Below are 1,065,590 nucleotides of genomic sequence, written 5' to 3'. Positions count from 1 at the left end.
TAACCCTGAGTTGACACAGCACATGTTTCAGAGAGCATGGGGCTGGGGGAAAGGCCATAGATCAACAGCATCCCAAGGCAGAAGAATTTCTCCTAGTCAGAACAAAATGGAGTCTCCCATGCCCACCTCCTTCTACACAGACACAGCAACAATCTGATCTCTCCTTCCTTTCCCCACACTTCCTCCCCTTCTCTTCAACAAAACCGTCATCGTCCTCATGGCCCGCTCCCGATGGTCGCTGTCTCTTCGGAGCTGTTGGGTACACCTCCCAGACAGGGCGGCCGGGCAGAGGCGCTCCTCCCTCCCAGACGGGGCGGCGGGGCAGAGGCACTCCTCACTTCCCCGACGGGGCCGCCCGGGCAGAGGCACTCCTCGCTTCCCAGACAGGGCCGCCCGGGCAGAGGCGCTCCTCACTTCCCAGATGGGGTGGCGGCCGGGCAGAGGCGCTCCTCACTTCCTCCCAGACGGGGTGGCAGCCAGGCAGAGGCGCTCCTCACCTCCCAGACAGGGCGGCCGGGCAGAGGCGCTCCTCACTTCCCAGACTGGGCGGCCGGGCAGAGGCGCTCCTCACCTCTTCCTCCCAGACGGGGTGGCGGCCAGGCAGAGGCGCTCCTCACTTCCCATATGGGGTGGCGGCCGGGCAGAGGCGCTCCTCACTTCCCATAGGGGGCAGCCAGGCAGAGGCGCTCCTCACTTCCTCCCAGACGGGGTGGCGGCCAGGCAGAGGCGCTCCTCACCTCCCAGACGGGGCGGCCGGGCAGAGGCGCTCCTCATCTCCCAGACGGGGCAGCTGGGCAGAGGCGCTCCTCACTTCCTCCCAGATGGGGCAGCTGGGCAGAGGCACTCCTCACCTCCCAGACGGGGCGGCCGGGCAGAGGCGCTCCTCACTTCCCAGAGTGGGCGGCCGGGCAGAGGCGCTCCTCACTTCCCAGATGGGGCAGCCGGGCAGAGGCGCTCCTCACTTCCTCCCAGACGGGGTGGCGGCCAGGCAGAGGCGCTCCTCACCTCCCAGACGGGGCGGCCGGGCAGAGGTGCTCCTCATCTCCCAGACGGGGCAGCCGGGCAGAGGCGCTCCTCACTTCCTCCCAGACGGGGTGGCAGCCGGGCAGAGGCGCTCCTCACATCCCAGACGATGGGCGGCCGGGCAGAGGCACTCCTCACTTCCCAGATAGGGCGGCCGGGCAGAGGGGCTCCTCACATCCCAGACGATGGGCGGCCAGGCAGAGATGCTCCTCACTTCCTAGACGGGGTGGCGGCGGGGCAGAGGCTGTAATCTTAGCACTTTAAGAGGCCAAGGCAGGAGGCTGGTAGGTGGAGGTTGCAGCGAGCCAAGATCACACCACTGCACTCCAGCCTGAGCACCATTGAGCATTGAGTTAGCCAGACTCCGTCTGCAATCCCAGCACCTCGGGAGGCCGAGGCAGGCAGATCACTCGAGGCCAGGAGCTGGAGACCAGCCCGGTCAACAGGGCGAAACCCCGTCTCCACCAAAAATACAAAAACCATTCAGGCGTGGCGGCGCGCGCCTGCAATCCCAGGCACTCGGCAGGCCGAGGCAGGAGAGTCACAGGAGCCCGAGGCAGGGAGGTTGCAGCGAGCCGAGATCATGGCAGCACAGTCCAGCTTCGATAACAGTGGGAGACCGAAAAAAGAAGGAGAGGGAGACCGAAGAAGGCAGAGGGAGAGGGGGAGGGGGAGGGGGGAGGGGGAGGGGGAGAGGAAGTTTCTTACATATTTTGAATATTAACCCCTTATCAGATCTATGGTTTGCAAATATTTTCTCCCATTCCCTAGGTTGCCTTTTTGTTTTGTTGGTTATTTTCTTTCCTGTGCAGAAGCTGTTTAGTTTGATGTTGTCCTACTTGCTTATTTTTGCCTTTGTTGCCCATGCTTTTGGTGTCACATCCAAAAAATCACTGCCCAGGCCAATATCAAGAATGTTTATCCATATGTTTTCTTCTAGTAGTTTAGTTTCAGGTCTTATGTTTAAGTCTTTAATCCATTTGAGTTGATACTTTTATGTGCTGCAAGATAAGGATCCAATTTCATTCTTCCGCATGTGAATATCTGGTTTTCCTAGCACCGTTTATTGAAGAGACTGTCCTTTCTCCATCGTGTGTTCTTGGCACGCTTGTCAAAGATCAGTTGGAAATATATAAGTAGGTTTATTTCAGGACTCTCTATTCTGTTCCAATGGTCTACATGTCTGTTTTTTATGCCAGTATCACACTGCTTTGATTAGTGTAGCTTTAAAATCAGGAAGTATGATGCCACTAGCTTTGTTTTTCTTGCTCAAGATTGCTTTGGCTAACATTCTCTTACTTGCTCTTGTGGATACACAGGATCTAGTCTCACATGACACTCCCTGGGCACTGAGCCTCTACCCAGCAGAGTTCTGTTGGCATCTAAATTGTCCAAGGGGCACTGTCACATGGAAGAGGCATGAGGACCACTTCCCCAGACCTGCACCCTCCTGTTAGGGCATCCTGGGCCATCACTTTTACCTCGGAGACCTCACAGTGCCCTCAGAGCTCTGCAAAGAGGCAGAAATGGCTGCCTTTTCTTTTTAGACAATATTCAGTTAGAGGTGTTCCAAATCAGGGCAGCTTTTACCCCAGAGACTTGTGAGGTTTTTAATGACAGACCTTTTTCTGTTTACTTACAGGCCTCTCTCTCTTTAGGACGCAGACGTGGGCTAAGAGCGGATCAAGTGAGAGAAAAACTACAAGGCTTACTGAAAATGCCACTTTGCTTTTGGAATCCTAGGCCTTGATGTGGGGGTGAAGGAGTTGGCTCCTTCTTCTGGTGGAAGGGCCCCAGGCCCTATTGTACTGAGCTCTTGTAGGCTGCCCTCCCCGTTCTACCCACCAAAGCCACTTGATGTGCACAGTTATATCTGAGTCCAGAATTAAAGCAAGTATTTTTCATGTGTATCTTATTTAATGCATTTAATACATAAACAAGAATATATGTAATGTGTCACACAGAATAATAATGAAATGTCCATTATTAAGCCATGAAATTTAAGCAGCAGAACAGAAGCACTACCATTGCTTCTACCTATGTACTCCTTTTATATCCCAACCTTGTGATCCCACCAGGTATAACCTCTTTCTTGAATGTTAGGTTTTATCATTTCCTTACCTTTTTATATATACAGATATGGAGTCATATACATATATACTTATATATATATAGTTTTATAACATATGTATCACTAAACAATATAGGGTTTCATTTTGCTTATTGAACTTCATAAAAATGTCTCTTTAGGTATGTAGTCTTCTGAAACTAGCTTTTCTCACTCAACATTCTGGTACTAGGATTCGTCCATACTCACTCTTTTTCACTATTTCATGAACAGGGTTGTATTAAACATTCTTTTATGTTTCATGATGCTCATGTACAAGAGTTTCTCTAGAATATATACTAGGAGTCGAACTGCTCTGTCATAGGATATACAAATGTACAGCTTTACAAAATGATGTCAAGTTGCTTTCCAATGTACCAATTTATGTTCTCACTAGTGCTTGTGAATTTCTTTCATTTACATCATTTCCGAAACTCAGATTGGCAAACTTCTTAATTTTTCCAATCTGCTGGGTATAAAATGATTTCTAGTTGAGATCTAGATTTCCCTGATTAGTGATGAGGTTGAGCGTGTTTATTTACCATCTGTGTTTCCTCTGTGTGAAATGTCTGTTCAAGTGTTTTGCCTATGCTTATACTGGGTTGTCTTGTCTTTGCTATAGAGGAGTTCTTGCTAACTCTGGATGTTAATCTTTTATCAGTTATATGTGTTGCAGTTGTATCCCAGATTGGGGCTTGATTCTTCCCTTTCTTTATGATGTCCTTTAATAAACAGAAATTTTTTAACATCAATGTAGTCAAATTTAATATATTCCTTTATGTCTTAGTTAAGAAATCCTTATCTATCCCAAGGTAATAAGGATATTGTCCTCCATTTTCTTCTAAAAATTTTCTTTTCTTTTCTTTCTTTTTTGAGACAGGATCTTGCTCTGTCACCCAAGCTGGAGTGCAGTGACACAATCACAGCTCACTGCAGCCCTGACCTCCTGGGCTCAAGCAATCCTCCCACCCCAGCCTCCCATGTAGCTGTGACTACAGGCGCACACCAGCTGGCTAATTGTTTAATTTTTTTTGTAGAGATGAGTCTCACAATGTTGCCCAGACTGAAAGTTTTTTTTTTTTTGAGACGGAGTCTTGCTCTGTTGCCCAGGCTGGAGTGCAGCAGCGCTATTTCAGCTCACTGCAAGCTCTGCCTCCTGGGTTCACACCATTCTCCTGCCTCAGCCTCCCGAGTAGCTGGGACTACAGGCGCCCGCCACCACGCCCAGCTAATTTTTTGTATTTTTAGTAGAGATGGGGTTTCACCGTGTTAGCCAGGATGGTCTCGATCTCCTGACCTTGTGATCCGCCCGCCTTGGCCTCCCAAAGTGCTGGGATTACAGGCGTGAGCCACTGCACTCGGCCATAACTTTTAAAATATTTATTTTCACACTTAAGCCCTTAATCCATTGGGGATTTATATTGATATATGGTGTGAAACAGAGATACAATTTCATATTTTTCTATGTGGAGAGACAATTGCCCCAGCACCACTCACTAAGCAGTTCCTTCTCCACCACTGATCTGCATCGTCCTCTCCACCATAAATCAAATTTCCAAAGATTGACAGGTCCATTTCTAGGCTCACTAATTTGTTCCATTTGTCAACTTTCTATCCCTGCACTACACCATATTGTCTTAATTAGCAAAGTTTCATCCTAAGTCTTGATAGAGGAACCATTCCCATCTTTTTCTTCTTCTAGATTGTCTTGGTTAACCATTTTTCTTTGTTCTTCTACCTAAATCTTAGAATTGTTTATCAAGTTTCCTGAAAATACAAATGAGATTTGTATTCAAATTGTTTTGAATTTGGGGATAACTGACTTTTTTTTATTATATGATTCTTCCTATCTATTAATATGGCATATTTCTAGTTTACCTTTTAAATGTTTTTAAATGTACCATATTATTTTCTCCATTATTTGGCAATTTTTCTTAGATTTATTGCTTGGTTCCTTAGAATTTCTATTGTATGTATATATATACATACACACATATATATATACACATACACACAAATACATACACAGTATATATACAGCTTCATTGATGTATAATTCATATACCATACAATTCACCTGTTTAGTGTGCAATTCAATGGTTAATTCACTAGTTAATTGCCTTAACTAGAGACTAGATGTCCTTTTGGGAGACTTCTTTGGTGGTGACCACAAATGACAGGAGAGGATGATGAGCTACTCCTGGACAAGAATGCTGATGAATGTGTTCATCCTCCCACTGCACAGCCATTTCTCCTAGGCCTGGGTAGAGCAGGCATTCGTCTTCGTGGAGTTCTTCCTGGAGATTTCTGCCTTCTAGACATGATCTTGATTGGGATCTCTGGCGCCATCTAAGTTGAGGATGAGAAGCTGAGCGAGATGTGTGGGGGATCTTGATTTGGAACGTGACTGAGATCTTGGTGGGGGTATTTTCCTTTTTCTTTTCTTTTTTGGGAATTTTTTTCATTTAATCTTCTAGCTGTGGCTCCATGTTCTTGAGCTCAAAACAGCTCTACTACTCATTGACTGATCTTTAAACACACACATCTGTGAAGGAAGCTCCCTAGTTGAAATCCTTCTGCCAATTATAAACCACTTCTTTTGTTTTTGTTTTTGTTTTTTTTGAGATGGAGTCTCACTCTGTTACCCAGGCTGGAGTGTAGTGGCACAATCTGGGCTCACCAGAACCTCTGCCTCCCTGGTTCAAGCAATTCTCCTGCCTCAGCCTCCCGAGTAGCTGAGATTACAGGCATGCACCACCATGCCCAGCTAATTTTTGTATTTTTAGTAGAGACGGGGTTTCGCCATTTGGCCAGACTGGTCTCGAACTCCTGACCTCAGGTGATCCGCCCACCTTGGCCTCCCAAAGTGCTGGGATTATAGGCGTGAGCCACCCTGCCTGGCCTCAAACCATTTTCTTTTAAATTAATTGCTGTAGAGAGGCAGATGAGGTTACTGAGCCGGAGAGACTTACATTCAGATCTAGCCTTGCCATTTTCTGTGTGGCCCTTTGCAAGATTAACAGAGTGTTAGGTGCAACTATTCCAGTTGTCTCAGAGTTTTGTCTAAAAGTTCACGGCAGAACAAGCATTCTGTGTCCCACGAGCCATATGGAAGATGGAAAGCACCTACCAGGACACGTAAGAGACCTTGAAGCTTGGGTTCACATGCTCAGGCTGGCAGGGAGAGGACACCATGTTCCACTCTCTACAAGTCAAGTGGGGAAAGGAAGGGGAAGAAGGAAGGGAAGGAAGCTCAAGTGGTGTCCAGGAGTTAGAGGCACTGGGGAACCAGGCTATGAAGGTGAGAAGAAGCCTGTCTGTGGTCACCCAGGAAAACCATGGGACCTGTAACATCCCCTGGTGGGAAAGAAGGGAGTGGGTTTGAAGTGACAGGGAAGAGAAAAAAAAAATGTCGCTTTCTCCTTGCTCCCTACTAAACTTGGAACTTGCAATAAACCTATCACATTTATTACTCAAAACCCAATGAGACTCAGTTTCCTCATCTGTAAAGTGGAGATAAGAATAGTAGCCATCCCACAGGGCTTCTGAGGATTTGAGATAATAATAATGAACTGAGCATGCAGAAGACACTCAGTTGTATTTGTATGTAGTTCTATGTAGTTTCTTCCCTTCAAAATTGGAGTATTGTATTGTAGTAACAGTTTTATTACTGGATTAAACCATAAGAAATTGTTAATATTCAGCCATTTTGTCATACGGAAACGGCAATCTCATATGTTTTGACAAAATGTATCAGGTGTCCTTTTCATATTATCAAATCTTTGAAAACGTAATTTTTAATGACTGCATCTTGTTCCATCATATGAATAAACTCCGATTTACTCAGTTCTACTCCCTGTTCTATACATTTAGGTTGTTCTAAATTTTTGTTTTCTACAGGTTTCTAACTAGAACATATGTCATTTAATGAGATCTAAAATAATGTTTTGTGTAGTGTATGCATCATAGAATTTTCCAGAAGTGCTAATGAATATTTTCTTTCTAACCCACATGGCCTCTATTAGTCTGCCCTCGCTGCTCTTGGCCCCCACCCACTACCACACAGAGCACTGGGCTGGCCCCTCCCTCTGCTTCTCTCCAGCTTCATTAAGTCCTTCCTGAGAACCATGGGAAGTGGGGTTGGAGGAGCCCAAGGCTCTGGGTGTAGCCATAAAAGAATCTTGCCAAAGCTCTTGTTACCAGTACATTGATGTGGCATAATTACTGAGGTGCACTCAAAATCCATGTTTCTTCTTCTGTTTTCCACTCTGGCTTATAACCTAGACATTGGGCGGGGGGGTGGGGGGTGGGTATTGCCCTAACCTCGGAAAGAAAGCAAGCCCATGCCCTTTCTCACCGCTACTAGATACACAAAACTCTATGGTTACTTGAAGCCATCCATCTTCAGTTCAAACTTGAAATGTTTGGTCCAATATATTAACAAATACTTCACTCACCTCCCTTCTCTCTGCCCTCCTCTATCAAGCTAAGGCTGGCACGTGGTTGGCCTGCTTTGGGGGGAAGATGTGCTGTTTTTCTCCCTTCCTACCCACGTCCACAATGTCTGAAAGCCATTTCTGAAGGCTACATGGCAAATCCATAGGGTGCAATAAGGAAGGAATAGAGATTGGGGAAAGAAAGCTCCTACTTGTGTCTTGGTGGTGGGCAAGCTCTCTGAGCTGGGCAGATGCTTCTGGCAGATTCTTTCCCTCTTAGGCTTTTTTTCCTCCCCTGCTGAGCCACCTACCCCCCATGCCCCTTCAGAGTGGTTCTCCTTCAGTCAGCCACTCTAGAATTCCCTCTTAATTTTGGAATCCCCCACAATTCTGAGCAGTCCTCACCCTAGAAGGCCACCCTCTTGGACAAAAATCTCTTCAGTGACCCCAGGCCTTCCTCTTACCCAGATTCTACATCCACTGCCCAGGATCCAGGACTATAGACCAGCCAGGCCAGCAGAGGGGAGGGTAGCGCTTCCCAGGCACTGCCCAGACCGGCTGCTCCCCCTCCACCTTCATGCCCACCCCACCCCCACTCCTCTCCCCCGACCCCAGATCTTGCCAGGTAGGCCAGGCAACAGGACACTGAACAAGCCACTCAGCACATTATGGGTGGGGAATGGGGGGCTCACAGCACAGCATTTTTCCAATATGTCCTCTCTCCCTCTCCATACAGTCAGCTACTTTACATCTTCCCTTATATGGAAGATCACTTATATCTTCTCTAACCAGTTCTCAAACCCATTCACACTTTGCCATGCACAATCATAGCCATGTTTGGGTGGCCTGCCTTTCATTTTGTCTTCTGCTGGCTGTGGCTCCATGTCCTTGAGCTCTAAACAGCTCTGCCACTCACTCACTCACGTCTAAACACATACATCTGTGGAGGAAGCCCCTTATTTGAAATAATCCTTCTGCCAACTAAATAAATGTCTTCAAATGCAAACCATTTCCATTTAAGTTCATTACTCTCTGTATTAGAATTCTCCAACTTTAGGTGTTTTTTTTGTTTTTTTGTTTTTTTTTTTGAGCAGGAGTAGGGGAAAGTTGTCTGCCAGTAGACAACTTTACAGGGCAGAGGGATTAATTACTTCTGTTGTACTTTCCTTTTTATTAAATTATTGTAATTGCAAGCAATATTTTTCCTTCCTACGATCTTCGAGTGTATTAAAGTGTCCATGATGCATGAACTGAGGGTAGCAGTGAAGTTCAAGAAAGAAAGCCTGCCACTGGGATGGGACAGGAGCCAAGAGTCAGGGGTCAGAAAGGCCAATATTTCCAAAGGCTACGGACAGCACACAGGACAGAGGGAGTGAGGAATCAGAGGCCAGGCAGGAAAGGAGGGACACGCAGCTGAAGGAGGCAAGCCCATCTATTTCCAGTCACTCACCTGTGGCTGACTGAGTCCTCCAGGGAGCCACACCACTGCCACTGGCACTACTTAGAGAGGTGGAGTCTGTGCTCTCAGGCAAATGACAATCAAGCATGAATGTAGAATAAATTTATTTTCAAACATTCAAGTACTCACAAAATTTACTTCCCATAACCCTTTCTTAAGAACGTACTTGAGGATGAGCTCCAGCAAAACAAGGAAATAATCTAAGAGGAAGACACGAGACGTAGGAAACTAACAGTAGAACCTACCCAAGAGAAGGAAGTTCACAGCATGAGAGCTGTGCATCGGTCCCGGAACAGAAAGACAGAAAGCTCCAAGAGCCAGGTTCAGGGAAAAGCATGGGTGGGGTCGGGATGGGGGTAAGGATTCAAGAATATACTATCCTTGAGAGTTTGGGACATTTCATTACACGTCTTTCCATAATGTTTTATTTTTTTCAATCATGTTTATGTATTACTTTATACAAACTATAATTATCTTAATAAAAAATAAAACACTACTGGTGTCACTTAACAGTCCAGATGCAGCCACTGAGTCAAGAGAGAAATGCTTTGTATGTGGGGGCCTTGTTAATGATACTTGCAATATGGGTTAGGGTTAGACTAATTAGATGATGATGGAATGATCTAAATTGGCTATTAAGATAGAAACAGGCCAGGCACGGACTCACACCTGTAATCCCAGCACTTTGGGAGGCCAAGGCAGGCAGATCACCTGAGGTCAGGAGTTTGACACCAGCCTGACCAACATGGAGAAACCCCGTTTCTATTTTAAAAATACAAAAAATTAGCCAGGCATGGTGGCACATGCCTGTAATCTCAGCTACTCGGGAGGCTGAGGCAGGAGAATCACTTGAACTCGGGAGGCAGAGGTTGTGGTGAGCCGGTATCGCGCCACTGTACTCCAGCATGGGCAACAAGAGCGAAACATCGTTTCAAAGAAAAAAAGAAACCGCTTGCAAGCAGGAGACAAACTTTAAAATTAAAATTAAAATCTGTATTTTCAGCTTTAATTAGCATATATATTGATGTCATTATAGCAAAGAAAATATTTATAGTCTGGTTACGAGGCCAAGAGGCCTCCAAGGTTCTACTTCAAGCTCTGTCACTAACTTATTGTGTAACCTGGAAAAATTCCTAACTGCTGTGTTCTCCAGTTTCAACATTTCTAAAATAGGATTCTTTTATTTGTACTGATATGTATTGACTGCCTTCTAGTAGACAGTGTGCTGGACCCTGGGATTGCAACAGAGAGCAAACCCCACTAAGCCATATTCTAATGGAGGGGCAGACAATAAGCAAAATGGGAACATCTGTTATAGTGTGTACCAGAAGGGGGTGAGTGCCATGCAGAAAAGTAAAGCACAAGAGAGTAGTAAGGAGTGCTGGGGTAGGGGATGACATTTTAAATTAGAAAGTCAGGAAGGCCGTGTTGAGTCAGAAACATCTGAGTAGACTTGATGGAGATGTTCAGAACAAGAATCACCTACACCTGGGTGAATAATATTCCAGGAAGAGGAAATACTACATACGAGCACTATGACAAGGAAGGAAACTTGCCTGGTACGTTAGAGGGGCAGCAAGGAAGCCTGGGGGCTGAAGCACAGCCTGTGAGGGGAGAGTAGGAGGCAATAGAGTCAGAGATGTGACAGGGACCAGGTCATACGGCCTGTGAGACCACTGTAAGGACCTTGGCTTTCACTCCTATGTTGATGCATTGGGGAATTTTAAGCAAAAGAGACATATGACCTGAATTCCATTTTAAAAGGGTAACTCTGGCTGCTGTGTGGAGAAAGGGCTCTGGGAGACAAGAGAAGAAGTAGAGGAACCAGGTAAGAAGCTTCTGCAACAATCCTGATGTTATGGGCTGAATGTGCCCCTCCCCACTCAAATTCATATATTGAAGTTTTAACCCCCACTACCTCAGAATGTGACTTGTTTGGAGTTAGTCTTTACAGAGGTTTTAAGACAAGGTCATTAGGGTGGGCCCTAATCCAATATGACTGGTGTCCTTATAAAATGGGGAAATTTGAACACAGATACATACATAAGATGATATAAACAGACACATGGAGGAGACGGCTATCTACAAGCCAGAGAGAAACCTGGAATAAATCCTGCCCTCAGAAGGAACCAACGCTACCAGCACCTTAATTTTGGTCTCCAGAATTTCCGGCCTCCAGAATTGTGAGACAATAAATTTCTGTTAAGACATCCAGTTTGTAGTAGTTTTTATGGCGGCCCTAGCAAACTGATAAACCAGGTAAGATATAGTAGTGGCTTGGATGGAAGTAGCAGTGGAAGTGGTTAGGTCCTGGATATATTTTGCAAGAAGAGTCAACAGGATTTCGTGACAGATTAGAAAGGATGTGTGAGGTAAATGGAATCGACTTCAGGGTTTGGGCATGAATAACTAAAAGAATGAAATGGCTACAGACGGAGAGGGGGAAAGCTGAGGTTGGACTGGGTTTGGAGGTGGGCACGGGTGGAAAGCCCAGGAATTCAGTTTTGGATATGTTATTAGAGATTGAATCAGGCATGATTATGACACAATTAATTGTGAGAATCAAATGAATTCAGTATATATTTGTTACATGTTTACTATGTACAAAGCACTGTGGCAGTTTTATGTAGTATTTTTTAAATGTTTGAAAGTCTCTGTTTTATAGAAGCATAGGTGACAAGTTGTATGATGTTCCACCTCAAAATGGTAAAATCACTAAAATTAAGAAGTGGCATAGGCTATGCATGGGTTGGCCATAAAGTAATTAGAGTTTCTTTAATGGATTGTTAATTTCCTCTACGGATAATTTCATAGCTGTAAGTAAGCAAGATGATAATGACAAGTCATTACAGTTAATACTCTGTGGTATTCATTTAGAGTCATATGCTCTAGTGTGACTGGTTTTCTCAGTCTTGTTACTATAAAGATATGTATGCTTTGTGGGCTCAAGAATCAGAAAGATCTAAATCCAAATTCTGGCTCTGACCCGAGCCATTTGAACATGGCAAGTTACTCTTCACGTCTTGGTTCCTTTATCCGTAAAATGGTGATAAACATACCTCATAGGATTGTTGTGAGGAGTAATTAAGTGACACATATAAAATGCTTACTCTAAGTGATCAGTTCACAGCAAGTACTCAATTAAACTATTACTATTCGTTTCTCATGATGCTATAGGAATTCTGGTTGAAGCGAACCACTATCACTATATGGTCAGAAAAAAATATAATGGGACAAATAACCCCTAGGCTAGGACTTAAAGCAGAAGGGATATTTGCACAGGCAGCAGAGATGAATGCTTCTCAAGTTTTAAGGTGAATTTCAATTATCCAGGGATCTTATTGAAAAGCAGATTCTCAGGAGGTCTGGGGTGGGCCGTGAGATTCTGCATTCTTAACAAGCTTCCAGGTGATGCCCATCCTGCTGCTTGACCCACACTTTGAATACAAAGGGCCTAGATCACTGACAAGTAGAATGATGAAAGACAGGACTAAGGACGTAGATATACAGTGTGTTGAATGACAGGTACAGTCAGTCTGGCAGAAGTAAAGTTAACAGAAAATACCATGGACAAAGTTTGGAGAGTAGGATGAAGCCATATTCTGGCAGGCTGTGAAAGCCTTGTTGATTTTATACTTCATTGTGTAGTAGACAGCTGTGAGCGGGAGAACAATAGCTTGGTGGAGGTCAGGCAGGGTGGCTCACACCTGTAATCCCAACACTTTGGGAAGCTGAGGAAGGAGGATTGCTTGAGTCCAGGAGTTCGAGAACAGCCTGGGCAACATAGTGAGATCCGGTCTCTACAAAAAATACTGAAAAATTAGCCGGGTGTGGTGGCACACACCTGTAGTCCCAGCTACTTGGGAGATGGAGGTGGAGGTGGGAGGATTACTTGAGCCTGGGAGTGCAAGGCTGCAGTGAGCTGTGATCGCACCTCTGCACTCCAGCCTGGGCGACAGAGCAAGACCTTGTCTCTAAAAAGAGAAAAGAATAAGATGGTAAGACAGCACCTTCATACACTCTGGTATTTATCTGTACAACACATCTGAACAAACGGGCTGGGCTGAAGATGAAGAGGTCCGAGGAAGACTGCTCCAGTCAGGGTCCTTTCATCTGGGAGAAAGTGAAATCCCTTCAAACCAGTTTGAATAACAGGAAGTGGGGAGGTGGTTACTGCAAGGCCACAGGGCTCAGAAGGTGCAGGGGTGGATTCAGATCGAGGCCACCTCTTTCTCACGGAATCTCTAGGGACTTCTCTTCTTCTTTCCACACATCTGCTCACCCACCTTTGTCCTGCAGCAGGCTTTCCCTTAAATTCCTCTCACATATGGCCCAGAGTAGCCCGTGGATTTTTTATTTACTGTCCATGACTAACTGGAAACTGTTGTCTGTGTCTTTTAATTCAAATTCCTACAGGAAAATACAAACAGGTCACACAATACATAGGCCATTGTGAACGGGCTACTCTTCTCTGTGAGGTAGGATCAGAGGGAAGACAAGATCATGCAACTCAGTAGAGGCAATGTGCCAGGGCAGATTAAAAAGGCTGTGGGCAGGTACCCCAATATACGTATGTCTAATGGGAAAACATGTTCAAGTATAGTTTATCCTTAAAAAAAAAAAAAAAGGCATCTCCTTGTTCCTCCTCATCCAGACTTCTCCAAATCAGCCTCCACTATCTCCACTTCCTGAACTCACATTTGCTCACCCCACTGCAGTCTGGCTTCTGCCTTCTTTTCCCCCACCCCAATAGTGCCCTAAGTCTGCTCTATCAAAAGTCACTAAATACCAAAAACAGTAATGTCAGTGTCTCTGTGGCTCCAATTCTGCCTTGTGTCAATAAGTACAGGGAATCTAGTTTCTCCACCAATATGCCCAAACAAATTCAATCACATCAAATATATCATTGTTTGAATGAGGTAGTAATAAGGTGAGATTACACAATGAACATAGTTCCATTTGACAAATTCTTTCCTCCGACATTTGCCTTTACTCAGTTCGTTCCTCTCCATATTCACCAAGGACAGCTCCTAGCCTCTCTGAAAGCTTGAAGCCAGCTGATCCCCAGAATCAAGGCTCAGTATTCTCCAACTTGAATGCTGATCTCACAAGAGGGAGTTCTCATCCCATACTCCTACTAATGGAGAAGTGTCACCTCGCGGTTTCTTCCTGCACCATCTGCCAGATGTGCGTGACTGTCCACTGTCCAGCCATCTGAAGGTTCCTGTAGGCTGGGGGCTATCGTCCCATGAACAAGGTGAACAGGGATCCCCAGGAGTCAGCTTAGGCTCCAGTCCCACTGAGATCTAGGCGCAGGCTGATTCCCACAGAGGTCAGCTATGAGTTAAGTATAGCTCATAACTCCTTGGAGAATTCAGAGTCCAACCGTATTTAGGGAAGACTATTCTCTTATTATGGTTTAGCCTTGTTTTCTGGTAATAACAGGTATCCCTCAGTTAACGGCAACTCCTCTCTCCAGTGCTTGGGCCAGGTGCTTTCTCTCACAGTTCATACCCAACATATCAGCAAATTCTGTAGGCTCTACTTTTAGTATATATCCAGAACCCAACCACTTTTCACTACATCCATTACTACCATCCCATCCATCAAGGCCATTCCAGTCACAGATAACCCAGATTAGCACAACCACTTCCTTAACTAGTCTGCCTCAGCTCTCCCCCCTCACACTAGCCAGAGGATCGTTTTAAAATGGAAGTCAGGGTATATGACTCCTCTCTTCAAAACCTCAGGTGGCTTCCCATCTCACTCAAAAGCCCTATGGCTTTTGCTTATAGTCCTTGTAATAGTCCACAAGGTCCTACATCTGTGCTTCCACGCCCCTGACTTCATATAAAGCTCTTCCATCTGTACTCCATTCTAGCCACACTGGCTATCTTGGAAAATACTAGCAATGGCTAATATTTTTTGAGCACTTACTCTGTGCCATGTACTTCTTTACATTTACTTAATCCTTCAGAACTGAGACTCTGAGAGGTTATACAACTTGCTCAAGGTTACACAATTGGCAAACAGCAAAACTGAGGATGAAACCCAGAGTATGGCTGCAAAGCCAGAGTCTCAGCCATATATATAGTATAGCTATATACTGCCTTTAATACATATTTTTATTAGAGCCACTTTCTAAATGTTTGTCATTTTTTTCCTTGACCTGAGAATATTTTTTAAAATTCCAGGTAATTAGATATTTCATTTTAATTCATTTTCAATTTTGTAATTTAAGATTATTTTGGCTTGATAGCCAATTTCCATACGACTCAGTTTCTTGAAAAGGTGTATTGTTTCAAAATTACAATATTTAACACCTCTATTAGATCTACCTTATTTTGATCCCTTATATACTTTGATATGTAACTTTTTGCACAATCAGTTTTCATCTTTATCTCATCATTAGTTCTTTGAGCTCTTTTTCAGAATTCAAGTTCTCTAATTTATTTGGGAGTATGGAAAATGTCTGAAATCGTTCCTGGGATATTCTTTTGATAGCTGTTTTTTTCTTTTGTAGGGGGACAGAAGTGGGTAGGAGGGCAGAGATGTTGGGTTGTGGTAACTATTCATAGTTTCCCTGCTGATTCCTTTTTGCCACTAGTCAGCTTCTGAGGATGGCAGGTCTATCTAGGCCCTCTGTTTACAAAATCCATGACATTGTAAGAGACTGGCCACCTGAAACAGCTGGTAGCTTCAACTTGAGTTTCATAATACAATCTCACTGAGGAGTAGGGGGCAGATCCCATCCTTAGTTTTTGCCTTGCCTCTAGAGTATGAGGTAGGCATGGCTGACAGTGAAGCCTGTTATGAGTTCTCTAGAGACCCACCTGTTGTTTCTCTCAGCTGAATTCAGTCTCCACCTGCAAGTGGGTTGTGCAGCTGTATTTTCCTTGGTGATTTCTCACTTCAGGATTTATTTGAAGGCTAGAATGCAGAAAGTGCAGTGTTTCAGTGAGATTTCTCATCAATTCCACACCCTTGTCACTTAAGATGAATGAACTGAGTTACTGCAGGGGTGTCCAAAATGTGTCTTGGGCCCAGTGGAAGCCCTTTAATCATCTTTGTCACACCTACCAGAGGATCTTCGAGTGGGTTTTTCAGAGTGGTGACACTTTCAGAGAATTCATTCTCGAGCTTCAGAAGTCTATCCCAATTGATTTTAGTTTTAGTCCAAAAATATTTGGTGGATATTCTTCCTACTTTGTGGTATAAACTTAGGCTTTCTCCCCATTCCCCCTTAACTGAAGTTTCCTAGTTATTTAAATCCTCCTGTTTTCAACAGTTGCAATAGCACGGAAAGTAAAATGTCTTCTGGTTTAAAAACTGAAATAATCAGGACTCCTTGATAGTCTATATCCCAGGTAATTGAAAAAATGATGTATCACAATGATGATCGTGGGTAGAAGGGCTGTGGTGGGAACAGAAAAGGAAGATGAAGTCACAGGAAATACAAATAATCAGTAATTAGTCCAGCCACAGTGGCTCATGTCTGTAATCCCAGCATTTTGGGAGACCGAGGCAGGAGGATGGCTCAAAGCCAGGAGTTTGAGACCTGCCTGGGAAACATAGGGAAACCCTGTGTCTATGAAAAATATTTTTAAAAATTAGTTGGGCATGGTGGTATGTGCCTGAAGTTCTAGTTGCTCGGGAGGGTGAGACAGGAAGATCGCTTGAATCTAGGCGTTCAAGGTTGCAGTGAGGTATGATCACATCACTGCACTCATGTCTCGGTGACAGAACAAGACACTGTCTCTAAAGAATAAAAATAAGTAAAACAAATTATCAGTCACCAGAGATCATAATTAAAGTCCAGAAGTCAGTAAGCGACACAGACTGGGGATTACTCATCAGAGTTGAAGCTGCCAATAATTTGTAGCACAAATAAAAGTTTATTTTTTCTCGGAGTCACAGTATTTAGTCTTATCTACAGTATAATCAAGTTGGGCCATTTAAAATGATAAGCTCTAGTTTAAGAGGTCAAAAGCAGAAAGTAAGGCAAGAAGACACAGAGATTGGTCTCAGAATCAGGTCTGCATGAGATTACAGCGTAAGACACAATAAATAGGAATCAAAACAAAACCAGTTGGCAAGATGAACTGCAGTTTAGGCAATGGGCAAAGGTCCGATATTTGAGAGCCCATGAGAAGTGGATACTGGAAGATGGTAACATGGCTTGGATATTCTCCACCTCTGACTCATATAAATCTCAGTGAGATATATCTATAGCTACATAACTGTATCATATCTCTGCAGTTAATGTTTTCTTTAAATACCAACTATTACCCTCTTATCCACAAGTGGGCAAAGATCCCCATGAACTGAATTCATGACATATGCTTTGATAACTAAAGACTAACAATTTTAACTGTTATTTGTTATATGAGGTAGGCATGGCTGACAGTGAAGCCTGTCATGGGTTCTTTATCCTTTACAAAGATTTTTCGCACACACCATATTTTATTTGATTGATGACACTCGTTTTTAAGAGCTATTTTTTGCCTATTTGATAGATGAGGAAACCACAGTGCAGACAGATAAATGACTTGCCTGTGATCACACATCTATTACATTTACAGAGCCAGTAGAATGAAGGCTCCATCAGCTATTTACACTTTGCTTTACATCTGGAGTTAACACAAGTAATAAACACATCTACACCAAAATAAAGTGTCAAATATCTTCCCCATAAATGTAATATCATTCAAATGTACATGGAGAGGAGTAAAAACTTAGAGAGCATGGCAAATCTAAAGTTACTGCCTAAGTTTAGATATGGTCAGAAGTACCCTTGAGGCCGGGCACAGGGGCTCACGCCTGTAATCCCAGCTGGGAGGCCGAGGTGTGCAGATCACTTGACACCTCATCAGCTCCTGACAACTCCTGACAGCTGGTCAGGAGTTCGAGACCAGCTGGCCAACACGGTGAAACCCCATCTCTACTTAATATACAAAAATTAGCCGGGCATGGTGGTGCACGCCTGTAGTCCCAGCTATTCGGGAGGCTGAGGCACGAGAATCACTTGAACACGAAAGATGGAGGCTGCAGTGCGCAGAGATCATGCCACTGCACTCCAGCAGTGACGCAGCAAGAGTCCATTTCAAAAAAAAAAGTACCCTTCAGAATAGGTAAATTTATAAAATATTACTGCTTCCTTGCAAGATTTACTTCATTTTATCTGCCTTATACTTATCCAATCATACTATATGTTGTTGTGATGATTAAAGAAGATAGTAAAGTGAGATCTTTCAAAGCAAGTGTTTTTAAAATCAGTGTATATTAATGATGTGGCTCTACCAAAGTAATATGTCTGTTATCTATACACATATATATTTTCTCAAGGGATAATAAAAGTACAATTACTATTGTATAAAAGTCAGTACAATTATATTTTACCTTTAAAAAGAGGACAAAAAGCCGATGACTCTTACATTAAGTTGCAATGCCAATTAAGTAATGAGTGAAGAAAAACCACCAGTGAAAATAAGCAGGATAGAGAAAGGTAGGAAGAAAACCCTATTAGAATAGTGTCACAGGGGCCAGTAAAAAGGAAGGGATATACAGAAGTCATGAATAGGACCTACAAAAAAGGACGGGATATAGTCACTGACACTCTCCAATAATAGCTCCAAAAAATGAGCTGCTCTCCATCTGGGGTGGCTAGCAGAAGCCCTGAGGACCTGAAGTGACTCCAACTTATGAGATGAACAATAGTAGCATAATGACATGCTGTAAGATAACAGACTTTTAAGAAGCAGCTCAGGAAGGCTCAAAGATGATAGATTCAATACAGATTTATGAAATTCTTGTGGACCCCAAACAAAACAGGTAAGAATAAAACCTAAGTGCTGGAATCAAGGAGGGACACCACAGGATCAAGACAGAACAATGATTACTGGCAACTACCCTCCCTCATAAAATGATGGGAGATAATATAAAAACACAGAAACATACTAGATAAATCCGCAATGATGCGAAAAAGAAATGTACAAATCTTGACAAATTCTGGGGGAAAAAAGTGTATCTTGAGAAAAAATTATAGCCCAAAGCACATGCTGGAGAAAAGTGTTGCCAGGGTAAAGCTGAGATGTGGAAGACAGCTGGCTCTAAAATCTCAAAAACTCTAAGACTTCCTGAAGAAGAATAGAGAAAATGGAGGAAAAAATAAAAACAGCCAAATGCTGTTTTTGAATCAGATGAAACATAAAATGACACAGGGAAGTTGATAAAAAGGAGTATCATATACTAATAAAAAGCATAGCAAGATTAAGACCATAGAATTCAATCAAAAAGCATTAAAGAGAAAAAAACGTATTTAATACTGCTGACATGATACAATGCATCAAGAATACATTATCAGTCATAGGACTCCTCACATCAAAACTTTGAAATATATAAAGTAAAAACTGATACAAATACAAGGAGAAATATTCATAATCTTTATGGGAGACATTAACAAAGCCATCTCCCCTAAACCAGAAAGTTTGACAGACAATAAAAACAAGATATAAAAATTTAAATAACCTAAATAAACAAGCTCAATCTAAAATACAGATACACACAAACTGTGAATAAACCTTCTTTTCAGCATACATAAAAACACAGAAAAATCTCTCAGTAATACAGACAACCAAGGGACATTCTTGGCCCATAAATTTAGCTACATCAGAATAACAAAAGGATAATAAAATAAAAAATACGCCCCTCCCTTCAAGCCTATCCCCACATTTTTTTTCCTCTTTTGGGAGGAAAAAAAAACACTAGGCTTAATAATCAAAACTAAAATGACAAACTATTTGGAAATGAGCAAAAAGGGGAACACCACCAGACAAGACCTATGTGATATAATCAAGAAGTACTTAGAAGAGGAATGCATATATTAGAAAACAAGAAAGACCAAGATGAATGTGAACTAAGCATTCAACCCAAGAGACTAAAAAAGAACTACTAAGTGCAAGTGAAGCTGAAAAGAGAAATGAAGATCACTGCAAAAATTATAGAAATAAATGCTCAATAAATAAAACCAAAAGCTGCTTCTTGGAAATTTTTAATGATTCCAATGATAAAGGAAAAAATGTTGACAAAAAACTTAGACTCAAGAAAACAAAATATAGAGAGATGCTGCAGAGATTTACAAAATAAAACAGCCTATCTTAAAACTTTTCCTAACAAGTTTTCAAACCTAGAAATGCATGATTTCCAAGGAAAAGATGATTATCAAAATTGAGCCAGGTAGAAGGAACAATCTGGCTTAACCAACCATAAAAGCAGCTAAAAAGACAATAAAAGTTTCAGCTCCTAAAAAAATCTACTAAGCAGCAAAGGAGTCACACAGTTTTTAGTAAGATGGTATGGAGACTAAACTAGTGTTCTTATCCACCAACAACGAACAATTAGAAAGGTACTTTTAAAGAAAGTTACAATGTGTAAGACTGTTATGAAGAAAATTGTAAAACTTTATTGATAGAAAAAGCAAGATCGATACAAAGAGACTGACCAACTAACCAGCCATATTAATAAATGGGAAGATTCAACATCATAAAGATGGCCATTTTCTCCAAATATTCAAAGTAGTTCTAATAAAAATCCTAAAGATTTTTCCCCAGAATCAGGCAACATGATTTAAAAATTCTTGTAGAGTTATAAAAAGACAATAGCCAGGACAATTTTGAAGAGTATTAATAAGGAAATGCCTTACTATAAAACTACAGTAAATATACTACATACATAAGCTAACGCAATAGAAAAGGAAGCCTACAAACAGATCTTAATCTGTAACTGCCTGCATTTAGTATATGGCAGATAGAGCACTGTAAGTGAAGTAGAGAATAAACTATTCAGTAACTAATGATACTGAGGCAAATGGCTATCCATTTGAAAAAGAGAAAATAAGATCCTTAGCTCACAACATAAATACAGTTTCAAACTGATACAAATCTAAAAATGAAAAGCAAACAGGAGCTCTTATACATTGCTGGCGGAAGTATAAAGTAATATAACTACTTAGGAATGCAATTTGACAATACCTAGAAAGCAGAATATCCATATTTACTAAATTCAACATTTTCATTCAGAATAATTGTTTATGAGATAGGAAGAACGTTTACTTTTGAACTGCTTACAAAAGTGAAGTTTAAACAACCTGATTATCTACCAATAAGAAAAACGATTAACTATGATAGAGAAATGGATTAACTTGTATATTCAAACAACAGAATGCTTTACAGCAATTAAGAGGAATTAACTACCGGATGTAATCAAATCTAAGATAACATCGATTATAAGGTACAGCATTATTCTGTCATTAAGAAAATGCTACCAATTTTAAGACACCACTGATTTAGGAAGCATCCCAATTTTAAAAGATGTTATACTGTGAAGAAATGGAGATCAACAAATGTCAACATGGCTATATTTCAAAGACACGGTGTTGGGTGAAAAATAGGTTTCAAAATGGTAACTATGATGTCTTTTTTCCAAAAAATTTTAAAAACACGAAATAGTCCTATGTATTTTAAATACACGTAAGTAAAATGAAGATGAACACATGCATGAGAATGATACACATTATTAGGATAAGACAAAAAAGGGACTGCAGCTTGTGCACAGCTTTTTTATGTTAAAAGTGAGCTTATCTTCTCCACCAAGGGACAGAGACAAATCAATCACTCCACAGTGCCTGTGAAACACACAATTATAGAACATTCTTCAAACCCAAGAAACACAGCTTGCTAAACGTTTCTGAGATCTTATTCCTTACTCACAGGAAGTGGGTAGGGTGTGCATCTGTGTGTGCACGCGCATGTGCACGCATGCGTGTGTGTGTGTGTTGAGGGGGAGAACTTAATGCTAACTGAAACACAGCATCGTTGGTATCTTTTAAATTTGGGAAATGAGATCATGAATATCTATTAATGAGATAATCAATGTCTGCTGTATTATTTCCTGCATGTCTGAAACACTTTTTTACTTAAAATTTTAGAAAGCACCAAATAAAACTTTTTAAAATTCTATTATAATTTCAGGAAGCAAGTAACTCCTACACTACATAAACATTCATAGAAAAATACAAACAACTTTCCAACTCATTCTAGAAGGCTAGCAAAACTCTTTACATCAATACTGGAATAATGCTAGTATGATAAATTATAAAGCAATCTCGGACATGAGAATACTAAGTAAAATGTTAGCAAACTGAATCTAGTAGCATGACCAAGCTGAGTTAGTCCTATCAAAGCAAGAATGATTCTATATATGAAGTTTATTAATATAATTCATTAAATTATTATATATTTTAAAAAACATAAACTTCCAAACATGGAATTCAACATATATTCCAGATTTTATTTTTTAATAACCCTGATTAGAACTAGATACTTTCTTAAATTAGAAAAGGCAGAATGCTTTCTATTTAACAATGCTCTGGAGGAGCCCACCAATGCTAATTAGACCAGAAAGACATTTTGTATATGTTTCAGAACAATATAAAATAATACTGACAAAATCATTTGCAGATCGTATTATCTATCTGACAAATCTAAGAGAATTAACTGAAAAACTATTAGTGTTCAACAAAGCAGCTGAAAACAAAATAGCAGCTGGGCTCAGTGGCTCACATCTGTAAATAACAGCACTTTGGGAGGCCAAGGTGGGTGGATCAACTTGAGGCCATGAGTTCGAGACCAGCCTAGCTAAATGGTGAAACCCCATCTCTACTAAAAGTATAAAAAATTGGCCAGGTGTGGTGGCACACACCTGTAGTCCCAGTTACTCGGGAGGCTGAGGCACAAGAATTGCTTGAGCCTAGGAGGCAGAGGTTGCAGTGAGCTGAGATTGCTATACTGCACAGAGCAAGACTGTCTCAAACATTTTAAAAGGTGCAAAGCCTATTCTTATGAAGAAAATAAAAAGTATTGAAAGGAAGGCCTTAAAAAAATCTATCTCAGTGGGAAGACTCAATACTGAATAAGCGAAAATAACAAGAAGAGCCAAGGAATGACCAAGACATTTTTAAAACTAAGACTTGGAGAATTTTTGGACCAAATATAAAAACTTATCAATATAGTGAATTAGATATTGGTACAGGCAAAAGATAAAAATTAGAAAAAGAAATCAATGAAATAAAACACAAAATATGAAGGAAGAATTAGCTAAACAAGAGTGACCCATGATGCAGAGCTTCGTGGGGCACATTATCCTAAAATCGATGGTAAATTATTGAAGAGATATAAGGTTTATATTATTTGCTACTGTTGCTGCTGCTGCTGCTGCTGCTGCTGCTGGGGGGGAGTAGATGAAATCATGGTACTTCACAATCTGGCTACATTATGAAAATGAATTTGAGGTGGGGCAAGAATAAATGTGAGACCAACAAAGAGGCAAAGAAATGATGAGAACTTAAGGGAGATTGGTGGAAAAAAAGTAGAAAAACTCAAGGGATAATCAGGAGGTAAACTCAACAGGACTTGATGACAGACTGGATACAGGTGTAAGGGACAGGAGTCAAAGCAAATTTCTAGATTTGCGTTACTAGGTGGGTACTAATTCCATTTTCAGACATACGAAGATGATCAGATTTGGGAAGGAAAGGTTATTCATTTAGTTTCAGAAATGCCGAATTGGAGGTATTATAATAAATTTCTTAATAGTTACATGCTTTCAGATTTTAGAAATGCCAGATGATGTAAAATGCCTTTTTTTTTTTTAGAAGCTGTTTCCCCCTTCAAACAGAAATTCACATAAAGGACTGGAATCCAAACATCCAAAGCACCCAAAGACTATGTAAATATTAATAAATCACACGCTGAAACTGATGAACCCTGACACCAAATATTTTATCCTGAAGAATATGTCCCACCCAGCTTCCTTCATATCAGTAAATGACACCACTCACTCAGTTTCTCTGGCTCAAAGTTTAGAAGTCATCTTTGATTCGTCTCCCTCACACTTCCATAATCATCAGCAAAGGGCTACTAACTGTAACTTCAAAATATATCATGAATCCAAGTATTTCTCACAATTTCTATCACTCTTATTGTGAAATGAATGAACAAATTGTCTAGACTACTAATATAACTTAATAAAACTGGGGGGCTTCTATTCTTACACTCTATTAGCCATTCTCATCAATAGCCAGAGTAGTATTTTTAAAAATTAAAACAAAGAAATCTTGCCACTCTCCTACTCAAAGCCTACAACGGATTCCCATCAACTTTTGAACAAAATTACCAAGAGACATCATAGGTGTGATCTGGCTCTTTCTTATCTCCTTTCTATCCTACGCCTTCCTTCAGCTTTTGCTCAATTCAACTCCAGAAACATCAGCCTTCTTGAAATCCTTGATGCACAAAGTTCATTCTTGCCTAAGGACTTTCATACTTATTCCTCCCTCTGCCTGGAATACTCTTCTCCCAGATATTCATAAGGCTTGATGCCTCACTTAATTGAAGTCCATGCTCAGATGTCACCTTCTCAAAGAAGCCGCCTTTGACTACTCTGTGTCAAATAGCGTTCCTGCTGGGGAGCTGGGCGGAATAGCCTGAATGAAATCTCCTGCAGGCTTGCTGTGCTAGTCTGTCATATAATGCATGTTTTACCATTAAGACATTTGAAACAACGAGATTGAGTCTAACTAAAGTTGCAACCCAGGCTCAACTCTTGAAGTGATCAATCTCTACAATGCCTAAAAGAAAAAAGGGCAAATCTGCTCTTGGGAGAAAAATCACATCAATTTCAATCCCTTAGTACTTTTAATTCAATGTTCTCAAATAAGAAAACAGTTACAAGATCCACACAAGGAAGGAAAAAATGTGGCCAGGAAAAGTTTGATGGATGTTCAATAGAAAAAAGAGTTAAAAGAATCAGATCGACAAATGACTGAGAAGTTGTAGCTAATTGGTAAAGTTTTAGACTATATAATTAAGAGAAGGGGGGAAAAGATGAGTAAAAAGAGACTTTCAACAGAGAACTGAAATCTATAAAATATTATTAACTGGACATTCTAGAACTGAAAAATACAGTTTTCTTGTTTGTTTGTTTGTTTTAAAGACAGAGTCTCACTCTGTTCCCCAGGCTGGAGTGCAGTGGTGCGATGATCTCAGCTCACTGCAACCTCTGCCTCCCAGGTTCAAGCGATTCTCCCACCTCAGCCTCCAGAGTATCTGGGATTACAGGCGCCCGGCTAATGTTTTTATTTTTAGTAGAGACAGGATTTCGCCATATTGGCCAGGCTTGTCTTGAACTCCTGACCTCAAGTGGTCCGCCCATCTCAGCCTCCCAAAGTGCTGAGATGACAGGTGTTAGCCACCACACTGGCCTGAAAAATACAATATTTGAAATTAATAACTAATTGAAAAGTTAATGGGAAAAACAGACATAGCAAAAGAAATCTGAAGATGGATCAACAGAAATATCCAAAATGAAGCACAGAGAGAAAAACAGAGTGGAAAGAACAGAAAATACACTTAAAGGCAGATGGGATACAAGCAATCTAATAGATTTATAATTGGAATGTCAGAAAGAGAAAATAGTGTAGAATATGTGAAGACATAACAGCCAAAAATGTTTCAAAACTGATGAAAGACATCAACTGGTCAGTAAACTCCAAGCAAATTAAATAAAATGAAAATCATACCTAGGCATACCACAGTCAAAGTGCTGAAAACAAGAAATTAAAAAAAAAGAAGAAGAAAAATGAACTAAGATGATAGCACATAATGATTCTTAAAAAAAGAACAGAGCAAAACCAGAAAATCTATGGGTAAATATGAAAACATGGACTATTCAACAAGGATATTGTAGCTTTTTTATACTGAAAACAGACAACAACTTTAGCACAAAGGATAGAGAGGCAGATACAGTTGAATTGTTTTAAACTTTTTGCATTGTTCTGACGGTGGCAGAAGTATTAATCACAGACTATAATAAGCCAAACATAAATACTGTAATTCTAAAAGAATAACACAATCAGGTTTAACTAAAAAGCTAATGGAAGAGACAGAATAATAAAAAGCACTTTAACTGAGCCAGAAGGAGGCAGGAAAGGAGAAAATAAAGGAAAGATTGGCATAAAAGAAAATAAATAGCAAAATGGTACATTTCAAATCAACTATATAAGTAACTACACTAGAGCTTAAACACTATTAAAGAACAAAGATTCTCAGATGAAAGAACAAAATCCAAGTATAAAATGTTTACATGATACACATGTTAACCATGAGAACATAAATATGTTGAAAATAAAAGGAAAAGTTTTATCATGCAAACAATAGCTGAAACAAAACTGATATGGCTACATTAATATCAAGCAAAGTAGATTAAAAATATTCATAAAGATACCAAGTGACATTTCAAATTATAAACCATATCACTTCATCATGAAGATATAACAATCCTAAACTGCATGTTTCGAAGTATATAAAATAACTTCTCCACCTATCATTAGTACTTTCTATCCTGCTTTTCCTTTTTTTCACTGCATTTTTCACAATCTGACATATTAATTTTTTTTCTTATTCACCCACCTCTAACATAATGAAAGTACCACAAAAGCAGGGACTTACACTATCTTGATCACATTTTATCCTCTGCAAAACTGAGTAAAATTTTTGAGTGCCTGGCACATAGAAGGCACTCAATAAATGTTTGCTGAATGAATTAATAAAACTGCTACTGGCAACTTATTTATTTAGTGCTTATTTTTAAAGTTTATATTATACATTTATTTTGTTCAGTTATGCAATTATTTAACTTAAATAATACTTAGAATTCTCTGTCCACCAACATTTTGCATGAGAAGTTTAAACAAAAGGTTTGGAAAAAGTTACTGAGACGTGTTTCCACTTCATGAAACAAAAGCTCCAAAATTAAAAATCATCAAATGTGCCTTTCTCCATTTAGTATTTAAATATATATGTTGATTTACATAAACAAAATAATACAATTATATTAGCTTTTATGTTTATTCAACTTCACAGAAATCCAAAAATGTGTCTGAAAATGTGTCTATTTAAATAGCAGTTGTTCATTATGGTGACATAATACTACGTGGTGGCAGAGATATGCCTAATTTAAACAAATTCTTAAATTCCTGACATTCTTACAAGTGGACAAAAGGAAATCTTAAAAATCAAACTTACAAGTTATAAGAAGATATAGAAAGTAATTTAGCCTTTAATACCTGGAATAAGTTTTACAGCCACATTTTAAATTTACATATACAGTGGAGATCACTGAAAAAGCTTCCTGTTGCACTGCAGCAAGAAATTTTATTATAATGTAGATTAAACAAATTTGCTACAGAGTGCAGCAAGATAACCTCACTGAGGAATAAGATTTTCATAATGGAACTTGTTACAGGGAGTTAAATATTTTCTTAATGTTATACAGTATATATTTTCAAAATGAACATTATCACTGAAATAGTTTGCTAACAATTGTTAGCAATTAATGTTTTATACACACTTAATTTTACTGTAAAGTATGTGGCTCTCCAAATGTTACTACATGAAATGTTAAGTTTAAACGTAAGATAATCCCCTAAGATGGAGATTCAAGACATCAAAACTTTGATCATTATTGCACCTATTTTTCTACAAAAAAAAAAAAAGAAAGAAAGAAAGAAAAGAAAAGAAAAATTTACATCGTAATCCACCCAAAAAAAAGAACAGACAGGTCGTAAAATTACAGACTCATTGGCATTGAACGTTAACAAAATCTACAATGAACATTTTTTTGTGAACTGCTGTACAGCATTACAAAAATGTGCAATGAAATTTGGTTAACTATGATCATGCAAATAAAAATCCTTCACAATCATTTTTTCGTTATGTTTTATAAAATGTTCTTAATATTTCCATAAACATTTCCGGTGCAATTTAATCAATGACAAAAATACAAAGCTATTCCTTATTCTTTATGTTATAGATTTTAAAACATGCCTTTGTACTGTTGAAATAGAAATTATGTGTTTGGGAGAACCGAGCTAAGGAAACATTTCAAAACCAATGCATCTTGATCCAACCTGAGCTGCTTTGATATATGACAGCCTCTCATAATTACTGGTGTCAGTATTGTTGTAAATGAAGAATAGTTAAATATGGAGAGATTAAGACACAATTCAAAACACTTTTTAAAAAATAAATGACTGTTTCATAAACACGAACAAATCTTTAAAAGAAAAATAATCACATCAATTGCAATATACATTGGCAAATAGTAAAATGTCATTTTCCAAAATAGTAGCTTCTTTATTATATGCCCCATCTGTTATAACCAATCTTGGAAATATACCTTAAACATAATGGTGTATCATATGAAAATGTTCCACTATTCAATGAGATAAACTTAATAAGTTAGAATATGATTTTTTCCCCTCTGGTGTTAACCATGAAAAAACATAACAGCACCTAAAATACTAAAATGAAATTAGGTAAGCATTAAGTAGTAACCTATATGTTTTGGTTCAAAATACAGTTTATACAACTGTATAAAGGATACTGCCTTAAGTAATTTATTTCTATATTTTGCAGATTACAATGAAGAAAAAAAAAGACCTGCTCTAAATCCAAATAAATTTCCACTTCTCCCAATCTGGACAAAGTGGAATTTCATTCAAAGTTCACAAGACTGTGACAACTACAGTAGCTGATATACTTGGATATACCACTTCTACCCTGCCCCCAACCCCCAGAATCAATTTTTTGGCTCCAAAATAAAGTACAATAATAAACTCTTGATGAAAAACTATGTTATGGGGCAATCTATCATATACTATGGCTAAATATGAATTTACAGAAAACAGCACATCCCATTTTCAGCACTTTTTTTTCATAAACATGCAACTCACTATAAAATACAAAACACTTGGCTTTCAAGAACAGCTTTATAAAGACACACTGCATCAATAAAATTTTTTCTTTCTGATTAATTTTACACTGTTATGGAGAACTGGAATATTTCTAACGTGTATATATCAGGTTTTATATTATAGTGTAATTTGCATTTTCTGAACATAATGTTCAAGAAGAAATATCTATACACAATAACATTCTAGACTATTAAAAACTCAAATTACAGAATTTTATTGATACAGTAGATTAATAAAAACTGAAAGGATGATAAAATGGGATAAAGAATTCAGTACATTATTTTATAACACACTCTTTAAAATTAAAATACTTTAAATCTTTCTTCTTAAAATTTTCATTGCCATGAAAGGCCAGAAAATTCTGGGACAAATCAATACTGAGGTGTAAAGTAATCCAAGAACTTCAGGACTATTTCACAATTTGCATGGTTGTCCTCCTATCAGAGGCATCATTCTGGTATAATGGCAGACAATTTAGCACCTCTGAAGATTAAGGGTGCCCAGGAGTAAACACTAGGTAAGATACACAAAGGGAAGAGACCATTTAACTCTCCAACAAATAGTGACGTCAAGAAAATGACACCAATTGTTGAAAACAAATTTTTTTCACAGTAAAATTGCAAAGAATACAAATACAAACACTGACAGATTACTGCTTAAGATCTATCCTAACAAATTCTTTTCAAATCAATAGATCCAATAAACAGTTGGGTACTGTCAGTTTAAAGCCGCAGATAAAAGCTATACAAGCACTTCAGAAGTCAGAAACATTAAAAAAAGAAAAAAGATATTTACAAGTTTCTTCTTTATGTCTACATAGCCATCGCACATTACACTTTCACAAGACCCCACAGTCAATGTTATCATGCGTATGGCTAAAGCATGTGACCACAAATGTATGGGGTCACCAAAGTAAGGTCCAACTGTCCACTCTTCAGCAGTCCCATTTTGTGCATCAAAGGTTTTATTCAGCCTCAAGCTTGACCAAAAAAAAAAAAAAAGATTTTTCCAAAGCTTTCACAGAGAAAGTTATTAATTACATTTGTTCATCGCCGTTCCCTTTTAGCACTTCGCCGCCGTACCTTAAAAGGAAAGTCACCAGATGCTTAATTAAAATGGGTATATGTGCATAAGATATGCAGTAATCATTTTTAACTAATCTTTATTCTCATTTGTTCCTGATTTTCTTTGCTTTCCTTTCCCTGAAACTTTTTATCCTTACTTTCTGCCCTGGCATCACATATTTAGACCTCTATAACATTTGAACCCTTACAGGCTCACAGACTTCCCCAGAACAGTGAAAGAAAAAAATTATTTTACTTTTCTATCTAATAATTTTAAAGAGAAATGAACAGAAATCAATGTCTACAGCAAGAAAAATAACTCAAACAGATTAATCATCTTTCTACTTACGTTTCCTGTGGTAAATGAAAACATCTCATATTTATGAACTTACATTATCTTTCTGGGAAAGTAATTACTGAGTTTGGATCTTAATAATTATCAATACAGTAAAATAACCTAAAATTCAAACATATTATCATTTACTGGCAAGCACTAATGAAAGCATAAAACTTTAGTTCAAAAAATGTCAATATTAACAATAGGAATATAAAAGAGGGTTTTAATTTACTATGTAGTTTTTCTCTGATGAAGACATCAATCGTTATTGACTCTTCAGACTTACTTTGATGTCCTCCCCCAAAACCCTTTAAGAAACAAGCCAAACTAATTTGAGGCCACAATTAAGCACATTTTCCTGTGTACTTAACTCACTTATTCACAAAAATGAATCCTGGTACAGATAGGAGTTCTGATTCCATTAAATAGGACAGAACAGCAGAGACCAATTCTGAGACTTGATTATAGAGCTTGGGTTTCTCAAACAAAGATGGGAGAAGGGCTTCTACTTAAATGTATTATATTTTTTCCTAAGAGAAATATCTGAGTTGTATTAACTGGTGAAGTTATTTATTTATTACTTTAAAAGTCAAGAAGGGCCGGGTGCAGTGGCTGATGCCTGTAATCCCAGCACTTTGGAGGCCGAGGCAGGCAGATCACTTGAGGTCAAGAGTTCAAGACCAGCCAGACCAACATGGTAAAACCCTGTCTGCACTAAAAATACAAAAACTAGTCGGGCATAGTTGGCATTGGCCTGTAATCTCAGCTACTTGGGAAGCTCAGGCAGGAGAATTGCTTGAATCTGGGAGGCGGAGGTTGCACTGAGCCCAGATTGTGCGCCACTATACTCCAGCCTGGGCGACAGAGTGAGACTCTGTCTCAAAAACAAAAAAGTCAGGAAGTAACGCATACCTACTTTTGCAAAATAAGTATGTATTACCAATTTTATGAATTCTCATTCAGCTCAAGCTTCAATTCCAAAGGCTGATTTTATTCTGTGTAACTAACTTGTAATTTCTATTATGAAACCCAAATAGAAATACCAAACAGAGAGTTGTAAAATATAAACAACAGTATACTTAATGGGTATCAGTGCCCTAAAATCAAGGTACAACTTAAATGCTTAAAGTGTCAATATTAGAATGCTGTACATTCAGTTCAGACTTGACATTTACATTCTCACTAAGCTACACCTATTTGCTTAGTTTCGGGTTTCCATAAAAGATGTTCTCCATTATCCAACCTGGTAGATAAAATGATGCTATAAACTAATGAAGTAAAATATATAAATACTAAACAAGTACTAAATGATCTAACCAAACATTTACTAACTCTGTTTTTTATATCCCACACCGCTCACAGAAACTTTGAACACATACATTTACTGTAGAAACTTCCTCCTCCTCTGTTTCTTCCTGCGGAATATCATCGACAGGAGAGCTACCCTGAAACACATCTACTTCTTCACTTGAATCATTTTCCTTAGTAGCTGCTTGTTTGGAGCGTCCTACACGGCTAGAGTAAAACACATGTAAAACACAATGAACGTTCCAATCTTTCAGTAGATTACCTCGTTAGAAGAAATGCTTCAAGTATTTCATCAATTGTCATATCATGTTTACCCTCAGTTACTTTATGAGACAAGAACATTTCTTTAATATTCTGAATCCTAAACCAGCATTTAATCATAGAATGTTACACATTATCTACCAAGTAACAACAAAAAAATGTGACTGAGAACATACCATAACCTAAAGTCTGCTTTTCCTTTCATCTTTCCTAACACAGTAAAAGGCATCTATGTCTACTGAGCTGCTCAAAGCAGAAAGGAATTTGAATACAGTGTACCTGTCTTTGTCTGGCCTTACAGATTCTTACAGAGATCTCAAATCCATTCACTTCTCTCCACATCTCCATTGCTACCACCTAATTCAAACCATTCCCATCTCTTGCCTCTTCTCTTTACAAAGTTATCTTTTAAAAGTACAAGAACAGATGATGTTACTGCCACTACAGAGCTCCCTACTGAGCTGAGAATAATTTTGTAAACCTCCTTAACACAGTATACAAGGAACAGTAGATGGTCCTTGCCTACCCGTCCATTCTCATCTCTTTCTTCTCCCCAACTCCCCACAACTACAATCCAACAAACCCTTGCCTTCCTTTAGCTTTCTGATTTTGCCAAGATTTTTTTTCACTTCAGAAACTTCAAATATAGTGTTCATGCCACCTGTTCTCTGCCTGTCTAGCCCCTACTATTCTCAAGATATCAATTCATTGTTACTTTTAAAGAAAAAACTTCCTCACTCCATTAGATGGTGGAAAACAAGAACCATGAGCCCATGAAAACAAGAACCACGTCTGTTTTGTGTCCCTAGCACCTAGTACTCTCTGAAACACAGGAGGCATCAAAAAATATGTAATAGAACCATCTAATCAAATGGATCCCTCTTGATAAATATTTATTTTTAAAATTAGAAACATAACATCGCTTCTATAAGCAATCCAAAATATGTACTTTTTAAACTCATGCTCAAACCAAACAATTTTTTTACTTGGTTTGGTTTTTCGAGATTAATGAAACTATAGAAATTACATGAAACATAATGACAATCTTTTTCAATTTCACTGAGGTCAGAACAAGAAAAAGAAACAAATCCTAACATATGTTAATATACTAGCTCTAGAAAGAGCTTCCCAGTGAAAGGAAGATAGGCTTCCAAGACTGACTACAGAATCTTCTTCCATATCAATTTTTTTTTTTTTTTTAAGAAATACTTGTTTGGTTTAGAACATTCATAGGACTTGTGTAATTTTAGGAGAGCACAATAATCATTTAAACCCTGAATTTTATGATGTCCAAATATAAACAAACTAAAATACAAACAAACAAACTAAAATTATTTCCTTGTTACATCATTCATGTGTATTTTATTAAATAAAGGATTCCTTAAGAATCCTTTGTTTAGAAATAGTGATTTGGTTGAATCCAAACACATTTATAAAGCTGCCACAAAAATGTACTTACCTTTACTTTTAACCTGATAGAAAAATTACATGGAAGATGGCATGAAGTACTGGCTAGACACCCAGGCAACTTTTCCTCTTCCTGTGGAATACACAGGAATAGGAAAATCTCTAAGATAATTGAGTATTTAACGACAGTACGTTGGCAACTCTGAAAAGTCAAGCCACTGATGTAATTATGTACGAGTGGGATTACTCTCAGAAAAAGTGTGCTAAATTTCCGACTAATAGAAGACAGGCTACTCTATTTCCACTCACATAACTGAGGAGAAAAAATACTGTCAAATCTGCAAATTACAGCACTGATACTCTGGTGACACTAAAATTTGGGGTACAGATTGTTACTGTACCTCTCTTATAAATGTGTTTGTGTGAACATCTAAAACTATATACATGTTGATGTAGATAAACAAACTGGGTTAGAAAACAAACAAAACCAAGATATCAAACACTTGAGACCAACATGTGATAATTTCTATGGATATAATTTTTAAAAAATGGTACCTGTTACTTTCCTACTACAAGTTCAAAGAATAAAAGCAGAAGCATAAGACCTGTTTTTCTTTTTTTAAAGGAAAAGGTGCTAATGAGAAACATTTAAAAAAAAAATTGTAGTGTGGAATGACAAGGCAACCTGGTCAATGTGTGGTGATTATTTAAAAATACCTTATCACTTCTTTAGATATCATAAAGTCTGTATAGGAAATAATATACTATTTGGTATTCAGTTATAAAGATTTGCCTACACCTTTAAAAATGTACAAAATAGTTTATTGAGATATCAATCACTAAGGTAAGTTTATAAAAATTTTATCTTACCTAGTGTAATGGGGCTAAATATATGGAATTTAAATACAGCAATATGTATGTTTATGAATTTGGAACTTTTGCAAAATAATTTGAAATTGGTTTGAAATGTAATATTTACAACTTACACATTTTTTTTTGGTTGTGATGGTGATGGCGTTTTTGATGGTCTTCCTCGTCCTTTCTGTGGTGTGGACTGTGTGGATTCAATTGCACTAGATTCAGGAGATTCTGCTCTGCTTTGGGGAAGACCCAAATGTGGATAGCATCAAATTATGATTTATAATATAGTAATGAAACAGATGCAATTTAGAGTTACACATGCTTACCTCTGCTGTGCTCTCCTTGACACTCGGTGCTGTTTGCTTTTGGACTTCTGTTCTGTATTTCCACTTTGTCTTTCTTCTTCTTCCTCCTCTTCTGGTGCTGGAGGTCCAGATTTTTTTTTGCTTCCTTTTTTAGAAGTTTTCATTGTTGGCTCTTCTTTTGGTGTACCTCCACCAAGAGGTTTTGGTGGTCGGCCTCTCTTACCCTTTTTTGGTGGACTATTCTGTTCATCTTCATTTTCTAATATATCTTCTTTGAGCCTCTTTTCCTCAGGCCACTGCTGTTCATCAGATTCTGAAGCCGTATGGCCTCTTTTCCGACTTCGCTGACTGCCTTTAGGTTTCTGTTCCTGTACCAACTTAGTCAAGTCATCCATACCTAATTTCTCCTCCTGTTCTGTGACGGGTGTTTTTTTCCTGCCTCTAGGCTTCTCCAATTCAGACTAGGGAAAAAAAAAAATCACAATTTATGGTTATGAAATTGTGAGTATACATATTTTGAGGAATGAAACAAAAAAATCTGTTATCTATTGTTGTCCTAAACATGTACCTAAAATATACAGCTCTTAAATACACCAGAACTGTATTTATTTGCTTTTATTATAGTTTTTAATTTTAAAAACTTATCTGGGGTAAAAGGGTACATTTGCACTCTTACTTTTCAGCTAGAGTGTCTTAAAGGGAAACCTCTCAAGATCAGTATCTTACTAAATTATAAATTTTAGTGAAGAGCTATCTCATTAAAAAGAGCATTATAAATTCAGTGCTTGGTCCTAAATGACAACTATACTAAAGTATCTGTTTGGATAGTCAATTTAAGTAATTCTAATTTTACCACATAGTGAGTAAGACACAAAATATTAACTATATGACATGCTTACAACATCATAAAAAAATTATTATTTTACAAATGGAGGTTGCAAGATACAAAAGGTAAACATATTCATCATTTATTATAAATGTTGGAAACACTTCTGAATTAGAAATACTGCTTCTTTCTAGGTATAACTAACTGATTAACAACAGAAACAACAAAAAACCAGTGGCTTTCACATTTAAAATAAAATCCTAGTCTATATTCAGAGAATCTATACGTGAACCAGCATGAAGGCTGAAGAAATTCTCCAAAGACCCAAGAATAAATTGTACGTATGAACACTTATAATACAAAGTTAATTTCCAAAAGTCTGCAGCAATTTATATTTTCAAAAATCACTGAAAATAAAACAACAAAAACTATCAAATTATCTGTAACTTTTTCTAACTTTAAATTGAGTTTCCTGTGTGTGAACTGCCTAATTACATCCTTCGTATTGTGTCCTGTGTCAACTTTGATTACTGGGGTGTTAGTGGGTTTTCTCTATATTCCTCTATGCTTTTGTGTATGCCTCTATGCTTATTTTTAAGTGTTATTTCTTTATTATTATTATCTTTTATTATTTTTGAGATGGAGTCTCGCTCTGTCACCCAGGCTGGAGTGCAGTGGCACCATCTCTGCTCACTGCAAACTCTGCCTCCCAGGTTCACGCCATTCTCCTGTCTCAGCCTTCTCCTGAGTAGCTGGGAATACAGGTGTCTGCAACCACGCCTGGCTATTTTTTTTGTATTTTTTTTAGTAGAGATGGGGTTTCACCGTGTTAGCCAGGATGGTCTCAATCTCCTGACTTGTGATCCGCTCGCCTCGGCCTCCCAAAGTGCTGGGATTACAGGCGCGAGCCACTGTACCCAGCTTTTTTTTTTTTTTTTTTTTTTTTTTTTTTTGAGACAGAGTCTCGCTCTGTCACCCAGGTTGGAGTGCAGTGGGGCAATCTCGGCTCCCTGCAACCTCTGCCTCCCAGGTTCAAGTGATTCTCCTGCCTCAGCCTCCCAAGTAGCTGGGACTAGAGGCATGTGCCACCATGCGTGGCTAATTTTTGTATTTTTAGCAGAGATGGGGTTTCGCCGTGTTGGCCAGGCTGGTTTCAAACTCCTAACCTCAGGTGATCCACCTGCCTTGGCCTCCCAAAGTGCTGGGATTACAGGTGTCACTGCACCGGGCCTTTAAGTGTTATTTCTTACTTGCTTTGGACTGAATTGTGGCCCCCACCACCAAAGAAAAAAAATTGTATGTTGAAGCTCTAATCCCAATGTGACAGTATTCGGAGATGGGGCCTTTGGGAGGTATTTCGTTGAGATGAGGTCATGAGGTGGGACCCTCATGATGAGATTAGTGTCCTTATAAGAGGAAACATCAGTGAGCTTGGGTGCCTTTCTTCTTCCTCCCACCCCACACCTCTCATGTGAGGACAGAGGAGAAGGTGGCATCTGTAACCCAGGAAGACAACCCTCATCAGGAACCAAATCTGCTGGCACCTTGATCTTGTACTTCCAGCCTCCAGAACTGTAAGAAAATACATCTCTGTTGTTTAAGCTACCCAGTCTGTGGTATTTTATAATGGCAGCCTGAGCTGACTAAGACATTATTGTATATTGTTTTAGAATAGAATGTGAGATGAGATTCTAAACTAGATTTTCCACTCCCAAAGACACATCCAACCATTTCAGAATCAATGATTTGTAGTGCTTCCTTTTATATGTTTTGAACAAGAAGAATATTTATGGGCTATCATAACAGAAGCACAATATTTTACTAAGTATAATTATGTATCTGGTAGGGCTGAACCTACCTTTATTTCTCCTCCTTTTATATTTATTTATTCCTCCACATAGACTTGAAACAAAGCCATGCTGGAATTTCGCAATTATATATTCAGTTGGAAAAAACTGTCATCCTTTTTTATTCCTTTTTCCTATACAAGAACATGGCCTGTCTTCTCTCTCTTCAAGTCTTCCAGTTTTGAGATTTTCTACATATAGGTCCTCCCTATCTCAGTTTTGAGATTTTCTACATATAGGTACTCCCTATTTCTTTTTAAGGTTATATTTAAATCTAAGAATCTGTCAATCAATCAATCTGTTTGTTGTTGCAGTGGTTCTTGTGATGAAGAAAATAATCCCTTTTCCCCTAAATGTACATCTGATACAAAGCAAAATTATCAGAGTAATGTTAGTTACAAACATAAATATATACATAAGTAGGGATAGATTTTCAATTGCTTCTTTTATTTTTCTACTATTACAAAAATAACAATTGGTCAAACATTCTAGAGCAATTTTTAAAAACAGTGGTGACAGCAGGTTGCTTGCTTTGTTCCTGATTTTTAAAAAGAATGCTACAAGTATTTTGACTTTAGGAAGAATGGCATTGACTACTGATTTAAAATAGACAAAACTTTTAGCACATTAAAGATGTATCCTTCTGGTACTAGTTTACTAAAAGTTCCTATTTGTCAAGAATGGATTTTAAGTTTTATTTACGTCCTCTTGGCATGATCTGAAATTATTTTGTTTTCGGTTTTCCCTTTGGTTTACTTAATATACTATTATAGTAAAAGATTTGGTAACATTAAGCTATCCTTACATTCTAAGGAGAGGGGAAGATCTATACATGACTGGATTTAGTTTGTTTTATTTATTTAGAGTTTTGTGCGCAAATTAAAAATTAACTGTTGTTACTCAAAGATGAGACGGTAAAAGAAATGTTAAATTAGAACGAAATTTAAAATGTCACTTCTTATTTTAATTACTACAATTCTTTTTGATGTCCAAAGATCTAAAAAGGTAGATGATTTCCTTTATGCTTTGGAAAAGGTTGGTGGTAAAAAGAAAACCCAGTGTCTACTTTCTTGAGAATACTAATCTAGTTTCCTAAAGCACCACTACTTCTCATTTCTTTTTCATTTTGCATTGCACTGTTTTAAGAACACAGGGAGTATAAAATTGCGGTTAGAAGCAAAAGATAGTGAAAATATTTTATTTATAAAGCTAAATATTTAAATACAAACGTATATGGAAAATAATTCCTTTGCTGTGAAATTTCAATGAGAAGCTGGTAACAAGCAAATGAGACTGTGCTCTTTCATTATAATCTACTGGTCTTTAAATTCAACTTGTGTCTCATAATGCTCATCTCTCTGAGGGCACTTCAGTCAAAACTAGCTTATTAATAAGATTCTTCTAGCATCTCTAAAACTGGACCTAACGTTACACATTATCCATGCCACAACAAATAGCAAAAGGCCTCCATTACAATCATACTAATAGATCTCAAGAGCTCAAAAATTCAAAACACTTCTATGAAAAATAGAGTAGACTTTGTTCTGTACTATCCCAAAAGGTAAAAGCAGATGCAAAATTTATAGGATAACAGAATATTAAGAATTAGTAAAAACCATGTTTCCCAACTTTTGGGGGATGGGAACACCAAGGTATAAGCGTAGTACACTATAGGTGTGGGTATGAGTGACCTAGTTGACTTTTCCAACAAATGAAATACATCATGAGCTCTCTGCTTAGAAGCATTTTCAATGTGGTGACCAGCTCTCATTAATAATAAAGGAATTTCTGCAGTAAGTGAGAACTAAGAAGACATAATACTTTTTCCAATTCAAGGATTTTCTTCTTTAAAACCAGATAACAAAATTGTTTTCAAGCTAAGTGATCAATTCTTAACTTTGCTCATGTGAAAATTTTAAACAGCCAATAAACATCATAACTTACAGTATACATAGTTATAATTCAGTAAAATTTTAGAATAATTCTTTCACAGCCGGGCAGTATGGCTCAAGCCTGTAATCCCAGCACTTTGGGAGGCCAAGGCAGGCAGATCACCTGACATCAGGCGTTTGAGACCAGCCTGGCCAACATGGTGAAAACCCGCCTTTAAAAAATACAAAAATTGGCCACACATGCTGGCACATGCCTGTGGTCCCAGTTACCCAAGGAGGGTGATGCAAGAGAATCACCTGAACCCGGGAAGCGGAGGTTGCAGTGAGCCCAGATCGCGCCACTGCACTCCAACCTGGGCGACAAAGTGAGACTGTGTCTCAAAAAACAAAACAAAACAAAACAAAACAAAAAAGAATAATTCTTTCTAAATGGAAACAAACACTCTGCCAAAATAAGTTATTGGAGAAACATGAAAATAAACTTCTTGGCATGTGTAATGTTGGACTCGTGAAAGACAAGATGGGCAGTAATATTTTAGAGAAAGTAAAAGTAATTATTTCTTGGTTAACTTCTCACCTCTCTTAATCACGTAGATTCAAACATTTTAACTTTTATTATTATGATAACCATAATCAAAAGTCGTAACAATGAAACAGCAGCAACAATTCATTTTGGCTAAGTCATTTACTCTGATAAAGCTTACCAGCTAAGTATCCATAATTTACATACAGACAAGAAAATTGATTCTGATAGCCTAATTAGTTATTAAGGAAATGATCTGAAGCTGAACTGTAAACTCAAAACGAACCCAGTTAAGTCCACTGAGTTGTGTTAGAAGACATAACTGTATTTTGTGTCTATGCTAAAACTTTAGCAAATTTGTCTTAAAACAACACAAACTGTCTATCATACAAATTATCATTTTATCATTTCTATTAAGATTTAAAAACTGAACAAGGACTTGACAAGAACTATAGCATTTTCTACCTTTAACAGCAGCTTATTTAGTAAAAGGCTCAAGAAATAAATTAAATGAAAGAAGCTTTAAGGGTCCTTGTTCCATTCCCCTTCTCTAAGGCTAAGTCTAAATATCCTATGTTAACAAAAACAACAACAACAAAACCACAAGTAAATGAGGAAAACAAAACAATACAAAAACCAAGCAGTTGAGTATGCAACTGGCAAGTCTAATACCAAAAATCTGAACAATTGAGATTACTTATCACATTGATAAGCACAGATTCTATATACTTAAATTACATAGAGGATAATTATAAACTCAGGTTTGTGGTTAAAACCACTAAAATAAAATACAATGTAAATTTGATAGTCATGTTAACTGGTTTCAGTGTAAACATTACTAAGTAAAATTATCATTAATATTATTATAAAATCAATGCAAATATCTCACCCTTACAAGATCAGAGTCGTCTCTCTTGTCACTTTTTTTCCCCGGCAAAGGTGAAGACATTGTGTAATCTTCATTTTCACTGTGATCCATTTCAGAACTATCAAGCCTTTTAATACAGACATTTGTAATTGTTATTACAATCAAATAACCTTACAAGCTTTTTCTGTTCCTAGTGTAGCTTTACAGATTTATGGAAAAAATTTCATTCTTTTCAAAAATGAATCAGTTTCATTCTACCATATTTGGTACTAACTCAACAAGCAATGAAGCTCATTTAATTTAATATAGTGAGAAAATTTTAAAAATAAAAAATTTAAATCTAGTATTTTTCTAAGTCTTTTTAAAACCCTAAATTCTATTTTGGGGTCAGATCATAGAACCAATTAAAACTTTTCTCGTTGGCAGGTTAGCTTGGTCTACACTGCAACCTGCCCTGGTTCCTTACCCTGTTCTATTTTTTCTTCTCTCTGTAGCATTTAACACCATCTAACACACTATAATTATTACATTTATTACTTACTGACTGCCTTCCCCTGTTAGAATATAAGCATGAATCTTGTGTCAATCAATTTTACTTACCAATGTATGCCAAGCACTTAAATCAGTGCCAGGCATAGAGTAGGCATTCATATAAAGGTCCAGGCTTCTGTCCTGGGTGGTCTCATCTTTATCTAGTTTTTATAACTATTTATACGTTGTTGAACTCTAAATCTCAATCTCTGGTCCAGCTACGCTGAGTTCTAAACTCACATATCCAATTGTCTACTCAACACTTCAGTTGAAATTCTAATAGGGACCTGATCTTTAATATAGCCAAAACAGTTATTTGAATACTCTTCTTATTCCCACTTCCCCAAAACACACACATACTAACAGAGCCTGTTCTTCCTCAAGGCTTCTGTATCTCAGTAAATGGTACCACCATCTCTCCAGTTATTCAGGTAAAAAGCCCAGGATATACCCTTAAATCGTCCCTTTCCCTAACTGTTCACATCTAATCCATCAGAAAGATCATCCGCATCTATCTAACATCAAAATAAATCTGAGGGTGGTCTAAAGGTAGTGAGTTATTTTCAACTGATTGCTCATAGTTAGTTACACATCAAACTCCTTGTTTTAACTCACTCCTCCCTTCTCACTACTGCATTTCACTACTCTTAAAAAAAAAAAAATCTGAAATTTGACTATTTACCATCTTCTTCCCTCTTCATCCCTGCCATAGATTATGATTCGCTGACTCCTAACTGGTTTTTCTACCTCAATTCTAGCTCCTCTATAGTACATTCTGCACAAATCATCAGGGCAATTTTTTTTTTAAACCACAAATGAGATTGCTAGACTCCCTGGCAAATCTTTCAGTTGCACTTAAAATCAAATCCAAACTCCCTACCATGGTTCACAAAGTCCAAACATAATCAGGCTACCTCTCAACTTTCTCTCATAATTTTTCCCTCATTCCTACTCTCCAACCAAACAGGTTTCTCAAATATACCTACTTCATTCCCCTGGAAACAGTCCCACTAAACAGATGGAATTTGGAAGAAAAAAATAACAGATTGGTCAAACATTGAAAGAAAGTTTAAAGAAAACTATATTGAAAAAGTATAAATTAGGATACTTTTGTGTTGAATAACAAATGGATGATAAGGAAGAGTGAAATTATACTTGTCTTGAAAGCAAACAAGGGAAGCCAATTAAGATCTCTGAGCAATGAAATAACATCACAACAGTAGTATTTTTAAAGGATTATCTAGCAGTGATACAATATACACAGTTGAGAGGAATAAGGAAGTAAACTAGTCAAATACAACAATAATTAAAGAAAGAAAATGAACTAAATGATGACAGTAAAAAGAGAAGTACAAAACATTGCATAGAAAAAAGTAGCAAAACTTAGCAACTGAACAAACATAGAGGGGGGAAGAGTCAAACACAATTTCGAGGCTTTCTGCCTAGGTGAATTAGATCATCTCTGATTATAATGAGGAATTCAAGGAGAAAAACCAGTAATTTAGAAAATGAGTTGATGGAAATGTTTCTGGTCATGTTAAATATGAGACCACTTGACAGAAAATGTCCAACTGATATAACTAAAGGGTCACTTAGGTATTAGCCACTATCATGCATTAATACAGGAATCTAGAACAAACAAAAGCTATAAATGCAATTTCTTTTATTTCTATCATACTATATATCATTCAACAATTTATTCATTATAAGAAATTTGGTAAGATTTCATAGAATGTCACCTACCTTCTTTACTGATTGGTTATCAACAATGAAAAAGACAGTACAGTCTTTCAATAATAACTTGGCAAAAATCAATAAATAGTGGCAGTTTAGCCCTATACAATGCTCTGTGCTAACAAATCGTGCCCTAAGCACTTATGCTAAAACCAGTGAAAGGATGAATTAATTTTCCTTTTATTTTTCTCAAAGAATCATTTTAAAAACTCTTCTTTAATGAGCAAAGGACATGAACAGACACTTCTCAAAAGAAGACAAATGGCCAACCATTAAAAAATGCTCATCATTGCTAATCATCAGAGAAATGCAAATCAAAACTACAACGAGATACCACCTCACATCAGTCAGAATGGCTATTACTAAAAAGTCAAAAAACAACAGATGCTGGTGAGGCTGCAGAGAAAACAGAAGGCTTATATGTTGTTGGTGGGAATGTGAATTAGTTCAGCCACTGCGGAAAACAGTTTGGAGATTTCTCAAAGAACCTGAAACAGAACTACCATTTGATCCAGCAATCCCATTACTGGTTATACACCCAAATGCAAATAGATCATTACACCAAAAAGGTACACGCACTCATCTGTTTAATGCAGCACTATTCACAATATCAAAGATATGGAATCAACCTAGGTACCCATCAATAATGGACTGGATTAAAAAAATGAAGTTCATATATACCATGGAATACTACGCAGCCATAAAAAAGGATGAAATCATGTACTTCACAGCAAGGAGGCCATAGTCCTGAGCAAATTAACACAGGAACAGCAAACCAAATACTGCATGTTCTCACTTATAAATGGGAGGGAACATCGAACACACATGGGCATACACATGGAAACAACAGACAGTGCGGACTACTGGGGGAGCTGGAGAAAGGAGGATGTGGGCTGAAAAACTACCTATTGAGTACTATACTCACTACCTGGATGCAATATACCCATGTAACAAACCTGCACATGTACTCTCTGTATCTAAAATACAAGTTGAATTTTAAAAAACTGAAAAAGCAAAAACACACTTTTAAAAAAACAAAGTTTATACATGTACGTGGTACTATACAAATAAATTCAAATGATACCGAAAAGTATAAAATAACCTCCCTTTCTATACTAGGTTAACATAAACACTGTTAAGATTTTGCATATTCTTCAAAAAAACTTTCCATGCATATAAAAACAAATGTGAACATTAATCTGTTTTTAAAACTTAAAGATTCCATAATGCTTTTTATATACTTTGCCTTTTTCCCTCAATAATGTATTGTGGAAACTCTTCCATACTAACTCAGACCTCATCATGTTTAATGACTATGTATTCCATTGTATCATACACCATAATACAACAGTTTTACAATTGCTACACACTGAGGTTGGAAACTAGTTTATGTGTACTAACACAGATTACCCCCAACAAGCTAAAGAATGAAAGACTAAGACGGAGCACCCATCCAAAATGAGCAAGCAAATAAGTATGAACTTGTGACTACCAATGTTAAATGGAAAAATTAAGTAATACATTACTTTCCACTTACTGACACGAAACACTTTGGATTATATTATTTCAGATCTCATAGCCTTGCTGGAATCCTTAAATGTAAATTGTGCCATTTCTTTTGCACTTACCTCCCCTTTATTCTTCCAGGAGAGCTTGGATTTGAGCTGCTGCTTGCATTGCTTACAGTTTCCATTCGTGATGATTTGGTCTGAGATTGTTTGCCTGCTGATGAAAGTGGCTTGTTAACAGCTCCTAGAACATTGGTTGTTTTAGGCTGAAATGAGAAATGCACATCTCTTTTTATTTGGTTAAAGCCAAAAGAAAGTTACATGTAAAGAACCATAAATAACATCTCTCTCAAAGTATTTACTTACAAATCATGAAAAATGTGTCTATCCTTAAGCAAAATAATAAGTACAAACTAAGTATCACTTGAACAAATTAAAAACTATACAGACAGCATAACAGTTGAATTTCTTAAGTTATTTGGAGAAAACGGCTTACATAAAAAGTGAGAACAAATGAAATGAATAATCAACAATGAAAATAGATAATTAGACTCTTGCCATGGAAAGATATAAGCATATGCTTTTTTGGCCGGGTGCGGTGGCTCACGCCTGTAATCCCAGCACTTTGGGAGGCCGAGGCGGGTGGATCACGAGGTCAGGAGATCGAGACCATCCTAGCTAACACGGTGAAACCCCGTCTCTACTAAAAATACAAAAAATTAGCCAGGCGTGGTGGCAGGCACCTGTAGTCCCAGCTACTCGGGAGGCTGAGGCAGGAGAATGACTTGAACCCAGGAGGCAGAGCTTGCAGTGAGCCAAGATGCACCACTGCATTCCAGCCTGGGCGACAGAGACTCCGTCTCAAAAAAAAAAATGCTTTTTAAGATTTTTTTATCTTGATATTAACCTAAGATGTCTAAGAATCAGGTCTCCTAGGACTTTATTACAAGCTAAAAAGTAAGTTTGTGTATTTCAGCTTGTGTATATCTAGTAAATATTTCTTACTAGTAAATGGAAGATCATTAATACTTGTATTTTCTAGCTTGAAAATATAAATTTTTGAAGAAATACAAAATAACACAATTTTGCCAATAATCATGCTAAAATAAGCTACCATATAAAAATTAAAATGATCTCAAAACATACTTTTCCAGGAGTGAAAAATGATTTCATTTCAGGAGGCAGATAATTTTTGGTGTTACTGAAATTCTACAACCAAGAGAAAAAGAAGTTGTCAATGAATATTAAAACACTATCTACGAGGTGGTTCAAAAGCCAACAAAGCAAACAGCAGTTTTTTTATTTAAACTAAATTATCATATGAAACACAAAATTTCAGTCACTGATTTTAATTACTGTAATAAGGTTAAACCAACCTCATGCCAACTCTAATATTAACAAAACATATTTGAGCTCTAACATGTTAGAGCTCTAAGAGTCCATCAGAAAACACATGCTTCTTTAATAACACCCTTCAGGGGAAAGACCACATATACATACTCCTATTACTCTGCTCACACCAATGTGACAGCCCTTTTAGCTACTGAGCAATCCTACAGGGCTGTTCCAAATCTCTATACACTGGTAAGGTCTTAACTGGCATTTTGCTTTAAAAGCAAAAAGAGGACAGTGGTTATTTCCAGACTCTGTTACTCAATATGTTCAGCTAAATTATGAGGAATTAAATAAATAAATTATAAGGGAGTAAGAGGGACTGTGGGAAACACTTTTTACATCTCATATCACACTCGAGTTTTTGGAGCATGGTTTGGTAACACTCTTGCAGTATTCCCAGGGTCTTAGGCATGTTCCAGTGTCTGTTCTCTGCTTGTTTCCTCATACCAATTATAAATCCCAATAAAGGGCTTTTAACTTCAGACTGTATCTCTATCAGCACTCTCCTTCCTATTTTGAACAATGGCCATTAATTCACAGATTCACATGCTTTGATCACATTTCTACCTGTGCTCTAAGACTGTCTTAAAACTGAACATAAACACCAGATCATCCTAATATCTGAACCTTATGTGTGTCCTCCAGTTTGACTCATATTCTGGTTCTGATCTTAAATCACATTCTTAAGACTCACAGCAATTTTTCCATGACCCTTCCTGATCTTCCTACAACCCAGTGCTGAGAACACATTTTATTTCAACTTACACAAACAAATTGTGAAGTAACTACCTTGTCAGGTTGAGTGAAGAAACGAGCTGGTAGTACCGGGTCTTTAGGAGATTCCAAACTGTATGTAGTACTCTTTGACATGATGATATTCATGGCAACATCACACACGGTGTACAGTTTCTGCAATAGTATATTTTTAAAAAACAGATACTTAAGCTGGCAATCTAGACTCTGTAAACCAGGAATAATTTCAGAACATGAATCCAGTCTGAATAGGAAACTAATGAAAGCAATAGTCTGTGTAAGCATTTTAGCTTACACTACTGGTTTTGTTCATTTACTTGTAATAAAATTACCGCTAACTCTACGTTAGTAATACTAATTACTAATAGAAAAAATTATTTGATGCTATCTATAAATACTACAGAAGTTTCATACCTTACACCTAAATTTTTATATCAATATGGAACCATAATTATTTACAAAGAATTACATACTTCATTCATTTTTGCATCATCTGGTCCTTGGGCATCTTTTGTTTGTTTAATATTTTCTACCATCTTTCTGATAAATGCATGACTGTTATTTTCATTTTTAGCCATTAATATTTCCAGAACAAACCAAAGACATCTAAAAAAAAGGAAAAAAGAAATATAGAAGAAAATCATGCTTTGTTAAATATAGATACAATAATTCTAAATATAAATATAACGAACCTAGATAATATAACTCCAGGAAGAAAAAAGAAAAACAAACAGTTACAAACCAGCAGGGAAAAAGAATATGTCACACAAACATATAAAAACAGGTCAACAATGCAGACATGAGCTTATAAGATCCCTTCTTAAAATCTCACTAGATTTCCAAGGAGGCAGGTTAAAGGGGAAACATAAACGGTAGAAAGGATGAAATTATCTTAACCCTCAGCTTTGACAGGGAGTTAAAGACGGTCAAAGGAATAGTGGGGCCACGGAACAAGTGAGGCCTCAGATACTCAAGACTGACTACAGTCCTGATGGGAACTCTTCAAGAGAATATAACTGCCTTATTAAATATAAACAGTTAAGAATATTCATTAATAGAGAGAAAAAGTCACGATTGATAACTGTAAGCAGTCTTTGCTTAAAAAGGGAAAAATTAAAAGAAAGCTTCAGTAACTCAGTTTTAAAGTTAATTACGTAAAACTCTATTCAATAAAAAATGAAAAGTGTTTTGCCTATGTATTATACAGACAGAAAGGAACAAAGTTATAGTTGATACATAGAGGAGAAAAGTAATGGGAGAAGGAGGAGAGAAATGTGAAGCAAGGTATTATTCTAGAACAGAAAAGAAATAACCTTTAGGAACTTAGGTATAGGATAAGTTCTTCTGAAGTGGCTCCCTGATAGAATGGAGATTACGCATGGCTACACTGGGGCGACTTAGAAATACAACCGTAAGTGTCTAGTAAATTCCAAAGGACGTTTTATTTATTTTTAAAAACCCAACGTTCTCAGAAAGAAGTGGCTAGAAGTTTTCAACAGTTTTAATCACTCTAACACAAAACTAATTTTGATAGAACTAATTTTTTTTTTTTTTAATAGAGACAGAGTCTCACTCTGTTGTCCAGGCTGGAGTGCAGTGGCACGATCTTGGCTTACTGCCAACCTCCACCACCCAGGTTCAAGCAATTCTCCTGCCTCAGCCTCCCAAGTAGCTGGGACTACAAGCACGCACCATCACATCTGGCTAATTTTGTTGTATTTTTAGTAGAGACAGGGTTTTGCCATGTTGCCCAGGCTGTTCTGGAACTCCTGACCTCAGGTGATCCACCCGCCTCAGCCTCCCAAAGTGCTGAGATTACAGGCATGAGCCACCAGGCCTTGCCGAACTAATTTCTTATTTTTTAAAAAAGGAAACTGCAGTGGGAGAAAAAGGGCATTTTTTCCTTTGCCATGAGAATTCATCATTAATTTGATTTTATTCTCCTGAGGCTTCTCAAATTATTTAACTATAAAATACTTCTATAAATTAAGACATTAAGAAATATTTTAATATAATAATTAATAGGAATATATTAATATAATAGGAAACTAAAGGCATCATGTATTAGTTGATGAAAAATCCCAATGGTAATCTTTTATTGTAACTGAACGAGGACCAGGGTCTCAAGCTTATTTAAAGAATTATGCTGGTCTTAAAAAGATTTCTCTAAATATCACTATATTCCTATTCACCATCCAGGCATGTACAGTGTTTTCAGTCTTTAAGCAATAATCTTTGAAAGAATTACAAATATTTTAAACTCTAGTTAGAGAATCACCAATTAAGTAATAAGTAGGAGTAGTTCCCCAGTTACGAATTTGGCCCATTGTTAAATTAAACCATTCTCTTTCTACAGAGGAAGATAGTTATTGCAAAGAAAAATGTGCTTACATAAGTAAAAGTGAGATTATTAATTGACCTCACATGAAAATCTACACAGTTTCAGAAGGAAGAAGGAAAAGATAAGAAATGGAATGGAAATTTTAATGAATTACTTCAATAGAAAAGGAACACCAGACTAGTAAAGAAACATAACTATAATAATTATGATTAAGTTTTGCGAAACTACATTCAAAATGTAATATAAAGAGATGGTATGAAAAAAGAAAGACAAGAGAGCAAATAAAGAACCTTAAACACCTAAGAAATGAAATACATCAATAAACTAATTATAATTGAGATCCAATTATCAGCATTAAGGAGAAAAAATAACTTTCAGAAAATATGAAAATGGGATGGAAAAAGTCTTACTCTTTAACATCTTTAAGTTGTTCAATATCCTGTACTTTGACATAATCTGGGTCATGTGCCAAAAGGTGAATTGTATATGGAACAACATACTCTGGTAGAAGAGACAATAATTTTTCTGAAAAAGAAAAAAAAAAAACAAAAACAAAAACAAAAGAAAAAGAAAAAAACAAAACAAAACAAAAATATCCAGGTTAGAAAACCAAATCTTACACACTCTTTCTTTCGTACTATATTTTCTGCATCCCAACAGTTCACCACAATGACTTGAAGAAAAATATATTGAAATACCCTGTGTTGAGGTACATGATAAACAGTCTATTCATTCATCTACCATGTTCAATATTGAAATGGCCTACTAAATACACCATGGGCTGAGGCTACAAAAACAAATATTTCAGTTTTAAAATGCGTAAGGAAAAAGTGACCCAAACAAACTATATTCAAGAGTGAGAGAAAAAACATCTATTTTTCCTATTGGAAGTGACCCTATGTTTAACACTCTCTTGTAAGCTGCTGAGCAAAATGAGTAACATCTAGTATTTTTCAGAGTCAATATGGAACAACAAGAGGTTGATACTACTTGTAACAGAAGAACAGAATAAAGGAACAGACTTAAGAGTTTCTAGGGCATTTTAAATAAAGCAACAGCTATTTAGTTTAAATGCAATTATTTTTGTATGTTGGCTGAGATAAGCATATTCTGTTAGAGAGGTCAGAATGGTAATCCTAATTGGTTTAATAAAGGGTACACATAGACTGGGACTCATATTCTGGACAATTTCCATTTATATTTCCTATTTTCCAAATAAAAATATAAATTGGATGTTTTAACCTCACGTATATGTGTCAATAAAGCATCAAATTTTCTTTATTTCTATTGCTAAATCTACAGAGAACAGTTTGTGTGTAACATCATTCATTTCAAGGCCGACGTGGAAAGAAAAAGTAACACAGTTCAAAATCTGGTGAAATTAAAATTAAATTCTATCAAATATTTATTGAGTGTTTACTATGTTCCAGGCCTATATTAGAATCTAAAAATATAAAGATGAGTAAGACTAGGTAAAGAGCTCACACTAAAGCATAATCAGAGACAGAAGCTACACTTCAATGTGAAAGGTGCACCAAAATAAGAATGGCTAACACATACTGAGCAGTTCTTTGGGCCATACATTATGCCAGGCACTGTATGTAATTTTTTAAATTCTCACAACAACCACAAGCAATCAGTATAATTATACCAATTTTGCAAATAAGGAAACTAGGGCACAAATGATTAAGTAATCTGCCAAAATACGACCGGTAAATGGCAGAGGTGGGATGTGACTGCAGAACCCTCACATTTTCCAGTGTAAGGAAGGAAGAAAAAGAAAGAGGGTCACAGTGATGTGGTAACCCCAAAACTGTATTTTAAAGCATTCAAAAGGTGTCAACCATGTTCCTTGGTTTCGTTCATTGTTTGTTTGTCTGGAAACGGGAGGCAATTTCCAGATAGAGTTGACAACAGAGAAAAAAGACTGTTACACAAATTTCAAGTAATCAAAAGTAAATGAAACACAGATTTCATAATAGGGAGCAGAAAGCAAGCTTGAAATTCAGGCTGACAGCAAACTATAAAGGGCTATAAGGTGTTTCAACTTTATCCCACAAGCAACAGAGAATCAATAGAAATTTCAAGCAAGGGACTGATGTGATCTAATCTGTTTTAGAAGGATAATTTTGACAGCAATGTGATACAGCAGGCAGTGGGTCAGAGGCACGGGAACAATTACAACAGGGAGGCAATGTATACAACAATCCAAGTGAAAATATAGCAAGGTAGGAGAGTAGAAGATAAATGTTCAAGACATTTGGAGAAAGAATTAACAGAATTTGGTGACGGATGAGAGGAGGGAAAAAAGGTATGAATAATGCCTCTGATTTCTGAGGTAACTGGATGGATTTTAATGCTGTTTGTTAAATCACAGAAGTCAAGAGGCACACCAACTAACCTCAATGGGGTAAAGTGAGCAGATGAAAAGTAGGCACGCAAACACCTGATATTAATGTCAGCTACAGGTGAGAACAAACAACAAAGATCAAAGACTTGTACTTTATTTCAACTAAAATAAGATAATGCTCAGACAATCTATATAAACGTACAAATTTTACTATTCTGTTAAAAGTACCTCCAATGTCATTGTTTATTTTCCTTGGCCATTTAGTCCTTTACATAAAGAGATACAGGTTGATATTTAAGTACCATGCATTTTTTAAATGACCTTTATATCAAATGAAAAGCAGTTATTGAAAAATGGTAATAATGAGTGTCAATTACAAATAATAAATAACAATAATATCATATATCATGTTGTATTCTATAAAACTGAAACTAGCAGGCTGAAAAAGTATCCTTTTCATTTTCTTATATGCTTACCACTAACAGCTGCATGCTGCTTCAGATACTCCCGCCTTACATTTATATTTTTCACCAAACATTGCCTAGCATGAGCTCTTCTCTCCTTTACAGGATCTTTTGCACAAAGGGCACAGATTGCCATATACTCAAGTGGAAGCCGTAAACGGGAAAGGCCTTTGTGAAGTTTCTGGGCAAACACTTGTCTTACTTGATAGCATTCATCCTGTAAAGACACAATTATTCCAGATATTATTCAAATGGCAGCAAAGAGTAACAACTTCAGACATAAAATTTGCTATTTTAAGTAAAGAAAAGAGTACACAGTAGCAAGTTTATCTACAATAATTGCTTCACTGCTCACAAGAGTGAGATGTTGTGACTAAAGTTCATTTCAAAGCTGCAATATTCATCTGGACCCTAATAAGTACCAGTTAGATGTGTTAGAAAACAAACATACTTTTAAAACAGAAAAAAACTAGTAAATATAAATCTGCCCTAACATAAATGATACAAAAATTAAGGCTTAAACACCATCTCATATATCTTTTTCATTTACTGGGCAAGATAAAACTGTCCAATTGATATATTTTAGTTCTGTCACTGAAAAAAACTATTCATATTAAAATGTACAACTCTAGCTGGGCATGGTGGTACACACCTGTAGTCCCAACTACTCAGGAGGCTAAGGCAGACATAGCAAGACCCTGTCTCTTAATAAAGAAATAAAAAGCACAACTCTGAAGGTAAGGATTACTAATCCATTTCAGAAACACCAAATTATTTTGACTTCTATACTTAAACCAGGCTGATTATTACCCGTGTGCCTGCTTAACTCATACTACTCCCCTCTCCTAAACTACCCACCCCTAGTCTCCTAGCTAACTCCTACTTATCCTTAAAGACAGCTTATATATTAAACAGAAAGCAGTGTGTAATCTGTATTCAGCACCCAACTCTGTGCTCTTAGCATTCTGTACTTATCTCCAGCATAGCATTTAGTATAAAGTATTAAAATGATTGGTTTAAATGTCTGTCTTACCCATCAGTACTTGTTCCTTGAAGAAAAGAATTATATTTTTATCTCTCTAAGCCTAACAAAAAACCTGGCACACAGATGATCAGAAGTTTTTCTAAATGACACTAGTTCCCCCTTATCAGTGGAAGTAGAGGATACATTCCAAGACCCACAGTGGATGCCTGAAACTGAGGATAGTACCAAATCCTATATATATTATGTGTTTTTCTATATACAGATACCTATGATAAAGTTTAATTTATAAATTAGGCACAGCAAGAAATTAACAATAACTAATAATAATAAGATAGAACAAGTATAACAATATACTATAATAAATGCTATGTGAATGTGGTCTCCCTTGTTCTTAAAATATCTTACTGTGGAAAAGCAAAACCAAAGATAGGGGAGACTACTGCACAGGGAAAAGTTCAAACTTTTCTACATGACCTACAAAGACCTTCATGATTACACCTTACACTCCACCAACTAAATAAGGTATGGTGTGTTTCTTACTATTGTAACAATTTCTTCATCTAGAATGATCATTTAGTTTATCTTCCCCCAAAATCTTGGTCATAACATCTCATCCTTATCTTTAAATCCTTATTTTATAATCTTCTTTCATTTCATTTAAATTTCAGTTTATCAAAATACCAAACATCTACTTTTAGAGAAGTTGTCTAAACTAAAGAGCTTCTGCACAGCAAAAGAAACAAACCATCAACAGAGTAAACAGACAAACTACAGAATGGGAGAAAATTTTTGCAAACTATGCATCCAACAAAAGTCTAATATCCAGAATCTCTAAGAAACTTAAAAAAATTAACAAACAAAAACCAAACCACTCCATTAAAAAGTGGACAAAGGACATAAACAGACACTTTTCAAAAGAAGATATACACACAGACAACAAGCATATGAAAAAATGTTCAACATCGTTAACCATTAGTGAAATGCAAACCAAAACCACGAGATACCATCTCATACCAGTCAGAATGGCCATTATTAGAAAGCCAAAAAACAATAGATGCTGGTGAGACTGTGGAGAAAGGGGAGCACTAATACAATGCTGGTGAGAATGTAAATTAGTTTGGTCATTGAGGAAAGCAGGTTGGTGATTTCTCAAAGAACTGAAAACAGGACTACCATTTGACATAGCAATCCCATTACTGGGTATATACCCAAAGGATTATAAATCATGTCTACCATGAAGGCACATGTATGTATGTATATGTTCACTGCAGCACTATTCACAACAGCAAAGACACAGAATCAATCTAAATGTCCATCAACAGTACACTGGATAAAGAAAATGTGATACAGATACACCATGGAATACTACATGTGCTTTTTGCAGCAATATGGATGGAGCTGGAGGCCATTATCTTTAGTGAATAAAGGAACAGAAAACCAAATACTGCTGTTCTCACTTGTAAGTGGGAGCTAAACATTGAGTACACGTGAACACAAAGAAGAGAACAGACACCAAAGCCTTCTTGAGGGTGGAGGGTAGGAGGAGGGTGAAGATGGAAAAACTACCTTTTGGGTACTATGCTTATCACCTGGGTGATGAAATAATCTGTACACCAAACCCGTGTGACAAACAATTTACCTACATAACAAACCTGTACATGTACCCCTGAACCTAAAGTTTAAAACACACACACACACACACACAGAGGGAGGCCGGGCACAGTGGCTCACGCCTGAAATTCCAACACTTTGGGAGGCCAAGGCAAGTGGATCACCTGAGGTCAGGAGTTCGAGACCAGCCTGGCCAACATGGTGAAGCCCTGTCTCTACTGAAAATACAATAATTAGCCAGGTGTGGTGGCGGGCACCTGTAATCCCAGCTACTTGGGAGGCTGAGGCAGGAGAATCACTCGAACCCGGGAGGCGGAGGTTACAGTGAGCCGAGATCGCACCACTGCACTCCAGCCGGGGTGACAGAGCAAGACTCCATCTTGGGGGGAAAAAATTAGCTGTGGGGAGGGAAGGGGAAGAAGCAGTCTAGTTTTCACAGAAACAGTTATCTATCCTCATATTCCACGAAACAAAGTTAACATTAACTCACCCCGCCCTCAGTATCAGTCCCACAGAGGAGAGGAGTCTCTGTTATAGAATTATTTACTATGAAAATACCCAATTACAAACTGGGTAAGTAAAAATCCACATATCACAAGCGTATTCACAAATGAACAGGCCATTCATTAAAATCCCAATCAAGTTCAGGTTTTTGTCCCTCTCTGACTAGTAATTCAGGATGCAACAATACAAGACAAATTAATTGCAATGTCAATCCTTGAATCATCACACAAGTAGCAGGTTTTCAAAAAGTCATCAAAGTGATGTTAGAGAACTGGGAAATCATAGGCAACTCCACTAACATAAATAACAACTGAAGAAGAGAAAATTGACAGGAATGATGACACACACATAGGTACTTCAAGAGAATCATGTGAATAAATAAGTATAAAAAGCGCTACTGGGAACTAAGGAAGTCTTCAAATATTTTTCTGCAAAGATGATTATCCTTTTGACTGGTATTACAAAAGTTAAATGTGAAGTAAAGAATAGAGTAATACAATTTTATCTGAAAAAAATGTACCCTCAAAAAAGCAAACACTGGATATAACTGGTTAAACATAAGAAAAAAACAGATGGTGTCTAATACTATAAAGGTCCCCGCCCCACCAGATAAAGTTCCAATCAAAGCTTTCATTCACTACTGACTATGAAATTAATTTTAGTCTGCAGCTTAAGTAAATTTACTTTTAGTAGCCTTTTCTAGTACAAAGTATCTCAAAACTACCATTAATACCCTGTAAATAGTTCAGTTAGTTTGTGTATCTCATTGTATTATTGATACATCTCTATTTTCTGTTCTCCTAAGAGATTGTTAGCTTCTTTGGGCTACAACCATGATTTACTCATCTTTGTATTTCCAGAACTTAGAACAATGTACAGCACACAGAAGTACAGAGTAAATCTTTCATGAACTGAATTCCAAGTTCTAAAATATCTAAGTAATTATTAAATTATGTTAAAATTCATAGTTTTATTAAATTTCTCCAAATGTACTTTCTGTTCAAATACATAACAGCAGTCTCCCAGATACAATACTGCATTTAAAGAGCCTCAACTCAAGAAATAAAGTACATGTAGTAAAGCGCAAAGCATAGTCTTGTATGTATCAGAGGACTGCAGATAAAATCCATAGGAAATCAAAGACTTCTTCCAGCTAAAAGAATCAGAGCGAGTTTTGTAAAGGTTATGTCTGAGCACTGACTTGCAGAAAGGGTTAGGTTGGATGTGTGGAAATGGGAGAGTAAAGAGAAAATTAAAGGCAGCAAAGTACAAGGCACGAAAAAGAAAAAAAGCTGTTCAGCTACGTGAAATAAGGTTAAGTAAAGGAGAGTGTGCTCAACAAGATTTTTAAGCATCTATTCGGGTTAAAATATTAGAGGGGCTCAAACACCAGGTTGTAAAATATGTGCAGCTGTTTTTACAAGCATAAACCCCCTAAATATTTTTGGAACAGAGGAATGACATGATCATAACTGTAATTAGGAAATTTACCAACAATAAAAAAGATTCCCAACAGTCTTGGTGAGAGCTAATGATGATTACAGCAATAAGAATGGTCAAGAAAGTATGAATAAAAATTATATAACGGATATCAAAGGACAGAATTATCTGTACTTTGCAACAAGGTGCAAGGACAAGCCAAGAGTCAAATATGAACCATGCTTTGAGATATAAGAAATGCCATTCAGATTTATTTAACACTTATATAGGCTCTACATGTCAAGAAAGAATAGATCTGGGAAATATTATAACTCTCAGTATTATATTCACAGAACATAAAAGTATAAAATTTCTGTTTAGCATTTGAAGTAGGACCTGAGTCTTGAAAAAAACTTAACGTTGCTGATGTAATAGTCACTTACATAGATGATGAGACGGCCAAAGAAGACTGTGTAAGTGAAGCAGTTGATCCTAGACAGATCCTCATAAAAAACATACGTTTAAAAAAAAAAAAAAGAGGAAGAGCCAGAAAATGTAATCAGATAAATAAAGCAACAATCAAGAGACAGAAACCAAATAAGACAGTTTTAAGAATAAAGGAGCAATGAGTTGTGTCAAATATAATGAAGCCCGGTATCACTGGACTTGAGGACTTCAACAGGACATTTTTGGAAAAAAACAAACGCAAATGACAAAATATGAGTAGAGAAGACAGGATAAGAGAGCAGGAGAGACAAAGATAGATTATTCTTTCTTAAGGTTTGGAGGTTTAAAAAGAGGAGATGGGCATGTGATTTAAAGGAAGAACAGAATTACAGAAAAGCTTTGCTTAAAATAGGGTAATTTGATATGTTTCTCAGTTGTGAGAAGATGCTAGTAACTGATTTTTAACCACTGACACATGTTCCATAGTCAAGATAATTCCAAAGCAATCTTAAAGTTTAGGCCATTTGAACTTTCACCTTGGGAATTTGGTGCTTGAGGTGGCAATGTATAACAAATATTTGCTAGAAAAGGAAGTCCTTAGAAGTCAGTAACTGTGGATGCTTTTTACTTATAGTGGACATTTACCTAATGGCTGGCACTTACTTCTTATATACTGTAAGTTTCAAATAAAGTCCATTACTTGTATTTCCATACTTTGTGTTTTTTAAATATTTCCACTTCAATAATGATAGCAGCAAATGCTCTAAGAACTACCATACCAAGAACCTGATAAACAGACTGCAAGTCTTACCAATTTAATAAAATAATTACATATGTTGGTTTCTTCTAAGAAATGTAATAGATGCTTTTTAAACAATTTTCAGTTTCTTTTAAGATTATCTCCAAAAATTAAGTGGGGAAACTAAACCAAGGAAGTTATGGGCTCCTCAAATTTTTTTTTTTTTTTTTTGAGATGGAGTCTCTCTCTGTTGCCCAGGCTGGAGTGCAATGGCACGACCTCGGCTCACTGCAACCTCTGCCTCCTGAGTTCAAGCGATTCTCTGGCATGAGCCACCGCGCCCGGCCAAAATAGCTGTTTTTAAAAGACTGAAGTACCAGTCTTGACAAATCATTTGACAAAAATGATTACAATTTTAAAATAGATGACTGTTTGTGTCTAGAGAGTTATACATAAGTGGCAATTTAAAAATATGTACTAGAATAAAGGGCGGGGAGGAAGAATTGCAATGATCACTGAAGTAAATTCTTAAGACTACTTGGAAAAGAACAGAAAAACTAAGTGTAAAATAATGAAATTATTAATGAAAAACTCATACTGAAACTATTTTATTTACTAATGTGAAAGTCCTTTTTACTTTTCTCAATGATGCTAAAGACTTCTAAAGTGGTACAGTCCAAATATAAAGTTATTCTAACAAGAAATCCATAAAACTGGAATAGGAATCTGAAAGTTTCACTGCTTATAATCTGAAAACTTAACTCACTGAGTAATAAGGAATGCTTCTAACCTGAAATTAGTTCTATGTCATGTCTTTATAAAAGTATAAATTTCGATACTGTTGTTTTTCTTTCAGGAACTGAATACATACAGTCTTCCTTATTTGTGGACTCTATATTTAGGAATTTGCATACTCATTAAAATTTATTTGTAACACCAAAATTAATACTTGAAGCAATTTTGGGGTCATTTGCAAAGTAAATACACAAAGCAGCAAAAAATGTTAAGTAGCCAGATGTGCACATTCCCAGCTAATGTCAAAGAAGGCAACACTGTGCCTTCTTGTTTCAGGTTTCATACGTAAACAGTGTCCTTTTTGAGGTCTATTCAGTGCCACATTTTTCACAGTTTTGTGGCTGATGTTTTTGTTATTTCATGATGAAGTACTGTCTGGTGTTTCAAAGCACAAGCATAGCGATGAACTGCTGTCTGGCGTTCCAAAGCACAAGAAGGCTCTGATATTCCTTACAGAGAAAATGTGTGTGCTAGATAAGCTTTGTTCAGGTATGAGTTACAGTGCTGTTGGCTGTGAGTTCAGTGTTGAGACAACTATATATAATAAATAGTCTTTAAACAGAAACATACATAAAACAAGGTTGTATATTAACTGGATGATGAAAATGTTGTGGCCAGGGGCTTGAAGGAATCTATTCCGTGAGTTCTCCTAAGAGCAACTGTTCAGTATCTGCTAACTGAATGCCTGTGATAACATTATAGAACAAAACTATTACAAATAAGAAGATCAACTGTACTATGTTAGCAACCCAAAACTCAAATGACAGTTTCAGAACTCTGAAATGTTTCTCATGCATAAATTTTTCAGAAACAAACAAACCACACACATTCAAGATTTTAATCTATGTATCACAGTGGATGTTTTTCCTTCCTAAAAGTCAAAGACCTTCAAAAAGTAGTTGTACACAGCCATTTCCTTACGTTGATAGCTAATGCACATAGCTGATATTGTTCTAATGTGATGATTTCATGGTAACAGGGTTCTTGTGCCAGCTTCACAATAGCACTCCCAGCAGCAAGTCTCAGACGTGACATATCTGGTTTACTGAAAAATGAGTAGAATGAACATAGATTAGCATTTAAAATGTTTGTACAAAATCTTCTGTACATCTAATTTTATTAAAAATTCTGGCACAAAAAAGTTAAAAAAAAATGCTGTGATCTGAATGTTTGTGTCCCCCAAAATTCCTATGTTGAAATGCAAGTACCTAGGAGATAGTATTAGGAGGTGGAGCCTTTGGGGAGGTGATTAGGTCATTGTGGGAAACCCTCATGAATGGGATTAGTGCCTTTAAAAAGTGGCCTGAGAGGGCTTGTTTACCACTTCTGCCATTTGAGGACACAGCAAGAAGTCAGCAGTCTGCAACCCTGGAAAGGGCCCTCACCAGAACCCAACCATGCTGGCACCCTGATCTTGGATTTCCCAGCCTCCAGAACTGTGAGATATAAATTTCTGTTGTTTATAAGCCTGGTATTTTATTACAGCAGTCTGAGCAGGCTAAGACAGAAAATAATTTAGTGATACTGAACACCATATTATGCTCATTTAACTTTGGAAGATGTTGTCTAATACTACAAAATTCTTCTTTTAAACATAAGTCAATGCTAGTGTCACTCAAGTCATGTAATTCCCTCATTCTAAATAAAACAGGTCTTAGTCAAGCGTAGAAGAAATTTGTCTGTATGTTTAGTTGTTAGGTTTTATGTATTCCACTATGTATTTTGTTGGAGAAATGTTTATGTATAGATGAGGCACCAAATATGTTCTAGCTTGCTAATAAATCAAACACAACTACTGTGCTAAGCACAAAAGAAGAAGAATGAAAGCAGGTGTGGTGAGGAAAACATTACTATTCTTAGCTAGAATTCAACTTTTCAAATATTACCCAGAGGCTCTTTTTAAGTTCGAGGAAAGAAAACTGCTAAAATGAAGCACAATTCATAGAATTCCAGACTAGTAAATACATCTAAACAATCCTTCCTAATATAGTGGTATATTCGCTGAAATAAAGGGGATCTTGAACAAATATAAGGAGGGAGAAGTTGTAACTTCTTAAATAGAACTCCCTTTGTAGCTCTACAGTAAAAGATTGTTATTCAACATCCATGCAACAAATCTATGTCTATTGTGTACATATAGCACTGCGGGGTATTTAAAATAAAAGACACAGTCTTAGTTTTCCAAGACTTAATAATCTAGTTGGCCATGTAAAAATATTGACTGGATGCTAGCCAACATTAGTAAGTTTCTAAAGTTGTAGGACCTTGTCTCAAAGGTGTGTCTCATCTCATCAACAACAATATTCCAAGTAGTTATTAATCAGTAAATCATAGTTCTTAGTGCAAAAAGTATAAACCACCTGTTGGATGTTTTCCTCACAGATATGGATAACAGATGCTTCCTGTGTATCTGTCCTTAAAATTTCCCATCTAGACCAGAGGTTTCTATTTAACCTCGTAAACTTTTTTTGTTTTGTTGTTTTTAGCTTTATTAAGCAGAGGAAACTTTTCTTGAAACCAAATCTTACATAAAAGTTTAAGGTGTAAACACAAAAAATCACTTTTGCTTAAATAGGAATGCAAGCCTCCTACTTAAGGAAAGGACAGAGACCCCCACCTACCAACTCCCAAGACTCCACCTGTTATGTCTCTACAAGAAAAAATTCTTATTCCAACTCTAGGCTGCCCCTAAATATTCCTGAATGTCATATGGGTTCCACAAAACACAGCATAAGTGACATTATATACTGGGTATTATTCCAATTACATTACAAATTTTAATACATATAATCCTTACATAAACTCTATAAGGAGATACTATTGTTATCCTCATTTTACAGATGAAGAATCTAAGACACGTAGAAGTTAAATAACTTGCTGATAAATAAAAGCAGCTGATAAATGGTGGAACCTCAATTTGAACCTGTGTAGTGTGTCTTCAATCTGCCTGAATGTTGTAAACCACCAAAGTACTTTGCCTCTCTGATAAAAGTTTATATAGCTGAATATAACTGGCCAAATAAGAAGTATAAAATAATATAATTAATAAATTGATTTATAAGGCCAAATGTATTAACACTGAGGAAAATTTCTTTACCAGGCTGAGCTGATCAATACAAAATTATTTCAAATTCAGTAAAAATTTTAAATCAAAACATACTTATTATTTGTAACTCCTAAACATTGGCATATATAAATTATGGGAATAGAGACATGAAAACAGAATAGAATAATTAATTAGAATAAAAGAAAGTAAACAGATACAGAATGGTTTACCAAGTTTTTTTTACATGTTGTGTTTGAGAAGGATGTGCTTCTGTTAACATTCTATGCAAAGAATACAGTATAAGCAAAACATACAAGGAGAATACAGTATAAGCAAAACATACAAGATGGAAAGGCAGAAGGCAGCTGGCAGTCGTCTTTGTATGTTTTCTTATTAAAGTCTTTAGATATGTTAAGGAGCACAGAGCTATTCTCCTATTTTGTATTACCAAGGAGGGACACCAAATGGCACTTGGTTTACACAGCGGACAAACCTTAAATTTTAACTAACACTGACATAATAACCACCATTATCATCAATGCTTCTAATTATTATGTGCTAAGTAGTGTTTTAAATGTCTTAGGTATACTAACTTATTTAGTTATATCATAACAGCTAGATGAGCCAGGTACACATAATTATTACCTCTACTTTGTGGGTAAGGAAACTGAGGGAACAAGAAGTTAAAGCAACTTACTGAAGTTCACCTGACTAGTAAGTGGTGGAACCAGAATTTGAATCCAGGCTCCAGAGTCCAGTAGTTTTCAATCACTACACTCTACTTACTACATCTTTCAAAGAAAATAAAATAACAAAAACCAAAAAAGTGTGCTCATTTTCAATAATTTACTTCAAGTACATTTTTAAAGTATGCATTTATTTATACTTCTGGAAATAGATTCAATAAGTTGCCTTTCACCCAATCTGTTGTTTCCCGTTATATAATTAACAAGAATGTAAAACACCAGTTATTGACTGGTATAATCACACTTTCATACGAAATATTCTAAAATGTAAGAATCTATTGTTTAAAATATTTACAATGTATAACAGTACCCTGCACCAGACATGTGACCACCACTGTAAAATAACCACTGTACAAAAGCACATTCCAGTAAAAATATATGCACATGTACAAAGCAATTCTAGTTTTTTTTTTTTAAAAAGAAACAGCACCATTCAACAGTTACACCAAGAGCTGAAATATTATGCAATCCAAAGAACTGTGAAATAGTAATTGCATACCTAATTTTCCCCTGTTCTGTCAAGTCTCCATCACTATGCAATATTGTTGTTAGCAATCTTAAGGTAGAAGTTCCTGATTTACTGTGATTATTTTTCATTCCAAGTAGCCATCGAACCATCATTTTAATAGCCTGAATCTATTTAAGAGACAAGTCGACAAATAAAACACTGGTACATTTTTTAAGAATTTCTGTATCAACTTTTTTTAAAAATAAAATGTATTTAATGGATGCTTTTTAAGAAAAGAAAAAAATTCCTTCTGTATATACGAAGATAATCTTGAATGTTTTAAATTAAAGATGTTTCAAACCTCCAAGAAAATGGCAAAAGAATGATTTGACTAAGGACTAGTTTGTTCTTTGCTGTTTTAAAATGTTTCCCCAACATGTATTTGATTCTGTAGAACATACAGTAAAATCATGCTTAACCTCTCTAATCAGAAAAGTTAAGTTCCCAACTACAAATTACATCTAATCTTTTCTGCCTAAAAAAGATACCACTTGTATTTGTTCTACATTTTATGATTATGAAGTATTTAAAGTATTTTCACACCCATTACTTCCTTTAATGTTTCCAAGAATTCTTTTGAAGAAGTACATATTACCTCTTTTTAAAATGATGTACAAATTATCTTTCACATATTAGCTCAGCTTTTTACAGAGCTAAGGCTCAGATGCTAAGGGGGTCTTCGATAGTGTCTGGCTCATGGCAAAGACTGAAGATCTCTTTCCTGGCCAGTTGGTAAGTATGCCTACCAACTGGTAAGTTGGTAAGTGGCCTACCTTCTAATCCAGTGCTGCTTTCAAGTATACAAAAACTACAGCTTGAGACCAATGCCGAGAAAAACAGGTTTATACTGAGACTCAAAGTATCAAGCATCATTCACTGATGTAAAGGTGGGGCTATTGTACAAGTCTGCAAAACTAGTATCATAACCTCAAGCTAGAACAATGTGAAAAGGTAGTCTGTAATACAAGCTATAAACAAATACACACACACACACACACACACACACACACACACACAGACTGAAAGGGTTTATAAGAAATTACAGCTAGAAAATAACAATATTTAATGTATTTATTCTCGGCCTTCACATCTTGGTAGTGGATTGACATGAGGTCTACACTACAGGCCATAGATGGTTTTAATAAATCAAGAGTCTATACCAATGATGAGCAATCTTATAAAACTCCTAATTCAATAAATTATAGGCTGAATTTTTTAAAAATAAAAAGTTTTATTAAATCCCATGGAAAAGATGAACAGGCTTAAAATCTGAATTATCATCTTTACAGAACAGAGGAAAGTCCATAAAAACTAGCACTGCCTTTTGCCATCAGGGAAGCAGCTTTCAAATCTTTTTTTCTCCTCAAATTAGATTATGTGCAGCTGTCTACAAAATCCCAGCTTTCTCATTATTACCTTACAGTCTCACAGCACATGAGACATCATACAATAAATATAAATACTTGAGTGATTTTAATATCTTTCCAATAGAAATAGAAATTTTAATACCTCAAACATTACAATGTGGTGATTACATTAAAATCAATAGATCTATGCATATTACTCACTTTGACCATTGTCTCAGGAGATACTTCTTCATCTGGAACCCAAAGTTTAGTTGTCTTTTTCCCTGGAAGCTAAAAATAAACGGAAAAAAAAAAAAAAGGACTTTAAAATATAAATATGAATTCTCCTTTTCAATTAGCACTTAGAAAATGAATGAAATCTGTACCTTCTGCAGTGACATTTGTTATATATGACTAAAGTACTTCATCTAACCCTATTTACTTTGAAAAAAAAAAAAGGTTGAAAGGCATACCTTCACTAGCGCCTATGTACAGCACTTACAGATCCATCACGACTGGTTCTTTCTAGGTCTGTGATGGGACTAACTCTAACTTCTTACACATCACTCCCTTATTTAGCCCCTTTTGAGATTCAATTATTTAATGCAAGAACTAGGATTTAACAAAAATGGAGCCAAAAGGTGTAGCTCTTAAACAAGAGGAAAGGTATTAAAAAAAAAAAAAAATCTTGAGCTGGAGGGGTTTTGTTTCTGTTTTCAGCACAACCCCAAACTAATCCTGAGGTGATCATGTGCAAGTACTAGCAGGTAGGTGTTTACAGTAGTAACCAGGAAATTAAAATAAGATGGCAAAAGAGCTGAACCAATCTTGGAACACTTGAGATCCCATTTTTACCCTCAGGTCAAAGAACAGGAATTGAATATCACCTCAGGTAACCCTCTGGCAACAAAACAGGTAGCCCAAACATCTAAAAAGGCAAACTCCCTCAAACACAAAGAGCTACAGATTTACACACAGTTTAGGACTCATTTCTTCCATTGAGAAGTGCCTTCAAAGTATGAAGTAAAAATAATGAAAAAGGAATCACATTAGGCACCTTGTGATGAAATTTCTAACTAAGGATGTCAAGATCCCAAAAGCTTCCATAGAGAAACTACCAAAAAGGAATAAAAGATTAACTTCAGATTTCTCAGCTGCAAGACCAGATGCCAAAAAAACAATGCTCTGAATTTTCAAGTGACTTGAAACACAGAATTCTAATATCCAAAAAACAGTATTGAAGAATGAACACTAGAATTCAAGACAGAAAGCTTCCAAATTACAATCCATGTTGAAAGAATTACTCAAAGATAACACTAAAATATTTAATTCACAAGAAAAAACTAAATTAGTATGAACTATTACAAATACAAAGAAAAATGAAAACAAAAACCTTACATAAATAAGAAACTACCAGATACTACCAGAAACAACAGAGACTATCAGGTAGATTTATAAATAATAAAGCCACAAAAGATACAACAAAAACAAACGACATACGAAATCTGAAAATTATGTGATGGAAAAATATACCAGTCAAGATGAAAAGCACTGAAGAGGATATGGACTTAAATGGGATACTGATATATTTTATCTTACAACACCAAATAAAATATAAAATTCATGAACATTTACGCAACTAGCAGAATAACATCAAAATAAACCAGAACAAACATGATTAAAATCAGAAGATTGAAAACTTCATCACGCAGAAGATGTGAATATATCTCTTTCAAAAACTGGTAAGTTAAGATGAAAAAGGATAAATACCTAAATGGAAGTAAATATACAGAAATAAAATATGCAAGCATTAGAAAATAATCAAAGCTGGCATTCTTTATAATTGACATAATTAGAATTTAGCAAGAAAGATGGATATAAAATCAGAACTACCAAATAATTCACCTTATCAATCATAAACATAAAACGTAATCTTAAAAACTTTATTTAGTGCCTAACATAAGTTGTGTGAGAGAAATTTAAAATTTTTCTTTTTAGAGAAAACTATAAAACATTAAGGAAAGACATCTTGTGGATGGGCAAACACATCAGTGGAAAAGAACAGAGGCTCTATAGGAGACATGAGTGGTAGCACTGCAGATTACCAGGAGATGGTAAGATATTTAATAAACAGTGCTGGGAAATTTGGTAACCCTAACATGCAGCAAAAATGAAATCCTTATATCACAGCATACAAAAAAAAAAAGTAAATCAATTCCAGATGGATTGATTTTTGTGTGTGTAAAAAAAGAAAACCTTCAAACTTTTAGAAGAACATATGGGAGGCTATTTTCATGACATTAGAGTAGGAAAAGATTTCTTAAATAAGATGTAAAAAGTATTAACTACAAAAGAATAATGATAAATACAGCTACATTAAAAGTAATAACTTTTGTTCAGGCCGGGCGCGCAGTGGCTCACGCCTGTAATCCCAGCACTTTGGGAGGCTGAACTGGGTGGATCACGTGAGTTCAGGAGTTGGAGACCAGCCTGGCTAACATGGTGAAACCCCATCTCTACTAAAAATACAAAAACTAGGCGGACATGGTGGTGGGCGCCTGTAGTCCCAGCTACTCGGGAGGCTGAGGCAGGCGAATGGCTTGAATGTGGGAAGTAGAGGTTGCAGGGAGCCAAGATGGCGCCACTGCACTCCAGCGTGGGTGACAGAGTGAGACTCCATCTCAAAAAGAAAAAAAGAGGAATAACTTTTGTTCAAAGGATCAAAGGACAGAATAAAGGAGTGAAATGACACACATAAATAAGGTTTTACACACTTCATGATGATACTATAACATGTACCACATAAAAGATTAATGTAGGTAAAGATTACCTATGTGAAAAAAACACCAAGGGGAATAAAAGGTAAAATACATCAAAACGGAATTTCAGAAAGTAGGCAACATGAATGGTGACTAGACACACAAACTTAATTAGTAACCACAGAAATGCATATTGGGACTATAATGAGCTACAATGAGATACTGTATCTATTAGGTATTTTCTCCCAACAGTGTATAACATTATTGTCAGATTTCTTAATAGAAAAATAAGTTTTAATAAACATTATAAAAAAGACTTTAAAAAGTGAAAAGTTATATATGTCTATATACTGTGATTCATCAACTTCACTCATAGGAATAAAACCTAGAGAAATTCTTGCTGATATGTAGCAGGGGGCTTCAATAGAAACATTCATAGCAGCACTGTCCAAAAGAGTAAAGAAATGGAAATATTCCGCAATCTACCAGAAGAATAAATAAATTATGAGATATTTTCCACAGTGAAATTATAGAGTAACAAATGAATGAACCACAGTTAGATTTAGTAACGAAGATTATTCTTAGAAACAAATGTGGAGTGATAAAAGCAAATCCTCCAAGACTATACAGGGTATGATATAATTCTTAGAAACCTCAAGAACAAGCAAAACTAAACAAGTATGTGGTAAATTTTGTTGCTGTTACAGATTAACCCAAGATTCAAGAGAGTAGATATTAGGGACAAGGAGGAAGTAGAAAGGATTGAAGAGTAATAAAATCCTAAGAACTCTAAGGAACTAAGAGTTCATAGTATTATGAAACATGTTATATAAATGTTACATATATTCCTTTGTACATATCAAATACATAATAAAACAAGACAAATCAATGGATTAAAAAATGGTAAGCAGTTCTGTTTCTGACAAGATGTGACTAGGTTGTTTTGAACCAATTTTCAAACTGAAACAAACGGAAAGGCTAAACAAAATATTTTTTAAAAATCAGTTTGAAGGGAAAAGACAGATACCAAAGCAGTGAGAATTTGCAGGGCAAAGTTTCAGATGAGGAGGGAAAGCAAAGATTTGAGTCTGGCACTGAGATTAGTTTTTTCACATAGACGATTAATGATTCTGAAAGTGAAAGAAAGGGGGATGAGAAGTTGAGCAAAGCTTTCCTGTCACAGAGCTAGAAGAACAAGATTAAGAATCCTGAGCCCATTAAAAAGTAAAGGCCTTGTTAAACAACCTGGACTTCTGGGTGGATTCCAGACAAATATATTCTAGACATAAGGTGACCAGAAAAAAATAATAAGCTTGTCAAAAACTGAAGCCAAACTTCCATTTTCGTTGGATGGAAGTGATCTGACGATAGCTTAACTGCCTGATAGAAACAAAAGTAAAACTCTGGAAGAATATAAACTCATCTGAAGCCTCACATTATCTCAACAACTTTTCATACAAAAAGTCTATCACTCAATCAAAAGCAATATATGTACAAGATAAGATTTGACCAAAAATTTGAGAAAAAAATAGACAAAAGTTACAAGAGATCAAGATGATAAGCCTAACAGATACAAACTTCACATAATTAAGATTTTTCAAGGATTTAATGACAAGCAAATTCTGCAGCAAAACAAAGAGCTATGTTTAAAAACTATACAATTACAGAATTGAAGTGTGTATATATGTGAAATTAAGAATTCAAAGCATGAGCTTTACATACGATTAGACAAAACTGAAGAGAGTGAACTCAAAGATAGGTCAGAAAAAAAACAAAAACTGAAGCATGAGGAGGCTGGCAGAAAAGTACAGAAAAAGTGTGTCACGCAGCTAGGTCACAGCAAAAAAAAAAAAAATGTACGTTTAAAGTGTGTTAATAGAATTGCAGTAAGAAAGGAAAGAGAATATGAACAGAAATCGTATATGTAAAGATAATGCCTAAAAATTATTTAAAATTTGTAAAAGACTTTAAGCTATATATACAAGAAGAGCTATAAGCCCCAAGTACGATAACTATAAAGGAAAGCATACCCACACACATCATAGTAAAACTGGAAACCAATGGAAAATAGAAAAGACAAAAACATTCACAGCAAAAAGACAGAAAACCTTCAGAGGAACAAGACTGTCAATAAACTTCAAGAAAAAAGAAAATGGAAAATAGAATAATATATTGAAATCATTGATGGGGGAAAATACACCAGTCTAGAATTCTTAACCCAAAGAAAGCATCCTTTAAAAAATTAAGGTAAAATAAAGATGTTTCCAGACAAACAAAAAGTGAGAAAATTCATTAGTGGAAATCCAAACTAAAAAAAGACAGTACTAAAGTAGTTCTTTAGATAGAAAGAAAATTATTACATAGAAAGGAATGAAAAACAAAAGGAGAAACTATGTTGGCAAATCTAAATAAACATTAACTGCATAAAATAGTAGTAATAGAACTGGGTGAACAAGAGCACAAAAAAGCACCAAGGAATAAAAGGGATTAAAGTATTTTGAGGTTCCTTGTGCTATACTGAAAGTTCAAAGCAGACCAATTGACACTGGCCTTTAATAAGTCAAAAGTCCATGTTGTAATTTCTAGGAAAACTACTAAAATAATAGCAAAATGTAAAACAGACTGGTAAAATGAAATAAAAATATTTAATCAAAAATAAGAAAAGAGAAAAATACACAACTGACAGGACAAACTGAAAATAAAAAATCAGGTGGCAGATTAACGCAGATATCACTACTTACATTATGTTTACTTTTTGGAGGAAAAACTTTATCTCATGTTTCTTTTAATTCTCCAGAGAACCTAGTACAGTGCTGTCACAGCAGATACAAAATAACTGGAGACTAACAAAATCATTATTTCCTCTCCCAATGTTTTTTTGTTCTCTCCCAATGTAGGGAAAAGAACAAGTTTATATAGAAAAAGGTAAAACTATAATCATGACAACCATACTATGAGCTGGTTTACCAATCTGCATATTTTTTAAAATAGATGTCCTGTCAAAAATTAAACCCCTGTAAATCTGAAATAGATAGCATCAGGTTATATTTTATATTTATCAAGGAATATATTTGAGGTCATATGCCTATTCTCAACTGAAAAGATGTTTCAAGGTGCTTTTGCTTATAATGGAGACAAGGCTTATTTTTTTTAAATAGGAAAACCTAAAATCAAGGCAGTCGAATGGAAGTATTATTGATACAATTTCACTTCTTTCCTTGTTGGATAAAATTTCAAAAGTTAACATTACAAAGAACATGAATCTAAAAAATATAAATTACCCGATCATTCATGAGAAGATCTTTCACAATGAAAGTAGCTACCAAAGATTTCAAAGGAGCAGCAAATTGATCAGGTGCAAGGAGAGCAATATGACCAATAGTAACCAATGGTGTTATGAGATGTTCCAGGTTGCTTGGATCTAGGCTCTTATGCAGAGGCTGCAAATGAGGGGAGGAAAATATATTTCAACTCTACACATATGCAAATAAACTGTTTACATATTTCATTTTCAAATTACAAAATTTATTTTGTAATTCAAATTATAAAAACTACAAAAATTTCAATAAATATACATAGTATAAGTAGTAACTCAAGATTACATTTAGACTTCTATAGGTTATCTACGTCCAGAAGGCATCAGGTTCAAACATTTTCAGTTTTGCCCAATTCAGTTTAGAGGTAGGGTAAAGAAACATTTCGACACAGACTTCATAGCATATAGTTTATGACCATATACATGAATGTGTTAGAGACTGCTAGGGCTCACCAATATCCACTTCAACTTCCTGGACATAAGGATGACTCCACTTGCAGCTTCCTGTGCAGTTAAGTGAGGATATATGAATGAGTTCTGGTCAAGAGAGTGGGAGTAAAATGAAGTATGCCACATATGCACTGAGATAGGTATGAGCAGTATGTCTTCTCCACAGGCTCTACTCACTGGCTGGCTTGAGGCCAAGGATCCAGTAGGATTTAAAGAGAAGTCACTAATCAGAATGAGACTGTGTCCCTAAGCCACTAATTAGAGAGTCATTCAAACACCCACTAGACTTTTCAGAAGCAAGAAATAAGCTTTTACTACATCTAGTCACTTGAATTTGGGGATCTTCATTATAGCATCAAATATTAAATACCATAACAAATAAAATGATTTTTGTTATTCTGATAGGAAATCCAACCATTAATATGCATTTTACCATGATAAAAGAATGAACAAGCTCTTCAAATGCTCATATAAAATGGTATCAGAAATAAATTGTTAAGGCCGGGCATTAACAATTACAGATTACATCTGTAATCCCAGCACTTTGGGAGGCCAAGGCAGGCAGACTACCTAAGGTCAGGAGTTCGAGACCAGCCAGGCCAACATGGTGGAACCCCCATCTCCACTAAAAATACAAAAATTAGCCAGGCTTGGGACATACGCCTGTAGTCCCAGCTACTCAGGAAGCTAAGCCAGGAAAATCGCTTGAACAAGAAAGGTGGAGGTTGTAGTGAGCAGAGATCACGCCACTGCACTCCAGCCTGGATGACAGAGCAAGACTCTATCTCAGAAAAAAAAAAGAAAACAAAATTGTGTGTGTGTGTGTGTTTTAATTTTTGAAATCAGAAGGGTGACTAAAATATGCCATTGGCATAAGGAGAGGAGAGGGAAACAAAATATGTGTGTGTGTGTGCATGGATGTGTGCATGTCCATATTTATATGCCCTTACTTGTATATGAATGAAATATCTCTGGAAAAGTACGTTTAGAAACTAGTAACAATGGCTCTGCCTCTGGGAAAGGAAACTAAGTGGCTGGGAATACACGGGTGGGGGAACGTTTCACTGTATATTCTTTTTTGCATCCTTCTGATGTTGAAACAAGTGAATATATTTTCTATTAGATATTTCAATGCCACATTTTAATGAAAAACTGGTGCTCTACTCTCCCACACTGAACACCAAGAATTGTAGGCTTGAAAGGCCAATACAAAACTGTTCTTTCCCAACAAATTAGGGCAATATGAGGCTTCATTTAGTCAAAAATATATTTAAATGAGTTTACTTCTTGCTATTCTTGAAGACTTCCCTCAGTACTTCCATTGCACATCTTGCCAGCCTATTGTTCATATTATAAACAAAAATATGGTAGTGTAGTTTTTTCAATTAGATTATAAGTTTGATAATTTTCCATAACAAAATCATTTCTAAAAAGCAAAATTAATGGCCAGGCCCTAGATTAGTGGAACCTCAAAAATGCCAGATATTTCTAAGAAACCTTTTCTCAGGAAGCCAGCCAACCAAATGCTACATAGAAGGAGGACTACAGAGGTTCTTGTAAAGATAAAACAGCAGATACAACATCAAAATGAAAACAAAACTACTCTGAAATTCAACTTATATCAGTGTTTCTCTCATCACCATTGAGGGGAAAAGGAGAGCAACCAAAAAAAAAAAACTTTCCTATAAATTAACATCAATTTATTGAAGCCATTCTCATATACAAACACAGACTACAGAAAATACTGCCATCCCCAAATACACAAAAATTAAATTATCTGCTATCTACAGGAAAGATGGTGTTTGGAGGATAAACTACTTTTCTTTCTCCTTCAGGTCTTTAACATAATACATGAAAATATGACAAAAGTACCAAGTTTCTAAAACAAAGATATTAAGTCCAAGTACTTATGTCAAGGAGCATCAGAATAATTTCTAAATTGTTTTGACTTTACTCAAGGCTCTTGAACTAAAATTACAAAATAGGATTTTATGAATTTTCTGCTTAGCTTTTATTTGCACTAATAGTGTTAGTGTTAGGTTCTAATTACAATAGGCAGCAATAAAATTGCAATGCCTGGGTAAAAGTTATTTAGAATGTGGATAAAATAATATAAAATATATATTGAAAAGACACTTTATATCTGACACAAAATTAGGTCAGTCATAAAACTATAAACTTACTTTATATCAACAATTAGTACTGATTTACAAAACCTTACACTTCAATAGTTTCTCAAACAGAATTCAAATTTTTTGATCCTATAAATGAAAGAATAATCATCTGTTACCTACTATCTGTAACTATGATTTTATATGTAGTTACCTGTTAACAAAAAATAGTCTCCAAATACAAATATATAAACCAATGTACAAAAATATACAATGCTTGATTTCTGAATCTGTTATTAAACATTTGAATACTCAGATATTTTCATATTTTAACACTTATCAATGTTGATTTTACTGACTCAAATTCTGAAAATATATTACAAAATGATGCATCACCAAATGTGAACATTCCATAAAATCATCAATATTTGTTTTGTAACTATGACATATGAAATAAACAAGAAAATTTTTTTCTCATTACCTCAAATATCTGTGCAAACTGGGTCTCTTTACTAGAAAATATCGCATGGATACAATGAATGGCATATTTGGCTTGACGGGGGGGTCCTTTTTTAGATTTGTGATGTAAAACAGGAAGCAAGGCTCTATTAAAAAAAAAATCAAAGAAAAACAATAAACCAGAAAAATCAACAAGACTTCTGATAGATACTTTAATATTTGTATTTTTAAGTAATGATTTACAAGGATAGAAAAAGTCACCAAGATTTACTCAAACTCACTTTCAAAGGCCTATGATTTTGCTTTATAAATATTTATATTAAAAATGTAATCCAAATACAAATGTGGTGTTTTTTACTTTTTATTCACCAATAGCAAACACTAACAAGGCTGGTGACTCACACTCTCCTGTTAATGTCGCTCCCAACAGGCCTTTCTCTTTTTATTCTTTCTGCTATCATTCCAGCTAAACTTCTGCTTTAGTTTGAAACTGACACTGTCTCTTCTTTCTCAAGTCTCTGGCTCTTCCAATTCACCTTTCATTTTGTGCCAGAGCAAACCACAAAAAGGAAAATCTGATTAAACAATGCTTATTAAGCAATATTACATGCCAGGGACTATTAAAAGGCTCTAATATTTAACTTAATGCTACTAGCATTTTAGGGACAAGATAAATTAACAAAATAAATGTTATGTTAAACTGTGAGAACTGCTACAGAGAAAAAATTTTTTAAAGATGGAGGACAGAAATAGGAAACAGAGAGGGAGGTATAAGAGAATTACAGTTTTAAACAGAAGATATCACTGATAAAGAAACACGTGAGCAGAGTTCTGAGGAAGGTAGTGAGTAAGTCATATAGCCACCTGGAAGAACATTCATGCATCGTATTATTTCATAACTCAAACATTTAAAATGAATACCATATAAAGGAGCTCTTTAACTATTATACAAACATCTCAAAGCAAAAGAAACTTCCATATCTTCCTCATTGCCTGATACCAACCCAGTGCTTATCACACTAAGAGTAGAGTCTCACAAAAGATACCAAAGGTGAAGTATAATTAAAAGAAATATATTCCTAACATGTAAAGGCCTAAAAATGGAGAATGAAGAGACCAACAAAAACACAAAAAAACAGGCAAGACAGAAAAAGGTAAAACATTCTTTAATATTATACTGAATGGGCAAAAGCTGGAAGCATTCCCTTTGAAAACCAGCACAAGACAAGGATGCCCTCTCTCACCACTCCTATTCAACATAGTATTGGAAGTTCTGCCCAGGGCAATCAGGCAAGAGAAAGAAATAAAGGGTATTCAAAAGTAGGAAGAGAGGAAGTCAAATAGTCACTGTTTGCAGATAACACGATTGTATATTTAGAAAACCTTGTCATCTCGGCCAAAAGACTCCTTAAGCTGAGAAACAATTTCAACAAAGTCTCAGGATACAAAATCAATGTGCAAAAATCACAAGCATTCCTATACACCAATAAAAGACAAACAGAGAGCCGAATCATGAGTGAGCTCCCATTCACAATTGCTACAAAGAAAATAAAATACCTAGGAATACAACTTACAAGGGATGAGAAGGACCTCTTCAAGGAGAACTACAAACCACTGCTTAACGAAATAAGAGAGGACACAAACAAATGGAACAACATTCCATGCTCATGGATAGGAAGAACCAATGTCGTGAAAATGGCCATACTGCCCAAAATAATTTATAGATTCAATGCTATTCCCATCAAGTCACCACTGACTTTCTTCACAAAACTAGAAAAAACTACTTTAAATTTCATATGGAACCAAAAAAGAGCCCATATAGCCAAGACAATCCTAAGCAAAAAGAACAAAGCTGGAGACATCATGCTACACTTCAAACTATACTACAAGGCTACAGTAACCAAAAAAGCATGGTACTGGCACCAAAACAGATATACAGACCAATGGAACAGAACAGAGGCCACAGAAATAACATTACACATCTACAACCATCTGATCTTTGACAAACCTGACAAAAACAAGCAATGGGGAAAGGATTCTGTATTTAATAAAGGTTGCTGGGAAAACTGGCTAGCTGTATGCAGAAAACTGAACTTGACCCCTTCCTTACACCTTATACAAAAATTAACTCAAGATGGATTAAAGACTTAAATGGAAAACCTAAAACCATAAAAACCTTAGACGAAAACCTAGGTAAAACCACTCAGGACATAGGCACGGGCAAAGATTTCATAACTAAAACACCAAAAGCAATGGCAACAAAAGCCAAAATTGACAAATGGGATCTAATTAAACTAAAGAGCTTCTGCACAGCAAAAGAAACTTATCATCAGAGTGAACAGTAACCTACAGAACAGGAGAAAGTTTCTGCACTCTATTCATCTGACAAAGGGCTAATATCCAGAATCTACGAGAAACTTAAACGAATTTACAAGAAAAAAACAAACAACTCCATCAAAAACTGGGTGAAGATGAACAGACACTTCTCAAAAGAAGACATTTATATGGCCAACAAACATGAAAAAAAGCCCATCATCACTGGTCATTAGAGAAATGCAAATCAAAACCACAAGGAGATACCATCTCACATCAGTTAGAATTGCGATCATTAAAAAGTCAGGAAACAACAGATGCTGGAGAGGATGTGGAGAAATAGGAACGTTTTTACACTGTTGGTGGGAGCATAAATTAATTCAACCATTGTGGAAGACAATGTGGTGATTCCTCAAGGATCTGGAACTAGAAATACCACTTGACCCAGCAATCCCATTACTAGGTATATACCCAAAGGATTATAAATCATTCTACTATAAAGACATATGCACACATATGTTTATTGCAGCACTATTCACAATAGCAAAGACTTGGAACCAATCCAAATGCCCATCATTGATAGACTGGATAAAGAAAATGTGGCACATATACACCATGGAATACTATGCAACCATAAAAAAGAATGAGTTTATGTCCTTTCTAGGGACATGGATGAAGCTGGAAACCATCATTCTCAGCAAACTAACACAGGAACAGAAAACCAAACAACACATGTTCTCACTCATAAGTGGAAGTTGAACAATGAGAACACATGGACACAGGGAGGGGAACATCACACACCAGGGCCTGTTGTGGGGTTGGGGGCAAGGGGAGGGAGAGCATTAGGACAAATACCTAATGCATGTGGGGCTTAAAACCTAGATGACAGGTTGATGGGTGCAGCAAACCATCATGGCACATGTATACCTATGTAACAAACCTCCACGTTCTGCACATGTATCTCAGAACTCAAAGTTTAATTTTTTTTAAAAAGAAGACATATAAATTACCCTAAAATGCATGAAAAACTGTTTACCTTCACACTTTTTTTTAAAAAAAACTGTAACAAGAGGACTTCTGCTTCAGATTACAATGGTGTAACTAAGACTATTTACTCTCCTGCCTTAAATGCCCAGAAGAGATAAATACGCTAAAGATTTCAGACACTAGGGAACAGGTAGCAGAGAAATGTGATCCCTGATAAATAAGAAACAAACTAGAAGAGCTTTACTGCCCAGCTTACTGCATGGAAGTATTAAATAGTTTCTAGGCTGTAGTACAAATGACCCAAATAGAGCCTGGGTTGAGGGAGATAAAGATGAGAGTTCAGGGAGGCCAAGGAAGCTCTGATTTCTAGAGCACAATACTGAAAGGAAGGAGTTACAAAGGGAAAGGCAGCATGAGCTCTGCTAATCTGCAGAGGCTATCCCTGAGTCTTTGGCTGGATAATGATCCTCACTCGTGTTAGGAGGAAAAACTACCTGAGACCAGGAAAAGGACCGTGGAAAGCAGTAGGACAAAAAATTTCCTCAACACAAACAGGGCAGTTAATTACTCATTCCTACTAGACATAGTAGAAAGCCCTTATAATATACAACCTGGGGAAAAATTACTCAATAGAAATAGACCCAAAAATGACATAAGTGATGGAATTAGGGTAGACATTAAAATAGCTGTTACAAAAAACACTATGCTACATAGACTCAAGAAGGTAGAATCAATCAGGAACACAGTGCTAGAAATGAAAAATATAAAATATAAAAATATAAATAGATATAAAAATATAAAAAGAACACAAATAGAATTACTAAATATAAGAAATACAATAGAAATGGAAAATAAACTGATGGGATTAAAAGCAGATTATACACTGCAAGAGAAAAGTATCAGTGAACTTGAAGACACAGCAATAGAAACTATCAAAATAAAATGAGAGAGAAAAAAGGGCAAGAAAAAAATAGTAAGAGAGCAGCTGTGATCTATAAGACAGTATCAAGTAGTCAAAAATATTTGTAATTGGAGCCCCAGAAAACAAGAAGGCAGATGGAGAGAATAGAAAAAAAAAGTATTCAAAATAATAATGGCCAATATTTTTCCAAATCTGATTAAAATAAACTTAGAGATCCAAGAATCTCAATAAACCTCAAGCAGAAAAAAGATAAACCATTTCAAGGCATACTATTATTCATTTGGTTAAAAATTAGTGAAAAATAGAAAAATCTTAAAAGCAGTGCAAGAAACAGAGGAACAAGGATTGATAGAACACTTTTCATCAGAATCTGCAATCCAGAAGATAATGGAGTGACATCTTTTAAACACTAAATGAAAATCACTGTCAATCTAAAATTCTATTCCAAGCAAAATTATCTTTTAAAAATGAGAGAAAAATAAAGACTTTTTCAGACCAAAAAATTCACTATAAAATTCACTATAAAGAGAACTATACAACAAGAAATATTAAAAAGAGTTCTTCCAGAAGAAAAATGATACCAGACGAAAATATGGATAGATATCCAACAAATGAAAAGTGACAGAAATGGTTATTATGTGTGTAAAAGAAATTTGTCATTATTAATTCGAGACACACTAGAGTAAAAATATCAAGAACATATTATGGAGTTTATAACATAGAAAAACAAAACATAAGACAACAAAACTGAAAAGACAGGAGGAAATGGGCATGGAAGTATAGTGCTGTAAAGTTTTTACACATTAGTATAATTTTATTGGATGTAGATAAACCAATAGTCAAGATAAAATCATAATACTTGATTAATCTCAAGGAAAGCAGACATAAAGAAGAAAATAGAAGAGGAAAACTATCAAGATGGTAGCTTTAAACCCCACCATATCAATAATTACAGTAAGTGTAAATGCTCTAAGCACTCCCATTGAAACAGTTTGTCAAATTGGATTCAAAACAACCAATATAAAAGCAAACAAGGAAACAAAAAACAACAACAGGAAGACAACTAGGACATTTATTTAAAAATAAATAAATAAACAAACTTTTTTTTTTTAAGGGTCTTGCTCTACTGCCCAGGCTGGAATGCAGTGGTACAATCATAGCTCACTGCAGCCTGAAACTCCTGGGCTCAAGTGATCCTCCCTCCCGCCTCATATTCTCAAAGCACGGAGATTTACAAGTGTGAGCCACCACGGCCGGCCAAGAAACTCACTACCATAAAACCTAAAGTATAATAATAATAATAATAATAATAATAACAATAAAAGAAAAAATAAATAAATAAATAAAATAAACAAAAATAAATAAATAAATAAATAAATAAATATGAAGTCCCAGGAAGACTAAAAATGGAAAGAAAAAAAAGGAAAAATATATGCCTTACAAACACTAGGACCAAAGAAAAGTACAAATGGCTACACTATTCTCAGACACAAAAGCCTGCAGAACAAGGAAGATGACCAGAGTTAGGAAGAGACATATTTCGTAACAACATTGTCTATTGGCAAGGCTGTGGGGAAGCAGACACTCTTACCTACTGCTAGTGAGAATGCAAAGTGGTGTAACCATTATGGATGGGAACACAGTAATACCTAGCAAAATTGTACATGCATTTACTCTTCTATTTCTAAGAACTGCTCCCAAAGATAACTGTCAAAAAACACAAAAGGCGCAAACACAAAGCTATTCACTGAAAGACTGTAATACTGAAAACAACCCAATGTCCACAAATAATGAACTGGCTAAATAAATTATGATACAGCCACACAATAAATGGGGATCTCTGTATATTTAAATGAGATAATTGCTAGTGCATGCCATTAAAGAGAAAAAAGGTGAAGAAAAGTGTATATAGTTTATCTTATTCATTTATCAAATGTGCATACATATGCAGACAGATATGGGCACGTAAGGGGGCTCTTTCTTTTTTAAGTTTATCTATGGGGAAGAAAGGAATAGGTTAGAGGATTGAGGAATAGATGCTGGACTTCCTGAAATTTATCTTGCTTCCTTTAGATATATTTAAAGCCATTTAACATTTCATATAATTAAAAAACAAAATTAAATTTTAAAAGAGTGACCTCTCAAAAAGAATGAAACAAATGAACAAGGGTACGTATCCATGTGCTAGCATAACCACCCAAAGAATTATTATTCCAAATAACTTTAAAATGGGAATTTGACTGCAGATCTCTAATATGATACATGCTAAATAAAAAAGAGACCTAGCTAAAAAAGTAAATGACTACTTTTAGGAATCATATTGGTGTTGCTACTGCTATCATGAGACTGCTATGGATGTATTATGGGATAGAGCAATTGAGTTATTATGTAATATTATAGTGTTGTTATCCTGTGCCATGAGGGAAAAAAGAGATATAGATGTAAAATTGAAGTTCAGTAAAAACCATGTAATCCTGAATTTGAACTGGAAATATCTGTATAAACAAACATGAATTTCATCTTTCAAAAAAGCTATGTCTACTGAATTATCATAGAATCATGACTTATACATTAGCAATTAGTACCCACAGGACTCATGTTGTGATTTCTTAATACCATTCCCATTAAAAGGAATGAGAGCCCCTCGGAGAACTGGCCAATTCCAGGTCGGGGCAGCACAAGTACAAGATGGTCCTGGGATATCCTGTCATACAAGATAGCAAAGAAATTACAGAGATTATTGGGATTGTTCCAAAGGACTCAGGGACTAACTTGAAGAGGCTTCCAAGATTATACACAGGATAATCTGGGCATCAATGCATGCGATCACTATAACTGACTGAAACACAAATATGTGTAAATCCACTATGATTTTTTTAAAAACAACACTCAACTGGTCACCTTTGGAGGACACTAGTCCTCTTTATTTTGAATACTACTAAATAACATTCAAAAAATCAAGCATTTATTCTGCCTTTCCTAAACAAATATAACACTGGGAAACCAAAGAATCGATAAGAATTTGCTTTTTACAAAAGTATTCAGCTAGGAAATGAAGGAGAATGACAATAAGAATATCAAGACTGACTACTAATATCAACAGCTGCAAACATCATAAATAGAGAGATGGCCAGCTATTATGAGCCTCCTGACATGAAAGCATACCAATCTTATAAAATAGTCCTGTAAAAATTAAAAAGTTGAACCAGAATCCAATGAGGTCTCTGGATTCAATCATCATTTTAGAGAAAATAAAGAAATATGGCCAGGCACAGTGGCTCACACCTGTAATCCCAGAACTGTGGGAGGCTGACGTGGACAGATTGCTGGAGCCCAAGAATTCGAGACCAGACTGGGCAACAAGGTGAAACTCCGTCTCTACAAAACAACATAAAAATTAGCCAGGCATGGTGACATGTGCCTGTGGTCCCAGTTACTTGGGAGGCTGGGTAGGAGGACTGCTTGAACCAGGAGGTCGAGGCTGCAGTGAGCTGTGATCACACCACTGCACTCTAGCCTGGGCAACAGAGCAAGACCCTGTCACAAAAAATCAAAACAAACAACAACAAAGAAGAACCTATCAAATTATGTTTAAGGGGTAAAATTAGCAAAAATCAGTCTATGGGAAACTCTTCAAGAGAAACAACCTGATTCCTACTGCAAGCAGAGTGAGAGCTAGAGAGAAAGCCCACAAGAAACAAGATACTTAAAAGACACAGCAGCCAATCACAATGTATAAATCTTACTTGCATCCTGAATCAAACAAACAATTTTTGAGGAGGAAGGGTGGCTTGAGCCCAGGAATTTGAGACCAGTCTGGGCAACATAATGAGAGACTCCATCTCTACAAAAAGTTTAAAAAAAAAATTAGCTGGATGTGGTGTCTGTGGTTCCAACTACTGAGAGGCTGAGGTGGGACGGTCGCTTGAGCCCAGAAGTTCAAGGCCGCAGTGAGCTACAATCTGACTACTGCACTCCAGCCCGGGCAACAGACCAAGACCCTGACACAAACAACAACAACAACAAAAACACATTTTTTGAGAAAACCAATTGGACATTAAGTTATTAGCGTTAACTGTGTTTGGGATAAAGATATATAGATGAAATGACAGTATCTGGGATTTGCCTTCAAATATAAGAGGAATAAGGGAGTGTGTGGAGGCACAGAAAAAATAAAGCTGGTTGTAAGTTTATTCATTGTTAAAGCTGGTTGATGAATACCTGGGGATTTGTATTCTCCCTACTTCTGTATATGTTTGAAATTTTCAATAATAAAACGTGGAAAAAAATTAGTATAACTAAAACACTAATCTTTTAGTCTATGGTTTGTGGTTTCTTTGTGAAATAAAAGATTATTATTCTGTGGTTACTTCAGTAACTAAACTTCATAGATAAGACCTATCTTCTCATAAATCAGATTTGACAATACAAACACCTATAATCTCTTTCCCCAATAATCAAGAGAAAAATTATTGTTCACACTAGCAGCAACTTTAGCTGAGATTTTTAAAGATAGTTATGTGAAACTTTTAGCTCATCCAATGTTTTACATACTCAGTTATTTTAAAAGAAAACAAACTGAAACAATGAACATAAAGAAAAAACAATTTTAAGAATTCTGCAGTACTAAGTCAACGAAAATAACCACCTATGCTGACTGCTTTTCCTATTAAAAAGAATTTCTTATTCCCTCATTAAATTGACTTTCTACCTTCAAGTTCAAGTTTTTTCCTTGATAACAATCATACCAATATAGAAAATGAAAAATACATTCAAACTGAAAAATACATGAAAACCCTAAAGAAAAAATGCTGAGTTTTTCAACATTTTGGTGAACACTCCTAAAATTTCTCTAGACATATTATTATACAGACATTAATAAGTAAGGATATAAAATACACAGTATTTGGAAACATTTTTTCCAACTAACAATGTGTGTAGAACCTCATTTGTCAAATATTGCTAAGCACTATTCTTTTTAACAGTCACATAGCTCTTGGTGTACGTATAGTGTATGGCTATACGAAAACTAATCTCATACTGATAAGCATTTTAGATTTAAAAATTTTTAAAAACACCTTAACAACAATACCATGAATATCCCTGTGCTGGCTGTTTACATACTGTCTCCGAGCTTTAAACCTATCCTTTCATAATCTGCTCAGAGATCCTGAAGCTGTAAATCTGCAAAGAGCTGGTTTCCTATTAATTTCTTCCACTACAAGGCACTAGAGCTTCTTAAGGCGTTCTGAGCAGTAGTTTCACTGTTCCCCAGCAACAGCCAGGCCACGCCATACTTTGGCAGTCTGTTGGGTGATACTGACAGGGCTCCTCCACCTCTTAACATTACTTCTTCCCAATTATCCCACCAGCTCTAGAGGTAGTAGCTGCTTCCACCAATTTGTATCTCTGAATTACCAATGCAACATTTTTCTCTTTTGTCCTTTAAACATCTGTATTAATTTGTTTAAAATACAGTCATACATCACTTAACAATAGGGATACACTCTGAGAAATGCATCACTGGATGATTTCATTGTTGTGAGAACATCATAGAGTATACTTACATAAACCTAGATAGTATAGCCTACTCACACCTATATGGTATGACCTATTGCTCCTAGACTACAAATTTGTACTACGTGTTACTGTACTGAATACTATATGCAATTATAACACAGTGGTAAACATTTGTATATCTAAACATAGAAAAGGTACTGAAAAAATATGGTATAAAAGATAAAAGTTGTACCCCTGTGCAGTGCAGCTCCATCATAATCTTACAAGACCACCATATACATCTGGTCTATCGTTAACCAACGCACCATTATGCAGTACATGACTTTATACCTAGTATAGTTTGTTTCTCTGACTGAATCCTGAACTATATGACAGATTATGGGCACATCTTTTCTAATTATCTCTGGGATAAGTTCCTGAAAGTGCAGAGTCAAAAACTATACACATTTTAAGTTTGCATATATTACCACATTACCAACCTAGAAGCATAGCATCATTTTATACTCCCACCAAGACAGCATTGTTGGAATGCTAACTAATACTGGTGGCATCACATAATTGCTTTTATTTGTATTTCCTTGATTACATAAGCATCTTTTCATGATTTGGAAGGCTGACAGGACTTCCTGCTTATAAATTTCCTGTTCATTCTCTTTGCTAGTATTCTACTATGAGATTTATATTTGTTATTCCTTCATTAAGAATCTTTAATACATTGCAGCCAGGCACAGTGGCTCACACCTGTAATTCCAACACTTTGGGAGGCCAAGGCAGACAGATCACTTAAGGCCAGGAGATAGAGACCAGCCCGGCCCACATGGCGAAATCCGGTCTCTACTAAAAACACAAACAAAAAAAAATTGCCAGGGGTGGTGGCACATGCCTGTAATCCCAGCTATTTGGGTAGCTGAGGCACAAAAATTGCTAGAACCTGCGAAGCAGAGGTTGCAGTGAGCCAAGAGATCAAACCACTACACTACAGCTGGGAGACAGAGTGAAACCCTGTCTCAAAAAGAAAAAAAAAAGGGGGGGGGGGGTCTTTATACATTGCAGGTATTAACCTTTTCTAACTAATATATACTGAAAACAGTTTTCCAGCATATCATTTGTGTTTCCAACTTATTTCATGATTTTGGCTTTTATCTAAATAGTGGTTCCTCACCCCCACTAAAATAAAAGGGCAGAGACTTAGCCTGTCCTCTTTATTACAATGTCCTTGACACCTAGAACTGTACTGTACACCTAGAACCATACCATACACGGTGGGGCAGGGAGTGGGGTATACTCATAGATATTTTTTGCAACAAATGAATTTTTTAAAAATAATACAATCCAGGCCAGGCATGGTGGCTCATGCCTGTAATCCCAACACTTTGGGAGGCCAAGCTAGGCAGATCACCTGAGCCCAGGAGATCAAGACCAGCGTGGGCAACATGGCAAAAACCTGTCTCTACAAAAAATACAAAATTTAGACAAGCATGGTGGCATAGACACCTGTAGACTGTAGACACAACAACTTGGGAGGCTGAGGTCGGGGGACTGATTGAGCCCAGGAAGTTGAGGCTGCAGTGAGCCATGATTGAGCCACTGCACTCCAGTCTGGGTAACAGAGCAAGACCCTATCTCAACAAAATAATAATAGTAATAATAACGATAATCCAACCCATCAATATTTCATTCATGACTTGGTATAAGTGTCCCTTCCTCTACAAACAAGGAAGTTATAAAAATATACTGGTTACTAGTGCTTTGATTAATCCATGTTATATACTTAAAGCAAATCCATGTTATACATTTAATGCAATAATTTGTCTTTGATTCTTCTGGAATATATGTAAAATCAAAGTAAGCAGTCTATTTTCCTTTCAAAACTGCTTGCTAATTATTTACTAGGTAACCTACCTTTTCCTGACCAATGTATTTGTTAAGTATTATATCCCCCCATCCACCATTATTACAGCATTGCAAATTTCTTGAATACTTTACTTCTAGGTCTTCTGATGTTTACTCCCATAACAATGTAAATGATTGTTGGTTATATACAGAAAACTTTGGATTTTTACATACCCATTTTGGCTACCCCATTTTGAGTAGTTTTTCGGTTGATTCTCCTGGATTTTCCAAGAAAAATGAAAGCTTCTTCCTTTCCCACACTTGTATTTCTTATTTTATATTCTTACATAATTACACTAGCTAATGCTTCCAAAACAATGTTAAACAATAGCAGAGATAGTGTGGTATCTCATCTTGTTCCTGCTTTTATTGGGAATGCTACTGGTGTTTTACATGACGCTGTCTATTGGTTTGAGAGAGATTAATTATGTTATGAAGGTACGGATTCCTATCTTATTAGATTTAATTAGAAACAGACTGATATTTTGGCCAGGCGTGATGGCTCACACCCCTAATTCCAGTACTTTGGGAGGCCGAGGCGGGCGGATCACGAGGTCACGAGATCGAGAGCATCCTGGCTAACATAGTGAAACCCCGTCTCTATTAAAAATACAAAAAATTAGCCGGGCATGGTGGTGGGCGCCTGTAGTCCCAGCTACTCGGGCGGCTGAGGCGGGAGAATGGTGTGAACCCGGGAGGCGGAGCTTGCAGTGAGCCGAGATCGTGCCACTGCCCTCCAGCCTGGGCGACAGAGCGAGACTCTGTCTCAAAAAAAAAAAAAAGAAGAAGCCCTTTCGGCATCTATCAAAAATGATCTATTGTATATCCTTTTCCCTAGTTATATAATAAATTGTAAACATAAGTAGTAGGCTTACTAATATTATACCAACCCTCTCTGTATACTCCTAAAATTAACCATGTTTGGCCACAATATATTCTCGCTTTATTATTTAAATTCTCTTTTTGCTAGTATCTTGCTTATACAAAAATCACATATTAGTAAGATTTGTCTTGGGGTTTTTTTGGGGGCGGTGGGGAGGATATCTTTTACTAGGTTTTAGTATTCATGTTAGTTATCCTGGCTGTAAAGAAAATGAGTGCTTTCTTTTCTATACTCTGAACAATTAAAAGAATTAGAATTCCTGGTTTCTTATAGATTTGAAATATCTCCCTCAAGACACAACTTACACTGGTGCTTTTATTAGCGAATAATGTTTCAATTTTTTTTATAACTAGAGTCTGTTAGGTTTTTGTCTTTCCTCGTCTTGAACTTATTTACATCATTCTTAAAAATCCAGGTTTTCAAATACATTTACATAGCCATATCTAAAAGTTAAATAATTAGAGTAAAATGATAGGCAAAGACAAATCAGAGATATACAAACAAAAAGAAAACAAAATCTAGATTTAGAGGGCATAAGCAAAACTGAATTCCAGACGGAAAAGCATAAAACTATGTAGACAGGGTAATCTCATGATAAAAAAGGGGTGGTACATTTACTGAGTCCTGTATACTTAAGAATATCCTTCATTTGCCCCTACTTAAAAATAGCTAGGGCTGCCTAGGAAATTCTTTAGTTATACTGTTTTTTCCATCAGAACTCTCCAGCTGTTGAACCATTAACTTCAGAAATTGTATGTGGTTTGAAAAGAAGTCAGCCAGCTTCATTATTTTCCACTGCACTGACCTAACTATGTTGCAGGAAGTCAGGGACCCCAAACAGAGGGACCAGCTGAAGCCATGGCAGAAGAACGTGGATTGTAAAGATTTCATGGACATTTATTAGTTCCCCAAATTAATACTCTTGTAATTTCTTATGCCTGTCTTTACTGCAATCTCTAAACATAAATTGTAAAGATTTCATGGACACTTATCACTTCCCCAATCAATACCCTTGTGATTTCCTATGCCTGTCTTTACTTTAATCTCTTAATCCTGTCAGAAGAGGAGGATGTGTATCACCTCAGGACCATGTGATAATTGCGTTAACTACACAAATTGTGTAGTTTGAGCATGTGTGTTTGAGCAATATGAAATGTGGGCACCTTGAAAAAAGAGCAGGATAACAGCAATTGCTCAGGGAATAAGAGAGATAACCTTAAACTCTGACCGTCGGTGAGCCAGGCATAACAGAGCCGTATTTCTCTTCTTTCAAAAGCAAATGGGAGAAATATCGCTGAATTCTTTTTCTCAGCATGGAACATCCCTGAGAAAGAGAATACGCGCCTGGAGGTATAGGCTTATAAACAGCCCCCCAAGGTGCGCCTGTCTCTTATGGTTGAGGCTGTAGAGATGAAATAGACTCCAGTCTCCCATAGCACTCCTAGGCTTATTAGGAAGAGGAAATTCCCGCCTAATAAATTTTGGTCAGACCAGTTGATCTCAAAACTCTGTCTCCTGATAAGATGTTATCAATGACAATGGTGCCCGAAACTTCATTAGCAATTTTAATTTCACCTCGGTCCTGTGGTCCTGTGATCTCACCCTGCCTCCACTTGCCTTGTGATATTCTGTTACCCTGTTAAGTACTTGATGTCTGTCACCCACACCTATTCACACACTCCCTCCCCTTTTGAAAATCTCTAATAAAAACCTGCTGGTTTTTGTGGCTTGTGGGGCATCACGGATCCTACCAACGTGTGATGTCTCCCCTGGACGCCCAGCTTTAAAATTTCTCTCTTTTGTACTCTGTCCCTTTATTTCTCAAGCCAGCCGAAGCTTAGGAAAAATAGAAAAGAACCTACGTGATTATTGGGGCAGGTTCCCCAATATAACTAGTTTTTCTTGATATTTGTGAAATCACTTTTGCAATCCCTGAAAATTTAGCAAACTGCACCAGTATATTTTCCAAAAATGAGTCTTCATCTCCAGATTGATATTTTAAATCATTCAAAACAAATTTATTATTATTCTCTTGAATATTTTCCATTTCACATTATTCTACTGTCTTCTCCAAAGATGTCAATTATGGTTTTTCACTATCTGCAATTCATTCCCTTTAACTCCATTTTTTCTCTCCAATTTCTTCATATTCTATGCAGATTTCCTCAAGCCAAATCTCTAGCTTACTGATTCCATCTTCCACATTGTTTATTCTGCTCCTTGCTACTTATATTAAATTACATTCTATAGTCAATATCCTTAGCTCTTTTTCATGTATTACTTCATTTTTGTTATCTTTTTTCTCTCATGTCATTTGCTGTTTACCTTTCTTGGCAGCTTAAATAACTGTCTAAGACAGTTATTTAAATATTGCTTATCAGTTACTTTGGAATGCTAAGATATTTACATAGGTTTTGTGTTTGTTAACTTGCTTATCTGTATTCTGTTAATTCACCTTTGAGTAAGAAAAATTCTCTCTGGCTTTGCTCTTTAAACAAAAGTATAGTTAGCATCTCCTGGATGACTGAACACTTCTTTAAAAAATTAACATCAAAGCTCCCAGCTCAGGCTACAGTTGCTTCATTACCTGGCTAAGTGGCACAGGAATGAAAGTTAGGACTAAAGGTAGTAAGTCCTTTTTCTCTGTGTAATTTATCTCCAAATTTGTTAAAACTCTTACAAGGATAAGAACCAGTCACTTGAGCTATGCGTACATCACATGCTATGACAGGATCCTCAGTTTTGGCACATCTAACTACTTTTAGGAGAGTCAGACTCCTGAGAGACAAGCTGAGACACAACGGAACTCATATAACTCATCGTTATGGAACCCCATAACTCATCATCATTTTTTGTTTAATGGGTTAAGCGTATAATTTTCTTCTGTTCCCGTAAAGTCGGTAAAAAGATATTTCCTTCATGATTTTCCTTAGTCTTACCTCATCACTAAACTTTGCTCTTCCTGGTAAACAGGTTGACCTAAAGAAAAATACTATGACCACAAAGCCTCTCCTTTAGTCCTAGTACAGCTAAAATCAGGTTTTCTTTCTTTGTCTTAAAAGTGTGTCCATATAGCAATATCCTCCCTCTAAATTAGCAAATAATAGGACACTTACAGTACACTGCCAATACATATCCCTTGTCAGTGTTCTCACTTTCAATACGGTCTTAATGGCACATCTGGTGCCAATTCTGTCCAGTTTGCGGTACCTTTACTTAGATACATTTTTCTTTAGGTTCTTTCTAATTATTTTGATGAATTCAAGGGAAGACAGTTTAATCAACATTCTCTTAACTATATTATTTTTCCTCAAAATCAACTCACCCAATTTAATAATTTAAAACATTAAATCTACATACATAGTTTATCTCCTGGAAGAAATTATTATGAGTTATTTCATCAAGAACAGTGTGTGCACACTGCAGGAATTCAGTATCAGCTGAGTTAATTCTCCTCATGAGAAGTATCTGAAATATATTCAGTATATAAATCAAATATTTTAAATACTTCAGTTCCATATTAAAGCAATACATTTTAAAATGCTCCATGTACATTTTAAAATGTCCACCTTTTGACCCTGTTCTTGTGGTTCTACAAATATATCAAACCATGTTTCTTTAAAATATAAAAGTTACTAGGGAAAAACAATCTAGAATGAAAATAATAAAACCTCCAGGGAATAAGCCAAATTTGAACTTTGTTGATGCTCTAATTAGAAAAGAAACTGCTGTAATGGATATCGCACCATAGGCACTGGAGCCAAACAGGCCTAAATTCAAATCCTGGCTCTGTCACTTGCTAGCTGTATGACCTGGGTCCATTTACCACTTGAACATTAGATTCCTCATCTGGAAAACTAGGATAATAACCACACTTCACTGAATTGTTACAATGTTTAAATGAGACAGCATAATAAGTGGGCATTCAGCAAATGGTATATTGTTATATGCAGTTTATACATAATGTGTGCGTATGTATACATACTACATATGTGTGTGCGACAATACACACATACACATACACATACATACAACCAAACTCTCATCTCTGATCTGACTAGGAGAGCCATAGCACCATCCAAAGGGATGCTTATGCTCTGGGATTACTTAAAAATTAGAAGTCAAGGCCAGGCGCAGTGGTTCATGCCTGTAATCCCAGCACTTTGGGAGGCGGAAGCGGGCAGATCACTTGAGGCCAGGAGTTGGAGCCCAGCCTGGTCAACATGGTGAAGCCCCGTCTCTATTAAAAATACAAAAATTAGCCAGGTGTGGTGGTGCAGGCCTGTAATTCCAGCTACTCAGGAGGCTGAGGCAGGAGAATTGCTTGAACCTGGGAGGCAGAAGCTGCAGTGAGCCAAGATTGCACCACAGCACTCTAACCTGGGTGACAGAGTAAGACTTCAAGTCAGTTCCAAACAATAAGGTTTCTTACTCTTGCCAGAGAGACTACTGTTATAAAATTTTAGTAGGTTTCTATTGCCATTTAAATAATTGCCGGCCAGGCACGGTGGCTCACATCTGTAATCCCAGCACTTTGGGAGGCTGAGGCAGGCAGGTGATATCACCTGAGGTCAGGAGTTCAAGACCAACCTGGCCAACATGGCAAAACCCCGTCTCTACTTTACAAAAAATTAGCCGGGCATGGTGGCGGGTGCCTGTAATCCCAGCTACTAAGGAAGCTGAGGCAGGAGAATCACTTGAACCTGGGAGGTGAAGGTTGCAGTGAGCTGAGATCACACCACACTACACTCCAGCATGGGCAACAGAGTGAGGCTCCATCTCAAAAAAAAAAAAAAAAAAAAAAAAAAAGAAAGAAAGAAAGAAAATAATAATAATGCCTTTGTTCTATTTATCAGCAGTTTCTAGAATTAAGTACACATGAACAGAAAGGAATAACAAAAATTATACCTGAAACTCTAATTGCGAGCTAGCTTTACTCCCAGTCTCTTTCTAAGGAAAAGACCCATAGGCAATTCTTCTCCATATAAAAGCATGGTACCCCAATCACAACTAACCAGACTAATGGGTAAGCCAGAAGTGATGAGGTAGAGGTGAAAGCAACCACCTATGACTACGCCAGTATCAGAACCACCTATTACATCTTCTCTCCAAGAACTAGAAGAAGAGATATACATAGAGAAGTAAGCAGTGCCATGTAAGAAATGAAGATTTATTCTTCTGATTATAAAATCTTGAACTATGATTATCCCAGGATAACAGCTCAATTTGCAATTATGGGAAATACTGGAACATGGAAAAAATTGCACTGCTGTTAAGGTAAGTATTCCATACTTCTCTACTTCCCTGTGTCAATTAAAGCACTGCTTCTGAATTTTTTTTGTTTCAGCCCTAAATCACAGAGGAAACTAAAGAATATTATGGATAGCCCTGATTAAATTCCTTTGAAATTTCCCATCATACCTTAAATTCATATGAATTGTTTATTCTATGCCATAATATACCAGGGACTATCTAACTGATGCATCAGAAAGATATGCCATGTTCATCCCCCACATTCATGCATCTTCTAAAATACCAATCAATGCTTTCTCCTAGGAAAGGAGAATCTAAACTGAACATTACAGACTTAAGATAACCTAGACAGTTTTTCCTCAAAACTTGAAAGATTCCAATTATTGCATAAATCAATAAATAATTATGTTTCTGATGTCCAGAATATTTTTGAAAATAAACTCAACTCACGATCTGATGTGTGGAAAATCCTCTTCAATTTTGCTTCCTGTGTTTTTGAAAATTTGTAGTGCAGCTTCTGCTACTTTTTCATCATCCATTTTCAGACAAGCCAGTAATGATTCAAATGTTTCAGCAGAATGAAATGAGATGGGATGCGTAAATGAGAGTACCTATAAAATGAATCATAAAAATGATTTGTAAAACTTTTTCATCTTTATAATATAAATCCAAAATATTACATATTAGAAATATTATAAATCAAAGTCAATTAAAAAAATTATGTTAACCAAAATCTGAGAGCACTATAAATAAAATTTAAAACATACTCAACTATGTAACAGAAATGTTCCTCTGTAGGAAGATTGTATGATATAATGAAATAATTTCTTCCAAAATTAAATTACATGTTAATATAATTTTAATCAAAATAATTTAGATTTTGATTATTGTTCAGGTTTTTTGGTGGGGAATGAGAGAAAAGGGGACATGAAGAGAGAATTTAACAAAACATCTCTCATCTTCTCAATAAACATCATTAGCAGAGACTGAATAAGAAGAGAATAAACTAGACTGACCAGATACTAAAGAAGTCTATAAAGTTTCAATGTCCTAATCACAATGGTATGAACATTAGAATAATCATGAAACAGAAAATGTAAGGCAGTTAAGTAGACTCTAGAATATATAAAAAATTAGATTATATGAATTGTAAGAGATTACAAAGAAGTCAACAGAAAATAAATAGTCCTGGGAAAACTGAATAGCTATTGGGAGAAAATCAAATTAGACCCCTTGCCCCAACACACTTTCAAAATAAATTTCAGATGGGTTGTGTTTAAGATTTTAAAAAACAAAAACAACAAAAACCCTCTGTACAAGATAGGGTTTTTTAAAGCACAAAATAAACAAAAGGAATCAAACGTGGAATGTAAAAAAAACAGCACACAGCAGAAAAATATACTAAGTATAATGCCACGTTTGTAAGTTTCTAAAATAATCAAAATAAATAACATGTTATTTAGAGATACATACATAGATGATAAAACTATAAAGAATATTGAAAGAATAATAAATCCAAAATTCAGGACAATGATACCTGGTAAGGGGATGTAAGCAGGCAAGAAAAAAGACTACTCAAGGAACTTGAACAGTATTTTTAATATTCAATTTAATTTGACACTTTATTTACTTTTCACTTGTATTCACTTGGTTACTACACTTCATCATTTACATATAAGAGAATACATGTTTATACATATATCAAATATGTCCCAGCAAAAAGCAAAGGAAATAAAAAGCTTATTTAAATCAGTTAAAAAAAAAAACAAAAGATAGAGATGTCAGTAGATGTATGAACAAAGGATAAAAATGATGAATTTACCATAGGGAAAACACAAATGATTAACATATGGACCTCACTAGTATTAAATATGCAAATTAAAACATTATTTTTGCTTATCAGATTTGCAAATCTTTTAAAAATGTATTATATTCCATATTTTGAAGGTTAAAAAGACAGGTACCTTCACATACTACTGATGGGATTATATATCGGTAAAATTTCCCTGTACAGCAATTTAAATATATATTGCTCCAAGAATTTTGAAAGTGGTCACTCTCTTTAACTCAGTAATGCTCTCCCAGTTTTCTAAAAAATAAGATATTACCAAGAGATCTTACATAAAAACATTCAGCTTAGTGTTGTTTGTAAGAATAAAAGTACAAAAATCAAAATATTCAACAATAGGAAAACACTAGTGATACAGAGAAAGGAGAGTCTCAAAGTGAGGATTAGCCCGCAAGGATTCTTGGCTTTGCCAAGGAAAGAATTCAAGGGCAAGCCAGTGATAGGGTAGAAGAAAATAGCTTTATTGAAGCAGCAGTCTTACAGCTCCAGAGGTGTTACATACACGTCTATGACTGCTTCTGCAGAACAGCACTACCCCATAGGTAGGGTGCAGAGAGTTGTAGCTCAGGGCAGTTTTACAGTAATATTTATACCTACTTTTAATTATATACAGACTAAGGGGCAGTTTATGCAGAAATTCCTAGGGAAGGGGGAGTAGCTTTTGGGTCATCAGGTCATTGCCAAGGAAAGGGACAGTAACTCCCAGGTATTGCCACAGCAATGGTAAACTGACAAGGCACATTGGTGGGCGTGTCTTGTGGAAAGCTGCTTCTATCTCGCCCTTGTTTTAGCTAGTCCTCAATTTGGTCCTGTGTCTGAGCTCTGCCTCTGGAGTCCAGTCCTGCCTTCTACCTTGGTAGAATAGTATGATACCCCAAATACGGGCTAATCACCATTTCAAAAATGTTTATTATTACTTTTACTATGAGCTAGGCGTGGTGCTAAGAAATTCATGTACAAGCTTTAATGTCCTTTGCGAGACAAGTACTTTATTATTATCTCGATTTCATATGAGGAAATGAGGCAAGTAACGTGATCAAAGGCAGACAGCTACTAAATGACAGCCAAAAACCAGATCTGCTTTAGGCACTCTTAAAAAAAAAACTCTTGAAAAACACCGAGAAAAATGCTTATACTTTAATAAGGGAAAATAGTTAAGGATACAAGATTATATATTCAGTTTGATCTCAATGATCCCAACTATGCATTTGTTGAAGATTAAAAGGAAACAAAAGAAACTAATGTTTATGTATGATCAACCTATGTTTTTTATAATTTTATATATTCCAAAGTTGTCAATAATGAACTAATATTTTTACAATCAGTAAAAGACAGAATATTTTATGAAACAGAAAAAATAGAGTTGTAGAAAGAATTTGGCTCATTCTACAGTAGAGTTGTACCTTCTTTGCTCACTAATGACACCCTGAATTATACTCCACTATTTTAATATAATTAGTACTAGGCTAGATTACAGCATTTAAACCCCAAAATAATCAGATTACATGTAAGAATAAATATACAACTTCTAAATCACCTAAAACAACTGAGAAAATTTTACTTTGGATTATACAAACTTAAGAAAACATCAAGAACAAATAATATAAACTGTATATGTTAAACAGATACCTAATTAGGTACTTAATTTTAAATAGATACTTACCTTAAGCAGTTCAAGACCTGCTCTGATGGCTTGATCAGTTGGAACACCCTCATCTTCATCATCTGCTGTTCCATCTATTGATTTGTTCACTTGTTTAATAAGAGCACTAAAATATGACCAAAAAAGTCATTTTTTCAAATGTTACTAGCAATGTCTAAGAAAAATAATCCTGTGTTACATATTTGTGCACATACATATATACATATCCGAACCAAATACAAATTTGATATAGCTGGTTTTTAACACTACTGCAAAACAACTATAGTATTTTCAGATGCTTCTTTTCAAAAACAATTCTTTTCCCTTGCCCATTCAAATGAGGTCAAAATGTTATTCAATTTGCTCTTTATTAATGCTATCAATATCTTTATCATCTTTTCCATGGCAGGTCTGAGCCCAAACACATAAACGACAAATTATTTTTAATTATCTAAAACTGATTACTAGTCCAGCAAGTAGAACAATATACACAGAAATAAAAAAGGATAAAGGAAACATTAAGCACTTCCAAACCATTTACCAAATATTACTGTGTGTCAGGTACAGCTGTCAAAGTCAGAAATATACCTAGGCCTCCTCCTAAAAGGTGTAAGAATACCTAGGTAACAGACATACAATAAAACCTCATTAGAACATCAGAAAAGGAACTACAATAGATCAAAAGGAAACATGATGTTTTCAAGCTTTCTTCTAATAAAAACAAGCTGACGTTATTTTATTTATTTATTTATTTATTTATTTATTTATTTATGAGACGAAGTTTCACTTTGTCGCACAGGCTGGAGTGCAGTGGCATGATCTCGGTTCACTGCAACCTCCGCCTCCTGGGTTCAAACAATTCTCCTGCCTCAGCCTCCCAAGTAGCTGGGATTACAGGTGCGCGCCAACAAACCCAGCTAATTTTTGTATTTTTAGTAGAGACGGGGTTTCACCATGTTGTCAGGCTGGTCTCAAACTCCTGACCTGAAGTGCCTGCCCGCCTTCGCCTCTCAAAGCGCTGGGATTACAGATGTGAGCCACCACGCCCAGCCAAGCTTGTTATTTTAAAATAAACATCTGTATCCAGGCACAGTGGCTCACTCCTGTAAACCCAGCCACTTAGGAAGCTGAAACAGGAGGGTCACTTGAGGCCAGGAGTTCAAGACCAGCCTGAGCAACATAATGAGACCCTGTCTCTACATAAAATTTAAAAAATTAGCCTGGCATGGTGGTGTGTGCCTGTAATCCCAGCTATCTGGGAGGATCACTTAAGCACAGTAGTTTGAGGTTACAGTGAGCTATGATGCACCACTGCACTCCAGCCTGGGTGACAGAGTGAGACCCTATCTCTAAAAATATAAATAAACATTTGTAATGCATTGACAATTATCTAAAATAATCATTTATACTGATGGGTATGTATTTGTCCTTTTTATAAAAACCACCACCAGAGACAGAAAACATACCAAAATACAAGAAAATTCAATTAGTCAATGTTCCTTAAAATGTTTAGTAAATATGTTTCTACAAAAATACTATATATTCAAATTTAAGGTCAAGTTAGGAGTTAAATATATCTGTCCCCATTATAGGGTCTCCTTAAATTGATCATCTCTTTAACAGTTGGTATTTCTGAGGGTGTTTTCTCTTTTTCTGCTCATTTTCCCTAATCAGCTTATTCTCTTATCTCCAGCTATTCCAAATACAAATCTTCAATCTGAATCCTTTCCATATTTTCAGTAGCCCCAAGATTTTTTAACCTAGATATACGCAGGAATGAAAACTATCACGTTTCCAAAAGTAAACTCATTTTCTTCCACGACTGAGAATATGAAGCTCTCAGTCAAGTGAAGCAAGTAAAAAATAAGCTAACAAACACATTAAAAAGATCATCAGAGAACAAGAGGGACTACAAAAAAAGGCCACAACAAGAAGAAAATTTCCATAGCCAGGGTAATTAGGAAAGGAATTTCTGAGGAAGGACAACTGAACTACTAACAGCCAGGCATATGAAAATCTATGGGAAAGCACCTACCTGAAAGATCAAAGAAAATCAACTGAAAAACTATTTTAAAATACTAAGAATTCAGTGGGGTAAAACAAAACACTCAAAAATCAATAGCACTTTTCTGTATCAGCAAAAACTACCTAAAAAAACAGAGAGGGGAAATCTATTCACAATAACAAGTCAAAATATAAAAAATAACTAAAAAGTTGTAATGTACAGAATCTCTATGTCATTTGGTATGGGACAAGATTCCACAGGTACATACTAAGTCTCATATGGAAGAATTAATTAGTGCTTAGGAACAGCCAATAAATTTTACGGAAGGAGGGATGAAAGAACTTCCTCTAGTGTATCACAACCTCAGAAGACTAAAGAACCAAAGGGAAACCAGCAAGGATCCAAACCATGTAAGAATTTATGCTATAATAAAGGAACACCTCAAATCAAATGAGAATCAATTTTTCTGTAAATGGAGTTCATACAACTATCTACCATGTGCCTTTGAAAAAGACTGGGTCATCCCTTCTCAGCCTTTTGGCTAGGATCAAGTGTAAAAAGGACTGGGTCAAGGCCGGGGCACAGTGGCTCATGCCTGTAATCCCAGCACTTTGGGAGGCCAAGGCGGGCAGATCAGTTGAGGCCAGGAGTTCAAGACAAGCCTGGGCAACACGGTGAAACCCCACTTCTACTAAAAATACAAAAATTAGCTGGATGTGCTGGCACATGCCTGTAATCCCAGTTACTCGTAAGGCTGAGGCCGGACAATCGCTTGATTCCAGCAGGCGGAAGCTGCAGTGAGCTGAGATCAAGCCGCTGCACTCTAGCCTGGGCAACAGAGTGAGACTTACTCAAAAAAAAAAAAAAAAAAAAAAAGACAGTCTCTAAGTCCACCTTACACTAAATTCCAGACTAATCACAGATTTAAATGTTAAAAAGCAGAGCTATTAATATGATACCAAAGGCTGAAATAAACCACAAAGGAAATGACTGACATTTAATTATACCATGTAATATTTATTAATTGCAAAGAGATTTAAAAGGTGATTCAACTGGGTCAACAGCCTTATTTTATAAAGCATTCTTATAATCAATAAGAAAAAGACAATTTCACTGAGTCCCTATGGAAAAATAAAAGGCATTCTCCAAAGGGATAAAATTAGCCAAGACATAAATGAAAAAAAAAGTTCAACCTTATTAATAATTGCTCAACTTTTCTATTTGAAACACAAAAAAAATTTTTAAAGGGCACATCTCTTCATTCACCTATAAAATGACAAATATTGAAAAGATTAACAGCCACTGCTGGGAAGAGTCAGATGAAATGGACATTCACTGACTACTACAGGGGACTAAAAGTAGAATCTTTCTGTACAGTGTAGTGGTTAACCAAGTGGGCTCTAGAGACAGACTTCCTAGGTTTAAATGCTGTTTTCCACACTCCAACAGTGGGAAGGTTACTCACCCTATGTGCAATTTACTGCTCTTTATCTGTAAAATGGGAATAATAATAGTTCCTATCCATGAAGAAAAAAGTTAGTTAAAACATAAATTCTTAGAATAACACCAGGCACATTATAAAGCACTAACTGCTACTTGTTCTTATTGTTTACGTTTTGACATATCTTCTAGATCACTATGACCTTCTGATTCCTAAAGCCAAGATCTATTCCTGGTTTTCAGTCTCTTTGTCCACAATATACTTTACTTCTGAAAACCTCCTCCATCTTAACTCAAAACATTACAATAACCTGGTCTTCTTACATTTCTACAATTTCTGTACTGTAAAAAAAATTTCCAAAGTTCTGTCCATGATCTTTTTACTTCTTTCTATATAATCTGAGCAGATTAATCCATTCTCATAGTTTCACATTAAACTTCATAGGCCTTGATTTTTTTTTAATTGTTTGTCATGTACAAGTAGGAAGCACATCCTCTCTCACCTCCTTCAAAAACAGCTCCTTTCATTCTTTTCAAGGTACTACTATTCTCCACATCATTTGGACTTGAATCCTAATATTTCTGGTTCTTCCTTGCCTTTATTCCCCATATCCAGTAAGCTGGCAATTTTTTAGGTTGTTGTTTTAAAATTTCCCTCAAATATGTTGTCTCCTTTCCATTCCACTACCAGCTATAGACAATTAAAACACCTTGGCAATCTATCTCTTCTACTTCCCTCCTCCTAGCTATCATCTCAATCATCCATAGTTCTCAACAGATAAAGTAAAAGGAAGCTCAATGTTAAAGGCTTTCACAATCTGCTCCCAATCTGGCTTTTTAAGGATCATCTCATAACAGTTTTATACGATGCCACATTACACTATAAATAGATGGCAATCATTTTCTAAATATCCCTCTTCTTTACTATCAAATTAGCTTAATTTATGTTAACCTCAATGGCAAGAATGGCACTTCTATAAAAACAGAATCTTACCCTTTCTCCCCTCTTAGGTGAAATATTACCCCTTAGAGATATCCTCTTTCAACACTGTGAACTCTATTTGCAATAATCTTACTGAACTACAATATAATCTCCTGATTTGAAATCTTTATTCCATTACTGACAGAAGGTATAACAGCAGACTATGCTTTGCCAGTACCTAAAGAGTACTGCCTTGAATAGAGAAGGCATGGGATTACTTACTTAATAAATTTGTCTGATTCAGAGTCTTCCTCTTACAAATACAGAGGCTTCTACTTCTTGTCTTGCTTTTTAAACCTCAGAACTACCTCTTCAAATGAAAACTGATACAAGAGGAGTCCAAAGTGACTGACAGGTAACCAAAGTAGGGTCTCTCTATTTGTAAGGGGTCAATGACCAAAAGCTACGCCCAATGCCTTCCCCAACAAAACATCTCCAAAAGGGTTTGAGCATAAGATGAAAAAATCATTAGTATTATTTATTTTAGATAATAATATATACCCCTCAAAGAACACTACTGATGACTAACTAGTAAGTCAGTATGCCCTATATATATTGTATAAGTACTTTATTTTTTCAACCAGAGGAAAACATTTTAGGGAAAGTTTAAAAATAAAAAAACACCTCTTCCCACATTTCACAAAAGGGAATGCAGAGATAAAAAGAAATAAGTTTCCAACTTCTCACAGGTAGTACCAAAGCTGAAACTTTAAATGAGAGTTGTTTTAAAAAAACAACATTTTCAGTTCTCAAATTATCTGTGAAAATGTATCATTTGTTCCTTTGCAACAGATTCACCTAGTTTCCCAAGGGTATAAATAAAATTTATTTATATTACCTAAACTATACAAGTTAACAAAAACAAAGAGTGTCTGGTATACTGTTAACAGATAAAATTAGGCTTAGACTGACAATTTCTCACACAATTTGAACCAATCCTTAAAATTAAGATAAATAACAACAACAAATATACAGGTACAGATGAGTGTATATATATGTGTGTGTGTGTGTGTGTGTGTGCATATACAAATACAGATATATGCAGAGGAGTATATACAGAGGAGTACACAATACACACAGATGTGTAGCTAGATATAGCAGGCACTCAACAATGACTGATTCCTGAATGTACAAATTAATGAACAGCAATGAGAACTTAGTATTTTATATACAAATACCTGATAGATTCGGTATCTATGTGTACAGGTGCTATCCTCTCCAAGAGAAACTTGATCATTTCCAGGAAAGGATTTGTAGGCTGTTTGGGGTTGCCCAACTTCTTAGTTATTTCACGCTGTAATACAGATTATTTCAATATTACAAAAGTACATTTAAACAAATCATTATGTTAAAATATTAAGAACCAACAATAATTAAAACCATGTAGTACTGATACTGGAATAAACAAAACAGTAAGAATTGAACAAGTCCAGAAAAAAAGACTGAATTAAGGATTTAGCATATGAAAAAGGTAATATTTCAAGTAATCAGGGAAAAGGTAGACTAGTCAATACACTGTATTGAAATAATTGGATAGACATTTGGAATAAAAACAAAGTAAGGTCCCTGTCTCATATATTACATCAAAAATATTCCAAAAGAATAAAAATACAAATGAATAAAACCAAGAGTCACTGGATGCACAAACTTGAGGAAGTAAAATTATCAGAAGAGCTTGTTAAAACTATAGATTCCTGTATTTAACTCTGAAGATTCTCATTTAGTTGATCTGGGGTGAAGTCAAGAATCATCTTTCTCTAAAAAGCATTTCAGAAGGTATACAGGTAACAGATTAAGAATCACTGACAACAATAAATATTTTCATTGACTTAGAATAGGATTTCATAAGCAAGACAGCAAAGCCGAACACCATGAGGAAAATACTGACTTACCTAAAGATAGAAACTATGGTATGTAAAGAACATAATAAACAAAAAGAAAGGGTAAACTAAAACTGATAGAAAATTATCTGCAACTTAACAAATGCCAAATGACAAACTCACAAATCAGTAAGATAAATACCATTCTATAAAAATAGGCAAATATTATAAATACAACTTACAAAAGAAATATGAATGGCCAATAATCCCAAGGAGAAAAAATGGTCAGATGACTAGCGACTAACAAATATAAATACTATCAAAATAATTGTGTTTTTGTTTGTTTTCACTTGGGTTTTGTTTCCAGCAATGATACTGACCAATATTGTTGTGTGTGAGAAAATGGTCACTCTCATTACTGGTGATTAGCATAAAATTAATTCAGTTCTGGAGAACAATTTGCCAAAGCATATTAAAGGCTTTAAAAATGAGCTGTTAGCCCATGCAATTGTAGTTCTTAGAATTTATCCTAAAGAAAGAATCAAGACTGTGTAAAAATATTAATTATATCCTTCTTCATAGTAATCAAAAACTAGGAAAAAATCTAAATGTGTAACATAGTGGACTACTCAACAAATTATAGTACATGTATTCAGTGGTATGCTATGGAGCTATTAAATACTATAAAAGACTAATTAATGAAAAAGTAAAATGTACAAAACTGTATGTATAATATCTCATTTTAGAAGGACATATACCACAATATTAACAGCAATTGTCTCTACAGAGAAATTATAGTTTATCTGCATTGTTATTTATGTGACATTTTTCAAATTTAATATAATGAATATAAATTACTTTTATAAAAGAGAGAGATAATAAAGAAGATTTGGGGGCTTTTTCAAACATCAGCTCTTTTCTCTCCTTACCACACAACCTTCAGCCTGCTTGCAGGAGCATGTTGGACTAACAAGTACTTCTAACTGCTTTCTTATTTTCTCATCATCTTCTAACACCTGTGTGAATTTCTTCATGAAATCCTGAGCCTTACCAGGATCGGGTAAATTTCCTTAAAATAAATTAAAGTTCAATTAAAATCAATTTTTTTTAATTCTTAAAATAATAATAGGTCAATATTTTTCATTTTTTTAATTCTTAAAATAATAATAGGTCAATATTTTTCATTCCTTTTATTACCTTAAAATCCTTACATAAAAATTCAGTTTAGTTTAACAAAATAAATTGTGAAACACCTTCAACAGTCAATTTTCACAAATAAAAATATATTTTCTAGAAATATAAAACAGGATCATTGTGAAGGGACATATATGCAAGGAAAAGTCTAAAATGGCTACTTCTAAATAATACCTTGTAATATTTAAAGGCATCACATGTCAACCTGAATAATGCCAATTTTATTACTGTCCCCTTGAGCTTGTTGCATACATTGCTCTCTTATAATTTTAGAGATTAATCACTAAGTTTAAAGAACTATTTCCCTGTATTTCCCTGTTTATTGTTAAACCAACCCAGAGAGTTTACATATACATGCATGCTATCTAGCAGTGATATATACCGAGCAACCTATCCAGGTGTTACTGCTGGGTAAGTCATTACTGCATGGGAAAGAATGAGTCTTTGTAGAATCAAAAATGATTTTTATACTATTCTGCTAATGTGTCTTTGTATCAAAATATTTATGAAAGCTAATAAAATGTTGACTGTGGTATCTTTTTTTCCTGGCTTCTTAACTGTTGTAGAGAGCCAGACTAGAATATAGCATCTCCAATAACAGAAATTGTAAAATGGAACTTTGGCATTTTGTGAGGCCGAGGCAGGAGGATCACAAGGTCAGGAGTTCAAGACCACCCTGGCCAAGATGGTGAAACCCTGTCTCTACTAAAAGAATACAAAAATTAGCCTGGTGTGGTGGCAGGTGACTGTAATCCCAGCTACTCAGGAGGCTGAGGCAGAGAACTGCTTGAACCCGGGAGGCGGAGGTTGCAGTGAGCTGAGATCTCGCCACTGCACTCCAGCCTAGGCGACAGAGCGAGACTCTGTCTCAAAAAAAAAAAAAAAAAAAAGAGAGAGAGAGAGAGAACTCTGTGGACTATCAAAATAGTAGTAGAAATTCGAGCGAATCCCAAAATATGAATATAGTAAATGTAGTCTTCAAGTTCACATATAATTCTGAAATCCCATTTTATGTCTTGGTGAGATATTTAAATGACTTAATGTAGTTAAGAATCTAAAAATATATTAATCCTCCTAAATACTTCTGTATGACCTTTTCCTGTTTCTGTAATAGAAAAAAATCTGCAAGGAAAGAGAACCACATTGTAGTACAACAGATAAACATGATCACTTATAGAAGATCAATGGAATGTTTTTATAAGTTTACATAATAAGCACCTGAGGGCAAGCTGGAAAACTGCTAGTGTAGCACTTCGCAATCTGTGTTCCAAAGACCACTAGTAGTTCAGTGGAGTTTAACAGTGTTCAGGAAAAGGTATTTTTTCAAATAATTTTGGAAAGTGTTATTTTACAGCCCCTTCATAATGGATGGGCATCATAATAAAGGCTACAATAAGGCCTATTATTTCAGAAAAAAAAGCAAAAGGGGGGAGGGAAAAGAAGGGATAAAGAAAACTCTTTCAATTTAGCATTCTATAAACATATATGACAATGAAACCCCTTTTTCTCACAATACTACTAACACCTGCAGGATACCAGCATTCCTTGAAAACAGAATCTGGGAAATACTGAATTCACTGGAAGAAAACTGATAGGAAAAAAAAAAAAAAGAACTTAGGGAATGATCTCTTTTAGGAGACAGAATCCATAGCCAGACTATAAAAAGGTGATAGGCCAGGCATCGTGGCTCACACCTGTAATCCCAGCACTTGAGGCCAGCAGTTCAGCACTAGCCTAGGCAACATAGGAAGACCTAGTCTCTTAAAAAATATATTTTTTAAATTAGCTGGGTGTGTTAATACATGCATGGAGTCCCAACTACTCAGGAGGCTGAGGTAGGAGGATGGCTTGAGCCCAGGAGGTCAAGATAGCTTTGAGCTATGATTGTGCCACTGCACTCCAGCCCTGGGCAAAAGAGCAAGATCTCATCCCTAAACACCAAATTAATTTTTTTTTAAAGGAATAGCACAAAACAACTTGCTTTAGCAAGTTATCCAGGGGACTGGAAAGTAGTTTTCCCAGGACAGAAGAACATTTTGGTCTTAAAGTTCTACTCATTCTAATATTCCCATTACTTAATCCAAAAACCAGTGAGTTAGGTTTACTGTTATCTTCAGTGTCTTAACATTACTTTCATACACATCTTGGAATATTTAGCGTCTCAGATCCATCTTAAGATCTCTTCATTAGCACCAAGTGGAAGCTCAGCAGAAGTATTCCTCCAGGTGTTTCTGATTATCCCTCTATCCATTTGCTATACACAGTGACCTCTGAGGTGGGAGGAAAAGCAAATGATCTGCAAAAACAGCAACTTTTCCCCACTTTTCCACTGAACAAAGGAGATGTTCCACATAATCCTTTTGTATTTACTGTCAAATGAAATACCATTTTACTTAACATCACCTAAAGCAAAAAAGCAAATTAATATTTTTTCAAAGAAGCTGTTATGTATGTAGTTATTAGGTATATCCTTTATATTCTGGCTTGGAGTGAATTAGCTTCAGTTAGTCACATTAGAGCAAGCAATACCAAACACAGATTCAGTTTTTACAAGTTTACATGATGATTTCAATAAATTCTTAAAAATAAATTTATGTACTAAATCCTTTCTCCAGCTCTAGCTCATGTAAGACACTAAAGAAAATTTAAAATTCCTATATTATCATAGCCTATAACAAAACTGCATGAAACACTTAAAATTACAAAAAATGTTCCAATTAAAATTACATTTTATACAGATTTTAAAATAACTTACTTGTAATAACCATCACTTTTGAAAATATGGCCTTGACACTGGCATCTGTCTGTAAATCACACAAAAAAATGCAAAATTAAAATTCCCTGACAAGAAAACTTCATCACATTCTGCAAAAAATTAGACAAGCATAACCCACTAAATGCTGCAGACCCATGCTCTTACCACTACTGTCACCTTCTTCATCTATTTTTATTAAACTCTAGATAAACTGGACAGGAGGTAGAAGTAAACTCCTCCTCTACTTTCATCACATCTTACCTCACCCTGTTGTGTTAGCCTCCAAACAGAAATCAGACAGCTGCACTACATTTTGTAACAGGTACACATTTTGGGGTTTTTGTTTTTTTTTTTAAGAGCTGAAAGAACAGGGAAAACTCCTACAATGTTTAGACCTGAGAATTATAAGGCATAGTCATGAAGCTTATGGGGAAGACACTGGAGAAAGACAATTAAGATGTGACTGACATGTAAAAAAGATGTTTCTAAGAGTGTTAGTTATGGGTTGCATCAGGGAAGTGTTATTTCAGTGAATTAATTCACTACATTATACCGTATGTAATACATTCATGTACTACTGCATGTAAAGTCACATGTATAAAAGACGTTTCTTAGAGTGCTAATTATTCACTGCATCAGAGTAGTGCTATTTTAAAAAACAGAAACAAAAAAAGTCATTGAGCAAGTGTATTTAAAGTACTGAGCTAAATAAACATTGAACTGAAAGCAATAAATCAAATAAATACACAAAAAGACCATCCCTATTGAGAATGAGCTTGCTAAGAGGAACTGAGAGTTAAAGCGCAATAAAGTTCAAGAATTAATTCCCTACTATTTGGAATTTAAAGCATCTAACAGCTGTCTAGAAACATGTAAGATTTCTATTGTTGCTGTTTTATTTGGGGGGAATGAAGCGGTGCTGGGCTATCCTCCTCCATTCTGTTACTTTTTCAAACCCATCACACATGAATGAGAACTCCATCTTTAATGTGGATAACTGGGTAATTATTTTAAGACAAGCAAAAAGAAAATTCCACACTGTAGAAGAGAACTAAAACATTCTAGCTGAATTGAGACTGTATTTAGTGATTTCATGTATGACTCAGCAGGAACGTCTAAGACCCTCCCAATTTTTAACAACAGGCAAAATGAAGAAGCTCCAACTAAATACATAAATTTTAGAGGAACAGTGAGAATCAAAAACAAAGTTATATTTGATTACAATCTCACACATCATGCTATTCAACATATGATTTATACACTTAACATACTGCCTGGATGCTATTATGATTTCGATAATGCCTAAACACAAATAATTTTATATACATGTAAGTAAGAACATCTTAAAATTTTAATAAACACTCTTACATCTTTGGCCAGAAGGAGGTAAATATACAGAGCTCCAAGTAGCAAAGAGAGGCACTTTATCCAGAGATTATTAACAAAAACACACTAACTTACCACATTATGACACTAATTGAAACAGGCTTATTGGCTAACATATACTAATTTAACAGGGTTTAAGAAAAAGGACAGCAAAATCACTAAATTAGTTTTAAGTCATTTATTTTCAAGGAAAACGTATTTTAACAGGTTCGATATACTCAATAATCACAGAAAAAAGGTTATGTTCAATAAAACACAGAGGTCATTGTTAACCTATAAAACAAAAATACTACTCAAATGTAAGCTTCAATTAGGCAAAAAAGGTGGTACAAAATGTCTTATTACTAGTGATCTGAAGGTTTAAAAAAATAGTGAGGGTCACTATAAACTACTCAGACAAATGGTGTGAGTTTTTTGATCTGTAGAGCAATTGCTGAATTTATGCCTAGAGAAAAGGTGAAAGTTTTCACCCCTTAGATGAAAACAACACTGCTCCATTGACCTCTGTCCTATGAAGTGTATGTGTGGAAGAGAGATTGAGAAAGAGCACTCTAAACTGAAAAAGAAAAAAGAATACTCTTGTCTTCCCTGAAGGCAATTTAAAATGACCAGGCACACTGCTTTTTAGATGAATTATGCCTTTTACAATGTCTACATACAGCATTTCAATGAAAAAAAAAACTCTAGAATCATTCTAAATGATTGATAAAAGATAAAATACGATACATCCAATGGATGAATACCATCATTACATTATAAATACTAGGTAGTACATTAAAATCTCCATAAATATTAATTTTAAGTAAAAACATCAAGACACCTAACTATAATTACATAATTATTGAAACTTTCTGAAACCACAAGAATATACAAAAAAGTAGGGAAGATCTTAGAATGGCAACATAAAGTGTAATTTCTTTCAATTTTCTTTGCTTTCAATAATGCTGAGTTATTGTTACGTCTTTATTTTAAAGCTACCAAAAAACTTTGAGTACATAGACCCACACTCTCTGTAATGCTGGATATTACCTTTTGCAGATATAAACATTTATCACTTTCTATCTAATAAGGTTCTTAAAATTAAGAGTTTTCTAAGCAAGGAATCCTAACTTCTACAATCAGAACTTTTGCAAACAGAAAGAATTGTTTAACACATAGCAGCAATGGTAAATAGTAATTAAAATACATGTGTTTTAAAAAACATTGAAGGAAAAAATTCTTTCTTACTTTGGGTTGCTTAATCAAGTCAAGCAAATCCTTTACTTGATGTCGGAGCAGATTTTGACATTTCCACATTTCATTCAATGCTCTGAAAAACACAAACATACACATTTAAATAACAAAACAGAATAAAAATCTTTCTAGAATATTACTACCATATAATTTAAGGTTCAAATTATAAAAGGAGATGACAGAGATGAGATGAAATTCACAGGACTAAGCAACTGATAATGTGTAGAGGGAAAGAATGGAATCAAATATAACACAGCAGGATCAAAAGAAATAATTAGTGGTCGAATTAGGGTAGGAATTAACTGGAGACATTATAAATTTGAGAAATAAAGGAATAACTGACAGCGTAAGGTGTTGTAGCAGGCAGGATGAAATGGAATCAAAAACATAAAAAGAAGAATTAGTTACGAGAGAATGGGGATACTTTTTCTTAAGACAAATCTTATTTAAATTGTAAAGAGTCTGGAATTATTTATAAGTGAATATTTTTATATGTCAAAAACTCTGATGTTCTCTTAATAGTTGTATTGTTCTCAGGCAGAAATTTAAATCTAAAAAAAATCATACAGGTACTCAATATATAAGCAACAATACTGTATTATAATATTGTTTAATATATTATAGTATATAAATAATATTATATTAACATATAGAGAATAATTAACGAAATACTTGGTTACAGACTAGAGCCACACAATTAAAAATTTTTAAAGAAATCTCCAAAAACAAGGAAAACTTTTCATCAGTTTTCAATTATTCTACATTTCTATTAACCTCTATTACCATACATATGAAGCACTGCCAAAAGGCAGTAACACAGAGGCATATAAGAAACTCTTTTTCTTTTAATAGACAACATCGTTTAATATTTTAATTCTCCCCTTTAACAATATGTTTGAAAAATGCCTTTGGATTTTTTAAAGGAGATAAACCAGTTCAAATTTGGGACACTTGAATTCCTTTATAGTAGTCACGTCAAAATGGTACTGGCAAAGCAACATTATTAGGACATTTTCATCTTAGAAGTTATATTTTAAATAGCTATACTTTACTAATTTCAAGTTACTAAGTTGTATAAATCTTCATAAGCACAGTTTAAGAACATAAACATTGAAAGCAAAATGTTCATACTCCAGAGGACTAAAAATCTAACAGGAGTTGTATGATTAAAATAATTTTCAAAGAAACGGGGTAGTGATTTGTAAAATTACTTCTGAACTCCAAAGTCAATGTATTCTCTCTTTCCTATACACTTAATCATTCTAACTTCTGAAAGGCCTAGATTTTGAAGCTTGCTTTCACTTAAAATAAAAGGGAAATTACTTTACTCATTAAAGATGAAATGTCAAGCTATTTTAAAGCCCATTATAAACTGTTATGGCTATAGCTTAAATCAAAAAGTGACCATCTCTAAGAACTTGTATTATAACATGTTTATAGGAACTATCCTTTCAAGTATTTTAATAGAATTGTATTAACCAGCAAGGCAATCTGTGCCTGTTTATTGCCTTTATAAATAATTCTCTAAAAAAGGGAAAAAAGTTATACTAGGAGAAGCGGTATTACAATAGGAAAAATCTCTATTTAATATTAGTCTGAATTGCAGTTCTGTTGCTAAGCCAATGTAAAAACTCCAGTAAGAGCCTGGATATTCTTATATTTGTTAGCTGACATCTTAAATAGACAATCAGTTCCCACAGATCTCCTTGTTACCAAACCACAAGTTTGCAGCAACTCAAAGAAAAAGACAGCTACCATCAGGTTTCAGTCAGTGGCCTGTCCAAATGTTGAAGAGGACCTGTCCTCCAGCCTTTAGCTCCCAACTGACAAATCACCCATCGGACTCTATCTCAAAAAAAAAAAAAAAAAAAAAAAAAACTATCTAGACGCAAACTTGTTTAATAAAAGAGAAGAACATAACAAAGACTCCAATACCATCTTCTACTACTGTCACTAATAGGAGTTCTGGGGAACTTGTGAGAGGTGGAAGTACACACTGTTCTCTTTTTCAATAATCAAGGTATTTAGTTTACTTAGGAGCTTATTCAAAAACTGATTCACATAAAAAGTCTGAAATCTAAGAAATACTTTGTCTTCCCCAAAGAAAAGTAGTCAGAGAATAAAATATATGGCTCTTTCAACAAATAAAAGGAATCCTAACCAAACAAGTTCTTACCAGGAACATGCCTGACAAGCAGCTATTTTTAAGTCCCTTTCAAACTAAGTCGAAGTCATATATTCAAATGACTTCAGAACTAGAATGTAATATAAATGAATAAAGAGGAACAGGTGTTGCAATACATAGTAGTAGGGAGTGTGTTGAAATCAGAACATTAATGGACCATAAAACTATAAAAGATCAATATTATCTGCATTCAGGAAAATTAAAGATAAGAAAATTTGATATTCAAAAGATTAGGAAAAATTTAAATGTCTGATAATCCACAGGAGGATGTAGAAATCCGTAAACCACTGGTAGGAGTATAAACTAGTATAATCATGTTGGAAAACAATTTGACACTAGTTTACAATGATGAAAAGGCACATAGAAACTCCACTCCTAGCTATATACTAGTGATTATGAACCTTGGTTGCCCATTAAAATCTCCTGGAAGGCTTTTCTAAAAATCAAAATGCCCAGACTACACTCCAGACAAGTTAAGTAAGTATCTCTGAAGGAGGGACTTAGTTGTCAATTGTTTAAACCTCCCAGGGTGATTTCAATAAGTAGCTAAATTTCAGAATAACTCATATTCATACCTTAGAGAAACTCTTGCATGTGTATATTAAATTGAAAAGTATTTACAGTAGCACTATTTGAAATAGTAAAAAAAATAAAAAAAGGAAGTAATACAGACATCCATTTTCTGCATTGACTCAAATTTCGGATATCAAAATAATGGAATAAAATTATGGACTAATGACATAGTGCAATTCTATAGCACAGTGAAATGAATGAGGTACAGCTATGTATAATATTATGACTGAATCTTGGAAATAGAATAGAAAAAAAGACACACAACACTGTATACACAATTGTTTCTTTCATAAAGTTCAAAAACAAGCAAAAATATATTACTGAGGGATACACATATATACACATACATATACATATATATGTTAAAAAAATTTTTTACAGGAAACAAGAAACAAGGGTAGAGGTTACCTCTGGGAGGAAGATGGATGGGAGAAAAGTTTACAAGTTGGGTAATAGATTCATAGGTATTTTTACTTTATTACTATGCTTCATAACATATATACATGATTTCTTTATTATTACATAATAAAAAAGGTAATGGATTTTGGAGAAAACAACCACAGATAAACATAAAGTACTAAAATACTGGTAAGTATAATAGTTGGTCAGCTAATTACAAAAAGCTGGTTAAAGTGAAAATCATCTAAAAAATGATATATATGTACCCTAAATATTTTATCTTAAAACAGATAAATATCCATTCATTCACCAATCATTTCTGTAGAATCAAAGCCTTTCCTTTTGAGTATTGGTCCAGATTGGAATTTACTTTCAACTTTTCAATGGCATCATTTTTCAATATATCTCTTGTGAATGGCACTGTTTCACTTTTGAATTCAATCAAATATACTTATCATTTAAGTGATGAGTGATATCTGACATGTTTAGTTTTATAACAACTATACTTTGTGTATTTATTGTTATTTTTCTTGTTTTCTATTTTGTTTCTGGTATTAAAGTTTTCATTAATTATTTTTTGTTCCTCTGTGTTTGGAAGCTATACATTTTAACTGCTTTCAGAGGTGACTGTTAAATGCCCACTTATAACATAGTTAGTCAACATGTCTGCCCTCACTAACATGATAAAAGAACCTTGGAACACCTTCATACTCATTACTTACCTATTACCTTACATGCTGTTATCTGATAGGACCCACCTGCAGTCAAAATTTTTCACAAAGGCATCAGGCATCAATCAGTCAGAATCATGGGCAGTGCAAGAAGGTCCTGGAGACATTCCAGCCCTGCCCAGGCATGGCAGGACCATAGGAAGGAGGATTCCAGGGACATTCAGGAAATCTCACATAGTACTGCAGTGCTGTATGGTACTGGCTAAATATTAGCCTACATGCTACCTACTTTTTAATCCACACTCCCACCTCTTGCAAATAAAACTGTATTATTACTGTTTTTACAGTCCTTTATTATTTATATTTACAGAAGTGTTTCAAATTCTTGAATCTTATTACTTCTTTATAGATTTAATTTCCTTTCTTACCAAAACAAGGTTATTCTTTAATAACCTTTTCAAGTAGGACTGGCAAATTCTTCATTTTTGCTTATAAGTGACATTTCATTTTTACTCTTGAATGATAGTTGGGCTGAGTAGAGAAGTCTAGATTTACTATGATTTCCAATAGGTAGTTTCAAATATGATACAAATACCATATTTCATCCAATTTAAGAGGCCATCAATTAATTTTGCCATAAGAAAAAGAGCCACCAATTAGGCTATGACAAACCAACAATTTTAGGATGTATTTCAATTCCAGAGAAAAGTTTACAAGTAATAAAAAGTAAATGTGAGAGTAATGTATTTTACTACGTGTAGTGGAAAAAGAACAAGCTTTGGAACCAAGCAGGACTGAGTGCAAATCCTGGCTCCCTCTTACTCCTTGTGTGATTCTGTGGAACTTAACATTTGTGTGATTCATTTCATCACATGTAAAACAGGAAAAATATCACTTAAACCAGGGTTGCCAAGCTTTTTCTGTAAAAGGCCGGACAGTAAATATTTTAAGCTTTGTGGGCAATCAGATCTCTTTGCAACCTACTTTTCCACTGTAGCACAAAAGCAGTTATACATAATACAAATTCCAGTGCCTGAAATATAGCAGGTAGGAAAAAAAAATGTGTATTTCTCCCCCTACAACCTTTTCCTCACTATTTCTGTACAAAACATAAACAGAAAATATAATTATTTCCATGGAAGAAATGAAGTCAAAAGTCTCATTAAACAGTGGTACAAATGAAAATTACATACAGCCCCTTAGATCTCTCAAATTTCTCAACATTTAACCCTTAATATTTGTAAACTACATTTGCTGGAATACTAAGGGTCTACATTTCCTAAAACCTAAAGCAAATCTCTAAGACTTCGATTTCTTAACCCTTAGTATGATTCAATTAGACTAGCAATGTCTTTCCCATGTCTAACACACCAATGCCACCTTACCTAAACACCCAAAAGTACTTTCTGAATGACATGCGGTAATAAAAATATATTTGTGCTTACTCATGTCAAACTATAACACGGTGCTGCTCAGGCTATGCAGCACAAAATTTGCAGCCTACTGCTCTCCACCGTAATGCAAATCAGTACACCAAGTGAGAATAAAAAGGTAGTATTTTCATAATATGAATGTTTCTAATGCCTTAAGGAAAACAAACAAAAAAGAATAGGTACATCAACGTTTCTTGAGACACCAACAATACGAATAGAAAACTCAAATCCTAAAAGATTTCATGTCAATCAGCTCTATTTTTCAATTGCTTGTAATGGCTTAATCTCATGTTTAAAGTGGTACTTTCTGAAAAAATAGCCAAGTACTATGACATAACCCTTTAAACAATGTTTACACTACATAGATTACATTTTAAAATACAGGTGTTTGTAGTTTCTTTTCCATAAAATCCAATATATTGCAAAAGATGAAAAGAACAGAGTTTGATATTTGAAACATACTTCACAGCATTTAAATCCAGTGTGGCATACAAGTAATATAAGCATTTCATCCGTTCTGTAGTTTCTAAATTGTGAGGAACCATGTATTGAGCAAAGATCCGTTCAACAAGTAGTCTACAAAAAAGCAGAGAAGGCATTGTATTGATTTTTTTGTAATGTTCTAAAGTTGTATATCAAATTCCAAAACTATGTAAAGAACATATATTAAAGAAGTTCCTGCCACTCAGAGTGGAAATGAGATTTCCAAATCAAAACCTTCTATCTGTAGATAGAAGGGAACCAAAACAGGATTTAGCTGGATGTACTGAAAACAGCCCTACACCCAGTTAAGACAACTACCAGCTTCAGGATGTTGGGCACATTATGTACCAGGGATTTTTTCTTTATCTGTATAATACAGAGTTTTAAAATATGCCAGGTCCTTTCAAATGCCAAGTTCTAAATTTCTAAGTCAAAACTAAAGAAACTCTTAAGATTCTTTTGCATTTTCGTAGGCATCATCATGAAAACAGACCTGGTTAAAAGTACTAAAAAAAAGTCCTACAAAATCATAATGTAATTCTTTGTGCACTGATGCCATACCCTCAAAAAGCACAACAACTTCAATTTTATAAAAACAACTACAAAGTTTCATAGATAATCCAGTTTTTAGTATCTATGCCTCTTAAAATTTTAGTGTGACCTGCTTCTTAATTTTCTCATTCTGATCTGCTACAGGCAAAATCATTTGGTCTCCACTAATAACCTATCAAATCATTTCAGACTATAAGCAGGATTTAGAGCTCTATTAACTAATAAATGACTGCAGTCCATACAAGAGCTAATCCTAGCCTGGAATGCAAAAAATATTAAGATTATATTCAGATAATGTGTTTTTTATATAAATTTATAAACTGTTTTTTGGCCTTCAGTAGAAATTGTTTTTAAATGTTAAAATTCAAGAGGTTTTTAAAGTTTTATTTGAAAAAAACTAATGAAGATCCTTGTAACACAATTACCTATGAACTAAAATTGTAACTATACACATACCTATTTTTAGATATTACTGTTCAAATACAGTATACGAAAATGGAACATAAAACTTGTACCCATCCCTAAAGTTATATGTACATTCCTGCTTCATTTATGGCTTGGGTGGGAATGAGCCCAGTCACTCACTACCATTACCTTGTACTAAAAACTGAGGAAAGAGTGTAAGGTCATAAAGAAAATAGTTTGCATAAAACAATAAATCAAGTTATATAACATTCAAAGTCATCAAATATTTATAGTGTCCTTAACTTACCGATCATCAATACTATTTTGATAATATATATGTAGCAATTTGTCTTTGATCCATGCTATCTGTTTTGCAGCATCTTTTCCAGCTGCTGATTGTAAAGCATATTTCTTATAAATTTGGGCAAGTCCCATCATGGCTTCTTTGCGTACTCTCCACTTAAAAACAAAAAGTTTTATTTATAATGTAAAAAGGCTTCCATTATATAAATTAAGGAAAGTCTAGTTTCCTAGTTTTGTGTTTTCCTTCCCTTTATACATTTTCTTAAGTCTCAGATACTAAATATCAATTTATAATTACTACATTTATTAAAAAAAAAACACACAACTATCACATAAATATTTCTACCATGTAAAGTATGGGAGAAAAATCAACATGTTTAAAGAACTTTAATGCTTTAATGTCTTAAACCTGTCACCTATGCCTGAAAACAAAAGCTAATCATACTCTACATATTGTGACTTAAAACTAGTGAGGAAAAACAAGCTACGAAAATTTTTCTTCATGCATTTTTAGAGACAGGATCTCTGTTGCCCAAGTTGGAGTGAAGTGGTGCAATCACAGCTCACCAAAGCCTCGAACAACTGGGCTCAAGCAATCCTCCCACCTCAGCCTCCAGAGTAGCTGGGACTACAGGCATACAATGGCACACCTAGCTAATTTTTTATTTTTGTTTTTTGTAGAAACAGGGTCTATGTTGCCCAGGCTGGTCTCGAACTCCTGGCCTCAAGCAATCTTCCCACCTCAGCCTCCTAAAGTGCTGGGATTACAGGCGTGAGCCACTGCAGCCAGCTCAAGAAACCAAACATTAAAAGACAAAGACAGAATTAAATGGATAAACTGTGACCCATCCCTCATAATTTTTTCTAAATTGTGGTCTATATTGAGCATACTTACACTAGTACAAATAATAGTAATTAAGATGTATTAAAGGCATATATGATACTGGCTTTATCAAATGCTGAATGTAAAAATACTTACCAGTGGTCCATTCTGTACATCTGGGACTGAGTTGAAGTATAAGAGAAATGTATTCAACTTTTTTTTTAAACAAGTGTATATTTGTTACAGTGCATCTGGCATTAATTATCTTAGAATAAGTTCATTCTTTAATTTTACATAAACACAGCACTGTAATCAAAAGGAAGCTGGTAATGTTGAAAACATCATGAATCTGCAGAGATTATTAATTTTTTCCTTTGTGGTCCTTTTTCTTTTGCTATGGTCTGTCATTCATAGCAACAAATTATTCCCTTGGTTTTTCTTTCACTTAATTACAGTATATTAAGAATAGTTCTTATCTCATTCATCCACCAACTACATATTGAAATAAAAGACTTCTACAAGTCTTATAAGATTTCAGGCCAGTCATGGTGGCTCATGTCTGTAATCCTAACACTTTGGGAGGCCGAGGTGGGAGGATGGCTTGAGACCAGGAATTCGAGACCAGCCTAGGCAACATAGTGAGACCCTGTCTCTAATTAAAAAAAAAAAAAATCGGCCAGGCATAGTGGGATGTGCCTGTAGCCCCACCTACTCAGGAGGCTGAGGTGGGAGGACTGTTGGAACCCAGGTCAAGGCTGCAATGAGCCATGATGGCACCACTGCACTCCAGCCTGGGTGACAAAGGGAGACTTTGTCTCAAAAAATAAATAAGACTTCAATTTGTTTATAAAAACTTTGTATCTCTAACTCCCTATGTTGTATCTCTTAATTCCCTCTTCTTCAAAGAGAATTTAAAGATACATCATATTCTAATATTACCAAGAACATGTATATAGTCAATTATTTTTCAGTGCTCAATTCTTATATGAATGAACCAAGCAACCATACAACATAGCATGATGATCAAAAATATACATTATGATCCCAATACACAAAAACAGCTCAAATTCTAAGTCTAGCTGAGAAAAAAGGTATTTAGAAGGCTATTATCCTATGAACAATGCACATATCCTTTCCCTCTTCATGGCTTTTGGCCCTTTTCACTAATTAATACCACAACGAAATATTCAATAAAGATAAGTCTAAATTTATCAGTTAAAATAAATTGTTCTGGATACCTATAGATTTGAAGGGAAAACCATGTGCTTCTTGCCCATTTATCCTCCAGGCACAACCAGCATTATCAAGGAGAGTATTAAACAAGGGAGATGGCACGATCAACCTGTTACAATGTTTTTTTTTTTTGAGACAGCGTCTCACTCTGTCACCCAGGCTGGAGTGCAGTGGCACAATCTCAGCTCACTGGAAGCTCCGCCTCCCGGGTTCACACCATTATCCTGCCTCAGCCTCCCGAGTAGCTGGGACTATAGGCGCCTGCCACCACAGCTGGCTAAATTTTTGTATTTTTAGTAGAGACAGGATTTCACCGTGTTAGCCAGGATGGTCTTGATCTCCTGACCTCATGATCCACCCGCCTCAGCCTCCCAAAGTGCTGGGATTACAGACGTGAGCTACCGCACCTGGCCTACAATGTTTTAAAGAATTTACCTAGTCAAAGATATTCCATCAACCAATAGGCAGGCCTCCCACTTTCTTTGATAATTAGCACTTAAATAAGTCAAAAAGTCTCATCCTTCACCAAAATTACTCTTATGCCTAAATGAGGCTTAGATGCCATTATGGCAATCAGGAGGGGAACAGAATGAACATTCATTGAAGTATTTCCTGAGTGCCTAATATATTCCATGCAGTATGAAACACAAACATAACAAGATACAGTCCTCTCAAGTTCACTGATTAATGAGTGGAGCTAGTGGGTACTCATTCAAAAAAGCTGGCTTGAGGACACAGAAAATAGGCTAGAAGCATGGTGCTCTATCGGGTTTAGCTTTGCTAAGTTGAAAACATCTTTCATTTTCTATTCCATGTCGATTATAATACAACCAGCTAGACAACTACCAATTCATACCCATATAACAACAGCCCTGAAAGGAGAAAGAAAAAGAAGAGTCAACAACATAAGAGAAGTTGTATCAAGCCTTTACAAAAGTCCCTTATCATTAACACTGGTATACAGGATAAACATTGACTACCATTAAGAGCTGTCTTATCTTTAGGATTAGAACAAATATCTTTAATGAAGAAAAACTGATACAATTTAATGTAACAGAAAGTAAAACCTCATAAAGGTAATTTTAAATATTAAAATGCCTCCACACCCCTAAAAAAAGCTAATTATATTTAAATATATATATTTAAATATATTTTCAAATACTGTTAAACTTCAAGTATTAAAAATGAAAACTTAGTAATAATTATTTATTCATACTTACTCGTTTGTCTAATGTTCTCTCTCTCACAAAATTAAGTAAGTGATCATTGACCAGAAGAATATCCTTTTTAGCAGCTGTAACTATTGACACAATAACATCATGTCTAATAGCTTCCTCAGGGTCATGTGACCTCACTTTAAGATACTCTGAAAGATAACATTTTATTACAGTGAAAATTTTAATAACTAAAATATTTTTAAAACACTGCATGATACCCTTGAAAATAAGCCCTAGCAAAACAATACCTACATAGAAGTTTCAAGAAAACTAAGAGCCCAGAAAGAAAGGGAAGGAAGAAAGAAGGAAGATTAGTTCTTCAGTCAAAAAAGAGCCATGACATCCAATTGAGTAGTAAGAGCCTCCTCTCCATCTGGTAGATTGGGAACTTGATTAAGAATTCACTAACCTGGCCGGGTGTGGTGGCTCACGCCTGTAATCCCAGCACTTTGGGAGGCTGAGGCGGGCAGATCACTTGAGGTCATGAGTTCAAGACCAGCCTGACCAACACAGAGAAGCCCCTTCTCTATTAAAAATACAAAATTATCCGGGGGTGGTGGCACATGCCTGTGATCCCAGCTACTTGGGAGGCTGAGACAGGAGAATCACTTGAACCCGGGAGGGAGAGGCTGCGGTGAGCGGAGATCGCGCCACTGCACTCCAGCCTGGGCAACAAGGGCAGAGCTCCGTCTCAACAAAAAAAAAAAAAAAAAAATTTTTAAAGGCCAGGCGTGGTTGCTTACACCTGTAATCCCAGCACTTTGGAAGGATAAGGTAGGTGGATCACTTGAGGCCAGGAGACCAGCCTGGCCAACGTGGTGAAACCTCGTCTCTACTAAAAATACAAAAAAATTAGCCAAGCATGGTGGCACACAGCTGTAGTCCCAGCTACTCGGGAGGCTGAGGCAGGAGAATCGCTTGAACCCAGGAGGTGGGGTTGCTGTGAGCTGAGATCGTGCCACTGTACTCCAGTCTGGGTGACAGGGTGAGACTCTGTCTCAAAAAAAAAGTTTTTTAAAAGGGACAAATAACAAGAGAAGAGATCCCAACAAGAGATCACAGCAAAAGATGTGTCAACAAAATTTTGACAGATGGACAACAAGTAAATGTCACAGGACAAAGGAAAAGGATGAAACTCAAATGGGAAAGAAACAATAAACAAGCTTATTTCCAGAAAGAACACTGAAAACATTTAAAATAGTTTAAGAACCTATAAGAATGGTTAAAAACAAAAAGACTGAAAACACAAAATGTTGTCAAGGATGGTAAATGACTGGACCTCTCATTCATTGCTGGTACAAATGTAAAACAGTATAACTAATATGGAGACTGTTTTCACTGTCTCTTATAAAGTTAAACATGTATCTACACTATGACCAGCAATTTAATTACTGTTTTCAAAAAGAAATAAGAACATAAGCCCACAGAAATACCTGTATAAGACTATTCACAGTAATCACTATTAATAGCCCCAAATCAGAAACAACCCAGATAACCATCAAAAGAAGAAGTGGGTAAACAAATTATGGTATATTCATACAATGGAATAATAATAAAAAATAAATTAACAAAACAGGATAAATTTCAAAAACATGTTATGTGGAAGCAGCCAGATCTCTCTCCACTCCCCACCCTCAAAAAGAATAGTACACACTGTATGATTCAACATATACGAAATTCAAAAACATGCAAAACTAACCTACAGAAATAGAAACCAGAAAATGGTGAGAGAACTAACTGGAAGGGGATATAGGGGGACTTTTTGGCATCATGGAAATTCACTCTCTTCAAACATCAAACTGAACGCTCAGGATCTGTACATTTTAAGTTAATTACACTTCTTCTTTTAAGTTAAAAAAAAAGAAACTGTAGAACAGACTCTGATATTTTCTCTAAAATATAGATAAATCTGAGTTAGCTGTTCAGGTAGTCATCCAAATACCTTATCAATTAGGATTCACAGAGCTTTCCATATCCCCCTGTGGCAGAGAATAATTAAGCGAGAAACTTGTGGAGGCATCTGTTATCTCTGTATGTCATATCCAAACATTTAAATATTACAATATATACTACTTTATTATAAACTACTTCCCTTTTGTTTCTCCTGTATATTACAAATAGGGCAATTAATTTTTTAACTTTTTAAGTGGATTGTTTTATCTATTCATTTTATTTAAGGATCTCAAAGGGAGAATTACAAATTATTTGCTTAACAAAGGAGGTACTGGGTCTGATAAGGTTGAGAAGCACTACAGTATAAGGTTCACACAGATAAAGTGAAATGATCCTGCTAGTCAGGAATGAAGCTGGAGAAATGTAAAATGGAACAGGGTATATGGGGTTTAAAAGAAAATAACTGAAGATCTGATTGAAACTACTAAAAAAAAAAAAAAATCAAAGCCTCACTTTTTTTTTTTGAGACTGAGTCTTGCTCTATCGCCCAGGCTGGAGTGCAGTGGTGCGATCTCTTGGCTCACTGCAACCTCTGCCTCCCAGGTTCAAGCAATTCTCCTGTCTCAGCCTCCCGGGTAGCTGCGATTACAGGCGTGCACCACCACACTCGGCTAATTTTTGTATTTTTTAGTAGAGGTGGGGTTTCACCATGTTGGCTGAGCTGGTCTCAAACTCCTAACCTCAAGCCATCTGCCCGCCTCAGCCTCCAAAAGTGCAGGGATTACAGGCGTGAGCCACCATGCCCAGCCTCAAGCCTCACTCTTTCAAACAAAAGCAAGGATTGCTTTATTACTCTTATACTTTTATCACTTTATCTAGCAGTGAAAACCTCTGAAACCTGCCATCATATTTCAGGTAGGGGAGAAAGAAAGAATCTTCTATAGAATGAGATACCTCAAGCCCTCATCTGTAGCAACAGTGAGTAGAAGTTAAAAAGCAAGAAATGACTGACTCTCTAAGGCTACTGGGAAAGAGGAGATGGGAAGCCAATATGAGCCTAAGAAGGAAAGGTATACATTGGCAGGATATTTCCAGCACTGCCTCTCTCCTACTCAGTCAGTATAAATCGTTTGTGGCCTATATAACCTAACATGACAGCAAATTCAATGAAAGAGAAATTCTATTTAGCCATGTACAAATCAAACTGGTGCACACTGCTACACATTATCAACAGCAAAAAAGCAAGGGTCTGGTTTTACTTAATAACTGAAAAACATGATATAAACATTTCAATAAAAAAAATTCAAAATCAGCCTGGGCAACAGAGTAAGACCCTGTCTCTTAAAAAACAATTTAAAAATCACAACTAAGCAACCAACTCAATATACACTACACTCTTCAAAAGGCATAGGAACTAGCAACAAGTACTTCTGGATCTTAAAACAAGGAAGAGAAGGAAGGACTGGGTGAAGGCTGTTTGAGAAATCCATCAAGGAGATTGCCCCTATTCCACACCAAAAGAAGTCTGGAGATAAATACTATAATAAAAATATAAAACAGTAGCTCTAAACTGGGGGACACCAAACAGTTGAGGGCATGGATACCATACCCCAAAAGGGGATTATGTGACAACTAATCTGAAATGTGAATGCAGAAATCCATCATTCTTTTCCCAAACACATTAGTAACTCACCTTTAACTTCTAGATAAGATACTCTTCTATTAGAAATTTGACAGGATGAAGAGGAAGTATCTAAACTAAGGGCTCCCCAACAAACAACTCACTCTGATCACCCAAAAGTGAAGTTCAGCGTTGACAGACCCAACCATGTACTCAGAGTGTTCCAAATAGTTTACAGCTTTTTATTCAGCCCCCCACTCTTAATCATGAGCAGATAGCCACAGATTGCCAATCATTTGAGGAACACATATACTCAGGGCTTTCCAAACAGCTTTTGATTTAGCCCCCCCACTCTTAATCATGAGCAGATGGCCTCGGATTGCCAATCATTTGAGGAAAGCCTTTAACATGGAAAACAAAGACAAAAGCAAATATAAGGTGAAAAAAACAAATAGCAGAAACAGACATTTTGGAAGAAAAAGAAAAATTCCCCAAAAAACTACCACTGATACTCTCAGAGAAAATACTGTATTAGCAACACAAGAAAAGGATGCTAAAGAAAAAGGAACATCCAGAGAAAAAGGGAAGGAGAAAGGGGAGGTGTAGAAACAGACACACACACACACACACAGACGAAGAGGAAAGGAGGGAAAAAGAAGGGAGGAGGATGGAAGGGGAGAGCAAAGATGGGAGGAAGAATGGATGACCCTAAGGTCAATGCTGTATAGTAGAAGCTCAGAGCAAGCAGTCTAAGCACTGCGGATGTGAGTAGGAAATCAGAAAGCTCTAAGTGGGATGTCTCCCAAAAAGGATGAAACTGGTAAAATATCTGCTGTTTTATTTATTTATTTTTTTATTTTTTTTTTTTTTGAGATAAGAGTTTCGCTCTTGTTGCCCAGGCTGGAGTGCAATGGCACAATCTCAGCTCACTGCAACCTCTGCCTCCCAGGTTCAAGCGATTCTCCTGCCTCAGCCTCCCGAGTAGCTGGGATTATAGGCGCATGCCACCACACCCAGCTAATTTTTGTATTTTTAGTAGAGATGGGGTTTCATCATATTGGTCAGGATGGTCTTGATCTCCTGACCTCAGGTGATCCGCCCACCTTGGCCTGTGCTGGGCCTGAAGCTAGAATTTCTACAGCATAGTTCCTACGTAGACTGGAAGCATCTACGAAAATGTCTGTTTCCAGGAACAATTACTAGTTTCTTAGTTTAAGGACAATTCTAAACTTATTTTAGACATTTGGATGTGAACAGGTCTTGACTTTGACTAGACTATAAGACTAATGTTCTTCAATATTTTAAGAACTTAGGTGAGTCATGGTAAACTAATTTAACCAAGGCAGAAGGAAGGACAGCTTGAGTTCAGGAGTTCTAGGCAAGCTTGGGCAACATGGCGAGACCTTGTCTCTATTTTAAAAAAAAAAAAAAAAAAAAAAATCTAGCTTCAGAGAACAACTTCCATGACCTTAAACTAAAACAAGACTTCACCTACCACCCCCCAAAAAAGGGATTTTTTTTTCCCCCATGAAGCTTATTTTTTTCCACTGAAGAGCATGTAAGAATATTTGCTGTTACATATATATAGTACCTGTTAAGTCCTTTGCTAAATCAGGATGGTTCATGAGACAATGGCTAGCAAATTTCACACATTCCAGGCGGATTGGTACATGGATATCATTAAACCTGATAAAATATAAAAGCACAGAGTGATCTTTAAAATAAGAGAAACAGACGTGTTAAATCTGTACCCAATTTACATTTATCTAATTAAAGAAAAAACAGTTTATGAAGGAAAATGCAAAGTAGAACCAAACCATTTTACAAAGTTTCTGATATACATGTATGTCTGAATGCTCTGGAAACTCTATATAAACTAGGGCAATTCTCCTGTGAGAACTATGTGATTTTAAGGAATCTGAATAAACCATATACATTTGGCTCAAATATAAGAATGACAAAAAAATTCCTATCAACATTATACTCTCAAATACATCTATTTATGCAAGTGTGCATATATAGTTCATAGAAACATCATAAATCCCAAACTATGTTTGAAAGAAAACTTTCCCTAAAGTATTCCCTTTTAAATATAGGGCATTCACTAATGTATGGCAGATCTCACACTAAACCCTATAGTATATTACATGACTCTAAAAGTGTACCCAAATTACTACTATCCAATTAATCATCACCATTACTAGATTGCCACTAACGGCAAGGCCACTTTTTACATTACATCTGTAAATATGTATGTATCCCTAAAAAGTTAAAATTCTTTGGTTGATATGTCACTTATGCGTCAAATCTTTTGTTTTCCCTCCAACTCTTTTTTTCCTGTAATTTGCTAGAGCAACTGCTGTGTATGTGTATGGTTTTATTCCATAATTTAGATTTTGCTAATTGTATCATTCTGATGTGAATTAACAGGCTCCTCTCTCTTCTAAATCCTGTAAACTGGTAGTTAGATCTAAAGACTTGATCATATTTGGGTCAATTTTTTTTTTGCCAGACTACCAAAATACCATAGATGGCACTGTGTTCTTCCATCAGGAAGCACATGATGTTTAGCTGTCTCTCAACCACTGATGTTCAGTTTGTATACATTACTTTATCACAGAATGTAAAATAGTAATTAAAAAAAATTAAGTATCAAGAACATTAAAGTGAAGCCAAGATTTTTCCATTCGATATTTCCATATGTCTTAATTCTATGAAATCAAAAGGCTTCCAAATCTTACATCATTCAACACCTAAGAAACTAAAGTTAGCATTATACAGGAGGGGGAAAAAGTCTTCAAAACCAGCACCAAATTACTTATAAAAATTAGAAAAAAAAGCATATGCTCTATGAAGTATACCTCCCCTCCCAAAAGTTATAAAATCTAGCCTCTGGTCCCATACAGCTTCCTGAGTGTTTTGAATTCAGGTACTCAATCCTATATACGTTACCATTTCTCAGGTAAACATGCACCTTACAACAATTAAAAATAAATATACTAAGATGTCTTTTAAAAGACTAACTCCTTAAACTTGGTATTATTTAATACTGTGTAAGTTTTATGTTATTAATATTAAAAGGAAAAATTACAACATAATAGAAAGGTGACATATACATTTACATTAGGATTTCTCCAGCTAAAAACCAATAACATACATCCCGGCTAATCCAAGTCTTAATTTAAAGATATAATAAATACATACACAGTAAAAGTATTTTTGTTTTAAAATATTAAATAAACTTTAAATTGAGTTGCATAATTTAAACTGATATTCTTCCCTACTGTCTAAAAACTTTCCATTGTATTTAAAAGAAAAAAGTTGGCTTAACTTGACTCACTGAATATAATTATTGAGCTAAATCAGAATCAAGAAATCAGACTGGAGAAAAGCTTAACAAACACGTATCACAACTTATATCCTCTTTTAACAAATCAGAAAAATGAGACCAAAATATTAAATTTACAGAAATCACCGACAGTTTTCATTAAAATGTAAAGAAAGTGGTCATACTATTGCAAATATTTCAACACAAAGAAAATAAAATCAGGGCCTTTAAATATTCTTTTTTTTTTTTTTTGGAGACAAGAGTCTCGCTCTGTCGCCCAGGCTGGAATGCAGGGGCGCCATCTCAGCTCACTGCAAGCTCCGCCTCCCGGGTTCAGGCCATCCTCCTGCCTCAGCCTCCCAAGTAGCTGGGACTACAGGTGCCTGCCACCACGCCCGGCTAATTTTTTATATTTTTAATAGAGACTGGGTTTCACCGTGTTAGCCAGGATGGTCTCGATCTCCTGACCTCGTGATCCACCCGCCTCGGCCTCCCAAAGTGCTGGGATTACAGGCATGAGCCACCGCGCCCAGCCAGATCTTACTTGTTTGTTTATGACTTAACTGCATTATTTGTTATGAGAATAATTTGAGGGAAAAATTTCTCTTTTTTTCTGAGTCAAAGCAGGTTTCAGCCAAGGCACTTGTCGGGCTTTTAGTATTTCAAGGTCAGGGATGAACACCTCTCACAGAAAAGCGACATACACAAACACACTCAAAATTTTGCAACCATTTCAGGGATTTTGTGCATCACTCAAACCATGCAAGGAATCCAGTCCATCATTTCCTTTAACTGAGAAATACAGAAGGAAGTCAGGAAGAGAAATATAAATAGTCATTTCTTTATTCACTCTGTGAATACTCTTATCCTGTCAATATCTCCAAACAACCTAATTAATTGTAATTAATTTGTAGAGGGGCTATATCTCCCAAAGAGGTATTTTCAGTTGGAATTAATCACTGCCTTAAAGTAATAATATTAACTTCATGGTCATAATACCATAAGAGATAGCTTTAAAATGTATTATCTTTTAAAAATTACTGAGGATAAAGACTAAAAAGAGTAAATATAAATATAGCCAGTCATTAACAACTTTCAAAACTTTCAACATAAAAAATCCTTCATTTTTATGATTCCAGAGAACACAGTTTAAATGTGGATAATGTTTCTTAAAAAAACGGTCAGTAGAATCATGTATTACTTTTAAATGGGAAACCAAAATCATATACCTGCCCAAGTAGCACTGCCAAAGTGGCTTGTTTTGAGAAGCCAATTCTGAATCCTTTGCCCCAAACATTTTTGCCAGTAGTTTAACAACTTGTAGGCGCTCCTCATTATCATTGCTCTAAAATAAAACACAATCACAGCTTTAAAACCATGCAGTAGATATTCAGAATAAGGCTGCCCATTCTTTGCCATGATTTCCCTGATGCTCCAATTCCACAGAAAATCTTTCATGAACTCTAAATGAAAAATTACACAAAAATGCTCACTATACTTTTCACAAAATTAAATGTCATCATAAATGCTCTAATTATCTCAAATTCCATTAAAGAAGTACCTTTCACGAAAATACATCTTTAAAGTTTGTTCCAATGTTAGAGGCCCCTCTTACAATTAAAGTTTATTTCTATTCAGAGTCAAAATAAAAAATGAACTCTTATAAAACCTACCCAGGACCCTTGAAAAACTACGTGTGGTTTTTCAGAACAGACACTGACAGGGGCCAGGCCTACAGAAAACAGAAAACTCTGTGTGAATAAACTTTTTAGCTCTATTAGTATGTGCTACAGTCTCCCAGTAAGACACTTCATCTACACAGACCAGATTTCTAAAAGGAGCTCAACAGTAAAAAGAGGCCTTACGCCTGTGAAAACTCAAATTTGTTTTATATATTATATTGGGGGCACCCTAGGGATGTGATCTCAATTTTACTACTGATTTTGGCACTGCCAACAAATGACTCAATGGATAAGTGAATGAGCCAGTCACAATACTAGACCTGAACATAAAGTGTGGGAATCGGGTATATCAAAAGGCACTGATATTCAAGGTGCTATGGAAATGTCACTACACAAATTGTTTTTAAATTTTAAACCAATGCCACAACCTGCCACGCCAAGAGCCCCGACAATATGACCTAACTCATCTCTATTATTTCTTTCTTTATTCGTCTAAGTAATTATATCTCAAGCCTGGCTGTACATTAGAATCATCTCAAAACTTTAAAAAAATTAAAACAAGAAGAACAAAAAAAAAAAACCTCTATTCCCCAAAACTCGGAATCAGCTAGTCTGGTTTAGTGCCTGGACAGCTATTTCTTTAAGGCTTAACAAGCAAAGATTCTAATATGCAGCCAGGAGTGATTTAAACTTACTTTATGCTATCTTCCAATTATAATTCTTTGTGTTCCACAAATTCACCCGGAACCTTCCTACCTCTATATGCTTCTGCATGCTGTTTCCTTTGCTTCAATTGTACGCTGTTTGTATCTCTTATGACACTTATAATATCTGGCCTCATATTAGATCTGGATTTTTTTCCTCTTCCTCTCATACTAGATGTTAAGTTTGCTGAAAGCAGGGATGATAATTTCCTTATTTTTATATTTCTCATAGTGTGTAGGAACATGCATAGCATTTACTCAATATTTTTACTTGAGAAAATCATATAAACCAACAAATAATTAGAGGTGTGGCTACCTGCTGCCTCACCCAAATCACTAACCACATTAAAAAGGGGACAGGAAGGCCAGTTAATTGAATGGCTCATTTGAGAAATATACCAAAAACTACTCCAGAATATAAGAAGAATACTTATTTACTGGCTACTTGGGATGTTCACATTACCAATGTGGACTGTTTTGTTTTTGAAAGAAAATCAAAATTTTTAGACACAGACATCATTTAAGAACTTTTCTGGGTCCACAAAGATTAATAATTATAACCAGCTTTACTTAATCTTATTGTAATGATTTGAAAAATAAAACTATATTCTCCAATTCTGCTCAATTTTACAGCATAATTTAATGTCAAAGCAGTTAGGAACATGCTACCAAAAAATTTCACTCGGTCGGGGGTGGTGGTTTATGCCTGTAATGCCAACACTTTGGGAGGCCGAGGCAGGTGGATTACTTGAGGTCAGGAGTTTGAGACCAGCCTGGCCAACATGGTGAAACCCTGTCTCTACCAAAAAATACAAAAATTAGCCGGGGTGGTGGCACACGCCTGTAGTTCCAGCTACTTGGGAGGCTGAGGTGGAAGAATAGCTTGATCCCGAGAGGCACAGGTTGCAGTGAGCCAAGATCACACTACTGCACTCCAGCCTGGGCAACAAAACAAAAAAAAAAAATCCTGTCTTAAAAAAATAAAAAATTCACAGAACTATATAAAAAGCAAACAAACTTTCAACATAGGCAACATGAGATAATATGCATAAAGGGAAAGCATTTCACACTATGTGGATAACAAACTCTAAGCTATTTTTATGGCCTCAGTGGTCAAAGGAACTACTATAAACTGTGCCTTGAAAACATAAGCTTGATGTATAGCTAAGACTTCAAGAGTTAGTCAAATCCTAGAATTTATCTGGAAAATGTCTGGAGGAAAATATCATCTTGCTAATCATTTATTAAACAGTTACTATCTGCTAGGCACCTGCCAGGCACTAAAGATTCACAGACAGACACAGCACAAATACATGAAGAAATAATAGTAATACTTCCCCCTCGTCTCTTACATTCAGTTAAAACTACTGTAAAAATTAAAAAGCTATAAATAATGCTCTTTGCTAATAACTTGCTTGGTAGAATCGTATTATTTTTACAAGTTACCTTTAATTTAAATTCAAGCTGGGGTAAAACAGAGAGCAGCAAATGACTATCAATATTGTAGAGCTCCAAAATTAAGTCAAAGACATGCTCTGACAAATCGCTGATAGATGTTTTCCCAAGCATCAGAACCTGATTAAAAAACTTTTGAGGAGAAAGAAAGCCAATCATTAGTAGAAAAACCAGAGACAAGATGAATGTTTTAAAATCTTATTTGACCAAATTCATCATTATTTTATACAAAGTCAAACTAGACATATCAAAATATTTTCTAACATTATATGGGAAACCAATATAGGCTACATGAAAGATAAAACATGGAATCCATCTTGTATACAATAAAACAGACCGAAACATTTCAATAAACATTCTACTTTTCAAATATACTCTGCTCCCCATTATAATACTGATTATATTCTATCCTATATTATTTATGCATATTTCTGGATGTTTAATTTTATGTGTCGACTTGACTGCATTAAGGGATACCTAGATAGCTGGTAAAGCATTGTGTCTTGGGTGTGTCTGCAATGATGTTTGCAGAGGAGATTGGCTTGTAGACTGAGTGGGAAAGATCTGCCCTCAGTATGGGCAGGCATCATCCAAATAGGCTGGAAGGCCCAATAGAACAAAAAGGCAAAAGAAAGTGAATTCATTCTCCTCTGGATTGGGACATTCATCTCCTATCCTTGGACAGCAGAACTCCAGGTTTCCCTGCCTTTGGACTCCAGAAATTGCACCAGCAGCCCAGTCCCCTGCTAGGTTCTCAAGCCTTGCCTTCTGCCTCTGAGAGTAACACCACAGGCTTCCCTGGTTCTCCAGCTTGCAGACAGCCTACTCACAGACTTCTCAGACTCTGTAATCTCATAAGTCAATTCCCCTAATAAATTCCCTCTCATACATATACATGTGTCTGTGTGTGTGTGTGTATACATACACTATGTGTGAATATATACACACATATATGTATATGTGTGTCTGTATATACATACACTCACTCACTATTGGCTGTTTCTCTAGAAAACCCTAATACAATGCCTTAATCTCCCCAAGGGTGAGGGATAATAGCTTGTTCACCTTAGTACATATGGAAGAAAACATCATCCCATAGATACAGCCTTCTCACATTTTCATTGAAGGCAATTCTATGTTTGAAATACGTAATTTTTTATTTTTGATGAAAAACTACCTCTTCCTAATCCTTTGTCTTCTTTTACATTCTGATGTGTACATATCTACACGGTTTACAACACTAATCAAAATCCAATTAAAAGCACACGCAAACACAAGGAAAATCCAAATTTAAACAATTTTTCCCTACCACATAGCTAGCTCTAACTAGTTTCCACACTCAGATCATTTATCATATTACTACTGAAATCGGCAAAGATGCATGGCATAACTGTCAAGTTCCTTTCTATTTAAAATCTTCCAAAAACATAAAAAATTAACCAAAAGCATACCCTGCCATGTATCCTCAATGGTTTCCTGAGTCTCAGCGGAGAAGGAGTCAAGGATTCTTTATACCATACAAGCTGCCCTAATCTCTTCTGTGACAGTTAACACACAACTGGCTTAATTAGGCTTTAGTTTTCTATACTGAAAGTACAGAGTGGAGGAATTCATATTTCTATGTCTTTTCTGCTTACTTTTACTTCTTGGGTTGTTTTTATGTGACTTTTTTAGGTCTATGAATCAGACCACACTACCTAGCCATGAAGAAAGAAGAACAAATTCTATTTTGCTATTCTTTCTTTATTGGTTTTAAAAAGAACTTGTTTGTCCTTCCTATTTATCAATTTTATGGGAAGAGAATTTCATGACATCAAAGGTTAATTTCTTATTCAGGCTGAAAATAAAGTGGCTTTTTTGCTTCCATTCACAAATTTTCTCCTGCTTAAAAAATAGTAAAACAAGTACTATTTACTTAATAAATAGTATTTTCCTTAATAAAGAACAATAATCCTTCCCAATCTCACCACCAAAGTGGTCAAACCATCATCATCTTCTTCTAACAGTCTGGGAAAAACTTATTTGAAAAATTAAGGAAAACAAAATCATTCCCTGGTTTAATTTCTCACAAATTCCATAAAACAAAACATGTATTGAACACTTTTATAATCTCCAAAAAGGCAATGACCAAGTTGGTCTTCTCCAATGTGTAAAAGCCTACCTAGCACAGTGCCTGACACAGAGGCGGCACAGAATATATGTTTGGTAAATGAATAAAAAATATGCAAAAGACAGTATGATACAAATATGGGTAAAACAATCCAAGCCCTTCCTAAGAGCTGAAAATTTAGTGGAGGTAGATTTAGATTTGATTAAAATATTTCCTTCCAAAAATTCTTTCATTGACAAAAGGGTAGCTAATTACATACTACAAATTAATTTTTTTGTACAGCAAATGCCTCCTAATGAAAGATGTCACCAGTCAGTAATAAATTCTACCTTAAATTTACATGGCTAATTTTAATTACAAAGTGCTTTTACATTAAATAACACATTCTCCACCACCACCCAAGCATTACAGGTGCAAAAACAGAGGCTCAGTGGAATTAAGCAATTTAACCAAATTTTACCTATTCCAACAAGGATTGGATGTACTTTTTTCAGTCCAACAAAATAATTTTTTGCCATATCCTAAAATTTGCTATAAAAAAAGAACTGGTGAAAAGTAACATCATTAACAAGTGATGCGTGTAGGAAATTTTTAGAATTATCACCATGTACTTTTTGTTCTTGATATTCCATTTTACCTTTTAAACAAATATATGTGTACTGTTTAGCTTCCCGGATTGTTGTGTTACAACAAATTCTATTTTAAAAAAATAACCTAGGCTGGGCATGGTGGCTCACGCCTATAATCTTAGCACTTTGAGAGGCCAAGGCAGGCGGACTGCTTGAGCTCAGCAATTCAAGAACAGCCTGGGCAACATGGTGAAACCCTGTATCTACAAAAAATTTTTTAAAAAAGGAAAAATTCACCAGACATTGTGTTTCATGCCTGTAGTCCCAGCTACTCAGGGGACTGAAGTGAGAGGATCACTTGAGCCTCAGAGGCAGAGGTTGCAGTGTAACAAGGTCACACCACTGAACTCCAGCCTGGGTGATAGAGCAAGACTCTGTCTCAAACAACAACAACAAAAAATTTTAATAAATAAATAACCTATACCACCACAGTGATTTCTTAAGTCTTGATATGTAAGGAATACTATCGATAAAAAAAAAAAGAATGTGTCTGTATGTGTGAATGAAAAAGAAATAAAAAAAAAAGAATGTGTCTGTATGTGTGAATGAAAAAGAAAAACAGAAAAGAGAGAGAAGTGTGGTTATTATCTCAGTATCTTACTCCTATTTTTACTTGCTAATTCTCAACTAGGAGGATGAGTAAATAATAGCTGTTTTAACTGTAAGTCCAAAAGGGCTAAGAATGATTTCTAACACTGAACTAATTTTACCCTACTACAAGACAATTAAGTCCACTAGAAAGTGATTTTACATGTAATTATAAAGGTTTGAAATGGAAACATAAGTAGACATAAAGGAACTAAAGGGAGGGAAAAAGCAATTCTTATTTCCTAGCTAACCTTCAAATAAGGCAAGGAACAAGAAAACAGGGAGAAATAAGAAAATAGTGGACAACGTACTGGGAGAAAGTATATAATTCAACATGTACTCAGAACACTCTGGCCCCTGCTCCCCAGCTTTTGATAAAGACATAATATGAAAGTTTGGGGAGTTCAGGGGGGAAGGATTCTATTTCTGCAAGCAAGAATAACAGGAAATTAACACAAGTGATAAAGAAATGTTTTTACCTTGATGTATTCTGGGATTGTTAAAAGTATTTCCTCAGCCTTTTCTTCATTTAACTTTCATTATAAACATTTTCAAACATACAAAGTTTGAGAGAACAGTATAACGAACCTAATCACCTAACTCTAACAAGTATCATCATTTATTGTGGGTTTTTTCCTTTAATTGCCCCAATCAAATATTGATTTTCCCCAATAATAGTAGAGATATCAATACGGTATAGTGTTCTTTTCTTATTTTTATGCCAGAAAAAGAAATCAAAATAAGATGTGTCTCCCCACCCCAAAAAAAAGAAAAAAAAAAAACTGGCTTGGCAATATGAGTTTAAATAAATGGCCACCAGGAGGAGCTCACCTAGTGTGCTCTAATGGCCCATGGAAATAGTCATTTAGAAGTACTTGAAGCAAGGGAAAAGGATAATTACAGAACGTTTTAAGTCTAGGTCTACACACTTCAAGTGCCACTAAGCCAAGGATGAAAAAACTCAATCCAACCAATTTATCTCAGCCAGTACCCGTAGCTTACAAAACTGCAGAAACCAGTATTTGAAGTTCCCTGAAAATCTTGGAGCAATTAAGATAGATTACAGATTTGATTCCACAGCTTCTGAAAGTTTACCCTTTAAAACAATTTCCATACAAATTAAATTAATTTTTCCAAATCATCGTATGTTTTGGATTCTCTAAGGCTATAAGCCAGAAACGAAAGCTGGAATTTATTAAGTTACTGTTTTATGAAGTAGTTAGTTTTCAAAGTACATCTTTCCATGATATATTTCATACACTGACTTTAAATTTGTGTATACTACAAGAAAACTCTCCCTCAATAAATTTTAGGAGAATGCATAAGTAATTATTAAAGGCTATCTTTCTTACTTTACTCAGGAATGCAAATTTATATGCTTTACTTGTCTGGAGGTGAGTGAAACTGAAAAGCACGTGGAGGGACTGAGCTGTTACACAATTCCAAGGGCCACCATTAACACTGTACTCTACATTTGTATTCCAGGAGGCACCATTCACACAGAATATAATATGAATACTGCCACCTAAATCTGTAGAACTCAAAAGAACTGTGGAGAGAAAATAAAACTTACCATAAACTTCTGTCAGTGAACCTAGCAGCTAAAAAATATTTCTTCTAAAAATAAATACAAGATAGTCAATCATAAGTAAGTAGATTTGGGGTGATACTGAAAGGGCTCATTTTATTACAATTGTTCCTTTTTTTTCAGAAAAGATAGATTTATATGGAATCTACCCCAGGAATAGCAATAGATCCGCAACTTTTACTAAATCACTACTGCCATTCATACTTGCCTTCAATTTCTAGGTCTTAATATTAGTTCATATCTTCTTCTTGTACAAATCAATTTAAGCTCCAAAAACCTGTAAGCAACGTCTCTGAATAATGAAAAGTTCCATATGTTTTATCTAATTACATTTAACTCTATTTCTATCAGTAGAAACAAACAGAATATCTTGCTAACCAAAATAAAACTGTTTAAGTTCTCAGGCAATTTGAAAGAAGATAAAGAACAAATAGGATGAGAGCAAGCCTTCCAAAAAATATTAAGCAAGAATAATTTTAAGGAGAAAGAAAATATATTACTTAAGGGTTAAAACAACACAAATTTGTTGTTTTTAAAACTATATACTATCTGACAAAATTTTGCTTCTAGCAAGTCTTTAAATTTTCAGTTTAATCCTTCTGACAACCAATTACAAGTAAGACTTACATTGGTAATATATGGCTCAATAGCTTGAGCTGTCCTCTTCAGTAAAGCCTTTGCCAAATCATATGCTTGCTTGTTTAAATTCTGAAAAACATAAACAATATCTATATTATATATCTCTAACTATGAAAAGCAAAATATTACCTGTATTCAAAATGCTAATCGAGTAAATGAATGAAAAAACTAAGACTCAATTGGAATAAAAGAGAGAAGGCAAAACCACTTTTCTTTTTTTAGGACTAACTGGCCCACTGGATCTAAGATTCCATCCACGTAAGGATAATTATATTCTCTTCCTATTTTATTCATAACATAATGTAAATCACACAGAAATGGTCAATAAATGCTTATTAGATAGAGTCATTCTAGATCTAGTCCCAAAATCAAATCAGTTAAGTAGAAATACAGGCTGTTCCACTTCAGGTCCAAAAAACACAAAATATCCTAAGAGAATGAACTATGTTCTAGTGTGGGCAGCGATGGGGATCCCATAGGCGGGGAAGGACAAAGGAGTTTTGGGCAGCTGTAAAAAAGCAGATTACTCAAACACATCTCAGAGCACAGGTAAGTCGAAGGATGTAACAGGAAATACAACAAATAGTAAAGTACGGGCAGAAGATAACAAGAAAAAACATCATAAGAAGCTGTGTTTCTAAGAGACTTTGATAATGATACAAGGAAGTAAAGATAAAAAATGGAGTCACTACCCCAGTTTAAACATATTCCAGAGAACAGGAACACTGTATATATCCTTAAACTCACATTCTTTACTCAGCATATTTTCAGATTTACCTGCCTTAATGCTTGTATTTTATTATTTCATTCATACTAACTGCTGTTTAGATATACTAGATTCTTTACTGATTCTCCTATTCATTGACATTAAATTATATGTCTTGTACAAGTCTCCTTGTGTAAATGAGAAGTAATTTTCTATAAATTCTATCTTTGCCATTTTTCAATTAGGCTGTTTAGTCTTGCTTTTAGATTTTCTCCATAGATTCTATGGACTAAACTTTCATCAATTATAGATGTTTCTTGACTTATGATGAAGTTACATCTCAATAAACCCACAGTAAGTCAAAATGCATTTAATACCCCAATAAACCCATTATAAAGTAAGTCAAACCATTAAGTCAGGAACTGTACATGTATAACACACCTTAGTCTATACTTGTCTTTTCACAATATTTATGGTGTCAAAGTATGGAGACGTTTTTTCATTTTTTTTTAATTGATATGTAACAACTGTGCTTATTCTGGGGGTACATGTGCTATTTTGATACATGTATACACTGAATAATAATCGAATCAAGGTACCTGACATATCCATCACCTCAAATATTTGTTTTCTTTGTCCTGGGAACATTACAAATCTTCTCTTTTAGCTATTTTGAAGTATAAATTATTGTTAACTATAATTTCCCTACTGTACTATCAAATACTAGAAAGAGGATGGGCACTGTGGCTCACACTTGTAATCCCAGCACTTTGGGAGGCAGAGGCAGGTGGATCACCTGAGGCCAGGAGTGCGAGACCAAGCCTGGTCAACATGGTGAAACCTCGCCTCCAATAAAAATAAAATCAGCCGGGCGTGGTGGCAGATGCCTATACTCCCAGCTACTTGGGAGGCTGAGGCAGAAGAATTGCTTGAACCTGGGAGGCAGAGGTTGCAGTGAGCTGAGATCGCGCCACTGCATTCCAGCCTGGGCGACAGAGCGAGACTACATCTCAAAAAACAAACAAACAAATACTAGAAAGAACTATGCCTTCTATCTAACTGTATTTTTGTAGTACTCCTTAACTTCACTTCACTCCTCCCCTCCCCAGTTCCTTTCCCAGCCTCTGATAACCACCATTCTATTCTCTACTTCCATGAGACCTTTCTTTTCACATGAGTGAAAACGTATTTGTCTTCCTGTTCTCATTTTATATCACTTTACAAAATAACCTCCAGTTCCATCCATGTTGCCGCAAATGACAGAATTTCATTTTTTTATGGCTGGAATAATATTCTGTTGTATACATATACCACAATTTCTTTATTCACTCATCCATTGATAGACACAGTTCAATTCCATATATTGGTTACCACAAATAGCTTTTATTTTTAATGTAATCAAATTTATCAGTCTGTTCTCATATGGCTTTGCTCTCTGTATCTTTCTTAAGAAATTCATTCCTATCTTGAGGTTGTAAAGATGTTTATTTTCTTTTTTTTTTTTTTTTTGAGTCGGAGTCTCGCTCTGTCGCCCAGGCTGGAGTGCAGTGGCACAATCTCGACTCACTGTAAGGTCTGCCTCCCGGGTTCACACCATTCTCCTGCCTCAGCCTCCCAAGTAGCTGGGACTACAGGCGCCCGCCACCACACCCAGCTAATAATGTTTTGTATTTTTAGTAGAGACAGGGTTTCACTGTGTTAGCCAGGATGGTCTTGATCTCCTGACCTCATGATCCGCCCGCCTCGGCCTCCCAAAGTGCTGGGATTACAGACGTGAGCCACCGCACCCAGTCCCCAAAGATGTTTATTTTCAAACAAAATTTTAAAAACTTACTTTTCACATTTAGACCTTTATTCCACCTATAATTTATTCTTATGTATGGTCTGAGATAAGTATCTAATTTTTATTATTTTCCATATAAGTGCTAAACCGTCCTAAAACCATTCATTAAATAATTTCTTATTCCCCCTTTGATAACTTGTAATACCCACTCTCTCTCAGCTTCTACATAAGGATGCTTTCATTCAGAAATTCTCCATTATTTCCATATGTCCCTTTGTCTATCACTGACTGATTATAGCCAAAGGGACACATGAAAATAATGTCAAGATTAGGTCCCTGTTTTCTTATTCTTCTTCAAAACTGTTTGGCTATTATTGGTCATTTGCTCTTTCATGTCAGTTTTAGATTCATCTTGTCAAATTACACACAAGTGCACATGCTATCACTTTCTTTTTTTTTTTTTTTTTTCTTTTTCTTTTTCCGTTTTGAGACAGAGTCTCACTTGGTCGCCCAGGCTGGAGTGCAGTGGTGTGATCACGGCTCACCGCAGCCTTGACCTCCCTGCAAGCGATCCTCCCACCTCAGCCTCCTAAGTAACTGGGACTACAGACATGCGTCACTTGCCCAGCTAATATTTGTAGAGACAGGGTTTTGCCATGTTGTTCAGGCTGGTCTCAAACTCCTGAGCTCAAGTGATTCCCCCGCCTTGGCTTCCCAAAGTGCTGGGATAATGAGAGAGAGCCACTGTGCCTGGCCTCAGTTTCTATTTTTGATTGAATTATTGATCAGTATGCAGAAGATTGACATCATAATGATACTGAGTCTCCCCTTCCATAAACAGTAAATCTCTCAACATATGTAAGTCTTCTATTATGCTTTTCAGTCAATTATAACAATTTTCAACATAAAGGTGATACACATTACGGTTAGATTTCTAAGTACCTTACATCTTTGTTAAAGCTACAAATGAAAAATTTTTGAAATTATGCTAGCAGGTTTTTGTATCTTCTTATGTCTCACAACCTTCTAGAATGTTCTTATATTTTCTATAAATTTGTCTGTACACCATTTTGTGTTTTCTGCACAATCATATTTCAGTTCAGTTTCTTCCAGTCCTCTTATATTGTATTTGTCTTGTCTTATTCCACTAATATAACACACCTACTATAATGAGGATTAAAAATAGCATGCTTAAGATATGGAACCAATCTAACTGTCCACTGACTGATGAGTGGATAAAGAAAATGTGGTATATATACACCATGGAATACTACTCAGCGATAAAAAGAATGAAATAATGTCTTTTGCAGCAACTTGGATGGAGCTGGAGGCCATTATTCTAAGTGAAATAACTCAGGAATGGGAAACCAAATACTGTATGTTCTCACTTATAAGTGGGAACTAAGCTACAGGTACACAAAGGCACACAGAGCGATATAATGGACTACAGGGAATCAGAAGGCGGAGAGGGGACAAGAAACAAAAAACACATTGTGTACACACTGGGTACAATGTACACTTGTCAGGTGACAGGGGCACTAAAAGCTCAGACTTCACCACTATACAATTCATCCATGTAACCAAAAACCCCCTGTACCCCAAAAGCTACTGAAATTTCAAAATATATAAATAAATACAAAATTTTTTTAAAGCATGTTTGCCTTTTTGCCTGCACAGAAGCAGTATTTTTACAATGTTCCTCACATCAAAGAGAATGCTTCAACATTCCACCATTAAATACTGTATCATACATATCTCCTTATCAATTTAAGTTCTATTCCCAATTTGCTAAGTTATAAATTACAATGAATTGTATCCATCTTTTTCTATATCTATTAAAATTTGTCTTTCTCTTTGATCTATTAAACAAGTATCTTAGTCTATCACTAACATAATGTTAATCCATCCTTGTATTCCTAAAATAAAGCCAATTTGGTGATTATCAATAGTATTTTAAATCATTCTGGAAATTACTATTTTATATTGGGAATCAATTAGCCTTTTTTTTTTTTTTTCTTGCTTGGTTTGCACCTGGTTTCCCTAGGAAGATTATTCTCTGCTCATAAAATGAGTTATGGAGTAGTCCTTTCTATAATCTGGAAGTGTGCTGAAAGTTAGGAATATTTGCCACTTAAATAATCAACAGAAATCCCTGGTAACGGGTTTACAGGTTCTTTTGTTGTTGGTTTGAGTTCTGCTGCTGTTATTATTTTTGCTGCTGTTATCATTGCTATTGCTGTTTGAAAAGAAGAGTTTTGTTTTATAGGTAGAGTTTTTAAAACCAACTAAATGTATTGGTTATAGGCTATTTGTCTTGATTTTCTCTCAAGACAAATTTGCCAGGTTATATTTTCTAGGAATTTATTCTAATTTCAAATATGTTAGCATAAAATATTCCTCATGGAATTGTCTTTTGATCTTTTTCATGTCCACTGTTCCTCATCTCATTCTAAAACTGTACATAGACATCATTTCTTTTGGTGATCTAGCTTTCCAAGCATTTGCTTATTTAATACATTTTTCAAATTACTAACTTAGGGTTTTGATGGAACGTCACTGTGTTTTCTATTTCACTAATTTCATTTCTTCACTACTTTCTTCCTTGTATAATTTGTTTATTCTCATGTTTTTATTACTCCTTGAAATGGACATTTAGCCATGAAGTTACACTTAAAACTGTATCCTGCAAGTTTTAATATGTATCACTTAATTATTATTTCTAAATATTTTAACTGCCATTATGACTTAATGTTTTGTCAGATTATATGCTTGCTATTAGTGGTTTTGTGTTTCAAATCCTCGATATTTTTATAAACTCAGTTTACCTGATTTATAATCACTAAAATACATGTTAAAATGGAACACAAATAGTGAATTTGCTTCTTTCTGTTAATTATGCTTGTTATTAAATTAGTAGTTTTGTGTTTCAAATCCTCAATATTTTTTATAAACTCAGTTTACCTGATTTATAGTCACTAAAACACATGTTAAAATGGAACACAAATAGTGAATTTGCTTCTTTCTGTCCATAATTCTTTCAATTTGTGTTTTATATATTTTGAGCCTGTGTTCATATAAGTTTAGATATCTTCCTGAGTACTGAATCTTTTCTCATTATATAAAGCTCTTCTTTATCCATTAAAGACCACTATGTCTAATATAAGCTATCTTGGTTTTCTTTTGGTTTATATTTGCCTGGCAAGTACTTTTTCCATCCTTTTATATTCGACCTTTTCTGAATGTGTTTTATTTGTATTTCTTAGTAAAAATAATCACCCAGATTATGTTCAATCCAATCTGAGAACCTGTCTTACATGGTAAATACAGGCCATTTACATTTACTGTAACTCTTCCTTTTATTATAATCCTTAAAATTTTAACATAAATGGTTCCTTTAAAGTTCAAACTTAATAGCTCCAAATACTCCTGATCATCCCAGGATTATATCACTTATTAATTCCATTAATCCACTCTATTTTACATAAGATTCATTTATTCTCTAACACTGCAAATGAGAAGCCAGTAATCAGTTCAGCATTCATTCCTTGGTAAGGGCCATGCCTTTACATTCTGGGTGCTTTATATATGATTTCTCTTTCAGTATTCCACAATTTCAGGATGGACCTGGACAGGGATTTCCTCTCTTTATTTTTTTTTTTTACTCTAGTCATGGTACATTTTCTCACTAGTCCATAAATTAATGGCTTTAACCAATTCTGGAATATTTCAAGCTAACTTCTACTTGAATATCATCTCTTCTCAATTCTCCATTTGTTATTCTGAAATCACTATTCAATATGTCAGACCTTATCTTTCATGTTTCAGCTCACTGTGCCTGTATAATTTCCTCACATCTATCCCAGTTCTCTAAATATCTTTTATATATAATTCAATCAAGGTTTATATTTTGGTGGCCATTTTTCCTTTTTTTTTTTGAGACAGAGTCTCACTCTGTCACCCAGGTTTGAGTGTGCAGTTGTGCAATCTCAGCTCACTGTAACCTCCACCTCTCAGGTTCAAGCAATTCTCCTGCCTCAGCCTCCTGAGTAGCTGGGATTATAGGTGCATGCTGCCACGCCTGGCTAATTTTTGTAATTTTAGTAGACAGGGTTTCACCATGTTGGCCAGGCTGGTCTTGAACTCCTGGCCTCAGGTGATCCACCCGCCTTGGTCTCCCAAAGTGCTGGGATTACACGTATAAGTTACTGCACCCAGCCATTTTTCATTGCTAATGAGTTTTTCTCCTAATTTTCTCCTTTAATATGTCTAGTTATTACGTTTTTTACCTCTTAAACATTTTATCATTAATCCTTTCAAGAGTATTTATAATTTTTTAAAAAATTTTGTCAGAATGTTTTATTCAGTGTCATTCACTAAACTACAAGGAGCTACGCAAGTTACGCAAAGGGCTGCAAAACAGTAATTGTCTTGAGAAATGTCCACCCTAAGCTAAATGGACTAAGCAGAAGATTGAATCTACAAGTACTTGGTGGAAAGATTCCAGCTCCTGTACTTAGAGACAGGAAGTCTGGAAGATCCTATGATTCTAGTTTCTGGAAGTACCTACAGGTCCTCTCCCTAAAACAAGGCCAAGGAGAACATGTCTAATCAGGAAGGGTGGGTTTATTTTCCCCAACAAAGTCTTCTCCATGACAATGGATGGATGGAGGCCTCAGATGCCTCTGGTAGTCAGCTGCCCAGTGCAGAAAGCCAGGCTAGATACTCAATTTGTGTCTAGGAGGGTTTGTCTTGGCACAGTTGACAAGTGGATGAGGGTTCCAGAGAGCTAGGCTGAGAGTCCAGTCAGGCACAGCCCATTTGAAAGGCTTAGCAGGTCTCCCCCTGGGAATTCAGCCCTCCTCCCTAGGGCATTCTGTGGCTGATTCATGACCTCTGCCTTCTCACCTGAGCACACAGGCAGTAGAGCTTGTGGCATCAGGCCAGGTGTTCATTTGCCCAGCAGAAGTCACTAGCTGGGCCCCAGGCTGATTTTTACAGCTCATTTAATAAAATGGATTAACGGGGATTATAACTAGATGTGGGCACCAAGGTGAAGGAGACAATGGGATGAGCCTCTGCAGGTCTACTTGCCAGCTTCCCCCTTCTCTCTTGTGGTCACCAGAGGCAGAAGTGAGGCTGGTCTGGGTAGAGTCAGGACATGGTGGGCTGCATTCAGAAGGTGCAGCAGGAAGGAGTGAGGGGTGGGAAGAGAAGCAAGATGGCAGCTGACTAGGAACCCACAGCACACCAGGACCTGTAGATTTTATTTAATAGATATATTATCTGAATTTTTGAACTCTAATCTTGCTATTTGTAGTGTCTGCTAAGTTTCAGGATTCAGAGACTGTTTTAAGAGTTTGGAATTTTTGAATTATGAGATCATTTTCACTGAACCATTATTCGTGTCAATCTCTACACTGAGATTATATTTTGCCAGAGAGGTCTTATATTTGCACAGATAACTACAACACTGGTGATTCCTGTCCTCCTCTCCTTAACCCAAACCCCTTCTAAATTATAGAACCGTTATTTCTAACTGGAGATTCAGTCATTTTCTAAAATCAAAACACAAACACACACACACAAAAACACACAAACATAACATCTTAATTAACATCACGCAGGCAAGAAACACTGTCACCAACATATCACTCCTCTCCCATTTAGTAGAGACTTCCCTTTAAATTTCACCAGTCCTCTCTATCTACATTATCACTATCTTTTAGTTATGGCCCTACTTGGTTCCATCTTCTGACAAGTAAGTTATGTAACAGCATCTAAGTAGCTACTACTAACTCACTCCCTGAAATACACTCTATATGCAACTGAATTATAACAAATGTTATTACATGAAATCTACAATTTCTTATTAGTTATTAAGTGTATCTTTTTATTACACATTAATCACAATAAATATGTATTAATATAACTAAACCAACAGATTCTCTAAAAGATTAAAGCAGGATAAACCATATTTAGAACCTAAGCACAAATTTTAAGCCTTAATATTAACGGGCATTAGACACATTACAGTATACATTGTTACTCACCTTATGAGCAGGTACCAGATTTACTAAAACTGTATCTAAAAGCTCCTGAGACACTGTATCACCTTCACAAATAATAGAGCTCATAAGGTCTACCATGTGCATATGGACTTTCTGATTGTGGCCATTGCTGCAATTCAAAACAGATTTTGTTTCAATTACAACTGAGATATACAGGATTTACTCTTAAGATGATACTGACAAGCATTATGCTTTACCAAAATAATACTAAAATATTAAATAAAATTCTATGTATATTCCTTTAAAGCTTCCCTCTCTCCCACATCATACAAAAGTATACAAATTATATTTTTACACTACATTTCTTAGATTTTTCCCTAATTTTAACCAGTCTCACAATCAAAAGTAATTACATCAAAAGCAACTTCAGTTCTGCCTTAAATTCAGAAAATCGAATTGCTCTGAAGTTAATTCTAGTAAATAATTTTAAAGAATACACAAAAAGCTCAAATAGCCACATGCATTAAGAAGTCAGTATGTATGTTTTATAGACAAATAATGCAATCCAAAAAAATTTTACACTGGCCTTATGCCACTCCTCTAACCAATAATTACATATAATACAAAATTAAGCTCTATTCATTTTTGAAACATGTATAAAAATAAATTTAAGTGTGTTAAAAGTTACATCTCTTAGCCTTCTAATATTCATTGTAACAGTTTATGCAGATTCACCTACAAGTTCAAAATTTGTTACCTTTTTTTAATGTTACATACTTAATAAAATAAACTTACTTTATAACTGAAAATAAGGTTCTGTATAGCTGGGTGAAAATTTCATTGCTATCTTCTAACTCAAAGCATATGTTATATGACTTGACCCAAGCAATGTTCTAAAAATAAGACGTAAAAAAGTGAAAGTTAAGCATTTTGATTATTAAAAATATACAAACAAAAAAATCAGTTTAAAATGTCATCTCAAGATACAAGATATTGCTTACCTCAAGTAAATAAAAATACCTATTGAATTGTGGGCTCTTTGTATCCTCTAGCCCCTTCAACTGTCTTGTTATAAACATAAATATATCCTTAAATAAAAAAAGACAAAATGCCATTTAGATTATGAACACTAAATGAAAATAACCATGAAACTCCTAGAGTTTATTCAGCACTCATGTGTACATATCATAATAAACTATAAAGAACCAGAAAAAAATTTTATTTGGCTAAAATGTTTTAAAAGTACACCTTTATATGAACAACATTAAATATGTTACATTAAATATCTTACTATCCTTCATAGGAAAACAGTAAATCATTTGCCATAATCTTAAAGTCAAAAAATTTCATCTTATAGCAAAAGTTAAACAAATAAACCTGAAAACTGAGACAGCTAAAATTTATGCTATTTTTAGAATAAAAAATGTTGCAATGACTGAGAGCTGATCAGGTTTCCTGGAACAGCAAAATATATGGTAATTAAATAGCAAGAGCAGTTTAGGAAACAATTTTTTTTAATTGCCAAATGACAATACAATAGATACCACAGAGAAGCTTAGACTCTTAGAAGTCAACCTGTCAAGCTTCCTACCAATCATTGTAATTACCTGCTTTTCCCCATCTTTCTAAATCTATTCCCATCTCATATTTTTGACTTATTACTATATCTGCATTTGCATCTACGTTTGTATAAAGCAACCACACAATCAAGTCTGCATAATAACCAGCTAACAACATGATGACAGGACCAAACCAGCACATACCAACATTAACCTTGAATGTAAACACACTGAATGCCTCAATTAAAAGGTGCAGTGTGGTCAGCTGGTTAAAGAAGCAAGGCCCAACTGTATGCTGTCTACAAGAGACTCGTTTCATATGCAACGACACTGATAGGGTCAAAGTAAAGGGATGGAGAAAAATCTACCAAGCAAACAGAAAACAGAAAAAAGCAGGGGTTGCTATTCTAATTTCAGACAAAACAGGCTTTAAACCAACAATGACAAAGAAGAGCATTACATACTGATAAACGGTTCAATTCAACAAGAAAACCTAACTATCCTAAAAATATATGCATCCAACAAAGGAACACACAGATTCATAAAGCAAGTTCTTAGAGACTTATGAAGAGACATGGATAATGATACAATAATAGTGGGGCAGAATTAGATTATTGGGGCTCCACTGACAGAATTAGATTATTGGGGCAGACAACTAACAAAGATAATCAGACCTAAACTCAGCATTTGACCAAATGGGCCTAACAGATAAATACAGAACTCTCCATTCAAAACAACAGAATATACATTCTTCTCATCTGCACATGGCACATACTCTAAAACTGACCACATAATAAGCCATAAAACAATCTTCAGCAAATTTTTAAAATGTGATTCACCACATAATGATGACCACATATGTTGAAGTTGACAGCCAAATCAAGAACAGAATACCAGCCAGGCACAGTGGCTCAGCCTGTAATCCCAGCACTTTGGAAAGCCAAGGCGGGTGGATGGCTTGAGCCCAGGAGTTCAAGACCAGCCTGGCCAACATGGCAAACCCCCATCTCTATTAAAAATACAAAAATTAGCCAGGCATGGTGGCATGTGCTTGCAGTCCCAGCTACTCAGGAGGCTGAGACAGGAGAATTGTTTGTACCCAGGAGGCAAAGATTGCAGTGAGCCAAGATTGTGCTACTGCACTCCAGCCTGGGTGACAGAGCCAGACTCTGTCTTTTTTTTTAAAAAAAAAAAAAAAAAACAGCCACAAAAAGAATAAAATACCTAGGAATAGAGCTACCCAGGGTGGTAAAAGACCTCCACAACAAGAATTACAAAACATTGCTCAAAGAAACCACAGATGACACAAACAAATGGAAAATCATTCCATGTTCATGGATAGGAAGAATCAATGTTACTAAAAAGGCCATGCTGTCCAAAGCAATTTACTGAATTAAATGCTATTCCTATCAAACTACCAAGGACATTCTTTACAAAATTAGAAAAAACTACCTTAAAATGTCTATGGAACCAAAAGGGACGCCAAACAGCCAAGGCAATCCTAAGCAAAAAAAAAACAAAGCTGGAGACATCACATTATCCAACTTTAAAGTATACTACAAGGCTACAGTAACCAAAACAGCATGATAGTAGTACAAAAACACATAGAACAATGGAACATAATAGAAAGTCCAGAAATAATGCTGCACACCTACACCATCTGATCTTCAACAAAAGCACAAAAACAAGCAATGAGGAAAAGACTCCATATTCTATAAATGGTGCTGGGATAACTAGCTAGTCATATGCAGAAGACTGAAACTGGACCCTTTCCTGAAACCATATACAAAAATCAACTCATGATGGATTAAAGACTTAAATGTAAAGCCTAAAACTATAAAATCCCTGGAAGATAACCTAGGAAATACCATTCTGGACATAGGACCTGGCAAAGACTTCATGATGAAGATGCCAAAACCAACTGTAACAAAAACAAAAATTGACAAATGCGACCTAATTAAACTAAAAAGCTTCTGTATAGCAAAACAGAGTTAAGAGACAACCTACAAAATGGGAGAAAATATTTGCAAACCATACATTGAACAAAGGTCTAATATCAAGAAGGTATAAGGAACTTAATTAACAAGCAAAAAACGATCCCATTAAAAAGAGGGCAGGCCGGGTGCGATGGCTCATGCCTGTAATCCCAGTACTTTAGGAGGCCAAGGCGGGCAGATCACAAGGTCAGGAGTTCAAGACCAGCCCAGTCAACGTGGTAAAACCACTCTACTAATACAAAAATTAGCCGGGCGTGGTGATGGGCACCTGTAATCCCAGCTACTGGGGAGGCTGAGGGAGGAGAAGCACTTGAACCTGAGAGATGGAGGTTGCAGTGAGCCAAGATCGCACCACTGCACTCCAGCCTGAGCAACAGTGCGAAACTCCATCTAAAAAAAAAAAATATATATATATATAGGGCAAAGAACATGAAGAGATACTTTTCAAAAGAAGATATACGTATGGCCAACACGCGTATGAAAAAATGCTCAACATCACTGATTAGAGAAATGCAAATCAAAACCACAACGAGATATCATCTCGTACCAGTCAGAATGGCTATTGTTAAAAAGTCAAAAAAAAAAATGACAGATGCTGGCAAGGTTGCAGAGAAAAGGAAGTGCTGATACATCACTGGTGGGAATATAAATTAGTTCAGCCATTGTGGAAAACAGTTTGGCAATTTCTCAAAGGACTGAAAACAGGACTACCATTTGACCCAGCAATCCCATCATTGGGTATATACCCAAAGGAATACAAATCATTCTACCATAAAGACACATGTATGCATATGTTCGTAGCAGCACTATTCACAATAGCAAAGACATAGAATCAACCTAAATGCCAATCAACAGTAAAATGGATAAAGAAAATATTCCATATACACCATGGACTATTATACAGCCATAAAAAATGAGATCATGTCCTGTGCAGCAACATGGATGCCACTGGAAGCCATTATCCTAAGCAAACAAACGCAGGAAGAGAAAACCAAATACCATATGTTCTCACTTATCACCAGGAGCTAAACACTGAGTACATATGAACACAAAGAAGAGAACAGACACCAGCATCTTCTTGACGGTGGAGGGTGGGAGGAGGGTGAGGATCGGAAAACTACCTATTGGGAATCATGCTTTTACCTGGGTGACAAAATAATCTGCACACCAAACCCTCAGGACATGCAATTTACCTACATAACAAACCTGCAAATGTACCCCTGAACCTAAAATACAAGTTTTTTTAAAAAAAGATTACCTAAAACAAAAAAAGTTACTTTGATAGTAGTACTGTGGAAAATATGTTCTCTATGAATGAACCCTTCCTGGATTGCTGAAAGAGTACACATGCTCTATTGACCCTATCTGGCGATGGAAAGACAAGTCACTTATAACCTCACCAATTACTGCCTAAACATGAAGCCAACTGTATAAAAGGGGTTTGCTGATGACAATAACAAACTGAAAGTGGAAAGGTAAGGCTCAAATATCACAATTTTCTAATATGTATACAACACTACTGTAGACAAAATATATAGACATACAGATACACGAATTTGATGCTAATCAAGACGAAGTGAAATCTCTTAAATATTTAGAAAGCACCCTCAAAGTCAATAATTTTTAAGTATTATCCCCCAAAAAGAAAAAAGAGGCATTTAGAATAAGACTCAAAAAAAAATTCATCAGAAAAACCAAATACTTAACATTTTTCAGCTAGGGAATAATGCACAAAGACCCTAATTTCAGCTCTTTTACAGTTTTCTCATAAATTGTCCTGTTAGAAACAGAACAGATATGTAGCTATTCTTTAGGGAGAATTTCTCGTTACCCCCAAAGCCCTGAAATAGGTCCTTGATTATGCAAACTGAAAGATCCCCAAGAGAGGTAAACAAATTGTACAGTAGCAGTCTTAAGTTAGACTTCCTCGTCATGAGAATGCCAACAAGACATCTAGTATGGGAGAGCCACAGCCACCGTCAAACAAATGGAATCATTCCTTAAACCGATTAAGTATCTCCAAATGAGAAATTCACATTTAGAAATCAAGCTAGTACCTGGGTATACAACTACATGGACCAGCTCATGTTATCTACTTTAAGTCTCCGTCCATTCTCAAATCTTACAATTCCACCTTTAAATGACAAATATTGCCCTCTACCTCCCTCAACCTAAGATTCTTTCACCAATCAAAATTTAAAACAAGCATGCCCAAAACAGGTTGCACATCCTCTACTCGAATTTTGGTAGACTTGATCAAATAAGCACCTTCCTCACTTCAGTTATCAAGAACTCCATGAGTCCAAGAACCATGCCTGGGTTTTTTTCACCACTGTAAATCCAGTTCCTGACACATAAGTAACAGCAAGACTTATTAAGTGAAATAAACATAAATTGTCTGCCATTTTTTCACACTGTGGATTAATAATCTTTCTATGGACTCATTCTCTAACCCACAGTTTCCACAATTATCTTTTTTTTGTTTTGTTTTCTGAGACTCTCACTGTGTTGGCCAGGCTGGAGCACAGTGGAGCAATCTCACTCCATCCTCCACCTCCCAGGTTCAAGTGATTCCCCTGTCTCAGCCTCCACAGTAGCTGGGGTTACAGTCATGTGCCACCACAGCCGGCTAATTTTTGTATTTTGAGTAGAGACGAGGTTTCACCATGTTGGCCAGGATGGTTTCGAACTCCTGACCTCAGGTGATCCACCCACCTCGGCCTCCCAAAGTGCACAGGTGTAAGCCACCACACCCGGCCTCCACAATTATCTTTTATTGTTGCTGTTTTTAATTCCTACCTGATCTGCCTTATAAACATTCAGTATTTTTTGCACAACTCTAGTTACTTCATGCTTTCTACCAGCATTTTCCTAAAAAGATTACTCGTGCTATTCCCCTTCTCATCCTTTAAAGATTTTTGCATTTATATAGTTTTACTTACAATTACTGTAACCAAGTACCACATGTCTTTTGTACCTTTCCATTAAAATTTTGTTCACTGAATCTTTTTTTTTTTTTTTTTTTTTTTTTAATAGAGAGAGTCTCACTCAGCCCAGGCTGGAATGCAGTGGTGCCATTTTGGCTCACTGCAACCTCCGCCCCCCGGGGGCTCAAGCACTCCTCTCACCTCAGCCTCCCAAGTAGTTATGGAATTACAGGTGCACAGCACCACACAAGGCTAATTTCTTTTTTTTTTTTTTTTTTTTTAAAGTAGAGACAACGCCTTGCTATGTTGCCCAAGCTGGTCTCCAACTCATGAACTCAAGTAATCATCCTGCCTCGGCCTCCCAAAGTGCTGGGATTACAGGCGTGAGCCACTGCACCTGGCCTGTATTTTCTTCATAAAAATTTATATCACACCTTTCATTAAATAAATTAGGATTATATAAACTCATGTTTATACTAGATATTGTGTTTTAAATAATGGCCATGGTCTTCAATAAGGATTTTCAAAAGTGAAAAGGAATTGTCCCCAAAATTATAATGAAAGAAACAGAGCTAATGATGACATAATACAAAAAAAATTATACACTGTATTAATCTACTTCTTAACCTCAAGACCAGAAAGTTTTTCAAAAATAAGTTCTACAAAAAAAAAAAAAACATCAAGTTTAGCAAAAGATGACTATAGCTAATGTCAAAGAATCCAAGGAAATCATCTAAATACCTTAACTCCTATTTTAGTTAGAAAGATAAATCAAAGTATCGGTCAATCTTGGAGTTATTTAAATCAGTACTTGCCTTCAGTTTATCAGGGGATGTGTAAGGAGCTTCAGGAGCATAAATCCTGAAAATATCAGCAAGGCAGCAGGCTACCAGTAAGCGAACATCTTTATCAGGATGCTTGAGAAAAAAATCTGAAGCAAGATGTAAAGCTAGGTTTAAGTAAAGCTCCTTTTCTTCTTCAGAGTCCTGGTCCATATCCATAAAAGTTTTCACAACCATCTATACAAAAATAAAAAATCAAATAATGAAATGCTCCATGTAAAACTACAGTCATGTGAAATAAAGGTCATGTTAATTGCTAAGGTTAACTTCAAATGAATATACTTTCATTTTTCTGCAGAAAGTCTCTACTTGAGAGAACACAATCCTCCTAAAACTACAAAGTAAACTTTTATTTAAAAGACTTACTAAAATATTTTTTCATTTACCCAAAATATCTGCTAACCAGATTTTTAAAAATTAAATTGCCCTTATGTAGTAGTCATTATTGGAAGAATTCCAGTAGAATATTTGTGGAAACTTCTGGTCTCACTTGTACAACTGGACTAAAAGGAGTATGTCCTTAAGAATACCATCTTTTTAAAAAATAATATTTCTAATCCTTTCATGAGAAGAAAAAGTATATGCCTAAAGAAAACCCTAAGATGATAATTTAATTTTCCATTTAAGCCATTAAACCACTCCAGTCACATGGTTTTATTTAAGAAAGGATGTCAAAGATGCATCCCTCAACACTGAAAAGCTACTATGAAGTATCCACCACAGCATCCAACAAAATATTTCTCGTGTGGCAGTAAAAGAGAATATGATGTGGATAATTCATTAATTCAGTTGCACATGTGAGTTAAGCCAAAGGTTCTTTTTTCAAAAATATTTCTATAAAAGGTGAATAGAAAATAGAATGGTATACCATGAATTCTGAGAAGAGCTTTCTCTGATTTCAATATTAGTAATTACAATGATGATCTCAGTCTGCACTATTCCTACTTCAGATGAAACAAAATTGCCTAACTTGACAGGAACTGACATTTAAATACAACTCCAATGGAAAGGTGACCATCCAGCATCCACTAGGTGGTGCTGCAAATACTAGGCAACAAGTGGGGCTGGCCACAAAGTATCAATGTTAAATGTCTTGGTCCTTTATGCTGCAACGATTTCCACTTGCCATCCAGCTAGACTTCTGAGTAACAAATGGTTCGATTTCTACTGAATTCTCAGAGCAGCTGTGGAAAACACTGTTCCTCACAGAGCAACCTCTCAGTTCTATTATGCCAGATACCAGAACCAACAGTAAACTAATCCTTCCAACCTGGCACTACATTTAGATTAAGGGTATGATGTCTGGGTCTTAACTTTTTTATTTTATTACTTTTAAGATTTATGCTTTGATTGCCTATATGTTTAGGAAAAACCACAAAGGGTAAAAAAGAACTGCATGCATGTATGTAACTATTTATTTCTGTAGATCTCTTAACAAAAGATAAGAGATTAAGCATATTTTGAATAAAATGTTACAGGAAAAAAAACAAATTTTATAAACAGTGTCACCTTACATGTTAACAAATTGTTATAATGTATAAAACTTACATGGGTATTTATACATATCATCCTACATAATTTTTTCATATTTTTCTAAGAAGGAGGATGCTAAAAATAGGAAGTATAAATTAGGAAAATAAATGAGAAAAAAGTATAACTGGATTACTGCTAGACATAAATGTCTACAAAATAATGAAAGCATATTACAAACATTAAATATGAGTACTGAGGCAATCATTCCACCAACAATAACCACAAAGTTTGTTCAAGGTCCAGAAAATGGGAATTCCTCACTACTGTCTACAACTCAAATGCTGTTATAAAACTCATTAATAACTCATGAGTTCTCCAAATTAGAAAAGAAATCTGAGAAAATAACATCTCTAAAAGACACTAATGCTAACCAGTTTTAAGTGTAGGCTCTGAGTTCAAGATTAGTTTCTCAACAAACAACAGGAATGCTCACTTATTCTTAGTATAAACAAATATAAGGTAATAAATGTATTAGTTTCTCTAAAAATGCAATAGGTCAAGAGAAGGTAAATACATAGAAAATGAAGCATGTCACATATAGAAAGGATTTATAGCTTGACTATTCTTAATAAAATACACACCAGTTCCCAACTAGATAAAATATCCACCTATTAGTAAATTTAATCTGCTCAAAGATGATTTTCCTTTGAATAAACATCTGATATCTGACATTCTGATACTTTAAGTATTAACATATATATGTACAATATTAAGACTTTATGTGAAATTTATGATAGTATTAAGCATCTTTTTCTCTTTATAAAAATTCTATACACCATGTAGCAATAAAGAAGAGTATTTGTTTTTAAGCCCTTGGATCTTCAATGATTAATTCGGGAACATTTTTCAGCCCTGACATCCAGGTAAATAATAATATATCAAGCAACATAAATATCTAGGTAGATACAACCTCGATCGGAAATGCTCAAAAATAAAGACCATCTAAACTAACTGATAGACCAGCTTAACATTCTCCTTAGACACTATGCTTCTTTATCCATTTTAACAATTACAGAGATCATCACCACCCTAAAGGAAAAGGTGAAAATATTATTCAAACACATATGAAGAGGCCCTAGCCTCATCCATAGAAGTTCACCAGCAATCTTGATTCATTACTACATGTCAGAAGCAGAGGGAGAAGCTTAAAGTGAAGACCTTTGACCTACTTTGAAAAGAACTTACAAGAAAGTAGTACACAGCCTAATGACTCAGTATAAAGACTTAAAACTCCCTTAAAGTGGTTGTCTTTAGAAACTATATAGGAGAAAGGAGACAACTTTGTATAGACAATAAGGAATACGAGTATTGTAGACTCGTTCTTTATACCCAAGTACAGGAGAACCTAGAAAATCTAAGCTTCACCTTTCTAATTGCTGTCCCATTAATCATAGCCAAATAATCCCCACTGTTTCTTATATACTCTACTCCCTTAGATCTTTTCTATGCCATTTGCTGCTTTGCTTTGCTTTTTTAAGTTACCCTAACAAGATACATTATAGCCCCATGTGATTTCCACAGGGGACCTCTGCCCTACACAGATGTCCAAAAGAACACAATTTTACTCACCTTTAATCGTCTCACCATCTCCTCTTTAGATATTTTATCTGATATTTCCTTGACCCCAGGCGGATATGTAATTTTTCCATCATTGGTCCTAGTCTTTGAATGAGCCATGACAGAAATATTCCTACCCCTAAAACAAGAAAACTATTAGATGCAAACCAAAAAATAGATATAAACATTCTTAACAAACATAAATGGTAACCTTCCCCACCAACCAAAATTTGTAACTACCTAATTTACAGTAATTTATTTTACCATTTAATGAAAATCACTCTATTGAACATTTCCCAAAATTATTTTTAGAAAAAACATATTTTTACTTTCATTTCCTCAGTGGCAAGCTTTGTTATTTGTCCTAACCCTCCAACTAAAAATAATAATAATAGTAGTAAGCTAAAGAAAAAAAATAAATACTTTTTAAAAGCACCACAAAGTACTCAAACTAAAACCTAAGAGAAAATAGGAATCCAGGGAAGTAAGTGGGAACACTGGGACATTATAGCTACTTATACTCTGAAAGCATTTTTCATTTCTGACAAATGTGGGATTCAGTTTTGATGGTCTTATAGGGCAAGGGGAACAGAAGTAAATCTGAACATATCAAGGCAGACAGTCAAATAGGAAACTCTCCTGACATTAATGTAGGCCACCACCCTACCCAAAGAAGATATACCTGCAAAGGAGAGGGTAAACTAGAAATGAACACCTCTTTTCCCCAGCCCCACCCCCTAGAGGGAACCGCTGAGAAGGCTGCCTCGGTGGTAAACAGAGAAAGGCAACACGAATACAGGGAAGGAACAGGTAATTAGTTTTGGCCATGGGCCTGCACACTTGCTGGGGTTGACATGACCTAAGTGGCCCAGAGAATCTCAAAACATGAACTCAGAGACCCCCGGTTAGTAATAGCCCCAAGCACCTAACATAAGTAAATCCAAGTCTTGCCTACAGAAGGGTGCCTTCATCCTAAGTATCAAAGAATCCCCACTATGATGTTTCTAGAACAATGAGCAAGTATCAAGTCAAAAATAACCAAGCAACTATGAGGAAGAACCAGCAGAAATACCAAACAAAAATAGACAAAATTTTTGTGTCTATCAAAGACTGTAAAACTACTATAATCTTAAAGAAATAAAAGACAATTCCAAAAATATCTACAGGAAACAAAAAAATTATAAAGACTAAACTAAAAGATTTTTTTTAGATAGAACTTCTAAAAATGAAAAAATACAATTACTGAAATTGAAAACTCAACAGGTCAATGTATTCGCAGATATGAAAAACCATTAAAGGCCAGGTGGGATTGCTCACGCCTGTAATCCCAGCACTTTTGGGAGGCCGAGGCAGGCAGATCACTTGAGCTCCGAAGTTTAAGAACAGCCTGGGCAACATAGCAAAACCCCATCTCCACAAAAAATACAAAAATCAGCCAGGTGTGGTGGCACACCCCTGTAGTCCCAGATACTCAGGAGGCTGCAGTAGAGGAGTTGCTTGAACCCAGGAGGTGGAGGTTGCAGTGAGCTGAGATTGCGCCACTGCATTCCACTTGTCTCAAAAAAGAAAGAATGAAGTGAAAGAAAGGTCAGAAGAAATTATCCGGAGTGCAATACAGTGAAACATACAACTGAAATACATAAGGATAGAAAGGCCTAAATGTAGCCTACAATTCATGGAAGTTATAGAGGGAGAAGAATGAGAGATTCATTCATGGGATTCATGAGAGTACCAGAAGGACTAGATTGAAGCAGAGGCCAAATACCTACAGAGAATATCATAAAATACCAACCTACAAATTTAGTAAGCCAAACAGGATTAAATTTAAAATAATGATAATTCCAGAAAACAAACAAAATTTAGAGCACACACAGTACCTTGAAAGGAATAGCATTTAAACTAACAGGTGACTTCTCAACCAGAAGACAGCAAAATGTTATCTTCAAAGTGGAGAAAGAATATAATTGCAAATCTAAAGTTTACAACCAAGGAGTATAATTTTTAAGTGCAGAGTAAAATAAGGGCAAATTAGCCAAATGAAAACTAAGAGGTGTGAGTATTTATATATAAAGTACATATAACATTGCTTAGCACATACTAAGTACTATATGTGTATGTAATATACACAATCAGGTTAAAAGAAAAGATTTTTAAATTTCAACATAAACACCTTAAAAGACAATGAAAAATGTGGATACATGCTGAAAATAAAAGGATGGAAAATTATGTCATGCAAACACTAAAATCAGTTAAGCTAAATATCAAGTTAAAAAAAAAAAAGATAAATAGGCCCCAGATTCACTCTGTGGTATTTACTCAATAGAAACGTATAGTTTGTCCACCGTGAGACATAAAAAAAATGTTCACAGCAATACCATTCAGTTGCCAAAACAGAAAACACAAATGATCATCAACACTAGAATGAATAGCAATTTGTAGTATAGTCACACAATGGGGGCAAAAAAAAAAAAAAAAAAAAACAGCCATGAGAGTGAATAAATCATTGGCTCACACAATAATATGGATTAACATTACAAACATCTGGATGGGCATGATGGTTCACATCTGTAATCCCAGCATCTGGGAAGGCTAAGGCAGGTGGATCACCTGAGCCCAGGAGTTCAAGACCAGCCTGGGCAATACAGTGAGACCTCCTATCTACAAAAAATAAAAATAAATTAGCCAAGCATAGTGGTGTGCACCTGTGGTCCCAGCTACCCGGGAAGTTGAGGTGGAAGTCCTGCTTAAGCCCACGAAGTCAAAGCCACAGCAAGCCATGATCACACCACTGCACTCAAGCCTGAGTGACACAGCGGACCCTGTCTCAACACACACCACACACCCACACACCCACACACATACCCACACACACACATCAAAGTGAAAGAAGCCAGACACAAAACACTACATAAGAGTATGATTACATTTATATGCTCAAAAACAGAGAAACCTAATCTATGATGGTAAAAGTCAGGACAGTCATGTTTTGGGAGACAAATGTTAACGGAAAAAGGGGTGAAAAGATACTTCTAAGATGCTAGTTACACAAGTATTTTCACTTTGTGTGAAGTCATATAGAGCTAAAGACAAAAGTTTTGCACTTTTCTGAATGTATGTTATACTTCAACAAAAAGTTTAACAAAAAAGATAACAAGAAAAGCTCCAGACATTTAAATTTTTTAAAGCACTTCTTAATAATCAATGAATCAAAAGAAAACAAGCGTAGGATCAACAAAGTCAAAAATCACAGGCCAATCTTATAAATTTGATAATATGACATTTGAAAATGTAGATAAAGCTGAGAAACTACATCTTATTACCAAAACTAACTCAAGAAAGAAAAAAAAAACGATTAAGAAACAAAATCAATCATTAACAGATCTTTCCACAAGGAAAAATATCCAAGTCTAGATGGCTTTACTAGTGAGTCCTGTCAAATAAAGGAAGAAATATTTCCCATGTCATACAAATAGTTCCAAGAAATGAAAAACAAGGGAATCCTTCCCAACTAGTTTTAAGCAACTAATTACCATAACTCTGACAACAAAACCCAATGAGAATAATCAGAGGCCAGGCACAATGGCTCCTGTCTGTGATCCCAGCACTTTGGGAGGCTGAGGCAATAAGACTGCTTAAAGCCAGGAGTTCAAGACCAGCCAGGGCAACAAAGCAAGACCTTGCCTCTACAAAAAAATTAAAATGAATAAAAAATTAGCCAAGTTGAGGTGACAAGATCACTTGAGCCCAGAAGTTCAAGGATGCAGTGAGCTATGATTGTGCCACTGCACTCCAGCCTAGGCAACAGACAGTCTGTATCTGAAAAAGGAAAAGAAAAAAGAAAAGAACAATCAGAGAAAATAAATCACAGACAAATCTTAATCATAAATGCAAAACTCCTAAACAAAACATTAGGAAACCAAATGCAGCAATATATTCGTAAGTGTTTATCCCGGGAAGGCAAGGTTAAATTCATCACATCAACATGCTTAAAAAGAAAATCATATTTAAATTATATACTAAACAGATTTTTTCAAATCTCAATAAATTAAGAAAAATTTGGTAAATTCAACAACTCATGACTGTAAAAGTAAAACAAAAACGAAACAAGAAACAAGTTTAGTAAACTAAGAATTGGGTGAAAGTTTCCTTTATCTGAGAAAAGTAGGATGCTATAAACACCCTACAGCATAAATAATGTTTATTGACAATCCATTGAAAGCTTTGTGTTCAGGAACTACAGGAACATACCTATTATCGTCACTTTTTTTTTAATTTGACACTGCAATAAAAATGATAATCAACAAAGGAAGGAAAGAAAAAGAAATAAAGGGTATAAGGATTTAAAATGACCAGTCGTTATTCACAGATGATGTTTACGTACATACAAACTTCAAAAGGATTTACAGATAAAACATGTGAATTATTAAGACTGAGTTTAGCAAAGATGAAAAGTAACAAACATCAACATAGAGATGTTCCTCAACTTACAATAAGGTTACGTCCCAATAAACCCATTGTAAATTTAAAATATCGTTAAGCCAAAAGTGCATTTCTATCATATGTCAAGAAACATACCAAATGTGTATTGCCTTCACGCCATCATGAAGTCAAAAAATTGTCCTAAGTCGAACCACCATAAGTCAGGGACATCCATAACAAGCATAAGTCACCAACAGGTAACAACAGGTAATGAGTGACAGAGCGGACCCTGTCTCAACACACACCACACACCCACACACAAATACTTAATGGTAAAAGATTAAATGCTTCCCCTTTAAGATCAGAAACAAAGAAAGGATGTCTACTCCCAGCACTTTTATTCAACATAATGCTAGAAGCCCTAGGCAGCACACAAAGAAACAGAAAATAAAAAGCATACATATTGGAAAAGAAACTGTCCCTACATCCAGACAACATGATTATCTACACAGAAGATGCCAAAGGAATCTACAAAAAATAAACCACTAGTTCATCAAGGTTGCAGGATACAAGATTAACATCCAAAAATCTGTGTTCCTCCTGTGCATAGTCATACATCACTTAATGATGGGACACATTCTAATAAATACGTTATTGGGGAATTTTATTGTTGTGCAAACATCATACAGTGTACTTACACAAACCTAAATGGAACAGACTACTACATACCTAGGCTATATGGTATAGCCTATTGCTTCTAGGCTACAAACCTGTACAGCATGTTACTGTACTGAATACTGTAAGCAACCGTAACACAATGGTATTTGTGTATCTGAATGTATCTAAACATAGAAAAGGTACAGTACAAATACAGTATTATAAGCTTATGGAACCACCATCATATATGCAGTCCGTCACTGACAGAAAAGTTGTGTGGTACGCAACTGTATATGAAAAAAAGTGGTAGCGATAACAGGAAAGAACAGAGAGAATACAATAAAAAGTTCTGAAGACACTTTCATATCTATGTTTTTTTAAAAGGACACTGTACCTATATTTCACATCATATACAAAATGAATTCGAGGTACAGTAACAACCTAAATATGGAGGCAAAGTGTTAAAAGCTTTTAGAATATGATACAAGAGAAAAGCTGCATGACTTCAGGTTAGGAAAAACACTAGCAAGAACCAAGTTCATAGTTACATTCCTTCAACCAAAGAAGATACTCAGCCAATGCCTAGGACAAAGCACTCGAGGGAAAGATTGATAAATGTGATAGGCTTCTCTTCCACTGAGTCGGGAGTGGAAGAAAGTCTCTCTGCCTTATTTCGGAGACAAAAGCTGTTCATGATTCATAAAAACAAATACATGAATATGGCCACAGACCACAGCTATACAATGTAGACAGAGTGACCTTGTAAAATATACTCCATCCATGTAATCAAAAATTTATCAAGCGCCTCATATGCAGAACACAACAGCAGAAACTACAGAGCAAAACACATAAAATGGGTCTCAAAATCCATGAAGAGAAACAGACATTCCCCTAAATAAGTGAATCACAGTTGATTCTGAAATTATCCTAACAGAAATAAACAACAAGCTTGGAAAAAATACGGCTGAAAGAAAAACCACTTCTGTAAGTGGACAGGGGTAAAGTGGTAATAACACAGAGAATAAAAAGACAGAAAAAAAACATTCTGAATAAATCTCAGAGGGCAAATTACAGTTACTGGACCAGAAGTACGACTGAAGGAAAAAGTGGAAGGAAGTAAAAGGAGCTAAGACGGAAAAAATAAGAGACAACAAAGAGGGAGGTTACTCAATTTGCACTTCAGTCTTATAAACAGCATTGTAAGGAGAGGTTTGAAACACCTCTGTGAATATACACAGGTTGTTTTTCCTCCGAGTAAAACATACTGGCCCTTGTCTACTAAGCAAACTCTATAGACCTTAAAGTCTCATTTTAACTTTTTCTGACCTCAACCAGGCAGAGCTAGGCTCCTCCCCCTACAGCTAGTCACACTTCGAACCTACTACAATTAGCATTTATCACATTGTATCTATTGTACTTATTTCTATCCTTGTCTCTCCCACTAGACTGTAAGCTCCTTAAGAAAAGTAGCGTATAACATTTATGCTAGCATCTATCTGCTAGCATCTATCGCATATAATAGCTACTATCAGTAGTAGGCACTCAGGAAATAATGAATGAATGAACGACCAGAACTATTCGAAGAAATTATGGTTACAGCAAAAAGCAGAGCTAGACATGGAAGAAATTAAAACAAGTTACAAAACTACTGCAAAATTCCAAGAAAGAAGTAATGAGGAACTGACTGTAGGCAATGACTACAAAACAAGAAAACTGATTCAAAGACTTATGAATGATTATACCAGAGAAGCAGAACATGATTATAAGATTCAAAACCTTTGTTCCTAGAAGGCCATTTATTTAAATATTTATTGAGAATTTGCTTGGTGCAATATACTAAGTACTAGGAATGCAATGATGAGCAAATGTACAAGAAATGGAGATGGGGGAAAACTCAGAGAGATTAAGTCTTGGGAAAAATAAAGTTTGCTCTAGAAGGCAACTGTAGATTATACATCTAAAGTTCTAGAAAAAAAAATGTAAAATGAGAAAATACTTTTAGAACAATTTATTGTTCATGCTTTATGGGTTTACAAGATGAGTAAAGAAAATGAGTAGGGTGAGCTGAGATATCAACACTAAACCTTAATGAAATACCTATAGTGATTGGGGTGGTGGGAGCCCACAGGGGAGATAAAGAAGGAAAACAGAAGAAAGTCAAGAAAACAGCTTTAGAAAAATGAGAGTAATTGTTACAAAAATCTAGGGAAAAATGTTTGAAGATGAAGGGGTGATATATAGTGATATTACAAAAACCTAGGCAACAAAGTTTGAAGATGGAGGGGTGATACATAGTGATGATTACCCTCAGTGAAAACATACAAAATCACCTCAGCAAATACTCCCTTGAACTTGACAGGATATTTGAGAAAAAAAGTGTCCAGAAAATGATGGGAATGAATACCAAACTACGAGATAAGAAAAAGGTGAAAAGAAAAAAGAGGAAGCAGAAAAGGAGCAACGCAGAAGAAGAGGGTATCATTAAGTCAATAAAAAACAGGTATTGATACAGAGCTGCTCCTTAAACAGAATGTCAAATAAATGATTTGACATATAATAGTTCCTTTCATCTTTGGGGAATCTCAACTATTCACCATTAAGGTAGAGCAAACAAAAAATGAAAAATAACCGCACTTAGAAAATAGTCATATAAAACTGGCCTGTATCAGACTCTATTTTATGAACTATAGTATATTACAGAAAAATGTGATTTTTTTTTTTTTTTTTTTGAGACGGAGTCTCGCTTTGTCACCCAGGCTGGAGTGCGGTGGCGCGATCTCGGCTCACTGCGAGCTCCGCCTCCCGGGTTCACGCCACTCTCCTGCCTCAGCCTCCCGAGTAGCTGGGACTACAGGAGCTCGCCACCACGCCTGGCTAATTTTTTGTATTTTTTTAGTAGAGATGGGGTTTCACTGTGTTAGCCAGGATGGTCTTGATCTCCTGACCTCATGATCTGCCTGCCTCAGCCTCCCAAAGTGCTGGGATTACAGGCGTGAGCCACCACGCCTGGCCAACGATGTGCTGATTTATCAGTTTCTCCATTTAAAAAATATAAACTTTAAATTTACCACCAATTTATAGTAAAACTATAACCTAGAATTTCCCTTCTTTCAAAGGGTTATTTGAAACAAGCATTTTCAGAAAGCAATTCAGTTCAAAAATTATCATACGCATATTATTATATTTACATTTTTATGTTCAGTATGAACAGTAAGCATAAGAAAATATTCTAATACTAGGCCATGCACAGTGGCTCACGCCTGTAATCCCAGCACTTTGGGAGCCCAAAGTGGGCAGATCACCTGCGGTCAGGAGTTTGAGACCAGCCAGGACAACATGGCGAAACCCCGTCTCTACTAAATATACAAATATTAGCTGGGCATGGTGGCGCATGCCTGTAGTCTCAACTACTCGGGAGGCTGAGGCCGGAGAATCACTTGAACCTGGGAGGTGGAAGTTGCAGTGAGCTGAGATCGTGCCATTGCACTCCAGCCTGGGTGAGACAGTGAGATTCCGTCTCAAAAAAAAAAAGAAAAGAAAATATTCTAATACTAAAGATTTTTTTAAAGTTCAAATAAAATGATCATTAATTTAAGAAAATATATGAGAATCTTTTAATCAAACTGAGTACAAGAAAAATCAATGAAATAGTCATACTTTAATATTATCAGACATAAACAAATGTTCATAGATGTAACTAAACAAGAGACTGTAGTAAAAAATATGTAAGATATTTTCACTGAATAGAAAAGGAAAACAAAGTACTGACTAAAGAGCAAGAGCAGTCATAACAATAAGCAATCCTATTTTTTAGTTGATTTAGGCATCCAAATCAACAAATAAAGACCGGCATCTGCCAGTTTCATGTTGATTTTTCTTAAAAATTCACAGTCACAGAAATCAAATCAAACCACTACTAGAATCCGTACTGGACCATGTTAATTTAAAGCTGTTTTTCCTTCTGGGATTTCACTCCAGGTTTGAGGTGGAATTCAAAGGAAAACAAGATTTTGTGAAGAGTCTCATAAAACTGCAGAAGGCAGTCTTCGCCACAACTGCTACCTCTTACAACCAGCAGATGGTGCCCTCCATAAAGACAACTCTTTAGTACACAATAAACAGTGTAAGAAGTTTAGCTTATTCTTGTTGAGGGACAACCAAAAATCTAATGGGAGTTTTTCCTAAGAGAAAAAAGGCTAAGTAAATTATGCTATTCTCCCCTAAGCATATAACTTGAAAGCCCTGTTAACATATTTTCCAACTGTTTAAACAAAAAGCTGCTTTTTTCAACATACAATTTTTTGACTAATCTACCATGCAGCTTGAATTAATCTTTATTAATTCAAAATGAGTGTATTTATGTTATTCCTTATTTGTTCTGGTAAAACAGTGACGGTGAATACTTTAGGAAGTTCTTTTAGAAACTGGATCCTTTCTTTGAATACATATTTTTGTTAATGTTTATTTGTAAAAGGGCAAACATGGTCACTTGCCTACATCATTTTTTAAGGACCATCAATGTTATGGAAGATAGTAAAGTTTAACTGGCTCAAACAGAAAAGGAGCCCCAGGCCCTGGAATATCTCAACCCGCATCAGTTTCTAACCGCACAGAAAGTGTTCTGTTAAACCTCTTTAAAGTAATTCTTGTATATTAATAGTGATAATATCTCTCATTTATTGAATGATTAGTATTTCTCTGGTCAGTAGTCAACTCGATATCCCATTGTGGGGGGTGGGGGGGGCAGATAAAATTATGAATTTTTCTATTCACGTCAAATCTCCAACACACATTCTTGTACAACGCCGCCCCCCGCCCCCATGTAGACTGCTGCTGCTTCATTGAGAAAACAGAAGCGCCATCAAACGGAAACCCTCAGCCTCTTATTACCCAATTTACATGCCTATGTACATTTGCACCCATTCCCTCCCTTCCCTCCTTACCCATTCCTTCCTTCCCTCCCTCTTCCCTAATACCAGAAAGGAAATAGCCCTCCTCACATCAAAACACTAACCCCTTCATAAGCACACAAAATCCCATCCTCTACTCAAAGACTTTTACTTGATTAGTTATCTCCTCTTTCCCCCGTACCAGCATCCTCTGCGTCTACTAGATACTTTCTCTCAGCATTCAAATATATTCTGTTATCGGATGGATGGAAGGCATTCAGGCAGGAAGGGAAAGAAAATACAACATACCTGCTTAGACTACAAATATCTCCCCTGCCTCAGCTATTGTCCTCTCTCCCAAATTACCTTCACAGACAAGCTTCTCAAAGAGTAATCTATTACTATCTACTTTCAATTCCCATTCACTATTCATATTAATCCAACCTGGCTTCCAAACAGTTCCCCACCCGCACACTCCGTCTCATAAGCAAAATGCTTTAGCCGCAGTCACTAGCAGATTGCAAAAAATGACAACAAATTTTTCCATTCGTTGTATCTACACCCTTACAATGTGACTTTGCTGGTCCTCCCATCAAGAAATAATAGTGTTTTTTCAGACCTAGAATCTGAGATGGCGTTATGACTCTTTTAGGCAACGGGACATTGAGAAGTTTAGTAAGTGTTTGTGCTCTGGGTTAGCTTACCTACTGCTCTTGGAATTCTGCTATGGAGATGTCAGCAAGTCCAAGCTATTCCAATGGAAAATTAGAATGTATATGCACAGAGGCACATTGTCCCAGCCATGGTCATCATGAACAAGCCAGCCCTAGCCAAATCACCAGGTGACCACAGAGGCATATCTGCAGATGCATAAACAACCCCAGCTAAAATCAGCTAAGCCTGGCCCAGTTCAGTAGAACCACCCAGATAAGCCAAACCCAAATTGCCAATGTACACAACTGGGAACAGTTGTTTTCAGTAATTAAGTCTTCGGGTGATTTGTTATGCAGTAAAATCTAACTAAAAGTCATCAGTCGACCTCTATGTTGCCAAATCAAGTGAACACTTTTCTAATCCTTATTTTATTCATCTCAGCAGTATGATACACAGTTGACCACAGCCTCCTCCTTGAAACATTTTCCTTTTGTTTCTTCTAGTAACACATTGCCTTTTCCTGATTTTTTTCCTACCTTACTGGTCATTCCTGTCTCCTTTGTTGATTTTTCTAGTCAACCTCCAAATATCAGTTAACTCATCAGAGCTCAATTCTCTTTTTACTGTTTATGTTCTTCTCTCAAGGCTTTTGCCCTAAGCTTTCTTTTAATACATACTCCATAAAGATCTCTCTTTTCAACTCCAGTCCGCACATACAATTGTCTACTTAACATTTCCACTTGGGTATTCTCAAAGATATCGCGAACTCAAGATACTCAAAACTAAACAAAATGTCTCCCAATTTTTTTCTCCCTCCAAAAAAATCCTCATTCTTCATTCCTCTCCCTCTTCAGTGTGTGTTGCTTTCATGTACCCATTTCTTCCTCACAGTTTTCTGGGAATGAAGCTTGGCAATTCCCTTTCAATATTTACAATCAACAATCAAGTCCTATAAATGCTACCTTGCAAAATGTAAATGAAATCAACCCTTATTTAGCCATTACTTCACCACAACATAAATCTATGCCACATCCAACTCATTCTTCAGAGAGCAACCAGAATGATCTTAATAAGCTAATCTCTTCATATCACTGCCTTACTTAGAATTCTTAAATAGGTTCCCACTGCCCTTCGAATAAGTTCCAAATATACTAATCTGACCATTTGCTCATTACACTCCAGTCACATCTCTATTCCTTGAAGACACTAAACCAAGATCCTTCTGTCTCAGGGTGTGCTATTCCTTCTGCTTCAATAAACTTTTTCTCTTCTCTAGCCCTCATGCCTGGCTAACACTGCTCTTTCAAGTCTCACCTGTCAATAAGGGAAGCTGTCCCAAATCTATTCAGTCTAAATAAAATCTCGATTGCATGCTCTCACACCACCCCTGCACTTTTCCTTCAAAGAATTTATCATAAATGTAAATACAAATTCTCTAATGTGTTTCCCCTTCTGAACTGCAAACTATATGAGAAAAGTTTAGGGATCCTAATTCGTTCACTGCTACATACCTAATGCATAACACAATGCAGGTTAAAAAGCAAAAGCTGAATAAATGTTCTTACTAAGATGAACTATATAATTATGCCCATTTATAAACGAGAAAACTGAGGTTCAAAGAGGTTAAATAACTATGCTAAAGTTATCAACAACTGAACTTAAATTGAGCCATATCTGATTCCAAAGCCTATGCCCTTAACCTAATGGTTTTCCATCTCTGGTGCACTGCTGAATCCTCTAATAATTAGACCCAAACACTTCCATATGAAAAAAGCTCCATGAGGAAATTTACATGCCAAGTTTAGTAACAAATGCCTTAACATTACAATATAGTGCTAATTCTGCCTACTATCTCTGTAAGCATTTCTGATACTTTATATACGTAAGCATGGCAGCTTTAATTTTTTAAAAACAGATCATGGTTTTCAAAGCTCTTTCATGCACACATTTTCCTTCAAAATTCTATAAAAGTAGGAATCATCCCTATTTTACAGATGAAGAAAATGAAGTTCAGAAAGCTGACGAACTCGCATACAGTCACCCTGTAGTAAACGGCAGAGCAATGACAAGAGGTCAAGTTTTCTCGTTTTTACTTCTGGCTCTTTAGAGAACGCTGAATTAGATATTAAGAATCAGAATACTAGGCCGGGCGCGGTGGCTCACGCCTGTAATCCCAGCACTTTGGGAGGCCGAGGCAGGCAGATCACGAGGTCAGGCGATCGAGACCATCTTGGCTAACACGATGAAACCCCATCTCTACTAAAAATACAAAAAAATTAGCCAGGCGTGGTGGCGGGTGCTTGCAGTCCCAGCTACTCAGGAGGCTGAGGTAGGAGAATGGCGTGAACCCGGAGAATTGCAGTGAGCCAAGACAGCGCCACTGCACTTCCAGCCTGGGCGACAGAGCGAGACTCTGTCTCAAAAAAAAAAGAATCAGAATACTAAAAAATCAGAGCAAACTGAACAGAAACAAAAACGTTAGCCCAGCCAGAAACTCAAGGCACAAAGATATTTTAGCTTAATTAGACGAGTACAATGGCACTAATTAAAAAGGCCAGGCCGGGCACAGCAGCTCACGACTGTAATCCCAGCACTTTGGGAGGTTGAGGCGGCCAGATCACGAGGTCAAGAGATCAAGACCAACCTGGCCAACATGGTGAAACCTCGTCTCTACTAAAAATACAAAAATTAGCTGGGCGTGGTGGTACGCACCTGTAATCCCAGCTACCTCGGAGGCTGAGGCAGGAGAATCACTTGAACCCGGGAGGCGGAGGCTGCAGTGAGCGGAGATCACGCCACTGCACTCCAGCCTGGCACCAGAGCAAGACTCCGTCTTTTTAAAAAAAAAAAAAAAAAAAAAAAAAAGGCCAGGCATAGTGGCTCACACCTGTAATCCCAGCACTTTGGGAGGCCAAGGCAGGAGGGTCACTTGAGGGCAGGAATTCTAGACCAACCTGGGCAATACAGTGAGACCCCTCCATCTCCACAAAAAAAAAAAAAAAAAAAAAAAAAACATGTAATTGGCTGGACATGGTGGTGCATGTCTGTAGTCCTAGCTTCTCAGGAGGCTGAGGCAGGAGGATGGCTTGAGCCCAGGAGTTCAAGGCTATCATCAAGTTACTGCACTCCAGCCTAGGTGACAAAGTAAGGCCCTGCCTCTTTTAAAAAAAAAAAAAAAAAAAAAGGCAGTAAGAAATATTGCTGAGGTTGTGAAGAAATTGGAACCCTCACATTTTATGGGAATGTAAAATGCTGCAGCCATTTTTGAAAAACATTTCACAGTATCTTAAAAGGTTAAATGTTGGCTGGGCGCGGTGGCTCATGCCTGTAATCCCAGCACTTTGGGAGGCCGAGGCGGGTGGATCACAAGGTCAGGAGTTAGAGACCAGCCTGACCAAGACGGTGAAACTCCATCTCTACTAAAAATACAAAAATTAGCCAGGCGCAGTGGCGGGCGCCTGTAATCCCCGCTACTCGGGAGGCTGAAGCAGGAGAATCACTTGAACCCTGGAGGTGGAGGTTGCAATAAGCTGAGATCGCACCACTGCACTCTAGGCTGGGTGACAGAGTAAGACTCTGTCCTCAAAAAAAAAAAAAAAAAAAAGTTAAATGTAAATTTACCATATGACCTAGCAATTCCCCTTCTAGGTGTCCATCCAAGAGAAAACCTATATCCACACAAAGACTTTTACCAGAATATTCATGGCAGTATTATTCATAATGCCCAAAAAGTATAAACAATCCAAATGTCTATTAACTGGTGAATGGATAAACAAAATGATACTAATTGGAATAGAAAGGAAAAAAGTACTGAAACAAAAGTGAATCAACTAGATTCTGTGCATGTACATATACATGTGCACATATTGGTGAAGGTGTTATAAAAGAAATTGGGACCAGTTAATCTAAGGCTTTAAGTCTCTGATAAGGAGTCCGGTCATTACCATATAAGGTAGTTGTCACTTTTTTTCTTTCTTTTCTAAGAAATTTAAAGAGAAATGATATTTGTATTTTAGAGAATTTCCAAAGACAAAGACATACCAGCTAGAACACAGGAAGACTGCGGGAATCTATGAGGGACTGCAAGAGGCTCACTGAAGCAGTAACAGGAAGCTCTGAACAATTGGAAGATAACATAAAAGTATTTGAAGAGAGGATATAACAGAAAACAGGAGAGAAGTATAGTTTAGTAGGAGAAAAGAGATTGAGACAGAAGTAAAATCCAGGAGGCATTGCATAACACTACAATGTATCTCTTTAAGATGACAATAAAATGGGCATAAAAGTACCATTCGTATTGATATGTAAGGACCCAATGTACCATACTGTATACAGGACAAATGAGAATACAACTGTTAATTCTACCTCATTAAAAGTAACACAGTATCCATAATGATAAACAAATATTCAACAAATCTGCTTACAAAGTTATGTACCTTGTAAACAAAATATTAATAATGAGTAAACTGGGGGAGGGGTTATAAGAAAAATTAGGACGTCAAGTCCACCAAAAAGTTTAATTTGATAAGTTTCTCAATAAATTTCCCTATAATGGGGAAAACTTAACAAAATCATTATAGTACACAAACACTTGATATATTTCTGAAAGACATTAGTTTTGAGGGACTGCATACAGATTAATATTACTACATCTAATCTAAATCTAGTCTCACTGATTACATCTACCTTATATGCCTCCTGGCTAAAATCAACAACTTTGTTTTGTGACAGTGTTGTCCAAACACGGATAGCTGGTTTTGTTTTTGTTTTCTTAGTTTTATTAAGATATAATTCACATATCAAATAATTCATCTTTTAGAGTGTACAATTCAATAGTTTTAGATGTAATACATTTATTTTTGTGTAAAATATATGTAACATAAAATCTACCATTTATAAATGTACAATTAAGTGACATTAATTATTAATTATATTTACAATATTGTGCAACCACCACCATTTCCAAAACTTTTTCATCACCCAAAACAGAAAGAAACTTGTAACCATTAAGCAATAACATCCCATGCCCTCTTTTCCCCAGTCCCTGGTAACTTCTACTATCTGTCTCTATGAATTTCCCTATCCCTAAGTGCCTCATGTAAGTAGAATCACAGCATTTGTCCTTTTCTGTCAAATTTCACTGACTATATTTTCAGGTTCATCCTGTTACAGCACTTATCAGAGCTTAAATTCTTTTGAGTAGCTGGGACTACAGGCGCACGCCATCACGCCTGGCTAGTTTTTTGTATTTTAGTACAGACGGGGTTTCACCATGTTGTGCAGGATGGTCTCGATCTCCTGACCTCAAGATCCACCCGCCTCAGCCTCCCAAAGGGCTGGGATTGCAGATGTGAGCCACCACATCTGGCCCAGAGCTTCAATTATTTGTATGACTGAATATTATATGTATATACCACATTTTGTTTATCCAGTCTTCTGCTGGTGGACACTTGGTTTCCATTCTTGGCTACTGTGAACAATGCTGCAATAAACACTGCTGTACAAATACCCATTAGAGTCCCTGTTCAAATCTTTTCAGTATACAGCTAGCAGTGGAATTACTAAGTTTATGGTAACTTTATGATTAGCTTTTTGAAGAACCACCAAACTGTTTCTCACAGCAGCAGCTAGCTACATCAGCAAATGAGGGCTCCAATTTTTCCACATCCTCTCCAACAGTTATTTTCTGGTTTTGTTTTTTTATAGCCATCCTAGTAGGTATGCAGTGTAACCTCATTATGGTTTTGATTTTCATTTTCCTAATGATTAATGGTGTTGAGTATCTTATGTGCTTACAGGTCATTTGTGTATATTTGGAAAAATGTCTATTCAAGATCATTGCTCACTTTTAAATTAGGTTGTCTTTTTGTCATTGACTTGTAGTTCTTTATATATTCTGGACATTAAATCCTTGCTAAAGATATGACTTGCAAATATTTTCTTCTGTAGGTTGTGTTTTCATTTTCTTGATAATGTCCTTTGATGCAGAAAATTTTTTCATTTTTATAAAGTCCAATATATATTTTTTATTGTTTGTGCTAATAAATTCAGGGTCATAAAATTCTACTCCCATATTTTCTTCTAAAAGTATACAGGCTTAAATCTTATATTTACATCATTGATCATTTTGAGCTCATTTTTATCTACTATGTGAAGGAGAGGTTCAACTTAATTCTTTTGCATGTGGAAATCCAGTTGTCCCAGTGTCATCTGTTGAAGATATTCTTTCCCTCTTTGTTTTTAATAAGGATATCCTGGTCCTCTAGAAATTTTGATTCAGCAGGTGTGGGGAGAAGCTTCAGATTCTGCCGTTTTTAAGGAATGTCTCAGACAATTCCTATGGTCAGACAAGTTTAGAAAATAGTTTAGAACACAACTTCAGGTGCTCAATTCGTGTTGTAAAGAAGCCAAAGAACTTTTTTTTCCCTTAAATCCTGGCTTTGCCTTCAGATACATATTCCTGGCCTATACTATATCCAACTGACAACTTAGGTAAGAACTCCTAATTTTCACAAAAAACTGTCAACTTTACTGCACCTTTGATCTCTAAAACATTGGGCTCTGCCAAAACAATACAATCAAACTTGCCACAATACAGCCTCAGATCATTCATTCTTTCAACAACAAATATTTATTGAGCACCTATTATATCCCAGGTACGGTTGACTGGGGAATATAACCGCAGGAGAAAGCCAAAGATTATTGTTCTCGTGGCATAGCTTATATTAAAGTTGAAGGAAAACAGACAACAAATGTCAATGTATGTGTTAGATAACGTGAAATGTTAAGAAAAATAGGGGCCGAGCACCACGGCTCACGCCTGTAATCCTAACACTTTGTGAGGTCAAGGCGGGTGGACTGCTTGAGCCCAGGAGTTTGAGACCAGCCTGGGCAACACGGTGAAACCCCACCACTACAAAAAATACAAAAAAATTAGTCCCAACTAATTGGGAGGCTGAGGTGAGAGGATCACCTAAGCCTAGGGATGTCGAGGCTACAGTGAGCCACGATCCCACCACTGCACCCCGGCCCAAGCAACAGAGTGAGACCCCATCTCAAAAAAAAAAAAAAAAGAGTCAATAGAGATGGCCAGGTGTGGTGGCTCACGCCTGTAATCCCAACACTTTGGAAGGCCGAGGCAGGTGGATCACTTGAGACAGGAGTTCGAGACCAGCCTGGCCAACATGGTGAAACCCTGTCTCCACCAAAAAAAAAAAATACAAAAATTAGCCGGCCATGGTGGTGCATGCCTGTAATCTCAGCTACTCGGGAGGCTGAGGCAGGAGAATGACTTGAATCCGGGAGGCGGAGGTTACAGTGAGCCTAGATGGTGCCACTGCACTCCAGCCTGGACAAAAGTGAGACTCCGTCTGAAAAAAAAAAAAAAGTAGGGGAGAGAGCTGTTTTAGCTTGCAAAGACTGGAAAGAACTCTATGACAAGGTGACATTTGAGTGGAAACCTGAAGAAGAATGATGATAAACCATGCAAATACCTAAGGGAAGAATACTCAAGACAGAGCGAGGCTCAGAGATTTTAACCTTGCACTATCTACTACCCAACTACTATCAAAGAAGGCCAGAGAACAATTATATTTCTGAAGGATTTTTTTAAAGAAATCCCACTCATCACTTCCTCTAGATCAGGGCTTCTCAACCTCAGCACTCTCAGGTTTTTCGCCAAAAATTCTTTATTACAAGTGGAGGTCAGGGTGCACCTGTGCACTGTAGAATGTTCAGCAGCATCCCTGGGCTCTGCCCACTAGACATGAGTAGCGCACGCACACCATCACCATCCCCAGTTGTGACAACCAAAAATGTCTCCAGACATTGCCAAGTGTCCCCTGCAGGGCAAAATCACCCCACACTGAGAACTACTGCTCTAGGTCTGTTCTTACACTCAGATTCCACATAGGAAACCCATAAATGGTCTTCAGGAGGTCTATGAACCATCTATAGTCATCTAAAAGAGTATACAGAGTTTGCATGCATGTGATAATGTACACTCTTCTGGGGAGATGGATCAGAGCTTGTGGTGTATTCTCTAACATCTATAGTCAAAAAAGAAAGTTAAGGAACACTGCTTCTAATATCTCAAGGATGTTGAAGAACAACACCTGGAAACTCCAAATTTGAGCTATATTTGTCTTGGCCCCTACATTCACTTTCAGTTAGTTGAATGCAATTGGGTATCTTCTTTTTCTTTTTGGCTTTCATTAAGTAACCCATTAAAAGCCTATAAACTAGTCACTGAATTTGCTGAAAGATGTTTTTGGAAAATCATCAACTCTGATTTTATTATCATCCATATTTTTTAACAAATGAAGAAAACTGGGACAAGAGAAATTCGCTGATTTTGCCCAAGATCAGAAAGTTCCCAAATGGCAGAATTAGAACTACATCATACCTGCTTACATGGTTATATGGCTGGAAATGGCCACAGAGGCACAGTCAACTTCTTGGTTTATTTCAAAAATAAACTATAAGAGCCCTGTAAGTAAGGTACAAAACCAATAAATCAAAGGGCATAAGATGAGTAAGAAATATCAACCGTAAGATGAACACTGTCTAAGAGCTACTGAGAAGTGAAGCTTTATGTGACATCTGCATCCTCGCTGAAACCTAATGGGTCAGTGAGTAATGTAATGGATAACTCTATCAAGGATAAACACAGAAGTGAGTTTTAGTCACCCCTTTTTATCCCTCAATGCAAGCCAAAGTACAATTCAAAGTACTTAAAGTATGATTCAGTAGAAAACATTCTACAAGAATTGTAGCCAACACAAGGTATCCAATGTAGCCAACACCTGGTAACCAAATATACAAGAAATGCAGCCAACACAAAGTATCCAAAAAGCCAGTGATCTCAATGTCTGGTTTGACCTAGAAAAAAAAGGAAGAGGTTAAAAAAAAAAAAAAATCGAACAACTCGGAGCAATGATTCTTCAAACTTATTTTAATCATGAAACAAACTCTTCTAACCAAAACATTATAACAACAATGTGCAATATATCAAATAGGTTAAAAGAGAGCTGCTCTGGCTGAATTGAGTGATGGGTATTCCAATACCCCCAACTTCTCTTGTCAAGAAAGTTCGCAGAGAAAAATTTGAAAACCGGTGATCTGTCAGATGTTATTGGAAATGTGAATTATGACAGCCTTTCTGAAAAGAATTGTGTTAATATCTATTAAATTTTAATGACACATTCCCTTCAACCCAGCAATAATTCTCTTCCAATTCTCACAGGAATAAAAATGTCAATATAAATGTACTAGAATATTTATCTTTGCACTGTTTAAAACAAGTGGAAAAAAAAAATCTGACATTGAAAAGGGAACAACAGCTACATGAAGTGTGGTAAATCTTTACCATGGAATATTATGCAGTCATTACGAAGAAAAAATATAACAGTGTTAGCCAATAATACTAATGTACTAACGAGTGGGAAAGGCATTATACTCAAGTGTGTATGTGTGTGCACATGTGTGGTTTAATAGTATTTTTGGTAAAATAAACACTACTATAACATACACCAAAAAAGTACCTATTGGGCAATAAAAAAAACACCAAAAAAAGTAGATAATTAAATTAATGGGAAGTATAGAGCATATTTTTTTTTTTTTCCTGAGATGGGAGTCTTGCTGTGTCGCCCAGGCTGGAGTGCAGTGGCACGATCTCGGCTCACTCCAACCTCCACCTCCCAGGTTCAAGCAATTCTCCTTCCTCAGCCTCCCAAGTAGCTGGGATTACAGGCACCTGCCACCACATCCGGCTTGTATTTTTTGTAGAGACTGGGTTTCACCTTGGCCAGGGTGGTGCTGACCTCAAGTGATCCACCCACCACAGCCTCCCAAAGTGCTAGGATTACAGGCATGAGCCACCACACCTAGCCCAAAATTATTTGTATTATTATTGCAAATATGTAAAAATGGAATATAGAACTTATTTGAGCTTGGGATGGAAGAAAGGATACATCTCTTGTAGATATGTTATTTCAAAGTATTTGTAATAAAGTATTTTTTAAAAGCAATCCTTAAAGAAAGAAAACTAATAATCTATAGGTATTATGGATTGCCTATCCTTCAAGGCTGTTCTCTATTAACATTTTTTTCCCTAAAACTGAACCTTAAATGAAGATTGGGCAACAGATCTATTCTAGATTATATACTCTGGCAGGAGCCAAAAGAGTAAATATTCTGAAATGTCAAAAGTGCTTCTGCTTTTAACAAGAATACGATCATACAGTATCACCCTTTTTCCTCCTCCTTCTCCCCACTAACTTCTCTTTCTCTCCCTTCTTACTTTCTCCTCCACCTCCCACTGTAAGATCTCAAACGGTATGCAAGAATTCAATTAGATGACCCAACTCTCATCTCCATCCTCATCCCACCTTCCAGATCTAAAACTCTACAATTCTATTATCTTACTATATCATGTACTTGCAGTTTTTGGCAATCCTTAATACTTATCACTCCAACAATATTAAATATAATCTGTTCTTTACAGATTCATTAATGCAATTACTAATTTGCAAATTAATTTTTCTTTTTTCCTTCATTTTCCCAGGAAAACAAATCACAATGGAAAGAACTGCAATACAGAAAATGGTTCTGCTAGAAAAAAGATATTTCTTTTCAACCCCCTTGCAAACATAAAAAAATTTTAAAACTTTCTTCCTAAAAAAAGAGTAAAAAAATCCCAGGAAATGAACTACATATTTTTAAAGTACCATTCAGAAATAAATTATAAAGTATATACTGTCTTGTGAGATGCAAATAACTCAACAGAGCAGCTTTGTACAAATATCTATAGCTAATTCTACAAAGTTGACTCCATTTTCTCTTCCATAAAATGTAGATAGCATCCATCTGCTTAATTACCATACAGACTGTAAAGCACTGCACCTGCAGTTACCAAACTGTAAAACAAGACATCTCAGAGCCCCCTAGATAGGACAGCAAATTCACAGGCATTGGGGGATATTTTAAGTTCTCAAGGAAAATACAGCTATTCTCAAGATCTGTCAGACACCAGGTAAGCTTACCAGCTCAAGGTAGTTCCATTTGAACATGAGATCACTGTTCTACCTTCTTTTTGAAGGTAATATATCTTTGAGAAGCTACGTTTTGGGGCAGCTGATGTGATAAAAAAGTACTAGATAGAAATCAATGGAAAACAGGAAACAAAGGTGGCAGTGTTCAGTCTGATTCCAAGACTTAAGAACTTTGCATATGCCCAACAGGCACACACATCAGATCAGTAAGCATACGTCACTATTTAAGCATAAAAAGGGAATGTTTTTATTTGATTGAACATATAATTCTTAAACCATAAATACTTATTAGGCTACTTGTATCTAACTAAAACAGAACTGTTATGTATTCTATTTTGGCTCCATGAAAAAATGATAAGACACTAAGGACACCATGAACAGAACATTTGGGAATGTCTCACTGTACATTTATAAGGGATTCTCATAGATGTAAGTTGCACAATTGTACAACATCTTTACTCTTTCTTCACTGCAGACGAGGCAAAGAAAATAAAAAAACCATCAAGACTGAAAACATGTCAAAAATGAGTAGGATGGTGACAGGAGGCTCATCATCACATTTTGTTCTAGAAAAGCAGGAGGCAAAACTAAAGACTGACTACAATAATTAAAGAAGAAAAAATTCCCAAATGTTGCCTATTTAATGGTTTATTTAAAGACAAGGTCGAATTCAGCCTTAAAACCTTGATTATCTAACAATGGTTTTCCAATACACTTTAGCAGATGAGCCCTCTTTTCAAGCCAAATTCCCCCTAAATTCTAAGTTACAAAATACAGAAAAAGCAAAGTTCTGTTTGTAGTTGAGGAGGAACATAGGACCACGGTCTGGCTTATCTCCCTCCACACCTGTAACTGCATTCACAGGGGCCTCTAGCACTTCAACAACTCAGTAGGGAAGGGATTATGGGTGCCCCAGACCTTCAATTAGAGCAGCTCAGCTTTACAAAACATCTCACTTGAATACTGGTCTGGGGCTGGGTGCAGTGGATCACGCCTGTAATCCCAACACTTTGGGAGGCCGAGGCAGATAGATCACTTGGGGTCAGGAGTTCAAGACTAGACTGGCCAACATGGCAAAACCCCATCCCTACTAAAAACACAAAAATTAGCCAGGCATTGGTAGTGCATGCCTGTGATCCCAGCTACTCTGGAGGCTGAGGCACAAGAATCGCTTAAATCCAGGAGGCAGAGGCTGCAGTGAGCCAAGATCTTCCCCACTGCACTCCAGCCTGGGCAACAGAGCGAGACCCTGTCTCAAAAAAAAAAAAAAAAGAATACTGGTCTGGACTGCTTCACAGACTAAAAGCTAGGACAATGCATTTCAAACTTTTTTTTTTTTTAATTGCAACACAACCCAGTACATAAATATGCTCCGGAAAAAAAAATGTCTCATTAAACAATATCCTTCTTGTGTGTACTTCATTCTGAGGTTTTCTACTTTAATTAAAACCTGATTTACAAACTCCAGCCTAAGAAATTATTTCAATGACTTCTCAAAATACCTGAAATTAATTAAAATAAAATGAAATTCCACTTATACATAAAACCCCATCAGGATAAATCAAGTACATCAGGAGACTCAAATAGTCCAAAAGAGGTGCACAAACTGAGAATCCCAACAGGTTACGTAAAATTAAACATTAATACAGAAAAACACAAAAGAATTTTTTTTTTAATTTTTAGTGCTGTCACAATGAAATGTGCAGAGATTTGTATATGTAAAACTAAAATAGGTTAGCCAGGCATGGTGGAGTACACCTGTAGTCCCAACTACTCGGGAGGCTGAGACGGGAGGATCATTTGAGCCCAGGAGTTCAAGGCTGCAGAGAGTTAGGATCTCGCCACCTCACACCCTGTAGTCCCAGCTACTCAGAAGGCTCAGGTGGGAGGATCGCTTGAGCCCAGATGGTCAAGGCTGCAGTGAGCTGTGATCACGCCACTGTACTCCAGCCTGGGCTACAGAGTGAGATCTTGTCTCAAAATGAATGAATAAATGAATGGGCGAATGAATGAAAAGATAAAGCTTAAAAACTGAACATCTTTTTCCAATAATATATATATTAATACTGTATATCCTGAAAGGCCCAATAAATCCAGCAGAAAACTGTTATCACATTGCTGAGCTCAAAAAAGTAAGGAAAATCTACAAGAACCTACTCACACCCAACCTTCATTTCCACACTCACCATCTGTCTCTTATCTGCACAAAAGGGTAAATTGAAACCTGAACAGTAAGTAGTATGCACTTGGAGATGCAAAAGGGCAAATGTGCATATCAGCATTTGCCCTTTTGCCAATTGAGCTTGGACTCTAGAAAGTTCCCAGGTAGATGACAAATCCTATTTCTCAGTAGAAGCAAACAGAAATCTTCTGTGGAGTTAAAAAATTCCTCAATTTAGGCACCCAAATTTTCCACATACCAAGCTCAACAAAACATGAGTCCTTCCCAAGGACCAACAACCACATAAGAAAACCAAACACCAAGAGTGATTCACGCCCCAATGAATTCAGATATTGAAATTTCATTGCCAAAATATAAAATATGAATGTTTAAACTTTTAAAAATGAAATCACAAAATCAGCAAGCAACAAGAGGCTGCTGAAAATAACAAGAGACTGAACAGTAATAAATACTTTAATGAAAAGTAATTGTTGACTTCAAAACCTCAATGGACAGGTTAAGCAGATTAAACACGACTAGAGTTTTATAAAAACCAGTAACTGAAGAAACTACCCAAAATGCAGGGCCAAGAGACAAACAGATGAAAAATTTTAAATGAAATTAGGAGATGCTAGAGGATAAAAAGACAACTTTGAAATCTTAGTAAAAAAATAAAGAAAAAGAAACTCTAAACATGAAAGCCAAATATAAATACATAATAGCATGTATAATTTGGGGGATAAAAGGGAGAATAAAATGCTAGGCAACATCAACATGGAAGTTGGAAGGGGAGTGTTGACCAGATTGGTAAAAGGGCCTTTGTGTCAATTTTGCAAAGGTCTAAGGAATTAAGTATACAAGGCAAAGTTTCAAGTGTAACAATTTTTTTTTTGTAAAAAGGAATAGCCTGGCCAACATGGTGAAACCCCATCTACTAAAAATAAAAAAATTAGCTGGGCGTGGTGGCACACGCCTGTCTTCCCAGCTACTCAGGAGGCTGAGGCAGGAGAATCACTTAAACCCAGGAGGCGGAGGTCGCAGTGAGCCAAGATCACGCCACTGCACTCCAGCCTGGCGAGAGAGCCAGACTCTGTCTCAACAACAACAACAACAAAGAAAAAAAAAGGAAGATTTTTTTTTTTTTAATTTCCCTAACAGAAAGAAAAAAGAAATGGAACATGGAAAAATGAAAGTAACTAAACTTTTTTTAAAAGTAAAAAAAAATGCAAGCAAAGAAAAGGGAAAAATAGGGCAAAAAGAAAATGAAATTTATAACAACCAGAAAGGTGGGTATGAAACCTGCCTTGAGAAATTATAACAGTGAGAGAAATCTAACATAACTGACTCCATCTTGCTTCTAACCTCACAAGCTAATTGCCTTTGCTTATTCCTATACATAGGTCAGGCTAACGATGTTACTATGTTTATAGTTTAACTTTAAAGCAAGGAGGATAACAGTCCCTTCCCAAGACTAATCCACCCCTCCTTGTTGAGGGACTAAAACCGACTTTGTATAATGAACACAAGGCCACAAGCTTAGAATTATGGTAGGGGCCTCAATTCTACTAAGATATAAGCATAAACAGTAACCAGTCATTGTTCCCTAACCCCCTTTTTAATAATTACTTGCTGATCAGGAATCATGTAGCCAGTGGTCACAAGATGTGTAACTTCTCCAATTGCTCTTATAGATAACATCACTACTATGAAACCTAAAATAGTGTTTGAGATATTTCTCAGACTTTGAATTCTGTTCTACCAACTGATGCCACGCAGGGCTGGTGACCCATACCAAGAAAATGACTCAACTGGTCCTGTAACCCTCACCCAGGAACTGATTCAGCACATGACAACAGTCGACATCCCTGTGATTTCATTTCCAACCAAACCAATCAGCAGAACTCATTCCCTAGACCCCTGCCTGCCTGTCAAACCACCCTTAAAAACCCTAGTCTCCAAATTCTTGGCAAGGCAGATTTAAGAACTACCTCCCATTCTCCTCACTCAGCTGCCTTGTGACTAAACTCTTTCTCTGCTGCAAGACCTGTTGTCTCAGTGTACTGGTTTTTTCTGTGCAGCAGGCAAGAACCTGAATGGGCTGTAACAAGCACCTACATTCTCATCAGACCAAACAAATTTTTAAAAACAAAGAATTATAACACATACAGAAGCCATCACAAAATGATTAAAAGATTCAAATTACCAGAAAAAATTAATTTATATCAGCTATTAAACAATATGAAAATAATAAAAGCTGATAGACCTGGAGGGACAAACCAACATGTCCACCGGCACAGTACAAGTTTTAACACATCTTTTCCACTACTGATAGATTATATACTAGAAAAACTAGTAAAGACATAAGAAGACTTAAGGTAATTAACAAGTACGTTTTGTTGGTCATTTATAGAGCTTTGTACCCTTACACAGTCTTTTCAAGCACACATATAACATTTACAAAAACTAATGACAATCTGGTACTTAACCCATGTCTCAACAAATTCAAAATAATCCAAATCTCACCCACCACATATTCCTGACTAAAATGCAATAAAGTCAGTAAAAAAAAAAAAAAAAAAAAGGAAAGTCATTTCCATATGTTAGGAAATATAAAAACACGCAAATAATTATAATTGAATTATAATTGAATTATAATTGAATTATAATTTACACGCAAATGTAAAGAAAATAATACATACAAAACTTGTAGGAATTAGGAAAAGTGGTATAGAAAGGGAAATTTATAGCCTTAAATGTTTATACTGAAAAGAAGAAAGTTTAATACAAATAAGCTAAGCATCCAACTTAAGCCAGGAAAAGAAATGAAGAATAAAATGAGAATGAAATCAAAGAACAGAGAAAGAAGATAAAAAAGAGCGGAAATTAGTTAATTAAATAAGAGAATGCATCTAAATAGCCCAAAATTAGCAAGTCTCTGGTGACGCTGATCAAGAATAGAAAAAAAAAATTAACATTAGGGAAAAAAAATGAGATGTTAAATACAGAGATTAAAAGAAATATTGAAAGAATGATAGATAAAGAATAGTTAAAACCAGAGACTGGCAAACTTTTTCTTAAAAGACCAGACAGTAAATGTTTTTGGCTTGGGGCTCATACCTTCTGTCATAACTACTCATCTCTGCATTTATAGCACTAAAGCAACCAGACAATATGATTAGGTGTGGCTATATTCCAGCAAGATTTTATTTAGAAAAAGAGGCAGGCAGCCTGTGACAGGCCATAGTTTGCTGAGTCCTGCTTTATGTCAATAAATTTGCTATTTTAGATGATATTTCCTAGAAAAAAAATGTAATTAACAAAAAAATTATTCAAGAAGAAATTTAAAACCTGAATAGAGCAGTAATCATTAAAGAAACTAAGTTAAAATCTTCCCAAAAAGAAAACATCAGGCTTGATGAGCTGTTCCAAATTTTGGAAGAACAGAACTGTCTCCATCTTACACAAACGATTCCAGAACACAGAAACAAAGAGAATACTTTCCACCTTCTCTTTTTTTTTTTTTTGAGACAGGGTCCTGCTCTGTCACCCAGGCTGGGGCGCAGTGGCAAAATATTGGCTCACTGCAACCTCTGCCTCCCAGGCTCAAGCAATCATCCCACCTCAGCCTCCAGAGTAGCTGGGATTGCTACAGGAACACACCACCACGCCCAGCCCATTTTTTTATTTTTTGTAGGGACAAAATTTTGCCATATTGCCCAGGCTGCTCTCGAACTCCTGAGCTCAAGTGATCTGCCTGCCTTGGCCTCCCAGAGTGCTGGGATTACAGGCATAAGCCACCACACCCAGCATTCCATCTCTTTCAATGAAACAAGTATAAGTTTGACATGAAAACTCATAAACATACATACACAGATTAGCCAGATAACTTCAGCAATGTATTTAAAAAGACAACTGTACCACAGCGCTAACAGAATTTTCCACAATAATGGAAATGTTCTGTAATTTCTGTTTTTCCAATATTATAGCCATAACCACAATTAGCACTTGAAATGTGGCTAGCGGTTACTATGTTGGCCAGTGTAGCTATATCCCAACCAAGCGTGGTTTATTCTAATAATGCAAGGTTGGTTTATTATCAGAAAAATTTATTATTCACCACATCACCAGATAGAAAGAAGAAAACTATGTCAACAAATGTAGAAATCAGTACCCATTTGTTAAAAATAATAATAAAAAGAAAAGCTTTACCTGACAAAGGTTATCTACCCAAAACTAACAACACCATTCTTCATGGTGAAACACATCAAGCGTTTCCTCTAAAACTAGAAACAATCAGAATCTCGTTATCACTACCACTTTTTTTTTTTTTTTTGGAGATGGAGTCTCGCTCTGTCGCCCAGGCTGGAGTGCAGTGGCACGATCTCGGCTCACTGCAAGCTCCGCCTCCTGGGTTCACACCATTCTCCCGCCTCAGCCTCCCAAGTAGCTGGGACTACAGGCACCTGCCACCACACCCAGCTAATTTTTTGTATTTTTAGTAGAGATGGGGTTTCACCAGTTACAGGATGGTCTCGATCTCCTGACCTCGTGATCCGCCCACCTCGGCCTCCCAAAGTGCTGGGATTACAGGCATGAGCCACCGTGCTATCACTACCACTTTTTAACAGTTACCAAAGGACCCTGGCCAGCACACTAAGAAAAGAAAAAGAAATCAACAACATAAGGATGGGAAAGAAACCACAGTCTCATTACTTGCAGGTGACAGTACTGTCTATACAGAAACTCAAAAAATTAGTATTGTGAACATTAAAACTTAGCAAGGTGGACCAAAAAAATCTGTTTCATTTCCATATACTGGCCAAAGCAGCTGAAAATGTAATTTTAAACCAAAAAGTTTATTACAAGATACATTTTAAAAATCTAACCAGGGCCGGGCGCATTGGCTCATGACTGTAATCCTAGCACTTTGGGAGCCCGAGGCGGGTGGATCACCTGAGGTCAGAAGTTCAAAACCAGCCTGGCCAACATAGTGAAACCCTGTCTCTACTAAAAATACAAAAATTAGCTGGGCGTGGTTGCGGGCCCCTGTAATCCCAGCTACTAGGGAGGCTGAGGCAGGAGAATCACTTGAACCCAGGAGGCAAATGTTGTAGTGAGCCAAGACCGCACCATTGCACTCCAGCCTAGACGACAAGAGCAAAACTCCATCTCAAATAAAATAAAATAAAATAAAATAAAATGTTTAACCAAAGATATCTCAGACCTATGTGGAGAAAATTATTACATTTTGGGGGCCACGTAATGCTTCAGTCAACAACAAACCATATATAATGGTGGTCTCATAAGATTATAATAGAGCTGGAAAATTCCTATCATCTTGTGACATCATAAACCATCATGATATCATACTTTATTTTTTGAAATAAATTTAACATAGCCTAATTGTACAGTGTTTATAAAATCTACGGTAGTGTACAGTAATGTCCTAGGCCTTCACATTCGCTCACCACTCACTCACTGAATCACCCAGAGAAATTTCTAGTCCTGCAAGTTCCATTCATGGTAAGTGCTCTATATTTTTTATCCATCATATTTTTACTGTACCTTTTGTATGTTTAGATATGCAAGTATCATTGTGTTACAATTGCCTATGATATTCAGAACAGTAACATGCTGTACAGATTTGTGACCTAGGAGCAACAGGCTACACCGTATAGCCTATGTACACCCTACCATGTTCACAGTGAAGAAACTGCCTAACAAAGCATTTCTCAGAATATACCCCTGTTGTTAAGTGACATGTAACTCTACTATGTCTATATCATAAAGATGCTCAATATCATAAAAATGTCAACTCTCCCCCAACAGGGTACCTCAAAGACCTTAGCACCAAATTTTTAAATCATTTGGACATGCAAACAGCCAAACAACTTCTGAAATACAGGGTAGGGGGATTTGCCCTGCCAGACAGTGAGACTTGTGTAAAGCTATAATAATTAAGGAAGTGTGGTATGATGGTGAAGACAGACAATTAGGCTGCAAAACAGAATTGAGTCCAGAAACAGACTCACATGTATACGGAAACTTGATTATGAGAGTTCGTTCTGCACGTTTTGCAAAAATGAGGTTGTGACAACTATCCATATGGCAAAAATTAAGTATCAATCCCTGTTCCACTACTGGTGGGGAAAAAAGAAAAAAAGCAACCCCAGTGGACTGAGATGAAAGACAAAGCTTTAAAGCAGGAGACTATCTTAATTACCCAAGTCTGAAGAGATGACTTCTTAAACAAAAGTAAATATAAATAAATACATGAATGCCCATATAAACCATAAAAGATCTTACTACATTAAGACTATCTGTTTTTCACAAGACACCAAAAAAAGTAAAATTATTAACTTCAACAACGGAGAAACGAGGGAGAAGATACGTGAGGGATATGCTCCAAGACCACCAGTGGATGCCCAAAACATATAGTACTGAACCCTATATACACATTTTTTTTTCTACACAGTAATGGGCCAGTAGTATTACACTGGACGGGTAACTGGACAAAGGAATAATTCACATCCTGGACAGGATGGAGCAGAATAGCACATGATTTCATCATACCACTCAGAACAGTGGGCACCTTAAAACAATAATTGTTTAATTATAACAATTTTCCACTTAGTATTTTCAGACCATGGTTGACCACTGGTAACTGAAATCACTGAAAGCAAAACCTCGGGTAGGACTATTGTATCTGCAACTCACAAAACTGATTTTTTTTAAAGTTAGTGAATTCAAGTTAGTAGAATGTGTCCCCTCCAAAATTCTGGTGTTGAAACTTAACAACCAATGTTTTAGTAGTATTGAGAGGCTGGGGCCTGAGTGCTTAGGCCACGAGGGCTCCTCCCTTATGAACAGGATTAGGCCCTTAAAAAAAGCATCCCCTGGCAGCCAGCGTTTGGCTATCTGGCCCTTCCGCCTTCCTTCCACCATATGAGAACACAGCATTATTCACCTCTGGAGGATGCAGCCCTTACCAGACTACACAACCTGCTAGTGCCTTCATCTTGGACTTCCCAGCCTCCAGAACTGTGAGAAATAAATTTCTGCTCCTTATAAAAAATTACCTGGCCTTAGGTATTTTGTTATAGCAGCACCAAGGGACTAAGTTAGTAATCAGAATATATAAAGAACATACATAATGATGAAAAACACAACCGAACAGTAAGAATAACAGCACACTGCAAAAGAAGAAATATCCAATAAACACTTGACATGTTGTACCCCTCTCATTTGTAATGAGAGGAATACAAATTAGGACCACATTGAGGATTTTACACCCACTGAATTAGCCAAAACTGAAACAAGTAATGCCATTATTAAGCCTGATAACAGCAAGGGAAACAGAAATGCCACAGCTGGTTTAAACTACTCTTCTTTAACCCTTAGGGTTCACAGGGACCAGCCTCCTCTGAACCAAATGGGCCCTGAATACCTGTAAAAAATCTTGAGTTATATGTGCAAGAAACAAGTGGGAGAATAGCTACTGAATAAAAACAGCATTTGCCACAGTGGTCTCTTCCTTTCCAATATTTACATATCTTATTTATGTCATATTGTTCTGTTCCCAAGATACCCAAAACAATATGTCTATGTTGTAGATATGTATGTGGCTGCCTCTCCCACAATCATTACACCTCTCTCTCTGATAATGTAACTACAATAAAATTTAGGGAAGTACTAACAAGCAACTCTGTAAGTAGGTGCTAACTGGTGGCCAAGACAGGATAATTTCATCGCCCTACATTATATTAAATAAATGGCTTAGGATAAAACAGATTTAAGCTGATTGGGATATGGCAATTCTTCTAGCCAGAGGTTATTTATTCAGAGGTGGTCTGACTGTAGCTCAGAAATTTGTTTTGGATGACACACATAACATGGACACGATTTCACTGTCTCACTACTGGGAGAGCTCTCTTTTGCATATGAGTTCTCTATGCAAAGACTGTCAACGTCAGAGAAACTATTAATAGATGAATTACATTAATAGGTAAAAGAAGAAAATGCACAGGACCATCTAAATTAAAGTGTTTATTATTCCTGACTTTAATCCCTTAGAGAAAATCAGGAAGAGAAGGAAAATTCTTTACTATGATAAATACTACTTTTCAGAAATAAACAGTAAACTTACAAACACTAGGGCATTTCCACTAGGACAACTGAAAGATGAGAGTGCTCACAATATGTTAGGATTCTTGAATTGTTAAGGAACAAAATTTTGCAGTTCAACTACCTTAAACAAATTTTTTTTTAAAAGGCTATATTGTCTCAGGTAAATAAATAATCCCAAGGTAGAGAAGGCTTCAGCATGGTTCCAACAATGTTCTTGGCCCCATTTCTGTCCAATTCCCTTGGATTAGAAATCAGACAATGGCAACTCAGGCTACATTTTCTTGTATTTATATGCAGACGCAGGCATAATAGCAAAATACTGAAAATACCTACATGTCCTTCAATAGAAAAGTTACATATTTCTTGGTAACATCATAAAATGATGAAACATTTTATGTGCTGGCTCAAAATCCAAAATGCATCACTAAATTGAAAAGGCAAAATAGTATCCATAGTATGATCCCATTTGTGTTTTTAAAGTATAAAAAAATTTTAAAGAGACGGGAGGGGCCAGGCGCAGTGGCTCACTCCTGTAATCCCAGCATTCTGGGAGGCCAAGGCGGGTGGATCACCTGAGGTCAGGAGGTCGAGACCAGCCTGGCCAACATAGTGAAACCCTGTCTCTACTAAAAATACAAAAAATTAGCTGGGTGTGGTGGCGGGCACCTGTAATCCCAGCTACTAGGGAGGCTGGGCAGGAGAATCACTCGAACCCAGGAGGCAGAGTTTGCAGTGAGCCAAGATCGCGCCATTGCACTCCAGCCTGGGCACCAAGAGCAAAATTCCATCTCAAAAAAAAAAAAGAGAGAGAGAGAGGAGGAAAAATATAACTTCTAGCTTAGCATCTTGATGTATTTCCAGAACCCAACATATAGCTATATTTCATAGTATCAAGGAAGTCTTTGACTTTAGGCAAGAATTTAGACACTATAAAAAAATTTCAATATTCTGAAAACAAAAGTCTACTCTGGATTGATGAATTATTGCACTAATCACATAATAAAGATTAAAACTAAAATTCACAGAGCACCTATTGCCAGGGACTATATAAGTTACTTATATGTACTTTCTATGATTTATATTTCCAGCAACCATGAGATATTTTATATCCGTGCTTATTAAGAGAAGCAACATGTCCAGAGTTCACATGGTCAAAACACTTGTATTTGATACACTTGTATTTGATACAATTCCAGATGTAATTCCAAAATTCACACACTCTTCATTACACCATGATGACTAGAAGTTCAATAAGTGTCTTTAAAGGGTACAGACTTTCTCTCCACACTCACTATAAAAACGTCACAACTAAAAATTATAGAAAAGGCAAAATATAATAAAGTGCAATCAATCCCAGTAGGAGTCATCTATTCTTGATGATTCAATACACATGCTTTATATAATAAATTATGATAGCACATTTCACTTTTGTATACCCGGAATCTTCCTAATCACTCTATCAAAATTCTGATTCCCAAAAATCTCAATTCAGCTTTGGATAATATAATTTTGCAATTGATGAAAAACTATCTGATGAGTAACTGAAAATAATGTATAGGAATTTAATGACAAAAGTACCAGGAGTATCCCTGCTTATTCTACTACACAACAAGATAGACAAACCTCATAAAAATGATGTTGAACAAAGTAAGTCAGATACAACAAACTATATATAGATATGAGTCCATTTATATCAAGTTATAAAATAGACAAAACATGCTATCACAAAATCAGGATAGTGGCTACCCTTGGGGTAATCATAATTGAAAGGGGGCACAACGGAGGTGGTTCTGTGGTGTCGGTGATGTTCTGTCTCTTGATCTGAATGCTGGTTACATAAGCATGTAAAAATCCATAAACCTGTCCACTTATAAACTTGTGTTTACTTTGTACACATATCAAGAAAAAGTTACAAAAGGGACAAACTCAACTAAGCTCAATCCATCTTTACTGGAGAACTTTAAATAATAATAGTCTCAGAGAAATATTCACAAGACTTCCAACAGGATTAAGAGGAAGATACAAGAAAATCAGTCACATGAGTAGGTATAGTGGAAAGAACCTGACATTTGGAGTCAACAGCCAAAACATTTTGACTTGAGCCACTGTCACCTTAGACAGCTCACTCAACCATTTTGAATGTTTTTACGTTTGTAAAATAAACCTGGCAATAAGTAATATCTACTTTGCCTGGTTCATAGATTATAAGAAATTAATTATTAGATAAATATTTGAGACAGATCAGTAAACTATTAAAAATCCAATGTGGACCAGGCCCAGTGGCTCACACCTGTAATCCCAGCACTTTGGGAAGCCAAGGCGGGCAGATCACTTGAGGTCAGGAGTTCAAGGCCAGCCTGGTCAACATGGTGAAACCCCTTCTCTACTAAAAATACAAAAATTAGCCAGGCGTGGTTGCAGGTGCCTATAATTCCAGCTGCTCTAGAGGCTGAGGTATGAGAATCGCCTGAACCCGGGAGGTGGAGGTTGCAGTGAGCTGAGATCACACTACTGCACTCCAGCCTGGGTGACAGAGTGAGACTCCGTCTCAAAAAAAAACAAAAAATCCAATGTGAATAATGTGAATCCCAGCTGATTTTCTTGCCGAAACGGATAAGCTCATCCTAAAATTCATATGGAAATTCAAGGAACCCAAAATAGGCAAATGAAACTTGAGAAAAAATTGAAAGTTGGAGGGCTCACAATTCCCAATTTCATAACTTACCCCAAAGCTACATTAACTAAGACAGTACAGCACTGGCACAATGAGATATACACCAATGGAAAAGAACAGACAGCCTAGAAATAAACTCTCATATTTACAATCAGTTGATTTTCCAAGGATGCCAAGCCAATTTAATGGGAAAAGAACAGTCTTTTCAACAAATGGTGACAGAACAGGTTATCGACATGTAAAAGAATGAATGTGCATACCTACTTCATACCATATACAAAAATTAACTCAAAACAGACCAAAGACCTAAATATAAGAGCTAAAACTATAAAATTCTTAGAGGCAAAAACAGAGATTTAAATCCTTACAACCCTAGATTAGACAGCATTGTCTTAGATATGACACCAAAAGCATAAATAACATAGCAAAAATAGGTTAAACAGACATGATTAAAACTTACATCTTTTGTGCTTCAGAAGCTATCAACAACAAAGCAAAAAGTCAATTCACAGAATGGGAGAACATTCATACACATCATATATATAAGGCACTTGTATCTAGAATATATAAAGCATTATTACAACTGAATAGTAAAAAGATGACCCAATTTAAAAATGGGCAAAGGATCTGAATAGACAGTTTTCCAAAGAAGATATACAAATAGCCAATATACAAATAAAAAGATGCTCAACATCATTAATCATCAGGAAATGTAAATCAAAACCACAATGTGCTACCAGTTTACACCCACTGCAATGACTATAATCAAAATGACAGACGATAAGAAGTATGGGCAAAAACATGGAAAAACGGAAACACTCATACACTGCTGGAGGGAATGTAAGATGATGCAGTAGCTCTGGAAAACAGTCTGGCTTTTCCTCAAATGGTTAAACGTGGAACTACCATGTGATCCAGCAATTCTACTCCTACGTTTATACCCAAGAGAAAGAACATATGCCCAAACATAAACTTGTACACAAATCTTCAAACAGCATTATTTATAATAGCTGAAAAATGGAAATAACCCAAATGCCCATCAAACTGATTAATAGATAAGCAAAATGTAATACAGCCATAAAATGAAATATTTGGTAATAAGAAAAAATGAAGTACTGATACATGCTAAAACATCAGTGAACTTTGGAAAACTGCACTAAATGAATGCCACTAGTTACAAAACACCAAATGATTTCATTAATATGCAATGTTCAGAATAGGCAAAACTATAGACAAAAAGTCAGTCAGTGGATGCCTAAGGTTGAGGGGTGTTTTAGTCGATTTTGTCCTGTTGTAACAGAATACCACAGTCTGGGTAATTTATAATGAATGAAAATTTATTTGGCTGACAATTATGGAGACTGGAAAGTCCAACATTGAGGGGCCAGCGTCTAATGAGGGTCTTCTTACTACCACATAATATGGTGGAAGGCATCACATGGGCAAAAGAAAGAGAAAAGGGCCTCCCCTTTTATAATGAATCCACTCCTGTGATAACTAACCCATTTCCGCAATAGCAGCATTAATCCATTCACTCAACCCTCAGGATCTAATCATCTCAAATTAGGCCCCACCTCCCAACACTGCTGAATGAGGATCACGTTCCCAACACACGAACTTTGGGGAACCATTCAAACCACAGCAGAGGGCATTGGCTAAGAGGTGCAGGGTTTCTTTTGAGGGTAATGAAAACATTCTAAAATTGACTGTGGTGATGCATGTACAACTCTGTCAATATACTAAACCACCAAGCCGTACAGCTTTTAAATTAGTTAACTGTACGATATGTAAATTATACCTAAATAAAATTGTTCTTAAAAAAACAATGTGGGCCGGGCACAATGGCTCACGTCTGTAATCCCAGCACTTTGGGAGGCTGAGGCGAGTGGATCACCTGAGGTCAGGAGTTCGAGACCAGCCTGACCAACATGGTGAAATCCCGTTCTACTAAAAATACAAAAAAATTAGCTAGGCTTGGGTGATAAATGCTATAATAAAGGCATATACCAATACAGGTAAAGATTCCAGGTGTCTGAATACGTGTGCACTGAGGTAAGGAAAACTCCCTGAAAAATCACACCAGTTAAATCTTTAAAAAGATGCACAGTCTCCTGAGGGATGGCCTAGGTGAAGAAAAAAAAAGATGCACAGTCTGAAAGTCTGCCAACAGAACAAACCCAGGCAGATTTCATATGAAATTAAAAGTACTGAATATGAGAGTATTCAATAGTTTCATATAGCCAGAACTCAGAAATTCTGTTGAAAAGTAAAGATTCTGCTGGAGAGAGAAGCAGAGACAGATGTATCAGGAACCTTGAATGATCAAACTTATTTTTTCTTGCAGACAATGGGAAGTTAACAAAAAGGGGGGCAGCAGCAGTGAGAACCAGGCACAGTGGCTCATGCTTGTAATCCCAGCACTTTGGGAGGCCGAGATGGAAGGATCGCTTGAGCCCAGGAGTTCAAGACCAGCCTGGGCAACAAGGTAAAACCCCGTATCTACAAAAAATACAAAAAATTAGCAGGGAGTGGTGGCACGCACCTGTAGTCCCAGCTACTCAGGAGGCTGAGGCAGGAAGATCACTAGAGCCCAGGAGGCAGAGGCTGCAGTGAGCCAAGATCATGCCACTGGACTCCAGTCTGGGCAACAGAACAAGACCCTGTCTCCAAAAAAAAAAAAAAAAAAAAGTTTTAACCGAAATAATAAAATGATCAAATGTCTTTCACAGAAACTGTTTTAACAATTACTGAAGGATGGAGTAGAAAAAGACAAGACTGGAATTGGGAGACCAGTTAGGAGGCTACTACACTAATGAATGAAAAAATAACAATAAGGACCTCAACTAAACCGAAAGCAACAGGCATAGAGAAGAGAAGGGTTTGGGATAATACAAGAAGTAAATTTAGTGACTAATTGAAGAAAGAAGAAAAGAAATCAGTGAATGAAAATGAGAAATGAGGTAAAACATCAGATGCTGATTTGGGAGTAACATATAACGGAAGCCATGGAAATGAATGACTATGCAGAAAACGCTTAGAAAGGAGGTGGAAAAACAAAAAAGACAAAATCCTGTGGGACAGTTTTTCTCCAAACTGAAATGCCCCTATTTGTGATCAATTCACATAAGTAAAATTCATAATTATTATATTTGGGAACTTAAACCATAAAGATTAATACTACTTTATGAAAAAAAATAGATGGCTCTAAAAAGGAAAGAGTAATAATTTCAGCCTCACTTAAACTTTTCAATAAGAAAGGTTTTAAAAGATTTGAACTAAAGGCAGCATGGTATAATACTAAGAGGAGAGGAATAACACTGAGTACCTACCCAGTGCTCAAAATTCTAACCACTTAATACGTATTAATTCATTTCATCCTCACCAACAACTCTGAGGTAAGCAATCTCTTTCCTAGAGAGTGAGGCACAAAGAGGTTAAATCATTCACTCAAGGATGAACAACTAGTAAGGGGAGAGCCAGGACTCAAATACAGTGAGGTTCCAGAGTCCACATTTTTAACCACTACATATCTCTCAAAGGAAAAAATTAGATTTTTAAAGCAAAAAAAAAAATTTTTTTGGTTCAAATGTTGGATCTACTACCAACATTAGCACACTGGTAACTTTTAAGCAACTCTATCCATCTCAAGTGTAAGAAGGAAAAGATCACAGTATTACAGGATTATTATGAACATTTGGTTAGGAATGCAAAATGCCAGAGTAACTGTTAGTGTTACTAACAATCATACTTAACATTTATTGAGTACTTATTGGAATACATCAAGACATTACACCTTAAGCACTTCACATAGGGTATTTTATCTAATCCTCAAAATTGTCTTTCAGAGAATATTATTAGAATTAGAATTAGAACTCAATCGCTAACAGCAACCTGTCCCTTAACTTATTATGCACTTTCTTATTTATACTTCTTTAACATTTTTGTATTGGGCTCCCTTAACTTCCCAAGTATTACCTATATGTACCTACACTGATTTGTATTAACTCACCGTCACTTTCAACTGATGATCTAATCCACTGATACATAAGACACACCACATCATCTGCCAGCCTATATGCATCTATGCCCATATACTCTACCATCTCTTCATGTTACAAGAAATTCTCAGTGCTCTTAAATAAGCCAACTCTTACACTAGTCAATCTTTTCCTACTGCAGGACATTGCTCCAGCAATTCTATCATCTCTTTCCTGCCTCCATCAACTTTTTTCCTCTACTAAATTTTATTGCCATTAGCATAAAAAGGTGTTCTCATTTCTTTTGTGTTTTTTTTTTCTTTTTTTCTTCCCATCCCCACAATTTTAGCCTCTGCTGGAGATCTCAGTTCCCAAGGAAGGAATGTTTCCACCAACGGATGCAGTAATGGTTCCATCACTGTAAGCTGAGACTGCCACCCAGCCACTTTGGACTCTTCATGACCAACAAAAGATGAAGATTACAGAACTGACTAGGGTGACTGATCTCACTATCAAGGGGAAACTGGGCTGCTACTACACAAGGGGGCTAAGAAAAAGTATGTCTGGAATGTAGGAGTTCCTCTGGGACACCACTTACTATTTCCATGGACTATGGTTAAAGTCAGTGGAAACAATCCAGGCAAGACTGCTAATGGTCCACAATTACAGAATAAATAAATGAAAGCAAGCAAGCAAGCTTGGTTCACCCCACCAGGCAAGAAATCACAACTGAGTTGTTAGCCAAAGACAGAGGGAACACGGAATGGCAGTGGAAGAAGGTAATTACAGATAACAACTACAAGCACATAACTTGATGCATAAGTAATAACTCTAATAAGTATTTTCCTCTTACTTTAATGTAAAAAAAATCTGTGTATATAATTAACCAATTTATTCTTTTCTCACCTTTTCTACTACAGTCTAATAGTAGCTAGCCTCATATCTCAGTATTTAAATTAAATACAAAATGTGACTTAGGTAAGAGAAAAATTAATCCAACAATGGATAAAGGGATTTGGAGCCTCTCTTAAGGAGAGGATTTATGTGTTATTTGAACTAAGGACAGTTGCATTATGCACAGCAAAAGTACAATTTTCCAACCATCTTTATTTGCAAATTAAATATGATTAAAAGAGGTGTGCATGACAAGGGGGTGAACTGTGATGGCTTTGTATTGTATCAACTTAGCTAGGTTGCAACTACCCTTCTCTAAATTCTTTTCCATGAATGGGTGTGAGTTAGGGTTTGCCTCAAAAGAAATTTCCATGAAATTTAGAAGACAAAAGTGAAGCAGTAGCCACGTTTGTGTTCAGTAGGTCAACATAAGATAAGCACTGCCACTTTCTCACGTTGTCATGGATCTTTTGGTTCACCTTCGGTGGCATAGGGTAGCAACTGGGCTCACAGCTCCTCCAGTGCCTATCAAATCTCGTTCTCCAACTTCTCCAAATAATCCTGGGACCAGTTTGTGTGCAGTTCCATGGTAAAGTGTGCCATATCTACTGCCCACATCATCAAAGTTGCAGGTTCAGAAGCAGTGAGACAAGCAATGCAGGTTCAAGTTTGAGCTTATGGGTCAGCTCACTTCCATGACTTCCAAATCTCTGTAGGTTCCAGTTCAACCATGATCTCCCCCACTTCATGTCTATCGCCCCTTCCCAACTGCCAGCCCTACCAACTTCAAGTATAGCAACAGACTCAGAAGCATACAAACGCTTCCTACAATTGGTTAAATATATATAATATATCAATCACTGTAATAAATCTTTTAAACACTATAATTTTGCTTCTTTAATCAAACCCTAGCTGATAGAGATGGAAATGTAATTTAGGGTTAGACTACTGTAGAAAGGGGTGAATATGTCCACCTGTCTCTTCTCTACCTCATATAACCCCAACTAAATGTTTGCAACTTTTAAAAATCAGTTGGGGTTATATGAGGTACAGAAGAGGCAGGTGAACATATTCAGCCCTTTTGTGGTAATCATGCACTGGCTTTCCTTCCATCGGCAAAAATACTTCAGAATTTAACTGAAGATCTCTCTTCAAGATGGCCAAATAGGAACAGCTCCAGTCTACAGCTCCCAGCGTGAGCGACGCAGAAGATGGGTGATTTCTGCATTTCCAACTGAGGTACCGGGTTCATCTCACGGGGGCTTGTCGGACAGTGGGTGCAGCCCACAGAGCAGGGCGGGGCATCGCCTCACCCGGGAAGCGCAAGGCGTTGGGGAATTCCCTCTCCTAGCCAAGGGAAGCCGTGACAGACAGTACCTGGAAATTCAGGATACTCCCACCCTACTACTGTGTTTTTCCAAAGGTCTTAGCAAACGGCACACCAGGAGATTATATCCCACACCTGGCTCAGCGGGCCCCACACCCACGGAGCCTCACTCACTGCTAGCACAGCAGTCTAGAGATGGAACTGCAAGGCGGCAGCGAGGCTGGGAGAGGGGCATCCGCCATTGCTGAGGCTTGAGTAGGTAAACAAGTCGGCCGGGAAGCTCGAACTGGGTGGAGCCCACCCAGCTAAAGGAGGCCTGCCTCTGTAGACTCCACCTCTGGGGGCAGGGCATAGCTGAACAAAAGGCAGCAGAAACTTCTGCAGACTTAAACGTCCCTGTCTGACAGCTTTGAAGAGAGTAGTGGTTCTCCTAGCACAGAGTTTGAGTTCTGAGAATGGACACACTGCCTCCTCAAGTGGGTCCCTGACCCCCGAGTAGCCTAACTGGAGACACCTCCCAGTAGGGGCAGACTGACACCTCATACAGCCAGGTGCCCCTCTGAGACAAAGCTTCCAGAGGAAGGATCAGGCAGCAACATTTGCCGTTCTGCAATATTTGCTGTTCTGCAGCCTCCACTGGTGATACCCAGGCAAACAGGGTCTAGAGTGGACCTCCAGCAAACTCCAACAGACCTGCAGCTGAGGGTCCTGACTGTTAGAAGGAAAACTAACAAACAGAAAGGACATCCACACCAAAACCCATCTGTACGTCACCATCATCAAAGACCAAAGGTAGATAAAACCACAAAGATGGGGAGAAACCAGAGCAGAAAAGCTGAAAAATTCTAAAAATCAGAGTGCCTCTTCTCCTCCAAAGGAGCGCAGCTCTTCCCCGGCAATAGAACAAAGCTGGACGGAGAATGACTGTGACAAGTTGAGAGAAGAAGGCTTTAGATGATCAGTAATAACAAACTTCTCCAAGCTAAAGGAGGATGTTCGAACCCATCGCAAATAAGTTAAAAACCTTGAAAAAAGATTAGACGAATGGCTAACTAGAATAAACAGTGTAGAGAAGACCTTAAATGACCTGATGGACTGAAAACCATGGCACAAGAACTACGTGATGAATGCACAGGCTTCAGTAGCCGATCTGATCAAGCAGAAGAAAGGGTATGAGTGATTGAAGATCAAATGAACGAAATGAAGCAACAAGAGAAGTTTAGAGGAAAAACAGTAAAAAGAAACGAACAAAGCCTCCATGAAATATGGGACTATGTGAAAAGACCAAATCTACGTCTGATTCGTGTACCTGAAAGTTGCAGGGAGCATGGAACCAAGTTGGAAAACACTCTGCAGGATATTATCCAGGAGAACTTCCCCAACCTAGCAAGGCAGGCCAACATTCAAATTCAGGAAATACAGAGAACGCCACAAAGATACTCCTCGAGAAGGGCAACTCCAAGACACACAATTGTCAGATTCACCAAAGCTGAAACAAAGGAAAAAATGTTAAGGGCAGCCAGAGAGAAAGGTCGGGTTACCCACAAAGGGAAGTCCATCAGACTAACAGCAGATCTCTCAGCAGAAACTCTACAAGCCAGAAGAGAGTGGGGGCCAATATTCAACATTCTTAAAGAAAAGAATTTTCAACCCAGAATTTCATATCCAGCCAAACTAAGCTTCGTAAGTGAAGGAGAAATAAAATCCTTTACAGACAAGCAAATGCTGAGAGATTTTGTCACCACCAGGCCTGCTGTACAAGAGCTCCTGAAAGAAACACTAAATCTGGAAAGGAACAACCGGTACCAGCCACTGCAAAAACATGCCAAATTGCAAAGACTATAGATGCTAGGAAGAAACTGCATCAACTAATAAGCAAAATAACCAGCTAACATCATAATGACAGGATCAAATTCACACATAACAATATTAACCTTAAATGTAAATGGGCTAAATCCTCCAATTAAAAGACACAGACTGGCAAATTGGATAAAGAGTCAAGACCCATCAGTATGCTGTATTCAGGAGACCCATCTCACATGCAGAGACACACACAGGCTCAAAATAAAGGGATGGAGGAAGATCTACCAAGCAAATGGAAAATAAAAAAAAGCAGGGGTTGCAATCCTAGTCTCTGATAACACAAACTTTAAACCAACAAAGATCAAAAGAGACAAAAAAGGCCATTACATAATGGTAAAGGGATCAATTCAACAAGAAGAGCTAACTATCCTAAATATATATGCACCCAATACAGGAGCACCCAGATTCATAAAGCAAGTCCTTAGAGACCTACAAAGAGACTTAGACTCCCACACAATAATAATGGGCAACTTTAACACCCCACTATCGATATCAGACAGATCAACAAGACAGAAAGTTAACAAGGATATCCAGGACTTGAACTAAGCTCTGCACCAAGCAGACCCACAGAACTCTCCACCCCAAATCAACAGAATATATATTATTCTCAGCACCACATCGCATTTATTCCAAAATTGACTACATAGTTGGAAGTAAAGCACTCCTCAGCAAATGTAAAAGAATAGAAATTATAACAAACTGTCTCTCAGACCACAGTGCAATCAAGCTAGAACTCAGGATTAAGAAACTCACTCAAAACCGCTCAACTACGTATGGAAACTGAACAACCTGCTCCTGAATGACTACTGGGTACATTAACGAAATGAAGGCAGAAATAAAGATATTCTTTGAAACCAATGAGAACAAAGACACAACATACCAGAATCTCTGGGACACATTTAAAGCAGGGTGTAGAGGGAAATTTATAGCACTAAATGTTATAAAAGAGAAAGCAGGAAAGATCTAAAATTGACACCCTAACATCACAATTAAAAGAACTAGAGAAGCAAACATATTCAAAAGCTAGCAGAAGGCAAGAAATAACTAAGATTAGAGCAGAACTGAAGGAGATAGAGACACAAAAAACCCTTCAAAAAATCAATGAATCCAGGAGCTGGTGTTTTGAAAAGATCAACAAAATTCACAGACTGCTAACAAGACTAACAAAGAAAAAAAGAGAGAAGAATCAAATAGATGCAATAAAAAATGATAAATGGGATATCACCGCCAATCCCACAGAAATACAAACTACCATCAGAGAATACTATAAACACCTCTATGCAAATAAACTAGAAAATCTAGAAGAAATGGATAAATTCCTCGACACACACACCCTCCCAAGACTAAACCAGGAAGAAATTGAATCCCTGAATAGACCAGTAACAGGCTCTGAAATTGAGGCAATAATTAATAGCCTACCAACCAAAAAAACTCCAGGACCAGACGGATTCACAGCCAAATTCTACCAGAGGTACAAAGAGGAGCTGGTACCACTCCTTCTGAAACCATTCCAATCAACAGAAAAAGAGAGAATCCTCCCTAACTCATTTTATGAGGCCAGCATCATCCTGACACCAAAGCCTGGCAGAGACACAACAAAAAAAGAGAATTTTAGACCAATATCCCTGATGAACATCAATGCAAAAATCCTCTAAAATATTGGCCAACAAAATCCAGCAGCACATCAAAAAGCTTATTCACCATGATCCAGTTGGCTTCATCCCTGGGATACAAGGCTGGTTCAACATACACAAATCAATAAACGTAATCCAGCATATAAACAGAACCAGAGACAAAAACCACATGATTATCTCAATAGATGCAGAAAAGGCCTTTGACAAAATTCAACAACCCTTCATGCTAAAAACTCTCAATAAACTAGGTATTGATGGGACATATCTCAAAATAAGAAGAGCTATTTATGACAAATCCACAGCCAATATCATACTGAATGGGCAAAAACTGGAAGCATTCCCTTTGAAAACTGGCACAAGACAGGGATGCCCTCTCTCACCACTCCTATTCAACATAGTGTTGGAAGTTCTGGCCAGGGCAATCAGGCAAGAGAAAGAAATAAAGTGTATTCAATTAGGAAAAGAGGAAGTCAAATTGTCCCTGTTTGCAGATTACATGATTGTATATTTAGAAAACCCCATCGTCTCAGCCCAAAATCTCCTTAAGCTGATAAGCAACTTCAGCAAAGTCTCAGGATACAAAATCAATGTACAAAAATCACAAGCATTCCTATACACCAGTAAAAGACAAAAAGAGAGCCAAATCATGAGTGAACTCCCATTCACAATTGCTTCAAAGAGAATAAAATACCTAGGAATCCAACTTACAAGGGATGGGAAGGACCTCTTCAAGGAGAACTACAAACCACTGCTCAACGAAATAAAAGAGGACACAAACAAATGGAAGAACATTCCAAGCTCATGGATAGAAAGAATCAATATTGTGAAAATGGCCATACCGCCCAAGGTAATTTATAGATTCAATGCCATCCCCATCAAGCGACCAATGACTTTCTTCACAGAATTGGGAAAAACTACTTTAAAATTCATATGGAACCACAAAACAGCCCACATTGCCAAGACAATCCTAAGCCAAAAGAACATAGCTGGAGGTATCACACTACCTGGCTTCAAACTATACTACAAGGCTACAGTAACCAAAACAGCATGGTACTGGTACCAAAACAGAGATATAGACCAATGGAACAGAACAGACCCTTCAGAAATAATACCACACATCTACAATCATCTGATCTTTGACAAACCTGACAAAAACAAGAAATGGGGAAAGAAATCCCTATTTAATAAATGGTATTGGGAAAACTGACTAGTCATATGTAGAAAGCTGAAACTGGATCCCTTCCTTACACCTTATACAAAAATTAATTCCAGATGGATTAAAGACTTAAATGTTAGACCTAAAACCATAAAAACTCTAGAAGAAAACCTAGGTAATACCATTCAGGACACAGGCATGGGCAAGGACTTCATGACTAAAACACCAAAAGCAATGGCAACAAATGCCAAAATTAACAAATGGGATCTAATTAAACTAAAGAGCTTCTGCACAGCAAAAGAAACTACCATCAGAGTGAACAGGCAACCTACAGAATGGGAGAAAGTTTTTACAATCTACCCATCTGACAAAGGGCTAATAACCAGAATCTACACAGAACTTAAACAAATTTACAAGAAAAAAATCAAACAACCCCATCAAAACGTAGGCAAAGGATATGAACAGACACTTCTCAAAAGAAGACATTTATGCAGCCAAAAGACACAGGAAAAAATGCTCATCACTGGCCATCAGAGAAATGCAAATCAAAACCACAATGAGATACCATCTCACACCAGTTAGAATGGCAATCATTAAAAAGTCAGGAAACAACAGGTGCTGAAGAGGATGTGGAGAAAAAGGAACACTTTTACATTGTTGGTGGGACTGTAAACTAGTTCCACCATTGTGGAAGACAGTGTAGCGATTCCTCAAGGATCTAGAACTAGAAATACCATTTGACCCAGTCATCCCATTACTGGGTATATACCCAAAGGATTATAAATCATGCTGCTATAAAGACACATGCACACGTATGTTTCTTGCAGCACTATTCACAATACAAACACTTAGAATCAACCCAAATGTCCATCAAAGATAGACTGGATTAAGAAAATGTGGCACATATACACCATGGAATACTATGCAGCTACAAAAAAGGATGAGTTCATATCCTTTGTAGGGACATGGATGAAGCTGGAAACCATCATTCTGAGCAAACTATCGCAAGGCCAGAAAACCAAACACCGCGTGTTCTCACTCATAGGTGGGAATTGAACAACGAGAACACTTGGACACAGGGTGGGGAACATCATACGCCAGGGCCTGTAGTGGGGTGAGGCGAAGGGAGGGGAGAGGGATAGCATTAGGAGAAATACCTAATGTAAATGACGAGTTAACAGGTGCAGCACACCAACATGGTACATGTATACTTACGTAACAAACCTGCACGCTGTGCACATGTACCCTAGAACTTAAAGTATAATTATAAAAAAAAAGACAAGGATTAAAAAAAAAAATTTAACTGAAAAACATTGTTTTGAATGCATTCACTTCCTAAAGGAGCAAGATCAAATATTAAAACCTAACTTCTTACAGTTACATTTACATTAAAACAAAACGGGCAATGTTCAAATTCAAAAGAAAAATCAACTTTAATAAATGCATTTAAACTGCACTGTCCCTTATACTTGTGCTGGCAATACAAAAGAACCAACTTATTAAAAGATGTATGTGCCATCTCTAAAACCAATTCAATCTAGTTCCCTCTTGAACACACCTTTTCTTTAATCTGCTTAGCTAAAGTCAGAGCCATAAACAAATATCTGTAAAATGATCCTAAAGGGTCTTTTGGACTTGAGCTGGTCCTGCCTAACCATTTAAAGATAAATGTCCAACAGCCCTATCTATTTTTAGACAGAAGCAGTTGAGACAATTACATTTTAGTATTTTTTCCTCAGAGTAGAAATATCAAGAGGGGTAAAGGTCAAAGACAGCTGAAAAATAGTATTTTCTTCCAGTATCATCTGGTACCATGTGTCCCACTGCTGTCAATCAGGTTGCTGCTAATAAAGAGGAAAAGAGACAACAGTAGAAATATGGCTATCCCTTTCACCAGCCTTCATAAACATTCATTAGCTCTTAGCTTTCCATCAAATAACCTATTCTTACCAAGTGTGTGTGACTGAAACAATACTGAGTTTCTATCTTATTCTAAAACAAGGTGTGTATTAAGTTAGCAACTGTGTTTAATGCCCAGTTTAAAATGAATGAAAATGAATGTGAACAGTTCTGGATGTGGTGGAATAGAATTCAGCAAACTCACTGAAATAACCTTTCCACAAATAGCAATTATAAACCCTGGGAAAAAAATACTTTTAAAGAATGACTTGAAAACAGAGGAAAGCAATCAAGAGCAAGTAAAAACTGGAGATCTGACCATGAAAGAAGGGGAAGTACACTGGAGGAGATTCAAATTTGTACAGCATTACTCCTGAGGACACTCCCAGTCTGCAGCAGCATAGGGCAGATAGAGCTCAAGCAGAAAGCTGTTTTATTCAAGACTACAAAGTGGCTAGAAAATCAAAGGGAAAATTCAAAGGAGAGAGCTACAGTAGGAAGCCTCAAATACTAATATAAAAATATAAACTCCTTCAAATTATTTGCTGATCCCTGAACTTCATATGCTCAGGGAAGATTCCAAGGATCCTAAAAGAAAACAACAACTAAAAAGCTCAAAGAACTCAGCAGCAATTTTAGCTGCTGTCCACTGCGGAGGACACACGAGCTTTAAGTTTGGACAAGTGAGAAGGGCTTGGTAAACACCTCAAACTTTTTTGTTTTGTTTTGAAGACGAAGTCTCACTCTGTTGCCCAGGCTGGAGTGCAGTGGCATGATCTTGGCTCACTGCAACCTCCGCCTCCCAGGTTCAAGTGATTCTCCTGCCTCAGCCACCCAAGTGGCTGGGATTACAGGTGCCTGCCATCACACCTGGCTAATCTTTGTATTTTTGTAGAGACAGGGTTTTGCCATGTTGGCCAGGCTGGTCTCAAACTCTTGACACCTCAAGTGATCCACTCACTTCGGCCACCCAAAGTGCTGGGATTACAAGCATGAGCCACTGGGCCTGGCCAACACCTCAGACTTCCTATAGCCCCATCTTAAAACAGAAGACCAAGGTTCCAAAAATCCAATATAATCAGCCACTAATTTTAACATTCATCAAGGGAAGATAAAAAGAGTTTAGAGATATGAAGTATCATATCCTCTCTACAACAAAAATTTTCTATTTATGAAATGAAACAGGAAAATGTGACCTACTATCAAGGGGGAAAAAAGAGTCAAAAGCCCATTAATACAGACAAAGGAATAAACAAGGACTTCAAAACAGCTATTATGAATACATTCAAAGACTTAAAGAAAAATATGGTCACAATGGGGAATCTTGGCAGATAAATGGAATTTTTTATACAAAACACTGTAACTGAAGGGTGCATTCGTTGAAAACAGGCTTCACTGCACATTAGAAAGAACATTTAAAAGAGTCTCTGAAAAACAGAGAAAAAAATTAATACATACTCATGGACCAATTTTAAACAGAACAATGTGTAAGCAGAATCTCAAGAGGAAAAACAGAGGAATGGGGCAGAAAAGGTTTTTTGTTTTTGTTTTTTTTTTTTGAGACAGAGTCTCGTTCTGTCACCCAGGCTGGAGCACAGTGGCACCATCTCGGCTCACTGCAAGCTCCGCCTCCCGGTTTCACACCATTCTCCTGCCTCAGCCTCCTAAGTAGCTGGGACTACAGGCGCCCGCCACCATGCCTGACTAATTTCTTTTTGTATTTTTAGTAGATGGGGTTTCACCATGTTAGCCATGACGGTCTAGATCTCCTGACCTCATGATCCATCCGCCTTGGCCTCCCAAAGTGCTGGGATTACAGGCGTGAGCCACTGCGCCCGGACACTATTTTTTAAGTAAGGTCTAAAATATACCAAATTTTGGGAAAAAGTATCAACTTACAAATCAAATAGGCCAGGTGTGGTAATCCCACGCCTGTAATCCCAGCACTTTGGGAGGCCAAGGCGGGCAGATCACAAGGTCAGGAGTTCAAGACCAGCCTGACCAACCTGGTGAAACCCCATCTCTACTAAAAATACAAAAAATTAGCTGGGCATGGTGGCGTGCACCTGTAATCCCAGCTTACTTGGGAGGCTGAGGCAGGAGAATTGCTTGAATCCAGGAGGCGGAGGTTGCAGTGAGCTGAGATCACGCCACTGCATTCCAGCCTGGGTGACAAAACAAGACCCAATCTCGCAAAAAATAAATAAATAAATAAACTCAGCAAACTCCAAACAGAATACAAAAACAATTCACAAATTCAATATAACTTTATCCTACTCAATATGAATGTTATATTTATATGACAATAACTTTCAACATCAAATTGTTGAAAGTTAAATAAACAATGGAGACCACAGAAGAATAAAATGACATCTTTAAAGTGATTAAAGAAAAAAAACTGAGGCTGGGTGCGGTGGCTCACGCCTGTAATCCCAGCACTTTGGGAGGCCGAGGCAGACGGATCATGAGGTCAGGAGATCGAGACCATCCTGGCTAACACAGTGAAACCCCGTCTCTACTAAAAATACAAAAAATTAGTTGGGCGCCATGTCAGGTGCCTGTAGTCCCAGCTACTCGGGAGGCTGAGGCAGGAGAATGGCGTGAACCCGGGAGGCGGAGCCTGCAATGAGCCGAGATAGTGCCACTGCACTCCTGCCTGGGCGACAGAGCGAGACTCTGTCTCAAAACAAAAAGAAAAAGAAAAAGAAAAAAAAACATCAACTGAGAATTCTATATCCAGCAAAAATATCCTTGAAAAATGACAGTAAAATATAGATATATTAAAGTAATGAAAACTGATGCTATTACTAGACCTATGCATTATGCAACATTAAAGGAAGTTCTTGGTGGCATGTGCCTGTAGTCCTAGCTACTCAGGAGGCTAAGGCAGGAGGACTGCTTGAGCCCAGGAATTTGAGGTTACAGTGAACTGGGTACACCACTGCACTTCAGCCTGAGCAATACAGTGAGACCCTGTCTCTAAATAAGTTAATAAAATGGAATATTTTAAAACTACAATAATCTCAATAAATACCAAAAAGGGGAGAGGGTATCTGACAAAATTCAGCACCCATTCATAATTTAAAAATAAAAATCCTGGCCAGGCACAGTGGCTCACGCCTGTAATCCCAGCACTTTGGGAGGCCAAGGCAGGTGGATCACAAGGTCAGGAGTTCAAGACCAGCCTGGCCAACATAGTGAAACCCCATCTCTACTAAAAATACAAAAAAATTTGCTGGGCGTGGTGGCGGGCGCCTATAGTCCCAGATACTTGACAGGCTGAGGCAGGAGAATTGCTTGAACCCAGGAGGTGGAGGCTGCAGTGAGCCAAGATCGCACCACTGCACCCCAGCCTAGGTGACAGAGTGAGACTCCATCTCAGAAAGTAAATTAATTAATTAATTTAATTTAATTAAAATCCCAGTGAACTGGAAGGAAACATCTTGTCTGATTTTCTTTTTTTTAATCTACAGAATATCCACTGCTGACATACTACTTACTGAGGAAAGACTAAATGCCTTCCCCTGTAAGATCAGAACAAGAAAAGGATGTTCACTCTCATTTAAAAAAAAATTCATCATTTTAAAACATATTTTATGTTAACACTGAAATTAATTTTCTTTCTTTTTTTTTTTTTGAGACGGAGTCTCGCTCTGTCACCAGGCTGGAGTGCAGTGGCGCGACCTCCGCTCACCGCAATCTCTGCCTCCCAGGTTCAAGCAATTCTCCTGCCTCAGCCTCCTGAGTAGCTGGTACTACAGATGCACACCCCCATGCCCAGCTAATTTTTGTATTTTTTAGTAGAGACAGGTTTTCACCATGTTAGCCAAGATGGTCTCTATCTCTTGACCTTGCAACCCCCGCCCCCCCTGCCGCCCCACCCCCAACCCCATCCCCAAACCCCCCCAACCCCATCCCCAAACCCCCCCAACCCCATCCCCAAACCCCCCCAACCCCATCCCCAAACCCCCCCCAACCCCATCCCCAAACCCCCCCCAACCCCATCCCCAAACCCCCCCCAACCCCATCCCCAAACCCCCCCCAACCCCATCCCCAAACCCCCCCCAACCCCCCAGCCTCAGCCTCCCAAAGTGCTGGGATTACAGGCATGGGCCACTGCGCCCGGCCTCTTTCTTTTTTTTAAAGACACAGGGTCTATGTTACCCAGGCTGGACTCGAACTCCTGGGCTCAAGCAATCCTCTTGCTTCCCAAGTAGTTGGGACTACAGGACCATACCACTGCACCCAGCCATTCTCACCATTTCTCTTCAATGTTGTATTGAAGATCCTAGATGCTGCAATAATATGTGAAAAAGAAATTAAAGGGCCAGGCACGCTGGCTCATGCCTGTAATCCCAGCACTTTGGGAGGCTGAGGCAGGAGGATCACTTGAGCCTAGGAGTTCAACACCAGCCTGGGCAACATGGTGAACCCCATCTCTACAAAAAATACCAAAAAAAAAAAAAATGAGCCAGCCATGGTGGCACATATCTGTAGACACAGCTACTCAGGAGGCTGAGATAGGAGGGTGGCTTGAGCCCAAAAGTTCCAGGCTGCAGTGAGCTATGATGGCGCCACTAAACTCTAGCCTGGGAGAGTGAGACGCTGTCTCAAAAAAATAAAAAATAAAAAGAACTCAAAGCACAATCCATAAAACAAAAAGTTGACTGACTGGACTTCATCAAAATTTAAAATTTCCACTCATCAAAATACACTGTTAAAGAAAAGGTAAGGCAAGCTACAAAACAGGAGAAAATACTCTTAATACTCTCATCTGACACAGAATTTGTATCATGAGTACATTAAGAATTCCTGCATATCAACAGTAAAAAGATAATCCATTTTTTAATGGGCAGAAAGCTTGAAGAGGCATCCTACGAAAAAAATATACTGTTAATAACCATGCAAAAAGGTGCTCAACATCACTAGATATCAAGGAAATCCAAAATAAAACCACAATGAGATGCCCTTCCACACCCACTAGAATAGCTAAAATTAAAAAGATTGACTAACCAAGTGTTGGTGAGGATGTAAAACAACTAGAACATTCATATATTCAGGTGAGAATATAAAAAGGAAAACCACTTTGAAAAACTAGTTTCCTGTAGTTAAACATACACATGCCTATGAACCAGCAATTCCATTCCTAGGTATTTACTCAAGAGAAATGAAAACACACACTTGCAAAAAGACCTGTATAGGCCTTATTCATAATAGTCAAAAACTGGATTCTACCCAAATGTCCATCAACAGAAGATAAACTGTGAAATATTCCCCCAATGAAATATTACTCAGCAATAAAAACTGATACATTCAACCCCATGGATGAATCTCAAAATATGTTAAGCAAAAGAAGCCAGATACACAAGAGCACACACTGTATGAAGATAGAACAAAACTCATCTACATTTAGAAATCAAAGAGTGTTTGGAGGCAAAAGACATTGAATGGAGAGAGCAACAAGGAAACATTGTGGGGTAATAAAAATGCTCTACATCTTGTGGTTATTGGTTACATGTGTATAACCGTCACACCTCACCAAAGTGAACAGCTAAGATCTGCACATTTTACTGTATTTTAATTACACCTCAATAAAAATAAAATTTTAAATTTCTAAATAAATCTGTGAGCTTAATATTGTATTAATTTTCCTTTTCTTCAGTTGTCACATATATGTTTAGTATATATACATTCTTACACATATTCAATAAATATTCATCATCTACAATGTGCTGAAATCTTTGCTAGATCCCAAAGTAACTGCAAGTCTATGGCCTCAAGAAGCTCTCCTCGGCCTCCTAAAGTGTTGGAATTACAGATGTAAGCCACTGTGTGTGGCTGCCAGCATTTTCTTTTATTTCCTTATAGGTCCTTTGAACCCCCCAAACAGTGAAATGTTCTAGCATCCTATTGTTAGACCCTTTGTCTCTGTGTCTAATTGATATTTCTCTGCTTATTAACAGCTCAGTTTGGTTTATTCACGTGTCCAAAGTTCTCCTTTTCATCTTCTATTCAGGACCTAATAGGAAGGTTTTTCCAATACCTAACTCTTCTTTTAGGGAATGCATGGTGGTTCTTTCTCCTTCTCACAGACTCTGTGTATACCTCTATTGTGGAAATTCCATGCTGTGTGTTATTATTTGTTTAAGTATGTGGTTCCTTCTATATGGTTGTGTTTTTAAACACCCAGAAGGATATAACATTAACATATAGAAACTTCTGTAGGAGTCTAGGAATGAGGCAAATGGGGAAGAAATGAGAGTTTTTTTATTGTATATCTTTTTTCTTTTTGCCGTCTTACTTTTGGAGTATATATGTGCATATAATTTAAAATAATAATAACCTTTAAAAATACTACATCAGAATCAACAGGATTTGGTAACTTATTTAATGTGAAAGGTAGGGGAGATGGAGAAGTCGAGATGACTCCCAGGTTTCTAACATGATGACAAACCTAGTCATGTCATCCCCTACAACTTTTTTTTTTTTTAAAGAAAGAAATCTGTTATTAATCAAGGTACAAGTTAGAAAGATGTTAAAGAGTAAGAGAAGGTAGATCAGTTTGAGATATATTGTACTGGAGGTGTTGTGTCCAACAGTGCACTAGAAAAAGAAGATGGGAAATTCAGGAGAACGGTCAGGGGACATAGTTGTTACTAGAAGCCTTGGAGAAGAAGACATGTATATGAGGCTAATTTATCTAGGAATTACTTATTTTGTAAGACCAACTAACAGGGATGAAACCAAGACCCACAGAATAAACTAAAAAAGCAACTATATCAAAACGACAGCGTAAGACCATATACTGGTATCCTTTTCATACAGACATCACGCTCTCACTAAAAGATTATTTACTAATTTAGTCCCCCAGGTTCACAACAAATTAGAAACATCAAAAAATGGTGTAGGAATAGCTTCCAGAGGCAATCATCTGGCAGCAGCATGAGGGTACAAAAACAAAAACAAATAATTTAAGACTTCAAAAAGCATTGCATTCTTTACTCTTCATTAAAGCCAGAAATCCCATCTTTCCATCATCTAAGACTTGGTCAAAATGGTCGCTCCTTCAAGAATTTTTTCGTAGTTCCTATACTCTCAAGAGTAACATGACTAATCTCCATTTGTCAAGTTTCCAATTCCAAATATTGTATTGAGACCTTCCTGAAGGCACTAACTATACTCTGGCTTGTTTTATAAGTATTTTTATACCAGCCTCTTTCCTCCCACTTGAATATACATCTCTTGATTGAAAATCTTTCATCTTTGTATCTCTAGCCAGCACTGTGAACCACATCCTTGCACAGTATGCAAGTATGCAAACATCCATTCAGTAATTATCCCATTTTTGCATTCTCTAAAACTATGTAAATGGACTTTGCCACACAGTCTCCCTGCAAAAAGTTATAACTGCTTTTTTACTGTGTACTTACATTTTGGCACCAACCTAAGCATTTGACCTGGCTTATCCCAAACACTAAAGAAATAAGGAGTGATGGGAAGTGACAGCTAGTAGGTTCAGGGGTTTTATTTTTATGCTTTTTAACCAGCATATAATTGTACATGTTTGTAGGTTATGTGGTGATACTTCAACACATACAATGTGTAATGATCAAATCGGGGTAATTAACATATCCATCACTTCAAACATTTATCATTTATTTGTGTTGGGAACATTCAAAAGCCTCTCTTCTAGCTAGTTGAAAATATGTAACAACAACACAGGTTTGAACTGTGCAGGTTCACTTATACATGGATTTTTTTCAGTAAAAGTTACAGTGTGCCTCCCTCTCCTGCCTCCTCTTCCACCTCCTCTATCTCTTCCACCTTGCCACCTTTGAGACAACAAGACTAATCCTTCCTTTCCCTCCTTCTCCTCAACCTACTCAACAGGAAGACAAGAAGGCTGAAGACCTTTACGATGATCCACTTCCACTTAGTGAATAGCAAATATATTTTCCTTCCTTATAATTTTCTTAATAACATTGTCTTCTCTCTAGCTTGCTTTAAGAATACAGTATGGAGGCCAGGCATAGTGGCTCACACCTGTAATCCCAGCATTTTGGGAGGCCAAGGCGGGCGGATCACCTGAGATCAGTAGTTCAAGACCAGTCTGGCCAACATGGCGAAACCCCGTCTCCACCAAAAATACAAAAATTAGCGGGTGCCTGTAATCCCAGCTACTCCGGAGGCTGAGGCATGAGAGTCGCTTGAACCCACGAGGCGGAGGTTGCAGTGAGCCGAGATCACACCACTGCACTCCATGTGTTAACTGACTGTTTATCAGTAAGGCTTTCAATCAACAGTAGGCTATTACTAGAAAAATTTAGAGAAATAAAAGTTATATGTGGAGTTTCAACTGCACAGGGGTTGGTGCCCCTAACCCCTTTGCTGTTCAAGGGTCAGCTGTAGTCACCCAGTACAACACTAGAACTTATTCCTCCTATCTAGCTAAATTTTGTAGCCTTTAGCCAACCTCTCTCTATCCTTTCTCACCTCTTGAGGAGCCCCCGTAATATTCTCCGTAATGGCTCTACTATTTTACATTTGGTTTGGCGTTTTTCACAGGAAACAAAAATGTTCCAAAATCAGACTGTGATGATGGTTGCACAAACCTATGAGTATCCTAAAAAACAATGAATTGTGTATTTTCAATGGATTATGGTATGTGAGTTATATCTCAATAAAGCTGCTTTTAAAAATGAGGTTTCTGCTATTAGTCCCACTGTTCAGATTAAGAAGTTGAGATTTAGTAACATTAGGTAATTGCTCATTTAGCTAGAGGAGATAAAAACCCAAGCTGTCTTGACTCTTAAGTCTATATGCTTAAATTAACCACCATGCTCTTCTGCATTCCTTAGAAAGGGATCCCACTTATCAAGCATCACATCCTGATATATCATAGGAGCATGTATCACAATATATGCTCCTAGGGACGTTCAAGTCTTAAATGCCAGTGACCTTCCAAATTCCAACTACAGCTATAAAGACTTGACCTATTTATGTTACCCCAGAAGGCTAGGAGAGTCGAAAGCTGAAAGCAATAGTACCAAAGAGACAGAGGGGGAAAAAGTGCTCAAGAGTTTCTACTTAGGCCAGGCGCAGTGGCTCACGCCTGTAATTCCAGCACTTTGAGAGGCCAAGGTGGGCAGATCACCTGAGGCCAGAAGTTCGAGACCAGCCTGGCCAACATGGTGAAACCCTGTCTCTACTAAAAATGCAAAAAATTAGCCGGACGTGGTGGCGTGCACCTGTAGTCCCAGCTACTAAGGAGGCTGAGGCAGGACAATCGCTTGAACCCGCCAAGGCCGAGGCTGCAGTGAGCCGAGCTCGCACCACTGCACTCTAGCCTGTGCGACAAGTGCGAAACTCCGTCTCAAAAAAAAGAAAACCAAAAACTAAGCACCCCTCATCTCTGGGGCAATTGAAATACCCAGGTCCAGGCTGCCATGCCTGACAGGAAAAGAGGAGAAAACCAAATGACAGTATGAATAAAAATGAAATGATAGTTGAAGGTGGGAGGGAGAAATGATGAGACAGGATAAGCAGATGGTACAAGGTGGGGCTGACTCTATACAAAATTTATTTGCCCTGACTCTCCAATCTCCCTTCCTGTGTGTCGCTTCAGCTTCTCTTCTACCTTATGTTTACACCAAGTCAAGGGCTTTCAATACTCTCATACTGACCCAGAGTTGTTCAAAGCTGGGTGCTGTAGCCTCTCCATTCAGAGCATTGCTCCCTATCAAGGTGCCATGAGCCCCAAAATATTTTTTCCTCTTCTAAAAGTCCCACTTCTCTCAGACCATCTTAGCTCTTAGGTAAGGGTGAAGGTAGGTGGTGGGGGCAGCAAGTAAATTAAACTAGCATTAAACCACCTGATTAAAGAATATGTTGCAAATGACCTCCCCCTAATAAGCATACAAACAAATGTTTACCTTCACTCACAAAGAAATACAAACCCAAAACAAGACAAATTTCATATATCAAATTGGCAATATAGTTTTTCACTGTTGGCAAATACATGTCACAGGAGTTCTCATACACTGCTGGTTAATGTAAACTATTACAACATAGTACTACTCAACAGGAGTCAGAAAAAATAAATTATGTTATAATAAAATATTCTAATCATTTCTTAATTATGTTGATCTGTATGTGCCACTATGAAAAGAGCTTGTGACTTAACTAAGGAAAAAAGTAAATCACAGTTAAAAAATAAAATAGTAGGCCGGACATGGTGGCTCATGCCCGTAATCCCAGCACTTTGGGAGGCCAAAGCGGGCGGATCACGAGGTCAAGAGTTTGAGACCAGCCTGGCCAACAGAGTCTCTACTAAAAATACAAAAATTATCTAGGCATGGTGGCACACGCCTGTAGTCCCAGTTCTGAGGAGGCTGAGGCAGGAGAATCACTTGAACCCAGGAGGTGGAGGTTGTGGTGAGCCAAGATCGCCCCACTGCACTCCAGTCTGGGCAACAGAGCGAGACTCCATCTCAAAAAATAATAATAATAATAAAATAAACAAATAAAATAGTAAATTACAGTACAACAGTATAACAATACTCTTGGTACAATTTTTTTCAAAGTAAACTTTTAAGAAACTGTTAACTGTGGGTTACCTGTGGGGGGAGGAGAAAAGTAACATTTTTGACTCTCTGTACCATTAAATTTTTTTTTTTTTTTTTTTACCATATACCTGTATAACTTTTAACTTAAAATACACAATTCTTTAGGTACTCTATTCCCCTAATAGAGTACTTAAGGCCTGCAACTCTCACCCCTGCAATTTGCCCTGCATCTTGCCCCTGCAACTTACCCCTGCAACTCTCACCCCCACACCCAACCCAAAGCATCCCATATCTGAAAGCTAACTGAAATTACCTGGTAGAACTTCAGCTACTAAATAATATTTTGGAGATATGGAGCTTTCCTTTAAAATCTCTTCAATTACTTCCCTAAAATCACCTCTGAGGAGAAAGAATCCTATCCTACCTAAGGAAACACAAAATCCCATTTCTTTTCAGGTCCCTAACCATCCTCTTCTAGAGAAAGACAATGGTCTTGGTTATAAGAGCCCCTCCTTCTCCTTATGGGATCTAATCTTGGCTAACTTCACTCTCCCACATAAAAAAAGCAACCTCAACTGTCACTGAAAAGGAAGGAGGGCCTGCTCCTTCAGAACTAAGTAACAGCAAAGATCCTACTCTCTGGTCTGTCTCAGCTCTCATCACCTTGCTGTGGATGGCCAACCACTACTCTACACTTCTATAGGACAGGGTGTCTTCAGTCCTGTTTAGTGCATCATCCCTGGTACTGTATGTATATGGAAGTTTTGTACCTGTTCATTTTAATTGAATCAGGTAATTATCTGTCAAAAAAGAGAGTGGCAGGCTAGTGGAATACCTTTAGTCCTTAAAAAGATGCCTCAAAATAGTTTCTTACTTTAATCAGTCTTTCCCCCAAACCTGTTAGCTTTTAAGTTTTACATAGCTAAACCAAGTATTTTTAATTACTACTTTTTAATGTCTAATTATTAGAACACAATGATTATAGATACTTTTTAAACCTCAAAGGCTTTAGGATTTAACAACTAAATTTTATTCATCTAAGTTTTATTATCATGATTTTTTCACTGTGCATGATCACTCATGCCAGCTAAAACAATTACAGTCTCAACACAGCAGATTTATTCTTAATTCTGAACTAATTAATGAGAAAGGATTCTAAAACCTTTTTCAAGTAATGGGGGGAAATGGTTAGAATCAGGTGGTTTTAATAGAACAGTGTGAGGAAAGGGCTTACCTCTACTCTCCAAGGAGTCAGAATTGCGAACCATTTGGCAGCTTCTTAACTAAGCTTAAAAAGTAAATACACTCTCAGAGAAATTACTGGGCTTGTTTTTAAACTAAGTATTTTTGGAATCTTTAACATTCCCGAACAGGAATACGAAAACCAAATAAAACGCCTATTGTAACTAGAAGTGACAGATGACTTGTGTAGCAAACTGAGCTTAAAAATGAAAAAATACACGCACACTCATGCATGCACTATATCTTGTAACAAAACAAAGGTCAATACTAACTTTCCCAAATTACTCTCAGAAGTTTCACAAAGAATAAATAAATGTCATGTCAAGTAATGCTACATAATGAAAGACGGCTCCCGGAGACAGAGACCTACAAGAGGTTATCTTCTGAGACAACCTAAATGGACTGAACCCTAAACAGAAATTATTAAAAACCAGACGCTGAAACAGATGGCTAACCACAAAACTTTATTCTTGGTTAAATGAATAAAAAGGTGAGAAGGGGATGGAGGGTAATGTGCTACCCTGAATTTTTATTAATAAATATTGCTAAATCCTGAATAGAACAAAAAAAGACAATGGGGAAACTTCTAAGCTTCCAGGATATCTAAGGGCTGCCCCAATTCCACCACATGAATATTACTGTGACCTCAGATAAATCAATGAAATTAAAGTCTGAACCTAATTTCTCATGTATAAGTGAGTTGGAGATCATCCTTAAGTTTTTCTTGTTGCTCTCTAACAGAGGAAACACAAATGTATTCTTTTCCAATATACGTTATATACAGTCCATGTCATTCAAGAGTCCATATGCCAAATCATACTGAGCACTCCTGTTAGTTCTAAGGCAGTCTCTAAATTTCCCAAGAGGAATAAGCAGAAAGAATACAACCTCCCGAAATATTCCTTCCCCACAAAGTTTTGGGTATTTTCTACCATTGCACTCCTCTCCAGGGCAAGCCCTGCCTAATACAGAGCACCACTTTATCTTAGGCCTAACAAATTATTGATAAAGCCTACTGCTTAAAATGTTACTTTGTTAAACAAAGCTGCAGAACAATTTAAACAACTTTCATCCAACAGCCAACTCGGTAGAATCTTATTACAAATAAGCTTAATACAAACATCTCATGACAAGAATCACCATCATCACCACATCTCTCTCTAATATGGGGGTAAAAATGAGAGGGGAGAGACATAACACGAGAGAACAAAGGTGACAAGAGTAACAGAAGCTGCTGTAAAAGAAAAGTTAATATAGGGAAAATCAGCCTTAACCAAAACAAGGAGAAAAGAAAAAAAGAAAAAAGGCCAAGACAAACACTGCCTTCCCATTTAAAATACACCTTTAAGTAAACGCCAGCTGAGAAGAGAACAATTTTTAAAACCATAGAAAAAGGAGGAAAAAGTCACTATTTTGGTGATTTTTATAAAGTCTGAAGTGCATCTTGTTATACATATTTGTAAATGTATATTAAGTACAAATTTTATTTCTAAGGAATAATGTTCTTAAGATGTGTTTTTACAGTTAAGTTTCTGAGACTAAATCTATCTTCACATAAAAGATCCCATGTAACTTTCACCTACATATTCAGCACTACAAATTTTAATTAGGTTTTCTGCTATCACCATGATACAAGATTAATTGTTCCACGAACTGACCTGCATACACCATTGAATACTCATTTTATTGTCCCTAAAGATGCGAACATCTCAGACATGTGTATTGCATAAAGAGCTGTCTTTCAAGTCCATATTTGTGGCTTTTAACTGCTTTACCTGACCACTACATGAGTTAATATAAAAAACGTTCCGTCTGGGAACTCGGGATGTGTTAACTGAGAACAATGACTATACTGCCGTTCAAGCATTGGGTAATTACGATTTATTTACAGCTCGCCTCCTGTATGTAAACACAACTTGAGTTTTTGAAGTTTATTAGGAAGACAGTATAGGATTACCCAACTCTCTCCACACCGCAGACCAACCCTCTAAATTAAGGCTATACCCAAAGTTTTCGAAACTATTTCATCAACAGGGTAGGATCAGTCGGGGCACCACTGCCCATCCATCACCTCTTATTAAAAGTACGAGAAGCACTTTCTTCGACATAAAAAAGGGTTAACCCTCACTGGGGGAGAGTGGCTGTTGAAGACGCGCGTGGAGTGGGTGGGTAGCTGCTCTATCAACCCTTCCCGGAGCTCGCCCCGTCCGCGGCAAGGAACGCAGCAGCTTGCAGTTCCGAAGGCGAGGGGCGGCGTTTCTGGTTTCAGTCATTCGTCCAAAATAACTGTCGAGCTACTTAAGAGTTAGCTTTCACGTCTCTACCAAAAACCAACAGCAGTAGCAGCAACAACAACAAACAAGGTTTTTCTCTGGACCGAAAACTTTTAAAGTAACATTAAAATAACAGTGCAAAAACAATAACGAGTCACAATTGCACACCATTTTCCCCGCCGTTCCTTCTGAAAGGAAAGCTAGAACCCAGTTGTCGCCTGGGAGGAGTCCCTCCACGCCAGCGCTGGGCTCTTCCTCAACTGGGTCCTCAGGTTCCCCGAGCACCCACTCGGGGTGGCGCGGTGAGCGCGATTTCCCTCCGGCGAGCGGCGAGGGACAGTGCAAAAATGTCACGCTCAGCCCGTCCCCCGGCCCGAAGCGGAGGCCAGGCGGCGCGCGGGGACCGGGCGGCGGGGGCGAGAGCGCCCGCGGCCCCGACCCGCGGTCCCCGCCCGCCCCTCGCCCGGAAGGGGGAGAAGCCCGCCCGCGGGAGGATTCAACAGGAGCACCGCGCCGCCCGCCTGCCGCCCGGGAAACAGCCGCCGGCCGGCCGGGGCGCGGGGGGAGGGGCGCGGCGGCGGCGACGGCGGCGGCGGGAGGGCGCGGGCGGCCGGGCGGCCCCGGGACCCCGGCCCGCGCACAAGGTCACCGCCCGCCGCCGCCACCGCCCCGGCCGGGATCAGAGCGGCAAGTTTAATTTCCAGAGGCTGCGGCAGAGCCCGCGGCGTGGAGGCGCGCGCCGGCCGCGGGGCCCTCCCCACCCCCACCGCGCAGCCGGCCCGCGCCCCGCGACCCCCGCCCCGGGCCACCGCCAGGCAGCCACCCGCTGCAGCCCCCGATGCCGGGAGGCGAGTCGCGCCTGGCACCCAGGCGGGCGGCGCTTCAGCCCTGCCACACACACAGACACACACACGCACACAGCGGCAGTGGCGGCCGCTGAGAAATGGAGCGCCGCAGCCAGAGAAGAGAGACATTTTCTTTCCGTTAACTGAATTGTTTCCTACCTCCGGGTTGCCGACTCGCTACTCCTCTCACTCCGGGGCTCTCCGGGATCCGCCGCCGCCGCCGCATCCAATCGCCTTCTCCCCCCCCTCCCCTTCCGCAGCCAGCCCGGCCGTTCCTCCTCCTCTCCGCTTCAAAATGGCGCCAAGCGCTCTTCGGCGGCTGCTCCAATCGAACCGCCGCGGACAGCACCCGGGGGCAGGCAGAGCGCGGCATGGGTGCGCAGCGCCCCCTGCCGACCAGACGGCCCTGCGCGCGCCCGCCCTCCGAGCTCCGCCCCGCCCCGTCCGCGCGCGCGCACGTCCCCCTCAGCCCCGCCCCGTCCGCGCGCACGCAGCCACACGGGCACACCGCCGCGGGGGCCGCGAGACGGGCAGCTGTCAAGGCGTCCACTGCCCTTGCGGCTTCCTAGACCTCTGCCGACAAAAACCACACCGATTGTTACATAGCCCTATCTTTTTAGATAAAGATTGGGAGATTTTTTTAAACACTGACATTCAGCACAGGTGTTGTGATGGGTAAACAGAATTGGTATTATTAACTACTTTGCTCCTTGTTAACTCTGACCTAGTCGTCTCGGAATGCCATACAAATAGTTTTCCTACACTTTACATGTTATGTCTTTATTAAATCTCCCCGCTTTCCTAATTTGAGGAATTGTTTATAGGTGGTAGGCTGGCGGAGACACAGAGTAATTGAGCCTGTGACGAAGCATTCCATTCCTTTGGCAGAATTGTCCTTATTAGAGGAAGAAATCATCTGGAGACCACAGGGACACATTCCAGGAGGTGGGTCTCCTCCCCTCTTCACCTCTAAGGGATGCCAGTCCCTCCTGCAGCTGTGGAGTGGGTTCAGCCTGGTCACCACAGCAGATCACCTCCCTTGCGGGAAGGTTTCCTCCCCAGCCAGGTCCCTGCCAGAGCTGAAGAAGGGACTTCCTCCTCTTTTTACTTTAATACCATCCCTGCTGTAAGGAAGTTTCTCCGATATGATGTATTTGGTTACTAGAATTTTGTTCCAGGGAGAATTTGTTTCAACAATGAACAAGCAAAGGGTGAATGAATGGATTACAGTAGGATACTTATTAACTGAAACAAAAGAGAGGTAATGCTAATATATAAACTAATGTTATTGTGTTAGAAAAGGTATGTACATCGGTATTCCATCGGACCAGAGCACCTAGAGATACTGAGACCTCTTCATTTCCATTTTTGTGGGATTCCCTGGACAATTCTGCCTCAGTCTCCTCCAGTGCTTGCTAGACCAATATGTTGTGTTACTGTATTCCTATGTCCAAGATTTTGCCACTGCATACTCCAGGTTCTACCCATTTTATACATTGCTTGATGAAGTCTACTATGAGTTTTTTCTGCCCTCTTTTTAAAATTATCTCAGGAATTTTCTTATTTTACATTGTTTTTCCATCAACATAAATCTTGTATGGGAGAGTAGGATGTGTAGATCCAGAAAAAGCTTTCCTCTTTGGTTGTTTTTATTATCTTTTTTACTTTATTTTCTTCAATTCCCAAACCTCCAAAGTCAGGAAGCCAGAAAGTTTCAGAAGAAAGCCAGGATGAAAGCAAGAATTTTTATTTTTCTTTTTTCTTTTTTTTTTTTTTTTTTTTTTTTTTGAGATAGAGTCTTGATCTGTCACCAAGCTGGAGTGCAGTGGCGTGATCTTGGCTCACTGCAACCTCCCCCTCTCGGGTTCACGCAATTCCCCTGCCTCAGCCTCCCAAGCAGCTGGGACTACAGGCACGCACCAACACTCTCAGCTAATTTTTTGTAATTTTTAGTAGAGACGGGGTTTCACCATGTTGGCCAGGATGGTCTCGATCTCCTGACCTCGTGATCCGCCTGCCTCAGCCTCCCAAAGTGCTGGGATTACAAGCGTGAGCCACCACATCTGGCCAAGAGTTTTTGTATAAATTATTCAGTGCTCTTATTCCCATCATTTGACACCTAGAAGCCTCAGTAAATATTTTGTTGTATGTATGAATTGTTTGAGAATGTCACTCTACATCTTGTATATGGTAGTGAGTCCTGAAAAGCCTGAAGGTGTCACGTCAAGTTTGTGAGCAGTTTTGCCAGTTTCACCATTAACCCTCTCTCTTATAAAATGATGCCTTGAATTTCAATGAGGCCCAGAATACATATTGCCCACGTTAGGCTGCTAACACCACAGAATTAAGCCCAAGAAAAGAGTGGGCAGAAAGGAGATAGCCTTCAAAATAGCTACATGGTAAGGGTCAATGGGGCAATTACTATTAGGACAGACAGAGGAAAAACTCTAAAGCTTTAATGAGGCATAGTTTCTAACGAAAAGGCATACTTTTATATGACTGCAGGTGGCTTTACAGAAATTAGTAATATAAACCTTCATTTAAAACAATACTGTTTGGGAAAACTAAAATCTAAAATTTATATTTGAACAAAAATAATCTTCTGTGTTTGGGATTTTTAAAAATAGCCAAGTTGCAGTTCAATAGGAGCAACATAACACAACATTATTTAACACAGTTAAGAGTGTGAACCATTCAAAACTCAGTTGTGAATGCTTTCTACTCCAAGAAAGATAAATTATGTGGGAATTATGTCCAAATGCTGGTTTTATACAGAAATGGTTAGGAGAATTGTCTTTGATTATGAATAACCACAAATGTAGTTCCCACCTCTACTAATTTTACATTGCCACTATAACAAATTATCAGAAAGTTGGTGGCTTAAAAGAGCACAAACTTATTGTCTTACTGGAGTGCAGAAGTTTGACAGGTATCTCGCTGGGCTAAAATCAAGGTGTTGTCAGGGCTGTGTGTCTTTCTGGAGGCTCCAAAAGAGAATCCATTTTCTTACTATTTCCTTCTTCTAGAGGCTGCCCAGATCCCTTGGCTCACGTCCCCCTTCCTCCATCTGCAAAGCCAGCTCCATGGCGTCTCTCTGACCTGCTTTTGTCACCACAGCTCTTCCTCTGACTCCCTCATCCACTTTTAATACCCTTGTGATTATATTGGGCCCATTTGGATAATCTCTAATTTAAGGTCCATTGATTAGTGACCTTTATTCCCCTTTGCCATGTAACATAACATATTCAAAGGTTTGGGGATTATGACATGGATATTGTAGGGGGACCATTATTCAGCCTGCCATGTCACTCATATTTGGGTTACCTGGGCTTTTTTTAATAGAGTCCAAATCTGAGGTTAAAGAGGTTAGGAAGTTGAAAGACATCAGGAATGCACACAATTAACCTGGACAGTCCTAAATATACCCCCATGGCCCCTACTGCATTTTGAGTACAGCCTTGCTACACTACAGCATGGTTTCCAAAATGTGGTGAAATGTTTATCATATTAAACATAGTAGAGCACACTGGGCAGCTAATTAGTAAATGATGAGACTAGGCCCTACCTAGACAAACATCACCTGTTCAGCATAATTCAAGGTATGTCCCAAAGGCTAGTCAAGACAAAAATATGATCCCTATTAGCCTGCAACAGTGCTGAAATTCCCACTAGTCTAATTTATTGGGTTAAGGCATTGGATTCTCAGAAAACATGTTGGAATGTGGTTGTGTTACTTGAAAAAGTTAGGCAGGGCTCGGTGGCTTACGCCTATAATCCAGCACTTTGGGAGGCCGAGGCAGGTGGATCACAAGGTCAGAAGTTCAGGACCAGCCTGGCCAAGATGGTGAAACCCCATCTCTACTAAAAATACAAAAATTAGCCAGGTGTGGTGGCAAGTGCCTGTAATCCCAGTTACTTGGGAGCCTGAGGCAGAGAATTGCTTGAACCCGGTAGGGGGAGGTTGCAGTGAGCGGAGATCGCACCACTGCACTCCAGCCTGGACAACCGAGCAAGACTCCATCTCAAAAAAAGAAAAAAGAAAAAGATAACACACTAACCCATTCGTATCCATTAGGACAAACTAAGCCCAACAGAAATTAGCTTTGTGATATTTTAGGCATTAGGCAAACAGGTGAGGCATTATGATAAACTCCAAGCCCCTGAAGTTGATCCTTCATTCATGACATCGCTACTGCTGAAAGATGGCATATGGGCTCTTTTCCTTCACCCTCATCCAAGACTCAGCCCCTGGTGCCTCAGATTCTCCCTCCACAATTAATCCCCTGCACGAGGCACTGTGCCCCTCTTGTGATCCTCTTTACAAAGCAAATATTCCTGAAAGGATGCCACATTAATCTATAGTCCCAGGGCAGTGGTTCTTAACTGGAGTGGAGTGGAAGAATACCAAAATCATCTGGGACATTTCTGTAAACTAGATCTTCAGAAACTATATGTTTGGAATATAGTTTGATACATCTAACTTTTTTAAAGAGTTCCAAAGATAGATGTCAGAAATTTTTACACAAAATATCGTAGCTTGCATTATCATCCAAAGAGAGATTTGGGTTTAAGAAAGCATTTATCATCAGTTCAACTTCTGGAAATAATAAAGAGATATGGAACCAAGAGCAATTTCACTTGAAAAGTAAGGAGAATGACAAAGGAGAATCTAGACTGCTGCTTTGAATATTTGTGCAAAGGCGTATACATTCCTTCAATATAATATGTTTCACATATATTCACATGCAATCACTAATCAATGTTATTTAGTTTTGCACTATTTGAAAAATCTGCAGGCCGGGCATGGTGACTCATTCCTGCAATCCCAGCACTTTGGGAGGCTGAGGTGGACAGATAGCTTGAGCCCAGGAGTTTGAGACCAGCCTGGGCAACATAGCAAGACCTCCCTCTATAAAAAATAAATAGTTAGCTGGGCATGGTGGCACGCACCTCTAGTCCCAGCTACTCGGGAGGCTGAGGAGAGAGGATCACTTGAGCCCCATGAGGAGAGGTTCCAGTGAGCAGTGATTGCACCATGGCACTCCAGCCTGGGCAACAGAACAAGATTCTGTCTCCAAAAAAATTTTTTTTTAATTTAAAAATCAGCATTCCAGTGTAAGACGGCCAAAAACTCCAAAACAATTTTTCAGTTTCACATTTCTGTTCTAGGCAAGCAGCCTGTTTTTGAGCATAGGGTAGTAGCTCACTCTATATGGAACCAAGTTTGTGTCACTTCTTATTCCAAGTAAATAGACTCCTAATGCTTACTCTTCATGGATATGTAGGAAGCATACTTTGTTCTAACACAGGAATTATATTTCTTCTCCTGGCTGTCTCATTTAGTTAAAACTTGATATTTAAAATTAGCTTTATTCAGCGGCCAGCAGATGGAGCTATTGAAAAATGTTGACATCTCCATTCTTTTTTATGAAATAAAACCGGTTTAGAGATACACTTTAATTTTTGGCTGTGTAAATAATCTGCCCATTATAGAGAAATCTGGAACTGCAGTTAAGATTAAAAAGAATAAAAGATCATTCATAACTATGCCACCAGAAAAAAAATTACTTATAATGCTTTGTTATATATCAGTCCAGAACATATTATATTCATATATTTAGATTTAGATTTGTTTTACAAAGCATAATGTTTTATAATATAAAATTTTCTCCTAAAGGCATAGAAATCTCCAAGGATAATATTAAAATACTTGCAACTGTACAGGACAGGCAAGGACCAATGAGAACAGATACTGGCTGTAGCTTGAATAGGACCGCATATGCTGCCTGCTGTGTGAAACATTAACTCTTCAATTGATGGATGATGGGCAAGGTCTTGGGGGCAGCAGGGAAGGGTTTGGGTGCCCAAGGAGGAAGGGGTAGGTTCAGGGAACCGACTGTATAACAACCTTATAGAAGTGTTTCATTATTTTTAACAACCAATACAGCCACAATAATAAATACCAGGTGAACTATCAGCTCTAGAAATCTCTGGAAGAATATACAAGGTTACACAAAAGTAGAGGACTTCTAGATGGGAATCCAGGTGACTTGGGAACAAAGGTGAGAGAGAAATCTGTCACTGTAATACCTTTGGTACTATGAGCATGCATTTAATATTTTAAAAATAAGTTTTAAATAAAATATCATAAATAACTTTCTGGTAAATAAATACACATTGATATTATTATTTTAGTGGCTATGTAATACTATTTTATTGTGTAGTTATGCTATGACTTATTTAATGAACCCCTATTGTTGAGTAGTTCAATAATGAATTATAACACACCAAATATATTTAAATCCATGACTCATAATATAGCTTAAAAATGAAAACATTCGGCCAGGCACGGTAGCTCATGCCTGTAATCCCAGCAGTTTGGGAGGCCAAGGCGGGCGGATCATGAGGTCAGGAGATCCAGACCATCCTGGCCAACATGGTGAAACCCGATCTCTACTAAAAAAATACAAAAATTAGTTGGGCATGGTGGCACATGACTGTAGTCCCAGCTACTCGGGAAGCTGAGGTAGGAGAATCGCTTGAACCTGGGAGGTGGAGGATGCAGTGAGCCAAGATCACGCCACTGCACTCCAGCCTGGAGACAGAGCGAGACTTCATCTCAATAAATAAATAAATAAATAAAATAAAAAGAAAAACAATCACTGTCGGAGGTTGCTAATGAACCATTTCATTATTTTTTAAACTGACAAATAAGGGAAATAATCAATTATTTATCCTGCCTGCTCTGTACAGACTGTACCAGTGGAAAATCAAATAGTAATCTGTGAACAGAAGTAGTCCAGCTAACAAATGAAGAAGGAATGTAAAAAGTAGAATATTATTATTTTTAAAACCCTAATGAAAATAACTGATCCAGACATTGAACGTAAGTACCTGCTGGCATCACAAAGAGAGAGAATAAAGCATTAGATATTCACTGACAAAGGAATACACCAGCACCTATATAGTCATCTTGCCATAAAAATCTAACCTGAATACGAAAGAGCCTCTAGATACAAGTATCAATTTACAAGAAATACATAGGAACATGTTTTGGTTTTTCACACAAATAAATTCCAAGGAAGAAATAAATGAGGGATGGAGGAGAAACCTAAATATTAAAAGAGATTAACCAATCAGTCATTTGCAATATGTGTACCTATTTGGACCCTGAGTCAAAAAAATAAACTGTAAAAAAATAAATTGTGACATTTATAAGACATTTGGAAATTTGAACACTGGATATTTAATGATATTAAAGAATTATTGTTTGTTTTTTGCAATAGTAGTACAATAGCTATGTTGAAAAATTTACTGAATACAAAGTCTTTTGTTTCTTGATCTAGCTATTAGTTACCCAGTGTGTTCAGTTTGTGAAAGTTTAGGGAGCACCACATTTTCTGTATGAACATTATAGTTCAGTATAAATTTGAAAATATAAATGCAAATGATAAACATGGCATATATAATTTTTTTAGAAAAAAAGGAATGATGTGATATAGTATCTAGGATTTACTTCAACATAATACAGAAAGGGAAAAAAAGGTATATATGAAAGAGTATATATAAAAAAAGGGTACATATGAAACAAGATTTACCATCAGTTGATAATTGTTGAAGCTGGGTGATTGTAGTAGTTCATTCTCATGCTGCTAATAAAGACATACCTGAGACTGGTTAACTTACAAAGGAAAGAGTTTTAATTGACTAACAGTTCGGTATGGCTGGGGAGGCCTCAGGAAACTTACAATCATTATGGAAGGGGAAATAAACACATCCTTCTTCACATGGCGGCAGCAAGGAGAAGTGCCAGACAAAAGGGGGAAAAGCCCCTTATAAAAACATCAAATCTCATGAGAACTCACTCACCATCAAAAGAACAGCAGCAAAGGGGTAACTGCCCCCATGATTGAATTATCACTCACCAGTTCCCTCCCACAACACATGGGGATTATGGGAACTACAATTCAAGATGAGATTTGGGTGGGGACATAGCCAAACCATATCATTCCATCCCTGGCCCTTCCTAAATCTCGTCCTCACATTTCAAAACACAATCATGCCTTCCCAACAGTCCACCAAAGTCTTAACTCATTCTGGCATTAACCCAAAAGTCCAAGTCCAAAGACTCGTCTGAGACAAGGGAAGTCCCTTCTGCCTATGAGCCTGTAAAATCAAAAACAAGTTAGTTACTTTCTAGATACAATGGGGGTACAGGCACTGGGTAAATATGCCTGCTCCAAATGGAAGAAACTGGCCAAAACAAAGAGGCTACAGGCCCGATGCAAGTCCAAAATTCAATAGGGAGTCATTAAATTTTAAAGTTTTAAAATGATCACCTTTGACTCCATGTCTCACATCAAGGTCACAGTGATGGAAGAAGTGGGCTCCCACGGCCTTGGGCAGCTCTGCCCCTGTGGATTTTCAGGGTACTGCCCCCCTCCAGGCTGCTTTCACAGGCTGGTGGTGAGTGTCTGTGGCTTTTCCAGGCACAAGGTGCAAGCTGTCAGTGGATCTACCATTCTGGGGTCTGGAGGATGGTAGCCCTCTTCTCACAGCTCTACTAGGCAGTTCTCCAGTGGGGACTCTGTGTGGGGGCTCCAACCCCACATTTCCCTTCCACACTACCCTAGCAGAGGTTTTCCACGAGGGCCCCACCCCTGCAGCAGATTTCTGCCGGGACACCCACGTGCTTCCATGCATCCTCTGAAATCTAGGCAGAGGTTCCCAAACCTCAATTCTGGTCTTCTGCATACCTGCAGGCCCAACACCATGTGGAAGCTGACAAGGCTCGGGGCTTGCACCTCCTGAAGCAATGGCCTAAGCTGTACCTGGGCCTCTTTTAGCCATGGCTCGAGCTGCAGCAACTGGGACACAGGCTGCACAGAGCAGTGGGGCCCTGGACCCAGCCCAGGAAACCATTTTTCCCTCATTGGCCTCCAGGCCTGTGATGGGAGGGGCTGCTATGAAGTTCTCTGACATGCCCTGGAGACATTTTCCCCAATATCTTAGTGATTAACATTTGGCTCCTTATTACTTATGCAAATTTCTGCAACAGACTTCAATTTCTCCCCAGAAAATGGGTTTTTCTTTTCTATTGCATTGTCAGACTGCAAATTTTCCAAACTTTTGTGCTCTGCTTCCTTTTGAATGCTTTGCCACTTAGAAATTCCTTCCACCAGATACCCTAAATCATCTCTCCCAAGTTCAAAGTTCCACAGATCTCTAGGGCAGGGGCAAAATGCCAACAGTCTCTTTGCTAAAGCATAACAAGAGTCACCTTTGTTCCAGGTCCCAACAAATTCGTCATCTCCATCTGAGACCACCTCAACCTGGACTTTATTCTCTATATCACTATCAGCATTTTGGTCAAAGCCCTTTAACAAGTCTCTAGGAAGTTCCAAAGTTTCCCACATCTTCCCTGTCTTCCAAGCCCTCCAAATCTCTAGGAAGTTCCAAGCTTTCCCACATTTTCCTGGCTTCTTCTGAGCCCTCTAAACTGTTCCAACCTCTGCCTGTTATCCGGTTCCAAAGTCACTTCCACATTTTTGGGTACCTTTACAGCAGTGCCCCACTCCTGGTACAAATTTACTGTATTAGTCCATTCTCACACTGCTAATAAAGGCATACCTAAGACTGGGTAATTTGTAAAGGAAAGAGGTTTAATTGACTCACTGCTCAGCATAGCTGTGGCGGTCTCAGGAAACTTACAATCACGGTAGAAAGAGAAGCAAACACGTCTTTCTTCACGTGGTGGCAGCAAGGAGAAGTCCCGAGCAAAAGTAGGGAAAGCCCCTTATAAAACCATCAGGTCTCATGAGAACTCACTCACTAGCATGAGAACAGCAACACAGGGGTAACTACCCCTGTGATTCAATGACCTCCCTCTGGGTCCCTCCAATGACACGTGGGGATTACAAGAACTACAATTCAAGATGAGATTTGGGTGGGAACACAGCCAAAACATATCAGTGATAGACACAGGAGGGTTTATTATAGTATTCTGTCTACTTTTATATATGTTTGAAATAGTCTGGAGTAACTAGGTTTTTTTTACAAGTATACAGATTTTAGTTTTGGCACATCTTCCCAAACTGTTCTCCAGAAAATTTATCCCAAGTTTTACCATACGGGCAGTGTAAATCAACAACCACACACAACCAGTACTTTTTTTTTTTTTTTTTGCTTTTTTTTATTATTATTATTATACTTTAAGTTCTAGGGTACATGTGCACAGCGTGCAGGTTTGTTACATATGTATACATATGCCATGTTGGTGTGCTGCACCCGTTAACTCATCATTTACATTAAGTATATCTCCTAATGCTATCCCTCTCCCCTCCCCCCACTCCACAACAGGCCCCGGTGTGTAATGTTCCCCTTCCTGTGTCCATGTGTTCTCATTGTTCAATTCCCACCTATGAGTGAGAACATGCAGTGTTTGGTTTTCTGGCCTTGCGATAGTTTGCTCAGAATGATGGCTTCCAGCTTCATCTATGTCCCTACAAAGGACATGAACTCATCCTTTTTTTATGGCTGCATAGTATTCCATGGTGTATATGTGCCACATTTTCTTAATCCAGTCTATCTTTGATGGACATTTGGGTTGGTTCCAAGTCTTTGCTATTGTGAATAGTGCCGCAAGAAACATACGTGTGCATGTGTCTTTATAGCAGCATGATTTATAATCCTTTGGGTATATACCCAGTAATGGGATGACTGGGTCAAATGGTATTTCTAGTTCTAGATCCTTGAGGAATCGCCACACTGACTTCCACAATGGTTTAACTAGTTTACAGTCCCACCAACAGTGTAAAAGTGTTCCTATTTCTCCACATCCTCTCTAGCACCTGTTGTTTCCTGACTTTTTAAAGATCGCCATTCTAACTGGTGTGACATGGTATCTCATTGTGGTTTTGATCTGCATTTCTCTGATGACCAGTGATGATGAGCATTTTTTCCTGTGTCTATTGGCTGCATAAATGTCTTCTTCTGAGAAGCGTCTGTTCATATCCTTTGCCCACTTGATGGGGTTGTTTGATTTTTTCTTGTAAATTTGTTTAAGTTCTTTGTAGATTCTGGATATTAGCCCTTTGCCAGAAGGGTAGATTGTAAAAGCTTTCTCCCATTCTGTAGGTTGCCTGTTCACTCTGATGGTAGTTTCTTTTGCTGTGCAGAAGCTCTTTAGTTTAATTAGATCCCATTTGTTAATTTTGGCTTTTGTTGCCATTGCTTTTGGTGTTTTAGTCATGAAGTCCTTGCCCATGCCTATGTCCTGAATGGTATTACCTAGGTTTTCTTCTAGAGTTTTTATGGTTTTAGGTCTAACATTTAAGTCTTTAATCCATCTGGAATTAATTTTTGTATAAGGTGTAAGGAAGGGATCCAGTTTCAGCTTTCTACATATGACTAGTCAGTTTTCCCAATACCATTTATTAAATAGGGAATCCTTTCCCCATTTCTTCTTTTTGTCAGGTTCACACACAACCAGTATTAATGCAATTTTATAGAAACATAATTTGAGATAATGTCATCACCAAGAATTTTAATTTAAAAACCAATTAGTTTGAGCTTTTGCATAGTACAATATTATAAAGCAAAATGTAAAGATTAAAAATTATCATATGATGCCTTCATTAAAGAATACTGAGTGAGACTGGATGCGGGAGTGCAAGCCTGTAATCCCAGCACTTTGGGAGGCCGAGGTAGGCAGATCACAAGGTCAAGAGATCGAGACCATCCTGGCCAATATGGCGAAACCCCATCTCTACTAAAAATACAAAAATGAGTTGGGCATGGTGGTGCACACCTGTAATCCTAGCTACTCGGGAGGCTGAGGCAGGAGAATAGCTTGAACCTGGGTGGCGGAGGTTGCGGTGAGCTGAAATTGCACCACTGCACTCCAGCCTGATGACAGAGTGAAACTCCATCTCAAAAAAAAAAAAAAAAATCATGCTTAGTGAAATAAATCTAATTCTAATGTCTAGGGACAACCAGAAATAAATTAGAAAGAAGTATAATTACAAATATGAGTCAGCACCTCAAAGAGAACAGACCTGCCCAACATATGAGAATACAAACAGCATATCTACACACAAAGACACTGTAGGGTTGTGTAAAGAGAGTGGATTTTGATATAATACGACCTTATTGCAAATGCTACTCTATGAAACTTTCAACTACTCAGTTTAATCATCTATACAATCTAAATGATAATATTAACCACTTTTCAAAGATGTTGTGATAATTGAAATATTATATGTAAAGTTCCACATACAATTCTTGACACATTATAGTCACTTAATAAATGGAAATTAATATGAAGTTTTATAAGTGAGTAATTGTATCTTCTATAAGAAACCTCTTAAAAATAAATCAAAGGCCAGACGCAGTGGCCCATGCCTGTAATCCCAGCACTTTGGGAGGCCGAGGCAGGAGGATCTCTTAAGGTCAGGATTTCAGAACCAGCCTGGGCATAATAGCAAGACCCCATTTCTACAAAAAATTTTTTTAATTAGTCAGACATAGTGGCATGCACCTGTAGTCTCAGCTACTCAGGAGGCAGAGGCAGGAGGATCCCTTGAGCCCAGGAGTTTCAGGCTGCAGTGAATTATGATTGCAAGACTCTGTCTCTAAGGAAAATAAAAATAACAATAAACTAAGACTGGCCAGGTGCGGCAGCTAATACATTGCAGGAATGAATGAACGTGAATGACTATGGCATATTAAGGACAACTGTGATGGCATTTGTGTACTAGAAGATGATAGGAAGAACAACCATAGGCTGGACAGAGCTAGGTTAGAAATGGGACTCCAGACTTAGTAGGGATATAATCTTAGAAGATTTACTTAACCCTTTTAACCTCACATTCCTCATTTATAAAATATTTTTAACATTCTACTACAGAACTCTCTCATTTCTCTACATTGAGTAAATTCCTAAATGAAAACCTGACCAAGTGATTTCCTGGCTTTAATGGCATCCAACTTCCCTGGGGATAAAGTAGTCTCACTTAGAAACATTACAAGACCTGCTAATGATCAGGCCCTTGCTAACCAGCACAGCCTCAAATTTAATTTTCCTTCTTTTCACATGACATTCTTTCCCCCAATCCCTGATGTGGCTTCAAGTCCTTTGAAAGACCAGAGCACTAGACAGCCACTACCGAGTAATTCCAGTGGTACATGAGATGAAATGTATTCATGAACATGGTTTGAGGTGTTGCCTTCTCTGACCCCACAAGTCTGGGTCATGTGCCGTTGGTACATACTCTGATGACACCCTGTACTTCCTCCATCATAGGGCATTTGTATTAGTCAGGTTTTTCCAGAGAGACAGAATCAATAGGACGTATATACAGTCACCCCTCCACCAAATGCATATCAAAAATATTCGGAAAAAGAAAAAATACAATAACAATAATACAAATTTTTAAAATACAGTAGAACTATTTACACAACACTTACGTTGTATTAGGTATTATAAGTAATCTAGATATGATTTAAAGTATATGAATTATGTGTGTAGGTTATATGCAAATACCATATGATTTTATATAAGCGACTGAGCACCCTTGGATTTTGATATCCGCAGGGGTCCTGAAACCAATTCCCCATGGACATCAAGGGATGAAAGAAATTTATTTTAAGGAATTGGCTTACCTGATAATAAAGGAGGGCAAGTCCAAAATCTGCAAGGTAGGTGAACAGGAGGGACATCCGGGGAAGGGCTTGTGTTGTTGCAGCCCTTTGGAGGCCACCCACTGGCAGAATTTTTCTTGCTGGGAGTGAGGCGTGGGATTTGGGAGCGGTCTATCTTTTGTTCTATTCAGGTCTTGATTTCACGAGGCTCACTTATATTATGGTGGGCAATCTGCTTTACTCAAAATCCACAGATTTGAATGTTAATCTCATCCAAAAACACTCTCATAGCAACATCCAGAATAATGTTTGACCAAATATCTGGGTACTGTGGCCCAGCAAAGTTGACACCTAAAAGTAACCATCACAGCATATCACACTCCATTTTTATTGCCTATGTATTTTCCTAAGCCACTCTCTAGATTGCAGTTCTCTGAGAGCAGACTCTGTGTCTATTTTACAACATTATATATACTATAGTTTTTGCAGTGCCAGGAACATAGTAAGCACTAGATAAATATATATTAAATACATTTATGGTCAGATTTTAAGAAAATAACTTAAGTCACCTTGTGAAGAATGGGCTACAAAATAAAAGAATGGCAGCAGATCATCGATTTAGGAAGCTATTCTAATAATCCAGAACAGAAATGATGAGGGCCTGTGTCCATGTTTCATCCTGACTGAACACATAGCTGGAGTCACCCCAAAAACCACAGCAGGGGAGTACCCACAGGTGAGTGCCCAAAACCATCCTGAGATGGGTCTGGTTGGAATTCTAAAGCAAGGAGCAGCTGGGTGAAGTGGCTCACGCCTGTAATCCCAGCACTTTGGGAGGCCCAGGCAGGTGAATCACCTGAAGTCGGGAGTTCGAGACCGGCCTGACCAACGTGGAGAAACCCGCGTCTCTACTAAAATTACAAAATTAGCCAGGCATGGTGGGGCATACCTGTAATCCCAGCTGCTCAGGAGGCTGAGGCAGGAGAATCTCTTGAACCCAGGAGGTGGAGGTTGCAGTGAGCCGAGATCACGCCATTACACTCCAGCCTGAGCAACAAGAGCGAAACTCTGTCTCAAAAAAAAAAAAAAAAAAAAAGCAAAAAGCACTAGATGCCAAGGTGATCGATCCAAAGCATTTATTAGGGGAACTTAGAAACAGAAGGAGTTGCAAGCTGTCCTCGTTGGGACAGGGAGATAACGGATGTTCTCCCGAGATATGTCTGCAACTAGGGCGTTGGGCTATGGAGTTTATGTGAGAGTTTAAGGAATGTAGCTCAGGGCTAGAGCTAGTTTCTTTCAGTGTTTTGGGCAAGAACTTAGATACCTTTCTCAGTGCCTGCAAATGTTCAAGGCCCCAGCTCGGGTTCAAGCCTACAGGGGAAAACATGCAGCTGTCCAGGTCACTTTATATTTCTCAGTCAGCACAGAAAAAGAAGTGAGGGAAACTGGGGGACCATGCACCATAATAGCAGAGAAGAAAGAACAGAATTAGAAGTGATAGATTAGATGTAAGGAGTGAGCAAAAGTCTAGATGTTAAGTTTGGGGGTTGGGGAATTAGAGAGATGGTGATTGCTATGGTTTGGATATGGTTTGTTTATCCCCCACCAAATCTCATGTTGAAATTTGATCCCCAGTGTGACAGAGATAGGCAATGAGGCCTAGTGGGAGGTATTTGGATTATGGGGTGGATCCTTTACGAAGTGCTTGGTGCCTTTCTAGTGGTAGTGAGTTCTAGCTCTCACAAGACTAGATTGGTTCTCTGGGGAATGGATTAATTCCCAGAAAGTAGGTGATTATAAAGCCAATACGGGCTGGGCACGTTGTTTCATGTCTATAATCCCAACATGTTGGGAGGCCAAGGCAGGAGAATTGCTTGAACCTGGGAGGTGGAGGTTGCAGTGAGCCAAGATCACATCATTGGGCTCTAGCCTAAGCAACAAGGGCAAAACTCTGTCTCAAAAAAAAAAAAAAAAAAAAAGTTAGCCATATGTGGTGGCATGCTCTTGTAGTCCCAGCTACTTGAAAGGCTGAGGTGGGAGGATGGCTTGAGTCCAGGAGGTGAAGGTTGCAATGAGCCGACATCATGTCACTGCACTCCAGCCTGGCTGACAGAACCAGACCCTGTCTCAAATAAATAAATAAAACAAAATTAGTTGGGTGTGGTGGTGTGTGCCTATAGTCCCAGCTACTTGGGGGGCTGAGGTGGGAGGATGGCTTCAGCCCAGGAGGTTGGAAGCTGCAGTGAGCTGAGATTGCAACACTGCACTCCAGCCTGATGACAGTGAGACCTGTCTCAATCAATCAGTCAATCAATCAATTAATCAATGGTGTTGGGAAAACTGGATATCTATATACAGGATGAAATTAGACCTTCATCTCACACGATATTAAAAAATCAACTCAAAATGGATTAAGAACTTAAACATAAGACCTTAAATGGTAAAACTACTAGAAGAAAACATACGCTTAGCCAGACATGGTAGTGCACACCTGTAATCCCAGCTAATCAGGAAGCTGAGGCAGGAGGTTAACGTGAACCTGGGAGGTGGAGGTGGCAGTGAGTTGAGACTGGCCACTGCACTCCAGTCTGGGCAACAGAGCAAGATAAAAAAAGAAGAAAGAAAGAAAAGAAAGAAGGAAGGAAGGAAGGAAGGAAGGAAAGAAGGAAGGAAGGAAGGAAATGCAGGCAGCCAAGCAAAACATAAGACAAGCTCTTTGACATTCGATATAGTTTGGATGTTTGTCCCCTCCAAATCTCATATGAAATGTAATCCCCAATGCTGCAGTGGGGCCTGGAATATGGGGGTGGATCCCTCATGAATGGCTTAGCACCATACTCTTGCTGATGTGTGAGTTATTGCTCTGAGTTCATGGGAGAACCGGTTGTTTAGAAGAGCGTGGCACCACCCCCTCTCTCTCCTGCTCCATTTTTCACCATGTGATATGTTTCTCCCCTTCACCTTCACCATGATTGTAAGCTCCCTGAGGCCTTCACCAGAAGCAGATGCTAGCACCATGCTTCCGGTAGAGCCTGCAGAACCATGAGCCAAAATAAGCATCTTTTCTTTATAAATTACCCAGCCTCAGGTATTTCTTTATAACAACACAAGAACAGGCTAACACAAAATTGGTCTGTGCAATTATTTTCCTGGATATGACTCGAAAACAGACAACAAGAGCAAAAATAAACAAATGAGATTACATCAAACTAAAAAGCTTTTGCACATAAATGGAAATAACTGGGTGAAGAAACAGCCTACAGAATGAGAGAAAATATTTGCAAACCATATATCTGATAAGGGGTTATTTCTGAAATATATAAATAACTCAAACAACACCATTATGAGCAAACAATCTAACTAAAAAATGGGCAAAGATATTTCATATAAATAGACTTTCTTAGAGGATGACATACAAATGGCCAACAGGTGTATGAAACAATGCTCAGCATCACTAATGATCAGGAAAATGCAAATCAAAACAGCGATGAGATATCACCTAACACCTGTTGTAATGGCTATCATCAAAAAGACAAAAGATACAAGCAGCAAGGATGTGGAGTAAACAAAACCCTTGTACGCTGTCGGTAGGAATATAAATTAGTACAGCCATTATGGAAAACAGTATGGAGTTTTCTCAAAAAGTTAAAAATAAAGCTAACATATAAACCAGCAATTCCACTTCTGAGTATACACCCGAAGGATGTGAAATCAGTATGTCGAAGAGATATCTGCACTCTCATGTTCATTGCAGCATCATTCACAATAGCCAAGACATGAAGCCAACTTAAGTGTCCATTAGCAGATAAATGACTAAAGAAAACATGGTATATGTACACAGTGTAATAGTATTCAGCCTTTCCAAAGAAGGAAATCCAGGCTGGGCACGGTAGCTCACGCCTGCAATCCCAGAACTTTGGGAGGCCAATGCGGGTGGATCACCTGAGGTCAGGAGTTTGAGAGCAGCCTGACCAACATGGTGAAACTCCATCTCTAATAAAAATACAAAAATTAGCCTATAGAAAATGATCCTATCAATTTTGAGTGTGTAACCACTAAGGATAGAATGGCTAAAGATAAGAACTGTATATATGACATAAAGAAAAGATAGCTTCAAAATATTGGTAAACTTTAAAAAGTAATTTTAATTTCGCAAACATGAATCATTCCAAGGAGGAAAGAAAGCAGGAGGTCCCTAAAGAAACCATATGTAGGCCCAGCACAGTGGCTTATGCCTGTGATCCCAGCACTTTGGGAGGCTGAGGCGAATGCATCACAAGGTCAAGAGATCAAGACCATCCTGGCCAACATGGTGAAACCCTGTCTGTACTAAAAATAAAAAAAATTAGCTGGGAGTGATGGCGTGCACCTGTAATCTCAGCTACTCGGGAGGCTGAGGCAGGAGAATTGCTTGAACCCAGGAGGCAGAGGTTGCAGTGAGCCGAGATTGCGCCATTGCACTCCAGCTCTGGGCGACAGAGCAAGACTCTGTCTTGGAAAAAAAACAAAGACAAGGTCTTGCTCCATCACCCAAGCTACAGTGCAGCAGTGGAATCATGGCTCACTGCAGTCTCTACCCTCCCAGGCTCAAGCTATTCTCTTGCCTCAGCCTCCTAAGTAGCTGGGTCTACAGGTGCACACCAGTATGCTTGGCTAAGTTTTGTAAATTTTTTTAGAGGTGGGGTTTCACCACGTTGCACAGGCTGGTCTTGAACTCCTGGGCCCAAGTGATTCTCCCACTTTGGCCTCCCAAAGTGCTGGGATTACAGGCATGAGCCACCGTGCCCGGCCCACATAGTTTCTTAAAAAAAAAAAACAACATACATTTGGTCTCTAAAAAAAATACATATGGTTTCTTTTCTTTTTCTTTTTTTTTTTTTTTTTTTTTTTGAGTTGGAGTCTTGCTCTGTCGCCAGGTTGGAGCGCAGTGGCACAATCTCGGCTCACTGCAACCTCTGCCTCCTGGGTTCAAGCGATTCTTCTGCCTCAGCCTCCTGAGTAGCTGGGATTGCAGGTGAGCGCCACCATACCCAGCTAATTTTTGTATTTTTAGTAGAGATGGGGTTTCACTATGTTGGCCAGGATGGTCTGGATCTCTTGACATTGTGATCCGCCCACCTCGGCCTCCCAAAGTGCTGAGATTACAGGTGTGAGCCACCGCACCTGACCTACATATGGCTTCTTTAGGGACCTCCTGCTTTCTTCCTCCTTGGAATGATTCATGTTTGCAAAATTAAAATTACACTTTTTAAAGTTTAACAATACTGGGCCAGGTGTCATGACTCACTCCTGTAATCCCAGCACTTTGGGAGGCTGAGGCGGATGGATCACCTGAGGTCAGGAGTTCAAGACCAGCTGACCAACATGGAGAAACCCTGTCTCTACTAAACATACAAAGTTAGCCAGGCGTGGTGGCACATGCCTGTAATTCCAGCTACACAGGAGACGGAGGCAAGGGAATCTCTTGAACATGAGAGGTGGAGGTTGCAGTGAGCTGAGATTGAGCCATTGTACTCCAGCCTGGGCAACAAGAGAGAAACTCCATCTCAAAATAAATAAATAAATAAATAAAAGTTTACCAATACTTTGAAACCATCTTTTCTTTATATCATATATATAGTTCTTATCTTTAGCCATTCTACCCCTAGTGGTTACACACTCAAAATTGATAAGATCATTTTCTCCTGGGTTGTCATCACTTTCTGGTAATCATTTCCTCTTATTGATGACTTGGTTGTACCTTTGAAGCAAGGCCCATGGTTAAAGTTCATGTCGTTTCTTCTAGCCCTTGTTCCATTCTGATAGATAGGTGTTAAGAATGGATCCAAGCAAGGCTGGGCACTGTGGCTCACGCCTGTAATCCCAGCACTTTCAGAGGCCAAGACAGGCGGATCACGAGGTCAGGAGTTCAAGACCAGCCTGACCAACATGGTGAAACTCCGTCTCTACTGAAAATATAAAAATTAGCTGGGTGTGGTGGCAGGTGCCTGTAATCCCAGCTACTCAGGAGGCTGAGGCAGGAGAATCACTTGAACCCAGGAGGCGGAGGTTGCAGTCAGTTGCGCCACTGCACCCCGGCCTGGGCGACAGAGCAAGACTCTGTTTAAAAAAATAAAATAAAATAATGAACTCAACTCAATTTGGCCATTTGCAATTACTGTGTTTTTGTTTTTGTTTTTTCTTCCATAAGTAACCACATATATTTAGGGGTATAGGAGGGATGTAAGGATCTTAGCCACAACTTTGCTAACGGATTTATAAAGAGAGCAAATCTCAGACTAAATTCTACTACATATGCAGACATTTGTTAGCAAACTTGCATGAAACAGAGAAACAAAAATTACAAACTTGTTTTGTAAGCTCAATGAAGGCCCAGGTTTGTCCTTCAAATGTGCTAATTACAACTTGCATGAAAATTTCATTGTAACCAACACAACAGAGATGAATTCAGTTACTTTATAGATGACAGGCAATAGGAATTCTCCAAAGTAGTGGCTGATATGGTTTGGATTTGTGTCCCTGCCCAAATCCCATGTTGAATTGTCATCCCCAATGTTGAAGGAGAAGCTTAGTGGGAGGTGACTGGATCATGGGGTTGGATTTCCCCTTATTTTCTTCTGATAGTGAGTGAGTTCTCATGAGATCTGGTTGTTTAAACGTGTGTAGCACCTACCCCTTCTCCCTTTTCCTCCTTCTCCAGCCATGTAAGACATGCCTGCTTCCCCTTCTCCTTCTGCCATGATTGTAAATTTCCTGAGGCCTCCCAGCCATGCTTCCTATACAGCCTGCAGAATGTGAGTCAATTAAACCTCTTTTCTTTATGGGGGTTGTGTGAGAAAATTAACTTATGCCTTAAAACTTTTTATAATTTTATTTCATGGAATAGAATTAAATTACCCAGTCTAAGGTAGTTCTGTATAGCAATGTGAGAATGGACTAATATAGGGGCAGAATACAAACTTTATCAGAATAAAACTTCATACCACTCCAAAGATTACCCTTTTAATGCAAAGGTGAGGATTGTTTCTGTATTTCGGCATATTGACACAACTTTCTGTATATATCTACACATACATCTTGAACACCACTAATTTCATCAACAAAACCTATTTCTAGCATCCCAAATGCTAATTGCAAAACTCTTGTGTTGATCAGAGCTAAAGTGGATGTTGTAGTCACCTTTGGAATGTGGCCTTTTTTTTTTTTTTTTTTTTTGAGACAGGAATGTGGCCTTTCATTAAATGTTAGCTAACTATTGCTGAAACACATATTCCTAATTAGGGCACAAACCAGTCTTAGAGTGTAGATTTAAACAAACACACACACTGATATCACATTGTTTATGCTAGAAACTAGCATTTGGAAAAAAAAAAAAAAAAAAAAAACTACAGTCAACTTAGAATGGGTCATAAGCAAAGCCCCAGTTCATTCGTCTGCCTGCATGACTTGCATTGCGTTGTTCCCAAGATGACACCAGGTGGCATTTTGTAAATAATAAAATGATACTTTTATTTCCTTATTGTGCTTAGTGTACTTGTTTCTGAAAGTGACAGTGTGAGAAAATCCTAAGCAGAGAAGTAAGAGAGAAGTGAGGGGGAATCCTAACCAGTGGTGACAGCAAAAAAGGTGATCATGTCAGAGATGGATTGGGGCCCCCAAGGCAGAAGTCGGTTTTTCAACTTGGTCCAGGCATTGGTCAGTCCAGGAATAGATGTCCTCACAAGTACACTTTCTGGTAATAGGCATCATTTCCCCCACTCACCTTTCAGTCCCTCTTCACAGGAAAATCAAAACTTTACAATGGACACGGAGTACCATAGTTCACACAAATAAAACTATGCTAAAAATATGTGGAAGAAGAAGGCTGGGCGCGGTGGCTCATGCCTGTAATCCTAGCACTTTCAGAGGCCAAGGTAGGCAGATCACCTGAGGTCAGGAGTTTGAAACCAGACTGGCCAAACCCCATCTCTACTAAAAATACAAAAATTAGCTGAGTGAGGTGGCACGTGCCTATGATTCCAGCTACTCGGGAGGCTGAGGCAGGAGAATTGCTTGAACATGAGAGGCGGAGGTCGCAGTGAGCCAAGATCATGCCACTGCACTCCAGCCTGGGCAACAGAATGAGACTCCATCTCAAAAAATAAATATATATATATATATATATATATATATATATATATGCAATTATTTTCAGCGAACCCTAAGGGAGCTCTTTTTAAAACAAAACTATCTTGATAACAAAGCCACACAAATTTTTATCTTATTAATAAAGAAAGTCTGCTTCTGGTAACTTTTGTACCTTGAACAGGAAACTGGGTGGGGGGATTAGAAAATTAACTTATGCCATAAAACATTTTATAATTTTATTTCACGGAATGGAATTAATTCCCACAAGTTTTTATTGATTCTGTGCATGAAGCCATTTATGCTTCTAATCAGTAATTGGAGAAATAGCATATTTTTTGGCTGTTTAGCATCAAGGTCATTTGAAATTACATTTTGCAAGCAATTTTTCAGAAGAACTAGTCAATATACTTGCTTTAAAAATGTAAGTATATGGCTTTAATAAAAACTCACGTATGATTTTAATGGTTTCATTAATTTTCCATCAGTGATGCGATCTATTGATTTTTCCATTATAAAGATTTGTGCTTACTATGCTCTAAAATCTATTTTTAAAAATAATGTTTCGTTACATAAAGATGACATTTATTTTTTACAGCCTAGAAATGTGAAGCTGATTTTATCTTTTAACTAAATCATTGTCTAAAACTGCTGAGCAAAAAGTGATATGGGGATGATTTAGCAGTGTTTTTCCTATTTAAAAACTTCTATTTGGTCGAGCACAGTGGCTAACGCCTGTAATCCCAACACTTTGGGAGGCCAAGGCAGGTGGATCACTTGAGGTTAGGAGTTCAAGACCGGTCTGGCCATCATGGTGAAACCCCATCTCCACTAATAATACAAAAATTAGCCAGCATGGTGGCAGGCGCCTGTAATCTCAGCTACTAGGGAGGCTGAGGCAGGAGAATCACTTGAACCCATGAGGCAGAGGCCGCATTGAGCCGAGATGGTGCCACTGCACTCCAGACTGGGCAACAGAGTGAAACTCTGTCTCAATTAAAAAATATATATATATATATATTTAATCAAAGTGACATGCTTTCATCAGAGAAAATGTGGAAATACGGAAAAAATAAATAAGTTATACTACTTGGAGTTAGCAATGAACACCAAATCTGAGTAGATTAAGCAGAAGGGATATTACAGGAAGGATATTAGAGGACATAGAACCCAGGATCTGCTAGGGACCCAGGGTGAGAGTGAACTGATGCCAGTGTTGTGTGGGAATGGCTGGCTACAAGAACCACAGCAACAGAAACTACATCGTCAGAAAAACCCATCAGCAGTGCAATGAAGATTGCTTGCAGTAAATATCTTTGACCATACTCGTAGCCTTGGGATGTTAGATCAAGATTCAAAATACTAGGAAAATACTTAATTATCCAAATCATAGGTCATGTGCTCATACACTGGCTGTACCAGGGAGAGGAAATGGTGAATCTGACCCCTTCAGCTTTTGTTGTGGCACTGCTCCCACCAACACTGCCTACAATGGGTATTCTCTACCAGGAAAATGGTTATTCTCCACCAGGAAGATGGGTATACTGACAAGAAAGCTGGCATTGGATTGGATACTAGAAATTATCCAATTCCCGCCCCAAAAAGACAAAATCCCCTAGACAGATGTTAAAAAGTGTCATACCTAAGCTTACCACTCAAAGAAAACTTAATTATTTGGTATCTTTCTTTTTAGGACTTTTCTATGAATTTTTCTTCTACATACATAGCTTAGATCATGGAATCCAAATACAATTTCTAAAAGTCCTACTTCCTTCAAACACCAATGTAGCATAAGCATTTATTTTTCATGGGATTAAAATGTTGATAGTGATTGTTAATGGTCAAATAATTATCCATAACACATATAATAGTAAACTTAAAGCATTTACCTACTGTTGGAAATTTAGATTGTTTCTTTTTTTCTTTTTTTTGTTTGTTGAGACGGAGTCTCATTCTGTCGCCCAGGCTAGAGTGCAGTGGCGCGATCTTGGCTCACTGAAATCTCTGCTTCCTGGGTTCAAGCAATTCTTCTGCCTCAGCCTCCTGAGTATCTGAGATTACAGGCACCTGCCACAATGCCTGACTGATTTTTGTGTTTTTAGTAGAGACGGGGTTTCACCATGTTGGCCAGGCTGGTCTTGAACTCCTAACCTCAAGTGATTTGCCCACCTTGGCCTCCCAAAGTGTTGGGATTACAGGCGTTAGCCACTGGGCCCGGCAGGGAATTTAGATTGTTTCTAAGGAAAAATACCTCTGTAGTTATTGGCACAGGAGTTGCAGATCAATTTTTTTCAATTGACTATTCATTGTCTAGTGAATCAGATTCAGGCCCAGCTTCACGGCTGTGTGTCTCAGTTCAGGCTGCCATGACAAACATACCACAGACTTGGTGGACTAAACAGCAAATATTTCTCACAGTGCTAGAAGCTGGAAGTCCAAGATCAGGGTGCCTGCAGACCTTTGTCTGGTGAGGACTCACTTGCTGGTTGGCAGATGGTAGTCTTCTCACTGTATCCTCACAGGGCAGGAGACAGAAATCACCTCTCTCATATTTCTTCTTATGAGGGCACTAATTCCATTCATGAGGGCTGCACTGTCATGACCTAATTACCTCCCAAAGACCCCACCTCTTACTACCATCAACTCGAGGATTAGGATTTCAACATATTAATTTGGGGGAACAAAAACATTCTGCTCACAACAGCATGCAACCAAAGCAGTTGCACAGGGCCTGGGATCAGAAGGGTGCCACACTTGGGGCTTGTTAAATTAAATTTAGCCTAAAGCTGCCTCTTTACATATTTGAAAGGTTTCCCCCTACATAGCAGACTGTAACCTAACTGGATGTATAAACAGACTGTAACATATTCTTCTTCCAACCACTGAGTTTTGGCCAATCAAAGGTGGCCAACTGTTCAAACTGGGTTCACATAAGGCAAAGGCAAAGCTGTAATCAGTCTGGCTATTTCTGTACCTCTCTTCCATTATCTGTATATCACTTCTTTTCCTGTCCACAAATCTTCTTTGACTATGCAGTAGCACTGGAGTCTCTTTAAATCTGCTGTCATTCTGGAGGCTACCTGATTAATGAATCAATCTGCTCAATTAAACTTTGACAAATTAAATTTGCCTACGATTTTTCTTTTAACAGTTGGTGTCAGAAGTGGGATTCAAAGTAGAGCTTCTCTCAACCCCCAGGAGCACTGAGTGACCAAACAAGGTACCTGCCAGACTCATTCTGTCCTCCCTCTAGAAACACCTGGGTAAGTTCTCAGATTCTGAACCTCCATGAATTTGTGTTTTGAGCTATCCAAGTTTGAGCCAAAATTTTTTCTTATCTGAACTGGGTTCAGAAGTCACAACAAAAATTGGGCCATGTCCAGGTGTTACCAGAAAGCAGTCCTGATCCAGACCCCAAGAGAGGGTTCTTGGATCTCACACAAGAAATAATTCAGGGTGAGTCTATAGAGTAAAGTGAAAGCAAGTTTATTAGGAAAGTAAAGGAATAAAGAATGGCTCCTCCATAGACAGAGCAGTGGCATGGGCTGCTTGACTGAGTATACTTATAGTTATTTCTTGACTACGTGCTAAACAAGGGGTGGATTATTCATGATTTTTCTAGGAAAGAGGTAGGCAATCCCAGGAACTGAGGGTTCCTCCCCTTTTAGACCATATAGGGTAACTTCCAGACGTTGCCATGGCATTCATAAACTGTCATGGTGCTGGTGGGAGTGTCTTTTAGCATGCTAATGTATTATAATCAGCATATAATGAGTAGTGAGGATGACCAGAAGTCACTTTCATCACTATCTTGGTTTTGCTGGGTTTTGGCCAGCTTCTTTACCACAACCTGTTTTATCAGCAATATGTTTTGCACCTAGGACGGTATGTACAAAGGCCCCAGAGTGACAGAAGTGAGGTCAATTCCATTAAATGAAGGAAGGTGAGTGTGAAGTTGAAGCACCAGGGTGGGAAGAGAGGCAGGAATTGAGCATGGAGAGGTTACACCATGTAAACATTTTTTTTTTAGGATATGGCATTTGGCAGTGCATTTTTTTTTTTTTTTTTTTGACAGAATCCAGGCTGGAGTGCAGTGGCGTGATCTCATCTTGGCTCACTGCAAGCTCCGCCTCCCGGGTTCATGCCATTCTCCTGCCTCAGCCTCCCGAGTAGCTGGGACTACAGGCGCCCGCCACCACGCCCGGCTAATTTTTTTGTATTTTTAGTAGAGATGGGGTTTCACCATGTTAGCCAGGATGGTCTCGATCTCCTGACCTCATGATCTGCCTTCCTCGGCCTCCCAAAGTGCTGGGATTACAGGTGTGAGCCACCATGCCCGGCCGGCAGTGCATCTTTTAAGCATTACATCTGTGAACATGTTTCCTGAAAGAAAAAAAAAACAAAAACAGAAAAGAATAGAAAAGAAACAAAGTCTCAAATCAAAGACCCCAGCCTCCACCTCAAAAAAACTAGAAAAAAAGAGGGCAAATAAAACTTATACAGAAGAATGGAAATAATAAAGATCAGAGTAAATATTAATGAAAACAAAACAAAAGAAAATTAAAAATCAACGTAATAATAGCTAGTTCAGTAAAAGAGTTCAATGCAATTGATAAAACTCTAGCAAGAAGTCCATTGGAGGTTCTGGTTAGTGCAATAAAGCAAGAGAAAGAAATTAAAAGGTCTCTAGCTGTAAAGAAAAAATTAAAACTATCTTTATTCATAGAGAACATGATTCTCTATATGCAAAATCCTATGGAATCTACAAAATGGAGCTAATAGCACTAATAAGTAAGCTTAGCAGGGTTGCAAGATAAAATAGAAACAGAAAAATCATTTTTTTTTCTAAAAGGAATCTGACTGTGTGGCCCAGGCTGGAGTGCAGTGGTGTGATCTCAGATCACTGCAAGCTCCCTTTCCTGAGTTCAAGCAATTCTCCTGCCTCAGCCTCCCAAATAGCTGGGATTACAGGTGCATACCACCACGCTGAGCTAATTTTTTTGTATTTTTAGTAGAGACAGAGTTTCACAACGTTGGCCAGGCTGGTCTTGAACTCCTGACCTCAAATGATCCTCCCGCCTCAGCCTCCCAAAGGGCTGGGATTACAGGGGTGAGCCACTGTGCCCAGCCTCAAGTGTATTTCTATATAGTAGCAACATTCAGTTAGGAATTGAAATTTAGGCTGGGTGCGGTGGCTCACGCCTGTAATCCCAGCACTTTGGGAGGCCGAGGTGGGCAGATCACGAAGTCAGGAGATCGAGACCATTTTGGCCAATATGGTGAAACCCCGTCTCTACTAAAATACAAACAATTAGCTGGGTGTGGTGGTGCATGCTTGTAATTCCAGCTACTTGGGAGGCTGAGGCAGGGGAATCACTTGAACCTGGGAGGTGGAGGTTGCAGTGAGCTGAGATCGTGCCACTGTACTCCAGCCTGGTGACAGAGCAAGATTCCATCTTAAAAAAAAAAAAGAATTGAAATTTAAAAACCAAACCATTTATAATTACACAAAAATATAAAATAATTAGGAATAAATTGGATAAACAATATGTAAAGTCTGAGCGTCTGAAGACTATAGAATATTGTTGAGAGATTTAAAAGGCCTTAAAACTCAAAGATATATACCATGTTAATAGATGAAAAGACTTGATATTTTTAAGATGTTACTTCTCCCCAAATTGATTTACAGATTTAATGCAGTCTGAACCCAAATCCCAGTGGATTTTTTTTTATAGAAATTGACAAATTGATTTTAAAATTCATATGGAAATGCAAAGGACCTAGAATAGCCTAAATGACTTGGAAAATAATGATATAAAAGGATTCATATTACTTGACTTCCAGAGTTTATTATAAAGCTACAGTAGTCAAGAAAATGAGAAATTGCATACGATGGATAAATCAATAAAACAGATAGAGATTCCATAAAAAGGCCCATGCATATATGGTCAATTGGTTTTGATGATTTCAAGGGCTATTTAATGGAAAATAAATAATCTTTTCAACAAGTGGTACTGAAACAGTTGGATATCCATATGCAAAGAAAGTAAAATCCATAATTTGCAACATATACCAAAAAAGCTCAAAATAGATTATAGACAAAATATAAGCCCTCCAAATACAAAACTTCTAAAAGAAAATATAGGAGAAATTTTTATTTTATTTTGGTATAGGCAAAACTTTTATAGATTCAACAGCAAAAACATGATTCTAAAATAAAACAATTGATACGTTAGATTTCATCAAAATTAAGAGATTGGTTTTTTAAAAATGGATACATAATAGATGTGCACATTTTCAGGGTACACATGATAATTTAATACATTCACATAAAGTGTAAAGATCAAATCAGTGTATTTAGGACATCTATCACTTTAAATATCTGCCATTTATTTATTAGAGGCAGGGTCTCACTACGCTGCCCAGGCTGGACTCAAACCCTTGGGCTCAAATGATCCTCCCACCTCAGCTTCCCAAGTAGCTGGGGAATACAGGTGTGCACACTGTGACCAATTCTGTCTTTTCTTTGTGTTAGAAATATTTGAGTTATTTCTTGTTTTCTTTTTGTAGTCTATGCTGGGAGGAAATTTTTGACTTATTTTGTTTTAGCTATTTTGAAATGTGCAATAGATTATTGTAAACTATAGTCACTCTACTGATCTATCGAACACTAGGTCATATTTTTTCTGTGTGTTTGTACCCATTAATCAACCTCTCTTCATCTCCCCTTTCCCCCTACAAGAAATTCTGTTCTTTGAATTTCTTGACACTGTTAACAGAATGAAAAGGCAAGCTACAGCCTGGCATAAAATATTTGTAAATCACATATTTGATCTAGAATGTGTATCCAGAATATATAAAGAACTCTCTGAACCCAATAATAAAAGAATAACCAATGTTTTTCCAATAGGCAAAAAATTTTAATGGACACTTCACCAAAGAAGTTATATGGATGGCAAATAAATACCTGAAAAGATGCTTGACATCATTGGTCATGAGAAAAGTGAAAATTAAAGTCACAATGAGTTATACTGCTACACATCTGTTAAAACATCTAAACTTTAAAACAAGTGCTGGCAAGGATGTGGAGCCTCTGGAATTCTAATATATTGCTGGTAGAAAGGTATATAATAATATGGTAAGAGTTTGATAGTTTATGAATATTTTAAATATGCAACACCATATGACCCAGCCATTTCACTCTTAGGTATATGCCAAGAATAAATGAAAACATATTAATATATACAAACAAATATTTGTATAGAAATAAAAAAGATCATAATGACTTTATTTGTAATAGCCTCAAATTATAAGCAACCAAAATATCTATCAATAGGTGGATATATAAGTAAATTGGCATAGCCATACAATGGAAGACTATTCACCAATAAAAAGACTATTGATACATACAAAACATAGATGAGTCTCAAAATAATACTTATTTTAAAATTTTTCTTTCTCCCTCTTTCCAAAGGCATTGACAAAATAATTTTGTGGAATGAAAGTCTGCCAAAAAGAGTACATACATTGTGATTTCATTCCTCTTAGATTCTAGAAATTTTTGTTTGTTTGTTTTTGTTTTGGTTTTGAGGTGGAGTCTTGCTCTGTCGCCCAGGCTGGAGTACAGTAATGTGATCTTGGCTCACTGCAACGTCCACCTCCCAGGTTCAAGTGATTCTCCTGCTTCAGCCTTTCGAGTAACTGGGATTACAGGCACCCACCACCATGCCTGGCTAAGTTTTGTATTTTTAATAGAGACAGGGTTTCACCATGTTGGCCAGGCTGGTCTGCCAGCCTTGGCCTCCCAAGCTGTTGGGATTAAAGGCATGAGCCACCATGCCTGGCCTAGAAAACGTTAACTAATATATAGTGACACAAGGAAATCAAGCCAGTTGTGGTAGCGCACACCTGTAATTCCAACAGTTTGGGAGGCCAAGGAGGGATGATCCCTTAAGCCCAGGAGTTTGAGATCAGCCTGGGCAATATAGCAAGATAGTGAGACCTGGTTTCTAAAAAAAAAAAAGGCCGGGTGCAATGGCTTACGCCTGTAATCCCAGAACTCTGGGAGGCCGAGGCGAGTGGACCACTTGAGGCCAGGAGTTCGAGACCAGCCTGGGCAACATGATGAAACCTTGTCTCCACCAAAAACTACAAAAATTAGCCAGGCATGGTGGCATGTGCCTGTAGTCCCCAGCTACTGGTGATGCTGAGGCAGGAGAATCTCTTGAACCTGGGAGGCAGAGGTTGCAGTGAGCCAAGATGGTGCCACTGCACTCCAGTCTGGGCAACAAAGCAAGACTCCATCTCAAACCACCCCCCCCACAAACTAATAATAATAATAATAATCAGGTGTGGTGGTGTGCGCCTGTAGTTGCAGCTACTCAGGAGTCGAAGGTGGGAAGATCACTTGAGCCCAGGAGTTTAAGGGTTCAGTGAGCTATTATTGCACCACTGCACTCCAGCCTGGGTGACAGAGTGAGACCTTGTCTCTAAAATAAATTAAATAAAATAAATCATAGACTTTAAAATACATGAGTTTATTGTACAGTTTTATTAACTCTATGAAGTAAAGTTTGGTCCATCTTATCAGCTTCATACCTTCCAAAAAATTCCTCAAAGTGTCTGGTCCATCCATGGCACCTGATATTGGTTAGGCTTTGTGTCCTATGCTGTTCTCCTGATAGTGAGTGAGTTCTCTCAAGTTCTAATAGTTTTATAAGGGGCTCTTTCCCCTTCACTCGGCATTTCTCTCTCCTACCACCTTGTGAAGAAGGTGACTTGCTTCCCCTTCACCTTTCACCATGATTATAAGTTTCCTGAGGTCTCCCCAGCCATGCTGAACTGTGAGTCAATTAAGCCTCTTTCGTTTCTAAATTACCCAGTCTCGGGCAGTTCTTTATAGCAGCGTGAGAACAGTCTAATACAGCATCATTCTTGTTTTCCATTTCAAACTGGAAGCCAGATGCTAGATTTTACATTCACCTGAGCTAGAGATCCCTGTACAGGATTCTCCAGAAACTAAATTCTTCATGTAATATGTTTATATTGAGTTGTGGAAGATGTAAAGTTAGACAACCATATGTGTGTTTGTGTATATATATAATATAATATATATTTATTTATTTATTTATTTTAAGTTCGGGGTGCAGGTGCAGATTTGTTATATAGGAAAACTTGTGTCGTGTGGGTTTGTTGCACAGATTATTTCATCACCCAGGTATTAAGCCTAGTACCCATTAGTTGTTTTTCCTGATCCTCTCTCTCCTCCCACTCTCTATCCTCCAGCAGGCCCCAGTGTGTGTTGTTCCCCTCTATGTATCCATGTGTTCTCATTATTTAGCTCCCACTTATAAGTGAGAACATGCGTATTTGGTTTTCTGTTCCTGCAATAGTTTGCTAAGGATAATGGCTCTAGCTTCATCATGGTCCCTGCAAAGGACATGATCTCATTCTTTTTTATGGCTGCATTAGTATTCCATGGTGTATATGTACCACATTTTCTTTATCATTGGTGGGCATTTAGGTTGATTCCATATCTTTGCTATTGCAAATAGTGCTGCAATGAACATACACATGCATGTGTCTTTATAGCAGAACAACTTGTATTCCCTCAGGTATATACCCAGTAATAGAATTGCTGGGTCAAACAGTATTTTTGTTTTTAGGCCTTTGAGGAATTGCCACATTGTTTTCCACAATGACAACCATATGTAAGATATATAAGCTCTAGAGCTTAAAAACCTAGGGCTAAGGTTTCTAGCTCTAGGTGTCCAGCACTGGGTCCTTCTACTTTCATGTGTGTTTTATGAAAAGGCTCTATATGCAAATCGACCTCCAAACATAGAAGGAGCCAGTAAACCAAAGAAGGAGGCAGACAAATCCCACTTGTTGTAAGGTGATTTTATCTGGGAACTTAGGGACAGAAGCATAGTCTTAGGAAGCTTTGAAACAGGTAGATCTCCACACCATTATCCCCCAGAACAAGGGATTATACACCATGAAGAAAGGCAGGTGTATAATTTGATCAAAAGGCAGGATTTATGGTAGGCATATGTTCTTACACAAAGAACAATAGATAAAATGGAAATTTGAGAGGCATTCCAGGGACCAGGGTTAATCAGAAGTCAACATGGTGGATTAGCTTCCAAGATGGAGTCACTTTAGCCTCCACACTATGACTCCACCATCTATATTTCCCTCCCTGTTTATTTTGGGAAATGTCTCTCTGCTGACTTAATGTGTCCCCTCAGGAGTGTGCTGCAGATGCTTGAGCAGTGAGCAGTACCCTCCCTGTCCTAGGGTTATTGTTCTCATTTACTTTGCTGTAACATTCTACTGCAGTGAACACGTCCATTGTCTCTTGAACAAACTTTCTATTTCAGAGGACTATAAGGAAGAGAAAAATGCTGCATCACTACATGCCACAGGTGTTAGGCCTTGTACCTGAAGACTCATGGCCTTATACCTGAAGACCACCTATGGAGGTGGTCTTACCCCACATTAACAGGATGTTTCAGTTTGAGAAACCTCACCCTTGTTATCAGTTGATTTTGATTTATTCCCTTAGCTTGGCTAGGTCTCTAAAACTGAAGGAAATGAAAGATGAGTGAATCTGTATGAAACATGCAAGAACACTTTTTGAAGGTTCTCAATGATGAGATGGGCGTGAGGTGCTCAAATGGCATTTCAAGATGGGTGCTCATGCATGCAATCTGATGAGCTCTTGGTTATCTCCATGCATAACCATACAACTCTAGTTTCTTGTTTCTGGGATGGTAGATGGTTGTGGACTGTATATGGGGACATTGAAAACATGGCAACAGCAGCAGCATGAGTGAGTACGAATAAGTGAGGGGAATTGTGAATAAGTGCTATGCACCCCAGATAAAATTAGCACAAGCAGGACAGAGTGGGAGGGGAGGATTATTTTTTACTTTGGATATGTTTAGTCTTAGGGAGTGGATTCTTCCTCTATAGGCAGTTGGGAATGTGGGACTTGAGCTTATAAAAGAGAACAGAGCAGGAGATAAATTGGTTGTCAGTTGTCTAGTGCCTGGTGATGAGTAAAGCCATAATTGAATGAGATGTTTGGTCGGTGAGGAAAGTGGGAAGGGAGATATGGAATGAGAAAAACGGGAACCTCAGAACTATATTTTGACATATTTGTAAGAACAAAAGATTAGAAACAACTTAAATGATCATCAATAGAGGACTTACTAAAAACAATTATGATACATTCACACAATGGAATACTGTGCAGTAGTAAAAAAGAATGAAGAAGTTCTTTCTGCATGTATATAGGATGATCTTAGAGTTACATTGTTATTTAAGAAAAGCAAGATGCTTAACAGGATATACTGATGCTACTATGTGAAAAAAAGAGGAAAATAGCACATGCATATTATATATATGAATGTGTATATATACAGACATACAATATGTAGGCATATGCATATACATATATAAAATGTCTCTGGAAGGAGCACAGTTGCTTTCAGGAGAGGCTGGGGTAAAAAGGGACTTTTCACAGAATACCTTTTTGTATCTGAGTTTTAAATGATGTGAATGTGTGTATATATATTTAAATATTAAATAAATAAAACATTTTAAAAAGATTAAGCTTGTGTGTGCCTCTTGTCTTAGTCTGTTTGGGCTGCTATGACAAAATACTTTACACTGGGTGTTTATAAATAATAGAAATTTACTTCCCATGGTTCCAGAGGCTAGGAAGTTCAAGATCAAGGTACCAGCAGATTCAGTGTCTATCAAGAGCCTGTTTCCTGGTTCATGTATGGTGCCATTTAGCTGTGTCCTCACCTGGTGGAAGAGGTAAGCAGCTCCCTTGCACGTCTTTTATAAGGGCACTAATACCATTCATGAGGACTCTGCCCTCATGACTTAATCGCTCCCTAAATGCCCCACTTCTTAATATGATCACATTGATGATTAAGTTCCAACTTATAAGTTTGGGAGGGGATATATTCAGTCCATAGCACCTCTGTTCAAAGATGAGGGAATCCAGAGATCCACTGCACGGAGTAAGAAATAGGAAGATAAGTGCAGTGAAGTGCCTTAGAAGGGAGTGTCAGGGAGAGGAAGCAGTGGCAGTTGACCCTGTTGTTTGGAGTGATAAACGCTGTAGAGAGATCAAGCATGGGGATGATGAAGGAAAGGTCATGGTGAAGAGGTGAGGGTGAAGAAGAGAAAAGTGGCTGGGCGCGGTGGCTCACGCCTGTAATCCCAACACTTTGGGAGGCAGAGGTGGGTGGATCACTTGAGGTCAGGAGGTCGAGACCAGTCTGTTTAACATGGTAAAACCCCATCTCTACTAAAAAAAAAAAAAAAAAAAAAAATTAGCCAGACACGGTGGCAGGCGCCTGTAGTCCCAGCTACTCAGGAGGCTAAGACAGGAGAATCACATAAACCTGGGAGCCAGAGGTTGCTGTGAGCCGAGATCGCACCACTGCACTCCAGCCTGAGCGACAGAGCAAGATTCTGTTTCAAAAAAAAAAAAGAAAAGAGAGAGAGAGACAGAGAGAGAAAAGCCATGTTCCCAAGGACATTATCTAAAAGGGAAAGACCAACAAACAAACAAACAAAATAAATAATTAAAAATTAAAACAAAAAACCCACAAAAATTAAATATTTTAATAAATAATTAAAAATTAAAACAAAAAAACCCAAAAAATTTCCCCCCCGAAAAAAGTCGGAGGGGGAAGACCTGTTTACTTCATGGAGGAAAGAAAAGTCTATGAGCAATGTCTTTTGCCTGGTTGTATTAAATGCCTGTTTCCACCCTTATACTTGTGGAGAAGAATGTGGTGAAGTGTTCTAGAAGGTAGCACCAAACCTACCCACTATCACCTCCTCAGCACATCCACATCTCTGTACCCACCAGGTTACCCTATGGCTCATCCCACAGTAGCCAGAAAAGTTCTGGACACATTTATAATCCTTAAGCACCCATTGGTGTTTTCTTGTGACGGATTTTTGTTTTGTTTAATTTTTTTTTTTTTTTTTTTTGAGATGGAGTCTCACTGCAACGCCCAGGCTGGAGTGGAGCACAATGGTGCGATCTTGGCTCACTGCAACCTCCGCCTCCCAGGTTCAAGAGATTCTCCTGCCTCCGCCTCCTGAGTAGCTGGGATTGCAAGCGCCTGCCACCAAACCCAGCTAATTTTTTTGTATTTTTAGTAGAGACGGGGTTTCACCATATTGGCCAGGCTGGTCTTGAACTCCTGACCTCAAGTGATCTGCCAGCTTCAGCCTCCCAAAGTGCTTGGATTACAGGCATGAGCCACCGTGCCTGGCCTGTTTTATTTTTGAAGTAGGGTCTTGCTCTATTGCCCAGGCTGGAGTGCACTGGTGCAATCACAGCTCACTGCAGAGTCCCTCTTGGGCTCAAGTGATCTCCCAACAAGCCTCCCAAGTAGCTGGGACTACAGGTCCATGCCACTATGCCTGGCGAGTTTTTAAATTTTTTGTAGAGACAGGGTCTCACTCTATTGCCCAGGCTGGTCTTGAACTCCTGGGCTCAAAGGATCCCCCGACTTTGCCCTCCCAAAGTGTTGGGATGACAGACATGCGCCATCACACCCAGCCCTTGTGACAGCTTTGATTTTCATGTAAAGGTGTACTTGCTGTCTTCCTTTCTCCATATTTATTATACATGCACTATATGCACTATAATCTGAAAATCTTATTTTATTATAATTTAAACATCCTAGTAAATATGCAAGATTTTAAAATAATTGTTACTTAAAATTCATAGTACATAGCATTTTATGTGCATTTTGCACAAGTATATTACTACGGAGATTTTTAGCCCTGTGGCAATAAAAAATATTGCAAAAACCTCAGCTTCTATAATCTACATTCATAAATGATGGGTTCGCCACACAGAAAACTTAAAAATCACTAACATATAGTTTGCCAGACACTATTGTAAATGCACTACATATTTGATTCATTAAATCTCCTGAGCAGTCCTGTGAAGTAGAACTATTATCATTTCCATTATACAAGCTAAAAAACCAAGGCTCAGAAGGGTTTTGTACTTTGCTGAAGGTCATATACCCAGTAGGAGGGAGAGCCTGAATTTGAATCCAGGCAATCTGTCTTTGGAATCCACACTTGTAGCCATACATGATACTGATTCTAAACTTAAAGCAGAAGTGTGTCTTGCAGAGAATAAGTGAATAAATTTAATTTTAGGAGGATTTGCATGTGTTCACGTTAAAAATAGTATAATAATTTTCATCTGATCACTATAAAACAATGCTATAGAATAGAATTGAACTTGTAAAAATGCATTTAATATATTCTTGTAACAAGTCAAAAATACAGAGATACATACAGAAAAAGTTAATCACCTCCCTGCCAGTCCTCATTGCACTAAACGCCTCTCGAGGCAAGCACTATTTGCGTCATGGAATGTCTACTTCCACATCACTGTTCAAGTTTCTACAAATATATACACACATATATGATGTTTCTTCTTTGCTTCTTGCTTTCCTTTTCCTCCTTCCTTTCACAAAATGAGATTACACCATACATTTGCCATTCCAGTCCTTTGGTGCTGGGAAGTACATTTCACCATGATTTGATGACCAACTTCTTTGTAGAAATTCCCTCTTCTGATACCTGTGTTGGGCAGAAGTCAAGGACAAATGAGGCCTACCTACCTGACAACCTGGGCCTTCCAGGGGAAACTGACAGGGCTGAGATAATCCTGTGGCCATTGCTGTGGGGGCACTGTAACTGCACAGGAGAAGGGACATTGCTGTGACACTGTCAAAATGTGAGACCTCTGGAATTGTCCTCTTGGTACATTTTGTTTCCCCTATAATTGTTAACGGGAAAATCCATAAAGCAAAGACACTTGTGTATTTACCCTTTGGAGCACGGGTATCTGAGCTGAAAATGGGGTGCACGTTCAGGAAGCCAGCCCAATTTGTGGTGTCCAAGAATGGGCTGGAAGAAAACCGTCAAAAGCTTAACTTTTGATCAAATGAAAATACTTTTCATGTTTACTGATGATTGATAATTTTTCCTGCTTTTAAGTTTCTCATTCTCATGACATTTAAAGAGAAGTGTGAAATTCGATTCTTAAGAGTAACTTATAACACATGCCTCAAGGCAAAGCCTCCTTGAACAGCGTTTATCTTCTTTACTGCTAGGAGTTGGAGGCGGCTACACTCTGTGAACCATCCTGTGAAGTAAAATATCAGAAGAGACACCAACATCACTGCCTTAAAGACAGTGGAACCCCAAGATTTCCTGGACTGGGCAGCCTCCTTATCCCCTTATCCAGGAAAGTTAACAGAAGAGACACGTTAGGAGCAGAAAATATTCTCTAATAATCTCTGCAGCAATTTTTTCCCCAATGTTTTCAGCTAAAAAAAATTGTTAAATGTAATCCTTTTTTTTTTTTCATTTAGTTTCCTTCAAAGACTTTTCTTTCTATTCAAGTACTTGAAAATATCTATTTTTCTATTACTGGATCTCCCTGTCACTATGACTTTGTAAAAAAAATGGGTAAAACATACATAAAAATGTTAACATCTTGATCATTTTTAAGTATGCAGTTCAGTAGTGTTAAATACATTTCATATTGTTGTGCAACCAATCTCCAGAATTTTTATCTTGCGAAGTTGAAATTCTGTACGTATTAGGTAACAACTTCCCATTTCCTCCTTCCCTCAGTCCCTGGCAACCATCATTCTACTTTCTGTTTCTATAAGTTTGGCTATTTTAGGCACCATTTGTCTTTTTGTGACTGGCTTATTTTACTACAATGTCTTCAAGGTTCATCCATATTGTGGCATGTGATCAGATTTCTTTCCTTTCAATTTAATTTTTGATACAAGGTCTCGCTCCATTCCCCAGCCTGGTCTCCAACTCCTGGGCTCAAGTGATCCTTCTGCCACAACCTCCCACAGTGCTAAGATTTCAGCATGAGCCACAGCATCTGGCCTCCTTCCTTTTTAAGGCTGAGTAATATTCCATTGCATGTTAATAGCACGTTAGGTTTACACATTCATCTGCCAATGTGTCCTAGGGTTATTTCTACCTTTTGTCTATTGAGAATAATACTGCTATAAACATGGGTGTTCAGATATCTCTCTGAGACCCTGCTTTCTACTCTTTTGGGTATATACCCAGAAGCAGAATTGGATCACATAGTAACTCTATGTTTCATTTTTTTGATGATGCACTATGCTATTTCCCACAGTAACTGCACCATTTCATATTCCTACCAATAATACACAAGGGTTCCAATTTCTCTACATCCTCACCAACACTTGCTATTTTCTGGGTTTTTAAAAAATTTTATTTTGATAGCAGCCATCCTAATGGGTGAGGTGATATCTCATTATAGTTGTGATGTCTGCTGAGCATCTTTCCATGTTCTTATTGGCCATTTGTATGCCTTATTTGGAGAAATGTCTACTCAAGACCTTGCCCATATAAAGACATACAAAGACCATGGGCAAGTATGAAGACATAGTCAAGACCTTGCACATTTGGAGACATTTCTCCAAAGAAACTATACAAAATTATATATATATATATATATTTTTTTTTTTTCTTCCCTGTCATCCAGGCTGCAATTCAGTGGCATGATCTCAGCTCACTGTAGCCTCTACCACCCAGGCTCAAGCAAATCCTCCCACCTCCCACCTCAGCCTCCCAGGTAGCTGGGACTACAGGCATGCACCACTACACCCTGCTAATTTTATTTTACTTTTTTTGTAGAGACAAAGTGTCTAAGTTTCACTATGTTGCCCAGGCTGGTCTCAAACTCCTGGGCTCAAGAGATCCTCCTGCCTTCCCTCTGAAAGTGCTGGGATTACAGGTGTGAACCACCATGCCCAGCGTTGTCCATATCTTAATCAAATTGTTTGTGTTGTTGTTTTGTTGCTATTGTTGAGTTGTAGCAGTTCTTTATACATTCTAAATATTAACCCTTTATCAGATATGATTTGCAAATATTTCTTCCCAAATTTCCATGGGTTGCCCTTTCACTCCGTTGATTGTCCTTCAATACACAGAAGTTTTAAATTTTGATGTAGCCTAAGTTACCTATTTTTTCTTTTTCTTTTTGAGACAGGTCTCACTCTGTCACCCAATCAGGAGTGCAAAACAGGGTCTCATTCTGTCGCCCAGGCAGGAGTGCAGTGGCACGATCTCAGCTCACTGCAAACTCTGCCTCCCAGGTTCAAGCGATTCTTGTGTGTCAGCCTCTCAAGTAGCTGGGACTATAGGCACCCGCCTATAGCACCTGGCTAATTTTTGTATTTTTAGTAGAGATGGAGTTTCACCATGTTACCCAGGCTGGTCTCGAGCTCCTGAACTCAGGTGATCCACCCACCTTGGCCTCCCAAAGTGCTAGGATTACAGGTGTGAGCCACTGTGACCGTCCTCTGTTTTTTTCTTTTGTTGACTGCTTTTAGTGTCGTATCTATGAAATCATTGGCAAAGCCAACATTATGAAGCTTTTCACCCATATTTTCTAAGATTTTTGTAATTTTAGGTCTGATACTTAGGTCTTTGATCTATCACTTTTTTATTGTGGTGAAATAAACATAACATCATGTTTATCATTTTAACCAGCTGTAAAAGTGTAATTCAGCTGTTGCTATCACTTTTTAACTCTTGGGATCTCATCCTTGGGGGAATAAATCATAAAGTTTTGGTTGTCTGTCATCTAAGCAATGATAAAATCAGTCATCTATCAAATGTGAACAGGTTATGCCTTTTAGGATGGTAAGGCCATGACACCTCAGATAAAGCAAAGCAGCCAAGAGCACAGATAGCCCTAAAATCTTCTGCCAAAGCCCCATCTCTCTTCGTTATTTTTATTGTGAGCTGACCATGCACATTTATTAACCCAACTCTTATGATTATTTTTTGATAGACAACAGTTGCCTTCAGTTGTTAGAATCAAGTAAAAAAACCTTCTCCCGGCAACCTTGAGAGCAGGTTTCTGTCTCACTTACAGATATATCAAACATTTTTGTTTAGCAAGCAGGCACAGAATAGCTTATAGAGCCCACTTAGTAAGCCTGATGAACGTTCTTTGTCCTTTTAGTACTCTGACTACTATGCTGCATGAAAGGTTCTTTTTAGGCAGATGTTATAGTTTCCATAGTTGACATCAGACAACCAGAATTCCTACTGACTTATGGTTGAATGTCATCTCAACAGGTGTGGGCTACAGTCTTCATTCTGTTCTTATCATTTGTTCAGTAAAGGGAGGGAGTGTCTCCAAAATATTTTAACTTGAACACTTTTAATTTCACCAGTGAGAATCCATTTCTTATGTCCTTCATGATATTTACAAGCCATTAGTTTTGAAAAGTCATTTATGACATTAATGAGCAAAGTAGTGTTGATGGAGGTATAAATAGCTAAAGGGGTGGTTGTACTCCCTCTGGAACAGTCTTTTTGATATAAGGCTAGCTGACTCTCTCCTGCTCCCCATATAAATGACTAATTAGAATGCTAGCTGCATCTACCATGTGGCTTTAACACACATTTACATACAACATTGTCTATACAAAAAATTATGTATCTGTTATATTACAGACGTCATAACAATCTCATAACCATGCTATAAAAAAACCCACTTCTTACTCACAGTTAAACCTTACTTTAATGAGGCTTCCAACTCCAACCATGCCGTGGAAACTGCCCTCACTCATGCCTGCTGTGAGCTCCTCACCTCCAGTTCCTTGGATTCCTAGTTGTCCCCCTCTCCCTGGGGCATTTAACGCTCTTGGTCATCACCTTCTTTTTGATACTTTCACCTCCCACCTCTCTGTTCTTTTTTGCAGGCTCCTCTTCTTTCCTGCTTGTTCAATATTGGTGATCTTGAGAATTTTTATCTCAGTCTTCTAGTTTTCTTAGGTAATCTTCATGTTTTCCTTGAATCAGTCTGCCTAAGCCCAAGGCTTCAACTAGTTCTTCCACACTAAAAACTCCCAACACCTTCATCTCCAACCCCTCTCTTAAATCCAGACAAATCCCCAACACTACCATTTGGTGATCTTCCAGGCAAATAACATGTACCATGCACAAAATTGAGTTCATCAATACTTATCCCCCTTTACCCACTACACGGCCCATTTCTCTTGCTAGCTTTTCTTTTCCTACTTAATGACACTATGGACTTAGTCCATTTTGTGTTGCTATAAGGGAATATCTGAGGCTGAGGCTGGGTAATTTATAGAGAAAGGAAGCTAATTTAGCTCACGTTTCTGCAGTCTGTACAAGAAGCATCTGCACAACTTCTGGTGAGAGCTTTTGTACTGCATCAAAATATAGCAGAGAAAGTCAAAGGAGGAAGTGGGCACATGCAAAGACAGACCAAACCTCAGGGGGCGTCCTGGCTTCCTTCCTTCCTTTCTTCCTTTCTTCCTTTCTTCCTTTCTTTCTTTCCTTCATGGAGGATCGCTTTGTTGCCCTGGCTGGAGTACAGTGGCTTGATCTGGGCTCACTGCAGCCTCTGCCTCCCCAAGTTCAAGTGATTCTCCTGCCTTTGCCTCCTGAGTAGCTGGGGTTACAGACGCCTGCCACAATGCCCGGCTAATTTTTGTATTCTTAGTAGAGATGGGGTTTCACTATGTTGGCCAGGCTGGTCTTGAACTCCTGACCTCAGGTGATCTGCCTGCCTTGGCCTCCCAAAGTGCTGGGATTACAGGCATAAGCCACCGTGCCTGGCGCCACCTCAGCCTCTTAAAGTGCTGGGATTACAGATGTGAGCCATCACATCAGGCCTCCCAACACCATTGATTGAAGAGACTGTCTTTTTCCCTATTAAGTGTTGGCTATTTGTATGTCTTCTTTTAAGAAATGTCTGGTGGGGCTCGGTGGCTCACACCTGTAATCCCAGCACTTTGGGAGGCCGAGGCAGGCAGATCACGAGGTCAAGAGATTGAGAGCATCCTGGCCAACATGGTGAAACCCTGTCTCTACTAAAGACACAAAAATTAGCTGGTCATGGTGGCACGTCCCTGTAATCTCAGCTACTCAGGAGGCTGAGGCAGGAGGATCACTTGAATCCAGGAGGCAGAGGTTGCAGTGAGCCAAGATCGTGCCACTGAACTGCGGCCTGGGTGATAGAGCAAGACTGTCGGAAAAAAAAGGAAAAGAAACGTCTAATTAGATCCTTTACCCATTTTTTTAAATGGGATTGATAATTTTTTTTGTTTTGTTTGTTTTTGCTGCTGTTTGCATTCCTTGTATATTCTGGATATTAGTTTAATTAAGTCCCACTTGCCTTTTTTTAGTTTGTCCCCTGTGTTTTGAGGGTTTAGCCATAAAATCTGTGCTTAGGCCAATGTCCTGTGGTGTTTTCCCTACACTTTCTTCTAGCAGTTTTATAGTTTAAGGTCTTATGTGTAGGTTTTCAATCCACTTTGAGTTGGCTTTTGTATATAGTGAGACATAGGGGTGTAGTTTCATTCTTCTGCATATGGATATTTGGTTTTCCCAGCATCATTTATCAAAGAGGAAGATGGCTTGAGCTCAATGTATGCTCTTGGTACCTTTGTCAAAAACCATTTGGCTGGCCAGGCACAGTGGCTTTTGCCTGTAATCCCAGCACTTTGGGGAGGTCGTGGCGGGTGGATCACTTGAAGCCAGGAGTTTGAGACCATCCTGGCCAACATGGCGAAATCTTGTCTCTACTAAAAATACAAATATTAACCGGGCATGGGGGCATGTGCCTGTAGTCCCAGTGACTTGGGAGGTGGAGGCAGGAGAATCACTTGAACCTGTGAGGTGGAGGTTGCAGTGAGCTGAGATCACGCCACTGCACTCCAGCCTGGGTGACAGAGCAAGACTCTGTCTCAAAAAAAAAAAGAAAAAAAAATCATGGCTGGCCATGGTGGCTCATGCCTGTAATCCCAGAACTTTGGGAGGCCAAGGCAAACGGATCACGAGGTCAGGATTTGAGACCAGACTGGCCAGCATGGAGAAACCCCGTCTCTACTAAAAATACAAAAATTAGCCAGGTGTGGTGGCACACACCTGTTATCCCAGCTACTTGAGAGGCTGAGGAGGAAAATCGCTTGACCCCAGGAGGCAGAGGTTGCAGTGAGCCAAGATCGTGCCACTGCACTCCAGCCTGGGCCACAGAATGAGACTCTGTCATTCTGTTTGGCTATGAATACATAGATTTATTTCTGGGTCTTCTATTCTGTTCCATTGGTCAATGTGTCTTTTTTTTTTTTTTTGCCAGAGTCTCATTCTGTCACCCAGGCTGGAGTACAGTGGCAGGATCTCAGCTCACCACAACCTCCACCTCCCAGGTTCAAGTGATTCTCCTGCCTCAGCCTCTTGAGTAGCTGGGACTACAGGTATGCACCACAATGCCTGGCTAATTTTTGTATTTTTAGTAGAGACGAGGTTTTGCCATGTTGTCCAGCCTGGTCTTGAACTCCTGACCTCAAGTGATCCTCCCACCTTGGCCTCCCAAAGTGCTGGGATTACATGCGTGAGCCACCGTGCAGGCCAATTTGTCTCTTTTTATACCAATACCATATTGCTTGGGTTATTATAGCCATGTAATATATTTTGAAGTCAGGTAGTGTGATGCAAAATGTTGTTCTTTGTTTTTGTTGCTCAGGATTGCTTTGGCTCTCAGGCTTTTTTTTGTGATTTCATGAGTTTCTGTATTTTTTTTCTATTTCTGTGAAAAAAATATCATTGCAATTTTGATAGAGATTGCATTGAATCTGTAGATTTCTTTGGGTAGTATGTTCATTTTAAAAATATTAATTCTTCTAATCCGTAAGCATTTATTTGTGTCATCTTCAATTTCTTTCATCAATATTTTATAGTTTTCAGTGTACAAATCTTTCACCTCCGTTATTTAATTTATTCCTAAGTATTGTATTGTAAAGATCAATGCATAGGTGTAGAGTAAGGTGAGTAGACACCCCGTTTTAGGTCATTGTAGCTATTGTGAATGAGATTTTATTTTTCTTCAAATATTTCATTGTTAGCTTATACAAACGCTACTGATTTTTGTATGTTAACTTTGTACCTTGCAACTTCAGTTAATTTGTTTCTTAAGTTATGGCTCAATTTTGACATATCAAATATTTTCAGCTGAAGTATCTGAGAAATGGCAGGTACAAGAAGGGCTCTTTGACCTTCTCCTGAGGCAAGTCATAAGACTCTCATGTGAGAGGTGCCCTTCCTCTTTGTGGAGAAAAGGAACAACCTTACTTTTGAAAATAGAGGGACACCAACAGGAATCTAAACAAGCCTGGCTAATTTCCCCCAGTTTACTACACTTAGCTCATATCTCCTTTGTCCTATCACATCTTTCCATGACTCCCCTCTTCATCAAACCTTGTATAAAACACCAGGTTTAACTATTTTTTCAGGTCTTCATAAACTTATGAAGGTTTCCATGTCATCTAAAACGTATGTTAAATAAATCTGTATACTTTTCTTTAGTTACAGAGTTTCAGCTGAGAACCAAAGGGTAGAAGCAAATTATTTTTCCCTCCCCTACAATATTCCACCCTAAAGGAGGAGGAGCAGAACACCCTATCTTAGTTTCTCTGTGCTCCTATAAAAAGTAGCACATTCTGCTGGGCTTGGCGGCTCATGCCTGTAATCCCAGCACTTTGAGAAGCCAAGGCAGGAATATTACTTGAGGCCAGGAATTCAAGACCAGCCTGGGCAACATAGTGAGACCCTGTCTTTACGAAAAATACAAAAATTGTCTGGGCATGGTGGTACATACCTGTAGTCCCAGCTACTACTTGGGAGGCTGAGTGGGGAAAGGTCATTTGAGCCCGTGAGGTTGAGACTGCAGTGAGCTGTAATGGCACCACTGTACTCCAGCCTGGGTGACAGAGTGAGATCCTGCCTCAAAACAAACAAACACCCTAGCAGAAGTGGCAAAAAAAAAAAAAAAAAAAAAAAAGAAAGAAAGAAAGAAAGAAAGAAAAGAAAAGAAATAGCAGAGACTGGGTAATTTACAAGGAAGAAAAATTTAACCTGGGCAACATGGTGAAACCCCATCCCTACAAAAAACACAAAGATTAGCAGGGCATGGTGATGCATGGCGATGGTCCTAGCTACTCAGGAGGCCGAGGTGAGAAGATCACCTGAGACTAGGAGGTTGAGGCTGCAGTGAGCCGTGATTATGCCACTACATTATAGCCCGGGTGACAGAGCAAGATGTTGTCTCAATAAATAAATAAAAATAATAACAAATAACAAACTTATTTCTCACAGTTCTGGAGGCTGTGAAAAACATCAGAGAAATCCCAATATAAGAGCATGCTACAAGATACCTGATCAGTTTTCCTCAAAATTGTCAAGGACGGCCAGGCGCTGTGGCCCACACCTGTAATCCCACACTTTGGGAAGTAGGGGCGGGTGGATCACTTGAGCGCAGGAGTTTAAGACCAGCCTGACCAATACGGTGAAACCCCGTCTCTACTAAAAATACAAAAATTAGCCAGGCATGTTGGTGGGCGCCTGTAGTCCCAGCTACTCGGGAGGCTAAGGCAGGAGAATCTCTTGAACCTGGGAAGCAGAGGTTGCAGTCAGCCGAGATGGTGCCACTGCACTTCAGCCTGGGCGACAGTGAGACTCTGTCTCAAAAAAAAAAAAAAGTCAAGGTCATCAAAAATAAGCTTAAGATATTAAAAAATAAATTTAAGAAATTGTCGCAGCCAAAAGGAGCCTAAGGAAACATGATAACTAAATGTAAGGTGGTATCCTGGATAGAACCCTTGAACAGAGAGGGCATTTAGATAAAAATGAAGGAAATTTGAATAATGAATAAGTTATATAACTAATATATAACTGATATGTAACTTAATGTTACATATTATATGTTATAACTAATAAGTTATAACAAGTTAATGTTAAAGTATCAATGTTAGGTCATTAGTTGTAACAATGTAAGAGGTTAGTAATAAGGGAAACTGTGTGTGTGTGGGGGGGGGTACATGAGAACTCTACCATTTGCTCGATTTTTATGTGCATTTAAAACCATCCTAAAATAGTCTATTAATAGCAAATAAGTAAGGAGAGCAATGGAGTATAACCCCCTGAACAAAAGGAATCCATAAATTCATACTGACAATGAATAAATAAATAAGTAGGGTTCTGCTCTATAGCAGCATCTGGATTGACAAACGTGGAAGGCTTGAAGGAGGTGGGAAAAAAAAAACCTGACATTTATGGAATCTGAACCATAAGGTAAAGTTTGATTAGGTGCAGGATATTTGCTTGGTCTCAAAGTATAACCTCACAGATTGCTTATTAGTTTTTTTTTGTTGTTGTTTTTTGTTTTTTGTTTTTTTTTTGAGATGGAGTCTGGCTCTTGTCACCCAGGCTGGAGTGCAATGGCCTGATCTCGACTCACTGCAACCTCCACCTCCCGGGTTCAAGCGATTCTCCTGCCTCAGCCTCCCAAGTAGCTGGGATTACAGGTGCCCACCACCATGCTCAGCTAATTTTTGTATTTTTAGTAGAGATGGGGTTTCATCATGTTTGCCAGGCTAGTCTCGAACTCCTGACCTCAGGTGATCCGCCCACCTCAGCCTCCCAAAGTGCTGAGATTACAGGTGTGAGCCACCGCGCCCGGCTGCTTATTAGTTTTAAGGGGGAAAATATGCCATGAAGAAACAGGACAATACCTTGATGGGGTGACAAAGATTAATATTATTTTATAATGAGCATAGTGTGCCTGTGGATGTAACACACTGAGAACGCCACAACCTCACGTAAATGTGGTTGTTTCAAAGTAGGATGCATGACTTTATGAGGAGACAAAGGTCGTAGTAGAAATCTGTATTTGAGATAGATTTCTTTCTTTGTAAGGAGATGGGTTGCTTTGGTGAACACTCTTGATCACAAGGCTGTTAGTTAAATAATCATATGTATATATTCCAGACTGTAACTTTAACAACAAATGAAATTGTTATCACGTTGGGGCTGGAAAAGGGTACATATCCATAGAAAGAATTATTTAAATATGAAGAGATGATAAGTTTTCCTTGCAAGGACCTGAAATTACGGGGTATGGGGAACCAATGGAGGGAGGAGGGGTTGGAGAGATGGTGGGAAGAGAAAAGGAGCCCTCAGTTGAGGACTGCCAGTTGTTTGGTTTGTATTTATTTTTAATGCAACAAACACTTACATAGCGCTTATTCTTACCAGGAGCTCGCTGTTCTACGTGCTTTGCACATATTGACTCTTTTAATGGGAAAGCTCAGTGATTGGTCTGTATTTCCAAAAACAAAACAAAACAGCGACATGACACTAAACGATTTTGTTCATAAGTATTTTTATCTGTTATTGGGGACCTGCGCCGCAGTAATTCTTTCCTTCCACAGAAAAGCATGAGCCTAAAATTACGTCAGGTGGTCTTTCGTAGAAACGACCGGAATCCAAATTTGTGGTACCAACTGTGGAGTTCCGTTGGAAAAGTCAGCTGGTTGTCTTCTAGAAAGCTCTAAAAAGCATGCACTGAGAGCCGATTATACATCTATTTGGGGGCGCCAGGTTCTCAAATTCCTTTTTCCTTTGGGGGTGAACGCCAGAGGAGGTCGCTGCTTTCTTTTAACGCAAGTTGGTGTTTTTAGATAACTTCCCTGCTCCAGATCTAGGAACTAATTCCGGTCTACTTTTGTTACCAAATTAGTGCGTTTGTCACGCCATGAATTCTGGGAGACCTAGTCTCCGTGCCGTGAGGTTTACGGAGCCGGTGTGAACGTCGGACTTCAATTCCCACAATGCCTGGCGCAAACGCCTAGTTTTGGTCTGGGTAACCGAGAGGTGACCGCCATCTTGCGTACGGAGGTGAGGTTTGTTACCGCGATTCTGAGAGGTGGGCTTTTAGTCCCTCCAGACCTCGGCTTTAGTGCTGTGTCTCCACTTTCCTTTCACCTTCACAGAGGTTCGTGTCTTCCTAAAAGAAGGTTTTATTGGGAGGTAAAGGTCAATGCGTAGGGGTAGAGTAAGGTGAGTAGACACCCCGTTTTAGGTGAGGGTGGGGCGGTGGTGGTGGTTTTCGCTTTCACTTCTTGACTGGAACCTTTAGATTAGCTGTAAACGTAGAAGTAAGCTCTGTGTGAACTTTTGCGCCTCAGAGACCTCCCGAATTCCTGGACAGGACCTGAGCATGTCTCCATTGGGACAAAAAGGCTGGGTGACGCACTTTTGCCCGGGTCCCTCACTCTGGAAGTCTGGAGGTATGGGACTCGGATAGTGTATAGATCACGCGGTTTATTAACGCAACCCGGTTGCTTTTCTTCGGGACTTTTCTGACACATTTCGAATGAGGAAACGAGAAACCGAGAGGAGGCCTTTTGGCGTTCTCCGCAGTTGTCTGCCTCCACCTCTGTGGCCTGCTTGCATCATTCTGTAGTTCGCCTTTTTGTCCATTTCTTTTTCTCTCGTGTTAGGAACACCAGAGAGTGGCACAATGAAGAATTGGGTGGAATAGGCCTCTGGGCTGTACTTTGAAGTCCCTAAGGTATTTCAGGGGAAGCAATTCCCCCGCCCCAAGACGGGGTTCTCCCTCTGTCGCCCAGGCTGGAGTGCAGTGGCGCCATCTCGGCTCACCACAACCTCCGCCCCCCCCGGGTTCAAGCGATCCTCCTACCGCAGCCTCCCGAGTAGCTGGGACCACAGGTGCGCGCCCCCATGCCCGGCTAATTTATTGTATTTTTGTTAAGAGACGGAGTTAGGCCATGTTGCCAGGCTGGTCTCGAACTCCTAAGCAGCAATCCGCCCGCCTCAGCCTCCCAAGTGCTGGAATTACAGGCTTGAGCCACTCTGCCAGGCCTAAAGGGAAGCAAATTTTATCTTCATGATAGACTATTCGGAAAAGATGAACGCTTTGAACTTTGGGAGTTGCCAGATTTCTTTATTAAACAAATTTCCGTTATCATCATTGCAACTTAAGTTATCTCTCCCCCCCTTTTAAATGAACACACTACACCCATTTAGGAACCTCTTTTACACTAACTACTCACAGTAAAGGGTCTCCAAAGACTGGCACTTCAGTTAATCTAACATTTGGATGCTAAGGAGATTGGTTGTCTGAGGTTTGGGAGAGAATTGGAGCTATTTACTCTCAAAAACAGTGGTTTTAAGTAAGGAAATGCTTAGGATGCAGTGTATCACTGCCAGTTTGAGTATGTGTTAATTTGGTGTTGGCGGTTTCACTCTCCTTTTAAATACACAATTGTGTATCTATATCATAAAAATATATATTACTGATTCAACTTTACAGACATACTTAAATCTTTTAGGTCTTCCAAATTCAGAAATGGATCGTTTAAAGTTGAGATATATATATATATATATATTTTTTTTTTAAAAGGGTATTCAACGAGATCCCTCCCATAAACCACCATGTTATGACTGTACTTAAATAATAAGTGGTTATAAAAGTGACTGGTATTTTGGGAAATTGTTACCATTAAATATATCACAAATTTAAATGTCTTTGTCTAATTTCTTGTTTTTGAAGAAACTTTTATTTAGATTTTTAATATATTAGCTAGTAATTGTATGATTTATTTATTTCTCAGATGTCTTATGGTGAAATTGAAGGTAAATTCTTGGGACCTAGAGAAGAAGTAACGAGTGAACCACGCTGTAAAAAATTGAAGTCAACTACAGAGGCGTCTGTTTTTCACAATCATAGTAATGCTGATTTTCACAGAATCCAAGAGAAAACTGGAAATGATTGGGTCCCTGTGACCATCATTGATGTCAGAGCACATAGTTATTTGCAGGAGAACAAAACCACAACTACAGATTTGCATAGACCTTTGCATGATGAGATGCCTGGTAATAGACCAGATGTTATTGAATCCATTGATTCACAGGTTTTGCAGGAAGCACGTCCTCCATTAGTATCCACAGACGATGAGATATATAGCACAAGTAAAGCATTTATAGGACCCATTTACAAACCCCCTGAGAAAAAGAAACGTAATGAAGGGAGGAATGAGGCAGATGCTCTAAATGGTATAAATGACAGAGGAGGACAAAAAGAGAAACAGAAATTTAACTCTGAAAAGTCAGAGATTGACAATGAATTATTCCAGTTTTACAAAGAAATTGAAGAGCTTGAAAAGGAAAAAGATGATTTTGAGAACAGTTGTAAAGAATCTGAACCTTCTCAGGAACAATTTATTCCATTTTATCAGGGTCATAATAATGGTCTCTTAAAACCTGATGAAGAAAAGAAAGATCTTAGTAACAAAGCTATTCCATCACATTGTGATTATCAACAGAACTTGGGGAATGAGCCAGACAAATATCCCTGTAATGGACAAGTAATACCTACATTTTGTGACACTTCATTTACTTCTTTCAGGCCTGAATGGCAGTCAGTACATCCTTTTATAGTGCCCTATGGTCCCCCTCTTCCTAGTTTGAACTATCATTTAAACATTCAAAGATTCAGTGGTCCACCAAATCCACCATCAAATATTTTCCAAGCCCAAGATGACTCTCAGATACAAAATGGATATTATGTAAATAATTGTCATGTTAACTGGAATTACATGACTTTTGATCAGAACAATGAATATACTGACTGTAGTGAGAATAGGAGTAGTGTTCATCCCTCTGGAAATGGCTGCAGTATGCAAGATCGATATGTGAGTAATGGTTTCTGTGAAGTCAGAGAAAGATGCTGGAAAGATCATTGTATGGACAAGCATAATGGAACAGACAGGTTTGTGAACCAGCAGTTTCAAGAGGAAAAGTTAAATAAATTGCAGAAGTTACTTATTCTTTTAAGAGGTCTGCCTGGTTCTGGGAAAACAACATTGTCTCGGTAAGTAAAGAATACCAACTGAATACTTGGTAATTATTTAAAAATTATAAATGATATTTGTCGCCGGCTGCAGTGACTCATGCATGTAATCCCAACACTTTGGGAGGCCAAGGTGGACCAGTCACTTGAGCTCAGGAGTTTGAGACCAGCCTGGGCAACATAGTGAGACCCTGTCTCTAAAAAATGAAATAAAAATGTTAGAACTATAATGATACTTGTAATCACTGACAAGTGCTTTTATGTTTCTAGTAGAAGAAAATCTTTAATTTGCTATACTTGAGAATAGCATCTGACAGTGTAACTATTTAAAAATCTTTTCTGATAGAAGAAAGGAGAATTGGCATATATGTTTATATTTAGATTCTGCTAAGGGCTTTAAAAATAGATAACACTGTATAATTATGGCAGTGATGAAAGCAAATGCTACTTGAGAACTGTCCTGGCCTACCCTTTTGAGTCAGCTATTCAAGAAAAGTTGGACTCAGTGTTAGAAAATTTGAGTTTTTCAAGTTCAGTTGAAGGTGAGAAAAAGAGAAAATTTGGGTATTGACTCAGTTATTTCACTTTTTCACCTTGGGCAAGTTTTGCTCTCTGTTAATGGAATAAATGATACTTTTTCTGGAATTAGGAATCAAATGAGATAACCCAAGGAAAGGAATTTTGAATGTGTTGAGCACTGTGCCATGTTCATACCATTGATTGGCAGAAGGAACCCTTTTTTGATTTCTTAAAATTCAGGAGTTTGAAGTGAGTAATATCTGAATTGGTGTTAGAGCTGGTGGTGGTTTATTGTATTACAAGATATTTCAAATTCCTTTTTTTGTTTACATTTTTAAACTATTGATGCACTTGAATATGTTTATGCAGTTGTGAAAAAATAGTGTAAAGAAAGCAGTACAAATTATCTTGAGTTTATATAAGATGATTCAAGATTTGTGCCGGACAAGGAGAAAAAGAAAATTTTTTGATATATTTGGGTGAGGATGGAGAGGTCCAAGAAACCATTTTGCAAATGTTTTATATTTACTAACAAGACAATCTAAACCTAAATAAACATTTTTTTCAGAGAAAAGACACTAGAGAAAGATTTAATTTGTGATATTTCAAGCTAGATTATAAACTGTGATCTTTGTCAATGAATTAATTCATTCTAGAATTAAATTTTGGTCTTTGTATTTTGATTCCTTTTACTTTAGTGAGGATTTTGTAGAGAAGACGAAATTTCACCTCTATAGTAATAGAAGTTAGGAGTGAGGTCTCACAAACATGGGCTGTCTTCTAGATTTAGGATATACCATCAGAGACAATAAATAATTGAAATTTGGAAACTGGATAAAAGAGTCTGCTAGTTAGGACCACTTGACTAAGAGTGGGTATAGAAGAAACCTAAGGAAGAAAAGTTAGATTTGAGACAACATATTGGAGTATGTTGAAATTAAAGGTGAATAAAGTAGTGGAAATTCGATAGAATTTAAAGGAGACATTGTAGTGGGAGATGGTAGAGGTGGTTAGATATAATATGTATATTTATTTGAAGAATAGATATATAAGAATGAAAGTTGTATGTAGTACCAACAAGTACCGTTCATATTATGATTCACAATTTACAGAGTATTTTCATATATAAAAATCTTGTGCAGTGGGTTGTTTTTGCATTTTATAGAAGGAACAGAGGCTAGAGGAAGTTGAGGTTAAGTGATTTGGAAGTTACAAAAACTAGTAAGAGCTCAAACTAGCAATAAAATTATAGTATGTTTTTCCCTTGCATTCACTGTAATGCTTAATGGTTGTGTAGTCTTATACATGACTCCTGACTTCAAGGAGCCTGGTCTGTACCTCTTTAGGTCAACACTTTTTGAGTGAACTGGTGTTGGTTATTTGGAATTAGATATAAAGTCATATATTCTTTGGTGAGGAATGGCTTCATATAGGAGTTCACATTCAAAACAAGCTTTGACAAAATAATAGAGTGAAAATTGGTAGATCAGAGTTGAGCTGATTTGGAGGACCAAATTAAAAGACTGGCTGGGCATGATGGCTCATGCCTGAAAACCCAGCACTTTGGGAGGCCAAGGCAGGCAGATTACTTGAGCCCAGGAGTTCAAGACCAGCCTGGGTAACCTGGGTATCCCAGCTACTTGGGAGGCTGAGCCGCTGAGGCTACAGTGAGCCATGATCGTGCCATTGCATTCCAGCCTGAGTGACAGATTGAGACCCTGTCTCAAAAAAAAAATAAATAAATTAGTAATGCTTATGTTTGGTACGTGGTAATGAGTGTAGGCAGTTGGATAGAATTCATATTCTTTGGAGGTAGTGTTCAAGTCCTCTTCTTACTTTAGTCTTTGCCCACATCTTAATCAGCATGTCTCTAACATTGTAAGTATTCAAGATGTCTGATGATATTCTGAGAGAGAGAGACAGTAAGCCATAATAGCCTTGGCCATAGTTTTGGCCCATAGGGTGTTTATGGGTAGGATAGCCCAATAAAGATGTCACTTTTCCCCCTAATTGATTTATAAATTCAGTGAAACTTTAACCAAAATCCCAAAGGAATTTTTTGTGTGAATTTGAGAAGCCTATAAAGTTTGTTTGGTATGTAACTATAACAAGGACAGTTTAAAAAAACAAGACTTATCCCACGAGCTATTAAAATTTAGAAACTACTATAGTTAAAACTTTGCAATTATTAGCAAAAGAACAAATAGGTAAAATTAGAGAACCCAGAAACAGGCTAGGTGTGGTGGCTTACACCTGTAATCCCAGCACTTTGGAAGGCTGAGGTGGGGAGCATCACTTGAGGCCAGAAGTTTGAGATCAGTTTGGGCAACATAAACCCTGTCTCTTTTTTTTTTTTTTTTTTTTTAAAAAAAGGCCGGTTGCCGGTGGCCCATCCCTGTGATCCCAGCACTTTGGGTGGCTGAGGCAGGTGGATCATGAGGTCAAGGGATCGAGACCATCCTGGCCAACATTGTGAAACCTCATCTCTACTAAAAATACAAAAATGAGCTGGGCGTGGTGGCATGTGCCTGTAGTCCCAGCTACTCGGGAGGCTGAGGCAGGAGAATCGCTTGAACCCGGGAGGCAGAGGTTGCAGTGAGCCGAGATCACTCCACTGCACTCCAGCCCGGGTGACAGTGCAAGACTCTGTCTTTAAAAAAAAAAAAAAAAAAGAGAATCCAGAAACATACCTACATATAAAATAATTTAATATTTGATGAAATGACATTTTATATTAGTAGGGCAAAATATTCACTACATGGTAATAGGACATTTGATTGTCAGTCTGGAAAAATATTTAAAGCCCCTATCTTAAATCATTCACAAAAATAACTTCTAGATGGGTAAAGGACTAAGAGTAAAAACAAAACCAACAAGGAAACTGGAAGAAAATAGAGGTTTTTAAAAGTAATTTGAGAGAATGAGTAAAACAGTGGGATCTTTCTTACCCCCTAATAAATAAAAAGTGAGGGAATTTAAGAAATTAGTTTTTTGTTGTTGTCATCTGTTTTACAGATTATTGTGGATATTTGCAATGGTAGGCTGAATAATGTCCCCCTCCAAGGATACTCATGTTTTAATCCCTAAAACCTGTGCATATGTTGCCTTAGATGGTAAATTGGATTTTGCAAATTTGATTAAGGATCTTGCAACGGGGAGGCTTTCCTGGATAACTGGATTGGCCCAGTGTGATCACAAAGGTTCTTAATAAGAGGGAGGCAGGAGGAATTAGTCAGAGAAGGGTTAAGACCAAAAGCAAAGGTCAAGAGAGAAGATGCTGCACTGCTGGTTTTGAAGATGATGGGACATCCCATAAGCCCAGGTGTGCAGCTAACCTTTAGAAGCTGGAAAAGGCAAGGAAACATATTCTGTAGAGCCTCCAGAAGGAACACAGGTCTGCACACACTTTGTTTTTAGCTCAGTGAAACTGATTTTGGACTACTGGCCTTCAGAACTGTAAGATAAATTCCTGTTGTTTTTAAGTTTGTGGTGTTATAGAAGTTACAGAAATGAATATACTTACCATAGTTTAGAGAGAGATGGGAGGAGACTTTTTTTTCTCCCTTCTTTTGAAGGAGGTAAGTCTCCTTAACTCCAGAGGAAAGACTTATCTTTCTTCATGTAGGTCCCTTTATTCTTAATTCAGGGAGTGTTTAGAGATTGAAGTACCCCAGTAAAGTAGTCTCAGGATAGGAAGTATATAAAGGCACTCAGTAGATAAGGAGGAAAAGGGTTCATGATGTGTCAGTTTTACTTAGATTTTGTATTTTTTTTGAAAATCACTTGTAAATGCACATGAAAGTATTAAAATAATGCTCAGTTCTTAGAAATTTAAAAACCAAACCATGAAAATGGACTCTCTTGTAGGCCTTGTTTTGGGAACAGGTTTTACTTGTTTCTTACGTGAGAAATTATAAGTATAGAGTACATTGATTACTCAAGGCCGTATGACAGATTACCCTAAAACTTAGTTGTTTAAAGCAGCAAACATATATTGCCTCGTAGTTTCTGTAGGTCTGGATTCTGGTTATAGTTACCTGGGTGCCTTTGGTTCAGTGTCTCTAAGAATGCTGTGATCAAGATGTTGGCTAAGGACTGTTTCTGGTCTGAAGGCTTGATTTGGGAAGGATCTGGTTCTAAGAGCTCTCTTAAGATTGTTGACAGGACTGAGTTCCTTGTGAGCTATGTTGGATTGAAGACTTCAGTTCCTTGCTGGCTGGAGACTGGAGGCTTCTCTCATTTCTTTGCTACTTGGCCTCTGTCCATTCACAAGACAGCTGATTTCTTTCAAAGTGAGAGAGAAAGCATGCAAGCTCAAGTCTAAGACAGAAGCTACTTTTTTTTTTTTTAGTAATCTCCGAAGTGACATCCCATCACCTGTATCATATTCTGTTCCTTAGAAGCTAGGGACTAAATCCAAGCATACTGCAGGATAAGAGGATGCAAGGTTGTGAGTACCAGGAGGCAGAGATCATTGGAGGCCATTGGTTTTGGGGTCAAAGAGGTGCTTTATCTTAGCTCTCCCACTACCATCTAACTTGCCAAAATTATTTCTTAACTTGCCAAAATTATTTCTTCTCCTGGATTAGTTTATTATCAAATTGGCAGGCTTTTGTGAGGATTAAATGAGGTCATAGATTTATGTAAAATGTTTGACATAAAATAGGCTCTCAAAAAGATAGCTATTGTTTTGAAAAAATAGAAATCAAGTGGCCACTGAGCCCAGATTTGATTTTTTAAAATTAGATATTTGACTTACTCACATTTCTAAATTTTGACATTCTGGGAATCCATTTTAGTACCTGACTTGAGAGTTCTGACAGAGTTTAAGAATTTTGAAAATACTGATGTTCTTAAATAATTTATTTTTGCTTTAGAGGCTTGATATGACATTCAGATATTCCTAGATTCATATAGGTGTTTTTTTAAGTCCATAAAATAAAGCTTCATGGTTTGAAGTAATTCAGGAAATTTGAAAAAGATGCATGAACAGTCTATGCTGCCTGGGAGGAAAAGTCTTTTCAAGTTAAACTTATTTACTATAGTTATGATTTATATATTTAAGAAAATGTTCTTTATAGAGATTTGCTCATATGTAATGTTGACTTGTTTTAATGATATAAATTGGTTTATTGCTCCCCCACCTTTTATTTTGAGAAAATTTAAACCGTTTTTTAGATACAAAAAATATGATTGTCATGTAGAATAATATTATTAACATCTTAAAAATCACCTGTGCCGGGCACGGTGGCTCACGCCTGTAATCCCAGCACTTTGGGAGGCCAAGGTGGGAGGATCACCTGAGGTCAGGAGTTCAAGACTAGCCTGGCCAACATGGTGAAACCCCATCTCTAATAAAAATACAAAAATTAGCCGGGCGTGATGGCATGTGCCTGTAGTCACAGCTACTCAGGAGGCTGAGGCAGGAGAACCGCTTGAACTTGGGAGGCGGAGGTTGCAGTGAGCTGAGATCACGTCGCTGCACTCCAGCCTGGGCAATAGAGTGGGACTCTTGTCTTAAAAGAAAAAAAAAAAAGAAAAAAAAATGACCTGCTAATAAAGTAATAGAATGGAAAAAACAAAACAAAACAAAAAAAAAGGAAGCATAGAGTATCTAGAAAAGGTGTTATCTGGATTTCTGGTACTGTTGAACATAATTAGATATCACATGATCAGTTACAATCAAAATCTCTTTTTGGGTGATTGAGTTTTGCTTTAGAATGCTAATATCATGGCATTTTCATATTCTAGGTTATCTGTATAAGTAGTGAGATGCCAAATATGTCAGATAGACATGTTTTGGATAAATCATGGCTGCTTGAAAAAGAAATGCAATTCCACTCCCCCAAAAAGCAAACACACAACCCAACCCATTAATTTTCAGTTGGTTTGTCTGAAGTGATTTGAACTGTAATTCTGTAAGTGGAAATAGAGGTTTGTGCAAAAGTAATCGCAGTTTTTAATTGGCATTTTAATGGCAAAAACTGCAATTACTTTCACACCAACCTATACATACTTAAATTGTTTTATTTTGATACAAGTGATTTTATTTTTATAAAATACACCACTGGCCCTCCATATTTGTTGATTCCACGTCAGTGAATTCAACGAACTTTGGACTGTGAAAGTATTTGAGAAAAAATATTGCATCTGTATTGAAATGTACAGACTTTTTTCCTTGTTATGTCCTAAACAATACAGTATAACAACTATTTACATAGTATTCACATTGTAGAGTATTAGGTATTATAAGTAATCCAGAGATGAGTTAAAGTGTATGGGAGGATGTGCATAGTTTATATGCAAACAGCCATTTTTATATCAAGGGCTTGAGCAGCAAGTGTGGTCCTGGAACCAACCTCCCATGGATATTGAGGGAGAACTGTGTATGATACCATTATAAGCTGAGGGATGGAGAGATGACACTTGTCATCTTAATAGTTGAAACCCTTCCTACTACTTTTTTAGTGAGAAGTAAGTAAGCTTGAATCATTCCAGGCCAATATTCTTTTACTCTCAATTCCTTCTATTAATACCACCTTCCATCCCACCAATCCCCTCAAAATTATACAGTGATATCCAAATGCCTAATGGTTCAAGGAGAGGAGAGAAACAACAAAATACTCTCGTTGTTGCTCTTGGATCCAAATCATTATCTTGCTGCATTTTCCCTATCATAGCACACTCCCAATTTCTTTCATGAGTCATTGGTAATGAGAGTTCTGAGTACTTGTTAATCTTGCTGTGCTTGTCAATTTAAGGCAGTATCGTTTTCAAAACAAAGCTTGATTATCATTGACCTGAACTGAGAGTTTATTTTTTATTTAGTGTTTAATAATTTCATTTAACGACTTAAGTTCTTAAAAATTTAAAGTTTGATTATACTTTGGAGGATCACAGATTGTTCCATAACCTTAAGCCTCCAACTATTTCTGACTTTCACTAGAGGATCATATATGCTTCATGGAAATGAGTTTATTAAAGCTGTCTAGAGTCACATATGGTTTTTTCTAAATGAATTGCTTGCTTAGGCTTACTTGCTTTTTAGGTTACCTGTTGCACTAGATTGAGGCAAATAAAAATATACTAAAGTGAAAACATGGATAATAGTTGATATAATTTTGAGATTTGGTAAATAATGTTTTAAAAAGTTGCAATACAAATGCTGCTTCAAAAAGTTTTTGTTATGGCCAGGCATGGTGGCTCATGCCTGTAATCCCAGCACTTTGGGAGGCCAAGGCAGGTGGATCAAGAGGTCAGGAGTTCAACACTAGCCTGACCAACATGGTGAAACCCTGTCTGTACTAAAAATGCAAAAATTAGCCGGGCATGGTGGCACATGCTTGTAATCCCAGCTACTCAGGGAGGCTGAGGCAGGAGAATCACTTGAATCCGGGAGGCGGAGGTTGCAGTGAGCCAAGATCGTGCCACTGTACTCCAGCCTGGGCGACAGAGTGAGACTCTATCTAAAAAAAAAAAAAAAAAAAAAAAGTTTTTGTTAGCATCTGTAATTGTGTAGATATAAGTGTAAAGTGATTTGAAATCTGAAATCTTTGTAAGATTATTCAGCTCTTGTGCTGGTCCGTTCATAATATACTTTCAGGTAAGTATCAGAAATCCATTTAATAACCTTTCCTGTGTGATTTATTTCGGTTGGTTATATTTATTTCTGATGGTTTATTTCTGATGGTTATAGATTTTGTAAATGGCACCTTTATGATTTCTTTTATTAACAGAATTCTGCTTGGTCAGAATCGTGATGGCATTGTGTTCAGCACTGATGACTATTTTCACCATCAAGATGGGTACAGGTATAATGTTAATCAACTTGGTGATGCCCATGACTGGAACCAGAACAGAGGTTTGTTTTGGGCTAAGTGTCCCGGGATAGAATATTTGGCTAGGAGTCAAAAGACCTAGATTTTATTCTCAACTTAGGTTTTTACCAACTGAATGACTTTAGGCAAGCCGTTTAAATAGCTTTGAGACCTAATTTCTTCATCTGTTAGAGGTGGTGATAATTATACTTGCCCTACCTGATCGGGTTTTTGTGAAAAGCAGAGAATTTAGGTAAAACGCTTTGTAAACTGTGAATAGTTTATCAGTATAAGCTGGTAAAATAATAGCAGCATGGGATATTTTAAGAGGCTTTATTTTATACTTGATGAGTAAATTCAGAGAACTTTGAATCTGTACCATTGTTATGTAGTCCCAAAGTTATTTCCCTGAGAATAGTGCTAATGTTTTCCAAGGCTTAATATACTGGTTGTGAATATTAAAAGTTTTTCTCATTGATATTGCTCTACAAGAAACCTACTTAATACATTTTTTAGCGGACATGGGTCAATTTCTGTTTATCATTAATAGGGGTTCTTAACCTTGGCTCCACTTCTGAATTTCTTGGGGACTTCAAAAAAAAAACCAGACCAAAAAAAAGTGTGCCTGGCCTCAGCCTTAGATATTTTGGTTTAATTGATCTGGGGTGGGGCCTAAACATTGATACTTTTTGTTTTGAAATTTCTCCAGATGATTCTTATGTATAGTCAGAATTGAAAACTGTTGATCTGAACTATAAGTAAATACATATACTATGTTATTTTAAAAGAATGGATTGATGATTAAACAAATAGCTTTTATTATGAAAAATTTTAAACAGATTAAAGAGACTGTAATGAACCTCATAGACCCATCACCCAGAATTATCAGGTATTAAGATTTTGGTATACGGGCTTTTATCTTTTTGTTAGTACCCCTTTCTCTTTTTAAAGCAAATTCTAGACATCATACTTTATACATTTCAAATTAACTTTTTTACTTAATCACATCTTTCACTTCAGTGCCGTTATCACACATTTAAAAAAATGCCAGTTCCTTCAGATCATGTAACCCAGTGTGTAATTGAATTTCCTCTGTTGTTCTAAAAAATCTCTTCACAGTTGTTTTGTTTGAATTGGGATCCAAAGTCCTCAAAATGCATTTTGTTTTATTTAATTAAGTTAATCCATAGCATGTTCCCTCTTTTAACCCTCATACCATTAACTTGTTGCAGACACTATGTTGTTTGTCCTATAGAATGTTCCACATGCTGTAGTTGTCTATTTGCTTCTTGGTGTTAACCATTTAACTTGCTCTTCTTCTTTGTTTTCTGTGAATGGAAATTAGCTCTAGATTAGAGGCTTGATTAGGTTCAACATTTTTTTTTTTTTTTTGGCAAGCAGATATTTGGTTGTCCTATTCTTAGTAATGGTGAGCTTAATCAGTAGCTGCACAGGGACAACCTCTTCCCTCCGTCTGCTATCAAGTTCCCTATTAACCTTACATCTGATGGTTTTATCCAATAATAAATTATTTCCTGAGTCAGTTATTTCATTCAGAATTGCAAAGTGGTGATTTTTAGTTTAGTTATTCCTTCCATGTTTAATGGAATTCTTCTGTAATGAAGAACTTCTCTCAAAGCTGCCAACTAGGGTTGCCCTAAAGTATAATATATATAAGAAAAATAGTAATGCTTTTCTTTTTAATTGTCAAATACAGTAAGGAATTTCAGTGAGGATGTTTGTGTGTGTTTTAGAGATGGGGTCTTGCTTTGTTGCCCAGGCTAGAGTGTAGTGACACAATCATAGCTCAGTGCAGCCTCGAATTTCTGGGCTCAAGGGATCCTCCTGCCTCAGCCTCCTGAGTAACTAGAACTACAGGCAAGTAGCTGGGACTACATACGTGTACCAGCACACCCAGCTATTTTTTAAAAAAACTTCGTAGAATTTTGAATGAGCCACAGTGCCTGGCTGAGGATGGTTTCGAGTTAAAAGTTTTCACGCTGTTACAATTTATAGTTTCACAAGAATGTTTAAACATCAGATAAGTTTGATCTGTTTCCTAGTATTTATTTTATAACTCTCTAGAATTTCTCCAAATATATTAGAGGGTGGCATAGCAGTCTAAAAAAATACTAATTTTTTTTTTTTTTAATGCCATAGAACATTTTTGCTCAAATCAAATAATGATGGTATTGCAATTCTGAAAATGTTTGGAGTTACTGGCCTAAAGGTAAGGGGAGCAAGATTAGTTGATAAGTTGAATGAATAGACAGGGCAGAGCCAGTATACCTTTGGTGAACTAGTAAGTTTATTTGCGTGGGACATTTTTTTCTCTTTGCAGTACTAGCATAGCTGGGTGCAGTGGCTCATGCCTATAATCCCAGCACTTTGGGAGGCCGAGGCGGGCAGATCACTTGAGTCCAGGAGTTAGAGACCAGCCTGGGCAACATGATGAAACCCCATCTCTACAAAAAGTAGAAAAATTAGCCAGGCGTGGTGGTGCACACCTGTAGTCTAAGCTACTTGGGAGGCTGAGATAGGAGGATTGCTTGAGGCAGGGAGGTCAAGGCTGCAGTGAGCTGAGATCATGCTACTGTACTCCAGCCTGGGTGACAGGGCAAGATTCTGTCTCAACAAACAAACAAACAAACAAACTAGTACAGAATATTTCATTAAAATGTTTATGTCATTTGAATTATGTTAATTATACTTGCTAAATGGAATAATGGTATCTTATTATTAAACCAGAATAATAAATATGGACTTGAATATCTTTAAATGCTAGGCACCATTCTATGAAAATCTGTCTGCTTCATGTTTATTATTGAAATAATCTAAATTAATTTTAGAACACTTAAAAATCGAAAACATCTCCAAAGTGTAGTTCTTCTCTTTCTTATAGTATGATAGTTCATTTGTTTAAGAAAATTATTCCCATTGTTTGGGTATTCAAACATGTTTTTACTTAGGAGCTCTTTTTGCATGGAATGTGCTAGACTGTGGTATTGGATGATAATGGAAAGAAGATAATCTCCCCGTTCCTAAAATCAGAAATTTATTTGGTCAATAAAAGCTTCTTTTCTGGAACACAACTCGTTGGATATGTGAGCCTATCAGACATTAGGAGAATAATTTTAATAAGGTTTTGAATGGGAGATTTGATCACTATGATTAGAGACGGAGCAGTGGGAGATGATAGTGTCTTGGTGCTAGCACCAAGCTAGCACTAATAGATGATGGCACCTATTTATGACCCAAATTCTAAATTTCTTTTGGTATTTAGAGACATCTCCCAAATATGTATTTCCCCATAGTGATTATTCTAACTGACCTTTAGCATTCTGTCTGTCCTAGATATCTGTATAAATGTTTTCATTCTGTTGAACTTAGTGGTTTGAATTCTAACTCCTGAGAAAATTTCCACATCTTTGCATTTTGCTTCAGCCTTTTTTTCCCCATAGTGTATTGGGGAACAAGAGGTGTTTGGTTACATGAGTAGGTTCTTTAGTGGTTATTTGTGAGATTTTGGTGCACCCATCACCCAAGCAGTATACTTGCACCCTATTTGTAGTCTTTTATCCCTCACTCCCTTCCCACCTTTTCCCCCTGAGTCTCCAGAGTTGCGTCATTCTTACGCCTTTGGATCCTCATAGCTTAGCTCCCACTTATGAGTGAGAACATATGATGTTTGGTTTTGCGTCAGCCTTTTAATTTTTTTTCTTTTTTTTTTGAGACGGAGTCTTGCTCTGTCACCCAGGCTGGAGTGCAGTGGTGCGATCTTGGCTCACTGCAACCTCCGCCTCCTGGGTTTAAGCAGTTCTCTTGCTCAGCCTCCCGAGTAGCTGGGATTACAGGCGCCTGCCACCATGCCCAGCTAATTTTTGTATTTTGAGTAGAGATGTGTTTTCACCATCTTGGCCATGGTGGTCTTGAACTGCTGACCTTGTGATCCACCTGCCTCAGCCTCCCTAAGTACTAGGATTACAGGTGTGAGCCACCATGCCCAGCCTTTTTTTTTTTTTTCTTTTTTTTCTTTTTTTTTTTTTGAGACGGAGTCTCACTCTTTGCCCAGGCTGGAGTGCTGCGGCGTGATCTTGGCTCACAGCAACCTCCACTTTATAAGGTTCAAGCGATTCTCATGCCTCAGGCTCCCAAGTAGCTGGGACTACAGGCGCATACCACCATGCCTGGCTAATTTTTTTATTTTTAGTAGAGATGAGGTTTTGCCATTTTGGCCAGGGTGGTCTTGAATTCCTGACCTCTGGTGATCCACCTGCTTTGGCCTCCCAAAGTGCTGGGATTATAGGTGTGAGCTACCACACCCAGCCTTGTGACAGTGATTCTTATCTCATGGTGCAAAAGATGGCATTTAGATGGGAGATAATAGTTCAGAAAAATTCCATTCTACTGCAACTCCCAATTTGAGGACCATAGTTCTAAGAAATATCCACAAAGTCAGTTGAACTATGATTTTTAGCTACTTGGTATATAAAGTTTTGCTGGTAAGTAATGACTTAAATCCATAACTTTTCAAAAACATAAGCCTTACCTCAAAAGCATTATTTGTGCATTGTAGAAAATTAGAAAATACAGATAATCATCTGCGGTAACTTTCCCAAAAAAGAGAAAATACAGATAAAATATTAAATGAAAATATTCTTACCACCTACAGGCAACCAATTTTAATATCTCCATAAGTCTTCCCCAGCTCTATCTTTTGATCTAAATAGGATGATGTTTAACTATTGTCTTGTAACTTGCCATTTTCATTTAATAACCTCCATCCTTCCGTGTCAAAATAATTTTTCACCTCTTCTCTTAGTCTATATTCAGATGTAAATTGTTCATCTCTTATATTTCCCATAAGTGAAAGTTAGTCCTAGACTTGAAGGCTTTATTAGCTGTAAGTTCAGCAAAATGCCTTTCAGAGCCAGTTTGTCAAAGCCAGCATCCAGTCTGGAGAATACACCTGGCATATGGTTGTGTCCTTTAATTCCCTTTCAATCTAGTGGAGTTCTTTTTTTCATGACACTGACTGAAGAGATTGCACAGTTTTGGTTTTAAGTACAGAGATGTAGTACATTTCTCAATAATAAATGTTTAACTTTTGTGTATTTTAACCTAATTTGTTTTTTTATTTTTAAATTTATATTTTATTTCAGCAAAACAAGCTATCGATCAGGGAAGATCTCCAGTTATAATAGATAACACTAATATACAAGCTTGGGAAATGAAGCCATATGTGGAAGTGGTAAATATGAAATATGAGAAAGTTTTTATTTTTTATTCTTGTCAATTTTTTCACATTCTAAAATTTTGGCTAGTTGGATCTTGATTATTAAAACATTTGTCCTTTGTTTTCTAAAAAGGTTTGTTGGTTTGCTTAGTTTTTTAAAAAATTGTGAATGATGTTTTTTAAGGAACATGTTCATCTTCTTAATTTTTGTTTGTTTTTTTGAGATGGAGTCTCGCTCTGTCACCCAGGCTGGAGTGCAGTGGCATCATCTTGGCTCACTGCAAGCTCCGCCTCCCCAATTCAAGCGATTCTCCTGCCTCAGCCCCCTGAGTAGCTGAGATTATAGGTGCCTGCCCCCATGCCCAGCTAATTTTTGTATTTTTAGTAGAGACAGGGTTTCACCATGTTGGCCAGGCTGGTCTCGAACTCCTGAGCTCAGGCAATCTGCCCTCCTCAGCCTCCCAAAGTGCTGGGATTACAGGCATGAGCCACCGTGCCCAGCCTTATATTGTTTTGACTTTCCTTAAGGATAGTAATCTTAAGGAATTACTATTCCTTGAGAATGGTAATCAAAATTTATCCAGTTAAGTAGTCTTAACTGTTATAAACCATATTATTTTATAAAGCATCATTTTTCTTGATCGAGCAAGTTTATAGTATTGTCGAAATGAAATTTATCTGTCTGCCTTCTTTTTACTTTAAGAAGTACTTCTCTGGGTTTTTGTTTTCTTCCTTTCCTTTGTGTAGGCCATAGGAAAAGGATACAGAGTAGAGTTTCATGAACCTGAAACTTGGTGGAAATTTGATCCTGAAGAATTAGAAAAGTAAGACACTCGAATTTTTATTGAATCGTTATCTTTTCTTCTTTCTTTTGTGAATTCTGACATCCTTTCACAGTTTATTGAATACAAATGTAGGTTCAGGAAACTGAGGGTAAAACGTGAGGACCTTTTTTCTCTGGTTTTTGGCTAGGCCACTTCTCTGCATTGTCCTTCCACCTTCATCTCCTTCCCATTTTAGGTCCCATCAACTTTTTACTTTGTGCTTTCATGTTGCTCCCACTTTTCTATCTTTTCAACTACAGGACCATAATACTATACCAAGATCCTTGGAATCAATGTGTTTTGGAATTTAGGTTTTAGCAATTTTTGAAAGGTAATATAGTGCATACACATCTAATCTTAACTCCCTTTTCAGAGTTTGGGGGAGCATGTTATAATCAAACATCTTAATATTTCTGCAGCAAATCATGACTAGTCAATTCAAGTAAATAACAAAGAATCTGCACAATGTAAAGTCAATTCTGAGTAAGTTGTTCTGCCAAATGAGTACAGATCTGGGTAGAGTTTGCTGCCAAATGAGTCAGGGAGAACTGAGTTTTCGCAGCTTAACCAGATTTCAGTAATTGTGGTGAGAGATTGTGAACTTCTGTTTTCAGTCCTAACTCGTCCATTTGTACCTATCTTTACCTTTTCCCTTCATATCACTGTGTTTCCTGTTATTCTTTTTTTTTCTTTACTTTTTTTTTTGAGATGGAGTCTCGCTCTGTCGCCCAGGCTGGAGTGCAGTGGCGCAATCTCAGCTCACTGCAAGCTCCGCCTCCCAGGTTCATGCCATTATCCTGCCTCAGCCTCTCGAATAGGTGGGACTATAGGTGCTGGCCACCACGCCTGGCTAATTTTTTTGTATTTTTAGTAGAGACGGGGTTTCACCGTGTTAGCCAGGATGGTCTTGATTTCCTGACCTCATGATCTGCCCGCCTCAGCCTCCCAGAGTGATGGGATTACAGGCGTGAGCCACCACGCCTGGCCTTTTTTTTTTTTTTAACTTTTATTCTCTTCCTCGTCCCCTCCTTCCCACCCCTGTTTTTAGGTAACAGATTTATTGTGATAAAATTCACGTACCCTTACAATTCACCTATTTAATTGCATACAATTCAGTGTTTTTCTGTATATTCACGGAGTTGTGCAACCTTCACTCCTCTTTTTTTAAACCAGTTTTTCCCCTTCTACCTCAGTTTGCTTCAAGCTGTTACTCTGTGTATGGGGTCCAACTAATTTACTTCCCTCTTGCCTTTCATTCCTTTGGCTACTTTCTCTTTCTGATTTGTATGCTGTGTGTTCATGTATAGACAGACAAACAGATTAGTATTAATATCTGATATTTTTTGCCTGCCTAGCTGTGTGTATGTATCATACCTGAGGTGGAAGAGACAGAAGCTTAAAAATTAAAAATATTTGAGTAATGCTGAATAAATGAATGATAAAATGCTATGCAGTTATGGCTTCATTACATTTTTGAGGAATTGTTAAAATTTATTATTTTCATAATATAAATTTACCTTTATATAACAAAGCCAGTTTAACTGATACCTGGTGCAGTTTGATTTTTGAAAAGGATTGATTGAATCATAAATATTGGCATCTTGTGGATTTAGTCTTTTTTTTTAAATTAAAAAACATATTTTTTGAGACAGGGTCTACTGCTGTCACCCAGGCTGGAGTGCAGTAGTGATCTTTTTTTATTTTTATTTTTTTCAGACAGAGTCTTATTTTGTTGCCCAGGCTGGAGTTCAGTGGGGCGATCTCAGCTTACTTCTGCCTCCCAGGTTCAAGCGATTCTCCTGCTTCAGCCTCCTGAGTAGCTGGGTATACAGGCACCTGCCACTACGCCTGGCTATTTTTTGTATTTTTAGTAGAAACGGAGTTTCACCATGTTGGTTAGGCTGGTCTCGAGCTCCTGACCTCAAGCAATCCACCCGTCTTGGCCTCCGAAAAGTGCTGGGATTACAGGTGTGAGCCCCTGCACCCGGCTTGCAGTGACGATCTTGGCTCACTGCAACCTCTTCCTTCTGGACTCAAGCGATCTACCCACCTTGGGAGTAACTGGGACTACAAGTGTGCACCACCATACCCAGCTAATTTTTTTTTTTTTTTTTTGGTAGAGACGGTTTCGCCATATTGCCTGCACTGGGCTCTTGAACTCTTGGGCCCAAGCAATCCGCTGGCCTCAGCCTCCCAAAGTGCTGGGATTACAGCTGTGAGTCACTGCACCCAGCCAGATTTAGTCATATCTTGCCAATTTTCAACTTCATCTCATTTTTTCTTCTATCTTTTTTGCTTTCTTTTCTTATCTAGAATGTAAATGTCAGCTTTGAAAAGTAAACATTTCTGGCCTTTTTCCAAGATAAATAAATTGGCATTTGTACATCTAGAATGATAAATGTAAAAATATGTTTCCTGTATGTTTTGTCATGTCCAGGTCAAGTTACAGAAAACTATGAGGGTAAAATAAGTTGTCAGGAGTTCTTTCAGGGTCCAGAATAAATTTTAAACCACTTTTTAGCGTCATATAACTGACATACAGAAAAGTACATAAATATAAATATATAACTTAACAAAGTTCTTACAAGATCAACACACGTTTAGCTGTCACCCATGTCATGGGAGCATTGCCAGCATCTCAGAAGCTCTTTGCATTCCCCTTCCCAGTCACAGTTACCTTTTATTCTCTAAAGGTAGCCATTGTTTTGCCTGGGTAATCATAATCTCTTTCTTTAAAGTTTTGCCATAATATCTTTGGCCTTAATATCATAGTTTGGGGGCAGGGGCAAGGTTAAAAAAAAATACCATAGTTTAGTTTTGCCTTTTATCAAAGCTTTATATTATCTATAATACATATATATGGAATCCTACAGTTTATATTCGTTGTGTCTAATTTATTTCACTCAACATTATGTTTGTAAGAGATGTTCAAATTGTGTCTGTAATAATAATTTGTTGTTGCCCATTTTAAAATGTGATAGGAACTGTCATAAATAACTTCTAAAAAGCGATATTTTACTTCAATTTTTGCAAGTCCTAGAAGTCCACTCAATCTTTCTGTAATTCTTAAAACAGTATCTCATAATCTTTAATTTTGTTATTAACAAGGGGATATAGTCAGCAGGCTCAGTGAATAGGTAGTTCTATGTGAAGAGGATGTAATTAACATTTTTCTGTGATATATGGAATCTTTATACCTTTTTAAAATATAAAAACATTTGAGTTTTTAATAAGTCTTTTTACATAAAATGTGGACAGATGAAGTATATATTGTTTATTTGCAAAATATTATTTAGCATTTGTGTACTTTTTCTCTAAAACAGTTAATCTCTAAGCCTGTACATTCTGCAACAAAGATTTACAATCCTTTTCTTTTTTGTTAGGAGGAATAAACATGGTGTGTCTCGAAAGAAGATTGCTCAGATGTTGGATCGTTATGAATATCAAATGTCCATTTCTATTGTAATGAATTCAGTGGAACCATCACACAAAAGCACACAAAGACCTCCTCCTCCACAGGGGAGACAGAGGTGGGGAGGCTCTCTTGGCTCACATAATCATGTCTGTGTCACAAGTAATCATTAAATTAGCTATTTTCAGCTAACACATTTGTTGTCGCACTTGAAAAAGAGTTAGTGAGCCTGTCTTGGAGTTTAAATAGTTTCAAATAAAAAAAGGCTACATTGCCTCACAAAGATGTTCCCAGCAAGTTGTTTAAATTCCCAGCAAGTTGTTAAAGTGTAAATAAAAATATATGAAATTGTATTTTAAATGTTTTTATATTCTCTTATTGTAATACTCTTGGCTGTTATGGAAACACCTGAGTAGTAGAGTGGTGGGTAGGAGCTAGGATGTTTTTCTACAATCAAATTTTAAACTAATTTATCTATTTTATAGATACTATTGAACAGTTTTTTAATAGTTCATATCTAAATCTAACTTTTCATAAAACTTTAGTGTTTTTCCTTCACTACCTTAAATATGCAAGAAATGCTGACTTGGTATAGGGTACCTTAGTTTTCTCTATTCATTAGACAGGTAAAATTGTATTTCAGCTGATTGATCTGTGTGACAAAATTATTAGCTATAATCAGCACATCACTTAGTTCAAACAAAATTCCCCAGCAAATGTTAGATAGTAGGTATATCAATCACCTGGGGAGTTTTCTTCATAATATGCATATTCATCTTGTAATACATACATAGTTATCATGCTCCTTCTCAACCCATCTCCTTAACCCCACATGCTTGCCAGTTCTTGAAGGGATAAAGTGATTCTAATAATGTTTTACTTCTCTCTGTTCAATTTAATGTGATACAATTCTAGTATGAAAATATTTTGGACAGTTGCTTACCATGGTCATAAGAGGATTTGTACTATAGAATATCTTCTAGTACTAATTTTTCTGTAGAGCAAATTATATTTCTCTCACTGGATAGTTTTTAGATGTGTTTCTTTATATAAGATTAAAAACTGAGATGGAATTCATTTCAGAGGTCTTGTCATTCATCCCCTGCCTTCAAACCAAGCTTTACCTAGACTAACCTAGATAATGAAGCGTTTCTCTTTGCAACATGAGGAAAAAAACACTACTACTTCTCTTAATACACATTGTTACCAATGTCTTCTGAAGAATATTTCTTCAACAGTTTTGATTTACTTTTTTGATTTACTCTTTTTAGGGGGAAAAAAAACCCAGCTAATTACAATGCTATTTTAAAAATTAAGCATTATGATTCTTTATATGTTTTACCGAATATTTTGTGGCCTTTAAGCTTTCTCCTAAACCAGCACATCTTGAATCCCATAGTATTTCTTTGTTTTAAAACCTTTTGCTATTCCTTTCAACTTTAAATATTCTCTCACATCTTTATATTACTTTTTAAGTTGTGAGGCCAAAAACTAGATTCACTGCTATCAACAAAGCCTTTGTTACATTGCCTTTAGTGAAGTAAGAATATGATTTTATTTGTACTATTCAGTGCTGTTAACATTTGAATGAATATTACCTTTATCTTGTTTAATACGTGTGTTTGTATATATTTGTTCATCTTAACTACAATGTAAGAATATGCTAATTCATGTTTTGTGTGTAAATGTATATTGTATACATATACACATCTTCATCTATGTTTTCATATATTCTTTTACTTCAGAGTAATACTTGTTGGTGTTTGGACTTGTGTTTCTAAGTATTTTATTCTGTAGATTAGCGCAGTTTAAAAATTGTACAAAAGGATTTCATTTTGGGACAGGTGAAACAACTCTTAGGTAGACTATTATGTCCCTTTCTTTCCCTCTGTCTTCATAAACTTAGGAGTAATAGTACTATAAATTTAGCTTTTTGGCTTGGCACGGTGGCTAACACCTGTAATCCCAGCACTTTGGGAGGCCGAGGTGGGCAGATCACCTGAGGTCAGGAGTTTGAGACCATCCTGTCTGACACAGTGAAACCACATCTCTACTAAAAATACAAAAATTAGCTGGGTGTGGTGGTGTGTTGCCTGTAATCCCAGCTACTTGGGAGGCTGAGGGGGGAGAATCGCTTGAACCTGGGAGGCAGAGTTTGCAGTAAGCAGAGATTGCGCCACTTGCACTCCAGCCTGTGAGACAGAGTGAGACTCCATCTCAAAAAAAAAAAAAAATTAGTTTTTTTAAAACAACTTTTACATTTATTTTTGGAAAGTAGAGTATTGCCTTTGGGAGAAACAGATTATTAGGAAATATGTTCATATTAAGTTTATTTTAATTTCCAGATTTTATTATAGACTTGTCTTCGTCTCCTAGTTCTGACTACTAAATAATAATCAGAGATCATTCGTCATTACCAATTAATTTTTTTACATTATAATGTTAGTGAGCCAACTACTGTTGCATCACGGAGTCCAAATAAATAAACAAATCTTACTGAGGCAGGAAAGCTAACATTCTTACTCAGAATTAAACAAACAAGGTCTTGTCCTGCTACGTGGGCTGGATGGAGTGTGGTGGTGTGATCATAGCTCGCCGAAACCTTGAACTCCTAGGCTCAAGGGGTCCTCCTTTCTCAGCATCCCAAGTAGCTGGGACTTCAAGCATGTACCGCCACACCTGGCTTATTTTGCATTAAAAAATTTTTTTTGTAGAGATGGGATCTTGCGTTGTTTCCCAAACTGGTCTTGTGCTCCTGGCCTCAAGTGATCCTCCCAAAGTGCTGAGATTACAGGCATGAGCCACTGCACCAGCTTTAGTGATTTTTTTTTTTTTTTTTTTGAGACAGAGTCTTTCTCTGTAGCCCAGGCTGGAGTACAGTGGCATGATGTCAGCTTACTGCATCCTCCACCTCCCAGGTTCAAGCGATTCTCCTGCCTCAGCCTCCTGAGTAGCTGGGATTAGAGGCGCACGCCACCATACCTGGATAATTTTTGTATTTTTAGTAGAGACAGTGTTTCACCATGTTGGCCAGGCTGGTCTCGAACTCCTGACCCCAGGTGATCCGCCTGCCTTGGCCTCTCAAAGTGCTGGGTGGGATTACAGGCATGAGCCACCACACCAGGCCTAGTTGGTTTTTTTAAGGTGGAAAAACAGTTGTTTTCCTAAACATTGTGGCTAATTTTAATTAAAAACAGAATGGAGGAATGAATATGCAGTGGAAATACTAAAATCACTATTTAAAGTCATTGCTTGGTGTTTAAAAATCTATAAAAATGTGAAATTTACAATTTTTCATCAAAATTCTATTCAGACAGTCTTTTTTGGGGTTTGGGGTTAAGAGAGGAGGTCTCTTTCTGTTGTATAGACTGGACTTGAACTGGTCTCAAGTGATCCTCCTGCCTCAGCCTACCTGGTAGCTGGGATTACAGGCACCCAGCCAGATATAGTGTTAGTGGAATAGACCCCTGCTGCTATACCCCATTCTAACCATCTCCATCACAAATAATTAAAGTGGATATTAATCATATTTAACTAAGATGGAGTACATCTTAGTTAAGTAGAATACAACTTCTAGTTTGGTTCAGTAAGATTAAATTGTATTTTTTTGTTTGTTCCATAGGTTTAGTGCAGAAGTTACTTTTTTATGGTAAATGAATTTATGATTTTTTATGTTTCATAATTTTAGTGAAAATTCTTGTGTGGTAATTAATTCGAACTTTTGGTACTGCTTTTTACCCAGGTAATCTTTATTTTCAGTATTTATCTTTGTAAAAGATAATGTTAGCTTTTTTATATTTTTGTCTGTTTTAAAAGTAAGATTATTTACAAAAGATTGAATTTTTTTAATTGTTGGAGTGGGTGATTTAAGTATTTGAACTTTGCTTATCTCTTGTCTAATTAATACAGATTCTGGAATTTTCCAGTTTTACGTATAGATAAGTTTTGAAAGTATGATTTAAGAGGATATGAAATGTTTGTATTGGCTATACTTGAATTTTTTTATTGCAAAAATGTCTGATTTTCTGAGACTGGTTTTCTAACTATTTATAAAGAAAATTGGTTGTGGTCTCTTTCGAAAATGTAGAAGAATTGTAGTTGTGTGTTCTAGTACCTTGGCCAGATAGGCTTGCTAGTCTTTATTGAAGTTTAATGTATTCTGACATGAATACGATAACTAATAAGGGCTAAAAGCTTTTTTTTTCCTTAACGTTTGCAATCCATATTGAACAATGTCTTATAACAAAATCTTAGCTTATGATTCAGAATAAATAATTCAGAACATTCAGAATAAATTTGGTGGCAGCAGCAGGAGTAAGTTAAGTTAGTGATTTTTTAGAGTTAAGTTTTAGGAACTACAATTTATAAATTAAAAATTTTCCTATTGAAGTTACCAGCTGTATCTTCATAAATTTTCTGAGAAGGAGAGATTGTATTAAGGGATTAATGAATGTTTGGTGATAAGACTGGCAACAAATATTTATTTATAAAAGGTATCATTAAAACAGTTGGCTTCCCTGTATGTATACTGTATTTTCTTCTTATGCAGTCCTTAGGATGGTAAGAAGTAGTAGTAAATTTCTTGAAATAGACCCTAAAAATATAGGGATTAGTGATTGTCTTATGTGTCATTTTGATTCCTTTTTTACTTTGCAAAGCAGTATTTAGATTGATTCAATTTAGTTGATTTAAGTTGCCAAATATGTTAAGCCTAAGTTTTCACTTTTGCATGGTTTGTAAGTTTCAGAGCAAACCTTGAAAAGCTAATGATTGTGATTATCTGCAACTAAGTTCAGAAAACATGTAAAAGAATGGCTACAATTTATTCTCAATAATTTAGACTACATTGAGTGGTGTAATTTTTGTAATAGAATGTACATGTATGTAAGCAATAATTTGGAAGATCTACAGAAATTTTTTTTTTTTTTTTTTTTTGAGACAGAGTCTCACTCTGTCGCCCAGGCTAGAGTCCAGTGGCGCGATCTCGGCTCACTGCAAGCTCTGCCTCCCGGGTTCACGCCATTCTTCTGCCTTGGCCTCCTGAGTAGCTGGGACTACAGGCACCTGCCACCACGCCCAGCTAATTTTTTTGTGTTTTTAATAGAGATGGGGTTTCACCGTGTTAGCCAGGATGGTGTCGATCTCCTGACCTTGTGATCCGCCCGCCTCAGCCTCCCAAAGTGCTGGGATTACTGGCATGAGCCACTGCACCTGGCCAGAAATTCTTAATGTATTATCACTCTATGCACAAGAACAAGAAGAAGGAGTAGCATAAATAACTTTGGAAAGAGAGTCTCAACAGTAAATAGTTATTAATTCTAGAAGCTAAGCTGTATGTGTTGAAAAGTTTTGACTTTTTGTATATCCAATAGAAATTTATTTAATCATTCATAATCTCTTTTTCTTCCTTCTCCTTCTGACAAATTTTGTTCTCTGAAAAATAACCCTGTTACATTCCAGTTGTGGTAACTGTAATAATTACACATTATAATTCACTTCCCAGAATGGAATATGTTAACTTTAGTAAGTTCTCTTAAATTTCAGTGTGGAAAAAAATAGATGATTTTTCTGTAGCATGGACACAGGCACAGTCTGATCCCTAATCTCAAAACTAGACACAATTGCGTTAGCAATTGGTGAGTAATTGAAGACTTCACATCGAAGTCTTGGTTTGGTTTGTAATATTTCCATTTCCTTTTTTTTTTTGTAATTGAACTACTTTTTGTAAATTGATGGGAAGACTGAAATACTTTGAGAGGAGCTATTGGGTTTGCCTCTCAGTTTTGCTAGTAACTAAGGGAAAAAGAATAATGTGGTTTTTCATGGTTGAATTTGTGTTTTAGTAGAGTCCATTGAAATATACTCTATTATTTGGATTATTTTCTTATTTTGCAGTTTTAACTGTTTTCAGATGGTACGTGTAAAGTTAAAGTTTTGTTCTTGGTGTTAATTTTCAGATGGTAATTATAATAATTATACAGCTTTCAGAATATCTCTTCATTCTGAAAGAAATTCTGAAGAGTAATTCTGAACTCTTCAGTTATTTAGTGTAACAAAAGGAAAGAAAATTTACTCAGGAAGGGATTGTGGGTTCTTTGTTTTCCTTTTTTTTTTTTCCGTTTTTCTTAATCTTGGAAATCATATTTCTTTTTCTTTCATAGTCTTTTCTTGTGTACATGTTTCATTCTGTTCATTTTTTGCTCAGCTGTCCTGTAACCTCATAACATTCTTAATGAAGATGATGGGATGGTAAGTGACTGGCGAAGCGGGAGATAATATCTTTTTCCCTCCTGTATTCTACTGAACTCATTGTTCCTTCTTAGCCTTACTTAACCAAGTTAAACTTATACACCACAGCTCTGCATTTAGTTTCCTGACCCTGTGGGTTAGGTAGAATTTAGTTATGAAAATGGCTGGAAAGATTTATAAAAATCTATTAATCATTGGTGGGGAATCCATAACATGGCATAGAACTTGAATGTATAGATTTGAGAAAAAATATTTACATTAACTTAATTATATGATGATGGATGCTAATTGATAAGCAGTAGGTTGAAATTCACTGTTACGTAATTCAGTATTATGTCATGGTTGCTGGTTGCCCTTAACTGAATGATTTTGAAGGAAAGCTGATAACTATTTTGAGTTAAATTTTTACAAGTGGTTTCTTATATGGTGCAATGCTGCTGCAACAAACAATAGGAATTTTGTAGCAAAAAATCTTAATAATATCCATTTAAATAACTGCTGCTTATTTAATGCCCATCAGTGCTAGGCCCCCATCTAAATGTGATTGTTACAGTCATTAATTTTCACAAGTCTACAATGGCTTTAGAAAGAGGAAACAAAAATTTAGGTTAAACAACTTACCTAACATGATTTCTCTAGTAAGAGATAAAACTGTGATTCAAATCTATGTTAGACATGTATCTACTGTAACCCTGTATTATTTTTAAACCACATAGTTATCTTTTTTAAAAAATTTGGTGTTTTTCCAAGATTAAAAAGAAATTCCAGTGAAGAGTTGATTCCATCTTTATGGTATCTTTATTTTTTAAGGTTATAAGGTATGTTGATTTATCAGGAAAGTTAAATGAAGAAATCTTTAAGAGGCCATTTAGAATTCTGTTTTTAAAAGCCAAAATTGAAAAGAGTTGGGCCAGGTGCAGTGGCTTATGCCTGTAGTCCCAGCATTTTCGGAGGCCGGGCAGATAGATCACCTGAGGTGAGGAGTTCGAGACGAGCCTGGCCAACATGGTGAAACCGTGTCTCTACTAAAGATACAAAAATTAGCTGGGCGTGGTGACGTGTGCCTGTAATCCTAGCTACTGGGGAGGCTGAGGTAGGAGAATTGCTTGAACCTGGGTGGCGGAGGTTGCAGTGAGCCAAGATGGCGCCATGCACTCCAGCCTGAGCAACAGAGTGAGACTCCATCTCAAAAAAAAAAAAAAAAAAATTGATAGAGTTTATACTATTTAAATGTTTTCTGTAAATTAAACATCAATACACTTGATAATCATATTTCAGGAGCATTTTTTTCCATTGAATTATTTACATATACTGTTGTACTTTAAGGCTTTAAATTAATTTTAATATTTTATTATTTTAATTCGCATTTGAAATGTATAGTGTTCAATAAATGGATTGTTAAATTATGTTAAGTTGGGTTTTTTTAACCGTAATTAATTTTCAGGCAGTATTTCCTAAAATAAGTCAATACTACTTGTAAGTGGTTTTACTTACTTTTCTTTTATGTCCACTTATTACATAAGTATGTTAGTAGTAGACATCATGGAAATTCCATAAATTTTCTGAATATTTGAAGAATTAAAGGAGCTTTTTCTCTATAATAGGAACTTTTTATTCTTTTATGGAATTTTGAATTAATTTTCTAAAAGAACACTAAAAGAGACAGTTACTTAAGTTTGCTTTGTAAGTAATTTAAATTTTACAAGGAAAATCTTGAAGTACAGAATTCTTACTGTTGGGTATTTGCTTTATTTTGTTTTAGTCAACTTAAAAAAATTGAAGAACTGGGTCTTGTTTGGTTTCTCTTAATTCCTTAAGAGTGGTTTGTGTTTTTTGTTCTAAATGTTAGAGTTGGAGTTTTTGTTTAGAATAGAAAAGAAAAGTTGGAGGTTTTGTTTAGAATAGAAAAGAAGAAATGTCATTGGTTTTATGAATAGATTAAGATAGTTTTCAATTCAGGAAACTGGTAAGCAGTACATAAGGGTATTGAGATTATAGGAATATAGTTCAATGTAACCCTTGGCAGAGATGCAGTTAAGATATTTATCTAGAATATAAGTAAATTGAAGTATTTATAGAAAATATGATAAGAGTAATGGGCTAGACATTTTGAAAATTAAAACCAGGGATCTTGTTATCTTTGGATCACTACTGTGTCCTAGGAGCTTTATTTTTTACTAAGAATCAGTAACTGTTTTATTCGATATTAGGCACAGTCTTCTCCCTAAAACAGTCAACAAACTTGATACAAAGGAAGCAGTAATCAAAGAGCAACGTTACAGGGCAGTTTGTAATAAAAATTGAGTATCCCTATCTGAAATGCTCGAGACCAGAAGTGTTTTGGAGTTCAGATTTTCTTTTGGATTTTGGAATATTTGCGGAATACCTACTGATTGAGCATATCTAACCTGGAAATCCAAAGTGCTCCGGTGAACATTTTGTTTGAGCATCATGTCAATCAGTGTTCAAAAAGTTCAGGATTTTGGAGCTTCTTGGATTATGGGTGCTCAACCTGTATTAGGAAATGTGGAGATGGAGCATGAATCAGTTGTATTTGATACTTGCTGGGGAAAGGATTTCCAGACCACCAGAGAAGAAGGATCACCCATTTAACTTGGTGTATCCAGTGCCATATCAGAGCCTTTTATTCCATTTTAACCTCACCAGTAGTCTTTAGATTTGTGGTTTATGATCAAGAAATTAAATCCTAGAATACAGATTAGTAGAGCAAAGTTGAGGCTTTTGATTATCTATTTCTTTTAAGGTTTTTTGCTTTAACACTTTACAGAAGAATTTCTAGACTGAGAAGAATACTCCAGGTATTTGTCCCAGTCTTAAAGTGGTTCAACAAAAAGTTCATAATCACTTTTTAGAACCCTTTTCCCAAAGAACTGTGATCCTATGTGTAACTTAAAGAAAACACACAAATGCTTGCATCTGTTTTCACATATTTATCTGTATTCAGCAATCAAGAATAGCTGGTACTGATGCATATCTTTACATGATTTTTCATTATTTATCTGAAAATAATACATATTGGGTCATTATTTGGCTTTTCAACCTCAGTAATTCAGTAACTTTCTTTCAGTTAATTTTGTTGGCCTGTTTTGGACACTTTTCAAAATATTCGTAGCATGATTTTACTGGGAAGAACATATTATTACAAGAGTTAGGCAGTCTGAGTTCCTCCATTTGTGTCCATCCTCTCTCGTTTGTTTATTGAATGCCTTCACCTGTGCTCTGAATTGCATCTCTTTCCTTCTCAGGAAGTTTTATACATTGTCAGTTATTCCTTCTCTCTGTAACTTCAACCTTGCCTTCTTTGCTGAGTCTGACCCCATCAACAGTTAAACATGATCAAGTCTTCTGATTTAAAAGTCCCTCTTTCTTGACACAGCTCATTTATAGCCAAACTTCTTTCTAAAGAGTAGTCTACATTCATTTTCTTTTTCTCCCTCACTTCTGATACTATTGAACCCACTCCATTTTAGCTTCTGTCCCTATCATTCCTCTAAATTGATTTTTAAGGTTTCCAGAATATTCCTCTGTATTTACGGGCATTATTCACTGCTCTTATTTGACTACTCAGCAAGCATTTAACTTTTGATCAGTTTTTCCTTAAAATACTTTACTTGGCTTCATTGACATCATGGTTTTTGTTCAGATCTATGTGGCTATTTCTGTCTCCTTTGCTGCCTTCTCCTCTTGGTCCTTGAATTTTAGAATTCTTCAAATTTCAGTTCTAGACAATCTTCTATTCTTACTCTTAGCTCTCCCCATGTGGTCTCATCATTTCTCATGTGGACATAGTAGTCTCCCCACTTTTATTTTTGCCACCTTACAATTTTATCCACAGAGCAGCTAGAGTAGTCTATAAATTCTTTTTAAAATATGTAAAATCAGTCACTGCTTAAACACTACATAATCTAGTCCTTGGCTGCTTCTCTGCCCCTGTCTTATACCAGTCTGCATTTACTACAGTCCATCTATACTGGCCTCTTTGAACTGTTCTTCAGACATGATAAGCTTGTCCTTGCTAAAAGCTCTAGCTGTTATTTCTTGTTGGAATGCTCTTCTCATCTACTCTTCCTATGCCTAGCATTTTCTTAACTTTTAGGTCTCACCTGAGATGTCACTTTCACTGTAGTACTAGTAGTTGATGTTACTACTGATTCGTTGGCAGTATTCCTGAAATAGAATATAGGATAAATGAGGACATGTTTATTTTATTCACAGCTGTGTCCACAAAATCTAAACAGTGCCTATAGTACTGTAGGAGCTCATTAAGTAGTCGGCTGATTGATTTTTGTACCTACTGGTTCTATTAACAATATTGACCCCCAAATGTATTTTCTTTATAACCTTCTCTTCTGAACTCCAGTCTGTATATTTAACTGTCTACCTGACATTTCCACTTCTAAGCTTAAAAGGCTCCTCCAGTTGAACCTGTGATCTCTCTAAATCTGGGACTCCAGGATTTCCTGCCACAGTGAATGGATTTACCTTTCATCTATTTCTGTAAGCTAGAAAGTCGAGAGTCTTCTTCAATGCCTTCTTTCCCCCTCATATTCAATCCATCAAATGGATTCTATGGACTTTGCCACCTGAATATCTCTTGGATCTGTTTCTACATTTTAAACTACCATCATTTGATGGATTTTCACACAGTGAGCGTATCTATACAATTAATACCCAGGTCAGGAAATATGATATTACTAGCACCTTAGAAGCTCCTTGTGCCCTCTTTCTGTCAGAGTGATCTTTTTAAAGGGAAAATGTGATCATGCTTAATGCCTTTCAGTTGCTTCCCATTACTCTTAGAATAAAGACCAGAAATCATAATGTGATATTTAAGACCCTGGATGATGTTACTGTTTTTCCTATGCAACTTCATGTTTTTTTAATTACTCTTCTCACTTTCTGTATTCCAGCCCTGATAGCCACCTCTCAATTCCTTGAATGTGGTATGCTGTTCCCTCTTGCTAAAAAATTCTATGTGCGCATACCCCTTCCATTCTTGCCCTTCAGATTTGAGCTCTTCAAAGTTTTCTTGGACATAGCAAGCTTGATGAGGTCCCAGCTACATCCTGTGTGCTCTCATGTACTTTATTCATTTGTATATTATTATTTCCCTTCATTATTTTTAAGCTAATGAGTCAGGTATTATACCTGTTTTGCTCACTGTTGCTTGGTCATCAGCTAGCATGGTGGCTGGGAAAGATTGGTATTCAATATTCATACAATAAGTGAATATGAATAGTTCAGGTTTGTTATGGGATGAATTATCCATCCCCACCCCCCACTCCCACACACAGACACCCAACTGATACACTGAAGATTAAAATTCTAACTGTAGAACCTAGAATGTAACTGTATTTGGAGATGGGGCCTTTAAAAAGGTAATGAAGATAAAATGAAGTCATATGGGTGGACTCCAATCCCATATGAGTGGTTTCCTTTAAGAAGAGAAGATTAGGACACAGACACACAGAAAGGTAAGACCATGTGAAGACACTGGAGGAAGATGGCCATCTACAAGCCAAAGAGATCTACAGGCTTTAGAAGAAACCAACGCTGCTGACACCTTGATCTTGGACTTCTAGAAGTGTGAGAAAATAAATTTCTGTTCTTTAAACTACCCAATCTGTGATACTTTGCTATGGAAGCACTAGTAAACTTATATGGATTTTGGTATTGGGAAAGTGGGGTGCTGGTGTAATTAATACCTAAAAATGTGGAATTGGCTTTAGAACTAGATAATGGGTAGAGGCCAGAAGAAGTATTTGTTAGAAAAAGCGTAGACTGCCTTGAAGAGATTGTTGGTAGGAATATGGATGTTGAAGGTGATTCTGGTGAAGCTTAGAAAATAGGAGAGCTGTTGAGAAAGCTTCTGTCATCTTAGAGGTATACATATGTCACCTTGAATAAATATTGGTAGAAATATGAATGTTAAAAGGTGTTTCTGGTAGGAACTCAAACAAATGAGGAATATATTGTTGGAAACTGAGGGAAAGGCAATGCTTATTATAATGTGGCAAATAGCCAAATTGTGTTTTGTGGAAAGTGGATGAACTTACAAAGTGATGAATGTTTAGCTGAGATTTCTAAGCAATGCATTAAAGATATGGCCTTGTTTCTCCTTGCTGCTTGAAGTAAAATGCAAGAGGAGAGAGAGAAATTTAAGAAGGAATTATTAAGCCGAAAGCAACCAGAACCTGAAGATTCGGAAAATTCTCAGTCTATCCGTATTGCAAAAATTTAGCATGTTCTGGAGAGAACATCAAAGTTGTTGCAAGACAGCCATTTCCTAAAGCAATTAGGGGTATGTGACTTGTGGATCCAATCAGCCATCTTGGCAGCAACTAGCAGAAACCAGGACAGAGATGGGGTTATACCAGTGGAAATGCTGCTGGCTGGTACCGAAGGGAACAGGGATAAAAATGAAGGAAGTCTGTTGGATTTCTGGGATTCTATAAAATGGGTCAGTAGAGCTATCTGGCTGTGAACATGTGTTCTTCAAGAAGAGGGAAGAATGACCCTGAAGATGATTGAGAAGGCAAAGGGGCTACTATTGCTACCACAGGACCAGAGGGCTCAGGCCTGAGGAGTCAAGGTAGGCTACTTCTTAGGGCTGAGGGAGGTGGGCTACCACACTGGTGGGCTCAGAAGACAGGGCTGCCACCCCTGTCAGCTGGGAAGATGGAGAATGAAGCTGAAGAAGATTATTCTTGAGCCTTAAAATCTAATGGGATTTGCCTTTAATACGTTTCAGACCTGCTTGGGATCCATCACCCCTTCTTTCTGATTTTTTTGGAATAGGAATGTTTATCCTATGCCTGTCTCACCAGTGGTGTATTTTGGAAGCAAATAACTTGTCTAGTTTCACAGGTTCATGCTGGAGAAGAATTTTGCCTCAGGGTGAAACCTTGAGTATGCCTGTACCTGATCTAAATGATATTTAGATGAGATCTGGGGCTTAGAGTTGATACTGAAATGGGTCAAGACTTTGGGGCTGTTGGGATGGAGTGGATGTGTTTTGTGTCTGAGAAGGACATGAATTTTGAGGGGCCAGATGGCAGAATTTTAGGGGTTGAATTGTATGCTCTCCAAATGTATATAAGTTAAAGTCCCAACTCCTAGTACCTAGAAGGTGACCATATTTGGAGATGGGGCCTTTAAAAAGGTAATTAAGATAAAATGATGTTATACATATGAGCCCTAATCCAATATGAATGGTGTCTTTGTAAGAAGAGGTTAGGACAAGCACAAAGGGAAGATCATGTGATGACACTGGAGAAAGAAGGCCATCTACAAACTGAGGAGGGAGGCCTGAGAAGAGATAAACCCTGTGGACATCTTAATCTTGGACATCTAGCCTTCAGAAGTGTGGGAAAATAAATTTCTATTGTTTAAGCCACCTAGTCTTTGGTACTTTGTTGTGGGAACCCTAGCAAATAAATACGCAGCTCTTAACACTGGTTAGTTGAGAAGCACTTTGGAGACATTTCCTTCTTTTCTGCAGTTCCTTTGTGTGTAAAGTTAGGGCATTTGCCTTAATCAGTGGTTCTTTTAAGTTTTAGGTCCTAATTCATCTGTTATATGTTCTTTCCAAAAATTTTTGGAGTTTTACATCCATCGGGGACCCCAGGTTCAGAATTCTTAGACAAGACTCTTTTTTATTTATTTATTTTTTTTAACAGAGTCTTTTTCTTTCACCCAGGCTGCCAGGCTAGAGTGCAGTGGTGCAATCATAGTTCACTGTAACCTTGAACTCCTGGGCTCAAGCAATCCTCCCAGCTAATTTTTAAGTTTTTTTAGAGCTGCGATCTCACTGTGTTTCCCAGGCTGGTCTCAAACTCCTGGGCTCAAGTGATCCTCCTGCCTTGGTCTCCCAAAGTGCTGGAATTACAGGTATGAGCCACTGTACGTGGCCATGACTAAGTTCTAAGGAAGTTTTACCTTGGTTTTGTAGCTTACGATCTATTAATGTAATTTGACTATTTGAAGTGAAAAAGTTGATTGTGTGAATTAATGATGGAAATAACTTGTATGTCCTTTATACTGCCTACAAATTTAGCTTTTTAAATTTTAAGGAATTGTTACCTAGACTTGCATTGAACATTTATTGCACCACTTTTACATGCTAGTGGTGGAAATATAAAAGTAAATAAAGTAAGCCTCCTACTCTTGAATATATAGCTTTACCAAGGGAAGATGGTAGGAACCCGATGGCTCTTATGTAGAATATGGATTAGTACTAGTCTTGCTTTGTGGGATTAACACTTTTGAATGCAGGGACTGTGTTTTTATATCCTTAGGGTCTAGCTCAGTATTAAGCACCTAAAAAAAGCTTGATTTGTGTTTGAAGAGTGAATACCCCCAGAAATTATTTCTGCTGGCAGCTTTAAGAAGCTGTCTGAGAAGCAACACTGAGATTTATAGTATTACACTTCAAATTTAATTAAGTCGTACTGTGTTCCGTAAGTGTTTTGAGGCAGTAATTAGTGCAATATAAATTTTTTTTTTCTTTGCGACAGAGTCTTGCTCTGTCACCTAGGCTGTACTGCAGTGGCATGATCTCAGCTCACTGCAGCCTCCACCTCCTGGATTCAAGTGATTCTCCTGCCTCAGCCTCCCGAGCCGCTGGGATTACAGGTGCCCACCACCACGCCCAACTAATTTTTGCATTTTTAGTAGAGATGGGGTTTCTCCATGTTGGCTAGGCTGGTATCGAACTTATGACCTCAGGTGATCTGCCCACCTTGGCCTCCCAAAGTGCTTGGATTACAGGTGTGAGCCACCATGTCTGTCCAAATATAAATGCTTTTAATGACTTCTAGTATTCAAAGCTTTTTGAAAATGGAATGTGTTTCATCAAGAAGTATATAGTGAGTTGCTTGATACTGGTGTTCACAGAGCAATGGAGTTCTGTGGTTTCAGACTGCCCCTTAGAAGTATCAGGGATTGTTGTAAAGGGCAGAGGGAGACAGAGACCACTAATTTAGTACAACACAGAGTTTGAAATTGCAGAATTCAAAGTTAAGTTGCAGTTTTGACTGCACTTGATCAAGTCACTTAATTTTCTGAAACTTTTCCTCATAATTAAATGATTATGCCTTTTTAATCTACAATGTATGGTTATTGGATGGATTAAGCAAGATGAATATTTTAGAGTTTCAGCTGAAATAGTTCTTATTTTAGTCTTATTTTATAAAGCCGTGGAATTCTGTGATTTTTGTTTGCCTTTTGATGATTTTACCTCTTTTGATAATACAGTGAAGATGAGCAGAGATGGAAACAACCCAGTTTTATAGTAGTTAGCAATGCTGTAATAGGCTGGGCTCACACCTGTAATCCCAGCACTTTGGGAGGTTGAGGAGGGCGGATCACTTGAGGCCAGGTGTTCGAGACCAGCCTGGCCAGCATGGTGAAACCCCGTCTCTACCAAAAATACAAATAAAAAAATAAAAAATTAGCTGGATGTGGTGGTGCATGCTTGTAATCCCAGCTACTTGAAGGCTAAGGTAGGAGAATTCCTTGAACCCAGGAGGGCAGAGGTTGCAGTGAGCCGAGATCGTGCCACTGCATTCCAGCCTGGGCGACAGAGCAAGATTCCGTCTCAAAACAAAAAAATGCTGTAGTAGGTCTAGAAGGACAAAGTTTGATTTTTTTCATTATCGAATTTATCAAAGACATATTCCTCATTAGCATAGATGGATTAGTCTGGAATTGCTCAAAACAATTTGTGATGATGCATATGCCTTTTTATCATGAATACTGGCAAGATTTTCTCACCTATGTTGCATAGACTGTTGGTATGATCTGATTACATTGATATTTCCTCTTTTTTTGAGACAGAGTCTCCCTGTCTCTGACAGAGACGGAGTCTCACTCTGTCTCCCAGGGTGGAGTGCAGTGGCGCGATCTCGGCTCATTGCAAGCTCCGCCTCCGGGGTTCATGCCATTCTTCTGCCTCAGCCTCCCGAGTAGCTGAGACTACAGGTGCCCACCACCACTCCCGGCTAATTTTTTTGTATTTTTAGTAGAGACGGGGTTTCACCATATTAGCCAGGATGGTCTCGATCTCCTGACCTCATGATCCGCCTGCCTCGGCCTCCCAAAGTGCTGGGATTACAGGCGTGAGCCGCCGCACCTGGCCGATATTTTCATTTTTTTACTGGCAAATTTGGTATGATTAATTTCACACAGCAGTGTATTGGGCAGCCCACACAAACCCATTTCTTTAAAAGAAAAAAAAAGGTTTTTATTTTGTTTTAATGTCAAGCTTAATGTGGCAAGTCATTTTCTCCTATCTCTTGGTTTTCATGGAGACATTTTCCCCTTGTTTTTCATATGTAACATTATGTGTAATGTTCATGTGACAGTGTGATATCAGCCTATCTGTAGTTATGTGAAACCATTAGTTAACTGCATCCTGGGCTCTTGTGAAATGACTCATTCAGAATGGGAGCATCATTTTGAGTGGATGTCAGTTTTCTGTTTTCACAATACTTAGAAAAGTGGGCCAGGTGCAGTGGCTCACACCTGTAAGCCCAGCACTTTAGGAGACCGATGGTGGGCAGATCACTTGAGGTCAGGAGTTCAAGACCAGCCTGGGTAAAATGGTGAAACCTCATCTCTACTAAAAATAGAAAATTAGCTGGGCGTCGTGATGCATGCCTGTAATCCCAGCTACTGGGGAGGCTGAGGCAGAAGAACCGCTAGCACCCAGGAGTTGGAGGTTGCAGTGAGCCAAGATCATGCCATTGAACTCTAGCCTGGGCAACAGAGGGAGTGAGACTCCATCTCAAAAAAAAAAAAAAGAAAAGACAAAAGTGACAGAGTTGTCATAAGACTCAGCAGACAGAGGGGAAGAGGGCACATGTTGGAAGGCACAAGAGGACATTTATAATATTTTAAGATACTGTTACATTTTTTATTTTTAAGAATAATAGTTTTTTTTTTTTTTTTTTTTTTTTTTTTTTTGAGACATGGTCTCCGTCTGTCACCACCCAGGCTAGAGTTCAGTGGCGTGATCATAGCTCACTGCAGCCTTGGACTCCTGAGTTCAAGCAGTCCTCCTATTACAACCTCTTGAGTGGTTAGGACTACAGGCATGTGCCACCATGCCTGGCTATATATATATATATATATTTTTTTTTTTTTTTTTTTGTAGAGACAGGATCTCTACAGGCTAATCTTGAACTCCTGGCTTCAAGTGATCCTCCCTAAGTGCTGGGATTATGGGCATGAGCCACTGCACCTGGTGACATATTCTGAATTTTTAATTATATTGTTCTTCCTGGCTTACTTTTTATTTTCTACTTTTAAACTGAAGTAGAAGTTATTTAGAAACAATTTACTTATAGAGAAATAATTTTATTTGTAGACAGGATAGATAGCATTCAGTAGAGAAAGGAAATGAAAAGCAGTTCATCAATGGTTAAATAATTGTTCAAGCAAGATGTGGATAAGTTGCTATGGTACGACACTGATGTGGAACTTCCAAGAAATGTGTTTGGTCATATGAATTCTTTTGGGAGCAACGTAGACCTGCTAAAGGCACCGAGCCTATGGTAGATCTCCAGAGCTGAAGCTCAGGTGGGCATCATACCCAAGGCAGCAAGCAGTGAAAAGAGCCACAGTAGAACCCAACTAAAATTCTCAGAAAACACCAAAGGTTATGCTTGGGAAAAAAGTTCAGTCAGCAAATATTAGACAAGGGCATGGTAAACTGGTAGAGTCAGGAGCCAAGAACTAAAATGGAACTGAGTAAGGTTAGGTGTGTAGAAGAATGATTCTAGAGCATTGCCATGAATGGTGTTGGGATGTGTGAGGCTTGTTTTAGCGGCTGTTAGCTGTATGGTTTCTTGGTGAGAGATGGACTGATTTAAAGGTACAGCATTGGACTATAAGCTTCCTGCCTGCCTTCCCAGCCCTGAACAAAGGCTTTATCTGGATTGTCCTTGGTCAGATAGAGGGTGGGACAGGAAGAAGTAAGCTTGGGTAAATTTCCATAGTTTACTCTGACTCTTTATGCCCAGGTTGTGTGTGCTTAGCCAAGGTATAGAGCAGAGATTGGAGTCCATGCAAGAACAGTGTGAAGAACATGATAGATGTAAATTGGAAATGAGAGTTCATGAGATTGACTCTGAATAGGCCCAGAAGAAGACTTCTAGCTTTTGGCAGTCATGAGAACATCGTATAGAAAACAAATGAGGCTTCCTTGCTGCATTGACTTTACCAGTGTATATAGGAATGCTTTTTTTTTCCCTTAAGTTTTTAAGATGTATCTTGACCCTTGGGACAACCTATGCAGTTAATGTAAAGAAGTGCTTAGTGTAGTAGGGAAGTAACAGGTGGAAGCCATAGTTACTAGGGATGGAATGATGTTTTCTGGTTGCAGAAATATGAACCAGTAGTGAGAAGAAGTAGTAAAATTCTGTTGTCTGCATGAATGCATAGCTGTGGGTTACTTTTCACTGTTCAATTAATGGATTGGTAGTCAGTGAGTGAAAAGTAGAGGGCCAGGTTCAAGGAAGGCTTCCTATAGGAGTTGGTGCCTAAGCCTAGTTTAAGTCAGACTTAGCAAGAAGGAAGGAATATGGGAAAAGGCCTGTAGGCAGTGGCAGCTGAATAATCAAACACTTAGAGGCAAGAAACAGTAATGTATTTATTCATGCAACAATATTTCTTTTTTAAATTTTAATTTTTTTTTTCTTTTTTTTTTTTTAGACAGTCTTGCTCTGTCACTCAGTCTGGAGTGCAATGGCACAATCTCTGCTCAGTGCAACCTCCACCTCCCAGGTTCAAACGATTCTCAGCCTCCTGAGTAGCTGGGACTACAGGTGTGTGCCACCCTGCCCAGCCAGTTTTTTTGTAGAGTTGGAGTTTCACCATGTTGCCCAGGCTGATCTTGAACTCCTGGGCTCAAGTGATCCACCTGCCTCAGCCTCCCAAAGTGCTGAGATTACAGGGGTGAGCCACCACGCCCTGCCAAAGATAAATTTTTAAAAAAATTCCAGTCCATCGCAGTCTGATACTTTAGTAATGTGTAATAAAGAAGTGATTACTAGGTCCGGGTGTGGTGGCTCACACCTGTAATCCCAGCACTTTGGGAGGCCAAGGCAGGTGGATCACTTGAGATCAGGAGTTCGAGACCAGCCTGGCCAACACGGCAAAACCCCATCTCTACTAAAAATACAGAAATTAGCTGGGCATGTGATGCATACCTGTAATCCCAGCTACTCGACTGAGGCACGAGAATCATTTGAACCCAGGACGCAGAGATTGCAGTGAGCCAAGATCACACCACTGCACTCCAGCCTGGGCAACAGAACGAGATTCTGTCTTAAATGAATGAATGAATGAATGAAGTGAATTACAAAAAATTTTAAAATACAAACCAAATATTTTGTTAAATTCAACAGACATAATTATGTGTCAGCTGCATGCAGTGGCTCATGCCTGTAATCCCAACACTTTGGGAGGAATTACAGGGACCAGGAGTTTGAGACTAGCTTGGCCAACATAGTGAAACCCCATCTCTACCAAAAAATATAAAAATTGGCCAAGTATGGTGGCGCATGCCTATATCCTAGCTACTCAGGAGGCTGAGATGGGAGAGTCGCTTAAACCCAGGAGGTGGAGGTTGAAATGAGCTGAGATCATGCCACTGCACTCCAGCCCAGGCGGCAGAGGGAGACTGTCTCAAAGAAAAAGAAAAAAAAATTACTGTGTCTAATTTCTATAAAATTTTTTTTAATTTATTCTCAATTTCTGTACTTGTGGATCAGTAGCAAACTTCATGGACTGGCATCAGTATGAATGACATTTGAGTAGCACTGTTTGGTGTGCAGCATACTAGAGTAGTGAGAGAAGGAAACATCTGTGGACATTGTATCAACTGGGAGGCCACCGAATATTTTGTCATGTTTGGTGAATAACTTATGCAGTCTGAGGCAGCCTGTCAGGGCAGTGGTGTGGCAAAGCCATAATATTTGTATGGGGCTCATTCTACTGAGAGGCACATCTGCTGTTCTGATAGTGTAGTCTCCTCCATTTTTCCTCCAGCACTCTGCTCTTTGGGAGGCACTGCAGGGTGGCCGTGACTTTGGTCAGGTGTAGCTTATGTTTGGCCATTTCTTGATTGATCCAGTTTATTTGTCTTAGTTTCAGTGATGGCCAGAGGGTTACAAAGGATTTGGAGTGGAGCAGGGTGGTGTGACCTCTGTTGTTGCCTGGATTTCCAGATCATGTGACAGAGAATCAGCTGGATCATTTCAGCTGTCCAGGTTATCGGTTAGAATAAAGTTTTTAAAAACTAAAATCTTGGGAGCAAGGAGGCCTCTCTGATGTAAAGAAAGACGAGTAGACTGGTTTATCCCTTCTATGCAGTTAGTACATGAGAGTACCCTGGTCCTTTAAGAGCCAGAGTTCTTTGGGGTTTTTGTTTGTTTTCCCCCATTAAAAAGCACTAGCATTTATTAGGGGAAAATGAGGTTCTCCTCAACTCATGTTTTCCCTGTCTCTATTGTGGAAAATCTGAACCTCACTCTGAAAGTGAATACATCCATTTGAAAGGGATGGCAGGTTACCAAGAGTGTCATTTAGTGAAACCCCTCTTTTTCTTGACCAAAAGAGACCTTGTTTTCTTTGAGAAGCAGGAGTTCACTTTAATTTTTATGAACACCTTACACCACTCCCACCTAACCCTACCTACCCTAATATGGGCTGGCCTGTCAAGTCTTGGGCAAGAATAGTGATAAGATGCTATCAGGTCAGAACCCATATTGTTAGAGTAGCTGAAAGATTCAAGAGTTCTTATTTTGAACTCTTGCATGTAGAATCATTACAAGATGTCTCTTAAGTGCAGTTAGAGTGAGAGGAAAGCTGGAGCTGTGGGTGGGGAACATGTGAGAGGTGGAGCTCAGCAGGAAGTGGGACCAGTGCCTGCTGGATGTGGTAGATAAGTACCGGTTTTGGATTAGGGATTGTTTTCTCACTTACCTTCTTTAAAAAAAGAATGTGGCCATTAGCCTTTGGTTCTGGCATGGGATTAGGAATGGCTTATTCCAACTGTCAGCATGATTTCCAGGTTCCATATCTTCTACATGGAAAACATGTCAAAGGACAGGAGCAGTGACCACCTGACAACATCGCAGTGGGAGGAAAAGAGAAATCATGTTTATTCCTCAGGAATACTGAAGTCATTCTTATTGTAACAGTGTTATTAGTAATGCTTTAAACTCCAGGACACTTGTTATATATTTGGAACCAAGTCTGTTTCTTGTTTTGTATTTTCTCTCTGGAAATTGTAAGGAGGTGGTCTTAAATACATTAAACAAAAATAGGAAAAAAAGCAGTTAAAATTTGATGGCATATCAGCCAGCTGACGCAATTCTTGGCACAGTCAACAAGTATCTTTGATTTTTTTTCACCAGGGCTAAGTCATCAGATATGTCAGAAGGGGTTAAAAAAAAAAAAAATAGGTAGCTTGGTTGCATATGCCTTTTTTCAGAAGTAATATTTAAATTATGTAATAGTTGGTGTGGTGGCCCAGTCTGCCAGCTAGCACATTGCCCTTCCTGGCTGCCTCATTCAAAATTCTGGGCAGGCTGCAGTTCCCACAGGTAACCAACCACATGAAGGCAACTCTGGGGAATCAGTGGTGAGTAGTCACAGCCTCGGAGTCAAAAGGCACCGGCGGCGTGGGGTGGTTCATGCCTGTAATCCTAGCACTTTGGGAGGCTGAGGCAGGCGGATCACTTGAAGTCAGGAGTTAAGACCAGCCCTACCAATATGAAGAAACCCCGTCTCTACTGAAAATACAAAAATTACCTGGGCATGGTAGCAGACACCTGTAATCCCAGCTACTCAGGAGACTGAGGCAGGAGAATCGCTTGAACCCAGGAGGCAGAGGTTGCAATGAGCCGGGATCGCACCACTGCACTCAAGCCTGGGAAACAGAGTGAGACTCCATTAAAAAAAAAAAAAAAAAGAGGCAGCGGGCATTTGTCTGATGAGGTGCCACTGCCACTGGTATCTCCTGCTGGGTACCAGGCCAGCTCTGGCAGAGGACACATGAAAGAACAGGAACTGGATTGAGTAATCTGGACTGGCTAGTGCTATATCTGTTACTTTCCAGACCCATTTGAGTTGCCCCACGTCTGGGTGGGAAAGGTAAGAAATGCACAGCCTAGTCCTTGGGAGTATCTAGAAGAATCCAAAGGCGTTGTCCTGAAGGTACAACTTTGGGGGCTGGGGGTAGGGATTGACTGCATGGGTACTAAACAGAATAGAGGCTGGTTACTATGCTAGAGAAGGAACCTATGGGCCCTTTAGGGTGCCAGTCCTTAACCTGTTGATGGGTTACTAAGGATCCTAGAGAATATGCTGGGCTACAGGATTAGGCAGTGGCTCAGGACACTATTTGCCAAATGGTAAGAAGAATTTCAGTATTTTAACAAACTTTGAGGCCGTAAGAGTATACTGGCTGAATGTTAGCCCTTTGAAGTCTGAGACTCATGGATTCTTGAGTATCCATGGCAGTTTGTGCATAAGAAAGCTGTGCAGTTTATTCTAATTTTTTTCTGGGATAGTTAGAGTCCCAGAGAGACTGTGAGACAAGAATGCCTAATGTGAGGTGGTATTCGCTGGAACTAATTGGAAACTAGAATTTACACCCTCCATCTTTCCTGGGTACAGGGAATAGAGTGTGACCTCTCACTTGTACATGTTGAATTAACAACAGATGTGTTTCTATGTCTGCCAGTTTTAGGGAGAAGTCTGAAGACTTGTGCAGAGGAGGTGGGAGCAAAGGGACTTTGTTGAGGTTTTGGCCAGCCAGATTATTGATAGAACATAGGTCTTGAAGAACACAGCTAGGGCAGGATATTCTGCTTGGGAAAGTTATGGAAAAATGCAGAAGTGTTCAAGCCAACATCTTTAGAGAACCTGGGAAACCAATTTCATTCATAGATTTCAAGGACTAGGAGCCTGGGAGTCCTGAAAGAGCATAAGAGAACAATCACGGAGGGAGGAAGTTCCAAAACCATTGTAGCAAATAGTACAAAGAATCTCTGGTGTCTTTTTCAGCCACTTGATGCTTAGGTATATTGGATCTGTTTAAAGGTACAGGCCTTAAGCAGATATTGATTAATGTAGAGATAGTAGTGACAGAGTCTTTATGTGGTTAAAATTTATGTAGAAAGTTAATTATATAGAAAATGAGACAAATACTGTACCTGGAACCCCAATTTGTATCCTTAGGAAACATGAGAAGGTATCATTGGTAATTATTCTAATGCTAGAACTGAAGTGGAAAGAGAATGTTTTGGACACCAAGCAGTAAAAAATTGAGCAGGGTAAGTTTGAGTCCATTAGAGAGCAAATTGGCTAATTAGGAGTGAGAGAGGTTACGCACATTGCTAAGTATGGCCAAACAGCAACAAAGATAGTATAGTGAATAGAATACTGCAATCACAATCAAGATACTAGGATCAGCCTGGTGCAGTGGCTCGCACCTATAATCCCAGTACTTTGGGAGGCTGAGGCATAAAGATCACCTGAGCCCAGGAGTTTGAGACCAGCCTGAGCAACATAGTGAGACCTCGTCTCTACTAAAAAATTAGCTGGGCATGGTAGCACATGCCTTTAGTGCCAGCTACTTGGAAGGCTTAGGAAGGAGAATCACTTGAGCCTGGGAGGTTGAGGCTGCAGTGAGCTGTGATCATGCCTGGGCGACAGAGTGAGACCCTGTCTCTAAAAAAAGGAAAACAAAGTAAAAAATTAGTATAATTGTTCTCAGGATGCTGCAGTTTTGTGACCCTTTACAAGTTGTTGTCCCAGTTCATGGCTCATACTGCATATAAAGATAGTACCTTTTTTTTTTCTTTTTTTTTTTTTTTGAGACGGAGTTGCTCTGTCACCCAGGCTGGAGTGCAGTGGCGCGATCTCGGCTCACTGCAAGCTCCGACTCCCAGGTTCACGCCATTCTCCTGCCTCAGCTTCCCGAGTAGCTGGGACTACAGGCGCCCACCACCATGCCCAGCTAATTTTTTGTGTTTTTTTAGTAGAGATGGGGTTTCACCGTGTTAGCCAGGATGGTCTCGATCTCCTGACTTCGTGATCTGCACGCTTCGGCCTCCCAAAGTGCTAGGATTACAGGCTTGAGCCACCGCACCCGGCCTAAAGATAGCACTTTTTTGTTTTCTCCTGTGAATACTGTGAATGCGGTGCTATTTATGGATATTCTGGATTCTGTCAAAAATAGTAAACATCTTATTGGTTTCTATTTGATGGTATTTAACATGCTAAGAAAAAAATGGAGTATTAGGGCTAAAAGGGATTTACAGGATATCTCCTTCAAATCTCACATTTTATTTTTATTTTTTAATTTTTTAGACCGAGTCTCACTCTGTTGCCCAGGTTAGAGTGGAGTGACGCGATCTCGGCTCACTGCAACCTCCGCCGCCCAGGTTCAAGAGATTCTCATGCCTCAGCCACCTGAGTAGCTGGGATTACAGGCGTACACCACCACTCCCAGATAATTTTTTTTTTTTTTTTTTTGATTTTTAGTAGACATGGTGTTTCCCCATGTTAGCAGGCTGTTCTCAAACTCCCGGCCTCAAGTGATCCACCCACCTCAGCCTCCCAAAGTGCTGGGATTAAAGGCGTGAGCCACCACTCCTGGCCAAATCTCACATTTTATAGATGAGGAAAGCGAAATCCAAAGAGATAAAATAACTTACTGCTTACAGTCAGTCAGTAGAAGGACTAGGACTAGCATCCAGGACACCTGTCTTTTAGTCATTTCCTTGCTGTCCCAAAAATCTAAGTATTATAGTGAATAACATTAGCTTGCAGGTTTTAATAGTTCATCAATAAATCTGAATCCTTGTCAGTTGCCATGCTGGCTACCCAGAAAATTTCAGGCAGTTATATACCTCAGGCAGTTATATGAAGGTTTATTTCCTTCTTACACATTAAGAATAGTGTGAAACATGATTGAAAATACACTGTTTTAGTCTCTTGATTTTGTGTCCACTTTCAACATTTTAATATGAAACCTTGACAGAGACTTTCCTGTAATTTTGGTCTTGAGGGGCGGGGGAACTCATCCAACTCACAGTACCCAGCAGTCTTGAGTTCTTCAGATAGGAATAAAGAAATGAGAAGTTATATAATTTTTGTTGAATGGGTATGGTGATGTTGGCAAATGATTAAGCCTAAGAAAAACTGTTTGTGTACCAGTTTAAACCATGAATGTACTGTAAATAGGTTTTGTTGTTGTTGTTGTTGTTATTTTTACACCACTGAGAGTCAACACTTAATTCTTGGACATGTGCAACATAATGATGCACAAATAGATAGAGGCATGAGAACTGCATCAAAGAAGTCAGGCCTGAAGGACAGCCAGAAAATGGATGTGAGCTATCTCTTAAAAAAAGGAAAAAGAGACTGGGCACAGTGGCTCAAACCTGTAATCCCAGCACTTTGGGAGGCTGAGGCGGGTGGATCACCTGAGGTCAGGAGTTCGAGAGCAGCCTGGCCAACATGGTGAAACCCCATCTCTACTAAAAATACAAAAAAATAGCTGGGCGTGGTGGCAGGCACCTGTAATCCCAGCTACCCAGGAGGGTGAGGCAGGAGAATCACTTGAACTCAGGAGGCGGAGGCTACGGTGAGCTGAGATTGTACCACAGAACTGCAGCCTGGGCGATAGAGTGAGTGAGACTCTGTCTCAAAAAAAAAAAAACAAAAAGAAAAGCTACAAAACATTCACACATTTTGTTGTTTTCTATGTCTCTGTATAAATGATGAGCTTTAAAGTTAATCCTCAATTTTAAATATACGAAATTTTTAATTTGTACTTTTGATACCATGCACTTTTGGAAATTTTTTATTTTTTGAGAGCATGATACTTATTTCTTATGCTCATGTTTGAAAAGGTTTAGAAATGTGGTTGCTAAATTTGTTTTAAAATAACTGTGACTGTTTTACCTGTGTCCAACATGTTGAGAATTCAAAAAGTAGTAAATTGGGCTCTCTTAATAGTGCGCCTGTTACTAATGGAATTTACTTAAAAAGTAAGTTTGCCATATGAAAGAGAATATCCTTTTCAAGCATAACATACAAATGAATTTTCATCTTAAATATATTAACTTCTGATAAGAAAACAGATGCTAGGCCTAAAGATATTTGCTACATAGGAAAAATGATTTTTAAAAAATTTGTCTGGGGTGCCTGTAGTCCCAGCTACTCGGGAGGCTGAGGCAGGGGAATGGCTTGAACCTGGGAGGCGGAGCTTGCAGTGAGCGGAGATTGCGCCACCGCACTCCCGCCTGAGCAACAAAGCGAGACTCCGTCTCAAAAAAAAAAAAAAAAAAAAAAAAATTGGTGTTTTGGGATGTGTAAAAAATAATATCTTTTAAAAGTGCTAAATCCTAAGTTCATAAGAGTGATGCACATATGAAATTATGCACAGATGTCATCTATCTCATTTCAGGCTTAGGACAAGAAGCAAAATTAAACAAGTTACGTAATATAACGTTTTTCTTTTCTGATAGTTTTCAGAAAGTCATTTGTTGCTTTTCAAGTTGTCAGAGTTAGGCCTTTGTGGGGAATATATGAAAAGACTTTTCTTACAAAGTAAATCTTTTTTCTATGTATGCAAATTCCATAATAACTCACCAGTTCAATTAGGAAGAGCTTCTGGTGAATAAATATACTTTTTTCGGCCAGGTGCGGTGGCTCATGCCTGTAATCCCAGCACTTTGGGATGCCGAAGCGGGTGGATCACGAAGTCAGGAGATCGAGACCATCCTGGCCAACATGGTGAAATCCTGTCTGTACTAAAATACAAAAAATTACCTGGGCGTGGTGGCACGTGCCTATAGTCCCAGCTACTTGGGAGGCTGAGGCAGGGGAATCGCTTGAACCCGGGAGGCGGAGGTTGCAGTGAGCCGAGATTCCGCCACTGCACTCCAGCCTGGGCGACATAGTGAGACTCCGTCTCAAAAAAAAAAAAAAAATATATATATATATATATATAGTTTATATATAGTATATATAGTTTATATAGTTTTTTCAGTTTTTATTATTATAAAAACTGTTGATTATTGACATAACTGCTTTATAGCCTAGAGTTCTTTTGGTGTGACCAGCCCATCAAAAGGCATTATTTATAATTTCAATTACTAGAATTTTTCTACATCCACAGAAATTATTTTCCCTTTTTGTGTTTCATCTACTTAGTATAACAGGAGCAGGATAAGTCAAAGTAATAATGGTAATGCTGAGATCTGTGAACGTTTGTAATTTATCATGAGCATGTAATAGTTTTATAATATATGTAAAATATGCATGGTAAGCATGATGAAAAATATTGCAATAAACATGCAGGAAGAGTCATTTGAGACCTCCTCCCAGATAGCAAAAAATTACCACCCTGCCCCTTTTCCCTTCAAAATCTCAGAACTATGGATTTTCTCTGGGTTCTATTTCAGTTTTTTCTTTTCAGGTTGAGAGCCACTGTATAAGTCTGTCTTAAACCTTGGAGGCATTAGTAGGTCTCAAGGCTCCTGAAAAAAGTATTTTTTTGCTTTAATCTGGGTGAAAAATGAGGATTTACTCTAATTACAAAACTAAACATTGTATTTCCAGCCATTTGTGTAAGTCAGGGATCCCTAACCCCTGGAACTTGGACCTGGCCTGTTAGGAACTGGGCTGCACAGCAGGAGGTGAACGGTGGGCAAATGAGCATTACTGCCTGAGCTCTGCCTCCTGTCAGATCAGCGGTGGCATTAGATTCTCATAGGAGCACAAACTCTATTGTGAACTGTGCATGTCAGGGATCTAGGTTGCTGCACTCCTTATGGGAATCTAACTAATACCTGATCATCTGAGGTGGAACAGTTTCATCTCCGAAACCACCCCCAAAAAGGCTGGGGACTGCTTGTGTAAGTCACCAAATACTCAGATAAAAACAATAGCTTCGGCCAGGCGCAGTGGCTCACGCCTGTAATGCCAGCACTTTGGGAGGCTGGGGCGGGTGGATCACCTAAGGTCAGGAGTTGAAGACGAGCCTGGTCAACATAGTGAAACCTAGTCTCTACTAAAAATACAAAAATTAGCCAGGCATGGTGACAGGTGCCTGTAATCCCAGCTACTCGGGAGGCTGAGGCAGGAGAATTGTTTGAACCTGGGAGACAGAGGTTGCAGTGAGCCCAGATCGCGCCACTGCACTCCAGCCTGGGTGACGAGAGCAAAACTCCATCTCCAAAACAAACAAACAAACAAAACAGTAGCTTCCACTGCCCACCTAGTGGGTAAAATTATTCATTCAACGGCACCTACTATGTCACAGGCGCTGTCCTATGTAATAGTAGGCAGACAAAACTTCACAAGTCGAAGACGACAAGTAAATTATATGGATGTTAGAAGGTGATAAGTATTAAGGAGGAAAAGGAGGAGGAGGAGGAGAAAGAGTGCTTTGCCCAGGGTAAGATTATGTGTGTAGGGGAGGGGGATGGAGGGGAACTGGTTGCAGTGTTAAACAAGGTGGGGGTCAATATGGGCTTTACCTGAGAAGGTGACATTTGAGCATCTTAGTTGTCCTAATTTTGGTTTAAACAATTATTAAGAGAATTATTGCACAGCATAAAATCTAAGCCTGATTTTTTTTAGTGTTTATTATATGATAACAAAATTATATTTAGCTGTACATTTTTCTTAGTGAGCAGCAGGTATCTGTGAAGCAATGTTGTCAATGTATTGTGTTATTTCTTAGCATTGGAAATGAACTGCAAGTATTTTTTTTTTTTAATCAGGAGGGAAATTGACCAAATCTTGGTGATTAAACTAGATTTGTAATATTACAGGATGAACCTTTTGATAGAATTGGAGTTAATGTTAGAATATTGAACCAATTTACCTTGTTAATCATAGTTTATATGCACACAGCAGTGTGATCTTGTCAAGGGGAAATAAAAACTCTTTTCCGTATTTGAAGCAATCACATTGAAGTAATGAGAAGGTGTTAGAAGATTTGAAAATTATCTAGTTCCTTTGAGGAATTTAAGTTTCAGGAAAATGATGTTTTTATAATCTGTATTCTTAAAATATATGCTGCTTGATCTCCATACATTTTTTAAAAATTTGGCTAAGGATAAATATAATGAAGTTAGTTTATTTAAGGATAAGGTAGATGTTAACTTAGGACTTAGCAGTTATTGTTATTACTGGCAATAATAAACTTTAAAGCACTATTATCTCAAAGTAAAAACAGCGTACATGACAGAAACGGAAAAATTCAACACATCACACTATAGTTCAAATTGGAATTATTCTAATTCATAGCTGATGAGAATGTAGTGAAGTCATCAAATCAGAAAGTCACCAAATAAACTTTTTTAGAATCTGGGAGTTAATAATTATTGTTAAGCCTTGTTAGCTAGGACTGAATTTGCACACAGGGTATTTCTGTTACAGAATATGTTTGTTTGTTTGTTTGTTTTGAGACAGAGTCTTGCTCTGTCACCCAGGCTGGAGTGCAGTGGTGCAATCTCAGCTCACTGCAACCTCCACCTCCCAGGTTCAAGAGATTCTCCTGTGTCCATCTCCTGAATAGCTGAGATTGCAGGTGTGTGCCACCATGAGTTTATGTTTGTTAATCAAAGTTTATACTCAATATATAGGTGGATTTATTCTAAAGTGGAGCTTAAATATTGAGAAAACTTTAAACACATTGATTTGTATATTTTCTTTTTTTGCCTAATTTCTTTACTGAAGAAAATATTTGTAGTGCATTTCTTTATTTTTTCTATTACAAAAGTAGCACATTCACCACACGGATAATCACAAAGAAACCAACCCCTAAAATTTACCACCATTAACATTGTGTATATTCCTGTCTTTCTAAACATGTATATGCATATATGTTTAAATATATAAATATACAAACGCATATACACACCTTTATTAAAATTGTGGGATGATAATTTATAATTTAAATGTATAATTTTATTTTATTTTCATTTCAACTTGTATTTTAGTTACAAGGAGTACATGTGCAGATTGAGTACATGGGAATATTGTGTGATGCTGAGGTTAGGAGTATGGATTCCGTCACCTAGGTCGTAAGCATTGTACTCACTACCCATCCTCATCCCTCCACCCTCTAGTAGTCCACAGTGTCTCTTGTTTCCATATTTATATCTATGTGTGCCCAGTGTTTAGCTCCAATTTATAAGTGAGAACATGCAGTATTTGGTTTTCTCTTCCTGCACTAGTTTGTTTAGGATTATGGCCTCCAGCTCCATCCATGTTACTTCAAAGGACATAATCTCATTCTTTTTATGGCTGCCCAGTATTCCATGTTGTATATATACCACATTTTCTGAATCCAACCTAACGTAGCTGTATAGTATAATGGTACAGAACATAAAATTTGCAATCAGAGAAACTTGGGTTTAAGCCTAGTTCCATGTATTTATTAATTATGCAAACTAGGCCTCTATTTCTTTATCTGTTAAATGGGGATGATGATAGTACACCTCTTATTAGTCTGGCGTGGTGGCACACACCTGTAATCCCAGCTACTTGGGAGGCTGAGGCAGAAGAACCACTTGAACCCGGGAGGTGGAGGTTTCAATGAGCCAAGATTGCACTGTTGCACTCCAGCCTGGGCAACAAGAGCGAAAACTCCGTTAAAAAAAATAATAATAAATTTTAGTTAATATAGTAAGCATTATTCAGAAAAATAGCTTGTAAAAATGCTCACAACGTAGTGAAATAAAAATAAATGATTCATATTTCCTATATGCCTGCTATGGGGAAGATATTTGTTATATATAAAATCTCACCTAATCCTACGATAACCTCTTTCTTTTTTCCTTTTTTTTTTTGAGACGGAGTCGCGCTCTGTTGCCCAGGCTGGAGTGCGGTGGCGCGATCTTGGCTCACTGCAACCTCTTCTTCCTGGGTTCAAGTGATTCTCCTGCCTCAGCCTCCCGAGTAGCTGGGATTACAGGCGCATGCCACCACGCCTGGCCTGAATATTTTATCTTCTACTTTTTTTTTTTTTAAAGACAGGGTCTCACTCTGACTGGAGTGCAGTGGTGCGATCACGGCTCATTGCAGCCTCAACCTCCCTGGGCTCAGGTGATCCTTCTACCTCTGCCTCCCAAATAGCTGAGACCACAGGTACATGCCACCATGCCCAGATAATTTTTATACTTTTTTGGTAGAGATGGGATTTCACCATTTTGCCCAGGCTGGTCTTAAACTTCTGGGCTCAAGCAATCCTCTTGCCTCAGCATCCTGAGTAGCTGGAACTACAGGCATATATCACCAAACTGGCTGTAGTCTCTGGCGATTTTTAAAATTGTTCTAGTGATGGGGTCTCACCATGTTACCTAGGCTGGTCTGGAAATCCTGGCCTCATGTGATCCTTCTTCCTCAGCCTGCTGAGTAGCTGGGATTACAGGTGTGGGCCACTGTGCCTGGCTTCTTTAATTTCTTGCTTGCTTTCTTTTTATTTATTTGTTTTTGAGATGGAGTCTCGTTCTGTAGCCCAGGCTGGAGTGCAATGGCGAGATCTCGGCTCACTGTAACCTCCATCTTCCGAGTTCAAACATTCTCCTCCCTCAGCCTTCCGAGTAGCTGGGACTACAGGTGCATGCCACCACACCTGGCTAATTTTTTGTATTTTTAGTAGAGACATGGTTTCACCGTGTTATCCAGGATGGTCTCGATCTGCTGACCTCGTGATCTGCCTGCCTCTGCCTCCCAAAGTGCTGGGATTACAGGTGGGAGCCACCACACTTAGCCAGTTTATTTTTATTATTATTATTATTTACTTTTTTTTTTTTTGAGACGAGGTCTTGCTCTGTCACCCAGGTTGGAGTGCAGTGGCGCAATTTCAGCTCACTGCAACCTTTGCCTCCCGGGTTCAAGCGATTCTCTTGCCTCAGCCTCCTGAGCAGCTGGGACCACAGGTGCAAGCCTCCACACCCAGATAATTTTTGTATTTTTAGTAGAGATGGGGTTTCACCATGTTGGCCAAGCTGGTCTTGAACTCCCAACCTCAGGTGATCCACCCGCCTCATCCCCCTAAAGTGCTGGGATTACAGGCGTGAGCCACCACACCCGGCCCAGTTTATTATTTTTAATAGTTTTTAATTACATTCCTATGAATTTTCTATGTATAAGATCCTATTATCTGCAAATAGACATGTTTTACTTCTTTCTTTCCAATTTGTATTTTAGAATTTTTTTTCTTGCCTAATCACCTCTGGTGTAATGTTGAATAGAAATGGTGAGAGTATACATTCTTGTAGTCTTTTCTCTGATCTTCAGGGTGAAATATTTAGCCTTTCACCATTAAGTATGATGAATGTGGAGTTTTCATACATGTTTTATATCAGATTGGGGAGCTTCGTTTCTGTTCCTAGTTTATTTTGATTTAGGTGTTTGTTTGTTTGTTTGAGATGACATCTCTGTTCCCCAGGCTGGAGTGCAGTGGCATAATCTTGGTTCACCGCAACCTCTGCCTCCCAGGCTCAAGCAACACTTCCACCTCAGCCTCCTGAGTGGCTCAGACTACAGGCCCACATCACCACACTCAGCTAACTTTTTAATATTTTTGTAGAGACAAGGTCTCACTGTATTGCCCAGATTGGTCTTGAACTCCTAGGCTCAACTGATCCTCCCACCTTGGCCTCCCAAAGTGCTGGGATTACAGGTGTGAGCCACCATGCCCAGCTCTTAGTTTTCTTCCTGTTTCTAGTTTGTTAAGGGTTTCTGTCATGACAGAATGTTAGATTTTGCCCATGTTTTTTCTGCATCTTTTGAGATGATGATGTGGTTTTTATCCTTTGTTCTACTGATATGGTTTATTACATTAATTGAATTTTGGATGTTAAACTAACTTTGCTTTCCTGAGATAACATCACATTTGGTCACAGAGTGTAATCATTTTTTTTTATGTAGCTAGATTTAGTCTGCTATTTTTTTGAGGTTCTGCATCCATATTCATAGGAAATATTGGTTTGTATATTTCTGTTTTTGTGTGATGTTTTTGGTTTTGATATCAAGGTGATACTGGCCTCATAGGCTAAATTGGGAAGTATTCCTTCCTCTTCTATTTTTAGAAGAGTTTCTTAAGAATTGATATTCTTCACTAAATGTTTGATAGCGTTCACCAATGAAGCCATCTGGGCCTGGGCTTTTTTGTGTGTGAAGTTCTTAACATCTTTTAAAATCTAGTTTACCTGCTTTTCCAGCTGTTCTTCATTTACTTCAGGAACTCTTCTGATTTCCTTTATGTGTGGGTAAAAAGTAAATGACTTTAATCTTATTTGACAAGAATAATAATCATGTTATACCATTTTCAATAACAAAATAACAAGGAAGGTGAGAATAAAGGAAGGAAAGAAAACAAATGACATATTTCTAGTGAAATTTTTTGAGGTTAGCCTGTGACTATAATAAAATTATTTTGTAGCAGCGTACCAAGATGTCAGTTTGCACAGCTCTGTAGAAAACAACTATTTTGTAAGTTGAAAATTTTCTGCATTCTAAGTATTCTTTATAAATGTGTTCTTATGCTTTTAATTTTATGGCTAAAGGCTATTCATATTGTGGCAATAATTTAGTTATGAGGTTATCTAAGTAGAAATAATTCAACATATTCTAACAGTATTTCATATACTTAAGATGAAGGCAAGATTGTATTTTCTAGCTATTTTTTAAAAAGAATTACAGCCGGGCATGGTGGCTCACACCTGTTTTCCCAGCACTTTGGGAGACTGAGGCTCGCAGATCACTTGAGGTCAGGAGTTCGAGAACAGCCTGGCCAACATGGTGAAAACCCATCTCTACCAAAAATACAAAAATTAGCTGGGTGTGGTGGTGCTGTGCCAGTAATCCCAGCTACTTGGGAGGCTGAGGCAGGAGGATCCTTTGAACCTGGGAGGTGGAGGTTGCAGTGAGCCGAGATGGCGTCATTGCACTCCAGTCTGGGCAACAAGAGTGGAACTCTGTCTCAAAAAAAAAAAAAAAAAAAACTACCCTAGATCCATTTTTAAGAAGAAAATGACTTTATTAAAGATGAAAAGTCTTTAGCTATATTTTTTCAAGTTATATGTTTGCAGTTAAATGCAACTAATAGCACATGAGACTGTTTTTCTTAGTTTTAATTTATTTTTTATATATTTATTTTTTGAGTCAGGGTCTTGCTCTGTCGCCCAGCCTGCAGTGCAGTAGCATGATCTCGGCTCGCTGCAGCCTTGACCTCCTAGGCTCAAGCAATCCTCCCACCTCAGTTCACCCTCTAGTAACTAGGACTACAGACGTGCGCCACCACACCTGGCTAATATTTGTATTTTTTGTAGAGATGGGGTTTTGCCATAATGCCCAGGCTGGTCTCAAACTCTTGGACTCAAACTCTTGGACTCAAACTCTTGGCAGAAGCACTCCTTTTGCCTTGGCCTCCTGAAGTGCTTGGATTATGTAAGTTGTAAACCACTGGGCCTGGCCCCGAATGGTTTTTCTTTTCTTTCTTTTTTTTTTTTTCCTTTTTTAGATGGAGTTTCGCTCTTGTTGCCCAGGCTGGAGTGCGATGGCGTGATCCTGACTCACTGCAATCTCTGCCTCCTGGGTTCAAGCGATTCTCCTGCCTTAGCCTCCCGAGTAGCTGGAATTAACGGGCGCGCACCACCACACCTGGCTAATTTTGTATTGGTTGTCTTAGACAAAGACTTACACAACTCCTAAAAGTGAGCCTGGTAGTATCATTCCCATATTGTAAATGTATTATGTAATAGTGAGGGGTGTTAGCAAAAAAAACAAAACAAAACAGAAAACTGTAGCACAAAATTACTAAATTATTATTTTAGAAATTAATTTTTTAAAAGTAAAAAGTAATCATGCAATGCTATTATCCATTCCTGCTGTACCCCCATACAGTAAGTATAAATAAAGATCATCTGCCATGTTCCTGTCTTTCACCATGTGTTAGTCTGGATGCCAAGATGTGCTGAAATTTAGTGATGTACAACCTACAAAAATCAATTGTATTTTTATACACTAACTAGTTTTACTAAGTAGTTATAGCAGGAAATATTCTGAAGCTTACCTTAATAGCTTTAACAAGGAAATTTTAGATAAGAATATAGGGGTTAAAATAGGTTGAAGAGAAATATTCTGTTCATCAAAGGCCACCTGCATTTTTTTTCTTTTTTGAAAGTGAGATGGCACTTCTCTGTCCTTATTTGTAGCATGTGAACTTGACTTAGTTTTCCAGTTGCCCTGATAGATTTGCTTTGCCCATCTACATTTTCCCACAGTACTTGTCTTCAGTTGAACCCATTTGTGAAAATACTAGTTGTGAATTATAGCCTCTGGCTGAGTGTAAGAAGAGGGTTTCCCAAGTTAAGATTTCGTTTGACTAATAAACATTAGCGCTGGGCTGTAAGTAAACTAATGGACCAAATATAATGGCTACTGCTTCAGACATCAATGTTTAAGTTTACCACATTAGTGAAATAATTGGATGAAAATTCATAGACATTTAAAAGTAATTGAATTTGGAACACACTAGAATTTAAAAAGTCTGAATAAGTATGTCTTAGTTTGAAATACAAACAAACTAGTAGTAGATAGAATCAAAACCAACCCAAAAGGTAATATTGTCATATGAAATTAGTGTAAGAGAAATTTAAATTTTGTAGCCAAAACAAAACACCTAAACATTCTTAACAGATGAAATAACATGAAAACTTTTACAAAATTATGTCTTAGTTTTGTAATCTTTCCTGTTATTCTCTGGGATTCAGAGTAGAAGCAGTCTTTTTCTCTTTCACCTACTGATAGGAAAACTATATGAAATATGACTGTAAAGAGTCTAAGACCAGGCACAGTGGCTCACGCCTGTAATCACAGCACTTTGGGAGGCTGAGGTGGGAGGATCACTTGAGGTTAGGAGTTTGAGACCAGCCTGGCCAACATGGTGAAACTCTGTCTCTACTAAAAATACAAAAATACAAAAAAAAAAAAAAAAAATTAGCTGGGCATGTAGTCCCAGCTCCTTAGGAGGCTGAAGTGGGAGGATCACTTGAACCCAGGAGGCAGAGATTGAGGTGAGCCGAGGTGGCACTACTGTACTCCAGCCTGGGCGACAAAGTGAGACTCTGTCTCAAACAAGTCTAATTACAAGTAATCAATTTAATTATAATCACACTAGGTATGTAAACCCCACTATAACAATTCATTGTATACAGTCAGCTAAAATAAAATAACCTGGTAAAACAACTAAACCTAGTATGAATAAAAATTTATTTAACAGATAACTATTTATCACCCATTATGAATCAGGCATTGGCTAGCATCCTGGAGGGTATTGCTTAAGTTTTGTATGTCTTTTATTGACATTTTACATGCAATATTTAAGACATACAAAAAAGATAAGCATAAGCCAATGGTGTTCATTTATTCGTAGGCCAGCTACAAATATAGTTGAAAGCCCCCATGTACCATATACCCTGGAAGATATAGCAACAGAGCTCTGAAGGTTTAAATTATATATATTTACATGAATATATATTTAAATTTTGAACTGTAGAACACTGTAAAATTCATTACACAAAACAAAGACAGTGTAGGCAATATTTGCGTCTAGTTCCCAAGGCTAGAATATGACAGGGTCACCATCTGCATTCAGATAATAAGTTCCAGAAACTGGACTAGACTGAGTCAGGTATTTACAGAATAAGAGTTTGAATAATAGTCAATAAGGAAAGCTAAACAAAAACCAGGAAAACTGGCCCTGAAAATAAGATTTGTGGTGTGAATTAAAGCCATGATCTTGTAAGCCAGAACCAGAGGCTTACCCCTTTTTTGAATCATGGACTACTTTCAAAACCCAATGAAATAGTTCCTCTGCCTATAAACAGTCCTTGTAATAGTCCCTCTTCCATTAAAATTACATACATGTACATACATATACTATTCAATTTGGGGGAGTTCAAAGATCCTCTGAAGTCTTGAATATCTGTAAGTGAATACTGGTAGTCAGCTTGGGGTGGAGAGAAAGTGATTTGAATTAGAGACTAAGTAATGTGAATGAGTCTGAGACTACTTTATAAGGTGAAAGTAGGATGACAGTGTCAATCAGTGACCTTCAAACTAGTCCACAGAAGAGTTTAGGAGCCATTGCAGGCAGATAGTGGGAGGCTGTGTAAGTGGAGCTTTGACTATGCCCTCTCTTCAACCAGAACACTTCCCTCCACTTTCACTTGTTTATATATGTGGATTTCATTTAAAATTTTGATTAATAGATGTGTTTTAATCCTAAAGATATTTAGGGGACTTTTAAAGGCAGAACACAATCTAAAAAGTGCAATCTTTCTTTTTTTTTTTCTTTTTGAGACAGAGTCTCACTCTTGCTGAGGCTGGAGTGCAGTGGTGTGATCTTGGCTCGCTGCAACCTTTGCCTCCTGGGTTCAGGCGATTCTCCGGCCTCAGCCTCCCGAGTAGCTGGGGTTAAAGGCATGCACCACCATTCCTGGCTAATTTTTGTATTTTTAGTAGAGAAGGAGTTTCACCATATTGGCCAGGCTGGTCTTGAACTCCTGACCTCAAGTGATCTGCCCTCCTCAGCCTCCCAAAGTGCTGGGATTATGGGTGTGAGTCACCGTGCCTGGCCTAAAAATTCCAATCTTTAGGTTCAGAAAACCTTTCTGAGCTCTATTAACTATACAGTCTTGGAGAAATCACACTCTATGAGTTCTTCAGTCTATAAAATGAAAATAATAGTAGCACAGTTGTGGATTTGAACAAGATGATGTTTATGAAAGCACTTTAAAAGTTGTGAAGCACAATCTAAATGTTATTTCCATTTTCAGGTGTGACTGAAGAAATATCAAATGTTTCCTAGTAAGACAGCAACTCAGGTGAGATGGAAACTCCAAGTAATGATATAATGGATCTAGCGTCTGATTTTCAAAGATTAAAATTATGTATAAAAAAGTCTCTTCATTGTTGAAGAGACTTTAAATATGATGCCATCCAACTAACTAGTAAGTGCTTGAGTTCTCACTAAAATTCCCTGTCAAGTGGACTTTTAATCTGGACTCTTTATCTGATATTACTTTCCTTCTGCCTGGATTTCACTCTTTACAATTGCATTAAATGAGGTTCTCCAGGTCAAATCTCTGTTGTTTCTTTGAAAATAAATATATTTATTTTGCTCCCCTCCATGAACAATATTGTCAATAGATATAGAATAGTAGGTTGACAGTTCTTTTCTCTCATTACACTGAAATTATTCCACTGTCTTCTTCCTCAGTTGTTTCTGATAAGAAGTCAGCTAGAAGTCTAATTGTTGTTCCTGTGAAGATAGCCTGTCATTTTCTGGCTGATTTTAAGGCCTTCCCTTTGACTTTAATGTTTTGAAGTTTCATTATAATGTGTCTAGGTGAGGATTTTTTGTGTCTTTATCCTATTTTGGATTTGCTGCATTTTTTTTTTTTTGAATCTGTGGAATGGTGTATCTCATCAGTTTTGGAAATTTATCAGTGATAAATCTCTTCAAACATTGACTCTGTCTTATTTTCTCCTCTCTCTCTCTCTCTCAGTCTGTGTCTCTGTCTCTCTCTCCGTCTCTCCCTGCACTTCCCTTCTACTGAGGCTCCGGTTATATGTATGTTGATCTTCTCATTCTCCCTTCTGTCTCTTAATCTTCATATTTTTATCATTTTATTCTTATTGCTGCTTTCTGGATATTTTCTGCAGATGTCTTTTTCCATTTACTAATTCTTCCGTTACCTGTCCTTAACTCACGACATTGTTTGTTGACAAGGTTTTTTTCAGTAATTAATATTTTTTCATATTTATACATTTTGGGGATCCTTTTACTTTTTCTTTTTTTTTTTTTTTTTACTTCTGAAGAAAAAACAAAATTTCATTGTTTTAATAATTACTGGCGGGGCGCAGTGGCTCACGCCTATAATCCCAGCGCTTTGGGAGGTCAAGGCGGGCAGATCACGAGGTCAGGAGATCAAGACCATCCTGGCTAACACAGTGAAACCCCATCTCTACTAAAAATACAAAAACAAAAAAAAACAAAATTAGCTGGGTGTGGTGGCGGGCACCTGTAGTCCCAGCTACTCAGGAGGCTGAGGTGGGAGAATGGCATGAACCCAGGAGGTGGAGCTTGCAGTGAGCTGAGATCACGCCACTGCACTCCAGCCTGGGTGACAGAGTCAGACTGCATCTCAAAAAATAAATAATAAATAAATAATAAATAATTACTTCAAGATATGAAAACATTGATAACTAGATTTCCTTCACATATTTATCTTGGCATGTAGAGTACATATGGCCTATGTTACCTTTTCAATAATATCATAACGTTCTTTTTTATTTTTTTTTTTTGAGACAAAGTTTTGCTCTTGTTGTCCAGGCTGAAGTGCAGTGGCGTGATCTTGGCTCACTGCAACCTCTGCCTTCTGAGTTCAAGTGATTCTCCTGCCTCAGCCTCCTGAGTAGCTGGGATTATAGGCACCCACCATCACTCCCAACTAATTTCTTTTTTGTATTGTTAGTAGAGATAGCATTTCACCATGTTGGCCAGGCTGGTCTCAAACTCCTGACCTCAGGTGATCCATCCACCTCGGCCTCCCAAAGTGCTGAGATTACAGGTGTAAGCTACTGTGCCTGGCCAATAATATCATACCATTTTTCTACCCTTTGAATTTTGTCTTGTACAGTTGTACTCGCTTTTTTGTACTTCCGAAATCACCCATTATATTCTTTCTCAGTTAAATCTCTATATACAACACAGAGAATTCTCAGACCTTCTGTGGCAAAATATTCCAGATGGGTTAATGTCTCCTGAACAAATAGAGAATCTTCTGAAAGTCTCTCATAAATCACTGTATCAGCCCCTTTGCAGTAGAGCCAGAGCCATCCCATAGGGGTCCAGACAATTACAGACATTCTTTTTCTATTACTAGAGAACTCCAGGACATTAAGAATTTCAAAAGCATTTTTCTCCCATAGCTTCTATGGTGACAGAGTATGGTGTTCTTGTACAAGAACAAGCCATATTCTTTTGCTCCTTTCACTAAAGCTGCTTTGGCTGGGGAGGAAGCCTGGTAGATTAGATTATTTCCATCTCTCGGGAATAACAGTGTGGCACACAGATAACAGGGTAAGAAATTGCGTTATATAGTCTTTTGTGGGATGGCCATTCTCAAAGTTCTCCAATAATTTGGGGTCATTAAATTCACAGGACTCTAGGATGGAAGTAGGTGTCTGACCGTAAATTACACCTGCAATGGTACACTTCTTAAATGTCATAATATTCCTGTTTTATTAGAAAATAGATGTTTTACCTGCCCAAGTTCTTCATTGAGATTGAATGTTCTGGCCATGGCATAGATGTTATTTACTTTATAATGCATATCTTCATCCCAGTGTATAAGCTGGGCCTGAATATATTTCACAATTTTCCCACAGCGACCAGCAGACTAATGGGGATGAGGTTCTGGTACAAGATGATGAACACCAGTATGTCAAACAATGACTTGGGAGCTGGAATCAGGGACATGACCAAGAGCAGCAGGAACAAAAGGGAGACTGGCACATTGATCATTTTCTCAACCTTTGATCTCTTGAGAGGTGATTTGACAGAATTCTGCATGAATTTTGTTTCAAATCCAGTGTAAATAACTATGCCAATAATCTGCTGATTATTTCTCAGCTGTATACCTCTTAAAAAGACCTGGTCAGGCCCAATTGGAACAGAGCTTTTACCACTTAGGCTAAAGGTTCCATCTAAGCTATGAAATGACGATTAGGTCTATTTTTCCAGATAGGCTGAACAATCAGTTTTCTGATTGCATTCAACCTGTTTCTGGCAAAGCCTGCTGTAACTTTAGATCTGTCTCTCCATCCAGATTAGGCGTTGCTATATAACAATCAACTGAGGTTCACTGGAAGACATCAGGACTATGTCTGTAGGAAGGAACTCCCAGTTCTTTGTATTAACTATTTTGTCTGCCATATGTCATTTAAAATCTTCTATAACCTCTTGGATCCCTGAAATCAGAGGCAAGAGAGTTGTATATTTTCCTGTTGGAGACACATCTGGAATTTGCTGCAATACATTAATGAGCAAGAAAGCATTGGCAGGTTTGGTAAATTGCAGATACAAAAACTCAGGGAGAAATGACCACATGCTGTACTTGGCTGCGCTGATGAAGTTTTTGCAGAAAATGGTTCTTAAGGGGGTCATTGATGTGAATGGCACAGCCTTTTGGCCCTTCTAAGCCTTGCATAGTTCATAGCCAGGGCATCTTTTCCTCCACCTTCTGACTGCCCAAGGAGAAATGAGTAGATCTCAGACTGCTCAGCTGGTGTATGATAGTGGCAAGAGTACTATTGATTACACATTCAAGTTCACTGGTAATCCCCTCAGGCAGAGCTCCCTGGCACAAGTGCTGGGGCTCGGTGTTCCTCTTCACTAAAGGCATGGCTCACAATCATATGATAGTTGACTGCGGGTTGCAGAAATTTCCTTCAAGTAGCATCACTACTTTGGTTCAGTTATCAGTAGTAGTAACAGCAGTCAAAACTAAAATGGTCTGTGTTCCCGTCAGGGCTGCACTCGAGCCCCATGGTCCTGCCACACCCACCTTGCACCACACTGCCAGGGGTACTTTTTCCACTTTATTTAGTTATTATTTAGAGTTTCTTATTCCCTACAGTCGGTTTAGATGTATCTTTATAAATAGTGAATGTGGTTATTTTACATGCTGTATATCCACAGTACTTCAGGTCTGTTTTTGCTGTTCCTTGTTCATGGTTATATGTTTCCGATGTATTCTGTTATTTTTTGCTATAAGCTACTGATTTTTCTTGGAATTTTATTTGTATCAGTATTTTTGAGCCCTTGGATAAAAATAGATTTCTCCAGCAAGGATTATATTTACTTCTGCCAGGTGCCTGGCAGCAGTACCAGCCTGAGATCATTCTAAATTACTGGTCTGCAGTTTTCTAGACTAGAGAGAGAGCAGCTTGTGAGGGCTGGGTTGTGGTTCCAGATCCTTAGATGTGATGTTCCCTACCCTAATCCACTCAGCATCAGAATTCCACATAATTTATTTTTCCTTGCAGTTTTGGTTGGAGGGTAGAGATAAGTTTCTGTTCACTTTTAGACAAAAGCAAAGAAGCCGTTTGAGGTCTCAGCTTTATTAGAGAGGGAATTGTTATTGGCCTGCTCCCTTACCCTGTTAACTTGTGCCCACAAAAAGCCCTAAGTTTACAAAAACCCTGAAGATGCAGTTCATCTGGTTTATCAAATGTTTTCAAAGGCGGCTGAGGTCAGCTGACCCTTCTGGGTTCTGCCTTCAGGAATCCTGGGAATTCTGTAATTTTTCAGAAGCTCATCAGTGCATTTAGAAAATATTTTGAAAAAATGTTTAATCCAGGATTTAGTTGTTTGATCCTGTTACCTACTTACTACATTCCTGGAAATGTAATTCTCCTCAATACCATTTTAAGGTATCCGGATAGACAGAATTGCATGAAATATTTCACCTCTAACAAGATATATCATGCCTTTTGTGTGAAAGGTTCTTGTTCTGTCTTTCCTGCCCTTCTCCCTTTGCCGTATTTTTCTTATCTGTCTTCAACTTATTTTCGTCATAGTGTATGTGCTTTCATAATGATATAGGAGTTAAGAAAGTACTTAGGCAGATCGTAGGGTTATGGGAATCCTCAGTAAGGCTTTTCTTTTTAATGAAAAGCAGCCCCAAATTATTTTCCTTTCTAACGAAGAGCTGCAGACATAGATACTGGCAGTCATGCCAATCATGTTCAAGATGGAGGCTCCATCTTCCCTTCTCTTTGTCAGCCGTGTGTACAGAAAGAAGCAGACAACGTGGCACTGATCAACTGGAATGTCCATTTGCATAATAAGATTAGGGTGGGATAACCAGCCTTCCCTGTGCATTATGTAGACGTCATACCTGATTAAACCAATCTATGAGCCCTGTGTAAATCAGACACCGCCTCCTCAAACTGGACTATAAAACTTGGCACATTCGTGCTAGCCAATCCTTTTTCTGTTTGGAGACCCTCTCTTGGATGACCTGCTTTCTCTGCATGAGGAAGCTTTCTCTCTCTTTTTCTATTTAACTTTCTGCTCCTAAACCCACTCCTCGTGTGTGCCCATGTCCTGAATTCTTTCTCAACCTTGACCAAAAATCAGGGTATATAGCCCAGACAACGGAGCTGTTTCAGTAAGCCACCATAAATCATTTCTTGATTAAGTGAGTGTGCAGATAAATAATTTCGTTTTAATCTACATTTGCTCTGACCTGGGCAAGAACAGACTGAGGGCATTTATCTATAGTGCTGATTCTCAGCACTTGTGAATATGAGAATGCTTTGAAATGACAAATTTTAACAGTTTCTGCATGGTGACAGTATAATTTTAGTGTCCAGTGATGAAAAATATAGAATGCTAAGCGACACTTTTTAATTAATCATAACGTCATCTATATAGTTATGTATAATATTAACACAGGTATATGTGACAGGTATTCAGTCTTTAGACATTTTTTATGCACATATGGATGCATGGATCATGTACAGTACTCCACTGTCAGTGACTCACAGGAAGAAGATACTCTTTCAGATAATCCTTTAAATGCTGCTACTTAAGTTTATTTAACTTTTTGTTAGCCATGTGACTTTTTAAAATCAAAGTAAATATAACACCACTAGCTCTTTTATCACATGGTCTATGGCTAGATCACATTTTTATTTTAGTGCGGTGGCTGGGGTGGAGTCTCACTCTGTTGCCCAGGCTGGAGTGCAGTGGCACGATCTTGGCTCACTGCAACCTCTGCCCCCCCGGGCTCAAGTGATTCTCCTGCCTCAGCCTTCCGAGTACCTGAGATTACAAGCACATGCCACCATGCCCGGCTAATTTTTTTTTTTTTTTTTTTTTAGTAGAGACAGGGTTTCACTGTGTCGGCCAGATTGATCTCAAACTCCTGACCTTAGGTGATTCGCCCACCCCACCTCGGCCTCCCAAGGTGCTGGGATTACAGGCATGAGCCATTGTGATAGGCCGCTAAGTACATTTCTATCATATGTATTTGTATAATTGACCATGACATTTTGTGGATTTGTTTGAATTTTTCTAACTTTTTATTAAGGAAAATTTGATATGTAAAGAAAAGTTAATATATATAATAGTAATAATAAACTGTATATACCTTCTACCTACATTCAAAATCATTAACATTTTGCCATATTTGCTTTATAGATATATGTATATATGAACATGTATATAAGTTTACACATTTATTTACTTGCAGAACTATTTGAAAATAAGTTTTAGATAAGACCTTTCACTCCTAAGTGAAGGCATTCCTAAGAAAAAGGCATTTTCTTTCATAACCATGATACCCTTATTATATGCAAGCAAATTAACAAAAATTCTATAATAATTCAAATTTCTGCCATTGTCACAAAACTATTTGTAGTAAGCAGAATAATGCTTCCCCTGTACCCAAAGGTATCCATGTCCTAATCCTCTGAACCTCTGACTATGTTATCTTACATGGCAAAGGGGAATTAAGGTTGCTCATCAACTGATCTTAAAATAGTGAGATTATACTAGATTATCTGGTGGGCCCAATGTTATCACAAGGGTCCTTAAAAGTGGATGATAGAGGCAGAAAAACAGAGTTAGAGGGAAACGTGACTATGGGAGAAAGGCACAGAGAGAGACAGTGTTGCTGGATTTGAAAATGGAAGAATACAAGCCAAGGAATGTCAGTGGCCTCTGGAAAAGAGACTGGAAAGGACAAGGAAATGGATTCTCTCATATACCTTTCAGAAAGGAACCTATCCCTGCTGAAACCTCGATTTTAATCCAGTAAGACCAGTTTTGGACTTCTGACCTATAGAATTTTAAGATAATAAGCTTGTATGATTTTAAGCCACCAAATTTGTGGTGACTTGTTACACAGTCACTTATTATAGCAGCAATAGAAAATGAATACACTGTTTTTTATAGCTTTATTTTTTTTCTCCCCAACCTAGGATCCAGTCAATGTTCACACCTTGTGTTTAGTTGCTTGTTATCTTTGCTTGTTTTTAAAAATAAATTTGATAATGGATTTGATTTAACCTATCAAAATATTATTTCAACATATAATAAATATTTAATTTTTTTTTTTTTTTTGAGACGGAGTCTCCTTCTGTTGCCCAGGCTGGAGTGCAGTGGTGCGATCTTGGCTCACTGCAATCTCCGCCTCTTGGGTTCAAGTGATTCTCCTGCCTCAGCCTTCTGAGTAGCTGGGATTACAGGTGCCCACTACCTTGCCCAGCTAATTTTTTTGTATTTTTAGTAGAGATGGAGTTTCACTATGTTGGCCAAGCTGGTCTTGAACTCCTGACCTCAGGTGATCTGCCCACCTCAGCCTCCCAAAGTGCTGGGATTACAGGCGTGAGCCACCGTGCCTGACCAATATTTTAAAAATTATTAATAAGTTATTTTACTTTTTAAAAATCATACTCTTTGAAATCCAGTTTAGACTTACAACACATCCCAATTCAGACTAGCCACATTTCAAGTGCTTAGTAGCTACATATTAATTAATGGCTATTGTATTTGATAGTGCTCTATATATTTGGGAATTGCTTTACTGTCTAAAAGACAGTTCCAGCAGGAGGGATGTCTGCCAGGCTATTTTCACTCTCATTGAAAGTGTCGGGTAAGAGTGGCAGACTAGGAGTCAGGAGATGGGTTCCTCGCCTAGGCTCAGCTAGCTTCATCTCACAGGTGTGACCTTTCTGGAGCTTGATTTCTTCATCTTCAGAATACAGAACTTTGAATAGGCCATATTTGAGGCAGAGCTCTAGGCCAGGTGGCATATCTGTTACTCTAGGGAGGAGCTTTTCAGGTGTTTTGGATACCTTTGCTTTGATCAGTGGCAGCAGGTGATGAACGTGCCTTCCTTGGTCAGCTGTTTAGACTTCCCTTGAGTGTGAGGGGAAAAAAAAAAGAAACTGTTCTTCATGCTTACCAGTGGCATTATATATGAAGAAAAATAACCAGCACAGCAAAAAGGAAGTGTTGCACTTTCAGCCACTGATGCTGCAGTACCAAATGAGTAAGAACCAGAAAGTGGAATCTTCTTAGTATTGACGTTTCTCTCTGAGTGACTGACTCAGCATTTCTCTATTTTTTTAGACTATATTTTTAGGACAGTTTTAGGTTTATAAAAAACTTGAGCAGAGTACAGAGAGTTCCCATATGACCTCCTCTTGGTCACTTGTGATGTGAACAGTCCTCCACCTTTTCTTATTAATCTACTCATTACGATGTTGTCTTTGTTAAGAGTTCAGGCCAGTTGTCTTATAGACCATCCTATTTTTCTGGATTTATCTGATTGTTTTCCTCATGGTGTCATGTAACATCTTCTAGCCTTTGCATTTCTTGTAAATTGGAAGTTAGGCCTAGAGAGAGGCTTGATTAAATTCAGGTTAAATATTTTGGGCAAGAATTGTTCATAGGCGATGTATTTTTATTCTTCTTAGATATCCTTTTGTGAGGGTGTGCTGTCACACCCAGTGTCAGGTTCCGGCCTATGCTGAGGTCCGAAGGGAGCGGGTGGATGGGCAACAAATATCTGAAAGAACACTCAAGGGGCTGTAGGCAGGTGAATATGGTTTTATTCAGCAGCTCTTTCATCAGCAGCTCACTCGCACTAGCTCTCTCATCAGCAGCTCTCTCGCAGCAGCTCTCTCACACTGCTTTTATCTTGGCTGTCAGCTCCAGCTCTGCAGCTCCTGCTGCTCCCACACGCAGCTGCATTCCCTGGCCTACAAGGCAGGCTTTCCCTTACAGGGTTAGCAGCTTAACTCTTTCTCTGGGTGCAAGACGAGCCAAGCCTTGGCTCCCCATTTGCTGCCTACAAGATGGACAACTCTGGCTGTCTCTCTCTTTCTCTGGGTGCGCCCACACAAGCCCTGTGCATGGTGTCAGCAGGGCAGTTATACCTTTCTCAAACAATAGTGGCTCCGAGCCCAGTATGAGCTTACACAAACAGGTTATATAACAAGTGGAGTATGCGCCTGTGCCCTAAACTCACGAGTCATTCTGGTCCAGATGTCCACCTTGGCCTATTCCTTTACCAAAGCACATCCATATACCTTACATTTCACCCTCTAGGCCAAGAGAGAGAGGTTTTGGGCACAGAGGCCCAATAAACACACATAGGCTTCATACATAAGCCTGACACATAAGCTTTGGGCATGCAGGCCTGATACACAGGTTTGGCACATAGGCCCCAGGTCCAACACATACATAAGCTTCTGGACACACAGGCCCGTTACATACATAAGCTTCGAAAAACTGCCTAGCTATTAGTGCGGATTACCGTAGGTGTCACCTCCTTGGTGATCATCATTCACATTGCACTGAGTTCAGCCCATTGGCTACTTTGCCTGCACCTGGTTTCAAACCATATGGTGTCAGTACTAGGCTAGACTGTGACAGCAATCCAGGCAGCAGTAGCACCCCAGCTAGACCTATCTGTGTACCCTGCCCTATTAAGAATGGGAGGTTGTTCTTCCTAACAGTGAAGGCTTAGGGTCTAGGGGTGCTTCAGGCCCCATGGCCTTATCTTGCATTAGGACTACAGGTCCCAAGACCTCTTGTAACACTGCAGCTAAGGGACTTGTACTCAGCATACTCCGCTGTTCTAAGTAGGTGCTACACTTTGCTAAAGTGGGTATCTGCGCCATCCCAGTCTGGGGGCTTGTTACCTATGAATGCACGCATCCCGCTATTGGGTAAGTTGTCTATCCTGCCACACTCTAATTAGCCTGAAGGGAAGTATATATAGCTGCTAACTGCTTCCCTATCAGAGTATGAGAGCTCAGCTCCCTTCCATAGTTGGGACTAAAAGCCTACTGTCACTCCCAAGTGCCTCATGCATTGATATAGGCCCTAGCCAAAACTATCTGTGGTCACATGCACATCCAGCTTAAATGAGCACCCCTGGTCAACTACCCATAGGGCTTGTGTCTACTGAATAGCCTGCTTGGCTATTGGAAGAGGCTGCCTCAGTTTCATTATCCCAATCCCAGGCAAGAGGGGCATTGCTGCTTTTAAACCTGTAAAAGAATCAGAAGTTAGCATAACATCATTAATAAGACTATGACACCACTGCAACACTGTGGACGTCCACTGTCACCCTCCCATGAAGGCAAACTGTTCCTGGCTGTCTGGGAAAGAAGTCCCAGTTCCATTGTCAAGTAGTCCATCAAGTCTGTGACAGACAGCACAGCTGCCAAGCTGTGCAAAACATCCACCCCCAGAATGCATTCAGGCATTGGGGAGAGATACACAATGCATAAGCAGAGAGCCAAGCGGCTGATGCCAAGGTGCAAAGATACAGGTCTCACTTTCACTTACTGGCTTTCATAGCCATTAATTGATGCAGCCCTACCCAGAAACTTATACGTGTTCAGGGACCAGTGGGTTGCCAAGTCCACATGTGGCTGCCGTGGTCCAGTGTCCCTCCGAGCCAGGCACCTCAGCCAGTTCCCTCATCAAACAGAAAAGTTTTTACACTTCCACTTGACTGCAGCAGGTACTCCCTGAACTGGAACACTTAGGCAGGACCGGGCTGTACAGTAACATCCTTCTCCCGATTGAGTTGCACCAAGTCTATACTTGACTTTCGTCGTCTGACAGTCTCTGGTATTTCTCTGGACCAGCATCAGTCCACACTTTAATTAAAGAAGCCAGCCTCTCCATCTTGGAGGCAGAGCAGGAAATGTGTCAGCTCCTTCGTCTCAGAGATGGAATATTCAGGCAGGGAGGGGACCCCCCAGACGCTGCCGACATTACTTGCCTAACTCCCACAACTCAATGGGGGTGGGTGTCCCTAGGCCCACCTTTGGGGCCCAACAGCTGCTTGTGCTCTATTTTCTGGCAGACCACTGGGTGAGCCTGCAACCAAGGTTCTTCCTCCTCCCTGTGCTGCATCCCACAAGGACTGGGCATGCATGTCCCGCAGCACAGTCATAAACACCCATCTGACTCTGCTGACAAAGGCATGTACCTTCTTGGTGCTGTGCTCTTCCAGGTGCTTCAGTTCCATCTCCACACTCACAGGGGACCTGTCCACTGCCACCCATATCTCCACTGGAGCCCATCCACGCAGCACAGCTGCCACCAGGTACCACAGCCCATGCTGCAGCCACATTGCCGACCCGGGAGTCTTGTGGGCTGAAGACCCATTCATCTCATTCTGCCGAGGACTACACCAAATGTCAGGTTCAGGGTCAGGTTCCAGCCCATGCTGAGGTCCAAAAGGAAGGGGTGGATGGGTGAGGAATAGCTGAAAGAACACTTGGGGGACCGTAGCAGTTGAATATGGTTTTATTCAGCAGCTCTTTCATCAGCAGCTCACTCACACTAGCTCCTCATCAGCAGTTCTCTCACAGCAGCTCTCTTACACTGTCTGCCTTTATCTCAGCTATCTGCTCCAGCTCTGCAGCTCCTGCCACTCCCACACACAGCTGCGTTCCCTGGGCTACAAGGTTGGCTCTCCCTTACAGGGTTAGTAGCTTAACTTTTTCTCTCTCTGGGCACAAGCCGAGCTGGCTCTCCCCTGTCTGTCTATAAGACGAACAACTCTGGCTCTCTCTCTTTTCTCTGGGTGTGCAGGGCATCAGCAGGGCAGTTATACCTTTCTCAAAGAATAGTGGCTTCGAGCCCAGTATGAGCTTACACAAACAGGTTATGTAACAAGCAGAGTATGCACCTGCGCCCTAAACTCACCGAGTCACTCTGTCCCAGATGTCCAACTTGGCCTGTTCCTTGACCAAAGCACATCCATGTGCCTTACATGTGCCCATCACTTCCAGTATATTGGAATACATTTGGATCCTGATTCTGTCATATCAGCGGCTACTCCTTTCTCTCATTTGAAAATATGATAAAGTACTTCTTTACTTTTGTTCTTCACTTTACCAATGAAAATATTGACAGAACAAAGGAAAGAGAGTATCAGCTCTTTGGCTGCCTTACAATGTCTGGGACACAGTAGCACTCAAATATTTGTTAAAATAAATTTTCACTGCTTTTTTCTTGAAATTACCTCTTCCTTCAACTTATAAAATATTCCTCTTTTCATATCCTCTCCTTATTTTAGTTTCTTTTTTTTTGGTCTCTTTTTGCACTGATGACCTCTTCAATGTTGTTTCCAATGTTCTATTCCACGCTCTCATCTTCTTTCTTCCTTAACCCTGAGGCCATCTCAAATGTGACTTCAATCCCACTTCTTTGCTGTCTCCTATAACTTTAGCCAATACTTCCTACCTGGGATCTGAATGCATATCTCTCACTGCCTGTTTGACATTTCCACTTGTGAGTATAAGGGCCTCCTGAAACTGAGCATATCTAAAAGCAAATGCATTACTTCCCTTTTTTAATTTTTTTGAGACAGTCTTGCTCTGTTGCCCATGCAACAGAGCAGTGGTGCAATCCTGCCTCACTGCGACCTCTGCCTCCCAAGTTCAAGCGATTCTCCCACCTCAGCCTTCTGAGTGGCTGGGATTACAGGCACCCGCCACCATGCCCAGATAATTTTTGTATTTTTATTAGAGATAGGGTTTCACTATGTTGGTCAGGCTGGTCTCAAACTCCTGACCTCAGGTGATTCCACCAGCCTCGACCTCCCAAAGTGCTCGGATTACAAGCGTGAGACACCATGCCTGGCCTGTGTTATTTTTCAATTCACTATAGCCCTCAAACAATTTTTTTTTCATTATTACCTACATTAATGTTATAACTAACCTAGTGGTTGTCTGGATCTTGATTCTTCTGTCTCTAGAATAATGCCCTCTCTCGGCCAGGCACAATGGCTCACGCCTGTAATCCCAGCACTTTGGGAGGCCGAGGCAGGCAGATCACTTGAGGTCAGGAGTTTGAGACCAGCCTGGCCAAAATAGCGAAACCCTAAAAGTACTCTACTAAATACATCTCTACTAAAAATACAAAAATTAGCTGGGCGTGGTGGCGCTTGCCTGTAGTCCCACTTATTCAGGAAGCTGAGGCAGGAGAATCACTTGAACCCAGAAGACGGAGGTTGCAGGGAGCTTAGATTGTGCCACAGCACTCCAGCCCGGGTAACAGAGGGAGACTCTGTCTCAAAAAAACAAACAATCAAATAAAAAAATGCCCCTCTCTCACAATAACAACCAATTTCCAAGACTATGTATTCTACTTCCAGTGTCTTTCAAATCAGCTAGTATTTCTTCATCTTCACGTTATCTCTAGCAGATATATTATTAATAGGTTAAATCATATGAAATTGTTAATTCTTAACTTTTTGATTATGAGAATGGCCATTTTATATCAACCTAATAATTTATCTAATTTTACTACATCAAGTTTGTGTTATTTTATCTACAAGGATATTGATAGAGGTTATTTAAAATGCCTTACTAAAATCTCTTATCTGTCAATATTCAGGACTTTATCAAAGAAGGAAATGAAGTAACTTTCAGGTCTTAGTGTGAATCTATGTGAGTTCTTAGGGAAGACTCCCTTTTCTACTTAAAAATATATTTATTACAACATGCGTCATATAAAAGAACATGTAAGATGCAGCTATTTGGTTAAAGACTAATAATAAAATGGATATCTATGTTACCACTACCCAGGTTAAAAAATAGAATATTATATATAATTAAGAAGACCCTTGCTAGTCACAGGCCCTTCCTTTTTTCCTAAAGGAAGTCACTATCTTGAGTTTTGTATTTGTTGATCCCTTCCTTTTCTTTATAGTATAAACCCAAACAATACAGGGTTTAGGCTTGCCAGTTTTGAACTTACTATAAACTCAATCATGGTGTGGGTATTCTGTTACTAGGTTCTTTTTTTTCTGTTTTTTTGAGATGGAGTCTCTGATCTCGGCTGACTGCAACCTACACCTCCTGGGTTCAAGGGATTCTTGTGCCTCAGCCTCTGGAGTAGCTGAGATTACAGATGCCCACTACCATGCCCAACTAATTTTTGTATTTTTAGTAGAGACGGATTTTCACCATATTAGCTAGGCTGATCTTGAACTCCTGACCTCAAGTGATCTGCCTGCCTCGGCCTCCCAAAGTCCTGGGATTATAGGGGTGAGCCACCACGCCTGGCCTCTGTGACTAGCTTCTTTTGCTCAATATTGTTTTTTAGCCATATTAATGCAGATATTAGTAGTTCATTTATTTTCACTACAATATCATATTCCATTTTATGAACATAGTATAATTTGCTTATTCGATCTATTGATGGATAGATGGGTTGTTTTCAGATTTTTGCTACTCTGAAGAATGCCCGGTAGCCATGTGCTGGAATTTCTTTAGGGTAGTAGTTTTTAAATTGTAGGATGTGACCAATTAGAGGGCCATAAAATCAATTCGGTAGATTGCAACCAGCATATTAAAAAATATAACAGTCTCACATCATCTAGCAGTTAAGAAACAAAACTAGGCCGGGCATGGTGGCTCACACCTGTAATCCCAGCACTTTGGGAGGCCGAGGCGGGTGGATCATGAGGTCAGGAGTTCGAGACCAGCTGGACCAACATGGTGAAACCCCGTCTCCACTAAAAATACAAAAATTAGCCAGGAGTGGTGGTGCGCGTCTGTAATCCCAGCTGCTCAGGAGGCTGAGGATGGAGAATGGCTTGAACCCAGGAGACAGAGGTTGTGGTGAGCCGAGATCATGCCATTGCACTCCAGCCTGGGTGGCAGAGGGAGACTCTGTCTCAAAAAGAAACAAAACTAAAATAAATAAGAAAATACACGTTTTCCATTTTATATATGCATTATAGTTTTACATACGCTTTTACAGTGTGGATTACATATACAGTATATTATGGGAAAATATTGTTTTGTGAAACTTTTTTTGTGGCCGTGTGTATGACTGTGTGTATTGAGAAGGACTATAAAATAAATTTCTTATTTTGAGTAACAGTCAAAAAAGTTTTAAAGTTGCTATGTTCTCATTGTGGGTCCATCAATATGGATTTATAACTCATATTGGGGTTACCTAAGAGTAGGATTGCTGAGTTTTAGGGTGGTGACCTGTTTGGTTATTTTACATAATAATCATAATGTTTTCCACAGTGATTGTGCTTTTTTATACCCCCACCAACTGTGAAGAAGAATTTTTTCTAGATTCGGGCTGGGTGCAGTGGCTCACATCTGTAATTACCCAGCACTTTGGGAGGCTGAGGCCAGTGGATCACAAGGTCAGGAGTTTGAGACCAGCTTGGCCAACATGGTGAAACCCCGTCTCTACTAAAAATACAAAAATTAGCTGGGCGTGGTGGTGGGCACCTGTAATCCCAGCTACTCTGGAGGCTGAGGCAAGATAATCGCTTGAAACCGGAAGGTGGAGGTTGCAGTGAGCCGAGATTGAGCCCCTGCACTCCATCCCCAGTGAAAAAACAAAACTCTGTCTAAAGAAAAAAAAAGCAAGAATTTAGATTCTTGTTAACACTTGGTATTGGATGATTTAACAATTTTGTTAATCTGGCAGACATGAAATTTTATCTTATTGTGGTTTTAATTTGTATTAGTTTTATTACTAATGAGGTTGGTTTTTATTTCATGTATTTTGGACCATTTGTATGCCTTTTCATGATTTTTGCTTATTTTGCTATTTAGTTATTTTATCTCTTTTACTGATTTGTAGGATTTCTTGATGTACTTTTGTCAGTCAGTAGTTTATATCTAGTAAGGAAGACAGAATACACTCTAGATATTTCAAATAGGGGTATTTAATATAAGGAATTGGTTACAAAGTTGTTGGAATGGTTGGAGAAGCAAAAAGTGGATGTTAAGTTTCCAAAACCTTGATATATGCAAGAAGCTGCAGTTATTCCTAGTGCTAGAAGAGTGAAATAGAAAATGAGGTTACCCAGAACCCATGATTATTGTGCTGTTGAGGCTTCTCCTGTTGGACATGAGCTTTCTCAACAGCAACTCAGGAGCCTTCACTTGTGTGTTGCAACAACTCTGTTGGAATTGCCATCAGAAGCCAAAAAAAAACACAAACATATTTTTCCCCCTCTCACCTCCAGTGTCCTACCAATAATTTCTATTGGTAGAACCTAGGAAATGAGCTGGCAAGAGAACCTGCAGCAGGGATTATAATTAACATCTTCATTTGTAACAATTCAGTTAGAATTTACCAACTTAGTTTCAATTACATACAACTTTTCTCATATATCTCTGTTCCCTCCATTATATTGTTGCTGTTGTCACAAATTACATCTTTATGCATTGTGGTCCATCAGTATGGATTTATAAATAATTGTTTTATGTAGTTGTCTTTTACATTATGTGGAAAAAAGACTTACAAAGCATATATTGACTTTTATATTTACCCATGTAGTTTCCTTTGCTGTTAGTCTTTTTTGTTGTTGTTGTTATTTTTTATTTCTTCCCATGGATTTGAGTTACTATGCAATGTTCTTTTATTTCAGCCTGAAAAATTCCCTTTACCTTTTTTTTTGGTCACGGGCAGGTAGGGCCATTCTACTAGTAGTGAACTCTCTTGGTTTTTGTTTATCTGGGAATATCTTAATTTTTCCTTCATTTTTGAAGGATAGTTTTACTGGATATACAGTTCATGGTTCACAGTATTTTTCTCTCAGCACATTGAAAATGTCAACCCACTGCCTTCTGACCTTGGTAGTTTATGGTGAGAATTCAGCTCTTAATCCTAATGCTGATCTCTTATAGGTGCCCTTTTTTTTTTTTGAGACAAAGTCTTACTCTGTCGCCCAGGCTGGAGTGCAATGGCGGGATCTCTGCTCACCGCAACCTCCGCCTCCCAGGTTCAAGCGATTCTCCTGCCTCAGCCTCCCAAGTAGCTGGAATTACAGGCGCCTGCCACCATGCCTGGCTAATTTTTGTATTTTTAGTAGAGATGGGGTTTCACCATGTTGGCCAGGCTGGTCTTGAACTCCTGACCTCAAGTGATCTGCCTGCCTTGGCCTCCCAAAGTGCTGGGATTACAGCCGTGAGCCACCCCACCTGGCCTATGTGCCTTCTAATCCTCTAAGACTCCCATTATGCTTAGGTTGGTGTACTTGATGGTGTCCCATAGTCTCTTCAGCTCTTCTCCACTTTTCTTCATTCCTTTTTGTTTGTGACAGACTGCATAATGTCAGTTGCCCTGTCTTCAAATTCACTGTTCTGCCTGCTCAAACCTGCTGTAGAACCCCTTCTACTGGATTTTTTATTTCAATTGTTATACTCTTCAACTCTAGAATTTCCATTTGGGTCTCTTTTGTATTTCCATCTCTTTTTGTTTGTTTTTGAAATTTTTTTATTAATGTATAATATTTGTACATTTTATTTATTTATTTTTGAGGCAGACTCTTGCTCTGTCACCCGGGTTGGAGTGCAGTGGTGCAATCTCAGCTCACTGCAGCCTTCACCTCCTGGGTTCAAGCAATTCTCCTGCCTCAGCCTCCCGTGTAGCTGGGACTACAGGCATGCGCTGCCACACCCAGCTAATTTTTGTATTTTTTTTTTTTTTAGTAGAGATGGGGTTTCACCATGTTGGCCAGGATGGTCTTGATCTCCTGACCTTGTGATCCGCCCGCCTTGACCTCCCAAATGGCTGGGATTACAGGTGTAAGCCACTGCACCAGCCAATATTTGTACATTTTAGTGGGGGTATAGGTAGTATTTTGTTACATGCATAGAATGTCTAATAATCAGCCAGGGTATTTAGTGTATCCATCACCTTAAGTATTTATTTATATGTGTTGGGAACATTTCAAGACCTCTCTTCTAGCTATTTGGAAATATAAATACATTGTTTTTAACTATATAGTCACCCTACGCTGCTATTAAACATTGAAACTTATTCCTTCTATCTAACAGTATGTTTGTGCTCATTAACCAGCCTCTCTTCATCCATTCCACACCCCACCCACTCACCCACACACACACCCTCCTCAGCCTCTGGTAACTATCATTCACTTTCAACCTCCATGAGATCAGCTCTTTTAGTTTCCATGTATGAATGAGAACATGTGATACTTGTCTTTCTGTGCCTGATTATTTCACTTAACATGACCTCCAGTTCCATTCATCTTAACTGGAAATGACAGGATTTCATTATTTTTTCTATGTCCAAGTAGTATTTTATTGTGTATATATACCACATTTTCTGTATCCATCCATCCATTTGTGTACACTTAGGTTGATTCCATGTTTTTGCTGTTGTGAATAGTGCTGCAATAAACACGGGGGTGCACGTATCCCTTTGATATAATGATTTCCTTTCCTTTGGATAAATATCCCGAGGTGGAATTGCTAGATCATATGGCAGTCCTGTTTTTAGTTTTGTGAGAAATATTTATACGGTTTTCAATAATGGCCATGCTAAATTACATTCCCAACAACAGTGTATGAGAGTTCCTTTTTCTCCATATCTTCCCCAGCATCTGTTATTATTATTTTTTTGTCTTTTTAATAACAGTCATTCTGTGGCCAGGTGTAGTGGCTCACACATACCATGGTAGCATGTTGGGAGGCCAAGGTGGGAGGATTGCTTGAGCCCAGGAGTTCAAGACCAACCTGGCAACATAGTGAGACTCTGCCTCTACTACAACAACAAAAATTAGCCAGGCATGACGGTGCACACCTGTAGTCCTAGCTTCTCAGGAGCTGAGATAGGAGGATCACTTGAGCCCAGGAGTTCAAGGCTGCAGTGAACTATAATCACACCACTGCCACTCCAGCCTGGGCAACAGAGTGAGACCCTGTCTCTAAATAATAATAATAGCCATTCTAACTGGGGTAGCATGATATCTCATTGTGGTTTTGATATTCATTTCCCTGATGGTTAGTGATATCAACCATTTTTTCATAGACCTGTTGGCCATTTGTATATCTTCTTTTGAGAAATGTCTATTTAGATCCTTTGCCCACTTTTTAATGGGATTGTTGTTTTTTGTTTATTTGTTTTGCGTTTGGGTTGCTGTTTGAGTTCTTTGTATATTCTGGATATTAGTCCCTTGTCATATGATTAGTTTGCAAATATTTTCTTCCATTCATCAGGTTGTCTCTTCACTATGTTGATTGTTTCCTTTGCTGTGCAGAAGCTTTTAAATTTAATTAAGTCCCATTTATCTACTATTTTATTTTGTTGCCTCTGCTTTTGAGGTCTTAGCCATAAATTCTTTGCTTAGACCAATATCCTGTGGTGTTTTCTTCTGGTAGTTTTATAGTTTTGGATCTTATGCTTAGGCCTTTAATCCATTTTGAGTTGATTTTTTGTATATGGTGAGATTTGACTTTTCTATAGGGGTCTAGTTTCATTCTTCTGCATATGGATATTCAGTTTTCCCAGCACCATTTTTCAAAGAAGGTGTCCATTCCCCAATGTATGTTCTTGGTGCCTTTGTCAAAAATCATTTGGCTGTAAATACATGGATTTATTTCTGGGATCTCTATTATGTTCTATTGGTTGATATGTCTATTTTTATACCAATATCATGCTGTTTTGGTTACTATAGCCTTATAAGTCAGGTAGTGTGATGCTACCAGCTTTGTTTTTTATTTTTATTTTTTGTTCATTTGTTTGTTGTTGTCATTTTGCTCAGGATTGCTTTGGCTATTCAGACTTTCTTTTTGGTTCCGTGCAAATTTTAGGATTGATTTTTTCTATTTCTTTGAAAAATGACATTGGTATTTTGATAGGGATTACATTGAATCTGTAGGTTGCTTTGGGTAGTATGTTCATTTTAACAGTATTAAGTTTTATAATCCATGAGCATGGTATGCCTTTCCATTTTGTGTGTGTGTGTTGTCTTCCATTTTTTTGTGTGTAGGTATTATAAATGGAATTGCCTTTTTCATTTCTACTTCAGATATTTCACTGTTGGTATATAGCAATACTACTGATTTTTATATGTTGATTTTATGTCTTGCAACTTTACTGAATTTGTTTATCAAATTAAGAATTTTGTGGTAGAGTCTTTAGGTTTTTCTAAATACAAGATCATGCCCTGTGCAAACAAAGACAATTTGACCTCCTCTTTGTCAATTTGGATGCTTTTTATTTCTTTCTCATGACTGATTGCTCTGGCTAGGACTCTCAGTACTGTATTGAATAGGAGTGATGAAGGTGAGCATCCTTGTCTTGTTTCAGTTCTTAGAGGAAAGGCTTTCAGCTTTTCCCCGTTCAGTATGATGTTAGTTAAGAATTTGTCATGTTTGGCCTTTATTATGTTGAAGTATGTTCCTTCTATGCCCAGTTTTTTGAGAGTTTTTATCATGAAGCGATGTTGGATTTTATCAAATACTTTTTCTGCATCTGTTGAGATGATCATATGGTTTTGTCCTTCATTCTGTCAATGTGATGTGTCATGTTTATTGATTTGTGTATGTTGAACCATGTTTGCATCCCTGAGATAAATCCTGCTTGCTTATAGTGTATTATCCTTTTGATGTACTGTTAGAATCAATTTGTTCATATTCTGCTGAGGATTTTTGCATCTGTGTCCATCAGGGACACTGACCTGTAGTTTTCTTTTTTTGCTGTGTCCTTGTCTGATTTTGGTATCAGGGTAATCCTGGCCTTATAGAAAGAGTTAAGGACAATTCCCTCCTCTTCATTTTTTTTGGAATAGTTTTAGGAGAATTGCTTTGGGTAGTATGTTCTGATCAATGAGCATGGGATGTTCATTATAAGTTTGGTAGAATTTAGCAGTAAAGTTATCCAGTCCTGGGCTTTTATTTGTTGGGAGAGTTTTTATTACTTATCCAATCTCATAACTCATTATTGGTCTGTTCAGGTTTTTTATGTCTTTTTGATTCAATCTTGTAAGATGTATATATGTCCAAGAATTTATCCATTTCTTATGGAATTTCTACTTTGTTACCATATAGTTTTTCATAACAGTCTATGATGATCTTTTGTATTTCTGGTGGTATCATTGTTATGTCTCATTTTTCATTTCTGATTTTGTTTATTTGGATATTCTCTCTTTTTCCTTGGTTAGTTTACTAGTGTTTAATTTTGTTTATCATCTCAAAAAAAAACACTTTTTGTTTCATTAATCTGTTTTGTCTTTTTTTGATCTCTGTTTTTTTACTTCTCTGATTTTTAATATTTCTTTTTTTCTTGTGTATAGGCCACAGTTACTTCTTTGTATGTCTCATAGGTTTTGTGAAAATGAGACATTTTTTGTATTTTAGTAGAGACAGGGTTTCTCCTTGTTGGTCAGGCTGGTCTCGAACTCCCAACCTCAGGTGATCCACCTGCCTCAGCCTCCCAAAGTGCTGGGATTACAGATGTGAGCCACTGCGCCTGGCCAAGAATAAGAAATTTTTTCTTCCTTTACAGTCCTTATATCTCTTCATTATTTTCCTTTTCTATTTTGTCTGACATGTGTTTCATGAATACAGATGGACTATACAATGTTGAATGGAACTGGTGATAATAGGCATTCTTGTCTTGTTTCTGATTTAAAGAAATGTTTTTAATATTTCTCATATTAGAAATTATGTTTATGATAGGATTATAGTACTCATTGTTAATTAAGGAAGTTCTCATCTATTCCTGGTTTACTAAGAGTTATGTGTGTTATTTTTAAATAGTAATGGATTTTGAGTGTTTTAAGTACATAGATAGAAAATAAATAAAACAATTTCTATCACTATGAAAAAGCTTTTAGATGTGTTTTATCCTTTAACCTGCTGATGTGGTTAATTATATTAATGGATAGTCTAGTATAAATGAGTCTTGCAATCTTGAGATAAACCAGTTAAATCATAATGTTTTATCTATTTTACACATTACTGGAGGTAGTTTGGTGATATTTTATTTAGGGTTTTTGTATTTAACTGAGACTGGCCTGAAAGTTCTCATTTTTGTGTAACTTCCTGGCTCTATCAATCTATGTTAGCATTTTGAAAAAAGCTGGAGGTGCTGGCTGGGCGCAGTGGCTCACACCTGTAATCCCAGCACTTTGGGAGGCCGAGGCGGGCAGATCACCTGAGGTCGGGAGTTTGAGACCAGCCTGACCAACATAGAGAAACCCTGTCTCTACTGAAAACACAAAATTAGCCAGGCGTGGTGGCACCGGCCTGTAATCCCAGCTACTCGGGAGGCTGAGGCAGGAGAATCACTTGAACCTGGGAGGCGGAGTTTGCGGCAAGCCAAGATTGCACCATTGCACTCCAGCCTGGGCAAGGAGAGTGAAACTCCATCCCAAAAGAAAAAAAAAAAAAAGAAAAAGAAAAAAAACTGGAGGTATTCTTTTTCTTGTCTCTGGAAAATTATGCATATGATTGCAGTGAACAATTCCTTGAATATTTGGTAGAACTTTTCTGAAAAGTCACCTGAACTTGGAATTCCCTTGCTTGGGGGGGAAAAACTTAACCTTTATTGTTTTACCATTCTAGGATTACCCAGGCTTTCTGTTTCTTTTTAGTCAGTTTTAATAACTTGTGTTTTTGGCTGCGTGTGCTGGGCCTGTAATCCCAGCAGGAGGATTGCTTGAGCCCAGGAGTTCAAGACCACCCTGGGGAACATAGTGAGACCCTGTCTCTTAAAAAAAAAAAAAGTAGCTGGGCAGCTGGGCATGGTGGCACATAGCTGTGGTCCCAGCTACTTGGGAAGCTGAGGTGAGGGGGATCACTTGAGCTTGGGAGCTCAAGGTTGCAGTGAGCGGTGATTACACCACTGCACTCCAGCCTGGGCAACAGAGTGAGACCCTGTCTCAAAAAATAAATTAATTAAATAACTTATATTTTCTAGCTAAATATATAAATGAATGTATAAATTACATTTTATTTAAATTTTCAAATTTGTTATAAAGTTATTCATATAATTAATCTTTTATCTTTTAAAATTTCTCTGGATCTGTAATTGTGCCTCTTTTCTATTTCTACTACTCATTTCCTTTTTTTTCTTCCTTAATCTCACCTGGGGTTGTGTTTTTTATTATTCGCTTTCTTCTACTTAAAAGAATATGTGTGTGTATATATATATATTTTTTTTTTCTTTTTTTAAATATGGATAGAATCTTCCTATGTTGCCCAGGCTGGTCTTAAAACTTCTGGCCTCAAGCAATCCTCCCACCTCAGCTTTCCAAATTGCTAGGATTACAGGCGTGAGCCATCATGGCTAGCATCTTCTACTTTTTTGAAGTTTATTCTGCTCTTTTTTTCTGTAACTTCTCCAGTTGTGTGGTTGACTCATTAATTTTGTGTCTTTCCCTTTTAATGTGAATGTTTATGCAAATATCCCTTTAAGTATCACTTTTTAGGCCAGGTGTGGTGGCTCACACCTGTATTCCCAACACTTTGGGAGGCTGAGGCAGGCAGATCATTTGAGTCCAGGAGTTTGAGACCAGCCTGGACAACATGGAGAACACATCAGAAAGAAAGAAAGAGAGAGAGAGAGAAGGGGGGATGGGTGGGAGGGAGGGAGGGAAGGAAGGGAAAGAAGGGAAGAAGGGAAAGAAGGGAAAGAAGGGAAGGAAAGAAAAAGAGCCAGGCATGGTGGCGCTGCTGTAGTCCCAGCTACTCTGGAGTCTGAGACACGAGAACCACTTGAACCCTCGAGGTAGAGGCTGCAGTGAGCCGTGATCACATCACTGCACTCCAGCCTGGGTAACAGAGCAAGATTCTGTCTTAAAAAAAAAAAAAAAAAAAAAAAAAAGCTGGGTGCGGTGGCTCATGCCTGTAATCCCAGCACTTTGGGAGGCCAAGGCGGGTGGATCACGAGGTCAGGAGATCGAGACCATCCTGGTTAACACGGTGAAACCCCGTCTCTACCAAAAATACAAAAAATTAGCCAGGCATGGTTGCAGGCACCTGTAGTCCCATCTACTTGGGAGGCTGAGGCAGGAGAATGGCCTGAACCTGGGAGGCAGAGCTTGCAGTGAGCCGAGATCACGCCACTGCACTGCAGCCTGGGTGACAGAGCGAGACTCCAACTCAAAAAAAAAATATCACTTTTTATATATAATTTTTTTACTGTTATTCAGTTCTAAGTATTTCCATTATAATTTTTCTACCTACACATTTTTCCATGTTTACAGTTTTTTTTTCAAAAAATTCATTGTTACTAATTTCAAAGTTAACTATATTATGGTCCGTACATTAGTAATTCTTTGAAATCTGTGGGGGTCTAGCTTTATGGCCTAGTTAATTTCTATAGATATTATATGTGAGCATGAAAAGAATGTGTTTTCACCAATTGTTGAATGTGGTGTTCCATATTAGTGCACTGAATCATTATTATGCTAGTTAAACTTCTGTGTCTTTGTCTCATTGTTCTATCAATTACTGAGAAAGGTGTTTTAATCTCTGAGAAAGAAGGTGGATTTGTCAGTTTGTCTATATGTGGTCACTTAGTTTAAAAAAATTTTTTCCACTTCCAATCATTTGCAATTACATTAAGTAAATTACATTTTTGGAGAATTTTCCTGTTCTTCTAACTCAGCTGTTTTAAGTAAATCACAAGTATCACATTGCCACATTCTACTCTTGAATTGCATCGTGGGAGTCTCAGTGAAATTTATAAGATTGCTTTTGTTGTTGTTAATACATAATAAAAATAAGAGCTGCCATTTTATGAAGTACCCACTATGTGTCAAGCATTGTGCTATTCAGCAATTTTTATGTATAATTTTGTTCAGTGCAGTTTAACTTTTTTCATGCATAAACCACATCTGTAATGTGTAGTCAAGAATTTCTAGTTTCTGTTGATGTAAATTGGAAGTAGAACCCAAAGAAATATTCAAAGCAATGTGAGTGCATAATCATAGGTCTTTATTATTTTTAACCAAATTTTATAGTTATCCTGCCTATTTAGCAGCTGTTTAGCACTTCATGTTTAGTGAGACAAACTACATAATTATAGTAAAAATTATTATTGGCATAAACAGACTTGGGAATAAACCTATCTGACTCCTTATAAATATACAGTTCTAAACAGTGACAGCAAAAGGGTGCAGTTACACTGGAGAGCAGCCATCTAGCTGGCAGCATTTAGTGTGAATCATTAATATCCGTCATTATTGTACAGAGGCAATGGAGATAATCAATTGATCTGCTCTATCAGTTGAGTAGAGGTTATTTAAGAGCATCTGTATTAGTAGTCCTTACAACAACTTTGCAAGGAGGGGTATTTTCCTCATTTTAGAAAGACATGATTTGCCAAAGATCCCACTGCTAGCTGAGGGATCCCACTGCTAGCTAAGGCCTGGACTTGGCTATTACTGAGCCAGGACCAGAACCTGGGCCTCAGTTATTTCAACTGGTCATTTCACAAAGCCATGAGACCTTTTATAATCTGCATGTGTTTTAATCTCAGATTTACTTCATTTATTGCCCATTATCATAAATTAGTATATAGGACTCTGCATTAGGAAATGTTTTCTTCTGGCCTCCCCTTAATTATATTTTTTCATGAGGGTTATTACTTACCATGCTTTCCACCCTCCCTTCCTGCTTTCTTCAGCTTTATCTGGATGCTCTCTCACCTTTGTCATCAGGTCACAGTTCACTTGGTCAGGTTAGCTTGTATCTGAACAAACACTTTCTAATTCTTGAGAGGTACACTCCATTGCTCCCTAGGAGCTTGGATTCTAAGCCATCATCTAGAAAGCAAAATCTTACTCATCATAGATGTGTTACCATTTGTTCATTTCTTATTTTCTTCTTTCTTTTAAAAGCTACATCCTGTGCTTCTAACTCTTTTGATTTCCTCTCCATGACTAACTTTTGTTTAGTGATTTTTTTTCTTCTAATGGTGCCATTCATTCCTAAATGAATCAGCACCAGTGAGATCACATTTAACGATCCTTGACACAGCTTTGATGAGATTCTTAGACTTTCTAGATAGATGTTTCTAAAGAAAATGCATCTACTGATTAGCCACATTCAAGCAGAAGTTATCACCACCACCATCACTACCAAGTCTCTTATTTCCCAGGGGCTTCACGAGTCACTGTTACTGGTGTGTGTTTCCTTTCCAGAAGGCCGTGTCCACTGTTTCTGAAATGAGGACGGTAGCTATATAGAGCTCCAGTAGTGCAGAACTGGTACATGTCTCTGGTACTTCATTGTAGAGTCAGTCTTAGGATTTTCATACCTCTTGGCATTGTGTTGTATTTTCAGCTGGAATTCTAATCCTTAGAGATTCCTTTGATTAACTCTTAGCAAACTGCCTTAATAAATTGCCTGATCTCCCAGACTCTGATAGTTTACTTTTTAAGCCACCTTATTCTTTCATGGTCCAGTGTTTACTTCTCTGCAGGCATAGTGGGTTGTTAGAATTAGCAGGTCCTTCCCTAGAAAGCAGACTTAGGAGAAAACAACAACAACAACAAAAAGACATTAGCAGGGTCCTTATTATCCTTTTCTGAAGCAGCCGATTGTAATCTGTGTAGAAAACAAAGGAACTCTTGGGGAGTATTAGAGAAGCCCTCTTTTTTTTTCACTTTCTGACCTCTTTTTTAAGGACAGATTAGCCTATTCTGAGCTGGACTTTGAGGGAACTGATTTACCAACCCTCTCTCCAAACCCATATCTTGCAGACTTTTATGTTGCAGTAAGTAACCACTTCATCCCTCTAATGAGGCCAATATCCTTGTACTCATACCTGATTCTTATCTTTTTCCTCATACCCTATATCTGATTTATTTTCAAATCTTGCTTATTTTTCCTTCAAAACAGTATCCAGAATGTGATCCCTTCTCACTGCCTCCACCCCATGAGTGAATTAACTCCAGGAGGAGTCACTTGTGCCTGTCTGTTGATCTCAGTTGTGGGCCATCTAGTCTGGCTTTCCCATTGCTCATATGGAGCCTTGACATGAGGGCAGATTAGGGAGAGAGGCTCCTGCTCCACAGTATCTCCTCTCACTTCCTCTTGTTGTTTCTTTTTTTATTTGATCCAGAGAAAGGAGAGGCAACAGGAGAAAAGTCTCAAGATACTATTAAGTTAGTGATAATAGGAGTCAGGGCCCAAGAACTGCTCTCATGAAAAGGACTCAACCCTTGCCAGCTGAGTATCTTCTGTTTATGCACATGTGAGGGTTTGAAAATGAGAGGAGGAAGAAAAAGAGAGAAGGAAATGTTTTGTACAATTTTCTCTTTAAATCGAGAGGCAGTGTTGCATAATGGTTAAAGAGTGTGGACTTTAGAGCGAATCAAACTAGGTCTGAACCTGCCACTAGCCATGTGACCCTAAGCACATTCTTCAACTTCTCTGTATATCAGTTGTCTTTGTAAGATGGGGTTAAAACTAGCCTTTGCCCTTACTTGATACGGTTTTGAAGATTAGGTGAGTTAGTACATGTAAAGCAATTAAACAGTCCCAATACGTAATAAGTGTAACATCTTTTTTTAAAAGCCAATTTTCCAAGTACAATTGTAGACCTTAGTCTTTCTGATGGTATATGGAACTATAAACATTTTGGTGATGAAGTATATTTCAGTAACTGCATTTCCCTAGATTAGGGCTCTCTTTCTTTGTACAGTAGAGAGCTGTTCTGAGGGACAGTGACTACACATTAAGTGCATTAAACTCCACAGAATCACCAGTGCTGCAGTGAGTCTCTTACGTCCTTAGTATTTTACCATTTAATCAAATGAATAACACAACAACAAACTCTATTTGTTCTTTTTCTCCTTGCCCTGCAACAGGATGGTTCACATTTGAGTAAAGACAGGGGAGTTTGTTTTCAGAATGACATACTAGTCTGCAGGATGAATTTCATAACTGACATTGCACCTTGGACTGCAACTAGGACTTTCACTGGAATCAGGTAGAACTGGCCATGAAGGAGAGTTACAACGACAGATAGCACTCTTTACTCAATATCCTTTTTATAGAGGCCCCATCACAACTATTTCTAGGTACATTAGTGTTCCTTAGAGTATTTTCTAAACCAACATCTAGGAATGTGTAAACAAGGGCAGCAGCAATTAGTGACAAAGAACAAGATTTTCATGTGTCCTACCTATTGAAAATTGCCCAGCATATGGAATAAACCAGGCTAGCGGCTGGGGGTAGGTTTAATCTCATTTGTCCGATGCCCAGCCAATCAACTGACTATTCTCTTTTCCTCATCATCTCTTTCTTCTTCCAGGTTTGTTTGCTTGCTTTTCTATTCCTCTATCCTGGATTTTTCCCTCAGCGGTGTCAGTTGTCCTTCCCCTACTACATTTTACTGAGTCTTCATTGTCACCTTGACGCTGACTCTGATTATCCAGGATGAAAGACAGGATAACTAGATCTTTATATTCTAAATTAGAAAATTTCCTAAATCCTCCTTTCTCTCTTAGGATAAAATATTGTCTTCAGTTAAAGGGAGCTATGAACTTTCAGTGTGCTGGATGAAGCACCATTGTTCTTTTGGGTGGGATAATTTTTCCCTGGGCATTGCAGGATGGTTAGCTTCCCTGGCCTCAGGCCAAAATGCCTGATATTAGTAATGTGTGATAACACATTACCAGTCATTCTGACCACCCAAAATGCCTTTACACATTTCCAAGTACCCCACAGAGTAGTAGTATAGTCTCTGGTTAGAACCACTACAATCTGGGCAATTAGCAGCATGCCACTCAAATACTGGACTCGACAGCTCATTATCAACCGTTCTTCATGTCTAGAGGAAACCTAGCTATTAAAGCCACTAAATTTGTCCCATTCTGAGACTGTAACAGCCACTTTTTAATTTTCAAAATCTAAGATGTTAGGAGGTCCAAAATATTTACTGGTAAGTTTTATGTATACAGTCATGCACCATATAACAAAATTTCAGTCAACAACAGAACATATATATGACAGTGGTCCCATGAGATTATAATACCATATTTTTATGTACCTTTTCTAAGTTTACATATGTATGTATGTATGTATGTATGTATGTATGTATGTATGTATGTATTTATTTATTCAGATGGAGTCTTGCCCTGTCGCCCAGGCTGGAGTGCAATGGCACAATCTTGGCTCACTGCATCCTGTGCCTCCCGGGTTCAAGTGATTGTCCTGTCTCTGGCTCCCGAGTAGCTAGGATTATAGGAGTGAACCACCATGCCCTGCTAATTTTTTTGTATTTTTAGTAGAGACAGTGTTTCGCCACACTGGCCAGGTTGGTCTCGAACTCCTGACCTCAGGTGATCCACCCACCTCAGCTTCCCGAAGTCGTGGGATTACAGGCGTTAGCCACCATGCCTGGCCTCTGGATATGTTTATATACACAAATACTTACTAATGTTTTATAATTGCCTACAGTATGCAGTGTAGTAACATGCTGTACAATTTCTCAGCCTAGGAGCAATAGGCTATATTATATAGCCTAGGTGTGGTATAGACTACATCACGTAGATTTGTGTAAGTACACTCTATGATGTTAACACAGTGATGAAATTGCCTAATGACACATCTCTCAGAACATATCCTTGTTAATACATGCTTATATATGAAATATTTTCTTTAAGGAAAGTATTAGGTTTTTATAAAGTTATTGATTTATGAAATGATTATATGAACATTAGCTTTAACTTTCTCAAAGTGTACTCATTTTTAATGTGTAGGATTAAAGTATCTCTTTTTAAAAGTGATTTTAAATATAGTACAAAGTATGGCCAGTGCGGTGGCTCACGCCTGTAATCCCAGCACTTTGGGAGGCTGAGGCAGGCAGATCACCTGAGATCAGGAGTTCAGGACTAGCCTGGCCAACATGGTGAAACCCCGTCTCTACTAAAAATAAAAAAAAATTAGACAAGCGTGGTGGTGGGCACCCGTAATACCAGCTACTTGTGAGGATGAGGCAGGAGAATTGCTTGAACCTGGGAGGCGGAGGTTGCAGTGAACCAAGATCACACCACTGCACTCCAGCCTAGGCGATGAAGCGAGACTCCATCTCAAAACAAACAAACAAACAAAAAGTATGTGCACACTTGAGAGTCTCTTGTACTAAAGGTTTTTAAACCTGCACATGAAGAGTATGATGTTATAGTTTGCTTTTGTTATACATGTAATTAAGTCATACATTTTCTTAATTCTTTGATATTTCAGAGAAAGAGTTTTGAAGAAAACTGGGCATAGGCTCAGAAAAACCAAACAGAAGAGGAACAGAAAAAGAAACAAAAAGCAGAACAGTCAGAATAAAATCATGGAGGAAAACTCATTAGAATTCTTAAGTGATCTTACACCAGGAGATCAGGACCCATCTCAGAGTGAAGAGGAAGACATTGAAAAGACCAGAAGAGAATCAGAATATCCCTTCATTGGTGGTCTACAAAATCAAGTCGGAGATTTTGTGACTGGGTATAAAGAAAAAAGATGGAAAAATAAAGATCCTAAAGACAGTTTCCAAAACGTTATGTCTATAGTTGAATTGGACAACACACCAAAGAATTACCTCTCTAAGGAAGTTGATAACTTGTTTGTAAGTTTGTTACTGAGGCCAGATGAAATCTCCGTTACTTGTCCAATACTGACTCAAAACCTTTCCTATGTAACAACTGATGACTGCTCTGGCATGAAGGTAGAAAAGCATATTAGAGATAGGCGTACCATAGCATTAGACACCCAGGACCTTTCTGCGGAAACTTCATGCTTATTTATGAAGAAGAGAGAAATAGTAAATAAAAGTCTCCCACATGAACCCATTCTGTGCCATCAACATGGAATCAGAATGTCAGATAAAGTTTTAAGAGAGGAACAAGTGTATGCAACTAAAATCAATCATTGGGCTTTTTTCACAACCAATTTATCTGATGAAGATTTACACCTGGGCTCTGACAGACAGCCCTATTTTGGTAGCTGGCCTGCAGGACCTCATAAGTTTATATGTGAACAGAGACCAAAAAAAGATAGAGCACGTAAGTTGGCTGGTCCTGACAGCAGGGGGCAATGGATTCAATTGATCTTCACTTTGGTGGCAGCATCAGAACCAGGAAACAATCCAGAAATATTGACAGACAAACTACTGATAGGAAATGAAGATTTTTCACCTCCACCTGAAACTATGGATTCATTCATTGAAACAAACCTCTTCAGAAGCTGCTTACCTCAACCAGATATATCAGAGAATGCCTTAGAATCAACACAAAATAAGAAAAGGAGGAAGAAAAGGATCTTCAATTTGGTACCAAATTTTAACTTATTAGGACAGAGTCATATCGGTGTAAAAGAAAGGGAGAAATGCGACCTGTTAACAAAAAAACATGGACTAAAAATTACTTTGGGAGAAGAAAAAGATAGAATTTCAGAAAGGAACAGTGAAGAGGAGAATAAGCAAAAACTTATGACCTTTGATCATCATCCATTGTGGTTTTACCTTGATATTATCAAAGCTACCCCTTTAAATATTGGTGGACAGTGTTATTCTCATTGTCTGTCATTTAACAGACTAAGGTGCTCTGCATCTTTATACAAAAATTATATTCCTTCTTTTGTGCTACATAATATATCTAGTATTTGGAAGCCATCTTTTACAAAGAAGAAACTGTTTTTGACTTTCGAATCTCAGACAAGAGTAGGTAATAAACTAAATGATGCAGGGTTTATTTCTCCAGAAATTTTACATAGTCATCTTGATACTTCGTGCTCTTTGGGAGTCACTTCTGATTTTCACTTTTTAAATGAAAGGTTTGATGGAAAGCTGAAAAGATGGGAAGAACCTAAGCAATTATCAGCTGAGGACAGCCAAGACTTAACAAGCACTGACTATAGTTCCCTTGAGCTACCATTATCACAAGGGTTTGCCTTTCAATTAGTAAAGCTTTTTGGATCTCCAGGCGTTCCAATGGGTAAGTTGTTTTCTTTTGCTAAAAGTAAAAGATCCAGTTTAACATATGTAAGTAATTTTGGAGGTGTTTCTACCTGGTGGTTAGTGATCTCATGCAGCTTATTAATCTCGTGATGCTTTTCAGCAGTGAGTGAGGATCCATAGCAAACAGTGCTTGATCTTCAAAGTCCCCACCCTTTGCTGTTGGTAGTCTTCATGTCTCCTTCAATGTCTTTGAGAACTTAGAATACTTGGGCTCTCAATTTCAATAGATACTGGGAAGAATGGAGGATGAAGCAGGCAAAAAGGGATTATGTAACCAGTAGAGATAGGCTGCTTTATTTATCGCTGTGTCTCCCAGGCTGTAGCGCAGTGGCATGATCTCGGCTCACTGCAAGCTCCGCCTCCCGGGTTCACGCCATTCTCCTGCCTCAGCCTCCCAAGTAACTGGGACTACAGGCGCCCACCACCACGCCCGGCTATTTTTTTATTTATCTTTTTTTTTTTTTGTATTTTTAGTAGAGACAAGGTTTCACCGTGTTAGCCAGGATAGTCTTGATCTCCTGACCTCGTGATCCACCCACCTCGGCCTCCCAAAGTGCTGGGATTACAGGCATGAGCCACCGCGCCCGGCCAAACCTTTCTACTTTCTTTATTTTTATTTATTTATTTATTTATTTTTTGAGATGGAGTTTCGCCCTTGTCGCCCAGGTTGGAGTGCAATGTTGCAATCTCAGCTCACTGCAACCTCCACCTCCTGGGTTCAAGTAATTCTCCTGCCTCAGCCTCCTGAGTAGCTGGGATTACAGGCGCCCGCCACCATGCCCAGCTAATTTTTGTATTATTAGTAGAGACGGGGTTTCACCATGTTGGCCAGGTTGGTCTCCAACTCCTGACCTCAGGTGATCTACCCGCCTCAGCCTCCCAAAGTGCTGGGATTACAGGCCTGAACCACCACGCCACCAGAAAGGAAACTCTACTTTCTGCCTTTATTTTGTTTGACACGTGGCTCTTTCGTTTCTCATTCACTATTATGGCTCCCAAATACAACATTAGTAAATGGCAGATTGCAAAGATTACATGAAGGAAAGATATCTGAAATAGTTGAATTTACTTTTTAAAGGCAGTCTGAAAAGGATACTGAAGGGATGAGGTGGAAGCCTGACTAGTTGACTTAAAAGGTTCCTTCAGGCTCTTAAGGTTGTTATTTTGGGGTTGGATGTGGTGGCTCACACCTGTAATCGTAGCACTTTGGGATGCTGAGGTGGGATGATTGCTCGAGGTCAGGAGTTTGAGACCAGCCTGGCTAACATGGCGAAAACATGCCTCTACTAAAAATACAAAAATTAGCCGGGTGTGGTGGCGTGTGCCTGTAATCCTAGCTACTTAGGAGGCTGAGGCAGGAGAACCACTTGAACCTGGGAGGCAGAGGTTGCAGTGAGCTGAGATCACACCACTGCACTCCAGCCTGGGCGACCGAGCGAGTCTCCCTGTCAAAAAAAAAAAAAAAAAAAAAAAAAAAAAAAAAAAAAAAAAAAAGATTGTTATTTTTGGAAACGAAAAAATCTACATGTGAATAAAACAAGCAAAAATGATTTTTTAATATTCCAACTAAATTTCTTTTTGGGCCAGCCACAGTGGCTCATGCCTGTAATCCCAGGACTTTGGGAGGCTGAGGCGGGTGGATCACCTGAGGTCAGGAGTTCGAGACCAGCCTGGCCAACATGGTGAAACTCTATCTCTACTAAAAATACAAAAATTAGCCAGGAATTGTGGCACATGCCTGTAAACCTAGTTAGGAGGCTGAGGCAGGATAATTGCTTGAACCTGGGGGGCGGAGGTTGCAGTGAGCTGAGATCGCACCACTGCACTCCAGCCTGGGCGATAGAGTAAGACTCTTTCAAAAAAAAAAAATTGTCTTCAATCATAAGCGTATATAAGATAATGTCTTTATGATATTTATCCCAGCTTTTCCTTATCTGTAACTCAATAGCTGATATTTTCTAGTGCTGTTCCTTGGGGACAGAAGCTGTAAGACTCAAGAGGCCAAAGCTCCAATTTTTGCAGTTCTCCTGTATCTTCTGTTGTTCTATACGTCTCAGGGTTCCTTAGGGACCCATTCCGTCTCAAAGCTTGTCATCCTGAGTTTTTTAGCTTGGCTCCTAAGCTTCTGATGTTCCAGATAAATTTGGTCCCACAGCTGAGACCAAAGATTGACTAAGTCCTAGGGCCAAGGAGTCATAATTATCAACCTGCTCTTGGGGCTCTGGCATCATATTTATCGTATTTGTAAACTTTGTGAATAACTACATCTTGACTATTTGCTGTAATTTTTCTTTTTCTTTTTCTTTTTTTTTTTTTTGAGACAGAGTCTCGCTGTGCCACCCAGGCTAGAGTGCAGTGGTGAGATCTTGGCTCACTGCAACATCTGCCTCCCGGGTTCAAGCAAGTCTCCTGCCTCAGCCTCCCAAGTAGGTGGGATTACAGGCACCCGCCACTGTGCCTGGCTAATTTTTTTTTTTTTTTTTTTGTATTCTTAATAGAGATGGGGTTTCACCATCTTGGCCACGCTGGTCTCCAACTCCTGACCTCGTGATCCACCCACCTCGGCCTCCCAAAGTGCTGGGATTACGGGCGTGAGCCACCACGCCCAGCCTATTTGTTGTAATTTTTCTACCCGCCTACTTACACCAAAGAAACATACCAATTTTTTTCAAAGTAAATGCATTTGCTTTCGGGAGCTTTAAGTGATAACTGAAGACATTTTAGATCTGGGATCTTAGTCCAAGGTCCATATTCTGAAATTGTATGTAAAATTTTGGGGGTTATTTTGTGCTATTTTTGGGGGGGGAATGTCCGTAGATTTTATCAGCTCCTCAGAGGGGTCTATGATGCAAAAAGATTAGCAATCACTGCCTTAGAGGGGCACCAGAATGCATCAAGACACTATTGTGAAAAGATTCTATGCCTCCTCTTACCTTGAGTGTGCGATGTCATCATAATCAACAATGATCAAGCATCCATTAATTAAACTTCAGAAAGCTTTTTAAAGGAAATAGACCTCATTCATCAAATAGCTTACCTTCTAAATTGGGAGACAAGACTAACATAAAATAAAATTAGTGCATATAGAAAATATAACTGATAAGCTTATGAATATTTTATGAGTGACATTAATAGTGCTAAAAGGATTGTAGAAGAGAATTTGAGGTTATAGTTTTCTCTGGAATGCCTTCCATGTGGAAGTGCATTATAAGCCCTGTTTGTACAAGGGAGAAAGAATGTAGCTTGAAAGAAAAACAGAGGGAAAGAATTTCATATTTGGAAATGGCATGTACTTGAAAGAGATAAAGAGAAAACCATAAGTAGAGGCTATGAAGTGATTTGTTTGGCTAGATTGGACGAGCCAAGCTCATGGTCAGTGGCCTTGCAAATAAGGCAAGAACTCAAATGAATCCTAGTATTGGAGTCTGGATAGTGTTTACTAATTGAGATCTGAGACGAACTCCAGCTTTAGACATCACCGAAATATCTTTAAAACCAGACTTTTAATGGTATAGTGAGTTAGAGATCAGGTTTGCATATCTTCACAGTTAGGGTAAAAATCTGTGTGACATTAGAGATGATATTAGTTCTTTCTTTTTTTCACAGAATCCTTGTTGCCTGATGACTATGTGGTTCCCCTTGACTGGAAGACACTAAAGATGATCTACTTGCAGTGGAAGATGTCAGTGGAGGTATATATGTGTGTGTGTGTGTGTGTATGTATGTATATTTTTGTTGTTGTTGTTGTTGTTTGAGACGGAGTTTCACTCCTGTTGCCCAGGCTGGAGTACATTGGCATGATCTTGGCTCACCACAACCTCCACCTCCTGGGTTCAAGTAATTCTCCTGCCTCAGCCTCCCTAGTAGCTGGGATTACAGGCATGTGCCACCACACCCAGCTAAGTTTTTGTATTTTTAGTACACACAGGTTTTCTCCATGTTGGTCAGGCTGGTCTCGAACTCCTGACCTGAGGTGATTTGCCTGGCTTGGCTTCCCAAAGTACTGGGATTACAGGCATGAGCCACCACACCTGGCCAGTGGAGGTATATTTTTATGGCTTTCAAATAGAAACCACTGTTCTATTCTCTACTTCTGTGAGATTAACTTTTTAGATTTCATATATGAGTGAAATCATGCAGTATGTATTTTTCTGTGTCTGGCTTATTTCAATTAACATAATTTCTTCCAGGTTCATCCACGTTGTTGCAAATGACAGGATTTCATTCTTTTTTATGGCTGAATATTATTCCATTGTACAAGCTATGGTGTTCATTGCACAGCAGGGTGACTATAGTTAACTATAGTTAACCATAACGGATTATATATTTCAAAATAGCTAGAGGAGAGGATTTTGAATGTTCTGACTACAAAGAAATAATAAATGTTTGAAGTCATATATATGCTGATTACCATGATTTGATCATTACACAATGTACACATGTATCAAAATACATTGTGCTCATAAATATGTACAATTATTATGTCAATAAGATTTTTAAAATTATGGAATAAAAAAAATTTATCAAACTTGAGAGAAGTGCTACATACCTTAAATTAGAAAAAGGATATATATGGATGGGGATGAGTGGATAATATAGGCATGTTTTCTTTCAATTAGTCCCAAACAGAAGGTTGCATTTAATTCCCTAACTTTGTGGAGGAATATACAGGTATAAGGACTCACTGGGGATGACTAAGGCGCCCACTGTAGGTGAGTCCTTTATTCGTCATTACATCTTTTCTCCTGTCCAGCCCTCAGTCTTATCCATTATGATAGAGTAACAGCTACAAATTAGATTTGTAGTTACTTGACTTGGAAGCACCTTCCTATTGTTGTGATCTGTGGTCCACAGTGATAGACGTAACTATTCTGAGGGCTGTTCATTTTCCAGGTAGCTGGAGGAGGACTGGCTTGGAAGGTTAGAAGGATGATAGAAAATCTGGAAAAGCCAGTACTTCACCTAACCTAGCGGGGGTGGCTGGGGTTCTGTTCACATTAGTTGGTTATTATTTAAATGTGTCCAGAGGCAATGCTAATGGGTGCATTTTGAAATGAATAGTAAAATCAAAATTTAGTAAATCATTCTAGAACTAATAGTTCAAGACAGTAGGTATTTCTTAACTGTTCTCATAAACACCTCTATGGACAAAGTAGACTCATTTTGTCTGTCCATTTAATAAAACCAAATACATTTTTCCTCAACTTCTTGTTTCTCCTTATTCCCCATGGAGACATTATTGCCACTTAAAACACACATACACACACACAGAGCAATATTTTAAATGTTTAAATTGACATTTGTGGCCAGGCGTGGTGGCTCATGCCTATAATCCCAGCATTTTGGGAGGCCAAGTTGGGTGGATCACTTGAGGTCAGGAGTTCGAGACCAGCCTGGCCAACATAGTGAAACCCTGTCTCTACTAAAAACACAAAAAAATTAGCCGTGTGTGGTGGCACTTGCCTGTAATCACAACTACCTGGGAGGCTGAGGCAGGAGAATCACTTGAGCCCAGGAGGCGAAGCTTGCAGTGAGCCAACATTGTGCCACTGCACTCCATCCTGGGCGACAGAGCAAAACTCTGTCTCTAAATAAATAAATAAATAGATAGATATTAGATATTTATAGGTGTTTTCTTTCTTTCTTTCTTCCTTTCTTCCTTTCTTTTTTTTTTTTCTTTGACAGTCACACTCTCTCACCCAGGCTGGAGTGCAGTGGCGCGATCTCAGCTCGCTACAACTTCTGACTCCCAGGTTCAGGCGATTCTCCTGCCTCAGCCTCCCAAGTAGCTGGGACTACAGGCATGCACCACCACCCCCAGCTAATTTTTGTATTTTTAGTAGAGACAGGGTTTTGCCATGTTGGCCAGGCTGTTCTCAAACTCCTGAGCTCAGGTGATCCACCCACCTCGGCCTCCCAAAGTGCTGGGATTACAGGCGTGAGCCACTGTTATATTTCTTTTGTCATTTTAGGAGTGTCCCTACATGAGTAAAATGACAGTGCAAACTTAACTCCAATGCCAAATATTAATATTTTATGTATTTTAATTATAATTTCTAGAAAAGACAGAAGAAGATTGGTTGAAAAATGAAAATTCCTTGAACTGTAAGTATGACTTATTCTAGAGACCTCTGTTTGATCATAAAGTAGTTAATCTTGACATTATTTGTTTGTAATAGCTCATATGTATTATAGCACGACTGGAGAGTAAAATACAAAAAATGAAGTTTGTTACCATAGCAACCTTGTGTGCTATTATACATGTGATGTTTTTATTTCCTTTAAGTGTAGATCTTTTTTGAAATACAGCAAAGCTTAGATTGTTGCTCCCAAATTTATTTTCCCACTTTATTGGTTAGAACATATTTTACAACATTCTATCAACACACAATTTATGAGACATTTCCCCTCTTGGGTTGGCATGTGATGAGGGCTGGGAATTAGGGATGTAGGTTCTATTTAAATATTAGATTCTCTAGGAAAAGAGGTAAAACTTATAGACAAACTCATGTTATATTTTAAACTTATCAAGCTGACATTAAAATAAACACATTGCATTTTTTTCAAATGCCTAAATTATGAAATAAACACAACTGCTACGATTTCAGTGCATATATGTCTGCATTTGATAAGAATTGAATGCACTATGCATTTACCATATGTTTTTTCATTTTAACTTATTTCTAAGAATATTCTAGTTTCCATTTCTCAACTAGAAATACATGTATACCCTGTAAAAATGTTTTTTGTTTGTTTTAATCCTGCTTCCCCTGAAAGAAGAGGAAGAACTGAAGATTTGGGAGAGGAGTTTAGAGATTTGCAGGGGCCACTAGAAAAATGTGGGATAAATATGGTACAGGAGGAGATAAGAGACAATGAGGAATTCCAGCGGAAGGAAGCGAAGACATTCATTCAATTATTCAGCAAATGTGGCCAGGTTTGGTGGCTCGTGCCTATACTCCCAGCACTTTGGGAGGCCGAGGCAGGCAGTTCACCTGAAGTCAGGAGTTCGAGACCAGCCTAGCCAACATGGCAAAACCCCGTTTCTACTAAAAATACAAAAATTAGCCAGGTGTGGTAGCAGGTGCCTGTAATCCCAGCTACTTGGGAGGCTGAGGCAATAGAAACGCTTGAACCCGGGAGGCAGAAGTTGTGGTGAGCTGAGATCGCCCCACTGCACTCCAGCCGGGGTGACAGAGCAAGACCCCGCCTCAAAAAAAAATTATTCAGCAAATGTTTATTGAGGTGCCTCATGTCAGACACTGAAGATATAGCAGTAAAAACACCCGTGCCCTCATGGAATTTATGTTGTAGAGATTTGATTTAACGCCATAGCATGTTGGGCAAGGACTTGGCTGAATGAGCCTGTAGCCTACCTCTGACTAAAGTTAGATTATAGTGAGTGAAGTTCCCCTAGATGGCCCCAACATGAGGAGACACCAGTACAAGCAGCATGCAGCAAGCATGGATATATTTTCCTGTGGCCAATTTCAGGAGTCTTTTCTGTCTGCTAAAATTAGTAGATTTCTATCAAGGACATTTTGCAACCATAATTTTGATTTTCATGATGATCTCCCACATGTATCCTAAACTGTCGGGTCTTCTCACAGAGCATTCTACCCTTAATTATTATTTTTTTGTTTTTAGGGAATTTTATGAGTGCTACAGCTATGTGCAGATTTTTTTACTATTTTATTGAGAAAGGGCATCCTGTTTTATGTTTGGCATTAAGTACTGACCAGTCTGTCTCAAGGGGTAAACAGAAATTTAGAAAGAGGGAAATAGGAGAATCTGGTTGGCTCTGGGAGCCACAAGTCGGTGCCCATTTACAAATATTCTCCCTGCTGGTTGCCAGGGTGTTTAATGTCATGGCACTCCTTTATGGCAGTGGGGCAGGGTGATAGGAAGAGGATGGGTCCCCATCTTCAGGCTCCTCCTGACTAGCTGTGTGTGACCCTAAACAGAGGACCCTTCTCAGAGTCTCAGTTTCTTAATCTGTAAAATTTTTATCTTTTAAATGAGGATTAAATGAAATAACTTTGCAAAGTTATTAAACGAAAAAACTGGCCGGGCATGGTGGCTCATGCCTGTAATCCTAGCACTTTGGGAGGCTGAGGTGGGCGGATTTCCTGAGCTCAGGAGTTCGAGACCAGCCTGGGCAACACGGTGAAACCCTGTCTCTACTAAAATACAAAAAAAAAAAAAAGAAAGAAATTAGCTGGATGTGGTGGCACACACCTGTAATCCAAGCTACTTGGGAGGCTGAGGCAGGAGAATTGCTTGAACCCGGGAGGTGGAGGTTGCAGTGAGCCGAGATCGCACCACTGCACTCCAGCCTGGACGACAGAGCAAGACTCCATCTCTACAAACAAAACAAAACACAAAAAACTGTGCAAAGTATGGAGCCTAGTGCCTGAAAAATAACAGACTCATAATAAGAGTGAATTCCCTTCCCCTAAATACTGCCTTGGATTAAAGCATTGATTTTCTTTTTTTCTTTTCTTTTTTTTTTTTGAGACGGGGTCTTGCTCTTGTTGCCCAGGCTGGAGTGCAGTGGTGCGATCTCAGCTCACTGCAATCTCTGCCTTCCTGGGTTCAAGCGATTCTCCACCTCAGCCTCCCAAGTAGCTGGGATTACAGGCGCCCACCACCATGCCCAGCTAATTTTTTTTTTTTGTATTTTTAGTAGAGACAGGGTTTCACCATGTTGGCTAGGCTGGTCTGAAACTCCTGACCTCGTGATTCACCTGCCTTGGCCTCCCAAAGTGCTGGGATTACAGGCATGAGCCACTGTGCCCAGCCTTTTTTATTATTATTATTTTTTTGAGATGGAATCTTGCTCTGTTGCTCAGGCTGGAGTACAGTGGCTCACTGCAACCTCCACCTCCCAGGTTCAAGCGATTCTCCTACCTCAGCCTCCTAAGTAGCTGGGATTACAGCCCGCCACAACACCCAGCTAATTTTTGTATTTATTATTTTAGAGACAGGGTTTTGCCATGTTGGCCAGGCTGGTCTTGAACTCCTGACCTCAGGTGATCTGCCCAACTCGGCCTCCCAAAATGCTGGGATTACAGGGGTGAGCCATTGTGCCCGGCCAAAACATTGCCTTTGAAATGCTCTCTGGCAAAATAGAAATTGTGTTGTTTAGGAGAGGAACATATTGGCCCAGTAAACATGTTAACACATTTGCATGAATTAGTGCATTTATTTTTAATTTTTTGTAATGTACATAGCTGGATCCTCAGGAAATGGGATCTAGAACAAGTTTCAGCTGAAGGACAGGGAGTTGGGAAATGTCAGGGAACAGGCTCTTGAATGAGGCAGGACTAAGCAGTGTGGACTGTGGGGACAGCTGTGAAGTCCTGGATGCCAGGGGAGTGGCATAATTCAGGAAGTAAAGGCTGGGAACCTGAAAACAAACTGTTCATGTCACATGTTTTCTGGTCTTGTCTGGGCTTGTGTTTGCTTGTAGTTGAGTTCTGCTGTCTTCATGGTACTGCTGAAGATGATGATCACGGAGAAAAGTCAGAGTGCTCAGTGCCAACCCAAGGGATTCTTTCCAGAGACATACCCATTGGATACCAAAATTAGTTTGGATAATCTGTTCAACCATTCTTGATAAGTTATCTGAATAATAAAAAAACTCAACAGAGGAGGTAACAATTTGAACATTTTATTGTCTAATTTGAAGATGTATGCCATACTTTAATTTGTTTGACAGAAGGAAGTAAGGCACAGAAAACTTGAGTACCTTATTTTTAAAACTGCATTAGGATTAAAAGGTTAGCCCCTATATCCCAGTATTGGTCTGAGATCCCATTTCTAGAATTCTGAAATCCAAAAAACTCTGAAAATCAATAGTTATTTTTCCAAATGTATTCATTGTGGTAAAATACACCAATATAAAATTTACCATCTTAACCACTTTTAAGTGTGTTATAAATACATTCATGCTACCATCACTAGCATCCATCTCTGGAACTCTTCTCATCTTGCAAAACTGCAATTCTATACCCATTAAACAATGACCCATTCCCCTTTCCCCCTTCCCCCTTCCCCCTTCCTCCTTTCCCCTTCCCCCTTCCCCCTTCCCCCTTCCTCCTTTCCCCTTCCCCCTTACCCCTTCCCCCTTCCCCTCAGCCCCTGGCAACCACTGTGTCTGTTTTTTAAATAAGTTTGACATTAAAACTAAGTTTGCAGCCAAACCTGACCCAAATACAAGCTGGGCACTGTGGCTCACGCCTGTAATCCCAGCGCTTTGGGAGGCTGAGGCAGGAGGATCACTTGAGCCCAGGAGTTTGAGACCAGTCTGGGCAGCATGGTGAAACCCCATCTTTACAAAAAATACAAAAATTAGCCAGGTGTGGTGGCACGCACCTGTAGTCCCAGCTACTCAGGAGGCTGAGGTGGGGATGATCGCTTGAGCATGGGAGGCAGAGATTGCAGCGAGCCAAGAAAAAAAAAAACCTGACCCCAAAAGGTAGGCAATTAATTTTACTCCTTATTTATCCCACTTGGAATGTATAAAGTATATTCATATATTTCATTGCAAACATATTAATGTGTTGAACTACAGAGGTCTGCGCCACACCCCACTGGGAATATAGGATAATATACAGTACTATTACCTTTAAACAACAAACACTTTCTGAATTCTGAAGTATATCTGACCTCTACAATTTTGGTTAGGGATTGTGGGACTTGTACTATACTAGAAGTTACTAATACTATTTTTTATTCAGTTTTAGTTTAGTTGTACTTAATAAACTTAAAATGTGAAAATTCATATTTACAAAATATAAATTAAGGAGTGACTACACACTATTCAACATGTAGACATTAACTTAATCCCCATTTGCAGAAAGAGAGCCCCAGGTCTTATCTTACCCTACTTCTCCCAGATCTTCTGTCTAATCTTCTCGAAGGAGCAAACCTCTAGGCCTGGGGACGGGCAGGCAGCTGCTTAGGGTATGGACATTTGTTTGTTAAACAGACTTGCAACTGCCCTTCTGGTGTAGAGCCCCACCTCCAAACCTTCCAGTTTCTGAGATTTAGGGTTTATGCTGCGTAATTTGTGTTGTTTCTTGGCTGTCTATAAATCAGAGGATTTTTTTTTTGGCCGAATCAATTAACACTTGGCCTTTTGCTCTCCAGTTTCCAAAATTTTGTTGCTGTGATCTCTCCCTCTTCTTGATGCTTAAAGCAAAAATAGTCACAAAACAACCCCTCCCGCTAAACAAGAAAATAGCAGAAGCCAAACCAGCCCTTTACATTCTAGCAGGGTTTCAGAGAGGAAGTAGAAATCGAATACTTGTGTTTAATCTGTCATCTTTATTGGGAATTTAGTGCTGCATTTAAGTTATCTCAATGTTTTCCTTATGTCCATTTTGTACAGTTTTATGTTTCTTTCTCCACTAAACTGTGGGTCTCTTCTGGACAGACACAGTGATCTTCAGTGTTTGTTGAATTCTGCAGGCTCCTAGAGGCTTTATCAAATTAGACTTGCCTCTGGCCCAGGATGGGATGGTTTCAAGGCAGATCTGACTAGTTTAGGGTTTGAAGCATAGAGAGCTGGGGAAGGATCTTGGCATCTGGCAAATTCTTGCTTTCTTAGGGGCCTTCCACAGCAAAGCATTTGTGGCTTTCTAGTGAATATATTAGAATCCACACCATCATGATGATACCCAAGAGTGGTATTCAAAACATTTGACAATGGGTGGTGTGGGCAGGACTGGTTGTGGAGCACTTTTATGCTGTACTGATGCATACCAGCTGAACAGCCACCCAGGCTTGTACTTGGGTTCCAGAAAGCCCCCAGCTCTCTCCAGCCCCTGCCTTCATGACCTTACCCTAATTTCCAGAATGGAGCAGTAGAGAAATGGGTTTGGGCTCCTCTCCTCCCTCCCAGACTCCCTCCCTGAAGCTCATACCGAGTGTCCCTGTACACTGTGGCAAATATAGGTACTGTGGAAATAGGAGACCCGGTCTTCCCCTTTGGGGAGGAGTCCGACACCAAAAAGAGGGATGGAATGCAGAAAGCAGTGTGGGGCAGAGTAATCAAAATCAGCCTTATCTAGGGAATATTTCTGTGTTGGAAATATCCAGACTTATCTAAGGCCATTAGAGCCCTGGACGTTTCCCTCTGCCAATTTGGCTAAGCTGACATCTTTCCCATTGCTTTTCTTCCCTTGTGCCCCTTCCCCTAGCCTCTTCCTGCTTCCCAAAGCCTCCATCAGGCTTCAAGGGGAAGGATGATGGAAGAGCCAGGAAAGAGGCAGTGTTGGGGGAGGGGGAGACAAAGTCCCCCTCTGACTGGCTGGATCCTACATTTCCATCTGAATCTGGCAGAAGGTCCTAAACAGATCAGAAGCCCATCATAGAAATGGCTAAGCGGGCAAAGGTAGATTTCTTTCCTGTCCTCTCAATTCATACATCGCTTATATATATGTAACAAGATGAATAAGTATGTATATAAAACTAATTTACATTTTTGAGTGAATTTTTAAAAATCAGAAAAAAAGTTTTTCTGGACATAGTACTAGAGAGACTTGGGAAAGCTCCTACTATAATATTTATCAAGATTCTATTATGTTAAAAGGTCTTTGGTTACACTATGTTGGAAGCTTCATCTTGGTTTCAGACTTTCTGCTATTTTGGCATCCCTGGGCAGGAGAACCTGAGGCTGATAGTTTTTGTTTGTTTGTTTGTTTGTTTGTTTATACAGTGTCTTGCCCTGTTGTCCAGGCTGGAGTGCAGTGGTGCAGTCATAGCTCACTGCAGCCTGGAACTCCTGAGCTCAAGTGATCCTCCCATCTCAGCCTCCCCAGTCTGGGATCACAGATGTGTGCCACAATGCCTAATTTTTAACTTTTAAAAATAGAGATGGGGTTGTGATGGTTAATACTGAGTGTCAACTTGATTGGATTGAAGGATGCAAAGAATTGATCCTGGAGATTAACATCTGAGTCAGTGGGCTGGGAAAGGCAGACTCACCCTTAATCTGGGTAAGCACCATCTAATCAGCTACCAACATGGCCAGTATATAAAGCAGGCAGAAAAATGTGAAAAGGCTAGACTGGCTTAGCCTCCCAGCCTACATCTTTCTCCCACACTGGATGCTTCCCATCCTCGAACATCAGACCCAAGTTCTTCAGCTTTGGGACTCAGACTGGCTTCCTTGCTCCTCAGCTTACAGATGGCCTATTGTGGGACCTTGTGATTGTGTGACTTAATACTACCTAATAAACTCCATATATATCTCCTATCTATCTATCTATCTATCCATCCATCCTATCAGTTCTGTCCCTCTAGAGAACCCTGACTAATACAGTAGTCTTGCTGTGTTGCCCAGGCTGGTCTCAAACTCCTGACCTCAAGTGATCCTCCTGCCATAGCCTTCCAAGGTTCTGGGATTACAGACCTGAGCCACCATGCCCGGCCACTGATGGATTGCTAAGCATTCCAAGTCCAGGGTTATTTGGAGCTCTAGGTTTGAGGGTTACATTCCTGGTTTCCACTAGCTCTTCCTTCACACCTTCTTACTTTTCCACATCTTGTTAAACAGTGATAGTTACAGAAAAGTTTCAATGTTTCTTCATTTGCCAAAAATGGTGTTTATAAGGTTATTTTCTTTATGTCCATGATAGTAATGGTTTCTAGTGCAGCAAAGTGAGATCGTGCTGACTCTGTTTATGTTACTCCCTTACATTAGCACGATCTTGTTCAGCCTTATTTTTATCTATTTATTTGTTTATTTATTTATTTATTTTTGAGACGGAGTTTCACTCTTGTTACCCAGGCTGGAGTGCAATAGCGCGATCTCGGTTCACCGCAACCTCTGCCTCCCGAGTTCAAGCAATTCTCCTGCCTCAGCCTTCTGAGTAGCTGGGATTACAGGAATATGCCACCACGCCTGGCTAATTTTGTATTTTCAGTAGAGACAGGGTTTCTCCATGTTGGTCAGGCTGGTCTCGAACTCTCGACCTCAGGTGATCTGCCTGCCTTGGTCTCCCAAAGTGCTGGGATTACAGGCGTGAGCCACCGCACCTGGCCTGTTCAGTCTTAAGTTTTAATAAATCCCAAACTCAGGATTATCTTTTAAGAAAATAGTTGAGGTTCATATACAATTATCAAGCACCTTCTGAATATCAGGCTGATACTGTGTTACAGCCTGGGCTGACAAGGATAAATAAGACACTACCCCTGCCCTCTCACTTCCTCTAGTGAGAGGAAACAGATACCCAAAGTTTACTTTAAACTGTGGTTTTGAGGAATACATTGGGGAAAATAGAACTTGTTGACTAGTTAAATGTCAACTAAAGAAAAGTGAAAGGAAAGTGTGTAGGACCGTCTCCAGGTACTGCTGACCATGTGATCCTCCTTGAAACTCCCTCCCTGGGCTTCCCTGCATCTTTCAGTGTTCTGTTTAATTGTTGGTCATTCAATTGTCCTCTCCTCTGCTAGATCCACTTGAGGTCACAGTCCTTAAATGCCGGTGTCCTCAGGACCCCTTCCTCAGCTGTCTTCTCTCTTCTTTATCTCCTCATAGGGGAAAGGATTTCCAAAGCTCTGAGCTCAGCCCCCTCTCCTAAGGAGCACACTCATGTTTCCTGGCATCTGTTAGATAGCTCTACTTGCCACAAGCCCTGTGCTGAAACCCCTACCCAGAAAGCTGCGTTGTCTTCCTGCAGCTGCTGCCTGGGACCTCTTAACAGAGGGAATGGAAGTGGACGGATGCTTATGCAGCCCTGTCCAGTAGGAATATAATGCCGGCTACGTATGTAACTTAAACTCTCTAGGAGCCACAATGGAAGATAAAAATAAATGAAATTAATTCTAATAATATATTAACCCAATATACCCAGCACACCATTTCAACATATAACCAATATAAAAAAAATTTTAATATTTCTTTTTTCATACTGAGTCTTCAAAATTCAGTGTGTATTTTTTAAATTTTACTTTGTGTTTTTTAGGAGACAGGGTCTTGCTCTGTTATCCAGGCTCGAGTACAGTGTTACCATCATAGCTCACTGCAGTCTCAAACTCCCTGGCTCAAGTGATCCTCCCACTTCAGCCCCCCAAGGAGCTAGGACTACAGGCACACACCACCACAACCTGGCTAATTTTTGAATTTTTGGTAGATACAGGGTCTCACTATGTTGCCCAGGCTGGTCTCAAACTCCTAGCCTCAAGTGATCCTCCTGCCTTGGCCTCCCAAAGTGCTGGGACTACAGGTGTGAGCCACTGCACCGGGCCCAGGCACAGCGTGTTTGCAGTAGCCACATTCCAAGTGCTCACTAGCCACATGTGACCAGTGGCCCCCATATTAGCCAGTGCAGGTTAAAATGAAAAAGGTAGCATGTGAGGCTGGGCAAATTATGATAGGATACAGAGATTGTGTCACTGTTTTTACGATTCATGTATATTTTCTGTTCCTTATGGGTTCCCTCCTAATATTTAGAGGTCTTTGAAATTTCATTGTTTCTTAGCAGTGCTGAGAAGAATGAAGAAAGTATTCTTCCTCCACACTGGGAATGGATTTTCAAGGGAGAGCAGCTCATCTCCCACTCCGCCCTAACCCATCCCTAGAGGGAAATCCCAAGGGGAAGGGGAAGTTCTCAGCACAGAGCCCCTCCCCACTTGGATAGTCCCTTCCTAAAAGCTAACTGTGAAATCTCTGGATTTTGTTTTAGAAGGAAATCACACTTTTTTCATAGTTCCTTTTCACAATTTTAGTATCTTAGCTGCCAGAAATAGAATTTATTACTTTACAATAATTATTATAGCCAAAGCCACCATATATTCTGCATTTCCCAGGATGGTGTCAATTTTGAATGTTGTTTCTTTCAGGCAGGCATGGTGAATTTTGGTTCAGAAAACAGGATCACTCTGTCACGCTCTTGAGGGTGAACTGTTGGAGAGTCACTGTGGTGATCAACCAATGGGTGCTCCCTAGTTCCTGGAACTGAGAACTTCAGTCTGGATACTTCTCTATAAATGGTTTCGGTAGACTCTGCCACTTTCCCCGGGGATCTGAAAGAGTTCTCCAAGAAGCCCCCACTTCTCAGGCGGCAACAGGGCAGGTACCTGGGCGGTAGCCCTTATGCTACTGTTCATAAATCAATCTGAGTTTTATGGGTGCTTTTTCTGAGGAAGGAGAGATTTAAAGTTATGTAGCGGCAACAAAGCTTTCTAATAATATTTTTGGCAGGCTGCTAAAGAAAGATGAAACAAGAAAAGATACAAGCCCTGGGAGAGTGGTGATAGCCCTTGGGACGCCAGCCAGATGTTGGTGCTCACAAATCGGGGGAGACAATGGCCTTTACTGTTGCCATTTACAATGCCGGGCAGCTCATTAATCATCAGCTAAAATGATTTCACTTTCAGGGTCTAGGCAGGTCGGGGCTGGGGTTGGGGAGGGCTGTGGCAGGAGGCCTGGAAGCCAGGCCGGGGAAGTGTCCCAGAGACCCACTAGACGGGGCCCCTCCCCTCCGCTGCCTCAGGGCAAAGGGCACCAGGAGGCGGAGCAGGGGTCGAGGTGGGAGTGGGTGCATCACCCTTGTTTTCCGGGCTGTGAGGCTCCCAGCGTCCCCAGCTTTCCAGGTAGGGACGCCCCCTCCCACGCAGCACGGTTCCGGCGGGTGGAAAGGAGGGGCTGGGCTCCCAGCGCCCGCCCCTCTATCCATCACATGGCCGGAGAGTCACAAAAACAACAGCTTTGGCCAAGACCGTGACTTCAGGAAAGGGAACCTGGGGCTCTCGCAGCCAGCCCTCCTGCCCATGGAGGACAGTTTCCTTCAATCTTTTGGGAGGCTGAGCCTCCAGCAGCAGCAGCAGCAGCAGCGGCAGCGGCCGCCCCGGCCGCCCCCGCGGGGGACACCTCCGCGCCGCCACAGCTTTAGGAAACACCTCTACCTCCTGCGAGGCCTCCCGGGCTCCGGGAAAACTACACTGGCCAGGTAATGACAGCGGTCTGGGCGCCGGTGCACGGGCCCGGGGCCACCAAGCGCCCCGGCCGAGCGCGCCCCTGCCCCGAGCCGCTCCCGGGCGCCACTTGCGCCCCCGCCGCGGGTGCCTGCCGCGGCCCCGGCCCCAGCCCCAGCCCAAGCCTGAGCCTGGCAGCGCGGGGAGCCCGAGCCGCCTCCCTCGACCCCTGAGGCCGCTGCCACCCCTGGCGCCTGGGGGTGCGGGCGCGGAGAGGAGGGAGCTCGTCCTGTTTGTTTCCCGCCGCGCTGTCCCGGGGGGGACAGATTCCCGTACTGCGCCTCGCGCAAGCCCCAGCGGCCCCGGCCCCTTCCCCGCCGCCGTGCCCCGCCTGGGGCCAGCCGGGCCGAAGCAGCCTTCACCGCCCCCAGCCTCCCCAGCCCCAGGTCGGGAGGGACTCTTCTTCGGGAAAACCTGGTGGCGACTGCAGAGAAAACCGCCGGGCCCCGCTGGCGCGCAGGCGGCCGCCACAGTGCGTCAACAGGCGCTGTAACCCGAGCGCATAAACGAGGGGTCCGGGGGCGGGGGCCCGGGGCGGCCGTGGCCGTGGCAGTGGCCCGGGGCTCGCAGCCCGCTTTGAAAATCTGGCGAAGTCGGGGAGCCTGCGTTTGCTTTGGCAGCTGCGAAGGCGCACAGGTGCACGGGGGCGGGGGGCTGGCGGCGCCACCACCGACCGTCATTGACAGAGCCTCGCCATGGGCGCCCAAATTCGTTCACTTGCGAATTGCGTAAGCGGCCCTCCCTGTACCCAGCCGCTGGGAATTACGCGGGCTCGTGCCTGTGGCCACCTTGCTAGGCCCTACCGCTCCAGCCTGAACTCCCACCGCTCCCTGCCTTGCGCTTGATGTTCCAGCAACTTCGAACTGTTTTTATCTCCTGTAAACCAAGCGCTTCTCTCCTTGACGCTGGCCTTCCTGCCTGGCTTGCCCTCCCGCCTTCTTTTGCCTTTTAAGACCGGGCAGCTACCCCACCCCGCCAGTAGATGCCCCTCTTCTGGGCTCCTTGGCTTCCTGTTTACACCTACGTGACTGCGCTTACTTTTTTGCACATGGTTTTGCTTATCCTTCTGTAAGTTTCTTGAAGGTAGGAGCCATGTCTTACCCTGCCAAGCGCATTGTCTGGCACGTAGTAGCTGTTCAATAGGGGAAGTGGTCCCTTTCCCTCAAAGGGCTTCCCGTCTCACTGGAGAGATAAGGCTAGCCACGGGACCAAGGAACTGCCGAAGAATCAAGGTGATGGACAGTCACGTGCGGATTTCGATGGTGCCAAGATAGTGACCTTAGGAGGAGGGACAGCCTGGGGAGGTTCTCCTGGTTGACTCGCGGAGTAGAAGCTTTTGGCCAGAGTATTGCTACATTTTCACAAATTGTAGGGCCATGTGACTTCTGGAGGACCGTGGGCACCCTTTCCTAAACCAGGGACACATTTCAATAGACCTTCTCTGGCTCGCTGGGGAGGGGAGGTGAAGGACAGAGGCAGAGTCTGGGAGCCTCCTTGGAACTCAGCGGAAGTTGGTTATTTTGTGATACAGTCATGGTGGGTAAATCTGTTACCAACCAGGTATCTTCTGAATGTCAAATCCTGTTTAATTTCACTTTCACTTTGCTGATCTGTGGCCTGCCTCATACTGAGTGTCAAAGAGACACTGAGTGTCAAAGAAGGAAGTAAACGTCTTTGGCCAGATTTAATTTCTGACTCTGTTGGGAAGCGAAGTAACATGATGGGTGCAAGATACACAGAATGGAACATCAGGGGCTTGGATTCACATTCCTCATCTGTGAAGCCAGGGCCTTGCCTGAGTGGTCCTTAAGGTCTTTTCTGGCTCTAACGTTCTACACTTTTAGGATTTTAATTCCTGATTGACATTTGGCTAAGCAGAAGACACCGGATGAGAGACCACCTATTACAGACCATCTCTCTCTCTCTAGGGACGACCGGAGTGAGCACTGGCCTGGGAGTCTGAAGATTGTGCCTTCAGACCTACTTCGTCACTTACTAGCTGGCGACTTTGGTCAGTCATCTAGTTTTTCCGGGCCTTATGTTCCTTACATGTGACTACTAAAAGGCTACTAGATTAGAGGATTTATTAAAGATCCTTCTGACTCTTGATTTCCAGTGGTCAGATTAAAAATAGTTTGCTAATAATGGCTATGTTAAAGAGCTCTGAACTTGGAGTCAATTTATGGGTCCACAGCCAAGCTCTACCATTCACTAGTTTGGCTTTTCACCCAACCCCTCTGTGCCTCGGTTTCCTTTTCTGTTAAATGGGAATATCTGTGCTGTTTGCCTCTGAGGGTTTTGTGAAGATTAAATGTGTGTGGGAGGACTTTTTAAACTTTAAAATGCTATATACATTTTAAGAGGTATTAGTTACTGCTCCGTTGTTGGTCAGCTGAGATAAATCTTCAGTGTTCCCTGGAGCCTGGCTCTGGAGTGAAGAAGGTAGCTTGGCAGTTGACTTTGAGTCCTCCTGTTTCGCTGGGCATTGGCAATTGTGGGAGCAGAGCAGCCTTGGCATGCCATGGGGTGGATTGTGTGTTTATAGAAAAGTCTGGGACGTAAGCGAGGAAACGGGCCGTAGCTCAGAGGAAGGGAGGCCGGTGGTGAGGATGGAATGGTGGAGAGGCAGGCTCAGGTGTGGCCCACCAGGAGCTGCCTTCCCCACTTTTTTGGGAGGTAGGGTGGGGAAGAAGAAAAGAGCAAATTGTTTAAAAACACACATGTATATAGAAAATAGTAAAACTGTAAGGTTATCTGTGTATTGTTGGATTCTGGGAAATTCACATTTTCTCTATTCTCTGTATTTTCCAAATTTTCTATAATGAATATGTATTTCTTAGAATAAAATTTTTTTTCTTCAAAATTTGGAGGAAATCGCTTTTTACAAATGTGGGTTCATCTTTTTCTGCTTAACCTTTTTTCTCATTTGATTAAAGAACTAATAAAAATTTTTTTGAAATTAGGATATGTCTTGTCTCCCAAATCAATGTTAGATTTCTGTGCTTTTTACATGTTTTCATAGTTTGAAGTGGATGGAATGTGGAAAAACATCTATTTAAATTCTTTGAATTTATTTTTAAAAAGTTGGAGTTTTAACTGGTTAAAATTTTTTTGAGCACATCGAAGTACTGAAAAATTAGCATGTACCCTAAATCTGTTTTATCATCCGTATTTCATTTAAAAAGCATATTACAAACAGGTTCTTACCATTGACCTATAAGCTCTACTTCCAGGAATTCATCCTAAGAAATAATTGGAGGGTGGAGTGGTGGCTCATGCCTGTAATCCCAGCACTTTGGGAGGCCGAGGTGGGTGTCCACTGAGTACTTATAAGACCTTTAGCACTTGTTTAGGGAAGCATATGCCAAATAAGCATATGAGAAGGCGTCTGCCTGGGATTAACCAATGGAAAGCCATAACCGGCCCACTGCTGTGGGTAAGGGCTAGTGGGGAGTGGCATCTCAAATGCTGTTGGTGGTGAAGGCTGGGGAGGCAGTGAGGAGGATGAAGGCTAATTAGGGAGAAAGGATCTTCTCCACATAGAGACGGTTCTTGAGCTGGCCTTGAAGATGGGAAGGAGGTGGCTGAACCAAGGAAAAGGAACAACAGCCCGACTAAGGAGATGGAGGTGGCAGAGAGCTGGGTGTGCTCCCAGGCTTGATTGATGTGAAGGCTTCATTGTAGTGAGTGTATTGGTGAAGTAAGCCCAGGACCAGATCATGGAGAACATTAAAGGCTGAACAAAGAAGTAGAGAGCTGTTGTCAGAAGAAATAAGATTCTAATGCCAAGACCCTTTCATTCTCAGCAGATGAGCCAGAACTCTCTCTTTCACAGCTCAGCTGACAAACTCACCTGGAACTGCACCTGTCTTTTCCGCTACCTCAATGAAAGCATCCGTGGGTGAACCTCTGTGCTTTTGACTGTGTGTGTTAAAATGCCTTCCGGTTTTGACCATTTAAACCATTTTTAATATACAATCCACTGGCATTGTATTATGTGGAGCTACACTCACAATGTTGTACAACCATTACCACTATCTATTTCAAAAATTTCTTATCACTCCAAACACACTCTGTGCCCATTAAGCAATAACTCCCTATTCCCCACTCCCCCGACCCCAGGTAACCTCTCAGCTACTTCCAGTCTCTATGCATTTGCCTCCTTTACATGCTTCATGTAAGTGGATCATATGGTATTTGTCCTTTTGTGTCTGGCTAAATTTCATGTAGCTTAATGTTTTCAAGGTTCATCCATGTTGTAGCATGTGTCAGAACTTTACTATTTTTATATCTCAATAAAATATTACCTTGTATGGGCATACCACTAAAACATCCTTTTTAAATGAAATTGCCATAATAGAGGGTAGCCTTTGTTTTTTAATGGTCTTATTTGAAAAATTAAAAGTTGTCAATCTTATTTCAGTTCCCCAGAATTTTTTTGAATCTTCACATTTCAATCAAAGCAAAGTCGGGGGAACCACACTGTATTACATGTTGCATCCTTTGCAATGTTCTGGTTCCTTTTGGCACCATCACAAATGGTTTGTAACATGGATTCAGTTAGGCTCAAAGGATGCTCGCTGACAGCTGTCTTTTCTCCTTATTCATATCTCTGGATAACATGGAATTTTCCATCATGAGAAGTACCTTTTCATTATTTCTTTTCATTATAGAACCTTGCACAGAAGTGAAAGGATGCTTTTCTAATGTGATGCAATGGTAAGGCGGAGATGGGGAGAAAAGTATACTTTACAACCAGATGAGCAGTGGAATGTGAGAAACAGTGAGAACAGGGGGCCAGTTAGGTTGGCTAAGTAGTGAGTAGTTGGAGCCCAAAGAATACTCTGCTCCACAGTGCTCCTAGCCAGCAGGCCTGGACTGTGGTGTGTTTCTTTATGAGGCCAGGGCTCTCATTAATAAAAGCGCAAAATAGAAAATTTACAGCATTCCAACTCTGTGCATATAAAAATGGAGGGTCAGACAGGTGATATATCAAATCTTTAGTCATCTAGGTCTACTTGGAAAATGACTACCAGCTTTTTGTATTTTTCACAATTTTCCTAAGGTGGGTCCTAAATCTCCTCTCGCACTACTGAGAGTCCTTGTCCTTACCCTCTCTCTGGAGGCTGGGATGAATGAGGACTTAAAAGCTGTATCTGTTTAACAAAGAGTGCAAATATACAGTGTGGTATGTGCTTGTCCTTGCTCATTGGAGAGGCTGTATGAGGAAAGATTGCCCAGCTATACAGGAGATTCACCACAAACACATTCCTGGAGCTGTTGGAACAATGGAAGAAGACCCTGCTGAACTGGGGCAATCCGATATTGCAGGTGTGGATTATGACCCGAGAGGAAGTAGAAATGGATGAAGGAAGGAAGAATAGGGGAAGAATACTTTCATAGGAAAAGTTCAGGAGATGTATAGGAACTCCCTTGGAGTTCATCTGGCCTGAGCCCAAGACACTGAGAAGCTAAACATCTTGATCAGGGTCAAAGGGATGTGTTCTCCTATTCTAACAGAGAGCTTTTTTTGTGTACACCAAAAGAAGAGGCCGGAAAGGGGATGATCTGGTGAAAGGGTAATGAGTTTGGTTTTGATCTGTCGTATAATGAAAAAACAAGAGCCTTATAAGGGGGCTAAGTTAACCTGGATTTCAACTGTCAGGGTAAGGAAGCTACATTTTTTTTGTTGTCAATATTAATGTTTCTCATAACATAAAAAATATTACTCACCAGGGAATTTATTTTCTTTATTAATATGGTACCATTGAGGGCAATGGGAGGAAATGAGATTTAGATTTTTAAATAAGTTTCCATATTTATCCTGGTTATGATGTGTTGGAGAGAGATGTGGTAGTCAACTTCCAACTCCCAAGCAGGTCTAAAGTCTCTTTCTCATCTGCTCACATGTTAGGATATTTATAAGTCAATGCCTTCATTCCTTCATGCCAGTTTCATGAACCTTCCTCTACATAATAGCACCTGCCTAAGGCCACTCAGACTCTAGATGAACCCAGTAAGAATTTTTTTTTAGTCACGCCAAGTTATCTGAAGATACTGAGGCTCTCTGGGATTAAGGAAATTTTATAATAAAGAAAAATTAGTCTGCCTTCTAACTGTTCCTTCATAAGGCAGATCATGTGTATGGCTTGGGGAAAAGGCTGTTTTTATCAAGGTAAGAGTCCGGGAAAGGGGAAGGGAGAAATGGGGAAAGAAAAGCCAGCACATGGTTACTGCTTACTGTCTGCCTGGCCCTTTTTAGACACTGGCTTATTGAATCTTCACAATAACCCTGGGATGTAGTCATTTTTATTTTATAGATGAGGATTTTAGGATTGGAGAGTCACACATTTGAGAGACTCAGAGGATTTCATAATACACCGAGTGGTCTTATATTACTAGGGAAGTTCATGGACAAACATACCTACATCCCTTTCACAATTATTGGGGAGTCCTGCTGAAGTATGATTGTGTAGCCAGGATTGTCCAGCACTCTTTCCCCACAGATTTTAAGGATATGCTGAAGAAGAAAGAGGGCCTGAAAGGGAATTTCATGCTACCATTTGTTGCCTTGTACCCTGGCTTTCTTTTCTTCTTGGCATTGGTACCACTGACGTATATTTATTTATTATCTATTTCTTTTACTAGAACGTAAGCTTCATGAGATATGATGTAAATTCCATGAGATCAGGAACTTTATTCTGTCCAGCTCCTAAAAGAAGGCCAGGCACATTACAGGCCTTTACTCAACATTTGATGAATGGATTAGTTCATGAAACGCAATATGAGATGCCTCCTAAGATGTGGAAGCTTGGATGTCAGCATGGCTCTTGAGTAAAGAACGAAACCAAAGGGCAGATTATTCACATAAAGAGAAATGTAAAAGAATGAGGCTGGGCGCGGTGGCTCATGCCTGTAATCCCAGCACTTTGGGAGGCTGAGGCGGGTGGAATCACCTGAGGTCAGGAGTTCGAGACCAGCATGGCCAACATGGTGAAACCCCATCTCTACTAAAAATGCAAAAAATTAGCTGGGCATGGTGGCAGGTGCCTGTAATCCCAGCTACTTGGGGGCCTGAGGCAGGAGAATCACTTGAACCTGGGAGGTGGAAGTTGCAGTGAGCCGAGATTGCCATTGCACTCCAGCCTGGGCAACAAGAGCAAAACTCGGTCTCAAAAAAAATAAAATAAATAAAAAAGAATGAATGGGATGTGGAGAACAGACAAGGGGGAGAAAAAAGAAAAAATAGAGCCACTCATTCCAAAGTTCTCAATTCGGTGCGTAAGAAAACGATTCCTATTTGTTGCAGGTGAAAATGTTTGATGTGCCAGCTCCTTTACCTCATAGTTACAGTAAGAAGAAATTTAAAAATTGGGATCAAAGATGCAGCTGCCTTCCCATTTAAGCAGCACAGACAGCCCAAAGTGACAGTTTTCCTGTACAGTTACTCTTCTGTTATCTATAACTGATCTATGACATTTTGGGAAAAGACAGCCAAAAAAAATTAGTACTGAGGTAGGTGTGCCTGATTCCTTCCCCAATTCTGCTCATGACTGAACCAACAGAACACAAACACAGGTGAAGCCTGCACAGCTGTGAGAGTCTACAAAAGGGGGCTGTTCACATGCAAGATACTGAAAGGAATTTCTGCTCAATAAGTTTGTGGGACCACACTGACAAACGAGAATGAGGGCTCTCTGGGAGTCTGGCTTTGGATCTCATGAACGTGGTCTACTTTGGAGGTATGAGGGGTAAAGGTAAGAGAAGTAGGGCAGACTGGGAACTGTTCCCTGAGTCCCCCTAGTCACTGTGGCTTGGGGACACTTGAGGCTAGCAGTGATTGAGGCTTGGCTCTCCAAGGACAGGACTTGGCCCTGGTGGGGTGGGTGGCAGCACTGCCCAGGTTCGGCCACACCTGGCCTCAGGGGAGGCTGCCCACATCATCTATAGCTTGGCTCCCTCCCTGCTTTCAGGCTGCTGAGCCATGGAATCTGTTTTCTATCTCCCAGTTTAAAGTCCTCAAGGAGAATGTCAGTAGCATTCAGAGGAAGTGCTGGGATCCAAGAAGAATCCTCTCCGTCAGTCTCCTTTAAGGGTTGTGTTAGTCTGTTCTCATTCTACTAATAAAGATATGCCCAAAACTGGATAATTTATAAAGGAAAGAGGTTTAATTGACTCACAGTTCAGCATGGCTGGGGAGGCCTCAGGAAACTTACAATCATGGTGGAAGGGGAAGCAAACATGTCCTTCTTCACATGGCAGCATCAAGGAGAAGTGCTGAGCAAAAGGGGGAAAAGCCTTATGAAACCATCAGATCAGCCGGGCGCAGTGGCTCATGCCTATAATCCCAGCACTTTGGGAGGCCAAGGCAGGCAGATCACCTGAGGTCAGGAGTTCAAGACCAGCCTAGCCAACATAGTGAAACCCCGTCTGTAAAATACAAAAAAAAAAAAAAAAATTAGCCAAGCATGGTGGCAAGCACCTGTAATCCCGGCTACTCAAGAGGCTGAGGCAGGAGAATCACTGGAACCCGAGGGATGGAGGTTGCAGTGAGCTTAGATCATGCCACTGCACTCCAGCCTGGGCGACCGAGCAAGACTCTGTCTCAAAAAAAAAAAAAAAAAAAAAAAATCAGATCTTGTGAGAACTCACTATCATGAGAACAGCATGAGGGTAACTGCTCCCATGATTCAATGACCTCCCATCGGAGGTAATTCCCGTGACATGTGGGGATTATGGGAACTATAATTCAAGATGAGATTTGGGTGGGGACTGCCCCTGGCTCCTCCAAAATCTCACGTCCTCACATTTCAAAACACAATCATGTCTTCCTAACAGTCCCCCAAAGTCTTAACTCATTCCAGCATTAACTCAAAAGTCCAAGTCCAAAGTCTCATCTGAGACAAGGCAAGTCCCTTCTGCTTATGAACCTGTAATATCAAAAGCAAGTTGGTTACTTCCTAGATACAATGGGGGTACAGGCATTGGGTAAATACACCTATTCCAAATGGAAGAAATTGGCCAAAACAAAGAGGCTATAGGCCCCATGCAAGCCCAAAATCTAGCAGGGTAGCCAAATCTTAAAGCTCCAAAATGATCTCCTTTGACTCCATGTCTCATATCCAGGTCATGCTGATGCAAGAGGTGGGCTCCCACGGCCTTGGGCAGCTCCACTCCTGTGGCTTTGCAAGGTACAGCTCCACTCCTGGCTGCTTTCACAAGCTGGCATTGAGTGTCTATGGCTTTTCCAGGCACAAGGTGCAAGCTGTCGGTGGATCTACCATTCTGGGGTCTGGTGGGCAGTGGCCCTCTTCTCACAGCTCCACTAGGCAGTGCCCCAGTGGGGCCTCTGTGTGAGCACTAGCAGAGAGCCTCCATGAGGGCTCCACCCCTGCAGCACACCTCTGCCTGGAAATCCAGGCATTTCCATACATCTTCTGAAATCTAGGTGGAGGTTCCCAAACCTCAGTTATTGACTTCTGTGCACTCACAGGCCCAACACCATGTGGCAACTGCCCAGGCTTGGGGCTCGTACCCCCTGAAGCAATGGTCTGAGCTGTACATTGACCCCTTTTAGCCATGGCCAGCCAGAGCTGCTGGGAAGCAGGGCACAAAGTTTCAAGGCTGCACACAGCAGGGGGGCCCAAGACCCATCTCATGAAACCATTTTTCCCTCCTAGGTCTCCAGGCCTGTGATGGGAGAGGCTGCCATGCCCTGGAGACATCTTCTCCGTTGTCTTGGTGATTAACATTTGGCTCCTCGTTACTTATGCAAATCTCTGCAGCTGGCTTGAATTTCTCACCTGAAAATGGGGCTTTCTTTTCTATCACATCATCAGGCTGCAAATTTTCCAAACTTTTGTGCTCTGCTTCCTCTTGAATGCTTTGCTGCTTAGAAATTTCTTCAACCAGATACCCTAAATTGTTTCTCTCAAATTCAAAGTTCCAAAGATCTCTAGGGCAGGGGCAAAATGCCACCAGTCTTTTTGCATAGCAAAAGTGACCTTTACTCCAGTTCCCAGTAAGATCCTCATCTCCAAGACTACCTCAGCCTGGACTTCATCGTCCATAGCACTATCAGCATTTTGGTCAAAGTCATTCAACAAGTCTCTAGGAGGTTCCAAACTTACCCACATTTTCCTGTCTTCTGAGCCCTTCCATTAGTTCCAGTCTCTGCCTGTTACCCAGTTCCAAAGTTGCTTTCACATTTTCGGGTATCTTTACAGCAGCGCCCCATTCTCTGTGGTACCAATTTGCCATTCTCACACTGCTAATAAAGACATACCCGAAACTGGGTAATTTATAAAGGAAAGAGGTTTAATTGACTCACAGTTCAGCATGGCTGGGGAGGCCTCAGGAAACTTATAATCATGGTGGAAGGGGAAGCAAACACATCCTCACATGGTGACAGCAAGGAGAAGTGCTGAGCAAAAGGGGAAAAAGCCCCTTATAAAACCATCAGATCTTGTGAGAACCCACTATCACGAGAACAGCATGAGGGTAACCATTGTCATGATTCAATTACCTCCGACTGGGTCCCTCCCATGACACATGGGGATTATGGGAACTACAATTAAAGATGAGATTTGAGTGGGGACACAGCCAAACCATATTGGGGATGAACTGAATCTAAGGTTTGGGTAAAATTCTCATTGTACAAAAATGAGTAAATAGAAATTCTCACACAGCTTGGGGCTCTATAAAAAAGTTTGCCAGCTGGGCGTGGTGGCTCAAGTCTGTAATCCCAGTACTTTGGGAGGCCGAGGTGGGCGGATCACGAGGTCAGGAGTTCGAGACCAGCCTGGCCAAGATGGGGAAACCTCGTCTCTACTAAAAATACAAAAATTAGCCGGGTGTGGTGGCACGCGCCTGTAATCCCAGCTACTCGGGAGGCTGGGGCAGGAGAATTGCTTGAACCCAGGAGACAGAGATTGCAGTGAGCCGAGATCACGCCATTGCACTTCAGCCTGGGCGACAGAGCAAGACTCCGTCTGGAGGGGGGGTGGGGCGGGGAACAAAAAAAAAAAAGAGTTTGCATAATTAGGCCAAAAGAGCATTGTATTCAAGAGCCATTAATACATTCACAGATATTTACTGAGCATCTCCCATGTGCCTGGCATTCTTTTAGATGCTCAGAATGGAGCAGTGGACAAAGGAGGCAAAAATCCCTGCCTTCATGGAACATGTATTCTATCAGAGAAAAAAAAATTCTCAAGGAAAAAAGGCAATTTTAGCATCTGCTGTGCTCTGTTCTCTCAAAAAATAAGCAAAGGATTTCACAGGTATGCCACCGGAGGTATATATCCCCAGGAAATGTCCACATACACACAAGAGGTAGGCATAAGGAAGTTCACTGAAATTTGTTCATGATATGGAAAATTGCAAACAAGTATCACTAGAGAAAATACATAAATAAATGTGGTTATTTTATAGCGCTCAAGCACAGCAGTTTAGTGTGCGGCTCTGGGGCCAGAAGCCTAGGTTTTAATCCAGCTGTACCACTCGTTGGCCCTAATTTCTTTGTCTGTAACACGGGGATTGGGGATTCATAGCAGTGCTTATATCCCAGGTCTATTTGAGCAATACGTAAAAAATGTAAAGCCTCTAGAATAGTGGTTAGCACACAATAAGCACTTAATAAACATTGGCTATATTTATTATTTTGCTGATAATGGAGTACTATGTAGCAGTCAAAGAAAATGGACTAAGTCTATATATCAACATTAATAAATCTAAAAAATGTAATGCTCCTTCGTTTTTTAATTCAACAAATATTTATTGAGTGTTTATATGTTCCACACAGTGTTCTAGGTACTTGGGAATCATCAGTGAACAAAACAAAGCTCCTGCCCTTGTGGACCTTATGTGCCAGAGGTAGGGAAATGGATGTAACCTCTAAGGAAACTGTATGTTAATTTAGGCGGTGATAAGTGCTGTTGAATAGGGAAGAGAGAAGCACGGTAAAGGTTTCTGGGAGTGCCAGAGTTAAAGTGGGGGTTGGTTGAATTTTAAGCCAACAAAACAAGTATGAGAAAATGTTCATGATTATGAGCTCTAGGTGGTGTGTATGCAGGTATTTTATTATTTTTTTTGTCTTTCTCTATATTTACGTTTTTTTCTAAAAAATTCCTCTCTATGATATAAAAGATTAAAGAAAAACTCCTGATTAGGAGTCTGAAATACGAAGGAAGTTGGTTAAGAAGCAGAGAATTAAAAAGGAGTTAAATGATATATAAAAGAATCTAAAGTAAGTGTTAGAATTTTAAAGTATATTAGAGATAAGCAGAGTCACAATGCAGAAAATCAAACAATAATGTAGAAGACAAATGTGAAAATAAATATAGCCAAAAATAACCAGAGTAAATACAACCAAAGCAACAAATAAAGATATCATAGAACATATTTGACTTGAAGGCTCAGAAGTGATTAAAAAAAATAAATTCAATATCTAGATATATCCTGGAAAGACTGTTGCAAAAGCTGTTAGTTAACTACCCTTTCTTCTTTAGCAAGCACACTTTGTTGGGTGTGGCAGTGTGCCCAACTATAAAACTAGTTTTCAAGGCCCCGTTGCCTCTTTGGCTGTGTGGAACATGGAGGTGCAGCCTGGCCCTGCAGTGGCCACTAGGAGGCCCTCTGAAGAATGGAAGCCTCTTGCTAAAAAAGATGCTAGACTCCTGGGTCCATGTTGATCATGGAGTTGTGATACCAGCTCTGGATTCTACCTGTGGATTTTTACACACAAGATATAGACATTTTAATTTTATTGAAGCCACCACTGTTAGAAATCCACTAACTGGGGTTTCTGTTCAATGCATGTGAACCCACTTTGAACTCAAACCTAAATTTAAAATATTAATGCCTGTGGGGAAAAGATTGTATGTAGTTCAGTAATTCTCATCTAGCCTGTTGTCTTTCATACGAAGACAACAGAAAGGCTTTCTCAGATCCGCAAGAGCTCACAAAGTCTATAACACCCATGTGCCCTGACTGAATAGACCTGAGGTAAGGTTCTGGCAGCCCCACATGCAAACGGTAGAAACCCAAGCCAGTTTTTAAGCTCTTGAAGCCCTAGTTTCTTTATTTGTAAACCAAGTAAAAGTAAATGATTTACTTCATAAAATTGTTATAAAGGTTAAAGGGACAGAATATATGCCAAGCTCTTTGTTCACTGCTTAATACTCTTTTAAAAAAATAATAGAATTTATTGGAACAACCAATCTTAGCCAACCATGAGAGGAGTCACAAACAAGAAGAAAAGAAAAGAAAGCCACTGCACCCAGCTAAAATTTAGACTTTTAGAGATTATTACAAACAAAATTAAAAAGCAATTGCTGTACATAATAAAAAATTGACATTCAATAAGAAAGATAAACCTCCTAATAAGGAGGCTTTATTCACCAAAGGACGTGAAAGTGCAGTTCACAAAAGAATATCTCTAAATGATCAACACACACACACAAACTAATATTGCTGATAATTAAAGAAGTAGGGACAAACTAAATGCCTAACCATAGACCGTTGGTTAAGCATTAAATTATTGGTTAAGCATTACATTATGGCACATCCGTAGGAATAAGTATGCCATATCATTAAAAATCATGTCATAGAAGAATATTTTATAAGGTGGGAAATAATTTGCTATGAAAAAAAGCTTGGTTAGGCCGGGCACAGTGGCTCACACCTGTAATCCCAGCACTTTGGGAGGCCTAGGCAGGTGGATCACCCGAGGTCAGGAGTTCGAGACCAGCCTGGCCAACATGGTGAAACCTCGTTGCTACTAAAAATACAAAAATTAGCTGGGCATCGTAGCACATGCCTGTAATCCCAACTACTCAGGAGGCTGAGGCAGGAGAATCGCTTGAACCCGGGAGGTAGAGGCTGCAGTGAGCTGAGATCACGCCACTGCACTCCAGCCTGGGTGACAGAGTGAGACCCTGTCTCAAAAAAAAAAAAAAAAATGCCTGGTGCAAACTTGGTCTACTCTACATTGATGTTCCTCTTCATGTAACAAGAGATAAAATGAAAAGAAATTTTATATATATATATATATATATATATATATATATATATTTCCAGTCCTGGAAAGAAGACCAAAATGTTAATAATTATTTGTAGATGGGGGAATATAGGAACCTCCCTCCTTTTTTGCACTTTTTTTGTTTTGTGATCAGAGAAATAGATGTAAAGATTGCTGAGGGAAATGTTGGAGAATTGGATCGGTACATGGGCTCACAGTTTTGTCCCACATATTAGTTAATATTACAAAGGAAGCAAGGTACCTTTCCAGTGGAGAGGTCTGGCTAACACCAAGTGATCGAACTTAGCATTGAACTTAGCATGGTGGGACAGACTGTCATTATGTGCAATCAGAAGTACACAAACATCACCTCTGTACTTTGCTTTTAAAAAACATTTAATCTGGGTTTAATCACTAGGAAACAACCACACAAACCCAGAATGCAGAACATTCTCATACCAACTAGAGAAACCAAAAGAGCATGAGGACAGTTCTAGATTCAAAGACATTAACCGGACATAATAACCAAGTACAGTACTTGAAGCTTATGAAAAATATTCTTGAGACCACTGGGGAATTTTTAAAAATTTAAATTTAAAAACCTAACATTAGGCCAGGAGCAGTGGCTCGCGCCTGTAATCCCAGCACTTTGGGAGGCCGAGGCAGGTGGCTCACCTGAGGTCAGGAATTGGAGACCAGCCTGACCAATGTGGCAAAACCCCGGCTCTACTAAAAATACAAAAAAATTAGCTGGGCATGGTGGTGGGCGCCTATAATCCCAGCTTCTCGGGAGGCTGAGGCAAGAGAATTGATTGAACCCGGGAGGTGGAGGTTGCAGTGAGCCGAGATCGTGCCACTGCACTCCAGCCTGGGCGACAGAGTGGGACTCCATCTCTAAATAAACACATAAGTACATAAATGCATAAAAATAAACTAAAATAAAAACCTAACATTAGCTCTTATGAATTAATCACTCTTTCAGGCTCTTTCAGGCTCTTTCAGGATGACAGGCCCTGCGGAGTGAGAGCCAGCCCCACCAGACGTGTGAAGGACCTTGCTTAGGGCACTCTGCCTTAATTTTTTAGATGCAATAATGGTATTGTGGTTATGCAGGGAAGTGTTCTTATTCTTAAGAGATACTTGACAAAGAATTTAGGAATAAAGTATCACGATGTATGGAGTTTATCTTTTTTTTTTTGAGACAGTTGAGACAGAGTTTTGCTCTGTCACCCGGGCTGGAGCTGGAGTGTAGTGGCACAGTCTTGGCTCACTGCAATTTCTGCCTCCTGGGTTCAAGTGATTCTTATGCCTCAGCCCCCCGAGTAGCTGGGATTAAAGGTGTGCGCCACCAGTCTGGCTAATGTTTGTATTTTTAGTAGAGACGGGATTTCGCCATGTTGGCCAGGCTGGTCTCAAACTCCTGACCTCAAGTGATCCACCCGTCTTGGCCTCCCAAAGTGCTGGGATTACAAACGTGAGCCACTGCGCCCGGCCTGCAATTTACTTTCATATTGTTCTCCAAAAATATATATAGGAGAGACATAAACTAAGGCAAAATGTGAACATCTGGAGACCACAGATGAAGGGTAAGCAGTGTTCACTATACTGTTTTTCAACTCATTTCCATAGGTTTGCATATTTTCTAATTAAAAGGTTGTGGTATATTTTCTAATTAAAAGGGAGAAGTTCAGGTGGAAATAAAAAGGAGAGGGCAAACTATAGGATAAATGAGACTTAAGGGACATGGCAACCAAATACAATGTGGGGATCTTGTTTGGTCCCTGATGCACGCACACCAACTGGAGGAAAACACTGATGAGACAAGCAGGGAGACTAAACACTGATGGAGTGACTGATGCAATGAAATAGGAAGGACATGAGAGAAGACTGGCCATATGTTGATAACTGGTCATGCGTATATGAGGATTGAGTATATTATTCCATCTAACTTTTGCATGCTTGAAAATTTCCCTAGTAAAAAGCTGGGCGTCAAGTTAAAATTACCTGCAATGTCTGACTTTCTCAGTGAGTGACTGACTGGCTGAAGAGATATCTAAATATATCTCTATGGTTCTCTATTATTACACAAAAGAATTACACAAAAGAATAAGTTGTGAAATCAAGATTAGCCCCGAGTTTCTCTTATAATAGTGATTTTAAATGAATTTGAGGGGGGTTTGTGGGAGGTGAAGGTTATACGGAATTAATTGTCTTTCTATTTTTTCCCTTTTATTTTCATTCTCTCAATTTCCCTAATGCATGAGGCTCCTGACCACCATAAAGATAGAACTGGGGCTTAACCCTCATCACTTCTGAAGCTGATGGAATGGTATTTATTGCTTCCACTTAAGTTTGAGAATCTCAAGATTGTCTATTTAATCGGTTCTTTATTTAGCTAGTAGAGTTTTTATTGTCCTGCCTATTCAACATGCTACTATGGCTGCTAGTGCTAATTTAACATTTAGGTGAAGATAAAACAAGTTTTGAAGTCATTCAGGAAGATCATACGGGCCAAAAAAAAAAAAAAAAAAAAAAAATCCTTGAGAGCCTTAAATGTGAAAAACAGCCTTAGTTTTGTCTGCCTGTTTGTTAGGACGAGTACGGAGGCCACAGTCGGATGTGTCTCAGGAAATGATGGATGGTGTTCTTGCCCCATAGTGATCCAGAACCATTTAGCTTTTACTCTAAGGTAAAATTTTGTGATTAAAAGGGCAGTAGTGTTATGTGCTTTTTTTGTTTTCTAGAAGGAAATAGGATTCAAATAAAACAAGCAGTGAATTGGATACTCATGCCTTAAAGTCTTTTTAAAGGAAATATTATAAAGTATTAACTTCCAATCGATAATATAAACCACAAAGAGGAAAACAAGAGCAGATAAGGGTATGTACATGAAAAGAAAAATTCAAGTCTGAAAATGTTCAAAAACCAAAACAAAACTTATAAGTAGCAGACTTAATAGGAGAAGAAATGAAACCAGATTTAGAGGGGATATCAAATCTGGGACCCGAAAGAAAAAAAAAATCTTGGATTCAGTTACCATGGTTGCTTAACTTAGTGTACAGAGGATAAGGGAAATACATTATACACTATTATTTAATCTCTGAACACAACTTTCATTATTTAAATAATATTGATGAAAATAACTTTAAAACTGTACAGTGTTCACAAATATAAAATATACATACCTGAAAATGCATCAGTGCTACCCTTAGATTTTTGTTCTGTCTGTATAATTGTTTGCATCGGAGGTTAAGGTTTGGACTTTCGATGTGCGTATCTTTAAATTCGAATAACAGACATTCATACGGAAACTATGAGCATTGGTTCATCAAGTATTCTTTATACCTATCCCTTCCTTCGTGTCACTGGCTTTATCTGTACTAGATTTAAAGTGGCCACATTTTCTTTGCTCTTCCTTCCATCAAGAAGTCTACTTTCCTCGCCCTTCAATGTGGGCCAGCAAAGTGACTCGCTTTGACCAAAAGAATGTGCTGGAGCGCTGGCGAGCAGCTTCTTGTCTTGTTCTCTTGAAATACCGCGGTCTGTGAAGAGACCTGGGTGAGGCTCTTTCAGAAGGATGACAGGCCCTGCGGAGTGACAGCCAGCACCACCAGACGTGTGAAGGACCCTGCTTAGGGCACTCTGTCCAGCCTCACGTCAGGTGACACAGCTGCCGCAGGGACCCCGGGCAAGGCCCGCAGATCGGCCCACCTGAGCCCAGCCCAAATTGCCAACACAAAAGAAGTTCATTCCCGCGCCCACTCAATAAACTTCCCAGCGTCTGAGAACTATCACCTTATCCCTTTTATTATCTGTTCTGCCTGAAACACTCCACATGTCTCCGATGATCTTTGCTCCTCTGACAGGGTTTCTGGACCTTGTATTTACTTGATCACTCTTCTCTGGACACGTTCAAGCTGGCCAAATTTCTCTCTAAATTGTGTGGCAGTCAGAATTGAAAACAGTGTTTCAAAGATGATTTGCCTCTTTTAACCCTTAGAGTCTTTCTGCTTTTCCCTACAGCCCCTTCTCCCCTAACAAGCCCTGCAGCACTGGCTTCCTCCTCTCTTTCCTGCCCATGTTCTCAGCCCCTACCGCAAGAGGCAACAGTTTTCTCATCCCTCAGGGACCAAGTCAAACTTGCATCACTCCTTTGCATCACTTTCCCCGGCTCCTGACCCTTTCTCTCAGCGCTTTGCTGGGCCAGCTTTTTCCTCTGTGCGCTGCGCTGGCTGTGCCAGGTCTGACTCCTTTGGCTGGGCCATGAATTCCTTGAAAGCAGCTACTTTCTTTCTGTACCTTAACGCTTCACCTGGCATTTGGCACATGTTAAGTGCTCAATAAATGTTTAATGGGTTGGATAATTAACTAATATTCTTTTGGCATTAAAGTGTATTATCTACTGGCCCGCATTTCCCCGCAAGGCTATCAAGGGAGACTCAGATTCCTGTTTAAACAAAGATAGTATGCCCACTGAATTTCCTTGTTTGCCACTGTTTAGTTCATTAAAAAAGAAAATGCATTTGGTTTGGAATTACTTTTTCAGTGATCTATACTGCCTTCTTTTTAAATGCTATCAAGCTTCTGAAGAATTTTGACAGATATTTAGTTACCATTTCTGGAATGCATATTCACTCATTTTTGAAAATGGAAGCATTTTACTTTAGTTTTGTCTTTCATCTCCGTCTTAATTCACCGCAGTACCTCAAGGACTACTTGACATGCGCGCTCCGATGTGTTTATTACTGTGGCATAGAAACAGTCTGGGTTGGTCAATTTGGCCTCATTGTTATTATAACACCACTTTACTTTTGTAAAGTGCCTTACTGGGTACAAAATGTTTTCTCATACTGGCCTCATTTCAGTCTGATTAGAAGCTCTGTTTAATAGGTAGGGATAATTATCTGTGTTTTACAACTGAGGAAACAAAAGTTCCCAAGCCTGTCGGGGCACCTGAAGTGCTTACTCATCTGTGGCCCCAAGGCCTCATGTTTGTTCTGTTCTTCCTGGATTAAAGATATTTCTGCTCCATGGAGAAGACCAACAACAAAAAAGACATTGAATAGCTTTGCTTTCTCTTTGCATTTCCTGCCCTTGTCATTCTCCAACCTTTTTTCCTCCGATTTTTAAATATCTTCTTATTCTGAGCATGGCCACGTGACCATATTTTCTGTTTGTTGGCTGGGTTTGTTTGTCCTCAGTTTTTACAGATAAGGAAAGGAAGCTCAGAGATGTCTCCAGTTCTTCTGGAGCATGACATCTACCTTCTGCCAAAAGATAGTACGAGCAAGGATTTCAAGTGGAAACATCTCTTTGAAGTTCTTTTGTACAGAACTGAATAAGCGTATTCATTTTGTTTTGATTTTGCTTTAAAGGGGAGCTCCATGGTGGTGTTTCTTTTTGCTGTGATATTTCCTACTTAGAGTGGTGGAGGGTAGGAAGGTAGGGGACAGTGGCTCTGTCGCTTTCCTTCTCCTGTTGTGCTTTTCTCCCATTTGGCTTGGGTCATCATTAAAACATAAATATATTACCTGATAAAGTAGAGCAAATGCATCACTTCCCCACATTTCTCACTAGAGCTAGTTTCTCAGATGGGTCCTTATAGAGAACAGAGCTCCAAGGAAATGGGCCAGCTCAGAGTTTAGGGGGCCGAGAGAAGGGCTGCAGCGTGGGGGTCTGGCACCCATGGGCAGGTCTTGGGCAGGGGCACTGGTGCCTCGGAGAGGAATGGGCACCGGGATTGGTGCCCAGGAGGAAAGACAGTCACCGGGCCCGCAACTTAGCTTCAGTTTCTTCTTGAGTCAGTTTTTGCCGCTGCAGAAGGCAGCGGCAGTGACTGTGCCTCTTAGTTTCAAGGACGGCAACACACACTGCCGCCTCTCAGCCCTCTCCCATCTCCTGCTAAGGAGTGATGCCTTCTAGACATAATAAACATCTCTCTTTTGAAACTGCATTTTAACCACTCCAAACCTGGTGGTCTCAGAATTATAAACTGCTAAATGTTACAGATGGAAGGAAATTATTTCTACTGAGACTACACATATATTTAAAACATCTCTCTCTCTCATTTCTCCACTTTCCAGACAATTGCAGCATGACTTTCCCAGGGCCCTGATTTTCAGCACGGATGATTTTTTCTTCAGGGAAGATGGTGCCTATGAGTTCAATCCTGACTTCCTGGAGGAAGCTCATGAATGGAACCAAAAAAGAGGTGACAAATTCCTTCCCAAACTCCTGGGAAACCCTGATGTGCGCATAGATTGTAGCTGCTGCAGAATGAATACATTTTATGGAAGGAGTTTAACCTAAAGTTCTGCCAATTTTTCCCCCATAACAGAACATGAGAGCATAACCTCCTTAGATTCCAGAGAAAGAAAATTATTGATAGTGGGCTCTGAAGTTGTGTGATGAGGAGATGAGGGCATCCTGTAATAAAAATGACAAATAGAGATTACGCTCACCCTCTGATTGTTGCATGTTGTTCACTGTTATGTAACATTGTGTTGCAGCAAGAAAAGCAATGAGGAATGGCATATCCCCCATTATTATTGATAATACCAACCTCCACGCCTGGGAAATGAAGCCCTATGCAGTCATGGTAGGAAGAAGTATCATTCTGAATTTTCAGTTATGGACATTTTGTGAGAAAGTTGAAGCATCTGTTCTTTCCTCTTTTTCTGATGTTCCATGATTTCATATTTGCTAACAGTAGTTCTCCCAGGGAGAAGGTAACGAGGTTTTATTTTAGTGTTTCTCTGCTGTTCAATGGCTGAAGTTTGCTGAGATGCTAATCTCACTTGAGGATACAATTTAAAAATAGTCCTTGGCAAATGGTCCTTGGTGTGAATTCTTGATAACTTTTCTGTCTTAATTACTTTCCTAAGGCAAGGCATACAGAGGAGCACCCACTGAAATGTTCAGATCAATACTAATACTGAACTAGATGGCGCTCCTAGTGGAGCTACAGGTCACAACAGGACGGTTCTGCCTCTGGTGAGCCGGGGATTTCCACACTGTGTACTGTTGCTCCCTGGGAGTTCCAGGGCAACAGAATATTTCAGTCTAAAAACAGATTTAGGGCCAGGCGTGGTGGCTCATACCTGTAATCCCAGCACTTTGGGGGGCCGAGACGGGCGGATCACTTGAGTCCAGGAGTTCGAGACCAGCCTGGCCAACAAGGTGAAACCCCATCTCTACTAAAAATACAAAAATAGCCGGGCGTGGTGGCGGGCGCCTGTAATCCCAGCTACTTGGGAGGCTGAGGCAGGAGAATCGCTTGAACTGGGAGGCGGAGGTTGCAGTGACCTGAGATCGTGCCACTGCTCTCCAGCCTGGGTGACAAGAGTGAAACTCCGTCTCAAAAAAAAAAAAATTAAATTAAAAAATAAAAACAGATTTAGGATTAACACTGTAACCTTATTGAGATGGTAGAATGCAAATATAAATAAAAACAACTCAGCTCTCCATTGTCAGAATAGCAAAGAACAGTACGATGCCTTTAACAGTGTGCACGTTATCCTTTAATTGTGAAGTCTATTTGGTCTTTTTTCATACATATTCCATCTCTTGTGATAATGTTTTCATGCCCTATTGGGTCTACAAAGGAGGAAGGATCCAGAACCATAAAAATGGGGCAAGAAGGCCAGGCGCAGTGGCTCACGCCTGTAATCCCAGCACTTTGGGAGGCCGAGGCGGGTGGATCACGAGGTCAGGAGATCGAGACCATCCTGACTAACACGGTGAAACCCCGTCTCTACTAAAAAAAAATACAAAAATTAGCCAGGCGTGGTGGTGGGCGCCTGTAGTCCCAGCTACTGGGGAGGCTGAGGCAGGAGAATGGCGTGAACCTGGGAGGCGGAGCTTGCAGTGAGCCGAGATCGTGCCACTGCACTCCAGCCTGGGCGGAAGAGCGAGACTCTGTCTCAAAAAAAAAAAATGAGGCAGGAAGCAGACAGTGGAGTAGCCTCCTCGCATCATGCAGAATCCTTACCTGGTTAATTGTGAAGTGAATAGGTCCAGACTGGGCTCACGATTTTAGGCTTCTTTTTACATCTGGGGCTAACTGGCATACTTACAGGTGTGCTTTTCTCTAATGATCATCATCAGTTCCACTTATGCCCAGATTGTGGGGCTTTGGTGAATGTAAGGAAGAATGAGCCCCAAACTTGTGGTTACTTCAGTTCATGTCTAGTCTACTTGGGCGAGAAATGAACAGGCACGTGAAGAGTCAATTGAATGAAGGCCATCACTTAAAACCAAGACTTAAGGACTAACTAACAAGTAGCCTAAGGGAAGTCATTTTACTTTTGTTTTTGTTTTGTTTTGTTTTGAGACAGAGTCTCGCTCTGTCTCCCAGGCTGGAGTGCAGTGGCACGATCTCAGCTCACTGCAGCCTCTGCCTCCCAGATTCAAGCAATTCTCGTGTGTCAGCCACCCCAGCAGCTGGGATTACAGGCATGTGCCACCACGCCCGGCTAGTATTTGTATTTTTAGTAGAGACGGAGATTTGCCATGGTGGCCAGGCTGGTCTCGAACTCCTGAGCTCAAGTGATTCACCCGCCTCAGCCTCCCAAACTGCTGGGATTACAGGTGTGAGCCACCGCACCCGGCCTCATTTTACTTTTTATCTTCTGGATATGTATAATCTTTTTCAGCCATCCTCAGCTATTAATTTGACTTAGAAATGAGAGGTTTCCGGTTGTGTTATTTAAATCCTTCCCAATTGAGAAGTGCCCATCTAAAGAATGAAAAGGAAACCTTTTTGCTTAGCTCTTTCCACTCTATGTTTTATAAACACAATAAATTATAGTGATAATAGAAAATTCAGTTTGAGATAAGGTAGTAGTCAATTTATGAATGCAAAGAATATTTGGATGTTTATAAGGAAATTATAATAGTTTTCAAAACTCAAGGAAATGGGGCCCAGAGCATTGACCCAAATTGTATTGCATAATGGGGAGAGCTACTTTTGGAAGGAAGATGATGTAAAGTATGTGACTATCACTTTTATTTCACCAGTTATGTTCCTATGGTACTCCCACTTTCTAAAGGAAGGCATGAGGAATAGGACAAGGCATCTGACAAATAAGTCTACAAAAATCCCGTAAGTGACTTTGAGAAGTCACTGAGTTCATTCATACTGGTGTTCAGGACGTTTTAAACTAGCTCAGTCATCTATTTTTAAAGATGTCCAAAACAACCTTTACAAATTTCCTACATACTAGATAAAATTGAGCAAAATTTATCATGGAGAATTATGAGAGTGGCTAAGTATGGGAATGAAACAACTGCATTTATTGTGATAAATTAAGGCATTGGATTACTGGTAAAACAAAAGGAATTCTAGAAAAGATTTGTAGTAAATGTTAAATGGCAGCATAAACAGTCCCAAACATACATACTATGTCTTCAATGTTTTATGTACTTTTGAAAAATCAGGCACTTGAAAATAACTATGAAGTTATATTCCGAGAACCTGACACTCGCTGGAAATTCAACGTTCAAGAGTTAGCAAGGTACTTCTTTGTTTTTCTAGTTCCTCATTATGTATCCTGCTATTTTCAGGTATTTCAGACCGAACAAAAGAATCTTTTCAGGCTGGAAATGGACATGGTAGTTTTCAGGCCAGAAATGGTAATTCTTGGAAATTGATAACTTTGGAATTATTAATGTGAAGACTTTAGTTTTGGGTCAGTTTTCTAATATAATGCTAAATGCTAAATCTTGGCTTGGACGTGGTCCTTTAAAAGGATGCATTTAACATTCTGCTAAAATGCTTCTTCATCAAGGAACATTTAAAAGCACTTTATCTGCATGGGACTGCACATGTCAATGGTGTTTTTGCATTAGGCTAAATAAAGATCTTTAGATGTTGAGCAGTCTGCGATTCATTTATGATCTAGATGCTGCTTCTAATTTATAAAGCAATAAATGTTCAAATAATACTAACTTGTTGAATGCATGGGTTCGGATATTCTCTATCTGTATTATTTGCTAATGTCATTGACTTAAAATAGCCAGTGAGATAAGAATTTACTTCTTAGGAGTAAGGCTGGTTCCTCTTATGGTAATAGGCAGATAGTGTCTTCAAAGTGGATCTGTGGACTACTCCATCAGAATTGCCTCAGGTGGCTATTAAAATCCGAGTTCATGGACCCCATTCAGTAGTTGGAATCTCTGGTAATTATATTTCTAACTATATCCCCAGTTGATTCTTCTGCCCACTAGAATTTAAGATTGTTTTAATAAGTATCTCCTAGAAATATATATCAGGGACTGATTAACATAGATAGATACATGCATGACATTAACAGGCAAATGTATGATTTTTTAAAAATCTCATGGTGTTCTTTTATGTCTTGAAGCACGTAACTGAGAGGACCAGAAACAAAGCATTTCTGAAGCTTTAGCTCCTTGCTAGCCTCAGGGTGGTTTGGGGGTGTGCAGGGCAGCATGAAAAACATGAGTGGAGGCTGAAAGAGAACTGCTGAACAAAATGTTATGCTTTTGCCAGAGCTAAGTCCTGAGAACAGGGACTGCAATATCTGCAATACTAGAGGACTTGTAAAATATAAGTAACTCATTGTGGTATCCTGCCTTAACTAAATGCATTTTTTTTTTCCATGTAGAAGAAACATTCATGGTGTCTCAAGAGAAAAAATCCACCGAATGAAAGAACGGTATGAACACGATGTTACTTTTCACAGTGTGCTTCATGCAGAAAAACCAAGCAGAATGAACAGAAACCAGGACAGGAATAATGCATTGCCTTCCAACAATGCCAGATACTGGAATTCCTACACAGAGTTTCCAAACCGGAGGGCGCACGGCGGATTTACAAATGAGAGCTCCTATCACAGAAGGGGCGGTTGTCACCATGGATATTAGAGGCCTATCTTACAGCCATGCAGAATTTTCCTAAGTCAGTTTCTACTTCAATTTTTGTTATTCTTTGTTGCATTTTAGTCAGAGCTCCAATTCCAGTGTAAATAGCTGAACTCAAAAGTTTCTGAGCAAAGTCATTATATTCATTATCTTCACCAAAATCTGTTAAAGTGCTTCTATATGCATGGTCTGACGCTGGGAATTCTGCAGATTTGAGTAAACAGTCCCTTTCTCTAGGGTAAGAATTCGAAACCAAAACTTGAGCACACACCCAAGAATATATTTACATAGGTTCATAGATGAAATAAAGTGTTTATATTATATATAAGCTTCAGTACCATTTTCTCTGAAGTGATCTATTTATTTTTTCAGGAAATTCATCTCCATCAGGAAAGTTGGGAAGGTGGAGAGAAGTGGTGGGGGCAGGAAAAGTTTTGGTGCCATTGCTATTTTGCTAATCTATGTATCTAAAAATGTGAGATGTGCGACTCTATGATACTGATTTTCCTTTAATGTTAATATGCCAGAAAGCATACATCTAAGGGAACATTGTCCTTCAAAGTAGACACTTTGGGAAGTTATTCCTTTATTTTAATGATGTATCATTGTTAAAAATACTGTCAAATCCTTAATAGCTATAGGAGCTACTGAGGGAAATCAGTGTCATTATTTAAAGTCACACCTTGTGTTTTTACTATTCAGCAGGATTAAACCTGAATAACTTTTGGCTGTTGTGCTAACAGTGTAAATAAAATAAGCCTGCCTTCATAAAACACTAACTTTTAAAAGGAATAAACGACTTCTAAAATTATGCCTATTAACATGTGTAATTAGTTGGCAGCTCAAATGTTTGGGAGTGCAAGAAATTAGGCACCCCAGGATATAGGTCATACAGGGATATATAAAAGCCATGCTCATTACAAAATGAGCAGTTGATGTTTTATGTGGCATTAAGACAATCAAGTCCTCACAACTCTGGAATGTCTTCTTATACTGATGCTGAATTTATGAATCCAAATTAATTTCCGACAGGTTGGAATCAGATTTAGTGTGAGATCACGATAGATAAGACCACAGAGGACGTATGCTCTATTTCTTGTTGGCCAACAGCTTCTTTCTAATGTTCTGTGAAAAATTATTTTAAGTGTCTTATATAATGGTGCTTTTATGGTTATTAAAAATTGTAAATGGTATCACATTTATATGGATTTGTCATTGGATCTTTTTTTGGTTCAACCATAAAAAAATTTAATTACCTAAATGCCAAGAAACTCAACAATATACCAGTTTTTCTGTATCACAGGCTTATTTACCAGTCTTTTTTTAATAAATAGGAATGGTAAAGGTAATGACAAAAGCAGCCTTATAATTTAGTTGCTTATATATTTGATCTGTGTACATGAGACTGTTTTAGCATTATCTGACGCTACTGAAACCTGCCCAACATCTCCATGACCACCAACACCACGTGTGTGATGTTTTCTTCATTCACATTTTACAAACTGGTATCTCCTTTGAGTAAGTTTGGCTGACAACAGTAAATCCCAATGAATCTAAGGTGTTATCAGCTTTGCTAAATTCTGTATCTCCAAGCACAACATATAATAATCTCCTAATGATCCATTTAATAATGCTCCCATTTTCCAGGCCCAGGTAGTCCTGGGTATCTTGGTTGATAGGGTGGTGGCATAACCAGCTCAATATGGATGGCTTGACTCGTTTGGGCTAGTAGAGGGGAGAAATGTCAGAGAGCCCAAAGTGGAAATTACCCTCCTTTGATTTCACAGGAGCGGTTCAAAGGACCAGATTCAAGCCCTCCTGACTTGGCTGGCTCCCTGCTTTAGGGTTTTTGGCTCACTTGGGTTAAGTGAGTGACCACTATGGAGAAGTGGCTCTGGGTTATATAACTTTTATAGAGCTCTAAAGAATAGTTTCCTGGCCTATTTAATGTCTCTTCTTTCCCTAGCTGACCCCTGAAATATTTGGTTTGTAAACCATAAAAATTGATTAAATGCCATCAACTTTATCCCCTGTAGAAGTGGTCTGTTTTTCAACTCCCATGGTTTCTGATTTGTATAATTCTTTGACACCCAATATTGACTTGTATTGTGTTCACTGTTTGCATCATTCACAGAACTGGCAAATGCTCTTTATGTGCAATAGGGTCTCATTAAATGATTGCTGAATAAATAACACAAATTTTTACCATTATCCCTTATGATGCAGTATGTTGACTTTGTAATCATTAAATTGTCACTTTTGAGGGGATAATATACACATATACTCACGCTTCATATTTTGTTCATGTAGCCTGGATATTTATAATTTATAAAACAGAGGGTGTGCATTACATATCTATCAACATAATGGGTGTTTTACATGAGAACAGACAATAGCAGTTTTACCAAGGACTCAAAAAAGAAAAGGTTAAATTCTTGTAATGTTTTCTGTTCTCCTGAAACCCAAGTTTTATTCCTTGTTCTAGAGTGGATCACTGCAAAATGAGGATGTGAAAACCAAACTGTTTTAGAAACAAAACAAGTCTCATTAATAAGACTTGCAGAATACTTAAGTTACAAGGAGTAGCAAAATAGACAATTTTGCTAATGCTTTTTACAGAAGAGAAAAATCATGGAACACAGTTATGGAAGGAAGGAAGTCAATTTTTTAAAAGATTTATTCTTGGCTTTAAACGTATTTATAATTAGATTTGAAAACATGATATTATATATACATTTAAGGCATTAAAACATCTGATTTAAGAATTTCTCCATGCTATTAACTCCCAGTTAGAAATGTTTTATCCCTTTTCTCTATTAAACATAAGAAAGTAACAAATATTGGCTGGGCACGGTGGCTCACGCCTATAATCCCAGCACTTTGGGAGGCTGAGGTGGATGGATCACCTGAGGTCAGGAGTTTGAGACCAGCTTGGCCAACATGGTAAAACCCAGTCTCTACTAAAAATGCAAAAATTAGCTGGGCATGGTGGTGCATCCCTGTAATCCCAGCTACGCGGGAGGCTTGAGGTGAGAGAATTACTTGAACCCGGGAAGTGGAGGCTGCAGTGAGCCAAGATCATGCCACTGCACTCCAGCATGGGCGACAAAGCGAGACTCCATCTCCAAAAAAAAAAAAAAAAAGGAAGTAACAAATGAGAGTATCATCTTAAATTGAACTAATCTGCTTTTGTGGTAAGTTTAAAAGGGCATAGGCTCTGGGTCCTGTGATAGTGCTAAAAATAAAGCAGGCAGAATCAGTGCCAATTTGAAAGCAAGATATTTTTTCAAGTTTGAGTTTGGATGACCACTTTGTTGAAAAAAAAATTGACTATGAAATCTTCTGATTTAAAGTATTTGAAATTTTAGTTGAAGTAATTTAATTTCAGAGATCACATTGGAATAGTAAAAAGGAATTAGAGTTACATTGAGGGTTCTATTTTTCTTATAATCATGCTGACTTAAGGATGAAGAATTGCTCAAAAGGAAACACCACTCTATCATATTCATCCTGACTTTTGAACAGGATGGAACTATAGCAGAACCAACATATTTGCATTAAGGAGAACCATTTCATAGTGAGTTACCTCTAAAAAAAAAAAAAAATCCCCTAAAATAGTAGCTAAACTAAAAGGAATTATCTGCATCAAAATAACTGTACTAAGAGACCTCATTTCATTTAATGACACAATCTAAAAGAAAATGGTATGTTTATTTCACTTGTAAAATAACACTTGTAGTGATCAAATCCAAAGATTTAAAAGATTTTCTTTTCCCCATTCTTTTTTTTTTCTTTGTAAAGATGGGGGTCTCCCTATGTTGCCCAGGCTGGTCTTGAACTCCTGGCCTCAAGCACTCCTCCCACCTCAGCTTCTCAAAGTGTTGGGATTACAGGCATGAGCCACTGAGCTCAGCCAAAGATGTTTTTCTTGACTTGTTAATAAATTACATTTAGTTTTAAGATATGCAACTGAAGCAAAAGTATACCAATACAGAATCGGGCAAAGAACATCTGATATACAAACGCTGAGGTAAATTTGAAACTAATTTCTTTTCTCATTGTGCAACATAAGTACTAATGTGTGATTTGAAATTATATTCCAGTCTTACAAACGGTTGGAAAAGTTAAGCGTCAATAATTTATTGTCGCCTTTGCAAATGCTTAGATATATTTTTTAGTTGTAACTGTGTCCTGCTTATTTTTCTCACATTCTTCTGTACCGGCCTGGGAACTCTCCTGTTCTTTGATTAGAGATGTAGTACAACGTCGTTTCAGTCTGAGATAATCTTTTGAACTGGTGGGAGCAGTCCTAGTGGATTCACTGACAGATATAAATTGTTTTTCTCCTGTTGAACCAGACAAAAGAGCTTGGGTATTTATCAATGCAAGTTCTTCGTCAGCTATTGAATTACTTTCCAAAAGAGAAATTTCATTGAATTTTTTAAATGGAGTCATCTGAGGAGAATTCAGTTCTTTTTTCTTTATGGGTGTTTCGTATTTGGTGCCACAACTCCTTGGTGGCTGAAATGCCTTCTGTGCAGCCGGAGAAACAAATGTACAAATGGGACTAACAGGTGGAGGTAAAGGCAGTCTACTCAAGAAATCCAAGGCTCTTCTCTTTTTGCAGTTTTTTTGGTCATCAATCTCTTTCTCCCCTTTACAAGACTTTGAAGTCATCTGGGCTGAGACAGGTGTGGAAACAGACTTCCTTTTGGCCATACAAAATGATAAAGGACTTTGATAATATATCTCACAATTAGGAGAAGACATCTGATAAAAAAATTAAAACGTAGCCTATCATAATTATGTACTAACATAAAAAACTAAAAGTAACTTTTCATTGAAAATATTTAAGCACGCAAACATTACACACAGTCTCCCTCCCCTAACTGCTAATAGGTTAGGTGATTTCAATTCACATTATTCCTATTCTAGATGGAAGTAATTTTACATAAGAGCATATAAAATGACATGAAAAGGAAGGAAGATGAAGAATAATCACAGTAAAAGATAAAAAAGGAGGTAGGGGACATCACTTATGCTTTAATCTTTTCTTTTTTATTATTAACAGATTAAACAAAGATAAATATTTTAAAGCCACCTTGAGAACACACACTATCTGGGTTCTAATACCTACTGTTCTAGCTTTGTGAACTTATTAGGCAATTGCTTAACCTCTCTCTATGCCACAGTCTCCTCATCTATAAAATAAGGATAATAAAGTCCTCACTTAATGTCATTGATAGGTTCTTGGAAACTGTGACTTTAAGTCAAACAATGTATAGCAGGTCTTTGAGCAATGTCATTTCCTTCAACATCGTTTTGTTAGAACAGTGATGAGAAAAAAAAATGGTTTTGTTATACATCACTTCCCTTAAAATCAGTTTCCAAAAACCTATTGACAATGTTAAGTGAGGACTTAGGTTTTATCTCATAGGGTTGTTATGAGGATTAAATGAGTTAATATAGATACCCTTAGCAAGTATTAGCTATTTAAGAACCAGCCATTAGCCAATATTAAAGACTTTAGCTTGATTTGCATCTACTGTGATTTAACCACTTAAATAGCTTAGAAACAGCTTACAAACAGCTTAGAAACAACCCTAATTGTATGGAACAGTGAAATAAATGGCAAAAACCACTTCAATCACATGTAAATGAAAGCACCTGTTTGGAAAGTGTGCACCCAGAGTTTCGTATCTTGCTTCAATAAATAAAATTTCTAAATAACCTATACTTACAGGAGCCACATAACAACCACACTTTCTAATTAAGTTTAATTACATTTTACCATGTTTACTAGGTATACAACAGAATATACGATGGCCTCCATATATAATACTTATAATATTCCTTGAGTTTACATTAACTTACCAGAAGCTTATTTCCTGTACCAGGAATGATTTGAGCAGTGTACGGCCCTGAAGTACAGTCTTTACTTGGGGTGGACCACTTGGGATCATTTGCATGCAGTATATGCATAAGCTTGTTTTCTGCTTCATTGCAAAGTATGTCAACATTCTAAGAAAATAAGTGGAAAAGCTGCTTTATAAATTGCAAACCCACATATTTATGTTGCCAAAAGTATTTCTTTTAAAAGCAGAAATGAAAAGTTCAGACCAAAAAAGAATGAAAAACCTTAAATGTGATATCAATTGTCAAACATGCTAATGCAAAATTACAAAACCAGTATCAGTGATTTAGGGGAATCCAGCTGATAGGGAGAGGGGAACAGAGAAAAAGTATGTGTATCTGAAGGAAAGAGACCTTCTCTGTCATCTAGTTTAATCAGCAAACTGTCATATGATCTGGATTGAAGCTGGAAGATTGGGGCTCAAGTCCTAGCTCTATTTACTACTTAATAGCTGGGAATCATCTCACATCTATACAGGTACTTCTTTGGTTAGTGAAAAGAGAGAATTGCCTCACCTACCTCATGTCTGTTCCAAGAATTAATTGAAATGATTTATAGGTTAAAATACATGAAACTGTTGTTTGAGAAGTCACAACTGGTCAAATATCAGGAATTTCATATGGTTTAACCTAATTCATGACAGTATTTTGTAAAACTTTAAAATGCTATGTAAATGACAGTTGTCTCTTCAGCAGGATTAGTAAACTGCCTTTGAAGACATCTCAGAGAAAATGTGGGGTGTAGGCCAGGCTCGGTGGCTCATGCCTGTAAATGCAATACTTGGGGAGGCCGAGGCAGGCAGATCACTTGAGGCCAGGAGTTCGAGACCAGACTGCCCAACATGGTGAAACCATGTCTCTACTAAAAATACAAAAATTAGCTGGGCGTGGTGGCACGCACCTGTAGTCCCAGCTACTTGGGAGGCTAAGGCACGAGAATCACTTGAGCCCAGGAGGCAGACACTGCAGTGATCCGAGATTGTGCTACTGCACTCCAGCCTGGGGGTGACAAAGCAAGACTCTGTCTCTTGAAAAAAAAAAGAAAAAAAGAAAGAAAAAAAGAAAATCTGGGGTGTAAACAGTAGATACACTGTATGGGAACTAAATAATGAATACAACTCCCATCCCTAATTTAGAAACTAGATGTAGCAGAGTGTCATTCATTATGCATAGAGTCTTTAGGTAAAATGTCAACACGGCTTTCTTTATACAGCTACTCTAATGCTTTTAAAATATATTTTTATATAAATTCTGAATAACACACATTTCAAATATTAAACTACAGAATTAAGAGGCTTATTTTTGGTGTATTCTTCACTAGTTACCAATTCATGAAATCTCAAATTTTACTGGGAAGCAGCATTGCATCGCAGTTCCTAGTCTGGGTTCTGCACTCGATGGCCTAAGTATGAATCCTAGTTTTACTAACTTGGCATTTGACCTAAGGCAAGCCATTTAACCTGTTTCTCACTGATAAAATAGAAAAACTGTTCCCTACCTCATAAGGTTGTGGGAGAATTAAATGAGAAGCTTAGAACAAGGTCTGACACATAGTAAACACTCAATAAACACCAGCTAATATTATATAATGTATATATAGATTTAAGCAGAAAATGCATACATGATCTAGGGAAAATAATATCAGTGTCTCTTATCTGGGATTAAATCAAGTCAAAGAGACATAATCTGTATAAAACACTAGATATGGAGTTTAAATGTAAACCTGTAGTCTCCATATTATTAACTAATCACACTGCTAACTGCTGCAAACCACAGATAACTCATATTATTCTTGTAACCAATTTCCAGTTTGCTTACAAAGTCTGCATTTCTGAACATCCTTCTCCCAATTTCTCCTAACTCATTTCAAGTCATTCTTCTCTTTCTAGTTGCTGTCATTTCCACATTCCTCCATCTCCTGAGGTTCATGGGCAATTAATATATGATTAAACTTTACCTCACATACTACCTCAACTATCCAATTTGTATAAAAGCTATTTCCTTGATACTGGACTGTAAAAATAGAAAAATACCAAAATGTGTGGTGATGCTGAAAAGTAACCTTACCTCAACAGTATTTTTCATTTTGTTGAATGTCTCTTGAAAGTGGCCCTCTTTTGGACTAGCAGAAAACACAGAAAAATCTCCAGCAAATAAAGTAGGAAGGCCTGATTTGGATTCTGGTCGCCACTGAAGGTTGCTTGCAGCAATTAACATATGAGGCTTAATAATGTCTTCATTAAGGTCTATCCAAAACTTTATTGCCAGTAAATTGTAACATTCGTCTGACAGATAGACGAAAGGAGCAAGTCCTAGAATGAAAAAAAAAAAAAGAATGTTATTATAGGTGTGTTAGATGAATTTTAAGATGCAAGAAAGGAAACTCTAATATGCCTATTTATTTTGGTATATGCTAATAGTAAAAGCAAATCAAAATAGCTGAATTTGGTGAAAGCTCAGGTTTTCCAAAATGACCTGTTGCTTACAGTGCTAAAATTTCAATACCAATATGACAACACATTCTTTTACTGAGGTCATGTAGAAGTAGGTATACGCATACATTGCTAACAGGAGCACAGATTTGTGCAAGCTTTCTGGAGATAAATTTGGCAATACCTAGCAAAGCCACCTATGCATTTACCCTTGCACCCAGTAATCACATTTCTTGTACTCCACTCTGAAGACAGACCTCTAATAATAGTAAAATACACATGACATAAAGTTCATGAAAACACCTGTGAACAAGGTTACTCACTGAAACATTATAATTATAAAATACTGGAAGCAGTTTTTATTAGCTCATATACAGGACAGAGTTGGATAAACTATGGTACATCCAAACAATGGTGTACCACGTAGCTGTAAAAAAGAGTGAGGACGATTTCTATGAACTGATTTCCAGGACACAGTGTTGAGTTAAAAAAGAAAAGCATAAAAGAAAGGCTAGAGTATGTTCCCCTTCTTATAAGGAAGAAGGGGATATAAGAAAATATACATGTATCTGTTCATTTGAGCAAAAGAAATCAGGAAGGATAAACCAGAAACTACAGGAACAGGGTGTGAGTGGGGGAAAAAGGAGGATTAGGATTGGGACTGCAAGGATAAGGAGGAAGTGACATTAAGTATATCTTTTTGTACAGGTCTGACTCCCTAGAACCACAGTGATATTTCACATACCCAACAAACCAACCAACAAACAAATCCAACTAGATATGAGGGAATCCAAAATGGAAGATGAACATTTCCCACCTCTGTCTGCTGAGAGGGCCTGGCAGTACTGATGCCTCCACAGTAAAGTAATGAGCCTATCTAGCAACCAGATCTTGGATCTAAACACCATTTTCTACTAAAAAAAGGAGCCAAGAGAAATGGCTGATTCCAAGACTACGGCAGGGAACATACAAGATGAACTTGGAACACCTTGTGATGTCAAAAAATAAGGAAGTGTTCAAAAAGTGAAGAAAGCTTGTTGAAAGAACACAGGAGTCCATATGAAAAAGCTCCTAATGGTCAAAGCTAAAAAAAAAAGTTAAACAATAAAATAATGAAGGTACCAAATTTTAACCTGCAGAATAAAATAAATGTTCTTGAGTCCACACTGATATAAATAACCAAATAAATACACTGGTGGAAAGGGCACAGCTTTTCCTTATAGAATTCCAATTAATGTAGAAGGAAAGAAAGGGGGAAAATCATAATTAGGCAAATACCACAGTAATCATTGTTGCAAACAAAATCAACTGATGAATGCTACAGTTTGATGTGAAATAGGATTCAGTCTCAAAGAATCTACCCCAAGATATTTATTAACTACAAAGAAAAAGGAAGTTATCGTACAGAGGAGAAACCCAGCAGATATCACCTTAATCAAGTGATTAAGATCAGTATCATTAACCCCTTGATATGATGTACTGAGAAAGACACATCATCACTTCAGTGGTAGTCTTGCCAGAAATGCATAACTTCATCCTAGTCATGAGAAAACATCAGACGAACTCAAATTGAGGGGAATGCTACAAAATAATTGATCAGTCTATTCAAAAACATAATCATCATGATCAGTCTATTCAAAAGCATAATGATCATGAAAAAGAAGACAGGAAGTGTTAAAGATTGGTAGAAAATACAGGGGAAAAAATGACTAAATGCAATTTGGGATCCCAGAACAAAAAAGGGGAAACAGGGTAAAATACCTTAAACTCAAACAATTTTTCAAATACATCTACAGTATGGGTAGTAATTTACCACTATTAACTTTCTGATTCTAATTGTACTATGGTTATGCAAGATGTTAACATTAGGGGAAGCTAGGTGAGGAATATTTGGAAATTCCATGATTTTTGCAACTTGTTTAAAGGTCTGAAATTAGTTCAAAATAAAGAATTATAATTTTTTTTTTTTTTTTTTTTTTTTTTTTTTTGAGACGCAGTCTCGCTCTGTGGCTTAGGCTAGGGTGCAGTGGTGCAATCTTGAGTCACCGCAGCCTCCACCTCCCGGGTTCAAGCCATGTTGGCCAGGCTGGTCTTGAACTCCTGGCCTCAAGTGATCTGCCTGCCTTGGCCTCCCAAAGTGCTGGGATTACAGGCATAAGCCACTGTGCCTGGCCAAGAGTTATAAAATTCTAAAGTGAAAGATGGGTAGGTGCTATCCATTCTATCCTGGGATAAACCAGGATAGAACTGAGGCTAGGAAAGCTGGAGTTGGAAGAGGCACTAAGCATTTAATTCTACTCTTTATACTTTCTTGTTTTTGTTACTCTGAGAATTATGTATCCGTTGTAAATAACAGGGAATGGAAATGTCATTCTCAGATAAGGATTTGTTTATCCTATTGCAAATGATGGTTCATCTTTTCTTTCTTTTCATTTCAAATTTATTTAATGGATCTTAATTTTAAACACTGTTTTTAAAGAAATTATAAGTTTCTTAAACATGTTTCATTTTCTAATTTGGGAATTTGCCTCTAATTATATTCAAAACTTGATGATAGTACTGTCCTTCTCCCAAATGCCCTTTTAAAATATATCTTGTTTTCCCCAATTATAAAATACATGTTTATTGAAAAACATTTAGAATACAGAAAAATAAAAAGTAAACAGTGTAGTTTCCTCATTTCACTTTTACGTAAGTGGAGGTTTCCATGTCTGGATCAAATTCCATCAAAAGAAATGGAAGCCTTATTTATTTATTTAATTATCATACATCTTGTACAACTGATAACAACTGGAAGAATTTTTAGTGTAACACTTTTAGAATCTTACACTAGATAAATCTTCACAAGACAAAAGGAAAAGAAGAAACTTATTTTGCAGCTTTGTGGTCTGGCCTACTGTGAACTTGCATAGAATTCTTCAAACCTTTTAATTCCTTTTAGAAAATGTCATTGAAACAATAAAGGACTTAGCAATTTATAAAACCATTGTCACCGATTCCACCTGGAGTGGATGCCATGGTGTGGGTGCAGATCCCCTTCAGGACCAAGGCACGTGATCCTCCAGCTTCTGGGGAGGGCTAGCTATTGACAACTCACCTCTGAGTTCCCTCCTGGACTTGCCCTCTGTCGAAAGGCATTGTCTTGCTTAAGGCTATGCGCCTCCCTGGAGGAGCCAGTATGCAATGACTGGCTCCTGCCTCAGGCTAGCAAGACTCTGAAGGGCCACCCAGATCCAGAAGTCCCTGTGGGACTAACTGAACCTTTCTTCTCCTTCTGCCCAATCCTGCTGCATTTGCTTCCTCACAAGTGCTGTTCCTAAGGGCATTTTCTAATCTCCTACATGAAATCTGTAAGTCTGTTTCCCAGGGAAACAGGCTTTCCCCAAAACAAATCTTTCCCAACCTAAGAAAGGTTCTCATTTAATTAACTCATTATATATCACAGTGTTTCTGTAATACAGTAACAAAGCATTAGATTAAAAATACAGATGTCCCTGTTTTAAGCCCAACTCTCAAATGTTGAGTTTGCTTTTGTTTTGTCAGCATGAAGTATAAGAAAGAACGTAAGAGCTTTAGGGCCTGAAAGTATGAGTTCAAATCAATTTATAGCATTGTGACCCTGAGCAGGCTACTTAACCTCTCTGAGCTCCAGTTTCCCCATCTGTAAAATGGGATGATAACAGCAAATGAACAGTGTGACTATGAGGACTGTATGAGATGCTGTATACCTGGAGTTTTCAACAACTGACCCCTGCTTCAACCCATTATGTCAGAAGTGGAAGTAGAAATCCAAACAGAGTCCCTGTCCTTGAAGAGATCATTGTATTACTGGGGCTAGTAGGTGACTTATTCAGAAATGTACAGGTAGGATCATGGACCATGTGACAAGTGCTGAAACAGCCAAGCAAACAAAATGCTTCAAAAGCTGGAGGAAGGAGGATCTAACCCAGACTATAAGCATCTGACTAGGGAAGTAATATTTGAGCTGAATAATGAATAGGACAAATTCATCCAGAGGGGGAGAACAAAAGAGCATCTAAGCAAAACAAAGAACATTTTTAAAGGTAGGAAGCATTAAATGTTATCATGCATCAGGAATATGAACTTGTACAGATTGTTTTATTATTATGTTTTAAAGCAGTTTTTTTTTTATTTAGTTTTTATGTTTATAGAGACAGAATCTCACTGTTGCCCAGACTTGTCTCAAACACCTAGCCTTGTGAGCCTCCCGCCTCAGCCTCCCAAAGTCCTGGGATTACAAGCATTAGCTACTGCGCCCAGCCTAAAATTAGAGTTTAGCTGACGTGCGTATGGTGGTGGTTTAAGGCAGGAAGTTGAATGGTTTTGGGGGTATACGAAAGAGTCTGGGTTTCATTTTCTAAGGGACAGGGGACCACTGAAGATTTTAAGCTGGGAGGCATCATGACTAGATCTGGGTGTTAGATAAAGACTTCTGGTTTAAGGTGGCTCCCTGAAACTTTCTAATAGAACTTTAACACTTAAAAACAAATTAAATTTTAAAAAGGAAACATTCACCCAAAATCTACAAACATGGAATATCATGATATAAAATTTAAAATGTGGTGATTAAGAAAGAGAAGATTATGGATAGAACTAAGCACAGGAAGGCTCAGAGTCTAATCTCCTTCCCCAACTAAACTGGTAAAATGACATTTTTGAGAATTCTATTATTCCTAAATCTGAAGAAAACAACAGAAGAGGTATCTTTACCTTTTTCTTCTTCTGAACAGAAATGAGAAAAAACTGCCGGGGTCCAAACAGGTGACCAGGACTGACTGACATAAGGAAAGGTTCCAGGATGTTACAGGATGCATTGTGACTAATTCCCAGTACCTGTGAATGTAGCCTTATCTGGAAACACAGTCGAGGACAACTTATGATGGGGTTATGTCACAGTAAACCCGTTGTTAGTTGAAAATGCATTTAAATAGGGACACACCAATTGGAATGATGATGGATTTCTCATCTAAAACCAGAGGCCAGAAGGAAGTGGCACAATATTTTTCAAGTACTGAAAGAAAAAATTATCAACTACAAATTCTATATCCTGAAACAATTCTCAAGGAATAAAGGAGAAATAAAATATTCTGAGATGAGAGAAAACCAAAAGAATTTTCTCTAACTCAAAGATGGCCTAAAAGAAATTGTTTAAACAGAAAAGAGAAGATTAAAGGAGGACTCTCAGAGCATCAGGACTGAGGACAATAGGATGGAGGAAGAAACAACGGAAAGAGTTTGAGAAATGGACATATACGATAAGCTATCATTTCCTCATGCAGTTTATAAATTATGTTTGATGATTAAAACAAAAATACTACTACTATGATATCCAAGAAAATAGTATTTAAAAGTAGGGAAGATAAAGGTCTGTATACGGTCACTATCCAATCCCTTTCCCTCCAAAATCAAAATGAAAGCAAAATTCTCACACTTCACTTAGAGTGGTAGAATACTGACACAACAGTCTACAGTAGTAGACTGTTGTAAGTCATACATGTACGTTGTAACACCTAGAGAAACAACTACAAAAATAATACAAAAATGCCCGAAAACACTAAAAATAAATCAAGATGGAATCCTAAAATATATTTAAGTAACCTTCAGGAAGGCAAGAAAAGAGAAATGGAGGAATGAAAAGCAGGAGAAACAAATAGAAAACAAATAATAAAATGACAGAGTTGAATGCTGGCATATCAACAATTACCTTCATTGTAAATGATGTGAATATCCAATCAATGGACAGACATTGAAAGAGTGGATAAAAAATTATAACCCGACTATTTGTTCCTTATAGGAAACTCACTTTAAATTCGACAAAAGTAGATTAAAAACAAAAGGATCAAAACAGATATACTCTGCAACATTAATCAATGTGACTTAATTGGCTTTCCTTCATGTGGCAATAAATGTGACTTTCAATCTCAAAAAAAGAAAATGCATTAATACATTTAACCTACTGAGCATAGAGGTTAGCCTAGCCTATCTTAAATGTGTTAAGAACACTTATATTACCCTACAGTTGAGCAAAATCATCTAACACAAGGCCCTTTTTTTTTTTAAAAGAAGTGTTGAATATCTCATGTAATTTACTGCATACTGTACTGGAAGTGAAAAAGAATAGTTGTAAGGTACTCATGTTTTGTTTTCAGACCATTATAAAGTTGAAAAATCCTAAGACACGCTGGGCACAGTGGCTCAAGCCTATAATCCCAGCACTCTGTGATGCTGAGCCAAGTGGATTCCCTGAGCTCAGAAGTTCAAGACCACCCTGGGCAACATGGTGAAACCCCATTTCTACTAAAATACAAAAAATTAGCCGTGTGTGGTGGCACGTGCCTGTCGTCCCAGCTACTCGGGAGGCTAAGGCACAAGAATTGCTTGAGCTGGGGAAGCGGAGGTTGCAGTGGGCTGAGATCGCACCACTGCACTCCAGCCTGGGCAACAGAGTGAGACCCTACCTCAAAAAAGATGAGGTCATATGTGTAGGGTCCAGCCCTATGGGGCTTAGGGGGTGTTCTCCCCGTGTGAGGAGACAAGAGATTGTAAGAAATAAAGACACAAGACAAAGAGATAAAGAGAAAACAGCTGGGCCCAGGGGACCACCACCATCAAGACGCGGGAGACCGGTAGCGGCCCCGAACAGCTGGGCTCGCTGATATTTATTGCATACAAGACAAGGGGGCAGGGTAAGGAGGGTGAATCTTCTAAGTGATTGAAAAGGTGAAGCAATTCACGTGATTATAGGCTAGGGGACCCTTCCCTTTTAGGTAGGCGAAACAGAGAGGGAAGGCAGCATACGTCAGCGTTTTCTTCTCTGCACTTATAAGAAAGATCAAAGACTTCAAGACTTTCACTATTCCTTCTACCGCTATCTACTACGAACTTCAAAGAGGAACCAGGAGTACGGGAGAAGCATAAAAGTGGACAAGGAGCGTCGTGACCACTGAAGCACAGCACCACAGGGAGGGGTTTAGGCCTCCGGATGACTGCGGGCAGGCCTGGATAATATCCAGGCTTCCACAAGAATCTGGTGGAGCAGAGTGTTCCCTGACTCCTCCAAGGAAAGGAGACTCCCTTTGGCGGTCTGCTAAGTAACGGGTGGCTTCCCAGACACTGCTGTTACCGTTTCACCAAGGAGCCCTCAAGTGGCCCTTATGTGGGCGTGACAGAGGGCTCACCTCTTGCCTTCTAGGTCACTTCTCACAATGTCCCTTCAGCACCTCACCCTATACCCGCCAGTTATTCCTAGGTTATATTAGTAATGCAGCAAAGAATAATACTAAAAGCTAATGATTAAGGTTCATAATGATTGCTAATTGTCCATGATCATCTCTATATCTAATTTGTATTATGACTATCCTTAATCTAACTATTTTCTTTATTATACTGAAACAGTTTGTGCCTTCAGTCTCTTGCCTCGGCACCTGGGTAATCCTCCACCCACACATATGGGTAGGCTCTAATATAATGAGTGGTGTCCTAATATATGGGGAAATTTAGACAGAGACATGTACATTGGGAGACCACCACCTTACAATGAAGGCAAAGGTGGAGGTGAGACATCTACAAGCCAAAGAATGCCAAAAAATGCCAGCAAATCACCAGAAGCAAAGAGAGAGGCAATGAACAGATTCTCACAGCCTCAGAAGGAATTAACCCTGCCAACACTTTGATCTTGGATTTCCAGCCTCCAGAACTGTGAGAAAACAAATTTCTGTTGTTTAAGCCCCCAGTCTATGGTTCTTTGTTACAGCAAATAAATACACAGCGTTACTCACTGAACTGGGAAAAATGATCTAGAACCAGAGACATCTTCCAGGGATATATACTGTATCATGAATAGAAACTCAAATATCCAGCCCTCACACTATAACTAAGAGGGGGGGGAAAATTAATCTTGGATAAGTAGAGAGTCAAGAATTACACTGGGTCATGGCACCAACCTTCTCACTTTATTTTAGTGTAAGTCCAGTGTTTTGTTTCCTACAAATCTACCTAACATTTTTTTTCTGCTTCATATAAATGGTTTCTCTTACATGCACACACACATTGATTCACTAATTGCTGAATGCAACTAATATTTTATCAGATTTGAGTAACTGTTCAATAATTACATCATTACAGTGAACTACATAATATGTTTCTGAAAACAGCAAGCAGAAAAGATGATTATCACTTTTTCTATATTTTGAGATGCAGTCTCGTTCTGTGGCCCAGGCTGGAGTGCAGTGGTGTGATCTCAGTTCACTGCAACCTCCGCTTCCCAGCTTCAAGCAATTCTCCTGCCTCAGCCTCCTGAGTAGCTGGGATTACAGGTGTGTGCCACCACACCTAGCTAATTTTTGTATTTTTAGTAGAGAAGGGGTTTCGCCACGTTGGCCAAGCTGGTTTTGAACTCCTGATCTCAGGTGATCCACTCACCTCAGCCTTGATTAGTACATGTTAACAAAAAATCAAATGAAATATGAAAGTGGTCAATATTTGAGTGCCTAAGGACCCTGTCCCACAGAGTTCTAAAACTCAGCAGCCAGTCTCAGGGCCCACTCACAGTACTCTAGAGCTTCATTCATGTTTCCTTTCAATTTGTACAGAAACCTAACGAGGCTTAAGCTTTCCAGGTCTAATGCATTTCTCTGAAGTTTCCTTAAAACCAGTTTCTCCAAAGAATTGACAATTTTATCCCTTGAAAATTACGCCTTTTCTATTTTTATTGCTTTTAAATAACGGATAATTGCACTGACATCAGATTTCTTTTGAAATTCCTGAAATCTACCATAGTGCAAATACATGTCTTGCATTATTTCTTCTACCACTGGTTTCATGCACAACACTTTTTGAAAAGTGTCTTCAGCTTTTCTGTGATTGCCTGCTTCTATATACATTCCTGCCAGGTCTATATAGGCAACCTCAAATGTGGGCTTTTGTTCCACAGCAGATTCAAGATGAAATACAGCTGATCTTATCATTTTGTCTACCTTTTCTCTGTTCTGCCCTCTAGGCTGCCTGTTGGTAGCTTCCTTCATTTGGATCTTTTGTGTCCTGTCACAAAGCCCTATATGGTGATGCAGAAAGGCAGAAGTGGGAGTTGCCTGCAAGGAGGTTTTTAAGAGCTCAAGAGCTTCATCCACAAAGCCTTCTCTTCAGTCAGAAGAGAAGACATATCCAAAGACAAAGGTCTGTGTGGACATATTGGCCAGAGCTCCTTCAAAGTACTTTTCTCCTTCAGCTTCCTGTCCTTCATCCCAAAGCTTCAGGGCAAGGAGAAGCTTACTATATCCATCATCTACATTTAGCCTGACAGCCTGCCTTAGGGTAGGCAAAGAAAATGACTTGTGATCCCCTGTTGCTAATTTAAAGCCATCCAGACGACAGGCGGTGATTGCATACCCAGTGTTGAGTTCAGGGTTTTCAGCATCCACTGCCAGATCCTTTTCAAAGCAGGCCTTGGCCCGTTCATAATTCTTTCCTCCACATTTCAGCAAGGCCCGTTCTTCCTCACAGTCCATCTCTGGACATTCCATTCTATAACAGAAAGGATTTGAAAACTTCTTGCAAATGTTCTCTACCTTGTCCAGGTAAGTCTGGGTTTCTGCCAGTCTTCCCATGTGGTAATACACCCAGGCAAAGTTGCCCCAGGTTACCAGGCTTCTCACATCTAACTGATTGGCATGTTCTTTCTGGATTAAGTTTTCAGCTTCTTTCAAGTTCTCCAGCACTTCCTCATTCTGGCCTTTCGGGTGTTTCACATAGGCTAGTAGGTTGTGTATTGTGTATTCCCACACTGTATTTAGAGTCTAGAAACCCAATCTGGTCCAAGACTCTGTTTTCCAAATCAGGCATTTCATCATCTTTAATTGATACCTCCCATGTAAAGTGACATCTTAACTGCTCCAGACTATCCTTGACCTGATGATCATCAGCATTTTTACTCATGGTTGCTGTGAATTAGGCAGCAGTTCTGCAGTGGTTTAGCCGGACTCCTCTGACATCTAGGCCTCCTCACTTTTTCTTCTCCCACACACCTTGCCTTGGGGCCAAGAGCTAATCTCGTGTCAGTCCCCATAACAAGCACAGGCTCCCCCATAAATATATACACCTTCTATATACACACAAAAATTAAACATTTAAAAAAGGCAGCTCAGGCTCTCAGTCATCCCAAATTCCCTGGATTCCATTTCCAGGCTTTGGATGTGGCCTTTCTGGGCACCATCTCCTCCTACCTCTTCATCTCCTCAAATCCTTTCAGTGGGGCCTCTGGAACTCAGTAAGATCTCCACTACCCTCACCCTTTCCTGCAGGTGCTCTCATTGCCATCTTGTTGCAACAAACCTGGTTCTTGTCTGCCTGCACAGTTGCCCCTGCAGACCTTGTGCTACTGGAGGCTGAGATGAGGCAGATGTCTTCCTCATGCTTCACTGCTGCTCCTCCCACTCTAAAAACACTCAGTTTTGAACCTCGTGTTATCAGACTCTGTCATTCATTACTGTTCCTTCCTACAGGCATCCACTGACCCCGGCTCACTCATTGCCTTTCATTGCTTGAAGATTTTAACTCATAACTCACTGTCATTCTGTCATCACGATGGTCTTGTTTCCTCGAAATTTCAGTATCCTCACAGGCAATCCTTCCAATACTCTGTTGCTCCCAAGTTCCTTGTTTTCTTCCTAAATGATCATGTCCTCTATTTTCCATTGGTAACTCACTCCAATGGACATACCCAAGACTTTTATTTCCAATAACTCCATTTCCCCCAGAATCTCAATTTAAAGTACCTCCTTTTTCAACCACCTACCTTTGATCTGCCCAGTTCACTCCCTCTCAAACCCTAACTCAAACCCACCGGGACCTACAATCAGCTTTTCTTATCTCCTGTTCATTGATCCATATTCTCCTAATATCTCTTCTTTGCTCGGCATTGTGTCCAAGGTCAATTATTTAAATCCTCCTTTTGCATACACCCCCAAATTCTTTGCCTGTCTTGCTTTGCATTACTTACCCAGCTAAACCACAGACCTGGTTAAATTCTACTTTCCAACTACTTCATGCCCACACCATCAGAGCTGAACACGGTTGAAAAAATATCACACAACAACAATATATTCATGAACATTAAACCTCCAGTGGGCCCTGGCAGTCATGATGTGTTTACTTAGTCCATTTACTCTACCACTTTCTTTGATATGATTTAATGCCTTTCCTCTTCTCTCAAACCTTCAACACCCTTTTCTTTTTCTTTTTCTTTTTTGAGACGGAGTCTCCCCGTCTGGAGTGCGGTGGCGTGATCTCGGCTCACTGCGAGCTCCACCTCCCAGGTTCACGCCATTCTCCTTCTTCTACCTCCCGAGTAGCTGAGACTACAGACGCCCGCCACCATGCCTGGCTAATTTTTTGTATTTTTAGTAGAGACGGGGTTTCACCGTGTTAGCCAGGATTGTCTCCATCTCCTGACCTCGTGATCCACCCACCTTGGCCTCCCAAAGTGCTGGGATTACAGGCGTTAGCCACCGCGCCTGGCCCTCTTTTCTTCATTCTGACTCTCAGCTGATGATTTTGTGCCCTATTTCAGCGAGGAAATAGAGCAATCAAAAGAGGTCTGCCACAAGTTTCCTCTTGTATATCAACTCTTCCACTGGTATCTATACCTACATACTTTACTTTTTTCCTGTGATTACAGATGAACAGTCTCTCCTGCTAGCTAAGGCCAATCTCAACAGAGCCTCTAGATACCATACCACACAGTATCTGAGAACAGTGCCCCACAGCTGTTCCTGTTTTGCTTCCATCTTGCATTTTACCTTCTTTATTGGATCTTTCTCATCAGCATACAGTATCTCATCAGTATGCTATTAGCACTTTCATCTGAAAAAGCAAATATTCTCTTGATCCTGATTCCTCTTCTGGCTACTGATTGATTTCTTTTCTTCTCTTAAAGCAAAAATCCTTGAAATGCCTATGTTCACTATCATTCCTCCTTTCCCTCCATTTCCTTTGCCCCACTTCAGTCCACTGAAAGTGCTCCTCCACAGTGTTAAAGCCAATGATCAATTCTTGGTCCTCACTTCATTATCAATTCTATGAAATAGCATTTGGCAACCTTAATCACTCTCACTACTCGACAATTCTTTTTTTTCTCTTGGCTTTCAGCATACCTCACTCTCTCCAGTATTCCTCCAACCTCTCTGGCCATTCCTCTGTTTCTTTTACTGATTCCTATATTTACATTTATATTTCCCTGCTTCTAAGTATAAAAGGCTTCAATAAAGAGGTCTTGGATCTCTTCCCTTCTCTATCTACTCCCATGCCCACAGTGACCTCATCCAGTCTCACGGCTTTAAATGTCCCCTGCATGACTGGCTGGGCGTAGTGGCTCATGCCTGTAATCCCGGCACTTTGGGAGGCCAAGGCGGGTGGATCACGAGGTCAAGAGATCGAGACCATTCTGGCTAACACGGTGAAACCCCGTCTCTACTAAAAATACAAAAAAATTTGTAGTAAAGACTCGCAAATTCATATCCAGCCATTCCTCTGAACAGATTCCTATGTAATCATCAAGTAGACGTTTCTACTTAGATGCCTAATAAGCATCTAAAACTTAACTGTCTGAAACTGAGCTCCTGAACTTCCCCACATACTTGCTTTTCTTGCAGTCTTCTCCTTCTAAGTGGCAATTCCATTCTTCCCAATGCTCAGACCATCCTGCACTGTCCCCCTACCTTCAGAATACAACAAGAATCTGACTGCTTCTCACCACTTCCATTGCTTTTGTTTGGTTCATCGTCATCTTTTGCCTAAGTGCTTGAAGAGCCTCCAAATGGCTTGTTTGTACTCTTGCGCCCCCTACAGCCTATTCTCAACACAGCGGCCTGAATGATCCTGTGAAAATCTGTCAGACTGCGTCCCTCTACCTGGAATTTTCCTGTGACTTCCTGTCATCACAGGAAGTTACAGTCCACACAAGGACCCCCACACGACCTGGCTCTTCACTGCCTCTGTCCCTGGCTGTTACTTCTCACTCTCTGGTCTCTGCCAATGCTTAACGGCACACTAGGCATGATCCTGCTGCACTGCGGCCTTTGTAATTGCCTGGAAAGCTCTTCCCCAGATGGCCACATGCCTCACCTCACTCCCTCAATTCCTTCAAGTTTCACTCAAATGTCAGCTTTCCAGGGAGGTCTCTCTCCTCACCTCTCAATCTAAAATTACATCCCTCTCTCTTCTCTGACATTACCCCCCTACCCACTTAATTTTTTTTCTGAGCACTAAAAAAACTATACACATGTATGTTACTTATTTGTTTGTAATCTCCCTCCCCCAACCTCATAATGTAAGCTCTATGAGGGTAGGGATTCTTATCTGTTTTGTTAATTGCTATGTACCCAGCACTTAAAACCCTGTCTAGCACATAATAGTCATTAAATAAATATTGATGAATTAAATGAACAAAAGTTATCCACCTTCTATAATAACAATAAAATGTGTGAAAAGAGTCACCCAAATATGACCAAGATGAAATAAAATGGCATGGGAACAATGTGGCTTACTAATATAATATAGTCAATTATTTTAATATAATATAGTCAATCTTTCCTTCTGTTAACAGAGAATATAAATCTGATGATGGACGCCAAATACTCAGTATAACTGTTTGGAGAAAGATGAGAAAGATGCAATGGAAGAAGTGATTATCGTATGTTTATACGAAGCACTAAAACATAACTCACCAAACACAAACACATTTAAAAAATAAAGAGAAAAGAACACAGCAAAAGAGCAAAACTCCTAAGAAAACAAAACTCAACAAATAGAAAAAAATTCTTGAATTCTTCACAACAGATTCATGCTATTGAACTTAGTAAGACCATATATTCAATAAAATAAAAGCTTGACTCTGGCCGGGCACGGTGGCTCACGCCTGTAATCCCAGCACTTTGGGAGGCTGAGGCGGGCGGATCACGAGGTCAGGAGATCGAGACCATCCTGGCTAACATGGTGAAACCCCGTCTCTACTAAAAATACAAAAAAATTGGCTGGGCTCAGTGGCAGGTATCTGTAGTCCCAGCTACTTGGGAGGCTGAGACAGGAGAATGGTGTGAACCTGGGAGGCGGAACTTGCAGTGGGCCAAGATTGTGCCACTGCACTCCAGCCTGGGCAACACAGTGAGAGTCCGTCTCAAAAAAAAAAAAGCTTGACTCTGAGATAATAAATAGCCCTGTACAATGAAAAGTAGAGTGTATGGCCAAAGAAATAAATTGAGGACACCAATATAACATCACAATGGGATAAACACATACACTAGAAATAGTAAGAAAACATAAATTGCAGAAAATAAAATTAAGGACAATTTCTATAAAATTAAGTACACAGACTAGGATGTAAATTGTTACCCCTGAAATAATATAGAATTGCTTTTCATTAAAAATCAGAGGTTCAAAGAGGCTTACTTTCAGATCACTAGCTAGCTAGCAAATTTGCCAACTGGTAGCTCCAACTATTCATAAGAGATTTTAAAAGACAATGTTTTTCAAAAGAATCAATAAAAAAATTAAATATATTGTGCATTACCTGTTTTTTTCACAACAGAAACGACAAATCCTATTAGGTCCACCTCAGAACAAGATGGCTGAAAGTCTGGATCTAAAAATTTGCTGAAGTGAAGGGGCTCCCGTGGCTGGTAAACCTGAAATAAAATTTCATCTGAAACCTACAGAAAACAAAACAAACATTCAATATATGGAGATTCCATAAACTAACAAGCACTTATCAAAACTGAAAAATTACAATGAAAGGTTTGTACCGGTAGTTGTTGATACTGAGTTTTTTTTGTCGCTGCTAACTGTATGTTAGCTCTTTCAGATTTACTTTTAGATTTTGAAGTTGCAAGATGATAAATTCTGTATCTCTTTCCTTCTGTTAACAGAGAATATAAATCTGATGATGGACGCCAAATACTCAGTATAACTGTTTGGAGAAAGATGAGAAAGATGCAATGGAAGAAGTGATTATCATTTAAATTTTTGTTTCAAAATAAATACAGATCCTCTTTTATATTATCTCTTTGTGGGCGTTAGTAGTGGCTTTTGCTTCTCTGATATAAACTAACTTTATATTTCATCTGGATTTATAATCATTTTGTTAGTAAGGTCATTTTTTAAGTTAATAAAACTGATAAAAACAAAGCATTTACATACTCACCTGAATCTTTTTCTTTTTTTGAATAGCTTACAATACGCAACTTCCACACGGTTGTGACATCCCTTGATAAACCTTGTTCCTTTTGTTCAGCAGATTCCATGGCCTTCCTGATTTCCAACTGGATCTGAGCTTGTTTCTTATCATTCAACATTTGCCTGTGATTATTCAAGGCTCTTAACTGTTCTTCACTGAAATAACCCTGTGACCATATAAGATATTGGAGTAAAAAGCAATTAAAACAAAAAAGTCTCATCTATTGTAACTGGATGGCTTTAAATGGGACAAATACAACAAAATTAGAGCTCATCTTAAGGGTATGGTTAATGTAATCAGTTTCTCACATAATATTCTCAGGTGCCTCATACTATTAATAATTCTATTTCCCTATGGCAAAAATGATCCTCCAATTATAAATGTACTTTAATAATCATAATCATCACCAACTACATTACAGATGGCTAACATTTGAATGCTCATTATTTTGAGAAATAGATCTACGTGTAGTAAATGTACTAATTCATTTAATCTTCACAACAATCCATGAGGTAGGTAATATCATTGTTTTTGTGTTGTAGGTAAAACTGAGGCACAAAGAACAACTAATTTGCACAAGCCACATAGGTAGCGGTTGGCCCTAGAACCCTCATTCTTAGCCCTGGGAGTATAATTCCATTAACTTTGAAATAGTAGATACAATTTAAAACAGATATGTACTAAACATACTTTTATGTTTGCCTCTACACTTCTGTCCTACTCACTTTAGCAAATTTCTGCTTGTACCTCTTGGGAATCTTACCCAGCGTAACAAAAATAAACAGATAAATCAATAAACAAAATAGGAAATGGAATTTAGACATGTAACATACCAGACTGCTGCTACACTTTAGGATATTATACATCTTAATATCCTAATCTATACCGGGAAGGGAGACTATCTATACTGAAAAGGGAGGCTATCCAATCTGTATCTTATAGAGGTATAGAGATTCTAAATATGCAGGCAGTGTTTAAACAATTTTGTTGTAAAACCTGATTTCAAAAGGCCAACATTCAACATTGTTACTGAAAACAAATTCTAACAGGACTGTTTTAAAAATGGATGCCTATGTTCTCCTCAAAGAATTACAAAGATAACTTTAATAAAGTCAAATCTCATAGACTCATAGGCACTTAGAACCCTAAAGATAACCTACTCTTAGGTTTTCCCTTGATAGAAGGTGGAAATGAGGTCCTAAGAAATAAATATATCACTTATCCAGTTACAGAGTGGCTGGGCAAGGCCCTACTCCAACTCTTATTCTGCCCCCTTATGTCCAGACAAAAAAATATTGTTAAATTTTGTGGATGAAATTAAAGCTATCTTCATGATGATTCATAGAATGCACAAGCTTCAACAAATAATATTATAAAACATAGAGGCAAATCATTTTTCAAGAAAGAATCATAAAGCCTTCATTTTTAGACCTGCATCAAGTATACTCCCAGGTTTTGAAACTGGACTCACTTCTCACAGGGAGAACCCAAATTGTAACATTTCAGAACAGGAGGGAATTTTACTCAGTACAGCACTGCTTACATTACTGATGAAATATTGTTTATTTTGTAGTCTCACTATTTAAGAAATTTAAGGCTATATTCACAAGATTTATTAAGTCATCAAGTAAATGAAATTAATCAACTAAAAACCAGTAGTTTTGGTAAAATATTTGCTCCTTCCTCCCTAACAAACTAATCTTAGAATTTGAATTTTTTTTTAGATATCTACCTGTCTAAAAATTTAGGAGGTAGCTTAATATATAAAATTAGGTTCTTTTTTTTTTTTTTTTTTGGTTATTGGTATCATTTTATTATTGTCTTCACTGTGGATACATCTCTGCCCCTTCCTACTTCATAATAAGGATAATGAAGCTTAGATGCTTTCTTTTTTTTTTTAAGTTTGATCTTTAAAAAATTTCTTTAATTTTTTTTTTCTGTTTTTTTTTTATTATTATACTTTAAGTTTTAGGGTACATGTGCACAGTGTGCAGGTTAGTTACATATGTATACATGTGCCATGCTGGTGTGCTGCACCCATTAACTCCTCATTTAGCATTAGATATATCTCCTAATGCTATCCCTCCCTGCTCCCCTCACCCCACAACAGTCCCCAGAGTGTGATGTTCCCCTTCCTGTGTCCATCTGTTCTCATTGTTCAATTCCCATCTATGAGTGAGAACATGCGGTGTTTGGTTTTTTGTCCTTGCGATAGTTTACTGAGAATGATGATTTCCAATTTCATCCATGTCCCTACAAAGGACATGAACTCATCATTTTTTATGGCTGCATAGTATTCCATGGTGTATATGTGCCACATTTTCTTAATCCAGTCTATCATTGTTGGACATTTGGGTTGGTTCCAAGTCTTTGCTATTGTGAATAGTGCTGCAATAAACATTTGTGTGCATGTGTCTTTATAGCAGCATGATTTATAGTCCTTTGGGTATATACCCAGTAATGGGATGGCTGGGTCAAATCGTATTTCTAGTTCTAGATCCTTGAGGAATCGCCACACTGACTTCCACAATGGTTGAACTAGTTTACAGTCCCACCAACAGTGTAAAAGTGTTCCTATTTCTCCACATCCTCTCCAGCACCTGTTGTTTCCTGACTTTTTAATGATTGCCATTCTAACTGGTGTGAGATGGTATCTCATTGTGGTTTTGATTTGCATTTCTCTGATGGCCAGTGATGATGAGCATGTTTTCATGTGTCTTTTAGCTGCATAAATGTCTTCTTTTGAGAAGTGTCTGTTCATATCCTTTGCCCACTTTTTGATGGCGTTGTTTTTTTCTTGTAAATTTGTTGGAGTTCATTGTAGATTCTAGTATTAGCCCTTTGTCAGATGAGTAGGTTGCGAAAATTTTCTCCCATTTTGTAGGTTGCCTGTTCACTCTGATGGTAGTTTCTTTTGCTGTGCAGAAGCTCTTGAGTTTAATTAGATCCTATTTGTCAATTTTGGCTTATGTTGCCATTGCTTTTGGTGTTTTAGACATGAAGTCCTTGCCCATGCCTATGTCCTGAATGGTAATGCCTAGGTTTTCTTCTAGGGTTTTTATGGTTTTAGGTCTAATGTTTAAGTCTTTAATCCATCTTGAATTAATTTTTGTATACGGTGTAAGGAAGGGATCCAGTTTCAGCTTTCTACATATGGCTAGCCAGTCTTCTCAGCACCATTTATTAAATAGGGAATCCTTTCCCCATTGCTTGTTTTTCTCAGGTTTGTCAAAGATCAGATAGTTGTAGATATGCGGCATTATTTCTGAGGGCTCTGTTCTGTTCCATTGATCTATATCTCTGTATTGGTACCAGTACCATGCTGTTTTGGTTACTGTAGCCTTGTAGTATAGCTTGAAGTTAGGTAGTGTGATGCCTCCAGCTTTGTTCTTTTGGCTTAGGATTGACTTGGCGATGTGGGCTCTTTTTTGGTTCCATATGAACTTTAAAGTAGTTTTTTCCAATTCTGTGAAGAAAGTCATCGGTAGCTTGATGGGGATGGCATTGAATCTATAAATTACCTTGGGCAGTATGGCCATTTTCACAATATTGATTCTTCCTACCCATGAGCATGGAATGTTCTTCCATTTGTTTGTATCCTCTTTTATTTCATTGAGCAGTGGTTTGTAGTTCTCCTTGAAGAGGTCCTTCACGTCCCTTGTAAATTGGATTCCTAAGTATTTTATTCTCTTTGAAGCAATTGTGAATGGGAGTTCACTCATGATTTGGCTCTCTGTTTGTCTGTTATTGGTGTATAAGAATGCTTGTGATTTCTATACATTGATTTTGTATCCTGAGACTTTGCTGAAGTTGCTTATCAGCTTAAGGAGATTTTGGGCTAAGACAATGGGGTTTTCTAGATATACAATCATGTCGTCTGCAAACAGGGACAATTTGACTTCCTCTTTTCCTAATTGAATACCCTTTATTTCCTTCTCCTGCCTGATTGCCCTGGCCAGAACTTCCAACACTATGTTGAATAGGAGTGGTGAGAGAGGGCATCCCTGTCTTGTGCCAGTTTTCAAAGGGAATGCTTCCAGTTTTTGCCCATTCAGTATGATATTGGCTGTGGGTTTGTCATAGATAGCTCTTACCATTTTGAGATACGTCCCATCAATACCTAATTTATTGAGAGTTTTTAGCATGAAGGGTTGTTGAATTTTGTCAAAGGCCTTTTCTGCATCTATTGAGATAATCATGTGGTTTTTGTCTTTGGTTCTATTTATACGCTGGATTACATTTATTGACTTGCGTATATTGAACCAGCCTTGCATCCCAGGGATGAAGCCCACTTGATCATGGTGGATAAGCTTTTTGATGTGCTGCTGGATTCGGTTTGCCAGTATTTTATTGAGGATTTTTGCATCAATGTTCATCAAGGATATTGGTCTAAAATTCTCTTTTTTGGTTGTGTCTCTGCCCAGCTCTGGTATCAGGATGATGCTGGCCTCATAAAATGAGTTAGGGAGGATTCTCTGTTTTTCTATTGATTGGAATAGTTTCAGAAGGAATGGTACCAGTTCCTCCTTGTACCTCTGGTAGAATTCGGCTGTGAATCCTTCTGGTCCTGGACTCTTTTTGGTTGGTAAGCTATTGATTATTGCCACAATTTCAGAGCCTGCTATTGGTCTATTGAGAGATTCAACTTTTTCCTGGTTTAGTCTTGGGAGAGTGTATATGTCCAGGAATTTATCCATTTCTTCTAGATTTTCTAGTTTATTTGCGTAGAGGTGTTTGTAGTATTCTCTGATGGCAGTTTGTATTTCTGTGGGATCGGTGGTGATATCCCCTTTATCATTTTTTATTGCATCTATTTGATTCTTCTTTTTCTTTATTAGTCTTGCTAGCAGTCTATCAATTTTGTTGATCCTTTCAAAAAACCAGCTCCTGGATTCATTAATTTTTTGAAGGGTTTTTTGTGTCTCTATTTCCTTCAGTTCTGCTCTGATTTTAGTTATTTCTTGCCTTCTGCTAGCTTTTGAATATGTTTGCTCTTGCTTTTCTAGTTCTTTGAATTGTGATGTTAGGGTGTCAATTTTGGATCTTTCCTGCTTTCTCTTGTGGGCATTTAGTGCTATAAATTTCCCTCTACACACTGCTTTGAATGTGTCCCAGAGATTCTGGTATGTTGTGTCTTTGTTCTCGCTGGTTTCAAAGAACATCTTTATTTCTGCCTTCATTTCGTTATGTACCCAGTAGTCATTCAGGAGCAGGTTGTTCAGTTTCCATGTAGTTGAGCGGTTCTGAGTGAGTTTCTTAATCCTGAGTTCTAGTTTGATTGCACTGTGGTCTGAGAGACAGTTTGTTATAATTTCTGTTCTTTTACATTTGCTGAGGAGAGCTTTACTTCCAACTATGTGGTCAATTTTGGAATAGGTGTGGTGTGGTGCTGAAAAAAATGTATATTCTGTTGATTTGTGGTGGAGAGTTCTGTAGATGTCTATTAGGTCCGCTTGGTGCAGAGCTGAGTTCAATTCCTGGGTATCCTTGTTAACTTTCTGTCTCGTTGATTTGTCTAATGTTGACAGTGGGGTGTTAAAGTCTCCCATTATTATTGTGTGGGAGTCTAAGTCTCTTTGTAGGTCACTCAGGACTTGCTTTATGAATCTGGGTGCTCCTGTATTGGGTGCATATATATTTAGGATAGTTAGCTCTTCTTGTTGAATTGATCCCTTTACCATTACGTAACGGCCTTCTTTGTCTCTTTTGATCTTTGTTGGTTTAAAGTCTGTTTTATTAGAGACTAGGATTGCAACCCCTGCCTTTTTTTGTTTTCCATTTGCTTGGTAGATCTTCCTCCATCCTTTTATTTTGAGCCTATGTGTGTCTCTGCATGTGAGATGGGTTTCCTGAATACAGCACACATTGACTCTTTATCCAATTTGCCAGTCTGTGTCTTTTAATTGGAGCATTTAGTCCATTTACATTTAAAGTTAATATTGTTATGTGTGAATCTGATCCTGTCATTATGATGTTAGCTGGTTATTTTGCTCATTAGTTGATGCAGTTTCTTCCTAGTCTCGATGGTCTTTACATTTTGGCATGATTTTGCAGCGGCTGGTACCGGTTGTGCCTTTCCATGTTTAGTGCTTCCTTCAGGAGCTCTTTTAGGGTAGGCCTGGTGGTGACAAAATCTCTCAGCATTTGCTTGTCTGTAAAGTATTTTATTTCTCCTTCACTTATGAAGCTTAGTTTGGCTGGATATGAAATTCTGGCTTGAAAATTCTTTTCTTTAAGAATGTTGAATATTGGCCCCCACTCTCTTCTGGCTTGTAGAGTTTCTGCCGAGAGATCCGCTGTTAGTCTGATGGGCTTCCCTTTGTGGGTAACCTGACCTTTCTCTCTGGCTGCCCTTAATATTTTTTCCTTCATTTCAACTTTGGTGAATCTAACAATTATGTGTCTTGGAATTGCTCTTCTTGAGGAGTATCTTTGTGGTGTTCTCTGTATTTCCTGAATCTGAATGTTGGCCTGCCTTGCTAGATTGGGGAAGTTCTCCTGGATAATATCCTGCAGAGTGTTTTCCAACTTGGTTCCATTCTCCCCGTCACTTTCAGGTACACCAATCAGATGCAGATTTGGTCTTTTCACATAGTCCCATATTTCTTGGAGGCTTTGTTCGTTTCTTTTTATTCTTTTTTCTCTAAACTTCCCTTCTCGCTTCATTTCATTCATTTCATCTCCCATCACTGATACCCTTTCTTCCAGTTGATCGCATCAGCTCCTGAGGCTTCTGCATTCTTCACGTAGTTCTCGAGCCTTGGCTTTCAGCTCCATCAGCTCCTTTAAGCACTTCTCTGTAGTAACTAACATTTATATGGAACATTTATATAGATTATTTATTTGATCCTAAAACATTTTATGCCCATTTAATAGCTTTTTTTTTTTTTTTTTTGAGACGGAGTTTTGCTCTTGTTGTCCAGGCTGGAGTGCAATGGCATGACCTTGGCTCACTGCAACCTCCACCTCCTGGATTCAAGCGATTCTCCTGCCTTAGCCTCCCGAGCAGCTGGGATTACAGGCATGTCTACCACGCCTGGCTAATTTTGTATTTTTAGTAGAGACGGGATTTCACCATGTTGGCCAGGCTGGTCATGAACTCCCGACCTCAGGTGATCCTTCCGCCTCAGTCTCCCAAAGTGCTGGGATTACAGGCGTAAGCCACCGCGCCTGGCTAGCTATTTTATTCTCATTTACTTTGCTAATAAAATGAGAGTGCTATGATTCTAAAGCCTACGCTACTTCTAACAGTTTAGTGCTTCTGAAACGTTTCTACCCAAGTACCCTTAGGGTAGAGAATTATCAGGTACACTCCAGGTAGGACTTGAGAAACAGCTAAGAACATGGAAACTAAGCCATTACTTTGAAGATATTTGTTTTATCTTAAAAATAAAAAAGTTTTTTTGCTTCAGAGTACAGGAGGGACAAAAATAAAACAAGTTTTGCCTGCATTTTAAACCAAATTTAATTAATATATAAAATTCTAGAACCCTCCCATCCTCTACTTGGTATATAGTTGAAAAGATACCACCACACTTGTCTGGCACATCACTGAAAATCCCAGAAATGTACACATCCCTTTTGAGAAACGCAGCATTTCAACATACTCCTTCCTGTGATGGCCAGAGAGTCTAAAACAGCTTCTCACCTTGAATAATCATCAAGCCTCATTATATGTCCACTTACTCTCTCACCTCAAGGTAAGCTGGGTCTGCTGCATTCTTCACTGCTTCGTAAAGCTCTGCACCATCTTGCAGAGCACGAACTTGCTGTCTTGTTAGTGCACGTGATGGTAAATATGGTTTTGTTGTGTTTTCTAAGGAAAAAAAGGATTATTAATTCACTAAACTGTAAATTTAAAAGCAACTAAAACTAAATAACCAAGCATGAAACACCCAAAGAAGGGAGATTTAAAAATAAGAAACTATATATCTGCTAAAAGTTTTTCTTTTTCTTTTTTTTTTTTTGAGACAGGGTCTCACTCTGTCACCCAAGCTGGGAGTGCAGTGGTGTGATCTCGGCTCATTGCAACCTCTGTCTCCTGGGTTCAAGTGGTTCTCCTGCCTCAGCCTCCCGAGTAGCTGGGATTAGAGGCATATCCAACATGCCCGGCTAATTTTTGCATTTTTGGTAGAGACGGAGTTTCACCATATTGGTCAGGCTGGTCTCAAACTCCTGACCTCAAGTGATCCACCACCTTGGACTCCCAAACTGTTGGGATTATAGATGTGATCCATGACACCTGGCCTAAGTTTTCCAGGAAATTTTGAAAGTAGTGTACTCATGGTTAAAAAAAAAAAAAAGTCATACAGAGTTTAATTACAGTAATATGTGAGTTAAGCATAGGTATATTTGTTTTAATGTATTTTACTTCACTGAGTTTCATAGATACTGCATTTTTTTAAAAACACAAATTGAAGGTTTGTGGAAACTATGTTGAGCAAGCCTACCGGTGACATTTTCACAACAGTATGTGCTCACTTCATGTCTCTGTCACAGAGCTCTGACAGAGATGTATAGATTGATTAATGTTATTTTCATGACTCCTAACACAATATCCATTTTGTGGCCCATGGATCATGGAGTCATTTCAACTTTCAAGTCTTATTATTTAAGAAACATGTCTTGCTGGGCGCGGTGGCTTACACCTATAATCCCAGCACTTTGGGAGGCCGAGGTGGGTGGATCACCTGAGGTCCGGAGTTCGTGACCAGCCTGACCAACATGGTGAAACCCCATCTCTACTAAAAATACAAAATTAGCCGGGCATGGTGGCGCATGCTTGTAAGCCTAGCTACTCCGGAGGCTGAGGCAGAATTGCTTGAACCTGGGAGGCAGAGGTTGCTGTGAGCCGAGATCGCGCCATTGCACTCCAGCCTGGGCAACAAGAGCGAAACTCCATCTCAAAAAAAAAAAAGAAACATGTCTTATAAAGAATAGCTGCCATAGTGATTTCTCTGATAGATATGGGTAAAGTGAATTGAAAACCTCCCAGAAAGGATTCACCATTCTAAATACCATTAAGAACATTAGTGTTTCATGGGAAGTCAAAATATCAACATTAACAAGTTTACCAGAAGTTGATTCCAACCCTCATGGATGACTTTGGGGGATTCAAGACTTCAGTGGAGGAAGTAACTGCATATGTGGTGGAAATAGCAAGAGAACTAGAATTAGAAGTAAAGCCTGAAGATGTGACTGAATTACTGCAATGTCACAATAAAACTTAAATGATGAGGAGCTTCATACAATTTGGCTCTGTGTGCTCACCCAAATCTCATCTTGAACGGTAATCCTCACATGTCGAGGGACGGACCTGGTGGGAGGTGACTGGATCATGGGGGAAGTTTCTCCCATGCTGTTTCATGATAATGAGGGAGTTCTCATGAGATCTGATGGCTTAAAAGTGAGAGTTCTCCCTGTACTCTCTTTCCTGCCACCTTGTGAAGAAAGGTATTTGCTTCTCCTTCATCTTCCACTATGATTGTAAGTTTCCTGAGGCCTCCCCAGCCATGTGGAACTGTAAATCAATTAAACCTTTTTCTTTTACAAATTAATTACTCAGTCTCACGTATTTTTTATAGCAGTATGAGGATGAACTAATACAGAGAATTGTTACCAGGAGTGGGGGACTGCTATAACGATGACCTGAAAATGTGGAAGTGACTTTGGAACTAGATAACAGGCAGAGATTGGAAAAGTTTGGAGGGCTCAGAAGAAGACAGGAAGATGTGGGAAAGTCTAGAACTCCCTAGAGACCTGTTGAATGGTTTTAACCAAAATTCTGACAGTGATATGGACAATGAAGTCCAGCCTGAGGTGGTCTCAGATGGAGATGAGGATCTTATTGGGAACTGGAGCAAAGGTCACTTTTGCTATGCTTTAGAGCAAAGAGACTAGTGGCATTTTGCCCCTGCGCTAGAGATCTGTGGAATGTTGAACTTCAGAGAGATGATTTAGGGTATCCTGTGGAAGAAATTTCTAAGCAGCAAAGTGTTCAAGGTGTGATGTTGCTTTTTCTAGAAACACACAGTCATACATGTTCACAGAGATGGTTTAAAATTGGAACTTATAATTAAAAGAGAAGCAGAGCATAAAAGTTTGGAAAATCTGCAGCCTAACCATGAAGTAGAAAAGAAAAATCCATTTCCCGGGAAAGAATTCAAGCCAGCTGCAGAAGTTTGCGTAAGTAACAAGGAGACAAACGTTAATAGCCAAAGCAATGGAGACAGTGTCTCCAAGGCATGTCAGAGATCTCCGCAGCAGACCCTTCTATCACAGGCCTTGAGGCCTAGGAGGGAAAAATGGTTTTGTGGGCTGTGCCCAAGGCCCCACTGCTCTGTGCAGCCATGGGACATGGCAACTTGTGTTCCACTTGCTCCAGCTCCAGCCATTGATAAAAAGGGCCAAGGTACAGATCAGGCCATTGCTTGAGAGGGTGCAAGCCCTAAGCCTTGGTGGCCTCCATGTGATGTTGGGCCTGTGGGTATGCAGAAGATAAGAGTTGAGCTGTGGGAGCCTCTGCCTAGATTTCAGAGGATGTATGGAAGTGCCAGGATGTCCACACAGAAGTCTGCTGCGGGGGCAGAGCCCTCATAGAGAACCTCTGTTAGTGCAGTATGGGAGGAAAACCAGGAGGGAAACTGGGAGGGAAATACGGGGTTGGAGCCACCTCCCACAGTCCTCAGTGGGGAATTGCCTAGTGGAGCTGTAAGAAGAGGGCCATCATCCCCCACTGACAGCCCGCACTGTGCAGCTGTCACTCAATGGCAACCCATGAAAGCAGCTGCAGGGGCTGTAGCTTGAAGAGCCAAAGGGGCAGAGCTGCCCAAGGCCGTGGGAGCCCACCCCTTATATCAGCATGCCCTGGATGTGAGACATGGAGTCAAAGGAGATTTTAGAGCTTTAATGACTGGCCTGGGTGCGGTGGCTCACTTGAGGCTAGGAATTATTTTTATTATTATTTTTTATTTTTTTTTTTGAGACAGAGTCTTGCTTTGTTGCCCAGGCTAGAGTGCAGTGGTGTGATTTTGGCTCACTGCAATCTCTGCTTCCCGGGTTCAAGCAATTCTCCTGCCTCAGCCTCTGGGGTAGCTGGGATTACAGATGCATGCCACCATGCCCAGCTAATTTTTGTATTTTTCATAGAAACAGGGTTTCACCATGTTGGCCATGTTGGCCAGGCTGGTCTTGAACTCCTGACCTTGTGATCTGCCCACTTCAGCCTCCCAAAGTGCTGGGATTACAGGCATGAGATACCACACCCAGCGAGGCTAGAAGTTTTAAGACCAGCCTGGCCAACATGGCGAAACCCCATCTCTACTAAAAATACAAAAATTAGCTGGATATGGTGGTGCACACCTGTAATCCCAGCTACTTGGGAGGCTGAGGCATGAGAATTGCTTGAAACAGGAGGTGGAGGTTGCAGTGAGCCAGTATCTCTCCACTGCACTCTAGCCTGGACAACAGAGCAAGACCCTGTCTCAAAAAAAAAAAAAAGATTCAATGATTGCCTGGCTAGGTTTCGGACTTGCATGGGGACTGTGGCCCCTTTGTTTTGGCCAATTTCTCCCACTTGAGATGGGAACATTTACCCAATGCCTGTACCCCCATTGCATCTTGGAAGTAACGAATTTGCTTTTGATTTTACAGGCTCATAGGTGGAAGAGATTTGTCTTGTCTCAGATGAAGACTTTGGATTTGAACTTTTGAGTTAATGCTGGAATTAGTTAAGACTTTCGGGGACTGTTAGGAAGGCATGATTGGTTTTGAAATGTGAAAAGGACACGAGATTTGGGAGGGTCCAGGGCAGAATGATATGGTTTGGCTCTGTGTCCCTACCCAAATCTCATCTCAAATTGTAATCCCCATGTGTTGAGGGAAAGACCTGGTGCGAGGTGATTGGATCATGGGGGTGGTTTCCCCAATGCTATTCTTGTGCTAGTGAGGGAGTTCTTATGAGATCTGATGGCTTACAAGTGGCAGTTTCCCCTGCACTCTCTCTTCTGCCACCTTATGAAAAAGGTACTTGCTTCTCCTTTGCCTTCTGCCATGATTGTAAGTTTCCTGAGGCCTCCTCAGCCATGTGGAACTGTGAGTCAATTAAGCTTCTTTCTTTTAGAAATTACCCAGTCTCAGGTATTCTTTATAGCAGTGTGAGAACAGATTAATACAGAGCTGCTTCTTATGGATGAGCAAAGAAAGTAGTTTCTTGAGAAGGAATCTAGTCCTGGTGAAGGTGCTGTGAATATTGTTGAAATGACAACAAAGGATTTAGAATATTACATAATATTCTGATAAAGCAGAGTTTGATAGAATTGACTCCAATTATGAAAGCAGTTCTACTATGGATAAAATGCTATCAAACAGCATTGCATGCTACAGAGAAATCTTTCATGAAAGGAAAAGCCAATCAATGTTGCAAATGCCATTGTCTTATTTTAAGAAATTGCCACAACTGCCCCAACCTTCAGCAACTACCACTCTGATCATTCAGCAGGCATCAACATCGAGGAAAGATCCTCCACCAGCAAAAATATTACAACTCACTGAAGGCTCAGATGATCATTAGCATTTTTTAGCAATAAAGTGTATTAAGGTATGTGCATTGTTTTTTTTAGATACAATGCTACTACACATTTAAGAGATTATGCTGTAGTGTAAACATTACTTTTGTATGCTCTGGGAAACCAAAATATTCATGTGATTTGCTCTACTGTAATATTTGCTTTATTGCGGTGGTCTAGAATCAAATCCACAGTATCTCTGAGGTATGCCTGTGAATGATTTCATATTCACTTACTGATGAAAATAGTATGATCTAGTGATAATTTTAAGCAAATAAAATATAAGGAGCAATATTTCTGCAGATAACTATAGAACTATAAGTTCTATAGGACATGTAACTTATAGTTCTATAGGACATGTAAATTACATGTCCTATGGAACATGTTACATCTATATAAATCATCAGGAAATGCAGAAAAACATAAAATCTCCAGCAACAACAAAAGGGAGATATGAAAAAATAAAATTTATGTCATATAAACATAAAAACACCATGATTTTTAATATTAAAATTGACACCACAATAGGTCCTAGTTCCAGGCATAATAACACATGAAAGCTAATAACTACAATAACAAAAATGCAAAAGTCACATAATATAGGTAAGAATTCAGGAAAAATATTACAAATGGCTTAGGGAAAAATAATCTGATATTTCTGTCCCTTGTTGCTATTCTTTGTCTAATACCAAAAAAGAATACCCTAGATACTAAAAAATAAAGTCAATTTACTACTCAAAATAAAAACAATTTACTCATTAAAAATGTTAAATTGAAAGTCTCTAAAACTTTGTTCTCATATTAGAAATAAAAATGTGTACCATATAACTCATTTTACCTTCATGTTCTTCAAATTCCTCCTGAAATTTAGTGAATAAGGCTTCTAGTCTCTTTTGTTGGGCCTCCACATATTTTGCTGCTTCCTTTTCTTCCTCCCTTTCATTGCGAAATATGTATAATCCAGATGATGTCTTCTCCATCCACTGTAATAATGTGTTACACACACCAAAAAAGTCATATATATAACATTCAAGTTAATTGTATCAGGCCAGGCACAGTGGCTCACACCTGTAATCCCAGAACTTTGGGAGGCTGAGGTTAGTGGATCACCTGAGGTCAGGAGTTTGAGATCAGCCTGACCAACGTGATGAAACCCCTTCTCTACCAAAAATACAAAATTAGCCGGGTGTGGTGGCGCATGCCTGTAATCTCAGCTACTTGAGAGGCTGAGGCAGGAGAATCACTTGAACCTGGGAGGTGGAGGTTGCAGTGAACCAAGATCACGCCATTGCACTCCAGCCTGGGCAAGAGACTGAAACTCCATCTCAAACAAACAAACAAACAAATTAATTGTATCAAAAGAAAGAAATATATGGTAAGTTTCAAGAATATATCATACCTGTATAGGGTATGCTCTTTGAATAATTACATCAACACAACCAACATTTCCTCCATCACTGAAAAGTGATGATAAGGGCAGAGGAAAAGGTCTAGGGTCAGGAAAGAATCCAAGTTTGGTATACCAGCAAGCAGGCCGAGTACTGTTAGCAGAAATCTGGACAAATTAATAAATATATTGATTTAGTAGTTAAATATGTATTCAATTCTATTACAGATATCATAAGAGTTTTCATTTTTCTAGAACTGCCTTAAAAATATTCACTTTAAAAAGTCTTAGGAAGATTAGTAAGACAGTAAATAAGTAAAAAACTGTATAAAAGTGAAAATATTTTCAAAATATAGTACTTCTCAAATGTATTGTTTATACTGCTACAAGTTCTTAATGCTATTTAAATGTTTCTGTTAGAAAACAGATAAAAGGAACTTCAATTTAAACATAATAGTTTAAAATACACTTATTTACCCAAGCTTCCTCAAAAAACCTACATGGACAAAGGCAACTAGAGAGAATAGGAAATGAGGTATCACCAAAATTTTGGAAGCTAAGAATTTGTGGAACAAGTAAATGACAAAGCAGCCTGAGAATGATTATGGCTAATACAAAGAGCAAATATTCATCGAACACTTACTAAGGTATCTGGCATGGTGTTAAGCACTTTATGTATATTAACAATTAATCTTTGGCCAGGCAAGGTGGCTCATGCCTATAATCCCAACACTTTGGGAGGCCGAGGCAGGCATATCACCTGAGGTCAGGAGTTCGAGACCACCCTGGCCAACATGGTGAAAACCCGTCTCTACTAAAAATAAAAAAAGTAGCCAGGTGAGGTGGTGGGCGCCTGTAATCCCAGCTACTCGGGAGGCTGAGGCAGGAGAACTGCTTGAACCCGGGAGGCAGAGGGTGCAGTGAGCCGAGATTGTGCCACTGCACTCCAGCCTGGGGGACAGAGCGTGCCTCCGTCTACAAAAAACAAACAAACAAATTATCTTCACAATAATCTGAAGACTCATCTCCATTTTACAGATGATGATAAAACTAAAGTATATGAGAAACTACACAACTTGCCCAAGGTTATTCAGCCACCAAACTTGTTGTAAGGAGTTAATGTGAAACAAAATAATTAAAGGAAAACATTCAGAAATTGGAGGCAACAGGTACCTGTGAAGGCAGGAGCATATGGTGGGGCTGAAAATAGGAAGAAATGGTTGACATTTTGTACAAACGTAGTTGAAACACCAGATTTTCTTTCCTATCCCAAGTAGCCAGGTGGCTGTCCCTCCCTCATACTAAAAAAGAACCCAGGACCCTATTCTTGCTGCAGCATTAAAAAAAAAAAATGCAGGAGACTTTATTTTCTGGAGGGCTGAACCATACATATCGTGGGCTCTGGAATACTGAGCAGATGCAGCCAGGGTGGGGGTGAGATGCTATTATTGAAAACAAAACTGGGCCGGGCGCTGTGGCTCACACCTGTAATCCCAACACTTTGGGAGGCCGAGGCGGGTGGATCACAAGGTCAGGAGTTCGAGACCAGCCTGGCCAAGATGGTGAAACCCCGTCTCTACTAAAAATAAAAAATTAGCTTGGCGTGGTGGCAGGCACCTGTAGTCCCAGCTACTCGCGAGGCTGAGGCAGAAGAATTCCTTGAACCTGGGAGGCGGAGGTTGCAGTGAGCCGAGATCGCACCACTGCACTCTAGCCTGGGTGACAGAGTGAGACTCCATCTCAAAAAAAAAACAAAAAACAAAAAACAAAAAAAAAACTGAAATAAAATTCTTACATTGACAATGAGTCTCCCTATTAATTTCCTTACTCTGCTCAGCTCTCAGAACAGTCACTGATATTTGAGGGTCTCCTAATTAAAAACTAAATCACTACATTACTACCCTATGAGCTGACAAGCCTCACCTCACATACAACTTCTGAATCAGTCAATGATCACCATTGAGGAAAGCCTCCAACCTGAGAGACTCAAATAGACAAAGGTTTTCATTAAAAAAAAAAAAAAAATGCAGGGAGCAGAAAAAACGAAAATGAAAATAAAACATTAATCATTAGCTTTAGAAAGATGAGAAGATACTGTATCTATGAAATAAGAACTGAATGTCACAAAAAAAAGAAAAACATTTAGGGAATAATAAAGGTCTCTTGAAAGTTATGTTGGTAGACACAAATTCACTTTAAGAACTAGAAGAAAAGGGCTGGGTGCAGTGGCTCAAGCCTGTAATCCCAGCACTTTGGGAGGCCAAGGCGGGCGGATCACGAGGCCAGGAGTTCAACACCAGCGTACCCAACATAGTGAAACCCTGTCTCTACTAAAAATACAAAAAAATTAGTCAGGTGTGGTGGTGGGTGCCTACAATCCCAGCTACTTAGGAGGCTGAGGCAGGAGAATCGCTTGAATCCAGGAGGTGGAGGTTGCAGTGAGCCAAGATCGTGCCACTGCACTCCGGCCTGGGCGACAGCACGAGACTCCGTCTCAAAAAAAAAAAAAAAAGAATGAGAAGAAAAGACAACCCTAATTTGAGGGTTGCGAAATGGTTATATTTTAATTCCATTATTCCTTATTTGTTGAAACATTTTTACGAACAGAAACTTCCCCTCATCTACTTGAGGGTCCCAAAATATAGATCATATAAGAGAAAAAAGATAAATGCTTGATTTTTTTCTTTTACCTAGTTTTTGTTGTTTTTCTGAGGCTGGGTCTGGCTCTGTCACCCAGGCTGAAGTGCAGTAGCACGATCTCAACTCACTGCAACCTCTGCCTCCTGGGCTCAGGTCATCCTCCCACCACGGCCTCTCAAGTAGCTGGGACTACAGGCACACGCCACCACACCTGGTTAATTTTTGTATTTTTTGTAGAGATGGGGTTTTGTCATGTTGCCCAGGCTGGTCTCATACTCCTGAGTACAAGCCGTCTGCCCACCTCAGCCTCCCAAAGTACTGCAATTACACGAATGAGCCACTGTGCCTGGGCTTTAGTTTTTAAAACAATCAGAGTAGAAGTATCATTTGTTATGAATTTCAATTTTTTGCTGTTATTATCCCTTTTTTTTTTTTTTTTTTGAGATGGAGTCTCGCTCTGTCACCCAGGCTAGAGTGCAGTGGCGCAATCTCGGCTCACTGCAACCTCCGCTTCCTGGGTGCAAGCAATTCTCCCTGCCTCAGCCTCCCAAGTAGCTGGGATTACAGACCCCCGCCCCCAGGCCTACCTAATTTTTGTATTTTTTAGTAGAGATGGGGTTTCACCATGTTGGCCAGGCTGGTCTCGAACTCCTGACCCCAAGTGATCTGCCCGCCTCGGCCTCCCAAAATCTTGGGATTACAGGTGTGGGCCACCGTGCCCAGCCTGTTATTATCCTTTCTGATGCTCAAATTATTTTATCTCTGATCAGTAAGAATCTATTCTATTATACTCCTAAGTCCTTTTGACATGACACTAGTACTGTTTGAAGTTTAGTTTTTTTCTGGTATGTCAAGACTTTCCAGATTCATATATTTCCTCCCCTGAATCTGGAATAAGCCATTTCTTCAAGACACCTTGCATCCTTTTAAGAGAAAATGGTACTTAGAAAACAGTCTGAGAGCTAGGGATACTCACTACTACTGGATTGTTCCTTTTTTTTTTTTTTGTTCTTTTTGATAGATGAAACCAATAAGCATGTTTTTTTTTTTTTTTTCTTTGAGACAGAGTCTCACTTTGTCGCCCAGGCTGGAGTGCAGTGGTGCGACCTTGGCTCACTGCAACCTCTATGTCCCAGGTTCAAGTGATTCTCCCACCTCAGCCTCCACAGTAGCTGGGACTATAGGAGCACGCCATCATGCCTGGCTAAGTTTTATATTTTTAGTAGAGATGGGGTTTCACCATGTTGGCCAGGCTGGTCTTGAACTCCTGACCTCAAGTGATCCATTCACCTTGGCCTCTCAAAGTGCTGGGATTATAGGTGTGAGCCATTGTGCCCAGCCAGCATGTATTTTTTAAAGATAATATAGATCTTGAGTTCATAATGATATTTCCAATACAAATGCAGAACCACAAGTTTTCTTTTACTTCAATCTCACATCTGCACCTTTCTCTGATAAAAAGATCCCTGTTCTCTATAATCATATAATTACATACAACAAATATACATAAAAGAGTATACACATACAACACACTTCACATCCACTGTAACTTCAGAATAGAAATACCAACACTACCACCAACAATATGATTACTAACAATAGCTTAAGATTTTGTTTCATTTTATACTTGTTGTTGCTATTGTTGTTCTTGGGGTATATACCACTAGGGACATAAAACATTTTTTAAGTTACTTGAAATACTTTCTTGGTATGATTATGCTCTAATTGAAAATACATTTAAGTTCTTTGCTTTCATTTGACTTTCTAAATTTTTAGGAACTGCTTTTTTTGTATTTTGTTACAAAATTATGTAAAAATATTTAAAGACAAATCTATAAAACATGGCATATTAATAAAAAGAATTAGAAGAAAAAATTAAAAACCATCCCAGAAGTTAGAATAAAAAAAGACAATTAAATAGAAAGTAGGAGAAAAGACAAGAAAATTAGAGGAACAATATAGGAGGCCTAGTGTCCAAACATCAGGAGTTCCAGAAAAAACTAGAGAAAAAAATGGAGGGAAATTATAAAAGAACCACTTAAAGAAAATTTTCCAGAACTCAATGAAGGACTATGTGTTTCTAGAGTAAGTGCCAGTAAGCATCCGGGCCAAGAATTAAAGGAAAAAAAAAGTTAAAAAAAAAAAAAAAGACACCAAAGTACATTACTGTGAAATTTAAATAATGACAAAACAGGCTGGGCGTGGTGGCTCACGCCCGTAATCCCAACACTTTGGGAGGCTGAGGCAGGTGGATCGCCTGAGGTCAGGATGAGACCAGCCTGGCCAATATGGTGAAACCCCGTCTCTACTAAAAACACAAAATTTGGCTGGGTGTGGTGGCAGGCACCTGTAATCCCAGCTACTCAGGAGGCTGAGACAGCAGAATCACTTGAACCTGAGAGGCGGAGGTTGCAGTGAGCAGAAATCACGCCATTGGCACTCTAGCCTGGGCAACAAGAGCGAGACTTTGTCTCAAAAATAAATAAATAAATAAATAAAAATAAAGACAAAACTATCTTAACTTCTTAAAACCAGAGCACATAATGAATGACTGAAGATAAAAACAGCACCGCAGGCCAGGTGCAGTGGTTCATCCCTGTAATCCCAGCACTCTGGGAGGCTGAAGCGTGAGGACCGTTTGAGCCTAGAAGTTCAAGACCAGCCTAGGCAACATAGGGAGACCTCCTCTGTACAAAATAAAACACTCCAAGCCTAGGTAACAGAGTGAGACATTGTCTCAAAAAAAAAAAAAAAAGAATGCACTGAAATTAGCAGGAGCTATGCTAAAGAAGATAAAAGAAATGTTTTAAAAATTCTGAAGAAATTATTTCAACCTAGAATTCTATATCCAGCCAACCTTACCCTAAGATATCAAAAAGCTTGCATGCTCCTTTTCATAACAAGCCCTGAGAGTTGTGGGCCCTTAAAATTGGGGGAAAAATTCTAGAAAGATGATATGGAAACCAGGAAATGGGGTTTCTAACACAGAAAAGAGGTAAGACTAATTTACAGAATGAGAGCTGTATGGCACACATAGAAAATGAGCACTTCAGAATGGAGTAAGAATATGAAGAGGTCCAGGGGTTCTCCAAGAAACAGAAATGGAACCAACGGAGAAATTTTAACATATTGGGCAGGATTTTTATAGCTCCCGTGTAAGGACACAGAAAATTAAGAGAAATGAAAAGGACAGTTAATAATTTCATGGAAAGCAGTAAGCTGTAAAGAAAGGAAATGTGATCATAGTATATTAGGTATTAAATTGCAAAAAATATTTTTCAGTCATTATAATGTATACACTGAATACAGATTTCACTAAAAATCATGCCGTATTAGTAGAGGGAAGATAGGGAAGAGGGTAGAGAGTAAGAGAATGAAATCCTCATTTTCTGTAGCAGGAAGTTAATGGTTGCTGTCTAAACTGAAAAGAGAAAGAAGACGGCAGTACAAGCTAAAAAATAGTCAAATGGACTGGAAACGATTGCCACTTGGGACCATGAATGAGGATGGCGAGGGTTGTGCTAGCAACTGGTTTGGGTCATATGTCTTATATTACTTGAGTTTCCAAATTATGCACATGCATTGATTTGATAAAAAAAAAAAAAAAACAACAAGAAAATGAAAGCCACTGCAAGCTTGATATTCTAAGCAACATAAAACAAAAGACTGTTTCAGCTTGATGGAATGCTTTCAGTAAAAAGCAATCAATCCAACATGGAACTAATGCCAAACAAAATATATCTTTACCTTAAAAATGTTTAATTTATAAAACGTTCTCTTTAGAGTGATCCAGAATACCACAGAAGTAAATTCTCTGCAAGGTTACCTCTTCAGTGAATCTGAATGTACAATATTATTGGTAATTTCAGATAGCAATACTGCAGACCATTCAATATGACAAAGTCCTGTTATGTAGTTTAAAATCTACATAGAGATGAAAAGTGTATCTATTACATATTTGAAAAGTACTAAAATATAATTCTCTAATCCAGAGTGGAATAGGGATCTGATCAAAGCAAAGCTATGAGAACAAGAGGGCAGCAAGCTACAGATACCAAAATCAAATGGTGCAAATTTATTTTGCTTTTTAATTGGAAATGCATTATTTAAGCTCAGGAAAGATCTCTGGCCCTCCCAAAAACTGCACAAAAACTTTAACTGTCTGAAGAATATGCTTTTTATACTAAAATTATCAGTACATTTAAGAAATTGAGAGGAGGGAGGAGCCAAGATGGCCGAATAGGAACAGCTCCAGTCTACAGCTCCCAGCGCGAGCGATGCAGAAGACGGGTGATTTCTGCATTTCCATCTGAGGTACCGTGTTCATCTCACTAGGGAGTGCCAGACAGTGGGCGCAGGTCAGTGGGTGAGCGCACCGTGCGCCAGCCGAAGCAGGGGCGAGGCATTGCCTCACTCGGGAAGCGCAAGGGGTCAGGGAGTTCCCTTTCCAGGGGTGACAAACGGCACCTGGAAAATCGGGCCACTCCCACCCGAATACTGTGCTTTTCCGACGGGCTTAGGAAACGGTGCCCCAGGAGAGTATAGCCCGCACCTGGCTCAGAGGGTCCTACGCCCACGGAGTCTCGCTGATTGCTAGCACAGCAGTCAGAGACCAAACAGCAAGTCGGCAGCGAGGCTGGGGGAGGGGCGCCCGCCATTGCCCAGGCTCGCTTAGGTAAACAAAGCAGCCTGGAAGCTTGAACTGGGTGGAGCCCACCACAGCTCAAGGAGGCCTGCCTGCCTCTGTAGGCTCCACCTCTGGGGGCAGGGCACAGACAAACAAAAAGACAGCAGTAACCTCTGCAGACTTAAATGTCCCTGTCTGACAGCTTTGAGGAGAGCAGTGGTTCTCCCAGCACGCAGCTGGAGATCTGAGAACGGGCTGACTGCCTCCTCAAGTGGGTCCCTGACCCCTGACCCCCGAGCAGCCTAACTGGGAGGCACCCCCCAGCAGGGGCAGACTGACACCTCACACGGCCGGCCAGGTACTCCAACAGACCTGCAGCTGAGGGTCCTGTCTGTTAGAAGGAAAACTGGCAGAAAGGACACCCACACCAAAAACCCATCTGTACATCACCATCATCAAAGACCAAAAGTAGATAAAACCACAAAGATGGGGAAAAAACAGAGCAGAAAAACTGGAAACTCTAAAATGCAGAGCACCTCTCCTCCTCCAAAGGAACGCAGTTCCTCACCAGCAACGGAACAAAGCTGGACGGAGAATGACTTTGACGAGCTGAGAGAAGAAGGCTTCAGACGATCAAATTACTCCGAGCTACGGGAGGATATTCAAACCAAAGGCAAAGAAGTTGAAAACTTTGAAAAAAATTTAGAAGAATGTATAACTAGAATAACCAATACAGAGAAGTGCTTAAAGGAGCTGATGGAGCTGAAAACCAAGGCTCGAGAACTACGTGAAGAATGCAGAAGCCTCAGGAGCCGATGCGATCAAATGGAAGAAAGGGTATCAGCCCTGGAAGATGAAATGAATGAAATGAAGCGAGAAGGGAAGTTTAAAGAAAAAAGAATAAAAAGAAATGAGCAAAGCCTCCAAGAAATGTGGGACTATGTGAAAAGACCAAATCTACGTCTGATTGGTGTACCTGAAAGTGACGGGGAGAATGGAAACAAGTTGGAAAACATTCTGCAGGATATTATCCAGGAGAACTTCCCCAATCTAGCAAGGCAGGCCAACATTCAGATTCAGGAAATACAGAGAACGCCACAGAGATACTCCTCGAGAAGAGCAACTCCAAGACACATAATTGTCAGATTCACCAAATGAAGGAAAATGAAATGAAGGAAAAAATGTTAAGGGCAGCCAGAGAGAAAGGTCGGGTTACCATCAAAGGGAAGCCCATCAGACTAACAGCGGATCTCTCGGCAGAAACCCTACAAGCCAGAAGAGAGTGGGGGCCAATATTCAACATTCTTAAAGAAAAGAATTTTCAACCCAGAATTTCATATCCTGCCAAACTAAGCTTCATAAGTGAAGGAGAAATAAAATACTTTACAGACAAGCAAATGCTAAGAGATTTTGTCACCACCAGGCCTGCCCTAAAAGAGCTCCTGAAGGAATCGCTAAACATGGAAAGGCACAACCGGTACCAGCCACTGCAAAATCATACCGAATTGTAAAGACCATCGAGACTAGGAAGGGACTGCATCAACTAACGAGCAAAACAACCAGCTAACGTCATAATGACAGGATCAGATTCACACATAACAATATTAACTTTAAATGTAAATGGACTAAATGCTCCAATTAAAAGACACAGACTGGCAAATTGGATAAAGACTCAAGACCCATCAGTGTGCTGTATTCAGGAAACCCATCTCACGTGCAGAGACACACATAGGCTCAAAATAAAAGGATGGAGGAAGATCTACCAAGCAAATGGAAAACAAAAAAAGGCAGGGGTTGCAATCCTAGTCTCTGATAAAACAGACTTTAAACCAACAAAGATCAAAAGAGACAAAGAAGGCCATTACATAATGGTAAAGGGATTAATTCAACAAGAAGAGCTAACTATCCTAAATATATATGCACCCAATACAGAAGCACCCAGATTCATAAAGCAAGTCCTGAGTGACCTACAAAGAGACTTAGACTCCCAAACATTAATAATGGGAGACTTTAACACCCCACTGTCAACATTAGACAGATCAACGAGACAGAAAATCAACAAGGATACCCAGGAATTGAACTCAGCTCTGCACCAAGCAGACCTAATAGACATCTACAGAACTCTCCACCCCAAATCAACAGAATATACATTTTTTTCAGCACCACACCACACCTATTCCAAAATTGACCATATACTTGGAAGTAAAGCTCTCCTCAATAAATGTAAAAGAACAGAAATTATAACAAACTATCTCTCAGATCACAGTGCAATCAAGCTAGAACTCAGGATTAAGAATCTCACTCAAAACCGCTCAACTACATGGAAACTGAACAACCTGCTCCTGAATGACTACTGGGTACATAACGAAATGAAGGCAGAAATAAAGATGTTCTTTGAAACCAACGAGAACCAAGACACAACATACCAGAATCTCTGGGATGCATTCAAAGCAGTGTGTAGAGGGAAATTTATAGCACTAAATGCCCACAAGAGAAAGCAGGAAAGATCCAAAATTGACACCCTAACATCACAATTAAAAGAACTAGAAAAGCAAGAGCAAACACATTCAAAAGCTAGCAGAAGGCAAGAAATAACTAAAATCAGAGCAGAACTGAAGGAAATAGAGACACAAAAAACCCTTCAAAAAATAAATGAATCCAGGAGCTGGTTTTTTGAGAGGATCAACAAAATTGATAGACCACTAGCAAGATTAATAAAGAAAAAAAGAGAGAAGAATCAAATAGATGCAATAAAAAATGATAAAGGGGATATCACCACTGATCCCACAGAAATACAAACTACCATCAGAGAATATTACAAACACCTCTACGCAAATAAACTAGAAAATCTAGAAGAAATGGATAAATTCCTCAACACATACACCCTCCCAAGACTAAACCAGGAAGAAGTTGAATCTCTGAATAGACCAATAACAGGATCTGAAATTGTGGCAATAATCAATAGCTTACCAACCAAAAAAAGTCCAGGACCAGATGGGTTCACAGCCGAATTCTACCAGAGGTACAAGGAGGAACTGGTACCATTCCTTCTGAAACTATTCCAATCAATAGAAAAAGAGGGAATCCTCCCTAACTCATTTTATGAGGCCAGCATCATCCTGATACCAAAGCCTGGCAGAGACACAACAAAAAAAGAGAATTTTAGACCAATATCCTTGATGAACATTGATGCAAAAATCCTCAATAAAATACTGGCAAACAGAATCCAGCAGCACATCAAAAAGCTTATCCACCATGATCAAGTGGGCTTCATCCCTGGGATGCAAGGCTGGTTCAATATACGCAAATCAATAAATGTAATCCAGCATATAAACAGAACCAAAGTCAAAAACCACATGATTATCTCAATAGATGCAGAAAAGGCCTTTGACAAAATTCAACAACCCTTCATGCTAAAAACTCTCAATAAATTAGGTATTGATGGGACGTATCTCAAAATAATAAGAGCTATTTATGACAAACCCACAGCCAATATCATACTGAATGGGCAAAAACTGGAAGCATTCCCTTTGAAAACTGGCACAAGACAGGGATGCCCTCTCTCACCACTTCTATTCAACATAGTGTTGGAAGTTCTGGCCAGGGCAATTAGGCAAGAGAAGGAAATCAAGGGTATTCAATTAGGAAAAGAGGAAGTCAAATTGTCCCTGTTTGCAGATGACATGATAGTATATCTAGAAAACCCCATTGTCTCAGCCCAAAATCTCCTTAAGCTGATAAGCAACTTCAGCAAAGTCTCAGGATACAAAATCAATGTACAAAAATCACAAGCATTCTTATACATCAATAACAGACAAACAGAGAGCCAAATCATGAGTGAACTCCCATTCACAATTGCTTCAAAGAGAATAAAATACCTAGGAATCCAACTTACAAGGGATGTGAAGGACCTCTTCAAGGAGAACTACAAACCACTGCTCAAGGAAATAAAAGAGGATACAAACAAATGGAAGAACATTCCATGCTCATGGGTAGGAAGAATCAATATCATGAAAATGGCCATCCTTCCCAAGGTAATTTACAGATTCAATGCCATCCCCATCAAGTTACCAATGACTTTCTTCACAGAATTGGAAAAAACTACTTTAAAGTTCATATGGAACCAAAAAAGAGCCCGCATCGCCAAGTCAATCCTAAGCCAAAAGAACAAAGCTGGAGGCATCACGCTACCTGACTTCAAACTATACTACAAGGCTACAGTAACCAAAACAGCATGGTACTGGTACCAAAACAGAGATATAGATCAATGGAACAGAACAGAGCCCTCAGAAATAACGCCACATATCTACAACTATCTGATCTTTGACAAACCTGAGAAAAACAAGCAATGGGGAAAGGATTCCCTATTTAATAAATGGTGCTGGGAAAACTGGCTAGCCATATGTAGAAAGCTGAAACTGGATCCCTTCCTTACACCTTATACAAAAATTAATTCAAGATGGATTAAAGACTTAAATGTTAGACCTAAAACCATAAAAACCCTAGAAGAAAACCTAGGCAATACCATTCAGGACATAGGCATGGGCAAGGACTTCATGTCTAAAACTCCAAAAGCAATGGCAACAAAAGCCAAAATTGACAAATGGGATCTAATTAAACTAAAGAGCTTCTGCACAGCAAAGGAAACTACCATCAGAGTGAACAGGCAACCTACAAAATGGGAGAAAATTTTCGCAACCTACTCATCTGACAAAGGGCTAGTATCCAGAATCTACAATGAACTCCAACAAATTTACAAGAAAAAAACAAACAACCCCATCAAAAAGTGGGCAAAGGACATGAACAGACACTTCTCAAAAGAAGACATTTATGCAGCCAAAAAACACATGAAAAAATGCTCACCATCACTGGCCATCAGAGAAATGCAAATCAAAACCACAATGAGATACCATCTCACACCAGTTAGAATGGCAATCATTAAAAAGTCAGGAAACAACAGGTGCTGGAGAGGATGTGGAGAAATAGGAACACTTTTACACTGTTGGTGGGACTGTAAACTAGTTCAACCCTTGTGGAAATCAGTGTGGCGATTCCTCAGGGATCTAGAACTAGAAATTCCATTTGACCCAGCCATCCCATTACTGGGTATATACCCAAAGGACTATAAATCATGCTGCTATAAAGACACATGCACACGTATGTTTATTGCGGCATTATTCACAATAGCAAAGACTTGGAAGCAACCCAAATGTCCAACAATGATAGACTGGATTAAGAAAATGTGGCACATATACACCATGGAATACTATGCAGCCATAAAAAATGATGAGTTCACGTCCTTTGTAGGGACATGGATGAAATTGGAAATCATCATTCTCAGTAAACTATCGCAAGAACAAAAAACCAAACACCACATATTCTCACTCATAGGTGAGAATTGAACAATGAGAACACATGGACACAGGAAGCGGAACATCACACTTCGGGGACTGTTGTGGGGTGGGGGGAGGGGGGAGGGATAGCATTGGGAGATATACCTAATGCTAGATGACGAGTTGGTGGGTGCAGCGCCCCAGCATGGCACATGTATACATATGTAACTTACCTGCACGTTGTGCACATGTACCATAGAGCCTAAAGTATAATAATAATAATAATAATAATAATAAAAAAAAAAAAAAAAAAAAAAAAAAGAAATTGAGCATCCTTAGTAAGCATTTAAAATTTAAATGTAAAACTTCTAGAATTTAACTGAATCAGTGATTGATTTTTTACCAAGAGTGCAAATTAATTTACCTTTAACATAAGAGATTCTGGGGCTTCAAGAGGTGTACAGGCATCAGGAGAGCCCACCAGTTCTGCTCCATGAAGAATAATCTTCTGACCAACTGTCAGTCTGCCATTCTTTAAGACAGCTAAGAGGGGAGGATCTAACTGGGCCTTAACAGCATACCACCCATCTGTAAGTTCAATAATGGCCACTTTTTGGGTATCTGCGCTACTAGTTTTATTGCTAGAAGTTTCAGATATATTTGCGCTCAATGAAATTATGTCAGAAACACAGAGAACAAGTGTTTTTGCAGCTGTGTCATCCCTTTCCATTATCTTTTTTATAGCCGATCTTCTGCTTCTATCAATTTCCATATCATATCTAAAAGTGAAAACAAAAATGCATATTTTAGGAAGTGTGACTCTAGAATTCCACTGTTTAAACAAGTCACTGAATAACTGAGAATAAAAACTGAATTTATCTAAGAAATACTGAGAATTTAAAATTTTGTAGCTAGCAATATAGTTTCATATTGTTAAAATATGAATTCTTTTTAAAAAGCCAAAAATAAAATGCAAAAATACTTTATTAGCAATCCCCAAATAGTGGATCAAATTAGTAACTCATATTCTTCTCATACATCAAGAGGTTAAGGAGGGGGTGGGGAAAGACGGAAGCAAGCAATGCATGAATATGTGATCTCTTAAATGGGGGCTAGGGATGACAGGAGAACAGCAGTGTGGGATGGCAACTGTCACTGACAACTGGCTTGTGCAACATTTTGACATGGAAGTCACAGACTACACAGAAACCTTAACCATACTGTAGTATATGATTACGTAATGTAATGCTTTAAACTTGCCTGTATTTTAGTTGAAGAAGCACCCTTTCTGGGCTTAGGCATCTATTAGCAAATTCCTTAGGAAAGGCACATTCCATAGCTGCCAGTTTCCATATGATCCATCTATAGTGATTATAAACCCAAATTCTAGAAATAAGCTTTGGATCCACACCTGGAGTGTCACACAGAGCCCTGAACAAATAAAGGTAGAATATTATCATAAAAACCACATAGGATGATACTGAATTCAACAACTACGACTATTCTCTGTACAAAAACTACACTGTTCAAGAACGTTGTTTTTATGAGTTCATATGATGTACAATATAATTTCAGAAAATTATTTGACATGTATCAAAGTATCATATTGATAAAAACTTCACTTGCTGAGCATGGTGGCTCATGCCTATACTCCCAGCATTTTGGGAAGCTGAGGCAGGAGGATTGCTTGAGGCCAGGAGTTTGAGACCAGCCTAGGCAACATAGTGAGACCCTCACATCTCTACAAAAAATAATAAAAAAAATCAGCCAAGAGTGGTAGCTCACATCTGTGGTCCCAGCTACTTGGGAAGCTGTGGTGGGAGGACTGCTTGAGCCCAGGAGGTTAAGGCTGCAGTGAGCCATGATAGTGCCGCTGCACTCCAGCCTGGACAACAGAGTGAGACCCTATCTCAAAATAAAAAAACAAAACAAAAAATTCCACTTAACAGTCAACAGAATGATTTCAACTCATATTTGTTCCTGAAAAATGAGATCCTTGATTCTAAATAATTATATTTTAGATTATTTTTCTTATGAAAGAGATTGTTTTTAGAAATCACACCTGAGAACTGCCGTTCTTAGTCTTGGTGCTCTCCTTGATCCTGTCCCCTCTGTTCTCAAATCTCTAACTCCTCCTTTCTCATTCATACTCTTAGCACTAAGACAACAGAAGTAATCAAAAGAGAACTTCGATAAGCTCCCGCCCTCATATCTATCCACTCACAGCATCTGTATCCCTACACTTTGCCCTCTTCCAAGCATCTGCATCCTTACACTTTGCCCTCTTCTACCATTTGTGCACTAGCTCCTACCCCTTGCTGCCTACAAGGCCAACGATCAGGAAATGCCTCCTCTCTCTCCTGCATCATCTATTTTTTTCCTCTCTACTGAACGATGTGAATCAGCATAAGAAGTGGTTTTTTCTACCTTAAAACAAGCCAAAACTAAGACTCTTTGATCCTACTTCCTCTCCAAGCAATGTCCCTCTCTCTGCTTCTTTTTGGCAACTCCCAAAAGAATCGACTGTATTCTGTGTCTCCAATTCCTCCTCTTCAACTGCTCTTTAATTGCATTCTAATCAGGATATCACTCCACCAATCTATTGAGCTATTTTTAATATCGTTAGTAATGTCTTCTGCAGTGCTAAATCCAGCGGCCAATCTCAGTCCTCATCTTACTTTACCTATTAGAAGCAGCTTCCACAGCTGGTTATTTTCTATTCCCTAAAATTCCATCTTCACTTGGAATGCAACACCCCATTCTGCATTTATTCCTAACTTTCTGGCTGCTCTTTCTCAGTCTCTTTTTCATGGCCTTCAAGTCCATCTATATGCCGATGACTTGTGAATTGATTTCTTTGGCCTATATTTTACCTGTGTATAGACTTCCATATCCAACTGCCTACCTAACATCTCCACTTGGCTGTCTACTATTACATCTCAAGCTTCAAATGTCCAAAACCAAACTCTCCATTTCCCTCCATCTTTGGTCTTCTCAATTCTGGTAGTTACACATAACTCTATCCTTCCAGCTGCTAAGGCCAAAATCTTTACAGCCATTCTTATTCTCCTCCTCTCTCATGTTTTATATCTAATTCTTGAGCAACTCCTAATGGTGCCACTTTCAAAATACCCCAGAGTCCAACTACTTTCCACCAATTCCACTGCCACTTCCCTGGTCCAAGCAACCACCTCTCACATGTATTTCTGCAATAGCTTAAGTGGTCTCTGTGCGTCCATCCTTGCCCCTCTCCTCAACAAACAGCCAGAATTATTTTTTTCAAAAATAAGTCACATCAGGCTGGACACAGTGGCTCACACCTGTAATTCCAGCACTTTGGGAGGCCGAGGAGGGTGGATCCTGAGGTCAGGAGTTTGAGACCAACCTGGCCAACATGGTGAAACCCTGTCTCTACTAAAAATACAAAAATCAGCCGGGCGTGGTGGTGCACGCCTGTAGTCCCAGCTACTCGGGAGGCTGAGGCAGGAGAATTGCTTGAACCTGGGAGGTGGAAGCTGCAGTGAGCTAGATTGCGCCACTGTACTCCAGCCTGAGCAACAGAGTGAGACTGTCTCAAAGAAAAGTCAGATCATGTTACCCTTTAAGCCTTCCAGTGGTTTATTCAGTAAAAATCGTGCAGAGTAAAAGGTAAGGGTCTTATGAAGGTCTATGAGGTCTTCCCTTTGTATCTCATCTACTACTACTCTTCTCCTGCCCACTCTACTCCAGTTGCACTAACTTCCTGTCCCTCAAATACTTCCAGCATGCTCCCCTCTTAGAGGCTGGGGGTCTTTTGCTAGGATAGTCCTATGCTCCCTCCTTTTACTTTAGGTCATTTATCAAATGTAGCTGACTCAGTGAAGCCTTCCTAACTACTTATTAGATTAAAAATCGCATCTCCTTGCCCAACTTTCTCTGCCACCTTTCCAGTTTTATCTATCTTTATAGTATGTATCTTCTTCTAACATACTATACAATTCACTTATATTTCAATATTTTCTATGCATTCCACACCCACTAGAATGTATGACTCATCAGGGCAGGGACTTTTTTGTTTTCCTTTATTATCCCTAGTACCCAGAATAGTACCTGGCACACAGCAAGTGCTCAATAGAGATTTGCTGAATTATCAGAAAAAACTAACGAGAACTTCCACATTCCCACTTAGACTACAGGGCAATCGTTCTTAACTTCTACCTTATGCAGTCTATTTAGTACGAGAAAATAATACAACCGTTTAACCAACTTTTCTTACTGGAATCTATAAGCAGATGTTTGTTATGTAAGATACGCAAGACGCAAACAATATTTCTGTTTTTAAAAGTTAAAACAAAATTCAGGAAAAAAAGTTTTATCACTTTTCCAAAGCTATAAATTTTGGAAAGATGTACAGAAATTTAAAGATAAGGATGCTGAGGAAATAAATCCCATCTTTTGCCACTGGCATAATCTAATATATCTCTGATAACAAAAAGCTTTAAATTATGTTTCTGTAAAAACTACAATAAAAAGAGGTTATGTAGTTTCTAAACTGTTGCTGTTTTAGGGCTCTGAGATTTTCTAGTTATTAGGCATTATTGATATTCAAATATTTCCGTTTAACTTTTAGTGTTTATTTACATTTTGTATCCATTAAAATATATAATGAAAGAAAACATGAAGTAAGTGTGTGTCAGGGCAGGAATCTACCATAAGACCATTTCAAATTTAACTTCCCTTTTTTTTTTTTCTTGAGACGGAGTCTCACTCTGTCGCCTAGGCTGCAGTGCAGTGGTGCGATTTCGGCTCACTGCAACCTCCGCCTCTGGGTTCAAACGATTCTCCTGCCTCGGCCTCCCAAGTAAGGGGGATTGCAGGCGCGTGCTACCACGCCCAGCTAATTTTCGTATTTTTAGTAGAGATAGGGTCTCGCCATGTTGGCCAGGCTGGTTTCAAATTCCTGACCTCAGGTGATCTGCCCACCTCAACCTCCCAAAGTGCTGGGATTATTAGGTGTGAGCCACCGCACCTGGCCTTTTTGAAACAGGGTCTTGCTCTGTCGCCCAGGCTGGAGTGCAGTGGCGTGATCTTGGCTCACTGCAACCTCCACCTACTGGGCTCAAATGATTCTCCTGCCTCAGCCTCCCGAGTAGCTGGGATTACTGGTGTGCATCACCACACCTGGCTAATTTTTGTACTTTTAGTAGAGCTGCGGTTTCACCATGTTGGCCAGGCTGGTCTCGAACTCCTGGCCCTCAGGTAATTGGCCCACCTTGGCCTCCCGAAGTGTTGGGACTACAGGCGTGAGCCACCGCGCCTGGCTGGGCTAATTTTTTAATTTGTTTGTAGAGATGGGTTTTCACCGTGTTGCCCAGGCTGGTCTCAAACTCCTGTGCTCAAGAGATCTGCCCACCTCAGCCTCCCAAAGTGCTGGGATTACAGGCATGAGCTACCATGCCTGGCCCTCAAATTTAACTTTTTTTTTTGAGATGGAGTCTCACTCTTATCGCCCAGGCTGGAGTGCAGTGGCTCGATCTCGGCTCACTGCAACCTCTGCCTCCCAGGTTCAAGCGATTCTCCTGCCTCAGCCTCCTGAGTAGCCGGGATTACAGGTGCCTGCCACCACGCCCAGATAGTTCTTATACTTTTAATAGAGATGGGGTTTCGCCACGTTGGCCAGGCTGGTCTCGAACTCCTGACCTCAGGTGATCTACCCGCCTCAGCCTCCCAAAGTGCTGGGATTACAGGCGTGAGCCACTGTACCCGGCCAAATTTAACTTCATAAATTGGCCTTTATTTATAAATGCCTAAGAAAAATGTCCCAAATCTAGAAAATCCAGTTCATTAAACCCCAGGACAAACAGCACTTTTCAAAAGACTTCTACAGAATGCTTAACCATAATGCACTTAAAACGATTAAACGCATAAAAATTTGATTTCTCGCCAACTTTTTAGTTCGAGAGACAGTTAAGAGAAGAAAGAGGGATGAGGGAATACATAAAAGTTAACACATCATCTTTTTGCATACAGTACCTATAAAATTCTTCTTTTCCAGCCTTTCCATCATTGGAGGGTATGAGCCATCCACCATCAGCCAACTGTACTCCTTTTCCAGTCCATAAATTTTCCTTACCAAAATAATCTTCAGTGTGAAACTGAAAAGACTCTGCATTTTTGCTGTTAATTTTTATGCAATGTTTAGAAACGCCATACGTATACAGCTACACAAAATAAACACACAAAAAAAGAAAAACAATTTAAAGTAAACATGTATCACACAATAAAAACAATTATAACAAACCAAAACTGAATTTACCAAAAATTTTCATTAATTACTAGAATCTTCACTACAAAAACATTTAAGTTATTTACTAGAAACTAAAAATTTTAATGTAATATAAATGATCCATACATTCCACAGTCTGCTGTAACTTTTCCACCTCGTTTATATACCTCCTGCTAAATCTGCCATAGGAAGGTACTGTGAGGATAAAAAAAATGTGATGTTTTACAAAATCTCTTAAGTTCAAAAACTTAGATGGGAAACAAAAGGGAAAAGTGTAAGTATTTTAGGGAATGTGACCTCAGGTGGTCAGATCTGTACACAGGCTTGGCTTACTTTCAAAGTGCTTGCTTTCACCCCAGGATATCTAACTCAAAGTGTCTTTTTGTTTGTTCAGAGTTTGACTCTGGAGTCAGACTCTTTGCTTTGGAATCATAGCACTTCCACTTACTAGTTAAGTGACCTTGGGGCAGTTACTTAACCCTCTCTATGCTTCAGTTCTCTCATTTGCAAAATGGAAACAAAATAACAGTGCCTTTCTCTCAAGGTGACTGTGAGGATTAAGCAAGATATACCTAATGCATGTGAAGTGCTTAGAATAGCACCTCACACCTAGAAAATGCTCAAAGTTAGCTATTAATGTCATCAATATTATTTTCACCTCTCCATTGCCTAAAATTCTACCTAGATAATATTGGCTTAAGGAGAATCCTCTTTTGAAAATATAAATAGCTCATAGAAGGTTCAGGGCTATCAGTTATTCACATTTGAATATCAGTAAGACCACTTTAACACCTAGCTGAGAGCATTTACAATGACAAAATAAGAAAGATTTGAAGGGGGAAAAGAAACAGTAATTTGGAAGCACAGATCACTTTAGTAGGATGAGGCAGGCCTAACAAGGAGCCAGAGGCTACCACGGTAGGCTAATTAGAAAATATGATTTCATTCATCCATTCCTGCACTAATGTGTTCATTCTTTAAACAAAGCCATTTGTAGATACTAGTTAATGAAATAAAATTACACTCTGTCATAAAAGCCATCAGTATTGTAGACAAACACATACCTGTTTATGAGAACACGCAGAGGGAACTTGGCCTCCTACTGCTGCTTTCAGAGAGATTCGAGGCAGAGTGGATGTTTTTGCAAGATACAGACTGCCTGGTTGTGGAAAGATGCGTTGCCTTTGTTTCTTCTTAATTCGCATATCCTGTATATCTCTGGCATTCTGAAGACTTGTAATTAAATCTATCAAAGAATAAATACTTAGCAAAAATAAAATTGAAATTTAAAAAGCACAACCCCTGGCCGGGCACAGTGGCTCACACCTGTAATCCCAGCACTTTGGGAGACTGAGGCGGGCAGATCACCTGAGGTCGGGAGTTCAAGACCAGCCTGACCAACATGGAGAAACCCCGTCTCTACTAAAAAAAAAAAAAAATACAAAAGTAGCCAGGTGTGGTGGCACATGCCTGTAATCCCAGCTACTCAGCAGGCTGAGGCAGGAGAATCACTTGAACTCGGGAGGAGGAGGCTGCAGTGAGCCGAGGTTGCACCATTGCACTCCAGCCTGGGCAACAAGAGCAAAACTCTGTCTCAAAAAAAAAAAAAAAAAAAAAAAGCGCAAGCTCTGTTTTATAAAATCATACATATCAATTTCCTCGAAGTTTACATGCTCTCCTTTTCTCTAAAATGGGTACCCCTTTTAATTCTTCATAAATGAAAGGATGTTTCAACTTGTAAAGCTGTATAAATATAAATATCTTTACTATTTTTATCTCTTTTTGAGACAGAGTTTTTCGCTCTTGTTGCCCAGGCTGGAGTGCAATGGTGTGATCTCGGCTCAGTGGAACCTCTGCCTCCCGGGTTCAAACGATTCTCCTGCCTCAGCCTCCCAAGTAGCTGGGATTACAGGTGCCTGCCACCATGCCCAGCTATTTATTTATTTATTTATTTTGTATTTTTAGTAGAGACAGGGTTTCACCATGTTGGCCAGGCTGGTCTTGAACTCCTGACCTCAGGTGATCCGCCCGCCTTGGTCTCCCAAAGTGCTGGGATTACAGGCATGAGCCATCGTGCCCGGCCCTATTTTTATCATATTTTTAAAAGAAAATTAGTAGCATGATAGAAAATACATTCCAGTAACAGCAGTCCTAGATTGTGTGTCTAATTTTTTTTAACAAGTCCATAAGAAGTTATCTTTGAAAGAAACATTAGAATAATCTAAACCTAATCTTTGGATTTAGAAAATCTAAAGCATTAAAAAGGGTTTTAAAATTACCATCACCAAAGGGGGAAAACCATCAGAACATTATTTAACAAGGGAAATATCTAACTGAAAGGCAAAAATTCATCACACAAATTGTCATACAATACCTAAAGGTTCTTCTTCACACTTTGTGAAAATTACAGCTGCTGCTTGATTGGAGTTGTTTTTGATAAACTGATGAATCTCAGTGTCATTAATCTTATTTTTACTATCACCAGAGCCATGTCCATCAATGTTTTGCTTTTGTTTGTTTTCCTCCAAGTTAATATTCCTAACACACTGTTCATCTCTGTGAAAATGTGATTTAGTTTTAAAAGGTGGAACAAAGACTTTGGTTGGTTTGCCTGTAGTAATCAAGTGTTTCATTTTTTCATTTCTTGTAGCAGAAACTTGGTAAAATGGATGTCCTGAAACTGCTAAATTGCTTGAAGATTTTTCCAAAGTCAGATGTTCATACAAACGAGATTTAGACAGAAATTCTTGACCAGGTGCGGTAAAATTTGGATTCTGTATCTCTTGACGTTCCTTAGTTGTGCTGCAATGGGGAGAAAATATTTAAATTTATTGACTAGTACACATATAAATATTTAGGAATATGCCTTTTTTGCAGACCTTCATTTGCTACATGGTGATCCTATTCTGGTAACTGTTTTGCATTCATCGTGGTTGCCATTCCAAAACAATATCACATTTTTCAAGGCTAGCCTTTGACTTTACAATCTACCTCACATAACACATAATAGAAGAGAGTCTGTGAATTGTGGACCCTCTCAGTGTGTCCCCTCTAATTCCATCATAGTACTCCTTACGTCCTTCACCAGGGAAATGTCTACCCATCCTCTTCTCTCACCTTCACATCTTCACCTGAACTCTCTACTCCGCCTAATACCTCAGTCTCCACAGGAGATCCCCTCTTTCAATTATCCTGCCTCGCTCCCTTTTCTCTCTTCTACCTATTTATACCTTTTTTAAAGTGCCCTTTTTATTTTGCCCAAAAGTCTTGCCTACCTTTGAAACTCTTATTTTCTCACTCACCTTTATCTCTGCCTCAAGCTAATACTCACTGTTACCTATACTCCACAGTCAACCTTCTTCAATAGGTAATGTAGCTACTTTCACTTCCTCAATTTCTACTCAATAAACTCTCATTTCTCCCACTACTCTACAGAAACTGTTCTCAATAAAATTGTTAATGACCTCCCAGATGCATGTGGGATGCGCACAAACTCATTCTACTCAACTTTCCTAACAGCTATGACAGTTTACATTTTCCTTCTTTTAAAATTCTCACCATCACTGTACCTCTTTCATCTTTTACTGGTTTTACCTCTTCCTGATTCCTAAAAAGAAAGTCTCCAAAATTGGATGTCTTCCTTAGACACTTTCCCTTGCTAATGTGAGTCATTTCCATTGCTTAAATTATCACCTAACAATGAAAATATCCTTTATCCTCATGCCCGACTTTTCTCCTAGGGTTGTTCCTACATTTTACACTACATATAGTATCAGACATCTGTACCTTGATGTTTCACACTCATTTCAAACTCAACATGTCCAAAAGTAATCACCTTTCTCAGCATACATGACCTTCCTAATACTTGACATCTTGTTGAAAACCCCAGATTTCCTTTTACCAAACCCTGAATACCTGGAACTTGAAGTTATTCCTTTAGTTATCCATTTGCCTATCCATCAACTATTTAATGAATTCCTACCAGGTGCCAGACATTGTTTTGCTGGGGAACACGGTAACAAAATTTTGTTTTTGCATGTACATTTCAGTGGAAGGAAAAAGACAAACAAATATGTCGATTGGCCTAGACACAAGTGTGCCTGGATCAAAGAGAGCAAGAGGAACAGTAGAAGGTGAGACTGGAAAAACAGCAAAGCAGCCAGATCATGAAGAATCTGTACACCATGACAAGGGCTTTTAGTCTCTACTCTGAGATGGCACACCACAGAATAGTTCTGATTAAAGAAATGACATAATCTGTCTTATGTTTAAAAGGATCCCCTGGCTTCTTTGTTGAGAATTCACTGTGTATTCAGGAGTAGGGAGGTAAGCAGGGGGACCAGTTCTACTGAAAGGACTGACTAGAGTGGGTTCAGGAGAGTACTCAAAGAGATAAGTGAAAAGAGGAGGGACAATTCTAATGAGCTGGGCTTTAAGAGAAGTAAGAAAATGGACTGGTGAGATTAGTTAAGAAAGGCTGTTCTTTTTAAGATGAGAGATGTACAACGACTGCTTACGGAGATGAGAACAATTTGTTAGAGAGGAAAAAAATCCATGCAGGAGAGAGAGAAGATAATTGCTGGACTGATGTCTTCAAACAGGTGATCTAGATGAGATCTAATGCACAACAATGAATAAACCTTCTGTCTCCAAACTTCTATTGATTGATCTTTTAATCCTTTCTTTTTAAATATTCAGAATATTTTTAGTATAAGGAGTTTGCCTTGTAGGTTATGCTCAAGATGTCTATTTAAATCTAAGTGGAAATAATTTGCCAGTCTCAACTTATCACTATCTGGCCAAATCTACTGAATTTCTATCTTAATCATTCTCTACCCTCTACTCTACCTCCTTTGCTAGGTTAAGACCTGTACTTACTAATCTCCTTGCAACAGTTTTGCTTTGGTCTACTTCTAAAACACCAATCTTATTTTGCTCCTCTTGTTACAAACTTCCAAAGACAGCCTATCACCTACCTAGGTTTCAACTTATCAGAAATGACATACAGGAAGCTTCCTATTTGGTCCTAACCTCCCCATTTCTTTTTGTTTCCCTCTGTCCCCCAACCAAATTCCAAGATTTGGAATGCCGTCTTTAACCAAGCATTCTTTACATTCTGTCTGAAGTACTTTTCCCATTGAGCTGTCACGTGATTAGCTGATAATTTTTTCTATGTTCTTACATCACTTTTTTACATCTATTTTAGAATTTATATTACATTATAATTCTTGTTTTCATGTCTGGTTCCCAGGCTAGCAATCTGAGTTAGACTTATTTATCTTTATATCTATCACTATAGTATATATTAAGTAGTTTCAGCAGGTACTTTAACAAATATTTGTTTGTTAAATACATTAAACTATTCTCCCATTTTACACATAAATTAAGGTAATACACAGGTAAATAAGAAAGGTATTTCCTTTCTTATTTAATACAACTGTTTTTGATAAAAAAGAAATGAAAAAAAAAATCACCTGGCTTTCTACATATGTATGTGCAGCCTACTAAAAAACACATTCCAGAAATACAACTCAGTGACTTCAACAATTCCATAAGCAGGTGTTTTTGAAAAGGTAACATTAGGCCTGGTACAGTGGCTCACGTCTGTAATCCCAGCACTTTGGGAGGCCAAGGTGGGCGGATCACGAGGTCAGGAGATCCAGACCATCCTGGCTAACATGGTGAAACCCCGTCTCTACTAAAAATACAAAAAATTAGCCGGGCATGGTGGCACACACCTGTAATCCCGGCTACTTGGGAGGCTGAGGCGGGAGAGTTGCTTGAACCTAGGAGGCAGAGGTTGCAGTGAGCCAAGATCATGCCACTGTACTCCAGCCTGGGCGACAGAGTGAGACTCTGTATCAAAAAAATAATAATAATAAATAGAATAAAATAAAATAAAATGTAACATTAAAATAATTTCAATGATATTTTTAGGCTTAAAAATTTATCAGCCAGAAAAAATTTTGCAACTACTTTAAACAATTTTAGATGATTTTATCATATTTATATGTCTAAGTGACATGTTTCTTCTTGACTTTTTGTCTTGAAGTACCCCTACAGAAAATGAAGATTCAGCTCTGTCAACACAACTTCTACCTTACTACACACACACTCTTGCCTTTCATCTTCCTAAATTACGTATTTGATTCCACTGTGTCCGGAACTGGTTCCTTCTGGTGGGTTCTTGGTCTTGCTGACTTCAAGAATGAAGCCAAGGACCCTCACGGTGAGTGTTACAGTTCTTAAAGATGGTGTGTTCCGAGTTTCTTCTTTCTGATGTTCAGATGTGTCCAGAGTTTCTTCTTTCTGGTGGGTTTGTGGTCTTGCTGACTTCAGGAGTGAAGCTGCAGAGCTTCCCAGTGAGTGTTACAGCTCTTAAAGATGGTGCACACAGGGTTGTTTCTTCTTCCTGGTGGGTTCATGGTCTCGCTAACTTCAGGAGTGAAGCCGCAGACCTTCATGGTGAGTGATACAGCTTATAAACATAGTGCAGACCTAAAGAGTGAGCAGCAGCAAGATTTATTGTGAAGAGTGAAAGAACAAAGCTTCCACAGCACAGAAGGGGAGCCAAACAGCTGCTGGGGCTGGCTCGGGTGGCCAGCTTTTATTCCCTTATTTGGCCCCGCCCACGTCCTGCTGATTGGTCTATTTTACAGAGTGCTGATTGGTGCATTTACAAACCTTTAGCTAGACACAGAGCACTGATTGGTGCGTTTTTACAGAGTGCTGATTGGTGTGTTTACAAACCTTTAGCTAGACACAGAGCGCTGATTGGTGTGTTTACAATCCTTTAGCTGGACAGAAAAGTTCTCCAAGTCCCCACTCGACCCAGAAGCCCAGCCAGCTTCACCTCTCACTGTCAATGTACAACATTTACATTATGGCTAAGTCAGTATAAAGTATATGTAGTATTAATAGGCAGTATATCTTATTTTATTGTTTTTTTTTTTTTTTTTTTTTTGAGATGGAGTCTCGCTCTGTCGCCCAGGCTGGAGTGCAGTGGTGCAATCTCGGCTCACTGCAAGCTCCGCCTTCTGGGTTCACACCATTCTCCTGCCTCAGCCTCCCGAGTAGCTGGGACTACAGGCGTCCGCCACCAAGCCCGGCTAATTTTGTTTTGTATTTTTAGTAGAGATGGGGTTTCACCATGTTAGCCAGGATGGTCTCGATCTCCTGACCTTGTGATCCGCCCACCTCGGCCTCCCAAAGTGCTGGGATTACAGGTGTGAGCCACCACACCTGGCCATTAATGGGTAGTATATAAATAGTGTATTTCCTTTACAACTTTTGCTTTCTCTTGAGGTAATTTTTAAAATCTGCTTATTTTCTATGTACTTACTGTTTATTCACATTTAAACTCTTAGCTATATATATAAACCTCTTTTCATTCTGTTCACAAATTATAGTTTTTAAAAAAACATTTTTTCTTCTCCTTGAATAATGTTTCTTCTAAGTTGTTTTCATTAATGTGTTTTTTGGTTATTTTATTTTTGCTTTTTCTGATGTCTCATAATCTTTGGATGTCTGTTTATAGTTAAGAGTGAGGGATCAAAAGGCTGTTTTGAAGCACTTGGTACAAAGATAGAACTTGCCTGACTGCAAGCTACACAGTAGCTTGATTAAATGGAAACTTCCAATAGTGAAAACTTAGCTGTCTATATTCTGGAAGCTCAGTGGTGGAAAAGGGCTTGGTGAGGGGAGATCCCAACATTCAATATGCATATATTAACTTCTTCTTGTTTTCAAGTAGTTGCTCCTGCCTTCAACTGTGCCTAGTGTGTTCACCCTCTACTGTATCCTCTCTGGAGAATAAGCCTCTGGTTCTTTTCATAGAGTGGGCAGGAGACAGTTGCCCACCTTCATGAGTATTGCTGCTGGTTTTTTTTTTTTTTTAATGATATGGGGTCTTGCTCTGTCGTCCAGTGGCGCAATCTTGGCTCACTGCAGCCTCCACCTCCTGGATTCAAGCAGTTCTCCCACCTCAGCCTCCTGAGTAGCTGGGATTACAGGGGCATGCTACCATGCCCAGCTAATTTTTGCATTTTCAACAGGATGGGGTTTCACCATGTTGGCCAGGCTGGTCTCGAATTCCTGACCTCAGGTGATTCACCCACCTCAGCCTCCACGTGAGCCACCATACCCAGCGAGTATTGCCTCTTAAACATAATTTCAACTTACCCCATTTTGGCTCCCTCCTTCTGCAGCACCCAATCCTAAAGATAAGAAATGAAGCCACCAATTCCTAGGCTTTTGAGACCTGAGTGTAAAATTGTTGGTTCTCTGCTGTCCCCGCCACCAGCTTTCATTCAGTTTCCTTCTGCATGCTTTGAGAAATTTAGTTACTTTGTTATTTCCTATTTTCCTTGTTTTTTTTGTGTGTAAGTTTCTTCAATGATGTTTTGGTAAAAGTTTGGAAGGCAAAGAAAGGAGATGAGTATGTTCAATTCACCATCTTTTTTTTTTTTTGAGACAGAGTCTCACTCTGTCACCCAGGCTGAAGTGCAGTGGTGCAATCTTACTGCAACCTCCACCTCAAAGGTTCAAGCGGTTCTTGTGCCTCAGCCTCCGGAGTAGCTGGGATTACAGGCATGTGCCACCACGCCTAGCTAATTTTTGTATTTTCAGTAGAGACGGGATTTTACTATGTTGGCCAGGCTAGTCTTGAACTCCTGGCCTCAAGTGATCTACCCACCTCAGCCTCCCAATGTGCTGGATTACAGGCGTAAGCCCCTGTGCCTGGCCTCAATTCACCATCTTTACTAAGAAGTTTCCTAATACATTAAAACATGCAGGTACTGCTTTATTTTTATCTTGAAGGCAAACTCTTCCAAAGTCTCTTATCTTCTTCAGTTCCAAAGCAGTCTAGCTGCCTTTCTAGACTTAGCAACACAGCTACTCTGGGATCTCCCTTCAATATCATCCTGAGAGCTCCCTTTGCCTCTCTTCTATGTTGAATTCTTGTTTCTTAAGTCCTATACCTTCCTCCTTCTTGGTGTACGCATTTGTTTTGGTTAGTTTCCTGAGAAAAGCACACAAGAGATCTTTTAGTACTTCACATCTGAAAAATGTCTACCCTCACACTTAATTCAGATTCTACGTTGGAAATCATTTTCTCTCAGTATTTTGAAGGCACTGCTCTGTATTATATAAGATCTACAGTCTTCTAGATTCCATTGTTGATAATAAGAGAATTCATACTATTATGGCTTGAAACAATTTGAAACCTAACTTCTTGGTCCTCTAATGAATTTAAGGTTCCTGTCTGCCTCTATTATTCTAAAAATTCACAACGATGTGCCTTACTGTGGGTCATTTTTACTTGTGTGCTCACTCGGTGGGCCCTTTTAATTAAGGAAACTCATGTCCTTCAGTACTAGTAAAACTTTTAAAATTATGTATTTATTTTAAAATTTCTTTCTTCATTTCTCTTCTGTGCCTTCCTTCTCAAACTCTGTATTTTCAGATGATAGATCCACAGAATTGACTTTTCATATCTTTTTTCATTTTATTCTGTATTTGGGAACTTTCATGATTTTTATCTTCCATTATCTCTACTGAGTTAATTTACTTGTGCTATCATATTTTTAATTCCTAAGAGCTTTTTATAGCAACTTGTTCTTATTTTACAGCTATTTTTTCTTTTCTTACCTGAGAATATTAGTAGGTTTTTATGAAGTTTTCATAGTCTATTTCCTCTAGGTTCCTTTCTGCTATGGATTTTGTACTTTGGTGACTATGTTTCATAGTAGCTTTCTTCCAATGACTAGTCATCTTTGACTATCTTTTCTTATTTAAAAGTGAAGCACTAAGTAGCTTCCTGGAAGCTCTGTGCATGTCAACAGTTAACTTCCTGGTCTGGCGACTGGCTATACTGTTTCATCTGAGTATCCTCAACTGTCAGTATTTTTTGGTCTTTTCTATTGGGTCAGGCATATTCCCTAGAAAAAAAAAAATCTTCCAGTCTCATGCCTAGAGGGCCTGCATTTGGGAACCAAGTGTGGGAAGGAGCTAGGTCTCACTGCTTGACATACAGATTTGTATCTGATCTTTCATTTTAGTATCTTTCCCTCAGTTGTGCCTGGTGTCCCCTCCCTCCAGCCCACCCTCAATTCAGAATCCTCTCAATTTATCTTTTTCAAGAACAAACTTCTGATTTCCTGGCAGAAGAAGGATAACCGCCTATTTGCAGTGGGAGAGTAAATATAGATGTTTCTTAAAAAGAATTTCAACTAATCTTCCTATTTTCTACTTCACCTTCAGAAGTACCTGTTGCTACCAATTTGAATCTTTTTCAGGTTTTTTAGGGGAAAGCGTCTCTGTTTGCTCTAGTGTCAGGTTTTAGCTTTCTCATGCTTACTAAATCCTTCATGTTTTTGGCTTCCAAACTTTTGTTGTTTCTTCTGATCATTGTCCTTGGGAATTACACATTAAAAAAACTATCTTAGTACTTTTTGAAAGGTTTAGAGAGGAGAGATAAAAGGATATTTTTAATATTTGCAATCTTTTTGTTAACTGATTTTGAGCAATTTCCTTAACTCCTCTCAACCTTAGTACTTCATCCATAAAATTAGAATAAAATCTGTCTACTTTCAAAGCTGTCATAAAATTAAAAAATAAAATAATGACATGAACAGCACTATAAAATACTACCAAACTATTTTATAAATTTTATAAAATGGGAAGTGTTAACTTCTTAATATTAGTGTCATTATTTTTAGAAATGTTCATTTATAAAAACGAGACTTTTCTCATACTGTATTAGAATTTAGAAAAATTTAAACATGTCTTACCAAAAGGGTACACAGGTAATCGGCTCTAAAGAAACGTGATGCATAAACAATCTTCGATCTTTTATTGTGCCTAGGAAACAATTATTTTATATTACATATTAGTTAAAATCTAAGAGAATATCCATGTTACCGTAAATACACAAAAAATTTGAGACGATTATAGGCTTTAAAATTTTCAGTGAATGTAATGGATGCTCAATAAATGATAACTATGAAAATAAATTATTGATTCACAAATTGATAATGCACCAAATAACTCACAGTACAAGCATACAACAGAAATCAGTATAAATTTAGTCAGTTGATGTTAACCATCATAACTCAAAGATGTTAGCTAATTTCTGATGCAAATATCAAATTTAAAATTTAGTCTTATGAAGGTTTAAAAGCTAAGCTTTAGATATTGTTCATTCTCAGTATGTAACTGGTACCTAATTAAATCTTCAATAAGTCCACTAGTTGGAAATTGGTTAAATAAACTAGGAAACACTGATATAGCCAGACGATCAACTACTATGCAACCATAAAAAAGAATGAGGAAGATCTCTATATACTCATTAAGGAGTCATCTCCAAATAATTCTTAAGTAAACAACAACCAATAAACAAAATGGTGCATATACTGTGTTTTTTGAGTAAGAAAGGGTAATGAGTATATACATGTATTTGCTTATTTTTATTAAAAAGAATCCTGAAAAAAAAAAACACTAAAAAAGATTACCTACAGTAAGCAAGAGGTGGGTGAATAAAAACTCTAAGTATACCTCTTTGTAGCTCTGATGAATGAACTATGTAATGTTTTATTTATTCAAATGTAAAAGTAAACAAATAAAGACAAATCGTAAAATTGAAAACAAATGGAAAAAAAGGAATGTAACCTAATTATCAAATTGGTAACCACATCCAGGAGAATTATTTTGAGTGACATTTGAACACAGTATTTTGACTACACATTCTAATATATGGGTTGAGTATCCCTAATCTGAAAATCCAAAATGGTCACAAATCTGAAACTTTTTGAGTGCCAACATGAGGCCAGTAGAAAATTCCACATCTGACCTCATGTGACGGGTCACAGTTTAAATTGTCTTATGCAAAAATTATTTAAAATATTGCATAAAATTACATTTAAGTTATATGTATAAGGTGTTTATGAAACTTAAATAAATTTCGTGTTTAGACTTGAGTCCTATCCCCAGATATCTCATTATGTATGTATTGTATATGCAAGCATTTCAAAATCTGAAAAAATCTGAAATCTGAAATAGTCCTGGTCCCAAGCATTTCAGATAGGGATACTCAATCTATATACTCTAAGGACAAAAACTGCAAACAATTCTTACATTTTCCTTAGTAGTTTTATTGTCAGTAGTTAATACTGATATTGTAAATTTAGATTATTATGTATATACTATAGGACAATGATTCTCAAGAAATGATTGGTGGAATCCTGACTGTGAGGTACCTACAACCATTTTAGGGAATCCAAGCTGTCAAAACTGTCTTATTAGTAAGATGTTATGTATGTCCTTTTCACTGTTGATATTTGTACTGTTGGTGTATTATGCTTGCATACTTCAGTGCGTTTCTCAAGAAAAACACTTAAATGATTGAGTTGCGAGCTGTACTAGCTATTTTTTCATGAAATACCTTTTACTTGAAAGAATAACCAACAAACTATAGTTATTCAGACCTGGGTATTCGGCAGACATCTTTTCAAAAATGAATGAAAATAAGCTTGTCAACTACAAGAAAAATAAGTGACAATACTTATTGCTGGGGAAAAATTCAAGCTTTTAGATGAAAATCAGAATTTTTGGGAAGCTTGTATCTGGCTCCATAAGCTTGACAGCTTTCTACTACTTAAACTTTTCTGATCGGTAATGGCATCAATGAAAGTGATTGTTTAATACCGCATAATAAAATTGTCAACTTTCGGAAGATCCACCTAACTCAGTGAACTCATATCTTCCAAATGACCAATGCATAATATTACAAATTTTAACATTAATCAATTTACATTTCTTATATGGTAAATATCAATAGATATATTCCACATAAACAAATGCTCTTTTAGGTCCTCAGTAATTTTTAAGAGTATAAAGAGGTCCTTGATTAGGCACGGTGGCTCATGTCTGTAATACCAGCACTTTGAGAGGCTGAGGCAGGTGGATCACCTGAGGTCAGAATATTCTTTACCATACCTATAGAGGAAGAAAAGATATAAATAAAAAGCAAATTTTACCATCTGGAGTGCTTTTTGAAGCCTTTAAGGATTTTTCTTGATTTGCAATTATCCTGTCAAATTCATTTAACAAGTTTCTTTTGATTGGGGGTTCTCCTAAAAAGAAATATTTCACATATGTTTTTAAGGCAAATAATATCAGTTTTATTTCTCAAAAGCCATTGAGAAAAAAAAGTCCATTTTTTTAAAGCTAAAGTATTGACTCTTTAAATGTTAAACCAAAATACATACAACAAATAGTGACCTAATCTTTGAAAGAGAAAAGTCAGTTTTCAATGTCAATTACATTTTTGTTCTGTTTTGATCACTTTAAAACACCACTATTTAATAGGGTCTAGGGATAAACAGATGCTACCAGATACCACAGATAAGCTACTTTTTGAAAAACTGACACTGAATATAACTCTAGGTTTACTGGCAATAAGGCCTAACAAAATTTCTTCAAATAAACTTTTTCTCTTTTTCTTTTTTTTTTTTTCCGGCACGGGGGCAGCCATTAACTGAAGGAGTAATTTATTATGTAGGTCCTTGAATTAGAGTTAAGAGGCTTTTTAAAATTACCAAATTACATTAAAGTACTAGTAATAGAAACAATTCTTATTTTAAAATTCTACAGAGGCTAAGAGGGTAAGATTAAACCATAATTCAAGGTAGGCATTTCCATGTCATGCTGAGATAATATATAACAGGTACTTTGCTTTTTGATGCTTTATTACAGGGAATAAATTTGTATAATTTAATAAGTAAAAATGTCCATGCAAGGCTTTAGGAGGTGTTAGGTTATTATAAAAGTGGTTTAATTGTTTAACAGTGACCTGTACTGTTCCAGTAACCAGAAGCTGACTAAGCTATATACTTATATGTTACAGAAATGAGGGAAATTAAACAGTAACACCGTTGAAAGCATTTACAAGTCTGAGTTATTGTTTTTTTTCCCCAGGTGGAAAGTCAATACACTTCAGTATGCACAAGAACAGAATGGGTTGCTATAAATAAAGCCATTATTTTTCACAAAAGAATTACAAATATCTTTAAGCATATACACCTCAGAATTTCACACTAAAGGACAGCAAATAGTTTAAGTATTATAAACTTACTACTTTGTCCATAAGGTAAATCCTATACTGAATGTGACCTGGACAACACTTGATTAAGTAAATCTGTATCCACCAGAATGACTTAGAGGCAAAAGGCACTTTTTGAATGAGGAGACTAACTTCGGTGTCTCTCTGTAATATGTGGGGTCTAGACATGAAGAGTTCTAATAACTAAAATACTTTTATAAGTTTATAGGTTTTTTAAAAAGGAACTAGTTATTTAAGATTATCCACTGAAATGTTGGAGTTTTGGCGTTTGCTTTAATTGTAACTAACCAACAGATTCAATTATTTAAGATTATTACCAGTCAGATACACTAATAGAAAAAAAACACACACTAATAGAAAAAAACACACACAAAAAAACAAAACCAAATACATACCTAATATAGGTATGTATAAGGTTAACCTAATGCAGTCATTTGCCACATAATGACATTTTGGTCAACAATAGACCACATATGCAATGGTCATCCTGTAAGACTAATTTAATAGTGTCACATAAGATTTTTTTTTTTTTTTTTTTTTTTTTTTGAGATGGAGTCTTGCTCTGTCACCCGGGCAGCAGTGCAGTGGTGCGATCTTGGCTCACTGAAACCTCTGCCTCCAGGGTTCAAGTGATTCTCCTGCCTCAACTTCCCTAGTAGCTGGGATTACAGGAGTGTGCCACCATGCCCAGCTAATTTTTATATTTTTAGTAGAGACAAGGTTTCACCATGTTGGCCAGGCTGGTCTCAAACTCCTGACCTCAGGTGATCCGCCTGCCTCAGCCTCCCAAAGTGCTGGGATTACAGGCATGAGCCACTGCACCCAGCCCCATAAGATTTTAATACCGTATTTTTACTGTACCTTTTCTATGTTCACATACACAAATGCCTGCCATTGTGTTAAAACTGCCTACAGTATTCAGGACAGTAACATTCTGTATAGGTTTGCAGCCTAGGAGCAATAAGCTATACCATATAGCCTAGGTGTATAGTAGGCTATACCACCTAGGTTTGTGTAAGTATACTCTATGATGTTCCCACAATGATGAAATCTAACAATCTATTTCTCAGAACATATATTCCTGTCAAATGACACATGACTGTAGTTGAACTAAGTTGTTTTATATATATACATTTAAAAGGGAAGTTAGAATAGTCCACGTAACATTAAGATCAGGATACTATTTACTAACAACACTGTTTTTAGATCACTTCCTAAATGAAAAAAAGGGAGGAAGCCAACACTTACTGAATGCTCTCTGCCTACTATATGTCAAGTTCACTGCTAAGTGCTTTTAATACACTTTTTTTTTTTTTTTGAGACAGCCTCGCTCTGTTGCCCAGGCTGGAGAGCAGTGGTGTGATGTCAGCTCACTGCACCCTCCACCTCCCAGGTTCAGGTGATTCTCCTGCCTCAGCTTCTGCAGTAGTTGGGATTATAGGTGTGCGCCACCACGCTTGGCTAATTTTTTGTATTTTTAGTAAAGACGGGGTTTCACCATGTTGGTCAGGCTGGTCTCAAACTCCTGACCTCAGGTGATCCACCCACCTCGGCCTCCCAAAGTGCTGGGATTACAGGCGTGAGCACCGCGCCCGGCCCTCATGGGAGGTGTTATTTGCATTTTATAGATAAGGAAACCGAAGCTATGTAAGTAGTGTAACTAAGTAGTACATATTACCCAGTAAATGGTATCACCAGAAACCAACTTTTAAAGTTCATATAAGTCAGAGTCTGAACTTGCTATGTATATGAAAACAGTTAAGTTAGTATTATGTAGGTTTTGTTAAAAGAGTTTCAAATTTTCTAGAGAAACTCAAACTTTTTAACAGTAATTTCTCAAGTATTATACTAATAATCTTTTTGAAAATATATTGAGACCCTTAAAACATGATTTCTTGGTATACAGATTCAGAGATATAGAATCTGTATACCAAGATATCAAATCTGTATACAGATACTGAATCTGTGTATCTGTATATCAAACCATACTCCCCCAAACTGACTACACAAAAATGGCTGAAAAGACATAGTTTATAACACTCTTGTTAGCATACCAAGTCTACTGAATAAACCCTTTAAAAATAGTGATTGGCAACACAAAAGGTAAAAATGAACACTTACCCACTGAGATAAGGGGCTCTCCTCTTCTTTTTCCAATTCTTGAATTTGACAAAAACATTTCCTCATTTTTGGGACATGTAAAAAGAGAATGTGTGGCATGACTTGGCAGTTCAGAATCTGTCAGTTCATCATCTTCCATAAACGCTTTAGCAATTTCTACTGCTTCTGTTTCAAAGTAGTTTTCTGAATCTTTGGAGTAAGTAGAACAAACTTCTATATTTGTTTTCACAGGAACATCAGAAAAAGTTTCAGTTTTACCCATTTCCATTTTTACGTTTTCAGGTGAAGTCTGTTCTTTTCCCAAAACATGAATGTTCTCAACAAGTGAGACTTTGGTTCCTAATACCAACTGTTGTTTATCTTGTTGAAATTGAGAGAAATATGGAGAAACTTTAATAGAGTGATTATTTTCTGAAGAACCACCTTCAACATTAAAGTTATTTGATAATTTAAATTCTTTACTGCAGGTTTTTTCCATTTCTGAGTTTACACAGTGCTCTGGGTTTCTCTTATCAACACAAGGAAGTATTTTTGATACATTTTGTCTAGACGTAGGTGAATAGTGAAGACTATGCTCAGTTCTGATTAAATCAAATTCCTCTAACACTCCCTTAACTTCGTGTAAGGAACTTTCTAAAATGGAAACTTGCTTTCCACTTGCTGTACTAAATCCAGAGAAAGCAGATGAATTTACCACATTATATGAAAAGCCTTTTTGGGATGTTAAATTTTCTGGAGTATGTATAGCAGTATTTTCTTGTCTTGTGAGCTGGTCTGAATGTTCGTTACTCTTAAACAATACTTTGGAAAAGACTTGCTTGGTACTATCTTCTATTTCAGAAAACACTTGTCTTGCCTTTTGTAATGAAGCATCTGATATCTGGACAGATTTTCCACTTGCTGTGCTAAAAATCCCACAAGTATTTGTAGATGAGACTGACTTAGGAAGCTTCCCTATACTACATTTACATATATCTGAAGTTTCCAAACTAACATCACAAGCTGATATTTTAGAAACTTTCTCCAATCCAGACATATTTTGGTTATGTTGTAAAACTTCTTCACTTTGAATGTCAGCAAAAACCTTATGTGAATGCATGCTACATTCATCATTATCTAGAGAGTTATGAAGAATATCCTCAGAATCATCCAATGCCTCGTAACAACCTGCCACAATTTTCTTTTGGCAAATTTTTGATTTATTCTCATTGTTTTCCTTAATTACTTTACTGAAACTGTCTGTAAATATGTCTTTCACTTTTTTAATTGTTTCATGTGAAACACAAATGATTTTACCACTGGCTATCCTAAATGCAGGTGGCCCTACCGCAAAATTATTACTATTAGATATGGACAATTTAATGGCTGCATTTTTATTTTCGCAGGGTGAAGAGCTAGTCACAAGTTCCTCAACACAAATATCTTCATTTACAGTTTGCGGGTATGCATTTGCATCTTTTACATTGGATATTACTTTGGAAAAACTAGTGTTTTTTTGATCTTCAACATCCTTCAATACTGGCTCAATACCAGAATCAAGTTTATTTTTTGAGAGATATCCTGAATCATTATGTACCTCATCAGAATGGTAGGAATAGCTGTTAGACATGCTACTGTTACTTAAATAAGTATCTTGTTTTTCAGAGAGATGATTTTTGTCATTTTCAGCTATAGTATTTGAATTACTTTCATACAAAGAATTTCCTACATAATCTGCAGTATTTACTCTTTCTGGTTGACCATCAAATATTCCTTCTCTAAGCCATTTTTTTGCTTCAGTTAATGAAGTCTGACTCACAGAAGTTTTTCTACTACAACTTGTGTAAAAAGCTAAGGCTGAATTTTCAATGACTGAATAAGGGGACTGATTTGTGTAACAAGTTGCAGGACTTTTTGCTGTTTCTTTTTCTACATTTTCATGTACTTTAACTTTCAAAAAGATACTTTTTGATGTTTTGAGATTTTCAGTTTGTCTACATAAATTATCACTTAAGAGCTTAGGTGGCACCACAGTCTCAATAGAAACAAGGTTTTTATCATTATTGCGAGAATTCTGCATTTCTTTACACTTTGGGGCAGTTGTGATCTCAATTGTCTCACGTGCTAATTCAAGGTCTTTACGGGCATCTCTGTACTTTAGGGTCTTTGCCCATTGATGGCTAAAACTGGTGATTTCACAAGTACCTTGCTCTTTTTCATCAAAAAGATTTTTCACTTTGTCCAAAGATTCCTTTGCAATTTTAACTTTTTTCCCACTAGCTGTATGAAAACCCAACAGAGTAGGTTCTTTGATCTTTTCATCACGTTCAGGTTGTTCCTGGAAGGTCACTAGTTGATTTCCAGTACCAACTGGGACACTTTCTTTCAGTATTTTGTTTTTAACTATGTCTGTTTCCTCATGACTTAGAATGTCCATTTTGTTCTTTCTTATGTCAGAATGTAATTCAGAATTTAAGGAAAAGTTATGCAATTCTTCTGGTTTCTGATCAAAGAAATTTACAATTTTATTAAATGACTCTTTGGCGACACTAATATTTTTCCCACTTGCCGTCTGAAAAGATGTATCAAAAGTCTCAAAACCTTTTATATTTTGCTCCGTTTTAGTAGCAGTTAACTGTTCTTTATTTGAAGTATTACCATGACATGTTTCTTGAGCTTTCACAACTTCCAAAAAAGTTAAATCTGACAAATCTTCTTTAATCTGAGTGTTTCCCTCCTTCATAAACTGGCCAGATAATTTAAGACATATGTTGTGCTGATCAGTAAATAGCAAGTCCGTTTCATCTTTATGAATACAAACAGTATCATTTTTACTTGAATCACTGCCATCAAATTCTAAGTTATGAGAATTTCTACTGGCAGCAGTATATTTGTTATCTTCATTTTCAGTATTTCTCTTGTAATTTTCAGTAATTTCTTCAATAAAAGTGCCACTAGTCATTTCAATATTATTTTGTAGTATCAGTTGGCATATATTATTTTTTTCACTTACAGTTTTATCATGATTTTCTATCTTAAACATTGAAACAACAGAATCATGACATTTACTTGAAGATAAACTTATTGGATCTACTTCTGCAGAAGTTTCCTCACCAATATTCTCAATATCACTAAACAGTTTCACAGCTTTTTGCAGAGCTTCAGTAGAAACATTCAGTTTTGCGCCATGAGCAGAATAAAAGCCCCTAAACCCCACTTCATTTTCATCTGTTAAATAACCAGAAGCACTTTTGTTACAGTCATTTTTCAACAGGCCAGCAAACTTCTGTTTAATTCCAACTGTACCTTCAAATTGCTTGCTGCTGTCTACCTGACCAATTGATGGGGCATTCATTATGACATGAAGATCAGCATCTCTGCATTCCTCAGAAGTGGTATTTAAGATAGTCATCTGGTTTTCAGGCACTTCAAATGTATTCTTCTGCAATATGTAGCTTGGTTTTCTAAACTGAGTAAATTCAAACTGACTTCCTGATTCTTCTAATATAGTAGAAAGTTCTGTAATTTCTGCCTTTTGGCTAGGTGTTAAATTATGGTTTGAATTAAAATCCTGCTTTGAAAATAACATCTGAGGGGTTATATGACTATTTTTACAATCAGAAACAACTACACTACTCGGTAAATGTGCAGATACAGTATTAATTGACTGAGGCTTGCTCAGTTTCTTTTGATTATCTAATGCCAAGGTATTTACAATTTCAACACAAGCTAAACTAGTAGGATATTGTTCTTCAATATCTCTGAAGAACATTTTGCTCTTCTTAATGTTATGTTCAGAGAGCTTGATTTCCTTATTTGAAGCTGTTCTGAAGCCACCTCCAAAACTGTGATTTGAAATTGGACCTAAGAGTCCTGCCGATTTGTCCATGTAATCATTATTTTTGTCTGGTATTTTATCTATATTCAAGACGTCCGATTTTAAATCTTGACCTAGAGTCATTTTTATATGCTGCTTTACACTATTTTTGTTCTCCTCTGCAAGAACATAAACCAAATCTTTTTTAATTGACACTTGGGTTGCTTGTTTATCACCTATGTCTCCATATAAAACCATGGTAGAGTTCTTGAAAATGGGTTCGTTTACACAAGTCAAGTCTGTTTCATGAAGTTCCTTAGTATTTCCTAAAGCAAGATTATTCCTTTCATTAGCTACTTGGAAGACAAAATCATTCTCAATGTCTAAGAAAAGTTCTTCAGAGTCTGGATTGACAGTTATTTTTGAAATTGAAGTAGTTTCTTCTTGATTTTTTTGGATTACTCTTAGATTTGTGTTTTGGTTGAACTGGACCTTTCTTGAAGGTGATGCTACTCTTATGTATTTTTCAGGTGGCAACAGCTCAACGTTTTTATCATTTTCATTTGAAGCACATATATCTTGATTCTTTTCCATGGGAATATTTTTGGTTAATTCAACATCAGATTCATAATTGTTACCTTTGAGCTTGTCTGACATTTTGTATGATTCTTTGCCTCTAGAAATCATGACTAGGTTTGACAGAACATCCTTGGAAGTAGGAGTTAAAATAAGAGTGCTGGCATTTTCATGGTCATATAAAAGACTTTTCTGGGATTGAAAGTCAGTATCACTGTATTCCACTTTTGAATCTTGTACTGGGTGACATGCTGCAGCCAAGACCTCTTCTTTTATATCCGAAACTTTTTTGCTTTTTGGATCATTTTCACACTGTCCTTCCTGCAGGCATGACAGAGAATCAGCTTCTGGGGTAATAAATAACTGTAGTTTTTCCTCATTACATTTTGCTTCTTTATAATCAAGATCCTGAGAGATTACTGTATTATTAGAACATGTTTCATTTCTAGAACATTTCCTCAGAATTGTCCCAAAAGAGCTAGTTAAGGACAAAGTTGGTTCTTCAGAATCATTCTGTGAACAGCTTCTTTTGACAGAAGAATGCAATAAACCTAAACATAAAAACACAAAGTGACAAAATTAAAGTACCATCAATCATATTCAGTAAATATTTTTCACTAAGTTAAAAAAGTAGTGTTTGGGCACAGTGGCTCATGCCTGTAATCTCAGCACTTTTGGGAGGCTGAGGCAGGAAGACTGCTTCAGCCCAGGAGTTGGAGAATAGCCTGGGCAACATAGTGAGACCATGACTCTACGAAAAATAAAAATTAGCTGGGTGTGGTGGTGTATGCCCGCGGTGCCAGCTACTCAGGAGGGTGAGGTGCAAGGACTGCTTGAGCCCAGGAGGGTGAGGCTACGGTGAGCTGAGATCATACTAGTGCACTCCAGACTAGGTAACAGAATGAGACAGTCTCTAAAAAATAAAAATAAATAAATTAATTAAAAGGTAGTGCTCAAAACACAAATTACATGAAAATAACTGAATGTCAAATTTAAAGCAGAAAGAATCCTAAATATGCTCTATTTTTCAGTTATTACATTTTTCAGCTCAAGATAAATTAGACCTAAGTTGTTTTTTTAATAATAGTTACCAACTCAACCAAAATTAGTATCTAGGTCAAGGAAGTAGCTAGCTACCATAAAAAAAACTCAAAGTAATTTTTATTGGAAAATAAAATTGAAAAAATTTCATTGCTATTAATACTGGTGTGAACAGAAAAGCAAGGCATAGAAAAGGAATTAGAAAAGTAACAGTTTTCTTAATTCTTTCACATTGAAAAAAACAAAACCACAATTTTTAAAAACAGGGTCCATATACTAACAGCCTGAAAGATGATCTAATCTCAATGATAAAGGCAAATGAATTCAACCGCTCTGTTAAATTTCTTGACCCTCTGAATTTTCTACTAACCAGTTCTTAATTGCATTTCATCAGTGATCACATGTATTAGCTTTTTTTTTTTTTTTTTTTGAGATGGAGTCTCATTCTGTCACCCAGGCTGGGGTGCAGTGGCGTGATCTCAGCTCATTGCAACCTCCATCTCCCAGGTTCAAGTGATTCTCCTGCCTTAGTGTCCCGAGTAGCTGGGATTATAGGCACATGCCACCACATCTGGATAATTTTTGTTTTTTTTCATAGAGATGGGGTTTTACCATGTTGGCCAGGCTGGTCTTGAACTCTTGACCTTAAGTGATCTGCCTGCCTTGGCCTCCCAAAGTGCTGGGACTACAGGCGTGAGCCACTGCGCCTGGCCTATATCAGCTTTTTCATTGGCCTTAACTATGATATGCATAGTATCAAACATTTTCCTCTAAAAATTTAACCCAAACTTCAAACAGCTCTGTCCTCTGGTCTCACCAACTCTACTATTCACTGAGCTATTCACTAAAGTTTTCTCATAGGGAGATAAAATCACTTTGTAAACATACAGTTTCGTTGCTAAGTGAACTGTTGCAACAACAGAGAGGACAGAGTTACACCATGGAGATGCAGAAATAGAGCAGTAACAGTATGCAATCTTTAAAATATTTAAGAAAATTATGTAACAACAACAGCAACAAATCATTATTTTAGAACTGGCCTACATTAAACTTAGCTAGTATTTCCTCTATTTTTTTTTTTTTTTTTAGGGACAAGGTCTTATTTTGTGGCCCAGGCTGGAGGGCACTGGTACAATTTTGGTTCACTGCAGCCTCAGTCACTTGGGCTCAAGTGATCCTCCTGTCTGAGCATCCTGAGTAGCTACAACATCAGAAGCATGCCACCATGCCTGGGTATTTTAAATTTTTTGTAGAGATGGGGTCTCACTATGTTGCCCAGGGTGTTCTTAAACTCCTGACCACAAGTGATCCTCCTGCCTTAGCCTCCCAAAGTGCTAAGATTACAGGCATGAGCCACTATATCTAGCCTATTTTTTTTAACATGCTTTAGAGAAAATACATAGTAAGTAGCACCACATATTTATATGAGTTGTACAATTTGCATATAATAAACACTTTTTAAATTAAAGCAGGAATTAGCTAGCCAAGCTCTGAATGTTTATGAGTCAAAAACTGTCTCAAGTTGTTGGCTGGAATGTAAATTAGTTCAACCATTGTGGAAGACAGTGTGGCAATTCCTCAAAGACCTAGAACCAAAAATACCATCTGACTCAGCAATCCCATTACTGGGTATATACCCAAAGGAATATAAATCATCGTATTATAAAGATACATCCACCTGTACGTTCACTGCAGCACTATTCACAATAGCACAGACACGGAATCAACCCAAATGCCCATCAATGATAGACTGGATAAATAAAATGTGGAACTATACACCATGGAATACCATGCAGCCATAAAAAGGAACAAGATCATGTCCTTTGCAGGGACACAGATGGAGCTGGAAGCCATTATCCTAAGTAAACTAATGCAGGAACAGAAAACAAAACATCACATGTTCTCACTCATAAGTGGGAGCTGAACAATGAGAACACATGGACACAGGGAGGAGAACACACACTAGGGTCTGTCAGGAGGTGGGGGTGTGTTGGGGGAAGGAGAGCATCAGGAAAAATAGCTAATGCATGCTGGGCTTAATACTTAGGTGAAGGGTTGATAGGTGCAGCAAACCAGCATGGCACAGGTTTACTTATGTAACAAATCTGCACGTCCTGCACATGTACCCCGGAACTTAAAATAAAACTGTCTCAAGAGTGATGGCTATACACAAACTATGCAAACTTATCTACCATGTTTGAGTGACCTGATTCTAAACATTGGTAATTAAAGACCTAAACAATAATGTATACAGATGATGCCTAAGATTAAATATATGAAGATTTTAAAAAGCACAAAAAAACACATAAGGAATCATCATCTATAAAACTATATGTACTATTTACAAAAAAAAAAAAAAAAAGAGAGAGGTACCTGAATCAGCATTTGCAAATGTAAGTGGTGCTTCAAAAGCATTTGCTTCAAATTGGGCTGAACAGTTAATTAGTTCTGATTTTTGGTCTTTCGGCATTTTTTTTCCTTTATAAGATGTTTCATCATGTATAGCATAAATAAACTTATTTGTTTTCTTTTTCAAAGTGGATATTAAACCTGCATTCTTCGAAGCTACAGAAGTCTGTGTGGTGGTGGCTGGCCAGCTTCCATTATCAATTGAATTTGGACATAAGGAGTCCTCCTTCTGTGAGCAAACAGTATGTATTTCCAGTCCACTTTCAGAGGCTTCAGTTTCTTTTTTAAAGTTTGGATCAGTCATATGACCTGAAAAACTTGCATTGAAAGTCTCTTTAGGTGATTCTCTTATTCTGAATATAGACTTTTTGATACCCTGAAATGAAGAAGCCACTGGAGAAGTTCCAGATATTGCCTGCTTTACTGCAAGAATGCAGTCTCTATGAGATTCAAGATGCTGCTCTTCATCTCTCTTATTTACCACTGTTTCCTCATTTAATGGCTTCTCTGATTTTGGTAGGCTAGAAATATGTGGCAAAGAATTCTCTGAAGTAAGAAAATCTTTCTTTCTTTTGTTCTCTGTGTCTAATAGGTCTTTTTCTGAAATATTTTGGTCACAAGAAGAAATATGCAATAGGGGTATTTTCTCCATCTGGGTTCCATTTAGACCTGAAAGGGTCAGTTGAGACCATTCACAGGCCAAAGATGGTACAACTTCCTTGGAGATTTTGTCACTTCCACTCTCAAAGGGCTTCTGATTTGCTACATTTGAATCTAATGGATCAGTATCATTTGGTTCCACTTCAGATACAAATGAGTATTTTTCTTTCACTTGGTTTTTAGATTTTTCACATTCATCAGCATTTGCTTCATGGAAAATTTTTTTCCTAGTCTTGCTAGTTCTTACTTTTTGTAGATTTCTTGTTCTATATTTAGAAAAACATAATGAAAAACTAACTTCTTCAGAGGTATCTGCAACTGTTTCATATACTTCATCTTCTAGGACATTTGGCATTGACTTTCCAATGTGGTCTTTGCAGCTATTTACTTTAAATGAATTCCCTAATGTTTTATCAAATCCTGTTAAAGTATAAAACAGAAGCACATTAATATTTTATAAGCCATATAATTTATATTATTCTCACAACCCTTCTCATATAAACAGTTTATGTAGAATATGCTAAATATTACATATCAGTATTTAAAGGGTTATTCTGAGTACTTGGCATTTTATTTTTTGGTCAGTCACCCCTTCTCCTGTTCTTCTAGTAAAGCCTGATTCCCCTGATTCCAATGAACCTAAAGCCTTTTATTCATATAACAATCCCTAAAAATCCTTCTTTAGCAGTTCTACACAATTAAAACTCACCTAATCTTACTATATATACAATTAAAAATTCTAAGACCTATCAAAACAGATGTTCCAAAATCAATTTTGTGGCCCTATAACAAGGGTAAATCTGATTTTACATATGCATATACACACATACATGATACCACACAGACAAAAACAGATATCAAATCCTACACAGTTATACAGACATACACACATACTAAGAAAAATGCTATATTCCATGATCTCATTAGGTAACTATGGTATATCTAAACCACATTTACTTTGTAATTAGAAAAAAAAAAAAAAGCTCAGATTTTGTTAATTACATATCTTATTGTCTCTGAAAATTTTCAATAGGCTTTGTTTTTGTGTCACAACCACATACTGAATAGTACTGTCTTACACAGTATTTAAATACTGTCATCAAAATCAAATTAGTTTCTCTTTTTTCCCATTGAGACACGGTCTCACTCTGTCGCCCAGGTGGGAGTGCAGTGGCACACACACAGCTCACTGCAACCTTGACCTCCTGGGCTTAAGCGATCCTCCCACCTCAGCCTCCTGAGTAGCTGGGATCACAGGCACATCAAGTTAGTTTCTACTCTCAATACTTTGAGATAAAATACTACTTCAGTAGTCAAGAAAGGAAAAGTAATGTATTTTCTCTTTAAGAAAAGAGGAGCAATCCTTCAATGGTGCCAATTAAAAATAGTAGTTCAGGCTGGGCACAGTGGCTCACGCCCATTTGAGACCAGACTGGCCAACATGGTGAAATGCCATCTCTACTAAAAATACAATAGTTGGGCATGGTGGTGCATGCTTGTAATCTCAGCTACTTGGGAAGCTGAGGCAGGATCGCTTGAGCATGGGAGGCAGAGGTTGCAGTAAACTGAGATCACGGGTGACAGAGCAAGACTCCATCTCAAAAAAAAAAAAACCAAAACAACAACAAAAAAACCTGTAGTTCAACTAAACAGAGGACTCACCATGACTTGTAGCTTCTCTTTGATCTGTGTTTTCACTGTCTGTCACAGAAGGGATAAATCTATCATTTTTCTTCAGATTTTCATCATGGTTAGAAAAATAGCTTTTCACATTCTGCAAAAATTATAGTTTAAAATCACTAGTATAAAAACTCTCAATGCACATACAGCAGTAGTCCCCCCTTATCCATGGTTTCACTTTTGGTGATTTCAGTTACCTGCAATCAACCTAGGTCCAAAAATTTTTAATGGAAAATTCCAGAAGTAAGCAATTAATAAGTTTTAAATTGTGTGTCATCCTGAGTAGTGTGATAAAATCTTGCACCACTAGGATGTGGAAATCTTAGGAAAGGAAAATGGAAATGGAGAAAAAAAAACTTGCACCATCTTGCTCCATCCCACTTGGGACATGAATCATCCCTTTGTCCAGCGTATCCAGGCTGTATATGGTACTCACCTATTAGTCACTTAGTAGTTGTCTTGGTTATCAGATCGGCTATTGTGGTACCACAGTGCTTGTGTTCAAGTCACCCTTATTTTACTTAACAATGGCCCCAAAGCACAAGTATAATGATGCTGGCAATTCAAATATGCCAAAAAGAAGCCATAAAGTGCTTCCTTTAATTGACACAGTGGAAGTTCTCGACTTAAGGAAAAAAATTGTACTGCGAAATCTATGGTAAGAACAAATCTATCTGTGAGATTGTGAAGGAGAAAGGCATATGAGCTGGTTTTGCTGTCACACCTCAAACTGCAAATGTTACGGCCACACAGTGCACCATAGAAGTAGAAAAGGTTTACATTTGTGGGTAGAAAACATGAACAGATTGTTTTGATTGACAGCTACACATTATGCCAGAAAGCATAGAGCCTAAACGAAAACTTCAGCAAGGGATCCCCTGAAATGAATGACACCAAGCCATTTACTGCAAGTAAGGGATGGCTGGTTACACAGATTCAAGAATAGGTTTGGACTGAAAAATATAAAAATTACTGGAGAGGCCACATCTGCTGATGAAGCTGCTGCCACATGAGTACAGAACAATAAGATATTTTGAGACAGAGAGACAACATTCACATAACTTTTATTACAGTATTTTGTTATAATTGTTCTATTTTATTATTAGTTCTTGTTAATCTCTTACTGTGCCTAATTTATGAATTAAACTTTATCACAGGGTATGTGCTTATAGAAAAAATATTATAAGTATATATATATAAATACTATACATTTTTAATATATATATAGGGTTCGGTACTATCTAAGGTTTCAAGCATTCACTGGGGGATATCGGAATGTACACCCCATCAATAGGGGACTACTGTATATATGCAACTTAAACAGAGAGACAGCAGAGTTTCACAGGAAGTTAAAAATCACATATATGACCAGGTTTAGAGACTTTCTCAAAGGCTTAGATAAATTACAGATTAGGAAATTAAAAATGTAAGATAAATAATTTAACAAGGCATTCCAAAATTGTTAGCAATTTCAACAGTCTAATCAATTTGTCATATTTACTTACAGCAGTAGTATCGTGAGGAAATACAGTTTCAGATGCTTCTTCATTTCTGACTGTAAGATAAAAATTTATGTGTATTATATATTATCACTAGAACGCAAAAACTTATTTTTTGTCATACATCAAAAAGCACATCTACTATTTGATTACATGACACATTTGAAACAAAATGAACTGATTCAAGTACTCAAGTATAGTAATTAGAAAGGTCAATCAACACAGTGAATAAACTATACTTACTTCCTTAGTACTACTCACTAGGTGGTAAGATACGGCTTGGTGATCATTACTTTATGGTAATACTGTCCACAATGAGTTGGAAAATCAGATGATGCTGTGAGGTTATGACTTAAAAGCTAAAGCTTGGAGACTTTAGCATTCATTTAGACAATACTACAGCCTAAAGGCATACTGTATATTAAATACATCTTTTCAAAATGATTTTATCCATATTATTTCATCTAAGCAACAGAATAGGGTTAACTTACTCCCAGCTAAAGAGGAATCAAAATAGAATGCTATTTTGCTAGAATAAACAAAATCTAATACTGCTTTGGGAATAAATTTAGCTCGGGCTTTGAGTACAACCTAGTTTTTTAAATACACACACACACACATACACACACATACACTTTATGACTGCACACACACATGGGCACACAAAGGTTAAGTAAAAAAGTTTTACAAAACAAACTTTACTATGTGTAGGACTTCTGGATAAAATACAGGACACCCCATTAAATTTGAATTTCAGATACACAATGAATAATTTTTTAGTGTTAAGTGTGTCTCAAAATTATTCGCTGTTTACCTGAAGTCCAAATTTAACTAGATATACTGTATTTTTTATTTTCTAAACCCTAACTACATGTGATGTACTCAGAATTTTCATTTCATTTAAAAAGAGCACATACGACTCATAAAATAAGTTTCACAACTATTAATAGGTCATAATCTGCAATTTGAGAAACAATGACCTGGCCCAGTATCTTCTTAGAAAAAAAAATGTGGCTGAGACGAACGGATCACTTGAGGTCAGGAGTTCAAGACCACCCTGGCCAACTCGGTGAAACCACCTCGCCAATAAAATACAAAAATTAGTCAGGCGTGGTGGTAGGTGCCTGTAATCCCAGCCATTAGGGAGTCTAAGGCAGGAGAATCGCTTGAACCCAGAAGGCAGAGGTTGCTGTGAGCCGAGATGGTGCCACTGCACTCCAGCCTGGGCAACAGAGCGAGACTCTGCCTCAAAAAAAAAGAAAAAGAAAAAAGAGAAAGAATGTTGGTGAATATTTACTTTTTTTCCCATTATTATCCAATCTTTCATGCTTTGCCTATAAACTGTGATGCATTTGTTTAGATGAACTTCCAAATACTTGTTTGTACTATAATCACAGTTATTTACAGACATTTCTTTAAACTTGTATGTTTATTATCTCATAAAAATAAAAAAGAATGGTCACAGGTGGGTGTGGTGGCTGCTTGAGCCCAGGAATTTGAGACAAGTGTGGGCAACATGGCGGGACCCATCTCTACAAAAAATACAAAAAAAATTAGCCAGGACTGGTAGTACGCTGGTGGCATGGTACCTGTAGTCCCAGATACTTGGAAGGCTAAGAGGTAGAAAGATAAATTGAGCCTGGGAGGTTGAGGCTGCAGTGAACTGCGACTGTGCCACTGCACTCCAGCCTGGGCAACAAAGAAGAACCTTGTCTCAATTAAAAAAAAAAAAAAAAAAAAAAGTCACAACTTTTCAAATACTAAGTCATGATTAGCCAAATCTCAGCTACTCAGAGATTTTTAAGTAGTTTTATAACAGGATTTTTTTTTTTTTTTTGAGACAGAGTCTCGCTTTGTCGCCCAGGCTGGAGTGCAGCGGCGGTGATCTCAGATCACTGCAAGATCTGCCTCCTGGGTTCACACCATTCTCCTGCCTCAGCCTCCTGAGTAGCTGGGACTACAGGTATCCGCCACCACGCCCAACTAATTTTTTCTATTTTAGCAGAGACAGGGTTTTACCATGTTAGCCAGGATGGTCTCAATCTCCTGACCTCATGATCCTCCCACCTCAACCTCCCTGTCACCCAGGCTGGAGTGAAGTGGCACAATCTTGGCTCACTGCACCCTCTGCCTCCCAGGTTCAAGCAATTCCCATGCCTCAGCCCCCAGGTAGCTGGGATTACAGGTGTGTGCTACCACACCTGGCTAAGTTTTGTATTTTTAGTAGAGACAGGGTTTCACCACGTTGTACAGGCTGCTCTCAAACTCCTGGCCTCATGTGATCCACCCTTCTCGGCCTCCCAAAGTGTTGGGATTACAGGCGTGAGCCACCGCAACCAGCCTACAATAGGAAATATTTCTAGATCCTAGTAACAGAAACTGTGGTGAGACTGCAAAGAGTTTACAGTTTAATGAATGGATAAATTAAATATTGCAGTTTATCACATAGTTGTGTAATTACACTTGTGGAATTTAAGACCTCAATTCAGTACTACTGGCAATACAGACCTTAGAACACATTTAAGTAGAGAAAACGAAAGCTTATTTAATGCTGCTTTAATGCCCCGATTACCACAATCATTTGCAAAAAAAATTCAGTCACACCAAATACTGCCTCTTAAACGCTTATATGGGCCAGTAAAGGAATATTTGTAAGCTATTCTATGTTAATCACATCATACTAAAATATAATGCTTGACACCGCTGGACAGACTACCACTTAATGTATTTGTATTTATTCCAATCTACACTTAATAGAATAAAATTATTGTCAGTTACTAACATACTTATCAAAGACATTATCTAATATTTTCTTTTCATATTTTCTTTTTAACAGAAGTATTAGAGATGACAATTATCAACCTCATCTGCTCTTTCTTGTAAATACACATTTGCTATTATTACCTATGAGCACAGTAGAACTAAGGGTGGGTGGTGTAGCTAAAGAACTTGACCAAGACATATCAGGATCCACCTCAGCTCCTAGACTTTCAGAAATATGTTTTGGTGTCTGACGACCCTGGGAGGAAAGAAAATAGTTTTTTTTGTTTGTTTGTTTGTTTTTGTTTTTTTCTTTTATTATTATTATTATTATTATTATTATTATTATTATTATACTTTAGGTTTTACGGTACATGTGCCCAATGTGCAAGTAAGTTACATATGTATACATGTGCCATGCTGGTGCGCTGCACCCACCAACTCGTCATCTAGCATTAGGTATATCTCCCAATGCTATCCCTCCCCCCAATAGTTTATTTTTTATAGAAATGCCCTGATCATTAAGGATATTATTTTTTCATTCACTCTTTATTTCACTTATCGTTTACTGAATGCCTGTATGAGGCAGAATGCTAGGTACAGATTGGTAAATCTCAGGGCAAAGGTATAACACTATTGTCAAATTCTCAATTACTAAGTCATAAAAATAAACCAGGTAGAATATTTACCTTCACATACTTTGGTGTATGAAACAAACTGCCACATACCACTGGGGGTAAAAAAAGGGGAAAATTGTTAAGTTTTATTTTTATTAACATTTCTAGTATTCTAAGAATAAAAAGCATTCTTTTTAATCATACCTGACTTATCTCTTTGTGGTGTTACATGTGTACATTGTAGAACAACAGGACTAAAATAAAACAAAGCAAATCCCTTAGGTTATTTTAAAAAACTGGCAAAAACTAGTTTATCTTATTTTTAAAAGAAGATTCTCATTCATATAAATTGTTGGTTTTAGATATTTTATATTACATTTTAAAAAGTAAATCTCTCATGAAGCATTAAGTAATCACCAAGTGATGTTTAAAATGCCAACACATATGTACTCACAAATTTCAGCTGCCGGAAACCGTGTATTTTAAACTCAAAAATTTTGTAAAGTAGGCCGGGCACAGTGGTTCACGCCTGTAATCCCAGCAGTCTGGGAGGCTGAGGTGGGCGGATCACGAGGTCAGGAGATCGAGACCATCCTAGCTAACACAGTGAAACCCCGTCTCTACTAAAAATACAAAAAATTAGCCGGGCATGGTGGCGGGCGACTGTAGTCCCAGCTACTTGGGAGGCTGAGGCAGGAGAATGGCGTGAACCCGGGAGGTGGAGCTTGCAGTGAGCAGAGATCGAGCCACTGCACTCCAGCCTGGGTGACAGAGAGAGACTCCGTCTCAAAAAAAAATTTGTAAAGTAAATCATGTTCTCTCCAAAGATGAAAAGTACACAATTTATTTTAAATTGATAATTCAAGGACTTACTGCTTCTCACCACTGTTATTTTTGTTACTTAAAAAATCACAGGATATACAGAAAACCAGCCAATTCAACATCACAAGAACAACAACTTACATGTTTCTAATGTAAAAACTATTCTATTAAAGGACTCAACCTAAAAGATTATTTAAAAATGTAAGATCTTCCACTAGGCTCTTAGCCAAAATATTAGCATAAAAATCAGATTCATCTTTATAAAACAAATATATGTAGGAAAATGTTTCATTTAAATATTTTAATATAATAGCTTCATCATACCTTTCACTAAGACAAGAACTTAGAAGTGGACAGGAAACATCATCTGCTTGATCCATTTTAGTTTTCACTGTGCGAAGACTTTTATGTCTACTATTGGGAACATTCCTTCCTGAAACAGTACAATAATTCAGTGAGAATGTATATACTCTGGATTATAAATTTTCATTCTTTGGAAGTGTTTAAAAACAAAAAGTCTCCTTTATACTGGGAATGAGAATGTATAGGGAGTTGTAAGAAGAGGTTTTTCAGTTTGCTGATTACCCCCCAGAAAGGATGTTCCGAGCACAGTGGCTTATAATCCGAGGGCTCTGGGAGGCTGAGGTGGGAGGATTGCTTGAGGCAGGAGTTCAACACCTGCCTAAGCAACAGAGTGAGACTCTGCCTCTACAAAGAAAAAGCTGGTGTGGTGATATGCCTGTAGTCCTAGCTACTTGAGAGGCTGAGGTGGGAGGATCACTTGAGCCCAGGAGCTTGAGCTATGATCATGCCACTGTACTCCAGCCTGGGAAAAGAGCAACATCTTGTCGCTTTAAACAAAAAAGGAAAGAAAGAGAAAAAAGGAGTAAGGGAAGACATTTACTGAAAGCCTACCAATGTACCAGATCTGACAATATCACTTCTGCTAAAAACCTTTCAAGATCTTACTTTTCAAGATCAAGTCAAACTCCATAGTATGAAGGCCTTTCACAATTTACTTAATTTCTTCATTTTTAATTTTTGTGGGTACATAAGAAATACATATATTTATGTGACAATTTACTTAATTTTTATGATGCCATTCTTTTACAGTCTACTTTTTATCCATACCCAACCATTTGCATATCCTGAAAGAATGTTTTCTTTAATCTCTAGGACTTTGTACAAGCTGTTTCCCCTTCTTTGCTTCTCTTGACCTGGAACAACTCTTTCAGGCTTCCATTTAGAAACTACCTTCTCCAGAAAACTTTAGTGATCCCTAAGGTAAGATTAAGTGTTTGCCCCGCTATGTGTTCCCTGAAGAGTTTGATCATACACTGTTCTTTTTCCCCCTACGAGGCTGTGAGCAATCTGAGGTAGAGATTTTGTCTTATTTGTCACTGTATCCCTAGCAACTACAAAAATGTCTGGTATATTAGTCACTCCTGAAATATTGACTGGATGAATAAATTGGATATAATTAGACAAAGTGAGTTGCAGACAGTAATAACAATTTCTATTCTTATTGAACACATCCATTTTCTAAGAAAATAATGTTCAGAGTTTCTAAAGCTATAGGTGGCTTTAACAATATGAAATCCAATTTACAGTTTTTCAGTATTTCTATTTTCTGTATTAGAGTAGATTATATTTGACTCTCCAGGGCATTAAGTACTCATATGGTTCCAATAGTTGATGGTAACTACAAATTTGGCACCTGAGGCACTTACTATTACTCTTAGAAAATAGTTGCTTTGGTTGGTCCTATAATCTGTAACTTAGCTTTTGGGAAAAATAAGCTCTATCAATGTTACTAAAATAAAGTGAAGACCAAATTTAAAACTGTTTGTAGCAGCCTAAATAAAATGTCTCATTATATTCTCATTTTTCAAGTTAACATCAACTAGACATAATCATTAATAAAGCAAATGTATGTGTAACTTAAAAACCCCACTTCAACAAAATATCCAATCTCCTTCTCTAATGAGATTTTTAATTAAAGATACTAAAAAGTAGCTAATTCTTGAAAGAAAATTGACTTTAAAAAATAAAACAGGCTGGGCATGATGGCTCACGCCTGTAATCCCCACACTTTGGGAGTCCGAGGCGAGCGGATCACGAGGCCAGGAGATCAAGACCATCCTGGCTAACACAGTGAAACCCCGTCTCTACTAAAAATACAAAAAAATCAGCCAGGCGTGGTGGCGGGCGCCTGTAGTCCCAGCTACTCAGGAGGCTGAGGCAGGAGAATGGTGTGAACCCGGGAGGCGGAGCTTGCAGTGAGCCGAGATCGCGCCACTGCACTCTGGCCTGGGCAACAAAGCAAGATTCCGTCTCAAAAAAAAAAAAAAAAAAAATTAAATAAAACAATGAGGTACCACTACACACTTATTAGAATGGCTAGAATTCAAAACACTGACACACCAAATGCTGGTGAGGATGTGAGCAACAAGAACTCTCATTCACTGCTGGTGGGAATACAAAATCCAACAGCTACTTTGGAAGAAAGCTTGTAGTTTCTCATAAAACTAAACATACTCTATGATCCCACAATCGTGCTCTTTGGTGTGAACCAAAATGAGTTGAAAATACGTTCACACAAAAACCTGTATGTGAATATTTATACCAGCTTTATTCATAATTGCCAAAATTTGGAAGCAACCAAGATGTCCTTCAATAGATGAATGGATAAACAAGCTGTGGTACATCAATACGATGGAATATTATTCAGCATGAAATCATTAAAAGACATGGAAGAACCTTAAACACATATTGCTGTTGGGAACTGGCCCCAAAACTGGCCATAAACAAAATCTCTGCAGCACTGTGACATGTTCGTGGTGGCCATGATACCCACGCTGGAAGGTTGTGGGTTTACCGGAATGAGGGCAAGGAACACCTGGCCCACCCAGGGCGGAAAACCGCTTAAAGGCGTTCTTAAGCCACAAACGTTATCATGAGCGATCTGTGCCTTAAGCACATGCTCCTGCTGCAGATAACTAGCCAGACCCATCCCTTTACTTCGGCCCAGCCCTGTATTTCCCCTAAGGAATACTTTCAGTTAATCTATCATCTATAGAAACAATGCTTATCACTGGCTTGCTGTCAAAAGGCTGTGAGACCCCTGATTTCCCACTCCACACTGCTATATTTCTGTGTGCCTTTAATTCCTCTAGTGCCTCTGGGTTAGGGTCTCTACAATCGAGCTGGTCTCGGCATATTGCTAAGTGAAAGAAGCCAGTCTGAAAATGCTATATTCTGTATGATTCCAACTACATGACATTCTGGAAAAGGCAAAACTATACAGACAGTAAAAAGATCAGTGGCTGCCAGGGGCTCAGGAGGAGGGATGGGTGAGCAGGTGGAACTCAGGAGATTTTTAGGGCAGCAAAACTATTCTGTATAATGCCATAATGGTAGATATATGACATTATACAACTTGTCAAAATCCATAGAACCATACAAAGGGTGAACTCTAAAGTAAACTGAGGAGTTCAGTTAATAGTAACACATCCATTTTAGTTCAACAATGAAAAGAAACCCTGTTTAAAAAAAAAAAGTTAAAAAAATGAACTAGGTGAAAAAAAGTTCATTACCAAATAAACATTTCCCAAATAACCTGAGGATCTCATTAATAAGCTGAAGAATGGTAAGATAAATGCATATGATTTAATGCAAAAGGAAGGACTGCTGAGAGGCAGAAACAGCACAATTCCTCATAGAACTTTGGGAATAATTTTTTAAAAAATAATATATTACATGTTAGAACTGAACAAAGCAGGTTGAAAAACACAGCTTAAGTCTATTACTCTTACTTTTCAATACTGAATCTAAAGTAAACGTAAAAGCAAAAGGTCTCAAGAGACTAGTCAGCAGCTGTATTATAGCCTTCAAAAAGTTAACTCCTTTGCAGTGAGTTGAGAGTGGCCTTATTAATTCCTTACTATCCTTCCTTGGTTATAGATCAATTCTAGCAGGTTACGATTAAAGAATTAACCATTTGACCTTAGGTATATCTTTCAAGATTCAGCAAAAACTGCTTTATGGAGCTTTTTCTGACCAACTAGAGAGATGGCTGCTCACTCTTCATGCACTTAGTACACGCTCTTATAATGTATCACACTAGTATATTTATTTTTATGGAAGCAACCAAGATGTGCTTACAAGACGTGCTTACAAGACTGAGTACTTAGAGGTCAAAGGACATCTTATTCACATTTGGATCCTTAATGCCGAGCAGGTTGCCAGACACAAGTAAGCAGTAAGTATTTGCAGAATGGATGACTCCCTTATCCATTTCTATGACTGTTTCTACTGTGTTCTACATATGCTTTGCCCTGTCACTTGTTCCTTTTTTTGAATCCTCCATATCTAGACTACTGCAGGGTCCTATAGTTTTATGTTCCATATTTACTTTCACTGTTATTACTGTAATTCAGGCACTTGTCTCTATCACCTAGACCATTACACATCCCCTAACTGATCTTCCTACCTCCAGTTTTCTCTTTCTATAGGGATCATTCAGGTAGTTTAAAATGTAGACTCATGGGCATCATTTCCAAAAATTATAAATTAAGAGATTCAGAGTGGGGCCTGGAATCTGTCCTTTCAATGAGCAGTCTAGAAGATTCTAATGGCACAGACATGACATTTTGAAAAACGTTATCTCTAAAGACTGCTGTTTGATCATTAGGCTTTCTAAAGCAAATAATACTAATACTCACTCTACAAATATTTACTGAATCCTATGTATACCATTTGGTATCCAATAACATACATGAAAATATTTGCCCATTACCTATATTCCCTTTGTATATGCACTCCCTATAGCCATGAATTTCTTTCAAAGCATGTGTCACACTATAATTGCTTATGTATGTCTCCTTCACTAGAAGCTCAACGAGGGCAGACAGGAAGTATTTCTCAGAAGCAGAAATAAGCCAAGATCTGAAAGATGAGCACGCAAATTAGCTAGACAAAAAGTAGAGAAGAAGTTGTGGGTAGAGGTAACAGTATGTTTAATAAAGAGCCATAGAGCATGGTGGTTTTGGTAATGAAAAGAAATTCAGTAGGAATGAATGGCAAATGAAGACAGGTGAGAGGATGAATATGGCAAGCTGAGCCAAGAGTGTAAATCAGGGGCCTGATCACACAGGAACTTGAAAGCCATATCAAGTTTAGATTTTGCTATAAGGACAAAGGGAGGTGATCAAAGGTTTGACACAGTAAGTAGCATGATCAAATTAATGTGATTTCTCTGCTCAACAACCAACCAAATAAATTCAATTTCTTTAGCTTGGCATTCAATGCCTGCCTTTAGTCTGCCTTTTTGCCTTGTCTATTGGTCCCTTTCAGACACAAAACAACCAAAGCCAACCTGAATTACTTGCTATTTCCTGAACAAACTACATATTCTTCCTCATGTTGTTCCCTCTGCCTAGAACATTATCACTCTACCACATCTTCGTATTTCTTAATCTCTCACCTATCCTTCAAGGTTCAGCTCAAAGGAATAATTGCCTAACTTTGTCCAATACTATTTGCTCTTTCTTCTCAACTCTCATTATACTTTTTTATATTTTTCTCTTGGCACATACTACATTCAACCTTACACTATACTTTATCTGTGTACTCTTTATTCCCCTTACTAGAGATTAACACTCTGAAGAAAAGGGAAAGTTCATTACTTATGTCAAGTAGGTAATTATTATTTGAATGACTGAATATATAATCTTATTACATAATTGCTTAGAAACATGTGGCACCTACGCCAGGGAAACTCCTTCCAAATCATGATACTTATAGTATATCGGTAAAATAATCTCTGTCCTCTATGATAGCCTGCAGAAATATAGTTTAGTTTAATTAACATCAAAACAAGTCCTAGGTTTTTCTGGCATAAGAAAGACGTAATTCAGCAAATCTCAGTTGGCAAATTTATCAAAGGAAGGATGAAAGAGAACATTTACTAAGTACCTACATTATTTAATTTAATCCAAACCTATGAGACATTATTTTCATCGTCTCCATTTTTCGAGTGAGGAAAAAGAGGCCAGAGAGACTGATTTGCCCAGCATGACACAATTAATGAATGAGCTAAGATTTTAACACAGGTTTGCCTGAATTCCTAGTTTGTAGTTCTCCCCAGTCTACCATATTGCATTACTTACCTAAGTCTAATCTGAATTTATCTAATTCTTTTACAGGAGATTGGTACAGCGGCAGAGTCAGCCCTTGCTCTTTGAATATGATTGGAGTTGAAGCCAGCTGATTATAAGAGGGTTTCCTTTGTGGAGTTTTAAATAGGTTTGGTTCATAATTGTTGTTTTTATGTTCAGATTCTTCTGCAGGTTCAGAATTATAGGGTGGAGCTTCTGAAGAAAGTTCTTCAAACCAATGAAGACTTATTGGTCCTAAATCTATTAAAAAAAAAAAATCCCACCTTAGTTTTAACCAGTGACACATAAATTTGTGACCCAGAACAGTTAAAGATCATAAGGAAAAAAATGCTTAAGATCTTGACTATGGATTACTTTCGTTAAGGCACATTAATTAAACAAGATCATTAATCCATTCTCTTGTGAATCTATAGAAAGGTGTAACAAGAGTTCACAAAAGTTACAAGATGGCATTTAACTATATTATTAAAAGCTGTACATATTAGCTTTTACTTTCATTTAATTAAATTTTATTTCTTTTCTTATTATTCATGGTTCGGAATCAAAAACTATTCACATTAAGAATACATTCCACAGATAAAATTCGGCCAGGTGTGGTGGCTCACGCCTGTAATCCCAACACTTTGGGAGGCCGAGGCGGGCGGATCACGAGGTCAGATCGAGACCAACCTTGCTAACACGTTGAAACCCCACCTTTACTAAAAATACAAAAAATTAGCCGAGTGTGGTGGCACGCGCCTGTAGTCCCAGCTACTCCGGAGGCTGCCACAGGAGAATCACTTGAACACAGGAGGTGGAGGTTGCAGTGAGCCGAGATCATGCCACTGCATTCCAGTCTGGGCAACAGAGCAAGACTCCGTCTCAAAAAAGAAAAAAAAAAAAAAAACATTCCACAGATAAAATTCAAAAACTTCAAATAATTCTGAAGAGTACACAAGATGTGGCAAATCTATGGGTATGAGGAACATGTGGACTCTCACATAAAATGAGAATTCTCTCTTAAAGGGAAATGACAAATTTGTATTGTGAGCTATTCATCCTCTACCATTACAGTTCAAAACTACTTTCATAATAACACTATGGAATCATTTCCCCTTTTCATGATGTTGACATTTGTATCAACAGTGCAAAGATGATGCTGGGTAAAACTGCTGGCACATTTGCATGAGTTATGGCAGTGGCACCAAACTAATACTAGTAGCCATTATATTCCTTACCACTGAGTGTCCTTGTTAAAAAAAAAAAAATAATAATAATAATAATAATAATGCCAGTTTAATGTAAGAATGTCCTAATGAAGCGGTAAAAATTAATTTTAAAGCTCAATGCTTTAGCACTTCTTTTAATAATCTGACAAAATAGGAAGCATACATAAAGCACTTCTGCATACTGAAGTACAATACTGCCTAGAAAAGCACTCATGTGTTGAGCTGTGATCTGAACAAGCAATTTTTTCAATGAAAAGTCATTTTTACTTGAAAGAATGGCTGACAAAGTTGTTTCAACTTAAATAATTTGGTAGACATTTTCTCACAAATCAATGAAGTGATCTTGTTGCTGCAAGGAAAACAGAGTTTGTTGCCAATGACAAAATGTGAACTTTCAAATGAAAATTACAATTTCCAGTGGCTCATTTCTACCCAATCTTAAAAGACTTTTCTGACATCCATGGTGATATTAATGAATGTTATTTTTAAAATACTGTTTAATGCAATGTATCAATATTTGGAAACTTTGTATAATTCAGAACACCACTATCTTCCAAATAATCACTGCACGATGTTGCGACATGGGAAAGACCTATGGTATATCTATTTGATCTTTGAAAAATCTATGCAAAGTACAAGCAAAAATACCAAAAAGTAACTGAAGACTATTAAAATACTCCTTTTTTCAACTGTGAGGTTAATTTTTTTCATATACTTCTACCAAAATAACAGATTAGACACAGATAAGTGAATCCAGCTATCTCTATTTAGCCAGACATTAAAGAGAACTGCAAAAATGTAAACTATTCCACTCACTTGTTTTCAAAAAGTTATTTTTCCTAAGAATGTTGTGATAATATGCAATGGGTTAGCTTTCATTATTTTTAAGTAAATTAATAACTTTAAATTCTTAGTTTTTTTGTTTGTTTGTTTTGAGACAGAGTCACGCTATGTGGCCCAGGCTGGAGGGCAGTGGCATGATCTTGGTTCACTGCAACCTCCGCCTCCGGGGTTCAAGCGATTCTCCTGCCTCCGCCTCCCGAGTAGCTGGGATTACAGGCACGCGCCACCACACCCAGCACATTTTTTGTATTTTTAGTAGATCTAGGGTTTCACCATGTTAGCCAGGCTGGTCTCGAACTCCTGGCCTCAAGTGATCCGCCCACCTCGGCCTCCCAAAGTGCTGGGATTACAGGCATGAGCCACCGCACCCAGCCTTAAATGCTTAGTTTTAAATTTCTAATATGGTAAGCTACATAAACAAAAGCACTCCGGGGGTCCTAGATCATTTTTAAGAGTATAAGGAGTACTGAGACCAAAAAGTTGGAAAACTTCTGCCATAAAGTAACATTAATGCTTCTGTTTTGTTAGTAATTCTTCCTACTGCTAGTCAAGGGGCCAGTTTCCTCTTTATCCACTAGAGGTTCTATATTTATCATGTGGTTAACCTGCAAACGATGATTTTGTTAACTGGATTTATGCACACATAAGGAACAGTTTATGGTTCTAAGCAACACTGTGACGTACTGGGTTTTTAGCAAGCATTTTTTAGAAAACACTTTCTCGGTATAATTTATAAAGTTATATAAAATTTGTCAATACCTGCTTTGTTGCAGCGTGTCTTAAAAATTTCAAAAAATGTTGGCCTCTCTTTGGATCCAACAGGCATTTTTACCTACAATATTCCTCCAAAGCTTGGTAAATAAGTCTGCAAAACAGAAGACCAAAATGCACTTACACAGGGATGCATTCCTTATTATGTGACTAAGGTAAAAATCAGAAGCGCTGGAAAATTTGTTTGAATTCTAATTCAGTCCCAACTCCTGGAACGATAACAGCTTACTGTGAGGATGGGAACATTTTACAGTTGTGCTGTCCAAACCGGTGCCACTAGCCACATTAAGCACTCGAAACGTGGCTAGTGCGACTAGAGAAGAGGATTTTCACACGATTTAGTTTCAATCACGCTAACCAGTGACGCGTGGCTAGCGGGGACAGAGGGCTCCAGTTAGAGACCAACGCCGCCTGGTAATTCCCATCAGCATGTCTTCGGAATACAGCAATTACCAGGGGCTTAAGTAAGGCAAATACAGCGTGCCCAGCAGCTGTAAAACACTTCCCCAAAACAGCAATATTCCGTTAAAGTGATCGTGTTTCCAAGAAATTTCAGATGGCGACATCGGGGACAGCTGGGAGGGAGGTTAAGTCTTGAGCTGAAGGCGGAGCCCAAAGGCCAGGCCGGAGGCGGGAAATGGAGACCCAGGGAAGGGGCGGGGTTCGAATTTGCTTGGCGAAAATTTGCCTTCGGGCCAAGGACCTTTCTCTCAGGCATGGGTGGGGGTTGGCAGAGACAAAAGGGCAAGAGGCCGCGGCTGCGACCCGGGGCGTGAGGCGCTCCCCCGCCACGCTGGAGTGGGACTGCGGAAGACGCGCCCGTCCGCCCCCCCCCCACCACTAACCCGCTCCAGAGGTGCAGTTCTTTTTTGGCCGGAGTAAGCTGACAAAAACCGCGTCGCTCACAAATCTGTCCCCTCAGGCTTCTCCCGGCGGCGACCACCGCCGCAAAAGAGACCCGAGGCGCAGCACAGGTGCAGCACAGCCACAGCGGCTCCGCCTCTGCCGCCTAGTTTCAGAAGCTCGCGCCACAAGCCCGCGCTGGCCACGTGACGCCGTGACGCGGCACGCAGCACACGCACCACCCGGAAGTCAGGCCTGGGTGGGCCGCTGCAGATATTTCTCAGCGTGGCGAAAGGAAATTCCTTATCAGGCATCCCAACCGTCAGTATCTGACCGAATAAAGCGGGAACTGGAGTGTGTGTTCTCTTCTCGCTGACCCTTAAGAGTCCCAGGCCACCCTGCTTGGAGGGGCCGCCCCTATGCCTACTCCAAGTCTCCCATCCCTTTATTTTTGCTCCACCTCATGTTTGGGTGGGCGCCCTCGGGACACGACCTGGGACCTATGAAAGACCTTTGTTCTGACCTTAAAAGGGATGTTCTCTAAAGACCTGTTCCCCAAAGCGAGCCGATCTTACAAAAGCTTAGAGTGGTCGGTGCGTGGTTGTGGATGACTTCACTTCGTGGTAGTGGGCGGGGCTGTTATTTGAAATCAGAGGATTTTAGTTCCAGTAGCTGTGCTGCTATTGGGTAGCAGGTTGTTCAAGACCTCCGAGCCCGTTTCCTTGCTTGAAAAATTGTGAAACCCATCTTAACTCGCTAATGAAGTGTTAGGTACCTCGCTCAGCAGGCCTTGGTAGTATCTTTTGCATTTTTTTTTTTTTTTTTTTGAGACGGAGTTTCGCTCTTGTTGCCCAGGCTGGTGTGCAATGGCGCGATCTCGGCTCACCGCAACTTCCGCCTCCCGGGGTCAAGTGATTCTCTTGTCTCAGCCTCCCGAGTAGCTGGGAATACAGGCATGCGCCACCACGCACGGCTAATTTTGTATTTTTAAGTAGAGACGGGGTTTCTCCGTTGTTGGTCAGGCTGGTCTCAAACTCCCAACCTCAGGTGATCCGTCTGCCTCGGCCTCCCAAAGCGCTGGGATTACAGGCGTGAGCCACCACGCCCGGCCCATCTTTTGCATTCTTAGGATTCGGATCACCTGTCTTCCTCGCAGGCTGAACTGGAAGACCTGACTTCATCTCCAAATTCGTTGGTTCTGTAACATGCCTAATACAAGGCTGAGTAGGGTTTGTTGTAAGACCTACAAAGCCTTCAAATGGATTCAGTGAGAGTTGCTCCCATGGGGACCTTGCTGCTTCCAGAAGGTGCTTGAGCAATAAACAGAAGCAACCTCGGATTAGAAAAAGGGTGGGCTCCACTTGGTTCCTTAGGGACCATTTTAGTTTGATAATCAGTAATCCTTAGTTGTAGCAGGAGGCCTTACTAATGCAGATAGATTCTAAAGCTTTTGCTCTAAGTCTAATTCGCAAAGAAATACGTCTGTGATCCTTACTAATAACAGCTACCACTTACCAAACATTTTATGAGTTAGGCATTCTGCTTTGGGGTTTCAAGCAATATCATGTTTAATCTTACAGTAATCCTATAAATTGGTCAGTATTGTCAGATGAGGATACTGAATCAAGTAGTTAAGTAATGTGCCTGGTAGTAAGGCCCAGGTTTGAATTCTAGTCCATTCGACTTCATACAGTTAACTAACCTGTGATTTATTTATCCTATAAATCAGAACAATTTGCTTTGTCCCCTTTTTTGGGGGGAGGGGTGTCTCACTAGGAGTGGACTAATGAGAACCTGTGGCATGTCACACAAGTCTCAGAAATAACATTTTCTATCATTATATACAGACCCCCATACCTTTATGTTTCTTGTTCTCTTTGTACCAGGGACTTGCCACTTATTAGCTCTACCGTAATAGACTTTCTTATTCTCTTCTAGTGCAGCTGCTCAATTTACTATTTGTATTCAATTTACAATATGCTTTAATTTTTATAAAAAACATTATTTCCAGCTGGGCATGGTGGCTCACGCCTGTAATCACAGCACTTTGGGAGGCCGAGGTGGGCAGATCACCTGAGGTCAGGAGTTCGAGACCAACCTGGCTAACATAGCGAAACTCTGTCTCTACTAAAAATACAAAAATTAACTGGGTGTGGTGGCATGTGCCTGTAATCCCAGCTACTCGGGAGGCTAAGGTGGGAGAATCACTTGAACCCCGGAGGCGGAAGTTGCAGTGAGCCGAGATCATGCCACTGTACTCCTGCCTGGGAGACAGAGCGAGAAAACTCCATTTCAAACAAGCAAACAAACAAAAACCCAAAAAAACATTATTTCCTAAAAGTTGTATATATTTAATGTGCACAACATGTATATGTACACAGTGAGATAATTACTACAGTCAAGCAATTAACACATCCATCTCTTCACATAATTACCTTTCTTTTGTGTGCGGTGAGAGCACCTGAAATCTCTCTTTGAAACTTTCCAGTATAAAATACAGTATTGTTAACTGTAGTCGTTATGCTGTAAATTAGATCTCTAGACTCATTCATTCTACCTAACTGTAACATTTTAGGCTCTGACCAGTCTCTCTCCATTCCCCCCAACTTCCTGTCCCTGGTAACCACCATTCTACTTTCTGCTTCTATGTATTTGACTTTTTCAGATTCCACATATCAGTGAGTTTATGCAGTATTTTTCTATCTGGCTTATTTCACTTAGCATAATGTCCCCCAGTTTCACCCATGTTGTTGCAAATGGCAGGATCTCCTGTTTTTTGTTTGTTTGTTTGAGATGGAGTCTTGCTCTCTCTGTTGCCCAAACTGGAGTGCAGTGGTGTGATCTCAGCTCACTGCAACCTTCGCCTCCCAGGTTCAGGTCATTCTCCAGCCTCAGCCTCCCGAGTAGCTGGGATTACAGGAGTGTGCCACCACACCCGGCTGATTTTTGTATTTTTATTAGAGGCAGGGTTTCACCATGTTGGCCAGGTTGGTCTCGAACTCCTGACCTTAGGTCATCCGCCTGCCTCGGCCTCCCAAACTGCTGGGATTACAGGTGTGAGCCATCGCACCCGACCAGGATCTCCTGTTTTAAGGCTGAATAATATTCCATTGTATAAATACATGCCACAATTTCTCTATCCATTTTTCTGTTAACAGACACTTAGATTGTTTCCATAACTTGGCTATTGTGCATAATGCTACAACGAACAAGGAAGTGAAGGTATCTCTTCAGGATATTGATTTCATTTCCTTTGGGTAAATACCCAGTGGTGGGATTACTGGATTATCTGGTACTTCTATTAACTTTTTTAAGGAACCTCCATACTGTTGTCCATAATGGCTGTACCTTACAACATTATCTAACATTACCACATTACCTTACAAAGGATCTTTAGAATGGTCACTACAGTAATATATGAATTAATCACTAATTAAAGCATATGTGTGAATAAGCTGGAAATGAAAAACAGCTTTGAAAAAAAGATTCCCGAACAGTGAATTGAAGAGGTAGGGAAAAGCAATTAGGTAGGAATCAGGTGGCAATTAGACATCTGTAGATAGAGCTTCTCTCCCTCAATCAGGGTAATAAGCAGCAGCTCCCATTAGAATCTGAAATAAATGGAGAAGCCAGGAATGAATCTGAACCAACCTGATGAAGAGAAAGAAGGGGCGGATGAAGGCAAAATAAGGACACAAACTGGGTAGGATATTAGGCTGCGCCTGAGCACCTGCTGAGCGGATGGAGCGCTTTGTCCGTGTTCCCTATGGCTTGTACCAGGGTTATGGGAACACAGTGCCTTTGGGCCAGCCTGGACTCTCAGGGCACAAACAGCCCGACTGGCGGCAAAATATGGGTCCTCCCACTTTTCTGGCCAGGCCAGGGCTGCTGGTGCCCGCGAACGCCCCTGACTACTGCATTGACCCTTACAAAAGGGCGCAGCTTAAGGCCATTCTTTCCCAGATGAACCCCAGCCTGAGCCCGCGGCTGTGCAAGCCCAACACCAAGGAGGTGGGCGTGCAGGTGAGCCCGCGGGTGGACAAGGCTGTGCAGTGCTCTCTGGGGCCTCGCACCCTCAGCAGCTGCTCCCCCTGGGACGGCAGAGACCCCCGGGAGCCGCTGCCAGCCTGCGGGGTCACTTCGCCCGCCACCGGCCGCAGGGGCTTGATCCGCCTGCGGAGAGATGGGGACGACGCGGAGAGCAAGGCGCTCCCGGGCCCTGCGGAGGCCGGCCAGCCGCAGCCACCACCACGGAGGTCAGAAGCTGACAGGCAGGAGGAGCCCGGGCAGCTGGAGGAATCGGGGGAGAAAAACGCCCCGTGCCCTCAAGAAACGAAGAGCAAGCAGGTGCTTGGAGACGCCGCCTCCGAGCCGCTGCGGAGGCCCAACTTCCAGGTAGATCCTTTCTTCCGTCTTCTTAGTCCTCGAACAGCCCCATCCCCTCCCTCCTTTTCCATCTATGGGGGCAATAATAGCAAAATCTTCTCTCTCTTCTTCCATGTACTTGGTGAAGGAGAGGGAGCTCTGAAAATATGTATATCACGTGGCCTGTATGTTTGGTAAGTTTTGGGTAAAATAGGTGCCAACCCAACTAAGCCTGTGAAAACCAACAGTCTGGCAACCACTGCTATTGGGGAATTTGGAGACGAAGAAGGGCTTCGAGTCTGTGATACATGAAATCAGACTTTCGTTTTGGGAAGATTATGCCTGTAGCATAGTGGAAAATAGATTGGAAAAGTACAAAAGACGGCAGCAAGAAGAATCCGAGTAATCTTTAAGAGAGATGAGAAACTGAATCAATGCAGTAGTCTTGAGAATAGATATAAGTGAGGTTAAAGAAGTCATTTTTTTTCCTTATACAAAGTCATAAAGAAGGATCTGGCTTTTTTCCCCTTGCATGATGGTAAAGTACTTTTCTTCTTTATTTTCAGTTTTTGGAACCAAAATATGGCTATTTCCACTGTAAAGATTGCAAGACCAGGTGGGAGAGTGCTTACGTGTGGTGCATTTCTGGAACGAACAAGGTAAGTAAAAAGAGTAGGAGGTGAGAGGAGGATGGGGTGGACACAGATGTTAAGCAGGGAAGAATCTGATTCCTGAGGGAGCATGGCTGTCGTAGTCCTGTCTTGATCTTGGTGGCATCCCCAGTGCCAGGTGTACAGGAAGTGCTCAGTGAATGAATGGAACTGAATCGGACTGTCCACCTGGGTTTCCGAACCATACTCTGGCGTTATATATGACAAAATGTCAGGTTACTTAGATGAACTTTTGTTCTTGTCTACATTGGAAGTTTTTGTAACCGTTTTTTATTTGGTATGCTTGGAACAGGTCTGGGCCTTAGCGCTAGGAAATTTCCACTGTTTGTCCACAAGGTGGGGCAATAAGTGAAAAAACTTACTGTAAAGATTTGCCTGTAAGAGACTTAGGCTACGCCTAAGGTTTCTTTTGCCCCCTTCCTAATTTAATTGCCAACATATTAGGATTGGAAAAGACTTCACATTAAATTCTGCATTTCTGCATTTTCGTGAATCCTGTAGGCTCTGTCATTAGAGACCCTCGTTTGAGAATGAGAACAGCAGGCTGCCCCTAAGGCTTCCTCTTCTTTTCCTTGCCCTGTGCACCTCGTTTTGCAACAGTCTACGTGGCCCGATGTTATTAACCTCCATAAGCATTTGAGTGTGAACACCCTGTGCTGTCACATGTTTAGAAATTGCCTTACTGGCCAAAGGACTGTGGAGAGAGAGGGCAAAGAGGCATTGAGTTCCGGATGAAAACTTGACTTCTCACACTAGCCATTTACTAGAGACCTAGAGAGTGAATAGATTTTTAAAGTTGAAGTTGAATTTACTTCCTTCTCTTGCCAGAAGAGAAATGAGTTTAATTCAAACATTCCAAGGCACTAGGATACAAAGAACAAAACATAGGACTTGTTCTCAAGGAATTTATTTTGATACGAGTGATGGAAACAAAATGTAATTTGGCAATACATGCAGTAGCATCCTTCATATGGAAGCAGTGCAGAGATAGCACAGGAAGGAGGGGATTAGCCCTGTCTGAGGGAAGACAGCTTGATGTCCAAGCAGGATTTGAAAGAATAAATAGGAGGAAGAGTTCACCAAGCAAGGCAGAGAGAAAATGTGCACAGGAAATTGCACAAAGCCTAGAAAGCAGGTGGTATTGATGGGTAACCACAAGTAATTTAAAGTGTAAGCTGGGAAATACTGAAAAATGAAACATGTAAGAGCTAAAAGATAAGGACAAAAAGTATGGCAGCCACTTCCCACTGAGTATCTACCGTGGTACTTGGTGTACATTATTAGGGAGTTTTCAGAACTACGGAAAAAGTAAGTATTAATCGTATTATTCTGGCTGGGCACGGTGGCTCAGGCTTGTAATCCCAGCACTTTGGGAGGCCGAGGTGGGTGGATCATTTAAGGCCAGGAGTTTGAGACGAGCCTGGTCAACATGGCAAAACCCAGTCTCTACTAAAAATACAAAAAATTAGCCGGGTGTGGTGGCAGGCACCTGTAATCCCAGCTACTCAGGAGGCTGAGGCAGGAGAATTGCTTGAATCTGGGAGGTGGAGGTTGCAGTGAGCCAATTTCCCGCCATTGCACTCCAGACTGGGTAACAAGAGCAAAACTCCATCTCAAAAAAAAAAAAAAAAAAAAAAAGTATTCCAATTTTATGGGTAAGGAAAATTAGATTCAAAGAAAAAGTGATTAATAAGAACTAGTACACCTTGAAACCTCAAGGGTAGAGTTTGGTAAAAGCAAGATAAAAGGCAAGGCAAGGGTAGAGGTTGGTAAAAGCAAGATACAATGGATTACTTAAATTAAGAACCGGGAGCCTTTGCAGGGTGTGGGTGTGTATAAAAGCTTGTATTTAAAAAAAAACATATTTCTCTTTAGGTTTATTTCAAACAACTCTGTTGTAAATGCCAAAAGAGTTTTAACCCTTATCGAGTAGAAGCAATCCAATGTCAGGTGAGCATATGGAACACTTCCATTGTGTCTATAATGTTTCATTACTAAAATGAAGCCTCTGTGACAAAATGTTAGGATTTGATAGAGTTGGATATTGGTATGTAAGTGTTCTGTATGTTTGAAATATTATATTTTAGAACAATGAAAGCATAAATTCTAGTTTTCATCTTTTTTAAAGGGAAAGAAGGGAAGATTCACTATTTCAAGTTGCCTTATGGGGTGTGTTTGTTTTTCCTCTGACACCCTGGGCATAGTTAGAATGTAGTAATGTAAGAGGTGACTGCTATTAATTTTTTACTACATGCCAAATTTTGAGATAGTGCTTTACATGCCTTATCTCCTGTCATCTAATCTTTGTGGGAGATGTTATTCCTATTTTATAGATCTGAAAGCTAAGTTCAAAATAACTTTCCCAAGGTTAGATGGATAGTATTAGAGCTCTGACTGGATTCTCTGATGTCTCCAATGTTTAGAAATTCACAGAACTAGGTGAGATCCTTAACTTGCTTTTTGTAATCAATACGTTTTTTAGCCTAAGTCCTTAGTTAAAAACACTTCTTCTTTTTCTATAATTAGTAAAAATAAATGGGCCAGACATGGTGGATCACGCCTGTAATCCCAGCACTTTGGGAAGCTGAGGTGGGCGGATCACGAGGTCAGGAGTTCGAGACCAGCCTGGCCAATATAGTGAAACCCCATCTCTACTAAAAATACAAAAATTAGGCGGGCATGGTGGCGGGCGCCTGTAGTCCCAGCTACTCGGGGGGCTGAGGCAGAAGAATTGCTTGAACCCGGGAGGAGGAGGTTGCAGAGAGCCGAGATGGCACCACTGCACTCCAGCCTGGGCAACAGAGCAAGACTCCATCTCAAAAATAAATTAATTGACATTTTGAAAACTAGCTTATAAAGGATTCATCCTCTGATTTTCTGGTCTGACATTCTTAGTCTGATGATGATGTTCAATATAACTACTTATTAAACTGGGTTTAAATGTATTTTGTTTTTTCTCCACACCTTTTTCTTTTCTCTGCACCCCTTTCTTTTCTCGTGTTCACTTGAATTTTTTTTAATATTCAATTTTCCTTTCTATCATTTTTTAATGTCCTTTTGATGGTTACCATAGAAATAACATGAGTGTCTGACTTGTCGAAGTCTAAATTGTTAATCTTGCCTTTTTTTTTTTTTTTTTTTTGAGACAGACTCTTGCTGTGTCACCCAGGCTGGAGTACAGTGGTGCAATCTTGGTTCACTACAAGCTCTGCCTCCTGGGTTCAAGTGATTCTCCTGCCCCAGCCTCCCAAGTAGCTGGGACTACAGGCGCCCGCCACCATGCCTGGCTAATTTTTGTGTTTTTTGTAGAGACAGGGTTTCACTATGTTGGCCAGGCTGGTCTCAAACTCCTGACATGATCCACGTGCTTCAGCCTCCCAAAGTGCTGTGATTACAGGCGTAAGCCACTGTGCTCAGCCTAATCTTGCCTTTCACAGATAATGCAATGACTTGAGAACACTCTAACTACATCCCAACTTACATGCTATTATTGTATACTTATTTTGCCTATATTTAAAATTTTATAAGATTATTGTGTATAATCAGTATTCATTTAGTTTTAGCTATACATTCTTTCTGTTTTTCTTTGTATCTTGTTTCTAGGGCCACTTTCCTTTGACTTGAACTTTAATATTTTCCATGGTATTGGTCTGGAGGTGACAAATTCTATTTTGTCCGGATATCTTTTTTTTTTTTTTTCAGATAGAGTCTTGCTCCATCGCCCAGGCTGGAGTGCAGTGGCATGATCTCGGCTCACTGCAACCTCCACCTCCTGGATTCAAGTGATTCTCCTGCCTCAGCCTCCCCAGTAGCTGGGATTACAGGCACATGCCATCACACCCGGCTAATTTTTGTATTTTTAGTATAGACAGGGTTTCTCCATGTTGGCCAGGCTTGTCTCGAACTCCTGACCTCAGGTTATCCACCTGCCTTGGCCTCCCAAAGTGCTGGGATTATAGGCGTGAGCCATCACGCCCAGCCTTGGATATCTTTTTAAGAGATATTTTCGCTGGGTATATATAGAATTTCTAGGTTGGAAATAGTTCTTTCTGCCCTTTAAGGATCTGAATTTCATTATTTCTATGAAACAATATAGCTCTTATTGCATCTCTTTTGAAGTAATCTCCTTTTCTCTTTCCCCTTCTTAAATCTGCTTACTTCTCTCTGCCTTGGTTTTTCAGCAGTTTTACAATGATGTGCCTAGTTGTAGTTTCTTTGTAATTATCCTGCTTGAGTTTCATAGTGTTTCTTGAAACTGCAGCTTAAAGATTTTCATTACTTTTGGGAAATTATCAACTGTTATCTTTTCAAATGTTACTTCTGCTCCTATTCCTTCTTTCTTCCAATTACTCATGCTAGACCTTGGCACCATATTTCTTTCTGTCTCTTATGTGCTTATCTATATTTTCCATGCTTTTAGCTCTTCTTGCTTTAGGCTGAATATTATCTACTAAACCATCTTCCATTTGTATTTCTCATCTCAGCTCTTTTTAATCTGTGATTAAAACATCCATTGAAGTATTGATTTTATTTGTTGTATTTTTCTGTTCTAGAATTTTTATTACTTCAGAAGAAAACTTAATTTTTTGCTGGAAATATTAGTTTTATTTCCTTGAACATATTAGCACTTAGTGATTTTAAAATCTGTGTCAGAGAACTCCATTAACTCAATACCCTGTGAGTCTATTGCTGTCCTCTTGGCTTTCAAGTATGTTGTTCTGTCTCTTCATATACAGTACCTGGTTATTTTTGATTGAGTGCTAGCTATCACATGTGAAAAACTATAGTGAGAGTAAACAGTCCCGGATGTCAAGCTCACACCTATTTCTGGGTTTTCATCTCTGATGCTCTGATAATTTCTCAGTGATCCAAACAGTTATTTTTAGCTCAGCTTTTCTAGTCATCCAGGAGGCTTGGTTAGAATTACCTAATCCACCATTTCCAGAAGCAGAAATCAACCTTTAGGGTAAATCCTTATTTTATTGAGCCTTTCTTTGTAAGGATGTTGTGAGAATTAAATGAATTCATGTATATAAAGTGCTTAAGAGAGTGCTAGGCACATAGTAAACACCATGTGAGTATTACTTGTTAGAATTTTCTTATAGGGGCCAGGTGCGGTGGCTCACGCCTGTAATCCCAGCACTTTGGGAGGCCGAGGCGGGCGGATCACGAGGTTAGGAGATCGAGACCACCCTGGCTAGCGCGGTGAAACCCCATCTCTACTAAAAATACAAAAAAATTAGCCGGGTACGGTGGCAGGTGCCTGTAGTCCCAGCTACTCGGGAGGCTGAGGCAGGAGAATGGCGTGAACCCAGGAGGTGGAGCTTGCAGTGAGCCAAGATAGCACCACTGCATCCAGCCTGGGCAAAAGAGCGAGACTCTGTCTCAAAAAACAAAAAAAGGAATTTTCTTATAAGGAGGCATATTCTTCAACAGAACAGTTTGATTAAATCATGTTTAAGACTGCATTTAGAAGAATAAAAATGTCTATTTTCACAATATAAAAAGGTACATCTTGGCCAGGCATGGTGGCTCACGCCTGTAATCCCAGTGCTTTGGGAGGCCAAGGCGGACGGATCACCTCAGGTCAGGAGTTCAAGACCAGTGTGGCCAACATGGTAAAACCCCATCTCTACTAAAAAATACAAAAATTAGGTGGGCATAGTGGCGATTGCCTGTAATTCCAGCTACTCAGGAAGCTGAGGCAGGGACAATTGCTTGAACCTAGGAGATGGAGGTTGTAGTGAGCCAAGATCTCACCACTGCACTCCAGACTGGGCGACAGAGCGAGACTCCATTTAAAAAAAAAAAAAAGGTAAATCTTGACTTATTCCATGTGGCTATGGGACATGTAGAAAATAGAATGGCAGGGTTGGGGGGATGGAACCGGGGTACTGTACCAGTTTCCATAGGATATTAGTTTTAATTATTGAAAGACAGAAATGAGATAATGGTTGAAAGGCACTATTTTAGATCCTAGTAAAGATTGGGCACATCTGGAAAGAAACATTTAGTTTCCTCCAGAATACCCCTCTCTCCCAGTTTTAACAACCCAGAATATATTCAGACATTGCCACATGTCCACTGGGATTGGAGATGGGGGAATAAAATCACCCCTGGTTGAGAACCTCTGCTCTAGTCTTTTTTAAATGTTCATTTAATTCCTGTCCACTGCCACTCACCCTGACCTGCCTACAAATCTAAAAATCTGCAGAGTGAAGAAACTCTATAAAACTCTTGACTTATTTTTTTCTCTCACATTATGTTGCCTTGACTGGTTCAGCTACAAATGCAAAAATCTACATAGGGGAGAAATTCTACAAAACTCTTAAATTCCTTTTACATTACGTTGTCTTGATTGGCTCTGCAGTATTCTCTTGAATATCTTCTGTGATCATTCATCTTGAAAAAATATCTGACATTTAATGTGACAGAAGTAATTTTGTACAACTTGGTCTTGACCTTCTCGTAGGACTCAGAGGATGAAGGTTTCAGGGATAGGGTAATAGGGAGAAGTACTGTGATTTGAGGATTACATTTGAAACACTAAACTGATCATTTAGCGTCCAAACTCTTCTTTGCTTCCTAAAGACCTGCTCAAAGTCTCATTGTTCCTGTCCTCAAAAGAAGAGACACATTGATCTAAGGAGGCCTCATCGACAGGAACTGTGTGGTCGCTGCAAAGACAAGAGATTCTCCTGTGGCAATATTTACAGCTTTAAATATGTGATGTGACTTGTACAGTGTGACTTGTAACGGACCCCTGAGCTCTTCTTGTAACTTACTGTGCTGTCTTCCTTTTTTGCAACTTGGCTCTGACCTGGCATTGGAAAATGGCTAGGCTTTTGTACTTTTTGTAGATTGTGTAACAATTGTACAATGTGAATAGAATAAAATAAATGCATGTGAACTAGACCATGAAGCCACATTAATTGGTGATCCTAGGGTAAAAACATCAGTATATGGCATTGGGAAATGGTAGATACTGTCACTTAGGTGAAGGGGAACAATGAAGAAAAATAGCCATTCTTTTGACAAATTTTTGTAAGTCAGATGTTCTAAGCACTGGTTCTAAATGTTATATATAGAGATGATGAAGGGGCAAGGTCCTTCCTTCAAGTATACACAACTATAGCAAATGCAGAAGCAGCCTTTAGCATGTGCCTTGCATTGCTATTACTCGCCACAGCACCCATATGAAGTAGGAGCTATTATACCTTTTCATAGTTGAGGAGATAGAGGCACACAGAGGCCAGAGCAGAGTGCCAGGATTTAAACCAGGTAGAGTAGGACTTGCTCCATGCTTTCACAATTACATTTATACTTCTCAAGTTCAGATTGTGATAAATGCCATGAAGGAAACAGGGTGTTATGACAGAGTGACCTTTTAGACAGGGTGGCTGGGAAGAGGTGACATGAGATTGAGACCTGCAGGATGAAGGGAGTGGGGAGAAGATGGTTTTGATCCAAGGGAACAGCAGGAGCAAAGGCCTTGAGGGGCTGAGGAATAGGAGCCCCCTGGGGCTGACGTGGGACAAGAGGCTGCGGAAGACAGGGCTCTGATCACAAAGGATTCTCAAGGCCATGTTTAAGCAAATGACATCCCATGAGGGGCTTTCAACAGTGCAGATACATTCTCACTTCAAAAAGCTCACTTTAGAGGGAGACCGGTTGGGAGGTTAATGAACACATGAGCAAATTGATGGCTTGGACAAGGGTGGTGGCCAGGGAGAGGAAGAGAAATCCATGGGTTTAAGATAATGTTTGAAAATGTGCAGGGCTGGCAGTGGAAGGTGGAGGAAATAAACAATGACTCAATATTGTGCTTTGAGCTGTAGGGTGAATGGAATTGAGAGCTATACCAGGTAGGAGGCATGTTCTGGAGTCAGATTACCTAATTGCAAATCCTGGGTGCCGTACTTAAGAGATAATTTTGGGCAAGTTACTCTCTACCTCTCAGTTTACCTGTCTGTAAAATGGGGATAGTGATAGTCCTCACACCACCAAGAGATAGGAACTAAAGGAGTTGAGGCATGTTCATCATTTAGAATAATTAGTGCTTGTCACTTTGAGGGCTCAATACATTTACCTCTTATTTTAGTGGACCTATTTAGTGATGTGGGGATGGGCATCTGTTTTCAACATAAGTTTGAAGTGCTGGAGACATCCAAATGGTAGATGTCATGTAGCCTATTGGTTATATGTGTCTGGAATTTAGGAGATAAGACAGGGCTAGGGATAGATTTGGAGATAACAAGTAGTTTTTAAAGCCATGGGCCTGGATGGAATCACCTGCACCAAAATCTCACAAATCACCACTAATTAACTCACTCATGTAACAAAATACCACCCGTTCCCCAATAACCTATGGAAATAAAAAAAATTAAAAAATTAAAAAATATAGTTTCATAGAAGCAGGGAAAAAAGAGAGTACAACACAGGGCTCTGGGGCATACCAACACTTAGAGCAATGATTCTAAAACCTTAACATCCCAGGAGTCATTGGGTGAGCTTGTTAAATGACGATTCTGATTCAGTAGGTCTGGGGTCTGAGACTGCAAATCTAGGAAGCTCCCAGATGCCATCAATGCTGCTGGTTCCCCAGACTATACTTGGAGCAGCAGGAACTTAGTGGTTAGATGAAAGATGAGGTCAAGAGGGATAAGGAAGAGGATGATGAGATGAAAATGAAACAGTATTTCCAGAAGGTAGGAAAGTCGACTGAGTCAAATCCTGCTAGGAGGTCAAGAAAGGTGACGACAGCTCCATTTGATTTGGCAGCATGGAGGTGATGGGTGAGGTTGAAGAGAGAAGTTTCCATAGAGTGGTGTGGACGGAAGCAGTGTTAAAGTCCAAATAGTGAACAGAAGTAGTACTTCTTAGATGTTTTGCTGTAAGAAAGCAGAGAAACTGGTGATAGCTAGAATGGCATTTGGGGAAAGCGGAGGCGCGGAGTATGTTGGCATATTAAAGGGAATCATTTAGAGAAGCTGATGGCAGAGCAGAGAGGGGAATGTCTGTGGGAGCAAAGCCCTTGAATAGGCAGCAGAGATGGGGTCCAGAGTGCCAGTGGAGCAATTGGCCCCTGAAGGGAGCAGTGATATCCCTTTGATTATAAAAGGATGAAGCACCTAGAATATAGGGCTAGTTAAAGATAACTTTATACTTTTGGTGGGGAAGGTGAGACTCATTTGTTTATTCAATGAATTATGAAGCAAAGCCATCAGCTGAGACAGGATGCTGAGGAGAGAGGAAACAGGATGCTGAGGAGAGAGGAAAATATGAGAAATAACTCTCTCAGGCATTAGGAAATTGAAATGATCAGGAAGGCATAAGTGTATTACAAGATTGTCTCATAGTGTTGAGATTTGAGATTTTCTTGGTTGCACTTGCATACTAGTAATGTCACACTTCTAGTAATGAAGACACTTGTAGTAGTGAAGATATTACTAGAAATATAACATTACCAGTGTCATTGTTAGTGTGACACTACATGTGTGACTTGCATTCTAGTAGTATCTTCATCCTAGTAATGTCACACTTCTGGTGCAGGTGTGGGAAGAATCAGTTTTAGGTTCAACCAGGCTTGGGGTTTAACCAGCTGAGTAAGACAGGGGTAGGGCATCCCTTGTGAATGTCAGCAAGGGAGGGATTATAATGACCCATGGGATTTAAATATGCTCCAAAGGACAGTAAAGACCTGTGAGGGCCACAGACTGATATTCATGATGGGAGAATTGTTAGAGGGGTGGGGGCTGGAATAAAGGGGAACTGGGAAAATTCCTGAGTAGGGGGCCTGAAGGTGGGATTCTGGAGCTGGTTCACTTACTGCTATGGATCAGGTTTTAGTATAGCCAGGAAAGTGGGTGGCTAAGGTAGAAAAGAGTGAAAATGCCTGGAGGTAAGAATGTTAACAGGATGAGAGAGAAAAGATTTCGTACAGATTATACACAAGACTCCTGAAGTCCTGGAAATGACATCGGAAGCTGGGGTAAGCAAGAAGCTCTAGTCTCTCCGATGAATAAGGGGCAGGAAGCAGGAGGGCTTTAGGTCACCAGTTCCCAAGTGCAGTTGCAATTCAAAATCATCAGAGGAGCGTTAGAAAGGATTTAAGGGATCCGGAGGGGGGCCCAAGCCTCAGAATTTTTAAAAAGCTTTCCCAATGCTTCTAATGCAGCTGAGGGTCACAGCCAGTGCTGTGGATGACAGTGATGGGGTTGGGGAAGGAGGTGGCTAGTACAGCCAGGTGGCAAGAATTTCAAAGTCTCTGGGCTTTTCGAAATAGAGATGAGGAGAGAAGGGTTGGACATAGTAAAGGGGACCAGGAGGAATCTCTTTGTTCTCCTGGCCGAGGAGCTCCTGGAAGTTCGCACCAGGTGGCCCAAGTTCTTGGAATCTGAAATTCGCATACAATATCCATTCAAGTTTGCTGTTAAAAGAAGGATCTGGATTACAGAAGATGGCAACAGAGAAGGAGGCATCTGCCAGGAAACTGATCTGTAAGTGGATGCAGTAAATTCTAGTCACTCACTCACTGTGACCTCAAATAGGAAACAAAGTTACAAAAAGATCAATGACAGATTTGGGTAGAATCACTACACCAACAGCCTACGTGGAAAAACAACTGGGGGTGTGCTTTAGAAGAAAGCATTTCGCTATATAGGAAGTTTCTCCTAGTTCAGTGTCTTTCAAAGTGGAGTGGCTGTTACAATGCTGATTTGAGGGATCCTGCGCTGGATTTACCAAACTGGTCTCTAGAGGGGTCAACCTGAGGGATTCTGCATTTTTGACAAATACCCTGGGGTGATTCTTAGGTCTAGAAAGGAGAAAGCAATGTTCCAATCTTGGCAGTGGATTAGAATCATCTGGGGAATCTTAAACAGTGCTGGAGTTTGAGCACAGCTTCAGACCAACTAAATCAATTAAGAGGAAGGCTGAGTGTTGGGGTTTTAAGTCCCTGACATGATTTAATATTCATCTGAAATTTTGAGCCCATTACCTACACTCTAATTTTTATGAGAGATCCCAGTCCCGGCTGGACAAGACGGGAGTATCCTATTTTTTTCTCGGGGGCTTTAAATGCCATATGTATGTCTTTAGCCCAGACTTTGCTCCTCAACAACAGACTCACACATCCACCTGTTTACTCACCATCTTGTCTTGGATATCAGACATCTCAAAGTTAACATGTCTGAAGAATAAATCTTGGTTTCTACCTCCCGAACATGCATTCCCTCATCTCAGTTAGTGGCAACTCCATTCCTCCAGCTGTTTGGGCTAAACTCTCTCCCATTCCACGTGTCATTGGTAAGCCCTGTCAGCTCTAGCTCTGAACTATTTCCAGAATATGCCCACAACTAATCACATCCGTTGCTAGTACCCTAGCCCAAGCCAGCATTGCCTGGTGACTGCACTATTGCCACAGCCGTCTCTCTAGTCTTCCTGCTTCTACCTTTGCCCATCTGCAGTCTATTCTGCACATAGCAGCCAGAATGATCCTTTAAAAAAAATATTTTTATTGTGGTAAAACATATATAACAAAATTTACCATTTTAAAGTACACAATTAATTGGCATTAAGTACATTCACAATGCTGTATAACCACCACAATGGAACTTTTGTTATAGAACTTTTCTTCATCTCTATGAAGGAGTAATCCTTTTAAACATAAGTCACAGCATGTCACTACACTGCCTGCAAACATTCGGTGGCTTCCCATCTTGCTCAGCAAGGGACAAAGTCCTGCTGTGGCCCACAGAGCTTTTGGCTGTCCTCTCTGAACGCTCTCTTCACTCATTTCACCTGGTCATTGGCTTCCTTGCTGTCCCTTTGACAAAGTGACCCTGCTTCTCCTTCAGGGTCTCTGCATGTGTTTTTTCCTTTGCTGGAATGCTCTTTTCCTTGGATATCCATTGTATCCTTACTTCATTCAGATCTCTCCTCAGATATCACCTTATTAGAGTGATAGCTAAGATAGCCCCGTCCGCATTACTCACTGTATCCCTGTTTTGTTCTTCATGGCACTAATCATCACCCAACGTAGACAAGTACATCTTCCTCCACTCAAATGTAGGAGCCTCATGGGAACAGGGACCACATCTGCTTTGATAGCTGTGGTGTCCTCTAAAACAGTGCCTAGCCCAGAGTGGGCATGCAATAAATATTTGCTGAACAAAGAAATATCCTGGGTCATGATAGGTATTCAAATATTAATTGATCTCAAACAAATGCATTGAAAACTTTAAAAACAAGTTTCATTGAGATACAATGAACACACCCTAAAACTCACCCATGGACACTAATTTTTTGTTGTTAAGGCAGGCATCAGGAAGCACGTGTAAGCTATTGATGTAAGCAGCCTGGAGGTACCCTTATGCTTTCCAGAATTCTACAGTTCACTGAAAAGATCATTGTTTGTTAGGACTTAGAACCAGAAGAGCCTTGAGACCTAATTCTGGATGTTCATGCATGTGTGTGATGCCTACAATTACAGGCATCTTTATTTCACAGCAACATCGGCACATTTTCTTAACATCTCACCAGTGTTAGATGGGTTAGAGGTGGGAATGACATTCACGTGCCTCTAAAAATGTGCAGTGCCTTTTCTAAAACACTATATTTGGAGACTATAATTTTAATCAAGTGATGTCTAAGTTACAGAGCACCTGTCTGGATTGCTTTATTCTGCAGGTGGATACAAAGTGTATCATGTTTCAGTGTTAGAAAACAGTGAGACACAAGGAGGCATCTTTCTTATCACTGAGGCATCTGTTAAATATCTACCCTTTCCTTTGGTACTTCTACTTCTTTGTATCCCTGCGGAAGGCAATTAACATTAATGCTTCTGTAACAGAGGCACAGAGCAATAGCCGACAAGACTTGACTGGTAGATCTAAAGTTATTGCTGGGCTCTGCTGGCGTGGGGCTGCATCCTACACAATTTTTCCCATCTCCACTTAAAGTAGAGGAGGTGAAGAGATAGAGGAAAAGTAGAAGAAATCTTTCACATTAATACTTCTCCTTTTAAAAATAAAATTGAGAAAAACACAAACCACTGCTTCCTATGTTAATATCTTGGATTGCAATGTACTGTTGAAATCCTTTTTTTTCTTCCCTTTTTAAGAGTAAACCATCACGGTGGTTCTCTGCTGGGTAAGAAGGCATGGTAGAAAACTCAGTTCATGACGGATCTGTTCTCTCCACTGTGGCTCCCAACAAAACTCTCTGAAAGTTGTCTACTGTGGTGACCCACAGAAACCTTTATTTTATGATATTTTTCAGAGAGACCATGATTCAATTGTTTCTACAAATCGTAGCAAATCATCTTTCAGGCAAGTTGAAAAAAATAAATCATCAGAAAAATATGTTTTCAGCAGTCCAGAAAATTATTAAAATCTAGTAGTTGCATCTGTGGCAACATTAAAAAAAAATCCTAGGTTAGGCTCTCTTCTGTAGAATACTCCTAGAATATTACTGCCGATGATTCAGTAGCCATATGCTAGTAAAGCAAGTTATATTTGTTGGTCCATGTAAAATATGAGTAGGAAGACAGCATAAATGAGATTGTTACATGTTTCTCCCTGTGTTCCTGTTTTCCTAGTGGGGTAGATAGGGGATAGGTGTTGGTGACAGAATTACAACTCTGCTACTTTTTCCTGCTCACTATAGAATGAATTTCCAAATTTGAAGGATGACAACCTAATTATAGGTTATGGAGAATTAGAGCTCTCACTTTTTTGATTTTTCTTTTTGGTTGATTACAGAGAATTGGTTGAAGCTCACAGTTTTGATGCCAACTTCCAAAGAGATAATACTTACCTCCAGCTTCACAGGGCCATGCATGGCATGACCCCCATGGGTGCCATTCAGAGCATACATGTGAGGGGTGCCCCTTGGGGTTATTACTTTGGCAACCCACATGCAAAACTTCATGTGTGCCCAGGACAAACATTTTCATTAACCAGAAATAAAGTCCATGGCCAACGTGTATTTTGTCTTTTTTTTTTTTTAGTCTAAAGAAAGTTCTGAACAGATTATCAATTAAGCTTACATCACAAAAACTTTAAATGTATTTACAGAGTGAATAAGTTACATAGATAAACTCTGAATATGTTTCTGCTGTGCAACAAGTTCACATGCACACATCTAACACTTGACAGCATTAAGTTTAAGGAGAGAACTTAAGAATGGCCCTTTACATATATATTACACATAAAATATGACATCGAAGAAACAAAGTAACAACTCATATTTTACCTTTATGATTCTACTTCTGACTATCCAAACGGATATTAAAATATGCATGCCTGACGGGTGAAAAGACTTGGAATTTATATTGTGAATAGTTTTCTCTACAAAATGGCAAAGTTAATTAAAATTAACTCTCATCCTTCAGCAGTATAAATATGCTCATAAAAGCAACCTTCTAGTAAAAAGCAGCCAAGATCCTTAAAAAGAGTTTATCTGGACCATTTTTGGTGCAAAGAGATCCAGGGCTTTCAGAAACAGTAGCCTAGCAACATAAGAAAGGTACTTCATAGCAGCTCCTTTTAGATACAGTAATTGTATTCAAATTACAGTGTACATTACATTGCCGTCCATTTACAATTCCCTTTTCACATACACAGGCTGTCAGCTTTTGACCATCTTACAGTTTTCAGTGGCCAGCTTCATTTTGCCTGCCCCTTTCTCAGCCCACGAAAGAAAGGAAAAAGAAAAAAGAAAAGAAAATGGAACAAGACAGGGAAAGAACGTACATGTTTGAGAATATAAAATTTTTTGAGTGAAGAAAACATTGCACTTTTGCCAATCTAAAATTGTTTCTAGAAAGGAAGGTACTGTTCAGTGTAGTCGGCTTTGGTATGCAACGGAAGTCACCTCTTCAGTAGTAAGTTGCATATGCTCGGTCAAATGTAACACATTTGTGCCACACAGCATGACGAGTGGAGTCTGTCCAGGACGTTCTAAGCTACCTTGGTTCTTATAGTATTGCTACACGTTGGAAGTTCTGCCATCCTCTTTAGAAAAAGCCCTACAGGTAACAAGAGGGAGAACAGTCTGTCCAAGCCTTTTGAAGGCTGAGAAGACACTGAATGACGTTGCCCCAGCATGGCAGCACTGCCAGTTTGGAACCCAGTGGGGACAGGAGGCTCCTGTCAGAGACTAGTGCCAGAAACACTGGAGTCTGGAAGAAAAGTAGTGAGGACTCGGTAACTCTGAGCCCTGCGGATCATGTCTCGGATCTCCATGTTCAGCTCCATCAGCTTGGTGCAGATCTCGGTCAGGCTCTGGTTAGACCCCACCAGGGCATAAGTACCCGTCTGTCCCAGAGTTTGGTGACGGAAATAAATATTCAGTAGTGTCTGGACCTCATCATCAGAACTGCTTCCAAAGATGTCATTGGGCCACAGACTTCTGCAGTCAAAAAGAACAGCACAGATTAGAGGCACTATTAGTCACAAAGTTGGGAGCTTATGAGTCTTCATTAATATGAGAATATTACTTTTTAAAAAGGCTTTATTGAGATGGAATTCCCATATCAGGTAATTCACTCATCTAAGGTAAACAATTCAGTGGGTTTTAGTATATTCAGAGTTGTGCAAACATCACCATAATCAATTTTAAAATATTATTTTGATAAAATATCAAAAGTATAAAAATATCAGAATGGAATCTGATACTCCTAAAACATTTACCTTATTTGCTATAGCCTTCTGGTTTCAATGAATGTGAATACAATATCAGAATGTAGGGGCAAACCCAAAAAGGATATATTCAAATGTTAGTTAAAAATTATATGAAGGTATATTTTGAAGTGCTTCAGCATTTTGTCATTTTAGGGATGACAAATGGCCAGAACCAACACCAACACTTTCAACACGTAGTGTTCTGAAAGCTGAGTGTTTCTGGTTTGGCAGCAGTAAAGATCTGAGAAGAGATCTGTAAAGTATCTAGCCTTCTGTAGTGGCCCACCATGACAGACTAACAACCAGGTGTGCATTTCCTGCAACCACCTCTAAAAGAAATAACAGAGTCACCTGCACTCCCTGATCTGCCGCAAAGCTTTGCCGAGTTCGTTGTTCTTCAGGCACTCCAGCATGGACTGGATGGCCGCTTCGGTGGACGTGAAGGTCGGCTCGGACCACGCACCGTCTGAATAGAGAGGATCAGCTGCAATGACTGCGCTGGCTTCCTTCAGGTGTTTCTTTAGGTCACTCAGTTCCCTGGACATATTCAGCAGCTATTTAAAAAAAATGTTTTTTAAACTATATTTAGGTGCTGGGGGAATTTTACATCCCAAAAGGAAAAAAAAATGGATCTTATGGGTGTGGTTAAGCATAAGCTTAATACCTTGGTAAATTCAAATAGGATAGATGACGTTGTACTCCATGGTATGTGTAGGGGATTGTGGAGTTGGATGCATTGAGTATGTGTCAACTGCTGAGATGCTCTCCTTACAGAAAAGGTTAAGACTTCATTTAAAATGTGTTCTATTTAAGTTCGACTTAAATAGGGAATAAATACAGAAGGAAAGAGTACAAGAGATCAGGCTCAAGAGTGAGCAGATCTGGGTTCAAATGCCAGCTCTGCAGTGTACTGTAGGAACATGGACAAGTTAACTGACTTTTATGTGCCTCAGTTTTCTCATCTGTGAGACTGAAGATAATAGCCATCCTAAAGGTTTATTTTAAAGATTAAGTGGAAATAATATATACAAAATGCTTAGTACAGTCCAGCACTTAAGTGCTCAATTAATGTAATCGTGACCATGGACTCTGTCCTAATAATAAGTTTTTCTCACTCTTGGTTCCACACCGTGGGAAAAAGCTGAAGACACAATTTTGAGGAGATAGAATAATCTTAAACTAATGTTTGTATTAATGCTACAGCAGTAAAAGATATTTTCCCTCGAAGTTACTGGAACCAAAGGATCCAGAGTGTTAAAAAGTAAAGCATAAGAAAACCTGTGTCACTTCTAAGTGTCTCAAAATATACTACGGAAGATGGTTGTTTTGCAATTTGATCTCAAGAGCATTAAAAAAATTGGCATAAAATTAAAGGTTTTTTTCTCTTTGTAATGCAAGTTGATGATGTCTGTTTACTTTGGAAAGTTATTTATTCAACATCTTTGCTTTTCCTCTTCATTCCCAACTCACTCATGGTACAAACAATAAAAAACTGAAGCCTTGAAGGATTATTTTTTCTTGGCACACATGCCTGTTAAATACAACTACCTACTATAGAAGTAGGTTTAAAATTTACTGAAATAATCTTTAAAAACAAGATATTAGAGTATCTTAATTTTGTATGTAGTTTTAAATTTGAAAGCAAATTTCTCCTTATTTTAAGCCTAGATAAGTTTTAAACATTATGTGTGTATACATACATTATTTAAAACATATAGTATTTAAACACTGTGTGTGTACGTACCCATATAAATACACACACCAGGTATACCTTGGAAATATTCAGTTCTAGACATCTGCAATAAAGTGAGTCATGTCAATTTTTTGATTTCCCCATGCCTATAAAAATTATGTTTACACAATATTGTAGTCTAAGTACACTAAATCTAAAAATGTACATACCTTAATTAACAAACACTTTAGTGCTAAAAAATGCTAACAATCATCTGTGCCTTCAGTGAGTAATTATCTTTTTGCTGGTAGAGGATCTTGCCTTAATGTTAATGGCTGCTGACTGATCAGGGTGGTAGTGGCTGAAGGTTGGGGTGGTTGGGGCAATTTCTTAAAATCAGACAATAATGAAGTTTACTTATTTATTTGTTTATTTATTTATTGAGATGGAGTCTTGCTCTGTCACCAGGCTGGTGTGCAGTGACACGATCTCAGCTCACTGCAACCTCCTCCTCCCGCGTTCAAGTGATTCCCTTACCTCAGCCTCTCAAGTAGCTGGGATTACGGGCACGGGCCACCATGCCTACCTAATTTTTTGTATTTTAGTAGAGGTGGGGTTTCACCATGTTGGCCAAGATGGTCTCAATCTCTTGACCTCGTGATCTGCCCACCTTGGCCTCCCAAAGTGCTGGGATTACAGGCGTGAGCCACTGCACCCTGCCAAAGTTTGCTTTATTGATTGACTCTTCCTTTCATGAAATATTTCTCTGTAGCATGTGACAGCATTTTATACACCTTGGAACTTCTTTCAAATCTGCAGTCAATCACCTTAAACTCTGCCACTGCTCTATAAACTAAGTTTATGTAATATTGTAAAACTTTTGTTGTCATTTTGACAATGTTCTCAGCATCTTCACCAGGAGTAAATTTCACCTAAAGAAACTTTCTTTGGGCCGGGTGTGGTGGTTCATGCCTGTAATCCCAGCACTTTGGGAGGCCTCACTTGAGGTCAGGAGTTCGAGACCAGCCTGACTAACAAGGTGAAACCCCGTCTCCACTAAAAATACAAAAATTAGCTGGGCATGGTGGTGCGGGCCTGTAATATCAGCTATTTGGGAGGCTGAGGCAGGAGAATCGCTTGAACCTGGGAGGTGGAGGTTGCAGTGAGCCGAGATCGTGCCATTGCACTCCAGCCTGGGCAACAGAGTGCAACTACATCTCAAAAACAAACAAACAAACAACAACAAAATTTTATTTGTTCATGCATAAGAAGCAACTCCTCATCCATTCAGGTTTTATCATAAGACTGCAGCAATTCAGTCACATCTTCAGGTTCTACTTCTAATTCTAGTTCTCTTGCTATTTTTACCACATCTGCAGTTACTTCCCCTACTTAAGTCTTGAGCCTCCCAAAGTCGTCCATTGGAATCACCTTCTTCTACACTCCTGCTAGTGTAGATATTTTGACTTCCTTTCATGAATCATGAACGTTCCTAATGGCATCAAGAATGGTGAATCCTGGCGGGGCGCAGTGGCTCACAGTTCACTTTGTGGGGGTCGAGGCAGGTGGATCGCCTGAGCTCAGGAGTTTCAGACCAGCCTGACCAACATGGTGAAACCCCATCTCTACTAAAAATACAAAATTAGCCAGGTGTGGTGGTACATGCCTGTAATCCTAGCTACTCAGGAGACTGAGGCAGGAGAATCGTTTGAACCTGGGAAGCGGAGGTTGCGGTAAGCTGAGATTGTGCCATTGCACTCCAGCCTGGGCAACAAGAGTGAAGCTCCATCTCAAAAAAAGAAAAAAAAAGAAAAAGAAAAAGTAAAGTTTATCTTGACCATGTGGCAAATAAAAAAGAAAAGAGTTGATTCCTATTATCTGACAACTTACAATTGAATAGAGGAAAACTGGTTGTGAAGGCCTACTTTCTTGAAATAAGCATTTGAAAGCATAAAGTTGTATAGTTTTTTCCTTTTTTCAAACTGAGTAATAAAAAAATGGTAAAATGGTTGTAATTTGTCTCTTGTGGCTCTTCCTCCTCTGCTCTTAGCCGGTGAGGTTTCCCAGGCTTCATCCTCACTTCTCTGCTGTCACTGGCATGGTTTAATCGACTTCTGCTTGTTCACAATCACATCTGTGCCTTTTGTTCAGCTCTCTCCCCTGACCTCACATGTAACCACCTGTAAGAGGTCAGTCACTGTGTAAGCCAGGTCTGGGTCCAGTATGCAGCCATTGACTAGCCGGCAGAAGGCTTGACTGTCTGGACACAGCATCGCCTCAGTCCTTCTTTTTATATTCCTGTCTCAGCTTTGGTGCTACTGGTCACCTGGTTTATATAAGATGGAACCTGAGTGTCACCCTCTCCTTAACTCTTCTTTTTCCTTCATCCCCCCATCAGTTTCATTGATTTTTTGTCCTGTGTCTCACATTTCCTTCCTCCTCTCCATACCTAGCACTTCTGTCCCAGTTCAAACTCTCTCCTTCTGTTTGAACTATTTCAGCAGCCTCATCACTGGTCTCCATGTCTTTGGTCTAGTTGTCATCAGACCCACCCTCCGCATAGCTGCCACAGAGATCTACCTGAAATACTCCTAGGTGCAGCATGTCTTATGATCTCGCCTTTACCCCTCTCTCTTCTGCCTTATCTCATAGCTCTTTTTTGGTGCACCTTCTATTCTAGCAATACTAAGTAGCTTGTAGCTCCTTTCTCTTTCTTCCCATCAGGCTTATGGCCATGCTGTTTGTTCTTATTGGAATGCTCCTCCCTCACTCCAACTCACCCTCTGAGAGTCTACTCAGGTGTGGTTTCCTCCAGCAAGCTCTTCAGTTTCAACTTTTCTTACCTCTAGGCAAATGAGGCGTTAGTCCTCTTTGCTTCTATAGTATCCAGTACACACCACCATTATTCCACTGACTACATTACTGTAGTATTTCTTCATTTGTAGAAAAATTTTGGCTCACTCAGCAGTAATATATTTAAGTTATTTTATTTTAAAGATTTTAAAATATTAAAATATCATGGTGCTAAGCAGGGCAGGGAAACTGAAGAGAACCAAACACATCATACAGACATTTCCTTCTTACCTCAAGGCAAGGGCAAGTATGAAAAACTAATGTAAAGAAGAAAACCCACACACATGGAAAATTTTCAAATAAGGATGCCCAGCCCCAGGGCCAGGATCAGGGAGATGCAAGCAAGGCACCTAGGCCATAACCCACAGGAAGGTTCCCTCCTACACGCGTTCTTAAATTTTTAGGCACCTCACTTTCCATACCTACTTCTGACCTTGCTTTTAAAAATGAGAATAGAAATACATACAAGACATGTTTATTTCAGACTTGTGCTTGAGCAAAATAAGTATGCGGGAATAAAATCACTTGGGCAGTTATAAATGGGGTGGAGTGAGGAAGAACAAAAGAAATGATTTTCGTGGTGAGACGTGGGGTTGGGAAGCATGTGGACTCACCTCTGGCATGGAGCTAACTTCGTGCACCTGGCCGATGAGCTTACAGTAGGACTGAAAAAGCAATAGCAGCTGGAAGTGTAGCTTATATAATCTCTGACACAGTTCCAATTGCTAAAGAGAGAAATTGCATGGGAAGAAATAGTTATTATTAAGGATCATTCACATATAACTAGTGAAATCTCAATGGAGACAAACTTTTTTTTTTTAAATTAAGAAAACATAACCAGCTGTTATTCCAAATAAAACAGAAAAACAAAATACAGTCATTAAATACCAGTGAGAAATCCATGGTATAATTTCCATTATAGTTTGTGTAATGGATGACTAATTAGAGAGTAGCAGCTATAAAGGGACTGAGTGAACAACCAAATTTCCATTATATTTGCCAATTAAATACCTACCAATTATAGCTGAGTGGTTGTCTTCATTTTTATAAGCTATAAATTATTTTTAAAAAGAAAAATTTCCTTTTATTAAAAGTATATTTGAAAGGCAAAACATTAAGTAGTTCTAGGTGTTAAACTTATAAATTCTGTAGATGCCTGGGCCTGTGTAAACATAACAGTCAGGCTTACTGATGATCCGTCTACTCTGTGCTCAGTAAATACTTGTTGAATTAAAGAGAGATAAAAAGGGACCAAAAATGCTTAGAAAAAAAGAAATTATTAACACATTCGAAAATTTCTGTGGAAAGGACATCAAAAAGTAATCATACACAATGGCCCTTGAGCCACATAAATACCTCTGGAATTTAAAATGTTTCAGGGGCACATTTATGTCTCTGTACCCTATAATTTGTTCATTACACAGCTTATGTATAGTATGAGGGAAAAATAACAATTCCAATGCCAGTGACAAGACTAGTCTTTGAGCTGTACCCGCTACACTTTGCCTATTTTATTCCAAGAATGAGTTTGCTCCCAGGTAGTGAGTGGATGGGATTCTGTGAAAGGAAAGGAACAGCCTTTGCTCAATAGAATTTCATGGCCAGCAGTCACCAGTGAAAGTGGATTAAATATGTGGTTTAAACTAAATGCTTCACTGTTCAGTTTTCAAATGGGGTAGGATAAATAGGGCCTTTCTTTTACCAAGGACTACAAAGAATGCAGCTCAGAATCGAGAGCTTCTAAGGTGACTTAAAACTGTTTCCTCCAATCTGTTTAAGGAAAGAAATCACAAGAATTTAGGTTTTAGGAAGAATATTCTATTGGTATTATTAACAGACTTTTGATCCTAAATCTTAAAAGTTGCTAAAATTCACGCTAAGACTATGCTGAATGGTTTCCTTTCTCTTCCCAGCCCTTCCCTGCTCTTTAGGGGAAAACCAATTCTGCCTAGATTCTTTGATCTCTCAATACTGGCAACCAGCCTAAGATTAAAGAAGCAGCTACACTGACTAATTAACTCAAACTGGATGTTTGGTTGTTTTAGTAAAACATTGTATTTTGTGGTTTTTAAACTTCTCTTTAGGGAAACCTTTAAAACTCTGGTATAAAAGATAACTGCCAGAAACTTGCAAATAAATAAAAAAGTATTGTTTAAAAACAATATTACCTTCACAATTTGGGTGAAACCTAGCTATGAAAACTCTGCCTTTCCTAAGTGCCAAATCATGGTAATTATTACACAAAATATTCCACTGATAATATGATAATTCATAGCAATGTAGGTTTCTACTTTGGGGCGAAAGCAGCCCAGAATGCTACTAATAAACTGCCATGTCTTAATCTACCAAATAAAATAAATTAAAATGAGAAAGGGAAAACATGCTAAGAGATGTAACAGTAACAGTAAAAATAGGGTTTGTTATGGGTCCATGCCTAAATGGACAAAGAGTATGAAAGAAAGTTAACTTACTGCAAGAGATTCCATTTGCTACACAGCAAGCATGGCACAGGAAACAAAGGAAAGGAAAGAAAGTACAGGGTCAGTGTCTGCATGCAACAGAAAGCACGGCCCTTTTCCAAGAGCAGAACCGCCAGCAGTATTAGCATTGCTCACCCAAACTTGATAAATGTTGCAAATGTCGTACCCATTCAACATGCATAGCGTTCCAGTTAAAAACAAGCTCTAATGGGAAACATATCACTGAAAAAACATAATGTTTAAGTTTTTAGGTTCTCTGATTAATCAGTTTAGATTTTGTCAGTTTTAGAGACCAAAAATCAAAACTTTTATGGCTTGAAGATTTTAGCATATAAGTGTGCATAATATGTGAACACAGTAAAACTGAGAGGAAGCCAGCTTAGTTATCTGAAGAATTATAGCCCCAAACAAATTAGACTATTGCTTTGTATTAAGGCAGAGTCTTTAATATGTTCAGTTTCATATCTACTAAACTATGACCTTCCAATTAACATTGAATATAATGAACAATCTACATGGTATTTTCTTTAGTTGGATTGCCTTGCACACTGAGAATATTTTATAGGACTGCTATAATTTTTAATTTCAAAGGACTAAACATTGCATACCCTCAAGCAAGTGTGAGATATGACAGGTAATTTTCTTGCATTTTACTTTTTATAACAATTTTTTCTCCAATAGACAATTTCTTTTTTTTTGTTTTTTTTTTTTTGAGATGGAGTCTCGCTCTGTCGCCCAGGCTGGAGTACAATGGCACGATTTTGGCTCATTGCAACCTCTGCCTCCCGGGTTCAAGCGATTCTCCTGCCTCAGCCTCCTGAGTAGCTGGGATTACAAGCACGTGCCATCACGCCCAGCTAGTTTTTGATTTTTTTTTTTTTAGTAGAGATGGGGTTTCACCATGTTGGTCAGGCTGGTCTCGAACTTCTGACCTCGTGATCTGCCCGCCTTGGCCTCCCAAAGTTCTGGGATTACAGGCATGAGCCACCATGCCTGGACTCAATAGACAGTTTCTAAAAGTAATCTACAACTAATGGTTAGTCTAAAATAATGTAAATTTGTAACTGGGCCATGTTGAACAGCAGCTACCATTTTTTTTTTTTTTTTTTTTTTTTTTGAGACGGAGTCTTGCTCTGTCTCCCCAGGCTGGAGTGCAGTGGCGCGATCTTGGCTCACTGCAAGCTCCACCTCCCGGGTTCACACCATTCTCATGCCTCAGCCTCCCAATGTAGCTGGGACTACAGGTACCCACTACCACGCCCAGCTAATGTTTTTGTATTTTTAGTAGAGACAGGGTTTCACCTTGTTAGCCCGGATGGTCTCGATCTCCTGACCTTGTGATCCGCCCGCCTCGGACTCCCAAAGTGCTGGGATGACAGGCCTGAGCCACCGCGCCCGGCCAGCAGCTACCATTTTTTGATGTCACCATATCATAGAATTGGTTTATGGAAAGTTTGGGTATGTAGAAAGAGATAAGTAAAACTTGACAGAATGTATTTTTCTTTTTTAAATCAAATTGACCATTCCTAATTATGCATCAACATATCTGGTTCTGAATTTTCAAAATATTTAAGGACCTAACAGTTTCTAATCCAATAAACCCCCTTTATTTTAAAGCTCTTTCAAAAAGTATCTGAGTTATCATCAGTTTAATGTATTGTACTTGAAAATAAGGTACAGTAAATAAGAACAAATGAAACTATCAACTTATTAATTAGTGTCGACAAATGTAATTAAAGGATTGCCACCAACAAGCCCTACCCTATCCTCCAAGGGTCTATTATTCCCTTACTTATCACTTGCTTATCATGTGGGGTTGGCACATTGATGCATATTATATTATGTTTACTAAGTAGTTTTTGGGACCCTGGCCATAAATTTCTTTCAAAGTTTGGAAGACAAACACCTGTAAGCCTCTGATGTGGAGACTACACAGCTTCAGGTATTTACTATTCTCAAGAAAACTTTACATCTAAAGGTTTCTAAAACCAAACTTTCTGTTCTGAAATATAATGTCATATAAGATAGTCACACAGGGAGAGTCTTAAGTCTATATAGCCGCAGAATTTCCAGTGCGAAGACTTTTTGGACAACATCAAATATGACTGAAACGTTTAGTATGCAGTTTAGGAAGTAAACATTTGCTACTATGGGATTTACTTTTCAGAAGTGTGAAATGAAGCAAGTGCTGAGTAAATTACAAGGTCTTGTGTGAAGAAAACGGCTTTTTATTGCTTTCCAAAACAAGGTTATAATCCAAGGAGGTCATCAAATCAGTTCAAGTAAAATCTTTTCTGTTCAATAAAGGCAGAGGAAACTTTTCGACTCCAGCTTGGTCTAAGGAATTTCATTGTCAATGAATTCCTCCCACTCAGCTCTCAGGGCACAAAACAGTGTTTTTCTTGGGAGATGGCCAACTGTGATGAATGCCAGTTCTCAGGATTCTTCCTAAACGTTCCCTTTTAGGTAGGCTAGTTCAGGCTTCCTTGATATTTATTATCTCAGAATCTTTTTGTAGGCCACAGGCTGGGACCTAGTTTGCATTTAGAGTTCCAAAAAGAGTGAAAAAAGCCTTTCTGGGGGGCCATTTTATGGAAATTATTTAAATTCCCCTTGTCCCACCGTCCCGTTCTAATGTTTTTCTGTATCCACATTCTAAAAATAAGCCCTTGAGAAGTCTTTATAAACTTATCTGTGTTTTGGCGGCTTTAGGTTCTTTTGAACATGTTGTGGGAATGTCCTTGTTTTGTTAGTCACAAGGATTTTCTTCAAGCCCCCTTCCTGCTCTCCTGATATGGCTTGATTTATAAAATTGGATTTAGAGGTATGTTTTCTCAAAATGAGGAAGAAAAAGATCAAGAAGCCAAGATGTTAAGAATTTATCATAAACAATTGAGGAATGCATAGCTTTTAAAAGCCCAGAATAATTGAATTCCTGCTGATCAACAGTAGCATAGCCATATCTGGGTTCTGTCTTCTGTTCTCAGGTGGATTCTATGCTTATGACGTAACCAGTCAGTAAAAATCTAAGAAACTTTTGATATGATAGAAGATGAACCAAGTGTACTATAGTAGCTATTATTTTCATCACATTTAATCTCTGAAAGTCCTGGGTTTAAATTAATGAGATAAAATTTAAATAACCTAGCCTAATGATGAAATCTCCTAAAAGTTGGGAATAGTATGTACCCACTTGTTGCTAATAATGCTTGGGCCTGGCACATTGATGGCTATGGCATTATCTTTGTGAAGTAGTTTTTTGGACCTTGGTCATAAATATCCCTCAAAGCTTTGAAAGATAAATACACCTATGATACAGATTACACATCCTGAGATATTCACTTTTTTCAAGACATCTGTAAGCTGTCTTCAATAGACATTTCTTTCGCCAATATGAGAAAGAATATGGCTTACAGAGGAAAGACTGATTGACTATATCTGAAGGATGATGTTTAATAGATTATAACTTAATTGGAGAAAAGTCTTGTCTTGTTCAACACTTAACTTGTTCAATTTGTATAAGAACAGAGGTTGTAGGCTTCTCATTCATAGATTATGTAGATAGAAAATACATAACTAAGAAGGTTAGTGTCCAAAAAGACCCTAACAGAATGATGATTTGAATATAAGAAGATGAAATGTAGTAGGGCTAAAATGTAAATTGTTGTCCTTGAGTTCAAAGAGTCAAATGTTCAAGTAGTGCTCAGAAATATCTGTTGAATTATGAATGCATTAACTAAAATCAACAATACATGATGTGGAAACGTCTCCAGCTTTTCTGGGGCCACCTCTGCAGAATTGGATGATAAATTATGTTAGTTAGCTATAAGGAGACTAAAGCCACTGCCTGCAGAACCCAGAGTCGAGAGGTCTGCAGACTTTATTCCCTGACCTCCATTTGTGTTCACTTAAACCTTGACTAGTGGCCACTCCAGAATGAATTCCACAAGAGATGGAGAGGCTGGTGGAAACCAAAATTGTTAGTTGGAAATGCTGATTTTAAGTCATGAAGAGATTTTTCTCCTTTTGATGTGTGCAGGCTGAGAAAACACTACTAAAGCAGTGTCCGCAAATGAGTGAAAGTGATCTTATGACACAAGCAAATCACATGCCTTGATTTATGTCCTATTTAGTGTATGCTGCACAGAGAACTGGTATTACTGTCACCAAGAACCCCAAATCGTTGACTAATAATGGCTGTCTTTAAAAAAGAGCCTTCCCCGAAATACACTTCCCAAATATTGGAAATAAATTGCTTAGAAACATGGTTTGTTTTGAACATGCACTGAGAATGTTCCTCCAACATATCCCTCAGAAAGTGAGTTCAGCAGACAGGTGCTTGCATATGCAGAGATGCTTCTCGCATATGCAAAGAATAATACTCTTTCCTGTTTTCTTTTTGGAAACTCAAGCCCTTTCTATCTAGCTTTATTCTTCATTTTGAGGACTTAGGTACAGAGAAATATTTTTGTTATAAGAAAAGCAATAGGCCAAACATCATGATGACTGGTGCCTGGCTCTTGCCTTCAGTGTTAGGAACTCACTGGGCAGCAGGGATGGTGGAGAGTCCATACAGGGCAGTCTATACTTAGTGCTAGATCATTATTGTCACTGAGGAAGGCAGGCCCAGTGTTGCTAGATCTTCTTATTCAGAGACACCAGGAATTCTGCTTTGAGTGTGTGTGTATGTGTGAAAGTTTTTGTTGTTGTTGTTGTTTTGTTTTTTTTTGAGATGGAGTCTTGCTCTGTCACCCAGGCTGGAGTGCAATGGTGCGATCTCAGTTCACTGCAACCTCCGCCTCCCAGGTTCAAGAGATTCTCCTGCCTCAGCCTTCTGAGTAGCTGGGATTACAGGCACCCACCACTGAGCCCGGCTCATTTTTGTATTTTTAGTAGAGATGGTATTTCACCATGTTGTCCAGGAAGGTCTCAAACTCCTGATCTCGTGATCCACCCGCCTCACGCTCCCAAAGTGCTGGGATTACAGGCGTGAGCCACCGCGCTCGGCCGCATGTGTGAAAGTTTTAAATTTTTAAATGCAGGGTCAGTTAATATTGTGCAAGCTTAACACAACATGTCTGTGAATTGGTTATAGTTCACAAGCCACCAGTGCATAAACTTTCTTCTTTATTCTTAGGTCTACAACTTTATGTTAAGAATAGAAGAAAAACTGGAAAAATAAATATTCAGCACCCAACAAAGAGATATATTGTCTTTCACAAAAATTCTATAGCGATCCTCACTTAAATCACCTGTTAAGAATGATTAGGAATTTTCTACTGGCAAAGACCGGACCAGACTGGGTAGGGCTTGGGGGTTGAGAAGCTTTCATATGCCTGTCTGTACACTGTCACCATCTCTGACAGACTGATATCTTTATTCAAGAATTTACTTTGCTAGGTTTAGTCGGGTAAGCACTAATCCTTTCATGAAGTGCACACTTCTTTGAAATAGAACAGATATGAGTAATAATTATTGGTATATTCATATTGCTATTTATATCCAGACATAGATTCTGCAAGTTATAAGTTCACTTATCCCCATTCTACCTGTCCCCAGGCAAGGGAGTGCTCAGAGTAACTGGCAACATCAAATCATTCCAGAAGACAGAGAACCTGATTACACAGGAGCGTTGGAGAGAATCACTTAGAGGTAAGCTAAGCAGAGGTAAGCTAAGCAGAGGTAAGCTCTGAGGCCAGACATTTGTTGGGTTTTGTTTTGGGTTGGAGGCCAAATGGTAGCTCTAGTCAGCAAAATTATATCTCCACATCTCTAGACATAAGATCTTAATATTTAAGTGGAATGACACCATCATTCCTCCTCAAGGCCTACCTTTTGTGTGTAAGGACTCAGTTTTCTCTCACAGCCCATTTCCAGCCTTGTTGAGTGTTACCTATGATGGGAGCCGAGGCTGCCTGATTTGTGTACTCTGCATGGTGCCTAGCCATGCCTCAAGGCTGGTGGAATTAGAAAGTGTGAGGTTTGAGCTGCATGCACAGTGGCCAGACTACTTCCAGGATCTACTAACCAATTAAAACAGAGAATAACTGTAACCAAGTATCCAGATGACTTAAACAAATCTCCCCGCCTTGCCTGACTTACTAGGATTGCCAACCTCTTTTGTTAGGTGGCATATAATTTGCCTTCTAGATCAACCACAGACTCCAGAATTGTTACACATGTAGGCCTGCAAGCATCTTCCTCAGGACATCTGGTCACTGCTTGAGTTCTCTGGTCACCAGTGTGTCCATGAGCCATTTGGAAATATTCTGAAACACTGAACTAATACTGACAATGGGGCCAAAGCTTGGTTGGTTTTTGCAAAAACATTGGAAACACCAGACTCAGAATTTGCCCTTCCATCATTCCTTTCCTAGTAAATCCCACTCTCATCCCTCTTGGGTGTTTTATGCATCTTCCCTCCTTATTCATGCAGATTCCTAAAGCCATATTAGACATTTAGACATATGCTGGAAATTATTCTCGAGTGTTTTCCCATGTGTATGTTTTGCCTCCAAAATTAAGCTAGAGAAAGTGTGGACAAATGGAAAGAATATGGCCTTTAGACTTTGCCTCTCAGCTTCAGTTTTCTTAGCTGCAAAATGGAAAAACCCTTATTTCAAAGGACTGTTGTAAAGGATCAAATGAGATTACATGTGTACAGTATTTGAAAACATTAGTTTCTTCTTTCTACTTTTGTACTCTCAAGCCTTTATAGTAATGCTAACAGAGTTGTCACATCTAAACAAATGAATAAATAGGTGAACTCTACATTTTGAGTCCTTGGGTTTAGTAAAAACACAAGAAAAGAGAGGGAGAGGAATAAGTACTACAAAATAGAAGCAAAGAAAGAGGTGCATGAATAGGAAATGAGTAAAAACAATAAGCAAAAATCAGATAAATATTTGTTTGAGGAAGGTAAAGAAGAACCAGGAAAAAAGGAGGGAGCAACTAATACCAAGTAAAACAACTTAATAGAAATAAACCACAAGCACAACAGAAATACATATTTTAAAGTTGGAATGTTTGGGAAATCGGATAAGTTAACTGGAATTTCTGGTTATCCTTAAGGTTAACCCGGAAGCTATAAAGAAACAAAGAAATAAATGATAGATTTGGTTTCAACCCTTGTTCATAAAAATCTGCAATGTATTAATGTGCTTTCCTGTCTGAGGTTCTGTTACAGAGAATATAACAGAATTTGATGATTGAGGACAAGTTTTCAGATAACAAGTTGTTTTTTACATACTACTATACAAACTATACTATGAGCTGGATTCGATTTGTGCTCAATGTAAATTCTAACCTGGTAACTGTTCTCTGGACTGCATTTGTCTTAACAGCAGATTATAGTGAAGGGAGGGCTGGGCTGGAAAGACAAGCCATGAGTACTACTGGGTGGCCATAAAATCTGAAACCTAGGTAATACTTTATTTTTTTTTAAATATATTACTTCTGGGATATGCTAATGGCACAGGTTATTCAGTGAAAATCTAAGTCACAAATCATCTGAGACAGGACATCACAGATGCATATATAGGGATTGAGGGAAATGCTGGAGTTTATTGTGATTTTTGAACTGTATATTCAATTCTGTTTGCTTATGGGAGACATTATGTAAGTCATTAAACACTTATTTTAAAAATATATGCAAACTAGTTATTATTTGCCTATGTTGACAGACTTTGTGTCCAAGCTGCATCTCTGCCTCTCACTTCTCAACCATGGAGCCTTGGATAAGTCAAGCTGTGGTGTCTTCAGCTATAGAATGGGCAAATGCTACCGCCCTGCTTCCCATCCAGACAGAGCAAATGACTTAAGGGTGTGAAAGTGCTCTGTAAACCATATATCTGTGAAAGTGAGATATAAACGTGCGTCTTCAACAAGGGCAGCAATGCGGAAATGCAACCTCTACTTCAATGCCCTCTTTAGATATTTCTCAGCTTTATAGTTTGCTTTTCAATGTCTGATCTCTTCACTAAAACTTATCAAGGGGCTCACCAAGGGACTCAATCAATGCTGGCATGGACAGTGTTACTCTCAGGACTGCAAACTTGCTCAATAAGAAATACCAAATTGGAATGGAACCACTGGTGTTTGGTTGAAAATGTTCACTCCAAACCTCTGACCAGAAACCAGACTTTACTGGATTCTTTTTACATAATAAAGTACTGTTTCTAACACAGGAAGATGTTTTCAGATCCTCCAGAGGGTGTGCCATGTAAAACACTTTTCCAGTAATAATGACATAATTCCGAGGTAACACCTTCTCTCCCTAGATGGGGCAGCAGCCTCCTAAGTTCCCTGAACCACTCTTGCCGCTTTGAGCTGTTTCCACAGTAGACGGAGTGGGAGAGCCTTGATCTAGTCATCCCCACTGTTAATCCTTTTCAGTTGCTTATTATTGCTGTTAAACACCAAAGCCCTGCATGGGCTTCTTCTGCCAACTTCTCCAGACTCTTCTCAACCTTTTCTCCACGGGGCTTTCGGTGCTCTCAGCCACATGGGCTCTCCTTGGTTCTTGGAAAGGCCTGGTTCCCCTGCCTCCAGGCCTTTATGCAGACTACAGGCCCACTCCTCTTCATCTCATATTCTAGATCTCTGCCAAGATGCTACTTCCATGGAGAACCCTTCCCAGAGCCGCCCTCCCCATCGGATCAGGCAGCCTTGCTCTGTGATCTCTCAGCTTTCTGTTCTTTCCTGTCCTTGATGGTCCTTGTTGCAGTTAATAGCTGCATGACTGTTTCATTAATGTCTGTCTCGCTGACAAGATCAGAAGCTCCACAAGGGCAGAGGCCTTGTCTGTTGCTCATGATTGTGTCCTCCATGGGGCCATACAGGAGGCACTCAATATGTAACTGCAGAATGAATGATTTTCATCCATTCTTACTCTGTCCTTTAATTTCCTTTATAGTACGGCACACTGGTCTGAGGTGTGTAGCAGTTCTAAATGAGAAAATCTGTTTTAGAGTGACTGCTGAAAGGTTGAGAGAAACTTCCTTCATTAAAGAAACTAAGTGGTTCAGTGAAGAATTAATGAAATTTGGCCTTATAATCTGAATTAAGAATAAATTTATTAGGAAATTATTAGTATAGTTAGACAGTATCCAGCAAAAAAGGTTATTTTATACCTCTACTTTTCCAAAACGAAGAAACCTCCCCACAAATCCCATCAACACACAGTCATGCTGGAATGGCATTCTGTCTTACTCGGTTGGTTTCATGTAAATGTTTGGGGTGACTCATTCTGCCTCTTCTTTTCTCAAGTTCCAGGCTTCTTGGGTAGACCAAAACTAATACACAATGTTAGAGCACACAAGAGACCCATTCTAACAGGCTTTTATTACCTTTTCTTCGGAGTCCCCTGGTTGACAGGTAATTACTCCATCTCTTGATCCTCCTGCAAATGTTGCCTTACAATTTGCAAGCCACTGTCACAAAGAGAGGGACAGACATAGGTAAATTCAGCAATGTTCTGAGAACATTTTTAGTATCAATTCCATTAGGAAAAAATTCATTAAAGTTCTAATAATAGTAAAATGAAATTGTGCTGTAATGACTTTTTGAAAAGGGTCATATTTGGGGATTAAAGATGAACTGTTGGAAATTAAAAGTATCTGTTTATATGGGTTCAGTAATGGTCATCTAAAAATACAATTTCAATATTATACTGTGTTGCCCTAGGGAATGCTTTCACCACACTGTTTCTAATTTATGTATAAATGAATATATATGGCTAGAAATCTTCCATACAATTGGGGTTAGAAGACAGGACCAATACTTCCTCACAGGCTGGGTGATTCTGGTCAACATGACCTGACTTGGACACACCTACTTCTGTCATGCTGCGGTGGCTGCATCTGCTATGGGGCAGATCTCCTTCACTATAAGAAAGGCTGTTATGGTAATAGCTCAGCTACTGAGAGATCCTGCCAGTCTTAAGCATCTGGGATAGTAACTAACACAGGTGTGAAAGGGAACCTTTCAGCAGAAAACAATGAGCACTGAGGAACTGAAGTTCACACTTGACATTAAAGGCTAGATTAGTTCACCAACCAGAATAAAAAGATTACTTTTACTGGGTGATGACTGAGAAGCTGAAAAGAGTGGCAGGTAAAAGGCCACAGAAACAGAAGACAAAGATAATTGTTACGGTGGAAAGTTAGAACTCTTGCCCTTGGGCAGGTCAAGATAACATCAATAACAGCAATAGCAATAAACAAACCCCAAACCAGTAACTTTACAATGAACATTTTCTTTCTATGTGGCATTGTGCTGGTCAGTTTACAGATATTATTTCTGTTTTCAAGGCAATATCATGATGTGGTTAAGAGCATGGGCCTTTGAATCCCACAGCTCTGGGTTTCAATCCCACTCTTCCAGTTCCTAGCTAGCTAATGAGGGTAACAATAGCAACTCTCAGGGTAGTTGTGAGCATTAAACGATATAATTTAAGAGATTTAACTCTTAGCAGATTGTTGGACACATAAAAAGGACTCAGGAAATGATAGCTGCCATGACTATTATAATTGTTATATCTTCACAACAATCCTGCAAATTAGTTATTATTACCAAGGGCTTACAGATGATGCATCTGAGATGAGAGATGGCAAGTCACTTATTCAAGGTCACTAACCGTTAAATAACTGAGCTGTGATTTAAACTGAAGTCAATCTGACTTCAAAACCCTTGCTTTTTCTATAGTACCTGGCATACTATAGGAAGGGCTTAATACATACTACATACAATTATTCTTATTATTGAACCACTGACTTCTCTGGGCCTCCACCTGTGCATCTGTCAGAAAACAGGTGGCTTGCTTGGAAGGTTTCTAGATCACTTCTGTCTCTAACATTTTGTGATTTAGATCTATGAAGAAAGAAAAAAGTAAAGAGCAAGAGCTGAGGCCAAGAGAAGCCCTGGGGACTGGCAGACGCAGCCTCCAAGAGTGGCTAAGAGAACAGAGAGGAGATCTGCCACAACTAGTTTTGGGTGAGGCTAACACTGGAAGGAAATAATCACCAATTTCAAATATCTGAGAAAAGTTGTAACTTTGGTAAGTAACGTATCAAGTACATACTCATTTTTTTTTTCCAATTTCTTGGTAGGGCTAAAAGTGAATGCTGAAAAATTTCTCTTTTGTAGATACCATTTGTAATATAATTAATATTGTATACAGTTCTACCACCATTAAATTGGAATTGTAATCCTTAACAAAGGAAAAGATGAAGTCTGCATGTCTTAGCTTAATCACAACCCCGCCCAAGAACTCAGAGTGGTTGGGTTCATTTGGTTTTAACTGACTGCATATGCATAGAAACACAAAAGCTTACAGAGAGTGTGGCCTCTTTCCTGTTGTTGTAGGTATCCAAATATTCTTGCAGTTCTAACACACTGAACTTGAGCTTGTCCAGAAGTCCACATGAAAGGAGCTAAAGACAGGAAAATAATTGGTATTAAAACTAGAGAGATACCAACACAAAGGCATGGCTACACAGAAAACAGAAGTATATTCAGAAGTGCTGTTAAAGGGGTACAAGTGCCATCCATTTTAATAAGTTGTGAAATTTGGAATTTTGCTCAACTATCAGCTGCAATTGCAATTGAATCCTAGCTTGACGATGCACGCCTCCTATGAAAATATCCATTCTTTCCCATATTCGTATAGGCAGATAAGACATACCAAGTATTCCATAAAGGCCCACACTAAGATATGTTTTCCATTTTATACATGACTTCTACTGTCATCACCCAATAACACTCCAAGCAGTGTGAAGACAAACCTCCAAAAAGACTTTCAAACTGATTTTGTATTTAGTCTATACCTTAAGTCATTTAAGACAGAATGACTTTTCATATTATATTCTTTGCTACAAGACAGCCACCAAACAGGTTCTTGGAAGGACTTGACTCTTCAGAGACTTTTAAAATCAAAGCACATCCTCACTGGTTCTAAACCTCAGTAATTACTGAGCATGTGATGATTCTGTCATATCATGAGGGCTAAAAAAAAAAGGTATCACACAACTCCCACCCTCCAGGAGCTCGTCAGTCTCGCACGGTTAGAGTTCCACGCGTAAAGCCATGAATTACCGTCAGCCAGAGACTGTTTTGATTATCCCTTAAACTCATCATTTGCAGTTTGAGCTGGGCAAATCCAGAGGGCAATAACTCTCTGTTAGAGACTTGGGGGTGGGGAACTGATTGACATGTTGCCTCTGAAGACCCATCTGACTGGGCAACCTGGCATCATGGGCACCGGCTAGGTCAGCTCCAGGAGGTTATCTGACCATATATGCACAGCTGTCAAAGTCAGAGTCATCAGAGAGCAGTGCCAAGGATGCAGACAGAGCAGAGGTGGATTTTTCTCCTTATTCTGTGAAATAGCCCTGCCTTGGCCTGGACTGGCCATATGCAGTATTTATACTGCAGACCTTTGAGAGTCATATCACAATACAGTGCTGCTCACAACACTGAAGGTATCTTTATTTTTTTATGTTTTTGAGACGGAGTCTCGCCCTGTCGCCCAGGCTGGAGTGCAGTGGCGCGGTCTCGGCTCACTGCAAGCTCCGCCCCTCGGGTTCATGCCATTCTCCTGCCTCAGCCTCCCGAGTAGCTCGGATTACAGGCACCTGCCATTACGCCCGGCTAATTTTTTTTTTTTGGTATTTTTAGTAGAGACGGGGTTTCACTGTGTTAGTCAGGATGGTCTCGATCTCCTGACCTTGTGATCCGCCCACCTCGGCCTCCCAAAGTGCTGGGATTACAGGCTTGAGCCACCGCGCCCGGCCAGAAGGTATCTTTAAAACAAACCACAGCACAAACATACTACCCTGAAGTTCTGCACTGTAGGTTGTGTAGGCTCTTCACTGTCAGAGCAGGACTGGGATACTCACAGTCTCGGCATCCACAAAAAGTGTAGGACATTCAGAGCAGGAGGTGAGCATCTGGGAAGAGCTGACAAATTTGGATCCGATTCCCCGGAGGTTATCTCCAAGGTAACTGGCTGCATCACAGGTTAGGAAGCAGAACCTTTTCTGAATATTCTGCAAGGCAAAATAGTGACCATTTGTAAAGGTCAAGTTAAACTTATATATGATAAAAAAATATTTTGGGGGAGGGTAGCTTCTTTTTTTATATTCCAATTACATTAACTGATTTTTTTTTTTTTGAGACAGAGTGTCTCTCTGTCGCCCAGGCTGGAGTGCAGTGGAGCGATCTCGGCTCACTGCAAGCTCCGCCTTCCAGGTTCACGCCATTCTCCTGCCTCAGCCTCCCAAGTAGCTGGGACTACAGGTGCCCGCCACCACGCCTGGCTAATTTTTTGTATTTTTAGTAGAGATGGGGTTTCACTGTGTTAGCCAGGATGGTCTTGATCTGACCTCGTGATCCGCCCACCTCGGTCTCCCAAAGTGCTGGGATTACAGGCATGAGCCACAGCGTCTGGCCCTGATTTTTTTACTTAATAAAAATTGTATATGTTTACTGTGTACAACATGTTGTTTTAAAATATGTGTATGCTGTGAAATGGCTAAATTGGGCTAATTAACATGCATTGCCTCATTTTTTTTTTGGTGGTAAGAATACTTAAAATCTACTCTCAGCAATTTTCAAGAATATAATACACGATTATTAATGGAAAAAAACCCTACTTGTAAATCTTTATAGAAATATCGCATGAGAATGGGTCCTTAGGGTAATGGGGGAGGGGAGCAGAATGAATGTTTATGTTAAATCAACTAAGTAATCATTCAGTGTGGACATTTCTTCCTGAAATGCCATTTCCCAATGCGTGGATGCTTGTGCAGGTTGAGTATCCGTTATCTGAAATGCTTGGGCCCAGAAGGGTTTCGGGTTTTGGATTTTTTCAGACATGAAATATTTGCAGATACATAACCACTTGAGTTGTTCCAGTGAGCATTTCCTTTGAGTGTCACACTGGCACTCAAAAAGTTTCAGATTTTAGAGCATTTTGGATTTTTGGATTTGGGATGCTCAGCCTGTATAATCTTTTTGATCAACACTGTTTTCGTTTTTGCTGTGGTTAGTGCCAGTCAGAGTCTGAGTCTTCCTTGCGTGTTTGTCAGACTGGTGAAAAGGGATGGCTTCAATGTGGACAAGATGAAAAAGATCAAGAGGCGTAACTCTTTTCTGCTTTCCAAGATCAGAGCTCCTTGAGACAGGGCATGGAAACTGTGCATTTGAGCCTCTGAAGAGTAAAGTAGTAAATGCTGAATGGGACCTCTCTTCCTCTGAGGGGACGTCTGGTCAGGTGTCTCAACTGAGCCTAATTCTGTCTTAGAGCTTAATATACATCACTCATTAATCCTCATCATCGGATGAACAACCTGAGGTTAAGAACTGTTAAATGACTTGCTTAAGGTCATGCAACTAGTAAGTGAATGAGTAAGGATGGGTCTGACTCCAAAGTTTACAATCTTTCCATAATCTAGATTGCTTCCTAAGGTTACTGCTCCTCCTATACTACCTGAGGGGAAAAACAAACAAAAAACATAATTAAGAAGAATCTGATTCACTGTGCCTGTGTCAGTGCCAAAATAATAACACTTTTTTGGGAGGCCGAGGCAGGAGGATCACAAAGTCAGGAGTTCAAAACCTGCCTGGCCAACATGGTGAAACCCAATCTCTACTAAAAAAAAAAAAATACAAAAAAATTAGCTGGGCATGGTGGTGTGCGCCTGTAATCCCAGCTACTTGGGAGGCTGAGGCAGGAGAATTGCTTGAACCCGGGAGGTGGAGGTTGCAGTGAGCTGAGACCGCACCACTGCACTCCAGGCTGAGCAACAGAGAAAGACTCCGTCTCAAAAAAAAAACCAACAAAAACCCAAACAAACAAACAAACAAAAAAACACTTTTACCCCCCTGAACTTCTAGCGCACAATGTTTTTTGTTTTGTTTTGTTTTTGAGACGGGGGTCTTGCTCTGTCGCTCAGGCTGGAGCACAGTGGCACAAACATGGCTCACTGTAGCCTTAAACTCCTGGGCTCAAGCAACCCGCCCACCTCAGCCTCTCAAGTAGCTGCTATCACAGGCGTGTGCCACCATACCCAGTGACATTTAGGGGATATAAATTCAGTTTTGTTTTCTTGTGAAAACATTATATAATTTGGTGACATTATGTGACACATGATGATGATATTCTCACATACGAGCAACAAGAAGAAAATACAATGACTGAGACACTTGGAAAAATGTCCATACTGTACCGACAGAAACCATTTCTTTGTTTTTAAAACCAAATTATTTTCACAATTACCTCCCTCCTACCTCTTCCAAAATCCAACCAAATACGGAAACATTGTATTCACACTTACAGGGAAATGTTGGAAAACAGTAAACAGACATTGTGAGGAAATGACAAATGATTCATAACAGGCAGAAAGCAGGTCTGAAATGTATTTCATTTCCAGCATATTTTAGTAATGCCTATTTCGCTTCAAGTATTACTTTCATATCGCATCTGATCAGGGTTGAGAAAGTTCTTAAGTATAAATGTAATATTAAAAAGCAAAATAGGAGGTATGCATTTTAAAAAATTATTATATTATTATTATTATTGCAGAGAAGCTCCATAGGGTGATTGATTTAATACACTGATGAAAAAGAAATTCAAATCCAAATGAGTCCCCCCAGGGCCCACGCCTGGCCCCACCTTCCGGCTCATTTGCGTTTTAATTTTTAGTACTTTCTTCTCCCTCTCTCCACAACCGCTTCGCTGTCTGGACAGTGGATGCTGTGAAACCTGAACCCACTGCCTTGCTGCTGGAGTGGCAAAAGATCCTAGAGAGTTAACTGTTACCAGACAACAAATGGCACATCAGCCCCTCTCAGGGGAAGGGCTCATCTTCTGCGAGGGCATTGGATGGGATATCTGAGGCCTTTCACTCCTATAGCCACTTTGTTCTCTTTAGGTCTCTCCTGCAATCTGAGTATTCTCTTAGAAGTGGCTAGAGAGTCCCCAGTGGAGGTGGCTCATGGTGTGCAGGCAGGGCTGCAGAACTCTCTGTGGTGGGCAGTCAGTCACTTCTGGACTCTCACCAGAGGATCCAGACTCTGTGGCGGGGCCAGGGCCACAAAGAACATGCCAATGACCATAGGGAAGAGCAGCCAAATGGGAGCAGCCAGCCTGTGCTGACGGCTTGCTAGATGCACCGCTTGAGCTGTTTCTCCATGTGAGCTCTTATAAGTAGTCTTTGAAAGCTAAAACTCTTAGACACTGTTTTCACTTCCATTGTATGATGGAGGACACTGAGGCTTGGAGAAGTTAAGGACTGTCTGCAGGCCTAGCAGGCTAGTAAGTGGCCAGAACTGGGATTTGAACGTAGGTAGGTTCAAAGGCTAGTCTGACTTCACTGTACTCTTTTTCCACCTGGAAATCACCATCCCATACAACTCTTTTCTCTTTATGCCTCACCAGCATCTCAACTGGTGGGTTGCCAGGTGCCAGGCAGGTAGAGGGTGGAGACAGGGCCTCCCTTCTTCCTTTCTCATGCTACATGCATATCTGGGTAGGTGGGAAAGGAAGTCAGGCTGAATGGTGGCCGCAGCTGTGGGCCATGACTGACCTGTCAGTCTTTGTAATGAACCCGCTGGTCTACTGACATGAAGTTAGAAGCTGTGTGTTTTAAGGTTTCCATTTATTCTTCCTACATTTACTGAGCACCTAGTGTATGTTACAAACTGTCAGAAATCAAGGTGAGCAAGGCACTGTTTACCTGCCCTCTTCATGGAAGACAGACACCAAAACAAGTTATTATCATATAGAGTCACAAGTGTAACGGATGCAAGTACAAAATCCTGAGATGCCAGGGGAAGGGAGAAAGATGTAACGGAAGGCTTTACTAACTGAAGTGACACTCAATCAGGGCTTTGAATGTAACTGGGAGTGTAGCCCAGGGACAACGGGAGATGACCGTTCTATGCAGAAAGTATTGTGCAGGACTGTCAAATTAAGCATGAATAATCCAATAACTCTAATAAAAATGACCATAACAGCCAAACTTAAATATATATTATTAATCATTCTTTAAAAATAGCTTTTAGAGGCCAGGCGCGGTGGCGCATGCCTGTAATCCCAGCACTTTGGGAAGCCAAGGCAGGTGGATCACCTGAGGTCAGGAGTTTGAGACCAGCCTGATCAACATGGTGAAACCTTGTCTTTACTAAAAATACAAAATTAGCTGGGCATCGTGGTGCATGCCTATAATCCCAGCTACTCGGGAGGCTGAGGCAGGAGAATCGCTTGAACCTGGGACGTGGAAGTTGCAGTGAGCTGAGATCGTGCCATTGCACTCTAGCCTGGGCAACAAGAGTGAAACTCCATCTCAAAAAAAAAAAAAAAAAGCTTTTAGAAAAATATAACTAATAAGTTGCTTTGCCTCTCAATCCTTAACATTAAATTTACCTCAAATAGTAGCTTTCTGGTAGTTTGCTTTAAAATTTCAATCTGGCTTAATGTTTAAAGTATTTCTAGAATTCTTATCTTTTAGCAGCCAATTGTTTTCTGTCTTAAGCCTAACATCTCCTCCAGCCCCAAGTTAATCTCAGACATGACATTAATTTGCCCATTCAAGTTTCTACTAGGTTTTCACTTAGAGTAAATTGAAGAAGTTGAAAGAGCACTACAAGTAAGACTCCAAGTGAGCTAGTCCAAGTAGCTATCTGCACTACTGGTACATAATTCTCCAAAAATGGATTATAAGAAGGGCCTCCAGGCTCAAAAGCAGAGTTCATTTTTATGTTAACTAAACATATGTCATCCTGAATTTGAAATTATTTAATGTAGATTATTTCAGTTTTGCCTAACCTTCTGCTCACTAGAATAACCGATTAATAAGTTATCTTTTTTTTTTTTTTTTAATGGAGATGGAGTCTCTCACTTTGTTGCCCAGGCTGGAATGCAGTGGCGCGATCTTGGCTCACTGCAACCTCTGCCTCCCAGGTTCAAGTGATTCTCCAGCCTCAGCCTCCCGAGTAGCTGGGATTACAGGCATGTGCCACCACGCCTGGCTAATTTTGTATTTTTAGTAGAGATGGGTTTTCACCATGTTGGCCAGGCTGGTCTTGAATTCCTGACCTCAGGTGGTCCTCCCACCTCGGCCTCCCAAAGTGTTGGGATTACAGGCGTGAGCCACTGTGCCTGGCTGATTGGCCTGATTCTTAAGGGTTACTAAGTAGGAGGCACCTTCCCATACCATAAAAAGAAATCGCAATGTACAGCAACCTGCTGCAGTGCCATTGACCTCAGAGCTGAACCGAGGTCAAGTGACACTGGCTACTGAAATGCTGAAATGATATTTTTAGGCAGATTTACCTATGGAGTCTCCTACTCCCCAAGACTTCTTAACAACCCATTTAAGAGGGATGTAATTTTAGTTTTGCACTTTTGATATATCATTCCCTATTTTCCTGCCTTTCACTTCAGCCATGGCTCTTCCTGAAGGTGATTAGAGGGCTCCTTCCCTCAGTCCAACGAAATTATTGTCCCTCTTCCATGATCTACTCAACAGAACTCAACAGCTACACAAGTTTAACTAGATTCTAACTGTTCTGTCTGGTCATTCATCCAAAATTCAGGTCTATTCAAACTTGGAACTAGATAGTTCCTTTCCATTTTTTTCCTTTGCATTATCCGTGGGAGTTCTGTCTAATGAGTTATTAAAAATATGCTTAAGAAAATGCTGAAAGAAAAGCATTTTTTATTGTAGAAAAACAGGAAATTGGCCAGGCATGGTGGCTCATGCCTGTAATCCCAGCTACTCGGGAGGCTGAGGCAGGAGAACCGCTTGAACCTGGGAGGCAGAGTGAGCTGAGATCATGCTATTGCACTCCAGCATGGGCGACAGAACAAGATTCTGTCTCCCCACCCCCTAAAAAAATAGGAAATAGAAAAAAAGTAAAAAGAAGGAAATAAAAAACACCCCAAATATCATTACCCTGAAAAGATACAATGATATTCTGGTGTATAATTTTCATTACTTTCTAGGCATTTTAAAAAAAGGAATACTAATCTAGATATATATATATATATACACTTTTTAAACTAGCTTTCTTTTTAACTATAATATGGTAACCATATTTCCACATCAACAAATCTTCCCCTACAACCTCATCTTCGTAGCTTCCAGGCATCATTATTCCCAGCACTGCCATTTTCACAGTCAATATCTGCTTCAAGCTCAGGCATAGGTCTAGTTAACTGCAATGGCCTTCAAAGAGCTCTGATGTTTCTTCACAGTAAGGCATGTTTCTCTCTTTTGCCACCTCCTGCCCCTGCCAATTATTTGAGGAAATTTGGAGCATAAAAGTTTACAGAAAGATGCACAGAGGAGTTAATGGGAAGCAGTCATTGTAAGTATGTTATGAGGTAACAAGTGAGATTTAAGCATGTCCACACGAGACTGCCACAGAGAGCTGTGTACAAGATGCTAGGGTGTCTGGCTGAGGGATTGGAAGTGGGGTTGGAATCCCACCTGCACTCTGCTGGCCAAGTGTGGTACTGCACTCCTCTGGAGGCAGGGACATTCATTACAGTTTACACAAAGACACTATGGACAGTGGGGCTGTGGTTCACACGGGAGAGGCAGTAGTTAGACTGGCCTGATTCTTAAGGGCTACCAAGTAGGCGGCATTTTCCCATTTCATAAAACGAAATCTGCAGTGCACAGCAACCTGCTACAACAGCAAGAATGACTTTTCATCTGTTCAAAAGCAACTCAAGGGAGTAAGCAAGTGTTCACAGCTATGGGTGGCATGCTAAGGAATTCATAGAGTGGGAAATGAGAAAAGACAAGGAAAGGAAAGATAAAAATAATAAAAACAAAAGAGAGGTAAAGGGGGGTGGGATGGAGGATAGGCCTGGCAGAAGATTCCCTTAATGGTCCTGATGTCATGGCTGCTGAGGACTGGTGATGTCAGTAACACCAAGAAAGGCAGGAATGAAAGGTACTTCATGTCAGCCTAAATCATCAATACCATGTTGAGAAGGATGACTAGATTAAGGGTAAATAGAAGAAATTTTAAAGTCAGAGGAAATTTAGGGGTGTCTGGAGGAGAAAATACAGTAGTATAACCCCAGAACAGAAGAACCTCTCCTTAAATTCAAAGTTACCCAGCTCCCCTTAGAAACTAAGTCCTCTGCACCTTCAGTGAGCACACATACCTTAAACAAGGAGGAGAACACATGAAATGTATACACAGCACAGGAGCCGTCTGAGTCGCACATAAGCTGGTTGATGTGGCTGCGCCAGGCCTCCTCGGCATCGTCACAGGCTGCGGGCTGAAAGGCGGCAAGGATGGCTGAGAAGAAGGGCGAGGGAGGGGGAGAGACTCCCCTGTCACCTTCTCCAAAGCTGGAAAAAATGAAAACGACTAAGTCAAGAAGTGATGTCCTTCTCATCCTATACCGGGTTTTATAAATTCTCACGCTGAGAGTCAGCAAAATGAGGTAGCTATTCTACCCACTGTTCCTTTTGAAGTTGCTTTGGGGATTTGGCTTTCATTCGACAGTCACTGTGATTGTTTTTGGTTTGTTTGTTTGTTTTGAGTCTCACTCTGTCGCCCAGGCTGGAGTGCAGTGACGTGATCTCGGCTCACTGCAACCTCTGCCTCGTGGGTTCAAGCAATTCTCGTGCCTCAGTCACCGGAGTAGCTGGGACTACAGGCATGTGCTACCATGCCCAGCAAATATTTGCATTTTTAGTAGAGACAGTATTTCACCATGTTGGCCAGGCTGGTCTTGAATTCCTGGCCTCAAGTGATCCACCCAGCTTGGCCTCCCAAAGTGGTAGGATTACAGGTGTGAGCCACCGCGCCTCGCAAGAGGTCACAGATTCTTTCACGATTCGAGGAAAGAGAATTTGCGCCTCTAGAATTTCTGTGATTCCTCCATTTCTGATTCCCTTTCTATAGACTTGGTACCTCTTTTAGCCTTCAGCAATGCCTCTCACTTTCACAGAGGCTATGCCCCAAAGTAAACCACAGTCCTATGCTTTGGCAGTTTCATTCTTCATTTTTCATTATGAAAAATTATATAAATTTTGAATCTTCTAATTTTTCCTTTCTGGAGGGAGAGTATTAATAAATGCATATGCACAAATGCCTGGAAGACAAAGGTGGAGGGAGACAAGGAAACCAGAGATACGCAGGGAAAGAGAGACAGAGAGGCAGGAAGAAAGAAGAGATAATGAATAAAAAATGAAAGGTCAAATTCTTCTCTAGGTGTTACCTTAACCTTTTCCTTTGATGGACAGACATTGCTCACTGTAACAGAAGGCCTTTGTCTAGCATATCAGAAACTTTTACTTAGTTCTTATTTTCAACTTTCAGAAGAGTAATTTTAGGAACTTGACTTTCTTTTCCTGAAGTAGATCTGTAGCATTATTATTTGTGATTTATTCTAGATGCTGGATTAGTCTAACCTCTGGTGTTTATCTATTTCTCTTCACATTTTTTTTTTCTGTTTCTATATCTCACTAGTCTCAGAAATATCAGCCACCAGGCCAAAAGACACCCACTTAAAGAGTAGGTATTTACTATATAAAGAGCCTCTTGTTCCAGTGTTTTAACCCCAAATGGAAAGAGCTTATTTCCAAGGCTTGCCAAGTCTTGCTTATCTTCAAAGCTTACAAGGTCTGGACCATGTTTCCAGGCTCTTCCTTTGCTTTTTACGTTGCTTTCTGGCATTACGAATTCACATGTAAGTGTCCTTTCTTTGTTCCACACTAGGCCCTATAATGGGATTGGATGACTCTAACTCAGCTGAGAGCCTGCCATGATACATGTTACTTTGGAGTCCTTCATTAGGATGTCCCAGCAGTGCAACTGTGACATTTAACTTGAATGTGAATGCCATATAATGTACCATGCACATTCACACCACTCACATCAGCCAAGGGCTCCATTACCTCGCCAGGGTAAACTGGTCCAGTGCCCGATTGCCTTTTTCTTCCCCCTCAGTCATGTCCAGGCTAAAGCTGTCGCTGCATTCAAAAGCTGCTGGGAGTTCATTGATGGAACTAGAAAGATCATCCTCATGCACGGTGGTGTCCTCCTCCTCACGAACAGCTTCAGCCTGGAAGAATAAAAAGACAAAAGAATCCCCCAATGTGTAAGAAAACATACAGGACAACCTGTTCAACTAAGGAACAAATAAGAGAGACTGAAATGCTGATGGTGATAGAAATGGGGACATTTGTTTTCTAGCTACAGTATAGTCCGTTTCTAGGCTGGACTCAGGAATTCTCTGAAGTACTGTTCATTCTTTATCTTCTTTTCAATCTCTTCCATAATAGTCCCCAAAGGGGCTCTCAGTAGATTTTCATACTTGGGCCATGCTTATAGGGTATGAACGCTAAACTTGGAAACGACCATCAAGACCTCCAATCCAACCTCCACATTTTGCAGATAAGGAAACAATGCTCTAGGTGGGAAAGGGACTTGAAACACTGCTTTTGGATTCAGAACTCCTTCCATTGTCCAAACCCAGCCTTCTAAAGCAAGCCTATCCAGAGTTAATTCTCTAACATAGAACCCCTTTACCAAGGAAATGTAGAATCATCAGGGCCTGGCACAGTAGATGCCCAGGATACCTGTGGTGTGCAAGAGTGATCCAGAGTCCTTTCCTGAGCCTGCTGGGTTGCTCGGTCTTTCCATATAGGGGATCCTCTAAGATCCATTTGCATGTATGCTTTACCCTTGAGAATACCCTCCACAGATAACAGATATGAGTATCTGCTCTTACCTGACTACAAAATGTGGAATGAGCAGGACAATGAAAAGGCTCTAGGGCAGACAGAACCAGGATCAGTGAGAGGCAGGAAAGAGACACAGCAAGTAAAATGGAAAAAGAGGCTGGGTTTGGGCCTGGGCCAGGGGGAAAAGGAGGACTGATTGTTCTTTAGGAGAGGAAGGAAGGCAACTGGATTACAGATCAGAAGGGAGAGGAAGAAAGATGTACATGTTACAGTGAGTCATTTTCTTAAAACAAAAACAAAAGCAAGGCAAAATAGAAGTGTATATGAATTAGAGTTTTATCTCAAGTTAACATCTGTCCACTCATTCAGTGTGTAAATATATACATAAAATATATATATTATACTTTAATTCTAGAATTAATAGGGAAAATTACCAGGAATGGTAAAAATATATTAGGGAAATAAGATATCTCATGTCTTTGGAGGAATTGCTGGTAAATACTGAGTTTGAGAGGTTTATCCATATCTGCTTTTTGAAACTACAGTGCTGCCAATGAGGCTGGCCACTGGTGCCTGGTCTAGATTATTAGTGTACATACACTTAATCCATTAGAGAAGGGATGAGTTCTTATTAAAATACATTTTATTTTCTCTAATATCATAGCTATATCAAACATTGCAGAAATGCAACTTATGTGAAAAACAGGGATAGCTCTTCAGGAATGGGACTCGACTTTTCCTTGGTAGGATGAGATCTATTATGTAGGTATTACTTTCTTTTTCTTTTCTTTTTTCTTTTTTCTTTTTTCGAGATGGAGTCTTGCTCTGCTGCCCAGGCTGGAGTGCAGTGGTGCGATCTCAGCTACCTGTAACCTCTGCCTCCCGGGTTCAAGCAATTCTCTGCCTCAGCCTCCTGAGTAGCTGGGATTACAGGCACCGCCACCATGACAGGTTAATTTTTTTGTGTTTTTAGTAGAGACAGGTTTTCACCATCTTGGCCAGGCTGGTCTTGAACTCCTGACCTTGTGATCCACCCGCCTCGGCCTCCCAAAGTGCTGGCTGGGATTACAGGTGTGAGCCAAAGTGCCTGGCCTTAGGTAGTACTTTCTATGAGAAATCTATATGTTTTTAGCATTCAAAATAGAAAAATGGAGAAAATGACCATATTGACATTGAGAAATATCAAATGCACATATATTTTGTGATGTTTTTTCTATGAAATTTAATTTCATAATCTTAGAATTTTAACTTAGACAACTTTTCTTTCTGGGCTTTTTGTTTTTTTTTTTTTTTTCTTTTGGCTAAAAAAGAACTCTGCTAATTCCAAGAATCCTGATTGTAGTACCTTTGCAATGAGGCAATCTTAGAAATAATTACTATTTAAGCTTCAATATTTTTAGGTAATTGTAACTTGGTGATTGCCGTTGGTTTAAAGTGCATAGATTTTCCTAGATTTCTGATCTATTTTTTACTATGCTATCAGAGAATATAGAATAGCCAATATTATATTTTTCCATTAGAAGTGTCAGAAGGAATATACTTTTATGAAAATTTTTTTGATTTTATTTTTTCTTTTGAACTTGCACAACCATAACCAAACTCATGATAAAGAGTGCTTGACTCTGTCTTAACAGCAATAGATTATTTTGGTATTTCTACTATAAGGAAATACAATTCTATACTGATGGGCATAGATGTGGGCATAGCATGCAAGTGGATGGTTTTCAGGACATTTTAATAAAATAAACTTTAAATGAAATATATACTGTTAGATTTTTTCTAATTAAGAAAATTACATCCATTAGTTACTTTTCTCCTCGCAGACTCTGGGGAGAAGAGTTTTGTGCGAATCTGGCATAAGACTGTGATTGACATTAAAAATTCTGATAGTATGCCAAAAGGCAAGCACTGAATCAATATACAAATTGTATAATTGTTTCCTACATAGGAAAAAATTCCCCCAAATATGTGCATACACCCACACCTCACTTAGCATATTGTTTTATAAAATTCATGACAAAGATCAGCAGTTTCCCAGTCACAGCCATCTCAGACATACACCACTGGTTTTGCCATCTACCAGCAGTGTTCATGCAAAACGGCTCATTTTAAAAAGACCTCAAATCAAGTCTTTCAGCCAAGAAGAAGATGGCTGCTCAAGTTTGTGGGGGTAAAACAACTTCAAAACATAGGCTCAGGTGCACAAACTTCTATTATTTTAAAAAAAAGAGAAAGAAAAAGATAAAGATAGTCTTTCTACTTGAGACCTCTTAAGAATTCTCAGAAAATTGGAAGTGTTTTTTTTTTTAAGAGTTTTAAGGGAAGTACAAATCATCATTGTTAAAATCTCTTCACCTTTGAACCCTCAGAAATCTGCAGATTATTCATATCAGGCAAGGAAGCATCAAAGCTGGACATTCTGGTATTAAAGGAATGAGGTTCTGCAGCGGTCGAGTCACAGGCTGCGGTGAGCAGCTCCATGGGATTCGTCTCTTCAGAGGGGGAGAGAGTCATGATCTGTTTAAAAAGCAAAGGAAATTAAACATAGTATGAAGTTCCCATTCTTTAAAAGCTCCAATTATTCTCTAGTTGTTGGTTAATACGTCTTTATTTTTTAACTTCCACATTTCACCATTATTGGGCCTTAAACATAGCAGCTAGTAATCCAGGTATTTTCAGATAATTACATCAAAACATCTGTCATGTCTCCGCACTTTAGAGATCTGGGGAATTTTTAAAAAGATTCCAGAATCATAAAAGGTATTTGGGAAAAATCTAGGCCTTAACAGATCTGGTGGCTTTCAGGGTGAATCACATGGACCCCAGTCTTTGTTTCCATCTGCAACCTACAGAGAAGACTCTGCCAGCTAGAACCCATATGACACCACCTGACAATTCTGATTTTAGTTCAGCAGCTGTGGAAAGTTTCCTTAGCTGCAACTGGAAACTATCCTCCTGCATTAGTTAGAAAAAATAAGCCTCCCAATTCTTAGAGTGGGAGAGCCGCTACTTACTAGGTCTGAGTGCTCCAGGATCTGGCTGGCTGTGAGGTCCTCCTCCTCAGATGATTCATCGGAGTCCTCATGGTGCATTTTATTCAGGCTGGGAGTGCTTCCTGACAGTTGGCGCTCCTCCAGAATCTGCATATCACACTTATCCAGGCTGTCCAGAGAACGTCTGCGCACTCCCCAGTTGAAATTGTCCATACTCTCACCCTGAAATCACACCATCAGCTGGTTTTTTTATGCCAAAATCCTCTTGCACTCACATGTTCACACATTCAATTAGTCATAGCTTGGGAACAAATATTGTCATTATTAACTCTTAGGCCCTCATCGACTTTGGTATCAAAACTTTTGTTTACCCGATAGGAAAAGTAGTAAAAGCACACCATTTTCATGTAAACTCATGTGAAGTCGTAGGTAGAAGTGATTACATACTTTTCCTTGGCATGGTGGGTATAATTACATTTTTTAAAAAGTTGATTTTGGTAAACCCTACCGATGATCTGTGTTTTCAAAAATCTGTAAGAAAGAGACCATTAGTATGAAAACTTCAAAAGAGGTGTCACCCACTCCCACCACCCTGAGGTCGGCCCCTGTTTAGTACTGTTTTCAGAAGGAGAAAAAAGTAGGAGCTATGCTGCTTGTAGCACATTCCAGAATCCTTTGGGTATTTAGTGGAAGAGCATTAGGTAAACATTCCAGCCTATTTCTGCCACAGCGATTTTCACAGATACAATGCAGAGTTAAAGACTATCAGAGCAGCTGGGCAAAGTCTGATAGATCATGCACTATGCAGAGGTCAGAGTGGCACCACCTTAAATTTGCTTTAGGCTCATCTTTAAATAATTGTCCCAGTGTAGAAAATTGTTACTTTCCTGGACTCAGTACTAAATATTATTATTATTATTTTTTGAGATGGAGTCTCACACTGTCGCCCTGGCTGGAGTGCAACAGCGGCTCACTGCAACCTCCACCTCCCAGGTTCACGCCATTCTCCTGCCTCAGCCTTCCGATTAGTTGAGATTACAGGCACGTGCCACCACACCCAGCTAATTTTCTGTATTTTTAGTAGAGACAGAGTTTCACTATGTTGGCCAGACTGGTCTCGATCACCTGACCTCGTGATCCACCTGCCTTTGCCTCCCAAAGTGCTGGGATTACAGGCGTGAGCCACCACACCCGGCCTATTACTGTTTTTTTTTTTTTTTCTTTTGAGACAGAGTCTTGCTGTTGCCCAGGCTGGAGTGGTGCAGTGGCGCGATCTCAGCTCGCTGCAACCTCCACCTTCCGGGTTCCATGTCAGGCTAATTTTTGGTATTTTTAGTAGAGACGGGATTTTGCCATGTTGCCAGGCTGGTCTTGAACTCCTGACCTCAAGTGATCCACCCGCCTCGACCTCCCAAAATGCTGAGATTACAGGCATGAGCCACTGCACCCGGCCCCAAATATTATAGTTGATTTGTATATTTTGAATTACTGAGAACTAGCTTAAGTGGCTATGTAAGTGTTAAAGAAAGCTTTTAGTTGCATTCAGACTTTCTCTACAAACCATCAGTTAATAAATAAGTGTATTTGACTAACATAACTTTTTTTTCTAGAAATGGATTTGGGTTTTATTTTTCTCTCTGTTAAGATAGGAATAAAGGAAGAAAAATATTAGTCAGCTGACTGATACGCAAATTTTAACCTAAACAAATGATCTGACAAAATCTAGTACAGAATCTTTTCATTTACTGGTAATTTGAAACACTGCCTGATGGTTCATTGGAATAAAATAAAACAACTTTTTCTGATGAGAGCTCAGTGAACAACATAATATGAGAGATGTGAGTTACTGTTAAACTTATGAGCATTATCATTTATTAATTTCCCTCTGTTTTAAAGCAGAGGGTCATGTCTGTCTCCTAGTGAAACAAGCTTGCCATTCTCACAGATCTGTCATATAACAGAGGCATAGCTTTTTCAAAGTCTGCTTGGGCTATTCATGGTAGAAGGCAACAAGCACAAATCCTAAGCACAGTCTGGATAAGATATAGAAATTATCATTATTCATCCTCACATATGATATTTATGATTGCTCTTAGGGCTGTTTGATTATAAAAAAGAATGAAGACTCAGAATATTGTTTCTAACATCCAGTATCTGCTATGATAAATTACCACAATATTTTTTTTCTTTTTTTCTGGTGGAAAATGGCTAACTGTTGTATTGGGATTTTAAAAATAGCCACTGCAGTGAGAAAATAAAAAAAATACCTGAAAGAGGCAAAAGTTCTGGGAAGAAAAGAAAACCCAACGTGTAAAGAAAGGAAGAAAATACAGAAAAATCAGAATACTAACTATACAGAGTAAAAAGAGAAGAATGTGAAAATTATAGGGACAAATATACAAACACAAATTCACAAAACTGACTCTCTTCTGCCAAATGACTGGAAGGGTTGGATGAACTATCTTAGGCAGCGATTCTGGAGGTCTCCCATGCTGCACCTGAGACAGAACCATGAGCTTGCAGAGGAATACAGACATCCAGGTGGGAGAAGGCTACACCAGGCACAGGTCACTGCTAGTGCTGATTTGGTGGCAGCTCTGGTGAAGACCTGAATCAATCAGGTATGAAAATAGGGAGGCAGGGAAAGCTGTTCTTGCAGGAATAAGGTTTGGCTGTCTTGCTGGAAGGTGTAATATCTCCATTAGAAGCAAGAGTGTTGAAATGGTTCCCCTGGTGGTGGCTGAGAGGTTGAGATGATGGAACAACGTTGCAGTCCGGCCCAGGTAAAGTCCATGGTGATTAAAACTCAACCAGGCTTTCTCAGCATGGCCCTAGTAGGAGACCCACCCTCCATCCTTCCTCTCCCCCAAATGTCAGATTTGTATTTTACGTTACATACAAAGTGAAAAGTCAAAACAGTTTCCTATATGTGAGAAAATGCAGAGGATGGCTAGTCCAGATGAACACTCTGTATATGTCAGTTATCAAACTTAAAAACCACTCAGGATTTACACTGAGATGGGAAAGTATGAATGATTAAACATTCTAGAAATGTTAGAAATACTATTTTTTGACACATATTTTTTCATATCGGAATTCTGTCAAACAAGAATTATTGTTGAAGAAATTTGGGTGCATTGTGGTCAAAATATACTCCCCCAAATGTTCTACTTAGAGTAAGTCTGATATACGTAGATAGAGACTGATCGTAGGTCACTTTGCCCAGGATGATCCTGGTTTTAATGCCTGTGGTTTGGGCATAAATATTATTAGTATCCCCTTTTACTTTTAAAAGGGCCCTGGTTTGGATGAAAAGTTACCTAGTCACTACGCAGAGATAGAGATAGCCTTTAATTCCTGGGGGAAAAAAAGATTCAATTGAAAGTATATATGGTATATAGTTAGATGCAAATTGTTAATTTCACTTTTTTTTTTTTTTTTGAGACAGAGTCTTGCTCTGTTGCCCAGGCTGGAGTGCAGTGGCATGATCTTGGCTCACTGCAACTTCTGCCTCTTGGGTTCAAGGGATTCTTCTGCCTCAGCCTCCCAGGTAGCTGGGATTACAGGCGTGCACCTCCAGGCATGGCTAATTTTTATATTTTTAGTAGAGACAGGGTTTCGCCATGTTGGCTAGGCTGGTCTTGAACTCCTGGCCTCAGGTGATCTGGCACCTCAGCCTCCCAAAATGCTGGGATTACAGGTGGGAGCCATCTTACCCGGTGATTTCAGTTTTAATACAAGAATTTAACAATAAAACTCATCCAGTTGTGCAACCACTTAATGAGAAATGATAGGATTGCCATAGATCAGATTTGAAAACTCCACTTCTCTGAGATATAATCATGCAACTTTCAGAACTAGGCATATAAAGTTTTAAAAAATGTATTTACATTTCAGAAAAGATTTCCATACTAGAGCAGCCAAGAAAAATACCTCTTATATCACACACCTAAATGGAAATATGCACGCAAAGAAGCATATATATTCTGGAAGGGAGGAAAAAAGCAATTATGTTGTTATAAATCTGCAAAGATGCAAAACATCTACTAGCATATTTGAATTAAAAACAGCATCATCTTACCTGAAGTTCCTGGGTAGCAGATTGAATGAGCAGAAAAACAAACAAAAGGTCTATTTACAATGATTATATTAAAGATACTCAAGAACATTTCTCTTAGTGTTAACACAACATTAACTAACAGTGCTAACAATACACACTTCAGTAGGTGCACCTTAAAAGAAAAAGTAAATATACACTAACTCCAAAGAGAAAAATCAACATTAAACATCAGAAATTCCAAATCCTTTGGCTGTGGATGATAGAGCTGGGATAACAAATCATTACTACAATTTCTGAAATAGCTTTCTACCTCTGTGACAACTTTGGTCTCCTCAACACTTTTTTTTTTTTTGGAATGCCTAAATATGTATTCGTGAGAAAACTGTTAAATGTTATGGGAACATGAATGAAGGTTATCAACTGGAAACAAAGGTAGCATCACCTGAGCCTGTTCACAAAGCTGAAAGTGTTTGTGATCATGATGCTTACTGTTCATATGCAATTAATAGCAAAGACCCAACACCTTTTAAAGATTCTAAAAAGTTCAAGGGCAAACTCTTGTAGATATCACTCAGTAAATTCTGAGACCAATGAAAAGGAATAGATATGACAAAATGACTTGTCTTTCTTTTTTTGACAACTGTGTTTTGATCTAAACACCAAGTATGCCTAACTTTATCAGATGAAGATATACTAAAATTATTCACCAATGACAGTACGAGGAGACTAACATTTACAATGACAACTATATGCCTGACACTTTGCTAGACACTATACATAGGTTATTTTATTTAATCCTCATGTCAGCTCTACAGGCAGGTAGAGGTTGAGTATGCCTTATTCAAAATGCTTGGGACCAGAGGTGTTTCGGATTTCAGATTTTTAAAAATTTTTGAAATATTTGCATATACATAATGAGATATCTTGGGGATGGGACCTAAGTCTAAACATGAAATTTGTTTATGTTTCACATACACCTTAAATACACAGCTTGAAGATAATTTTATACAATTTTAAATAATTTTGTGCATGAAACAAAGTTTTGACTGCATTTTGACTATGACCTGTAACATGAGGTCAGGTGTAGAATCTTTCAGTTGTGATGTCGTGTTAGTGTTCAAAAAGTTTAGAATTTTGGAGCATTTCAGATTTTGAATTTTCAGATGAGGAATGCTCAACCTGTATTCTTATACCCACTTAATAGACAAAGAAGTGGAAAGCAAGAGGAATTGCATGCTTAAGGTCATATAGCTAAGGTCAGTGGCAGAGGTGAAATTCAAACCTGGAGCTGTTGGACTCTGAAGTCCAGGCATCTTCACTCTTCTACTCCAAGAATGCTAGAATCCCTTATTGTGATTTTATTGGGAAGTAGCAAAACATTCTCAAATGCCTTATTTTATTTGGATAAAATGTACACTCTCAGCCTCGTGAGTTTCTTCTTCTAAATTTTTTTTTTTTTTTGGACACAGGGTCTCACTCTGTCATCCAGTCTGAGTGCAGTGGTGCAATCACGGCTCACTGCAGCCTTGACCTCCTGGTCTCAAGCGGTACTCCCACCTCAGCCTCCCGAGAAGCTGGGACCACAGGCATGTGCTATCACACCTGGCTAATTTTAATTTTTGTAGAGACAGGGTCTTGCTATGTTGCCCAGGCTGGTCTTAAACCCCTGGACACAAGTGATCCTCTAGGATGCCTCAGGCTCCAAGAGTGCTGGGATTACAGGTGTGAGCCACTGTGCCCTGCCAGTTTCTTATAAAATCCTAGCAATGAAAGATAAAATAATCACTGTGATTTTTTAGTTATTGCTGGCTAGGACAATAAAGAGAATACCAGAAAAAAAGATGTAGTATTCCTTATTTCTTGTCCCTGAAAAACATTAGTATAATATTTATTTTTAAGTAATGGGCACCCCAGATTTTTCCTTCCTTTATTTTGATAGAAATTAAATTTGTGAGCTGTTCTGAAATTGTGTTGGATTACTTCGCTTTACATCATTCCTGCTAGGTAGTTTCACATAATATTTCTCTCTGGCCGAGACAGGAAATGATGCCTCTCTTGCTTCATCCGTTTTTTCCTTCCCTTGTATAACTTCCAGAGGGAAACAGGTGTCCAAGCTTGAATTTTAACCGAAGAGCAAACATTAGGTCAGTTGTCAGATCAGGGAGCTGGTCCTTTGACACTAGCTGAACTCTGAGCTCTGTCTCAGAGACATTTTTGAAAGTATTCAAAACAGTTGTATTTTGCTTTAGACTTAAAACAATCCTCACTGCATTCAGTGAATGCTTTCTCTAGCATTTATTATGGATCATAGAAACCTGCAATACTTTTTATTGGTTCTTAAGCAATTCAAGGTGAAAATTAAGCTGGCAGTTATTTTAAGGATACATTATAGTAGTGCCTTTATACTGCTTAAGGACTGGGTCTGCTAAACTTGTTTTACAGGGAAAGAATTGGTGAAAAACACCTTCTTTATTCCAAGGACATGATTCTCTCCTGCTGGGGCAGACATCCAGGGTCATCAGTGGTCCAGGAAGGACGAAAGCAAAGGGCTCTTTGGCTTCAATTAGACATAAGTGGGTTGGTCAGTAATAAAATCCTTTTAGGGAAGGTAAGCAGCTACTTGAAGCATCATTTCCCACAAGCCTGTAGTTAAGTAAGGAGGTGCTTACCTACTGCAGGAAATCCTAAACTTGGGATCTGGGTCTGCCTCCTCAATTGTAAGACTAGCAGAGAGTCGTTTGGGAAATCTGGTGCAGTTAAACATGAGCTTGACAACACCATGAGCCAAGTTCCTAATCAGGCACCTTTATATCATCCAATCTCACTTAAGTGAACTGTTTTGATCCCATGAGGCAAAAGACTGCCTCTCAGGTGGAACATGCCTCTAAGCTACTGAAATGAAGGTGACTGACAGGTGATGCTCCTCCTCTCAATACCTGTTTTCGCAAACATGATTCATAGCTGAAAGTATCTTATTACCATGATTATCATCCAAAATAAACGAATCTGCATTTGCCCACTGAGACTTGAATTTGGCTGCCCCAGTGTCTAGAACACCAGCCACCGAGCTAAGCAGAGCAAAGAGCTCTCTTGTGTGCGTTGTATTTTGTTTCCAGTTCTAACGATTTCATCAAGCACAAAAATGTTTGATCCCTCAGGCTCTGGTCTCATGTTGTAGCAGGCAAGCTTTGAAGGAATTGAATTAGAGAAACTTCACATTAGAAATGATTAAATGCTTAGCATATTTTACCCAGGTACCAGTGAACAGGCTAAGAACTGAAATGTTTTCTGTGATTTTTTTTTAAGTCCAGCTTGGGACTACACACACACATACAGTCTTTGTGTGGTCATTAAAACTCAGGTCTTTGCCATTTAGAAATAACTTGGCAGCTTTTGCCGTGGGCTCAGACAGGAAGGGCGTGGTAACTTTTGCCAAAGTTTAGCTGCTGTACTTTGAATAAGTTGATTCAAAATAAAGTTTACAACTTTCCAATTAAAGATCTTGTTACAAAAACTCATTATTTAGCAGGTAAAAAGAACAGTTTCATTAGTCAAGGAAAAGGGTGCGGGGATTATTTTTACAGAGAATACACCGTACCTCTCCATCCTCCAGCTCCACATCTAGGAAGTCGAAGTCTCTGAAGACTCTAAACTGCTGCTCGCTGTTTGTGTCATCCATGTTCTCCTGCTCTCGGGCGCCGTCCTCAGAAGATACCAAGCTTGTCTGGTGCTCAAGCAGATCCAGATCCCCACACGATGAAAAAATCACCTGCGAATCAAGAGTCCACTCCTGAGAAACTGTTCTCCCTTTGGTTGTTTGTGCTATGAAAAATTGTAATTGGCTCTTCATAGCACTGTATTTCCAGTACACACCTAATTCCTTCAGTGGGTATTTTTAGAATGTTCTTTTATTATTTATGTTGGACAGGTGCCTTCAGATTAAACTCGTGGCAAAGACGCAAGTTCATGCACCAGGAAAATGTTCAAGAATCATGTCGCTGCTTCTTAATGGATGAAGACTGTATACTACCTGTGTGTGTGTATGTGTGTGTGTGTGTGTGTTTGTAAACTGGAGCAGTCAGGAAAATGTCCCACTGTTTCTGAACTGATTAGAGTTAGAAATTGTACACGTTTACACACATATATCAAATACATATAAATAATATTTTAAGGACTGATACCAAGATATGTTATTGTAGAATGAATGTGGGAACAAAGGATTTAACCCTTTTAGAGATAAACCAGCAATTGATAAGAAATAAAAAAACAGAAGCCAAAAATTACAATACTTGTCCATAGAAGAGTAGGTGAGTAACCAGGCCCATAACTTATACTTAAATTCCTCTCCTGTAGATTTAAACAAAATAAAACATTTTTTACTATTAAAATCTTTAGTATGTTAATGTTTTAAAATTAACTTCTATGTTTAGGTTCTTTTCACTGACCCATTTTGGTAGAACTTGGTATATAATAAACTGTAAATGAGAGTAAATGTTTTGCTATCCAGCCTCTACTGAACATAGATTGATATTAAAGAAAATTAATAGTATTCTTCGTATAACCATTATAATGTCTTAGTTGTCCTTGAAAAGTAGGCAAAATTATTTATAAGAATTTAAATACAATAAACATCTCTCAAAAGTAGAAAGAGTGAATGGATTTCAAGTGTACTTTTTTCCCCTAGTGTTTAAGAATAGTATATGATGCATGTGATAGCCTCTCATTATAGCACCTGATACACAGTTTTACACAGGGATTGCAAATGGGTATGTGAGATAAAGAGCCCTGAGCATTAGTCAACTCGTCAGTGAGAGATGAGACATGAGATTTCTGATTTCCTCAGCTGAAGGCTGTCTTTCCTAGTTAGTGCTGCTTCTCTTATTTGTAATGTACTCCAGGTAAATATTTTAGCTGAAAAGGCCTTAGCACAGGGCAGACAGCATGAGTCTGAAGGAGAAAGTGCCAACCACAATGGCGGTAAGAAGTAGGCCTTGTTGGCAGTGCTGCATTGCAAAGGAAAAACATACTTGTGTCTCTTCGCTGTGGGCTAGGAGTCTCTATCTGCCTCTGCCACTGTCCCCTCTGTCCTAAATACTGTCACAGGAGCCGCAGAAAACCCACTGATCAATAACACCAAAAAAGTGACTTAAATGGAGGCCCAGCTTAGCTGATGGCTGGCTGGGGTGCTTTCCCAGACTATAAGAAATATCACTTTGTACTTTTGCAAGTATTTATGAGCCTCTAATATTTCACCTGCTCATGAACTATGTGTTAGTGGATCCATTTTGAAATTTAAAAATAGCTCCACCGAGAAATGTGTTTGTTAATTCTTACTTCAGTTGAGAAATTATTTAGTTTGTGATTTCTTTTTCATAAATAATAAATATTCTGTGATACAGGTGAAACAAAAATACCTGGTGAAACCAGCAGACACTTCTATTGTTTTTGTTATACTCCCATACACAATTCAAATTTTTCTAAATTTTACAAAAGCTTCCGAAGTTTACTTATAATTCTTCAATCGTCCATTCATTCAAAAGCGTGATGGTATGATGTTTGTTTTATTCTTAGTTTTTTATTGTAACATCAGTGGAAGTTTATATGCAAAGAAACATATTATTTTCATCTTTATTGTATGTGGGTAAGATAAGGACATGAGAGTAAGAAGCATGTGTACAGAGAGTAAAATTATATCCAAGAGATATGAGCATATATGTCATACATGGTGGTGAGTAGAGATTATCATTTATGTTGTAAGAAAGTCTGGGCATATTTATAAAAAAAATCCAAGAAATTAAGAAAATGAAAAGAAACAGTATTCACAGACAAACGAGCGAACAGCCAGCAAGATCTTTCATTGTTTCTGAACTCAGTGTGATTAAAAATCATGGTGTGGGGAGAAATAGTCCAGGGGTTTGCTCAAGACAGTGGCTATCATACTTGTCATTCACAGTTGAATCCTCTAAATTATATGACCAAAGGCAAAAACAGACCAGTGAAAAAGGAGATACGACACCAAAATAACTATGACACATGACAGAACTTACTGATGGGTTTTTGCTCAATCCTACTTCTTGGCCACACAGAGAAAGGACATGCACCAACTTCTCTTTTGTTCTCTTCTGGAAAAGAAACACAAGGCAGGTTTCGTTATGCGGTCCTGTGAGCAAATCTGCTCTAATTTTCTAGCCACTAGCCATACAGGGCAATAGCACTTGACATATAGACAGAACTGAGATGTAAAATACACAAAGGTATGAAAAAAGAACACAAATAGCAATTAAAAATTGTAAAATACTGAAAACATGTTGAAATAATATTTTAAATATAGTAGGTTAGGTAACATGTATTATTAAAATTAATTTTGCTTGCTTTTCCTTTTTTTTTTTAAAGGTAACTATTAGACAATGTAAAATGAAGCTCATATTATGTTTCTGCTGGACAGTGGTGATCTAAGTTATCCCAAGGGGTGTATATGTGTGTGTATGTGAAAATCAATCCCTAGGTTCTTCAAGGAGATCTATCACTTTCTTTGATAATCTTTTCTTATATGTTAAACTTTCAGTATTAGCAAGGCTTTCCTTACACTTTAACTCTATTAAGCCACAGCATGAGTCTCTTTTTCTCAAATAAAAGAATACTTTCTGTAGAATGAAAAAATTCATTCATTTTAAGCCATATTAAATCTTTCTTAGTTTCTTCTTCCTAAAGTTAAACAGATTCAGTTCCTTTCCTTCATAAACCTATTTTCCAGCCCCTTAACCATAGGGATTCTTCTATAAACCATTACATTTTTCCAGTGGCAGATGACCCAGGTCTCAGAATGATTGGTGAGTTGAGAATTTTTAAAGCAATCTTCCTAATCTCTTTAAAATGATTCTTCCTCCTTTAATCTGATTTAAAGTTTGTTATGTGGAAACTGCTAGGAGGCCAATGCCACTCTTAGATTTTTCTTCTTAACGGAACTCAATTCACTGCATCCTTCTTTCCAAATTATAGAGGGGACAGACACTCAATATGGTGTCTGCTCAAGGTCAGAGACAGGAGGACTTTGAGGTTGAGGGATGGCAGAAGACTCGCTAAACGATTTTCCTAAGTCTTAGTGGTCATTTTACAATTCTGGGAAGGAATCAATGTAGAGGGACACATTGGGCTGTATATTTTTCTTCTCTCTTCCAATGAAGTTTTCACCTGAACACTCACTGAGAACCTGCTGTGTTGCAGCCAGCACTATGCTACATGTTCCATTCCCCTAACCTTTGAGATAGAAGGTGAGTCTTCCTGGTCACCCACTTTGTCCTTCCCAGCACCCACTTCACCTTCTTCTGGTAACACTGTCCCTCTTTTTGTCTCGGAAAGGCTCCATTCCCACTAGGTGAGGCATAGCCTCACCTATGGACAGCAGACAGGATGGTCTTTGGGTATGCAGCCCTATCAACCCTTTGGGAATCCAAGTGCTATAGAATTGGTTGGGAGAACTAAGGATGTGTTGTTTGGACTCATTTCGGAGAGTGGCAGTGGGGCAGAATTTCTTTAAATGTCTGAAGGGCTGCCATGTGAAAGAGAGACCAGATTTTATTTTCTAAGCCTTGAGAGAACTGGAACCAATGGATAGAAGCAGCAAAGAGTCAGACTTCAACTCAAGGTGATGAACTGTTCAAAGAGCAAATGGGTTCCTTGGAATGCCACAAGACCCCATCCCTGGAAGTGCTGAGACCTATATGGGCAACCTTGGGATGGTGAAAGAGGGAATTCCTTATGACCCAGCCATATGGACTCAACAGGTCCCTAAACTCCCTCCCAGGGCTGTGGGTCTAGGATTGCATACCTGAGAATACTGGGGCCTTTTCCAGCTCACAGGAACAAGGACGTTGGAGTTGGAGCCTGAGGAAGTGGAAGATGTGCTCCGGGTGACGGCCATGGCCCTGGGCTTCCCATCACGCCCAGAAGAATTCTGCAGCTCATCATACCGCCTCCCGATGATTGGAGTCTTGAGAAGAAGACAAAAGCACATTCTTCTGTCTCAATAGTTTTGTGATATATGAAACCCTTCTCCCCAGAAGCAACCAAGGGCTGCTTATTTGATTAAAAATCAGATTAGAGAAGTTCAGTGTTACAAGTGGGCTCATTTTCTCAACATGCAAGTACACATTATGAGTCGTTTTGCATCTTCAACATTTCCTCCCCTCTTTAGCGGCAGAAAAATGCAACTGCTTGTTCTTTAATATGCTTTAGAAACCACTGATAAAGAGAAGCAAAATATGCAGGAAACCGAATAGTCAGTTTTTGATTGTTTAAACTTGAAAAAATTTCTTATAGTTAGAAGAAGAGACCAAAATTCCTTTCCCTCTCCCAACTTTTAATCATTAATCTTTATATACTCTCAATTATTTAAAAATGTATTTAACTTATTTATATCTTTTCAATTATTCAAATGACTGAGGTCAGGGCCAGGTACTTGGGCAGCACTTGAGAAATTTCACTTCCTGAGAGCTCCAGAGTGTGGTGGCTGCATAGGCATCAATTCACAAACTTGAGCTCCGAGCAGGTCTCCTCTGCAGACACCAGCTCATGGGCCTGACCTCGGCAGTGGCAGAAACTGTCAATTTTACACCTGGCTCCTGAGACCCATCATTCTGGGGCAGTTCTGGGTCTCTGGGGCATGCTGCTAACTGGCTACATGTTTTTTTTGTACCTCTTTGGAACACAACAAACTCAAATTGCACAGTAAAAATAGCTTTTCCCCCTAGCCGGGTTAAAAAAAATGTGAAAATGGACCAAGATTAAATGGAAACTTTAATACTATTTACATATTAAATATAGATGCAGGTGTCACAATGGCAGCAAATAGTATCTCATCCTGAATACTGAAATGATGAAAGGTCAGTGAGGACCATTGTATAAAAAACCCAACTTGGATATGACCTACATAATAGTGCAAGTAAGTTCCGTATAAGACACCAGGTTTATTTATTTCTTTTTTTTTAAATATACTTTAAGTTCTAGGGTACATGTGCAGAATGTGCAGGTTTGTTACATAGGTATACATGTGCCATGGTGGTTTGCTGCACCCATCAACCTGTCATCTACATTAGGTATTTCTCCTAATGCTATCCCTCCCCTTGTTCCCCACCCCCCGATAGGCCTCAGTGTGTGATGTTCCCCTCCCTGTGTCCATGTATTCTCATTGTTCAACTCCTGCTTATGAGTGAGAACATGCAGTGTTTGACACCAGGTTTGTTTCTTAGTGAATTTATTCATTCAGCAGAGTTTGGAAAGATTGACTAGTGATCTACTATGCACCAGATGTTGTACTGGGCCCTGGTTATAAACAGGAACAGAGTACAGTTTCTGCTTTGGGGGTTTATGAGTCATGGGGTAAGAGATGTGAAAGCAAAGTTATTTTATACCTTAGACTTCAATGTAAGCCTCCCAAATGTTTGTTCACGGACTACCAGGTAAACATGACCACTTCCTGTCCTTTCTTTTCTTCCTGACTCCTTAGCTTGGGTCCCTAGTCTCTTGCTCCCCCCTCTCCCTCCCCTACCCCCTTCAAGGCAAGAATTTAGTTTTACTTGTTTAAAAAATAGTGTGGACTGGGGAAGCAACTATAAAAGTGGAGTCTATATTCCTGTAAATTTCGGTCATCTGCTGAACTGGCTGTCGTTCAGGGAGAAGCATTGTGGATATAAAGACATGACCATTGTCAGATAAAGAATGAGTGAAGGTCATGGTTTAAAATGCTTATGAACATTCCATTTTTAAATACCTCTTTTGAAAATCATTTTTTACATAACTGAGGCTAGTTTCTATTTTTAAAAGCTGCCAACTGAGAGTCCCAGTGAATATGACACTCAATGGGTTCTTTAAAAAGCAAAACCTAATTTAGTCCTTAGAAATCTTCATTGGAAATAACTGTCAAATAAGTCTTCTTTTTTCCAGGCAACTACTTTTGACCTTTGATACTACAAATTCATGCTAAAGTTCACAGAAATAGTTAACATAGCTAAGTACCTCCGAAATATCGAAGTGGAAGTCCAGGGTTTTCCCAGGTAATTCCTTGGAAGCACTAGTCCACACTCGATGTATTTCTATTTTTGAGAGGTCACTGTGCTGGTATGAAGGTAAAACAAGGCTGGCTGACCGAGAAACTACCAGCTTCAAGATATTCAGAGCTTCTCTCCAGTGAACACTCTGCAGGAAATAAAACATTCAAGGGTTAAAAATAATTTAATTTGTTTAAAGCTAATGTATGTCAGAATGACCAGTGAGAAGCTAGTGACCAGTCAGAATTCACTGACTTAAAACAGTGCAGGAGGTTCCATGATAAGTAAAAGGCAAATGACATAAAAAGACAATGTATATATAAAAGGAGCTACGTTTAGGAGACAAACAAATAAAAAAAGACCAGTTTTGTCCATTTCAGCTAAATTAAATTCTTATTAATGAGGTACCATTATTGGTAATGAGGCACCTCCTTAATTTGAGAAAAAAAAAAAAAGCTCCCAATGCATTTTATGACATTGACTGTTCAATTCATTCTTTCTGAAAGTTCTCCCCACCTCCGGTTTCCAGTCTTCTTGGTCCTCCTCCTAGTTCTCTGGCTCCTCCTGCTCCATTTGCTTCCTGGGTACCTTGATCTCTGTCTTCAGCCCTCTTTTCTTCTCACTTCTTTTCTTCCTCATTACTTAACTCAGGAATCTGGAAGCCCTTCTTAACCCTTTCTTTCCCTCCCTCCTGGTAATCTGTTCCCTCCACTGCATTCCTGCTGGCACTGGCTCAGCGGCACCCTCTTGGGCCTTGCCTGGACTATCTCAATGGCCCCTTACTGGTGTCCTGGCTTGCAGCCCTTAAGTGCATCAGCTCCAGCTAGAGTGATCTTCCTAGAACTCTTCAGACCAAGCAACTTCCCTGATTAAACTCCTTCACAGGCTCCCTCTGGTGGACAGGGTGGAGTCCACACTCTTTGAGCATGGCCTGCAAGGGTTGTCTCCCCCAAGCTGCCGCTGGAGTTCCCCAAACTTGGCAAGCCTTCTCAGCCTCTGTGCCTTTACTCATGCTATGCCCTCATCCTTGAATACCTTTCCCCTCCTTATTGGCATGTCAAATTCCTACTCTTCATTTAAGACTCAGTTTTACCATCTTTGTTTCTCTGACAACCTCCAATCAGACTGTGTGCTGCTCCCATAAAAATATTAGAACACAGGTAAACGAATTTGATAAAAGTTTTTATTATTATTTTTTGCCTGGACTTTGCAGTCAAAGCACATGAAATAAAACATCTATTAAATTATGCACAAGGGAAGCCATGGTTTAAATGTGAAATAAGCTAGTATTTGAGGTAAGATAAAAAGTATCAGATGTGGCCTGCAGGCCTAAGACAAAATGGACAGCCTCATTAAACAACAAAATGGGGCACACATTCGTAGAAAGGTGTGAACTGACCACCTGTCTCCTGTGAGTGAAGTGAGAAACTGTTGACTGACTGCCTACCCTATGTGGTGTAAGTATTATGGAGCAATGCCACTTGAAAAATGCTTGGAAGTCACTTTCAGCATTAAATAATTTCTGTAAGTAATTTGGTGAAGTAAAGATGGAAAGGAATGTCTCAAATTTGTACTGTATATCTTCGTCAATGAGCTTCCAGAGAGAACCTAGCATTTGCCCTTGAATGCTACAAGTTACCAAGTACATTCCAGAGAAGAAATAGAGAGACAAATACAATGTAGAGAAAAGGATGTCTGTGCTCTTGAGCTAGGCGCTCTCTACTTAACCCCATGGTGGCCCTGCACTACTCCCACGGCCTGGAGCCTCCCTGCTTTAGTCTGTGGTCATGTGTTTTAGATGAACTTCCAGGCTCTAGAAACTCGTCCTGGTGTGTTTGAGCTATCTTCCCATCTATCTATATGCCTATCTTCCTATTTATCACTTTGTTGGCCAGGTTGGAGTGCAGTGGTGTGATCACAGTTCACGGTAACCTCAACCTCCTGGGCTCAAGGGAAACTCTCTCCCCAGCCTCCTAAGTAGCTGGGACTATAGGTGTGTACCACCACACCTTGCTGATTTTTTTTATTGTTTTATTTTTGTAGAGATGGGGTGTCACTTTGTTGCCCAGGCTGGTCTTGAACTCCTGGCCTCAAGCGATCCTCTTGCCTCAAACAATCCTCTTGCCTCAGCCTCCCAAAGTGCTGGGATTACAGGATAAGCCACTGTGCCTGGCCTTGATATTTATTTTTATTTTCATTAAAATAAATTGTGTTTCTGGTCTTCTCAGAGTACGGCTTTAAAGAATCAATCTGGGCTGGACGTGGTGGCTCATGCCTGTAATCCCAGCACTTTGGGAGGCTGAGGCAGTGGATCACGAGGTCAGGAGTTCGAGACCAGCCTGGCCAATATGGTGAAACTCTGTCTCTACTAAAAATACAAAAATTAGCCAGGCGTGGTGGCACAGGCCTGTAGTCCCAGCTACTTGGGAGGTTGAGGCAGAAGGATCGCTTGAACCCGGGAGGCGGAGGTTGCAGTGAGCCGAGATTGTGCCACTGCACTCCAGCCTGGACAGAGCGAGACTCAGTTTTGAAAAAAAAAAATCAATCTGTAGCTGTTTGGAGATGTCCAAGTATCCTGCCAGGAAGGCTGCCTGGTACAATAAAACAAAGACACTGGCTTTGGATCCAAATACCAGCTCCAGCCTTTACTAACTGAAATCTTGGGGCCAGTCTCTTGGTTTTAAAAACATACATAAAGACTGTTTATTATGGAAATATTAAAATATACACAGAAACCGAGAGACTAGTCTGATGAATCCCTTTGTACTATTCATCAACTATTCACATTTTGTCATCTTGTTTTATTCATCCCCTCAAACAAATGTTTTTTGTTTGTTTGTCGCAGTATTTTCAAGTATATTTATGCAAGTTTCTTAACCACTCTTCAACTCTAAAGTGACAATTTTAGCCTTTGAATAACCCTTCACATGTTGAGACACCGGTCCTAGAACCTGGCACATGTGAAAGTTCCTACAGTTCCTTGTCCCCTCTCCTTCTCTGAAACGGGATATAAAAACCAAGACTCTGCCTCTGCCCTCCAAGTCAGGCGTGTGCTTTCAATACTCAGCCTGTGGCCCCAAGAGGCGGAAATGTGCCTTTTGAAGGCACTGGAGTGTGCCGGGGTCTTGTGCTCTCATTCTCTTCAGAATACTACTCAGGGTGTGGCTAACTCCCACTCTTAACTGCCCTGGCTGTGTCATGGATGTCAAGGAATGAATGAGTGGCCTGGCACCTGGATGGTTTTGTAGCCAAGCTACAGGAAAAGCCTCCGTCTTTTTGGAACGACTGGTTGCTTAGTGAAGTTATCCAAGTACTCACTTGCACATATTTTTCAATTGTCTTCAGAACTTCCACATTGAACTGTTTGACAGGAACGACAGAAAGGTCCATGTAGCTGAGCAGACTGTAGATCACCTGGAGCAGGGGCTGCTGCACACTAGGGAGGCCCTTCTCCAGCAGCTGTGGGGGCAAAGTGCGGCTGGAGTCAGTCACACACCAGATCTCCGTATGGAAGGACCCGTGTTTTCCAACACATTTAGGATTGCACATTTCCTTTTTAATTTTTATTCTTTAGGGGACGGGGTCTTGCTATGTTGCCCAGGCTAGTCTCGAACTCCTGGCCTCAAGAAATCCTCCTGCCTCAGCTCCCAAGTATCTGAGATTATAGGCAAGAGCCACCATGCCTGGCTTGATTGCACATTTCCTTAGGAGGGGAAATAAAATCCTAACTATGAAGAACTGAAGATATTATTAAAATAGACTATATCATGTGTAGAGGTGTAAATACGTAAGTATAAAATTCACATGATGAAATACTTAAAAACACCTAAAAGGAAAGCATCAGACACCAATTATCAAAAATTACAAATTCAAACAAAAGATAAAATCTGTCAGTTATCTAACTGGCAAAGATTAGAAATTGATAATACTCAGTACTGATGGGGAGATAAAGAAATGGGTATTCTTACATATCAGTGGAAATGTAAATTGGATAGTTTGGCAAACGAGATCAAGAGCAATGAAGAGGTCCATAATCTTTTGACACAGTAATTATACTTTTAGGAATGTTTCTCAAACCAGAGATAGACGTTAAGATTTATGTATAAGATTTTACCATAGCATTACTTATAATGGCAAAAAACATACACAAAATGAGAAAGCTTTGTAAGCAATTCAAGTATTGAACACTAGGGAAATGGATATATAAGTTAACAGCAAACTGTATAATGAAACATCATGCAGTTAATAGAATGACATTTTTAAAGACAGTGGAGGATATCAGATAATATTAAGTGGGAAATGAAGGATACACAATTGCCTTTTAAATAGATGATGCCAATATTGACATGAATGTATGTGCTATATAGAAATAACATTGGAAATAAATTTTAAAATGTTAGTATTGTTTCTCTATAATTTTCGGTAATTTTTCTTTTCTTTTTAAAAACTTTCCTGCATCTTCCAAATTTTGTTATGAATATATACTGCTTTTATAATCATAAAAAAATCAATGATATTGTCCAAAAGGAAAGCAAAATAAGGAAAACATATATGTGACAGACATCATGATAAAAGTTTACTGTTTAAGATAAAAAGTTGATAGAGATGATCCAACTAAATGTTGAAATTACACAATATTTACGGAGTGGTTAAAACATGAGGAAAGAGCTGGGCATGGTGGCTCACGCCTGTAATCCCAGCACTTTGGGAGGCTGAGGTGGGTGGATCACCTGAGGTCAGGAGTTCAAGACCAGCCTGACCAACATGGTGAAACCCAGTCTCTACTAAAAATACAAAAATTAGCTGGGCGTAGTGGTGGGTGCCTGTAATCCCAGCTACTCGGGAGGGTGAGGCAGGAGAATAGTGTGAACCCAGGAAGTGGAAGTTGCAGTGAGACAACGTCACGTCGCTGCACTCCAGCCTAGGTGACAAGAGCAAGACTCTGTCTCAAAAGAAAACAAAACAAAACAAAAAACATGAGGAAATAATTATGTAAATCTATAATGTGGAAAAATGAATATCTTTTCTAGAAAGAAAATACATAAAATAGTTCAAAATTATTAATAAAAAGTATTAAAAAATACATACATGGAATGACAAAATTTAGTGGGGATACAGGAAAACAAGAATATTTATACATTGTTTATAGTATTACAAATGGGTGGATCTTTATGAAGACCAACTTCTCGAATATGTTGAAGAACTAAATAACATACACGCAATCCATGCCACAGGACTGAATAATTTGACTTCAGGAAATGTAGAGTCATTTGATATTATGTGATAAAAGGATTTTGATAAAATCTATTATTATTTGATCAAATTTCAAGTATCATTTGATAAAGATCTACATAACAAGACCATTATGCTATGGTAAATGCTATGGTAAATGCTATGGTAAATGCTATGGTAAAATCTTATACATAATGGAAAAAAATATGAACATTAGCAACAAAAGGAGATTGGTTAAGCAAACTGTGTTACCTTAACCTGATAGACTTCCAGAGTTATTTAAAACAGCACTCTGTGAGCTACCTCAACACATAGAAATATACACACACAGTTAATAATAAGTGAGCAGAGAAGGTTCCAGGGAATACCACAGTGACACAAAATTATATGTATGTGCATGGCCAAGACCTGAAAGAATGTGTAATTGAAACAGAAGTTAATATATATTATATACAGTGGGACCTTGGTTAAGTTCATAATAAATTTTTTGGTGATAATTTTGTGATAGGCTGAATAGAACAAATTAGATAACCAATTTTTTTATGGGTAGTAAAAACACATAACATAAAATTGACCTTTTTAACCATTTTTTAAAAAGTGTATCAATCTACTTTCCAGACTGCCAGAGTACACTGATAACACTTTTTGGTTGTTACAGAAGTACTTAGCTTGGCTAATAAAATCAGAAATTCTTCCCACCTGTTTTCTCAAGTACATTCATGTTATTATGCAACTATCACCACTATCTACCTCCAGAACTTGCTCATCATCCCAAACTGAAATTCTGTACCCACAAAATAATAATTCTCCATTACTAACTGCCCTCAGTTCCTGGTAACTGCTATTCTACATTTTCTCTATAAATGTGCTTAATCTCTGTACCTCATATAAGCAGAATCTTGTCATATTTGTCCTTTTGTCCTCTGGCCTATTTCACTTAGCATAATGTCTTCAAGGTTCACCCATGTGGAAGCACGCATCAGAATTTCTTCCTGAATAACATTCCCTTGTATATATATGCTACATACAATTTGCATTTTTGAAACTTCTTATGGTTACTGAGCCAAACAAATGTTACCTCCTTGCTATCTACACCTTCACCTTATTTTAAAGGAGGCAAGGTCTGCCTTTGCAAGCAGAACAAATCAGTTCTCTCAGTACTACTTCTGTGCTGAGGTGTGTGTGTGCTTGCTTAGTTAACTCTTGCAGGGACAGGTATGACCAGATGACTATTAAAACCAGCAGGGTGGTACTTATGAGAGGTTCCTTAAAATGTCAGAGATGTGGGTGTGGAAAGAGCAAGTGAATCCTGGGCTGCTGACAGTCTGAACACAGTTCACACATTACTGATCTGTATTGCAAGTCAAAATCCTGCACGATCAACTATAAATGTTGATGGATGGGGCATCTCTCCTCTGCTAGGTAGATGCTTTCAGGCTTGTGGAGCCTTTGAGAAAATGGCTAATTTTTAACCTATCTGGCATCTGGATTGATGATATAAATAAAAGAAAAACTAGGATAGATTGTCCTCATCTCTTCTGAAAGGTGCCAGTGATAGCTATGAATGCTTATCACAAAAGAAAAAGCAACACTGAAAATGCTAAAACAAGGTAGCTATTACCAGTCATTTGCCTTATAGATTTCATGACCTTGTGTAATAAACTTGTTGGAGACTGAAGATGCTAAACGGAATACATTTCATCTCTTGCCCAACAATATCCTATGTATTTCTAGCACCAACGTACACAGAAGTCAGTGTAGGGTTTGTAATGAATATACTAGAAACACGTTGGTATGATGACAAAGTACCACTCCAGTTTTAAAAACAAACATAAAAGGCGAGAATAAAGTTTATTTCAGAATGTATGCTTTGATAATTAGATCAAACGACCATTAAACCTATCAAGCCACAAGGTAACTCCTTAAATAAGATTTGAACCCCCAGAGTAATTAGGATAAAAATTTCTGATCTCTGCCGTGTACCGACAGGTGTTACCATAATAAACAGAAGGAGTTTAAGCTTTGGAGGCAGCTATATCTAGGTTTAAAGGCTGACTCTGCTGCTTTAAACTTGTGAAAAATTATTTAACCTGGCTGAGCCTCAGATCTGTATGATATTATCTACATCACTGTGCTGTTGTGAGAGTTTAAAATGATTCCATTAGCATGTATTATAATATTTAATAGGCACACATTATATGGAAGTTAAGAGTATACTGAGTGTATTATCAATTTTATGCAAATAATTTACCCTTGGAAGCTATAATAGATTTTATCCTTCATTTCAAAGCTTACCTCTGGCAGGGAATGGTGGCCCACACCTGTAATCCTAGCACTCTGGGAGGCGAAGGCAGGAGGACTGCTTGAGCCCAAGAGTTGAGATCGGCCTGAGCAACATAATGAGACCCTGTCTCAAAAAAACAAACAAAAAAAGCTTACCTCTGCCAGGTAGGTAACCATATTCAAGGTAATGTCAGCATATGCTTCATGAAGGTATCGACAGACCACATTGACCCACGTGGCGCAGTCCCTCGTGTAGCTGTGCGTTTTATAAAGAGTCATGACATGTGCAAGATTTGAAAGTTTGGGGTTCTTCTCTTCTAAACAAACCTTTTAAAATAAGAAAATCAATTAGGAATAAAATAGCCCAATGAATAGGAAGAAATGTTAGCAATTTTACTATAAGCTCTGGCCGTCTGGAAAGTAGATTGATACACTTTTTGGTAATTACAGGAAGTACTTAGCTTGGCTAATATAATTTTCACAAATTCTTCCCACCTGCATTCTCAAGAATGAAAGCAAGCAGGAAAATTTGCATCAGCCACCTCTATATGTCCATTATTGTGATATTAGTTATTATTTCCAGTTTTTGAGAAAATCACTGCCTTCTCTGGGCCTTGTAATTTGCCTGACATTGGGGCTTCCTGAAGGCCTCTATGGATCTGCCTGAGTGTGGAACTGTAACTCATACCTGAGCAATCCTTTCGGCTATATCCTTACAGAACTGATTGGGATTTTCAAAATGCTGAATCAGCTGGGGCAGGAGACACAAGACATTCAATGGAAACCCTGGATTAGAGAAGATACAATGGAGATAGCTGAATATGGTATACTTTAGCTGTTAACAGTGGGAAGGCATGTTACAGATTTTTATACTGAGGTGATGCAAAAGCAGTTTTTTGAATCAGCTTAAACATGATCTAACACAAAATCTGTGAAAAATGCACAACCACAATGGCACTAGTTACAAAGAAGACACTAAAGTAGATCTGTGATTTTAAGATGCAGTGATTATCTTGCACTGGACTATTGTGAATAAGGATGGCTGGCCCAGATTTTTTTGGCACAGATTGAACTGAGCTGAAGTACTAGTTTGAAATTTTTATCAAAAAAACATATTTTAAGAAAAACTGGTATGAGAGGACACAGGCCAACCAATTTAAGTCTTAGTCATGTAATTGAAAAGACTCTTTAAAATAAGGAATGGCTTAGTCCCTCTCTGTTAAGCGATAGCTTCGTGAAATGAATTCTGGGTCACATGCCATGGCATTAAAAATCTGGTTTGTTGGCTGGGCATGGTGGCTCACGCCCGTAATCCAAGAACTTTGGGAGGCCGAGGTGGGTGGATCACAAGGTCAAGATATCCTGGCCGACATGGTGAAACCCCGTCTCTACTAAAAATACAAAACTTAGCTGGGCGTGGTGGCGTACACCTGTAATCCCAGCTACTCGGGAGGCTGAGGCAGGAGAATTGCTTGAACCTGGGAGGAGAGGTTGCAGTGAGCCGAGATCACGCCACTGAACTCCAGCCTGGCGACAGAGCAAGGCTCCGTCTCAAAAAACAAAAACAAAACAAAACAAAACAAAAAAACATAAATAAAAAATCTGGTTTGTTGATTTGGGTTAATTCAAAACGAGGAAACCAAGGGAATTTCCAAGAAGAACAGAAAAGCAGAAAAGCAAAGAAAAAAATAAAATATTTAGGAGTTAAGAAAAAATTTTTTTTTTTCTGTACAAGAGCAATGGAATAAACTAACAGCACCTGCAGTTTGATCTGGAAAGCTAAAAAGAAATCGCTAATATCTTAAAAATAATTTTGGCCCCTTTTATACTATTGCCTTAAAAATATTTTCTATAATATAGATCATTGAGATTTACATTACATAGAATTTTATGAGAAAAAATAAACTACTCCCAAGGAACCATTTTTAAGCAGAATTGTTAAAAGCAGTAAGTTCATATTATCTTATTGTACCAAATGACAAACACAACCACCATCAGAATTGAGAGAGGGTGAACGAGGCTGGCTTTACCAATAGCGTGGGATGCATCCACCATGGATATTTTGGACACTGGTGTCAGCAGACTGAAGAGCTGCAGGGTCAGGTCTGTGGTGGTGAGGGATGTGAATCCTTTCAGCAGCAGCTGCTGCAGCCCGGAGAAGTCGGCCCACTTGAGCTGTGCCTGGAGTTTCTCAAGCTTTTCTCGGTTCTCAGCCTTATCGAGTGGCATATGTGCCAGTAGTCTGCTCAACAGCCTTAAGGCCATTAAGTATTCAAACTCAAAATCAGACTCCATCAAGGCCACTGTGACCCAGAAGATGGTGGCCAGCAGGTTGGTGGGATGGTTTATGTGGGATGGGTCCGTGAGACTGTCCTTCAAGGAGGATGAGCTTCTGGTTTTTGAGGAGAGGCCTTGTTGGGTACAAGCCTGAATTCTGTCCAGTGTGGCACTTCGAGGTGGGTCAGAGGATCGGTCGATTACACCAAACTTCTTGGGCACAGAGAAGCTTCGTTGATGCCGGCTCCGTTCTGCAGTCGCGGTGTTGCCGCTGGTGGTTCCAGGGTTCACATTTAGTTGTCCTGTGCTCTTTCTGCTTGCTGTTAGTTTACTGCTGGAGCTTAAATCTGGTGAGGAAGAGCTGGGTATAAAAATAAATAAGTTTAATAGGATGCCAACACGTGTCATCAAAAGCCAGTCCTTTCAAGTCCACTGAGAAACACTGCAGAAGGGAAATCATTCTTTAGAAATGCCACTTTCTATTCATTTATTTTTCCTTATCCTTAAAGCAATAAAAAACAAAACAAGAGAAACTCTTATCAACAAAACAAAAAGCCCAATACTGACTGCTACTTATTGAAAATGTAGAGAAATCAATAATTGGCCTTAAAGTTTACTGATATTTCATTTATGTTTTGCTTGAATTTGGGTAGGAGTAATTATGACGTAAAATGTACCTGATAGGTATAAGCTTCAATATTCTGTTAACTGACTGATAAGGATAACAGTAATGGGAATTATGCTATCCAGAAAGAAGCTGGTAAATGTTCATGTCAAAGGAAATTTTTTGGTACTTACCAAAATTTAAGAAAAATTATTTCTAAGTCTATGCTGAAACGGTAAAACTCTTTGTCAACATTCTTGCTATATTTTTACTGATTTAGATAAATCTTTATGTTTATATAGATAAATATGTGTGATGTTTGTAATCATACCAAAATTATCCATAAAAAATGCTCAACTTAAAAATAAAACAAGGCCCAATCAGGTACACGATAACATTACCAACTCAATTTCAAGCAAGATGAGCTCAATAACACAAACGGAATATAGAGTCGTGAATAATTTGAAATGAGTTATTAAACATTGGCAGGAGCAAAAAAAAGATACTAAGGTAGGAGTTTCTTTGAATGAAGTTGACATTTATTCCACCTGTTTCTATGGCAACAGTTCAGCAGCTTTGTATATATTCATTTAAAAATAATATTTAGTTTTTGCTTCTCTTTACCAATGTAATAAATAGGATAATTATTACATAAAATTTGGAAAAATACTCAAGACAAAAAAGAAATGAAAAATTATTAATATTTTATCATTCAGAGATAACACTTAGTATCTATCTTCCTGATGTTTTAAAATACTTATATAATGCGTGTGTGTGTGTGTGTGTGTGTGTGTATTATGACTTCTTTTTTAACTTAAGAAAGTATTACACATACTTTTTCAGGTCATAAATATACTTCAAAAACTAGATTTTTTTCTTTGTACTTTGCCTAAAGTCCAGCATCTCCCAAATACTCCTGTACAGTATACTTGATGTCAAAATATCATTAAGCTGATTCTCACCGGGACAATGCAGTTAGGAGGTCACTGTTCTTCAAGCAGTCAGACAAGTTATCCACAGCCGCCTCCAAGGTTAGGAGCGCTTCCATTACATAACCCTGCCAAACATGCAAAGATAGCATTTTGTATTGCTTGTAATCATTGTTAATTTCCTGAAGATAAATTTAATTAACATAAACTTTATTCCAATAATGTTATTGCTGCTTTAATTTATGAAGTCTGAAATAAGCTTTAAGGGCCACTTAGGAAATTCAGATGGCTTAGGAGTTAGCAGATAATCATAAAAATTTATTTCCCTATGTCTAAGAGCCTCAACAGATGACTTTTATTTGAAATCCAACAGCGAGGGGGCAAGCATGACCCTCTGCTGAGGGGAGGGTGGGCATCTGAAATACAGAGTGGCAATGTCTGAAAGCCACAGATCAAGAGGAGAGGTACAGGAAGAGCTGCCTCCATGGTGTCTTAAACAGCACCTCTGATGGCTGAAAGAAGGAAGCAGGTAGTGTCTGCAGGTGTGCATGCTTCCTCAGATGCAGGAACATTTCTTTTTTTCTGAGATGGAGTCTCACTTCCGTTGCCCAGGCTGGAGTACCATGGCACGATTTGGGTCATTGCAACCTCTGCCTCCTGGGTTCAAGTGATTCTCCTGCCTCAGCCTCCTGAGTAGCTCGGATTATAGGCGTGTGCTACCACGCCTAGCTAATTTTTGTATTTTTAGTGGAGAAGGGGTTTCACCGTGTTGGCCAGTCTGACCTTGAACTCCTGGCCTCAAGTGATCTGCCCGCCTTGGCCTCCCAAAGTGCTGGGATTATAGGAGTGAGCCACTGCCCAGCCAGGAACATTTCTGAAGGGAAAGAAGGACTTGGCTGGAGCCAGAGAGCTTGTAATGCCAGCAGCTCTCAACCTGTTCAGCTTCCCAATCTCTGGGCTCTATCTCGAGGGCTTCCTTGTGGCAGTCACTCTCCATTCCTTCTTCAGCTCTTCTCAGTCTACTGGAGACTAACCATACAGACAGAGGTAGTGCTTTGCACAGACACAGTGGAGGTCCCTGCTCTGGGTAGGGAGACTGTATAACTGCATTCTAGGTTGGCAGCCAGAAACTTGAAACTATACAAAATAATCCCTTGGCTGCCTGCCAAATAAAACCAACCACAAAAACAACAAAGAAGAAGCCACCAGAGGATTTCCAGTTGTTGGCTTATATAAAAGAGATAATATCCACTGAATTTCTAGAACAAGGCTGCTTGGAATAATTTTTGTAAATATAAAAGTCAACCTCTAAAATTGAAAAAATATGTTGTACATGTCCAGATGGCTGGAATAATTGTTGACAGAAGAAAGGCTCAAAAATAGTTTACACCTCATTGAGATGAGAAAGCTCATCCTTCATGAGCTCAGTGGTCTTCCCTTCCATACCTGAATCTCATCTCCATGTTCTCCTATCACCTCCACCAATCTTGAGAGAAGGTCAGATAAGGCATGTGCTGACAGAGGTTGCTTGAGGGCCCGGAATATCTGGAAGGACCGACCAGCATAGTGCCTTGAAGAGCTTGCGAGGGCTGTCTGCAATGCAACTTCACTCAACTGGTGCTCCAGATGGAAGCCTACGGTAACAAGAGCCACAGCATAGGTTGGTCTCTACTCTACATTCTCTGGGGCATCAAAGTTACTTTGAAACAGGCTAACGGCACAGGGCTACCTTGTAGTGGTACTTATTTACAAGTCAACCATATTTTTTTTTCTCTTTTTCAGACAGGGTCTCACTCTGCTGCCCAGGCTGGAGTGCAGTGGCATGATCACGGCTCACTGCAGCCTCTACCTCCTGGGCTCAAGTGAGCCTCCCACCTCAGTCTCCCAAGTAGCTGGGACTACAGGCATGTGCCACCATGCCTGGATAGTTTTTTGTATTTTTTGTAGAGATGGGGTCTCACTATGTTGCCAAGGCTGGTCTTGAACACCTGGGCTCAAGTGATCTGCCTGCTTTGCCTTCCTAAAGTGCTCGGATTACAGGCATGAGCCACCATGTCGAGCTTTTTTTTTTTTTTTTTTTTTTTTTTTTTTTTTTTTTTTTTTTTTTTGGTAACAGGGTCTTTCTTTGTTGCCCAGGCTGGTCTTCAACTCCTGGGCCCAAGGAATCCTCCTGCCTCAGCCTACTGAGTTGCTGGGATTACAGGAGTGTGCCACTGCACCCACCTCATTTTAAAATAAAAACAAAACAAATTCTGAATAAATCTTAGGGAGGTATAGTGTAGTAGAAAAAGGCTTTGGAACAAGATGGTCCTGATATTGAATTAGAGGCTTTCTAACTCTGGGAAAGGAATTTGTTCTCCATGAGCCTGTTTTCTTATCTTTAACTTGTCTCATACAGTTGTTGTGAAAATTAAACAACTTACAAAGTGCCTAGTACAATGTCTGAAGCATAACATAGGTTCACAAATGTATTCTTATTTATTACTCTGCTATTTTCATATATTATTCTTCTGTACTACTTTTTTTTACATAGAATACTCTCTTTTTTTTGTAAGTTTGTTAGAGTAGAGGAAATTTCAGAATAGAGGAAAGCTGTTAGTGGATCTATTCAACTCAAAACACAACTAAGGCCTGTGCCAAAGTCTTTGCTTTATTGATATGCAGATATTGAAGTGTAGATACTGTGACGAAGGCAGCCATAATTTAAACTTTTGCCTGAATATTTGTTTTTCCAACTGTACAAAGGTAATCTCAGTAATCAGAAAACCATTTGATCAGATGGGAATGAAAATGTAAGATAAAGCTCATGACCGAATTCTAGGTCATTAAATTATATACTTGCTGTGCCTCTCTGAAGGGAGAAAAGCAGACTACAAGGGTAGGAGGACTGAATGAAAACATAGGCTGTCTCTATGACACAGAGGCTCTGCAGCACATTTGGCTGCTACATGAAAGTGGGCCAGAAGGGATAATTCAATGTCATTGCTCTTAGCTGCAGCTTGGCTACTTGACCCTAGGGACAAATAGATTATACAAGAAAATGTTCCTGCAGAGAAAACAGAGGGCCCTGGAAAATTGACTTCAGACACATTCAGGGTAGAAAACATAGGATTAAACCCATGTAGGCTGTTCGTATCTTATGAATGATGCTTCAAAAAAGCTTTTTATGTCTTTATTTTGTTTATCAAAATAAAGGTTTGTTTACTTAACCTATTTTATATGTGGAGGTTAGGTACCCTGGCAAATGATTTTGTGATTTTATGTGTGGAGATTAGGTACCCTGGCAAATGATAAATGTGATTCAAATGAGCAAATGCTCATTTAAATCACAATGAACCTGAAGGCTAGAACTGTACTAGTAGGACCTCAGACTCCACCATCACAACAGTGTCCTTTGAGAAAAGGAAAGGATTTCTTTTTCTTTCCAGCCACACAGTGAATCTATACTTCCCAGTCTTCCTTGCAGTTAGGTGTGCCCAGGTGCCCAAGTTCTGGCCCATGGAATATGGAAAAAAACCCACTGGATACCCCATTTAAGCCTGGGGTGTCAACTCATCCTGAGGAATCCTCTTCTCACTCTCTCTTCTTCCACCTGCTGGCTGGATGCAGCAGGCCCAGCAGAGGCCTCAGCCTAGGGGGTGGCACAGCCTCAGGCTGGAGGGTCCTGAAGCACCTAGTGGAAGGCCACCTGCCAAACACCTGCATTGAACTGTTACAGGACCCAGGAATAACCTCCTGTTGTGTTAAGCCTCTGAGCTCTGGGGGCTGTTTGTTACAGCAGCTATGCCACCCTGACTAACACTTGTTTCCAGGAATACATTGTGTATGTATAGAGAAAACAGGCCAAAAGCAGGGATGTACAAGGAAATCAGAATCAGTAAAAATTGATCAAGGTGCAAAAAGACTTAGACTTTATGCAGCCTGAAGTACCCTCCAAGAATTCAGTATAAGGCATTTATATATTTTCTCATGTTTATTATTTTCATTCAATCCAAGATTTTAGATTAATTAATAGTTTACATACAAATAGTAAACTTCTTCCTTTGGGCTGCGTTCAATTATTAATTGGCTTTTGAGGTCTTCATATTTTAAACAAATTCCAAAGGGGAAACTGAAAACTAGAAACGGAAGTCTATTCCTAGAAATGACTCTCCCATTTTGGTCTGTCAGTATCTTTTGTTTTTTAGTAAGTGTCCTCTGATAATGAAAAGATATGTGGCTAATCCAAAATGTTTCAAACTGGGAAATGTGCTAATTATCAGAGCAGCTGGAAAAGCCAGGGAGCTGGATTTAATATTGCCAGCCTGGTGTGAGGAAAAAAAGGTAGAGATGGTTTTACAACATGTTGAGAAACCACATTTAAGTTTCACACACAAATCAGCCCAGGCCAACTTGGACCTGAAGGAATTCAGCAGAAGGCAAACACTTAAGTATCATGATGCTAAAGGACTCACACTGTATTTAGAATATTGAATAGTCATCTGCACAGGAATTGTTAGCAAAAACTTTTAAAGCCAAAAACATTTTATCACAATAAAAAAAAAATAGTTTGACCATTCAACCAGCCATTTAACCAGACTACTTTTCATCGTTGAGACCGATGAGAGTCAATTAATGAGATTTATTCCTCATAGCCTTCTTTAAAGAAAATGTTATAGGCACAGTTTAATTCTAGTAAGGCAAATGAAGAAGTAGAACAAATATGTTGGGAAAATTATTTGATACAGCATAACGCAAATATACACGGCATTAAATACCATGCAGTTAGGCAGCATCCGAACAAGCTTCAGAACTCCCCTGTGAATATGCTTGTGCTACGGACGTGGAGTGCAGGACCATTCTAAGGCGCTGTAATCATCATATAGAGACAGTGTCCATTACAGAACAATGCTGAAAGAGGGATCTGTGCAAATAAGATGAAGTACCTGATTTGGAATCTTTAAATACAGATACAACGTGACGTAGAAAATTAGTGAGCTGTTCAGCACTCTTTGAATTTTGATTTTTAGGTGTGATGTCTTCATGGCACCAAAGTGGACCAAATGCCCTTAAACAAAACACACAAAATGTCAAAAATATAAATGTCATTTTGCATTTTTAAAACTATACATACAGTCCTGACTCCAAACATATAACATATTTAAATTTTTTGCAATCCATGCATCTGACAAAGGTCTAATCCCAGCATCTATAAGGAACTTAAACAAATTTACAAGAAAAAAAAACCCATTAAAAAGTGGGCAAAGGACATGAACAGACACTTCTCAAAAGAAGACACACATGTAGCCAACAATTATATAAAAAAAGCTCAACATCACTGATCATTAGAGAAATGCAAATCAAAACCACAGTGAGATACCATCTCACACCAGTCAGAATGGTGATTATTAAAAAGTCAAAAAATAATAGATGCTGGCAAGGTTGTGGAGAAAAAGGAAGGCTTTTACACTGTTGGTGTGAGTATAAATTAGTTCAACCATTGTAGAAGACAGTGTGGCGATTCCTCAAAGACCCAGAGACAGAAATACCATTCCACCCAGCAATTCCATTACTGGGTATATACCCAAAGGAATATACATTGTTCTATTATAAAGACACACGCATGCATATGTTCACTGTAACACTATTCTGAATAGCAAAGACATGGAATCAACCCAAATGCCCATCAATGACAGATTGGATAAAGAAAATGTGGTACATACACACCACGGAATATTGTGCCACCATAAAAAGGTACAAGATTATATACTTTGCAGGGACATGGATGGAGCTGGAGGCTATCATCCTTAGCAAACTAATGCAGGAACAGACAACCAAATACCACATGTTCTCACTTATAAGTGGGAGCTGAATGATGAGAGCACATGGACACATTGGGGAGAATAACACACACTGGGGCCTACTGGAGGGCGGAGGGTAGAAGAGAGAGAGGATCAGGAAAAACAACTAATGGATTCTGGGCTTAATACCTGGCTGTGAAATAGCCTGTACAACAAACCCCCTTGACACACGTTTACCTATGTAACAAACCTGCATACCCTGCACATGCACCCTTGAACTTAAAATGTGAGTTAAAAAAATATTTTAAACAATTTTATGAATTATTTTGGAAGTACATTTCAGTCTTATAAACCTTATCAGCATACTCAAAACATATCTAATTTATAGAGTCATTTTAAAATGTTTTAAATTAAATTCATTTACAAAATTAAAACCTCCCAATTCACCAGAACAGTGCTTGGCATATCTTAAGTGTTACATGTTTGTTTGTTAAGTAAAATGATATCAAATGTTAAGTGAAATAAAGATTTAGACATGGTCTCAATTTTCACATTTTAGCATTTGCAGAGGTAAGGCTTTTATCAGGATCACATCAAGTTGCAAATAACATACAATCAAACTGAAGACATGCCCTCTGTCATCTACCTGGTTTTCAACAGTAAGAATGGAATGGAGCCAGGTAGGAGAACTTCAGAGAAGAGTTATTCCAAACACGTGGTACTGACAGATGGTGAGTGGTGACAATACTTTTCCTTTCCACAAATCATGCGGGTCTCTGAAGTACCCTGTATGTGCAGGCATACTGTATGTAGGCACCATCAGCTCCTGTCCTAAGCTTCCTGCACATTAAATCCCACATTAAGCTGAGAGCTGCACAAAATAACCTGAATCATGAATTGTGGAAAGAAAATACTCTTTTTTTATTGTTTGCATTAATTGATGCATTAGCTGAAGAACGCAAGATCACATGAGATATTAGATAACACATACACAGACTAGATTTCCAGGACTTAATTCACTGAGAAAGGGGAGCATGCCACCCAGTCACAGGTAAGCATGCTTTACACAACTACCAGACTGCAGGGTGTTAGAAATCCTGAAGCCTTACAAGCTAAATGGTTAATGAGAAGAACCAGAAGCCCTAACCAGTACCACTTGCAGTTTTTCTTGGTTTTGATTCATTAGTTTGATTCCTTTCCTATTATGCTTCCTATTGTTTCTGGTGTCTGACTGCCTTTTACAAATGACTCTTTGGACCAGATGAACAGACAATGGTCCCCTTGGCAGCTGCTTCTGGGTTGACCATGGCTAATATCCTTGATTTCCAGAGTGATGTTCTTTGCCAAATCTCAGAAATGCTAACCCCTGGCAGCTCTGATAGATGGCTAAAGGCATGCTCACTGTGGGGCATTACCATCTCCTGCCTCCATCTGCTGCATCATCATTATCCACAAAATCCCCTTGCCCATCAACTGTCACATCAGTGGGATCCTAGAAACTGCTACCGATGTCTGCCTTTCACAAATTGTAATTCTCTGTATCTCAGTGTCTGTTCACAGAGACTCCAGCAGTTGCAATTGAGAAGAGAAACAGGACTTTGTTAGAATCCCAGGATCACTTTTCCATCTGTGTGGTTTAAAGCGTTGGCAATTTTCCAAAAGACCAACCTGCAAACAGCAGCGGACTCCTAACCCCTTATTACCTGGTCGTCAGAAACTCAATGAGCTTGTTTGCCTTCTCATCTGTTTCAGCAGCTGTGTCCACATCTTCTACCTCCTGGGTCATCTGTGGGAGGTTTCCACTGCTGCCTCCCAGACTGATGCTGGAGGAGGTGGAGCTTGAGCTAAGCCCTGAGTCGGGCACCGGGGACGACTGGTCCTCTCTCAGGAAGTCAAAGCCACCTGGCGAGAGAAGAAGGTCAAGGAGGGATGTACTAGGCAGTGTGCTTGTCAGCATGCTTAATGAGGTCCACAGAGGAGCACAGAGAAGTGTGGAGTTATTTAAATTCTGGGGAGAAAATGGTTGCTTTTGGCTGTGGCTATGATTAAATGAGACTGACACTTTTTCTTTGTTTGGGAAGTCAGTTGCACTGCTGTGTAAATGAGTGTCTATTTGGGAATAGGAGGTGATCTGCTGCTTTCTACTCTGCTATTTTAGTTGATACTTTCTATAAAAGAAAGGTATGTATGTGTGTTTGTATGCACGCGTGGACCAGGCAAACAACCATTTCAACTGTAATAGTTCATCTACTAACTGTGCTCTTAATAAATTATGCCTGGGTATTAGTCTTCTTAAACATGTGAAATGGGCTGGGCACGGCGGCTCACGCCTGTAATCCCAGCACTTTGGGAGGCTGAGGCGGGCGGATCACGAGGTCAGGAGATCAAGACCATCCTGGTTAGCACGGTGAAACCCTGTCTCTACCAAAAATACAAAAATTAGCCGGGTGTGGTGGCTGGCACCTGTAGTCCCAGCTACTCGGGAGGCTGAGGCAGGAGAAAGGTGTGAACCCGGCGAGTGGAGTTTGCAGTGAGCCGAGATCACGCCACTGCGCTCCAGCCTGGGAGACAGAGCGAGACTCTGTCTCAAAAAAACAACAACAACAACAACAAAAAAACCATGTGAAATGATACCCTGTTTGAGGATACCAGTCACTTAATGGCTGGTTACTTATACATAATATTTTTGAGTAAATATGCCCAGAAGCTTTAGTATTATGTGTATATTGATATATTTTAATAGAATATGTTTTATGGTATTCAAAGAAATATGGCATAAGCAAATACTGTTTCTTCATTATATACTTGGTTGACATTCTATACCTCTGGGTAGGCTGTGGGTTTGAAAATGTATATATACAACTATCCCTTTTCCCCTATTTAATAATCATAAAAAGTATGTAGTGCTGGTGTGTATCTGATAGATATACTGAATTAGAAGTGAGGAGAAATGTTGAATAACATTTCTGCCACTTATAGTGTAGTCTCAGGGAATTTATGTAATACTCTGTATCTCAGTGTCCTATTATAATAAAGTCAAGACAATAATTTCTGTCACACACATTTTTAGTGTGTATTTGAAAGCAACTATAGTTGAAACTAGGTGCTTAATAAATGTTTATAAAAAAAAGAACATTTCCCATAATCTTTGTACACCTATTCCCTGTGTCCTGTAGAGCCAGTCACTTTAGCTATCTACTGTTTGTCTTGCCTATGAATATTGTATGCGTTTTTGGTAAATCTTCACTTTTAATCATTTATACCACATCAGTGGTGTAATAAATGCAAAACTGATTACACAGAGATACACAACTTATCAGATATTACAATTTTCTCTGCCTAACATTTAAAAAAATACATTCTTATCCTCAGGACTTAGAGCAGCTAGAACTCTTCAGTTTAATTAAATATCTACAGCAAAGGGAGTTTTGTGTTTCTAAGAGGCTATTGATAGGTTATTTTCAATTAAGTGTAGCTTTGTTCAAAGTGAAGTGCTTAAATTGAGGTCAGTAGGCCTTAGGTCTCAGAGATGTTGATGATTTCATATTTGTTTTCCAAACAACTATGTTAACATCTGTTAGAAGCCAATACAGTGGTGGGTACAAGTGATAAATAAAAGGTGCACCCTTTTCATACTAATGCAGAAAGCACACAGTGACGTGAAATGTCGCACCATAGCTAGCTCCAATGCAATGTGTAAAATAAACAGGTAAAAAAGAAATTGGTCCCTGAACTCTGTTAGTTGGTAATCTTCCTCATCATTTTAAGATATTTTAAATGTTCTGGTTCTAAATGAAAACCACTATTACCCGTTTTCATGAATGGCGCGACATGGCAGAGTAATTTCTTTGACTCAGTTAATGCCATTTGTTCCTATTTCCAAGAATTTTTTTTTGTTTCAAAACAGCAATGGTTTTTAACAGGCTCCCACTAATGGTGTCTTCAAGGAGAAGGTCAGTCATTCAAAAGTGAAAATTCCTTCATGGGCACTAGAAGGCACACAAGTGATACATCCGGCACCTTGGCTGTGACCTGCTCTCAAGCAGTAGCAAGGGTCACTATTTTGTGCGTTCTCATCCTTCGGTGTTCTAGACTGCTGCTCCTGGCCAATGGGCACTTACATTTCCAATGCATCAGGAGGAACATATTCAATGGGGGCAGCAATCATATATATAACCAGGAAAAATATATTTCAAATATTCAATAATAAAGAAAGCTTTTGAGAGGCAAGTTCACATCAAGTGAAATGGTGTGTATTTATTGTACTGTTGATTAAACATGTGGAAAGTTGGAGGTCATAGCATGAGAGAAGTTAACTTGGGCTCCACTGGCACCCACAGTTAGTTATCTCTGCATTTGTAACTGTCCTAGGCTCTCTACCAGTCCTTCTCTGTTACCTGTATAGAGATATTCAGGTTGGTAGGCTGGCTGCACAGTTAGAGTCTTAGCTTCACCCATCTCTCGGGTCTGCAGGAGTACGGAAGCAATGGAATGGAAATTGCTGTTGCAAGAGAGGGCAATCAAGAGGTGAAGAAGCAGTTTTTTGCTGTGTTCAAAGACTTCAGGCCGGTAGTGGTCTAAACCTGGAACAAAACAGTAGAATCTAAGTATAAACAAACGTTAAGCTCGTTTAGATTCCAGGGATAGTAAAGATTCCAGGATACTCAGGAGGAACATGTTAAAAGAATGTTTAGTTTTCTTTGTTATTGTTTGGGTTACCAACATACAGAAGTTGGGCTTAGGAAAAATAAAATGCTTTATTTCTTAAGTAAAATGTTCTCATAAAATGCTGATAGATGAACTTTTCTTGACCTCTCTGTAGCATTTGATGTGGTTAGAATTCCTTCTTCTTGAGATGTTCTCTTCCTTGGATATCCCTGTTACTGAAAGATTCTAATTTTATTAGTCTCTTTCTAACTGAATTTCTGAGTTTCCCTGGCTGGTTCCTCTTCCCATTTTTGCTCTACAAAGCTCAGGGCTTGGCCCACTCTTTCCTACATCCTTTCTTTTTATATGCCGACTATGCCTCATAGCTTAAAATTTACCACTTCAGCCGAAGACTCTCAAAAAGGCCCAACTTATTTTGGATATCTTTGTAGATGTGGCACTAATGAGAAACCACTGTATTTACATGGTAGAAATAGAGCAATTTCAAACAGTGACCAAGTAGCTGACATTTCAGAGCAGATGTCACAAAAGGGCAATGAAAAATGGAGATCAAATATTCCCAAAATGAGTCAAACAGGATGTCAATGTGAAAGGAAATCTCTGTGGATTACTTCTGTATATTTTTAACCCGATTGGCTAGAATGCCTTTTAGATCCAGTCTTACCTAAGAAGACAGCATGAAGTAATAATGGTAGATGAAGCGCCCAATCTTCTCGTACACTGTGATCCACCACCATTTCAGTCATAAAAATTACAGCAATATTACACCTAATCAATGAAATAATGAGATTAACGCAACTTCTGAAGGGGATGGAAATACTAGTAGATCATTAAGTTACAGTACAATATAACTCTTAAGTGTTTTTAAAACATTATATAAGGCTCTTATTCAAGGGAAATAGAATTTAACTTGTAACACAGCATAGAGCTCCACAACAAGAAGAAACACTGGTTGAGCTAATCACATAAAGGAGAGACTACTAGCCACTAGACAATAAGAGCTAAGGGATGAAGAGAAATCAAAGACAAGGTCCCTCTCATCAAGTTGCTTACAGTCTAAAAAGCATCACAGAATGCATGCCCATATCCAGATTACATCAAGGAGAAATTCAAAGGTCACAGGCAGCTTTGAATGTTGATTAACATTTGACCAAACTCTGCTAATATGCTGGAAGTTGGCAGTCAAATCAGGCAGGATCCCACTGATTGACAAGATAATTTCATGTGGTGGGACCTGGACTAGGTTTTTCTCTTGTCATAGGTAGAAAAGTCCAGTCAAAGCTAAGGTTTCCTTCTCCCCACACACGCTGCTCACCTGTGGAGTGGCCCCCGGGGAGTGATGGTCTCCGGGAGATAGTCAACCAGTGGGGCCCAGCATCCTCCAGTACAAGGCATCGGTAAGGGCTGCGGCTGCTTGGTCTCTGTAATAGTCAGCAACCAGCCCGTGTAGGGAGAAATTGGATCATCTGGAGGGTGAGAAAGACAACTGTGCTTTATTTTCAGGGAGAGGAGACTTGTTTTCTCTACTTGATGTTTTCAGAATAAATTTTAAAAATCTATGCTTGTAAAAATAATTTTATTTTTCATTTTAAAATTATTTTTTAGGGACAGGGTCTCGCTGGCACCCAGGCTGGAGTGCATTGGATCAATCAAAACTCACTGCAGGGCTGGTTACAGTGGCTCATGCCTGTAATCCCAGCACTTTGGGAGGCTGAGGTGGGTGGATCACCTGAGGTCAGGAGTTCAAAACCAGCCTGGCCAACATGGCAAAACCCCACCTCTACTAAAAATACACACACACACACACAAAATAGCCGGGCATGATGGCACGTGCCTGTAATCCCAGCTACTTGGGAGGATGAGGCAGGAGAATCGCTTGAACCTGGGAGGTGGAGGCTGCAGTGGACCGAGATCATGCCACTGCACTCCAGTCTGGGAGACAGAGTGAGACTCTGAAAAACAAAAACAAGTCACTGCAGCTTCAAATTCTGGGGCTCAAGAGATCCTCCTGTCTTAGCCTCCCAAGTAGCTAGGACTACAGGCATGTGCCACCACATCTGGCTAATTAAAAAATTATTATTATTATTTTAAATAGATGGGGTCTCATGCTGGTCTCGAACTCCTGGACTCAAGTGATCCTCCCACCTTGGCCTCCCAAAGTTTTGAGATTACAGGTGTGAGTGCCTGGCCAGAAATAACTTTCTAATGATTTTATTTGGTGAGTATGAATTACATGATCATATGGGTTAGAATTATTTGTTTGGGTAACTACTTGAATAGTTATTACTTGGTAACTAATTTATAATTATTCATTATAAAGCAAAGCAGAATACAGATATACAAAAATAAAAACATTAAATCGTGTTGAATTTCCATCTCTATGAAAATTTGCTCTTCCTCCAGTCTTCCTCATCTCAATAAAGCACAGTTTGGCCTGGTCGCGGTAGCTCACCCCTGTAATCCTAGCACTTTGGGAGGCCAAGGCGGGTAGATCACTTGAGATCAGGAGTTTGAGACCAGCCTGGCCAATATGGTGAAACCCCATCTCTACTAAAAATACAAAAAATTAGCCGGGGGTGGTGGTACACGCCTGTAATAATCCCAGCTACACAGGAGGCTGAGGCAGGAGAATCGTTTGAACCCAGGAGGTGGAGGTTGCAGTGAGCCGAGATCATGCCACTGCACTCCAGCCTGGGTGACAGAGCAAGACTCTGTCTCAAAAAAAAGCACAATTTCCTATTTCCAGTTTGCTCAGGACAAGAGACTTAAAGTCAACCCTGACTTTCCCCTCATATCCCATACCCAAATAATAATCACAGTGATGATGATGATGATAACAATAATAATAAAAATCATAACATTAGGAACTAGCACAGAGGGCTTACTTGGTGCCAGGCACTGGCCTATGCATTTCAAATATTAATGGCCCAATAATAGGTATCTATTTTATCCCCATTTTGTAGAGAAGAAAGTGAGGTTCAGTAACTCGTCATCCACATATTCAGAGAGCTGTGCCCTCAAAACATCTCCAGAATCTGAGCACTGTTCTCCATCTTCACCACTACTTCTAGACTAAGCCACCATCCTCTCTTGCATGGACCACTGCAATGGCCTCCTTAACTGTCTCACTGCTTCCATCCTTGTCCTGCAGTCTTCCTCATCTCAATAAAGCACAATTTTAGCTGGTCGCGGTAGCTCACCCCTGTAATCCCAGCACTTTGGGAGGCCGTGGCAGGTAGATCACTTGAGGTCTATGTTCCACAGAGCAGACAGACCAATTCTTTTAAAACAAGTTCAGCAGTGTCTCTTTCTCTGCTCAACACCCTCCAGGGGCTCTCCACAAATCCACACCCGTGGCTTTTAAGGCCTTACAAGGTCTTCCCTCTCCATGTTCCTCTCCTGGCTTATCTCCTACCAGTGCACCCTTGCTCACCCCACTCCACTCATCCTAGCTTCCTTGCTGCTCTGTGATCAGGCTGTGCCCCATACAGCCTCAGGGCCCTTGTATCTGCTGCTCCCTATGGCTGGGATGCTCATCTGCAGACAGTTGTATGGCTCACTTCTTTGCTTCATTCAAGTCTCTGCCCTAATATCACCTTATTACAGCAGCTTTCCTTGACTACTCTATTTAAATTGACCCCCAACCCAAATCACTTTCTACCCTGCTCGCCCTGCTTTAGTCCCTTTCCCTCCACCCATGGATCACCAATTCACCAGCACCACCTCCCTCCCCAACTCTAATGTAAGCTCCAGGAGAGAGGGGACTTCTTCTGTTCTGTTCATTGTTTTTTCCCTACTACCTACAATGGTGCCTGGCACGTGGTAAAGGATCAATAAATATTTGTTGAATGAATGAACTTCACAATATTATTTTTAAAGTAAGTACAGGCCAGGGGCGGTGGCTCATGCCTGTAATCCCAGCACTTTGGACGGCCCAGGCGGGTGGATCACTTGAGGTCAGGAGTTCAAGACCAGCATGGCCAACATGGTGAAACCCTGTCTCCACTAAAAATACAAAAATTAGCTAGGTGTGGTGGCGCACACCTGTAGTCCCAGCTACTAGGGTGGCTGACGCAGCAGAATTGCTTGCACCCTGGAGGTAGAGGCTGCAGTGGGCCAAGATCGTGACATTGCACTATAGCCTGGGCTACGGGTGAGACCCTGTCTCAAAAACAATAATAAAAATAAAATAAAATAAGTACAGCAACACTTTTCACGTTTATTTCTTATCATGCTCCCAAAGCAGGCCAGCAGCATTTAAGAAGAGCAATACAGGTGGGCACAGGATTTAACCCAGGTATTTGGCTGCAGACCAGCTGGTTTATTCTTGGGATCAGTTTATGTATTAAGAGGAAGAACATACTACGTCGTCTTTAGGCAATTTTACAACAACATAATTTTCTTTCCTTCACTTCTGCAAGGTAGTGCGAAGCTGTTGATTTGATGCTGCTGGCCCAGTGTAGAATGCTGGCCTTAACATTTACAGAGCTGGTGGAGGCGTGTCTTCCTGTTGTGACGACTGAGGCTCTGAACGAGGACAGGCATCAGAAAACCAGAACCAAGAACACCCCACTTTTCATGGGATGTGACTAAGAGGGTTTCAGTGGAAAAGGTCAGGACTTCCCTCAGGAAGAGTGACTACTGGCTTTTTCTAATACACTGACAAGTGAGCAACCAGAACCCTATAATTCCAGAACCCATATAATTCCAGAACCCTATAAAACCAGAACCCATGAAGCTTGGCCACAACAATTTTAGCCTGGAAAAAATTTAAAGCAGGTGCACTAGTAACTCATCTCGGTTCTAACTCTCAGCAAATTACCTACAAGTAACTTACTTGCAGCAAATTAACTTCTCAGATAATCATCCAGGATAAGTCAGTTGCCAAATGTACTGCTAGGTAACTAGCTACTCTTCAATAAAACTTGAAAGGGAAACAAAAAGGGAGAATATTGAAGAATTAAAAAGTAAATTGTGAGATTTCTGTTAGGAAAGGATATGTTATTCTTTGTTTCAATGATGTTTTCAGATATATATCCAATCAACCAAAATGTGCTGAGAGGAATTGAGGTGGCCTAAACTTAAATTTTTCTGTCCTCAAACTTTGGGTTACCAGATATTGCCACAGTAACCAGACTTTTCTTGAACCAGCTCTCCATTTCTCAAGTACTACTTTCCTCATCTCTAAAATCTGGTGCCTTCTAGAAGTAACGGCCTATGGTACTGAGATTTGGCTATTCAGTGTTTGGATGGTACAATCCCCTGAGGGGACACACAAAGGAAGGAAAACACAAACAGCTTTATTTTACTTCCTATTGACAGCTCTCGTGAAGGTTTTATAGGGACATAGCTGAAACTTAACCTATATTAGAGCATGATAATTACATATGGATTTTAGACACACCTTCCATTAGTATTTTAATGGTAGAGAACTGCCTGTCTGTGCATTCAGAAGTAGAACAAGGGTAGCTGAAATGTGGCCTTATTGGAACTACCTAATTCTTACCTGACAGTGCACATTTCTGTAAAAACAAAACAATTTAAAACAACAATTCAAAGCACCAACTTACGAAATGAACTTAACTCATGAAATGTCAGTATATTTACAATTTCTAACAAAAAAGAATAAATCCCACAAGATACTGATTTCCTTAGCAAATCTAAAATGTCACTGGAAGCGTTCTTTGGTTTCAGAATTTCTGTAACTTGTGACCAACTAATACTCTGTATCTGCTCAATATCTACAGAAGCTGTCCAGGGCTTAAACAAAATCAGTAAATGCACTGACCTTTTTGGTTTTCCCAACTACCAGAAGAAATTCCCGTCACAAAGCGAACTCCCAGGTTAGCAAGGTTTTCATTAGGCTATGGAGACTATGCCATTGAGAAATTCAACATAGGAACAGATCGTATCCTGAGTGAGCAGACTTTCAAAGCTTCAAGGTTAAACCCACTCGCAAGATAGGTGGAAAAACTGAACCGCAACATTTGTTTTCGCCCAGGATACAGTGCAGTGGCGCAATCTCGGCTCACTGCAAGCTCTGCCTCCCGGGTTCACGCCATTCTCCCGCCTCAGCCTCCCGAGTAGCTGGGACTACAGGCGCCCGCCACCGTGCCCGGCTAATTTTTTGTATTTCTTAGTAGAGACGGGGTTTCACCGTGTTAGCTAGGATGGTCTCTATCTCCTGACCTCGTGATCCGCCCGCCTCGGCCTCCCAAAGTGCTGGGATTACAGGCATGAGCCACCGCGCCCGGCCAACAACATTTGTTTTCTAATGGGACTATGACTTAGTGTATTTTCCCCAGATGCATCACCAAGAAAAAATGTCAAGAATATAAAAACACGGCTGGGCGCGGTGGCTCACGCCTGTAATCCCAGCACTTTGGGAGGCCGAGGCGGGCGGATCACGAGGTCAGGAGATCGAGACCATCCTGGTTAACACGGTGAAACCCCATCTCCACCAAAAATACAAAAAATTAGCCGGGCACGGTTGCAGGCGCCTGTAGTCCCATCTACTTGGGAGGCTGAGGCAGGAGAATGGCCTGAACCTGGGAGGCAGAGCTTGCAGTGAGCCGAGATGGTGCCACTGCACTCCAGCCTGGGCAACAAAGCGAGACTCTGTCTCAAAAAAAAAAAAAAAAAAAAAAAATATATATATATATATATATATATAAACACAGGAGTGGATGGTAGTTTGAATTTTTATAATTTTGATTTGTCCACGGTTTTTTTTTTTTTAACTTTTGAGGATGCTGACTCTATGCTCATCTGCATAGGTGGATTATATGGTTACTTAATATCTATAGGCCCTTTTAGTAATCAGACCAAGAACAATCAGAACACTCATTTTCCATCCTCTGACCACTTGCGTTCCATCTGAAAGCCCACAGCCTGTTGGTACTTACTTTTATCTTCATCATAGGATCCTCCAGAGCTATTGCTGTATCTTGACTCGAGGCGAGTGTGGGCTCTGATGACATTACTAAACCTTCAAATACAAGAATAACCGGAATGAAATATTAATGTGTGCATATGCGCTTTTTTTTTTTTTTTGAGTTAGAGTCTCACTCTGTCAACAGGCTGCACTACAGTGGTGCGATCTTGGCTCACTGCAATCTCTGCCTTCCAGGTTCAAGCGATTCTCCTGCCTCGGCCTCCCAAGTAGCTGGGATTACAGGTGCGCACCACCACACCCAGCTAATTTTTGTATTTTTAGTAGAGACAGGGTTTCACCATGTTAGCCAGGTTGGTCTCGATCTCCTGACCTCATGATCCACCCGCTTCAGCCTCCCAAAGTGCTGGGATTACAGACGTGAGCCACTGCGCCCGGCCTATGCTCTTACTCATAAACTGACACTATGATTTAGTGGTTGGTTTTTCAGCTGCTAGTTGCCAATGGTGCTTTTCTTAAAGGAATGCTGTAAAAATTGTACCCCAAACATTTCTTGTTTCCTTGAGAGGGTCAGTGGTCACTCTTGCTCATAAGCACAAGTCCAAACCTTGAAAAGATAAAAATTTTAAGCCTAATATATCAATTGAACTAGAAAATCGTAACATTTGCTTTGGAAAGAAAATGGGCATGATACTGAATAACATGATTCCCTTATTTGCATAGCCTGACACACAGTAGGTGATCAATAAATATTTCCTGAATGATTAAACAACTGAAAGTACATAGAATGGGAAATACACAAAAATAGTTTTATAATAAATCTTGGACTTTACCCAGCATTAAAGTTTCTCTTAAAAATAGTTTGAGAGTGTTCAGGGAAAGGTCCTAGTTGGGGAGTAACGTCACCAGAAGGACTCTTTGGTCTGGTCTCTCTTGTGACTTGTTAAGAAGTAACCCCCACCAAAAACAAACAAAACAAAAACAAAAACAAAACAACAACAACAAAGAAAATAAAAATGTTGAAGTATAGTAATTCATAGACATCATCTTATTTAATCTTGCTCACTCATCTTTGAGATAAGCATTATTTATTCTATAATGAGGAAACTGAGGGGAGCTGAAGTTATACACCTTGTCTAGTGTTGACCACAGGGAGGTGGCAATGCAGGAGGCCTTCAGTGCCATGCCAACTCCCCGCGTGGAACACGGAGCTTTAAGGCTGAGCTCTCTCTCACTAGCTCTGTAACCATGGCCAAGGCCTCTACCTCCCTGGGGAACTTGTTTCCACAACTGCAAAAAGGGCATCATAATAATACTCTGTCTTTTATTTAATTAGGGTTGTTTGGGGGATCAGAAGAAAGGATGTTTGAGAGTGTTTCCAAAACTGCAAGACACTGTCTGACTATAAGGTATTAGTTATTATGCTTCTACCTAGGATTTCTAGAAAGAAATCAATAGCATATTTCTCAAACAGAGGCCTACAAGGTAGGGCAAGGGTGTGGTTCAGGGGCAGTGTGCGCAAAATGTTATGTCTATATTTATTTTATATAAAATGATACACAGCAGGTTTTATCAACTTAATATGTATGTAGCCAAAACAAAGAACTAAGGCTATCTAGAAATACCTGGAAAACTCAAGCCAAAATAGGTGTGTCCCTCTACATTACTCACCGGGTATTCTGACTTAACTCATAACAGATCAATACTCTATTTCTTTTGGGGACACTGGAAGGTGCAGGGCTATTGCTGTCCTCACTAATGTGTGGAGAAAGAGTAACGTTTCAGCAAAAAGTCCTGGATGTGCCATTAAGATGCCCATCTTGTCCCAGGTGTACAACCTCAGGGCACTGCATCAGTGATTTGGATTTGCTGAATTACAGAAATGTACTGTAATGAGCTTGGTTTCATTCACTTCTTAGATATTTGCAACAGCATTTCCTCCATCCTGACAGCTATCTTTTCCCCAGTAACTTCATACCTCAAACCTTCTTCACCGTTACATCTTTTGGGCATTTGTGAATCTATAAGAACAGAGTATCTAAGACATTGGCTTAGTTTCATACAAATTGGCCAACTAAATCAGACTGGTATTTATGAAAATAAATTGGAAAAAGGACAAACTTATTACCTTCTGAAGTTCTTTAATCATATTTATGCTGATAAATGCAAAGTGATAAACAGCATCTGCTAAGCCCAGACATCATTCAGAAAGGAACAAAAGCAAGGTGATGAAAAAATGGCACATCTGCAGGTTTCCGTCCGGTGGAGAGTGCCACAGCACTTCCAGCTACCGTGAACTGTGCTCTATGTAGGGTTTTAAATTGTGCCCTGGAGGGCCCGGACCCGGAAGAACTACAGGACGGATGACAACTCATCTCTTTTCCCTTTTGAGTTGGATTTAAAGGGGTGCTGGGTGGAGTTTATTTATGAGGCTGGAATAAAGGGGAGGAGCAAGTCCCTTTCAGACTGTTCTCCTTGTTCTGGAGAAGACGGAAGCCACAGTGTAGCAAAGTGTATGTCTGGCAAGGAAAATGTAAAAAACTGACTCCCAAGTGTAAAATCTGTTATTTTCCTTTGCTTTTCTGGGTTGAAGAAGCTTATTTTCGATCTGGTCCCTCGAAGAATTTCAAGGATTAAGTAGAATCTTTGATGTCTTTTAACATCAAAGGTACATACCTTAAGAAATACATCATGAAAATAGCTCTGATAAGAGAAAAATTAGAAGGATGAAAAGTTCCCCTCAGTTTTACCTTGTTGATTTAGCTCAAATTAATAATACTTAGATAACTGATAGTTAATATATATTAATGTATATCAACACTATCAATTTAGATAGAAATTATCTCTGTTTCAATATAGATCGTTCAAAATTTATACAGGTGAGGTTTACTACTTTAGCTTTCTATGAAAAATCCCTTTGTGGGCATATAAATTTATAAAAATTTTTTATTAAGATTGATATATTGAAAATACTTATGGCTGGATGCAGTCACTCATGCCTGTAATCCCAGCATTTTGGGAGGCTGAGGTGGGAGGATCAGTTGAGCCCAGGAGTTTGAGACCAGCCTGGGCAACATAGTGGAACTCTGTCTCTACAAGAAATAAAAAAATGAGTTAGGTGTGGTGGCACATGTCTGTACTCCCAGCTACCTGGGAGGCTGAGGCAGGAAGACTGCTTGAGCCTGGGAGGCCGAGCCCGCAGTAAGCTGTGATTTCATGCACTTCAGCCTAGGTGACAGAATGAGACCCTGTCTCTAAAACAAAAACAAAAACTTATGAAGATTGTTTCCACATACTTTAAAAATTGCTATAAACTAGTCTTTTAATAAATATATGTTCATTTTGATGCCTAGTAAAATAAACTACATGAAAAATCTTAGACTATAGGTGTACTTTCTGTTACAATTTCTGATAGTTTTTAAAAATTTTTATTAATACACAATAGATGTACATTTTTCAGGGTAGATGTGATCATTTGATACAGGCATTTAATGTGTAAATATCAAATCAGGGTAATTGGGATATCCTTCATCTTAAATATTTATTTTTTCTTTATGCTAGGAACATTTGAATTATTCTCTTCTAGCTATTTTGAAATGTTTCATAGATTACTGTTAACTTGAATAGCTTTTTTTTAAAAAAATTGAATGTTATAAAATTTGCTTTATTTTTCTTCTCTTACTTTGACTACTGGGGCCTCAAGTTTAGGTTAATGTTAAGTTGTAGTTTTCCTTAGTCAGGAGTTAAGACACCAACTGTCTTACCCTCCCCTTAGCTTGGCACATATTCTTTTACTCTTGTTTTAATATTCTTCCACATAAGCTATAAGGTTTGTTTGTGCTTTTGTCAGTAGGAACAGCATTATTAAATATTACTGAGTCACATCAAAGAACCATTAATCTAGTTGTAAAGAACACGGTCCCAAGGCGGTCATTTTGTCCAACTCCATGGTGCTTCCTTCAGCCCAACAATGGGTATGGTGGAAGAGATGCCCCACTCCTGAGGTGTGTTAACACAGCAGCCTGGGGTGGTGTTTCTGAACAACACTGTCTCTGTAGGCTCTTTGCCTATAAGGACTGTAAAGAAAGGAGTAAATCGCTGTCCTCCGAGATGGGTTACTGAGAGGATAAGGGAAAGGGGACTGGTGGTGTTTGGACAGCTTATCCACCTCTGGGGCTATGACATTTCTCTTATTTTCATTCACTTACCAAATAAACACTTTAAAATGCCTACTATGTACAGCACAGTAGACTAATCACTGAGGATGGAAATATGTGTAAGACAGGGTGTCCAATCTTTTGGCTTCCCTGGGCCACACTGGAAGAAGAACTGTCTACGCTAACACAATAGCTGATGAGCTAAAAAAAATAAAATCACACACACTCAAAATCTCATAATCTTTTAAGAAAGTTTATGAATTTGTGTTGGGCCACATTCAAAGCTGTCCTGGGCCGCATGTGGCCTGTGGGCTGCAGGTTGGACAAGCTTGGTGTAAGAGATACACAGTCTCTCTGTGTTCTCTAGGAATTAAAATCTGGTGGTTGAGATAAGTGTGTCTGTAAGCACCCATACATCAACATGACAGGGATTACAAGGAAGGAAGGGTGATAAGTAGATTGAGGAGAAAAAAGGATTTTAGGCTGAGGGCACAGCCTACTTTCATAGAAAAAAAAGAATACAGTAGACAAATAGTGTAGGTGCTATATGGGATCAATGGAATAGTGGTATCCATTGGGAGAGCATATTCATAGACATGTTTGCACATATATATGAATATGACCAATCAATGTTATAGGGAGATGAACAGTCAGTATAAAAGAATCTGACATGTATGAATATGTGTGATATATATGGGTAGATAATTCCATCAGGCTTTCTAATGACCAGCAGAGATATGGTGACAGAGCAGGAGTAAGAGCTAAACAAGAAAATCTCTTTTGAAGATGTTCTGTGGTCTTGATATTAGAGAGATTACTGGCTTCTTAAGTTCAAAGGCACCACTAAAAACTCTAGGCAGGACACTCAGAACTCTGGCCCTAAACAGGACTTTGTAATGAGATGGTAATACATGGAGATCTATCATCTTTCTACCTCAAATAAAATTCAGACGGGAAACTCAGACAAAACAATAAATGATCAAGAATGTTATACTCTAGTGAGAAAGTAAAAATATCTTTAGAGAAATACTGTGACTTTTATCATGAGGTAGTTTTCCAAAGAAGGTAATATTAATAGCAAATATAGATTTTAAAAAATAACATGCTAATTAATAATCTTGTACCTTCACTAATATGTGGAGTATAAAAACCTTTATTCATTCCTGAGAAAGAAATAAAAGCCTTTATTAGAGAACTACAAAGGACAAGGTCTATAATTCATGATCTGCTGGGTTTGGGCTTTTAGTCTGAAGGGAAGCTCGTATGGATGAGCATCTGCCTAAAGGTAACACAGCTGCCCAGTGATGCAGTGAGGAGTCTGGCTGGTGCCTGAATTAGGGAAGGAGCCTTCAGAGCCCCAAGGGCAGGCAGCCCTGTGTCAGGTCATCTCCACGCCAGCCCCTGCTGTGCCCCAATACACATGATGAAATCCTCAGGATGCTCAGGAAGCACTGTGGGCTTGCTGGGGCATTTTGGGCTAAGTGAGTTATTTTTACCACTTGATCCCCTAAATTGCCTTTAATATGAATTAATGTGCATCTCATCCTTATTACTCATTTCTTAAGTAAAAGGGCTCCCTCATCACCTTTTACTATAAAATGCTCAGCTGAAGGCGTTTTCAACACCGTGAGGACCATCCTAATTTTCATTTTTTTTAAATTGAGTTTTGTTTTTCTCTCCTGGTTTGTCTCCCTGCTCTTCACAATCAGCTGCAGGAAAGAGTGACTCTGATTTGACTACTGATGAGTAGTTCATAGGCAAGGCACTAAGAAGGCTGAGATAGGGGGGAAATATTATTATTAAAGAGCTAATGTGGAGGGAATGGAGACTTTGTTTAGCAGGAAAAGATAGTGTTTTGGTTAACCAAGACAGGACAAAGCAAAAGTAAAATAAGAATAATCATGTTTCATAGAACTCATCTCAAGATGACTACTCTATCCCTAAGAAATTATTCAACAATTAGATTTGAAAATTTCACACAGCAGTTCTAATTCCAGATGGTCTGTGTCCATTAGCAGAACAACTCATGGTTTTTACTAAGCCCTGGGGTAAGTGGAATTCCACCACCACCAGAACAACACCCTTCTTAATCTTTCTCTTCTCTGACTTTGCACAGAAATAACTGTTATCTTTAGGGATATACTGAGTAGAGTTGGAAAGTAAGTCTGAGTTTCTAAAAACAAAGAAGGATTTTTATGTATGTGCAAAATTTATGAAACTCCACAAACCTGTATTGATGTCTTTGTATAGATTATTGCAGAACATTACACTGGATGTTAAGTCAAATTTGTGTACCAACCTTTCATCAGATTCTTTCAATATCTTGTTCTCCTCAGCATCTGGGAAATTGTCCTGGCCAGCAACCACTGTATTGCTGCTAGAGGTGGTTCCTGTAGATGGGATTGGAAGAAAAACACTTATAAAAAGATGCAAGCTGAGGGGTCAAGCTCAAGTCTCAAGTAATTCCAGGGAAAGATTTCCTGTAAAATCTTATGTTTGGAAGATTTTTTACATCTTCTGCACAATCTCAGACATTCTAAACAATCTTCCAAGCCCACACCACTGAAATGAGAGAATCGTAGACATCTGTTATGGTCAAACCAAATTCCTTAACTCTCGTAAAGCAAGCCTACATTCTTGAAACCTCTTCTTCCTGGCCACTTAGGTAATGAGCTTATTTATAGTGGCTGGCCCTGCTGTTGGCTGCTTTAGTATTTCTGGGTCCAGGAGTTACTAAACTAATGCTAGCGAAGTAAGGCCAAGTGCCTAGCACTTCTGATTACTGTGCTACTGCTTCCCTGTAAGAACACTGCTCTGGTGGCAGGGTATAGGGCAAACAGATGGCACAGTAGACTCGGGGAGGAGAGGAATTGGAAGGCAGTTACTGCATGAGGTCAGCAGAAGGGAGGCAGGCTTCAAGGAATTTGAGGAGGATGGCATATATTTCATGAAAGGTTGCTGAGACACCAATTAACCAAAAGTGATAATACTTTTGGGGGGTATTTTAATCAACGCTGAAGGAATATTAGCCAAGGGAGGGTCCAGATACAAGAAGGAGGATCCAGAAATGAGATTCCTGAGTGGCTGCAGTGTCCTGGCTGGGATCGGCTGAAATACAAAGTTCTGTGATGGAGGATGCTTGAGCCACAGATTCTCAGTCATCTTTACAAGATCATTTCATTAACCCTATGATCTCTAAGAGACTCAGTTATTCTCTTTTTTTTGAGACACAGTCTTGCTCTGTCGCCCAAGCTGGAGAGTAGTGGTGCAATCTTGGCTCACTGCCACCTCTGCCTCATGGGTTCAAGCGATTCTCCTCCTGCAGCCTCCTGAGGAGCTGGGAGTACTGGTGTGTGCCACCACATCTGGCTAAGTTTTTGTATTTTTAGTAGAGACGGGGTTTTGTCATGTTGGCCAGGCAGGTCTTGAACTCCTGACTTCAGCCTCAGCCTCCCAAAGTGCTGGGATTACAGGCATTAAGTCAAAACGCCCAGCCCATGTTTCAGTTATTCTTAAGCTATCTCTTAATTGAATGCACACACAGGAATAAGAAAAAAGTAACAAACACATTCTCATACCCTTTCAGGAATCTACATGAAAGAAACCCCAGGGATCTGTGACCAGGCGTCTGCCCGGTTGCTCTTCTTACCTGAGGCTGCTGCGGAGGCCTTGCTGCTGGCCGTGAAGCGGTAGAAGGGCGGGTTGTCGCAATGCTGGACGATGGGGTTCACGGGCTCTGTCTGCTGCAGCTCAAAGAGAAGCTCTTCCATGGTTTGAATGGTGTTGTTACGGCACAAGTATATTGCCACTTTTTTAATCTGAGAAGGAAAAAGAAAACAAGGGATGTTTCACAGAGCCTAGTCCACAGGAACACTAGGCCAGTAAACCTCTCATTTAGATAAGTGTGTCATCATGCAGGAGCTGTCACCGTGATAGCTAATCTTTGTGCTATCCTAGGATGAACCAAGGACTTGGATTAAAATTCACCTCTCTTCATCAGCACGTCTGACAACAGTGTATTCTTAAAGCCCTTACCTTTTCTAATGGCTAAGTTTTTAAAAGTTACTTTTGAGGTACGTGAATTCTATCTAAACTGAAAACTCGCCATCAAAGGTCTCATCTTCAGAAAGAATTTTATTTATACAAACCCTGGGAAAAAACTGCTAGCTATTTTTGTTTAAAAAGGAATCCAGTCCCCTGCTATTCTCTTCTCCCCAAGAAACAGATGAGTTTTAGCTGTTTTTATGGTTTTAAATTTTAAAAATAACTTTGGATTAAAGCTCCACATTATTGCAGGCCTCATAGTCCAACCTGAGCCCTGCAAGCTGCAGTGAGGCTTATGTGGACCCAAGGCATCAGGAAGGCATAAACCTGTCACAAAAACAACCAGCACAGAAATGCCAATTGAGTTTGGGTTTTAAAAATGCTGTCATTCTGTTGATCCTATCACTTTTAAATACCAACTGTAAATATCAGACATTTCAGAAGGATTTCTCCGTGCTTACTTCTCTCTTCTACCACTTGAATTTGAAGAGAAAAACCTGGATACTCTGCTTTCTTATTCTGTTTCAAGAGCATCAAGATGTAAACATGAAACATTCTTATTAGTAATAATACAACACTTTACTTAGTGTCTCTTACATAGTAGGTCCAATGTTTATAGAAGGCAGCTTTCGGTAACTGCTAGAAAAATATCCACCTGCTATATCAATAGGTTTCTGTGTCCCAAGGCTCAGAGCAAGGAGATGACAGAGGCATCAATAGCACACATAGCCTGTGTCTAGGGGGCAGAAGGGAACCTTTATGTAATATCTGGATGAGCTCACAGGAGATTCATGTGACTAACTGGACATTTCTATTTTAGTTGGAGCAAAGAGCACATTCTGACTTGCAAATTGCACATGGGAGTCCCTGCAGGAATAATCACTCTTGAAGGGCTGGGAGACACTTACATAGGGTAGGAGAACTGTGTCACTGCTGACCCCACAGAGGCTAATCAGGAACTGCAAGGTGATCCTCAGGTTGTTGCTCCATTTCTCATTGTTGGCTAAAGCATTCCAAGCATTTTCCATTTCTGGCCCAGGAACTTCATCTCCATACTATAACAAAATAAAAACCGGCCCAAGAGATGTGTGAAAACTGTAAGGATGCAAAAGGTTTGACTGAAAGTAGTTTTGAGGGTCATGACCATCTCAAAATCATAAGAAGGGGGAAACATGACCATTTATCAGAAAGATGCCATCTTTCAGTAAACAGTAATTAATAATGCACAAATCAGTCATGCACAATACCTATTCATGTGAGTTTTTTAAATATTAGGCTTATTTTTATTTTTATTATCATTCTTAAAATTGCTGTAAAATACGCATAACATAAAGTTTACCATCACCACCATTTGTAAGTGTACAGCCTGTCGCATTAAGTCCATTCATATTTCTGTGCAACCATCACCACTATTTATCCCCATTCATGTGATTTTTAAAGGAATCCCATTTTCCCTGGGGTTTGACTAACCCAGGGTTTTTTTCTGATGATGGAGCCATGCTATTTGAAGCACATTTCCTCTGAGTTTACCTTGGCTGTCATGTACATGAGGTTGTTCAGGACCAGTGACGTGGCTTCTGGAGAGCCCCAGCCATTTCCTCTCAGCCCGTGAGAAGCAGTCACGTCACCTTCCCGGTCCTTGACTTCATCCTCTGGGCTGCTGGGGCTCGACCCCGGGAGGAGGAGCCTGCTGTCCACCAGCTCAATGTTGTGCAGCCAGGGCAGCAGGTAGGTAAGCATGATCTGGCGCCCGTTGGGGTGTGTTGTGGGGAATCGCTGGCTTACCTCTAAAGAGAATTGCAGTGACAGAGAGTCATCCACACCTTATTCCACGAAAATAAATTGAAATTCAAATGCCAACTTGTAGACTGAACAGTGTCCTACATTTACAAAACATTTTCATTTACAGGAGCTCCCCAAGGCCACAGAATCATAAAACCAAGGCTTGTCTGCAAGCTTGTTGCTCCACATCTGGTGCCCTGTGCAGGAAAGTGTATACCACTGTGGGGCAAGCACAGGCTTGGTAAAAGTGGAGTGAGTTCAAATCTACTGCTAGTGGAAGATGTATATCAGAGGGTGGACAAAATAAGGGACTCGGAGTTAGAAGGGCATGTGTTCAGATTCCAGATCCACCACATACTAGTGGCATGTGACTCTGGGCTAGTTACTTAACATCTTTGCTCCTCAGTTCCCTTGTCGGTAAAATGGGACTGATAGGGCCCCACATCAGGCTACTGTAATGACTAAAAGATATAATCATAATGAATGCAATGTGCTCAGCACAGGGCCTATCATCCATCAGGCTCTTATAAATTGTGGTTAGGATCAGTCTAACACCAATGATTATCTTTCCACTGACCTAGTGTCTTACAAAGTGTCTTCCATGAAACATTGGCTGTTAAAAAGTGACATGTGGATCTCTAGGAAGAATAAATCCACTTTGCAGAGTCGTCTTGAAAACTGCTAAGCATGTGGAAGGTGCCTGCCAAGGGCTGCATGTCCCCTGTGAGACACGTGAGTCCAAACAGTGAAGCCCTAGGTCTGGTCCAGTCATTTCACCATTACTTTCTCTCAGAGCATTTTGGCATTGTTTCACTGCCAGCAGCATTTAATTTTATAATCCAAATAAACTTTCTATTTTATATACAGAAGCACAGCATTATGTATATGCAGTAGGCTCCGATGTAATCTATCTCTCATATCTAGAGAAGAAGGTATTTTATCCTCAGGGAAATTAGAAAGCTTGGTCTCATACAGGTGTTATGATCCAGTGTGGCAATGCAGTCTCGCTTAGAGGGCTCATGGCTGCTAAATAATAGAACAACACAGATGCCAGGAATTATACCAAGATAATTCACTGGATCTTCTGAAACAGCAGCTTTAATCGATTTGGCCCTTTTCATAAAATTAAAGTTATAATTTTTTATTTTGGAGACCATAATGTTATATCACAATAATCAGACAGTGCTAAGTTATTATGTTTTATATAGGTCAAAATTTCAAAATTTACTTGATTTCTACATTTATGGATGTGACTGATGTATGTGACTGTTATGTCACATCCTCAAATCCTTATAAAATCAGAAAATTCATTTGTCCCAAGGTACGGGGCATTTTCTAGGTGCAAGCCACTGTGCTAGACACGACAAAGACAGCAAAGACTGACAAATGATGCAGTTCCTGTCCCTAAGAAAGAGACTCAGACAAATTATGTTGACAAATCACTCTGGGGCAAGGGAAACAGTGACAAATGAAATCAGAAAGGCACAAACAGAGCGCTTTGGGGGTTCGGTGGTGGAAAATGACTTCTGGGTGCAAAGACTCAGAATAGTTTTATGGTGGAAGAACTATTTAAACTCCACTAGAAGGATCTGGACTTTAAGAGGGGGAAAAAAATCCCAAAAATGAATAAAAGAGTAGTTATTCAAAAGACCTATCTTTTAACAATGGTATAAAAATCTATAGACTTTTTGGAACAAAGACTTATGCATTCCATAATTTGCTTGTTTATTATGTTAAATGCATTTTGTCTGACAGACATCAGCACCAAGAGGGCAGGGATGTCTGTCTGAGGTATCCCAAGCACCCAGGTAGCTCCTGGACAGTCAAGGGTAGTTCCCTTTTTAAAAGGGAACAAAAAAAGAAAAATGCCCTAGACATGCAAATAGCCCTCTATTCACTGCTCCACAAATACTTTAAATAAAATGTGAGACCACATCAGTGGGATGCTCTTGTTCAGTGGACCTGAACAATTTGTCTGGCCGTTTACAATAATTAGATCACTTGAAATTACAGGCAATAAAAATTTCACCACAGGGTTTATATTAAAAACAAGTGTTTGGAATCTATTATAACCTCCTAATTTTTCTGTGTTATTTTTAAAAAGTAATTTCCCCTAAGCCAAAACAGCCAAAAGGTAATTCTTCAAGGAAATGTAGGTTGAACCTGCTTGCAACTCATAGGAGCCTCTGATCTGGTTAAACTTGCTGGACTGTTTCTCTCCTCTCTCCTGAATTGTGAACCACTCCCGCTTTACTAGCATCTCCCTCTCAGCTAATAAACATGCTCCAATATCGCTCATCCTTAAAACTCCTCCTCTGACTCTGCACCCTGCTGGAGGGCCAGCCTCTCCTTCTACATTCTTTCTCAGCCAGGCCACTGTGATCTGGCTTCTGCCACTACCTCCCTGCAGAAACTACTGACAGTTACCAATGAATCTCGAAACTCAGAGAGTCATGTTCAGGTCTTCTCTTCTGGGATCTCTCTACTGCATTGGAGGCTGTGCACTGCTCACTCTCTCCTTCTAAATCTCTTTTTCCTCTACGTTTCCATGAAAACCTTCTCCTGAGTGTTCTCCCTCCATGCCTTCTCACCCTTCTGCTCTTCCTCGGACCAGTCTGCAAAAGTGGGGGTGTCCAGGCCCTTTCTTCCACTCTGTGCTCTCTCCATTCCTGATCTTATCCATGCCCATGGCTCTAATCCCTTCCATCCTTCTGTGAGTTGCTAGCGCTGACCTCCCTCAGTTCAGGCTCATCCATACAGGAGGAAGTCCAGCAGAGGCATACACTCAACATCCTGGGCTGGGCTCCTGATCTCTGCCTTGCCCCAAACCTTCTCCTCTCCCTGTACTGGGTTTCTAGGAGGGTTATCACCACTGACCTCCCTGATGTCACAGCAGGCATTCTCTTCTGTGCCTTTGCTTGGCAGCTTTTCACTCTGGTTTCTCCTCTCCAGTCTCATTGGGCTGTCTTTGTTCAGGCCCTTATCATTTATTATTTCCTCCTTGGACTATTGCCATCGTTTCTTAACCATCCTCCTCTCTCCAGACTGGATGTTCACTAATCCACCCTCCACACTGCAACCAGGCTTTCAAAAATGCATTCTAATCTTGATACTCCCTCTTCTCGTTTGCAACTCATCAGTGGCTTTCAAAACCCCAGCAGCTTGCTGGGATGCTGTCTCTGTTTACAGAGCTCTGAAGGGGGATTCAAAAAGCACATATGGAAGATTGCTGGCCTACAAACCTTTTAGTGTACACAAAGCCTTCCAAGATATGATTTTGGCCTCTGCATCTGCCCACAACCATCTCTAGCTTTTCCTGTTCCTGCACGTTATGTTACCTAAACTGACTTCTATATAAACCCCCAATTACATCATGCTAGTTTATAACTCTAAGCCGATGCATATGCAATGGTCTCTTGGTCTGTAACGTCTATCAACTACTTGTCTGCTATGCAAATTTCTACTCCTTTCAAACTACAGCTTAGACATCAACTTCTCTCTGGGAAGTCTTTTCTGATATTCCTGGCCCAATAATTGATTAGTCCTTCAGCTACTGTCTAATACATTGAGCATTTTTCTTTTTTAAAAAGTTGCATTTGCTATACTGTATCAAAATCATTTGATTGCACATCTATATATTCTTTTTTTTTTTGAGACAGAGTCTCGCTCTGTCGCCCAGGCTGGAGTGCAGTAGCACAATCTTGGCTCACTGCAACCTCTGCTTCTTGGGTTCAAGCAATTTTCGTGCCTCAGCCTCCTGAGTAGCTGGGACTACAGGCATGTGCCACCATGCCCAACTAATTTTTGTATTTTTAGTAGAGACAGGGTTTCGCCATGTTGGCCAGGCTGGTCTCAAACTCCTGGCCTCAAGTGGTCCACCTGCCTCAGCCTCCCAAGGTGCTGGGATACAGGCATAAGCCACTGTGCTTGGCTTGATTGCATATCTATCTTTTCTGCTAGACTATGAACCTTTGATGGGAGAGACTTTTATTTCCCTCTGTATTTCTGAAACCCAAGCACAGTGCCTAGCACGTAGGCAGCACTCAAATCTTGGGTGAAGTGCATAAAAATAAATTTTAGTTTTGCAAGAAGAGAATTAATTTACTAAAAAGGCTTTTATTGGGTCTCTCCATTGTTTCTGGTATTACACAAAGAAGTGACTAACTCTGCCTCAGGTAGATGGAGAGGTCTGCACAGTAGAGGTGGATGTTAAGTTAGATCTTATGGAAAGTTGAAGTTAGGAAGAAGGGGTGAGGGCCATTCAACAGCATGTACAGAAGCAAAGATTTACAAGAGGACCTGGAATGTTGGTCAAAGATTCAGTAGGATTGGAGTAGAGGATTCTTGAATGAAAAGGTAGAAAGCAAGTTTAGAAAAGTAGCTTTTTTTTGCCTGCCCCTTGGCTGAGTTCTAATTTTACAGCAATGGCTTTGGAGGAAGACAGATCTAGATTTAATTCTGACTTGGTTGCTTCCTAGCTATATGGTCTTGAGCAAATTATTTAACATGTCTAAACCTTAGTTTCTCATCTGTAGAACAATGATGATGGTGGTGGTGGTAGTTGTGATAATTCCATGCCAGGACTGGGCCAGCTGCTTGGTTTTCATTAGATCACTTTAATCTTCACATCCTATGGGGTAGTCATTACTATTACAGATAAGGAATGTAATTTAGAGGTTCTGTGACTTGTCCACAGTCAAACAACTAGTGAAAGGTTGCCTGACTCCAAAGCCTCTGTTCTAACCACTGTACTATACCAGGGTTTATAAATATTAAGTGATGAATGCAATGCACATAAAGTGCCTAGCATGGAGCCTGGTACCTACTATCCACTCACTAAATGTAGGCTGTTATCAGCTATTTTTAGGACAATTGGGCAGAGAAGTTTGAGTTAAGAAGTGCTGTACATATTTGGCTTTGCATAGTGGATGGACTGCCACATGGAAGATAAACTGTAGTTAGGTAATGCAGAGGCAGGGAAGGACTGAGGAAGATCTGGACAAAGCAGTGGTGAGGTGGTGATAGAGATGGAAAAACAGGATGAATTCAAGAGGCCAAAGTCTGTCTCTTGGCAAAGTGCTACATAAGCTTAGGCAAGAAGTTAGGTGACAAATGAATTTTTATCCTACAGGTGGCAATCCATCCACTATGCAAAGCCAAATTCACAAAAACTATTTATGAAGATTGTAAAGAATATGCAAAAATTCAAACTTTCAACAACTTATATATGTAGCAAAATACAAGCTACAAAACACCACCACTATCACAACCACCAAACAACTTGCAGCAATTATATGTATTATAAATTATACTGTTCATATTTAGCTTTTGTGGGATATTAGTTTCTTTGGGAAATTTATATATATAATGTATGCAGAAGTTAGTATTATTAATCTAAGCACCTTGCATTTGTCATATGTATGTTTATGCCTATACTGCTTTAGATAAAGAACTTTTTTCATTTATCAATTATAGAATTTACTTTCATATGTAACTGGATCTAGCCCACAGTAATTCTGACCTACAAACTTAGCATCACTAATTATCACTCTAAGATTTTTTTTTTTTTTGAGACAGAGTCTCACTTTGTTGCCCAGGTCGGGGTACGGTGGTGCAATCTCGGCTCACTGCAACCTCTGCCTCCTGGGTTCAAGTGATTCTCCTGCCTCAGCCTCCTAAGTAGTTGGGATTACAGGCACGTGCCACCACACCTGGCTAATTTTTGTATTTTTAGTAGTGACAGGGTTTCACCATGTTGGCCAGGCTGGTCTCGAACTCCTGATTCAAGTGATCTGCCTGCCTTGGCCTCCCAAAGTGCTGGGATTACAGGAATGAGTGGCATCATGCCTGGTCATAACTCTAAAATTAAACTAGAATTTAAAAAGAAAAATTACTTAGAGCAAAGAAATGATCACATATGTCATTATTAGAAATGATCACATATGTCATTATTGACTATTGCCTGGTACCTGAGAAGAGCGGGAGTGTGAGCTCAGGGTACATCCTGGCCAGCTCACATGACAAGAGGGCGAGTGACATGCTGTAGAGGGGTGGCAGCGGGCCGTGTGTTCCATAGAGAATACTTCCTGGTCTTTGCTCAGCGACTTTCTTTGAGTATACAAAAAGCTTTGCTTCAAGGATCTATAAAGATGTAGGAAAGTAAAAAGTAGTATGAAAAATATTAGCTGGATATCTCATGAGCATTTGTATTTAACAAAGGTTAGAAGTAACAAAATTAATTAATTCCCATTTAAAAATAGTATTAAAGGTAAAACATCAGTTTAATTAGTACGTTTACAAAAGATTATATAATTGCTTTCTCACTCTTCATAGCCACAAACCATATGCAGAAATAAACAAAGGCCTATCAATAAACAGCAATTAGGTAATCAACTACCATTTCTATTTTCTGTACTCAAGGATGGATATTTTCTATGCCAGTAAATGATACGTGCCTGCATGAGCTGCATGGAGATTTCATAAATCTCTCTGTTGGTGTCAGAGGCCTTGAATAGAACAAGGTTTAACAATGTCACTATGTCGAAGGGATAGTTCCTAAAAACACAACAGAACAAAACAAAAAAAAAGCATGGTTTATAAGACAGCGTGGCTACATTGTCACCTCTTAAAATTCTAGCTGGCGTGCTGAACTCCGTCACTTATAGTGGCATTCCTACCCCCATCTGGCCATTTTTTGCTTCCTTCTTTTGCTATTTATCAGTAGATAAAGGAAAATGACTTTATTTTGGTTTGAAATTAAATACTGGGACACCAGGATAAAAGAACACAAAAGTCTATCTGATGCAAACGGACTTTAATGCAAACCAACAAGTGAAAAAGACAGAAAAGGATACATGTACTAAATTTCTCAATAGCTCACCAAATTAATATTTTCATTTGATTCTTCTAAATTTATTAAGTGCCAAACAACTATCAGGAACACCATGCAAAGTACCAATGATACAAAGATAGCAAGGCTGGTCCCAGTCCTTAAGGAGGGCTTACAGTTTAGTCATGGAGACAGTCTGTACAGTCTAGTTCTGATGAGTGTTGTTGGAACATCCACAGCATGCTACAAGAATCTTGATGAGGGACACCTACATTAGATGGGGGGGAGGGAAGTCTTTTCTGAAGAGGAAACAAGTAAAATGGGTCTTGAAGCACCAGGTGACATTAGCCAGGTCACGGAAGGCGTTGTACCGGAATGTTCCAGATAGAGAGGACAGCATTTTGAAAGATTACAAGAATGAAACAGCAGATACCTATTGTAAAAGGGAAGAATCTTTGTGTAGTAGACTGAATAAAATAAGTAGAGGAACAGAAGGAAGTGAGGCTAGGCCAGTAGGTGGGTTCAGAAGATGACCAGCCTATGGACTTCACCCTAAGGGAGAAGCACTACAGGATTTGCCCTGGGGAGGGAGGCAATGGCATTCACTTTTTGAAGAATCACTCTGGCTGCTGTGTGGAGAATGGATTGTATGGGGCCAAGAGTGGAAGCTATTACAAGAATGCAAATGGGAACTGATGAGGGCTTGAATTAGAGCAGAAACAGTAGAGACAGAAGGAAGGGAGAGATCTGAGGAACACTAAGGAGATAAAATCAGCAGGATTTGGTAACTGATAGCATGTGTGGGATGGGGGGAGAGGAACACAGAACAGATTATGTGGCAATTGGCAGTATAACCATATAGAATAGAGAGATTAGATCCATTTTTTTCTTGCTATGTAATCCTATTTAAAGATGTTATCTTTTCACCATATGTATTTTCTTAGATTATAGTGGAAAAGAAGCTATAAGTAGAAAACTCCTGGTGAGTTGGACTTTTTCTTTTCTTCTCTCTCTTTTTTATTTTTGAGACAAGGTCTCACTGTTGCCCAGGCTGGAGTGCAGTGGCGTGATCATGGCTCACTGCTGTCTTCACCTCCTGGGTTCAGGTGATCCTCCCGACTTGGCCTCCCAAAGTGTTGGGATTACAGGTGTAAACAACTGCACCTGGCTGAGTTGAACAATTGAACGGTTTATATGTAGAAGGTGGGTTACTACTATTTATTTTCAAACAAACTTCAGGAAGAAAAAGATAGTTTGAAGATGAAAAAACATATTAGTTGTTTTTCCTTGGGAATCTTTTTTTTGATTCTACATAATTGCATTGTCTAAGAAGTTCTGTTTTAGAACAATCACTGCTTTGGTTTGAATGTTTGCCCCACCAAAACTCATGCTGAAATTTAATCCCCATTGTGGCAGTATTGAGAACTGGGGCCTTTAAGTGGTGACTGGGTCACGAGACTGCCCTCATGAATGGATTAATCTATTCATGGATTAATGGATTGACACATATCATAGGAGTGGGACCAGTAGCTTTATAAGAGGAGGAAGAGAAGCTAGCATGTTCAACTCTCCTGCCATGTGAAGCCTTGAGCCATCTCAGGACTCTGCAGAGAGTCCACATCAGCAAGAAGGCCCTCATCAGATGAGGCCCCTTGACCGTGGACATAGTCTCTATAACTGTAAGAAATAAATTGCTTTCTCTATAAATTATCCAGTTCCAGGTATTCTGTTATAGGCAACAGAAAACAGAATGAGACAATCACCCTTCCAGAAAGGCATGTCCTACTATGAATACATCCCATTTTACATTAAGTTCAGTGAGAAATTATAGTAAGAATTGGTTAAACACATGAAAAAGTTTTTCTACTTTTAACATTACTTGAATATTAATTTTTATGACATGAATATATTTTTCTTCTAAAAGATTCAAGCAACACATAGGGCTAGAGGGTCTGCCCTGAAGACGGTTCACTCACAGGGCTGCAAGTTGGTGTTGCTTGCAGGTAGGGGAGTAGAATAAAATGTAGAAGTATCTCATGTCCTTTCATTCTCCCAATTGTTAATCTTATCCAAGAGGCAATTACTGTCAACATTTTGATATTTCAGCTGTCTTCCAAGACTATATATGAACATTTGCATCAAAATACCTCTCCTTCAATGCACAGGGTTTTAAACATAAATGTGATTACACCACCTGTCTGTACTGTTTGATGATATGCATTTTCACCGAGCTATAAGGCTCACTTCAGTCTTCCTAATAGCTGTCACATATTCCATTCTAGGAACATATCATAAACAACTACTCTTGTAATGCGTACTGTGGTGTGCCACCTAGATCCTTCTTTCAGGATGGAGGCACTCAATCCTCCAGCTAAACTGATGGCAGCTGAATCCTTGATCTGAAGCCTTCTCTGGGAACTGCCTTCAACCAGAGGTTTGCCTAGGTCAAGGTCATATCTGTTCCCCAGCAGCAGCTCTAGTGGGAATGACTGAGGTTTCTTTTCTCTTCCCAGTCCTAATTCCTTCATTTCCCCATAGATGTTGACCCCAAGGGCCCACCCTAATAAATGTCCTGCATTCATATATCCATCTCAGTCTATTTCCTGGGAAGTCCAACTTTTGACATGCATTGGTAGACATTTTAGACTGTTTTCACTTTTTCATTATTATAGTGCCACAAACACCAAATGTGCTGGCCTTTCTTTAGAAAAAATTCATAGAGCGGTCATGCAGGGTCAAAGGGCACATTTAAAATTTTGGTAGATACTGATATATTGGCGTCCAAAATAGATTTATTAATTTTTAACTCCAAAATGATTATTTTTCTGTAACTTGTATTTTTAAATAAACACAAGTTTATTTAAACTTGTGGTGGGTCTGATGAAAAATTGGGGAACTACCCCCAGATGATGGTGGTGATGATGACGAGTGCAAGAATGATGTTGAATGATGGGTGACGTTGATGTTATTATGTGCTTACTTTGTGCCAGGTACTGTGCCAAGACCTTTACTTAGATTTGTTATTTAATCTTCACAACAAGCATGCAAGGCCTAGAGAAAAGTACTTGCTTCAGGTCATGTAGAAGTGGTGGAGCCCAGACTCCTAGATAAGTCTGACTTCAAAGAATTCAAGCTCTTATCCACAATGCTCTCAGTCTCCTAGACAGCCCACAATAGTGCATTTCATAGCCAGTGTAGTTTGGAATTGTTACAAATTGCCGTATCTCGGAACAGACCTTTCTGCCTATAAAAGTAGAAAGGAAACTCCCTTCTGAGCCTTATAGTAGCAAAGATGCTTTACCTATGTCTCTGTCTTCTGACATTGGAATTTAACACTAATACATTTATATATATACAAATATACATATATATGAGCCAAATATATTGCTGGATCACTGCAGATTTAAAGGCAGGAAAGGGGCAGACAAAGCCTCCCTCTTACTAGGCAGGGCCATGCACTTGACCTTGTCATCAGAGCATTTATTTTGTTGTTGAAGAATGAGCTATTAAATTCATAAGCAACAACACTGAAAGGAATAACAGATTCAGAAAATGAAAGAAACCCAGAGGAGGAAACAATGAAAGAGATTTCAAATAAGCAAAAGAGTACAAATAAAGTATCTGTACTTAGATGTTGAAAACAGGCTGAGAAATGGAATCTTATACCTTTCAATATTTAATTATTCAGCATAGGCAGAGCAAGGATAAAAGATAAAGACAGCTGTGATCATATCAAATAAAAATCAAATGATAAATTAAATATGGGAGGTAGATATGACTTAAAAAGTAAACAAGAAATAAAACTATTTAGAAGAGAGGAGATGTTGAAGCATTTGGGAAATGTCCGCTACTCTGGCTTACCTAGTACTATGTGACAAAGCTTAAGATGGCTCTGAGGTATTCTGAAGAGAAAGATTTTACTGGCTAATTGAGGGGATTACTTCACAGCTGTTCTCCTGCAACAACTATTGAATGACATTATTTATGGGGTATTTACCATTTGTTAGGCCTTAGGCCAAGAGGTTGTTTTTGTTTAATCATTATTCTAACCCTATCCTCAGCCATATTTTACTAGTGGGTAGGCATCTGCAGTAACTTGTTCAAGAACACACAGCTGCTTCATTAGAGGTGGAGTGAGGATTTGAACCCAAGATGGTATGTTTCTGGAGCCCAGATTCCCAACTCTGCTCTCCTGAAATACTCCAGATGGCTGACACAACCAAATAGGGCTATTTATCACCAGTTAGGGAGTTTGACTGGGATTTATGAATCATAAGCTTTGCCTGTCTTCCATGTTGATAGATGGATAATATTCCCTGAAGAAATACGGATTTACTTTTAAGAATTCAAGTTTGCTAGGCCTGACTTAAATTAGGAAGATTTATAGAAAGTTAACTTAAAGAAAAACAAACATACAAACAATGCCAACAAAAACCACCACCGAAAACAAATCCAACAAAGTTATTTAAAAATCAACACTTTGCACTTTGTTCTTACACACAATTCTAAAACATCTATTAAACACATTTTAAAAGTGTGTTGGAAGGTAAAAGTAAAAATAATGAAATTCTTAAGTATTTAATTAAAATGTGAAGAGAATTCTGGTGCGTTAAGCTAGTGATTGGAAATAGCCTATACTCTTAATACACAATTTACCTTGATTTATAACCTTGGAAAGTAATTTAGTTTCTTTCTCAATTTCCTTATCTCTCTTATTCTAATCTCATTTGGAGCGAGGGAAAAATTAATTAGGACACACACAGAAGCCAAATAGTTATTTGAACTAAAGCTGCCTAACAAGTAAGCATTTTTTTTGTACTAAATTATAGTAGTGAGCTGTATCTAATAGCTTTTAATCAAATATATTAACATGTTTTATGAAAAATTTTGCAAAATTAATACTGCTAGTTCTACCATCACTTTCTATCTTTATCCTCATTTCCTTTGGTCCTATTCAAGTTCTGTTCTGACTTTCTATCTCCTAATATTACCAGAGTCATAGCATGGCATAGCTGTAGAGTTTTGACTAGAGAACAGTAAGTTCACAGCACATGCGTGCGTGCGCGCGTGCGTGCGCACACACACACACTCACACTCACACACAGTCCTTTACTGCTGGAAAAGTAACCAAAAAGAAGGATGTAGAGAACCATTTTTCCCCATTGCCACAGCTAATGAACACTGATATATTAATTATGCAAAAATGGCAAATCCTCTTTTCTAAAGCTAAAGTAGAAAATTTAAATCAACAAGAACATTTAAAAAAATTTAATCTTTTAGGTATTTTAAAGTCAATTATGAGTGGTTTCTTAATAAATAAATGTACTTATAAGCTGTCATATTCCTCTACAAATAAATCCAGGATATAATCATTCCTATTTGAAAAGGAGGAGATCATTATTTATCTTATAAGAATTCTTTGATTAGAAAATGACTTGTAGGAGTTACTGTGTAGATAACTTGCTTGAGAAACCTAAAATAAAATTCAGTTTGCATATGACTTTTCAGAAACATATTTCATAAGGTCTTCAGTTGCTTTTTAGAAGCAAACTTACAGAAGACAAATCAAGCAAGAGCTGAAAATACCACAATTGGTTTTGGAAAAAAGTACTGCAAACACAAGCACAATGACTGCTCAAGCCTCTCTGGAGGCCTGTCTAGACTACACAGGATGAGAATTTATGTGGAAAGAGCAAATTTAGGCAACAGCTGAAATTTTAAATTCTGAACATTCCCTGTGTTGAGAAATGGCAGAAACGCTGGTCACTATCTGGACAGCTGGGTTCAAGCCATTGCATTCTCCTGCCCTCTGCCCTTCCTTCAGAATAGATGAGTGTCATGAATGCAAATAGATATGCAGTATTTGTCTAAGAAACCAAGATAGTGTACAATGATACCTTAAAAAATACGTGGAACATAGCAGGTTTTATGGCCTAATATTTTTGGGACTAGAGATATTATTGAAATTGAGACTATGTTGTTAAATTTATTAAGCACTTATTTGTGCTCCCTAACGAAAAATACCTAGATTTATTCAGAGAAATGCAGTGTAATATTTTGTGAGATGGCCATGCAATGCAATAAATTTGATTAGGATAGTTCAAGCCAAGTTCACTGGGAGAAGGGCAGCGAAGAGGTGAAACTTATTTTTGTCAAAGAAAGAAGTCCAAGCCATAGATTCTAAATATATTTTTTAAAATCAAAGGGTCATGTGAACAAAACTTTATTTTTAGAATGTTGAAATATCTGAAAATTAAAAAAAAGCACTCTTGACAAAGAGATTTTTGGAACAATGTTCTTTTGGTAATGTCATAAAGTATATTTTTTAGTAATGCTTATAACAGGAAATAAAACTTGATGGAAAATCAGGCAGTTTAGGTTATATTTATTTGCTCTAACTTTTATGGATATTAAAATCTACAATAAAAACTCTACTGCTGGAAGCTTTAGATATGAAATGTTATCTACTATCTTTATAAAAGAAAGATAAAAATTTTAAGGAGAAACTTGTCTCTCTAAATAGCATGTTCATTTTAGGTTTATTGAAAGTAGACGTCTTCCAAAATACCGCTCTTATTAACTTAGACCTATAAGAGATTGGAATTTAAAACTAATTCACTTTTATTCTCTTGATCTGGTAGCTCAAGATAGCTATTTAAAGTGCAACATTTAATTAAAAAGGAAAATTGACAGTCTATATGAATATTTTCAAAAATAAATGAGCTGGTTTCCCTCAATTTTTCTGATACATAAGCTCTTTCTTGGGAATAGCTTATGCAACTTGGAGAACCTTTATTAACCCTTTCATGGTAGCTATGAACTTATTTCAGCACATAAATCATGCTGAATGGCTACACTGAATAACTAATTTATATAACAAAGGCAATGGTTTTAAAAGCGTAATCTATAGAACCTTTGGTGCCACATTTCCTTTTCTTTTTTTCCTTTCTGAAGTTTTGGATAAACTGAGTTTAAAAATTTGAGGCCACTTCCTGGGTTTGGTTTTTTGTAAAGATGGCTGATGGGCTATAGTTCACCTTCATTATAAACATTTCTAGACATTCCTTTAATTCCTATAATGTTTCTTCTTTGTCATTTTCAAATCCTGCTGTAATACCTGACTGTGAATTTCCAGGCAATTAAAAAGAAAGGTACTATAACAACATATCATTTCCTGATAAAATGAGAAAAACCAATGGAACTGCAACCTAACAGGGAGTAGTTTACCTGCTGGGGACATACAGAACATTTTATATTCTCATCGAACTTACTTTGCTCATATAGTTGCAAAACAGCTCTCCGTCATTCATATCACAAAAAGTAACCCTAAATGTATTTGCCACTCATCACTGCTTATAAAGATTCATACCTGCTTCCACACACAGTTGCTATGGCTTTGAAGCAGCCAGACGCAAGTTGGTAGGAACCTGTGTAGCATCGGTCAATTGCCCAATTAAAAAGATTTATTTGGTCAGGATTAAGTTCCAGTAGCAAGACAACAACTTCGCAGCCAAGTTGATGAACCTGAGTACATGGAGCAAATCAATATTATTCGTATTTGATGAAACAATGTTCTAGAGAAAGATACAGATAAAGCTTAGTCAACATAAACTGAGTAAAATGAAAGGGAAGACTGAGCTTTCATTTTGGTTAATTTTTATGTCACATATTCTTCAAGAGAGTATGATGTCGCAACTGAAAACTGAAATGTATACATTAAATTTGATCATGTAAGTCTGTTACATAGGGTCCACCTATTCTCAATTTTTACCTCTGAAAAGAAGCGGCCGGGCGCAGTGGCTCACGCCTGGAATCCCAGCACTTTGGGAAGCTGAGGTGTCTGGATTACCTGAGGTCAGGAGTTCAAGACCAGCCTGGCCAACATGGTGTAACCCTATCTCTACTGAAAATAGAAAAAATTAGCTGGGCGTGGTGGTGGGTGCCTGTAGTCCCAGCTACTCAGGAGGCTGAGGCAGGAGAATCACTTAAACCTGTGAGGTGGAGGTTGCAGTGAGCTGAGATCATGCCATTGCACTCCAGCCTGGGTGACAGAGTGAGACTAGGTCTCAAAAAAAAAAAAAAAAAAAAAGGACGAAGACTTTATTGGCAATTTTTTTGCATTTAAAATATTTCTGAAAAATATATGTATTTGGTTTAAAAAATCCAATATACAAAAGGATATCCTCTATGTATTAGCTCAGAGTATTGTGGGGGATCATTTGATGTTACCACCGTGCATGCAGAGTGGTCACTCACCTAAAGATTTTGATGCCAGTAGGAATAGTGATAAGTATAGTAGCAGATGTGAAGTATGCTTGTGTATCAATGTCTATTCCTACTACAAAGTCTCTTAAGGAAAAAATCAGAGGAAATATGATTATGAGGATTGGTTACTAAATATACTGTGTGAAGCTTAGCGGCCTATCTTTCAAAAAGAATTACAGTCTCAATAGACTCTTCTTAATCAAAGTTTTTTAATTAAAAAATCATACTAGATAGAATTAATAGGATGCTGAATTGATGATGCCTAAAGCTACTCTCAAATACTAGATGGTCAGTGATATGCACATTTGTCCAGGAGAAGCCTGGTGCCTAGAGGCTACGTATGTTACTTTCTTCTCAGAAAGTAACATTCTGGCCCGGAGTGGTGGCTCACACCTGTAATCCCAGCACTCTGAGAGGCCCAGGCAGGCGCATCACTTGAGGTCAGGAGTTTGAGACCAGCCTGGCCAATGTGGTGAAACCATATCTCCATCAAAAATACAAAATTAGCTGGACATGGTGGTGTGCGCCTGTAATCCCAGCTACTGGGGAGGCTGAGGCACGAGAATCACTTGAACCTGGGAGGCAGAGGTTGCAGTGAGCTGAGATGGCGCTACTGCACTCCAGCTGGGGCAATGGAGTGAGGCTCTGTCTCAAAAAAAAAAAAAAAAAAGTAACATTCTGGTGCCTCCTCTTAAAGTTGTTCACTCTTCTTGCCAATTGAAACCAGGTGGAAAAGGCAAGATTCTGGCTTCTTTATGTTTTTTTACTTACAAGGTTTGGGCCTAGGTGGGAGTGATATTCTAACTGGATGGTCAAACATCTTCAACCTAGTTTCCCCCAACTGGCTTTAAGTAATTAGCAGCAGATAAAAGCTGATGATATTATTGCAAATGACTTAAAATAACATGTCTCTACTAAAAATACAAAAAATTAGCCAGGCGTGGTGGCAGGCACCTGTAGTCCCAGCTACTCGGGAGGCTGAGGCAGGAGAATGGCATGAACCTGGGAGGCGGAGGTTGCAGTGAGCCGAGATCGCGCCACCGCACTCCAGCCGGGGGGACAGAGCGAGACTCCGTCTCAAAAACAAAACAAAACAAAACAAAAAAAACATGTCATTAAAAAGACTTGAGAGAAGAATCAAGGTTTTATTGTACTTTAGAAACTTATATTGAGGTATAAAATACACAGAAATAATATATAATTCCTATGTATATCATGAGTCATTTTAGCACCCTCCTATGATCACCACCAGGTCAAAAACCAGAATATTACCAGCACCACTGAACCCTCCCCTGGGCACTCTCTTAAACACCAGCCTGTCTTTCCTACCCAGGAGAAACCACTATCTTGACTTCTAGCACTACTTGTTAGTATGGGCAGTTTTTGAGGTCTATATAAATGGAATTATACGGTATATAATTTTGTCTCCTGTGGCTTTTATTTGCATTTCCCTCATGATATAGACTGACAGTTTGTATCCCCTCAACCCCCAATTCATATTTAAATCTTAACCCCCAAGGTGGTGGTATTTGGAGGTGGGGCCTTTAGGAGGTGACTAGGTCATGAGGTGGGGAGCCCCTGTGAATGAGATTAGTGCTCTCATAAGAAAGACCCCAGAGAGTTCCCTTGTCTCTTATGTCAAGTGAGGACACAGCAAAAAGACTGCTGCCTATGAACCAGGAAGAAGGCCCTCACCAGACATAAATCTGCTAGCACCTTAACCTTGGACTTCTTGGCCTCCAAAGCTGTGAGAAATAAATTTCTGTTGTTGATAAGCCACTAGTCTATGATATTTTGTTATAGCTGCCTGAATGGACTAAGATACATGATTATTAATGAGCTTGAGAACCTTTTCTTATGTTTACTGGTCAGTTAGATAACCTCTTTGGTGAACTGCTTAAGTTTCTTTCTCATTTTTCTACTGAGTCTGTATTTATCTTATTTATTTGTAGGGGTCCTTTATATATTCTAGGTAAGAACCCTCTGCTGACTGTGTGTTATAGACATCTCTCACTTTATGGCTAGCCTGTTCACACTCTTAATGGTGTCTTTTGGTGAATAAAAGTTAATAGCTCTTCCTTAGGGTTAGTAATTTTTGCATTCTGCTCAAGAAATCTTACTGTAACCCCAGGGATGAAGATATTCTTCTGGATTATTTTCTAGAGACTATTATTTTAGCTGTTACATTTAGATCTACAATCCACCTGCAATGAATTTTTGTAAAGTGTGAGGAAAGGGTCAAATTTCTTTTTCTTTCTTTCCTTTAGTAAGGCTATCCAATTGACCCCAAATTACTTATTGGAAAAAAACCATTTTTCTCATAGCTCTGCAGTGCCATCTTTGAAATAAACCATGTGTGCATACACATAATACATGGGTAATTTTCTGGCCTCCCTATTTTACTCCATTGGTATATATACTTATTCTTGGTCAATAGTTCAGTGTTTTAATGACCATACGTTTATAGTAAGTATTGGTTTCTGCTAAAGTGAATCCTCTCACTTTGATTATAGTGTTCAAAGTTATCTTAGCTATTTCTGGTCCTGAAAGGAACTTTCAGTTGTCACAAATATCCTGCTCGGATTTTGGCTGGAATTGCATTGTCTCCATGAATCATTCTGGAGAACTGACTTCTTTACAATAGTGAATCTTCCAATTCAATAGCATGGTATATTCTTCCATGTATTAGATGTTTAATTTTTCTCATTAATGCCTTATATATTTCTGTGTATGAGGCCTTGCACATTTTTGTTAGGTTTATTCCTAAGTATTTAATGTTAATTCCTAATTTTAAAATGCCATTATAAGTGGCATAATTAAAAATTTATTTTTCCAGCTCCCCATCATTGCTGTACTGAAATATAACTGATTTTTAATTTTGACCTTTCTATGGCAACCAGGCTAAATTCACTGATTAATTCCAACACTTTATCTAAAGACTTGTTGGAATTTCCTACACACACAATTGTGTCACCTGTGAACAATGAGTTTTATTTATGTTTTATTATTCTTTATAATCTCTTCTTTCCTACTGCATTGGCTAGGATCTCCAGTATGATGTCGATAGAGGTGGTGACAGTAAGCTTCCTTGCCCATTTTAATCTCAGAGAGAACACTTTCAAATTAACTATTAAATATGATGTTTACATATTTTATATTAAATGTGGTGCTCATAGGGTGTTTTTTTTTCAAGGTGCCTTTTGTCAAACTAAGGATGTTCTTTTCTATTTGTAGTTTTGCCAGGAGTTTTTCTCATGAATAAATGTAGAACTTTATCAAATGCTCTTCCTACATCTGAGATCATGTTTTTGAGATTCTGTGAATATAGTTAATATATGAATGAACTGACAGACATTTGAATATTAACCAACCTTACAGTTCTTGAATAAACCTAATTTGACCATGGTAAATTATCTTTTTTCTATATCACTAAATTCAATTTTCTAATATTTTATTTAAAGTTTTGTATCTATGTATTAGAGACAATCTCATGAATGAGACTGCCTTTTAATTTTCTTTCTTGCTACAACCTTTTCTTGTTTTATTATCAAGGTTATTCTGGTTTCACAAAATGTACTGGGATGTATTTCCTCTTCATCTGTTTTCTCTTTAAGAATTTGCATTGAATCCATGCAATTTTTTATTTAAATGTTCAGTAGAATTCATCAGCAAAGCCATCTGGTTTTATAGTCTTCTTTTTTTAACACTTTAAAGAAAGTCACTCTCTCTTTCTTGATTGAACTTGCCATGGATTTATGATTTTTTTAAGTATTGTAACAAATTCAACTTTTGGTTTAATGATCACTACCATTAATTTGTTTCCCTTTCATTAATTTCTACTCTTATTTCTATTATTTCCTTCATGGTACTGTTTTTGAGTTTGATATTCTATTCTTTTTCTAACTTCTTGTGATGGATGTTTAGGTCATTGATTATCCACCTTTTCTCTCTTTAATATGAGAGTCTTCAGAAAGCTCATGGAAAATGTATATTATGAAAAAATTATGCATGGATTAAAATTTGTTTGCACCAAAATAAACTTGTGCTAACTTGTTATAACATGTCTGAACAGAATTTCGTTTGAGGCACTAAGAAGGAGAAGACATCAGTTTGAAAAGAGCCCCTGTCACCGTAACATGAATCCTGCTGAAATTGAAGCAAGTACAAACATCAAATTTATAGTGAAGCTTGGGTGGAAGAATAGTGAAATCATTGCTGCTTTACAAAAAATGTATAGGGGCAATTCTCCCAAAGAAATTAGCAGTTTACAAATAGAAAACCTGTTTTAAGATGATGTTGAAGATGAAGCCCACAGTGGTAGACCATCCATACCAATTTGTGAGGGAAAAATTCATTTAGTTTGTGCCCTAATTAAAGAGGACTGACGATTAACAGCAGACACAATAACCAACACCACAGACATCTCAACTGGTTCAGCTTATACAATTCTGACTGAAAAATTAAACTTTAGCAAATGTTCCATGTGACGGGCACCAAAACTCATCAGCAGTAGACAAGCAGAGCTTTCAATGAAAATTTTCAACAAATGGAATTAAGATTCTATAGATCTTCAAAGAATTGTAACAGGAGATGGAACATGGCTTTACCAGTGCTATCCTAAAAGCAAAGCACAATAAAAACAATGGCTACCAAGAGATGGAAGTGGTCCAGTCAAAGCAAAAGTGGACTATTCAAGAGCAAAGGTCATGGCAATAGATTTTTGGGGTGCTCAAGGAATTTCGCTTGTTGACTTTCCGGAAGGCTAAAGAACAATGACATCTGCTATTATAAGAGTGTTTTGAGAAAGTTAGCCAAAGCATTAGCAGAAAAATACCTGGGAGAACTTTACCAGAAAGTCCTTTTTCACCATGACAATGCTCCTGCTAATTCTTCTCATCAAATGAGGGCAATTTTGCAAGAGTTTTGATGGGAAATCATTAGGCATCCATCTTACAGTTCTGATTTGGCTCCTTCTGACTTCTTTTGGTTTCCTAATCTTAAAAAAATCTCTAAAAATCACCGAATTTTCTTCAGGTAATAATGTAGAGAACGTGGCATTGACATGGTTAAGTTTCCAGGACTTAGTTCTGGGATGGATTCTTTAGGCATGGATTAAGCAAAGACTTCGAAAAATGTCTTGACCTTGATGGAGATTATGTTAAGAAATAAAGTTTATATTTTTAAAATTTTTATCTTTTAATTCTATTCTTCCACAAAACTTTTTCAAGTCCCCTTGTATATGCGTTTAAGGCTATGCATTTCATTCTAAGAAAGGCTTTACTTACAGCCCAGAAGTTTAGTATACAGTACTTTCATTATTCTTCAGTTAAAAATATTTTCCAGTTTCCATAGTAATTTATTCTTCAACTCACTGGTTATCAGGAAGTATTTTTTAAAATTATCTTTTTGTTATTGAATTGAATACCAACTTAATGCTACTCTGATTAGAGAACATAGTCTCTATCATTTCACTAATGTGACCTTTGTTGAGATTTGCTTTATGACCCAGCTTATGGTCAGTTTTGATAAATGTTACTATCTTTTTTATCTTGATGTATCATAGCGTAAAGCGAACAAGACATAAATCTATACTTGTATGGCTGATGTGTGAAGAGGTATTGTGAACAATGCTTATACATCTCAGTAACTCAACTGAGGCAGAATACAGAAGACATTTAAAAACAATGTATTTTTGCCTATACTTACTCGTAAATCTTGACAAGCCAGAATGTTGTCAAGCCATTTATATAGGTAGCCATCTGGGGAAAGGCCCACATTGTCGAAGACAGGGCCACAGCACAGTACTGCTGACATTGCCTGATGATAAAAACACAAGACATGGAAATGAAACTTGGAATGATCTAATGGTATCCAACTGACTTTATAAAACATAATTGTCAGAATTATAAATGATAATGGCCCTCTAAAGACACTTATTTCCCCAAGATTTTTAAAGCATTCTTTAGTAGCTTTAATAAAAAATACCAGATCCCAAATTTGGCTCTTTTCATAAGAATTAAAAACCCATAAGTTTACCTTTGTGGACATTTGATTTTATAATTACAACAACTCTTTATGATCAGAGTAAGTATTCAAAACCAAAAAACCATTTTGCAATATTTAAAATAAGCTTTCCTTCAATGTTTCAAGTGAATTCTGCTTATAAGATAAATATAGCTTTTCAAATTTTGCTTTTATAACAAATATTGGACTAATGTATTGAACTGAGACAGTATAAAATATATGAAAAATATGAAAGTAAAGAATTATAATCCTTAATCAAAGGTAAATAAAATGAAAAATATAAACTTTAGTTCCTCTAAAGGGGTGGGTGGAGGGATAAATCAAGGGAAAGTAGGAGAAGAGGAGATCTTGAATAACTTTGTAATTGCCAGGTCCAACTGACTATCAGGGCCATAGTTTAAATTAGCTCTACCGAGGCAAAGGTAACCTGAGAGTCAGCAACTTATGTTCTGTATGACAGAACTGATATACAGTTAGTTTTCTGAAGGAAATTGGGCTGTAAAGGAGTCATGCTTCTGAAGACTTTGAATAGTCCTAGTTGGGGGGGAATTTATTTCTGGAAGTCTTCTAGGATAGAAGGAGATTAAAAAGGGAATGTTGCTCTGGGTAGATTTTGAACTTGAGGTGATTTCTATTTTTTTCTTTTTTAGGTTGAAAGTTAATTGACAAGACAGCTATATAATGGGTAAATGAGCAAAAATATGTGGTTCCCATACAGGAGAAATATGAGAAGAAAATGGGAGCTTAGAAAAGCTATGTATGTGTGTGTCCATGTGATTTTTTTGTATGTGCACTTAGATTTTATTCTATTATATTGTATTATTTATTTTAAGCTTATTTTTAAGGCATGGTTATTAGTTTAATGAGAGAGACCATCCATCTGACAAAAGTCATTCGTGAGTACAATGTCACCTACTTTTAATGCACAATACTGATATCTTGTAATCTGATGATTTCTGTCACTGTAACGATCCAGAGGAGTGAACATAATGCTGAAGGGTCCTGCCCACTGGCTGAATAAGATGAAAAGATGGTGCCTCAGGCTTTGCTGGGGGAACAGAAATCTTCGGTGGTGAACTAGGGAGAAAAACACACTTAGAGGTTACAAGACTGGACATACTCTTTATTGCTATTACATATATTTCTTACATTTTGAGGAAAGGAACCACTTCATTTTTTAACCACAGTTTTCTTTAGGCAATGAAACATGCACTTAAAAAGTCAAGCCACATTTTCTTTTCTAAGTGTGCACTCTTCCTGTCCTCATGTTGCAGCCAGCAGCACCTTGACTCAGAGTGGGAAAGAAAGATCAAAAATAGGACCTGCAGAGATTTTTTTCTAATCAATACCTGGGAAAACTGCAACACTTCCCACTCAGCTGCTGCTTACATATTAAATGTTTTTTGACTGCTGCCCATCTTTAAGAGAACTCGGAAATAGCATAGACTGTCTATTTCAAACTCACATAGGGACTTCACTGTAACTGAAGAGGTAAACTCAAATCTTAATTTAGGGTCGCTGAAGATGAGAAGGATTGGTAAGAAGGTTATTAACATCAAAATAGTGAAAAGCAGAAATATTAGTTGACAAGGGGCATTTTGTAATAATACCAAAAAATTTAATTAGAATAATTTTTTACAGCAAACTAACCAGCTATTTTATTTTTTGTGTTCTATTAGAATGAAGATGTTTCATACCCATTTGCTCTGTGAAAGATAATTTTCTCCATAATGTAATATTTAATCAAATGTAAAATATATTAAGCTTTATAGAATTACATTTAATGTGTTGGTAGGGTAGAGTCAGAGAGAAGAAATATTGCTGAAATTACCTGTTCACAGATTAGTACAGAGACAATGTGAAAACAATGAAGCCTGTGTGAATGTTCCTTCTGAATTACTTCCTTCCTATGGAAATCACATCAGTTCATTTTCAGATGGAAACAAAAACAAAGAATAGAAATGGCACACACAAAGCCAAATTTAATACTTATCATTCCCTGTGCAACTCTGTGCTGAGTAATGACAATCTGTTCTCATGTATATGTCCTAGTATCTCGAAGTAAATATACAATCCCATCCCAGACCTGCATAAAGGCCAGTAGGGTTAAAGACGAAAGCACCGTAAGAAAGAACACGAATGGGCTTCCAAGCATGAATGGTAATTTCTTGTAACGGATCACTGTACCTGGAACACACTGAATCAAGTTGGCCACCATTGCACTAAAATGTGCCCGGATATCTTTAAGAATTTCAACTTCTTTGTCATTTTCAGCTTCTAGGAGCATGCGGGTCAAGTCCACATATTCTAAGAACAAAGCTCCCAGGGCTAAAGTATCCCGCTCTAAGGCTCCATTTGTGCTGGAATAAAGGAAAATTAAATTTTTAGATGATCAGTCTTTACGTCAAAGTAATACAGGCTTCATGAAAACTAAGATTAACTGTCACAACTCACACACTAAAGTTGTTCCAAACCTATATGCAGTGTAAAGAAAATATGAAAAAAGAAAAAGCGAGCTTTTTTGGATTTCTCTAAGTTAAGGGTATTATATTTAAAAACAAAGAAAAGACAAAAGAGAGAGACAGAAAGAAAACAAAAAGATCCGTTTGGTGAGAAGAGAGCAACTCGGTAGAATTCTGACCCTACCTGTCACTTATTACACCAGCATCAGCCAAAAGTTCGAAAATTCGAAGTAGTTGTAGCCTTAACAAGTCTCGCCGTTCTCGGCGTTTCTTGTTCTGTGTAGAAAAAGGTAGTATCACTTACAGACACAGGCAAAACAATATTAACTTTGCTTTAGAAAATGGTATTAACAAAAGGCATAATCTAGTCATTTTCAATTTTCTAAGCATAAAAGTCAGCATATATTTTTCTTTCTTCCTAATCCTGAGGAAATGCTTGCTATCTACAGGCTGTAAGAGAAACACATCATAAGTGAGTCAGTAAATGTTAGGTGGAAATGTTGAGAACCAACAAGCCTCATTTCCCAGATGTTCCCAGTGTCTGCTGAAAGGCAGAAGCATCTGAAACCAGTGAAAGAGGCAGGGGACATGAAATAATCCCAGATCTGGTCATGGAAGTAACACTGTTTTGTTCTTATTCACACTGTTGAATTTCTGTTATTTCTTTATTTTTACATTTTATTTATTTATTTTTGAGATAGGATCTCACCATGTCACCCAGGCTGGAGTGCAGTGGTGTGATCTTGGCTTACTGTAACCTCGAACTCCTGGGCTCAAGTGATCCTTCTGCCTCAGCCTCTCGAGTAGCTGGGACTACAGGCGTGCACCACCACACCCAGCTACTCTACAGGCATGCACCACCACACCCGGCTAATTTAAAAAATTTTTGTAGACCTAGGTCTTGCTATGTGCCCAGCCTGGTCTCGAACTCTTAGCCTCAAGTAATCCTTCTACATTGGCCTCCCAAAGTGCTGGGATTACAGGCATGAGCTACTGCACCTGACCTAATTTCTGCTATTTCTTGTATCATTGCTACTATATGAGAAGCCTTCTTTTCTAGTTTTTTTTTTTTTTTTTTGAGACAGTCTTGCTCTGTCACCCAGGCTGGAGTGCAGTGGCATGATCTCGGCTCACTGCAACCTCCACCTCCCAGGTTCAAGAGATTCTCCAGCCTCAGCCTCCTGAGTAGCTGGGACCATAGGCACGCGCCACCACGCCCAGCTAATTTTTGTGTTTTTAGTAGAGATGGGGTTTCACCATATTGGCCACGATGGTCTCGATCTCTTGACCTCATGATCCGCCCGCTTTGGCCTACCAAAATGCTGGGATTACAGGCGTGAGCCACTGCACCTGGCCCTTTTCTAGTCTTATTATTATTTTTATCCTGGTACATTGTAAGTTCATCCTTTTCAGAATTCACTTCAAGGAAGGTGATGCTAGGGAAAATGCCTCATATGCCAGATGAAACAAATTACATTCTTGGCCATTCAACTTCTTGTAAAAAAACAAGCAAACACACAAAAACCCAAAATTCAATTTTAACTCAAACCTCCTGCAAAAGAATGTAATAGTTGACATACATGAGTATTTCAAGTTGTTTTGCATTTGTATGTTTAGGACATAAAATCTATAGAACCATTTTATACTAAATACTTAATGAAAACTGAAAAATAATAAAAACAACAAAAGTTAAAATATAAAGATTCATTTGTTAAAAGCTGTTAGATGTTTGTATTCTTTAGGGGAAATCACTGGGTTTGATTTAAATTCAGATGATTGTCCAAAAAACCAAGCCTTAATTTTTTAAATTCAAATTCTTACCTCTGGTCTTCTTTCCAGAGCTTCTTTCATTAATGGATGAAGTTCTTCTACCAATTCTCTATGGAGGAAAAAGATCAAATTTGAAATTCATTGTTTTTGACACCAAACTTGTCACTAAATATATCCATTCAATCCCAAATCACTTGCTTTTTGCACTTTGCTTCTAACATCACAATCTCCCTGACCTCTCCATTTCCCAATCACGTGCTAAGCTGGAAACAGGTATTGGCCTATACTTTGTATTATTGGTCTTAATTCCAGTGCTATGCATATAATTTTGGCTCAATATCTATTTGTTGACTTGATTTTGATTTAATGTTCTGGAGATCTCTATGGCAAAAAAAACAAACAAAAAACCAAAACCCTATGTGAACAATTAAACAAACAATATTTTCCAAGTATTTGCTAAATTCAAGTACTTTACTGCACGCTATGGGCTGAAGACAAATAAAATTGAGCCCCTGTACACAAGAAAATTTCAGTCTAATTAGTGGAAAAGAGATGGGTGCAATTACCACAGTGGTGCATTTGGGATCTGTGCTCTGCAAACTGCCTTATAGTTGACTTTAAAACAAAGCCTTTTTTGTATTTCAGAACTAAATTCCTTTATTTCCACTATATAATAAATAAAAAATTCCATATGGCAAGTACTAAAATTGTGAGATTCCCATCAAAACCTTTTCTTTTATGTAGTAAAAATATAAGTCTTGATCACAATGTATATCTTTGTTCTGATTATCTCCAGTTCTCAACATCATACTTTCTAATCTAATTAGTTCTCTTCTTCAAGAAATAACTTCTGGATTGCTAGGTCAAAAAACAGACAAAAAGATAAGATGTAGCTTGTTGTCAGACTAGTATGTAGGTATTTTGTCTGTAGTATGCCCAAGTTTGAAAACCTTGTACTTTCTGGTAGGATATTTTGTTCTATTAAACATCACCAGCTAGGAAAATCCAAAGACGGGAAGATAAACTCTATGACATTCCATACCGAGAGACAGAAAGCCTGTGTTCTATTCCCGATTTCTCCAATGCAGACATTAGAATTTCTTCATCGAAGAAATGGGAATAACATTGATAGTTTCCTCCACTTTACAGCTACCATTTAACAAATATTTACACTGCGAATATTTACATTTAATATGCCTTCTCAATAAATTTATGAGATGGATTCTCTAATTATACTAACATTTAAAAAATTAGACAGATACACTTATTTATTTTTATTTATTATGCCAATTTTACAGTTGAGAAAACTGAGGCCCAGAGACATTAAGTTTTCTAGACTCATGAGGCTAGTTGGTTGCATAATCTTACCTGCCTCTAGGAATATTTAGAGGTCTATATATGCAAAACAATCTTAGATTCTTCAGGTAAGAATGTTGGGTAATTTCAGGGATTTTTATCGTTATCTCCTTATATTTCTTTGCTTTTTTTTTTTTTTTGGTGACGGAGTATCACTCAGTCACCCAGGCTGGAGTGCACTGCAACCTCTGCCTCCCGGGTTCAAGCTATTCTCCTGCCTCAGCCTCCCGAGTAGCTGGGACTACAAGCGCACACCACCACGCCTGGCTAATTTTTGTACTTTTAGCAGAGACGGGGTTTCACCATGTTGCCCAGGCTGGTCTTGAACTCCTGACCTCAGGTGATCCACCCACCTCAGCCTCCCAAAGTGCTGGGATTACAGGCATGAGCCACTGCACCTGGCCATCTCCTTGTATTTCTATATGATATTTTGTCTTAATTAATTAACCAATAACTAGTAAAAGTCTGGTTAACTGGTAACCTATGCAGTCAGAACCCACAATTATTTCTTTTAAGAATAAAATCTGGGCTGGGCGTGGTGACTCACACCTGTAATCCTAGCACTTTGGGAGGCCGAGGTGGGCGGATCACGAGGTCAGGAGTTCAAGACCATCCTGGCCAATATAGTGAAACCCTGTCTCTACTAAAAATACAAAATATTAGCCAGGAGTGGTGGTGCGTGCCTGTAATCCCAGCTACTCAGGAGGCTGAGGCAGGAGAATTGCTTGAACCTGGAAGGCGGAGGTTGCAGTGAGCCAAGATCATAACACTGCACTCCAGCCTGGGTGACAGAGCGAGACTCTGTCTCAAAAAATAAAAATAAAATCTGACTCTAACCATAAGTAACTTAGATCTTTTTCAATAGCCTCTAAAACATCTTATTAATCTTTATTTTTCAAGTAGGGTTTCTCATAAATGCTTGGAGGTTTCTCATTTCTATCTACATGGAAAATTTTGTTTGTGATTTTATTTGTCTTTATAGGGTTTTGTTGCTTATCTTAAGTCATCAGAGGCAACCCAAACTAACATTTTACAATGTCTCTTTCAAAGGCTTTCACAGTACTTCAGATGGAATGATTATTTGATTGCAAATGTGAATAAATAAGGAATCCAGAAAGCAGGTATATGGTTATATTAAGGCAAAGAAAATGCCCTATAGAAAGATCAACCAAGCTGGGCATGGTGGCTCATGCCTGTAATCCCAGCACTTTGAGGGGATGAGGCGGGTGGATCACTTGAGGTCAGAAGTTCGAGAACAGCTTGGTCAACGTGGTGAAACCCCGTCTCTACTATAAATACAAACATCAGCTGGACGTGGTGGCGTGCATCTGTAGCCCCAGCTACTCGGGAGGCTGAGGCAGGAGAATCGCTTGAATCCAGGAGGCAGAGGTTGCAGTGAGCTGAGATTGCGCCACTGAACTCCAGCCTGCATGACAGAGCGAGACTCTGTCTCAAGAAAAAAAAAGAAAAAAAAAAAAAAAAAGAAAGATCAACCAATGGAACTGAACACATTGGGAAGGGTTTTATCAATGCTTAACCTTTGAGAATCTGTTGGGTAAATGGCTGATAAGCAGACTGTTATCATTTTGACGTGATAACCTCTGAACAGTCTGGCTAACTGGGATTGATACTGAACTATCTTCATTTTTAGTTGTCTAAAACAAAGCTTGCCAGTGAAATAAAATCTGAGAGGTAAAATCAAAGTTGCAATGACTAAAAGTGACAGGTGAGGCAGTTGCAAGGAATGCTTGTTACATGCACATCAACCAAGACGATGTAGTCACACAAAGCCTATAAACTCTCCAGGCACACGCCAACACACAGACTCAAATTTGAGTTAATAAAGGAACTACAATAGCAGCAGCATGTATGAATTTAGAACAATTCATTAAGACTACTGTACCTGAAAACAAGGGAATTTGTTCTTCCAAATCCTAAAACTAAGGACTCTGTGATCTCAATGCTCTCTAGTCTCATCAAAGGCACCAACTGCTTTAACAGAACTCCCACCGATGGGGTGCCTATGGCCTGAAATAAGTTGAATACAAGTGAAAAAGAGGTAACATGGTAAATGATGGTTCCTTTAATCAAAGGATGATCCCATTATAACAGTTTCAAAGTACTGAACCACATCCCAAGGCACTGCCATCATTTCAGGAAACACACACACACACACACACACACACACACACACACACACAAATTTAATACAGCAAAATGAATGCAATTCTCACCTGGAACACAAATTCTAAAGAAATTTTTTTTATAACCGTCTTCTTCTTTTTAAAACCATTTAAGTCTATAAAGCTATCTTTAACAAGACAATTTATTTAATCAAGGCATGATTTAAAGGTGAATACTCGGTGAGGAGTGAGAGAAATGTAGTGTGGTGTTGTAGGACACAAACCAAACCTCAGGGCACGAATAAATACAAGTCACTCTATGGTCTTAAGCAAGTTTCTCAACCTTTCTTTATCTTTGGTTCCCTACTTGTCAGGGAGGAGTAATACATTATTCATATAAACACTCAATGGAATTTAGAAATGTGTAGGATGAAAATCTGATCCCATAATACTCCAGATGGCAGGCACAGTGCAATTTGCACTGTGAACTCTAGACAAACAAGCTAAAAAAAAACCTTACAGAATAATTCTTCTGAAGCATGTCATGTCACCTTGTTATCGTAGCTCACTGTACCATCAGGTGTGGTCGCCATTATTTCTGGAGTGGAAGCTCTTAAGTGTCCTGGGCTCATAATACTGGGTTTTGCAACTCCAAAACAAAGAATTAGGTAATTTCTCCACAAAGTAACATAGTTGTCTCCACTGCCGGCAGTGCTGGTTTTCTTGGCATTAATTGGGCTACTAGAAATACGGAGTCAAAAACAAAAGTGAAACTAAGTTCTGGATTTTAAATATCACTTATTAAATAAAGATCATAGGAAGTACTCAAATAGAGTTGAACAACTGTCGATTAAGAATGTTATTCAAAGAGTATCTGCATTAGATGAAAAGTCAAACAGAAGAACTTTAAAGTATCTTTTACCATTAAAAGTCTGAAATTATAGACTTAGACAATCATACTGATAATTAAGGCAAAAAAACACCGCTAGCTTTAGACAAAATTTTTTAAATGTTTTTACTCAGTGTTAAGAATTCTGTAGTAGGAAGTTCAGAAATTGGGATAACATCCCAATCTCTTGCACAAAATGAAAATTTAAGAGGGCAAAGGGAAAAACAAGAGGGCAGAGGAAAACACAAGAACCCCTTACTTTGGGTCCACCAGAGGCATCACCGACTGGAGCCGAGTGAAGGCATAAGGCCAGGCATAGCTGAGCGCTGTGGGGCAGTGCTTGGGTAAGTTCTCCTGCCGGAGGAAGCTGAAGAGGCAGAGGACCCAGGGGTCTTTGACAGACTGTGCGAATATCCAGACATGGGAAGGGCTTTTCACATCATAATGGCTATTGACCAGGACTGCGTTCCATTCCACCAACCACTGCAGATCCACATTGTGGGTGAGTGGTAATGTTGCCTGTAGGTATAAGAGGTAGGTTGTAAGTTAAACCTGAACTGAAGTTATCCATCCTCATCAGGGCTCAGCCTGACTACTCATTCTTGCACAGTGCTTTTCCTGAGTGCACTGGGCTGGCTTTGAATCTGAAACACCAATCCTGCACCTACCACATTTGACCTTGGTGTGTGGTCATCAGTCTTCCTATGCTAGATGATAAGCAGCTTAAGTGCAAAATTTAAGAACTTGGGTCAGATTTTGACAGGTTTATTGCCACAGAGCACTGTGCATCAGTACACAGAAGCTGTTCACTAATTATTTGTTGAATGAATATGACAGTAAATTTAAACTGAACCATGGATTCACTATTTTAAAATTCTGAAAAGTTATTCATCTCTGAGATTCACAAATGTGTTTTTATCATTGTAATTAACACATTCTTAAAGCTATGATCTCTATCTTTCTTTACACTGAAATATCTTCCCTTTGATTTACGGAGATGACTAAGCACAATCCCTTTTATGAAGGACATTCTACGGACAGTTTTTGAGGTAAAATATCTACATATTTTTATTTATTTATTTATTTATTGAGACAGTGTCTTGCTCTGTCACACAGACTGGAGTGCAGTGGTGTGATCTTAGCTCACTGCCACCTCCGCCTCCCAGGTTCAAGCGATTCTTGTACCTCAGCCTCCCCAGTAGCTGGGATTACAGGCAATCGCCACCACGCCTGGCTGATTTTTGTGTTATTTTTTAGAAGAAATAGGGTTTCACCATGTTGGCCAGGCTGGTCTCGAATTCCTGACCTCAAGTGATCTGCCTGCTTCGGCCTCCGAAAGTGCTGGGATTATAGTCATGAACCACCACACTCGGCCAAGATACCTACATATTCTTGCCCTATGATAGCAAGCAAAAATAAAAATCTCTTGAAATCTCTTGAAAGATAAATATCTATATTAGTAAGTTCTTATATTCCATTTTGTTCTCTTTTAAGTCTAGATACCAAAGTTCAGGGCACATCAATTTTCAAATAGTCTAGCTATTGTGCCAAGAGAGGACACTGCCTTTATGTTTGTTAGGCATGTAAAATGAGGAATTTATCTGTTGGGTTTATGAGTTCCCATGGGTAAGAGTGTTATAATTGTGACCTCAATGGTCAATAGGCTGTAAGGGGCAGAGTTGGAGCTACAGAGCCTGAGAGATGAGATGGCCGCATAGGCTCTGCCCAAAGCCTGTGACCCGAGAAAAGTACTGAATATCCCAGAATCTCTGTGTATTGAATTTATGACTTGGGAATTATAATGCTGATCTCACCACATCTTTCAGTGAATTACATGAGATAACAGCTGTAAAAACACCTGGCACAAAGTAGGCACTGCTTCTCCCATTACTCTCTCCCCGTTTCTGTACATCTTCCTAAGTGCAGTATTGCTGAGCTAGTTACCCAGTTTAAGATTTTGATTTTGGTACACAAAGAACAAAAGCACATGAACAAAATATAAAGTGTTATCTGTAGGCAAGTAGGATACGTACATTAAACAAAGCTTAGTATTCCGTTCCATGTCAAAACAATTTGAAATTCTAAAAGAAGTAGGACTATTTCACTATTACTGTTAAGGTCTTCACTACCTGGCTTATAGTTTTAGTGTATTATTATTATGACCATAAGCAAGAACAGGGCTACTAAAAATAGGAATCTGTTTTCAATCAAGTTAGAAAAGGCCATGAAGAGCTCCCAAATGTCTTCAGGTTTTGTATACATTTATAATTATCTGACAAGTATCTGCACATCAGGCATCGGCAACATCAGTAACATGGATTCTGCAAGGAGTCTCAGCTCTGCCCTGCCTCCCTTCGGCTATTTAGCCCAAATTAATCCAGGTCCTGTTAATATACTTTTATTTTTTAAAAGTCAGATAACTAAAATCAGTTTAAATTTCCCTTCTGCACTTGTTCAGGAAATTGAAAGTTGCCAATGTGCTTTCAAAAAGGAAGAATGTATTTGTGTAGTAGATAAAGCTCTCCTAGGTTCAGAGTCCAAACCTGGGAAGGAGAGTTCGAGAGCCTAGACTTCACCCTGGGCTCTAAAACTCTCCTGTTGCGTGACTGTGGACTCACCCCTTAACATTTTTGAGTTTCAGTAACTGTGAGAATCAAATCAAGTAATAAATGTGAAAGCACTTTGTAAACTATAAAGTACCACATAAATAGAAGTTACCTATTAAGTACAATATTAAGTGTTAAGTATAATATTAAGTGATAAGTACAATGAAGAAGGCAAAGTAATTTTCCTTAAGAATCCTGAGCAATTCTTCTTAAAATTGTAGTTTAAAAATATTATCTATATTCCTAAGACCCAGATTTTGTGTGAAATTTATCTGAATGTCTCTTAAACTAACATCTGAAAAACTAGTCTTATCTTCTTAAGTACCTTTGGATCAGTTTATTAATCCGACATAAACACCCAAATTATTCACTGACTCTCATTTTAGATAGGTCCAGAGCTTTTAAGAGCCATTAATTGGAATCAAATGTGTACTTACTGAATCCGAAACTGCTACATGAATAAAACTTTCTAGAATGGAAGAACTTAGCTGATCCATGACATCAATCATCGGCCTGTCGTCATCCTGCACAAAGGGGAGGCGATTACTCTCTATGGGAAAATGAATCCTCCCCACCCACCCCACCACCTTCGTCTGATACATGAAGCAGAACAGCTTGCAAGATAGTGATAAGGATTTTCTCACAGAAAAGTGAGTGCCCAGAGGGTGGAAGGCAGTGAGTAAAACTCCTGTGTTTCTGAGCTTCATCTTTCAAGTTTTAGCGGAAGATAATTACAGCTCCAATTTCACATTGTACTGAAAAGACATATACCTGAATTTCAGACTCATACATGCACATGAAAATCTACCAGCGCCATACATTATTCACGGCAGTGTTCATGTTATTAATTTTGAGGAGTAGAAATTCAGCAAGAATATGCTTTGTTAGACTACTAACTAAAATGCTACTTATTTTAAGTCATTGATCTGTTAAAACAACTGATAAATTGTTTACTGTGACTGAATTTTAGTCCCAAAGAAACTAGACTGACCACACACTCTTTGTAGTATCTACACAGTATGTAACTATTTGATATAAGATGCAAATTGGAAAGGGCACAAGAGAGAGTATCTTAGTGAAAATTCTATGTGAATAATACATAAATGAATGGATTCATTTATATATCATAAATTTATAAATTAATTCATCCATTCATTTATATATTATATATTTTATATATATAATGGTGATGGTGAATGGGATGGTGAATGAATATATAATATATAAATAAATGAATATTCATTTATATAATATAATATAATATATAATATAATATAATATTATATAATAATATATTATTATATCTAATATATATTATATAATAATATATATTATATATTATATAATATATATTATATTATATAATATATAATATATAATATAATATATAATATATATTATATAATATATTATATAATATATTATATATTCATTTATATATTATATAAATGAATATTCATTTATTTATATATTATATATTCATTCACCATCCGTTATTATGGAGAAATTTGAAAATATAAAATTATTTACTCAAAAGCCTTACAGAAAAGCCTTGGGATGTCTCTATTTGTGTGTGAATGACAATGGTTTAAAAAACATTATGGCTGGTCAAAGAAAGCAACATATGAGGAACATCTTTGATGCAATCTAGTGGATTAGCACTTAAGAAGAGGGGCATTAGAGGCATGTATATATATCTGTTGTTGAATTTTGGCTCTGTTACATTCTAGCTGTTGATTTTGGGGAAGGCAGTTAACCTCTCTAAGCCTCAGTCTCAGTATCTGTACAATGGGATAATAACCAAACCAATCCTTAGGTTATTATGAGGGTCAAATGAGATATTATTTAGAAAGCACTTAGCACACTACCTGACAATACATGGTAATTATTATTATCATTACTTTCATAATTATAAACTTGATGAAGGTTTGCTAAAATATAATATGTCTTAGAGAGTCATTTACCAGATGCCGGAGATGTGGCCCTGAAATACATCAGAAAGCTATCTGAAGAAATGTGAACAGAAAAGACTGTGAAGCTGAAAATATTTTATAAAGACAGTGACTATGTCAAGTGTTATAAAACCAAATTAGTTATTTTTAAAAGAAGAAAATAGAAAGTGGTAATTTTCTAAAGAAATATATGACATGAAAAGCTGGTCCTTCTTTCATCAAATTATGCATTTGGTTTGGCCACCCATGCCAGCTTGCAAGATAGCAATAAGTGTTTTCTCTGAACAAGGTGTACGGCGTTTAGCCAGATGTGGGGTGTTAGCAGGCATTGATCATGCTTAATAACTGGCTTCCTTCTCCCATTTCAAGAGGACATGTTTTTTGTGATGCCATTTTCTACCATCATCAAGATTAAACATCTTTCAATTTGCCAAACTCTTTGGTACCTTGATCATTTCAAATGAGATATATGATTTTTTCAAGTTTATTCTCTAATATAAAGCAATATCTTCTTAATTAGATGTGTGCTGAACACTATGAAGGAAATGATTCATAGCCTAAATTAATCTTAAAATTCTTCACTTCTTAGCAAAGTAATGTCCCTGGAGAACTGGGATTGGTCTTTTCTATTGCTTTTTAGAAAATATGACTTACATCTAGTAGATCAAGAATGCTATTACAATCGTTTAAAACTTAACAATGAATGAAAAATGTGACATCACATGTAACATAAACGTACATGAAATAGTAATGCATCATTTGTAGTTTTTAATCTAAATTTCAGAACAGCTGAAAGTAAGAAATGGAAAAATTCATAAGACTAATCCATACCTCAGGCTGCCCCAGGGCAACAAATAATGCTCGAATTTCCTTGAGGATTAAAACGGACAGTTTGCGTGTGGCCACCTGGAAACTGCAGAGTAAAACCAGAGCAAAACCTTCTACAGCGTGGAGTACACTGCAGTGGGGACCTCGTTCCGACTGAATTCTGTGACTGGAGCCATTTGCAATGAGCTGTTATGCAATAAGAACAACATTCTGTATTCAGCAAAATAACAATGGAAGAAGAATACACTCATATTTTATATATCTTTTGCACATTTAACCTTGTAAATATTAAAATAAATGACCAAGGTTTAGAACCAGACATGTCTATGAATTTATTATGATTCATGAAATATCCTAGATCCCCTTCTGTCTTTCAGATCAATTGTTGCTGCGGAATACCATCAACCATCTGTTACTTCTGATGAAAAATAACTCTTCAAAGGCTATTAATGTTAATAAAAACACAACTCCTTTCATCTATGCCACTTGGTATTACATTGTATATACAATCAAAGTGGCCAAAGTTGTTATTTAAATTCTCCATAGACTTTTGGATACTATTAAATCGAATTTTCAAACATTTACTTTCTATTTCTCCTTGCTTACTTGTTTGTTAGATTCTAATCTAGGTTTTGCACAGGTCTGTGATGGATTCTGAAAGTTCCCAATCCCCAACCAAGTGAATCTAAAGTAAAAGTAAGCCAGTCAACCGGGAAGTTTCCACCTTGATTTTTGTTTTCCCGTTACAAGCATATATAACCCTTGCTTTCTACCTATCATGTGTTGGCATGTCTACAACACAGGGAAGGGAGAAGGAGCTGAATGTCATCTCTGGGGTTAGCCTCTCAGGAATCCCAGCTGTTCCCCAGATGCTACTATACTGCTGTGAGCCTCCACAGTCTTTAGACTCTCAGTTACTCTTCTCCAGCCAGACCCCTTTCTCCATCTGCTCATTGCCAATGCCAAGTTCTCACCGCCCTGGTTCTCCTCTGACAACACTCCTCCTCAATGTGCTCTGCAAAATGTTATCACTACCTTAACCATTTAGGATGGAGACATGAAAGGATAAGGCAACCACAAGACTGCACTGTCTTCTCCGTGGATATTGAACAAAGCAGCCCATATGTTGCTGGCTAAAAATAACTAGTGGACAGCTGACTTTGATATACCTATATCCACATCCATATCCATATCAATATGTACATCCATATCTACATCCACACCTACACCTACACCTACATCCACATCCACATCAATATCCACATCCATATCCACATCTACATCCACATCAATATCCACATCTACATCCACAACCCTATCCACATCCCTATCACATCCACATTTACATCCATATCCATATCTACATCCACACCCACACCTACATTCACATCCATGTCCATATCAATATCCACATCCACATCTATATCCACATCTACATCCACATCCACATCCACATCACATCCATTTACATCCACATCCATATCCTATCTACATCCACACCCACACCTACATCCACATCCATATCCACATTCACATCCTTATCTATATCCACATCCATATCACATCCACATGTATATCCACATCCACATCCTATCTACAACCACATCCACACCCACACCTACATCCACATCCATATCCACATCCACATCCTTATCTATATCCATATCACATCCACATGTATATCCACATCCACATCCTATCTACATCCACATCCACACCCACATCCACGTCCACATCTACATCTGCATCTACATCCACACCTACATCTACATCCACACCTACATCCACATCCACATCCACATCCACATCCACATCCACATCCACACCCACATCCAGCTCTAAGTCCCTGGCCTGTAGTCATTTGTTCTTACAAATAGATTTGCAATCATACTTCTCTGAAAAAACCAATTTCTATTCCCTAAATAGCCTTGTGAATGTTAACAAGTCTAACCTGATGTGGAATATCACGCTCTGAGTTTCTTGGTCACAGTTTATGCCAGTGGAAGAACTAAGGCCCACCACCAGGGAGGAAGTTCCTAGGTGGCTGGAAGTAAGAATTCTAAAGGTTCTAGACTGCCACTCATTCACATATATGAATAAAAGAATATAAATTCGGTCGGGCATGGTGGCTCACACCTGTAATCCCACTACTCTGGGAGGCTGAGACGGGAGGATCACTTGAGGTTGGGAGTTCGAGACCAGCCTGGCCAAGACGGCAAAACCCCAATCTCTGCTAAAACTACAAAAATTATCTGGGTGTGATGGCGTGCACCTGTAATCCCAGCTACCCGGGAGGCTGAGGCATGAAAATCACTTGAACCAGGAGGTGGAGGTTGCAGCGAGCCAAGATTGTGCCACTGCACTCCAGCCTGGGCAACAGAGTAAGACTGTCTCAAAAAAAAAAAAGAATATAAATTCATGGGTAAGGTGTGAAAATCACCTCTGAATTTCTGATTTTGTTGGCTTGTTCATAGACTTTTCCTTGTGTCTGGATGACTAGTTTCCACTGGGTGAGCAGCTGCAGCAGCAACTTCAGGGATGAATCAAGGAGTGTGTGATGCATATCATTTACTTCCCGGAGCAGGAAGTTGGTAAAGCCAAATAGTACATCTTCTCTCCAATCTGAGAAGTCAACAAGTAAACCCTGAAGAGAATTTTGTGCAATATGTCGCAATTCATCATCCATATGAATAGAGAGCCTGTGAAATGAATAAAGGAAAATAAAATCATTTACTTTATTAACTGGTCTTCTAGAGCTAACAAGGAACATCTATTAATATATATCTTTTCTACTTGAGTCTGAAAATGGGTCTCCCTTATTTTTCACTTAGTAAATGACTTACATAAATACCTTTAACAAACTTCTAATTTGGCCAGGCACAGTGGCTCATGCCTGTAATCCCAGCACTTTGGGAGGCTGAGGCAGGTGGATTGCCTGAGTTCAGGAGTTCAAGGCCAGCTTGGCTATCATGGTGAAACCCCGTCTCTACTAAAAATACAAAAATTAGCCAGGTGTGGTGGCACATGCCTGTAGTCCCAGGTACTTGGGAGGCTGAGGCAGGAGAATGGCATGAACCCGGGAGGCTGAGGTTGCAGTGAGCCAAGACTGTGCCACTGCACTCCAGCCTGGGCAACAGAGTTAAACTCCATCTCAAAAAAACAAAACAAAACAAAATAAACTTCTAATTTTAGAATTACTGAAGTGCTGCAAAGATAATACAGAGTTTTCCGATATAGCGTTCTTCCGGCCTCCCCTAATGTTAACATCTTATATAACTATGGTACATTTATCAAAACTAAGAACTTAATATTGAGATGAAGCTATTAACTACTTTACTCAGATTTCACCAGTTTTCCAATGATGTCCTTTTTCTGTTTCAGGATGCAATCCAAGATACCACACTGCATTTAGCTGTACTGTATATGAACACTTTTTAATACATCACTGGCTACAGAATAAATTAGTATCGAATCCTATTCTTAAGGATGAGGAACCTGAGTACTGGAGAAGCTAAAGGACTCATCCGGAAGCTCAGCATAAATGAGCAATCAGAGTCAGGCCTGTGGTCCTAAATCGGTTTTGGTTCTTGGGATATTTGGCAATGTCTGGACACATTTCTGGCTGTACATTGGGGTGTGGTACAGGCATTTCTCTAGTGGGTAGAAGCTAGGGATGCTGCTAAACACCCTACAATCCTAAAACACCCTACAGGACAGGTCCCTGTGACAAAGAATTTTCTGGCCCAAAATGTCAATAGTGCCAAGGTTGAGACATTTTGAGTGAGTTAACAGAATTCTAGTGTTATCTGTGGTTTAATCTAGAACAACACAATAATATTAAATCTTGACATTGGTAGGGTGGATTATTGCTAACATACTGCTTTACATATTCATTCATTTAATAAACAAAGGCTTTTAAGAGAGATCCTCCTAAGATTCAGTCACCATATGCCCTATGTACAGCACTTAGGATATGGAGTTCGGTGTGGCTGTGTCTATCAGGTGAGGTGCCTGCAAGAGCGAGGTGTGAGACAGTGCTGGAGAGGAAGCAGAGGCAGCTCACTGAAGGGTCTTTGGGCCACCCAGGGAGACAACACAGCAGGGGAGGGGTTCAGAGTGTGTGCTCTGGAGTCAGAATGCCTGGATCAGGGTCTTGCCTCTGTCACTTATTAGCTATGTGACTTCAGGCTAGTCACTTAATCTCTAAGCCTCAGATTGGTAAAATGGGGATACTAACTGTAACTGCATTCCATAAACCTGTCGTGAGGGTCACTGAATGATCCATGTGCAATGTTTAGCACTGCACAGAGCACAGAGTAAGCACTCAGTAATGTTAGCTATTATTAGAAGAAAATGAATGGTATCCTGAAAGTTATAGGGAAAGAAACATGATTAGATTCGCTCTTGAGAAAAGAGAGTCAGGCAGGAATAGGGAGAATGTCTTGGAGAAGAAACAAGGCACAGACCATCTAAGAGGTCACCACAATGACTTAAGCAACAAGTGGTGAGGGCCTGACCCAAAGCAGAGAAGTGTGGTGGGGCAAGCGCAGACGGAGGCCAAGATATTTAGAACTCAGTAGCCTGGAGGTGTTCAGTGTCAGAGAAGAACGTGGCAGAGTCAATGGGGGCTCCCATACCCAGGACAGATATTATCACCAACAAATACAAGACAACATTGTCGCTCTTAACCATAAGGAATTTGCTCAAAGTTAACAAAGGGAAGAGCCAGGAATTCAATTTAGGACTTCTAATCTTTAATCCAAAATACTTCCCACAAAACAAGCCTGGCACAAGTCACCCCAGTTATCACTCTCAAATAGATAGTATTTCAAAAGTTTGATAATATAAGCAAACTCTTGTCTTATTTTCTAAAGCATAAAGTACACCAATTGGTCCAGTTTGACAATACAAATCAGGTAAAAAGCTCTTTAGTTCACAGATTTACACTGAGCCAGGGAACATATTTTCTGTCTCAAAAGCATGTAAAGTCCTACACAGACACTGAGAAGGAAAATCTAAGCTAATTTTTCAGGGACGTCTTATGCAATTAAATCTACAGTTCTTCAGTAGTTGCTGAAAGAAGAATGAGAAGGCTTTCACATGGGCTTCCAATCTAGAATTGTCTAAAACAGAAGTTTTCAAACTTTCTTTATATTTCATTCAGATCTATCTTTTTTTCCAACAAAAGTTTATATAGAGCTCTGTGGTGGTGAATTTTATATGTCAGCTTGGCTGGGCCTCAGTGCCCAGATATTTGACTGACATTATTCTGGATGTTTGTGGATGAGATTAACATTTAAATTAGTGGACTATGAGGAAAGCAGTTTTCCCTCCCTCATGTGGGTGGGCCTCATTTGACCAGCTGCAGGCCTGACTAGAACAAAAGATTGGACTCCCCTGAGCAAGAGAGAATTCTACAGCCTTTAGACTTCATCTGCAACATTGGTTCTTCCTGGTTCTACAGCAGACTGTGTTTGGATTCAAACTGGAAACTTGGCTCTTCTGAATCTCCAGCCTGCCGGCCTTCAGACAAGAATGGCAGCACTGGCTCTCCTGCATCTTCAGCTTGCTGGCCCCCCATGAAGATTTTGGACCTGCCAGTCTCCATAACTACATGAGCCAATTCCTTACAATAAATCTCTTTCTCTCTCTATACATCTTATTGTTTCTGTTTCTCTCTGCAGAACTCTAATACAAACTTCAATATATAGATACATAAAACCTGAGCCACTCTGGTTAAAGCTGGCGGTAAAAGGCCTGAAGCCCACCCATTTGGGGAGAAAACACTCCTTCACTCGCCAAGCAGCTGAGTCACCTCTGCAGTCCATGGTTTGAAAACACTAGTTTATGAAAAGCACTTGAAGTCATTTCCCCATCTTATGTTTATTATTCTAATTTACTATATTTATACCTGTCTATGGTCCTGAAGGTCTTAGAAAATAAGCTTCCACAGATAACAAGCCACCGTTTTTAGGACAGGTAATAGTTTAGTAACCAGGAATTGCAGACACTACATAAATGTTAACTGAGAGTAATGACAGTGTTCACAATTCTGTGTCTCCCACGAAATTCATATGTTTAAGTCCTAACTCCCAGTACCTCAGAATGTGACCTTATTTGGAAATGAGGTCATTGCAGATGTAATTAGCTAAATTAAGAAGAGGTTGTGGGCCCCTAATCCAATATGACTGGTGTCCTTATAAGAAGGGCAATTTTGTAGACAGACAAACACATGTGGATAATGCCATATGAAGATAAAGGCAGACATCAGGGTGATGCTTCTACAAGCCAAGGGATGCCAAAGAGTGCCAGCAAACTACCAGAAGCCAGGTGAGAGGCTTGGAGCAGATTCCCTCTCATAGTCTTGAGCAGGACACAACCCTGTTGACACCTTGATCTTGGACCTCTAACCTCCAGAACTGTGAGAATAAATTTTTGGTGTTTAGGCCACCCATTTTGTGACACTTTGTTACGGCAGCCCTAGCAAACCAGTATAATCATGAAACCATGCAAGCACCAAGGACGAAAGCCATGTCACAGTCTATTTTCATGAAGCCTTTAAGTAAGGGCCAATACTTTCAGCTTTCCAAATAAGATTGATTCTACTCGTCATCTAACTTTGCTCTCACGCACAATTTGCAATCTAGAATCTGTTTTAACTTCAAACCCACAATGCAGGATCATTTTCAGGACTCTTGGAGCCCCAGGGCAGTGTAGTCCTTGCTATTCTTGGTGGCCATGTCTCTTAAAATGACAGTGTTTACATGCTCCACCAGTGAAAGGCTCAAAAATATTCCTGGAGGATGAAGACCAGGGAGGGGAAAGGGCTTCTGGGATAGAAGGCTCAGCTGGCTATAAAAGTGGAATGTTTGTAGAAGAAAAAGGCCCAGCTGCCACAGAACTGAGACTGAATGGAAATCACCTATCAAGACGAGTCTGTGGGTAGCAGGTGAGGGGTAAGGGGAAGAAGCTGTGAAAAGGACAAAGCTCCCTCCCTGTGTCTGTCCCTCGAAGCATATAAGCAGAGAGCTGCCTGTCAGATACAGTTGCCATCTCTTCCACTCAGTTCTTCCTCATTTTTACTTTTGTTAGATTTTGACCAGATAATCAAGATCTTGTGAAACACATGGGATTTTACATTATAAAGCGGGGAAAAAATAGCTATCTAAAAGGGAAAGGAAGCCTTGGAGTTACATGAGAAAGATGTCCAGCTATTCTGACTACTCAGGAAAGTAGCGTGGAGCTGGCCTATAGATTTACAAATCCTATTAGATCTCCTTCTTTAGCAAGGATGAGGGTGAGGGACAGCAGTTCCCCCAACTGGGCCATCTTCATAGAGAAACTAGACCAGGAAAGAAAGAACAGGTCTCAGCTGCAAATTAAACAGATGCAGTTATAATTTTAAAAACTGTCCTTTGAGAGAGTTTGGTGGCAACAATTAAGAGAGAACAGAAAGACTTTAAGAGAAAGCAACTTGTGAAGATGTCTGGCTAGCTTGGGGAACTAAGGCTAAATTTCTGAAAAGCTGATTTGGTTCTCAGAAGCCTAAAATAAAAGAAACCAGTGTTGCCAATACCAATTGCAGCTGCCCCTTCCAGGCAGCTGGGTTCAGGAGCACTAAGCAGGCCTGGCATGATTCTCACTGCTCACGGCAGAAAGCGAATGCATAGCTGTATTCTGCACAGGCCACCTGTGCCACTGCCAATGGTCCTGGGCCCTGTCTGCAGTGATAGAGAACAAGTGAGTGGTGTGATCACAAGGGCACGTGCTGCTCAGACAAGGGTGCTACTGAACAAGTCAGGACATGTCATAAAATGAGGAAAAAATAGAACTTGGGCAAAGCTGCTTTCTTGGTTGGTCAGATCAGAAATATGACTTTTAATGGAAAACACTTGTGTAAGGTGAGCTTCAGATTCTGATGGAATCAGCTTAGTAGCTTTTAATAATGTTCTTGTACAGAGATGCATGATAGAAAAGGGATGATTTCAAATTCACAAACCATATCCAGAAGAAAAGATAAATTAGGAGAAACATCCTCCTTTGAAGTAGGCAAGATAAGCAAAAGCTTATTAGGAAGAAGTGCCCCACAACGTCACCAAGGGCTGTGGAGGAAGAAACACTGAAAGTGAAGCCCAGCAGACAAGGATTTCCAAAAGAAGGAGCTTGAGAGAGGTGGACTGTTCACTACCAGGGTAGTTCACCAGAAGGGGTGGAAATTTCTTCTTGGAGGCTATTAAAGAATGAACCCCCACCTGTTTACAGTGGTTCGAACTATATCTCAATTAAAATACAGAAATATGACTAAGTGAATTATTGAGGCAATATATACAATTGAGACGAGTTCTCTTTCAGCTACTCCAAACAACTAACCACTTTTCACAACACAGGCATATGTGGAAAAGGGAAAGCAGAATAAATGTTTAATAATTTTTAGATACCCTAGAAGACTGTGGAATCTGTGTATGCATTATCTTAGAAGTTTCTACAAATAATAAGGAAACACCATATAAAATGTGTTTATTATTTTGCATAAAACCAATGACATTTGGAAAATTCTATAAATTTGGGCAATCAGATTTACCCTTCTGAAATTCAATGTCCTTATCTAAAAATAAGAATGAACATGTGCCCAGCTTACCTAACATAATGTGTATGAAATGCATTGTATAGCACGGTGTATGTTCTTTGAATGTGAAGATATCTAAAAATAATAAACTACCATTTGCTGAGAGCTTTGAAAGAGGAGGGTGAATACTCAACAGCAAGCCCTTGGTGCATGCAAAGCACTGCAGGAAGTGACAAGGACAGGAGCCTGTGGACTGCTAGCAAAAGCTCCCTCTTGTGGTCAAATGACAGCGCAGGAAACATATAGGAGAGGAGAGGGAGAGAAAAAGATGGCGGCTGCCAAGGGGCGACAGTTGCCCTTTCTATCTGGAGAATCCTCAGGGATCCAGAGAGCTGAGCAGGCCAGGCTCTGCAGAGGATGGGAAGGAAGCACCCCCATGGATCTCACCACGATGTCAGGAGGGCCTGTGAAGCTCCCATGGAGCCACATGGAAAGGTTCTCACACTTGGCTACATTATGAGCTGGCTGAACAATACATGTAAAGTCAGAAATCTAGTAGCTTGAAGAAGGCAGTTTTCCAGCTTCGTTGTATACACTGTTGTCATGTGCAACATACTAATATGTGTCTGAGGTGTAAGTGTCTGTGGTATTCAGCCATTACTCAAAGTGCAGGAAGGGCCCGGGAGCCGTTGTATGGGACACACAGTTGAAACTCCTTACAGGGAACTGAGCTGGGAGGGATGGACAACCTGCATGACCACTGCCCTTATTTTACCAATTATGAAAAAAAAACCAAGTTTTTAAGTAAAAAACGTACCACGGATGTGACTGTGAAGTGTCAGAAATAACAGGTCTCACCCCTCTCTGACTAGACCATATATTATCTCAGGTCAATTGAATCCGAAGGCAACTGGACTGTGGGGGTATAAAGTGACTGAAGACTTCTTGTGTGGCACTTGAAACCCACATTTATTGCTCTTGAATTACTTCACTTTTGTCCTCTGACCCTCTCGAGGAGATCTGAAGAGGGTCATTTTCTCACAGGTTAACAGGACTCTATGTGCAGGTCGCTTACTCTAGTTATCCTTCCCCCTGAGGAGAACAGCCTCTGGCTTCTTTTGATGCTTACTAAAAAGGTCCCTTCATGGGTTTCCCATATAAGTCCAGTCATTTTCTTGATTTCTCCCTAAGACTTAAACTCTCAGGAATATTTATTTGTTCTGTTCCCTCAGAAAAAAAAGAAAAACAAAAAAAAACCCCACAAAAAACAGCACCCATTGCTTTGGGCTTGGTAAGAATGTAACTTACAATAAGCAGGATGCACTATAAATAGCACTAGCATTCCAACCACATCTGACAGAATTCCCTCCCAACACGCCTGCACCATGGTCTGGGGGTTTGGGCGTCGCTGGATTGGGCTGTCAAGGTGATTCCAGAGGTAGGAGCCTCCCACTCAGACTTATGGCAAAACAGCATTAGAGACTTTACCAGAAAGAGAACACTGCATGCCATTCAAAAAACTCGGTACTTCAAAGGCCTCAATGTATATAATCACCAATTAGACTTCTATTGAATAAAGTGAACTTACCTTCTACTTCAATTTAACTGAAAACTTTTTCCCGCAGACGCCTCCTCTGTCTAACCACACGTCTTGTCATCTAGCCCTCGCAACAGTCCTAAGAGGTAGGCAGTCTCATTCCAATTTCACCAAAATTTTTACCAAGGGAAAAGGATAGGCTTGAGGGTTAAATAATTTGTCTGGATCGTGCAGGTAGTAAAATGGCAAAGGAATGTAGGGAAATTAAGTTCAGGCTTTTAGAGAATTGTTTTCTTCCCATTCTTGTGTCCTGCTTCCTCCATGTCTGTTAGATGGTGGCCATCTTTGTCCAGATGGTCAAGAGGCCTTGGAGAGGGGCTTTTCGCTCAGCCACCTGTGCTCTGGGGAAATACACGTCTCCTGGTCATGCTGCCCCCTCCAGTGCTGTCCACAGCAAACTGACAGGCTCTCCTTTATGTTTTTGGTAGCTCTAGCCCTTGTCTCACAGCTTTTCTTTATTCTCAGTCTCTGCCCTCATCCTGGGTGACTCAATATTAGCATGGATGACCCTTACAGTCTTAGTCTCTCTTTCCCTCAGCTTCCCCCAGCCCCTAAATCACTGTGTTCATTATTCTTTGGAAACCCACTCTTTGTTCCTCCACAGGTCTTCCCCTTGCCCTGAACTGGAAAGCCCTTTTTGATCCAGGCTTATTTTTTCCCATTTCTCTCTGCTTTCCTGCTTCCAGGGAATGTACTCTTCGCTCCTTTGTGGTTGCTAGGTCTCAAAAGTTACACCCTAAGTGTGGACTGGAAGGAAGAAAGATCCACGGCTGGAAGGCTGCTGATGACAGCAGAAAGAGGCTACAGGGGTGGGTGACATTGGCAGCCAGAAGGTGGAAGGCTGTGGTCAGAGAGCACAACGGCTTGAGATCATGGTTTTGAAGGTAACAGATCTTCAGGAAACCTTCACATTCAGCACTGTTCTTGTGCTAGTGGTGTCAGGAAGGAGGAAGGGAGTGGCTGTGTCCAAACGCGAATTAGAGAATGGGAAAGGGCAGTAGGTTCTAAAAGCTATTACTAGATAGCAAGAGGTAATCAACAGAGGGACCCAAGCTGGCTGCCCACGTAAGAGAGGACCATGACCACAATAACCAGGAGACGCGGGGCTCCACGGGGACACTCAGAGCCTCAGGAGGCACCAGATTATGTGCAGCCATGTGGGGTGGAAGTTTGGGTTATTTATTTGAATATTGATGGGAACGGTGCTCTCAGAAGGTGAGAGAATGTGAATAAACTAGGCTATGCATAATGCATCATTCATTCAGTCAGCATGACTATTTGTTATCCTTCTCCAGGCTTTTTTTAAATTACACCATAATCAGATTATAGAGCCTAAACTGACATTTTTTGTCATCTTATTCCCCAGCTTAAAATTTCATCAGTCCAAATGCCTCAACAAGTACTTAAGATTAGCTGAAAATCTACCTCTTCTGTCTTATTTCAATTTCCTTTCATCATTGGGTTTGTAAACTATTTTCTCTTTTTTTCCCCCAAACCAATGACTTTTGTTCTTCCTCATTCCACCCATCCCATGTGTCTAATAATTTTGCTTTCCAAATTGCACTTAGGTTATGTCACTTGATTTTTAAATTAAAGACACACATAACTGTCAACTGGAGCTCCAGATCAACATGAGATAACTAAGCTCACTAAACTATAATAAGATAATTCCACTCAAAGAATATAAATTTTAGGTTTTCATTGGATTGTGCATTGGGAAGGTGATAAATATGATTTTGGGCAGCTTTCTGAAGCACTATACTAAAACTAGTTTAGGATATCCATGACCTGCATTCTTGTCCCCATGGGGGTCTGTGGGCCTCAGACTGGGTATCAGACTCCGAATGAACTCTTTTTTGGCCAGACCCATCTCATTTCCTGGTTCTACCTCTGTGCCTTTGCTCATGTCTCTGCCTTTACCTTTCTGAACTCTACCTTCCCTTCGAGGGGAAGTTCAAGTTCCACCTTCTCTCAGGAGTTATTTGTTGCCTTCCCCAGTCCATAGTAATCTCTTACCCACGAATCATGTATTGTACATTTTTGTGTCATTAGTTTGCACAACACAGGCTTTGGGTTGTTAGCGACCTTACGTGCTTATGTATTTGCTTCTAAGTTAGATTTTAAACCCCTTGAACATGGGAAAAATAATTTTTAAAAATTTGTTTTTTCCTGCCCATACCCAGTACCTCATTTGGTAAATATTTGTTAATTGTAAACTACCATTCTATTTTTTTTTCAGGAGTCACAACAAAGGATCGAAATTAATTTTGATCAAATAATATTCTCACCTACCTAGCCAGCAAGTCAATAAGTTCAAGTTTTGACATCCCATCAGGAAGCAGTCGAGGAATAGCAGCAACACAGGTCCTGAAAAGATCTATTTTTGGCTTTCTCTCACCCCTAGAATTAGAAGACAAAATTTTAAAATAGGTCAAAAGGCTGTGAAAATAAAAACAAAATGAATTAAGTGCATGAACAAAGACTAGAATCCATGCCTTCTGAGTCACAGCCTGGTGTTACCTCCATATTATTCTCAAATGTTTATGCCCTTTGTAGCTTGACCAGTTCTAGTAAAACTTTAAGTAATTTAAATGTAAGATAAAGGTATATATCTGAAAAGAAAAATGCTGATATCAATAGTATTTTACCTTGAGTTTGCCCTTTAGTTGGGTCTAGTCCAGTTGCATTTAAAATACCAGAATCACAGAAATGGCTAAGTACATCCACATGAAGAAATGTATTTCATTCAGCATTTAAAAATGTATTTCATTCAGCATTTAAAAATGGAGTGTATATATATATATATATAGAGAGAGAGAGAGAGAGAGAGAGAGAGAGAGAATGGTGCCTTTTGTAATTGTGATATCTAGCAGCTTCTCTCCCTGATGAGTTATGCTTCTCCCCTAGAGCCCCTTGTCCTGTTTTTAAAAAATTAAGTGCTTCCAAAATAAATCTTTCAAAATAAGTAAAATTCTGAAATGTATATAGTTGTGCACCCATTTCTGACTTTTAAAGTGATACTGATGGGCCTCACATCTATGGAGATTTTTAATTAATTTCTTGAGAATATGAATGTTTAATGATAATTAATGCCTTCTGCATTCTGTTGGAAAATGTGAAGGAGAAATATATATTTTGTGTTATTTCAATTTTTAGTTGTTTTAATAGGTAACTGTTAGATTTTTAACCACTTATTTTATCTGTAACCTTTATGGAATAAACTACCGACCAAAATCTTTCAAATGACCCAAGTGACAATATATAACAGCATATCTAAAGTCTGATGACTTCGTCTTCTGAGCATAAATATAGAATCAGTACCAAATTAATGTGATCCCAGGACACAAGCACAATAGTGAAAATGCAAAGTAGCATAAAAATAATTCCTTTTGGGAACAGTAACTGTAGTCAGAATAGAAATGCAACTAGCAGAATCAATCCTCTGTAATCTAAAGATCATAATCAAACAGCAATTTTGCTCTGTGACATTACCTTTTAGTGTGCTTTTACAAGTTTGTTAAGAATTAATACAAAATTGTTTATATGAAAAATAAAACACATAATATGTTGTCTTCCAAAATAATCTGCTTTTGTGGGCAGTCATAAGATTATTTTCTTAATAATCTTATGACTTTTATCATCCATAGAGCTTTTGCATGAGCTGTTGAGGACCCTGGAGAAGAGGAAGCAGTTGCACAGGGCTTTCCAATCAGCCAAGGAAAGAAATGTTTTCAGATGATATCCTCAATAGCTGTACAGTGTTAGAGCCTAGAGATCTCTTCTAATTGTTCATTTGTAACACAGTGAGTAATTTAAACAGTTCTACTAGTTTGCTCACCAGATGTCTTTAACAGCTGGGATTATTTTTATATCTGTCGGAAAATGGATGACCTTGCCTGGCCTGAAGTGTAAGGGCAAACTCTGCCGGACTTCCAAGATGATAAAACAAGCCTAGATTAGAAACTAATTGCTGCATGATTTCCTCTTACTACTGCAGTCTTTGCTGTCTGGCCTTTTATGGGAAGCATATAAATCCCCAAAATTACATAATTAAGAAAATATATTAACAGATGTTAAAATTATTATTTATTATTTCTTTACTTGTTATTTTCTTTCTTTCTTTCTATCTTTGTACTAGCATGAACCACAAAAGGGATGAGGAATAAAGACTGAGCAACACAGAATGTTCAGTGTTCAAGTTGTTACCCTACGTAGGGCCTGGGAAAGTGGTGGACCAGCTTCCGATGTCAACTCCAATGACTGTTTCATTAGTGTTGTGTGGGCCTCCACCCTCTTCTCCTAAATGCTTATGGGATTCCCTAACATTTCTCTTCTTCCTTTTTTTTTTTTTTTTTTAAAGAAATGAAGCAATGAGTTATTCAGGAATCTGCCTTGAATTCTAGCACGAAAAATATTTCTAGCCCTATCTGGAGGTCTTAAGATGTTTGAATAGGAAAAAGTAAAGAAGAACCTTAGAAAAAGTTTGAAACATTGATTAAAACATAAATAAAATGTTCACATTTAAACATGTACCTTTTATGATTTTGAATATATTGTTTTTGTCCTGAACCTGTCTTATGATGCCTATTGATTACAAATATGGTTGTCCTTTAAAGCTCTTTTTTTTGAGGAAACAGCTATATGCATTTCTTTTTGTTTGTTTTTGAAACAGTTTCACTGTCGCCCAGGCTGGAATGCAGTGGCGCAATCTTGGCTCACTGCAATCTCCGCCTCCCGGGTTCAAGCAATTCTCCTGCCTCAGCCTCCTGAGTAGCTGGGATTACAGGTGTGCGCCACCATGCCTGGCTAATTTTTGTATTACTAGTAAAGATGGGGTTTCGCCATGTTGGCCAGGCTGGTCTTGAACTCTTGACCTCAAGTGGTCTGCCCGCCTTGGCCTCCCAAAGTGCTGGGATTACAGGTGTGAGCCACTGTGCCTGGCATAATGCATTTTTTGTATCTTCTACATTATAAATTGAAAATGGCTTTAATATATGCAAGAAGTATGGAAAAATGAGGTTGAAAGTTTATTGATAATCTGGCAATTTGTGAAGTAAGAACTAGAACGGTAGATAATATTTTTAATGTTATTAATCTTGGTCAATATAAGCTCTGCTATTATTTCGGTTGAAAAGTCTAAAGCAACATCATCTCATACTATTTAAATCGAGTAATTGGTGAGCTGCAGGATAATATGCATTGTATAATCCCACTTTTGTGGAAAAAAAGAGGTATGTATACACATACATTTATATTGACATAAGGAAAGGTCTGGAAGGAATCACATTGATCCAAGAAACGGCTGCAGATTTCATGTGAGGCTCTGAGGAGGCTTTTATTTTAACTTTAGATTCTACTAAATACATATTTTAAATAATTCTGCATTTTTGCCTTTGCTTTAATCATGAGTACATGTTACTATCACAAAAAAAAAATGCACACCACAACATGAACCTCTTTATGTAGGTAACAATCTTCAGATTAATTCTTATATTTGCAGTTGAAAATGATGGATGACAGAAGAAATTTACCTAATCATATTTTTGGAAATTATGCCACAGCTATCAAATGTAATTTAATTCATAGCCCAACAACACAGTCCAAACTTTCTTAAAATATAGAATTATAACTTAATCCTAGTTCCTGCCATAGTTAAACAAAAACAGCAAATCCAAGTTCTAATTGTAAATCTAGATCTTCAGATTTTGAATAAGAATACTTGATTTGAATACATTTGAAGCTACGCATGCTTTCTTAAAATGCTTTCTGTGATGCAGTCTGTGATACAGTCGCACAGAAACTATGAAGTAGGAACTGTCATGAGATGTATAAAGATGGAATGTCTGTAAATTTGGGATGTCACTATGTCACATGAGTTGTGATGGTGCCTGGGAACAAAATGCCATTTCTGAAAAACATGGACCAGTGAGTCATGGGCCTCATTTTCTAACTTACTGACCTAGTGATACTTGAGATATAAATAAAATAGATCAATCACAGATATGACCTTATTTTTATAGTTAGTCAAATACTGTGAAGGGTTTTTTTTTTAACTATCTGTACTACTTTTTAGAACTCTAAGAAGATGAAAACAAAATACAGAATAAATAAGAATACTCTCTACTTGTGTCTTCTGGTTCATCTTTCATTGATAACTTAGTCTTTACTGTACTCACGTGATCATGTCTTCCGGTTCTTTGTTTAACATTTGTACATTAGTCAGCATCATACACCTTCCTACTTCTTTATCAAGGTGCCTTAAAATGTTGTCTACAGCTTTTCGTACTTGAGAGTAATATAAGGACATGCCTGAAAAACATGCATTATAGTTATACCTTCAACTGAATCCATCAAAGGATATCCTGATTTATTCATCCTCTATAATATTTTTTACTGAAGATCTTATGAGTCAATGACTTCCTTGAGCAAAAGGGCTGTCTGATTCAATCTCATCTGCACAGCTTTTAGCATAGTGCCTTGCACTTAGTAGGTGTTCACCAGATAATCATTTAAATTCAATTTATAGGAATTCTAATACTCAATTGGAAGTATTTTCCAGAAGAGTTAAAATAATAAGAAAATACAAAATTCAAATTAAAGCAATTTGAATTTTAAAGTTTCTAGTTAGCATAAGAAAATTCACCATCATTAGTGATTATGTGAATAAAGAATAATTCTCATTGGGGGTTAGGACTTTAATAACTCCATATGACCCTCTGAAATATATATGTGAATTTTTTTAGTAAAATAAAATAACTTCACATTATAAATTTAAAAATGAAGAAAAACATATTTTAGCTATATTATTTTTATTGTTCTCATTAACTACAGTGTCGATGTCCTACACTGGAAGACAAATGTGTATACGAATTATACAAATGAAAAGTAAATACCTTTGTATTTAAAATTTGTACTTTAGTGAAATAATTATTCATGATTATTTCTCATGCATTACATCTGTTTTTTTTTGTTTGTTTTTTTTGAGATGGAGTTTCACTCTTGTTGCCCAGGCTGGAGTGGAATGGTGCGATCTTGGCTGACTGCAACCTCCGTCTCCTGGGTTCAAGCAATTCTCCTGCCTTAGCCTCCCAGGTTGCTGGGATTACAAGCATGCACCACCATGCCCAGCTAATTTTGTATTTTTAGTACAGACAGGGTTTCTCCATGTTGGTCAGGTCTCGAACTCCCAACCTCAGGTGGAGTTTTGGCCTCTCAAAATGCTGGGATTACAGGCGTGAGCCACTGCGCCCAACCTATTACACCTTTTAAAAGTCATTTAAACATTGCATAACCAAAGAGAAATATTTCAAAGCAAAAAATTTCCTTGTGTGTCTCTCTCAGGTCTGTAGAATCCAGTAATTATCTTAATAAAGTTTGTAGTAGGTGTCTACATTTGGGTAATTGGTAAGAAATGAACAAATGCCAAGAACATCTCTTTAGATAAGATAGTTAAATTAGAAAATCATCTCATGTAGTCTAAATCCACAATATAACCTGATGTGTGTTGTGAGATTGGCATATTTAAAACACGTTAAACTAATTTAACTAAAGAAAAAAAGAAGGAGATCAATGAATGAATTGATAAACAGGATTATTTAGCAAAGCACACAGATGTCTTGGAGACTTACTGAAAAATGTAGTAATCATTATTAGAGGCTTTAAAAAGACCATAGATAAAAATCTAACATTTAAATGCCAAAATATTTACCAGGAAGTTCTAAAAAGTTTAAAGAGCGTAAAACAAAACACAGCATGAATCAATCAAAACAATTAATGCTGGAATGTCTTATCATCTACTTCTATAAAGGTTTTTAAAAAGTGCATCTCACTAAATATAAATATCTACTGGTCATTTTAAGGGCTTAATAAGGCTTAGTTCTTATGCACTTCTGAAACTCACCTATCATTTTGGCTTCCTCTTCAGTTAGCGTTTTACTCAAATATGTTTTCTTTACTCTCAACGTGTTTCCTGAAGGAAGAACGGCTCCTGTAACCGGCATGGGAGGTTCCCCGTCTTTCTGCTGCAAGCTATCAGCTATGACCAAGAATGCCCGTAAACCAATGTTCATTCTCTGTAAGAGACAATATTGTCATGACAAAAGGAAAGGCCCAATTATTGTAGTGGAATACATCCATAAGTCTCTCAGATAGTTAAGATTGAATTGCATGTAGATGAGTATGAGAAAATAATTTAAAAGGCACAAGAGTGTAGAGCAATCTTAATAAAATTTAAGTTTCTGTCACTGTTTTTTCTTGTCGGTGAAGTCGGGAGATTTCACCGACTGTGGAGAGCATGTTTGAGATGGTCATGTACTATATTCTGTTGAGGGGAATGCTGAGTGTATCTCTAAAAGATATGCCTCATCCTCTGGAGCAGGTGCAACTAAGGTAAACTGAGGTAAACAAGGGCTCATATGTCTCCTGGAAGAAGGGAGGCACCACATGTGTTAGCTCACAAAGATTGAATGGAAACACCCAGGGTTCCAAATGGAAACCATAAAATGAACATCACCTGCTCTCAACTGCAGGTCCTGACTTCTGATTTACAAAGGCCAAGTTTGAGAAGACATTTTAAAAATTCAATGCCACAGAACCTGTTACTGATGAAAACATATGGGTGTGTAAGAAGAAATGTGATTGTGGGCCAGATTGATCTTCCTTAGGCTCAGGTATGGCACAACTTTGGCCCTGAAAAACGGCTTAGTAAGACAGGTGTTCTCCCTAGTGCTCATCTTCAAAGGTCAGAAGGTACCTAAACATCTGTACTCCATTAAACAGCCATGTGTGAAACATTTACACCAATATTTTTAAACCTCATGAAGTAGTAAGTTCCCCAAGTATACTACTACCTACGGAAGAAAATAATGACGATTACTAGGACCGATGAAAATAATTTAGTTACAATGTATTGAGTCCCTAAAATACATCCAGAACTGCTCATTAACTTTCATCCTTAACACAGTCATATAAGGAAGGCATTCCCACTTTACAGGGTAAAGTATTCTCATTTTTTCAGGTGAGGAAACTGAGGTATAGTGGGAAGCTTTGCATCTAAATCTGGTTTGCCTGAATCACCTATTTAGTAGAACACGATTACATTTTATAACATAAAGTAACATAGACTTCTATTCATTTTAAAATTATTTATTCAAGCTTTAAGGAGTTATCATAATTCAACCAGGATTTGGTAAATATTTCTCTGGCTCATTTATAAGCAATTCAATGTGTACTTTATGCTTTTTTGGCATTAAATTATATGCCAAAAAATTATATGCCAAAAAGAATATTACTTTAAAAAATAATCTGTGTATCAAAGCTCATTAGTTCCCTCTTTGGATAGTTCTTTTATGAGATATTTCTAGGCTTGTGTGTGTCTCTCAAGACACAGCAATGTTGTGGATAAGAAAATAAAGTGGTCAATTCAGCAGATGCAGTACTAATATAATAACTGTGGGATGACATATGTGGTCAAGCCTCAATTATCTGCCAGTGGATTATCCAATTTAGCAATCATCCTTGTCAGTTCTCTAAGTTTTCCCTTTCCCTGGACAACACTAAGGGCAGAAATAAGATGGGATAGTTTGGTACACACATTTTGAAGTTAACTTCAAAAATAATTTATTTTTTTTAAATTTCATATAGTTCTGCATCACAACTCTCCCTTTTATTTGTCTGGCCTTGGAAAATTACTTAACTTTTCCAAGTCCAGGTATATTCTTCCCTTCTGTAAAATGAGGATAGTAATACCTATCAATCATATAGCGCTATTGTGAGAATCAAAGAAAATGTCTGAAAAGCTGCTGCTGGCAAATATCTCTTGTAAGCCAGAATCCCCACTCTATTTTTTAAAAATCAGGTTTGAGATATAAATTACATGTACTAAAAGTTGCTCCTTTTAGTTGTACAGTTGCTTGAGTTTAGAGAAACATACATAGTCAGGTAACCATCAACAGAATCAAGATCCAAAATATTTCCACCATGTCCAGAAAGTCCCCCGTGCGTTTTTGCAGTTAGTCTTCTCTCCTAACTCTAGCACCTGACAAACATTGTCTAATTTCCACATTTCACCTTTTCCAGAATGTGATATAAATTGAATCAAATAGTACATAGACTTTACATCTTGCTGTTTTCACTGAGCACAATGCTTTTGAGATGTTACTGCAAGTATCAGCAGTTTGTTCATTTTTATTGCTAAATAGTATCCATTGTATTGATGATTCACAATTTGTTTAGCCATTTACCGGGTTTGGACATGAGTTGCTTTTTTATTTTTGGTGACTATGAATGAGGCTGCTATAAATATTTGCACAAACCTTTGTGAGCATGTGTTTTGATTTCTCTAGGAAAAATACCTTGGGATGGAATTGCTGAGTCATATGGTTAAGTATACATTTAATCTTAAAAGAAATCGCCAAATTTTTCTAAAGTGGTTGTACCTTTTTGTAATCTCACTAGAATAGTATGAGGTTCTAGTTGCTCTTCATCTTCCCCAGTACATCTCGTTTTGGTTCTAAATTGAATTTCCTTAATGACTAATGAGGTTGAATGTCTTTTCATGAGATTATTAGCCATTTGTGTCTCTTCTTTGGTGAAGATGCTGATCCTTCTGCCCATTTAAAAAATTGGGTTATTTTCTTATTATTGAAATGTGGGAATTCTCTATATATTCAGATGGAAGTCATTTGTCAGATATAAGTTTTGTAAATATTTTCTCCCAGTCTGTGGCTCTCCACTTTAACTGTTTTTTGAAGTACAGACATTTTTAATTTTGATGATGTTCAATTTATCAACTTTTTTCTTGTATGGTTTATGATTTTTATGTCCTAGAAATTTTTTCCCACCTGAAGGTCATGAAAATCTTCTTTTCTTCTGGAAGATTTATAGTATCAGATTTTACTTTTAGGTTTATGATCCATTTTGAGTTAATTTTTGTTTATAGTGCAAATTATAGGCTGAGGTTCAATATTTTTCAGGTGGATATCCAATTGTTCAGCACCATTTACTGGAAACATTATCTTCTATCCATTGAATTAACTTAGAATCATTGCTGAAAATCAGTTGACCCTATATGTGTTAGTCTATTTCTCTAGATTCTCTATTTTGTTCAACTGGTTTTTATATTCATCCTTCTGCCAATACTACACTGCCTTGATCACTATACAACTTTATAGTAAGTCCTGAAATCAGGCCATGCTAGTCTTCTAATTTTATTCTTCTTTTACAAAATTATGTTGGTTATTCTAGTTCCTTTGATTTTCCATATAAATTTTAGAATCAGCTTGTTGATTTCTACAGAAAAGGTACAGAGATTTTAATTGGGTTTATTATTATTGAGATTACAGTTTAATCTACATAGATCAATTTGGGGACAACTGACCTCTTGTTGTTAACAGCGAGTCATTCAATTTACAGTTATTTCTCTTCACTATTTGGGTCTTCTTTGATTTATCTCAGGATTTAGTAATTTTCAGTACTAAAATATTGCACATATTTTGTCAGCTTTAATGCTAAGTATTTTGTTTTTCAGTGTTACTGTAAATTGTTCAATTTCTAATTGTTCATAACTAGAATATATTGATTTTATTTCTCTTGTATCCTACAGACTTCCTAAAATCATTTATTAGTCCCAGTAGGTTTTCTTTAGGTTCTTTGTACATAAATAATCATGTTCTCTGTGAATTAATTTTATTTCTTCCTTTCCAATCTATACACTTTTATTTCTTCTTGCCGCTAGCACTACATAAGACCTCTGACTTGACGTTATTTTAGGTCAAGGAAAAACAGAGAAATTGATGACCAAGAAACTCTTCTCACAGACCAGCAAGTCTTCACGACGATGAGGATGGATATAGAAGGTCATTCAGGTGTGCACTAAAACAGGACAATTACCTGGAAATTTTGAAGAGCTGAGTGGTGGTGCAGCATAAAGTTTACAGTAAGATAATCCTTTAGATCTCCAGGCCTTGTTCCACAAGCTACTTCCAAAATATTATTTAAGACCCAATCTGAACTTGTTTCCTGAGAAACAATGCCCTACAGCATGTTTCATCAAGTGTATGACATCTGCTTTGCAGACTATGCTGTCCTCCTGTCTGCTTTTGAGTGGGGTTATGGGTATGCCTTTGGGCTTATAATTACCAACTACTGATAAATGAATTATTCCATAAATCTACAAGATCATGAGAAACGGAAGAAGATAACCAAATATTTACTCCTATTGGTATTTTTTTTTAAATCACAGTTCCAACTGCTCTACACAGAGAGGTTAACTAATTACACACTGACTGAATGAGGAGTTTGAGAAAAGAACCAAGAATACATTTTATAGACAGTGATAATGACGGTAGTAGCTTTTAACATGTCCTTTTTAGACAAGTAATCCAGTAATTCTGAGAAATGATTGCTAAAGACAGTAAAGCCATGACTGCTAAGAAATAAATAATGTCTTGAGAACCTTCCCAGCAAGAGAAGGCTCTTCACTGTACAGCTCTGGGCCTCCTTCCAGCCCAAAGCCTCTGGTTTGGCAGTGGCCCTGCCCCCTCCCATTGGCCCAGAGACCCTGGCTGCAGCCATTCCAGAAGCCTGTGAGGTCACTGGACACCAGACAGAAACTCCCATTTTTGGACTTTTTGTGCTGTTTCTAGATATGTGGCAACCTTAGTATCAAGAAGAGAATATGGGGTGTGGTGGTAAGGAGCACGGGACTAACAGGGACCTGGGTCCCCTCTGCTACTAACAAGCTGCCAGTCTCCAGCCTCCAGGCCCCCTTCCTCACTGGCAGAATGAAGGAGCCAGATGATAATACAGAGATGATAGGAACTCTCTATGTATTTGATTTTTATGGTGTGCAGTCTCCTCTCTCTCTCTCCCTTTCTTCCTTCCCTTTTTTTTTTTCTTAAGAGTTTGTAATGTACTCTTCCTAATATCACAATTCTTCTGCGAGTTGAGGTAGAAAGGCATTTTGTCCTTTTTACTGGTGAAAAAGCTGGAGTTCATAGAGGTAAATGTCAGACAGCTAGGAAAAGCAGCAGAGCCTGTGGCAAGTGGCAAATTCGGCTCTGCTGACTTCTGGTCCAGTGTTGTTTCTACAACCTCATAGAAAAAGAGGCAGTGTGCCAGGCATACTTCTGTTGGCTGACAGTGTTTTTAAAAGTTTAAAATTATATGTGCTGTTCATGTGCACAGCCTCCACTGCTCCACGTTGTGTATGATACCCACTGTATACTCATCTCCACAATCTGCCTGCCCTGGAGTTGGAATGCTGTCACAGAAACAGATGTGCATACATTATTTATTTAATTTCATTGTTTTACTATTTTTATTATTACATATATTTGTTCTTCTCTGTTTCATCACTTCCCGATGCTAAATTTGTTAAACAGTTATAAGTAAAAGCACTGAATTTCTAAAATAAAACAACCTAACTTTTAGTGATGAACTATCTTTTTGGGCAAGAATTACTTTCTTATACAAGAACAGAATATGGTAGCACATCAACCTTTCATCTAACCGTTTCATTCTAAACCTATTCATCCAAAATTTTACTTCTGAAATTCCACCATCATCTGAATTTGGACATTGACAGAAACAAATAGAAGACTTTGTGAGAAGACATCCCTCACCCCATTCTCCAAAGCCGCAAAGCAAAGGTATGGCTCCGTGAAGACATGCTCTGTTAGAAGTACATAAAAGGATCATTCATACCTCTGGGTTGAGACTGAATGCTTTTGCTGGTTTTCCCACACAAAGAAAATCGAAAATGATTTCTTTCATTGCAAAATCTAAACGTTCCTGTAGTAAAAACAAGAACACAAAATGAAAGTGTTAAAATATAAACTCAACATAAAATGGCTATTTTCATCAATATGCACCAAGCAAACAGGTGGTGGCTAAAAGAGGAGAGGCACTGCTCAGTTTTGTGGCTTGCAGAGAACCTGGAGGAAGACCATGCCCATCTGAACCAAGGGTAGGGCTGCTTCTGTTTTGTGTGGTGTGCAAGGAGGCCTTCATTATACAAAACATGTAATTGGCCCCTAAACCACAGTATGACTAATGACAAAAGACCCCCCCCACAAATCAAATAACCAAACACTTGGGGTATCTGGGCTTATAAAGAGTGTGAACTCTTCCTACTTGTACTGTACCTCTTTAAAATGTATTTTTAAAGAGATCACTGCAAAATGATCATTTTCTTCTATTCTCTAACATTAAAAATCCTTTGGCTCATATTATAACAAACAATTCTGCATGTGAGACATGTAATCAACACATAAGATATATTAAGGTTACTTAATATATCAGGGGTGTATATATATATATAACAGGTATAATATGCCAGGTATATATATAACGATAGTTAATATGTATAATTAATATATGCAAAATATATCAGGAATATATAACAGGAATATATATATCAGGTATATATGAATAATTAATATATATAATTTATATATATAAATATATCAGGTATCTGTGTGTATATATATGTGTGTATATGTACATATTTATTTATATATATAAATAAAACAGGTTCATTTTATACAACATATTCCAGAATAAACAAAGCACATTCTCAGTCACATGATAACTACATGCAGAAAAATTACATTAATTCTTTCACCTGCAGAGCAAGTAATGTCCTTTCGCTAAGTACAAATATTATAGAGCTAAGTACAAATATTTCATTGCACCAAACTCAAAGAGAGATATTACTGTCAAATCATCTGTGAAGTAGCAATTGAACCTTACACTTTATATCAGTATCAATTGTACTTCAACAGTACTTTCATGCCTATTATTTCCTTTTAAGCACACGATATTCTGAGGCAAGCATTTTCACCCCCTTTTACAGATAAAGAAACAGAAAAAAGATGTTCTCTGACTTGTTTAAGGTTATAGAGCTGGCTCATGGCAGAGGCTGGACTGGAAAAATAATCTTTTCCTGTTCCTCTGCACAAGGAGGTCAAAGTTGGGGTAAACCCATTTACTCACAAAGTGTTTTGAAAAGTAAAACTCCTGAGTTCAAATAGTAAATTACGTATTAAAAACTATGTTTAATATTACTGGACCTGTTTTTAAGTCATTAATATACATAAAGCACTTAGAACACTTCTTGGCAAAAGAGTGCTTGATAAATGCTAATATTCCTATTAAATTCTTTTTCATAGGTTGAAAGAACATTATTATTTATTCCTCAAATTTTGCTAAATTGTTCTCTTTTGGTTTTCTCTGAACACCAGACCCTTTGTTTCCTCTTTACTTGTAGAATCCAGAGCAGAGAAACAGGAAAAAAACAGAGGTGAAGAGTCAAGACAATCTTACTAATTCACAGACTTTGTGACTCAGATGAGCCACTTAAACTCTGTCTCTGTTTCTTCATTTATCAGATGCTGAAAACACTTGACGTACTCAACTCACAACTTGTTTTGAAGCAAAAGAATAGGCTGTGGGTGAAAACACTTTAAATCTTTCACAGAAGTCTAAACACGTAAGATACTAATTTAGACTTTCCATCTTTTAGTACTTCATAAGAAGGAGGCTGGCTGCTTAAAAACCATTAGAAAATTCCCACCACCAGAATCTTCTCCATTACCTGGGCAATGAACTGGATGATTTTCACAAAGATGTTCAGAGGCATGTCCCTTGGCACCACACCACGGGACCCTTTGGGGAAAAGTGTTGTGATGATGGTTATAAGTCGGCTGAAAGACAAGGGGGAAAAGAGAAAACAAGCAAGATTGTCTGAGCTCCAGTTCTTTAAGGGAAAATGGCAGATGTTTCATCTTATCTAAGAATCAGAGAGAATTCAGAAAAAGAAAACAAACCACCTCACCTATTTCCATTAGCATAATTACTCTATGAAAAGTTTTTCTGGAAAACTAAGAGCAGTTGGAAAATTATAGCTGTTTTTTTGTTAAAGTGGCAAATACAACTCTGGAAGTGGAACCTGTTGATCCTGGTAGAGGCTGGAGCTTTTGTAATGGGTGTTGAGCCAATGACTATGGAAAGCCTGAAAATGTTCCTTAGGACTTAGATCTTTTAGAAACTGTCAGCTTTGAATAGCTTCTAGTTGAGTGAGCATATGTAGTAATAAAAGAAACACCCTCTGCAGTGGCTGAGTGATGTGGTTACCATTGACACAAGCCAAATCTTACCTCTGAGTAGCTGTGTTGCTTTCACATTTAATTCGAATCATGTAAACCCAAAGTAATCTGTAGAGAGATTCCAGTGCAACTCGAGCCATCTTGGGGTCTTTGTTCTATAACAGAAACCAAGATGTAAGACTGCAGATGTAAATAGTGAGGTCTGAGGTTCTAGAGATGGCTCTTCTCTGAAGGCCTGGAAAAGGCAAGCTCCAGGTGGATGGCTGGGTACTTATGAGGCACATTGCATACCTGGGACTTCCAGGGTATTGGTCTGTCAATGCTCATAGGATAAATCATCCATGAGGAGGCATATAAATGTTAGGACAGAGTAATTCTGGGGGAAGCCATGTCATTTTCTCCTTTGCCAAGATGAGTACTCAAGAGATCATCTTCTCCCTCCCACCCTAGGGAACCCAAATTCTTTAGCACCAATAGGAGAATCAGTCTGTTCTTTTTATTGTTGATTATGTCCTTTTAAACCCTTACTGTTTTGATTCTCCAACGCCTCCACCCCATCCCCATCCCATCTGATTACCCTCCAATATTTATTGAGACTAATGTGTACTAGGTACTGTGCTAGAACCTGAGATGTAGAGATAAAAGATAATCCTTTCCCTTAAGATGTTCACAACCTATGGGGGATGGGAGTCAACTCCACAACAGTGTGAAAAACTGGTAGGGACAGAAGCAAGAGGATAGAAAGAAGGGCAACATATGGCAAACTCAAGGAATGGGGTCAGGAAAGGATTCCAGGAGCACATAAAATCTCAGATGACTCATGCCTGTAATCCCAGCACTTTGGGAGGCAGAGGCAGGTGGATTACCAGGTCAGGAGTTCAATACCAGCCTGGCCAAGATGGTGAAATCCCGTCTCTACTAAAAATACAAAAATTAGCTAGGCGTGGTGGTGGGTGCCTGCAATCCCAGCTACTTGGGAGGCTGAGGCAGAGAACTGCTTGAACCTGGGAAGCAGAGGTTGCAGTGAGCCGAGATGGCGCCACTGCACTCCAGCCTGGGTGACAGAGCGAGACTCTGTCTCAAAAAAAAACAAAAACAAAAACAAAAAACAAACAACAACAAAAAAACTCAGATGAACCTTAAATCCATTTTTGTTGTACTCATTCATAATGCACACACATTTGAGTTACTATGCTGAGCCTGCCACAGTTTGTGGCCTTAGATACTTCGAAAGGTGTAAAAAAAAAAGGTGGGAGGGGGAGGTTTGTAGGCAGAGGCAAGAGCACATGGAACCTGAGAGAAATGGAGGAGCAGAGGGCTCCTGTTTTGGAGCCTGGGAATCCTTTGTATGCTGGTGAAGGGCCAGTGCAAGGCCAGGTGAAGGAGCAGTAGGTGGTGAGGCTTGAGAGGAAAGCAGGGGCTACATGAGGTGCCTTTCATGAGGAGAATAGGCTTCTCATGATGGTGACAGGCAGCCAATGAGATCAGAGAGACCACAGAGGAAGTCCAATGTCTGCAGCATGGGGAATGGAGCAGAGGCAGGGAGACCAGCTGTGGGCACCCAGGCATTAACAAATCAGAGAGGAGAGTGTGGGTTTCATCATCCGTGGACACTTCATTCCTCCATTCCTTACTTCTGACTCTCACTCCATCCTTTCTAACAATTTTATAGATTTTATCCACAAAATTTCTCTTGAATTTGATATCTTATCCATTCTCACTTCCTTTGCTATAGCTCAGGCTCCCAGCACTGTCATCTGGACTGCTGCAGTACCCTCCTAACAGTCTCCCTAAGTCAATCCCTGCTCCGATGTCTATCTTACACCGATTATAATCCTTTCTATATAGAAATCACAGAATCAGTAGTTTCCCTGGTGCCTGTGGGATCAAACTAACATTTCGTGGCCTGGCATACCAGACTAGTCAATAGCTGACTCTAACCTATCTCTTCTGCCTCCCAACCTGTTACTCTCCTGCAAGCTTTGTAAACCCTAGCTAGGCCACGTTCATTCTATTTCCATGATAGAAGTGTCCTTCCACCCCCATTCCTGAATCTTTCTTTTCTCCCAAGTGAACCCTGTTCATTCTTTATAGTGGGCTTGGATATCCTCTCCTTTGTGAAGCCTTCTCTGTTCCTCCCTGATGCCTTAAATCCCAGCCCATTAAAACTAATTATTTCCTCCTGAGTGTCCCCTGACTCTCATACATACCTCTAGCATAGCCCTTCAACTCCTTACCTATGGGGAGATCTTGTTTAAACATCAGCTCCCACATAAATAACAGGTTCTCTGAAAAAAGGGGACATTATTTACCCCTAAGATCTATTAAAATTTCTGCTGTTCTGCATGGGGTCAATGAATGTTTGCTAACCAGCCTTTCAGTGTCTTAACTTTCTGATAGGTCTTTTGCCTTTATGTTATTTGTCTGTCTCCATTTATTTAGTCATACGATTCTCTTTTCTTCTTAGTGCAGACAATTTAGGTACTGATTTTTATAGAATTCATAATTGTTTAGAAATGATCTGGGATAAAGTTTATCTTTAAACTGTTACTGAATAAAGATGATCCACATAAATACATTCTATAGGAAAGACTATAGTGAGAAATTTTTAGATTTAGGAAAGATAGACTTCATAGTCTTTGTAGTCTAACAACTTTTTAGTGTGATCATTATTCTAAAAGTCTAAATTTCCATATACATTTAGGTCTGTTCTACATTTATTTTTGTTCTACTAGTCTGTCTATTCAAGTACTAATACAACATCATTTTAATTATTCAGGTTTTATAACGTGTTAATATCTAGTATGGCCTACTTTATATAGTCCATTGCTTCTTTTTTTAATTTTTAGCGGTTTCCAAGATGTTCTTGCATGTTTATTCTTCTAGATGAACTTTGTAGCTATTTGTTTAGCTTCATGGAGAAAAAAAAACCTGGCTTTTTAGAAGCACACATTCATGCAGAAGTTTTTTTTTTTTTTTTTTTTTTTTTTTTGCCTGTTAATATAACAGGTAAAATTTGTCAAATGTTTTAGTTACTTAAAGGGGACTTGAAACTAGTAAAGCTGCATTTAAAACATTCGATCATTTAAAAATTTCAGAAATTCGGACTACTCGTCTTCCAATTGGTCCAAATCAGCAAATGCCTATGGTGTACTTACACGGTGGTTAAAAGCAGACTCCACACACAGACTGCCTGGGTTTGAATCCATCCTTGCCTTATAATTTATTAGCTGTGTGGCCACCTAGAGAAAGCATTTTAATCTTTCTGGGTCTGATTTTCCCTGTCTGTGAAATGCAGATGATAATCCTACCTCCATCACAGGAGTGTATGAGAGTTAAATGAGTTAATGCACATAGGGTACTTAACACTGTACCTGCCTGTAGTATTATTATGTGGAAGACACCTGCCATCAAGCAGCAAACAAGGGAAATGTAGCCCCTGCCTTTAAGGAGCTTCTCTTCTAGTAGAAACATCTTTTCCTTTGTGCATTTCCTTTTTTAAAATATATATAACAGTTTATATTTGCATAGCATATCATTTGAAATTCTTTCATATTCATAATCTCTCATTGTGAATCATGATGAGGAAGGCAAGTATCATCTCAATTTCACTGTAGACCATAGCCGAGATCTCTAGTTTAACTGATTGACATTAGTGTCTTCTGTTTCAACTTCAACTTCTTTAAAATATTTGTCCTGTCCCTCCTGTCTACCATTTTTCTAGCATCTTATTGTGACTAATATTCTTTCACTCTTAAGAACATTTTTGAGATTATTTTTGCTTCCATATGCACTGAAAAGCAAAGTAGCGAACTTAGGTTTTAGTTTGTTTTGTCTGTGGATTATGTACGGTTAATTGGTTTTTAGCATTTCAAGATGATATCAGATCATTGCAACTGCCTCCTAAATGGATTTTCTGGCCTCTCTTCCATTCTTGCACAAATGATATTCTTGAAAATACAAACTTTTTTTTACTTTCCTGCATTTAAAGTCCTTAAGAGGCTTCTAGTCACCTACTGGACAATGTCCAAATTTCATAACATGGCACATGAGGGGCCTTTTGTGACCTGGCTCCCTTGTACCACTTCCTGCTTCTGCCGTGTGGTAGGTGAACCTTGCACTGCAACATCCCTTTTGCAATTCCCTGCATGCCTGGAATGCCTTCCTACCCTTGTCTACTTGGATAACTTCAATTAGGTGACACCTCCTCTTACTACATTCCCCTGCCCCTCTACTCCTGTCCCAATCCTCTGGAGAGGCTACCAAGCACCCCTGCTCTCTGTTTTCTAGGAAACAGACATCCTTTACTTGAATGTTTCCTACCAGATAGTGAGTTCCAGGCATTCTGATTTGTTCATTTTTGGGTCCTCATTGACTACCATACAGCAGGTTATACATTAAAAACAAAACCAGAAAGTATTCAAAATCAAAAACGATCTGAGTAGTAGCTGAACAACTTGCTGCATAAACTAGATTCATTTGTACAGGACCTGTATGAAAGACAAACTTTGCCATGTAGGTGAAGCTAATTTTCATATTATAATGACAGTAATAAATATCTTGCACTTGTATGGAATTTTGGTATTTCAGATGTGCTTTCACATAACAAGATGTCAATTGAAGGATTTTATAAATGAGAGAAGGCCCAATAAATTGCTCAAAGTAAACGACAGTAAACCAGGTTAGTAAACGACAGCTGGGATAGGAATTGACTTAGGCTCTAATAAGTATTGTTTTCTCAGAAATTGGAATGTATGTATTACATGGTGCTTGCTATAGCAGGTATTTTATTTTAATCAGTGCTGCACTTATATTAACTCATTTTAATTTTCACAGCAATGTATGGAGTAGATTCTAGGCACAGAGAGGTCAAATAACTTACCCAAGGTCACACAGCTAATAAATGACAGTGCTAGAATCTGAACCTAGACAATCTGGCCCCAGTGGCTTTAAAGCATTAAATTTTCCACTTCACTTTAATATTATGTGGAGGCTGCACACATATGCTATTGGTACCTACTCTACTTGAAGACAGCACTTCTTCTTCATTTGTCTTTGTATTTCCTTAGCAGCTAACAGAATAGGTGCTTGATGTATATTTTCAGGATGCAGACATTTCAGCATATGTCTCAAACCACTGATTTCTGTGTCAAAGATACTTGCTTCAAGATCAAAAAACCATTCTTCTGTTGGAATCTGCATCTCCCTTAATTAATTAACCAATAGTATTCATTTGTTATGGCTCTGAGGTTCATTGATATAATTGTTCAAGAAACTAGTGGGCTTCAGAGTAGATCTTCCCTGGACCCTCTGCATCTCACCTCACTGCCAGTCACTGACTTCATGGAATGTGTCAGCCTATCTAATAACATGCCTACCTCCTTTAAATTTTGCTTTTAATTAATTTAGTTAAAACAATTCAGAGTTAATGGTAACAAATGGGGACAAGTGAATTCACTGATAACTTGGCTGGTGATGCAGTCAGTGGTATAGACCAATGTTATTCAAGGTCCAACAGCTGACTATTTGCACCAAGTCACCTGTGCTGCTTATAAATATGCAGATTCCTGGGCTGCACCTTAGATATTCTGAACCAGAACCTTGGAAAGTGGGCTTCAAGCAGTTGCATTTATAACAGGCTTCTATAGGGATTCTTATGTATGTTAAGGTAAAGACCTAGTGAGATAGATAATTAGATAATTTTAGTCACCTACTAATTTTGTTGTACTGAAAATACCTTCTAGTTTTCTCTTCCATTTCAAAGAGAAAGCCATCTAAGTAAATCTATTTCTTTGTTATATTTTGCATATCACAGCAACACTTTCCATCTTTTTGACATTTCTTTTTGATACTTGAATCAATTTACTTTGATTATGATTCACCGGGTTTGATGACTGTATATTATCCAAATAACCTATTGCTACAGTTTAGGATAATCTCTAAAATTATCATAACAACATTTTTATGGCAATTATTTTTCTACTGAATGGTTGGATAAATAAGGCATTCATGGAAAATAACGTGCTTGTCATCTTATTACTAATTTTTAGGTCCAGTTTATGTGCATTATTGGAATCTTTGAAATGTGCCTTTATTTTTGTAGATCTGAAACAGATTTTCTCAAGATTATAGAAATGAGATTAATAGTAAAGCAGAATAACTACATCTTGAAAATTAGCAATTAAAATAGCTATACTATACCATTTAAATTTGGTATTTAAAAGAGAAAAGTAGTCATTTTAAAATAAATGCCATATATTTTAATTAATTCAGGCAATGATTGTGGAATCTTTAATATATTACTCAATGTCTCCACTTACAAGATAAACATAACATTAATAAAATTACTATTATGTGAAAAGTTGAAAAAAGCATTCCAACTTCATTGCAATTACTACATACAAATATTGAAGTGCTATACACAAGCTTCATCAAATACATTTATGGCAACCACACTTGTTTTGAGATTTTTACTGGAAATCAAATACCCTGCTTGTACCTCCCTTGCCTGCCTTCCCTGAATGCATCATTCTCAATCCTAATATCTATTAGGTTTTCTTTAGAGCAGTTACCATTATCTGCTTTTTTTTCTTCTCATGTATTTATTTATTTGCTTGTTGGTCTATCTCCTCCACTAAATTACAAGGTCTAAGAGACCAGGGAGTGCTACTGTCTTACTCATCACTTATTCCCAGTACCTAGAACTGTGCCTGGTAGACTACTTATAAAGAATTGTTGGCAACTGACGGAATGGATTTAAGTCCTAGCATAAGTGTTCCCTGAGAAAAAAGGGGTATTCTTTCTCATTCTGTAATTTGGTTTCTCCAACTTTGAAACTAAACTGAATCATGTCTAACCTTCAGATGCAGTATTGCTATCTGAGCAAATATTTGGAAATGCATAAACAACATTCATGAAACCATAAGGAAACTCAGTGTAGCCTGTGGCATTGCCATGATACCCACAACAATGTATATGAAGCCTCTACCACTCGCCTGCTCATAATGTATCTCCAGTGAATGAGAGCTATTATTATTATTAATCAAATAATTCATGCGTTTCTTAACCTTTGAGGTTTCTTTTCTGTTTTTTTTTTTTTTTAAATAATCTGGCCTCACTGGTATATTATATTCATTTTTATAAAATATAAGAAATTTTGAAATTCTCCCAATTTGTTTTATTTTGAAGGATAAGAAACTAGCACATAGTATTACGAACATAATTTCATTTTATTTAATTTTTAAAGTTTTAATTTTTTTCTCATCTGCAAATAGTGACTCAACATTTTAAAAGTACTATTAAATCAAGTTCACAAAGCATATTTCCTTTTGTCAGAATTAGGTGTTGTATGGCAGATGTGAAGGGAATGCATTTTTTTATAGCACAATATGTTCATATTCTGACATAAAATATATAGAAGAAAAAAGTATTGGTCACCATGGACCAAGAGTTCCTGAAAGATGTGAATGTCTCAGTGAAAAGGTGCTAACATTTCTCATCAATTTATAATGGAATATTACTAATAGATGCTTAAGTTAATTAAGTAGAAATATTAAAGATTTCAAGTCTGTGCTCCCAAAGCAACCTGCTTCTGACTGACTAATCCTGGGAATAAACCAGGGCACTGACATTAAGTGAGTGTTGACCCTGAGAGCTTGTTTACATTGAAAGCGGGCAGGTTTTCATGCTCACGCACACTTCTGCTCTGCTCTGCCACGCTGCCCCTTGAGGGCTCACCTCTACAGAATACATCAAAGGTGGCTGCCAAAGGTCAGCATGTGGGATTCAGGAGCGAAGTTCACTATCCTGAAGCATCTGTGGCTGTGAGGGGTAAGGAAGGCAGGGAAGGGTGCAGGAAGGTGCGTGGGGGAAGGGTTGGTTTGGTGGTCACTTATGAAACGGCAGAATTGGCTCTAAATCCCATAAAATACTGCAACAATTCAAGACAAAGTATATCTCTGAAGCTGTGTTAGTTTTTTCTCAGGTATTTCCTCCTTACTAAGGACTCAAGAGGTTTGGAAGGTTTTCTGAATATTAATAACATTTTTTAAACGGTCCCATTCAAATCCCTACTAGGTTTAGTTCTAAATATATGTGACACAATTTTATTTCATTTTTATCTTATCAAGGATATTTTTATATCTTTTAGCCTTGAGGTAGTGAATTCAAATAGATTATTACCCATAAAATAAGATATCATTGCCTTTCTGCCTTACTTTGCCTAATAACTATTTCTTTCGTGATTCGTGGGGTATGTGACCTTTATAACTCTCACAGGTATCTCCCTACTCCTATCTTTTACATCCTTCACTGTCTGCATTACACATTTTGAAACTTCATTACATATCCTCCAATGAAATTCTAAGCTTGTCAAGGACAGGGACTCTAGAATAATCTAGTTTTTATAGAATTGCCTTCCCCACTCCTTCCCACTTTCAGCACCTTCCCTAGCACCTCACACAGTGGACACTACATAAGTCCCTGCTGAACTGAATTCTGGAATGTGGTTCAGTCTCTATAGCACTCACTCTACATGCTCTTTCTGGCCTTACTGCCTCTTAGAAATCTTAGTGCTTGAAAAGTTTGCACAGGGATATACTGTCAGTGCCCAGGCCTCTTCCTCTCTGGGGTTGTATATAACCCTCATATTAAATCTTTCTGGTGGGGTTTGACTAGAGCTGTAAGCAATATTCTAACTTTGAAGTAATTAAGTTCCAAAGTAAGATGATCTGCTATGTTTCAAAAACAAGTTCAGACAAAAAATTTGGGTCTCTGTGGCCACAGCAATAGATTGTCATGAAAAATATTATTTTAATTCCAAGCAAAAACCCAGACACATTAAACACAGAATATACAGAAAACTGCACTATAAGCACTCTCAGTAATTCCCTTCTCTGTTTTCAATAAAGTGACCATTTCCTATCTGTGTAAAATGTAATAGAAAAAAAAAATTAATGAACTAACAGCTGGATAACTTAAAAGTGGACCAATTAACAAATGACACTAGGCTACATGTTAAGAGTTATATGGCAGATCCTCAAAAAAAAAAAAAAAAAAACACAAAAAACAAAAAACAAACCTGAAAGTGGCCTTTATGTAACACTTGATAACCCTGAAAAGCATTTCATTTTTTCAGAGTACTTAAAAGCTTAATTCTCTATCCACTGCTATTATATTTCACTGCCAATTTGAAGAAAATGAATGATTCTAATCTTGTATTTCACAATCAGCTTTTAGAGCCAGCTCATAGTTGGTGCTTAAAACAGCTCTAATGCAGATTATTGTGTAATTATGGTAAATGCCAAAATAATATAATTAATCTTAACTACTTCACCAAATTAAAGCATCATAGAAAAAAAAGGCAACATGTATAAGCACATACAAAATTTTGTAACTAACTATATTCTTAAAATTCGAAAGCAGCTAATATCAAACTGGTAAAAGAAATTTAATCACATCTTTGGACACAACCAAGAACAACTGTCAAAAATACATCCTATTTGCACTTATGTTAGGGATAGTTTTCACTTCACTGTCTCTTATTATCAATAGGTTACTAAAACTTAAAACATGTTCACCACTTTTAAGTTATAAAGTCCATTTTAAAGACCCAGCACCTGTGTAGCAGGCATATTGCTGGAAACAGTGAATGCTTAGGACTGACTGCCATGCGGCTTCAACAGGATACCTTCAAGAATCACAAATGACAATGACAAGAAAGAAGTGCTCTCTGTTGCTAGGTCAGTCCTTCCACAGACTGGGGCTATCTGAGCAAAATATTTAGAATTTTGCTCAGATTTTGCCCCAGAGACATTCTTCTAGACTGGAGGGGATAGAGGAAGGATGGGAAGGTGTAAGTGAGCTTCTGAGATCAATTCGCGTGCTTCTATTAGCTGAATGTGGCCCTTATTCTATTTTTAAATCATTTAGATAAAATGTGACAATGGATGCATATAAAGGAACATTTAATTCTACTTTTAAAGTGATCCTTGTTAGAACAGATTTATTTTTCCCAAATCTGAAGTGATTTATCTTATTCCTAGTCACTTTCTAAAATTGACTATATTTAATAAGAACTCTTATTAATATTTTTTCATTATTCCACCAGTATAGGACAATTCCCCTGGCAAACATCAGGAGTCATTTCCAGAAGCACATCAGCCAGCCTAAAAACTACTATAAGTTTTTTAAAAAGATCGTTTTTGAGCTGACAAATACTAACTTTAAGGTTGGACAAGCAGTTGTTGAGGAAAATGTGCCACCTGTTCAGGAACAGCTGCTTCTGACTGACACAGAGCAAACAGGTCACCAGGGGGTACAAGGCCTGAGGAGAAAGGAGAGGAGGTCACAGGATAATTTATATTTCAACAAACCACGTAACATACATTCTCTGTACCCACTACCTTGCCATCTCCCTCTGGGGCCCTGTGGGCAAGAAACAGGACACTGTGTAGCACAACAGTGCCCAGTGGATGCAGGGCACTGGTGCGCATTTCACAAATGCTTTCTGATAATGCTGGGGATGGAATAACCAAGAATTATGGATAGCGTATAATAAAATGAAAGAAGTTTCATGTATAATAATGCAGAAATCTGATTCAATGATTTAGACTTTACTTAGAAAATTTAAAAACAAACTTACCATCTTAGATCACTCTCTTAATCTCCAGAAAAAAAAGCAGGAAGGCACACAAATTTTGAAAATGTTATTGGCTTTTTTGCTCATAGACATCTAATAATTTGTCCCTATCTTAGAGGTAGTTGTCTATATTTTCTTTTGCATGCAACCTTCTGGTAATTAAGGAAGATTCCTAAAAGAAATGTTATTGCATTGGTAAACTCTACCAAGACAAATTTAACCACAGGAGGAATTTGCTTATGACCGAATAAACAGAGGTGCTACTGTGCTTTTCCTGTCTAACTGGGCCAGCTTCCTGCAGCAGCTTGAGAAGACAGCAAAGGTAATGAACAGCCACCGAAAAAAATCATACATGCAGAACCCATCACCATTTTGCTAAGCCAGATGTAATAGACCTTTCTGATTCCCTCTAAATCAAGGGTCGTGAAATAAAAATGTAACTGGCTCATCTGTTAACTTGAATTAACAAGAAACAACTGCCCACAATGCTTAACAGTTCATTAGTTGTTTTTCTTTTAAATTAACTTAGTTTTAAAGGGACTTGGAACTACTGCTACCATTGAGTGCAGCTCTAATGCTAGTCAGTAATCTAAAAAATATGCATGCAGTTAGTCACAATGACCACAGCATGTAGACGAATGAGCAAATTTGTCACCACTACCAGCAAAGCAACCCTAAGTACCTGCTTAAATCATGGTAGGGATGTTCATCCTCTGGAGACTAGCATAAACCATGCCAGTAACCAGATCCCTAAACAACTTACTTCCTCCTGACTTTCACGTTACAGCTGTTACACCACTTGCCGATTCATAAACCAAAGCTTTATTCACCATAGCGGGTAAAAGGTGGTGGTAACCTAAAAGACTTTTCTATACTGCTCTTCAGTACCAAAACCTTCCCAAGAATTATTTTCCCAGCCTTCAGAGAATCCTTCCTATGGGCAACTGTCTATTTCCCAACTCCTTTTCCTGCCTGTTTCCATTTTGATCCTAGTATCCAGATAGAAATTTGCCAGGGCAGGCTCCTGGGGATTGAGAAGAGAAACTGTTATTATAAACTTTAGCCTTCAGATTGGAAAAAAGTTCTCAGAAATTAAAATAAAAATCAAGTTAAGCCAATCTTGAAAGTGAACAACAGACTCTTTAGGACCAGAGGGTCATCTGAGGTGACATGGTCTAATCCCCCTACATGAGTATCATTCAATCATGGTCAATACAAAAAGCCAGCTTCAGTTTCAAATGCTGCCTCTTTTTGAGGGAGCTTTACGTACTTTTCCTATCTGTGGAGTCCTTAGGATCCCCAAACAGATTTCTGCCTAGGAATTTTAGTCTGTGCAGTGTTGTTTGTGTTTTCGATTTTCTCATAGTTACTAACCAAGGAATGCTTCTTTCGAGAGGAGAGTTCCAGCGTGGTGTCATACAGGCTTTCCACAAAATTTCTAAGGCAGGGAACATTTACTTCATTTTTAACAGCCTGAAATAGAGATGCATGTGAATATTATATTAATAAAATTGTTGATTTTGTGATACAATTTGAAGGAGTATTTAGAAATGAAAATGTAACTCACAGCAGCGACTGGAACAAGGATTTCAACAAAAAGCCCAGCCAAGGCGTGCTTGATATCTTTGTCTTTGACCTCAAGGAAGTAATGTGCACATTCCTGGGAAGCAGAAAAAGGGTATAGGGAGGGAGAGTAGGTTGAAATGTGCACATAGAATGTATTTAAACAAGTTTCAGTAAGTAGCTCTCAATTCAATCACATATCAACAGAGCATATTCCATAGTCTACTAAAAATCACTGGATTCAAACATTTGTATTCACATTTTTATGTTTGCAATGGCCTCAATGACATTCTGCAAGGCTGGTTTTTTCACTCTTTCAAATCACTATTCTAAAAGGACAAAGCATCGCTAACCAGCAAGCACACGTGTATCCACTGAGTCACTGGTTGATTCATTCAGTCATTCACTTCCAATACATTTCTATTTATTACTTAGTGTGTGTGAGGCCCTGGGCTCCTGGTTAGCCCACAAACACAGATCCCCAGGGAAGGTAAACATGGGAAGAGAGGCAGAAGACATCAAACTTATTTTAGGCCCTATGCCTGACAGCCTCGGGCACAGAGCAGTTTACTTGTACGCTCTGACATTTTAGGTGTGTTTATTATTCACATAGTTTCATAAGCAAGTCAGGAACATTTCCCTTTCCCACCTCAACGAGGAAACCTTTAGAAGGGTTCCTTAAGAAAGGACACTACTGCCTGTGGACTGTTGTCATATGTAAGGGTGTTCTTGGTTGCTCAATGACTCATTCTGTAGGAAAGTTGGCCTGCCAACCTTTTCTTTTTTTAAACAAAATGTCAACTTTTTTAAAAGGAAAGTTGGCAGAATTCTGCCCACCTCGCTCTCCTTCCTGGCCTTATTGGTAGTAACTTATTGTCTATATCAGGTATTGTTTTCATTCAAGAGTCCAGGGCAGCCAGATGCCATGGCTCATGCCTGTAATCCTGACACTTTGGGAGGTCAAGGCAGGCAGATTGCTTGAGCCCAGAATTCCAGACCAGCCTGGGTGACATGGCCAAACCCTGTCTCTACAAAAAAATACAAAAATTAGTTGGGTATGATGGCGGCACCTGTAGTCCCAGCTACTTGGGAGGCTGAGGTGGGAGGATCACTTGTGCCTGGGAGGCAGAGGTTGCAGTGAATCAAGATCATGCCACTGCACTCCAGCCCGGGTGACAGAGTGAGACCCTGTCTCAAATTTAAAAAAAAAAAAAAAAAAAGAAAGAAAGAAAAGAAAGAGTCCAAGGCTAAATGTAATAACATGTTAATATATACACTGGCTATTTCCCTTTATTTTCTGTTGCCATTGGGAAGATTGCCAAAAACAATCCCTAAAGTCCTCATTCTATCAATATCATATTAAGACCTTAGCTCAAGAGCTCAAGATAGGCAACACCAGTATGGGAAGTCACTGAACCAGCTTTCCTATACAAATGAGCTCTATAGTTCCCAGAATAGTCATCCTTTTGCTACATTACTTTGCATAAGTATGTAATACTCTCTCAAGTCTTAATTCATGTATATAGATACAGGAATTATTAATATGAGAGTGGCATAAAAATAATAAAATATTTAACAGTTACTGAGTGTTTATCATGTGCTAAGAATCCTCAGAACCACTCTCTAAGGCTAGTGTCATTATCATCACCTTGCAGATAAGGGAAGTGAGGATGGGAGGGGTTAAGTGTGACTGGTCAGGTCACAGAGCTGGTAAGTGCCAGAGCTTGACTTCAAACCCGAGAAGTTTGACACATAGCACCCCCCCCAACATATATAGTAGTTTTATTGTGACATAATTTATGTAGTATGCAATTCACCCATTTAACATATAAAATTCATTGACTTTTAGTATAATCACAGTTGTGCATCCATCACTACTGTCAAATTTAGAACTTTTTAATGACACCCAAAGGAAACTCCGTACCCCTCAGCAGCCATCTGCAACCTCCCTATCCACTCCCCATCCCCAGCCCTACATAACTGTTAGTCTACTTTCTGTCTCTATGGATTTGCCTATTCTGGACATTCCATATAAACAGAATAATATAATACATGGCCTTTTGTGTATGGTTTCATTCACTTAGTGTAACATTTTCAAAGTTCACCCATGTTGTGGCATGTATCAGCTTCACTACTTTTTATGGCCAAATAATATTCCATTATAGGGATATATCACATTTTGTCTATCCATTCATCATTTTATAGACATTTAGGTTGTTTCCACTTTTTGGCAACTATGAATAATGCTGCTGTGAACATTTGTGTTCAAGTTTTTGTGTGGACATATATTTTCATTTCTGTTGTGCATATACCTAGGAGTGGAATTGCTGGATCATATGGTAATTCTAGGTTTTGCTATTTGAGGAACTGCCAGGGCCAAGCTGTGCCATTTGTGGCACAGGCTGTGCCAAAGTGGCTGTGCCATTTTGCATTCATACCAGCAGTGTGTGAGGTTCTAATTTTTCCACATCTTCACCCAGAATTGTTATATTTTTGACTACAGCCGTCCTTGTGGGTGTAAAATGGTACAGCCTATATTCATAATCCATACATCTAAACCCTCTAGTAAGGTCATCACCAAATTTAATTCACAGCAGCATTTTAAAAATTCCTTCAAATACCAAAGTTTTGTAAACTCTAAGAGCTGAGTATTCTGTTAAATTCTCCTTAGCAGCAATTCTTTTGTTATGTACCATGATGGGCACTGGGCAATAAATATCAAACCTGTATTGTTTAGCTGAGTTTTTAAAAATTAAGATTCCTTTTTATAGTAAGAATAAAACAGATTTCTTTATTATTTCAAGTCCTCATGCCTGTGAATGTCAATGTAGCCAACCCAATGCTATCAATTTTAAAAAGTGAAAAAAATCAGTTATATTTTATTCATAGAACAATATGTACCAGTGGATGAAAGAGAAAAAAGTCAGCAAACAAGCAATCCCACCATATACTCTCCTCCAAAGATGATATGAAAGTTGAAAAATGAAATTATGTGCCCGCAACTGTACTATTTGGTTACAAAGGACTTCACGGATTATTTAGACAGTAGAATGTTTCTCCGTATTGACAAGTAATTGGCTTTTCATGTTCCAGGTTCATCATTTTGAGGAAGGGAAGTGCTCAAGTTGAGAGCACCTTAGCTCTCCTGCCTAAGACATTACCTGCATAAACTGAAGAGAGGCCTCAAAATCCTCCACTGGATACATCTTAATTCGAAAGAATTTCATCCCCATTATTAAGCTGATAATGCTTTGAACCACATATGGGTTCTGCTCTTTGTGCCGTAATTCTTTTAGCTCCGCCATAAATTTCTTCTTTACAGCAGGGAATCTAAGAAGACAACATAAGCAGTTTATCAAATAATGGATAGGAAAGTCCCTGTAATGAGGGCCTCCAGCATCTGGGAGTGATTGAGCAGAGCAATGGAATCCTTTAAATCAGTTGAAGTACAACAGCCATGATTTTGTAAGGATTTGATGTTTGGGATTTGGCAATGGATCCAATTTTCTTCTCCTTTACCTTTCTTATACTGTAAGATGCTCAACATCTTCACCAGGCGAGGGGGCAGATCCCGGTTTATTTAGACCCTCTCAAAATGGTCTAGCTCTTAAATTGAGCATCACAAAAAAACCCATTTCCTCAGGCTTGGCCATTTTCAACATAGTTGCAGATCCCAGAGCCTGAAGTATCAAATAGTGAGTCTATGAGCAATAACATACTAGGTTAGTGATTTCTGACAGTGACAGCAAATGATATAAGGATTTGTATTCCAAATAATGCCAAGTATTCCTGTATCTATTTCTAAAGTTTTCTGTTATCATTTCCTTTATAGTTTTAGGATAATGATTATTGAAAAATATATTTTTGGGTTAAAAAATCTAGTAATGGGAGGCCGGGTGCAGTGGCTCTCACCTGTAATCCCAGCACTTTGGGAGGCCGATGCGGGCAGATCACCTGAGGTCAGGAGTTCAAGACCAGCCTGACCAATATGATGAAACCCCATCTACAAAAAATACAAAAATTAGCCAGGTGTGGTGGCACGCACCTGTAATCCCAGCTACTCGGGAGGCTGAGACAGGAGAATCACTTGAATCCGGGAGGCAGAGGTTGCAATAAGCCAAGATCACACCATTGCACTCCAGCCTGGGCAACAAGAGTGAAACTCCGTCTCAAAAAAAAAAAAAAAAAAAATCTAGTAATGGGAAAAGTTAAATTATATCTAAAAGGTAAAGATGAATGGGCTGTCTATTACATGCATGGAATTTTACAATTTTATTTGATAAATGCAAAACAAACAAAAAGACACAGTCCAGTCCCTGTCCTCAAAGTATTTGTATTCGAAAGTAATACTAATTACAACAATATTATCACCCATGTTTGTAAAAAGAACAGATCTTCCATTTTATAGGTTGCCTGTTCACTCTGATGGTAGTTTCTTTTCCCAAATGTCCAACAATGATAGACTGGATTAAGAAAATGTGGCACATATACACCATGGAATACTATGCAGCCATAAAAAATGATGAGTTCATGTCCTTTGTAGGGACATGGATGAAATTGGAAATCATCATTCTCAGTAAACTATCACAAGAACAAAAAACCAAACACCGCATATTCTCACTCATAGGTGGGAACTGAACAATGAGAACACATGGACACAGGAAGGGGAACATCACATTCTGGGGACTGTTGTGGGGTGGGGGGATGGGGGAGGGATAGCTTTAGGAGATATACCTAATGCTAAATGACGAGTTAATGGGTGCAGCACACCAACATGGCACATGTATACATATGTAACTAACCTGCACATTGTGCACATGTACCCTAAAACTTAAAGTATAATAATAATAAATTTAAAAAAAAAAGAAAACTACCACAAAGCTCTAAAAATGTATGGAACTTGCTACTGTCAGAATTGTTAAATTTTGCCAAGTTCATGAGTCTGACATGGTTTTAATTTGCAGTTCCTTATTACTACTGAAGTTATGTATGTCTTTAAATATTTATTGGCTATGCAGGTTTCCTCTTCAGTGAGCTGCCATTAAATAACCTTTACCCATGAAAAAAAAGAAAAACAAAAACAGATCTTAAAGCTAAGAGAAAGCAGAAACAGATCTTCAAGTACCTAAGAGTAGAGAAATGTACAAATAAAAATTGTCCAGACCACTAAGTCTGACACAGCTGGTTTGTCTATTCACCAAAAATACACACACACACACACACACACACAAACACTTTCCAAAGAAAACAGTCTAAGATTTATTGTATTTTGTCTTCTGAGACTATTAGCCTGAGGTTCCATGAAAAATTAGAAGCAAGCCATGATTAAAAAGGGTAATTGTGGCTGGGCGCGGTTGCTCAAGCCTGTAATCCCAGCACTTTGGGAGGCCGAAGTGGGTGGATTACCTGAGGTCAGGAGTTCGAGACCAGCCTGACCAACATGGGGAAACCCCGTCTCTACCAAAAACACAAAAATTAGCCGGGCGTGGTGGTGTGCATGAGGCTGAGGCTGGAAAATCGCTTGAACCTGGGAGGCAGAGCTTGCAGTGAGCCAAGATCATGCCACTGCACTCTACCCTGGGTGACAGAGTAAGACTTTGTCTCACCAACAAAGAAAAAAAAAAAAAAAAAAAGGCTGGGGGGAGGTAATTGTGATTATAGAAATGAAAGGTGAACTAATAGAGTCCCGGAAGTTTGGAACAATTCTTGAGACCTTAAAGTAGAAATTTCAGGACAAATAAAGTAGGCAGTAAACATAGAGACATTGTTTAACCAAAGGCAGTACAGGGGCTGGTGGTTGGCAAGTGGGGCGTGAGGGGATTCTCAAGTGCTGGCAATTTTCTAGTTCTTGGCTTAGGTGGGGAGGTAACATGGTGTCCATTTTATAATAATTTGTTTAACTGCCTTATGGATTTTCCTCTATGTTTGCTACATGTATTTCTTAATAAAAAAGATTTTTAAAAGGCAATAGAGCAGAAAATATAAACAGCTTCAAGAAGATTTAGACAACTTATGAATGAGATATTCCCTAATAGGTTATTAGCATCGCTAAGAATATTTCAGGGTATTTTCCTAATCTTCGGTGGCATTTTGTGGACTTCTACAGAATACTCAATTTCAAGACAGCACCCCAAACTGGCCCCTTCTGACATTTAAATAATACTATCAGAATATGGTAGAAGATAATAGTTGTGTTTACTTTATAAGTAAAATTTCATGGAGATTAACTGCAAAATGGTATATTAATTTTTCAGATTAGGAAATTAGCAAAAATTAAAATAGAAACTTTATTAAATTTACAAAAATCTATTTGGTATCAGCACATTCTCTGGTCCTACCACAGACCTACTGTTAGGGCTGAATTGTGTGCCCCTCAAATTCATATGTTGAAGCCTGAACCTTCTGAGATCGAAATGTGACTGTATTTGGGCATATGGCTTATAAAAAGGTAATTAACTTAAAACAAAGTTATTACCTTAAAATGGACACCATGTAACCTCTCCAGCTAAGTTATTAAGTTAAAATGAAGTTATATCTCTGTGTGTGTCTCTGTACTCGTCTCCCCTTCTTATAAGGACGCCAACATGACTGGGAGATGAGTACAGAGACACACACACAGAGAAGACCATATGAAGACACAGGGAGAAAATGGCCACATACAAGCCAAGGAGAGAGGCCTCAGAAGGAATCAACCCTGCTAACACCTTGAGCTTGGACTTCAGCTCCAGAACTGTGGGAAATAAATTTCCGTTGTTTAAGCCAATTAGTCTGCAGTACTTTGTTATGGCAGCTTGAGCAGAATAATATACCTACTGAATCCGTAATTCCGGGGACGAATAATAATTTGTGTTTAATGAGCTCTACAGGTGTTTCTGATGTGAAAAAGTTTGAGAAACACTGGTGCAGACTAAGAATAGCAATAACAAGATATATCTGTAAGTGGTTTTACATTTTAAGTGATTATACCATTTCACATTTTGATCCTTAACAATCCAGTGAATTAGGCAGTGAATGCATTTCCAATTAACAAATAAAGAAACAGACGAAGACCACAGTGGCAAAGAAGAGACTGAAACCCAGAGCTTCTGATACAAATTCCAGGAATTTCCATTACACTGCAGCTGTCTTAGACAGTGATAATGGTGACATGTAGTCTCTGCCCTCTCTAGAATAGTTTATAGTTTAATTAGGAAGATAAAACAAGGTAGCACTGACCATACGCCATGTGAATCACAATACTAATAATTTACCGGGGGCCTACTATGTGTTAGCACTTGCTGGACACTGTCCAGACCTTTCTGATCTTCAGGGAGGTCAGATGCACCAGGTTCCATCACTTTCTCATATTTCACACTGACTATCTGGTGAAGAGTCAATCACTATTCACTATTAAATAGTGGCTTCAGGGCATCAGAGAACGAAGGGGCTTTTCTCATCTGCGTAATTAATTAGAGAGGATTTCAGAGGAGATTTGAGTTGGGGTAAAGGTGAGCAGAGGACATTCGGTAGAGATGGATAAAAGGTAGGAAGCAGAAATGACCATACTTTAAATCAAGATTATAAAAATGCAATAACCCCAAACTGAATTTTAAAAAATTGTATTTCTTTTCAAATTATTTCCAGATACCAAAATAACTATGGTTTTAATTTTTAAACGTATGAGTTTAGAGAGAAAAATATTAGAGTTACATAGTTTTAAAGATGACATGATACTAAGGAAAGTTTGTTTTCCAGTTTGAATCCATGACTAAAACAAGGAGAGACAGAAAAAGCTAAGTTATTTGCATAATTCACTATTTCAATATTCTCATGAGTTAGTGGCTAAAAGTTTATTTATTTCTCATTTAAAAATAAATAAGTCTATCTTTTACTTTTTTTTTTTTTTTTTTTGAGATGGATTCTTGCTGTGTCACCCAGGCTGGAGTGTAGTGGCACGATCTCGGCTCACTACAACCTCTGCCTCCCGGGTTCAAGCGATTCTCCTGCCTCAGTCTCCCAAGTAGCTGGGACTACAGGTGCATGCCACCATTCCCAGCTACTATATTTTTTGTATTTTTAGTAGAGATGGGGTTTCAACGTGTTAGCCAGGATGGTCTCGATCTCCTGACCTTGTGATCCGCCCACCTTGGCCTCCCAAAGTGCTGGAATTACAGGTATGAGCCACCGCACCCAGACTTTTATTTTTAAAAGTCCCAAATGATATAAGCATGTTACTTAGCACAAAAGCAATCCAAAAATCTATTTGCATATAAAATCTGTTTTCTCTTAAAATGACTTTAAGAAAAAAAATATTTCAATGACCTTTCCTTTAGTGTTTCCTGTTTAGTATTTTATTTAGTAAATACTGTAACTCAATGATTACTTAGTCTTTGGTATACTATAAAATTCACGTGAATATAAACTTCTGCTTTAAAATGTATAGTACATATTACAAAAATGAGTAAATGAACATATAAAGATAATATCGCATAAAGAGAAAGTAGTTTAAAAATCTATGATTCTTAAATGAAGTATTATTACTATTTAAATGAATCTAACCGATTTTGGCCAAAGTACTTAAATTTGTTTTAACTGACTTTCAAAAAGTCAATATTATATGTGAATAACACTTATTATCAAAATTTTTTCCCTAAATGACAAGAACTAAACAGCATCATCACTAGTAAGACTAAAAATAGTGATTCTACTAAAACTCAAATTCCAAAGTAAGTACTAATAGCTAAAGTCATAATCAGGAAAATATTTAATAAGCATTATCATTGGGAATGAGATATATAATCTAAAATTAGAATTATTACATTACTCAACATTTTTAGAAAAGATAATCACACTATACCAGATAAGCATACATTCTTTCTCCCACCCTGAGAATGAAGGAAACAGTACTTTTCTAAGGTAACAATAAAGTAACGGTCCTGGTGTACTTATAAGAAAGAAGTAATGTCATAATTCATGGTATGATACTAGTTTAAGTTTATACCATCTATCCATCAAGGTTAACTACATATTGACTAGTTGAGAACACATCAAGGGCTATTGGAGTCTGCGTTTACTACAAGAGCAGACTGGCCAAATGGTTCACTAGAGACTGGAAAGTACTGGAGCACTGTCCAAATGGAGGCATTTCTTACACCCTACTACCGCAGAATAGGGACAAATACTGACATCACGAAAATAAAAAAAGCCACCATTGGCAAGCAAACACTGACTTGGTGGACCATAAATCTTACCTAAAAAGGAAATTCCTACAAGCTTAGAATATTGCTTAGTTATGACAGTGTTTCTCAACTTACTCACAACCAACTCAGAATCACAGAGCTAAGGAAGGTCATTTGACAGTAACCAGTATTATTGTTATGCATAATTCACGAAAACTAAGGAAAACACAAAGTCATTTTTGGCATACCGAAGTTTCCAAATGATAGCTGAAAATTTATGTTGAGATTTTCAGGGTTTGACAAATCAGCAAATATACATGTTAATACCTCATTTTTCCCAATCTTTTCTAGAAATGAGGTAGATACACATAATTTGCCGGATAACTACAGTTGTCCATTTAAAATGCTAATGCTTTCATTACTTAATTGCAATGGAAATATCTCCAAAATGCATTACACTTTTTTTTCTTAATGATTCATGAACCACAATTATTTTAATAGGCTATGAAACTACAATATAGCCTCATGCAAAATGTCCCAGATAACTCTATTGTTTAATTCTTATGTATGCTTTGGCTAGTTTGTTTCCTTTCTGTTGCCGCCAGCCGTTGAGCTTTATTTCTCAATGGCATCAGTGTATCATCCTCTGGAAGTTCCCGTTCCTCCTTCGAACACTGATGTGTTATATATTAAAAAAAATATAGTCAGGATGAATAGATAAACTGGATTAGATTAAATAAATTATGCCAAGGAGTTAAGGGGGTCTATTTCCTGCGTTCTTGTCTATGTTTTGGCTAGGTAAGATTGCTAAGTGCTTTTTAAAATTTTTGTTTTTTTGATAAATTGTGTAATTTCCATGCTACTATGTTACGAAATTCAATCCCTTGAAGATAAAAATCTCTTTCTGAGGAAGGACTGCATTTCACAAGGATTGGAGCATCATTGTTGCTTTAAGCTGGCCTCCTGGCATGAATTCACATTATGTCTCTGGTTCATTTTGCCTAACTTAGGCATTCGGGAGCTTGCCTGATTTGCCTCAGGGTTGGACAAAATGAAGCCGGGTAAGTAGGGTGTGACATCACTTTTGGAAGAGGTATATTGTTGCTAATAGTCTAACGCAATTTTGTTCTTGCCTGCTAAGTAATGCTATGGGGCCAGATATATTTAGCAATGAGAATTTCCCCCCTGACTTGTTTCCATGACAGAGTCTGGGACATTTTTAGCTCAGCTGAATTAAGTAAGGTCTATAGTAAAGGGGACATTCTAGAATGGAATTTTCCCACTGATAGATGATATATTGTAACCACCCACTCATGGGCTAGAGAAAACAGAACTTTCAAAAGTGATAAACTTCCTTGGAATATTTAGGCAGAGAGAAACGTAATCTGGTCACCCCATTTCTTTAATGCAACAGTCTGAAACCCATGGATTCTGGGTAGGATCTGGCCCAAGTGCTAAGTAAAAAAGATAATTGATACCTGTCTTGGAAGAGCTTTCTATTCAGTTTCAGAGATGGGGCACACATGGCAAAGAGCCCTACCTAGTTCCTTGTAAGCTCAACCCCAGCTTCCCTAAATTAGGGCTGGGAGGACAGTGAAAGCACTCACGTTCTCATGGTAAGGGGTTCTGGCATTCACTTACTTGGCTTGTGCCAACACTCCAATGACTTCTGCATACAGGTCTGCCACAATATGCATATTGCCAGTGTTGGGACCAAGGTACCTAAGTAGGGTATAATTAAACAAGTTAGGGATCCCTGGTTATCAGAAAAAAGCAAACCACTGATTTAGTTTTAAACACCAACTTCAACATTCTAAAGCGAGAAATCATCTTACCCTTCTTTGTATTTAAAGTGCTTGAAAGCCAAGTTAATAACATCATGTATTAAACTGTCTATTACAGGATGAAGTGGAATCTGAAAAAAAAAGGTGGTTCTTAACTCAGAAGAGAATATTAAAGAACAAATCGGTACAGTACTTCCGATAACTATATATGACAATCAATAGCAATCAATAAACATAATTCATATAACCCAGTATTTAGAATTCAGAAATAATTTTAAAAACTTAGACTTTACAACCTAAGTAGTTTTTAGATCAATAAATATTATCTAAAAGTAACAATAAATTAATCACCTACCTGTTTCAAAACTTCTATTAATACTAAAGAAAAAATAAAATCAATGGCGAGGTCCCGTCTTTCCATTAAATAATCTCGCTGTTGTTCATCGCTGTAAAATTTAAAATATTTACATTAAAGCACACTGAAGGTATTTTCAGAGTAATACAATTCATCAAAAATCTAGGACTCCTCCCTAATAGACTGCAAAACCCGTTTTTTAAATTATATAATTGCACTGGTAGATAGATGCTAACGTCGGCCGGGTGGAGTGGCTCACGCCTGTAATCCCAGCACTTTGGGAGGCCGAGGCGGGCAGATTACCTGAGGTCAGGAGTTTGAGAACAGCTTGGCCCACATGGTGAAACCCCGTCCCTACTAAAAATACAAAAATTAGCCAGGTGGCATGGTACCCCATGCCTGTAATCCCAGCTACTTGAGAGGCTGAAGCAGGAGAATCGTCTGAACCCGGGAGGCAGAGGTTGCAGTAAGCTGAGATCATGCCACTGCACTCCAGCCTGGGAGACAGAGCGAGACTCCATCTCAAAACAACAACAACAACAAAAAACATGCTAATGCTCTTTCTATTCTCTGTGTGCTTCAGTGGACAAACATTAGATTTGAAGTCGGAATATTTGACTTCAAATTTAAAATTTTCAATGATGCTAACTTAAGTAGCTATTTGTGAGTCTATCACCTCACCTTGTGGTCTTTTCTAATGTAGCTTTCAACTCCGCAATTCTGCCATCTGTAAAATGTGATAACAACTTGAGATAGGCTACCATACCAAAGGTGGACATTGAAAGATCTCGTGAAAGGAGCTGAACAATGTAAGGAAACAAGAAGGAAATAATATGATCACCAATTTGAGCAGGACCGCAGGGGTGAAGAGGATCGGCATTACTTTTCTTTTCTTTCCCTGTCCCTTTTCTCTTACATTTTTTGCCACTTGAGACTTAGTGAAAGGAGGCATGAAGAAGTGAAGGGGTGGTGAGAAAGAAGAGTAAAAGGCAGAAGGAAGAAGAGGTAGGAGAAGCAAAGCGGTCATTTGTGCTCATTGAAAAGTTAGAAGCACGCTGTTGTGGTGACTATGGCCTTATAGTATAATTTGAAATCAGGTAGTGTGATGCCTCCAGATTTGTTCTTTTTGCTTAGTCTTGCTTTGGCTATGGGGGCTCTTTTTTGGTTCCATATGAATTTTAGAATTGTTTTTTCTAATTCTGTGAAGAATGATGGTGGTATTTTGATGGGGATTGCATTGAATTTGTAGATTGCTTTTGGCAGTATGGTAATTTTCACAATATTGATTCTACCTGTCCTTGAGCATGGGATACGTTTCCATTTGTTTGTGTTGTCTATGATTTCTTTCCGCAGTGTTTTGTAGTTTTCCTTGTAGAGGTCTTTTGACTCCTTGGTTAGGTATATTCCTAAGTATTTTATTTTATTTTTTGCAGCTATTGTAAAAGGGGTTGAGTTCTTGATTTGATTCTCCACTTAGTCATTGTTAGTGTATAGAAGAGCTACTGATTTGTGTACATTAATCTTGTATCTGGAAACTTTGCTGAATTCTTTTATCAGTTCTAGGAGCTTTCTGGAGGAGTCCTTAGGGTTTTCAAGGGAAATGATCATATTGTCAGCAAACAGTGACAGTTTGACTTCCTCTTTACTTATATGGATGCCCTATATTTCTTTCTCTTGTCTGATTGCTTTGGCTAGGCCTTCTAGTACTATGTTAAAGAAGAGTGCTGAGAGTGGGTATCCTTATCTTGTTCCAGTTCTCAGAGGGAATGCTTTCAACTTTTCCCCGTTCAGTATTATGTTGGCTGTGGGTTTGTCGTAGATGGCTTTTATTACATTAAGGTATGTCCCTTGCATGCCGATTTTGCTGAGAGTTTTAATCATAAAGGGATGCTGGATTTTGTCTAATGCTTTTTTTTTTTCTGAGGCGGAGTCTCACTCTGTCACCCAGGCTGGAGTCCAGTGGCGCCATCCTGGCTCACTGCAAGCTCCGCCTCCCGGGTTCACGCCATTCTCCCGCCTCAGCCTCCCGAGTAGCTGGGACTATAGGCGCCCGCCACCACGCCTGGCTAATTTTTTGTATTTTTAGTAGAGACAGGGTTTCACTGTGTTAGCCAGGATGGTCTCAATCTTCTGACCTCGTGATCCGCCCGCCTCAGCCTCCCAAAGTGCTGGGATTACAGGCGTGAGCCACTGCACCCGGCCTATCTAATGCTTTTTCTGCATCTATTGAGATGATCATGTGATTTTTGTTTTTAATTCTGTTTATGTGGTGTTTACAGCTAACTGATCTTTGACAAAACATACAAAAACATAAAGTAGGGAGAGGGCACCCTTTTCAACAAATAGTGCTGGGATAATTGGCTAGCCACATGTAGGAGAATGAAACTAGATCTTCATCTCTCACCTTATACAAAAATCAACACAGGATGGATTAAGGACTTAAACCTAAGACCTGAAACTATAAAAATTCTAGAAGATAACACTGGAGAAACCCTTCTAGACATTGACTTAGGCAAGAATTTCATGACCCAAAACCCAAAAGCAAATGCAATAAAAACAAAGATAAATAGCTGGGACCTAATTAAACTAAAGAGCTTTTGCACGGCAAAAGGAACAGTCAGCAGAGTAAACAGACAACCCACAGAGTGGGAGAAAATCTTCACAATCTATAAATCTGACAAAGGACTAATATCTAGAATCTAAAATGAATGCCAACAAATCGGTAAGAAAAAAACCACCCCACCAAAAAGTGGGCTAAGGTCATGAGTAGACAATTCTCAGAAGAAGACATACAAATGGCCAACAAACATATGAAAAAATGCTCAACATGACTAATGATCAGGGAAATGCAAATCAAAACCACAATGTGATACCAACTTACTCCTGCAAGAACGGCCATAAAAACAAAACAAAACAAAACAAAAAAACAGTAGATGTTGGTGTGGATGCAGTGAACAGGGAACACTTCTGCAGTGCTGGTGGGAATATAAACTAGTATAGCTGCTATGGAAAACAGTGTGGAGATTCCATAAAGAACTAAAAGTAGAACTACCATTTGATCCAGCAATCCCAGTACTGGGTATCTACCCAGAGGAAAAGAAGTCATTATTCGAAAAAGATACTTGCACATGCATGTTTATAGTGGCACAAATCATGATAGCAAAATCATAAACCAACCTAAATGCCCATCAATCAATGAGTGGATAAAGAAACTGTGGTATATATAAATGATCGAATACTATGCAGCCATAAAAAGGAATGAACTAACAGCATTTGGAGTGACCTGGATGAGATTGGAGACTATTATTCTAAGTTAAGTAACTCAGGAATGGAAAACCAAACATTCTATTGATATGTGGGAGCTAAGCTATGAGTATGCAAAGGCATCAGAATGATACAATGGGGGCTGGGCATGGTGGCTCACGCCTGTAATCCCAGCACTTTGGGAGGCCAAGGTGGGTGGATCATGAGGTCATGAGTTCAAGACCAGCTTGGCCAACATAGTGAAACCCCATCTCTATTAAAAATACAAAAATTAGCCGGGCACAGTGTCACATGCCTGCAGTCCCAGCTACTTGGGAGGCTGAGGCAGGAGAATCACTTGAACCTGGGAGGTGGAGGTTGCAATGAGCTGAGATCATGCCATTGCACTCCAGCCTGGGTGAGAGAGTGAGACTCCATCTCAAACAAACAAACAAAAAAGAATGATACAATGGATTTCGGGGACGTGGGGGGAAGAGTGGGAGTGGGGCGAGGGATAAAAGACTACAAATATGGTACAGTGTATACTGCTTGGGTGATGGGTGCACCAAAATCTCACAAATAACCACTAAAGAACCTACTCATGTAATCAAATACCACCTGTACCCCAATAACATATAGAAAAATAAATGTTTAAAAAAGTTAGAAGCAGAATTAGCACTGTCAGAAGAACAGCAAGGCAGTCCCTCTATCCCATTTTCTGCTTGACTAACACACTGATTGAGGGCTCACTTGGAATTGAACAAAGACAGATGAAATTACTGCTGGGCTCCTTGGCACAAGAAGTGGCCTAGAGCACTGACTCTGGTATGGAACAGTCTGGCATAAAATTATGCCTCTTCTATTTATCGGCAATTTCTCCATCCACAAAATGTGAATAATAGTACTTACATAATAGTTTGAGAAGATAAAACATGTAAAGTATTTAGCATAATTTCCCAAACACATAAATGCTCAATAGTATATATTAAATAAAACCAATGAGGAGGGATGACAGGATTTAGACTTGCCAGGAAGATCTTTTCAAAATAAATCAAGACTATTTTAAATCTGGAATGTTTTTCTCTTTAGTCAAAAGAGAATAAGAAGAAAAGAATGTGATATTTAAAATATAAAGAAGACCTTCTGGAGTGCTCTGTAACTTTCAGCAAGTCAAATTAAGGCTGGTGGATGATAGAACGGGTTAAAAAGGAACTTGCAAGTTTATCTTTCAAGGAGTAAATGTATCAACAGAGTAGGAACTCGTTCTTTCAGGATCATTTATGAACAGCCTTGCCAGGATAAAGAGCTGTGAACAAAACCATCTATCTAAAGTCCTTCAAGACCCACTGGAACTAGAAAGCGGCACTGCGAGCTGCGGGAAAGGAAAACCTATGCAGCTGCATTAAAAAGGATGGCACTCAGAAATCAGACTTTATATCCATTATATTATAGAATAAGGAGACAGGAAGTTGGAAAGACCAAAAGGAAGGAGAACTCCCAAAGATGGCCAGCAGCAGTAGAGAGAGTATTTTTGTGCTGGATGCTAAGGGTCTTTACAAGTGGCCAGAGGAACCTGTGAGAAAGTAGCAGTTCTTGGCAGAAAAAAAAATGTAGACCTTTGATTCTATTGTATTTAATAAGCCAAACTATGTTTTCAAATAAAAGTAAGACATATACATTTCTAATATTGAATTCGACTTTATTGCTGGTTTGCAGTCTAACTGCCAGGAGCCAGAGGCATTTGACAAATTTATTTGGCAGTCCAAATGCTGATACTGTACTAATCTCAGAAATCACAACCCAGTGTGCATCCCTGACATCTGACTATTTTCAGTAGTTTATGCTCCTCCTTAAAGTCCCCCCAACCTTTTTTTCCTAGTAGCAGAAACTCACATTTAGCTACATCATACCCTAGAGAGCGTCATTCATTTGGCTGTTTTCTAAGCACATTTTCTCTCATTTTAAAAATTCAAGCATTAACTAAAATGCTACTAAGTCAAATTTTACTGTCCCGATTCTTTATCTGATCTCAGTACTTACTCTGATCTCCTGAAAATAATCAGTAACACAATTTTAAAAACTATAATTGTTAATCCATAAAGAAATCAATTCATGAAAAATCTAATTTCAGCAACTAAATTCTGACAAAACAGAGGAACAAAACTAAAACTCAATTCAACTCACTAAAAACTGTCCCACTCCCTGCCCCTGGGAAGGTTTAATATCTGTTCATAAAACAACGTGTAATATGGAAAAAATAATAAAATGATCCCTTTAATTTCTTCATCACATGGTCTGAACCATTTTTCAGATAAACAATTTAAATTCTATTTTTAAAACCTGATAAATTAAAAAAATATTCATGAGGAGAGGCTGCTAATGGGTACAGGATTTGGGGGTGATAAAAATGTTCTGAAATTAGAGTGGTAATGGTTGTACAACCCTGTAAATATACTAAAAACATTGAATTATATACTTTAAAAGGGTGAATTTTATGGCATCTGAGTTATATCTAAAAATTCTAAAAATTTCCTTCTTCACTAAAAAAAAATTCAATATGAAAAAGTTATTAATCTCTCTCCCAAACAAAATTATATGATTAAATCTTGCATAAATTCAAGCACATTATAAAAGCAGATTACAAATTTGGTTGAAGTGTAACATGGTAATATTACAATTCTTCAATTTCAAAAGAAGTCTTTTGAAACAGTATTAGGACTTTCAAGAAAAATGAGAGAAATAAATCATTCACAAAAAGTAGTTAATGTCTGATTTTCTGATTGACTAATTTTAGTTTACAGACTTTAAAAGTATTTTTTTAATTGGAATAATCCATTCATGTGGAGAAATCTAACTACTTTTAAAAATAGTCTTTTTTTTTTTAAAAAGTAAGTGTATTAATCTTTCTTATATTCACTGCCTTGTTATAGGTTGACTAAACATATGAAATTATATGTGCTTACCTAAAATTTGGGGAGGACACACATTAATGAGAATCTTAAGTTTTACAGATGCTGATATGCTCCTGGAGCAGCAAGTTCCATTTTTCAAACCCACAAGAAGAAGGGAACAGAGAATAAATAAACAAAATACTCAGCTGGAAGGAGGAGTTGGAGATGGTGTCACCTAACTTCCTTGTTTTGCTCACAAGGAGGCTGAGGTACAGAGAAGCGGGGAGCTGCCCAAAGTCACATGGCTAAATAGTGACAGCGCCAGGACTACCACTAACGTCCAGTCCAGCGTCCTTCCCACTACAGTACACTGAGCACTCAAGGTTACTGGAACGAGGACTAAAATATCTTGGCATGTCACGCAGGGCCTGCAGTCAGCATTCTGCTTTGGGTGTAGACTCAGTGGGAGAGGGCAGAGGAAAGAAGCTGGCAAGAAAGTGACCTGCAGCCCTTCACACCTGTCTCCACCAAAGTTGAAATAAGGCTGTGTATGAATTTTCAACCTGTGACGGCTGGCAGTGACTCGGTGCTCCAAATGGATTACCTGCTACGGACACAGGGCCCCCGCAGCACCTGCTAAGCATCCTTGTGAAGAGTCAGGAAGACCCAATTGCCTTGTAACTCTAATTTTGATTTATGTTTCTTGAAAACAAAACAAAATAAAATCATGATCCTTACACAAAAGAAATGTACCTTTTTGATTTATTGCTTGTTCTTGGTCTGTATTCATGTGATTCATCCTCAATGCCATTTTGCCTTTTATACCAGTCAAATAATGTACGTAGAATGGAAGGCAGGCAGTACTCAGAAAGGGAGCTCATTGAGCTGATGACCTATGGAGGAAAATGCAGGTGATTAGAACACTGGTAGCACTGCCAATTACTGAGAAACTCTTTATTTCACAAGTAACCCCAAGCACTACTCACTAAAATATTTTCTTCCGTATCACAGTCCTTTCTTTCATAATCTTTATTAGTACATTCCCAAGAGCCTGTCTCTTAATGGTGACAAATGTTCCCCATATAAGAATAATTTTGTAGTTCAAGAAAGTTAATTACTTTGACTCCCTTTCATTCTAGAAATCAGATGTTAATTGCATACAGGTTATTCATGGAACTGCAAAGATATTATGTTCCCATGTTCATCTGCCTAAAGTAGATGAATGCTTCTTCCGTCCTAAAAATGTTTGTTGTATAAATATATGAATACAATTACATTAATAATTTACATGATATAAACAAATCTACCCCCATCACCAAATAACCTAACTGGTAATAATAATGTATGGTTTTGGACAATAATTATTCATTCATTAATTTGAAGTATGCCCCAAATTAGACTCAAAATATAAATGGGCAGCAATAATTTACCCCCTATTACATTAAAGGCAAACTTCTCCCTTTTTCTTTAAAGAACAAATGTGCCTTTGGTAGAACTGTTATTCTAATTTCCTTATCTGGAAAGAATCCTGATTTTTTAACTGATTACTATAAAAAAAAAAACTTCAATCCATATCTCATTACCCTATGCAAAAGTTTCCACAAAATGCCTCATAAATTTAAGTATAAAACCTAAAAATATAAAACTCCAAGAAAACATAGGATAAAACCTTTGTGACTTTGGATTAGGCAAGGATTTCTTAGGTACGGCCCCATAAGCAAAGTCCATGATAAAACTTGATATAATGAAACTCATCAAAACCAAAAACTTCTGCTTTTAGAAGAATACAGTTAAGAACGTGATAAGGGACAAACCACAGAGTGGGAGAAAATATTTGCGAAACACACATCTGACTAAGGCCTTGTCTCCAGAATATGTAAAACTACAATGAAATGTTTTAACTAGCTAATTAACAAACTGTATAAGCAAATTATAACACGCAGAGTTGATGAGCAGTGATAAACTGGATATGTTCATATACTGCTGATAGAAAAAAACAGGCATAACATCTCTGGAAGGTAATCTGGAAATACATATCAAGAACCTAATAAAAATCATTCTCAAGAAGGCCACTCTTAGAATTTGTCTCAAATCCATAATTAAAGATAAGCAAGAAGATGCAGGACAGCATTATTTATTATAGCAAAAGGATGGAAACAACATAAATGTCCAGCTACATGTAAATGCTTAATAAGACGCGGAATTTGGTGTGGACTATTTATGAAACCATTAATATCATATTTTAATATAAATATAAAATATGACATGAAAATGTTCATGATATAGTAAATGAAAAAAATGAAGAACCATTTAACTGGTATGATTCCAATTTGGTAGAGATACTATGTAAGTATACATATGCAGAAAACAGGACCAGAAGGAAACATACTAACATATAGAGTGCATGTGAAAACCAGGGGTTCTTAGGCCAGATCACTAGAGGGAGAGGGAGGCTGGGAATTTAAGAGAAATAAAGGTGAGAGTTTACCTGGGACTGTTTTAGAAAGGGTAGAAATTTGAGATGAGACTCAAGAAAAAAAAAAGCAAAGACTCAAGGTAGAAAAAGCCTTTAGTAATGAAGGTACAAAGTAACTGTTGATGATTATCACAATTGATGTGATGAAGGTTTTGAGTGAAATGAAAGAAGAAATATCTGACTGGTATGAGGACTTTATTTTGCCAGAGTGAAGGAACATAATGCTGAAAATTTTTCTTCTCTAGAAAATGAGAAGACTCTAAAGATTTTTGAATAGGGACATAAGCCCATACGAATTGTGTATGGGGAGGCTGAATCCCCCAAACAGTGGGGTGATGTGGAGGCAAATTCACACACATGCTTGAATTGCATGGGGTGACGGCAGTGATTCCAGGCATTCTGTGACCTCCGCCTGAGAGGCAGAGATGGCAGAAGAAATGGAAATCCTTAGTTAACTCACAATATTTCTGCAGTTAAGCAGGCCAGGCTTCACTTCCTTTTATAAAGCAGGAAATGAGAGCAAAGGGAGCTAAAGTGCTTTGTGTCAATAGGATTTTCCACTGTCACCTTTAAAAGAAACCTTAAGATTGAACAAAATATTTATTGCTTTCTTTCTCACATTCTACCTCTTCATAGCCTACTTCATGCTCTCTCTCCTATAATGATGGTTATATGTACACATACAAAATTGTACATTATCTTTAGTTATGAGTTAATATAAGGTAAAAATAAATAGGCTATTGCATTCAGCCTGCCCTGTTAACCTAGTCAGCATAAACTTTTTAAAACTGAAGAGCAATCTAATTATTTAAAGAGTCACCCTTCCCCCGACTCTAGTGAAATCCACAGCCAAGACATATTTTTCCTGCTGCGGTCATGAATGTAACAGCAGTAACTTTTCAGAAGAAAGCTAATCATGATGTGGCAAGGTAGTAATTCACTAATTCTTTCTAAAGTTATCCCAACATGAGAAAGGATATTTACTTTCCTAAGTCACCATCATCTAAAATGTTTTGAATTGAGAAATGAAGGACATTCCTGCCATAGAAGAAAAAGGGATCAGAATTCAGAGTTTCTGACTACAGGATGACTATCTTAATTATTACATAGGTAATGAAATTTCAAAGCATTACAGTTATATTTCAATAATTTAAAAATACTTGTGTAAATCTGCCAAATCTAAGGAGACATGATGACTAAATGTTCATGTGGTATGCTGAATGGTATCTTGGAACAGAAAAGATATCAGAGAAAAAAGATATCAGAAAACAGAAAAAAGATATCAGAGAAAAAGAAAGGAAATACAAATAAGGCACAGTACAGAGATTAGTTAACAATAATGTGCATGGAAACTGCATCCCTTCCCCAATAGCTTGCCCTACACGTCTCTTCATCTATATCCTTTGCAATGTCCTTTATAGTAAACCACTAAAAAAGCCCAACACGTAAAACAATAATGTACCTATGCTGGTTTCTTAGTTGTGACAAAAGTACCATGGCAGTGTAAGATGCTATAGCAGTAGGGGAAACTGGCAACTGCCTGAATTATCTTTGCAACTTTTCTGCAAATCCAAAACTATTTCAAAATAAAAAGTTTATTCAAAAAATACTTGTGTGGGATATTTATAAGTTCCAATATTCACTACAGACCCATAAAAGAGATTGAAACTTATGTTTGACTCCTAAACATCTCTGGGCAATGCATGCAATGTTCCGCTACTTCACGTATGTGGAACCCCCATTCTCCATAGAGAACTTCCACAGTGTTCATCAGACCTCATCTATAGTAATTTCTTAAAATATTTTTCTCCCCATTAAAAAGTCACCCTGAATCCATTCTTGGTATTAGATCTACTGGGCATACTTTCCATGGCAAAACACTGAAATCATCTTAGAAGGGATGAAAGGTCAGCATGGGGTGGATGTGTGTGTTTTTCCATCTTTCTGTTACTGCCCTTCTGAGCCCAGGCTTTCAGGAAGGAAGGGTGGAATTTGCAAAGACCTGGCCCTCAAAGCTCAGGAAGGGAGGAAGGTCTAGCTGGCTTCTTGGTTACTCAACTCCTTCATGTACGGGAAGCAGAGCCAATGGTAAGATGAATTCTAGCTCTGTGCTCCTGATGAAAGAGGGCAGGCCCATTTACAAAGATGTTCTTGTTGCATTTAAATGATCACATTCTTCCACCATAGATGAGCTAGTGAGCTAGGTACTGGGCAGCATGAAGAGATCAAGTGCACAGAATCACAGAACTATTTCATACTTGTGTTTTCTTTTTTGGGGGGATAGAGAAGAAAACTAAATGTACTTTGTAAATGTTTTAATGTTTACTTTGGCAGTTTATGTATAAATAGGCCAAAAGAGACTGTTATGCTGCAGCTAAAACATTGATTTTTCATAAGCATTTTATTATACTTGTTAAATGCAAAGAAGGAAACTTTACATATAAGTGTTTGAATAATTACTCAGTGGGGTCATTTCATATTTTACAGTAATAAGACTGGCTTCTCATAAATGGAACATTTAATGAATAATTTTAAAGTAACTGCACTGATGGACTAATTCCTCAAACAAATTCAAGTAGTCAAGCAACTCTGAGGGCCACGATACTCACTGTGTAATACCATAAAATGCTGATATCTTAATTTCAAACGCAATTTATTTATACTTGATCACATATCATACTATTGCTAGATTATAGTATTTGATGAGTAATGACAAAGATTTAAGAATAGTTTCATAGAAAAACAAGTTAATAACAGAATAAGTAACAGAATTTGCTGTCAGGATTTTATTCACCAGAGCTGAAGAAATGTCACTTTCTAAGTATTTTGTGGGAACCAGAAAAGCTCCACCTATCCCGTGTCCAAGCACTAACTCCCAGGGTCTTCATTAGAACCCTTGCAACTTAGCTTGTGTTCCCTTCTTTTCTGACTCCAGCAGATGTAAATACAAAGCTTTTTGCCTGGCACCTTGCAAATGCTTGCATTAGAGGTCACTGAGCAACGTCTGTCCTGCATTAGACCCTTGAGAGAAAGGTAGCAAACATCTGGCTCCCTGAGTTTGCTGCAGGCAACAGCTCACTTCACTTCAAAGCCAATGAGAAAGGACACTGAGGATAGTAACTCATGACTATTCTGGAATCAGAATCAATCAATTGAATAAAACCAATTATTAACTCAGGATTTTCAACCACTCTGAGAAAAGTGTTGAGTCCAAATATAAGTGGGTTGTGACAAATGGACACAACCCTCTGCAAGAAGGCACAGTGTGAAGCTCCTGTACTTCATTTGGTATAAGAGCGTTCTGTAAAACACATGTAGCCCTCATATGATCCTGCTCTCCCCTTTCTCATCTAATTCTCAATTATCTGTCCTTCTTCCTGACAGATTCTCAATCACCCATGCGATGCTGATGCTTCCTCTTCCTGCTTCACTGCCAACTCTCTTCTCCTTCTCTTTCTCCTTCTCCTTCTTCTTTTTTTGAGATGGAGTCTCAGTCTGTTGCCCAGGCTGGAGTGCAGTGGCACAGTCTCGGCTCACTGCAACCTCCGCCTCCCAGGTTCAAATGATTCTCCTGCCTCAGCCTCCTGAGTAGGTGGGACTACAGGCACACACCACCACGTCCAGCTAATTTTTTTTTTTTTTTTGGTATTTTTAGTAGAGATGGGGTTTCACCATGTTGGTCAGGCTGGTCTCAAACTTCTGACCTCAAATGAGCCACCTGCCTCAGCCTCCCAAAGTGCTGGGATTATAGGAGTGAACCACTGCATCTGCCCCCAACTCTCTTCTTGATCCCTGCAATCTGATTTCTGTTCTTGCCACATTATTGGCACCTTTATTTGAAAAATCAGCAGGGACAATTCAATGGCCAGCCAACGGCCTTTTTTGCAATAATTTCCCTTGAAGTCTCCTGAGCAAATGACAGTATTCACCAGGTTCTCCTGGAAAGGATTTCTTCCCCAGAATTCTATGATGTTGCCCTGTCTTAATTAGCTTCCTGTACTTTCTCTTATCTTCTATGCTGTTCCTCATGAAATGCCAAAGCATAGTAGGACAATTCATCTGTGACAATAAAGATCTGAATTCTGATTGCTCTGACACATGCTCCTTTGCAGAGTAATCAGACTTTATTATGCAAAGAGAAAATAATTTCCACTTACTGTATGAGACTGTTTTAAAAGTTGAAATAATACTTCAAACAGAAAAACATTGTACAGCATAGAATTTTTGGTATTATTTAACACATTGTATGTTTATATCATCATTAAATACTACATAAACAAAGGTCTAAAAGCCAAGGGCAGAGCAAATCAACAAGCAAGCATTTGCATGTAGCTGGAAGGTATGTGAAAGAATATTCGTTTCTGACTTCATTCATCAGCCAGAATTTTCATTTCTGAGAGTAACTGTATCTAGTGGCTGTCATTAATACAATCTCCAACAGGTAAGGGTCACAAACTTCCTCAGGTAAGAGTTATTTTGGAGTGTTGCTTTTTCACTTTTAAAAATGGGCTAATTTGATCATCACCCACCCGGGTCCACGCTCATCATGGTTGGATGAGTAGTTCTTTGTTGTTGGCTATTGTTTCTTTGTAGAATCTGAAATAAAATGCTGTGGACTTTTATTGTAAAAAGATGTCTGTACAACGAAGAAAACCACTTGAAGGTAAAATGGTGAGCTCACATGCCTTTCATTCATAGATGCTCTCCACAGATGCCAGATAAGGAACTCATCACTGGTACCATGATTATGTTCTAGCAAGCTGCTTTGTTATTTAGGTGCTACCAATCATAATCAGCCACTATAACTTAGCTTGTGAAAGCAAGCTTCAAAGTATTTAACATTAGTCCATCGACTATGAAAATGCACTCTACACGTCCATGAATAGCCATTGCAGCAAAAGCCTTCCTCAAAGCCACTTCCAGTGAGCTCCTAGCTGCTAACCTCCAGTTCTTCCTGGTCTGCATCTTCTGTGATGTCCCTGCATCAGCTGCTGTGATGGGCCATCCCTGCCATAGAGAGCACTATCTCCTAGGCTTCTCCCACTTTTCAAACTACCCTTTTTCTGGCCATTCTTTTGTAGATCCCACCTCCTGATACTAAACTCTTTATGACATTCTTTACTCATGTGCTTTAGTCTCTATCAGTGTTTGTTGAGTGACCACATAATAAACTGAACCCGTTATTTTTCTTGAGATATTCCACCTTCCCTGAAAACTCAGTATGCATAACGGATTTACAGCCTTCTCTTGTCTTCTGCCCCCAAGCATAGTTTCCTCTGCTTGAAGAGCTCATAGCCCGTAGAAAATAATCTAGACCCCTCAGCATGGCTCCTACTACCCACTGCAATGGGCTCAGTCCACCTTTCCACCCTCATCCCCAGCACTCTGCTCTTTTCACCTTCAACTTCTCCTTTGTCTGTGAGACCCCTGCTGCCTGGCATACCCTGGCGCGATTTGTTCATCTGGATAAAAGGCTTATTTTAAATGTCACTGCTCCTTGGTTGCTTCTTGTAACACACACTTGTGTACCTTCCTAGTATCATTAACTGCTCCTTTATCTGAGTTCCTAGAGCACTTGATACAACCTCTATTATAGCCTTTACATTGCCACTTTATTTGTGTAAATAACTGTCTTCCTTCTGGGATTGAGAATTCCTGGAAGACAGGGCTCTGTCTTATTCATTTTTGTAACTTCAGCACCTTGCACAGATCCTAGTATGTGTCAGGCACTCATTGTTTGTTTAACTGAATGGAAATCACTCCAAATCATGCTTAAAACTACAGTTATCCTTTGTTTCTCCTTCTCTCAACCAGTGTTTATTCTTCTTATATAATTTTGCTTATAATCATCCTTTCTTATAGTCTCACTGCCTCCATTTTAGTTTAGGCCCCTTTAACTTACAATCTTTATCAACGCCATGCTCCCCAAATGCCTTAGGTCTCTTCATTACAGCCTTCATGCCCATTGTCTCCTTAAGGCTAACATCAAGTTGACACCTTGATACTGGTATGCATACAGCCCCATCCCACTGGCATTAAGATCTTCCACAATCTGATCCCTTCCTACCTATGCTGCCTGATCTCTTTTTTAACTTCTCCCAGACTGTAGGAAATGTTTGTTTATAATGGGAAACTAGAGCATACCTCTCAAAGGGTTATCTGATTCTGAGTCTATGGGGGCTCTACACCTGTCAATGCCTTTGAGCTATTTTAAAACTGTATAAATGGTAGATACCTGATAGCAATGTAAAATAATTCTTGTCTATAGACATGAAAAACTGTCCAGTGAAGGTTCAGTGGACTTCCCTCCCCCACATGAAGGAAGCCAGTTTTGCCTCTGATTGCATTCATTTCAATGATGATTTATAAATATGTCTGTTTTTTGGAATTTAACTGGTTGTAACATCCTGCACTAATAACGAGTTAAATAAAATGTTTAATACAGGTTCATTTTATACCTCTATGTGAGTCATATTTTTGCCTGTTTTTGAAGATTATCCTTTAACCATACATGCCTTCTGCATCAACTAAATTGATCAATTTCTAGGTGCCTCAAAGATAACTGATAGTGTCATTTTTCTGTTCAGGACCTTTGCATAAAATGTTCCTTTCTTCTGAAATTTCCTATCTTCCTCACCATCAACACTCGGCAAATCCTATCGATTCTACTGCTTTAGGCACCTGATAAACCTTGTTCTCATCTAGAAGGCATTTTCTAGCTAGGCACCCGGTCCTGAGGCATGTGTCTTCTGTCCCTGAAGTCTCACCACGTTTACTGTCCACACCATTCATGCGGCACCTCTTACACATGCAGGCCTCTGTCAAGGCTGGTTGTGCACTGCCTGACCCTCTTCCGGATCTGGAGCTCCCGGAATGTGAAACACATTCCTGGGGACCATATTCTTACATCTCTTTGTCTCATATAAAACTTTGTGTGTATGTATATACATATACACATGCACAGTGTTTGCTAAATTACTTTATTACCAGAACGATTTTTAGTTCCTTTTACTTGCTAAGCCCTGACAAGTTACTACAGCAATTTAAAATAAATAGTGATCTTCAAATCAAAGCATCTTCAAATGCTGTGGGAATTCTCTTCTGCCTTTATTGATTCTTGTTACTGGTATGACTTTATCACTAGCATGGACCGGAAGTGATAGCCCATACTGCTCTGAACCTCTGCTGCCTGCTCCACGAAGGCCTCCCTGGCTCCTCAGGGCAGGGCAAAGTTTGCTCTCCTGAGGCTCACACCAGCTTTAGCTCACTTACTAGTCTGCGGTTATCATTTATCTGATTGTAGTTTTATTTATCTCTCCAACAAGACTCCAGTGGTAGGGCCTCTAGGGCAGGCACTATGCTTCCTTCCTGTTTGTTTCCATGAGTTGGCATAATGCTTGGCACATGGTTGCCGGGAGGTAGGTGCTGTATAACAATGGAAAAAAACTCGTATTCCTGAAGTTTGTGAAAAGTGAAATTCTGGAAATGAGGGCACAAATTCCTAATTCTCCAATGTGTAAAGCATTCACTAGTATATTTCTCCTACTAACACTGAGCTTTAAAAATCCTGTTTAGACATCTTGTCATTTATAAAATCTTTTTTCCAGGTTTCTTCTTTTTTTTTTTTTTTGAGACAGAGTCCTACTCTGTTGCCCGGGCTGGAGTGCAGTGGTGCAATCTCAGCTCACTGCAACCTCTGCCTCCCAGGTTCAAGCGATTCTCCTGCCTCAGCCTCCCAAGTAGCTGGGATTACAGGCACGTGCCATCACGTCTGGCTAATTTTTGTATTTTTAGTAGAGATGGGGTTTTGCCATGTTGGCCAGGCTGGTCTCCAACTCTTGAGCTCAGGTGATCCACCCGCCTCAGCCTCCCAAAGTGCTGGGATTACAGGCATGAGCCATTACGCCAGGCCCTTCCAGGTTTATTCTTACAGAGTTGGAGTGTAATTAGGTTAAATTTAGAAATACTAAACCAATAAAATTATGAGTATAAAAATATAAAATATAAAAGAAAACATGAAGTTTTAGCTTCTAAATATATACGTATATTTAAGTTCAAACTGGAAAACTGGCAAATTTGAGGAGAAACCCACAGTGGGAAAGAAAGAGGTACAGAACTGTAAATAGTTCTACTTTGGGCATTTTGGCTAAATATCTAGTGGATACATCTAGCTGTTACCCAATAACAGCTTTTCTTCTTTTTCTTCTTCCTTAGGTATAAAATACCCCATTTTTAGACGGACACATAGTTGACCAAAGTAAAATTTTTTCACCTTTCTTATAGCTAGATGTGGCCATGTGATTGACATCTGGCTAATTGGATATAAGTAGAAATGGTATATGCTATGTTGGAAAGTTTTGTTTTTTGTTTTTCTATAATTCTTTTTCCATTTCTCCTTCTGGCTGCCTGGAATACAGATGCAATGGCCAAGCTCTAGCAGCCATACTGGACCTTGAGAATGTAAGCCACACATAAGAAAGAAAAAATAATCTTGCTCAAGAAGATTTTACTTTATTTGCCATTTGTAGCCAAAGCTAATCATAACTGATAAAAGATTTTAGATCCTTTTCCTGCTGAAAACGTCCCTCTGAACTCTCATCAACCTAGTTTTTAGAAACAAAGATTATGGAGTAAAAAGCACAGGCTGTATTGTCAGAAACAATAAATTACAGTCTTGACTCCTTCAGGTTTTAGTCATATAATATTGGGAAACTTCTGAGACTCATCATTATTATCATCTCTATATTAAATATAATATCATAGTAAATATAATGTTATATATCCTATAGATATATTTAATATTAACATAATAGTATATTAATATTAATACAATAGTATAATGTTAATATAATTTAACTTAACATAATATTAATATTAATATATTTAATGTTGATATAATTTAATATTATATTTAATATTAATATATTATATTTAATATAGAGATAATACCTTCTTGGAGTTGCTGGAAGGACTGAGTGATGTCAGGTGAGATAATATGAGAAGGGGCTGGGTAAACTATAAGGTATTACATGAATTTTTTTTGCTTCTATTTCTAGCAAGAAGAAAATGAATCATGGGCTGGTTAGGTAGAGGAGTAAAAGGGGCCATTCAGGATTAGGCAGTGAAACAGTAGATACCCAGCTCTATATACCCTGTTGTTCATGCCAGTGACATTTAGAAGAAAGAACTTGATACAAATATCTTTTAAACAGGAACCAACTGTACGTTGTTCAAAGGATGCACTTAGCATAGTACCTATCATATAAGTACTAAATAAATGCTATCTCTACTATTACAACTACTCCTACAATTATAGCAATGGAGTCTGAACCACTCAAGGTGGCATCTCCAGCATAATCTTTTCCCATAGACAGACCTCTGTGGGAACCCAGATTAAAATCCTACTGTTTGGAATAAAATTATATAATTTGAATGTTTAATGCCAAAGGACTAAGAGACCTTGCTATATTCATGGCCTTACCAATGGAACTGAAATTCTTACAGTTTGTTGGTTGAAACAGCAGATAAGCACTGTTTTAGTGCTGCTGAGATTGGTAATTGATAAAGAACAAAAATGTATTCATCACAGTTCTGGAGGCTGGGAAGTCCAAGATCAAGTCACCAGCAGGTTCACTGTCTGGTGAAGGTTCGGTCTCTACTTCCAAGATGGCTCCTTGAACACTGTGTCCTCACATGGAGAAAGGACCAAAAGAGAGGAGCTCCCTCTGCCAAGACCTTTTATAAGAGCACCTAATCCCATCCACAAGGGAGGGGCCCTCATGGGAAAATTACCACTTAAAGGCCCCACCTCTTGATACTATCACATTAACAGAAGTTGAATTTTGGAGGGTACACATTTGAACCACAGTAAGCACTTTCAAAAGCTATTACGCTTTGCCAACTTTTTCCCCATTGAATCTACAGGTGGACCAACTTTAGTCAAGTTTCTCTATGGCCTTATATTAGTCTGTTCTCATGCTGCTAATAAAGACATACCAGAAACTGGGTAATTTATAAAGGAAAGAAGTTTAATTGGCTCACGATTCTGCATGGCTGGGAGGCCGCACAATCATGGCAGAGGGTGAATGAGGAGCAAAGTCATGTCTTACAATGGCAGCAGGCAAGAGAGAGCATATGCAGGGGAACTCTTCTTTATAAAACCATCAAATCTCATGAGATTTATTCACTATCATGAGAACAGCATGGGGAAGACTGGCCCCCCATGATTTGATTACCTCTCACTGGGTGCCTCCCATGACACGTGGGAATTATGGGAGCTACAATTCAAGGAGAGATTTGGGTGGGGACACAGCCAAACCATATCAGGCCTGAAAGTCTTGCTATCACTTTAAAACGGGACTAGATTTTGTGGCTTGTCCTCTCTCATGGTTCATTTGTGAGTTTATGATGTAATGATCAGAGGACAATCCTATGTGTCCTATTTGAAAGTTCTTAGTGACCATCTTACTATTGGTTCGCACTTAAAGTGTCTTTAATACATAGAGATATGTTACAGGGCAGGGCTTCTCAAGCGTTAATGTGCATGTGAGTCACCTGGGAGTTTTGTTAGGTGGCGGATGCAGCAGTTCTGGGGCCAGGCTGACAGTCGGCATTTCTAGCAAGCTCCCAGGTGATGCTGATGACACAGATCCATGGACAACACTTGGAGATGCAAAGTTAAAAGTAATATAGCTAATTAAGTGACAAAGGGGATTTAAACCCAGGTTTGTCTAATTCCAAAGGTCATGTCTTTTCCACAATACTGAGATTCAGAAATAGAAAGCTGAGTAACAAATGAGAAATTGTGTTTAAGCCTAGTTATTTGGGATTACTATTATCTGCAAAGTTAAAATTTAGAACCATTTTCTCAGAGGATAAAGAGAGGTACATTAAGCTGGAGAAAAATCTTTTTGAAGAAAGGACAGTGATAATTTAATAGGATAAAGAGACAAAGAATATAAAATAGAGTGGAAAGATAATAAAAGACAGATGATAAGTATTTACATTTTTTTTTCGAGATGGGGTCTCACTGTTACCCAGGTTTTAGTGCAGTGGCGTGAACTCGGCTCAACTGCAACCTCCACCTCCTCAAGTGATCCTCCCACCTCAGCATCCTGAATAGCTGGGACCACAGGCATGTGCCACTATGCCTGGCTAATTTTTTTGTATTTTTGATAGCGGCAAGGTTTTGCCATGTTTCCCAGTCTGGTCTCGAACTCTTGGGCTTAGGAGATCCACCTGCATCGGCCTCTCAAAGTGCTACAATTACAGATGTGAGCCACTGCGCCCAGCACTATTTATTCTTTTTTTTTCTTATTATACTTTAAGTTTTAGGGTACATCTGCACAATGTGCAGGTTAGTTACATATATACACGTGTGCCATGTTGGTGTGCTGCACCCATTAACTCGCCATTTAACATTAGGTATATCTCCTAATGCTATCCCTCCCCCATCCTCTCACCCCACAACAGGCCCTGGTGTGTGATGTTCCCCGTCCTGTGTCCATGTGTTCTCACTGTTCAATTCCCACCTATGAGTGAGAACACGCGGTGTTTGGTTTTTTGTCCTTGTGATAGTTTGCTGAGAATGATATTTATTCTTAAAAAGCCAGAACTTGCCACATTTCCAAAATGGTAACCCCAAAAATCATATACCTGATTCACCAAGGGTCTCTGACCACCTCGGCACCTGCCAGGTGACGACAACAACAATGGACAATGTGACTAGAGAAGACAGTGTCATGGCACAAAGAGATGAGGCCCATCTTCCATTTCACCAGCATTCTGGAAAATGGCTAGCTCGGCTGGCAACAGAGAAAGCCCAGAGCCACGCCACCCTTGCAGGGCTGGCTGTGAGCATAAACCTGTGAGGTTTCCTTCACAGAACAGCTCATAAAATAGACAACAAAGGATTTTGTCTGTACAATCATGATGTTTCTGGATCACACAAGTCTAAATTTGTACAGCCAGGGAGACTTCCTCTGGATTTCATATTAAAGGCAATTTCAAAGCCCTACAGAAAATGTACACCCTGTGTGTTTTTCATTAGACCATAAAAACACTGTACTAGCACAAGCTAGGGAATATCTAGCAGTATTTTGTTTCTGACGTTGGCACCAACTGAGGTTTTTGAAGAACATAATGTCCTTTTTGTCATTAACTGCAAAAGTTTAGGAAACTTCACAAACATACCTCCAGCCTCCTCGGATGTCCTGTTATCCATCATTTTTAAACGTGCCTAGGGCCTTCCTGAAGTTACTGAACCAGAATCTATCAGATCCTGATTTCATATGTTTATTACCTACTGTTTAGAGTTGAATGTTCTTTACTAGTCCTAACCTATTTTCAAAGGACTTACCTTGTATTTATTCTGTCTTAAATCATTTTGTTCATGTATTATTTTCTCTATTAGAATCTAGATCCTATACTGTTTTATGCTTATTTTTGAGGTAGTATCTTTCTCACAAGACTCTGAATTCTTGAAGGCCTAAAACTTATATTAGATTTTATATCACTGGTACCTAGCAGCGTCAAGCAAATAGTAGGCCTTCAAAAAAATGTTGCATGAAAACAAGAATAAGCTGTAGTGCAGAGATCTGATCATCACATAGTATCATTTATTTAGAAGAATCTCAAGTTTTTAAAGGAATGGAATTTCCTTTAAACTCTCTTTTCTTGGTTTCTTTAATTCTAATATGTAAAGATTTAGGAAATAATCAATTGAAGACCTACTCATATTATCCCAATACTTTCCAGTTCTTTTTGATTCTAACCAATAGACATTTACTGAACAGCTATAAACCACAACCATGAAAACTGCAGGGTACAGTTCTTAAGACCACATACCCATATCCTCTTTGAGGATGTTCATCCATACAACAATAGTGAGCATGCAGGCCTTGCCTTGCGTGAATGCTGAAATAAAGGAAAACTAGTATATAACATATATATCTCATACCTGATCAAACTGGGGGTCCTCTCCACGTTGCAGAGATTTTGTCAATGGCTTTTCCTAGAAAGAAAAAGAATATATGCAAGAATAATTATTAGAGTCTCTTAAATAGTATAAAAGAAATGCCATTATTGTTCCATTTTTTCTCACTCATTTCTCTCATTATGGAATGAGGAGGGGCCAATGTTTAAATAAGTGAGGAATTCTCCCTTAGGTATTGTAACCATAGTAGTTATGTTTGATCATTACTGCCACGACTCTTGCTATTCATCTTAATACATGTCTCTTTGACTAAAACATTAAGAATCTGATACTTAGGGAAACTCAAATTAAAACTACAATGAGATATCACCTCATACCTATCATAAGGACTTTTATTAAAAAGACAAAAGATAATAAATGTTGGCAAACATGCAGAGAAAAGAGAACTCTTGTATATTGTTAGTGGGAATGTAAATTGGTAGAGGCACTGTGGAAAAAAGTATGGAAGATTTTCAAAAAATTAAAAATAGAACTACCATATGATCCAGCAATTCAGCTTCTGGGTATGTATCCAAAGAAAATGGAATCAGTATCTTGAAAGATATCTGCATGCTCATGTTAACTGCAGCATTATTCACAATAACCAAAATATAGAGTCAGTCTAAGTATCCATCAGTGGATGAATGGATAAAGAAAATGTGCTATATATATAAAATGGAAGATGATTTAGCCTTAAAAAAGGAGGAAATCCTGTTATTTTTGACAACATGGATGAACCTGGAGTATTATTATGCTGAGTGTATAAGCCAGGCACAGAAAGACAAATACTGTACAATCTCACATAAACCTGAAATCAAAAAAAGTCAAATTCACGGAAGCAGAGACTAGAGTGGTAATTACCAGGGGCTGGTGAGAGAGGGATGAGAGGAAATGGAAGATGTTGATCAAAGAGTACAGAGTTTCATTTAGACAGGAAGAATAAGTTCTGGAGAGCTACTGTATAGCATGGTGACTGCAGTTAATAATGTATTGTGCTATGGCCTCAATGTATCCCCCAAAAATTCATACGCTGAAACCTTCAAGGTGATGGTGTTAAGAGGTGGGGCCTTTGGGAGGAGATTAAATCGTGAGGGCAGAACCCTCCTGAGTGGGATCAGTAAGAGGCCCTAGGGAGCTTGTTCTCCCCTTCTGCCATGTGAAGATGCAGCGGGAAGGCACCATCTATAAAGGAAAGGGGACCTCACCAGACACCAAATATCCCCATGCTTTGATCTTGGACTTCTGGGTATCCAAAACTCTGAGCAATAGATGTGTATTGTTGATAAGCCATCGACCTTATGGTAATTTGTTATAGCAGCCTGAATGGACTAAGACACATTGTATACTTAAAAACTGCTGAGAAAGTAGATTTTTAAATGTTCTCATCACAAAAAAATTTATGTAACGTGATAGAAATGTTAATTAGCTTGATTTACTCATTATACATATATCAAAATATCATGTTGTAACACCATAAATAAACTTTTTTATTTGCCAATTTTATAAAAAGAATCTGATGCTATAAGTGGTCCTATGTCTTCAATGGCAACAACAAAATAAAAACCGTAAAATTTATTTGAAAAATTTAATATTTATCTTGGGACTTGACAGATAATAAAAAGTTGAGGCCAGGCGCATTGGCTCACATCTGTAATCCCAGCACTTTGGGAGGCTGAGGCGGGCAGATCACGAGGTCAAGAGATGGAGACCATCCTGGCCAACACGGTGAAATCCTGTCTCTACTAAAAATACAAAAATTAGCTGGGCGTGGTGGTGCATGCCTGTAACCCAGCTACTTGGGAGGCTGAGGCAGGAGAATTACTTGAACCCAAGATTGCGCCATGGCCTAGTGACAGAGCAAGACTCCATCTCAAAAAAATAAAAATAAATAAAATAAAATAAAAATAAAAGTTGAAAGCAATTCACTATTCCAAGTCCCTAGATTTAGAAGCAAAGTAAGGTTTATTTATTAGACTGGTACTGAGGGAGAACCTACCAATCATACATTTACTAGGTGTAACTGGTGAATTTGGGGCATGCGATTTGTCTTGCACCACATCTAGTTCTCTGCAAAAATAATATCAGTAGTAACAACAGTCTACTACAGAAACAATTCTCCTTAATTATTACATCTTTGTTTACATTAGGAAGCCTTAACTGATCTTCCAGCAGAGCATTTTTTTCAATTCAAAGAGTTTAATTTAGACATTATTGACATTTTGAGAACTCCAGAAAATGTAACTCAAAGCAAGACCTCAGTTTTCCAGACCGAAATTTCTGAGGAAAATATTCATCATGAATAGTTTTCTGTTTTCAATCCATTTCAGAAAGAAATTTTTACATATCTGGTAGAAGGATTCGAAGTATCTATTGTAAGTAAATTAATTACATGGCAAATGTTCATTCACATAAAGGAAATAGAGGTTTTATGCTGACTGTATTATATGTTTTCAAAATCATATTTCTTTGTGCTCTTTCAGAGAGCTTTTTAAAACTTGGACAACTTGAATTTTTAATTATAGAATAATATATATTGCTAATTCACCCTTTCCAAAATGACTCAACTCACGCAGCATTGCTTTTTAAGCCTCCAGCAGAGCATTTTATGTTACTTATCCTTATTTGTGTGTGTGTGTGTGTTAGTGTATGTGTGTGTATGTATGTATGTGTGTGTGTATATATATATATATGTCTTTGCTATGGAAGTTCATTCTGATCCAAAATTTGGTTTAGGATTAGAAACAATGCAAAAGTTATATATCAAAAAATATTAAATTTTACTTTGGCCAATGCAGGTTCCCTAACAAGACTCCATTTATATGTATGTGCTCACATAGACCCTCTCACTGTGGGTCTAATCATTTCTCCAATCCTCTCCTCCACTCACAAAGATGATCTATACCTAAGGCATATACAAGCCCCACCCCTGCCCCATACTGTCTTTGTTCTTGAAGAAATGCACATGGTGGTCTTATCCTGCAAGTCTGAGCTTTCACCAAGAACCTTACAAATCAACTACTCTGTCTCCATTGCAAAATATACAGGTTCAAAATGTGTATTCATGTAAAATACAGAGAATACTGTGTTCTTATGGGTAACATTTTCTGTTCAAAGTATACTATCTAGATATAATGAATAGATACTACATGTTTATTCATCACTCAACAGTGACTGAGGGTTCACAATGCATCAAATGCTACATGCCGGGGTGGAATACTGAAGAACACATGATACCCGCTACTGGGGAGAAGAGTCGAGTCTGAGAGGGGAAATGTGGTTAATTTCCTCTTATGAGTGTTGTCTCTACTTGTTCATTATTCAAACCTCAGCTGAACTATCACTTCTTCAGGAAGCCCTTCTCTGAGCCATCCCCCAACACCTGGTGTCTCTCCCTGTACATGCCTGCAAAGCCTCATGTATTTGTCCTTTCACTGACCTTACAATAGAGTAAAGTCACATCATAGTCATCATCTTGTGCAATTACGCATTCATGAGTGAGGCACTGAGCACCATCCCTGCTAGGTGGCAGGCCCCAGAAATGCAGCGACCTCTGTTTCTCTCAATACTTAAAGTCACAGGACAGAGCACGGCTTGCCTGACATGCAGCATTCCACCCGACATGTAGCATGTGACACACTGTGAACCTTCAGACACTGTTGAGTGATGAATACATATAGTATTTATTCATTATATCTAAATAGTGTACTTTGAACAGAAAATGTTTGTTTACCCATAAGAACACAGTATTCTCTGTGTTTTAGATGAATACACATTTTGAACCTGTATATTTTGCAATGGAGACAGAGTAGCTGATTTGTAAGGTTCTTGATGAAACCTCAGACTTGTAGCGTGAGACCGCTATGTGCATTTCGCTTGGTGCTGGCTATGCATTTGCCAAATTAATAAAAGTTCTAGGACAGTGGTGTCCAGTTTCTTCAAATATGAAAATCCCTTTATATTCTGTGTATATGTCTTGTTTTAAGTTTTAAATTTTTTTAAAAATACTTTTTATTGTGGTAAAATATACATAGCAGAATATTTAACACTTTAAAGTGTAGAATCAGTGGCATTAAGTACATTCAAATGTTGTTCAAACATCATCATTATCTATTTTATGAAGATTCCTTTTAGTTCCAGAAATGTTCAAAAACTTCTTAACCAAAAAACACACACACACACTCCAAACATACAAGATAGTAATTTTATTTTAGTATCTATTGTTTAAAACTATACACAATGACAGAGAGCTAATACTACAGTTCCAATGATGCTTTTAAATGGCTCTGGGCCGGGCACGGTGGCTTATGGCTATAATCCCAGCACTTTGGGAGGCCGAGGTGGGTGGATCACCTGATGTTCGGAGTTCGAGACCAGCCTGGCCAACATGGTGAAACCCTGTCTCTACTAAAAACACAAAAATTAGCTGGGTGTGGTGGTGGGTACCTGTAATCCCAGCTACTAGGGAGGCTGAGGTGGGAGAATCGCTTGAACCAGGAGGTGGAGGTTGCAGTGAGCCAAGATCACGCCACTGCACTCCAGCCTGGGGCCACAGAGCAAGACTCCATCTCAAAAAAAAAAAAAAAAAAAAAGGAAAAAAAGATTCTGTACTAGAGTAGCAACAATACTTCTTTTATACATAACTAGAAGCATGGGAATACATCTGTATGGGCGACCTTGAAACTCAGACAAATGATAACTCAGCACACCTGTGAGTCAGTAGACCCTTACAACAACTCAGGAGTTCACATAGTGGGAGCACGGAAGGCAATCCTCTTTCACTACTACCTAAAAGAAGATCCTGCCACAGCGGGGAAAGAAAGGCGACTGTGTCCACCCACATCCCAAAGCTCCCCATACCTAAAAGTTATTTTTGTCCCACTACAAATTAGATGGGAAGCTGATAAACATGATATTTTACACTTACACATTTTTGCATACATATGAAGGAAACAACACATTGTCAGGCTCACTTTCTCCAATAAGCAAAGTTGATATATATATATAAGTTGTTGCTATACATAAAAGTCAAGTCCGTTAGCTAAGAACTTCGGGTCAATGCCTCAATAAAATAACATACTAAGTTTTCCTTAACTATTTTTACACAAATATACTGTCTTTTTTTTTTTTTGAGACAGAGTCTCGCTCTGTCACCCAGGCTGGAGGGCAGTGGCATGATCTCGGCTCACTGCCGCCTCTGCCTCCTGCATTCAAGAGATTCTCCTGCCTCAGCCTCAGCCTCCGGAGTAGGTGGATTACAGGCGCATGCCACCATGCCTGGCTAATTTTTGTATTTTTAGTAGAGACGGGGTTTTGCCATGTTGGCCTGGCTGGTCTCGAACCCCTGACCTCAGGTGATCCGCCCACCTCGGCCTCCCAAACTGCTAGGATTACAGGAGTGCCACTGCACCTGCATACAAATATACTGTCTTAATCATATTCTTTGAAGACTCAGCTTAAATGTCATTTTCCAGATGAAGCCCCTCCCCAGTTCTCCCTAGCAGAGTCACCTGTTAGTTGTCACACAGTACTTTATTTGCACCTATTCTTGTTAGCATTCCCACCATGTTGTAACTTGTCTGTCTCCTCCATACCCCTAGTACACAGTTGGAAGTTATCAGGGTGTGTTAAATGGCTGACTATATCTGTATGCATTTGGAAAGATAGCTTTGGGCACAGAGAATCAGGTTCACATTTTAACATTACCAAGATTATCTTTGCATCAACATAGATTTTATCAGTGAGATGAGGCTTAAGAGTACACCTAGGGGAGAGAATACCATAGTGGCTAAAAAATAAAGAGAACAAAAGATGAAAGGAAGAAAGGGAGAAAGGGAAAGAATATAAGAAAGAGGGAAGAAAGAAAGGATGAGTGAAGAAATGAAGACAGGAAGGAGGGAAGGGAGGAAAAAAGGAAGGAAGAAAGATGGAAGGAAGGAAAGAGGGAATAAAAGAAAGGGAAGAAAGGAAGGATGGAGGAAGAAAGAAAAGAGGAGAGGAAGGATAGAGAGATAAAAAGAGAGGAAAGGATAGAGGCAAACTTGCTCCAGCTCAGAAGAGAGCCATCTAAATACAAGGGAAAGATCTGTAAGTCTCAGGCCTGCTTCAGAAAAGAGACCTGTAAATCTAAGACCTCATAATATGAAATTACTACAAGAAAACATTGGGGAAAATCTCCAGGACATTGGTCTGGGCAAATTTTCTTGAGTAGTACCCCACAAGCACAGGCAACCCAAGCAAAAATTAACAAATGGGATCACATCAAGTTAAAAAGCTTCCACACAGCGGCCAGGCAGGGTGGCTCACGCCTGTAATCTCAGCACTTTGGGAGGCCAAGGTGGGCAGATCACGAGGTCAGGAGTTCGAGACCAGCCTGACCAACACGGTGAAATCCCGTCTCTACCAAAAATACAAAATTAGCTGGGCTGGGGCGCACACCTGTAATCCCAGCTACTAGGGAGGCTGAGGCAGAGAATTGCTGGAACCTGGGAGGCAGAGGTTGCAGTGAGCCAAGACTGCGCCACTGCACTCCAGCCTGGGCGACAGAGCCAGACTCCGTCGCAAAAAAAAAAAAAAAAAAAAACTTACACACAGCAAAGGAAACAATCAAAGTGAAGAGACAATCCACAGAACAGGAGAAAATATTTGCAAACTATGCATCTGACATGGATTAAGAACCAAAATATACACGGAGTTCAAACGACCCTATGGGAAAAAAATCTAATAATCCAATCAAAAAACGGGCAAAAGGCTTGACTAGACATTTCCTAAAAGAATACAAACGGCAAACATGAATATGAAAGGTGCTCAACATCACTGATCATCAGAGAAATGCAAGTTAAAACTACAGTGAGAAACCATCACACCCCAGTTAAAATGGCTTATATCCAAAAGACAGGCAACAACAAATGCTGGCAAGGATATGGAGAAAAGGGAACCTTCATACACTGGTTGGTGGGAATGTAAATTAGTACGACCACTGTGGAGAACAGTTTGGAGGTTTCTCAAAAAACTAGAAATAGAGCTACCATATGATCCAACAATCTTTTCCAAATACTGAGAGGAAATCAGTATTTGGAAAAAATATCTGCACTCCCACATTTGTTGCAGCTCTGTGCACAATAGCCAAGATTTAGAAGAAACCTAAGTGTCCATCAACAGATGAATGGATAAAGAAAATGTGGCACATATACACGATGGAGTACTATTCAGCCATAAAAAAGAAATGAGATCCTGTGATTTGCAACAACATGGATGGAACTGGAGGTCATTAAGTGAAGTAAGCCAAGCACAGAAAGACAAACATTGTATGTTCTCACTTACTGTGGGATCTAAAGATTAAAACAATTGAACTCATAGACATAGAGTAGAAGGATGTTTATTAGAGGCTGGGAAGGATAGTGGGGGGTTAGTGGGGAGGTGGGGATGGTTAATGGGTAAAAAAAAGAAAGAATCAATAAGACCTAGCATTTGATAACACAACAGGGTGATGATAGCCAATAATAATTTAATTGTGCACTTTAAAATAACTAAAAGAACGTAACTGAACTGTTTGTAACACAAAGGATAAATGCTTCAGGGGATGGACACCCATTTTCCATTATGTGATTATTATGCATTGCATGCCTGTATCAAAACATCTCATGTACCCCATAAATATATACACCTACTATGTACCCACAAAAAATAAAAATAAAAAATAGAGAAAAGAAAAGAGAACTGTAGAGGTATGCTACTGCTTGCAGTTCTACTGCAGGACACCAGTTGCATGAAATCCAAGATCTACACATTCAGATATCCTGGTTTTTAAAGAGCATTAAATAAGTAGTAAAGCAAAATTAGCACAGAATACACAATAGGTATTTAACAACAAGTGGAAACAGATTATGGCAAAGGAAGCTCAAAATAATGATGCCATTCATCAAGTAAGAACAGTATACTTCAAGTAAGGATAGAAAGACTTTGTATACTTTAAAAATTTGTCTTTGTTCTATATTTTGGTATAATTTTATTTATGTACTGAAGTTTCATGAATTGAATTGAATATGTTTATTTTCACAAAATCATTCTGAAAAAGCATAACTTTGGGGTGATGGGTCCCTGAAAGTTCTTAGCTGGCTAAAACTGAAGACCTTAGGTCTGACCAGATGCCCCAGCTCACTGAGTGACAGTGAACAAACGAGGACCTGGGGCCCTGGGAAAACCCAAAATACTGAGACTTGGCGCTGAACATCAGTGGCTGCTCACAGCACAAAAAAAGTGAAACCCAGACATTACGTCCCTTCTGATGGAAGAAAGCAGTATGAAACAGTCTTGACTAAACAAACAAACAACAAGCTCAAACCTGAATCTAACCAGGCCTTTCTATCTAATTTCCAATTTTTAGGAAATACAGGGGTTAGAGGAATATATTACATTACGCCAAAAAGATGTCATCAGCCATATCCAGGAAAGAGCGGGAAAGAAAGACGTTTCCTCAATAAATAAGTTTTGAGAGGGTAAAAAAAAAAAGAGAAATGGAGGGGGAGTCTGTTGATTTCTTTAAAAGTCTTCTGCAATGTGTGGACCTTATTTGGATCCTGACTCAAATATTTTGTTAAAAGAAAATATGACATTCATGATACAATTGGCAGTTTGAACACATGGGAGATTTGATGATGTTAAGGGATTGTTGTTAGTTTTTTAGATGTAGTAATAGTATTGCAGTTTTGTTTAGAGAAGAATTTTTTTAGAGATACATATGGAAATGCTTAGAGGAGATGATTTTGTTTCTAGTATTCACTTCAAGTAATATCAGGGGAAGGTTCAGGGAGTGTGTAACGAATTGGCTATGAGTTGATAATTGTTGAAGATGACCATTAGGTTCACTGTGCTATTCTGTTTGCATATGTTTATGTTTTAAATTCTTTAGAAAAAAAAACAAACAAAAACTAAAAACAGGAGGTGGTGATGCATCACTTATCATCACTGTTAAAATCTTACAATGTCTCGTTTTTAAAGATGACATAAGATACTCTCAAAACTTATTCTAATAGCAATTCTCCAATTTTTTTGATCTTTTCCTGGTGGAGCTATAAAACAGACCGCTGTCCATTTCTCCCCATTTGCAGACTGGATTTGGGTGGCCAAATCTCAGAGATACCTCACCTGCCGCGTGAGAAGTAAGATGTAGTCCTCAGTCCGCACTCTGGGATTCTCTTTGAGTTTTCTCCCTCTGAATCAGAGACTACTGCTATCCCAACCCACGCAAGGGGAATTTTCTCCTGCGCTTAAGAATTCTGCAGGAGTTTCAGTATTTCCATAGGAATACAGCTGTTTGTGCTTCTCACACCCTGAGGAGTTCCAATCTTCCCTACTCCCAGCTTAAAAAAATACAGACTTTAAACACTCCTTGTGTCCACATCTAACTAAGAAGGGCAGAGGAAAGCCATCGCCCTCTACCTTAATTTTCAAACAATTTCGGTGTACACTAATTACATTTTCACTTCACAATCTTTTCATAACATACATCTCTGTAATCTTTAGGAGGAAAGAAAGATGGCCAGACAAACAGGCCACAGTCACTTAGAAGTCTAGAGGGAGTCTGATATATCAAGAGGTGTTTTATTTGAGGTATACAAGGGGCTCATTTAATACAAATAACTTTCTACTTCTAACTTTTTAGTGACCTTCCAAAATTTCAAGTGTGCTCCACACAGGTAAGATTTCACTAATCTATAAAGAGCCAAAGTATTACTGCCCTCAGAGATATTTCTTTTTAAAAAATGTGTATACATTTAAGGGGTAGAAGTGCAGTTTTGTTACATGGATATACTACGTTGTGGTGACATCCGGGCATTTAGAGAGATTTCAATGAATGTGTTTAACCCAGAAACGCTATTGGAGTTAATATGAGATTATTCAATTAGTCAAATATATCACTAACCTTGCTTAAGATGCTATTTTAAAGTCTTTTAATTATTATAACAGTGGATGTAGCAGTTAAGGGTGTGGGCTTTAAAATCTGAGAGACCTGAGTTTGAATCCTAGGTCCTCACAACTTACGGCCCTTTCTTAACTTCTCTAAGCTTCAGTTATCTTTTAGAAAAAATTAGGATACACATAATCAGTTGAGGGTTTTGATATCATCAGCAGTGAAATTTTATAATATAAATGTCTGGTCTTAGTGGTTAATAAAGAATTTCAGAATGGAACTACCACCATTAGGATCTCTCTTCTTCACTGGAACATGGGAAGATGCCTAGTGGTGAGGTTCCTCACCCCATGTGGTGGCACCCTTCACAGTAGAGAGCTGTGGACCCAACTGTGAAAATGCACCAAAGCATTTTGTTCAGAACTATCTGCACCCAGCAGCAGGCACTCTACTTCAGTATGAACCAAAGAATAATGGGGTCCCAAATGTTTTCATGTCTGACATCTTTTTCTCATCAGATCTCATTTGTGCCAACTTTGACTCAAGTTTGGAAAAACATCTAAAGAGTGAGCCTGAGGACTCACAGTTCTGAATACTGACCATTACTCCCCAAATGACTTCCCCATCATGAGGGGTAATCGGCACCCCAGTGGTGTGATTAATCTTGAAGATGTACTCTGGTCATGTCAATTGACTGCCCGCATGGATCACTGGACTTCTGTGGAAGACTTAGCCCGCTTGATAACCTGCCTCAGTTTGTAAAAATGGACATCACCCTATGACATCCTGAGTAGGTTTCTAATAACTAATGAGAAATAGTTAGAGCCCTCGGAGGTATGTGGAAGAAGGGTACTTGTGGAAACAGACAAAACTTCTCCCCTTTTATTCCATTTAGTTATTAAAATGAATTTTCTTAAGGGAAATAATAAATGCTGCCTTTCGCTTAAAATATTGGGGGAAAAGAAACAAAAGAGAATGATACAGAAGACACAGCTCAAATAAATCCAAGGTACTATCAGGTAAGATGCTGCCCAGTACCCTATGCTATGAAAACTGAAGGCAGATGTAAATCTGGAAGAATATGTTGGCACTTTTTTTAAGCAAAATCTCTTGAGATAATCTGTCCTATTTGCAGTGGTTTTGCTCATTTCAGTGGAGCCTATTTCTCTGCCACATTTAACAATCCTAAGTACAAATCCATTATTTGAATAGTGGAAGAGAAACTTCAATTAAATTCAGCTACAAAGTTAATCTTCATTTTAATTGAACAAAAGAGCAGCTCTCATAGGCATTCTTCAAAAAGAAAAAAAAGAACTACAGCAGCTACTAAGAAATGTAAGATACAACCTTCATTTGTTTGTTTCTGGGTAACTTTCTATTTTGTTGGTCTTTTCAATTTTATTTGTCTCAATATACCCCTCTAACTGTGCATGTTATGCTCACTCAGTAGACTTTCAGTGTCTACTACAGTGTGTGTGGATGGATCTTTTCCTGTCTCCTTCAGGACATCGCTCCATCAGCCAGCTCCTCAGTGACCCCCGTCTTCCACCCTTCCCTTCTCTTCGGTCTTTCTCTCAGCTACCAACATGCTTAAACCTTTTCATCGTAGTGCCTTCCTTGACCACACATCCACCTCTGGCTGTGGTTTCCTTTTTTTTTTTTTTTTGAGATGGAGTCTCGCTCTGTCGCCCAGGCTAGAGTGCAATGGCGCCATCTCGGCTCACTACAACCTCCGACTTCTGGGTTCAGGCCATTCTCCTGCCTCAGCCTCCCGAGTAGCTGGGACTACAGGCGCCCACCACCACGCCCGGCTAATTTTTTATATTTTTAGTAGAGACGGGGTTTCACCATGTTAGCCAGGATGGTCTCGATTTCCGGATCTCGTGATCCGCCCGCCTCAGCCTCCCAAAGTGCTGGGATTATAGGCGTGAGCCACCGCGCCCGGCTGTGGTTTCCTTTTTAACCCTCTTCTCATATTCAGTTCTTCAATGGGTGGTCTACACTTCCTGTCTTTCTTTCCTCTCCTATTCAAAATGTCTTCAACTACTTGCAATCTGGCCTTTCTTTCACCGCTAAAATTAGTCTCCCTAGGGACCCCAGTAATTTTCCAAATGGCAAATCTGGTGGCCATTTTTCATGCTGGATCTTTTAGCAGCAATGTTCACTCCCTTCTCTCCACTTGAATTGCCCCCCACCTCCCATCTGTTCTCCTCCTACTTCTTAGACATTCCTTCTTCTTTTTTTCTTTTTTTGGAGACAAGGTCTGACTCTGTCACTTAGGCTGGAGTGGAGAGCAGTGGTGTTAACACGGCTCACTGCAGCCTCATTCAAATGGTCCTCCCACCTCAGCCTCTGGAAGCACAGGCATGTGCCACCACGCCTGGCTAATTTTTTTGTTTTTATTTTTTGTAGATAGAGATGGGGGTTCTCACCACGTTGCACAGGCTGGTCTGAAACTCCTGGACTCAAACAATTTTCCCACCTCAGCCTCCCAAGGTGCTGGGATTACAGGTGTGAGCCACTGTACCCACCAGACATTCCTTCTCTGTGGCCTGCATAGTCTTTTTCCTTGAATGTTTGTATTCTTCATGGGTGAATCACCTTGGGAAAGCCTACAGGAACATTCCAACCCCCCTGCCTTCAACCTATGTGATTACAACTTAGGAATTGAGTAGAAATTCCCAAAAGCATCAGGAAATATTATCCAATAGAATATTGTGTTTTAAGAAATTTTAAAAGTCAGAATATACTAGATATGTATGTAAGCAACAGTTAAAATACCTAATAAAACAAGTCTTATTGTTAGCATGACCTGTAGAAGTCAAAATTTGTGCTGGTTAAAATTGCTACAATGCTATAGCAAAATTTGCTATTGCTGAAAACTGTACTGATGATTCTCAGGAATGTCAAAATGCAAAGTGTTGTGTGGAAACACAGCAATATTACATCACAGTGACCTTAAGGAATGAGCCATTGTTACTTGGTATTATGCCATTATTATTGAATGTATTTTTATTGGTATTTTCTGTCACTCTAAAACATATACTTCCAGATGATCTTTTGTTTGTATTAAAAAGGATGTCTTTGTAAATAGTACAAAGAACATATCATCAGAAAAACTAGACTGAAAATGAGGAATTACCTTTGTCTGGTTTTGTATTCTCAAAAAAAGGAAACTTCGATAATCTCTTCATAAAGTCACCAGAAATAAAAATAAAAATAAAAATTCATTCAATGAATGAATTGAATTGGATACTATTAAATTGAAGTAAAAAGCCCTCTGATATTTTTTATTACCTGTTGATACTTTTCACATCATTTATTTGCTATAAGGTTCAATCAAACTTTTACTATGGTGGTGTATTAAATTTCATTTCACAGCTGAAAAAGTTCCATTTAGGAGCCACAGAAGAAATGTGTTTCATCTACATGTCTCCAAGCATACTCATAATAAAGAAAACAAACTTATGAGCTCATCCGAAAGATCACCTCATTCAGCAGTTAAATTAAATCTTTTTAGCCACTAACAATGCTATGTTTCTGGGTTAGGGTGAATTTTCAAGTTTTTGGTGAATATCTTTATAGATTATTTAAGGGACGTTCCAGGCTAAGCTGTTTTGCTAAGAAACAGCTATTTTAAAAGTTATTTATCTATAATTTGAAAACTAGCCAGTATGTTGTCAAGTGTGATATAAATATTCCCTATCTGACCAGCAATGTTTTAGTCTCTTTTCAGGACAGCATTACTTTGATTCTATCACTACACTCAACAGGGAGCTAAATGAAATGACTTTTACTCTGTATTTCCCTTATTTGGTCTGTTGAAGCAACAGCAGCCTCTATTTAAAGAGGAGTTTGACCAACAAGACTAGCTGATTATCCTTCTGGGAAGCTGACTGGAATCCACAGTGCAGAAAGACATTAAGGCTGGCATTTCTGCTATTTACACATCCTTAGTCAACAGACATGTAACCTTTGCTTAGTACAGGAAGATTGGCATGTAGAGCAGTGCAGAAAAACCACCAACTTGCAAATGGGCATGATAAAATATTATGAAATATCATATGGCTGAGGTTAGTAAATGGTGATAAGCCTATGAAGATGATTAATTACAATCAGTTTTATGAAGATCTGCCATATAAAGACCCAAACTTAATTAGAGGTAGTCATTCTGTCCTTTAGCACAGCAGAATTTCCCAATTCACAAATTACTAAAATACTAAAAAGGGTTCCGGATGAAAGGATCTGATATTTTCTGATATCTAGAAGTCTGCACACATGTCAGTCACGTGAATGAGTGAAATACAAGACTATGGATGAATATTCAATCTCTAGAAGGCCCAGAGGTGAAAAAAACTCTTTTACACCTAAAAATAGGGTGTATCCTAATTTCAGTCTCTTACTTCTCATCAGACATGGTCTAAAATCACAAGAGGAAGCTGGGACGAGTATGTATGTCACTTGCCAAAGGACTTGCTTACTTAGACCCACAGTCCCATTCACCAAAATGACTAGAACCACTCATATACCGTCTGTTGGTGGTGGGCCACCAGTGTCCTTATTACAGCACAGCGTCCTACTTAACTTTAGGGGTAACAGGAGAGTTGACCTGATGCCAGCTTTGTAACATCAGCACACAGGAGGAGTTGGAAGCCTCAGACTCTGGGCCAAGGAACAAAGGTATGTCAACAACGTTACTGCCTGAACCTGGAACAACATTAGCATGCAGTAATGCTGTCATTAGCTAATTGCTTGGCCTTCCAGTGTTTGTGCCAGCTGGCCATGACTGATGTTCCTACAGGTTTGTTCTTAAGCATGACATATTTCATTACAGATTCATGACGTGTGATGCAATAGAGTTTGGCATCCTGGATTCTTCAGACTGTGTACCCCAAGAAAATAGTTTGTGTTACTTTGAGTTTGCTTCTTTCATGTTAGCAAACCAGCTAGATCATGTTCTAATATTTTTAAGCCTCCATTCCAGCATGACACAGTTAGCACCTTTATGAATTATCACTCTGTTTGTCAGCCCACACCTGTGCTCCTAACTCAGCACAGGGGCAATGTCTAAAATAACCTGCCTGCATCTTGTCCGTTAACTATTTTGTGAACAAAGCTACTAAGGCTCAAGCAATCTCAATAATGAAAATCCCCATTTTCACTCATCTTTCATCATAAAAAGTGTTTTTGAATTCCAGGGTGTTGGACGAAGATAAGCACAGCTCTCATTCTTAGTCTCTGCTGAAGGACAAGATGAAAGTTAGATTTTTTTTTTTAAGTCAAGTAGACTTAAAAAAAAAACTTTTCGTTTTTCCAGGTTTCAAAATCAAAACACAGTAAATTGCTTTCTTTCTGAGTAATTCTTTGTCAGGCGAGTTAGAATTTCTTTTTCTCCCCGTTGACATTTTATGCTGATAGACTAGATCCAGATGGAATTCCTGGCCCGATCCCCAATTTAGCCTCCACTGCAGCTCCTGGAAGGGACAATGGGAGATTAAACCTGGGTAGACTCACTAATAAGTGAGTTTAAACCCAGGGATTTAAACCCAGGGAATTTAAGAGTTTAAACCCAGGGGTTTGAGAATGAATGCTGCTTTTATTTCATTTGTTTTATACACTAGAGTGAAAACGGCCTGGCTGCTATCCTTTCATAGATGAGAAAACAATGATAGATCACACGTAAGTGACTTTGCCAGAAGCACAGGTTAGTGGCAGGGCTATAATAAAAAACCAATTTTCTTGTGTATTGGTCAAGTTATAGGGAGGGGCGTGGACAAAAGCCTAAGAAGTATGATTGAAAATCCTTGAAATTTTCTAAACTTGGTTTACTTAGCTGAGTAATCTAGCCTTTCATATTTTGGGCTGCCTGGCATTATGCGGTTCTTATTTTTTGACCCCTACTCTCAAGAACCAATGAAATTTCCTCTTTGAAAGCCTTTGAAAACCCTCAGAGGTGGACTTACCTCAAATCCCTGGTTTTACTGCCTAGGTCTTCACAATTCACACCTGGGTAGGCCTCCAGTATTTTGCTGGAAATACAGTGAGATCGTTGGGGGTGTTGTCTTCTCTCAAGTACTTTGTTTGCCTCTGTCATCTCCCAAAGCATGAGCACCTGGAGGGCCAAGACCAGGTCTGCTGAAAGGAGCTGTGGTTGTGCCTCTGTCAATGCCATGGCAGAGCTCAGGACAGGCACCTGACAGTATTGATAAATGGCAACAGCAGACAGTCAAGTCCCCTGCTCAAGCCTCCATTATGTTTGCGTGAACACAAAGAGAGGAAGCACCAGGCTGACTTCTGAGGAAATATACCAGAAATTCATCTCAGCCCTCCAATGAGGATAATGAGGAGGGTGGTGATGAGGACAAATGAGCATCTCCTACGTGCTCAGGAGTATATCAGGGGCTCCACACACTCCCTCTAATCCTCTCAGCCACCCTGTGAGCTGGGTACTGGTACTCCCATTTTGCAAATGAGAAAAAAAGGAGGTTGACTGGCTGGTCCAAGGTCACACAACACTAAAGAGGTGGAAGCAGGAGTCAAATCCGGATCAGTCAGAATGAAAAGCTGTTTTGTCTTTAACTTTATCTCTTTTGTCCATTCGATCTACAAAGTCAAAATTGATAGCAGCACTTGAATTCAGAAAAACTGGAGAGTCTTGTTTTTGGAAAGAGCTTACTGAGAAGGTAATTGCCTGTGACTACAGTAATAAATGCTATATAGACAGACTCATAGAGAATGAGAGCATATATTCTGATACTGTGTCTGATCACTAAGAGTCACCTATTGCTGGAGTCGGGGTGAGGAGAAGGTGACCATATCAATGAATAAAGAGGTATCCTTAGATGCCTGAAAGCAGGAGGCTGAGAATCAATGCCTCTTGTACTCAGCACATTGTAGGGCATTCATCTGTCGAGTGCAAAGAACAAAACAAAATCTATTATTATTAGTTTATTAGTTTAGAGTTGGCAAGATGACCTTTGGAAACACACAGGTTCCAATAAAGACATTCTTTTCAAGCTACTATATTAATGTTTCATTCATTCATTCAAAAAACATTTACTGTCTATGATACGCAAACACTGTCCTAAACATGGGGACATGGGATATGTGTGTGTGTGTGTGTGTGTGTGTGTGTGTTTGCATGTGTGTGTGTGTCAAGATGCATCCCACACAGATATTGCAACCCACACAGATATTGCCTCCAAGGAACTTACAGGCTAACACATTGCTTCTTCAACTTAAGAGAAAATCTCTGCCCCTACCCCACCACCATAAAAAATACACTATGGTCTGGTATGCACATGCACAACTGAAAGTATCATAAAATGTTTACCCTTAAAACTTGCAATATACTCTGGTATTTGCTAGTTTAGTCTATACTAATTACTTTAATTCAATGAGGACAGAATAGTTTGCAAGACAGAATGATACAGTAGCTCAGATAAAGTAGAGAATTGCAGATACGTGTAAGTGTGTTTTATCATAAGCATGATTGTGTGGAGATAGCAGGGAAGAAATCAAACCAAGCTTTTCAGATGATGAGATTTTGGATTGGGCCTTAAAGGGTAGGCAGGATGAGGAGCTGAGTGGCATTCCAGGAAGAGGGGTCAGCATGCATAAACGCATGGTGGCAGACAAGAAACCTGGGTTCATAAAGGTATGTGGTGGGAGTAAGATCAGTTTGGGCCAAATCAAGGAGTGAAAAAAAATGAAATGAAAGTTTTGTGCAAGAAATGTTATAGACAGGGTTGTGTTTAGAGAAGATTCACAGATGAGATCAGAGGAGGAAAAATTGGTGACAGATCCCTTATTCTTCCTTTTATTCACCTTGAGGACACCGCACCTCACCATGAGATTCAAGGAGCAAAGGCCAACTCTGGCTCTATCTGCATGGGAAGCAAACTGAGAATTCTGCAGAGGACACAGGCAGGACGATGGGCTCAGATAACCCAAAAGCTCACATGGAGTAAGTGCTTGGAAATACTGAATGAAATATAACATTTTTTTTTTTAAAAAAGGTATAGAAATGAGTTCACAAGAAAGGCAAAGGGAAAGGAAAAACAGGAGGGAGTGAGGTAGCATAGTGGCTATCCAGGGAGAGGAATGTTTGTTTCATTATCCTAGAGGCTTTCTTTATTGTCCACTGGGGGATAGGAAACAGTGACGTGGGCCCTGAGAGGTGGGACATAGAAAATAAGATGCTTTACATAACGTCTGGTCCTAAACAATGGACTAGGGAAAAATCTATGCACCGTTAAAAGAAGATGAAAAGATGTTCCCAGTGGTCTCTGGTTGAGTTCTATGTAAAATAACAAGAAAAAAAAATTCACATCCAAGAATTTGAAACCACAGGCCAAAGTCTTACAAGTTTGGGATATATAGTTGTGTCACCTTCTAGGTGCAGAAAGTAACCAGATATTTGGCCCCAGACAGCAATAACTCTGGGCAACAGAAGGGGCAAAAGCAAAACCGTGCTGGAGAAACACTCCCACAACTGTGGATGCAAGGAAAACTCACAGAAAAAGAGGATCAATGAAATAATTCACAACAAAAAATTTCGAAGTACATAAAAAGAAATCTATCATGGGCAAGAATTAGCAGGCACAACAAACAGAAGAGTTAGCAGACACAACAAGTAGTGTTATAACAGAACAATAATCTAAAGACACATTCAAGGTGATTGAAGACATAAAAGCAAAGTTGTAATCTTAAAAAAGAAACAAAATACGATGAAAATAAGAAGCCTAAGTAGACTTTCAAAGAAAACTAAATAGCATTTTCAGGAATAAAAAATACAGTCATCAAAATTAAAATTCTCAATAGGTAGGTAAAACAGATTATATAGCCTAAGAGAACATTAATGAATTGGAAGACAGATCTGAAAAAATTACTCAGAATGCAGAAGAGACAAAGAGGTAGAATAATAAAAGATGGGTAAAAAGATATGCAATGTAGCGTAAGAAAGTCCAATTTACGTGAAAGAGAAGTACCAGAAAAAGAGAAGTACCAGAAAGAGAGAAGAGGGAAAATGGGAAAATGACGACATTCATATAATTAATAGTTAAGAAATTTCCAGAATTGATAAAAAGATATAAATCCTCAATTTAAGAAGCACAAGAGTCTCAAACAAGAAAATAAAAATAAATGCACATCCAAACACAGTGTAGTGAAACTTCAGAATACCAAAGACAAAGAAAAAAACTATAAAAGTAAACAGGGAAAAAAGTAAAGAATCCACAAAGAAATAACAAATTCACTACAGACTTTTCAACAGCAATGATAAGGCAACACAGTGAAATAAAGATTCAAATGTCAGAGGGAGAATGAATTTCAACTTAGAATTCTATTCCCAGCTGAACCATCACTGATAAATGAGGGAGAAATAAAGACATTCAGATGAACAAGACTGAGTAATTTACCACCCACTGATTCTTACTTAAAGAACTGAAAAATATTCACTTTGGGAAGAAGAAAACTGAGTTCAGAGGGAAGGAGGAGGATGCAAGAAGGAATTGTATCCATTATTTATTTTCTGCAGTTTTTAATCTTTTGAAATAAAAATATAAAAGAGACACAGATGACCCCATTAGCTTGTTCAGAACACTTTGCTTGGGAAAGGTGAAATAATGATAAGACTGGACAAGAACAAATGCTATTAAATGTCCCCATGAAGCAATAAAAATAGAATAGAATTATTGACTTATCCATAAATATTCATGAATATGACCTGAGCATCTTTTGGGTACAAAGAGCCATTCTGCAGAACAAGAGAAAGATATTTACAAAGAAACAAATCTAAAATTTGTTTTGTGGAACATTTTTATTTCCTGTTTTTTTTTTTAAAGTTGGCTATCTGGATATTGCAAAGTCATAAATAAAACATTACACTTTAATTTAAAGTTGTACATAATCTGCTCCACACAAGCTAATGGGTGTGAAATTCCGAGTTAGTCTTTTAAAAATAAAACTGAAAAATACAGATTTCTGAGTAGTCCCCCAAATAGTAAATCTATACTTCCAAGTTTTTGAAAATTACCTTTGCCATCCCCCTACAAGTTGTATTTAGTTAAGAATAATAGAATACAATTTTGTGATTTGATACAAAACCACATAAATTCAGGGTTTTAAAGCATTCAATGTCTTTGTAAAAGAAGCTAACTCAACAAGAGAAATAGTAGAGGACATTTAATAGAATTCACCTTAAGTGTACTCTACATACATCAAAAATAACACCTCTTGTTGCAGCTACAGGACAAAATGCCAAATGCACATTCACACTTCTAGAATCAGCTGACAAGCCTCTGAATCCATTCACATTTGCTGGCCTACAAGTAGGCAAAAATAAGGACAGAAAATTACTAAGCATTTTTCAGCAGACAAGAAAAGAATATGGCACAGAAGCTTACATTTCTGCCAAAAAATCAAAGGGGAATAAAAAGGCCAGAGGTAGTGGCTCATGCCTGTAATCCCAGCACTTCGGGGGGCCAAGGCGGGAGGATCACCTGAGGTCATGAGTTCGAGACCAGGCTGGCCAACATGGTGAAACTCGTCTCTACTAAAAATATAAAAATTAGCTGGGTGTGGTGGCACACGCTTATAGTCCTAGCTACTAGGGAAGCTGAAGCACAAGAATTAATTGAACCCGGGAAGCCGAGGTTGTGGTGAGCCAAAATTGCGCCATTGCACTGTAGTCTGGGTGGTAGAGCAAAAAGGTCTCTTTTTATAAAAAACAATAATACTAAAAACTGATTAGATTCATCTCTTCAGCTAAAAACATCAAGTGTGTGTTCTCGGCCATCAACACCCAGCAGAATCCTCACTCTAAGCACATAAGGAAGATTTCCTTATGACAAGAACTTATACTTTAAAATTTTTTTCTTGTTTGGGGACATTTTAGTTGTTTCATAGAGAGGAACAAAAATGTCTACTTCTATTAAAAGAATGCTATGGCACATGTACATTTTTTCAGATCTAATCCTTATTCCAAGAAGAAAAAAACTCCACGCAAACAAATTACAACCTGAGTTAAGAGGGAAAATGTTAAATCCAAACTATTTTACTTCATAAATTCTTAAAAAAACAGTAAACTATTATTTTGGAAACATGGATGGTTGAAAAGGTGTCAGGACCTAGCTGTGTAAGCATCTCTTTGAACTTTTGTACAACTTCACAGCTCCTCAGGAAAATGCATTAGGATACACAATTTCAAAGAGACTAGACCTGTCATTTTTGCACTTTTCTAGGGCTACAGGGTGAAATGAATCTTTATTGTGCCTCACCACTCTCTCTTTAAACTGACCCACATCCTCTGAAACGGAGGTAGCTTCCCTCCCTCCACCAGGGGAGGAGTCTGGGCTGCCTCAGTGTCTCTCAAGAGGTTGGAGGCTCCAAGGGTCAGCCCTGTTCTGGGCAATGGGACTTTGGATACTTGAGGTGGCTGACTCAAGTTACAGGAGAGTCCTGTGTTGGTTTAAGAAGTTAGCAACAGTATCTGCAACAGTGCCTCTACATGAAGAGGACCATGCAAAGACTGATAATAAAGTGTAGAGGGGTTCAGATGTGGGTTCTGAAGCCACCTAGTTTGAGTTTAAATCAACACTGTGTGACCTTGAGTATTTACTTAACCTTCTCTGTGCCAACTTTCCCCATCTGTAAGCAGGAAATAAACGCTATCTACCTAAGGTCATTGTGAAGATTAAAGGAGGTAATAAGTTGTGCACAATGCCTAGCACATAGTAAGTACACCACAGATATCAGCTATTATTGGTAGTAGAGGAGCAGAAACATAAAAACATGAGTGAATGGAAATAAAGGTCCTGTAGTAAGGATGAATTTAGATGATTTAAACTATAAAAGCAAGAAACATTTCCCATAATTATGGAAATTCAATAAATGAAGAGAACTTTATGAACAGAATGGATAAATATAACATCCACTGATATAATAAAAATTTTAATGTGCAAAGTTTGTAACTTTCAGGTAAACACACTTAACAAACATTCTTGAATTCTGATTCCCAAACCTTATGTTGTAATTCTTGTAAGGGTCATTTTTAACAGATGTTGTGCATCATCTATTACATATTTTCAGAGATGTGTATTGCAGGCTTAAGAATATTGTATTTAATTATTTTAAGTTATTATTCTGCAAAGCAAACCTCTGATTATCTTCTTATTGCCCCAGTAACCTCACAGGAGGTACAAAGTCACACTTCACAGAAACAGCTGCGTCACTCTGAATTCCTTTCCTTTTCTTTTATTGTGTGTGGCCCTGCCAAGGTTAGAAAACAAGTAATCTGAATCTACCAATTGCGCTTCCTTCCTTCCTGACTGTCCTTTGGAGAGATTCAGTGCTCTTTAGAGTCCTATTAGAGCAATTAACGTAAGGCAGACTCATGCCTGCCTTATTTTCTAGCAGAAGCATCTGCAACCAAAGACACTCACATCCAAGGGCATCATGTGTCTAATGAGGGAACTAAAGGTACGTAAGTCAAGAATTTATTGTCTTCCAAGTTTTAGAAATGGAAGTGGTGTTTCTGAACGACTCATCAGAACACTTTCTCTGACAATATGGTACCAAGGCCTTAACTTCTCAAACTCGAAGTCCACACGGCCACCTGAACAAAATGATTTTTCTTGTCATCTACTTTAAAAACTGGACAAAAGATTTTGCCATATATATATGGGAGATATATATATATATATCACAGACACTCTGAACACAATTTTTCTGTGATTGATACTTCTTTGATACTTCTTCTTGTTAAATTATGCTTATTAGTCCCAAATGCAGCAGTGAAGCAAGCTACTGAATAGTATTTGCTGAAGATTGTTTTAAAATCCTCGACATTCAAATTGTTTCTTTCAGATCAGGGAACCTAACTATTATCTTTAAAACATTAACTATGATATTAAAGAACCTTTACAAACTAGAGGAAAAGCAATCCATCTGTTGTTATAGTGTTTAAATCTAGTATATTCAGCATACAGATGAATTTTCAAAGAGGCAGGTTCCACGGCATGTACTCACCAGGGGCTCTGCCATAATGATACGAATCTTGCGTTCGGCCTGAGTGGTGAAGTTGACAAATAAACTTTTGAGGACATATTCTCCTGGTTTACTGTCTGGGTCCACATTGATGGGTAACATGGTTGGCGGCCCTTTCTCCCTGTGTGTGCCAGAAGCAGGTGGAACCGGAGGCTTGATGTAACCGTTGCCAACGGGAGAAGCTGAAAAACAGAATGGGCATTCTTACTGGCTGATAATAATGTCATAAATATTCAGATGGACTGTGTTAAACCATAAATATCAGGATATGAATCATATCAAGAAAGTCACACTTAATATCATAACCTGGCCTTATTCTTTGGAAATGGTGTCAGAATTTTATGATTTTCATTACACTACGTTTGTGTTATACCATATTTGATCATCTCAAGATTCTAGTCACTACATTGCTTTAGGTAAATTATATTGGAAGCTCATAATATAGCTGATCAATCTTACAATACTTAAGATGTTTTTGGCTTATTTTTTTGGTTCTACGGAAACAGCAGTCCCATTTAGAAAATGGGTAGAAAACATATATGGGAAAAAAAGTGATTTCTTGTCCAGGTTTTCCTCATGGTCAAGAGCTCTCTTTTGTGCTTCATTCTAATAATGGAAAAGACTCTGGGCTCATTCATTCCAGAAGTCTCCAAGAATCAATTTTCAGAAGCCAAGCTGGCTCTTGCTCCAGAAAGGGACGCACCTCTTGAAAGATACGAAGCTCAGGCAGTGCTCTGTTTGCCGTCCAAGGTTTGGGTTTAACTTTTCACTTTCACCGCCCTTTGGCTCAAGTTGGGACACCTCTGTGCTTCCTTTATAAAATATGTTGATTCCCCACTAGTACTATATCTTCAACAGAGGCAGCTATTAAAGCTCCTGATGAGTGGCCTCTGTTCAGAATGCAACAGAGTCAGGAGTCAGACACTGTTTTAATTAGATAGTTGCTAAACTTTTTTTAAATTCATAAATGCAGTTTCAAGTCTCTACTTCTTACAGTACTTTGATATTTTAAATTATACCACCCCCCCCCACAAGCTGTTGTAAGATGGTCAGTTATTAATATCCAATGAAAGAAACGTAAGAGCAAGTGGGCTTAGGATAGAGGCATTGGGAATGCTGAGAACAGGAAGTATATAGTGAAACATAAGTATTTAGTTTTGGGTAACTGGATATGGAGATTAAGGGAAAGAGTCAAGTAAAAAGTGGGTTTCCAGTTTGGACACTGGATTGGATATCAAGAGAATGGTAGTGTCATCAATATTAAAGGCAGAACAAAGTTCTTTCTCCATGAAAGTTGGATACTCCTTTCATAACTACAAATAAATGTAAGGCTTCTCTTGCCTTCTTTCTGTCTCAAGCCAAGTTCTGGGGAAGCAATATAACGTTTTGTTTATTTTATTAAATTACAAACATGTCCCCATTGTTACATAGATGACTCTCCCTCACATTTCCTACCCTTCCTCTGTAATTCATTTAACCTGACATAACAGTTGAGGAGCCCCTTACATCTGAACGGTCTTTCCAGATCTCAGCTACCACTAAACTGTAAGACTATGGCCTCGCAAGTTACAAAAATATAATAAAGTGCCTTGCATATTATCTCGTTTCCTCTCCATTCCCCCTGGTCACATCCTATCCAGGCCCTTGGAGATCTATGGTTAGATTATTTTAATAACTTCTTTGCGGACATTATTTCATCTGTTTTCCATATCAAACTAATCTTTCTTTTGCATGGCTTTAATAATAACACTTTTCTGCTCAAAACTTTCAATAGCTCTCGATTACCATCATCCAGCCTCAGCACCCTGGCCTGGTTTTGAGGGCCTTTAGTAGTTTGCCTCCACACCCTCACCCAAGTCCTGCTGATGCCCTCACTGGCCTGTGAGCACACTGGCTTCACTTATTCTTCCTTCTTTCTTTTCTGCAGCTCCTTTCCATTCTTTTCTGCCCATCTCTTCCTCCTCTTCTTTCAGAGCCACTTCTAGTCTCATCTCCATAATACCTACCTCCACTAGGCCAGTCCTCACTGATTAGTTTGCTTTACAAGAGTTGAACATTTAATCCAAACTGTTTGGTGTTTTGCTTTGTCGTGTATATCCTACATTACCTATGAAAGGCTCAATAGACTGCTGCTAAGTAAAGTAATTATTGATTGGAGACAAAGTTTTTGTCTAGGGTCAGCCCTGTAATTAAACCATCTACTCTTCTAGCTATATCTCCTAAAAGTTCCCTAATAAGACTGTAGACTCCCAGATGTCATACAAAGTTCTTTGCACAGCTAATACTCAATAAATCTCTTTAAATAACTAACTGAAAATGTCCCCTGACTTTATTTCTGCAGGTCTTAAAGGGATTCCTGGGAATAGGAACTACATGAGGAGATGCAATATGTCAGAGTCTTTTAAGAAAGGATGCAGTAGTTGTGATAGAAGAGTCATTAATTAAATGGTACTGCAAGCAGTGCACTAAAAGCCACTATTTATTCCAAAGGGGCATATTGAAAATCAAGTGATGAAAATGAGGTCCTGGCCACTCCTCTGCTTCACCTCCTACTTCCCCAGTGCAGGCACCTTGTGGAAGTAGGACACCTCCCCAACACCAGCTTAGAGAAGGACATAATGTCTCAAGATATCTTCCTCAGGTATCAAAGGCATCATGCCACAGAACCAGAGACTGGGATATAAACCTAAAATGTCTATTTGGAGTATGACTTTTTATTATCTTTGGGTTTCCACAGGATTTGATCCATTTCTAGATGACAGCAATAATTGGGTTGATATATACAGTTATTGCAAGACAAGATCCATAATTGCATGACTCTGGGGCCTAAAAGTCTTAACTACAGTGAAAACATTTTCATGAGAGTGACCTCTGACAGTCCTCCTGCAAGGCTGCATTTTGAACTAGAGAGCTGAAATTTAGATACCAGAAAACCTCTCAGACAAATCCTCCATTTAAACAGCTAAAGAGCCAATTCACTGCTATCATAAAAAATATTATTCACCTGTACTTCAAAGCCAGACATCTTTGTGAATATAAATGTGATATTGAAAAAGATAAAACTATATGAACAGCCTTATTGAGCTGGAACTATCCTAGCCCAGCAGAGCCCTGTACCAGAGCAGAAAATGATTCAAGGGGGGGTGTCACTCATCATTCTGAGTTTCAAACACAGATCAGCCTAGGCATCTGGAGATGCATGAAAGTTAATGGGGTAAGTATACTTGAAGTAGGTCCTCTTCCAAGTTTCAGTAACCCCTCTTCATCCTACCCTAATTAATTCATGGCAAATCCTAGCCTCAGGATAATTTCAAAAGTAAACATTAGGACATGGCACCTTTCAATACTTGAGTTATTTGGTGACAATATAGTGCAGACCAGGAAACTCATGTTCCCTGGTAGTCAAATTTGAGTCACAAAGTCCACACTAGTGTAAATATTACAGCATTATCATTAGAAAGAAAATCATCAGACCCTCACAGCATTTGCTTGCCCTTAATCTATACATAAGTAAGATCATTTGTACAGTTTCTAAATTCACAGTAGTCTGGAAACAGAAAATTATAAGGGAGGGGTGTAATTTCTATGGGTAGAAATGCTAGTAGCAAAAGAAGAAACAAAATTGCATAATTTAGAAAGCCGCCAGAACTTAAAAATGCGGTTGGCTGAATATGACAGTCTCACAGGCTTGAGGGCTTTGACTGCTGTCACAATTTATGTTCATTATGATGACCTTAAGTCTCACAGAAAGGTAAAAAAGGTGGGAAAAAGACTAATATAAATTTCCAAAGGCTTCCATTTCAAAAAGATAAAACTAAAAAAACTTTTGATGTATAAACGGGAAAAATTCGCTGCCTCTAAGAATTTAGCTCTCAAGAATTAAATCTATTCCTTCATAGGTCTGATTTTTAACTGAAATTTATTTTTGATTGAAAAAACAAAATAAAACATGGATTCAGTACTAGCCACACTGAGGTCCCATTTTCCAGGTTTGCAAATGCAATGACTGAATCAACTTCTCTCTACCTGGGGTGCTTTCCTTGCTTTTTACCCAGTCCTGCAAGCAAATCCTCCTACCTTTCAGGGTCCAGGTCAGTATGGTCTCCTCCACCTGGCTTGGTCTGGGCTCTGCCTGCCAGTGCCATCCAGCTGCCCCAAGGGTCAGCCTTCTCTTCATGCCAGGTCTCTGGAAATAGGGATCTCTCCCAGTGAAAGGATCCTGACAGAATCTTTATCACATCTTCCCCATCCAAATACTTGTTGAAGAAACAATTGTTCCTGTGGCTTAATTTGTTGTATTAAAAACCCCCACTAAAATTTTTTGCATATGATGAATTTTTAAAAATCTACTTTTATTTATTTTTAATTGTGGTAAAGTAGACAAAATTTACCACTTAGTCGTTTTTAAGTGTATGGTTCAGTGGCATCCATGTGATGAATTTTTTAGCTCCAACTCCATCTGCCTTTATTCTCCTTTCCTTCATCCTTTCTATCTTCATATAACAGCTCAATTTCTCTAAAAAGTCATTCAAACCAGTGCTCCTGTGGTGGGGGCTGGTGTGGAGTGGAGAAGAAGAGCATTACTTTTACATATTAATTAGGTTTCTAATTATTGAATCCGTTTGAAATTTGTCTTCTCTTTATATTTTCTCATTTACATTTTAATCTTGGTTTTAACACATTCTAATTTTTTTCTCCATTGCCTTCTTTTGTCATAAATGGGTTTTGTTAATGTTCTTTTATTATTTTTATTCCAAATTCTGTTCCTAATTGATTTTGTTGGATGACTTCAGGGAGTGTTTTCTCGTGTTCACTGGGTCTCTATCTTTTATATTAAGCAGGGCCCATTCCTTAAATTATGAGAAGTCTATTTTATACTTTTGGGGCCCATTCATTTTCTGTTTATTAAATCTATTTTGGACTGCACATGATAATCTTTTTGAACACGACTATTTTTCCCCCAACTTCACTGACTTATAGCTTAATTTTTACGCTGGCTGCTCTTAGCTGGTTTAAATCTTCAGTACAATTTCCCTAAGTTACCAACATTTCCAGGACAGACTACCCTCCTAACTGTAGCACCAATATAAACACCTCCACAGCTCATAGTTCAGCTACATTTTTATTATAACACTGAAATGAAATGAGCATCCTCATATAAGAGCCCCAGAGGCTAACGGTGGCATAGATGTTACAGGAAAGCAACTGGTTTTCTCAATCAGATTTTTAGAGAAGTAATACCATCTTTCATTAGAAGCTATTGTTCATTGACTTACTCATTCATTTTTCAACCAATACTTATTTAATGAGTGACTAGGCTTCAGGCGCTGTTCCAGGCACTAGGAAGATACTGGTGAACAAAGTGATAGTTCCTACTCTAATGAAGCTTACGTTGTACTGAGGTGGGGTAACATAAACAGCATTTCATGTGTATATACACACACACACATACACCTGCCCACATACACACAAATACCACCTGTCAGACTACAATAAATTCTAAAAGGACAAAGAAAAATTAAACAGAGTAAGTGGCTAGAGGGACCTGCTCTTCTCTATCTGCCTACAGGCATTCAGGTGCTACAGTCTGGGGCTGCTGCAGGAAGGAATGAACGCTGTGTGTATTCTTGGTGTCTAAGAAAATCCAGGCACACATGGCTTGGGCAGGATCTGTTTTCCTGATCCATGCATTTGGCCTGCCCCATATCTGTGTACCAGTTCCGGTGGAGATGAGAATTTTAACCAGCCTGTGAAGGGCATGAACTAAAATGCCCAGTGAGCACACTGCTTTCCCATCTTCCTGCACAAAGTACTCCATTCCTCAGGAAGCAGAGATGTTGGCCTGCTTTTTCACCAACATGCAAAGACAGACAAGCACAGAGCTAATTTTTCAAAACACTCATTGCTTTTATTGATGCTCCCATTACTGGAATTTTACCCAGAGTATTTGAAATAAAAAATGGCTTCCTTTTTCTTTTAAGTGCTCCTGGGATTATATGTGGTAACCAAATATTCAAAGTAGTACTCTTCCTAGAAAGGTGATCTGATTAAACAACTTAACTTTATAGAGATCAATGTAATCTTATCGTTCTACAAAGGAGTAAATTATGAGATTTCTTTGTTCATGGCTGTACATAAATTATTCTTTCTGCCAGTTCTCAATACTTCATTCATTTTTCAGGTTCTGAAGGCAAACCCTGTTAGTAACCAAGAGCTGGGATCTTTCTTTAGAATCACACTTTCCTTCTCAAATGCCTTTTGTCCTAAGACTTAATTTGTTTACTGGCAGTACAGGAACATTTCATAAAACATAAACGAAGGGTGATGCAGCTTCTTTGCGAACATGTCACTCTGTGTACAGAGCAATAACAAATTGTCCATTAAAGCAAGTATGAGGGAACTTAAGAAACTGCATGTAAAAAGGTACTGCAAATACTCAAATGACCAGAAACCCTGGAAGTCATGTAAAGTAAATTAGGATAAAAAGAAAAAGAAAACAACCAAACAAGACAGAAAGAATTATTTTCTTCTGAAGAATATTAAGAAATCAAAAATGCTGGGACAAGAAAAATCAATAGTTTCAGCAACACAAAAAGATTGCTTAACAAAGTGATAGACGATTCTTAAATAATTACTTACTTTAAAGTGGGCCAAGAAAAGAATATCATGTAAAAAAAATACCGAAAAACAATTTTTGCATTGGAAGAAAAGTATATCCAAAGGCAGGCTTAATTAATTTCTGATTAATTTCCATAAAATTCTGATAATGTGAAATATTCCTCCCATTTTTATGGATTACATACATTCCTCCTTTTACTTACAATTTAATTCTCCTACAGTTCTCACGTTGTATTCCTTCAAGTTTCAGAATCTACATGATATCTCCAGACGAATTAGTATCTTTAATTCTTAAAATAATCCTAGAAGGCTAATCTCCCTTTTACAGATAAGACCATGCAGAGTCAGACAGGTTAAGGGACTTGTCCAAGGTTACAGAGTGGTCAACTCAGGATCTGACCCATGAATGTGATGACGTTATCTTGTGAGCTTCCCATATCGTCCTTTTATTTTTTAAATATATTTTTGTGTTTTTAAAAAATAATTTTTATTTTATTTTGTTAACAGAAGATCTGCTCTCTTACCAAATTTTTAAGTGTATAATATATTATTGTTAGGCTATACATACAATTGTATAGCAGATCACTAGAGCTTATTCATTTTGCTTAACTAAAACTTTATATCCATTGATTAGGAACTCCCAATTTCCCTGTCCCCCTGCCCCAGGTAACCACCATTCTATGTTTGGGTTACATGAATCTACCCATTTTAGATACCACATATACGTGGAATCATGCTTGTATATTTAGAAAACCCCATCGTCTCAGCCCAAAATCTCCTTAAGATGATAAGCAACTTCAGCAAAGTCTCAGGATACAAAATCAGTGTGCAAAAATCACAAGCATTCCTATATACCAATAACAGACAAACAGAGAGCCAAATCATGAGTGAACTCCCAGTCACAATTGCTACAAAGAGAATAAAATACCTAGGAATCCAACTTACAAGGGATGTGAAGGACCTCTTCAAGAAGAACTACAAATCACTGCTCAACAAAGTAAAAGAGGACACAAACAAATGGAAGAACATTCAATGCGCACGGATAGGAAGAATCAATATTGTGAAAATGGCCATACTGCACAAGGTAATTTATAGATTCAATGCCATCCCCATCAAGCTACCAATGACTTTCTTCACAGAATTGGAAAAAACTACTTTAAAGTTCATATGGAACCAAAAAAGAGCCCATATAGCCGAGACAATCCTAAGCAAAAAGAACGAAGCTGGAGGCATCATGTTACCTAACTTCAAACTATACTACAAGGCTACAGTAACCAAAACAGCATGGTACTGGTACCAAAACAGATATATGTACCAAAACAGATATATAGACCAATGGAACAGAACAGAGGACTCAGGAATAACACCACACATCTACAACTATCTGATCTTTGACAAACCTGACAAAAACAAGAAATGGGGAAAGGATTCCCTATTTAATAAATGGTGCTGGGAAAACTGGCTAGCCATATGTAGAAAGCTGAAACTGGATCCCTTCCTTACACCTTATACAAAAATTAATTCAAGATGGATTAAAGACTTAAATGTAAGACCTAACACCATAAAAACCCTAGAAGAAAACCTAGGCAATACCATTCAGGACATAGGCATGGGTAAAGACTTCATGACTAAAACACCAAAAGCAATGGCAACAAAAGCCAAAATAGACAAATGGGATCTAATTAAACTAAAGAGCTTCTGCAAAAGAAACTATCAGAGTAAACAAGTAACCTACAGAATAGGAGAAAATTTTGCAATCTACCCATCTGACAAAGGGCTAATATCCAGAATCTACAAAGAACTTAAACAAATTTACAAGAGAAAAACAACCCCATCAAAAAGTGGGCAAAGGATATGAACAGACACATCTCAAAAGAAGACATTTATGCGGCCAACAGACATGGGAAAAAATGCTCATCATCACTGGTCATCGGAGAAATGCAATACCATCCCACGCCAGTTAGAATGGCAATCATTAAAAAGTCAGGAAACAACAGATGCTGGAGAGGACATGGAGAAATAGGAACACTTTTACACTGTTGGGTGGGAGTGTAAATTAGTTCAACCATTTGGAAGAAAGACAGTGTGGCGATTCCTCAAGGATCTAGAACTAGAAATACCATTTGACGCAGCAATCCCATGACTGGGTATATACCCAAAGGATTATAAATCACGCTAGTGTAAGGACACATGCACACGTATGTTTATTGTGGCACTATTCACAATAGCAAAGACTTGGAACCAACCCAAGTGTCCATCAATGATAGACTGGATTAAAAAAATGTGGCACATATACACCATGGAATACCATATAGCCACAAAAAAGGATGAGTTCATGTCCTTTGCAGGGACATGGATGAAGGTGGAAACCATCATTCTAAGCAAACTATCACAAGGACAGAAAACCAAACACTGCATGTTCTCACTCATAGGTGGGAATTGAACAATGAGAACACATGGACACAGGGCGGGGAACATCACACACCGGGGCCTGTCGGGGGGTGGGGGGCTGGGGGAGGGATAGCATTAGGAGAAATACCTAATGTAAATGACGAGTTGATGGGTGCAGCAAACCAACATGGCGCATGTATACCTATGTAACAAACCTGCACGTTGTGCACATGTACTCTAGAACTTAAAGTATAATTTAAAAAATAAGTGGAATCATCCAATATTTGTCCTTGTGTGACTGGTTTACTTCACTTAGCATAATGTCTTCAAAGTTCATCTGTGTTGTTGCATATGACAGGATTTCCTTCCTTGATAAAGCTGAATAATATTCCATTGTATGTATATACCACAGTTTCTGTATCCATTCCTCATTCGCTGGTATAGTGGTATCACACCATTCCCAGATTGTCTTTTAAAACAAATCAGCTGCCTATGTTGAAGACTGTCCGCTTACCCGTAGGTTTTGCTCTGGCATAAGCTAGTTTTGGGACTTCAGGGGATGACAAAATACAACATAAACGTTGTAATTTGGAGAATGGGGTTTCCTATGATTAGAATAGTTGTATACTTTCTGGAAAGACTAAGGCCATGAAGGTCTCTCCCTCTGTGTTCTCTGCCCTCGTGAATGAAAATGCACTTTTTAGCCATTAGAGGGACTTTGGGAAAGGCTAGGAGTACAAAAAAGAATTGAACATATGCACCAGGCGTGGTGGCTCATGCATGTAATCCCAGCATTTTGGGAGGCGGAGGCGGGCAGATCACGAGGTCAGGAGACGGAGACCATCCTGGCTAACACAGTGAAACCCCGTCTCTACTAAAAATACAAAAAAATAGCCCGGTGTGGTGGTTGGGTGCTTGTAGTCCCAGCTACTTAGGTGGCTGAGGCAGGAGAATGGGCGTGAACCCGGGAGGCGGAGCTTGCAGTGAGCCGAGATCGCGCCACTGCACTCCAGCCTGGGCGACAGAGCGAGACTCCGTCTCAAAAAAAAAAAAAAAAAGAATTGAACATGGAGGATCCATAAAAATAATGAGATCTGATTAATGACACACATACCTTAGAAAGACCTAGAGACTATTCTTTCCTAGATACGTTGATGATATAAATTTTAACTGCCTGTTATCCTAACAATGAGCAAGTCTACTTGAAGGCACAGTTCTCTGCTTACTTTAATCTATGTTCTCTCAAAACCATTTTTGTCTCTGGTCTCCCCAGACTGAATACCTTCGAGAGAGTGAAGCAGTTCAATAAAGAGAAAGTTAGCATCAAGTGTCTGCCCTGTTTTCTTTTCTGTCTTCCTCTGCCTTCCAGTATTTTATCTGAGAGAAATGACAGTAACGCTTCAGTGATCTCCTTTATAAATGTCTGTCATCTGCTAAGATGCGATTACATGGACGTTCCCCTGATTTTCAAAGTAGGTACTGTCATCAGAGCCTGAAAGAATGTCTGCCAAGATCCGTGCGCAAAGGAAGATGAGGTTACATTGACATTTCAAGGTCCTTTCTCACCAAAAGGAGATCGAATAACCTGCTAGAGGCAGGATAATCCTGAATTTCAACTTCCTTTTTCTCCCTAAGAGAAGTGACCAACTGCTGTCATTCACGTGTCCTTTGCTGGCTCTCCTCCCTTTTTTCATTTTCTTCTCTTTTCTAATTTCTTCTTCTGCTTGCTCATTTTATGCCACAAAATATCATTAATGTGAACTCTACAAATTCAAAATGTGTAGATTATTTGGACAAGACCTCGAATTTTTAAATCTTAACTTCAGAAAAACATCTGCTGACTTACAAATTGAATTACTGGTGCTCAGTCTTTAGCACCTCACAGTCACCTGAAAGGCTGGACACCTCTTACCCCAATTCAGTGTCAGAGTCTGGGGTGAGACTGGAGAGTCTGCATTTCTAACCATTCCCCAGGTGATGCTGGTGCTGCTGCCCTGGGACCACACACGGACACCACTGATGGAAATAAATAGGAAGGAAAAGGAGGGCAATTTAATCAGTCAATAAAATTGTTTCTAATCTTATCTGCCTATAGAAAAACTGATATGCTTCATTAACTCCAACAAAGTTAACATTTTGTAGGTAAAATATAGTGGAAAGAACACTGAACTCAGAGTCCAAGGTCTAAGCTCTAATGTGGCTCTCAGTGACCTTGGGGAAGGAACTTGGACCAACTGGGCTTCAGCGTCCTTACCTGTTATTCTTAAAGAGGCTAGGTTAGATTGTCCTTTCAACCTCTACTATTCTATGAAATATAAAAGTATGCACTGAAAATGTATGAAAACATCATTTGTTCAAAATCTCTGCAGTTCAAACACTTAATAATTAACACTTGCCTTCCCTTAAATTAATATGAATTAGGGAGATTCTATCATCTATCCTCTCTACAGAGTAAAGCTTGACAAATAATCCTGACCTTTCCAGTTGTATCTTCACTTGTCTGGTTTCATTAAATTTTAAGCCTGGAAACTCTCTAAACTGCAGGCAGACAGTGGGGAAGCCTGTCTTCATTCCTACCTCTAAACTCAAGACTTTTGTTAACATTAAGAAAAAAAAACGTACTGAAAGTCTGTCTTGTGTCTAACCTAACCCCGCATTAGGCCTAGTCTCTGTTCTGGGCCACGGAGTAGGTGGGCACTGTGGAATAGGTGGCATTTGACCCAGGTCTTAAAGGATAGGTAGGATTCTGATAGGTAGGGAAGAGAAAGGGGTAACTCGGGCAAATGGAATGGCATGGCAGGTACAGAGAGCCATCTGCCAAGTGTCTCTTCTTACCCCCTCCTCCTGTCACCCTCCTACCACACATCCCTGGTCTTAGTATATCTGTTCAAATTTGTCTTCACCAAGGAACTGTAGAGTCCTCAAAAACAAGACTATCTCTTGTCTTTATCACCAGCACTTAGCATCGTGCATGGCACAATTAAGTAAATAACTGTGCTCACTTCATATTTGTGGACCTAAACCCAACCAATTCTATAATACAGTATTTGCTAGATGAAATAAAGAAGAGCATATATGAAAAACTTAATAAACTCTTAAATCCTGTAAAAATGTAGGTTTTAAAATACTTATTAGCATTAGAACTAAGGTCTTAAATGGCAAACCAATGAATGTGAACTTTATTTTGAGGGCCACTGGGAGCCAGTGTGTTTCTGGAAAGAATGCTGATCTCATGTTGCTGTGTAAATTGGGAGAAAAAGCGGCTGCTTGGAAGGACAACACAAACTAAAAGATGACGGCACCTACCATGAGAAGACTAATGAAGGCAGGAACCTATCTGGTGCCTGTTAAAACAGAAAAAAAGATCCTACATCTTACACACAGACCTGCACTTGTTATGATGATTAAGGTGCTGAAGAAGTGGTTTTAGAACACTGACTCTAGAAGCTTTCTCAAAATCCCCAACCTGTGGCAATATATTGGTCAGAGTTCTTGTACCCACACACTGGAAACTGTTAGGGATGTATACCTGGGAGTGACACAGTTCTATTCTATCATAGTAATGGAACAGAAATGACTTTGGAGTATAGCCTATGACCAGGGGGAACCACATATTGCCCTGTGACCACATTCATCATGTTTTCAAAACATTAGAGCTAATGTGCATTCACAAGAGACAATGCAGATACAGAAGAAGTTAATGTTACCACCATAAGGAAGCAAAATAGCTAATCCAGAAGTAGGTTCGTTCTATAGGAAAACTGTACCAGTTTCTACAGGTCAAGGGAAGAGATAAAACAACCAAATGTAATACACGGACCTTGTTTGAATCCCGATTTAAGCAAACCAATTGTTAAAAGACTTCTCAGGATTATAATAAAAAACTTGAGTATGGACTGGATATTAGGTGATAGCAAAGAATTACAGTCAATTTTGTTAAATGTGATAATAGTATTGTGGGTAGATGAGAAAATATCTGTATTTCCTAGAATGCATACTGATTATATGGGGTTCAATGAAATGATGTCTATATTTGATTCATAATACTTTAACAAAGAGAAACAAGGGCTGGGCACGGTATCTTATGCCTCTAACCCCAGCACTTTGGGAGGCCTAGACAGGACAATCACTTGAGGCCAAGAGTTTGTAAACAGCCTGGGCAACACAGTGAGACCCCATCTCTACCAAAAAAAAATTTAAAGGTTAGCTGAGCACGGTAGCACACATCTGCAGACTTAGCTACTGGGAGGCTGAGACGGGAGGGTCGCTTGAGCCCAGGAATTCAAGACTGCAGTAGCTATGATTGCACCACTGCACTTCAGCCTGGGCAACAGAGTGAGACTCTCTCTAAAAAAATTTTTTTGGTCGGGCGCAGTGGCTCATGCTTGTAATCCTAGCACTTTGAGAGGCCAAGACAGGAGGATTGCTTGAGCTTAGGAGTTCAAGACCAGCCTGGGGAACATGGCGAAACCCCATCTCTACTAAAATACAAAAAATCAGCCAGGTGTGGTGGCGGGCACCTGTAATCCCAGCTACTCAGGAGGCTAAGGCATGAGAACTGCTTGAACCCGGGAGGTGGAGGTCTCAGTGAGCTGAGATTGTGCCACTGCACTCCAGCCTGGGCAATGGAGTAAAACTCTGTCTCAAAAAAAATTTTTTTTTTAATTAGAATGAAAGAATAAAGGTACAAATAAACCAAACATGACTAAATCTTGATAACTGTAGAATCTGAGTGATGGCAATATGTTACATATTATCCTAATTTTTTCTCCTTTTGGGTTTAACACTTCATAATAAATATTTTTTTACAAGATAAGACTCATTTATAAAAAGTTTCCTGTATCTTACAATGGCAATAATAAAGGAATGCCATCTTAGAACCTCAATTTGAAAAATAAATTACTATATTAAAAAATTGAACACCATCTGTAATTCAGGTTCGATCACATAGGTTTGAGTAACTGAACTGTCTGCATAACTGAATGTTGGCCTGAGTATTTACAGGCATCACACACAGCAAGGATGAGTGAAGGTGTCATTTACATAGGCATCTTTTATCATATGACATGATTACGGCCCTTTCAGAACTATTTTCGCTTCAAAAGACTATGAGTGTGATCAATTAATCAAATCATTAAATAAAGAATTTTCATTAAGACCTTAGTATAAGGCATTCTGCAAAGTTCTGTGGAGAGTATGAAGATAGGTTCAAAAAGACAGCTTGGAAGATTTTTAAAGTTTAATCTATTCAGTCACAGTATGCCACTAGGTTGAACAGCCAAAGGTTGAACAGCCAGGTTGAACAGCCAATGATGAGCACACGAATTTAGGAGAGTATTCATTCACTAATTTGTTCATTTATTCACATATTGACTATTTACTGAAGGCCCAGTGTAATTGGGGTATTGGGCTATCTGCTGGGGGAACAAAATAGGCATGGCTCGTAGCTTCACACAGCTGACAGTGTGCAGGGAGACAGGCATGACAGAATAAAAACACACAGGACTATAATTGCAAAGTGAGAAGTGCTACAATGGCTGCTGCAGGAGAGATGCAGGGGGGACATATCTGTGATTGTGGGGGTTGGGGCAGGACTTTGGGATAGTGACACTTAAACTGAGAACTAGAAATAACTGATGATAGAGACAGTCAGGGAAACCTTCAAAGTGGAAGGGAACTGGGGCAGAGGGGTTGTAGGAATTTATGAATGGTGGGGGGAATGTCATGATGGCTCACATGCTCACTTCCTTCTAGGATTATGACAGTCTGTTCTGGCCAGCCACTCCTTGGTACTCCCCTCTGCTAACAGTTTGTATCATCTTTACTGTCATCCAGGGTTCTGGCTGCCTCTTGACATACTATGACATGTTACATACGCATTTCCTATCTGTCTCCCCCACTACACTTAACTGCAACAAGGGCAAGGAATTTGCTTTATTCGTCCTGTAGCATCACCTTTTAGCACAGTGCTAGGCTTAATATCAAGTACTCAACAAATACTTAACTGCTTTGAGAAGTAAGGAAGTGTTAAGATGTACAAGGTCATGCATTGTCTCCAGCTTAGAAATCTTACATTCAACCCAAGACTCGCATCAGAACTACCAGAAGAGCTCTTTCTGCAACAAAGCAATACTCTGACAAATAAAGCACCAATATGCTCAGGAGTAGAATAGTATGTCAAGGATGACAGTATGCCATTTCTGCTGAGAACGTGACTAAGGGTATATTGTGAATGCCTAGCTGTTGGAATCTTTAAAGCAGAGTTTGTTAAAGTGCAGGTTCTGGCCCATTACTGGATCATGAAAATAATTCAGTGGGTGCTGACCAGCCTGATTTTGATGAAATAGAGCAGAAAACAGGAGAAGAGAAAAATAGCAGATTGGTGGCATCCTGCACAGTGAGGAGGGAAGCACTGTTTCACAAAGCTGTTGTGTCCAGACTCTGTCTGTGTCTACAGATATGTATGTGTGTGAGTTCTGGGTCACAATGCAAAGTGTGTTTCTTACTGTGGGTCATGGTCAAAAGGCTCTGGAGGCTAAGGAGCTAGTAGTATTTCCCATACTGTTATCTGGCCATTAGACTGAGCCCTGCCAGAAACGACAAACCAGCTTCTTGAGCTATTTTATTAGAATCATATTTAAGTCAAACACCAAGGGCAAGAGAAGAACACCATGGTGATGTTTTCTGCAGCTGAATTGGCAAGTGCATTACACGGGGACCCAACATAAAGGGACACTGAAGACTACGCAAACTGGACGTGGTGGGGGGTCTGCCAAAGACAGTGCCAGCAACTGCCATCTTTTGACAAATAAACATCGCAAATTAAAGTTATAGCTGTTCCCCTCCAGGGTCCCCTTGGGGATTACATGATGCAGAGGGTGACTTGAAGGACAGTCTAATCTTACAGGTGTCTTTGTTAATATAATATGCATTATACTATAATATTATATACCTATACACAAGTACAATATACATTATAGTATGCATTCTATTATAAAATATATACACATACATATGTATATACTAATATACATATGCATATATATATGCATTATAAAATATATGTGATGATATATATTTCCATTATAAAATATATATGGTAACTATATACAGTTCCAAGATCTATATATAGCAAGCAAAGGGCTTCTAGTACAGTGTTTACAACAGAAGCTCAATAAACATTTATTCAATGAGTTAAGTGAATAAGTGAAATCTTTTTCAGTCTTGTTGGTGTTTGATTTTATCAACATGTAAATATTTATTAAATTCTTGGTTCATATGGGCTTATTCATTTAGATACTGGCTCATTTAAAAAATATTTTAGGTTTTATTAAATTCTTAAATAGTTATGGAAATGTAAAAAGACATAAAATTCACTTAATACATGCTCACCAGAAATTTATAATCTAAGATGGTAATAAATCTACCAATTCACAGAAGCAGATTAGTTGTCTCTGATGCCTTTATAGTAAAGTTTAATACCTAAAACTTTACTAACTGTACTATAAAATTAACTTCACTATAAACTTTATTATGAGCAAGAAAGGCAATGAGTGAAAAAGCAGTCAACATGTTCATGAGACTGTGGGAGTGGTCTGTTCAGCCAAAATACACTAATGGTCAGTAACATCCTCAAGGGATACCATACAATAGAAATATTAAGCATTTCATGAGTCCTACAATGATGCAACCTTTCCCAAATACCTGAAACCATAAATTTAATCATTTATCTTGTATGCCTGTTATACACTAAAAAAAATTCCTTGGGAGGAAAAAAAAAGTTCCCTAATGCACGCTTTATAAACCACAAAAGTAAGGGGTAAAATAATGACTAACAGGATTTTTTTTCCCTAGAAACAGAAGGCTATCATATGTAAACTTCTAGTAATTTCATTAGAGATAGTGCAGTGAAATAATTAGCAAGCAACTCAATCTCCCAAATCTTTAGTAAACAAAATCTTTCTCCTTGATTAGAGCAATATGTTGTGCCTTTACCACTTACAAGTTAACTTCTCCTACCTTCACTAAATAAAATTAAAGAGCCGATATCCAAAACGCATGTAATTAACTCTGTGTCATGGATGTTTCCTCTCATTAGTTTTTTGGAAATGTTGTACAATATTGCTTAAAATGTTATGTTAGAACTAATGTAACTGTGTTATTGTCTGATAAAGGAAAAGCAGTGGCATGCAATTTGGACCCATTTAATGTCGGTTAACATACAGTGTCCTGTTTTTAAATTTATAAACAAAAAGGAAAAATATTTTATCTTTTACATGTTGAACAAGGCTAAGCCAAAAATGAAGGAAAAAACTGCTTTTAGGCCTACTGCAATGTTTAAAACAAAACAAGTAAGGGCATTAACATTAATATTTAGAAGAAATCAAGCATAAATCCTACTTCTACTATAATATTAAATATGATGCTATTAATTATTTTCCAAATATATACTAGCTGTTTTCACAGAGCAGCAATTTTACTGCAGTGTCATACCAAATCTTTTAGTGAAAGTTAAATGCACAGAAAAATTCCATTGTATCCTGGCTGCCTGTTCCACAGGCTTGTATACAAAAAGGACATCTTGCCTCCAAAATATAACAATCTCAAATGTAACACCTCAAGCATTACTCCTGTCTCTGAACAATGGCATTGTAAGTAAATCCCTGCATGCAGATGCAACTGCTACCTCCACCCCCATCCGCTGAAACCTTTAGAAGAGTCCTCCCATAATCAGCATTTAACAACCAATTAGCCACGCCACACGTATTAACAGCCTTTCATACCTACCCAGCCCTTTTATGAAGCTGATCACACAGGATCGTCTCCAACAAGCAGTTGTAATCTCCATGAGCCTGAAAAGAAACCCAAACTAACAGTCTGGAACAGCTACACAGACTATGTTCCAAAGCCAAAACACATAATGATGGGCTCCATGGTCCTGTCGCTCACTGCCACCATAAGTGTCTCAGCCACAATGCAGGGCCCTTATATTTTTGGCCCCAGGTGTATTTTTAGTCAGGTGCTAAAGACCTACAGTAGAAGACAAACTAAAACAGGCCTTCCGTCCAGGGCAGACTGTTCATACCAATGGGACAATTTTTAGCTGCACAGTAAGACAGTGACCTACAACTCGCAGAGTGCCCGTATGTCTATATTTATCCACAAGAACATACTATGCTGACAGATTAGTAAAGCTGCTCAAAGCACTCCAGGAACATGAGCCCGACCCACACAGTTTGCCATAAACAGTCCATGCATAGCAAATACACACGCTGCCCCCCGGATCTCACAGGCTGGGGTTGTGTTCCTGTGACTCAAGAAATGTAGGAGCAAAGATAACACAGGGTGAGTGATAAACTGTTGCTCTGGGAACTAGGGGCTCTTGGCCATGAATACAAACAGCTTTCAACAGCTTATATGCTTACAGGCAAAACCAACAGCAGAGAATCTGTATTTGAAGCCAAGAGTCAGCGAGAAACCATACACCCTTAAGGAAAACGAAACACTGAACATCTGTTGACATAACTTGCAAAGAAAAGTGATTGGATTCAAATCTATAGTTACATGATTTTAAAAGACACAGCCTAAACTGACTTGTTAAAAACTTAATTTATAAAACCAAGATGGAGCCAATATTGGAGAATGTTAAGTGTTCTGCCTTCAAAAGAAAACAGGTTTAGGTTAATGAGGTTGAGAAGGAAAATGCAAAGTTACTTAAAAACAAAAGTGTAACGAATTGATCTTTCTATGGGCATTATTTCTGAGAGAAGAATTCTATGAGGGTCAGTGAAAATTTATTTCAGCTGTGAAGAGACCGAAACCCAAGTAATTTTCTATTCTTGATTTACTCAGGGTAAATTGAAGGTTTTCTTTAGCAATATAGGTTGTAATTACAAAACAGCATGGAAGGAGAATTGACTGATGAACTGAAACATTTCACAGGAAGAAAGAAAATGCCCAATTTACCAAAATGAACACTTAAAGTGATTCTGCTGAGCTAAACACCAGCAAAGATGCCCCACGCTACTCCTGCATTTTACACATTCAGGGTTTAGAATGCCTTTGTAGAGTTGACAGAGGTGAATACGTGGCATTTGGTTTACATTTTACTAGAGGAAGTCAAAACCATTAAAAGACAGTAGTGTGCCTATGGATGTATCTGTGTACAGACAGAAGAGGGTAAAGTCCTTCTCATTCCGTATATAACTAGGAATCCAATACAGAGTGGAATAATAGACATGGGAGATTCCAAAAGGTGGGAGGGGTGTAAGGGATGAAATACCACCTATTGGGTACAAGGTACACTATTTGGGGGATGGGTACACTGGAAGCCCACACCATTACTACACAATATCACCATGTAACACAACGGCACGTGCACCCCTAAATCTATAACAAAAAAAGATGAAAGAAAAAGAAAATGGAATTCTGCTTTACTATCTCATTAGCGTAATACTACTTTCTCTATAGTTTTTTTTTTTTGCTTCCTAAGTTTCTGAGACAGTAGTGCACAAATCTGTGAATGTAATTGTAGAAGTCTACAATTTCTCCTTTTAATTCTGTCAAAAGTGGTCAGGTTCAAATAAATCCATGTTGATTATAAACAAATAAATAAATACATTGGAGTCCAGACCCAACTGAAAATTTGCACTTTGTCATCCTCAAGTCTCCAGTGCTATTATTAGACTAACCTCTCAAATGATGTGACTGTCATTCAACTAAAAGAACATTACTTAAAACAGGCTTGTAGGAATATGAAAAAAAAAAAGTATCCTCTTCTTTCCTACTTTTTATAGATGCTAAGGGAAGTGAAGAGAAGAAAAGGTAGAAAAGGGAGCTAACATTTGAGGGAAGGAGGACTGACCTTGATTCTGATCCTAAGTTAGGCACTTTCCATGTATTATTTCACTAAATCCTCACAGTAACCTTATAAGGTAAGCATTACCATCTACATTTTAGAGTCAATGAAAAAGAACAAAAATAAGGTTGCTCAGGGTCATTCAAATACAGGTTTATCAGACTCCAGTGTCACTACATTTATTAATTTTTATTCTAGTGCTTTCCTTAATGTGATTGAGACTTCTAAACAATGGCAACCTTAGAGTATTTGTCTTTGTATACATTTAAGAGATGCCTCAAATAATGTATACATATATATATTTTTTTTACCCAGATATCCTGCATATCCAAAACATAGCTGAATTCCAGAGTGCAGTCACCTTTGGTGCCCTCCACCTCACCTGACTATCCCCACTTGAAGCCCATGTTCTCCTATATTAGACATAATCTTGTCCCTCCGTCGAATGTATGTTAAATTAAAAGCAAAAAATCATGGACAGGTGAAGGATCCTAAGGTCAGGCATACTGACAGTGTAAGTGACAGCTGTCAGATGATGGCTGATATTAATAGAAAAATCAGAGAACAAAAACACAAAGCAGACATAAAACTTAGAAAGTAAAGCAGCCTACAGATATTTTAGTATAGAAAGAGAATGCCTTTCACATTTCAAAAGCCCTGAAGGTATCCATATATGATAAAATCTCTAATAATTAATATTCACTGATGATCTGAATTCATTTAGATGTGGTTAAATTATGATAGCATTTTATGCAACAGATACAGAGACAGTAAAATACTTTTTAGAAAAAAGCTGTATTCAAAATTATTAAAATGATTTGCTATTTCCAGGGCTAAACTTCATGATTAGGGGAAGTTTACTTATAGATTGTTGGCTCCCTGATGATTCCAAAAAAAGTCATATATTTTAAACTATATTAATGTAAACTAAATTTAATAAATAAAATAAACTGGATTGTTGACTTAATTGATGGTTTCATAACAACCCTCAAATATTAATTGAATGAATGACTTTGAAGTTGATGCTTCCTTTTTCTTTAACAGTTAAATCTAATATTCATAAAAGTTTCCTTTCTGCTTCTGTGTGGCCTGATGGCAAGATGGCAAATATATTTTTTTTTTTTTGAGATGGAGTCTCGCTCTGTCGCCCAGGCTGGACTGCAGTGGCGCGATCTCCGCTCACTGCAAGCTCCGCCTCCCGGGTTCACGCCATTCTCCTGCCTCAGCCTCCGGAGTAGCTGGGACTACAGGTGCCCGCCACCACAGTCGGCTAATTTTTTGTATTTTTTAGTAGAGACAGAGTTTCACCGTGTTAGTCAGGATGGTCTCCATCTCCTGACCTCGTGATCCGCCCGCCTCGGCCTCCCAAAGTGCTGGCATTACAGGCGTGAGCCACCATGCCCGGCCGACTGAGAATATTTTTAAGTGCAAACGAAAGTTGAACCCAATGCTTCTACCTTCACGGGCTTAGAATCTGCAAGGAAGGAAGTTCCTGAGTCTGTTTAGTTTACCTTGTTGCTTCTGGGAGGACTGTTCTTAGGCTACCGGCCAATAGCTACTTATTAGCATAAAGGTTAGATCATACGACTACTCTCATTAAATGTAGCCTACTAGGCCAGGCGTGGTGGCTCATGCCTGTAATCCCAGCCCTTTGGAAGGCCGAGGTGGGTGGATCACCTGAGGTCAGGAGTTTGAGACCAGCCTGGCTAACATGGTGAAACCCTGTCTCTACTAAAAATACAAAATTTAGCTAGGCCTGGTGGCACGTGCCTGTAATCCCAGCTACTGAGGAGGCTGAGGCAGGAGAATCACTTGAAACTGGGAGGTGGAAGGTTGCAGTGAGCCAAGATCCTGCCACTGCACTCTAGCCTGGGTGACAGAGTGACAGTCTGTCTTAAAAAAAATAAAATAAAATAAAATAAAGTAAAAATAAATGTAACCTACTGGACTCTATCCACCTACTTCATTGGATAGTCTCCCCGCTCTGTTTTACTATGGGAAGCAAGAAATAACTTTTGCACATCAACTCAAGAATTTTTTTCCAACTTAAAGGAAAAGTCACCATTTAAAACGATCATATTGTAACCTTTCCTATTTCATTCAAAACTCTGAAGTGAAAGGATACACTTGCTGCTGATGATTCTTATTTTTTTCATCATTGGTCTTATAAACCCAACATTTCTCTAAACTGAGGTTTTAGAACCAGTTTGTGATAAATTCAGTGAAATATTTCAGTAATAAAATGGTTACATTTTATTTGTATGAGATACATACATGTTAGTCTTCCTAGAAATTCGGTAAATATAAGAGTTAAAATATTTTCACAGGAATATGGCAATTAACAATAGATGCCAGTGCCAAAAGGATTATGTATTTTCACTATTTTTCAGTGATATAACATAGTACAGAATATATTCATTCACTTGTATTAACAAAACTTTCAGTGACAAGGAGCCTCTGAGGCTGTGTTAAGGGAGGAACCAAATGGAGCACAACATAAGCAAACATCACCTGCAGCCTGGCCTCTTCCCTGTGGAAACCATAATAAGGGCAGGGAACCCATAAAAGATAATGTGTCATTGTGTTGGGAAGTACTGGCTATTAAATAGGCTTACAGTTGTAGGTAGCATTTGCCAAGCATGTCATTACCTAAAGACATATCCAGCAAACAAATGCAACCTGAAAATGTGTATTAGGAGGGCCACTAGGAAAATACTGGTTTGTTTTGGCACAGGATACCTCTGACAGCAAGCTACTGGTGAAGCAGCATTCTACTAACCAGGTGTATGATACTTACTGGGCACAGACTGTGTGAACCTATACAGAGGCTCACTTTAAATCTCCAAAGATCACCCATTCTCTGATAAATTACCAGGTATATTCCTTTTTTTTTTTTTTTTTTTTTTTTTTTAGATGGAGTCTTGCTCTGTTGCCAGGCTGGTGTGCAGTGATGCGACCTCAGCTCACTGCAACCTCCGCCTCCCGGGTTCAAGTGATTCTCCTGCCTCAGCCTCCCAAGTAGTTGGGACTACAGACGCATGCCACCACACCCAGCTAATTTTTGTATTTTTAGTAGAGACAGGGTTTCACCATATTGGCCAGGCTGGTCTCAATCTCCTGACTTCGTGATCTGCCCACCTCGGCCTCCCAAAGTGCTGGGATTACAGGTATGAGCCACTGTGCCCAGCCTACTAGGTGTATTCTTAAACCCAACCTTGGAAAGAAAAATCAGAAGGGAGTCTATGATAATGAGAAATATTCTGGAAGGTATACTAACTTAAATGTATTAGAAGTACACTAAATGTTCTTTTTCCAATAAGTTTTCCTGATTTCCATTACTCAGCTTTTAGGTACCCCCGAGTTCTATATGTGTAATTCCTCAGTTGATCTTTCTGTTGCCCTCAGTCTTTTAATTACACTGTTTTGAAGGATTATTGCACAGGTTCTGTTTCTTGAGTTGAACTCACTTATGTTTTGGATAGGGGTCTGACAAAATCCCAAAGTTTACCCAAAGATGGAGAGAGCTTTATAAAATGTACAGACTCAATGGCCTCATGAAGACCTACAGAATTTGAACCCCTGGCAAGGCTAGAATTTGTCTTTTTAAAAGTTCCATAAGTGATTCCAGTGTGTACCCAGGTTTGGAAGCTACTGATGGCCCTTGGGAATATTTAATAATACATGAGAACAGAGTATTTAGTAAACCATCCTCCCAGGCAGAGGAATGCATAGGAGGGTTTAAAATAGTTTCCATCTTAGGCCAGGCATGGTGGCTCATTCCTGCAATCCCACCACTTTGGGAGGTCGAGGTGGGAGACTCCTGAGCCCAGGAGTTTGAGGCCAGCCTGGGCAACATGGCAAAACCCTGTCTCTACAAAAAACACAAACATTAGCTGGACATGGTAGTATGCACCTGTGGGCCCAGGTACTAAGGAGACTGAGGTGGGAGGATGGCTTAAACCCAGGAGGGAGGCTTCAGTGATCTGTGATCACGCCACTGCACTCCAGCCTGGGCGACACAAGACCCTGTCTCTAAATAAAGAAGTAAATAATAAAATAAAGAAATAAATAGTAAAACAGAGCTCTCTAGCTGGTAACCGTGTATCTATAACTCAAAACATAATGAAGAATCAGGAAGTTAACCAAAAGAACCTGGGGTTTGCTTTTGCTGTCCTTCATTGGTTTCTTACCTTTTACTTTATTTTATTTATTTATGTATTTTTGAGACGAAGTCTCGCTCCGTCGCCCAGGCTGGAGTGCAGTGGCGCGATCTCAGCTCACTGCAAGCTCCGCCACTTGGGTTCACGTCATTCTCCTGCCTCAGCCTCCCGAGTAGCTGGGATTACAGGCGCCCGCCACCACACCTGGCTAATTTCTTTTGCATTTTTAGTAGAGACGGGGTTTCACTGTGTTTGCCAGGATGGTCTTGATCTCCTGACCTTGTGATCCGCCCACCTCAGCCTCCCAAAGTGCTGGGATTACAGGCGTGAGCCACTGCGCCCGGCCTGTTTCTTACCTTTAAACAGCCTCAGGGGTTTCTCTGAGGAAACTAACACATTTCTCTGCCCCAAATAGGTGTCAGAAATCTACATACTTGATATACATAGACTAATGCAAGGTCTCACTTCAAGCCTAACTCTTATTTACAACCCAAGCAAGGTTTATTTTTTTTTGGTCTAGTTTTTAAGCTCCTAGCAAATTGAATGCAGAAAATCAAAAGACAAGATGTAAAAAAATGATCACTTGATAAATGCATAAATTCTAAAAAGCATTTATACAATTAATAACAACAAAGCAAGTGGTGCCATTTAGTTAGTACACCTCCCAGAATTCCTTCACAGTCCCTGTGAACATTTCCTGAATAGTCATACAGAACAACAAAAAAAAAAGGGTGTGTTCAAGATGACATCCTGTTAATAGTAAAGGATAAACACTTCTGCAGGGTTTTCATATTTTCATTCAAAACATCTAAAAACTTAAAAAAATTAACCTGACAATGGGAGCTCAGTTCTGAGTGACTTGTTCACTAGAGGCACAGTTAGAATGAAAGTAAACAACTATTTTCATTTAACAAAGCATCTTTTATTGTTTTATTTTTATTTTTTTTGAGACAGAGTCTTGCTCTGTTGCCCAGGCTGGAGTGCAATGGTGTGATCTTGGCTCATTGCAACCTCTGCATCCTGGGTTCAAGCGATTCTCCTTGTGCAGTGAAGGAGCACAGAGAAGGCACAGAGCCACACAACCTTTTACTACTAAGGCCTCTTTGCCTAACATCCTCATCCCCACAACCCTGTTCTACCCAAGAAGGATTCTTTGAGACAACCTAGTCTACCTCATGTATTTTTCCAAGTTTCACCTTGTATTTTGAGTTGATGATATTTTTGAGAATTAAAAAATATAGCCCAAGAAAGGATCCTCCTTCAGGGAAGACTCTAAGTGTCCAAAGTGCATCAGGGACACACCTGCACTTAAATGAGGCCAAGTATGGACTCAGTGGCATTATGGACCTGTAAGTCCATGTTCATAGGCTGATGTTGCCATTAACAAGCCGTGGGACCTTGGAAAACTAACACCGACTGAGACCCAGACAGTTTGTCTGCAAAGACGATGAAGTCAGGTGCATACATGAAGAAACAGCAATTGACCTGCAGCATTTTAATAATATCTATACATTCTTTAGGCCAAGTAACCTAGAGAGCTTAATTCAAAGGATATGTCATAAACCTAGCAGGCCAAATGATAAGCTGAGGCGTGTCAGAAGTCATTACTAAGCATAGTCGGTAAGAGACAACTCCCAAAATAAAATCCAGTCTTAGGATGTCATTATTTTATATTATAAAATAACTCTTCTGTCTAAGTCTGGGACTTTCTGAGAATACAATTTGAAATAATTCTACCTTTGTGTTCTAATACAGTAGCTATTAGCCACATATGGCTGCTTAGCCCTTGAAAAGTGGTCAGTGTTACTAAGGAACTTAATTTTTTTTTTTTTTTTTGAGATGGAGTCTCGCTCTGTAGCCCATGCTGGAGTGCAGTGGTGTGATCTCAGCTCATTGCAACCTCCGCCTCCCGGGTTCAAGCGATTCTCCTGCCTCAGCCTCCCGAGTAGATGGGACTCCAGGCCCACACCACCACACCGGCTAATTTTTGTACTTTTAGTAGAGACGGGGTTTCACCATGTTGGCCAGGCTGGTCTTGAACTCCTGACCTCAGGTGATCTGCCTGCCTCGGTCTCCCAAAGCACTGGGATTACAGGCATTAGCCATCGTGCCCAGCCAGTAACTTAATTTTTATTTTTATTGTAATTAATTTAAATTCAAACTTAAAAACTGACACTTGGTTCAGTTATTGGAAATGTTTTAAGTATGTTTGGATAAATCTGCATATATGAAGGTACTTTTTCAACTGTAAATTTATAAATCCAAATACAGATCAAGTGTTTTGGATCAATTTGGTGTTCAAATTTAAATATGTTGATGGTGTAAAATACACACTGAATTCTGAATTCCTCAAAAAAAGAAGGTAAAATATTTTATTAATAGTTATGCTGATTACATGTTGAAATAACATTTTAGATATATTGAATTAGATAAAATAAGTTATGAAAATTTCAATGCTTTTAAGCTCTTTTTAATTTTGCTACTACAAAACTTAGAATTACATGCGTGCCTGATATTGCGCTGGGCACACTGCTTTAGACCAATTAATGCTTTTTATAAAACTTAGACACACAGGGAATAATTTTGCAGATAAACATGGAAAACTATTCAGAAAAAGCTACAGTGTTGTGTCTTTATGCATTAGTAAATGCATGTAGTCATATATATTCACAAATAAGTTATTAGAAATACTGGTTTATTGATTCAATAACATTTATTGATCACTTCAAGAAGTATCAGGCCAGGTGAGACTAGGAGGTGGTCACCTTTATGTCCACTCTATAGAAGAGAACACTGAAGTAATTTGTCAAAGACAGCACACTCAATAAATGCCAGGAAAAAGGACTAGAATATAGCTTTTCCATCTCTGGAGTTTGTACTCTTCCTGCTATACCAGATTGCCTCCTAGAAGTTGAGGAGCAAAAGATCATAAAAGAGATTTCTGATATTAAATACTTCTATATGGCACCCAAATCTATTACAAAACCAAAAATATAAAACTGACTAGGGAAAAAATTTTTAAACATCTTAATCTTCCTCTAGCTCTAACCATATCATCCACGTTATGATTGATCACACATTGTCTTGTGCTAGCTCCTATACTGACATCTTCATTCTTTCTGAATATCACATGGATTTCCACCTTGCCTGCTTCTTTGTAGAAAGCACCTCATACTTTGCAAATTATCATCGCTTCTGCCGCAGTGTTTTGTACACAGTGGGTCCTCAATGAATATTGGTTGATTTGTTGAAATCTTTAATTTTTTAAAACCACATCCATGTGAGAAGAAAAGCTGGTAAAATTGAATTGAAAAATTGTGATTTCCTGATACAAACTTGCATTAGCAAAACCACTATTTTGACATAGAGTACTCCTATAGCAGAATCATTTACATCTTGTAAATAGAGTATACTGGTCTCACAGAGTTAGCATCCATCTGAAAACTCAGGAGTAATTCGGGCGCTGGGGAAAACAAGCTCAATATTTAAGCAGAAAGCTAAACTGGCAAATGTCTGTAGGGTTTTTTGTTGGGCTTCTTTTTCATTCCGGTAGGTAGCTCTTTAATTCCCTTCCATCTGCTCTTGCCAGTCTTCTCACCACTCCCTTCCTCTGCTTCTTCCTCTTCCAACTACACACTTTTTGCTTGACATATCTTTTCCCTCAATCCTGCCAACCCATCTTCTCCTTCAAAGACCTTGTAAAAGTCCCACTTATACCACAAAACCTCCCTTAACCAAATAAAAGGGAAATGGTCATTTTCCTCACCCAACTACATCCTGGGATAAAATAATTTTGAGCTCCCAAATCAGAAGGAAATGGAAATAATTAAGTATGTATCTACATGAATGGAGTTTTATGGCTGTATAACCTCTCAGATTAAGTTATTACCTCTGTTCTCAACCATACTGGTATAGATTTGTTTCCCTGAATAATCCTCATTGTTGCTTTTCAGAGTCTGTTGACATGTTATGTTGTAAGGGTCTTCCTAAAATGCTGTATGTGGTGGATATAATTAAAACTTAATTTTAGGTCTCTTTATTTTGCAATATTCATTCAGAGAACTGAGAGTGCACAAGATAGTACAGGTGTAAGGCTTACAACCTGTTGTTTCATTATGAAGAGTTAGGTGCACCTCTGTCTTACTTTCTTATGTGATGACTGATGTGATGCCATTATGTAATAATTGTCACCAGAGTACTCTGTGGCATTCTGAAGTAGTCAGTGTCATGCCCTGTCAGCCCATAATGTTAACATGACTGCTAAAACTTCCTCACATAAGGGTGGGGAGGAGGCACTGGGAGAATCTGATTCAACTAGCCTAAAGGGATGGAGTTTGAAGTGGCATAAGAACAGCAAAATACGCTTTCAAAAATTCCCCTAAGATTAGGAGACATTTTCTCCTAGAAGGGTTTATTATGCAACTATACATGGCCCAGGAAAGCACACTGCTCTTCCTGAAGGATAGAAAGAAAGGTGAAACAACTGCTAATGCCTGTGTGTCACTGCAGGACCAAGCCGTATATAATTCTGAATATAATAAAAGCACCTGACACAGATCATCTTGAAGTTGTTTCTTAAGAGGTGCTATCTTTGGGAGCTTTCATGATGCCTTTGTTTTCTATGAAAATTACACTATATTTTTTCGAGAGATTGTCATATGTAAAAAGTGGTTAGACAACTTAGATGAATTGATACTCTAAAACTATCCCAAAATAATCCAACAAGCTATGCAGTATCCATTAGGTATTTGACATTTAAATGGTTTAAGGTCATGTGGCCTCTAAAATGTGTATTTCCTTGAAAAACAAAACCAAAGAAAATCTCCGCCAATCTATAACCTGGGAATAACTATAAAATGAATGTAACAGGGGCTTTACATAGCAGCTATACAACACCACTGTGTTAATTTGGTATATTAAATCAATTGAGTAATGTCAGGAGAGAACCCCGCCATCACCTTTTACCCTCAATGCAAATATTCTATTTAAAGAGCATATTTTCTAGCTGAGTATAATTTTAAAACACTGTTCATCAAATAATTGCTTCTGCCTATTTTTTTTAAAGCGGCTTGCTTGAGCTACATAATCATGCATGTTGTTTATCATACATTAAAATGAAACACACGTTGGACCCAGGGAAGACACCAAACTCTGACAATTCTACCCCAGACAACCGGCTTGAATCTGTTCCCTTCTATCTAACTCCTCTGCTACTACTTTATTTTGAGTCCTTGTTGTCTCTTTCCTGGGTCATTCTCGCAGTGATTGTCCCTACCTCCATTCTCAGTCCAGAGTCCCTGAATTTGCTGGGATGTGATCATGCCGTTCCCTGCTTAAAAACCTATGGGGTTTGGCGTGGTGGCAGGTGCCTGTAGTCCCAGCTACAGAGTCCCTGAATTTGCTGGGATGTGATCATGCCGTTCCCTGCTTAAAAACCTATGGGGTTTGGCGTGCTGGCAGGTGCCTGTAGTCCCAGCTACAGAGTCCCTGAATTTGCTGGGATGTGATCATGCCGTTCCCTGCTTAAAAACCTATGGGGTTTGGCGTGGTGGCAGGTGCCTGTAGTCCCAGCTACAGAGTCCCTGAATTTGCTGGGATGTGATCATGCCGTTCCCTGCTTAAAAACCTATGGGGTTTGGCGTGGTGGCAGGTGCCTGTAGTCCCAGCTACAGAGTTCCTGAATTTGCTGGGATGTGATCATGCCGTTCCCTGCTTAAAAACCTATGGGGTTTGGCGTGGTGGCAGGTGCCTGTAGTCCCAGCTACAGAGTCCCTGAATTTGCTGGGATGTGATCATGCCGTTCCCTGCTTAAAAACCTATGGGGTTTGGCGTGGTGGCGGGCGCCTGTAGTCCCAGCTACTTGGAGGCCGAGGCAGGAGAACGGCGTGAACCCGGGAGGCGGAGCTTGCAGTGAGCTGAGATCGTGCCATTGCACTCCAGCCGACAGAGCAAGACTCTGTCTCAAAAAACAAAAAACAAAAAACAAAAAAACCTATGGGGTTGCCCAGTGTTTTCAGAATAAGCCCAGACCTTTCGGCAGATCCTTCCATGCTCCCTGTCATCTGACCCAACTTGCCTTTGTATACACCATCTCTCACTCCTTCAGGGACCTTGGGATCCAGTTGTCATTCCCTCAGGCACCTCCCCAACTCCCTGCAATTGCTCAGGTTCTTCCCTCTGCCTTTCCCCCTCTTCTCTGTAACATTCTTCATGTTCAAATGTCACAGTCTCCATGGAACTATCCCTCAGCCTCTTCCCTCCCTCTTAAAATGATGAATCACTTCCTTCTCTAAATGATTATTTAGGTCAGTGTCCCCAGGTCCCAGCACAATGCCTGGCATGGGCAGAGCACCTATTTCTGTTCTCTTGCAACTTCCTTACACCTTCCCTTTCATCAAAGTAGGCTGTCTTTGATTGTGAAGCCCAGAGAAGGCAGGAGCTGGGCCTGCTGAATCACTGTGTACTCTATGTACCACAGTACCCTACACATGTAAGCATTTAATAATTGATAAGAAGGGAAAGGGAGGACTGTTGATTCACTCTCAGGCACTTCCTGAAGCTTATTCAGCCATGTCCAATTTGGGCAGCTATTTGAGTATATGCACCTTAATCAAGAAGATAAAATCTTTATATTCAGATTTTTTTTTCTAGTAAAGCCATCAGTGTCTCCAAATAAATATAAAACAGCAGCATTCCCCACATGGAAAAAGACCTTGTGAGTAAAGAATTAAATTAGCTCAGTAGACTTCATTGAGCATGGTTTCCTTCCAATTTGGCAAAAGTGGCTAGAAGGTTTAAAAGTAAGTTAAATCCTTGTAACATAAATGACATTTAGGTAAATGTAGGAAAAAGTTAGTATTTTTACAGAGAGCAATCCTTGACAGTGCTGAATGATTTAAAAATAAACAAACAATTTCTCTCTGAAATGTTTCCTCAAGTTGGCTGATCATTATCCAAATAAAACATCATTTCATTCTACACTTTTCATTTCATGGACACATCTGCCCAGAGTTCTGTGAACACAATGGTACAATTGAGCTTGTTGAACTCACTCAAACAAAACAACAGGTGAGGGTTACAGAGGAAAGAGACTTTATAGCTAAGATTAGATGCTGAGTTCCTGCTTGGAATAAAAGATAGAAAGATCCCAAAAGACAAAACACTGTTACTGCTTGCTAGGTGCTCATCCACTGATGGGAGACATGCTAGCAAAGTATAGGCACAGACCTCCCACACCCACTCAAGTGATTTTATTCACTCATTCAATATTTAACAGATTATTCACAAGAGCCAATATGCCCTAAGATGTGCTAGAGGGTAGAAAAATGAAAAGACGGTTGATTCTTAGCCACAGAGGGACCCAGACAGGTAAAGCAGTTACACAATGCCACTGTTGCTACAATGGAAGTATGTAGAAAGGGTAGGGGAAGGGGAAGTGGAAGTGGGTCAGTCAGAGTGAAACTCGTACACACAGGATAAGAGTTTGGTCCAAATCCAAAAAGCTCACGCTTCAGGTTTAATTCACGTAAATGCTCACAGAAAATGCTGTAACTGGGCCGGGTGCGGTGGCTCACACCTGTAATCCCAGCAATTTCGGAGGCCGAAGCAGGCAGATCACCTGAGGTCAGGAGCTCTAGACCAGCCTGGCTAACATGGTGAAATCCTGTTTCTACTAAAAATACAAAAAACTAGCCAGGAGTGGTGGTGCGTGCCTATAATCCCAGCTACTTGGGAGGCTGAGGCAGGAGAATCACTTGAACCCAGGAGGTGGAGGTTGCAGTGAGCCGAGATCACGCCGTTGCACTCCAGCCTGGGCAACAAGAGCGAAACTCTGTCTCAAAAAAAAAAAAAAAAAAAAGAAAAGAAAAGAAAAAAAGAAAAACAAAAAGGAAAAAGAAAACGCTGCAACTGTAGCATACGCTAATGCCTTGTTATATTTTCAGCCATCATACGTAGCTCTGAATTTAGAAGGAACACATTCTATCTTGGATATCTTTAGATGGTTAATTTTCTGAAGTTCCAGAAATGTACTTTGCTACCAAAATATCCTCTCTAGGGAGTGGTAAAGTTCAGATCCTCAAGTTAAGAAGATGTCACAAAAAAGCTCGAAGACTCTTTGGTTCCTGGTCATACTGTCTTGGCAATGAGCCAACATGACAAAACCATTAACTTGCAGAGGGATTTAGACAAGCATTAATTAGGCAAATTACTAATAACAATGGCTAGCGTTTATTTGAGCAAGTACAATAGTGAATATGCTAAACACTTCATAAATGTCAACTCCTTTAATTGTTATGGCTCTAGGAGTAGGTATATATAGATAAACATACTTATTTATAGAGATATACATGATTATGTAGCTATATATATATATACATATATATACATATATGTCTCATACATATCAGGTAGAGTCTCTTTTTTAGGAATCAGAATTTAAGTAACTTGCTCAAGGTTACATAGCAAGTATATGGCTGAGGCAAAGCACATGATCGTAACAGTCCCAAATCGCACAGAAAAAAACTCTTGTTTAGTCAAAAGTAAATCAAATGAGCCTATATAATTTCTTTCTATATTTTGTATTACATAAAAATTAATGAATCTTGTGGTCAAAAAGGCAGAAAAATTTAAAAAGAGACAAAAACAAAGTAAAACATCATGGCTTCTCCGTGTAGAGAAAGATCCAAGATTAAGAACAACAATTTTGTGTTGCTTTGTAGTGTGGGTATTGAACCTCTCCTTACATGAAAACACAATGAAGAACTAGGTTTGCATAAAGGGCCTTTTATCTTTGTGTCATGTGACCAGTGTTGCATCATTTTCCTCTGCAGCAGGATTCAGTGAAGAGTGTAATTCACTTCTGTTTTCAGCAAGAAAAAATAAAAGCAAGTTAACACAAATGGGCTGATACTCCTGGCTGACTCTTCCAGACCGTGTTAACTTTCCACTTAAAGTAGAGGAGATGGAGGCTTGGTCTCAACTTCTGAGCTCACATAACTTTGCCAGCCCCAGGAGCATCAGGCTAGGGTAGATCTTTTGGCATTAACTTAGCACTGTCCACAAAGAAGATAGATTCTAACCTTCCGTCTCTTGTGTGGGTCAATAGCAAGAACTTCAGGAAAACACAGAACTGAATAAATCAGCTGAGTTGTCATCTTTCAGTATAAAACATAGGCCAGTCAGACATAGACTGAAATGGGGAGGGATGTCCTAGGAACAGTATCAACAATTTATCTCTATCCTTTTCCCAGAGCCTGAAGAGCATTTTCATTCTCCTGGCCCAAGAAGTGACAGTCTCTTAGTCACTCCCCAAAACAAGGGCCTTGTCTGGCAGAACAATATGATATTTAATGAGCTCATTGGGCCAGTTTGATGGCTGTTGTTTTGTGTACGAGGGACACTTGAGAATTGTTGAGTGGGTCTTCCATCACTGGAGTGTGTACACTTCATGAGTAGTTGTATCCTCTGCCTGAGCTCATTTAATATATTAACCAGAGCATTATACTTAGCTTTTGGTCTTAACTTTCAGCAAGCCTTTCCTCAATTTCTACATTATGCCTTGTCAAATCTAGCCTGTTTAAATCTTGCTAGCATGAAATTATAGAGTAGCAGATGTTATTCCTTTTAACTTAAATTGTGTTTGTAGTACCACAGTAATACTCCTACCTCATCTCTGGCCAATGACTATGACTAATACTCCAAGGATATCACTGGTATTTAGATTACAGGCTACAGGTCAAAGATTCAGTCCATTTCTGCATCCCACAGAACTCTTGAATCTACCAAAACAAATGGTTTGCATATACATCATCAATGAAATTAATTTAGATGATCATTCCCAGTTCACGATGATATTTTAATTATTCATTGTGCTTGCAACCATTGACACCAAAAGCATTTGTCATGCAATCCCTGTCTACGGAAGTTGATGCACAATTACAAGAGTAAAAAGGTGAAGATCAATGTTCAAAGCTATGGGAAGGACTTCTAGGAAAGACTGTCCTGGAAAGGCAGTAGCAGCAGATAGCCAGTGAGAAGGAACTGTGAGTACTCCAGATGGGAGGTGATGCAGACCTGGAACCAGGCCTTGGCAGAGGTGATGGTGACGAAGATCCAGATGTGGGAGATGTCATTCGAGGAAGAAAACAAGACAAGTTTTAGCAGCAATTTGGATGAACAACAATGAAGGGTTGAAAAAAAGTCTAGTTTCTTGCCTAAGACTGACTAATAGCGAAATTCAGCATTACTGATGAGGAACTAAGCCCTATAAGGGTCCTGGAGGAGAGAGATGAAGTCACAGGTTCAGCAGGTTGATAAGAAAATATCCTATTTTGGAGATATATATCAGCAATATGGGGAAAAAATAGTGAAAATTGGCCTTAGGGGCCAGCGGGTATAATAATGTACAAATAACAGTCACTCTTACTCACATATACACAATTAACATTTCATGGGATTGATTACTGGTCATATCTTACTGCAATTATTGATTTATATAGATCTTTTTCACTTGACACTCTTCTTTTAAGGGCAGGAACTTGGCTCAAGTTCAGCTTAAAATCATCTCAGATGATTATTCTGATTTTGTTTTTCAGCCACCTACACAAACTATGTCCAAAGGCTGGAAGCAGCAAGTCTATCAGGGTGGCAAAAGATGCATTTCTCATATTTCCAGGAAGAAAATCCTTTCCAGAAGTTCCCCCAGCAACTGGGACAGCAGTCAGAAGCTTGCACTGAAGGCCAAGCAAGCAAGCATCTGGCTCTTTCAGATGTTTTGGTGGGAAATGAGCAGAGGAAAAGTGGGGCGGGAGTGGCTCTAACTGGGCTGCCAACGAGAAGAGAGGCTCTAGAGACAGAAGCAGATTGGAATCTGGGCACCATCACTTACTGATTGTGAATGTCTCTTATTTCTTTATTAGCATTTGGTTTTTATTCTACAAAATGGTATTTGCCTCAATAGGATGTAAGGAAGTTTAAATGAGAGAGTGCTTAGCACTGTGGCTGAAACATGGCAGTCCTTCATGAATGCTAGCTATTCTTATTTAACCATTGCGATACCTAGCTTAGGGAGGCTGTGAATAGGGAAAGTGAGTCAGTGATAAAGCCCTTTCAAATTAATAGCTAAATCTGAACAATAAGATTAAAATATAAACCTTACTGGAGAATACTGATATTTCCACATGAAATGGAAATATCTGAAAACAGAAAAACATTTTTTCCTTTTGGTATCTAAGGGAAATATTAAGGGCATTTCATCTACTATTGTTGGATAGCATTAAACAAATAAATACTGAACTTGTTAATTTTAACCTAACAGCATAATTCAATAGACCTACATATTCCTTTTTTTCTTTTCTTTTTTTTGTCTTATTTTAAAATTTAAATTTATTTAAAAACAAAAGAGATAGGGTTTCACTGTGTTGACCAGGCTGGTCTCAAACTCCTGGCCTCAAGCACTTCTCCTCCCATTTCAGGCTCCTGAAGAGCTAGGATTACAGGTGTGAGCCACTGTGCCTGGCCTGGGTATAATCTTAAGGGGCTCAAGTGTCTGATCTAAAAATATTCTTTCTTATAATTTGCTTTTTTTTTTTAAAGCAATAGAAAGACTCCATTTCTTTTTGAGTGAGTATAATAAAGAAAACATTAGGAAATGTTCCTTTTTTGAAACTGAAGGCAAAGCAATACAGAATTTTTTGGTGGGGGCTACTTTCAAGACTTTGCCACTGCTTTTTGACAAATATCACTGTGGTAACTTACTAGGAAGTACACATCAATATAATTCTACTCCCACTAGAGGTTCATCAATTTCACCTGCTGTTAGCCAATATCTTTATCTTGCCAGTGATGATGAGAGGCCACATAGTGTAGTGTTTATCCTAGAGTCTAGGTTGGAACCCTAGCTCCATCACTTACAAATGGTTCTTTCATCTTTCCACATGTGTAAAACAGTGTCATGGTGAAGACCAGAGGAAATGATACATATACAGCACTTAATACGGCTCTTGACACTTCGTAAGTGCTTATAAAGATCACCTATTATTATTGCCCTTAATGCAATGTTATACAACAACAGATGTTGAGTTTCTAATAATAGTCATCTACTGTGATATGGTTTGGCTGTGTCCCCACCCAAATCTCATCTTGAATTGTACTTCCATAATTCCCACATGTTGTGGGAGGGACCTGGTGGGAGATAAGTGAATCATGGGGGCAATTTCTCCCACACTATTCTTGTGGTAGTGAATACATTTCACAAGAACTGATGGTTTGATAACCCATTTCACTTGGCTCTCATTGTCTCTCTTGCCGCTGCCATGTGAGATGTGCCTTTCACCTTCCGCCATGATTGTGAGGCCTCCCCAGCCACATGGAAATGTAAGTCCAATAAACGTCTTTCTTTTGTAAATTGCCCAGTCTCGGGTTTGTCTTTATCAGCAGTGTGAAAACGGACTAATCCATACCGTTGTAGTTTTTACTTAATGGCACTATTAGTTGCCTATCATTCTTCCTTGGTACAAGAATCTCTGTTTTGTTCAGGTGGCAGGTAGAAGTCCCTTGTCTCACAAAAGGTGTACCCAGCCCAGTGCCAGGGCCTGAACCATGATTCATCTAAGTCAACTTGGCTATTCCATTCAACTTTGCCAGTGACTGGTCTAAGGGTAGGCATATGACCCAGTTCCTATCAGAGAGAAGCAAGAGGAAGTTTGCTGAGACCTTTATCAAAATAATCTTCTTGTTACAAGAAAGCCCTAACCTGGGCCTCCTTCCTTCCTGACTTAAGTGAAGCAAAGATATTTGGAACTGAGGTGGCCATCCTGTGATCATGTAGTGTGACCAGTCCAAAGATTGGATGGTCTAGGTCTTTGAGCTTCTAAACCCACCTGGAACCTCCCATCTCCAGGCTGTGGGTTGGGCAAGCTAATTAAAAGTCTTTATTCTTTCAGCCCTTATGAGGTTATTCTATCATTTATAGCAAAAGTATACTAAAATGGCACCCATTTCGAATTACTAAATGGCAAAAATATGTTCTGTGTAATAACCATAACACTAAACCTGAGTAGCATGTTACTGAATTCTGATTAGTAACATGGGATTTAGAAATGAAAGTCACTGATTTCAAAATCCTACAGTAATCGTTCCCAATTTGTATTTTTTTCTCTCTTCTCCCTCTGATACTTTTCCTTTCTTCCCTCCTTCCCTCCCTTCCTCCCTTCCTCCCTTCTTCCCTTCTTCCTTCCTTCTTTTCATAAAGTGGTTGACTAATTGTAGGCAATATAATTTAAATGTCCACTCCTCTTCCTCTCTAGAAAGTGGTGCTAAGGATTGACATGGTTAACAAAACAGATAACAAAATAAAGGAAAAGAAGCTAAGATAAAATGGATTTTTTGATATTTAAAATGTGCTAGAATCTTCATTCTCACTTATAATTTTGATCTTTCTTAAAGTTCAAGCATTTTAAATTGTTAGTTGAGAACAAAGTAGTTTACTCTGCCAGATGAAAATGGGCCAGGCTTTCAAACACCTTCAAAAATTGATCTCTCAATTGGCATGAACTAGGATTAGCTTTCCTATAATGATAAGCACTGGGGATTTCTTATAAATGAAACATAAAATCAGCAGGCAAGACACAAAAACATCTCTGATTTTCCTATTCTCTTGCAGCTGTATTCAATCAAGTAAAACAGAAGGAGACAGGTTGTCTTGCACCCTCAACCTGGAAGAAAAGCTGACAACAGGCCTCAGGGCCACCACCAAATCATGAGGAAACTGAAACAAAACACTCAGTGTGTGACCCTCAAAACTCCCTAAGGAAGCTGAATTTCTCATTAAGAAAGTTGAAGACTGGCTGGGTGCAGTGGCTCATGCCTGTAATCCCTTGAGGTCAGAAGTTTAAGACCAGCCTGGCCAACATGGTGAAACCCCGTCTCCACTAAAAATACAAAAATTAGCTGGGCATGGTGGCGGGCACCTGTAATCCCAGCTACTCGGGAGGCTAAGGCAGAAGAATTGCTTGAACCCAGGATGCAGAGGTTGCTGTGAGCCGAGATTGCACCACTGCACTCCAGCCTGGGCAACAAAGCTAGACTTTGTCTCAAAAAAAAAAAAAAAAAAAAGTAGAAGATTAATTTTAGGGGTGTTAGAACAAGTGATACTATAGCTAAGTCCATGTTGTCATTCAATTGCAAGCCCTCATTTTTAGGGGAGATTTGTTAAACATGTAGTGTTCATAAACTAAAAGTTGAAAAGCAGACTTTTTTAAAAAGAAAAACTTCAATTTGTCTTTTAATTGGTGCTCTTACTTGTAAACACTGAGTTGTAAACTCACTGGTTACAGTCTGCTATGTTCATAGGCAATCTGTTCACCTAGAGCAACTTTTTCATTTTAAAATTCTTTAATGCTGTCACAGAGCTTTCTACCTAAGCTACAGGCATTAAGTAAAGGTGAACCAAAGATGTTTCAGACAGATTTTCTAACAGCCTCTTGCATTCTTATGACCTTTTGTATTTCTACATGGGTTAACTGAAACATGATATCTACTGAAACGTAGGAGAGTATCCTTTAGCTGTATCATCATATATTTAAAAACCTTCAGAATGCCAGCAATTTCCATAAACACCATATCTCACTTTATAGAAAAAAAACATGCCTGTGTCCAGACCAAGAATACTGGCACTTCATATTGGAGACAATCCTGTTCAGATTTACTGAGTTAGATATACAGTGACTTAACTGCAAAAAGTAACAACAGAAAGAACCTGATAGGCTGTGTAGTGTGACAACTTCTTCTTATTCAGAATACTGAAAAGCAAGCTAGTCCAAGAAGCTGACCAACCTTAGAAAGTTAGGCTTGAGATCCAGCCTCCAGTTATCAGTCAAGTTCAATAATGTACAACTCAATCTCCTTCAGTCTGGCTTTAATGGTGCAGGAGAAATAACTGATGAATATCATGATGTTTACCGAAACCTCATTTTTCAGTGGAAGTATTCAAAACCCTTCGCATTAATCAGTGACAGACAAGTGTCAGGTTTGTTCCTTTCATATAAGAAAATGAGAGAATGAGAAAGCCAAGGTCACACACAGAAAAATAACAGAAAAACAGAGAAGAAAAACCCAATCTTGTATTTATACAGTTCAAACATTTTATTGATTTGACTTACAAAATAAACCATCTTATTGATTGGCCAAATCTCTCCTGCATAAACATAACATTCCAATGGAATTTTACCAAAGTATTGCCCTAGTTAATCTAATACCCTATTCTTTTCATGGCTGCCAAAATACATATTTACCTGTTTAAGGCTAAACTCAAAGAAGTTGGCCTGGTGTTTCTTAAGCATAGGAAAAATTTTTAATGTAAATTTAATTGTATATTTCCATAATGTTGTGCTTGTGGCATTAGCTGAGAAATCCTGGAATTTCAAAGCTGTCTTCCACTGCTAAACTACTTTGCACTTTGCAATTGATTAAGAACAGCAGAAGCAGTCAGAGTTGTATATCAAATTAGAGTTGATAAAAGCACTTAATGCAGATTTGAATGCCTTCTCAAAAAAGATTTCAACTCCCTTAAATTGACATGACAACAAATTCTTACAGCAGCATAAAAAGTATTAGCTGAAATGTTATGGCTTTGGCTTAAATTTCCATCTGCAGCTCATCAAATGACTAAACAGTAGAAAGGAATTAAACCAAATCAGACTCATTACAGAGTCTGATATGCTGGCAGAATATAAACTTTCACTGCTTAGCATCTGGAGTTTTGGGTGACTAACATTTAAATGCCTGTGCTTGTATATTCTGTGAAAAATAGAAAAGTGTAAGAATATAGGTGAGATATCTGATCATTAAATTTAACTTATGGAAATATATAATTTATTTTCTCTCTCTCACACACACACGGGTGGGGGGAGGTGGGGGAGAGACAGCGAGAGAGAGAAAGAAAGAGAGAGAGAGACAGACAGACATAGCCCTTCTCTTTAATCACCCAAGTATTTTGAAGAGTGAGAGAACCACTCAGGATGAAAGACAACTGGCTTTAAATTTGTCCCATGTGCAAAATTCTGATAAACATGGCAACTCCTCTTCACATTTTTCTAATGTAAGGAATCCCTGTCTGAAATGCTTGCTGCCCCATATTCTGAAATCTGGTCAAGTGTTCCAGGGTAAATAGCTTACATTTCCTCTTCTCCTTCAGCCATCTACTAGAAGAAATATTTGAAAGTGTTCTTATAGACCATTGCCTGTACTTCTGATGGTTTTCTGATGTAGTGAAAGTACAAATCCATAAAGTTAGAGTCAACAGAATCCATCAAACACATTCTTCCACAATAAAATTTTCTAGGGCCTACTCTGTCTCTGAAACATCATTGGACACCTCTCCCTAGGATCCCTGAAGTCCTGGAAACTTCTGCATTAATGTAACTGAATTCTGAATCTAACAAGCAAGGAAAGAAAGCTCTGAGAGCCTGGATGAAGGATCCAGATGGGATGCATTTATGAAGCTCCCAAAACAAAGTGTGTGTTGTGCTTAGTTGATTCTCAGTAAACAGGTATTAAATAGTGCTTGCCTTGCTTCTCTGACACTGTTGCATGTTGGAGCAATAACCAAGAAAAATTAACGCTTAGGTAGTAAGATTTGCAGTATAATCCAGCACTGAAAGGTAAGTAAAGATGGTCTTATGGAAAAGCCCATTCCCACTGTTTCTCCAAGCCTAGAAGAGGCAACCTTTTCAGCTCAAAGAAAGAGAAAGCATTCTCTTATTTACATAGCTGGCAGTTCTGTGATGGAGCAATGTTAAAAGGAATATGATGAATGGCATCTATCAAATGAAAGACATTAGTATGAAAAAAAATGAGGTTAAGTTGCGTATTATCTTGTTCCACAAATGCCATTCACGTTTTCAGGAAGTGGTTACTTGCTAAATCTTCTGCACTGGGGTAGTGTGCAAATGGTGGATGGTTTCCAGAAGGCACGACATTAAGAAAAATTATGAATGTTTAAATGTTTAAAAAAGAGGACTAAGAGAAATTCTAGGGTACAAATAAATTTGGAAAATCGTAATACATATGTTTTTGGACAGACTTACTTCTGTATTTCTTAAGTGATAAATACCAAGCTATATTGCATTTTTTAAAAGTTCTATTTGAAGGTAAATACCATGGACGAAGATCATTATTTGTTCATTTAAATCTGATCTGAAACTTCTCAAAATATACCTACATGATGCCATGTGGGTATCTCATGCCACACAAACTGAACTTATGAAGAATTAAGTCTTATTCTAAACCAGGAGCATTTAAGAAGAAACTAGCTAATTAATAATCAGTGCATCTCACTCATCAAATGAGGTAATGTGTTTGAAGGTGCTGGGCAAACTACAAAGCACTAAATAAATGTAAGGTTTAGTACCAGTAACAGAACCTGCATAAAAAGCTTATATCTGCATCTATTAGTCTACAGAACAGCCCCTAACATAGTAAAATGTCATTTCTCATTAGCCCAAACTCACATCTGACACCAGTTTAGTGTTAATATCACATAAGACTCAGAAATATGGAAGTTACTAATAAGATGATTAGGATATATGTAACCTATTTGACTCCTTAAACTGTACCCAAAAGTAAACTACTGAGTCATGGGTATTAAAATGTTTTGAAACAGCTGTCTGTTTAGGGTAGGATAGAAGAATCTTTGCATGTTATATCAGTTGAAACCTCTAAATATTGGCAACTTTCTCAAATGTCTGAGCTGTTCTCAGATTGTAAAATTATCCAGGTCATCTCTTCTTGCCTACTGCTGTTTGCCTTTCTATTTCAATTCTTGTTGGGACTTCATCAAGCAGCATTCAAGAGCAGGCAAATAAGTCAAAATTTATCTTGGTGCTGCCAGTCCTGTACATGATTTTATGATGGAGCAGGCCAGAACTATCAAGTAAATGAGATACCTGAATTATAGATAGACTTCCATTATCCCTGGAAATATTCTCCCTGATCTCACTGCTAAAGACAATTAGTGAATTTGCTACTGTTTCCTAAACAGAAAAACAATATATCAGAGAACCCTCAGCAAGGCAAGCAAACTACCATTCTAAAGTAAACATCATTCATGCTTTTTTATTTACTTTTGAAACTAGGGAAAATATACATAAAATACTCCTAACAGAAGAAATGTGCCTTATTACTACAATCCTATTTTGTGAATGGCTATATACATTTAATCAAATGATCATAGGGCACAGAACTGTCTATGTATTGTTTGCAATAATGACGGAAAAGACTTGTGAACACTTAAGGTCTTTCAAATAGGTCTATGCTGAGGGGATGGTGCTCTCCAGCACGTGTGTGTGTGTGTGTGTGTGTGTGTGTGTGTGTGTGTGTGTATGTAAAACAGAGAGAGAGAGAAACAGAGAGACAAAGAGCAGGGAGGGAAGGAGAGAGGGTGAAGAAGGCTAAGAACTGGCAGGGACATCAGCCAACAAAAATAAAAATGAAAGTACCTATAAAGCACTAAGTTCCTCACAGTGTTCTTTATCCTTTGGTCCTTTGAGTGATTAAAACAAACAATGCAATTATCAGCTGGACTGGGGGAGGGGTTTATGGAGCTTACTACCATCCTAGCTTTGAGCAAATCTCTATCTCAAGTCCTGTTTTTTTTTTTGTTTTGTTTTTTTTCCATCGAAAATGTGCATGACACTTAAACTCACAGGGTTATTGGAAAGAGTGAAGATAATAAACAGAGAGGTCATATGGCGTCCTTTGCTGAGGGCAGTCCCAGTTTGCACCCAGTGTCTCAGCATAATTATTAACTTTCACTCTCAAAAGTGTCACAGTTGGGAAAAACAATTTTGTGGTTGCCCTCTATATAAATCATGGAGCATAGTATTTTATACAGAGTGGCAGTTATTGTTATTCAAGAACTGTTCATGTATTTGAATGGGAAAAAAAAAACAACCCCTCTGATTTGTCTTAATCATAAGCCCAGGGATAGATCCTTTCTATTTAGAGAACATGGATGTTGATTTGGGGTTTTATTTCTCCTTAGAGCCGTAAACTACTTTAGCAGAAGTGACCCCGTGGCCTTAGAGAGGGTGTGGATGGGACACTGGAGTAAGTCTCCTTCTAATTGCCTGGAGCAGTGCTGGGTACTTCCTCTATTTAAAGAACCCAATTAAATATGCTTGCACTTGATCTGTACCCCTTTGCTGGATTTAGGCAACTCAGTTAACCTTCTTAGTTTTCCACTTCTTTCAACCAGGTCTATATAGAAGTTAAAACTAAAATTAATTTTGAGATTTTCTTAAGCTTTTCTCATAGTGTCCTTCAGGTACACTTGCAACATAAATAGGCATCAATAAACACTGCTCTGCAAAGAATCTAAGATGTTTTCCATCCTCACTTGCCCATGACTCTTCTCTTTGGCCCCAGAGCTGACCTCATACTAACCAGCATTTCTATGTTGAACAGATCCTGGGCTTATCACTACAACTTAACTCACTACAACATACCTGAAAAATGCTGAATCTGATGCTCCTAAGTGATGCAAGACTTTTCTAGAGCAACATTAGACATTTCACAATGCACACCAACACCTTCCTACTGCAAAGAGATTGTTCAGTTCCCCAGAGCAGTTCATTTGTCAATGAAATTCTAAATATGTGAAAGAGTTAATGGGCATTCAAAAGTTTCCCTCAATGGTGTAGCAAGATTTGCCATATGTTATAGGAAGGATTCACACTGCCCTGGAAAGAGCAAGGCGTTGAACAGATTCTGAATGTACCTTCATTCATTGGGCCCTGTGTGTTCATCAGGCATCCTGGGGTGGACAGAGACATAAGGAAGCCCTTTAGAGCTTTCAGATTAGTGTGGGGGCTCACACACCAGCTCTATGAAGTGGTATACAGCAAGCCCTTCTCTCCTGGAAAATAGCTTCAACTATCCACTTTAAACTTGTTCTCTAGCAAACCTAAGAGGCCAAGGTGACTTTCTGCCACTAAGAAAATTCCCAGACCAACTCCCAAGCTGCTAGAAAGTATGCACTTAGGGTAAGTAGGGATATTTTAATAGTAAGTGAGGTGGAAAGTTAAAGTAGTCAAGGGGTAAAGTTAAAAAAGTAAATCTGGGAGAAGAAAAACCAGCCCAAAATAAGCAACTAATTTTGACATTTATTTATGTAGCTCTCTTCTCTAGAGTGTAGCAAGTGTTGCTTACTCATAAAATAACCCACTTTGGATGTCAAGGCTAAGGGAAGACATGGTCTACATCCGATTTGAAGTGGATTTAGAAGGGAGGAGGGCATTAGAATACATGAATATTATTTTAATGTTTATTGGGCATTTACAATGTGCTAGGTATTGTGCTAAGTGCTTTACATCTTAATACCTCATTTACTGCTACGAGGTACCCATTATTTTTGCGTACATTTTACAGATGGGGAAACTGAGAGACTGATTACTTAACTGTCCGAAGCCATGCAAGTGCAGGAGCAAGAGATCTGAACCAAGCCCATTTGGCCCTGCCATTTTTACATTCTAGGTAAGCGTGGCCTTATTAGGAGACTGATGGGTGTACAGGCATGAATTTCGGAGCATGTTAGTTAAATACGGAGGAGAGTGAATAGATTAAGCTTGGTTGGTTGGAGCAGAAAAACATGAGAGAGGATGAATGAGGAGCTCAAAGAGGGTCCTGAGTGGCTACCATTGACACTCAGAGGCAAAAGGGAGCTGGGGAGCAGCCTTTGACTGTGAGGACACCACTGGAGCATTCCAGGTTAAACTGAGAAGGGCATGTGGAGGCTGTGGCCATGATCAACAAGGGGCCGCAGCCGTGAGAACCACTAGACAGCTGGGGAAGGGCTGGATAAGAGCAGGGAAGAGCAACAGGACAGGCATCCAAGGGGACAGGAAAGCCTCCATATTCAGGTCTACATAGGACATTTTATTTCCAGACATCAAGGCCATTTTAATTCCCACCTCCACTCAAATCAAAGGGCAGCATGACAGAGTAGACGTGCCGATAAAGAGGAGAACACCAAAATGAACATCGAATGAAAGCTAGTACATCTCACTAGCCAGTGACTGATCTATTTATTGGCTTGTGAATTCTTTGGAGGGGACTAATATATATATAATTACATTTTCCCCACCATGTGCCATTTAAAAAAATATGGAAAGCTTTACCTGGAAACGCTTATGGAATTACCTTTCTTCTAACACCTTGCAAAACAGCCAGTCATAGTTATAGAGTTTGTTTTATTGCTTTTTAATTGCTGCACTTTTGTAAATAAGCACCACCATATAATTAAGAGGCTGAGTCTCCATTCAGGTATGTGGGCGGACATCCTCACCTCTCAGACTTGTGAGGCCAGGCAGGCGCGTGCAGGTGCATGCAGGTGCAATTAGCCGCTTGCCTCATGGTGCAGCCTCTCAGCCAAGGTTACACTGAGTATGTTGAGCCTTAGGGCTTCTGTTTCTACTTTGTCTTCTACACAGACAAATTCCTTTCTCTCTTTGCTGCTCAAAATATGTAAAACTTAGCAATGAGAACTATGCTGGGTTGTAAGCAAGTTAGTGTTGTAACAAGCTTAAAGAAGATAAACAAAGTATATTTCCTCTTCCTCTTTCAAGACAGGACTGAAAAACATTCTCCCCCTCAAAAGAATGCTGGAAAGCCACCAACTTCACTACTCTGAAATAAAAAAATTAATATAGCGGGCAGGGACTGTGTCTTATTCACCTTGTGTAGTCCCACAGCCTGGCACATAGTAGGTATTCAATAAATATTTGCTGAATGAATTGGAAGAATTCAAAATTGTACCACAGATATTCTCAAAGTAGAAATGAACAGTCATTTTGAATCATTTCCTGATGTATGTATGTGGGGAGAGGAGTTTAGGAAGGGTGAAGAGAATATATACTTTATCTAGAGTGATTTGAAAATAGACAAGGGGAGAGAGATTTTTAAAAGAAATCCCATTGGCCTCAGTATTGTCACAACATAATTTTCTATTTAATGAGGCAATGACAAAAATTGATGGAAGAAAACAGTCTGGCCTTGGAATAATCAAATATGTTTAAAAACCACATACTGATGTCAAACTCAAAAGTGAGTTTTTCCAGTTATTGGAAAACTGCTCCATAAAGAACACTGTATGTCAAATTCTTTTCATTAATCAAAGAGCAGATAGACAAAGGAAGATTCATCCTTGAGTGTAAAGTATTACACAAATAACGAATCCAAGTTAAATGATTTATAGCTATGACAAGTAAAGAATGCTGTTTGGGCAACAGTATTACTCCCAAATGGCTTCCCACTTGTAGAAAAACAGCTTCAGACAAGCCCCATAGTGTATACAGTGGTGCAAAATGACCTGGAAAAAATGGTTTCTATGGATATCATTTAGAGATGCACATCCCTGAATACCTTAAGGCTGAAGGTACTTTAGCTCTTTTCCTCAAAGCCATTACAGCACAGGTTCTCTTGCCCAGGTTTTGTTTACATAAGAACAATCTTGGCCACAGGTCATTTGTGTAGGAGACAATTAATCACTAGCTCTTTGAGCACAGGTAGGTTAATCAGTATGCACATAATACAATATTAAAATTTTCACGGAGAAAAATTTTTTATTTAAAACAATAAAGCATCAGTAATACCTGCTGATCTTTTATCCAAAGCAAGTACAAAGGCTGTTAGTGAAATAGAGAAGACTTTGTTTTTAAACTGTTCGGAAAATACAAGGCATCATTGATCACCTGAACGCCTCATTTTAATTTGATTCCAGATCCACGACGGCTTAGAGGTTGTCTTTTTGAAATAGCGTATTGCTAAAATCCTTATGTAGGTCAGGAATGAAACTTCAGAAGCCATCATATTCTGCTATCCTAATAAATAATTAGGGTCAGAACCTCACTTGTTTATGTTTCAAAAAAGCACATTATTTGGACTATAGCAAACATCAGAATTTTTAAAAATTCAAATATTAAATGGCATTCAGAACATCATCCACATGGAAGAGGGAGAGATGAAATAAATCTGCAGATGCCTCTATATACAAAAAGGATGTCCTAGGTTTTGGACTATTAAGTACTTTTCTTTCTTCAGACAATACCCTAAAAAAACAATTACAAAGTACTCTGAAACCCTGCCACACCCCTTTGATTAAATCACACTTCACAAAATATTTAGAGAAAGCCTGAACAAATCAAATAAACATCAAGGCAGGAAATGCAGCCAGGAATGCCTGATCCTGAGCTCCCCCAGAGTCTGAAGGGCTGCCTCACTTGAAAATTTAATCAAACACAATCTACTGTAATTCCATTGCAGCCTTTGCACTTAAGGAAAGCTAGTTCAGTCTCTGACATTTTGATTTTCACAGCAGATGGAAGCAAAAAAAGAAAGAAAGAAAGAAAGAAGGAAAGAAAGAAAGAAAGAAAAGAAAAAAAGAAAAACTTCCGCGGCTCACAAACATACGTGTCCAGTTGAGATTTTCTGTCTCCAGCCTTATGCAACATCCAGCAAACAAACAAACAAAAAGGTTATTTTCTATTACTCACTATTACTCCAGGATTTCAGTAAATATTTGATACTGATCTCAAAGAAGCCCGAATCCTGCTGGCTGGCCATGTCTGCGGCATACAAAGAGGCTGGGAGGACGGGCAGCGGCCGGGAGCAGGTACCGGGCGTGATGCGCCTGTCACAGGTTGTGATGTCAGCGCGGGGTCAGGCGCCCAGAGGCAGCTCTGCGGATCCACCTCCGGCTCCGGCAGGGAGTCCTCATCTAAAGGACACCGCGGAGCAGACAGAGATGCTCGGCCGCTCCTCCTCCTCTGGGTCCAGGACTTGCTTCTTATTTGCTGGGCGCTGATCTCCCTGCAGCCCTCGGAGGCGGCGGCCGCGCTGCTTTCATTTCGGGGCTGTCATCACCAGAAACGCCGGCTGCCGGCCGCCCACCAGCTCGGCTCCAGCCAGGTACGCAACCGAGGAAGACCCCACCTGAACTGGGATCGGCTTTCTTCTGGGAGGGAGGGTTTCTGGGCCGGCCTCCCTGACGCGGTGCAGGCAGCCTCCGGCCCACACGGCCGCCGCGGGGCTAAGGGATGGGCCGGGAGCGCCGCCCCCTGCCCCTGCCCACTGTCTCAACCTGAGCCGCGGCTCAGTCTCCGCCTAGGCTGCGGGAGGAATTTCGCAGCTTCTGCGGATCCTCTCTCTTCGGCAAGGCTTCCCGTGAGCGGCCCGGGTGTGCTCTGGCTGCTGCTTCCCCTTGTGTCTGTCCCTGAAATAAACACAACTGCAGCACGCTGCGGTAAGCAAAGCTGCAGCCCTGCATCTGGTTGCAGCGACGTTTTGAAAAACCCCATCCGTCAGCCTCGTTGCAGTAAAGAGACTCAACAAGAGGACGCATGTCTGGGCTTTTTCTTCCCTGCCTTCCACACGCACGGTGGAATCTGCATTTTTACTTTTCCCTCCCAGAAATGCAGTCTTTTCAAGGGGCATCGGAGCCCGAACGTGTGCACTCTAAGGGGACAGTACACACTGTTTAGTTGGCTTGTTTTTGTAATGTCACACACTCCACAATGGATCTTATTCTCAAACCTCTCATTTCTAAGACTCACCAAGCCCAGTGAAGCTTATTTTATTTGTATGAAAAGGATAAGAAGCCAAAGCATTAGATTCCGTGCTCTACAATGGCTTTTGATTTCATGAATTCTTGATATCAGGTGTCCTGATTTTGGTTAGCTTTGTTTCACATTATCATTTAGCTTGACCAGGGGATTAAATAAGAGTATTATATTTTAATAATGACAGGTTATGTTGGAGGAGGTGGGATTTGGCCAACTATCTCATAAACCACAGTATCCTTCCCAAGTCCCAGAACATTCATGAGTAATGTTTTCTAAAAAACAAAAAAAAAGTAATAAACCATGTTAATACGTATTTAACATAGCAAATGTTGGGCAAACTCCCCAAATCAACACACAAACAGGACTTCCTAGATTAACAGTTCATTTTAAAAATGGAAGGTAAAGACTACAATGTACTTTTATTTTTAAGACAAATAATTATAAAAATTCAACACTAAATAAAACTTTTAGAACTATGTTCTGAAAGGCCCTAAGATACTTTATCAATATAATTAGTTTTTCAAATTCATTACACTTACCCAAATGGCAAGCACTCAATCACTCAGATTTCCAACTCCACTTATACACTTTATTCTGATGAAATCTCTCATCAGATTGACTTCTTTTTAATTCACGTGCGTACTAGTGTTGCTGAGCTGATTTTATCACTTGTACTTTGAATGTATGGATTCTAGGTAAAATAAGACCCAAAGGTTTTACCTTGAAACAATTATTATATCTGAAAATAAATTTCATACCTACACCCATCTGATGCTTGCCCAAGACTCAGATGGCAGTGAATGAACAGGTAGGCTGCACAGTGCCCTGAGATTAACGATGGCACGGGCTCTCAAGGCAGGGCCCCATGTTCGCTTCTGGCACCAGCCCTTACTAGCTTTGAGCCCCAAAGTAAGCTATTAACTTTGCTAAGCCTTCATTACCTCATCTGTAAAATGGGGTTGTACCTTCTTCCTACAGTTTTTGGAAACAATAAATAACACTGTGTATGAAAGGGGCTCAGCATAGTATCTTGCCCATAGTTAACACATCATTAAATTTTAGCTACATTGATTTTTTTTTTTTTTTTTTTTTTTGAGACAGTCTCACTCTGTCACCTGGGCTGGAATGCAGTGGTGCAATCTTGGCTCACTGCAACCTCTGCCTCCCCGTTTCAAGCGATTCTCCTGCCTCAGCCTTCCGAGTAGCTGGGGTGACAGGCATGCGCCACCATGCCCAGCTAATTTTTGTATTTTTAGTAGAAATGCGGTTTCACAGTGTTGGCTGGGGTGATCTTGAACTCCTGACCTCAGGTGATCCGCCTGCCTTGGTCTCCCAAAGTACAGACATGAGCCACTGCACCTGGCCCATTCATTCTTATTATGAATCCTTAGTGACTCTAGAATAGAACTTTTGTTAAAAAAGCTAAATACTTTTTTTCTTTACTCTTTATGTGGTTTAAAAGACATATTACTTTTGAACACCAGTGGTAACTATTTGGGGAGAGCAAGTTGGAGACATTTAAAATCAGTTGCAATAAGCAAACAGGCTATTGTATATTGTTATTCAAATATATAGAGATTCTCTCTGTTGATTTTATTTTAACAAATTTTTAACTGGCTTTTTAAAGTTTTCAATACTTAAATACATAAATTTTCAGTATTTAACTACTATAAACATACTAACTTGCTGGGAATGCCATTCATATATATTTCAAGGGAAACGATCATAAAAATGTAAATGCTACTTAGAAAATAATGTTTTCAATGCCATCTAGCTTTCACTGTGAAGAGTGAATCAGCAACTAAGAGCCCAGTTTCTGTCTCTTAGAACCTGAAATCTTGTCCAGTGTATGCTTTTTTTCATTCGAGTACCTTTAAAGAGGACATATATTGTAAAAGAACAGAAAAGGGCTTTTGTTTTGTTGAAAGGCCTGCAAATCAAATAGAATGACACCTGCTGCAAGCTGAGTTGAAACATTTATCCTTTTGTCTCCTCTCTCTCTGGGGGCCTTAAAAAAAGTAGTCAGAAGAGGCACCTGGACAGAGGTACTTTAAAATGCAACAGTAAAATCTGAATGTGTTCCTGGCTTGCTAGTGACTTCAGTTATGATTTAAGAGGACCTAAAGCTATCTCAGCTTTTATACCTGTAAAAATGAGGGATCCTTCCTTAAAAATATTAGGAGAACATACAATGAATCGTCAAGCATGGAATTAGGCATAGATGTTGGAGACTGAGTGAAAGATAACAGGAAAAGTGGAAGGCCTTAGAAAATGGTATCAAAGAGTGGGGAAAAAGTCGGAAAGTGGCCCGACACAAGTGATGACACTAAATGACACCATCTACATTTGTTGAATATAAATATTGTACTTAAAAATATATATATTTTATATTTAATCCTCACCTCAAACCTATGAAGTAAGTACTATTATTAGTCCCATTTTACAGATGAGAAAATTGAGGCTTAAGGAGGCATAAAATAAGGTCAAACTCATATAGCTAGTAAAATTTAGGTCTATTTTAGACCCTGAGTCACTTATCATAACCTTGTTATTTATTTATTATTTTTTTAAAATCACAAGCAAGGTGAGAATCATGGTTACCAAGTTCTTTACAGAAAGTTCAGGAAGAGGCTGGGCATAGTGGCTCACGCCTGTAATCCCAGCACTTTGGAAGGCCAAGGCAGGTGGATCACTTGAGGTCAGGAGTTCAGGACCAGCCTGGCCAACATAGCGAAATGCCGTCTCTACTAAAAATACAAAAATTAGCCGGGTGTGGTGGCACCAGCCTGTAATCCCAGCTACTTGGGAGGCTGAGGCAGGAGAATCATTTGAACCCGGGAGACGGAAGTTGCAGTGAGCCTAGATTGCGCCAGTGCACTCCAGCCTGGGCAACAGAGCAAGACTCCATCTCAAAAAAAAAAAAAAAAAAAAAATTCAGGAAGAGATGCTAAGGTACTCCTTAACACAGCAGAGGCACTTCAGGTCCCACTGACTCTCCCAGCCTATTCACTGCCTTCCTGCCTGGCTTTGGCCTGGGTGACGTATTCCCTGGGGGCTGTATCCAATTCCGAGAAACCGAGAGAAGAATGCCTTTATTTTTCACATTAATTTGATTCATTATACAGGCTGTGGTCTCTACAAGAATGTCTGACCTAGAGTGGAGATGGGGTGACTGAGGATGGAAATCTAGTCTGAACTCCACTCTCCAATTTGGCAGGTACAGAGGTGGCAGTGGGCTGCTTCTACCCTGGCATGGGTCTGCATCAGCCCAGGACTCAATCCAGAGGAAGGGGTGCCTATTTTTTTATCAAGATACCACATGGGCTGGTGGTAGCTCTGGGTGGTCAGTGGGAAGGAGGTGGTCAGAAGGAGTGACCTATTGGTCACCTATGTACCTATGTCCTAGCAAGCCATGTAGCAGAGTGGGATGAGGGTGGTAAAGGATACAGGGACTATATCTCATAATCTATGGCATTTACTCTCCTCCCGTCTTGATCCCGATTATAACCGTCTGTCCTGTCTCTCCCTCCAGAAGACCTGTGTCTTACTCAGCTTTGTGTTTCCTACATCTCTGTAGCACACAGTAAGTCCTCATGCAATAAACGTATGTTGAGTGAATAAGTGAATGAGCAAGCTTGTCATGTCTGCCTGTTATCTGCTGCCTGTGGGAAAAAAATGTGTAAGAAATGCAAATTTTGTTTTAATTCATACTTAATTTACATTTTTTAAAAGCATTTTGGACAATTTTTGAGGCTAAATTGTGTGGCATTAAAAAAAAAGTGGAAACAAAGCCTTGCAAACAGTCTGGATGCATGCCAACATCAAGAGCCATTACCTAATGATTTTAAAGCATCTGATTGAGTTGATTGGGTTATGATTGGAATCCACCCCCTTTTCTTGTAGACGGATGCACGTGGGTACATGTGTGTAATTACTGTCACAGAGTGACATGTACATTCATGAACAGAATGTGTTAGGCAGAAATGTTTCACTAGCATCCTGAAGAAACAAAGGAAAATCACTAAATGCAAGAAAATAATTGCTTTATCAATTTTTGATCAGCAGTCTCAACTTCCAAAAAAAGCATGAACTATATTATATTCCCACTATTATACATTGTATCTTAAGAACAGCTCCAAATCAAATTAAGCATCCCCTGAATTGAGATAGAAAGACAGCAGTTACAATCAATGGTGACAAGTATGGAAAAAGGGTTTTGTTTTTCTTTAAACAGTAGAATTAGAGGCTTTTTAGAGATAACCTAAAGGACAAAGTGTTGAGATAAATAACAAACTTCTCTTTTGACCTATTTTTGATGCATGATTTGGACAGATCTACCCCATCCTAAGAAATATTAGAGAAAAAATATGAAATGATGCCACACAATGTCCATGTGGTAAGCATCAAACACAATAATCATTCCCTTAAAAAATCCAACCCACATATATAAATCTTCACAAAAATAGATTCAGCAAGTTTTGAAAAACATTTACTCCATTACTATCCACTGCAAATATTTTTTTTCAATGAATTGAAATACATTTAAATTTTTTGAATGCAACACAACTTCATTATAGCAAAGCTTGTTGTTGTCCAGATTCAAACATAAACAAGAAAAATCATGTCTTCTAAAATTGTTATCATTGACACATAGCAGCAGAACTCATTTTGTCTTTCCTACTCAGCTCCCCTGCGAAGGGGTTTTATAAGGAACCCAGAGCCAAGACAAAGGAATCAGGAGGAAGTGTAGCACAATGGGAAGCCCCTGAAGGGTTTAAGCAGAAGACAATAAAAGACTCCAAGAAGTGACAGCAGGGAGTGGAGGAAAGAAAGCCTGGAATTTACCCTGCTTTCTGCTCTGCACATGGAAGGCCCCCTCCATGTGTCCATTGTCATCCGAGGTGTTTTGATAGGTCTAGAGTGGGGTAAAAGAATGGTATTTATTCAGGCCTAATATTGAGGCCTGGGGCTGGGCTGTATATCAGAGGGCATGCATAGACAAAGCTGAACAAAGGGGCACACCTACTGGGCACCTGCTAGGCACGTCTCTAAAACTGGCACCGAGACATCATTAGAATGAATTAGAACTAGGGCACCAGTTAACCTGGGCCTGCACACTAGTGAAAGGAAAATTGCCTCTCCCCTGATCCTGCTCCAGAAAACTGAATGGTGACTTTAAGAACAAATATTCAGGCCGGGTGCGGTGGCTCACACCTGTAATCCCAACACTTTTGGAGGCTGAGGTGAGCAGATCACTTGAGGTCAGGAGTTCGAGACTAGCCTGGCCAACATGGTGAAATGCTGTTTCTACTAAAAATATGAAAATTAGCTGGGCGTGGTGGCGGGCACCCGTAATCCCAGCTAGGAGGCTGAGGCAGGAGAATCGCTTGAACCCGGGAGGCAGAGGTTGTTGAAATGGTGCCATTGCACTTCAGCCTGGACAACAAGAGCATAACTCTGTCTCAAAAAAAAAAAAAAAAAGAACAAATATTCAAAGGATATTAATTAGAAGGGGAGTGACATTGTAGACCAGACCATGCTCTATCATATAAAAGCTGTATTGTTGGCAAAGTTGTTGAACATCTCATGGCCTCATTTTCCTCGTCTGTAAACTAGTGCCTTGTCAGACAAATCTGTTATGAGGATTACGTGAGTGCCTAGGCAGATGACAACTGTTATGTAGCAAATCTGTAGTGAGAAATGAACCCAGAATATGCAGCACAAAATGCCTCCTTAACTCCATAGTCAGGTTCGGAAAAGAGAAGAGAAGGAAAGAGGAGAGAGAGAGAACCTGTCCATCATAGAGAGATCCCCACCCCCATCCACCTCTGCTGGCTACCAAGGTAAGGTAGATCTACCCACAAGGCTGGAAGTTTTGGAAAGATGAAGAAAGTCTAAACACATGCACATACAAACACTATTACTTAACATTTTAGTAATATTAAGTCATATAACATTTCGTGCCCAGGGTAAACTTCCATTTGAGTAGAGGTTCCGGTTAGGTTAGTATCATCTCAAAATTTACCTAATTTAGTCTTCTCATCAACCTCTCAAAGTAGGGCCTGCATATTTGGATATCATTAACCTGTAGTCAAAACCAGGAGATGTTGTGGCTCATACATATTTTGTACACATAAAGATTCGACCTCAATTTCTGCAGAAAAAGGTCATAGCACACTTAGTATTTAATGTATTTAAAGACATGTATGCAAAGAGAAAACATGGCAGCATTTACCTCATGCCTCTTAGCATGAAAGCATACAACACTAATGATAACTTTATTATCCTATTTTTGAATACCACCAGCAACCTGAGAAATTATTTACGTTCAGATACAAACAGGTCGAATATAAATGGCCACAATAGGAGCCAACTATTAATACGTAATTATAAAATATTAAGTCCCTTCTGAAGAAGCAAAAAATAGCATTTGCGGCTGGGCACGGTGGCTCATGCCTGTAATCCCAGCACTTTGGGAGGCCGAGGTGGGTGGATCACCTGAGGTCAGGAGTTCAAGACCAGCCTGACCAACATGGTGAAACCCCATCTCTACTAAAAATACAAAATTTAGCTGGGTGTGGCGGCGGGCACCTGTAATCCCAGCTACTCGGAAGGCTGAGGCATGAAAATTGCTTGAACCCAGAAGGTGGAGGTTGCAGTAGGCTGAGATCGTGCCACTGCACTCCAGCCTGGGTGACACAGCAAGACTCCGTCTCAAAAAAAAAAAAAAAAAAAGCATTAACTTTGTATATTACTATTTACCAAAAATGCAGATACATAATGCTTAATAGTATAAAAAACAATTATATTTATATCAGTCATCATCACCCTTTAGATTTGCCATCTACAGGAGAACTAAGAAAATGTTGGTTCTTCCCTGTATGAATGATAATCTAGCAAAACAAAAAAATAGAGCATTCTCATAGTTGTATTAAAGTTATTGGGTGATACTCCTATTATTTGGTGATAAAAATTAAATATCTTTTATGGCTAGAGTGAATATTCCCACTAATGTTACCAATTTGATACACAAAAATAAATAGTAGGGTTTAAGTAATAAGGGAAAGATCAACTTTTCCTCAAGATACCATTTAATGTACATACTTATTAAAACCTGTAATTTTCAAATCAATGAAATTGAGGAAAATTAGAAATTTTGGATAGTTTTTTAGTGCATGCTACTTAAATTTTACATTTTTTTCCTTCTAGGTGCTAAAATGTTTTTCTTTCTAGGTACGACCATGTTTATAGTTACCTATTAGCAAAGGTTGAAGGGCTGGGAATTAGGAAACTCGTGATTCTGCTTTTTATTTTGATCCCGATCCTATAACCTTGGACATGTTATTTATCTACTAAAAGAAGAATACTATTTCCCATCCCCAAACTGCCTCATCTCTTAGGGCAAGCCAATCTTTGGTTTTTTATACCACTGGGAGGAACCATTGCATAGGAAAAGCAGAACACTGGGTAATAAATTATTCTGTATAACTCTTTGGCAAACATTATTTAATTTTTTGGCAATAGATTCACCTTCTTGGTTACATTCTAATAAAGCTCATGTCAAGAGTATCCATGAAAACATACACTGTCCGATGGCAGGAGAAGCTGACATAGGACCAAAAAATAATTGGGGATTAGAAAGCGATAAATCAATATAAAAACGATCAAGCTGTCTACTGTGAAATTAATGAAGTAGTATCAAAGTGCTTTGTTCAGCTTAGAGGAAAACCAACAGAAACTATATAACTAGACAATTCTTGTAAACCAGGAATAAACAATAGTCACACGCCAGGTTATTATAACTGAGCTTAAGGACAGTGATCTAAGGAATTAACGGTATGTTACAGCATCACTTCATTTGGAACTACCACTTTAAAAAGAAGTGTATACCTCACTGAGCATCACAGATTTCACCTTCAAAGACTTCAAAATGACCATCTGTTCATGGAGCTGTCTGGTACAGACCCCAGGTTTCTGCCTTTTAGAAGATGGTGGTCTAAGCCCAACAACAGTGGAGCAGAAAAACCCATACATCACCTTCCCTCCCACAGACGATGTTTAACTGTACAGTAGTAGAAAATGTGACTGTGAAGGAGCAAGTATATTTTAGACGACAGAGAAAGTATTACAAGGCGTGTTTTTAGAAAGGGTGGGAAATCACCACCCTCCTTTGACCAGACAGGCAGGGCTTTGTGTAGGAGGGTGGGGCTGTCAGAAACTGTCTGAATGATGGAAGGCAGCAGCTTAGCAGGCTAGTGGGAAGAGCGACTCCAACTGCACAGCTCAGCTTAGGAGGCAGAAGTGAGGTCAAGAGTAATGATCTTTGCAGATCGTCTGTAGGGGTGAGATCACTCTGAGAAGCCCAAGGAAACAGAAGTGGAGGGTCATGATTCTGACCCTCAGTGTTAGCTGTGGAGAAACTCAAGCTCATGGTCAGATAAACCCTCCTCCACCCAGTAATGGCCTCAGTGATCCACTGACGTGTTTGACCTATTTCTTTCTCGTTTATAAGGTACACATGATACTGCCCTTTACATAAGGTTGTTTCATGATCTTAAAGGAGATTATGTAGATGAAAGGGCTTTGTATTTCCTGGGTGCTAATATTAGATTCTCAGGGCTCCCATCGGTGTAAGAATCAGACAAATAAGAGGGTGAGTGGTCCCTGCTCAGCCCATTGCCCTTAAAGACACACGCTGGCACTTTCCCTCATTGTAATAGCCTGCTGGACTTTTAGTTTTGGGTTTAGGGACATGCCAGGGGTGTCCTGCTCTTTAAGTGGCCATTCATCAACTCCAGGAATGTGCTGGTGGTTTGCCTGAGTCTTATCCAAATGCCACTCTGGACTTTGGATAAATACAGGATGGGTGGCAACTGTGGTCAAATTACTACTCCACCCTACCACAAGCCTTATTTTCCACCTTCTTTGCTCCTCAAGGGAGTTTCCCCGTTTTCTTATCCTTTAAAGTTATTTTTAAATATTTATTTGTCTATGAATTCTTATATCCTTACCTTGGTATATGATTTTCCCATATATAATTTATATTTTGTGTTCATTACAACAAGGGGTAGCAGAAGCATAAGAGAAGGGACATGGACGTGGGCCTTCACCAGACTTCTGGATGAAAGATGAGATGACTAGACAATTCCAATAGTGAGAAATGTATTAGCAAAAAGGCTGAATACAGAATAAGCACAGCAATATGCTCTCCTTTGGCTTTATACCTACTCTTCCAGAGGAGGAAACTGAAATTTATCAGGGTAGGTCCCACAGCAGAGTAATGATAGTAACAGTAACAGTGATTATTGCTGGTCCTGTGATAAAACCAAGATTGGAACTCTGATCTGGTGCTAAGCCAGTGATGTCCAACAGAAATGCAATGCGAACCACACATGCAGTGTTAAATTTTTAAGTAGCTACATTAAAATAACCAACAAGCAGGTGAAATTAATTTTAATAATCTATTTTGTTTAACCCAATATGCCAAAAATAATTTCAATAATTAATGAATATAAAAAAATTAGTAAGACATTTAATATTTTTTGTACCAAATAGTTGGAATCCAGTGGGTATTTTACAGCACGTCTACATTTGGACTAGCCACATCCATCTTGCAGCTATTGTATACAATAGCTACAAGTGGCTAATGGCTCCCTTATTGGACAGTGTAGCTCTAGAAGGTTCCTAAGTATTTTTGTGCCATGAGCCCTTTTGGCAGTCTGGCAAAGCCCATGAGTTCCTTCTCAGAATAATGTGATTACGTGAATAAAATGTGGAAGACACAGGGTGACAAAGAAAGCAATTATTTTGAAACATAGTTATTCAACTATTTAAAAAAACACAAAATTGTGGTATTGTATATACCTGCTTCTTTAAATAGTGCTTTAAATAACATTATCCAGAGGCGCAATAATTATAAGAAATTTTAAATAAAATAATGATCATAAATAATATTTCAATATGCCTAAAGCAACTGTAATGATGATGAAAATACCTGCGACTTCAACTGATAGCAAATTAACTTTGAGTTGTGGAGTTAATTTGGTGGGTCAAACCAAGACACTTTTCTAATGACATAGAATAGGAGGGAATACATTAGAGGGCATCATTCACAGTCAGGTTGAGTACTGTTTCATGAAACCTCTGTTATATATATATGTATACATACACACGGTTAAATACTGGCTTGCAATGTAAAATGTACTTTATATTGTGAGTCGTGGTTTTAAAAAGTTTGAAATCTTCATACTCTGCTAGTGAGAATGCCAAATGGTTTAACTACTATGGAAAGAATTTGATGGTTCCTCAAAGAGTTAAACATAGAATTAGCATATGACCCTGTAATTTCACTGTGTACACATGCCCCAAAGAAATGAAAACAAGTTATCAAACAAGTATATGTACATGCATGTTCATAGCAGCACTATGCATAGTAGCCCAAAGTCTTCAATGTCCATCAGTGGATCAATGAAAGGTGGCATATATATGTAATGGAATATTATTAATCCGTAAAAAGGAATGAAGTTTGAGAACATGCTACAATATGGATGAACCCCCAAAATGTTATGCTAATTGAAGAAGGCCGGATACAAAAAGGTCACATATGGTACGATTCTATTTATAAGAAATATCCAGAATAGGTAAATCCATAGAGACAGAATGCAGATCAGCTGTTGCCAGGGGCTACGGGAAGTGAAGAACTGGGAGAATCTGCTTAATGGTGAAGGGGTTTTTACTTTGGAGTGATGGAAATGTGTTGGAACTAGATAGAAGTGGTGATTGTGTAACACCGCGAATGTACAAAATGTCACAGAAGAGTCACCTTAAAATGGTTAATTATATGTTGTTTCACTGCAATAAATTATTCTTATTTTTTAAGTTTGAACACCTTTGTTCTAGAGGGTCTTTCCATTTGTAGTGTACTCATTTGTGGTGCTGCTACATCCCCACCTAGTGGTAGAGGCACCTTCTGTCTGGACTCCAGGACCGAAGATGCCTGACTGCTAGGAGACCACTTTCATATCACAGCGTGAGTTCAAGATCTGAGGTCACACCTAGGCCCATGCCTAACTGGGATGAATATTTCGTGTCTAGACATTGACAATGATAACCGTCAGTCACCCTGAGCTTCAGGCAGGAAACAAGGACAGTTTTAGTCCTGGCCCTGATATATTTCTCAAGTTATGGAATCTTTCTGGGATTGATTTATCTGTCTATAAAATCAAAACAACACTCCCTACCACAAGGTTATGGTAAAGGTTAATATAAGGTGGCATAAGAAATGCATCTAATACCAGTAGATGCTCATAAAATGTTAGTTCTGTTCCTCATCCTTCCTGATTTCTAAAGATACTTGGTATGAACTTAGGAACCTCAAACAAGATGTGTCCAAGAGGGCTCCCCCAACTTCTGACTGTCACTGGAAGAAAGAAAAAGACTCTGGGTGTCCAGAAAAAAAGTGGCAGGAACCTGGAGTGATTATGAAAAGGAGAAGACAGAGTACAAGCAGAGAACCCGGGGCAGAAACTCAATATGATACAAAGTCAAGCGACAAAACAGCAGCAGGGACCTGGTGAGCACCAGGTGTATAGAGGGGAGGGAAGAGAGAGGTAAAGGGTCCAGCAGACATTCTTGTTATTGCCACGAATGCTACCTGAAGGTGACAGAGACAGACACACACACACACACACACACACACACACACACACACACACACACACACAGAATACCAAGAAATACAGAGAGAGAGAGAGAAAGAGAGAATACCAAGAAATACATAAGGCAAAAATATTTGGATATTTTTGTAAGTGGGCTTGCATGAAAGATTCCAACTTTATAACATGTTCCATAAAATGAAATGGAAGGCTCTAAACTGTGAGATGTGGTTGCAAAAAACAATCAGAAAAGACAGACACCAAATCATGGGTTTTTCAAATGATGAGGCCAAAGGGAATAAGCAACTCAAAGGGTAAACATGGGAGGAAACAAATCATGAAATTAATTTGAAATCAAATAGCGTAAAATTACCAGAGCAGAATGCACTTGCTCCCATGTCAGAATATTCAGGATCTGTAGGAAATTGTATAATGTGGTATAATTTGGCTTTGGAAAAACACAGGAACAAAATCAAAACAACATTCTTACACCCTTCTAAGAGAACACTGGCAGGGTCAATGGGGAGGTGGTGACTAGAAAACCCCACAGGCAGGTCAGGAGAGCAGACCTCCCCACCAGGCCTTCCTGGGCCCAGCAAGCATCCCTCACTGCAACAGTCATTTCTGCCCTGTGCACTCCACAGCCTTCCTGCTTCCCTCCTCCCATCTCGTTCTCACGGATGACCCTGCCTCCTACATGGCCATTTTTCTGCCATCAAATCCACAAAGCCACCTTTGTCCCCTCTCCTGACCCTGTTTCTGCCTCCTGCCCAAGACTGTCACTCCTATGGGTCTCTGGCATCTTAACCCTTCCCTTTCTATAAAATCTTTCTTGCCTTTATGAAAACATAGCCAATACCTCTTGTCTTACAAGCAAACAGAAACAAAACAAAAACCCTTATCTTATCCCACGTTTCCTTCCAATTCTGATACGGTTTGGATTTGTGTCCCCATCAAATCTCACGTTGAATTGTAATCCCCATTGTTGAAGGTGGAGCCTGGTGGCAGGTGATTGGATCATGGGGCAGATATCTCATGAATGGCTTAGCATCATCTCTCTTGGTACTGTCCTCATGATGGTGAGTTCTCATGAGATCTGGTGGTTTAAAAGTGTGCAACACCTCCCCCCTCACTCTGTCTTGCTCCTGCCATGTTAAGGTGCCTACTCTGCTTTTCCTTCTGGCATGACTGGAAGCTTCCTGAGAGGTCCCCGAAAGCAGAAGCCACTATGCTTCCTGTATAGCCCACAGAACCATGAGTCAAACTTCTTTTCTCTATGAATTACCCGTCTCAGATATTTCTTTGCAGCAATGAGAGAACAGACTAATACAAATTCCTAGCCTACCTTCCTGACTTCCCAATCATCACTTAACATCTCAACACAGCTGCCTTTATACGCAGCCTTCAGTTCCTCTCTCCACTCCCCTTCCCCCTTCAGCCCACTTCAGGCTGACTCCTTGGCCACACTTCCACTAAGGTGACCAACAGCTTCCACTTAGCCAGTGGGCACTTCTCAGCCCTTAACTGAAACGGTATCTCTGTAGCATTTGATATAGCTCCACACCCTTCTTCTTGCAACTCTCTTTTTCTTGCTTCCATGACCTTACACTTTCCTGGTTTTCCAGGGGTGGCATGGTTGGCCCCTTCCTAACTCTTCAGTCTCATCTTGCACCTTCCCTGCTACCCAGGACTCCTGCATCTCAGGGCTCAGCATTGCTGTTCCACCTTCCTAGAGGCCCTCCTCTCTTCCCTTGGCTAAATTCTATTTGCCCTTCATCCATCTAAGTATTGCTTCCTCAGAGAAGCCTTCCCTTAACTCCCTGGTCTAAATCTAGAGCCACAGTTGACATTTCTTATTGACACAAATACTTTATCACAAATTATGCATTTATTGTGTAGCTAGTTTTCAATATGCTTTCTCCCTGTTTGAACTATCAATTTCGCTAGGTACATTCTATGTTTATTTTGGTCACCATCTTACTCCTATGTTCTAGGACACAAGGGGGACACAATCAACATAGCACATGGTAGACACTTAGTAAGTAATTACTGAATGAACAGCCATGGTGTTAAATGAATGAATGAACAGATCTTCTCACCAATGACAGGGAGTCAGAGCAGGTCAGTGACTTTACCCTGGCTGCTTCACGCAAAAGCTGTTCATATTTTTTTAGGCCCTTAGGTATCTGTTTGAACGAAGTCCCATTTGGACTAAGAGAAGCATGATGGAGAATGAGCTGGCAGCAACGGGTGAAGAAAAGCCAAGGAAAGTAAGCTGCTGGAGAAAAATAGTCTCAATTTTCTCGGTGTTTGAGTTCTTACTTCCCTGACACAACCTCTGACCATGTCAGTTGTAGATGGGGCTCTTTCCCTAGCAGTGTAATGTAGACTTGGATGCTGCAGAAGCTCTATGTGTGGGAGGAAAGGAAATGCATGGGAGGTATGGTGAAAGGGAAAACAAATGGAAGCTCTGAAGACAGGATCAAAATCCAGCATATCTGGGAGGGGTGGATCTTATAAGTCATTGAATCAAATCCACTCATGATATAGATGACAACCTCAAGGCCAAGCTGTAAACAATGTATCCAAGGTCCTCACTGGTGGGAGAACTGGATGGACTAAAATCCACTGCCCTTTTGTGTACCCTCAAATGCCTGTTAAGATAGAGAGCTGAGACATCGATCCTGTTACTTCTTGCGTGTTAAAGGAGAGATTTCTCATTGGAGCTATTTCACATCCATGCTATTCAAAGCAAGGTTTTATGTCTACTAAAGACTGCTTACATCAAAGCTATAACATCTCCAGTAAGTCTGAAACTCTTTTTCTACTTCAGAATAACTGGAGGTACTACAAAGCCCCAGGACAGATGTCTAACTAGGATTGGCCACCCTTATCCTTTAAAACACTGTTAGTAAGATCCTGTTGATTTGAATGCTGATGGGGGGCGGGGGGGGGGGGGCAGGGCATTCCTTGCTGCTCTTGTTCACTCAGGTTGGGAGAAATCAGCTTGACAGATTCAGCGGCAACCAGCAGCAGACAGCTCTTTCCTCATGTTTAGTTATTTCACTTTTACTTCTCACAGCCAAATTTCTTAGAAACTTCTCTGTCTCTCCCTCCTAATCCCCTTCATTCCAACTTACTGCCATTCCAGCACATTGGGAATGAGTGTGTCATGACTACCAATGCCTAAGCCCTATGGAACTTTCCAGTCCTCACCCTACTTGGCCTCTTGACAGCATTTGGCATTACTGATCAAGTCTTCTTTTTTGAGACGTTCACTTTACTTGGCTACTGTGACATTTGTCTCCTCTGTCCTCCTACCTCTGTGACTATTTGGTCTCTTTGCATTAGGGGCTCCTTCTCTATCCCTCCCTGCAATGGCAAGAATAACTCAGAACTCCATATTCAGCCCCTTTCCTTCTTATATATAAATATTGCCTAGGATGTTTCATTTGAACCCACAGCTTCACCTACTGTCTGATGTTTCCCAAATTACTTTTACACCTCAGACGTCTCCATGGAAGTTCACGTCCATATGTTACCTCTTTACATCTTATTGTCCACCTCAATCCGGATACTCCTCAGGTACCTGAAATTCAACATGGCTACATCTGAGCTAACCACTTTCCTTCCCCAGTTCTTACTTTCTCCTTTATTGCCTGAATGACATCATCATTTTCTAAGTCACTCAAGTTAGAAATTCAAGACTTTTCTTCCTTCTCATCCCCCAGATTCAAAGACTCAGCAAGCCCTGTTGAATCTACCTCTTAATAATTGCTTGTATCTGTTTTCTCATCCTCATTACTACCATCATTCTGTTAATTAGTACTTGTAATACTTCACCTGGATCAATGCAATAGCCTTCCTATTGGCTCAGTCCTCATAAGTGCTGCCAGATTGTTCAATGTTTCTCAATCCCTTTTGAGATAAAGCCCAACCCTTGGTTGCCATACAAGACCCCTTCCCACCTCTCTAACTTCATGCAACCCTGTGCTTCAGCTATAGGGAACTGTCTGCAAGTCTGCCAAAACACCAGGCTGTGAACTACTGTTAGGCCCTGCACTATACATTCTGCTTTTCCTTCCTCTTAATTCCAGCTCTAACCCTTACCCATTCTTCTGAGAAGCTCTGACTGATTTCCCCAGGCAAAGTGAAATACCCTTGCTTTGGGCCCCAGTAGTACTTGTTACCTGATCTTGTGTTTGTAGTTTACTTCTCTGTCTCCCCACTAAACTGTAAGCCCCTTGATGGAAGTGGAAGGCTGTGTCCCTCATTTCTGAATTACCAGCATCTAGCATAGTGCCTGGTACATAACAGATTCTAAAAAATGCTAGTTGAATAAATAAATTTAAGTATAAACATGAGGTTTATTTTTGTGGGTGAGCTCAGAAACATTGGGTATGACAGCATCCCTTTCACTACATTAAATATATAAAACACAATATTCTTTTGGTATGTATCTGCCAAGTGATTTTTTTGTAGAAATCTACAGAAAGAGTGAAACAATTGTTTCATACAAACCAAAGGCTAGCAATCACATGACAGTATGGAATATTGTGTTTTTATTAAAATATCCAATCTAAGAGATATAAATTCTAGAGATTAATTTTGAAATCTTCTGTTACTAACCACAAAATTTCCTTAAATGCCATACGTTCAACCCTTAGAAAACAACAAGGCAGACGCAGGATGTATCCATGGATCCTACAATGCCCTCCAAACACTTGTCAATGGTGAGGCTTAATTTTACTGGAACATGCTTACCTACCTAATCATTCATGAAAGAGCAGCTCCAGCCAAGAAAGACCTCTATGTCTTACTCTGAGGTTTTCTTTTCCAAAAAGGAGCTAGATAGCTCATTAATACACCTTCACATCACGCAAAGGTCCACAATGTCTTTGAATTTCCCACATGGAGAAACTGTGGCATTTAAATTTGGTGGTTATGGCCAAGGAATAAGTTCAGACATTGTTTTTGTTTTTGCAAACTTTCTTCTGAGGACCAACTGAGGTTATGTCAGAGGCATTTCTTCAGAGAGTCTAGCCATGAAGCAGTTACAGTTTTATTCATTTGCTTTGGGTGGTTGCTCTTCTTGAACCCTGAGTCTACTATGTTATCTGCTGTGGTAACCAGCAGGTTGGTGGACAGGCACAGCCCCGCTGGGATACTGGAACCATTGGAACCACACAGACAGCACAGGCTGAGCCATGCCCACCCTGCACAGCATCGCCTGCACACTCTGCTCGTGATAGGGCCACCACTTAGGGCCTGATACATGTAAACACTTGGAAGCACGAGAAGTGTTTGCTTTGTAACAGAAAAAAAATCCCAATATTTCTCAGGATGCATAATGCCCAGAAATAGGCCAAGAAGAGCTCAGGGCAAGCCAACTATGTCTAAAAACTGAACTGACCTCAGGAGGTAAACTCACCCCAGGTTTTGCTTATTAAATCATTCACAACTAATGGGATAGCTCCTGCAGAAGTTAGATGTAGGTGTGAGGGAAGTCAGTAAAGAACTTGAGTTCTTATCCAAATTTCAAACTACTCTGACCCTTACCCAACTCCTATGCTTTACTCGGAGGATGAAAATAACAGCACTTTTAGGATTGATTGCTAATAACAGGCTGCATAATAGATTACAAAGGGGTTTTGTATCAGGTAAACTACTAACTCTCACAGGCTCACATTGAAGCACAAAAAGGTATGTCTCAACTTCTCTCCCATTTCATTAAACAAACGTGTGTGTGTATAGGTATGTATATATTTCACACACACACACACACACACACACACACACACACACCCTGGGGTTAACTCCTTAGGCAATTAAGAATGCAGCCTTAGCAGTATAAAAAACACCCTTTCCTCATATATTTTTAGTTAACAACCACAACAAAATAGGGCAAGTCTAGCAAAGAGCAATCTGGTTCTTTGTTACACTTTCTGAAATGCAGCAGTGTAGAATAAGCACTGGCTCCACACCAGCCACAGTGGCCTCCTTGCTTTTCCTCGAAAAGACCCAGCCCAGGGCCTTTGCATTTGCTCTTCCTTCTGCCCAAACTTCCTCTCTCCAGGTATCCATATGGTTTGCTCTTTCTCTTTCTTCAGGCTCTGCCTATCAACAAGATGCTCCTTGACCATCCAATATAAGGTGAAATTTCCTTCCCCTGTCACTGTAACTTTCTCCCGTTTCTATATTTTATTCAAAGCATATTTCACTCTCTGAATACTACATATTTACATGGTCTTAGTCTCCCACTCTCCCCCACCAGAATATAAGATCTGCGAGGGAAGGAGCTGTGTCTATTTTATTCACCGCTGTAATTTTAGCACCCAGAACAATGCATAGCATGTGATAGGTGTTTAAGGAATATTAAATAAATAAATAAATAAATAAATAAATTTTGTTGCAATTTAACTTATTCTGTGTTATACAAAAATGTGTCAAATTAGCAAGTAAATTAATGTCAAATAATATCTACATTAGCAAATGCTTACAACAGTACCGCTCTGCTGATGAACCTTGACAAGCTATGGTCCATGCTAAATTAAAGGTCAACTTTGACTGCCTCCGAAAACATTTCATTTTCTCCACTGCTCTGGATGGGTAACCCTGTGATGACCAAGGGTGATGTGCCTGCTGGATGATTCCAATCCCCAGTTCTCTAAATTTGATTAAACTCTCCCTCCTCCAACTAAAAAGAGAATCAGCTCAGTGGACTGGCAGCTGAGAGATCTGGAGTGCCTCATACCCAAACACTGCGTTCAATGGCCAAACACAAACGTGGGAACTGTCTATGTGGGAGACCAGGTAGAGCCAGGGCAGCAAGTGCAGAATTGGCCATCAAAGCCAAGGATGCCCAAGGTAAGGAGAAGAGGGCATCACAGAACTGGCCTGGGTAGGTTCTGGCCTTGGACTCACACTTTCCAGGTGACTGGAGTGGGCCTACATGGGCAGGTTAGATCCATGTGAAAGGAGCTGATGAACATCACCTTGGAGCCTTGGCCCTGCAAAACGTAGGTATTCTGGTTTGTAAGTGACGTTCTTTCTGGTTAGATTGAAAACAACTTCTATTTCCCCACATTATGAGTGAAATACTTTAAATCAATTTGACCTTTTAAAAATCATCAGGCAGACAACTTGAAAGGCCTTTTGTGATCAATGTGGTACAGCCAGAGGAACATTTAAGACTCGGCTGGTGAAATAGAAAACTTAGCAGTGGGCAGCATTAATCTTGCTAATATTTCCAATAAGAGTCTCACTTTATATATGCTGGCTAGATCTTTATCTATGTGTAGCCAATGGATATTACTGTTAGCTCTAGGACAACAATGGTACTGTTCTGTCCCGTTAGATATTTTTATTAATGATTGGGATAAAGCCAGAGGTGTCATACTTACCACATTTAGGAATAAAGTGAAGGATGAGGGCACTAAATATAACAAATAACAGCCAGGATCTCTTCTATAAATGGTTGGGGTAGGGTGGAATAATAGGCCAGATATATTAAAAATAATGTTTTATTTCAGAGTAAATGCCAAAATGCATACCCCACCAAAAAAAAAAAAAAACCAAAAAAACTATCAAGAGTAGGATGTCTCTTCTACTATTTATCTGTTCATTCACTTTATAGTACATCTTACAATTTATGATTATATATTTGTTTGCTCACTTGTTCACTGACAGCCTTCACCAATGTATGTTAAGTTCCAAGAGACAGGGACAACGTCTACTTGGTTCCCTGCTGTATCCCCAGTGTGACTAGACAAAAGAATAAATTATGCGAAGGATAGGAGAAGACAAGACTAAAAAAATAAGCTGTGTAGAGACTTGGGATTTCTCACAGACTGCAAGCTCAATATCAGTCAACCATGCGGGGACTATCAAAGGTAAATTAGATGTCTAGAACATGGGATGGGACCATCTTGCCTGGTTATATTCATGGAATTATCCTCCCACTTCTGTGGGTTCCAAAAGACTAGGGATATATGTTAGGGGCTGACTTGTGCCCCCCAAATCCATATGTTGAAGTCCTGACCCTCTGTACTCAGAATTGACTGTATTTGGAGACAGGGCTTTTAAAGCAACAACTAAGATAAAACAAGGTCATTAGGGTGGACCCAATCCAATATGACTAGTGTCCTTTTAAGATGATTAGTGGCCAGGCGTGGTGTCTCACTCCTGTAAATCCCAGCACTTTGGGAGGCTGAAGCAAGCAGATCAACTGAGGCCAGGAGTTCAAGACCAGCCTGGCCAACATGGTGAAACTCAAGGGTGCCTGTGATCCCAGCTATTCGGGAGGCTGAGGCAGGAGAATGGCTTGAACCTAGGAGGAGGAGGTTGTAGTGAGCCAAGATTGCACCACTCCACTCCAGCCTGGGTGACAGCGCAAGACTCAGTCTCAAAAAAACAAAAACAAAAACAAAGGAAAGAAGATGATCACACAGACACATACGAAGAGCACAGGAAGACACAGGGAGACGACGGCAATCTATAAGGCAAGGAGAGAGGCCTCAGAAAGAACCAACCCTGTGAGAAAACAAATGTGTGTTGTTTAGCCAAACAGCCTGCGGTACCTTGTTATGGCGGCCCTAGCAAACTAATACATAGGAACAACTGTTTCACCAACCAAGAGCATACAGTTTGAAAACCAGGTGACTCGAGAGGGCAACAAATACTTTCTTCAAACACCTAAACAATCATTATGTGGAAGGAAATACAAGGAAAAGCTTTCTGACAAAATAACACATCTGAAAATGGAATGAACTTGATATATAATTTACTTATTTATTGAATGTATTGTTTACTGTCTGACTCTTCTGGGTAGGTGTAAGCTCTACCAGATCAGACACAGTAAACAGGTGCTCGGTAAATATGTTGAGTGGATCAATTTCCTCTGGAAGTACTGATTTTCCTGTCATGGGAGGTATTTAAGCAGAAGCTGAACACATCTGCCATGAGGATGTTATTGAGAAGCTTCATGCACAGGGCACATGGTTAGGCTACTTCAAGGTCCTTTTCCAATGTTGAAATTTTCTTAACCTGGTTTTACTTCTACTAATGAATCAAATATAGGTATTCCTCATAGAAAAGGTCTACATGTTGATAGAACATGTTCACAGACCTAGAGAAAAGGTCTACATTTGTTCTCATCTAAAGATTCTATCAAAGTTTTCAGGGCCATACACTTATATTTTGCATTTTCCCAACCTTAATGTGTTATCCATCCATTGTACCTTCTAACACCTGAGAAAAAATAAATTTTAAGTAAAATTTACTATATATATTGTTTTCTTAAAGCCAGCTCGTTTCAGTTTATTTATTTATTTATTTTTAAAGGAGATAGATGTTTCTTCTAGTTTCATTTCTGTTTCTTAGGTCTGTTTAATTTACAGCATGAGCTCCAAGAGCTAAAGACTGTGGAGTCTTAATAAATGTCTAAGATGAATAATTAATAATGTTAAAAATTATAATCATCTTCCTATACTCCCGAGAGTAGTGGCAGATGGTGAATTCTGGCTGTGCCTAATTCTAGCTGTGCCTGTGGCTGCCCATATATCTTTCAATAAGCCAGCATTCAAAGAACAGAATGAAACTCACAGGAATCTCATGAATTCTGCTGTTGTTATTCCAAAGGTTCTTTTGGCAGAGACCCTGAGCCAGCAGATGAGCTGTATACTTTCTCACCGCAATTCAGTTAAAAAAAAAAAAAAAATCACCAGACGACCTCACAGCAGTTTAAAAAAAAAATAGGCCTGTCCTTGAATACGAAAGAGTAAGAAAGACAGGACACCCTCCAACTTCCACTCCAATGAAGAATATGAGTTCCAATGTTAATGTCAAGATTTTAGGTTTTTCACATAGCTCTGAAATACTGAGGATTATAATGTTCAGGTAATTAAAAAGCACAAACGTTTTTGGTAAATACAATTTCTGTTTCATAATTCACTTTGGCAGATGTTTAACATTTGCCTGCTCCTGCAAACTTTATTTTCAACTTGCTAAAATTCTGCCATGTGCCAAGAGTGATACTACATATGGGTCTATTATGGCAACTTCTGCAACCCAACATATGTCTAGGTTTGCAGTACTTTTGTTCATATTAGTTGTGCCTCCAAAATATTTATTGTCACTCTAAATAGAATCAAAGAAACTATGAACATTGGTTGACAACTAGATTTGGAAACTTGGCTATGAAATAGATGGTAACAAATCAAACATGTTTATAATTCCAGAAAGCAGTGATCAATAGTAAAAGGCAAACTGTGTTGAATAAATCCTAATAGTCAAATTTCCCACCCAACTTCCACAGCCTGCACTGTGAGCATGAAGGCATTGGAAAAATGCATTGTAAACAAAGTGGAGTTGCTAGGAACAGGGTTATCTGTTTCATCTTTACCTTCGTCATTGGGCAGTCAGCTCTAGGCAGGGCTGGTACTACACAAAATGTTACTTGAGGCTCTGGGTCTCAAGCAACGTTCATTATTCTGTCCAGTGATTTCCGAACTGTTATATATATCATTTTCATTTTTATTTATTTATTTATTTATTTATTTATTTATTTTTGAGACAGAGTCTCGCTCTTTCACCCAGGCTGGAGTGCAGAGGCATGATCATAGCTCACTGCAGTCTCAACCTCCTGGGCTCAAGCAATCCTCCCATCTCAGTCTCCCAAGTAGCTGGGACTACAGGCATGTGCCACCATCCTGGCTAATTTTTTTCCAAAAATTTTTTGTAGCAACCGGGTCTCGCTATGTTGACCAGGCTGGTCTCAAACTTCTGGCCTTGAGTGATTGTCCCGCCTCAGCCTCCCGAAATGCTGGAATTACAGGCATGAGTCACTGCACCCAGCCATAAATCATTTTTAAAGGGGGATTTCAAGGAATGGGTTATCCTGCACATTGCAAAGGATTGAAGCAACACTAGCATGGCGAAACCACACCTGATTCGGATTCAGAGGATCTGTGGTCAAGTCCAGTCTCACTGATGAACCAGTTGGAAACTCTGAGCACGTCACTTAAGTTCCCTATACTTCAGTTCTTGCTCATATAAACATAAGAACATTAATAATACATACCACTTAGGACTGTAGTAAAGATAGAGACAGTATAAATGTGTAGCATGTAGGCATCATAATTATAACATCCTTATACTAATGATAGTGTTTATTGCATGATTGCTAGGTATCAGCAGTCACTGTGCTGAGTACTTTTCATGCATTATCTCACTTAATCCTCATAACTTTATGAGTATTTTATCTCTATTTTATAGATTAAGAAACTGAAGTTTAGAGAATCCAAGGTCACTAATAATAAATACTTGCCTGATATGATGTAATTTTTACGAGCTTTAATGGTTCTATGACTCAACACAAATTGTACCTACTCTTAAAGGCGTTAAATATCTTACTTTAATCCAATAAGGGACCTAATATCCATTAAGTGCCTTCTTTGTGCCACACAATAGGCTGTTATGACACTTAATCCACAAACCTGTAGTGTGTTTATGGATAAGGTATTACCTCCATTTTAAAGATGGGAAAACTGAAGTGAATTGTAGTAAAGTTATTGCCCTAGGTGGCACAGCTGTAAGTGACTCCTGATTCCAATTCAAGCTTAGCTCTCCATGTGGCCTTCCTTTAACTCCATATTCTCATCTATTCTAACTTTAGTTAACTGAATGAAGGCAATAAAAAATCATAAAATATAATAGTAAAATGATACAGTAAAAAAAGATAACATTTTCTCTTATCTAAATCTTGCTTTTTGATACTTGCATGACTACTAAGCATTCAATCCAAAATCTGGCCGTGAACATTTTATTTTTACTGACACAACTAAGTAAAATAAAAAACAAATCTCTGAAGAGAATAGTTTTTTAAAAAGGTATAACATAAGATTAACATCAGATCTTTTAAAGTTAATTTTGGCCAAAACAAAATAATCTTTGAGTTTGGCCCTCACTCTGCCAACCAACTTTCCTTACATTTTTCCCCAATAGTCATACTCTTCCTCCTCCAACCCACCATCATCCCTGGCCACTGCCCTGCTGCCTGCCTTCCACACCTATCATGTTAATTGCCACCTCTAAACCTTTGTTACATTTTTCTCCCTTTGCTGAGGATGTGGTCCTCTTCACCAGTTCAAATTCCACCCATCACTTAAGATGAGCTCAAGTCCTATCATTCCATGAGCCTTCTGACTATCCTGATTACTTATTATAATCCCTTCCTTGGACTCTTACTGTATCTATCAACATCATTATTCCACCTGGCACTTAGTCATTAGCTTTAATGGTTCTAGATGTTAGTCCATCACTCCAAATGGATGACAACACCCCAGGGGATGGAGATTGTCTTTATTGTTTTTCTCTGCCCTATTGTACCAAGAAGCTCTCAATAGTTTTGTAACAATGGAAAAGAATAATTTTCTTTAAAGGAGAAAAAAACACACAGTCTGTAAATGCTGCTAGCATCTCTTTTCTTACATGTTATTTTTAAATGATATCAATACAAATTTCAACACACAAAGAAAGATAACCTGCTTCAACTAGGCACAGATCACTAGCTATTTTCTAGGTTTGTACAATCCAGCATTTAATAGCTTCACAGTAATATTTTAACAATGATGTCTGATAACAGTGGTATGTATTACTAATTAAAATATCAGTTCCTTTGAAAATAGAGGAGATTGTTCACGAGCTTTTATTTATTCAACAGACTAATCACCAATATATTGCCTGACACTGTGTTAGATCCCCTTGACACAGTAAGATACACCTTAGCCCTTGATAGGCTTATGATCTAGTAGCAAGACAAATGATGATCATTCAATATGAAGGTGGCTATAACATAGATTTCTACAATAATTATACTCTTTAATAAAGCAAAATCATACTCATTACAAAGCATCCTCAATGTTCTATAATAGTGTTTCTCACTGTGTAGCCTTTTTCAAAATTTGTGGGGCGGTTTTGTCATCCTAGTGATGGGGGAGGGTGCTACTGACATTCCATAAGCAGAAGGCAGAACCTGCTTGATGTCCTGCAAAGTGTGGCGCTCTCCTGCACAATGAAAAATTGTCCCACATCTCACCTGACTTTCAAATGCTCCTCCTTGTCATCCTTGGAGATAAAAAACTTACAATGACCTAAGTCTGGAAGCTATCTGTTTTACATATAAAGAAAATATTTTTGCCCAAGTTTAATATCTTTAATATTTTCAAGGCATGCATTAGCATATAAGTTGAGGAAAAACTGTACTTGGTTGTGTTTGAAGCTTTAACAGCAATTGACCATCAATTTGGGAAATTATAACACTGGGAAATTATACAGGGGAAATTATACTTTGGGAAATTACATAGGGCCTCACCTGGCCCACACCTGGCCCATACCTGTGACAGTCCACCTGGGGCTGAGGGGGCGGTGCATCCATGGTGGCTGTGCAAGAGGTTCACACACCCTACTATTTCAGCATGCCTCCCAAGTAATGGTGCCAGAGTACTGATGGGTTGAAATTCAGAGTAGTTTACCTTGGATTACTGTTCTTACCTTTCTCTTGTATCCTAAAGATAGGGATTTAAATATATATATATATTTTAAAAAGTTATATGTATAGGTGAGTTGCATTATCTTTGAATTCCACTTCAAGACAGTAAATGGGGCATGACTAAATGTTACAGAAAAAGGAGGTAGGTCTAATAGGTTGAAAATATTTAGCTCTAGGTTCTTAAAAGAAATCTAAAGACAAAATTCCTAAAGAAGCCATTACAGTCAGCTTGAGAGGGATGAAAAAATTCAATCAGGAGAGGAGTCAGGGAATAAGAAGATATGACAATTTATACTATTAAGACATATTTATTAAACAATGGGAACCCAAACAGGCTTAAAATATATATTTGCCTTCAAGAGTTTGCAACACAACTCTTGAAGGCAAATATAGAACTGAATATGCAAATACTATATGTAGTTTCCTGCAAACTAAAAGTAATCTGACACTAAAAACCTGAATTTAATAGAAAAGGTATTCCCATTTCATTTAATTCTCAGGGGACAACTCTGATGGGCCACCAGGCAGATTGCAAGAACAAGGCAGTAACATTTAAGAAACAGATTAACTGAGGCAGAAAGGTGCTAAGGGGATAATTGAATTGATTCATCATATCAATATCAAAATTAAAATCATATTAATATATACTCAGTAAATAACTATAATGTAGATTCATTTTGGGTGTTTCCACAATTCTATTTTTAAACAATTTTATGATAAGAATACATAAAAATCCCAAGAATTTGACAGGGAAACTGTTTATTTTAAATAAAGGCTCTGCACATTTGTTATTTTGAGGTACATCACCTTGGACTTCAGGATCAATATATGATGTTAGCATAGGGAAGTTTAAGCAAGAATTGAGCCACATTGAAACTCATGGCACTTTAGTAAGACTAAATAAAAACACACTGGCTAGGCTATAAAATCTGACAAATTAATAATCTGAACAAAAACTACAGCTCAAAAAATTATTTTATTGGGAAGGAAAACACTAACCCACAAAAATGGTTCTTTTGATGTATCACCAGCTAAAAGAGACTTTTGTTCACAAATATTATTTCGTACACAATATTAACCCTATTTGTAGAATATAAGATGTCTGTTTCTTGAGAGACTAATACAATTTTGATTCCTTCCTTGGGGAAAAAAAGATGTGACTGAGTTAGAGAGGTGATCCATCCTAACTGGTTGTCATTTTTTATCTCTTTACTGCATAGGTTTGGGCTGCTTCAGGACTGGGTGCATCCTGGCCTGAAGTGACACTGGATTCTTCTTGTCGCTGCTGAGTGGAGCCACTCAGCAACCTCAATCTATGCAACTAGGCCACTCTGTCCTGGACCTGCCATGACACTCACGGACTTTTAGGCAATGCAATTTGATTTACTGTGTTCTTAAAGTGTTATTATAACCGAACCATGTAACCTACATTCTTGAACATTCTGGAAGAAAAAGTGGCCTACAAGGGAGAGCTTATTATTATGCCCAGATAAGGTAATCATAAAAGCCAGGAAGCATGTTTCCTCCTGACTTCTGCTCTTAAAAGAATCTCTTCTACATGATCAAGAATTTATCTCAAAACGTTCCCATATACTAGGCTGAATAAGGATGTCAGCGCAGCCCTAGTAGAGATTCCCAACTAAATTCTATCTTAGTGCCAAGCAAGAAAGCTCTCTAGGATTGTATTTAATGGTGTACTTCCCCCCTCCTCCACAGGAAACACAAAACTGGGAAAATACCTGTCAAGAAGAAAAACAGAATCTAGATATTTTTAAAAGAATCTAAAAGTAATTCTTTTTTTGAAAGCCCCAACCATGGCAAGGACATGAGTAATTATTTTTCAGAACAGGACAATGTAATTTCAAGGAAAAATATAATTTAGGTCTCATTTTTTATTAAAGTGGAATTATAAGGTATAATTACACTAACAATAACATCTGGTATGAGGTAATGCATTATAGTTTAACAAGCACATGACTATATATTGTCTCATTTAAGATTCGTAATACCCCATTGGAGTTCTAAGCAGCGAAAAAATTAGACCCATTCTACCAATTAAGAAACTGAGGGTTTGAGAAACCAGTTCTGTCACCGAAATGGGCAGGAGAAGGCAGACATCCAGGTGAAGGTTCATCTCATGCAAGTGAAGGGTCAATGACTACCCTTTCAGAGTGCTAGCCTGTGACATGCTCCCATCACACCATCAAAGGCACATGGGGGCTCCAGGCACAGACTCAGGTGAGCACACGCTTCCTGAGAGGTATAGTAGTGAGAGGCACCAGAGTACAGGGCCTGGAGCCTGGACCCCAGGTGGGAATCCTGCTAGGCTACAGCCTTACCATGTGACTGGGAAGGTTACTGCACCCTCTGAGCCTCAACTTTCTCCGTTTTTTTACTTTTATTTTAGGTTCGGGGGTACACGTGGAGGTTTGTTATACAGGTAAACTCATGTCACCAGGGTTTGTTGTACGGATTATTTCACCACCCAGGAATTAAGCCCAGTACCCAGTAGTTATATTTTCTGCTCGTCTCCCTCCTCCCACCTGCTGCCGTCAAGTAGACACCACTGTCTGTAGTTTCCTTCTTTGTGTTCATAAATTCTCATCATTAGCTCCTGCTTATAAGTGAGAAAATGCAGTATTTGGTTTTCTGTTCCTGCGTTAGTTAGCTGAGAATAAGAGCCTCCGGCTCCATCCATGTTCCCTGAAAGACATGATCTCAGTTTTTTTATGGCTGCACAGTATTCCATGGTGTATATGAAATACTATGCATTTTCTTTTATCTTTATCATTTTCTTGTCTTTTTATCTTTATCATTCTCTTTATCCCATCTGTCATTGATGGGCATTTAGGTTGATTCCATGTCTTTGCTATGTGAATAGTGCTGCAATGAACATGTGTGTGCATGTGTCCTTATGGCAGAATGATTTATATTCCTCTGGGTATATACCCAGTCATGGGATTGTTGGGTTGAATGGTAGTTCTGCTTTTAGCTCTTTGAGGATTGCCATACTGCTTTCCAGGGGCTCACCTTTCTATAAAGTGGGGTATAGCAATAATATCTATGTCAGTGGGTCAATGTCGTGGTTATAAAGCACACAGTAAAAACTCAAAAATGCCAAAGATTACTGTTATACCTTTGCAAGTACTAGAAAGCTCTCTCATTACCAAATTTATTTCTAATATAAAAAATAAAACGACTCAGGCCTGTCACGGCTGAGCAGAAACAAGGATTTCTGGGGAAATGGTCTGATTATAAATTAGATTAAGAAGGGACAGGTGTATGCACAGATGATGGGATTTTACACTACTTTATGCATTTATGTTCTGGACACAGGCCGAGAGTTACTGGCAAAGGGAAATCAGTGATTGCTCAAGGAACAGGTCTCTACCATAGAGCAAGCCAGGAGAGGGAAAGGTCTGGGTTCTGAGGGGTAGTCACAGATCCTGGCTTCCCTTGCATCACTGAGGCATGCCTGCAACGGACTTTACACCTTCCTCAGCCCTTGACAAATTGATTTAGTGAATGCATTAGATAGTTGGGCAGATTTAAACAAACAAAAAAAATTTTCTGCTATTTCTTCATATTCTAATGCCCTTTTTGAGATCCCAGCTTCTGAGAATAACTCTCAAGACCAACTTTCTCATAAACCGTGGTTAAAAAAATCATTTCACTTATAATTTACCTTTTGCATTTTTTGTGTGTTCTTAAAAAAAATCTGAAACATCCCATCTAACATTACATTGTTGAAACTTTGGTGATTTCTGTATAGAGATTATATGAGTTAAAAAATAAACTTTTAAAGTTTAAAAAAGTTTAAATAAAAATAAACTTTTAAACTTGTGTAGTCCATATTTTCTTCAGTGGCATTGGTTATAAGGCTATTGGCAGTTACTTCTACAGAATTTAGGTAATTAGAGTCTAGTGCTAAAAAAGTACACATGTGGCCGGGCCCAGTGGCTCACACCTGTAATCCCAGCATTTTGGGAGATCGAGGTGGGCAGATCACTTGAGGTCAGGAGTTCAAGACCAGCCTGACCAACATGGTGAAACCCCATCTCTACTAAAAATACAAAAATGAGCCAAGTGTGGTGGTGGGCACCTGTAATCCCAGCTACTTGGGAGGCTGAGGCATGAGAATCACTCGAACCTGGGAGGTGGAGGTTGCAGTGAGCCTAGATTGCGCCATTGCACTCCAGCCTGGGCGACAGAGTAAGACTCTGTCTCAAAAAAGAAAAAAAAAAAAAAGCACACATGAACATGTATTCCCTCACATTGGAGCTCACTTCACCCCCACAGATAATAAGCATAAATTTAGAGCTGTCTCTTTTAAGTCTGTGTCCTACATCCTGCAGGAGAGCTCTCTATGGCAAGGGTTGTCTTTTGCAAGTCATTTATATTCTAGTAGCACCAGTGGTAGTTCTGGACTCAAACCTCCTGCAGTGGCTCTTCCCCGTCATGTCAAGTTCCTGACTGTATCTAGAGTTCATGTGTTTGCCCCAGTGAGGAACAACACTAGCCATGGTCCAGGTCCTGAGAGCCAAGCCTCACAGAATCCTTGGCAACAAAGAATTCCATCACTACCCCTTGGACCCTAAAAGTGGCTGTGATGTCAATGCCAGCATTTTGGTTTTCTCTTTGGCTCATGTCATCTACCCCAGTTCTCGAGGGCACCAAAACACACTGCTGAGGCTGGCAGGGCAAGCAAACACTTCACTTCCCAGCCAGAACAACCAGGCCATGGCAGGTGACAAAACCATCACAAGCCCCTGTCACCACCACCTGCCTACACTGATGATAAGCCCCTTCCAAAGCTAATCATTTGCTCACTCTTTTGGAAGAGTTGAATTCCTGCAGATTGCTCCAGGCTTCCAAATCTCCCAGGGGTTGTTCAATGCACAGGTCTCAGTCCCAAGCAGCCCCCAGCCTCAGGGAGCTTTATCTTCTCTCTAGCTGGGTAGGTGACACCTAGTGGTAGCAATTAATAAAACTCCCCAAAGGAGAGGGATGTTTGAGGTCACTGACCAGTGGTGGAGGTGAATTTCAAACTCCATTTCTATGAATCTGTGCTCATTCCAGTCCTTCACTCTGTCTATAAGAGATATGATCCCTAAAGAGCTTTATATTTGCAATGCATTTTCTTATACATGATATTCTAGGCATCTAACAATAATCCTAGGAGGTGACAGTTATTACACAATAACATATTATGAAAAAATCTCCTTGATTCTTTCACTTTCTCTTTATAAGAAATGATGCAGTAGGCAGAAATTATAAAGCTGCTCCCTGAACATGTCCTGCTCTAATCCCTGGAATATGATGAAATATCATCTCAGGATCATTTTAGACAGCAGAAATGATCTTAAAATACGGAGAGTATCCAGGTGGGTGTGATCTAATCACACAAGCCCTTAAAGGTAGAGAGCTTCCTCTGGTTGGTGGAAGAAGAAGGAAACAGAGAGACCTGAAGCATTAGGGTCACTGCTGGCTTAAAGGTGGAGGGGCCACATGGAAGAAAGGCAGGCAGCCCCAGGAGCTGTCCTATGACTGAATATTTGTGTCCCTCCTCTCCTAATTTATATGTTGAAACCCTAACCTCCAACGTGATGATATTGTCAGACGGAGCCTTTGGGAGGCAATTAGGGTAGGATGAGGTCATGAGGTTGGGATCCTGGTTTGGTGGGATTAGTTCCCTTAGAAGAGATACCAGACAGCTTTCTTGCTCCCCCAACCCCTCCAATATGAGGACACAGCCAGAAGGCATCTATAAGCCAGAAGAGCATCCTCATGAAAATGTGACCATGCAGGCACCTTGATCATAGACTTCCAGTCTCCAGAACTGTGAAAAAACAAATGCCTGCTGTTTAAACCAGCCTGTGGTATTTTGTTATGGCACTTGAGCACACTAAGACAAGCTGACAGCCAACAAAGAAAGAGGGACCTCGGTCCCACAACTGTAAGGATATGGATTCCTCCAATACCCTGAAAGAGTCTGGAAATGGATTCTTCCCCGTAGCCTCCAGGTAAGAGCCCATCTGGATCAAAACCTTCATTTTGGCCTTGTGGGACATTGAGCAGAGGATCAAGTTTTAACCCATGCCTGGGTTCCTGACCCAAAGAAAACTGAGATAACAAGTGGATGTTGTTTTCAGTGGCTAAATTAGTGGTGATTTGCCACCAATAATAGAAAACGAAAGCCCCAGAATCAGGACTCCATCCTTTCAAACACACGTGCATGCGCGCACGCACACACACACACGCACACACCCCATCCTATCCTGGTACTAAAGGGCTACTCTGAGCTAGTTATCACATTTCCCTCCTTTCTGGTTATTCCAATGGCCACTCACCTACTTCCTGCTCTCACTATCTTTATCTGCATTCTTATCTGGCTTCCCTCCTCCAGTCTCTCCACCCTTTTCTCTAATCCTAGGCAATGCTGCCAGATTCCATTTCTTAACATAGTTTCAAACACCATTCTCTGGAATAGTGCTGCTAAGAATAAAGTTTTCACCCAGTCCAGGGTATTATGAAAAATAAAATCAAATAAGGAAAATGCTATGAGTTTATATAAATATTATATTTATATATAAATATAATATATATAAATATATACGTGTAAAGCTAAATATTTTACATTTGAAGAACTTTTTTTCTAACTTTCCATGGTAAGATGATCTTTTTCTATGAAATGACGATTATGGTTGTAGTAGGCTGCAGCACAAATGGTCACAAATTTGTTCCTGTTTGTGCGTCCCTTTGCAATGTGACATAGTAGCTCCTTTTGTCAAGAGGAGGAATCTATTTATTTACCTCTTGAATCTAGGCTAGCCTGTGTTACTTGCTTTGACAATGCAACATTAGCAAAGGTGAGGTAAGGACTTGAAAAGGGCTTGTGCCCTGAAATTTTCTCTCTTGCCGCTGGGAACCCTTGACCATTATGTGAACAAGCCCTGCTGGCCTCTTGAGATCAGAGACCTCTGAAGAGAGGCCCCAGCCAACCTGGCTGCCCAAACTGAGGATCCAAATGTGTGAGTGAGAGTATCTGAACTGTCAGGCTTCAGGTGAGCAGGCCCAGAAAGAAGGGCCCACAGGAGGTGGTGCTGCTTTAGGGGTGGTCCCTTACGTAGCAAACTGATACAACATTAGAAGTTGATATGCAGTAAGGTTTTTTTTTTTTTTTAATGTTCTTACTTAGAAAACTAAAAAGTGAATACATTCTTTGTCTGTCCTTATACTTTTCTAAACATTTAACTGGTCCAGGATTTTTTTCTCTTTCTTTTTTTTTTTTTTGAGACAGAGTCTCACTCTGTCGCCCAGGCTGGAGTGCAGTGGCACGATCTCGGCTCACTGCAACCTCTGTCTCCTGGGGTCAAGTGATTCTCCTGCCTCAGCCTCCTGAGTAGCTGCGATTACAGGTACGCGCCACCATGCCCGCCTAATTTTTTTATTTTTAGTAGAGATGGGGTTTCACCAAGTTGGTCAGGCTGGTCTCGACCTCCTGACCTCATGATCTGCCCACCTCAGCCTTCCAAAGTGCTGGGATTACAGGCATGAGCCACCATACCCGGCCTTTTTTTTTTTTTAAATCCTGGAACTATTGCCTCATGTCTGTCTCACTCCAAAGGCTCTGAAAACTGCTCCACAGAGGAAGATCTGCAGGCCTACTTATAAAGAGAGACTTTTCTGTTTGATAAACAATAGCTGACCAGGGAAGGAAAGCAGAGAAGGATCAGAGCGGATAAAGCTGAGTCTAGGTAGGGGGAAGTCATGGTTGAGGGCAGGAGGGTCCAGGTGAAAAGATCTGTCAAGAACAGCCAGGAATGGTAGGGAAGATTAATTCAGCAAGATTTATCTTTCTTGCTATTTTCTAGTGAGGACACCTGCTGGCCCTTTGCTTCTGGAACTTCTTTTCTGGGATAATGTTTCAGTTTGTCTCAAAGATTCTACTTACAGCCCCACAATCACCAGGTCTCCCATCCCTATCCACTTTCCATCTGCTCTTCTAGTGTGAGCATCCCTCAATCCAACATTTAGCAGTTTTGGACACTGCCAAGCCAGAGGTCCAGGGTCCTAAACACTTTATTGAGTGACAGTGGCTTGAACAGTATGAATATGTATGAAATCAGCCTGAAGCTACCCTCTGAGAGAGGGCAGTGAGGTCACCCTGTTATTGTACAGTGATTATAGAGCTAGCTCAGGTGCACAGGAAGCATATGTTTTAAAAGGAATAACTAAGTTGTTTGCTTAAACACATTTTCCTGATTTTTATTGGATCAAATTTTTCCCCTACTCATTGCCAATTCTACCAAACTTCACCAAATTGGAACCAAAAGATGGAATTGGTAAAAATATGGGGAGGGACTTTGCTTCTGGTAATATGGAGAACAGGTATACAAACTGACCCTCCCATTGGAAAGAATTTAGCATTCTGGATAAAATATTTAAAGTATCTTAAATGCACTGATGAATTTTAAGAGAGTAAATAGTTATTAGGCCTAATACCTGAATGAAAGAACTCAGAGTGAAGTGGAGCACTGCAGCTGGCTTTCTCTCTGGGGCATTTGCTCAACTGCAGGAACGTTAGCTTTGATTGTCATGACCACAGAGTGTGCAGGTAAAAAACCTAGAGATTACCTCCAGGTGGAGAGTCATCTAATAAAATTTCCTCTCTAGCATAAAGTTAAGACTGCAAAGGGCTACAACCTCAGTGTAAGTAAATAGAAAATGACACCCACCCCCACACTTACAGCAGATTTAAAAAAAAAAAAAAGAGTTTCAAATCTAGTTAATGAGCAGAGAGAGAAAGAATCATTGCTGATAACTTGGACTCATAAGCCAGTCCTCATGTTAGTTTGGAGCTCAAATTCACGCTACTTAGGTAGTCCAAAGTATCTGAGGTCCCAAATTTGATTTTGAGTGATTCTTGACTGGTAGTGCTTTCAGGCAGTCCTGCTAGTACAAACAAAGGCAAAATGGCTCTGGAGTAATACATCTTTGTCCTAGGCTTAAATAATTCACATAAAGTTCCCCCACTCCCCCCAAAAAGAGATATATATATATATATATATGTAGTTCACACTAAAAAACTAACTAGTTAAACACACATGGAAACAAGGCACCATAAGGAACAATTAGCAGAAACAATAGACTGCAGAAATAGAACCCTCAAGGATTCTGGATAATGGAATTACTACATACAGACTCTAAAATAACTGTACTTACTATGTTTAAAGGAATTAAAAATGGCCAGGTGCGGTGGCTCACGCCTGCAATTCCAGCACTTTTGGGAGGCCAAGGTGAGCGGATCACCTGAGGTCAGGAGCTTGAGACCAACCTGGCTAATATGGTGAAACCCCGTCTCTACTAAAAATACAAAAATTAGTTGGGAGTGGTGGCACATGCCTGTAATCACAGCTATTTAGGAGGCTGAGGCAGGAGAATTGCTTGAACTCAGGAGGCACAGGTTGCAGTGAGCTGAGATCGCACCACTGCATTCCAGCCTGAGTGACAGAGTGAGACTCCGTGTCAAAAAGTAAAAAAAGAAATTAAAAACAAGTTTGAAAATATGTGCAAGGAACCAGAAATGTTATAAAATATCCAAATATGTTAGGAAAGAAACAAACTTCTAGAAATAAACAAAATTTAACAATTGAAACTAGAAATTAAGTGGACAAATTTAAAAACAAATGCAACACAGCTGAAAGAATGAATAGGCAAACTGAAAGCCTATCTGAAGAAACTTTCCAAAATGAACCACAGAGAGAAGAAAAATACGAATGAGATTAACAGACAAGGAAGATAGGGTGAGAAATTCTTAATTATCGTTCTGGAAAACTAAAATTGACATTTGACTTATTGAGAGGTGAAGCCAGCTGGACTTCTGGGTTGGGCGGGGACTTGGAGAACCTTTCTGTCTTACAAAAGGATTGTAAAATGCGCTAATCAGCACTCTGTAGCTAGGATTGTAAAACGCACCAATCAGTGCTCTGTGGCTAGCTAGAGGTTTGTAAAATGCAACCATCAGTGCTCTGTAAAATGCACCAATCAGCACTCTGTGGCTAGCTAGAGGTTTGTAAAATGCACCAATCAGCACTCTGTAGATAGAATTGTAAAATGCACCAATCAGCAGTCTGTGGCTAGCTAGAGGTCTGTAAAATGGACCAATCAGCGCTCTGTAAAATGGACCAATCAGCACTCTGTAAAATGGACCAATCAGCAGGACATGGGCGGGGACAAATAAGGGAATAAAAGCTGGCCACTCCAACCAGCAACTCGCTCAGGTCCCCTTCCAAGCTGTGGAATTTTTGTTCTTTCGTTCTTCACAATAAATCTTGCTGCTGCTCCCTCTTTGCGTCTGTCCCACCTTTCAGAGCTGTAACACGGACCGCGAAGGTCCGTGGTTTCATTCTTGAAGTCAGTGAGACCAGTAACCCACTGGAAGGAACCAACTCTGGACACATTATTACTTGAAAATTCCCCTAGCTATGCCTGTCAATTAAATTGAACTATAAGCAGAAAATATTTATTCTGTGAAAGAAATGGAAAAAGAGAAAGATTGACCCTCAGTGTATAAATGGATACAAAATTTGCTCTGAGAAGGACCAAACAGAAATACCATGCCTTGAAGCCTCACCATGGTTACAGGATATTTTTTGCTAGAGTACTAGTGGTGGGAATAACAAGAAAAGTGGCTGGGCACAGCGGCTCATGCCTGAAATCCCAGCACTTTGGGAGGCCGAGGCAGGCAGATCACCTGAAGTCAGTCATTTGAGACCAGCCTGGCCAACATGGTAAAACCCTGTCTCTACTAAAAATGCAAAAATTAGCTGGACGTGGTGGCATGCCCCTGTAATCCCAGCTACTCGGGAGGCTGAAGTGGGAGAACTGCTTGAACCTGGGAGGTGGAGGCTGCAGTGAGATGAGATGGCACCACTGCACTCCAGCCTGGGTGACAGAGCGAGGCTCTGTCTCAAAACAAACAAACAAACAAAAACACACACACACACACAAGAAAAGAGGTTGAAGAATTAGGTCAGATAGACCATCTTAGGCTTGAGGGTTAAAAGAGTGGAAATTACATATGTCAATTCTTAAAGTATCTCCTTAATCACATCTCTTAGTACATTGTTTTTAATGTACTCTCCTAGGTACATTAAAAACAATGGTACATTAGGATGGGTTAGGATGGGTACATTATTAGGATGGGTACATTAAAAACAAACAAACAAACAAAAACACATAGAAAAAAAAGAAGAGGATGGAGAGAAATGTGGACTCTTATGCATGGTTGGTGGGAATGTAAAATGGTGCAGCCACTATGGAAAACAACATGGCAGTAAATATTAAAAACAGAATGACTTACATGATTCAGTAATTCCACTTCTGGGTATGTATCCCCAAAGAATTAAGTCGGGTCTTGGAGAGATATTTAGACACCCATGTTCATAGAAACATTATTCAAAATAGCCAATAGGTAGAAAAAACCCAAATGTTCATGAATAAACAAGATGTGGTATTATCCTTAAAAGGGAAGTAAATTCTGACACATGCTACAACATGAATAAAGAATAAACCTTGAGGACATTATGCTAAATGAATAGGCCAGTCACAAAAAGACAAATCTTGTATGATTCCACTTATATGTGGTATCCAGAATAGGTAAATTTGTAGATGCAGAAAGCAGAAACCATGGTTGCCATGGACTAGGAGGCAGGAGGCAATGGATGGCTTAAATGGGTAAAAAGTTTCAGTTTTGCAAGACAAAGAGTTGTGAAGACTGTTTGCATAACAATGTGAATATACTTAACACTACTGAACTGTACACTTAAAAATGGTTGGCCTGGCGTGGTGGCTCACACCTGTAATCCCAGCACTTTGGGAGGCCGAGGTGGACGGATCATCTGAGGTCAGGAGTTCGGGACCAGCCTGGCCAACATGGTGAAACCTTGTCTCTACTGAAAAAACAAAAATTAGCTGGGTGTGGTGGTGCGCCTGTAATCCCAGCTACTCGGGGGGCTGAGGTGGGAGAATTGCTTGAACCTGGAAGGTGAAGGCTGCGGTGAGCCGAGATTGCGCCACTGCACTAAAGCCTAGGCAACAGAGAGAGACCCCGTCTCAAAAAAAAAAAAAAAAAAAAAGGTCAAGATGAGGCCAGGCACGGTGGCTCATGCCTGTAATCCCAGCACTTTAGGAGGCTGAAGCAGGCGGATCACTTGAGCCTAGGAGTTCCAGACCAGTCTAAGTAACATGGTGAAACCCCATCTCTTAAAAAAATACAAAAAAATAGCTGGGCATGGTGGTGCATGTCTGTAGTCCCACCTATTTGGGAGGCTAAGGAGGGAGGATGGATTAACCCCAGGAGGTCGAGGTTAGAGTGAGTCGAGATCATGCCACTGTACTCCAGCCTCGGTGAAAAATTATGTATATTTTACCACAATTAAAAAACATGTCTCCTTAAGAATTGTTCTGAGAATAATAATAAAAATAACTAAAATTTATTGAGTGGTAACTGCATGCTTGAATATAACCTGATTTGGACTTCACAACATCTTAAAAGGTAAAGTTTAGTCCATCATCACGTGGACATTATGGCCTCAGAACAGTGAGGCTTTGAGAGCTCAAACACCTTTTTCAAGCCATGTGTCTAGTAGTTGGAGGAACTAAGATTCAAATCCAGTTTTCTAGATTGCAAAAACGCTAGACTGCCTCAGGGAAATACAAAAAGTAATAATTTTTGAGGAAAAAAATGTAATCATTGCTGGATTTGAAGTCAAAATCCAGCATTGGTATGAACCCAACTCTGCCACTTATAAACATGTTTCATAGTAAATTACATAATCTGAGAGTCTCAGGTTTTTTTATTTGCAAATTGGAAATAGTAGTACTATCTGACTCATATGCTTAGTTTGATAAGTAAGACAATGCATATGAATGTCTAGTGTGCTATACAAATAGAAAACAACATTCTTACTATTATCTTCTGTAACTCTAGCATGTTCCAGGATACTGGTTGACCTATTTATTGTAACCAACGATATTCCAAATATTCTAAAAACAACGGAGGAACTATAAGTACATAAAAGATAACCTAAATGTAGAAAACTCAAGGTAAAAACATTTGGCCAACCAATACAGTAGATGAAAATTTTTTTTTTTGTCCAAGCTAAGTCTGAGATTACAACATTATTCCCCATTAACTCTAGGGTCTGGTAAAATCAGCATACACAAGCAATAGTTAAGTTGAAAACAGAATGCCATGGAGAAAGAGTAGTTTACATCCCAGAATGTACTTTACTGTGTCAGGTAAGTTTCCACATCCTCTAATTACCATTGTCCAAGTACTGAACCTAAAAGAAAGTATTACCCTCTCATGACAAGTACGTTAAACATCACTAAAGAAAAGAGCAAAACTGCAGGAAATGAATTGAAATTACATCACAGAAATAATAGAATTTAAATTAAGATATACCATTATGCTTCTATTTTTCAAAATAAATTATCTATTAATCCACTGTAGTCAACAGAAGAATATTTATATGCAACTAGAGATTAATTTGAGAGATATTCAGCATTTCCCTAGGTGATATCTTTGTCTGTTAGCAAACACAGTCACCTTTGCTCATCCAGGCTTTATCTCTTTGAGAAATGGAAGTTCTGGCCTTTGTTTTTCTCATATTGTTCTGAATCCAGTCTTGTGTATTTTCTTCCCTTCTTTGGTACCTATGTTGTAAGAGGACAAAATATGTTCACACGCCTATATCTAGGCTTTCTGAAGTTTTGACCCATATGCTGCTTGTTCTCCTGTTTTGGCTGAATCCCCTCTCCCATGACATTCTGTTTTGGGCACTGTATGCTTCATAGTTAGAGATGCAATGAACTGGAAAAAAGAATTTGAATGATCCCACTTCAGACTGTATAGTCTTTTAGCCACTGTGTCTGTGAAAAAGGCACATGGCACCATAATGGCTGATTAGAAATTACTTTGAATTATTCAATAGTTGAAGCAAACAATATTGTATTGATGAGTTTTGAATAGGTCTTAAAAACATCCTGAAGTCACTTATATTCTTTTTTTTTTTTTTTTTTTGAGACAGAGTCTTGCACTGTCACCCAGGCTGGAGTGCAGTGGCATCCGATCTCGGCTCACTGCAAGCTCTGCCTCCTGGGTTCAGGCCATTCTTCTGCCTCAGCCTCCCAAGTAGCTGGGACTACAGGTGCCCACCACCATTCCCAGCTAATTTTTTGTATTTTTAGTAGAGACAGGGTTTCACCTTGTTAGCCAGGATGGTCTCGATCTCCTGACCTTGTGATCCGCCTGCCTTGGCCTCCCAAAGTGCTGGGATTACAGGCGTGAGGTGCCGTGCCCCGCCATCACTTATATTCTTACTTTTTCTATTTTAGTCCATTCAGGCTACTATAACAAAGTACCACATATCAGGTATCTTATAAGCAACAGAAATTTATTTCTCCAGTTCTGGAGGCTGGGAAGTCCAACACCACAGCAGTGGCAGATTCAGTCTGCTGAGGGCTGCTGTCTGATTCACAGACAGCGATCTTTTTGCTGTATCCTCAAATGGCAGGATGAGTGAGGGATCTCTCTGGGGCCTCTTTTCTAAGGGCACTAAATCCAGTCACGAGGGCTCCACCCTCATGATTTAATCACCTCCCAAAGACCCTACTTCCTAATACCTTCACATTGAAGATTAAGTTTCAACATATGAATTTTGAGGGGACACAGTCAGTCCATAGCACCTTCCAAACAGATGTAAATAAGAAACCGTAATGTCGGCCGGGCATGGTAGCTCACGCCTGTAATCCCAGCACTTTGGGAGGCCAAAGCAGGCAGCCATGAGGTCAGGAGTTTGAGACCAGCCTGGCCAACATAGTGAAACTCTGTCTCTACTAAAAATACAAAAAATTAGCTGGGTATGGTGGTGGGTGCCTGTAATCCCAGCTACTTGGGAGGCTGAGACAGAAGAATTGTTTGAACCTGGGAGGTGGAGGTTGCAGTGAGCCGAGATTGTGCCACTGCACTCCAGCCCAGGTGACAGTGTGAGACTCCATCTCAAACAACAAAAACAACAACAAAAAACCATAATGTCAAATATCTTTCACAACTGAAGGTAAGCGTTCCTTCTTGGGGAACTGGTTTTCCAAGAAACTGGTTTCTTTCCAAGCTGGAGAACTTTTTTGGGTCCACAACCTCATCTTTGTATTCCTAGAACTAAGCACAGTGCCTGATGTATTTGTTGAATATTTGTTGGGAAATGAATGAATATATCAGGCCAAGAAATGACAGTGATAACTGTTTGATAACATGCAAAATAAGTTTTTTCTCACTGAGATATAAAATATTTATGTGGTGCAGAAAGACATAATGTCCCCTGGATAGGGGAGAAATGAGAGGTTGAGAGAGATATACAATAAGTCTGTTGTTCAAAAGCTCTTCTTCTTCACACAGGGGACCCATTAAAAATTGGAAAACAGTGGGGAGGTTCCTCAAAAAGCTAAAAAGCAGAACTGTCACATGATCCAGCAATCCCACTGCTGGATATACAAAAAGGAAATCAGTATATTGAAATGTGTGTTCCCATGTTTATTGTTTCACTATTCACAACAGCTGAGATATGGAATCAATAGATATCCATCAACAGATTAATGGATACAGACAATGTATATATACACAATGGAATATTATTCAGCCATAAAAAGAATGAAATCCTGTTATTTGCAGCAACTTGGATAAAACTGGAGGTCATTGTGTTAAGTGAAATAAATCAAGCACAGAAAGACAAATATCTCATGTTTTCACTCATATGTGGGAGCTAAAAAAATGGATCTCTTGGAGGTAGAGTAGAATGATGGTTACCAGAGGCTGGGATGGGATAGGGTAGGAAGAACTGACAAGTTGGTTAAGGGGTATAAAAATACAGTTAGAAAGAAGGAATAACTTCTAGTATTTGACAGTATAGCAGGGAAATTATAGTTAACAATAATTTTATATTTCAAAATAGCTAGAAGAGAAGATTTATAATGTTCCCAGCACAAAGAAAAATGTTTGAGGTGATGGGTAGCCCAAATACCCTAAATTGATCATTATACACTGTATACATATATCAAAATATCACATGTACCCCCCAAATATGCACAACTATTACATATCAATAAAAAATTTTAGGCTGGGTGCAGTGGCTCATGCCTATAACTCCAGCACTTTGGGAGGCCGAGGTGGGCGGATCACCTGAGGTCAGGAGTTTGAGACAGGCCTGGCTAACATGGTGAAACCCTGCCTCTACTAAAAATACAAAAAACAGCTGGGCAGGGTAGCATGCACCTGTAGTTTCAGCTACTCACGAGGCTGAGGCAGGAGAATTGCTTGAACCTGGGAGGCAGAGGTTGCAGTGAGCCAAGATCATGCCACTGCACTCCAGCCTGGGCCACAAGAGCGAGACCCCGTCTCAAAGAAAGAAAAAAAAAATTAAGAAATTCCGGACTAGCATCTTTCTACTGTTTCTAGGGAGCAGATAAGGAAACTGCAATGACACCAGGTGGCTGGAAGATGGCAGGGAGCTTCATGTAGAGGGGCTGGAATGCCACTGAAACTTTGTATTTCTGTAGGCTTTGTATTTGTGGGAAGCGGAGGGCCATCTATGTTGTTTATGGGACTATGAATATGCACTGGAACAATACTTGAGGGTCAAGTAAATATTACACTTTATTTTTTCCAATTAAACCTGAATCAGAACTAGCTCTTGCTCCCACTGTTAGTTCTTGGTCTCTGGTGTTCCCTCCTCTTCCCTTGGGTAATTTGAGGACCAGTGGCTTTCTTTGACAGTTCCAACCAGATGTTTGCCAGGCTTCTAGCTCCTGAACAGGGTTGAGCCCTCACCGCTAAGATTTTTGTTTTGTTCTGTTTTGTTTCCTCCAGTGAGGAGAAATTCACATACATAAAATTAACCATTTTAAATTAAACACTTCCCACTAAGTCCTCTGGCCCCATGGCGGCCCCACATTGCTGCTGTTAATCACTTTGCTGTCTGATATTGTTCCTCACTGTGAAAGTCAATCTTACTTGCTCCTCTTTCTGCCTAGAATGGTGGGACATTTTGAAGTAAAGTTCCTCACATTAATGCCACCTCCTTTACCTGAAGCTGGCCTCAGAGGTATTCCCTTTGCTCAACCTCCCAAGGTTGAAGCTGCAGTGCCTGCCCTTCAGAGAGCCTAAGCCCTGTTCCCCTTGAGGTCCTGCCTCATAGCTGGATCCAACAACACTTGGAATCCAGAACCTGCATCTCTGTTCCCTAAGCCCATGGGGATCAACAGAGTAAGGTTCACCACTTTTCGTTTCTTTTCACCTCACCCTCTACCCAAACCATAACCTTCATTCTATTCCTTTTTGACAGCTCATCAGGAAGAATGCCAAGCCTTTAGGACCCTCCTCCCCTCCATAAAAGAAACCACTCTTTTTTGAGTGTTTGAACAGCCCATTGTTCTCAGTAACTCACAATCTTTCCTCCTGAGTTAATCCATCCTCTTCATCCCATGAAAAGGACAGACATGAACACTTTTCATCATGTTAGAAACAAACACAGGCACATACAGCACAGAAGTCTCAACTGTTAATTCACTAGCCAAGCCTTCAACAAGATAATTTGCTTTACTAGATTTATGTAAAGGTTTCAGGTCATTTCTTGAGAGCATTTTGATAGGGACAGTAAATTGAGAATACAGGTGTTAAAGTGGGATAATGGAAGCTTCATTAGGGGAAAGGGTACACAGTGGGTGACTTCGGCTTGCCAAGTAGCAGATACTGAGTGAGTGCAGGTCCACGCACATGGAAAGCTGGAATTCTGTTAAATGCCTGAGGCAAAAAATGCAGAATGCAGCACTCAGCATCTTATCTACGTTCCATAAACACAAAAAGAATAAGATCACATGGAAAGGCAAAAGGAGCCACAGTATTATTCCAGAATGCTATGCCAAGCCTCTCTTTTACATTTCTGATTAGAAGGCTACAAGAAACCAAGAATTTAAATAACGTGTTCCATTTCTTATTTCACAGATGGTATCTCACATTACATCTTCTAATTCACCTTGAATTTGCATTCTCCCACAGGAACCATCAGCTTGAATCTAGAGACTGACACCAATTTTTTAGTTGTAGGTACACTGAAACGTCTGTGAAGTGTTTCCTTTATGCGGGACCATTTGGACAGTTTCAAGGAACCCTGGATTCATTCCACCATCAAAAATTACTTGTTTAATATAATGAGTCAAACTTAGTACTGTGCCAATTAATCATGTAGAAAAAAAATAAGATTTGGAGCTTTCAAGAGGCGCTTCATACAGCCATGAAGAAAATGTTCCCTTTGGAGAGGGTAGATTAGGAGGTACCTGGCAGGGCAGGTAACTTCTGAGTCTGTCTTGGGAACGTAGCCCAGCACAGACTCGTAGGCATTTTCTAAATTCAATGCTTGTTTGTTCAGGTGCCCTCTTTTACTGTATGCATCCCACCTGGCCTTAATTATCTTTTCTAGTAGGTAAAAGAGCAACAAACCAGCCCTTTGTCTTCTCTCAGGAACCTCTGAATCCTATTCTTCTTCCATAGCATTCTTGTATGTTTATCCTTTGACAACATTTTTTTTAGTGTTAGAACATTCTGAATGAGGTTGAAGGTGGAGAAAGAATCTGCATGTTAAAGAATCTCTTGTGTACTTGGGTAAAAACCTAGAATATAATTAATGTACTCTAACACTTTTAATTTTTTAAGGATGTTTTTGTTCTTCATAACACAACATCTTTTATCTAAGCACTACATGATCAGGTGATAAGGTCTCAGTTTCATTTAAATCATTTGACCACCTTGAATAGCGTATTTCTTTTGAACAGTTTCATTTATTATATGCTATATGATATATAACTGCATATATAGTTATATATATATTTTATACTTATTAGTCCATTTTCACACTGCTGATAAAGACATACCTGAGACTGGGAAGAAAAAGAGGTTTAATTGGACTTACATTTCCACGTGGCTGGGGAGGCCTCAGAATCATGGCAGGAGGCAAAAGGCACTTCTTACATGGCAGCAGCAAGAGAAAATGAGGAAGATGCAAAAGTGGAAACCCCTGATAAAACCATCAGATCTCGTGAGACTTACTCACTACCATGAGAACAGTATGGGGGAAACTGCCCCCATGATTCAAATTATCTCCAACCAGGTCCCTCCCACAACACGTGGGAATTATGGGAGTACAATTAAAGATGAGATTTGGGTGGGTACACAGAGCCAAACCATATCATTTTGCCCCTGGCCCCTCCAAATCTCATGTCCTCACATTTCAAAACCAATCATGCCTTCCCAACAGTCCCCCAAAGTCTTAACTCATTTCAGCATTAACCCAAAAGTCCACAGTCCAAAGTCTCATCTGAGACAAGGCAAGTCCCTTCCACCTATGAGCCTGTAAAATCAAAAGCAAGCTATTTACTTTCTAGATACAATGGGGGTACAGGCATTGGGTAAATACAGCTGTTCCAAGCAGGAGAAATTGGCCAAAACAAAGGGGTTACAAGGCCCATGCAAGTCTGAAATCCAGTGGGGCAGTCAAAATCTAAAGCTCCAAAATGATCTCCTTTGACTCCATGTCTCACATCCAGGTCATGCTGATGCAAGAGGTAGGTTCTCATAGTCTTGGGCAGCTCTGCCCCTGTGGCTTTCCAGTGTATAGCCCCCCTCTTGGCTGCTTTCATAGGCTGGCACTGAGTGTCTGTGGCTTTTCCAGGTGCACGGGGCAAGCTGTCAGTGGATCTACCATGCTGGGGTCTGGCCCTGTTCTCATAGCTCCACTAGGCGGTGCCACAGTCGGGACTCTGTGTGGGGGCTCCAACCCCACATTTCCCTTCTGCACTGTCCTAGCACAGGTTCTCCAGGAGGGCCCCACTCCAGCAGCAAACTTTTGCCTGGGCATCCAGATGTTTCCATACATCTTCTGAAATCTAGGTGGAGGTTCCCAAACCTCAATTCTTGACCTCTGTGCACCCGGAGGTTCAACACCACATGGAAGCTGGGGCTTGCATCCTCTGAAACCATGGGCCGAGCTGTACCTTGGCACCTTTTAGCAATGGCAGGAGCTGCTGGGACACAAGGCACCCAGTCCCTAGGCTGCACACAGCATGGAGACCCTGGGTCCAGCCCACGAAACCATTTTTTCCTCCTAGGCTTCCAGGTCAGTGATTGGAGGGGCTGCTGTGAAGACCTCTGGCATGCCCTGCAGACATTTTCCCTGTTGTCTTGGGGATTAACATGGCTCCTTGTTACTTATGCAAATTCCTGCAGCCAGCTTGAATTTCTCCTCAAAAAATAGGTATTTCTTTTCTTTTCTTTCTTTGAGACAGAGTTTGGCTCTGTTGCTCAGGCTGCACTGCAGTGGCACAATCTGGGCTCACTGTAACCTCCCGCCTCCCAGGTTCAAGCGACTCTCCGGCCTCAGCCTCCCGAGTAGCTGGGACTATAGGCACCCGCCAGCACGCCAGGCTAATTTTTGTATTTTTCATAGAGACGGGGTTTCACCATGTTGCCCAGGCTGGTCTAGAACTCCTGGCCTCAGCTGATCCACCCACCTCGGCCTCTGAAAGTGTTGGGATTCCGGGCGTGAGCCACCGCACCAGCTGGGTTTTTCTTTTCTACTGCATCATCAGGCTGCAAATTTTCTGAATTTTTGTGCTCTGTTTCCCTTTTAAAATAGAATGCTTTTAACAGCATCCAAGTCACCTCTTAAATGCTTTGCTGCCTAGAAATTTCTTCCACCAGTACCCTAAATCATCTCTCTGAAGTTCAAAGTTATACAAATCTCTAGGGCAGAGGCAAAATGCCACTAGTCTTTTGGCTAAAATGTAACAGGAGTCACCTTTGCTCCAATTCACAACAAGTTTCTCATTTCCATCTGAGACCAACTCAGCCTGGACCTTATTGTTCATATCACTATCAGCATTTTTGTCAAAGCCGTTCAACAAGTTTTTAGGAGGTTGCAAACTTTCCCACATTTTCCTGTCTTCTTCTGAGCCCTCCAAACTGTTGCAACCTGTGCCTGATATCCAGTTCCAAAGTTGTTTGCACATTTTTGGGTATATTTTCAGCAATGCCCTACTTTATTGGTACCAATTTACTGTATTAGTTCGTTTTCATGCTGCTGATAAAGACAGACCCAAGACTGGGAAGAGAAAGAGGTGTAATTGGACTTACATTTCCACATGGCTGGGGAGGCCTCAGAATCATGGTGGGAGCGAAAGGCACTTCCTACGTGGTGGCGGCAAGAGAAAATGAGGAAGATGCAAAAGCAGAAACCCCTGATAAAACCATCAGATCTCATGAGACTTATTCACTACAATGAGAACAGTATGGGGGAAACCACCCCTATGATTCAAATTATCTCCTATTGGGTCCCTCCCACAACACGTGGGAATTATGGGAGTACAATTCAAGATGAGATTTGGGTGGGGACACAGAGCCAAACCATATCAATATATATATTATATTATATATATAGTAACTATATATTATACACATAGTTATGTATACTACCACAAAATTTCTTTTTATTTTCACTGGGGACAGGTGAAAGGACTTTCTTGTACATATTGAATAGTATGAATAAATGTTAGTATACCTGCTAATCTATAAGGTCTAAATTTTGATATATCTATGGGAGCTTTAAAAATCCAGAAAAAAATCTTTTCTTTCTTAAAAACAAAGGCTAGCTTTGGATATCAGGAAACTAAATATGAACTCCTTTTTATACTTTGTATTTCTGTTCCAATAAACCTAACTGTCTAGAAACAAAAGCGCCCCTTGCAGAACAGGGAGAGATTGATCATAAGGAAATGCAAAAGAGAAAAGTACCTTAATAAAGACTGTTCTTACTTTTTATACAGGATGCAGATGGCTCCATTCTATTCTTCTACTTCCACATTAATGGAGTATCTGCTAAATGCCAGGCACTGGGCTTTGTGCCAGGGATACAAGATGTGGTTTTTGTCCTCAATGAGTCATAGTCTAGACCTGTACTATCCAGTATGGTAGCCACTACGTCCCATGTGGCTATCGAGCATGTGAGATGTACTGTGTAAAACACACATCAGATTTCAAAGACTAAGTATAAACAAAGAATGTAAACCATCTCATTAATCATTTTTTATATTGATAACGTGAAAATAATAGCATACTGGACATATTGGGTTAAATATATTAAAATTAATATTTTCCAGTTTATTGTGGCTATTAGAAAATTTAAAATTATATGTATGGTTCACATTATGTTCCTAATGGACAACGCTAGTCTGGGGATGAAAGACACATAAATAATGTGGTAAGGACAGTGACAGAGGTAGCTGCAGGATATCATGGGAGCAGGAAGGGATTCTCATCTCAAACTATATAGGGAAGGGATGCGGGTGGGTGGTTGCTGGTATTAATTAACACTTCCTGGAAGGGTGACCATGAACTTAGTCTGGAAGAATAACTAGGAGCTAGGTGAAGGGACTGGGACAAGGAAGGCATTGCAGATAGAGCAACATGTGTTATATCTGTCACTCAGTATTTGGCATGTAACAAGTATGCAATATATGGAAGCTTTTACAGACACTGACAGGAGACACAGCATAGAGGATGAAGGGAACTTAAGCAGCTCTGGACCAGCAATGGGGGATTTGCGGGTGTTATCCTGTAGGTGGTAGACAGATGAAAGTTTTAAGAAGGGGAGTAAGATTTTCGCATCAGAGAACTCTGCCTGGCAAATGATGGAGCAAGGGGGACAAGGCTGGAGGCAGGTAGATGAGTTAAGTGGCTGTTGCAAAAGATCAGGTGAGAAATGATGAGGGCCTGAACCAGGTCAGTAGCAGTGGGGATCCAAGGAGGGAGGAGCGAAGGAATATTAAGGTCTGTGCAAAGCCCAGCATGTGGAACAAAGCTTGCACTTATAAATATCCACTGAATGGAGGAGGGAAGGATTCAGAACTGAGGTCGGAGTACTAAATTCCTCACAATATTTTGTGTCTTTCTTCTCCATCACTGAGTCTTATTTTTAAATTACAACAAACATGAGTTAGAGGGAATAAAAGCCTAGTATAAATAAGAGACAGTAAAGGAATACCCTGGGACTCTGAGTTCAAGTCCTCATGACCCCTACAAAATCACAAATGAGCACCCTAAAAAAACTACAAATGTGATCACAAAAATGCTGCTATTAGTCTTGGAGGAATTATAACAAAGGGAAGAAGTGGTAAATTCCAAAGAAAGGTAAAAGGCGTATTGTACAAACTGTAAAACTATAACATGAATTTTATTCTTTGTTCACACTCCAGGGCAAATTATAAAACAAGTAGTTTTTAAGAACTTTGAAAGGAAATCAACAATCATTAGCAACAAATAGTTATTCTTTATATCAACCTCCTTTCATATCCTGGTAGAATTACCAAATTAAAAGACAAAAGGAAAATGTAGTAAGGAATTTTATAAAAACCTTTTATTAAACTCCCATAATCTAGAAAAATATAGACTTCTTACTGAGAGGGATTCATACTCACATAAATGAGTGTCTATTATGTACCTTACACATAGACAGTTCTTGGCAAATATTTATCAAATGATTGAGTGAATGATTAACCATTACCAGTTTCCCCAGGCAGTTTCCTCCACATCCTATGTTCTAATAGCACTAAAGTTTATATATATATCACACATCACATTGTAATTATTTTTATGTGTCTGTCACTCCCACTAGAACATCATAAAAATTCTCCTGCCAGAGTCTTATTCATCATTTGTCCCCAGGGCCTAGCACTGTGTCTAAAATAGCATGGTGCTCAATTAGCATTTGTGAACTAAATAGAAAGAAATAAACAGAACGGATATATTCAAAGCTAAGAAAGGTTGAGAATAAAGTACTAAACTCTCTTTATAAACATTAATATGGAAGAACTAACCCTCCAAAGGAAATATAAGCTTGAGCTGGATGAACATAATAAAGAGTTCACTAGTCATTTTGGCAGTGCTCAGACCACATCTGGAGTGATCAGTGCCATATTTTAAGAGGGACCTTGAAAAATTGAGGCCCAAGATACTGAAAAGTATAAAAACAAGCTCCTAGAAAGAATGATTTTAAAACTGAGACATATATCGTTGAGAAATCTAGAAGAACCAATATGCGAAGGGCTGTTATCATGAAGAATACTCAACTTCATGTGCCTTCAGAGCAAATAACTTGGTAGATGGTATGGGTAGGTTAATTTGATTGTGGTATGAGAAAAAAGTTCCAACAATCACAGTTGCTCACTTATAGAATAAACTGTTTGCAAAGAAGGGATCTCCTTCAAAAATTTCCAGAAGAGGTCAAAGAAGCATTTAACAATTCACCAGAAGTATTGGGGCATCACAGCGGGCTTTCTTGAGATGGAAGAAAGAAGAGCTGAGGCCACCACCCAGTGTTCCTTCAAATGCACGGCTTCCCCAACATTATTCCTTCTAATGCATGATTCTGTTATTGCCTTCGGTTTATATACTTCAAGTTCCCACAAAATTTCCATTACATGCACTGTGTACTCTATCTTAAAATTCTTTCTTACTTTTACTTTGATCAAGCTGTTTGGATCTACTTCATTCTATGCAGCGTTTAACTATCAATAGGAATGTTAGCTTTCAATTACTCCTTTCACCAGTAGATGTTGGTTTGTTCAAATTTAAGTGCTCCCCTAGTTTTACAGTTAAATTATTGATATAAAAAAGTTGTCCTCTTTTCAGAAAAATATGGCATTTAATTGCCATCCTTCATTATACCTCCATCTAAATTTCTTTTCCTGCTTTTCCTCTTCATGTCTAGCTACACTCTAAATAAATGTCACATCTTCAGAATTATCTTCATCAATTAAGCATTTAAATGCCCTTAGTGTAGGCTTTTAAGAACAGAAATATATATATGAGTAAACTAACTCCAAATATGATTGGCTAGATATTATATTTTTATCTGTAATTTTTGTTACAAACTGACTACTGAGTACAATGTCTTAAACAGCAATTTTTTGTGTGGAATGATTTCCAAACATAGCTGACTTCCTCACATTTTCCTTATGATATCCATTTGAGCAAAGAGAAATAAATATAAATACCATTTCTGAAGAAACTAGACAGAGAACAGAAAAGTAAGCAACCATACTGCAGTGACTAATTGGAATACGAGGCAGAATCCAATTCAATAATACAGAAATAAATAAAGAGTTATAATGGGCATGTGGTTTATTGGATAACAGTGGATTTAAAGGTCTGAAGGTTTGAGATATTCTGTTTCAGAAACATAATAGAGCAAATAACTGCCTCCTGTATAGTTCCATGACACCTTGCTGATCTCCACCAGAGCAGTGCTCAGACGTATATATTCCTAGGAACTGTGTTCTTGTCCACTTTGCAGCCCCAAAGTGGACAAGAGCCCCGCCTCATGTAGGGCTTGGAACATTGGAGGTGCTTAATGATTGTTGAATGAATATATGAATAAATAAATGGACCTAGAAGCAGGTCAATGGTATGGTGCATGGTGGTAAGGTCGAAACATGAGCAATAGATGCCTTGATAATTAAACCAGAACAGATATGTTAAAAAGTTAATGTCAGCATTGAACTACCGCAAAGACCTGAAGAAAGGAATCTAGAGGAAATCAAATGGCTTTCAGGGAATAAGGAGAAGGTTACTCAATCCCTAGCCTAAGTCCATGAGGTGAAAGCAGTCTGTCTATAAAAAACAAGGAGGCGCTGCTATGTACCAGGCTTCCATAGCGTTTGGGCCAGTACTAAAGGAAACAAACTTAAAATTGGCTGTATTTGGAGAAGAATTTGATGAGTACATGCTCTTTAGAGATGGACAAGGACTTACGGTGTCATCTCATCTCACCTCCACAAACCTCCAGATGAGGAAAACTGGACCACAGGGTCTGCGATTTGCCCTACGTCATAATGACATTTTGAGGCAGAACCATGATTAGAATCCAGATTTCCTGTAGCTTGGTTTGGATGCCCCTTCAATTCCTTACCCATCCTCCAAAAGAGAACCCCGATTACATCTCCTGCTTGACGAGGACCTTAGAGGCTCATCTTTCCCAAGGATCTCAGGATACACTTATACATCAAGGTTTCCTTAAATTTTCCAGAATTACCTGCCAGAATTATCTCACCAAACAGTCCTTTTAACAGACCCTTTGTTTTCCATCACACTCAGTTTTCCTAAGCCTATGTTTATCCCCAAAGCAATATAAAATGTATTTAAAAGTATTTTCTAATGGAGAAATAGAACTGCTCAGTACTATTTTTAGAATAAAATAGGTGTCTCAGTCATGGTTTGAAACTAAGTGCAAACCTCTGGGCTAGGAACTGGGAGCCAGCAGAGGCTCTGCTGGTGATTCTGGAGCTCTGTATGGGTAAATCCCACATCATGCAACTCCCAGGGGGAAGCTGCAAGGACAACCTTGTGACTGTGTATCTGTGTGCGGCTACAGGTGGTGGAGCTCAAGGAATGTGTTATCTCCCCAAATCTTGTAACAACATATTTAATCAGGAAGAATTTGAAATTACTCAATTGTATTCCTCATTTTGGCTAAAAGCCACTGAATACTTCAAGTTTACTGGCCTTAAAGCAAATATGTGGACTGCAGCAAAGCATGAGGGACATTGGAAAACACAGGTGGAACACGGTCCAGGGGATGGAGTTCCACCCCAGAGTTTCTAAAAGATAAAATGACTCTGTGGGAATAGAATGTTTTGGGTGAAACTTAAGTGGGATTTCTAGTTTCACTCTTCCAGTAATCAGTCAGGATTCAACTACCTTAACCTACAAAGTAAATTACTTATAATTAAAAACTTAGAACTAATCTTGATTAAGGAGTGGATAAGGGCAAAAGAAGCATTGTCAAGAAAGAAACACAAAATGCCCACTACTAAGAAAAAAAAAATGCAAACTTTTGAGGTAATTTGCTAAAGCTTGCATGTTCACTTATTAAGCAAATAGTTTTACTTCATGATCATATGGGTCTTTTAAAGAAAATATCTACCATCACTTTGGAGAACTATTTTTTTTTCAAAGAAGGAAATGAAAGGTTTTTTGTTGTTGTTTGCTTTTGTTTGTTTGTTTATTTATTTGTTTGAGACAGTCTCACTCTGCCACCCAGGCTGGGGTGCAGTGGTGTGATCTGGGCTCACTGCAACCTCCGTCTCCCAGGTTCAAGCGATTCTCCTGCCTCAGCCTCCCAAGTAGCTGGGATGACAGAAGCGTGCCACCACGCCTTGCTAATTTTTTTATTTTTAGTAGAGATGGAGTTTCAATATGTTGGCCAGGCCGGTCTCAAACTCCTGACCTCAGGTGATCTGCCTGCCTCGGCCTCCCAAAGTGCTGGGATTACAGACGTGAGCCACTGCGCATGGCTGAAAGGTGTTTTTATAATAAAATTGCTAAAAATTTTATGCAGTATTATGCTAACATTTAGTTAATGCTATTGTAAAAACTTCTGTCAAGTACTAAACACTTGTCTCATGTTACTACAGTTCATCACAATCACTGAATCTTACAGTTAGAAGACAACTGAGGAAACTGAGGCCTGGGGGACTCATTATTCTAGATAGAGGCCCTGATGCACACTGACACAAGGCACAGTCTTACCAAAACATTAAAACCAGACTTTAAAATACATGAGGTAGTGGATATGTTAATTAGCTTGACTCAGTCATTTCACTATGTGTATGTGTGTGTGTGTATATATATATATATTTATATATAAACGTACTGTTATACTCCATAAACATATGAAAGAAGTTTTATTTGTCAATTTAAAAATTAATTGAAAAAACCCCAAAGTATAAAAGGATTATTATATGCAAATGTTTGGTTTATGAAAATGAAGTTAGAACCTCTGGTTTCTGCAGTGTTGTGGAATACGTAACATGAAAATCTTTCTGTTAAAATCACCCAGATACATGGGCTGAAATATGGGACACCATGTTTAACATGCATAGCTAAGTTTTTAGAAAAGGAGAAATTATAGGGTTCCAGAAACGCCCCAAGAATTGAATACCAGTGAGCACAGGAGGTGACACCATGGTGGCCCTGGAAGGAGAGGCTGGGCACAGTGGCTAGTCTTGGGAACCTGGGAGCTTCAGTTCCAGGCTGACTGGAGACAGGAAATAAGGCCTTGGGCTCATGGCAAGATATATTTTTGTCAATAAATATGTATGTGGTGGCCAGGCGCGGTGGCTCACGCCTATAATCATAGCACTTTGGGAGGCCAAGGCGGGTGGATCACGGGGTCAGGAGATCAAGACCATCCTGGCTAACATGGTGAAACCCTATCTCTACTAAAAATACAAAAAAATTTGCCGGGCGTGGTGGTGGGCACCTGTAGTCCCAGCTACTTGGAAGGCTGAAGCAGGAGAATGGCGTGAACCCGGGAGGCGGAGCTTGCAGTGAGCCGAGATGGTGCCACTGCACTCCAGCCTGGGCAACAGAGGCGAGGCTCCATCTAAAAATATATGTGTGTATATATATATACATATATATATATATATAATAAAATAAAAATAAAAATAAAAATTGAATAAATATATATGTGGTAAAAATATGAAGGGACATCAAAAAGTTCATGGAAAACTGGGATTAAAAGATGAAAATTTTAAAAATGCCAACTTTATTTCTCAATATAAGCTCTATTAAGGTCAAGACACTTTTGCAAGTGATGATTTCAGCCATTTAGTCAATCCCTAAAGAACTGGGGGTCCTGGGAATTTGACCATGTTAATGCAGTCTTCTTTATATTAGTAACTGAAGAAAAATGGGTGGTCTTTACAGATTTTTTTAAGATTAGGAAAGAAAGAAACAAGCAAAAAAATCAGAAGGAGCCAAACCTGGACTGTAAGGTAAATGCCTAATGATTTTCTATAAAAACTCAAAAAATTGCCCTTGTTTGACGAGTGGAATGAGCAGGAGCATTGTCATGGTAGGAAAGGGCTCTCTAGTGAAGCTTTCCCAGGCACTTTTCTGCTAAAGTTTTGGCTAATGTTGTCAAAACACTTTCATAACTGACAGGTATTATTGTTCTTTGGCCCTCCAGAAAGTCAACAAGCGAAATGGCCTGAACATCCCAAAAAACTGTTGCCATGACCTCTGCTGTTGACTGGTCTGCTTTTGCTTACACTGGACCACTTCCACCTTTTGGTAGCCATTTTTTTTTTTTTTTTTTTTTTTTTTTTTGAGACAGAGTCTCACTCTGTTGGCCAAGCTGGAGTACAGTGGCACAATCTCGGCTCACTGCAACCTCCGCCTCCCGAATTCAAGTGATTTTCGTGCCTTGGTCTCCCGAGTAGCTGGGATTACTGGCGTGAGCCAACATGCCCAGCTAATTTTTGTATTTTTAGTAGAGACAGGGTTTCACCATGTTGGCCAGGCTGGTCTGAAACTCCTGACCTCAAGTGATGGACCCGCCTCAGCCTCCCAAAGTGTTGGGATTACAGGCGTGAGCCACCGCACCTGTCCGGTAGCCACTACTTTGTGTTTTGTGTTTCGAATCAACTGATACAATTCATCCTCTTAAAATTCTTTGAAGAAATGCTTGAAGATCTTGATGCCACTTGTTTAAAATTTCCATTGAAAGCTCTACTCTTGTCTGCAGCAGATCTGGGTGCAATGGTTTTGGCACCATCAAGTGGAAAGTTTGCTCAACTTTAATATTTCAGTCAGAATTGTGTAAGCTGTGTAAGAGGAATCAGTTGAAATGTCTATGGTGTTGGCTATTGTTTGCGCTGTTAATCATTGGTCCTATCCAGTTAGGGCATGAATATGATTAATTGTTTTTCTTCACAAATTGATGTGGATGGTCTGCTGTTGTAGGCTTTATCTTTGACTTTGTCTTGTCTCTTCTTAAAACAAATTACCCATTTGTAAACTGTTGATTGTTTGGAGGCATTATCCTCATAAACTTTTCATAAAGCATCAATGATTAAACCTTTCTTCCACTCAAGTTTCAGTATATATTTGATGTTTGTTCTTGCTTCATTTTAGCAGAATTCATGTTGCTCTGACAGGGGCTCTTTTCAAACTGATGCCTTATCCTTCTCAGTGTGTCAAAATTTGAAATCCATGCATAGTTTTTTTCATAATACGCATTTTCCATGTACTTTTTAAAGTCCTCTTGTATAAAAAACACTTCATAGGAATAAAGTATACCAATGTCAGGAGACAATGGTTATTTCTTGGGAGGAGTAATGGGGAAAGGATGGGGATAGAAATTTAGCTGTATATGTGAGGTGAGGTTTACTTTCTTAAATATTAGCATTTTTCATTTTGAGGGATGGTGTACAGCTATCTATTGTAATATTTTTTATTTTTGGAGTGCTTTATAATTTTTTTTAATTTAAAGAAAAAAACTAAAGCTAAAAAAATCACAAATAAAACAAGAGAAATTTATTTTATACATTAAAAGGAAAGACATATCCATTCTTGGGAGAATCAAGGAAGTTGGTACCCTGACCCAGTGATAAAGATCTTGGAGGTCTATGAGGGAGTTGACAGGTTTTTTAATTTTTTTTTTCTTTTTGAGATGGAGTCTCACTCTGTCACCAGGCTGGAGTGCAGTGGCACAATCTCAGCTCACTGCAACCTCCACCTCCCGTGTTCAAGCAATTCCCCTGCCTCAGCCTCCCAAGTAGCTGGGAGTACAGGCACGCGCCACCAAGCCCGGCTAATTTTTTGTATTTTTATAAAGATGGGGTTTCACCATGTTGGCCAGGATGGTCTCGATTTCCTGACCTTGTGATCTGCCCACCTTGGCCTCCCAAAGTGCTGGGATTACAGGTGTGAACCACCATGCCCGGCCAACAGGTTTTTTCTAATCAATGTTCAGGCTTTATAAAATCGAAGGTGCAGTTCAAATAACGGAAGAGTGGAAGATCAAAAAGAAATGCTCTACAGGAAGCTCAGCATTGAGGGAAATCCTTGAATATGAAATGACAATAGAGTAAAGAGGTGTCTTGAGCAGATCAGCATATTGTGAGCTGGGAGTGTTGTTGTTATTGTTGTTTTTTAGTCTTGGCTTTTCAAGAGTTCTCATCCAGCATATGCAGTATGTAACAGCATTTTACTGAGCCACACACACGCATGTGCATGCACACGCACAGACACACATGAACACACAGAGCCTAACTGGAGTACACCAGCTCTAAAGCAAGGGACAAATTAGGGTTCTAGGATTCCTATCAAGCTGTAATTTCTATTTTATTCCAAGTTAGTCTCCTAAAAAGATTTCTAGGCAGTCCTTTGGAAGCCAAGTGAGAGTTTCAAAATAAATTTCACATGTTTTAAAAAATGGCAGGATCTACTAAAAGACAATACTTCAAAATCCTCATGTCATAAAATCTGTGTCTATTTATGTGTTCTATAATGATAATCTACCTAGGGGTACAAAAGAAACCAGTATGAAAAAAATGAAACTGCCCAAAGAAGGAACTAAGGTGTCAACAAGTGGGAAATAACTCATCAGGTAGGTAAGGAATTCCAGAAAGCAATCAGAAATACTGGTTCTTTCCCTTTCTACTGTATTTCTAATGAGTTCCTGCCACACCTTATTCCTATTTTTCCTGCTGCTCTTTCGCTTTTGGGTAAGGTTATGCTTCCTGTGTACTTCTCTCCCATCTTCTTACCTATTTTATATCTCTTACTCAAGACACTGTTTGGCCATAGGTGATCTCTGGATTTTCCCCCATGTGAGTACTTCTTACTGATCACCTTACACCTGAGCAATTATGTATAAAGCACCAGGCAAGGTAAATCACTCTGTCCTCATTTTACATGAGAAACTGAAGCTATGAGAGGTTAAGCCACTTGTCTAAGGCCAGACAGTATGCAAATGATAGATACAAGCCCAAATATTTCTGATTCTAAAGCGTGTGCTCTCTACTATACTTATGCCTTCATTTAACAAATATTTAGTCAACACCTACCATGTGCCAAGTACTGTGCTAAGTGCTTGACACACAGTGTTGAACATGAAAACAAAAATAGAAATGATCCCTACCCTCATCCAGGCAGCAGTCTGCTCTCTGAAATGTTTCAGAAAGCCTCAGTGTAAAATGGCTCTGGAGCTGCCTATGCCAGAAAGCAGACGTCAGTGACACTAGCTGACATTTCAATTCCTGAGATTTCCAGCATAAAGTCCTCCAGAACCACCAAAACAATGTAGGCAAGGTTTTCATACTGGGGCTCCTCCCTCTCTTCCACACAAACCTTTCATGATATCATGGTCCCTTTTTGACGATATCTGACTTTCATTTGTGACTATGATGGACACTAGTTTTCTCCAGATTTTTTTCTGTATTATAATGTGAAATAAACTATGGGTTCTTCCTCAGACTGTACTCCGGGTTGTTGGATCTGGGGCATTTCCCCAAGGCAGATTACCCAGCTAATGACGGTCAACTCAAGGACTCATCACAATCAGTCTTTATTTCTTCATACAGCACCCCTAGAAATTACAGAAATAGTGTTGAATGTCTGGGCTCTGGATTCTTTTATGGTTCAATAATTCCCTTATGAAAAGTGAAGGAAAAGTCACAAAAATTCCCCATACACACAAATATTTTCATCATAATATTGTTAGAGAGAAACAAATGTCCAATAGCAGGTACTTGGCTACAGATATCAACTGACATGGAATATTATCACACCATTAACTATTATGGTTATGGAGACAATGCAGTAATGCAAGTATGAATACAATATAGTGTTAATATAAATATTATATATACATATACAGGAAATAAGAATATACTTTAAATGTGAAAAAAATAATTGAAAATGAACCAAAATATTTACAGAGTTGTATTAAGAATTATGTGGTTTTTTTCTCTACTAGCACTAAGAGTATAGTAAAAGACAGATTTGTAGCTATTCCTTCAGCCTTCACGATTTCAACACATTTTTATAATAAGCAGCCATATAACTTCAAGTATAGCCTGACTGTAAAGGGCCCAACAAATTGAAGGTTGAAATCTGCCTGCATAGTGCTGTCTTGGTCATTTTAACTCTGCCTCCATTTTCTTATCCACAGAACATAGAAAATAAAGATATCTATCTCAAAGGTTTGTTTGAAGGATTAGATGAGTGAATATTACTAAGAAGCCAACCACCGTGCCTGGCACACGGAAAGAAGTTGGTGAGAGTTAGCTGTTACTTGTGTATACACATGGCAGTATGCCATTTACAGATCAGGATGCAATCATTCATTCATCTGTCCATGTATTCATTTAACACATGCTCACTGAGTCCTGCCTAGGTGCCAGACAATATTCTAGGTGTTCTTAATAACAAGGCAAATTAGGTGGTACTTATCCTCAAGGACCTCACAGTCTAATGAGGGACACAGGCAAATGACTAGAACGAAGGTTAGAATGAACCTTAGAACCAAGGTTGGCAGAGGATGCTAGGGAGTACTTTGAAAGAGACTTAGCTTGGATCCCAAGGCATCTTCCCAGAAGGGCTCACACCTAAGCCATGTTTGGGAAGAGTCTTGGAGTTAATTAGGACAAGGAAGGCATTGGTGGAACAGGGAAGGAGGAAGGACTGCACCAAGTGGGGAAAGGCACCCGAAGGTGGTGAAGTGCATGAGTCTGGGAAGTCAGTGATCACCTAGATGGCACCTGTGTCAATTATATCAGCACTTCATGAGGAATCTTATCATCCGAGCCAGGCCTTTTATGAGATGAGGCTTTACAAGGCAAAATTATTATCTGTTTCTGTGCATGTCCATGTGTCATCTCTTAGAAATGCAGTCCTATGCTGTTCTTGAGTCAAATCTCTGAATAATATAATATCACATGTTAAAATAGATTGAGGCATCACCCAGTGAACAGCTGTGTCTTCTAGCTATCAGGACTTTGCCGAACAAAAATATCTCCATGTGAGTAAGAATGAATTATAATAAGAATTCCATTCGTATTTTGTCATTTTTATTGTACCAAAAAATATGTGTTTGTTACTTTCTCTATAGGAGGTGACATTTTGCTGACATATTTGGCTAGTTCACAAGATAAGAAATAAGACTCAGGATATGTATCACAGCAAAAGGATGAGGAGAAAAAAACTAGATGATTCTACTTGAAATTTTTATAGCTTCTGTTCTTCTTGAAAATAATTCAAAACATAACAAATCAAATACACCACTGTGGAAAATTCCATTTCTTGGTAGTATGGGAGGGTGGGGTGTGACATAGAGGAAAGAGCCCAGGGTATGCTTGTACTAACTGCTCACATCACTCCCCGGCTGGAGGCCTGAATTATCCCAAATTCTGAGCTTTCACATTTTATAAACCAATCGATTTTTATCCTATCAGAATGGAATATCTGCATACATAATTACCATCTTTTAAAATTTGATGCATATATCATAACTGTTGTATTATTTATTAAGAGTTAAATTATCCTGATTATTCTAAAAATAATGTTACTAGAATAGGTTTTAAAATTGCTCGTTTCATTCTTTAAAAGCTATATTATGATTTGTTAAGTTAGATATACAGTCCATATGAAACAGCAGTTGCACGAAAACTTACATTCCCTAGTATTGATAGCAGTGTGAACCTTAGCCTATGCAAGCATAATTTTATAAAATGGTCAGTGCCTTAATGGGGAAAAGGGGGCTATTTGAAACTCCTTTTTCAATTTTCCTTTCATAAACTCTATATATAACATTTAAACTGTCATCATGAATGCACATATATATTTACATGGCTGTAAATCTGTCAAATTAGAGCCATTTGGAGAAGATTCTCACAGAATTCTTAAAAGGTCTCAGAGTTGATACAAAACATTGGCTCGAGAGCTAGGAGACTGAAATTTATTTTTATCACTTTACCCCAAATTTATTGAATAGCCTGGAGCCAACCAGTGTGCAAAAAGTGACCTTGCACACTGCCCAATTTAAGGGGAATGTTCTGGGAATCAGATAATAATTTTAAGATGCTTGGGACAGCTGGTTTGAGAGAGATAAACAAAAATGCAAACAGCTCCTTACATAGAACCTGTCTAATGTGTATTATTACTGAAGCACAGGAGTTAAAAAAGAACCCAAAGATTTAAAAGATTGTTTTGTGCTTTCCCTATTCTTCATTTCAGTGAGTAGCATGATCATCCAATAAACTACATAATCTAGATACGTTGGTCAGAGGTAGATATATTTAAAAAAAGAAATTAGCATTTATTAGTTACCTACTATCTGCTAGGCACTTAAATGTGTTATCCTTTTAGCCTTCACAACCATCCTATTTTATAGATGATGAAACTGAAGTTCACAAAGGCTAAGTAACTTATCTAAAATCACAGAGTTAATGGAACCTATTCGTCTATTTCTTTATTCCATATCTCTTCCATCTTCACATCCCTGGCCAATGCTTCCAATAGACTACGGAATCTTTGAATTGCACCTTCTGAGTATTTCTTGAGTATGTACCACTGTCCTAGTTTAAGCCTTTACCATTTCTTGCCTAATCTAATACGTGAGGAGTTTCTAATGGTTTCTTTGGTTCTGAAGTTTATTATTCTTTTTGTATAAGAGCATTTAGTCTTAAAAGTTATTTTATTCTAAACACAAAACTGTTTATGTCATTCTTATTATATATCTTTCTTTATCCCTGGTTTATGAGTTACTTATGAGCAAGGGTAATATCAGCAAGATAGCAGACTAGAAGCTATAGGCCCTCATTTCCCTATAGAAACACTATATAAAGAGAAACCCAGGGACCAATGTAGCCTTGTAGGAACTCTAGAAACCAGTTAAGAAGCTGCAGCAACCGAGTGAGTACCTAATTCAAAACAAAAAACCAAAGAACACCAAACTTTTGAGTCCCATTGTTTTGACAACAAGACGTTTTGTCACCTTACTTCCCAACATAGCACAATATACCACCCAGTCCCGCTTCCTCTCTTAGGGGAGAAGAAAAAGAGTGGAACTTGCTTGCAATCTTATGGCTTGCGTGGCAGCTGTCCAAGGGACTGGTTTCTGTTTGACCTGACTAGGAGCACTGAAGTGAAGAGTAGCATAACTTGAATATCAATTAAAGGCTGCTGAAAGTAGTGGCAGGAGTACTGGGTTTTGAGCTGCAAGGAGATTGCACCTGTGGGCAAAATATTATGGGCAGAGGAATACAATCTAACATCTAAGGCCCTGAGAAGAAGCAGAGTGAGACTCTTAGAGAAATTAAGACATTTAAAGCATCTGTGTATAGAGGGAAATTGCGGGGGAAAGCACATGTGCCAGCCCTGGTAAGAGACATTTCCAGAAAAAATCTGAAAGGACCTTGAGATATCATGAGAGGCTGATTATTGGAGGTCTTCCCTTGCATAGAGCCGGTCTGCAAAGACTGGGAGAGGAGGCTGTTCTTTCAAATGCCCAATTTTCAACAAAAGGTCACAAGGCATACAAAAAAGAGGGAAACATGGTCCACTCAAAGGAACAAACTAAATCTCAAGAAACTGACTCTAAAGGAAACACAGGCCTTGGATTTAACAAAAACTTTAAAACAACTGTCTTAAATATGCTCAATGAGCTAAAGAAGAACACAGACAAGCAACTAAATAAAATCAAAAAAACGATGCATGAACAAAATGAGACCGTCAACAAACTTTTTAAAAGAACCAAACAAAAATTGTAGAGTTGAAAAACACAATAACTGAGATGAAAAACTTGGTAGAGGCTGGGTGCAGTGGCTCATGCCTGTAATCCCAGCACTTTGGGAGGCCAAGGTGGGTGGATCACAAGGTCATGAGTTCAAGACCAGTGTGGCCAACATGGTGAAACCCCATCTCTACTAAAGATACAAAAAAAAAATTAGCCAGGTGTGGTGGCACATGCCTGTAATCCCAGCTACTTGGGAGGCTGAGGCAGGAGAATCACTTGAACCTGGGAGGTGGAGGTTGCAGTGAGCCAAGATCACGCCATAGGACTCTAGCCTGGGTGACAGGGAAAGACTCCGTCTCAAAAAAAAAAAAAAAAAAGGAAAAATTATTGCTAGAGGGGTTCAACAGCAGGTTTGAACATGCAGAAGAATGAGTAAACCTGATGATAGGTTATTTGAAATTATTATCTGATTAAGAAAAGAAAAAGGAGTGAAGAAAAATAAACAGAAACAAAGGAATTTATGGGACACCATGAAGTGGACTAATACATGCATTATGAGAGTTCCAGAAGGAGAACAGAAAGAGAAAAAGACAGAGAAAAAGAACAGAAAGAGAAAAAGACTTATGGGACACCATGAAGTGGACTAATACATGCATTATGAGAGTTCCAGAAGGAGAACAGAAAGAGAAAAAGACAGAGAGCTTATTTGATGAAATAACTGTAATCCCTGTGGTGACCACTAGGAAAATAGAATATACAATAAGAAAATGAGAAGGCAATCAAAACATGTCACTACAAAAAAATCAAGTAAACACAAAAGAAGAAAGGCAAAAGGAAATGAGGGGCAAATAGCTATAAGGCTTATAAAACACAAATAACAAAATGGCAATAGCAAGTCTTTATCAGCAATTGCTTTGATTTTAAATTAAACTCCCTAATTAAGAGACATAGATTAGCATAACGGATTTATAAAAAACTGAATCCAACTATATGCTGAGACTCATCTTAGATCTAGGAAGGACACACAGGTTGAATGTGAAAGAATGAGAATAGCTACTCTCTGCAAATAGCTGCAAAAAGAGAGCAGTGGTGGCTATATTAATACTAGACAAAAAAAGACATTAAATCAAAAAGTGTTATGAGACAAAAAAGGACATCCCAAAATATAAAAGAATCAATCCACACCACCCCCCCAAAAAATATAAACATATATGTACCAAACAACGGAGCTCCAAAAAATATGAAGCAAACACTGATGGAACTGAAGGAAAAAATAGATAGCTCTATAACAGTAGTAGGAGACTTCAATACTTATGAGCCAGATCTAGACCAGTGCTTGGCAGGTAATAGGTACTCAAAAAGTGTTTGCAGAATGAATGAATGATTTATTGCATGATTCTATGAATTACAGTCATGAGGAGAAAAATGTGGAGCAAAGATCAGAACAATAAAAATTACAAGTATTACTAATACAAAAATGAAGATTAGATAAGGAAAGATGATCTTAGTCAATAATGGAAAGGTCAAAATTAGTATTCAGGGACTCCTTGGAAGAAGTATTCATTTTTAAAGATATTTAGAGAGATAAATAAAACATCACATTTAAAAATAGCATCCATGGGCTGGGCATAGTGGTTTATGCCTATAATTCTAGCACTTTGTGGAACCAAGGTGGGAGGATCACCTGAAGCCAGGAGTCAAGACCAGCCCAGGCAACATAGTGAGACCCCATCTCTACAAAACAAAACAAAACAAAACAAAACAAAAAAACCAGCGTGGCAGTGCACAGCTGTAGTCCCAGCTACTCAGGAGGCTGAGGTGGGTGGATCACTTGAGCCCAAGAGCTTGTGGCTGCAGTAAGCTACAATTGTGCCACTGTACCCTAGCCTAGGTGACAGAGCGAGATCCTGTCTCTAAAAAAAAGAAAAAGAAAAATTGTGCACATGGCTTATATGTTTCTGGGTATTATACCTATTGTATCTACACATTGATATATAATACTAATAATTTAAATGTGAAAGTAACATAGGCATAAATAATTGTAATGGGAAGCACAGTAGTTGCTGTTAGGTGTTGAAGGCTACCTAACTCCGAAGATTTAGTGTAAGCAGAGCATTCAGGTGTTCCTGCAGAAAAAACCTAACTGGGCTTCACTTCTTTGAATGACTGTTTAACCTCATATAAGTGAAAGTGGCTTCAGATAGAACTTTTCCAGTTCACTGCAGTCACCCTTGGAAACTGCAGCATATGCATAAACAAAACTTCGGAGACTGGGAGTTCCCCGATAAGAAAGGAAGTCAAAGTCAGTAAAACTAAAAGGGTTTGTATAGCATTTTCATGGGGCCTTTACTACTTCACTTTTGGCAGATACACCTGGGTGTTTGGAAGAAGCTATTGATGGAAACAAACAACAGATTAAATCCTTCTGTGGGCTGATTAGTGTTGCTGTAACAACAACAAATATTGTTTTGCATGAGCAAGAATGGTAACTCCAAATGTGGCCAGACATAAGGAAGTCGTGGCAAAGGTCACAAGAGATGTCAGGGGAGAAAGTGTGACTAGATGAAGATGAAGGCACTCCCCTTGTCAGAAAATGAAGCATCAGTCTGTTAGCAGTATTTTTACACAAAAATATCTAGTATTTGATAGCATGACAGTGTGACTACAGTCAATAGTAATTTAATTGTATGTTTAAAAATCACTAAAAGTATAATTGGATTGTTTATAACACAAAGGATAAATGTTTGAGGTGAAAGATACCTCGTTTACCTGATGTGATTATTACACATTGTGTGCCCATATCAAAACATCTCATATACCCCATAAATATATACATATACTATGTACCCACAACAATTAAAATTTTTTAAAAAAGAAACTTTTCCCCTATCGTAGTGTCCACAATCACAATGGATCTTCATGTCTTTATCTCATTTCTTGTTCTCTGGTAAACAGAAAGATTTCTGTTTAATTGATAAAGAACCCAAGGGACACAGTTCACACAATTAGTAGACTTTTGTTCTCCAGATCCAAGAGATTTTGTTCTTTTCTATCACTACATTTTGTTTTTCTTTTAAAATTTACATAATTAAATAGCTAGGTTATTCTATATGTATATGCTTTGGAGTGCTCATATGTTGCCATGACTCTCTTTTTCTATATAATGAATATTGGGTAAATTCCCTTTAAAGAAATAAATCACAAATCAGATTAAACATTTAAGTAGGAGCACTTTTTTTTTACATTCCCCAGTAAAAATTAAAAGTAAACTAATTTATTTCTTCTAAGTAAATAAGCACAAATACTACAACTGGAAATAAGCAATAACACTAAAACTCTGGGGCTGGAAACATTTGCAATTAGCCCAAGAGGATTTCTTTACAGATAACCAAACTGACCAGAGAGGTCAGGTCATGTCATTAGTTATAGAGCCTGGATGATGAAGCCCAGGTCCTAGAGTATCTTCAAAAACAGTGACTACTTCATCTTTAGAAAAAAATACAGCTCACTCTGCAAGCAATCTGTCTCTAAAAAGGAACATATTTTTAAATAAGAAAAATAAAAAGTAATGTTTGATATTCATAGCTAATTATCTTTATTCTAGTCACCCAGAGCACATCCCAAGCCTTCAGAAGATGGTATCATCCCACCTGGGGGATTAAAAGTGGCACCACACCCCAAATGATTAATGTAGAAATACATTTTTGATTACGAACATGACAAGTCAGGAAGGCTAGACCAGCCAGGAATAGGTATGGGAGCAACTGCTATTAAATATTTAAACAGCACTGATGTACAATAAGTATAAGCACAATGTGCCAAACATGTAAAGTCTTTGGCCTAAGGAGTTTGCTGTCAGCTGTAAAGCTGGTTATTCCAGAGATATCTGTTATGTTGCTTCATTTGGTAAACAATCCATTCCATACATCAAAGAGCTATTGTTTCAATAAGCTTTCTTAGGGTTAAGAATTTACACCCAATTATTTAATGCAAAATTTGTATATACTTGTCACCATATTAATAATTTTAGGAAATTCACTTTTATTTTCTGACAAGTTTAAGATTATCTCTCCTTGTTGAGTCTCTTTTCATCCTTTGTATTTTATTCTTCTATATTGTTGCACAAAACACAATTTTGCAACTATGGCATACATAATGACACCAGCAAAACTAAAGTGAATTAGAAAGTTTTGATTTTGTAAATCTGTGTTAGACAAGAGAAACTGTCATATAATCATAGCCAACAATATATGCAGATGCAAGATAAATTGGTAAATAATACTGACTTAAAAACATTATGCAACTTGATTGGCGCATGAAAAGCCTACATCATCTCTATCTAAAATATAGTAAGGAAAAGAGAAGTGAAAACAGTGATGCTGCCTTTGATGGAAAATGATTTTATTTAGCTTAGGTGAGGTTCACAGGATATTGTATATTTCTCACTTACATAAATCTGTGTAGGACTTAAGTAGTTAATAAGACAACAGGGATATCTTAAAGCAAAAGTAAAATAGCAAGAATCCAAGTGATAAGGGCTTGCAGAGAAGAGAGAAAAATAACAAAAAATTAATACTAAGGAAGACTATTGTTTCTTAGAAAATGATTTAGCTCTAAGCATGTTTCCAATGGCTAAGACAGAGCAGGCAGTTCAGACAGATAGGCTAAATATTTACTCATTCATTCATTCTTCATTTATGTGATACAGTTTCCTACCTTCATAAGCCTTGGAGCCTGGGTTGGGGATGGCAATACCAATACATATGTACAGACTTAAATACTGTAATACCATGATGTGCAAAGACCTGTGGAACAAAAGGCAGAATACAACTAAATCATGTGGGGGTGGGAGTGCGAGGGACAGTTTGAGAGATATGATGACATTTAAGCTTAGCCTTGGAATAGAATATGAGTCAGAGACAAGCAAGGTGGGCAAATGAGGAAGGCTGTGTGAGAACATAACGCCACGGGAATGCCATCAGGGTCAGAGAGCAGTCCATGGTGTGGTGTGACTGGAGTAGTGTGCAGAGAAGGATAAGGACCAGGAAAGAAAGCCTTCCATCTGTGCATGGGACCAGACTGGGAGGGCTCCTGAGTCTTCAATGCCGTGCTGAAGAATGTGGGCTTGATTCCGAAAAAAAGCTTAAACATGAGAGAGACACTATCAAAAAAAAAAAAAAAAAAAAAAAGGCAGATTGTTACAGAAAATCTACCAGTGGATGAGAGAACTACTTCAGGAATGCAGTTCTAGACTCCAGGAGTCTTTAGGATGGTAGACATTCCTGGGATCAGCTATTATTTTTATCCCACTTTAGAAGGAAGAATCCAGGGCACACTAGGTGGGTAAATTATTGGTTAGATTCACACACTATTAATGGAAGGAGGAGAATATAACATAGTTATGGGGATGAAGGGCATCAGCATTTCCTGAGCACCCACCATGGGCAGAAATCACTGGATACACGTGTCAAGGAAAGGAAAAAAAAAATAGAAAACTTAGCTCTTCTATTCAAAGAGCTAATAATTAAGACAGAAAAATGACAGAAGCATGCCAAAAGACAGTAAACTTATTAGGAATAATATAGATATTTATTTATTCACACAAGAGTTGATATCTTCCTGAAAAGCATATATCCCATTTTTATAAAATGAATAATTTAAAATGCATTTATATAAGGAAATTTATCAATTCATAGTATGGATAATTTATACACTTGATAATGACCCTCCAATCAGTTTTCTGATTTTTTGTAATTAAATTATTTTTCAAAAAGGACAAAGCTATAATGTAAAATGAGTTGCAAAAAAGCTACCCTCATTGAGTAATGCTGTTACTCAAATTAACATATGAACTTATCACAAACTATTGATTAATAAAAATATAAAATAATGTGGAACTCTGCTAACAAGATAGTCCTACTCACTGATCCTTCAAGTTCCCTGGGTTGTCCCCAAACAAGCTTTATCTTCTATGTGCCTTAACTAAACCAGTCACTGTGCCTGTTCAAGTGAATATAACCATTTTCATAGCAAGAGAAATCCTCTTAAGACAGGAGAAATATGAGTCTTATCCCTTCCTAATGAGTGTACCAAAGTTTTAATTGATAGAGCTTCTAAAAAGAGCATGGTCTTTGGTAAGCAAGATAGTCTGAGCAACAGGATGATGGAGGGATGTTTAACTCCAATCACCATGCATATTTTCCAGGGCTCTGTTTGGACTAAAAGAGAAAAAAAATGCTCTCTGGAGTCCAACTGCCTTCTTGTAGAGGATGAGTCTTGTTAGACTACAGAGTTTCTCAAATAAGCAGAAGATCCCTCTAACAGAATCAAATCATGACTATTAAAAGTACATATTCCTCAGCCAACCCCAAACCTGATAAACCAGCATCTGAAATTTTAACAAGATTTGCAGATGGTTCTCATGGACCCTAATGATAACCATGGGCTGAAAGGGAGCAGTCTCAGGTGGTCCTTTGGTTTACGAGGGGTACCTTGATTGGTGTCAGATGTGCAATGATAGGTCTGAAGAAGGGCTTGGGAGTAAGGCTGGAAAGAGCAGATATGCCCTATATGATGGAGGAAGAAGAAAATAAAATTCTGGAGACATTACGGTAAAAAGAAATTTGAAAGGAAAGATGGAAGAGAAGGAAAAAAGAGCCATTTTGATGGCCAGAGGTTGAATACTGGTAGAACATGCTTTAAGAAATCTTGAAGGGGAGGGTGGTTGAGACGGCTTTTCAAGAATAGGGCCCTCTGCTGTTAAATCAAAGTTGTTTGTGCTGAATGAATATCTACTTTTGGAATTGTTTTTGTCTCTCCAGACATCCAGTAGAATCCACTACACATACAGAGGCTTTTATGGTTGGGTTGAGTTTTTATTTGCAGAAATCAAGGCAAGAAGGTGAACTTCATTTCTGAACCCACACACAGTACAGAATAGAGACAATATCAGGGAAAAAAATCATCAACGACCAAAAAAGGAAAAACAAACAAACAAAACATTCACAGGAGCAGAAACTTAAGCACAAGAACCCATGTCCCTGAAAAGTTATAAAAATCTTTGGATTGAGCCTGAGACTACCCACAGGTATGGAATGGAAGCTTGACCAATCTACTTAAATTTTAAGAGCAAAGTGCTCCCAGATGACATTTGGGTTATATGAAGTCATATGATCTTTTCCTTCTACTACTCAACAAAACAAACAAAAAACAAACAAAATGACCTTCTACATATTCAAACTCTTGTGCTTAGAAGAAATTTGGCTTTGCATTTGTTTTTAAAATTTGCTTTATTAGAATCTTTTTTCCAAGGCAATGATTATTTCTAACATCTCTCTTTAGAGGTGTAGTACTTACAGTTAGACACCTTTTTAAGCTGAGGACCACATAAAATAATAGGGTGACATCTTTTTCAGGGACTAAATTGAGCCCTGACAACCTACAAAAGGGGACCCACTTCCCACAAACGAGTTAAGTATTTTACTCATGACAGATGCAGTCCCACAGCTGCTCCACATGCATATTTAGGCCAAGTCTACTGTTTCCATTCACTGCCCCTTTAATTAGAGGTTTCTTAACTGATTTTTAAATAAGAATTTGGTTATTATCTGTGTGGGAAAAATGATACACTTTATTGTTCAACTACTAAGATACATAGTAGTAATGCTGCTTTTGGTTACAATTTTTTTTTTAACATGAGAATGGAATAAACTTCAGAGACTATTTGGTAAAGGAGAACTTAAAGCTAAGAAGTTGCAATTTTTCACCCAGTTTCAAATTTGTTCTTAACTTTTAACAGATTGTTTTCCATATGCCTCAGTTTCCTCATTGTGAAATGGGAGTAGTAACAAATCTCAGTCTGTGAGGATGGTGACCATTTAGTAGACCCTTACCTTTCAAAAGGAATATATCCTGAGACATATTCCTCAAAAAGGAATGTTTAGGATCCTGGTTTTCTCCTGGATCACATCTCTGAGGAGAATAACATTTCCTGTGTGTTTCCTTCAGCTAAAGCTATAATAACTTGAACTAAAATCTCTTTTTCACTTAATGGCTATTTTCATCAAAGAAAGACTTTTTCTCTCTTAAGGACAGACTGCAAAATAAAACCAGTTGAGGTCTTGATGCTGTGCACTAGGCTAAGGCTCACCTGTGAGTAAGTGTCTCACCAAGTCTGACTGACACGTACTTTTTAATACTTCCAATCTCTACACACCAGCCCTGCCCACCGGTATCTGGTGCACAGCAGAGGGCATGTGGGTATTTAATAAACACAGGTTGATACATGGATTGCTGGCCTCTGGACCCACAGGAAGGTGTGGGTATCATTTTCTTCTCACTTTTCATGCATACAAAAATGACCCAGAGGTTCTTAAACTAGGTTTCTGTGATGATCTCATGAAGGATGATGCTATAGAACATTATGGGAATTGGAAGACCCTCCATGTCAACTGTCTTTGTAGGTCTACAGTTTTTCATCTGTAAAATGAGTGCACTGAATTTGATGTTCTCTATGATTTCTTTCAGATCCACAATTCATTGATTCTTTGATTCTCCACTGTGCTCACTGCCAAGTGAGTTATTTTCTTGTCTAAGTTCTTCAACAGCATAACCACCATGCACTTTTTGAAGCTTGATCTATAAACAAAAAATAGTAAATCCCCAAGAATCAAAGGCACATCTTATGTAAGATTAATAATTAGGAGGGAAAATAAGAAGGAAACTTTTGAGGAAATGCCATAAGCTTTCCAAGATGCCCTATCATTGATTAAAACAACAACGACAACAAACTGAAAGAGCTCATTGGTGTCCAGGCTTGGCAAGATCCAAGCTTGAAGAATCTATGTGACTTAAAAAAAAAATGTAATTCTATAACTCTGTCTGATAACTAAAATATTTTAAAAGTGGAGTATACATCTCATCTAATCATATTCCTTAAAAGCTGACTAGAGAAATGTTGCCACTGGGATGAAATTCATGGCATTTCAAATTTTATAACTTTTATATAAAGTCCTAAACTATACCATAGTTCTATTATGCAGCAATGTGGCACACTGAGATTAGAATTGTAGAGTACAAGAGATTAGGGGTTCATAAACATTTTGGTTCGGGGTTGGGGCAAAATTCTAGTCAGCTGGTTAATGTGCATTTTGTGTACAACTTTTATATATTTATCTATTTTATAGCATTTGTGAATCCCAAACTTCCACATTTAAAAGAAACAAAATCATAAATTGCTGCTCTGCTGTAGCTCCTGAAAGAATGTAGTGAATTTTTGCGCAAATTTTTATCTACTTCTACACACAGTATTTTCACACATAATGAAAGTAACTCACAATGCTGGACTTCTATCTGAAAATCAAAATGGCATATATTGGCATAATGTCTACCTCTGCTGCCCAACTACAACAGAGCTAGATCCTATCTTAACTTTAGAGCAATAAGAGGCAGATTGCCCTAGGGAGGCCTTTCAAGGAGAAGTGCAACAGAAGGAGTAGCCAGCAACTCTTAAAAGCCTCAGTCTCTCTCTCCCTGTCTCGTTCTCTACTTCTACCCCAGCCAACATTCCTATAAAATCTCCAAAGGCAGCAGATGGTTAGAGATAGAGTCTGTTGTTGTTTTGGGGGGAGAATGAAACAGAAACCTTTGATTCTTACTATCTCATTTCATTCAATCTTCTGTTAATTCATCATTATTTTCAATGTTTGGGAACTTTCAAAGAACCTTTTATTTTATTTTACTTTATTTATTTATTTATTTATTGAAATGAAGTTTTGCTCTGTCACCCAGGCTGGAGTGCAGTGGCACAGTCTCGGCTCACTGCAACCTCTGCCTCCTGGGTTCAAGCATTCTCCTGCCTCTGCCTCTCAAGTAGCTGGGGATTACAGGTGCCTGCCTCCACGCCCGGCTAATTTTTGTATTTTTAGTAGAGACAAGGTTTTGCCATGTTTGCCAGGCTGGTCTTGAACTCCTGACCTCAGGTGATCAGCCTACCTTGGCCTCCCAAAGTGCTGGGATTACATGTGTGAGCCACCGTGCCCATCCCAAAGAACCTTTTAAAGAAGGAACCCTTACTCATCAAATCAGCAGTGACTCACTCATACTTCCCTTCCTTTTAACCATCTAGGTGACATTTAAGGAACATCCTCATTTCCCACAGGCAAGCACCAAACCCAGTTTCTTATCTGCAGTTTATCAGTTATCTAGCCCTGTGTGTATCAATCAACTTTTCAAAATAAAAACTACTTCACACTTTACCTGCTGGAAGATATGTCTGTGGATATAGGTGCCACATTACTTTATTTCTGCTGTTTTTTTCTCCTCCTTCCTCTTCTTCCTCCTCTTCTTCCTTCCTTTTTTCTTTCTTTTTCTTTTTCTTTCTTTCTTTTTCTTTTTCTTTCTTTCTTTTCTTTCCTTCTCTCTTTCTTTTTCTTTCTCCTTCCTTCCTTCTCTCTCTCTCCCTTCCCCTTCCCCCTCCCCCTCCCCCTCCCCCTCCCCCACCTCCTCCTCCTCCTCCTTCTTCTTCTTCTCTCTCTCTCTCTCTCTCTGCTGAGCATGTTATTTCTGGCATGGAGTTTTCTTCCTCTCCTTCCACCACCCCTATTTGTGCAGATTTTGAGTTTTCATTCTCAGTAGCCTCTTGAAGGAAATCATTCTTGCCCATTTCCCTTCCTCCCACACACCTGTTTGTGCATGTGGGAATGCCTGGTGTGGAAATCAGGAAGTGATATATTGCCAATAAAATGGCTTCTATCATTACTATAAATATTAACTTAAGCATAGTTAAACATACAGTTTTCAGTCACCTACTTTTTGTTGAAGAACTGAACAGCTTGAGTATATTTGAAACAGCAAATTTCTTTCTAATTTAGCAGAAAATAAGAAAAAATACAAGGCCATAACTTTGCAATGTTTATAGTTTTCCAAAACTGCCTTGCCTTTTGTTTAAATAATTATGTAGTGATTCGTGGCATCCTTATTACAAATAATCACATTTCGAGAATATTTCTTTTGAGAAGTTTCCAGATTGCTATTTGTTTCGTATGGATGTGATTCAGTAACAAAAGAAAATATGTAGCTATAGTTTACCCTAATTCTGAGTAATGAAGTTTCTGTGCAGCACTCAGTATCACTGATGATATTCATTAACTCTTCTTCATTAAACATTTCTATATTTTATAATATCACTTGTATTGTTGAGAGCTTTTATTTTTAAAAACCTTAAAATGTTTCTCATTCATCCAACTTACTCTAATCAGCTGCCTCTAACAGGCACTGTTACCATTTTAAAAAATTCATTGTTGCATGTTCTCACTCACCTGTGGGAGCCCCCCCAGAATTTGAGCTAATGAAAGTAGAAAGTAGGATTGGGGGTATTAGAGGCTGGGAAGGGCAAGGGGGAGGGAAGGATGGGGACAGGTTGGTTAACAAATAGAAAATTACAGCTAGATAAGAGAAATGAGTTCTGGTGTTCTGTAGCACTGTAGGGTGAATGTGGTTAATTATAACTTATTGTATATTCTCATAAAGCCAAAGCCAGGTGCGGTGGCTCATGCCTGTAATCCCAGCACTTTGGGAGGCCGAGGCGGGTGGATCACCTGAGGTCAGGAGTTCGAGACCAGCCTGACCAACATGGTGAAACCCCGTCTCTACCAAAAATACAAAAATTACCTGGGTGTGGTGGCGCGCACCTGTAATCCCAGCTACTTGAGAGGCAGAGGCAGGAAAATTGCTTGAACCCAGGAGGTGGAGGTTGCAGTGAGCCAAGATCGCGTCATTGCACTCCAGCCTGAGTGACAAGAATGAAACTCCATCTCAAAAAAAAAAAAAAAAAAAAAGCTAGAAGAAATTCTAAATGTTTGCAACACAGAGAAATGATAAATGTTTGAGATGATGGATATGCTAATTACCCTGATTTGATCAGTACTCATTGTATATATGTATGGAAATATTACTCTGTATCCCATAAATATGTACAATTATTATATGTCAACTAAAAATAAAAGGAAAAAAAAGATGGTTAAGAGGCACAGAGCGAGTCCTAATGTTTTACCCTATGGTGTGAGCAGGATTTAGAACAAAGACCGTAATATGGGTGTGTTTGGACCTCTGCACTCTGCAGTTCTGGTTTTCACAGTTATGAGTGGGGACACGGAGGCACTTTGCATGTGATGAAACTCAAATTACAGGTTCCTCTTTTGCCAGAGAATACACTAAACTTTGAGGGTTGTAGTGGTTGGGTGGGTACATGGAAGGGGATTGGATTGCATGGGGCAGCAACAGAGGCCTGCCAGGCATAGCTGCCTCCTGCTTCTTACACGTGAAACTTAGAATAGTTTACAAATAACTTTGATCTTTGAAGATCTTTTCCACTTCCTTTAAGTCAGTAGTTCTTGACTAGGGGATGGGATAAACATCAGATGAACCTGGGAAAATGTTCACATTGCAGTTAGATGCCTGGCCCAGTGTAGACTTGGTAAATCACATCTCTTGGCCAGTGCCTGTGGATTTTGGAAAACCTCCTCCAGAAATTCAGATTTGCACAATCGTTTGAAAACAAAAGCCCTAAATTGGTAAGTCAATATTCCTTTTGTTATGCAGGGGCTCCAATATACTCTCAAAAAACCAGAAACTGTTCCTGAGTTGGGACTTGAGGAGGGATATTTGACTTATGATCCTTTCCCACTTAGCTGTTTTTTAGAGGGTGGAGAACAGACATAAATTACAAAAAGCATACAAACCCCCAACTAAGAAACCCTGATGTGGAGGACACCTAAGGCCCCTGGGACTTTCCTGGAGGAAAATACATCATTGCCAATTAGGGATTCTCTACCAGATGACGTAGTGTCAGTATTGCCATTAGCTGGTGCAACAGGGAAGCTTAAATACTGATGTCAATGAAGCAGGAAAATGCAAATTAAAGCATTCTGCTCTCCTAGTAAAAAATTAAATAGGAAAGCAGATTACTGTGTATCAGTGTTTTAACAATTGTTGAGTCCTTGTACCGTGTTTTGCACCCAATACATGTGTAACAACATAGTTTAGATTTTTGTTGAATAGATGTAGTCTTTCTTAGGTATACCTTTCATTTATCCTTTGGCATCTATTTTGATACTTAAAATCTAAAAAGAGTGTATCTTGAAATTGTATCTTTCTTGCTTACAAAAATCAGTTACTCTAAAACTTTATTCAGTATTAATTATTCATTAAGATAACTTTAGTCTGTCTTTAGTGTCAAGGTGGGAGAGAAGTTATTTTGACAGCTGAGAGAACATACCAATAAATCTAATCTAGTGACAAAAATACACATCTTCTTTGTTGTTCCTCCATCTATGTGCTTTGAACTCCCAGGATGTTCAAGGGTACATTGACAATCAGTTGTTTAACTCAAAACAATTAACACCACTTAGGATGGAAATTCTAAACATTAAAATAATGACTGAAAAATACTTTGACCATCTTTTTTTTGCTTTTTGTTTTTTTTTTTGAGATGGTGTCTTGCTCTATCACCCAGGCTGGAGTGCAGTGGGGCCATCTCAGCTCACTGAAACCTCCATCTCCTGAGTTCAAGCGATTCTCCTGCCTCAGCCTCCCAAGTAGCTGGGATTACAGGTCTGCATTACCATGCCCAGTTTGTTTTTGTTTTTGTTTTTTGAGACAGAGTTTCGCTCTTGTTGCCCAGGCTAGAGTGCAATGGCATGATCTCAGCCCACTGCAACCTCTGCCTCCTGGGTTCAAGGGATTCTCCTGCCTGTCTCCCGAGTAGCTAGGATTACAGGCATGTGCCACCGTGCATGGCTAATTTTGTATTTTTAGTAAAGATGGGGTTTCTTCATGTTGGTTAGGCTGGTCTCAAACTACCGACCTCAGGTGATCTGCCCTCCTCGGCCTCCCAGAGAGCTGGGATTACAGGCGTGAGCCACTGCGCCCAGCTCTGACCATCTTGTAATGAGAGTTTTTACGTTCATGTCACCAAAAACTATCCATTTCATCCCATTTTTAAACCTCTATTCCCAAATCCATATTCTTCCAGATTATTAAAAAAAGATGGAGGTATAACAATTAAATACTGAAGCAAAGATTCCTTAGGTAGCTACTTTCCCCAAAATTATTTGAAACAAAGAACGTTGGGTATGGCCATTTCTTTTGTAACTGAATACCTGGATGGCCATTATCCATTCAAACACTTTTTAAAAAGTATTACTTAGACAGACAACTACAAGTGCTTAAAAAGTATTACTGAAGTATATTGAGTAAATATTAAATTATACAGATATAAAAGTATTTTCATAGTCCAGATATGAATATATAATCAGAGCATTATTTAGGAATGTGAGAGAAAAGTATGTGGAAGCTCTCAAATCTGTAACTACACATTAGCTGTAGAGCAACAATTGAAAAGGAACTGCTTTTAGGCCACATCTCTTCAAGTCATTTCTCAATATACTTATAAGGCAAGTCTTGAATTCAGAACCCTGTTTTTTGATTTTTTTTTTCATGACAAGGAGAAAAACCTAAAGTTGAGCTATAAATCTAACATTTTCTGCTCATACTGGGCTCACTATCAGTCCCTACATAAAGGTAAAAACAGTTTCCCCTTGCTAATAAATCATGCACACAAATAATATAGTATTAGCATTTTAGTTTTCCTTAAAAGTAACCAGATTACCACTAATAGCTTCATTAAGTTTGTTTTCGTCCCTTTTTTTTTTTTTTTTGCCGGTCTCAGTTTTTAATTGTGGCAGGGCCTCACGCACGCGGGCACACACACACACTCAGGCCAGATCTTGTTGAAAGCTGCGATGTCGACACTCTGCACACGCTCTTCAAACTTGGTGATCTCCTCCTCCAGCAAGTCTGTCCCCACCTTGTCCTCCACCACACGCTGAATCTGCAGCTTCCAGATACCGTAGCCCACGGGCACCAGCTTGGAGGCCCCCCGCACCAGCCCGTCCAGCTGGATGAAGCGCACACAGGCCTCCAGGTGGGCCATGTCCGTCTCATCGTCCCAAGGCTTCAAGTCCAGCAGGATGGAGGACTTGGCCACCAGCGCGGGCTTCTTGGCCTTCTTCTCCGCGTACTGCCGCAGCCGCTCCTCATTGGTACTGCCGCAGCTGTGCTGCCTCATTGTCGCTGCCAAACAGGTCAATGTCATCGTCCTCGTCATCCTCTGCTGGTGTGGCTGGCTTCTTGGCCGGGGGCTCCACTTGGCGCATGGGAGACATGTGCTGGGTCTGAGGGGCTGTGGCCCGGTGGCCGGGCAAGCTCTTCCCCAGCACTTTCAGCCGGGTCTCTCTGGTTGTCCACTTCCAGACTGGCGATCCGGACGACGAGCTCGCTGTGGTCTCCGCTGGGGCCGCTAGACGCCCCTGGGCCTAAGCTTCCGGCCAGGGATTTCGGGATGTTCTCTCTGGCTCTGGCAGTATCATGGAGGATCATGCTGGCGCCGTTCTGCTGGAGGGAGGCGCCGGCCACAGGCCCGTTCATCTGTTCATAGAATCTCCTTTCTGCATCGCCATATTTGAACTTGTCGAACCAGATCTTCTCATGTACTAGAAAGTTTGTAGCCATTTTTCTGACGCCAGCCAAGGACGGGGCAACCAGGGAGGAGGAATCGGGGGACGCAGGACGCCTAAGGAAAGGGTGTGTTTTCGTCCTTTCTTAGAAAACGAAGCAAAACAAAACCAAAAACTCCATCTTCAATAAACTTGTCCAATAAATAAATAAATTTTATTTATTGTATTTATTTATTGTAAATAAATAAAAAGTAAACAGGCTATGTCAGTTTTTGTTAATCAGTATTTTTAAACAGGAAAGGCCATATATATATCAAATTTTAAATAAAAATGTGTTGACACTTAAAGATTTTAAAATTTAATCTCATTATTTAAGTAAATTACTTTCAAGTGGTGAGCTCATTTACAATATTATATATAAGCTTTTTTTGTTTGTTTTAAATCAGAAGTTCATTCCAAGATTTTGTTAAAGAAAAGTTGAAGGGCTAAATTTCCAAAAGCAAGGTTTTAAACAAACAAAATTAGGTAGAGACATTCAACACAGTAAAGCTACCAGTACGTTTATTAAACACAGACATTGATGTTTCTAATATTGTACAATTTTCAGAGGCCTCACATGACAAAGCCCTTAAGTTTAATGATTCACTTTGAGAAAATACATCTATATTGACTACAAAGAAGGGTTTCTATGTCATCCTTTTTAATGAGAAAGTTAAAATTAATGGGTGTTTAGCAGTGTCTCATTATATAGAATTTACATTAGCAGAGGGTCTGATTAGCAACTTTAGATAACTTTCCAACCAAGAAGAGTTGCAAAAGGGTTCCAATTGCATCTACCACCCACACATTCAAATAAAAAGTACTAATTATGAAAAACAAAACCTTTAATGCCACCAAGGAATAAGAATAGTACAGTCAACCTCATTTGTGTATCATTTTGTAGTTATGCATTATCTCATTTGGGTTTAAGACAGCTGGTGAAACCGGTGTTTGCATTCCCATTTCACAGATGAAGAAACAGGTTCTGAGAGAGCCAGTGGCTTGTCCCAGATTACATGTTTAGTAAGATGGGGGATCAGAACATGAAACCAATTGTGAAGCAGATACTGACTTTGTGAAATCCCTGGGCTGAAGTCTTCTCATGAGAGGAAGTGTTCAAACTCTTGTCTCTGAGGCTCCCTTGACTCTGGCCCTGAGCAAGGCCTGCCTGAGAAGCGGCTATTTAAGGAAGCTGCGTGACCAGACAGGCAGGGGTGTGGCCAGCTGAGTGGCTGTGACACACTTCTTGGACGTTGTCTGTCTTCCACCTTGCCTGATGACTTCACCAGCTCTTAAGCACCTAACCCTGTGGTAAGTGTTGTGGGGAATACCACGGTGTAAGGAAGACACGGTTCCTGTCCTCACAAACTGTAACCACTGAGCCCATGTGCAATGTAAGGCCACTGAATACAATCTCAGGAGGCACTCTCTTCATAGCACATGTTTATGGATGCCCTGACCATAAGTTCTGCATGTCTCCTGAAGGCCCCACTGAAACGTCATCAAACGCACCTGTCTGCAGGCTTCCAGAATGACAGAATTCTAACAGAGAACATAACACTTAAGGAGACACGCCTAATCACAGAGTGCCTTCACTGTGCTGTGATGAGGAGGCTCTGAGGAGGGAACCCAGACCTCCATCTCTGCAGCTCCTTGACAGAGGCTGTTCACCCGAAGGAAGGTCAGAAAGCATCTAGCCACCATTGTTCCTCTGACTACCTTGTGTTTCCAATAAAAACCTACATGCAGAAAGAAAACAAATATAGCAGTCTAACTTTAGAAATGCTCAAAATCCATTTAATTATAAAAATAAGATAATTTTAAGTACGTTTTTTAGATTGTGGATTTGAGAAAAAAAAAACAACTTGTGTTTGGAATAGAACTTTGACTTAAAAACGAGAAGCAACGTTAGCCTACATGCTGGTGTTCCTGCTATGTGAGTCCTGGCCAGGGCTCTCTTCTCCTCTTGGTCGTGAACAGTCCTCATCACACTTGTCCTCTGACTAAGCAACAAGGAAATACCTGGAGCCGCCTGTTTCCTCCAAGCAGATGGTTCCTTGCTTTTCACAACAGATAACTGTAAAATCAGCATGATATTATAAGAACTAGCTGATTAAACATCCCAACTTGTTGGTTTAAGAGTGCTGAATGAACAACCCATCACACCTGGTGCCTGAGCCCCCCTTTTCTCCAGGTGCAGGGTGAGATGCTCATTTTAATCTGACATGCCTGTGGGCATGATGTGTGTCAGGGCCACTTCTCTCTCTCCCTTTTGCTTCCTTAAACCATAGCTAGGCCCACTGCTATGAACTCAGCTGCTGGAGTTCTTTCAGAACGAATGAGAAAACAGGCTGCCTGTTTGCTACAGAGGCCTAGACCCTTAACGCCTGATCTCTTAAGACCCAAGACCATAGAACCTCAGCCAAATAACTCACACCAACATTCTATTGTTGAGGCTTTTTTAATGGAAAACAAAATGTTAGTTTAATGTTTTTATATAAATAGGACTTTAAAATATATTGGTTTCTTCTTTTTAAGATTCGTTGCTGTGACCATGAGGGTCATTCATTCCTTTACTCTGGAGATATTTATTGAGGTGTGCAATATGCAAGGTACTCTGCTAGGAAAATTCTTTCCCATCGGCCTAAACCAGAAACTGTCTGGTTTTCTGCTCTCTTTCCAAGGCCTAGAATGGTTCCCGGCATATAGTAGAATCCTAATAATGAATGAATGACACACTAAGATAAGCCATACCTGCATTTTCCCCCAACTAGGAGTTCAGATTATTATAAAAATCAGTATAAAGACCTTTCCGTTTGGCAATCTCTATCTACTAACTAATTCTTTCTTGGAGCCAGAATCAGACAGGCTCCACAGAGTTGACACAGCTTCATAGCAAATCAGTTAATTAACCACTAGATGTTGATAGGATACCTACTTTGTGCAATTTCCCCCCTCCTAAACAAATGAGCCACGCAAGGAAGCAACTGAGATAGTCTCTGTTTTTCAGAGAGTTTCCATACAAACATAAAGTTACTATAATGCATCCCTGAGGTCAAGGAGGTGGCATCAAGGAAAACTAAAGGAGGTCAGAGGAAGAAGATAGAAGCCTAGGATCTGGCCTTTAACCAGCGGAAGAATGGAAGAAAAGGCATAACAGAAATGCTGGGTGTGTGTGTGTAATGTGTGTCTATATGTTGGGTGGTGAGGGAGAATGCCACAGACAGAGTCTGTGAGAAGCCAGAGCACACAAGGTATACCAGGAGTTAATTCCACTCAGTGTGATTTGAGTCAATTGAATAAATATTTATTGAATGCACACTGTGTGCCTGGCATTGTGATAGGTGCTAGATATACAATGGTTAACAACACTGATATCGTTCCTGGGTCACTGGCAAGTGGGAGATACGGAGAAGTAAACAGACAATGACAATATAGTGTGATAAGTGCTATGATAGGGAAAAGTCCAGGTGTTATGAGAAAGATGTAGAAAGGACCCAACCCAAACACTGGCATCAAGAAAACTTCCTGGAAGAGGGGATGTCAAGCTGACCCCCAAAGCCAAGGTAGAAACTGGTTGGGTGAAACTGTTCAGGTAGAGTATACAGTACTTACACTAGAATTGCAAATGTGAAGGACCATGAGGATCTGAAAGTGGCTGAGTTTGTTGAAACACAAGGGGAAGGAGGGCTGGAAAAGAGGCTGGGGATGGAAGCAGTGGCCAGAATTTGCATCTCTTGTACTTCACATTAAAGAGTTTGGACTTCATCCTAAGAGCAGTGGTAACCTTGAGGGATTTTACGCAAGAGAATGAAACAAGTGGATATGCATTTTAGGTAACTATCTGCAGTGTGAGACGACCCTAAAGGAGCAATGGGTAAAAAAAAAAAGGGTAATATGCAGTTAGATCCTTGAAGTTTTATCCTTAACACAATGTAAGAACAAAATGATTATTTTGTGAATGAAGTGATCAATGAATCAATCAATAATTCGGTGCAGGATTGAAAATATAAGACTTCAGGCAGAGGATAAAGTTGTCTGTATGTATATAAGGGTCAGAGTGAAAGCTGATTGGAACACTGACATGTCTTCAAGTCTTGAATCTCATCAGACAAATGATAACAGTTGACAATGGAGTAAAGTGGAACAGAGTAGAAACAGCTTTAGTGTTGGAGTCAAAAGACCAAGGTCTGAGTCTTAGTTTTGATGTTTATTAATTTTGAGATATGCCTTAATTTCTCTGACCATTGGGTTCCACATCTATTATGCCTATTCTTTATGTGCCACTGCATAGCTAGAATGGGAATGGTTATCACAATCTGTGTGCATTTCTGTTTTCAGGTGGTACGTAGGCACTGTGGGAAAACTGATGGCCCAGTGGAGTTTCTAAATCATCCACTGTAAAAATCAGTCAGTTAGTGAAACCTGCCTGACTGAGGGTGGAGTTGTGGTTTAGGTAGCGGGGATTTAGAAATCAAGTAGCCAGTAAGTATTGCACAAAGTTTGGGCAGGTGACTCTGTAACTTGTCCACTGGAGACCCTGGTGGAGAGGTTGGGAGAGGGGTGGGAAGCGCCCCTCTCCTGCTGCTGCCCCTAAGGAGAGTACTGGGCACAGAAAGAGCAGAAACAGGTGGTATAGTTGAGGGGTCACAGGGGTCAGTGAGGTAGCTTGGAGAACATACACAGGCAGTTAAGGACATAGTCTAGACTAGAACTCAGCTCCCTGAAGTTCAGTGTTCTTTTCACAACTCCACCTTGTCAAATTAATTATGTCAACTCAAGATCTTAGAAAGGACAACTTATGTAAGATTCAAGCCAAGAGGCCTTCTCCTAAGTTTGTGGCTGTAGCTACCAGCCAGGGCCAGATGACCTTATAAAACGAGAGGGCAAAGCAGGAATGCTGGCTGCAGGAGTGAGGCATTCCCCTGGATCCAGTTGTTTGGAAAGAAGAAGGCTTCATGAAGTATGGGGGTGGGGCTACGTCGGTGGTGGCAGAGAAGTGCAGGATGAATTATAACGTACCTGAATCCAGACATAATTAACCAAAGAATAATGTTAAGAGAAGAAAAAGCAAAAGGTGAAGAACTGCTCTGCAAGGAAGTTCTGGAAGAAGGGCTAGGGAACCAATTCATCAGAAAGTACGTCATACCATGTAGTTTTGGGAAACACAGCAGGCCTGAGCTCCTTGGTACCCTCAGGAGATCCAAGCGAACAGGCATAAAGTGACTGTGCTCTGTGAAATACTTCGGGCACCCAAATGCTCCTCTTTCCAGCACTTTTCATACCATCCCCCTCTCCTTACCCCTAACACACTCACACGCTTACACCTTCTGGCCCACTCCAGGCTGAGTTTTGCTTCTTTTCTGCAGAAGAGTGTGACACTAGGGCAATATCACTGAACTGAAGAAACTTATTAAAATAGCTTCTTTAAGAAATGTAATTTTTAGCTTGTGGCCTTCAGTCCCATATCTCTAAATCATCTTTATCTTCTCGCTTTCCAAAAGCAGTATAAAGAGTCAGCTGTTAGGGTAGTCCATATAATTTTTATGAAGTAAAACTCGACTAAATTATTTTTTGGTTTCCTACATTCATAGAGTTAGCCCTAAGTGTTGGGTTAACTCTATGAATACAGAAAACCAAAAAATAATTTAGTCTCATCTGTCCCCCATTAAGAAGGCTCCAATAAATCAGTCAGCCATAACAAAAAGGCCACTTTCAGTTTTTCCTGGAAATTCCAAAGCAAATAGTATTGAAACCAAATTGGCTATATAATTCACACAATTTGTACTCTCCAGTGATCACTTAGATAGCTCAATTAAGGTTCGCAGTCACAGGTCTCTCTGACAATCTACGTATCTATAATATCCACACATAAACATCTGGGGCAGACATCAGAGTCCCTTTATCAAGACTAAAATCCATGTCTCCTGTGCTCTAATACATTTCACCATCCACACTGTTGAGTTGAGCTTTTTACTACAAATGGTGTTAGGCTCTGATGCAAGACAGGAATTTGAAGCATGCATTGGAGTATTTAATGGTGTTAATTTTTGGTGCACACAAACATCAACTTCACTCAACAATCCAATAATATTGCAAAAAAAAAAATGCCAGAGAATGAAATACATCAATGGAATTCTTCAGGATTGCAAGCAAAGTAGTTCCACATTCCTGCTGATGCCAACAAATAATAAAATAGCTGCCTATTTACAGGTCCTTAAAGATGTTACAATCAATAAAAAAAATAAAAGGAAGAAAATAGTGTGCTTTCAGATCAAACAATTATTCTAACTTTTATATTCAGACGTTTATTTACTTAAAGTCTTCGAATGTAACCCGAGTTAATTTTAAATGAACATCTGATTGTAACAAGGGAAATATAATCTGTGTGTGTGTGTTTGGTTTTGTTTCAATTGGATGGTATAAATGTAAACAATTCCTACCTGGAAATATGGATGGTCTCTTCTTCGGGTGCCTCAGGTGAATGGGATCCAAGTTCTTAATGTTTCTTTGAAGTCTTCCTCTAATGTCATTTCCTATGAGTAGTTCAGGTGGCAGGCTACTCCTTCTTGATGATTTATAATCATTTTGAGATGAATTTAGTTTGTTCTTCGTTCTGGAATATAAATTGCTGTCATCAACTGCCATTGTGGGGGATACATTAGAGACTCTGAACAAAAATCCAAAAAGCCAAACCCAGCGGCAGCCACCGTCACAGCCACCGTTGCAGCCACCACCGCCCCAGACTCTGATGTTCTCATGCTTTACTCTGCACTTGTTTGGGAAGCTTAACAAGTTGATAGGCGTGGACTTTAACAGGTGTAGAATTACTAAGTAGCCCCTCCTTTCTACAGTTAATAGCACAGGGGAGGAGAGATCCAAAAAAAAAAAAAAAAAAAAAAACATTAGTTGCAGAAGACTGGGGAATTTGAACAGATGTGACTCAGAGTGGATGGTAACAAAACTGGTGTAATGGTTGCTGCATGAAATTTCAGCTTCATGGGTGCAACGCCATAAAGCAAACACAGTTCATTATTCAAGAATAAATGCCTACGTAAATTACAAGTCTAATTTTTTGTATAATTTCCCAAACTCTTACAGATTTTAAACAGTTTTAGGGAAGCATTTTTACATTCCCTCATACCTTTAAGTTTCAAGCTATACACATAACACAGAACGAACATCCTTCTTTATTCAATGTTTTATTTGGCTGGCCGCCAACTGGAAGCTGGCTGGAATAGGGAGATGAGAGATGACTGGTGATGACCAGGAAGGAACCGGTTGTGGGCATGTGTCAGGCAGCAGTGCCGGGAACCCGCTGTTGCTTGCCACCCACCCCTTCCATCCTGTGCTCCAGCTGGCAGATAGCTTCTCCAGAAGTTCCTACTGCCTGGCAGTGGAGTCAGAGGTCTAGAAAACAAGCCTTAGCCATAGAAGTAATGACAGGCCTCCACTCACAAATAAAAAGTCAATGAATGTTATTATCCTTGCAGGGACTCTGCCTAGCTTTAAACTAAAATGGTCAATGGGTTTGGTGGTCTAAGAAAAACCAGCATTTCTTCACTCAAGATTCCTGCTTGTCCTGTCACCCAGCTTCTTTCTCTCTCTCTCCTGGATTTTGCATTTTTATGTCCTTTGCTCCCTTCCCTCTTGCTCTATGTATGTGGAAATGTTCTGCACTTTCTTCCTTAACTGACTGTGCAGAAATCATCACTCTATAATTCATCTTCCCCAGCCATGCCTCAGGGCTATGCCCATGTCCATCAGCAATCTCTCTCTGTCACATACACACAACACCCCTTTTGTGTTCTGTCTGGTTGCAATGTGAGAAGATGAGATTTGCCTTTTCCCTTCCCAGTGCCTGGAATCAATAGATACATAACATTATAAGGGATTTAGGGGTCATTTCAGAAATCACTGTTTATTTTGGTTTCCTAGATGCTAAATACGTTTTAATATTTGTTGATATTTAGGAGCTGGTTCTGTTTACCAACTTGAGAATATACTTCCACACTAATACAAGTTTTGTTCTCTTTATGCCCTTTCAGCAACAGGTCTCCAAACCACAACAGATTTTCTGGAGAGGAAAGCATTTTTTCTTACAAGTATGCCCAATTGAGAGTTACCATTATAATCTAGCAATCATAACTATAATTATAATCCAGCAATCATATTTATGTATTAGATTATTAAGTTATTTCACTTAATCATCTGCACCACTTCCCTCCCAGGACCTAGAATAACTGTGTCAAGTTGAAACGTACCATGAACTTCAAAACAATGAGTGACTTGTATGAAACCATTTCTAAAAGCCTATGAGACTGCCTGAATATCCCTCACCCTAATGATAATACATTTTTTCTAGTAAGGAAATATAAAGTAAAAGCATTTTTAAAAGTTTGAGGTAATGATATAATAGGAGGAAAAAAATACATTCCTACAACCCACTTCAAGAACAGTGTTTCATTTTCAAATATAAAGCAAGATAGAATCCTAGGGCACAAAAGATTGGGTGCTAACTGGAAGAAATTCAGGAATCAGGAAAGCAGAAGCTCAAACTATTGGTGAGTGTGTCTTTCTCAATCACACTGTTACCATGGGGCCAACATAAGAGCATGTATGAGATTAAACAGAAGTCTCTAAGGAAAGGTGTTATTATCACACAGAGTGTACACCAGGTATGTCTGCATAGTGTGCCTTTGTCTTTAAGAGTCCAGCTGAAAACACAGAATGAAGTACATATGCATCTGGAATGCATTATAATAATAGCCATCATTTACTGCATGCTTAAAACTGGCCAGATTCTGTGCTAAGCCTTTGGCATGCATTACCCATTGATTCCTCTTAATCACCCTGTATTATAGACGAAGATGCTGAGACACAGAGTCAAACACATAGGAATTAGAGGAGAGAAGATTTGAACACAGGTTTTATCTGACTCCAAAGTTCAAGCTCATGCCTTAAACTATACCACCATAACAATTGTTAAATGTGTGTAATATCTAAAAGGAATTAAAAGTCTTTCTCTACTTTCCTAAAAACAATTATTGGTTTCAAGCAGATTCTCACTGCATCAACTCTGTGAAGGAGTGATCTGGCTCACTTAACTAGGTTTGCCCTATGTAACAGTTGTCAGGAGGTTTTTGAGGTTCACAGAATGAAAGAGAAAAAGGAAGAAAATTCAAATTTTTGCCAGAGTATGTTAGAAAGTAATTGCATTCCTAATAGTATCCATGTTGAGGCATTTCACACTAAAATGCATTTTAGATAAAAGCATTATGTATTCCTGACATTTAAATTATGATTAGGAAAAAAAATCCTCTACCCTACTTCAGAGGTACATCAAGTCCTCTAAACCTCTAAAAATTAAATGACCTAAGAGATGCAAGAGAAGTTCCTGATGTGTCCAACTTCATCTCTCTCCTGCCCAACTCATTTTCCCCTCATAGAGAATAGAAACAGATGGGGATCTAGCTCATTTAATACACTTCTTTAATGGAGAAAAGTGAGAACAACTTCAATTTTCTATTGTTAAAATATTAGAGCAATGTAAACAAGGAACAATTTTTATTTATTCAAAAGTAGTATTAAATCTGTGAACATGAAAAAGTAAAGTAAATCATTCTTTCAAAATAGTTAAATTGGCTGCCACATGAATGACAATCAACCACAGAACATTTAGCTTGGTTTGTCTACATGAGAATATTTATAGATTACAATGTTAAGTCCATCTCTCCTTCTGTACAGCAACAGCCAAAGTGGAATTTTTTTTTCAAGTGGTCAGAAGAATGATGATACAGGCTTTGGGCTAAGAGGAATTTCAAAACTTATAGTATAAATACATAATTTTAAATACACAAATGGACATTTTCTGTTTTAATGACCATTACTATCATTATCGTCATTATTTTTGAGACAAGTTCTCTATCTGTCACCCAGACAGGAGTGCAGTGGCAGCAATCATGGCTCACTGCAGCCTCCACCTCCCAGGCTCAAGCAAACCCCCCACCTCAGCCACCCGAGTAGCTGGGACTACAGGTGTGCACCACCACGCCCAGCTATTTTTTGTATTTTTTTCTAGAGATGGAGTTTCACCATGTTGTCCAGGCTGGCCTTGAACTCCTGGGCTCAAGTGATCCTCCTGCCTTGACCTCTCAAAGTGCTGGGATTACAGGCATGAGCCACCATGCCTGGCTGACCATTACATTTTTAAAGGTTTCTATTCTCCTATAAATCCAATATACTAATCTCTTTTGAATTATTTTATTATCCTTCAAGAAGTTGTGTATTTTATATTAAATGATGTTACAATATCATGGAAATTTTATTCTTCCTGGTAAGACTTTAATCTTCTTTCCCTCAGATTGTTCAAACAGTCTGTAGAAAGACATTTCTTAACTTTGTAGCCATGCTTTCCTTGTGGATTTTGGTAGCTTTTTTTCTGTAGAGATGGGGGTTGCCTAGGCTGGTCTTGAACTCCTGACCTCAAGTGATCTTCCTGCCTTGGCCTCCTAAAAGGCTGATATTACAGGCATGAGCCACTGTGTCCAGCCCTATTGGCAGCTTTAAAATAGAACTGCTGAATTATTTTGCTTGTTGTGAGATAGCTGCAATTATATTGAGAACAATACAATTTTACAACTGTCACCATTTTTCTCATTGTCACCTTCATAGAAATGGTCCACCAAGAAGATTTTAGGCCTGTATGGATTTACCAAATTAATTCCAAATCTCAGTCTGACCCAGCTATACTGCATATCCTACAAACATTTCTTATTTTTGAACTCTATTCAGTTTTCAACTGAGATGACCTACTAATCAGTGGGTTTGCCACTAGGAAAAAATAACAGTATAGAATATCAGAATGATGGGTATCACCAAGTCAAACAGGTCAATTGATTTCTCCCTCCAAAAGGTCACCAGCCACCTCTTGTTGCCAACACATCTTTGCTCAATATGGGTAACAATGTTTGCAGTATCACCTGTGGTATGATTATGGCTGAGAAAATCTTTTCTTAGATCCTAAAAATACAATGTGGATGTTCAGTATCTCATTGGCTCTCAATAGGAATGAACACTAACGATAAGTCTTCCCCTGTTACAATTCTCTGTTCCCTTGGCTTCCATGACACTATATTTCTCATTTGTCTTCCTATGTCTCAGGTCCCTTCTGCTCAGATTCTTCGGGGGCTCCTTAAAAAGTCTGTTTTCCTCCCTCCCTCTCTTTGGCAGGCCCATTTATTGAATACCTATTATGTGTTTGGCACCGTGCTATGTTCAAGATCTCTATTCTTCAGAATCTTTTCATCTAAAAAAGGAGCAGAACAACAATAAACAAATTATTGCAATACAGAATGACTGCTCCGTGCAGAGGTGACACAAAAAAGTGTTTCAGTCTTCTCTTCCTCATGGAGACAGGGGATGGGAAAGGGTTCTCAGAGGAGAAGTAGTAAGTTCACAAGGCAGATGAGTGGACCCTGGGCAAAGGCACTAAGATGTGACGATAGCACCAAATGTCCACAGAATGACAAATATAGCAATCCTGTGCCAAAACAGGACCTTACCTCATGCAGAAGGATGGATGCTGGAAAAACAACATTGGACAGTCTGAGAAAATAGAGAGCTGAAGGAAAAACAATCAGTGGTGTTATAATATATATTTTAACAACATCATATATCAGACATCTTCCAGATAATAATACAGACTTTGAACAAGTCTGCATTAAAAATGTGGCTGTAACCTTTTAAAACAAGTTGGTAATTCCTAACAAAATTTAAAATTTTCTAGCTCCAGTAAGTAACCCTTCTCCTAAACCATCTTTATTTATTCCAGAAACTGTGATAGAGGGATTTGCTGAAGCAGACTCTCAACACAATTTTTAATGTCATGCAGACTTTCTCTTTTTTAAAAAGCTTCAGAACCAGTTTTTACTGGCTTGAACTCTAACTTCATTTACACTTGCATTCTTCCTTGCTCAATTGTGCAAGTCCCAGCAAAATGCCAGTAAATGCCTGGCCTTTCTCAAATTAAGGTAAGGCGTAAGGGCACATTTTTTTTTCTAGGCTTGTGTGGCTTTCTTTGGTGAGAGGGTACAAAATAAAGAAATCTCCCTCTCTACACTACCCCTGACACACCCACATGGTCTATGAGAGGAAGTACTGTTAGTTTATGTCTTATTCTTCTGTTTAAGGGATTGAACTAAAATTTGCATTCATAAAAGAACTGAAAAATTTTATTTTTTGTGTGTCCAAATACTAGGACAGTGTTTAACTTCAGAAATGTGGTTGCCAGAACCAGGCTGTCACGTGACCACTGTAACTGAGACGGCTGCTGCATCAGTGGCTCCACCATCTTTAGGCATTCTCACCTGTGGTTTCAACTTGCGTCTGTGAGCTGACGATGTCTAAGTCCAAGCTCCCCCCCTACTTCTCCATAGTGTCCTAGATGTCTATATTTAATTGCATACTGACTATTTCCTGGTGGAAACTCAGCATGTATAAAACTGGTTCCTCCAAATGTGCAGCTCCTGAATTTCTGTATTTTTTATTTTACCAAAATGGCACCACATTTACCCAGTGACCCAAGCCAGAAACCTTGGAATTATTCTGTCCAAATCATGTCATTTTTACCCCTTAAACATCTTTTGATCTGTGTCTTCTTCCTCACCCCTGCTGACACTGACCAGTGGTAGTATTCATTATCTCATTCTTGAGTTATTGCTTCAGACTCCCAACAGGTCTGGCTACTTGGAGGCTTAGTTCCTTAAGCATTCTACTTTTGACGTGGCACTTGGCCCTTTATGTCTTAACTAACTACCTCTGGTTAGCCCATTTCCCTCTTTAAAGACACTCAACAGAGTAAGAACAAGGAAACTTCCTCAACCTAATAAAAGACATTTACAAAAAGCCTGCAGATGATATAATACTTGATGAAAGACTGAATGCTTGCTTTCCTTTTAAGATCAGGAACAAGGCCAGACATCTACTCTTGCTACTTCTATTAACATTGTACTGAAGGCTCTACATGGTGTTACCAGTCAAGAAAAAGAATAAAGAGCATCCAATTGGATATAAAACTGTATTTGCAGATAAAATAATCATCTATGTAGAAAATTGATGGAACCTATAAAAAAGTTACAAGAACTAATAAGTGAGCTCAGCAAGGCTGCAGGATATAAGATAAATGCACAAAAATCAATTGTGTTTCTATATTAGCAATGAAAAAATTAAAATGTTTTAATGCCATAAAAATATTAAATATTTAGGAATAAATCTGACAAAAGATATGACAGATATGTCTATTGAAAACTAAAATAATATTACTAAAAGGAATTACAGAAAATTTAAGTAAATGGAGAGATATATTATGTTCATGGGTCAGAAGACTCAGTATTGTTAAGCTACAACAAAACTGATCTGTGGATTCAATGTAATACCAGTCAAAATCTTAGCAAAAAAATTTTTTGGTAGAAAGTTACAAACTGATACAAAAATTCAAATGGAAATGCAAGGGATCAAGAATAGCCAAAATGACACTGAAAAAGAAAAAAGTTGGAGAATTAATACTACTGATTTCTGTGGTCGTGGTGGCTCATGCCTGTAATCCCAGCACTTTGGGAGGCCAAGGCAGGAAGATCACCTGAGGTCAGGAGTTCAAGACCAGCCTTGCCAACATGGCGAAACCTTGTTTCTACTAGAAATAGAAAAATTAGCCGGGCAAAGTGGCCCATGCCTGTAATCCCAGCTACTCGGGAAGCTGAGGAAGGGAGAGTTGCTTGAACCCAGGAGGTGGAGGTTACAGCGCCCCGAGATCATGCACTCCAGCCTGGACAACAGAAGGAGACTCCGTCTTAAAAAAACAAAAACAAAAATAACAACAAAAAACCTACTGATTTCAAGACTTGACATAAAGCTACACTAAAGACAGTGTGGTACCGGCATAAGGATAGACAAAAAGGTCAGTGGAATAGAACAGCGAGTCCGGAAATGGACCCATAAATAAACAGACAACTTATTTTTGACAAAAGTGCAAAGGCAATTAAGTAGAGAAAAAATAGTCTTTTTGATAAGTTGTGATGGAATACTTGGACATCCATATGCAAAAAAAAAATTAATTTTGATCTATACCTCATACCACATGCAAACACTAACTCAAGATGAACCACTGGCCTAAATGTAAACTCTAAAACTATACATTTTCTAGAAGAAAATGTAAGAGAAAACCTCTGATCCATGGAAGGCAATTAATAAACTAGACTTTATCAAAATTAAAATCTTCTGCTTTTTGAAAGACGCTGTGAAGAGAATGTAAAGATAAGACACAGACTGGGAGAAAATATTTGCAAGGCATTTATTTAGTAAAGAGCTTATATCCAGAATATGTGAGGAAATCTCCATGCTCAATAATAAGAACAAACAATGCAATTAAAAGATGGGCAAAATACATGAGCAGATACTTCATAAAAATGAAGAAGGCAAATAAGTACATGAAAATGTGTTTGGCATCATTAGTCATTAAAGAAATGCAAATTAAAACCATGATGACATACCACTACCTACCTATTAGGATGGCTAAAATTAAAAGAGACTGACCAAACCAAATGTGGAGCAACTGGAATTCACATATGCAATGGTAAAACCATTTCAGAAAAAAGTTTAGAAATTTCTGAAAAATCTAAACATACACCTACCATATAATCCATCCATTCTACTCTCAGTACCTACTCAAGAGAAATGAAGGCAAAGACGTGTATATTATGTTCGTAACAGTTTTACTTATATAATAGCCAAATACTGGAAACAGAATGTCCATCAACAATTGAATGAATAAACTGGTGTATCTATACAATAGAATACTATTCAGCAATAAAAGGAAGGCTACAGCATGGGCGAGTCTCAAAATAATTAGGCTGAGTGAAAGAAAGCAGACCAAAAAGCTGCATACTGTATGATTCCACCGATAAAAAATTCTAAAAAATGTAAGCTAATCTTCAATGACAGAAAACAGATCAGTGGTTGCCTGGCGACAGTGGTGGAGGGACGGGAGTGGGGGATTACCAAGACACTGGATGAAATGTTGAAAAGGTGGTGATGGATTCATGGCTCAAAAAACAAAAAACAAAAACAAAACAACTTATCAAATTGTATAAATATGTGCACTTTATTATATGTCAATTATATGTAAATAAAACTTTTTTAAAAGGCAATGCTACACCTTCTCTCAGTGCATTTGACCAAAGACTTGGAAATGGATTCCAGCTAATATAATTTTTTTTCTTTGAGACAGGGTCTCACTCCGTCATCCAGGCTGGTGTGCAATGGCATGATCATGGCTCCCTGCAGCCTCGAATTCCTGGGCTCAAGCAATCCTCCTGTCTCAGCCTCCTGAGTAGGTGGCACCATAGGCGTACGCCACTATGCCTGGCTAATTTATTTTTATTTTTTTGTAGAGATGGGGTGGCACTATGGTTGCCCAGGCTGGTCTTCAACTCCTGGTCTCAAGCCATCCTCCCACCTTGGCCTCCCAAAGTGCTGGAATTACAAGCATGAGCTGCTATGCTTGGCTCCAGCTAATAAAATTAATAAATAAAAGTGAAAACAGTTCTTCTGATTCTATCACCTGCATCAACAGTGAGTGGAAAATACACATATGCCCAAGAGTTATGTGAGTCTTTCTCACTCTGACAAGGACTTTCTTACCTGAATTATGTTTAAGTTTTAATTTATACACTGTAAGACTCCAAGAATGTCAGAAAGAATGTCTCCTTTGACATTTCTAAGTAACACATTCATTGTTACAGTGAGTTGCCCAGAGAAGGTGCTCAACAAACATTAGAGAAAGAAGGAAGGAGTAAATGAGTGAAGAGCCAAAATGGAGGCTGGAGGGGGAAGCATTTCTTGACAGAAAGAGTTTCCTCACAAGCTACCAACAAAAATTGTGAAATATTTTAGCCCAAAGAACTTCAAGATCAGGATAAATATTGGTTATCTTAGTTGGTTTAGGTGCTGGCTTACCACACACCAAAGGGCTGGACAAAATGAATAACCTGGAGATTCTTCCCATGCTTTCTGATGCTGCTGATATTCTTCAGGCTCTTCTATCTGAACCCTCCAGAAGGAAGTGCAGCAAGAATACCTTCAGTAGCTTTGGAATTGAATCTCATGTTGCACTGATTGTTGAGGTGATGCCACACATTTAATGAAAAATACTTAAAACGTCCTTGTCATCTCCTACATCAAGCTAGCTCTATTCTGTGCAATTTCAGGTATAGTCAGAGGAAAAACGTTATAACTCATGGCCATTTAAATGCCAACTTGGCTTTGGGGTTGGCGTTTTTCATAACCTCACGTATACAGGAGTAAGATAGTTTCTCAGAAACTGGTATTAAGCAAACAAAAAAATAGTAATAATACAGATTTAAATATGACAATTAAAACACTTGATGTAATGGACAAAGAGCACTACACCCAAAAATACTGTCTTTTCAAACTTATTTAGAACAACAACAAAAAAAGGGCTATGTATTAGGCCACGGAACAAATCTCAAAATACCAATTTGTTTTATGTTGTCACACTATGTAAGGCATTCTTTTACCACTACTCAATAAAACTGAAAATCAATATTAAAAATAGCAAAAAATAAAAAGATTATCTCTGAATCTGAATAAATTATTGCGCATTTCCTCTGGCCAGGTCCTATGCTAAGCATTTCTCGTGCAGCATTTCATTCACCCTCGTGAGTGTGGTACTAACATTATCTCCATTATACAGTGGAGGAAACACATTGAGAGGCCGAGAAACTACATCAGGTAAATAATTCCCACAACGCCTATTCCTCCATTCACACCAACATCTATAAAATCTACATTTCCCCATTTATTCCTTGTTTTCCAACTAATTCCAGGCGCTTCCTTTTTGCTTCCGCCTTCCATTTCCCTGGTTCCTTATCCACAAAGCATCTTATGTGTCCCCATCCTGATTTCTAGTCCATTTTCTATGATGCAGGGAAAACAACAAAATCAAATGAGGGATTTCAAAATCAAATGAGGGATTTCAAAAGGTGTCCTTCCAAAAAGCAGAAGGTCTTTCTACCTTCGAGAGTGAAAAAGGAGTCACCATTTTCTTACCTCTGCCCAGGAGTTAAATTCCAATTCAGGATTCCAAATGTGCCTATGTAGTATACAAGATTTCAGAGTCTGACCTATTTGCTTGCTGGGGAGTACTAGCCAGCCGCAAAAACACGTGGTCAATGCTGGGAACTGCCTTGGACAGTAAGGTGGGCCTTGATATTCCACTTCAATTCTCCCAGGCTTTCCTATTATCTCAGATGATCTACCCATCCATCTATTTATTTTTTATCACTCTCTAGATAAAAATATTTTTATCTTATTTTACTTATTTTATATCATACTCTAGAAGCTAGCAAAAGCCCAAATATCAAAAACCAAACTTCACAGATGCCCAATCAACACTTTTCTGCCCTCATAAAACTAAATATTTGTAGTATTATGATGAACAGCTGAAAAACAGGATCTTAAGAAAGCTTTTAAAGCAGATATATTTTTGGGTTTTTTGCCCAAATATATACTTATCTTACTCATTGTATTAATACTATTAGTAGTTAGGATTTAAAGGGAGGCAGATACTTTCATAGCAACCAAATCTTTTAAAAAATCTATATTTCAGAAGCTTTTTAGCTGTTTTTTTAATTCTCTCTTTTAGTTACATAAGAAACACATGGTTGTTGCAGAATATTTGGAAAGCACAAAAAAGTAAATACAAGGAGTTAGAAAACATTTTATAACCTCACCAATCAAGACAACCACTGTCTATATTTTGTCATATTTGCTTCCAGACCACAGGCTTTGTCTTGCCATCACCTGCCACCCAGATTCAACCTCAGTGCCTGTTCTCAGCCAAAGGAATGAATTCATCCATGTGAATGGCATCATGGGGATGGGAGGGGCTGCCCAAGTGAGATAAATGAGTGATGTTGTAGTGTAAGAACATAAACGGTGGTAAACACTCTGAAAACTGGGGTGAACATCTCTCCCCTAAAGGGGCAGTGGCTTTCCAACACCCAGTGGACTGTGGCTCTGGAGGACTGAAGCCCCCGATTTGTCTCAACCTCTAATTTTTAAAAGAAACTTGTAACCTGGATTTTTATGTTGAAATATCTTGATTTGTAAATGTTGGCTTTAGGTTTTTAAAAACACTATGTAGGCCAAACAAACCAAAATTACATACTAGTTGAAGCCTCTGACTTAACCCACTTCCTGGGGCCACATAGTCAGGCTTTCACAGAACTTCTGAAGTGCCTTAAACCAATTCCCCCCACTCCCCAACACCACCCCGAGATGGAGTCTCACTCTGTCATCCAGGCTGGAGTGCAGTGGCATGATCTCAACTCACTGCAACCTCCTTCCTGAGTTCAAGTGATTCTCCTGCCTCAGCCTCCCGCGTAGCTGTGATTACGGGTGCAAACCACCACACCTGGCTAATTTTTGTATTTTTAGTAAGATGGGGTTTCACCACGTTGGCCAGGCTGGTCTCGAACTCCTGGCCTTAGTTGATCCACCCGCCTCGGCCTCCCAAAGTGCTAGGATTACAGGCATGAGCCACCACTCTCAGCCAACCCATCATCTTCAAATAGCAGATTTGTGAACATCCAAGTCTCAGAGGTGTACCCAGGTGAGAAACATCTATAAAATTCTGCAAACAACTGTCCTGTCTTGGAGATTGACCACGCAAGGAAGCATGTCGAAGGCTCTTGAATTTTGCAGCAAAGAAGCAACCCTGTTTACGTTTGTTTGTTTAACCATCATTTTCCAAACTTAGTTGAATATAGAACTTTCTTTCTCCTTTTGTCTACATAATAACTATTGGTATTCTTTAGCCTTAATGTTCTGCAGAACACACTTTGGGAAATTCTACTTTAACACAAAACTGTTTCCCTAATGGCCATGTGAGCCTTGTGGTAGGCCACGAGAGGAGAAACTAGAACGAGCTTTATGATGCGCCTTAAATTCCTGCACATCACGCTCTGTGGGTCCCCTTTCCCTGCACATAGAGTTGGTTTTCATGCTATGTAACCAACGCATATCGACCACTTTTATATGCTAAAGAAGGTGGGCTAATTTCAAGTAACTTATATGAGACTCAGGAGTCTGATATAAGCTAAATGAATTGTCTTTATAATTGCAATTTATACAGGCAAATAAAGAAATAAATTTTCACTCTTCTGGCATATGCCAACTGTTGGAAGAGGGCAAATGAAGTCAAAATATACTTTGCATTTTTCTACAGGTTGTCCTCAAACTAGACAGAAAACAACCAAAAGTCAATAATGTTCTCACTAAATCAGTAATTACTGTGTTCTACACAAACCTGTATTTTTTGGGTTGTTGAACAGGTTTCTCCACAAAGGATCAACTATCACACCACCTTGATGAAATGCTATCCTATTAGGGAGGTCAGCTTTTTTCCATCTATGATTGCTTATGCTTTTACTTTGGTCTTTATGAAGATGAGGTTTGACTAGTAATTTGATAAAACTATTTCTGTGGCTTTCCATTTTCCACAATAATTCCTCTAAAATTCTCAAAAGAATACCTCAGCTTAAGCTTTCATGTCTTTGCTTTCGTCCGACCTTTATTTTCTACCTAGTAGTTATTGGAAAGGCCAGGTATTTAACTGTGGTTTATCTAAACTTCCTTTTCTAAGTCAAGATATAGTTCTCAAGAAGTTTATGGTAACACGACACTTAAAAGTTCTGTTAAATTTAAGAACTTTGGAAAAACTAGCATGGAATTCTCCATGTAATTCATACTTGAAACAAAAATATAATATTTACCAATTGTGACAAATGTTTCTTCTTCTGCCATTCCAGGATAGGAATCATAACAAAATTATTTAAATCACTTAATAAGGGAGTTCCATGTATTATTTGGAGGGTAACACACATACACACACATACACACACATCACACTATACAGATATACATATGAAGCTTCTTTTCTCTAGAAAATATCTACAATATGCTGGGAATGGTGGCTCATGCCTGTAATCCCAACACTTTCAGAGGCCAAGATGGGAGAATAGAATAGCTTGAGTCCAGGAGTTTGAGACCAGCCTGGACAACATGGTAAGACCCCGTTTCTACAAATACAAAATCAGCCGGGCATGGTAGTGCATGCCTGTGGTTCCAGCTACCCAGGAGGCTGAGGTAGGAGGATCCATTGAGCCCCGGTGGTCGAGGCTTCAGTGAGCTATGATCGTGCCACTATACTCCAGCCTGGGCAACAGAGTGAGACCCTGTCTCAAAATAAATACATAAATTGGAAAATCTCTACAATTTAACTTCTACTTTAAAATATCAAAAAGACTTTAGTGAATGCTCAGCTCTAAAAAGAAGTAATATACTGTACAGTTTCCTACTTCCTAGGGGGAAGAAAACAGCTGGGCAAACACACTAACAACACTGTTAAGAGTTGTGGGGCAGGGGTATATTAAAGTGACTTCATTAGATACCAGAAGATATAAGGGGCGCTGACTTCTTGCAAACATTCTTTCTTTCCTCAGACCAAACAAGTCAGTCATCTGAATCTTTTTTTTCATATTCTGTAGCTGTCAAACACTCTTCCTTGATATGAATCCAAAGCTGTAATTTTCTACATGAACCACTCTATTTTTGGAGGAGGTGTGTGATTTTTGGCTTATGTTTTGTCTACATTCCTTGCAAACGCCCCTTCTGATGCAATGTTTCACAAAATGTGTATTATACTGATCCCTAGTGGAGGAGGGAACAGTACACACACACACATAAACACACATACATACGCGTGTGTGTATATCTATATCTATGTCTAAGCAGCTTTGGAGTTTTAAACAGGTATTGTTAATTGATGGATAAACTTAATCAACCTCTGGGTCTCCATTCACAAGTACTGGCTGTGAGTTCCTCAAATATATATAATTCTCAAATCTACTTTACTGCCTCAAATTTGGGCTCCTACATCCAACTCCCTGACATTTCCATCTGGATACTCAGGATCATCCAAAACTCAACATAACCAGGATTGAAATCATCATGATCTCTAAATTGCTCCCTGTCCTGCATTTTCCTGGCCAAACAAGTTTCTAACTTGGGAAATCCTTCTAAATTTCTCCCTCTCATCACCACTATACGCAATTACTGCTAACTAGGTGCTGCCAATTTTACCTCCTAGAATTCAGCACTTCCTCTATTCCTACCACCCTGGTCCTAATGCAGGTCTCCAATAACCTTGCCTGGATTCTGCAACAGCTTCCTCTCTGCCTCTAGCGCTCTGCCTCCCAGATATATCCTAAATTTGGTGCCAAATGGCTCCATCTAAAAGGCAAGTGGTGAGTTCATGCTCCAGTTTAAATTGTTTCTAAGGCTCCCTATGGGCTACAGGTACAAATGCAATGTTAGCTCTATTTCCATACCTTGGTATGGCTAAGCATTTCTTCTATGACTGCCAGTTTACCTTTTTACAGTCATCTCTTTTCAGCAACTCAATTGCATGCAGTTAATACCCCAAACACTGCCCACCCCCAGTTGTTTCTCAGTCTGTGCCTGAGTTCATGTTGCCACCTCCTCCTGGAATCCTTTGCTAACACTCTGCTCACTCCTTAATTCCCTTCCCTCGCTTTCTGCACTGCACAATCCCCTCCCAATTTCTCAAGCTCCATTAAGAAACCATTTTGGCTCTCTGCAGCTGAGTCCGTTGCCATTCTGTGCTCCTACCTCACTCTATACAACTATCTGCCACTATTTTTTAATTATCTGCTTCCATATCAGTCTCCCTTGCTGGGATGTAACTCATTTCTTCTTCATCTTTGTATGTGTAGTGCCTGGCATCCAATAAATGCTCAGTAAATGTCTGTTATACTGTGGAACTGGAGCCACATCCTCCTGAGTTGCTGGGGCTGCCTATGCCTTGCTAGGTGCATGTGCATTCCTGCAGAAGGCACCCAGGGCTAAGAGTAAGCTGGATACAAGGAGAATTGTGTCTTCTGACCCCTTGCAAGCTCTAAAAACAATCTGGGACTTTAGAAGTTATACTTTCATGCACTTAACCAAACACAAATACCTAACTAGTTGATATCAGCAGAAGAAAGGAAGTTAGAGAAAGAAAAATAGTAAGAGTTCAGGACCAAATGAAATATTCAGGTAAAATGCTGATGTGGAAAGATAAGGCTGGAATACTTGACTCTAACCTTGTAAGGCTGATTTTCGTGATGCACAAATGGCTTGTGACTCTCAACAACTGCTTTGGTTATCTTTCAAAATGAGAGAGCGCAAAAACAAAATAATGAAAAAGTAATTTTTCTTGTTAATTATCAAAAAAGGGAAGAAAGGGAAGCAGATTCCAGTACCATTTCATTCAACTGACATTTCTAGAGTCTAGATGATAAAAATAGATTTGGACAATGACAACAGGCCATTCCAAGGCAAAAGGCAGGATTGAGGAAGGGACAGGCTTTAATTACAGCAAGAGGAAGAGGGCAAGCAGGCAGGTGGAATTGTGGGAGCCAAGGCTCTACTGTGTGCCACAGCGAATTGTGCCTCCCTGTGAACCCCATTTCCCTTCTATGAGCACTTGCCCCTAACACATAACCAGGGCACATGGAAGTACAAGCAGGATATCCACTAAGGCTGGGCAGTTGCTACGATTCCACTCCATTCAATGCAGCGAACATTTACTGGGCTCTTTCATGTATGAGAAATGTAACTCCAAGGTTGGGAGGTGGGAATAAAAAACTGGGCAGAGTTCCTGAGCTCTAGGAATTTATAATTGAACGAACAAAGGAGAATAATGCTATCTGGCCAAATTAATTGTCTGGCTACCATAAAGAACAGACAGAGAACACCTTGACTAAGAAATGGGTGGGGGATGGAAAGGAAGAGAGATGAAATTTCTATCATATGTATTTCATGAATAGTTTAAATAGAGAAATGAATATCAGTAAAAAATTAGTGAACATAATTTGTGCCAACAAGTGATTCCTTGTTTGTACTGAATTTCATAAATGCAGCTGACTGTACTGTCTGCTCTCAAGTTCAAAGGGTTATTTATGTGCCGTTCTGCGGGCAGGATAAAATGCAATACTTTAGAAGCCAAATCAAGAACATTTACTTAAGATTATGTACTACTTATATAGCTTCTAAAAAGCTACAAAATTTAAAAGTTACAGAAAATTAAAATAAAGCTATAAAATGTACATCAGTTTTCAGGAGGAAGAGAGTAGAAATGAATATACCCAGACTTTGTAAGATAAATTGCTGGGTGCCAATTTGTTTTAGCATCATTTTTGTCTAATCAGTAACAAATCAATTTATGGTATGACTAGAAGGAAGAACTGAAAAGCAGCTCCATTTTTATATGGAAGTCAGCCCTGTGAGGAAGAAACAGCCCAGGGAGTCCCTATTGCTGGAATCCCACAATAGGTTAGTCAGATGCCTCAGAGTTGTTTTGAAGATTAAATAAGATATCCTGCAGAAAGTGCAGCTCAAATTGCCTGGGACTTAATACTTGTTAAGTAAAAGCAATTTCTTATTCCCTACCCTTTTACTTTCTAATAGTAAATCAAACTACACAGAATAGCCCTGGAACAAAAAATTCATTATGTATGGTGTCAAGGAATGGCTACTTTTTAAAGATCTTATAGAGTTGTTATTTGACCTCTCAAAGAATGTCTACATAATACTGTGATAAAAATGAAAATTAATAAAAGATAATAAGCTGCAAAGCGTATTTTAATCTTCTGGGAAACAGTTGGCATCACACTGCATGAAAGTAAACAAGGCATTATCTTAAACCTTAAGACATTTACCATCTAGTATTAAATTGCTTTTGTCTGTCAGGCAGAGGAAAGAATATATAACTTGAAATCAGAAGATCTGGGTTTAATTCCAGATTCTGACGTTTATTAGCTGTGTAATCTAGGGTAAGTTACTTAACCTCTCTGAGCTTCTTTGTTTTCATCTTTAAAGTAAGAGTGATAACATAGGCCGGGTGCGGTGTCTCATGCCTGTAATCCCAGTACTTTGGGAGGCCGAGGCAGGCAGATCACGAGGTCAGGAGATCGAGACCATCCTGGCTAACACAGTGAAACCCCATCTCTACTAAAAGTACAAAAAAAAATTAGCTGGGTGTGGTGGCAGGTGCCTGTAGTCCCAGCTACTCGGGAGGCTGAGGCGGGAGAATGGCATGAACCCGGGAGGCGGAGCTTGCAGTGAGCCGAGATCGCGCCACTGCACTCTGGCCTGGGCGAAAGAGTGAGACTCCGTCTCAAAAAAAAAAAAAAAAAAAAAAAAAAAAAGAGTGATAACATCAACTATACAGGAAGCGGTTAGGGAGGAGTAAACAAAATAATTCTTGTGAAAGTCCCTGGGCACAGGGCTTCACACAGAGCTGGCCCTTAATAATCATTGGTTCACTCTGAATTTTTATGAGCTGCATGGAATTTTACTGGTAACTCCAGGTGATAAGAGTAAACACTTATTTTCATGCAATGCATAAAAATAGAAGTAAAAACATATCTTGAGCATTATTCTATATAAAATGTAGACAGCCCAGACAAAACAGACACTTAAAAAAGGGGTAAAATTATTCCCATTATCAAACATTCCTCATTATACAGAAAGATGTTTCACCACAAGGTTCCCTTGGGTTTCGGGCTCTTCCACTGTGTGTCTACGTGTGTGTGTGTGCACGTGCATGTATGCATACATTTGTATGTACATGTGTACACACTCACATCCATCTTTTCATACCTTCTTGATGTAGCAGATCACCAATAAATGGTGTTAAACTTTTTATTTAACCATCACAACCCTTAGTAAGTAAAAAGGAAGAAAAACCTCATTTTTGAATCCATGTCTACATTACTCCTTTGTTCGCTGCCCACCCACTTCACCTTTTCACTAATTCAAGCCAGGGCAAGAAAGGAGAAACGCAGGTCACGCTCTGGCAGGCAGGCTGGGCTGCACTCACTCCATTTATTCTTCTCCTCTCCCTGCTCTCACTGCTAAGCTTATTGGCTCTGCTCTGAGAACTCTAATTCAAGGAGGTGGCAATCTTTCCCCTAAGTGGCTCTGGGGTGAAAATGCAATCAGGTCATGATGGAACAATGGCATGTGGGTTGGAGGGGCGTGGGTCTCACTGGAAGCATGAGTGGGAAAAATGAGGAATTCTCTCTGGGAACTCTGGCTTAGAGCTGGGCAGCTGAAGTAAGGTGCTGCCCCTTTAAGACAGGTGCCCTGAACCCTACCTGAATCAATAGAAGGCTTATTTATTCACCTTGTGTCAACACAAAGTAACCTGTTCCAGAGAAAGACAAAAAAATAATAATCCGCTCTAAAAGCACTTAGCTGGTTACTTTATGTCCTAGCCACTCCAGGAGTTTCCCAGACTATAATGGCATTCCCACTAGAAATGGTCTCCTTTTACTTCACTCTTGTATCTTTTTTGGTTAAGAAGCCAGCAGGAGTGGTATAGTGAAAAAGGAGGGCCAGGAAAATTGTCTGGTCTTTATTTTGGTTCTGCAACTAGTTAGCTGTGAAACAAGCCTTTTAACCTGTTTGCATTTTGAATGTGGAAAACAAGAGGTTTGTGTTATATGATTTTGACAATTCCCTCCAGTCCCCAAACCTTTGTGATTCTATGGGACACAATGCAAAATTTTGAAACTAAGATTTCTGTTATTAAATTAGAACAAATTAAAATAAGCGAATTAAAAATATGATTTAAGATGACATAGAAATAACATAAGTCCAAAGAAAATTGGGAAGAAACTATTTAAAAGATATATAAAACCAGAAATTGGTAAATTAAAAAAACTGTAGAATTGATGAATCTAAGAGTTGGATCTTTAAAATAATAATAAAAGATAAAAACTTCTGGCCGAGTGCGGTGCCTCACGCCTGTAACCCAGCACTTTGGAAGGCCGGGGCAGGCAGATCACTTGAGGTCAGGAGTTTGAGACCAGCCTGACCAACATGGTGAAACCCCATCTCTACTAAAAATACAAAAAAATTAGCTGGGCATGGTGGCGGGTGCCTGTAGTCCCAGCTACTCGGGAGGCTGATGCCGGAGAATTGCTTGAACCCAGGAGGCAGAGGTTGCAGTGAGCCGAGATTGTGCCACTCACTGCACTCCAACCTGGGAGACAGAGCAGACTCCATCTAAAAAAAAAAAGGAAAGATTAAAACTCCTGCCAAAGGCAAAGATTAAACCTGAGAGAAAGTACAAATACACTACTTTGGGAATAAAAAAGGAGATGTAGCCATAGATGTAAATGAAGAACAATACATACATATATATATATGTATATATATATATACACACATACATATATATGTATATATATATATACACATACATATATATGTATATATATATATACACATACATATATATGTATATATATATACACATACATATATGTACACATACATATATATTCTATGTTAACAAATTTGAAAAATTTTTAAGAATAATCTTATAGAACGTTATTACCAAGTAACTAAAAAAAATTTTTGACGTCCCAATATACAAATAATTATGAACAAAATTGTATCAATGATTTAAAAATATAACACAATTTCCCCAAAGCCACTAGTGTCAAATTATTTTATAAGCAATGTTAAGAAACAAATACTTCTATATTACTCAAGTTATTTTGGAGGACAGAAAAAGATGGAAAATTCGCAACTCACTTAATAAAATTCACATATCCTTGTACAAAAAGCAGATGAACACAGTGCCAAAAACAAGCAAAGCATAAACCTATAGTCTGACATTACTTAGAAGCACAGATGCAGAAATCCTAAATAAAATACTAGTAAATCCAGCGTAAAGAGAATTCAAACCCAGGGGACACACATTATTATTTGTAGGTAATAAGATTATTTACCTAGAAAATATAAGAGAATCATAAAAACCTATAAAACCTAACAAAGACAGATAAGGTAGGTATACAAATAAAGATCAACTGCTTCCTACCTAGCAGCAAAAAAAAAAAAAAAAAAAAAGGAAAAAGAAATTCTGTTTCGACTATTAAAAAAATGAGAAATATTAAAAACCTAACATAGAACAAGAAATCTGTGGAACCTATAAAAAGAAAAAATACTAAAAGATGTTGCTGAGAGACAGAAAAGCAGACTTAAAAAACAGAGAAAACATCTATTCTCTCCAAGTTAATATACAAATCAGGTGGATTTCCAATAAAAATACCAAAAGGACTTTTCTGAGAGCTTGACAAAATAATCCTAAAACAATTAGAGACATCTAAATGGCATTAATCTAATCAAGGGATCAAAGTTAACATCACCAGTACTGGCACAAACCAACATTCTGTTTGATATGATCTAATAAGGACACAGCATTGTTATTATGATATTCCTGCCAAAAATGCCAAAGTTGAATTTAATCACAAGAAAACATCAGACAAACCCAAAATGAGGAACATTCTATAACTGGCCTGTAGTCTTTCAAAATGTCAAGGTCAAGAAAGACAGATAATGAGGACCTCCTGTTCCATAATAAAGGAGACTAATGAGACAATATGACTAAATGAAATGTGTGATCTTGGATTGGATCCTGGACTTGGGGGGTTGAAAGGAATGTGGTGGTGGTATAAATACCTATACAGGAAGTTATTGGGACAACTGACACAATTTTGAATATGGACTGTGATCAGATGTTAAATTTTCTAAACTTTTTTCTAACTTAGAAAATGTATTGCAGAAACAGAATATCCTTGACCTTAGGAAATGCACATTGAAGTATTAATATTTAGAGCATCTGCACTGCAGCTGTATCTGCAACTGACTCAAATAGCTAAAAAAAAAAAAGTGTGGAGACTGTGTGTGAGCATGCATATGTCTGTGTGCAGACAGAGAAACAGAAAGGGAAGGAGGATGAGAAAGAGACAGCGTGAATGATAAAGCAATAGGGTAAAAGGTAAATAATTGGTGAATCCGGGAAAAGGGTATAGGGAACTTCCTTGTAACATTCTTGCAAATTGTCTAAGTTTATAATTATATCAAATACCAAAGTTACAACAACTACACATATATGTAAAATATATACATACATACACATATGTATTTATAAAATAAGAGTGGCTTATACTCCTAGGCATGAAAATATGTTTTAATAGCATAATAATTAAGACAATATGGCAACATAAATAATCAAAAAGGTTAATAGAATAGAATAGAAAGTGCAGAAACAGATATTACTAAGAATTCAGAATAGATAAAGCTAAAATCTCAAGTTCATGAGAAAAGTCAATCTTGGGGGTAGAGAAAGATTTTCAAAGTATGGCTACAAAGACAGGAACCATAAAGAAAAGGATTAGTAGATTTGACCATGTACATAAAAAAAAGGTCTTGCAATAAAAACACCATCAACAATGTTAAAAGACAAACAACAAAATAAGAAACATATTCACAATATATATGACGTACAGCGGGTTCATATTCTTAAATTATAAAGGCTAATAACATAGTTGCTAGTATTGTTCCTGGAAAATTGTAGATGCTCAATACATAGAGATTTAATTAATAAATAAACACCAACAGAAAAATAAGCTAAGGTTATGAACAACTAATTTACCATCATTCAAGAGATGAATTAATAATAACCTGTAAACATGTGAAAAATGTTCAGCCTTAATAATGATCAAAGGAATGCAAGTAAGAGATTTTTCACTGATTGGATTACTAAAAATATAGATTCATATTTATTAATATCTTAAGATGTTCATGGACTCCCTTCCCCTTTCTCTTGGCCAACCCATAGTCATCTGTTAGGTCTTCTTTTCCAAAGCCTTTGCCTGATTACATTCTCTCATAGTATCTCGTACTTACAGCTTTTCTCACTCATCACAACTTAAAATAATTATGCCTTTAACTATTTGATGATGTCCCAGTTTGGGGTCTTCTGAAGCAGGGCTTGAGAAGAACTTGAGTGCAGGTAGTTTAATTGGGAGGTGATCCAAAGATATGGGAGTGAGGGAGTAGGGGATGAGACAGGGATAGGGGAAAAACCAATAAAAGATGACTGAGCAGTTTAGTCTGTGGGTGCTGGAGCTCACTCCTACTGCGGTCTTCATGAGGAACTGTGTAAACAAGCCTGCGAACTGTCCTAATGCAGGACTGGGGGCTGGGACATTTCATTTACCCACTTTATATACCAGCTCCCATCTCCACTTGTTGAGAGTTGCTTTTGGGATGTGATTGTGTTTGAGCAAAATGAGCTTGTGAGGTATCAGGAAAAGTGAGGCAGAAACATGGAGATGTTCTTTGGTGTGTGCTTGAAACACTAAGGAGCAGCATTCACAGACTGACAGCAGAGATTATCCAAGGGGGGTGGGACGCAGGGCAGACAGCAGTGGCTACGTAGATCTCTCAGGGATCCCAGCTCAAAGTAAGGCCTCAATAAGTATCTTTTAAATGAAAAATAGCTTATAAAATGTTATATTTTACATAATCCTGTTTTTTAGTAAAAAGAAGTGAATGTGTGTGCACACACATGCAATATGTATTAAGTGTATAAAACGAACAGTATTGGAGAATTTACAAAAATAGAATGAAATCATTATCACTATTTTAGAAAGATAATTTTAATGGAAACATGGGTAAATAAGTGGTGGTATTCAGAGAAACTACTTATGGGTCAGGCTTTGTGCTACGTATTGCATTCTTAAAACAATGCTGTTGCTAGCCTCTACTTCAGGGCTTCTCCATTCCACACCTGTGTTCTTCCATCACAGCACAGAGTGGCAGGGAGGCATTAGAGAGAGGCTGGATGCAAGGAGACCAGTTACAAGGCAATGTGTAGTTTAGGAAGACCTGAGATTGGGACAAAGACAATATAGATGTAGAGAGCTAAACAGCTGAAAAAAAAAAAAAGAGAGAGAGAGAGACTTTATAATTAGGATACAAAACTAAATGACAGGCCTGGAGGGTCCTTGGGGGAGAAGCCATGCTATGAGAATCAAAAACGTCAAAGATGACCCCAGGATTTCTAAGATTTCTGGCTTGAGAGATGAATGATGCTATTAAGTAAGACAGGAGGAGGAAAAAGTTTGGAAAATACAGATGAGTTCAGTCTAAACTATGTTGACTTTGAGATGCCTGAGAGGCAGGATGTGGAAATATTCAGGAACTACTTAGAGTTTAGAGTTCAGGAGAGAAAGAGCACTGGAAATTATGCAGGAATCATCAGCATATGGTATATAGATGATAGCTGAAACCAAAGAAAATAGGATTGCCCCAAAACAGGGCATTTAGCATAGGAAACAAAGTTAGGGTAAACCCAGTAAACAGCAACATTTAAATTAAAAGAAGGCCAGGCACGGTGGTTCACGCCTGTAACCCCAGCACTTTGGGAGGCTGAGGCGGGCGGATCACTTGAGGTCAAGAGTTCGAGACCAACCTGGCCAATATGGTGAAACCCCGTCTCTACTAAAAATACAAAAATTAGCTGGGGGTAGTGGTGGGTACCTGTAATCCCAGCTATTCGGGAGGCTGAGGCAGGAGAATCACTTGAACCTGAAGCGAAGGTTGCAGTGAGCAGAGACCACACCACTGCACTCCAGCCTAGGAGACAGAGCAAGACTCTGTCTCAAAAAATAAAAATAAAAAATTTAAAAAAAAAAGGAAAGAGAAAGAGCAGCAAATAAATTAGGGGAAACTTAAAAGTAATATAAGCATGGAATTCAAGAGAGATTTTTCAAGGAAATGATTTTTAAAAACCCAAAAAAGTTTGGGCACAGTGGCTCACGCCTGTAATTCTAGCACTTTGGGAGGCTGAGGTGGGTGGATCACTGGAGCTCAGGAGTTCGAAACCAGCCTGGGCAACAAGGAGAGACACCGGTTTCTACAAAAAGTACAAAAAGATTAGCTGGGTGTGGTGATGTGCCTGTGGTCCCAGCTACTTGGGAAGCTGAGGTGGAAGGATCACTTGAGCCCTGGAAGTTGAGGCTGTAGTGACCGTGATCGTGCCACTGTACTCCAGCCTGGGGGATGGGAGTGAGACCCTGTCTCAAAAACAAAAACAAAAAAAACAAACAAAAAACACATCTTAAAAAGTAAAATACTATGTAGACTCACTGGGCATTGGGGTACCATCCTCTCTGAACTAGAGGGCATCCAAAAGAACATTCCACTGAACTGTAAGCTGCCTGAGGTGGGAACTGTGCCTATCTTGTCTACTGTGGGACAGCATAGTGCTCAGCCTAAAAAGTACTCAGTTTACTGAAGGAAGACATTAATTTGAACTGGATTGTAATAATGCCAGAGCCTAAACCAAAAACATATGTCAGCTGATTGAAATAAAATTCCCTTCTTTGGCTCCTACATTTAATAACGGTAGTGGAGCGAAACCTCCTCTTGCTGTTTGGTCTTTCTAATAATGCCTCCTAGTCTTATTTCCTTCATCTTATTTTACTACTTTATTTATGTTCAGAGGAAAGATGTTCTTTCACTCAAATGGCTGTGACTCAAAGTGCCCAGTTAACATCAGCCCACATTGTTAAGAAAGTAAGATCGTTTGATTCTTTAAATTCCAAGGGGATGGGAGTACAATGAAAATATTAATATTAAAAATAATTTAAAACAGAAAGAAATTAACCCTGAAAGTATTCTAAATTCATTCTTCCTTCTTTTAATAAGTCTGCTGTCTCTTCTAAGCAGACTGTGGAACCTCTGTCAGTAAGTTTATATTTTTTTAAACCTTCTGTCATATCACAAGTGACTTAAATATCTTGTGGTTTAATGACAATCTTCCCTAAATTTAGTTCAGTTTTTGCAAAACTCCACCAAATAATATGTAAGGCATGAATCTGATAGTTCGAAGACAGCTCATGCTGCCTAAGTCAAATAATCAGTAACTTAGATTTTTTAAAACTTTGGTTTACATAGATAAGGGTTTACGCTAACCATATTAAACCATCTTTAATATGGTCATTACATTTCTACTCATGTGAAGTTCAGAGTAAACAGCCCTCACAAAAGGTACCAAGAGTCATTTTTTTCACCTTTTGCCCAGTATTTATACACCAGTAAATATAACTACAGTTTGAAGAACCAAATAGAGAAATGAAAGGAAGAACAAATTCATCCTCAGGAGGAAACGTATGACCACAAAGATTGGTTTGGGTGTGACAGGATGCTTTTTGGACACTTGCCATTATTTTCCCCAAGTCGATTCTCTATCTTGTGATATGCCTGAGTTTGGGAAGGAGAGGCAACCAGATTTCTGAAAATCCGAGTGTGGGTGCTTGCCTCCTACAATTCAAGTCCTTAAAAACATTAGTGGCTGTCTACTCTGGGTTAGATGTGCAGGAGATACATTTTTAGATCATGAAACTTTACAGTTAATGCAAAAACCCTAAAAAAGTCATGGAAGACAAGGAGCTTGTATGTTTTCCAAAATAAGCTTTGAGTGTTTAGAATTGTTTTTTGCTTTTTCCATCTTCCAAAATTTCAATTCTGTAGACAACTGCAGCTCATCCCACTGAGAAGTTTGGCAGAACAGTGTATAGCAATATTCCAGTTGGCCCAATGTACCACAGAATTATGTGTTAAGCTATCAAAAATAAACTGAAGAATATGATAGCTCATTTTTTTCCTTCCATCAATATAAAGGGGAGGTATTTAGAAAGAGGAAAAAGAATACAGTAAGAATGTGCATCTTTTGGAGAAAAAAGAATGCATAAGGAATGTAACCTTTCATCTTAACTCTAGCCTCTCTCTCAGTTATTTCTTAGTACCTGCTAGTCTCCTCTTCTTGGGTAAACTGCATAGTTAGGCATAAATTGCTAAAACATTTTAGGGTACTGATCTGTACCACTTCTTTTGAAACTGTGTTATTTTCATTACAGAACTGCTTTTCCACTATGGTATAGGAAAAAAAATCTCTATACTTTTCACATTTTCTCTGCTTTTGCAACAACATTGTTTAGACTTAGGTTACAGCCTTCTTTCAAATATTTGGTGCTGACATTATACAAGGGACATCCTACTGAAAATAAATGGCATTCACTTTAAAGTCTAAATTTCTTTTCTGCTTGTTTCCTAATGGTATAGACCACTTACCTTATTTTTCAAACTGTAATTCAGCTCCTATCATCTCACACCCTAGTAACAAACCAGCATATATTCGAAGACTTCTTTCTACTTGGCAACCTGAGAAATGTCATTCCAATCTTAATATGATTCAACTCCAACCTTAAAATATTAAATCTCTACTCCAACAGCAAATGGAAATGCCTGTGCGATGTCAGCCCCACATTTTACAATTTACAGGCTAGATTCTTGACCTTTCAAAAGAAAAATGTTCACCTGTGGAACAAACACATACTAAAATCAGCAAGTATTTATCGAATGACTATTTTGTACAAGGTGATGTGTTAAGGAAAGTGCATTAAGCTACTAAGACATAGTTCCTGTCCTTAGGAATCTAAAGTCTATACTGGAAGATACAATATAAAAGTGTGAGCATATAAATAATGAACCAAGATTTCAGTGACACTTCACAAGATGTGCATGACAGTTCAAAGTGTGGAAGGGCTAGCATCAATTTTAAGATGAATCAGAGACAGTAGGTGCTTTATGGGTTGCAAGTAAAAAATGATTACTTCATTTTGGGATGGGCAGGAAAATATTAATGGAAAACACTAACCAGGATCTGGATGTCAAAGAATGGGTAGGAGTTATATTGGCAGAGAAACATGAACAGAACGTACTGGAAGTGGCAATGTTGGAAGCTAAAGTGTGGAGGTCAGAAAGGACTTTAGGCCATTCCAACTGCTCACCTTCTGTTCTCACTGTCTGTCTACCTCTTTATGTTAGTGATGAGGAAAATAGTATGTCTTTATTTAGCAAAGAATTCAATATTTTTTTTTGTACAACCAGATATACCAAAACTAAAATAAATTGCTCCAAAATAGTAAGTTGCGTATGAAACCACTGGCTGCCATTAAAGTTGCCTTAATTATAGCTACTAGTTGCTCAGTATAAGAAATAGGCATATTTATAGAAAGAAAATAGTCCTAAATTCAGAATGACACAGTAAATGTTGCCTACAATATCTGCTTACCAGTACCCTTTCTACCACCACCTCTGTGAGATGGGCAGAACTGTCTGTAACTAAGAACAGGTTGGGCATTGATTTGGTAGAAAGCTAATGATTCCTACACTTACGGTGCTTCTCAAACTTTTATGTACATAAAAATCAGTAGAGGAACTTGTTAAAATGCAAATTCTTTGTTTTAAGTCTGGGGTGGGGCCTGGGATAAATAAATGTACTTATGTATTCTGATTATTTATAATGTCCACCTTCCCACTAGAATGTAAGCTCCAGAAAAGCCGGGAACTTTTGTCTATTTTGTTCATTGATGTATCCCAAGCACCTAGAACAGTGTCTGGTGCATGTGAGGTGCTCGATCATTATGTGTTGAATAAGCAAATGGCGTTACCTGAAAATTCCAACACTAACTGGGTAAGGATCTCAATTCCCACTTGGAGGGGTTAGTCTTGCTCAAGGAGCACTACTGAGTCTCTAGAACTGAGAAAGGTCTGCAGCAGGGATAGAGGTGTCCAGGTGTCCAGAGGTTTGTACTAAACCATTTTAGAGTCACTGCCTTCCCCACGGGGCACAGCTCGCCTTGGGATCCAGCCTTCACTCGCCCAACACCAACAGACATTAGGATTGATGTGGCATGGATTTCAGCCCACAACCCAGCTTCCTGTGACTCTTCCTGTCCACCAACTGTGATGCTCCTGGGTTGTTCATACCTATAGCCTCGCGCCCCGCCCCCATCTGACCAAGTCTTCATCCAAATTCTGCTTTCTTGAAAACCCTGTATAATTTGGCTTGAGACTTGAATTTCATATTATTCTGATTGTTGGCCTTCTAAGCTTTGGCAAAGTTGAAATAATTAGGCACTGACTTGGCATCTAGCCCCAGATTACACTGTTACCCTGTGAACTCCTAAATGTCGTGAGTCTTGGACCTCCCACTAATGTCACAGTTTTTGCGCAATTGCACAAGTATCTGTAAGGCTTACACCTTACATCTTTATAATTGAAGAGGCTATGCTTCTTTTCATACCCAATTAAATTTTTTCCTGTGTATTTTACATTCATTTTCTTTGCCTAATTTTGTATTAGGCTGTTTCTATATATTACAGATTTAGAATATATTCTGGATCCTAATTATTTGTAAATTATACACAATGCAAAGATCTTCTCCCATTATGTTGCTTAACATTTCATTTTGAACAGACACTCTTAATTTTATGTAGTCAGACTTGTCAATTGTGATTGGGCTTTCTGTATCCTGATAAATCCTCCCAGGAGATTTTGAAGATTTTTTTTTATGCTTTTGTTGTTCCCACTGTAAACCAAAAATAAAATCTGAAGCCCTCTGACTTAACAGACCCCCTCTGGGGCAAGGGAAACCTAAACAACTGAATTCCTAGCCCTGATGGGAAGGGGGCCGGGACATGCCTTCTTATACCCTCCTTCCTTTGGAGTTTAGGCACAAGTGACCAGCACTAACATTAAAATAGAGATCATAAGACTGACAAAACAGACTCTTTGGCAATAAGATACCAAATTCCAACCTGACTCTAGTATAGCATCACAGGACAGATAGCAGACCCTCAAGGAAATAAAAATATTTTACCACAAAACATATGTCTTTGCTATATTTTAAAATGGTCCTGCAAAGCCATCCTTTTTGGGGGAAATTTTGCACCTGTAAAGAATTTCCATTAATGTAGCTATGCCTTTCATGGATCTAGGAGAGATTAACCAGAAGTCTGACACCTGTTAAAGTCTGAAAAAAAGACATTTACCATCTGTTCTTCCTGAAGCCTGCTACCTGTAGCCTTCATCTACACAGCAAGAACCCTGGCTTCCACAACCCCTCTTATCTTAACTCCAGCATTTCTTTCTACTGACTTTATGCTTTTACCTCAATGCTTAACATTTTCAACCATTAGCCAATCAGAAAATCTTTGAATTCACCTGTGACCTGTACCCACCCCAACTTTCTGGACCAAACCAACATATACCTTACATGTATTGATTTATGTCTTTGCCTGTAACTTCAGTTTCCCTAAAATGTACAAAAACCAAACTAACCCGAACACCTCGGGCTCACTTTCTCAGGACCTCCTGAAACTGTTTCCTGGGCCATGGTCACTCATATTAGCTCAGAATAAACCTCTTTAAATATTTTACAGAGTTTGGCTTTTTTTTATCAACACCATTTAGCTTTTTAAGCCCTGTGGAATGTATTCTTGTATGTGGTATGAGGTTAAAAAATACACATACACACACACACACACATATATTTTTTCATATAGAAAACCAAATATCCCAGCACCATTACTGATTATCAATCATTTCCCCTACTTGACCTGCAATGTCAGTATCAAGTAGCATATATCAGGATTCTGTATATGCTTGAATACATTCTGTGCTTTCTATTTTGTTTGGTCTATGTTTCTATCTCTGCACCAACACTACTCTGACTCAATTATTATGGCTTTAAAATATGTTTTGATATAGAGTAAGCTTTTCCAGATAGGTCTCCACACGTTTTAGGTATTTCTTTTTCATGCTTTCCGTATGAATTTTAGGATCAGCTTGTAAAATTCCACACTCACACACCCACACAAAACCTACTTGGAGTTTGATGGGAATTTTATTGAGTTTTAAAATCAATTTGGTAAAAACTGACTTTGCTATTGAATCTTTCTAAGAGTGGCGTATCTCTCTTTTTATTTGCATCTTAGTTTATATTCTTCAGTAATATTTTATAATTTTCTCCATAAGGACTTGAATATCTTTTAGATTGATTCCTAGATACCGTTCAGCTTTTGTTATTGTGAATGAGATCTCTATTTTCCCCCATTACTTAACACTTTTTTTTGTTGTTGTTGCCAGAAGGCTTTAGATGTTCGTGGTTGATTGTGTCTGGTAGTTTAGATGAACAACTTCCCTAGGGCTTAGCAGCAAGCAGCAAGTCAATACTTTCTTTTTTCTTTTTCAGCTACTTTAGGAAAGTGCATGCATCGGGGTGCCTTCAGAGATCTGCCTGACTGATCCTTCAGGCAAGATTTTGTATTGCTCGCTTTTGAGCTCATGGTTTTCCTTTGGTGAAGCTGGTGAGGGGGGCTCACAGGGGGAAAGGCCATTAATCATTTTAAGGGAGCCCATTACACCCAGAGTTCATATTATTAGCCTCACTTCAGAGACTAGAAAATAAAAGAGATGAAATATCTTTCCCAAAGTTAGGAAGTGGTGCTCACGCATACCCAGGCTTCTCTGACCCGGAGTCCAATGCTCTAACCTGTTACTACGCATTTCCTTCCAAATACTGCTTTTCTCATAAGAAACTGAACCAGGCTTCAACAGTGTGAACACAGGATTCTACCAACTAGACCACCAGGTGGCACCGGTGTTCATCCAGAAGCCCAGGCTAGACCACCAGGTGGCACCGGTGTTCATCCAGAAGCCCAGGCTAGACCACCAGGTGGCACCGGTGTTCATCCAGAAGCCCAGGCTAGACCACCAGGTGGCACCGGTGTTCATCCAGAAGCCCAGGCTAGACCACCAGGTGGCACCGGTGTTCATCCAGAAGCCCAGGCTACACTCCGGGGAATCATGTATTTTACTTTCAACAGTCAATCAACACCGAGTCCTGCGGAATCTGCCCTCTAAGTAGCTCTCAAATGCATTCTCCTTTCTGTATCTCCCCTTCATCTCTCACTCTGACAGCCTCCAAGGCCTCCCACCTCCACCTCTGCCTATCGCCTCACAGCAGGGTGATCTTTTTGTTTAAAAAATCTGATCTTATCACTGGTATGCTTAAAAACTTCCAGTGCCTCCCACTGCAAAGAGAATAAAACCCACCTGCTTTCTGTGAGCTATTAGGCCTTTAGAACCTCTTTGCCGCCTTCTTCTCTCACTTCCTTTCCTACCATTAGCTTCTTCTTCAATACCCTTTAGCCCTTTTCTCTGCCAAGCTCATCACAACCTTAGGGCCTGGGTCCCTGCTGTTCTCTCTGCCCAAAATGTTCCTTTACCAGATCTGTACATTGTTGCCTTCCTTTCAGGTTTCAGCTTAAATGCCCCTTTTTCAGAGAGGGCTTCTCTTACCACTCCACCTAAAGAAAGTGCCCAGCCCGCATCTGCCCCTCCAAATTGCTCTCCACTGCATCCTCTGGTTTATTTCTTCATATAAATTACCACAATCTGTGTTAATTTTTTTTCCTGGTGAAAAAAAAAATCTACCTGAAACATAGTTTTGGGCCACTCTTTTTGCATTTCTTTGCCCCACAGCTTCATAGAATGTTTGGCTGTGGGGAAGGATGACATTTTTTTAATTGTGAGAAATAAAGATAACATAAAATTTACCATTTTAATCATTACTAAATGTACTATTAAGTGGCATTAAGTACATTCATATTGTGCAAACATCATCACCATCATGTCCTCAGAGTTCATCCATGTTGTAGCATGTGCTGGAACTTCCTTCCTTTTAAGGCTGAATAATATTCCATTCTATTGTATGTATACCATATTTTGTTTACCTTGTTATGGACATTTGGGTTGTTTCCACCTGTTGGCTATTGTGAAAAATGCTATTGTATTAATTTTAAAAATGTGTTTACTTTCTAGCTCTCTTCACTCGAATGTAAGCTCCAAAAACACAAAGACTGCATAGAAAAGCGCCTGGCTTCTGGCAGAAACAGTATGAGCCAAGTGCAATGTTATGAGCTGTGTAATATAAAAAGCCAAATAGTTATACCTGATGAATGTAAAAAAATTAAGGAATCCTTTCTTTAATGGGTCAGTAGCATCTCTCAGCTGGATGACTGCAGGACAGTTTGTCTGATCTCCCTTCCTCTCATCTTGCAACTTTTCAACCCATTCCTCCTACTTTGACAAAAGTGATCTTTTAAAAACATAAATATAACACTCTTCTCCTTAAAAAACGTTCAGTGGCACCACTTTGTCCTTATAATCAAGTCCAAACTCATTGCCAGGGCTTCCAAGAACCTGGTATCCTGGCCTGGCATGCCCACCCAGCTTCAGCTCAGAGCCAGCTCCATGCTGAGCCTCAGCCAGCTTCTTACAGTACCTTGAATGTGGCATGGTGGTGGCTCATGGACTTTTCTAGATCCTGGTCCTTTTGCCTTAGACATCTTCTGCCCTCTCTTGGCCTGTTTCTATTTGTCCTTTAGATTTCTTTTTGGACATTACTCACAGAAGAAGCCTCTCCTAACACTACGAGTCTGGGTTAATTGCTTTTCCTATGTATTCTCTTACTGTACTTAGAGGAATTGCCTGTTTTTTTTTTTTTGTCTTTGATCCCTTAGACTGTAAATTCCATGAAGACAGGGACTATGTCTCTCTTATTCACCACAGAATCTCTGGTGCCTAGCACAGTACCTGGCACTTACTAAGCAAGATCTCAACAGACAGTAATAAATGGATGTTTAAGCACTATTGTGTCCAAACAGAATCCAGCAATATTATGTCTTAAGCGGTGTCCAGGCATTCATATATAGCCTATTGGACAAATGTGGCCCATCTGAGTTCTTTGAAAACATTTTTTAACCTAATTACCTAAATACTTTAAGTGACAGGCCAAATGGAGCTTCGCCATCTGTCCCTCATAGCACTGTGAAATTCAATGTCACCAGGTGTCACCCAGATAGGTAGGGAGCAATTTGTAACTATTATTGAAGCTTCATGTAATTAATTACTTAATTTTAAGCTGATCAAGTTTAATTCCACTAACATTACATCATGAAAATGGGGGAGCTACAAAATGTAATTGAAAGGAAAAAAATAGATATGAAAAAATTATGGGCAGACTTTTTCCCTGAGGCAGCCCAGAACTTGGAGAACTGTAGCAGTCATGCTAATGCATATTGAGATGAAATAACATGGGCTGGGCAGGGTTGTTTCATTACAACTAAATCAGCAATATTAAGAAAGAATCTGTCAGCAGACGTCAAAAGGATTGAGAGAGGCAAAACTAGTCACTGTGTCCATATAAACAGAGGATGGAGCACCAAATCTGGGGACTTGAGTCATCTGGCTACCCACACCTGGATTTATGTTCCCATGGCCCACAATTGAAAGAAAAAAAAAAAAAAAGGAAAGGGAGGAAGGAAGGAGGGAAGGAAGAAAGACACACCCCTGCAGTTCTGTTCATTTTATGATTTTGCTTTGTGGTTTTGGGATAACCACCTTATAACCAAAAAGCTCCATCTGTTAAGACTGGGCATAGATTTTTAACTTCCTATATTAACCATAAATAAATCTGTGTTGACATTTATAGAGATTTAGAATGTCTACCATCTTAACTTATGATGCTCATCACTTAATGATCTTTATGACCTGCCTCATGATAATAAAAAAACTGAACTAGGGATTGGTTAAATGCAATATATCTGTCTAGACAGTGGAAATCTATTCTGGCTCCCCAAAATCATGGTGTAGATCAGTGACTGGAATATGAGCATTCAGATGCTTGTGAAAATACAAATTCCAGAGCCATAACCCTGGAGATTCTGAATCTGCGGATCCAGGCTGGGCCCTAGGAATCTGCATTTTGGCAAGCATTCCCCAGGGGGATTTTTATGCAGCAAGTTTGTTGATAGGAATAATCATTTAAGATCAATACTTACTAACATGGAAACATGGAGATTATTAAATGAGAAAACACTGGCTATAACAGTGTGTATAGTCTAATCTCAGTTTAAAAATACCTAGATAGGTAGATACATAGCAAAACAGATAAATACAGAGATGGACAGAAAGTGTTTGGAAGGACAGGTGCTGAGGTAATACCAATAAACTGTTGTAGGATTACAATGTTTTTCAAAAAGTATTTTTCTTATATGTATTTTATAATTTTCTACAATATATTTACACTGATCTTGGACTAATAGATAATTACATTAAAAAAAGAAATATTTACTGACTTCCTAATGTGCATTGAGCATTAGGACTACAAAGTGGAATCAGGCCATGATGCTACCTTGAGAACCTCAGTCCCTAGAGGGAAACAGACACTTTCCCAGTGTACAGGGCATAGCATCGAAAGATCTGTGGCTGGATGCAGCGCTGTGGGAAGGCTGAGGACTTGAACCCTCCCTCTCCCTGAGGCTGCCCAGCCATAGCACTGGACATTACAGCAGCACTCTCATCTGGCTGGACCAGAGCTGGGAAAGGCTGGAACAAATACTGGTCACACTGGGGATGAGGAATGATTTCCCCTCTGAAAGGCTGTTTTTGTTTTTGTTTTCTGGTGAAAGAATACAAAGAAAACAACCGGAAAACCCAAACCAATACAAACCACAACATGAAAGACAAAGAAATAACATAAGAACAATGCCCTTTACAATGCGAGATGGGACCTCCCTGTGGAAAGATGAAAAGCAGATGCTTAATATATTGCTGCACATGCATTTGTGTCGTCTCTCCCTTTCTGGTCATGGTTATTCTGCTATAATTTGTTTTCTGCTGAATTAGATCCTACCCCATCCTTCAAGCTCAGCTAGTTCCTTCCATTCCGCTAGTCTCCCCTAACCCTTCAGTCATGTAGCATCCCCATCCTTTAAACACATAGTATTTTATCTGATACACATTTGCAAAATTTCATGTCTGGTATGTGTGATTTATATCTTAGATTACGTAAGTTGTCTTGTGAATTTTTTGTGGTTTTTGGGTTTGATTTTTTGTTTTGAGACAGGGTCTCGCTCTGTCACCCAGGCTGGAGTCTAGCGGCACAATCACTGCTCACTATAGCCTTGAACACATGAACTCAGGCAATCCTGCTGCCTTAGCCTCCCAAGTAGCTAGGACTACAGGCACACACCACCACACCTGGCTGCTTTTAAAATTTTTGTGGAGACAGGGTCCTGCTACGTTGCTTAGGCTGCTCTTGAATTCCTGGCCTCAAGGAACCCTCTTACCTCCTGAAGTGCTGGGATTACAGGCATGAGCCACCACACCCAGCATGTGAATCTTTGGTCACTAAAAGCAGTTTTAGGCACAAACATATTAGGCATTCTATACACACTTTTCAGTAAATTATGTTGAACAAAAACACTTCTGATTTTTAAGACAGCTTAACACTAGAAAATAAACCTTCTAGCTATACTAAAATGGTTGCTTATTATTAGTAAATGTCAATTTAATTTTCTAACGTTTTTCAGCACTTCACTCTAATTTTTGCAGCACTGCCACTTTATCCTGATACATTCATATGTTTTATTTTAAATTCAACAGTAGACAAATACTGATCAAATGCCCAAATTCCGTGGTTCTAAAAGTAAGTTTAGAAATAATTCATTTCCTCTATTATTCATTTCTAGCAGACTAGAACTACTAAACGTTTTAACACACGTGACTGTCTCTTGGGAGAGGACAAAGTCACAATCTAAGAATAATAATGTGTTTTCCTTAAAAAAAAAGTCTAAGAGGAGGACTATTGTTAGAATTTCTTTTCTAAAATTCAGCATGGGAATAAAAGACCTGCTTTTGAGAAGATGCTGACTGTAATGATAAATAATAATAAATGTTTGACTCAAATCATAAAGCTACATCATATAACTTCAAATAAATGTCTTCAAGACAAGGTAGTGTATTATTTTAAAAGCTTTAATTTTTTAATAGCAAAGCTAAGAGAAAAGCAGAGGCACATTATAACATTACTCTAGCGCCCTCTGGTGTCCCAGATGCAGCACACCTTTTTTAGTTCATCATTTGCTGTTTCTATAGCTATTTGCAAAGGAGCATTTTGGGAAACGACTAATGTGTCTGGAGAGGAATGCCTCATTAAAGAAAACCAAATATGTGGATCATACAACATCTTACAACCAAATGATTTGCTAATTATGCCCATACATACTGTTTACCTCAATCTGGGGAGTTGGAGTTGGCATTACGCTTATTAAAGCCACACAGGTAAGTGGAGTTGATTAAACATGAGGGCTTGAAAAGGAAATCTCTGTAATACTAGCCAATGTTTGCATCGTAGAAAATTTCCATGGGAAGCTACAGGTGATGTGATAAGAGCTGGATGTTTAGTGGATACCTATCATTATTAAACCTGTTTGGGTTTTAAAAAATTGCTAAATTTAGATGAGTGAAAATTAATTGTCACAAGTGATGTTAGTCTTTGTGGGTCAGAAATGCAAATATGCCCCTTTAAAACGCACAAACTTAAAACTGACTCCATATTTAAAAGTCAACTTAACCTGAAATATTAAAATAATAACTGCAACTCGTAAATATTATAAAACAAAGGATAAGAGCATGTAAATTATAAGTAGGCATAAAGGAAAAACAAAAACCCAAATAACTCCACTCTAATATGAGTACCAATCTCTGAAGGAAATATAACCAAATGTTAACAGAGTTTGTATTAAAGTAATAGAATTGTGTCTAACTTTTTACTTATGCTAACTTCACCTGTTTCCTTTTGATTCTCTCTTCATCATCTAACCCTAAATCCTAAGTGCTAGAAGCAGCTGTCCTCATTTCTGGCTACTGTTGTCCTGTCTTTTTCATTGTCACAGCTGAGAAATTGACAATTTATGTAATCCAGTTCATCTGCTTAGCAACAGGAAGGGTGGGGCTCAAAACAGAGGAAAACTACCCAGTAGCATTTGCAATTGTGAAATGAGAAAGGAAGAATGGGGAATTGGCTAAAGGTCATGTAAGTTATCTCTGAGGGGCTGAAAAAAGAGATCAAACTATGTTCAATTCTAAATCTCAAAAGGATAAGTCAGAAGAAATGTTCTATATTCTTCTTAGACCTCTATAATTACAGTCTTAAGAGTGCCACATGATTAAAATGCCATAAATAGGGCATCACTGACAAATAAATAGAAAGTTCTTTGCTCCTGAATTTCTAAATGTGTCAATTTTGGGCTTGGCCTCCGAAATTGCCTTAGGGAAACAGTGTGTCTTAGCTGAGAGTCAGATAATCCCATGCAAATAGGAGTTTCAGCCAGGTGAGAACCCATAATACAGCTACTCTGAGCACGAATCGCACTTCTTGTCCTGCTGTACTTCCCATTTCATTTCATCTTGCATCAGTAAAAAGGAGGAAAGAATGGGAAAAGAACTGGAGTATCACTGGAGCAGTTCTTAGTACTCCAAGCTTTCCATCTTTGTCAGAACCTACTTAGAGTTTGGGCTACAGTCTCATTGCATGAATGAGGACCCAGCAGTGGTAAGAGCATAAGGGTCATGTCACCAAGTTGCATTAAACTGCCATGTATCTCATCAGAAATTTATCAGATTTACAGTGCCATCATGTCTCTTCTTTATGGCGGGCTTGATCATAAATTCAGAAGAAAGGGGTTTCACTGAAACGAATCGGCCAAATGATGTGTTTCAGTTTTATTTTCTCGGTTAGTCCTTAGAAATTTGGCTAAATCAGCCGAGACCTCACCATGAAATAAAAGAGAAAATGTCGCTTATTTCCCATTTAACAGATTTTCCTGCTGCTTAAATTGGTTTATTCGTTTGTTCAAAATGTGTTTTTTGAGCACCTACAACATTCACTGTTTCAAGCACTGAGGTTATTGTGGTGAATAAGACCACAAGACCCCTGCTCTCATAAGCTGATAATATGATTATGTGTAAGCACGCACACACAAACTAAAAAGGAAAAATTAATAGATACATAAGAAAATGTTGAATAGTACAACAAATACATCACAGAGAATTAAGGCATAGTAACATGACAGAGAGTCACTGTTTTATTAGGCTGGTGCAAAAATAATGGCAAACCTGCAATTACTTTTGCACTAACCTAATAGGCTGGGTGTCAGGGAGACGTCTACGAGGAGAGAATGAGGCTGAGACATGAATGTTAAGAAGAATCCAGCCACACACATATTAGGGTCAAGAGCATCCAGCCCAGAAACAGCACATGCAAAGGCTCTATGGTAGGAACATGCTTGGTGTGTTAACAAAAATAAAAAGTAAACTGTTTGGTTGGGGTGTAAAAAGGGAAGAGTGATGCAAAATGATATTGGAGAACTAGACAGGGCCCAGATGATGTAGGGGCTTCGTAAACCAGGCAGAGTCTGGATTTCATTGCAAATGAGATAGGAGGCCATAGGGGTATTATAAACGGGGAGGAGAGTGTGATACATTATTATTATTATTTTAAAAGATCATTGCTGTGTGAAGAAGTGACTGAAGGGAGACAAGAATAGGAGGAGGGAGACAAACCTGGGAGGCTCTTACAATAGGCAAAGGCAAGAGCAAACAGTGATTAGGACTGGAGTGTTGATAATGGAAATGGAAAGGATTAGATAGATTGGGATCTGTTTGGGAGACAGGTTTGATAGGACAGACTGAACGCGGAGTGTGAAAATAAGAAAATAATCAAGAATAAGCCTTAGTTTTTTTGTCTGGATGTTGGATGTTGGTGCTACCTACAGAAATGGGAAAACTGGGGGAGGAACAGGTATGTGATAGAGGATCAACTTTTATTTTGGCCAGGTTAAACCTGCAGTGTCTCCAAGATGTCCATACAGAAGCATTTAGGACTTGAGTTGAATATTTTGGGGAGAGGCCAGGGCCAGAGACATAGATTTGGGTATTACTAGCACACGGAATTGGAGGAGATGACCTCAAATATAATGAAGAGGAGGGGTCTTGGGACCCAGTGTCTTGGGGCATTCAGTATTTAGTGGTTGGGCAAGGGAGGAGAAGCTATCAGAGAAGAAAGGAAAGAAAAAGCCAGCGGAGTATGAAGAAATCAGGAGTATGGTACCCAGAGAACAACTGGGGAAAGTAGGGAGGTCAATGGAGTTAGTTACTACCAGAGATGCCTTAGTAAGGTATGAAGAGAAGGGTGACCAGGGAGTTGGACAACATCACCAGATTAAAAGGAGGAAGGTGTCTGCGTAGAAGCCGGGCAACTGAAATTCAGTCCAACACCACGAATACCCACGGTACATACTTTACATACATAATCTCCCTTTCCTAAGTTCTAAAATATCTTTTCACTATTTACAGCTCATGTCTTTTTTATTTCTATAACCAAACCACCTAAACATGCACTTAAATATTTCTAACCTTATGAGCACATGTTGTGATATAGACTTTCAAACTTGGCTTTATGAATAATATTCTTTGCCTTTCGCTTTCTTTCCTACTTTTTCTCACATTATTCAAAATCAAGGGCAATCAATGCACAAAAAAATTCAAATCAATTAATTGTTACCCTTTGTAGAAAACACTTGCTCCTGATAAGAAACATGAAACCATTGGCTAAAATAAAGTTTGGTGATTGTCTCCGGGTTTCAATGATTTGAATGATAAATTACTCCCCTGTTGCTGCAGGAAAACAGGATTAACTTTGTGAAGATTTGCAATTGAAACTTAACATTGGAAAAGGCGCTGTTTCACCCCAAAATTCTTATTATTTCTTTTATTTAGACAAGTTTCTTTGGATGTTGGACAATCTCCATGTTCAAAGCCAGGGATTTGCATTTTGTGTAGCCACTGAGTTGCGTAGCTGGTGGTAGCTCCCTTTCTGCCCCGGAACACAAGAAGAAAGACAGGCAGGCTGCGTTGTTATTGTTATCGCTATTGCGACCATTTAAATTTTCCCACGGCAGCTACATTCTAGTACTTTGCAAGCAGCAATAATACATCTATTCACCGTTTTCAGTGCTGAGGGAGGGGAGCAACATTCCCAACCGCCGTGACTAACAGTCATGCAGAGCTGCCAAATTTGAGCAGGAGGAGAATAGAGATGAGAATTCAGTTTTTGACAGAGAAATAAAAGTTAGTTAATAGCGCTCATCTCAGAGCAAATAATAAAAAACTTGACACCTGGCTAAGAAATGAATCAGAAGACTTTCTAATGTTTTTCTTTATTGCTCTGGATGAAAAGCCTTAAAAACATACACACACTTCTTTTGAAAGCTTACTCTAAAAGCGTCCTTTACTTATACAGTATTTTAAAATCTCATTATTAAGTGAGTAAGTGTAGAGTAAAATCAGGTGCATCCTGCATTCCCTCAACTGGCATTTTCTTTTCTTTTCATTTTGAGTCAGGGTCTCTAGCTCTGCTGCCCATGCTAAAGTGCAGTGGTGCAATCATAGCTCACTGCAACCTTGAACTCCTGGGCTCAAGCCATCCTCTGGCCTCAGCCTCCCGAGTAGCTGGAACTACAGTCGTGAGCCACCACACCTGGCCCTCAGCTGACATTGTGTAATGCTACCAGAAATTCCATGTAACTGATGTTCTTAGGCCTTGAGGCAATTGAAGATTCCAACAAAAAAAATAATGAAACCTCACATTTACATGAAGCTTTACAATTTACAAAATATTTTAATACATATGGTTTCAGTGGACACTGAAATCCGATTTGGGAGGTGGCCGTCACGCTCATTCCACAGATGTGAACACTGAGGCTCAGGGAGGCTGGGCGGTGTGCCTGAGGCCCATGATTATGAAGAGTGCTGGAATTCAAAGCCGGACTCTCTGACTCTACTGTTTTTTAGCACCATGGCACAGCTCTGTAGCATCAAGAAGATAAACTGTGCAAAAAGTTTTATGTTCGGTTTATTGTATTTCATCCTAGTTGTTTGACAAGGTGGTAATGTGGGGTTTGAGGATCCACAGCTCTCTACTGGTTAAGTGTGTGATTGTGGGAGGTCATTTCCCTTTGTGCTTCAGTTTCCTCCTCTGTTAAATGAAACACTCAGACTAAAGACTCTTATAGGTCACGAAATTTGAAATTATATGAACCAGATCACATTACTGCCCAGGATATTCTGTTTGTCTACAGTGCTCATACCATACATTATATTTCTCTGTGTGTTTTTGGGGGGGGGCACAAAAATTTCAGTCACACTGAGTAATGCACTCTAGTTCAGCTTTAAAGTGAAAGCTCATTAAATTAATTTGTGTGTTCTTTGGGAAATTATAAAATAACTGAGTTTGCCCAGTGTTTCCCATTAGACTAACAGATTCTGAAAGACATTAGTTTCTCTGTAATTCCCTATTCAGTTATCAAATATCAACTAAGTATTTAATGTATATCTGGGGGCACAGAGGTAATTATAAAAACACAATTCAAATTTGGTTCATGAAGACTTTATCAAGAATAAAATTATTCTTTTAATTTATTTATTATAAATAATAATAACCAACCAAGGTGAAATGACTGAAAAGGAGAAGCTGAATTGGTGTAAAAGGCTGTCAGGATCAAGTAGGCATTTAGTTAAAGTGCAAATTAACAAGCAAACGTTTGGTCTACTCATGCTTAGCACCGCAATGAGGAAAACAGACAAGAACAAGGACACTTATGTGGCTGCCTCTTTTTCAGTTTTCCTAATTATAAGAGTGTGAATTGGTAACTTTTTTCAACTAGTTCACCTGTGTGGATTTCTAAAATAATATAGGTAATTTCTCAAGGGCAAGGGTCATTTTTTTGTGAGTAATAAACTGAAAACAGTGGATCTGATTTTTCTACCCAGATTATCAAAAAATCTCAGAATGAAAAGCAAGGCAAAGTGAAGCTTCTTCTTAAGAGAGCTGAGAATAGCATTTTTGAGTATAGGAACGAAAGTGCTCTTAGAAAAAAAACCTGAAGAGGTTGTTGGTGAGGGAGAGACAATTGTTGGGGTGAGATTCAGGGGAAAGATGCATTAGTTTAATGTTTAATGTGCCGTTCTCTTGATATTTGTGGTTCTGATCAATCAAACATTTTTGGAAGACTAGCCATGGCCAGACACTGGAGTGGGAGGGGTGTGGTGATGGGGATGAGACGCCATGGGCTGAGAGTGCCCTGCATTCTGCTTCTGGTTTCCACCAGGCTGATGCATTTGGCTGAGGCAATCCTGGGGACACAGGGACCCCCAGCACCAGCACATGCTGGGCATAGTTTGTCAGGCGGAGCAGAGCTTTCTTTGTGGGGAGAGCTAAGTTGCTTGAACAGGTTCAAAATAATGACTGCGGCTTTGTTTTACACTCTATGGTACAAAATTTTTCAAGAGACCACTCAATCATGCCTATTTTAAGAAATAAATTTTTATCTACTTAGACCACTCCAAGCAATAAATCTCCCAATATGTAATCATAAGTAAATATTTATAGCTCAGTTACTTAATATGACATGTTTATAAGAAAAGCTTTTGAAAACCACTTTGGGTTTTGAGGCTTCCTTGTACCAGGAAGACAGGAAAAATGTCAAGAGAGAAGCAATATGGTAATTAGGTGATAAATCTACAGAAATCAAAGTTCTTATAAAACGGACATAATAATAACTACTATATTAGTCAGATGTGTTTTGAGTCTGGATCTCGTTTAAAGTTAAAGGCCATCAGAAATCTACAGCCGACAACGGGTATATGGGATGGGGGTGAGGGATGGTGCTTTAATGAATAAAGGAAAAGACAACCAAACTCCCAGACCTTGGGAGGAGAGTCCAGGTCTCCAGGGGCCTCAGTCACTGGAACCAGACTTTCAGATGTGGCATTCCGACTTTCTTCTTGACAATGTAGACAGGCCTTGTCACATGGAGGAGAAGCCATGGCTCTGGGACCACATGCCAACAGGGAGAAAATGCTTCTCTTTCACCAGCCTCAGTTCAGAAATTCTCCAGAGAAGGCCTGGGTTTGGTCTGATTTGGGTCAGAAGCTCCACTCTCAATCAATGGCTGTGGCTTGGGAGGAGTATAATGTGCTCGGCTTAGGCTAGAATATCCCTTCCTCCCTCTAGAGCCACATGAGCTGAAGACTGTCTTGGAAGAAAGGTGAGTAACAGTGTGGGAAGATAAAATAGGAAATAACCACTACAACAATCATTTATGGAGGCTCTATGTGGGCCCACGTTCTTCTTTACATATATAGTTCTGATTAATTGTTCCAACAACAATGTAATACCAGTTTTATTATACACATTTCATAAGTTGCAGAAGAGTTAACTAACTTTCCCAGTGTCATACAACTAGATAAAGGTGTGGTTGGAATTTGGACCCAGAGCTATCTGATTTGAGAACCTAAATTCTTCCCTTCCACTAAGTCATGCTGCTTTTTTTTTTAAAGGCTGTTATGTTGACTTCACCTAGATTTAACAAAGACAGAAAATATGTGGCATATATATTTCCACTCCCAATTACCGCACCCATGCAGACATTACTAATTGATCACAGACCCAGAATTTTCAGCACAGTCTCCAGTCACCAGAGACTGGCACATGAGTTAATCCTTGCATGTAACACGCACAACTCAAACAGTCTATACTATGTTCTTGTGATTCTGAGCAGACTCACCTTCTTTAACTACTAACCAAAACCTAGTAATCTTCCAGCAATTTTTGAGCATGATACCACTTGATAATTGAGGCAGAAACAAAGAAACTGTTAATGCCTTTTACCAGAATGTGCAAAACTGCAGGCAATGGTGATACTTTATTTTGAAAAGCATATAACTACAGGCCTTTGGTACTGCTCGCTGACATTTAGAATTTCACTAATGTGCCTGAATAAGAAACAGTTATGGAATTTTAAGAGACACTTAGTGTATAAACTAGGCCAATAATTTACTTCAAATGTGAAGTTTTGCTTGGTTTCTCATATCCATTGAGCTAAAGAGAGTTATTCAATAGAGAAAGTATGAGACTAACATACGGCTAAGGCACAAAGGCAAGAATGGAATTAAAAAAGAATAGCAAACGGATGAGAATACTGTCCTGGAAGGAAAGGCACCCATTCAAGCTTTAATGGTATATAGGAAGTGAGAAAAGTGAAGAAGAGCTGGCAATTGGATTTGTGTGCAAAGTCTGAAAACAACAACACTCTAAAGTTACCAAACCAATACAGAATGTTAAGATTTTAAAATGTCACTTGAACCAAGATTAGCATTATTTTCCGTAAATGGACTTGAGCCTAATGAATATATTTATTTAACCATAAATATAAGCTCTGTCCATGGGACTAGAACTTTCAAATAAATCAGAAAAAACTGAGGAAGTGGACAAAAATAAGTGTAATAAAATCTGCTTACCTCTTCTTTTGGTCCACTTTGCTCTATTTTTTAATGGAAAGCTATTTTGCTGCCAGTCATGTTTCTATTCGATACAGATCAATTTTTATATTCTCCCAGATTTGTAATGTGGAGTGTAATAGAGAGGTGGGAAGTATAAATATATTTAAAGAATACATACTTATAAATATACTTATAGAAAATATAATTTCTATAAGTCAAACAGAATACAGATTTTTCTAAAAAGTCTTTGCAATGCTAATGTATCAGCAATGCCTAGGTTAGTAAATATCTGTTCAGCTTGTTTACTCTTTTTGTCATGAATTATTTTCTCTGAATAATAAAAACCATGTATTTGTGTGTAGAAACATTTAAACTTCATTTATTTGACAAGCATATTTTTTACTAATGAAAAGTTCAGACTCATCAGGATATCGTTCTTGGTGCTGCATCCTCTTGGTGCCTTTCTTTTCTGAACTGCTCCCACCAGCCTGTGCTTCTGATGCCTGGCCACATGCCTGCCAACTCTGCCTCATCATCATTATCACTGCCTCCTCACTCCTAACTCCCTAGCTGAAACACACGCAGCCTAGGGACACAATTTTGGAAGAGAATGGCATCATCCAAAAGACTGGCAGAATCCAGATATCAAAAGATGTTATTATGAAGAAAGAACCAGAGAGATGGCAGCAGAAGGACTTAGCCCGGCTTTGAAGATGGATGAAGGGGCCGAGAGCCAAGGAAAGTGGGCAGCCTCTGGAAGTTGGAAGAGTCAAGAAAAAGGATTCTCCCCAAGAGTCTCCAGAAAGGAATGTGTCTTTGATCCCAGCTGAGTGAAATCTGTGTTAAACTTCTGATCTAAAGAACTGTAAGAAATACATTTGTGTTCTTTTAAGCCACTAAGTTTGTGGTTCTTTGTTACAGCAGCAGTAGGGAAAGAATATATCTCCTGTCATGTATTTGTGTGGGGAATACCTTTCTCATGCACAATTCATGTCTGGTCATCATAAATTAAAAATACAACCAAATCTCACCATAACTGTATTAAAGAAAGAGTTAAGAATGATACTCTTCTAAACAAAAATGTAAACCCTGAAGACAGGGCTGTAGAGAATCTTTGGTATATGCATTTTCTCACCTCTGTCATTAATAATTTCTTACTCCCTTTGTTAAAGGCCTCTAAGGAACTTGCTGCTGTTGTCCATCACAGATTTATTTCACACTCTTCATATCACTGCCTCTCTGTTCCATCCCCTCCAGTCAGCCTTGTCATAGTCCTGCCTTCCTCCCTGCATTGTCACTCATGGGTCACTGTGCCTGGGTCACTTCCCTCCTTGGTGCCAACTAACTTGCCTTACTCACAGTTTAAGCCCGCACCCACATCACGGTCTGCATTTCCTCAGAATTTTATTTGCTGCAGAGAGTGGTAGAAGAAAGCCAGAGTCGGTGGAACACATCTGTAATCCCAGCACTTTGGGAGGCTGAGGTGGGCAGATCAACTGAGGTCAGCAGTTTGAGACCAGCCTGGCCAACATAGTGAAACCCTGTCTCTACTAAAAATATAAAAATTAGTGGGGCGTGGTGGCACACGCCTGTAATTCCAGCTACTCAGGAGGCTGAGGCAGAAGAATCACTTGAACCTGGAAGGCGGAGGTTACAGTGAGCCAAGATCATGCCACTGTACTCCAGCCTGGACGACACAGTGAGACTCCATCCCCCCCCAAAAAAAAAAACAAGAAAAAGAAAAAGAGAGTGGTAGAAGAAAGCATCCTAAAGAGGAAGGTACCTATTATATGCAGAGGTAACCAATGAAATTTGAAGGGAAGAGGCTGCAATGTGGGTGACATCATCCTCCTTAGAAGGAATGCTTCTAGGGCACCAGAAGGCCCTTTCTCTCTTGTCATGGTGTTTTCTAAGTTCCAGAATTCATTTGCGCTTATAATTGGCTGCATGTATGCATCTATCTGGGGCTGCACACACTGAGGAAATGAAAGAGACTGTGTCTTTCTCAGATTCATGTCTGTATTGCATCAATTACAGTGCCTTCCACAATCTTAATAAATTCCATCATTTTAGCCTATAACTTTGGTGTTATTGCTGTATCTCAACGACAACACATTTTCTAAGAACACACAGGCAGGCTGCCTGGCTTCAAATCATAGTTCTGCTACTTATTATCAACGTGAACTTTGAGCAAGTTACTTAAGCCCTCCCATGCTTTAGTCCCTCTATTGATAATAAGCCAATCTTCCTCGGGGTTTCCTTAGGATTAAATGAATTATATGAAAAGCCCTTGTGAGTGTTTGGATTATCATTATAATTTTCTTAAATATCTATACCAAAGAGTCAGCATCTTTTCTTGGCAGGATGCAGGGGCAAGCAAAGTGTGGGCTTCCATGTCAGGCTGTCTGGGTTTAATGGCAACTATACCACTCACTAGCTGTGTGGCCTTGGGCAAGTTATTTCATCACCCTGGGCCCATTTTTTGTAATTAAAAAATAAAAAAACACTAGGAGCACTTTCCATGTATAGTTCTGAGAATTAAGTGGCATAAGTCATGTAAAGAACTAATAGTGTCTGGCGTATTAGTAGATATTCAATAAATATTAATTTTAATTAGGCATCAACAAATGCCCCTTATGCATTGGAGAGCACACAATTTGTGAGTGGTTTTCTCACAGTCCACTGAGAGAGGAACATGGGCAGCTGGGCTCTCTCCACCATCCATGTGGCTGGCAGAAGTAAGATGGGATGGAGAGAGGTAGGTCTTAGGGTCCCTGCCCTGGCACAAGCACTTCCAGTGTGAGGAAAATGTGAGTCCCCAGCAGCATCAAGGAGCTGTGGATGGGACCTGTCTGAGCATAATGAAGCATTACCAACCTTCCGGCTTCCACGTTTCGCAGGTGCCCCGACCTCTAAGCCCTTGGCTGCACACCCCAGTGTGAAGATTCTACAGTGAGTTCTTCCATCTGCCTCAGTGCAGAGACTCTGCTTTGGATTTTGAATTTCAACCTCCTCTCCACAAGCAGCCCCTTTGGGTACTGTCGGGATGTGTCAGTCACCCAGCAACCCCAGAACAGCCTTTTCACACAAAGGGTGCCATCTGCTATCTCGGCCCCAACTCCAGGGCAGCTCTCTACCCTAGACATTCTTCCTGCTGCTCTCCACACCATCTTGTTATCAAGAGCCACAAGGGGAAGCCAGAAAAACGTTATTGTCCTTTAAAGGATGTGATGTGCTAAACCACAAGTTCATGTTACTGCTCTGCAATGGAGCTGACAAAATTTATAAGCTAAGTATAAGACAAAGACACCCTGTATACCCAGAGGAAATGAGCTGACTTGACTGTGGTTTGCCTGGGGTTCATGGAGCACCCAGTAGGTGGTGGGCCCTCAGTTACCTTGGGTAATGGATCAAACACTGCAGAGTGAGTGAGGAAGATGGACTGGACCATGTATTAAAATATTTATAGGATGTTAAGGGAAACACTCACTCCTTTTGATCATCATACTTGAAAACATTTTCATTTATTACATATAAAATAGATTAGACTACAGAATTCTGTACAAGGACAAACTGACCATGCATAACCTTCCATCCACTTTCTCCGACGGAGAAAACACTTCACCATTTTCTCCACCGTCTGATTTCCGTCTAGGTTGTTGGTCTCACACACTTCTCAGTGTAGTGGGCTAAATAGTAGCCCTAAGAAGTCCAAATCCTAATCTCTGGAATCTGTGTCTATGTTACCTTAACAGCAAAAAGGACTTTGCAGATGATGTTAAGGACCCTGAGATGGGAAGTTTATTCTGGATTATCTATGTGGGACCTAAATACAAGCCCAAGGGGCCTTGTAAGAGGGAGGCAGGAGGGTCAGAGTCAGAGGAGATGCGATCGTGGAAACAGAGGACAGAGTCTATGCGGCCAGGAGCCAAGCAATGCAGTTGGCCTCTAGGAACTGGAAAAGGCAAGACAAGGATTCCCCTACAGTTTAGAAGGAACACAGCCATGCTGACCCAGTTGACTTCCAACCTCCAGAACTGTAGTAGAAATTTACATTGTTTTAAGCAACTAAATTTGTGGTAATTTATTACAGCAGCAATAAGGAATAAATATGCTCATGGTAGAAGTATGCAGGGCATTACATACTGTCTGTTGAAAGCAAAATGTAAAGAAATAATAGATGTCAAAATAACAGATAATGTTAAGCAGCTCCTAATCCATGTAGCATTACAAATAAAATAAAAGTAATGAGGCTGGGTGCAGTGACTCACACCTGTAATCCCAGTACTTTGGGAGGCAGAGGCGGGCAGATCACTTGAGGCCAGCCTGGGAGTTCAAGACCAGCCTGGCCATCGTGGTGAAACCCCATCTCCATCTCTACTAGAAATACAAAAATTAGCAGGGCATGGTGGCACACATCTGTACTCCCAGCTACTCAGGAGCTGAGGCATGAGAACTGCTTAAACCTAGGAGGCGGAGGTTGCAGTGAGCTGAGAGTGCACCACTGCACTCCAGCCAAAAAAAAGTAATGATAGCTAGGTTAAGGTTTAAAGTCTCCAAGAGTCAATATTAGTGTTTAGGGAACTTTTAAAAAATTATGTCTGAATGGGTACAAACATACAGTTAGATAGAAGAAATAAAACCCAGTGTTCAATAGCTCACTATAGGGTGACTATAGTTAATATTAATCTACTGTACATTTCAAAATAGCTAGTGGAGAATAATTCCACTGTCCCTGGCATAAAGAAAAGATAATTATTTAAGGTGATGGATACCCCAATTACCCTTATCTTTATACGTTATACAATTGTATCAAACTGTCACGTGTACTCCCAAAATATGTACCTCTATTATGTATCAATAAAAAAATTATCAATTTTTTAAAAAACTATGCCTGATCTCAGGATCCAGTGGTTTATATCTTACCATTTTTCTGCTTGTTATGAGTTACTTCCACCTTATTTTTCTTTATTTACATTATTCTCCTTTTATTCACAAGGTCAAAGTTTGTGGTCTAAAATTATCTCTTTTTCTTGTCTTAGAGCCATGCCCTGTGGGGAGAAAGCTCTGCTGTAGTTTTTAGCTCCCAGAAGTCCCATGAGGCTCCTTAGTTAAGCAGCTGTGAAGGCTGCTTTCTTCTGAGGGTGGAGTCCCTGTTTTCACGGTGGGAAACAGCTCTTACTCCCAGGGCTATTCAGTGAGCCATCAGACAGCCTTGCTGCCTCCTTGGCCAGGGACATTCTTTTCACTAGAACTGTCAGAGTCACAGAGTGGAGCCTCCTCAGCCCCTCCATGGGAACACAGACAAGGACTATGGTTTATGGGCCTCACTTGGTGGACAGTGTCATTTCAGATGTGTGCCTGATGAATAGTGAGTCTTTTAGAACTCAGGGTCATAGGGGCTGGGGATAGGGAAGAACCTTCCTAACAAGATTGTAATCCATTCTTAAAATGTAATTCTAAGAAGTTGGAATGTAAATGTAAATCATAAGTTACCTTCTGATTTTCTTCCAGTCAAAATTACACAAAGACACCTTTTCTTCAAACTCAGCACTGAATTCCATTTAAACCTTGACTCGAGTAAGTACAAAACATTTTCCCTAACTTGGATACCCTTTCTCCTGCCCATTCTTCAAATATCGAATCTTTAAGGATGTTTCTCTGATTGATCCAGTTCAGAGAGATCTCTCCCACCCCTGCACATCTCTAATTTGTTTTCCCAAGTTTCCAATAATTTATAACTCCAACTTAAAGTCACAATCTAAAAGCCTCAGATAAACCAAATGCTTGAATCTCAGATCACTTTTTCCCAAAGAAAAATGCAGTAGCTAATCACGGCAGCCATAGTGAGCTGTGCAGGCTGCACACTGCAACTTCAGCAGCTTGCTCTGTTATCACTAACACTTACTAAGCGCACAACATGTGCAAGACACTGTACTATGAATATCATGAGGATCAGTTAGTTCCTTCAGTCCCCATAAAAACCTTGCTATTTTCATTTTACAGGTAGGAATATTGGGGTTCCTTCTCAAAAGAGGTTAAGTAAATTGTGCAAATTCACACAGCTGGTACACATGGATCCCATCTCAAACTCAGGCCTGTTTAAATTAATCATACTAGGCACTTGGAACCAAAGAACTTAACAGTAGGGAGCAATGCTGTGGCAAATAAGGCACAAATAGTAAAATTTAAATATGCAATTATACCGGTCCTTTATACTGGTCTGATTTATATAATTATACTGAATTTTATTAGAATTCAAGGTGAAACCGCTGTTATAGATGAGATGTTGCCCATAGAAGGATTTGTCTTCAAATACTGAAAGATCAATACTAGGTTTCTAATCTGTATACCTGCTTCAGAACAATTCAAAATGGGAAAGAAAGCAAAGAATAAAATATATTCTATGTGAGTTCCTCAAATAAGCCATCAAGGAACCCAAGTATTTACAAAAACTCTCTCAAAGATGCCTATCACAACTTAATCTCATTTCTACCACTCCATGAATTATTTGACCTTTTGAGTAGTTGTTGTAAAATATAGCAAGGATGATAAAGGTGAGAACTGAGGGTAATACCATGTCATATTAAATGTAATTTGATATGGCAGGAAGCTTAATCTGCACAACAAAAAGGTTTATAATTTATGGTGGCTAAATGGCTGATTTAACATGGTGCTTTTGTTTATTATTTGAAAAACTACTGAGAATTAAGACCTTGCATAGAAATGCAAATTCCTATTCTAGTGTTGTTTCTGGGAAAAAAATCATACTGAATGTACCTCATTTTATTTTTTTTCCCTGCAAATATAATTTACTATAACTTTGAGTACCCCTTGAAGCAAACTTTTGTAAATGTAAATGCCAATAAAATCTATCACTTGACTTTAATATCTTTTGGAGGTATTTTCATTTGCTACTCTCTCTTATAGTACTTTTTGATATCTGTTAGCCCTTACTTCTGCTTCATTGTGATTTTTTTATTCAAATGTCTTTTTCTCCTATCTCCTGAGCCAGCTATTAGATTATGAGTTTGTCAAGTTTCTCAAGGATCCATCTTTTATGCAATTATTCACTAAATATCAATAATCTTCTATGTAACAAGCACTTTTCTAGACCCTGTGACCAGTATCCCCAGCCCTAACACAGTGCTTAGCTTAAAAAGATGCTGTATAAAATTTACTGAACAAATTAATATTTCTTACCATGAAAATCTTCTTCAGAAGAAGTAGAAAGATTTGGATAAATATTGTCAAAAATAACATCCAGTTATTCATGAAAATTAGAATGTTTCAGAATATTTTATTTAATACAACATAATCTCACCAAAGGCAGAGTGAAAAATGCTCAGTGATATCCTAACAAGAAACTGAAGATGCACCTTTAGAATATATTTGCCATTCTGAAGATATCCAGAAGTGGGCAAAAAGTTCCATGTTGCATGTTGTTCAAGTATGATACTGTTTATGATACTGCTGACTTCCTTCACTGGATCTTTTTTTTTTTTTTGATGGAGTCTCGCTCTATTGTCCAGGCTGGAGTGTAATCTCAGCTCACTGCAACCTCCACCTCCTGGGTTCAAGCGATTCTCCTGCCTTAGCCTCCTGAGTAGCTGGGACCACAGGCATGTGCCACCACGTCTGGCTAATTTTCGTATTTTTAGTAGAGACGGGGTTTCACCATGTTGTCCAGGCTGGTCTCGAACTCCTGACCTCGTGATCTGCCCACCTCAGCCTCCCAAAGTGCTGAGATTACAGGCGTGAGCCACTGTGCCTGGCCTCTTCATTGGATCCTTGATATACTTAAACCTTAATTAGTTTTTAAAAAAATGTTACTAACTCTAACACCTGATTACACAGGCTATGAAAGCCCCTTACTATAGTTCACTTATTCGCTCCCCTACCTAGGCTAATCAGAAGCAATATCACTGATGGGCGGCACTCATGAGCCCATCTTTGGACACACTGATAAACACAGAGCATGTCAAATGGCACTGTTCTGAGATCTCTGTAAGAATGTTATCTTTCTCATGAGAAATCATTCACTATCTAATTTTCATGACTACAGAGTAGAAGTCATTCAGCAGATACTGAAGGCTGAGCATGACCATGGGGCACTCAACCACTCCAAGGATAACACACACATGCTCATTAATATTACTAATATTGTAACTGCAGTCTCTGTTCCTTTTCTGAGCTATCTAGATTCTCTCTAGGAACCATCAAATCATTTATCTCAGGTGCTCTGAGGACAATTATCTATCCTGTCAGGAGGGCCCATTAATGACATTAAGTGGTTCTTTTGCTTGCATCCATGATTTAAAAAAATTTTTAATTAAAAACTACACATAAATAGGATGAATTTCTTATGTTCATATTATGTTTTCTAACAGGCATAGACTTAACATAATTAATTATGCTTTACATATGGAAACAACAGATATTGATATCGTATATAATTTCCTCCTTATGCAATGAAAATAACTATAATATGTGTAACTTTGAATTACATGTATTTGAAAAGAACAGTGAACACGTTTTATACTATTTTATTGAACACTGCAAACAACATGGTGTTTAAAATAAATTTAAGCAGAAATTCTTGCTTCTATGTTCTCTCTCAAAAGCTAAATGGCTGATATGTCAGATGTATGATCTCATAATGATACTGAAAAGTAGAAAATAACAGCCACCAGTTTGTTTCTTAACCTTCATATAGAGTTTCTCATAAGTAAGGGAAAAAGAAAAAAATTATTTTCAGAATCAGCTGACATGCAGAATTATCTAAGGCCACTGAAACCTAGTATTAACATATCAGTTTCAGATTAAGATTTAGAAACGTGGTGCAACATTGCCAGTGAATTCTATAAGATAAAGTACAAGAGGAGCCGGGCTGGTGAATAATTGATATGTGCCTAAGATTAGAAAAGCTAATTTACAGGCTGTTCCTGTGCAGTAGGCACTATGAAGTCTCAAATGAGCAAGTGAGAGGCCTGACAGCACAACATGCAATTTTACAGTCTTCTGTGCTAGTTTTTTTTTTTTTTTTTTTGAGATGGAGTTTCACTCTGTCGCCCAGGCTGGAGGGCAGTGGTGCAATCTTGGCTCACTGCCAGCTCTGCCTCCTGGGTTCCTGCCATTCTCCAGCCTCAGCCTCCTGAGTAGCTGGGACTACAGGCACCCACCACCACGCCCGGCTAATTTTTTGTATTTTTAGTACAGACAGGGTTTCACTGTGTTAGCCAGGATGGTCTCGATCTCCTGACCTCGTGATCCGCCTGCCACGGCCTCCCAAAGTGCTGGGATTACAGGCGTGAGCCACTGCGCCCGGCCTCTTCTGTGCTATTAATCATAGAGACCCATGTGTTAGAGAGTGAAAGAGCAGGATGGCCTTCCATGTTAAATTATATGGGTTACATAACTTTGTTAATGAGACAATAATAAGACAGTGACATGGTGCTCAGGGTCCAGAGCCTTTCCATGTGTGCATCTCACAGTATACTCATAGCTGCTTTGTACGACACTTTATAGATGCAGAAATTGTGCCTCAGAGAGGCTAGTGGCCAGGCTAAGGTCACCTGGCTGATACAGAGCACAGAATCCAAGCCTTCTGCCTCACCTTCCCCTGGAAAATAAGCCCCTCTTTCATTAATTTGCTTTGGGGATGTTTTTGTATCAATCTTTACTTTCAGATAAACAATACTTTTGATGCATTAAAAACACAAAGCCTATACCTCCTTCACTTCCCAGCTAAATAGAGTTCTGTTCAATTCCATGAGCAAAGGTATGGAAGGTGTCTTAGAAAGGTATTATCTTCCTTTTATATTTTATGTAGATCAGAAGACTTAATAAGAAATGCAGTTCATAAGAGATTCATCTTCACCTGCTTCTGCCTGTTAGACTACACTCATTTGTCACAGTATTGTCTCAGGACATAGAAACATGCTGAGTAACCAAAGACAAGCCAATGGGGAATTAAGAATGCATATCCAATCCAAAGCCCTGCCACTATCCTGAGGGATTACAAAGCTACACAAGCTTTTATGCCAAGTGTCTATTAATATTTAAGCACATAGGAAAGGGCTGGAAACCTGGCACTGCTGCATTCCTTTTCATTTAACCTCCTTTCAACTCTGAGCTCTGTCTTAAGGAAATGAATTACTGTATCTGATAGCAATGTTCTCCAAATGCGCTAGGCACTGATAGGAGGGTTGGCATCTAGGAGAAGGCCTCATAGCCTTTCATTTGTGCATGCTACCAGCAGCCAAAAGTGGAGTCACATGCTTGAGTGCCTGGTGCTTAGTAGAAAATTTAACTGTTTCCTCATTTTACAAACATTTTATGGTCTGTTCACTGGCACCTCCGAACAAGGAGTTCAGTAGTTTAAAAAAAAAAAAAAGGCCATTCTTCAACATTTCTAAGCATTTTTAGGCCTCTCCAGGTTGACCGTTCTCAAGGAATATGTAGGCAGACGACTATCTGCAAAACTCACTCAGGCAGGGCGATGTACCAAAGCACTAGCATGCATTATGCACTGCTACAGGCATGCATTTTGAACAGCAGAAATACCACGTTAAATTGAGCAACATCTTGAAATAGCAACAGGAATTATTTTTAATATGATATTCAAGTGGGAATGATAAAATGCCATTTATCTAATGTCTGTGTATCGCTATTTCTGTTCTTCCCCTCAGTCATCTTGCAAGAATGAAAAAAACAAAGGGCTCAAAGATGGCACTACCAGTCTGGAATGTATGACTGGCTTTAAGGGAAGAAAGATGCATCTGGAAGTTAGAGAAAGGGAAGCAGAATCCAAAGTGGCTGAAGGAAGTAGTGACAAAGATGGCATAGCAGGGGCGTGAGGAACCTCCTGAGCTGCAGCTTTCAACATTTGCTTGACTGTGGTCCACGATGAGACCTGCTTTCTACACAGGGCCCCAGGACCTACAGGATACATGCAAATGGGTGACCTGTGTATGTGCACGGATGGATTTACATAAATACAGACTTATATAAACAGACAACTGAAAAGTTTCATGAAATAACACTTAGCCATACTAGATGTAAAGCACTCATCTTTCTATTTTGAGACTGAGTCTCACTCTATTGTCCAGGCTGGAGTGCAGTGGCATGATCTCGGCTCACTGCAACCACTGCCTCCCAGGTTCAAGCGATTCTTGTGCCTCAGCCTCCCAATTAGCTGGGATTACAGGTGCCCACCACCATGCCCAGCTGATTTTTATATTTTTAGAAGAGATGGGATTTCACCATGTTGGCCAAGCTGGTCTCGAACTCCTGACTGACCTCAAGTGATCTGCCTGCCTCAGCCTCCCAAAGTGCTGGGATTACAGATGTGAGCCACTGTGTCCAGTCTTGTTCCACTACATTCTCTTTCTATGTCATTAAAAATGATGATTATACCCCACCAGTGGGTCACAGTCTACCATGTGGAAATCAGTGCTTGCAGCACTTTAAGTTTCTATTTATTATATTAACTCTAGAGGCTAAGTGTTAGATTATGACATTGTTCATTCTTTGGAAAAAAAGATTTTATACATCAAAAATGTATATATAGTCATCCCTTGGGATTCAAAAGGGATTGGTTCCAGGACCCCTGCAGATACCAAAATCCACAGATGCTCCAGTCTTTGATATAAAATAGTGTAGTATCTGCATATAACCTACGCACTTCCTCCTGTACACTTTAAATCATCTCTAGATTATGTATATTTAATACAATGTAAATGCTATGTAAATAGTTGTGATACTGTATTGTTTAGGGAATAATGACAAGAAAGAAAAGTCTTTACATGTTTAGTACAAACACATTAAAAAATCCATTAAAAAAATAGATATTCGGCTGGGCACAGTGGCTCATGCCTGTAATCTCAGCACTTTGGGACGCTGAGGTGGGCAGATCACGAGGTCAGGAGATCGAGACCATCCTGGCTAACACGGTGAAACCTCGTCTCTATTAAAAAATGCAAAAAATTAGCTGGGCGTGGTGGTGGGCGCCTGTAGTCCCAGCTACTCAGGAGGCTGAGGCAGGAGAATGGCGTGAACCCAGGAGGCAGAGCTTGCAGTGAGCCAAGATTGTGCCACTACACTCCAGCCTGGGGAACAGAGCAAAACTCCGTCTCAAAAAAAATATATATATATATATATATATTTTTTTTCAATCCATGGTTGGTTGAATCCACGGATGAAGAACCCAAGGATACAGAAGGCCAACTGTACGTGGAAACTTTAAAAATATTTTTCTGGCTGGACACAGTGGCTCATGCCTGTAATTCCAGGACTTTGGGAGGCTAAGGTGAGCAGATCACTCCAGGTCAGGAGTTCAAGACCAGACCAGCCTGGTCAACATGATGAAACCCGGTCTCTACGAAAAATACAAAAATTAGCTGGGTGTGGTGGTGTACACCTGTGGTCTCAGCTACTCAGGAGGCTGAGGCATGAGAATCGCTTGAACCTGGGAGGTGGAGGCTGCAGTGAGCTGAGATCACGCCATTGCACTCCAGCCTAGGTGACGGAGCAAGACTCTGTCTCAAAATATATGTATATTTTTCCTGCAAATATTTACTTATAATCAATTTATATCAATAATAATTTCCTAAAAGAGATGAATAGAAATAAAAAGTTAATGTACTTGGAAGAAACTTGTGGAACTCAATGACAAGGACTTCCCCCTTCACTTACAGACAAACAGACGATGGCTTATGTGACCATGCATCTAGGTGGACCCATGATCTGAGCTCAGCCCTGCAGATGACCGGAGGGGCTTTACTCCCTCCCTTATATGTGCCAACATTTGGAGCACCACAGGCCTAGGAGGAGTTGAGTGGAGTCTTTCTCCCATATCTCTAGTCGCACCCACTAGATTACTTGGAAGCAGAGAGATCTTTTTGAATTAAAGTGATCTGAATCCCAGTCCCTTCCCTCTCAAAGTTATTAACATACCTTGGCAGAGGCTAGATGGAAGAAAGGACGGAGGTGCCTATGGGAAGAATCCCCCTGAAGGCAGGAGGAGATGGGACCAAGGGAACTGCCTGTATACCGAGGGCTAGACTTTCAAGGGTGTATTAGTCTAGGTCCACCTAGGGTGCTTTATTCTAGAATCTGCTCCAAGACAGATGCTGGTGGGCAGCAGGATGATGCTCTCAGACAGTGTAGGTGAAATGAGATAGCCAGGCAACTGGTGCCCTTGTGACAGAGCTTTTGCCCTTGAGGAACCACTGTAGCCTGGGGGAACCAGCAGGACCTGGTCCGGTGGTAGTGCCAGTGAAGCGGCATTGGCAGTTGAAGTGGCCGTATTGTGCCACTTCTCAGTAGTCTTGTTGAATTTCAACAAGTGGCAAGACTGGACCGCTGTCTTCAGCCATGGCAGTAATGGAACACCAGGACCAGCAGGGTTGAGGGGTTCTTCCAGAACCTCATCTCCGTGGGACTGTCAGGGCATTTAATTCCCTTAGGACATGGTCACAGGAGCAAGAATGTTATCACTCAAGGGGCCAAGGCAGCCTGGCTTTGGGAACTTCTTGGTCTCCAGCCTTTTCCAGCAAATACAACACAGAAGGAACCATATCATTTTCCTTTTAGGGAGCAGTATGTGACTCTCTGCACCAAGGTGCACGGACAACATTACAGATTTGCTAGAATCTTTGCTATGCTGACGGAGGCAGGCAGGGCTGGTGTCAGCAACATCTGGGCCAGCTGCAGATTGTGCTCCATTAACAGCACAAACATCAAGACTGACTTCAAGACAAGCATGAGCACCTTTGTGATTTACTGAATTCATCAGGAATGGGTCCCAAGTGGTGGTATTATGACTGGATGGCCTGTTTAGGGTTGTACCTTGAAGAGTAGGGGTACACTGCTTGTCCCAGTGAACCTGGAGTCTCTAGTTTCTTTCCTTCCTGTTTTCCCCACTGATTCATTTATTAGCAAATATATATGGTTAATTATGAACAAAATACTGTCACCATACAGCTTAGACTGAGTGATTATGAAATGATTAAAGAGAAAAACAGAAAAACCTTGAGCAACACATCCAGAAAAATGTTTATGGGTGGAATGTGGGAGGAATTATAGAGTTGAGTTCATCCTCAAAACAGCTCTCTTCTGCCAAAAACTAGATCAGCATATGAACTTAAACCCATTCTCATTTGTCACAGCCCAAGAAACAAGATTAGAGAGAAGCGGCCTTACAGAGAGGGAAGAGGGAGTCACAGACAGAATAGAAACAAGGAGAGAGAGAGAGAGGTGGGGGTATTCTTGGTGTAATAAACAGCTGCAGCAGGCATCTCACAGAATGTTTTAAAATCCATGTGGTGTATAAATTGATATAATACAAGAACTTCAAAGCAAGCTAATGACGACTAGATTCTTTAAAGTCTGAATCTGAAGCAATGTGAGAGGGAAGCATCTCAGAAGCCTGCCATAAAGGATGCAAGGAAGCTTCAACTCTGCCACAAAACAAATGAGACCTGCAGAAAAAGATCAGCAAATGTGAACCACAAACAAAGAGTTCTGAGCAGACTGTGACGCTAAAGAACACTAGGACAGTAAGGGATGGGGACATGAAGGAAGAGACAGTCAGTGTAAGGTGGACCATGATATGTGATTTGCCTATTGTTAGGGGAAACATGATTTGGCCTTTCTCAGCTAGGTCTTTACTTTTCTTTAGGAAATCTGAGTTAAATTCTACAGGTAGTTTTATACATTCCCAAATTCCTATTAAGGTGCAGGTGCTCAGACAGGGCAGATCTGATCAGAAACATCCTGGCTTTTCCTTGTCTGAAGGACCATTACATATGGTGCTGTGGAAAATACACCAAAGAATAAGAAATTGACTGTCTCTATCCCCCACCCCACACCCGAATAGGAAAAGTGAATACTTTACATAAATGACAACAATAAGATGTTAAAACCAGTAAGCCCCATAAAAGAAACACAGACAAAGCACTGTGAGAATTTGGAACAGGGGCAAATGATGTCTGACTGGAGATGGAGGCAGGGAGAATTTTGAGGGCAGAGGTTTTGTAAACCAAGAAAATGTAGCACAAAAGCTAAAAGCCTGGGCTTTGGAGCAAGAAGCTTGGACCTGAGTCTGGGCTCCTCCATCTATTGGCTCTATGACCTCAGGCAATTCACTAAACTTCTCTGAACCTTAGTTTCTGCAATTGGTAAGTGCAGCCTGGAACAAGAATCACTCAAGGGTTACAAGTATCCACCTCCTGAAAGGACACAGACCCATGCACCTGATAGGCATGCTCAATTAGCATTAGCTGCGATTACTGTTATTACAGAGGAGGCATTTGTCCAGCATAGCCCCAGAGGCCATGGATGATTTTGGTTTGTGAGATGAGGGCAGGCCTGCGACAGAGAAAGCGACTACAAAGCCATGGGATGAGTGGGTATGTGATGTCGCTGTTCTCTCATCTGTCTTCTCCACCCTCTTGCCCTGTTAAAGCAAATGCAATGATCTGGTTGGAATGAGAAGTGCTGTGCGTCCTTACATGACCTCATGGCAGCTTGCTCCTCCCGCATGTGTGAGCATGTGTGAGCAAGGGAGAGGGGGTGAGGGGTGAAGAGAAAAGGCTTAACATATTCCACTCTTTGTGCACACAGGCATGCAAGTCTTTAGTGAGATTCCTATTGTGGCTGTGCAGCTCAATCGACCGATTCCCGTAATGCAAAATTTAATATGCACTCTACGCTTTCTGTATTATCTCTGGGCTCAAACAGGAAACAAATGCTCATTTGCATAGCATCCCCTTTAAACCTAAACACTGTGACCCTATTATGTTGGAATCTGACCGGCGGGGCTCACTCTCTCCCCCCAAAAAAGTTACAGGCTTAGAACAAGTGAGTTTAAAAAGCTAGAGTCCCTCACATTCCAGAATCATGTTCTTAGAGACTTCCAGTCAAGTTACAGTTTCAAACGAGTGGGAGTTTCAACAAGGCAACTGCTATGATGGCTATCAACCTGAAGAGACTGTGATTCTGTGTGTTCGGAAGTTAACTTGTGAGTTCAGTTAACACAGATATGTCATTTGTTTCTGAAGGACATGCGATGTCAAATTAAGAGGTCTCTTCATTTTTCTACCTTCCCCCTCCCCTCCCCAAAATATAGGTCTGGATAATAATCAGAGCAATTAAGAGTATTGCATGAAGACCTCGAAGGCTTTCAATTCAATTCAATTCAAATTTACTGGGTGTGCATTATGTGTATTTAGGTCATGAATAGAGTCCTGCTAGGAATACAAAAGTGCCCATGACAGCCTCTAACCTTTCATGTTTTACAATCTATTTGCAGAGACAAGACAATTAAACACATAAAATAAGATATTACTATGCAACATTATGCCAATCACTTAATCTTTCTGTGCCTCGGTTTCTTGATCTATGAAAAGATGAAGTTGTTTTACCTCGTAAAGTCATTGTGAGGATTAGCTGAGTCAGCATGTGCAAAGCCCTTAGAGCAGAGCATGGTGTGGAGTATTAACGATTAATTATTGCTATCCTAGTTGTCAAGAGGATTCAGTTTTAATACCTCAGCATGGCACACAGAACCATTCTGCAGACTCATCTCCTATTGCTCCTCAACAGATACCCAGGTGCCAGCCATATCGGACCAGTGCAGTTGCTTTTCTTTCCTTACCTTGAAGCAACATGGCTTTAGAGGCTGACAGACATGGGTTCGAATCACAGTTTCACCAGTGGATAACACATTAATAACATAACTCGCGCTTCTCACACAAAACGTTTATTTGTCTGTCTCCTCAAGTTGACTTTGAGCCTCTTGGAGGCAGAGACTTGTGTTTAATTCATCTTTGTACCCCAGAGTGCTTAGTGCTCTGAAATTTGCTCAGTTGAATGAATGAATGAATGAATGAACGAACAAAGGGCATTGCTAGTAGCAGGAACATCACAGGGAAGTGAAAGCATAGGAGTGTGAGGGTCTGGCTGATGTGTGTAAGGGAGTCTGAGGACTAATGTGAAAAGCTAGGTGAGAATCATGTTACTGAGAATCATGCATCCCAGGCCAGGTTCAGGATTCAAAACTGAGAGCAATGGAGAGTCAGAGAAGGCTTCCAAACAGGCCGAGAGTAATGAGGAGCTAATCCAAACTACTGGGCTGACTGCAGGAGAGGAAAGAAAGGGCCAGGTCTAGGAGACATTGAAGAGAGAGACAGTAGAGGTTGGTAATTTGACAGATATGGAGGAAAAACAGAGTCATTAACTATGAAGTGAATGACAGTGTCAGGAGAAAGTTTATGGAGAAAGTTGAAGAGTGTTCTTCATAACACATCTGTTTTGTTAGCAACACAGTTCTTTAAAAACTTTCTTTCCATTTATAAAAATAACATACTTCTATTCTGGAAAATTTGGAACACGCAGAAAAGTATAAAGAAAATTAAAATTACTTGTAATCTGGCCATCCAGAGAAAACTGTTTCTAACACATTGCTGATTTTCATTTAATCTTTTCTCAGTGCATACATATATATTTACCACTGCTATACCATTGTTACAAATTTATACAATGACACATTATACAAGGTGCCAAATTTACATTGAATACATTTTAATAAATATTCCCATTTTAATATTCTTCAAACTCCTAATTTTTAATGTCAGCAATAATGTCAGTATTGGTGAATCATAATTTATATAAAAAACTCCTTATAGTTGTTCATTTGGGTGATCTTCAATTTTTCACTACTACAAATAATTTTGCAGTGAACACGGTGGTATATAAATCTGTACTGGCATTTCTAATTATTTTCTAAGGACAGGTTCCTATAAATGCAATTACTTATACTTTTACACATTACTTTTACATATTTAAAGTTATTAGCACCTGTTACTAAATAACTTTCCAGAAAGGCTGTATCACCTTATACTCCCTGTAATTTGGCCAGAATTGAGGGTTACCTTATAAAAACAACCAAAAAAGCCAGTTTAATAGTAGAAACTGTCTTGATCCTATTCATCTTATATTAGTTTGCATTTCTTTAATTACTAAAAATAATGACCCATTTCACATTTGTTAGCCACGTACATTTCTTCTTTGTGAAGAAAAATCACACCTCTAATCACGTCTCTTGCCATTATTTTATTAAGAGAGTAAGGTTTTAAAATTGATTTGAAAAATGTATTTATATATTGTATTAGTGTGTTCTCATGCTGCTAATAAAGACATACCCGAGACTAGATAATTATACAGGAAAGAGGTTTTTTTTTTTTTTTTTGACGGAGTCTTGCCCTGTCGCCCAGACTGGAGTGCAATGGCACGATCTTGGTTCACTGCAACCTCTACCTCCCGGGTTCAAGGGATTCTCCTGCCTCAGCCTCCCGAGTATCTGGGATTACAGGCACCCACCACCACGCCTGGCTAATTTTTTGTATCATTTAGTAGAAATGGGGTTTCATGTTGGTCAGGCTGGTCTCGAACTCCTGACCTCGTGATCTGCCAGCCTCGGTCTCGCAAAGTGCTGGGATTATAGGTGTGAGGCACTGCACCTGGCCAGGAAAGAGGTTGAATTGACTCACAGTTCCACATGGTTGGGGAGGCCTCGCAATCATGGTGGAAGGTGAATGAGGAGCAATGTCTCGTCTTACACGGTGGCAGACATGAGAGAATGAGCCGAATGAAGGGGGAAATCCCTTATAAAACCATCAGATCTCATGGGAACTCACTCACTATCATGAGAACAGTGTGGGGGAAACTACCCCCATGATTCAATTATCTCCACTGGGTCCCACGCTTGACACATGGGGATTATTATAATTCAAGATGAGATTTTGGGTGGGGACACAGCCAAGCCGTATCTATGTTAGCCTTTGTCTATCACATTTGTTGCGAATATTTGACTAATTTGTGTTTACATGTTATCATATTTTTAACGTGTAGAAATTTTGTATGCAGTTTCATTTATCAATGCAGTTAAATGTATCTATTTTCCTTTTGCAATTTTTTTCATTGCTTTTATGACTTTATGCTTTCCTCAAGCTAAGATTTGTTTCTCACCTATATTTTCTATTTTTATGGTTTTCTCTTCTGCATGTAACTCTTCTAATCTATCTTGAATTTATTTTAGTTCATAATGTGACGTAAGGCTCTCAAACAATGGGAAGAAACTATCTGTAAGTAGCAACTTGCAAGCCATTGAGCTGTGTTCATTTTTAAAACATGAGACTGGATAAACTGGGCTATCTACAATTTAGAACTAATACAGAATCTTGTTTGCTTTCTTGGTCTCAAGATAACGTTCTCTTCAACAATAAAACTTAATACACCATGTGACAGAAACTAAGAGTCTTGCTTTCCTAACAAAGCAAATCTCTAGAGAATGGAAATAGGAAATGCTTGTGCCTTTTTCTCTGGTTGTTGAAATCTGGTAACTCTGAATAACAGACATTCACATAGTTACTAAGCCAGGAAAGGTCACTGAAGATGCTGTGCTTCAGCGGGTGGTGCTGCCTCTTGAGACTAGATATCCTATTGCACTTGGGATTCTCTTCCCACCTCACTTTACTCTGAGAGGAAGACAAGAAGAATTGGACTTCTAGGGCATTTCAGCACACATGGAAGACGATGAAATAAAATCATCATCATCATATAGATAACAGAAAAGTGAAACAAATTTGCTCAGTGGCTGAGGCAAACTTTTATATTCAGTTGATCATTTTAACTGAACTGGGGAATCATATTGCTGGGGTTCAACAAGGATCTTACACATTTCCTACATTACTGGAAAGTTTTTTAAAAAAATCTCAATAACACATTAATTCCCCAGCATATAATGAGTTTGGCCCAGATTAATCTAGGACATATATTTTTCTCATACATATTTCATTTTATCATGTTAACCTTACTGGTTAGTTGGTTCCAGAAGACAGGACTGGATGTGTAGGGGAACTGAGGGGCTAAGATATCACGTGACTTGTGAAGATAAGGGTCCATGGGTTCTGAGCTCTAAGTCCTTCCTTTATTATTATGCTACCTCAAAACATACTATGAATAGCCTGGGATAGTTTTAAAAGCTCCAGACTACAATACTGTGACCTTGGATATACCAATTAACATTTTTGGGTTTTTAAAAAACATCATTTATTTTTAATTGTGGTAAAATACATGTAACATAAAATTACCACTTTAACGATTTTTAAGCATACAAGTCAGTGGCATTAAACACTTTCACATTGTTACGAAATCATCACCACTACTCATCTACAGAACTCTTTTCATCTTGCAAAACTGAAACTCTGTACTCATTAAAAAATAATTCCCTATTCCTTCTCCTCCCAGCCCCTGATAACCACCACTCTACTTTCTGTCTTTATGACTTTGACTAGTGGAGGTACCTAATAAAAGAATTATACAGCAGTTTCCCTTTTGCCAGTGGATTTTTTTTTCACTTAGTATAATGTTTTTAAGATTCATCCATGTTGTAGCATACGTCAGAATTTCCTTCCTTTAAGGCTAAATAATATTCCATTTTATGTACAGTCCACATTTGTTTATCCATTCATCTGTTAGTGGAGACTTGGGTTGCTTCCACAATTTTGGTTACGATGACTAATGCTGCTATAAATATGGGTGTACAACTATCTCTTGCTTTCACTTCTTTTGGGTACATACCCCGAAGTAGGATTGCTGGATCATATGGTAGTTCTAGCTTTAATTTTTTAAGGAACTGCCAACTGTATTTCCATAGTAGCTTGTACCATTTTACATTCCCACCAGCAGTACACAAGGGTTCCAAATTCTCCATATCCTTGCCAAACTGCTTCTTTGGGTTTTATGTATCACCTACTCATCCATTCAAGTGCTGGAGATACAGGGTGGAATAAGACAGATTCTGCCTGCCTTTAAGAAGACTGCATTAGGGACTTTCAATAACAGCTTTGGTGGGATGAATGTTAACAACGGGGGAGAGGTGAAGTAAGCTAGAGCAACGAAGGACTTTATCCTAGAGCTTTCCAGCTCTGCGTTCTACGGGCACAGGAAGGTGGTAAGGGCAACCACTGAGTTGATTTTAATGTGGAACCCATTCCACAAATTAAAAAATATGTTCAAACACACTGTATTTGTGAAAAAGGGGATCCTTTATTATCCTTCACCAAACCCGATACAGCTTGTTAGATGAGTCAGAAACCCTTATATGGCTTAAAATTTGAAATCCTGGGAACAGAGGCCATAAACTGGCAACCCAAAGGCCAGCATGGTATGATGTTTACATTAGTTGCCAACATTTAAATATCAAGAATAGGACTCCGGATTTCTGGCTTCAGAAAATCTGGCAGCACTAGGGCTAAGGCAGGAACTGGCTGGGCTGAGAGCAGTCCTGTGCATGTAGAAAGTGGCAGTTTGCTACAGTGCTACAGGTCCCAGGTGACCTGTTTCAGTCATTTTCTTGCCTGCTTGGCCCTGTGAGTCTTTGCTTCAGAGCTTCGAAGTCCAGTATGGTAATTGCCAGTACATGTGCTACTGAGCACATGAAACACAGCTGAATTGAAATGTGCTGTACATGTAAAATGCACTCTGGATTTCAAAGACTTAGTTTTTTTTTTTTTTTTTTTTTGAAACGAGGTATCATTCTGTCACCCAGGCTGGAATACAGTGGTGGGATTTTGGCTAACTGCAATCTTTGCCTCCTGGGTTCAAGCAATTATCGTGCCTCAGCCTCCCAAGTGGCTGGGATTAGAGGTGTGCACCACCACGTCTGGCTAATTTTTGTATTTTTTTTTTTTTTTTTTTTTATAGCAGAGATGGGTTTTCACCATGTTGGCCAGGCTGCTCTTGAACTCCTGCCTCAGCTTCTCAATGTGCTAGGATTACAAGTGTAAGCCACTGTGCCTGGCCGAAAAAAAAGGTTTTAATTCCATTAATAATTTGTTATATGAATTATAAGTTAACATAATGTTTGACATATATTGCACTAAAGAAAATGTATTAAATAAATTTACCTGTTTCTTTTTACTTGTTTTAATGTGTCTAGTGGAAAATTTAAAATTATATATATGGCTTACATTATAGTTTTATTATGTAATGCCACTTTAGGGCTTCTTCTAACATAGACTATCTAGAACTTTCTCCCCATAAGAAATTATCATTTCAATTATGTCTTACTAATTTCTTCTTATAATGCACAACCACATATTTCATTTATTAAGAAAGAAAACAGGCCCAAGGGGGATATTGATCATTTAAATAAACTGTAGCTCACATGAAAACATCTGACATCATAGGCCTTATATTATCTTAAAACACATTTATTCCTCTCTGGTGGATATACTAATATAACATACTTGAAAATGCTGCTCTGAAACTTTACTACCACTACAATATTTAACTCCTATTTTCATTTAATTAGTAATCTAAGGTACTTGTAAGTTACTTAAGTTTTTCACATTTGTTTATGTCACTTAATGCACTTTAAAATGAAATCTAATCCATTCAGATAAACCCTCTTCACAATTCTTTTTGCTAAAGGCTTAAAGGCTGCTAGCATAATGAGCATTTCATAGTGGCCATTAGTCTACAATTGTATTGGATACATTACCTTTTAAAAGTCTTCTAACTTAATTAAATAAGTGACTGACTGTTAAAATTAATTTCCAGCAGGTATGAGACAAACGACTCTAAGCCAAGAAAAACAAGGGAACCATTCTAATTGGTCTTTTGGTGTGTGTGACAAAGACAACCGCCTAAATTACTACTATTTTCTTAGCAAATGAGATGCATTAAAATTAAATGAGATTTTAATTTTAGATGTATAGAAGTTATAGATGTGTAAGCTGAAACATATGCTTCCAGATGACATTCACTCAACACATAAGGTTGAGGAAATTAGGTGTTCAATTCAAGTATGACTGAAAAGGAAAACACAACTTTGAAGCAAAACTGTGTTGAAACTGCACTTTCCAATTTGCATATTTACTGACATAATCCATCTGGCAATTGTATGGACTTCTCACTCTTGTTTATCAATGTAACTATCTGAGAAATTCCTGGGGTGGCTTCTAACTTCACTGGGACACGACAGAAGTTTGTCTTTCTTTGTCTCCTTTTATTCTCCCTCCTCTCTCTCTTCTGGCCACCTGTTCTTTCTCTTATTCTACCTACCCCAACACCTCCAAGTTTCTTCCAATTTCACCTGTTTTTATAAAAAATATTTTTATTATGATTCAAATAGCCTGATGCCACAAGTTCTAGGGCCATACATTATTGCTAAAGAAGCATCACTCTATGTAAATCTGACTTTCAAGCAAGTAGATGTCAAAATAGTAGATTTCCAGTGTGTATACCAGGCGCTCATTCCACTATCTGGGACGCTTTTATTAGAGGTGTTTCCATCTTGATCATGGGACACAAAAGGACATCCTTTATGAAACGGGTAACAGGACAGATGAAATGATGGCACAAGGTTAATGAGGCCTAGCTCTGTTAGCAGAAATTTCATGCAGTAGTGAAAGAGAAAAAGCAACCCATCAGCTTATTATAGGCCTGGGAAAGTCTTTGTTACTGTAAAACCCCATGATTCTTCCAAGAGAAAATTGTATAATAAAAATGATGTGGTAGGATATACATTGCTAACAAATCCCTAGACATCTTTTAAAATATTTCCACTCTTCCATCACTTGAGCTACCTTTTTTTCCCTAAAATACATATGCTAAAGTCTAGTTATGCCAATATAGCTTCTTTCTTTAATTGCCTGCCCACTTCCATTCACTGACATTTCACAGGGGCACTTGGAACTCAGTGTATCTCACAGACTGAAGAAAGGCTTTAAATAAATCACAACTGGCCAGGCACGGTGGCTCATGCCTGTAATCCTAGCACTTTGGGAGGCCGAGGCAGGTGGATCACTTGAGGTTAGGAGTTTGAGACCAGCCTGACCAACATGGTGAAACCCTGTCTCTACTAAAAATACAAAATTAGCTGGGCATGGTGGTGCACGCCTGTAATCGTAGCTACTTGGGAGGCTGAGGCAGGAGAATCACTTGAACATGGGAGGTGGAGGTTGCAGTGAGCTGAGATCATGCCATTGCACTCCAGCCTGGGCAACAAAAACAAAACTCCATCTCAAAAAAAAACCCGACAAAAAACATAACAGCAGTGATGAAACAGGCAAGATTGCCTTGCACATGGCAGGAACTATGCTGGGTTTTCCTGTGCATTTCAATAAAAATGTTTATGTCTCACTAAATAGGAGAAAGAAATATTTTAGACACCTCTCAAAACCTAAAAGCTCACTAAATTCAGAGCACAGAAGGAAGCATGGCATGCCTTTATGAACTTACACATCAGGAGAGTCAACTATTTTCTGAAACACGAAGCTGGCAACAAGAACACAAGAAAACCTTTGCTCTTAATTTTAAAAATAATGCATATTCCCAGCCGCTTCCTCCTACCTGACACTCAGTAAAGATTCTAAGAATTACTACCTAAAAGTTCTATCTGATTTTCATTTGTGCCAGCATCAGCTCAGTATCTGAGAGCATTTTCAGGATTTAGATTCAGAAGGAGCCTTTGCAGACAACATTATCAGGAAGTAGCTACTATTAAAGTCTTGACTTTATTAATCCTTTCCTATAGCGAATACTGACTCAAAGATGTTCCAAGAACACACACAATTAAGTGCAGTAAAACAGCAATAATGAAACTAGTAAGAGACATGCATGAGTCGGAAAGAGTATACATTACTAGGATAGGAGTATTTCAAATGTATATACAGTCTCTGCCAGTCTAAGGAAGCAGTAGCACCTTGAAGTTCTTGAGAGAACTGCTATAGTGCCCAGATAAGAATGACTGGTAAATACAGTAGTAAGCATATTGCTTGCAAAAACAATGTTTACCATACTGTCACTCAGGAAATGGGTTGAACAAAGGAATGAAAATGCCTAAGGAACTTAAGAGGGTTGGTACTCAAAAAAGCACAGGACCCAAGTTCACATCCTCAATCTACTTCCTTAGATACATGACCTTGATTAGTCCCTTAAACCATAAGCCTCAGATTTCTTATTGGTAAAATACAGATAATATCATCTACCCCAGAGGCAACTTATGAACATTAAGTTATATAACATACATCATGCCTAGCACTTACAGGCACTCATTATGTTGCTCATGTAAGCAAATCTATCTTGTCCATGCTATTTATTTCTTCTTTTATTATAAATATAGAAATTGGAGATTATGCTGAGATCTCACATAATCATCAACTCCAAACTGTGCATAAATTAATGAGATTTCTGCATTGATAATAATAGCAACAACCCAAAGGCTAATTATATTTATCTCAATCACTTAATATTTTTTCTTCTAATGTATTTGCAGTCATGTTTGAAGGCAATGTTTAGAAATAACCCACTGCATCTAGACTACGTATCTTCACTCTCTTACCACTAGGTACTATATACCGTATCTTTAATTTGGAAGCAAATCTAGACTTTTTTGGTGAGCAGGGGCAGATTCAGAAACAGATCTGATAATATAAAAGATAAATCCTGATGCACATGAATACTGACGTCTCAAAGCTTATGTTTCCACATAGGCACAGGGTTTTTCCTCATCAAAATAAATCTCACTTCCATGATCTGAAAATTCCAGATTTAGTTCTGAACACCTCAAATTTGAACCACAGGCTCCTATGGAAATTACATCTCAAAGTCAGAAATGTTAGAAATGCTAATAAAGCTAGAAATGTTACCCTCGGGATAGCAGCTTGGTCCTGGGTTTCTACGATATCTACCCCACCTCACATGGTCTAAGGCTAAAACTTAATTTCACATGAAAAAAAATCACCGGAAAAGCTTTCCATTGCCTTTATTTATTTTTTTAAGTAACTCTTAAAAAAGAAAGGCAAAAATGTGTTTTAATAAATAAGCTCAGATATTATCTACCCAGAATTAGCTCTCATCTATATGCTAACATGAGCCTAGGGGCATTATTGACAACTTTACAATCATTTACAACTTCCATGTTGCACAGGAATGCACAGGAAAAGCAGGGAGACAATTTGAGAATTACTTCCAGACAACTGAGATATAGCTTTAAATATAAGTGTACATACATATATGTGTATACACCCATCCATCCGTAGCGCGCACACACACACACACACACCATGCTTTCTCTATATATGTATTTTTTGAATGGATTATTTATCTAGCTATCAAACTACTTATGATCTATTCTGTGTGTGTGTGTGTGTGTGTGTGTATATATTTGATCCTTTCAAAATACTGTGCATACACACGATTAGGTCTCTTCATAAGTCAACCATTGCATCAAGTTTCAGGGTTAGCCATTGCAACATCAGAATCCCAGATTCCTTTTCCACTCTGGTCCACACCCAAGGGTAATGCTAGTGCTCTTTATCTGACTTAGCTTCAAGTTTCCACTGTATCTCAATTCCATTTGTTATTCAATCTGCACTCAACTCAACTACATTTAAGCTAAAGTTATGAGTATATTTGGAAATACGTTCAGCCATCGATCATGATCATGATTGAACACATTATACTTTGAAAACTGTGTCTTAGCAATATCCACACTTTATTTAGCATACAGAAAAGAACTCAATGCAAATTATCAAACTATGAATTTGGATGCCTTTATTATACCTTATATCAAACAATTATTAAAATGTGTTTAAGACAACATTTACCAAAAAAGCTTAAAATAATAACTGGCTAGTGTCATGCAAATTTATCTCTGATGCTCTCGTATTAATTAGCCCCACAACTTAAACTTTTCAATGTAGGGTATATGTAGCGTTTGTTGCCATTTCACTTGAAGCCCAGATTTTTGTTTAATCCTTTGAACAGCAGATCAAGAGCTATGCCTTTCATTAAGTAATGACTGAAAACTATTTAAAAATAGGGTTGATTCCTAAAATAGGATTTTTCCATTTGACCGGCAACAAAAGGTCCCTGTAGATTTGCCTATACTGGCAAGGAAAAAATGAGTCTATTTTGGAGTTAATATTTCAAGTGGGCTTTCGTTCTGCCAACACCCTGAATTTTCAAGTATGGTACTAAAGTACAAATGTTTAAAACTCACACAACAATATATTTGTGGAGTAAGGATTAGAATATCATAAATTGGTTACTATTTAATATATCTTAAATTCCATTAATTCTATTAATGAGAGGCAACCCAGGCTAGGGATCTCAAAACTGAGCTGGAAGTTACAGACTCACATTCTTGCTCTATTAAGTAATGCACACACACATATGCACATACATTTATAATACTCAACTTGGGCAGATAACTAATGTTGCAAAATTGTTAATGCCCTGACATATGTCAGAGCGTACTAATTAAACACAAAGACAAAAAAGTGCAGGAAATGTTTTAAACCTTTCATACCATCAATTAAGAATGTCACGTTCTCAAACTAATTTTCATAAAAGCCTTTTGAACCAACAGCTCTTCCTGATAACACTAATTTCTTTTCCTCCCCTTTAACAGAAACCTGTGATATATTCTGTGATAATCATCATTTTCTTCTCTAGTCCTTTCCTGAATTTTTAAATAAATTTTTTTTCTTTAATTTACCTTTATGTTTCTTAATTAAAGTCAGAATTTGGCTTCTTGTGAACAATGCTAATTGCCTCTATTATACCTTTATCCTCATCAAACTATGGGTGGATTTTTTTAGCTGAGACTTTCCTCATCATTGAGTCTCTCTCCTGGAATTTTATCAATGGCTATGCCTGTAGCAGGATTTCCCACTAATCTTTCCAAGTGCATGTTCAAGGCAGGCCATTTATAAACTTAAACTCACTAGGAGGCTCATATTTCAGATCCTCAAGGAACCCACTGGTCTAAAGATCGAATGCAGTTCCAGAATCCACTCTAGTAGATTATTCTATAAGGGAATCAAAATGCAAAGCAAACAGAACCCAACACAAAACATCCTACCTGGAATGCAGACGGAGCATCCGTTTCAAAAATTTCTTGGGGAACTCCAGGTTGCAGGATTGCAGGGAACACTAAAAGATGTTCTGGACCCTCTGACTTCCCTTGTGAGTTTAGTGTAGACATAGCCTTAAGGACTTTACTTCCTCTTGCTTGTGTTAATTTCAAAAAGTAAAATAAATTCCACTGTTTATCTAATTGTCAAACACTAATTGCCTTTTTTTAATCGATTACCTGTACTCAAATTCTATCATCCACCTTATGTTCCTAGGTCCCCGGTTCTACTGTCCACCCCAGATCTCTTCATCCTGTGGAATCTTGCCTCTCTACTATCTCTGCAGCATCTTCTCTGAGGCAGCTCATCAGCAATTCAAATGTAACTTGACCAAGATTGTTGTCTGCAATTTACCAGGACTTTCCCCCAGTCTGCTCAGTCTTGTCGTCTGACTCTTGCCTTTCTGATTCTTGTCTTCCTCTAACTCCACTCTCATTGATTTGCCTCTCTGGCCACAGAGCCTCAATTCTATTACAGACATATTTTCATGCAAGGTTCTACAATATTCTTAAATACCTTTCCACTCTTCTGGAACCTATACAAAAGAAAGGGGTCCTGCTTTTCGGATCCCTTAGGGTGGAATTAAATACCCTACAAAGTCAGTGCAATTCTATGTGTAACTGGCAGGCTGAAATGTCTTTTCCACCCTTGAGTTTATTATACAAGTCACTGCCTAATTACCTTGAACAGGAGAAAGAATACCTGACCCTGCAGTAGAAACAAGGCAATTTGTGTCTCATGTTTTACATTTGATGATTTATAAATACAGCTGATGTTATCAAGTAATATTCTACTGCACAATGTTTAAATCCCCTGGCATGTATATTCCAAAGAAATAACACTCACAGAGGAGAGTGAACAGAGGGTTCCAATACCCCAAAAAGTATCTCCAGCAGGAGCAAAACAGGAAGAATATGCACAAATATGGACAGTATGGCCTTTAATAATCCAAATGTGCCTATTCTTGTTGAAATTTAAATTACAGATAATATGGCATTCCTGGAAGGTTTTGAGAAAGACATGAAACAGGTTTTTTGTGAACTTAGATCAGGAGTGGGTTGGCAATCTAAAAACAGAAGAGAAATAAATTAATGTCTAAATGATGGAAACTTGATACTTACTTCCCAAGTGGTGAATTTGCTTTGAAATTGTCATGAGAACTGGGTTAACTTCATATTCTTCTATTCTTTATATCGTTACGGAAATCTTTAAGTGTGGTAAGGATCTTCGAATTCATTTATTGCAACTCTCTTGTTTTACAAGCATGAAAACACAGAAACACATCAGGCAACTCCCTCACCAAGACCATAAAGCTAGGCAGGAGCAGCAGCGAGCTTAGAATTCAGGGCTCCTGGGTGTCTGTCCAGCATTTCCTCTATCGCCAAGGCCTGTTTATGTTCTGGGAGCCACCCTATTTGTATCTCAATTGTGACATTTCTACCCTCTATTCCAGCTTTGAATCAACAAGGCCCTCTTCTTTGAATCTGTCTGTCTATATCTGTGTCAATCCATCTGTCTGTCTGTCATTTTAATTTTAGATCTGGTACCTTTTCCTGACTTGTGAAAAAGGTGATTGGGCATACCCAGACAACTGGTATGGCTGGGAGAAAGGCAACTGATTCCTTTATTCTTAAGTCTTGTATATGTGGAGGGCTCTATAGGTTAGGATTTTGTTGTTGTCCTCATTATCCATTTTTTTGTTTCAGGTCACCTTCCTCAACTGTTTAAACCAGCCATTTTCTATAACCCGCATATATCCCTGCCACCCCATCTGGGGACTCCTACTAGGGATACAATTTGAGAAGATAATCTTCTTATCGCTTTGATCATATTTCACACAAAGTATTCTGGGTTGATTTAATCATCTTGGTTTCTTGATCTCAACCTGGAAATTTCTCTTCTGCATGGAGTTAACCCCTTTATTTTATTTACTCACTCCCCTTCCCCTTTGACAATATCATTACTGGGCTGAGGAGGGTCACTTAGAACAGGTTAACTTCCTACTTTTTATTCCCAGATGGAACTGCTGAGCTTCCAGCTGTATCCCACCACCTAGTAAATCAGTTTCCATTTTGTTCAGTCACTTGAATTTTTTACCATAATGCTTCCCTTTTTGCATTACAGTATCTTTCTCATTTTAGTTTCAGTGCTTTGCTTTTATTCCTCACTCATTAATCATCTCTCATTTGACTCAAAGCCATACTCCTTCCCAAAGCGTCTCTCCCTATTCCTTCCCATTGTTAACATTCTATGGTTATATTTGGATCAAGTTTCTGCTTTGCTGGAGATGTTGATCATTTCAGTAGAAGTTTGCCTTTCAGTTGCTTGCTTCAGCATCTCCTGCTCATTTTAGATAAGATAAACACACTCTCAATCTCAGTAGTGAGGCAAATAACTTCTAAGCCATCCCTACAAGAGTAGACATGACATGAATATAGGTGTGCTGATGGCTGGAACATGACCTCAGCTCAGATGGGACCTTATGGTGCAGGACTGGGCTAGATGTGGCTATGTGGGCTTGCTGGTCTACCTTCCACTGTCCCACCTTGGTGTGTAATACAGCCCTGGGTGTTATGTTCCACATGCAGTAGGTTCTTAGTTAATACGTGCTGCTGCTTGTTGTGGCAATTATCTAGTAGGGGATCTCTAATAGTATCTCCCCACCCCAAGCATAATTGACCACTCCCTCCTTTAAGCCACCACTGAAATATGTTTATGATTCCATTACTGTGCTCCTAACATTTGCGACCATACACATTTCCTCTATCCAACTAAGAGATCCTTGAGTATCTGATTCATACTTGGATTCCCATAGTTGGGGCTTAACAATTGCTACAGTTTGGATATTTGACCTTTCGAACTTCATGCTGAAATCTGATCTCCAGTGTTGGAGGTGGGGCCTAAAAGGAGGTTTTTGGGTCATGGGGTGGATCCCTCATGAATGGCTTGGTGCCATCCTCGTGGTTATGAGTTCTTGCTCTGGCAGTTCACACAAGAGCTGGTTGTTTAAAAAGAGCCTGGCATCTCCCTCTCCCTCTTGCCTCCTCTCTCACTTTGTGATCTCTACACGTTGGCTCCCCTTCTACCATGAGTGGAAGCAGCCTGAGCTCCTCCTCAGAAGCAGATGCTGGAGCCATGCTTCTTGTATAGCCTGTGGAATTATAAGTCAAATAAACCTCTTTTCTTTATAAATTTCCCAGCATCAGGTATTTCTTTACAACAGCACAAGTGGACTGAGACACCAACTGATTAACAAATGAGACGTCTATTACTTTCCTGGAAAAGCTCCTTTACTCCTAACCCGGGGCCTCAATGCACAACTTCCATTTGGTAATGTTAACTTTGTTCGTAAATACAGAGTGTGACAAATTGCTGGGAAATCAGAATGGTCCAGGGCTTACATTTTCATGAGTGAAATACACTTTAGAGGATTTGTGCCACATATCCAATACAACTAGAGAATATTTGCAGCATTGCTCCAATAAGTGTAGCAGTTGCCCTGGGAAGGGGTGGAAAGGAAGTTTGTAAACTAAAGCAGTAACTCCTTTCTATCTCCAACAAGTAGGCCAGTCAATTGTAGGCATACAGTTGGCATATGGATCAGTACTGAGAGACACACATCTGTCAACTGATGTTCTGTGTTATCAGCTACACCTCTGTCACGATCCAGCCCTTCAACGGCTCCATTAAGACTGGCCTCTTAAAGAAAAGTGAGACTAGGGAAAGGAAGGAAAAGGGCAGGAATTAGGCTGCTTGGCTGAGGGAAAAATCCAAAATAAATGTCAACATCTGGGCCTTATTTCAACTGATCAAATGGCATGTATTTAAGACAAGCTAGTTTTCACCTCCACTGCCCATCTCAGCATACCTTCCTTCATATCACCAAATTGGCATTCAGCTTTTCTACATCACTGTCTTCTATTCATTTGTCTAGAAATCTGACTTGCCCACTGTACTTGTGAGATACTGGAGGTTGCCTTTTTATCCCTAGTCCAGTGTCTGATCTTGTGGGCTCTCAGGGAACGTTTGTTGAATGAATAAAGGCTGTGTAGGTGCCCTAATAATAGCAAACACTTAGCAGCACTTCCTGTGGGCCAGACTTTAAATATTAACTCATTTAATCTTCATTAACATAGACACTGCACTGTCTCTCATTTTATGAATGAGGAAACTGAGGCATAGAAAGGCTAAGTAACTAGCTCTAGCTCATATAACCTAAGCAGTCTGGCTCCAAAGTGTGTGTTCCTATGTTTCCTCTCTGTTTCATATATTTTAAGTAAAAATAATGTCTTTAAAGTAAAATGTTGCCACCACCCCAAAAAAGGAAATAAATGTTCCACTATGGAAGGTAAAGAAAACTATACGATTACTAAAAGTAACAGGACTTTTAGAATTTCTATGACAATCTATGGAAACAAATATTGCTGGCAGCCTTGAAACAGCCCAGGTATTTCTCTACTGCTTGGAAGAACCTGTAGATTTATTTTGTTTCTGCCTTGTTATTAGATTTCATTTTTTCTTTTTAGTGTAAGGACTCTAAATTTTGAAATATGATTTTAAATGTTTACATATTTAAATTATTTGCATTCTCATCATGGATTTGCATATACCTTAACAGTGTCTACGAAAATACAGTAATAAATATAGCTTTGAAATATTTCAGGATACTTGAACCTAGCATAAAATTTCAAACAGTTTATGCTTAATGTCATATTTTTTGGAAGACTATATAATCACATTCATTTTATCTGAATACAGCAACTTTAAATCAATGCATTGTTCTCCTAGGGTCACTATTTCTCCTAAGCATAAAGAAATACACAATCTCTTGTATCACTATATCTAAAATGTATTTGGAAATATATTATCTTTCCATATTTCAAAAAGAATATTCAATAAAGTAATGCTTTCAAACTTAAAGAAGTTTCAGAAGATTCATGGTAAGAAATATATATTATATTATAATTCAGCACATACATGGGTATATATACTTATTTGTGTATATTTATTTTTTGCAAAATATTTAACCTCACAACACACAATGCACTTTAATATTTTTACTATATTCTATCTATTTTTTTAAAAAAATCGTTGGGGGCTGGGCGCGGTAGCTCACGTCTGTAATCCTAGCACTTTGGGAGGCTGAGGCCGAGGCCGAGATCATTTGAGATCAGGAATTTGAGACCAGCCTGGCCAAGATGATGAAAACTCATCTCTATTAAAAATACAAAAATTAGCCAGGCATGGTGGCGGATGCATGTAATCCCAGCTACTTGGGAGGTTCAGCCAGGAGAATCATGTGAACCCGAGAGACAGAGGTTGCAGTGAGCCGAAATGGTGCCACTGCACTCCAGCCTGGGTGACAGAGCAAGACTGGGTCTCAAAAAAATAAAAAACAAAGTTGGCCTGGACTCACTAAATTGATTTTCTGAACCACTGATGAGTTATTAATGGTTCACGATCTGTAGTTGAATTTCAAGACTGAAGAGGTAGACTCCACATTTTCTGTCTTTGATCCTGGAAATGCTGGGTTACTCTCTTACTAGTGGGTCACCACTGGTTATAAGGAAGATCAGCTGTAGCCTCAGGCAGCCAAAAGAGGTACCACATCAGTGTGGGGTACACTTACTCCATTTTCTAGGGACAATGACCTCTTGATTAATTACTTTGCAAATTACTCATTAAAACTTGGCTTTGCAAAGTTAGTCCTTGGTCCAGTTTTTGCTGCCAGATTTCCTGTTTACACTGAACTCAGTATGTTAGGTTATTGTCCCCACTGAGAAGTACTTTGGACAAGGAAAAAAGGTGAAGCCAAGCAAGAAACAGATTCCTAGCATCATTTCCTGGTGTGCTTCAGCAAAGAATTCATGAACAGCAGGTGAAGTCTGGAAGCCTGCTGCAGATGCTAAAGTGACCAGTATAATTTTATAGCAAATGGTCCAGAAGGTTAACACAGTGTGATTAGTCTGCACTGGTTTCTCCTGGCAGGCTCTGACAGTGTAGCCCACTGGTCACTTGAGAGATCTCTCAGAGAGGGGTTAAGATGAACATTTTCTAGATTCCTAAACTAGGAGGCAGAGGTAAAGCACTCTTGAGCATGCACTGATCTATATTTTATCCTTGCATAATCATATCTTCCCCCCAAGTCATATGGATATGGATGTCTGCTTCAATTAAATTAGCTACTACAGGTACATTCATGTTCTTCATTTTAGAGTTAAGAAAAGCTGCAATAAGCAAGAAATTTTTCTTGGAGGGGGAAGCACGGCATGCAAATGATTAGTTTCTCTCTCTCTCTCTCTCTCTCTTTCACTCTCTCTCTCTCTCTCTCCTCCCTACACCACTCCCAGGAGGATTATAGACCAACCTTTTTATCATATAGTTTTTTTGTAAAGAGGCCACCCATTTATATACTGGCGACTTGGCTTCATCTAAGATGAAGTGCAGTTTTTCAGCTGACGCCAAATAGCGTTTTGCAAACCACCACAGTACACAATTTAGGGTGGTTCAGTGATGTCTACCCCAGCGTTACACACTTCAGCCACTAAAACCATGAATCAATATTAAGAGGTACCAAACTCTGGTCTTGGAGTCTTATGAATATGTATGTAACCCACCAGGGAAATTCTATGCTACCCAAGAGAGCTGTAGAGCTTAATTTTCTTTATGTCTAACAAAATCAGCCCTGCTTGATTCCATTCCTAAGAACAAGAAAACAACTTTGAACCTTGTGCAATTGAGTACTTAATTTTATATAGTGTTCTTTGCTCATTGTTTTTTCCACGTTCACCCTCCGTCTTCAACAGCCTATCAAGGGCTGGTATTCTGTCTTGAATTTTTCTTGTGTCATTTCCTACTACCCTTTATTATGCCCCCCTTAGGCAAGAGTATATCCCCGACTCCTAGACCCTGACCAGCTGACTTCTGGGCCTGCATAGTATATGCTAGTAGAGAAGTAAGTGGACTCTAGGATGGAAGCATGTTCAAAGAACAGGGCCTTGCGGTCTAAGGAAACTTACAGTCTTCTAGAATTACACATCAAACAACTAATAAAAGTTGTCTTTGATCCATTAGAAAGTCTTACAAAGCACTGTCTGCAATACTGTAATATCAAGTTCAAGAGAATATTAATAAAGATTATTAGTAAGAGACTATCAGGCTATGGGATTTTAAAAATATTTTTAGTAAAATATTTTTAGTAAACAGTATTTTCTGCAGCAGTTAATTTGTAAACACCTTAGGACAGCATGTTGGTCTAAACATAAAACTTTTACAGCTTTACAGCACTATCAGGTTTTGTAATTCTCATTTTGAGACACACTATCATGCACAGGAAATCACACTGAGTATCTTCCCTTCAGATATTCTGGGTAGAAGTATTTACTGGTCATATTGGTAGAAAATATAACACATTTCTGTGGGCTAAAACATTACTACATAAGCACTACAGGAAAACCTTTCCTGTGTCTTATGTCCCAAAACACAATTAACTAGTATAAAAGTAGAATATTCCCCAAATGAAAAAACCTATAAATCATTTAATTTTATTTTTCTGATACTCACACTTAAATACATTTTCTTCATTGAGCAAGAAAGAAGACAATAAGCCAAACAAATATAGCAAATACAGAGGTAGAGAAAATAAGCCCCACATTTTTTCTAGTACCTGGATTTGAATATTATATTTCTAATTATAGAATCATAGGCAGGGCTGTTAAGTCTGGAAAGAAACATTAGTGAGAAGAGATCATTTCCTGGGTAAAGTCGAGTTAATCATTTTGACTTATTAATGATAAGAAAGTATCATTAATCTTTCTTTTTTTTTTTTTGTCCTATCAAGACATAAAATGTGGATGTCTTTTAGTTTAATGATGCAAGCTTCCAGGTAATCAAATTAGAAATGCAGAAACACAATACATGGCCCAGTGTTGATAAGCCAGCCACAGTCTAGCCGATTACAGCATCTTCCTTGTGTAATTTTCAGAATCATTAGGATGCTACTTAAACACACACACACACACACACACACACACACACAATCATTCTCTGTGGTTCAATTCCCCCTCGCTGCAGATCTCATTAAGACAGTATAATCTAAAGCCACACATGATGAAATTATCATACCCATCAGTAGAGCAGACAGAGTGGTGCTCTCTAACTGCTTTTCCCTGGCTAACAATAATGATGGCAGAGCATTCACGTCACTCTTGCTCTGGGTATAGCTCTTGCTGACCTATTGATTTTTCACTTCATCTGAATGGCTTATCTAAATTCCCCAGGCTCCCCCTGGATCAGCTAAGTGGCACTCACTTTCAAACCCAGAGCCTCATGGTTTTCTACTCAGCCCCCAAAAAGAAGAAGAGGCCTGCCCTTCCAAAGGAAGCTGTGGCTTGGCAATGAGTCCACCAGGGAAGCTGGCTTCTCCAATGTGTTAGAGACATTTTCATTCAGATGTTTAAATGAACATCTCTGCATGTGCAGTGATATGTAAGAAGAGTTTTTACTCCAGAACAAACTGTAGTGGATTGATTTTCATTCAGATGTTTAAATGAACGTCTCTGCATATGCAGTGATATGTAAGAAGAGTTTTTACTCCAGAACAAACTGTAGTGGATTGAACTGCTGTATCGTTGGGATCTATGTTTTTGCTTTCAACTTTTTCTGAATGACAATTGTTTTAAAACACTCAGACCCAAGGCACTTCAAAGCATTCATGAGAGAGTTCAGAGATAATTTAAAAATAATAAAGCCTCATGCCTGTAATCCCAGCACTCTGGCAGGCCGAGGTGGGCGGATCATGAGGTTAGGAGTTCAAGACCAGCCTGGCCAACATGGTGAAACCCCATCTCTACTAAAAATACAAAAATTAGCAGGGCGTGGTGGTGTGCGCCTGTAGTTCCAGCTACTAGGAAGGCTGAGGCAGAAGAATTGCTTGAACCCGGGAGGTGGAGGTTGTAGTCAGCCGAGATTGTGCCACTGCACTCCAGCCTGGGCGACAGAGTGAGACTCTATCTCAAACAAACAAACAAACAAATAAAATAACAACAAAAAAAATAAAGCCAAGGCCTCCATTCTCCTTTTTCCATCACTATCCCAGGATGAGTAACCAAATTACCTCAGATAAGAGATAACTAAATTAGTTATTTTTATAACAAGGGCCTACTATGTGTTAGGCACAGCTCTGGGCAGTTTACCTACTCTCTCATTTTCCCCTTCCAACAAACCTTGAAGTAGGCATTATAATCTCCATTTTATAGATGAGAAAACAAAGCACCTACTATGTGTCAGGTCCAGGTCAAGTGCTGGGGTTGAGATTAGTGATCAAGCATAGAAGCAAAGGTCTGGACTTGTCCGACCCTGGTTCTACTGCTCAGCAGTGTGATTTCTTCCTTCTTTACTGCTGTGCACCTGACCTCATCAATGTAGGGGCCACACATTTTAGAGAAGGATGGGCAATCAGAAACAAGCCTGGGTTTGTCTACAGCGCCACACCCATACTGCTCAACTGCCTTACATGTCAGCCTCAAACCAAGTGCTCATGCTGGTGGCCACCATGTGGAGGGTCTGCCTATCCTCACCCACTATTAAAGTCAGGTCTAACTGGGCAGATATATATATTTTTTTATTTCTCCTAATGCTATCCCTCCCCAAGCCCCCCGCCCCCCAACAGGCCCCACTGTGTGACGTTTCTCGCCCTGTGTCCATGTGTTCTCATTGTTCAATTCCCACCTATGAGTGAGAACATGCTGTGTTTGGTTTTCTGTCCTTGTGATAGTTTGCTCAGAATGATGGTTTCCAGCTTCATCCATGTCCCTACAAAGGACATGAACTCATCCTTTTTTATGGCTGCATAGTATTCCATGGTGTATATGTGCCACATTTTCTTAATCCAGTCTATCATTTACGGACATTTGGGTTGGTTCCAAGTCTTTGCTATTGTGAATAGTGCCGCAATAAACATACATGTGCATGTGTCTTTATAGTAGCATGATTTATAATCCTTTGGGTATATACCCAGTAATGGGATCGCTGGGTCAAATAGTATCTCTAGTTCTAGATCCTTGAGGAATCACCACACTGTCTTCCACAATGGTTGAACTAGTTTACAGTCCCACCAACACTGTAAAAGTGTTCCTATTTCTCCACATCCTCTCCAGCACCTGTTGTTTCCTGAGTTTTTAATGATCACCATTCTAACTGGTGTGAGATGGTTTCTCATTGTGGTTTTGATTTGCATTTCTCTGGCAGAGATTTTTATACAGTCATCCCCAGGGATTCTCCCTCATGAAGTGAGGGAGGTGTGTAAAAGTGTTATTTTGATAAACACCAGGGAAAATGAACTTATAAACTATTGGATAATATATAATCAAATGGAATGATAGTAAAATAGGAAAACAAAATAATGTTCTATGAGCAAACCCAAAAAGGAATGGGATGATTTCTAATTATCTTGTGAACTTGGCTAGTAGAGAAAAGCAAATAAAGATTTCGGTCTAGAATGGCTTGAGGCCCGAAATCACCTGGTTCAAACCTGAAGAAGAATCAGTTTTGTTGAACAACTGCCATAGCTCCAGATGACTGGCATTCATAGAGGGAAAAAAAATGCCAAAAAGGCTACTAATAATTCTAGTCTGGCACTGAAAAAAGAAAAAAATTAAATGCTGCTCTAGGACAAAAGAGGAAGCTGCTGTAGTAACCACACTTTTCTACAAAACCGAAACATGTGTTCACCTAATCAAATGGCTCCTAATTAGCTATTTATTGCCACTGCCACCACAGCTATATAGAAGTTTTGAACAAGAAAACTATAGATGTTTGTCACAGGCAAAAATGGATCTGCTTGCAATGCTCAAATAAATATTGTAAAACATGGAATAAAAAATGGAGATATTGTCTCCGTTCCATGAAAAAATTTTTTTCAGATTGCTAAGCATGTACCAAGAAAGATTATTTCTATGGACACACACACACACACACACACACACACACACACACACACACATATCAAGTCTTTAAGTCTTTAGTACATAGCCAGGTCCTTATATCTGGGAGACTTATAACTCTAAATGCACCTAAATCTCTCTCTAGTGACTGAAAAGTTACATTTACATTTGGAGTGATGTGAGCTCTTCAAAACTCCCATTTTATTTCCCTTTAGGCTCTTGTTAATTGCATTATTTTGTTGCTCATGTTATTTACAATATACGATATACATCAAGCTGAGATTTTTAACAAAGTACAATAGACTGACTTCAAGTAGAGTTGTATAATGGACTTTGCACACACAGTTGCTAAAGGGTTCAAAACTAAAAATTGTAAGGTGTATTTTAGAAATTTACCAATTTCATTGTAATGGACCAGAAGCTATTTTTTAGCCTAAGCCCATTTTAAAAGGAATTAAAACCAGTAAGTGTCATTGTCCTAAATTAAATGTCAATATTAACTCCTTTATTATTACTAAAAGTGTGGCATTCTTAAAGTGCTCTTTATAGCATAAGAGAGGTGTGGAGCCACCCAGGTAACTACAGAAAATAGCTGTATATTAAACGATATTGTGGCAGGTATGAAAAGTAACCGTGATAATTTGTGGAGTTAAAAGTTTCACAAAAATTGGAGAGAATAAGAAAGCAAGCATACGCATCTGGGGTAACTTAGGTTAATGGACAAATGGTTCCACATACATAGGTTTACAGCCCTGGAGGGCACATCACCATGTTCACACAGGTGGCCCAAACCATTCAGAAAAGAGAAAGTTCCCGGCAGCCCTCTCTGCTTCAGAAGACAGAGGAGTGTGTCTTCATTTTAGAAAGATTACCAACAAAATGAGAGCTTAAGCAATCTGAAAAACTAACCTATTGGGAACATGTTCGTTCCCCTACAACAGTGGATAAATGAGGCTTTGTTGTACTTGTGAAGTGGTACATGGCAGACTAAAAAAGATGTGGTTATGTCTTTTTTTTTTTTCTTAAGAAAAGAAAGCATAAACCCTATAAACAATGCACTAAGCTATTGCTAATGCCAAAGAAAGTGCTCTATTTGTAAACAGAAGAATCTGTTTGGCACTTAAGCAGTAATGGTTCAGGATCATCTGCAGGATAATTAAATTAACAACAGTCATTCATCACTTTCTTTGGCATTGGTTGGTTAATCCTCAATGAAGACTCTCCTTTCAGTGAAGCATACCCTCTTATTTAACGTGTGTTCAAGTAAAATAGAGACCACCTTGCAAAGTTTTAAAAATAAGTAAATCCATCTACAAAAATTCAGAAACTTTACTCAAGTTCACAGATAAAACTCATGAGCAGAACTGATAGGTCCAAAGCTTGGCAGAAGGAAATTTAGCCAACAAAACAGCTAGTATAAAATAAACTCACTTAGACTCTCCCTTCCAAAATTAGGTTGAGCTTTCACTCTAATACTGTATTAAGACTAATATAAAACTTTCAAAAGTAAAAATTTTATATATTTCTTTTCCCTGTATGTCTATTGGGTCAATTCATCATAGACAGCATGTGATGCGATAAAAGACAGTCCCTAAGCTCTCAAAATCTAACTGCATATGGAACCGGACTTAATTATCACTTGATTTCCTTTTGATTTACATTATTTCAGACCAGCCATTTTTACAAAGGAGATACTCTATGTCCTTCAAGCATCCATTCTTTCCACAGACCAGTATCAATGCTCTTGAAGAACTTGTATTCTGAGCGAAAAACAAAATAAATGTCATGAATTCTCACTGCACTTATGATCTGAAAGAACATGTATTTTTTGAATGACTGTGTTTGTCGGGTGTATTTTAGAATTTCAGAGTAAAGAAGGTGTATTTGGACCTACGGCTGTTCAGAATTATAGCCAAAGTTGTGGGCATATATGCCCACTGGGACAAAATAATAAAGATCTGTTCACAAAAGTTAGATGGCAGCCCAGTTCAACCATTTGTTAGGCAATTTGGTGTCGTCCTACAGCCTTCAGACCATGCTGGGAGCGCGCAGAATCACTGTCCATGCTGTTTGGCCTCACCATAGCAGCCTCCCTCTAATTTTATGGTTTCTAAGATTCACTGGGTGCTACAGACATGAAAAAGTTTGGGTTTAAAATGTTTTATCTCCCATGGTATCTGAACATCGGAGCTGGCGACGTCGCCTGAAATTTCCATCTTTCCAGGAGCAACTTGAATCATAGTCAGCAAAGAGGCGATTTTAAAGAGGAGAAAATCTAGAATTGTGGTTCTTAAACACTTTTTACTCATGGATTCCTTTGAGAATCTGATGAAAGATATAGATTATCTTCAGAAGAAAGAAAAGAAGGATGGGAGGGAGGAAGGGAAAGTAGAGAAAAGAAAAGAAAAAAGCACACACATTTTGCCTATTTTTTACAAAGATTTCAAGGGAGAAATCACTGATGTCCTGAATCTAAACCAGGACCCAGATAAAATCAATGGTACTGTGGTCATTTTCCCCAGGCTTGTTGGCTTTGAATTGTGTTCCTTGTTTTCTAGTCCAGGGTCCAGCTGGCGTCGCTCCCTTGCTGGGTCAGTGGGCCTGGGACACTTCGTTGGGTGGAAGACAGGAGGAGGGCACAGATTCTGGGCTCCTGCTCTTTGTGCCTGCTAATCAACAGTCTTCGGCACTCAATCCTGGCTGAAAGCTCAGGAGGCTGTGCCAGCTTTGACTGTCTTCTACTAAATGAGGGTAATTTACATATAATTTCTTTTCAACACTTCCAGTGTTCCTTTCCAGTGCTAAGGACATAATCCAACAAGAAACCAAGTTCCGCAGTTTTAGTAAAAAAAATATATATATATTAAAAGTGCATATTAGAATGCGTTTGTGTCCAATTGACATTTCTGACAAATACTTCAACTGTTTAACAAACACTGAGGAGGAACGGGAAACATCAACAAGGCACTCATCCAATTTGCACTACTGCTGGCAAACATCAGTGTCTGCGAAGGCTTTTAATGTTATTGATAGCTTATTCAAATAGGCTGGAGCGGTCCTCCAGGGCCTGAATCACCACTACCTCTGAGGAATAAACCACTTATAAAGAAAAGACAGAGAGAACATGGTCAGAAATGAGTGCTTTGCAATGCCTAAATCAAAATGGCCCATCTATGATGCATCTGTGATGTAACCAGAGGGCAGTAACCCTTTCTTATAGTTACAACCCAATTAGCTGCATGAGGGCCTTGAAAAGCACCGAATGACTTCCTTTAAGGAAAAACATAGTGCTATTTTAGGAAACTTTAACTGTGCGATGGTCACAGAAAATAACACGATCTTAAGGTTTGTTCTTTCAGATACATCCTACGGTCTCACTGAGAGGACAAAAATATCAGGGAAATAAAAAAGACATAGTACAAAAGTAAAGAAAGGGGGAGAACAGAAATTGAAGCACTAAAAGAAGATTGGATCGGGCAACTGAGACTTTATGTTGGGGGAGGAAGAAACAGGTAGAGAGAGGGCTAAAGAGGTGAAGCAGCAGCTCCTCACTGGCCAGGGTGGAAAGGAGGCTTGACTGCCACAGATATAGGTGGCGACTGATGGGCTCAAGGCTCAGCGCTCCACAGTGGGGAAGGTAAGAGAATGAAAACATTTAAGGCTAGAGAATGACGACTTTGGTTTTTAAATGTGTGTACATATACTATACACACATTGTAATATATAATTATACATAATACACACATTACACATATGTATATATTTTTTGCTTTTTTTTTTGTTTTCTGTTTTTGCAGGAAGCTGGGGATAAGATGGAAGCAGACTGAGGAAAGAACAGGTCAAGGTAGTATAAAAAGAAAAAGAACATCAATTAGTTGAAACATGTTTGAAGAGCTTTGATGGGCTTTTGGAAAACCTTGGTAGCAAAATAAGATATGTGTTTTGGGTAAAATATTTGAATAAAGAACCAAAAAGGAATAGTGTCTGATTCCATTGGTATACAACACCTTGCTTCATACTCACCACACACAGTTCAGTATGGTGGTTTCAGACTGACATACTCAAGACACACTGGTCTGCCTGTCCCTCTGGCAACCAAATTTTGGCTACCTCATTGTTCATTAGGCTCTGAATCAGGGCCTGATCGGGGAAATAAAAGAAGGAAAAAACCTGAACCAGTTCATTTGTGAGCAGATCCAGTTAAAAGACTGATGGGGAGGAGATTTGAACTATCATGAAGTTTGGTTATTATCTGTGAAACTAGGTTTGGCATCTTGGCTCCCAGGAGAAGCAACAATTGAGAGCCAGCTGTAGAAATGGCAATTATAGGATGAAGAGGGTATCAGCATTTTGAATGGCAGTTTTTATTGGCAGATGGGCTTGGTTTTAAGAGGCCAGTTAGCAGGGTTGTGTGTCTCCTGACGTTCATCTCTCAGAAGATGCAAGGCAAAAAAAAAAAGTCATTTGCACTTCCATGTCAGAACCACCAGATAACTCAGAGACCCCTTTTAGATCATGAAAATAGTGGAAGGCTCATGATGACAAGACTACCGGGCAGATGTAAGAGTCCAGATATAGAGCTCCCTCTTAGCAGGCAGATCCAAGCTTCAGCAATTTGAAAACTCCATGAGGCAAGGAGTATGCCTTATGTAGAGATGGAAAAAGTCCTTAGCCTAGGGACTGAGTAGGGGGTTTTCCAGTGTCCCAAAACACAAGAACCAAGGTCTGATGCCTTTAATCTATGTAAAAATCAGTATAGTGATTTACTATTATGGAAAGATAGTTGGGATAAGTTGTCCTATGTGAAGAAAGCAGCTTATAAAACTGTATATTAAATAATTCAGTTTTTGTAAACAATGTTACAGGTGAAAAAAGACACCTGGGAAGAAATAAAACACAAATAGTGATTATATTTAGGAGGTAGGATTGTGGATCGTTTCCATTTTCTTCTATTTGCTTACCTAAATCTTTACATTTTTCTACATTGAACACATATTGGTTGAATAGTAAAAATATATTTTAAAAAGGTATTCATACAAAAAAATGCATTTAATATATTTTAAAATGTGTTAATCAGGTGTCACACACCTGTAGAGCTGGACCTCTGAGAATAAAAGAGCAATTTGGATTTCTAAAAGCTCCTAGTGGCTGCCCCAGGATCTCTTAAGGAAAGATCAGGAGGACACAATGTAGGCTTCACTGCCTACAGTATATTTGCAAGAATGTTTAAGATCTGCTAACTACTTAAGATCTTATGGAGCCTGTAATTACATACACTCTATTTTGTCAGTGCATGAATAGTAAACTAGAGGTTGCCTATGGTTTTCTTCTTATTTGATAAGATAATACATCCAAGACTCAAAGGATAGCAAATTAACATGATAGTTCCCCAATCTTGGCACCAGAGTGTTGACTCAAAACTTTCCTTGTATTCTACTTTTGGTGGATTTAATTCTGCTGTTCTGCTGAGTGGGTGCAACTTTCTGCAGAGAATAAGGCCGCTCTGTGTTCTGCCTCCTTCCTTTTCCACTTCTGCTTCCCATTCGTCTAGCCACTTCATGTAAGGAAGAAAACACAGGTCCTCATGGAGAAGACAGGGTTGTCGACTGGACTTACGAGGGCCAGTAAGGAAACTGCTGTGAATGTGTGATGTTGAGCAGCTAGGGTGGGGTTGGTTCCATAGCAATGGACATGGCTGGGCTAAATCTAGAGATAAAAATGCCTGTGACTTTCACTAGACTGTTACATTAATTTCCCAAAGCAACAAAAACAACTGTAACTTTAATGCTCTAGATGCCTTACACAGATTATCTTGCAAATTCAGAACAAACCTGTCCAGCAGAAATGAATAGACCTATTTTACGGACAAGGAAGCAAAGGTAGAGGGATGTGAAGCACATACCATGGGCATATAATGTACGCCTACATAAGCACATAGAAACATCCAGCTACGAAAACAACATAGAAGCTTGCTTTCATAACAGCTCATCATTAACTTCTCTTTCACTGAATGGAAGAGTTTAACTCAAAAATGAGTTTGTAAGCACATACCAAGTGCTTAAATACATAATTCTGAAGACACTCTGGGTTCTCCTAGCTTCTTCACTGGCTATTAGGGTGACTTTGGGAAAAATATCTCACCTCTCTGTTCTTCAGTTTTCTAATCTGTGAAATAAAGACAATAATGGGGTGTACCACATGGGGGACTACTGTGGGGATGAAATGATATAACGAGAGAAGGTAAAGCCCCCAGGTGTGATCCCAACCATACAGTCTTCAACAGTCATTGATTCTCTCCTCATTCTGTGGATGAGGGAAAGCAAGTCCAGATGAGCGGGAGCTGAAGATCTTTCCATTCTAAAATCATATCCAATATAATACAGCTATGACTCCAGGGACTTCTTGGCCCCTATTTTGATACTTTTTTTTTTTTTTTTCCTGAGACGGAGTCTCGCTCTGTCACCGAGGCTGGAGTGTAATGGCGTGATCTTGGCTCACTGCAACCTCCGCCTCTTGGGTTCAACCGATTCTCCTGCCTCAGCCTCCCATGTAGCTGGGAGTACGGGCACACGCCTCCATGCCTGCGTAATTTTTGTACTTTTTTTTTAGTAGAGACGAGGTTTCACTGGCCAGGCTGGTCTCGAACTCCTGACCTCAGGTGATGCACCCACCTCAGTCTCCGAAAGTGCTAGGATTACAGGCATGAGCCACCATACCCAGCCCCTATTTTAATACTTTTGATGGACAGAAAAGTCATTCTTCATTTCCATGCACTATTCACAGAGTTTTAACCTCCAGCTCTCACAGAAGTAAGAAAAACAATGCTGAAGTGAACATTTCTTGGGGATTGAGACCGAATTTCAAAACCTTAATAATGTTTTGGATAAGTGTGTTTTCAAGAGATACAACTAAGGTAGAGACACTGTCTAATGTGCTACCATTGTCTCTGAGTGACCAGACTAAAGACTTTTGTTGAATTTATTTCTACTGTCCGCAAAGGCATCAATGTAAAATAAGAAAATCCTGATATTTAATTCTGTCTCAGTGGGTTCTAAATAAAGTCCCTACAATTTACCTTCTTTAGTAGTGGTTCAAGGATTGTTATTGTTATTTTTGTTTTACTAGTTCAACAAATGAAAAAAAAAAGTCAGTGGACACAGAATTTCAACTTTTCAAATCACATCTGATTTTTGTCAAAGCACAAGCTACATCTTAAAGAGGTGGCAATAAATGTGTATGTTTTGTGCTCTGGATCTTCCATTTGTATTTCCAGGTCCCAAATGTCTGCTCACCTCCCTCAACCACCATGAACCAGATTCTAAGAACTCATGCCATATATCCCATATTCATCTCAATTCCTTACGTATCTTCCATAGTTTTCATCAGCCATGTTTTTATCATTTTTGTCACTTTCCCTTTTAGAATTATCTTACATTTCATTATTTACATACTTTACAGTTTTCTTCATTCCAATGCATCTGTCTTTTGTAAGATGTCATAAATATTCAGAAAAAAAATATTAATTGCTTTCACATCTGGGATAAATACATTACTTTGTTTTCTTTCTTTCCCCACCTCCCTGCCCCCTCACACCAACATTTAACACTAAGGCCTATCTGAAATTTATTGGACTATTTGGTTATGACAAAAAGTATATTATTCTCTTTCTTCCTGTTTTTACTTCTTAGAACTGCTATTCTATTGGTCTTGCAAACTTCATTAAATAATTGATCTTTTCTTCAAAGCTCTATTGTTCATTTGTATGTTTTAAATTAAGTTCACTAAATAATCTAAATATGGAATTTCTATTTATTTTAATCTGTCTAGTTTTCAGTCCAATATCATAGAATTTTAGTAATAGTCACTTGTAATTGATATTTTAATTTGTTAAGGCCAGTTTAACTTCATGGCTTCTATTCATTAAAAAAGCAGTTTTTATGTTCTTGATTCTTCCTTCTAGATCATTTAACTATCAGATTATAGAGTACTTTGTAAGGACTTTTATTCATAATTTATAGCAATCCTTAAGCCAAAGAAGGCTGGGAATTTCTGTGTCAACCAATCAACTAACATTTTTAAATTCAACCAATATACATTAAGCTCCTACCACTTGCAGGCACAATGCTAGGCTCTAGAGCTAAAAAGATAAGGAGGGTATGCCTCTTCCCACCCCAACCCCAAATGAGTGCAATTCAAATTCATGAAGGTTAAAGCTAAGATAGAATGCACAAACTTAGAACGGCTCCAGGAAGGCTCTTCATCTGCCCCCTCCACCCACCAGCCTCACCATTATGCGCTTTCACTTATAAGTATCAACATAAACGAAAGGCTCCAGGAAAGCAAGGGCCTCAGAGTATTTCTGCATATTATCTCATTTGACTAAATACTCCACATGTATACGGGCCTTATTTGTATATGGAATTGGAGGTTAAAAGACATGAAAGCCTAGATTGAAAAATTTGTCTTAAGAGACATGCTTCACTGGGATGGATAAAGCCAATGATTGTCCTGACCAACCTCAAACCCAGTTCAACACCATTAGCCAGGCAGAAATGTTTTGCCAGCCATTTGAGGCTAACACTGCCACTTTAATTAAAGAGTTATGATGTCAGTTTGGAAACACAATGGGAGAGCAGCTGTGCTCCAGCAATACATTAATACAATTTCCATCAACGTGGATAAGCTCCTACACAATGCAAAGGAGATGTGTGAAAAGTTACAAGGTGAAAGCAGCTGTAAGGAGAGGGCAATCTCAGAGTTTCTGCCATGAAGGAATTACTCTTCTTAGATTATTAGACTGACCTCTTGCTTATGCTTTCATTAATATTTCTTAACGTGCATGGTCAAGATTCTAAGTCACAGGACTTTAAAGTTGCTATAATCATTAACCACCCACATAAAGAAAAGTCATGAGGCTCACCATAGCAATAGGTCATTCAATTTACTTAGCAGTGAGACCTAACACTCCCACCTTCATGCACTCCTGCCATTCATCATGGTAAGTAGTGCCTGAGTCTAAACCCATGTCCATCAGAGTTAATACAGGTACATTTTAAACGTTCTGTGACTAAGCTTGCCACTAACACATATTTTGTTAATTACCTTCATGTAATTCTCTCCAGTATCATTACTTCGTATGTGTGTATATATCATCTGATCATTTGATTAATACTGACATGTAGTCAAGAAGAAAAGTATGTTTCATGCTATTTTGAGTAACTTCCATTTAGAAGCCTACTCCTGAGCACAAAATTTGCAACACACAATTCACTTTGCAACTCCAATATTTACTCCGAGAAACACCCTTTTAAAAAGATGCATGTGGCCTTCATGTTTCCTTATTTTTGGTGGTATTCCAAATCCACAGTGGATAAGGAATTATCCCAGACATATAATCATCTTGTATATTTTAAGACCTTATAGCAAAAAGGTCTTAAAGACCTTAACAAAAATGTATTTGCTTAAGAGTTCACTAATGTTTTGTTGTGTGTGTGTGTGTGTGTGTGTGTTTGTTTTTTTTTTTGAGATGGAGTCTCACTCTGTCGCCCAGACTGGAGTGCAGCGGCGCAACTGGCTCACTGCAAGCTCCGCCTCCAGGGTTCACACCATTCTCCTGCCTCAGCCTCCCCAGTATGTTTTTTTCTTTTTTGAGATGGAGTCTGGCTCTGTCACCCAGGCTGGAGTGCAGTGGCACAATCTTGGCTCACTGCAAGCTCTGCCTCCCGGGTTTACGCCATTCTCCTGCCTCAGCCTCCCGAGTGGCTGGGACTACAGGTGCCCACCACCACGCCCTGCTAATTTTTTTGTATTTTTAGTAGAGATGGGATTTCACTGTGTTAACCAGGATGGTCTCGATCTCCTGACCTCGTGATCCACCCGCCTGGGCCTCCCAAAGTGCTGGGATTACAAGCATGAGCCACCACGCTCGGCCAGAGTTCCCTAATGTTTTAAAAGAGTCAAGTGTTTTGACTTTTTTGTCCTGAGTGGGGTTCATCCTTCATCTGGGGATCCTTTATGTAGTGTAGGTTTCTCACTTTTTTCTTTTTCTCAAGATAAACACTGCACACCTGACTACAATATCTCAAGAACTGAGTGTTAGCATGGCTGGACCATCTGGCACCACAACTCAGATTTAATTAATGTTTACTGAATACCATGTGTCAGAGCCCGAACTAGGCACTACTGCACATTTGGCTGAATACCCCATGTGTACATAGGCTTAATTCATTAGTTGACCGTTTTCCAAAAATCCCCATACATCCACCATGAATTTTATTCTCTATATTCTGATGTTTTGACCTCTTGGGACCTTGCTGGCCTGGACGGACTGCCCCTCCCAGGGTTAGCCAATGCCTGCACACAGTAAGGGACTCACCTGCAAGCGCCTCTCCATATGCAAACCAACAAAGAGCCCACACCCCACCAGCTCCATTATCAGACTCATACTCTGGAGCACTATTCTCCTTCCTAATCACCCCAGGGCCACGTAGCAGACAACTAGAGACAGCCCTGTACCTCAGAGCCTGCTAAAATGATGCAAACTAACCAATCCTGAACCTGCTTACCCTGCTTTGCTCATTCCTTCCCATGGAAACCACCATAAGGCTCTTGCCCACATTTTTTCTTGTTCCCCCTGCCTCCTGCCTGATCCTGCTGCTTCCCTGTGTGTCCCCTGCGTGGCGTGCCATGCTGTACCTCTGGTTTCTAGGGGACTCTTGAGTATAATAAACTTCCTTTATGACAGTCATTTCTGTGTCTGCATGTTTTACCATACCTGGTTAAAACAAATCCTGGGTACTATTAAAACACCCCACATAATTATAGAATTGGCAGCTAAGACTATTTGGGTTTTCTTTCATCCCACCCTCTATGCTCAGTAAACAAGTTTTAAGCTTTTTGTCGTTTACGTTACATTACCTTGTCTGGCCCACGATAACAATACTTAATAAAGGCAATTATATGTAAGTTCCTTTAGTGAATAACCAAAAAGATTTAATTAACCATTATTTTCTACTATATGAAAGAGCAAGCTCTAGCTATCTACCATGTCGCTTCACAGCACCCACCACCATGCCACACTGCTTCACCGTACTTGGGGACAGGCAGTAATGACACTCTGCCCACATCATCTTCCCCTGAGCTAGCAGGCTGGAACCACTAGCAACCTCAGTTTGTAAGATACTTGTTCAGAGGTCCCACGTTTCACTGGACTGGAAGCTGGGTGGGTCTTTGCAGGTCTAGCTCTTACACTGAGTGTGGGGTTATTTGGGCGATGCTAATTGGCTTTAGATCCTGGGACTGCTTCAGAGAGGGTGCTAAGCTAGTTTCTGTGCCATTCCTTCTGCTGGCATCTTCATCTAGCATCCTGTCCTTGGTCTAAAAGTGCGCTCTGCCTGAGCAGGCGGCAGCAGTGAGGAAGCAGAGGCACTGGCAGATGGAGATCTGTGTTGCCCAGCAAGGTTTCTTTCTCTTTTTCTTCGTAACATGTCAAAATGCAAAGACGGCCATTTTGGGGGTTAAAAAATGGACTCTAGGGCAATGTACCTAAGTAGATATATATATTCTTGGGGATGTATTTCCAAGCAAGGTCATGAGCACTGAGTTTCTGCTTCAGAGAGACCTACAGACACTTCTCTGTTAATTCTGGTAGATGTTAAATGTACAATAGGACAAGTATGTAAAATTGGACTAAGTATAGAGTTCAAGAAATTGATTTTAGACCATACAACAGAACCAAGATGTAAGTTGTTACATAATCCTTCAGTGATCAAGATGAATAAAAGATATAATGGAATTTCTTCTATCCTAAACTAGCTTTGTAATGGCATATTTGGAATAGGACCCTGTAAATTAAATCAAGGACTGCTTCGCCTTTTTCATGTTTGGCATTCCTGTCAGTGTCAAAATTTTTAGAATATGTATTCTAACCAACAGGAGGGTAGTGAGCTTCTCAATGTGTCTCCATGGCTTCCATGGAGGATATTTACTCACTCATTCTACTATCTATTTTATTGAGCAGGTTTACTATGTATAACAGACTGTCCTAAGCAATTGGTATATAGTAGAAAACAAAAGATAGAAAAAGTCCTTGCCCTCCTGCAGCCTGAAGTCTAACACCATGAATGACTGTATGGATGAATGAATACATAAAAAATGTAATCAGGTTAGGGATCATGAAACTAAGTGAACACAGATTACCATATTTCATTGATAAGATTACTTTTTCACATTTTAACATCCCTGAAATCAAGATATGTCTCAACATTTATGGTATAGTAAAATTACTGACAACTTGGCAGTACTCACAGCACAACTGTCATGTCCCTGCACGTGCATAAACTTGGTCACAGCTATTCATTTTGTTTTCACTTCTACTGAGTTATGGGCATTGTTGGCACTGCACGTGTTCTGTTTAATTGCCACTGAAATGGTTTTCAAAAAGATTACACTATCATTTGGCACTGCAAGGAGACATTACTGTGTATGCATGAAGGCACCAAAACAGCAGTGTGACATAAACGTTCTATTACTAAAGGAAGCATTTGTCTTTGTTTGGCATTTCCATATCATTTTACAAAGCAAGATCCAAATGCTTTATCAGACCAAATAAAGAAACACATAAGTTAATGAAGCTATGTTACAGTTTGTTACTGAGATTCATGCAAGTGAACCGTCACACCCCAAGCAATGCTATCAATAACACTGGCAGGAAAATGTACCGAAACCCAAGGAAGAGATGACGGAAACTTGAAAGCAACAAGACTAGTGTGACCTATTCATGCCTTACCATGGAAGAATATCCTTAAAGTGGAATGTCATAATAAAATTGGCAATATTTTCTCTTTGCATACAGCAGAAAAATAATGCTATGTCTTACAACTGATGGCATTTTTAATTTGATGAAATATAGAAATAAAGATGGATTGCTAGTTAATAAGAAGTTTTAGAAAGAGAACAGCATATAGAGTGGAAGTTTGTTGATTCTGGACAGTTTTAAGTTAATAAGGTATTGCAAATGCACAACTTTAGAAAAACTACAATTTCAATAATTTGGCATAGTTTTGCAGATCACTAGCCACTTAAAAAAGTTTATTCACTCTTATTTCTAACAATGTTTTGGGAACACCTTCCATTCTGATGTAAGAGTGTGATAAGAAAGCCTCATGTTCTTCTTTCCCAACTTTAGTTGGTGCTACTTTGATTTTTGGCAGTTTAGAGATATTAGAAGTGAGGTGCTGGATCTGTATTCTAAACTCAAACCTTACTACTGCTACCAAGAATGGAGTGAAATACTTAGACAGGAGGGTCCATTTGAAATCTCAAAGCATGCATATGGGACTTTGAGATTCTTAGCACAAGAGTAACATGAGTAAAATGCCAACTATAAGGATACGTTTCCAGGCAGCATATGGTCACAGCTCAAAAATGAACTTTTTTAAAGCTTACTACTGCAAATTATTTTAGAACCAGAGACAGTTAAAAACCATACCAAGGAAGAGAACACACACACGTACACGCACACACAACTCTAGGGAAGAGAAATTATAAAACAATGGATGTAGATTATAATAGAAATAATTTTTTAGGCACAGCTTCAAAACTGTCACAATTGTGACATCAGTTTTTGATACCATTCAGCCAAGCAACAACTACTTTAACATAAAAGTGAGTATCAAATCAGGAATAGGCGTGTGGCTACATCCACCACCAAGACAACAGATGGAGTTTTATATGGTGAACACGTATTTCAGTAGTGTTGAAAATAGACTGCACCATATACGTGGTATTTCCCACTATGCAGAAGGCCTGCTTTCTGTTCCTAGGGCCCTGCATGGAGAATTCAGGGATTCCCTGGAACTAATACTACTTTCCCCAGCGACTTCATTTCAGTCTTTCCTTTTAGGTAGCCTGGCCCAGGTCAGAAATTCTCTGACAGTTGGTACAAGAGAAAGAGTGTGCCAGTGTGAACGCTGCAGGGGATGTGTTGTTGCCAACTGATGGGGTGTACTTCCATATGCAGAGCTAAAATAGACTTGGATGGTTGAGAGGAGAGAGACTGCTCTTTAAGTGCCAGTAAGGGAAACACTTGGTTACCTGTCTTCTGGGGCCAACTTATCTGAAAGAATGAGGTGGGTTTACATGTTTGGATATTTCCATCTGATTTTTATGCTGGGGATGGGATGGGGAGAGTCTGGAGACCGCCAGTGTTGCCTTTCAGTATACGTGTACACAGTGGTGGTTCCCAGTGGGAGAAAACACTCTGTAAAGGGGTCTGATGCACCAGGCCAGTAGAGATAGCATATGTTGACACTGCATTACAATAAGGGCAACTCTCAAGAAGAACTGGGAGACAGCATAGAGCATGGGCAGGGAGTCAAACAGATCCAGGTTCAAATCCTGCCTCTATCACTTACTTGCCCAACAATCTTGGCAAAATTACCTGAACTCTTTAAATTCAAAAATAGGGATACTAATAATAATACCTCCTTAGAGTGATTGCAAGAATTAAAGTATTAATATACGTCCACACCTAGTAATGTGTCTGGTGAATAAAATGTGCTCATTGTATGGGCACTACTGTGTCACCACTAGGGAAATTCCCTTAAATGTAAATGTTTTTACAGATACGTTTTTTAGCATGGGGGTAATTATATGGACCACAAAATGGCCTTGGCTAAGGTGTTTTGAGGGAATTATGAAGTTGTCTTACGGTAGGAATACATCTTGATAAGAAAGGAAAAATGTGAATGTGAGCATCCACGTGTGATTAGTGAGAATGATGCAGAATTTAACACGCATTTTTTGAGATTTGCTTAACGGCAAGACTATGCGATATCTACCTCTACCTGTCACTACCTCTACCCTGAGCCGCTTTATGATAGATGTGTTCCTACAATCTTGTGTAAAACTCAATTTTAACTCTAAGCATCACTTCTCTGCACTGGACGAAGTTTTGTAAAGCAAATAATCCCCACCTTATCTATCTTGCTTTGAGGGCTGAAACTTTCTCCTATCTTCGAGTGGACAGGCATGTGTTCTGCATTTTTTTGCACTGGGCTATCACCCTGACAGGTGAGCCATAACTTCTACCCACTTTGGTATGCTCCACAGCACACTTTCCAAAACTGCAAAAGCCAACTGAAAGTATGGGCAATAAGAAAATATTAAAGAATCGACAGAGTAATTATTGGCACCTTGGACACATTAGTGTTCGGGGATGTTTAATTAGATGGCAAGGTAGATTTAATTTTTGAAGCTCTTAGAGCATAGATCTTGGTCGAGTCCATTCTACGGGGAGATAACAAAGGGCCATTGACTACCTGCTGCACTGTTTTCAAGCAAAACCCACACTGGGCGGGCTCTGGGTGCCATCTCCACAAAGCCCCCTCCCCAAGGGGGATTCCCACAGAGGAGTTTTCTCAAGGAAGGTCCCGTGTCAGGAATGCTGCTCGGGTACGGGTTCCCACGTGCCCACACGTAGGGCACTGGCTCACACGGCAGGGAGGGCTGCCTCTTTAAAGGCGCGGACCTCAGGGACCCCCGAGTTTGGCTCCTCAAGTCTGGGCATCAAACTTTCTCCTGGAACAAAACCTCTTTCAATCTACATGGAGGCAGGAGGAGGACGGAGCCCGGGGATGCCATCAGCGGCGGCCCGGAGACAGCGCTCCCACCCCCGCCCGCTTCCCTCGGTCCCCACCCTCTTCCTCCGAGGGAAGGCGGCCCAGACCGCACAGCCCCGCCCGGCCCCACCCACCCACTCCCCGGCCCACCTCCCCGGCAGCGGAGCCCACAGCCTCACAAAGCTACCTCCCGGGCGCTGCGGTTCCCCGGGGCGAGGGGAGAGCAGGGCTGGGTACCTGAGGAAGAGGCCAGGACACCGGCGCCCAACGAGACCCACAGCATCGCCCCGGCGCCGCCGCCGTAGTTGCCACCGCCGGAGGCTACTTCGCTGCGCCGAGCGCCGGAGCCCCGGGGACCTGGTGCCGCCACCGCCTGCGCTCCCCGCGCTGCGCTGCGCTCGCTGCGCCCGGACTCTGCTGCCCGGCGACCGCCACGGTCAAGCGGAGCCCCGCCCCGTGCGCGCCCGGCGAGCCGCGGACCCCCAAGGACGCGCCGCCTCCCCGATTGGCTACGGGAGTCGCTGGCCCCGCCCCTGCTCGCAGCGCTCCTCCCACGCCGGGGGCGCGCGCTGCCGGCGGCCCAGAGACTGGCGGCGTCTCCAGGGGTGTCTCGGGAGGGTGCGGTCCGCGCTGGGCGAGGCTTCCTGCGGGCACCGGCGCGCTCGGCCTCCGCTCCTGGGCGCTGCAGTTCTCCCTTTCCTTGCCAGCCCAGAGATAAATACACGATCAGAAAGAAAAGAAAAAGAGAAAACATCTCTAGAGCTCTGCGCGGGGAGGGCAGTGGCCGCGGCAGCTGTGGTGTGAAATCTCATTTTTATAAATTCGTTTCTCACGGAAGCCCAGGAAAGGCTGTCTAGGGTGGAGCACTGGAATCGTCACCAAGGCTTTTTTGTTTTTGCTTGTTTTTTAACCTGAAGGTGTCCTTACACACCTCTAGACTTCTTTATCTTATGAAGAAACTAAATCCAGTTAAACAACTTGTGCAAGGTCATAGAGCTGGTTACAGATTGATTCTGTATTTCGATGCTAAATCAAAGCTGCCTCAGCGTTTCTTTTCTGTCCAGAGAAGAGTTGCATTCTCATATGTAATGCTATGTATACTGTATAGCAAGCAATCAATTAAAAATATAGAGATAGAAAGTAGATTAGTGGTTGCAGGGGTGGGGGGCTGGGGAGTGATTGCTAATGGATGGGACTCTCTTAGGGTGATGAGAATGTTCTGCAATTTGATAGTGGGAATGGATGCACAACTGAATATTCTAAAAACCACTGAATTGTACATTTTAATGGGCTGAACTTTATGGAATGTGAATAGTATATCAATAATTCTGATATTTAAAAATGTATTGGCCGGGCACGGGCCTCACGCCTGTAATCCCAGCACTTTGGGAAGGCAGAGGCAGGTGGATCACGAGGTCAGGAGTTCGAGACCAGCCTGACCAACATGCTGAAACCCCGTCTCTACTAAAAATACAAAAATTAACCGGGCATGGTGGTGCATGCCTGTAATTCCAGCTACTCGCGTGGCCGAGGCAGGAGAATTGCTTGAACCCAGAAGGCGATGGTTGCAGTGAGCCGAGATCGCGCCACTTTACTCCAGCCTGGGTGACAGAGCAAGACTCCGTCGTGAAAATGAAATAAAATAAAATAAGATAAAATAATAAAATAATAAAATAAAATAAAATAATAAAATATAAAATAAAATATGAAATAAAATATGAAATAAAATAAAATATAAAATAAAATAAAACTGTACTAACACTTGAGCCCGGGTGGTTGAGGCTGCAGTGAGCTATGATGGTGCCACTGCACTGTAGCCTGGGTGACAGAGAGAGACACTGTTTCAAATAAAAAAAGTATCCAGAGTGATGGTGCTGTGGGGAAATCCACATAAACACATATTTGGAGTATGTCACAATTCTTTCTTTGTGGGCAGAAATTATGACTTATGTACTAGCATCCATCCATTCATTCAACAATCCACATCCATGTTTATCAAATTACTCTGACATGGGTACAAAGATAAATAATGCATGATCTCTGTCATCAAGGAGTTCCCAGTGTATTGAGGGGACAGTTTATAATATAATAAGGTGTCACTCTAGGGAGGTAATCGAAGTGCATGTTTAAGGTGCTAAGAATCATAAAGGGGCTGAAGGATGTGTAATGTTTCAGCAGTGGCCAAAGTGGCTGAGTGTGAGAGGGGTGACAGGAAGTGAAGCTGGACAGTTATAGGACAGAGTAGAACTGCGGACTAGAGCTCAGTTAAAGAGGGACAGGCTAATTAGGAAGTAAATTTTCTATTCCTTCTGGGTCATTTCTATCCCTGGTGTAGTGTGTGATTTTGGTGAATGGTCTCAATCATCATCATATAAGCAAACAATGGTAACACCAACTGACTTTTGTTTCTACCTTTGTGGTATGTATAAACGGTTTTTGTGCATTGCCTCCTTTGAAGCTCAGAGAGGTGAAGGGCTTGTGCTCAAGGCTGTATGTCTTCTAAGAGACGGAGGTTGGATGAAACTCCATCTACTGACCTTGGATCCTATATTCTCAATATTGTCAACCTTTCGAGCTGTAAAGCTTCCTTATAAGTGCAAAGAACTCTTGAGCTAAAAAAGCTCTCTAAGCAGTAGCAAGTGAAACCTGTTTTTTCACTTGGAGTCTTTCTGTGTTTTGATTGGGAGCTAGAAACATTACAAGCCCTAGGGGAAAAAACTTAGCTACTAGTCTTAGCTCTTCAATTGAGTCTGTTCAACAAAGCCCTGGATTCCAGGTTTCATAAAAAGTGACTCTACAATGTAAAAACAGGAGTCTGCCCATTTCTATTGTCAGTATACAAATGTCAAAATACTGAGGGCACCTTCCTTTACATTCATTCATCCTTCCATCCCTCATGGGATTATAAACACCTTTTGAACGCAGGTACAGGTTGAGCATTCGTAATCAAAAAATCCAAAATCTGAGATGCTCCAAAATCTGAATGTTTTTGAGCACTGACCTGATGGCACAAGTGGAAGATTCCATTCCTGACCCTATGTGATGGGTCACAGTCAAGACACAGGTATACAACACACAGTTTACTTAGTGTCCCCAAGGGAAAGAAGACCCCTGCAGCCCCCATCAGCTGTGATATTTTTTTTCATGCACACGCAGATTTCCGTATGCAGGCACGCCCACATAGGATAATAAAATGGCACATGTGCAGGCTGGACTCTCCAATGGCAGATTCCCCACAATGCCCCACATTGGGTTAAGTGCATTGCTCACTGTGTTTTTTGTTTGTTTGTTTGCTTATTTTCTGCTCCACGGTATAAAAATGTTATTTAAAATGTCAAAAGGGCCTGGAGATACCCCATGGATAACAATGATAAGAAATAGAGGAAGCATTTATGTTAATCTATGGCACAGAAATTTTAGTTGTTGGAGAAACTGGACAGGGTGTGTGAAACATCTTACAGAAGAGAATGGGGTAGGAATGACCATCATATATGACCTGAAGAATCAGAGGGATGCACTGTTGAGGTTCTATGCTGAAAGTGATGAATAGAAGTTAATTAAAAATGGGAAAACATTGCATAAAGCTAAAAATGCAGATTTTGATCATGTATTGAAAGAGTGGATGTGTCAGCTTTGCAGTGAACACATGCCACTTAATGGTATACTGATCATGAAACAAGAAAAGAACTATTCATGATGAACTGAAAACTGAAGGGAACTGTGATATTCAACAGTCTGAAGAAATTTAAGAAAAAACAGCATTAAATTGTTAAAGATTTTGGTTGTAATAAAGCATCGGCTGATCATGAGGCAGCAGAGAAATTTTTTTTTTTTTTTTTTTTTTGAGACGAAGTCTAGCTCTTGTCACCCAGGCTGAAGTGCAATGGCGAGATCTCAGCTCAGTGAAACCTCTGCCTCCCAGGTTCAAGCGATTCTCCCCAGCAGAGAAATTCATTGACGAGTTTGCCAAGGTCATGGCTGATTAAAATCTGACGTCAGAACAAGTCTATAATGCTGATGAAACATCACTGCTTTAGTATTATTGTCCCAGAAAGACACTGACTGCAGCTGATGAGACAGCCCCTACAGGAATTAAGGATGCCAAGGACGGAATAACTGCAGGGATGTGCTAATGCAGCCAGCACGCATAAGGGTAAACTTGCTGTGATAGGCAAAAGCCTGCATCCTTGGCTGTTTTCAAGAAATGAATTTCTTACTAGTCCATTATTATGCTAACAAAAGGGCATGGATCGCCAGGGATGTCTTTTCTGACTAGTATCACAAACATTTTGTACCAGTGGTTGGCTAGTGCTCACTGAAGAAAAGCTGGACTGAATGACTACTGCAAGATATTGTTATTCCTTGATGACTGTCCTGCTCATTCTCCTGCTGAAATTCTCATAAAAAATATCATTTATGCCATATACTTTCCCCAAAAATGTGACTTCATTAATTCAGCTATGTGACCAAATATCAAATGAAGAGTAATTATAAGAACACTTTCTTGGAAGCATACTAGCAGCACTGAACAGAGGCATGAGTGTAGAAGGTTTTTAAAAGGAGTTTGGCATGAAGGTTGCTGTATATGCTGTTTCCAAGGCTTGGAACACAGTGACTAAAGACACAGGGCCAGGCACGGTGGCTCACGCCTCTAGATGACATGGTGAAAATGTGTGATGGGCTTATTTGTTGAAGGACTAGAGCAGGGTGCACTCATAACAAAGCAAGAAATCATGCCAGTTATAAAATCAAGGAGAGACTTCTAGGACAAAAACCAATGCTAATGAGGCAGATGACTCCAGAGGAAACATTTTAAAAAGCCACCTAGAAGAGGCCTGGTGCGGTGGCTCACGCCTGTAATCCTAGTACTTTGGGAGGCCAAGGCGGGCAGATCACGAGGTCAAGAGATCAATACCATCCTGGCCAACAAGGTGAAACCACATCTCTACTGAAAATACAAAAATTAGCTGGGCGTGGTGGCAGGCACCTGTAATCCCAGCTAATCGGGAGGCTGAGGCAGGAGAATCGCTTGAACCCAGGAGGTGGAGGTTGCAGTGAGCCGAGATCGCGCCACTTTACTCCAGACTAGGCGACAGAGCAAGACTCCATCTCAAAAAAAAAAAAAAAAGCCACCCAGCCAAATATCTCTTTATCCCTAGAAGACCCACTTCCTTGTCCCTCAACTACTTCTGATGTTTCTTCTCATTTAAAAAAGTAAAATGGAATGTTTAGTAACCTTTAAATCAAAATACAGCATCATACGTGGAGACCAAAAGCCTACTGTTATCTGTTGTTGCTTTTTTTTTTTCTTTTCTTTTTTGTTTGAGACAGGGTCTTGCTCTGTCACCAGGCTGGAGTGCAGTGGCAAAATCTTGGCTCACTGCAGCCACCCTCTGCTTTCCAGGTTCAAGCTATTCTCCTGCCTCAGCCTTCTGAATAGCTGGGATTACAGGAGCATGCCACCATGGCCAGCTAATGTTTGTATTTTTAGTAGAGATGGGGTTTCACGAAGTTGGCCAGGCGAGTCTCAAACTCCTGATCTCAAGTGGTCCACCTGCCTCGGCCTCCCAAAGTGCTGGGATTACAGGCACAAGCCACCACACCAGGTCTGTTGCTGCTGGTTTAACAGCTGATACAGGTATTCTGATGATGCTCCTGTGCTGCTTAGTTACACTGAACACATTTTTTCTAACTGTAATAATGGTAAATCATTTTTTTTCTGTTAAGTACTTATGTGTGAATAAGTGTAAGAAAATGATTGCTTATCAGTAGCATATAAATTAAAAGTCAGGAATGATGGTGATCCCAAACAACCACAGACTGTCCATGGTGGCTGAGATAGTGACAGCTTTACTTTCTGATGGTTCAATGTACACAAACTTTGTTTTATGCACAAAATTCCTAAAAATATTGTACAAAACTGGCTGGATGCAGTGGTTCACGCCAGTAATCCCAGCACTTTGGGAGGCTGAGGCGGGCGGATCACTTGAGGCCAGGAGTTTGAGACCAGCCTGGCCAACATGGTGAAACCTCGCCTCCCTAAAAATACAAAAACTAACCGGATATGGTGGCTCGCATCTGTAGTCTCAGCTACTCAGGAGGCTGAGGCACGAGAGTCGCTTGAACCCAGGAGGTGGAGATTGCAGTGAGTCGAGACTGTGCCACTGCACTCCAGCCTGGGCGACAGAGCAAGACTCAGTCTCAAAAAAAATAAATAAATAAATAATTGTACAAAATTACTTTCAGGCTGTGTGTATAGGTCTAATATAAAACATAAACAAATTTTGTGTTTATATTTGGGTCCCATCCCCAAGATGTCTCATGTATACGCAAATATTCTGAAATCTGAAGAAATCCAAAATCTAAACACGTTTTGTCCCAAGCATTTCAGATAAGGAGTACTCAACCTGTACCATGTTTTGGTCATTTCCTTGCTTCCCCTCCCCTTACTTGCATTCTCATCCCTATACTTACCCCCCTCCCTACCCTCTTTCCACTCTCAGTAGGCCCTCAATGAATGTTTGTTAAATGTCCAATGTCATGTTAGCATCAGAAAGGGAATCATTTTTTTTAATTCTAATTGCCTATGGTGATGACATGCATTATGAAATTTGGATATTAATTGGCCCATATAGCATATGTGCTCTAGGGCTTTGGGACATAGTTATAAGAACATTAGAGAATTATATTAACACTTCCCACACTTTAATAAGCTGTGTATTGAATTCTAAATCTAAATGCCTGGAATTTAAAAGTTAGTCTCATTCTAGGAAAACACAGTATTAATATTTTAACAGTAAAGACACTAAATACTTGGGAGCAGAAGAAATTTAATATTCATTATAGAATTTTTAATCCCTGAGGAAGTAATTTACTATTGATTTTAAAGGTCTTTGAAATCTTTTGTAAATCTTCCTTGTTTCTTTTTCTTTTTCAATATCTTCTCTTAGGCTCATTTTTTTTCTCTTTCACAGGTTTCTGATAGCTAATTAACACCTCAGCATTACGATTCTGTTTTCCATAAACTTCTGTGCAGAAATCTGGGGAATCCAAAAGAACTGGGGAGTGCTGATCTCCCTGGAGTCTGAAGCCTGGAGAAACCATCCGGAAGGCTGAAGCTATTCATCTCGAAGGAGCAGATGTTGTCCCTCCCCAAGGAGTTATTATGGGTTGGAAGAAATGAGAAAATGAATATAAACAAGTTATTCTGTGAATGTTATCAAATATGATCAGCACCAACCAAATAGAGCTCTAAATGAGTAAGTATTCTTTAGTGATAGAAGCAAAAGCAAATAAACATTATAGTTTTCTAAATACATTCAGAAGCAAATAATTTGAGCAAAAGCACAGACCTAATTGGGTCATATATGATAGCATGGGGAAAACAGTCCTGGAGAGGTAGAAAGTGTGTTGCTAGGTCAGCTTAGCTGGTTGTCATCCATCAACTCTACCCCCTAGCCATGGCTTTGCAGACTTCTCTAGAAGGCTTCCTCCCTTCCCAGGTGGCTAGGCAGAGTCACAGAGACAGTGATCTAATGTCCCTTAGGATGCTTATGGGACCTGTTTCTATAGGTGCAAAGCCAATCAAGGATAGGACTGGAGAGGAACCGAAATGCTTTCCTGCTGAGCTGTCTGCTAGGTCCTGGTATTTTCAATCAGCTAGCCTGGGGTTTCTTGCTGTTCTAGGACAATCGATTTACCTTATGGCTAAATTTCAGGAAAGGAACCATACCAGCAGATAGCGACCACAGAAGTGGTAGCCTGATGAAAAAGAATAATTTTGGGTGTAGTATAAATGTAAAAACTATGAAGTTTTTTAAAAATAAAAAAAATCTCACTTGCATACACTCTCTTTGAAAAGTTAGTGGGCAGCTATTTGCTAGCTGAAACAGAAACACTTGATTATGTTGTGGATGAGTAGGGAAAACGTCATGCTGGAGGTGGATTTGGAGCTGACAATAAAGGATGAATGAGGATCAATAGTCTGAGAATGAAAGGGGAAGACAGACATTCCCTGTTGAATAAAGGGCACCATGAAAGTCACAGGGTGTAACAATGTATACGTGTTTCAGGAAAAAGCAAATGGATGCAATGTGGTTGAAATGTGGAGGGGATTTTGAGAGATGAAGCTTGAAATACAGTTGACCCTTGAACAAGGTGAGTTTGAACTGCAGGTGTCCACATATGCACAGATTTTTTTCAACCAAACATGTTGAAAAATACAGAATTCATGGGATGCTAAGCCCACATATACTGAGGGCTGACTTTCCTTATCTACCTTCCACAAAGTATGCACAGGTATACATGGGGGTCCTGGAATCAATCCCCTGCATGTACTGAAGGATGACTGTATATGTTTCTTTTAACCTAAACTTCCTATACTAACTCTGCCTTTGTATATTTCCGGATTCCTCCTGCCCCAGAAAACTAGATATGTACTTAAGAGAGAAAAGAAATAAGCTTGAAATATTTTAGCAGTTACCATAGAGAATAAGAAAAAAATTCATATTATATGCAAGGAAAGTCAAGCAAGATATATAATTATTCAGAATCAACCACTAAAAAGGCTCTTCAGTAAAATAAAGAATAGTTATCCCAAAGGCAGTGATTGTTTTGACACTTAATTGGGAGGACACCCAAAAATTTAGACTAGGATTATAGCCCTTGCCTTTCTTTTGGAAGATTTCATAGTGATTATTCAGAGAAGCTGATGTTCACAATTCTAGTTAGCTTGAGTGATGGTAAAATAAAATAAAACAAAACCCTATGGATGCATGTGTGTAAAGAAGATTGACATAAAAATCATGATCCATTGTTTAATAAATGACTTGAAGCCTTTTCTTGATGTAGCTAAACTCTCAAAAATGAATTTTGTCCAGGCGCAGTAGCTCATGCCTGTAATCTCAGCACTTTGGGAGGCCCAAGTAGGCGGATCACCTGAGCTCAGAAGTTCGAGACCAGCCTGGCCAATATGGTGAAACCCCGTCTTTACTAAAAATACAAAAATTAGCCGGGTATGGTGGCAGGTGCCTGTAATCCCAGCTACTTGGGAGGCTGAGGCAGGAGAATCATTTGAACCAGGGAGGTGGAGGTTGCAGTGAGCTCAGATCATGCCATTGCACTCCAGCTTGGGCAACAAGAGCAGAACTCCATCTCAAAAAAAAAAATTTTTTTTTAATTACCCTTTTAAACTTCCTAACACTCTTTGTTTTTGCCTATTCACTAGACTAGTTGAAATAGTTTCATTTCTTTCCTTTACTTTTTTATTTTTCTGTCGCATGACCTGTAAGAATGATATTCCATGGCACCAGGAGTGGTTGAGACGGAAGTCACCAAGGTATCGATCTCTGAAGAATCCTGAGGGGTGAGTGCTTGAGGGAGATGGGAAAAAATAAAAGTGAACCCCAGTTTTCTAAAGCAAAAAGTATTCATTTCTGCAAAGTAAGACTGATGAACCTGACAATGATTCTGAGTGAGGGTCTAGAATGGGTTATTCAAAGTTTGCTCCTAATAAAAAGTGAAGACCAAGAATCCAGCAGAGATTGTTGAAGAATATATCGTCAGATAGTCCAGAAACTTATTAGACTAGTGAATATGTGGCAGAGACGGCTAATTGTTCCCCAATAAACATTCTCCCCATCTTTTTATTAAAAGCACCCACTGAGTTTTAATTGGGAGCATGATGGCTTATATAGAGACTCCACTTTCTGCACTCCACTGTGGCTGGGTGTGGCCACATGACTAGGTTCTGGCTAATGGGGTGTTATAAGGAGCCATCAGTCTGGTCCCTGGATTGCTCCCCTCCACTTTCTCCTTCCTTGTTCTGCAGTCCGAAAGTGGTGAGGGAACGTCAACCAAGTAGTCAGAACAATACCCAGGGGACGGTGGAGCAACAGCTTAGAGGGTCCCTGAGTCCCTGGATGGCCACATGAAGAAAAAACACCTATCTCCCCCCACATGCTGTATGTTAAAGAGAAATAGGCCTGCATTTTATCTGAGCCACTGCGTTTTTAAGTCTCCATGTGATAGCAGCTTAGGTTATATCCTAATCAAGAAAACGTGTACTTTAATAAGTCATTTGCCTAGGTCTCTTATGATGTACTTCTATACAAAGAGAAGAAATGTGTGCAAGAAAATTACATGAATTTGTAGCTGGAAGAATAACCTTACTCCAGTTGTCCTGATTAACCTAGGTTTGCAAACTATAGCCATCATATAGAATTTGACTCTGCATTTTGTTTTCAGTACAGAATGCTTAAAAAAATTACAGTTTTTTGAGTGCTTTTAGGACAGTATGTACTAACTCACCACAGTTCTCAGTGTCTTACTCCTGCCTCTTTGTTAGTTTATTTATTTATTTATTTTGAGACAAAGTCTCACTCTGTTGCCCAGGCTGGAGTGCAGTGGCATGATCTCGGCTCACTGCAACCTCTGCTGCCCAGGTTCAAGTGATTCTCCATAGAGACTGGGTTTCACCATGTCGGCCAGTCTGCTCTTGAACTCCTGACCTCAAGTGATCCACCCGGCTTGGCTTCCCAAAGTGCTGGGATTTGGGATTACAGGCATGAGCCACCACATCTGGCCCTCTTTATATATTTCTTTTTTTCTTTTTCTTTTCTTTTTTTTTTTTTTTGAGACAGTCTCGCTCTGTTGCCCAGGCTGGAGTGCGGTGGCACGATCTCGGCTCACTGCAACCTCCGCCTCCTGGGTTCAAGTGATTCTCCCGCCTCAGCCTCCCAAGTAGCTGGGATTACAGGCTACTGCCACCACGCCTAGCTAATTTTGTATTAATAGAGGTGGGGGTTTCACTACGTTGGCCAGGCTGGTCTCGAACTCCTGACCTCAAGTGATCTGCCTGCCTTGGCCTCCTAAAGTGCTGGGATTACAGGCATGAGCCACCACACCTGGCCTCTTTGTGTATTTCTGTTCCTTGCTTGGCTTCTGAAGGCAATTGAGTTATTAGAGTAATAGACTATGCTGCTGTTCCAAATACCCCTGACAATATTGTGGCTTAAAAATGAAAGAAGTTTGTTTTTCTCTCACCTAAAAGCTGTAGGTAAACATTCCCAGTCAGTAAGTAACTGTACCCCAAATGGTCATGCAGAGCCTTAGGTTCCTTCCAACAAGTGGTTCCCTCATCTTCAGCTGGTTGTTTGCATGATTGTGGATGAGTCACAATGAATGACTCCTGCTGTCAGGAAAGGAAAGCAAATCAAACAAGCAAACATGAGGGAGGCATGGACCTATTTTAAGTGTAGAGTTTGGTGAGTTTTGATGAATATATACACCTGTGCAAGCACCACCCAAATCAAGATCTAGAATTTAGGTTGTCAACTTCTTTTTTTAATTCGTTGTTTTGATGAAGATACTTTGCCCCTGAATTTGTGGATAGCATTAAGCCAAGAAGAATAACAATCATGTTGGGTAGCATGAAAATCCAAAGGCATCTTAAGAATCCAGAGACAGGAGATGAATATAATTTAGTGGGGGTAAGTGCAAGCCTTGCCTTTGAATTAAAAAATCAACCTCAGACTGGGCAGTGGTGGTTCAGGCCTGTAATTTTAGTGCTTCGAGATCAAGGTGAGAGCATTGCTTGAGGCCAGGAGTTCAAGATCATCAGCCTGGTCTACATAGTGATGCTACGTCTCCACAAATATTTTTTAAAATTAGCTGGGCGTGGTGGTGTGTGCTTGTAGTCCCAGCTACTCAGGAGGCTGAGGTGGGAGGATTGCTTGAACCCAGGAGTTTGAGGCTGCAATGAGCTATGATTGTGACCAGCCAATAACCAGAGTGAGACCCTGTCTCAAAAAACAAAAGTAAAGAAACCAAAAGTCAAATTCACAAGGTAAAGAAAAAACAAAACAAATGTGTAGCTTAATAAATCACATAAGAGAATATTCTTGTGGCTACCACTCAGCCAACTAATCAAGAAATGGAACATTTCCAGCCCCCACTGTTGCAATCACAGCTCCCTCATATCTGCCTTAAGTAACCACTAGCCTGACTTCTAATAATTACTTCCTCACACTTATTTATAGTTCTATCACCTAAATAAATGTTCATCCTTAGATATTATCATTGAATCTTCCCCATTTTATAATTTGATACGTCTTTTTTAGTCTACAGATTTCTTTTCTTTTCTTTCTTTCTTTTCTTTTTTTTTTTTTTTTTTGAGACAGAGTCTCACTCTGTTGTCCAGGCTGGAGTGCAGTGGCACAATCTCGACTCACTGCAACCTCTGCCTCCCAGGTTCAGGCGATTCTCCTGCCTCAGCCTCTCGAGTAGCTGGGACTATAGGCACGTGCCACCATGCCTGGCTAATTTCTTCTATTTTTAGTAGAGATGGGGTTTCACCATGTTGGCGAGGATGGTCTCGATTTCCTGACCTCACGATCTGCCCGCTTCGGCCTCCCAAAGTGCTGGGATTACAGGTGTGAGCCACCACACCTGGCCTACAGATTCCTTTTCTATTCCTTTACTTTCTTTACAATTTTTCTATTGCAAGACTGGCACTTTTTGACCAATAGAGTTTCCCACAGTTGTTGACTGCATAATACTCATTGTTCAGTTTAACAATTATCTCTGTCCTCATTATTGCCTGCAAATTCATAACTGGATTCAGGTACTTGATCAGACTCAGGTTTGATTCCTTTGGCAAGGAGGTGGTGGTGTTCTTTCAGCAGGAAAAATGTATTATCTGGTCATTTCTCTTTTTGTGGTTTCAAGCACTGTTGATATGTAGGGCCTAAATCTATTAATTTATTAAGGGTTTCAAAATAGTAATATTAGATTTTGGTCATTGTTGCTTTATTGTTTTACCTGTATTACTTTTAAGAAGGTACACCTCCTCTAATCTATAATTTGATTATCATAAGGGTACAGTTAATATAATTAAGGCAAATAAATGTACAGTTAATGTAATTAAGGCAAAACAAATGCTTGCATTTTTATTTACCAGTCTTTTAAGATAATTGTTTTCCTAATATCCTCCAAAGGTGACTAGTTTCTTTGATAGCATTATAGAGTCTTAAGTTTAAGCATGTTTAATAAGTGCAGAGTTAGGGAGTCCCCAAGACCACCTTCATTTCTGACACCAAACACACTGTTCAGGGGTTTGCAAGACCACCCTCCTTGCTGATACCAATTTCAAGTCTAGGGGTCCCCAAGGCAACTTCTGGGTTTGAGAAATTCACTGGAAGGACTCACAGAACTCAATGAAGTCTGTTATACTCACAGTTATGATGTATTATAGCATAATGATATTCTGGAAGGGGTCCAGATTAAACTCAGTCAAAAAAGCAGCACATAAATCAGAGTCCAAGTAAGCTCCATGGGTAGATCTTTCATTTGTGATGAAATGGGCACAAATGATGCTGTGGGCAGTGCTACATGCTTCTAACAGGACTATCATTTTCTTCTCTTCTTATAAGGCCACTAATTTCACTATGAGGGGCCTACCCTCATGATCTGCTCTAACCCAAATTGTCTCCCAAAAGCCTCATCTCCAAATACCATCGCACTGGGGATGAGAACTTCAACATATGAATTTTAGGGGGACATAAACATTCAGTTCATAACATGGGCTGTGTAGATGGGCCACAGGTGGTTATCAACTCCCTAAACATTTATATTCAGTTTTATATGGGTATGTTCATTTTCCTAGTAAGAGTTTTGGTTCTCATTGAAATCCAAAAGAGATTACTAACCCACATTTTAAAAACCACTTTCATAAATTATGAGCTCCTCGCAAAAGGGAGCATATCTTACTCCCCCTTTCAATATGAGGATAAATGAATGAATAAATGTTTCTCTTTTTTAGAAGATACAAAGTAAGAAGAATGATTTGAAAAGGTATAAATTTTTCCTCCTTTTTCTATTACTGTTTTATATGATTTTCCTGGAAATTCGAGTTTGTGGAACAACTGTGAGTTTATTTGCCATGAAAATACAGAACCAGCTGTAGAGAATATGAAAAGTGATGGGCGTGGGGGGTACTGAAAATAATATATAGTATGTATGTGGGCAAATGGAAATCTTGTAGGCAAGCTAAGGACAAGAATTTCTGCCATCTTTTCACCTTTAAGAAACTTCAATTGATTGTCTTGGTCCACTTAATCTATAGCAACTTCTTTACTTCTTCCAAATGATGTCATTCTAATGATGGAATAAAACTAGAGGTGCTGCAACATTAATGATTAATTCAATAAAATGCAAAGCTGTCTCAGGACAGGCTTGGGGTCAGGGTGAAGTGTTTCTGTCAGATTTCAATCATCTTAGCTAGCTTTCCAGATTCAGTTATTTCCAGCTAGCACTTTTCTGCTTTCATTAGATTAAAAGACATATGACTGCCGAAAGAACCATGTGTATGCTATATTCTAAAACGCAACTGCAGCATTTCCAGCTCTAGGTAGGTTCCTGAAGCTTTGTGTTCTGCACCCACGGCCTTCAACATGATTCAGAGCTGGGACTCATTGAATTTCAAGAGCTATAATAAATTAATCCTCAGGAACATTAAAAATAGATAGACCAAACTCTGGAGCTCTGCTGAGAAAAATTACATGTATACTTGTTGGCTAGGCAGCCTAGAGGGCTCATGAGGGAATTGGCCAGAAGGGAAAGGCCTGTGGAGGTGAAAATCATTGCAGCATTGTCCCTATATGTGCACACAGTGTAAAAACCTCTAACAGCATGTTTCTTTCTTAACAGTTTATTGATCTGAAATCAGGTTAACTCAACAGCCTTATGTATTTATTTATTTATTTAGAGATGGAGTCTCACTCTGTCGCCCAGACTGGAGTGCAGTGGCACAATCTCAGTTTACTGCAAGCTCTGCCTCCCAGGTTCATGCCATTCTCCTGCCTCAGCCTCCCGAGTAGCTGGGGCTACAGGCACCCACCACCACGCCTGGCTAATTTTTTGTATTTTTTTTAGTAGAGACGTGGTTTCACCATGTTAGCTGGGATGGTCTCGATCTCCTGACCTCGTGATCCACCAGCCTCGGCCTCCCAAAATGCTGGGATTACAGGTGTGAGCCACTGCGGCCGGCCAACAGCATTATTTTTATTTTTATTTTTTTGAGATGGAATTTTGCTCTTGTCGCCCAGGCTGGAGTGCAGTGGCACAGTCTCAGCTCACTGCAACCTCTGCCTCCTCAGTTCAAGCCATTCTCCAGCCTCAGTCTCCTGAGTAGCTGGGATTACAGGCGCCCACCACCACGCCTGGCTAATTTTTGTATTTTTAGTTAGATATGGGGTTTTGCCATGTTGGCCAGGCTGGTCTTAAACTCCTGACATCAGGTGATTTGCCCACCTCGGCCTCCCAAAGTGCTAGGATTACAGGAGTGAGCCACTGCGCCTGGCCGCAACAGCCATTTTGAAGGCAGATGGATAAAATGCAGCTTGAGGGGTATAGACAGCCAAGAAGAGGGAGCATTCCCGTCTTGGTTGGGATTTAGTGGTTGAAAGTTTGTAGTTAAGTGTGTCCAGGTGTTCTTAGCATCATTGGGCTGAATTGTCCTTGGCTTCTCTCTTGCAGACAGCCCCTCCTTTGCTACCCAGTGGGCCAATAGTGGTCTGGCAGTGGCTTCACGGTGCTTGGAAAGTTACTCTAAGGAGGTGGCTCCCTATGCTTCAGGTTTGCACGCAGATATGAGACCTTGTACATTCCTTGTGATATATTTATGTATTTCATTATTTTTTTCTGTGGACTATGTATTTCTAAATGATGTATTTCTGTGATTGTCTTTTCTAATCAACACCTACCAAGTTCTATAGTAAGAGGCTCTAAGTATTTTATAGTTAAAGCTTCTGATTTGAGATCATGAAAAAATGCCTACTAAAACCACAATAGGTCAGGCACAGTGGCTAGCACCTGTAATCCCAGAGTCTTGGGCCAGGAGTTTGAGACAAGCCTTGGCAACATAGTGAGACCTCGTCTCTACGAAAAAAAAAAAAAAATTAACCAGGCATGGTGGCACACACCTGTAGTCCCAGCTACTTGGGAGGTGCAGGAGGAAAGATTGCTTGAGCCCAGGTGTTTGAGGCTGCAGTGAACTATGATTGCACCACTACACTTCAACCTGAGCCACAAAGTGGAGCCTTGTTTCTAAAAACAAAACAGGCCAGGCATGGTGGCTCATGCCTATAATCCTAGCACTTTGTGAGGCCGAGGCAGGCGGATCACTTGAGGTCAGGAGTTTGAAACCAGCGTGGCCAACATGGCAAAACCCTGTCCCTACTAGAAATACAAAAATCAGTTGGATGTGGTGGTGTGTGCCTGTAATTCCAGCTACTCGGGAGGCTGAGACATGAGAATTGCTTGAACCTGGGGGGCGGAGGTTGCAGTGAGTTGAGATGGAGCCTCTGTACTCCAGCCTGCGCCACCTGAGTGACAGAGCAAGACTGCATCTCAAAAAAATAAATAAAAATAAAATAAAATAAAAACTAAACTAAAGCACAATAAATTATAAATAATTTTCAAGAATATGCCTAAAAATATTAAATTATAAGTTCTGAAGTGCCAGAGAATCAGCAAAATTTATCATTTCAATGAAATTTGGAAATGATAAACATTTAAGTATTATAAATATATAAAAATAAAATTCTCAATACTTTTTCCCTCAGAAGAAAGTTGGGTTTAGATTTGACTGTAGACTAAAGATGAAACTGTAATGAGTGGTGAATCAACTATAGCCTGATATGTCATGGACCAGATTAATGTGTCAATTCATTTAATCATAATCTACTTATATATCAGAGCATGAATTCAAAATCTTAAAGTAATGTATAATTATACAGTAAATTATTTTTTCAAAAAATAATTTTCCTAAAAATAAACATGAGAAACCTTATCTAAAGCAAAATATATTTATAGCTGTTCATTTGGGATGTATTCTAAAATTCCTAGGGACTTTAAAACAACAACAAAAATTTTTTTTTCGAGATGGAGTCTTGCTGTCACCCAGGCTGGAGTGCAGCGGCGCGATCTTGGCTTACTGCAACCTCCACCTCCCTGGTTCAAGCAATTCTCCTGCCTCAGCCTCCCGAGTAGCTGGGATTATGGCGCCCTCCACTGCACCCAGCTAATTTTTGTATTTTTAGTAGAGATGGAGTTTCACCATCTTGGCCAGGCTGGTCTCGAATTCCTGACCTTGTGATCCGCCCACCTCAGCCCCCAAAATGCTGGGATTACAGGCGTGAGCCACTGCGCCCAGCCAACAAAAAATTTTTATATTTAATTTTTACTTTATTATTTAGCAATTGCTCTTTATAGATTTAATCTGTACAATATTAAGTCATCATCCTGTTTCTGCAAACATACCTTAGCAAAATGAGCTAAGTATTGTATAATTAGGGAACAACAATATTGAACTCATTCATAATAGTCCTTTTTCCTGTATTTCTTCAGAAACATTAAGATAAACTTATAGTTCATTTTTACTATAATAATTTCTTTGTTAGTCAATATTTCTGGTAGACTTATATTGCTAAGGCACCGAGTTCTAGCTATAGAAGATGAAGGCTAAGCTACTCAAGTTTAATATTCTTTCATCACATAGTTCTTCCTCTAAATTGGTTAAATCTAAGTATTATTCCTATGCAATCAAAGCATGCAGACAGAATTGAAAATATAATTTTGATTTTGAAAGAGTATGCCTTTGATTTTTCTAGAAAATGAGATATGCATATCTCTAGGATGAATAATGTCCAAGTATGCATTTAAAATTCTTTTAGATATTGATTTTTAAATCATATTTCAGAAACCATTATAGTTATGCTTACAAACACAATCACAGACATCTCTGTAGAATTCAGTAATAGCTTTTGGACCAGAGAAATAATGTACTTCATTTTAAAACCAATTTAACATCAGCTATCTATGCACTCATACATTTGGATTTTCAATGTTTGATTAATAGAAAAATACATGGAAATAGTCTTATGTGACATTCTAGGAAATTAAACTTTTCTAAGTCATTTATTAGAAAAGAGAGACCAAATCATTAATCTGGTTTAATTTTGTAGTAGTCATTAGGAGCTACTGATACAGTTGAATTTTCCTTGAAAATATTTTTTCTTAATTGAAAAAATACTCAGATGCTAAGTCTAAAAGATTATTAAAAACCATACAACTCATTCTCTGCTTTGTAAAAATTGAGTCATTAGTCAAGACTTTTAAAAAACTTGAATTATTTCTTTCTTGCAATTGATGATTATTAATTTTGAGAAACTGATACTGAGCAAAAGCGAATAGCATGCCGATCTTGCAAAAACTCAAGCTATTGTTTTTATTTTCCTAAGGCTTGCATTTTAACATTGTTTTCTGTATACATTAATAACTCAATGAACAAGCCCTTTAGGAATGAAGTTTCATTATAACTCATTTGACTGATTTCAGGCATATACATGTACATTAATCATGTGAAGCAGAGCTCCATGCATATGTTAATAGGAAATAAAAATATCTCTTTCAGCCGTATTCACATATTACATCTACATGAGGGGCAGGCATAAAGATCATTCTGGAATATGTGAAAATTGGTTAAGTCTGTCTCCCCAATGCCCATCCTTTCATTTTCTTCTCTATTCATTTCACTGAATGAGTGAATGACTCTTTGCTTTTAATCATTTTGGATAGTTAGGACTTTTTGGGAACATCAGAATGATATGGGCCTTATATTTTCCAATTTGTAAGAAGAAAAAGAGAGGGAGGAAGGGGATTCTTGCCTATATTGATTTTTATGCTGCAGGAGCCCTGGGAGCTCTCAGTGTGCACATGCCAACACATCCAATAAATGAGCTGGTAAGCCTGTGTTGCTTGTAGTAGTATTTGAACTTCTCAGTGGTGCTTTCCCACTTAACCTTTATAGCGTCTCCATATGTCCCACCTCACTTCCTGGAGCCTTTCTCTGCCATTCTTCACCCTGTCTGAATGGGAGCTGTGCTTCTCACAGGAGACTGCTGCCTAATGTCACTGCCAGTCAGCTTCCAAACACCATAGGCAATATCACTCTTTTCACACAGCTTCTACCTCGGAAAATGCAAAACTGAGGGAGTTTAAAAGCTGCACAATTTTTTTTTCAATGTGAAAGTTAAGATACTGTAAGTGTCTTTGAGTACTTATACTTACTACTTATCTCTTGGGTGGTACTTAGCACTTTAATGCATAATTTTTCTCCCACATAGGGCACTTCTCTTTTAATTTTCTCATTTTGGCAAGTTCATCTTTCAGAACTGCTAGATCACAGGAAATCATCATTGACAGACACTGAAATCCTCTTTGTTCTAAAGCCAAGTATACGACTAGACCAATGAGAATTAAGGAGACCTGAAAGGCTTTTGGCAAGATAGCATCAACATTCCCAGAACTTGGCAGGAAGGAAACTAGCAGGTGAAGACGTCCATTTCAAATGATTAGGGCTGGGGAGGGACCTCCTCAGGGTGAAAGTGGCCTTTCTAGAAGTTATCTCTGCTCCCACAACCAGCTGGAGTCTGGGCCCCCTCAATTGTCAAGTCCAAAATCTCCACCATTACACTGATGGAGAAATGGTTCCCACAGACTATTTGCCTTTAGAAGGTTATTATTAACATGCACATGTTATATATTATCTGAAAGCAGCTTGTCTCCACCCAGCTTCTTTCTGTAATACCAGTTGACCTCTGAATTAGCTAAATTAGCCTTTAAATACTAATAGCAGGAAAATCCATCACTATTGGGGTACGGTATGGGTGGGAAAGAAGTATACATCCTGGGTTGGGGGGTGAAGGCAAAATAATGCTACTGGATCAAGCAGGACCAAGGTAGAATTTCAGCCATAATAGGTCCATTGCCTGATGTTCATGGCAAGTCAGTACTCCAAGACACCAAGTTGCTGCGGAGAAAGAGGTTTAATCTTAGGGTCACTTAAAACCTCAAATCCATATCTCCGTGAGGAGTTTAGGGCAAGGGTTTTTAAGGGTTTTGGGGTGGGCTGAAATTTGGAGATCATTGATTCATTGAAGAGTGCACGGTGACGTCATGGGACAGGGAGATGAAGAAACTGCATTATCATGCAGATTCAATTCCTATGTGGAGGGTCACTGGAATTGGGGATTTGGAAAAAAACCTCTTAAGCAACTCCTAAACAAAAGCCTTATGATTCTAACATCAGAGATCCTATCTATAAGAACAATGGGCATACAAATTAATTCTTAAACAGATTCTAACGTCAGAAATCCTATCCATCAGAAAAATGGGAACGCAAATGATCAGTATCTAGTGCTACCTGACTTTCAATTACAAGGAAGTGGGCCAAAGTGCAGCTTGATCAATGGTTAATTATATGTCTTTCCAGAATTTTTGTTAATCCTGTGAGGATGGCTTCAGGATAAGGAATTTTGGAGGCCAAGAACTCCAAGGGGAGAAAACCTTAAAAAAAATTGCAAGATCCTAAGGAAAAAAGAGAACAGAGATGAACAGAGAGGGAAAGAGAAGAGCTGCCTGTTTCTGAACCCAAAGAATTGTTGAAGGACAACTGAAATTTAGTTGTGATTTTTTATTAATAATGTATTTTTTAATTCTTTTTTTTTCCCTCAGAACATCAGGCAGAAAAGAATCTGTTTTTATTTTATTTTTATTTTTTTCAGATGGAGTCTCGCTCTGTCGCCCAGGATGGAGTGCAGTGGCACAGTGTCAGTTCACTGCAAGCTCCGCCTCCCGGGTTCAGGCCATTCTCCTGCCTCAGCCTCCCGAGTAGCTGGGACTACAGGCGCCCACCACCACGCCTGGCTAATTTTTTGTATTTTTAGTAGAGATGGGGTTTCACCGTATTAGCCAGGATGGTTTCAATCTCCTGACCTCATGATCCGCCTGCCTCGGCCTCCCAAAGTGCTAGGATTACAGGCGTGAGCCACCGCACCCGGCCAAGAATGTGTTTTTTTAAGTAAATTTAAATGAGGAGCTCAAAGGTCTCTGAAGGTTGCTGTAGGTGTAGAGGCTCTTATTATATCTCTTAATTTTTCTCTCATAGAAATTTACTAGTAAGTGAATTATTACACTAGTCTGAGACTATTTCTCTTCCAGAAAAAGAGGAAGACAAAGATAGATAGGTCTTTTTGATTTTTGACAACTCCTTATGAGCCTTTAGGACTCACATTCTCAGCCAAATATGAGACTAACCCAGAGAAGTATTTTGCTAGAGTGATCTGAATGGTTTAATGCTGAGAAGAATGGATTTAAGAAACAGGCAAAGAAACAACAACAACAACAAAATACAAAACAAACTCTAGAATCTACTGACTAATAATAAAATATCTAATGTCTTGCACTCTATAGAGTGCTTTCCCCAGACACATATTATCTCATCTGAAGCCCTCATGACAACAGCTCTGTGAGATAGATGGGGAGGAATTGTTCTTGTCTTACAGATATTTGCGGTTCATAAACAATAAGATGCTTGTTCAAGACCACACTGCCTCTCTGTGGCTGATCTGAGACTTGAGCTAGATCTTTCAATGCCCAGTGTAAGATTCATGTTCCACTTCTGCCCAAAGCCCTGTCAAACTTACGTTTTCTTTATGGTATGTCATAGGAATCTTCAGAAAGCAGACTCAGAGACAGAATTTAGTGTTCAGGGAGTATTGTGGAGTGCCCTTGGGATCAACACTTGTGGAAGGGAGAGGGCAGGAGCTGAGTAGGGAGAGGGAGAAGTGAGCTGGAATACAGGAGCAGCAGCCTAGGCCAACGCCATGGAGAGATCTGGAGTGGAGATGACCCATCAGAGCTGCCATGCACTGGACTGCACTGGGCCAAAATGGCTGGGCCCACTTCGTCACTGAAAGCCAGCTGCCCCTTTAGGAGGGCAGCTGGGACTAGTACTTCACTGAAGGGCCATGCAGTGGGTGGCACATCTCTGTAGCCACCACAAAGAACAAAGAGAAGGTGAGGTTGTGACTCATTTTGCTTAGCTTCCAAAAAAAAAAAAAAGGGTCTGTAGTCATCTTAAGGTCAGACAGAAGCTTCTGAGAATGCTTGCTGATAATAGCCATGTAAAAACAGAAAACTAGTTTACATTCTGCAGATCTCACCATTGTAGTCTCAGCATTGCTTATCTACATTCCAAAAGAAAAGAGGCTAAGCCTCTTTCTTAACAGGTGTTAAAGAAGAGTCAGAATAGAAGGCATTATGCTCAACATAAGCATAAGGCATACCAAGAGCATAAGGCCTGATTTCATCATCAGTGTCCCTAGAGCAGTACTTCTCAGTCCTAGTGGGCCTTTACATCAGCTGGGGATCTTGTGAAAAATGCAGGCTCTGCTTTGATGGGTCTGGAGGTTGGGCCCAAGATCCTGCATTTGTATCAATTTGATGCTCTTTGTCCTCTGGCCACATTTTGAATAGCAAGGCCGCCCAATTTCCTCATTCTGACTTGGTCTTCTTTGACCAAGTATCTTTATTTTGCCTCTACTCAACAAACCAGGGTGATAAATTTATTCTCTCAAAGTTGTGGAGGCTAGAAATCTAAAATTATGTTGTTGGCAGAGCTATACTCTTTCTGAAAGCCTTTAGGGGAGGATCCTTTTTTGTTTATTCCACTTTCGGGTAGTTCCAGGCATTTCCTAACTGGTGGCAGTATCACTCCAGTCCCTGCCTCCATCTTCCTAAACATTTTGGGAAGTGCTAATCAAGACTTCTAAAAATGGCCTATACCTTCTGACTCTTGATCCTTTTATTATGCTCTTTGCATTGTGTTTTGCTCCCTTTAGTGAGCCTGTCTCTTTCACCCCAAACTTCTCCAGAGCAGGTGTTACAGGAAAGGGGTCCCAATCCAGACCTCAAGGGAGCATTCTTGGATCTCCTGCAAGAAAGAATTCAGGGCGAGTCCATAGAGTAAAGTGAAAGCAAGTTTATTCAGAAAGTAAATGAATAAAAGAATGGCTAGTCCATAGACAGAGCAGCGCCGAGGACTGCTGGTTGCCCATTTTTATGTTTATTTCTTGATGATATGCTAAACAAGAGGTGGATTATTCATGCCTTCCCTTTTTAGACCATATAGGGGTAACTTCCTGACATTGGCATGGCATCTGCAAACTGTCATGGTGCTGGTGGGAGTGTAGCAGTGAGGATGACCAGAGGTCCCTCTTGTCACCACCTTGTTTTTGGTGGGTTTTGCCCGGCTTCTTTACTGCAACTGTTTTAACAGCAAGGTCTTTATGACCTGTATCTTGTACTGACCTCCTATCTCATCCTGTGACCTAGAATGCCTTAACCGGCTATAGAGCCCTCTCCAGGATTGCTGTGGTTTGGTGAAAATGCAGACCTCTCTCTTCTCCTGTGTGTTCTTTGCTGGTAATTTAATGACACTCTGGTAGTTTTGCTAGATAGGGATTGCTGATACTTTGGTTAGTGTTATAAATTTCCAATGTGCTTTAATTATAATACTTTTTATCAGTGATTTAGAACATAATCTTCACTCTTTTTCTTCGAATCTCCTCTCTTCTCTTAGTCCCTGAAGCAAATTCTGCCAAATAAAAGACTGCCGTTTGCTCAGCCACCTGGAAGTCCTTTCTAAGCCTAGACCAGAATTCTGCCCTCTGATGTGTCCCATTTTTGGAGCAGATTTTACTCCCTCATGTCAGTCACAGTCAAGGGTTTGACTTCACTTCCTATTAACACTGTTTATAGCACCAGGAAGAAGGATATCAGACATACTCTTTCTTTTATGAAAGTCTAGTTTCACTGCAGATTACCCAAAAGTCCTCTATATGGTACATCACAAATTTGTAAAACAATCTTATCTGAATCTCGGTGTCTTTCTCTAGGTAGGGTTTTTATATTGTTGGATATGTTTTATTAACTGTTTATAATTTACACTTTCTAATGTGGTTTTGTGTACAATTAGATGGCAAGGAAGAGAATGATGGCTTTGGGAAATTTATGGATACATCTATGCACATAAAGGCATCTTTCTCTATCCCGTGTAGCACCATCACAGCCATTTAAAACCCTTGAATCATTCTGGGTAACTAGATTGTGATTTTAAACAGCTCAGAAGTGACATTTTATGTATTAATTCAACAAATAATTATTGAGTGTCTACTATGTGTTAGGGACTGTCCTAGACACTCATCTACCAGCCTTAAACTTTTAAATGATCTATTTTTCTAACACCTTCTACATTTCCTTTTGCTTTATCCTTTTGATACGACTCTGACGTGAATCTAACCTTTTCTTGGCATTGTGGGGCTGGAGGCAACATGATGGGTTGAAAAGGCACTGTGTTGGAAGTCAAGAGAACTGGACTCTAGCTTCAGTTTTACCAAAAAGTATTCGTGGGACCCTACATATTTCTTTTCAGGTTGTTTTATGTAAAAGTTCCTTGTAAACTGTAGAATGCCACAAACATTTAAAGCATCATCATTATGGACATTCATTTTAATATGGGTAATAATATACATATTTCTTCAGTATCAACTAAAATATATGGAATTGTTTGCCCTTTGCTAAATGGACCAATATTTCAGAGCTTTTAACATGTGTATATACGTGTTTATGAAGCAAGGTTGGGTAAATTGCGGATGAGGAGACTGGAAGAGACTCACCACTCTTGCAGATGTATTCTGGAGAGAGGTAGAGTGAATTTTCATACTGTTTTCCCTCTATTTTCAGAAAGACTTGTAGGGATAAGCTGTCTTTTAAAAAAATGTGATCATGCTAAAGGAAAGCCTGTAATTTTAAAGCTTTTCCTTTTGTTTTGTGCAGTTAAACAATAATGACCTTGAATAGAAGGCCCTTTGTTTAGCAAAGAATTCATATTTTGGATATGCAAAGGTAGACCTAAAACCTAGTTTGTGGCAAGGGTGAAGAACAAAACTATTCTGCAGAAGGGCTAACAGGATTTGGAGGTAGGAGACTGGCAGTCAGAGTAAGTAGAATGTGTGTATGTTTGTGTGTGGCGGTGCACCTGTGCCTAAGAGAAAAGCCCACGAAGATGGAAACAATGTAGGCCTAACATAGAGGTGGAAATAGCTGAATGAACTTTTAGAATATTTTATTTAAGTATTAAGCTGTAATCCTTCATTAGCCTCAACTATCAGTACAAATCTACCATAAACGGTAGCTCCGTGTTCATAATGATAATGGGGTTTGAGGAACAATGCACCCCTCCTCTAAGACTCCCTCTGCTATGCTGATGTGTTGGTGGAAGGAACATATTGAGAGAAGACTGAGGCAGTTAAGGCTGGCAGAAGCCCAGAGCCAGGGATCAGGGGAGAAAGAAAGATGCTCACAGAACAGGAACTCATTTAGCCAATTGTAAATCCCCTGAAATTCCAAAGAAATACTGAAAAGACTTCGTACATTATATGCTATATGTAAGGTGAGGGCTTGAGTCATTTACATTTCAATTTTAAAAGATGACATGATCACATAAAATATTATGAATTAATATAATCAATAACAATGTATGTACTGACAAAATTAAACCGATAAATCATATTTACATATGTCATATTTACACAAGGTCTCGTTTTTTGAAAAAAGGACATATTTACATCATGTCCTGTTTACACAAGGTCTCTTTTTTAAAAGAACAATTGTTAAAGACACAAGATTTAAAAAATATTTTTTTCCTCCTTTACCAGAGGTAAGTCCTTCCTTGAAATAGAGGTACAGTCATGCACCACATAATGAAGATTTTGTCGATGACAGACCAGTATTTGACAGTGGTTCCATAGGATTATAATGCCATGCTTTAGCCTTATCTTTTCTATGTTTAGATATGTTTAGATACACAAATACTATTGCATTACAATTGCCTACAATATGCAGTACAGTAATATTCTGTACAGGTTTGTAGCCTAGGAGCAATAGACTGTGCCATATATCCTAGATATGTAGTCGGCTATCCCATTGAAGTTCGTGGAAATAGACTCTGTGATATTTGCACACTGATGAAATTGCCTAATAACACATTTCTCTGAATGTATTCCAGGCTTTAAGTGATGCATGACTGTATATCATTACCATGTATTGGATATATACAGGATATATCATTTTGTGTATTTTAAATTTTTAAATAGATGATATATTGTACACAATCTTTTGTAACTTTATTTTTAATCAATATTATGTCTTGACATTTATCTAATTTGATACATAAAATCATTTTAACTGTTCTATGATAATTGATTGAACAAACCGTAGTTTATTAATCCATATTCCTACTACAGGACAGTTATTTCCACTTTTTTTTTTGAGACGGAGTCTCGCTCTGTTGCCAGGCTGGAGTGCAGTGGCGTGATCTTGGCTTATTGCAATCTCCGCCTCCCGGTTCAAGCCTTCTCCTGCCTCCGCCTCCCTAGTAGCTGGGACTGCACGCGTGCACCACCTCACCACTTTTGTGCTATTACAGTGTGGCATTCTATACATATATATATATATATATATATGTGTGTGTGTTTTTTTTTTTTGAGACAGAGTCCTGCCCTGTTGCCCAGGCTGGAGTGCAATGGCATGATCTCGGCTCACTGCAACCTCCACCTCCTGGGCTCAAGCGATTCTCCTGCCTCAGCCTCCTGAGTAGCTGGGATTACAGGTGTGTGCCACCATGCCTGGCTAATTTTTTGTATCTTTAGTAGAGATGGGGTTTCACCATGTTGGCCAGGCTGGTCTTGAACTGACCTCGTGATCCACCTGCCTCGGCCTCCCAAAGTGTTGGGATTACAGGTGTGAGCCACCGTGCCCAGCCACATTTAGTTTTTTAAAACCATCTGGAATTATTTTAATGTATCCCACAAAATCAGAATTTTATTTAATCTTTTGTTTCTATATGGGTAATCCATTGACTCAGAACTACATATAAAGTAATCCTTCATTTTCCCATTGATTTTTCCTCCAATATTCTAATGTGAAAAATATCAAACATACGGCAAAGTTAAAGCAATTTTCTGGTGAACTCTTGTATCTACACCACTTGGATTCTGTCATTAACATTTACTATACTTGCTTTATCAAATGTCTATTCATCAGTTCATCCTTCTATCCATTTACCAATTTCCCCTATTTTTAATGCATTTAAAATTAAAATGCATGCATGATATACTTTCTCTTAAATATTATAGCATGCATATGTTAACTATAGTTCAATATTATTTACATTTTTTAATTTTCAGGTAAAATTTACAAGCAATAAAATGTAAAAATCTTAAGTGTATGTTTGCGAAGTTTCAGTAAAGGCACGCCCTTCTGTAATTCAAACCTTTATCAAGATTAGAATGTTACCATCAACCTGGAAAGTTTCCTCATATACGTTCTCAGTCAATTCCCACATAATCTACTTAGAATTAATATTGCAGAACTTCATATGAAATGCAGAAATCTTGCCTAGGTTTATTAATTCTGCTGGGGTTTGCAAAGCTTCTTGGATCTGTCAATGTATGTCTTTCACAGACTTTGGGAAAATTTTGACCATTGTTTCTACAGAGGACTTTTTCCCTTCATCTTCTCTCCCTCTGCTTCTAACACTCCAGTTACACCTATGTTAGCTCTTTTGATATTGACCTATAGGCTCCTGAGGCTCTTTTCATTCTTTTTTTCTACCTTTTCTTCATATTGAATAATTTCTATTGCTGTTTCTTCTAGTTTGCTGACTCTCCATGCTACTATAGTTTCATCCAGCACATTCTTTTTTCTTTCTTATTTCAGAGATTTTATGTTATAAGGGTGAAAAGTAGTCTTCCAGAAGGTATCTACATAAATCTCTAGAACATGTGAATGTTACCTTATTTTGGAAAAAAACCCAGTCATTTCAGATGTAACTAAGTTAAAGATCTTGAGATGAAGAAATCACCCTGGATAATCTGGGCGGTCTTTTAATTCAATGATAAGCAATTTTGTAAGAGACACACAATGGCGATTTGCCAGACAGAAGAGGAAAAGGCATTGTGAGCACAGTGGCAAAGATTGTGGTGATGGAGCTGTAGACAAGAAATGCCAACAGTCATCAAAAGCTAGAAAACACAATGAAAGGACTCTTCTAGATCTCCAGAGGAAGTGTGGCCTTGCTGACACTTTGATTTCAGACTTCTGGCCTCCAAAACTATGAGAAAATAAATTGTATTGTTTTAAGCTAACCAGTTTGTGATAATTGTTACAGCAACCACAGGAAAGGAATACATTGTATTTTTTAGCTTTACAATATCCACTTGGTTCTTTTCCTGTAGTTTCTATTTCTCTGATAGGGTTCCCTATCTTTTCATTCATTACCAACATATTTTCTTTTATGTCAAGCATAGTTATAATAGCTTCTTTAAAATTATTGTCTGCTAATTCCAACATCTGAGTCACCTTAAGGCTGAGTTCTTTTGATTTGTATTTTCTCTTGAGAATGAGTCACACTTTTCTTGTTCTTTGCATGTAAAATAATTTGAGATTGTATTCTAAACATTGTGACTGTGATTTTATGGAGAGTCTGTATTCTGTTCTATTTTTCTGAAGATATTCAGTTTAAAAAATTAGACTCAATCTGCAAATGGTAGATTTTGTAGTACCTACTCAGCCATTACCTTTTCTACTGATTTTTAGGCTTTCTGTTATATACCAAGATCCTCTATGTAGATCTGTTTTTAGGTATGCTATTCTGACCCAATGGATTATTCATCAGTTCCTTCATCATTACCACATAGTTTTAGCATTTGCATAGTAGGTTTTTTTGTTTTGTTTTGTTTTTTTGAGACAGAGTCTTGCTCTGTCTCCCAGGCTGGAGTGCAGTGTCATGATCTCTGCTCACAGCAGCCTATGCCTCCCTGGTTCAAGTGATTCTCCTGACTCAGCCTCCTGAGTAGCTGGGATTACAGGCACCCACCACCACACCTGGCTAATTTTTGTATTTTTTTAGAGACTGGCTAATTTTTGTATTTTTACCATGTTGGCCAGACTGGTCTTGAACTTCTGACCTCAGGTGATCCCCTGCCTCAGCCTCCCAAAATGCTGGGATTACAGGCGTGAGCCACTGCACCCAGTCTGCATAGTAGGTCTCAATGCCTAATGAAATGATTTCCCCTTGATATTTTTTCACAATTATATCTGCCATTCTTGACTTCTTGGTCTTCCATATAAGTGAGAGTCAGCTTTTGAAAATTCTATAGAGTTTCCAGTTGGGATTTTGATTGGAATTACATCTTTTATTATTTTCAACACATTTCTATTTTTTTTTTTTTGTAGATTTGGGGTCTCACCATTTTTCCCAGGCTGGTCTCAAATTCCTGAACTCAATAAATACTCTCATCTCACCCTCCCAAAGCATTGGGATTACAGGTATGAGCCAGCACCCTTGGCTAAAGTTTCAATTTCTATCATAAGGTCTTGAATATCATTGCAATTTGTAATTTCTTCCTGGATATCTTATGATTTGCTGGTATTATAAATAGTTCTTTTATTAATCACATTTTTTAAAAGTTTGATTTGATTTTACTTATTGATTTTATGCCTAGCAAACATACTGAACTTTCTTTTTAATACTAATAGTTTATAGACTCTCAAATTTTTCTATTGAATCAATTGCATACTCAATGAATACTGAGAGTCTTATTTCTTTCTTTTACTTATTTTTAAATCTTTATGTATTTTTTTCTCTTGCTTATTGTATGGCCTAAGACATCCAGCACAACTTTGAATAGCAGGCCTTCTTGACTTATTCTTGACTTGTGAAGAAATGGTTGTAACACTTCCCATTAATTACATTTTCCTAAAAATAACACTTTTATCATGTCAAGAAACTTTGCTTTCTTTAGAAAGAAAGTTTGTTACTTTATCTTTCTGTCTCTATTCTGTATGGTTTCCTCATGTCTACTTTAATAATGTTCTCTTCAGCTGTATATAATCTGCTTTGTAAAGTATCCATTGAATCATTACTTTTAATAAATATGTTTTTTATTCAAGAAGTTTTTTTTCCCAGCTTTATTGAGCTATGATTGACAAATAAAAAATTAAATATCTTTCAGGTTTATAACATAATGTTTTGTGCATATTTATTGTGAAATGATTACCACAGTCAAGCTAATTAACATAAACAGTACCTCTCATAGTTTCCTTCAAGTCTGCTGTTTCTTTTTTATTTCTGTCTGATCTATCCATTGTTGAAAATGAAGTATTGAAGTCTCTGTTATTATTATATTACTGTTTGTTTTTCCCTCAGCTCTGTTAATATTTGCTTTGTATGTTTAGGTGCTCTGACTTTGGGTGCATATATATTTATAACTGTTATAGCCTCTCGATGAATTGACCTCTTTACTATTATATAATGTCCTCTTTATCTGCTGTGACAGTATTTGAGTTAAAATCTGTTTTGGCTCACATAAGTGTAGCCACCCCTGCTCTCTGTTGTTTACTATTTGCATGGAATATAGTTTTTCATTCCTTCCCTTTCAGCCTGTTTGTTCTTAAAGATAAAATGGGTCTCTTGTAGGTAGCATATAGTTGGATTAAAAGAATCCATTCAGCTGTTCTGTCTTTTGATTGAAGAATTCAATCTATTTACATTTAAAGTAATTATTGATAGGTAAAGACTTTCTATTGACATTTTATTCATTGTTTTCTGGTTGTTTTGTAATTCCTTTCTTCCATTCTTGCTATCTACATTTGTGATATGACTTTATTTTTGGAGTGTTATGCTTTGATTCTTTTTTCTTTATCTTTTGTGTATCTGCTATAGTTTTTGTTTGGTTTTGTTTGGTGTGGGATTACCATGGGGCTCCCATAAAACATTTTATAGTTATAGTAGTCTATTTTAAGCTGGGAACAACTTCAATTGCATACAAAAGCATTACACTTTCACTTCTCATCTCCTCACATGTTATTTTAATGATGTCATAATTTATATATTTTATATTGCATATATTCATTAATCCTTTATTGTAGCTATGGTTATTTTTAATACTTTCATCTTTTAATTCTTATACTGAAGATAAAAGTCCTTTAAACACCACTATTACAATATTATTCTGAATTTGACTATATTCTTACCTTTACAGTGCATTTTATACTTTCATATGTTTTCATGTTTTAGTTAGTATTCTTTTGTTTCAACTAGAAGGACTCCTTTTAGCATTTCTTGTAAGGCAGATCTTGTGGTGATGAACTTCCTCAGCTTTTGTTTGTCTGGGAATCTTTATCTCTCCTTCATTTCTAGGCAGCTTTGCTGGGTATAGTATTCTTGGCTGGCAGTTTCTGTCTTTTAGTACTTTTATTATATCAACCCACCCTCTCCTGGTCTGCAAAGGTTTTGTGAGAAATCAACTGATAGTCTTATGGAAGTATGCATGTATGTGATGAATAGCTTTTCTCTAGCTGCTTTCAAAATTCTCACTTCATGTTTTACTTTTGAGAATGTGATTATAATATGTTTTGGTGAAAATCTCTTTATGTTTAATTATTTGGGGTTCTTCGGGCTTCAAGGATCTGAATGTTCATTTACGTGTCCAGATTTGGGAAGTGTTCTGACATTATTTCTGTAAATATGCTTTCTGTTTATTTTGCTTTCTCTGTTTTTTCTCAAACTCCTATAATGCATACATTGGTTCAGTTGATGCTGTCTCATAAGTCTCATAAGCGTTTTTCATTCTTTTTTTAAACATTTTTTCCTCTAACTGAATAATTTCCCACAATCTGTTTTCGAGCTCACTGACTCTTTCTTCTATTTGATCAAGTTCTGCCACTGAAGCTCTCTATGGAATTTTTTTAGTTCAGTCATTGTATTCTTCAGCCCCAGAATTTATGTTTGACTTTTTATAGCTTCTGTCTCTTTGGTGAACTTCTCATTTTGTTCATATATTGTTTTCCTGATTTCATTTAGTTGTCTGTGTTCTTGTATCACTGACTGAACTTCTTTAAGATAATTATTTTGAAATATTTGTCACATAGTTTCTAGATGGCGAATTCTTTAGGGTCAGTTACTTAGTGCTTTATTTTGTTCCTTTCTTTGTGTCAAGTTCCCCTGATTATTTGTGATCATTGTGGATTTATGTTGGTGTCTGTGCATTTGAGGAAGTGGGCGTCTCTTGCAGTCTTTGCAACTGACTTCAGCATGGAAAGCCGTTTACAAATCAGCCTGTCCAGGGATTCAGGCTGGAACAGCTGGTGAGGCCTGTGAGCAGGTTTACTGCTGGAGTCCTTGGGTAGGCTGCCTTGGTGACTGATCAGTGGGGATTTGGGCCTGATACCTTGGTCCATAAGACATGAGCCTGGTTCTGGGGCAGTCCTGGAGCCTCCATATGTGGAAGGTGTCCTGGAGCTGAGGTAGGCTTGTATGGAGTCTGGGTTCTTGGGGGACTGGGGGTGCTGTGTGGCTGGCCTGGTGTTGGAGTGGGCTTGGAGCTGCAGGGGCTGGGCTGGCTCTAAGGCTCATTGGGGCTGGTCTAGTCCTCTGGTCTGTGGCAAAGTTAGGTGCTCACTTCACTCTCCTTCCCCCACACAGAGGGTATCTCCCTCTGTGCATGCTGCAAAGGCTTGGGTCATGGGTGAATGATATGGGTAATATGAAACAGTCTTTCCTTCCCTCTTCAATGTGTCTTTTATTATTTCTGTGTTCCACCCAGGTGCCATAATCTTTCATCTGGGTTCCTTAGCTCTTGTGAAGGTATCTTCATGCATGGATGGTAGTTCAAATTGATGTTTATTTGAAAGGTAAGTGCTGAAAACTCCTATTCTGTGCTATCTTGTTAATGTCACTCCCAGATATTCTTTTTTTTAAGGCATTATTCATAGAGTTGTGTTCATTTTATGGCTTCAATTTCTTTTGTCATTCTTAAATATTCTTAAAGAATGTATTTTGTAGATTTTATCAGATATTTCTATTACCTGAAGTTTTTTGTTTTGGTTTGGTTTTGGTTTTGATTCTCATCATCATTTTTATGTGTTTGTTGAATCTCACTCATGGTAGATTATTTCCTCATGATTTACTAATTTGGGATTAAGAATTCATGCTCTGTGAGACATTACCTGTGAAAGTCTATAAAGGCTAATATAAGGATATAACATTCTGGACTAATATAAGGATATAACATTCTGGGAGGACTGAGTTGGGGATATGTGTTTTAGAGAAGATTATGTTTAGTTCTTCCAATTACAACAGAGGTATCAAATCCTAAGATAAATTTTTAGGTAAATATCTTGGCTTGGGAGTTTATAGACCACAGAAAGTCTAAATTTGTAGAACAAATCCAAATGAATGTCACACACACACACACATATATACACACGTATTCATGTACATACATACATACTTTCTTAAAATATCTGAGCTTAGAAATAAGAAAATAGGCCAGGTACAGTGGCTTATGCCTGTAGTCCCAGCACTTTGGGAGGCCGAGATGGGTGGATCACTTGAGGCTAGGAGTTTGAGACAAGCCTGGCCAGCGTGGCAAAGCGTCATCTCTACAAAAAATTCAAAAATTAGCCGGGCATAGTGGCAGGCGCTGTAATCCTAGATACTTAGGAGGCTAAGGCATGAGAATCACTTGAACCTGGGAGGTGGAGTTTGCAACGAGCTAAGATCATGCCACTGCACACCAGCCTGGGTGACAGAGTGAGTGAGACTCCATCTCAAAACAATGAAAAATAAATAAATAAAATAGGAAAATAATCTTGTTAAAATTACATGTGAATTATAGAAAAATGGGTTCTGAGTAGATAAGGATCTTTGTGATGATTGAAATTTATGAGATAAAGATGTATCTATCACTTGTTGAATAATTAATTAGTTTCAGGCTATGTGCTAGAGTATAATTGTTTACTTAAAACTTCCAGTAATTTTGTGAAGTGGTTATTATTTTTTATATTTTAAAGATGAATAAACAGAACAAATGGTAGCATCAGGCTATTTTACTCAAAAGTCACCTCTTACTGCATACATTAATTGCTGTTTCTCCTCTTCTAGTAATAATTCTCTCACTTCCCTGATTTATTTTTTCCTTTAGAACTTCTCGTCCTCTACTGTATTATAAATTTTGCTCATTTTCCTTTATTATTGTTTGTCTCACCTACTCCCCGAGAATGAAAGCTCCATTTAGACAGGTTTATGTTTTTACTGTTATATATTTTTTTATCACCTAGAATATTTCCTCGCATAGTGGGCACTCAATAAATATTTGTGAATGGATGAATAATTCAAATGAGATGCTCTGTGCTTTTTTTCTATACATATCCTGCTTCTAAACTTTAATTTATGAATCTGTGACAACTGTTTCTCCTTAGTTCCTTAAAGGCCTTTAAAAATAGTGTTTTTTTTTTAAGTTAGCTATGTTCTGAGAAGGTGAGTTTGCCAAATAAATTAATTCCAATGTGTGACGTGTTTCTATGTATGTTTGTGTCTGTGAAAGCATGCACTTGTGAATAAATAATGCTTGACTTCCAGCAAATTAAATGCTATTTGAAAGCATATGGCAATATATAAAGTACTGTTCAGGTGTGATGTATTGATACTATTATTCTGTTGCTATATGAGAGTTGTCAGCCAGTTAGACACATGTTACCAAGTTAGGGCACTTATAGCAAGCTGAAAGCATAAAAACGAATGTTATCAATCAGTTTGCTTTCTTATGCACTCAATATAAGTGTCCATCTTACTTTTGGCCTCCATCCTGTCTTGACATTGCCTACACAGAGAGAGGCACAAACACTGCCTACACAGGGAAAGAGAGAGAACAATAGAAATATAGAGGTAGGACAGGGACCAGGAGGTGAGAAAGCAGACTTAGAGCGATAAAGAGGTACATATGTGTGTTTATGTATGTGCATAGTATGTGGTGAGAGAGCAAAAGAAAAAGGGTCAGAAATGTCAGCAAAGTATTTGAAAGAGAGAGTAGGAAGAAGAGTAGAGAAAAAAGATATTGCAATAAGAAAGAATGCACTATGAATAAAATTGATAAGACTGGTAAGCATGCAGGACTTAATCTTTGAAGTCAAGTCTACAGAAGTTCTACAGTTATCTTGCTATGGTCGTTGACTTAGTCTGTTTGTGTTGCTGTAAAGGAATACCTGATGCTGGGTAATGTATAAAGAAAAGAGATTTATTTGGCTCACAGTTCTGCAGGCTGCACAAGAAGCATGGCACCAGCATCTGATTCTGGTGAGGGCTTCAGGCTGTTTTCCCTCCTAGTGGAAGGCAAAGGGGAGCTGGCCTGTGCAGAAATCATATGGCAATAATGGAGGCAAGAAGGGGAGCGAGGTGCCAGAATCTTTTAACAAAAAGCTCCTATGAGAACAAATAGAGTAAGAATTCACTACCTCAAGAATGGCACTAAGCCATTCATGAGAAATCCACCCCCGTTACTCAAACTCCTCCCATCAGGCCCCACCTCCAACACTGAGGATCAAATTTTAATACTAGACTTAACAGAGCCAAACAAAACATATACAAACCATAGCATTCCACCCTTGGCCCCCAAATCTCATGTCTTTCTCATATTGCAAAATGCAATCATCCCATCCTAATAATCCCGGAAAGTCTTAATTTATTCCAGCATTAACTCAAAAGTCCAAAGTTTCACCTGAGACTCAAGGCAACTTCCTTTCAGCCATGAGCCAGTAATATCTAAGCAAGGGTTTTACTCCCAAGGTACAATGGTGATACAGGCAGGAAAACAATGATGGTACAGGAAAACAATCCCATTCCAAGAGGGAGAAACTGGCCAAAAGAAAAGGGTAACAGGCTTCCACACAAGTCTGAAACCCAGCAGGGCAGACAATAATCTCTAAATCTCCAAAATCATATCCCTTGTCTTTATGTCCCACATCTTAGGCACAGTGGTGTGAGGGGTGGGTTCCCAAGGCCTTGGGCAGCCTCATCCCCAAGGCTTTGCTGGGTAGAGCCCATGTGGCTGCTCTCACAGGTTGGAGTTTAATGCTTGTTGCTTTTTTAGGCTGAGATTGCATCATGCTGGTGATTGCATAATTCTGGGGTCTGGAGTGCTGTGGCCCTGCTTTCATGGCTCCATTAGGCAGTGCCTTGGTAAAGTGCTCTCTGCAGGGCTCCAACTCCACATTTATGCTCTGCATTGCCTTGGTTGAGTCACTCTGTGGGGGCTCCACACCTGCAGTAGGCTTCTGCCTGAGCATCCATACTTTTAGATAAATCCTCTGAAATCTAGGTGGAAGCTGCCAAGCCTCCCCAACTCTTACATTCTGCACACCTTCAGACTTAACAGCACATGGAGGATGCCAAGGCTTCCAGCTACAGTGGCAGACCAAGTAGCATCTGGGGCCTTTTGAGCTGTGGCAGAGATTTTGAGCTGTGGCAGAGATTCAGGGAATATACTTCAGAGGTCAGCAGCACCTCAGGCCATTTCCCCAAAACCATTCTGTACTCCTAGGCCTCTGGAGCTGTGATGGGAGGGGCGGCCTCAAATATTTCTGAAATAATTTTGGGGCCTTTTTCCCATTGTCTTTACTATAAGCCCCTGGCTCCATTTTATCCACACCGATTGTTCTAGCAAGTGGTTGCTCTGAAGCATCTTTGGATTCCTCACCTGAAAATATTCTTTCCTTTTTGAACATGCAGCCAGGCTGTGAAGTTTCCAAATTTTTATGCTCTGCTTTCTTTTTAATGATAAGTTCCAACTTTAGTTCATTCCTTTACTCTTGTGTCTGATTGTAAGCTGTTAAAAGCAGCCATGCCACACCTTGAATGCTTTGCTGCTTAGAAATTTCTTCTGCCAGATACTCTAAGACATCACTCTTAAGTTTGGTCTTCCACCAAGCCCAAGGGGACAAACACAATGCAGCAAGTTCCTCGCATGAGCAAATCTGTAGCAAATCACCAAATATGAACTCAATCTGGCAGTAGAGTCATCCTTAAGAGATAAACCTTGGGGTGATGGGCCTGCTTTTGTGGCTTCATGATGCCATGGAGACCTGCTGAATGGAGCTGTGGAGCTGGAGTGTAGGGGAGGGTTGGGGAAAGGTGATAGTGCTACCTGTACATAAAGCTCAAATAAATATAGTTTCTCCTGAAGCTCCTGACCATCAAGAGGCATTTCAGCAATTGCAATAGACATGAACTCTTTTGATAGAATAGTTTATGTCGATTGCAATTTCTGAAATAGCCTATTGAATTAAAAAAAGCTATGAAAGTTATGAACAAAAGCCTCTAGGATGAAGCAAAGCTATGTAAACAATCTTATCAATGTCTAACACAAATAAAACACATACCCTTTCTCTGTACACTCGTCTGAAGCTCCATATTGATTTTTTGGGGTATTTTTTTCTTATCCTCTTCAAGACATCAGTCATATACAGATGCATAGTTAGGATGTGGAGCAGATAATTTGCCTACACCCTCTCCCACTCAGAGATGGCACCGTCTATGGCCTCTTAAATTCTGCAGTGACATTTAATTGATGCTTATATTGTCATGGAAAATGGTTCATGGACACAGGTGATATTTTCGTAACCACACAGAAATACTGTGTTTAGAAAACAGGCTTGGCCTAGCACAAAAATTCTCACTCAATCCAGATTAAAGACTATTATTTGCTAAAATAATACATATTTCTAATGGTTTTGTATTTGTAGAGCAGTACAGAATAAGACTATAAATTACCAAGCTATCAGATATGAAGTTCATGCTATTTGTTGGCATGTTGCTGACCTATGTAGAGCTCCCATTTTTCCATACAGCTGCCACCTTCCCCAAAGCATCGGTTGTGTGCCTCTTCTCATGCCCACTCACTGCACTACAGTAAAGTGCGGGCTCTTACATGGTTCCCAAAGACTTGGTTCATGGACCACGGATGATGCTTTTCAAGAATGGGAGACACACATTGGTGCTAAAATTACAATACCCTAGGCTCAGGGTCTACCCCTTATTTATGCTCCTGGTGTTAGAAAATGTATTAGGAAATAAATCATAAGATGATTAAGGACTGGCAAAGACATCTAATAAAATGTCAGCAAACCTGGAAAACAAATTAGGAAGCAATTCATCATACTGAAGAAACAAGATGGAGAAAAATTTAAAGCCATAAGGGAAAAGGCAGCATAGTCAATGAGTGGGAACATTATTTCTAGAATCCTAATGAAAATCTTTTATTATACATGAGAAATATCTTACTTGATCAAAATGAAGGAACTCACGTTATGGTTTTAGTCAATAGTGAGTAATAACAAGTAAATTATCAGAATGGCTGAGACCCATAAACTCTGAATTTCTTTCTCTTCTGGATGCTACTGGATAAAGGGTGTCCATTTAATATGTAATAGGAGGTGTTGTGGTGGTCTTAGTCAGCTGCTTACATTTTATCTCATTAAAGGAACTCAGAATGAAGTGAACAGTGAAGAAATTAAGTAACTGCCTCATGCTGTGGCAAAAGGGGAAGAGAAAGAAAAATGTAGGATGTGTCTTGTGAACTGAAACACTGTGTTTCCTGGCTGTATTCTTTATCAGGAGAAACATGCTTAACAGTCAACAAACCCCATCCATGGTCTTTGTTAAGCTTAAATTAATATATGGACAAGTGCAAAATATAATTTTATTTACCCAATTCTTATTTTCACATATAATTTTTTTCAGTTTCATTTTCAAAAAACGACCCCAAACTTCATTGCTTTTTTGTTAAAAACAATGAGAACAAAACCATTGTGAGTATGCAGACAGTCCCAAATAAAACCATACTTCTTGAATCCCCTTTAACACTTCTTATCTGCATATTTTATGAAAGCAGAACTTGCCAGCAATAGGGATACTGCTCTAAAGAAATTATACTTTAAGAATATTAAAGTGTAGTTTTTAGCAGTGAAGGTGTCTAATTTGCTTTGTGCCCTGGGCAACCTTCAGAAAAATATCTTAAGAATTCATCTCTTCTGACATTAAATAAAATCCAAAAGGCGAATGGTATGAGGCTTCATCAGTGTGACTCTCTGGTCATAGGTTAGACATGGTAACCTGGTCTGAAGTTCTGTTTTCAAAGTGGCTACTCCACAGGCCTTCACAGAGGAGGACTTCGGGTAGATGAATATTTTGGAAATCCTTTGCTATCAATCCAGCAGGATGCTGATGGTTTAATTTGATATTGAAAAAGCAAGGAAAGAGATGTTAGACTTCTGTTATTATGGCCACACTGGAATCAGATGTTGTGAGTGTTTCTATTTCATGGACAGTGCAACCCGATGTGAAAGACCACACAGTGCCAACCTGCGGTCATTTGTTGGTGGGTTGTGTTGATTAGCTGGAGATCAGCTGCACCTCAGCCCACTATATACGAATTCACATGCGCTTTTCAGGCATGTGGGGTGAGGAGAGGAACCTTTGGTGCTGTCCTCAGCATGGTTGGTAGATAGTACAGCTGCCATTGGAATGCAGTGACAGGAACCGTTCTGCTGTGCTCTCTGTGCAGAAAGGCTTGCCGTTGGTAAAGATGAAAAGCATTGCAGATGTCATCTTCCAAAAGCTGTCCCCTGTTTTAGGTAGTCCACTGAAAGTCCAGTGATCCAAAATGATTGCTAGGAAACTGGTTTCATTATACTGTCTCCAAGTGTTATTTTGTTCAAAACCCCAAGTTTCAGGGAAGAGGAGTCCTCTATCCACACAATGGATGTAGATAAACTTTTTTTTTTAATTTTGAAAATTGATTTCCTCCGATGTTTGTGCAGCAGCTGTTTCAACTTGTCCTTAAAAAAGCTGGTTGTGAGAGTATAGAGGATTGGATTCAAAGCACTGTTAACTGGAAGGAAAAAAATCACTATCCAGGAAGTCATTGTGTCTGGAAAAGAAAGCAAAGTGTGGAAAAAAAATTTGAAGTTTTAAATAGACATAAAATACAAATAACACTTTGCAGTCAATGCTATTTATGAGAGGGAGATATAGTACATTTTAAGTTTTCTCTCACCTGAAGGAAAATCTTTGTTGGAAGAGCACAGAAGCTATGAATTCAAGGTCTTAATGATTTAACTTTTCTGAGTTTCAGTAAATAATGTGAAGGTCATTGTGATATTAAGAGGAAATATGTGAAAACATTTTGTAAACTATAAATTTTGTAAACTATAAATTTTGTAAACTATAAATTGCTATATAATGCATTTTTTTCCTATTTTACCACCTTCCTTTACAGGAAAATAAAAAAATAAAGAAATAATCTTTAGTCAATAGAGTGAGGTTCACGAAACTTCTGGTCCAGGAGCCAGATCTGACCTTGGTCTTAACTCCATCCAGTTCTCAAAGCCTATTGCCCTGCCCTGATGTTCTGGTTATCCTGTTATCCTATTAAAAGCTTTGAAGAGCAAGGAGGAATGCATCCCCTAAACTTGATGAAATTCTCTTGTGCGCAGCCTTACAAATGCTAATAGAATATTCAGGGAAAGAGGTCACAAGAAGTTCTTTGTGAGGTGAAATTTGGAATGATAGTGTCCTTCCTGAGAGCATCATTTCATTTGCTTGGTTAGCATGAAATGCATCTTTCCCTTTACACGTGGCCTAATCCTGTGGCCGGACACTTAGCTAGGTGAGTGTGAGCGAATCACTTATGCTTCCTCAACTTCATCTGCTCTCTCTGTTAAAGGGGGCTTGTGATAACTTGCTCACTCAATCCAGCGGGCTGGGCCAGAGTCAGCTCTGCTGATGTGCTTTTTTGGCACTAAGACTTAAGATCCTCAAACCTTACCACAGGACGCTACTTCCTCTCACATCTTCACAATTTCAAGGAACTCCCCATTCAGGTGAAGAGGTGGCTAGTAAGACCAATGATGCTTTCTCTCATCATCCTCTGCTCTCCTCCTTCGCAATCTCATAATTTTTTTTATCCTTCAGCCACTGTTATTTTGTTCTTCTCTTGACCCTGCCTTGTTTGTTGTATCTTTCTGTTCTTCCTCTCTATGTCTTCTTCCTTTTCCATTTCTTCTCTGACTGCTTATCTGACCTTCCTTCTTCTTTTCCTTTGATCTCTTTCCTCTCCTTTTCTATATCTACCTTCCTCTCTTCCTATCCTATCTTCTCTTCCTTGTCCTTATTTTTTAACTGAAAGGAATATGAAAGAAAAAAATTATGTTTTAGCCTCTTAAATTAAGTTTTATATTATTTGTCCCTAATTAAAAAAAATTAGACAATCTGAACAGTTAGCGATTGAAGAAAAACAAAATATGTGGCCTTTTTCTGTTGTGCCCACAAAGGGAATTGTGATCATGAATCCCACCCCAATCTCATAGAAAAACAATGCCTGATAGCGCCTGCTTTCAATTAGGCAAAGGCAAATAGGCCACGTAAATTCCACTCTGAATGAGATCAGGCATGTTCAGGGTGGTATGGCCATAGACTTAAGTTCCACTCTGAATGAGACTTCTTTTTGTTTTTGTTTTGTTTTGTTTTTGAAATGGAGTCTCGCTCTGTCACCCAGGCTGGAGTGCAGTGGCACGATCTCAGCTCACTGCAAGCTCTGCCTCCCATGTTCACGCCATTCTCCTGCCTCAGCCTCCTGAGTAGCTGGGACTACAGGCACCCGCCACCATGCTTGGCTAATTTTTTGTATATTTTGAGTAGAGACGGGGTTTCACTGTGTTAGCCAGGATGGTCTCGATCTCCTGACCTCGTGACCTGCCCGCCTCGGCCTCCCAAAGTGCTGGGATGAGACTTCTTATAAGATTAGCAGCAGCTGAATTCAGAGATAGGCTAACTCTGGCCTATCTTTTGGGTGACCCCAGGTACTGTCAGTGGCATGCCATAACCAGTAAATGCCAGACTTCTTGGAGGGTGGGGACAGGGTTGGTTTAGGTCAGTGAAGGCAGCATTTCTTACAATGCCATGGGAAGCTGGGCAAGCAAGAAGAAGCTTTGTCAACTGTGATCATGACATTTTTCCTGGTTCCACTGAGGTGTTCAAGACAAACCTCAAACTATTGAACTATACATGTAAAGAAAGACTGGTGTGTGGCTCAATAATGTTTCCACAAGACAATGTTCTACTGTTCTAGTTCCCTTCGTGGGGGTATTTACTAAGCTTATCATGATCTGAGGTGTCGTAGACTCGCTGAGGATGATGAGCCCTGCTGCCATGTGAGGACACACCGGAGTGGACGCCTCCTGTGAGGCAGGCAATGAGAGGGGCTCAGGAGAAATCAAACCTGCTGACACTTTGATCTTGGACTTCCAGCCTCCAGAACTGGACGTCCTTTGTTATAGCAGTCCTAGTGGCCTCATACAGACAGAAAAAGCCTCAAAGAAGATTAAAACAGGCAGGAATTTGAGGGACCATCTAGAGGTAGTCTCATTGAGGTGAGGTGAGATGGTCTCCCTGAGATCCCTCAACAAGTCAGTGGCAGGGGCAGGAGAGGAACCCAGGACCTCCGCCTTCTTGTTGCTGGGTCCTTCTTCCACCACACCAGGCTGCGTCCCCCTACAAGTGGGAAAGCACATCAAAAGGCATGGAGACAGGGTCAGGCATGGTGGCTCACGCTTCTAATCCCGGCACTTTAGGAGGCCAAGGCAGGGGGCAGATCACTTGGGGTCAGGAGTTCGAGACCAGCCTGGCCAACGTGGTGAAACCCCATCTCTACTAAAAATACAAAAATTAACCAGGTGTGGTGGTGCACATCTGTAATTCCAGCTACTCGGGAGGCTGAGGCATGAGAATCACTTGAACCAGGGAGGCAGAGGTTGCAGTCAGTTGGGATCACACCACTGCACTCCAGCCTGGGCAACAGAGGGAGACTCCATTTTTTTTTTTTTTTTTTTAAAGAAGGTGTGGAGACAGTAGTGGGGAGGGGGTTGATGAGACTGATCCCCTATTCCATCACTCTTGGACCAGCTCACCTTCTTCAGTTGACTAATCATTTACTTGAAAACACTATGTGAAAAACACTGTGGAAAATGCACAGAAGAATAAGACATACACGCCTCCCCAAGCTTATCATCTGAAGGACACAATGGACACACTCAGAAATAGTGTCGCTGTGAGGCAGTTCACACGAGGCCAATAAACAAGGTGTAAACAAACCATCATGGACGTTTAAGCAACTGGATTGCATGAAAGTGGGGTGAGAAGAGATCGAAAATGGCACTGCACCATAGAAGAGGGAGTGTTTGGGTTGAGCCTTGGAGGATGGGAAGTGGTGTTTAGTAGGCTAGAATCTTAGAAGGTGAAAGTATAATCCAGGTTCAGGGAACAGCTTCAGGAAAGGCTGGTGTCTTCTCAGAAAAGCATAGAAAACAAAGCCCAATCATTCCAGTGGGCCTGGATCACAGTGTATGAGGGTGGGAGGTAAAAAATATTATAATGCTCACCCCAGCACTTGGACTTTATTCCATGAGCAATGGAGGCCAACAGACACTTTTGTCCTGCTGAATTTGAAAGGTTAGGGTGTAAAATTGAGATGTCCAGGTAGCAGTAATAGATTGGAGGCTGTTCATCAAGTGAACAACTGTGACTATTAACATTTAATTATCTCTGTTCTTCATGTGCAACTGGCTTTCCCCACATGACCTCCCAGAAAACCCTCTTATGGCTTCTTCTCTCACCACCCAGCAAAGGCTTCCAAGTATTCAGCCCTGACCTGATCTCCTTCCTAATTTTCACTTTCGTATCCTACATGGCCTGAGGAACATCTGTGCCATGTGGAGACAGAACTGATAGCTTAGGAGGATGTTGTGAATGTTGTGTGGTATTTTGCGCAAGATATTTGACATAGCCTCACAACTGAGTGCACAGCAGGGACATAGGTTGTTACAGCTGTTTATCGTCTGTGCATTCATCACTCTTTCATAAGGGCTGTCAAAGTATCGGGAATCCTGCTTGACACTGAGGAGTCAAGATGTATAAGACACAACTACTGTCTTGGATCAACTCCCAAGTAGATCTACTATCGGCTGGAATAGTAGGTTGATGATGATTCCAAACTATTTTACTGAGAGTTAGGTTAAAGCCCTGGGTGGTAGCCCCTAAATAGCTGTGATCTCTAGATTCCAGAAGGGGCTTCAGATGAAATTCTGCTAAGGAAAGGTGATTTTCTCTGGTTGAAGTAGAGGTGTGTTCAGGGAATTTGGCCTTTTGGAGGAGACTCTTTCAGGAAATATCTCATGCTCCGCAGAGCCCAGCATGACATTTTATGGCTAGGACATGGAACAGAATGGTGGTTCTAGCCAGATGAGTGCGCATCAGAATCACAGGGGAATTTTTGTATGACATCCATCTATAGGTCTTAGCCTCTAGAGACAAAACAGTCCCGGGTGGGACCTGGGCATGTATATTTTGATTTTTTTATGCATACTCCTAGTGAAGAAGCAATGTCTTGCTCAGATAGAAGCAAGATACTCAGACTTACTTTCTCTGTAGCTCCTGCTTTTTATTATTCCTGGTTGGATTGCACCACTACTCAGTTTCTATTTTATAATACTGATTATAAAACATGGAGGGAAATAACTCTTTGTATTGAAATTATAGGTTTTTATGGATAATTTATTATGTGTCCTGGACTCTGGCCTTGTCAAAAGAAGGACGTAAGAAGGCATGATGTATTATATTTGGGAATGATAGAAGAGACTGACCTGGTATTTCCACCCGGAAGAGGGAAAGGATTTTAACTACAAATACAGGAATCCAGCAGATGGCATCAGAGAACACTATAAAAAAGAAACGATTTGCAACAGCCACCTCTCTTCCAAAACGATTCCTTACTTCTGTGGTCTGCAAGGCGGTTTTTTGAATGGAACAGAACATAGTAATATAGGAAAACACAATGATGAGAAAAGCCAGCAAGTTCACACCTGTTGGGAAAAGCACACTTTTAACATCTCAGGCGTAAAAGTCAACAGTAAAATTACTGTGGTACAGGTTGAGTATCCCTTATCCAAAATGTTTGAAACCAGAAATGTTTTGGATTTTGGATTTTGGAATATTTGCACATTCATAATGATATATCTTGGAAATGGTTCCCAAGTCTAAACACAAAATTTATTTATGTTTCATATACACCTTATACACATAGTCTGAAAGTAATTTTGTACAATATTTTAAATAATTTTGTGCATGAAACAAAGTTTGTATACATTGAACCATCAGACAGCAAAAGCTTCAAGTGTGGAATTTTCCACTTGTGGCATCATGTTGATGCTCAAAAAGTTCCATATTTTAGAGCATTTCAAATTTTGGATTTTCAAATTACAAATGCTTAACCTGTACTTAGATGTTAAATACAGTGCCTCTTCCACGAGCATTTCCAGGAAGCATTCTTTTATATAAGCCCAGTGGTGTTAGGTAAAACCCAGGTTCAAGGGAATAAAAACAAAGAAATTGGGTTCACCAATGAAAAAGAGATTTCAAATACATAAACCCTTATGAGGAATTATAGACTTCTAAAATTCACATCTAGGCATATCATGAAGTAAACTCTAGCTCTTTCAAAGCATGAAAAGAAGCTATTTTTGTTTTTAGCTCTCTTCAAATTCGAAACTTAAGGGATTACTGTAATCATACGCACATCTCAAAAAATAAAAACAACCCCATTTTTTTATCCTGTAAACATGAATAATAAAAGAATAAAAATAAAAATAATTTTAATAAATGAATAAAATAACCTTGGAATTTATCATGAATATAATTGTCTGAGAAACATTATTCCTAATGTTTTTGGTCTTAAGAATAACACATAGAACAAAAACGTATTTTTGTTTATTTTTCTTCATGTTTCTTATAGTAAATTAAACTACTGTGGTTCAGAACCTTTAGACTAATTTTATAAAAAGAAAAAGAAAAAAGTTAAAAATTCAACTATGTGAATTACTCTTTTGGGCCCAAATATATTCACAAGATTCCCACCTAACATCACTATTACCCTTCATGCTGACTTCTTAGTCACTCTTTGCTTTGTTCTTGCTGTCGCTAAAATCCTGAGTGATCATCTCATTTCTCACAGTGAAAATAAGACTTGCATATATTTTCAAAGCTGTTAAAAAATATGAATCTGAACCTAGACTGTATGTAAGATTGGTGAAGTCTAGGGTAAAAATACTTTAAATTCAAGGTGATCTGTTATTTTTATCCAAATCATTTCATATTCAATGAAATCGTAGTATAAAGCCATACGGTAAAATTTTATAAAACTAGTTGTCTTAGGCCTCTGTCCAAAAAATTTAGTTAAGCGTAAAAGATAATCACCCTGTTAGAAAATGCTCCCCTGCCCCAAATTCTGATAGCAGACTTACAGAAAGGATCAAAAGTGTATGTTCTAGGCTGGGCGTGGTCACTCACACCTGTAATCCCAGCACTTTGGGAAACCGAGGTGGGTGGATCGCTTGAGGTCAGGAGTTCGAGATCAGCCTGGCCAACATGGTGAAACCTGGACTGTACTAAAAATACAAAAATTAGCGGGGCATGGTGGTGGGCACCTGTAATCCCAGCTACTTGGGAGTCTGAGGTGAAATAATCACTTGAACCTGGGAGGCAGAGGTTGCAGGGAGCCGAGATGGCCCTACCACTCTCCAGCCTAGGAGACAGGGCAAGACTCTGTCTCAAAAAAAAAAAAAAAAAAAGTGTATGCTCTAAATGCACGATAGTAATATAAGAAAGATGTTAACAATAGGGGAAACCAGGTGGGGTGTATGTGGAAAATTGTACTATCTTTGCACCTTTTCTAAAATGAAAACTATTTTCAAATAAAAAATTAATTAAAAATTATGTATTCTTATATTCCTCAAACAGAAAAAAAATTGTACTTTAGAGCTCTGGGACTCTTCCTCTCATATGCAAATTGATGATGATGATGATTTTGTGAGTGAGTGTGTGTGTGTGTGTGTGTGTGTGTGTGTGTGTGTGACTATCTCTTTATCTATCTGGAATATATCCCAGATACTTAACCCCTTTGGGCCGAGCTCCATGCCTGCATGGTATGCTCCACCAAATGAGTTTCTTCAGTCCTTCGTCTTACCCTGTTCCCTGGCTTTGAGCCTGGGAATCCACTATGTCTTCCTGGAACACAGACCCCACCCCACCCTCCTCTGCCTTCGCTTGGCTGATGCCTCTTCATCCTTTGGGCCTCAGTTTGAATTCATTTCTTTTGGGAAGCCTTCCCTGTTCCTCAGATCTGGGGCTCCTAGAACATTCTGTACTCTTCCTTGATGGCATTTATCAGCCTGTGTGTGATGTGAGGATATGTTGACTTGTCTGCCTCCTCCTCTGTGGTCTGTAAGGCCTTTGAGGCTGGATGTGTTGTATCTCCAGTACCTAATATACTATATAGTGCACAGCCTATAGTAAGTGCTGAGTAAATGCCTATTGAAACAATGCATGTCATGGGGTGTGTGTGTGTGGTGTGTGTTTCAGGGAGAGTCTCTATTAAGTGCACCTATGTTAGGAGTAATGAGGGAATGAATGATAAGGAAATACAAAGAACAGCCTATAATACTCTGGATCCTGGGAATGACACATCTATGACCAAATAACTACCAAATAGGGTAGTGTGTGAGGGGTATTACTAAAGTGGTGCAAACTAAATGTTCTGTTTTTCAGAGGAGGAAGAGAAGGAGTAATGGAGAAGAACTGGGCATGATGGTTAGGGTGATGTCATGATGAGTTTTAAGTGACTAATAACTTGACCTTGATAGTACTAGGGAGCCACTGAAGGTCTCTGAGTGGAGGTGTACACAGTCCTTTTGATAGTCAGAGAATATAACAATGGTAGTGAATAGATAAATGAGAGGAAGGGGAAGGCCCCAGAGGTTACGAGACCAGTAAGGGATAAGGTAATAATTCAGGGTTGAGAGAATAATGTTTCCAACTAAGGCAACAGCAGTGGGTAGAGACTGGAATGAGCAGCAGCAGAAGCAAATCTTGAAGAAAAAGAAAGGACAGAAGAGCTTGTTGGCTTCTTGGATGGGAAGAAAAGATTAGAAGAGAGAGTCAAAAGAAGATCACCCCAAAGAGAAGACATAAGAAAGGCCTTAATTCTAAGCAAGAGGGATGCATATTAGAAAATAGAAAAAAAGTGTTTTTAACTTTAAAGGACTAAATTTGTCATTCATTTCTAAAGAACATGAGTCTTCTTTTCCAAATATTAGAAGGAATTGAGAAAACTGAAAAGGAAAGAGCTTTATTAAGCACCCTTACATTGCTGACTTAACAGCTGCATTTAACAAAGGCAATAAACCTTCCTGGTATTTCCATTCAGATATCTCTTACTTGTCAGTTTCCTGAGTTTTATTATTATTTATTTAACTCATAACTAGATTGTAAAAAAAAAAAAAAAGAGTTGAACTAACTTGGTAGGTTTACAGGATGAGGCACTAAACTGGAATTCCTCCAGCTCATAGTCATTTCATATAAACATGAAATCAAAGGATCTTATGGATAATAAAAAGAACATCCAGAGATCCTGGTAGTATGTCTTTATTTTCCACACTAAATATTGTCTAATAAAAAGTTTAATAAAAACTTCAATAAACACAATAGTAAAAACTGTTTTTGTAAAAAAGGACACAGTCTTGACTATATTATCTCACTTTCTGAACAAACAAATCCACCTTTGCTGAAATTTAACGTATTTCTAGCAAAATTATGTTTTTCCAGGAAATGAAAAAATATAATTTACCTAGGAAAATTCCAAGAGAATACCCTTTGCTTCCAATATCTTCTGTTTGATCATAATAAAGTGGGAAACATACTCCATTTTTCCCATAAAAGTTTCCAAAATAATCCTTATTCCAAAATGGAATTACAGCTATTAAAAATCCCGCCATCCAGATGCAAATGAGGATGACTGAGGTCTGCCGTTTTCCAGGCCGAATGTTACTGAAGGGGAAGACAATGACCAGGAACTTCTCCAATGTCAAGTAGGTCAGCAACAGGACAGAGACTTCAGTGGACAGCATGGCCAGGAACCCCATGAGGCGGCACTGCACGCTCTCCATCCACAGCAAGGCATACTTCTGATACTGCCCTCGGTATTTTATATCGAAAAAGCCAACAAAGAACAAGTAAACACCCATCAGGCAGTCAGCACCTGTGGAAGAATTGAAACAGTGTATGTCGTCAGTTTCCAATGTCTCTGTTTTAGTTTTCTGATTAAGTCTATTTCCAGCATTTTAATTTCCTAATCAGATCTAGTTCCTTTCATCTTACATCAAATGAACTAATGTAAACATCTATCAGAGTACCAAGAAGCGAGTGGACTTAAAAATCTGTAATATTTCTAAAGTACTACACTATGTTTTTATTTTGTAGTTTAAAAAAATGGGAATGGGAATTTTCTGGAAGGAGGAAGGACTAGTTGTTAAACAGTTAACATATAGTATCTTCATAGTTAATAAAGGGAATCATTTTCCAGGCCTAATGAGCATAGGTATCATTGTAATTGAAGTTCAGCTTAGTTTTATCACCCACAAAACTTTATAATCTGTCACTTGACTCATTGGTTCCCTATTAACCTATTCCCAAGACATACTCCTGAGAGCAGGCCACTGTAAGGGCATACAACCTAAAACAAAACCACAAAGAGCCAGAACTTTTATATTTAGAAAAAAAAATGTGCCCAGGATGTATAATTCACATTAAATGCCATTTGTTGAAAGCCAATAAATACATATATATGTCTAGTGCACAACTCACAGAAGATGTCCTAAATCTACTTATATTGGAAACATACTTACAACAAAGGATTTTGATGGACATAGCGTGAGTTGTATTTTCAGCTTTAATGAAAGATCTCATGCCAATGACAAAAAGATTTCCAAAGCAGGTAATGAAAGCTATAACCCAGACAAATATTCTGAGGATATTGTTAGCCAAGAGGTCCTCAAATGAAGAAATGCCGTCCGTCAAGGGCATACATATTCGGACATGGGGAGCATAGGAGCAGTATCGAAAGTTTTTGAAATAACTAAAGTCAAAGGGAAAAAAAGTGTCACTTTGCAGCAATGATACAGAACCTGCAGTTGCAATCCTATTGGGGCTGCAACTCCATGCTAGGTATACAACTTCACTAGGTTTGTTTATTTTTGTCTAGTAGAGTTTATATAATTAAAGAGTTCTTCATGAAATACTAGGCAGTATCCTTTTAAAGATGAGGAACCTAAAGGACATAGGAATTCAGTAACTTGGATGAGGAGACTTTGGGAGGACATGAAAATTTGAAATCTCAGGGGCTCTATGTTCCCTGGTCACATTAGTTTATTGATTATTCTGTAAGGTATTATGAAAAGTGGATTATCCTTGTCAAAGTGATCTCCAGCAAACTTTCAGGGGCTTGGGCTTGGGATGGGAAAAGCCTATTGTCGCTCACCTAGAACATTTCTGTCTTGTCCTGGGTTTTAAACACCGACTTTAACTAGCCTCCTCTTGCCTGACACTGGCAGGAAGGGAGGACCTCTGACACTAGGAAAATGCATTCTCACTGGATCTGGGAAGAGAAGCAGCTGCCTTAAACACAGATTTCTTATGAGGGTCTGGAAGGACTTAATTTCTATGGGAAAATAAGTTTGTTTGTGGTCAATGGAGTTGGGATCTCTGGCCACAAGGCATCTGGAAGTGCTGGAATTGGTGAGGTCATCTGGCCATTGCCATCCCTCAAACCTGTGTGTTTAGAATTTTCTCTCATAAAACTTAGTCGATTTTTATTCGTTTGCTACTTCTTTCAGTTCACTTTTCTGCTCTTTGCTGTCAGTTTAATTCATTCTTTGTTATTTCTCAATTCGGTTTTTAGACCAAGGCTGCCTGGCATCAGACCCCTGGCTGCCTGCACCACCTCGCCTCTTACACTGCAATGCTTACTCCACCCAGACACACACCCTCAGACAATCCATGCTCATGCCCTACTCAGAGCTTTGCTTTTTCTTATGCCCCTGCCTGGAAGATTCTTCCCCTGGATACTGCAACAGCTGCTTTCTCCCTCCGCTCAGGTCTGCTCAAATGTCACTTCACTCCAACTTCCATCCACCCCACCTCAGTGGTAATCCTCAATCCTTCTTCTATCCCTTACCTTGCTTTATTTAAATTTGTAGCACTTATTCACTATTTACTCGCTTGCTCCTTTACTCTCTGGTTCCCAAAGCTAAATGGAAGCTCTCAGGCACAGACATCCTCTTTTTGTTCATCATTATGTCCCTGGTGTCTAACGCAGTGCCTGGCACATGTAGGTACTCAACAAATACTTCTTGGATCAGCAAGTGGATGACGAATAATTTAGCACTGGGTATGTCAGGAAGAGAAACAGGAGGCAATTCTTGCCTTCAAGTAGCTTACAGTTCAGCTTCCTAATATCTGGCATCCAATTAAAGGAACCTGACCTATAATGAACTCTCTTTTCTTCTCCTTCCCTGGAGTCCCTGGCACACACATGGCTTGACTTCTTGGTCCTTTTAGGATTCCATTATGTCTGCTATCTTCAGATAGAACCATCTAGCATCTCTCAGTGGTTCAGTGCCCCCTTGCGCTGTGACCACACTACTTGTTGTCAGGTGAAAGGGATGGGGGTGACAAGGTGGGGATGTTTCAATAAATAAAGGACAAGGAATATGAAAGAAGAGTAAGTAGGTTACTTAGTAGGGAAGTAACTAAGCTAACGTGTTTTCTCTTAATTGTTGACCCGTTCTTGACCTTGGCCTGAGGTCTATATTTAACACAGCAATTTCTCCATCAAGTTCTAAATAGGTTGAATTTCTCTATTCTAGGAAGCTCCCATATCCTGCCTACAACAAGGAAATGATACCCTCATTAAATATTTATCTAATAGTGCCACAGAAGAAAATGAACAAAACCATGTGGAAATGCATCAGACACTTGTCTTTTAGTAATCACACCTACTGCACAGACATAAACAAAATGTTCTCCCAAAAGAGCACCTTCACAGCAACCATTTCATCCACTTGTTGCACCCAACTTGTAATCTTACATTGAATCCTCCCTATTTTTGTAGATAACAATGGTTAATTTTTGAAATCATGAACACATAGATTACACAGTTGATAAAGAAATAATTATGAACACATATATTAACACAACTTACACAGTGCACTTTAGCCAAATATACTAAAGTGACTTATCAAAAACTACTATAAAGATTAATTACCTCCATTTTGTAGTGCACTTAGTAACAGTAACAACACCTGGAATTTATATAGCACCTTTCTTCCTAAGGGCTCAAATCTTAGAGCAGCCGACTACTCATTCATGAGAGGTGAATTAATGTTTCCAGGTCGCCTGAGTACCATTTAGCCAGTGACTTCATCTTGTGTAATGTGTGGCATTCTGGTACCCTGATCTCTTATTGGGCCTCAATTGGATAAACAGCGTGTTTCCAGAGAGAAGGGTCATTCATGTCGGCACATCATAATATTGAACTCTATTTGAACAGGGACCAAAGGTGACAAAATTAAAAAGTTCTCAATAAAATGACTTTTGTTGCATAGAAACACATTGCAGTGATACATTAGACAGTTTACAGGAGATAATTTGAAACATTTTTACCATGCTTCCTCCTCCATTTTTTATACATACGTACATGTGAGAAAGATTCTTCATGGGTTGAAACATTCGTGTGTTTATATTTGGAATCTCTATCTTTTCCAGGTCTCTGGAAAATACACACGATAGGCTTAATGGTGTTGAGATGAAACATTTTAATAATTGCATTCTTCATCATATCTGAAATATAATGCTTCAAGATCTTATGTTACCAATGCAAATTAGAATGAAAGTTTTACAGTACACTATCTTAGAAAATGGCTGTTTCTATTTATGCCTCCTGCAGTTTGGCACTGATTATGTCATTTCACATGCAGAATTACATTCTAATAGAACATATTCATTCATTTCTTTAAGAACAGCAGTGGTGATTTGTGTGATTATGAAATTGGCTCTGTAGTTTGATTTTATTAATATAAGTAATGCCATAGGAATTAGAGGGTTTCATTCAGGAGATGATATTTCCAACCAGAGAGCATCACTGAAGTGAGTTTTGTGAGAATCTGGATTTAAATATGATCATTTCTTCCTGGTCTGCGTGTCTTTAGGATGGAAACCCATGAAGGTAGCAAGAGGAACTCCAATTCAGGAGCCTTCTAAGACACCAGTGATATGTCTTAGAATTCCTTTAATTAAATTTAAGTTAAATTTAATTAAATTCCTTTAAATCCTTCAGGCCCCACAAAATGTCCTCAAAGGGATCCAAGGATCACCCCCGTTCTCTTAGCTGACCTCAATGCTTGCTTCTACAAATGTGGACACTTTGAAGATCTCTTTAGGATGGTATGAATTGAGAGCTGCCATGTTCTCAGGAAGCAGATGGAGAGAGACAATCTAAAAAGACAGAGGCCTTTTGCATTTAATGTTCATTTTGAAATATGTCTGATTCTCACTTGGTTTCTTTTTGACTAATCTGAATAAAGATTTCTCAACATGGTTCTGAGTTTTCCTTTGCCCAAGGAGTCCTTGCTTTTTGGAAGTCAGAAATGAAATCTGGGAAAGCTGTTATACTACTGAGTAATTGCATGGCCCCTCTAGCAGGAGACTCTAAGCCCTTTCTAAAAGTTTAATTTTCCTTTTTTTTTTCTCTCTGGCTCTGTCCTTGACTTACACAGTTTTAGTTTTATGTGGGTTCTGTGTTTATTTGATTAATAACCTATAGCATCCTGAAGAGCAGAGGCCACTGTATCCCAAGTGCTAAAAAAATGCTTTGTGTAAGTTGGTGGCTAAGACATGTTTGTGAAATAAATGCGTAAATGAATCGCAGGAAAAAAAGAAAGACTGGGCAGGCACGATGGCTCATGCCTATAATCCTAGCACTTTGGGAGGCCAAGGCAGGTGAATTGCCTGAGCTCAGGAGTTTGAGACCAGCCTGGGCAGCACAATGAAACCCTGTCTCTACTAAAATACAAAGAAAGTAGCCTGGCATGGCGGCGTTTGCCTGTAATCCCAGCTACTTGGGAGGCTGAGGCAGGAGAATTGCTTGAAGCCGGGAGGTGGAGGTTGCAGTGAGCCAAGCTTGTGCCATTGCTTGCACTCCAGCCTGGGTGACAGGGCGAGATTCTGTCTCAAAAAAAAAAAAAAAGAAAGAAGGACCCTGAAGAAAAAAAGTATAAATGAATAAAGAAAAGTATGTAATAAATAGTTACTACTTTGACTTTCAGGTCTGTCCTTATATTTTAAAAAATAAACATATATGTTTAATATTATGGCTTCTTAAGAATAGGGACCAGATCTTTTTCATCAGTGAATGCTCACTAATATCTGGTAAGAGAGAAACCTAAATCTTGCATTAATTTCTGATAGAAAACTAGCAAGAATAAAAGATGATATTAAGAATTGGTCTTTGGAATTAAAGGAGGAAATGCTTTAGGCTGCAGTCAGGCAATGTAGTCTGCTGTCTGTGTGAAAACAAGCAACCTTTAGCCAGCAATTGACATCCATTGGAAAGAAATCATGAAGTTCAAAGGAAAAGTGGCAGAGTTCTTGACACCACTGAAACTTAATATGATTGGAATGTAAAAATACTGTACATTAATTTTCTGAATGTGCATATTTGTGGGACAGTTTTTTAAAAACTTATTTAAAAGTAAAACAATGTACTGTACACTAATATCAAGTAGATCCTTGTAGGAAAGGGCAAAGGGGAAAAGCAGGCAAGTCTTACATAATTTGTTTTAACCAAACTTTTAGAAACAAAACTATTGCAAATTTAATTATTTGTGAAAACTGTAGGATGAGATTTTGCCACATGAACCCAGTTTTCAAGAAGGACATTCTTGAAACCTTCTTCAAGTACAGAAATGGACTTCATACATGTTGAATGGTAAATAATGAGGCTTATTTGTCATTCAGTATGTACTTGATGGGATCCGTGATACTCACAATTGTCTGAAATGCATGCTCCTGTGTGCAAAATACCCATTTAAAAATAAATGTGTCTCTAAGTACATCCACTAAAATTATAATCAATATAATTGTAATATTTCACTTACAGAGACTGAAGTTGTTTAAGACTTTCAAACTGGTTCTTGTGAAGATACATAAGAGGATTGGATGACAGGTTCCTTTTTTTTTTACCATTAGATGAGAGAGGAAAAGAAGTTTGAAGGTATTATTATTTTGAAAGCTCCAAATGTTGCCCTTTAAATCTGATTATGGTGAGAAGTAGAACTTACAGCTTTTGTAGAAGCTTCAAGTCTTTAAAAAGGTGAGGTGATAGCTCCGTTATCATATTGCTAGACAGATCCCTGTTGACGACAATGAAAACCCAAAGCAATTACTTCGGAAGTAAATGACAGACTTATTACTCCTCACAATTATCATCCCATTTGATGTCACAGAAAATATGAATCCAATTTAACCAACCTGATAACTTGTTACACAACAGGGCCGTATGAGTCAGCCAAATGGATACGGTTTCCAACACTTACAGACATGTAACACTTTGCTCATCCAGTTCCTATCTGGAATTTCCTCTTACCCTCTCTCCAACACACTCCCAACCTGGCTTTCATATCTAATTTGGTTAATTTCTCTGCTCTAGGTACTCTTTGTACGCTTCTACTCTTCAGGCTTCTGTGATTGCCACTTGCTTCATATATGTGGTCTCTTGTTTATCCAACTATACTTTTCGAGGTCAAATCTTGCATCTTTATTTTGCATTCCAACCAAGACAATATTGTCCACTCAGTATCCTGCCCAGATAATCTTGAATAAGTTCACACGCTTTTAATATGTTCTTCTACAGGACTATTTTTGCAGAAGAAATTGAGAGTTTAGAATTAAATATAATAGGACTGTCCAATCCAGACAGAATCCTAAGAAAGTGACTCTATAAAATGTGGAAAAGAGACCTGTTAAAATCAGAAGAAATGAATCTTTAAGAGTCCAGAGTATTTTTCTGAGTCAGAGAAGATGTTAAAAGAGATATACAGTTGCCTAACTAAGAGTCAATAAAAAATGATCTCTTTTGATACTCTGGAACTGCTGATGGATATGTGAGAGTTACAAATAACTATGACTTAGCTCTTTCTGTAAAGAAGCTTACATTTAGAGTAGCAACTAGATACAAACAAGGAAAGAATCAAACAGGTGCTATTATAGAAGTGCAGAGAAAACATAGAGGAAAGAGTCATCAGTCTTGGCCTGGGGCATTAGGAAGTGTTTGAAGAAAGCTTGATGATTTTAGGTGGGGTAAAAGAAGAACAGCTTCTCAGGTAGGTGTAAAAAATGATCTGAACCACAGATGCTTGGAATTCAGTGACACTTTCAGGAGTCAGGAAGTGATCCAACATGGGTGGAGGATGGAAGATGTAGGGAGAGGTAGAGGACGTCATGGAGAGTTCATGGAGACAAAATGGGAAAGCCATGTGTGCACTTCAAGGCAGTAGTTTTCATAGTAGAGTCCAAGCATCCAAGTCCCCAAGGATGCTTATAAAAAGAGCACATCCCCGGGACCCACCTTGGAACTATCACATCAGACTTTCTGGGAGGGAGCCTGGTAACATGCATTTAAGCCAACATTCCATGTGATTCTTCGGCACATTAATGTTTGAGAACTGTGTCAAGGACTTTGCTAAACACCAGGCAACAACAAGTGAGAACATTAAGTAGGGCAATGGCATCATTTGCTCTGAGTTATAGAATGATTATTCTGTCGGAAGCATGAAAGACAGGCAAAAAGGCCTGGGAGTTGGGGGAGGAAGACCAGGCAGGAGCTTCTACATGGACCTGGTGAGAGCAAATGAGGGTTAAGGGGGACAGCAGCAGGGCTCAGGGTCTGGCTGAACATGTGTTAAGAGAAAGCTGGAGGGAAACGGAATGGTCTTCAAGCCTGGCTACCAGGAAGGAGGCACTGAGATGGCAAGTCCAGGTGAAGAAACTGGCCATCGGGTTGGGGGTCTCTTGTTAGTTTTGTTTCAAATGGGTTGCTTTTGAGGTGCTGTTGTGACACCAAAGTCTGAAGTCCTGCCAAGTGACATGTCTCTTCTGGTCCTCCAGATGAGAGGAGCACACCTAGATCTCAGCCCAGAAGGGAGACCACAGGTGCGCACAGGCCAGAGAGACCCTGACAATAAAGCAATATGATGATGATCTCATACACCTAGAAAATGCCTTTCAAAGGGTTACTCAGAAAAATAAAGCACACTCTTTTGGAGAAAAGGATTTTGGGGGTCTCAAGTACTTGTGCTTATTCCTCCCTGGATGGGTTTGTTGTCATGAAGGCATAGTAAAATTATTTAACATTTGCAAACTCAAGACATATGAATGCCTTGTTCAAGTTAAGCCTGCCAGCTTCTGAATTTCTTTTAGCTTTCTGAGGCTAAGTGAATTGCAATGGATCACTATAGATCTTAATAGCAAGCTGGCATCTCTTAAGTGGGCTCTTACTTTTGGTGTGCCTCTGCCTATATGTAGGATGAGAAGAGGGTTAGGAAAATTTTAAAAATATGGACTCTGTACCACTGTTTCCTTAAGTTTATATATAAAATACTCCTCTGGGTTGGGCATGGTGGCTCACACTTGTAATCCCAGCACTTTGGGAGGCTGAGGCAAGTGGATCACTTGAGGCCAGGAGTTCAAGACCAGCCTGGCCAACATGGTGAAATCCTGTCTCTACTAAAAATACAAAAAAAAAAAAAAAAAAATTAGCCGGGCATGGTGGCAGGTGCCTGGAATCCCAACTACTCAGGAGGCTGAGGCAGGAGGATCACTTGAACCCAGGAGGCAGAGGTTGCAGTGAGTGGAGATCGCGCCATTGCACTCCAGCCTAGGTGACAAGAGCAAAAAAATCCATCTCAAAACAAAACAAACAAACAAAAAACCCGTCTGTTTGTCCTGGGTTATTCCTCCACCCCACCATGCAACCCAAGTCCACAGTCATCCTCCACAGCCTGGGCAGGAATGCCCTGGGAGGAAGTCTTTTCTGAGTGAGCTGCCTTTAAGTTTTTGCCATAAAATGATCATACTTTCAGTTCTAATGCAGTACCTTGCACATAGCAGGCACTTCATAAATATGTGTGGATTTGATTTATGATGCTCATTAATTAGATTGAATTACCTTAACTATTCATGAGTTATTTTTTAGATTACTCTTATTGAATTATTTTCTCCAGTCCTTTCTGGATTTCAAAATAAGGTGTAAAGAATGGGGAGAGGTTAATTCAGAAATTAATTTCCATTTTCAGGCCTCAATCAGAAAGATGAGTTTTCTATCCTAATCACTACTATGTGTAACATAACAGACTTAATTTTAACTTCCATTGATACACAATTATGTGGGGAGCAATGAATTAATAGTGAGAGAAATGATTTTAAAAGGCTTAGATCCATAAAACAAATATTTGAACAGAAAAAATTCACATGAGCTCTCTGAATATTTTTTTCAGTGAGCCTAACCCTCATTCTCAACATTGGAATTTGCTTCACCTGCTATATAAGTCATAATTTCTCAAGGAATAGTAAGCATCTTTGTTCCTTTGTTCAGTTATAAGGAATTAATATTATTTCAGTTAGTCAGTTATTCATTATCAAACATTTATTGGGAATTAACTATACTCCAGTCAGTAGAAAGAAATGATCCCTGTGTTTAAGAAGCCATGGAAAACTCATTTACTCCCAAACACACATAAATAAGAAATCACCCAAAGAAAACAAGTAGAGAAACTAGGGTAGGCTAAATCCATATTTAGCCCACTGTCTGATTTGAATGTGCTTTGGACTTCAGGATAATGTTGGTTTTCTTAATTGATTTTTAATATCCAATAGTCTACAGGATTTTGATTGCTACTAGTGGCAAAGCAGTCTCACTAGTCATTTAAATTTATAATCTCGGGAGAAGCAATCATATTTTCCTAGTAGACGATGCTACTTACAGTTCTCCTAAATTTTTTAATGAAGAAAATGTCTTCTCTGGAACAAAACCAATTTGATTTCTAGGCAGAAACCTGTAAGACATGGCGAGAATCAGCATGTGGGTTTGCGTCTGCTGTAGTAATCAGTTCTCATTGGGAGAGGCCACTGATCCAGGCAGAATTTTATAAGCCTCCTTTGAAGTCTTCAAGGGAGGCGTCTTTTGGAGTGGAACCTAAGGCAGGACTTTCTCACCGCGGACATCCCCATGTTCTCTTCAGAAAGTGCTGTCATGAGCAATTTGAGGTCCTGAGTGTGGTCTAGAAAGCTGCATTTTGTTTGGATCTAATTATTTCAGAAAATGTCTCTTTTAATTTTCCTTTTCCATTCTTTTTTCCAATCGTCCATCCAATCAACAAACATCACTAAGTGCTTACTAAATGTGGAAAACTATCATTAAAACAAAAACAAAACACTCATGTTTTGAAGCTTTCCAGCACGAATGCACTGATTGACCAAACCATCTGCCTTCCTGCCCCCATAAAAAATATAAACAGCGATCAGAATCATGAGGCAGAATCTTTGGCCAATCAGAATGCGTTAGATGTTTTTCCTTTTAGATGAAACTATGATTTTTTTTTTCTTTAAGGAGAAAGACATCAAATGGTAAGAGTCATTGGCTAATCATTGTAAAGCTAATCATGGTACAGCTAACCCCTTTCACATACATTATTTCCCTTCCTTGGTGACCATGGGGTTAGGAAACTGGAACTTTCAGGTCCCAGTTCAGCTGAGAAGGTGCATGGAAATAAAGATGGCACATGATGTCCCTAAAGGGTGAGCACCTTAACTTGAGGCTCAGCCCCAACATCCAAATCAATAAATCAGTGTGTGCATTTTCTAGCACTGCAGTGTCAGACCAAGGCTGTAAACAAAACACTACTTTAAAATTCTTTGTCAATGTTTTCTTTTAACTTCCAAATATATAGGGTTTCCCCTCATTTAGTGAAGTCCATTGTATACTTACAGCACTGTGAGCGAATCGCACGACAGAAACGTAGAATTTGTGAGATACTTTATTCTATTGCCTTCCAAATCCCTGGAAGTCATGGAGGAAAGATATTTTTAATATTTTTTGTACAAATCATATGCTTAGAGATACTTTTTAAAACAGTTATCAAGTTTATTTTTACTTCATTCCAGTTGTTACTATGCTTCCCTCCTAATTATCGCAAGGTTAGTATAACTAATATTATGCTTCTTTCCCCCTTCCAACTGATGTTAATAAAATTGAGGAAAGGGCAGCCTAACGTTTAGTAAGTGTCTTTCTGTGCTGAACGCTATGCTATTAATTATAATATTGCCCAACCCATCATAAACTACCATTGATTGGGCTTTTATGGTGCCAGGTGCTGTTCTACATGCATCACACAGCACTCCTGCCAAATTGCTGCTATTATCCCCCATTTAACATAAGAGAAATCCAAGGCTTTTGGTGATTCACTTTCCTTCTGGCCACACAGCTAGTAAGTGGTAGAACTGACCCAGCCCAGATCTGTCAGAATCTAAAGCCTAGACACTTAACTACTATGTCTGTGGCATCATTGATCGTTACATCCTCACATTCCCTCCAACATCAGGTAGATGTTTTTGTCTCTGTTTTGCTGAAGGAGAATCTCAGGCCAAAGTTATCCTGTACATACTGAACACCAGAGTCAGGATGTGAATCCCGATCTATGTGATGCCAAAGTGCAGGCTCTTTCTATGATGCCTCAAGGACGCTAATGCCAAGGGCAATGCTGCTCAGAATGGCAGGGACGCAACTTCAGCCCTGCCTAGAACTTGCTAGGAATGCAGATTCTTGCCCAAGACCAACTGAATCAGAAACTCTAGCACTGAAGTTCAGCCATCTGTGTCTCAGCAAGTTCGCCCATTGTTTACGATGCACGCTGACGTCTGAGAAGCACTGCTGGGGAGATTTCATTCTGCCAGGTAATTCTGCAGGTCAGTGGCATCCCACATACGCGGACAGCGCCCTCCGGAACACTCTGACATTCCGGCTTTGAGCAATGCGGGGGACTAAGAAACAGCCCATTTTTCTGCCAAGTCTCCTGATTTCTCTTCATAGTCAGCTTCTTACAGTGTTCCCCAAATATGGCAATAGCTATTTTTCTGCTTCTGAACTTTTCTCATAGTCACACTAAAATCACCAATCCCTTTGTCATTTTAAGAAAATCCTATTTTAAAACTATCTTGGAGATTTGTGTAGGAACTTGAGATGTACATTTTTCACACAATATACTGTGATTAAAAATAACAAACACTATACTCTCCTAAAAGTCCAAATATTGTGAAATGGAATGGAAAAAATGTTTTTCATGTTCTCAGAAGGACACTTTGGGGTTGTGGGAGCAAGTGTCCAACTTGATAGCAAGTAAGGGAAGAGGAGAAGCCTCCCCAGGACAGGATTTCTCCTGTCTGGCCTTTCTTCCTGTCTGGCCTCTCAGCTTCCTACCCTCTGTGCTGAAAGGCTCTCAATTGCAATCAGGCTGTCTTGCTACCTGTGCGTTTTTATTGCGTGTCAATTTTTTCCCACGTCTTTGTAGGAGCCCATTGTGAAAATGAGTGTCTCAGGAACCCTGAGCTCTGAGGCTGGTTCCTCACCTCCTGCTGACTGATGTCCCTTTTGGGGAGGGAGAGCAGGCTGAGCTCCTGATATTTTTCTGCTACCTTTACTCTTTCCTGTGTGTTTCCCATTGTGTATATGCACTTGTTTAGTTTCTAAGTATTTTCTTTTCACCTATTCTTATTCTCTTGGTGTTCAGGTCATTATTTCTGTTTTTAACAGTGGCACACTTACATGAGACCTCTGTTGTTTTAGAAGCCATTTGACAGCATATATTTAAATAAATACATAAAAATAAACATCAGAAAATAAACACACCACCACCTAATAGTGTTGTAACAAGAGATTTTGGGGTTAGTTCAGAGGGGATCAAAAGCTGAAGTACTAAAACTTTATCATCTTATGAGTCTTGAGTTCCATGATTTGACTGAGAAGAGTTCCAGCAGCGGTACCATCAGCATTTTCATGGAACAGGAAAGCAATAGACGTGACAATCCTGGTTGTTGCAGAAGACTGTGAAGGTGTATGTGGCAGAGAATGGTGGGTAATGATGGTGAAGGTACGACGTAAATTAAATGAATGTTTTAAACAGGTATTGGTTAAAAGCTAACAAGGAGTGGAAATGGTTTAGTACATCCATCCTAACAAAGGCTTGTTGAGCACCTATTATGTACTGGTCATTGTCCTAATGCTGGCGTAGGAAATCATATGATAGGTTTCTGCCTTCCTAGAATTTACGGAACAGTATAGAAGACATAAGCACGAGGAGGGTGGATCACCTGAGGTCAGGGGTTGAAGACCAGCCTGGCCAACATGGTGAAACCCCATCTCTACTAAAAATATAAAAATTAGCCAGGCTAATTTTTATACATTTTATACAGGTGCATGCCTGTAATCCCAGATGCTCGGGAGGCTGAGGCAGGAGAATCACTTGAACCCAGGAGACAGAGCTTGCAGTGAGCTGAGATCGCACCACTGCACTCCAGCCTAGGTAACAGAGTGAGACTCCATCTCAAAAAAAAAAAAAAAAAAAAAAAGACATAAGCCCAATGACATGACTATATGGTGATAGTACGCTGAGATAGGGATGAGATAGTACCCTGAGATAGGGCAGTGTGGTGGAGTTTTGTAGATGATGTAATGTGTGGGAGTACATAGGTGGCTGCTGAAACTGGTTGGTGTGTCAGGAATGGCCTCCTGGAGGTGATGTTTAAGTTGTCTTTCGAAGGAAATGTTTAAGTTATCCCAAAGAATAAGGGAGCAAGACTTTTTAAGTCCAAGGAACAATATGCTTAGGGAATTGACTGTAGCAGTAGTAGTTTGATACATGCATACGAGGGTCAGGGACAGCATCTAGATGGGGTAAGGAATGGAAAACAAGGGTCTTGGATGCTCAAAGGGAAGGTCAAACTTTACCCTCACCCTTTGGGAACCCTCAAATAATTTTGAAACTGGGAAGGTAATATGATCAGATTTTGGTTTTGGAAAGAAATTATAGATGGACTTTCTAGGTAACCTTGAATTAACTTTATTGCTAGTTTCCTTAATCAGGGCAAATAACAAATTAATTCCTAAATAAATACTCACACCCAGTTGAGTTGAGGCATTTGGGCACACATCTGCTTGGGAAGAGCTTCTACGTAGTTATTTACCATAGACCTTTACACAAAGAAAATGTCAATTAGAAATAAAATGATATGACACTTTTAGAACAGTCTTTTGATTATTTTAAAATTTCAAAACTTGCATGCTAAAATTAATATCTTACGATGATAACATATATAGCTATTTCAAAATGGTCTTTAAAATATGTGTATGGCAAAGATTAGGGAGCAGATGTTGTCAAAGAAACTAAGAATGCATAAGTATGATACATATCCTAGGAATAGATGTTACACAGTTTAATTTTATGAGATGAAACAAAAGTATATATTGGGTAATAATTTTGAAGTTCATGGTAATTTTCCTTGTAAACTTCACATTGTAATCATTTCCAGTGCCATATATCCAAAGTTTCTTCTTAAGGGCATCATTAATCATTTATAATATTAAAGGGCCACATTGGAAACTGCATTAAATTGGAGAAGTGACAGTAGGGGGAATTTAGGGAAAGAAAACTACTCATGAGCATGTTAAGCTGCATGATTAATTTATGATATTGTGGTTCCTTTTGACAAATGGAAAAATAATGATGTTATATGATCAGTTGTAAAGGAATATAATAATCCCCTGCTGATAAATCATTCTAGTGTATTAATAAACAGTGAAAATATTATTGTGAGGGAGCTCTCTTGGTAGGACAAAGATTTTGAAAGTTTCAGTGAGTCTTGCTGGGCAAAGGCACATTTTCTTCCATTAAAAATGGAGTTGGAGATGAACTCCTGGGAGATTCTAAGAAAATATAAACGTGGGATATGAAAATTAATACTATCTTTGGTCAACCACTGCAAATAAAAACATGCCTTAGTACTAAAGGAAATTAAAGGGGATAGAAAAATCAACTAGTAGGCTTAAAATATTCATGATGATCTGGTCAGCTCTTCCCTTTGAGCCATGGCCAGGAAGTATTATATTAACAGTAACTGTGGCTGGAAACACAGGAGAAGTTTTGACTAATAAAAATTTTTGTGGACTTGATTTTTTTAAAAGTTGTTTTTGTAAGCTAGTGCTAGATGTCATTGCAATGTATCGATAGATGTATTGAAAGGTTGATGAATACTCACAGGAAAAACAAGGAATTTAATCCCGTAAACAAGCGCTGTGAAATTCTGGTTATTGGATTGTCATCTAGAATTCTGACAAAATGTATCAAGAAACATTTCCAATATTAGAGACATTTGTGAAATAAAACCTGCCTCCCCTCAACACCTGGGCTACTCCTTTGTGTGCTTCCGTACTTGGAGCTTTTCCTTCCCTCTGTGGTTGGAGCAACTCTTTCCTCCAAATTCCTACAGCTTCCATCCCACTTATCAAGTTAGATTCTGATTGTTTTGCTTTCTCCCTGCTGCCTCCACCTCCTGCTGGACTTAAAGACCCACGTTGTATCTGTCACCTCTGGGTACCTGGGTCTGGCACAAACTCCATGTATTGAATGCATTTGGGCTCCATAAATGCCTTAATCTACTAATTGGCTGAGCTGAAGGATGAATGAAAATATAATTTTTAGGAAATCACAGAGGGTTCTTTGGTCTCATGGCATTAAACTGATGTATTAAATAAGGTGTGTTTAAATCAATGGATGGATGTCACGCTATTCATAAGGAGCTTTCTGGGTGAAAGAGTGAAACTATTTGCATATTCAAACCACTGTTTTAAACTATATTTTGTAGAAGAAATTCGAGTAAGGGGAAATAGGCCTCTATTCCTCTTGTTGCCTGTGAAGCCAGGTTGTGTTTCCTCTTACTTAACAGTGGCTGGTGAGGGCAGGAGTGGGAGAAGGGAGCCACATTGAGCACCTACTATATGCCAGGAGCTCTGCGTGTGGAACTGCTTAACTGTTATGTGATATAATCCTCACAACATCCCTCTTGAAAAGGAATTATAATTTACAGATGAAAATAAAGAGGTCTAGGAAAATTAAGAAAGTTGCCTGGGCTGGGCATGGTGGCTCATGCCTGTAATCTTAACACTGAAGAGTATTAGGCAGGCAGATCGCTTGAGCTCAGGAGTTGGAGACCATCCTGGGCAACATGGTGAGACCCACCCCATCTCTACTAAAAATACAAAAAATTCGCTGGGTGTAGTGGCTCACACGTGTAGTCCCAACTACTCAGGAGGCTGAGGTGGGAGGATTGCTTGAGTCCCAGAGATTGAGGCTGCAGTGATTGAGATTGTACCAGTGTGCTCCAGCCTGTGTCACAGAGTGACACCCTGTCTCAAAAAAAAAAAAAAAAAAAAAAAAAAGAAGGAAAGAGGGAAGGAAGGAAGGAAAAGAAGGAAGGTGAGCAAGCAAACAAGAAAGAAAGAAAGAAAAAAAGAAAGAAAGAGGAAGGAAGGAAGAAAGAGAGAGAAAGAAAAAAAGAAAGAAAAAAAAGAAAGAAAGAAAGAAAAAGAAAGAAAGAAAGGAGGAAAGAAAGAAAAAGTTGCCTGGAAGGCTAATCATGGGGCTAAGGGCCAGGCACACAGAAGGGCCTGGATGAAGTTGAGGCCCTGGCTTTTTCCACTAGACCAGGCCAACCTGCAGAAAATGGGCAAACAATACAGAAAGCCTTCTAACCGGCCCTTGTGTATTTTCCTGGTGAAAGCACAGACATCTGACGTGAGGTTTCTTGGAACGGAGCTGGTGGCTCAGTCTGGAAAGTGGTGAAATACTACAAGCTATCATGTTTTCAGACTTCTCTCTGAATGCTCTGGAAAGCAGAACAAGTTCTTAACTTGCTTACTTTTCAGTACAGTGGTTTTCAGCAGAGGTCAATTTTTTCTCCCAAGGGACATTCAGCAATGTCTGGAAACATTTTTAGTTGTCACAACTCTTGGGAGAAGGGGTATACTACAGGCATCTAGTGGGTAGAGGCCACAGGTGGTTCTTAGCATCCTAAAATGCACAGGCACATAACCACTACTTGACATGACATTGAATTGCCTGGATAAAGTTCTGCAGATTATATGATAATCAGAAAAGTAAGTATAAAAATAAGATATGTCAAATAGTGGAAACTATATTAGCACTGTTATATATCATCAAGACTATGATCCTTTATGGGAGAAAGAAGAATTAGAGTACTTACAGCCAAGTTAGCTGATGTAAGTCTTTGAATATTCCAGGTCTGAGAGTTGTGATGCAGTTGTGGTTGAGATATCTACAAATAGCATGGGTGAGTTAATTAGGCAAACTCAATACCCCATTTTAGTCACATATAATTAGAATATGAGCCACTGATGATGATTATGAATATGGACATCTGCATCTGAAAGTACTCGGCTGAATGAGCAGAGGGGTCAAATTCAAGGGGTATCCAGAAGGTACAGATAACCACAAGCCCAGTGTGTGCAACACCAGGGCCAGGGCAGAGAAAGTGGTCCTAAAATGTTTTGGGATATTACATCATGTTAGATTGTAAGGGTATAATAACTAAGTATGTGGGGCAATTTTTGCTTTTGTCCTTTTTGGTGACATCCTTAGTAGACTAGCATTTTAAGAAAATGCATAGCAAGTTAGCAAGAGTTAGAAAAGAAATAAAATGCTAAAATATTGTGGAAGTGACCCAAGCTAGAGAAGACAAGGTTAAGGAGAACCTTTATATGTCTTCTGGTAAAGATAGGAATCTTTTAATAATTCTTTCAGTGTAATAACTTATCTAAGTACTTTGTGATAACCTATTCCTCCCACTTCCCTACAATCAAGTCAAGCCTTGAAAAAGTACCATTCTATCCTTTTAGTCTTTGCTTAAAATTATACCTATAATATGAGAAAGAAGTTACTCACAATATTTGCAGATTATATAATCCAAAAAATGCTTTCCTGGATATGTGTCTAATGCAATTATGCTGAAGAAATCTGGTAGGAATAAGATAAGAGAGTCAGGTGATTATGGTTTATGGACTATGTTAGGTTGTTGAACATATTCTCCACTTTCTTTACCTGAAGACAATTGTGAAATTGAAGTACGAAGTCCTATTCTCATGCTGGGGAGATGTTGTCAGTGAGAAATGGCTACGAACTAGCCAGTGCTTTCCTCATAGTACTCATGCAATGAGATTGAGGCATCTCTGATTCATACCGCTGAACTCCAGTGTGATGTGTCTGCGGAAGGATCTAGTCTTGTTTCCGCAAACTGGAACTATGGTGACCGTCCTGTTCTGACTGGCGGGAGTTTCTGGCCATGTGAGACTAGCTAGCCTACACTGCTGAACTTTCTTCCTCTTTGTGCACAGAGATGCACCTTTAACTCCTCATTTATCTTTATTCTATTCCCATGAAATAAAGGAGAGGGCAAGCTTTAATTCTTTTCTATTTCATGATGCAAAGTGGGAAGGACAAGGCAAGTTAAGTACTCAGGATATCAAAGGACATCAGTAGTTGAACCAGGGCAAGTATGCCAATTTCAAGTCACAGGATCAGGACTGACTTAACCACTGAAGCAACTTAACAGCACAGTATTGATTCCGTAATTGCGCTGTCAGGAGTATCTAAGTAAATAGTTTCCATTTGCTGTCTTCATTGTACAATGGGAAGTTAGCTCTGAATTCCTGTTCTCTGAAGGCTCTCAGGGGCAGGCAATACCTACACTAATAGTAACAAATTGTTACATAGTCTTTTGAATGGCTTCCATTTCTCTTATTTTGGTTTGAATTGCTTCCTAAACTATTACACAGCGCTGTTTCATTGTTATGATATTCTACTGCAAAACTATTTGTAGATCACATGCTCATTTGACATCTGGCTATACTGTGAATTTTGTTATACCATGATTATTTCCTAGCAGAGCTCCCCAGCCTTTGCCTCTGAGTCACGATTGTCTTGTAAGAGTGCCAGGATAGTGACTCTTTCAGACCTGAAGATAAAGCCAAGATCGGAGTGGTTATCACAGGTCAGGAAGGGGGAAGGTGAAGGGATACAAATGAATATTTGCTACCACTAAACTGTACACTTAAAAATGGTAGAGATGGTAAAGTATACATATTTAACTTCAATTAAAAAAAGAAAATGAAAGTAAATAAAAATTATTAGAAAGGAAAAAAAAAAAAAAGCCAGGACAGGCTTCCAGTTATCAGCAAACACAATCTTTTACCCCAAGTACTTTACAAATATGGTCATTTTCCCTATGTTCCTCCATGTGGTTGGCACTACAGAGCATTACATCTGTGGTGATATGCAAAGCATCAATTTCAATCCTGCAAAGTAAACTTGAAATCCAGTGTGACCTTGTGCCATCTTAACCCCCATTCCTGGCACCATATCTATGGGGAGATGCTTCACAGAGCAGCATACATTCTGCTTTCGGTTTAAGGTTCTGCTATGAATAGGATGAACTCACACAGATCAATATCTGTTTTAGCATTTTCAGGGCCTTGAGACTGATGCAATGAAAGTTAATATGATGAATTATGTTACAGTAGCAAATGAAAATAGAAAAAGAGCAAAATACTGTATTGTAGGTATATTGAAGTTTCTCTTAAATATACAATTCACTGCTTAACTAATGCTATTTACATTTTATTCAAGATGAGAAATTCAAAAATGGAATGTATATTTTACCTACATGTTGTCGCATCTTGAAGAGATGAGTGGAGTTGCAAATTGTGAATTTGACCTTACGCTTTTGTCTTATAAGTCAAGGGAAAGGAAGAGTAAAACCAATGATCCGCACAACTCATCTGATGTGTACAACCTATCTCCCTTCGCTGACATCAGTTAAAACTCAAACTCTTAGATAACGAAGAGCTTCTAGTCTTCTATTTAGTTAGCTGGTTGCCACCCCATAGAGAGCTGTAGTCCCTCCTATGTTCCATGTCTCAGACTTAGGCTGCTGAACTTGAACTCCTTCGTCTAGTCTCTGCTGTCTTCTTTGCAGAATAGTAGCTTAAAGAATGTGTGGGGATATTTGGAAACATGACAACTTGGCAAGTGGCGCCCTCTTTTTATTCAGAGCTGAGATGTGAGCCCATTTAATATACTTTACACTGAATGCCTTTTCTAAGGATAACTTACAGGTTCATGAATTCCTGCTGTTTCAGCTGTCAGGACTTTTCAAGCAGAAATGCCAGGAATTTATGTACCCGAAACTAAAGCAAATAAATGCTTTAATGACATGCATGTTTATAGGCTATTTTTGAATGTGCCATTTTGTATTCAAAATCCAGACAGACACCTTGAATTTCATTTTGTTGCCAGTGATTGTATTTAACAAGAACCCAGATTAAGAAGGAATTCCTAATTTATAAAAGGTTTTGTTACAATAAGGAGGAGAACTGCTGTTTGTTTCCATGGTAGCAGTGATAAAGTATTATTGTCAATCCCATAAATTGTATTTTATTTCTCTGAAAGGTCATTTGAAACTGCGTCCACCCCCAATTTAGAAAGGCTTGACATTTTAAAAGATTATTAAAATGAATAAACTGATCAATAGTAAAAACATTCAGATCAGTTAAGCAACACTTATTCATCTGGCAATTAAGATTTAATTTTGATTTAGGAATTTGTTTTTTTTTTTGGATGCCTAAATGACCTCAACTCCACTGTGAATATTTAGAGCATTCCAGACTGGAGACTCCCTTGACATTAAATTTGGTGATCTCGCAGGACAACAGTCCCCAACCTTTCTGGCACCAGGGACCGGTTTCATAGAAGACAATTTTTCTTTTTGTTGTTGTTGTTTTTTTGTTTTTAAGACAGAGTTACACTCTGTTGCCCAGGCTGGAGTGCTGTGGTGAGTTCTCGGCTCACTGCAACCTGGACTTTTTGGGTTCAAGCGATTCTCCTGCCTCACCCTCTTGAGTAGCTGGGACTACAGATGCATGCCACTGTGCCTGGCTAATGTTTTTGCTGTATTTTTAGTAGAGATGTTCACCATGTTGGCCAGGCTGGTCTTAAACTTCTGACCTCAACAGATCCACCTGCCTCAGCCTCCGAAAGTGCTGGGATTACAGGCTTGAGCCACTGTGCCTGGCCACTTTTTCTATGGATGGAGAGGGGGGATGGTTTCAGGATGATTCAAGTGCATTACATTTATCCTTAGATTCTCTTAAAGAGTGCACAACCTAGATCCCTTGCATGTGCAGTTCACAATAGTGTTCACACTACGGTGAGAATCTAATGCCACTGCTGATCCGACAGGAGGAGGCAGAGCTCAGCTTTGCTTGCTCGCCCACCACTCACCTCCTGCTGTGCAGCCCAGTTCCTAACATGCCACAGACTGGTATTGGTCTGTGGTCCGGGGTCTAGAGACCCCTGGCATAGGATATATCCCAATACAACTTAAATATGCAGATTAACTTTATTAGCTCAATACAGTCTAAAACACATATTTGTGCATGTCTGTTCTCTGCTCAAACAGAATAAAATTCAGATGCTTTAGCTGGCATACAATCAAGATTCAGTGACCTCTCTGGCATACGCTCCATCATGTCCTGTGGGGATGCCTTTCCTTTAGACAAACTGCCTGTTCACTCTCTTCTCAACATCCTTTGAGCATTTCTGCTTATGTTTCTTTCTTCTCCCTGGTGAAGATGCTCCCCACCTTCTCTTTAGATCTACGTGTTAGTGCTACCCATTGTTCATTCAGCAAATACTCATTAATCCTTATGGGTTTCTTACTAGGTATGCTACGACACAGGCCTCAATAGACTAAGAGAGAACCAGGAGGACCGTCCAGCCCATGAGGAGGGTATGGTGGTCAGAGAGTTGTTCCTTCGAGAAGGAAAGTGAGGGCTTCATGAAAATAGAATTGTCATTGACTCGAGTCATGTGTAAAACTCAAACAGTAGAGAATACTGTGGCAATAAAAATGTGTATCTAGTTGGAGAAGCACGAAAGTGTTAAGGAAAGTCTCAGTTTGCCTCCTGGAACCTGTTTTATAATGTTGTGAGATAATATAAAAGGAACAACTACTTATTTCTCAACTCCTACTTTGTTCTTGTGTTCTGGATCAAAGAAGATGGTCTTAGGATTGAAGCAAATGGAAAGGCTATATGGCAGGTCAGTGAAAGCCCAAGATGGTAGAAGGTGTTAATCAAAATTAGTTAAAGCCCTCTGGTTTGGAAATTTTCTCCCAGAAATTGAGAAATGCCAAAAAATTAGAACATCAAATTATGATCAATTGCTGAAGAATCCAGAGAAAGGATGAGCAGCTGGAAAGTAAAAGATGGCAAATGTAGTCTTAAGTTCTCAAAAAGGGAAGAAGTTGGTTTAACAAGCTGTAGTTGGATGAGCTCAATGCTGGTCTTGGGAAGATCATAGAACAGGTGAATATGATGCTGCTTTGTCTATGCCTCAAAGAGAAAGTGACCAGGAGAGTTCACAAGAAACCACATGGCAGACCAACTTCATATTCTTCTTTGAAAGACTGTGCAAAACTATGTGATAAACATTGTTACATGTCTACTGGGCATTGATCAAGCAGTTTTATAATTTTGTAAGGACAAAAGAAAGAATGATACATATTCTTATCTGAAGGATGATGATGAAGGAATATAGAAAGACAATTTAGTGCTGTTCTCTTCAATATTTTACTCCATGACCTGGGTGAAGGTAGTTGATCTTATTTGCAGATGACATAATTATGAGAGGAGTAGTGACTATGATGGAAAATACAAAAAGACCTTCACACTCCGAGAAGAAAAGCTGACTCTAACAGGATGAAACTGACTAGGGATGTATTTAAGGACCCATGACTAACTCTTAAATGCTAAGTGCATGAGTACAAGATGTAGCACACACATCACTTAGCAGCAACACATGTGGCATGGGATTAGAAATTATAGATCACTAGGAGTTAAGAGTATCATGAAGTCATCAAAAGAGCAATATAATCATAGGGCACATAGAGTGCAGAAGAAAAGGGATGCGAGTTCTTCGCCGTTTGCCTCGGTCATGTTACAGTGATAATAGTATATTTATTCTAGATGTCACCCATCAAGACAAATGTAGGCAAACATATGCAGATTATTGTGACTAGAATGAAGAACAGATTTGAAACTGTGTCCTTTGGGGAGGAATTTAAGGAAATGGGGGTACTTAGGGAAGAGATTTGTGGTGTGGTGGAGGGTGACGATAGCTAGTGTTAAATATCTGTAGACGTATGTAGAAGACCAATTAGATGTGTTCTGAGCAGTCTCTTGGGGGTAAATTTAGGAATGATGGGAAGCTTTAGAGGCACCTTGAGCAGTGGTAATGTGGACAAAATTATTAGTGAATTGTCTGAAATTCCATTTCCCTAGTACCTTCTAATCCTCTTTCTGGTTTATTTTTAGCCCTCACCACCACCTAACAAATTATATATTTTAAACTTTGTTTATTGACTACCTTTCTTGATTGGAAATTAAGCTCCACAAGCTCAATTTCAACTGTGGCTTTTCATCTGTGTTGTTCATGCGGTATCCTTGGTGCCTAGCACCTTGTAGGTATCAATAAATATTTATCACAGGAGTGAATGAATATGTGGGTCTTGCTAGCTACTGCTCTCCTGCTACCAGATACCAAGAGTTCTGGCTGAGTCCCATCTGGTTTCTTCCTCCCCCTGACATCCCTTCCTGGGGATGGTTTGGTATTTGCCACATTTGTTATTTGGGTCATTGTATGAAGATTGGGAAGAAAAAGGTAAGAGTAGATGGACAGGAGGGACAAGAAGTAGGACTGGTGCTGGGGGCTATTTTTCTGGGAGTTTGGAAAAGAGCAGGAGGAGTTGAGGAATGTGTGTAAAGGGGATGGGGAGGAAAAGAGATTTAAGGAAGCATTGTTGAGCTTATGAGCTGCTCTAGGATATTTGAGTATAAAGAACGAGTTATTTTCAAATCAAAGTTTACTTACTGGGTGGTTTCATTGATAATAACATATTCTGAGCCTGGACTATGTGGGTGGGCTTCCAAAGGAGCATGGTCAGAAGGTTTGGGTTTGAGGCCAATCTCTACTACTTGTCAGCTGACTGACTTTGGGCAAACAACTTCTCTCCCCAAGTGGCTTTCCTCATTCCTGAAACTGCTGTAACGGTGTCTGCCCCACCTCACAGACTTTGGGGATCAAAGCCAAAATGAAAATTCCAAATATTGGAATTCTTTGTAAACTTTAAAAAGTGGTAGATGACTGTAAGCAATTGTGTTTTATCCCTCTGTGCTTTATCTTACATATAATAGACACTTGGTGAATGTTTATTGATGAGAGTCTCATAACCTCTTTTCTATTAGTCTCTGGGAAAATTAAATTGCCTGCAAATCATCAAATAGCAGCTTGCATGGGGAGAAGCCCTGTCAGGTGATATTCAGGTTATGATGTGGTGCCTGTTTTCTCCAACAAAGTAGAATTAGACATTTACTTGGAGAAATTGCTAGCTAATCTTGGCAATAAAGGTTAGTCTCTATCTTTTTTCACTTGGAAAATTGTGGACCTGAATTATTAAATTGCTTCTATATTCTTCTCTTCAGTGGGCTATCAGAGCCTGGGACCACAGAGGGAGATATTGGCATAGAACACAGTTATGAGTTAATAGACCAAGGAAGGACGTGGCCTGAAAAGTCTAATTTTAACCCTCCTGCTTGAGCCTCTAGTGACTCCGCCCCCTCTCCAGAAGTCAGCTTGCCCCAAATTAGGGGGAAAAACATATACAAGGGAATTCTACATGGGGTGGGACAGTCTGTGCTGGTAGAAACTCAGTTGATTGCTAGAACAATTTCTTTCCCTCTTAAGGTTTCCTGTTATGGTAAAGTAAGCACTACCTTGGACATCAGAAGACATTGGCTCTAATTCTGGCTCTTTCACTTACTAGTTGTAGATCTTAGGTGAGTCATTTAACCATTGCAGACTTTAGTTACTTCATGTATAATGAGAAGATTGAATTAGAAATTCTTAAAACTTCTATGACTCTAGAAAATAGAATTTCAATTGCTATGAAACAAGAATTTTGAAACAAAAATCTCTTCCCTTCGTTTCTGCTAGTGCTATTTTATTTTTCCTCCCACATGTATTATTCAGGCAGTACAAAGACAATATTGATTCATCTAATGAACATGTTGTGATTTTAGGGATTTCTTGGAAGACTAGGAAGAATGTGGTTAGAATTTCCTCTCTAGAGGAATCTGGACAAGCAGAGCCAATGCATAGCTACTCCAGTGTGGCAATGACATGACCACATACCCACATACTTTAGGATGAAGCAACAGGTCTGAGGGCAGTCGGGGTTTACAGAGGCCACAATCAAGCCCAGGTATGATTGAGTATTGATGTTCACACAAGGTTCTACCTCATGGACTTCCATTAACTACTTCTTTTCTTGTATGAGGAAATTTATACCTAAATTCAGGAACACAAAATCCTTGATGGTATTTCAAACCAAATGTGTGTGCCCAGTATCAGCAAAGATTCAGATAATTTTTATTCCTGGATTTTCATAAATTTCACACTTACAAATGACTGATACACGAACCTGAATATTCTCCATTTATTAATGTGAATAGAAAGCATCCCACCCCACTTATAGGAATGCTCTTATTCTCTATGCCATGCAACTTTTCAAATACTTTAAAATGAAGAAATTGGAAAATTAAATTCATCATCCTAAGGTTGCTTGGTGAGTAGGGAATCAAAGCAAAGGGATTGTTCATGAAAATTGTGGTGGGGATTGATGGTGCATCCTGACTCTCCAAGAGAGATCATCTCTAGGGATTATATTTTCCAGTTCCCAGTTTTCTTTCTTGGATGATTCTGGAAGCATATTGGCCCTTCTTTGTCACAGAATACCTTCTCTGCTGATCATATCCTATTTATTGGCATTTTCTTTCCTCAGCTATGTTAATATCACTGATTGCACAACTCCTGTGTTTTCACTCCTAACACCCTGGGGGATATCTGTACCCTATCATTATGTATCTGAAATGATCTGATTGTTCTTGTTTATGCTGTCACTCTTTTTTTTCAAGTGAAAAAGTGCCTCTGAATCTGCAATGTCATTTTCCCAATATCTTGAGGAAAATAATGGAACTGTGTATTTTCCTATTGAGATGTTTTACCTTGACTCCAAGTTAATTCTCCGAAAAAGTTTAAATAAAATGGGTTCAGCTCCTTTAAATTATGAAATGGAAAGATAACATAGTTTCAAATGTTTTATTTTCTAATCTTAATTACATTTAGAAACATAAATGTAATGATAAAGATAACAAACGATATTGTATTTTATTTTTAGATCAGAAACATCTTACACCACCACAATGATTTTTTAAAAATAAATATACTATTAATGGCTACTTACATCTTTTTAAGTTTTGTGTATTTGATGAAAACTTTATCTGGAAGACTGTGGATTTTGTTTTTCTTAAGAGACCTAAAATAACATGTAAAGCAAACTTCATTATGGATTGTTATGGCCAACCCAACTTTTCCCTGGAGGCCACATGCTTGGGAAAAGAATATTTGATGATATTCATTATACTAATCCATATTTGAACATGACAATAACTAAAAATTTTTCATGGGAGAATGAAAAGTTTATAAAGCAAAATAAAGTAGCTTGTGAGTATTTGACAAATGTAGCTAGTTAGTATAGTAGACTGGAAAGTCCATAGTGATTTAACTTCTTTGTTTTTACTCTGTGGGTGCATTAACAAACCAAACCAAACCAAAAACCAACCAAAGATCCCAACCCACTCATGCATGCCCAAATGATGACATGACTGCAAATTCCTGAGGCTTTCAAGAACTTTATGCAAAGTACAGAAAATTTTGCGTGATATAACATAGCTACTAGCTTCATGGATCTTTTATATCTTTGCAGTCTTGGATAGATTACCAACATTAAAAATGACGTAGAATAAGTGAGTGTGCTTCCTTTTTAAAAAAAAAAAAACATTTCAGCACAAGCACGGTAGTAATCATACATAAATCAGAAAGCAATTGAAAATAAGAACTCCAGGCCCACAGACATTTGTGAGCTAACTGATCACAGGCTAATCTAACATACAGTGTGTAAACCATTTTTTCCCCCTGAATAGGAAGCATGGAGAATTCTCTGATGACTGGTAGTTTTAAACAGAGTTTCTATTATTTTTCTAATATACAAGCAACACTATTGGGTTTTTTCTTGGTTTTCATGTGATTATAGGGACAGATATCACCAATAATTAAGTTTTACTCACAGTAATGTCACATTGTTAGAAATCATCGGCACAGACTTTAAGTCACCATTAACACATTCCAATTCAGTTTCTTTGCAGTCACAGCATTGTGGATACTGTTTTAGAACTAATGGGACAAAAAGAGTAAGATTTCATTAGTAAAAAAATACATTTCTTTAATTATGACTTTGCTTTTAATAACTGATATTGTTTTCTTTTCATCGAATGTATAAAATTTACATCGGTTAACTGAACTCATTCAGCCCCTAATAAAATTAAATAAGAATTCTCTCCTACTTAAATGTAGACTAATGTGTTAATCTCAGTTCTAGCTTCTAGTAGTCATTTCAGAGGCATTTACCAAGTGATTGGAAAAAACGCGCAAAATGTTAACTAGCCTAAACTCATCTAGTGAAGCAAGATTAAGTTCACTTCAATGAAAAACATTCGTATGATTGAGTAATTCTTAATGGATATGACTGAGTCAATTCATTTGAATAGCATAAAATAGTTGCTCAATAAATGCTTTTTGCTTAAAATGAGATTCAATTTTTTTCTTCTTTCAAACTTCCCTTAGAGCCGTGAGAAGATTGAGATGCAGGTTCTACCATAACCACCCTGGCACCTTACTAAAATCCATCCAGCCAGATATTCCTTCATTTTGGTTCTTTGTTTTTCATTACTATGAGGTTGAAAGTTGAAGGTAAAATTTGTAGAGAAGCTGCAAAGCTGAGATAACCAAAGATCTATCTATCTGAAGCATTCAGAAGAAAGAAGAAGGATTCAGGATGTACTCTGAAGGGACTTACGTAGTTACTAAGATAATGGCATGTAAAGGAGTGAGAAATCTAAGGAGAAGCCAGGCCAAGCTGGTCCATATGACAGTCACTGTGTATGTGTGTGTGTGTGTGTGTGTGTGTGTGTGTGTGTGTGTGTGAAAGAGAGAGAGACAGACGAGGGCAGAGGAGAGAGAGAGAGGCTTTGAGAGAGAGAGCAAGTATTTCTGGAGTCTGATTTCTCCTCGGAGCCTATGAATATTTGTACTGATAGAGCTAAGAATGTGAGAGTTATTTTTGAATTTATTTTGTTATTTATTTTAATGTAATTATAAGTTCTTTTCAGTTGCCCTGCTCTTTTAGATCACTTTTATCCAAATGTTATTTTAAAAGTAAATTTTACTGAATTTAATTAGTAAAGCCAACAAACTTCTACTGAGTACTTAATGTAAAAGATGCTTTTAGTGTATACATTTTGGAAAATATTTTATGTTGTCTATACATATATGTTAATTAGCTCAACTTCCTAAAGATAACTTTCATATGCTTACGTCAATGTTTATTGACATAACCACCATTGAAATAGTGGTTATATGATTAAATTGAAAACCTGTGGTTGGAAACTTATTTACCAATAGAAAAATTTCATATGGTCAAGCTGGGTGTGTTGTCAAAACCAGAAATGTGAGCATTAACTGTTCACCCTCCATCACCTGCAAGCCAGTCATGCCCCCATGATTCTGTGGATTCTTTTTCTGAAACGCCTTTTGCATCTCTCTCTACCTCAATCTTCTCAATGGCATTTTCTGGGGATTGGAATAAACATAATAACCAGTATCTCTTTTATCATCATTCTTTCTCCTCTATCTGAACATGATTGACATTTTGGATCAATCGTTCTTTGTCATGGGAGGCTGTCCTTTGCATTGTAGGATGTTCAGCAGTAGCCCTGGCCTCTACCCACTAGATGCCAGCAGCAACCCACCCTCTTCCATCAGGACGACCAAAAGTGTCTCCAGGCTGGGCATGGGTGGCTCACGCCTGTAATCCCAACACTTTGGGGGGCTGAGATGGGTGGATTGCTTGAGCCCAGCAGTTTGAGACCAGCCTGGGCAACATGGCAAGACCCCATCTCTACAAAGAATATGAAAATTAGCCAGGCATGGTGGTGCACTTCTGTGATCCCAGCTACTCAGGAGGCTGAGTTGGAAGGATCGGTTGAGCCTGGGAGGTTTGAGGCTGCAGTGAGCTGTGATTGTATCACTACACTCCCTCCTGGGCAACAGAGTGAGACTCTGTCTCAAAAACAAAAAAAAAAGTCTCCAGACACTGTCAAACGTTCTTTGCTGGCACTGTTGCTGTGGCTGAGACTCACTGCTCTAATCCATTCTCTGCAATTCCAGTGAAATAATCTTCCTCACATACATTTCTGATCACGTGCTCTTCCTCCTCATTAAAAAATGAAATAAATATAAGACCAAACCAAACAAACATAAGGCCCAAAACTATGATGATTGCCCATTCTATACAGTAGTAACCTTTAAAATGGGATGTGGGCAAGACAACTCATTCTGGATCAGGTAGAAAATAGTAGAACTTTTGGTTATATTTATTTTTAATCTTATCCTTTTTTACTTTCTAATTTTCATACAGAATATTCTTGTGTATAATAAAATATATGTGGTAATTATAAACTGGTATTATAGAGTACATAAAATACTATTAGTGTAGTATTTGATATATATGTTATATACATACATTTACATATACATACTAATGTATGTAATTGTACATTCATCTTCCGAATTATATATCTATGTCTCTACATATACACACATGCCCCTAAAATTCTATCTATGGGATAGAGGCCACACTTCAAGGTGTACACCAAAACCCTTCATGGGCTAGCACCAGCCTTCTAGGCTCGGCTCCTGCCCCTCCACCTCATGCACTCAGAATGGTTGTGAAAAGGCATCCTGCAGCCTGCTGGGCATCTTCTGACCCCAGTGTTTTGCTGATCTTGCTCCCCTGCTCATCCTGTCAGCTCATATCCTTTCCTTCATCCATAGACTTCAAAGTCCATTTCAAATGTTATCCTCTCTGAGAATCTTTCCCCATCCTCAGCACAGCCATCATTTCTTCCAATGGGCTTCCCCATTCCCTGGTGCAAACATTATTCCTCTCTTTTAGCAATAATATTATATCATCACTGCTTTTGTAAAGAGCTGTCTTTCCTGCTACATGTGAGATATTTGTGGGTTAGAACTCCATCTTAGTCATCATTGTCCTCTCAGTGCCTAACATCTTTCTTGAAGAAAATAGTTAAAAGTAATAAGAACTTTACTATTTGTCACAATTATTCAATACTTATATATTCTTGCAATCAGAGAGTAATGCATGAAAATAGCATAAATGGAGATGGTTGTTTTCTTTTTCTATCTTTCCAATCACAGGCAGACAGCAGACCTGTTAGCCAGTGAAATACATTGAACTAAAATGGAAATTCTGAAGGGAATTTGTCACATTACCCATATAAATCTGTGCATCACAAATCATGTTTTTCACAAAGCTGATACTGTCTTTGAATCAAAACCACTTACAGCACTCCTGTGTTAAGGCCACGCTGTTAGCATTTCCATGGACTGTGCCAAATATGGTCGCCCATCCACTAGTGTCACCTGTGAAATGGTGATTGAGATGTGTCACTTATTCTAGAAATTAAATACCATCTGACAAAAGTTTAACAATTTGGTAATGATTTTAAACTGAAATATGTTTAAGTAATAGAATTATTGATATTTTAAATACATAGTAAGAGAGAAAAAGTTAGACAAACATCTGCAAGGTGTCCCTTTTTTACATGAAAAATACTCCAAATGTATGTATCATAAAATTTGCAATGCAAGTATATAATTATTTTACATAAATATAAATGTCTTGGAAAATATCATCTATTTCTAATACTGACATTTTCCATGTTTGACCTTAATTTTGAGGACCTCTGAAGAAAATATCTGAATTTTTTTTGTCACGTGCATACTGCTGTATATGTAGAAACATACTTGATAGATATATTGAGTTCTGATAACATTTATGTCATCTGACTTTTTTTAATAAAGCAAAAGCAAAGTTTCTTAAAATAAAGGCTTTTTTCTGGGTGCAGTGGCGCTCGTCTGTAACCTCAGCACTTTGGGAGGCTGAGGTGGGAGGATCACTTGCATGTAGACGTTCAAGACCAGCTTGGGAAACAGAGGGAGACCCTCTCTTTACAAAACATAAAAAATTAACTGGGTGTGGTGGTGCGCACTGTAGTCCTAGCTACTTGGGAGACTGAGGTGGGAGGATAGCTTGAGCCCAGGAGGTCACAGCTGCAGTGAGCCGTGATCATGGCATTGCACTCCAGCCTGGGTGACAGAGGGAGACCCCGTCTCAAGTAAATAAATAAATAAATAAAGGTTTTTGAGTAAAATAACATTTCCTCCATTTGTCATATATTAATGTCAATTTGTCATATGTAAATATAATTTATTTGCCAAATTTTCCTCTTCTTTTTGGTAAATCATATTTTTAAAAAAGGAGGCCTAATTGTGAAGTATTGTTATTTCAGTATATGTTACAAAATAATAAAATATGCATTATAATGTAAGACACTGAAGTTCACACAAATACCTAAGTAAATTAAAATAATTGCCCACAGTCTGCTTTGATCCTTGGAATCTTTATTTCTATTTCTTATTAATATTCTCAGTGATGCTACTATGATGCTCCCTCACTTGCATTATTTAATTTGGGTTCAGAAATCCTCATGGGTAAACATTCATGGCTTCTGATTCCCATGCAGCAAAGAGGAAAGGATGAGAATTTGAGTAACTTGCCCATTGGCATCCAGAGAGTTGCCCCCAAAACTGAGCACTGACTGAGTACCTGCTGTGTACTCTACTGCTCTAAGCTCTGGTGATAAGACTCAGGCCTCTTCTCAAGGAGTTCCTGTCTAGGAAGATAAATACAATGATAAGGGCCGGGTGCAGTGGCTCATGCCCATAATCTCAGCACTTTGCAAAGCCGAGGCGGGCGGATCACCTAAGGTCAGGAGTTCCAGACCAGCCCGGCCAACATGGTGAAACCCCGTCTCTATTAAAAATACACAAAAATTAGCTGGGCATGGTGGAGGGCACCTGTAATCCCAGCTACTCATGAAGCTGAGGCAGGAGAATCGCTTGAACCCGGGAGGCAGATGTTGCAGTGAGCCGAGATCACGCCATTGAACTCCAGCCTGGGCAACAAGAGCAAGACTCCATCTCAAAAACAAACAAACAAACAAACAAACAACAACAACAACAACACTGAAAAGATAAGGCATTCTACTTTGTGCAGGGTACAGATACACCCAGGGTGCTGTGATAACAGAGAAATTGCAGCCATCCTAGACCGGTGATACAGCTTCAGGGGGCCAGGGAAGCCCTCCTGGAGGAGGAGACACTTAAACCGGGCCCTAAAGAATGAATAGAAGTGATCCACGGGAAGTGTGGATAGAGGCTGTGTCCTTCAGAGGGAGGCATGCCTGAGTACCCAGGGGCAGGACAGGAGATTCTAGAGATGCATGCTGTGGGCTTTGCTGCCCCACTTTGATGGATGGTTGGGCAGTGCTGAAGAGAGGTAGCTCTCTGTGGGAGAAAACACACAGGATTCTTTTGGATTAACTAGACATGTCAGCCTCTCTTGGCATCAGTTTCCTCCAGAGAAAAATATTTCTTAGGTTTCAATAAACAGAGGTGAAATTGGCCTGTAAGATGCTCTGGGATCTGGTCTCTGGTTACCCCTTCATTCCATGTGTATACCCCTGTTCTCTCTGCTTGAGCCACACACCATCAAACACATCATTCTGTTTCAGTCAGCCTTGGGCCTTTGCACTTGATGTTGCCTTTGCCTGGAATTCTGCCCCTCCAGAATATTTCATAGCATCTTTCTTTCTTTCTTTTTTTATTTAGTTCTCAATCCTAATGTCATCATTTTAAAAAGATTTTCTCTGGTTACATCCTTGAAGTATCCCTCCCTCCAAGTTACTTTCTATCTCATTACCCTGTTTCATTTCCTTACTTATCACTCAGATTATTGATTTTCTTACATATAGGTTTATCATCATCTTAGTTCACATTGCCCATGTGAATTCCACAAGGTCAAGACACTTGTCTCCCTTGAGCTCACTGTGTCCCACTGATTTGGAGAGCTCCTGGCACATAGCGGGCACTCAGTATAGGTCTGTTCTATCAATTGTCTAGCTAGGCCCATTCACACTTTATGCATTTTTTTTTTTTTTTTTTTGAGATGGAGTTTTGCTCTTGTTGCCCAGGCTGGAGTGCAGTGGCACCATCTCGGCTCACCGCAACCTTGCCTCCTGGGTTCAGGCAATTCTCCTGCCTCAGCCTCCCGAGTAGCTGGGATTACAGGCACCTGCCACCACAGCCAGCTAATTTTTTTTTTTTTTTTGTATTTTCAGTAGAGACGGGGTTTCACCGTGTTGGCCAGGCTGATCTCGAACTCCTGACCTCAGGTGAGCCACCTGCCTCGGCCTTCCAAAGCGCTGGGATTACAGGCATGAGCCACCGCGCCCGGCCACTTTATGAATATTCTTGAAGCTGAACCAAATTGCCAGCCATAAGGAGGTAGTCATAGAAAACCCCTTATAATTAAAATATGAGTATTGAAGTAGATTTTCAAATATAATTTTATTTTTATAAAATATAACATTTTATGATACCGTATTTCTGACTTAAGTAACCTCTACCTACAAAAATTCAGGTCGTTATCACAAATACATTGGGGAGTCATTATTTGTGTTTCAAAGTCCCTACAGAACACCAAATCAGCTTTCCTAGTTTATCACAATCATTATCCAACCGACCCACAGTTTTGGGGTGTTCATAAAGTGAGGCACACATTCGGAGCCGAGGGGAGCACTCACCACAGTTCTCTTCGTCCGCCCCGTTCCCACAGTCATCCTTGCCATCACAGTGAAAAGCTCGGGGTAAGCACTTGGTAAGATTCCCACAGGGAAAATATCCTTTTTGGCATGAAGGAGTGATCATGCTACCTTGAGTCAGTGCAAAATCTACATGAAAGAAGGGGCAAAAATAAAGTGTTACCATGGCCAAGCTCTCTCCGTGTTGTCCCATTTAATTTTCACGAGAACTATATGAGTTGAGTTCATCTGGTATTATTCTTAGTGCACAATTTCTCTGAATAATATTCTTGACAACTTTATTTTTTATTTTTTATTTTTAGATGGAGTCTCGCTCTGATGCCAGGCTGGAGTGCATGATCTCAGCTCACTGCAACCTCTGCCTCCCAAATTCAAGCGATTCTCCTGCCTCAGCCTCCCGAGTAGCCGGGATTACAGACGTGAACCACCACACCTGGCTAATTTTTGTATTTTTAGTAGAGACGGGGTTTCACCATGTTGGCCAGGCTGGTCTCAAACTCCTGACCACGTCATCTGCCCACCTTGGCCTCCCAAAGTGCTGGGATTACAGGTGTGAGCCACCTCGCCTGGCCAATGATAACATTTTAAACAGCCATAATCACACCCAACACCAGCTATATCAAGAACAGAATCCAGGTTCATTTTGAATTCACTTCCACAAGGTAATCATAAACAAAACCAGATGTATTGTCCTAGTTTTGTATGAAATCAAGGAGTCATCCACCCTTGGAAACAGAAAGGTAAAACCATGAGCTAATAAGGTCAAATGGGTAGATGTATTTACTTATTAATCTTTTACAAGAAGGACTTGAGGTGACATGATAAAAATATACCTGCAAAAGGAGAGTTTATGTATGAGTTAGAGAGAAATCCAGGAACACATTAGAAAGAGGGGAACTAGAATTGAATGTTGAACACTCATCTATCGTGTCTACTGGGTCTACTGTTTGCCAGACACTTCACACAGTGGTTATCATTGTTAATCTTTCAGCCAGCCTATGGTATGGGCGATAGTATCCTTCATGTTTTGGGATTAGGGAAGTTATATATCTTGTGTGCAGTGGTTTGTCTGGGAAGTGACACAGGGTGGCTTTGAATCCTCCCTCTGACCCCGTAGGCGCACCCTTAGCCATTGCACTATGAGACTGTCAGTCAATTCAGGAATCTGCATTTCAAGGATTATAAATCAGGACTAGTTAGAAACAATCTTCTGGTGCAGGGTACATAAGAGAAGACCAATGATAGTTGAATAACTGCTGAGTTGAATAAGAAATTAAAGAAAATAAATATAATTGACATTTACAAAAGTACTATATCTATGGATAAGATGACCAAAACAATTCTAGCAATTTAGATGTAAGAGATATTCTTTCAATTTTGAGAGGATACTTTTCAGAAAATAGAGAGACATGTTTGTAAGTTGGCTAATAAAATTACAGAAGTCATGTTTTTTTTAAAAAAAGAGTTCTGTCCAGGTGCAGTAGCTCACGCCTGTAATCCCAGCACTTTGAGGCCGAAGTGGGGAAATTACTTGAGGCCAGCAGTTTGAGACCAGCCTGGCCAACATGGTGAAACCCCATCTCTACTAAAAATACAAAAATTAGTCAGGCATGGTGGCATGTGCTGCAGTCCTAGCTACTCAGGAGGCTGAGGCAGAAGAGTTGCATGAACTTGGGGGGCGGAGGTTGCAGTGAGCCAAGATGGCACCACTGCACTCCAGCCTGGGCGACAGAGCTTGACTCAGTCTCAAAAGAAAAAAAAAAAATTGGAACTTCACAGAAATTGATTTAAGGAGAGTGTAGACACAGGACTGTCTATAGGTCATCGTTACTCATTGAAGGGAACGAGGGATGTAGGCAAAGTGCTCCTAACCATGCACTTTGGCTGAAGTCTGGCATCATGACCCAGAATTCCCTTGGGCGGGTGTGGGAGATGATATTTTTAACATAGCAGAAGGATAAGGAACAAACTTCAGTAGGAACATCATCTACTTTGTGCTGGGCATTTCCTAGTTACTTGATTTGATGTTAATGGCAACTGTGTATGTTTGGCATTAATATCCCCAAATAAAGATGAGGAAATGACTGAGAACATGAAGGCACGTCTACTTTGGTTCTTGGGAAAATGCACTTGTGAGGCCTGAGCCCTCCAAGCAAATGCTGCCTTGTAGAGAAGCCCCTCAGGAGACTCTCCTAAAGGAGGTAGAACCTGCTGCTCTCATTAACAAATGATGTCATTTGTTAAAGGGCAGGAGTTGGAGTTTAGGCAACAAAGCTATGTCTGAATTACAAGTGCACATTAAGCTTTTAGTGATGTCATTAGGGAGGATGAGTAGATCATTTCAGCTTGAGTCGTTTAGTCCTGATGACCCTGGAGATCCAGCAAGCATGGAAAAGCAGAGCCTCTGGCCCTCTCTGGGGGCAGCCGGGTGTGCTGGTGCACACTCTCGGAGGCTGGTGTGGCCACAACTTCTGGGTCTTTTCTGACTGAGGAGGAAGACTCAGAGCGTGGCTTTTGGATGCTTTTTTGCTCATTGACATTTTGTTCTTACAAAAGCAAAAATTATTTTCTCTGCTATTGCTGCAGTAGTGGATGAAAGATTTACTACCGGCAACTAGGCATAAGACCAGTCAAGTCTGTGACTATTTTAGGAAGACTTCTCCGCTGCATGGCGCTGGGGTTGGCTTGTTAAGCCTGTTCACACAGGGAGAGGCATACTGTATCACAGATTTTAAAATCCCTTAATTTCTTGCTTGTAAAGATTTCTATAGGAGGCAGATTTATAAAAATAAGTAGTCCTCCTGTGTTTGGAACATGAATGAGAGAGTCAATATATCTTCGTGTAGTGGCTTAGAAATTTTTTAAGGAAGTAATTTACAGTTAGAAATATATTTTATATCACAATCCAGCATGCACCCAGCCATACCCACGCTCCCAACACACACCTACACCCCCACACTTACTCTCACACCCACACACACTAGCACACAACCATGCACACTCATGCCCACACCCACACCCACATCCACATAATGAAAACAAAATTTCCTGAAATATCACTCTTTTAAAGTTATGTGGGATGAGCTTTAATCATTGCTGTTCTATCTTATTCAGTTGTGAAGGGATCACATGCCTCTAAGTTGATTTCATGATCCACTAATTGGATGTGACCCACTATTTAAACACATTCGTTAGTGATAATGCACCTCAGAGACACTCAGACCTGGATTAGAATTCTCTCTGCCACTCACTAGCTGTGTGACCTTGAGCAAGCTACTTAACCTCTTTAAATCTTAGTTTCCTCACATTTAAAGTAGAATTAATGAGAGCATCTCCCTTGTGGGTGTATTTTGGGGACTAGACAAGCTGATGCTTATGAAGTGGGGAGAGCGCCTGGCCCATGGTAACCCTGGGTTAATGTCGGCACACAGGCAATTTCCATACAAGGTAAGAAAATAGAATGTTAAGAAGGAAACTCTATGTAAAATGGAAGCTTGCTGTGCCTCAGCATTTCATGATTTTTTATGTGACTTCTCTGAAAGAAATAATAGGGACTAAAATAAAAGCTTCCCCTACTTCTTTATGTTATTCCATCTTAAAAGCCATATCACATGTATGATTTTTATTTTATTTCAAATCTCTTTTGAAAGCTGAAGGAGGACTGTAAATGATAAATAACCAAGGAAAATGTCATTACAACCTCCCAATAATATTTTCTTAATGTTTAGAAGAAGCAATTAAGCATTCGATTAAAGAGAATTTTGAAATAGAGAGGTGAGGCGATGTGAGTAGGATCTTTTGAAGGTGGCATGTGGTGTTTCCTTCCAGGATTTATTATGAAAATAACTATGAGTTGCTTTTTTTTTTTCTTCTTGAATTGGAGTCTTGCCCTGTCACCCAGGCTGGAGTGCAGTGGCACAATCTCGGCTCACTGAAACCTCTGCCGCCCGGGTTCAAGCAATTCTCCTGTCTCATCCTCCCCAGTAGCTGGGACTACAGACACACGCCACCATGCCCGGCTAATTTTTGTATATTTAGTAGACATGGGGTTTCACCATATTGGTCAGGCTGGTCCCGAGCTCCTGACCTCAAATCATCCACCCGCTTCGGCCTCCCAAAGTGCTGAGATTGCAGGCGTGAGCCACCGCGCCTGGCTGACTGTGAGTTCTTTGAGGGCTGGACCTAACTAAATGCCCATCTCACATATGCAGAACATCTAGGCAGCAGGGGCAAACAAGCAATCAACTGTCACAAATAAAAGGCATCAAGATGGTTTCCTTTTCCCTAGAAAAAAAATTGAGTTGCATCTAACAAGTGTGGACAAAGAAGGGGAGGAAGAGACTGAACATGTATGAATAGAACCTGCCGACTGCATTTCTTGTCATTCCCTATTTTCCACCCCAGAGTGGCATCTTCCTGAAGACATTTCAAAGCACAAATTTTATGTATAAGGAGAATAAATGAATACAATGTATTCCCCACCCTTTTCTCTCCGTGGCTTCTATCTCTATTGTCTAACTTAGGGTCTTACTTGGTGCTCAGTAATTTTTTTAAATGAACATGTGAATTAATGAGCCATTTAGAAATTTTGAAAAAAGGAATGGAAGGAAGAGCCCTTTTCAAAATTTAAGCTTCCCAAAGCAGCAGATTTAGGCTGTTATTCTGATGAGAAATTATTTTTTAGTCTTTCATGCACTTCATTTATCATTCCACTCTGTCATTATACAAATTAAATAATAATTAAGAACCCCTGCTGTACTTGGTACATAGTGAGGAAAGAATCACTAGCTCTCTGTAGAAAGTGTATTCTGTGGTCTAGTCTTCCTGCTATCTGTGGAAGTGGAAAGAGACAGTTTTTACTGAAGCTTGGGGATTATAAAAATGGAGGCTGCCCGCATGGTAGCAGTGCTGATGGCTTCTGCAGTGGTTTCTATGGGACCCCTGCCAAACACACAGCTGAGAGGAGGCTCGAACATATGACAGAGAATTGCTCAATAATCACCCTTCTTCTGTCTTCTGGTCAATATTCTGGACGTGTCTGTGCCAAGAGATTTTAAAATGACGTTTAGATGGCCTTTGAAAGCCAACTGGACTGCTGCTCAAGGCTATTTTTTGCTGCCCATCAACACTTTCCCTGGATTATTGGGAAACAACAGGTGAGAATCATCTTTCAGGTCCTCAGTTTAAGAATTGTTGGAGATATACAAGTCCCTTTTTGCTTTCTCTATTTCTCTGCCAATGCTAGTCCTACATAAAGCTGAAGAAAGCCTGTATCCTCTCAGCCAGATGTTCTGGCTCTAACACCAGGGGCGATGGCTCCAGGGGGATATATGCCAAGGAGGAGTGCATCACGCTTAGTAGTGTTTAACCCACGTCAGACGACCTGGTCACTGAGGATGGCAATGGTGCCTCAGGGGGGCTATAGAAATTGCTGGCGAAGCCTGTGCCATCTGCTCCAAAGAGCCAATTAACTGCAGCACCAGAGGGAACATTCATTTAGCATCCAGAAATGTTAACTAAGTGCCTACTATGTGCTACATTTTGTTGTCAGTCAGCAAGGCAGACAGCGTCCATCACTACCGGGAACTCAGGGACTGGGATCTCTGAGCGGGGCAGCAGCACCATCCCGGGCAGCTCCACTGAGAAGCCAAGGAGAAGCAGCTCCATCAGCTGATTGCACCTGGCCAGAGCCTGCCCCTACTTCTGCGAAGAGCCAATTTTACTAAAAGCCCACCTTTGTTGGATAGATGAATTTTTGTTTGTTCGAAGAAAACTAGGAAAGTCTTTCTTAAAAGGCTTTTATGTTAAGGTAGGTGAAGAGAAATTGGCCTCTTGGTGGTTGTTGTTGTTTTCCAAACTTGGCAGTCTTACCCTTTCATGCAACTGTTTGGTGCTCCCTGCCTGGATGGTGTTTCTTGGCCACATCAATCGTTATATTCAGAATTTTGATCCAGTTTCATTCACACATATTTACCCCACCTCCTTTCCACTTCAGAGATTCCTGCCCTAACGGAATTTCTCCCAACCTCTATTTTCTGTCGTGTTCTTCTGGGACAAAGCAACCACTTCATGCTGGTAAAAGTCCCTCAGGACCCTACCCACAGATTTTTTTGGGGAGAGGGGCAGAAAATATTACCCCCCTCCTTCTTCAGATGACTGCCTGATGTTTGAAAGACAGATTTGGGGAAATGATGCCTAACTTCGTGGAACAGAGTGTAGGCTCAATACATTTTCATTTATATTGGAAAAAAAGAGAATTTCAAACTGCCAACATCATCCTTACCAGGGATGGATGTCAGCCCCGCATCCTCCTTGCCTGGGTGTGTTTATGTGGGTCACAAACAGAATGCTGTGGCTGTTGGTGGGTTATAAGGGATTTAAGGGAAGAAGGAAGACTTCTCTTCCAAAAGTATTATTTCTGCTGACTGGTAAACTGCCAAAACTCCACCTTTAGAGATGCATTCTTTTAGGTTAAAATCTTACCTTTCAGTATGTAAAATTCATCTCGTTCTGCATGAGTTGAGAGACTACCTTCTTCCTAAAGCCTGCCTGAGGCGAGTGAATGGAGAGAATGGGCAGTGTGGTGGGTGAAGGGGAGAAGACCATGGAAAGGGGGATTGTGAAGGAGACAGGCAAGGGGAAGCCTGATGGGAACTTGGTTTGGGAAATGTGGAGAGAAGGTGGTACCTTGGTCCCTTCACCTCTCTCTTTTAATTCTTCTCTGATTCATTGGCTGCTATGTCCCATGGAACTTTCACTGGATGTTCTTCCTCTGAGTGGGAATTATCCCAGATTCTATTCCCATCAACTTATGAATGTACCTGCATCCCAGGCTGCAGTATATGTTTGGGCAGGACCCACCTCGCATAAGTGTGGGTACCATCCACATAGACTGCTCATGCTGAGTGTATGGAAACTGCACAGGACTAGACCAAGTCCCTCGATTCTTCTTTAGTGATGCACAAAGAATGAAGATCTCTTGTCTTTCCCATAGTAAAGCCTTCCATCTATGTTCTGTGCTCCACTCAACCTTGCTTTCTCAGACTCTGCATTCATTGTTTCCTTTCTTTCCTATATTTTATATATATAATATATATATGTATTTTTTCAAATGGATTTTCACTCTTGTTGCCGAGGCTAGAGTGCAATGGCATGATCTCGGCTCACTGCAACCTCTGCCTCCAGGGTTCAAGTGATTCTCCTGCCTCAGCCTCCCAAGAAGCCGGAATTACAGGCATGCGCCAACACACTCAGCTAATTTTTTTGTATTTTTAGTACAGACGGGGTTTCACCATGTCAATCAGGCTGGTCTTGAACTCCTGACCTCAGGTGATCCACCCACCTCAGCCTCCCAAAGTGCTGGGATTACAGGCGTGAGCCACTGCACCCAGCTATTTTCCATATCTTTGTCTCTCTATTGCACAGCTCCCATCTTCAAAACAAACCAGTCAACCAACCTAAATCCTGTTATATCTGCCTGCCTGTAAAACTGAGATATACTCTCGTCCCCTTCACAATTAAATTTCTCAGAAGAACCATACAAGTAAGTCAATGTCTCCACTTCCTTACCACACTTTCATTTTTAAATCCATAGCTTCCATCTTGACCTTGCTGCTCTGCTGACATTCTTCTCATCAGAATCACTATCATCCTTTTTGACACTAAATCCAGTGGCTCTTTCATAGTCCTCATCTTGCTTGGTTTTCTGCATTTGACACATCCAACCTTGGTCCCCAGGTTAAAAGCTTTTTTCCCTCCATATTTTCTAAAAATTCCTTTTCTTCCTCTTTATCTCCTTAATTCATCAGCTCCATTTTCTTTGTCAATACACTGACTATCTCTGACATGCATTAGATCAGAGGTTTCTAGATTTTTGCTTCTTAGACCAAATAAATTCAATTAAAGAATTTAGAGAAACCTGTCAAAAGTTACTAATGTTTTAGTTTGTTAAATAAGGATGATTTTAAAACTCTGAGTTACCATATATTTTAACATTGATTTATTAGAAAAGTAGTATTTTATTGTTAAAAATTAGAGAGACTGTATCTACAGAAGAAAAGACAATCTTTTCAAAGGAATACATTTGGCTTTATGAAAAATGTATTCCTTTGAAAAGACTGTCTTTCATCTAATTCATGCTGATGAGACGGTGAAACTTTCATTCCTGACGCAATAGTCAGGACCAGTGTTTTGAACCATGTGTGAGAAAACAGAATCTGGCAATGCAACCAGAATTCTTTAGGGAGGTTAGTCCTCTGTTCTGTAACTCACAAATGTTTCCTTGCAGTTTGTCACTTGTTTTTAACTCTGTTTATGAGAGGCTCCAGAGATGGAACTGCCAGATCCTGACTTTAAAATAACAATGCAAACTAAAAATAGAAGATAACTTACTTGATTTAATTAAGTGTAGTTATCTATAAAACCCCACAGCATATGAGTGAGGTTTTGAAGCCTTTCCCTTTGAGACTGATGATGTCCACTATTACTGTATCTATTCATTGTTGTACTGGAGGGCTTAGCTAATGGAGTTAAGCAAGGAAAGTAAATTAATGGCATACATATTGGAAGAGAAGACATAAAACTGTGATTATTCATAAATAATATGACTGTGAATATTAAAATAAATTATTAGCACTGGTGAATTTTGCAAAGTTTCTATAAAATCAATTGTATTTTTATATTTCAGCCACAATTAGACAATGAAATGTTTGAAAAATCACACCTTTTACTACAGCATGGACACGGTCATGTATTTAGAAATAAATCTAACAAAAAATGGGCAAGACATTTATGTAAAGTATACACTATTAGTGAAAGACATTAAAAACCTAAATAAGTGGAAGACAATATTTTAAAGATGTTCATTCTTTCCCCAAATCAATCTATAGATTCAAAGAAATGTCAATAAAAATCCCAGGAGTATGTGTGTAGGAATGGATAAGTTGATTCTCGAAGGCATGTGGAAATGCAAAAGAACACGAAGAGCCAGGCTACCACTGAAGAAGGAGAACAAGGAGAGAGGACTTATTATCTGTATGGCAACACATATTATAACGGTACAACAGTTCAGGCAGTGTGATGTTGGTGGAAAGATTGAAAAATAGACCAATGGAATAGAATAGAAAGTTTGGAAGAAGAAAGACACATATGTAATCATTTGTACCACAGAGCAGTGAGGCAAGGTGATGCTCAATTCTAGATAGATAACAGGTTGTAACATGAAAGGTGAAACAATACAGTTTCTAGAAGATAACATAAGAAAAAATCTTTATGACTGTGAGATAGATGTATTAAGGAGAATACAAAGAAGAAAAGCCAAATAAAAGTACTAATCATAAAGGAAAAGATACCTAAATTAGACAATATACAAATTAAGAACGTCTTTTTATTTATTTTTTTTGAGACGGAATCTTGCTGTGTCACCAGGCTGGAGTGCAGTGGCGCGATCTTGGCCCACTGCAACTGCTGCCTCCCGGGTTCAAGAGATTCTCCTGCCTTAGCCTCCTGAGTAGCTGGGACTACAGGTGCACAACACCATGCCCAGCTAATTTTTCTTTTTCTTTTTTTTGTATTTTAGTAGAAATGGGGTTTCACCATGTTGGCCAGGTAGGTCTCGATCTCCTGACCTCCTGATCTGCCTGCTTCGGCCTCCCGAAGTGCTGAGATTACAGGCGTGAGCCACGGTGCCTGGCCTGTCTTTTAAAAAAGTCATCATTAAGAGAGTGCAAAGGCAAGCTGCAGAGTAGAGGCTATTTGCAAAGGGTCTGTAATTAGCAAATGTATAGGTGTCCTACTAATCAATAAAGAAAAAATGAAGGGTAAATAGAAAAATGGGCAAGAGACTTGAATAGGTACCGAACAAAAGAGGATATCTGAATGACAAAAACATCTGAAAAGGTATTAAATCTAATTCATAATCAGAGAAATGCAAATTAAAACCATGATAAAATATCACTAAGATTACTAGTATGGGTGTAATTTAAAAATAAAAAACCCAATGATACACTATTTGGTGAGGATGTAAAATCATGCAAACCCTCATACACTGGTGGAGTGTTAATTGGAACAGCTGCTTTGGAAAACAGTTTGTCATTATCTACTAAGTTTGAAGTTGTGCAAACCCTACGAGTCAGTAGATTTACTTCTAGGTAAATGCCCATAGAAATTCATGCACATGTGCACCAAGAGATTCATACAAGAATATTCACAGCAGAATTCTTCACAATAGCCCCAAGCCAGAGACAATCCAAGTGTCTTTGAAAAATAAAACAGATAAACATTTGTGGAATATTTCTCAATGACATACTATATAGTCTTGAAAATGAGCAAACTGCAACATCCAAAGTGATTTCAGATCAAGCAGGGCCAGTGGACAGTTCTCCTTCACTTTTTACAATTATCTTGTATTCAGTTACGAAAACATTCTTTGCAGCCCTGACTTTTAAGATAATTAAGATACGAAGATTGTAGCATGTTCTGTTCTCTGTATTTCCTATTTCTTTGATGATCATCTCAGAAGTCATTTTTGCAAAAACTTTACTGAGACTTTTCAAAACCACTCCTCGGTACAAACTTTCCCTTTTTTCTACCCAAACCATCTTGCACATACCTCTATGTAATATTTATAGCATGTCATTATTATTATAATATTAAGCTGGTGCAAAATAAATTGTGGTTTTTGCCATTAAAAGTAATGGAATTTATTAATTTTGATTCTCTCAATGGCTAGAAAAGTTTTCAGTTCTTAGTATATAGCAGATGCCTCAAAAATTGTTGTCTGAACTTAATTAACATTTTCAGGTATAGCAATGCTGTTTCTGTAAGTGAGCCACAAAGACCTAAAGCTCCATATGTGGGAGTGGAGAGCACATCAGTGCTTCAGTGATAATCCATGTCAGAAGCTTAGGCCAGACTTGGGCATACATCTGCTGACGATGATGTCAATGTGGGTTGAGTGCATGTAATAGAAGCATTATGCTCATTTTCTTTTTTTCATTTATCTTACACCAATGGTTCAGTTTTTTTAAGTGAAAAACTCGCTTGGCAACATCTTCTATTTTTTTTTAAGCTATTTGCTAGGGAAGAGGAGCGGTGGCAAAGGGCCTCTCTTAATTTTTCACCTGGAATCTATGTAGGATGGGGTAAGGTGGCCCATATAACTTTGAGAATCGGGTCACAGCACAGGTAATTTTCTCATGCTTTATTCTTTTCAAAACTTACAATTCACAGGAAAAATGAACAAAAATAACAGCATGTACAAAACCCTGTGCTTTTAAGGAGGGCAACTTATTTTTCCAAGTGGTTAATTTTAACTTTAGTAATTACAGTAAGAGCGGTGTTTTAAAGTGGGAAAGAGGAAACAGCCAAAAAGGAAATGGCTTCAAATAAGGGAACAGAGTTTTCCCGTAACACTCAGTGTAGATTATTATCCTTTTCCTATGTAGAAGAAAGTTTACATAAAGACTATCATCTCACCCTCAGACTGAATTTTGAGGCTTTTAAGGGAGTATTTTTACAGTGGCTCTTAAGGCAAAATGAAAGAGAATCAGTATCTTCTACATTTCTTATATACCATGGGTTTACATGAAAGGAAATTATGAGTAGAAATATCTACAGCAATAGATGTACTATTTTTCAGCCTATGGGGTTGAAACGGAATGTCCCGGGCAAGGTGTGAATAACAGAAAAAGAGAGAAAGAGGCAATGACCTATTCAGTGTCTACTGGCTGAGCTATAATCGAATAAAAATTTGGATAATGAAAGCCAGGTGATGAATAAGAAGTAGAATCTGGCCCCAAATCAGAAGAGATTCTTCCTTAGCCATTCGTGTTATGAGTTTATTAATTTCCCTTAAAGGTGGGAGTGGTAATTAACATCAGGTCTGCTCTATAGGTAAACTAGCATATTAATTACAGTTTTTGAACTATACTATTTGTTAAGAAACTTTATATTGATAACTAGATAACGTAGATTCAGCTATTCCCTTACGAAATACTTAATTTGTCCTCATTGCCCCCAAATTTAAAACACCATTTCAAGTAGAATTAATGTGTCAAACAATCCAGGTGAATCCAATTAGCAATCCTGGTCCATACAAAGAATATAACAAAAACTAGCATCTCAAAGAAAAAAAAAAAAACCCATGTATATTTTGGCTAGTTTTTCCAGGTGTATGATCCATTGAACAGGTTTATCAGAATCACCTGGGCTGCTTCCTAAATGTGCAGAGCCCATGACCCACCATAGACCTATTGAATCCTCAGGGGCTGGAGTTCTGGAATCTATGTCTCTGACATCATGACAAGCGGTTCTTGGAAACTCGATAATTATGAAAGTATTGTGGATGAAGCGGAGAAGTTATTTGGTATGCCAAAGGCCAAACACCAGTCAAGGTCAAGGCTATGACTTGAACATGGGTTTGCTGACCCCAAATCCAGCATCCGTGTTGCTCTGCTGCCTCCCGTCTCCTAATCTCTTAACGTTTGTGTAGCACTTTACTTCACGACTCCAGATCTCTGGTGTGTGTATGTTCACCCATGTCCAATCTTTGCAAACGCACAGTCTGAAGGACAAAATCTACCTTCTTTGTTGAACTTCTGGATCAAGGTCATCCATTGTGAGAAAACCCTGAATATGCTCTCACATCATACTCTTCCATAGACACAGAAAAAACTGATACTATGCTTTTGCATGAAAACATTTGGGTTGTAGGAGAGAAAGCTCTCCGTAGAACATGAATTCAGAAAAAGCCACTGTTGCGAGAGGACATAAAACCACTTGTTCTGCAGGGAGCTGGGACTGCAGAAACAATCACAACTGGGTTCAATGCCAGTTTGAGAAAGGGGCTTAGTGCAGCCCAACTGGCAGAGGCTGGGATCTGCATGAAGCCAAGCACTGCGACTGAGCCTCTGACAATGCATGGGGTATGGAATAACTCTGACCGCCCAAGACTGTGATTTAAATAATGCTTGCTCATGGCCAGCAGGGAAAGCAGTGGTGATACCACTGCAAATGGGCATGAGATTTGGAACTGGATCACCCACAGGCAAAATCTCTGAGATGCTAACATATACGACAGTCCAGATCTGAACACTCCCTGGGCTATGTGGAAGTACTTCTGAGACTACTTTGAGGAGCTGTGTGCAGGAGAAACATTCTTCCAACTTTATGAAAACGTCCAGGGCTCCACAAAAAGGGGGAATTCGTACCTGGGAAAGAGATGATAGAACTTTTTTTTTTTAGATGGAGTCTCACTCTGTCACCCAGGCTGGAGTATGGTGGCACAATCTTGGCTCACCGCAACCTCCACCTCCTGAGTTCAAGCGATTCTTCTGCCTTAGCCTCCCAAGTAGCTGGGACTACAGGCATGCACCACCACGCCTGGCTAATTTTTTGTATTTTTAGTAGAGACAGGGTTTCACCATGTTGGCCAGGCTTGTCTCAAACTTCTGACCTCAGGCGATCCGCCCACCTCAGCCTCCCAAAGTGCTTGTATTACAGGTGTGAGTCACTGCGCCCAGCCGATAGAGCTTGAAAGACTAGTTTAAACTTTGCATGATTAAAATTCTCAAAGAACTAATGGAAGGAACATATCATGAAATAAGAATGAAAGTTTATAAAACCCCAAACAGACAGCTTTAAACACAGTTGGAATGATCGGAATAAAAAATATAGTCACTGAAAAAGAAAAAAACAAACCTAGCGATTGAGTAGAAAATAAACTGGAATCAGAGAAAAGGAGAATTAGTTAAAATTATCTTTCCTTCATCAGACACATTCTATTAACACTGAATTTCCTTGGGCAAATAAAATAGCCATTATACTACTCGAGAATAATATGGCACAGAACAGTTGGTGATCTGTAGAGGGGCATGGCTAATGGAGATCTGTACCACCACAGCAGAAACCCTTTGGAGAGATATGTTGCAGAATTTATAATATTTTTTAGAATTTTAGAAAGTTAATTAACATGCTATGAACTATATAACATTTCCTACTGGCCTGGGGCAAAGTTCCATAACCAAACATATGAACATTTTTCTATAGCACAATGTATGAAATTTTACAGTGAGTGCATAAAGAATCTAAATAGCTCCCGGCCAGTTCTGACCAGATTTTGTAGGCAAAGGTGATCAACTCAGTTTTCTGAGCTTTCTGGATTTTAGAATTGTAGACAAATCATTGGACCTAGAAAAAGAGAGCACACCAGTATTGAAGTAATACGGAGATACAATATTCATTTGGTGGTATTTGGGCATGTGTTCTAGCAAGCAACAGACATGGTGACCACTGGTCGGGCCAGGAGACTGTGGGATAGAGACAAATAATAGAAAGGAGGCAAAGGCCAAAAAAGGGAGACAAAGAAGATCCAGGAAGCCCCTGGGGAGGGAGCTCGGCAAAGACAGGAGGTGATTAGAGACAGGAATACTTGAGGAAGGGGGCGAATCGAGGGATAGATGCATTCCAAGGTGGAAATGAAAAGCCAGATGTGACCAATCAGGATGGAGCAGGTGTGAGAGTTACCGAGGATGGGATGTAGCCAGAACAAAGGCAGAGCTGGAGGAGATGGGAACTCAGAGAGCAAGAGAGCTGAAGAGCAGACCCAAGGTGAGCAGAAGGGAGATTTCAGAGGTGAGGACACCAGGAAGATAGGGATGGGGGTAGGAGGGCGAGACATGAAAATGGAGGGAAGACAGGCCGGGAGAGCATCTGAGACAGATGCCTGCAGAGGCAGGGAGGAGGGGAGGATAAATAAAGATGGGAAGGAGAGGCGAGAGGCTTGAACAGGAGCAAGGGAGCCCAAGTCAGAACAGTGGGAAGGGGGAGGATGGGAAAGGAGGACTAGAACTTTATCAATCACATTGAACATGTTGTAAAGGCTTTTTACTTTGTAATAAAGTTAAATTTTCAATTGCAATTCTTTAATTATTTTTTTTTAAATTTTGAGACAGAGTCTCACTCTGTCGCCCAGGCTGGAGTACAGTGGCACTGTCTCGGCTCACTGCAACCTCTGCCTCTCAGGTTCAAGCGATCTTCTTGCCTCAGCTTCCCGAGTAGCTGGGACCACAGGTGTGCACCACCATGCCTGCCTAATTTTTGTATTTTTAATAGAGATGGGATTTCACCATGTTTTCCAGGCTGGTCTTGAACTCCTGACCTAAGTGATCCGCTTGCATCCCAAAGTGCTAGGATTACAGGTGTGAGCCACCGCGCATGACCTCAATCTCAATTCTTTTTGCATCTTAAAACACTCGAAAGTCTGTTTATCACACGATGTTGAATCAGCTGTTTTATTTTGGCTTCGGGGCACTTTTCTGATAACAACATTGACCTTCATTGCAAACTTAATTTTTTAAAATACATACAAAAACCTGGAAGTATGGGTGAGTAAAGCATATGAGAGGCTTTTTTTTTTTGTTTTTAGATAATTAGGCCTCTAATGCCACTACTACTTCACATGTGAAACAAGCACACTCATTTTACCCAAAGAATGTTATTTGTTTACCAAATAAATAAACCGGGCCATTCTGGGCTCTTAAATAGATATGTACTCCTAAAAATTAGGTGCAGTTTTTGTTGCATAACTATTTATACAAAATCACTTTGTTAATTGAATTTTATTTGGGTTACTATATTACAGAATAAAAATGTGCCATTTTTCAATATCAGCCTATTAGAAAGCAGCATCCCAATTTTGCCTCTAAAATTCACATGGCAGGCAATTTTGTCATTTCAAGTGAGAGGCCTTAAAACTCTTTGATTATATCTGGTCATATTTATTCACAGTAAGATGAACACACGAGTAAGCATCTGTTGTGGGATGTATTTAGCTGGCGTCTTCAGAGATAACACGTCTCTAAAGGTTTTAACTCCCATGTTCCCAATTTTTTTCCTCCTCCCTCACAGTGGGCTTCATTCAGCCCGCAAGCAGGTCAGTCTTCGGGATGACTGGCCTGAAATATAATTGATTTTTTACAACTATCCACAGCATGAATATAAAGGTGTGAAATTAAAATTCAGATGGAAAACCTTTTCTCAAGTCAGAGTGGCCAAGTGAAACTGACATCCCTAAGGACGGACCATGCCAGGCATGCCTTGAGCCTGGCCACTAGGGGGCAGTCAAACACTGCTCCCCTCAAAATACTGTTCGGGCCCGGTTTTGGTTAACCTATTTTGGAGGTTAAGCAAGTTATTTAAGTGGCAATTGGTAGTTACCAAGCAGCAGCCTCAATACTTCATCCTTTTAATTTCCTACATAAGCCCATGTTTTTGATTTGTGATATGGTTCCTAATTTGTCCATTAAGAAATGTTTTTTAAAAGTTTAAAGTTATTTTTAATAACTTTATTTTAGACACGTTTACTCTTAAGAGACAGATAGTTTTTAGATCTGCCTGTGGCTTTGGAGTACCCAGTCTAATTACGTTAACGCAAGATAGTTACTAACAATTACATGAATTTTATGGACATATTTCAACTGGTTGAAATTCCACAAAACACAACTGGTAGTTACCAAGTAGCAGTCTCAATACTTCATGCTTTTAATTTCCTACATAAGCCCATGATTTTGATATGTAATATGGTTCCTAATTTGTCCATTAAGAAATGTTTTTTAAAAAGTAGTTTCAAGCTGGTTAACAAAGATACACAGTGAATAAATTAATGATAAAATACACGTAATAATAATAAGATACGTTATGCATAGTTGTCTGTTAGTGCCTATAGCTTAAGGCAATCACTCATTCCTTAGGCACTCCAAAGTGATGATGATCAGAGAAGAAAAGATGATCACATAATTTCTACTTTTCTGTTTTGTTTAGATCTGGCCTAAGAGTCTATCACAAATATTATTTAAATTAAAAAGACACCTCTACTCTTAGGCAATTCTAAATGAGCTTTCTTTGGTTACTATGAAAAGGCTTACCGTTTTAATTGTCCACAATTTTATTGTGAAAAAGAAAAGAGTTTTACTAATTATAGAGCAAATTCTACTATTTTTATAAGTAGGAATAAAATGTCAAAGCATTGATCAATGTGTCTTGCTTTGAAAAGAAATCATTTTAAACATAAAGGTTTAAATTAGTAGTCAAAAGTAATACAAAATTAGAAAATAAAAATTTCCAGGATTATAATTTATCAATAAGTATTTGTTAGGTTGGTACTAGGAGTTTGAAATATGGCTTTTACTTAGAAATAAAATCAAACAAAAATTATTAATTGAATTTTTTTTTAGTTTAAAGGGCGACTTTACATTATGGTAAATCACAAAACGTTATTTTAGTAATAGATGTTTTTCATCTCATAAACGGTTTAAACAAAATCAATTAAATGCCTTATGTATAAAAGCAAAAGTATAGTAAAATTGGTTAAACTGTGGTTACAGTCCTGTACATTAAAGAGCTTTTTAAGGGCACAGATGAACTCTATGACATGTCTTAAGAACCTGCTTTGTAGCTATATATTCTTAAAATCATATAAAATTGAATATTCAAATGTGGATAGAACATGAACTTCTGAAGTAGGACCTTAAATATAGAAATAGACTGCTTGTTACGACTGTATTGCATGCAAGGTGAGTTCATATATTGTTTCTTCTTAGTTAATACTTAGCTATTCATGTAAGAGATATTAAAATATAAAATAAAAGTCATGCTAGGTGTATGGAGATATATATTTTAAATATTTGTAGTAAAGTTTTAGTATTATTTTAAATTCAAAATAAAATTTAGATATTTTAAGCCTTTTAAAAGTCTTTTGTTTGTTAGAAGTTTTAAAATAATTCCTCATAAATATTGCATTTTGTTTCAAGATTTAAAATATTCACTTGGAATTCACTTAATAAAACTGAATATTTAAAAAACCTAAAACGAATTTCTCAGAAAATAAAAATAATTTCAAATTTTAACATTTATTCTCAGAGGTTTATCAAAATTCTTTAAGAAAAAATACAAATTAAAATAGAAACATTTTTGAATAGTAATAAACCCCAGCAAATCTTGGGTGTGATTAATAGGTTGTTTATGAATGTATAGGCTGACAACGTATCTTTTTATTTAAAAGCAAGTGAAGATTTAGGTTTTATTTTTCGGTGAGCTTTACAAAGAAAATGGTACTGACTTGAAAATTAAGAGTTTGACTGAAATAAAAATTTCCACAAATTAAAAACTAAAGAAAATTATCTAAGTAAATGCACTTTTATAGACTTTTAATAACTTTATTTTAGAGAGGTTTACTCTTAGAGACAGATACTGTTTTTTAGATCTGCCTGTGGCTTTGGAATTCCCAGTTTAATTATGTTAACGCAAGATAGTTACTAACAATTACATGAATTTTATGGACATATTTCAACAGGTTGAAATTCCACAAAACACAATTTTAGCTTATTAATTTGTCATACTTTTTAGAACAAATGCCAAAAATGTTTTCTACATTTTAATTGATATAGTCAACATTGTTTTTTGACAGATTTTATCTACAGCATTAATAACATACAAAGGCTTGTTTCCATGAAAAATTTGTTGCATCTAAAAATTACTAGGCTGTGTGGGACTACAAGCAGTGAAAGATAATGACAAATACCAGGCAAATTTGATGTCTGTTTTTTTTTTAAACACCCCAATGCATTTATTACAACTGCCATAGAACTACATAGAAATGTATTTTTTTTTTTTACATAGAAATGTATTTTTTACATAGAATTGCACTCATCTAAAGCGAGAAAGTAGCAGCCTTACCTTTGACATTGATCAGAACGATGAAATGAAGTAGAAAGAACATTGTAATCAATCTGAGGCTGAAGAGCTGTTTAAAACCAGAAAAATAATCATAGGTTTACAGCAATTGAGTTATTAGACGTATCCTCCTATACCTCAGCAGGAGTTCTGATGTAGTAAGTTCAGTGCCTCCCATGTTCTGAGCATGCTCACAGCTAGAACTTCACTGGCATGAAGGCAGATGGATTCTTGTCACTATGCAGGCTGTCTTTTTTGTTCTTTCTTTTTTGTTTCTTTTAGTTTAAATCTACAGTTGTGTTCTTGATCACTAATTCATTATGGTGTGTAAAAGAAGGTATAATAGGACTTTGGTATTATCCGATAAGAAACATTTTTTAATCACTTAAAAATTTTTTTCCTCCAAAGCATGTACAACAATTTGCTCTTATTTAAATCCAAACATCGAAGTTCTCAAATATGAAGGATATAGGCTTACACTGAATAGGCTATGAAACTCTTTACAATTATATTTTCATGCAATAAACAAATGTAAAAAAGCTACTTATTGACAGATACACAAAGAACACCCACTTCTATTCAAATGTACCTAAATGTTTTCAAATGACATATGAAAAGATAATTTAAATATGTGGTGTTGTGTTAAATAATTACTGTAAAACATTCATACAATATTTTCACTTCATATACTTCTCCCATAATCATATTCCTTTTTCTTGAAGTGAATAATTTTATTCTTGCTTCCAGCTCTGTATTGCACACCTATTAGAAAACACTAATTATAATTTAGTTCTTACATCCTGAAAGCAGCTTTCTCAACAGCATAGTTAGTACAAGTTAAAGTATAAAAATTGACTTTTTGTTGTAGGATTCTGTTGATCCTAGTGTAATCATTAAGACTTCTCCAAAAAGATGTAGAATTTCCATGTCTGAGTTTATATTTTACTAACAGGGAAATATCTATCTAGAATACAGTTTGTAGTTCTGATTTGAAGAGAAGATTTTGTGAGTGAACGATGCAGATTCTCTTATATGTTGTTGTTAACTGTGTCCTAACAACACTGATAAAAACTACCTTGTGGTGACTATTGTCGTCACAAATCATAAAATATGGGGTTTTCCTTGTTCTTTCTTTCATTCTAGGCTTTGAGAGAGCAAGGATTCAAATAGAATTTACAATAAAAAACACTTTATTCATCACATAATGTATTTAGTTCTTTTCTCTTTTTAAGAAGTGAGTTAAATTCTCTAAGACACCTCCCAGACATATTTATATGTGGTCTCATCTGATCTTTCAAATCAAAAGAAAAAGCAACAGAGAGAATAAAGATGAAAAGAAATACTTCAAGATCTTTTCTTACATTTCAAGCATCTCTTTTTCCCTCACTAGCCTCGAGGTCTTTTTAGGTAAAAATTGCCTTATTTCACTTAAAGGAATGATTAGTTTTTCTTACGTTTTGTGTTTTGCTGTCGAGATGATGGATGCTAGTTTCTGGTACTGAAGTTTTGAGCATGAGTTTTTAAGTGCAATTAAATACCATGAATTGTCCATCATAAGTCTATTTGAAGTATAAATATATTTTCTATGAAAATGTAATTATAGGAGAAATAAGAAATGTCTAGATGTCAAAGAAATCAGTTTAGATTTCTTCATGATATCGAGCCCTAGCAATAGATTTTCATTGCCAAAAAGTTGAATTGTTATTCCTTTCTGTTAGGCTTTTCAATGTTACTCTTTGAAATGTATTAACACAAACATTCAGAAATCAATAATTATAAATAATAGGAACATCTTTGGCTCACTGGGTTTTAAAGGTAGAACATGCAAGCTTTGAAATACCATTTCATTTAATATGTTTTAACTTTGACTTATCTGGTGTGAATATCCAGCCTTTTGCACTGAAACTGAAATGATTGACATGTGCACAGGGATATAATACATGTGTTTAAATAAGAGTGAACGAATTTAGTTATTCCTAAAGCAACAGTTGGTAAGGAGGCTCCAAGGAGTGCTTCATGCAGAGCTGAGATGAAAGACTTGTGCAAACTGATTCTCACTGGATATTAACTTCGAATCTGCACAAGTGTTTTTTATTGATCTTTGCCTGAATCAGCTCATCCCTTCATTCCAGTCACCTGTTGGTAGGACCCATACTTTTAGCAATAATACTATAAAAGCTCATGTGAATATATTATTTACTATATAGCACAATTCAATATAATTCTGGCTAATTCAAGGGAATTTATTTACTGAAAGTGCTAATTACCTAGTTCTATGTGGTGGGGGGAGGGCGCAGGCATTTTCTTAGCTTCTACTGTAATTTTTGTGTACATCTTGGAAACCATTGTTAAATATAAAATTCTTAAATCTAGAACCTAATTTACTTAAAAATGGTCAGAAACCCTAATTTTAACACATTTTCATAATTGTGTGATTGTTTTTTATATAGGCTATAATTCATTATCTTGCCAAGTTAATGTTTTCAATTAAGATATTTACTAAACACTTATTCTACTTAATAAGAGTATAGGCTTGTAAACATTTCTCACTTCTATAGCCTTTTCACTTTATATAGCCTCTTATTCACAAAACCTGATCCATTAGCAGTTAGCATCACTTTCTGTTTTGGGGAAAATAAGACATAGTGATATTCAAAGAACAAATTATATGAATAGATAAGATCTGTCCTCAAAAAGATAAATTATAGAATAATAAACATCAGAATCCCAAGCTCATGATAGCAGGCCAATAATGGCAATGTTCACTTGAATAGCCTCCTTATCATAAATCAAGTTACAGTAAAATCTGAGGAATTAAGCCATACTAGCTAAGTATTTGTGATTATAGCTATATATTAGCCTTTATGTGTGAGTTTATAGCATTGTCATTATTCAGTAAGATTTATTTGCACCCTGTGGGCACAGCAAACCTAACAATCACATGATCTCATCAGCATAGTTAACATACTGTGTCCATCAGTTGAGCAAACCAGTTCTGGCACAGGGTCCATTTTGATCAAGAAAGTCTAAATGAAGGTTTCTTTTTTTTTCTTTTTTTAGACAGGGTCTTGTGCAGTGGTGCTAGCATTGCTCACTGTAGCCTCAACTTCCCAGGCCCAAACAATCCTTCTACCTCAGCCTCCTGAGTAGCTGAGATCACAGGTGTATGTGACCACATCCACTAATTTTTTATTTTCATTTTTTGCAGATGTGGGGTCTCCCTATGTTGCCCAGTCTGGTCTTGACCTCCTGGGCTCAAGCAATCTTCC

The 1,065,590-nt window shown here is 38.8% G+C and overlaps 7 protein-coding genes, 1 long non-coding RNA gene, 1 other non-coding gene and 3 pseudogenes across 50 annotated transcripts; 5 read left to right on the top strand and 7 right to left on the bottom strand.

Annotated features, from left to right (window-relative positions):
• Window positions 1-27,181: 27,181 nt before the first annotated feature.
• PDS5B (PDS5 cohesin associated factor B) lies at window positions 27,182-214,865 on the bottom strand. Of its 17 annotated transcripts, none has more exons than XM_054528889.2 (36): window positions 214,681-214,791; window positions 152,227-152,353; window positions 149,098-149,301; window positions 142,801-142,887; window positions 142,595-142,692; window positions 141,842-141,968; window positions 133,291-133,371; window positions 127,740-127,880; window positions 125,137-125,252; window positions 122,171-122,265; window positions 117,069-117,214; window positions 113,797-113,948; window positions 112,512-112,625; window positions 106,783-106,864; window positions 104,170-104,218; window positions 101,150-101,289; window positions 99,579-99,694; window positions 93,995-94,100; window positions 90,933-91,093; window positions 72,734-72,857; window positions 70,145-70,228; window positions 69,657-69,815; window positions 63,839-63,907; window positions 62,262-62,398; window positions 58,892-59,015; window positions 51,483-51,687; window positions 49,067-49,181; window positions 46,789-46,921; window positions 46,352-46,471; window positions 45,314-45,376; window positions 44,288-44,433; window positions 40,416-40,521; window positions 34,460-34,899; window positions 34,259-34,369; window positions 31,676-31,811; window positions 27,182-29,977 (listed from the first exon to the last, which is right to left on the bottom strand). In XM_054528889.2, exons 2-36 carry the CDS (start codon window positions 152,332-152,334, stop codon window positions 29,942-29,944), a joined length of 4,431 nt encoding a protein of 1,476 aa, XP_054384864.1. In that variant the 5' UTR covers window positions 152,335-152,353; window positions 214,681-214,791; the 3' UTR covers window positions 27,182-29,941. The 17 variants fall into 17 exon arrangements, with proteins under 17 accessions (XP_054384864.1, XP_054384866.1, XP_054384867.1 ...); XM_054528891.2 differs by having other exon boundaries at window positions 34,259-34,366; XM_054528892.2 differs by having other exon boundaries at window positions 40,422-40,521.
• Window positions 214,866-261,609: 46,744 nt separating this feature from the next.
• Window positions 261,610-362,750, top strand: N4BP2L2 (NEDD4 binding protein 2 like 2). 17 transcript variants are annotated; one of them, XM_054528585.2, is made up of 10 exons: window positions 261,610-262,128; window positions 263,868-265,126; window positions 273,361-273,485; window positions 278,604-278,692; window positions 279,425-279,501; window positions 282,885-283,031; window positions 351,329-353,067; window positions 356,697-356,782; window positions 359,151-359,195; window positions 362,563-362,750. In XM_054528585.2, exons 2-9 carry the CDS (start codon window positions 263,868-263,870, stop codon window positions 359,172-359,174), a joined length of 3,546 nt encoding a protein of 1,181 aa, XP_054384560.2. In that variant the 5' UTR covers window positions 261,610-262,128; the 3' UTR covers window positions 359,175-359,195; window positions 362,563-362,750. The 17 variants fall into 17 exon arrangements, 14 of the variants coding, with proteins under 14 accessions (XP_054384560.2, XP_063570708.1, XP_009246812.4 ...); XM_009248537.4 differs by having other exon boundaries at window positions 262,081-262,225; NM_001374281.1 differs by having other exon boundaries at window positions 262,114-262,290; window positions 362,563-362,744.
• LOC129049478 (uncharacterized) lies at window positions 274,521-294,502 on the bottom strand. Its single transcript, XR_008512583.2, has 3 exons — window positions 294,332-294,502; window positions 293,287-293,350; window positions 274,521-274,769 (listed from the first exon to the last, which is right to left on the bottom strand). It is a non-coding gene; the product is annotated as an uncharacterized LOC129049478 (long non-coding RNA).
• On the top strand, window positions 304,076-305,175 carry LOC100437313 (MICOS complex subunit MIC10-like; annotated as a pseudogene).
• Window positions 362,751-363,352: 602 nt separating the features above from the next.
• On the top strand, window positions 363,353-397,191 carry N4BP2L1 (NEDD4 binding protein 2 like 1). Its single transcript, XM_024230735.3, is given in 8 exon segments — window positions 363,353-370,051; window positions 381,205-381,277; window positions 381,279-381,410; window positions 381,880-381,950; window positions 390,180-390,307; window positions 390,606-390,694; window positions 393,535-393,611; window positions 394,725-397,191. Coding segments are annotated over 8 exon segments (1,008 nt in total). The 5' UTR covers window positions 363,353-369,872; the 3' UTR covers window positions 394,984-397,191.
• Window positions 377,446-377,572, top strand: LOC112128642 (small nucleolar RNA SNORA16B/SNORA16A family). The gene has a single exon (XR_002911132.1). It is a non-coding gene; the product is annotated as a small nucleolar RNA SNORA16B/SNORA16A family (small nucleolar RNA).
• Window positions 397,192-398,721: 1,530 nt separating the features above from the next.
• Window positions 398,722-493,941, bottom strand: BRCA2 (BRCA2 DNA repair associated). 6 transcript variants are annotated; one of them, XM_024231067.3, is made up of 27 exons: window positions 493,340-493,941; window positions 492,483-492,588; window positions 489,664-489,912; window positions 483,818-483,926; window positions 482,876-482,925; window positions 482,744-482,784; window positions 482,199-482,313; window positions 479,301-479,350; window positions 477,778-477,889; window positions 475,420-476,535; window positions 467,634-472,556; window positions 464,428-464,523; window positions 462,184-462,253; window positions 453,765-454,192; window positions 452,455-452,636; window positions 451,138-451,325; window positions 446,386-446,556; window positions 445,550-445,904; window positions 432,538-432,693; window positions 431,977-432,121; window positions 426,267-426,388; window positions 418,540-418,738; window positions 418,142-418,305; window positions 417,910-418,048; window positions 402,961-403,205; window positions 400,855-401,001; window positions 398,722-399,750 (listed from the first exon to the last, which is right to left on the bottom strand). In XM_024231067.3, exons 2-27 carry the CDS (start codon window positions 492,547-492,549, stop codon window positions 399,142-399,144), a joined length of 10,248 nt encoding a protein of 3,415 aa, XP_024086835.3. In that variant the 5' UTR covers window positions 492,550-492,588; window positions 493,340-493,941; the 3' UTR covers window positions 398,722-399,141. The 6 variants fall into 6 exon arrangements, 5 of the variants coding, with proteins under 5 accessions (XP_024086835.3, XP_054384861.2, XP_054384860.2 ...); XM_054528886.2 differs by having other exon boundaries at window positions 398,722-399,688; XM_054528885.2 differs by lacking the exon at window positions 432,538-432,693.
• Window positions 403,255-417,883, bottom strand: LOC129047183 (interferon-induced protein with tetratricopeptide repeats 1-like; annotated as a pseudogene).
• Window positions 493,942-496,431: 2,490 nt separating the features above from the next.
• On the top strand, window positions 496,432-505,204 carry ZAR1L (zygote arrest 1 like). Its single transcript, XM_002824153.4, has 4 exons — window positions 496,432-497,732; window positions 498,269-498,361; window positions 500,249-500,323; window positions 504,965-505,204. Exons 1-4 carry the CDS (start codon window positions 497,079-497,081, stop codon window positions 505,106-505,108), a joined length of 966 nt encoding a protein of 321 aa, XP_002824199.3. The 5' UTR covers window positions 496,432-497,078; the 3' UTR covers window positions 505,109-505,204.
• A 7,156-nt stretch (window positions 505,205-512,360) lies between these two features.
• Window positions 512,361-961,149, bottom strand: FRY (FRY microtubule binding protein). Of its 4 annotated transcripts, XM_054528883.2 has the most exons (63): window positions 960,929-961,149; window positions 861,478-861,650; window positions 728,921-729,120; window positions 705,967-706,020; window positions 691,286-691,425; window positions 684,399-684,489; window positions 684,095-684,174; window positions 683,901-683,981; window positions 676,263-676,431; window positions 673,106-673,198; window positions 672,913-673,011; window positions 671,122-671,223; window positions 660,951-661,054; window positions 660,389-660,497; window positions 658,498-658,584; window positions 652,694-652,865; window positions 650,970-651,102; window positions 647,086-647,193; window positions 637,071-637,329; window positions 634,634-634,816; window positions 632,288-632,374; window positions 629,504-629,763; window positions 628,907-629,096; window positions 628,136-628,260; window positions 624,928-624,985; window positions 623,291-623,382; window positions 622,832-623,004; window positions 621,561-621,721; window positions 620,327-620,437; window positions 613,725-613,879; window positions 605,982-606,081; window positions 605,496-605,667; window positions 599,275-599,531; window positions 598,653-598,799; window positions 597,350-597,518; window positions 596,000-596,090; window positions 589,557-589,639; window positions 583,967-584,117; window positions 583,316-583,419; window positions 582,381-582,566; window positions 579,687-579,885; window positions 577,129-577,250; window positions 573,650-573,837; window positions 572,237-572,331; window positions 570,424-571,031; window positions 569,082-569,179; window positions 568,550-568,720; window positions 564,197-564,337; window positions 560,847-561,026; window positions 558,661-558,822; window positions 556,880-556,954; window positions 554,431-554,601; window positions 546,794-546,994; window positions 546,135-546,296; window positions 542,991-543,157; window positions 541,247-541,436; window positions 533,961-534,110; window positions 532,398-532,496; window positions 530,412-530,495; window positions 521,056-521,073; window positions 519,199-519,309; window positions 514,411-514,613; window positions 512,361-513,787 (listed from the first exon to the last, which is right to left on the bottom strand). In XM_054528883.2, the coding sequence occupies exons 3-63, from the start codon at window positions 729,038-729,040 to the stop codon at window positions 513,529-513,531; spliced, it is 8,910 nt and encodes a 2,969-aa protein (XP_054384858.1). In that variant the 5' UTR covers window positions 729,041-729,120; window positions 861,478-861,650; window positions 960,929-961,149; the 3' UTR covers window positions 512,361-513,528. The 4 variants fall into 4 exon arrangements, with proteins under 4 accessions (XP_054384858.1, XP_054384857.1, XP_024086716.2 ...); XM_054528882.2 differs by lacking the exons at window positions 861,478-861,650; window positions 960,929-961,149 and adding an exon at window positions 776,515-777,334; XM_024230948.3 differs by lacking the exons at window positions 521,056-521,073; window positions 861,478-861,650; window positions 960,929-961,149 and adding an exon at window positions 776,515-777,334.
• LOC100438054 (elongation factor 1-delta-like) lies at window positions 853,780-855,226 on the bottom strand (annotated as a pseudogene).
• A 38,028-nt stretch (window positions 961,150-999,177) lies between the features above and the next one.
• On the bottom strand, window positions 999,178-1,062,504 carry RXFP2 (relaxin family peptide receptor 2). Of its 2 annotated transcripts, XM_002824148.4 has the most exons (18): window positions 1,062,325-1,062,504; window positions 1,043,575-1,043,721; window positions 1,040,213-1,040,290; window positions 1,036,858-1,036,963; window positions 1,035,975-1,036,046; window positions 1,027,502-1,027,573; window positions 1,026,804-1,026,875; window positions 1,024,800-1,024,871; window positions 1,023,664-1,023,735; window positions 1,020,478-1,020,549; window positions 1,019,474-1,019,545; window positions 1,015,775-1,015,846; window positions 1,015,592-1,015,663; window positions 1,013,134-1,013,205; window positions 1,010,285-1,010,514; window positions 1,009,228-1,009,638; window positions 1,005,191-1,005,409; window positions 999,178-1,000,422 (listed from the first exon to the last, which is right to left on the bottom strand). In XM_002824148.4, exons 1-18 carry the CDS (start codon window positions 1,062,365-1,062,367, stop codon window positions 1,000,163-1,000,165), a joined length of 2,214 nt encoding a protein of 737 aa, XP_002824194.4. In that variant the 5' UTR covers window positions 1,062,368-1,062,504; the 3' UTR covers window positions 999,178-1,000,162. The 2 variants fall into 2 exon arrangements, with proteins under 2 accessions (XP_002824194.4, XP_002824193.4); XM_002824147.4 differs by lacking the exon at window positions 1,019,474-1,019,545.
• Window positions 1,062,505-1,065,590: the final 3,086 nt, after the last annotated feature.

The sequence above is a fragment of the Pongo abelii genome, chromosome 14, assembly GCF_028885655.2.
Source record: "Pongo abelii isolate AG06213 chromosome 14, NHGRI_mPonAbe1-v2.0_pri, whole genome shotgun sequence".
Classification (NCBI taxonomy): Eukaryota; Metazoa; Chordata; class Mammalia; order Primates; family Hominidae; genus Pongo; species Pongo abelii.
The sequence above is the reverse complement of the archived record's forward strand: the minus strand, read 5'-3'. Positions and strand labels throughout refer to the sequence as shown.

Excerpts from the sequence above, each read along its gene's own strand:
- PDS5B (XM_054528889.2), bottom strand. The coding sequence starts at position 152,334 with ATGGCTCATTCAAAGACTAGGACCAATGATGGAAAAATTACATATCCG. Across the intron at positions 112,626-113,796 it reads CAAAATAGTATTGATGATCG|ACTACTTGTTGAACGGATCT; the intron begins GTAAGTTAAGGA and ends GCTTTTTTGTAG. Across the intron at positions 45,377-46,351 it reads TCTTCACTCAACCTGACAAG|AATTTCAGTAACACCAAAAA; the intron begins GTAGTTACTTCA and ends TCTTGGTTGTAG.
- N4BP2L2 (XM_054528585.2), top strand. The coding sequence starts at position 263,868 with ATGTCTTATGGTGAAATTGAAGGTAAATTCTTGGGACCTAGAGAAGAA. Across the intron at positions 265,127-273,360 it reads GGGAAAACAACATTGTCTCG|AATTCTGCTTGGTCAGAATC; the intron begins GTAAGTAAAGAA and ends TTTTATTAACAG. Across the intron at positions 279,502-282,884 it reads GATCCTGAAGAATTAGAAAA|GAGGAATAAACATGGTGTGT; the intron begins GTAAGACACTCG and ends CTTTTTTGTTAG.
- BRCA2 (XM_024231067.3), bottom strand. The coding sequence starts at position 492,549 with ATGCCTGTTGGATCCAAAGAGAGGCCAACATTTTTTGAAATTTTTAAG. Across the intron at positions 482,785-482,875 it reads ACCACAAAGAGATAAGTCAG|TGGTATGTGGCAGTTTGTTT; the intron begins GTATGATTAAAA and ends TTTTACCCCCAG. Across the intron at positions 446,557-451,137 it reads GGAAAAGAAGAATTTTATAG|GGCTCTGTGTGACACTCCAG; the intron begins GTACTGTATGCA and ends TTATTTGTTCAG.
- ZAR1L (XM_002824153.4), top strand. The coding sequence starts at position 497,079 with ATGGAGCGCTTTGTCCGTGTTCCCTATGGCTTGTACCAGGGTTATGGG. Across the intron at positions 497,733-498,268 it reads TGCGGAGGCCCAACTTCCAG|TTTTTGGAACCAAAATATGG; the intron begins GTAGATCCTTTC and ends CTTTATTTTCAG. Across the intron at positions 498,362-500,248 it reads GCATTTCTGGAACGAACAAG|GTTTATTTCAAACAACTCTG; the intron begins GTAAGTAAAAAG and ends ATTTCTCTTTAG.
- FRY (XM_054528882.2), bottom strand. The coding sequence starts at position 776,584 with ATGGCCAGCCAGCAGGATTCGGGCTTCTTTGAGATCAGTATCAAATAT. Across the intron at positions 647,194-650,969 it reads GAACCGGAAGACATGATCAC|GGGTGAGAGAAAGCCAAAAA; the intron begins GTGAGTACAGTA and ends TTCTAATTCTAG. Across the intron at positions 629,764-632,287 it reads ATGTAGCAGTTTCGGATTCA|GCAACATTACCACTCACCCA; the intron begins GTAAGTACACAT and ends TTATACCTACAG.
- RXFP2 (XM_002824148.4), bottom strand. The coding sequence starts at position 1,062,367 with ATGTTCTTTCTACTTCATTTCATCGTTCTGATCAATGTCAAAG. Across the intron at positions 1,027,574-1,035,974 it reads TACACAAAACTTAAAAAGAT|ATTTCTTCAGCATAATTGCA; the intron begins GTAAGTAGCCAT and ends TATTCCTACCAG. Across the intron at positions 1,024,872-1,026,803 it reads TTACATCAGCTAACTTGGCT|AATTCTAGATGACAATCCAA; the intron begins GTAAGTACTCTA and ends ACATTTTGTCAG.